The following is a 946,574-nucleotide window of genomic DNA, read 5'->3' on the forward strand; positions in this document are numbered from 1 at the left end:
CTGCCTGAAAGTAAGCCCGTAAAAATGGCAGTGTCTGCATTAAGTAATATAAACCCTTCAAACAACAAACCAACCATATACTATGGGTTCAGGACTAAAAAGATGAAACACGCTGGAAAGAAGTAAAAGGACAAATATAACTCCAGTGTGAGGCTTGGAACGCACCGAGAGAGGCCATTGTAGCACTAGAACGAGGCTTGGAATACACTGTCTTAGGAGATAGTATGAGAACACGAGAACCAATAAAGGCTTCCTCCCCCCACCCCAACTGCAACCCACCAATACCGAAAAATATCTCGTTGCCAGCCTTCAAATGCGGACCAATCTGGCGAGAAACCGGTGCCACTGATAACACTGAGAGGTGGAACTTTCCCTTCTTTCCCCGGCCTCGTCTACTCCTCCTTCAGCCAATCCGCGGAGTCCTCTCGGGTGTTAGGGGAAGGTGGGCGGGGCGGAGTTGGGTTGCTCTGTTTGTCCCGCGCAGCCTGTCGAATCCATTCCTCCCGCTCCCGCGGCCACCTGCCTGCCTCGAGGAAGGTTGGTGGTCAGTTGTTTTGAAACTAGTGCTTTGGGACGGGAGTTAGCTGTGTGGAGGAAAGGCGCTGTTGCTTGAGTGTAATCTGAGCTGCCTCTCGCTCGAAGAGGGAGGTGGGGCTGTTTGTTTGTGTGAGCGTGTATATATATATATATAGTGGAGCTTTCAGCTGCTGGCGAAGACGTTGGGGGGGGGGGGGGATTGCACTCTGCTGTTCCCCTTTTTCCCGCCGCCCGGCAGGGTGGGATGTGACAGGATGTTACCTCGTATCTGCTCAGCTTTGTGCCACTTTTAACTAGCTATCTCCAATGGCTCTGAAATGAATCGTCAGAGAATCTTCTTTTTCTGACCCCCCCCCCCCCCCCAAGGGAGTTATTTTGTGTTAAAGTGTTTCATCTTGGAACCTTGTTCTGTTCGAATCACGTTTCTTTCGCTGGTGCTTTTTTGATCTTCCTAGTTGCTTTAGGTACTAGTCTTAGAATTTTTAAATTATCTGGAGAGATCGGATCTACCCTACCTGTATTGGAACATACAAAACTGAGGCCCGGATTCTCAAAACTTTAACACCGTCGCTAAACTGTTTTCCGCCGGTTTAGCCTGCACGCATTTTAGCGGCGGATTATCAAAACGGATTATCTCTGTCTTTAGCGAGGTTTTTAGCAGTTTCTGAAAATGACATGCAAATTGGCTCTTCAACATTGAAATGAGCCCTCCTGGTGGATTCTTAAAAATTGCCGAGCCATTTTCTAAAAGCAGTGTCGGCTCTTAGCTACAAAAATAATCGACTGGTCCAGGGGTGCCGGTAAAGTGACTGCATTGTTTTAAACCCCAGCATGGCAGTGTCAAGAGACTTCTAAAAAGCCTTGTTGTGATGCAGCGAGAGAGATGCTCATTCTCTCCCCTTTCATCACAAAACCCCCTCCCCAGCAGCGGTGGCGACATCACCCCATCTGCAGCGGGAGAGATGCTGATTCTCTCCTGCCAACCAACAACCTCCCCTGAGGCTGGAGAGGTGCCCAATCTCTTCCACTACAAACAACCCCCCCTGCAGCGGCGATGATCCCCCTCTTGCAGCTGGAGAGATGCCTACTAGAGAATGACACGGTGACAAATTCATCACCGTTCCCATCCCCGCGGATAACCACAGGAAATAATCTCATGTCATTTTCTAGTATCTATTTCAACCCCAATCCTTCTACACCAGCATTCTTCAAAGCAAATCTTGTGGGTCAGTGGTTGTGGCCATTCATACTCTGATTCTTCCCTCTCTCCTTAAAGAATGACATGAAGATGGTTTCCCGCGGTTATCCGCGGGGACGGGAACAGTGATGAATTTTGTCACTGTGTCATTCTCTAATTGCCTACTCTCCCCTGCTGCCATACAACCCCCCCCCACGCTGCCTTCCTTACCTCCATGTAGATGCATGATCTGAGGGACATGGATTCCCTCCACCCAGCTGGTCCGCAGTTTCCAAAATGGGTTTTCCCCTCGCCGGTGCTGCGAATTTAACCAACTATTTTGTTACAAAAATTCATAATTTGAAATTGTCTCTTGTAGGTTCAAGCTTAGATTTACCAATCACTCTAATTCCTTTAGGAAAAGAAAGTTCAGCTGTTGATATGATCTGGAATCATTTTGAAAATCCAGACTGGAACCAATTTCTCTAACTATATTTAAAATATGTAAAATCCAATTGCCTATTGGATAACTGTCCACCGACTATTATGAAATCAGTCCCTATCTCCTTCAAGGCTGAACTCTTTAATTGGGTTTCTTTATGCATGTGTACAGTACTCCTCCCAAATTCACAGGGGATCCATTCCAGGAACACCCATGAATTTCAGAAAACTGCGAATACGGTTTTTCAGCTGATCGAAGGCAGGAGAGGGCAGCTAGGGCACCAGCGGGTGCTTAAATTGTACTTACGAAGCCGGGCACATTTTCCGATTGCCTCTTCCTGGTATTAAAGTCATGGTTACACCAATCAGGAGCTGCTTTGATACGCCAGATAGCGTGTCAAAGCAGCTCCTGATTGGTTTAACCATGACTTTAGTACCAGGAAGAGGCAGTCAGAAAATACCGTGAATTACCGAGTCCACGATTTGCGAATTCACGGGGGTTTACTGTACTGGCATATTTTCGGCGGAACTTAGTCATATCCTTGTGACTCCTGTTATTAAAAATTCTAAAGATTCCGTTTCCTTGACAGCCAACATAACCATTTTTTCTTAAAGTAACGGAAGGACTGGTTAACATCGATCTCATGAAATATTTAGAGAAGTTCAACATCTTACACCAGTGTTCTTCAACCTTTTTACACATGTAGACCGACGGAAATAAAATAATTATTTTGTGGACTGGTATCGGTTCGTGGATCGGCGGTTGAAGAACCCTGGGCTAAGTCGTGGGCCAGACCTCACTCATCTCTGCCCTCACAATAGTACTAATTGTAACACTATTTTTTCCATTGAATTTCATATATACACACAATATAATCTTATTAACAACACATAATGGTTAACCACAAAATAGCACACTGTATGCTTCTCAACATTCATTCCTACCAGAACACAGATAACCACTATGCAAATACGGGATCAAAAACTAAAAGTACTATATATGCAAACAAACCCTAAGATGCAAGACTCTACATGCAGTACAACCCCAGAGAAATAGAAACAAATGCATTTCTTCCTGAACAGTGCAAAATGCAGATAGCAGATGTAAATTCTCAAAATTGACACAATTCAATCACTAAATTAATAAATCTAGGCAAATGGATGTCAGGTCTCAGTTTATAAGGATAACTTTTAAGCTTCTAAATTCAGTTTGACACAAATTTAGGAGGTCAACTTAGAATATGCCTCTCTGTATTATATACACCTACTTTATGCATGTGTGTGCTAGGGAAATTTGTTTTCTCCCTCCCTCCATGCTGTGACATACTTTCTAGCCTGCTCCCACCTGGCCGTTTTATGCCGCCCCCGGTGTTATCTTCGGGCCGGTTACCTCTTCACTGCTGCAGTGCACAAAGCCGTGGACAGTGGCTCGCGCGTTCTGCGCCTCATTTGAAAGCCTTCCTTCTGATGTTGTGACAGAAAGAAGGCTTCTGGTTCAGGTGCAGGATGCCCGTAGGAGTCGCTGCCCGTGGCTTTGTGCACTGCAGCAGTGAAGAAGAGGGAGCCGGCCCGAAGATGGCATTGTTGCGGGCCCGATGCACGTGCTGGCTTTGTGGACCGGAAGGAAATTTCTGCGGACCGGTGGTTGAAGAACACTGTCCTACACAACTCTCAGTCTGGTTTTCATACAAATCATAGTACAGTACCGAAACAATTTTAGCTTCCATGACTGATCATCTTTTCCATTTATTTTCCCTGGGAAAATAGTTGATCATGACATTTTGCTTAGATGCCTTGATTCTATTGGCATTTCTGTACAGGTACTAAATTGGTTCATGAGTTTCTTAAAAAACCGTGCCTACCAGGTTTACAGTGAAGGAACTTTGTTTCAAGCTTGGTGTAATCCCTATGGAGTTCCACAGGGCTCCCCACTCTCCCCTTCACTTTTCAGTGTCTATATGGCATCATTGGGAAATATGTTATCCAATTTAAAATTGAAATCATATATATACGCAGATGACATTACAATTATTATTCCCATAACCTCACTGATTCAAGAGACAGAACAATTCATCTCATCTGCCCTTACTAAGGTAGAACAATATGGCAATTTAAATTAAAACTGAATTTGGATAAAACTAAATTCTTTATGGCAAGTCCTAACAACTAGATCATGAATACCTCTCTGAGATTAAATGGGTCAGACCACCCAATTAATTCTACCATCAAAATCCTAGGTGTCATCTTGGACCAAAGCTTGACTTTTGAAGATCACACTCTCAGGTTAAAAAATATTTTTTCACTTTATGGAAACTTCGTACCATTAAATACTATTTTGATTTCTTCTCTTTTCAACTGCTGGTTCAATCTTTGATCTTAAGTACCGTATTTTTCGCTCCATAAGACGCACCTGACCATAAGACACACCCTAGATTTAGAGGAAAACAAGAAAAAAAACCCATTCTGAACCAAATTCTCCCTGCCAAGCTCTGCACCTAACCCCACACTCCTTGCCAGGCTCTGTACCCTGTCCCCCCTCTTGTGGTCTAGTGGTAGGCTGGGACAGGGCACAGGGCAGTGCCTAGTGGCTGGCAAGCAGGGAGGGACAGGGCACAGGGCAGGCAGGGAAGTCTTTCTGTTTCCTGCTCAGCTTTGGAAAATGCACATCTCTAATATCTTTACATTTTTATTTCTTCTTTTTTTATATTTTTTAAAGCAATTCACCTGTCCAGCACAAGGCCTCTTGCCTCAGCTGTACATTTGTTGTAAATTTAAATTAGTGATTAATTGACTGTAATTCCAGCAGGAGGGCCCCCTTCCCCGGTATCTTTCTGTAGGACCCGCCTCTCCCCCCCGGTACCTTTATGCAATCCTGGAGGTTCAGTGCTGCATTGGCAGCCTCCCCTGCTGGACAGCCGCCCGAGTCCCCATCTGTCGCGGCATTGAGAGGCAGGCGCGAGCATGGTTAGTACTGATCACTGTGACATATCACAAAACCCATTTTACTTCATTCTTGTCACTTTCACACATCACTTTGTTCTTTCTTTCATTTATATAGCGGTTTATCCATGGCCTTTCCATGGCTTACTCATGGCTTATAATCACATAGTCTCTTATATGCATATCCTTCACACACATATGCATATTAGTTTATCAGTCTTCCATCTATTCACATGCACAATCACTGTGCTTCATTTATCAGCAATTTTATGCCACTAGTCACCATTTGTCATCTGTTGCGGCAGTGAGAGGCAGGCACATGCCTGCCTGGTCCTGCACCGCCACCCGAATGTCCAGTGCTGCATCGGAAGGCTTCCCCCATCTGCTGCTGAAGTGAAAGGCAGGTGCGAGCCCCGAGCGCGCCTGCTTGGTCCTGTGCCACCGCCTGAATGTCCAGTGCTGCATCTGTAGGCTCCCCCATCTGCTGTGGAAGTGAAAGGCAAGAGCAAGCCCCGAGCGTGCCTGCCTGGTCCTGCACCGCCACTCGAATGGTGCCGTCAGTTTCTGCGAGTCTCGCCAGAATCAACGGCACCATTCGGGCAGCGTTGCAGGACCAGGCAGGCGCGCTCGGGGCTTGTGCCTGCCTTTCACTTAAGCGGCAGATGGGGAGCCTGCCAATTCAGCACTGGACATTCGGGCGGCGGTGCGGGACCAGGCAGGCACGCTTGGGGCTCGCGCCTGTCTCTCACTGCCACGGCAGATGGGGACTCAGGCCGTCCAGTAGGGGAGCCTGCTGATGCAGCGCTGGACCGCCAGGATTACATAAAAGTACCAGGGAGGGGCGTGCAGTATTCGCTGAATAAGACGCACCCTTATTTCCACCTACTTTTGAGGGGGAAAAAGTGTGTCTTATGGACCGAAAAATAAGGTATCTTAGACTATGGCAATATTATATAAAGTGGTACCTCGGTTTACGAGTGCACCGGTTTGCGAGTGTTTTGCAAGACGAGCAAAACATTCGCAAAATCAGCGCCTCGGAAACCGAGCGTGGCTCGATTTACGAGCGCCCCCACCGCGATCCAGCACCCCCCTGCTGTGACCTGAAATCCCCCAGACCCACCCGAACCCGCTTCTTACTTTCAGCTCAGCCTCGGCACCAGCACTGGCATGTCCTATGTGTTGGTGCCGGTGCCCGAAGATCTCTGAGAATCTCGGCGAGAACGTGAACTCGCAGGCCTTGAGCATGCGCAGATGCTCAAGGCCTAGCAGAGAAGAGGAGGCCAATCTTCGGGCACCGGCACCAACACACAGGACATGCTGGTGCTGGTGCCGAGGCCTAGCTGAAAGTAAGAAACGGGTTCGGGTGGGTCTGGGGGACTTCAGGTCGCGGCGGGGGGGAGTGTGCCGGAACACGGCCGGGGGGGGTGTGCCGGATCGCAGGGGGGGGGCCTTCGGGGGGAGCAATGCCAGTTCTCGGGGGGGGGGGGGAATAGAGCAGCGCCGCTGGCCTCGGGGGGGGGGGGAATGTATCAAAGCAAGTTTCCATTATTTCCTATGGGTAAACTCGCTTTGATATATGAGTATTTTGGTTTACGAGCATGCTTCTGGAACAAATTATGCTCGTAAACCAAGGTACCACTGTACTTGGAATACTTTAAGAAAACAATCAAACGACTGAGAATTGTTCAGAATGCTGCATCTATGGTCTCAAGAAATCGGATCATGTAAATCTGTATTACAAAAAACTACACTGGCTGCCCATGGAAGCAAAGGTTATTTTTAAGTTTGCTTGCCTTTGCTTCAAAACCATAACAGGTTCATCTCCAATCTATCTATCTCATCATTTCAAATTTCCAGGCACAACTTGTACATGTAGTGCCTACTTGTTCGCTTTTCCATCCTTGAAGGGCTATATCTACAAGAGATTTCTCGATAGAGCATTATCATTCCAAGTTTCAAGTTGTATTTTAGTTTCATGAATCACTTATTTAGTTTTACTAAGTGAGATACAACATTAATAAAAATATAAGCATATATTTAGACATACCATTTAAAATTTAAAATAGTGGGCTAGACAAATAGACTTACAGACCAATCAATACACAAGGTAAAAAGGAGCAGAATTACAATTCAGTGCTTTAAAGTACAGAGGAGAACCATATATGGAAAGAACATTAGGAAGGGAAGAGTGAGAACCAAGAAGAAAACTAATATAAAATTTGGGCATAATTTAAAAATTAAAAGCATCTTTAAAAAGAAAACTCTAAGTTACTTTTAAAACGAATCAAATCATTTTCCTCTCTTACATGCTGAGGCAAAGTGTTCCAAAGTTGCGGAGCCATCACTGAAAACATCATGTCGTCGAGTTCCAATAACTTTCAAAGAGGGAACTACTATGAGCTTTTGGTTAGTGGACCAGAGAGAACACGACGTGCTATAAGGGATAAGTAATTTATTAATGAATTGAGGTTCATTAGTGGAAAGGGTTTTAAATACTAAAAGTTAAATTTTAAAAGTAATACGATGGTTAATTGGGAGCCAGTGAGATTTAATCAGAAAAGGTGTTACATGATCATATTTTTTACCTTTATGGATGAGTTTAACAGCAGTATTCTGAATTATCTGAAGACGCTTCTTTTCTTTTTGTGTGATACTTAATAAAGTTATAGTAATCGAGTTTTGCAATAATTAAAGAGTGGATTAATATATTTAGTGATTTTTGCTCCAGAAACTTAGAAATCGAGCGAATCATTCACAACTTATAAAAAGCAGGCAAATGGAATAAACTTTATCTCAAATATACTTTCTTACCAAACTTTTAGGAAGTCAATCAAAACTTATCATTTTGATAAATTCCTCTGAGTCCATTTCTGCCTTGATGTACGTCTAAAATACTTCCAGGAAAAATTTGATTATCTTACCATGCTAATGTAATTTTGGAAGTTTTTTGTAATATCGCTGTCTGTATACAGTCTCTTCCTCTGTAAACTGCTCTGAACTGTTTGTGGTATTGCGGCATATAAAAATAAAGTTATTATTATTATTTCTGGGGAGTTTTTTCCTCCTTTTTTTCTGTGCATGTGCCCATCATTATCACCAGCGATGGGCACATGCAAATTTAGTGAATCTTCGCTGCTGAATGCCATTGGGAACAGTGATGATGGGAAGTGGAAGAATTTTGTTTCCATGTGCATGAAATGAGGCTGTGAGAGTTGGCAGGCTTAGCAATGCTGGGAGGCATGGGGCAATGATGATGTGCCCTTTGACTCTGAGGCAGCATACATCCATATACAGTAGGTCCTTGGCCCTTTAAGCATACGTATACATGCTGTGTTCTTTTCCCCTTGGCTTTATGGATACCACCATGTGTAAATTCTGTCTTCATTATGTTAACTAATAATTAGTTCAGTGTCATCGGCTATTCATAGACTGGTTTCAATGATTATACACCCATACACATATTCCAGTCATAAGAATTTCTTCCTTATATGTTTTATTCAGTATATCCGATCCTCAGAGGGCTACAAAAGCCTATTAGGTATATGTGAAGCTTATCACAATTACCGATCGTCAAAGGATCAACATTAAGTAATTTTTTGTTGTTATTATTTTATATCTTTTTCTTATTATTATGCAGTTAAAGTTAGTCTTGTGAATACTTATCTTGATCAGTACAATAAATAGTTTGGAGCGCCTCTGCCAATACGCACATGTTTCAAATATTTTTCATCAGGGTTGAGGCTTCCCCTTAATCTAAAAAAACGTGAGAATAACACAAAAATGAGCTGTTGTAACGTCTAAGAACAAAATTATCAATTATTAAGCATAAATACTTCTAATATTTAACCAGGGTCTAACTCCCATTTAACTTACTACCGTGCTTTAAAGCTGCTGCTCCTCTCAATGGAATATCATATTAGAATGGCGTCTGTCGTCAGTTCTGGTTTTAAATTCAAACACCACCGGAACTGCTTTCAGAGAGGAAGCGGGAAATTCCCGAAGATCAGACGAGATAGAAGGTTTTTATATATAAAGGTAAATAATAAAAATAATAATAAACGGAATTCTAAAATTACCTTCATATCCCTTTTAAATTACTGTTAAGTTTCTGTTGAATTTCTATTAAATTATGGACATCCAATAGATTTCCTCATTTAAACCATTCGGAACTAGGGTATTCAGGACATAAATCCATTTTTGTTCTTTTACATTCAGAGCTTTTTTATAATCACCACCCTCCTTCCCTATATGTACAGTATCAATAATGCGCCATTTGATGTCTTGCCAGGAGTGATTCATACATTTCCAATGGTTTACTATTGGGGTTGTATCCGTCTCAGTGTTAACTCTGGATTTATGTTCGTTTAGACGTGTTTTGACTGATCTATAAGTTCGGCCCACATATACCTTTGCACAGTGAGGGTGGTGATTATAAAAAAGCTCTGAATGTAAAAGAACAAAAATGGATTTATGTCCTGAATACCCTAGTTCCAAATGGTTTAAATGAGGAAATCGATTGTTGTTATCCAGGGACAGCAGGCAGCTATTCTCACAACCCACTCACCTCCCCTAGTTGGCTTCTCGGCTAGCTATCTGAACTGAGGAGACGCGCCCTATGCTGGGTGGGAAGGCACTCGCGCATGCGCGGTGCGGGCGACTCAAAACTTCGAGTTTCTTCAAGCAAGTCTGCTTGTGAGGCGTCCGCATCTGGGCTCTGTCGATGACATCACCCATATGTGAGAATAGCTGCCTGCTGTCCCTGGACACACCTGTTACGGTAAATAACTGTGCTTTCTGGTCTATAAGTGTGCTTGGCTTTTTGCATCACCAGGACACACTTATAGGACTTCTCCCCAACTCTTCCTCTCCTTTGATTCTAACAAGTTGGGGGCATTTTGTTTCTCAGAAACCGGTTTCTCCCTGTTTGGTTGCCTATATTTTGTTCTGTTTTGCTCAATCTGGTCTGCACCTGGTGAGTCAGGTCACATCCCATAAAGCCTGAGCTAGGGCAGCTTCTGTAGTTTTCCTTAAATTTACTGCTGTTAAGGAATTCTGTACAGCTTGCCCTTGGTCCTCAGGTCACACATTCACCTCTTATTATTGTCTGGAGTTTTTCTCAAGACGGGATGGGCACTTCAGCCAGTTTTTATTATTATTTTGGTGAACTTTCCCACCATCCCATTCTAGTTAGCTTGGAGGTCACCCATGTGTGATAATATGCTGCCTGCTTGTCCTGGGATAAAGCTCAGTAGAGAATGACATGGGGAAAAAAATCTGTCCCATCACTGCCCCGTCCCCGGCCCACTGTTCTCTTCACCGCCCCGTCACCGCCGTTTCCTTTATCGCCCCGTCACCATCACCGCCCCGTCACCGTCCACCACGTGTTCGAAACTCGAAAACAGTGTCTGTCCTCTATAAGCTGCTGCAAGACTGCTGAACTTGCTGCAGAGGAGGAATCCAGCATGAAATACAGATAATGTGTTCAGTAACCCATGGGAATGGATACACTAGTAGATTAAAAAAAAAAGAACCAGCTCCGTGCTGCAAGAGCAGCTCAACTGGACTCCGACCAGAGCAAAAAATGAACCTCCCCCCCCCCGGGAACCGTGGGTAGGCAAGCAGAAGGAAAGTGTAGTGATGCGGCTCACCTTACCTCTTAGAACTAGTTCTAGTGCCGACGAAGTTTCAGCTCCAAGTCCGCAGTGACTCCAGTCCAGGCAGTGACCTGTCCTGCTAGCAGCTCTGAAATGTTCCCAATCGCTACTGCTGCACCACTACAACCCATTAAATGGGGTTTTCAAATCATGTGTGGCAGTAGTGATTGATCCCCTCACTGCTTGAGCAGGAAGAAGTGACCAATCAGGAGCCAGTACATTAAAGGGGGCGGAGTCAATGCGGCAACGGCACAAGTTGGTGATGGAGAGTTGGAGACAGCATGGCTGCCGGAGAAGCTTGAAGATCAGTCACGATAAATCGCGGTCACAAAGAAGGGGGTACGTTTACCTGTGGGGACAAATCTTTTCACCGTTCTTGTGGGCGGTGAAAAGTTTTGTTCCCGTGTCTGCGGCGATTTGGCTATAGAGTCTCCATGGCCCGCGGGCAAACTGCAGCCCACCCGCGAGGATCACTCACCGTGTCCTTCTCTAAAGCTCAGTAAATTACTGTAACAGGTGTTATCCAGGACAGCAGGCAGATATTCTCACAACCCACCCACCTCCCCTGGTTGGCTTCTTAGCTGGCTTATCTTAACTGAGAAGATGCACGCCCTGCATCGGGTGAGCATGTGCGGGGCAGGCTATCACGAACTTTTGAAGTGTCTGTATCAGGACTCCATCGGTGACGTCATCCATGTGTGAGAATATCTGCCTGCTGTCCCTGGATAACTCGACACACACTAGGGATCTAATGCCAATATACATAACATTCTTGTCCAATGTGTCATAATTAGATTGTAAGCTCTTTTGAATAGGGACCGTCTCTTGTGTATTTGATGTATAGCGCTGCATGGGTCTGGTAGCATTATAGAAATAATAGTAGTACTGTAGTAGTAGACTGAAGGTCCATCAAACCCAATATCCTATTTCTAACAGTGGCCAATCCAGATCACAGTTACCTGCCAGAATGCAAAATGAGAAAAACAGATCTTATGGTTCTTATGCCAGTGCTTCTCAAGCCACGTACAAGCAGTGCATTTTTCCAAGCCTATCTTAATAGTTTATGGATTTTTCTTTTAGGAACTTGTCCAAACAATTAAATCAGGTCTTTTTTTTGAGTATTTTGTTCCTTATACTTTCTGCTAGTTTGCCTGGCACTGACATAAGGCTTACTAGTCCTTGGTATCTAATATCATATCCAAACATACTCTTCAATGTCATGTCTGACATAGCATTATTCTTTGATATTTGTGCATTAGGGACAAGGTCAACTTTATCTTTAACAGTCCCAGATTCTACTTGTGTGCTTGCTTCTTCAGACTTTGCTGTTTTAGTTGTCTATAATAATTGCTTGGTAAAATAACCTCAAAATGATTGTATCATGATTTTGTATTTCAGATTTGTCAATATTGCTGTGAATGCTTGCTGTGAAGACACTGCAACTGAACTGCCATAGAACTGCATCAGATTGGAGATTTGTGCACTTTTCACACAAGCCCAGTTGTAATTTAAGAGAAAATTTCACTCACTATATTTCCCAAGATGTCTGAAGCTTTAGGTGCAAAGAAGGTGTCTTTAAGTCAAGGCTTGGAGAAATCTGGTGGCAGAACATTGTTTTACACCAAAAAGAGAGGCTATGATCTTACCCGGAATCCATACCTCAATAAGGTACACTTAAAAAAAATTTTTTTAAGATAATTCCTGCACAAGTCAAAACAGCTATGAGCACACTCTCTAGTGATAATGTTCGTAAGGGTTACTTGTGGAGGTGGAGGTACTGCAGTAGAGGTGTCAGAAGAGAACCTTGTCCGATTTGTATGGGATGTGCTCAGTTGTTTCTCTCATCTTTGTAGTTGAACCCCCCCCCGCCCCCAACTTTTCGTAAAAGTGAAACCACCCATTTGTTAACTGCTTGTTGCAAGGAAGGGAGTTGCAGCACAACTGAAAACTTAAATTTTTTGCAGAGTCACTGCTCAGCAAGCTTCAGCTTGTTCCATCATTTAGCTGCTTGTTTCATATGACTGGGAATTGGGAATTCAATTTTGCATATGTCATCAATGGTTTCCCACATGCAGAGCAGATTCACTTCTACTTCCTTATATTCTAGAAAAGGGTGTTGGTTACAGGACCAGTTCTTAATTAGCTAACTTTCCAAAACATCATTGCTGGGATAAGACAAGAGCAGAAAGGTGTTGACCTAGATCAGTGTTTCTCAACTTGGTCCTGGTGTACCCCCTTGCCAGTCAGGTTTTCAAGATAACCACAATGAACATGCATGAAAGAAATTTGCATATAATGGAGGCAGTGTTTGCAAGTCAAGTTTATGCAAATTCAATGTGGATATCCAGAAACCTGACTGAGTTGAGAAGCATTGACCTAGATAACACAGGGCTAGATTCTTAAAACTTTGCGGTAAAATCTGATGAGCTGCTTTTGCAGCTGTTATTTTCTTCTTAGATCCTTCTTTCCCCTCATCCTTCAAAACAGAATAGTTCCTGTCAATCATACTCTTGACATGATACTTACACCTAACTCCCCTCCTTTCAAATACTCTGATCCTTCAGTTCATCCAGTACCCTGGTCGGACCACTATCTTATATCCTGTAATTTTACATTTCAACAAATCATATCAAATCTATTACCAGCTAATTATAAAACAATTTCATTTAGAGACTTCTCAAAAATTGAATTAACTGATGTTACAACTATTTTTAACGTTATAGCAAACACTTTCACTAGAAATATGAATGGGATGTCACAAAAAGTTAGTGCTGCTATAGTTCCAATAAAGGGAGTTTCAAATAACTGGAGGAAAAAGCCTCAGATTGAAACCCTTCCACCACCACAATGGTGGTCCAAGGTGGTCGGGCGAGCACCTCACTGGCAAAAAACCTCCAGACCAGCTCCCAATAATAGTGAACTTAAAGCAGGACTATGGTGCAAAGATAGAGGATAATTTCCACTTATCACTTGGTTGATCGGTACACCGACGATGGCCAGCGTTTCACATCTCTGCTGCCTCAGGGTGTATAGCAATCCGATCACACTGAAACCAGAATTTAGACAAAACTTCAATTAATAAACTGGAAAAGTTGCACGGCTCCATAAACAACTAAAGAAAAGAAGCCTCAGGGACATACCTTTAAACTGGACGCAAACCGCATCTCAAGATCAAAAGATGGCTACGCCACGACTGTCATGGGATTAATATAGCGCTCCCGGGAGGTTCAATATTATCCCCCCTGCTTTTTAATATATTCCTCTCCCCGCTTTTAAATTTAACTCAGTCTCTAGGTTTTACAGCATTCGCCTATGCTGATGACATCCAACTCATTCATCCACTAGATCCTGAAAATAAAAATGACATTACAACTATTAACAACAAACTTGTAACTATAAAAGACTGGCTCAGCACAAATAAATTGGCTTTAAACCTCAAAAAAACAAAATCAATGCTCTTTTCTTGGAAAAAAGACACAATATTAAACTCCCCAATCTCTATCAATAATTTCGAAATAGAACTGGTTACTACTTTAAAAATTTTAGGCGTAATGATCAATGACAAACTTACCTATCACAACCACATTAGTAATATTGTCAAAGCTTGCTTTTATAAATTACGTTTAATTCGTTCTCTCGCTAAATTCTTACAACCAGAATCCATCAATATTCTAATTCATTCCTTAGTAATATCCAGAATAGACTACTGTAACTCTCTCCTTATCAACATTACCCAAAAAGAAAAAAGAAGGCTGCAATTGATACAAAATACTGCCGTGAAATTGATCCACAACGCTAAAAAATATGATCATGTTATCCCCCTGTTGATAACTTCTCATTGGCTTCCGGTAAGCCATCGCATAACTTTTAAATTACTGCTTTTAGTTTTTAAATCCTTAAGTTTTAATGAACCACAATTTATCAACAGGTGGCTAATTCCCTATAGCACGACACGATCTCTCCGCTCGACCTCTTATAATCTTCTCTCCATTCCCTCATTAAAAGTTATAGGAACCAGATGGCACGACATGTTTTCAGTTATGGCCCCTCATTCATGGAATCTCTTACCTCAATACATCAGGGATTTAAAAGATTTAATTCTATTAAAAAAAACCTAAAATCATTTCTCTTTAAAGATGCTTATGATTCCTAGCACATTACTCTTCGTTTTTTATTTAAGCAGCTAAAATTACCCCCCCTTTTCGTCTTTCCCTTATATGTTTTTCCTTCTCTTCTATCTAAACATTGTAACTTTCTCCCCATTTACCCTCACAATTCTTGTAAGTTTTAACTCAGAACAAAATTATTTTATATGTATGTATTTTGTTTGTTAAGTTTTAGCCCATAACATTAGTTATTTTATATGTCAGCACCAGTGTTCCCTCTAAGCGGGCGGGTGTTGTGAGCAAACTTTTTTCACGGGCGCCAGCAAGTTATGAGCCAAATAAATATGTTGCTTTCTACCACAGAACTTCCTTACGTTTGTATGGAATCTATCCCCTTTCAACTTTAGAGAGTGCCCTCTTGTTCTCCCTGCCTTAGCTACTAAGTCTATTCCCTTCAGTACCTTGAATGTTTCTATCATGTCCCCTCTCAATCTCCTCTGCTCAAGGGAGAAGAGGCCCAGTTTCTCTAATCTTTCGCTGTACGGCAACTCCTCCAGCCCCTTAACCATCTTAGTTGCTCTTCTCTGGATCCTTTCGAGTAGTACCGTGTCCTTCTTAAAGTACCAGTGCTGGACGCAGTACTCCAGGTGAGGGCGTACCATGGCCCGGTACAGCAGCATGATAACCTTCTCTGTCTCTTCAGTCCAGCATCTGCCCCTTCCATTCACTGTCTGTCTTTCCCTGCCATCTCTCCTCCTGCCCCCCCCCCCACCCCCCAATTTGGTCTAGCATCCATCATCTTCCTTCTGTTCCCCTCATGGTCTGGCATCTCTATCCTTCCCTCCCCCCTGTGGTTTTTAGCATATCTCTCTTCTCATTTCCTCCACTCAGATCTGATCATTCTCTGCTCTCTCTTCCCTTTTCTTCTCTGGTCTTCCTTCTCTATTTTCTGCCTCCATCTAAATTAAATTCTTTCATACTATTTAGTCCCGTTTCCCTCTTTTCACTGTGTCTACACACAGATTGTCACCCCTTTCCCTCACCCCTCCATTATCTTACTATTTTCTTCCCCCTTTATTTATCTCCTCCTTCCATCCAGTATGTGTTCTTTCCCCACTTCCATTCAGCATCTGCTCTCCCTTCTCAACTGACATCCATCTGCCTTCTGCTCTCTCTCCCTTCTTCTCACTTCCATCATCTGTCCCCTTCTCTCTCTCTCTCTCATCTCCTCCATTCCATCATCTGCCCCTTCTCTCTCTCTCTCTCTCTCCCCCCCCCCCAACTTCCATCATCTGCCCCCCTTCCCCTCACCTTTGTGGGTCACTTTCTTTCCCCTGAGGGTGGCTCATGTCACAGGGGAAGCTTTGGCCGAGCAGAACCGCTTGATTGACAGTGGAACTTACTTGATTGATGTCGATGCTGGGGCCCGTTGCCGTTTGAAGGAAAAAAAAAAAAGGTGGAAAAAAGGAACCTGTAAAGGCGAGAGGAAGGGAAACCTCCAGGACAGCTGCTTTTTGCCCTCCTTCAGCGGCCCAAGAGTTCAGACCAGCAGCGGCAGCTCTGTATGCTTTTAACTTCGGCACAGAGCTGCCCCTAATCAATAGTTTAGCGCGGTTTCATGAGGCAGCCTCGGGGCCTTTGATAGCCGGCCCGCTTCGATGATGCGATGTGGGCCGGCCTAGCAAAGGCCCCGAGGCTGCCTTATGAAACCGCGCTAAACTATTGATTAGGGGCAGCTCTGTGCCGAAGTTAAAAGCATACACAGCTGCCGCTGCTGGTCTGGAGGTGCGGAGACAAGGCAGGAGGCAAACGCGGTGGAAGGCAGGAGTCCCGGCGAAGGCAGGAGTCCCGGCACAGCGACTGCAACAGGAAGTTGCAAGTCAGCTGACGCCGGCCTTTCGTTGCGGCGGGGACCGAATCCTTCGCGGACCGGCAAGATTTTGTTTGCGGACCGGCGGTTGAAGAACTGTGCTCTACACTGTGTTGTATGCTTTTCCTCCCCGACATATGATAAGCTGGGTCATTTGAAGCATTGTGGCTCTTCATTTTGTGGCTACAATTTGGTTTCGCAGGCCGTGGTATTCAGATCTGATGCAGTTTCAAATGGGCTACTGCCTCAGGTGCATTCAGACCTGCTTTCCCAAGGTCCAATATGTGTGGAGAACCTGGATTACGTTTCTTTTACATCATGGCTATGGGACGTGAAGCATTAGTGCATCCAGGTTACTCAGATGTAGTCCTTGCCACCCTTCTTAAGTCTAAGAAGTCAACCACAGTTTCTGCTTACGCTAAGGCGTGGAGAACCTTATATCATTGATGCATTCAAGAGCGTGTGAAGCCGTTTTCAGCTCTAGTTTCGGTGGCGTTAGCCTTTCTCCAGGTGGGCCTTGCCTAGGACCTCCCCTGTGGCTTAACGTCGGGTCCAGGTTGCCCGGCTCTCTTGTTTTAGTGATGCACCTGGGTAAAAGAAATCTGTGCAGGACTTACACGTTAAATGGTGAGACCTTAGTTAGGACCACGGAAGAACGGGATTTAGGAGTAATCATTAGTGAGGACATGAAAACTGCCAATCAAGTGGAAAAGGCTTCCTCTAAGGCAAGGCAAATGATGGGTTGTATCCGTAGAGGTTTTATCAGCAGGATGCCAGAGGTCATAATGCCACTGTACAGGTCCATGGTGAGACCTCATTTGGAATATTGTGTTCAATTCTGGAGACCACATTACCGGAAAGATGTGCTGAGAATGGAGTCAGTTCAGCGGATGGCCACCAGGATGGTCTCGGGGCTCAAAGATCTTCCGTATGAAGTAAGGCTGAATAAATTGCAGCTGTACTCACTTGAAGAACGAAGAGAGAGAGGGGACATGATCGAGACATTTAAATATATCACGGGTCGTATCGAGGTGGAAGAGGATATCTTCCGTCTTATGGGACCTTCTTCCAACAGAGGGCATCCGCTGAAAATCAGGGGAGGGAAATTTCATGGTGACTCCAGAAAGTATTTCTTCACTGAGAGGGTGGTCGATCATTGGAATGAACTCCCACGGCAGGTGATTGAGGCCAACAGCGTGGCAGATTTCAAAAATAAATGGGATATTCATGTGGGATCTCTAATGAGGTAAGGGCAGGGGGTGGTGAGCAAAATCAAGGAGAAGGGTCACTAGAGTGGGCAGACTTGATGGGCTTTGGCCCTTTTCTGCCGTCATTTTTCTATGTTTCTATGTTTCTAAGACTGTAGACCTATGCTAGCATCCCATCCAGACATTGCCAGATTTCTGAACGGTACTCTCAGCATTAGACCACTGATCAAGCCACCATTCCCTTCGTGGGTTCTTAACGTGGTTCTCGAAGACTTTTCCAAAGCACCATTTGAGCCTCTAGTTAAAGTGTCCCTCTTGGACTTGACGCCTCAGGCGGTGTTCCTGGTTGCAGTGACTTCAGCGCGGCAAGTTTCAGAACTCCAGGCTCTTTCTTGTAGAAAGTCTTTTCTCAGAATTTCAGAGTTTCCTTGAACACCGCTCCATCTTTTCTGCTGAAGGTAGTTTCAGCAATTCATGTAATTCAGGAGGTCCGTTTGTCTGTGTTTACCACTACAGGTTCTAGGTAGTAGGTCCATATTTTGATGAAGCTGGACATAGGAAGAGTGCTTCTTTGTTATCTAGAGGTCACCAACAAGTTTAGAGTCTCTGACCATCTGTTTATGCTAATTCATTCATCCAAGCGTGGCGCGCCTGCTTCCAGGGCCACGATCCCCAGATGGTTCCATCAGGTCATTTTCTCAACCTACATTGTCTGTGGAAAACAGTCCCCAGTTTTCTGTCAAAGCGCATTCAATTAGAAGTATAGCGTCGTCATGGGCCGAGGCTTGGGCAGTCTCCCCAGTGGAGATCTGTAGAGCAGTAGTTTGGCCCACACTATGCACATTTGCCAAGTTTTGCAAGTGGATGTTGTAGTATGTGAGGACTCTGCCTTTGGTTCCTGCATATTGCGAGCCGGCGCAGTCAGCCTACCCTGGATGTCAGGGACTACTTTTCTACATCCCACTTGTCTAAAATGACACACCTATTGCACTGGTAAAAGAGATTATGTCTTTACCTTGATAATATATTTTCGTGTAGATAGGTGTGTCATGCTAGACAAGCGCCCTGTCCTTCCTGCGCCTGCCTACTGTTTCATTCTGTTAATGCTTCTCCAAGTTGCATCTTGGATGCCAATCAGCCCATTGGACCTTGAAGAATTCTGTCTATTATATTTAGCTTCTCCAGAGATATTACCTGCGCTCCTTTGATGCTATTGGCTTTTGCTATTTCATTACATGTTAAAGCAGAACAGTTGTATTGTATTGTTGGGGTGTCCCCTCTTTGTCCTTACTTCACATATCCGATTGGAGCTTTAGCATGCTTGAGTACTAATTGCAAGTGGCAGTAGAGCTCACAGTGACGAACAAGGGACACAGAAAAAATCCAGAGTGGATTTCTTTGCAGATGGCTCGCGGCCATGGGGAGACAACCCGCTTGCCTAGAATGACACACCTATCTACTGGAAAATATATTATCAAAGTAAGGACATCATCTTTTTATTGACTACCTTAATTATTCCAAATACCTATGCAAAGAAATATGACTTAGCTGCTGTTTAAAGGTAGGCATATCAAATATGAATTACACATATTTTAGAAGATACCACTTTCATTTTAATTGATGGATTATCTAGCAAATGAGCACTATCATATCTCAGTTGTTGGCTTGGTTTAACTTGGCAGTACATTCAATAAATAGTAATGTGCTTAAATGTCACTCGTTCGCAAAAAGGTAACAATGTAATTTGGCTAATATAGATGTAAAATGCAGAAATTGTGGAATCTCTGATACCAAGTGGGCTGCTGCATGCTGTACAAACTGTAATAGTCTAATTGGCTGCAGAAGTCCCAAATACATTGAATTGCAGTTATCAAGTTTAGCTAAAAATGGACTTTGCAAAACAGACCTAAAACATGCCTTTTATAGCATAAATTTCAATTTCCTCAACAAAAGCAACCTTAAAAAACCCTTAGTCTTTCACAACTGATCTTATATGGGACTTAAATGAAAGTATGAAATCTAAAATTACCCCAGGCAGTAAACCTATTGTGAAATTTTAATATTCTGCTCACATAATTCAAGAGATGATACTGAAGTTGGAATACAGCCTACAAATGTTCTGTTTTAGCAACACTGAAATTCTATTTTATTATGTATCCAACTAGTAACCTGTACAAACACCTTATGTAATCTATTAATCTATTCATTACCATATCTACAGATGAATCAAATTTCCTTTAAGGAAATTATTGAAAAACATGCTACATTCTAGTCATATTTAGGACAGAGAGGGAGAAACCGGCTATAAAACTTTACTTTGGTAAAAGGTAGGTGAAATTCTGTGGTCAACAATTGCAAGTGTTTCTGGATATAGTCAAACAAACTCAAATAAGGAGATAGCAGTTCCTGCAGCTAAAGCCTCGTGCTTTGGCTATGGGGGCAATTTTCTACCTACAGTTTCCCTGTAAATTCATGGTTTCCTATGGAAAGAATAAATATATATTTGTGAAACCATCCCATTTAGAAATGTTTCTTAAAGATAAACATTTGATAGAAGTTGTGGAGACTAATGTGATGGTTGAAGAAATGGTAGAAAGCAAAAAAATAAAGATTCGTCCCACTCCCAATGCAATAATAAGTAAGAAATTTTTTTTTCCTTTGAATTTGATTTCTTATCCTCCTAAAAGCTGTATCAGCCTTGATATTGTGGACTAGCATATGATTTAAGGACAAGTTTCCTCTTTTTTTTTTAATTTATATTTTCAAATAATTACATACAGAATTGTACAAGGAATACTGAATACATCTTTTTCAATTCATCATAAAACAAATGAATATGAAACAAAAGGAAGAAGAAGAAAATCTCTTAAATATAGTCCACCTGTTGAGGGAGAAAAAAGCTTAATAAACCTCCTTGTGGGAATCAAGGATCAAAAAGCTAAATATATAATAAAAGGAAAATAAGCTCGAACATACATCATTCTTGTCATTTTATGACCACATTATGCAGTTTCAGTTTCAGTCTGGGCCACGGTAGAAAGCCCTTTACCTTCCAGGAAAAAACCCAATTGGGCCGGTTCAAAAAAGATATACTTATTTCCTTGATAGGAAATAAAACACTTACAAGGAAACCTTAACTGAAAACTTGCCCCTAAAGAAACCACTCTTGTACGGTATGTAAGAAATTCTTTCCTGCAAGATTGAGTCCATTTAGATACATCTGGAAATATATTCACCTTTTCACCTAAATAGGAGACCTGTTTCATTTTAAAGTATAATTTCAGTAACATTTCTTTATCTTGTAGAAACACAAGCGTGACTACCAAAGTAGCACGACCTTGCACCTCTATCACAGATGATTCCAATAATGCAGAGTCATCTAACTCAGTCTTTTCCCCTTGAGTATCCTCTGTAATCTTTTTTAAATAATAAATTTTTTGTACAGGGGGTAAGTTAGAGTCTGGAACTTTCAGCACCGTTACCAAAAATTTTTTAAATAGTTCTAAAGGAGAAAAATATTTAGCAATAGGAAAATTTAAAAATCTCAAGTTTAAATTCCTTTGTTGATTTTCCAAATTTTCAATTTTTCTCATTAATAGCATTTTGTCAGATGTTTGTTTAACAAGCATAGTCTTCGTTTTGTTGTTTTCTCCAATTTAGATATTTCTTCCTTCTGAAGTTGAGCAGAGGTCTCCAAATGAGTTATCTTGGCAGATAAATTTAAAGTATTTATAACAAAGTTAGTACATACCGCATGTAGGTTTTCTATCGCGGTCCAAATCAAATCCAAAATCATTGCTGCCGGTTTCACAAGTAGCTTGAGGGGGTAAAGATCAGCCTGTTGGAAAGTGGCTCCTTCTACGCGGGTCAACCCGCGAGTTCCCTCACCCTCACCACCACTCGTTCTCAGTGAGAGAAAATTCCCCACCTGCATCGGCTCCAGAGCTTGAGTCGATGACAACGTGCTGACATCCGGGTTAGCTGGGCGTTCGAAACGCTCCTCACCAATCGGTGAGTCCTCCAGACTCGTCTGTCCCGCCTCAGTATCTCCAGGCATGGGGGGAGTATGTGGTCCAGGCGGGCTCAGCGAAATATCGCTGCCTAGGCTGTACACTTCCCCTTGCACAGCAACAGGAACACCCGCCGAAGTTTGATGGACTGCGAACGCTGTAATCGCAGTCTGCCGCGGCGTTGAGGTTCCCGGAGCCGCTGGAGGATTGCCACTCGGCTTTCCCCGTCTTTTGGGCATTCCGCAGGTACTTAAGAATAATAAGGCAAAAGGATAGAGGAAAAAACTTCCAAAGCGACGGGAGCTCCCTCAACTCGCGTCTTGCTCGAGCGCCATCTTGCTTTTTTTCCCCAAGTTTCCTCTTTTTCTTTTATTTTGATTTCCTGCCTCAATGTATATGTATGTAAATTTGTTATGGTTGTAACAAACGATTAAACAAATAAAAAAAACAAAAACAAAGTACAAATAACTAGAATTAACAGGATGTATGTAAATCTAAGATGCAAATAAGTAGGATTTAGTATGAACATCGTACACAATTCTAGTATTATATGTGTATATACGTAGGATGATTGATTATGGTAAAAATATGTCTGGCATCTCAGAAAACCCTAACTCTGTATTGTAACACCTTTACAGAAACTCATGTAAACCATTACAGAAGCTCATGTAAACCGCTCTGAATTGACTCCCCAGTCATTAGTAGAGGTATAGAAGCTTTCCATAAACAATATTATCCCAGGACAAGCAGGCAGGTATTCTCACTAGTGGGTGATGTCATCCGACAGAGCCCCGACACGGACATCTTGAAAGCATGTCTTGCTTGAAGAAACTTAGAAGTTTCGAGATGCCCGCACCGCGCATGCGCCAGTGCCTTCCCGCCCGATGTACCGGGCGTGTCTCCTCAGTTCTTTTCTTTCCGCGGAGCTGAGAAGTTTGTCTTCATTCTGCGCTGACTGAATTTCAGTTTTTTGCCTTCTTTACCCGCGTTTCTGTTTATTTCTTTGACTTTATTTCAATTTTACTTTATTTTTCTAAAAAAACAAAAAAAACAAAACTTAAAATTATTTCTTCCGGCGGTTCGGCCGGGCCGGCCTCGTGGCTGCGGCCTAGCGGCTTCGACCTTGCAGCGTCGATTTTCCGGCCTATGTCCCCACCAATCACCGGTTTTAAAAAGTGCAGCAAGTGCCAGCGTGCGATTTCGCTGACGGACCCACACCGACGCTGCCTTCAGTGTCTTGGTCCGGAACACGTTCCGAAATCGTGCCGGCCTTGTTCCACGCTCACTGCGCGCTCGTTTAAGCGGCGCTGCTTGCTCTGGGAGTCGATGTTCAAGATGGAGACTGCCAAGGACATCTCTGCTACTGCGGCTGTTGAGGTTTCGCCGGTCCATTCGAAACCTACGTCTGCGACTCCTGCATCGAGCATCGTGAAGCCTGCATCGTTTGTCCCGGCTTCAGCTTCGAGTTCAGCATCGGCACCTGCCTCCGTCTCCTCGGTTCAGGTACCGCCTTCCACTGTCCCTCCCGTGGTCATCAAAGTGCCTAAAGCTAGCAAGCAGAAGCACTTGGCCACGAAGGAACGCGAAGACCATGCAGGAGGACCCCCTTTCGGTGCGGATCCCTCCATATCGGCTTCGCTTCGATCCCTGCTAGAAGCTCAGTTTGTCGAGCTTATGCGCACTATGGGACCCCGGCTTATCGCCAACATTCACGGTGAGATTCCGACCTCGGTTTCAGAGGGCGGTCTGCCCCCTCCCCCTCCTCCTCGTCGTTCGATCTCTCTGCTCGACGAGGGGGATCGGCGGAGGGTGGCGGAATCCTCCAGGAGGGCTTCCCTTCCTGAGATGCCACCTTTGGAGCCCATTACACCTCCACGCCAACAGGGTGCTAGGGCGGCTCCTGATAATCGTAGTCCTGGGCATACTGCATCGCAGGAGGAGTTCTTCCGCACTCCATACCAGACATGGGTGGCGCTGCGTGAATCCGCATCTCTGCCACCTCTGCGATCCACTGCATCGAGCCCTATCCATTCCTTTGAGGCTTCGAAGGATCAATCGATGCATAGAAGATCTCGTTCTCCGTCCCGTCACCGGGAGGGGCATCGATCTCGGCACTCTTCTCGGCACTCCTCCCGTCATTCGGAGGTGTCTCCGCAGAAGAAGATGCAGCGTTTGGGATACTCCTCGTCGGATGTGTCCCAGCCGGAGGGGCCAGAGTATGAGGAACCATCTGCCTCCTATTCTCCTTGCCGATCTCAGCTCTCCATGGACCCTGAGGCTTCCACGTCTTCTAGTCCGTCTCGTCGGCCGGCCTTGGCAGACCAACTGTCTTTCTCATCCTTTCTCCGACAGATGGCGGATGACTTGGATGTGACTTTGGACACTGGGTCCAAATATTCTAAAGAGTATTTGGACACCATGCATTTACCTCACCCTCCGGCGGAGACACTTCGGCTTCCTCTACACAAGCTGCTGGACCAGACTTTCATGCGCTGTTTTGAGACACCGTATTCCTTGCCTGCAGTTCCCAGTAAACTGGATGCTCGATACCGCATCGTTCACCACAAGGGGTTTAAGGGAGCTCAACTTTCTCATCAGTCCCTTCTAGTCGAGTCCTCTCTCAAACGTTCTCATCCCTCCCAAGTCTATGCTTCCGTGCCTCCGGGCAGAGAGGGGAGAACGATGGATAAGTTTGGTAGACGTATCTATCAGAACTCGATGATGGCGACTCGAGTGCTCAACTACAACTTTTTCTTCTCTTCATACTTGGATTTTTTCTTGCCGGTGCTCCGCAAGTTCATTCCTTTCATCGATGCTCAGGCTCGTTTCCAGTTTGAAGAGGTGGTGGCGACCCTGTCCCAATTACGCCTTCAACTGATGCAATCCTCCTATGATGCCTTTGAGCTCTCGGCTCGAGCTGCGGCATGTTCGGTTGCCATGCGTTGCCTGGCGTGGCTTCGAACCATCGATATGGATCCGAACCTCCAAGACAGACTTGCAAATGTACCTTGTGCAGGAGCTGATCTATTTGATGAGTCTATAGAAACTGTTACTAAAAAGCTGTCGGACCATGAAAAGTCTTTTCAGTCTATTCTGCGTCCTAAACCGAAGCCTCAGCAGTCTCGTCCCTCTAGACCGCCTCAAATTTACCAGCGGCGTTATCAACCGAGGCAGACTCCTCCTGCGAGACAGCCTGCAAAGAGACAGCCTCCGCAAAAGACTCAGCAGAAGCCTCAGATGCCGGCTGCACCCAAGGCTACTCAGCCTTTTTGACTCTCTTCCAGGGAGCATAACCAACGTTCTGTCTTCCCCTGTTTTTCCCATAGGGGGTCGTCTCCATCATTTTTGTCATCGATGGGAGTCAATCACCACAGACCTTTGGGTCCTTACCATCGTAAGAGAGGGATACTCTCTTCATTTCCAACGGGTCCCCCCGGACCACCCTCCAAGAGAGTATCCTTCCAACTTAACGCAGACCGCCCTTCTTCTCCAGGAGGCTCAGGCCTTGCTTCGGCTTCGGGCCGTCGAGCCAGTCCCGTTAGATCAGCAGAACCAAGGGTTTTACTCCCGATATTTCCTGGTTCCGAAGAAGACGGGCGATCTGCGACCCATTTTGGACCTTCGAGTCCTCAACAAGTTTTTGGTCAAGGAGCGGTTCCGTATGCTGACCCTTGCCTCTCTCTATCCCCTCCTCGAGCAGAACGATTGGTTGTGCTCTCTGGACCTCAAGGAGGCCTACACTCACATCCCGATTCATCCGGCCTCCCGCAAGTTCCTCAGATTTCGGGTGGGACATCTACATCTGCAATATCGAGTGCTTCCATTTGGCCTTTCCTCTTCGCCCAGAGTCTTCACGAAGTGTCTGGTGGTGGTGGCCGCTGCACTCCGGAACATGGGTCTCCAGGTGTTTCCATACCTCGACGACTGGCTCATCAAGGCCCCGTCGGCCCCAGAGGTCATTTCGGCGACCTTGACTACGATTTGTTTTCTGCAGAACTTGGGCTTCGAGATCAACTTTCCCAAGTCACATCTTCAGCCCACCCAGACTCTCCCCTTCATCGGGGCGGTCCTGGATACCATCCAACTTCGAGCGTTCCTTCCTCCTCAGCGCATGGATGCTCTTCTTCTACTCTGCCAGTCGGTGTCTTCTCGCCCGTCCGTCTCAGCGAGACACATGATGGTCCTCTTGGGTCACATGGCATCCACAGTTCATGTGACGCCTTTTGCCAGACTACATCTCAGAATTCCTCAATGGACCTTGGCATCTCAGTGGACTCAGGTGTCCGACCCATTGTCCCGCCACATTGTAGTCACTCCTGCTCTTCGGCAGTCTCTTCTCTGGTGGATGACCTCTTCGAATCTATCCAGAGGTTTGCTGTTTCAATCTCCTCCCCACCAGAAAGTTCTCACGACCGATTCATCGAACTATGCATGGGGAGCTCATCTGGATGGTCTTCGCACTCAGGGGTTCTGGACCAGTGCGGAACGACTCCATCAAATCAATCTTCTGGAGCTCAGAGCCATCTTCAATGCTCTTCAAGCTTTTCAACATCTGCTTCACGACATGGTGGTCCTAATTCGCACCGACAACCAGGTCGCCATGTATTATGTAAACAAGCAAGGGGGCACGGGCTCGGCCTCCCTCTGCCAGGAAGCTCTTCGAGTCTGGGATTGAGCGGTCCGCCACAACACCTTCCTCAGGGCTGTCTACATTCAGGGGAAGGACAATGTCTTGGCAGACAAATTGAGTCGTCTTCTCCAACCTCACGAATGGACGCTCCATTCCAAACCCCTTCATCGGATATTTGCACAGTGGGGGACGCCTCAGATAGACCTCTTTGCAGCCCCCCACAACTTCAAGCTGCCTCAGTTTTGCTCCAGGATCTACACTCCTCTCCGCCTCGAGGCAGACGCTTTTCTGCTGGGTTGGGGGAATCGTTTCCTATATGCGTTTCCTCCTTTTCCTCTCATTCAGAAGACTCTGGTCAAGTTGAGATCAGACCATGCCACCATGATTCTAATTGCTCCTCGGTGGCCCAGACAACCTTGGTTCTCCCTTCTACTTCAACTCAGCAGCAGGGAGCCCATACTTCTTCCAGTGTTTCCTTCACTACTCACTCAACATCAAGGTTCACTACTTCATCCCAATCTGCAGTCCCTCCACCTGACAGCTTGGTTCCTTTCAACATAACTCCTCACCAGTTTTCTCAAGCAGTGAGGGAGGTCTTGGAGGCTTCTAGGAAGCCTGCTACTCGACAATGCTACTCCCAAAAATGGACTAGATTCTCCTCCTGGTGTATTTCCAATGCCACGGAACCTCAGCGAGCTTCCCTTTCTTCTGTATTGGACTACCTTCTACACCTATCTCAGTCTGGTCTCAAGTCTACCTCCATACGAGTCCACCTGAGTGCTATTGCGGCTTTCCATCAGCCTCTACAGGGGAAACCTTTGTCTGCTCATCCTGTGGTTTCCAGATTTATGAAAGGTCTTTTTCATGTCAACCCTCCTATCAAACCTCCCCCTGTGGTTTGGGATCTTAATGTTGTCCTGTCTCATCTCATGAAGCCTCTGTTTGAACCTCTCGCCAAGGCTCCACTTAAGTATCTCACCTGGAAGGTGGTTTTTCTGGTGGCCCTCACGTCTGCTCGCCGGGTCAGTGAGCTTCAGGCCCTAGTGGCGGATCCACCGTTCACTGTATTCCATCATGACAAGGTGGTTCTTCGTACTCATCCGAAATTCCTGCCTAAAGCGGTCTCTGAATTTCACATCAACCAATCCATCGTGCTTCCAGTGTTCTTTCCAAAGCCTCATTCTCATCCTGGGGAAGCTGCTTTGCACACTCTGGACTGTAAACGTGCTTTAGCTTTCTACTTGGATCGCACAAAGCCTCACAGAACTGCTCCTCAACTTTTCGTCTCCTTTGATCCAAACAAGTTGGGACGACCTGTATCGAAGCGCACCATCTCTAACTGGATGGCGGCTTGTATCTCTTCCTGCTATGCCCAGGCTGGATTATCCCTTCCCTGTAAGGTCACAGCCCATAAGGTCAGAGCAATGGCAGCCTCTGTAGCCTTCCTCAGATCGACACCGATTGAGGAGATTTGTAAGGCTGCCACTTGGTCCTCGGTTCATACATTCACCTCTCATTATTGTCTGGATACTTTCTCCAGACGGGATGGACAGTTTGGCCAAACAGTGTTACAAAATTTGTTCTCTTAAATTGCCAACTCTCCCACCATCCCATTGAGGTTAGCTTGGAGGTCACCCACTAGTGAGAATACCTGCCTGCTTGTCCTGGGATAAAGCAATGTTACTTACCGTAACAGTTGTTATCCAGGGACAGCAGGCAGCTATTCTCACGTCCCACCCACCTCCCCTGGGTTGGCTTCTCAGGCTAGCTACCTGAACTGAGGAGACACGCCCGGTACATCGGGCGGGAAGGCACTGGCGCATGCGCGGTGCGGGTATCTCGAAACTTCTAAGTTTCTTCAAGCAAGACATGCTTTCAAGATGTCCGTGTCGGGGCTCTGTCGGATGACATCACCCACTAGTGAGAATAGCTGCCTGCTGTCCCTGGATAACAACTGTTACGGTAAGTAACATTGCTTTCCAGTGCATCAGTCATTTTGTTTTAAGGATTGATTTGCTCAGTGCATTCTCTTTTGCTACAGTCTACTCGCCAGGAAGTTCATAGGCTTTTCTTGATACGTGGATCTTTTGCAGCTTTTATGCCAGTGTTACCCGAGGAAGGCATTTTACATGTCAAAACCAGGATCCTTGTTGGGACATTGTGATTAAAGACTTCTTTGGCTAGGCATACTCCTCCCCTTGCCTTTCTTTCTGTTGTTCAGAATTTATCTAAGACCACCTTTCCTAATGGTTCCACATGGTGTATAAGAGTATTAAACACTTCCACTTTCCTGCCTTTTTTGTGGCCTTAGTTTTCCTAGTTTTTCCGGGTGCTGATATCACATCCGGTCTAGAAAAGGGGAAAAGGTCACCTAATTGGGGAGGGTCATTTTCCTGTAGGGAATATTTTTGTTTCCTAGTGGCCATTCCAACTATTTGGGCACTTCCAATCTCTCCCTAGAATTATGGGGAGGGTTAGCTTCTCTTTGATCACCACTCTTTATTACCAAACACCTGTTGCCCAGTAACCCTGACCTTTTAGGTTTGTTCAGGTTTTAGATCTCCTTGTATGCAGTAGATATAGACTACTCCACTAAACCTTTCCTTCCTTTCCCCAATTCGAAGATGTTGAGCTAAGGGCCCAGACATCATGGGATAGCCACTCCCAGTATCTAATGTGGCCATTATCTCTTTTCCCTCTACCCATACCTTACTGTGAAATGGGATGGTTTTATATTCTTTCTCTTCTGTGTTTCCTTGTCCCATCCCGGAAAATGAACATTCCATCAGTGGGCATTCCCTCTGAATATGGCCAATCTCTCCACAATGGAAACACTTGACAGGGTCTCGCAGTTCAGTAGGCGTGTGAGGACAAGTTCACTCTTCCCCCTATCTTCCCTTCAGGATTGGCTCTAACCTCTTTTTGAGTTCCAAGGACTTCCCTCTATTTTCCTCAGGACTTTTCTCAAATTCTCGGATCATAGTAGAATGCCATTTGCGTTTTCCCCGGAGTTCCTTGGATTTGTCATATGACCATTCTTTCACCTCTAAGAAATGTTCTGCCAGGTCAGAAGCTTCTTGTACTCTGGACAGGTCATGTCTGCAAACACATATCTTCACGGAAGGGGACAAGATAGTTAGGAACTTCTCCAAGACTATTATATTTACGACCTCTTGTGCAGTTTTTCTCTCAGGCTCTAGTCAGCAGGCAACCCAATCCATTAGCTTCTGGGCTACTGCTCTAGGGCATTCATCCCTTTGCAATTCTTTTGTTTGGAACATTTTCTGATAGCATTCTGCTGGGAGACCCAATCGATCCTGGATCGCCACTTTTACTTGATTGTAGTCTAGGGCTTTGGCCGTATCAAAGAGCCCCTCCTTGCTGTAACTTCTGGTTTTGTGAAACCGGAAGTTACATCAAGGAGGGACTTGTTGGCAGAAGGAAGGCCTCAGAGCAGGCCTCTGAAGATTTTTCAGCGTGGTGGAGGTTTTACCTGAAAAAGCCAGCCAGGTAGAAGAAAAACATTTTATTTTAAATGTTTTAAATGGAATATGGATAATAATTAGCAAAAATATTTTGACAAATAAACATGGAGGATTTTGCAGAATTAGCTAATTTTTTTGTGCAGAATTCTGCCAGGAGTCACCAATGAGAACTGAGTAGATAAGTTATTATGATGAATGGGAGGATGGGAAGGAGATGGGAGGGTGAAACAATTTACTCAATGATGACACGATTTTTGTTTCTCGTATTTTTTTTTTAAACTGCTGTCAATTTGCTTAGTTCCAGTGGTATAGCAAGCGTGAGCAGCGCCTGGGGCAGTGGTGCCCCTCCCCTCTCACCCTCCCCCCCCCCGCCATGCACATGCCCCCTTCCCTTTCCCCATACCTTTTAAACTTCTTTGGCGTGAGCAGTATGGCACAGGTCCTGGAATTGACGTCAGAGAGAGTGCCGATGCTGATGCAGACAGCAACCTTGTGCCAAAAAGATACGGGAGAAGGCAAGGAGAGGAGCAAGGAGCATGGAACGAGTAAGCCTTCGGGCAGAGGGGAGGATGGGTGCCGCTGTGCTCCTAGGAAGACCATGCCTGGGGCGGACCGCTCCTCACCCCACCACTCCCCTGCCACCTCCCCCTTTACTATGCCACTGCTTAGTTCATCAATAAATATTGTTGAAACATAAATTAAAATGTATCATTTTGTTTGCAACATTTATTTTTGTCACAGATTCACAGATCCAGGTTTGTTTGTTTTTTTGCAAGTATACCATTTATGGCACAGTAATCCAAGCATACCTTCCGTGAGGAAGCTGCCAGGAAATGAAGGTCAGGGTCACAAAGTGATTTTATGCTGCTGTCTGCAAGAAGGAAGTTAAGAGTTGAAACATTAGTGTGCTAGGTTACTTAAGGCCATAATAAACCAGTGTGGGAATGTTTCATTTTAATAGGTTGTACTTACTAGATGAAATGAACCTCTCTATATGTCCCAGCTTGTTATAAACAAAGTCCAATACAAAGCTTTCCAACTCATGAAAATATTTTGCATCACTCTTTATACTTTTTAATGACAACCAAACATTGTTACTGACAGGTTTTTATTACCTTAGTTCACTTTTACCTTACTGATTTTACTATGCTGAGATTCAAGCCTTGTAGCAAGATAGAGCCCCCAACTCCTGAGTACCAGAGACTTGCAAAACTTGACAGTTCTTATACCACTAAGAACATAAGAACATAAGCAATTCCTCCGTTGGGTCAGACCTGAGGTCCATCGTGCCCAGCAGTCTGCTCACGCGGCGGCCCAACAGGTCCAGGACCTGTGCAGTAATCCTCTATCTATACTCCTCTATCCCCTTTTCCAGCAGGAAATTGTCAAATCCTTTCTTGAACCCCAGTACTGTACTCTGCCCTATCACGCCCTCTGGAAGCGCATTCCAGGTGTCCACCACACGTTGGGTAAAGAAGAACTTCCTAGCATTTGTTTTGAATCTATTCCCTTTCAACTTTTCCAAATGCCCTCTTGTTCTTTTATTTTTTGAAAGTTTGAAGAATCTGTCCCTCTCTACTCTCTCTATGCCCTTCATGATCTTGTAAGTCTCTATCAATATCCCCTCTAAGTCTCCTCTTCTCCAGGGAAAAGAGTCCCAGTTTTTCAATCTCTCAGCGTATGAAAGATTTTCCATACCTTTTATCAGATGTGTTGTTCTCCTCTGAACCCTCTCGAGTATCGCCATATCCTTCTTAAGGTACGGCAGCCAATATTGGACGAAGTACTCCAGATGCGGATGCACCATTGCCCGATACAATGGCAGGATAACTTCTTTTGTTCTGGTTGTAATACCCTTCTAGATTATGCCTAACATTCTATTTGCCTTCTTAGCGGCCGCTGTGCACTGTGCTGTCGGTTTCATTGTCATGTCCACTATTACCCCCAAACATAAGAATAGCTTTACTGGGTCAGACCAATGGTCCATCAAGCCTAGTAGTCTGTTTTCTCAAGCCAGTATCACGTTGAAGCTCTTAGAAAGGTCAAAGGTTCCATGAAAGAGCTATAGTGAGAAATACAGGAGTAACTTGCTGACATTGTCACTCATTGAGAGAAATAACCCGCATACATGTTAAACATTAACAGACTTTCTTATTGCAATATAGACTAAGATGCTAGCCTCTGCCCCAAGTGATTATAATTTGCTTTTGTCAGCTCTGTTGAGTCACTGTTAGCTTAAGCCAACACTTCTTAGTATTTTTGCTTCAGTCCCAGCTACCTTGCAGAGTCACTGCACAGAATTATAGCACTTGTCATAACAAGTCTTAACTTTTTTTTTTTTATTCAAAATTATACCCACTGGTTTCGTTAAGATGTCCCGAGCTTTGGGAATACAGAAAAAGCCTTCCAATCAGAGCATGGAGAAATCAGGTGGCAAAACCTCTGTTTACACTAAAAAGAAAGGCTACGAAGTCACCCGTGACCCCTACCTAAATAAGGTAAAAAAAAAAATAATAATAATTTTGCAGCTAGTCAGGGTGCCTAGGTGTTCTGTCTCTACTGACAATTGCTGTAGGTGAATTTAGTAGGGATGTCGTATTAGAACAGACATATAACAATGCAATTAGAATTCAGGACATTCTTGTTAGAGATTGGGGAGGATTGTGTTCTACAGTAGTTTTCATGGTTTTATTTCATTGTACAAATAAAAAATCAAAATGAGAGAGTAATAATTGGATATATTTCACAAGACTTCTGCTTGCCACAATGAGGCATATACAGTATTTGTTAACAGCAATGAGAAATGCACTTTTTTTTCCTGCATCCCCACCCTGAATGCTTCTCTTTTCCATCCCCCCACATAATTCTAAGTCTTCTAGTTCTCTGTCCCATCATTACAGCTTTCTTTTTGGCTGTTGGGGCTGGAGATATACACTGCAAAATGAGAGAAATTCTGAGAATAACAGATGAATGACAGGAGTCTGATGGATTTCAATGTATTGGTCTATTTGTCTTTGCTAATTGATTTTATCATTCTTTGTTCAATAATTCACACACACACATATATATATACATATATATATATATTTTGCGTGATGTGATTCACACACATATATATAATAAAATCACATCACGCAATATATATATATATATATATATATAATATATTATATATAATATTATAATATATATAATATATATATATTATAATATTATATATATTTTGCTTGATGTGATTTTATTAGTTTAGTTTATATTATGTTTCATATTATTGTTAATATAGTTTTTATTAGTTTATACTATATGTTTCATATTAGTTTATATTATATGCTTCATATTATTTTTATTATTATTTTTAACTTGTCACGACTCTTGACAAAGGCATAGATGCCGAAACACTGTCAGTGTCGAGTCTTCGAATCCTCGCAGTGCTACTATCAATAAAGTGAACTTTGAACTGCACACCCATGGCTGAATTATTGACATCTCCTCCTCACAACTCTTTTGTTGTGCCTTGATGGTCTTGTCGTTGAGGCCTCCTTTGGCTCCTTCTTAGGAGTCTGATGGAGACATACAGAGAGAAGAAAGAATATGTGAGATTAAAAAATGCACAATAAAGCTAAAAAAATGACCCACTTATATTTATTTATAGTCCCTTATTTGATCTGTATTGCAGTAAATTTTTTTTCTGGATTGTTTCATGTTTTCGCTTCTAGTTCAGAACCCCTGATGTGATTCAGTTTGGCTCTTCTTTGACTCACTGACCAAATTTTGTTGAGTGTTTGCCTCTATTTCAGGACCAGAAGTCAAATTCATGCATTGATTACTAACATCTGGAGCTGGAAGGGCCCTATTACCCATCCCCCCAAACCCCTTCCCACCCTTTTAGTCCCTACCCCTTCACTAAATACTGGATACAAGCTTATTGGAATATATAGGCCACAGCCCTGTTTATTGGAATAAACAACAACAGTAATTAAACAAAACATTATAACATCTGAGCTACTATACAAAAACTGTCTTTATACACTAAATTCCCCAATTCCCCACTATCCTCAGCTAGGGCCTGGAGTGGCATGACCTTCATGCCTATTAACATACCAATCCCTGACGCTTACTCCCCCAGATCTCATGTCCTCTTATGGCTCATTGCCAGATGAGCCCACCCCCAAAACTCTTGGTAGCTCGGGACACCACCACTGCAACATCCCTAAACTCCAGCGCCTACCAAACCACCCACGGAAGGAAGGGAGGGAAAGTTGCCCTCCAGAAATCAGGAACCCCTGATCCCAGAATGTCCCGGCTTATATACCCCCCTCCCCACCCCCTCCCCACCTCCGCTCGAACCTTCCATCCCTTGGCCAATCAGATTCGAGTTCTGACCAGCCAAGGCGGGAAGACAAACCCCCTCCCCTAAACTTTTCCTTCCCTATGTTGCCTACCTAGTCCCAACGGGCGATTAATGGGCCCTCCAGCCCAGTATTAATTTTTGCCCGACGAGACACACTCTTGGGCTTACACTAACATCTGGAGCTGGAAGGGCCCCATCACCTGTCCCCCCTAACCCCCTCCCCACCCTTTTAGGCCGTCCCCTGAACAAAATATTGGACACAAGCTTATTGGAATATATAGGCCGCAGCCCTGTCTATTGGAATAAACAACAACAGTAATTAAACAAAATATAACGTCCGAGCTACCATACAAAACAGTCTTTATACACTAAATTCCCCAATTCCCCACCATCCTCAGCTAGGGCCTGGGGGTGGCATGACCTCCATGCCCCTTGACATGCCATTCCCTGACGATCGCTCCCCCCGAGCTCACATCCACTTACAGCTCATCGCCAGATGAGCCCACCTCCCAAAACGCTTGGTAGCTCGGGACACCGCCACAGCCTGTAAAACCTTCAGGCCCCCCCCAAATCAACAGAGCTGCAACCGGCGAGAATCAGCTGCCACACACCCTTCACAACATTCCGCACAATCATTTAAAAGCAAATCAAGACCTACATCTGAAAGGAGTACTCCATCACGTGCAAAAAGACCCCAGCACGCAGTGTCCACCCACCCTTGGCAAATCTGTAAACCCTCCTGAGCTTCTAATCAAGTCCCTACCTGCCGATTAACCTTGGTCAAATCCCAAGACCAGCGCTTGGACAGTAATCAATGCGGACAAGGGATAATGTCCGACCACATGATCCGGAAACCAAGACATCACCAGGCACAAATCATCCCTAATGGTGTGGATAAGTTGCTTCCAAGATCAAGACTCCACCTCATTGCCCCCCAGATGAAGAATAAGGCCATGAGGGCGCTGCTGCCGCTCCCGTAAAGATCGCAACAGTGGCATGCCCCGCTGGCCCCACCATGACACCTGAATGCCAGATTGTAGCAGGCCAAAATGCAGACCTGTAGGCCGACCCACCGATCTCTCGCATGCCCAGTAGACGAAAGAGTGGCCAATGATCCACATGGCATATGACGGAGGCTCTGCAACTGAAAGAACAGCAGAAAGAGTCAGAGCAGGCGCAATAGACAAACGTAAGAAAAGGAACGCATGCCCAAACGGAGCAACAGGCTCCCACTCAAGTGCCTCCATGTGTCCCTCCTCCCCCCCCCAACCTCCTGCACAGGCCGGGCATCCAAAGTGGCACTCAGGCATCAGGCCAAACGAGAACAGGACTCCACCTGGATATAAGCCCGAAAGGCTCCCGATGTCCACCTGCCCAAATGCTGTAAGCCATGATCCGGCATGCCGGCCAGCCAAGCACTGGTGGCCGCCCCTATCCTAAAGGAATGCGACCCAAATAAGTCTGGATCCTCCCCGCACACACGCAACACCTTCTTTAAAATAGCTATTAATTGATAACCGTGTAAGAGGGGAAGCGTCGTTATGAATCAGCAGAATATCAGTAGCCATGGGTCTGCTGGAGAAATAGTTCCTGAAAGTGGACACTGGGCATGAGATACTACCTGGACAGTGCCCAAACGAAGTGTCTGCCCACGGCCCACCTGATCAGTCTTAGACCGGGCAATCTGCAACAGCAGGGCATCACTGTAAAACTGAATATGCTCCCTCCACAAACCCCCAAGCAGCCTCCCTGTCGATGCCATGACAAGTTCATCCACCCTAAGAGCAGCAAAAAACGCCAACATAAAGGCTGCCTGAAATAAGCAGTGGCGTACCTAGGGTATGTGGCACCCGGGGCCCATCATTTTTTGACACCCCCCCATGTAAAAAAATATTTTTTGTAATGACCATGAAATGGAATAAATGGTCAGAATAGAAACAGGCAGTGAAAATTTTCTTATATTCCAAACATAACATAACATAAATTATGTCTGAATTGTCATGACATCAGAAGTACATATGGAGTAGTTGCAGGTGATGCTTGGGACAGTTCTGATTATGTTAATTCGGTTTTATGTGTTTTTTGAATAAAAGGGTTTTTATTTCTTTTTGAAGGTTTTGTAGTCTGTGGTCGATGTCAATTGGTTGTAGAGTTGGGGGTCGAGTGTTGCAGCTCGAATGGCTAGGAGGTTGTCGAACAGTTTTTTTCTTTTGACGTTTTTGGTTGGAGGGTGTGTGAATGGTGCGTGAGTTCTCCTATGTCTGTTTGAAGTGGATTGAATTATTTAGCTGAAGAAATTAGTTACCCCCCATTCCACACACATTAATTCTCTTCCATTTTTGTTCCCATTATAAAAAACACTGATAAGTTCCCAGAAAAAAAATACATTAAAATAAGAAGTGAAAACAAAGGCCCCTACAGATGAGAACATAACATAAGAATAGCCTAACTGGGTCAGACCAATGGTCCATCATGCCCAGTAGCCCATTCTCATGGTAGCCAATCCAGGACACTAATACCTGGTCAAAACCCAAAGAGTAGCAACACTCCATGCTACCGATCCAGGGCAAGCAGGCACTTCCCCCATGTCTTAATAACAGATTATGGACTTTTCCTCCAGGAATTTGTCCAAATCTTTCTTAAAACCAGCTACACTATCTGCTTTTACCATAACTTCTGGCCACTTCATTTTTAAGTTTAGATCTTTCCTTTCAAACAGAGACCTTGCTAGATGTCAAATACAGCACAAGGTAACTTCACATGGACTTAGCTGTGCAGGAAATGTGAATCTCCTCATACACCCACCATATAGTGCAAAAATGTACAAAGGTCTGTTTTTTTCTTTCGATCACTACATAGCCTAATGCCACACAAGCAGCGCTGTTACAAACATATTCTGTAGGTCAATGCTAAGGATAACAAAGTTTCCTTCCTTGGACCAGAAGGAGATAAACCACTGGAAGAGATCCCAAAACAACACCCAAAGACCCACTCAGTGTGTGAACCAGTTGAGTGGAGTGGACTAACTGGGGGGTGGAAATGGGACCGGAGTTTGCTCAGCAGAATTTCAAAGACAACCTCTTCTTCTCAACACATTGACACGCTGCCATCACCACCACTAGGAACACCTCACTGGGTAGGCCAGCTATGCTATAAACTTTATAAAACACATTATTATATTTTCTTATAAAGCACATATTTTAACTGAACTCTCTGACATCCTCAGTCTTTCCATTCACAAAATTAGAAGGAAGAAAAGTTCCCATTTCCTGCTGTCTCATGTCCCCGGCCTATACAATATTTTTTTTCTGCAGACCCTTCAAAAGTCTGACCAAATCCTCGTTTCACTTGCATTATAAAGTATTGAGGATGCCATCTCTCCCCAATCCCAGGTCCTAAAGTCTAAGACAGTAGCGCAAACTAATGCTGCCAGATTCAGGAAAAAAAATTTTGATTCGGTTCAGCCTATTGAATTGGTTTTTCAATTCGATTTTCCTGCCCAGTTGGGTGATTTTTTTCAAAACTCCTGGTGGGTTTTATAGCTTTTTCACCCCCTTTGGCTTCTCCTAACCACACTGGGGCTGTGGTGTAAATAAAATAAAGAAACAAAAAGGACTTTTCCTCTCTCTGTTAAATCCTAGCTCACGTTTGCAGTCCAACACCAGCTCTGGCAGGATACACATTTCAATCTGACATATTATAATCACAAAATAGAAAATAAAATTAATTTTTCTACCTTTTGTTGTCTGGTTATATTTCAAATGTTGTTGGTCCAAGGCTCTGGTTTTCTTCTGATAACTTGTTTGCCAGGGTCTCCTTCTTTCTGCATGCTAACCATCCATCTGCCAACTCTGTCCTCCCTTTCCATTTCCCTTCCCTTCCCAGGAAGTCTGGTATCTTTCCTTTTTTTCATCTCCCTCCACAGATCCACTTTTTCTTAACTACCCTTTCATCCGGCATCTCTCCTTCCTTCACCACCACCCCAGAGTCCACCATCTCTCCCTTTCTTTTCCTAATTACCCTCCTATCCAGTATCTCTATCCCTCCTCCACACCATCCCTTGTGTCCAATTTCTCTCCCTTTCTGTTCCTTCCCTCCCTAAATCTCATGGTCCATCATCTCTCTCCCTCTCCTCTATTTTCAGACCCATTATTTCTTCCCCCCCAAAGTTTGGCATATGCACGTCTCTTTGAACACCCCCTTCCCTCCGTGTACTTCTAAACCAGGGTCCCCCCCAAAGGCCTGTCCCCCCTTAAAGGCATGCACCCCCCTTGAAGGCCTGTCCCACCCCCTTGTAGGCCTGTCCCTCCCTTGAAGGCCTGTCCCCCCCTTGTAGGCCTGTCCCCCCCCTTGAAGGCCTGCCTGCCTGTCCCCCCCTTGAAGGCCTGCACCCCCTTGAAGGTCTGCACCCCCCGAAGGCCTGCACTCACCCGAAGGCCTGTCCCCCCCTTGAAGGCCTGTCCCACCCCCTTGTAGCTTGTCCCCCCCCTTGTAGGCCTGTCCCACTTTGAAGGCCTGCCTGTCCCCCCCTTGAAGGCCTGCACCCCCTTGAAGGCCTGCACCCCCCCGAAGGCCTGCACCCCCCCGAAGGCCTGCACCACCCCCCCGAAGGCCTGCACCCCCTTGAAGGTCTGCACCCCCCCGGCCTGCACCCCCCCAAAGGCCTGTCCCCCCTTAAAGGTCTGCCTGTCCCCCCTTTAAGGCATGCACCCCCCTTGAAGGCCTGTCCCAACCCCTTGTAGGCCTGTCCCCCCCCTTGAAGGCCTGTCCCCCCCCTTGTAGGCCTGTTCCCCCCTTGAAAGCCTGCCTGCCTGTCCCCCCCTTGAAGGCCTGTCCCCCCCTTGAAGGCCTGCACCCCCTTGAAGGTCTGCACCCCCCCGAAGGCCTGTCCCCCCCTTGAAGGCCTGCACCCCCTTGAAGGTCTGCACCCCCCCGAAGGCCTGCACCCCCCGAAGGCCTGTCCCCCCCTTTGAAGGCCTGCACCCCCTTTAAGGTCTGCACCCCCCGGCCTGCACCCCCCCAAAGGCCTGTCCCCCCCTTGAAGGCCTGTCCCACCCCCTTGTAGGCCTGTCCCCCCCTTGAAGGCCTGCCTGCCTTTCCCCCCCTTGAAGGCCTGTCCCCCCCCTTGAAGGTCTGCACCCCCCCCAAGGCCTATACCCCCCCGAAGGCCTGCACCCCTTGAAGGTCTGCACACCCCTCCGAAGGCCTCTCCCCCCCCCCCTTGAAGGCCTGCCTGTCACCCCCCTCCCCCTTGAAAGCCTGCCTGCCTGCCCGCACGCCCCACCCCGAAGGACCGCTCGCCCCCCTGGCCTCCCCGCACCACCTATGAAGCAGCTGCAGCAGGATCACGACATCAGCGATCCCTGAGCTGCTTGGGCGCTGCTTCCTGTGCCGCGGTCCCGCCCCTCCTCTGATGTCAGAGGAGGGGCGGGACCGCGGCGCAGGAAGCAGCACCCAAGCAGCTCAGGGATCGCTGACGTCGTGATCCTGCTGCGGGCTGCTTCACAGGTGGTGCAGGAAGGTCAGTGGGGCGAGCGGTCCTTCGGGGGTGGGGGGGACTGAACGGCAAGGCCGGGAGCACCCCCTCAGGGCTGGCACCCGGGGCGCATCGCCCCCCCCCCCGCCCTCCCCTTGGTACGCCACTGGAAATAAGTGCTCCTTATAGGCAGAAAAAAAACATTCCAGGCAAGGCGAGGACCAAATGCAGCAAAGCATCATGCGTAATGGGGCGTCGTCCGTCAGGCACCAGAGGCCGCAACCAGCCCACAGCCATCAATGAGCGCCGCACCAAGAAACCCGCTGCTGGATCACCCCAGCCCAATGCTTTGCAGAAAAAAAGAAAACACCACCAAACGACCCGCCAGTGTACGCCGAGAACAGCCTTGAGAGACACAAGCCGCAATGTAGACTGTATGCAACACATTTGGAACAGGCCCCGAACACCACCCCCGAGTCAGCAGAAAAGACTCCACAGCATGAAAACTGGCCAAATAATGAACCCACGTAGACGGCGCCAAAGACCTCCTTAACGTCCAGATGGCACCATAATCAGCTGCCAAAGATGAGTCGGCATCACCACTCTCTCTGCCTGAGTCTCCAATGCCAAACGGCGAAACTGAGAAAAGTGAAAATGAGTCAAAGCATCAGCTATGCTGTTCCGCACCCCAGACACATGTCTCGCTCAGATAGAAACATTAAGGCACAAGCAACGCAGTACGAGCTCACGCAAAAAAGCATTCACTAGAAGGCAGCGCGCAACCTGCTTAACAACCTCCACCACTCCCTGGTTATCGCATCAAAACAAAATGTTACAGTCTCGCAACCGATCAGGCCACAACTCGCACACCACCACTAAGGGGAACAGCTCCAGCAAAGTGATATTCCGGACGACACCTGAGCTCACCCGCTCAGGCGGCCACCGTTCAGTGCACCAAGCGCCTTGGCAATACAAACCGAAACCTATACCCTCCGCAGCATCTGAGTATAATTCAAGATCAAAGTTCAAAACCTCACACCTCTGAATTGGCAACGTGCCATTGAAGGACTGCAGAAAACGCACCCACATCCTCAAATCTGCTCGGATCCCTGCTGTGACCCGCACGAAATGCCGCTTGTGCCGAATGCCCGAAGTAGCATAAGCCAACTGCTGTGAAAAAGTGCGGCTCATCGGCAACACCCAACACGCAAAGTTGAAGGACCCCAACAATGATTGCACCATCCGCAATGTCACCTTCTTGGCCCCCAGAACCAGCTGAATCAGACCCAGCAACTTTTGAACCTTACGGTCCAGCAAATGGGTCACTGTTGCATTAGAATCCAGTTCAATCCCCAAAAAGGTGAACACCACCGTTGGCCCCTCCATCTTGTCCACTGCTAAAGGAATGCTAAAGGAATGCCAAAATCTGCCACCAGCCGGCCAAACTCAGCTAAGAGCCTCTGGCAATCGTCGGAACCTGAGCGACCCATGAATACAAAATCATCTAAATAATGCACAACCGCGGAAAGGCCAGTGTGCTGCTCAGCAACCCAATGCAGAAAAGTGCTAAAGATCTCGAAGTAAGCACAAGAAACCAAACACCCCATGGGAAGACATTTGTTAAAATAATACTGCCCCTCAAAACGAAAACCCAAAAGGAGATAAGAATCTGGATGGACTGGCAATAGATGAAAGGCAGCTTCAATGTCCACCTTGGCCAGGAGTGCTACCGGACCCGCCACAAGAATCAAGCTGAGAGCACTGTCAAAAGAAGCGTAGCAAAAGGAACACAGTTCCGACGGGATGCCGTCATTTACCGAGCGCCCCATGGGTGCCGAGAGATTGTGTATTAAGCAAAATTTACCCGGCTCTCTCTTGGGGATCACAGACAGCAGGAAAAGCAACATGGGGGGAAAAAGGAGGCGTCAGGAATGGGCCAGCAGTGTGACCCAAATCTATTTCCTTCTGCAATTTCGTATGCACAACTCCCCGTAACTGACACACCGAGACAAAATTCCGCACCGATACCTGCCGCAGCTGACCACAAAAAGGAATAACAAAACCTTCCCCAAACCCCAATTGTAAAACCGCGGCGGCCCCAGCATCAGGATAGCGGCTAAGCCAGGGCCTCATGGCCTCCACCCACACAGGAGTGGGCAACTCACTAACTGCCGAACTACTTGCCTGGGGCCAGGGCCCCACCGTCACCCTTCTTAGGACACTTAAGGACGGAGTGTCCCTTTCCAAAAAGGGAACAGGCATGCTTAAATTTACATTTCGGAAAGGGGCAGACCGAGCGATTGAATTTCCAACAGACGTCAGGGTCCTCCCCAGCCAGAGCTCCCCAGGCCCGGGAGAAGCCGCAAGGGCAGCGAAACACCCGCCCCAGAAACACCATTCTGAAGAGCCGAGTCTGGTAAAGAACCTCCCATTTTTGCTGACATGTGCGTCAGCCAAAGATTCACATCCTGAGTACCCCAGGACATGTGATGGGTTTCCTCCATTTTATCACGAAACGCCTCGTCATAATTAAGCCACGCCCAACTGCCAAAATGCTGATAGGCGTCCAAAACTGAGTCCGCGTATGCCATCAAAAGACCGTAATCCTCAACATGTGCTTGGCCCCAAACACGAGCCAACCGCTAAAAGGAACACATTCAGTTGACCACATTCCGCGAGACGACTGGTAGACGCGAGCGCCCCTCCGCCATCCGAGACTTCCTCTTATTCCACTTGCTCATCTGCCCCTCCATCAGTCGAAACAGATCTATACATTCCCATTTCCGAATCTTCCAGCGCAAAGCACTGAACCTTTTCCCACAACTGAGAAAGTGCAGCTAAAGCGGGCGCACCTCTATCTTGACTGCCTGAACCTATGGGGATCCCCTGGCCCTCCCCAGGGCCCGCCGGCGAAACCTGTGTGGAAGAGGAAGAAGAGGAAGATGAAGAATCCAAGGAAGAAGAAGAGCAGGGCAAGGCATGCACCCGGCCTCTACGCTTCTGCTTGGACCCCTTGCCCATCCCCCACACGCGTGCCCCATTATCCAATCCAGCAGCATCCGAAGGTCCTGCCATTCTAGATGTAGATGGGCCAGTGATGCCATGCGCAGCAGCCACCATAGACTTCGGGCTCTCTTCCCCACCAACACTCCAGGCCACCGAAGAGACTGCGTTCACTGGCACTGCATTTGAAGAGGAAGGCACCAGTCCGAAAACACCAACACTGTTGTCCAGCAAAGAAAAAGAAGAAACCGGAGTAGCGACCGGCACAGAACTCATAACAGGCATCAATGGAAACAGTCCAGATTCCCTAGGGCTTGGGCCCGCACATGTGATCCCCGGACTCTACCCCACAGTACCCCCGAAACCCCAGCCAGCTAATGACCCAGAAGCAGAAGGAGGAAAAGGAGAGCACCAAGCAGGTCCCCAACCAGCCATCCAAGGACCAGGAGGCCAAAATGACCAACCACTAGGGGCTCCCCAATAGCATTCAGGCCCTGCACAGCAGTCAGCGCCTGCTGACCCGGGAGACCCTGTAGCCTTCCCTGCGCAGCAAGACTAGAAGCAGGCCCCGCAGCTGAACAACCCTGGGAAAACCCCCCGCTGCCACCCGACACATGAGGACCCACTGCCGAGGTAAGAGGAGGTATTTCCTGCAGCTCCTGCACAGGAGGAGAAGCCTCCGGCTAGACCAAAGGATTTGAGTCCAGCACACTCGCGGTGAACTACCTGGCGATCGGACCTACCCCCGACACCCCACAACAGCCGAACAGGCACCCACCGACCAGTCCCGGCTCCTCCCAGCCACACGGCCACAACCGCCCTGGCGCTCCCAATGCACAACAGAAGCTGCGGCATAGCTAACAGAGCCACTAACATCAAGAGCCGCCACACCCACCTGTTCTGAAATACTGTCTTCAGCGAAGGAATCGCCAGTGTGCAGGGACAGGTCCACAGGATCACCCTCCGACCCGCTGCCATCAATCTCCACACCACCGCTTCCTCCAGCCACCGCCATGCCGCCTCAGACATGTGAAAAGAGAAACCGAAGGGAAAAAAGCCGCCCCAAAGCCGCTCTCCAGGAATCAGGAACCCCTGATCCCGGAATGTCCTAGCTTATATACCCCCCCGCTCGAATCTTCCATTTCTTGACCAATCAGATTCCAGTTCTGACCGGCCAAGGTGGGAAGACAAACCCCCTCCCCTAAACTTTTCCTTCTCTAACCTGCCTACCTAGTCCCAACTGGCAAGTAATGGGCTCTCCAGCCCAATATTTTGCCCGTTGAGAAGCGCTCTCGGGCTTACACTTCTTGCTTTACTATCATGACTACTTATGTGATTTTTCTCTTGTCTTTTTACATTGAACTTCACTGAGCCTATAACAACAAGAATCATGTTTGTGTGAACCCTACTTTGAGGTAATTGCCTAGATTATGCCTGGGATGGTTGAATAAGAGGGGTGTGCACTATTATTTATTAGTTGGAACCAGGGAGGGATTAGAATTTTTCTGGGAGTCCAAACAAGCTCTACAACAGACTTCATGCAGTAGTGGAGACCACTTTTCTTTTGCTGAAACTAGAACCTTTGCTGTCCTTCAGTTGATGAGCTTTAAATATTTCAAAACAACTGACCAACTATATACAATAGCTTTTCTCCTGTCCTCCATTTGTAGACATAACACATAATCTTTATTCTTCTCTTTCCTCAAGCCCACTTATTGTGTAGAGAAGGGCTTGACTTGCACATTTCTTTACAAATGATGCTATATTTCTACAGATGTTATCTGTTATTGAGAGTTCATCAGATGCTATATTTCAACAGATGTTATCTGTTATTAAGAGTTCATCAGTTGGTAACACTTACAGCTTCCTTGGTATCTAGAAGATAATAATAATAATAATAATAATAATAATAACAGCTTATATACCGCAATACCGTGAAGTTCTATGCGGTTTACAAAGATTAAGCAAAGGTACAAATTGATTGACTTTAAGAGGGGAGGAAGAAAGAGGGTTAATAGGACAGGAAATCCATTTTTGAGGAGAGAGTGATCAATAGAACAAGTTAATCGCTATAGAGGGGAGAGAGAAGAGAGGATCAGTTGTCTAGATACTTTAGGAACAGGTGTGTTTTCAGACGTTTCCTAAATTCCTCATAAGTAGTGGGCGAAAGCAATTGTTCTAGGTCTTTACCCCATGATGCTGCTTGGTGCGAGAGAAGATGTTCATGGTGTTTTTTCAGTTTACAACCTCTCACTGTGGGGGGGGAAACGAAGTTGGAATGTGAGCTTCTCTTGTGTCTGTTGGCTGAGAAGACGAAAAGGTCAGCTATATATTTAGGGGCAAGTCCATGTAGTGATTTGAAGCAGAAGCAGGCAAATTTAAACTTTACACGCGCCTCCATTGGCAGCCAATGCAGCTGCCGGTAGTAGGGTGTCACGTGGTCAAACTTCCTCAGCCCAAAGATCAGTTTGACTGCTGTAGTGAAGATTTATCAAATTAGGCACCTAAAATTAAGCACCTAGATTGGTACACCTAGCTGACCTAGCCGCCACTCCAAAATGGTGGGCTTTCCCTTCTTGGTGCATTCTGGGATGCATGGGGAGGGGCCTAAGGTCCTGATTGACAGATGCCTAAGGCCCCTCCCAGGGAAGAGACCGTAGGCATCTGAGCCAATCAGGGTCTTAGGCTCCTTCCTCTGTATCCCAGGATACACAGGGAAGATTCTAAGGCCCTGCCGATCTTCAATTTGGGGGTCTCTCTCCTTTTTTTTTTTAAATTAGTGCGCACTGATTGTAAAGTAAGGCTATAACAGCTCAGACCCTGCCGGAAAAATTTGCCCGCAAATGTGCTATAACGAGGTTAGGGAATCACCTGGCAATGACAGAGAATCACCCGGAGTGCACATTTTACTAACATTTTAATATTAATTACCTCGTTGTACTACTTTGGCATGGCAGAGACAGCTAGGAAGCTCGAAAAAGACCATGGTGTGCCGTTCTGATAATCGGTTGGTAAAATACTGCCCTGCTAAACCGGCTGGAACAGGTTCAGTGACCATGTTAAGGCACATTAAGTTTTGAGAATCATCCCATCAGTTCTTCACTCTGGAATTCATTGCCAGAGAATAAGGTGAAAGCACTTAGCTTAGCAGGGTATGAAAAAAGTTTGGATGGTTTCCTAGAAGAAAAGTCCATAAACTACTATTAAGATGGACTTGGAAAAATCCACTGCTCTTTCCTAGGATAAACAGCATGGACTCTGTTTTATTGTTTGAGATCTTGCCAGGTATTTGTATCCTGAGTTGGCCACTGTTGGAAACAGGATCTTGGGCTTAATATATTTTTGGTCTGTCCCAGTATGGCAACTCCTTTGTTTTTATGTAATTATGCAGCATCTTGAATCAATTGGTGACACATATTAGCTGAAAATTATAAAATGGTCACTATAATATTTGGATAACAAAACACAAAAGCAAAAATTCCACGACTAAAATATCAAATATATAACAAAAGTGGAATAAAAAAGATTAATTTATTAATTTGTCAATTCAATTGTACTGATATTAATGAAAGAAGGCAAACCTCAGACCGTACTGCTATGTCTCATAACAGCCTATGGCTATTTGACAAATGCAATATAATGGTTTCAATCATTGGTCTGCCTCCTTCCTTTTAATATAAATACAATAATTTTTTGAGTGTGACAGTTAGGGCTCCTTTTACAAAGAGGAGGCAGTAGCGGCTAGCGCGTGCTTTTCTGCACGTTAAGGCCCTAATGCACCTTTGTATAAGGAGCCCTTAATGAAATACTGCAAAAAAAAATTTTCAATGATTTTTATAAATTTTATGTAATTTCATAATAGATAGAGTTAACAAATAGTTAATATGATTAATCATATTGACAATCATATTAGCTAGATTAATCATATTAACTATTTGTTAACTCTATCTATTATAAAATTACAGAGAATTTATAAAAAACATTTAATTTTTTATTTTTACTGTATTACATTAACTGTCACTCGCAACAAATTATTGTATTTATATTAAAAGGAAGGAGGTGGACCAATGATTGAAACCATTATATTGCATTTCTCAAATAGCCATAGGCTGTTATGAGACATAGCAGTGCGGTCTGAGGTTTGCCTTTTTTCATTAATTATCAGTACAATTGAATTGATGAATTAATATTTTTTTATTCCACTTTTATTATATACACTACAATATTTGAGACATACTAATTAGTTGGCTAGTTCTTTAGGACCATGTAAAGCTGAAAGTGTAGTTAAGAGAGAAATTTTATATTTCTAATCTTTTAGCCCGTTACATTAACGGGTGCTAGAATAGATATGTAGACTTAGGCATTTCTTTCTTTCTTTTTCTTTCTTTCTTTTTCTTTCTTTCTTTCTGTCTCTCTCCCTGCCCCCTTTCTTTCTTTCTGTCTCTTTCCCTGGCCCCCTGTCTGTCTTTCTTTCTGTCGCTCTCCCCCTGTCTGTCTTTCTTTCTGTCTCTCTCCCTGGCCCCCTGTCTGACTGTCTTCCCCCGGACAGCCACAGCACCCGCCCACCTACCAGTCTCGGGCTCCCAGCCGGGGCTTCTGAGCGCCGTCGCCCCAGCCAGTCGTCGGCCGCCTTGGTCTGGGCCGCTCTGCGGTGCTAGGCGGGCGCAGCCCATCCCGCTGTCACGCCAACCTGCCGCCGAGCTGTCTTTCCTTCTCTGCCGGCGGGGACCGCCGGGGCCTGGGTGCGGCGGAGAAGGGGGGTCTTGCCGAATCCCGGGCCTGCTCTCCTTCCCCTAAGTCCCGGCCCCTCAGTCAGCGCACTCTTGCCGCCACATCCCGACAGATCAGGGATCAGGGAACATGCAGCGAGAGTGCATATGTGCGCGTAGCGTTTTATTATTATAGATATATGTGCTGTGCAGCATATAATGCAGCGATTAAATGATTATGTAGTGTTCAGGAACACTTCTCTTTATAATGTCTGATCTTGACCTATAAAACTCTAACATTGTAGCTGGAATATAGTATACTTGTATATACATAATTATCCAGTAATTGGCCAGTAAAAATAAGGAAGCAAAAAATAAGCAAACATGCTTTGAAGCTTTTTTACAGGAGTTAAAAGGATCCATATAAAATGCTACATGAAGAAGCCAAAAGTAATGGAAGCCACACTTGTATTAGGAGCAATTTGCCAATTAGAGGTAAAACCCTGCATGTTTGTGAAATATTAACTGATTCCATTATTTGCGGTGGGCAGTGACTCACTAACTTCCGCCCCTTGTAAATGTAACCTGTGATTGTCAACTATTCAGAGGCACACGTGTCCTAATCTAGCACTTCTCTTAACTCTCATTTGAGTCCCAGAGACAACTGCAGCTTAAAGTGACCAGCCTAACATTTCACCATAATATATTTCAACGCTGGGCACTTTTTCAGTATACATTTTTATTTGTCCTAAATTACATTTACGATCCTTCCCAAGATGTCTCAAGCTCTCTGGACTCAGAACAAACCTTCCAGAAAATGCAGAGAGAAATCTGACAACAGAACTTCTTTTGCTACCAAAGAGAGTGGCTATAATCTATCCCGAAACCCATACCTCAATAAGGTAAAATTTTAAAATATTTTAAATTATAATCTCTGTTATAGTCAAGACAATTAGGAGCCCAGCTTCTACTGATAAATATTGTGAGGGGCATTTGGCAGGTGGGAAGTTTGAAGCAGGGTTTGAGCAGGCAGACTTTTTCTCTCTGGGGCCTCATTTGTTCTGGGAAGCAGGTGGGTTCTTTGGAGAAAAGAGTGGTAGGGTGTGGTCCATAGAGAAAATAGGAATGGGGTCAGGGATCACAGTTCTTTTCTCTAGGAAATATACTTATCCCCTTCCTCACTGTGGGGGAGGTAAGAGTACTGAGTTGATTTCAGACTCAGGCCAGAAATTGCCCCAAACCCAGCTGGCATTATTATCAACCTGAAGAAGTGGGTTTTCTGCAGTTGCTCCCCAATTATGGAATTCTCTTCCATTAGAAATCAGATAAGAATATTGTTATGTTTTTCAACAGGGTTATTTAAAAAATATGTGATCTTAATAATGTACTTTTGATATTTTAATTTTTTTATTGCTAGTTTTTAAGATTGTGAACCATCCATCTGGAGCTTTTTGGTGATGAAGGTATATAAGAATTATATATTAGTATTAGTATACAGCCCCATAGCCTCTCTCACCTTAATACCCTTAAATCCTGTTCCTACTTCTTAAAGCATTGTTTTTTGACTATTTTCCTCTTTTATTTTGCCTTTGGATTTTTCTTTTAACTTTTTTTTGCCTCTTTTTATTGTTTTCTTTCAGTTTCTTCTACCTTTCTGAGGACAGGAGACTTAGGGCCTCTTCTATCAAACTGCGCTAGCAGTTTTTAGCGCAGAGAGCCGTGCTGAATGGCCTGTGCTGCTCCCGATGCTCATAGGAACTCTATGAGCATTGGGAGTAGTGCGGGCCATTCAGCGCGGCTCACCGCGCTGCAAACTGCTAGCGCAGTTTGACAGAAGAGGCCCTTAGGCTGCAGAGTGATCATTCCTTGTCTCTCCCCCACAATTTCAGTAAGTATCTGCTCTCAGCTAAGTTCAGACATACAGAAAAAAAATCTGCCCCTTATCCCAATATGCAACTAGTTCAGATCTTTGCTTCCAATGCAGACACGTCTCATGTCATGATGCTAGTGTCTCTGCTTTTCTTTTCCTGTCCTCTGCTGCATGGTTCATTGATAGCTGTGTCCCTGTATCCATGGAATGTCATACAGTTCAGCTGATTAGCTAACCATGAAGAGAATAGGTACTGGAAGATTCTCTTCATATAAACTAGGAACTAGATAGGAGACAGTAATGAGGGTGAGAGAAAAAAAGACAGCAACTTACAGGTCTACTACTGATTTGTTAACATAAGGCTGTTTCTTGATCTTTTGTTGGTCATGTTGGCAAAAACCTTGGAGTTGCAACACAGACAGGCTGGCAAGAGTGCAAATTTTAAAAAGATAAGTGGGCCAGATCATAGGCTCCTTGGGTTAGAAATGGCCTTAACTGGACGCCATGTGCCTCCAGAACAGCTGATTGAGGAACTAGCTGCTAGCTACTTTAACATGTAGCTGCTGCAGAACACAGCCATGGGTATGTGGCTATGGGCATGTGCTCAAAGAGGCATGACCAAAGGGGCAACTAATTGAGGACCTACCTGCCAGCTACTTTAACATGTCCCTGCCACAGAACATCTAGAAACAGTTGGAGAGCTCAACTGGCCTTGCAGGCATTTGAAGTGGATGCCCTGTGTCTCCGGAACAGCTGATTGAGGACCTAGCTACTTCAACGCATCCTTGCTGCGATATGTGGCTGTGGGCACATGCTCAGAGGAACATGACTAGAGGAGCAGGTCCCATACCTTTTGGAGCTAGGAGCGTGTTATCTTGCTCCCTCCTTATAGGGAAAATGGAGGCAGGAAGGAGTAAAGTTATAAATCCTACCTCAACAAAAGGGCCTATAGATTTACATCTTCAGTCAGTTATGGCTTTTCATCTAGCAAACTGTAAATACCTCTTCCTTCTTGAAGCTTTGGGGGATAGAATAGAGAATTGTGCAGGGACAGAAATCCTGCCTATCCCCATCCATCCCCACCAGAATCTCCTCCATCCCTGCCTGTCCTCGCAAGGAATTTATTTATTTATGTTTACTATTTATATACCACTTATAACCTAAGTGGTGTACGTTCAGGTACTCAAGCATTTTTCCCTATCTGTCCTGGCAGGCTCACACCATATCTAATGTACCTGGGGCAATGGGGGGATTAAGTGTCTTGCCCAGGGTCACAAGGTGCAGCATGGGATTTGAACTCACAACCTCAGGGTGCTAAGGTTCTAACAACAATGCCACACACTCCCCACACTTTCCTCTGTCCCCGCCCATCCCCCCATAAAAGTTACCTGTCCCCATAAAAAGCAGCAAATTCTTCTGACAGTTTTGATTTTTTTTTTTAGTCTTAGTTTAAACCAACAATAAAATACAATATAAACAAATAACAGTGAACAGAAATAAGAGATGTATACATCACTGGAAAGAATTAGAATAGAGTTCAGACATGGGCAACTCCGGTCCTCGAGGGCCGGAATCCAATCGGGTTTTTAGGATTTCCCTAATGAATATGCATTGAAAGCAGTGCATGCAAAGAGATGTCATGCATATTCATTAGGGAAATCCTGAAAATCTGACTGGATTACGGCTCTTGAGGACCGGAGTTGCCCATGTCTGGAATAGATGTTAGGTCATGTGACTGTAGAGTTGACCATTTCTTGTTAAAAGAAATAAAAGTTGGATTTTGTGGCAATATAAAGTTCACATCTGTAGAGCAAACAAATCTGGGTCTACCATCTGGCAAAAGTAACTTGTGAGAGGTCTTTCCAAGATCCGCAAATGATTTTTAATGCAGCAATGAGTAAAGAATCAAACAATACATCATCAAAATCATTTATATAAAGCAGAATTGAGAGAGGCACTTTTCAGGACAATGGCTGCATAAGAAAAATGTGCCAAAACTGAACTGGAAACCCCAAAACAAACTCGGCAAGTACTTAGTTTTGTACTAAGTACAATTGGTGGCATAACCATGAGAGGGGGCTGGGCTTCCCACTTTGAGCTTAGCCCCCCTTAAAATGAACATCTCCCTTGCTGTAGCTGGTGGTACATTTTATTTTTCCATCATCTTGGTCCCAGTTTCTGCTTTTGTCTATCTTCTACGGTACTAATTCTCTTTCCAGGCCTCGGGAACCCTGGTTCCATCCCCATTGGAGTTCTGTGAGCCTGGGGGGATCCCCTTAGACCTGGGGGGGTTCCCTGTAGGAGTCCTGCTTTCCACAATCCCCGTTCCCCTCCCCCTAAACCTGCTACTGTTTGAGAGCTGGTTAACGCTAGTGCTGCCCGATTCAGGAAAAAAAATTTTGATTCGATTCAGCCTATTGAATTGATTTTTCAATTTGATTCGATTTTCCTGCCCAATTGGGTGTTTTTTTAAAGCATCCTGGTGGGCTTATTTTATAGCCTCTTCACCCCTTTTATAGCCTCTTCACCCCCTTTGCCCTCTCCGAACTACACTGGCGCTGTGGTGTAAACAAAATAAACAAACAAAAAAGACTTTTCCTCTCTCTGTTAAATCCTAACTCACGTTAGCGGTCTAACACCAGCTCTGGCAGGATACACATTTCAAATCTGACATATTGTAATCATAAAACAGAAAATAAAATTAGTTTTTCTACCTTTTGTTGTCTGGTCATTATTCAAATCTTGTTGGTCCCAGGCTCTGGTTGTCTTGAAAACTGAAAACTTGGCTCTTCTCTAACATGTAATTCTATTTTCCCCCTTACTCTTCCATTCTATATATAAGCTCATGTAAACCTTTTCCTTTCTCTTCTTATATTTTAAGTTCTTGTAAACAGTGCCGAGCTCCACTTCCATGCGGTATATAAACTTAAGGTTTATTTTAGTTTAGTTTTCTGATAACTTGCTTACCAGGATCTCCTTTCTTCTTTCTCCGTGCTAACCATCCATCTTCCATCTCTGTCTCCCCTTCCCTCTTCCAGAGGTCTGGCATATTTCCTTTTTTTTTGTCTCCATCCACAGATCCACCTTCTCTCAACTACCCTTTCATCCAGCATCACTCCCTCCTTCCCCACCACCCCAGCGACCACCATCTCTCCCTTTCTGTTCCTTTCATCCCTAAATCCCATTGTCCACCATCTCTCTCCCTCTCCTCTATTTTAGACCCATTATTTCTTCCCTCCAAAGTCCGGCATATGCACGTCTCTTTGTACCCCCCTTCCCTCCCTCCATGTACTTCTATACCAGGGCCCCCTCCCCTGAACGTCTGCACCCCCTGAAGGCCTACACCCCACCCCTGAAGTCCTGCCTGTTCCCCCCTGAAGGTCTACACCCCACCCCTGAAGAACAGCTTGTCCCCCTGAAGGCCTGCCCCCCCCTAGAAGGCATGTACCACCCCCCATGAAGGCCTACACCCCCCCTTAGAAGACCAGCCTGTCCTCCCTGAAGGCCTTCACCCCCCCCCCTGGAAGGCATGTACCACCCTTCCTGAAGGCTTACACCCCACCCCTGAAGGCCTGCATGTCCCCCCTAAATGTCTACACCCCACCCCTGAAGGCCTGCATGTCCCCCCCCCTGAAGGCCTACACCCCACCCCTGAAGACCAGCCTGCACCCCCCTTGGAAGGCTGCACACACCCCCGAAGGCATGTACCACCCCACCCCCGGAAGGCCTGCACCCCAGCTGAAGACCTGCCTGTCCCTTCTGAAGGCCTGTAGTCCCCTTGAAGGATGCACCGCCCCCCGAAGGACTACACCTCCCTCCCCCCAGAAGGCCTGCACCTCCCACAAAGGACTACACCTCCCTCCCCCCAGAAGGCCTGCACCCCCCCACAAAGGACTACACCCCCCCTCCCCCAGAAGGCCTGTACCCCCCCATGAAGGACTACAACCCCCCTCGCCCCGGAAGACCTGCGTGTTTAATTTATCTAAATTCAGCAGCCTGCCCTGCAGAAGATCGCTGGCTCTAGTGATCTTTGTAAGCTGCCATAGGTTGTCCGAATTATCTTCTCTCTGCCGCAGTCCCTCCCCTTCTCTGACATCAGAGAAGGGGCGGGACTGCGGCAGAGAGAAGACAACTCAGACAACCTATGGCAGTTTACAAAGATCGCTAGAGCCAGTGATCTTCTGCAGGGCAGGCTGCTGAATTTCGGTAAATTGCTGCGAGAAGCCGGACACTAGCGGGGAAGCCACTTCCCGACTGACCCTCCCCACTTGCCCTCTAAAGCAGGAGCGGCAGGCCAGCAAGAGGCAGCGCTGCCGTTTCTGCTTTAGGGGGGAGGGTCAGTCAATGAATCTGGAGTTTGATTTTTTGGTGGGGTAAATTGATTCGAATCGATTCACCCGAAGTGAATCGGTGAATCGATTCGAATCATGAATCGGGCAACACTAGTTAACGCCTCTGGTTAGGAGAGCATTGTTGCTTCCCAGGAGATTTCTCCAAGTAGGAGTCCTTCTCTTGGGGTTGTACTCTAAAGATGGATCAGATTTTTCCCTTTAATATTGTGAAACTACCAACTCCAGTCCCTCTTGAACAAATGCTCCCAGTCTTTATTGAAGCAAGATATATCATTAAAATATCTTATGATGGTGACAATTTGTATGGGAAAAATCTTGCAAGAACATTTGAACTGTTTAAGTAATTTTACAGAGGAGACAGTAGTAAAACTTTCAGATCATGATTTTATTTATTCAGTTTTTTATACTGTTCTCCCAGGGGAGCTCAGAATGATTGACATAAATTTATTCAGGTACTCAAGCATTTTTCCTTGTATGTCCTAGTGGGCTCACAGTCTATCTAATACCTGGAGCAACAGGGGGATTAAGTGACTTGCCCAAGGGGTGTGCTTGGGGGCAGACAGCTTTGCTCGGGGGGGGAGACAGTAGGGGGCCATGCAGAGACAGGGAGGAACTGGAGGGGGAGAGGGAAAGGGGGCTACTTTGAGGGGAGGGGTGTGCTGGGGGGCAGACAGCTTTGCTCAGGGGGAAGACAGAAGGGTGCCACGCAGAGACAGTGATGGCACAAAAGAAAAATATAGGCAGGCAGGGGGCCAGAGAGATAGAGACATACAGAAAAAAAGACGGGGCCAGGGAGAGACACAGAGAGAAAGAATGACAGACAGATAGACAGCCAGCGTCCAAGGAGAGATAGACAAAGAAACAAAAAACAGACAGACATCTACTCCAGCACCCATTAATGTAACGGGCTTAAACACTATTTCTAAAATAACAGGGAGCCAATGGAGAGAGAAAAGCAAAGGAGTTGTTACATGGTCGAATTTGCTTTTTCCATAGATCAACATTGCGGCGGTATTCTGAAACAATTGCAGTCTTTGAAGGTAGTTCTTAGTGATGCCAAGATAAATGGCGTTACAATAATCTAACCGGGATAATATAATAATTGGACCAAAACTGAAAAATGATGTTGATGGAAAAGAGATCTGACCTTCCTTAACAGTCGTAAGCTGAAAAAACATTTCCTAACCAGATGTTTACTTCAACCTTTTCAATATGGGTTTCATTCTAATTTTAGTACCGAAACTTTACTGATCTCTCTTCTTTCTAAAATCCAACTACGACTTCAAAATAAATGTTCAATTTTGCTTCAGTTTGATTTGTCTGCAGCCTTTGATGTAGTACATCATGACATTTTGCTCCAATTACTTTCAGATATCGGTCTTAATCAGGTTGTTCTTGTTTGCTTTTCTAAATTTTTATTGTCCCGATCTTATTCAGTTAATATTGATGGTAATATTTCTAATTCCTGGCAACCTCCTTGTGGAGTTCCCCAGGGCTCTCCACTTTCCCCAATTTTGTTCAGTCTTTATATGACAACTTTGAATATTTATAAGCTGTCAGTGTGGGAAACGCATTTTACTTATGCGGATGACATTTTTATACTGATTGAGATTGACCCAAATATTACCAATTTAACTTTTAAAATAAATCATTGTATCTCTAAACTTCAAACTTGGGCTATGTCTGTCCAGATGAAGCTAAATGCAGCTAAAACTAAACTTCTGTGGTTAGGCCCAAAATTGGATCATCTTCTTTCCACTGTACTTCTGGATTCTGGAGCCACCCTACAAAGTTCTCCTCTAAGATTTATTGTTAACCGCGTCGAACTTCCTTTGGTTGAAGACCTAGTATTTAAGGTTAAGTTTTAGTTTAGTTTAGTTTAGTCTAGTCTTAAGGTACCTCCCTCAGTATACAAGATACTGAGAGAGGAGCCTAAGGCCCTGATTGGCTTGACCAATTAGGGATTTAGACTCCTCCCTCAGTATCCTGGATAGAGAGGGAGGTGCCTAAAGCCAGAATAACTCAGATTAGAAAATGACACAGTGGCTGTTACACGCGGCTAGCAGCAGCTAGCTGCGGGTAACCCGCCAAAACGGTGGGGGGGGGGGGTTAAACGCGCTCACTGCAGACACGGGGACAAGGCCATCCACCGCCCTGTGGAGCAGTGAATGGCCTTGTCCCCACAGTTAAGGGAGGGAACGCGCGTGGTCACCAATCGCACGCGGCCTCCTTCCTACCTATTGAAACTATCTCCCTCCCTCCTCCTTACCTTCGCGGCGCATTAGTAAAGTAACTTGATGAAGCCGGCCGAGCGTGCCTGCAGTCGCGCGTGTGTGAGAGGAAGCTTCTTCCGGAGGTTCGAGGGGTGGGCAAGGCATCAGGTGGCAGGAGGGAGTGAGCATTTTTTGGATTCGGGGTGGGGGGAACAGTGGCTCGGGGGTGCCTGGCGCAGGGGGGGGTAATTTTCTCTTGTGCCACATTTGTCATTGTCAGTGATGAGGGACTTTTTTTCTTTTTTTTTGTTTTAATGGCCATTCATGTATTCAATGAGCAGTTCAACACTCTTCAGCTATCTGGTGGACTCAAATATAAACAGAGATCCCCATTTTTGGGCCATTATTTTGGCCCCCAAATCTTTGTTTACATTCGAGTATATACAGTAATTTAAATAAAGCGAAGGCTTCATTACATAAAGTAATGCATCTGGGTTTTTTTTTGTCATTCCAGTGTTGGTGTATGAAACTTGGTGCTAAAATTTAAGACCTACATTTTTCTTTTTGTCAGTGACTGCCAAAAGTGAATTACGATGTAATGAAAAGGTTGTGCTGTATCATACATTCTTGTTAAACTGATGGCGTGTTTTAAATATAATAATGGGTGTTTCGGAAAGTTTTTTAAAAAATGGCTTTGAAAAAGCATTGAAGAGACTTATATACTTTCAACAAAAAATCTGATTCACAATGTATTGCCACGCTACCACTGAATTGATTATGTTGAATTTTTATGTAAAACGTTCATAACATCTCAGCCATAGATTGGATTTAAGTTGAAATAAATTGTAATGTTGAAAGTTTGACTCATTTTTTCATTGTTCCCTCCAATTAATATTTCCTAGAGAATCCTCTAAAAGAAGTTTAGTTCATCAAAGTGATGTTGGACAACAGCTTATCCAGAACCAATACGAAAGTGAAGCATTTCTTAGGTCAGGAAAGGGAACTGGTATCTGAGGGGATAGATGCCTTAGTCCAACAACCTTGGTGTCATCATTGTTTATACATTGAAACATTCTGCTCAGTATGCAGCAGTGGCTTTGAAAGCAAATAAAATGTTAGCAATTATCAGGAAAGGAATGGAAAACAAGGATGAGGATGTTATAATGCCTTTGTGTTGCTCCATGATGTGTCCACATCTCAAATTCTGTGTGGAATTCTGGTTATTGCATCTCAAAAAAATGTAGGGGAATTAGAAAAGGTTTTAAGAAGGGCAACAAAAATGACAAAGGGGATGGGACGACTTCCGAATGAGAAAAGGCTAAAGCAGCTAGGGCTCTTCTGGTTGGAGAAGAGTCAGCTCAGGGGTGATAAATAGAGGTCTGTAAAATACTTAGTGGAGTGGAACGGGTAAACATGAATCTCTTGTTTACTCTTTTCAAAAATACTAGGATGAGGGAGCATGTGATGAAGCTACTAAGTAGTATCTTTGAAACAAACCAGAAAAAAAAATTTTCATTCAATGAACATAAGAACATAAGAAGTGTCATCTCCGGAACAGACCCTAGGTCCATCAAGTCCGGCGATCCGCACACGCGGAGGCCCCGCCAGGTGTACCCTGGCATAGTATTAGTCCCCATATCACTCTAAGCTTCTCTTAAGAGATGCACATCTAGCTTACCCTTACCTGTGTCACCTTAAAACACTCATAAGGAGGTGTACATCCAACTTACCCTTAAACCCTAGAACGGTGGATTCTGCAATTACCTCTTCTGGGAGAGCATTCCAGGTTTTCATCACTCGTTGCATGAAACAGAACTTCCTAATATTTGTCCTGAACCTGTCCCCCCTTAGCTTAAGTCCATGTCCTCTTGTCCTTGTCATATTGGACATTGTAAATAGTTTTTTATTCTGCTCTATTTGGTCGAATCCTTTCAGTATTTTGAAAGTCTCGATCATATCCCCTCGCAGTCTCCTCTTCTCAAGGGAGAACAATCCCAGTCTCTTGAGTCTTTCTTCATATTCCAAGTTCTCCATGTCCTTTATTAGCTTAGTTGCTCGTCTCTGCACCCTCTCGAGTACTTTTAAATCTTTCTTTAGGTATGGAGACCAATGTTGGACGCAGTATTCCAAGTGTGGTCTGACCATCGCTCTATAAAGCGGTAGTATTACTTTCTCCGATCTACTTGTGATTCTCTTTATCATGCCTAGCATTCTATTCTATGTTAAAACTCTGGAATTTATTGTCAGAGAATGTGTGAAAACCGCTTAACAGTGTTTAAAAAAAATTTGAATAATTTCCTAAAAGAAAAGTCCATAAGCCATTATTAAGATGGACTTGGGAAAATCCACTGCTTATTCCTAGGATAAAACCTTGGCAAAATATCAACTGGAGAGTCTTAGATAATTTTCAGTGTATTGTCTCATACAGACCTCAGTGGTGCCATCTGTATGCCACTAAACTTTAAAGATCATACAGAACACCGGCACCCCTAATCGTCATTGGTCTCTTATATATTAATAGTTTTAAATGTTTTTTAAATACTTTAAATAAGTCCATAAATATACTCATCTGATGCAACGCAGGTGGGGGTAAGCACTCCGACGTAGGCTATGTTTCGCCCCGAGGGGCTGTATCAAGGAAATCCCCCTGCAAAATATAATAATGAGTATCACATTAAAATTCGGGTGATAGCTTAAGCGAAAATAGCATAAATATAATCAAAAATACTTTTCTTCCTTTGTAAGTTACCTCAAATCCACCAGCTCATGCTCCCCGCGTTAGAAATTTAAATCAGGAAACATGGCCGCAGCGTTCACACTGTTAAATAACCCTGGTGAGCAGGATTACATGTTATCCTTATCAAGGTTTGCTAGTGGTTTCAGTTTGGCCTTAAAGGCCATTGTATACAGTCCTGAGGCTCCTACTGGCCGGCGACCCCTCTTTCATTGCATATGAAGGCTGGGTCAAATCTGGCAAGGGCCAGTAGAAATGGAAGACCTGGATCACTTCTGACTTACTGTCTGGCCATTAAGTGGAGGCATTTAGAGAAGTGCAGTTTTTCGTCTGTGGTATTCTCTATGTTGCTTTCTCCAGGAAGTCCTCCATGTCCCTGGCTTATGTGAGGGCCTGGAATGTTTTTAAAACTTTGTGCAGTGAGTGGTCACTATCCCCCTGGAGGGCTCAGGTTCCTGATATTTTGGGATGTTTACAGCACAGTCTGGACCAGGGGCTAGCATTAAACTGAGCTATATCATCAGGATGGCATGCTCATTGGTCAGCCAGCAGGCGGATGGATGATCTCTCACAAGCTCCAGGATATCTTTGCTACTTTGCCTCTGTTCTGAATTTCTCAGTCCCATTGAGTTTGGAGTGTTTAGGCTAAGCGATGCCCACTTTAAGGGGGTACACATGGTATTGCCAGGGCTCTCCCCTCCCCTATTCTCCCTCTGTGCCACTGCTCCATTCTCCTTCCTCACAAAAACAGGACATTTTTTAATATCTTTTAAATGCTTGCGGCTTCAGTTTGGAGGGATCGGAATTAGTTCTGAGCCACTGAAAACTGCTTCAGGTCTGTCAGCCCTTTACTGTGGTGAGTACACCTTTAAGTTTCTTTTCCTTTCTATCTTGGCTGAGAGACTAATAAGCGCTGTTCTCATGCTGGGAAGTGAAGAGCAGCAGCAGGGCACAGTTCAGGCTGTCCCTCAGGGTCAGAACCTTCAGATTTGGCATTGATAGTGACAGGGCCATCGGGTTCCCATGCAATCTTGTAGCTTAGTAGCTTAGTTGCCGGCACCTGCGACCATTTTGGAAATCTGAGTTTCAAGCTCCATGGGTGAAAGCTCTCTGTGCTGTTTTCTCAGCCAGATGACAATGTGTGTACAGCTTGCTGTGTCTCTTTCTCCTATAGGTGACATTACTGCTTCTCTGCTGAGATTATTTTTTGCTTCAAGCTTAGCCTTTCTCGGACACTTCAGCTCTTGGGTTCTCAGGGTTTATCTTGGGCATCTTTTCAGGTCCCCCTTCCAAGGAGGTGTCTGGACTCTGTTCTTAAGCCTGAACTTTTCTTACACCTTTTCCAGTGCTTTCTGAAGGGGGCATTCTGTGATTCCTCTTCCTACTTCTGTCAGCTGGCGTTTCTTCATCTAATGATGCTGCCTGACTGTAACTCTGGACCTTTATGATAATAATGAAACCCCCTAAAGAGGGGGAGGGGGTGGTTAATTGAGAAATTGGAGAGAGTGATGCTTTTGGTCACAGTGAGTTTTAAAAGCAATTTTGCTTTCTGTCTGAACAGTGATGGAAAATAAGAACAGTTTCTGAGTGTCATTTCTGCCACTTCAGTAGAATTGTATCAAATTTGAAAATACATCTCTGAGCTAATAATAAAAATAAAAGGCAGCTCACATTGCCTCTTGTAGAGACTCTCCCTTTTATCATTTCTTGGGTGTGACTTCTGAGGTTAGTAGCCCACAAGAGAATTTATGCCACCACCCCCTCCTACATAAAATCTAAGCTTCCCATCTACACCCCCACTCGCTCCCTCCGCTCAAAATCAGAAATACGCCTATGCATTCCCCCTGGAAGGTCCCTCCTCTCAGAAACTGCCCGCAAACGATCCTACAGCCACTTCATCCCACATCTCTGGAATAAACTCCCCCCCCAACTCAGGCAACAGAACTCTTTATTGACATTCCGTAAAATGGTAAAGACCCTCCTCTTCAACTAAAGATCTCCCTCAGTCTACACCCCCCCTTAAACCCCACCTCTCTCTTCTCTCCCCTTTAACTTCTCCTAAATTTCAGTATAGTCCTCTCTTAGTCTGTACTCTGATAAATTGTCTGTACTCTGAAAAATTGTTTGTACCCTGATAAATATTGCACAATTTTGTATGTCCAAGCACCTAAACCTATTGTACATCTTATTTGCCTAATTACTTCTACTGTGTATGTTTACTTGTAGACCGTTCTGAGCTACTGGGAGAACGGGATATAAATCTAAATAAATAAATAAAAAATAAAAATAAAAATAAATAAAAATAAATAGTTACTTGCTTATTTGATGAGCTATATTTGTGAATATATAGGTACATATTACTGGTAATTTGTATGTCATTTCTTATATCAACTGTATGTAGTCTGACTTTTCATAGCATAACATCTCCTATCTTTATATCTGTGTTGCAGATTACCATATAGTGTATACTCAAATATAAACAGATTTTTGGGCCAAAAAAATGGTTCAAAAATGGGGGTCTCAGTTTATATTCTGGTCAGCGTCCACTCACTCGCCCCCCCCCCCCCCTTCCTGGACCTATTGCAGGCCTTCCCCGGGCCTGCCGTAAGTCCTGGTAGTCCAGCAGTGGACTGGGACAGGAGAGATCTCTCCCGCCTCCTGTTCTGGATGACTTTAACATATCCCACCTCCATCCTGCCTCCCAGACTTTTAAAAAACCTACCTATTAAAGCCTGGTAGTCCATCAGTGAACCAGGGCAGAAACAATCTTCCTATACTGCTTGCCCATGCAGATCCACTATCTGAAATGGCTTCTGCGAGTTCTCATGGCAACCATTTGAGACCATGGGAACTCACAGGGATGCTGTGAGAACTCACGGCAGCCATTTCAGATAGCAACTCTGCACGGGGCTGGTTGCAGATCCTGGCAGGGTAGGGAGGGGGCTGGGTACAGAGCCTGGCAGGGCAAAGGAGGTGGACTGGGTGCAGAGCCTAGCAGGGCTGGGCAGGGAGGGAGGGGTACTAGGTGCAGAGCCTGGCAGGGGAGGGAGTGGGGCTGTGTGCACAGCCTGGCAAGTCAGGAAGAGAGGGGAGCCGGGTGCAGAGCCTAGCAGGGCAGGAAGGGAGGGAGGCTGGGTGTAGAACCTGGCAGGGCAGGGGAGGGAGGCAGAAAGGGAAGGGGGCTGGGTACAGAGCCAGGCAGGGCAGGGCACTTTAATATATACCCCCAGTTTGTATTCGAATCAAACCTTTTTTCTTCCTTTTTTGTAGGGGGGGGGAGCCAGCTCTGTGGGTGCAGTGGATGATTTAGCAAATATTGATCAAATGCCTTCACTTTGTCCAAGTATGGATAAATAATGATGGCTTCAACATCCTCAATCATTGTGAGCTGTATTCCCTCAATTTTTGATTTCATGCGCAAATTTTTCACCTCAGCTTGACATGTTCAGCTTAGCCTTTTTTTACAGTAAAGAGAGTCGAGAAAAGTTTTGTGTGTGCAGTTGCTAGGCATCTGCGCTCCCTTTCTGACCCATGTGCATGCGCTCATGCATGGGTTTCAAAACGGGGGTGGCTACTGGGGTCATGGCCCTCACAAAAATTGGCAGTCAGAGGTCAGAAAAGATGGCTTTCCCGCTTTCCCCATCGACCTCCTCCCTGACTGCTCTCATTTTAAATCTTTAAAATCTTCAGGCAGTGGCAACGAGTGAACCTGCTGCCGTTGGCGTGCCCCAGAAGTCTTCATTCTATAGTGTCCAGTTGCAGTACATCTTTAATTTTGCTACAGTATATGATTAATTTGTTTATGGAATCTAAAATACAAATATTTCCTGATTAACTAAGTCAGTACAAAAGAGGCACCAAGAGTTCCTGGCTTTCAAATCCAAGGCTCTGGTATTGGGTATCAGTTTTGTTGCTCATTTTCCTTGTAATTATGTGGTTACATATGAAGGTAAAATATTTCTGGTGTTTGATTCTAAACAATTAGAAGACTTTATTGTGGCAAAATAAGAGTTAAAGGTCTTGGTCTGACTTTGTAGGAATACTGTTACTGTGATGGGTTGGCAAGGAAGATTGTGAATCATGGTAGATGCATATTTTTTCCTTTATACTAAGATTTCTATATATTGGATATTTTTTCCATAATTGCTGGGTGAATAGTTAGATTTACTTTCTAATTGGTACCTATTGAAAGTGTTGTCCTTTATGCTTTGCTTATTTCTGATAGCACTCATTTGAAAAACAGTAAAGTTAAAACATCTACCGTATATCTCTGTAATTCATGGGAAGTTATGGTTAAAATTTTGCATAGTCCTTTTCTACTAATACTATGGTACACTAAAATGGAAGTTGCCCAGATTTACCCCTCCAAACCTTTACAGCCTTTATCTCTGTTATGTATAATCCAACTTTTAGGGGTCCTTTTATCAAGCTGCAGGTAGGGGTTTAACGCGCGTAATACTGCGCATTAAACCGCCTGCTGCGCTAGCCGCTAACACCTGCATTGATCAGGCGTTAGTTTTTTAGCCGGCTGCAGGGGTTAGCGCGTGATGAAATGTCCGACGCGCTAACCCCGCTAGCGAGGCTTGATAAAAGGACCCCTTGGTGCCTTTTCACACAGCGGGCCACATATATGAAGAGGACAGGTAAGAGAGAGACAGAATAGCAGAATCGTTTCCCAGGCAAGGTGGTAGAGGCCACAACAGTAACAGTTCAAGGCAGCAAATGATCTTGTGATACAAGAATGGGAGGGTAAAACTTTAAATTGGTCAGGCTCTGTGTATTGCATAAGGAATGGGCAGACTAAATGCACCTTGTGGTCCTTTTGTCATTTTCTTAGGGCTCCTTTTATTAAGCCGCGCTAGCGGGGTTAACGCGCGTGACTTTTCATCACTTTTCTGCTTAAGAGGAGGCGGTAGCGGCTAACGCGGCCAGCGGTTTAGCGCGCGGTATTACGCACGTTATACCGCTAGTTTGCCTTTGTAAAAGGAGCCCTTAGTTTCCGTGTAATTGAATACAACGTGTAAGTCTTCCTGGCAATATGTACTAGAGCAGATATTATACAAAAGCCAAATGTAACCATGATTGCATTTCCAAAATATACAAATATTTTTATAACAAAGAGTGAATGCCAAAACTGTAACTGCATTAGGATTTTCATGAATCTCTCCGTAAAATCCTGGCAAAGAGTTTTACGTCACAATATACTTAAGCTATCATCCTCTTTGGGCAGGCAGTTAATGACTATGCCTGAACGGGTTTGTTTAATCCAGAAATGGTATTAACAAATAATGAATGCCCTGTCCAGAAGGGATAAAATGTGTTTTTAGAGAACAGAAATATTTCAAGCATCACTAGAATCCACAGAAGGAGAAAGAGTTTATAGTCTCTCATAATCACAGTTAGATATCCTGAGCCACAGTAGCTCCAAGCAGTTGAAGACAATTTTGGAGAGCAACATGCATGGACGAGGCATAGAAATAAGAAAGTGCCATTTATAATCAACTAAAAAAAAAATGCCAGAATATTGCAATAATTATTCCTTAGCAAAAAGCACATGTAGAGGAACATATCATATGATCCACACTTAAAATGTATGTGCATCAGCAGTAGGCCACTTAACAATAATGGAAACATATAACTAGATCAATAGCCAAAGAATTCATTAAGGGTATGTGTAATTGATCTTTGAGGTTTTTCAAGGTGGTATACAGTTTACTTTACAGTCAGTCAACAGCAGTCAATCAGAAACAGAGTATCTGCTTACTCGGAGACCTTATTACACTACAGTAGTGGGTTACAGAATTGCTGCCTGAGATAAATACAACCCCTTGAGTAAAAATCCATTCTCTTTATGAATGACTGATCTTGAGAAATCTCACTGTGAAATAGAAATACAGTTGACTCTGCTGGACAGTCTGCATTTCAATATTTGCTGCCTCCATTCTTTTCTTGGTACAGATGATATCCATGGATAAATTATCTGTAAGAATGAGACAGTTAAGTGACAAAAACATTCCAAGGCAGGAAGAATTTCTTTATTTGCCATCATCTACTATGCTACTAATAAAGATATGCACGGTTCATCCAGTCTGTCAAACATTATCATGTCTGTCCAATCATTATCAATTCATGATTAAACCAGCAGTGAATGTGATATAAAATACTTGATCATTGTCTTTTTTTTTTTTTTTTGCATTTCTGGGACAGACAATGGAAGTCTGCCTGGCATTGTCCTTAGGTTTCAACCACTGGAGTTGCCGTCAAAGCTCACTACAGCCTATCTGAACTAACTTCTCATTTGCGGGACACAAATCACAGGTCTTGGCACAGTCCTCATGTTTCAAATTACTGGAGTTTCCATCAAAGCCCTCTCCTGCCCATCCTAAACCAGATTGCCATATTTGGGACCATACAAGTCTGCCTGTTACCAACATTTGTTCTTCACATCCAGAGTCATAAGAACATAAGAATTGCCGCTGCTGGGCCAGACCAGTTGTCCATCGTGCCCAGCAGTCCGCCCACGCAGCGGCCCCCAGGTCAAAGACCAATGCTCTAACTGAGACCAGCCTTACCTGCATACGTTCCGGTTCAGCAGGAACCTGTCCAACCCTGTCCCGAATCCCTGGAGGGTGTTCTCCCCTACAACAGCCTCCGGAAGAGCGCTCCAGTTCTCCACCACTCCCTGGGTGAAGAAGAACTTCCCTATGTCTGTACGGAATCTATCCCCCTTTAACTTTAGAGAGTGCCTTCTCGCTCTCTCTACCTCGGAGAGGGTGAACAATCTCTCCTCCACTAAGTCCATTCCCTTCATCATCTTGAATGTTTTGATCCTGTCCCCTCTCAGTCTCCTCTCCCCAAGGGAGAAGAGGCCCAGTCTAGTCTCATACTGTACGGCAGCTGCATGTCCTGTTACATACAAGCAAAAAGTGGTTTCAAAAACAAACATACAAATGTGCAGTTTTCCAGAAAGAACACAGATTCACAAAATTAAACAAAGTTTTGATGGCAGTTTTCTTTTTTCAGGTCTGTGAGTAGAGGGAGCTTCCTATCAGAGGCATAGCGAGGGAGGTTAGTGCCCGACGCAGCGGCACCCTGCATTGCTGTGCCATACACCCTCCACTCTTCCCCACCGCCTGAGTGTGCCCACTCTTTCCACCACTTGAGCACCCCTGCCCCCTCTCCCCCACACACATACACACACATCACCATCTAAGTACCACTTGATACATCAAACACACATGCAATCATTTACCATATATACTCGAATATAAACCGGGATTTTGGGGCCCAAAAATGGGGGTCCCGGTTTATATTTGAGTCAACACCCCCTCCCAGAATTTTGCAGGCAGGCTGCCGCTGCTGCAAGGCTCTGCCCCCCTCCCTGTCCTATCCCTGCCGCAGATCGAGTTTCTTCAGCCGCTGAGTGGCACGAGTAGGAACACGATTTGGCGCTGCTGTTCAGCGCTGAGCGGCTTCCTTACTGGCTCCCATGAATTCTCTTGAGAATTCAAGGGAGCCAGTATGTAATCCACTCAGTATGGAAGGAACAGTGCCAAATCGCGCTTCTGCTCGTGCCACTCAGCTGAAGAAACTGGATCTGCACAGCTGGTTAGCAGTGGGGCAGGAGCTCGGAAAGTTTGCTCCTGCCCGCTGTACCTTGTCACAGGGCGAACCCTGTTCCTGGCGAGGAAGCCTTGCCAGAAGAGGTAAATAAGCTTAAAACCTTTGAAAGTATTCCTAAGCTTGCTATGGAGAGTCCCAAAGCAGCCCCTAGGAATACTTAGACGCCAAGCCTTCCAGGAATGAAACCTCCTAAAGCCCTGCCTAAAACGGGAAGATCTGGTTTAGCTTTACCTAAGCCACTTGTGGGGAAACAGATGGAAAGACTACATCTCCCAGCAGCCATTGGGCCAGTGAAAGGAAAGAGCAGGAATTGGCCACACCCAAACAAGCTCAAATTGGTTTAGGCCAGGTGAGAAGTTGTCTGAGGGAAGGCTACCCTAACACACCTGCAGGGAGGACTAATCAACACCCTAAAATGCTAGAAAAAGGTTTAGCTTTCACACAGAGACAGTTCCATACCCAGCAAGCCACAGATTGCAAGCACAGAGAACCAGACAGCAACAGTCCACCTCATGGCAACAAGCCCAGGCAGAGGTTGGTGAGGAAGAGGCTAAGAATAAGTTTGATTCTGGGTTGGTGCAGGATAGTGAAATGGCGGATAATGACATTACCTAGGATATGGAAATAGAATGTTCTGATTGGCCCAGCTCTGAAGGAATGGACATAGGCTGAGAGCCATTGCTAATAAGGGAGCTGGAGAGAAAGCAGAGGCACCGGGAGCGGGAAAATGGCCCGAGACCCAAGGGAAGGTGGCCCAGATAAAGGCAGAGGTGGAGGACAAACACCGGGACCTACAGTGCTTATACGCAAATGCAAGAAGCCTCATGGCTAAGATGGGTGAACTGGAAGTCATGGCCAAGGGGGAGGACCTGGATATAATAGGAATTACAGAAACCTGGTGGACAGAGGAAAATCAATGGGATGTGGCGCTGCCAGGGTACAAGCTCTACAGGAGGGACAGGACCCACAAGAAGGGGGGAGGCATAGCGCTGTATATAAAGGGCTATATCTACTCGATTGGGATCGATACGGCAACAAAGGCAGAGGAGCTAGAATCGCTATGGGTCAAATTGCCGGGAAAGAAGAGTGCAGACATAAAGCTGGGGCTGTATTATCGCCCGCCTGGTGCGTCAGAAACAATAGGACACGACTTGGAAGCAGAACTGAGACAGGAATGCAGGACTGGAAGTGTAACAGCAATGGGGGACTTCAACTACCCGGGGATAGACTGGAGTACGGGACACTCCAACTCCACGAGGGAAGCAGGATTCGTAGAAGCTGTGAGGGACTGCTTCATGGAGCAACTAGTCAAGGAACCGACGCGAGGGGGTGCTACTCTTGACCTCATCCTTAACGGATTAGGGGGGCCTGCAAGAGGGGTAGAAGTGGGAGGAACACTAGGCAACAGTGATCACAACGTGATCAGATTCACATTAGAAAGGGGGTCACCCATAGTGGGGAGGACCGCAACGACTGCGCTCAACTTCAGGAAAGGGAACTATGTTGCTATGAGGAAAATGGTGGGGAGAAAGCTCAGGCTTTAGGATGGAGACTGTAGGGAGCGCCTGGACCCTTCTCAGGGACACACTGCAGGAAGCGCAAAAACTGTACATCCCCAGTTTCAGGAAAGGCCGCAAGAACAAGCGGTCAAAAGACCCGGTTTGGATGACACCTGAAGTAAAGAGGGCAATCAGTGACAAGAAAGTGTCCTTCCGGAAATGGAAGAGGGATCCAACGGAGGAAAATCACCAGGCGCACAGGAAATGCCAAAAGGAATGCCACCGAGAGGTTAGAAAAGCAAAAGGGAAATACGAGGAGGGGCTGGCCAGGGAGGCGAAAAACTTCAAGGCATTCTTCAGTCACGTAAAGGGGAAGCAACCAGTGAGAGAGGAGGTGGGGCCATTGGACGATGGGGATAGGAAGGGAGTGATTAAGGAGGATAAAGAAGTAGCTGAGAGGTTGAACACGTTCTTCTCGTCGGTCTTCACGAGCGAGGACATGTCCAATATACTCAGAGGAGCTCATGAGTGGGGAGCAGGCCAAAAGATTGGGGCATATAGAGGTAAGTCGGGAGGATGTCCTCAAGCAGATTGACAGACTGAAAAGCAGCAAATCACCGGGACCGGACGGGATCCACCCAAGGGTTCTAAAGGAACTAAGTCAGGAAATAGCAGGCGCAATACAGCATGTTTGCAACCTATCCTTGAAAACTGGAGAGGTACCAGAGGACTGGAAACTGGCGAATGTCACACCTATCTTTAAGAAGGGATCGAGAGGTGACCCCGGGAACTACAGGCCGGTGAGCCTGACTTCAGTTATAGGGAAGATGGTGGAAGCAATGATCAAGGACAGCATTTGCGAGCACATCGAGAAAAATGGCCTACTGCGGACAAGCCAGCACGGATTCTGTAAGGGAAGGTCGTGCCTGACAAACCTTCTGTACTTCTTTGAGGGAATAAGCAGTCAGGTGGACAAAGGGGAACCCATAGACATCATTTACCTCGATTTTCAAAAGGCCTTTGACAAGGTGCCACATGAAAGGCTGCTTAGGAAGCTGTGGAATCATGGGGTGGGCGGGGATGTACACAGATGGATCAAGCACTGGCTGTCAGGTAGACTACAGAGGGTCGGAGTAAAGGGCCAATATTCTGACTGGCGGGGAGTCACGAGCGGTGTGCCGTAAGGATCGGTGCTGGGGCTGCTACTCTTCAACATATTTATCAATGACCTGGAAACGGAGGCAAAGTGTGAGGTTATAAAATTTGCAGACGATACCAAACTCTGCGCCAGAGTTAGGACTAGGGAGGAGTGTGAGGAACTGCAAAGGGACCTCGATAAGCTGGAGGACTGGGCAAACAAATGGCAAATGCGCTTTAACGTAGATAAATGCAAGGTCATGCACATAGGGAAAAAGAACCCGTTGTTCGAGTATAAAATGGGGGGGAGATTGCTGGAAGACACCGGACTTGAGAGAGACTTGGGTGTGCTAGTGGATCCATCCATGAAACCATCTGCACAGTGTGCAGCAGCCTCGAAGAAAGCCAACAGGATGCTGGGCATCATCAAGAGGGGCTTATCAAACAGGACGCGGGAAGTCATCATGCCGCTGTATCGAGCGATGGTGCACCCACATCTGGAATACTGCGTTCAATATTGGTCGCCGCACCTCAAGAAGGACATGGCAGTTCTTGAGAGAGTCCAAAGGAGGGCAACGAAACTGGTAAGAGGGCTGGAAAACTGCCCATATGCCGAGAGGCTGGATAAACTGGGGCTCTTCTCTCTGGAAAAGAGGAGGCTCAGGGGGGATATGATAGAGACCTTCAAAATACTTAGGGGCATAGAGAGGGTGGACAGGGACAGGTTCTTCAGACTAAAAGGGACGACAGGTACGAGGGGGCACTCAGAGAAACTGAAGGGAGATAGGTTCAAATCAAATGCAAGGAAGTTTTTCTTCACCCAAAGGGTCATGGACAAATGGAATGCGCTCCCGGAGGAAGTGATCCGGCAGAGTACAGTACAGGGATTGGACAGATTCCTGAGGGAAAAGGGGATCGTGGGGTACTGAGGGAGGTGCTGGGGTGTTGCATAAGTATAGACAGCTCACCAGGTCGTGCAGGTGCAAGGCTGGAGGGTTAGGACATTGATGGGAAGATAGGACTTCGATGAGAAACCTAGGGGGCAAGGGGGCCCCTTCTGGTGATTAAGGCAGGTCATGACTTGTTGGGCCGCCGCAGGGGCGGACTGCTGGGCGGGATGGACCTCTGATCTGACCCGGCAGAGGCACTGCTTATGTTCTTATGTTCTTAAAAGTAAAGTTTGCCCAAGTTTATTGGAAATTTTGTTTTGAAGTTTTGTTTTGATCTTTAAATACAAGCCATAGGCAGCCATTTTGTTGGGATCTGGGGAGGGGATCTTTCCAAGTGGATCCATTGAGGGAAAATTATCTGGAGAGGATCCCACCCTTGGGGCATTAAACCTAACCCCAAGGGAGTTGTGCCTGGCAGAAGGAAAAAAACTTTCATTTTTGTTGAAAAGGCTTTTATGTTTTGGCTTAAACTGCAATTATTTGGTTTGGTTTCTGAATGCTGAGTTTAAGCACAAGGTGATACAAACCTGAGAATTTGTTTGACACTTGTTTATGCTGGTGAAACAATAAACTGCACCCAAAGTTTTGAACTCTTTTATTTTGAGCCTTACCAAGCTACCAAAACAACCTTGCAAACTGCTTGGCCAAGGTTTGTGTGCACTGGGTAGTGCAGTTTGGCCGCGCCAGGTCACAACCTCCACCAGGGATCGGCAGAGGTATGAGGATAGGGCAGACAGGGGGGCAGAGCCTAGGAGGGAAGGGGCAGAGTCTGACAGGGGAAGGAAGGAAGGGGGGGCTGGGTGCAGAGCTTGGCAGGGAGGGGGCTGGGTGCAGAGCCTGACAGGACAGGGCACTTGAATATTAAGCTGCCCAACTTATATTTGAGTCAACCATTTTTCTTCTTTTTTGAGGGGAAAAAGGGGGTCTCAACTTATATTCAGATTGACTTATATTTGAGTATATACGGTAAGTTATATTTGTTATACTATTCATTATTATTAATAAATGATTAAACTGCCCATCCAACAATGTTATTAACTAACAAAATGCTGGGTTCTAAGTTGAGAATTAGCACCGAAGAAAAACTGTGGCATAGTAAATGACAAGATAAACTATATTAGTCTCTATCTGCTATCTGCCCAAAAAGGTGGCCAAAGTTATACTGCCGCTCCATGCAGATTATCCCCCTTGTGCTCTTTTTTTCCTGGTGTCATTTGTTTTACTTTGATTGGAAATACTGTTTAATTTTATTCCATCTTCTTACCATATAGGGATCCTCTATGTTTATCCCATGCCTTTTTTAAATTCCATCACCATTTTGTCCTCACCAACTTCCACAGAACATTCTTTACTTTAGTTTATATTTATACCCCACGTATACATCTAGAGTTCATTGTGGCGTACAATATCATAAACAATCAAAGAAATCGCATACAATATCACCAAAATTCAATTAGCACCCAATAAAAATTTCCTAAATAAAAAGGTTTCTAACATTTTTTTTCTAAAAAAATTCAATTAGCACCCAATAAAAATTTCCTAAATAAAAAGGTTTTTAACAATTTTTTTATAAAAAATTCATTTAGCACCCAATAAGAATTGTTGGGTGGGGGGAAAGGGTTTTAATTTCTACTTTAATGGATTATATGTATAAGAATGTCAAGTGCTGTATATTTTTTTAGTAATGTAATGTTTTAATATTAATCACTTGTTTGTCAGTTTTAAAATGAATAAAGAATTAAAAAAAAAAAGAAAATAGGTTGTGCCTCAACCGGTATCCAATGTTAGTTTCAGCATAAAATCTATAATACATTCAAACTTAAACCCAAAATTAAGCACACAGCAGTATTCTGAGCTGTTTGCAGCTTTCATATAATCTCTCTCTTACAGCCTTCATAGATAACATAACAATAATCAATATAGAACAACCAGATGGAACATTTCAACAGAAAATTTTGATCTTACTCTGTGTAATTTCCATAATACATGGAAACATTTTGAGTTTACTGATTGCACCCTCTCTATAGAAAAGTATTTCCTGATGTTATTTTTCAGTTTCCCTCCTTGGAGTTGTATGGATAATACATTGAAAATTTTAGCCCTGTATACTGTAGCTGCTAAAAATAATAATAATAAAAAATAATAATAATAACAATTTATATACCGCAGTACCGTGAAGTTCTATGTGGTTTACAATGATTAAAGATGTTACAGATTTAGTTGAATAAATAAAGTAAAGACTTGGTGATTAACAGTTCTAGGGATCGTTTGTTGAGGACTAAGATTGCATAGGTTGGTTTCCTAAGAACAGATGTGTTTTTAGGCATTTCCTGAATTCCCTATAAGTAGTAGGCACGAGTAATTGTTCTAGATCTTTACCCCGGTGGAGAAATAAAGTTCGGGTGTGAGCTTCGCCTATGTCTGTTGGTTGTGAAAGAGAAAAGGTTGTTATATATTTAGGGGCTAAGCCATAAAATATCTTGAAGCAAAAATAACCAAACTTGAATTTCACACGTGCCTCCATCGGCAGCCAGTGTAGAAGTCGATAGGAAGGTGTTACGTGGTCAAACTTCTTCAGTCCACAAAGTAGTCTAACCGCTGCATTTTGTACCAGTTGCAATCGTCGCATATTCTTCTGGGGGAGTGCCAAGTAGGCGATGTTACAATAATCGAGTTGACTTAGTATAAAGGATTGTACCAGAATTCAAAATGAGACATCGAAGTAAGCACTGATGGACCGAAGCTTCCAAAGGGTGAGAAAGATTTTTCTAATCAAGGAGTCTACCTGGTAAACAGAGTTATGAATTATTTGAAAAGGAATAGAAAACAAAAATGAGGATATCATGCTTCTGTATAAATAGTCCATGGAGAGACTGCATCATTAGTAGTACCTTGTAATAGTTCTGGTCATCCTGTCTGAAATAGAATATAATGTAACTAGAAAGGGTTCAGAGAAGGGTGATAAAGGTGATGGAACACCTCCTAAGAGATACACTTGCTTTTATCAAACCACGATGGAGATTTTTACCGCGGGCTGAATGAGTTTCAGAACATTTACCTCGCTGGCCTGCAGTAAAATGCTCTACCGCAGTTTGATAAAAGGAACCATAAATAGGTTAATAATAACAGTTTATATACCGCAGGACCGTGAAGTTCTATGCGGTTTACAAGATTAAAAGGTATTACAGATTGAGTGGAATAAACAAAGTTCAGAGTTAGTGAATAACAGTTCTAAAGATCATTTGTTGAAGACTAAGATTGTATAGGTCAGTTACCTAAGTACTTCAGGAACAGATGTGTTTTTAGGCGTTTCCTGAATTCCCTAGAAGTAGGTTTCAAAGAAGGATTGGATAAATTCCTGAAGGATATGGGGATTGAGGGATACAGATAGAGGTAGAGATAGGTTATGAAAGAGTATAGATAGAAGGATAAAGGGAGTTAAAGGGTTTAGACAAGGATCACCTTGCAGGTCATGGACCTGATGGGCTGCCGCGGGAGCTGACTGCTGGGCGAGATGGACCTTTTGGTCTGACCCAGCGGAGGCAACTTCTTATGTTCTTATGTAGGCTTGAACAGTTGTTCCAGATATTTACCTCATAATGCTGCTTGATGTGAGAAAAGATGTTAGGTCTCTTCAGCTTGGAGAGTGTTATCATATCTTCCCTTTCCCTTCTTTCTTCTGAAAAATACACCTTTAGCTTTTACAGTCTTTATAATTTGGGCTGTTCTACCTTGTTCATGTCTTTAAAAATGTGATCTTCCTTATTTTGGCCACATTAAAGAAGGTGCCTCTATGGGGGGGGGGGAATTCATCAAGCAGCATTATGGCTTAACACATGTTTAGCACACTTTAAGGCAGGGGTCCCCAAAGTCCCTCCTTGAGGTGCCGAATCCAGTCAGGTTTTCAGGATTTTCCCAATGAATATGCATGAGATCTATGTGCATGCACTGCTTTCAATGCATATTCATTGGGGAAATCCTGAAAACCTGACTGGATTCGGCTCTCAAGGAGGGACTTTGGGGACCCTTGCTTTAAGGGAATTAGCACACTCTAAATTCTAAGGCCCAGATTCACTAAACTTAACGATCATGTACCTATGGTTTTGCGATCGTTTCAGCCCATTTTATACCCATGGACTTTTAGCATTTAATGCGCACTAATTCTCTTAATGCACCCTAAGCCCTAACACTACTTGATGACATCCGCCCTATATATGCCCATCTAATTTTCTGGATACCACTTATAGATCTTTATATGGAAACTTGTTGTTGTGCAGTATATTTTACAGATATTTGCTGAATAACAGCATTCACATGTGGTTTGAATCATCATGTCCAGCTTGAAATAAGCTTTTACTGAGCCATGTGCAGTCCTGAGAAACCAATACAGAAGCATAATAGTACAGGGAGATCGCCAGAAATCCACACAAACCTTGTGGAAAATATGATTTTGACACTTCAACATAAGCTATTTTTACAGGTCATGAGAAATAGTTTCTGCTCTGTCTTTACATTTAACATTTATATTTCTATAAATGGAACACATCTATTTCAAGCAAAAAAAAAAAAAAATAACAGGCAAGGATTATGGGTACAGAACAGCAGATACACAGAGCTGTAACCAAAGCAGATGATTTTGGTGCTTCCCATTTCTCTGCATTTTCTAGGGCAGTGTTTCTCAACTCGGTTCTGGAGTAATCCCTTGCCAGTCAGGTTTTCAGGATATCCATAATGAAAATGCATGAAAGAACTTAGCATATAATGGAGGCAGTATATGCAAATCAGATTTATGCAAGGGGGTACTCCAGGTCCGAGTTGAGAAACACTGTCTTAGGGTGACTATTACATGTTACTGCAGAATCAGTGTCATGAGATTAACCATTAATGGCCTCTTTAATTGAGCCATGCAACTGATTGACATGTGGCAAATGCTCTGACACCTATTCAAGTCCTATGGGCGTCGAATCATACTGCACTGGCCTTTGAAGTTGGGCTTAGTAAAAGAGGGAGTAAGATAAATACACAACTTCTGATTTTGAATAGGAACATGGAGATAGGAGTCCAGTCCTTGAGGCATACCTAGTCCCATTGGGTTTTCAGGATATCCACAATGAATATTCATGAGCTATATTTTCATGCCATTGAGGCAGTGCATGCAGATCTGTTTTATGCATATTCATTATGGATATCCTGAAAACCTCATGGGACTAGGTAGAGTTTACCTTATGGCTTCAGAAAAAGGACGGATTGAGACATCCAGGTTTTATTTCCATTGCTTTCAATGGAAGTAAAACCCAGATGTCTCAATCTGTCCTACATTTTCTGGAGACATATGGTAACCCTAGGACTAGGTATACACCGAGGACAGGGTTATGAATGTCTGGTTCATATACAGTGGTAGATAACAAATCCAGGTTCACGGTTTCATCTGTACCACCACAGTTGGCTTCATTCTGCCCTTGAGACAGGTAGTTAACTTCTATCTGTTGTCCTTGACAGGCCTCTTTCTTCTTTGGGGCTTATGTGTTTGCATTGCAATTCACTTTCATGCCCAGGCATACCTTCTGTAAATAAGAAAAGGACAGGGGATGGGATTTGATATACTGCCTTTCTATGGTTACAATTAAAGCAGTTTACATATTACATACAAGAACTTATTTTGTACCTGGGTCAATGGAAGGTTAGGTGACTTGCTCAGAATCAAGGAGCTGCAGTGTGATTCAAGCCAATATTCCCTATTTCTCATGGTCACTCTACTAACCATTAGGCTACTTTCACTTCCTTCTGCTTCACAGCCACTTGTCTGGCTTATGGCTTCTTGCCCTTGTAAAGGCACTTAACCCTTTTGACATAGTGGCGGGAATGAAAGCAGTTCACTCAATATCTCTTGCCAATGTTTTGTTCACTATGCTAAATCAAGCACAAGACAAACCTGACACTGGCAGTGTTTTGCCCACTCAAGGGCTGTACCAACAACTGGTGATAAAATTAAACAACTTCTTAGTACACAATAACATAAGAATAGCCATATTAAGTCAGACCAATGGTCCATCTAGTCCAGTATCCTGTCTTTACAGTGGCCAATCCAGGTCATAAGTACCTGGTAAAAACCCAAATAGTAGCAATATTCCATGCTTCCGATCCCAGGGCAAGCAGTGGCTTCCCTCTTTTCTGGCTCAATAGCAGAGTATGGACTTTTCCTCCAGGAACTTGTCCAAATCTTACCATTCTATACCACTCAATTGTGCAGGCTCTGTAGATTCTATGCAGTTCTTGATGTTTTTTTCTGTATGTAATTTTGTCTCTTGAGACTATGGAGCTCATAATAGAAATAGAAATACATCTAAAATCTGGCCTAAATTGGCACTTAGATGATCAATGAGACAAGTCGTCCAAGTGCCAATAATCGAACCGGATTTTAGACGTATCTAAAAATGACTTAGGCCTTTACAGTGCTGCAGTACGCCCAGAGCTAAAAGGGGCATTTTAGGAGGAATGGTGAGAACGGGATTTGAGTGGGACGTGGGACATCCTAGACTTGATCGTATTGCATGTATATCCATAAGTTTTACAACACTGCCTAGACGGAACTTGGACATTGTGACTTAGGCCATCTAAAACCAGGTCTAAGTTACAAGAAGTGACCAGATAACAAATTTTCTTTTTCCGTTCGTTTTCCCGGACAGGCCGCTCGGCTGCAGCCCGAGGGCTTTGATTTTGCGGCGGCTATTTTTCCTTCTATGTCCCGGCCTGCCAGGGGCTTCAAGAGGTGTAGCAAGTGTCAGCGCGCGATCTCTTACAGACCCTCACGGACGCTGCCTCAAGTGCCTTAGGCCGAAACATCATCCTAGGTCATGCCTGCCTTGCCAAACACTTCAGCCTCGTGCTTTCAAGTGTCGTTGCATTTTGGTGGACAAGCTCTTCAAGATGGAGTCTTCTACTGAACCCTCGACTCCAAAGGCGTCTTCGGCCTCGACTCCTACCGAGGCTCCTTCTGTGCCTACTGCTTCTACCTCGAGCCTCATAAGACCTTTGTCGTTTGCAATGGCTCTTGCTTCGACATCATATGCTGTATCTTCCCCTGTTTCTTCAGGTCAGATAGCTCAGCAGTCAGTTCCGCCGGTGGTGATTAAAGTGTCTTAAGACTCTCAGGTTAAAGCACACTCACACTACCTCGAAGGAACCTCTAGCCAAAGCAGGTGGTCTGGTTTCAGACGCAGATCCATCCTTGCCGGCTCCTTTCCAGACCATGTTAGAGAAGCAGTTTATTCAGTTCTTTACTAACATGGGACCCAAACTACTTCCTCTTATCCAGCCTGGGCATTCAGCAGACTCCGAGAGGTCAAGCCGCTTCCTTTGCCCCAGTCTGAACTTACACACTCTTTGCAGGGAGCAGAGTCTCTGCGAGTGTCTGGTCTGGCATCCAAGCACGTAAAGCAAGGAGCAGATTCTTTGCGAGCGCCTCGATGGGAATCATAAGAACATAAGACTAGCCTGCACCGGATCAGACCTGGGGTCCATCCATTCTGGTGATCCGCACATGCGGAGGCTCGGCTAGGCGTACCCTGGCGAATACCTTGATCACTCGTATCCCTCAATGTGTCCTGCAAGAAGATGTGCGTCCAGTTTTTCCTTAAATCCTAGAATGGTAGTTTCCTCCACCACCTCTTCTGGGAGAGAGTTCCAGGCGTTCACCACTCGCTGTGCGAAGCAGAACTTTCTGACATTTGTCCTGGCCGTGTCCCCTCTCAGCTTCAGTCCATGTCCTCTTGTCAGAGTCACACTCTATACAAGGAGCAGTCTTTGGGAGTGCATCGAAGTTCCTCCACCAAGCCTCTGTGGAGTTTCGATCTACAGTCTCTAGTCCTATTCATCCGATAGCATCGGCTGCTCTCGTCTCAGAGGCGAAGTCTCCTCGATCCTCAAGATCTGGTTCCAGACACAGTTCTCATCGACGTTCGAGGCCTTCCTCGAGGCATCATTCCAGGCATAGTTCGTCTTCTCAAGACAGACCATCTTCCTCTAAGCCTCGATCGACTCCAACCTCGACCAGACCACCGACGCCTCGTTCGAGGTCTCCGATGCCGGATCTCGCGGATATTCCGGTTTCGCTTGCCTCGTTCAAGTCACCAGGTTCCTTTAATACTGAAGCTTCATCTTTGACTCATGCTGCCTCGACATCCTCGAGTCCTTCTCGAGGCAAAACATTGGCAGACCAGCTATCTTTCTCGTCTTTCCTTCGTCAGATGGCTGTGGACTTGAATCTTCAATTAGATACTGGCTCAGAATACTCTAAGGAGTATCTAGAAGTCATGCATCTTCCTCAACCTCGGGCAGAGTCTCTTAAGCTTCCACTTCATAAGCTTTTGAATCAGACTTTTGGTCGATGTATGGAGACCCCTTTTTCATACCAGCTGTTCCAGGAAAATTGGACTCTAGGTATAAAACTGCATCGCAAAGGATTTGACAACACTCAGTTATCTCATCAATCCCTCCTTGTTGAGTCCTCCTTAAAGAGGTCTCATCCTTCCAAGGTTTATGCCACCATTCCTCCTGGAAGGGAAGGGAAGACTATGGACAAATTCGGACATCGCATCTATCAAAATGCTATGATATCCTCTAAAGTCTTCAATTATAATTTTCAATTCATCACTTATTTTGAATTTCTGATTTCTTTATGCTGAAGTTCTTGCATTATTTGGATACTCAAATGCACTTTGAATTTCAAGAAATTATTGCTTCTTTGTCTCAACTCTGGTTGCATCTCTTCCAGGCATCTTATGATGCATTCGAGTTGTCTGCTCGAGTAGCTGCTTGCCCTGTGGCTATGCGTCGTCTTGCCTGGCTTCGTACCATCGATATGGATCCTAATCTTCAAGACCGCTTAGCTAACATTTCTTGTGAGGGCAATGACCTCTTTGACTCTATCGAGGCAGCCACCAAGAAATTGTCTGACCATGAGAAATCTTTTGCTTCAATTGTCAGACCTAAGCCAAAGCCAGCTCCTGCCAAGCCTGCACGCCCTGCTCCTATCTACCAACGGCATTATGCTCCAAAGCCGGCTCCGTACACTTGCCCTCCTCTTCAGAAGCAGCAACCTCAGAAGGAGCAAAAATCCCAACCTTCTACTGCACCTAAGGCTTCTCAGCCTTTTTGACTGTTTAAAACAGAGCATGACCTCCACTGTTCTAACTCTGTCTCATTTTTCCCCCTATAGGAGGTCGTCTCCATCATTTTTATGACCGATGGACGTTAATTACTTCTGACCTCTGGGTGCTTACCATCCTCAGAAGGTTACTCTCTTCATTTCACTCAGGTTCCACCAGAGCTTCCTCCAAGAGAGTATCCTTCCAATCCATCCCAGACCACCCTTCTTCTTCAGGAAGCTCAAGCTCTGCGTCGTCTCCATGCCATCGAACCAGTTCCCTTGGAGCAGCGAAACAGGGGTTTTTACTCCCGTTACTTCCTTGGTCTGAAGAAGATGGGCGATCTGCGATCTCAGGGCTCAACAAATTTCTAGTCAAAAAAAGTTTTGAATGTTATCCCTGGCATCCCTTTATCCCCTTCTCGAGCAGAACAACTGGTTATGCTCTCTGGATCTTAAGGAGGCCTACACTCATTCCCATTCATCCGGCCTCCCGTCAGTACCTCAGATTTCAGGTGGGGAATCTGCATTATCAATACAGAGTACTACCATTCGGCCTGGCCTCGTCTCCCAGAGTGTTCACCAAGTGCCTGGTAGTGGTAGCAGCAGCTCTAAGGAATCATGGTCTTCAGGTATTTCCCTATCTCAACGACTGGCTCATCAAGGATTCCACGTCTCAAGGGGTTATTGTAGCGACCCAACAGACTACCTGGTTCCTCCAAAGTTTGGGTTTTGAAATCAATTTTCCCAAAACTCTGTTTCATCCCTCACAGACCCTACAATTCATTGGAGCTATCCTGAACACTGTCCAACTCAGAGCATTCCTTCCACAGCAACGTCTGGAAGCTCTACTTCAACTCTGTCATACAGTGTCTTCCCGATCTTCCATCTCAGCGAGACACATGATGGTACTCCTAGGTCACATGGCCTCCACAGTACACATGACTCCTTTTGCCAGACTTCACCTCAGAATTCCTCCCTGGCATCTCAATGGACGCAGGTTTGCGATCCCCTTTCTTGACACGTCAGTCACTCCTTCTTTGAAGCAGTCTCTCAGTTGGTGGATGCTCTCTTCCAATCTTTCCAGAGGCTTGCTTTTTCAACGCCCCCTCATCAGAAGGTCCTCACGACAGACTCTTCAACCTACGCTTGGGGCACTCATCTCGATGGTCTCCGTACTCAAGGCCTCTGGACCAGTACGGATCGTCAGTGTCGTATCAATCAGTTGGAACTCAGAGCATTCCTCAAAGCTCTCCATGCTTTTCAACATGTACTTCACGACACAGTAGTCCTCGTTCGGACGGACAACCAAGTCGCCATGTTATTATGTCAACAAACAGGGAGGGACAGGGTCTGCCTCCCTTTGTCAAGAAGCTCTGGAGGTTTGGGACTGGGCAATCCGCCATAACACCTTCCTCAAAGCTGTTTACATTCAAGGGGCAAAGAATTGCTTGGCGGACAACTTGAGGAGTTTACTGCAACCTCACGAATGGACTCTCCATTCCTCACCTCTTCATCACATTTTTTCACAGTGGGGAACACCTCAGATAGTCCTCTGTGCAGCTCCCCACAACTACAAACTGCCTCAGTTCTGCTCCAGGATATACTCTCCTCACCGCCTTGAGGCAGATGCTTTTCTTCTGGAATGGACAAATCTTTTCCTCTACGCATTTCCTCCATTCCCTCTCATTCTCAAGACTCTGGTCAAATTGAAGAACGATCATGGCACCATGATTCTAATCGCTCCTCGGTGGCCGAGACAACCCTGGTACTCCCTTCTACTTCAACTCAGCAGCAGGGAGCCATACCTTCTACCAGATTTTCCTTCTCTGCTTACACAGAGTCAAGGATCTCTGCTTCATCCCAACCTGCAGTCTCTACACCTGACAGCTTGGTACCTCTCAACATAACCCCTCTTCAGTTTTTTCAATCTGTAAGAGATGTTTTAGAAGCTTCTAGAAAGCTTACAACTAGACAATACTATCACCAAAAATGGACTAGATTTTCTACATGGTGTTTTTCTCATCATAAGGAGCCTCAGCATTCTTCCTTATCTTCTGTTTTGGACTACCTTTTGCACTTATCCAATTCTGGCCTCAAGTCTACATCTATACGAGTCCATCTCAGTGCAATTGTGGCTTTCCATCAGCCTATTGAAAGGAAACCCCTCTCTGCTCATCTGGTGGTTTCCAGATTCATGAAAGGACTTTTCAATGTCAAACCGCCTCCTGTAGTTTGGGACCTCAATGTTGTTCTTACTCAACTCATGAAGCCTCCATTTGAACCAATTGATAAGGCTCATCTGAAGTATCACTTGGAAAGTGGTGTTTCTCATTGCCCTCACTTCTCTCGAGTCAGTGAGCTGCAAGCTTTAGTTCCTGACCCACCATTCACGGTGTTCCATCATGACAAAGTGGTTCTTCGTACTCATCCGAAATTCCTACCTAAAGTGGTCTCAGAATTTCATCTCAACCAATCCATTGTACTTCCAGTGTTTTTTCCAAAGCCTCATTCTCACCCTGGAGAATCAGCTCTTCATACTCTGGACTGTAAACGTGCTTTGGCATTCTACTTGGAACGCACCAAACCACACAGAACTGCTCCTCAATTTTTTGTTTCCTTCGACCCAAATAAGTTGGGACATCCTATTTCTAAGCATACCATCTCCAATTGGATGGCGGCTTGCATTTCTTTCTGCTATCCCCAGGCTGGATTACCCCTTCACAGAAAAGTCACAGCCCATAAAGTCAGAGCTATGGTAGCTTTCCTCAGATTTACACCTAATGTGGAAATTTGCAAGGCTGCTACATGGTCCTCGGTTCATACCTTCACTTCTCAGTTGGACAGTTTGGCCAAACAGTATTACAAAATTTATTCTTCTAAATTGCCAACACTCCCACCATCCCATTCTGGTTAGATTGGAGGTCACCCATATGTGAGAATACCTGCCTGCTTGTCCTGGGATAAAGCACAGTTACTTACCGTAACAGGTGTTATCCAGGGACAGCAGGCAGCTATTCTCACAACCCACCTACCTCCCCTGGTTGCTATCTGAACTGAGACGCGCCCTGTGCTGGGCGGGAAGGCACTCGCGCATGCACGGTGCGGGCGACTCGAAACTTTGAGTTTCTTCAAGCAAGTCTGCTTGTGAGGCATCCGAGCTCCGTCGATGACATTACCCATATGTGAGAATAGCTGCCTGCTGTCCCTGGATAACACCTGTTACGGTAAGTAACTGTGCTTTTCTTACTCCTTGGGTAAGAAATAGATCTTATTTAAGGAAGGTATTGCTTCCAATGGATTTAGCAAAATATCTTGCAAATAGCGTTTAAATATTTCCTTAGGATTCTTCATTGGTACCACAGGAAAATTTAACAGTCTAAGATTAAGATGTCTCACATAATTTTCCAATGCTTCCACTTTATGTTGCAATACAGTCTGGTCCTTAACAACAGTTTCTTCAAGATTTTTTAACTCAGCCATAGTCCCTTCAAATGTTGTTATATGGCCCTCCTGTTCCACAACACGCAGGTTTTGTGCTAAGGTCAAAGACTTTACTTCTGCTGATAGTGAGGCAATATCTGAAACAGCTAGAGTAACTTTGTGATCCAAATTTAATAGCACTGTCCTCCAGTGTAATCATAGGAGGTTTAGAAATCTTAGGAGCCCCTGTCAAGGACATAGGCATTCCAAGAGAGCCTAATGAAGGCACAATTGTCATACTGGTGGCACCTTAGGGGGCACTGCAGTGTATTTCACATAAAAATCCCCAGGTATATATCTCGCCATAGCCTCCTTATATTGTAAGGTGAGTCCTCAAAAAAAAAAACAAAAAAAAAAAACTCTGGGGGTTGGGGGGGGGGGGGGTCATACTTACATCCGGTCAGTTTGGGCACCTTTTTGGTACTTATTTGTTTTGTTGGTAAGCAGATCTAGCCCCAGATGTCCAAATTGTGCCCTGGACATATTCTTAAATGTTCAATTATGACAGAAATATATCCAATTTATCCAAACGGCACTCAATTTTTATATATAAATATTCTTGTGAGGATCACCAATCAAACTCTCACCAATATATATACCAAGCTCAGTATATATCTCAAACTCCTCACCTCTGATATATAATCCCGAGTTCCTCAGAAGTACCACCCGGGCTCAAAAGTTTTCACTTTCCTAGGTGTTATGTACTGCCTCACTGGAGCTGCTATCAATTTTTACTAACAAACATGGAGGGGCATAATCAAAAAACGTCTAAGTCCCCTTTTGGCCTAAGGCCCAAAACGCTGAAAATAGTAGCAGGGAAAATGTCCATTCTTAAAAACAACGTCCAAAATGAGGTTGTGTTGTTTTTTTTTTTTTTTGAGAATGGCCTAACTCTACATTCAGCAGTTTAACGCTCAGACCACCACTATGTCTAAACTTACAAACACATTATCAATCAAAAAATAGCCTAAGTCCCACTCAAACGCCCAAAACAAGACCTTTTAGGCGAAGGCGGGGCCAGTCCTTAGCCTAAAAGCTGGATTCTGTAACCAGCATCTGTCAAAAATACCGGTTACAGAATCCACCTTCCCCCCCCCAACGATTGTGGCAGGAGAGATGGCTTATCTCCCCTGCCACGACCCACGGAAGGAGAGATGCCCAACCTCTCCTGCTGTGGTTCGTGGCAGTTCAGGGGGAGGGGTGATCGCAGTAGGAGAGATGCCCAATCTCTCCTGCTGCAATCCATCCCCCACCCCTGAACCAATACCGGCAGGAGGGAGCCCAACCCCTCCTGCCGAGGCTTGAGCCCCGTGACTACCCCCACTCCCCTTAAAATACAGGCAGGGAGGGATCCTAGGCCCTCCTGCCCACGGTGACCCCCCCCCCACCTCCCTAAAATACAGGCAGGACGCATCCCAGGACCTCCAGCTCATGACGGATATCCCCCATGACCGCCCCCACCAAATCTCCGATCGGAACCCCTGATCGCCCCCTCACTCCAATCCCCTCCCCCCCTTCACTTACATTAGTTGGACAGACGGATGGGTCCCAAGCCCGTCCGCCCGGCAGGCCCGCCATCCTCTGATATGTCGGTGTAAAGCTTGCTAAGGGATGATAAGGCTTGAAAAAAATCCTTCTGTAGGTGAAACATGGTGGCTCCTATTTCCCTGAAAAGAAGACCATAATTAAAAGCTAAGTACCCTTGAAATATGCTAGAAGGGTTGTTAAATAAAAATTTAAAAGTAAAGTTTGTTAGTAAAAATTGATAGCAGCTCCAGTGAGGAGGCAGTACATAACGCCTAGGGTAGTGAAAACCTTTTGAGCCCAGGTGGTACTTCTGAGGAGCTGGGGATTCTATATTGGTGGTGAGGAGTTTGAGATGTATACTGAGCTTGTTGTAAATCTTGGTAAAGAGAGAGAAATATATCCAAGTCATAAGCCTGCCCTAGTTCCGCTCACACCACGCCTCTAATGTGCCCCCTTAAGATTTAGATGAATTGCATAGAAATCGATCTAGAAAATAAGTTTTGAAAATAGCAAATTGTTTATTGAAAGCTTCTATACTGCTACTAATGTCAATTCAGAGTGGTTTACATTAGCTTCCTCCTTTTTTAATACATGAAATATATCTGGTTTGAGCTTCTAGGATGATATTTTTGAATAATTTCCATGCACGATGAAAATTTTTGAGCTTTGCAGCTGCTCCTCTAAGTTCCTTTTTTTAAATTATTTTCCTCATGCTGTCAGTCTCCTTTTTTAAAAATTATTTATTTGTTTTCTTTTAAAAATTTCTTTACCGTCTGAAACCTAAGCGGTTTACAACGTAAACATACACAGTCATGTAATAACATTTTTCCTACCTAATCCTCCCAACTGTTCTGTTACTAAAATAGCACATAGCTGATAAAACAGATTATCAAAATCCAAAATATTGCTACCTAGTAAACAGCTTTCACAAACATAGGTTTTTAGTTGCTTCCTAATGAACATCTTGTCTTTTACATAGGGCTCCTTTTACAAAGGCGTGCTAGGGCCTTAACGCGCGGAATAGCGCACTCTAAATGCCGCGTGCTGTAGCTGCTACCATGTCCTTTTGAGCAGGCGGTAGATTTTCAGCTAGCACGCACTATAGCGTGCGTTAAACGCTAGCGCACCTTTGTAAAAGGAGCCCATAGTCTCAGATATCCCAGGAAAGCATTCCATTTTAGAGGACCCACCACAGAAATGGCTGGTTTGCATCTTTTTGTGGTGAGTTTCACCAAGCACCTCTATTTATAACCTCATGGCAGATTCTGAATATTCGAGAAGGTATGTATTGTTTCAATGACTGCCTTAAATACCATGGTGTTACCCCATAAATTGCTTGGTGAACAATCATCAAAATTTTATAATCAATTCTATATTGGATCGGTAGCCATTCCATGCTACCCCATTAATTATTCTTGCTGCTTTGTTTTGTACAACCTGAAGTGCTATTGTATCGTATTTCCTAAATTATGTTATGATAACTATTTTCAACAAATAATCTAAACTTTTTTCTAAAAATTAGCATGACCATAAATGGACCTGGTTGTCTCCAGCCTAAATAACAAGTTTCCCACATTCTGTTTCTGATCTCAGGAAGAAGGGGTTACCTTTGAAAGCTAATCATAAACTGCATTGTTAGTCCACAAAAATATATTTTTTTTCTATAATATTTTTTATTTTATTTCTACTTATTACCACATTATGTAGCAATGCATTAGTAAAAAACAGAGTAGGCCACAACACAGCCATGCCTTGAAAGAAAATGGTATTTATGTGTGTATCCATATCCTACAGTTCCTCTAAATATCAGAAATTTAAGAACATAGCTTTGCCATACTGGAACAGATGAAAGGTCCATCAAGCCCAGTATCCTGATTTCAACAGTGGCCAATCAGGTGACAATACCTGGCAAGATCCCAAAAAAGTAAAATAGATTTTATGCTGCTTTTCCTAGAAAGTAGATTTTCATAAGTCTATATTAATAATGGTTTATTGTCTTTTAGGAAATTATCAAAACCTTTTTTAAAACTATGCTAAGTTTGGATAATTTCCAAAAAGCAAAGTCTGTAAGCCATTACCGTATATACTCGAATATAAACCAAGATTTTTGGGCCCAAAAGTGGGGGGGGGGTCTCAGTTTATATTTGAGCCACCACCCGACTGATGACATGGCTGTCCTCCATTCAATTCCCGATGACCACCAGAGCTGTAATATTCATTAGATTGACCCACCCCCCTAGTCTCCCTGCTGAATACATGCCCCGCATGATGAATCCGGAAGCTGCTGTTAGTGCACACAAACACCACCATCGCCACCCTCCTCCATGCATGCCCTACTCCCCCAATATCATGCTTATCATTAGCACTGGAAATCTGCTGCCGCCGTCAATGTTGTATTCTGATCCAACATGCTCATGCTCAAAGGTTGCCAGCTTCTGCCCCCTCCAAGATTCTCAGAGATGCTCAAGGCCCGGTATCGGATCAGAATACAGCATTGACAGTGGCAGCAGGTTTCCAGTACTAATTGTAAGCACGATATTGGGGGAGTAGGGTGTGCATGGAGGAGAGTGGCAGTGGCAGGTATTTGTGTGCACAGAGGATAGCTTTGAGGTTCATCATGGGGGGCATCATCCTATTGAAGCATCAGGGCAGCCGCGTCGGGGGCAATCAGAGTGAAAACTTTGGTTTTGAAAAGTGCCGTGAAGGTGAGGGAAGGGAGGGAGATGGCGTGACAAGGGGAAGAGATTAAGTGGCGCTTCAGGCTTATTGTGTAGAGAAAAGGGGGATGATGACAAATGCTGGATGGAAGTGGGGAGTACAGAGAGAGGGGAGGAGAGAAGAGGGGAGCAGACACTGAATGGAAGTGGAGAGAGGGGAAGCAAATGCTGGAAGGAAGTGGGGGAGCGAGAGAGGGGAGCAGTTGGAAGGAAGTGAGGAGGAGAGAGAGGGGAGCAGTTGGAAGTAGAGAGGAGAGAGAGAGCACATACTGGAGGGGATAAAGATAAAAGGGCACATGTTGGATTGGGGAAGAGGTTAGAGTTAGTTGATTCTCGAAGGGGTGATGGAAAGAGGTTGAAGGGACACGTATCAGTATCATGTACCTTGGTAGTTTTCCTTAGGCATATGTTGTTTAAAGCTGTAAGAAAACCAGACCCTGTTTGTCTTTCCTTCTCTGAAAATAGTACAAGGACATTTATGTTTGAACAGATATGTTCTTAACTTGTTGTGAAGTGAATTCAATTGTTTTTATAAGCCGTATTTGCAAACAGCTTTAGATTAGGGGCTCTGCTGGCCAAGGCTTTTCTGACCTTTTGGACTCCAGTCTTGAGATAGAAAAAATGCTGATGTCTTTAGAGTTCCATGTGACCTGTGTCCATATATGGTTTGTGTTTACGTCTTCACTCAGAGGGTGGTGGATACATGGAACACGCTTCCAGAGGCTGTGGTAGACAGGAACACATTAAATGGTTTCAAAGAAGGTTTGGATAGATTCCTAGAAGAAAAAGGGATTGAAGGGTATAGATAGATATATACCACTGCTCAGGCAATGGGCTTGATGGGCCACCGTGGGAGCGGACCGCTGAGCAGGATGGACCTCTGGTCTGCCTCAGCGGAGGCAACTTCTTATGTTCTTATGCTGACACATGCTGACAACACTGATTCATTTAGAATAATATAAAAGGGATGTAAAGCTCACAATAAAATTGGACATGTTTGAAAGATGATTTCTGGTCTTTAAGATATGTCACCAGGTACCTGACTTCTCAAATGACAGACAGAGAAAATATGGGGCAGGAATTGGGACCTAATCCTTTTCATAGGTGACAAGCTGTAGGTAGACACAATGAAAAGAGGGAAATTGAGGACTGGATAGTAAGAAAGAATTTAATCTAGACAGAGGCAGAAAATAAATTGAGAAGGAAAACCAGAAAGGGGGGGAGAGATGCTAAAAACCACCTGGGGAGGGAGGGAGAGATGGAAGGGAAAGGCAGACAGTTTCTGGAAAAGACATAGAAAGAGATCAGATACCATATGGAAAGGGCAGATAGTGGATGAAAGGAAGAGAATGAGCAGAAAATGAGGAAAGCAGAAACCAGACAACAAAGATAAAAAAAAAATTCTATTTATTTTGCTTTAGTATTGTAGTTGTGTTGATAAACGTTTATAAATATAAAATGGAAATAAGCTGATCCTTTTTTATTGGACTAATTTTAATACATGGAAAGGAACATCAGATCTTGTTGCCTATTCTCTTAATTAAGAACATAAGAGTTGCCATACTGGTACAGACTAAAGATCTATCTAACCCAGTATCCTGTTTCCAGCAGTGGCCAATCCAGGTCGCAGTTATCTGGGATGACAACCCCTCCCCCCCAAATAAAACAGATTTTATGCTGTTTAGCCTAGAAGAGCAGTGGATATCATGTTTTTGTAGACTGGCTCGCCAGGATCACCCAAATTTCTAATCTCGGTTTTTACTCAAGTCATCCTTTTATTTGGGGCAGGGGGGAGTGACCTCAGTTTATGGGCTCTTTTTACTAAGCTGCGATAAGCAGAATTGCCGCGCATGCTAGACGCTAATGCCAGCATTGAGCTGGCATTAGTTCTAGCCGCGTAGCGTGGGTTTAGCGCGCATGGCAATTCTGCGTACGCTAAAAACGCTATTGCAGCTTAGTAAAAGCCCTATATTCAGATCAATTTATATTTGAGTATATACAGTATTAAAAACCATTGTTCAAGTAACACAAGGGTACAATGTTGTTAATAGCATCATAATGGCTCAGGGAAATGTGCCTAAGCAAAATCTCTCCTATATTTCATAGCAGTGATAAAACATAGGCTGGAATCTGGAAGAAAATGAATGAGTTTACTTATAAAAAATTGTCCATGCCAGGGAAAGGAAGGGTGTGTATTTAAAATGCTCAAGCCCAGCCCTAGCTTGCCTTATGCCTTTTATGTGGGTTTTATGTGATGATTTTGAATGCTGTTCTATGTAAAGTAAACATTTAAACATGAAAACTTTAGCAGTACTGTATATGGAAAAAATGATACCTCAGACAGTAATATCTCCTAGTCATAAGGCATGGCAAGATATTTTGCAATACTTTTGCATATTATTTTACTGTTTTATACAAAAGATGATTTCCTGTAATTTACCCAGTTGGCGTTTAACATTTTTAGTTCTATTCAACTTTTATTGTTTTGTTTTTTAACTACTGTAAACCACATAGAACTTTACGGCCTTGCAGTATATAAATTTATTATTATTATTCCAATACATACTGTTTTAACCAACACTTTAGTGTAAGATATCTTACTTTGTGGCTTTTAATGTGTAACGTTTTCTTGAATAATCATAAATTATGTAGAATATGATATTTCTGATAGCAATGTAGTGTCCCTCTTTTATACTTAGCAAATTGGGTTAGGGCTAGTTTTGTAGCTCCTGCTGCTTGAAACAACTCACTCAGCCTTGAGGCCTGTTACAAACAGTTCCTATGCATAATCTGTTTAAGTTTTGCTTTTTAATCTCAGGTTTTTCTGTTAAAGGTTTTGATAGATCCTTAATTTTCTGGAACTCCTTTATTCTCCGATACTGTATTACCTCCCCAATACTGGCTGGGTGGCTCTGGGCCACATTAGTTGAATAATAATAACTTTATTCTTCTATACCACCATAGTCGTGAGACTTCTAGGCAGTTCACACTAAAGAGAGCTGGACAGTCAGCGAATTACAATATGTTGAAGTCCGGGATACAGTATATAGAAACTTACAAAAAGCATATAGAATCTTACAAAAGGTCCGGGATACAGTATATAGAATCTTACAAAGAGCATATAGAGTCTTACAAAAAGGCAGAGAGATACAGCATATAGAATCTTACACAAAAGGCAGTGAAATACAGCAAACAGAATCTTAAAAAGGCAGCAAAATATAATGTTAGACATTTCAGACTTAAAAGCAGGAGTGGACATATGTAGTCTTAGGTGTAGATATTTTTTTTAGGTGATAAGTTTGTTGAATAAGGCGATTTTTATGGCTTTTCTAAAGGCATTATATGTCAGTTTTGCTCCATTTATGTAGCTGTCTAACCAGTGTTGTTGTTTGTTTACTTGGTACTTAAAAGTTCTATCCAGGAAGGTTTTGTATTTGCAGCCGGTAATGCTTGGGTATGCAAATAGGTTGCTGTTTCTGGTTTGTCTCGTAGGGCTGTATAGCATGAAATGAGGTAGCAGGTATGTAGGAGCTAGTCCCCAAACCAGCTTGAAACATGTGCAAGAGAATTTGAAAATTATTCGTGCCTCCATTGGTAGCCAGTGAAGCAGTCTGTAGTAGGGGCTAACATGGTTGCTCTTTTTTAATCCAAATATCAAGCGGACCTCTGTGTTTTGGAAAATCCTAAGTTTCCTTACAGTTTTTTTGGGTATACCCTTATAAACAATATTGCAGTAGTCCAGTGTTGAAAGCACTAGTGATTGCACTAGTAGTCTAAATGATAGAGGGTCGAAATATTTTTTGATGGACCTTAATTTCCAGTGTCAGGAAACATTTTTTTACTACTATGTTCGTGTGTGTCTAGTGTGACTCCCAATATTTTTATTGGTTTAGTAATTGGGTATGCATGATCTTTTATATGTAATGTTGTATTGGTAATTTTGTCTGTTGGGCTTGCAAGGAAGACTTGTTTTTTTCTGTGTTTAGTTTCAGCTTGAAGTTTATTGTCCAGTGTTCTATTTCGGTCATAATATGAGAAATGTATTCTGAGGTCTCGTTCGTTATGCCAGGGTGCCATTGCAAGGTTCCCAATTTCCTACTAGCAAACCTTAATCACATTAGAAACTCACCTTGTCTTCAAAACAAAGCTGTTTTACATCAGGGAAAGAAGCTCCAAGTGCAAAGATTATAATACAAATCATGGAAAACTTGCATTCCCTATAAGGATCTAGATTTTAGGACTGTAATGCCAAGGCCTGGAATGAAAACTTGGATTTTGTTTCCTCCTTAGAGTGATATTCTGGATCTTTTTGAAGAAATTCTCAGGGTGGAATTAGGTTAAGGAAAACTGCATGATTTTCTTTTGGAAAAGTAATGCACAAAAAGTGACAGGCTTATGTGACTACTTTCTTGTAGTGCAATAATCAAAGAAAATATATGTGCATACCTTTTGTTTTCTTTGATTATTTAGGCAAACCCATTGGGTTTACACAATACAGGCTATTTGCTTATTCACTCTTTCATGCCAAATAAAGGGCTTAGGCCATTGTTTACTATAGTGTAGTAAGTTTTTACAGTTAATTTTGGCAGTAACTGCAAACCTTAACTGCTGAGAGAACTACTGTGCAGTTTACAGAAAAAGTTGCTACCACATGTTAAAAGGGCAATCCTGTCATCTCAGCATGCACTTTCATGTACCCTTTGTGCATAAATGTATAGAATGCTAGCACTTATGTAAGTAAGTGTTCCCTTCTGTGTGAAAGAGCCAGTGGGATGCCTCATTGCTATTTTGTAATGTTATGCGTAATTTACATAGCACATAAATAGCACAACATGCAAGGTCTGACTGGTGTAACTGCGATCATCATACGGTTTGGTTCGATATAGCAGCCAAAGTGGAGGGATGGCCACACAACTCTGAATTTCAAATGTACGGTCTTTAGTAGTATGGGAGAGTACCTGAAGAAAGAGTGGATTGGATGAGAAGACATAAGAAAAGTGGAAAAACATTGATCCATGTTGAAAGGTGCAATAAAAAGAGCTACTGACCGTTATATGAAGAAAATAAAAAATAAGAGAGAAAGGAAACCGATATGATGGAAAAAACTAGTGATGGAAAAAATAAAGGCAAAAGAATTAGCGTTTGTGAAATATTAAAAAAAAAACTCTCAAGAGGAGTACAGAAAGGAATATCAGTCAAGAGAGAGATATGTCTGGCAGAAGAACAAATGGCTATAAATATAAAAAAGGGAGAATTTTTTTTTCAGGTACATTAGTGAAAGGAGAATGACAAAAAATGGAATTACGAGACTGAATGAACTATGTGAAGAGTGATGAGGACAAAGCAAATATGCTAAACAAATATTTCTTTTCAGTATTCACAGAAGACAAACATGGAGAAGAACCGCGATTGGTTGGCAAATTTATACCTGAGAATGGAATGGATACCACAGCATTCATGGAAGAAAGTGTTTATGAACAACTTGAAAAACTGAAGGTAGACAAAGCTATGGGACTGGAGGTGATCCATCCCAGGATATTGAGGGAGCTCCGAGAGATTCTGGTGGGTCCTCTTAAAGATTAGTTCAGTAAATGTTTAGAGACGGGAGAGGTTCCATGGGACTGGAGAAGAACAGATGTGGTCCCTCTTAACAAAAGTGGTTGCAGAGATGAAGCGGGAAACTACAGGCCAGTAAGCCACATTTCAGTTATTGGAAAAATAATGGAAACGTTGCTGATGGAAAGGAAATTGAAGTTCTTAGAATCTAATAGATTACAAGATCTGAGGCAGCATGGGTTTATTAAAGGTAAATCATGCCAAACAAATCTGATTGAATTCTCCGACTGGGTGACCAGAGAATTGGATCAAGGATGTGCGCTAGATGTAATTTACTTAGATTTCAGCAAAGCCTTTGACGGTTCCTCATAGGAAGCTCTTAAACAAATTCCTTGGGCTGAAGTTAGGGCCCAAAGTGGTGAACTGGATTAGAAGCTATTTGATGGACAGAGCCAGAGGGTGGTGGTTAATGGAATTTGCTCAGAGGAGGGAAAGGTGCGTAGTGGAGTACCTCAGGGATTGGTGCTGGGACCAATTTTGCTCAATATTTTTGTGAGCGACATTGCTGAAAGGATAAAAGGTAAGGTTAGCCTCTTTGCGGATGATACCAAAATTTGTAACAGAATGGACACCCCGGAGGGAGTGGGAAACATGAAAGAGGAACTGCAAAAGTTAGAAGAATGGTCTAATGTCTGGCAACTAAAATTCAATGTGAAGAAGTGCAGAATGATGCATTTGGTGGGGGGGGGGGGTAGAAATCCGAGGGAACCGTATGTGCTGGGATGGGGGGAGATTAATAACCACGGACGGAGAGAGGGACCTTGGGGTGATTGTTTCCGAGGATCAAAAGGCATCTAAACATTGTAATAAGGTGATGGCTGTAGCCAGAAGGATGCTATGGTGTATAGAAAGTGGAATAACCAGCAGAAGAAGGGAGGTGTTGATGCCCCCTATATAGGGTCATTGGTGAGGCCACACTTGGAGTATTCAGTTTTGGAGGCCATATCTTGTGTGCAGGGATGGAGGTCTGATAAATTCTGTTCCAGGGCGAGGTCCGAACACAGACCAGGTCAGCACACTGATCTGAGGCCTTGTGTTTGGATCTGAGGCCCTGTTTCTCATTCTCTCTCCCTTCCTCCTGCCACGTACATATTCTAAGCAAGGACAAGGTTTGAACCTCGTGACAGAATGCTGAGGCATTCCTCCTCCCTTCTTGTCACATATTAACCTGACACAAGTTTACTCTTATCTTGTTTAAGCATCCCTTATATGGGCAACAATCAGACTTTGCCTACGTGCCAAAGCAGGCCCTGAGTTTAAGGCTAATCAAGAGAGCTTAAGGAACATGCATTATAACCTTTGGACTGTCACATGCTATAGTAAGATTTTAGACATTAGAAGTGTACACATTGAGAATCATTTTATTATAACCATTATATGTATTCAGATGTCACGTGAGATAGTAACTTTGAGAAGCACATGAAATATGTAAACAATGAGTTGCCTTGCTATAATCCTCACTGTAAATGCATGATGAAATTATAACTTTGTAGAGCAGGGGTAGGGAACTCCGGTCCTCGAGAGCAGTATTCCAGTCAAGTTTTCAGGACTTCCCCAATGAATATGCAGGAGATCTATTTGCATGCACTGCTTTCAATGCATATTCATTGGGGAAATCCTGAAAACCCGACTGGAATACAGCTCTCAAGGACCGGAGTTCCCTACCCCTGTTGTAGAGCATTAGCTAAGTAATTAATGAAGCTATGATTCTCAATAAAATGGGGAGAGACCATCCATTTAGGTCACCTCATCCCACTCTGAGCCTTGTGTGTGCAGCATCATTCCTACACTTGTGAAGGATATAAAAAGACTTGAAGCGGTCCAGAGGAAGGCGACAAATGGTAAGGGTTTTGAACCAAAAGAAGTATGGGAAGAGACTGCAAGACCTAAATATGTATTCTTTGGAGGAGAGGAGGGACAGGGGAGATATGATACAGACGTTTAAATACTTGAAAGGTATTAATATAGGACCAAATCTTTTCCAGAGAAGAGTAAATGGTAAAACTAGAGGGCATAATTTGAGGTTGCAGGGAGGAAAATTCAGGAGCAACATTAGGAAATTATTTTTCACAGAGAGGGTGGTAGATGCCTACAATGCCCTCCCGAGGGAAGTGGTGGAGAGGAAAATGAAGCATGTAAATTAAAGAGCTAAGGCTGGTAATGGACAGACTTGCATGGTCTGTATCCTATATGTGGTAATTTGGTGTAGGATGGGCTGGGAAGGGCATCAATGGGAACTCCACTAACTTGGAACACGAGGATGTTATTGGTCAGACTTTATGGTAAGAACATAAGAATAGTCTTACTGGGTCAGACCAATGGTTCATCAAGCCCAGTAGCCTATTCTCACGGTGGCCAATCCAGGTCACTAGTACCTGGCCAAAACCAAGGTGTAGCAATATTCCATGCTACCAATACAGGACAAGCAGTGGCTTCCCCCATGTCTTTCTCAATAACAGACCATGGACTTTTCTACCAGGAACTTGTCCAAACCTTTCTTAAAACCAGCTACGCTATCCACAATTACCACATCCTCTGGCAACATGTTCCAGAGCTTAACTATTCTGAGAGTGAAAAAAAAAATTTCCTCCTATTGGTTTTAAAAGTATTCCCCTGTAACTTCATCGATTATCCCCTAGTCTTTGTAATTTTTGACGTAGTGAAAAATCAATCCACTTGTACCCGTTTTACTCAACTCAGGATTGTAGACTTCAATCATATCTCCCCTGAGCCATCTCTTTTCCAAGCTAAAGAGCCCTAACCGTTTTAGTCTTTCCTCATGCGAGAGGAGTTCCATCTCCTTTACCATCTTGGTCGCTCTTTTTTGTAGATATCCTGCAAACAGGATGGTTGGATAGGCTGGAATGAGCTTGGAAGGCAACTTCAGCATTTGGAACCTAGGACAATACCAGGTGGACTTTACAGTCTATGACCCAGAAATATCAAAGAAGAGACGAGTTAACTTAATCATGTATTTTTAATAGGTATAGCTATTGGGTAGACTGGATAGACCGTTCATGTAGATAGCTGGGTGGCTTGAGGGCGTGAGGATTGCCTGGTCACTTGCTGCCTGGTGCAAAGGTGGCGGACATCATGCGTCACACAGTGATATAGGAAAATGTGGGATGGAGGTTCTAGAAGCCAAATTTAGGCTCTTAGGTAGAAAGCTGAAATCCAGATCCTCCAGGATAGCATTTTCAGAAATGCTCCCAGTTTCACGCATAGGACCCAAAAGACAGGCAGAGCTCCAAAGTCTCAATAAGTAGTTAAGATGATGGTACAGGGATGAGGGATTTAGATTTGTTAGCAACTGGGCAATCTTCTGGGATAGGGGGAGCTTGTTCCGAAAGGATGGACTCCACCTTAACTGGGATGGAACCAGGCTGCTAGCGATAACGTTTAAAAAGGAGATAGAGCAGCTTTTAAACTGAGATGTGGGGGGAAGCTGACAGTTGCCCAGGAGCGGATGGTTTGGTGTGAGATATCCTTGGAGGATACTTTTGAAACAGGATTTTTAGTGAGTCCCATTAGAGAGGTTCCAATAATAGTGAAAAAGCCAGGAGGATTTAAGAGGAAGGCAGATTAAAAGACTCAGATTTTCCCTGTCTTCTCAGCAGCCTATAGTTTCAAGGAAAAACCACAATTTGAAGTGTCTGTACAAATGCTAGAATCCTAAAAAGTAAAATAGGAGAGTTAGAGTATATAGCACTGAATGATGAGGTAGATATAATAGGCGTCTCAGAGACCTGGTGGAAGGAGGATATCAATGGGACACTGTATTTACCTGGGTATAAATTATATCGCAAGGATAGAATAGATCAAATTGGTGGGTGGGTGTGCGCGCGCGCGCTATATGTTAAAGAGGGGAATCCATATGGTTAGAAGGGAAGGAATATAAAGGTAGGGTTATACTACCCTCAGGACAAAATGAGCAGACATATGAAGAAAAGTTTTCAGAGATTAGGAAAGCTGGAGAATTGGGCACAGTATAATAATGGGTGATTTCAATTACTCCAACATTGAATGGTTAAATGTTATAATGGGAAGTGCTAGGGAGGTAAAATTCCTGGATGTCATAAATGACTGCTTCTTGGGGCATCTGGTCCGGGAACCGACAAGAAGGAGAGCTATTATAGATTTGGTCCTTAATGGAGTGTAAGGCATAGTACAGGAGTTAACTGTATTGGGTCCGCTGGGAAACAGTGATCATAACATGATCAAATTTGAGCTGATGCCAGGAGTGACATCGTAAAAGAAATCTATTGTAGAGGCATTTAATTTTCGAAAGGGTGACTATGATAAAATGAGGAAAATGATTAAATAGAAGCTAAAAGGATCAGCTGCAAAGATTAGGACTGTAAACCAGGCATGTATTAACAAAGGTGGAAAAAAGAGGAAACGAGAGCCATCATGGTTAAAAGGTGAAGTGAAAGAGCCATAACAACATCCTTTAAGAATGGAAAAAGAATCTGAATGAAGAAAATAAGAAGAGACACAAGCATTGGAAAGCTAAATGCAAAACATTGATAAAGAAAGCTAAGAAAGACTATGAAGAGAAACTTGCAAAAGAGGCAAAAACTCAACAATTTTTTTTTTTTTGGTACATCAGAAGCAGAAAACCTGTGAAGGAATCCATGGGACTGTTGGATGATCAAGGAGCAAAAGGGGCACTCAGGGAGGATAAGGCCATAACAGAGACGGAATGAATTCTTTGTTTACAACTTTACGGAAGAAGATATAAGAGATCTACCTGAACTGGAAATGGTATACAAGGGTGATGATGCGTAGGAACTAAAAGACATTTCGGTGAATCTAGAAGATGTACTAAGCCAAATCGACAAGTTAAAGTGATAAATTGCCTGGACCAGATGGTATACATCCCAGGGTACTGACCTGCTATTAGTGATCAGTAGCCGGTCGCTAAAATTATCTGTAGTATCTGAAGATTGGAAGGTGGCCAACATTAAGCCAATTTTTTTAAAAGGTTTCCAGGGGAGATTCGGGAAATCATGGTAAGCATGACTTCAGTGCTGGGCAAAATGGCAGAAACAATTAGAAAAAATAAAATTGTGGAACATGAAGGCAAACATGATATGAGACGGAGTTAGCATGGGTTCAGCCAAGGGAGATCTTGCCTCACCAATTTGCTTGACTTCTTTGAAGGCGTGAATAAAGGTGAGCCATTTGATGTAGTGTATCTTTATTTTCAGAAAGCTTTTTTTTCCCCCCCATCTTTATTCATTTTTACATCTTACAATAAGTGTATCAATAAACTGACAATTATACAAAATTTATTTTCAGAAAGCTTTTGATAAAGTTCATCACGAGAGGTTCCTGAGAAAATGAAAGTCATGAGATAGGTGGCAAAGTTCAGTTGTGGATTAGGAATTGGTTATCGGATAGAAAACAGAGGGTAGGGTTAAATGGTCATTTTTCTCAATGAGGAAAGTAAACAGTTGAGAGCTGCAGGGATCTGTACTAGTGCTGCCCGATTCAGGAAACAAAATTTCGATTTGATTCAGCCTATTGAATCGATGATTTGATTTGATTTTCCTGCCCAATTGGGTGGGTTTATTTTAGAGTCTCTTCACCCTCTTTGCCCTCTCCTACCCACACTGGTCCTGTGGTGTAAACAAAGTAAACAAACAAAATACTTTTCCTCTATCTATTAAATCTTAGCTCATGTTTGTGGTCCAACACCAGCTCTGGAAGGATACACATTTCAAATCTGACATATTGTAATCACAAAACAGAAAATAAAATTATTTTTCCTACCTTTTTGTCTGGTCATTTTTCAAATCTTGTTGGTCCCATGTTGGTCTGGTTGTCTTCTGATCAGGCTCTCCTTCTTTCTTCTTTCTCCGTGCTAACCATTCATCTTCTATCTCTGTCCTCCCCTTCTGTTTCCCTTTCCTCCCCCGGAGGTGTGGCATCTTTCCTTTTTTTCATTTCCATCCCCCCGCAGTTGCAACGATGGACCCCACCAGCCACAGATCCACCATCTCTCCTTTTCTCATCTACCCTTTCATCCAGCATCTCTCTTCTGTGTCCCTGTTCCTATGCTCCCTCCATGCCGAGCATCTTATCTCTCCCCATATCCAGCTTCTTCTTTCTCTCTTCCTTACCTCCTGTATCCCCTTCCCAAGATACAGGCTTTCTCCTACTATCGCTCCTGCACCTTGCCCACCTACTTTGGAGCAGTATCTGTCCCTCTTGTACCCTTCCCCTTGTGGTCTTGCATTTCTCTCTCCCTCTCTCCATTAGTCCAGCACTTCTCCTCTGCTTTCCTCCCCCTCTTTTTGGTCTCTCTCTTCCCTTTACTTCACCCCAGGTCTGGCATCTCCCCTCCCCTCTTTTACTCCTTCCTCCTCCTCCCTCTGCACAGGCCTGCCTCCCTGCCCTGAAGGCCTGTTCCCCCCAGGAAGGCACTTTCTATCTTCCTCCCCGCGTGAAGGCCTGCTCCCCCCGCCGTGAAGGCACATTTTCTCCTTCCCCCCCGCCGCGAACGAACGCCTGCTCCCCCCGCAGCCTGCACCTTCTGCGCTCTAACCTCCTTAATGCTAATAGGGCAGCTTGCAGGCTCGCTGGTTTTATAGCAATCCCTGCAGCTGCCCATGGTCTTCAACAGCACGTTCTCTCTGCTGTGATCCTGCCCCTAACGTCAGAGCAGGGGCAGGACGTAGCAGAAAGAACGTGCCACTGAGGACCACGGGTAGCTGCAGGGATCACTATAACACCAGCGAGCCTGCAAGCTGCCCTATTAGCATAAAGGAGGTAAAAGCGGGAAAGCTGGGGGAGGCCTTTCTGACCGACCCTCCCCCCTCAAGCAGGAGCAGCAGAGGATGGCCAGCAAGAGGCAGTGCTGCAGCTCCTGCTTTAGGAAGGCACGGGGAAAGGGTCAGCCATTGAATCGGGAGGCCAATTTATTATTTATTTTTTTTTTATATTGAATCAAATCGATTCACCTGATTTGAATCGGTGAATCGATTCGAATTGTGAATCGGGCAGCACCAGTCTGTACTAGGAACGGTGCTAATTAACTTATTTATAAATGATCTGGAAATTGGAACGATGAGTGAGGTGATTACATTTTATAGAAGACATTAAACTGTTCAAAGTTGTTAAAACGCATGCGGAATGTGAAAAATTGCAGGCAGACCTTAGGAAATTGGAAGACTTGGCGTACAAGTGGCAGATGAAAGTTAATGTAAAGTGATGCACATTGGGAAGAACAACACGAATCATAGTTACCAGATGCTAGGGTCCACCTTGGGGGTTAGCACCCAAGAAAAGTATCTGGGTGTCATTGTAGACAATACGATAAAACCTTCCACCCAATGTGTGGCAGCGGCCAAAAAAGCAAACAAGATGCTAGGAATTATTAAAAAAGGGATAGTTAACAAGACTAAGAATGCTATAATGCCCCTGTATTGCTCCATGTTGCAACCTCATCTGGAGTATTGTTTTCATTTCTGGTCTCCTTATCTCAAGAAAGATATAGCAGCATTAGAAAAGGTTCAAAGAAGAGCGACCAAGATGATAAAGAGGATGGAACTCCTCTCATATGAGGAAAGACTAAAAAGGTTAGGGCTCTTCAGCTTGAAAAAGAGATGGTGAAGGGGAGATATGATTGAAGTCTACAAAATCCTGAGTGGAGTAGAACAGGTACAAGTAGATCGATTTTTCACTCCAAAAATTACAAAGACTAGGAGATACTTGATGAAGTTACAGGGAAATACATTTAAAACCAATAGGATTAAATATTTTTTCACTCAGAGAATAGTTAAACTCTAACGCTAGAGGTTATGGTAAGAGCAGATAGCGTAGCTGGTTTTAAGAATGGTTAGGAAATTTCCTGATGGAAATGTTGCCCTGGATCAGTTGCATGGAATGTTGCTACTCCTTAGGTTTTGGCCAGGTACTAGGGACCTGGATTGGCCACTGTGAGAACGGGCTACTGGGCTTGATGGACCATTGGTCTGCTATTTTTATGTTTTTAATCTGCCGTCATTTACTATGTTACTATAGTACATAATAATAATAAAGTGAGTTGAAATAAGTGCTAAATTTATATTTTGGTATATTGTCATGTTCATTCATACTTTATATTTCATTTTAGAAAATAATTTAGACAAATTGTACATTATGGGCTTATTTTTTTAAAAGATAGATGTTCAAATGATAGGAGAAAGTAGATGTTGCGGATGAGCAGACTGGATTGGCCATTTGACCTTTATCTGCCCTTATGTTTGTTCCAGGGTTCTTCAAAATGTTTCTGCAGTTTCATATTTTCAAGCTCTACCCAAAACATTATTTTCTGATTGAATTAAGAAGTTAGTAGGACATAGGGATAAATGTATCGCAAAACAGGGTAATTATGTGGAAAAGTGATGTAATTTGCTTTTGAGATATTTAATAAATAGTTTTTAAAAAAAATAAAAATGCAGAAACCTTTTTATGATTCCTTATATCTTTCTAAACAGTACATGATAGAAGTTCATGTATATGTTTATTACCACCAAATATAAAATCAGTTATTTCTCTTAGTGATATTCCTCATAGAACTATGATATTTGCATCTGTGTTGAATTAGTGTAAATGATCCAAGTAGTTTTTCCATATTTCAATTATTGTAAAATTAATATGTGGGGTATTTTTTACCTAGGGCATGGCTTTTACATTGGAAGAGAGACTACAGTTGGGCATTCATGGATTATTGCCACCTTGCTTCCTCAGTCAAGATGTTCAGGTTCTAAGAGTCTTGAGAAACTATGAAAGGCAGAAGAATGATCTAGACAGGTAAAATGTCCTCATTCAAAATCAAGATCACTACTATAGGTTTTTTTTTTGCTTGTAGACAAAAATATGTAGGATTAATATTGAAAAGATCTTACATATTCACTGGCAGCTCATAAATGTGTAATTCTGCTAGGCTGGAATGTGGGTGTTAATTCCTAACTATACAGGTTATAGTGATATTCATCCACTATCTGTATAGCTAAGAAGTTTTCCAGACCTGTTAAAGGTGAGTCTATTCTTGCTCCTTTTGCGATATAGTTTATCCTAGGACAAGCAGGCAGCATATTCTCACATATGTAGGTGATGTCATCTACAAAGCCCGGTAAGGACAGTGTTAAAAGTGAATTGTCACTTTAAGTATTAAACGTCATGACTACCTGCACTGCGCGATGTAGGCTCACAGTACCTCAGTTCTTCGTTCTCCATGGAGCGAAGAAGAGTGTTTTCTGGACTTCGTCCGGTTAGCATGCCTTTGACCTGCAATTGTTTCCTTAACTTTAACAATTGAGTTTAATTTTGCCAACGCTATATTTCTATCCATGTTGAAACTGTTGATGGGATGTAAAAAGTGCTTTCGGTGCCAGCGGCCTATTTCCATAACTGACCCATATAGCTAGTGTTTGAAGTGTGTAGGCCCTGAACATTGACTGGACACTTGCCTACGCTGTTCCACCTTACAGAAGCGTTTGTTAGAAACTTGTCTCATTCAACAGGAGAAGCTCAAGGTTCAAGGTTTATTAATATTTGATGTATTGCTGAATCTGTTTACAAAGCGATGTACACAAGTAAAAAAGGGATAAGATTATAAAGATACAAATTAAAAATTCATTAACATCAAATTTATGACAAGACAGACTTGAACTGGGGAGGGAAGAAGGGCAAAGGTTCGATCTGTTATATCGAGAAAAACATATATGGAAAAAACAGAAGGAAACGGGGGTAGATAAAAAATTAAAAATATTTATATTGAGTATTAAAAGCATCTTTAAAAAGGTGCGTTTTTAAGGATTTTTTAAAAGAAAGAAGATCTTTTTCATTTTTAATATGTTGTGGCAGAGAGTTCCACCATTGTGGGCCCATAACAGAAAACATATCTGATCTTCAATTTGGCTGTGGACACCGGGAAATATTCTGAGGCTGCATCGGCATCAGATGAGATTCCAGCATCGGGGAAGCCAGCTAAGAAGCCATCCTTTTCCCAACCAGTGTTGCAAGCCTCTTCAGCATCGAGTCCCTTGATGCAGGCTAAAAAGCAACGCCACCGCTGTCCATCGGAGCTAATACTGCCAAGTCCAGCGATATGGGGGGCCTTCATATGAGTTTTGAGTTTGGGAGAGTTGTTCGGTCTTGATACTATCAGATGACATCACCCACTTGTGCGCTTGATCAATCATGCTGTATGATAAACATACTGTATGTTATAAGTGAGGAGCAATGCTTTCCCTTTTGCTTGCATGGCTGTGAAAACTATCACAAATATACTCTAAATCTGTATTTTAAACCAGAGAAATAACATTTATTACATTCACTTTTGAACCTCTTGAGTAGATTTCCCTAGTTTCATGCACATCTGTGTTTTGATGGTACTGTTACAAAGTTGTGTTCAATTCTCCACAGATATATTCTGTTAATGGGTCTTCAAGATCGAAATGAGAAGCTCTTCTATAAAGTGCTGATGTCTGATATTGAAAGGTTCATGCCCATTGTTTATACTCCCACTGTGGGTTTAGCTTGCCAACAATATGGCCTAGCATTTCGAAGACCAAGGTATGTAAACATACTTCAAATAAAAGTAACAGTAGGTTTTATTTTAAATCTAGACTGCTTTATAAAAAAAAAAAAAAAATAGTTGAATGTACTCCAAACAATGAAAACTGGGAGATATTAAGTTGCATTAACTATGGACTCCTTTATCAAACTGTGGTAGAGCTTTTTACCTTGGGCTGGCGAAGTAAATGCTTCAATGCTGATTCATTTCCTATGAGCATCGGAGCATTTACATCATGGCCCCGTGGTGAAAAGCTCTACTGCGGTTTGATAAAAGCCAGTGTAAAGTTTTAGTCTGCATAGAGCTGTAATTTTATCTCATTGTAAAAATACATTTACCGCAGTAAGAATGGTATAAATTAGATCGCAAGCCAACAGTGCAACACCAAAAGTTTTGGTGTTGCACTGTTGGCTTGCGATCTAATTTACACAGGTTTTTGTTTTATACCATTCTTATTGTGGTTTATCTTAAACCTTATCAACCATGGACCCCTGAAGAAGGTGTGTTCTCCAAAACATTGACCGTGTTGGGTCCCTTGGTTTGTAATAAGATGATATCAGTAACTGCATTAATATTTGGTACAAATAAACATAGCCTGCATCTTGTACATTTTGATCTGCAGTTTTTTCTTTGTGCCCACTGTACTGCAGACTATTTTGGATTTGTTTATTGTGGTCTGCTTTGCCAAAATGCATGATAACTTGGGATTCAGGAAAGTCTGCACACAATGGGTTCCCAAACAGCTTACTAATCTGCAAAAGCAACAGCGTGTGGAGGTTGCGACCCAGTTCCTGAGATGGTATGAAGAAGATCTGAGTTTTCTGAAGAGAACTGTCACTGGTGATGAGACATGGGTGTTCTCTGTGACCCAGAGAGCAAAAGACAAATCATGATGAAATAAAGGTGCTCACCTGGCTTCGGGAGCAGCTGAAAAGCTTCTCTGCAGGAATGCAGAAGTTAGTTGAATGATACAACAAATGCGTCATCTTGCATGGGGATCATGGGGGTTCAATTGCTCACAGCTATTTCTATTAAAGCCATTAAATATATTTTGCTTTTACTTTTTGATTTACACTAATATTTAATAACAAAGTATGATTTATCGTGTCAAATGCCGCAGACATCGAATATCAATAACACCCCTTCCCCTGACCTCCCCGATATCTCCTTGTCGTCTGGATCTCCTGGACATTCCCCCCCTCCCATCCCTCCGCTAGAAATTATTAAAAAAAGGGATGGTTAACAAGACTAAGAATGTTATAATGCTCATGTATTGCTCCATGGTGCGACCTCATCTGGAGTATTGCGTTCAATTCTGGTCTCCTTATTTCAAGAAAGATATAGCGGCGCTAGAAAAGGTTCAAAGAAGAGTGACCAAGATTATAAAGGGGATAGTTCCACGGGATTCCTATCATCCCCATTCCCGTTCCCATGCAGCTCTCTACTCAGAACCAGCTATTTTGGGAGCATTCTGGTGTTTGAGTTGTCATGTGGCTGGTTAATTGCTAATATTCAGCAATCAACTGGCTAGGGTAACTGCATAAATAGGACCACATAAAAGCCAGTCCTATGTTTAAGCAGTGACTCATAGCTGGTTAAGTGCTAAATATCTCACTTAACCAGATGTGTTTAGCTGGTTCCACAAACCTGAAAGTTCAGTGCCAAAGCCCAGTCATGGTCTGGCTTGACTTTACGGGCATAGTACTGGTAGCGGTCAGCAAAATGCTGAGCACTGCTAGCTGAATATCAACCCCCTTGTTACTTGATTGTGTATATTTATTTTGTTATCCACCTAGAATTTAGATAGAGTGGAATATAAATTATGTAAATAAATTAATAAATAAAGGAGAGGGCAAGCTGGAGGTGCAATGAGTGACATTTTGGAGGGGTCAAACCTGAATTGAGAGAGAGCTTGTTAGTAGGGGGTCATTCCTGAGTGACTGAGAAACAAAGCTTTTTTTATTTTGGGAACATTCCAAAGAAAATAATATAATCCATCCTATGTCCTAAGTTCATACCCCTCCCTTCCTTCTTTGTCCAAATGTGCTCCCTCCCTCTCTCTTGTGTCCCAAGTTTGTCCCTTCCTTAGCCCAATGCATGCTCGCTCCCTCCCTCCTTTCTGTGGCCGAACTACTTCATGCCCCCCTCCTGAAAGACTGTACCAGAACCATCCAGGTTGGCTGCCTCCTTCCTGCCTTCCAGCCTCAATTTCTTGCAGGGCCGCAGTTCCTGCACACTGCATATGGCTGACCCGGGAGCCTTCCCTCTGATGTCAGCTCTGACATCAGAGGGAAGGCTTCTGGGTCAGCTGCAGGCAGCGTTCTAGGAGTGCTGCATGCTGCTTTGAAAAGGGATCAAGTGCGGCTGGAGGGCAGGAAAAGGAGGTGTACTATGTAGGTAACTCGGTAACTTCGTGGAACCCCTGTGACCCTGAGGGGGGGGTCCCTGCAGTTTCTCCGCAACCCTGTGGGTAGGGGAACTTGTGGGATCCACGTCCTCCCCGTTTCCAAGCAGCTCCCTAGATCCAATGAGTTTATCTGTCTGGGATCTTCTGGGAGAAGCCTCAGAACACATTCATTACATTAATAAAGGCCATATTTTTTGTCCTGTTTACATAGTAGATGACGGCGGAAAAGACCCGAATGGTCCATCCAGTGTGACCAACCTAATTCAATTAAAAAAAATTTTTTTCTTCTTCTTAGGAATTTCTGGGCAATAATCCAAAGTTCTGCCCAGTACTGTGCTTAGGTTCCAACTACTGAAGTCGCTGTCAAAGTTTACTCTAGCCCATCTACACCTTCCCAGCCATTGAAGCCCTCCCCAGCCAATCCTCAACCAAATGGTCATATATAGATACAGATTGTGCAAGTCTGCCCAATACTGGCCTTAGTTGTTAAATATTTACTATTATTTTTTGATTCTCGATCCTCTGTGTTCATCCCATGCTTTTTTGAACTCTGTCACCGTTTTCCTCTCCACCACCTCTTTCAGGAGCACATTACAGGTATCCACCTCCCTCTCCGTAAAGAAGAATTTCCTTACATTGCTCTTGAGTCTACCACCCCTCAGCCTCAAATTATATCCTCTGGTTTTACCATTCTCCTTTCTCTGGAAAACATTTTGTTCTACATTAATACTTTTCAAATACTTGAACATCTGAATCATATCTCCCCTGTCCCTCCTTTCCTCTAGGGTATACATATTCAGGGCTTCCGGTCTCTTTGGACTGCTTCAAATCTTATGTCCTTTGCCAGATATGGTCTCCAAAACTGAATACAATACTCCAAGTGGGGCTTCACCAATGACCTGCGCAGGGGCATCAACACCTTCTTTCTTCTACTTGTTACGCCTCTCTTTATAAGCCCAGCATCCTTCTGGCAGCAGCCACCATCTTGTCACACTGTTTTTTCACCTTTCGATCTTCAGACACTATCACTCCAAGGTCCCTCTCCCCATCCATGCATATCAGCCTCTTATCTTCCTGCACATACGGTTCCTTCTGATTATTAATCCCCTAGTGCATTACTCTGCGTTTCTTTGCATTGAATTTTAGTTACCAGATATTAGACCATTCCTCTAACTTTTTCATGTTTTCCACTCCCTCCTCGGTGTTTACTCTATTACAAATCTTGGTATCATCCGCAAAAAAGGCAAACCTTTCCTTCTATCTCTTCTGTAATGTCACTCACAAACATATTGAACAGGATCGGCCCCAGCACCGAACCCTGAGAGACTCCATTACTCACCCTTCCTTCCTCTGAGCTACTTCCATTAACCACCACCCTCTGGCGTCTGTCCAGCAACCAGTTTCTAATCCAGTTCACCACTCTGGGTCCTAACTTCAGCCCTTCAAATTTTTCAAGAGCCTCCTATGAGGAACCGTGTCAAAGGCTTTGCTGAAATCTAAGTAAATGACATCTAGCATATGTCCTTGATCCAGTTCTCTGGTCACCCAATAAAAAAATTTAATCAGGTTCTTTTGGCACGATTTACCTTTAGTAAGGCCATGTTGCCTTGGATCCTGTAATCCATTATATTCTAGGAAGTTCACTATCCTTTCTTTCAGCGACACTTCCATTATTTTTCCAACAACTGAGGTGAAGCTTACCGGCCTGTAGTTTCCCGCTTCATCTCTGTGACCACTTTTGTGAATAGGGACCATATCCGCCTTTCTCCAATTCCCAGGAACCACTCCAGTCTCCAGAGATTTGTTCAACAAGTCTTTAATAGGACCCGCCAGGTCCCAGGTCCCATTGCTTTGTCCACCTTCAGTTTTTCAAGTTGTTCATAAACACTTTCCTCTGAACGGTGCAGAATTTACTCCATTTTCTTGTGTAACTTTGCCAATCTTGGTCCTTCTCCAGGATTTTCTTCCGTGAACACAGAACAGAAGTATTTGTTTAGCACATTTGCTTTTTCCTCATCACTCCACATATCGGTTCCCAGCCTGTTTTAGTTTCGCAATTCCATTTTTCATCTTCCTCCTTTCACTAATATATCTTGAAAAAATATTTCTCCCTTTTTTTACATTTTTAGCCATTTGCTTTTCCGCCTGTGCTTTCACCAGACGTATCTCTCTCTTGGCTTCTTTCAGTTTGTTAGTTATTTAATTATACTTTTAGGCTATGGTCTTTGTAGTAGTTTTGCTGTCCAAATTTGACCTTGATGACAAATTTATTAGAAATACAAGTGTTGATATTCAAATGCTGTGGTTTGTGTGTGTGTGGTGTGTGTTTTTTGTTGTTTGTTTTTAAAGCTGGCCACATAGTAGTGGTACAGTACAGTGCACCACCAAACTAGGGTCATTACTGAGATGACCTTTGGCTGCCTTCCCGTTCCTATTCCTCCTTCCCCTTCCCTCTACCTCTTTGTATCTGTTAGCAAAGCAACAATCATACATCTAGGCATATCTGTTCCAGGGAGGGGCTAAACATCAGGAGACCATCTTCGTCTTTCTCCCTCTCCAACCTTGGACCCAGTGTTTGCAGTCTTTTGTTCCCCCCATAGACCCTAAATTTTAACAGTAACACTGTGCAAGAATCCTTAAGCTTAGCCCTTCCCCCCAAAAAACTGTATTTATGCCAAGACAACAGACAATAAAATATGAACTGATCTCATTTTGATTCACAGTCAAGGAACAAATTAGATTTTTGACAGTTTGCCAAACAGTTCTGCAAACCTACACATCCCCAATAAGAGGTTACAGAGTCAAAATGAAGAAAACAAAACAACAAAATATCTAGGGAAAAAGATTTATGTCTGCTGACTTTGTTTCCCCCCCCCCCCCTTTTTAAAAAATTTACTATTGTGTTATATAGTCACCTCCACAGATCCCTGTGGCCAAATCCCTGAATAAGTGGCTCTCCTTGGTATCAGAGCCTTGAATGTAGATGCCCCCACCAAAACCCTGTATCTGTGCTCAATTACTCTAACCAGTGGTCCCCAACCTTGTCCTGGAGGACCACCAGTCATTCGGATTTTCAGGATAGCCCTAATGAATATGCATCTGCTCCATGCATATTCATTAGGATTATCCTGAAAACCTGACTGGCTGGTGGTCCTCCAGGACAGGGTTGGGAACCACTGTTCAAAACACTGGCTGTTTTGTGGAGGTGCTTACAATAGGTCTTAACACTAGGAGTCTTAGGTTTCACTCTTGGATGCAGCTCTGCTGTCCTGAAACTAGCAGGATTTACATGTGCTGAGCATCCCACAACAAGTACTGTATTTCCCTTGCTTGAATCTGCATTGCCTTTACAATCCCTTTTTCTGAAGTCAAAAGCTTGTGCTGCCACTTGCAGCTCACAGTTGCTCCCTCTCAATGGAAATATGGTTGTTGCATGCTCTCTCAAAGCCTTTGGGCTAGATTCACAAAGCAAACCAATCGTGTACCAATCGGTTTGCAACCCCTTAGCGACCATGGCCCGATTCACTTATCTCTCTGCCGACCATCCTCTGATTTGTGCATGCAAATGAGGGGAGGGTCATTCAAAAGTAGGGAAGGCAGTGATTCACAACACAATCAATCCGATCCGACTGGGATGGCCGATCAACTCCAAAATAGAGAGTTGCGCGGGGACAGAAATCCCGCCAGGATCCTCTCTGTCCCCACCCGTCCCCTTAAAAAGCAGCAATTTCTTCTGACAGGATCATCAATTCCACAGCTTCTTTTGTGTTTGCGCTGCTGTTTTCCTTGTGGAATCTCTTTGGTGGAACCCTTTTTTTGTTTTCTGTTCAAGTAATTAACTTATAAACCCTCTCTTTTACTAAGGCTGACGTGTCCATTATATTATATGGACGAACCCTGCTTCCAAAGCCTTCCATCCCTGTGGGAGTCCCGTTGGCCAGAGGGGGGTCCCCGTGGGAGTCCCATAGGTTAGGGGGGATTCCCGCGATCCCCGTTCCCGTGCAGACCTCTACTCCAAAAGCAACTGATGGGGACCAGTCATTCAGTAGTTTCCGACTGCATATCCTGCTCTCTACCCCAACTCAAGCACAAATCTGCTCTCTGCCCCGAAGTCCTGCCGCCCTGCTCCGAATCTCCTGCTCTGTGCCCCGAAGTCCTGCTGCCCTTCCCCTTTTTGCTAATCCATGGTTTTAACCTGCGGGTTTAAAGCGGCTTAAAACCACAGGCTCGCAGGGCTCAAAAACTACTAAAAAAAAAAGTTAAAAAAAAAAAAAAGATTACGGCTTTGATGGGCATACGCAGACCATCTACAGATGGTCTGTGCATGTGTGTGGATCGCACATGTGCGATCCATACAGGCAGATAGGGGCGTTCCTCCGATCACCCCATCTGCATATTTTTTCGTGAGTTTGTCGGACCTGCCCAGGTTGGAGCCCGATTGGGCAGGTTAGTGAATCCGGCCCTTTCTTTCCACATGTTGCTGAGTACCTATAGCTTACTGCCCTTCAGCACTTCAGTGCTGAGACACAAGTAGTTCTGAGCAGGTCTCTGATTTAGCTTTCTAGCTTCTGCAGCTCCCCCACTGGCTAGGTCTCTTTTAGAGCTGCTCCTCTTCAGCTCAGGCTGCACCTCCTCTGTCTGCCTGTCTCATTCTGTGAACTCCACTTCTGAATTTACGCACACACTCATTTCTTCTGTGGGTTCTACTTTTCACTGGGGAGGGGTGAGAGGGCTCTTATCTTTGACACACTGCTTTTCTTCCTTTTTCTCTGATGTTCCTGGCAGAAGAACACTTTTTTGTTTGTGGGGGGCTCACAAGCTCCGCCCCAGGCCCTGCCCCCATAATAGTACTAATTATAATACAATTTTTTCCATTCATTTTTCATATATACTCACAGTATAATCTTATTAACAATATACATAATGGTTAACTACAAAATTAAACTACGCAAAGCACATTGTATGTTTCTCAACATTCATTCTTACCAGAACACCTGGCCTTGGTCACTCACCACAAACTAAAAGTATTAACAAAACCCTAAGATGCAAGACTCTGCATGCAGTACAACCCCCAGAGAAATAGAAACAAATGCATTTCTTCCTGAATAGTGCAAAATATAGACAGCAGATGCAATTTCTCAAAACTGACACAATTCAATCACTAAATTGAAAATAAAATCATTTCCCCTACCTTTGTTACCTGGTGATTTTGGTTTTCAAACCATCTTTCCCAGTTTCAGACTGTACTTCCTTCTGTCTGTGCTCTTAACTATGTATCCAGGGCCACCTTATCCATTTGCTGTTTTTCTCTCCTTTTTGCCATACATCCATCTTTAGCATTAACTTAACATTCTACTTTCTTCTCAAAAATATATTTCCTCTTCTCCCCTACTCCCATCTATCCATAAGAACATTTCTTCTTATCTCTTCCCTGCCGCACCCATTGCTGTGCACCATCTCCTCCCTCTGTCTCCCCTTCCCCTCCATCCCTATGCACTATCTCATCCCTCTCCCATGGTCAGACATCTCTGTGTTCCCTCTTCCCCCCTCATATGGTCTGGCATCTTTCTCCTCTCCTTCCCATAGCCTTGAATCTCTCTCATCTCCTATGATCTGGCATCTCTCTCTCTCCTTCCCTCCCTCTTCCTGAGGTCTAACATCTCTTTCCTCCACTTTCTGCGGTCTGGCATCTATCTCTCCCCTCCTTCCCTTCCATTCTGTGGTCTGGCATCTCTCTCTCTCCTTCCTATTCCAATGGTCTGACATCTCTCCCTTCTTTGGATAATCTCTCCTCCCTCCTCTCCACTACTATCATGTCCAACAATTCTCCTTCTTTCTTCCTTTCTGCATATATATCATCTCTTTTTCCCTCTCATGCCACACACCTATGTCCTACAATTCTCCATTCCTTTTCCCTCCCCCACCGGCAGCATTTCTTTCTCTCCATTCCAATTACTCCACCTGTGCAGCATCTCTTTTCCTCCTTTCTTAACCTCCCCCCAATTCGTGCATTTGTCCTTCCCAACACTCTCTCAGTACATGCAGTATCTGTCTTTCCCAACCCCCTGAGCATCTGTCCTTCCTGCCTTCCCAACTCCCTACCCCAAGCCCCAGCTTGGTGTATAACGTTATTTCCTTCCTTCTCCCCCCTAGCAGGACCCTGCTGCACGACCTCTTTCTTCGGCTTTCAACTCTTCGACTCCTGACTCCCAAACACTCCCATACAAAAATCTTCGGGCAGCATCGATGAAATCATCGTCTTGCCGTCGACATGCCTCGGAAGTCTTCTTTCAGCAGCAGTCCGCCTATGCATAAACATGAAATCACTGCTGAAAGAAGACTTCCAGGGCAGACCAACGGCAAGATATTGGTCTCATTGACACTGTCCAAAGATTTAAAAAATCAAACACTGAGAAGGAGGTAGGTGTGTGGGAGAGTTTGGGAATTGGGAGTCAAGAGTTGAAAATCGAAGAAAGAGGTTGTGCGGCAGAGTCCCGCTAGGGGAGAAGGAAGGAAATACCATATAAACTCAAATATAAGTTGTTCCGAATATGCTGGGACCCCCATTCCCCTCCCCCAAAAGGAGGAAAAATAGTTGACTGGAATATAAGTCGGGTTGCTTAATATTAAAATGCCCTGCCCTGCACCTAGCCCCCTCCCTCCTTTGTCAGGCTCTGCACCCTGCCAGGCTCTGCACCCAGCACCCCTTCCCTGCCAGGCTCTACATCCAGCACCCTTTCCTCCCCCCATCAGGCTGTGTACCCGGCCCCCTTCCCTCCCAACCCCTGTCAGGCTTTTCACCAGGTCCCCTTCCTTCCCTCCCTTCCTGCCCTGTCCTCTTACCTCCTCTGCCGATCCCTAGTGGTCCAGAGGTTCAGCGTGCAGGAGCAAGCTTTCCAAGCTTCTGCCCTGCTGCTAACCCGGTCGGTGGTGGCTGCTGTGGGATCGGGTTTCTTCTGCCGCTGAGCAGCACCGAGCAGGAGCGTGCTTTGGCGCTCTTCTTGACTGGCTCCTGCAAATTGCGAGAAATCATGGGATCCAGTTAAGAAGCCGCTCAGCGTTGAGTAGGAGCACCAAAGAGCTCTCCTGCTTGGTGCTGCTCAGTGGCAGAAGAAACCCGATCCAAGCTGCCACTGGCCAGGTTTGCAGCAGGGCAGGAGCGTGAAAAGCACGCTCCTGCCTGCTGCATCTCTGGACCACCAGGGATCAGCAGAGGAGGTTTGGCAGGGAGCAGAGCCAGTGCCAATTTATGGGGAGGCCATGGCCACTGTGCCCCCCCCTTTCCAATGCCTATGTGGGCATGCACATTTCTGTAGCAGATATAGGGAAGGGGACTTGTATACCACCTCTTTGTGGTTTTGGCATTTCAAAGCTGCCATTCAAAGCCGTGGACACTGGAGGATTAAGTGACTTCAGCACTGGGATTTGATCTCGCAACCTCTGCTGCAATCTACTAGTGAGCCACACCTTTCTGCCTATATATGCAGTGCTCTCTTTCTGCATATCATCCGTTATTCTTTGCCTGTCTGTATATGGCCATTGCTTCCCTTTCTCCTGTTCTTTTCTGACGGGAGTAAAGTGGGAGTGTGATGTTGCTCTCCTGTACCACTTTCTCCTGGACTAGGGGGTTAGCTTTTTCTACTTCCTTTGTAACCTGGTTGTGTCCCGGGTCATAAAGGAAGTAGGAAGTAAAGGCCATTTTCTCTTCTCAGAGGGGAGTAGAGGCTGACTGAATTTTGGTTTCATTTTTGGCACCAAATCCTGGCTCAAAATCCAGATTCGGGTTTTGGCTGAAAATGCCTGTACAAATCCGGCTCAAACTGAAACACACTTCCTTTCCTCCATGATCACACTCTTCTCCTCTCTCCTGTAACCACACTCCACCGTCCTGCTTAACCACCCATAGGCCCTCTCCTAGGATTACCATATGGCTCCAGAAAAAGGAGGACGGATTGAGACATCCGGGTTTTACTTCCATTGAAAGCAATGGAAGTAAGGAGGACTGATTGAGATATTGAAAGCAATGAAAGTAAAACCCAGATGTCTCAATCTGCCCTTTTTTTTTTTTTTAATGGAGCCATATGGTAACCTTACCCTCTCCAGGCCTATCTTAGGAACCCCTGGTGATTTGGGTGCAGAAGTGAACCACACTGTCCTGTGCTGCTGTCTGATGAGGCTACTGTGGAAAGTCTCAGCAGCTATTGTGATGGAGTAGCAGTACGGGGCAGGAACAAGCGGGGTTCATTCCTGCTCCCAAAGAGCCAACTAGATCACCAGAGTAGGACTAGCAATACAAGTATATGCAGTGCCAGATAGTGCGGATGCTTCCTTACTGTTGGGCACTGCATACAACATAGTGCCAGTTTAGTAATGTCTGATCTGTGTGGTAGATGCAGGGCAGTTGCTAGGCACATCTCTTATATTTACTGCAAAGGCTTAGCAGTGATCATGCGCTAGGTTTGCTCCTAATGCACAGTAAGGGCCAAACTTATCACACTTTAATAAAAGCGTCTCTTAAACTCTTCTGTGATAACACTGTGCACACACTATTATTCTGTTAAAATGAAGTTTCCAGACTCATTAATTTATTTAAAAAATTTCTCATTTTACATTATTCCTCAAATTCTATAAAATGTGTTAAATATTGCATGCACTTCTAATTTGGTTTAAAAGGAGTAGTTTGGGACTGGTTTTCAGCATTTCTCAGAGGACATACTTTTAGAGTAGTCACTGAGGGATCAATATCTCAGGATACGTTAGATTGTGGGGTACCACAAGGATCAGCCCTATCGCTAGTTTTGTTTAATATTTTCCTGAGCCCTTTGGCAAGACGAATCCTGGAATTATGGATTAGTACATATATTTATACAGATGACATCCTACTAGTCTATAGACTTATCACCTGCTACGTTAGATCTAGGTCCTCTTTTGGCTAGCTTAAATAGAATAGAAGAATGGTTGAGTGATCATAAATTGGTTTTAAATATGTCTAAGACCATAGCATGTTGTATCTCTGGAGATAAAGCAACACCTCAACTAGATTTTCCATTAAATAATTGCAATATAAGACTAGTAGATAGTTTCAGATATTTGGGGGTTATAATCGATGGTCATTTACATTTTCAGGAACAGGTATCGAGCGTGGTTGCTAAAGGTTTTGAGGCAATGAGACAGCTTAGAACCATTTGAGATTTTTTGGGTGAGAAATCATTGCATACATTAATTCATGCCTTTGTATTGTTAAAGTTAGATTATGGTAATTTAGTATATACAGGCATTGGGTTGAGACAGTTGAAGCGTTTGCAAACAGTGCAGAATACTGCAATTAGGTTACTAGGTCGGGCGTTTATTTATGATCATGTGACACCTTTGTATTATTCCAGTTACAGCCTTCATATCTTTCTAATTTAGTGCTATTCTATGCCCCAAGGCATTTATTATGATCTCTGAATGACAATAGGGTAGTCGTTCCTCATATTTCAAAGGCACATCTTGCATTAACTGTGCATTGTGCATTTTTTTATTTAGTTCCACGGTTATGGAATAATCTGCCCATAGACTTGAGAAAAGAAAAATCGTATATCAATTTTAAAAGACGTTTAAAAGCACATTTTTTCCAATTGGCTTTCTCAACTTAGAACAGAGTTTGGGACTGATCTGTGTTTTATTGTTTTACTATTAGAATTGTTTCTGTTGAGATATTGGCTATGATATCATGAAAAAAACCACAACTTTTTAACTTTTGTTCTTAATCTTTCCTTTTCTATTTTTAATGGAATTCTTTTCTTGATGAATATGAATTGTGTATTGTAAACCGCTTAGATCCTTTTAGGCTGTTATGCGGTATATAAAGTTCTTCATAAACATAATTGAATAACAAGTCAATTAGTTCTGATAATTGGGATCTTGATGAGCAATTATTGGCGCTAATTGGTTTTAATTAAAATTTGTTTTGTGTTAATTTGGATGCGGTATTTGCTCCTAAATTTTACATGCAAGTCAGAAAAGAGGGTGCAGAAATGGGAGAGTCATTGGTGAATGGTGAATTATGGGCATTCAGTAAATGATGTAAATGTTGGCAGAAAATGATCCTCACAGTCTATTCAGTCTGGCCAAGTTGGCCAGAGCCATGCCTGCCACTCTGTGCAGGTCCCAGTCACCCATGTTTCGATGCTGGTTGTGAAGTCATCACCATGCCAACCATATGTGCAACCAAACATGATGGAGATGATGCAAGGTTAAAACTAAGATTTAAGTATTGCAGACAGTATTCAACTTACTAGTCAAGGTGCCTTACCATCCTCCCTAAACTACTTATAGTAAGCAACAATAAAATGATCAATGTTGCCTGTCTTTCACAATTTGCGGGACTCAAACCATGGAAGTCTGTCCACCATCGGCCTCATATTTCCCATGCTGAATTTGGCTAAATGTCTTTCAGTCTCTTGCCATTTGTAGACCACAGATCGTAGAAATCTGTAAAGCAGTGTATCACAACTGTGTGTCATGGCACACTGTGTGCCTCCTGAGATTTCAGGTATGCTGCAATACTGGGGAGGAGGAGAAGCACCGGCTGACTGCCTACAGGACGTGCGTCTCATGGCAATCAGCCGGCACCAGAGCCTCTCCAGCCCTTTTCCCTGCTGGTACCCCCCACTGGCAGTTCAGGGCTCATCTCAAGGGCCTTTGTGCATGCGTGGATGTCGACTTGATGGATCTGCACCTAATTTAAGCGTGAGGATTTATACCATGTTTCAGTTGGTGTAAATGGCTGCGCCTAAAGTTAGGCATAGTGCCCAACACAATGCACTATTCTGTAAACGGTGCCTAACTCTGATTGCTGTTTATAGAATAGTACTAAGCATTAGTATGTGATGATCTAAAGGTGGCCAAACAGGATGAAAAGACGATATCGAAAGCTAGAAGGATGTTAGGGTACATAGGGAGAGGTATGGCCAGTAGGAAAAAGGAGGTATTGTTGCCCCTGTATAAGACTCTGGTGAAGACCTCTTTTAGAATATTTTGTACAATTCTGGAGTTTGCACCTTCAAACATATATAAACAGGATGGAGTCCGTCCATAGGTAGGCTACTAAAATGGTTGGTGGTCTTCATCTTAAGACATATGGGGACAGACTTAAAGAACTCAATATGTATGTTTAAGTACCTATGTGGCATAAATGCGAATGACGCAAATCTCTTTAATTTGAAAGGAATTTTCGGAATGAGAAGGCATAGGATGAAGGTAATAGGCTCAGGAGTAATCTAAGAATATACTGTTTTACAGAAAGAGTGGTAGATGCATGAAATAGCCTCCTAGTAGAAGAGGCAGGGCTGGATTAACGGATAGGCCCAGGAGGCACGTGCCTAGGGCCCGAAATTATGAGGGGGGCCCACTCACCATCACCTTTTCATTTATTTATTTATTTGAAACTGCCATGACAGCAAGATCGGGCCTCCCCCCCTTCCGATGACAGCAAGATCGGGCCCCCCTCCCCCCCGCTGACAGCAAGATTGGGCCTTCCCCCCCTGATGACAGCAAGATCGGGCCCCACCACGGCATCGACAGCAAGATCAGCCACAGCACCTGCAAGCGTTGTTCAGCTCAAAGCTTCCCCTCTGACGCAGCTTCCTGCTTCCGCCTGGGCAGTTCACGTCGGAGGGAAGCTTTGGGCTGAGCACCGCTTGCAGGTGCTGTGGCTGATCTTGTTACCCGCTGACTGTACGAGCGTTCGTCGCTGCGTCTATGGGATGAAAGCGGGAGCCTCCGCAGCAGGTGAGATGCGTGAAGAGGGAGTTCTGGGAGGGGGGTTTGCTGCAGGTGTTGGGCGCAGTGGGGAAGGAGGCAGAGGAGTAGCTGGTGGTGCGAAGGGTGCCACAAATTGTAGCCCCTCCGAGAAGTCTGTAGAGGGGGTGCAGGGCCGGGACAAAGTGGGGAAGAAGGAGCTGGAGAGGAATGCGGGCTGCTGAGGGGGGAGAAGTGGAGGAGCAGAGGTCAGAAACCCTCGGAGGAACAGGAGAAGGTGGTGGTGGGGAGGGTTACAGCCTCCAAAGAATAATGTGAGTAAGTGGTGACCCGCGCAAAGGTGAGGGTAGGGAGGGAGATGGGCCTGGGGTGGAAGCTCAGAGTGGAAGAGAGAGAGAGGAAGGGGCAGTTGGGCAGATGATGGAAGTGGGGAGAACGGAGAGAGAGAAGAGGGCAGATGGATGTCAGTTGAGAGGGGAGATAAGATGCTGAATGGAAGTGGAGAAAGAGAACACATACTAGATGGAAGGAGGGGAGAAAGAAAAAGGCATAGGCTGGATGGGGGGAAGAAGAGAGTTAGTGAGATAGTGGAGGGGTGAAGGAAAAGGGTGGCAATCTGTGAGTAGGCACAGTGAAAAGAGGGAAACTGAGGACTAAATAGTAAAAATTTAATTTAGACAGAAGAAGAAAATGGAGAAGAGAGAGATGCCAGAGCATGGGGGAAAGGGGGAAGGAGACAGAAATATCATATCTGAGTGGAGGAAATGAGAAGAGAGAGGGAAATGGAAGGAGAGATTCCAGACCTTGAGGGTAACAGAGGGAAGAAGATGGATGCCAGATCAAGGGGGCAGGGGGAGGACAGGAGGAGAAATGAAAAGATGGAAGGTGTTTGCAGACAGTTTCTGGAAGGGGCAGACAGTGGATGGAAGGAAGAAAATGATAAAATGAGGAAAGCAGAAACTGGGAGACAAAGGTTGTTAGATGCCATCAATTCATGCTCGAGTCCTAGTCTAATGTTAGATGAATATTGGAGAAGAGCAAAGAACACCAAAACCCCCTATACCTTTGCTTCATCAACTACAGCAAAGCTTTTGATTGTGTGGATTACAATAAACTATGGAGAACTCTAGTGCAAATGGAAATATCCAAACACATAATTCAGCTGATAGAGAGCCTGTATGAAAATGAAGACGACAAAGGTAGAAAAAAAAATTTTGAATTTTGAATTTTTTTGTTATAGGATAAAGTAGTATTGTAGCTATGTTGATAAATGTTTATAAATAGATAATGGAAATACGGTGATCATTTTATTGGACTAATTTTAAGACATTTTTGACTTTTAGAGGCCAAATTCTCCTTCCTCAGGTCAGGACAGGATACTGTAACAGCAGTATACTTTACTGACCTAAGGAAAGAGGGTTTGACCTCTGAAACCTAATTTAAAAATGTATTAGTCCAATAAAATATTTTCCATTTTTGTTAATTTGTAAGTGATTTGAATCTCCTTATTGTCTGCTGATCTTCTTTTGTTCCACGTTAGATTCTTTGGTGGACCACTTGCCTTGTGGTTTTGTTAAAAATTAGCATACATGGAGTGGAACGTACCCAAGGAGTTATAGATTTGGTTGTTTATACATATGGGTTAAAGTTGGATGACAGAGTGAAGCAGTTGAGACGAGTTGCAAACTTGGTTATTAATATAGATATGTTTTGGATAGTATTACTACTGCTTTACAATGCATTTGAAAACTTTTATATATGTATGGAAAGGGTTCAGAGTTAAAATCCTGGGCAAGTAGATGGGAAAGGCAGGAAGGGGGAATTTGTTCAGAGATGTTTGGGGCTTGCATAGAACTAAAACTGTACATTGGCACTAGTATGGTAATCTTTGTTTTGTTTTGAATTTTATAATAAAAGAAAAAAAGAAATACAAGTGGTAATGAAGAAGTAAATAATAAAACAGGTAAATAAATGGGGGCGGGATATGGGCGGGGCAAAGCATGGGGGCCCAGTGTACTTGTGTGCCTAGGGGCCCTCAAAGAATTAATCTTGCCCTGAGAAGAGGTAAGAACATAAGAACATAAGAAGTTGCCTCCGCTGAGGCAGACCCTAGGTCCATCCTGCTCAGCGGTCCGCTCCCGCGGCGGCCCATCAGGCCCATTTCCTGAGCAATGGTCTATACCTATCTATACCCCTCAATCCCTTTTTCTTCTAGGAATCTATCCAAACCTTCTTTGAAACCATTTAATGTTTTCTTGTCTACAACAGCCTCTGGAAGCGCGTTCCACGTATCCACCACCCTCTGAGTGAAAAAGAACTTCCTAGCGTTTGTTCTAAACCTGTCCCCTTTCAATTTCTCCGAGTGCCCCCTTGTACTTGTGGCGCCCCTTAATTTGAAAAATCTGTCCCTGTCTACTTTTTCTATGCCCTTCAGGATCTTGAAGGTTTCTATCATGTCTCCTCTAAGTCTTCGCTTCTCCAGGGAGAAAAGTCCCAACTGCTTCAATCTTTCGGTATATGGAAGTTTTTCCATTCCCTTTATCAGTCTAGTTGCTCTTCTTTGTACTCCCTCAAGTACCGCCATGTCTTTCTTGAGGTACGGCGACCAGTACTGGACGCAGTACTCCAGGTGCGGCCGCACCATTGCACGATATAGCGGCATGATGACTTCTTTCGTCCTGGTTGTAATACCCTTCTTAATGATACCCAACATTCTGTTTGCTTTCCTTGAGGCCGTGGCACATTGTGCTGATGCCTTCAGTGTTTCATCTACCATCACTCCCAGGTCTCTCTCCAGGTTGCTGACCCCTAGTGATGTTCCCCCCATTTTGTATGTGAACATCGGGTTCTTTTTCCCCACGGTAGAGATAAAGTCCGTGTCTGAGCTCAAGAAAGCATGGGACAGGTATGTGGGATCTCTTAGGGAGAGGAGGAGATAAGTGGATGCTGTGGATGGGCAGACTGAATGGGTCATTTGGCCTTTATCTGCCTTAATGTTTCTCTGTTTCTATTTATAGAATTCAATCATATATGACAAGGATTTCTTTAGTTAACAGCAAATCGGGAAATAACACAACAGACTAAATTTGCAAAACACTTCATATAGCTAAGCTGAAAACTTTATTAAATTGAAGTCTGTTAGTCTGAGATCATTTAAAACTGTTTCATGCTGTTCCAAAAAGTTATATTACCTCTGTCATGACCTATTTTAATGGATTTGTGCGTTTGAGTACTTAGGGTTGTGGGAAAACATTGAACTTCTGCTTACTGGAAAATATTTCACATTTTTACTTAGTGCTTAACCAGTATTTAGCAATGTCATAAAAATGTGGTACAAAATTGGTGATGTATTTTTCTTTTAGTTGTAGCAAATTGCATGTATTTTTAATATGGAGATCATATTAATCAGACCATATGAACAACACAGTTGTTATTTGCCACTTTAAACTCCCAGGACTAAACCACAAAGTAGCCCAGGTTGGAGACACTGGAGCCAATATTCAGCCAGTGTCAGGCAGCACTTTGTCTGCTGAAAGTATTAAACCGAGATATTCAATGCCAGGCCTTTTCCGGTGGCTGTCATTGAATAGCCTTTTTTTTTTTTTTTTTGGGGGGGGGGGGGTGCACTAAACTCCTACCTATTAAGCTAACATTTAGTGGCTGACTAGTTAAGATATAGTAGTTAAATATAGGACTGCTATTTAAGCAGCTTGATTTATCCGCTAATCTTATCCAGCCTGGTGCTGAATGTCTATGCCTAACCAGATACATTGTGTGACATAGCCAGTTTTGTGTTAGGCACTAACCGTGAATATTCAACCAATCCGTGAAAGAAATGCACCAGTACTGTATGCTACTCAGCTAGTACCATAGGTACAGCAGGATGTTGAAGCATTGGTAACATCAAGAAGGGGTACACCTCAGAAATGACAGCCTGCATCGATGGCGTCAAGGAAAGGCATGCATCAAGAGATTTGATGAGACATATGTCTCAAGCTACCGATACAGTTTGGGCTACTCAGTCAGGGTCCAATTCACATGGAGAACCCAGATTGCTTTGGTTGTACACCATGGCTATTGAGCATTCAGCCTTAGTATGCAATGGATATTTGGAGGAAATAATTTCTACTCTTCTCTGAACTGTTGTGGGCTATGCTGAGGTCTGGGGAGCTTTTCAACTCTCCAGCATCAAGGGTAATGTGGAGCCCTTCAAGGCTTCAATTCTGGTGATTCTTGCATTTCTCCAGGCCGGACTAGAGAAAGGATGGACAGTGGCATCTGTCAAAATACAGGTGGCAGGCTTCTTGTCCTTCTAAGCTCAAGTGGGAAAAGTCTCACTGACATCTCATCCAGATGTGACTAGATTTGAGGGGGGCGCTCAGATTGCAGCCTCCATTATACCAGCCCTTTCTGACGTGGAATCTTATCATCCTGAAAGGACTTTGTAAGCCCCCGTACAAGCCCCTTCATGAAGTGTCCCGTTTGGATCTCACAGTGAAGACAGTGTTTTTGGTAGCAATAGTTTCAGCAAGAAGGGTTTTGGAATTGAGGCCACTCTCATGCAGAGAACCACACCACAGGATCACAAAGGGAGGAATTGTGCCTTCCTTTCTACCAAACTTTTTTTCAGCATTTCACGTCAACCAAGAGGACCTTCTACCCATCTTTTAGGCTACAGATTCAGCCAAGCAAGATAAGACATTGGACTCGTGGAGATTTTTACTCTCGGAACAGAACAATGATTTTCATCTTTCTGATCATCTTTTTGTTCTAACTAGCCAGTCAAAATGAGGCAGACCAAGGCATCTGTTGCTAGATGGATTCATGTAGCAATTTCACTGATGTACGTTGCCTATGGCAAACAGCTGCCTATATCTCTCAAAGTTCATTTGACTAGAAGTGTGGTGGCTTTCTGGGCAGAGACCAGGGCAGTGCCACATGAAGAGATTCATGGAGCAGCTACTCCTTCATACCTTAACAAGATTCTACAGAGTGGACATAGCAGCTTGGGAGGTTACTGCTTTTGGGTCATCATTTTTGCGGACAGGCTAATCAGTCCCACCTTAGGTGTCTGCCACTGCTTTGATACGTCACCTAGAGTACAGACTCCTATGTCCTTGCTACAGAATGAAAAATTAGGTTCTTGCCTGATAATCTTCTTTCTGTTAAAGGACATAGGAATCTGTTCTTTCTCAAACTTTCAAGTGGAATCTTGAAACACCTTATTCCATTCCTGCTGTACCAGGAAATCTGGAATCTCGTTACAGGATGGTCCACTGCAAGGGCTTCAAGAAATCTTAGTTATCCCATCAGTCCCTTCTTGTGGAGTTTCTCTGAAAATGACCAATCCTGCCAAAGTTTATGCCACTGTTCCTCCTGGAAGAGAGGGCAGGACCATGGACAAGTTTGGTCGATGTTTGTATCAAAATTCTCTTATGGCAACTAAAGTTTTGAATTACAATTTTGTTTTCATTTCTTATTTCATGCATTTGGTTGACACACTACCTGAATTATTCAAATATATTCCTTAACACCATCTTCCAGGGTTTCAGAATGCGTTTACCACTCTGACTCAACTCCACATGCATCTCCTTCAATCTTACTATGATGCATTTGAGCTTTCCTCGAGGTTCACTGCCTTCTCAGTGGCAATGTGCTGGCTTGCCTGGCTCCGTACTGTAGACATGGACCCCAATCTTCAAGATCGTCTGGTCAACATCCCTTGTCAGGGTAATGAATTGTTTGACTCCATCAAGGCAGCTTCTAAACGATTGGCTGAACATGAGAAATAGTTTGCTTCCATCATTAGTCCTAAGCCTTCTACCTCTAAAGGCTTCAGGCCTCTTCCATCTTACCAGAGGCGTTTTCCACAGAGAGCAGCTTCTTATACACAAGTGTCTCCTAAGAAACAACCACAACAACAGCAGCAAAGGCAACAAAAATCTCAGATTCCTGCTGTGCCTAAGGCCTCTCAACCTTTTTGACCATCTAATACAGAGCATAACCTCCATCATTCTGCCTCTGTCCTCTCCCCTTCCCATTGGGGGTCGTCTCCATCATTTTTACCACCGCTGGGAGATGATTACATCAGACCTCTGGGTGCTGTCTATCCTCAAGGAAGGATACTCTCTTTGTTTCCTCCAGATTCCACCAGATCTTCCTCCAAAAGAGTATCCTTCCAATTCATCACATACCACCCTTCTTCTTCAGGAAGCTCAAGCTCTGCTTCATCTCCGTGCCATTGAAGAAGTTCCCTTGGAACAGCAGAGCAAGGGTTTTTACTCCTGTTACTTCCTAGTTCCAAAGAAGACGGGCGATTGCGCCCTATCTTGGATCTCAGAGCACGCAACAAATTTATAGTCAAAGAAAAATTCTGCATGTTGTCTCTGGCATCCTTATATCCCCTTCTAGATCAGAACGATTGATTATGTTCTCTAGATCTCAAAGAGGCATCCAGAAATGAATTTATACTCACATTCTCATTCATCCAGCCTCTCAATAGTTCCTCAGATTTTGGGTGGGAAATTTGCATTTCCAATACAGAGTGCTACGCTTCGGCCTGGTGTCATCTCTAAGAGTCTTTACCAAGTGCCTAGATGTAGTAGCAGAAGCTCTGTGGAACCATGGTCTACAGGTGTTCCCGTACCTGGATGACTGGTTCATCAAAGATTCAAGATCTCAAAGGGTTATAGTAGCGACTATTTGGTTCCTCCAAAGTTTGGGGTTCGAAATCAACTTTCGCAAATCCCAGCTACAGCCCTCTCAAACTCTACAGTTCATCGGAGCTGTCTTGGATACTGTACAACTCAGAGCATTCCTTCCTCAGCAGCATCAGGATGCTCTCATTTACCTTTGTCACAAAGTGTCATCCCTCACTACACTGTCAGTGAGACACATGATGGTTCTCCTAGGTCACATGGCCTCTACAGTTCACGTGACTCCTTTTGCCAGACTTCACCTCAGAATCCCTGAGTTGCCCCTGGCATCTCAGTGGGCTCAGGCGTTCGACCCACTCTCAACACATCAGAGTGACTCCTTCGTTGAAACAGTCTCTCCACTGGTGGATGCTCTCTTCCAATCTCTCCAGAGGTTTACTGTTTCACCCCCCCCTCATCAGAAGGTCCTCATGACAGATTCCTCGACCTACGCTTGGGGGGGCTCATCTCGATGGTCTCCGTACTCAAGGCCATTGGTCCAGAACGGATCATCAGTGTCACATCAATCTGTTGGAACTCAGAGCGATCTTTAATGCTTTCAAAGCTTTTCAGCATCTTCTTCACGATCAAGTAGTCCTCTTTTGGACAGACAACCAAGTCACCATGTACCATGTCAACAAGCAGGGAGGAAAAAGATCTCTCCCTCTTTGCCTGGAAGCTCTGCAGGTTTGAAATTGGGCAATCCTCCTTCACAACACCTTCCTGAAAGCTGTCAACATTCAAGGAGAGAAAAACTGTCTGGCGGACAAATTGAGTCGTCATCTACAACCTCACGAATGGACATTCAATTCCTCGCCTCTTCATCACATTTTTTCTCAGTGGGGAACTCCTCAGATAAATCTCTTTGTGTCTCCCGAAAACAACAAACTGCCTCAGTTATGCTCCAGGATATACTCCCCTCACTGACTGGAGGCAGATTCTTTTCTCCTGGAATGGACAAATCGTTTTCTCTATGTGTTCCCTCCATTCCCTCTCATTTTCAGACACTTGTCAAACTCAAACAGGAACATGCCACAATGATTCTGATAGTTCCTTGGTGGCCCAGGCAACCTTGGTTCTCCCTTCTACTTCAACTCAACAGCAGGGAGCCACTACTTCTACCAGTTTTTCCCTCTCTGCTTACACAGAGTCAGGGGTCTCTACTTCATGCCAACCTGCAGTCTCTACATCTGACAGCTTGGTACCTCTCAACCTAACTGCCACTCTACAGTTTTCTCAATCTATAGAGGACATTTTAGAGGCTTCTAGGAAGCCTGCCACTAGACAATGCTACAATCAAAAATGGATTAGATTTTCTGCTTAGTGCACCATTCATCACAAGGAGCCTCAATCTACCTCCTGGTCTTCAGTTTTGGATTACCTGTTCCATTTGTCTCAATCAGGCCTCAAATCCACATCCATTCGAGTCCATCTCAGTGCAGTTGCTGCTTTTCATCAGCTTATCGAAAGGAAACCCCTTTCTGCTCATCCTGTGGTTTCCAGATTTATGAAAGGTCTTTTCAATGTCAAACCACCTCTCAAACCTCCTCCAGTGGTTTGGGATTTCAGTGTTGTTCTTGCTCAACTGAAGAAGCCTCCTTTCGAACCAATGGCTTCGGCTCATCTTAAATATCTAACTTGTAAAGTATTTTTTCTCATTGCTCTCATGTCTGCTCGCAGGGTCAGTGAGCTACAAGCTTTAGTTGCAGACCCACCTTTCACTGTATTCCATCATGACAAGATGGTCCTCCATACTCATCCTAAATTCTTACCTAAAGTGGTTTCAGAATTTCATCTCAATCAATCCCTTGTACTTCCAGTGTTTTTTCCAAAGCTTCATTCTCATCCTGGAGAAACAACTCTTCATACTCTGGACTGTAAGCGTGCTTTGGCTTTTTACTTGCAAAGAACTAAGCCATACAGATCTGCACCTCAACTTTTTGTCTCCTTCGATCTAAACAAGTTGGGACATCCGATTTCCAAACGCACCATCTCCAACTGGTTAGTTGCTTGCATCTTTCTGCTATGCTCAGGCTGGACTGCATCTTCAGAGTCGAGTCGCAGCTCATAAAGTCAGAGCCATGGCGACATCAGTAGCTGTCCTTAGATCTACTCCTACTGAAGAAATCTGTAAAGCTGCCACTTGGTCCTCGGTTCATACCTTCACCTCTCATTATTGTCTGGATGCTTTTTCTAGACGGGATGGCCATTTTGGCCAGGCAATGTTACAAAATTTATTCTCCTGAATTGCCAACACTCCCACTATCCCATTCTGGTTAACTTGGAGGTCACCCACATGTTGAGAATAGGCTGCCTGCTTGTCCTGGGATAAAGCACAGTTACTTACCGTAATGGGTGATATCCAGGGACAGCAGGTAGCTATTTTCACAACCCACCCATCTCCCCTGGTTGGCTTCTTTTCTAGCCATCTGAACTGAGGAGACGCGCACCCTGCATTGGGCGGGAAGGCACTCGCGCATGGGCGGTGCAGCAGTCTCAAACTTTCTAAAGTTATTCAAGCAAGTCTGCTTGCGAAGCTGTCCGCATCTAGGCTCCGTGGATGATGTCACCCACATGTTGAGAATAGCCTGCTGTCCCTGGATAACACCTGTTACAGTAAATAACTGCTCTTTGGTACATACTGAAGAGGGCACTATACTCCACTGGTGTAAGAGGAGGAGCTGAAACATGTGATTGACATCCTTCTGCATCCGGCTTGCGATCAAAAGTTATTCACCTAGAGCACTGTTCTTCAACCGCCGGTCCGTAGACCGGTGCCGGTCCGCAGAAAATTTCTGCCGGTCTGCACAGGGCCGGCTAGATCAAGTTGGCATTTAAATTTCCTGCCGACTGCGGTTCCTCCCAGCCTCAGGCGATCAAGACAGGCTGCCGACATCGGGGCTTTCCCTCTGTGAGTCTCGCCTGTTAGGAAACAGGAAGTTGAAACAAAATAGGCGGGACTCAGAGAGTGAAGGTCCCGACGTTGGCAGCCTGTCTTGATCGCCGCCCCTGCCGAGTTGCTGAATAGGGCCGCAGGGAAGTTGCAACTGGAACGGAGAGAGCTGCAGATACAGGTGCAGTTGGAGGGAGGGAGATGGTCAGAGTGTGCGAGCAAGATCCTGGGGAGCCTTCACAGTGGCTGTCTCCCCTCCCAACAGCTTTCCTACTTCCCAGGGTAGTGATTTACGGGCAGCTTCCTGCAGGCAAGTACTGAGAGCTTCTGGAAGGGGAGGAAGCCACTGTAGGAGGCTGGGAAGCTGCTGGATAAAGGGAAAGCTGTTACTGGACTTGGAGGGAGTTAGAAGGAGAGATGCTGCTGGGAGGGGAGGAGGGAAATGGATGGGAAGAGAGTTAATGTTGGATAGAGGGAGGAGGGAAGGGAGAAGGAGAGATGCTGCTGGGAGGGGAGGAGGGAAAGGGATGGGAAGAGAGTTAATGTTGGATAGAAGGAGGAGGGAAGGGAGAAGGAAAAAAGGAAGGAGGGAAGGGAGAAGGAAAAAAGGAAGGAAACAGCTGGCAGGGAGATTACAGGAGGGGAAGGGAGTCAGGGTGGAATGGAGAGATCAGATGAGGGAAAAGAGAGAGAGAGGAATGAAAAAGTAGAGAGACATTGATGCTGGAAAGGAGGTCAGCAGAGAAATAAGAGAGGGATAAAGATGCTAGATCTGGTGTAGGAGAGATAAAATGAAGAAGGCATTGAAGCTGGAATGAATGATGTAAAAAGGAGAGAGGAGGCACAGGCTGAATGGATAGGGGAGAGGGGCATAGAAGGAAGTCAGATACATATGGAAGGGGGAAAGGGCAGACATTGGATGGAATGCACAGATACTGGATTGAAAAGACAGGGCAGATGCTGGAAGGAAAAGAGTGAAAAGAAGATGAAAGCAGAAACCAGAGACAACAAAAGGTAGAAAAAAAATTTTATTTCTATTTTGTCATTAGAATATATCAGATTTGAAATATATATCCTGCTAGAGACATAACTGGGGACTGCAGAATTCTGTTAGCATGATATTTATATATAGCATTCTATAATAACTTGGCTTGTTCAGTTTTCTTGATAGTAGAGGGGATATATGTGAACGGGAGGGGAGACAGGGGTTTTGTTGGTTCGTGCTCTGTATATTTGTATTTATAAAATCACAATTGTTCAGAATATTGTTTCTTTTTATACTTTAGTAAAATACGTTCAATATAAAATCATAACTGCGGCTTGTGCAGATGGGATCAGATGGTTTGCGGGGACCGAGCTCGCGGAGATGGGGCGTAAACGGGGTTTTTAAATTTTAGTCCTAGTAGTTTGCCGGTCCACAAAATAATTCTTTTATTTCTGCCGGTCCACGGGTGTAAAAAGGTTGAAAAACACTGACCTAGAGTACAGACTGTCCTTTAACAGAAAGAAGATTATTAGTTTTTATATGTATGTATTACATTACATTACATTACATTACATTAGTGATTTTTATTCCGCTTGTACCTTGCGGTTCAAAGCGGATTACATAAGAAGAGAACTGGACATTTCCAGGAGGGTACATGACATTGGAGAATACAGATTGAGGGTATAGACTTAATAACAGAATGAGGGTAAAGACTTAATTACTTTGGAAGATAAATCAGGTTACATTACATTACATAGATGAAATTCTGAAACCACTTTAGATGAGAATTTAGGATGCTCTGTTTCCATACGTTGGTAGATAGTCTGTTTCGGTAGGAAAATTTAGGTTTCAGGTAGCTTTCGTTGCCTTTCGTTTTTTTTTTTTTTTGTTTTGTTTATTTATTGGTCGATTGAGGGTATGGTGCCAGGGAGTGAGCAGGGCCTGGTCGGAGTAAGTGGGGAGGAGGAGAGGGAGATTAGGTAGATTGTTTATACTTTTTGAACTGCAGTGTTTGATTTCTTGGGGAAGAGGAGAGGGAGATTAGGTAGATTGTATATACTTTTTGAACAGCAGTGTTTTGATTTCTTTACGGAATGCTTTGAGGTCAGATGTTGTGGTTAACAATCTGGTGATGGAGGGTTCGAGTTTTGCTACATGCGTTGCTAGGAGGTTATCATAAAGCTTTTTGCGATGAGTGCCTTTGAGTGGTGGGTATGAGAATGGTGTCAGTGTTCTTCTTGTTCTGGGTGGAAGGTTACGGTTTAGGCGATCGTTTAGATAGGCAGGTGCAGTACCGTTGATTACTTTGAAGAGTAGACAGTATAGTTTGAATTGAATTCTGGCTCGAATCGGTAGCCAATGTGAGTCTAGGTAGGCATTGGTGATATGGTCAAATTTTCCGAGGGAGTAGATTAGTCTGAGAGCTGTGTTCTGAACGGTCTGTAGTTTTTTGATCATGTTTGTGGGGCATGGTAGATATAGGATATTGCAGTAGTCCATAAGACCTAATACCAGGGATTGTACAATGATCCTATAGTGTTCTTTGTCGAAGAATTTCCTTATTTTTCTTAAGTTGCGCATTGTGAAGAATGCTTTTTGGGTAGTTTTGTTGATTTGAGTCTGCATAGTGCAGCATCTGTCTATCAGCACTCCCAGGATTTTGAGTGAGGTCTGGATTGGGTATTTGGTTGCTTTAATTTCTAGGTCTGTTATGGATGGGTTTTTGTCCGTTTCAAGCATTAGGAATTTGGTTTTGTCCGAGTTTAGTTTCAGTTTGTGGTTTGTCATCCATTTTTCTACTTCATCCAGTATTATTTCCAGGTGTCCTGTTGAGGTGTGGTCTTGGGTTACGAAGGGGAGGAGAATAGTTATGTCGTCTGCGTAGCTGAATGATGTTACATTTAGGTTGTCTAAAGTGGTACCGAGGGAGGAGATGAAGAGATTGAATAGAATGGGCGATAGTGGAGACCCCTGCGGTACTCCGCATGGATTTGACCAAGGGTTAGATTTCGTATCGTTTGTCTTAACTCTGTACGTTCTTGTTTTAAGGAATCCTTGGAACCAGTTGTAAACCACCCCTGAGATCCCTATTGCATCAAGTATCTGGAGTAGTATTGTATGTTGTGAACCCCCCGGTGCCGGATTTCCCGGATGTCCACTGACCAGGGTTCAGTAACGACCGACTTAGACGCGTCTTCAAAGGAACTTGAAGATCCTGCTGGTTCTTATCAATATCAAACAACACAAATGTCAGGACCAATAAAAGTTTGCAAAAATATTTGAGTTCAATTTTATTGCCGTGATAGCGAACAGCTATAATGCAGGCTTTGCACTCAAACATAAACAAAAAAAACTGGGCTTACAAAACTTACAGCCCACACCTTTCTTGCAGGTAAGTTCAAAAATGACTATATGGGAGCCTTGCCCTGCTAGTTGCACAGTCCACAAAGGGCAAGCTAAGGCCACCAAAATCATACAGTCTTTATCCTGGTGCCTTACAATAGGTTTTTAAACACAGTTAGCTTGTACTGCCTAGGCCTGGGTTTTAGCCGGCCTTCTCCAACCAACTTAACAAGTAGTTGGTGGGGGAGGGGAGTAGCTGAATCCACTAATTTATAGCTTGCCAAAAACTGGCCCCACAATCCCGCCCTGAGGATCTTGTGTGGATTCTTCCCCACTACCACCCCTTTCTCCCGGGCAGCCACAAAGTCACCTCCAAACAGGGAGAAAAAACAAAAGTCCAAATGTTCAAACAAGAAAAACACTTTCTTCACTGTCCTCAGCAATAAGGCACCCCTGCAGCTGTGAACCTAGCACTGCTCACACTGCCTGCCCTTGCCTCGTGCTTCCAGACAGCTTAAACCAAAAAAAAAACAGATTCAGCAGCCACTAAAACCACAAAGAAATCAAACTTAGCTTTGGTCCATGAAGATTGCTTCTGGTTCCAGGGAAGTATCCATTAGATCTATGGTATCCTGGCTGGCTGGCTGGCTGGTTGGTCTCAGGGACATAGGTAACATCTGCCATCTCAACATCCTGAATCTGAGAGGGTTCAGGAGCCCAGTCCCTTGAGCCTCCTTCCTGGGCTGACCCAGGACAGACTGACTTGTTCCTCCTTAGTTCAGCCTCTAAATTCCTGAGCTGGGCATGCCCTAACCTGAAAGGGGGAGGGACAATCTGCTGCTTCTGCTGGGCTTTCTGATTAGCTCTAATTGGATCCAGCAGTTGTGTCTTAGCTGTGCTGTGTGCCTGCCTCTTAGGCTGTTCTTTCTTTAAAGGCCCCTCATGCTGCATCAGGCTATTCCCACTCTCATCTTCCTCACCCCAGGGTCCTGTCATCTTGTGGTTCAATGGGAACTCAGGTCTTATCTGCTTGTCTGCATTCAGCCTGTCACTCTGGTTAGCCCTTATTAAGGTAAGTTTAGGGTTAGGCGCAGCCTTCCCTAGCACAAGCCGGGCTTCAGGGCTAGGGTTGTGACAATGTATATATGTGTATGAAATGAGCACCTTTGGAAACCTGGGAGCTGCAAGGGAGCCCATGGGAAGCATACCCAAACAAGGTGAACGGGCAAGAGAGGTGGGGGGGGGGGAGGATGAAGACTTATACCACTCAGGCAAGACCCTGAAGGAGATCAATGGCATCAATGTGTGGCCTGCATTGAGGCACTCGATGCTGTAGATGTCTGCGGCGCTTGCTGGGAATCGATACCTCTGAGAAGACCAATCCATTTGGTGGTAAGTGCATTGGCGTAGCGAGGGTGAGAGAAACCCGGGACATTGGTGCCCCTCCCCCACCCTCTTCTCTGTCCCCTCAACCCCATCCACTCCTGCCCTGCCTCTTCCTGCCTTCCCCCATACCTCTTTAATGCTCACACCAGCATCGGCTCTTTCTCTGATGTCACTTCCTAGGCGTGGGTCCAGGAAGTGACGTCAGAGCAAGAGCCGACGTTGGCGCAAGCAGCAAATTGCGGTTGTTGCTTGTGCCTGGAATGTTAAAGAGGTACGTAGGAAGGGAAGGGGCACTTGTGTGGTGGGGGTGGGGGGTGGGGAAGGAGTGGGGTGGGTTAGGCAGAGAGGAGGACGGGTGCCAGCACCCCCACCAAGACAGCACCCAGGGCAGACTGCCCACCTCCTTACTATGCAACTGGTTAAGTGCTCACTGTGATAATTAAAAAAAAAATGGCAAAATGACAACATTAATGCACACCATTAATAAAATAAATTCAAAATCTGAGTAAAAATGACCTAAGGGCATGTTAAGGTGAGTTTTTACTCCAGCTTTATAAAAAGGACCTCTTAAAACATTGTCAAAATAAAATATCCAATATATTGCAAAATATTATATTCTTTTATATTGCAGGGGTCTTTTTATAACAATCCATGATCGAGGCCATATTCCAACCCTGATCAAGTCTTGGCCTGGAAGTGTTGTCAAGGTAAGTTTATCTTATGGTAGTATGGCAACATGCTTTTTCTATTTTGGTTTGATAAGCTAGTTTTTCATAAGGAAATGAAAAGCTTGGGTGTGACTTTGGATTCAATTTTATCCATGGTGGTACATATTAAAAGTGTCTTGTGAGGAGTCTATTTTAGAATGAAAGTTTTTTTTATGTTTGTTATTTGCTGCAGGTTTTGAAAGGTTTGTAATCCTTAATTTTTCCAAAAGAATTATGATAACTCATAGGGTGGCAATTGAGGTCGTGTCCTTTTACAAAGCTGTGGGAAAAAGTGGCCTTATTGCACTTTTACACAGATATTTCTCATATGTTAAGGCCATTTGGCTGATATCCACTTTCCAATAAATACACAACTCCTTAAATGTCTATGGGCTAGATCAGTGTCCCGCAAAATTTTCGGCCGGCAGCACACTAAACCTGGTGTCCTAGCTGGAAGGCACCCGGAAGTGCACGTGACATCATCATGTCGACGTTCGTGCACGTGTGGAAGCCCTTCGGCTGTGACCCGAAAGCTGTCACTTCGGCGAGGGATCCTTGAGAATGGGAGGTGTAGGCACACCAGCGAGGAGGAGAGTCATTGGCGCCGGCTGACTGCCTACAGGATGTGCCTCTCGCTGCAAGAGGCACATCCTATAAGAAGTCAGCGGGCATCTCTCCTCCTTATCAGCGTCTCATCAGGGCACACCTGTAATCTCCTGCGGCACACAGTTTGTGATACATTGGGCTAAATGCACAAAACTCTCTGATTGTGTACCATTGGTCGCTAAACTAGTTTGCCTGGTATAGTGACCAATGGAATTTGCCGACCCTATTCTCAAAATGTCTCATTTCATGGTTTTCTGTGTGGTCTTACATTCTCCGATTCCGGCATTTTTTTCCCTATGGGCACAGATTTTTTTTTTTTTTGTGTAGCACACACTCGATATCTGGCCCATAAAAAAAAGTCAAGCTGCCCCCTGCCCTCCCCCCACCAGATGACACTCCCAAAACCAAAATAGAGGCAGGAGGGATGCCCACTCCCTTCTGCTGCCATGAACCCCTGTTCCCCTCCCTTTCCTGAACTATGGAACAGATTGAAGGGACTGAGAAGACCAATGTGCCTACCTTTTATAGAGATTCAGAAAATTACACCCATATGTATACTTTTCTAGAAAATTTTACTGGTACAAAAAAATTGGAAATGTATACAGATGAGTTCAAAGTGAAAGCATACTTCTGCTTTGATTGATTCAAAGTCTATGGGCAAAAGTATCTGTAAATTTGGTTCCAGTCTGAGCAGTTTGAACATTATCCCAGGACAAGCAGGCAGCATATTCTTGACTGATGGGTGACGGCACCGACGGAGCCCCGGTACGGACAATTTTAGAGTGATTGCACTCTAAGAACTTGGAAAGTTCTAGTAGGCCACACCGCGCACGCGCGAGTGCCTTCCCGCACGACAGAGGCGCGCAGTCCCCAGTTTCTTAGTTTCTGAGGAGCTAAGAAGTCGCTTTTTTCAATGGCTGTTGAAATTTTTTCCTTAACGCCTTCCCGCTCGCGAAACCTTTTTGGAAGTTTTTTCCCTTCTTTCTTTTCTTTATTAAAAAAAAACAAAAAACGAACGTTTACTTTTTATTTTTCTCGTCACTTCGGTTTTGCCCCGGCGGGGCCTTCTGCCACCATCGAGGCCTCGGCCTTCGATTTGGCAGAAGCCGTTTTTACTTTCATTCCCCCCCAGCCAGGGTTCAAGAAGTGCCAGCGGTGTGCACGGCCTATATCCCTCACGGACCCGCACAACTGGTGCTTACAGTGCCTAGGTCCTGAACATCAGGCTTCCACCTGCACCCGCTGTGCCACGTTAAAAAAACGTACCTTAAAAAATCGCCAGATACAACAGCGATTACTTTTCGGTGCCGAAATGTCCGATCCCGCGTCATCGACACCGGCTTCGGCTCCATTGCAGTCGGCACCCAATTCGTCGACACCGCACCGGCGTCGCAACACCCAGGTAAGCCGGCTAAGAAGCCTTCCCCGCTGGAGCGTCCTCCGGTCTCGATTGCAGTGAGCCCAGTCCTGCCGACCGTGAGGCGCCTGCGGAAGCGCTCCGCCCCTATCGAGGTGAGTCCCTCGACCTCGGGCTCCTCATCTTCGGGGCGTCGAGCGGCACCGCAGGTACCACAAAAGAAAAAGGCGGTACCGGTGCCATTTTTGGATGAGCGCATTGCAGCCATCCTACAAGTGCAGCTCAAGGAGCAGTTACAACAACTCCTTCCTGCTCTCTTGGCACCGAACCTTCCGGTCCCGGTCCGGTCTGAGCCACCGGTACCGGCAGTGGAGCAGCCCCTACTGTCAGCATCCACTGTTTCGGTACCAGTTCACTCGGCATCATCTGTATCGATGCCAGTCCTTGCACCGGAGCCGAGAGCCCAGCATCAGTCGGTGCAGACTTCGGCACCGTTGCAGTCGGTAACATCTCCTGGTACCGTATCTATGAGGTCGGGTAAGTCGGCACGCAAATCCCGACACCTAGAACCCTCTACTCTGGAGTCTCGGGACCGCGGCTCCCATATTAGGGACCCTGATCTGTGGGGTGACTCCGAAGAGCCTTTTCTTTCTGAGGGTGAGTGTTCTTCGGATGAGGATGATCCTGCTATTCCTGATCCATCCTCCAAACATGATTCCACATCTTTCACTTCTTTCTTGAAGGACATGTGCGAATCTCTTTCCATTCCTTTGGAGGCTGAGTCTAAAAAATCAAAGGCCTTTCTTGATGCCCTTGACTTTGACCAGCCTCCAAAGGAATTTTTGAAACTCCCTCTTCATGACATCTTGAGGGAAACTTTCTATAAAAACCTAGAGACTCCTTTAACTATTCCAGGAGCTCCCCGCAAATTGGATTCATTATACAAAGTAATCCCTATTCCTGGGTTTGATAAGCCACAGCTTCCCCATGAATCTCTGCTTGTGGAATCTATGCTTAAAAAGTCTGCGGGGACTAGTGTATATACTTCTGTCCCTCCTGGCAGAGAAGGTAAAGCCATGGACAAATTCAGTAAGCGATTATACCAGAATGCTATGCTCGCTAACAGATCTGGTAATTATGCTTTTCATTTTTCTTTTTATCTCAAGCATCTCCTTACCACCATGGCTTCCTTTGAAAAGTACCTTCCTGAGCGGAAACGACAGGCTTTTCACCACTGTTCGTCTTCTCTTTTCCAGCTCCATAAATTTATGGTAAGATCCATTTACGATACCTTCGAACTTACCTCCAGAGCGACGGCCATGTCTGTGGCCATGCGCCGCCTTGCCTGGCTGAGAGTATCCGAGCTTGATGTCAACCATCAAGATCGGTTGGCTAATGCTCCATGCCTGGGGGATGAGCTCTTTGGGGAATCCATGGACTCGACCACCCAGAAGCTCTCTGCCCATGAGACACGCTGGGATACTCTCCTCAAAACAAAAAAGAAGACTCCACCAGCACGGCCTTTCAGACAGCAGTCGGCCTACCAACGCCATTATGTGGCTCGTCCATTGCCATCAGCTCCCCAGCAACCTAGGCGTCAACGTCAACAACAACGACAGACTCCTAGACCACCGCAGCAACAACCTGTGAAGCCGCCTCCACAGCAGAAATCTACGCAGCCCTTTTGACTTAATTCTCCAGGGCATAGGCAGCGTCACCACATCTACCCACCTACCTCAACCTATAGGTGGCCGTCTCACTTTTTTCCTCAGCCGGTGGGAAGTTATCACTTCGGACCAATGGGTCCTCATCATCATTTGCCACGGCTACTCTCTCAACTTTCAGACACTTCCTGCCCTAAGTCTGCCAAGAGAGTCTGCTTTGAACACTCCTCAGTCTTCTCTCCTTCTCCAGGAGGTTCAATCCCTCCTCCTTTTGAACGCCATAGAGGAAGTTCCTCTAGATCAAAAGGGACAGGGATTCTACTCCCGTTACTTTCTAGTCCCCAAAAAAACAGGAGATCTCAGGCCAATTCTAGATCTTCGCGATCTCAACAAATGCTTAGTCAAAGAAAAATTCAAGATGCTTTCTTTAGCCACTCTTTACCTCTTCTCAATCAAAACGACTAGCTATGCTCCCTCGATCTCAAAGAGGCATACACTCACATACCGGTCAATCTGACCTCCAGACAGTACCTCCGTTTCATGATCAATCACTGTCATTACCAATACAAGGTGCTGCCCTTCGGCCTTGCCTCCTCTCCAAGAGTGTTCACCAAATGTCTGATTGTGGTGGCTGCCTTTCTATGCTCTCACCACCTTCAGGTCTTTCCTTACCTGGACGATTGGTTGATAAAGGCCAATTCATCTCAGACAGTACTCCTGGCCACCAACCAGACCATCCTGTTTCTCCAACTTCTGGGGTTCGAGATCAATCTACCCAAATCTCATCTCATCCCCACTCAGAGACTTCAATTCATTGGAGCGGTGCTGGACACAGTCCTCATGAGAGCGTTCCTGCCGTCCAACCGTCTTCACACTCTTCAATCTCTATGTCAGCAGGTACTTCCACAACGTTCCATCTCTGCCAAGCAAATGATGATACTCTTGGGTCACATGGCCTCCACAGTTCATGTCACACCCTTCGCACGTCTTCACCTGCGCACTCCTCAATGGACCCTAGCTACCCAGTGGTCCCAAGCGACGGATCCTTGCTCACGACACATATCTGTGACATCATCTCTTCGTCAGTCTCTACAATGGTGGTTGATATCCTCAAATCTCTCCAGAGGTCTTCTGTTCCATCTACCTCCTCATCAACTGGTCATCACCACCGACGCCTCCCCTTATGCCTGGGGAGCTCATTTGAACGAGTTCCAAACTCAAGGACTTTGGACAGCCTAGGAAATGAAGCATCACATCAATTTCCTGGAACTCAGAGCGATGTTTTATGCCCTCAAGGCCTTCCAACATCTTCTCTTTCCTCAGGTTCTCCTGCTGTGCACAGACAATCAAGTTGCGATGTACTACATCAACAAGCAGGGTGGGACAGGCTCTCGCATCTTGTGCCAGGAAGCCCAGAAGATTTGGGCTTGGGCCACAGATCACCACCTATTCCTGAAAGCTATCTACATTCAGGGAGAACAGAATTCTTTAGCGGACAAGCTCAGCAGAATTCTCCAGCCTCACGAGTGGACACTCGATCATTTAACTCTACAGTCCATCTTCGCTCAGTGGGGCACTCCTCAGATAGACCTCTTTGCAGCTCCTCACAATCATCAGCTGCCCCACTTCTGCTCCAGACTCTACTCTCCTCACCGTCTGGCAGCGGATGCATTTCTCCTCGATTGGTCCAATCTGTTCCTGTACGCTTTCCCTCCTCTGCCTCTCATGTTACGAACCTTGTTCAAGCTCAAGAGGGAGGGAGCCACCATGATTCTGATTGCTCCGAGGTGGCCCAGGCAACATTGGTTCTCCCTTCTACTTCAACTCAGTTCCAGGGAACCTTTTCTTCTTCCACTGTTTCCTTCTCTGCTTACACAGCATCAGGAGACCCTTCTACATCCCAACCTCCCGTCTCTGCACCTGACAGCTTGGTATCTCTCGGGCTGACTTCTCATGATACTCTTTTGTCTCAGCCCGTTCGTTCCATTCTAGATGCCTCCAGGAAACCAGCCACTCTGCAATGTTACCATCAGAAGTGGACACGATTTTCTTCCTGGTGTCTTCTTCATCATCTTGATCCCACTTCCCTGGCAGTGGAGCCATTGTTGGATTATCTGCTTTCTTTGTCTGACTCTGGCCTTAAGTCTACCTCCATCAGAGTCCACCTCAGTGCCATTGCTGCTTTTCATGAGCCGGTTCATGGAAAACTTCTCTCAGCTCATCCCCTGGTGTCCAGGTTCATGCAGGGTCTTTTCAATGTGAAACCACCTCTTAAAGCCCCTCCTGTAATCTGGGATCTCAATGTGGTTCTTTCCGCCTTAATGAAGCCTCCATTTGAACCTTTGGCTACCATTCCTTTCAAGTTTCTCACTTGGAAAGTACTTTTCCTTATTGCTCTTACCTCTGCCAGGAGGGTTAGTGAGCTCCATGCACTAGTTGCAGATCCACCTTTTACGGTCTTTCATCATGACAAGGTGGTTCTGCGTACACATCCAAAGTTTCTCCCTACGGTTGTCTCTGAATTCCATCTCAACCAATCCATTGATCTGCCTGTCTTCTTTCCGAAACCTCACTCTCATTCTGGGGAACAGGCTCTGCATACTTTGGACTGTAAGAGGGCTCTAGCTTACTATCTAGAGCGTATGAAACCCCACAGATCAGCTCCCCAACTCTTTTTGTCCTTTGATCCGAATAAATTGGGACGTCCTGTTTCTAAACGTACGTTGTCTAATTGGCTAGCAGCGTGCATTTCATTCTGTTATGCTCAGATCGGACTGACACTGGAAGGTTCTGTCACGGCCCATAGAGTTCGAGCGATGGCAGCATCTGTAGCTTTCCTCCGTTCCACTCCTATTGAGGAAATCTGCAAGGCTGTTACTTGGTCCTCAGTTTATACTTTTACATCTCATTATTGTCTGGATGCATTCTCCAGACGGGATGGACACTTCGGCCAATCTATTTTGCAAAATTTGTTTTCCTAATGGCCAACCTTCCCTCCATCCCTCTTTTTGATAGCTTGGAGGTCACCCATCAGTCAAGAATATGCTGCCTGCTTGTCCTGGGATAAAGCACAGTTACTTACCGTAACAGGTATTATCCAGGGACAGCAGGCAGATATTCTTGCGTCCCACCCTCCTCCCCGGGTTGGCTTCTTAGCTGGCTTATACTAACTGGGGACCGCGCGCCTCTGTCGGGCGGGAAGGCACTCGCGCGTGCGCGGTGCGGCCTACTAGAATTTTCCAAGTTCTTAGAGTGCAATCACTCTAAAATTGTCCGTACCGGGGCTCCGTCGGTGCCGTCACCCATCAGTCAAGAATATCTGCCTGCTGTCCCTGGATAACACCTGTTACGGTAAGTAACTGTGCTTTTCGCCTGAATAATGACCTAAGGGCTTAGTTATCAATGTAGGCTACTGTTAAGACATGTTATTTTAACCAAAAGAAGGGAGGTCCAACCTTGTCTTTAGTAAAAAAAAACAGCCAGGAACAAACAAACCAAAACTTCAGATATGTACAACGATGTAGGCGAATTTTATTGTGACAAGCAAACTATATATTAAAACCTTTTTACCAAACGGGGGACCCAACGCCGAGAGTTTCTGCAAATAGTAAAAATCGCTGACTCTAGCGATTTTTACTATTTGCAGAGACTCTCGGCGTGACACATCATCTGTTTGGTTTTATATTATCTTTTTCAATATTTGTTGTGACATATGTTTTTTCCTTTATCTACCCCTGATGAAGGTTGTCCCCTGATGAAGGTTGTCTGAAACACGGACCGTGTTGGGTCCCTCGTTTGGTAAAAAGGTTTTAATATATAGTTTGCTTGTCACAATAAAATTCGCCTACATCGTTGTACATATCTGCAGTTTTGGTTTGTTTGTTCAAGACATGTTATTTTACCACTTGCTAATGCTATTGTAGCACAATGAAACCTTGTTACTTATACTGTAACTGGAGTTAACAGTAAAATAACACATCTTAACAGCTGTCCTCTTTAGCCTATTTATATCAATGCTGTCCTTATTGCACTGATAAAAATATTGAACCTGCCTCAGTAGTGACAGTGTGTGTCATGGAATTAATCAGAAGATTGCGTGAGTTAGTCATTATATTTGTTTGGTTCAGTACCATATTGTCACTCACCGAGACTTGAGGATCTGGTACATTTGGTGTGGCTATAGTTTCCGAGGAAGAGGAGGAAGAATGACTCTTCAACTTTGAGATATGCTTCTTGGGCAGCTTGATAACCACTGCTGGTACCTGAAATGAGGAAGGCAGCGAGGTCAGTGTCTCATCAGGAGAAGACTTATCAGTCTTGTAGTAAAATAAACACACATTATACATGGATTTTTATTGGACATCTAGGAAAAGTGGTTGACGATCTTGTGTCAGTCACATTATGGTGCCATATGGTGAACTGTGCCTCTAGGAAAGATAGGCACCAGAAATGTATGCCAGGGTTTTCCAGACCTACATTTCTAGTGCATATCTCTGTCATGAATTGCACCTATGTAGGTGCTTTACGCCATGTCTGGCGTTAGCCATTCCCATAGTCGCATTAAGCACCATGAAGCACCTATGTAGGCACAATTCCAGCCCTATCATTTAGGCACCAGTAGGCGCTTTAACTTTGCTGTTTTAAACGGCGTTTGTCAATTAACTTAGGCGCCAGTAGGGCTCCAACCGGCACCTTAAGTTCTGGCACCGTTTCTAGAATTTCCCCCTTGTCCTTCAATGTAGGTTTTTACAAAGCACTGAAATGATTAAAGATTTTTGAAATTTTACTCAGTTCATTTTCTTTATACTTGAGGGTGAAAAGTATATTAAATTAGCTCAACAAAACAGAGGATATTCTCTATATTGTTTTGTTTATGCTCTAGTTTTCTCCAGAACTTAGTGCAGTATGTAAGACATAGCTATAGAGGTCCCTCCAATCCTTTGATAAATTTTGCTTTGGCTATTATTTAATGTAATATTCATTGTCTCTTAAACCAAAAACATGTTAGTTATATTTAAAGTTGTTTGTTCTCCCAGAAAGGAAGTAATGAAATAATTAGATTTGAGTTAGGAATTTATCTGAAGGGTAACACCAGGGAACATAGTTTTCTTTGTTGTTGCCGTCTCTGGAATGCTATTCATTTTTTGTAATGCTGAATATACAATAGACTGTGGTCATTGTAGGATTTCAGCCCTGGTAACAGTATTTTTCTTTTTTCCCCTGCAAGGCTGTTGTGGTAACGGATGGAGAACGGATACTTGGTCTTGGTGACCTCGGCTGTTATGGAATGGGTATTCCAGTTGGAAAACTGGCACTTTATACAGCATGTGGAGGAGTGAAACCCCAAGAATGCTTACCCATAATACTGGACGTGGGAACTGATAATGAGGTAAATAAGTAGCTTTCTAGTAACCCATGGGCAAAGTAAGCAGTCACATCAACAGTAAATTTATGCTGAACTGTTACTTATAATACACATGTATCAGAGATATCTACTCATCTGCTGCTCAGTGAAAAGTTAGTTTTTAGGGATAAGCATAGAATATTCTAATCTGGTCATGAAGAAATATGCAAAGTTGCAGTTGTTGAATAGACTCAGCACTGCTGAAAGCTGAGAGCTTGTGTTTTTTTACATCCTGCTCTGAGACAGCAGCACAATGAACATGTGTTCAAGGTTCATACAGTTGCACCGTCTCCATATACTTCCTTTTTTGAAGTCTGTGAAGGTCAATGGAATTCGCTCAGAGGAGGGAAAGGTGAGTAATGGAGTCCCTCAGGGATCAGTGCTGGGGCGACATTGCCGAAGGGTTAGCTGGAAAAGTTTGCCTTTTTGCGGCTGATAACCAAGATTTGTAACAGAGTAGACACCGAGGAGTGAGTAGAAAACATGAAAAAGGATCTGCAAAAGTTAGAAGAATGGTCCAATATCTGGCAACTAAAATTCAATGCAAAGAAGTGCAGAGTAATGCATTTGGGGATTAGAAATCAGAAGGAGCCATATGTGCTGGGAGGTGAGAGGCTGATTTGCATGGATGTGGAGAGGGACCTTGGGGTGATAGTGTCTGAAGATCTAAAGGCAAAGAAACAGTGTGACAAGACGTAGCTGTTGCCAGAAAGAGGCTAGGCAACAGTAGTTCAGGTCATTGGTGAGGACCCACTTGGAGTATTGTATTCAACTTTGGAGACCGTATCTGGCAAAGGACATAAGAAGACTTGAAGCAGCCCAGAGGAAGGTGATGAAAATGGTAGGAGGTTTGAGCCAAAAGACGTATGAGGAGAGACCGGAAGCCCTGAATATGTATACCCTAGAGCAGGGGTAGGCAATTCCGGTCCTCGAGAGCCAGAGCCAGGTCAGGTTTTCAGGATATCCACAATTAATATGCATGAGATAAATTTGCATCTCAAGGAGGCAGTGCATGCAAATCCATCTTATACATATTCATTGTGGATATCCTGAAAACCTGACCTGGCTCCGGCTCTCGAGGACCGGAATTGCCTACCCCTGCCCTAGAGGAAATGAGGGACAGGGGTGATATGATTTAATTGTTCAAATACTTGAAAGGTATTAACGCAGAGCAAAATCTTTTCCAGAGAAAAGAAAATGGTAAAACCAGAGGGCATAATTTGAGGTTGAGGGGTGGTAGATTCAAGAGTAATGTTAGGAAATTCTTCTGTATGGAGAGAGTGGTTGATGCGTGGAATACGCTCCTGAGGGAGGTGGTGGAGAGGGAATCGGTGACAGAGTTGAAACAAGCGTGGGATGAACAGAGGATCTTTACTCAGAAAATAATGGGTATATATTAAAGGAAATAAGGCCAGTACTGGGCAGACTTGCACAGTCTATGTCCTATATATGGACATTCAGCTGATGACTGGGATGGTTTAGATGGGCTAGAGTGAGTTTTGACAGAGACTCCAGTAAATAGAACCTAAGCACACTACCGGGCAGAGCTCTGGGTTTCTGTCCCAGAAATATCTAAGAAAAAGGACCATTTAAATTAAATTATTAATTTATACAGTGCGTACAGTCGGGCAGACTTGATGGACCTTTATTTGCTGTCATTTACTATGTTACTAAAGGAAGCCTGGTCAAGCAAAATATAATCCAAATCAGACTGTGTCTTATGGGCTTGGGAGAGATGTTTATAGTCCCGTGGCGTGGGATAACAAAAAACCCATCTAAGTCTGTTTTGGGCCTAGGGTGCTAGTCACCCAAAGTCTGCAATGTCTAAAGTTCATGCTCAAAAAATACGTCCAAAATATTTTTTTTGAGAATCATGTAATTATATGTCCAGCCATTTGATCGTCCAGACCACCAAGTCGTCTATCTTTATACCACATTCTCGTCTAAAAAATCATCCAAGTCCAAAATGCCTAGAACAAGACCTTTTGGACGTGGGAGGGGTCAGCAAAGTGATGAACTGGCCACCCAGACATGGCAGAGTAGTGGGGCACCTTACAGGGCACTGCTGTGAACTTCACAAAAAGGGTGCCACAAACATCTCACCAGAATTCCCATATAAGTCATGGTGAGCCCCCCCTCCAAAAAACACCCCCAAAACCTATTATACCCACATGTCTATCACTCCAATAGCCCTTATGGCTGCAGGTGGCACCTATATGACAGTACAGTAGGGTTTGGGAGGGGGGGTTGGGTGGCCTCACATTTTTCACCATGAATGCAGTGGTTAGAGTGGCTTATGGGCCTGGGTCCTCCTCTCTGCAGTTCACTAGCCCACCCCCCAGACTACTTAAGCCACCTCTGTGCAGCTCTACTAGGCTTTCCTATGTCAGGTGCTGATGTTCTGGAGGCAGTTATGTACTTTTTAATTCCGATTTGTATGGCTAGGGCGAGGTCAGTGATCACTGGGGGAGTGTGTGTGTGTGTGGGGGGGTCTGTACTTTGTCCCTGCAGTGGTTATCTGGTCATTTTGGATAGTTTCTGGGCATTTTGACCTGTTTTTAAATCGCCTAAGTCACAATGTTTAAGTTCAAGTCTAGGTTGGCCTACATCCCACCCACCTCCCGCCCTAACCACTCCTTCAAAAATGCCCCTTTTCACTCTGGACGCACAGCAGCAGTGAAAAAGCCGAAGCTGCTTTTGGATTCGTCTAAAACCTCTTTTGATTATTGGCACTTGGACGACCTGTCTTTTTGATAATCCAAGCGCCGATTTAGGCGGGTTTTAGGCGTATTTTCATTTCGATTATGAGCCCATTAGCCATCACAGAGTACCCGCAAAACTGGAAAAACCTACCTTGGTACCTCTTTATTGAAAACTCCCTGAAGCCCAGCTCCCCCCCCCCCCCCCCCAGGAAGTATACCCAGTAAGTATAGGACAGAAAAACATTGTCATATAGGAAAAATACCACAAGCACCTCGGGAATTCCTTACAGGACATAAAGAAAATACAGTAATACTGAAAAACACCTGACACTTTCATAACCCCCCACCATACCCCCCCTACCTCCTCTACCCATCCTCCCCCCTGTTCACTATACTCCTATCGTTCCCAACACCTCATACATTCTCACCCTCCAACAGCATTCAAACTGAACTATTTGACCAATAGCCAATAAAGAGACAACACTAGTGCGCATAGGTCCTCACACCCCTACTCATCTCATAAGACAGAGGATGCATCTATCATATCGAGGCAATCTTATTATATGATATCCAGGATAACATAAGAGTGCAGATCAAAATTATCATGGAGGTTCTCCTGTTGCAGAGTTCAGAGTGGCTAGGTAACCCTGCGCTGCTTTGATCGACTCATAAGTCACCCATTTGCCAGCATCACAGATTTTTGAAACAGCTGGGTAGAGTAGCATAAATCTGATTTTTCTATCCACCAATGTGGTGCAAATCGGGTGAAATTTCTGTTGATGTTTTTGTAGCGCAGGGGAGAAATCTTGAAATATTTTAATAGGCGACCCCCTTGTACATAAGAGAATCACGCTTTTCCTTGAATCCACAAAAAATTTCTGTTTTATGTATAAAATTGTGAAGCTTGACAATCGCCACTCTTGTGTGGGTGCAATCCTCCTGGCAATGACCTACGCGAAGGGCCCTCTCAACACACAAAGGACCCACTCTGGTAGTGAGTGAGAACTCCTTCTCAAGCCAGGCCTCAAGCAGGGAGGCAGTGTTCAAATTTAAAGTTGCACCGTCGAGAGCGATTTTCTATATCATCAAGATTTTCAGCGTGTTCCTCGAGTTGCTTATGAAGTTGATGAACTTGTGGCAAGGCGGCGTTCTCAGAATCTTCTAGGGCAGACACCCATTTTTCCAATTCATCCATGCAGCTCATTGTCTCCGCCAGCAGTGTCTCTGTGTGATATATCTGTGAAGAGAGATGATGAAATCTGGGGTCCAGCACTGCGGACACCGCCAAGGTAAGTTGGTTGAGCTGTAGTGGAATGAATTGTAGTGGTGAATTGGCGGTGGCATGCGGTGCCATCTTGTTCTCTGCAATATGACCCTTCTCTTTCTCCTTTTTTGAGGATTTTGATGCCATTGCCTCAACTGGCTGCTCCAGATATTTGTCCATAAAGGGGCCAGCCAAGTGACCACAATAAAATTTAGCCGCTCTGAGGGTAATTAATAAAATTATTTAGAGTTGAGGAGTGGGACCCGAGAGCCGAGGTAAAGCCTGTCCTCTAGGTTCAGTGCATCACGTGATTTCTCCTCCTCCCTTTTTATGTGTCCAGGAGCATGCTAAGGCTTGATAGCCTGGAAGGCATATCATACATAGTGTGACTCCATCATTGTCTTTCAGCCAGGTTTCAGTAATCAGGAGTAATAATAATAATAATAACAGTTTATATACCGCAATACCGATAAGTTCTATGCAGTTTACAAAAGATTAGTGGAGTACAAGTTGAGTTGACGTACAAGTTGAGTTAACTTAAGGGATGTGGGAACAATGGGGAGAAAGGGCAAGAATATGTCCCAGTTTTTATTTGTGAGGAGGTCATTTAGTTTGATGTCTTTGTTATTTACTGATCTAGAATCTTAACTAATCTAGATCTTAACTAATAGCATTTTTATTTCATAGTCTATTAGTTTGTTATTCTTCTTTTTCAACTAACTGTAAACTGAGTCGAGCTCCTTAGGGAGATGATCCGGTATATAAATTGAAGATTAGATTAGATTAAATTAGATATCTGCCCTGGCTGATTATGACTGGATGGCAAAACACATGATGGTTGAGATTTTTATAAGTTTAAGGAGGTAAGGTATTTGAGTTAGTGAATTACATTTGTAATTTTGTTGCCTCTAGTCTGTTTAGGTATCTTGAGGAACAGGTGGAGGGTGTTGAAGATGATTGGTGGGATTATATAAGTAATGTGAGCCTTGGTATGGGTGGGATTGATGGGAGGGTGCGAGGACATCTCAAAGGGTCTCCTAGAAATTAGCATATGCTTTGTCCAAGATCATTTCCCAAAAGGAAGGTCTGAGGTATGAGAGTTTTCAAAGTAGGAGTGCAATTGCAGTTAGAAGATTGAAGATGAATGAAGCCAGCTGGGAGTTAGGTTGGTTGGGCGTGAGAGATTTTTTCCTAAAGAAAACCAAAGTTTGATGTCATCATAATATTTAAAAAATAAACACGTATAACCTTATGAATAAGAGGCACTGCCCAAACAGAATTGAGAAACAAACTCTAAATTAGGAGTCAAACTCCCTTAAGCATAGTTCTACTTACAGCAGCCTTAAATGTTCATAGGGTATCAATAAAGACTATATTTGCATATTTTTTCCTTTCTCTAATTTTACAATTGCTCATGACAAAATCATGTAGTTAAGAAAAAGTAAATACTTTGGATAACCGGGAAGAGGGGAGGATATGTTGACTAACCAAAGAGAATAATTAGGACATTACTTCAAAAACAACCAACTCTGGATATATAATTATTGACAGAGGAGGAATAAAAGTGGAGAGAGAATACTATGTGGCCAACTAAATGCTCCTCTAATTACTGCATATTTTAAATTTTGCAGAAAATTAGAAGAGCTACTGTAAAATAGTAGTCATTGTTGGAGTTCAGTGTTATCATTGTATTTACTTTTTTAAGGGATTGACCTCTTTTCTCACAAATGATAGTTAGAAATTATTTCCATAGTTAACATTACTTGTGCATTCCCTTGACCTCATTTATATTGTGTGGATATGCACTTTGACTTAAAGCATGAAAAATGAGTCAGTAAAGAGGCATGTTAATTATAATGTCACAAGAGTCTTTGAAGAGACCCAAGAGCTTTGTGTATCCTTTATTTTACAGAGCTGCAGATGTAGTCCTGGATTGCAAACACTATCTTCATCTCAGAAGAATTACATTAAGCAGTTCATCTCTATAACTAGTGTTTCTCAGAGTTTAGTGCAGAATGGGGAGACAGCTCTTCAAGAAGAAAATACTATAGGGAACTTTCCACCAATATTAAGCAAAATTCTGGGCATTGCTTAAATAACTTTCATTATGAATGTAATCCCTGGTTCAGACACTGTCTAGTATCTACCTATAGAGTGGGTATTGAGGACACAATCACATTTATTGGTTGAGGGACCAAAGCCAGGACTGGAATTTCTCTGGGAGGCTGAATAAATTGTTCAGGCTTTTTATAGTTTGCCACCTTGAGGAAAATGGTGAGGTAGCCATTTTAGTCCACTTTTAAAGGTAATATATAGAAATAGAAACATATATTTGAATTGATAGTTGTTAGTATTTGTTACTAAGTCCGTCTTATCCTTCTTGGATCTAATTTTGAGGACTTGAGCTGAATTTAAGCTAAAAAAATTTTTATTTTATTTTACTTGATTACCATGTATTTTACTTTTGAGTATTATTTTCCTGCTTTTCTTCAACTTTCTGTACAAGTGGATACTTGATTTATAACATGTAAAAATTTGATAAATAAAAAAAAAAAAAATAGAAACATAGAAAATGATGGCAGAAAAGGGCCACGGCCCATCAAGTCTGCCTACTCTAATGACCCACCCTCCTAACTTCTTCCCCTAAGAGATCCCACATGCCTATCCCATTTTTCTTAAAATCTGGCACGCTGCTGGCCTCAATTACCTGCAGTGGAAGTTCATTCCAATGATCAACCACCCTTTCGGTGAAGAAATACTTCCTGATGTCGCCATGAAATTTCCCGCCCCTGATTTTCAGCGGATGCCCTCTTGTGGCCATGGGTCCTTTAAGAAAAAAGATATCATCTTCCATCTCGATACGGCCCGTGATATATTTGAACGTCTCAATCATGTCTCCCCTCTCTCTACGTTCCTCGAGTGAGTATAGCTGCAATTTACTCAGCCTTTCCTCATACGGGAGATCCTTAAGTCCTGAGACCATCCTGGTGGCCATTCGCTGAACTGATTCAGCTCTCAGCACATCTTTTTGGTAATGTGGCCTCCAGAATTGTACACAATATTCCAGATGAGGTCTCACCATGGATCTGTACAACAGCATTATGACTTCGGGCTTCCGGCTGACGAAACTTCTATGGATACAACCCATCATTTGTCTAGCCTTGGATGAAGCTTTCTCCACTTGATTGGCAGTGTTCATGTCTTCACTAATGATCACTCCTAAGTCACATTCTGCTACAGTCCTAGCTAAGGTCTCACCATTTAGGGTGTAAGTTCTGCACGGATTTCTGCTCCACTTTTTGGCATTGAAGCTTAGTTGCCATGTCGAGGACCAATGTTCCAGTAAGAGTAGGTCCCACGTCATACTGTCGGGCAATGTGCTTTTGCTTACTATGTTGCATAGTTTGGCGTCATCGGCGAATAATGTTGTTTTACCTTGAAGCCCCTGAGTCAGTTCTCTAACAAATATGTTAAATAGGATCGGGCCCAAGACCGAGCCCTGCGGCACTCCACTGATCACTTCCGATGTTTCGGAGAGGGTACTGTTAACCACCACCCTCTGAAGTTGACCGCTTAGCCAGTCTTTGACCCATGCAGTTAATGTTTCTCCTAATCCCATCGAACTCATCTTGCTCAATAACCTGTGGTGTGGGACGCTATCAAAAGCTGTACTGAAGCCAAAGTACACGACATCCAGGGACTCTCCCATATCCAGCTTTATCCCAGGACAAGCAGGCAGCATATTCTTGACTGATGGGTGATGGCACCGACGGAGCCCCGGTACGGACAATTTTAGAGTGATTGCACTCTAAGAACTTGGAAAGTTCTAGTAGGCCGTACCGCGCACGCGCGAGTGCCTTCCCGCCCGACGGAAGCGCGCGGTCCCCAAGTTTCTTAGTTTCCGCGGAGCTAAGAAGACGCACTTTTCAACGGCTGTTGAAAAGATTTTTCCTGATCGCCTTCCCGCTCGCGAAATCTTTTTCGGAAATTGTATTTCCTTTTTTTTTTATTATTTTCTTTTTAAAAAAAAAAAGAAGTTTCTTTTTTCTTTTCTTTCGTCGGTTTTGCCCCGGCGGGGCCTGCTGCCACCATCGAGGCCTCGGCCTTCGATTTGGCAGAAGCCGTTTTTACTTTCATGCCCCCCCAGCCAGGGTTTAAGAAGTGCCAGCGGTATGCACAGCTTATTTCTCTCACGGACCCGCACAACTGGTGCTTACAGTGCCTGGGTCCTGAGCATCAGGCTTCCACCTGCACCCGCTGTGCCACATTGAAAAAACGAACATTGAAAAACCGACAAATTCAGCAACGGTTGCTTTTCGGTGCCGATATGTCTGACCCTACTGCATCGACACCGGCATCGGCCCTATCTCAGTCGGCACCCACTTCATCGACACCGCACCGGCGTCGCAACACCCAGGTAAGCCGGCTAAGAAGCCTTCCCCGCTGGAGCGTCCTCCGGTCTCGATAGCAGCGAGCCCAGTCCCGCCGACCACGTGGCGCCCGCGGAAGCGCTCCGCCCCTATTGAGGTGAGTCCCTCGACCTCGGGCTCTTCATCCTCGGGGCGTCGAGCGGCACCGCAGGTACCGCAGAAGAAAAAGGCGGTACCGGTGCCTTCTCTGGACGAGCGCATTGCAGCCGTCCTACAGGTGCAGCTCAAAGAGCAGTTACAACAGCTCCTTCCTGCTCTATTGGCACCGAGCCTTCCAGTCCCGGTCCGGTCTGAGCCACCGGTACCGGCAGTGGAGCAGCCTCTTTTGTCCGTGTCCACTTTGTCGGTACCGGTCCACTCTGCTTCATCGGTCTCCATGCCAGTCCTCGCACCGGAACCGAGAGCTCAACACTAGGCTGTTCAGACTTCGGCACCGATGCAGCCTGTAACGTCTCCCGGTACCGTGTCTATGAGGTCAGGTAAGTCGGCACGCAAATCCCGACACCTGGAACCCTCCACACCGGAGTCTCGAGACCGTAGCTCCCACATTAGGGATCCTGATCTGTGGGGTGACTCCGAAGAGCCTTTTCTTTCTGAGGGTGAGTGTTCATCGGATGAGGATGATCCTGCTGTTCCTCATCCATCCTCCAGACCAGATTCTACATCTTTCACTTCCTTTCTGAAAGACATGTGTGAATCTCTTTCTATTCCTTTGGAGGCTGAGTCTAAAAAATCCAAAGCCTTCCTTGATGCACTGGATTTTGATCAGCCTCCAAAGGAATTTCTTAAATTACCCCTCCATGATATCTTGAGGGAAACCTTTTATAAGAATCTGGAGACTCCTTTGACCATTCCAGGAGCCCCTCGTAAATTAGATTCTTTGTATAAAGTGATACCTATCCCTGGATTTGATAAGCCGCAGCTTCCACATGAATCTCTTCTAGTGGAATCTACGCTTAAAAAGTCTGCCAGAGCTAGTGTATACGCTTCTGTCCCTCCTGGCAGAGAAGGTAAAGCCATGGATAAGTTTGGTAAAAGGTTATACCAAAATGCCATGCTTGCTAACAGATCTGGTAATTATGCTTTCCATTTCTCTTTCTATCTCAAGCATCTTCTTACCACCATGGCTTCCTTTGAAAAGTACCTTCCTGATCGAAAACGGCAGGCTTTTCACCAGTGCTCGTCCTCTCTCTTCCAGCTACGCAAGTTTATGGTTCGATCAATTTATGACACGTTCGAACTTACCACCAGAGCAACGGCCATGGCTCAGAGTGTCGGAGCTTGATGTCAACCATCAAGATCGACTGGCTAATGCTCCATGCCTAGGGGATGAACTCTTTGGTGAATCCATGGACTCTACCACCCAAAAGCTCTCCGCCCATGAGACTCGCTGGGATACTCTTCTAAAAACAAAGAAGAAGACTTCACCTGCCTGGCCTTTTAGACAACAATCGGCCTATCAACGCCGTTATGTGGCTCGCCCTTTGCCATCAGCTCCCCAACAACCTAGGCGTCAACGTCAACAACAACAACAAACCCCTAGGCCACCACAGCAGCAACCTGCGAAGCCACCTCCACAGCAAAAATCTACTCAGCCCTTTTGACTTAGTTCTCCAGGGCATAGCCAGTTTTCTGCCATCTGTCCACCTACCTCAACCTATAGGTGGCCGTCTTCCTTTTTTCCTCAGCCGTTGGGAGATCATCACCTTGGATCAATGGGTCCTCAACATCATCCGCCACGGCTACTCTCTCAACTTTCAGACACTTCCTGCCCAAAGTCTGCCAAGAGAGTCTGCTTTGAACACTCCTCAAACTTCCCTCCTTCAGGAGGTTCAATCCCTCCTCCTTCTGAACGCCATAGAGGAAGTTCCTCTAGATCAAAAGGGGCAGGGATTCTACTCCCGTTATTTTTTGGTTCCCAAAAAGACAGAAGATCTCAGACCCATTCTAGATCTTCGTGATCTCAACAAATGTTTGGTCAAAGAAAAATTCAGAATGCTCTCTTTGGCCACTCTTTATCCTCTTCTCACTCACGGTGACTGGCTATGCTCCCTCGATCTCAAAGAGGCATACACGCACATACCGATCAATCTGGCCTCCAGACAGTACCTCCGCTTCATGATCAATCACTGTCATTACCAATACAAGGTGCTCCCCTTCGGTCTTGCCTCCTCTCCAAGAGTGTTCACCAAATGTCTGATTGTGGTGGCTGCTTTTCTACGCTCTCACCACCTTCAGGTATTTCCTTACCTGTACGACTGGTTAATCAAGGCCAATTCATCTCAGACAGTACTCCTGGCCACCAACCAGACCATTCTGTTTCTGCAGCTTCTGGGGTTCGAGATCAATCTACCCAAATCTCATCTCATCCCCACTCAGAGACTTCAATTCATTGGAGCAGTGTTGGACACAGTTCTCATGAGAGTGTTCCTGCCGTCCAACCGTCTTCAAACTCTTCAATCTGTCAGCAGGTGCTTCCGCAACGCTCCATCTCTGCCAAGCAAATGATGATACTCTTGGGTCACATGGCCTCGACAGTTCATGTCACCCCCTTCGCACGTCTTCACCTGCGCACTCCTCAATGGACCCTAGCTACCCAGTGGTCCCAAGCGACGGATCCTTGCTCACGACACGTATTTGTGACATCATCTCTTTGTCAGTCTCTTCAATGGTGGTTGATATCCTCCAATCTCTCCAGAGGTCTTCTGTTCCATCTACCTCCTCATCAACTGGTCATCACCACCGACGCCTCCCCTTATGTCTGGGGAGCTCATTTGAACGAGTTCCAAAATCAAGGCCTTTGGACAGTCCAGGAACAGAAGCATCATATCAATTTCCTGGAACTCAGAGCGATGTTTTACACCCTCAAGACTTTCCAACATCTTCTCTTTCCTCAAGTTCTCTTGCTGTGCACTGACAATCAAGTTGCGATGTACTACATCGACAAACAGGGTGGGACAGGCTCTCGCCTCTTGTGCCAGGAAGCCCAGAAGATTTGGGCTTGGGCCACGGATCACCAATTATTCCTGAAAGCTATCTACATTCAGGGAGAACAGAATTCCTTGGCGGACAACCTCAGCAGAATTCTCCAACCCCACGAATGGACTCTCGATCCTTTGACTCTCCAGTCCATTTTTGCTCAATGGGGCACTCCTCAGATAGACCTCTTTGCAGCTCCTCACAATCATCAGCTGCCCCACTTCTGCTCCAGACTCTACTCTCCTCACTGTCTGGCAGCGGATGCGTTTCTTCTGGATTGGTCCAATCTGTTCCTGTATACTTTCCCCCCTCTGCCTCTCATGTTACGAACCTTGTTCAAGCTCAAGAGGGAACGAGCCACCATGATTCTCATTGCTCCACGGTGGCCCAGGCAACATTGGTTCTCCCTTCTATTTCAACTCAGCTCCAGGGAACCTATTCTACTTCCTCTGTTTCCATCTCTGCTTACTCAACATCAGCAGACCCTTCTGCATCCCAACCTCCAGTCTCTGCACCTGACAGCTTGGTATCTCTCGGGCTGAATTCAACTAATCATCTTCTGTCTCAGCCCGTTCATTCTATTCTGGATGCTTCCAGGAAACCGGCCACTCTGCAATGTTACCATCAGAAGTGGACACGGTTTTTTTTATTGGTGTCTTCGTCATCATCTTGATCCCACTTCCCTTGCAGTGGAGACCTTGTTAGACTATCTTCTTTCTTTGTCTGACTCTGGTCTCAAGTCTACTTCCGTCAGAGTCCACCTCAGTGCTATTGCTGCTTTTCATGAGCCAGTTCATGGGAAACCTCTCTCAGCTCATCCTTTGGTTTCCAGATTCATGCGGGGTCTTTTTAATGTCAAACCACCTCTTAAGGCTCCTCCTGTAGTCTGGGATCTCAATGTGGTTCTCTCTGCTTTGATGAAGCCTCCGTTCGAACCTTTGACTACAGTTCCTTTCAAGTTCCTCACTTGGAAGGTGCTCTTCCTTATGGCTCTTACCTCTGCCAGGAGGGTCAGTGAACTACAGGCACTAGTTGCGGATCCACCTTTTACTGTCTTTCATCATGATAAGGTGGTTCTGCGTACACATCCAAAGTTTCTCCCTAAGGTTGTCTCTGAATTCCATCTCAACCAATCCATTGTTTTGTCTGTCTTCTTTCCGAAACCTCACTCTCATTCTGGAGAACAGGCTCTCCATACTTTGGACTGTAAGCAGGCTTTAGCTTACTATTTAGACCGTACTAAACCCCACAGATCATCTCCTCAACTATTTTTGTCCTTTGATCCAAATAAATTGGGACGTCCTGTTTCTAAACGTACGCTGTCTAATTGGCTTGCAGCGTGCATCTCATTCTGTTATGTTCAGTCCGGACTGACACTGGAAGGTTCTGTCATGGCCCATAGAGTTAGAGCTATGGCAGCATCTGTAGCTTTCCTCCGTTCCACTCCTATTGAGGAAATCTGCAAGGCTGCTACTTGGTCCTTAGTTCATACTTTTACATCTCATTATTGTCTGGATGCTTTCTCCAGACAGGATGGGCACTTCGGCCAATCTGTTTTGCAACATTTGTTTTCCTAATGGCCAACCTTCCCTCCATCCCTCTTTTTGTTAGCTTGGAGGTCACCCATCAGTCAAGAATATGCTGCCTGCTTGTCCTGGGATAAAGCACAGTTACTTACCGTAACAGGTGTTATCCAGGGACAGCAGGCAGATATTCTTGCGTCCCACCCACCTCCCCGGGTTGGCTTCTTAGCTGGCTTATCTTAACTGGGGACCGCGCACCTCCATCGGGCGGGAAGGCACTCGCGCGTGCGCGGTGCGGCCTACTAGAACTTTCCAAGTTCTTAGAGTGCAATCACTCTAAAATTGTCCGTACCGGGGCTCCGTCGGTGCCGTCACCCATCAGTAAAGAATATCTGCCTGCTGTCCCTGGATAACACCTGTTACGGTAAGTAACTGTGCTTTCTTGTTACCCAGTTGAAGAAGCTGATTAGATTGGATTGGCAGGACCTTCCCTTTGTAAATCCATGTTGATGGCGATCACATAGATTCTCCTCGTTCAGGATCATATCTAATTTATGTTTAATTAGTGTTTTCATAAGTTTACTCACCATTGATGTGAGAATCACCGGTCTGTAATTTGCAGCCTCCGTCCTGCATCCCATTTTGTGGAGTGGAATGATGTTAGCTGTTTTCCAGTCCAATGGGACTCTTCCTGTACTTAGGGAAAGATTGAAGAGCATGGATAACGGTTCCGCCAGGACATCACTCAATTCTCTAAGCACCCTGGGGTGTAGATTGTCTGGTCCCATGGCTTTGTTCACTATGAGTCTTGATAGTTCACAGTAGACGCTGCCGGGTGTAAACTCAAAATTCCGAAACTGGTCTTCCGAGTTTTCCCTTGTCTGCAACTGTGGGCTGGACCCCGGCGCCTCGCAGGTAAAGACGGAGCAGAAGTATTCATTTAGTAGTTCGGCTTTATCGGAATCCGATTCTACATAATTCTCATCTGGTTTCCTAAGGCGTACTATCCCATCTGTGTTTCTTTTTCTGTCACTAATAAACCTGAAGAAGGATTTATCCCCCTTCTTAATGTTCTTTGCTAGATTCTCTTCTATTCGGAGTTTGGCCTATCTGACTGCTGTTTTGACAGCTTTAGACTTGGCCTGATAGTCTTCTTTTGTCTCCCTTTTTCCTGATTGTTTGCCGGCAATAAATGCTTTTTTCTCCTTTCTAACGAGGTCCGAGATCTCCGCAGTTTACCACTGAGGTTTATTGTTTCTCCGCCGTTTACTTACTGTTTTTATATAACGGTTAGTTGCTTCGTGTAGGGTAGATTTCAGAGTTGACCACATAGCCTCTACATTATCGGTTTCAGCTTGTTTTTGCAGTGCCTGATGGACAAAATCTCCCATGCGTTTGAAGTCAATTCTGCGAAAGTTGAGGACCTTTGCTGCTGTGTTTGATCTAGTGAAACCTTTCCTGAGGTTGAACCATACCATGTTGTGGTTGCTGGAGGCCAGCGTATCGCCCACCGAAACCTCTGAGACGCTTTCTCCGTTGGTGAGTACCAGGTCCAGTATCGCCTGATCCCTAGTGGGCTCCAATTCCATTTGTTTGAGTCGTGCTCCCTTTATGGAGGTTAATAGCCTTCTGCTGCGCTGATCGTAGCGGAAAGTGTGTTCCAATCTGCATCAGGCATATTGAAGTCCCCTAACAATACTGTGTCCCCACGCAAAGTGATGTTCTCTGTCTTCGATCAATTCTATATCCTTGTCTTCCTGTTGTCTTGGAGGTCTGTATACTACACCAAGATACAGGCATTTGTCATTTCCCCTGGCCAGGTTTACTCAGAGGGATTCCCCGGTGTACTTGACATCTGTGATTCTGATAACTTTGAAATAAGCAAAACAAAAAAGAAATAATTCAGTTTACTTCAATTTATTTTTTATCCAAACTAGAACCTTTTCTTAATGTCTTTAAGACAGTTCATCATGTAACAGTAGCAAGGTATAATTAACATCTAGCAATGCAAATTGTTAACAGTACCAGACTATATACAATATCTCTCCTTCACTTTTTTCTCCTTGCTTTTGCTACCAAGGTAGCAGAGCTCAACCCAGTTCATACACTTTCTCTCTCTCTCTCTCTCTCTCTAAGAAGATTATCAATGTTGTTATCAAGTAATTATCATTTACAGCAAAGGTTTTCAATCCTCTCTGTTCCTAAGGTCATTGTAACTTTTATTGTTCATTATAACCTGCTTTGAATTGACTACTCAGTAATTTAAGTGGTATGGAAATGCTAATAAAAGATAAAGTCCTCGGGGCACACCTAGCCAGTCAGGGTTTTCAGGATATCCCCATTCGAATGGACAATCAAGCAGCGATATATTACATCAACAAGCAAGGAGGAACGGGCTCTCTCCCTCTTTGTCAAGAAGCTGAACACATTTGAAACTTGGCAACTGCTTGAAACATATTTCTCAAAGCCATATATGTGCAAGGGTCACAAAACACTCTAGCTAACAAACTCAGCAGATTTCTTCAACTGCACTGTGGACTCTCAACTTCAAAGTATTGTGCCACATTTTCTCACTATGGGGAACCCCTCAGATAGTTCTGTTTGCCTCTCCCCACAATCACAAATTGCCTCAATTCTATTCCAGAGAATATTCTCCTCAACATCTGGAAGTAGATACTTTTCTTCAGGATTGGAAGAAAAGTATATGTAAAGAAAAGTATATGTAAAGGAACACGTGTTCCTTTACATATTTCCACCAATCCTTCTCATTCTCAAGACCTTGGTCAGACTTAAGTGAGAATAAGCCACCATGATCCTGATAGCTCTTTGGTGGTCCAGACAACCTTGGTACTTCCTTCTTCTTCTGTTGAGTGCCAGGGATCCATTTCCATTGCAAATCTGCTCTGCTCACTCAGAGTCAAGGGTCTCTTTTTCATCCCATTCTGTAATCACTACACTTCACGGCTTGACTTCAGCAGATCCTAATCTTTCTGATGCAGTGCAAACCATTATAGCTTCTTCCAGAAAACCTTCCCCTCAGCAATGCTATCAACAGAAGTGGACTTGTTTCACTATGTGGTGTACACTCCACCACCAAGATGCTCCATCTTCTTCTCAAGCCTCGGTATTGGATTATCTTCTCTATCTCTCCAATTCTGGTCTAAAAACCACTTCGGTCAGATTTCACCTCAGTGCTATTAGTGCTTTCCACGTTCCTGTCAACAATAGATCTCTGGCCTCTCATCCTCTTGTTTCCAGATTTATGAAGGGACTTTTCAATTCTAAACTTCCATTCAAACTGCCTCCGGGACTGGGGCGGGGATGGGTGGAACTGGGCGGGCCCGGGAGTTGGTCTAAGGGGTCTGGATTTTCTGAACTGAAAATCTGATAACCTAGTTATAGTGAGATGTATACTTGGGACCTTATATATGAAGTTCACTGCAGTGCCCCCTACTGCTCTTCTGGAATGTCTATGTGGCCAGTCTAGTACAAATACTGGCCCCTCCTACATTCCAATGTTCTGTGCATTTTTCATTTGGATATAGTTTCATAGTTTATTTAAATTTTGATTAAACGCTTATCCAAAGGTACAAAGCATTGTACATAGTAATTTAAAATAGCTGGAAGACAAACATTTTAAATAAACAACTAAACAAAGATAATTATAATCTGAAAACATTGGATGTTTGTTTTGGGGTTTGTTTGTTTTTTCAAAAATGGCATGGTTCAAATAGATAGATGTTTTGCAGTTTTGAAAATGGTCTTGTTTGCTAATGGATTTTTCTGTGTGTTTTGCAAAATATCTAAACTTGGATTCAGTCATCATATTGAAAAAGCTCTGCCTAATCCTTCCTCTCCCTTTCCATAGGCCAGGGGTAGGCAATTCTGGTCCTCGAGAGCTGGAGCCAGGTCAGATCTTCAGGATATCCTCAATAAATATGCATGAGATAGATTTGCATCTCAAGGAGGCAGTGCATGCAAATCTATCTCATACATATTTGTTGTGGATATCCTGAAAACCTGACCTGGCTCTGGCTCTCGAGGACCGGAATTGCCTACCCCTGCCATAGGCAGATACAATAGTACCTCAGGAAAAGCTACAGTCTAAAGCAGGGGTGTCAAAGTCCCTCCTCGAGGGCCGCAATCCAGTCAGGTTTTCAGGATTTCCCCAATGAATATGCATGAGATCTATTTTCATGCACTGCTTTCATTGTATGCTAATAGATCTCATGTGTATTCATTGGGGAAATCCTGAAAACCCGACTGGATTGCGGCCCTCGAGGAGGGACTTTGACACCCCTGGTCTAAAGGAAATCTTTCTTCTAACCAAAGGGAAACATAGTATCTCTGATATAACTAGTTGAATTCCCTTCTCCTCATACAACTTAAACTCAGTTTATAAAATAATCTATGTTACCTTTAGAAACAATGGTCACAGTACAAAGTAAAAGATTACAAGCTGAAAAGTACACACATAAGTTGTGACACAATGGCACATTTCCTCTTCTGTTTGCAGACTCAGGCACGTTTGAATGGAGGACGCTGTGATGAAAGACATGGTGAATTACATTCCAGAGTACCAGGATTGGATGGCTCAGTAGGGTTGGGGGTTGGAGTAAAGAGTGGGAATATATGGTGTTTTGTTGTTGTTGCTGTAATACAGTAACACTGGGAGACTTGGTTATAACCACATACTATTCCCATCAAGTTTTGCTCTCTATAGTCTAGAATGGTAACCTGACAACCAACACTTAAGCATGGGTATCTGGGGCCAGCACGGAATGGCAAGCATGGTTCTGGCCACCTTGTTGGTCAGACTGTATGGAACATGTTGGTCTTTATCTGCTGTCATTTATTGTGTTACTGTGTTTGTATTGTGATTAGTGATGTATCAAAACTGCCTAAATATGTTTGAATGGCATGACTATAAATAGTATATATATGTATCTATGTGGATGTCTGGCAAGTGTGTGGGTTACCATGAGGAGATTTGTATGGAATGGAGTGATATGGGATGTTGACTGGGAAGGAATATGCCAACACCTAACTTTATTCGTGTATTTAATGGCACTATCTGTTTAACTAGTGCTCTTAAATACCTGTATGACTGGTGACTCTGCAGGCACTTAAACATTTATCCAGTCACTGCTAATTGAATAAATGACAGCACTGCCTTTACCCCATCCATTTGCCAGCCCCTGATTTACAGATATAATTAGGATATTTGGCAACTTAAATGGCTCAGTTTTATCCATATAATTACAGAAAATCAACCACATCACAAATTTGATTTGCATATTGGGCCATTTTTAGTTATAATATCAATGTATATTTATTTTATTTATTTAAAAAACTTGTATTCCACTTAAAACCTAATAATAATAACTAATACAAATTAGCATAAAAATACTGATGGTTATGAGATGAGGTTGCCACATTGAAAGTTTTTATGGAATAATAATTTCCCATATATATGTAATGATATTCCTCAAAGTGATTATATGTTTATCCCAAACTACAATATAAATGATAATTACATTATGTTAAATTGTAAAGCACCTAGTTAAAGGTTCTGACTTTGCTAGTAGCCTGCTTTCAGATACATACTCTAGACTATAATTTCTTCTGAGGTTCCTGACTGCATCTTACACTTAAGCCCAAACTCCATGTTGGCTCATTGACTTCCCACTAAATATATACTAGGCAACTGCTATTTCAAATTATCCATCATAGAAATTGTATATAATTGGTTTTTTTCAAAGCTGATGCTGCCAGTGAATTCTATTCTTAAAACAAGCAAAATCTTTTATCCCATGACAAACAGGCAGGGTTATTCTCACATATGGGTGACGTCTCCAACGGAGTCCCGGCACGGACATTCAAAAAGTGCAATACACCTTTATAGCCTCGAGCGTGCCTCCAGCGCCCATGTGTTGGCTCCCCATATCTCCCTGCAGCTTGAGAGATCCCCAATCTCAACAGGCTCATGGTAGTGGAAATACCCTTTTCTCAGAGGCATGATTCTGGCAGGTAGGGAGTCCCATATGTGAGAATAACCTTGCCTGCTTGTCCTGGGATAAAGCATACTTTTTTGTAACAGGTGTTATCTGAGGACAGCTTGGCTTCTTAGCTTGTAACTGAACTGGGGATCTCTCAAGCCATGGGGAGATAAGGGGAGCCGATGCATGGATGCTGAAGGCACATATGAGGCTCTCAAAGGTATATTGCACTTTTTTAATGTCTGCACTGGGGCTCTTTCAGAGATGTCACCCTGCTGTCCTAGAATAATACATCTTACAAGAAAGTAACTATGCTTTCTTGGATTTGAGTTATTCTAGCTCATATTTTACCCAATATTCCGCTTCTGTTATTCTCTTAGCACTCGATTTATTCAAATTGCTTTTGGCCTGTGGAGGATGAATATGGGGAACAGAGAGTGGGGAGAAGACGCTGGAAGGGAGGAAGACAGAGATGCCAGACTATGGGGGGAGTGTAGGGAAGAAGATGGGTGCCAGACCAATTGGGGGGGGGGGTGAAGGGAGAGGCACAGTAACAGAGCAAATGGAAGATGCAGAGAGAAGACAGACAGTGGATGGAAGGAATTGAATGAGAAGATGAGGAAAGCAGAAACCAGACAACAAAGGAAGAAAAAAAAATTCTATTTATTTATTTCCTTTTTTTTTTTTTTTTTTTGCTTTTGGATAAAGTAGTATATTAGTTGTGTTGCTAAAAATTTGTAAACAAATCCCTGCCAGCTGAACATCTCTTTCTCTAGTTCAGCAGTCAGAACTTTGATTTATAAGGAACAAATAAGCTAAATATTGCAGTACAGAGTATTGTATGGATGCTGCGGGGATAGTAGTCGCAGGGATGGGGCAGGGACAGTGGTCGTGGGGACGGGGTGGTGACAAGGACGGTGGTCGCAGTGATGGGGACAAATTTTGTTCCCCGTGTCATTCTCTACTCACAACCTCACATATGAAGAATATAGGACATCTCTGTGATGACACAGAAACATCTGGTCGATTTCTTTTTTTGGTAGTTAGACTTCCATTTATAATAGTAACTTAGCTACTAAAATGTCAGTTGTGTCAGGATGGTGGATAATCATTGCACTGACCAAGATGAACCCAAAGCCACATTAATTTAAAATTAAGAGACAGACATTTTATTTTGCAAATGTCACATAGAATACACAGTTTATAATCAAAGGTAATATACACAGATGTAACAGCTGCAAAAGTCTTATTGTAGATTCTGGTTTTCTTTCTCATTTTTTGTAGTGGAAGCAAATGTAGTGAAACAATATTTTCAATATAGAATCCAATGATCTCCAGTGAATGAAACCTAGCTTTGTAATCTGTGAGTTATGTCTTCCCCAAGTCATGGCATACCCTTGCAGGGTATAATGGATATCATTGTTTCCCTTTTACTTTAAATTAGAATGTAAAGTATTTACCCAGTAATTTAAATGTTATATTTCTTTTTTTCATTAGGAACTATTACAAGATCCTTTGTACATTGGACTAAGGCATAAAAGAGTAAGAGGCCAGGCATATGATGACCTTCTTGAAGAATTTATGCAAGCTGTGACTGACAGGTACTTTATCAGACTGCAAGCATGTAAAAACTTCTGTTTGAATAAGGGCACAATCATACTGATGATTTTTTTCAGGATTATCCTTATCCTTTGCAGTGTAAATTGTGTTTGCATTTTTGCTATTTGCATCTTTCCATATTAAACATCATAGAAGCTGAAGTTTATCATTGTACAAACTTTCTTTTTGACCTCTCTGTTTCCTCCTACTCTTAAAACCAATGTTGAGATCAGTTTCCACTAACTTTTTGCCTCAGCTGGCCAGTTATTTTTTTCCTGTTTTTATATCCCAGCCACCACTGTGATAGTCCTTGACCTAGCGCCAGAGTGTGGTTCTCTGAAGAGTCCAGATAACTTGGGACTTTAGGTCTGGTTACAAGATTGTCATTGAAGGCAATGTTACCAAATGGGATATTTTTGTGGTACTCAAGCATTTTCCCCTATTTGTCCTGGTGGGCTTACAATCTATCTAATGTACCTGGGGCAATTGGGGGATTAAGTGACTTGCCCAGGGTCACAAGGAGAAGCATAGGATTTGAACCCACAACCTCAGAGTGCTGAGGCTGTAGGTCTAACCACTGTGCCACACACTCCCCTTTAATTGTTAGCAAGCCAGGCAGTGGAAGGAACTTACAGAGTAACTAGCAGTCACAAACATGTGGAGAAAAAAGCCTCAAACTTAAGTTGCAGCATAAATACAGAAACTTCTAGCTGCCTTCAGTCTTATCACTGGCATAAAAAAGCTCCACAGAGAACTTGCTCCATATCTCAAAAAGGTCCAAATCATTGTCTGTGCAAGGAAAGTTAGAAAAACACTTATCTTTAGCCAGAGAATTAACCACTGTTCATAATCCTCAATTATTCACAAAATCTTCAATTCTTTAAATTTTCAAATAAATACTTGAAAGGTATTAACGTAGAACAGAGAAAGGAAAATAGTAAAACCAGAGGACATAATTTGAGGTTGAGGAGTGGTAGACTCAAGAGCAATATAAGGAAATTCTTCTTTATGGAGAGGGTGGTGGATACCTGGAATGTGCTCCCGGGAGAGGAAAACAGTGACGGAGTTCAAAAAAGCGTGGGATGAACACAGAGGATTTAGAATCAGAAAATAATAGTAAATATTGAAGAACTAAGGCCAGTACTGGGCAGACTTGCATGGTCTGTGTCTGTATATGGCTGTTTGGTGGCAGATGGGCTGGGGAGGGCTTCAATGGCAGGGATGGTGTAGATAGACTGGAGTGAGCTTTGACGGAGACTTCAGTAGTTGGAACCTAAGAACAGTACCGGGCAGAGCTTTGGATTCTTGCCCAGAAATAGCTAAGAAGAAGAAGAAAAAAACTCCAACAAATTTTTAGATTGAATCAGGTTGGGCAGACTAGATAGACCATTCGGGTCTTTATCTGCCGTCATCTACTATGTTACTCCAGTTTTACTACTACAGCAGAAGAATTCATAATCCCAATAAAGATCTTTGTTTCGCCAGATCACATGGCTGTGTCATGGGAAGACTTTTTTTTCTAGGACAAGCAGGCAGCATATTCTCACATGCAGATGATGTCATCCATGAAGCCCAGTACAAACAGTGGAAAAACGTATACAGTTACTTTAAATATTTTGAAGGTCTCGAGACTGCCCGTATCACACATGCGCAGGTGCCTTCTCACCAGACGTTGGCTTGCAAGACCATCAGTTCTCAGTTTTCCATGGAATTAAGAAGCTTTATTCTTTTGGAGTCAGTCCAAAGCACATAAAACTCCAGGGTTTGTTTTTTTTTTTGTGCCTTCCTGTGTTTACTTTATTCAGTGTTTTTCATTAATATTTCATTTCCTTCCCTTTTCAAAAATTTTTTTATTTCTTTTGATTTCATTTTCGGGCCTTCAGCCTTTAACAAGCCTGCTTTCAAGTTGGGAGCATAAAATCATTTTTGGTAACCCATTTACTCGACCTCCCAGGACCATTGAGTTCTTTGATCTTGCATTGGCGATATTTCCCTCCATGTCAAAGCCATCCAGAGGTTTTAAGTGGTGCGCTCGGTGCAACAGGACCATCTCAGTCACTGATCCACATAATTTGTGCCTTCAGTAGCTTGGTCCCGCTTACTGTACACATTCTTGTAAGCACTGCTCTACACTTCAAAAAAGATCACTGAAGGCTAGACAGCTGCAATTTGATAAACTTTTTCCATCAACTTCGGGAGCATCGGCATCAGGAAAATTGACATCGACAACATCAGGGATCCCTTTCTGCATATTCCCTCTGTGATGCTGCATATTGTTCCTTCTTTTCTATACTGTTCCTTCTTTTCTTTCGAAAGTGGTTTCTGCTTTACATGTGAATCAGGAAGTCTGGCTTCCTGCTTTTGCTTCCTCTGGGTTTGAGAGAGCAGGACAGGGTTTTGTAGTCCTTGGACGTGCACAGACTTTTATTGAGGTATCTGGAGGTCACTAACGAGTTTCACCTCTCTGACCACCTGTTTGTTCCAGCAGGTCCTGTCCGCAATGGTAGACTAGCTACTAAGGCTACCTTTTCCAGGTGGATTCACATGGCTATTTCTGCAGTTTACATGGCTGCTGGAAAAAAGCACCCCCTCGGGGTTTGGGCTCATTCAACCAGAGGTATTTCGTTCTCTTGGGCAGAGTCATCAGATGTTTCTTTGGATGAGATTTGCTGGGCCACTACCTGGTCCTCCTTGCATACATTCTCCAACTTTTACAGGATCGATGTGGTGGCCAAGTAGGATGCTGTTTTTTATGCCTCTGTTTTGGCAACAGGCTCATCAGTCCCACCTTGAAATTTCGGGACTGCTCTGTTACATCCCACTGGTCCCGAAATAAATTGAAATTGTACAAGAACAAAAGATTAGGTTCTTACTTTTGCTAATCTTCTTTCTTGTAAATCCACACTTTATTCCAGAAACTCACCCTATACTTGCTGATTCGCCGATTGTCTGCCTTTACAAGTACTGGTAAGCTGGATTTCTGTTTCCTGTCCAGCCTCTATAAAAGTGCCATCAGTTTGGGTTTAGCACTTGGTTTGGTGGGGGTCCAAGCCTCTGATGTTTTGAGCCTTCCTAGTGGGTAGATGGAAATAACCCACTGGTCCTGGAATAAAGTGTGGATTTACAAGAAAGAAGATTAGCGAAGGTAAGAACCTAATCATTCGTTAGAGAGATTTTGATAATAGAAGGGGAAAGATATAGAAGGAGAAAGTTTAGGGTAGTGGCATCGAGAATTTTGAAAGAAAGTAGTTCTAGTTGCTGAGATATGCATTGTGGCTCAATTTTAATTGGAGTGGAGGCATTGTAGAGGACTACAAGTCCTCCGCCTTTTCTATGTTTACGGCAGAACATCTCGAATGAGTATTTCTTGGGGCATGCTTGATGAAGTTATGCATCTTCACCTTCTGACAGCCAGATTTCGGTGAGACAGAGAATATGGAGTTCATGGTGGATGATGAGGTCTTGTATGAGATGAAATTTGTTTTTAATGGAGCAAACATTTAGTAGACCTAAATTTAGTATATTATCAGTTGGGCCTTGCAGATAGCGTTTAGAGAAGAAGGGAGAGAGGGGAACAGATTGAAGGCATCTAGTTCTAAGAATGGAGAAAGATGAAGGCTTATGTGTTGCAGGATGCCTTATGAATGGGATTGGAGATCCCATTGTTGTTGGAGTGGAGGGGGAAGGGGGGAGAGGGAGGGAGGTCAGAAAGAAAAATAGAAAGGGAACAAATAGGAGCATTATATGAAGGAGATTAGTATAATCAGAAAGTGCCTGAAGAAAGCGCATGAAGGATGCACTAAGGAACAAGTAATGCTTCTTAAGCACACTTCTTCAGTGTGCACCGCAAAACCATGAAATTTAAAGGCAGGCTACCGGGATGGGATTCCAGGGGGCGGAGTCGAGAGTGCATCCACTTTCTCCTCCTCTCCTTAAGAGATCCCACATGTTTGTCCTATGCTTTCTTGAATTCTTGGTAGGACAATGTAAATCAAATACAAATCTAGACAGTAAAGGTGTCTGAGACAAAACTTGCAAGCTCTTAGGCATAATCCATGCTAAACTACCTCAATGATCCACTAGTCTGAAGCTATCAGGGCCAAAAGATAGAACTGGCAATTCCTGCTACTCTCCCGCATTTCCAACAGGCGCTGCTTCCCCTTATTTTAGTCCTTATGACTCTTGCTTGGGGATAACAAGACACTGGGATCTCACACCCTTTCAGCCCTATGAAAGGGCTCTCCCTTCTATGATTTGAGGCTACAGGGATAGCTGGGGCTATTTACACTATTGGTACCACTAATCAGTCTTTGGAATGAGATCTGTTCTCTGTAGAGAATGCTGACGTTCAAGGGCAGTCCTCTCTGTGAGCCACTTAAGGTTCTGCTTCTCTGAGGCCCTTCACATGCTTCTTCAAATATTTGAACAGCAGATGACCCAATGGTGAAGCCACAGACACCTAGGAGCAAACCACCACAGATACTACTGCCTGTGAAGAAATGTGGACCACGTCATAGAGAATGTCTGCCAGAAAGACCATACGGAGCCACAGAAGAGCACAAACCACATAACCCCTGCACATGAAAGCCTAAATACCCATTGCGAAAGATGCAAATAATTATTTTACCAGCTGCTCTTCTTTCCAATCATGGGTGTCCTCCAGAGCTGAATCTCCTTCTATTTTGATTGTGGTCTTTTGACACTGTTGTGACCAGGGCATTTATCTTAGGCAGGTATAAGAACCTGTTCAGGTCCTCACAAAGTAAAAAGGTATAGTCTACCTAGCAGCTTGGTATCCCTCAAGGTACCTTTTGGTGACTCCTACTCTACTAAAGCCCTCTGAGATGCAGCCCTATTCAAGGGGGAAGACATTGGTTAGCTGCTAAAGTCTTTCAAGAATGGACTGCCAAATTGCAGCATCTGCCTGGGGTGCCACCAAATTCATAGGGCCGAAGTACTAAGTCATTGAGGTGACTCTCTAGAACAAGCATATTACTGTAAAGTCATCATCGTTTCCTGTGGAGAGATTTTTCCTCACTTAGAGATGTGCTCCTAAAGGAACACTCGGTCATCTTTTTACAACCTCAGATATTCTCCAGGGAGGAGGCATGTAGGCTAAGAGGTCACAGGGCCCTTGCTCTGCTGCCTTAGCCTCTTTACAGTTGGGATCCTTCCGTTTCTGTGAGAAACATTTTGAGCCAGGGACTGCCCCCCACTTCTTATACAGGAAATCTTAATTATCTGTCTGACAAAATTAAATCTTCAACTTTTTTTGCACATTTCTGTAGAAGTTGTATCCACAGGCCATCAGTGTGAGGGTCATCTTCAATGGACTCTCTATCCCACTTAAACTGCTTGCTTCAAAATTTTAGTTTGTAGGATGATGGGGCAGACTCACCATAAACTGCAGTCATGCGTTCATGGATCTTCTTTGGCTTTTTCCTTTCTTTTGTGAGAAATTTTATCACTGAATGGTGCGCCAGATCTAGCAATTTCGTACTTGATTAGCACGGGGATTCTCCTGACAGCATGTCTCTTGAAATGTTAGATCTGCACTGAGCCGTAACTGCATGAGTAACTTTGAGAAATGTCACAATATGCACAGACTTGTTTCAACATGCTTGCTACTTTCTTTCATATTCAAGTAGGTTTCCAAGAATGCTGATGTCATATTAGAAGGTCATGAGGCTCCAATACTGTCAGGGGAACTTGGAGATACTCTGAAATCCAAGTAAAATTTTTTTCATCGTTTGGTGACTGGAGATCCTGAGTCCAAAATGGAGTCAATGCAGTGGAAGCCCAAGTTATCCCCCACTCCAAAAAAGTTCAAGACAGAAAAATCTGTAGATAAAGTCATGGCAACTGTTTAGGGCAGGGATCTCAAAGTCCCTCCTTGAGAGCCGCAATCCAGTCGGATTTTCAGGATTTCCCCAATGAATATGCATTGAAAGCAGTGCATGCACATAGATCTCTTGCATATTCATTGGGGAAATCCTGAAAACCCGACTGGATTGCAGCCCTCAAGGAGGGACTTTGAGACCCCTGATTTAGGGGATGATGAAGGACTTTTGCTTCTGGAGTTCATTCTATACAAGTCCGTCATAACCAGGGAGAGTTATGACAACACAACGATTGCTTTGCGGGAGTCAATCAAGGATAAAAGACGAGGAAAATGTACAACAGGTATGCTCCTTCTTCACGATAATGCACTGGTGCACATGTCATGACAATCACAGGCTGCCATCTGAGAATGTGGGTTTCAGCAACGGAACCATTCACCCTATAGTCTTGGCCTGGCTCCCTCATATTATTTCCTGTTCCAAGTTTTGAAGAAATCTCTTCATGGATAACGGTTTTCAAGTGATGAAGACATCAAGGAAGCTATGATGTCCTGGTTTGAAAGTCAAACAGAAGAATTCTTTTTCAAATGGGTTAAAGTCATTGCAGGAAAAGTGGATGAAATGTATGGAGCTATCAGGGGACACATAAAACAATAATTATTTGAAAACTCTTTTCTTTCCTACAGAGGTAAAAAAATTATTGAACACCCCTCACAATAACCTGTCACACCATATCAGATACAGCCTTCAGCCATTATAGCCTCAGGTCCTCCAAGGGCTCTCTGATGTTGAGGCAACAGCCTCAGGTGAGCAGGCCCCATGCACAGCCTCCATTTTGTAACAATGCCATTCCTCCACTTAGCCCACATTTTGATAGACCTGAGCCAAAATAGCTGCCATAGGGGTTTTGGCTGAATTCAGCTTCAATTTGTGGTCTATCATCCATTTTTCCACTGCTTCTAGTGTTTTTTTCAGTTTTTCTGTTGAAGTGGGATCTGGTGAGTCGAAGGGGAGGAGTATGGTGATGTTATCTGCGTAGCTGAATGATGTTACGTCTAGGTTATCTAGAGTGGTCCCAAGGGAGGATATAAAGAGGTTGAAGAGCATAGGTGACAGTGGTGACCCTTGTGGTACTCCAGACAAGGGGGTCTGATTTAAGATCGTTTGTCTTTACTCTGTATGTTCTTGATTTAAGGAATCCTTGGAACCAATTGTATACCCTGGCTGAGATCCCTATGGCTTCTAGTATCTGTAGTAGTATGGTATGGTCTACCAGGTCAAATGCAGCAGTGAGAACAAGTTGAATTATCAACATCCTTCTGCCTTTGCTGAGGTGCTTTCGGGCTGTGTCTAGTAGAGTTACTAATAGTGTCTCCGTGTTATGGTTGGTTCTGAACCCTGATTGTGTGGGGTGAAGTAGGTTGTGGTCTTCCAGGTAGTTAGTGAGGTATTGGGCAACTAGTCCTATTAGTTTAATGTATATTGGTATTGAAGCAATGGGTCTGTAGATGGCGGGGATATCTATTGGGCCTTTATGATCTTTCACAATTGGGGTGATTATGATCTCTCCTAGGTCCTGTGGGAATTGACCTTCCTGAGCGTGGTTTGTATCCATTGCATGAGGCGAGCTCTAAAGTTGGGGGAGTCCTTTGTTATCAGATATGTGGGACAGTTGTTCAGGTCGCATGATGCTTGGCTGTATTTTTTTGTAAAGTCGGTTCATATCAGGCCAATGTACTGCTGGGAAGTCGGTCCAGGTCCTGTCTGCTGCAATGGCTTCTCCTGTTGCAGGGTTTATTATTATCTCGTTGAGGTGGCTTAGTGTGTTGTTGAAGGTGGTCCTGATTGTAGTGATCTTGTTTTTGAAGTTGTCTGCTAGTTGGGTAGCTGTTGGTGGGTGATTTCCTTGTGAGGCTAGGAATGGTTTGGTATTGGTGAGGTTTTTTTTACTAGTTTGAATAGTTTTTTTGTGTCTTGGGCCTCCAAGCCTATCAGTTTGGAGTAGTAAGCTTTTCGTTTTTCCTTGAGTTTGATCTTGTATTGTTTAATTAGGCTTCTCCATGCTATTTTAGTGTGTTCTTGGTTCTTTTTTTTTTCCAGTTGTCTGCATTGCTTTTGAGTTGGAGAAGTTTGGTGTCGAACCATTTGTCAGACGGTCTGCAGATTCTGTATTTTGATTTTTACTGGTGCTAGCTCATTCAGGATTGTTTCACTTAAGGTACGCCATTGGAATATGAATTCTTTAGGGTCTATGGAATCGATCGCGGGGTCTGCTTTGTCCCAGAATGTGGTGGGTTCGATTTTTTTTTGTCGGGTTTTGAAGGAAGTTTTGTGGGGTTTGTGTTTGTTATTGCATTGAGGAAAAAGTGCTAATCTAGAGTCTTAAACTGATCATTCTTTTACTCAGCTGCAGAACAAACTATATGAAAATAAAGAAATCTGAACTAAAAAAAGATGCAAACAAGAGTTTGAAGATTTATTTTCCCCTCCTTAGGATTGCCATGTAGCAATAGCTGTTGAATAGTTAGAAGACGGTTGGATTTGTTGGATCTGAGGTCTTTTTTCAGCTGAGCTCTGTAACTATGTAGCTATTTCTGTGTGTGGCTTCTACAAGACCTATAGTTAATGCTGTGCTCAGGCCCGTTATTCTTACATCCAAACTCCTTGGATACTGACATGAGCAGCAAGATAGATCATGAGGCTGGAAAGCTGACAGGAGAAATGCTGAAAGGCAAATTTTTAACCTTTCACTCAGTAAATGGAAAACTTGCAGACTTGCTCAGTATGCTTTATTTGTTATGATTAGTCAAATGATGATAAAAATAATAATGTATTCTTCCAATATAGAAACACGCCCAAAGAATAAAGAACTTTCTTGCCCCTTTGCTGAAAGATTACTTTTTAAAATAGATTTTTATACTGTGTTATAGAAATAAAACACCATGGGCATACTTGTTTGGTGATCTGCTTTAACCTTTTGTTAAAACAAGAGATTTTATTGTATTATGGTTTTAAATAAGACCTGAAAAATAAAAATGAAACCCAAATATACCCTTCCTTCTTCATTAGTATCTTTCAACAGTTCTGTGAAAAAGTGTTGTAGGGCTGGTTAAATCTGTCTCTCCAGTGCCATTTAAGAGCTTCTACTAAATGTATAAGCAAGGTGACCATATGTCCCGTTTTGAACGGGACCATCCCGTTTTCAGACCCCCTGTCCCGTTGTCCCCACACACAGTTTCAGGATGCCGAAATGTCCCGTTTTCAGTGACAGCGTCCCGAAGCTGTGCGCGGGGACAATGGGACAGGCGATCGCTTCCTGTCCCTCCCTGCCGCACCAAAAAAAAAGCCTCCCTTGGAAGGTTTTCACAAGGCAGACAAGTTCTTGTTTCATTCGCCGAAATCCTCCAGCAACCGCAACAATGCTCTCGCTGCCTCCCAAAAGACCTTATGTGTCAGACACGCTCCCATTGTCCCCGAAGAGGAGGCTGTCTGCAACTGCTTTCAAACGTAGCAGAAACTACAAATCCTGCAAAGCGGCACCAGAGGGAGGGAGGGCAGAGGGTTGCTAAGCTAAATAAAAAGGTGGAGGAGTGGCGGCGCTTGACACGCAGGACTGAAACAAAAGCTCATGGCTGAGCCCTGCGGGGAGGAGCTCCGCATGCCTTCCCTTCCCCAGCACAGCGCTCAGGAAACCGGGAGGAAAGGGCGAGTGTGTGCAGTGTGACTTTGAAGAACCGTAGAGTGTCCGGTTTTATGATGTAGCAGGCCCAAAATGTGAATAGTGGTAACACTCGGTGAAACAAAGTCCAGACTGAGCTTAACTCTTTTAATCGACATACCACAATCTATTATGGGGGAGGAGGCATGACAGCTCATTAGGTAATCATTTCTAAAAAGATCACTCTCTTAATGATACGATTTAATAATGTCATTGTGTAGAAAAAAAGAATGTATAACAATGAGAAACATTGGAAATCAGAATGATGAAACATATTAATTTGGACACTTGTGCTGAATTCTGAATAGAAACATAGAATATGACAGCAGAAAAGGGCCATTGGCCCTACAAGTCTGCCCACTTTAAGAACCCTCCCCCATAAGCACTTCCTTGAAGTGAACCCACATGCTTATCCCATTGTTTCTTAAAATCGAGCATGTTGCTGGCCTCAATTACCTGAAGTGGAAGATTATTCCAATGATCAACCACCCTTTCGGTGAAGAAATACTTCCTAGTGTCACCATGAAATCTCCCACCCTTGATTTTTAACGGATGCCCTCTTGTTGCCGTAGGTCCTATAAGGAAAAAGATGTCTTCTTCTACCTCAATACGGCCAGTAATATATTTGAACGTCTCTATCGTGTTCTTATGTGTCTCCCCTCTCTCTGCATTCCTCGAGAGAGTATAGCTGCAACTTACCTAGACGTTCTTCATGTGGGAGATCCTTGAGTCCTGAGACCATTCTAGTGGTCATTCGCTGAACCGACTCCATTCTCAGCAAATCCTTTTGATAATGTGGCCTCCAAAACTGAACACAATATTCCTCACCATGGACCTGTACAATGGCATTATAACTTCGGGCTTCCGGCTGACAAAACTTCTACGGATGCAACCCAACATTTGTCTAGCCTTGGATGATGCTTTCTCTACTTGATTGGCAGTCTTCATATCTTCACTGATGATTACTCCTAGGTCTCGTTCTGCAACAGGGTGTAAGTTCTGCGTGGATTTCCCCTACCAAGGTGCATAACCTTACACTTTTTGGCATTAAAACTCAGTTGCCAAGTTGCAGACCATTGTTCTAGTAAGTGTACGTCTTGTGTCATAGTGTCTGGCACAGTGCTTTTGCCCACTATGTTGCACAGTTTAGCGTCATCGGCAAATAATGCAATTTTACCTCGAAGTCCCTGAGACAGGTCCTGTACAAAGATGTTAAATAGGATTGGACCCAAGACTGAACCCTGCGGCACTCCACTGATCACTTCCGATGTTTCGGAGGGAGTACCATTGACCACTACCCTCTGGAGTCTGCCACTGAGCCAGTCTTTAACTCATGCAGTCAATGTTTCTCCTAGTCCCAATGAACTCATCTTGTTCAATAACCAGCGGTGTGGGACACTATCAAAAAGCCTTACTGAAGTCCAAATACACGACATCCAGGGACTCTCCCATATCTAGCTTTTTTGTTACCCAGTCAAAGAAGCTGATTAGATTGGATTGGCAGGACCTTCCCTTTGTAAATCCATGCTGGAGGGGATCCCTCAGCCTCTCATTGCTCAGGATCATTTCTAATTTGTGGTTAATCAATGTTTCCATAAGTTTACACACTATTGATGTGAGACTTACCGGTCTGTAATTTGCAGTCTCCGACTTGCATCCCTTTTTGTGGAGCGGAATGACGTTAACTGTTTTCCAGTCCAATGGGACTCTTCCCGTGCTTAGGGAAAGATTGAAGAGCGCTGCTAACGGCTTCGCCAGGACATCTCTCAATTCCCTAAGCACTCTGGGGTGCAGTTTATCCGGTCCCATGGCTTTGTTCACTTTGAGCTTTGATAGTTCTTGGTAGACGCTGCCGGTGGTAAATTCAAAGTTCAAGAATGGGTCTTTCTGAGCTCTCCCTTGTCTGCAGCTATGGACCGGATCCCAGCGCCTCACAGGTAAAGACTGAGCAGAAGTATTTATTGAGTAGTTTGGCTTTATCTGAGTCCGATTCTACATAGTTACTGTTGGGTTTCCTTAGGCACACTATCCCATTTGTGTTCCTTTTTATGTCACTAACATACCTGAAAAGAATTTTCCCCTTTTTTAATATTCTTAGTTAGATTTTCTTCCATCCAGAGTTTGGCATTTTAACATTTCTGGATTTCACCAGATAGGCTTCTTTAGCTTCCAGTCGTTGTGATTGTTTGTAGGCTACAAATGCTCTCTTCTTCTGTTTTACGAGTTGTCCACACCCAAAACTGGGTTCACAATTTTGGGTGTGGATTTCGGGTCTGTATGTAAACTAATTAGCTAATTAGATGTTAACACTAATTGGCAGTCATTAGCAGGTATGCCAGGATCTGCTCTAGGGAGGCACTGTTCTATAGGGAAAGGGATTGGTACTTGTATACTGGTTTATTTTATTTTTTTGGTAATGTTACAACCACACTGGAAGCAGTTTACATACAGGTACTTCAGGCATTTTCCCTATCTGTCCCAGTGGGTTCACAACCTATCTAATGTACCTGGGGCAGTGGAGGATTGCACAGGATCACAAGGAGCAGCACGGAGTTTGAACCTACAAACTCAGGGTGTTGAGACTGTAGCTCTAGGCCACACTCTCTGGCCCGGAACGTCCTCTCTGACATCAGAATTGACGTCAGGAAGAAGGCTTTTGGGTGGCGATTAGTAGGAGCAGCAGGGAGGTAAGGAGAGAGGCTGACAATCAGCAGCAGCAGCGACGGACCGGGTGTGTGTGTGAAAGGAAGGAAGGAGGGTGGCGTTTTTTTGTGTGGGGCAGGGAGGGAAGGAAGTAGGCAGGCAAGCAGGCTGACTTTGGCGTGGCAGGGAGGGAGGCAGGCAGGCTGGCTTTGGTGGTGGGGGTGGGCAAAGTCTGGAAGGCAGTGAGAGGGACATAGGAAGGAGGCACTGAGGGCACTAAGGACATAGGATGGGACACTAAGGACATAGGAAAGAGACACTGGGGGCACTAAGGACATAGGAAGGAGGCACTGAGGGCACTAAGGACATAGGAAGGAGGCACTGAGGGCACTAAGGACATAGGAAGGGCCACTAAGGACATAGGAAGGAGGCACTGAGGGCACTAACACATAGGAAGGAGGCACTAAGGACTAGGAAGGAGAGAGGGAATAGAAAGGGACAATTGTTGGGCCTGAGTGCAGAAAGAAAGAAATGAAAGAAAGGATACACAGTCAAAAGGAAACACAACCAAATACTCATGAAATCACCAGACAGCAAAGGTAAGAAAAATGATTTTATTTTCAATTTAGTGATCAAAATGCTGTTTTACTAGCTCCAATGGCCTGGCAATATCTCCAGGTTCTAGTGCTCATGGTGACAACGATCAACGTGATGCCATGGGCCAGGGCCCGACTGCGTCCTCTGCAGAAGGCATTGTTGTCCTTCTGGAATCTGCAACAGGACCCGTTATTTGCCACGCAGCTCTGGATGGCGCTGGCATGCAGCAGCATGCAGTGGTAGTTGAATCCCCTGATGCTGTCCAGGGGTCTGTCGTTCTGGTTTACGGACTGGGTGACTCTGTCTACAAACACGAGTCTCTCCAGTTGGGGAGCAGTCTGTATGACTACCCCGGTACAGGACTGTTGGGCATCCTCGGAGCACAACTGGTCGATAAGTCGCCTGGAGCTGAGGGCAATCCATCTATCTCTACTGCATTTCCATGGGTGTCTCCATCAGCGAGCCAATTGGTGGCTTACATCAACCGACAAGGGGAAACGAGGAGCCCCTCACTGATTATGGAGGCACGGTTACTATTTTTCTGGGTTTAAAGGCACCTGGTAGCACTATCCGCGGCTCAAGTGGCAGGAGTAGACAACGTCCAGGCAGACTTTCTCAGTTGACAGACCCTGGATCCCGGGGAGTGGTCTCTCTCCCGGAGAGCGTTCAAGTGCATAATGTGCCGCAATGAACAGGAAGGTCGATCAGTTTTACAGTTGTCGGCGCAAGACCAGCAGCGCAGGCTTGCTCCGCAGTTCTTTTGCGGATGGTTCCTTTTTTTTCTTCCAAAGGTGGTTTCTGTCTTCCATGTGAATTAGGAAGTTTGACTTCCGGTGTTTGTTCCTTCAGATTCCAAGGCCCAGAACCAGGTTCTTCGGTCCCTGGATGTACGCCGGCTTTTGCTGCAGTATTTGGAAGTCACTAATGAGTTTCACCTCTCGGACCATCTGTTTGTCCTCCATGGGCCCAGCCTGTAAGGGCAGGCCTGCCTCTGAGGCTATCATTTCCAGATGGATCTGTGCAGCCATAAGAACATAAGAAGTTGCCTCCGCTGGGTCAGACCAGAGGTCCATCGCGCACAGCAGTCCGCTCCCCCATGACCTGTAAGGTGATCCTTGTCTAAAACCCTTTATTCCCCTTTATGCTTCTATCTATATCCTTTTAGAATCCTATCTCTACCTTTATCTGTATCCCTCAATCCCCATATCCTTCAGGAATGTATCCAATCCTTCTTTAAAACCCCGTAGTGTACTCTATCATATCACAACCTCCGGAAGCGTATTCCAGGTGTCCACCACCCTCTGAGTGAAAAAGAACTTCCTAGCATTGGTTCTAACCTGTCCCCTTTCAATTTCACCAAGTGTCCCCTTGTTCTTGTGGTTCCCAATAGGCTGAAGAATCTGTCCCTCTCTACCTTCTCTATTCCTTTCATGATCTTGAAAGTCTCTATCGTGTCTCCTCTGAGTCTCTGCTTTTCCAGGGAGAAGAGCCCCAGCCTTTCTAACCAGTCTGCGTATGAAAGGTTTTCCATACCTTTTATCATTTTTGTCGCTCTTCTCTGAACCCTCTCAATCGGCATGTCCTGTGTAGTGGCAGGGAAAAAGCCCCCTCCCCTCATGGTGCGGGCTCATTATACCAGAGGGGTGTCCTCTTCCAGGACAGAGTTTTCAGTGGTTTTGCTAGAGGAGATCTGCAGGGCTGCTACATGGTCTTCCTTGTACACCTTTACCAAGTTTTACCGGATGTGGCATCGAAGCAGGATGCCACTTTCAGTGCCTCAGTGTTGGCAGCGAGCTCATCGGTCCCACCTTGATGTTTTTTGGTCCCAGTGGTCCTGGAATAAAGGGGGATTATACAAGAACAAAAGATTAGGTTCTTACCTTTGCTAATCTTCTTTCTTGTAAATCCTCCTTTTATTCTGGGAACTTACCCTTTTTCCGATTCGCTGATCGACTGCCTGACTACTGGTAAGCTGGATTTCAGTCTCAGACCAGCCTTTCTAAGAGTACCATCTGTATTGATGTATCATTATATTAATGGGGTGGGTGTCCCTGGATTAGCACCCTCTTCTGACAATGCAGGCTTTGTCTTCCTATAGTACTATTTTTGTTATTCAGGTTCTAATGTTTCATAACCTGTTTTCATTGTTGCTGTTTTGCATATGTTAATATGAGCAAAATTGATTGATTGTTTGGCAGGGAGTTTCCCATTCCCTTCTCTTGTTTCTTGTTTTCTGTAGTTGTTTCTAGCTGCTTGAAGACTAACCACCTGCTTTCAATCCTTAATCCTACTCCTCTGCCCTCCAACCCAGCCTGCCGAGCCAGGATGCACAATACCCAGTGGTCCCGGAAAAAAAAGAGGATTTACAAGAAAGAAGATTAGACCTAGTTACTAATAACTAGGGTTAATAGTAAAATAGCACATCTTAATAGTAGCCCATGTTAGTAATTATGCCCCTAAGTTTCTTATCTGCAGATATTCATCAGCACTGTATGGATAGTGCTACGGTGAGTGGAGGTGGAATGAACAACTATGTGGACAGCAGCAATATTCAGCCACTATCTATATAGCTGAGTGTTGTAATTTAGGCCTGCAAGAAAGTAGCTCAAAATTAAACCACTTAACTATACACAGAGCAGCAGAATATTATCACTATACCAATATCCAATGGTAATGATCATCTTAATAACATAAGAATAATCTTACTGGATCAGACCAATGGTCCATCTAACCCTGAGTCCCGTCTTCACGGAGGCCAAGCCAAGTTACAAGTACCTGCAAAACCCATATAGTAGTAGCATTCCATGCCACTGATCCAGGGCAAGCAGTGGCTTCTCCCATGTCTGTCTCAACAGCAGTTTATTGACTTTTCCTTCAGGAACTTGTTCATCCTTTGTTTTAAAACAAGCTACATTAAACGCTCTTACTACATCCTCTAGCAACACATTCCAGAGCTTAACTATTTATTCTCTGAGTGAACAAATATTTCCTCCTATTGGTATTACTCTAACTTCATCAAGTGTTCCCAATCCCTAGTTTAATTTTATAAATGTTGCTAAAAATTACACTTGAAAATTTGGGCGTATGCCCAATTTCCACAAGCAATTTAATTGAATAACAAGCACTAATAATTGGATGCTAATTATCAATTATCAGTGCTAATTGACAATTAAAATTTGCATGCACATTTTTAGGCGTTGAATTTCATGCATAAAATATACTTATCAAAAACCAAAACAAAAATGCAGGGAAATGTTCAGGGTGCAGGAATTTATTAAAATGACAAAAATCATCAAAACATATATTACATATTTAAACAAATACATAAGCTACAATAATTGTATGCAAAGAACTGGTCCTAATATTCTTGTGGACCCGACCCGACACAGTCTGTGTTTCAAAGAAACACTTCTTCCTCAGGGGTCTTACGGAGAATGGTGTTGTAAGCAAGAATAAATAAAACAGTACAAATGACATACTAGGCCAAAGTTATATACATTATACTGTGTTTAAATGAAAATGTGCCAGCAATGGTGAGTACAGAAACAGTATTGAAAAGCATTTGAAAGATGCAAACCCAATGTGAATAAAAAAGTGCAGTTTTGTTTTTGTTTTTGCTTTGCATCTTTACTACAGGTTTCGTTGGTTCTTTTTGCTTTGCCTTAAAATATACTTATCCCAGGACAAGCAGGCAGCATATTCTCACATGTGGATGACATCATCCACGGAGCCCTGTATGGACGTTCTAAAAGTGTAGTATTACTTTAACTCTTCAGAAGTGTCAAGATGGCCCTTACCACTCATGCACAAGTTCCACCTTACGTCAGCTCTCGGGACCATCAGTTCTTAGTTTTCGGCGGAGCTGAGAAGTTGTGTCTTGGAGTGTCTCCAAGTGTGCATTTGTTTTTCGCTTTTAATTGCCTTCCTATCATTTTTTTCAGGATGTTTTTTCATCATTTCCTTCACACCAAATCAAGAAAAAACACATCAAAGAGGCCACCAGCTAAGATCTGGTGACCTTCTCCTCAAAACTGCAACTTAATACAAAAATTGATCTTATGGAAATGTTGTGGAGTGACACGGCTTGGTCTGATCACCGCTTATGTAATTTTAAATTAAAGTGGCAAGAAAAATCTAATAAACAGGGCTATAAAAATAACAAACAGATTGACAGGACTAGTACTATTAGCAGAGGCAAGGTAAACCAAATGGAATTCTGGTCACATTACGAATTAAAAGCTAAAGAACAAAAACACTTTGATAAAGGAAATTAAACATACATTGAAGAAATTATTATCAAAACAGAAGAAAAAGAATGAAACCTTCACTCCTATTACTAATACCATGATCATAGTCCACATTTGGGTGAGGTGGAGCCATACCCAGTCAAGGGGAGTTGACTTTAAGAAATCATTCATGGTCATATTATCACATGTCCTTCAAAAATACAGGGTTCTTTTGGTTATTTACATTTAGGCATGAGTGGCAGAAATTACGGAGGGGTCTGGAGCCTTAATGGCAGCCTTTCCTTCCCCCCAAAATTGCAATTGTTCTGGTTCATAAAAGATATATTTGTTCGCCTAATACAACATTTACAAGGAAATCTAAGCTGATAGGTTGCTTCCAAATCCAGAACTAACTGACGAAACGTCTGAAATTTCTTACATCTAGCCTGCACCCATTTTGAAACATCAGGAAAAATAGCAATCTTGTGATCATAAAATTCAACATTTTCAGAAAATTTCTTTTAAATGATTGGAACAATCTCAGTGATCATATTATAGACACTATAGCACCTAAAGAGCATATTCTAAGAAAGATAGACCAGTTAATATCTGGAATGACAAGGAATTAACGGAACTAAAAAGGGTACTATGAAAGATGGAAAAAGTCTGGATTAAATCCGGTAAGGATGAAGACAAGATCAAATGGAGAACAAAAGTTAAAGAATATAAAACTAAGATCACAGAAAAATGAAGTAAATACTACATTCAAACAATTGGTGAAGTAAAAACCAACAGTAAAGATCTGTTCAAACTGGTCAATATTCTGTTTGAAGTTAATTCCAAAAAACGAACAAATATGGAATGCCCCCCAACTGCTGATAAACTGGCAGACTTTTTCAAAAACAAAGTTAGCACACTACGAGCCAATTTTGGGGACTAATGACATGCTGAATTTAACTAGACCAGTAGATGATATTAGAGTAGATATGATCTGGGACCAATTCGCCACGCCTGATTGGAACTTTTATTGCAAACATAAGAACATAAGAAGCGCCATCTCCGGATCAGACCTTCGATCCATCAAGTCCGGCGATCCGCACACGCGGAGGCCCTGCTAGGTATACACCTGGCTTATTTTATAGCCACAATTTCAAAAAAACACCCCTCAACATCCAGAACTACGTCTCAGATTATATGAAAAAAGGAGAAAAAGACCTCAGTGTCTAACAGGGGCTATAAAAAAGCTACCCAAATAGACAAGCCAGTCTCAGACAGAATTTGAAACTGGCAGACACATCCTTGGTCAAAAAAACTCCTTTTTAGACTCAATTAATATTCAGAGTCACACATTACATTTAGTAAATTCTATTTCAATTTTTCAAAAATATTATATAAGTAGTGTCATAAAAGTCACTTATCTGAATAAATAGATGTTTAGACGTAGTCGTGGGGTTAGAAAGCAGGAACAAAAAATGCTCCGTGGGAAGTCAGCTGAAAACTAATTCAAATACAGTGGTGCCTCGCATAACGGACGCCTCGCACAGCGAACGCTGCGCACAACGAACTTTATGTCTTGATCCGTACAACGAACTTCGTTTCACACAACGAAGTCGCCCGAGCTGCATCCTTCCGCGCAGGCACTGCGCTTAACTGCCCTCTCTCCGCCTGGTTCCCTCTTGCCCCCCCCCGACTCCCCGACACGATCGGGGCAAAAAGGAGCCCAAGCCCTCTTGCCCCGCCGATTCCCCAACTCCCCACACAATATCGGGCCAGGAGGGAGCCCAAGTCCTCCTGGCCACGGCGACCCCCTAACCCCACCCTGCACTACATTACGGGCAGGAGGGATCCCAGGCCCTCCTGCCCTCGACGCAAACCCCCCCTCCCCCCAACGACCGCCCCCCCAAGAACCTCCGACCGCCCCCCAGCCGACCCGCGACCCCCCTGGCCGACCCCCACGACACCCCCAACCCCCTTCCCCGTATCTTTCTGTAGTTGACCGGACAGACGGGAGCCAAACCCGCCTGTCCGGCAGGCAGCCAACGACGGAATGAGGCCGGATTGGCCCATCCGTCCCAAAGCTCCGCCTACTGGTGGGGCCTAAGGCGCCTGGGCCAATCAGAATAGGCCCGGGAGCCTTAGGTCCCTCCTGGGGGCGGGGCCTGAGGCACATGGGCCCAACCCGACCATGTGCCTCAGGCCCTGCCCCCAGGAGGGACCTAAGGCTCCCGGGCCTATTCTGATTGGCCCAGGCGCCTTAGGCCCCACCAGTAGGCGGAGCTTTGGGACGGATGGGCCAATCCGGCCTCATTCCGTCGATGGCTGCCTGCCGGACAGGCGGGTTTGGCTCCCGTCTGTCCGGCCAACTACAGAAAGGTACGGGGAAGGGGGTTGGGGGTGTCGTGGGGGTCGGCCAGGGGGGTCGCGGGTCGGCTGGGGGGGCGGTCGGAGGTTCTTGGGGGGGGGCGGTCGTTGGGGGGAGGGGGGGTTTGCGTCGAGGGCAGGAGGGCCTGGGATCCCTCCTGCCCGTAATGTAGTGCAGGGTGGGGTTAGGGGGTCGCCGTGGCCAGGAGGACTTGGGCTCCCTCCTGGCCCGATATTGTCGGGGAGTTGGGGAATCGGCGGGGCAAGAGGGCTTGGGCTCCCTTTTGCCCCGATCGTGTCGGGGAGTCGGGGGGCAAGAGGGCTTGAGCTCCCTCTTGCCCCGATCGTGTCGGGGAGTCGGGGGGGCAAGAGGGCTTGAGCTCCCTCTTGCCCCGATCGTGTCGGGGAGTCGGGGGGGGGCAAGAGGGCTTGAGCTCCCTCTTGCCCCGATCGTGTCGGGGAGTCGGGGGGGCAAGAGGGCTTGAGCTCCCTCTTGCCCCGATCGTGTCGGGGAGTCGGGGGGGCAAGAGGGCTTGAGCTCCCTCTTGCCCCGATCGTGTCGGGGAGTCGGGGGGCAAGAGGGCTTGAGCTCCCTCTTGCCCCGATCGTGTCGGGGGTGCCAGGGACCACACGGAGTCACCCACCGTACCACCCGATTCGGGTAAGCGCAGGTATCGGTGGGTGGCTTATTTGCGGGGGGGTGCCTTATTTTACATTTTTTTCTAAAAAGGGGGGGCTGTCTTATTTGATGGCCCTGCCTTATCATCGGGGAAACACGGTAGAAAACAAAAAAAAATGAACAGTTAAGTCCCAGTTTTTGCCGCTGAGACTCTGCCCTCTCACTGTAAAATTAGACTCTACTTAGTCTGTCTTTAAATTTAAAAAATGTGTGTTGTTTTAAAAAACAATTATGTTTTTAGATGTATCTAAATAAAAATAATAACCAAAAATTTATCTTTTTTTATGTCATCTTAGCATATTTTATGCTACAGAACGAATTATTTTTTTTTACATGTATTGTTATGGGAAAACGCGTTTCACACAACGAACGTTTCACATAACAAACTTGCTCCTGGAACGGATTAAGTTCGTTGTGTGAGGCACCACTGTATCTCCAATGCAACACTTCCATAATCATCCAACAGGGCTCCCTGTTTCGCTGTAATGCTTCGTCAGGGATTTTGCTGTAGAAAAAGAACACATTAAGTCCAAAATATTTTCACAAAACAGTAAAGGAGAAAAAAATTCTACTTCACCCACAGCGTCCATTCACCCACTTCCACTCCTGTCACAAAATGGCCCCTCAGCGTTCTAGGCTAATATGCAAATCCACTCGTCATCACGCACACGTGGTGACATCATCTTAATATCAATTCCACTCTTACAATGGGAGTTCAGTTAGAAAAACCAAAAAGTGCAACAAAATTTTCAAAAACATCAACAAAACCAAGGTTTCCAATCAATAGTGCTATTCAAACCACTCGGAGCACAGGTTTGTAACCAAAAAATCCAGCGCTGCTCTCTTTTAAGTAATAGTTGTTTAAAGTCTCCTCCTCTAGCAGAAGGAAACACACGTTCAAGGACCCAGCACCGTAGATCTTCAAAGGAATGTTTTAATTCTACACAATGTTGTACCATTGGAGCTTCCACCCGTTCCCGCAGCAAACAAGAACGGTGCTCTATAAGGCGTGTTTTTAACAGTCTGGATGTCTGTCCTACATACAATTTCTGGCAAGGACATCTGATGACATATACAATTCCTCTACTATTACAGTCAGTAATATGATGTAAAATGTACTGCTTTTGGTTCACCGGATTCACAAAAGATGAGCATGTCTCCATTATACTGCATACAGAACAATGTCCACATTTGTCATGTATTCCCCCAAATTGCCTCCCCCCACACTCATTCTCTTCTATTGCCACTCTGCTAGTAGGGCAAAGCTCATCTTGAATGCATTTATTACGTGAGAAGGCAAACATCATTGAGCATTCCCGAAAGCAGGAATGTACTGCCAAACAGTTCCAATATTTCTTCAAACTCTGTCCATATGCACTTGCCTGCTGAGAAAAGGGTAACACACACGTAATTCTGGAATCCATTTCCTGAGACTTAGAATATTCCAACAAACGTGATCTAGGATTATATAATGCTCTTGTATATGCATTTTTTACACATTTCTCTGAGTACCCCCTAGCATATAGTTTCTGTTTTAACACAGTTGATTGACGTTTGAATTCGTCCTTAGTAGAACAAATTCTTCGATACCTCAAGAATTGGGAGTGAGGTAAACTTTCCTTTAAATGCTTAGGGTGAGAGCTTGAAAAGTGCAAAAATGTGTTGCGATCAGTGCTTTTACAATAAACAGTTGTAAAAAAATTATTGTCCCTGATCTCTACCAGCACATCTAAGAATGCTATTTGTTTCAAATCAAATGAACAAGTAAATTTAATAGTTTGAGCATAACTGTTCAACTCGTCAACGGCATCCAAAAGCTCATCAGCTGACCCTTCCCACAACATAAAGATGTCGTCAATGTACCGACACCATAATTTGGTATTCAAAAACCAACTAGATGGATAAACATGAATGTTTTCAAAATGAGACATAAATAAATTTGCCAATGAAGGGGCACAAGATGCCCCCATAGCAGTGCCTCCACATTGTTGGTAAAATGTATTCTGAAACACAAAAAAATTTTGTTTCAGAGAAATTGAGAGAAGTTGAATGATAAATGCTGAGGGGACCAAATGTGGGCGTGGACGGGACTCTAAAACCGTATTTAGAATTGTTAGAGCTTCCTCTTGTGGTATATTGGTATACAAAGACTGTACATCCAAAGTTACTAAAATAGTGGAATTGGTAGGATGAAATTGCTGAAGAATGTTCAAAAAGTGAGTAGTATCTTGTATGAATGACTTTGCAGAAGGCACCAGTGGGTTCAAAAACAAGTCCACATATTGATTTACACGTTCCAACAACGACCCTTTAGCAGATACAATAGGCCTACCCGGAGGACATGTCAAATTTTTATGTATCTTTGGGAGGGTATATAGAAAAGGAAGGCGAAAAAATTGTGGTGTTAAAAACACAAACTCATTCTGAGTTAGAAAGCCTAATTGAAACCCCTTCCCAGCCACTTCCAAAATCAGCAATATATTGACGAGATATTTAGACAACTTCAAGATCAGTCGGTGTATAAACCTTTATCAGAGGATCCCTCTAATAATATTAGAGAGCAGATTTTGGAAGTGGCTGGGAAGGGGTTTCAATTAGGCTTTCTAACTCAGAATGAGTTTGTGTTTTTAACACCACAATTTAGAATTTACTAAATGTAATGTGTGACTCTGAATATTAATTGAGTCTAAAAAGGAGTTTTTTTGACCAAGGATGTGTCTGCCAGTTTCAAATTCTGTCTGAGACTGGCTTGTCTATTTGGGTAGCTTTTTTATAGTCCCTGTTAGACACTGAGGTCTTTTTCTCCTTTTTTCATATAATCTGAGACGTAGTTCTGGATGTTGAGGGGTGTTTTTTTGAAATTGTAACTTATTGGACATCCCTTCTTGTGGATTTTGTATTTTGTGTTATTTTATAGCCAACCATATCTTTATATGCCTCTCTCAAGGAGATATGCATCTAGTTTGCTTTTGAAGCCTAGGACTGTCGATTCCGCAATAATCTCCCCTGGGAGAGTATTCCAGATGTCAACCACTCTCTGTGTGAAGCAGAACTTCCTGATATTAGTCCTGAACTTGCCCCCCCTTAGCTTCATTTCATGTCCTCTTGTCCGTGTCAAATTGGACAATGTAAATAGTTTTTTCTGCTCTATTTTGTCGATTCCTTTCAGTATTTTGAAGGTTTCGATCATATCCCCACGCAGTCTCCTTTTCTCAAGGGAAAACAATCCCAGTGTTTTAAGTCGATCCTCATATTCCAGTTTCTCCATACCCTTCACTAGTTTAGTTGCTCGTCTCTGCACCCTCTCCAGCAGTTTTATATCCTTCTTTAAGTAGGGAGACCAATGTTGGACGCAGTATTCCAAGTGGGGTCTGACCATTGCCCTATAAAGCGGCATTATAACTTTCTCTGATCTACTCGAGATTCCTTTCTTTATCATGCCCAACATTCTATTTGCCTTATTTGCCGCTGCCGCGCATTGTGCCGACGGCTTCAGGGTCCTATCTATCAGTACACCCAGATCCCTTTCTTGTTCACTTTTTCCCAGAGTTGCACCTGACATTCTGTACTCGTATTCCTTATTTTTACTGCCTAAATGCATTACCTTGCATTTCTCCACGTTGAACTTCATCTGCCATTTCTCCGCCCATTTTTCTAACCGACACAAATCGCTCTGGAGTTCCTCACTGTCCTCCTGCGATCTGATTGCCCGGCAGAGTTTTGTGTCGTCTGCAAACTTGATGATCTCACTGGATGTTCCGTTTTCCAGGTCATTGATATAAATATTAAAAAGGATCGGCCCAAGTACCGAGCCCTGGGGTACACCACTAGTCACTTTCTCCCAGTCGGAGAACTTCCCATTTATGCCCACTCTCTGCTTCCTGTTTTCCAGCCATTTGCCGAAACTGTTTTCCAAATACACGAAAAAGCACTGTCGATTAGCCAACTGCCCTAGCAACGTACTAAATAATGCATCCTTTTCATTCAGAGCAAACCTTTTCAAATGGGTCATTTTCCAATTGCAAGAAGGTCGATTTGGGCAGGAACAAGGACAAATTATAGTCACATCGATAGCTGTTCCACAATCAGTCAAAAAATCGGGCAACAGCGAGTCGCATGGTCTTGGTGCATATAGCCCTGAGTGGCTTAAGTTCTGCTTTGTATTGGTAAGATTACTAAACATTGTCCTTGCAAACTGGGGGCAGTTCACACTGTTACTTGTAGATTGTGGTCTGAGGAGATACTGGGATACATATCCTGCCATTCTTTTATTCTCCACTGAATAGATGTGCTTAACACCTTTTGGTTTCAGACTAAAAGCGTATGGCTCGGGGCTAGATGCACTAAACATGGTTGCTAAGATCGTGCGAGTCGCTGTTAACTGATTTTTGGGCCAATTGTGGGACAGCAATCAATGTTCCAACATGTTTCCATGCAAATGATTTGCACAGAGGTTTGCCATAATCCCATCCACCAGTCGCTCTGAGAGTGACTTCCACACATGCACAGAGCCAGTTTGGGGAAGTCCCAAAGCAGCCTCCTGCCACCCAGCTGTTGGGGCTTGAATGGGCTTTAGTGCATTTGCTGCAGGAAAATCGCTACCATGGCTTTGTAAAAGGTACCCTTAAGTGTGAAGGTTTACATCAGGGTTCAGCTGGTGTAAATTCATATGCCTAAACATAGGTGTGGATTCTGACGCTAAGCACTGTTCTATAAATGGCGCCTAACTTTGAGGGTTTTTTTTTGTTGTTGTTGATGCAGATTTGTTGGCACCATTTATAGAGTTTTATTTATTTATTTATTTAAAATATTTATAATTCACTTAAAGGCCTAAGCAGCTCACAATAAAACATACATAATAATAAAACAAAATAACTATGGATGATCGAATTCAAATTGAAGCTTAACACAGACAAAACTAAATTTTTCCTGGCAAACCCTAACGACAAAATCAAAGACTCATCGATCTCCTTGAATGGTCAGGTCTTCCCTATTGACCACTCCATAAAAATCCTGGGAGTGACCCTGGACCGCCACCTCACTCTAAATGCTCACACAGATTTATTGGTTAAAAAAATGCTTCTCGTTACTATGGAAACTCAGAACCATCAGAAAATACTTGATGCAGCATCCTTCCGCTTACTGGTTCAATCTTCCATCTTAAGCTTGCTCGATTATTGCAACATCATTTACTTGGGATCCTTCAAAAAAAACATTCTAAGACTCAGATTCATTCAAAATTTGGCAGTTTGACTGATTTTTGGGCTGAAGAAATGGGAACACATAAGCCCCTATTATCAAAATCTCCATTGGCTGCCCCTGGAGGCGCAAATCCTGTTTAAGTCTCTTGTCTGTGTTATAAATCATTATTTGGTCTGGCCACCACTTACCTAGTTTCCCAATTTAATCTGGCAAGTTCTATTAGGCCCACACGACAATAAAGGCCTGCCACTACAAAAGATTCTTGGACAGAACTCTTGCCTTCCAGGCAGACAAATGGAACGATTGGCTCAGTAACGTTATCACGCTCTCCTCATCCTATTTCAATTTTAGAAAATTGGTAAAAACGAGTTTGTTCAATCGATTTGTAAACTAAGAATTTATACAGCTCTGCTAATTCAACCAGTAACCTTAAGAACTATATAGCTTTCCACTTCTTTCATTATGTAAGATTGTATTGATGACTTTAATTTGTGACCTCTTCACAGATTGTCCAGCGCTTCTTGTTGTAAACCACCTCGAACTTCCATGGCTTTGGCAGTATATAAGAATAAAATTATTATTATTATTATAACTATCAAAATAAGTAAAATTTAATAAGAATCATTCTATCCAATTTAATCTTAATCTGTTCTCCAAGGTCTTACACCACCATCACCTGACTGATGAGAAGTTTTAGCATCAACCAAAAACTTGAACTTGTTTTAAGTAATTTCCTAAATAGTAACACATTTTTTGCAGAAATAACTCCAGATATCTCATCCCATAAAATTGGGCCTGCAGCAGAAAAGGCAGATTTTATAGTACTAACATAGGGCAGGATTCACTAAACCTCCAAACCGTGTGCGATCCGATTCCGTTTGCATGCCGACCGACCAATTCAGTAAAGGCCTGCATGCAAATGGGGACGATCTTTAACATGCCTCCCTACCAACGGCCAGAGTGATCCCCATTCAGGCGCACACCCTGACAGTAGTGACAGGAGAAGCATCCTCCTGTCACTGCTGTCAGGGCTCAACCAAGCCCAGATCTCTCTTGCCTGCTCCCAGACTCTCCTCTCTGTCGCCGTTCCCTAGACGTCTCCCTAAGGAAGTCCCTGATTGGTTAAGGTGCCCCGGCCCCTCCAAAGGGAGGAGCATCATCCAATCAGTGCCTTAGGCCCCTCCCCATGAATCAGATGATGCATCGGGGCATGGCCTAAGGCCGCACTCGTCGGCGGAGGAGGCGTGGAGCAAGAGGGACTGAGAACCCCTCCTGCTTCCAAAAATATTAAGGTACGGGGGAGGGGGTGGACCTTGCCCAGTCATCCTGCTGGCCTCGGAGGAGGCCTGGAGCAGGAGGGAATGAGCACCTCTCCTGCTTCCTACGATTTTTAAAGGTGGGGGGAGCGGGTGGGGGGAGCGGGGGGAGCGGGTGGGCCCAGCCCAGTCCATCCCAGCCCAGCCCATCCCATCCCATCCCAGATTGAGCAGCAGGCAAGCAGGGAGGGAGGGAGGTGGGTCTGGCCCAGTGGCATTTAAGATGGCAGATGGGAGTTGACTTTCCTCCTGCCTTGTGTTGGCGGGGCATCAGCGCAGGGGGGGGCATCGGCAGTGTGGGGAGCATTGGCACGGAGGGGGGAGGGGGAAGTTTGAGCCACAATTTTTAAAAAAAATTTTTTACATTTTTTACATAGGCCAGAGAGCCCGTGGTTTTAACCCATGGGTTAAAACCAGGGGCTCGCTGGGCGGGGAAGGGCAGGAGAATGGTGATGCGGCAGGAGAGATTCGGGGAAGATCGAGGCAGAGCAGGGCAGCATTCGGGGTGAGCAGGCAGGAGAGATTGCAGGGCAGAGGGCAGGGCTTCCAGTCAGAAAGATGTTTTTGACTGGTCCCCAGCAGTCGCTTCTTCAGGTGATCGGCCAGCCCATTCGGATCGGAAATTTTGTGTAGTGAATCGGGTCACTGTCCAATTTGCATGCGTTTCACCTCATTTGCAAGCACGGATTCGAAGCGGATCGCAGGAGAGGTAAGTGAATCAGGCCAGATGGAAATTTGATAGTAAAGGGGTCGCAAACCGATCGGTTTGCTTTGTGAATCTGGCCCATACTTTACCTCTTCTCTTTTTCACACGTCTAATAACATACAGTTTTCCGATCTTAATGATCTGTTTGACCTAAACAATGCCAAGCACTTAGTAAAATAAACTGGTAAAGCACCATAAATATCTGGTTGGATTATCTTCAGGATTTTACATTGTACACAAAGAGAAACTGGTAACCAATGGAGTTTCTTCAAAATTGTAGTGATATGTTTAAAACAAAACGAGATTTACCCATCAAAACCTAAGGTGCTGAATTCTGTACAATCTGCAATGCTTTCATACGGACAGTTGGTAGCCCCAAATAAATAGTTACAATAATCAAGCTTTGATAGTACCATCATTTGTAGGACTTGTCTAAAGTCTCATCCAATCAGTACATTCTTCAACTGGGATAACTTTCTCATAGCAAAATACACTATGCTACTCTTGCCACTTGCGATTTTAATGATAATTTCACATCAAGAATAACCTAACACCATGATCTCCTCCTTAACCATAATTAAGTGCTCATTTAAAAGCACTTCGTGGGGCCATAGTTGCTCATATCGATTCCTTACAATCATTATCTCGACGTTCAGCTTAAATCCACTATCATACATCCAGTCATTGATCTTATTCATATAATCATTTAACTCTAGTATCTAGTAGAATTGAGTCCTATTCAGTGCTGCTACTTAGCCATATAGCAGTGATAAATATACATACATTTAAAAAATGCCACAGCTGACATTTTTAAACAGTAAGCTCACCAAGACAGTTGAAAATTGGCCTAGAATTTTTTTCCTCTGAGAAGATGTGTTTATACTGCAGTATTCATAGGTTTCTGAAGAAATTATGAGCTCCTTTTACGAAGATGCGCTAGCGGTTTTAGCGCACGCACCGGATTAGCGTGTGCTAGCCGAAAATTTACCGCCTGCTTAAAAGGAGGCGGTAGCGGCTAGTGCGCCGGGCAATTTAGCACGTGCTATTCCGAGCGTTAAGGCCTTAGCGCACCTTCGTAAAAGGAGCCCTATATCTATCAGCAAGCCTTAAGAAGGAAGAAGTAGTCTGGTCTCGTGTTGCTTAAGACAAAACTAACCTAGAAGAATTCTTGGCTTAAAATACCAAATAATTTCTCTTTATCCAAGCATGATTGTGATCATTAAAAAGAAACAAGACTATATACGAGTACAGAGAAAGTTAAGCTATATTTTGTAACAGAACTAACATATAGCAGGCAAGTAATTAATAATTTACCAGGGAGTTATAGTGCTTCTTTTATTTGGCTTCTGCTGACACCTAGCTGCTGTAGATCCACATACTAATTCTATTAAAATTCTAAAATTTCAGAATATCCAGACCCCAGAGAGGCAACATAAAAAGCACTTTCAATGTATATAAGATTTTAGATGGACATATTTAAATAGGTATTTTTTCCCCTTTCTGCCCCTTCTGTTCTCTCTCCCCTGTGATCAGATCTCTCTTACTCTTCTATCTGTCACTCCCCCCCCCACCAAAGGCCCATCAAGATCTCTCTTACTCTTCTATCTGTCACTCCCCCCCCACCAAAGGCCCATCATTACTCCCCATCTCTTCCTGTTCCCCATGGGTTTATTTTTTTATTTTCTCTCTCTCTCTCTCTCTCTCTCTCTCTCTGCTTCCTAGCATCTTTCCTGCCCTTCATCCCTTCACACATTTGGTCTCTCTGGCTTCTTCCTGGTACTTCAGTGAGAAACTAGCAGTGGTAGCCCTGAAAACTGACTGTCTCTGGCTGGTGGGGTCTTTCCATCTACTGTAGATAAGGGTGTTCAATCAACTTGCTTGCATCATATAACTCCCCCCCCCCCTCCCAAGCTTCCCATTATATAAAGCAGCATCCTTTCTATTTCTGTTTTCAAAGGAAATTAAAAGCTTTTCTGTTAAAAAAAAGTACTTAGTTCAGAAAAATGTTTAAATTATTCTGGTCTAATTTTTTATATTGTCATTTTAATTTTGCTATAATTTCCCAGTTATTTTCTGGTCTCTTTTTGAAACCCACTTTGGACTTTATTAGGATTTTATCAGGATAAAGTAGGCTAGACATGTTCAGATTAGATTAGATTAGATTTGCTCTCATATACTTGTAAATAGGCTCTTATAGAATTACACCATATCATGTTTTTGAATATCTGGGAACACATCGACAACTATGGGCAGCTAAAGTCGAGCCAGCATGGCTTCTGCAAGGGCAGGTCATGCCTCAAGAATTTATTATACTTCTTTGAGGGGGTAACCAGCCAGGTGGATAAAGGGGAATCCATAGATATCATTTACCTTGACTTCCAAAAAGCCTTCGACAAGGTGCCACACAAAAGACTACTAAGGAAGCTATGGAACCATGGGGTGCAAGGGGAGGTCCACCGATGGATCAAAAACTGGCTGGCGGACAGGAAACAGAGGGTTGGAGTAAAGGGACATTACTCAGACTGGCAATGGGGCACGAGCGGAGTTCCACAGGGGTCGATGCTGGGACCACTCCTATTCAATATATTCATTAACGACCTGGAGGCAGGAACAAAATGTGAGATTATTAAATTTGCGGATGACACCAAACTATATCGCAAGGTCAATAACATGGAGGACTGCGAAGATCTCCAAAAAGATCTGACAACACTGGAAAAATGGGCCAAAAAGTGGCAAATGAGTTTCAACATAGGGAAATGCAAGGTCATGCATATAGGGGAAAAAAACCCGATGTTCACTTACAAAATGGGGGGGGGATCAGCGCTAGGGGTGAGCGATCTTGAAAGAGACCTGGGAGTGATGGTAGACACAACATTGAAGGTGTCGGCGCAGTGTGCCACGGCCTCAAGGAAAGCAAACAGAATGTTGGGTGTCATTAAGAAGGGTATCACGACCAGGACAAAGGAAGTCATCCTGCCACTGTATCGTGCTATGGTGCGCCCGCACCTGCAGTACTGTGTTCAGTTCTGGTCGCCGTACCTCAAGAAGGACATGGAGGTACTTGAGAAGGTCCAGAGAAGAGCAACTAAGCTAATAAAGGGCATGGAGGACCTCTTATATACTGACAGACTGAAAAAGCTAGGGCTTTTCTCCCTGGAAAAGCGGAGACTTAGAGGAGACATGATAGAAACCTTCAAGATCATGAAGGGCACAGAAAAAATAGACAGGGACAGATTTTTCAAATTAAGGGGATCATTAAGTACAAGGGGGCACTCAGAAAAATTGAAAGGGGAGAGGTTTAGAACAAACGCCAGGAAGTTCTTTTTCACACAGAGGGTGGTGGATACATGGAACGCGCTACCAGAGGATGTGATAAACAGGAGCACGCTACAGGGGTTCAAAGAAGCTTTGGATAGGTACTTGGAAGACAAAGGGATTGAGGGGTACAGATAAGAGTAGAGGTAGATTATAGGGATGGGATTAGAGGTAAGTTACAAAATTAATCAGGGACCACTGTTCAGGCACTAGGCCTGATGGGCCGCCGCTGGAGCGGACCGCTGAGCAAGATGGACCTCTGGTCTGACTCAGCGGGGGCAACTTCTTATGTTCTTATCTATTTTTATGCACATATACCACACTCAATCAAATTGCTTATAAAATTATCCCCATAATGTGACAAGCTCGGACCAGCGAGGTAAATGCTCCGACGCTCATAGAAATTCTATGAGCGATAGAGTGTTTACTTCGCTGGCCCACAGTAGAAACTTCTACCACAGTTTTGTAAAAGCCAGCGATAATGACTTATTCCAATAACAATTTATTCCAATAATGACTTATTCCAACTTATTACAATAATGACTTATTCCAAAACTGTTCTGGAAACCCCACAGCCAATCACATTTTCAGGATATTTACTGTAAACACGCATGTAATAAATTTGCATGTGCTGCATCTCTACTCTGTGGCCATTTTTCTTATATATACTTATTGTGGATATCTTGAAAACCCAACCCATGGAGTCCTAGGGGCAGATTTGGGAAGCTTGTGAGTCAACATATAAAGTTGAATGTGGAGAGCTGGGACAAACAGCTACATACTCAATTCTATGAGGTCAGTGCTTCAAAAATAATTATTGAAGTGATGATTCAGCATTATGCTATCTGTACACTAGAGACCTACCAAAAGGGAAGATTTTTCCAACTTCCCATCATTATGATTTATATATGTGCATCCCACTGTAAATATTACTTTTACAGAAAGTTATCAGTAAATCCACATTTTCCTAGCCAGAAGACCTCTATGGCTATAAAGTTCTGTCACATTTTTGACAATGGTAAACATTAAAAAAAATTGCTACAGAGCTTGATTTTGCTGGCAACAGTTGTTTCATTATTAATGTTGCTGTTCTGGAGGATAGACTATAATCCCAAGTAAAGTTGCACAGTACAGTATCTTGGAAAAAAAATAAAAAAGATGACTCCTTTTAGGCCCTGATTTAGTAAGCTATATTTTTTCCGACAAACACAGAATGGGAGAAAAGACTTAATGAATCAGGCTTAAAATGATGACTTGGATAAAATATTGTGCAGCACAATTGGAGCAGTGCAGTGTACCATTGCAAAATTCATTCTTTTACTTTTTCTCCAGAGTTTATAAGATCCTGTTTCACACATGAAAATAGTTACTCTGTTCCCTTATGACAACTTTTGGTAAAACCATTCATTTTATAAATTGGATAGGTATATTCTGTCTATCTGTTTATCTTTTCAATGCAATAAGCCATCTGTTAAAATGGTACGCCAAGCTTCAGCACACAATATTCTAACACACACGCTAGAAAATTTGTATCCCCATTAAAGTAAACTAAAGGCATGCAAATTATCACAGTATTATAAAGTATGTGCAGACAAAACCAAACACAGACCACCAAAGTAATCTGTAGCAGTTTGCTGCATCGTGAGTAAAATGTCTGTCACCATGTGAGCAAGAATTAGCTCATGTACTGTCATGAAGAGTTACATTACCAAAAAAAGCCAGCTAGACTCCCTGACCCTGCCCTCTACCGAAACTTGAAAAACTTCAGCATCCCAAACAAGAGGGACTTATTGGCACCAATGTATCATCTCCCACTGTCACAAAAACAAGAAGAGGAGCTTGGCAGTCTCTACCCAGTACTTCCCATCCTTACAGAAACAAAAAAGGGGCTTGTCAGCCCCATTACTGTACTTCCCACTTCATCAAGAACATAACATCTACTACACCAACAAAAAACAAGAGGGGCTTAGTGGGAAAATAAACCATGAAGGCAATGATGTCTCAACATAATCCCCCCCTCCCCTCCCAGATATACTGGAACTCAAGTGACCCAATAAAACACCCATGTCCTTTCTCAATCCTCTTCCCCCCCTGTAAACTGTATCCAACAGCTTCTTCCTCTCCTTCCTTCTTACCACTTCCACTTCTCCTCACTCTTGCCTCTCATTCTGTCACCACATCTCCCTTTTCTTTATTTTATTTCTTTATTTTATTTCTTTATTTCTTATATACCGCTATACCATGAGGTTCAAAGCGGTTTACAATGAAGATACATTAAAATAAATAAAAATGGATTTATCTTGCTGTCCACTTATCTCCTCTCTTCACATTTCACTGCATCGGGGAAAAATAAAGTCCCCAAATGCCTTCAATGTTCTCCGGCTGAACAAAATCTAACAAAAAAATATAAATCTAACAAAATAAACATAAATACAATATCAAGCAGAAATTAAAAGAAATAAAAATAAAGGAAGTAAAATAGAAAGCAGAGTGGGAAGGATAAACCTTCTGGAACTTCAACACAAGCTATCAAGACATGTAATCATCAAGTCAAACACCCCGCAGCCATCGCAGGAGGCAGCTCTAGGCAGAGAACACTAGGCAAGGCCACTGACGAGAGCCCTCAGATTCAATAGAACATAGCAATTATATTCAAAATGCTGCACCACGGTTGCCAGTTACATGGCAGATTGAGGGTTTATTTGAAAATCAGCGATCCCTCTGCCAATAACAACAATCAACATAGCACCAATCTCTCTGACTCTGGACCAATAAGCCCACTGTCGAAGCAGGAAGATCACAAACTCTGCCTCAGCAGGAAGGGCAGGACTCAATGCTGCACTGTCAAACAAAACCACCATCAGCAACAGAAGAGGGGTACCAGCGGGAAGAAGAGCAAACACAGGCGAATATTCCCCACTCACTGCACAGAAGAGCAGCCACAGCATCAGACCACAGAGGAAGAGGATTGTGATCCTCCAAAGTTCATTTTTTTTTCATTTCTGAAAAGCTGTTGAAGTCATACCAGTATTCAACCACAGTGGTCAGTGATTTTATTGTTCTAAACACCAGCCACCACAGTTGAAATTCTGATATTTAGCACCAGTATCTGGATAGTGGGTGGTACTGAATATTTAGATTCAGTAGGACCACCGGCATTATTCAGATAGTAGTAATATAAAGCTCATTATCCAGATAGCTAAATAAATAAAGTTAGGACAGCCATTTTCCTCTCCTAATGTTTATCCAAATAGTTATCCAGGTAGCTGACTAAATACCATCACTACCTGGATAACTCCAGGGACCACACTCACTGGGATCTCCCATCACTAACCTTTTTGGAGATAGTGGGCCTTTTATGCATACCATGGTTCTCTGTGACTTTGTGAATTTTTTAATACTATTAGTTATTGGGTTAATATTCAGCCAGTATGTTAAATCCTGAGTGGCAATGTTGTCCAAAGTAGGAGTCAAATTTTGGAATTCCCTCCCTGGTATCCTGAACACCTGTTCTGACTGCTTACAATTTAGAAAGATGTTGAAGACACAACTGTTTGTGAAGGCTTTTTGTTTAAACTACATGGTAGATTTATTTTAAGAATTCTAAACTGTGGTTATTGCACTTTATTTAATGTGATGGCTAATGTGTAAATTCTTTGAGCTCTCAACATTATTTTTAGGGGATGAGATTGCTATGTAATTGCAATGTAATTTGAATGCATTTTGTAAATGTATTGTGTGTGAATTATTATGAATATTTTTCAATTGTTAACCACATAGTTGGTGGTCTAGAAATATTAGAAATAAATAAATAAAATGTTGACTACTGCCAGCTAAATTAGATATTGATATTCCATGCCAATCTATATCTGCACTGGCATTGAAAATCTGTGCATATCTGTGCATCCACTGGCAATCAGCATTTATCTGGGGCTTGGCCAATATTCAGCCCTACCATTAGGGATCAGTCCTGCCATTATTGAACCTAGAGCCAAATGGGGCAAAAGAAGAAGGGGACTAATAATAGCTTTATTTATATTCCATCATACCTTTCAGTTCAAGACGGGTTTGCAACAAGAGAGAGTGCATGAATGCAGCTAAATTACATTATGAGCATGAAGTAGGAGGAAACAGACAGGTGTGTAACGTCCAGCTATTGTCCTATAGTGAATATTCCTCTCCTGACCAAAATGCTAGAGTCTGTCATATGTACTCAGCTCTCATCTTATTTAGAGAAATTCTCCATTCTTTTACCTTGCCAATATGGCTTCAGACCCAACTTCAGCTCCAAATCCCTATTGGTATCATTCATTTCAAAGGTTCAATAACTACACTCTTGTAATAAGTTTGCTATCCTTTTACAAGTCAATCTATCTGCAGCCTTTGATGTTGTCCACCACGATATTCTAATTTACCAACTTTCTGAGATAGGCATTGATTCCACAGTCTTAGACTGGTTCTCAAAATTCTTACGTTCTCGCTCATACACTGTTAATATGAATGGCACCATGTCTTCTCCTTGGAAGCCGTTATGCGGAGTCCCACAGGGATCACCTCTGTCCCCTATTCTTTTCAACATCTATATGTCTACTTTGAAACTTTTCCAACTATCTCCCTCTGAAACATTATACACATATGCAGATGACATCCTTGTCCTTCTTGAGATAGATTTGAATCTTACCAACCTCGCTGAGAATATAACAGCATGCATAACGAAACTCCAATCCTGGGCCCTCACTGTATAAATGAAGCTGAATGAGTCCAAAACAAAATTACTTTGGCTTGGCCCAAAATTAGATCAGCTAGCCACACTCATTTCATTACCTTCTGGTCCCACACTGCAGATTGAATTCTCAAGCAAAATTTTGGGCATCATTAATGATTCTACACTTTTATTTAATGACCATCTCAACACTCTGGTAAAAAAAATGGTTTTATCCCAGGACAAGCAGGCAGCATATTCTCACATGTGGGTGACGTCATCTACGGAGCCCCAACGCGGACAACTTTTCAAGCAAACTTGATTGAAGTTTCAAGCTTGCTATGCTGCACCACGCATGTGCATGCCTTCTCCCTCCACTAGAGGGCGCATCCCCACCTCGTGGTCCTCAGTTCTGTTTCTTCCGCAGAGCCAGAGTTTTTGCTCCGTGCTTTTTTTGCCTTCTGACACCGCGGCTGGGTTCTTTTTCTCGGTCGCTGTGCTTTTTTTATTGTTTTCATTCGATCGCTTTGTCAAATTCGTAGAAAAAAAAAAGTGTTCGTTCCGGGCTCCGGGGGCTCCCGGTAGCCGCGGCCGCGGGACCTCGTTCGTTCCCGGCCTTCTTTTTGCTCATGTCCCGTCCATTGACGGGCTTTAAAAAGTGCACCCGGTGCGATCGGTTGCTTTCCATCACCGATCCCCACCGGTGGTGCCTTGTCTGCCTGGGTGCGGATCACCCGACGGACTCTTGCACTAGGTGCTCCACTTTTCAGCCTCGAGTGCTCCGCAGCCGGCGCGCCCGCATGGCGGAACTCTTTCTTGTCGATCCCGCGGCGGGGAAGGCCTCGATGTCGGCCCCGGCCTTGACCTCGGCTTCGGCTCCCTCGACCTCGCCGCGGATGTCTTCCTCGTCGAAGCCTGCGTCCTCGACACCGAAGTCGACCCTGGGTAAGTCCCCGCTTCCTTCCTCTACTCCAGGGTCCTCTAAGAAGCTGTCCTCGGGCTCCTCGACAGGGGCGGTGGGTCGTCCTCGGCCCCGCCCCGGACGTCGAAGTTGGGTGCTCCGCGGGAATATTCATTGCCGAGGTCGCCCTCGAGGGAGCACCCGCCGACATCGGACATGCCGTCTATGATGGCGATCCCCGTGCTCCAGGACATGCTCCGAGCGCTTATCTCCTTGGAGCTGTCCTGTGGCCTGGCCCACCTACAGCCGTCCTCGGCCTCCACCGCGGCCTTGACCTCGGCTCCGGCCTCGGCCCCGGTGGTGGTCCCTGCCTCGGCCCCGACCTTAACCTCGGCCTCGACTATGGACCAGCCTGTACGGAGCGTGCGACCTCGTGACAAGGTGCACCGAGTTCGCAGGATTTCATCTTCCGACTCCTCGTCGGGGTCCTCCCGCGGGTCCTCGCCCTCGGGTCGGCCTCGGGCGAAGCGCCGGTCCCGGAAGCCTAAGCGCCCTCATGGGTCGCCTCGGAGGCGCGGTCGCTCCTCGCCGACCCGGGAGGCTGAGACTCTGGGGGTTTCGGAGCTCCGCCTGACTAACCCGAGGCTGTTCCGTTCCCCTGCGGGGAAAGGGTCGAGGGATTCCTCCCTGGGGAGGAGGAGGAAGGCCTCGGTGCCCCGTACCCCGGGGACTTCCCCGAGGGGCTCCTCAGGGCTTCTGAGGTCTCCGACCCCAACGAGGTCCCTCGGTGCGGCTTCCTGGGGATCGGAGATTGGCACGGGTCGTGAGCCCAGATACTCACACGAGGCTTCCCCGTCCTTCTCGGCGACGCGGGCCTCTTGCTCTCCTTCCCCTCCCTCTCGGCCCTCCTCGTTTTCGAGGTTTGTGGTGGATATGGGGAAGGCTTTGGATCTCGACCTGCTGACGGGGTCCCAGTATTCAAAGGAGTTTTTAGAGGAGCAGGATTTGCCCTCCCCTCCGCGGGAGTCTCCACGCCTGCCCTTGAATATGGTCCTTCATCAGACCTTCCTGCGGAATTTGGACTCCCCCTATGCGGTGACGGCTGTCCCCTCAAAGATGGAGTCCAAGTACCGCACGGTCCCCTGTAAGGGGTTCGAGAAGGCTCAGTTGTCCCACCAATCTTTGCTTGTGGAGTCGTCTCTTAAGAAGTCACAGCCTTCTCGGGTGTCGGCGGCGGTTCCGCCCGGGCGTGAGGGTTGTACCCTGGATAAGTTCGGACGCCGCCTCTACCAAAATTCGATGATGGCGAATAGGGTGCTTAACTATGCATTTACATTTACCTCGTACCTTCGCCATCTGGTCAAATCCATGCCCCGTTATCAAGGGGTCATGCCCGACTCTCATAAGGGGGACTTTACCAAGCTCATGGATTCCCTGTCGCAGCTGCGCCTTTTTCTTTTCCATGCCACCTACGACGCCTTTGAATTGACCTCAAGAGTCTTCGCGTTCGCTGTGGCAATGCGCTGCCTGGCGTGGCTGCGCATTGTAGATATGGATCCCAATCTACAGGAGCGTCTGGCAAATTTGCCCTGCATCGGTTCGGAGCTTTTCGATGAGTCCCTGGAGGCGGCGACTAAGCGCCTCTCCGAACATGAACGCTCCTTCGCCTCCCTTGTGCGCCCCAAGGCGCGGGCGCCGGCTCCGAAACCGTATCGTCCTCCACCGCGGTGCTATCCGCAGAAGTCCACGCCGGCTTTCTCCAGACCTCCGCCCAGGAGACCCCCTCAACAGGCGAGAGCTCAACAGCAGAAGCCTCAGGCGCAATTGGCGGCTAAGCCGGTGCCGTCTTTTTGACGCTCTGAGCGGATGGGGGCGGGCCCCCTCCGCACTATCGGCCACCCCACTTCCCATCGGGGGTCGGTTGAGGGCATTCCACCCCGCCTGGTCTCTCATCACCTCTGATGCTTGGGTTCTCAGGGTCATCTCAGAGGGTTACTCCCTCAACTTTAGAGTTCCCGCCGGACAGTCCGCCGGGCGCGTGTCCCTCCAATCGGGCACAACTTCCTCTTCTCCTCTCGGAAGCCAGGGCCTTGTTGGGTCTTCGGGCTGTGGAGCGGGTGCCCCCCGACCAGCGGGGGAAGGGTTTCTACTCCCGTTACTTTTTGGTCCCGAAAAAGACCGGGGACTTGCGTCCCATTCTGGACCTCCGGAGGCTCAACAAGTTCCTTGTCCAGGAGAAGTTCCGTATGCTGTCTCTACCGGTCCTGTACCCGTTACTGGACGAAGGGGACTGGATGTGCTCCCTGGACCTGAAGGAAGCTTATACCCATGTTCTGGTGCATCCCGCCTTCCGCAAGTTTCTACGGTTCCAGGTGGGGGAGTTGCACCTTCAATACCGGGTCCTCCCCTTTGGGTTGGCTTCGTCCCCTTGAGTCTTCACGAAGTGTATGGTAGTTGTCGCGGCGGCCCTGCGTTCCCAGGGCCTGCAGGTCTTTCCCTACCTGGACGATTGGCTAATCAAGGCTTCGTCCAGGGAGGGGGTTATCTTAGCGACCCGATAGACTATCATCTTCCTTCAGCGTCTGGGGTTCGAAGTGAACTTTCCCAAGTCCCAGTTGTATCCTGCTCAATCACTTCAGTTCATCGGGGCCGTGCTGGACACGGTTCACCTCCGTTCGTTCCTCCCGCCTCCGCGGTTGGAGGCTCTTCTTCGCTTCAGTCGCCAGGTGTCCCGGCTGTCCTCGGTCTCGGCGCAGCGCCTGATGATTCTGCTGGGCCACATGGCCTCCACGGTTCATGTCACGCCGTTTGCCCGCTTGCACCTGCGGCTTCCTCAGTGGACGTTGGCCTCACAATGGCGCCAGGTCCAGGACCCGGTCTCCTCCCCTGTGACAGTGACTCCCTCCTTGCGACGCTCGCTCCTTTGGTGGACCAACTCTTCCAATCTTTCCAGGGGTTTGCTCTTTCTCGCCCCTCCACATCGCAAGGTCCTGACCATGGACTGTTCAGAGTACGCTTGGGGGGCTCATCTCGACGGTCTGCAGACTCAGGGCCTGTGGTCGGCGGAGGACTATCTTTGTCACATCAATGTCTTGGAGCTTCGCACCATCTTTCTGGCGGCTCGGACTTTCTGCCACCTGTTGCACGATCAGGTAGTCCTGGTACGGACGGACAATCAGGTGGCAATGTACTATGTGAACAAGCAAGGGGGGACGGGCTCTTGGTCCCTGTGCCGGGAGGCCCTACGCCTTTGGGAGTGGGCGGTCTCTCAGAACATCTTTCTTCGGGCGGTTTACATTCAAGGAGAGCGAAACTGTCTGGCCAACAAACTCAGTCGTCTTCTCCAGCCGCACAAGTGGTCGCTCAACTCCCGAGTCCTGCACGAGGTCTTCGACCGCTGGGGGACTCCTCAGGTGGATCTGTTTGCCTCTCCGGAGACTCACAAACTGCCTCTCTATTGTTCTCGGATGTACTCCCCGGATCGTCTCGAGGCCGATGCCTTTCTTCTCGATTGGGGAGGGAGGTTTCTTTATGCATTTCCTCCTTTCCCTCTGATATTGAGGACGTTGGTGCACCTCAAATCGACCAGAGCCACTATGATTCTCATTGCGCCTCGTTGGCCTCGTCAACACTGGTTCCCTGCTCCTTCAACTCAGTGTCAGGGAGCCTCTGCTTCTGCCTGTTTTTCGCTCTCTGCTGTCTCAGAGTCGGGGTTCGCTGTTGCATCCCAATCTTCAGTCCTTACATCTAACAGCTTGGTTCCTTTCCCCTTGACTTCGGTTCCTGTTTCTCAGTCTGTGAGGGAGGTTTTGGAAGCCTCACGCAAGGTCTCGACTCAGCTTTGCTATTCCCAGAAGTGGATCAGATTTTCATCCTGGTGTTCCTTGAATCATTTGGATCCGAGTACGGTTCCGGTGACTTCGGTCCTGGAATATTTGCTGCATTTATCCAAGTTTGGGCTGAAGACGTCTTCCATTCGGATGCATCTTAGTGCTATTGCTGCTTTCCATCGGCATCTCGAGGGTAGGTCTCTCTCCCTTCATCCTCTGGTTACTCGTTTCATGAGGGGTCTTTTGAATGTTCATCCTCCTCTGAAACCTCCTCCTGTAGTTTGGGATCTTAATGTGGTTTTGACTCAACTGATGAAGCCTCCGTTTGAGCCTATGGACAAATCTCATCTCAAGTTCCTCACATGGAAGGTGATCTTTCTGCTTGCGCTTACGTCTGCTCGACGGATTAGTGAGCTGCAGGCTTTGGTTGCGGACCCACCTTTTACTGTGTTCCATCATGACAAGGTGGTGTTATGCACCCATCCTAAATTTTTGCCTAAGGTTGTGTCTGATTTCCACCTCAATCAGTCCATTGTCCTTCCGGTGTTTTTTCCGAAGCCTCACTCTCATCCTGGTGAGGTGGCGCTTCACACACTTGACTGTAAGAGGGCGTTGGCTTTTTATCTTCAACGCACTAAGTCTCATCGGAGGGTTCCTCAATTGTTTTTGTCCTTTGACCCTAATCGGTTGGGACATCTTGTTTCCAAGCGCACCTTGTCCAATTGGTTGGCTGCTTGTATTTCTTTTTGCTACGCTCAGGCTGGTCTCACGCTCCATGGTCGAGTCACGGGGCATAAGGTCCGGGCTATGGCAGCTTCTGTTGCTTTCCTCCGGTCTACACCGGTTGAGGACATCTGTAAGGCTGCCACTTGGTCTTCGGTTCATACTTTCACCTCCCATTACTGTCTGGATACGTTGTCCAGAAGCGACGGCCGGTTTGGCCAGTCGGTTTTGCGTAACCTGTTTTCCTAAATTGCCATCCTCCCACCTGCCCTTTTTGGTTGGCTTGGAGGTCACCCACACGTGAGAATATGCTGCCTGCTTGTCCTGGGATAAAGCACAGTTACTTACCATAACAGGTGTTATCTAGGGACAGCAGGCAGATATTCTCACAACCCGCCCTCCTCCCCGGGGATGGCTTCTTTGCTGGCTATGGAACTGAGGACCACGAGGTGGGGATGTGCTCTCTAGTGGAGGGAGAAGGCATGCACATGCGTGGTGCAGCATAGCAAGCTTGAAACTTCAATCAAGTTTGCTTGAAAAGCTGTCCGCGTTGGGGCTCCGTAGATGACGTCACCCACATGTGAGAATATCTGCCTGCTGTCCCTGGATAACACCTGTTACGGTAAGTAACTGTGCTTTTTAGTCTCCACATGTTGAGAAAAGTGAGATCCTGCTTCCACCAACAACATTTTGCTGTCCTTGTACAATCAATCATCCTTTCCAGGCTGGACTACTGCAACTCCATCTATCTAAGTCTAACCAAGAAAAGTCTCCAAAGACTTCAGCAGATCCAGAATACTGCAGCTAAGTTGATCTTCGCAAAAAGTAAATTTGATCATGTTTCCCTGCTTCTATCAAAACTTCACTGGCTTCCAGTAATTTCTAGGGTTCACTTTAAGAGTGCCTGCCTAACATTCAAGATCTTGCATGGCATTCTTCCTCCTCTAATTCCACTATCTTCGAATTCTAAGAGTCCTGACATCCAAAAAAAACTATCTTTCCCCATGCTAAAAGGCGTTATCTATGCTGGAAAATTAGGAAAATCTCTTTTCTTCAAAATCACTGAGCTTTGGAATAACCTTCCTGCCCTGCTGCGGAATCTGGGCTCCTTCCAATTATTCCGAAAGCATCCGAAAACTTGGCTATTCTCAAAATGTAATTCTCGCTACCCTCTTTATAATCACTAACTCTTATTATGTTTTTCTTTCCTTATATTAAAATTCCTGTAAACCATGCTGAACGCCATCTCTATGGAGAGGATGCAGTATATAAACTTAAGGTTTAGTTTAGTAGTTATATACAGCAGGAGTATTCCGAAAGATGTAGAGGAAAAACGATTAAGGAAGTTAAACAAATTTGTCAAATAAATGGGTTTTCAGTGATCTTCTGTATGATTGGTATGACAAATGGTTAAGGAGTAAGTCACTTAGAGTATTGTTCCAGATTCCTGCTAGGAAGGAGAATGTCTTGTCAAGGAATCTTGCACTGGCCTACTAAACTAACAGGATCAACTTGAGGGGAAGTCCTGGAACTGGGAAGAGGATCCTGGGACTGGGAGGAGAGTTGGGTTGGGGACAGATGGAGTAGGGCTTGTATTGAGGTTTAACCTCTTTGTGGCAGACAGAAGAATTAAGGTTTTCAGATGGCTGTGTATCTCCTGATAGCTAGTTGATTTTCATTCTGGAATGTTAAGATTATCATCTGACTCCTGCACATACATCAGACAGTATTCCTGCAGAAAGTTCTCTTATGTCCTTGTGCCTTCTTTCTGGTTGACTGGTACAATTTTGTCTGACTAATGGTTCTCTTAGATGTAATATTGCATAGCTATCATCAGTCCTCTCACAGATATTTTTCTTCTGTCTTCTTGTAGTATTCCTGCCATAGCTACAGCAGTTCTTGTTATTCTACCAATTTTTCTCAACATAGGAACTATTGGGTCAATATTTTTTTCAGTGAGATGAGAACAGGATAAAATTCAGGAAACACTTTTCATTCAATCTAATATTATCTTAGGGGTGAGCCTTCTTGAAAACTGAGACATTGGTGAATGGAAGCCATAAACTTTCATTGCAGCTGTGATACTAGGAGAATATCTTCCTTGAGCCTCTAAGAGCTTATTGGCCTGCTCCCATCTGGCATAGCATTGAAGATTCTTAGAATTTGCAATTCTAGGACAGCATTTCCAATTGGTTTAGTAATAGCTCCCACAACCTTTTCCAAAGAGATGGGGCTGGGGGTGAGACATGCATCAGATTGCATTCTTATTTGGACAACTAATGAATTCCCATTATACTACGTGAGCATCTATATTGGAAGAATCTGATTAGCTAACAGCGCAAGTGTCTCAGCTGCTTCATTCTCTTGTTTGGATGGTCAGTCTTGCCAAGAGCACATTGGTTAGAAACATAGAAACATAGAAAAAAGCAGCAGAAAAGGGCTATAGCCCACCAAGTCTGCCCATTCCAAGTATCCCCTCCCCTGAATTTACTCCCTTACAGATCCCACATGAGTATCCCATTTTCTCTTACAATCCGTCACGCTGCTGGCCTTTATGACCTGGAGTGGGAGTCTGTTCCAATGATCCACTACTCTTTCGGTGAAGAAGTACTTCCTGGAGTCGCCATGAAACTTCCCTCCCCTGATTTTCAGCGGCAACATCAACACCAACTCATGGACAGCATGCCTCTGAAGCTGAGGTGTTATGTCTAAATCAGGCTACTTCTGAATTAAGACTGCCCCTTATATATATGGCTAAATACAAGTTCTAGACTCTACAGTAGCAACCTTGACTGTGGTCTTTAGTGTGAAAGCTCACATGAGAACTTGGCAAATTTCTCTTTCTAATGACCATCAACATCCTCACAGAGTGAACAGTGCCTACTTTTGGACATCTTAGGTGACAGCCATTATAAAATGGTGCCTTCAAACTAACAATGTACCACAAGGAATAAGCCAATGTTCACCCAACCGGATGGTGAAGCTTACCCAGTTGGGGAGCCCATTATTGAGATTAAGAATGCAAAGGAATTTGATCTATAACTGAGCCATTTGGGTCTAGCAGTAGGCTGGAGTTCAAAGCAGTTCAGCTAGAACTTCAGTCTCTCTTGCATATAGTCAGTAATTAGGGCTTTCAGATCAAATTTTTTAGAATTAATAATGATTTTGATGGAAGTATTTTGAATAAGTTGTAGGCATCTAATTTCCTTTAGCAACAATCCTTTGTATAGGGAGTTACAATAATCAGTTTTGGCGATTACTAGCGAATGGATTAGGATGTTTAATGAGGAGGGCTCCAAGACACTGGAAAGAGATCTAATCATATGAAGTTTGTGAAAACAGTTTCTAACAACAGCACTAATTTGTTGATGGAAGTTGAGCTTATTGTCAATGATCACCTCTCAAGATCTTTACTGAGGATACCGCAGTGATTGGAGAATTGTCTATACTAATTGTGGCAGACAATTGCAAATCCTTCTTCCATGGGAAGAGTAAGCAATTCATTTTAGATGTGCTTAGGGATAGCATATTTTCGCTAAGCCAGGATTTAATACTAGATAATTTTGAGTTAATACCACTACCCCCTGGAGAACAGCAGGAGGTTGTGGTATAGATGTGCTTTGGGATAGCATATTTTCGCTAAGCCAGGATTTAATACTAGATAATTTTGAGTTAATACCCCTACCCCCTGGAGAACAGCATCTTTCGAAGGTACATTGCCAAGGTATAGAATACCCATGCAGTTTTTTCTTACCAGGTCCTCTATCATCTTGAGAAAATGGGAATTGTCTTCTGAGGCCTTTACTTGAATTTCTAACTTTTGGGGCATTCCTGCTCTAGTCCTCATGATGATGAAGAACAACTCCAAAATATATTGTTTCTGTAGTCATTGGAACATGATGGAATCAGAACATCTAGATGTCTTGCTGAAACCTGGACCTTAGCATAACCTGAGATCTGTTTTTACCAAAGTTGAGCTGATTTCTTCAAATTCAAGTTTTATTAAAATTTGATATAATCGCCTATCCATAAATTTCTAAGCGAAGTACAAGTGTATATAAAATACAAGTTAAACAATATGAGTATATAAAATACAAAATAAGTACATAAAACAAAAATTTTCAATGTGGGAAAACAAACAGGAATATGGAAGGGAAAATGGGAAGAAATAAAAAACATATAAGGTTAAATATAGGTAGGAGTAGGGACAAAAAGGAAAAGTAAAAAGAAAAAATAGTGGAAACAAAAAAATTATTTAAAAGGCTATATTGAATTAAGATGGAAAAGCGTCCTTAAGAAGCTTTTTAGTTTACTCTTAAAATGATTGAGTATTCTTTCTTCTCTTAGATATAGAGGTAAAGCGTTCCACAGCTGAGGTGCAGTGACAGAAAAATTTCTAGACATTTAAAACCAATAATCCTCAAAGAGGGAACAGATAATAGTTTTGTTCCATGGATCTAAGAGCTCGTAAAGGCATAAATGGAATCAGAAGTTTATAGATAAATTCAGGCGCCTTTGAGATAAGAGTTTTGAATGAGAGTAATATTATTTTGTATAAGATCTGATGTGCCACTGGAAGCCAGTGAGCTTTTTCTAAGAGTGGAGTCACATGATCGTATTTATTGGCATCACCAACTCAGTCCAATAGTCATGTTAGTTCCTAATTGGTCAGAAAAAATTACTCGGATATGTGAAAAATCAATAATATAGTGAAACACACTTTCACAAGAGAAAAAAATGAGCAATGTCATATATAAATGTAGGCAGTACTGCTTCAGTTCAAAGGAGTGTATTTCAAAGAAATGAAGGGAAAGCCTCAGACAAATGCCCTTCCACCACCACAATGGTGGATAAAGGTGGTTGGGTGGTAACCTCACTGGCAAAAACCTCCATTGCACTCCCAAATTAGAATAACTATAAGCAGGGCTGTCTATGCATGGTTGATAGAAGAAAAAAGCTTTCAACTTATCTCTGTTGATCGGTACACCGATAGTGGCCAGCGTTTCACTAACTTGCTGCCTCAGGGTATCACAGTCCGATCAAACTAGGGCCAGAAAAGAAAATTACATTAATAAACTGGACTTAAGCATAACTTCAAGAAAATCTTCAGAAGCCACTATGACATACCTTTTATGCTGGACGCTGTAACGTCTCTCCTGATCAAAAAGATGGCTGCACCATGACTGTACTGGATTAAGAACTCCCGGGAGATGACGTCAAACCCCGGAAGTGATTGTGCAGTAAAAATGCTGACTAGGCTACTGACATATAAAAAGAGATCAACATTGCGGTTTGAAAAATGTTAGATTACTATTAAAAAGTGTACTCATAGTAGGAGAGAGCTAAAAAAAGACTGGAGAACAACAAAGAGAAATCCAGTGCAAAGAATGCTCAAAAAGAGTTTCTAAACTTTTTATTTGTTTTTTGTTTTATTATGTTTTTGAAGGTTTTCTCTTAGCTTTTGTATTTTTATCTCATGTTTTTCATATTTTTCATGTAAGTTCCAAAAATAGACTTATTTGAATTCAAGCAAAGAGTAAAAGTTTCTATCGATCTACATAATTCAATCCTGAAAAGAAAAGCAAAAATTACAGAAGAGTCAAAAGAAAACGTTCCATTCCAGTTTTAGATTCAGCCCATTCGGTTCCTCGCTGTTCAATTTGTAAATCCATGCTTGTTCAGCCCGCAGGAGTCGCTGTTGTCGGTCAGTGCAGCTATCATTGATGTGATCGATCACACAACATTGTAAGTCTGTAAATAAGTGATTGTACTCCAAACAATGTGTAACCATGGGGGCTTGAAGTCTGTTGTTCCGAATACAACTTTTGTGCTCAGTAGCCCGTATTCTAAAAGGGCAAATGGTTTGGCCCACGTAGATCTTGGGACATGGGCAAATGAAAACATAGACCACAAAAGTCGAATTACATGAGGTTGTGTGTTTCAGCCTGAAAGTCTGACCTGTGCTCGGATGAACAAAAAAATCCATAAGTTCCCGTGTTATCAAACAAATGGAACATTTACCACATTTAAAGTGGCAAGCGGATTGAGCAATGGTTAAACATGAATCTGTAATGTTGGATGGGCTTAAAAGTTCTTTAAAGTTCTTTTGGCGAGAGTATGCCATCCTTAGGTGGGTGTCACTAAATGTTGGATGCAATTCCATTAGTTCCCAGTGATGTCTTAGGATTCTTGTAATACTGTTAATGTTGGGGGAATATTCTAGTTCGCATGTGACACTCCTTTGAACTGAAGCAGTACTGCCTACATTTATATATGACATTGCTCATCTTTTTTCTCTTGTGAAAATGTGTTTCACTATAGTTCCTAATTGGTCTACAGATCTCATTTTCCTCAACAGAAACTGGACCTTGATTCTTCTGCATGAAACTCTTCATTGTTGACAAGAACTGTTGTTCATGGGAAATCCAGTTCTAAAGAAGTGTTTATTACCTTCTTTCAGGTTAGAAAGTGTTATACTTGCACTACAAATGCCAGATTCTGGATTCTTTCTGTTTTTGGATTTGTCTCAGGGAAATTCAAGAGCTTCCGCTTGTAAAATATTCTTAAAAAATATCTCTTAAAACTTTGAGGTCTGACCTTTTTGAGCACACCTGTCTTTAAATGCAACTAAGAGGTCATACCACCCCTAAATCTTTGACCAACCAGAACAATCTAGAAACCCACCCCAACATATCTAATTAATGTAATTTTTAATGATTATTTGATCATTTTATTGTAAACTGCTTTGGTCTCTTTGTGGACATAAACACCTTAAAAATGTTGAAAATTAGATCAGTTTATTTTCTTTAGTTCTCTTCTTTGTTCAAGTTATAAGCTGTCAGTCAGTCACTGCTCAGCTTTTGGCGCTTCTTTTCCAAAGCAGAGACGCCGACATGCTTTTATGGCTATTTGTAGCATATTACAAAGTACAAGATTGTCCCCCTAGGAAGGCGACGGAGTCACCGAAACTTGGATCCTAGTCGGTACTTTGTATGTTTTATCATTTATTTTAAATGGACTAACCTTGGTAGAAACTGTCAATAAAGCTGTTGTCACTTCAGGTTAGATTTGACATTTCCAGTGCCTTCCAGTGCATGTTAATTTGGCTTTGCTTCGACTCTTGCCACCTTCTTCCCTTTCCCTGCATTCATTTTTCAAAGAGATAACCAAAGTCCCATCCCCACAGAAGGAAAAACCAGGGCTTAATTTGTAGACAGAAAGGAAGTAGAACTGAGGATGGAGCAAGTAAACATACCGTACTTCTATACATATATAACTTCATTTGTGCATAAAAAAAGAAACTGGTATGTATATACATAGTACTTGAAAAATTATATTTAATAAAACAAATGTTTAAACAATATCAATAGTAGAACAAATTGGAAACACTAAACAAAATTTTGGACTTATCAGTGTTTTTTATTCAGCATTTATATATTTCAAGGTTTCAAGGTTTATTAAAAATTTGATTAATAGCCTATCAACATTCTAGGCGGTGTAAAATACAATATAATTTTTAAAAAGGAGGGCATACAAATTTACACTTCCCCCTCCCCATTCACAGTTTCGGCACTCGCAATTTCACATAATCACAATTTTTTGAGGGGGAGAGGGGAAAAAACCCATAATTTTGCCTTCCCCCCCGGCATCCTGGCTTTACCTGGTGGTCTAGCGGGCTTTTGGGGCAGGAGCGAACTTCCTACGCTCCTGCCCTATGTAGATCGCCAATAGGAAATGGCTACTGTAAACTCCCGTCGTAGTCTCAAGAGACTACGGGAACTCACTGCAGTCATTTCCTATTGGCGATCTACACAGGGCAGGAGCATAGGAAGTTTCTCCTGCCCCGAAAGTCTGCTAGACCACCAGGTAAGGCCGGGATGCCGGGGGGGAGGGTGGAAGGGAGGCGGGGGTGGGACAGAGCCGGACCAGAAGATATTCGCGGTTTTTCTTAATTCATGGTCTGGCTCTGTGAATAATGAAGGAGATGTGTAAAATATTTAGCAAATATTAAGACAAAGAGAAAAAACAAACAAACAAACAGGAGAAAGGCCAGGGGGAAGAATTACAATATAATCAGAGAAGAACACAATTATGGGTAATACAAAAGGGAGAGAAAAAGGCAGTTCAGGGCTGCCATTACAGAATCAGAAGAGAAGCTACAAGTCAATGAACAAAAGTGTCTTTATATAAGAAGCTTATCAGAGTTCCTTTAAAGTTATCAATATTTGATTCTTTCCTACGATTGGGGGGTAGAGAGTTCCAAATTAGTGGCGCTATTACAGCAAATAAAGTTGTACGATGCATAAGAAAGGTCTTGAGGGAGGGAACGAAGAGTACATTTTGAGAAGATCTTAAGTTTCTAGAGAGGGTATGCAGAATAAGTAATTTGTCAATGAAGGCTGGCTGTCTAGAATGGAGTGTTTTAAAAGTAAGTAAGGCAATTTTAAAAGTGATGCGATGAGAAATAGGGAGCCAATGAGCATTTTTAAGAAGAGGGGTCACATGATCAAATTTTTTAGAATTAATAATGATTTTGATGGAAGTATTTTGAATAAGTTGTAGGCGTCTAATTTCCTTTAGCAACAATCCTTTGTATAGGGAGTTACAATAATCAGTTTTGGCGATTACTAGCGAATGGATTAGGATGTTTAATGAGGAGGGCTCCAAGACACTGGAAAGAGATCTAATCATACGAAGTTTGTGAAAACAGTTTCCAACAACAGCACTAATTTGTTGATGGAAGTTGAGCTTATTATCAATGATCACCTCCCAAGATCTTTACTGAGGATACCTCAGTGATTGGAGAATTGTCTATACTAATTGTGGCAGACAATTGCAAATCCTTCTTCCATGGGAAGAGTAAGCAATTCATTTTAGATGTGCTTAGGGATAGCATATTTTCGCTAAGCCAGGATTTAATACTAGATAATTTTGAGTTAATACCACTATCCCCTGGACATATCCATCCAGTATTATTATCCCTTAAATGGCAGATTGGTGTATCCCAGGACGTATTGCTTAGGGCTGAACGCTACCATTTTGAAGATAGCAGCGCCAGAGGCAGGAATGAGTAGGCAGTGCTCCTGCCTCTTTTGAGATATGAGTCTGTGGAATCCGGGGCACGGTGGGGGTGCTACTAGACACCAGGGATTTTGTAAAATTGGGGCAGGGTGTATAGCATTGGGGGCAAGTTGAAGGAACAGGGAGTGAAGAGGAGGGCCAACATAGTAACATAGTAACATAGTAGATGACGGCAGATAAAGACCCGAATGGTCCATCCAGTCTGCCCAACCTGATTCAATTTAAATTTTTTTTTTTTTTCTTCTTAGCTATTTCTGGGCAAGAATCCAAAGCTTTACCCGGTACTATGCTTGGGTTCCAACTGCCAAAATCTCTGTTAAGACTTACTCCAGCCCATCTACACCCTCCCCAGCCATTGAAGCCCTCCCCTGCCCATCCTCCACCAAACGGCCATACACAGACACAGACCATGCAAGTCTGCCCAGTAACTGGCCTTAGTTCAATATTTAATATTATTTTCTGATTCTAAATCTTCTGTGTTCATCCCACGCTTCTTTGAACTCAGTCACAGTTTTACTCTCCACCACCTCTCTTGGGAGCGCATTCCAGGCATCCACCACCCTCTCCGTAAAGTAGAATTTCCTAACATTGCCCCTGAATCTACCACCCCTCAACCTCAAATTATGTCCTCTGGTTTTACCATTTTCCTTTCTCAGGAAAAGATTTTGTTCTACGTTAATACCCTTTAAGTATTTGAACGTCTGAATCATATCTCCCCTGTCTCTCCTTTCCGCTAGGGTATACATATTCAGGGCTTCCAGTCTCTCCTCATACGTCTTCTGGCGCAAGCCTCCTATCATTTTCGTCACCCTCCTCTGGACCGCCTCAAGTCTTCTTACGTCTTTCGCCAGATACAGTCTCCAAAACTGAACACAATACTCCAAGTGGGGCCTCACCAATGACCTGTACAGGGGCATCAACACCTTCTTCCTTCTACTGACTACGCCTCTCTTTATACAGCCCAGAATCCTTCTGGCAGCAGCCACTGCCTTGTCACACTGTTTTTTCGCCTTTAGATCTTCGGACACTATCACCCCAAGGTCCCTCTCCCCGTCCGTGCATATCAGCTTCTCTCCTCCCAGCATATACGGTTCCTTCCTATTATTAATCCCCAAATGCATTACTCTGCATTTCTTTGCATTGAATTTTAGTTGCCAGGCATTAGACCATTCCTCTAACTTTTGCAGATCCTTTTTCATATTCTCCACTCCCTCTTCGGTGTCTACTCTGTTACAAATCTTGGTATCATCTGCAAAAAGGCACACTTTTCCTTCTAACCCTTCAGCAATGTCACTTACATACATATTGAACAGGATTGGCCCCAGCTCCGAACCCTGAGGGACTCCACTAGTCACCTTTCCTTCCTTCGAGCGACTTCCATTAACCACCACCCTCTGGCGTCTGTCCGACAGCCAGTTTCTGACCCAGTTCACCACTTTGGGTCCTAACTTCAGCCCTTCAAGTTTGTTCAACAGCCTCCTATGAGGAACTGTATCAAAGGCTTTGCTGAAATCCAAGTAAATTACATCTAGCATATGTCCTCGATCCAGCTCTCTGGTTACCCAATCAAAAAATTCAATCAGGTTCGTTTGGCACGATTTACCTTTTGTAAAGCCATGTTGCCTCGGATCCTGTAACCCATTAGATTCAAGGAAATACACTATCCTTTCTTTCAGCAACACTTCCATTATTTTTCCAACAACTGAAGTGAGGCTCACCGGCCTGTAGTTTCCTGCTTCATCCCTGTGACCACTTTTATGAATAGGGACCACATCCGCTCTCCTCCAATCCCCAGGAATCACTCCCGTCTCCAGAGATTTGTTGAACAAGTCTTTAATAGGACTCGCCAGAACCTCTCTGAGCTCCCTTAGTATCCTGGGATGGATCCCGTCTGGTCCCATCGCTTTGTCCACCTTCAGTTTTTCAAGTTGCTCATAAACACCCTCCTCCGTGAACGGCGCAGAATCTACTCCATTTTCTCGTGTAACTTTGCCAGACAATCTCGGTCCTTCTCCAGGATTTTCTTCTGTGAACACAGAACAGAAGTATTTGTTTAGCACATTTGCTTTCTCCTCATCACTCTCCACATATTTGTTCCCAGCATCTTTTAGCCTAGCAATTCCATTTTTTATCTTCCTCCTTTCACTAATATATCTGAAAACATTTTTATCTCCCTGTTTTACATTTTTAGCCATTTGTTCTTCCGCCTGTGCCTTCGCCAAACGTATCTCTCTCTTGGCTTCTTTCAGTTTCACCCTGTAGTCCTTTCTGCTCTCCTCTTCTTGGGTTTTTTTTATATTTCATGAACGCCAACTCTTTCGCCTTTATTTTCTCAGCCACTAGGTTGGAGAACCATATCGGCTTCCTTTTTCTCTTGTTTTTATTGATTTTCTTCACATAAAGGTCCGTAGCCATTTTTATCGCTCCTTTCAGCTTAGACCACTGTCTTTCCACTTCTCTTATGTCCTCCCATCCTAACAGCTCTTTCTTCAGGTACTTTCCCATTGCATTAAAGTCCGTACGTTTGAAATCTAGGACTTTAAGTATCGTGCGGCCGCTCTCCACTTTAGCCGTTATATCAAACCAAACCGTTTGATGATCGCTACTACCCAGGTGAGCACCCACTCGAACATTAGAGATACTCTCTCCATTTGTGAGGACCAGATACAATATCGCTTTTTCCCTTGTAGGTTCCGTCACCATTTGTCTGAGCAGAGCCTCTTGAAAGGCATCCACAATCTCCCTACTTCTTTCCGATTCCGCAGACGGAACATTCCAGTCCGCATCCGGCAGGTTGAAATCTCCCAACAGCAGAACCTCCTCTTTCCTTCCAAACTTTTGGATATCCACAATCAGATCCTTATCAATTTGCTGCGATTGAGTCGGAGGTCTGTAGACTACACCCACGTAGATAGAAGTTCCATCTTCTCTTTTCAGAGCAATCCATATCGCTTCTTCCTCTCCCCAGGTCCCTTGCATTTCGGTCGCTTGGATATTGATCTTTACATAGAGAGCTACTCCTCCACCTTTATGACCATCTCTGTCCTTCCTAAAAAGATTATATCCCGGTATGTTTGCATCCCATCCATGTGATTCACTGAACCATGTCTCTGTGATAGCAACAATATCTAGATCTGCCTCTAATATCAGGGCTTGCAGATCATGAACTTTGTTGCTTAGACTGCGAGCATTTGTGGTCATCGCTTTCCAGCTATTTTTCAGCGATAATCTCCTTTTTTGTATGGATTTTTGTGTCATTTCACTTTCTGTTGCAATACTAAGAAATGAGTTGCTGATATTGCTTATGTTGCAGCCTTTACTACTATCACATCTTTTCTTTTGCCGGGGGTGGTCTCTATAATTGTCCTTCGTACATACACCACCCCCACTTTCTAGTTTAAATGCCTAGAAAAATATTGTCTAAATTTCTCTGCAAGGTTTCTTTTTCCTGCTGTAGTAATATGTAGCCCATCAGTGCAATATAGCTTCTTGTCCTTCCATGTATTTCCCCATCCTCCTATGTACCTGAAGCCTTCTTGATGACACCAGGCTCTGAGCCATCTATTAAAGTCCTCTGTGTTTTTCACTCTTTGCTCTCCTTTTCCATATGCAGGCAGTATTTCAGAAAAAGCTAAAGTCTTTACAAAAGGTTTCACGCCCTCACCAAGCTCCCGAAAAGCTTTCTGTGCTGTAAGTGTGGAGTTGTTGGCCAGGTCATTTGTTCCCAGATGGATAACAACATCAGTGTTAAAATCCTTAGTTTCTTCCTTAATTATAGTCAGTATTTGCCTGGAACTCCTGGTAGCTGAGGATCCTGGAAGACATTTCACTATTTTGGTCTCCTCGCCCTGTGTTCCAAGGTTAATGCCTCTGATGATGGAATCCCCCAACAGTAATAGTTTTCTGTTTTTGGCTTTTTTATTTGTGCTTAGGGTGCGCTTGTTCTCTTGAGTTACCTTCATTGGTTCCAGTCCCACCTCCCTTCTGTTTTCCTGAGTATCGCAGTGCACTAGTGGAGCGAAGGAATTCTGTAGAGGTAATATTAGTGAAGGTGGATGTTTCTGTGTTACATGTCGCAGTCTTCCTGAGCCTACTGTGACCCATTTATTCCTGGGCTGTTTTATTCTTTGAGGTAGAGGTGGTAAGTTGGTATGATTTTGTGGAGTGATGGAGCTTTAATTGTATTCAATTCCTGTTTAAGTTTGCAGAGCTCCTCCTTAATACTGGCAAGTTGAAGACAAATGGGGCAAGCCTTAAGCCTCCAAATAGTATGTCTTGGAATTAAAGCACCACAGTGATTGCATAGAATAAAGGTCATCTTGATTGGTTGTGAAGTGACTTGATTTGAGTAGTCCTGATTATATGGGTCTCTATATATGAATAGTGGTCCCTGGGGTTGGTGGGACTATAAGTAAGACTACTAGTAAGGCAGAAATATAGGCTCTATACCACCTAAACAAAACTGCAGGTTCTATCAGTGCTACCCTAAAACACAGGATTTATAACAGATTTTCCCTACTTTAGTCACCCTGAGCCACAGGCACCAGAAATATAGGCTCTATACCACCTAAAACACAGTATTTTAAACAAAAATGCAGGAAGAGGAAATAAGATATAACAGAGGAAAGAGAAGGATTTATTTTTTGTGCTTTTTTATATTTTTTTAGTAAGAAACAGGGAGGAGAAGAGAAATTAAGCAGATATAATGCTGAAAACCAATCAAAAGAGCAGAATATGAAATACTGAGTAACTTAGCTTTCAGAAGTTCACAGGGCAGCCTTGTTTCAGCAATGTCAGACTGCCAGAGCCTTTTAAAATTTAGGAAAAAGAAAAAAGTCACTACTTGAAAAATCACTTCATAAAGATGTAATCATGAACCTTTATACATAATCTTGTACAAAGAACTCTGCTCAGAGATATGAAGGCATAGTGTTCCGCCTTACCCACCAATCATTGCAGTGTTCAATACATACAGATTTACTCCAGGTTTAAATACTAGACTGTTGTGTTGCTAGCTGCTAGAGCTATGCTTGATTCTTAATAGCAATAGCAAAAATCAAAGAAGTCATTCACTTATCTTTGAAAAAATAGCTGGTTCCGACGTGCTACGTTTCGAATCTGCGTCAGGGAACCGACACAACATATAAAGTTGGACTGGAGGTACAAACTCTGAAACCAAATATAAACATGCTTAGTAACTATAAAGTGCATATTGTATAACATATATTAAAAACTCACTTCACACAATTAAAAAGCTGTGCATGGTTCTATCTGAATGGGAGTACTCACCACTAAATAAGGTTTATAATTTTCTGAAGATATCAAAAACCCGATTTCTGGCGACTGAACGCCAGGAGAACAATTTAAAGGGCTATTTTCGCGCCAAAAAATAGCATGATGACGTCAGCACGTAAAAATATTACACTGAAGCTGACCCGCTTATTGAAATAGAGCAAAAACAAAATAACAACGCTACCAACAAAAATCTACACTAACTGTCCTGCTCTATTAACAAATTTGAAAAATGAATGAAACAGCAAACCTGAAATGGAAAGGAGTACATATTACAAGAAAGCTTGCCATTCTATTTCGTTGTTCAAACCCCGGGGTGTCAAAGAGCCTAGAGTATATATCCATCTCTGTTCTGAAGAATGTAATCTAGTTCTAAGGTCACCCCCTCTGGGGAGAGTTGGAGCGTCCAGAACGGAGAAACGTATGGAGGAGATAGAATGTTCAGCTTCAATCCAATGATGAGTAAGGAGTGCTTCCATAACTTCCCTGCCTATTCTGCTAATATGTTCTCCTATTCTAACCCGTATGCTCCTCATAGTATGCCCTACATAGAGCAGATGGCATGGGCACTCAATGACATATACTACCCCCTTGGTGTTACAATTGGTCATTTTTAAACATTTTCGGTTCTTCACCCATTCAGAAAAAGTCATATCAGATAGTTTTACACTGTAAGAACAGACAGAACAGGCTGAACATGGGGAATGAAACCCTTTTAAGCTAGTGTTAGGTGCCTCAGAATGGTATTGAGCCTTGGTAAGATACTGTTTAAGGTTCCACCCTCGCGAGTAAGCAAATCTTGGGGGGCTTTGAAAAACATCATGATATTGTAAAATGCTCCAATGTTGATTGATAATGTGTTTGATTTTAAAAGCGTGTTGAGAATAGGGAAGGACACAGACTACATCAGCATCATTATGTTGGTTATTTGGCAATAATAAATCATCCCTATTGGACCAAAGCGCCCTTTTATAAGCTCTTTTAATAACGGATGTTGGATATCCCCTTTCTTTGAATTTGACTTTCATATCTTCAGCTTTCAATATATAGTCACTTTTGGAAGAACAGAGCGAAATAGAATGGCAAGCTTTCTTGTAATATGTACTCCTTTCCATTTCAGTTTTGCAGTTTCATTCATTTTTCAAATTTGTTAATAGAGCAGGACAGTTAGTGTAGTTTTTTGTTGGTAGCGTTGGTATTTTGTTTTTGCTCTATTTCAATAAGTGGGTCAGCTTCAGTGTAATATTTTTACGTGCTGACGTCATCACGCTATTTTTGGCGCGAAAATAGCCCTTTAAATTGTTCTCCTGGCGTTCAGTCGCCAGAAATCGGGTTTTTGATATCTTCAGAAAATTATAAACCTTATTTAGTGGTGAGTACTCCCATTCAGATAGAACCATGCACAGCTTTTTAATTGTGTGAAGTGAGTTTTTAATATATGTTATACAATATGCACTTTATAGTTACTAAGCATGTTTATATTTGGTTTCAGAGTTTGTACCTCCAGTCCAACTTTATATGTTGTGTCGGTTCCCTGACGCAGATTCGAAACGTGGCACGTCGGAACCAGTTATTTTTTCAAAGATAAGTGAATGACTTCTTTGATTTTTGCTATTGCTATTAAGAATCAAGCATAGCTCTAGCAGCTAGCAACACAACAGTCTAGTATTTAAACCTGGAGTAAATCTGTATGTATTGAACACTGCAATGATTGGTGGGTAAGGCGGAACACTATGCCTTCATATCTCTGAGCAGAGTTCTTTGTACAAGATTATGTATAAAGGTTCATGATTACATCTTTATGAAGTGATTTTTCAAGTAGTGACTTTTTTCTTTTTCAAATAGTTTCCTTTAGTCACTCTACTGCATTCATTTAGTGGTTGAGTCTGTTACCCCTTCAGTGTATTTTTTTAAAATTTAGGGGCAATAGTGTCGGGGGGGGGGGGTAGAAGAGAGATAAGGGTTGATGTAGGCCTGCTGTTTTTTTCCCATGTTACTTTTCCTTTCATTGTCTGAACCAATCGCTGCTCAGGCACTGACAAGAAGGTTAATATTTGTCAGAGCTTCAAATTACTGTTTTTAATGCTGCAGTAATTTGTATGCTTATTTCTTATTAGCATAGCTGAGGAATTGTTTTAGTTAAGTGTGCAGCAGAACTGGCCCACTGAGCCTACTCTACTGCTTGTCTTTTTGTTTGGACTCCTGTGTATACTATAGAATAAGTAACCACAAACTAAAAGTAGAGATAGGTAAACAAAAATTAAACTGAATCCCCAAGAAGCCAGACTCTTGTATACAATGCAGTGCCAGCGAAAAAGAAACAATGATGCACATCCTCCTGTAGTGTGTAAACATATAAAGACAGCAGATATAAATTTCCAAAACTAACATTCTGATCACAAAATTAAAAAATTAAGGGCTCCTATTACAAAGCCGTGCTAGCGGTTTAACGTGTGTAATAGCGCGCGCTAAACCGCCAGCCGCACTAGCCTCTTGAGCAGGCGGTAGTTTTTCGGCCAGCGCAGAGGTTAGTGCGTGATGAAAAGTCGTGCATGTTAAATCCGCTAGCACGGCTTGTAAAAGGAGCCCTAAATTAAAAATGGAAAATAAGGTGATACTGTGTAGCATTTTATTGGATATCAGGGAACAGCAAAAATTAACATCTATCTAAGAGCACTGGGAAACAACCATTTTTTCGACCCAGGATCACATCTTTTCATATGCAGATAATATTTTCATTCTCTGTATAGCCAAAGAATCCTTCGATAGCACCCTAAATTACCTGAAAACTACTATCGATGACCTAAGTGCATAAACGATGAGAAACTTCCTCAAACTAAACAAATCTAACACAAAAATATTATGGTTCGGAGATTATAATTCACTACCTAGCACAGAACTAGAACTGTCCACAGGTGAGAGTCTAAAGATAGAAAATTCCTCCAAAGTACTGGGAGTTACACTAGACTTAAACTTAACCTACAATACACATATCACCTCTCTAGTGAAAAAAATTATTCTTTAAAATGAGACAACTGAGACCAGTTTCAGGACAGTAGCACAATCTGTCCTAATACCTTACCTGAACTATTGCAACTCACTATACTGTGGTATTACAGAAAAAAGAGCACAAGAGACTTCAACTACTACAAAACAACGCCACAAGACTAATTCTCAAAAGTAATTGATATGAGAGGGCAAATCCACTATTAGAAAAACTGCATTGGCTACCGATGAGCAAGAAAATCCAGTTCAAGATAGCCTGAATGGTCTACAAAGCGATCTAAGAAGAAAACTCAGAGGGACTAACATCTGATAGAGTCCCACACTCCTTCAATTCATGTGCATCACATTGCTTCAAACTACTCTTCCCATCACCTCAACAAGTACGTTGGAAGAAGATGTTTCAGTCTACCTTTGAATACCTTGACTTCAGGAAGAAACTTAGACATACCTCTTCTCCCTATAGCTACTCTCTTACCTTCCACCCCTTCCTGGGGAAGCCACTGAATGCCCTGAATTAGTGGCATGGAATGCTGCTACTATTTGGGTTTTGACTTGGATTGGCCTCTGTGAAGGCGAGATACTGGGCTAGATGGATCATTGGTCTGACCCAATTAGGCTATTCTTATGTTCCTCCTAACAACCACCTCTCATTCTAACAATGTACAGTTAGCCGGCAGCCATGGGGATTGGTGGATGTTGGCTAACTATAGTTTCTGATTGCTTGAGAGTTATGGTAAAACTGGTTTTGTCTCCCTTCTCACCTCACTCTATCATCCTCCCCCCCTCCACACACACACACACACACACACACACCACACACACACACACAATCTTATAGAGAATAATTCAGAATACAGGGTGGTCCAAAAGTAGGTATACACTGTACAGTATTTTATTTCTTTTTATTTTACAGGCATTGAATAGGTAATCAACTGATATAAAATCTTCACACAAATATTATTCATAACACCTGTAAAATAAAAAGAAATAATGAATAAATATTGAATACCTACTTCTGGCCTACCTTGTATATTCATAACTACCTGTAGTTACATATAAGCAAGGAGGAAAAGCCTCAGGGCACAATCCAGGCCCAACATCCTCACAGATCTATCAGTGTCTCCCCATAGAAGTAAAAACCCCTTCTACTTCATATAAATAGGTAGACCCTTTACTGAACGTTACAAAAATTTTATCCCACTGCAAAAAATCTCTGCCTCCAAGATAGGGTTTTGTCAATATTAGAACAATTTCTCACTCACTTCTCAAATTCAGTTAATTTGTAGTTTTGCTGTTAAACGCTGGTGGTGTTAGCAGAGTTCTGGAAAAAGGTTCCCAAGGGTCTGAGATGCAAAATACAAAAGCGAGTTTGTATTGATATTTTCTGCCTCCTTGAGTGTAAGGCTCACAAGAAGGGCAAAAAGAAGGCTAAGAAGGATGGGATCCTGGGGAAGATCACGCCGGTATCGCAGAATATAGTCAACTGGATGAGGTGTTTTATGCGGCTAGCGAGTGTGTGGGGGATGACACATCCACAGGGCTATGGCTTGCTTTTGGCGTATGTGGATTCTATTTTTGTTGCATATCAGCATTTCGGTGATTGGGCTTGGCTCAACTATGATGAGGCGTTCAGAGACAAAATGGAAGAGAATCATCATATGTGGGCACGCAGGATATCAACTTGTAGCTTACCCATATGGTTTCTAAGGCAGGTGATACCTCATCCAATTGGCTGACTGCGACGGATGTGTGTTGGAAATTTAACAAGTCGGTCTATCCTTTTCCTGGTTGTAAGTTTTGCCATATATGTGCCCAGTGCAGGCAGAATCATTCAGCATTCAAGTGTCTCAAGAAGGGATCGGGGGGTCCCCTCTAGGGCGACAAAGTGAGGGGGTGAGAGGCTGTGCTGCCCACGTTCGTTTGGGTAGAAGCCCTTTGGTTTTGGCTGTGGCGGTATGGAAACATTGAGGCGGCTGTTATGTTGGAGCAGGGTTTTGAGGAGGGTTTTATAATTCTGTTTCAGGGTGAGGTGCATCCTGTCTGGGTACAAAATGTGTCGTCGGTACGACACCTTCAATAGGTGGTCAGGGATAAGCTCAGGGAGGAGATCAGCAAGAGTCGCATTGCGGGTCCTTTAGCTTACCTCCCCCCCCCCTTTCCAGTAATGATGATTTCATCCCTAGCAGTGAAGCCGGGAAGAAGGAGCCAGGAAAGTTTTTGCTAATTCATAACTTATCTCAGCCAGTGGGCAGATCAGTTATTGACAGTATTCTTCGCAATCTCTGCTCGGTCCGCTATGTGTCCTTAGACTTTGACCTTCGGCTCACTCTCAGGGCCGGTCTGGGGGCACTCATGACAAAAGTGGATATAGAGTTGGCTTTTCGTTTGCTGCTGGTTCACCCTTCGTCTTATCATTTATTGTTTTTTCTTTTTGAGGGCTGTTACTACTTCGATCGTTGCTTGCCCATGGGGTGTTCCATTTCTTGTGCGTATTTCAAGGAGCAGGCATGGATGAGTGCAGGGTTTTGAAGTGCACGTTTGAGTGGTTGGTTGTCGAGTTCAGAGTGTCACTGGTTGTGGAGAAGTTTTGAGGGACTGGCAAGCACCCTCACCTTCTTGGGGATTGAACTGGACTCAGTCGCAATGGTGACCAGGCTCCCAGTAGGAAAGGTCCAGCAGCTGTTGGGCCCTATTTTTCAGGTGGTAGGTGCCAAAAAACCAACTCTGACTGAGGGTGATTCAGTATTTATTGGGATCTTGGAATTTCATTTGCCATATCCTCCCAGTGGATCACACTTTCTCCTGATGGCTGGCCGCAGCTACATCCAGAATGAGGGAAAAGAAGCATTTTGTACAGATTACTGCGAGCTTATGGGCAGACTTGCATATTTGAGCCTGTTTCTTGAGTAACTTCATTGGTACACTCCCAACCCAAGTGATGGAAGTGTCCAATGTCGATCTGGAACTGTTCTCGGATGTGGCAGGGGGCACGGGGTTTGGGCTCTTTTGTCAGGGAGAATGGTGCATGGCCCCTTGGCCAGCATCCTGGATTCAATATGGGGTCACTCGGAAATACACGAACATTAGAGCTCAAGAACTGTATTTTTTTTATTTCTAACTCACTATACCTTGACAGTTCAGAGCAGTTTTTTTTTTTTTTTTGGGGGGGGGGAGTTTGTTATGACAATGGAAACCTAACAGGTCATCCATAGGTCCCCCCTAAAGGCAGATGTACACTTCTCCCTCCGTATTCGCTGTGCAAATACAGAAAAACCGTGAATAACTTTTTCATTTGTTATTCGCTGTTTTCTATTACTTTGCTTGAGCTGTTGGTGGTGGTGTGTGAGTTGTGGCTGGATAGGTTGCGAAACAAGAGAATAATTTTTTGGTGTAACAACAAAGGAGTGGTGGAGATTGTGAACAGGCAGGCGGCCCGGTGCTTGCAGGTTAACTCACTGGTCCAGGAGCTGATTTTGCACTGTTTATGACTCAACCTGTTCATTAGACCATGGCATGTTCCAGGTTTGCAGAATAGAGTTGCAGATGCCTTATCTCATTTTTAATTTTCACAGTTTTGTCTTTTGGCACCTGGGAAAGGCTTGTCTTGAAGATGCCGAAGCATTTATGGCACCTGATGGTGACGAGGTCTGGTAGATGTTGAGGTTTCAGTGACTTCACCTACCTGGTCTCACTACTGTGCGGGATTCAGGAGTCTTTCCTCCATCCATAGAGGGAGGGGTTGGTCGTCTGGGGCTGTCTCGGATGTCCTCTTAGCAGAATATGTGTTGGAGTCCAAATGTTTGGGGTACTCCATGGAGACGGTGGCAGGCTGTCTGGCTGGATTTGCTTTTTTCTGCATGGCCCTGGGGTAGGGCTGCCTCCCCCCTTGGATTTTCTGGTTTGCAGGATGCTGGTGGCCATGGGTTGCATTGCTCTGTGTCAGCTGGATTGCCAGCTGCCCATAACACATGAGCTGCTGGTTCGGCTAATTAATATGTTGCCTTCTGTAGTATGGTCCCTTTCAAGGAGTGGCTATTCAAGGCAGCGTTCTTTGTGGCCCTGTGGGTAGGAGAGTATCCATCAGACACACAGGGTTCCCGGGGGCTGCTTCAGCAGCATTCAATTGGAGGAGTGCAGGTTGAGGGTACATGTAGCGCATTAAAAAATGAGCCAGCTGGGTAGGGGGCAATGGGTCATATTGCATCAGGTAGCTGGCAGCATCTTGTGTTCGGTGGCATTAATGCAAGACTATTTGGCGGTCCAGCCATTGGATTGCTCCATCCTTTTGATTCATGCTGATGGTTCCCCTCTCACCTGGTATCAGTTCCTGGTGGTACTGAGGAATGCCCTGCGGTCATGCAGGGAGGAGCCATCCAGCTTTGGTACACACTCCTTCCGCATAAGTGTGGTTACAAGTGTATGCACAGCGGGCTTATTTCAGAGACTAGGGCGCTGGCCTTTGGTGGCGTAAAAGGGCCATATCCGCTTGGGATGAGCAGGATGGTGCGGTCAGTGAGCCGTTGATGGGGGCCTATTCATATTGACAGTCAGTTGGGCAATTGTAACTCAGCAGAAACTTCAGGTTGTCTGGCATTTTGGTGGCCTCATCGATGGCTCATTGATTGTCCAGTGAGGGGTGGCAGGAGTGCTTGGGATCTTCTTTCTGGTGATGGCCTGTCCTTCTTATGTTTGGCATGCATGTTTCTAACTCTGTTTGGTTCTTTGTTACTCCAGACTGAGTGCTTGCTTTGTTTTGCAGATTATGTGCCGAATTCCTGCTCCATGTGGATTGTGGCCACTCATTCGTTCATTGGGCGGGGAAATGAGCGATGTCCTGCCCTGGTAGGCTGCACCTGGTTGTGGAGCGAATGAGCGTTCAAGTCTCCTGGTGGGGGCAGCGGGGCATGCTCTGTCCCCAGCTCCTGCCTTTGATGGCCAGCTTGTGCCAGTGTCACCATCAGCCGTATGTGTTGCCGCTACATGTCGGGGGCAACAATGTCGATTCCTGGACTGGGAAGCAGCTCATTGTCATGGTCAAGGATGATCTTTGGGTTATGTCCTGTTTCCTGGGTACAATGCTGGTATGGTCAGACATCTTACCCCGATCCTGACCAAAGCGACTAGGGTCACGAAAATGGACTAGGGACTAGTTAAGGTGAATCGGCAGGTTGGGAGATGGGTGGATTCCAGGGGGGGGGGGAGGGGCGGTTACAGGTTAGGCATGATTGGGATGGATGTGGCTTGTTTCAAGTTGTTTGCGTGGGACCGGGTGCACTTGTCGGACATGGGTTGGGACTTACTTCTTGATGACTTAACTACATGTTGCGAGTGATATGCAGTTTCCTTGGAACCCAGACACAGCTCTGTTATTGGGGGGGGGGGAGGGCTGTAATTACATTACAGGCTTTTGGCAGTGATCCCAAACTACTGGTTGATGGGCTCATCCGGCGATGAGCGATAGGCTGGCAGGAAGCTCGATAAGCAGCTGTCATTGGATCGGGTGACCCTGGGAAATGAGGCATGGAGGTACATGCCAACCCCCATACCCTAGCTGACAGGGTGGAGGTCAGAGGGCTAGAAGTATTCATGGCACATTTTGTAGCTCGGGAATGATTGGTTACTGTTATTGTTAGCATTTATTTGTGGTTGCTAATAAACAGAGCTGTGGATGTTTACCCAAGGTAGTGTTTGTGTTTGATTATATCCTGTTGATGGAAAGGGGGAATAATGTTCTGAAGGTTGGAGCTGGTGGGAAGGATGGGGGAGGCAAAGGGGCAGGGTAATAGCATTGGAGGGAAGGGGGTAGAGGCCATCCGGACCTTTCCAGATTCCACTGTTATGAAAACATCTTTTAACAAATTTAATACAATTTAATTCTATTCTTTAATTTTTAAGTTTTCTTGGCATACCTGAGGAAAAATTAAACTGCACACTGTATTATACTGCAAAACATCATACTTATGTTAATGGAGTAGAAATATTTATCAGTATATAGCTAGTTGTCAAAGAAATACAGATATGCAGATATGTAAAATGTATAGTTGAAGTTCTGGCCATTTTTGGCAGACCAAACTTTAAGCAGTTTAAAGCAACTTGAATGATTTTAGATCTATCAAATTCAGCTTATCATCATTTTTTTTCATATAGTAACCAGATTTTTCTCCTCTGAGGCATTAGTGAAAGAGTTAGGTAAATAGTATACACTCAAGTAGGAAAGAATGTTTTCTCTCATGAAGGAAAACTTCCTGAACATATTGAACTTTGAGGCACTTGATCATGTCACTGACAGCCTATAACGGGATCTGTTTATATCTTCTCAGTTCTGTCCTTTATATGTTCTTTATATGTCCTTTATATGTTCTGTCCTTTATATTTGAAAGGTGCTTGGAATTTAAAAAATGGCTTTATTTAGTTCAAATCAATAATAAATCAGATCAACTAACAATCTTAAGTAAGGTCAGATTAAAAGAAATATGTAGATATTCAAAACATTAACTATAATCGGGGAATTATATTTCAAAGCAAGGTAGAATGCCACAATTAAAATATGTGCTGGGATTTGAACCTGCAACCTCTGGAAGAAGAGCATAGGGCTTTTACCCATTGACCCACATTCACTTTTTTTCAGTCATGGGGGTTCCTACCATGAGAGCTTAGTGATCCTAGACATGTACAGGTGAAAATACCTGAGAAGATCATAGCTTAGCAGGTCCCTAGGCAGGTCTTCTCAGATGTGAGGAAGAAAGACATCTGTGGAAGCTGCTGTGGCTCAATGGGTAAAAGCCCTGTTCCCATTTTCCAGAGGTCATAGGTTCAAATCCCAGCACATATTTTAATCGTGGCATTCTACCTTGCAGGTGCACCTTGATGATCTCACAATGTGCACTTGTACGCCTCCATTTGCAATAAAGTAGAAGCCGTGCTAAGGTCTGTATCTGTTTTTTTCTGGTTTTAAGCTTTTGCAAATGAAGTTATGTATGCATTCTATATATTTTTTTCATGTTCTTTCTTTGCTTTCAAGAATGAGCTGATTGGAGCACTGTTTAGTCAGAAAAAAAGGGTAGCAAGAAACATAAAGCTGTGTTTTTCATAAGTTCAGCATTGTGCAGCTGCACACTTCCATTTGCAAAGAAGTAGAAGTTATGCTAAGGTCTGTATCTGGGGTTTTTTTTCTCAGTTTTTAAGCTTTTTCAAATGAAGTTCTATATTTTTTCATGTGCTTTCCTTGCTTTCAGTAATGAGCTGATTGGAGTCAGAAAAAAATGGTAGCTTTTTAGCAAGAAACCTAAAGTTGTGGATTTTTTTTTCATATGCTCTGCTTCAGTTAATGGATGTTTTCCTCTAAATAACATTGCTATTTGTCCACAAAAATAGAAGATTTTGCATGCAGTATAACTGTTTTGATGTGCCCTGTTTATGTGGTGCCTTATTAAATGTATTTTGAGCTTAATAAAGCAAAAATAGAAACCCAGAGAGCTATTTAGCAGATTGCATTAAGGATGTCCAAACTGTGCCTAAGTTCCGTCCATAGAACTCAGTATATCTGAAGTATAAACTATGCTCAAAAGTAGACCTTGTTTTCATTTGTCTATAATGTGGGCATGGGATGGACGTCCTAGGTTGCTCAACATTATGCAAATGAATCAAAGGATGCCCATATTGAAGCCTCACCCAGACCATGCCCATTCCACGCCCACGCCTATTCCATTAGGCATAAGTTTTCCCAATGGGCATCCATGAAATTGTGGGCGCACCTACAAATTGATGTCCACATCCTTTGGACGTCCATGTGCCAATTATCGCTTGTTAAGACCCTTAAATGGCTCATTAACCACTTAGTTTGGACGCCTAAGTCCCGCTCAGTGTTAGGCGGGATTTAGGTGCACTTTATAGAATTGGGGCCTTACTGTTATATTACTAGCCTACATTCCTAACTACAGAAAATATATGTATATACATTGATCTGCGTGCAGGCAAAGAACTGTTTACGTAATACCAATTACAAAATCTATTTTTCTCTTCAGTCTGCTACCATGGAGGCATTTTGAGTTCATTGCAATGTCTTTTATATCGTTCTTGAAAAGCACATCAACAAAGGCAGAGTCTGGTTGATTTCCTTCATTCTGTCTGTGATCAACACTGGAAGCAAGTACATTTGAGCTTTGGATCTCAGTGTCATTTCTGCAATCAAGAGTATTCCTAGAGGAAATCACTGTTCCTTTCCCCTTTTTCCCCGGCAATCTCACATCTTCCTCAAGCCTCTCAAGAATTATCCAGGCATTCTTTTTCACTTCTCTCTATGGTCCTTTCCCACCTGTGTGTGAGCAGAAGCATTCTGCAGCCTAGCCCTGCTTACCTTTGTAGGAGGCCAAGAAATAACAGAGCTTGAAATTGGTTTTGCATTGATACCAGTACAGTGGTACCTTGGTTTACGAGCATAGTCCGTTCCAGGAGCATGCTCGTAATCCAAAACGCTCGTTTATCAAAGCAAAGTTCTCCATAGGCCCTAATGCAAACTCAGAAGATTCGTTCCACAACCAAAATTTGCAATGGTGGCCCAGGAGTGAGTACCTGCCTGCGGGTGCTGCAGCGCTTTCAAAGTGGTGGCTTCCTTCCCTCGGGGTCCCCGTGCGGCTGCCCTCCTTCGGCCAATGCCTCTGCTGTCTGTCAGCGCCTCCAGCCGGCCGCCATACTTTGTGATCATGCGCACGACCTCACCTCTCCCCCTCCTAAGTCAGCCATGGTGAGCATGTTGTCGGGACAGCGGCTGACTTAGGAGAGGAGAGGTGAGGTTGTGCGCATGATCGCACAAGATGGTGGCCAGCTTGGATCAGGAGCCGGGAGGCGCTAACAGATGGCAGAGGCTCGGCCGAAGCAGGAGGGCAGCCGCACAGGGACCCCAAGGGAAGGAAGCCACCACTTTGAAAGCGCTGCAGCACCCGCAGGCAGGTACTCATCCCTGGGTCCCCATTGTTGAGTGCTCGTTTATCGGGGCAGTGCTCGGTTTGCAAGACAAAAGTTTGCTGAGTGTTTTGCTTGTCTTGCAAAACACTCGCAAACCGAGTTACTCGTAAACCGAGGTTCCACTGTACTAGTGTTTAAGCCCGTTACATTAATGGGTGCTAGAATAGATGTGTAGACTTTGAGTACAATGGGGCGCTGAGGCCTTTCTTTCTGTCTCCATGGCCCCCTGTCTGTCTTTCTTTCTTTCTGTCTCCATGGCCCCCTGTCTTTCTTTCTTTCTGTTTCTGTGGCCCCCTGTCTTTCTTTCTGTCTCTCTCCATGGCCCCATATGTCTTTCTGTCTCTCCGTGGCCCCCATCTTTCTATCTTTCTCCATGGCCCCCTGCCTGTCTTTCTGTCCTTCCGTGGCCCCCTGCCTGTCTTTCTGTCTCTCTCCATGGCTCCTTGCCTGCCTGTCTTTCTCTGTCCGTGGCCCCCTGCCTGTCTTTCTGTCTCTCTGTGGCCCCCTGCCTGTCTTTCTGTCTCTCTCTGTGGCCCCCTGCCTGTCTTTTTGTCTCTCTCCATGGCCTCCTGCCTGCCTGTCTCTCTCCCTGCCTGTCCATCTGTCTCTCTCCCTGGCCCCCCTATCTGTCTGTCTCTCTCCTTGCTCCTCTAGCCACCGCCGCAGATTTAAGCCATTGTTGCCGACGTTGATATCGTGCACTGAGATGTTTTTATGTTTGGTAAATGCGTGGTGAAGGCGGCCGGGGACCAGAGAGATGTGCTGAGCTAGAGGTGCGGAACGGCTGTGGCTGCTGTGCGGGATAGGTAAGCATAGAGCCAGGCACAGCTCCTCACAGGCCATCTCTGGGGGAGCTGAAGAGGTTTTGCGGGACACCGTAGTCCCAGAGTGGGCCTCAAGATCTTGGGGGGGGGGGAAGGGGAGAGACTGGTGGAAACCGCCCGCCTTATTTTTGTGCTCTCTTTCTCATGCGGGTAAATGAGGGGAAGGACTGAGTGCGAGTTGGGTGGAAGGAGGGAGCTAAAGACAGATTTTTCCGGGTTGTCTGTTCGCTGTGAAAAGGCTTCTAGGATCGGTGAGTTTTGGCTTCCCCAGCGTTTCCCTGCTCAGCAGCGTACTGCACATGTGGAGGCACAAAGCACAGACGCACGGAGTTTGAAGTGCACATGCGCGCTAAGGGATTTATTATAGCAGATGAATCAGAGCTCTTACACTACCCCTCTCTGGCACTGAATCTGGAATGTCACTGCATTCATATTCTTTCAGTAAGCCTATACAACCTGGCTTATGACAGTCACACAGTTCTGAAACTGAAGGCTTGACAATTTCTACTCTGTCAGCAAAAATAGTCTTGGAATGAACATGGTCACAGAAATCATCGACAGTAGGTACCTTACCTCTGTCAGTATTCCTAGGAAATGTCAAATAAAATCCCATCCATGAGAATAGGAACCTTGTTTGCTTCATATCTTAACTGTGTATTTTCTTCTTCAGGGTTAATAAAGGCCTTGGTTAGTGTCTCTAATTTCCTTTCCAAATCATTTTTCATGGGTTTCAGACAGGAATTCAAACTGAGTAAGAACTCTTTCTGCTCTGTCAATTCTTGAATGCTAGTAGTGTTTCTTTACATTGCTTCAAATCACTAAGTTTCTCACTCATAGAGCGTAAAACAGACAAAACAAACCAGCACACTGTTCTCAAACTTCCCTTCTTGCCATTGAGGAATAAGAGTTGTTCATATTTCTTTTCTACATCTCTCAAAGATTCACATCCATCTGTGAATGATTTTATGTAAGAATTCCTACCAAACGGTTCAAAAATATTCTGTTTAACACTCTGTTTTTGGCCTGCAGAATTATTTTCCTGCTTTTGGGATTTACTGCATTTTAATGTGAACCACCACATTGTGCTTTCTACCTCATGTATGTAGTTTCATTTTTTCTATTTGCTATTCTGCAATCCAACAAATCAATACTTTGTAAACACAGCACTAAAAGGTATTAACAGGTCAGATCCTCTCAAAATTAACCAATTTTGATGCCTCCATTCTCCACAAATTATAATGGGATCTGTTTATACCTTCTCAGTGAGTACTTCTATTATTCCTTATGGGGAACGTGGAATTTTGAATTTTAGTGGATTCTGGGATTAGTACTTGGACACAGCCAGAGGAAATCACTAGCAGAAAAAGGGAGTTAATGTCTTTGTATAAGTGATTAGTGAGGCCTCACTTGAAACATTGTGTTCAGTTCTGGAGACCTTATCTTGTTAAGAGCATGAAAAAAACTTGAACAGGTTCTTACCTCAATCTGGGTTCTCTTAGGATACACAGGAGTCCGTACTTGAGCTGTTGATTCCCATTTACCGCAAACTGCAGAAGGTATCACTTTAAGAACTTGAACTCCTCTCCTTCTGCAGAACAGCATCCTCCTCAGTTGGTACCAAAGCAATGAAAACTCCACTGAAACATAAATGGGAAGGAGAGGCACAGGGTACTCCCCCGGCAATAAACATATTCTTCTCTGCTCTGAAATCAGGCAAATCACAACAAATCCGCACAGGGAGGGTAGTATGGACTCCTGTGTATTCCATCAGAACCCTTATTATCAAGGTAAGAACCTAATCTGTTGTTCTGTTGTAGATACACAGGAGTCCATACTACCCTCCCTGTGTGGATTTGTTGTGATTTGCCTGATTTCTGCCTCGGACACTGTGTTTCAGGTACTGGGGGTTTTCCTTTCTGTTTCCTCTTGGGAGGGTCTTGTAGCACCTGCTTGTTACACTTAGCAGATTTTCTCTTAGTTAACTCATGTGTGTATTTATTGTTCACTGTTTCTCTTTTATTGGTTATTGATCATTGTTCTATTTTCTAAGTTTCAGAGCAGAGCAGAATATGTTTATTGCTGAGGGAGTACCCTGTGCCTCTCCTTCTCATTTATGTTTCAGTGGAGTTTCATTGCTTTGGTACTAACTTAATCTGACATACCAAAGCAGTGCCATACATCTGGGGGGGGGGGGAGACTATGCTTCTAGTGGAATGTGCTGCCAGAGAAAAAGGGGGCTGTTTCCAACAGAGAATGTAGGAAGAAGAAATCGCCATGCATTTCCATCTGACAATGGTAGCTTTGGAAACCGGCCTGCCCCATCTCGAGTAACTGGTCTGCACAAAAAGATCATCAAAAAGCCTGGAATCATTAGTCTTCTCCAGGTATATTAAGCAGACTCCTGCGCACAGCAAGCTTACGCAAAAGCAGCTCCTGCCCACATTCCTGAAGCTTCTCCCATTAGGCGACCTTACTGTCCAGAGCCCATTTACACCCTTCACTTGTCAGTGACACAAGCTGCCAGATCTTGAACAAGGAGCAGGTCTTCCTCCTTTGTGCACTCCTGAGGGCGCTGTTCAATTGCCTTCATATTTGGGGTTTCTTTCTTCTGGCTGTCCTAACCCTCCCTACTCTGGATACTTCATCAACATTCATCTCTGTGCTAGGGGGGCACAGGTTATCCCCTCCTCTTTCCTGGTAACCTACCAATTCCCAGGTAAGCACCTTACAGGACACTGCTGTGAACGCCACAAAAAGGGTTCCATATAAACATCTCACCAGAACTCCCACTATATCCACCTGTCTACAACCCCAATAGCCCTTATGGCTGCAGGTGCCACCTATATGGCAGAAGAGTAGGGTTTGGGGGGGCTCACATTTTCCACCATGAATGTAGTGGTTAGAGTGGCTTATGGGCCTGAGTCCTCCTCTCCATGGTTCACTAGCCCCCCTCCCCCCCCCCCCCGGCTACTTAAGATACTTCTGTGCAGCTCTACTAGGCTTTCCTATAGCAGGTGCTGATGTTCTGAAGACAGGTATGTAAATTTTTATTCTGAATTTGTGGGGGTGCAACGGGGTCAGTGAACACAAGGGGAGTGTATGGAGGTCTTTACTTTGTCTCTGCAGTGGTTATCTGGTCTTTTTGGATATTTTTTGGCACTTATACCTGTCTTTATGTTGTCTAACTCACAACATATAACTTTCATCTAGGAAGTCTCGTAAAACATTTGATTATCCATGCAGGATGACAAAGTCTGGGTCGGCACACAGCCCGCCCTAACCACTCAGCCAGAAACACCCCTTTCATCTCTGGCCACACAGCGGGATTCAAATGCCTAAAAAGTTCCTGGATATGTCCAGAAAGTCATTTCGATTATCAGCACTTGGACGACTTATCTTTTAGATCGTCCAAGTACAGACTTGGGCAGGTTTTTAGATGTGTTTAAGTTTTGATTATGAGCCCCTTAGAGTTTATAGCACTGAATGATGAGGTAGATATAATAGGCATCTCAAGAGACCTGGTGGAAGGAGGATAATCAATGGGATACTGTGTTATCTGGGTACAAATTATATCACAAGGATAGAGTAGATCAAACTGGAGGGAGGGGGGGGGTTGCGCTGTATGTTAAAGAGGGAATTGAATCAAACAAAATAAACATTCTGCATGATACAGATAGCGGTGTGGAATCCATATAGATAGAAATCCCATGTATGAAGGGAAGGAATATAAAAGCAGGGTTATACTACCAACCCCCAGGACAGAATAAGCAGACAGATAAAGAAATGTTTTCAGAGATTAGGAAAGCTGGCAAATTGGGCAACAGTATAATAATGAGTGCCTTTAAGGATTTAATGCTGATGCGATAAGAACACCGATGGCTTTAGGAGAACAAGTGGGAGGAGTATTCTATTCCTATATATGTATCACTCTCCCTTCAGAGTTTTCATTTATTTACCTGTTTTATTGCTATAGAGCCATGCATTCTGTGGCAGGCTGCCTTACCACCCTAGAAGTTTGGATTTGGCTCTCAGTTTCTTCTTTCTTACTCTAAAACAAAAAAGAACCTATGGCCACACCACCCAATCACATCTTATCTCGGAAGCTAACTAGGGTCAAGCCTGATTAGTTCTTGGATTGGAGACCACCTGGGAATACCAGGTGCTAGAGGAGAAGACACATTTGAACCATCGCTCAGTGATCACATGCAGTGCAGTGTAGACTGATTCTGGTTCAACTCCCACTTCAGCTCTATTATCGGTTGCAAGTTCCCAACCCACTGAGGAGTTGTTTATCTATTAATGTCAATTTGTTCCTCACTATCCATTCTTCTCTGTGACTCACAGAAATCAATAGAGCTTCCCTCCTGGCTACAGTTGGGAGCATATAAACTCTCCTCCATCTGCAATTCAAAATGGCTTGGTGGTGACTATGCCACTATCTCAGTTCTCTCACACTGTTACCGTCCGCATCCTGCAATATTGCTTTTTGTGGCTCTTGCAACCTCTTCTTCTTCTAGCATATTTTTTCAACAGAACGAGGGAAGTGGAAAGTCACTAGACTGGGTATATGGCCCTCGATGGAGACTGCCCCAGATTTGTTGGTTGGTCTGTGAGCTTTTCAGCGGCCCTTCGTACACATCAAAAGCAAAGTTAACCATTTTAGTTACAACATCAGTAACAGTTCATTTTTAGCACAGACTTACACAACACCTCTTGATATATAATACAATGCAAAAATACCAATTTATATTCTGAGTCATTTCAGTCACTTTATCTTGCATCCACTTTAAAATTCTGACATTTTTTCCTGTCAGATTTGGACAACCGTCAGTTGTAACACCTGCCATGTCCCATTTCAGTCCCAGCTTGTCCAAACATACATTTACCTCCATGAACAAATCACTCTCTATTGTTGTCCCTTTCACTGACCACATTGCTGCCAGCTCCTCTGTAATTCAAAGTCTTTTGTTATCCCACATACAAAGATGAGTAACTGGTCTGTGTCATGGATATCACAGCTTTTGTCCAGAGCCAAGGAGAAAGAGTCAAAATTGTCCGCTTTTGTTTTGCAGCGGAAGCTCCAGATTTCTTGCAATGTTCTCGATTTCTCTCATTGCGGTTCATCTGGAGGGTGGCATATTCTCAAATACTTCTTTTTTCTCAGGACATATTAGTGCCGCAGCATCCATCAAACACTCTTTGATAAACTCCCCATCAGAGAATGGCTTATTGTGTTTTTGCAATCTTGTGGGATATCACAAAGCTGGTCTTGACTGCTCCATTCCTGAATGTGTAAAGCTTGATAAAAACTCCTTGTTTCTTTTGCAGCTCTAACAAAGCTTCAGATGTCAGCACCTGCTCTGCATCAGTCAAGTTCTTATATTTCTCTGCATGTTTAGTCTCGTAATGGCAATTCAAATTGTAATCCTTAAACACATCAATGTGTCTCCACAAATGAAGCACACGGCTTTACCTTTTAGCTTTTGTAAATAAATACTTAAGAAGTCCATATCTTGTTAAAAACTCTATATTCTTTATTAATCTTTTTTACCGTGAGCTGAAATTTGTGAGGCCTGACACCTAACACATCTCTCATAAATGTCTGTTTGCAATACATAATAGTGAAAGTGCATACACACACATACGCATAAATGTACGTAAAATGATTACATATGTAAAAAAAATTAGCAGTCACCATCAAAGTAAAAACAATGCTGTTGTATTGTGTGTATGTAGAATTATTATGTTTGATTTCTAATTTGCCAATGATTTCATGCGGGCTGGTCAGGGACAGCCAAAGGGTTGGATGTGGCCTAGGGGCTGTACAATGCCCAGGTCTGATCTAGGGCTATCCCTTTTCTTTGTTAAACTTTCCCTACACCAGGAGTGTCAAAGTCCCTCCTGGAGGGCCAAAATCCAGTCGGGTTTTCAGGATTTCCACAATGAATATGTATGAGATCTATTTGCATGCATTGCATTGCATTGTATGTTAATAGATCGCATTCATATTCATTGGGGAAATTCTGAAAACCCGACTGGATTGTGGCCCTCGAGGAGGGACTTTGACATCCCTGCCCTACACCATCTTTGCTAAAGCATTCTGTAACATGTGAAATCTTTTCATCAATCTCCTTAGTAATCCAACAAGTAACCCATTACATTAGATAGAAGTTACTAAACCTAGGATCACCTTAATCAAAACATCTCTAATCAAATATGACTTCTAAGTATCTAAAGCACTGTCAAGATTTTAAAAAAACCCCACAAATTAGAAAACTCCAGTCTCAAATCCCAAACCTTCTTTTTGGACAACTACCGGTACCTCTTTCAAAACAAAGGGGATACCAGAACTCTGTGTCTTGAAAATATCCACCTTCATTGAATTAAATGTTTGCACAATCTGCTCAGAGTAGTATGGCATAAGGTTTTCTGTACTGAGCTCAGTGGTATCTTTGTCTGACTGTATTAACTGAGACTATGAGGATTTTAGAAGAGAATCTGGAGATTACCCAAATGTGGATTTTGAATGTATTTATTATCTTTCTTTTTTAATACAACTTGGAACTGATTCACCCAAATTTACTCTCCCATCTGGAAGGTGGATAGAGCCAAAAATCTAAATAGCAACTATTATAAAAGCTGATGTTTGGAAAGTATTCCACAAAGTAAGATAAATATTCATTATGTCCTAAACAATATTTATTGCTTGCTTTCTTTTCTGCCCACTGATATGCCTAGAAAAAGCAATTCAACCCAAAGACTTCACACTTTGTATTTGCCTCTTAGTGCTCTCCTGCTGGAGGCTGATGCAAGTTCAAAGCTGCACCCACATGTCTCACTATTTAATTTGGCCACATTAATGGTACTTTGAAAATGTTTTATCACTATGAAACCTTGTTTCTCCATAGAGTCACAAAACTTACAAATATACATTGAATTATACTGTAGTTCATTTGAGATTGCAATCATAATATATGAATGCAAACTAAAAATAACATTTGCCCACTTGTACCAAGGAATCTGATAGGTTTGGAACAAATGCATTTTATTGTAAATCACAATGAATGAGCTTTTCAAAGCCTGCAGTATATAAGCTTTTAGTTTCCAGTGCAATAGGTGTGTCATTCTAGACAAGCAGGTTATTTCCCCATGGCCATGAGCCATATGCAGAAGGAATCCACTCTGGATTTTTATCTGTCCCTCCTACTTCACTGGGAACTTTACTGCCACCTGCAGTTTTTCACTTCTGCACACAAGCTGGAAGGAGTGTGAGTTCTGTTCTCCCCTTTTCTTCTTTTATTTGGTGGGGGGTTTTTTGTTTTCAGTATTTTACCCTGGTTTTGACAAACCACAACTCCAGCATCAGTCCCTGGTGGTAGAGTCGACTTTGAAAAAAATCTACTCCATCCAGAGTCTATGCCTTAGTGCCACCATGGCACTATAGACAAGTTTGGCCGTTGCTTATACCAAAACTCCATGTTGGCTAACATTCCTAAACTACAATTTCTATATTTCCTGTTATGTCAAGAATCTGGTTAAGGGGCAAGATGGCGACTGAGCAAGAGGTGTGAGTGAGAGCTCCAACTTCTGCGATACAATTTTACTTGTGAACTGTTGCTTCTTATTTTCCTCATGCCTAAAAGAAGAGGGAGACCAAAGAGTAATCTTCCACTCCGTTCTGGTACATCTACACCGCATCAAACTACAATAACATCTTTTGTATTACCTTCAACGGCTTTGGGCATATCCGCGACTGTGCCACAGGGAGGGCACAGCTTGAGGGCAATATTTTGCTTAGCCCGTTGGGACTTGAGCCTCCCCCAGCTCCCAGAAAGGCAGCAGAGGCGTACCTCTGGTTGGAAGACTCTCGTGATCTCACAAGAGGGAAGAGAACGCTCCCAGCAGCAAACCTGGAAGGAGACATGAGCCTGAGTGGCTTCCTATGGTTCGATCTCAAGCCACTTTCTAAGCCCTCGGTGATTACACTAGACTCCCTCAGGGCTGCTATTGAAAACCTCCATATGGTATGTACCAACTTCATTACATTGTCTTTGAATGTCCCAATGAAAATTGCACAACTTGAACAGGGAACTCGGAAGCAAAATGAGAAGATTGGAGAAATTGAGAAAACTACAAATGAAATAAAAACTGTTATTAAACAGCAGATATCAGTACAAAGTACTTGGCCTTGCATACTCTCCCAGAGTATTCACCAAGTGGCAGCAGCACTCTCCCAGAGTATTCACCAAGTGGCAGCAGCACTATGGTCTCAGGGTCTCCAAGTCTTTCCTTATTTGGACAACTGGCTGATCAAAGACCCTACCCCACAAGGGGTGACAGTAGCGACTTGAATAACAATTCTCTTCCTTCAACAGTTGGGTTTCGAAATCAATTTTCCCAAATCCCAACTTCAACCATCGCAAACTCTACAATTCATAGAAGCTCTGCTTGACACCATTTCTGGGCGTCTGGTGCTGGGCGTTTCTACAGCACCAAAGACAAGACAATTTAATTTAGCTTTGCATTTAGACTTATCTGCCATCAATCTCAGCCAGATCAATGATGGTACTCCATGGCCACATGGCTTCCACAGTGCATGACACTCAGTTTGCAAGACTTCATCTCAGGATGCCTCAATGGACTCTTGCATCTCAGTGGTCTCAAGCTCTTGACCTACTCTTTCAACACATTACAATCCTTCCCTTCACTTCGACAGTCACTGCAGTGGTGGTTGAACTCTTCCAATATGTCCAGAGGAATTTTGTTCTATTCCCCTCCTCATCAGAAAGTTCTGAACACGGACTCATCCACTTACGCTTAGGGAGCTAATTTGGATGGTCTTCACACTCAGGGTCACTGGTCTGCCCAGGACCGCCTTTGTCTTATAAATCTGTTGGAACTCAGAGCGATCTACAATGCTCTCAAAGCTTTTCAGCACATTGTGACCAACACCGTCCTTCTCATCCACACAATCAGGTCGCAATGTATTACATAAACAAACAAGGAGGCACGGTTCTCTTCGTCTTTGTCTAGAAGCCCAGAAGATTTGGACCTCAGCCTTTGCTCGCAATGTATTCCTCAAAGCAATATACATTCAAATGGAACAGACAGACTCAGACAGACTCAGCAGATTTCTTCAGCCACACGAGTGGACACTCAACTCTGCAGTTCTGTGTTCTATATTTTCTCAGTGGAGACTCCTCATATAGACTTGTTTGCTTTCACCCCCCAACAGTTTTGCTCCCAGCAGCACTCTCCTCACTGTCTGCAAGCGGATACTTTTCTGTTGGATTGGGCTCACCTGTTTATCTACGCCTTTCCTCCAATCCCTCTCATCCTCAAGACACTTGTCAAGCTCAAGCAGGAATCGGCCACCTTGATTCTCATAGCCCCTCGGTGGCCCTAATTTTCTCTTCTAGTTCAATGCAGTATGAAGGAACCAATACATCTTCAAATTTTCCCATCTCTTCTCACATAGAATCACGGATCTCTTCTGCATCCCAGTCTTCTAGTGTACAACTGACAACTTGGTACCTCTCGGCCTAACATCGGCTGACCTTCATCTTTCTCAGCCTGTCAGACTAATCTTGGAAGCATCCAGAAAAACGTCTATGTAGCAGTGCTATCAGCAAAAATGGACACGGTTTTCTACCTGGTGTGCTCTTCATCATCATGAGCCTAAATCAGGGGTGGGCAACGAGGGCCGCAATCCAGTCGTGTTTTTAGGATTTCCCCAATGAATATGCATGAGATCCCTTTGCATAAATTGGAGGCAGTATATGCAAATAGATCTCATGCATATTCATTGGGGAAATCCTGAAAATCTGACTGGATTACAGCCCTTGTTGCCCACCCCTGACTTAAATCCACCTCTTTATCTTCAGTATTGGGCTATCTTCTTCATTTATCCAATTCAGATCTCAAAACTACTTTGATTAGAGTTCTTCTCAGTGCTTTAAATGCTTTTGATGTTAAACCTCTCACTGCTCATCCTCTTGTGTCCAGATTCATGAAAGGGCTTTTCAATGTCAAGCCACCTCCAGTGATTTGGGATCTTAATGTGGTCCTTGCTGAAATAATGAACCTACCTTTCGAACCAATGTCTATGGCTCATAAAGTACCTTATGTGGAAAGTGTTTTTTCTCATCTCCTTTACTTCAGCTTGACGAGTCAGCTTCAAGCGCTGGTGGCGGATCCCCCTTTCACAGTATTCCACCATGACAAAGTGGTGCTTTGCACCCATCCAAAGTTTCTTCCAAAGGTCATCACAGAATTCCACCTTAATCAATCTATTGTACTTCCAGTATTCTTTCTTCAGCCTCATTCGCACCCTGGGAAAATGGCTCTTCACACTGTGGACTGCAAACGTGCATTGAATTACTATTTGTAGAGAACACAACCGCATAGAACATCTCCTCAACTTTGATCCTAACAGGTTGGGACATCCAGTATCCAAGAAAACGATTTCCACATGATTGGCCTTTTGTATCTCCTTCTGTTATGCTCAGGCTGGTCTACAACTGGAGAGTTGTGTCACAGCCCACAAAGTCAGAGCTATGGCAACTTCAGTTTCTTTCCTTCGCTCAACTCCTATTGATGAAATCTGTAAATTTTGTTGATCTCTTTATAATCACTAATTCTTATTATGTTTTTTTCCTTACTTTAAAGTACATGTAAACTGTGCCGAGCTCTATTTTTATAGAGAGGATGCGGTATATAAGCTTAAGGTTTAGTTTAGTGTACTTCGTCCTCAGTTCATACATTCACATCACACTACTGTCTGGAATTTTATTCCAGATGGGATGGTCACTTTGGCCAAGCAGTATGGCAAAATTTATTTTCCTAATGTCCAACTCTCCCTCCATCCCATCATAGTAAGCTAGGGAGTCCCACATGTGAGAATATGCTGCCTGCTTGTCCTGGGATAAAGCACAGTTACCAGGGACAGCAGGCAGATATTCTCACAACCCACCCACCTCCCCTGGTTGGCTTCTTAGCTTGCTTACCAAACTGAGGAGCTGCCAGCAGCGTCGGGCGGGAAGGCACTCATGCATGCGCCGTGTGGGCAGTTTGCGAACTTTCTCAAGTTTTTAAAGTGGTGATGCACTTTTAAAGCTGTCCATAGCGGGGCTCCGTGGATGACGTCACACACAAGTGAGAATATCTGCCTGCTGTCTCTGGATAACACCAATTCTGGTAAGTAACTGTGCTTTATGAGGAAACTCCAGCAAGTGAAGTTATGCTTTATTGAACATCATTTTGCACTGTAGGTTCCGATGCTAGTGTTATCTCAACTTGATTACTGTAATTCTGTATGTTTGAACTTAGCATCAAAACTGATCAAAAAAAATTGCAGTTGCTCCAGAATACTGCGGTTAAATTAATTTTTGGTCTAAAAATATATGAAAGTGTTGCTTTAGTGATTTCACGTGCCCTTGGGACACACCCTCCACCTTGAGAATGCCTGAAAAAGATCTTACATTACCTACCGTGCCTCTGGAACAAACTGCCTACACACATAAGATCATTAGAATGTCTACTGAACTTCAGGAAGGCAATAAAAACTCACTTCTTCCCCTTAATTTCTGTGAGAATGCACCAATCCAAGTTCCTTGGATCTCTGACAAAGTGCCCCGAACCTCCACTGTCGCAAATCTCAAACGCTGATGTGCTTTGTCCTGTGTCTGACCATGCCATGTTTTGTCATACTGTGTTTTACTTCACTCTGACATACTGTTTGCCATTCTTGTCCTACTACACTATACTATATATGCCATATTTACCATTCTATGTTTGTCATAGTATGTCTGCCATGATAGTTTCTCATGCCATGTTTGCCACATAATGTTTGCCACTCCATGTCTTCCATGCTTGCTTTACCATTTTTGCCAAGTCATGTCATACCATATTAGCCATGCTTTTTAATACTATGTTTACTGTGCTATATTTTACCAAACTATGCTCACCATGCTATGTCTCACCATATCATGTTTTATCATATTATGTTTTTACCATGCCTTGTTAACTGTTTTTGCCATCTCTATCAGACAGTGTTCACCATGCTATCTCTTACAAACTAACCTATTTAACTGATTTGTATCCTAAGACCTCTATGCCCGACTTCTTGTTTCCCAAGATCTCTTAAGCCCATCCCCTATTTCCTGCTCCCCTTCACATATGGCCCCTCTATATTGCACCTGTATCCTGCTTACCTCTATAAATTGTATCTATATTCGCTGACTGTACCCAATCATTGTACCAGTATCCTGCATTTCTAGTTAATTGTATCTGTATTCGCTGTTTGTACCTATATTCGCTGATTGTCCAGCCCTTCTTTGATGTAAACCGCCTCGAACTACTACGGCTTTGGCGGTATATAAGAAATAAAATTATTATTATTATTATTATTATCATACTCTATCAGAGTGTGGTGCATGGGTTAGCACTGTAGCTTTGGTATCCTAAAGTTGTGGGTTCAAACCATGCTGTTCCTTGTGATCCTTGGTGGGTCACCTGATCTCCTATTGCCCCAGGTACATAAGATAGATTGTGAGCCCACAGGGAAAAATGCTTGAGTACCTGAATAAATTCATGTAAACCATTCTGAGCTCCCATGGAAGAATGGTATAGAAAATTATAAACTGAGAGGCAAATTAAATTTAAATGAGCTTGTGTAGTTCATCATATATTACAGACCCTTCAGATAATCTGATTTCGCGTTTTTCTCATTTGTATTCTTTCACCAGATTATGTGGTACTTTATTACTACATTTTCCACAGATTAGAGGAGTATGTTATAAACAACAACTCAACTCCTCTCTTGCATACGCTTCCATTACAATTTGGAATAATCTACCTGTTTTCATTTGGACTGATATCAATCACTTAAGGTTTCGTAAAAATTTGAAAACTTTTTTATATGATTTGTTGCAATATTCATAGTTTGATGATATTTTAATTATTGATTGCTTGTGTATTCTCCCATAGATTTTATGGCTTCTTCGGATGTAAATCACTGTGAATCTTTTTGGTACAATGTGATTAATAAATTGTGAATTAGATTAGATTATTCAAACCAGTGAGCAGATTATCAGTAGAATTAGAATAATCTAAAGCTCCTCAGACAAAAAGCCCCCAGTTCCTTAAACATCATAAGAATATAAGAATAGCCTTACTGGGTCAGACTAATGGTCCATCAAGCCCAGTAACCCGTTCTCACGGTGGCCTACCCAGGTCACTAGTACCTTGACAAAACCGAAAGAGTATCAACATAATAATAGATGTTCATTTACATAAATAAAGAAATATCAAATATAAGGATGATATGGAGCATGTAGTTTCATATAATTTGAACTGTTTTCTCCTTTTAACCTTCAATATATTTGTTCACAGGTATGGAATAAATTGTCTTATTCAGTTTGAAGATTTTGCCAATGCCAATGCATTCCGCCTTCTGAACAAGTATCGGAATAGGTACTGCACATTTAATGATGACATCCAAGGTAATAAAATATGATTGTTTTTATATGTGGGGTTTAAGAAAAACTGCAACTAATGTGGAGGAGCATTTTTGATAGGATATCTAAGTCCAACTTTGGACGTTTCTTGCAAGACATCCAAAGTCATAGGTGGAGAAATGGCCATTTTCAAAACAAACAACACCACAAAGATGTCCAGATATTTTTTTTTTTACATCGCTGTCAGGACATAGAACTTTTAGGAAGTCCAATTTTATTCACCATTTTCAACCACAAAACTGTATAGGTTTAAAACGTCCTAAACCAGATTATTTTGATGTAATGGACTAGCCATATAGACATACCAATAGAGCAGTGTCTTGCAAACTTTGTTGAGCCGTGGCACACTAAACATAGTGGCCACGGCTCGAGGCATCTGTAAGTGCATGGACATCGCCATGATGATGTCACATGCATGTGTGGCGTCATCATGACATCTGGGCATGCGCAAAGGCCCTCCAGATGGGCCCTGAGCCGCCAGTGGCGGTGCCAGCAGGGAAGAGGGCCGGAGAGGAGGAGAGGCACTGGTGCCGGCTGATTGCCTACAGCAGAGTTTCTCAACTACTTCAAGCTAAATACCGCCTAAGTCTAATAAATATCAACTAAGTACCCCAACCATAGACCTCCCCAGCAGAACAATGTGCAAAGCACATTCAGACCCAACACCAGAGCGTGAAATTAGGGGACTCACTTGTAATTAACATCTCAGGTCAACAGTTACCCCAATTGGATGTATTACAAAAGGGCCTGTCGTTTGTTCCCACTACAAGCCTAGACATATTTACCACCTATCAGGGCATAGCAAGACTGGTGAGGAATTTGCAAATCAAGTTATTTTTCTCTTATAACCCCTCAGAATCTGATGGTACCCTTTTTTAGGGCCCCCTCCCATTGGGTGCCCCCTAGTCCTATGGACAGCAACATCAAGATTTTTAGGAATATGGTTTTGAAGTACATCTCAGCGCAGAAGATTACCGTTTTAGTACTTAATCCACAAGCCTGCTCATAGGACCTATAGGGACTCCTGAGGAAGACAATAGTGTCGAAACACGGACCGTGTTGGGTTCATATGTTTCTAGTGGTTCAGGTCCTAGACATTTTTATGTGGATTATTTATTTGTTTGAATAAAGCCTTCATCTTGGACATTGCCTCTTTACAAGTTCTTTGTTTTTGAAGGAGGTGGATCAATTAGCTAAGACGCCCCATGTCCGACTTTTCAATCTCACTCAGGACCAGTCTGTGGCTGAAATCCTTATGGAATAATGCTCAACTTGTATTTAAACCAGCTGATAAGGCGGAGCCATAGTGGTTCAGTCTAGGGAACAATACCACACTCAGGTTTACACTCATATACATAACAGCAATCATTACAAGAAACTTGGGTTACAAGTGAATATTCGGACTGTTGTTCATCTTGCCTTGGAGACTCAGCAGATTACTACTGCTGAGGTTAAATATCATACTCAAACTCCAAGTCATACTCCTAGATTTTACACGGTGTGATCCCTCTAGTCGCCCCATAGTTTCTCTTAGAGGTACTATGTTGGAGCCTCTATCTAAATTTATTGACCATGTTCTCAAACCTGAAGCAATGAAGACACTACTCATTTTTTACGTTTCTTGCAATCTTTACAAATTGATCCGACTGATAGGCTAGTCACCATGGACCTGGGGGCATTGTACAGCAACATTCTCCAATGTGAGGCTTTAGAAATTATAGATGTTACGCTACAGTCAGTGTGTGTGTCTCAAAAACATGGTGTGCCAGTGGGCACAGCCATGACCCCTAGTGTAGCCAATCTTTATGTCACTAATTTTGAAAACAAGTTCCTGTACACTTCTACTTGGATGACCCATGTTCGTGTATGGGTCAGATATATTGATGATGTCTTTATGATATGGAGTGATACGGAGCAATCCTTCTTATGGTTTAAGGATTGGTTCAATTCCCTGGATATACATCTCAAGTTTACTATCTCATTGCCAAACCAATAAATTTTTGAACACAAGGATTACCAAACAAGGAATGAACCTGGAGACTACTGTTTATCGCAAACACACGGACTGAAATAATAATAATAATAATAATTTTATTCTTATATACCGCCATACCCGGAGAGTTCTAGGCGGTTTACATCAGTTACAGTAGTATCTGCGTTGACACGCAGATTTACAAACAGTTTGAACAATTTTAAACAAGTTATCAGCAGTATACAATTTATCAGGTAGAAACAAATGTAAGAGCGGGGTTTACAGCATTTTATCATGTAAAGGATTAGACAAGAGGTTAGACAAGTTCCATGGTCTGGAAAAGGCAATACAAGGCCCTGTCTTAAATATCCCGTGAATGGATAAGATACCCCAGTAATTTTTAAATGATGTTAGCTACAAGGGTGGAACAATCAGAGTAGGTAAGTACACATATATGTTTGTCCAAGGGCTCCCTGGGTCTAGGTTGTAACTACAAACTCAGGTTGGCATATTTAGTTCTATTATATGCCTGTTTTATAGACCAATCAGGGTATCCCCTCTGCTTAAATTGTTGCCACATAGTTTTGGCTTATCTTTTAAATTCTGTTTCAAATGTACAAATTCTCTGAATCCCGACTGATTGGGAGAGCTTGTTTTAGCCTAGCCGGATGATAACTATTAAAATGAAGATAGGCACTTGAAATAGTTTAATTTACCTATGGTAAAAAGAAAGCTCCAGGTCGAAGCTCCAGGTGTTCCCAGATGAAACTGTTCCCTCGCCAGGCCCAATGGATGCCTTTATGGAACGCAGCTGTGCAGCACGGAGTTCAGAGGTTTTCACGGCTGAAGAGCCCATGCGAACTGAGGCGCGAGATCTCTCCTTCGAGGGTGTCACTCTTTCCTCAGAAGAGCACAGTCCCGGAGCAAAGGGGAAGTCTTTTTCAGACACGCCGGCCCAGGAGTCTTTCTTGCTGGTCCCACAAAGCAGGAGGATTGATTCCAGAAGGGGGCAAGAGGAGGAATTATCAACTATCCAGCAGGCGACGAGATTCCAGCAAATTCTAGGAGTTTTATCTACAACTAAAGCGGCTCAGGGCATTGTGGAAGCAGGGAACTTTGGAGCAGAAGCTGCTCCTTTACAGAGACCCAAGGTCTTCACGATGGAATCCATTTGGGAAGCTATTTCAGTTATGCAGACTTCTTTCGGGGATCAAATCCAGCAACTTTCTACAAAATGTACTGCTGCACTCGCAGAAAATTTGGAATTTAAAACTAAGGTAACAAGTTTAGAGTCTAAAACTAGTGACTTTGAGACTAAGATAAAATCTTTGGAAGTACAAGCTCTAACTTGGGCTAAGGACAGTGCTAGTCTGCACTTTAAGCAAGAAATTATGGAAAATTCTATCAGGAGATATAATCTCTGGATTATTAATTTTCCTAAAATACATCCTATACCACCCTTAGCAATGTTGAAAAGATATATGAGCAAAATTCTGAAAGTGCCCGAGACCTTATACCCACCTCTCTCAAAAATATTTTACCTTCCTCAAAATCCGAACCAGCAGAATGTGTCTGCTGATAGTTTGGATCTGCCTAATTTCCTTGAAAGGTCAGACTCTGAGGCCCAGATTTCAGCTACTTTGATTGTACAGTTTGCTATTGACTCTGATAGGGAATGGACGCTTAAGAATTTTTTTAAATACAAGGATGTACCTTTCCTGATGAACACTAAAAGAATGTATCCAGATGTTTCTCGGTTTACCCAGAAGAGAAGGAAACAATTTCTCATTTTGAGGCCCCGGGCAGTTCAGTTGGGGGCAACTTTTGAACTAAGATATCCCCGCAAGTGTGTTTTGGTATACAGGGATGATAGATATGTTTTTTATGAACCGCAACAGTTGTCTAAATTTATTTCAGCCAGAGAGCAATCATTAATTACTACTACTTGAATTTTGCTGTTTCAAGATAGCTCAGGGAATAATTACTCAAGAGCAGTCAGGCCACCATTCTTTGTTTTCTTGCTACTTGATTTCCAAATGTTAATTTCAGTTATTCTTTAGCAACGTCTTCAATATAGAGAACTAACTATACTTTGTATTAAGGATATATCTTCTAAATAATTTGGATTTTTGGATTTCATGTGTGCAGTATTTTTTCCTGTTTGACTTGTAAAGATTGTCAATGATAAAATATACATAAAGAATTTTTTTTAAAAACCCCACGCATTTTACGTGAACAATGACCTCATTAGAACGGGAATGAGGCATCAGCTGTCAGCGGCGCACGTGGAGGATCGTTCAGTCAGGGTAAATATTACTGCTTTTTTGAACATCTCCCCTGCTGTAGCTAGAAGGGATCCCCTAGCCTCACCAACTGACGGCAACCTCCTTCCCTCCAACTTCCCAAGTTCTGCAGCTGCAGCAATATTGCAGAGCTTCTGCCTTCCCTCTTCCCTGCCCCCCTTATCTTGGCTTTCATGCTTGCATGAAAGCAGTGGCAGCTTGAGGATATTGCCATTGGCTGCAAAGCTTGGAGATTTTGGGTTGCTAGACTGAAGGAAGATGTCTTCAGGTGGACTTGGGAATCCCCAAAAGCTCAAGTATTTGTAAATTGCACTCGGGCGGGGAGAAACTTTGGTGCCCATCTATTAATTTTGGGCTCCAGTCCCTCCCCTAAATCAGCTGTATATGACTATGCCACTGAATACAAAAATAATTGTGATGCACATATCCCAAAGCTAACATATTCCAGTTAATAAATTCAAAATAAAACCATTTTTTTCTACCTTGTCTGGATATTTTGTTTTTCCATCATCTTGGTCCCAGTTTCTCTTTCTGCTTTTTCTCTATCTTCAACTAATTCTCTTTCCAGTGTCTGCTGTTCATTTTTTTCTCCTCTCATGTTCCATTTCCTCCTTATGCTTGTCTCCAATGTATTGATTTTTCCCTTTCAGCTTTCTTAACTTTTTCTTTTCATTTTTGCCTCTGTCCACTCAAATCTTGCCTTCTTTCCACTCAAATCTTGCCTTCTTTCTCACCCTTCTTTTTAAATGTTCAGCTACCTCTCAATTCTCCATCTTCTCTCAGTCCCTAGCTCTCCCATTTCCTGCTATCTACTCCCCATTACCACATTTCTACCACTGCTCTCTCACTCATCTCCTCATCCACATGGCTCACCAGTTTCAGAATCCCCCTCCCTCTCTTCACTGGGCAGGCTATAATTCCCTGTCCCTTTCTTTCCATCCCCTTTCTTATCCCAGCTCTCTTCCCTCCTGTCTTCCCAAGGATCCATCTCTCCTCCTATATCCCCATGGTCTAACATTTTGCTCCCTCTTTTCTGTTTTTCTTCTTCCCTCCCCCTCCCCCCTTTGAGGCTGAACAATGAAATGGCCACAGCCCTAAAATTTCTCCCTACCTCCCTTCTATCCCCAGATCCAACTTCTCTCCCTTTCTCTTCCCAACTGCCTCTCGCCCCATTTCTCCCCCTGCCTGCCTCCCTCCCCCAGGTATACCATTTCTCCCTTTCTCTTTCTGGTGTTCCATGCAAAGCCAAAACCATTATCTTTTTACTCTTATAAAAATCCGTCCTTAGTGCTGATGGAGCCCTAATTGTCAAAGCATCTCACATGGAAATTACTTTTCCTACTTTAACTCAGTCAGAAGGATCTTTAAGCCTTGATCGTCTTGGTTAGAATCTAACTCATCCAAAATAGCTGGCTCCTTTGCTGCAGTCGTCTGCGTGTGGCGTCGGCTCCTCATGTATGATTCACAGATGATTCGGAAGCCTTCTCTCTGATGTCGTGATGTCAGAGGGAACACTTCTGACGTGGTCGCGGATTGTGCGAGGGGAGCCGACACTGCCTGCGGATGAATGCAGCAAGGAAGCCAGCTATTTTGGATGAGTTTTAGGGAGACGGCCAGAAAACTACCTGCTGGAGGGAGGCATAGCAGAGAGTGAAGGAGAAGCTGGGCCGCACAAGCTGCATTCTCTAGCAGAGCCGCACTCAAGTGGCTAAAGAGCCGCATTCGGCTCGCCAACCACTTTTCTAGGCAGATAAAAACTCGACTTGCTGAGCATAAGAGCAGATTAAAAACTGCCAGTCTCGGCTCCCATGGTGAGTCACTGCCTGGAGTTTCAGCACACATTTGCTGATTAACGGTGGTTGGTAATTGAACAGATCCCTTCTAATTTTATAGGAGCCAAGGCAGCATGGAGGGAACAATTCTGGGAACAATTGAGGGAACAGTTCTGGATCTTCGAACTTGAGACAGTAAAACCAATAGGACTTAATGACCTGATTGAGTGGAACACCATTATTTGACTTTTGACCCCCCCCCCGCCCCCTATTTTCTTTTTTTCTCGACTTTTAACTGTCAAAAATCACAGATACTAGGGGGGACACTCGAAGTTACAGGGAAATACTTTTAAAACCAATAGGAGGAAATTTTTTTTTAACTCAGAGAATAGTTAAGCTCTGGAAAACATTGCCAGAGGCTGTGGTAAGAGTGGATAGTGTAGCTATTTTTAAGAAAGGTTTGGACAATTTCCTGGAGGAAAAGTTCATAGTCTGTTATTGAGAGACATGGGGGAAAGCTACTACTTGCCCTGGATCGGTAGCATAGAATATTGCTACTCCTTGGGTTTTGGCCAGGTACTAGTGACCTGGATTGGCCACCGTGAGAACGGACTACTGGGCTTGATGGACCATTGGTCTGACCCAGTAAGGCTATTCTTATGTTCTTGGCCTGACGCTAGATGTTGGCCCGTAGATTTTTCTCTTTTACCAGCTGAGTGAATAAGGATTATTTATGAGTCAGCCTTTGTGTCCCTCTTTTTTTCTCTTCAGTTTATTTGACATTATGTTTGGCTTGAGAACTTAAAAGGCGTTTTGTGACCCCCGGCTTCTCCCCCTCTTTTGCCTTGCTGGCCCGCATACACCCAGACTCCACGGCGTTATTGTTTTTCTTGTTTGGTCCCTGATGAAGGGGCTGTTTGCCCTGAAACCCAGCTCAGTTGGACCTTGGTTGGATGCAGGAATCAAATGAGTGGATTATCTAGGAACATTTGAATGCACTTTGGCACTTACAGGCTCCAAGTTCAGCTAAGTACTTGAATTGATTTTTCAAAGTTACCGCTGGTGGGTCTACAGGTTTGGCTCTTGCAGGGTTTTGTATATTATATGGGAGTTACAATTACTGTCACAATTTATTTGGCACAAGTGTTTTTCACTGAATTAATTTATAGCACAAATTGCACACATGGAGCGGCCCATTAAGTGGTGCCAGCTCTGTTGTGTTAAGAGCATTAGAATTGCTCAGTGGGGCAGGTCGTCAGAGCTCACAACCCCACACTGAGGGTGCTCTTTCACTATTTAAATATTTTGATTATTTGCATTATATTCTTTGTGGAATTCCTTTGTGATTGTAAACCCCTAAAGAATACAAGCCCCAAGGCAAGCCCTTCTTTTGGATTGTGACTTTTAAGTACCTTGGTTTTTTTGGGCATAGTTGTTGTTCTTGCAAATGAAGTTGGCAGAGAGTAGCAAAGATTCACTAAATTTGCATGTGCTCATCACTAGTGATAGCGATGGGCACATGCACAGAATAAATGCAAAAAAACCCAAACAACAACAAACCCTCCACCCAAGAGCGAGAGAGATGCATCCGGAAGGGTCCTAAGGCTCTGATTGGCCCAGATGCATAAGGCTCCACCCTTAGGAGGGGCCTTAAACAACTTGGGCCAATCAGAGCCTCAGGCCCCTCCCAGGATGCACCCAGGAGGGGAAAGCCCGCCATTTTGAAGAGGCAGGCCAGCTGGAAATAGGCATCCCTCTGTCCAGCCATCTAAAGTAAGGGGCAGAGGGTGGGGGGTCGTTGGAGGCATGGGGGAGGTGGCGTTGCATGGCAGCAGGAAAGATTAGGCATCTCTCCTGCTGTCAGGGGGAGGGGTTTGCTTGGCAGTGGGAGAGATGGGCATCTCTCCCACTGCAGGGGGGGGAGAGTTGGTTGATGGCGGGAGAGATTGGCCATTTCTCCTGCTGCCGGGGGGAGGTGGGGTGTTGGTGGCAGTGGGATAGATTGGGCATCTCTCCTGCTGCTGGAGGAGTTTTAGTTGGCGACGGGAGAAATTGGACATCTCTCTTGCCGAACTTCAATTTGAATTGTTTTTTAATTTTAATTTGCTTGGGGAGGGGGGTCTGAGCTGTGAAACCTTACTTTCCTGTCAGTGCCTGAGCCAATCAGTGCCTGAGCCAATCAGTGCTCAGGCACTGATCAGAAAGTAAGGCACGACAGCTCAGACCTGTTGGTAAATTTTTGCTTCAAATGTGGCACAACAAGGTTAGAGAATCACTCGGCGATTTTAGAGAATTACTCAGAGTGATCATTTCAATATTAATGACTTTGTTGTACTACATTTGCATGGCAGTATCAGAAACTGTTAGAAAACTCAGAAAATATCTCGGTAAACTGTTTTGATAATCTGCCGCTAAGATACATTTACTCTAAACTAGCTGGAACCGGTTTAGCGAGTCCGTTAAAGGCAGATTTTAATTTTGAGAATCTGCCCCTTGTTCCTCAGTTCATACCTTCACCTCACACTACTGTTTAGAGCAAAACTCCAGAAGAGACAGACGATTTGGGCAAGCAGTTTTGCAAAATTTGTTTTCTTCCTGTGTGCAAATTTTCCCTCCGACCCTTTTGGTTTGCTAGGCTCATATACAGTAAAACCTTGGTTTGCGAGCATAATTCATTCTGAAAACATGCTTGTAATCCAAAACACTCGTAAATCAAAGTGAATTTCCCCATAAGAAATAATGGAAACTCAGACGATTTGTTCCACAACCCAAAAACTTTAATACAAAATACTGTATGTACTCATATTGCATGACCTTGCTTGTTTATCAAGTTAAAATTTAATAAAACTGTTTTGTTTGTCTTGCAAAACACTTGCATACCAAGTTACTTGCAATCCAAGGTTTGACTGTATATTCAATTTTAAACTTCTTCCTGAGTCAAGATCCTGGCAGCTAGGAGTCTCACACATGTGAAAATATTATACTTTGTTGTCCTTGGAGAAAGCAAATATATTTACCTGTAGTAGGTGTTCTCCAAGGACAGCAAGTATATATTCTCACTGCCTGCCCACCTCCCATAGTTGGATTCTTAGCTTTGTTATTGAACTGCAGGTCCTGCATGGACAGTGCCTGTATGGGCAGTTCCTTAAAATTTAAAGTAACAATACACTTGGTAATCTGTACCAGGTTCTGTGGATGATGTCATCCACATGTGAGAATATATACCTGCTGTCCTCGGAGAACACCTGCTACAGGTAAGTATATTTTCTATATTAACTTTTAATTATTTCATGTACTGTAGGAGGAGATTTTTAATTTTCCATTGCTTTATTTTTTATTTTGTGTCTCTGAATTTCACAAGAGTCAGTTATTGAGAAAAAGCAATTAAATAAATAAAAATGATTCTTAGCTCTGCTTTTTATGCTTTAGGAACTGCAGGAGTGGCTGTAGCAGGTCTCCTTGCAGCTCTACGTATCACGAAGACCAAATTGTCAGACCACACTATTCTTTTCCAAGGAGCCGGAGAGGTATCTTTCATTAATTTCTCTTGTTAAACTGCAGAATTTGTTTTTACAAGTTTAAAACAGACAAGTCTGATACTAATGATTTGTCTGGATAATTTCTAGAGTTACCTGGATAAGTATTTTCATTGAAATTTCCCCTTTATATTTGATAAACCTTTCCTGGCCAGTTTGTTGTGGGACAAAATCTATCAGGTAAACCCGGGTGAAATTAGACTCAAACTTGTACAATCCAATTAAAATTATTTGGTTAAGTCAGATTGCAGAAATAACTGGCCTAAAATTGACTAAAGAAGTTATCTTGTTAATTTTAATCAGCAGCCGAACTTTAAAAAATCGATATCCTTGAATTTCAAGGGGTCAATAGTCAGCCAAACAATGCTCAGCATTTTGCTGATCACTGTTGGCGTTATATCTAGAAATTCAATGTTGGGCCATTTCTGAGCCTAGGCATTGTAGTCATTTTCTGTTTCAATATAGTGGAATATACTGTAACGCTTCAACTGTGTTAAAACTTGTACATTTGTTTGTAAATACAAGTGCTTAGGAAGGAGCAGGGCTAAAGGGGGAAGTTATAAAGTGGCAAAAGGTAGGCTTTTACAGTACTTTGATTTACTATGGGAGTCACTAACTTGTGGCTGACTCTAGTGTAAAATTACAGCAGTGCTTGTCAGCCACCTCACAAGCAGCGTTGTTCAATCTTTCCAGGAGAATTGGGCTACTAAGTCACAGTCTGAAGCTGGTCCCAGAGAGCCCTAGCCCAAAGAACAAACTCCTTCATGCAGCTTACCCCCAACTCAAGCCTCCCCTAACAGCACCCTCTTGAAGGTCCCCCCCACTAAAAAAAAATTCATCCCTGTGAATCCTTGGTCCCTAGTGGCCAGGCAAGAGTGATGCTTAGTTGTTCCTGCCTTCACTGGTGCCAGGATTGAAAATGGCACCAGCAGCATAAGTAGTAGTATTGCTGTATTACCACTAAGCATCATGTTTCCATATAAGGCAGAGAGGCCCCATTTAGATCCTGGCACCAGCATGGGTAGGAGTGACTGAGGATTGTTCCTGCTCAAATCACTCAAAAACAGGGATTGTCAAAAGGTATGTCTGGGGAGGAGGGGCTTGGGGTTTCAAAGATTATAAATGGGTTTTTCAATGTGGAGGTAACTTCATGTGGTGGGTCTGAACTTGGTGGTGGTTCTTCAGATTGGGGACATTATGAGGGGCTTGATTTGGGAGTTATTTTACTAGCTATTATACAGCTTGCAGTATGGATCTGGTATTCACCACAAGCTGCTTTATAGTGTTTTCTTAGGTATGAGCAGCTTTATATCTATTTGTATGTTTTGTATCTCATTATTATGTCCCATATATAACCTAAACCAAGGGTGCCTAAAAGGTCAATCGCGATCAACTGGTAGATCGTGAAGGCAACGCGAGTCGATCACATTGCCTTCGCGTTCTACTTGCTTCCCGACTCAGAAGCACCGAGCCAACCAAAGTCCCCCACCCAACGTCAATTCTGACATCGGAGAGGAAGTTCCGCTGCCTAGCTGGCTCGGAACTTCCTCTCCTACTTCAGAAATGACGTCAGGGAGAGGAAATCTGGTCGGCCCGACACTTTTGTGTGGGGAAGCAGGGAGAGTTTGGGGCTGTAGTGGTTTGGAGGCCTGTTCCCCGAAGGCGGTGGCAGTGGCTTGGGAGCAGGCAGGGAGACAGAAAGAAGGGGGAGCAGGGAGACAGACAGAAAGAAGGGAAAAATAAAGAAAGGGGGGACAGGAAGACAGAAAGAAAGGGGGCATGGAGAGAGAAAGACAGAAAGAAAGAGGAGCAGGGAGACAGAAAGAAGGAAAGGGGGACAGGAAAACAAAGAAAGGAGGCATGGAGAGAGAAAGACAGAAAGAAAGAGGGGCAGGGAGAGAGAAAGACAGAAAGAGGGGCAGGGAGACAGAAAGAAAGAAAGACAGAAAGAAAGGGGAAGGGGGCAAGGAGAGAGGAAGAAAAAGTTGGTGGAGGGAATGAGGTCTGGAAGCATACAGCAGGCTAAAAGAAGGGAAGAAATATTGGATGCACAGTCAGAAGAATAAAGTGCAATCAGAGACTCATGAAATCACCAGACAACAAAGGTAGGAAAAATGATTTTATTTTCAATTTAGTGATCAAAATGTGTCCGTTTTGAGAATTTATATCTGCTGTCTATATTTCGCACTATGGCCCCCTTTTATTAAACCACAATAGCGGTTTTTAGCGCAGGAAGCCTATGAGCATCGAGAGCAGTGCAGGGCATTCAGTGCAGCTCCCTGCGCTAAAAAATGCTATCATGGTTTAGTAAAAAGGGAGGGGGTATATTTGCCTATTTTTGTATAGTTGTTCCTGAGGTGACATTGCATAAAGTCATCTGCCTTGACCTCTTTGAAAACCCGCAGAATATAAATGATAATTAACATTTTCTTTGCGTACAGTGTGCTTTGTGTTTTTTAAAATTTTATTGTTGGTAGGTCATTTTGACTTGGTCATTTTAAAAGTAGCTCGCAAGCCCAAAAAGTGTGGGCACCCTGACCTAAACACTTTGTTACTGCATCACAATCTGCATTACTGGGAAAATAATGCAGGTTAGAGCCATAACCATGTTAACTTCCCCCCAACTATACTTTTGTTCATAAATAGGTGAAAGTGCCGCAGTAATAGGCATGAAACATATTACTGAAATGACAGGTTAGTGAGATATGATTGCAATCTAACTCAGCCAAATCAAAGGCTTGGCATAACTCAACAATATGTTTGAATATTATCCCAGTTGAAAGTGAAAATATTAAGAATTTAACTTGAAAAGGGTTATGCTCAGAACCAGTGACATTATTTAAATAACACAATAGCTTAGATAGAGTTCATAAATTGCATTTTTCTAAATCTCCTTTTCTTTTGTTTTAAGGCTGCTCTAGGGATCGCAGACCTCATTCTGTTGGCCATGGAGAACGAAGGTACTCCTGAAAAATTGGCCATTGAAAATATATGGATGGTTGATTCAAAAGGATTAATTGTCCAGGTAATGTAAGACTGACATTATACACTGGAGACTTGAAAACAGAAGTTTAACAGGGCTGAAAATATTTTAGTTGTGTTAAACTGCTCCCTTGAATTTTTAGGGCACTGGTCTTTGACCTGGGAGCCGCTGCGTGAGCAGACTGCTGGGTGCGATGGTCCACTGGTCTGACCCAGCAGCTGCAATTCTTATGTTCTTATGATAAATAGTATTCACTTTCCACAGGAAACTATTGAAGTGATGTAACTGAGTACGGTCATGTAATGTAAGGTCATGCATCTCGGCAGCGGAAATCCATGCAGAACATACTCCTTGAATGGAGAAACGCTAGCTAGAACGTCAGAGGAACGGGACTTGGGGGTAATCATCAGTGCAGACATGAAAGCTGCTAAACAAGTAGAGAAGGCCTCATCTAAGGCAAGGCAAATGATTGGATGTATCAATCGAAGCTTTGTCAGCCGCAAACCTGAAGTCATAATGCCACTCTACAGAACCATGGTGAGACCTCATCTGGAATACTGTGTGCAATTCTGGAGGCCACATTACCGGAAAGACGTGCTTCGAGCTGAATCGGTCCAGCGGATGGCCACCAGGATGGTCGCCGGACTCAAGGGTCTCTCATACGAAGAAAGACTGGGCAAACTGCAGCTCTATACCCTGGAGGAGCGCAGAGAACGGGGCGACATGATTGAGACATTTAAGTACGTCACTGGTCGCGTCGAGATGGAAAACGATATATTCTTTCCCAAGGGACCCTCGGTCACAAGGGGGCACCCCCTCAAACTCAGAGGGGGGAAATTTAGTGGTGACACAAGGAAGTATTTCTTCACGGAAAGGGTGGTAGATCACTGGAACAAACTTCCGGTGCAGGTGATCAAGGCCACCAGCGTGCTTGATTTTAAGAATAAATGGGACATACACGTGGGATCCCTACGAGGGCCAAGTTAAGGAACTGGGTCACTAGCACTCAATGGGGTGGGTCAATAGAGTGGGCAGACTTGATGGGCTGTGGCCCTTTTCTGCCGTCATCTTTCTATGTTTCTACTACTGAATAATGATTTATATTACAAGAAGCAGATTTTGCCATACATGCATTAAAGATTATTATGACATTTGTATAATGTAAAATATTCAGAATCTTTTTTAACTTTTTTATTATTTAGAAAGTTAACAGTCAGTACAAAATAGTTCTACTAAACTAACAACAGTTAACATGTCTTTTAAACATACAGAGAAGGAAGAATTCTTCTGGTTCGTGCCAAACGAACCTGATTGAATTTTTTGATTGGGTGACCAGAGAGCTGGATCGAGGACATATGCTAGATGTAATTTACTTGGATTTCAGCAAAGCCTTTGATACAGTTCCTCATAGGAGGCTGTAGAACAAACTTGAAGGGCTGAAGTTAGGACCCAAAGTGGTGAACTGGGTCAGAAACTGGCTGTCGGAAGTCGCTTGAAGGAAGGAAAGGTGACTAGTGGAGTCCATCAGGGTTCGGTGCTGGGGCCAATCCTGTTCAATGTTTGTGAGTGACATTGCTGAAGGGTTAGAAGGAAAAGTGTGCCTTTTTGCAGATGATACCAAGATTTGTAACAGAGTAGACACCGAAGAGGGAGTGGAAAATATGAAAAAGGATCTGCAAAAGTTAGAGGAATGGTCTAATGCCTGGCAACTAAAATTCAATGCAAAGAAATGCAGAGTAATGCATTTGGGGATTAATAATAGGAAGGAACCGTATATGCTGGGAGGAGAGAAGCTGTTATCCCAGGACAAGCAGGCAGCATATTCTTGACTGATGGGTGACGGCACCGACGGAGCTCTGGTACGGACAATTTTAGAGTGATTGCACTCTAAGAACTTGGAAAGTTCTAGCAGGCCGCACCGCGCATGCGCGAGTGCCTTCCCGCCCGACGGAGGCACGCGGTCCCCAGTTTCTTAGTTTCCGCGGAGCTAAGAAGACGCGTTCTTTTCAACGGCTGAAGAAAAGTTTTTTTGTATCGCCTTCCCGCTCGCGAAAATCCTGTGAGGAAATATTTCCTTTTTCTAATCTTATTTTATTGTTTTAAAAAAAAAAAAATCTCCTTTTTTTTTATTTCGGTTTCGCCCCGGCGGGGCCTGTTGCCACCATCGAGGCCTTGGCCTTCGATTTGGCAGAAGCCGTTTTTACTTTCATGCCCCCCCAGCCAGGGTTTAAGAAGTGCCAGTGGTGTGCACGGCCCATTTCTCTGACCGACCCGCACAACTGGTGCTTACAGTGCCTGGGTCCCGATCATAGGGCTTCCACCTGCACCCGCTGTGCCACATTGAAAAAACGAACTTTGAAAAACCGTCAGATCCAACAACGGTTACTTTTCGGTGCCGATATGTCTGACCCTGCGGCATCGACACCGACATCGGCCCCGTCTCAGTCGGCACCCACCTCTTCGACACCGCGCCGGCGTTGCAACAGTCAGGTAAGCCGGCTAAGAAGCCTTCCCCGCTGGAGCGCCCTCCGGTCTCCATGGCAGCGAGCCCAATCCTGCCGACCACGAGGCGCCCGCGGAAGCGCTCCGCCCCTATTGAGGTGAGTCCCTCGACCTCAGGCTCCTCATCCTCTGGGCGTCGAGCGGCACCGCAGGTACCGCAGAAGAAAAAAGCGGTACCAGTGCCTTCACTGGACGAGCGAATTGCGGCCGTCCTCCAGGTGCAGCTTAAAGAGCAGTTGCAACAGCTCCTTCCTGCTCTATTGGCACCGAACCTTCCAGTCCCGGTCTGAGCCCCCGGTACCAACGGTGGGGCAGACTCTATTGTCCGCTTCCACCCTATTGGTACCGGTTCCGGTTCATTCGGCTTCCTCAGTCTCCATGCCAGTTCTGGCACCGGAGTCGAGAGCGCTGCATCAGGCTGTTCAAACTTCGGCACCAATACAGCCTTTAACTTTTCCTGGTACCGCTTCCTTGAGGTCGGGTAAGTCGGTACGTAAATCCCGGCACCTTGAACCTTCCACACCGGAGTCTCGGGATCGCAGTTCCCAAATTAGGGACCCTGATCTGTGGGGCGACTCCGAAGAGCCTCTTCTCTCTGAGGGTGAGTGTTCATCAGGTGATGAGGATCCTTCTGTTCCAGATCCATCCTCTAAGCCAGATTCTGCCTCTTTCACTTCTTTCTTGAAAGAGATGTGTGAGTCTCTCTCTATTCCCTTGGAGGCCGAGTCCAAGAAGTCCAAAGCGTTCCTTGATGCACTGGACTTTGACCAGCCTCCAAGGGAATTTCTCAAATTACCCCTCCACGATATTTTGAGGGAAACCTTTTATAAAAACCTTGAGACTCCTCTCACCATCCCGGGAGCCCCCCGTAAATTGGACTCCTTATACAAAGTCATCCCCATTCCTGGCTTTGATAAGCCGCAGCTTCCATACGAATCTCTTTTGGTGGAATCTACGCTTAAAAAGTCTGCAGGAGCTAGTGTGTACGCCTCAGTCCCTCCTGGCAGAGAAGGAAAGGCCATGGATAAATTTGGTAAAAGATTATACCAAAATGCTATGTTGGCTAACAGGTCAGGAAATTATGCTTTTCATTTCTCCTTTTACCTAAAGCATCTCATACAGAATCTGGCTTCTTTTGAGAAGTACCTTCCTGATCGTAAGAGATCTGCTTTCCGCCAATGCTCTTCCTCTCTTCTCCAGCTTCATAAGTTCATGGTCCGTTCGATCTATGATACCTTCGAACTTACCTCCAGGGCCACGGCCATGTCTGTTGCAATGCGGCGCCTAGCCTGGCTCAGGGTGTTGGAGCTTGATGTAAATCATCAGGATCGACTGGCTAATGCTCCATGCCTGGGGGATGAACTGTTTGGTGATTCCATGGACTCCACCACCCAGAAATTATCCGCCCATGAGACTCGCTGGGACACTCTTCTGAAAACCAAAAAGAAGCCTTCACCTTCCCGGCCTTTTCGGTAGCAATCGGCCTATCAACGCCGTTATGTGGCTCGCCCTTTACCACCAGCTCCTCAACAGCCTAGGCGTCAGCGCCAGCAACAACGGCAAACCCCTAGGCCACCACAGCAGCAACAGGTGAAACCTCCTCCACAACAGAAGTCTACCCAACCCTTTTGACTTCGTTCTCCAGAGTATAGCCAGTGTTCTACCATCTGCCTCTCTTCCTCAACCCATCGGAGGACGTCTTGCTTTCTTCATCAGCCGTTGGGATATCATCACCTCGGATCAGTGGGTCCTCAACATCATCCGACACGGCTACTCTCTCAACTTTCAGACTCTTCCTGCCCAAAGTCTAACAAAAGAGTCTGCTTTGAACACTCCTCAGTCTTCCCTCCTTCTTCAGGAGGTTCAATCCCTCCTCCTTCTGAACGCAATAGAGGAAGTTCCTCTAGATCAAAAGGGGCAGGGATTCTACTCCCGTTACTTCCTCGTCCCCAAAAAAACAGGGGATCTCAGACCCATTTTAGATCTTCGCGATCTCAACAAATGCTTGGTGAAGGAAAAATTCAGAATGCTTTCTCTAGCCACTCTTTACCCTCTTCTCACTCAAGGCAACTGGCTATGCTCCCTCGATCTCAAAGAGGCATACACCCACATTCCGGTCAATCTGGCCTCCAGACAGTACCTCCGCTTCATGATCAATCACTGTCATTACCAGTACAAGGTGTTACCCTTCGGTCTTGCCTCCTCCCCAAGAGTGTTCACCAAATGTCTGATTGTGGTCGCTGCTTTTCTACGCTCTCACCACCTTCAGGTCTTTCCTTACCTGGACGACTGGTTAATCAAAGCCACTTCCTCTCAGACAGTGCTCCTTGCCACCAACCAGACCATGCTGTTTCTACAACTTCTGGGGTTCGAGATCAATCTACCCAAATCTCATCTCATCCCCACTCAGAGACTTCAATTCATTGGAGCGGTTCTGGACACAGTCCTCATGAGAGCGTTCCTGCCGTCCAACCGTCTTCACACTCTTCAATCTCTATGTCAGCAGGTGCTGCCACAAAGTTCCATCCCTGCCAAGCAAATGATGATACTCTTGGGTCACATGGCCTCGACAGTTCATGTCACACCCTTCACACGTCTTCACCTGCGCACTCCTCAATGGACCCTAGCTACCCAGTGGTCCCAAGCGTCGGATCCTTGCTCACGACACATATTTGTGACATCATCTCTTCGTCAATCTCTACAATGGTGGTTGATATCCTCAAATCTCTCCAGAGATCTGTTCCATCTCCCTCCTCATCAACTAGTCATCACCACCGACGCCTCCCCTTATGCCTGGGGAGCTTATTTGAACGAATTCCAAACTCAAGGCCTTTAGACAGTCCAGGAAAAGAAGCATCACATCAATTTCCTGGAACTCAGAGCAATGTTTTATGCTCTCAAGGCTTTCCAACATCTTCTCTTCCCTCAAGTTATCTTACTGTGCACAGACAATCAAGTTGCAATGTACTACATCAACAAACAGGGTGGGACAGGCTCTCACCTCTTGTGTCAGGAGGCCCAGAAGATTTGGTCTTGGGCGACAGATTACCAATTATTCCTGAAGGCTGTCTACATTCAGGGAGAGCAGAATTCCTTAGCAGACAATCTCAGCAGGATTCTCCAACCTCTTGAGTGGACTCTCGATCCTTTGACTCTCCAGTCCATTTTCGCTCAATGGGGCACTCCTCAAGTAGACCTTTTCGCAACTCCTCACAATCATCAGCTGCCCCTCTTCTGCTCCAGACTCTCCTCTCCTCACCGTCTGGCAGCGGATGCATTTCTTCTGGATTGGTCCAATCTGTTCCTGTATGCTTTTCCTCCTCTTCCTCTCATGTTACGAACCTTGTTCAAGCTCAAGAGAGAACAAGCCACCATGATTCTAATTGCTCCACGGTGGCCCAGGCAACATTGGTTCTCCCTTCTACTTCAACTCAGTTCCAGGGAGCCTGTTCTTCTTCCATTGTTTCCTTCTCTGCTTACACAGCATCAGGAGACCCTTCTGCATCCCAACCTCCAGTCTCTACACCTGACAGCTTGGTATCTCTCGGGCTGACTTCACATGATACTCTTTTGTCTCAGCCCGTTCGTTCTATTCTGGATGTTTCCAGGAAACTGGCCACCCTGCAATGTTACCATCAGAAGTGGACACGGTTTTCTTCTTGGTGTCTTCTTCATCATTATGATCCCACTTCCCTTGCAATGGAGACCTTGTTAGATTATCTTCTTTCTTTGTCTGACGCTGGTCTCAAGTCTACTTCCATCAGAGTCCACCTCAGTGCTATTTCTGCTTTTCATGAGCCAGTTCATGGGAAACTTCTCTCAGCTCATCCTTTGGTTTCTAGATTCATGCGGGGTCTTTTCAATGTGAAACCACCTCTTAAGCCCCCTCCTGTAGTCTGGGATCTCAATGTGGTTCTTTCCGCCTTAATGAAGCCTCCGTTTGAACCTTTGGCTACAGCTCCTTTCAAGTTTCTCACTTGGAAAGTGGTCTTCCTTATTGCCCTCACCTCTGCCAGGAGGGTCAGTGAGTTGCATGCACTAGTTGCTGATACACCTTTTACAGTCTTCCATCATGACAAGGTGGTTCTGCGTACACATCCAAAGTTTCTCCCTAAGGTTGTCTCTGAATTTCATCTCAACCAATCGATTGTTCTACCTGTATTCTTTCCGAAACCTCATTCTCATTCTGGAGAACAGGCTTTACATACTTTGGACTGTAAGCGGGCTTTAGCTTACTATTTGGAGCGTACTAAGCCCCACAGATCAACTCCCCAACTCTTTCTGTCCTTTGATCCGAATAAATTAGGACATCCTGTTTCTAAACGTACGCTGTCCAATTGGCTTGCAGCGTGCATTTCATTCTGTTATGCTCAGTCCGGACTGACACTGGAAGGTTCTGTCACAGCCCATAGAGTTCGAGCTATGGCAGCATCAGTAGCTTTCCTCCGTTCCACTCCTATTGAGGAAATCTGCAAGGCTGCTACTTGGTCCTCAGTTCATACTTTTACATCTCATTATTGTCTGGATGCTTTCTCCAGACAGGATGGACATTTCGGCCAATCTGTTTTACAAAATTTGTTTTCCTAATGGCCAACCTTCCCTCCATCCCTCTTTTTTGTTAGCTTGGAGGTCACCCATCAGTCAAGAATATGCTGCCTGCTTGTCCTGAGATAAAGCACAGTTACTTACCATAACAGGTGTTATCCAGGGACAGCAGGCAGATATTCTTGCGTCCCACCCACCTCCCCGGGTTGGCTTCTTAACTGGCTTATCCTAACTGGGGACCGCGCGCCTCCGTCGGGCGGGAAGGCACTCGCACGTGCGCAGTGCGGCCTGCTAGAACTTTCCAAGTTCTTAGAGTGCAATCACTCTAAAATTGTCCGTACCGGGGCTCCGACGGTGCCGTCGTCCATCAGTCAAGAATATCTGCCTGCTGTCCCTGGATAACACCTGTTACGGTAAGTAACTGTGCTATATGCACGGACGGGGAGAGGGACCTTGGAGTTATAGTGTCCGAAGATCTAAAGGCGAAAAAACAGTGTGACAAGGCAGTGGCTGCTGCCAGAAGGATGCTGGGCTGTATAAAGAGAGGCGTAGTCAGTAGAAGGAAGAAGGTGTTGATGCCCCTGTACAGGTCATTGGTGAGGCCCCACTTGGAGTATTGTGTTCAGTTTTGGAGACCGTATCTGGCGAAAGACGTAAGAAGACTTGAGGCGGTCCAGAGGAGGGCGACGAAAATGATAGGAGGCTTGCGCCAGAAGACATATGAGGAGAGACTGGAAGCCCTGAATATGTATACCCTAGAGGAAAGGAGAGACAGGGGAGATATGATTCAGATGTTCAAATACTTGAAGGGTATTAACGTAGAACAAAATCTTTTCCAGAGAAAGGAAAATGGTAAAACCAGAGGACATAATTTGAGGTTGAGGGGTGGTAGATTCAGGGGCAATGTTAGGAAATTCTACTTTACGGAGAGGGTAGTGGATGCCTGGAATGCGCTCCCGAGAGAGGTGGTGGAGAGTAAAACTGTGACTGAGTTCAAAGAAGCGTGGGATGAACACAGAAGATTTAGAATCAGAAAATAATATTAAAGATTGAATTAGGCCAGTACTGGGCAGACTTGCATGGTCTGTTTCTGTGTATGGCCGTTTGGTGGAGGATGGGCAGGGGAGGGCTTCAATGGCTGGGAGGGTGTAGATGGGCTGGAGTAAGTCTTAACAGAGATTTCGGCAGTTGGAACCCAAGCACAGTACCGGGTAAAGCTTTGGATTCTTGCCCAGAAATAACAAAGAAGAAAAAATTAAAAAAATGTAAATTGAATCAGGTTCGGGTCTTTATCTGCCATCATCTACTATGTATGTTACTATGGATCATACAAGTTTATTAAAATTTGATATATCACCTTAAAACTGTCAAAGCGGTGTACAATACATTTAAAAATATAAAATCAATGACATACCATTGGTACTTTGAGAGGATACATGACAAGTTGAGACAAAAGGAAAGGGGGATAGAACTACATTTATTTATAGGAAAGAAAGAGGAAGGGTAGCACGATAGGTTAGGGGAACTAAGCTCTTCCAATAGGAGATGTTTAGTGGAGAGAGGTCTATAATTCTATGACTAGGTCTATGTACAGTAATGATCATACCTTATAAGTAAACAAATAATAAAGCTAATCATAGAGAACATTCCTCCTACCTTAAGATTCATTTTATATATTTTATTCTGTATATTATCCCCGCTCCTTACAAGGAATCATAAGAACATAAGTATAGCCTTACTGGGTCAGAACAATGGTCCATCTAGCCCAGTATCCCTTATTCACGGAGGCCAATTGAAGTCACAAGCACCTGGCAAAAACCCAAATAATAGCAATATTCAATGTCACCGATCCAAGGCAAGCAGTGGCTTCCCCCATGATTATCTCAACAGCAGATTATGGACTTTTCCTCCAGGAACTTGTCCAAACCTTTTTTAAAATCAGATACATTAACCACTCTTACCACATCCTTTGCAATGTGTTCCAGAGCTTAACTGTTCTCCTGTTGGTTAACTTCATTGAGTGTCCCTTAGTCTTTGTAACTCTTGATGCAGTAAAAAATCAATCCACTTGTACCCGCTCTACTGCACTCAGGATTTTGTAGACTTCAATCATATCTCCCCTCAGCTGTCTCTTTTCCAAGCTGAAGAGCCCTAACCTCTTTAGTCTTTCCTCATACGAGAGGAGTTCCATCCCCTTTACCATCTTGGTTACTTTTCTTTGAACCTTCTCTAGTGCCGCTATATCTTTCTTGAGATAAGGAGACTAGAACTGAATGCAATATTCAAATATTGTTTACCATCCCTTTTCTAATAATTCCTAGCATCTTATTTGCTTTTTTTTGGCTGCTGCCACACATTGGGCAGAAGCTTTCAACGTATTGTCTTGAGCGCTGTCCCCCAAAGAAGACCCTAGCATCCAGTAACTATGATTTGGATTATTCTTCCCAATGTGCATCACTTTGCATTTTTCCACATTAAATCTCATCTGCTCTTTGGACACCCAGTCTTCCAATTTCCTAAGGTCTTCCTGCAGTTTTTTACAGTCCACATGCATTTTAACAGCTTTGTCATCTGTATTTAGTGTCATCTGCAAATGTAATCACCTCACTTATAGTTCCAGTTTCCAGATCATTTATAAATAAATTAAATAGCACCGGTCCCTGTACAGATCCCTGGGGCACACCACTATTTACTCTCCTCCATTGGGAAAAATGACCATTTAAGCCTACACTTTGTTTTTTGCCCACTAACCAATTCTTGATCCACAATTGAACATTGCCTCTTTAATTTTCTCAGAAGCCTCTCATGAGGAACTTTGTCAAGAGCTTTCTGGAAATCTAGGTACACAACATCTACTGGCTCACCTATATCCACATGTTTATTCACACTTTCAAAAGAAGTCAAGCAAATTGGTGAGGCAAGACCTCCCTCGGCTAAACCCATGTTGACTCTGTCTCAGTAAATCATGTTGTCAACATATTCCACAATTTTATTTTTTTTCAATTGTTTCCACTATTTTGCCAGGCACTGAGGTCAGGCTTACCAGTCTATAATTCCACGGGTCTCCCCTGGAGATCAGGAACTATAAACCAGAAGGGGCAGTGCGTTTGATCTTTGGGATAAAAAAATGTGACCATGTAAGTCCTTTTTATCAATGACTTCAAATTGTTGCCATTTGAAGCAAGAACTCTGTTTAAATTTGGTTGCATTTGCTTTAAAGCTCTGTTTGGTTTGATTCCCAATTTAAGTTACATAAGTCGAATAAAAATACTCAAAATAATTGTTTGTTTATGTATCCATCTTTAAAAGCTTGTCATTACAAGAGATTTTTAGACAAGACTTTTGCATTTCAGTTAGAAAAAAATGAATTACATAACATAACATCAAACTTCTTAACCATGAGTTCTACGTGGTTTACAAAAGATTATACACTAAAAACAATTTAAGAATGACAAAAAGAAATTATTTGACCAAGTATTTTGAAAAGAGATAAGTTTTAGTTGAGTTCTGAAATATTTATAAGAGCAAGTTCCAAGCACTAACAATTGAAATTCTCTGTCGTGTGAAGCTACTTGGAATGCTAAAGTATGGTCCAGAAATTTCTTACTTTTACAGCCGGGCAGGTGAATAGGGCATGAGACTTTCTACTATTTTTATATGATGCTAGAGAGAATCTATTAACCATATAAGACAGAGCAGTACCATACATGACCTTATAGCAAAAGCAACCCAGCCTAAACAAAACACAAGCCTCCATTGGCAGCCAATGCAATTCACAATAAAATGGAGTCACATGATCATATTTTTTAAGACCATAGATCATTCTAACCGCTGTATTCTGAATTAGTATGAGTTGAGCCATGTCTTTCTTGTGAATTGTTAAATACACAATATTACAATAATCCAAAAGACTCAATAATAAAGATTGTTCCAGAAGTTTAAAAGCAGAAAACTCAAAAAAAGGTTTAATGGTACGCAGTTTCTATAGTATGTAATAACCCTTACGTACCACAGCATCTATTTGTTTTTTCATAGTCAGATGCTGGTCCAAAATAACTCCCAATATTTTAATTGTTGGTTGAATTGTATTTAAGGTAGACTTTATACTAATCGATGGCTCATGAATAATCTTATGTGGCGATACAACAAAAAACTTTGTCTTATCAGAGTTAAGCTTAAATTTGAAATCCTGCATCCAAGAGTTCATCAAATGCAACACAGACTCAATTTTATGAGATATGAGATAGAGCTGTAGCACAAGGTATGACAGTTGTAATATCATCAGCATAGCTGAACAGTTCTATACCTAGGTTATTCAAACTACAGCCCAAGGAGGAGAGATATACATTAAATAATGTGGGTGAGAGTGGGGAACCCTGGGGCACATCACTCGGATTTTTCCAGTTAAAGGAAAACTGGTGGGGAAGAAGATTAAGAAGAGGATAAACACTGTAAAGACACTAGAGCAAGCTTGGTCTCTTTTTAAGGATATGGTCACCGAGGCACAAAATCTATATATACCACGTATCAACAAGGGATCAAAGAGGAAAAAGAATAAAGAACCGGCGTGGCTCACTGTAGAGGTGAAGGAAGCGATCAGAGACAAGAAAACTTTGTTTAAGGAATGGAAAAGGTCAAAAACAGACGAAAACTGAAACAAGCACAAACAACATCAACGCAGGTGCCATAAGGCGGTAAAAGGGGCCAAAAGAGACTACAAGGAAAAAATATATTAAAGGGAAACGACTCACGAAGGAAGCGGTGGGACCGTTGGATGACCAAGGAACAAAGGGAGCGCTACAGGAGGACAAAGCAATCACAGACAGACAGAACACGTTTTTTTGCATCTTTATTTACCGAAGAAGATATACACAGCATACCGGAACCCATCAGGCTATATGCTGGAAGTGAAAACGGGAAACTGACAGGGTTAACGGTCAGTTTAGAAGAGGTATGCAGGCAGATTGATAGGTTCAAGAGCGATAAATCCTCGGGACCGGATGACATCCATCTGAGGGTCATCAAGGAACTGAAAGGGGCCATAGCTGAATTGCTTCAACTAATAGCCAATCTGTCAATCAAAACAGGAAAGATTCCGGAGGACTGGAAGGTTGCGAATGTTACACCGATCTTCAAAAAAGATTTGAGGGGAGACCCGGGAAACTACAGACCGGTGAGTCTGACCTCGGTACCGGGAAAGATGGTAGAGGTGCTGATAAAGGACGGCATCATTGATCACCTTGACGGAAATGGTCTGATGAGGACCATCCAGCACGGCTTCAGCAAAAGCAGATCTTGTCTGATAAACTTGCTGCACTTCTTCGAGGGAGTGAACAGGCAGATAGACAAGGGCGACTCGGTCGACATTGTATATCTGGATTTTCAGAAGGCGTTCGACAAGGTTCCACATGAACAACTACTTCGGAAAATTGCAAGCCATGAAATCAAGGGTGAAATACTCACGTGGATTAGAAACTGGCTGGAGCATAGGAAACAGAGAGTGGGGGTAAATGGACAATACTCGGACTGGAAGAGCATCACCAGTGGGGTGCCGCAGGGCTCAGTGCTTGGTCCCGTACTCTTCAACATCTTTATAAATGATCTGGACATAGGTACAACGAGCGAGGTGATTAAATTTGCGGATGATACAAAGTTATTCAGAGTAGTGAAGACACAGGGGGACTGCGAAGATCTGCAACGTGACAATCAGGCTCGAGGAATGGGCATCGACATGGCAGATGAGGTTCAACATAGACAAGTGTAAAGTAATGCATGTCGGTAACAAAAATCTCATGCACGAATACAGGATGTCCAGGGCGGTACTTGGAGAGACCTCCCAGGAAAGGGACTTGGGAGTTCTGATCGACAAATGGATGAAGCCATCCATGCAATGTGCGGCGGCGGCGAAAAGGGCGAACAGAATGCTAGGAATGATAAAGAAGGGGATCATGAACAGATCGGAGAAGGTTATCATGCCGCTGTACCAGGCTATGGTGCGCCCTCACCTGGAGTACTGCATCCAGTACTGGTTGCCGTACATGAAAAAGGACATGGTACTACGCAAAAGGGTCCAGAGAAGAGTGACTAAGATGGTTAAGGGATGGAGGAACTGCCGTACAGCGAAAGATTAGAGAAACTAGGCCTCTTCTCCCTCGAACAGAGGAGATTGAGAGGGGACATGATCGAAACATTCAAGGTATTGAAGGGGATAGACTTAGTAGATAAGGACAGGTTGTTCACACTCTCCAAAGTAGGGAGAACGAGAGGGCACTCTCTAAAGTTGGAAGGAGATAAATTCCATACAAACGTAAGGAAGTTCTTCTTCACCCAGAGAGTGGAATGCTCTTCTAGAGTCTGTCATAGGGGAACACACCCTCTAGGGATTCAAGACAAAGTTATATGAGTTCCTGCTGAACAAGGACGTACGCTGATAGGGCTAGTCTTGGTTAGGGCGCTGGTCTTTGACCAAAGGGCCGCCGCGTAAGTGGACTGCTGGGCATGATGGACCACTGGTCTGACCCAGCAGCGGCAATTCTTATGTTCTTATGATTATTAAACTTGACCTGATATTGTCTGAATTCCAAAAACCCTTTAAACCACAGGAGAACATTACCCTGTAGGCCAAAAGCATCCAAACAACCAATAATTTGATATGATCTACCAAATCAAAGGCACTACTTAGGTTGAACTGAAGCACTAGCACACTATTACCCTTGCTCAGGAGGCTATTTAAATGGTCTAATAATGTAGCCAACACTATCTCAGTGCTAAAATAGGTTCTAAAACTTGATTGAGAATCGTGCAGTAGGGAATGTTGCTCCTGGTTAAGTATTCTGATTCCACAAGCACAATCATATTATGGGGCTCATAATAATAAAAAAAATACATCTAAGAAGTGGCCTAAATGGGTACTTGAACGATCAAAAAGCCTGATCGTCCAAGTACTCATAACCAAAGCTGGTTTTAGACGTATCTAAAACCAGCTTAGGCCTTTCCCCTGCCTCTAAACACATAGAGCGAAAAGAGGCGTTTTTAGAGGAGGGGAAAGGGCGGGAGGTGGGCTGACCTACAACTAGGCGTACAGCAGGTATAACCAAACCTTTTGACAGGTTGCCTAGTCGGCACTTATATACGTTTTGACTTAGACCAAGTCAAAACAGGTAGAAGTGCCAAAAAAGGGCCCGCTGAGCTGATGGTGGCTGGCACGATCAGCTCAGCGGCCCGGCAACCTACCCCCTCCCCCCCCCACCGCAACATCGCGACATGAGAAATGGCTCATCTCTCCTGCCACGATGCGATCACCCCTCTACCCGAACTGTTGCAACCCGCAGCAGGAGAGATGCCCAATCTGTCTTGCTGTAGTTTGTGGCAGCTCTGGTAGAGGGGTGATCGCATCGCGGCAGGGGAGATAGCCAATCTCTCCTGCCGCGATAACGATTCCGAAGTGCCGTCAACCACGACACTTTGGATCGTTATCGCAGCAGGAGAGATTGGCTATCTCCCCTGTCGCGATGCAATCACCCCCCCTCGACAAGATCGGGCAGGAGGGAGCCCAAGCCCTCTTGCCCTGGTGAACTGCAACACCCTCCCCCCCCCGACAAGATTGGGCAGGAGGGAGCCCAAGTCCTCCTGCCCCGGTGAGTCGCGCCCCCCCCCGCCAATTACGATCGGGCCAGGAGGGAGCCCAAGCCCTCCTGTCCAGGTGACCCCCCCATCCCCCACCCCCACTAAGATACGGGTAGGAGGGATCCCAGGCCCTCCTGCCCTTGATGCACCCCCTCCCATGATCGCCCCCCTGAACCCCTGATCGGCCCCCCGCTGACCCGTGAGACCCCCTCGCTGACCCCTCGACCACCCAAACCCCCAATCCCCCTCCCCGTCCTTGTACAACAAGTTGTCCGAACGGACGGGTCCCAAGCCCGTCCATTCGGCAGGTCAGCCATCCTTGATTGACCCAGGCGGCTCAAACCCCACCCACAGGTGGGGCCTGAGACACCTGGGCCAACCAGAATTCCAACCACAACCAATCTGGAAGATTTTCCATGAGCTCCAGGAGGATCCAGTATATACCTTGACGCATAATATAGGATTGATGATACCTATAAAAATTTGGAAAATTTACCCCACCCTCCGCAATTGATCTTTGAACTCAATACCCTTTCTCCATTTGACTTAAATTTTGAGATTGAGTTCAATCATTTCATATAAACCATATTTTACTATGTCTAGGACTTCACTCCCTTCATTTGAAGTAATCCATTGTTGTATTGCACTGATACAGCCATGAATAAGTCTGAAAAATTTCTACATGTCTTGTATCATTACGTTATCAGCTCATGTGTGATTACACATGCCTTCCCATTAGACTTAGGGCTCCTTTTACAAAGGTGTGTTAGGGCCTTAACGTGCAGAATAGCGCGTGCTAGCCGCTACCGCCTCCTTTTGAGCAGGCGGTAGTTTTTATAGCGCGCGCTAATCCGGTGTGTGTGCTAAAAATGCTAGTGCACCTTTGTAAAAGAAGCCCTTAGACATATTGCATTCTTAACAAATATTATACAGACATCCTTAGCATCTTTTTAAAGTCATACCATACACCTTTATTTTATATTATTATACTTTGTTCACACACATGTACATTTATGTATGTATGTATGTACACATGCTTGTGCACAATTTTATACATAGTGGTATGTGTTATATGTGGTTTTACATTTCTATATATGTATGTGGATTTACGTAATTTTATAAAGTCTTATTGTTTTTAATAGCATAGGGTGACATAACCAGTTTGATCTCTTCCAGAATCTTCTGGCAGTCCACGGCATGCATAAAATCCTTCTCCAACACCAAAGCTCAAATGAGTCAATCTTCTTTCAATCTTGTTTCCATAGTGTCAAGCTTTAGCATCTGTAATTGACAACTGAGTGCGTGGATAAGTCTGATCTTCATTTGGAGTGTTATTCCTTTCGCCTCTTCTTTTAAATATCTTTTTGGCACCCTTACTAACTCTAGGACGTACAACACCACCTGTACATCGATTTACTCAGTAACTGCTCCTCAGCTATTGAATTTCATGTCAACTCACTTATGAGAAGAATCATCATTAGACCGCTTTTAAATCGAATTTAAAACTTTTCTATTCAAAGACCTATTTGACTTATAAATGTTTTTGCATATGAGATCCTCCTCCCAATGCTGTCAGTGTAGAATTTGGAAGAGAGTCAGGGTCTAGGGAAAAAGAAGGGCCTTGGAATCATTAATGGGAGTAAAACAACCATGCAAGGAGTCGCCACCCAGGAAATGGATCTAGGTGTCATATTTGAGAATACACTGAAACACTCAGCTCAGTGTGCAACAGCAGTTAAGAAAGCAAATAGAATGTTAGGAATTATCAGGAAAGGAATGGAAATCAAAGATGAAAATGTTATAATGCCTTTTTATTGCTCTATGGTATGGCTGTACCTTGAATACTGTGTGCAGTTGTGGTCGCATATCGCAAAATAGATATAGCGGAATTAGAAAAGGTACAGAGAGGGGTGACAAAATGATAAAAGGGATGGGATGACTTCCCTATGAGAAAGGCTAAAGTGACTAGGGTTCTTTAGCTTGGAGAAGAGATGGCCCAGGGAAGATATGATAAAGGTCTATAAATATTGAGTGGAGCGGAAAGAATAGATGTAAATTGCATGTTTATTCTTTCCAAAAATAAGATTAGGGGGCATGCGTTGATTGCCAGAGAATGTGGTGAAAGCAGTTAACTTAGCAGGGTTTAAAAAAGGTTTGGATAATTTCCTAAAACAAAAGTCCATAAGCCATTATTGAGATGGATTGGGGAAATCCACTGTTTATTCCTAGGATAAGCAACATAAAATCTGTTTTACTCCTTGGGATCTTGCCAGGTACTTGTGACCTGAGTTGGCCATTGTTGGAAATAGGATACAGGGCTTGATGAACCTTCGGTCTGTCCCAGTATGGCAACTCTTATATTCTTATTAAGACACTGGGACACTTTTTTCTGTGGGCCGGCGAGGTAAATGCTCCAACGCTCATTTAATTCCTATGAACATTTACCTCGCCAGCCCGCAGTAAAAAGAGATAACCCTGTTTGATAAAAGAGGCCCACAGTCTCAAATATGAAAGTGATGCTATTGGGAAGGACCCAACATAGTCAGTGTTTCAGTAATCTATGCCTTCCTCAGGAATCCTATTTGGTAGCAATTTGGTAGAAATTGACAAAAAATATATGTTAAACATTAAGCAGACCACTGTAGGCCTTCGGAGTGAGCAAAATCAAAAATGGCTCTCCTTATGTGGATTCTTGCCAGGATTGCACAAATTTAGCGCTTTTAGAGTGTCCTTACAACACAAGCCATGTGGTGCAGTTGGGGGGGGGAGACTGCAGCGTCCAATTTAGTTTTTCCCCTGCTGAAGTAGGCAACCAAAATCTGCAATAGAGTAAACACCCAGGATGGTGTGAATAACACGAAGAAAGACCTGGTGAAGCTTGAAGAATGGTCTGAAATTTGGCAGCTAAAATTGAATGCTATGAAATGCAAGGTCATGCATTTGGGCTTCAAAAATCCGAGGGAATGGTACAATTTAGGGGGTGAAGAACTTATGTACACGACAGAAGAGTGGGACTTGGGTGTGATTGCATGTGGTGATCTTAAGGTGGCCAAACAGGTTGAAAAGGTGATGGCAAAAGCTAGAAGGATGCTAGGGAGAGGTATGGCCAGTAGGAAAAAGGTGTTATTGATGCCCCTGTACAATACCCTGGTGAGACTTCATTTAGAATATTGTGTACAATTCTGGAGGCCACACCTTCAAAAAGATATAAAAAGGATGGAGTCGGTCCAGAGGAAGGCTACTAAAATGGTGCGTGGTCTTTGTCATAAGGCATATGGGGGACAGGCTTTTTTGGATGAGTAGTAGTTTGAAGAATGAGTGGCGCTTGTGTGGACGAATGGCAGCCGGTTTTTGGCTGCTGTGATGACGTCGTAACCCGGAAGTGCCACTGGAAGTTGGATCTTGCAGTTCTTTTTAGCACCGGGCACTTCTTGTGCCTGTGTGCACGGAAGAGGAGCGGAGTTTTCCAGCTGATATATTCCCTGAGGAAGCCTTTGAGAGGCGAAACAAGGCACTTGTTGGAGGATTGGGCACGGATTCTGGACTGTACATCTGACTGGTGCCGTGGCGTTTCTACCGACAGTCTGGCCAGACCATGGTCCCAAGCTAAGTAAAACTTTTTTGATTTTGCTTTTCCTGTGCACAGTTGACAAGGATGAAAAACACTACTACTCATTGTGGTATATGCATTTGTATATAGTGATAATGTACTCTCCCTCATATGCCTTCTGTTCATTTGGTGTTTAGATTATTTTCTTGTTATAGAACATTTAAGATAACCGGTTCCAACTTATTTAGCTGAGGTGAAATAAAGATCTCTATTTCTCTGTTTGGAAATATTGAATCTTTTTACTGTTTGTTTGGCTTAAAAATCACTGTAATAGCATTACATAGTTTTGTGCTGCATAGTTTCATTATAGAATTCTATTATGGAAAAATAAATAGAATCAATTGGAAAAAAAAACAGTATTATATTTTGTTAGACTGCAGTGCCATCTGCTGGGATGTATTTAGCCATCTCCTAAAGGATTATTGACATTGGCATGTCTTCATAGAGTGTCTTTCATGAAAAGCTAAGGGAATTTTAGAAGTAAAATATGTGAATTGGAAGCCATCTCAGAACTCTAGAAATTATTGGATTCAAGGCAAAGGAGCAATGCTCTACTGCACTTTGCGTACAGTATTTCTTGCCAACATGTGAAAGCTGAAGAGAGATATTTAAGAAGGGAGGAAAATGCCTTAATCCCTAAAGAAATACATCAGAGTAAGATAAATTTTATGGAGCAAAAAAATTAATGATTGTTATTGATCAAATAGATAGCAGGCTCCTTTCAAATGGACATTTTGAAGTCTTTCCAGCCAATATTCAGACTGCAGGAAGCAAGCGGCTAACTCCCGCAGTTGGCGGTGACTATGGATATTCAGCTCTGGGCCATTTCTGGTGACCAGCTTTGAATATCCAGTTTATTTTTGATTGGCATAAACTTAACCGGTTAAGTTTATAATGACCAAAAAGAGGAATGCTATTTGTGGGTCCTGATTTGATGGTCAGCGCTGAAAATTGCCAGTTATCATGCGATATAACTGATTAACTTTTAGCCACTAACCAGGAATATTCAACAGAGATAACCAGTTATCTCATATTGAATATTCAGATTTAGGGGGGAATTCATCAAGGGGTGCCAACCAATTTAGCACATGCTAATGATTACTGTGCACTAAATGTTAAGACACCCATTATATTCCATTGGGCATCTTAGCGTTTAGCCCGAGTTTTCACCCTCTCCAAGGAAGAGAGAACGAGAGGGCACTCTCTAAAGTTAAAACGTAAGGAAGTTCTTCTTCCCCCTGAGAGTGGTAGAAAACTGGAACGCTCTTCCGGAGGCTGTTATAGGGGAAAACACCCTCCAGAGATTCAAGACGGGGTTGGACGAGTTCCTGCTGAACCAGAACGTAAGCTGGTAAGGCTGTCTGTTAAGGCAATGGTCTTTGACCTGTGGGCTGCCGCATGAGTGGACTGCTGGGCGCGATGGACCACTAGTCTGACCCAGCAGCGGCAATTCTTATGTTCTTATGTAATCATTAGCAAATGCTAAATCAATTAGTGCCCCTTAATGAATCCCCCCCCCATTAGCTGACTAAGCACTATTTAATCAGTCAGCACCGTTTTTGGCCAGTTAAATAGTACTGAATATTGGCTGGTTTATCTTTATTTTAAATTTCCCCAGACGATTTAAAGCAGTTTACAAAACAACAAATTTATAAGAAGAACTCTTAGAAACTTGCGAAGAGAGTGTCCTTACATGGGTTTCCCATGTGCTAAGGCCCTTTTAACCCAGCAAAAAATTAGCCAATTTCCTTTATTTCTATTAATGGCCAAGCACTAATGTTGCCCTTAGCATGTGGCTATTTAAAAAAAATGATCATGCTAGCATTTACTGACATCTACTTTATAGGCGATAAGGGCTTGTTCAGTAATTCTGCATGCAGTACTGTATCTGTACTAACTGATTAGTGCCGAAATGCCTACTCTCTGCCTCCCAGACACATCCCCTCCATACAAAAATGTAAAAAATATTGTTTGCATCATTAGCACATGCCAATTTCAAATTTACCGCAGGATGCCTGAGCATGTTCCATGGTAAACGCACACTAGCACTACGATTTAGTAAAAGGACCCCTATGTTAGTTTAATAAATAGGTATCATTTACAACTTAGAAGTTGACCCTTAGTTTAACACATCCAAGTGGATTAACAAGCAAGTCACTCTTCCTTGCTCCTGAAAATTCACACAAACAAGATAAGCAAAAACTAGAAACCATTTAGAATGGCTCAGATCAATTAAACCCCAACAAAATCACACCCTAACAAAAGACCTTTTTCTTTTTAAATTGTACTCTTAAACTACCTTACTCTCATATTTGCTCAGCTGAAAACAATTAGGGGCTCATAACCAAAAAAAAAAAAAGTTCAAAAAGTGGCCTAAATCGGTACTTGGACAATCAAAAAGACAGATCAAAAGTTGTTAATGGACCCCAAACTAATCTGAATAATTTATTATGACCCAACATATCAGAGTTAATTTTCTCATACTTATAACATAAACATAAATTCGCCCACCAAAAGGAAAAATTAAGGCGAGCCCAACTTTTCCAATTCTGAGTAATCATATGCATGGCAATCCTAGTCATAATGATGAAAAGCCGGCTTTTATATCGGTCCAGTGGGGGTTTAGTATGCAATAATGTTCCACAGATGACTACATCATAGGTCAATGGAATCGATGATTCTAATATGTTATTAATATGTCCCCATATCGATTTTCAAAAATTGAGTATCAAAGGACAATAGAACAACAAATGATCCAGTGTCCCTATTTCAAGCTGACAGTGCCAGCATCTATTAGATTTAGAACTACCTAACTTCTGCAAACGAACTGGGGGTCCAAAACACTCTATGTAACAAATAAAACCGTGTTTGTCTCAGAAATGCTGACGCTGTACATCTCATCCTCCAAGTCCAAATCAGTGGCCATTGAGTAGCAGAAATCTTCTGTTTTATCTCAATGCTCCAAATGTCTTTTAGACTAGTTTTAGGTTTCTTGTTCAAATATTCAGATATTAATTTATACCACTTGACTGCCTGATGCCCTAGCAAATCTGTCTGGAAGCATAGGCCCGGCAAGCTATACTGATTTTTTTTAAATTTCGCCAATTAGGGAACCCCTTCAGAATGGCCTGCTTCAACTGCAACCACTTATATGCATGGGACTTTGTAATACTAAATGATTGTTGTAGTCGTGAAAAATCAAGCATTTTCCCATTTAATAACACATCGTCTAAAGCAGTGTTCTTCAAATGCCGGTCCGCAGAAATTTTTCTGCCAATTTACAGGGCCGGCACGTCCATCGGGCCCAAGACTTCAGCCACCGGTCCATGGTGCGATCAACGCAGCGTTTTCAGACCGGCTCCCTGAGTGCTGCAGTTCCCAAAGCCGTGGGAAAAGGCTCCTATGCGTGGCCTGCGCCTGAACCGGAAGCCTTCTCTTTGACGTCGCAATGTCAGAGGGAAGGCTTTCAGATGAGGCGCGGGATGCTTGCGAGGAGCCTCTGCCCACAACTTTGAGCAATGCAGCACTCGGGGAGCTGGCCCGAAGATGCTGCATTGATCGCACAGTGGACCGGCTCAAAGATAACCCTGGGGGCAAGGCACATGGAGGGAGAGAGGCAACAATGGTAGGGGAAATGTTTTTATGTTTTTTTATTTAGTGATTAATTGGTCTGTTAAGGATTTTATTTAGTGATTGATTTGTCTGTTCAGGAAGAAATGCATTTGTTTCTTTTCCTCTGGGGTTGTACAGCTTGCAGAGTCTTGCATCTTAGGATTTGTTTGTAAATATTAGTACTTTTAGTTTTTGGTCCTGCATTTGTATGGGGTTTTCTGTTTTCTGGTAGGAATGAATGTTAAAAAGCATACAGTGTGCTTTGTGTATTTTAATTTTGTGGTTAACCATTATGTGCTGTTAATACAACTACCTGGTATATTGTGGTATATATGAAAAATGAATGGAAAAAATGGTATTACAATTAGTACTATTATGGGGGCAGGGTCTGGGGCGGAGATTGAGTGGAGATGGGCATGACTTAGCTCCGTGTTCTTCAACTGCCGGTCCATGGACCGGTGCCAGTTCACAAAATAATTTTATTTCCGCTGGTTCATAAGTGTCAAAAGGTTGAAGAACACTGGTCTAAAGTACATATACCTGGCTTTAGCCAATGCTTCCAGAGTATCTTAGACTCGCCAATATAAATCGTGGAATTCAACCACAAGGATTGACACTGTCAAAAATCAAGGTCAACAAGGCAATGGGGCCTGACAACCTACACCCTAGGGTGCTCAAGGAGTTGGGTGATGTCTTGGCGGAACCGCTATCCGCGCTTTTCAATCTCTCCCTTAGTACAGGTAACGTCCTGTTGGACTGGAAGACAGCTAACGTCATTCCACTCCACAAGAAAGGCTCCAGGATGGAGATGGCAAATTACAGACCAGTGAGTCTCACATCAATAGTGAGCAAACTAATGGAAACCCTAATCAAACGCCAATTGGATAGGATCATGGACAAGGAGAATCTACAGGATCCCCGCCAACATGGATTTACTAAGGGGAGATCCTGCCAATCCAACCTGATCAGCTTCTTTGACTGGGTGACGAGGAAGCTGGATGTTGGTGAGTCCCTGGACATCGTCTACCTGGATTTCAGCAAAGCATTTGATAGCGTACCACACCGCAGGTTGCTGAGCAAGATGAGTTCTTTAGGTTTGGGCGACACATTTACCAAATGGGTTGGGAACTGGCTTGGAGGTAGGCTTCAGAGGGTAGTGGTGAATGGCACCCCCTCCGAAATGTCAGAGGTGATAAGTGGAGTGCCACAGGGCTCCGTCCTGGGCCCGATCTTGTTCAACATCAGCATACTGGACTATTGTAATATCACTTACCTGAGCTCCACGAAGAAAACTACCAGAAGACTCAGAATGATCCAAAACACCGCTGTCCGCCTTATATTCGGCTTGAAAATATGGGACCATGTTACCCCTTTCTACCACAAACTTCATTGGCTACCATTGGAATCCAGAGTCCTATTTAAATTCGCCTGTTTTTGCTACAAAACAGTATTCGGCCTAGCCCCAAATTACATCAACCCACACTTCATCCTGAATAACAGAAACAAGAACTCCCGCAGAATCCAGTTATTTGCTTTCCCCTCCTTAAAACTCTGTCACTCCAATAAATTCTTCGACAAAACCCTCGCCTTCCAGGCCACCAAGCTAAACCCATAGATAGCCCAATTAATCCTCGAGGCTCCAACCTACCTCAGCTTTAGAAAACTACTCAAAACACACCTCTTCCAACGCCACGACACTTAATAGCCCCCTCCTCAAAGAATCCCCCCCCCCCCCCCCTTTCATATCGCCCCACCCCCTCCCCCCCGACCCACCTTATCCTACTCCCCAATTTCATCTTCTCTGTTGCCTGCATCCCTGCTCATTTTAACACCTAACTCTATGCAATTCTGTTCAATTATTACTTAACTGCATATAACTATGTTTAATTAATGTGAACCGCATGTAACGATGCATGTAACTATATTTAATTAATGTAAATCTGTTCAACTAATTCTTAACTGCATGTAATCCATATTTAACTAATGTGAACCGCCTAGAACTCACTGGGTATGGCGGTATACAAGAATAAAGTTATTATTATTATTATTATTATTATAAGAGACTTGACAGAAGAGCTCCGAGGTAGAATAACATTATTCGCCGATGATGCCAAACTAAGCAATGTAGTGAGCAAAAGCACAACAGACAAAAATTCAATGGCAGACAATATGATGCATGACCTACTTCTACTGGAGCGCTGGTCTAGGTCCTGGCAACTCAGTTTCAATGCCAAAAAATGCAAAGTCATGCACCTGGGAAGCCGAAATCCATGCAAGATTTACACCCTAAATGGCGAGATCTTGACAAGAACTGAAGCAGAAAGAGATTTAGGGGTGATTGTCAGGGAAGACATGAAGTCTGCAAATCAAGTAGAGCAAGCTTCATCCAAAGCAAGGCAAATCATAGGTTGCATACGCAGGAATTTCGTCAGCCGTAAACCTGAAGTCATTATGCCACTGTATAGATCCATGGTGATACCGCACCTAGAGTACTGTGTGCAATTCTGGAGGCCACATTACCGCAAGGATGTGCTGAGACTGGAATCGGTCCAGAGAATGGCCACCAGGATGGTCTCGGGACTCAAGGAGCTCCCATACGAGGAGCGGTTAGGGAAGTTGCAGCTCTACTCACTCGAGGAACATAGAGAGAGGGGAGATATGATCGAGACATTCAAGTATTTCACGGGCCGCATCGAGGTGGAAGAGGATATCTTCTTTTTCAAGGGTCCCGCGGCAACAAGGGGGCATCAGTGGAAAATCAGGGGCAGGAAATTGCACGGTGACACTAGGAAGTTCTTCTTCACCGAAAGGGTAGTTAATCGCTGGAATAGTCTTCCACTTCAGGTTATTGAGGCCAGCAGCGTGCCAGATTTTAAGGCCAGATGGGACAGACATGTGGGATCTATCCGCAAAGATAAATAGGGAGGGTCATTGGAGTGGGCAGACTTGATGGGCCGTGGCCCTTATCTACCGTCTATTTCTATGTTTCTATGTGGATTGTTGTACTGGTATAGATGTTAAATTGTTTGGAACAACAGTGACCCAAAAGCGTGAATACAAAAATGCAAATACAAACAGCGAATTATAAACAAGAACTGCACCCCAGGAGAAGTCCACAGAAAGATTTGGAGTGGGATTTTAAGATTTTCCATGTAGCCAAAAGAATATTATTGTCCTTATAAATACGGGGTAACTTGATATTCAAAAGGTGGCTCAATTGTAATGGGACATGAGTTGTCTTTCTAAGATCAACCAATCTGGAAAATACTCCAAGACTTCAGGAAGGATCCAGTACATGCCCTGCCGCATAATAAAAGCTTGATGGTATCTATAGAAATTTGGAAAATTTACCCCACCCGCCACAATTGGTTTTTGCAAAGATACTAAAGCTATTCTAGCAGTTTTACCCAGCCAAATAAATTTAGTGAGAATACCATTCAATTTCTTATAAAAGAACCCCTGAAAATAAACTGGCAACATACTCATTTGGTAGCAGACTACAGGCAAAATCATCATCTCCCCCACCAAGAAAGATGTAATGGTTTCAATGCTCACACATTTCTTTGACTTTCAGCAATAAAGGTTTTTCATTTACTGTCATCGTGTATTCCAATGTTTTTTGAATCATGATACCTAAATATTTTATACCCTCTTCCTTCCAAAGGAATGGGAATGGATCAAATAGTCCTTTTGCACAATGCACATTTAATGGAAGAACCTCTGATTTACTCCAATTTATTTTGTACCCAGAAAACTTGCCAAATCTGTCAATCAATTCCAGAGCTATTGTTAATAATTTATCATTTTTCTTTAAAATTCTGCATAGTACCGGAAGACTAGAGGGTGGCCAACGTGACGCCGATTTTTTAAAAAGGTTCCAAAGGTGATCGGGGAAATTATAAACCAGCAAGTCTGATGCCAGTGCCAGGCAAACTGGATTAATGAGAGAAAGTCAACATGAATTTAGTCAAGGGAAATCTTGCCTTACCAATAAGAACATAAGAATTGACATACTGGAACAGACCAAAGATTCATCAAGCCCAGTATCCTGTTTCCAACAGTGGCCAACCTAGGTCCCAAATACCTAGCTAGATCCCAAGTAATAAACAGATTTTATGCTGCTTATCCTAGGAATAAGCAGTGGATTTCCCCAAGCCATCACAATAATGGCCTATTGGCTTCTCTTTTAGGAAATTATTCAAGCCTTTTTTTAAACCCTGCTGGAGCAGTTTCAGTTTGATTTTCTTTCTATTGAAAGGGCAGTTACCACATTTAATAGGTATTTGATAATTTGGGTAATGGAGTACTGATTTGTTGGTTGGATATTTTTACATGGTTTGGATTTCTTTTCAGTTGACCAACAACTGAGAATAGGATTGTAAGGTACAAGGTGATCGTCACCTAGGTTAAGGAGACCTAGTGATACTAGGCACATTAAGTAAAACCACTTCATAGTCTCTATATAGAAATGTTATATATTCGTAGGTAGTAGAGTGGGGAGAGCTTACTGAGTTGGCATTGTTCTGTTAGCTTTAGTTCAGCCATGGTAGTTTCTGATAGACGTTTTGAGGGGAAGAGGGTGGGGGTTAATTCTCAGTTCAAGCTTACCCTCCTTACTCATTTGGACTCAGCATGTGGTCTCCACTATAGTGCCCTTCTGTCCTTCTCGATACTTCTCAGGCCACTCAATAATGGTTCACTAACTAATACATTTTTACAATCATATTGTATATTAGATGAATGTCCTACATATTTGTTAAAAGACATCTCTCTTGCAGGGTTGCATTTTTTGACATTTTTAAAGAGAGCACTTAAAACCAGTAATTACCGAGAATCAGTAGGACATGTAGCTTTACTGAAGGATAATAATTTAAATCAGTCTTTGCCATCTAGCTATAGACCAGGAATCTCAAAGTCCCTCCTTGAGGGCCCCAATCCAGTCGGGTTTTCAGGATTTCCCTAATAAATATGCATTGAAAGCAGTGTATGCACATAGATCTCTAGCATATTCATTGGGGAAATCCTGAAAATCCTGAAAACCCGATTGGATTGCGGCCCTCAAGGAAGGACTTTGAGATCCCTGCTATAGACCTATGGCAAATATTCCAATACTTGATAAATTGTGTGGCACAGTGGTTACAGCTACAGCCTCAGTACCCTGAGGTTGTGGATTCAAATCTTATGCTGTTCCTTGTGACCCTGGGCAAGTCACTTAATCTCCCATTGCCCCAGGTACATTAGATAGAGTGTGACCCCTTCAGGACAGATAAGGAAAAATGCTTGAGTACCTGAATGTAAAATCACTTAGGCTATAAGTGGTATAAAAAAATGCTTTTTCTGCATTCAGATCTATACAAATGACTATTGATTGCAGCCCCAGCATGCCTCTAATCTCATATCACTTTGTACAAATAACTTTTGGCAAACCATTATATATAGTTCAATTCCAGGGATGAACAATGGCCAGGTAGACTTGAAAGAGCCATTGTTCATCCTTGGACTTGAGCTGCAAGAAATGGATCTACTTTTTGGGATCTGCCAACCTGTGTTGGAGAGAGAATTATAATTATAATATATTCCACCACTAACTAAATTTGTCTCAGTGTTGATTAAATATAAGAACAGTAGATAGATCTAGAGATATACATATTTTAAAATTCAAAACTAAAATGCTGGACTCGATGGACCATGGTTTGACTCATCTTATAACTTACACAGTCAAAACTTACCCATTCAAAATTTGGAAGCAAAGTACTTTGAAATTAGCATGGATAAGTTCTGTATATTGATGCAAAGCTTTTTTTTCTGTTTGTCACTGTAAGCATTATGTGAATCAGCAATGTTATACAGAATTAAAATTGTAATACAATTATTTATTTGAATTTAATATGATAAACAACATACTCCTGAAGCATATTGGATAGTAAGAATCAGACAGTATATTTTCTCTTTAGCATCTTTGAATAATATTGCAATATGTAATTCCTGCTTCATTTTAGAGATTACTTTGAGCTACTAATGTACTCCATGCATTTTATTTTGTTTTGTTTTCATAGGGACGGGCTTCTTTAACTCATGAAAAAGAACGTTTTGCACACCAGCATCCTGAAATGAAGAATTTGGAAGATATTGTCCAAGATCTAAAGCCAACTGTACTTATAGGTAACTTTTCTTTTTAATGCTATGTTCTTATCCCTTTTCAAAACCCATATAAAGTAAGAATTCATTTAAAGCATATGGATGATTACCCTAAGTTACATGTGCTATAAGATGGCTTTTGATTGTTGCATTTATTGCCTTATGTGCTATAATTATTAGCAGTGCCTTCCTATTGTCAGATTTGTTTTGAATCCATTCCTACAGCCATATTTACTGTATTAGGACCCACTCTTTGGAACTCATTACTATTGTAATTAAGACTTGAAACATCTCTTAAAAATTTAAATCAATATTAAGCTATTATTTCAAAAAGTCATTTGAAAAATAAGCTTGTTTTCTGAATAATTACAGTGAATGCAAGTAGATTTCTTGAGACAAAATGTAAACTGTTAGGCTATCTCTTTATTTTAGCCTTGTTTTACATTGTAAAGTCTCCTTCCTCTAAAGTTTAATATTGTAAATCACTAAGGGGCTCATAATCGAAACACAAATATGTCTAAAAACCGGCCTAAATCGGCACTTGGATGATCAGTAACACAAGTTGTCCAAGTGCCGATAATCGAATCAGGTTTTAGACGTATTTAAAAATGACCTAGGCCTTCATAGTGCTGCTGAACGACCAGAGCTAAAAGGGACGTTTCAGGAGGAGTCGCAAGGGCGGGACGTGGGCCGTCCTAGACTTAGTCGTACTACATATATAATTGAAAGTTTTACCTAGACAGAACTTGGACGTTGTGACTTAAGCCATCTAAAACCAGGTCTAAGTCCACAGAAAGTATCCAAAGTGATCAGATAACCAATGCAGGGACAAAGTACAGACTCCTATATACTCCCCCAGTGATCACTGACACCCCCTCCCATACACACACACACACACACACACACTGGGAGAAGAGGTCCAGTTTCTCCAATCTCTCACTGTATGGCAACTCCTCCAGCCCCTTAACCATTTTAGTCGCTTTTCTCTGGACCCTTTCAAGTAGTACCGTGTCCTTCTTCATGTACGGCGACCAGTGCTGGACACAGTACTCCAGGGGATGGCGCACCATGACCCGGTACAGCAGCATGATAACCTTCTCTGACCTGTTCGTAATTCCCTTCTTTATCATTCCTAACATTCTGTTCGTCCTTTTTGTCGCCGCAGCACATTGTGCAGACGGCTTCATCAACTTGTCGATCAGAATTCCCAAGTCTCTTTCCTGGGAGGTCTCTCCAAGTACTGCCCCAGACATCCTATATTCGTGCATGAGATTTTTGTTACTGACATGCATCTATAATACCCTTTATATTTGAGTCCTAAACTTTTATTGCCTATTTTTTCAGTCATTATTATTTGATTTCTGTGTAATAATACAACACAAACAATACTGAACAAAGTAACCCTGAATATCACTAAAGAGTAAAGTGTATAACATAAAGTGTTAGTGGCAATACCAGTCCTAAAGAAAACTGAAATCTTTGCAAATAGCGATACCTTTTATTAAACCAACATAAGGGATCAAGACTATGAGATAACATGGAAATTAGGCATTCTAAGGTTTAAACTCACTGAAAGTTGCACATTGCAATAAAAAAATGGATCAGCTATTCTCTGAGGACAAGCAGGACATCGAGTTCTCAAATGGAGCCCTGGTATGGATGCTACCCAGCGACCCTAGTATTCAAGAAGCCTTTGGTAGGCCCGCACTGTGCAAGTGCAAGTACCTTCCTGAGTTATGTGAGACTGCAGTTTCACTGTTTTTATGAGTAGCACAGGAGTTCTTTTATTTTTGGCTCCTTTTCCTTCCCTTTCCATTTTTGTTTTTAGAGGGGGGTTTTGCCCTTTTATTTTCTTCCTACAGCTTGCAGTCATTTGGGACCTGAGCTCTTGTCCGAGATCTTTAAAAAAATTATTTTCCGCTCTTTCCATCACGGAGCTGTTTGATTTTGCTGCAGCTATTTTTTCTGTGATGTCCCAGAGTCTTGCCAGTGGGTTTAAGAAGTACATAAACTGTAAATAGGACTATGTCTGTGACTGACCCACAAGACATGTACCTAAAATGTCTGAGGTGCAACCATGACTTATCTACAGTAACTGTTTTTGTATTGAAATGCAGAAGAGAGCCCAGAAACATAGAGTGACTACATGAAAAACTTTTCACCACACAGAAATCTGATACCTTGGCAGGTGACTAAATGTGCGGCTAGCTCGTTGGGGCAGCCATTTCTTTTTTTGGAGCTTGCCAAGAATTAAAGTTCCGCACAAATGGACGCAGATACCCCGCAGCCCAAGAAACGCAAGGTCAAGTCATCTAAAGGTGACTCTACCCCCTCCCCCCCAATGTCCAAAGGCCTCAGAATTTGTGGAATTCTTTTCAAGATAGTCATGCTTCTCCTGCGCTGTGCCATGGACTTGTCTCTCAGCGGTTTTGACTCTTTAGGCATGTCCTCTTCTCAGTTAGCCACTGTTTCTGAGTTAGCTGACCCTGATTTGGGTGATGCTGATGATCAACTTGCAGACTTCTTGTTTCCTGGGGATGCTCAACTAATGCACCTATGATACCAGTGCACATACCAGTTATGGTGCCATCTGCAGGAACAGCTCTCCATGCTGTTGCAGAAAGAGCTTGCTATGCTGCTACAGTTGCAAACAATGCAAAATCTTGCTCAAACAATTCCAGCCTCAGCTTAGTTCGAGTATTGCCTGGATTCTCAGTTAAGGCATCAATCTCGGAACTTGAAGCCTTAAGCACAGGAACTATGGTCAATATAAATGACCAAAGCACATCATCAGCATCTATAGTCGAGGTAAATGACTCAAAGAAAACAGAAAAGGCGACCAGGTGGTACTCAATATCTTTATTCTATGAAGACTCAACACATACGTGTTTCGGCCTGAAGGCCTGCCTCAGGAGTCTTAATGCTTTGATCAATATGTTGACTGTTCTATCTTATAAAATTATAATGATTGAGTCATTCATCGAACACTAAAAAAATTTGTCCACGATGTGGAGATTAACCCAGGTACTCATGTGTATGGACAACTAAGTAGCCATGTACTATGTGAACAAGCAAGTACAAACGGGATCTCACCTTCTCTGCCAGGAAGTGATACATATCTGGCCTTGGATAATCCCTTGCAACATTTTTCTACAGGTAATTTATCTAGCAGGAAAGCAAAATGTATTGGTAGACAAATTGAGCAGAATCCTTCAGCCTCACGAGTGGACACTCAACTCCAAAGTTCTTCATTAAATCTTTAAGGATTGGGGGATCCCAGACTTCTTTGCTTCTCCCACAAGGTCTTCTGTTACAGACTGTACACCCCCAATCATTTGGAGCCAGATGCTTTTCTGCTCAATTGGCAGAACTAGTTTCTGTATGCATTCCAGTCAATTCCTCTGATCAGGAAGACTCTGCTCAAACTTTGAGAATATCAAACCACCATGATTCTAATATCTCCACGGTGGCCTCGTCAACCTTGGTGCCCTCTCCTTGTATAACTCAGAAAAAGGGAACTCATTACACTGCAGATTTTCCTAACCTTGCAAATGCAGAGTGAGGATTCTCTGCTCCATCCCAATCTACGTTCCTTAGCACTCACTGCGTGGTATCTCTCTCCCAACAATTAGATACTGCAACACTTTTTGCTCCAGTGTCAGCCATTATTGAAGCTTCTAGAAGAACATCCACTCTATGCTGCTACCATTTCAAGTGGGCTTTCTTCACAGTCTAGTGTGATTATCACTTGCTAGATCTGGTCACATGCCCACTATCATTTAGTGCTTGAGTATCTCCAGCACCTTTCCAACTCTGGCCTTAAGACTTGTTTCAATCAAAGTTCACCTCAGTGCTATCACTGCTTTCCATTCAACAATAGACAAAAAAAAAATTATCTTTAATGAAAGGACTTTTTCATACCAAGTCATCTCTCAGACCTCCTCCAATGGCATGGGATCTTAATGTGGTACTTTCTGCTTTGATGAAGCCTCCCTGTGAACCACTCTCAACCTCATCTCTCAACTATCTCACTTGGAAAGTGGTATTCCTCATATCTATCACATCTGCATTCAGAGTCTCAACTTCAAGCGCTAGTGTCAGATCCACCTTTTACAACATTCTACCATGATAGGGTGGTCCTCTGTATTCATCCGAAGTTCCTCCCTAAAGTCATCTTAGAATTTCATCTGAACCAGACTAAAGTTCTACCTATCTTCTTTCCAAGGCCACATTCTCATCCGGGTGAAGCTGCACTCCACACACTGGACTGTAAATGAGCCCTCGCTTATTACTTAGATTGGACTAAGCCTCATAGAACTTCTACTCAGCTCTTCCTATCATTCAATCCAAACAGACTTGGAGCTTCTGACATCAAGAAAACCATGTCAACATGGCTGGCTGACTGTATATCCTTCTGCTATGCTCGGGCTGGGCTGATGCTTCAGGGCCGAGTCACTGTACTGATGACCTCAGTAGCTCACCTATGCTATATTTCCTTTGAAGACATCTGCAAAGCAACCACCTGGTCTCCAAGTCATACCTTCACATCTCACTACTGTTTGGAGAATTATTCCAGAAGAGATAGTCGGTTTGGCCAAACAGTTCTGAGAAATTTATTTTCCATTTAGAGGCCATTGTTTTTTGCCAGGCTCATGTACTGTATATATATGTATATACACATTATTCTCATCCATACTCATGACCCTGACAGCTAGGGAGTCCTTTATGTAAGAATATTCTACTCTGGCTCTACTGAAGGGTAAGGCAATATCTCTTTTTTATGGTATACTAAGAGATCACTTCTTCACTTTTTCATCTCAATCTATGAGCCATTGGGACTCTATTTTGAAAACCACGCTTTCTGAAATAGATTGGGAACTCTTCTGGTCTTCCACAAATCGTCCTCTTTTATCATCCAGAGTTTCGCAATCAATGTACTTTGTTATGTGGAATGCAGTATGGACTCCATATCGTATGTGGAAAGCGAATCTACAACAAGACTCTACCTGTTGGAACTGTCTGAAAGCACCCGGAACTCTCGATCACATGCTTTTCCACTGCAATATGGTTCATTCCTTTTGGCTCCGTATTTGGGATACCATAAAATCTATTACTAAATGTTCAGAAGTGATCTCCATGGACATTATAATTCTTCGTTCTCAACACCCATGTTTTGCACAATCAAACTGCCCGCCCAAACTCATTGACACCATGTTTGTGACAGCTCTAATGCATATTCTGAAAAACTGGAAATCATCCTCATTACTAGATTACACCTTCTGGTGAAACTCTTTAAGTATGTACCACAAATTTGAATCTTATGCATATGAAAAGAGATTGTTTTCTCGATCCTCTACAAACTTGACACGAAACAAATCACCTTGGTCATAACAGCGGAAGCTGGAATGGCCCGCTTTCTTAATGGAAACATCATCCAGCCCTTCAAACCCTTAAACAAATCCCCAAAGAAGACGCGTAAACGTGCGTGGTGAAACCTGGCCGCAGCCCTGTTTATTGTAAATTAACATACTTAAATAACATTTAAATAATATAAATAACAGTACAATCAACTTTTAAATAACCGTTTATCTATTAAAACCTTCACAATGGTATCACCATTGTGACCCAGATCCCGAGCTACTGACACAGATGTAAATGGCCCCCGACCCTGCCATCCAAGCAAGGGTCCGAGGGGTGGCATGTCCCCACATGCCCCATTGTCCAAGGTCATCCGACCAACCAGGCACGGCTCCCAGCCGGCCCACCGCTCATCCCCATGATGAGACCAGCCGCCAGTAGCTCGGGATACCGCATACCAATGCAAACTCACACCCCAGGTACCAACGGGCGGGAGGGCAGGAAAGTTGTCTCGGAGGACCGGAAACCCTTAAGGTCCTCCGAGACCCTCCTTAAATAATCCCTCCACCCCCCGCCCCCCCCCACGGCCGCGACACTGACTTATCAGAGGCCAGTCCCTCGGCGGGACGGCCTCTGCCCGCCCAATTTCCTTTTCTACCTAACCCCCCCCCTTTTCCCGAAACCTGCTCGGCGGACGGCCCCGCGGGCCTTCCAGCTCCGCGTTAGAGCCGTCCGTCGAGACTAGCTCTCGGACTTTTTATAACAGCGGAAGCTGGAATGGCCCGCTTTCTTAATGGAAACATCATCCAGCCCTTCAAACCCTTAAACAAATCCCCAAAGAAGACGCGTAAACGTGCGTGGTGAAACCTGGCCGCAGCCCTGTTTATTGTAAATTAACATACTTAAATAACATTTAAATAATATAAATAACAGTACAATCAACTTTTAAATAACCGTTTATCTATTAAAACCTTCACAATGGTATCACCATTGTGACCCAGATCCCGAGCTACTGACACAGATGTAAATGGCCCCCGACCCTGCCATCCAAGCAAGGGTCCGAGGGGTGGCATGTCCCCACATGCCCCATTGTCCAAGGTCATCCGACCAACCAGGCACGGCTCCCAGCCGGCCCACCGCTCATCCCCATGATGAGACCAGCCGCCAGTAGCTCGGGATACCGCCACAAGCCTGTAACCCGTTACAGGCTCCCCCAATAAACAGAGCTGCAACCAAGAGTCCAACACACGCTCGCAGCAGGTAGCAAAATCGTCAAGTAAGAGGTCCCACCCAATATCCGAAAGATGCACCTGATCCCGGAAAAACAAACCCGAACAACAAACATCAACCCAGGAATGTCTAATCTGAACCCCGCCCCGAGCTTCCACCCACCGACCAATCTGTCTATTCACCTTAATGAGTCCCCGAGTCCATCGTCGAGACACCAACCGCTTCGGCCGCGGAATAATGTCCGACCAGACGAGTCGAGACCCCGGAAACCAACCCTGTATCACCCCCAGATCCCCTATCACCATGTCAATCAAATGTTTCCCACTGAGCGCATCCACATCATTGCCCCCGAGGTGGAAAAGCAATAGATCGGGACGCTGAGCTCGATGCCGCAGATCCTCCATTAGGGGGAGCAGCTGGTGCCAACGCATCCCCCGCTGACCCCACCAGGAGACGTAGACTCCGCGATGATGGAGACCCAAGTGCTGACCACCCGGTCGAATCACCGCACGCTCCCCGGCCCAATGGACAAAGGAGTGTCCAACGATCCAAACTGACAGGACACGACGCGCCGCACCTGAAAAGCAAAACCCAGCAGTCAAGCCAAATTCCCTAGAACTCAAGAGGTTAGTAACAAGAAGCCATGCAGTGCACCCGCCCGCACATCCCCGAACCGCAAACATCTAACCCAGAACTCAACAACCCGCCGAACCACCCTATCCCCGGATCACCCATTAACCCAATCTACTTGACTGCGCATTCCCATGCAGGGCATCTATCGGGCGGATGTAGCCACGATACGCACCTGAAGACCATCTGCCCAGCCTTTGAATGGCACCTTCGGGAACACCTGCCTCGAAAGCACTAGTGGCAGCTCCGATGCGAAAAGAGTGCGTGCCGAAGCGCGCCGGCTCTGCACCGCACCGTCCCAGAGCCCGACGCAAGACAGTCAGGAATTGGTAGCGAGTAAGACGGACACCATCCGCGTGCAGTAACAAGGCCAAGTCAGAGCTAGGTCGAATCGCCATATAGGCTTCCAGCGACTGGACCGGGCATGAAGCACAGCCCACCACTCGGCGCAAGACCAAAGTGCGCCCCCTGCCCAGCTGATCCGACTTAGACCGGGCAATGAACAAGCGCACCGCATCCCCAGACATGCTTACCTGTCTAAACAATAGACCTCGCAAACCCAGGGAGTCTGCCGGGTGGACAAGCAACTCACCCACCCGCAGCGCTCCAAAGAAAGCCAAGGAAAAGGCCACCCTAAACAAACAAGCCTCGAAACTAGAACTTGCAACCACGGGCAATACCGCAATGAGACGCAACAATAAGGCATGTGTGATGGGCAGCCGGGCATCTGGCAGCCGCGGAGCCACTCGATCCCAGGCCGCCAACATCCTGCGAGGCAAAAACCCGGACGTAGGACAGGACCACCCGAAGGCCCTGCAAAAATAAGCAAAGCCTGACAGGTGCCCCGCTGCCGCACTCCGGGAAAAACCCTCCTGTTGAGATCCCGCTAAGAAGTCCGCTAACAAGACCTCAGAGACAGGACCGGGGACCCATCCCCGCGTATGCAGAAATCGACAAACAGTCACAAAACCCCGATTGTATCGAATCCACGTGGCTGGCGCTACCGATCGCTGCAACAAGCTCCAGATTCGTTCACCAACAAGCCCCATAAATGTTCCGGCATCGGCGACCCCTCCTCCTTCGCTGAAGGCGCCAACTGGCGAAACTGCAAAAATTGAAAGCGAGAAAGTGTATCAGCAAGCCTGTTCTGAACACCAGGTACATGTCGAGCCCGGATATACAAATTAAGGCGCAAACAGCGCAAGACCAGCTCCCGCATCACCCTATTCACCTGTAAACATTTTGCAGCCTGCCTATTCACTACCTCAACCACCCCCATGTTGTCACACCAGAAAACCACACGCCGGTTCCGCAACTTCTCTGGCCACAGCTCACACGCGACTAACAAGGGGAAAAGCTCCAAAAGGGTCATGTTACGAGTAAAACCTGCCTTCCGCCAACTCTCCGGCCATGCCGCAGCGCACCAGTGCCCTTGACAGTAGAGTCTGAAGCCTACGCCCCCCGCCGCATCCGATTGCAGCTCCAGATCCACACTGGAGGTATCCGGAAACTGAATGGGAAGCGATCCATTGAACTGAGCTAAGAAGATAGACCACATATGCAGATCTGCCCGAATCCCAGCCGAAATCCGAACAAAGTGTCTACGATTCCGAACACCGGACGTCGCCGCCGCTAAACGACGAGAAAAAGCCCGTCCCATAGGCAGGACCCGACAAGCAAAGTTAAGGGACCCCAACAAAGACTGTACGACTCGCAGAGTAGATTTATGGGTACCCCGCACCATAGAAATCAAGGTTAACAGCTGTCGCACCTTACCTTGTGGTAGCCGGGTCACCATTGCAACCGTATCAATCTCAATCCCTAAAAAGGTGAGACAAGAAGTGGGCCCTTCCGATTTATCAGCCGACAACGGCACTCCAAATTCGGCAGCCATCGCCTCGAAGGTATATTTTAGCAGACCGCAATCACCCGCGCCCGCCCCCCCTACGAACAGAAAATCATCTAGATAATGAACCACCGAGTCTCTGCCTGCACGGCGAACAGTAACCCAATGTAGAAAGGAGCTGAACAACTCAAAAAACGCGCAGGAGATGGAACAGCCCATCGGCAGGCAACGGTCATAATAAAAGGCACCCTCAAACCGAAAGCCCAATAACGGATAAGAGGATGGATGAACCGGTAGCAACCGAAAAGCCGACTCAATGTCCACCTTCGCCAGCAAAGCACCACAACCCGCGATTCTCACCAGACGCAAAGCACTGTCGAAGGATGCGTAGCGAACCGAACAGAGATCACGAGGAATACCGTCATTCACCGAACGACCTACGGGCCTGGACAGGTTATGAATCAGGCGGAATTTCCCAGGTTCCTTCTTAGGAATAATTGCCAGAGGGGACAACACCATCACCTGGAACGGACGATCCAGAAAAGGGCCCGCAACCCGCGCTAGAGCAAGTTCCTCACGCAACTTACGCCGCACCTCCCCCTGCAATATAGAAACCGAAGAAGCATTGGAGGCCTGCACGGAAGACAAGGGGAGGGAACAGGGAATCACAAAACCGTCGCTAAATCCCCCCGCCAACATTGCCGCAGACTTCTTATCCCCATACTGGTCCAACCAAGGTCTCATGGCACCCACCCGGACCGGAGTGGGCAGCCCCTGCACCCCGACCTCACTTGGTTGGAGCAATGGGGGCACCCGCTCCCTTTTTGGGGCACTTGGTAGCCGGGTGACCCTGTCCACACAAGGAGCAGGCATGCCGGAAGCGACAGTCTGTAAAGGAACAGGAGGATTTATTGAACTGCCAGCAGAGGCCCGGCCCCCCACCAGCCCCCGGGCCTCCCGTGGGACGAAAGGAACGACCTCCCCCCGCTACCGGAAACCCCGCCTTACCAGCAACGCTCAGGCCAGACCCCCCAGGTTTTGCCATATGGGTGAGCCATAGATTAATGTCCTGAGTACCCCAAGACATGTGCCTGTTCTCTTCCATCTTGTCACGGAAGGCCTCATCATAATTGAGCCAGGCCCAACCCCCGAATCTCTGATAACCATCTAGAATGGAATCCGCGTAAGCCAACAACAGGCCGTAGTCCTGGGGACGCTCGCGTCCCCAAACACTGGCCAAACGCAGAAACGCCCGCGACCAATTCACTATATTACGGGACACAACACTCCCCTTAGGCTTCCCCCCCTCCTTCTTGCTCTTCTTCTTCCGACCTCGTACACGGCCTTCCAAAAGCCTAAAAACATCAACGCACGAACGCTTCTTAATCTTGCGGCGAAGAGACCGCGGAACCTTCTCCCATAGCTCAGATAGCGCCACCAGAGCCGGGGCCCCCCGATCGGCACCTTCCTGTACTGAGCTCTCACCCATCCCCCGCCGAGGTGAATCTGACGAGGAAGAGGACGTCGAAGAAGAAGAAGATGTTAGAGAAGACGAAGAAGAAGACGACGGAGAATCCTTACCCCGCCGGCCTTTCCTACCTTTCCCCTTACCCTTCTTCCGCCTACCCTTACCAAGCACCCCAGCCGCTAAGGCCATGTTACCCGTGTTCAGGTCCCCAGCCGGTCGTCCTCCGCCACCTGCCGCTCCAGGAGTGGCGCCATCCGCAGCTACCACCATAGCAGGACTCCGATGGGTCGCCCGATCAGGGTCCTCGATTCCGGTCTGCCGTGCAGCATCCAATCCCTCGGTAGGCACTCCAGATGCAGAAGTCCCGGGGACACACTCGCGGTCAGCAGCAGAAGCCTGGGGGAAAAAATCAAGACAGGGGCCAGCAACCTGCACAGCAGAAGAAGAAATTAACCCAGAGGGCCAGACCCCCACCCGCTGATCTCTCAACCCCTCAATCCCTCGGGGGCTACCCCCAACGGGGATGCCCGGGCTCCACGGCGGCGGAGGGACAACCCCATGGTAGGGAGGAGGAACCAGGGCCCAGGGATTAGGACCCCAAGGGGACCCCCAAGCACCTGGCGGCCACGAAGACCACCAGCTCCCCGCGCTTCCAGGCATCCCGTGACCCAATCCCGAGGGAGCGGGCGCCGCTGGGATCTCCGCCGGACCAGCCCCCAGGACTCCAAACCCTTCCGAGGCATGAGCCACGCTGTCCGGACGGCCACACCCCGACCCCTCTCCCACAATCACCACCCCAGCCCGAGCAGTAACAGACCCACCCGGCAATGGGATCCCAGCATCCAGCTCGCTCACAGTCCCAGCCTGAGCTACAGGAACAATGCCTGCCGGCCTATCCCCAGCCTGTGAAGCACCACGGCTCCTCCCCCTTCCTCCCTGCAGTCTTCCACGGCCCCTGCGGGCCGACCCCGCGCTGGCTCTAAAAACCAACGCCTCTCCACCGACCTCCAGCGCTATCGCAGTTCGGGCAGCCGAACGCGAGCGTCTAGGAGGTAAGGGTCTACCCCTTCCCATCGAGGCACTCACCGGGTCCCGCTCCTCCTCGTCGAACGAGTCACCGGCGACCAGGGACAGCTCTGCAGGATCCGCAGCAGCAGAGGTAGGGACACGAGCCATTTTATTTATTTATTTATTTTTATTTTTTATTTTTTTATAAGTTATTTATTCGGCACCCGACTCGCGCCGCCGAACCGCTACCACCACCGCGCACCCAGAGGACCGACACGCGTGGAGGCACAGCCACGTGGTAGGCCCGAGACCCGCGATCACCCCGACCTGGCTCAAAAGTTGTCTCGGAGGACCGGAAACCCTTAAGGTCCTCCGAGACCCTCCTTAAATAATCCCTCCACCCCCCGCCCCCCCCCACGGCCGCGACACTGACTTATCAGAGGCCAGTCCCTCGGCGGGACGGCCTCTGCCCGCCCAATTTCCTTTTCTACCTAACCCCCCCCCTTTTCCCGAAACCTGCTCGGCGGACGGCCCCGCGGGCCTTCCAGCTCCGCGTTAGAGCCGTCCGTCGAGACTAGCTCTCGGACTTTTTATTCTTAGATTTATATGTTCGTTCTGCTCTATAGACACTTCTGCCTCTCTCTCTCTCTCTCTATCTCTCTCTATTTCTCTTTCTCTCTCTCTTCCTTTATCTTTCTCTCTCTTTCTCTTATCCCTCCTGTTTCTCTGTCTTTTTCTATTCCTTTTCTAAGCAGTTCCAGATACTCTGGATCCTTTTCATTAATCTAGTTTTATTCAAACGATTGTAGATACAAACATTTGATACATGATTTTTATTATGATTCTATGTGTTTGAGCTGCTTTCTGTTTATAATTCTTATAATATTCAATAAAATTATTGAACTACAAGAATATGGTGCCTGCTTGTCCTGGGATAAAGAGCAGTTACCTGTAAACGATGTTATCCAGGGACAGCAGGCAGATATTCTTACAACCCTCCCATCTCCCCTAGTTGGCTTCTTAGCTTTTTTACTAAACTGATGGTTCCATGAGCAGCAGGTGGAAAGGCACTTGCACATGCATGGTTCATGTGGACTGTCCATACCAGGCTTAAGAACATAAGAATAGCCTTACTGGATCAGACAAATGGTCCATTGAGCCCAGTAGCCCATTCTCACGGTGGCCAATCCAGGTCACTAGTACCTGGCCAAAACCCAAGGCTTTGTGGACGATGTCACCCATATGTAAGAATATCTGCCTGCTGTCCCTGGATAACTCCTGTTACAGGTTAGTAACTGTGCTATTTGTATATGCAGTCTATATTTGTAAATATCATTGTTTACACATGCAGCTGCTGCAAAAACAAATCCTATAATTTAGAGGCCAGTTCAGTGCCTAAAATATACAGACTCTAAAAGAAGTACAAACATCTTGGTCTAGTACTAACAGCTTGAGCAAATAACAGGCTTTTAAGATGTTTTCTAAATAATTTAAATGACTTGTCTTTCACAGTTGAACTGACAACTTATGCCACAGACAGGGAGCAATGACCAAAAATAAACAGTGCCTCTTCTAATTGCCCTAACAGATAGGGAAATACTTTTAAAACCAATAGGAGGAAATATTTTTTCACTCAGAGAATTGTTAAGCTCTGGAACGCATTGCCAGAGATTGTGGTAAGAGAGGAAAAGTCCATAGTCTGTTATTGAGAAAGACATGGGGGAAGTCACTGCTTGCCCTGGATCGGTAGCATGGAATGTTGCTACTCCTTGGGTTTGGCCAGGTGCTAATGACCTGTATTGGCCACGGTGAGAACGGGCTACTGGGCTTGACCCAGTAAGGCTATTCTTATGTTCAAATAATGTATTGGATAATATACCCTTATTTTATTTATTTAAAAAATGTATTATCTGCCTAAAACCTAGGTGGCTTACAATAAAACAGTCATCCTGCCCTGTAAAGTAGTTGTACGTTTTATAGCTTATCATAACATATTTGCTGTTACATTTCATAATACATTCCTTACAGTACAGATAGGCCATAATGTTAAGAGTCAGAAGGTCAGTAGAATATGATTGACCCTCAAAATAAAAATGTGGTATTCATTTATAAGTTACTGATATTGGTGACTAACCTTGTAAGGTCTGTTATCTTCATAGAAAGAAAGCTCTTACAAGATTTACCTTAAATTGTCTTCAACTTATATTGAAGTAATCTTCAGCTCTGTGAAGTAAACATAACACAGATGTACAAGTCAATAGCTTACCATAGCCTATAGCACTGTTTTTCAGCTCAATCCTTGAGTATTCTGGATAACCACAATGAATATGCATGAGAGAGATTTACATGCATTACCTCCTTGGTAATCTCTCTCATACATATTCATTCTAGATATCTTGAAAACCTGGCAGGATGGATATTTCCTGAGCAGTGGCATACCTAGGGTATGTGACACCCAAGGCCCATCATTTTTGACCCCCTCCCCCATGGCCCATCATTTTTTGACACACATACACCCCCGGCCCATCATTTTTTTGACACACACCCCTGCCCTTGGTATGCCACTGCTATAGTTCAAAAAAAGCTAAGAAGCTGGTAAAAGCGTCCTTTAAGGAACACCCTCCGATCTGGCAAGATATATATACATAGTAACATAGTAGATGACGGCAGATAAAGACCCGAATGGTCCATCCAGTCTGCCCAACCTGATTCAATTTAAATTTTTTTTTTTTTTTTTTTCTTCTTAGTTATTTCTGGGCGAGAATCCAAAGCTTTACCCGGTACTGTGCTTGAGTTCCAACTGCCGAAATCACTGTTAAGACTTACTCCAGCCCATCTACACCCTCCCAGCCATTGAAGCCCTCCCCTGCCCATCCTTCTCCAAACGGCCATACACAGACGCAGACCGTACAAGTCTGCCCAGTAACTGGCCTAGTTCAATCTTTAATATTATTTTCTGATTCTAAATCTTCTGTGTTCATCCCACGCTTCTTTGAACTCAGTCACAGTTTTACTCTCCACCACCTCTCTCGGGAGCGCATTCCAGGCATCCACCACCCTCTCCGTAAAGTAGAATTTCCTAACATTGCCCCTGAATCTACCACCCCTCAACCTCAAATTATGTCCTCTGGTTTTACCATTTTCCTTTCTCTGGAAAAGATTTTGTTCTACGTTAATACCCTTTAAGTATTTGAACGTCTGAATCATATCTCCCCTGTCCCTCCTTTCCTCTAGGGTATACATATTCAGGGCTTCCAGTCTCTCCTCATACGTCTTCTGGCGCAAGCCTCCTATCATTTTCGTCGCCCTCCTCTGGACCGCCTCAAGTCTTCTTACGTCTTTCGCCAGATACGGTCTCCAAAACTGAACACAATACTCCAAGTGGGGCCTCACCAATGACCTGTACAGGGGCATCAACACCTTCTTCCTTCTACTGACTACGCCTCTCTTTATACAGCCCAGAATCCTTCTGACAGCAGCCACTGCCTTGTCACACTGTTTTTTCGCCTTTAGATCTTCGGACACTATCACCCCAAGGTCCCTCTCCCCGTCCGTGCATATCAGCTTCTCTCCTCCCAGCATATACGGTTCCTTCCTATTATTAATCCCCAAATGCATTACTCTGCATTTCTTTGCATTGAATTTTAGTTGCCAGGCATTAGACCATTCCTCTAACTTTTGCAGATCCTTTTTCATATTCTCCACTCCCTCTTCGGTGTCTACTCTGTTACAAATCTTGGTATCATCTGCAAAAAGGCACACTTTTCCTTCTAACCCTTCAGCAATGTCACTTACATACATATTGAACAGGATTGGCCCCAGCACCGAACCCTGATGGACTCCACTAGTCACCTTTTCTTCCTTCGAGCGACTTCCATTAACCACCACCCTTTGGCGTCTGTCCGACAGCCAGTTTCTGACCCAGTTCACCACTTTGGGTCCTAACTTCAGCCCTTCAAGTTTGTTCAACAGCCTCCTATGAGGAACTGTATCAAAGGCTTTGCTGAAATCCAAGGAAATTACATCTAGCATATGTCCTCGATCCAGCTCTCTGGTCACCCAATCAAAAAATTCAATCAGGTTCGTTTGGCACGATTTACCTTTTGTAAAGCCATGTTGCCTCGGATCCTGTAACCCATTAGATTCAAGGAAATACACTATCCTTTCTTTCAGCAACACTTCCATTATTTTTCCAACAACTGAAGTGAGGCTCACCGGCCTGTAGTTTCCTGCTTCATCCCTGTGACCACTTTTATGAATAGGGACCACATCCGCTCTCCTCCAATCCCCAGGAATCACTCCTGTCTCCAGAGATTTGTTGAACAAGTCTTTAATAGGACTCGCCAGAACCTCTCTGAGCTCCCTTAGTATCCTGGGATGGATCCCGTCTGGTCCCATCGCTTTGTCCACCTTCAGTTTTTCAAGTTGCTCATAAACACCCTCCTCCGTGAACGGCGCAGAATCTACTCCATTTTCTCGTGTAACTTTGCCAGACAATCTCGGTCCTTCTCCAGGATTTTCTTCTGTGAACACAGAACAGAAGTATTTGTTTAGCACATTTGCTTTCTCCTCATCACTCTCCACATATTTGTTCCCAGCATCTTTTAGCCTAGCTTACCTAGCCTAGCAAGGTCGACCAATGGCTGAGAACGCTGTCCGTTGGCGTCACGAAAGGAGCGGGATAGAGCCAGATCGGAGGGTGTTCCTTAAAGGATGCTTTCACCGCTCCCACCAGCTTCTTAGTCTTTTTCTTGGCCGCGGGGGTGGATCTGGAAGCCGCGCTGAAGTGCAGGTTCGAGAAGGTACCAGACCCGGCCGGCTGTGCACCCCCTAGGGCGTGCACCCGGGGCGGTCGGCCACTGCCCCGCCCTTGGTATGCCACTGGCCCCGAGGACTAGATTGAGAAGAACTAACCTTTAGTTGTAAATTCACTCATGTCTACTGTACATTAAATGGCTGCATTTTCAATATGTATGTTCCTCTTCTTTTTAGGAGTTGCTGCAATAAGTGGTGCATTTACAGGAAAAATTATCAAAGACATGGCTTCCTTTAATGCACAACCTATCATTTTTGCCTTAAGTAATCCAACCAGTAAAGCAGAGTGTACTGCTGAGCAGTGTTACCGTCTTACAGAGGTAAATTTAGATTCTTGTGGTGTTTTTATATTTTTACTGCATAGTGGCTTAATATTCCTAGTAATACTGTACTAAAATAACCTCTGCACCTGGCTACTACAAAGTAACTGATAGCAAAAAGTAAGATTTCTGGTGTCACCATTAGGGGTGTTCAAGTGGAAAATATGTTTCTAGGAGAGGATAAGTGGTCAGATGAATGGAATGTGAGTAGAGGAGAACTATAGAGGCTGACTGGTGGAACAGACAATGAGAATTAAGACTGAGTGACACAGGAGCATAGCCAGAAGTCCAATTGGGGGGGGGGGGCTCAGGGGTGAATTGGGTGGTAAGAATCGATAGATCTCAAGGTACTAGCAGGGTGAATGGAATTGTAAGAAATACGAAAAAAGAAGGGATACTTAGATAGCAGAGAAGTTTGAAGTCAATCTGAAATGGGAAAGGAAGCCATTATAAATCTACTATAATAAAATGCTAAACACGCATGCGCACTCTTACCTGCGTGATCCCTGATACGTAGGTCCGTGGCCGGCAGGAGTGCACATGCGCGCATACAATAGTCCCTCTCGCAGACCCCAAGGTGATATGCGGTCTTGCCGGTTCCATTCGCCCGGCCGAAGTTTATTTTTAAGTTTAAATGCCGCCGCTGTAGCTCCTCTCATGAGCCGCACCTGCATCGGAGAAGGCTTCCGACGCAGACGGCGATCGTAAGAGAAGCCACCGTGGCACTTTTAAACTTAAAAATAAACTCTGGCAAGGGACTAAGGGAGCCACCAGATCACAGGAAGGGAAGAGAAAGGGGGGGTGCAGCAAGGGTCTAAGAGAGCAGGCCAGACCGCAGAAAGGGAAGGGGGTAGGGGGAAATGCTGCTGCTGATGCACAGGGACGTGGAGGGGGAAGGAAATACCACTGCTGCTGCACAGAGAAGTGGAGGGGGAGGGAAATACTGCTGCTGCTGCACAGGGAAGTATGGTGGGGGGAGGGAAATGCTGCTGCACAGGGAAATGTAGGGAGAGGGAATACTGCTTTAGCTTCTGCACAAGGTAGAGGGAAATTCTGCTGCTGCTGCTCAGAGAAGTGGAGGGGGAGGGAAAACTGCTGCTGCTGTTGCACAGGGAATTGGGGTGGGGGAGGGAAATGCTGCTGCACAGGGAAATGGAGGGGGAGGGAATGCTGCTGCTGCTGCACAGGAAAGTTGGGGGGAGGGAAATGCTGTTGCTGCTGCACAGGGAACTGGGGTGGGGGGAGGAAAATGCTGCTGCACAGGGAAGGGGGAAGGGAAATGCTGCTGATACACAGAGAAGTGGGGTGGGGGAGGGAAATGCTGCACACGGAAATGGAGGGGGGAGTGAAATGCTGCTGCTGCACAGGGAAGTGGGTTGGGGTGAATGCTGCTGCACAGGGAAATGGAGGGGGAGGGAATGTTGCTGTGGCTGCTGCACAGGGAAGCGGGGGAGAGAAATGCTGCTGCTGCATAGGGGGCAGGGAGAGAAACAGATAGAAAGAAAGACAGATAGACAGTGGGAGGAAGACAGAAAGAAAGGAAGAAAGCCACAGGGGCATAGAGAGAGACAGACAGAAAGAAAGGCAGACAGCGGGAGATAGAGAGATAGAAAGAAAGACAGATAGACATATATTCTAGCACCGTTAATGTAACGGGCTAAAAGACTAGTGTAAGAATAATATGGTAACATGGTCAGATCTTTTCAATCCACAGAGAAGCCTAGCTGCTATATTGTGTGTGGTTTGGTGGCATTGAAAAAGGCATCCAGCAATTCCTGCAATCCACATTGCAGTGATCAAGACAGGACACTAGAAGTACCTAAGTGTAGGGAGTTTTTTTTATGTTTTTTTGTGAAACTAAAGCAAGAAATGTAGGTTTTTACCACAGCCAACACTTGTGGTTGAAAAGATAAAGATGAATCTAGAATTATTCCTAAATAATGGAAAGCAGTCACAAGTGAGATGGAAATATTGAAGAAGATCAGTGACGGTGCAGATTAGGTAGAGGACCTGTGATCAAACAAATAACTGTTTTCTAAGATTGTAGTACAAGCCTGTGTTGATAGAACCAAGCAACCAGGGCCGTTAAGTAGGTTTGATGAGGATGTAGGTCAATATGAAGTAGAGGAACAGGATAAATGAGAAGAATATTATCTGTGTAAAAGTAGAAGCTTATACTATAAGATTGAAGAACATCAGCTCAAGAATGTTAAAATCAAAGGCAATAAAACAGAACTTTGTGAAACACCCAACACCAGAGAATAGGTGGATGAAGATTTGCCAGAAAAATTAACTGTAAAAGTAGGTGTATGTAGAAAAGAGATGAACCATTTGATTATGGTATCTAAGAGACCATTGTCAGCCATGCACATCGGAAGAAAGGAATGATCAATGAGACCAAAAACTGCCAAGAGGTCTAATTATACCACAAGTGTAATGTTTCTAAGGTCAAGTGACATGTGGAGTTTACTGAGAAGGGAAGTAATTACAGACTTGGTGCTGTGATGTTGTCTAAAATCCCACTTGGTAGGGGTATAGTGTAAGGGAGCATTCTGTATAGGAAAGTCTGACTTTGGAGAGGAAGCAGAGATTGACTTGGGTCTAAGGATGATTTCTTAAGGATGCACAGTACTATAGCATGTTTCCAAATTGGAGGAACAGAGCCCTGAAGTTGTGTTTAATCAGAAGGAGCATAAGTGATAGAAGGCCACAAGTAGATACAGATAGCTAAGATAGAGTAAGTGGTCTAAAGCAGTGTTCTTCAACCTTTTTACACCTATGGACCGGCGGAAATAAAATAATTATTTCGTGGATCGGCAAACTACTAAGACTGAAATTTTTTTTAAAAACCATCGCCGCCCCGTCCCCACGAGGTCGGTCCCACAAACCATCTGATCCCATCCGCACAAGCCTCAAATAGTTATGATTTTATATTGAACATATTTTATTAAACTATAAAAAGAAACAATATTCTATACAATTGTCTTTTATAAATATAAATAATACAGGGCAAAGATCAACAAAACCCCTGTCTCCCTTCCCCTTCACATATATCCCCTCTACTATCAAGAAAACTGAATAAGCCAAATTATTACAGAATGCTACACAAATATCATGTAACAGAATACCACAGTCACACATGACAGGAATGGTGTTAGGGGAGTGGAACTAGGGCAACTGCCCCCTGGTCAGAGAAAGCCCTAAGCCAGCTGGAAGCTAAAGAAGCACTGCCTGGGCTTTGCACTCCCCAGTTATGTCTAGCAAGATACATATTTCAAATCTGATATATTTGAATCACAAGATAGAAATAAAATTATTTTTTTCTATCTTTTGTCGTCTCTGGTTTCTGCTTTCATTGCCTTTTCACTCTCTTCCATCCAGCGTCTGCCCTAAGAACATAAGAATTGCCACTGCTGGGTCAGACCAGTGGTCCATCATGCCCAGCAGTCCGCTCACGCGGCAGCCCTCTGGTCTAAGATCAGCACCCTAACTGAGACTAGCCCTACCAGCACACATTCTTGTTCAGCAGGAACTTGTCTAACTTTGTCTTGAATCCTTGGAGGGTGTTTTCCCCTATAACAGCCTCTGGAAGAGCGTTCCAGCTTTCTACCACTCTCTGGGTGAAGAAGAACTTTCTTACGTTTGTAAGGAATTGATCCCCTTCCAACTTTAGAGAGTGCCTTCTCGTTCTCCCTACCTTGGAGAGGGTGAACAACCTGTCCTTATCTACTAAGTCTATCCCCTTCAGTACCTTGAATGTTTCGATCATGTCCCCTCTCAATCTCCTCTGTTCGAGGGAGAAGAGGCCTAGTTTCTCTAATCTTTCGCTCTAAGGCAGTTCCTCCAACCCCTTAACCATCTTAGTCACTCTTCTCTGGACCCTTTTGAGTAGTACTGTGTCCTTTTTCATGTACGGCGACCAGTGCTGGACGCAGTACTCCAGGTGAGGGCGCACCATGGCACAAGATATGGAAACAGTGGCATGATAACCTTCTCCGATCTGTTCGTGATTCCATTCTTTATCATTCCTAACATGCCCAGGTCAAAAAATGCTTCTGCACCCTCTGGAAACTTCGCACCATCAAACGCCACTTCGACCACCTCTCCTTCCGTTTACTGGTCCAATCATTAATCTTAAGCATACTGGACTATTGTAATATCATATACCTGGGAGCCTATAAAAACACCATCAAACATTTAAGAATAGTACAAAATGCTGCTGTCCGCCTCATTTTCGGCCTCAAAAAAATATGACCACGTTAGCCCCTACTACACTAAACTTCACTGGCTACTGGTGGAGGCAAGAATCATCTTTAAATTCTCTTGCCTCTGCTTCAAAACATTAGTAGGCTCTTCACCAATTTACCTATCTGAGCACCTTGAAATCGCTGGCCCCTCTCGTACTCGAAATACGTACCTGTTTTCCTTTCCCTCCCTGAAGGGCTGCCTTTACAAAAAATTCCTCGACCGATCCCTAGCTTTCCAAGCAGGCAAATGGAACAAATGCCTCTCTACTCTCATCTCCAATTCCCCCCCTATCAAACATTCAGGAAATTAATCAAAACCTACCTTTTTGACAAATTCCTCTGATCTACCCTCCCTCCTCCTTCGACCTCGACTCACCCCCAGACTCTTTACCTCCGTATGTAACACTGCCATTTGTAACATCGCTACATGTAACTTATAGCGAATGTAACTATTCCGAATATATAACCTAGCTGTAAAAAATAACTTCACCGTAAAGTTAACGTCTTTTTTTTTTTTTTTTTTCCATTATATTTTTATTTTCAAATTTTACAAAAAGTGTACATAATAATAAAATACAGTTGATAAATGCATGGTATCACTTTTATATCTAACACAATGTATGTCTGGATTTGATTTTTGTAAAGTTAACGTCTAAAACGTAAATGTAACATGACCGAAAATGTATAGTCTATTATGTAAATGTAACATTAACAAAATTGTAACATCGCTGTAAATGTACAGTCTCTTCATCTGTTAACCACATAGAACTTCCATGGTAATGCGGTATACAAGAATAAAGTTATTATTATTATTATTATTCTGTTCGCCCTTTTTGCCACTGCCGCACATTGCGTGGACGGCTTCATCTATTTGTCAATCAGAACTCCCAAGTACCGCCCCAGACATCCTGTATTCATGCATGAGATTTTTGTTATCGACATGCATCACTTTACACTTGTCCACGTTGAACCTCATCTGCCATGTTGATGCCCATTCCTCGAGCCTGATTATGTCACATTGCAGATCTTCGCAGTCCCCCTGCGTCTTCACTACTCTGAATAACTTCATATCGTCTGCAAATTTAATCACCTCGCTCGGCGTACCAATGTCCAGATCATTTATAAAGATGTTTGAAGAGCATGGGTCCAAGCACTGAGCCCTGCGGCACCCCACTGGTGACACTCTTCCAGTCTGAGTATTGTCCATTTACCCCCACTTTCTGTTTCCTATGCTCCAGCCAGTTTTTAATCCATGTGAGTATTTCAAGTTTCAAGTTTAAGATTTGTTATCTACACAATATCATATACTTCAATGCGTATAACAATTTTTAAAAACAATAAAAAAAAAAAAAAGCAATGGGGAAGACAAAACAAGACGTTGTAAACAAATTATTTACGTTCTTATACAAACTGGTACAAAAGGCAAGGGGGATGAACTACAATCTTTAAGGAAAGAAAAAGAAACATTTAGGGAAGAACACATATGGTGGGAGCACATAACCAAAATATAAAGTAAAATAAAGAATAATTTGGCGACCTACCCATAAGACTCATAAAAAACTAAGGATTAGTATTTGATAAGTTATACTTTCTATGTTTTGAAAGCATCCTTGTACAGAAAGCTTTTTAAGGAGCGCTTGAATTTTTCTAAAGAAGGTTCATTACGTAAATATAGTGGTAAATTGTTCCAAAGCTGGGGTGCTATGACCGAGAAAATAGTGGATCTCCTGGTCCCTATTATTTTTAGAGAAGGAATAGTTAATAAACGTTGTGTTCACCCTCAATTCCATGGCTTGCAATTTTCCGAAGTAGTCGTTCATGCGGAACCTTATCAAACGCCTTCTGAAAATCCATATATACAATGTTGACCGGGTCGCCCTTGTCTATCTGTCTGTTTACTCCCTCAAAGAAGTGCAACAGGTTCATCAAACACGATCTGCCTTTGCTAAAACCGTGCTGACTGGTCCTCATCAGACCTTGTCCGTCAAGGTGATCAATGATGTGGTCTTTTATCAGAGACTCTACCATCTTTCCTGGTACCGAGGTCAGACTGTAGTTTACTGGATCTCCCCCCGAATCTTTCTTGAAGATTGGCGTAACATTCGCCACCTTCCAGTCTTCCAGAATCTTTCCCGATTTGATCGACAGATTGGCTATTAGTTGAAGCAGTTCAGTTATGGTCTCTTTCAGTTCCTTGATGACCTTCTGATGAATGCCATCCGGTCCCTGGGATTTATCGCTCTTAAGCCTATCAATCTGTCTACACACCTCCTCTAGACTGACCGTCAATCCTGTCAACTTTCCGTCTTCATTTCCAGCATATAGCCTGTACATCTTCGGTAATACAGATGCAAAAAATGTGTTCAGTTTGTCAGCGATTCCTTTGTCCTCCTTTAGCGCTCCCTTTATTCCATGGTTATCCAACGGTCCCACCGCTTCCTTCGCGGGTCGTTTCCCCTTAATATATCGAAAGAACGGCTTGAAGTTCTTCGCCTTCTTGCTTTTTTTTCCTCATAGTCTCTTTTGGCCCCTTTTACCGCCTTATGGCACCTGCGTTGATGTTGTTTGTGCTTGTTCCAGTTTTCATCTGTTTTTGACCTTTTCCATTCCTTAAACAAAGTTTTCTTGTCTCTGATCGCTTCCTTCACCTCTACTGTGAGCCACGCCGGTTCTTTGTTCTTTTTCCTCTTAGATCCCTTGTTGATACGCAGTATATATAGATTTTGCACCTCGGTGACTGTGTCCTTAAAAAGGGACCAAGCTTGCTGTAGCGTTTTTACAGTGCTTATCCTCTTCTTAATCTTCTTCCCTACCATGAGTCTCATCCCTTCGTAATTCCCTTTTCGGAAGTTCAGTGCCGTGGCTGTCATTTTGGACCGATGTTTCTCCTTTACGTTCAGATCGAAGCGGATCATATTGTGATCGCTGTTTCCCAGCATCTCTTCTACTTCTATATCTTGTGCCGGTCCTCGCAGGCCATTTAGGATTAAGTCCAGAATTGCATTTCCTCTAGTATTTTCCTTGACAAGTTGTTCCAGGAATCAATCGCCTACAGCATCCAAGAACTTGGTCTCTCTAATGCAACTGGAGGTGCCTAGGTTCCAATCTATTCCCCGATAATTGAAGTCACCCATGATAACTGTGTTGCCTCCCTTACAGTTGCGTTTAATCTTGTCCGTCATTTCTCTGTCAATTTCTTCAGACTGCCCTGGGGGTCGGTAGTAAATGCCGATCTTCGTTTTCAGGCCATTTGTTCTCAGAATTTTGACCCATAGAGACTAACTTATCCGTCAGTTGTGGCGTGTTTTCTCCAGTAGATTCCACATACACATACCCTCGTAGCGCTTTAAAACAGTGTTTCAATCCGGCACGCTAACGTCCTGCACGCGATTGTCTGCCCGGCATTGTCCACATGTGGTTTAGTCTATGTACCGACACAAAGATAACTTGCATGAAATTGTGCATAGAGTATTATGGCCATAAAGCTTAAAAAAATGGGTGAAGAATAATCCAAAATTAACTGATTTATAGGATTATATATGGGAAAAACTGAAACAATACTATAGAATTTTACAAGTCCAGGAGGTGACGTTGCATATGTCTTTCTTGACTCTTGTTGTACTATGCAAGAACATGTGCTTCAGGTTATTAAGGGAGCCTTTTGTCAATTATGAATCCTAACATAGATAAAACCAATGCTGTCTGAGTCTGATTTTTGAACTGTAGTGCAGAGCCTGGTGATTTCTAAGATAAATTTTTGCAATGCATTGTTAGGTGTTGCTAAATCTAGGGTAGAAGCTTTACAAATACCGTATTTTTCGCTCCATAAGACGCACCTGACCATTAGATGCACCCACCTCTAGAGGAGGAAAAACCAAGAAAAAACATTCTGCAACAAATGGTGTGTGCCCTGTACCCTGTACCCCCTCTGGTGGTCTAGAAGTAGGCCAGGACAGGGTACAGGGCACATCTAGTGGTGGGCACATCTAATAACCGCCACCTTAGAACCATTCAGGCATCAGGCAACGGCTCCCTCAGCTGCCAGATCGGAGCAACTGTCAAACTGGAAATCGGTAGGTGAGCTCAAAAGAAGCAAACACCAAGGAGACTGGAAGTCCCAAATGAAAACAGCAGAGACAGAACAAAAACCCAACAAAAAAGAAATTTAAAAGAAAAATCAACAAAGGCAAAATAAAACAAAAACAAAAGCAGGACAAGGGAGACAGCACAGAAGATGACCTAACTGGCCGTCATCATGTTGGAATATTCATTTCTATCTCTATCTCTACCTCTGTCTTTATATTTTTATCTTTACTTTTCATAAATTGTTTCTTCAGGTACTTTAGTTAGATTGTGAGCCTTTGGGACAGCTAGGGAATTTCCAAGTACCTATCTTATTTATTTTTATTCATTGTATCTTTTAATGCATCATTTTTGTAAACCGCTTAGAAACCTCACGGTTATTAGCGGTATATAAGAATTAAATTAAATTAATAGTAGGCAGCCCCAAGCCAACCTGCCCCCAGCCAGCCAGCTCCAGGCCAACCAGCCAGCCCCAAGCCAGCCAGCCAGCCCCAAACTAGCCAGCCCCAAGCCAGCCAGCCAGCTCCAGGTCAACCAGCCAGCTCCAGGCCAACCAGCCAGCCAGCCCCAAATCATCCAGCCAGCCCCAGGCCAGCTAGCCTGCCCTAAGCCAGCCAGCCAATTCCAAACCAGCCAGCCAGCCCCAAGCCAGCTCCAGGCCAACCAGTCAGCCAGCACCAGGCAAGTCTTCCCCCCATACCTTTTTAAATTCTGCCCAGAAGCTCCAGCCAGCTTCCCTCCCTCCCTGCCTCCGCAGCAGCCTTCGCTCTTCCGGGCTCATCATTTCTTGGCCAGCGGCGAAACAAATCAGCAGCGTGGACGTCAGTAGCAAGCTTTATGCTCTCCCGCTCGGCCCCGTGCTGCTTTCCGAATGGCTGCCATAAGTTCTCGTGAGTCCCATGAGAACCTACGGCAGCCATTCGGAAAGCACCACGGGGCCGAGCGGGAGAGCATAAAGCTTGTTCCTGACTTCTGCACTGCTGATCTATTTCGACGCTGGCTGGGAAATAAGACGAGAGCTCTGGACCATCAGGTAAAAAAGGGGGAATGGCAACGACAGACTGACGGATGGGGGGGAATTTAAAAAAAAAGGTAGTGCGGCGGCAGCGGGCGGGTGGGTTTAGAAAGGTGGTGCGGCGGCGGGGTGGGGGCAGGTTTTACAATGGTAGGGGGGAGGGTAATAAAATTTGTACCTTCGCTTCATAAGACGCACCGAGATTTCCACCCACTTTTGGGTGGAAAAAAAGTGCATCTTATAGAGCAAAAAATATGGTAATTCAAAATATGGCACTGAGATTTGATTACAGCAGTATCGCAGTATGAACAAATCTCTCCTGTGTTAAAACATTGGTTACCAGTATTGCAATGTACTTAATGTAAAATTTTGACTATTATCCACCAAGTGATCTATGGGGAAGCACCATTGGCCCAAAGTTTGAAGAAATATATTACAATCCAAACCTTACAGTCACAGACAGCAATGAGATTATCTATGGAATCAGTAAGTGCTACATGAAAACATGGTCTGAAGCTATTTTTATAGCCTGTCCACAGATATGGAATGCTCTACCAGGTTCTCTGATGCTGTGTAACAATAAGGTGTAATTTAAAAAATTGTTGAAGACATTTATTTGGGAAAGCCTTTTATTAATCTCTTTTAGAGCTTGTAGAGAAATATTTTTTATGTCTGAATTGAGGTTTTTCAGCAGTTAACAGTTTGTGAAGGGTATGATAAGGGGAGAAGAGAGGAGAGGAGAGCAAGGGAGGCAGTACAGGTGAGCAGAGCCATGGGGAAAAGAGAGGAGAGCAGCGAGCCAGGGGCAGGCGAGAGGAAGCTCCACCCACCCCCACCGCGTCAGCAATATCTCAGCCCGGACTCCCCCTTAAAGGAGGGGAGCCACAGCCACGAGTCTCAAAGCTCGATCAGAGCAACAGAGGAGCCGGGGAGAAGATAGGAGAGGAGAAGAGAGCAAGGGAGGCAGTACAGGCAAGCAGAGCCAGGAGAGAAGAGAGGAGAGCAGCGAGCCAGGGGCAAGCGAGAGGAAGCTCCGCCCACTCCCACCGCGTCAGCAACATCTCAGCCCGGACTCCCCTTAAAGGAGGGGAGCCGCGGCCGTGAGTCTCAAAGCTCGATCAGAGCAACAGAGGAGCCGGGGAGAAGAGAGGAGAGCAGCGAGCCAGGGGCAGGCGAGAGGAAGCTCCACCCACCTCCACCGCGTCAGCAACATCTCAGCCCAGACTCCCCCTTAAAGGAGGGTAGCCGCAGCCGCAAGTCTCAAAGCTCGATCAGAGCAACAGAGGAGCCGGGGAGAGGAGAGCAAGGGAGGCAGTACAGGCGAGCAGAGCCAGGGGAGAAGAAAGGAGAGCAGCGAGCCAGGGGCGGGTGAGAGGAAGCTCCACCCACCCCACCGCGCCAGCAACATCTCAGCTCGGACTCCCCCTTAAAAGGGGGGGAGCCAACGGCGCGCAGCCGTTAGGTGCGCGGTGAAGGTGAGTGGCAAAGGCGCTCGCCTTAGCGAGAGCACCTTTGCGAGGGGCCTTGAGAAGGGCCAAGCAAAGACAGCCAAGGACTCCAGAACAACAGAAAACAGGAAGGTAAGGAAGAAGCGGGCACATGCGCAAGGAGAGCACATACACAAAAACACACACAAAAGAGAACACACACAAATACACACACAAGACAGGCAAGGATAAAGAGGCAGCAGGCTCCTGAGACAAGAAAGTGGTAGGCCCAAGAGAGGACAGTACTAACTCGCAAGCAAAAAGCGGCAGACTAAGTAGGCAAGAAAGAGCCAAACACAAGAGAGAGCACACACACGCACGCAAAAGCAAGAGAGGAGAGAGCAACTAGTGGACGAGAGAGAAAGGGAAATGGAAGCAGCAGGAACCCAGAGGAGCTTCCCAATGTACTGCACGGAGTGTCATATGTACGACTACCTCCCCACCGGAAAGGCAGGCGTATGTATGCAGTCGGTGTCAGGAACTGGAAAGCCTGAAGAAGGAAGTCGGTCGACTACAGTGCAGGGTTCAGGAGCTGGAGGGACTCCACATCTCGGAAGACCCGTTCAAGACAACTGAAGACCCCACGAGAGAGAGTCACATCGAGGAGCAAGTAAGGGAGCTCGAGAGATTCATCGAGGAGGCCTACAGGAGGGCGGAAGAACAGGATCATCAGCAGTGCTGGAATGAGGAAGCTATGCACACACGAGATGGAAGACAGGAACCAACTGATGGCAGACAGGAACCAACAGACACCAAGGATGAAGGACCTCATGGAAGAATCGAGCAAGCAGAGGAGGCAAAGACTCACAGGTACCCTGAAGGAAAAATACTGAACCACACCGAGGATACAGACTTGAGACCAGTGAGGAAGCTGAAAAAGGGGAAATCTGCATTCATAGTGGGAGACTCAATCCTGAGAGAAGTGGACAGTCATGTAGCAGGAGGGAGAGAAGACTGGCTAGCGACCTGTCTCCCAGGAGCAAGAACGAAGGACATCGCCGACAGAATCGAGAGGATCCTGGAAGGAGCAGAGATGGAAGAGATGGCAGTAATAATCCATGTTGGAACAAATGATGTCAACAGGAGAAATTACAACAGGACTAGGCTAACAGAACAGTTCAAGATCCTGGGAAGGAAACTGAAGCTGAGGACACAGAAGATAGCATTCTCAGAGATCCTCCCAGTACCGAGGGCAGACGTGAAGAGACAGACTGAACTACAAGCAATAAACGTATGGCTGAGGAGATGGTGCAAAGAAGAGGGATTCCATTTTGTGAGGAACTGGGCAACTTTTTGGGGGAAGAACAAGCTCTTCAGAAGGGACAGACCACACCTGAGCACGGCAGGAACGAGACTGCTAGCGAACAACGTCAAGAGAGGAATAGAGCAGGCTTTAAACTAAGAAGAAGGGGAAAGCCGACAGTTGACCTGACGTCGACGGTTCGGTCGACAGTATTCAAAGAAGATACTGAGTGGGAAAAATGCTGGGAAGGAACAAAAGATAAACAACATAAGTCTACGGAACAAGAGAAACTAGAGAACAAAAAGAAGAGCAAACAGCAAGAGCTAGAAGAACAGGAGAAAATGAGGAAACAGGTTGCGGACAGAAAAGATGCACCAAAGAAAGAGGAAGAAAGGAACAGAAATTGGGGGCTGGCAGCTCATGAGGGGGACAGAAAAAGGAGCAAAACACAAGGAAAAACAGCAGGAAAAGAAAAAAAACAGGACTTAAATTGCCTGTACGCAAATGCGAGGAGCCTAAAAACCAAAATGGGTGAACTAGAAGTCACGGCCAAAAAAGAGGACCTAGACATCATTGGAATCATGGAAACATGGTGGAATGAAGAAAACAAATGGGATGTAGTACTGCCAGGGTATAAACTCTACAGAAGAGATAGGACTCACAAGAAGGGTGGAGGAATAGCACTATATATAAAGGACACCATTCACTCAACCAGAGGATACGGCAACGAAGGCAGAAGGACTGGAATCATTATGGGTTAAACTACCAGGAAGAAATGGATTTGACATAAAATTGGGACTGTACTGTCGTTCACCTGGACAAACAGAAGCAAATGACAAAGAGTTGGAAGCAGAATTGAGGCGAGAATGCAAAAACGGAAACGTGATGGTTATGGGGGACTTTAACTTCCCCGGGATAGACTATTGGAAACTCAAACTGCGCGAGGGAAACAGAATTCCTAGAGGCTGTGAGGGACTGCTTCATGGAACAGCTCATCAAGGAACCAACGAGAGGAAATGCCACTCTCGACCTAATCCTCAGCGGGCTAGGGGGACCTGCAAAGGAAGTGGAAGTAGTAGGACCACTAGGAAACAGCGACCAAAACATGATCCAGTACAAATTAGAAGTAGGAACATCAAAAGGGAAGAGAACCACAGCGACAACGCTCAACTTCAAGAAAGGGATCTATGACGCTATGAGAGCAATGGTGAGGAAGAAACTCAGAAACAGCTCGAGAAAAACAGAGACCGTGGAGAAAGCCTGGTCCCTATTCAAGATCACAGTGCAAGAAGCACAGAATCTGTACATCCCCAGTTTTAGAAAAGGGTGCAAAAACAATCGAACAAAAGACCCGGTATGGGTAACAAATGAAGTGAAGAAGGCGATAGGAGACAAGAAAAAATCATTCCGAAAATGGAAAAACAACCAAACCTGGGAAAACCGGAAGGAAATAAGAAAACAAACAGAATGTCACCGAGTGGTCAGGAGAGCGAAAAGAGAATACGAAGAGAGACTGGCCGAACAAGCAAGAAATTTCAGATCGTTCTTCAGATACGTTAAAGGGAAGCAGCCGGCGAGGGAGGAAGTAGGACCGTTGGATGATGGAGACAGAAAGGGAGTGGTAAAGGAGGAAAAAGAGGTAGCTGATAGGTTAAACAAGTTCTTCTCGTCAGTCTTCACAAACGAGGACACATCCAATGTACCAGAACCTGAAGAGATCTTCAGTGGAGACCAAGAAGAAAAACTGTCGACAATAGAAGTAAGCCAAGAGGATGTCCTCCAACAAATAGATAGACTGAAAAGTGACAAATCACCGGGCCCGGACGGAATCCATCCAAGGATATTAAAAGAACTAAGAAATGAAATAGCAGAAATACTCCAACGAATTTGCAACCTATCCTTAAAAACTGGGGAGATCCCGGAGGACTGGAAAATAGCAAATGTTACACCTATCTTTAAAAAGGGATCGAGAGGTGACCCGGGAAACTACAGGCCGGTAAGCTTGACTTCAGTTCCGGGCAAGATGGTAGAAGCACTGATAAGACAGCATCTGTGAGCACATAGAAAAAAATGGACTAATGAAAGTGAGCCAACATGGCTTCTGCAAAGGAAGATCGTGCCAAACAAACTTACTGCACTTCTTTGAAGGAAAAAAACAGCCAGATGGACAAAGGGGAACCCATAGACATCGTTTATTTCGACTTCCAAAAAGCCTTTGATAAGGTACCCCATGAGCAGCTACTCAGGAAGCTGTGGAATCACGGGGTGGAAGGGGACGTACACAGATGGGTTAAACACTGGTTGGTAGGCAGGAAGCAAAGGGTTGGAGTGAAGGGACACTACTCAGACTGGAGGAGGGTCACGAGCGGTGTTCCGCAGGGGTCGGTACTCGGACCGCTGCTGCTCAATGTATTTATAAATGACCTAGAAACAGGGACAAAGTGTGAAGTTATAAAATTTGCGGATGACACTAAACTCTGTAGCAGGGTTAAAACCGTCGAGGAATGTGAAGACCTTCAAAGGGACCTGAACGAATTGGAGGAGTAGGCGAATAAATGGCAGATGAACTTCAATGTAGAGAAATGCAAGGTCATGCATATAGGGAAAAAAAACCCGATGTTCAACTACAAAATGGGGGGATTAGTACTAGGGGAAAGTAACCTTGAAAAAGACTTGAGTGTGCTGGTCGATACAACAATGAAATCAACGGCACAATGTGCAGCAGCCTCAAAGAAAGCAAACAGAATGTTGGGTATTATTAAGAAGGGTATCACAACCAGAACGAAGAAAGTCATCATGCCGCTGTATCGTGCGATGGTGCGCCCGCATCTGAAGTACTGTGTCCAGTATTGGTCACCGTACCTGAAGAAGGACATGGCGATACTGGAGAGGGTTCAGAAAAGAGCGACAAGAATAATAAAAGGTATGGAAAACCATTCATACGCAGACAGGTTAGAAAGGCTGGGGCTCTTCTCCCTGGAGAAGCGGAGGCTCAGAGGAGACATGATAGAGACATACAAGATCATGAAAGGCATAGAGAAGGTGGAGAGAGACAGATTCTTCAGCCTATTGGGAACCACAAGAACAAGGAGGCACTCGTAGAAATTGAAAGGGGACAGGTTCAGAACCAATGCTAGGAAATTCTTTTTCACTCAGAGGGTGGTGGACACCTGGAATGCGCTTCCGGAGGTTGTGATAGGACAGAGTACATTACGGGGCTTCAAAGAGGGATTGGATAAATTCCTGAAGGATTCGGGGATTGAGGGATACAGATAGGGGTAGGGATAGGACTATGAAAGATTAATAGATAGAAGGAAAAAGAGGAATGAAGGGTTTCAGACAAAGGATCACTTTGCAGGTCATGGACTGCCGCGGGTGCGGGCTGCTGGGCGCGATGGACCTCTGGTCTGACCCAGCGGAGGCAACTTCTTATGTTCTAATGTATCTTGTTATAGAAAGATAAACTACAGTGAACAGTCTGTTTAAATTTGTTTACAAAGTGTGAATTAGGAGCTTATATACTGCCTTTTTGTAGCTACACCACCACATTCAAAGCAGTTTACATATAGGTACTCAAGCATTTTCCTTCTCTGTACTGGTAGGCTCACAATCTATCTAATGTACCTGGGGCAGTGGGGATTAAGTGACTTGCCTAGGGTCACAAGGAGCAGCACGAGATTTGAACCCACAACCTCAGGGGGCTGAGACTGTAGCTGTAACCACTGCACCACACGTGATATATTTGTTTTATCTATAATCTGCTTAGACTTAAGCAGAATAAAAAAACGACATAAGGATGCAGATGTTGAAAATCAGAAAGGAGGTACAGCATTCATATTCTAGGCATACCAAAGGGAGATGAGAGAATTGGAGAGGACTTCATTAAGTACATGATTATAGTGTTTCTGTGTCTGGAGACTTAAACCAAACCACCAGTTATCAAGTAAACATACAGTATCCTGCCAAAGCAGGACCACCACAAAGCCAGTTACATATGTTTATAACAAGATACTGATCTACAGAGAGCTGAACAGAGTTTTGAATGAAGCCAGAAAAAATGATCTACTGATGTATATTCTTGCTATGCTATCTTTCCAGATTACAGTGTCCAAATTTAAGTATTATAAGGAATTTCAATGGATTTAAATAGAAAGCTGAGACCCAACATACATAAGAGGATAAGGGAAAGCAGAGCTCTTTACAGAGCCAAAAGATACTATGATCATGATAATCGCAAGTGAGAATAGAAACTGTTCAGATGAAATTAAATCTGTAGGGGACAACAGCAGGAAATGAGGTGGTAGGATTAAAATTAATGCTTATTGTATTCCACAAAAAGGAAAACGCAACCCCATGTGAGGTCAACAAAACAAAAAACAAGTGGGGAAGGGACTGTACACATCAGCCTCTAGAACAATTGAAGTTTATTAAAAATAATCATCTATTAAAATATAATACATAAATAAATACAAACCTATTATAGAGTCCTTTTTCTATTAGCATTGGACCCAACACTGTCCGTGTTTCGGCTTTCGATGGAAAGCATTCCTCAGGGGTTAACTGGTAATCTCCAAGTTTGTATCTTGAATATGCAGGTGTCAAATGCTACATAAGAATTCATATGCAAGCAGCATTATGAATAAGGAAGGACGGCCCAAAGTTAGAGCTGCTGGTTGAATCGGGGAGGATGAGAGTGCCGGTGGCATCTCAGCTCTCACCAGTCCTTTCCTTTTCGAGTGCGGCATTTCAAAAAGCAGGAAAACAGCGCTGAAAGATTTTCGCAAAAAAAACTCCAGAGCTCACAGAACGCCATTTTAGCTGCTCTGTCTTCTTTTTAAATGTTAGTGCCAGAAGCCTGGTTTCATCCCGGTTAAGGTAGAGTCCATTCTTTCAGAATAAGCTACCTCATTCCTAGAACATTGCCCAGTTTCTAACAAATCTTAATCCCTCATCCCTGCACCATTGCCTCAACCACACATTGAGATTTGGCGCTCTGCCTGCCTCTTGAGTCCTGCCTCTGAAACAGGGAGCATTTCCAAAAATGCTACCCTGGGAGGACCTGGATTTCAGCTTTCTTTCTAAGAGCCTAAATTTGGTTTCCAGAACCTCCAGCCCACATTTTCCTAGATGTCAGTGATACCCACATATACCAAGACAGCAGGCTCTTCCTTGACAGGCAATGCATGAGGTGTGCCACTTTCTCACCAGGCAGGAAAGTGAGGACAAGATTTGGATTTGTTACTAAATAATACAAGCAGGAGAAAATCTTTCAGTATAAACACAGCAAAATAAGTAAATCAGTTTGGAAATGGCATAAAACAACGCATGCTTATTGTTTATTCAGGGGTCACAATGACTTTTCTTTTAGAAAAAAAGCAATATTTATACACATTTCAATTGTCATAATATAAAATATTTTTCTAAAGTTTTGCAGCCTGCTATAATTGTGAACATTTTGAAAATGTGTAAACTGCAGTATTTTAAATATGTTTTGTATACTTCATTTTAGGGACGTGGCATATTTGCAAGTGGAAGCCCCTTTGATCCTGTGACTCTTCCAGATGGACGTATTTTGTATCCTGGCCAGGGTAACAATGCCTATGTGTTTCCTGGAGTTGCTCTTGGTGTTGTGTCATGTAGAATGAAGCACATCAATGATGAAATCTTTCTTTTATCTGCTGAGGTATGATAACCCCTAAAGATATAGTGGAAACATGTCATTATAGAAAATTACAAGGCTTATAATCCATAAAATGAATGAGCACCTAAGTCTAGGCACCTATTTTCAACCAAACTTGAGAAGTTAAATTTTTCAGCTCAAAATTTGCAAATATTTAGGATCCTACTATTCTTTTTCCTAGATTTAGGAATCCTGAGTTAGGTGCCCAATGCTGAAAATAAGTGCTAGCTCATAACCTTTTTCCTACCCTAAATATACCCCCATAACTACTCTTTGTTGAATACCTAAATTTTGAAACTCAGCCCTGGCATGGACTTGACATGGGAAAGAGTGGGGAGAGAGGATAAGATTCTGCACTGTTGGGGGAGGGCCAGGAGAGAGGACAGGGAGATGCTAGGCTACAAATTGGAGGAAGGGGGGGAGAGAGAGGGAAGATGTTAATCTACAATGGTGGAAGAGAGGAAATGCTGGAACTATATGGAAGATGCCTTGGGGGGTTGTCAAGGAGATGAATGAAAGGAGGATGGTGAGTACAGAGGGTAGAAATGTTGTAATGGGAAGTGGTTGACAGAAGAGAATAGGAGACTGAGGAAAGTATGGGCCAGCAGAAAGGAGAAAGCTAGGGATTGAGAGAAGGAGATGGAATGTTGATAGGTACGTGAAAAGTAAGGTGATGGAGAACTGGCTGGTGAGGAAGAGGGTGAAATTTTAGTAAACACGCAGAAAAAAAATTGCATATAATAACCATGAAGAGGGCAGTTCTATAAAGGGGTGCCTAATTGGAGCCTATTCTGAAAAGAAAGAAGACATAACTGGGTATGAACATGTATAAGGCACAAGCACTTGCATTAGCCGTAGAATTAGTATGAATGTGTGGGCCTAGATTACAGAGGTACTCGCGTAACTTATAATATTCTATCATTTACATATGTAAAAGTGTGCATCCTGTCCATATAAATGTATACCTGTAAATTATGCACTATCAAAGTTATGCAAATAGTTATAGAATAGCATGTAGCCAAATTTCTGACATTATATATGTGCGCACATACACATGTATATGCCTTGTAAATATTAACTTTATACTATCAGCTCCACTTGGGTTCATCAACAATTATAGCGTCACCACCAGTCCCAAGTAATAAAAATTACTTTCAAACTTGTTTAAGTGTTCTTATTAATACCAATATTTTTTCTCTCTTTTCAGTAGACCTCAGAAACACAACTTGCCGCTTAAAAGTTTATCATAGCAGTTAGCTTAACATGTTGGCTCCTCACCGGTCCTCTTATATTCTAGATAATAGTATTAGCTTATAAATTTAAAGTGCTATAGTCATTCAAATCCATTCAAAAAACTTTAACTTATCTTTGGTTTTAATGATCAGGGAAACGTGGATCCAGAAAAGAGAGAAATAATATTGGGTATTTATAAGAACACTTAAACAACTTTGAAAGTCATTTTTATTACTTGGGACTGGTGGTGATGCTATAATTGTAAATATTAAAGCCTTATTTATACAATTCCCCCCAAATCCAATTGGGAACAATTTTGCATGGGTGAGTGCACTACAGCTATTCACTTATATGCAGTGGCCGTAATGCAAAAAGGGAGAATCATGACTTCTAAGGCAGGAACTTAGAGGAAAACAGAAAAAAGATAAGAATACTGAAGTGAATTTAAGAGAAAAGATTTAAATATATCAGAAGCTTGAATGCTATAAGAAAGTGAAGAATAGAAGGGGCAAAATATTTTGGTTGGAGTTTGGAAGATAAATATTTGTGTGCTCTCTTTGTAGGTTATAGCTCAGGAAGTTTCTGAAAAACATTTAAATGAAGGCCGTCTCTTTCCACCTTTGAATTCCATTAGAGATGTCTCACTGAAGTTGGCTGTGAAGGTAAGTTATTAAACAGAGTGTGCATTCCATTTCTCTTACTCTCAAGCTTGACCACATAAAATAATTTGTCACATAGTAAGAGTTTTATCATATCTACTAGCTGATCACCCAGCATTGCCTGGATATCCCAAACCCAGATTTCCCAATCTCAGCAGCAAGAATGGCCCTTTCTATGGGGCTGAACTTGGACTTAAACAGCATCGGGAGTGTCTCAGCGAGCCTGAAAACTATGGATTAGACACTTCTCTTTCATATCCTATAGTCAGGATGTCTGTCTCTGAAGCTCTAGATCAGGGGTGCCCACACTTTTTGGGCTTGCGAGCTACTTTTAAAATGACCAAGTCATTAACATAGAAACATAGAAGATGACGGCAGAAAAGGGCTACAGCCCATCAAGTCTGCCCACTCTGCTTGCCCACCCCCTGTCTATGCCCTAATGACCCAATTTCCTTATCTTGACCCTCGTAGGGATCCCACATGGGTATCCCATTTATTCTTAAAGTCTGGCACGCTGTCTGCCTCGATCACCTGCACTGGAAGCTTGTTCCAATGATCAACCACTCTCTCTGTGAAGAAATACTTTCTGGTGTCGCCATGAAATTTTCCGCCCCTGAGTTTGAGCGGGTGCCCTCTTGTGGCCGAGGGTCCCTTGAGAAAGAAAATCTCATCTTCCACTTCGACACGTCCCGTGAGGTACTTAAATGTTTCGATCATGTCTCCCCTCTTCCTACGTTCCTCAAGAGTATAGAGCTGCAATTTGTTCAGTCTCTCTTCGTACGAGAGACCCTTGAGCCCCGAGATCATCCTGGTGGCCGTCCGTTGAACCGATTCAATTCTGTGCACATCTTTACTGTAATGTGGCCTCCAGAATTGCACACAGTACTCCAGATGAGGTCTCACCATGGCCCTGTACAACGGCATTATGACTTCAGGCTTTCGGCTGACGAAACTTCTATTGATACAACCCAATATCTGCCTTGCCTTAGATGAAGCCTTCTCCACTTGATTGGCAGTTTTCATGTCTGCACTGATGATTACTCCTAAATCTCGTTCTGCTGAAGTCCTAGTTAAAGTTTCTCCGTTCAAGAAGTACGTCCTGCATGGATTTCCGCTTCCGAGGTGCATGACCTTACATTTCTTAGCATTGAAGCCTAGCTGCCAGGTTGAGGACCAACTTTCCAATGTAAGAAGGTCCTGCGCCATATAATTCTGTAAACTGCATTCACTTACTATATTACATAGTTTGGCGTCATCGGCAAATAGTGTTATTTTACCTTGAAGCCCTTGAGTCAGATCCCCTATGAATATGTTGAAAAGGAGTGGACCCAGGACCGAGCCCTGCGGCACTCCACTGGTCACCTCCGATGTTTTAGAGAGGGTACCATTAACCACCACCCTCTGAAGTCTGCCACTCAGCCAATCATTGACCCATGCAGTTAGTGTCTCTCCTAACCCCATCGATTCCATCTTGCTTAGCAGCCTGCGGTGTGGGACACTGTCAAAAGCTTTCCTGAAGTCCAGGTACACGACGTCCAAAGACTCTCCCAAGTCCAACTTTCTTGTTACCCAGTCAAAGAAGCTGATGAGATTGGATTGGCAGGACCTACCCTTGGTGAATCCATGCTGACTGGGATCCCGAAGATTCTCTTCATTCAAGATCGTGTCCAATTTGCTTTTAATTAGTGTTTCCATGAGTTTGCACACTATTGATGTGAGACTCACCGGTCTATAATTCGCAGCCTCTGCCCTGCAACCCTTTTTATGCAGAGGAACGACATTAGCTAATTTCCAGTCCAGGGGAACTTTCCCCTTACTTAGGGAGAGATTGAATAACTCAGCCAACGGTTTCGCCAGGACATCGCTCAATTCTCTGAGCATTCTTGGGTGCAAATTGTCTGGTCCCATGGCTTTGTTCACCTTGAGTCTTGCCAGTTCACTGTAAACTTCACCTGGTGTGAACTCAAAATTCTGAAACGGGTCTTCTGTGCTTTGCGTTGCCTTCAACTGGGGACCGTGTCCTGGTGCCTCACAGGTGAAGACTGAGCAGAAGTATTCATTCAGTAGTTCGGCTTTATCGGAATCTGCTTCCACGTAACTTCCGTCCGGTCTTCTAAGGCGTACTATCCCGCCTGTGTTCCTTTTTCTGTCACTAATATACCTGAAGAAGGATTTGTCCCCCTTTTTAATGTTTTTTGCCAGAATTTCTTCACTTGAAGTTTTGCCTCCCTAACTGCCATTTTGACCGCTGTAGACCTGGTCCTATATTCTACTTTTGCCTCTCTTTTCTCCGTGCGCTTGTAGGAGAGAAACGCTTTTTTCTTCTCCTTAATGAGGTGCGAGATCTCCGCGGTGAACCATTGGGGTTTATTGTTTCTTTGTCGTTTATTTACTGATTTTATGAAGTGGCTAGTTGCTTCATGTATGGTTGATTTCAGTGTTAACCACTTAGCTTCTACATCATCGGTCTCCGCTTGGTCCTGCAGCGTCTGATGGACGAAATCTCCCATGCGTGCGAAGTCTGTGCCCCGGAAATTGAGTACCTTTGTTTTCGTGTTTGATCTAGGGAAGCCTTTCCTAAGGTTGAACCATACTATATTGTGGTCGCTGGAGGCTAGCGTATCTCCTACTGAGACCTCTGAAACGCTTTCCCCATGGCCCTGTACAACGGCATTATGACTTCAGGCTTTCGGCTGACGAAACTTCTATTGATACAACCCAATATCTGCCTTGCCTTAGATGAAGCCTTCTCCACTTAATTGGCAGTTTTCATGTCTGCACTGATGATTACTCCTAAATCTCGTTCTGCTGAAGTCCTAGTTAAAGTTTCTCCGTTCAAGAAGTACGTCCTGCATGGATTTCCGCTTCCGAGGTGCATGACCTTACATTTCTTAGCATTGAAGCCTAGCTGCCAGGTTGAGGACCAACTTTCCAATGTAAGTAGGTCCTGCGCCATATAATTCTGTAAACTGCATTCACTTACTATATTACATAGTTTGGCGTCATCGGCGAATAGTGTTATTTTACCTTGAAGCCCTCGAGTCAGATCCCCTATGAATATGTTGAAAAGGAGTGGATCCAGGACCGAGCCCTGCAGCACTCCACTGGTCACCTCCGATGTTTTAGAGAGGGTACCATTAACCACCACCCTCTGAAGTCTGCCACTCAGCCAATCATTGACCCATGCAGTTAAGTGTCTCTCCTAACTCCATCGATTCCATCTTGCTTAGCAGCCTGCGGTGTGGGACACTTTACTGAAGTCCAGGTACATGACGTCCAAAGACTCTCCCAAGTCCAACTTTCTTGTTACCCAGTCAAAGAAGCTGATGAGATTGGATTGGCAGGACCTACCCTTGGTGAATCCATGCTGACTGGGATCCCGAAGATTCCCTTCATTCAAGATCGTGTCCAATTTGCTTTTAATTAGTGTTTCCATGAGTTTGCACACTATTGATGTGAGACTCACCGGTCTATAATTCGCAGCCTCTGCCCTGCAACCCTTTTTATGCAGAGGAACGATATTAGCTAATTTCCAGTCCAGGGGAACTTTCCCCTTACTTAGGGAGAGATTGAATAGCTCAGCCAACGGTTTCGCCAGGACATCGCTCAATTCTCTGAGCACTCTTGGGTGCAAATTGTCTGGTCCTTTCATGAATTCCCCCCATAGCAGAATTAGAAAAGGTGCAAAGCAAAGTGGCCAAGATGATAAAGGAGATAGAACTCCTTTTATATCAGGAAAGTCTATAGAAGTTAGGGCTCTTCAGCTTGGAAAAAAGATGACTGAGGGGAGATATGATTGAAGTCTACAAAATCCTGAGTGGTATAGAACAGGTTCAAGTGAATCAATTTTTCATTCCGTCAAAAATTACAAAGACTATGGAACACTCAATACTTTTAAAAACCAATAGGAAGAGATATTTTTTCACTCAAAGAATAGTTAAGCTCTGGAACTTGTTGCCAGAGGATGTAGTAACAGCAATTAACATAGATGGGTTTAAAAAAGGTTTGGACCAGTTCCTAGAAGAAAAGGCTTACTTTTGCTATTTAGACAGACATGGGGGAAGCCATGGGATTGGTAGCATGGAATGTTGCTAAGGTTTGGTTTTTGCCAGGTAATTGTGACCTGGATTGGCTACTGTGGCAACAGGATACTAAGCTAGATGGACCGTTGGTCTGACACAATATGGCTATTCTTATGTAAGCCAGGAGTGCCTGTTGAGACCGTGGGGATTGAGGGCTATTCCAGGAAGGGAGCAAGGGAGAAGGGGTCTTTTAGTTGTGAGCTGGATGGAGAGGGATCAGAAGGAGCTAGCTCTTATGGCAGGCTGAAGGGAGTTTAGAGGTCTTAAAAAGGGGTTGGAAATTTATGCAGGCCTTGGCTAAATATCAGCCCAGGACTCGCATAAACTATGATGGTCATTCCCACCAAAATTACCCCTTGATATTCAGTGCCGGTGTACAGACATGGTCTGGCACTAAATATCTGGAGCTAATTTCAACCTGCAGCTGTCAGTATTTTAAAAAATGCAGACCGTCATGGGCTGAATATCTACCCCATGCTTTTTTATTTTAACTTTTTTTTTTAAAGATTGATTGATTGATTTTGATTTATATCCCATCCTCCCTGAAAGCTCAGGAAGGGTTACATAAGGACATACATAGTTTCATCAAACAGACAGAGAATCAATCTACAGATGTGAGGAGCTCATCAGCATCCTGGAGGGAGAAAGTGGCTGTAGGAGCGCTTACGTGTTGTTTCCAGTTGGAGGGATCTTCTGGAGGGAATGCTGAGCCGTCTCTCGGTTTCGGAGCAGAAAAAACAGCTAGACACATAGGGGTGCAGTTTGGCAGATATGTAGCTAGATGCCTTGCAGTGGAATGTTTTATGGACCAGTACAAGGCACTTGAAGGCACAGCGCTTGCTGATGGGCAGCCAGTGAGCTGAGCTTAACGCAGGCGAAATGGGGTCAAGGTTGCCGAGGTTCTTTAAAAGGTGGATTGCCACATTTTGTACCCACTGTAGACAATTCAGATCTTTTGTCGTGAAGCCATTAAACAGTGAATTGCAGTAGCTCATATGTGAGAGTACATAGGAGTAGAGAAGCTGAGCGAAGTCCAGTTCAGAGAGGTAAGGTTGGATCTTCCATAGCTGCTGTAGATAATAAAATGACGTGGAGACCACCTGGGACATGTGATTGGAGAGTGATAAGTGGCCATCCAAAATTACACCAAGGCTACAGACTTGGTCCTTCGCATTCAGAGTTGTTGATTCCCAGGACAGTGATGGGTGGGTGCAGTGTGAGTTTTGTTTTGATCCAGAGAAGTTCAGCTTTAGACACACTGGGCTAGATACACTAAGCAAATCGATCGTGTACCGATCGGTTTGCGAGCCCTTTGCAACCCGATTTTCCTCCTGCAGTATTTACTAACCTGTTTTACGATCCGATTCCGATCCGCACATGCAAATGAGGGGAACTGCATGCAAAGTAGGCAGGGACGCGATTCACTAAACAAATTTGCCGATTCGACTATGCTGGCCAATCAACCCAAAAAGCGATTGCTGAGGACCTAATCGCTTAAGCCCTTTCCAACTGCCTTCTGCCGCCCTGCTTTCAGCCCTGTCAGCCCCAATCTCCTGCTTCCCCGATCTGCCTGCCTGCCCCGACTGTAGCTGCCCTGATCACCTGCCTGTCCCGATCTGCCTGCCTGCCCTGACTGTAGCTGCCCTGATCACCTGCCTGTCCCGATCTGTCTGCCTGCCTCAAGCTGCCCTGATCGCCTGCCTGCCCTGACACCCCCACCCTTTCCCGCAGTGTAAGCCCGTAGTTTTAACCCGCAGTCTTTAAGTGGGTAAAAACCACGGGCTTAAAAAAAAGTTTTAAAAAAGTGCTGTGCTAGAGGTCCAGCGCATGCGCAGACCATCTAAAGATGGTCTGCATATGTGCAGGGGTCGCTATAGAGCGATCTGTGCCGGCAGATGGGGGAGTTCCTACGATCGCCTCCATCTGCATGTTGCAGTTTGGTGAATTTGTCGGACCTGCCCGGTTTGGGCCCGATCGGACAGGTTAGTGAATATAACCCATTGAGCTGGAGTTTGTTGTGAGTCATCCAGTTCTTCATATCAGTAAGGCAGTAGGTTGGTAAGTTTGGAGACTCAGTCCCTACCCAGCGGGAGAAGTACCTGAATGTCATCCATGTATGAGTGAATTTTGATTTTGTATTTATTGTCAATGCCAATAAATGACTTGAAGTACAGGTTGAAGGCTCCTTGGGAGACTCCGTATTTTATGGGCTTAAGTTGTGACTTGTCAGAGTCGATGAGCACAGTCTGCATTCTCTGGTGTAGAAAGAAGGAGAAGCCAAAACCAAAAGACCAGTAAACTAAAGAACCAGCAAAAATGGAGTTGATAGACTGGAGAAACAACAGGTTTATTAATAAAATAAAATATGGAAAACAGTAAAACAATAGCACTGTAGTTCTGTCAAATAGTCTGAAGCTGATGCAAGTAATACCACTTTGTCAAGTGCAACAGCAATATTTCAAAAGTCCAATTTCTTTCATAGAGGGATTTTATCCCCGTGTACTAGCCTGAGATTGTCAAGTCTATAGAGTGGATGTCCTAGTTACATATTTCACTTAGATTGCGGATGCCAGTGATGGAGGCTTGTGGGTTGCGTGTTTTCCTTACCGAATGGAGGACTCTGTGAGGGTTAGGCTCGGCTGTGGTTGGAAGGTAGAAAGAGATTAGGTGGTGGTCTGACCACGGGACGGGTGTGATGTTGGGGGCAATACTGTGGGCTCCTTTTACTAAGCTGCGATAGCAGTTTTAACGTACGCGCGCTAGACACTAACATCAGCATTGAGCTGGCATTAGTTCTAGCCGTGTAGCACGGGTTTATCATGCGCGGCAATTCTGCGTGTGCTAAAAACGCTATCGCAGCTTAGTAAAAGGAGCCCTGTGTGTATCTGGAGCTAGATCACTATCAAATGACTGTTTCACCATGGGCTTCACATTAACAGCTTTCTACAGAAGGCTGAGACATGTTATCCGTTTTGGATGCGTTGTGGGAAGACTACACAAATTAATACAGAATGCATTTAAAAACAATAACATTCCCTAGACACAATGGTTCCGATTCCTCATGGGGCAAGCTACCTACCTTTACCCCCCCCTCCTTAGCCCACCTGAATTTGACGGTACTGTGGTACATATAAACTGTTATCTACATCTTATCGTAATTTTTCGTTGTTATTTATTCCAAACAGGTCCTGTCGGACATTACCTACCAAAATGTACATCTTATACTCTTGCTCAGAAAATTGTATTTCTATACTCTTGCTTTCTTAAAGTCTCTGCTCTCTGTATTTCATCTGATTATCTGCATATTATATTTTGCTGAATGTCCAGCTATCTTGATTGTAAACCGCCTAGAAGTCGCAAGATTATGGCGGTATAGAAGAAGTTATTATTATGGACTTTAAATAACAAATTTACAAGACCTTGCAGAGCTTAATTTCAAAGTACATGCTCCAAAAGACAATAAAGCTTCCTTCTTTCAGTTTACTGGACACTCCATGTTAATGCTATCTAATTGACATCCTCTATCAGCTTCTTAACTGCAGCTCTGCTTATTTGTCTTTGTTTATCACAGACCTTTGCCTTTATTAAATCGAATCCAGGGTTCTCAATCCCATCCTCAGGACACACCTAGCCAATCAGGTTTTCAGGATACTTATAATGAATATGCAAGAGAGAGATTTGCATACAAGAAAGGTAATGTATGCAAATATATCTTATGTATATTCATTGTGGATATCCAGAAAAATGACTGTGTAGTTGTGTCCTGAGGACTGGGTTGAGAACCTCCAATCTAATCAGAAGAACATAGCAGTTGCCATACTGGGAGAGACCGATGGTTCATCAAGCCCAGTATCCTGTTTACAACAGTGGCCAACACAGGTCTCAAGTACCTATCAAGATCCCAAAGATTAAAACATTTCCAGCCCACATACAACTCTCTGGCACAATCTTAAACTAATGAAACTGAAGTTACCTCTTTCAATCTGCCTGCCTGTCCTCCCCAACACAGACTACCTTCCTAGATATTTAAAGTACACAGTGAATGCTTTATGACTTCTAATGAGTATCTTTCACAGCATTCACTGTCAACTTTCCAAACAATGACACGTTCTTATTTCCTGAATGCAAAATCTGCAGCATAATTCAAATTTCAGAATTGTAACAACTAAGCCTCATACTCACACCTCTTGTTTCCCTCTTTAAACTATTCAGTAGTTTTGAAACTCTCATCTTCCCATTTCTGCTTTGCCTGTCTTTGTGCAAATAATCTGGGCTTTTCTTCCTTTTACCTGCAAAATGCTAGTTAGTCCCATCCCAGGTACCTCTACCTGTGTTCTGAAATCCTGCTGCTTTCTCAGTTTGTCTCCTAGACTGCCTGTCTCCAACATATGCTAATTTCTTGCCAGTTCAGGACTTAACTCCCAGCATTCCCATAAGCTCACTTTTTTTTCCAGAGCTCTTCTAGTCTCTGGAGCTTGTGCTAATGCCAAACTGCTATACATATCCTTCATATACTATATCCTTCATATACTGTCCAGTATATCACAATTAGTTAAAACCTAAGATCAGAAGCTTCTAGGTACATTCTAGATTCCTGAATTTACCTCTTCAGAAATAGGAAGTTGGACTTGATGGACCATTGGTCTGATACAGCATGATATATCTTTTATTCTTCTGTTTAAGAATTAAGGTTCATGGAAAGACAGCCTTCATTATAGATTATTATAACAAGATATTATTTTCATTTTTAGATTGTGGAGTATGCCTACAAAAATAAAATAGCATCTGTGTATCCTGAGCCTAAGGACAAAGAGGAATTCGTCCGCTCTCAGCTTTACAGCACTGATTATGAATCGTTTTCAGTTGATGCATATGAATGGCCGGAAGAAGCCATGAAAATACAGACTGTTGACTTAAAGTGAAAAATCAGGAGGAAAGTAGTTCCAATGCTTAATGAAGCTGTCTTCATTAATCAACAGAATGTAATGTTTCATAATGCAGGATTCATTTAAAAAGGCATCTTACTGTTTAGAAAATCTGTACCAGTTAATTTAATTAAACTTCTTTATCAATATTTGTTGAAATAAATAGGAAATTCCTCACTTTATTTCTAATACTTAAGTTAAAAAAACGAATTGCAATATCTTTGACATTGTATTTAGATTTTAAATTAAATTGTTCACCTTTTCAAATCAAACTCATAACACAGTATGCAAGAGAGAGATTTGCATACAAATACATTGAAGTACAGTAAGTTTATCTATTTTATAAAGTTGCTCATCATAATTCAATAGGTCTGAATCTTCAAACAAATTATAATGAAAGAGAGGATCTCAAATCACAAAAGCATAAATTGTATTTCACAGTCCATAGCTGTTTGAGTCATTTCTTTAATAATATATTTCAATTCCAGATCAGAATCCTTGTCCAACATCTAACACTTTTGGTCAGAAAATATTCAATAAACTTTCCTCTAGTAATCATCTGAATTGTGAAGCACAATTGCTACCCCTTTATCAGTTGTCAAGATTTTTATTTGCTGAATTTTTCCTAATTTTCAATAGCTAATCTCTCCTGCAAAGTTGTATTAATTCTGTTGTACACAGATTCCTTCTTCTTTTCATATTCTGCTATCTGTCTCAAAGCTAGATCTACCAGGAGGTCCAATTTGACTTCATTATTATCAAAGATTCATTTTGCAAAGTAAGAAAGTATTTGTGAAATTTCTGAATAAACTGAAACATATACACATCTGAAAAGGATCATGACAAGCTTTAGAAATAATCCTAACCCTCAGTTCAATGCCGCTTTAACACTGTTGTAAGTGGTATATAAATTCAATCCAATCCATTTGTGAAGCTCTGCTAGTTGACAACATAACAGATTAAACACTCATATATCTGAGATCTAGGTGATAGACCTCTTTACTCCTGTTCTCTGTACATTTCTCTTCTGCAGTCTCTGGAGAAGTCAAGTGACAAGAACTTGGATATATTATCCTCTTCAGTTATTAATCTGTCATGTTATCTTATGCATTAAGTTAAATTTATTTTTAAATAATTTTTAAAGCTAACATAGGCACTTATGCATTTATAAAACAGATTCTCAGCATTATACGTAACAGCAGATACATTTTGTTTTTTAATTCATATTCTGCATAATTAACTCTGTGGATAACAAAAATCACATATATAATCATGTCACATTCAATATAGCTAAAATCAAACAATCAAACAAAAAACATTCATCTCACAAATATGTAATAGTTTTTTAAAGAAATCTTGTACCCCTCAAAAAAGCTAAAAACATTTCCAAAAATCAATTCTAAAATGATTAAACAAAATAAATGTCTTCAACAATTTTTTGAGTTATATCAATTTAATGTGAACAAATAACTTACCCTCTGCTTTATTTAACACTGCAGCCAAGGCCACAGAACAACCAGTCTGTAAGTTAATGGAACATGAAATTTAAAAATAGCTAAAACTCTTTCCCATAATTTGCAGAGCAAATAACATATATTGAAAAGTCCCCCACCTCCAGACAACAAGACCAACAAACACCCAACCCCCCCTTGACAACTGTACACATTTTATAGGGTGTCCACAGGGCCTGATGAGCCTCATCATCATTGGGAATCCCTAAATATCCTGTTTCAATAGTATCCTTCATAGTACTCCACACCGAACCATCCACTCCTGGGTAACTGTTGGCTTTTCTTCCCATCTCAGTTTAAAAGTTGCTCTATCTTGTTTTTAAACGTTAGCGCCAGCAGTCTGGTTCTATCCCGATTAAGATGGAGTCCATCCTTTCGGAATAGGCTCCCCCTTTCCCAGGTTGCCCAGTTCCTAATAAATCTGAATCCCTCCTCCCTGCACCATCGTCTCAACCATGCATTAAGACTTTGGAGCTCTGCCTGCTCTTGGGTCCTGCGCATGGATCAGGGAGCATTTCTGACAATGCAACCTTCCGCCCAATGTGTGGCAGTGGCCAAAAAAGCAAACAAGGTGCTAAGAATTATTAAAAAGGGATGGTTAACAAGACTAAGAATGTTATAATGCCTCTGTATTGCTCTGTGGTGCGAACTTACCCAGAGTATTGTATTCAATTCTGGTCTCCTTATCTCATAAAAGATATAGCGACACTAGATAAGATTCAAGAGCGACCAGGATGATTAAGAGCATAAGAACATAAGACTTGCCTCTGTCGGGTCAGACCGGAGGTCCATCGTGCCCGGCAGTCCGCTCACGCAGCGGCCCCTCAGGTCCAGGACCTGATAGTGCTCCTACCCTAAAACTCACATATGCTTTTCGCTTTGGTCCTGTAGAGTAACCTTCTATCTATACCCTGCAATCCCCTTCGCTTTCAGGAAGTTATCCAGTCCCTTTTTGAAACCCAGTATTGTACTCCTTTGGAAGCGTGTTCCAGGTGTCCACCACCCTCTGAGTGAAGAAAAACTTCCTTGCATTCGTTTTGAATTTGTCCCCTCTCAGTTTTTCTGAGTGACCTCTTGTTTTTGTTGTCCCCGCTAGTCTGAAGAATCTGTCCCTCTCCACCCTCTCTATGCCTTTCATGATTTTATATGTCTGTATCATGTCTCCTCTCAGTCTCCGCTTTTCCAGGGTAAAGAGCCCCAGTTTGTCCAACCTTTCGGCATATGAAAGGTTCTCCATTCCCTTTATCATCCTAGTTGCTCTCCTCTGGACCCTCTCAAGTATCGCCATGTCTTTCCTAAGGTACGGTGACCAGTATTGGACACAGTATTCCAGATGTGGTCACACCATTGCTCGATACAATGGCAGGATGACCTCCTTCGTTCTGGTAGTGATACCTTTTTTGATAATGCCCGGCATTCGGTTCGCTTTCTTTGAGGCCGCTGCACATTGCGCCGCTGGCTTCATTGTTGTATCCACCAATACCCCCAGGTCTTTTTCTAGGGTGCCTTTCCCCATCTCCCTTCCTCCCATCGTATAGCTGTACATGGGGTTCCCTTTCCCGATGTGCAAGACCTTACATTTCTCCACATTGAAGCTCATCTGCCATCTTTTTGCCCACTCGCACAGTTTGTTCAGGTCGCTCTGCAGTTCTTTGCATTCCTCAACAGTTTTGACCCTGTTGGAGAGTTTTGTATCGTCCGCGAACTTGATAACTTCGCACTTCGTGCCCATTTCCAGATCGTTAATGAATATATTGAACAGCAGTGGTCCCAGCACTGACCCCTGCGGGACACCACTCGTGACCTCTTTCCAGTCAGAGTAGTGTCCTTTTACTACTACCCTCTGCTTCCTATCCGCCAGCCAATTTTGGATCCATCTGTGGACTTCCCCTTCCACCCCGTGGTTCCACAGTTTCTTCAGCAGGCGCTCGTGGGGTACCTTGTCAAAGGCTTTTTGGAAAACCAGATAAACTATGTCAATGGGGTTACCTTGGTCCAAATGTTTGCTTATCCCCTCAAAGAAATGTAGTAGATTCGTTTGGCACGATCGTCCTTCATAGAAACCGTGCTGGCTTGTTCTCATCAGTTTATTTTTTTCTATATGCTCATTGATACCTTCCCTGATCAGTGATTCGACCATCTTCCCCGGAACTGAGGTCAAGCTCACCGGTCTATAGTTCCCCGGGTCGCCTCTCGATCCTTTTTTGAAGATTGGTGTAACATTTGCTATCCTCCAATCTTCCAGGATTATCCCTGTTCTTAAGGATAGGTTGCAAATATGCCCGAGTAACTCCGCTATTTCGTCTCGGAGCTCTTTCAATATTCTCAGGTGGATCCCATCTGGGCCAGGAGATTTGTCAATTTTTAATCTATCTATCTGCCTTAGAACGTCTTCGAGGCTTACCTCCATGCATGATAATATACCCTCCTGATCCCCCTTGAAGATTTTTTCTGGTTCCGGCACGCTGGACGTGTCTTCTTTTGTAAAGACCGACGCGAAGAACTTGTTTAGTCTGTCAGCCACCTCTTTTTCCTCCTTCACCACTCCTTTCTTGTCTCCCTCATCCAGGGGTCCCACCTCCTCCCTCGCTGGCTGTTTCCCTTTTACATATCTGAAAAATGGTTTAAAATTTCTTGCTTCCTTGGCTAGTCTCTCCTCGTATTCTTTCTTGGCTATTCTGACCACTCGGTGACATTCTTTCTGATGCTTCCTATGCTCTTTCCAATTTCCTTCAGTTTTGTCCTTCTTCCACTTCCGAAATGATGTTTTCTTGTCTCCTATCACTATCTTTACTTCATTGTTTATCCATGCTGGGTCTTTAGTCTGATTCTTTTTGCATCCTTTCCTAAATCTGGGTACATATAGGTTTTGCGCCTCGTTTACTGTGTCCTTGAGTAGGGACCAGGCTTTCTCCACAGACAGAGCTATCTTGGAGGAAAGACTAAAAAGGTTCAGCTTGGAAAAGAGATGGCTGAGGGAAGATATAATTGAAGTCTACAAAATCCTGAGTGAAGTAGAACAGGTATAAGCGGATCGATTTTTCACTCCATCAAAATTACAAAGACTAGGGGACACTCCATGAAGTTACAAGGAAATACTTTTATAACCAATAGGAGGAAATATTTTTTCACTCAGAGAATAGTTAAGCTCTGGAACGCGTTGCCACAGGTTATGGTAAGAGCAGTTAGCGTAGCTGGTTTTAAGAAACGTTTGGACAATTTCTTGGAGTAAAAGTCCATAGTCTGTTATTGAGAAAGACATGGGGAAAGCAACTGCTTGCCCTGGATCAGTAGCATGGAATGTTGCTACTCTTTGGGTTTTTGTCAGGTACTAGTGACCTGGATTGGCCACCGTGAGGACGGGCTGCTGGGCTTGATGGACCATTGGTCTGACCCAGTAAGGCTATTCTTATGGAATCTCTTCCGTCCCCACAAGTAATCTCTTCCGTCCCCACCCGTCCCTATAAACTTCAAAAGTAGTTATTTCATTTAATTATGCTACTGAATTAAAGGGTCTGGTAGAGACCCATTTAGAAATAAGCAAAGGCACTTTATTAATTTAGAAATATTAACTAGGAAGAATACATGCTTTGTAAATGGGCCTCAGCCAGAGCCTCTAATGTAAATATAAAATATAAATCCTCCAGATGAGGACCCTCAAGCTATGTAAGTTGAGGACTTCCTCTGAAGATGCTTTGGGGTCCCATTTGCCAAGCTTGGCAGGTAGCAGCAGCATCCCTGAGTCACAGATGCTAGCACCTCAGTGACTCAGGGATGCTGCCAGTGACTGCTATGCTTGGTGGAGGGAAGTTCTGGCCACCTTTGGAGGAGGTCCTCAGCTGGCTTTGCTTGGGGATCCCCACCAATCACAAGGGTCAGCAAGTACTTCAACACTGGAGAAATAAAACCAGAACTGTATTTCCTTTTCTGTTGAACGCAATACAAAGACATCTGCTATACAGGTATACATTTCCCCAAATCTAACATATTTCAATCAATAAATTATGTTTTTTACCTGTGTTGTCTGGAGATATTTTTCTATCAAGTTGGTTCCAATTTCTCTTTTTCCTGCTTTCCTGTCTTCTGCAAATTATTCTTCAAGTGGTTGCTTTCTATTGGTTCCTCCTACCATGGTCCAGCATTTCTCTCTTCCCTCCTTCCCATTGTACAGCATCCTCACTTCCTTCTATCCTGGATCATTCTCCCTCTTTTTCCCCTCCCCATTCCTACACAGCATTTCTTCCTCTCTCCTCCATCCCCCATGTGCAACATGTCTCTCTCTCTCTCACTGTCCTCCATCTCTCATTCCCTCTCTTGCTGCAATGGGAGTGGGGAGAGAGGGATCCAGGGTGCATCTTCCTACCCCCTCTACTGCACATCCAATATTTTCCCTCTCTCATCCCCTGAACCTTGTACATCTTCTTTCACCCCTGTCCACCAGTCCCATGCCCAACATTTATCCTTCTATCATACCTCTCCAGCACGTCACATCTCTCCCTTCATTCCCTCCACCAGCATGTCCAAGATTCCTCCCTCTTGCATCACTTTCAATCTGTCCCACTGTTCCCTCTCTACCACCTTATCCAACATTTCTGACTCTCATCTTTCTCTTCCTCATACCTCACTCCTCTCCCTCCTTATGCCCAATTCTTTCTTCCATTCCCCATTTGCACCATCTCTCCCTCACACACTTATGCCCAACAATTCTCTCTTTATATTCCCTCCCCCACCTCAGCATCTCTTTCCCTCCCTCCCTCATGTCCCAAATTTGTGCACCCTCTCTTCCGTGTCCCAAGTTCATGCCCTCCTATGTCCCAATACGCTCCTTCCCCCTCCCTCCTATGCTCCACATTCATGTTTTCTCTATCTTTCCCTTCCTTGTCCCAACATGTTTGCTCCCTCCCTCTCTTCTGTGGCCCAAGTTCATACCCCTCTGCCGCAGGTGTATACCAGAGGCATCCATGTGGGCTTCTGTCCAGCCACACTTCCTTTTTCACAGGGCCACAGGCAGCTCTGACAGAGGGAAGGCTTCCAGGTCATCTGAAGGCAGAAATCTGGGAGTGCTGCACATGGCTGAGTGGAGGGGCAAGTGCAGCTGGAGGGCAGGAAGTAGGTGCTGCTGATGTAACACAGATGGGAGCCCAAAAAGTTGCCTCCATCCCTGTGGGATCCCCATTGGTTAAGCAGGATTCCCGTCAGCTTTGTTCCCATGCAGCTCTCTACTTTGGGCGAACCTCATGTCCACCAACCACCCAGCTATCTATATGCTTGATGATCAAATCACCAACTATAATAGCTGTCCTAATCCCTGCTGAGGAGACACATCCTCAGTGCAAGAGGATATTGCTCCTCTGGTGGGCAGGTCCTGGCTACAGGATTATTTCCTACTACACCAGGATGATGCTCTTCTTTTAGGAGACATCCCTCTTCCAAGACAGCACAAAGGCTGCCAGACTGGAGGTGGGGCTTCTCTACAACATCCCTGTAGATCTCCTCTATGTACCTCTCTATCTCCCTCGGCTCCTCCAAATCTGCAAGGGAACAGACTTGTTCTTCGAGAGTTAGGAACTCTTTGCAGCAAGCATACATATATAACTTCTCGCCATAATCATACCTGTGACACTAAGTGCAACAGACTGGATAGCATCCCTCTTGCTTCTGGACTACTATCTACATCTTATTTTTGAACTGATTAATTAAACCCTATTAAGGTTCTAGGAATATTAGACTAGTATAGAGAGCCTTAGGATTATATTTTATGCCTTATTTAGTGTTTGATCCTTAGCAAGTAATTAAATGTAATAAGAATATTTAATAAACAGTTCTCCTGTTGTCCTAATTAGAAGAACTGACTCTAAAGACTATTACTAAAGAAATGAGCTAAGAGTAGGCAAGAATGAAGAGTAAGCCAAACTCTGCTATGTCTGCCAGAAAGCAGAAGTTTAAAAACTGTAAAACTATAAAATACTTTTATATATGGAAACAAAGTAAAGTTTACTCTTTTAAGATCTAAACTATATAAAGGAACCTACAATTTAGCTTTTATTCCCCAAATTATCAAAGCTCAGAGCAAAATAATGTACCCAGGGAATTGTCCTCCTCTCTCAGAAAGAAAAAATGTCCTCTTCCCATCTTCTCTCCTCTCAGATACAACAATAAATCATAAACACTAGTTCTTTTTGTTAGATTATGCTCAGGAAAATAAGAAATGAAAGCTGACATGCACCAGAATCAGAGCAAACAGCTTCAGCATAGAAACTATTCCTTGACTTGAAAGGCCATGAAGTTCTTGGAGGCTGAATGTTGGGCCAGCTATTTGGATTATTGGGGGGACCTTGAGATTAAACATGGGAAGGGAAGGACACTGGGTATAAATCAAAGAGAGAATCTTGCTCAGGTACTCAGAGAGCTACAGTACGAGGGAGGAAGATGAGAAAAAGCCATCTTGGAGATGAAGCAAAATTCTACAAGTAGTCAAGTTTTATGGCTGTCAGCTAGGAAATATTCTTGGTAATGTGGCCAGGGATAAGTGCAGACTGCCATCATCTGTTATGTTAAGAATACCACTACTCGCATACTTAGCAAGAGTTTGAGGAAACAGATTGCAAATGTTAATGTTTAGAATGTACCCTACCAAGAAAATCAAAGCAGATACATTATTTTTGTCTGTAATGAGCTCAATGATGTAATCTAATCTACTTATACAACATTCTTTTATGTGGTTTTCTGCAACTAGGAGAGAAACTTTCTTCTTCAGCAATCCACATTTTGATGGTTCGGTAAAGATTTCTCTATAGCCCACAAGCACCGACATAGTTCTTAAAAATTACAGTCTATCAGCCCTCTACAATTTCAAGATAGAATTGCATGTATCGGAAGTGGTTTCTTTAATATGCACATAAAATAAACAACATGTCCCAGCTCTGAAAAAGCATTAATGTTTTCAAAGGAAGGAATTATTGCTTCACTAATATCAAGATAAGTGAGTGTAGTTGATTTTTCACATGAGTATGTGGATTTCCTTTCCCAATGAAATATAAAACTGCCCGAGCATACAGAACATACTGGGAGCGTTGGGAGCGCTGCCAATAAAAATCAGATAAATTGCTTTTCATACAGCAGTATATCTTGCAAAAACATTTTAGTATCAACATGCACATACGAGATTTATTAAAGCCTAGATAGGATTAATGGTTCTAAGAGGTTACCCTGCGTGAAAGAGACGAAACATGTGCTGTTGATCATCCTATAAGTCTCATATAGTACTCAACTGAAAAAATACTTTGTTTGTAGCTTGACCCTATATTGCCCTGATAACCCTGAACTTCAGTAACAAAATAATAACTATCAAAATAGCAGAAGCCATAGTTATTTTTGATTTTGGATTTCATTGCTCACCTTTCGAAACCTACCATGAAGGCAAGTTGTATTTCAGATATAGTACATATTTTCCTTCTCCTGAGGACTTACAATCTGAGAGGCTAATGTACTAAAGTGCACCAAAATATTTTGTGGTTTTAGAAACACAGACTTTTTTTTTTTTTAGCAGGATTCCTATACACATACAAACTTAAGTGCATACGTTTCCTATGGACAGCGTCACAAATATGATAACTACATATGATTTATTTATTTAAGAGCATTTATATTTTACATATTCAAAATTTTATGTAGCTCACAGCAAAACAGGAAACAGCTAATAAGATCACAAAACTAAAACAAAGATAAATGCATAAACTATAAATACAGCAATTAAAACAATGTAGTAACTTTCAAGACTAAGTCCCGAGGGTACAGAAGTCAGAATCTTAGCACAGGGCATACTTACAAATAAAGAAAGGAGTATACAAAAGCCTAGTCAAAAATGTTACTTAGCCTTCTTGAAATATAAATCTATCTATAGCCTAATGGCAACAGAAGTGGATTCCATAAAAGGGGCCCATCAATGGAAAGGGCCTGTACTCAGGTCTCAGTTTAACGGCTGTATATTTTTCCCTTTCTTCTCTCCTATTTTTAAACGGCATTCAAAAGAACATAAGAGTTGCCATACTGGGACAGACTGAAGGTCTATCAAGCCCGATATCCTGTTTCCAACAGTGGCTAACCCAGGTCCCAAGTACCTAGCTAGATTCCAAGTAGTAAAACAGATTTTATGCTGCTTATCCTAGGAATAAGCATAGGCCATGAGATGACTTAGGAAAATCATAAGAACATAAGAATAGCCTTACTGGATCAGCCCAATGGTCCATCTAAGCCCAGTATCTTGTCTTCACAGAGGCCAATCCAAGCCACAAGTACCTAGCAAAAACCTAAATAGAAGCAACATTGCCCTGGATCGGTGGGTGGAGTGCAGTGTCCCACAAACTTTTTTTTCTAGCTCTGGCACACTAAGAAAATACAAAAAGAGAGAATATATATGTATAACAAAATCCTCAGATAATAACTGTCATAACTCAAGAGAATTTCAATGTAAACAAAATAAAATAAATATCACTAAATAAATAATTTAATAAATATATGCTCAGTGATAAAAAACATCAACCACACTAGCTGTTAAGCCTGTTATATCATGGCACACGCCCTCCCTGCCTTCCTAACAAGATGCTAACCCAACCAATATCATCCTAAAAGAATAAAAAATAGAAAATTACTTATTTGGGTTGTTTCTTCAATGTCCTGATTGAAGGGGTAGTGAGCAATTAAAGTACTGTAACAACACGTACCTGCTGGCAGCAGAATCCGTGTGTTGACATTCCCCTGTGCAGCAGCACCCCAGTGACCCACCGCGAGACCTGACATACGTCCAAAGTTTCGCAACCTGCCCTCTGCTGCATCATCAGTGATGCAGTAGAGGGAAGGCCCTGGCAGGGAAGGCAGCAAAGCAGCCCATTTAAGATATTTATATACCACCTATCAAAGATATCTAAGCGGTTTACAATCAGGTATTCAAGCATTTTTCTTATCTGTCCCTGTGGGTTTACAATCTATCTAATGTACCTGGGGCAATGAAGGAATGAGTGACTTGCCCAAAGTGACATACATATGTGATACACTGGGATGAGCCTAAGGCCCTGACTGACTCAGACACCTAAGGCCCCTCCATTTGGGAGCCAGTTAGGATCGGCAGACCTTAAAGGAGGGACCGTGCATCCCTCCTTCTTCCAATGTAAAAAAGTACCCGAGGGGGTTCGGGGAAGCATCCGGTGGCAGGAGGGAGTGGGCATCCCTCCTGCCATTTTGGGTAGGGAGTGAAGGGGGAAGGGAAGTGATGGTTCAGGGGGACCTCCATTGGCAGGAGGGAGTGGGTTTCCCTCCTGCCAATTTTTTTTCACCGGGGGGGGGGGGGGGGAAGGGTGGAATCAGCATGGCAGGAGGAAGTGGGTATTACTCTTTCACGGAGGATGGGGCGGGGTCAGCAGGGCAGGAGGAAGTGTGCATTGGGAAGCCATGTTAGAGCTAGTTTACATGGTATTTGTGTTAATGAGCTTATTTGCATAGTTGGATCGAGGAATGAGCGATCGTGCAGAAAACCAGGTGGTGAGCCGTTTTCTGCATCGGATTGGTAAAGGCGATCATCGCTAAAGCTGTTAAAACATGTCTTGCAACGATCGCTGGCTTTAGAGCATCTGGGCCTATCTTGAACCCTGTAATCTACTGGATTCCAGAAATCCCATTAATTTACACACAACTGAGGTCATGCTAACTCTGTAGTTCCCAGAAGAGGAAGTACATCCACTCATATCTGATGGTCCTAGAGCTCGCCCAACTCTAAAGAAGCACTGAAAGGCTTCCAAAATTTCTATAAATTACATCAAAGTTCATTTAAGAATCCCATATGGTGGGGGGGGGGCGCTGGTGAGCCCGATGAGGTAGGCAGCCGGCGACGCGAGCTCCGACGGACCAGGCTCAAAATCACTCGAAAACGTATCAATACGGCAGATTACTGCAGCGCATTTACTAACTGAGCGGTGGGTAATGGCTTCCAGCAAACCCGGTAAACGCAAGAGCGCCGAACCCTCCTCGCCGGCGAAATCAGACGGGGCTAGGGCAGACGAGTCTGCTACGGCGGCCATTTTGTCCGAACTCCGCGCGATCAAAGACCTTCTAGTTGACACTAAGCAGGATATCAGTGACATGAAAACTGATATCGCTGCATTAAAAGAAGAATTTGCAACAGCGCAGGCATCGGCAGCCCTTTTGGAGAACAGGACCACTGCAGCCGAGTCCTCTATTAAGACTCTACTCAAACAGCAGAACCGCGTGGCTGCACTGGAGCGTGCAATTGAAGATGCTGACAACCGTGCACGAAGGTCCAGTTTTCGTCTTTTGGGTCTCCCGGAGGGACGGGAAGCGTGTGACCTTGTGGAATTTCTGGCGGTTCTCCTCCCTCAAATTTTACAAATGAATGATGATATCAAACTTGACTTTGATTGTGCTTTTAGGCTGCCACAGCCTAATACATTTCACAAGAAATATCCCAGGCCTATTTTAGTCACTCTCCTTCGACATCAGCAGGTTATTAAAATAATGCAACATGCATTCTCCTGTCACTTTTGAAGGGAATAAAATATTATTTGTTCCTGATCTGGCGAAGGAAACAGCGAAGAAGAGGAAATCATTGTTGTCGTATCGGCCCCAATTAAAAGCTATGGGAGCCAAATTTGGCATGCTGTATCCAGCTCGCATGAGGGTCACCTTCAATAACACTACAAAAGATTTCCTTAACCCCGCTGACCTTGCAGACTTTATTGAATCAGTGAAGCCTACCACCATCGATAAAACCTGAATCAGGCAGTAGTATACTATGTTCAATTTATTCTGTATTGTGCTAACGCTGTTAACACCAGTTGTGCCTTTGTGTTGCAGTGCTGCTGTTTATTATTATACTACCTGGTCTGTTGGAGCCCTGCTGTTTAGGGCTTCTCTCTTGTCAGCTTTCTGATCCATGGTGTCGTTTACCTGTTTGTTACAGTTTACTGTGCTATTGCAGAATTTCAAATTTGTTTCTGTGCATTTCAGATTTTTACTTATTATGAAGGGGCTATTTGCTTATATATGGATATACATATATGTACCATTGCTGTGTATTAGCCAAATTGCTAACTCAATGATTCCTGTTTTCACTATTCTTACATGGCATTAACATGTTTTTCTCTTAATGTGAAAGGGTTTCATAATCCAATAAAGAGGGTGAAAATCCTGCGTTACACTGAACAATACAATCCGGATATTGTGTTCTACCAAGAAACTCACCTTACTGCCACTGAAGCTCTTAAGGTTGCTCCCAAATGGGCTCATGTTCCGCTGTTCTCCCCTTCTGTGGGCAGGAAGAATGGAGTTTTAACACTGATTCGCAACCGCCAGGATATCAGCATTATCTCCTCATCTCATGATATGGAAGGTCGTTGGATCAGGGTCCAACTGAAAGTCGGACATAGCTTGATTCAGATTTACAACATATATGCTCCTAATCAAGATTGCCCTTCCTTTTTTGAGACCTTAGCTAATGATATCAGTTCTGTCAGCCACCAGCCACTTATACTGGGTGGAGACTTTAATCTAATTCTGAATCCCGAACTTGATAGAAAATCTAAGACCGCTTATAAGAAGTCCAAGTCTTGGTTCAGTTTACAGGACCTTCTATATAAATTAAAACTTGTGGATCCATGGCGCATGCAACATCCAAGAGCTGAGTCATTTACATTTTTCTCTCCACCTCACACTTCTTATTCGAGGATCGACTTCTTTTTGATAAGTTACTCCTTAGTATGCAAGATGGATACATCTGAAATACAAGCTATTTCTGTTTCAGATCACTCTTCGATTACAATTGCCTTTGTGGATGTAGCTTTGCCGAAAACTTCAGGAGCTTGGAGATTTAATTCATCTTTGTTATTAGATCCTTTATTTAACGAGACCATTAATACTCATATTAAAGACTATTTTACCATCAATAAGATAGAGGAGACTTCATGGCAAATTACATGGGATGCGTTTAAATCTTACATCAGAGGCATTATCATTGCCTATACAGCCAGGAAAAAATCTGAATCCAAAAAGCATCTGAAATTGTTAGAGACTCAGATTGCCGCCTTAGAGTCTGCTCACATTGCTAATCTATCTGACATGAGAATTCAGATTGAATTAAACAAATTAAGATATGATTATAATCTAAAGCTCAGCACTGCTGCAGCTTCAGAGGTTCTTCTTCAAGCATCGCATTACTATGCCACGTCTAATAAGGCTGGGCACCAACTAGCTCAATATCTGAAACTGAAAATGGAACGCACAACTATACCAGCTATCAAATCAGACACTGATAAATTACTCACAAATAATCGAGATATTTGTCATCAATTCCTTTTCTTCTACCAGGATTTATATCGATCAGAAAATCCATCTTCCTCGCTAATAGATGAGTATCTCTCAAAATTGGATGGTCCTAAACTGGATGAAGATGATGACCAAATTCTATCTTCGCCACTTGCACTGGATAATCTCAAGGAAGCATTGAACTCCATGGCTAAACGCAAAGCTCCAAGACCGGATGGCCTCTCAGTAGAATTCTATGTAGCCTTTCAAGAGACTCTACTACCGATGCTTCTTTCCTATTTGAATCATGTCATTATTCAAGGAGAGGCGAGAGGCTCCATCACAGAAGCAGTGATTATTGTTTTACTGAAACCGGATAAGGATCCGTTATTTGTCCAACACTACAGACCTTTGTCACTAATAAATGTCGATGCCAAGATTTATGCGAAAGCTCTGGCTTCTAGACTACAACTTGTGCTACCTAAAGTAATCCATGCGGATCAAAACGGATTTATGAAGGGTCGTCTTGCAAGTGACAACTCTCGACTTTTCTCTCACATCGTATCTCAAGCCTCTACCTCTGCGACTCCGTATGTTGCCATGGCTCTAGACGCGGAGAAGGCTTTTGACCGTGTGGAATGGTCATTCATGTTTAAAGTATTATCGTGGTTTGGCTTTCGAGACACATTCATACGAATGTTGAAGGTGCTGTACTCACATCCAACTACTCGGCTCAGAATCAATGGAGTTTTTTCTGATGCTTTTTCTCCATCGAGAGGTACAAGGCAAGGCTGTCCCTTATCACCTTTACTGTTTAATGTGGCCTTGGAGCCTCTGCTACTTGCTATCAGGGCGAACTCCTCCATCAGCGGATTTCAAATAGAAGATTTAACCTTCAAAATTTCAGCTTACGCTGATGATATTCAACTGTATACACATTTGGACTCCTTACCAGCTGTTCTCCATACGATTGGAGCCTACTCCTCTGTGTCTGGATATAAACTTAACCCGACCAAAACAGAGGTCATGCCGCTCTCTGGAATACCATGTGGTGTTGAAGTACGTGAATTACATCTCAAATTCACACCAAATAAATTGAAATATTTAGGAGTGTACTTTGGACCATCTATTGAGGAAACTCAGGAATATAATATAAATTACATCATAGACATCATAACTAATGTTACCTCTAAATGGTCACCCTTGAAATTATCTTGGTGGGGTCGATTAGATTCTATAAAGATGGTTCTAGCTCCTAAAATCACATATGTTTTGTCTATGATTCCTTTTCTTTTCCCCATTGCAGCCTACAAGAAATTTGAGTCTGCTTTAGTTAAATTTCTTTGGAACAACAAGACTCCTCGCATTGCCTTAAAGAAATTAAAATGCACCAAAGATAATGGAGGGGTCAACTTCCCTAGCCTATATGATTACCACTTAGCTTTTTTGTGCAGACAAGGCTCTCTTTGGCTTAAAGATCCTCATGAAACACATATGCCTGCTTGGTTGAAACTGGAACATGCACTATTCCCTGAGGAACACTTTATGTATGCTCCATTTGCTTCAGTGAAACGTAATTTTCATGACAATGTAATCCTTTCCTCTACTAAAACTGCTCTGTTAGAACTGGATTCTATAGCATCTGTGAAATGGAATGACACCACCAGTGCTCCTTTGTGGCATAATCCTTGCCTGCAAATTCAAGGTCAGTATATGGAGTGGAAATCGTGGAGAAGGAAGGGTGTTTGGTCCATAAAACAACTATTAAAAGATCTTACCTTCTTGAATTTTGACATATTGGCCAGACAATATGAGTTGAATACGTCTCATTATTATCAATGGTTACAGTTGCGCCATTGTATTTCATCTTATCTTAAGAAGAAATCTTTGGATATTGCATTACCGACTTTACTTCAATGGACTGAACTGATCTCTTCCGGTAGAAGTCAGGCCTCAACTTGGTACAAATTACTTCATAAACACAAGTTTCTACCACCTCAGGCTCTGTATGATATCTGGGCCATTGACACATCGGTGCCCAGTGGACGGTACAACTGGGAGGAGATTTGGCTGTCTTCTTTTAAGGCTTTGAAGTCGTCTGCCATATTACATAATGTTCTCTTTTTATACCACCGAGCGTATTGGACTCCATTCAAATTATCTAAAATAGGATCTGAAAATTCAAACAAATGTTGGTCCTGTCTAGATGCTATGGGTACTTTAGATCACATGATTTATTACTGTTCCATGTTGAGACCGTTTTGGTCGGATGTGTGGTGTACCATATGTCAGATATTACCTATATGTGAAGAACTTTCGTTTGCTATTGTTATTTATGGGGCAGGTGCTCTACAGAAGAGAGAACTAGATAAATATGAAACCCGTTTGCTTAAATGTTTATTACTCATTGCATTTAAATCTATTCTGACAAACTGGAAGGACTTCTCGTCTCTCCATCATAACTCTTGGTGGAATACTGTTTGCCTGTTTTCAAAATATGAACTCATTGCTGCTGACAAAAGCAACTCTTCTCGTGCATATAATAATGTGTGGTCTCCTGTTTTGTCTTATTGCAAGTCGAAATAAGTAATCATTTTATTTTGTGTTATTGTTAGAGAGGTTCATTCAGATCCCAGCAAATGTTCTAGATGGCTAAGCTAGCTATAATTGCTATATTACTGATATGTATGCTTCTCAGAGTAATTAGCTTCTAATTAATAATAATAATATTGATTGATTTGCACAGTCCACACTCCATTGTATTTATTTAGTAGCACATCTTGTTATTTATTGTTTATATTTTTGTGTTTTCAAATTTCAATAAAAATGATTGAATTTAAAAAAAAAAAAGAATCCCATATGGTCCCATTGTTATGTCTATTTATAATTTAGTCTTCTGAAAATTGTTCAAGGTCTACCTCATTTTCCTTATCTGTGTCCATTTTCTGCTGCCCTACTCAGAAGCCTACTTCATGGGCCGATGCTCAAAACCTAACGCTGGTGTTAGAGGTGATTAGCTCCGTTGTTAATGTGCGCAGAATGCTCAGAAGGTTGTAGTGCAGGAAATGTGTGCACCAATGATTAGCACAAATTGCATTTAAATGTAGGCAATAGATGTAAATGAGGTCATTTGCCATTTCCTTCCAATGCTCAAAGAAACAGCGCATAAAAAATATCTGCCCTAATGCATACCTGGATACCTACCGCCAGCTCTGATGTCAAATTGAAGGGTTTGAAGAGAGATGTACCAGCTAAGGAGTGGCTGTGTTCCATGTACTGCAGGGCATGGGAGGAAGGTGCGGGAGTTCGAGTTCAGTCTACAATCAGTCCGCCAGGGTGTTAGAACCCCAGAAAGCATTGTCTGCGGGGAAGAGATCCTGCTTGGAGACCGTAATGAGAAGGTGAAACGCAAGCTTGTGGTGGTGGAGGAAAGCCTGGTTCTCCACTCAGGGATCTAGCAAGGGTCCTCGGGGTCTTCGATGCAAGGTTTTTTCTATAAAAGACTTTGTCTTCCTCCCATCACTTGTACCTGTTCTTATTTTACATGCTCTCTTCTTACATTGTAATCCACTACCGTGACTTCTGTAAGCATCCTATGTTTGTGTGGGCTCTTGTGTAATTTGTAAATTGCCTTGAATATTCATAGGCATAGAGCAATCCACAAATCTTAGATAGGATTAAGTTATCGTTAAGACTCTCCTTAGAGCAAAGAAGCCTGCAATGTTTGTGGCTTATGCAAAGACCTGGAAAGCTTTTCAATTATGGTGCGCCAAGGAACAGGTGGAACTTAAGAAAGCCCCAGGTATGTTAGATAAGATTGTGATCCCACCAGGACAGATAGGGACAAATGACTGAGTATCTGAATGTAAACTAGTCTTAAATATTGTGAAATCAGAGATTTATGTTGATTGGAAAAAAGAATGACCCATAATGGCCTACAGAAGTTGGGATACGTAATCAGACATTTGTGATACAGAGAAAACTGAAAATGTTAGGGATCTGGTTGGACAGTACCCTTAGTATGAAGGATCAGATACTTTCTGTAGTAAAATTGGCTTTTCAGTTGCGGTTGCTGAGATTAAAACCGATGATGTCGATATTTGATTTTCACATTGTGGTGCAGGCAGTAGTCATTTCGAAATTAGACTATTGCAATGCCCTATATCTTGGGATTATGACCATACTATGTAAAGCTCTGCAGCAAAATGCTGCTGCATGGTTGATATGTGGTCTGAGAAAATTTGACTATATAACACCATAGTTGAAAAAACTTCATTGGCTGCCTGTACTTATTTTAGTACATTGTACTTATTTTAGTACTTATTTTGTTATATTGTGTTTTCCTTATTTATTCGTTTTAATGCTTGTATTAGTTACTTAGAATTTTATTATGTATGATGTTATTATATTGTATGCTGAGTACCTATTGTATAAACTGCTATGAACTGCTGGTTAGACGGTATATAAAAATAAAAATTATTATTATTATTATAACGCATTATTTTTAAGACAATAGTGATGGTGTTTAAGGTCATTCACCAAGGGATCCCATGTTATTTGTCACAGGTTATGGCACTTTATAGACCACTCAGAGCACTGCGATCTGAGGGGGCAGTACAATTGTCATTGGCAGGCTTCTCAGCAGTGCACTATGAGAGTACTAGATCTTCCGCTATCTCTTTCATGGAAGTAATGCTGTGGAATACGTTGACTGGGTTATGAACATTTCTGTATTGATACGGTGTTGAGTGCCGCAAAATATGGATGATATGAAGGAACTGCTGTTATTGTTTGTATAATATGTACTGTATGTTTCTTATATTTATGATTGTTTTTGGGTTTTATTTGTAAAACCGCCTAGTTATAGATGGTTAAGAAATCTTTAAATAAATAAATAGCTTAGACAATTAATATGCAGTATTATCCCGCCAAAAAAATGGACCATGACCAAAGAGGAGTTCGCTGAAACCCTACTAACAAATTCGTTAACAAGTCCGTACAACCTACTATGTGGGGATATTAACATCCATCTTGAGCTAACCGACCAACCAGAAATTTCGGATTTTTGGTCACTGCTCACCCAACTAGGCAATGACAAACACCCCCCTATCAAAACCCACCAAAGAGGTCATCAGTTAGACCTGGTGACTCTCTCCTCCAAGGAACTAACAAATCCCACTTTTTACTGGAAACAAGGCAACTGGTCAGACTCTCTTTGGTCTGACCACTGTCTGTGTGCCTTCACCATTGGATGCCAACACAATCCCACCAAAAACATTAATACTAGAACTACCAAAACCCTCACCACCAGAGGAAAGATTGACCCAACAGAATTTTGGTCTCGTTTCGAAATTAACTCCACTCCAACCGAAGAAATAGATCAACTTATGGCCGCCTGGACTAAGGAGAGTACTACCATACTAAATGAGATTGCTCCCATTAAAACCCGCAGAATTAGAACCACTAACAAAGAAGGCTGGTTCGATCCAGAACTGCTGCTATTAAAGAAGGATCTAAGAAAAGCAGAAAGACTATGGCAAAAATCTGGAACCCTCGAACATAGATTGACCTGGAGACAAAAACTAAAAAATTACAAAAACCTCACTAATGAAAAAAGAAATAATTTCTACTCCCACAAAAATCGGTAATATCAAAACCAATAGTAGTAACCTCTTCAAACTGGTTAATGACCTATAACACCGAGACACTCACTAATACACATGAAGAATCCACTCTAACCGCCAACACCCTGGCAAACTTCAACTCCAAGATCCAACAACTAAGATCAACACTACCCACTAGGCCCAACCCCCTGGAGTTGTTCCCCATTCTCCCAGACCCGGATATACCGAACCCAGACCCAGACCTAGGAACCAGAACAGACCTAAGCTGGAAACAATTTGCTACAATTGACTGGCAAAACTTTAATACCTACTACGATAAATATTCTCACTCCTTCTGCAAATTGGACACATGCCCACCATACATCATGAAAGCCGCCCCGCTCCACTTCAAAGCAAACATGATGACATGTGTCAATTTCCTTTTATCCACAGGAAACTTCCCTCCTGAGCAAGGTCAGATTATGATCACCCCAATCATAAAAAACACGAAAGAATCACCAAATTCCCCATCTAACTATAGACCGATCGCAAGCATCCCCCTATTTACCAAAATAGCAGAAGGGTTGGTAAAGACGGAACTCGCCGCATACCTAGAAAAATTTAACATTCTATGCGACTATCAATCAGGCTTCCGCGCAGACCATAGCACTGAAACCATCATAGCCTCTCTTCTAGACCACCTCCACTCGCTCTTTAGTCAAGGCTCAAGTGCCTTGATTATACAACTCGACCTGAGCAGTGCTTTCGACCTGGTTGACCACACCATTCTACTAGAATGCCTGGCTCACATTGGCATCTCCAACCAGGTCCTCAATTGGTTCCAGGGATTCCTTAGAAACAGATACTACAAGGTTCTCAAGAGCAACTCCTTCTCATATAGCTGGGACAACACCTGCGGGGTCCCTCAGGGCTCCCCCCTATCACCCACTCTGTTCAATATCTACCTGGCCTCCCTAGGTAACCTCCTACATAACCTCAAGCTCAAATTTTTCATATACACAGATGACATCACAATAACTATCCCACTAACCAATCTCTCACAAGAACTACTTGACTACATTACAAACATTCTCAACCAAATTGAACTCTGGATGCTATCCTTCAGACTGAAACTTAATCCCGACAAATCTAAATTCTTCTTAGCCACCCCCAATGACAAAATCAAGGACACTACTATTCAACTGAAAGGAACAACTTACCATCTCGAACCCACCCTAAAAATTCTGGGAGTCACACTCGACAAAAACTTATCCTTAGAAAACCACACTGACCTCATGGTCAGGAAAAGCTTCTCCGTACTCTGGAAGCTATGCACCATAAAAAAATACTTTGACGACACTTCTTTCCGCCTACTTGTACAATCTTCCATCCTCAGCATTCTTGACTACTGCAACCTCATTTACCTTAACGCCACGAAGAAAACTACCAGGAGACTAAAAATAATCCAAAATACCGCTGTGCGTCTCATCTTCGGCCTAAAGAAATGGGAACACGTCACCCCCCTTTTACCACCAACTTCACTGGCTGCCATTTGAATCTAGAGTTATTTTTAAATTCGCTTGCTTCTGCTACAAATCGGTAAATGGTTCTTCTCCAAGTTACATCAATCCTCATTTTAACCGGTACTACACAAACAAGAAATCCCGTAGAATTCAGCTGTTTGCCTTCCCCTCGCTAAAACTTTGTCACCTCAAAAGATTCCTAGACAAAACCTTTGCCTTCCAAGCAGCCAAGCTGAACTCATAGCTTGCCCAAATGATTCGAGGCCCCCACTTACCTTGGCTTCAGAAAATCACTTAAAAAAACTTACCTTTTTAGTGAACATGACCCCTAAGGAACCCCCAATCTTCAATACTCTTCGCCCCTTGCTCTTACCCTCCTCCACGATAGCTGCTCCTTTCCCGACCCCCCTCAATCTCCCTCCCTCCTCTATCAAGTTCAGTTAAAATTGTCATATAGCTGACAAATTGCTGTAAATCTGCTGTCAACGCGGATCCTAATCTAACTGATGTAAACCGCCTAGAACTCGCTGGGTATGGCGGTATATAAGAATAAAATTATTATTATTATTATTATATAAATAACTAAAATAAATAATTCCCATTAATTCTCATTTATTTACAGGCTTGTCTTGAAAAGGGCCTTGTGGTTTCATCTCTCAAGGTACAAGTAACCATGCTTTTTGGGCCTGGAGAGGCATGCAGATGTCACTCAGTTTATGACCTCTGCTGTGCAGGCCATTCCCATCTTTGGACCTCAATGTGGTTCTGAAGGGACCATCCCAGGCTCCATATGGCCTCTGTCAGATTCATCTCTCTTGGATCTTACGGTTAAGACTGTGTTTTTGGTTGCTATTGTCTCGGCAAGGCAGATCTCAGAGTTACAGACCCTTTCCTGTAGGGAACCCTTCCTCCAGTGTATGGAGTCAGGTGTTTCTCTGCAGATGGTGCCTACCTTCCTTCCAAAGGTAGTTTCTGTCTTCCATATCAGGATGTTTATTTGCTTTTCATCCCATGGGTTCAGCTACTTGGTCTACTTGCCACACTTTTATGAAGTTCTACAGAGTGGATGTAGCGACTTAAGATGCCTCTTTTGGGTCCTCTGGGTCTGCAGGCTTATCTGTCCCTCCCTAGATGTGTAGCATTGCTTTGGTACGTCAGCTAACATACAGAATCCCATATCTTCGCTAAAATACAAAATACAGCCCTAAGACTCATCTACTCATTGAAAAAATATGACATCACAGAAGCATACCAGGACTCTCACTGGCTCCCTATACAGGCAAGAGTACACTTCAAATTCTACTGCCTACTATTCAAAGCCATTAATGGAGAAAGCCCAACCTACTAGAACAATTGACTAACTCAGTACTCCTCATCCAGGCCCAGGAGAACCCACTCACTTTTCATACACCCATCATCCAAAAATGTCAAACGAAAAATACTATGACAATTGCCACCAAAGCAGCTAAACTGGACAAACACATCACCAATCTGTTATCATCGACCACAGACTACAAAACCTTCAAGAAAGATACTAAAACCCTACTCTTCAAAAAATACATAAAACCTATCTAACACGACCAGTTCCTACCTAAACCCCACTTCTAATTACCCAACTAATGCTAAAATGCCTCTATCTACCCATCTCTTACCACCTTAAAATCCCAACAACTCTTTGGTAATTCTTATTACCCAACATTTATCAGCGTAAGATAACAACAACTCTTTGGTAATTCTTATGACATCTCTTATGCTATTCCTGTAAATTTTTATGTAAACATTTTATGTAATCTCTGAAAACTTTTATGTAATCTGCCTTGAACCGCAAGGTATTGGCAGAATAGAAATCACTAATGTAATGTAAAATTAAAGATTAGGTTCTTACCTTGCTAATTTTCTTTCTTTTAGAAGTCATGGGATTCTGTATGGATGGCCCAGCCTGTACGGACTTTGGCTGATGCCTTGGATGTTGACATTGACTGTCTCATGACCTCTTCCTCCTATTTCTAAGATTAAGCAGAGACATTACTACAGAAACATAGAAGTCCTCCTTTGGAGGGTTTTATAGCCCCTACTGGTTGCATTTAGCAGGTTGGTTCCTAGCTATTCATGTGCATAATTGTTGTTCAGTGTTAAATTATTTAATGTTTATTAATCATTGTTCATTTTTCATAAATTACATAGCAGAGCAGAATGTAGTTTATTGCTGGGGAAACTTCCATGCCCCTCTGTCTCTTTTCTTGTTTCAGTGGAGTTCGATTGTTTTGGTACCAACTGAAGAGGGAGATGTTCTCCACTGTAGAAGGGGAGGAGTTCAGAGATTTAAAGCGATACCCTTCTGCAGATTCACTAGTGGGAAGTAACAGCTAATGTATGGAATCTCATGTCTTCTAAAAGAAAGAAGATTAGCAAGGTAAAAACCTAATCTTTCATTATACCCCAGATGCACTGTTAGAAAATCTGTCATTATGGTGGTCTAGTGAAAATCACTCTTTGGATTTTGCTACCCTTTTCAGATTGTTGTGGTGCACCAGCTTCTTTGTTTCCACCAAATCTTGTGCCAGCTTTGCCTTTCTACTATCTGCCAGGTCTGGTACCATTAAATCAGCTGCAAAGTAGGGTGCTCCTTTCTTCTTCATTCCAGCTACCCTGGCTGCTGGCACCACACAGCTGCTAAAAACAGAGAGAATCTGTTTCCTATATTGCACATGACACAGGAAGTATTCATTCTATACTTTCAACTCCTACACAGTGCCAACGACTAGAATGGTTTGAGCAAAGAAAAGAGCTTCCTTCTCTGCAGCAGATTTAGTGGTGCTGGGCAGATTAGACTAGTCTAATGCTGGGAATAGATAAAGGGGACTGGGGGATAACATGGGTGTTAGTGGGAGATGGGAGCAGGGGCTTAGAGATAGGTCTGATACAGAGGATGAGAGGAAGGCATTGGTGATGAGGAGAAAACCGACAGATTGTTGGGGGGAAGAAATATGGGCATATGCAGGGGAAGGTGAAGATGGAGGAGCACAGAGATGGATGCTGGGGTTAAGGTGCAAGAAAGAGGGGAGCACAGGCTATGAAAGTGAAGGAACTATGGGAGAAGAGGTAGGAACAGTGGCTGCTGAGGAAAAGGGGGCTACAAAGAGTGTTTGAGGGACAAATAAAGTTATTATACTGTAGGGGAGAAAAGGTATAAATAGGGGAGGTAAGATGAACAGAACAGAATCTGCTTACTGTCCCCTCTCTGAAAATGATTGGCACAAGGCGGTCAGCCATTTTTTCTGACAGGCCCCCAACTTTGGAACGCCCTACCGGGATACCTACGTAATGAAACAGCATCGGATAGATTCAAAGGCTCCCTAAAAAGCTTTTATATAGTGATGCCTTTGAAATTTAAACTTTGTTGAATATGAGCACTTTTATGCTCATATCATTCTTCAGCCTTAATGATCAAGCCCCTCCTTAGATGCCTTTTTAACTTTTTTTTCTCTCTTCCTCTCCTTTTCTCTTTAACCTGCCCTGTTGTACTGCCCTTATTTGTTCGTTCTTTCTTTACTATAACATTCGTAGTTTTTCCCCTTCTCCTTTTGTATGTTATTTTTATGTTTGTCCAAATTTTGTACACGTATATTACTACTCCCCTGTTTTTATATTTGTAAAACGCTTTGAAATTATGACACAGAGAGGTTATTTTGGTACGTTTCAGAAGATCTGGGGACCATTAGCAGACTTCTGTAATGAATGATATCATTTTCCCATAATAAATTATTGGTTAGGAGGGGAGGTGGGTGGGTTTTATTTTTATTTATCTCATAATATATATTTATTTGTCAATATTTTTATTATAATTGTAATTTGTATTGGGAGGGAAGGGAAGGTTTAAATTTTAGTAACAATTGTTATACATATTATGTAATACATTGTAGCGTGGCCAGCCCTCAAGGCTCGCAGTAACCGGCTCACGCTTCTAATATTCTCCCCAGCGTGCTTCCTCAAGATGTAGGAAGTCTCTGTTGTGCATAAACTTAACCTATGTGTATAAACAGGATGGCCTCACACAGGTAAGTAATGAAACAAAAATCAAATTTATTGTTCAACTGGCAAGTCCAAAAAAATGCATCAAAAGAAAATGTATTCCAAAGGTCTTTGGCAAAATTATGAAGAACAACATAATATGATAGTAACCAGCCTGGTCTGGATATCTGTTCCAAAGTTCTTTATCAATGTCCCAGGTGTAATCAGAGTCTCTTGATAGTCCTTGACTCTCCCAGAGTCTTATTGGAAAATAGGCAAATTATGTATGGTACACTGCACTGTGCAGCGATGCCTCATTAAATGTAGTAACAAAAGATTGGCAGATTTGTCAAAGGGTTCCTTGTTATCAAAGGAAAAGAAACCTGCAAACTATTCACCATGGTACTGTGTAAATCCTGTCTCAAGCTTACAGGATATTCACACCTGGTGGAAAGAACTTGCTGAAGTTTTTCACAGCAGCTCTTGATAAGCAAGAAAAAAAAAAACTTCTCATACCAGCAAAACCCTTGGCTAGCATCAGTGGCGTACCTAGGGGGGGGCGGGGGGGGCGGGCCGCCCCGGGTACCAGCCCTAAGGGGGTGTTCCCGGCCTTGCCGTTCAGTCCCCCGCCACCCCCGAAGGACCGCTCGCCCCCCTGGCCTCCCCGCACCACCTATGAACAGCCGCAGCAGGATCGCGAAGTCAGCGTCAGCATCCCTGCGCTGCTTCCTACGACGCGATCCCGCCCCTCCTCTGACGTCAGAGGAGGGGCGGGACCGTGGCGCAGGAAGCAGCAGGGATCGCTGACGCTGACTTCGCGATCCTGCTGCGGCTGTTCATAGGTGGTGCGGGGAGGCCAGGGGGGCGAGCGGTCCTTCGGGGGTGGCGGGGGACTGAACGGCAAGGCCGGGAACACCCCCTTAGGGCTGGTACCCGACGCTGACTTCGCGATCCTGCTGCGGCTGTTCATAGGTGGTGCGGGGAGGCCAGGGGGGCGAGCGGTCCTTCGGGGTGGGTCGGGGCATCAGGCCTTCAGGGTGGGGCGGGCGGGCAGGCAAGCAGGCTTTCAAGGGGGAGGGGGTGACAGGCAGGCAGGCAGGCCTTCAAGGGGGGACAGGCCTTCGGGGGGGGGGGTGCAGACATTCAAGGGGTGCAGGCCTTCAAGGGGGGCAGGCAGGCCTTCAGGGGGGTGCAGACCTTCGGGGGGGGTGTAGGCCTTTGGGGGGGTGCAGACCTTCAAGGGGGTGCAGGCCTTCAAGGGGGGAAAGGCAGGCAGGCCTTCAAGGGGGGGACAGGCCTACAAGGGGGGGGACAGGCCTACAAGGGGGGGGACAGGCCTACAAGGGGGGGGACAGGCCTTCAAGGGGGGGTGCAGGCCTTCAAGGGGGGGTGCAGGCCTTCAAGGGGGGTGCAGGCCTTCAAGGGGGAGACAGGCCTTCAAGGGGGGGAAAGGCAGGCAGGCAGGCCTTAAAGGGGGGACAGGCCTACAAGGGGGTGGGACAGGCCTTCAAGGGGGGGACAGGCCTTCGGGGGGGGTGCAGACCTTCAAGGGGGGAAAGGCAGGCAGGCCTTCAAGGGGGGGACAGGCCTACAAGGGGGGGGGGACAGGCCTACAAGGGGGGGGACAGGCCTACAAGGGGGGGGACAGGCCTTCAAGGGGGGGTGCAGGCCTTCAAGGGGGGTGCAGGCCTTCAAGGGGGAGACAGGCCTTCAAGGGGGGGAAAGGCAGGCAGGCCTTAAAGGGGGGACAGGCCTACAAGGGGGTGGGACAGGCCTTCAAGGGGGGGACAGGCCTTCGGGGGGGTGCAGACCTTCAAGGGAGGGCAGGCCTTCGGGGGGGGGTGCAGTCCTTCAGGGGTGGGGTTTAGGCCTTCAGAGGGGGACAGACCTTCGGGTGGGAGGTAAAGTCCTTCGGGGGGTGCAGGTCTTCAGGGGTGGGGTGTAGCCCTTCGGAGGGGGGACAGACCTTCGGGGGAGGGGGGTCCTGGTGTAAAAGTACACAGAGGGAGAGAGGGAAGGGGGGTTCAAAGATACATGCATATGCCAGACTTTGGGGGTTAGAAATAATGGGTCTAAAAACAGAGGAGTGGGAGAGAGATGGTGCATAATGGGATTTAGGGAGGGAAGGAACAGAAAGGGAGAGAACTTGGAAACAGGGGATGGTGTGGAGGGGGGATAGAGATACTGGATAGGAGGATAGTTGGGAACAGAAAGGGAGAGATGGTGGATCCTGGGGTGGTGGGGAGTTGAGAAAAGGTGAATCTGTGGATGGAGACAAAAAAAAGGAAAGATGCCAGATCTCCGGGAGAGGGAAGGGAAACGGAAGGGGAGAACAGAGATGGCAGACGGATGGTTAGCACGGAGAAAGGAGACCCTGGCAAGCAAGACAACAAGAGCCTGGGACCAACAAGATTTGAATATTGATCAGAGAACAAAAGGTAGAAAAAATAATTTTATTTTCTGTTTTGTGATTACAATATGTTAGATTTGAAAAGTGTACATGAGACAGCTTGAAATGGGAACTTTTCTATTTTTGTGAATGGCAAGGCTGAGTTCAGTTAAAATATATGCTTTATAAGAAAATATAATAATGTGTTTTATAAAGTTTATAAGCATTGCTGGCATACTCGGTGAGGTGTTCCTAGTGTTGGTGGTGGTGGTAGCATGTCAGTGTGTTGAGAGGAAGAGGTAGTCTGGGAAATTCTGCTGAGCAAACTCTGGGCCCATTTCCACCCCCAGTTAGTCCACTCCACTCAACTGGTTCACACACTGAGTGGGTCTTTGGGTGTTATTTCTGGGTAGTTGTTTTAGAATCTCTTCCAGTGGTTTGTCAGTATCTCCTTCTGGTCCAAGGAAGGAAACTTTGTCAACCTTAGCATTGACCTTCAGAATATGTTTGTAACAGCGCTGCTTGTGTGGCATTAGGCTATGTAGTGATCGAAAGAAAAAAACAGACCTTTGCACATTTTTGCACTATATGGTGGGTGTATGAGGAGATTCATTTCCTGCACAGTTAAGTCCATTTTTTCTACTGAATAATAGTATAGGTACAATGAAAGTAAATAGCAAAAATGTTTGAGTAGATAATTAAGGAAATCTTTTTCATATTGCTTGCTTATGGACTGGGAAAAAAGACTGTTCAAGCAAATGTCTCCAGAACTGCTTTAATGGAAAAATGTGATTTTTTTTTTTTTAAGTACTTTGTGAAATTTATTGTTGTTGTGAAATTTATTGTTATACTTTGTTTAAACTTAAAAAGCGGTGTCATTAACAGTGAATCTAATCGAAAAATCCGATTCAACAGGGTGAATCGGATCGAATGAAATATTTTTCTCTGAATCGGGCAGCACTATTGGCTACCATGAGAATGGGCTACTGGGCATGATGGACCATTGGTGTGACCCAGTTAGGCTATTCTTATGTTATGTTCTCATCTGTAGGGGCCTTTGTTTTCACTTCTTATTTTAATGTATTTTTTTCCTGGGAACTTATCAGTGTTTTTTTATAATGGGAACAAAAATGGAAGAGAATTAATGTGTGTGGAATGGGGGGGGTAACTAATTTCTTCAGCTAAATAATTCAATCCACTTCAAACAGACATAGGAGAACTCACGCACCATTCACACACCCTCCAACCAAAAACGTCAAAAGAAAAAAACTGTTCGACAACCTCCTAGCCATTCGAGCTGCAACACTTGACCCCCAACTCTACAACCTATTGACCTCGACCACAAACTACAAAACCTTAAAAAAAGAAATAAAAACCCTTCTATTAAAAAAAACACATAAAACCAAACTAACATAATCAGAACTGTCCCAAGCATCACCTGCAACTATTCCATATGTACTTCTGATGTCATGACAATTCAGACATAATTTATGTTATGTTATGTTTGGAATAATGGTTACATAAATGAGGTTCAATAAAAGAAAATTTTCTGTGGGAGCATTTGTTGGAACTTCTGTTATCCTGATTTCTTCTATCTGTGGGCTTTCTTTAGCTAACCTACTTATCTGGGGCTTTCCACTTCTGCAGCTGCCCTTTTCACGGTCCACTTTGCGCTTGCACTCTCTGGGGAGGGGGGGTTGGGTCTGGGCTTGGTGGGGTAGGTGTGTCTGGTAGTTTTGTCTGGGTGGTGGCTGGGTGTTTCTTGGGTGCTTGTTGTGCGGATTGGTGTGTCTGGTGAGCGGTCTGGGTGTTGTTGCTTGTGGGGGTTTTTTTCATTATAAAATATGGCTGAGGGTCTAGTCCGGCTTATTATTCTTGTGGGTTCTGGGGTGGGATTTGTTTGCTTGCCCCAAGTTTTGGCCTTTTGTTGTGTATTGCTATGCCTCTCATTGGCAATTTTCTCTTGGGAGAGGCTTGTTCATGCTTGTTGTTGCTGTTACTCTCATTCTGTATTCTTTTTGATAATGTATAAGTTTCTGTACAGACCATGGTTGCTTGTCTGGACCTTTTGCCATTCTCAATAAAAATACTTTGGAAAAAAAAAAAAAGAAAATTTTCACTGCCTGTTTCTATTCTGACCATTTATTCCATTTCATGGTTATTGCAAAAAAAAAAAAAAAAAAAAATTTTACATGAGGGGGGGGGGGGGGGGGTGTCAAAAAATGATGGGCCCCGGGTGCCACATACCCTAGGTACGCCACTGGCTAGCATACATTCCATTAATTAGCAGACTTCAAGAAAATCCTCATGTTCAACAGAAATGGAAACATTCAACAAAACTCAGCACAAAAAAAACCAATTCCAAACTAATTGATTTCCATTTCTTCAAATAGTCCCACCTCTGGTAAAGTGTTACAATCCATAGCTTCACCTTCAGGATTTACCAGGGTTGTATCATCTGATTCTGTGTCCAACATTTCAATGTCCCTTGTCTCAGGGGGACTTGGAGGCTCCTTTCACCTGAGAGCTTCTCCTCTGTCTCCTCTCATCTTGGTCAGCCAGCTCTCTAAATGCTGCCAAGCTGCTGTACCACGCCCAGCCCTACTCCGGGGCTGAACTTCCTTCAGCTGTGGTTGTCTTTTCCCCTGCTTAGCCAGCTTTCCACAAAATGGAGGATTTAAAGGGGCCCTACCAGTTTTCACCAGGCTGTTTTCTGCATTAGGTTTAAACACAGCCTGTGCTTCCTGTTCTTGCCTAACAGGGATAACATGGTTAGCCCGGACTAGTTTCAGGGGGTGTTTTTTTATCATTCTTCTCTGGCACAAGGCCGGCATTGGACTCAGGCTTGTGACAACATACATTTTCAGATATTATTGTACATGAATTTAGAATGATATATTGTATTTACAGTGATACATGAAGGAAAATCAACTGTATATTTTATGAGATCGTATAACTTTCTATGATACATTTGTAGTATGAAAAATGAATAAAAAAATTTAAAATGAAATTATGACTGCGTGTATATCAAATTTTTAATAAAACGAATGGGAATCTGAATAGATAAGAATCTGTTAGATAAGTTTGGAAGTATGTACTGTAATACTTATGTCAATAACCTTATGTCAATTGCTTGCTCTGCTATGTATGTTCTCTTGTAAACCACCAAGAACTTTGGGATTGTGCGGTATATAAGTGTAAAATAAATCAATAAAATAAATACGGGATGGGGAGGAGAAAGGCAGAGATTGATGAGGTCTGGGAGGCAAATCATACAATGAATACAGAGGTTGGAAAGGGGGGCTGAAAAGTGAGTGAAATTCTGGGAATAGAAGGCTGAGGAAGAAATGAGAGAGGGATGGAGAAGGGAGGAAATGGAAAGCTGGTAAGTGGGTGAGAACAAGGATTGTGGGGGGAAGGAATGAAATTTAGTTACAGGTTCATAAAAAGGCAGATGAGCGAAATGGAGATAAAATGAAACAGAAGGATCAGTGTCAAGCCAGGACAATAGAGAAACAAACTGGAAATGAGATAAGAACATACAAATAGCAATACTGGGTCACACCAGTAGTCCATCTAGGCCAGTATCCTGGAAAAGGACATAGAGAAAAGCATAAAAAGAAGTAGTAAAGATAGACCAGGACCAACCCAACTGGAAAAAATAAAATGGTCAGAAAACAAGGACAAAAATGTATTTTTTATATTTAGAGAAAGATAATGTCAGCTTTGAAAATATGCATTTCTTGTATTTTGTTCTATACTGAAGGGGTTTCACTGTTCAGTCTGGTTTCTTTTGTTTTCCATTTCATTTTGTCTACAATGATTTTTGCTACACAATGGATCTCATGGTACTATGTTTTCCTTGTGTAACATTGATGATTCAGTTGATATGTAGGTTCTGTATACGAATCTATAGCAGTCTCTCTTTTCAAGATAGAAAATAGCTCTTCACCCCCTATAATTAATAAAAGACCCATCCCTGGAAGTGTTCTAGAACAGTTGCATATTAACTTTTCATAGGCTGGGTTGGTGTGGTTTGAGTTCCTAACCTGGAGCTGGTATGCTATGGGATCCTTCTGAATGTCTATGGTCATGTCTTACATTGCAGTGTCTGGTAGTGGAGAGAGCTTGTGTTGCTAACACTGCTTTGACACCAGAGTTTGTATGTTATGTTGTAATGTGAAACATTTGACTTCTGCTCTGTACTGCTTGCTGGGAGTGTTTTGTTGGTTAATCTTGGGAAAACCCATATGAATGAATACTTACATACAATTCACTTATCTGAGTACTTGTGCTCCTCACACCAGGCCTTGGAGGGATGTAGCTAGGTCCTGATGGCCACCAGCACCAGAGGACTCAAGCCGAGTAGAATGAACTGGACATTTTTCTTCTGTGTATGGTTTGAGACCTCAAGTAGGCCGTTCAACTTTAGTTTTATGTGTATATAATAAATAAATATATATGGTTTGTGTATTTCATGATTTTGTAATAAGTTTAATTGCTATACTCCTGTCAATTTGCTGCATTTTATCACTCCCATCCACCCAACTCCCTCATTGTAGATTTATTTATTTAAAATATTCATAACCTGCACTATCCCAAAAGTTCTAGGCAGCTTCCATACAATAACATTCATAGGCATAGCAAAATCTTAAAACAGTACAGATAAATTTTTTTTTAAAATTGAGTTATACACCAACTCATACATATTTAATGCATTACAAATGAAAAATGTACTCATTCAAGTAATATTCCCTTCAGCACAATGAAATCTGGAAGTAGCCTTAGGCCTCCCTAGGCCTGCGGTAGGCACCTACAATATAGGCCTGCAAAATACTGGCCTACATTTCAAGTAGATGCAGCCACTGAGCTTATCGCGGCAAAGGATCTCCCTGCCGCAATAAGTTTAGCGGCCACTGTAACCCGACCCCCCCCCCACCACCACCGCGAAGACTATGGGCAGGAGGGATACCCAATCCCTCCTGCCGGAACCCCCCGAACATCGCCGGAATTCTCCCAACTTGTAAAGTCACCCCCTGGACTCCCCCTCCTCTACCCTGCCAAACCCCATCAGCCCACCCCTCCAGAACCCCCCCCCCACCCACCTTATAATGATGGCCAGATAGAGGCATCCTTCCTGCCTCCAGCCGGCTGGCCCGCCTTCACACGAATGGCGGGCCTGCACCTTCCTAGTGCATCTTAGGATGCACCAGGGAGGGGCCTTAGACCCTGATTGGCCCAGGCGCTTAAGGCCCATCCCACAGGATGCACTGCCAGAGGGGCCTAAGATTCCAGTTGGCCCAGGTGCATAAGTCCCCTCCACTGGGAAGGGACAGGCCCACCTTTTGTGCGAAGGTGGGCCAGCCAGCCAGATATGAGGAAGGTTTGGGGGGGGTGCTGGAGTAGGGGGAGTCCGGGGAGGGTCCAGTGGGCGGGGTGTGTGTGTGTGACTTTACAGGGTGGGGGGATGCCGGCGATGTTCAGGGGGGGGGGTTTGGGCAGGAGGGACTGGACATCTCTACTTCTGGCAATGTTCAGGAGAGGTGGGGTGTTCCAGCAAGATGGCCTGGGCATCCCTCCTGCCAGCGATGTTCTGGAGAGGTTGGGGTGGGTTCCAGCAGGAGGGAATGGACATCCCTCCTGCTGGTAGTCTTCGTGGGTAGAGGGGACGGATTTCCGCTAACGGCGCCTGTGACATGACACCGGTTAGAGAATCGGGGTATTAGATGGGTTTAAGTGACTGTCCGTTAGGACAGATGTGATTCTATATAGGACGCCCATGTGCGATTCTCAAAAGCCACTTAGGTGGCTTCTGAGACTGGGCGTCCTATACAGAATCTGGCCTGTAAAGCAGAAACAATTAGTAGGGAAACCAAATTATTACAAACTTTAAATACTAGCAAAAGTATTTTACTCTGTACTTCTCAGTAGAAAGTGCATTTTTGTTTTTATTTCTCCAGTGATGAAGTACTTGCTAAACTTTTTGGGGTTCCCAGTACAATTTTTGTGTACTTATTTTTGTTTCTAATTTGTGACCTGTTGCTCTGTATTTGGTGAGGGTCTGACAGCGTGACATTAATGGCAGGTGGGGAGCTTGGAAGAAAGAGGATAAGGGGGGGGGGCCTCTTTTATTTTCTGCCTCGGGCCCCAGCATGACCAACACTGGACCTGACCCTTGCTGTAGCTGGTGGAGATCCTCAAGTACCATCAGCTGAGGACTTCCCAAAGGTGGCCAGAACTCCCTTCTATCAAGTGTGGCAATCACTGACAGGATGCTTGAGCTACTGAGGTGCCAGCATCTGTGGCTTAGGGACATTGCTGTTGCCTGCCAAACTTGCTAAAAGGGAATTTTGGCCACCTTCGGAGGAAGGCTTTAGCTAATAGAGCTTGAGGATCCTCATCAGCTAGAGTATTTATTATAATTTATATTTATATTAGAAGCTATGGCAGAGACCCATTAACAAAGTATCTATTGTTCCCAATTAATATTTCCAAATTAATAAAGTGTTTTTGATTATTTGTAAATGGGTCTCTACCAGAGCTTCTAATGTACTTCAGTAGCATAATTAAATGAAAGAGCTACTTTTGAGGTTTATGGGGATGGGTGAGGATGGAAGAGATTACTTGCGGGGATGGGTTTGATTTCTGCAGCAGTGCAACTCTAGAACAGAATCCACTGACAGAAGTATAACATAAATTTTATAAATTTTTAGTACTTATATTAAGGGAGAGGAATGTCCAAGAGGGTTAGAAATGGGCTGGAGGTCATAAGAACATAAGAATAGCCTTACTGGGTCAGACCCTTGGTCCATCTAGCCCAATAGTTCGTCCTCACGGTGGCCAATCCAGGTCACTAGTACCTGGCAAAAAACCCAAAGAGTAGCAAAAATATAGTTGCAGTACACTTCTATTCTGAAACATTTAAGAGAAGCTAAAATGCCCAGCAGACTGCAAGCACTGTAATCTCTAAATAAATGTTATATTCAGGCACTGTGCAAGTTGTCCTTAAAACTGATTTCTTTTTAGATCTGTAATTCATCATGTCATTAGGACTTGAACATGCGTCAACAGCACCCAACCAATCTTGAAACTTTGATTAAAGACAACAGTTTTCTAAAGCAAAAAGTAAAAAATATTGCCATAAATAGAAATCTGAGCAGGGTAAACAGAGGCGTCATTACAGTTATATGAAAGTTGTATTGTTATTCTTTATATTTCATTAGCAATTTTAGTAGAATTCCTAGAAAAAGTTCTTTATTGAGCCCTAAAACTGCCCATTCATCCATGGTTTATCTGAAGTGCTGGCTCGATCTTCTGTGTAAAGACTGGCTGCAAATAGGTATTGAAGTTGCTTTCCAAACATTACAAAACCATTTTTGGACCAAAGAACTTTATGGGATGTTGCTAAACCTACACCACTTCATAAACAAATATTTTTGGATTTCTGTGCATGCAGTACGGATGTTTTTCCTTACTTATCCTTCAATGTTAGTTAATACCTGAAAAGAAAGCTTTGATTTTTTTCTCTTAATCCCCTTTGGTTATTCTTAGTGAAGCTAAATTATGGAAATCGCTGTTGATATTTTCAACTTACAAATAAAATCAAGGAATACTGTGATTTGAGGTTTTTCCCTTTTTTTTTTTACTTGGCTGTGGTATTTGTTGCATGTCTTTAAACTTTTTTTTTCCCATAATCCTTTCTTGTACATTACAGTATGGGGCTCATAATAATAATAATTTTAAAAAAAAACGTCCAAAAAGAGGCCTAAATCGGTACTTGGACAATCAAAATGCCAGATCGTCCAAGTACCGATAATCAAAGCTGGCTTAGGCCTTTCCCCTGCCTCTAAACAACTAGAGCAAAAAGAGGCATTTTTAGAAGAGGGGAAAGGGCGGGAGGTGGGCCAACCTAGACTTAGTCATACAGCAAAACCTTTAACAGGTTGCCCAGTCGAAACTTATATGTTTTGACTTAAACCAATTCAAAACAGGTTTAAGTTCTGAAAAGGGGCCGCGATCAGCTCAGGGGCCCTGGCAACCTGCTCACCCCCCACCGTAACGATTGCGGCAGGAGAGATGCCTCATCTCCCTTGCTGCGATAGTGATCCCCGAATTGCCGCAGTTCACGGCACTTTGGGGTGAGGATTGCGGCAGGAAAAATGCCTCATCTCCCCTGCCAATCTCTCCTGCTGCGATCCTACCCCCCCCCCCCGAACTGATACGGGCAGGAGGGAGCCCAACCCCTCCTGCCCTCGACACCCCCCCCACCCCCACTAAGATACGGGCAGGAGGGAGCCAAACCCTCCTGCCCTCGATGCCCCCCCCCCCTAAAATACAGGCAGGAAGGAGACCAACTCCTCCTGCCCACGATGCACCCCTCCCCCACGGCTGCCCCCTTCACCCCGACAGCACAGTTACTTACCATAACAGTTGTTATCCAGGGACAGCAGGCAGATATTCTCACACATGGTAACATCACCGACGGAGCCCCGCAGAGGACAGCCTCGAAAGCAGACTTGCTTGAAGATCTTTGTAAGAGCTTCCGAGTGCTGAATTGCGCATGCGTGAGTGCCTTCCCGCCCGAACTAGGAGGCGCGTCTCCTGTGAGGATCCTCAGTTCAGATACCTAGCTAAGAAGCCAACCAGGGGAGGTGGGCGGGTTGTAAGAATATCTGCCTGCTGTCCCTGGATAACAACTGTTACGGTAAATAACTGTGTTTTATCCCAGTACAAGCAGGCAGCATATTCTCACACATGGGTGACCTCCAAGCTAAGCAAAATGGGATGGAGGGAGAGTTGGCAATTTAAGAAAAAAGATGTTGCAAAACAGATTGGCCAAAATGGCCATCCCTTCTGGAGAAAGTATCCAGATAGTAATGAGAGGTGAATGTATGAACCGAGGACTAAGTGGCAGTCTTGCAGATTTCCTCAATAGGAGTTGATCTGAGGAAAGCTACAGATACCGCCATCGCTCGAACTTTATGGCCCGTGACTCGACCCTGCAGAGGGAGACCAGCCTGAGCATAGCAGAAAGAGATGCAAGTAGCCATCCAGTTGGAGATGGTTCGCTTCAAGATAGGACGTCCCAACTTATTTGGATCAAAAGAGATGAAAAGTTGAGGAGTAGTTCTGTGAGACTGAGTGCATTGTAGGTAGAAAGCCAAGGCACGCTTGCAGTCCAAAGTATGAAGCGCTACTTCTCCAGGGTGAGAATGAGACTTTGGAAAAAATACTGGCAGAACAATAGATTGATTGAGATGAAAGTCTGAAACCACTTTAGGTAAGAATTTCGGATGAGTACGGAGGACCACTTTGTCATGGTGGAAAACTGTGAAAGGTGGATCCACAACCAAAGCTTGCAACTCACTGCCTCTTCAAGCAGACGTGAGGGCAATCAGAAAAACTACTTTCCAAATGAGATACTTGAGATGAGCTGTATCAATTGGTTCAAATGGAGGTTTCATCAGTTGAGCTAAAACAACATTGAGATCCCAGACCACTGGAGGCGGTTTAAGTGGTGGATGAACATTAAAGAGTCATTTGAAGGTTGCAAATCAAGTGGAGAAAGCTACCTCCAAGGCAAGGCAAATGATGGGTTGTATTCGTAGAGGTTTTGTCAGCAGGAGACCTGAAGTTATGATGCCGCTGTACAGGACCATGGTGAGGCCTCACTTGGAGTACTGCGTTCAATTCTGGAGACCTCACTACCGGAAGGATGTTCAGAGAATCGAGTCGGTTCAGCGAATGGCCACAAAGATGGCCTGGGGGCTCAAGGATCTCACGTATGAAGAAAGACTGAATAAACTGAGGCTGTACTCACTTGAGGAACGAAGAGAGAGGGGTGATATGATTGAAACGTTTAAGTACATCACGGGCCGTATCGAGTTGGAAGAAGATATCTTCTACCTCATGGGACCCTCGACCACCAGGGAGCATCCGCTAAAAATCAGGGGAGGGAAGTTCCATAGCGACTCCAGAAAATACTTCTTCACTGAAAGAGTGGTGGATCATTGGAACAAACTCCCACTGCAGGTGATTGAGGCCAACAGCGTGTCGGACTTTAAGAGAAGGTGGGATATTCACAGGGGATTCCTGGGGGAGTGAAATCAGAGGGCGGGTATTTGGAGTGGGCAGACTTGGTGGGCTATAGCCCTTTTCTGCCGTCTTTTTCTATGTTTCTATGTTTCATAAACCGGGAAACCACGGGATGTGCAGAGAGAGGTTTCCCATCAACAGGCTGATGAAAAGCAGCAACTGCACTAAGATGGACTCGGATAGATGTAGACTGAAGTCCAGATTGTGATAAGTGAAGTAAATAGTCCAAAACAGAAGCCACAAATGTAGACATTGGCTCCAGCTGACGTGTGGAACACCAAGCAGAAAATCTAGTCCATTTCTGGCCGTAACACTGTCGAGTGGATGGCTTTCTGGAAGCGACCAAAATATCTTGAACAGACTGATAGAAGTGTGAGGAGTCTGTCATGTAGAAAGGTATCAAGCAGTTAAGTTTAAAGACTGCAGATAGGGATGAAGTAAAGAGCCTTGACTCTGAGTAAGCAGAGAGGGAAAAACTGGCAGAAGTAGAGGCTCCCTGGTGCTGAGTTGAAGTAGAAGGGAGTACCACGGTTGTCTGGGCCACCGAGGAGCTATCAGAATCATGGTGGCATGTGCTGTCTTGAGTGTGACAAGAGTCCTGAGTATCAGCAGGAATGGAGGGAAGGCATAGAGAAACAGACCCGTCCAATCCAGGAGAAAAGCATCTGCCTCTAGACGCTGGGGAGAGTATATTCGAGAGCAAAACTGTTGTTGAGGGGGGACGCAAAAAGGTCTATCTGTGGGGTCCTCCATCGAGCAAACACCCGACGCAGCATGGGGGAATTGAGTGTCCATTCGTGAGGTTGCAGAAGGTGACTCAATTTGTCTGCCAGACAGTTGTGTTGACCTTGAATATAGACAGCTCTGAGAAAGATGTTCTGATGAATTGCCCAATTCCACAGCTTCAGAGCCTCTTGACACAGGGAGTGAAATCCCGTACCTCCCTGTTTGTTGACATAATACATGGCCACCTGGTTGTCTGTCCGGACAAGTACCACATTGTCGCGAAGAAGGTGTTGAAAAGATTTGAGAGCATTGAAAATCGCTCTGAGTTCCAACAGATTGATATGACAAAGACGGTCCACCAAAGTCCACAGACCCTGTGTACGGAGGCCATCTACATGGGCCCCTCATGCGTAGGTTGACGAGTCTGTTGTGAGAATCTTCTAATGAGGGAGAATGTGGAACAGCAAACCTCTGGAAAGATTGGAAGAGAGCATCCACCAGTGGAGAGACCGCTTCAACAAAGGAGTTACTGTAATTTGTTGGGAAGGCGGGTCTGAAGCTTGTTGCCTCTGAGATGCCAGGGTCCACTGAGGAATGCGAAGGTGAAGTCTGGCAAAAGGAGACACATGAACTGTAGAAGCCATGTGGCCGAGCAGAACCATCATTTGTCTTGCAGAAATTGATGGAAGACGAGACACCTGATGATAAAGGCGAATGAGGGTATCTCGACGTGGTGGAGGTAGAAATGCTCTGAGTTGGACAGAGTCCAGGGTGGCCACAATGAACTGGAGAGATTGCGATGGGGTCAACTGAGATTTTGGAAAGTTGATTTCGAACCCCAGACTTTAGAGGAATATAATAGTCTGTTGGGTCGCTGCAATAACCCCTTGAAGAGAGGGGGCTTTGATAAGCCAGTCGTCCAGGTATGGAAAAACTTGAAGACCCTGGGTACAAAGAGCTGCAGCCACCACCACCAGGCATTTCGTAAAGACTCTGGGGGAGGAGGCGAGTCCAAAAGGAAGAACTCTGTATTGGAGATGAAGATTCCCCACCTTGAATCAAAGGAATTTGCGAGAGTCTGGATGAATGGGGATATGAGTGTAAGCCTCTTTGAGATCCAGCGAGCACATCCAATCTCCCTGATCCATCAGGGAGTATAAGGTTGGTAACGAAACTTCTCTTTTACCAGAAATTTGTTGAGGGCTCTGAGGTCCAGAATGGGTCGCAAGTCCCCCGTCTTAATTAGAACCAGAAAGTAATGGGAGTAAAAACCCAGGTTCCGTTGAGACAGAGAAATCTCGACAGCTCGAAGGCGGAGGACAGCCTGAGCTTCCTGAAGAAGAAGAGGAAGTTGCGACGAATTGGAAGGACACTCTCTTGGAGGGCGATCTGGAGGCACCTGAAGCAAGTGAAGAGAATATCCCTCTCGTAGAATGGTGAGAACCCAGAGATCTGAGGTGATCTTTTCCCACTGGCAATAAAAACGGGAAAGACGACCTCCTATGGGCAGAAGAGAATTCTGATGCAGGGAGGTTGGAATGCTCAGACCAGGACCGTCAAAAAGACTGAGCAGGCTTAGTGGCTGCAGGAGTTTGAGCCTTTTGCTGACCCTGTTGTTGCTGAGGATGTCTAGGTGGAGGTCTGGAGAAAGCTGGCATCGTTTTCTGAGGGTAACGACGTGGTGGCTGTTTATATGCCCGAGCAGGAGGAATCTTGGGCTTGGGCCGAATCAGGGAAGCAAAAGAGCGCTCGTGTTCAGAGAGGGGCTTGGTGGCAGCTTCAATGGAATCATCAAAAAGTTCATTCCCCTGACAAGGTAAGTTGACTAAACGATCTTGCAGATTAGGATCCATGACAACAATGCGAAGCCAAACAAGGCAATGCATGGCTACAGCAAAGGCAGAGACTCTGGAAGAAAGTTCAAAAGCATCATATGAGGCCTGTAACATAAAGAGTCTCAATTGAGATAGAGTTTTGAGGATCTGTTTAAACTCTTGAAGATGTGGCTTGGAAAGATCCAGATAAAATAAAGGCAACAATTTCAGAAAATGATTGAAATAGGTTGTAAAAATGTATTAATTATAATTAAGAATTCTGTTAGCCATCATGGAATTCGGGTACAATCTGCAGCCAAATTTATCCATGGTGCGGCCCTCCCTGCCTGGGAGGAAATGCAGCATAATGTTTAGAAGGATGAGTTTTCTTCAAGGAAGATTCCACCACCAAAGACTGATGGGATAATTGAGATTTCTCAAAACCCTTGCAGGGTACAGTGCGGTAGCGAGATTCCAATTTGGAAGGAATGGCTGTAATGGACTAAGGAGTTTCCATATTTCTAATGAAAGTCTGTTTGAGTACTGGAGTCATAGGAAGCCTTAAGGTCTCCTTAGGTGGATGAGACAGCTCCATGTCGGCCAAGTATTCTGAGGTATACTTGGAATCAGAGTGAAGATCCAATTGAAGGGTTTTCCCCATATCGAAGACAAACTTTGCAAAGGAAGTGGACTTTGAGGTCAAGGCATCCTCTGGAGAGGGAGAGCGAGACCGAGGAACCACAGAGTAGGATGGAGAAGCCTCTCTAGAATATTGAGACAAAGGCTCCGAGTCCAAGCGCACAGTGATGGAAGAAGCTGCACTATCTGCATGAGGTGGAGTCAGAGTGTGCCTGTGCTTCAAGCTCCTCGACGGCGAGGTCCTCGGAGTTCGAGGCACAGAATGTGTCGAGGCAGGAGGGGAAGAGTCTAGCAAAGTAGGCCTCGACGGAGGAGTCCTCGATCTGGATAGACTTCGAGGAGAAGTAGTCGAGGCATCTCGAAGCCGAGACCTATGTTTAGATTTAGAGGAAGTCTTGGGATCCATCAAAGTTGAAAGCTTCTGTACCAGAGACGTCTCCTTACGAAGCTTGGAAGCAAGGTGCGAACGCTTTGAGCGATGCTTCGATCGAGGCAGCGGAGACATTGGCGGAGGCTCAGGTGAAGTGTCAGTAGAAGAAAGCCGATGAGGCTTCCGAGACCTGCCTCGAAGTACCTCGACAGGAGGCTCAGACTGCTGCACAGGAAGCAGGGTCGAGGATGGAACAAGTTGAGCCACTATCGAGGAAATTTGAGTAGTCAGTATGGCCTTCAACATGTCCTCGAACATCGGCACCGAGACAAAAGGATCAGATCTTGTAGATGCAGCAGTGCGCTCCAAAGAGGGCAACCTCGAAGATGAGTATTCCCGATGCTTGGAGGCACGCTTAGCTGGAGGTCTCGAGGATTAGGACAAACCCAGAGGTATGGGTTGTGAAGCCTGAGACTCTGGTGGTTCTTAGGGACGGCACCTGAAAGAGAGACAGGAGATTTACCCATGGAAGCCGACTTCGGAGGAGGCACCGACGAGGCCTTCAAGACCGAGGATGTGGAAGTCGAGGCCTTAGAGGGCAAAGAAGCCGGAGTTGAGGTCGAAGTCTTCGATGCCAAGGCTTGCGTCGAAGCCAAAGGCGAGGCTTTCAAACCCGAGGCCGCACCCGAAGCCGAGGCCTTCAAGACCGAGGTCGTCCCCGAAGTCGAGGCCTTCTCGGGCGGTTGTTCCATAGTGCTAAAAAGTTGATAAAATTGGGCACAGCGGCGACGAAAGGCCCAAGGTTGAAGAGTCAAGCAGCGGTGACAATCTTCGGGGCAATGTCTAGGACCCAAACAGACCATACACCGACTATGAGGGTCAGTGATGGAAATTGTCCTGCCGCACTGACAACAACGTTTAAACCCGGTAAGAGGCCGGGACATAGAAAAAATTAAGTCCGTACCAAGCAAGGCGAGCGGTTGGGCCTAGGCCCAAAGCCCGCGGACCGGACGGAAAAAGAAAGAAAAAAGAAAGTCAATTCAATTTATTTTGGGGTTTGTTTTTTTTAAATAGCAAAAAGAAGAAGAAAACGCGAACACAGCGACTAAACCAAAATAAAAAAAGCCGCGGTGAAGATAAGGCATGAAGGCTGCAGAGCTGAGACGAACAGGTCTTCTCGGCTCCGCGGAAAACGATGAACTGAGGATCCTCACAGGAGATGCGACCCCTAGTTTGGGCGGGAAGGCACTCGCACATGCACAATTCAGCACTCGGAAGCTCTTACAAAGATCTTCAAGCAAGTCTGCTTTTGAGGCTGTCCGCTGCGGGGAATAAGCTGCCTGCTGGAATATGTCCGCTGCTGTGTGAGAATATGCTGCCTGCTTGTCCTGGGATAAACCCCCCCTTACTCACAATCAGTTGGCCGGGAGGACAGGTCCCAAGCCTGTCCGCCCCGCCAAATTGTGAGCCTTAGGCCCTGCTTGGGCCTGGCGCCTAAGGCCCCCCCCCACAGGAGGGGCTTTAGGCGCCTGGGCCAAATGGAATAGGCCCAGTTGTCTTAGGCCCCTCCTGTGGGTGGGGCCTTAGGCACATGGGCTGGGTTGGCCCCATGTGCCTAAGGCCCCTGTCCGTATTTTAGGGGGTCTTGGGCAGGAGGGCCTTGGATCTCTCCTGCCCATATTTTAGGGGTGGGGGTTGTCGGCAGGAGGGGTTGGGCTCCCTCCTGTCCGTATCGTTTCTGGGGGGGGGGTCAAGGCAGGAGAGATTGGCTATCTCTCCTGCCGCGATCGATGCGGGGGGGGGGGGGGGGAGGTTGGATTCTGTAACTGGTGTTGTTTTTCACAGACACTGGTTATAGAATCCAGCTTTTAGGCAAAGGACTGGCCTCTCCTTCGCCTAAAAAGTCTTGTTTTGGGCGTTTGGGACTTAGACTTTTTTTTGGTTGGTAATGTGTTTTATGTAGTGGTGGTTTGGCCGTTTAAACTGCTGAACGTAGAGGTAGGCCATTCTCAAAAAAACCTCATCTTGGACGTTTTTTTGAGAATGGACATTTTCACTGCTGCTACTTTCAGCGTTTAGGGCCTTAGGCCAAAAGGAGACTTAAGACTTTTTTTTTTATTATGCCCCTCAACGTATTTTTTACAATATTAGTTTTGTTACTTAGCTGCCTAAATTTTGCCTTCAATGCCAAAAAGTATCTGAAACATATGTTCACATTGATGCTGTTTAAGGTATTCTAAAAACTGTCCCAAATCCATGTGATAATCATTTCTTAGTCCATAATCACCATGTGCTTCAAATATCAACTCTTCAAAAGTGGGAAAGAGGTGCAGCTCCTCCACTTTCCCTTCACTTTCTGTACTTTCTGTGTGCTTGCAAGAAATATGTTTCCAGTTTGGATAGCGGATTTTGTGCCAGAACTCCTCACACTGCTCTTTCATGCCCTCCACACAAATCACACCTGGTTTCCCCGTCAGACAGAACCCAGTCAGATTTAAGCGTTTTGCACACTCTAATATTTTCTTCCTTAGCTCCTGGCGGTATATATGATGGCTGTAAATCCACATTCGATGAAACAAAGTCTGACTTGTAACCTCCTGAGATTTTGGAGTGGATTTGGTTAGCAGTTTGCTCTTCTGTACATAGAAAGTAATGTTGTCCTGTAGCCACTGGATAGCAGTGCTGATGCAGAGCTCACCACAGTTCAAAGAGTGGATGTGTAAAAGGAGATTTTCATTCAGCTGCTTTTGTAACTCCCGATCGAGTGCAGCTGATCTTGCATATAACTGTGGTGTTGCTCCCTGTGGGTAGTCATGAGGCAAAGACACATGTAAGTCTGCTCTTACCTTAAAAAGATAAACAGGAATATGTACAAGTAAGTAAATTATAAAATCTGAAACAAGCATATCAGTGGTCTATTAGTATATTTCATATGACATGTCTGGTATATTTCCAAATACCACGGGGAGTCCTCTTGAACACAGTCATACATCCCTACGGCAAGCTCCATCTCTGGCAGTGTTCAAGGCCCAGTTAAAAGCCCACCTCTTTGAGAGTGCTTTCTACTCCTAACTTCTCTCACCTTGGGTTCTGCATCCCCAACCCTATATGTTGTGTCTGTCTGTCCAAGTTAGATTGTAAGCTCTTCTGAGCATCTATTAAGTGTCATGCTGCATATGCCTATAAAAGTGATACTGGTACTAAAGAAAACCATGTCTTTGCTGCCAATACAGTGGTATGTCGGTTTACGAGTACACCGGTTTGCGAGTGTTTTGCAAGAAGAGCAAAACATTTGCAAAATCGGCGCCCCGGAAACCGAGCGTGCCTCGATTTGCGAGCACGCCCCCCGCAATCCGGCACCCTTCCCCCCCGCAATCTGGCCCCCCCCCCCACTGCGATTCGGCACCTCCCCGCTGCAATCTGAAGTTTCCCAGACCCACCCGAACCCGCTTCTTACTGTTATCTGGGCCTCGGCACCGGCATGTCCTGTGCGTTGGTGCCGGTGCCTGAAGATCGGTCTCCTCTTCTTGCTGGGCCTTGAGCATCTGCGCATGCTCAAGGCCTGCGAGTTCACGTTCTCTCCGAGAATCTCGGAGAGAACGTGAACTCGCAGGCCTAGAGCATGCGCAGATGCTCAAGGCCCAGCAAGAGGCTGATCTTCGGGCACTGGCACCAATGCACACAGGACATGCTGGTGCCAAGGCCCAGATAACAGTACGAAGCGGGTTCGGGTGGGTCTGGGAAACTTCAGATTGTGGCGGAGGGTTGCCGAATCGCGGCGGGGGGGGGGGGGCCTTCGGGGGGAGCAATGTCAGTTCTCGTGGGGGGGGGTAGAGCAGCGCCGCTGGCCTCGGGGGGTGGGAACGTATCAAAGCGAGTTTCCATTATTTCCTATGGGGAAACTCGCTTTGATATACGAGTATTTTGGTTTACGAGCATGCTTCTGGAACGAATTATGCTCGTAAACCAAGGTACCACTGTAATGTGATACACTGGGCTGTGTTTTGCTATGTGATTGTAGCCAAAGATCTTCATTTACTGCAAGCTTTACTAGTAGCAAATATTTGTATCAAAGGAAGAGCTAAATATTTACCTTATCCTCGTCAACTTCAATGGAAACTGAAAATTCAATTTTAGGCGGTACTGTTTCACGTATATTATCCAAGTATTTCTGCACATGCAAAATAGCATTAGCATCTTCAAGGTTGATTTCCCCTTTCCTTGGAAACATTGAAAAGAGCATTTCCATTTCTGAAAGCTGAAGCTCAAGGCATTCTTTAATAGAGGCTGACATGATCTCATAGATGTAGTCTCTGAAAAACTGGAAATAAAGCAGATCAAAACCAGTTTTAGTGGTATTGTCAGACCAAACCTGGCACATTTTCAGACAAAACTGAAAATATCCTTCTGGCTGAAAACTAATATAAAGAACTTGGACAGGAAGATATTTATAAATATCTGACAAGTATGTGCAAGAATTTACAGGAGGCTGAAAATATTTATATTTGTACTGTAATTGTATTTGCTAATTCCTTTGTTCCTTTCACCTAGATGTCCCCTATGCCTGGAATAAATCACCCGAGTTTGTTCACCAAGCCCCTTCCCTTCCCTTGTTTAAAAGCAGACTGAAAACCCACCTTTCTGATATAGCCTTCAATCATTAACCCTACTCCTCTGCCCTCCAACCCAGCCAGCTGATTAACCGTTTCCCTTAACTGTATACATGACATCCTATTTGTCTGTCTGTTTAGATTGTAAACTTTTTTAAGCAGGGACTGTTGTTTTTTTTTTTGTGACTCTGTACAGCACTGCATATGTCTGGTAGCGCTATAGAAATAATTAATAATAGTAATAGTATTGACTTCAGTAAGTTTGTCACTGCTCTGTCTCTCTCCCTGGTGATTATCAGGCTGTTAAATCGCTTAGCACTGTAGTTCCAAAAACATTACCAAAATGAACTTTCAGGCCCAGATTCTCAAAACTTTAATGCCGTCGCTAAATTATATACCAACGGTTTAGCCTGTACGCATTTTAGCAGCTGATTATCAAAATGGATTATCTCTGTCAATAGCGAGCTTTCTAGCAGTCTCCGACAATGACATGCAAATGGGCTCTTCAACATTGAAATGAGCCCTCTGGTGGATTCTTAAAAATGCCAGGCCATTTAATAAAAGAGGCATTGGCTTTTGGCAACAAAAATATGTGACTGGTCCATATTTATGGCCGGTCAGTATCAGAGATTGCTAGAAAGCCTGTGTTGTGATGCAGCGGAAGAGATGCCCATTCTCTCCCGCTGCATCACAACCCCCCCTCCCCTCCCCCTGTGGAAGACATGTCGATTCTCTCACTACAAAGAAACCCATGCTGCCGGTGAACACCCACCCGGAACTGTGGTGACAACTCTACCTGCAGCGGGAGAGATACCGATTCTCTCCTGCTGCGAAGAAACTCATGCTGCCAATGAACACCCCCCTCCCCCAGAACGGGCACCCCCCACCACAGAACACCTCCCCCTTACTTCCAAATAGATGCAGAGGGATGCGGACTCCCTCCTCCCAGCTGGCCTGCGTCTTCAAAAATGGGCTTTCTCTTCCCCGGTGCATCTTGGGATGAACCAGGTATGGGCCCGAGGCTCTGATTGGCCCAAGTTGTTTAAGGCCCCTCCCATTGGCCTTATACAACCTGGGGCAATCAGAGCCTCAGGCCCCTCCCGGATGCACCATGAAGGGGCCTAGGGCTCTGATTGGCCTAGACACCTAATGCCCCTCCTATGGTGCGTCCAGGCCAATCAGAGCCTTAGGCCTCTTCACAGGGCATCTATTTGGGCTAATCCTGACATTAAGTAGGTGAGAGTGGATGATGCAGATTTTAAGATCAGTATGTTTGCAGGTGGCTTTCTATTGTCTTTGACTTCACCAGTGATTACTGTATTTTTCGCTCCATAAGATGCACTTTTTCCCCCCAAAAAAGTGGGTGGAAAAAAGGGTGCGTCTATGGGGCAAATACCCAAATCCCCCCCCACCGTTACCTTATTTAGACCGCCACCCACCCCTCGCCTGCCACCGCCGTTCGCTTGCTGCCGCCAAAGGTAGAGGAAGGGAAAGGCCAGGTGGGTGCAGTGATTGCACGCTGCCAGCCCAAAAGCCCTACCCCCGATGTCAATTCTGACATTGGCGAGAAGGGACCTTTCTTTCCAGTAACAGAACTGACGTCGGGGTAAGTCTTCTGGGTCAGCAGCGTGCAATCGCTGCACCCACCTGGCCCTTCCTAGCAATTACTTCTGTTCTGGTGTCACGCTGCTGAGCCAGAATTCCCCCACCTCCCGCCGCTTCATCAACGTGTCCTCACAGCGGCAGGTAATTAAATACATCGGGCAGGCAGGCTTGAGGGTGGGGTGGAAGAGGACAGAGGCTGGAAAGCAGTGAGGGGAACATTTGAAGGAGGGAGGAAGGGACAATTGTTGGGCCTGAGTTTGAGGGGTGGGGGGGAAGAGGACAAAGGCTAGAAAGCAGTGAGGGGAACCTAGGAGGGAGGGAGGAAGGGACAATTGTTGGGCCTGAGGAAGGAAAGAAAGAAAACACCAGACAATGGGGGTAGGAAGAGTACAAAGGCTGGAAGGCATTGAGGGGGACATAGGAAGGAGGGAGGGAGGAAGGGACAATTGTTGGGCCTGAGGAAGGAAAGAAAGAAAGAAATCACCAGACAATAAAGGTAGGAAAAATGATTTTATTTTCAATTTAGTGATCAAAATGTTTCAGTTTTGAAAATTTATATCTGCTGTCTATATCTTGCACTATATTTGTCTATTTTTCTATAGTTGTTACTGAGGTGACATTGTATATTTTAAAAAGTCATCTTCCTTGACATCTGTGCCCTGTCCCTGCCTGCCCTGTGCCCTGTCCACGCCTACCACTGGACCATCAGAGGGGGACAGGGTGCAGAGCCTGGCAGGGAGAATTTGATTCAGAATGTTTTTTTTCTTGTTTTCCTCCTCTAAATCTAGGGTGCGTCTTATGCAGCGAAAAATACACCTAACTTGATAGCTGAACTAAAGGTCTACTCTCAGGCTTCTGGCTTTGAGGTAAATATGACTAAGATTGAGGTCCTTAACCTTAATAATGATCAGGCCACCTTACAGAGACTTCAATCATCGATTCCCTTTCGATGGGATTTTGATGAATTAAAATATTTAGGCATCTAGTTGTGACCAGATTACAATACTTTATATTAGGCGAACTATTAAACTTTTCTCAGCCAGAAAGGCTGATTTGGAACATTGGAAACACCAAACTCTTAACTTGGTCTGACAGAATCTCAACTATCCAGATGAATGTATTACCTCATTTACTTTATCTGTTTCAGGTATCACCAAAGTATCCGATAGGGCACTTGTGGAGCTTCATGAGAAACTACATAAATTTATTTTATGTGACAGAAAGCCTAGATTCTCAAGTTGCATCTTATTTAGACATAATGATAATGGGGGATTGGGGGGTTCTAAACCTGTGGAACCCTTTGGAACAAGGCAACCCAAGCCAGATAAGCTATTGTTGCAACATCATGATTATAAACTGTGGGTCCAGACTGAATGACAACAAATAGGACCTGGATCCCTTTCATACCTGATCTGGCTTTGCAAGAGACACAGGTGTATTCTAACAGAAATCTCGCCAACAATACTTCATACCTTTCAGATTTGGGATACCATGAGCATTACTGTTGATTTTCAGTTTTCATGCTATACTCCTATTTCTCAAAACCTGGAATCCTTGCCTGGGATGGGTCCTTCCATATACAAGACCTGGGAGGAGAAAGGACTGTCTATTGTTGTTTGATGAGGATACATTGATCCCTTTCTCTACCTTGGCAAAAGAATATAGCCTTGCACCATCCCATTACTATGCTTACTTACAGATTAAGCACTTATTAACTTTGCAATGGTTTAGGCCAGTGTTTTTCAACCTTTTTACACCTATGGACCGGCAGAAATAAAAGAATTATTCTGTGGACCGGCAGTTGAAGAACACGGGGCTAAGTCGTGGGCCAGACCCCCCCATCTCTACCCAATCTCCACCCCAGACCCCGCCCCCATAATAGTACTAATTGCACCTTGCACGTCCCGTACCTCATCTAGAAGCCTTCCCTCTGACACAAGATGCCCGTAGGAGCCACTGCCTGTGGCTTTGTGCACTGAATCAGTTAGGAAGAGGGAGCTGGCTCAAAGATAACACCGCATCGATCGCACTGTGGACCAATGGTTGAAAAACACTGTTTTCGGCCTGATGCACGGCACTGGTCCTGTGGACCGGTGGCTGAAGAACACTGGTTTAAACCACACCTAACAGGACAATACACTTTTTTAGATGTTTGAGAAGATTTTAGAACTACAAAATTTCTTGTGAGCATACTCTATGGATACTTGAAAGACCTCAGAACTTCTGATCTGAAACATAGGCATTCTTGGGAATAAGAACATGGTATAATTTACACTCCGGAGAAATGGGACACTATGGAACAATCTTTGGTAAAAATATCTGTTACCGGCGCCGCTAATCTTAAAGAAAATAACTAACATTCTTTACCAATGGTATTTGACACCAGAACATTTGCATTGCTGGTTTCCCCAGTTGTTGTACCTTTGTGGGTAAAACTGTGGAATGAAGGGTATCATGAGCCAAATTTGATGGACCTGCTTGAATGTCAAAGTCTTCCATCTATTTTCAGATTCAGTAGATTACAGGTTTGACAATTCCTTGGGATCCTGGAATCTACTTGCTAAACAGAGCTATTCCTGGATTGTGTAGAAACCAGACTTTTCTGGTTAGACATTTGCTTAATGCCGCAAAACTTATATTAGCTACAGCTTGGAAGATGCCAGCTGTTCCTGCTTTATCCAGATGGAAAGAGACAGAAGCAGGCTGGAGCAACTCGCGAGGCCTGCCACAAAATGGGGGGGGGGGCCTCATGGGTCAGGGCAGACAGGAGGGAAGCAGAGGTGCCAATAGGAGTAAGAAAGGGGTGGGGCAAGACAAATGGCAGGCAATTTACTAGGACTCTCCTGGTGCAGCAATCTTTTCAGTGGTGCACCGGAAGAGGACACCCGCCCAATGAGCTACATGTCAGCGCACTGTCAGCGTAACCGCTAAGGCAGTAGCTGAGCTTGGTGCAGCGGCAGGATTGGTGACCCGGGAGGGGGCCACAAGATATGCAGAAGGGTTCCATATAGGAGGAAGGGGACTAGGATTTGTGCCATTCTAAAGTGAGAGCTCCTATCTCTCGCTGGCTAATGAGAAACCCCTCTTGGACGGAAGGGCATGCCAAGACATGACCAGTGGTACCCACTCGCTTGAATGGTGTAAGGGGGCAGAAGCAGTCAGCAGGGCCTGACAAGCTTGGATGGCAGCTCAGGCCAAGTGGGAGTAGAGCACGGCTTGAACGGCAGTGCTACTCATATACAGTTCAGTCAGCTACATGATTGGAAATGACTAATGTACATGGCAGCGGCCAGTTTTTTCCACGCTTCATGTGGTAATGTGGCCTCATGGGTCGAGATTAGGACAGCTAATAGCCAGGGTAGAAATTAGTGATAGACAAGTAGTTATTGCTAGTGCTAAGAATAGTTATGCTGATAGAGGAATTAAGCTGTATGCTAGTGATAACTGTACTGCTTATTGTTACGTAACCATGCTGCAGCCTGTTGGGGCTGAAGGGGGGAAGGGACAAGAGCTGGGTGACCTGGCTGAGGCCTCCCCAATTTTGTGCATTAAATATATAAACTGGAAAAACTGACTGCCATCATGTGTAATAATCTTCCTAAATGGAAGAAAATATTTTTTATATTGTAAAACGCTTAGATTTTAATTCTGGTTTTATATTTGCAGTATATCAAATAAATTGAACTTAAAGCTCACTTCATGTAATTTTTGGTTGACTGATTTGTCTTTACCTCCTGACAGTAGAAAGAGGACTTTCTCCCTGGAGTGTTTATTTTTTTGGGGTTGATGTACCAGTGGAAAAATGTATTAAAAATTAGAGTTCCATATGCTATGAGGACTATTTTTTTGCAGCTATTCAATTCAATATGGAATGTGTAGGTTGTCCTCTCTTGGTTTGATCAATAAAAACTCTGTTTAAAATAATAAAAAATCTAGGCTAGATTTTTAACACTTTATTTTTCTATTTCCACACTTTTTTCCTCTTTACCTCTAAATAAGATAATGCAAAAAGCTGCAAAGTAAAACATCATACTACAACTGAAATAAAATAATCAGCAATAAACCAGAAGCAATGTGTTAAAATGAAAGTAAAAAAACAGAAGGGACAAAGATGCTTCCACACTTGAGCTGAGTCAAACAGCAACTTTTTATTCCTAGGGGAACCTGCAAAATCACAGCCATAGGGAGACCCTAAAACAAGAGGCCCCAAACCACCTGTCAAAAGCCACCTCTATGAAAATAATCCATTCTTTACATGATCTAGAGAAGTGGCCTCCTAAGCTCTTTTTTTCCACTGCCATCAGGTGACACATGATATCAGAGGCCACTTTTCTGAACCAGATAAAATAATGCTGGTCTTGCAGGGGTGGGAACAGGTGATTTAGGGGGCCTAACTGTAAAAGGGGTCCCGGGCCTGTAAGTAAGGTACCCAACTTGGGAATCCCATAAGGATTTTTCAACCTGAAAATTGGATGATAAGAAACCTCTTTTCTGTTATCAATTTTTTAACTTCCCATTGACTTCCATTGAAGTCAACGGAACTTAACACTTCATTTTATTGTCAGAGAGAGGGAATGTTTTAATAGTATGAAAAAGTTTTAAAAAAAATATATCTATATATAAAACACTGCTGCGCTCATTTTTAATAACCAGTGCAAAGGAAAACTGAGGGGCTAAACAAACCAATTTCTCATCCTCCTCTCAATCTCTCTAGTCGTTGACACTAGGAGCCAAGGTATGACTAAGGTGACCATATGTCCCGTTTTGAACGGGACAGTCCCTTTTTCACATCCCCTATCCCGTTGTCCCCACTCACAGCTTCAGGACGCCGAAATGTCCTGTTTTCAGAGAGGGCGTCCCGAAGCTGTGAGTGGGGACAACGGGACAGGAGATCGCAGCCTGGATTCGGGCCCCGCTGATCCTCCTATCTCTCCCTCCTGACCCTCCCAGCGAGATGACAACCTCCCTCCAGTAGCATCGGCAGCCGCAGCAAGCTAAACAGGCTGCTTCATGGCTTTCTCCTGCCGGTGAGTCCCTCTGCCACGTTACCGATGACGTCATCAGTGACGCTTCACCGGCAGGAGAAAGCCGCGAAGCAGTCTGTTTAGCTTGCTGCGGCTGCCGATGCTACTGGAGGGAGGTTGTTATCTCGCTGGGAGGGTCAGGAGGGAGAGATAGGAGGGTCAGCGGGGGTTCAGTTGGGAGGGGGGAGAAGCGGTCTGCCTCGGTGCTCCAAGGCCTGGCGCCATTACCTTCTTCGGGCAGCAGCAACCTTTACAATTTGCTGCTGTTGCCAGCTTCAGGCCTTCTTCTCTGCCGGGTCCTGCCTACTTCCTGCTTTCCTGAAAACAGGACCCGACAGAGAGGAAGGCCTGAAGCCGGCAACAGTAGCAAATTGTAAATGCTGCTGCTGCCCGATAAAGTTCAGGACACCAGGCCTTGGGTGACAAGGAGGAAAGGGAGCGAGAATTGGGAAGTGTGTTGAAGGAAGATGAGGGAGGGAATGAAAGGAAATGCCAGGGCTTGGAAGGAGGGAGGGAAAGAAAGGAAATGCCAGGGCTTGGAAGGAAGGAGGAAGGTATGCCAGACCAAGGGAAAAGGAAGGGGGAAAGGAAGGAGGAGATGTCAGAGCATAGAGGGGGAGGGAGAGATGGAAGAAAAGGAAAGGAGAGAGATGCCGGGAATTAGGGAAGGGATGATGCCAGACCGTGGGGTGGGAAGGAAAAAAAGGAGAAGAGAGAGATGTCAGAGCATAGGGGAGGGGGTGGTGACAGAGAGAAAAACAGAGGTGACAGAGCTGAAATCAATCATGTACAAAGGAGAGAAGGGGCACGGGATAGATAGTTTATGAAAGGAGCATAGAAAGAGGGAAGATGCCATATGAAAGAGAGAGAGAGAGAGGGTGGACACTGGATGGAAAGAGCACTGAGGGCAGTGAATGGAAGGGGCTAGATAGAGGGTGAACAGTAGATGGAAGGGGTAGAGAGAGGGAAACAGACACTGAATGGAAGTGTGGGGGAGAGGAAGTACAGCCGCTGAATGGAAGTGTGAGGGACAGAGGGAGCAGACGCTGGAAGGAAGTGGGGAGGAGAAAGAAAAATGGGCACATGCAGGATTGAGGGAAGAGGATAGAGTTAGTTACTGGAAGGGATGAGGGAAAGAGGTGGCAAGCTATAGGTAGATACTGTGAAAGAGGGAAATTGAGGACTGAATATAAAAAAGAATTTAGACAAAGGCAGAAAATAAATTGAGAAGGAAGACCAGGGAAGAACAGGAGGAAGGGAGCGGAGCGAGAGATGCCAGAGCAGGGGGGAAGGAGATGAGACAGATACCAGACCTGGGAGGAGGAAAAGAGGAAGGAGACAGATACTAGATCTGAGGGGAAAAAAGGAGGAGAGAGATATGCTAAAATCTGCTGGGAGGGAAGGAGGGAGGAAGGAAAGAAGGAGAGAAAGAGGCAGAGAAAGGGAGGTGGTTGTAAGCACATTAGAAAGACTACAGAGAAAAAGGCTTGGACAAAAGGGGAAAGACAGGGCGGGACTGAATATTAATAGATGTCCCATTTTGATGAAAAAAAAAAAAATGGTCACATTAGGTATGACCAACATTTTGTTCAACCAGTAACCCACCCTATTCCAATGCCTGGAAGCATCCTGCAGCTTTTACAAAGCTACACTAGCGGTTTTATCGCACCACTGGATTAGCGCGTACTAGCCGGAAAATTAACTGCCTGCTCAAAAGGAGGCGGTAGCGGCTACCGTGTGCAGAAATTTAGCGCATGCTATTCCGCACGTTAAGGCCCTAGTGCAGCTTTGTAAAAAGAGCCCTTAGTAGTGTGTGTCAACCCAGTATGTTTTTTTTTAATTTAAAGGTTAGTGTTTCTATTTTACTTGAATTGTACATCGCTTAGGTATTTAATAAGCGATTTATCAAGCACTAATAAAACTTGGAAACTAGTTCACATTTCTGCGCTAATTACAGTAAGATTAGTCCTTTACTTTCTCTTTGGCACTCTTTTGCTACATTGGGATTAACTGTGGCACACCAACAGCACTCGAAGTAAACTGCTCAGATTTTATGAGTGCCATCATGACAGTTAACAGCAACTACAATCATCATCCTCTGTATACTCAGCTCCTTCCATTGCAATGACTTCGGTGCAGTCATAGACCATCGACCTGTCTTCCAAAACAAGTAGCCTTTCTATTTCAAAAGAGAAAGCACCAGAAGATGCCGAGCCACGCGCATTCGACTGACCTCGCACTCCCTCCCTTCCCAACGGTTTAGGATTTCGCCTGCCCCTCTTCGCTCTAAGCGGTCCGGCGTATCTTTCACTCCCCCCCCTGACCTCGTTTCCAAACTCCCGAGCCTCAAATCCTACCCTAAAAAGATTTTTTTTCCAGCTCGGTCGGCGGCGTCCCGCCCCCCTCTGATGCCAACTTCTTCCGCCCCCGCCGATTCGACTTCCTGTCACTGGCTCTGAGAAAAGATAGCGGCGTCAGAAAGGGGCGGGAACGAATGGCACGCGCGCAGGCGACTCCCTGAGAGACGTTGGCGTAAAGGCGGGGTGTTTCAAGATGAGAGAACTGCTTTGTCGAGGACGGGGGGGTCTTTTGTTTGACAGAGAGAGAGGACGAGATTCTAGACGGGAGCTGGCGCGTGGGGTATTGAGTGTCTTTGGAGACGTTTTTTTTTTAAAGTCAAATCTTTTTATTGAAAAAGTATAAATCAGTACATCAAAATAATAACAAAAGCGAACTACAGTACAGGATGTGATTCATGCATGCGATGCTTCCTGTTTTAGGTGCCAACACTTTCCTTCCAGTTTCCTGATGGCTATATGTAATGTGTTATCTTTAAATATTAAGGGGTTAAATCATCCTATAAAACGAAAACGTACACTTCTGCATTGTAAACATCATTCAGCCCAAATCGTATTTCTGCAAGAAACTAAATTGAATTCAATAGAATCTACTAAATTGAAACGTGACTGGGTCTCTCAGTCTTTGGAGACGTTTGATAGTAATTGAAATCTCTGTGCCGCGGACCCGCCAAAATATCTAAAAGGAGAGCGCCGAAGATTGCGATACGACCTGCCTGGTAAAGAGCATCACGAGCCATCAGGCTCATAATCAAAAACTTGGACGTCCTGTACCGATAAAAACGTATAGGCTGCGAGTTGGACCTAGTTTTAAAAGGGTATAAGTGTTTAAAAGGTACCCAAAGTCACCAGATAACCACTGCAGAGATAAAGTCAAGATTCCCCACTTCTCCAGTGTTCACTGACCCCCCTCACATCCACAAAGATCAGAATACAAACGTACATATCTGTCTCCAGAACATCAGCACCTGGTATAGCAGAGGTGTCCAACCCACGGGCCGCATGCGGCCCAGCAAGGAGTTTCGTGCGGCCCAAGCTTCTCCCTCCCTTCCTTCTATGACTCTCTCCAGTGGGTATTTATTTTTCTGGCCGGCTCCTCGCGAGCGATTCACGGCTGCTTCAAAAGCCTTCTCGCATTCCCTTCCTTCTTTGCCTCCCGGCGAGTGTTTATTTAATGGTCCCTTGCTGCAATTCTCTGCGTGCGGCGTTGGCTCCTCACTTGTGATCTGCGGCTGTGTCAGAAGCGTTCCCTCTGACGTCAAGAGAGAATGCTTTCGAAGCAGCCGTGAATCACGCGTGAGGAGCTGATGCCGCACGCGGAGGATTGCAGCAAGGGAGCCGACCATAAAATAAATACTCGCTGGAGGCAAAGAAGGAAGGGAATGAGAGAAGGCTTTTGAAACAGCTGTGAATCGCTCGCGAGAAGCCAACGCCGCATGCGGAGGATTGCAGCAAGGGAGCCCAATCCTGGACCTGCCAAGACAACCACCAACAAGAAGGTTCTTATGATACCAAGAATGACAACGTGCCAAGAACAAAAATTTTCCACAATCACGGATGGCTCTTTATATTTACCACAAAGGCAAAAAACAAAAACCTGAAACTGCTGCAAACTTAAATAGAAACCAAGCAAATTTGGCTAGTAATATGGGGAGAGGAGGACATCTCTCACCATAAACTCGGGAGAGAAGGAGATGGAAGAAAAATCTTATTGTGACTGTTTCATTCAATATCCACAAATTTCCATATTTGTGGATATTGAATGAAACAGAGTCACAATAAGATTTTATGAGTTTATGGTGAGAGGTGTCCTCCTCTCCCCATATTACTAGCCAAATTTGCTTGGTTTCTTTATATTTATATTAGATTACGAGATATGATGGTTCCCAAAAATACAAAGTACCATGCCTTGCACAATTAACACAACAGAAACAAGAGCTTTTTACAATACTGCTCTGAAGCAAAATCTCAATGCTGATTTATTCCATGATTAAACATGAAGGAGGACCTGCTGTTGTGTAAAATCCACTTCTACAAGTTATGTGGCATTTTTTTTTTAACTTAGGAGGGAGGGGAGCATGAGCCATAGGATGGAAGAATGGAGGGAGTAAGGGAAAGAGATGCTGAGTTGAGGGAGAGAATAGAAAGGGAGAATTGGGTGTCTGTCTAGGGAAAGAGATGGTGCACATGGGGAGATGAAAAAAAGAGGAGAACTGTTGGGCAGAGAGAGGAGGGAGAGAGAGAGGATTATTGGACATGGTGGTGGGAGAGGAGTGAGGTAGAGATGCATGGGCGCAGAGAGAAGGGGGAGAACATACTGGGCCGAGGAAGCTTCCTGGACTTGTATTAAAAGAAGTGCTAGATTGGGCGTGGGGAGAGAGCTTATGGGGCCAGAAACAGAGCACAGAGAGAGATGGTGAGCAATGGTCTGAGAAGTTGGACCTGGGGTGGTGTAGAGGAAGAGGAAAAGAGGTACTTGAAGGGAGAACTGTTGAGAAGAGAAAGGGAGAAATGGTGGACCTGGGGAAGGGAGGCAGGCAGGCAGGGGGAGAGATGGGATGGGGCAGTTGGGAAGAGAGAGAAGTTGGATCTAGGGAGGGAGGGAGAAATGTTAGGCCTGTGGATGGAAGACAGAGGTGCAGCATCTCTTTTTTTCCCTCCATTTCATTGTTCAGCATCAAAGGAGGAGGGAAGAAGAAAAACAGAAAAGAGAGGGAGCAAAATGTTGGATCATGGGGTTAGATGAGCAGAGATGGATCCATGGGAGGGCAGGAGGGAAGAGAGCTGGGATAAGAAGATGCTAGGAGATGGAAAGAAAGGGACAGGGAGTTATAGCCTGACCAGAGGAGAGAGAGAGGGGGATTCTTAAAGTGGTGATCCATGTAGATGAGGTCAAAAGAGAGATGACAAGATGAGTGAGAAAGCAGTGAGTACAGTGGTAGAAATGTAGTAATGGAGAGTAGATAGAAGGGAATAGAAGGCTGTGAAAGGAGTGAGATGGAAAATGGGAGAGCTAGGGACTGAGAGAAGATGGAAAATTGAGAGGTAGCTCAACATTTTAAAAGAAGAAGGGTGAGAAAAAAGGCAAGATTTGAATGGACAGAGGCAAAAAAGAAAAGAAAAAGTTAAGAAAGCTGAAAAGGAAAAATCAATACGTTGGACAGGCATAAGAAGGAAATGGAACGAGAGAAGAGGAGAAAAAAATGGACAGCAGACACTGGAAAGAGAATTAGTTGAAGATAGAGAAAAAGCAGAAAGAGAAACGGACCAAGATGATGGAAAAACAAAACATCCAGACAACAAGGTAGAAAAAATTGTTTTATTTTGAATTTATTAACTGGAATATGTTAGCTTTGGGATATGTGCATCACAATTATTTTTGTATTCAGTGGCATAGTCGTATACAGCTGATTTTGGGGAGGGACTGGAGCCCAAAATTAGTGGATGGGTACCAAAGTTTCTCCCCGCCTGGGTGCAATTTATAAATACTTGAGCTAGTGGGGGATTCCCAAGCCCTGCCACCTGAAGACATCTTCTTCCAGTCTGGCAACTCAAACTCTCCAAGCTTTGCAGCCAATGGCAATATCCTCAAGCTGCCCCTGCTTTCATGCATGCATGAAAGCCAAGGAGGGAGGGAAGGCAGCAGCTCTGCAATATTGCCAGCTGCAGAACTTGGGAAGTTGAAGGGGAGGAGGTGGCCGCCAATTGGTGAGGCTTGGGGATCCCTACTAGCTACAGCAGGAGAGATGTTCATTTTCAGGGAGCCTAAGCTCAAAGTGGGAGGCCAAAAAGCAGTAATATTAAACGATCCTTCACGTGATTAAACGATCCTTCACATGCGCTACTGATAGCTGATTTAGCATCCCCGCTCTGATGAGGCTCACCTCTGAAGAGGCTCACCATAGCTGTAATAGAAGTGAATGGGAGAACCAGGAGCGCGCATCCCTGCTTATCAGAGGGGGGATGCGGAAGCCTGTGGCTGCTCCCACTGTCAACGGTGCAAATGGAGGATCAGTCAGACAGGTTAAGTATTACTGCTTTTTATGAAGGTTTATTATTAAATATGTACATCTTCTATATTAGTGAGTGCAAATTTGGGACCTGCTCAACCTTTTTTTTGCTCATCAGCTAGTGTTAGTGTTTGTGCGGCCCCAGAAATTTTTTTTTTCGTCCAATGCGGCCCAGGGAAGCCAAAAGGTTGGACACTCCTGTGGTATAGGAAAGCCTAGTAGAACTGCACACAGGTGTCTTAAGTAGGCTGGGGGAGTGGGGCGAGTGAACCATAGAGAGAAGTAGCAAGTCCCATAAGCCACTCCAACCACTACATTTATTGGGGAAAATGTTAGCTCCCCCAACCCTACTGTACTGCCACATAGGTGGCACCTGCAGCCATAAGGGCTATTTGGATTGTAGACAGCTGGGTATAGTGGCTCACCATAACTTATAAGGGAGTTCTGGTGAGATGTTTATGTAAAGTTCACAGCAGTGCCCTCTAAGGTGCCCCACTGCTCTGTTGCCATGTCTGGGTGACCAGTCCATTACAGGACTGACCCCTCCCACATCCAAATGGTCTTGTTATGGGCTTTTGGGACTTGAACAAAATTTTGGTGAAAAATGTGGCATAAAGATAGACATCCTGGCGGTTTGGGCATCCTAATGGCCTGAAAATCCAGATAAAGGATTAAAATATATATACAGTCAAACCTTGGTTTGCGAGCATAATTAGTTCCAGAAGCATTCTTGTAATCCAAAGCACTCGTATATCAAAGCGAGTTTCCCCATAGAAAATAATTGAAACTCAGACGATTCGTTCCTCAACCCCAAAACTTTAATACAAAATACTATATGTACTTGTATTGCATGACCGCGCTCATTAAGAATAGTCACTACACTCCCGCAGCGTCAGAGAGAGAAGAACCATCGGCTCAGTTGTGATGATGTGATACGTGTATACTGTATGTACTTGTATTGCAAGATATTGCTTGTATATCATTAAAATTTAATAAAATGTTTTGTTTGTCTTGCAAAACACTTGCAAACCAAGTTACTTGCAATCCAAGGTTTTACTGTATATATTTCTAGATGTATGGGGGCTTGCCTTTCAAAAATAGGCATTTTCTTACTGCTGACTTTGGGCTAGAGAATATTGGTTGTGTTGATAAACATTTATAAATAAAGCCCTGCCAGCTGAAGATCTCTTCCTCTAGTTCGGCAGCCAGAACTTTGATTTATAAAATGACAATTGTACAGAATATTATTTCTTTTTATACTTTAATAAAATAAATTCAATATAAAACTATTTGAGGCTTGTGCGAATGGGATCAGATGGTTTGCGGAGATGGGGACCAAACTTTCAGGGATGGGGACAAATTTTTTGGCCGTGTCATTCTCTACTTTGGACGTCTAGCTCCAAACGTCCAAATCAGACTTAAACGTGTGTTTTGAAAATGCTCCTCTATGTATGCATGAATTGCACATCCATACACTTAACTGCTTTTGAATATGTAAATGCAAGTCTTTTTCTGTGCCCCATAACTTTTTATTTTACTGTTACAGTTTTGGAAAAAGACTTTCATATAAATTTTTCTGTGTGACGCTTGCTCTGCATATGAGAATGGCTAACATTGTGGCCTGGATTCACAAAAAAGTGGCTTTATGTTAGTAGATCATGCCTACTGGTGCCTAAAGTAAGTGACTTAACTGGGTTTAAGTGGTGTGATAATTGGTTGTGCCATTAAAACCCAATTAAACCCTTATTAAATAAAAATAAGCTGTCACTCGATGGCCTCCAGGACCGTCACTTAGGTCCCTGGTACCAGCAGCACATAGGGCTCCTTTTACTAAGGTGCGCTAGCGTTTTTAGCGCACGCACAAAATTACTGTGCGCTACACCGCGTGGTATGCTTCTAGAATAATGCCAGCTCAATGCTGGCGTTAAGGTCTAGCACGCGCGGCAATTTAGTACGCACTATTCTGCGCGTTAAGGCCCTAACGCACCTTAGTAAAAGGAGCCCATAGTGATTTTAACTAAATTTTTCCCATCTTCTGTAATCCCCTTTTATGTTCTAGTAAAACCACATCATACCACATGTTTGTAGATCTTTCTTTCATTCTTTGTATATGTTTTTAATGGTACAGTAGTATCTAAAATCTGATTACTAAAATTATTCCAATCAGTTAAAAAAATTTCATCTGAATTAAACCTGGTTTTTAATTCATAATGTGTCCAAAATTCAACCCGATCAATAATTCCTCTACTAATTATGGTGGTCCTTTTTCCAAGATTTTTCTTAATTCCCGATTTTGCCAACTTTTCCTGCCATCTTATGTTCAAATCACACAAATAGTGGTCTGACCAGATAGAGTCAGTCCATACTAGTGCTGCCCGATTTCCGATTCGAATCGATTCACCGATTCACTTTGGGTGAATCGATTCAAATCGATGTGTATTTAAAAAAATCAGCCTCTCCGATTCGGGACCCAACCCTCCTTCCCGTGCCCAGCTGTCATTGCGATCACGAATCCTGCTGTCGCCGACGACGCCATTCAAAACTTTTTTAAAAAAAATTCTCTCACCGGCTTGTAGATTCCCCTGTCTGGCGATTTTTCAAACCCTTCCAGTAACACTAGCCTGGATTAGCAGCTGCACCGCTCTCTCCTTCCAGTAGCTTTAGTGAGTCAATTCCCTTCTGCAGCCTCAGGGCCTCTGCTAGGTCGTCCTGCCTCAGATGATGCAATTTCCTTCTTCCTCGGAGGCGGGACAGCCTAGCAGAGGCCCTGAGGCTGGAGAAGGGAATTGACTCGCTAAAGCTACGGAAGGAGAGAGGTGCCTTATCCTCCCCGCTCGAAGCTTCACTCGGAGAGTGGAGCAGCGGCAAGCCCTCTTGCCCTGCGGCACCCCCGATGATATCGGGGCAAGAGGGAGCCCAAGCCCTCTTGCCCCGGCGATTGTGCCCCCCCTGCTGACACGCGACACCCGCGGGCACCTGCAGCACCCGCCGAACGACATTGGGGCAAGAGGGAGCCCAAGCCCTCTTGCCCCGCGGCACCCCCGACGATATCGGGGCAAGAGGGAGCCCAAGCCCTCTTGACCCGGTGATCGTGCCTCCCCCGCCGACCCGCAACACCCGCGGACACCCGCAGCACCCCCCAACGACATCAGGGCAAGAGGGAGCCCAAGCCCTCTTGCCCCGCGGCACCCCCGACGATATCGGGGCAAGAGGGAGCCCAAGCCCTCTTGACCCGGTGATCGTGCCTCCCCCGCCGACCCGCAACACCCGCGGACACCCGCAGCACCCCCCAACGACATCAGGGCAAGAGGGAGCCCAAGCCCTCTTGCCCCGCGGCACCCCCGACGATATCGGGGCAAGAGGGAGCCCAAGCCCTCTTGCCCTGCGGCACCCCCGATGATATCGGGGCAAGAGGGAGCCCAAGCCCTCTTGCCCCAGCGATCGTGTCCCCCGCCGATCCGCAACACCCGCGGGCACCCACGGCACCCCCCCGACATCGGGGCAAGAGGGAGCCCAAGCCCTCTTGCCCTGCGGCACCCCCGACGATATCAGGGCAAGAGGGAGCTCAAGCCCTCTTGCCCCGGCGATCGTGCCTCCCCCGCCAACACTTAGCTATCACCCCTGCTGATAGGAGGCGAGGAGAGGAGGGAGTGGTGCTGCTAGACCTGGGAGGTGAGTGGGTAAGGTACTGCTTCTAGTCAGAGGGGAGGGAAAGGGAAGGGAGAGGAGCCCTGCTAGTTTGAGAGGAGAGTTGCTGTTTGTCCTGGGGGTGGAAAGGAGAGGTGCTGCAGCAAGTTGGTGGGGGAAACGTAAGTAGAGAGGCGGGGAGGGGGAGGTACTTTTGGAGCTGAGTGGTGGAGGGAGATGAGAGAGAGAGGTGCTGCTGGATTGGGAACAGAGGAGAGTGCTGCTGGACTTAAAATGGAAGAGGGAAAACTGCAGCAGGACTGATGGGAGAGCAGTGGAGGAGGCGAGGGGAAGGGGGAAAAGCAGTGGAGGAGGAGAGTGAGAGGGGAAGGGGGAAGAGAAATGCTGCTGCTGTGGCACCCAATTGGGGAGAGAGAGGGAAGGAGGGAGAAGGAAGACCAGGAAGGGAGAGGAGAGGAAAGAGAGATGCCAAGACCATGGGAGAGAGGGAAAGGAAAGGCGATACTAGACCATGGAGGGAGAGATGTCAGGGCATGGGGGGGGGGGAAGGAGACAGATGCCAGACCAGGTGAAAGGAATGGAAATGGAAGGGGAGGACACAGATGGAAGATGGATCGTTAGCATGGAAAAAGAAGAAAGAAGCGAGTTATCAAAAGACAACCAGAGCCTGGGACCAACATGATTTGAATAATGACCAGACAGCAAAAGTTAGAAAAAATCATTTTATTTTCTGTTTTGTGATTACAATATGTCAGATTTAAAACGTGTATCCTGCCAGAGCTGGTGTTAGACCGCAAACGTGAGCTAGGATTTAACAGAGAGAGGAAAAGTCTTTTTTGTTTGTTTATTTTGTTTATACCACAGCGCCAGTGTAGGTAGGAGAGGGCAAAGGGGGTGAAGAGGCTATAAAATAAACACCCAATTGGGCAGGAAAATCGAACCCGAATCGAAAAATCAATTCAATAGGCTGAATCAAATTGAAATTTTTTTTCCTGAATCGGGGAGCACTAGTCCATACTGCCTACTGAAAATACATTTTAGGCTTGGCCCTTTCTGTAGAGGAAAAGGTGACTAAGGGCTCCTTTTACGAAGGTGCACTAGCGGTTTTATCGCACGCACCGGATTAGTGCGTGCTATAGCACGCGCTAGCTGAAAATCTACCGCCTGCTCAAAAGCAGGCGGTAGCGGCTAGCGCACGCAGCAATTTAGCATGCGCTATTGCACGCGTTAAGGCCCTAGCACACCTTTGTAAAAGGACCCCTAAATCTAGGTGATGACCTTTTTGGTGAGTTATTTCAGGATTAGGCCTAAAAAACCCCCAAAGAAGTTAAAAATGGAAATAATTCTCTAACGTCTGGATTTTCCTCCTGATCTAATATTAATATCACCAAGTAACAAGCTATAAGAACCACATTGCATTAGATAAGAGGAATTCATAAAAATCCTCTTTCGTAATATGCCATTTTTGGGGGGAGGAATATAAAATAATGTAGCGATTAATGTATTGTCTAGTTGTTTTTGAGACAATCTACAAGTAAGGATTTCACATTCTGGAGTAGATCTTGAATCTCATTTTACAAAATCAAATGAATCTCTTAGGATGATTGCCAGTCCTCCTCTCTTTCCATTTTTAGACAACGGTATAATTTTAAAACCTTGAGGTAAAAACTCATTTATAAATAAATCATTATTGAAATTAACCATGGGCCTGTTTTACAAAGCCACGCTAGCAGCTGCAGCGCGGTAACGGCCCAGTAAGAAATTTTCAATCAATAGAGCAAAGAATTAAATATCAAAAATTGCACTTATCTCTGTAAAAAAAACTGTCCAGCTAACAGGGCCCTTTCACCCTAGCTGGAGTGCTTCATCAGGGAACTCATATAAGTGCAATATTCAGCACGCAATGAATTTCCTTGCTTTTACATCTGTATGGAATTAAAACTGCAGCTTGGCTCTGCAATGGAATGGAATGGATGCTTGACTTCACAGCTCTCTCCCCGCTACTCATTTCTTCCTCCTAACATCATAATTACAACAAATACTCCGTGTAATTTGCCTTACCGGTGTCTTAATAAGACGGGCTGATAGCTAACAGCAAGCAAAATAAAATTGATGTAACCTTTAACTTTGTGAGAGGTGGAAAGAGGCCTAAACTGGATCCTCCAACTCCATTGAAAATGGCGTCTGCTCATGATTGTTTTATAGAATTTTTAAAAACTATTTTGCCTTTACATTTGCTATATTGATTGCACTATTTGTAATACTTGCTTGATAATTCTTTTGTAATCCGCCTTGAACTGCAAGGTAATGGCGGAATAGAAATCCCTAGTGTAATCTAATGTAATAAATGCACTGTATGCCAGATCCTTTACTGCTTCAAGTATCCTAGTAAACGGATTTCTTTGGGAACACATTCTATGCTGTAGCAATATATTTTATTTCTACTGGGAGGTGCAAGATGACATTTTGCAGTCTAGGGCCCTGAAAATTTGTTATTCTCATCAGGAATTTAAAGAGCATAGGGTGCAATTTTGTCTCTGGGTTCCCCAAAGAGCCTTCGAGTTTGAAAACAGGTTGATGCAGCAGTTATATTAAGACCAAAAGCAGAGGGCTTTAGTTTTCCTCTAGGAAAAAGCAGCCATTTTAAAGAGCTAATAGAGTAAAAGGGAAGGAAAGGAGAGGACAGAAAGAAAAATCAAGGATGAATGGGTGGGGGGAAGGGATTGAAAGAAGAGCTCTGTTCAACCCTTCACTAGTATAAGGGGTTCAATCATGATATCAGGTTTTTTAATCACAAATCTACCTAACTTTATCGATTTCCTAAGTTAATATGCTTTAATATTAATTATTTTGGCTTTTGCATTATTTACTTCTGTTCACCTTGAACACTGTTACATTTGTTCTGACAACACAGTTTGTCCAAATGTATGAAAGTTCTCCAAAATGCACTGGAACAGTCATTCAAGGTGGCTACTTAAACTATGCTTCAGTAAACATAACAGTTGATATTTAAAAGCATGTATGTAATCAGATTTGCGTGCTAAACCTTTAAGTGCTTTAAAAAAATTCTGTGTTGCTAATGGCCAGACAACTCAATTTCCAGCCAAAATTCAGAATCCTCTAGGGGATACGGTTGTTCTGCTAGTGGCAGTTTTGAGCTCCATTTGCTAGTGCAGACGAGTCCGGGGGGGGGGGGCATGTTTTTCAGTGGGACGAGCTCCATGAGCTGATTCTTCTGGTCTCCTTTGTGTTACGGTTCAAGGACACCATGTTGGAGTCCCCACGTGTGGTGAACCCCTTGCTTCTGGGGATCCTTTCTGTTTCCTGCTCTTTCCCTATGCTTCACGATGTTCGGGTAATTGTGCTCGCTCAGTGGTAGGTGCCAGAAGCCCCTTTTCGCGTTACGCATTCCATGGCCCACCTATATCCCATCCTTGAGGCGGATCGGGACACTTTGAAGTCACCTGTGGTGGACACGGTGGTCTCTGCTATCTGGAAGCGGTATACTGTGCCTATGGAGGACGGACTTGCTTTGAGGGACCCTAAGGAGCGTAAGTTGGAGTCCCTCCTCCTCCAGCAGAGTTTTGATGTTTCTGCCCTAGCGGTCCAGGCAGTGATGTGTGGTGGGCTGGTTGCTCGGGCTTGTTTTCAGTGGACTGAGCATGTCCTTGACCGTGGGTCTGATAACTGGGACTTCATAGAGCAGGAAGTAGCCAAAATTGAGATGGGTGCTTCTTCTCTCTCAGATGACATGTATGACCTGTTGCGAACTTTAGCCAAGTCTATGGCTTTTGGGGTGGCTGCATGTCTTACCTTGTGGTTTCGGGCATGGTCGACGGATGCAGCTTCCAAGCCTAAAGCTGACAAAATTCCCCTTTGGGGGTCTTTCCTATTAGGAAAGGATTTGGACAAGTTGGTTCAGACTCAAACTATTTCTAAGGTGCTTCGCTTGCCTGAAGACAAAGCTAGACCATTGGCATGGGGTGGCACTGCTCGGGGGTGTGGGCGAGATTTCCGCCCTGGTTGAGAGGCCACTTCCTTTCTGTCCTCTGGATCCTCCCGGGGCCGTTTCTTTCAGTGCATGCAGTCCTTTCGGGGGGCCTGCCAGGGAGCTGGGAATCCCTCCGCCAGTTTCCCCACTGCCCGTCTTGCGCAATGACTCTTTGCCGGCACCCCCTCTGGGTCCGGTGGGCGTCCACCTATGTGAGTTCTATCCAAAGTAGTCAGAGATCATGTCCGATCCATAGGTCATAGAGGTGATTCGGGATAGTTATACTCTGGAGTTTGCCCACTTCTTGCCAGATCTTTTTCTAGCTTCTCCTTTTCAGGTGGCATGGAACAAGCAGGCTTTTCGTCAGACCCTTCAAAGATTGTTAGATCTCAAAACAGTGGTTCCAGTGCTCCCTCAATAGTGTTGCACCAGCAGGTACTTGATTTACTTTGTGGTGCCCAAGACAGAAGGGACCTTTCAGCACATCTTAGATTTGAAAGGGGTCAACAGGACTCTCAGGGTTCCATCTTCTTGTATGGAGACACTGTGGTCTATTATTCTGGCAGTTCAGCCAGGGGAGTATCTGACTTCTCTCGATCTATCGGAGGCCTACTTGCATGTTCCAATCTGGGCCTTCCATCAGCGCTTCCTTTGTGTTGCGATCTTGGGTCGGCACTATCAGTTTTGTGCGCTTCCATTTGGTCTGGTCACGGCCCCAAGGACGTTCACCAAGGTTCTAGTGGTTGTGGCGGTGGCTTTGCACAAGGAGGGCATTCTGGCTTATCCCTGCCTGGATGACTGGTTGATTTGAGCAAAATCATTCCAGGAGAGCACCCGGGTCATGGCTCGGGTCGTGGAGTTCCTGCAGTTGCTGGGGTGGGTGGTCAACCTTTCCAAAAGTCGGTTGGCCCCATCTCAGCGTCTGGAGTAACTTGGGGTTCTATTTGACACCTCCTTGGAGAAGGCCTTCCTCCCAGAGGCCCAGGTAAGCAAATTGCAATCTCACATTTGCCTGCTTATGGCGTCCCGGTGTCCTTGGGCGCAGGATTTCCTCCAAGTCTTGGGGTTGATGGCAGCTTCCCTAGACATGGTAAGGTGGGCTCAGGCCCTCATGCATCCACTTCAGTATGGTATTCTTCAGAGGTGGTTGCCCTAGAGGCACAGTCTGGACTTCCCTGTTCCTCTGTGGGGTTTGGCTCGCTGCAGTCTTCATTGGTGGCTCCAGACCTCCCATCTAGTCCAAGGAGTGAGTCTGGATCAGCTGAACTGGCAGGGATAACGCGATTCTCTCTCTCCCTCCCTCACACCCACCGATCCCCCCAGACCTCCTTCACAGAGAGCTGCAGTCTTCCGAGCCCTACACTCTTCCCCCAACAACCCTGACCCCCCCCAATATCATCTGATGCTCCCAACATTATCAGACATCATCTGATACCCTCCAACATCAACAGACATCACCTAACACTGCCCAACATCATCAGACACCTGCCACCTTAATCGGCAACTCCGACACCCCCCAAGTTCCCTCAACACCCCCGTACCATCCGATATAAAATCGGCAGGAAGAAGCCCAAAAGTTGGGAGATTTAAATTGAATATCTTTATTAAGAATGAAATCCTTCCAAGTTCCAAATCTCTGTTTGAATTCATCCTCTTTTGCTTCTCTCTCAAAGCTGGCAGAATCTAGGACAAAGAAAGGGGGAAAGAATGGTTTAAAATAAGATCAGGTCACATGGCCAAGGGGTACTCTATCGGAAAACAAAATGTGAACAGAAGAACCTGAGGCAGACTTTGAGATTCACAGCTCAGTCTTCTATCTCAGGACTGCACCAAGCAAGATTTGCTCCCTGCATGACACGCCTCTTTAGCACCACAGCCCTGTCCACTGTGCCTTGACCAAGAAGAGGAGACGGTGGATGGGAATAAATTTTGGTATCCCATCTCCCTTGTGCCCTGTGCAGCCTCTCCCTCGGTTCATCCCTGTTATAACCACACTAGATGACATTGCCAAGCTTTCAGTTTACCTTGTCAGTTCCTCTCTAATGTATTTGCTCAAAACAAAAAAGTAAATGTTGAATTAACCTTTACTCATTCTCTGTTTCTAGTGGATAAGGAAACCATATAAAAGTCTCTAGCCACAGTTTCACTACACCTACAATTGATGGTGTTTGCCTGGAAGAATTTTTTTATCCGTTTTGTTTTTCATCACATAACGGAAAAGTGATAACCATGATAGGTATCACCTTGTTGTTGCTTTTTGCAACCCTTCCTGGACACTCTCATGAGCATGGTAAGTCCAACAATCATAACTAGAAAGCTGACCAGTAGATTCTTTTTTGAAATTGTGTGGGTTTGCTGTACACCCCTAGTTTAAGATTAAGTGACTTAAGAAATGAAATGAAAATAATTTGAGATAGTTTGCCACTTTTAAGTCATCAGCCAAATTAGATGATACTTTATCAACCCTTAAAAAGTTATCTGTTTAACAGATTTTTTTTGCAAAGGTTTATATTGTTATTTCGTATTGTGATATTTGGAAATGTTTGTGTGCCATTGTAACATCCTAGAAAATGTCTAGTACAGTATGGGCTCCTTTTACAAAGCCGCGATAGCGGGTTTAACGCGCGTGACTTTTCATCACGCGCTAACCCCTGTGCTGGTCGAAAAACTACCGCCTGCTCAAGAGGAGGCGGTAGCGGCTAGCACGGCCGGCGGTTTAGCGCACATTAAACTGCTAGCGCGGCTTTGTAAAAGGAGCCCTATATCTTTGTAATCTGCATTGAATCTTTTGGTAAATGGCAGAATAGAAATTTTTAGTTTAAATATCAATATCATCTTAGGGTAAGCATTAAGGGCTCCTTTTACTAAGGTGCGCTAGCGTTTTTAGCGCACGCAAAAGATTAGCGCGCGCAAACCATGCACTAAATGAAAAATACTAACTTAAGCTCTATGGAGGCGTTAGCGTTTAGCACGCTTGGCATTGTGGCGCATGCTAAAACCACTAGCGCACCTTAGTAAAAGGAGCCCTAAAAGTTGTAAATATGCTCTAAAAAGTCAGGAACTAGGAAAAAACCCATACACAGCTGTATCTAGAGTACAATCTATTGGAACAGGGTACATCTTTGAATACAGTGCAGTGTATTTGTTTTAAGGCACTAACAGGCTCAATTCCTGAGTATCTTATGGAATCTTTTATCATTACAAACTCTAAACATCCTAGAAAATCTCATTCATTATTTTCATTCCCTTTTGTAAAGGGATATAAATATAAGAAATTTCAGGAACGATTGCTATCTTTTCAGGCAGCCTTATGGACTAGCGATTCAACTTATATATTCTTCCTAAATTCGTATCAACAATTTCAATGTGCCTTAAAAAAGTTATGGGGGTAACAATAAATAAATAAAAAAAAAACGTCTAAAAAGTGTCCTAAATGGCTACTTGGAAGATCAAAAAGCCTGATCGTCCAAGTACCCATAACCAAAGCTGGTTTTTAGACGTATCTAAAACCAACTTAGGCCTTTCCCCTGCCTCTAAACGCACAAAAAGAAAAGAGGTGTGTTTAGAGGAGAGGAAAGGGCGGGCAGTGGGCGGGAGGTGGGCCGACCTATACCTAGGCGTACAACGCCTATAACCAAAACAGTTAAAGGTTGCCTAGTCGGCACTTAGACCTTTTTCACTTAGACGAAATAAAACCAAGTCTAAGTGCCGAAAAAAGGGCCGCAGAGCTGATGGCCGCTGGCGCCATCAGTTCAGCGGCCCGGCAACCTAACCATCGCAGCAGGAGAGATGCCTCATCTCCCCTACCGCGATGCCATCAATCTTCTACCCAAACTTCCGTGACCCGCGGCAGTTCGGGTAGAGGAGTGATGGCATCGCGGTAGGGGAGATGAGGCATCTCTCCTGCCACGATGCATCACTCCCCCCCCCCACACACAACATCGGAGCAAAAGGGAGCTCAAGCCCTCTTGTCCCAGCCAACCGCGGCACCCCTGACACGATTGGGGCAAGAGGGAGCTCATGCCCTCTTGCCCCCCTGACTCCCCGACACGATCGGGGCAAGAGGGAGCCCAAGCCCTCTTGCCCCGCCGACTCCCCAACTCCCCGACAATATCGGGCCAGGAGGGAGCCCAAGCCCTCCTGGCCTTGGTGCCCCCCCCCCGCTAGTTGTTCGGGCCAGGAGGGAGCCCAAACCCTCCTGGCCCAGCCGATCCTGCCCCCCCACCCCCGACAACATCGGGCCAGGAGGGAGCCCATACCTTCCTGACCACGGCGACCCCCTACCCCCACCCCGCACTACATTACGGGCAGGAGGGATCCCAGGCCCTCCTGCCCTCGACGCAAACCCCCCTCCCCCCCAACGACCGCCCCCCCCAAGAACCTCCGACCGCCCCCCCAGCCGACCCGCGACCCCCACTACACCACCACCCCCCTTCCACGTACCTTTGGTTTAGTTGGCCGGACAGATGGGAGCCAAACCCGCCTGTCCGGCAGGCAGCCAACGACGGAATGAGGCCGGATTGGCCCATCCATCCCAAAGCCCCACCTACTGGTAGAGCCTAAGGCGCCTGGGCCAATCAGAATAGGCCCGGCAGCCTTAGGCCCCTCCTGGGGGCGGGGACTGAGGCACATGGGCCCAACCCGACCATGTGCCCAAGGCCCCGTCCCCCAGAGGGGCCTAAGGCTCCCGGGCCTATTCTGATTGGCCCAGGCGCCTTAGGCCCCACCAATAGGCGGGGCTTTGGGAAGGATGGGCCAATCCGGCCTCATTCCGTCGTTGGCTGCCTGCCGGACAGGCGGTTGTCGCTCCCGTCTGTCCGGCCAACTAAACCAAAGGTACGGGGAAGGGGGGTGGGGGTGTCGTGAGGGTTGGCCACGGGGGTCGCGGGTCGGCTGGGGGGGGCGGTCGGAGTTTCTTGGGGGGCGGTCGTTGGGGGGAGGGGGGTTTGCGTCGAGGGCAGGAGGGCCTGGGATCCCTTCTGCCCGTAATGTAGTGTGGGGTGGGGGTAGGGGGTCGCCGTGGTCAGGAGGGTTTGGGCTCCCTCCTGGCCCGATGTTGTCGGGGGGGGCAGGATCGGCTGGGCCAGGAGGGTTTGGGCTCCCTCATGGCCCGAACAACTAGCGGGGGGGGTCGCTATTGTCAGGGAGTTGGGGAGTCGGCGGGGCAAGAGGGCTTGGGCTCCCTCTTGCCCCGATCGTGTCCGGGAGTCGGGGGGGCAAAAGGGCTTGAGCTCCCTCTAGCCCCGATGTTGTCGGGAGGGGGGGGGGCGCGATTTGACATGGCAGGAGGGCTTGGCCACCCTCCTGCCTGGATCATTGGGGGGGGGGGGATTCTGTAACCGGTATTGTTTTTGACAGGCACCGGTTACAGAATCCAGCATTTAGGCAAAGGACTGGCTCCTCCTTCGCCTAAAAGCCCTTCTGTTGGACGTATGTGGCCAAGGCGTGTTTTTGTTTCATTATGGCTAAAAAGTGTAGACGTGCTGTGGGGGTACTTGTAGACGTAGTGGAGATTGGGCGTTTAGGCAGAGGAAAGCCATAATCAAAACATGGACGTTTGTTTTGGTTATGGACACTTTCCCTGCTTCTGGGTTGAATGTTTAGGGACTTAGGCCAAAAGGGGACTTAGACGCTTTTTTTGATTATGCCCCTCCACCTTTTTAGGGAAACTTTCGGAAGATAGATATTGGATGTTCATTTGTATTACTAGTCTTTGTGAACCGCATAGAGCTTAATGGTATTTGCAATATACAAGTGAGTTTTATGTTATGCTATGTTATGTTCTCCCCAGAAATTTTTTCCAGCCGGGTGGCATGAAAAAGTAAACGGGTGGGTTAGGGCGGGATGAGGAAATTTGGTGGTGGGGAAAATTAAATGTGTACTATTTTTATTAGGTAATTATTAATAATTATTTTCCAATGCTCAATATGACTTCCTTTTTTAAGGACACCCAATGAAGTTACATAGAAATACTTTTTAAAACATAGGGGGAAATATTTTTTTACTCAATGAATAGTTAAGTTCTAGAACTGATTGCCAGAGGATGTGGTAACAGCTGTTAATGTTGATGGGTTTAAAAAAGGTTTGGACAAATGCCTGGAGGAGAAATCCATAGTCTGCGATTGAGACAGACATGAGGAAAGCCACTGCTTGTACTGGGATCAGTAGCATGGAATCTTGCTACTATTTGGATTTCTGCCAGGTACTTGTGACCTGGATTGGCCGCTGTGGAAACAGGATTCTGGGCTAGATGGACCATTGATCTGATCTAGTATGGCTTTTCTTATTTTCTTAAGAACATAAGAATTGCCTCTGCTGGGTCAGACCAGTGGTCCATTGTGCCCAGCAGTCCGCTCATGCGGCGGCCCTTAGGTCAAAGATCAGTGCTCTAACTGAGACTAGCCTTACCTGCATACATTCTGGTTCAGCAGGAACTTGTCTAACTTTGTCTTGAATCCCTGGAGGGTGTTTTCCCCTATAACAGCCTCCAGAAGAGCGTTCCAGTTTTCCACCACTCTCTGGGTGAAGAACTTCCTTACGTTTGTACGGAATCTATCCCTTTTAACTTTAGACTAGAGAGTGCCCTCTCGTTCTCTCTACCTTGGAAAGGGTGAACAACCTGTCGTTATCTACTAAGTCTATTCCCTTCATTATCTTGAATGTTTTGATCATGTCCCCTCTCAGTTTCCTCTTTTCAAGGAAGAAGAGGCCCAGTTTCCCTAATCTCTCATTGTACGGCAACTCCTCCAGCCCCTTAACCATTTTAGTCGGTCTTCTCTGGACCCTTTTGAGTAGTACCGTGTCCTTTTTCATGTACGGCGACCAGTGCTGGCTGAGGTAATCTGGGTACGGCTTTATTTTCTGATCCAGTCTCACTTTCTGCATCTTAATGGTTCAAAAATACCTCTTTATAGTGCCCCTCTGCACTGCTCAGCTGTCTGAACAGTTTGGATGTCCGAAAAGTTTGCTTTTGTGTGTTTTTCATGTGGATGTCTTTATATTAGAGAATGGCCAAAAAAGATGTAGTAAGGGCCGAAATGTCTATATAAGTCATTAAAAAAAAAAAAAAAAGTTAGATGTCTTACAGTTTTGAAAATGAACATTTTCTCTACTGGATTTCTGAACATCTTTCTTAAAACGTCCAAACTCAGACTTACACTTCCTGTTGAAAATGCAACTCCATATAACCCAATTGTTATTCCTGAGTAGTAAGTATAATTCCCTGGGGACATTCAGATAGCACTCATATAAGTGCTGTATAACTTTGCAAAATGATAACAAATTTGAAACAATCAAACACGATTTATAAAAAGATTGAAATTATCGAATGTATGTGAAGTGTTACATGAAGTTCTATACTAAAGTAAAAAAGCTAATCAATGGCGAGTGCAGCACATCAGTTTCAACAAGAGTTGATGTAGAATGCAGTGCGAGATTCCTTTTGGTACAATAACCACACGGAAAGCATATTCAGAAGATAAGCTTAGAGTTTAATATACACCTTCAAATTTGTAGTTAGAGGTTACATCAGTAACTATGACTTGTTAATGTTTTTTTACAGCACAGTATGTTGAAAGACATCACAATAGCTTAAAATCAATATTCTTTTATACAGATCAGACCAAATATTAAAGATTTTTTTTCTCTCTGATATACCTTCAACTTAAGACAAGCATAACAATTACTTTTTCTCAAATTTTTCAGTGACTGAGCAATCTGAAGTTTGGAGCACGACAGATCCGAGTTTCACAAAATCAGGTAAATACTTTAATTCTGTCTTGTGATAGAAAAGATGTTGAGACATTTCAGGGTTCTATATTCTTCGAATACATTTTGTATGAGAGACCAGCATCCATAGATCACGTGGAGGGGCATAATCAATCCGGGCCCATTTTGGCATTAGCTGCCTGCCTGGACGGGCGGGTTTGGCACCCGTCCGTCCGGCCAACTTGAAAAAGGTATGGGGAAGGGGGATGGGGTGGGGGGGTCGTGGGGTCGGCCGGCGGGGTTGCAGGTCGGCGGGGGGGGTGATCGGGGGTTCTGGGGGGAGCGGTCGTTGGAGGGAGGGGGATTGCGTCGAGGGCAAGAGGGCCTGGGATCCCTCCTGCCCGTAATGTAGTGGTGGGGTGGTGGGTAGGGGGTCGTCGGGGCCAGGAGGGCTTGGGCTCTCTCCTGGCCCGTTCAATCGGAGGGGGGTCGCCGGGGCCAGGAGGGCTTGGGCTCCCTCCTGGCCAGATCGAGTCGGGGGGGCACGATCGCCGGGGCAAGAGGGCTTGGGCTCCCTATTGCCCTGATATCGGCGGGGAGTCGGCAGGGCAAGAGGGCTTGGGCTCCCTCTTGCCCCGATATCGGCGGGGAGTCGGCAGGGCAAGAGGGCTTGAGCTCCCTCTTGCCCCGATGTTGTCCGGGGGGGAGGGGGGGTTGATGCATCGCGGCAGGAGAGATGCCTCATCTCCCCTACCACGATGCCATCACTCCTCTACCCGAGCTGCCGTGACCCGCGTCAGGAGAGATAGGGCTTGTGGTGGGTAAGTTGCCGGGCCGCTGAACTGATGGCACCAGCGGCCATCAGCTCAGCAGCCACTTTTTCGGCACTTAGACCTGATTTGACTTCGTCTAAGTCAAAAAGGTCTAAATGCCGACTAGGCAACCTGTCAAATGTTTTGGTTATACCTATTGTAAGCGTAGGTGTAGGTCGGCCCACCTCCCGCCCACTGCCCGCCCTTTCCCCTCCTCTAAACACACCTCTTTTCTCTCTGTGCGTTTAGAGGCAGGGGAAAGGCCTAAGTTGGTTTTAGATACGTCTAAAAACCAGCTTTGGTTATGGGTACTTGGACGATCAGGCTTTTTGATCGTCCAAGTAGCCCTTTAGAACACTTTTTAGACTTTTTTTTTTTTTATTGTTACCCCCTTAGGGCCTGTTTTTCAAAGCCGTGCTAGCGGCTGCTGCGCAGTAATGGCCTCAATGCCCATAGAGATTTAAAGGACTTCAGGGCTGTTGCCGTGTGGCAGCTGCTGGCGCGGCTTTGTAAAACAGGTCCTTAAACTCTAGAAAGAAGAAAACAATTTTTATAAAGGTGCTGGATCCTTTGAATAGTGTAGATAAAAGCACCTTGGGATTCATTTTTTAGTGATTTCAGTTATGCAAATCATGTATAGATATACAAGAAAAGAATAACATTGGTGAAACATATCCCTTCTTCTATTAAACTACGCTAGATGTTTGTAGCGCAGAAAGCTGCACTGAATGGCCCGTGTTGCTCCCGACGCTGATAGGAACTCTATGATCACCCGAAATTGGAAGAAATGTGATTGTTTAAATTTTTCGTTCTGGTGGGCAAGTCTTTGCTTTAGTTATAGATTTGAAAGAATAAATGCTGAAAATTTAGGACATGGTAATATATTTAAATTAATATGGGGCCCATTGCCATCTTATGTTACCTCATTGTAATTGTTTGTTGACTGTGAATCAGTTTGTTCTTACTTTGGTACATATCCAGGGCAGGAGGAGAGAGGAATTCTTTATGTCTTAAATTGATTTTTGAATATTTATAATTGGGATGGGTGTGAAGATATCATTATTCAGAATAGATAGGATATTTATGATAATATATGTTTGTGTTATAGGGAATGATAATTGTTTGGGTGGGTGGGGGGGAATGGATGACTATGAACATGAGAAAGATGAATGTGCTTTTATTGTATTACTATGAGGTGCATTGGTTGTATTGCACTCTTGTAGTTTTGAAAATTAATAAAGAATTAAAAAAAAAACCAACACAAAACTGCTAGCGCAGTTTAATGGAAGAGGCCCATATTTTACAAGAAATATTACAAAATGAAATAAACTATTTCTAAAGTCTACTTCAAGGAGAGATTTGCAAGGATAAACTAAAAGTAAATAATTCTTGATAAAAATCCAGTTAGCATCCTAACCATAAACATTGAGATCCATTTCCTTTTTTTATCCCTTCAGATTTTAATTACCCTTTTTTCCATATTTCAAAAGAAATTTCTCCAAATGGAAATGATCAAAAAATATGGATTGTTTACCCTGATGATGCAGGAAAAAAATTGCTCCAATAGCTAAAACCCTGGATTTCAGGGCCCAAAACTTTTTTCCTACATTCCCGAGAGGCTTTCGTTACATCCGGAAAAATTTGAATTGACTGCCCTCAAAAAACAACTTTTTTATGTTTAAAGTAATTCTTTAAAACTAGCAATTTATCTCTCTCTGACAAGAGAGTATCAACAAAGTTGAACGAGTGGAAATTATATCTTGAGTGTCCTCTAAGAAGGCAGTGAGGTCCCCCAGCTGCTAATGCTGGGGCTCCTCTAGTTGACATTGCTAGTGATGATGGCAGGTACATAACCTTCTGAAATACAATTGACTCAGATATTTCCAGTTTTAAAATTTCTCTAAGATATTTTCTAAGCAATATTTCAGCTGAAAGCAAAGGTGGACAAGGGAAATTTTAAAAGTGAAGATTATTAACATGCAAACGATTTTCCAATTGTTCCAATTTATGATGCATAGATCACTTAGAGGTCCTCTTATCAAGCTGCGGTAAAGGTTTAACGCGCGTAATACCGCGTATTAAACCGCCTGTCGCGCTAGCCACTAACACCTGCATGGAGCAGGCGTTAGTTTTTTAGCTGGCCGTGGGGGTTAGCGCGTGATGAAATGTCCGACGCGCTAACCTCGCTAGCACGGCTTGATAAAAGGTTTCCTTAAACTCTTTGGAAAGAAGAAAACAATTGTTATAAAGGTGCTGCATTCTTTGCTTAGTGTAGAGAAAAGCACCTTGGGATTATGTTTGTATCAAATGGGCCTCTCTCTCTCTCTCTCTAGTCTAGCTTTTTAAATTTTGCCTGCATTGCCCTGTTTCATTTATCTCAGATTCTTTTGTAAGCTGTAAGGGTTATAAAATTTGCAGTGCTGCTAATGCTATAAATTAGTAACAAAAGAAAATAATTTTATGATGGTGTATACAGAAGTGCACCGATAAAAATACTGATAGAGCAGAAACAATATCCAGTGCATTTATACACATTTCTTAGGAAACAAGGGTCTGCGCAAATAACTATTATTTTATCTCTGGGTTTGATTTGTGCTCATTACTTGGGTTTGATTTTAGGACACATCTGCTCTTTGTGCTGCCAGGGACCTACCTAGATCCCAAGTAGTAAAAGAGACCCTATGCTGCTTATCCTAGGAATAAGCAGTGAATTCCCCCAAGTCATCTCAATAATGGCTCATGGACTTCTCTTTTAGGAAATTAGCCAAGCCTTTTTTAAACCCCGCTAAGCTAACTGATTTCACCACACTGTGTGCCATGAAGTATTCAATCTGAAATGTAGAATCCTCAGACTCTGATAATTCTGTAGATTGGTCTGAGTCACATCTTTCTTGTTCATTCTGTGAACAGATTTGATGTCTTAACTTTCATTTGTGTTTTGCTATTGGCCTGGATGTTGTAGAATTTTCAATATGTGGCAATCGGACTGATTGACCGATTGCTTGGGAGTAGGTGATTTCTATGTGGAGTTTCCTCAGGACCTTTTCTACTTTCAGGTGTCAGTTTGTACACTGGCAGGTTTGGCAACTGAGTCACTACCATGTAGGGCTCTTTGCAGCAGCAGTTTGATAGCTTGTGCTTGCCTGAGATTGATCAGTACTCTGTCCCCAGCTTGGAGATCTTGGCTTTTGACTCGGACATCATAGCTGAGTTTATGGCCTACATTTTGTTTTGTTTGTCAACTGTCTCCTGAGCTGCTTGATAAGCAGCATTGAGTTGCTGTTTGAGATTCTGGATGTATTTGAGATGGTTACCCAAAGAGTGTCCATTTGGTGTGACTCCAAAGCATTCATCCACAGGTAGTCTAGCTTCTCGGCCACACATAACATAATAAGAGGAAACATAATAAAAGGAATACAGTGGTACCTCAGAATCTGAACGCCCCAGAACTCGAACAACTTGGAATCCAAACTATTTTTTAAATTAAATTTTGCCCCAGAATCCGGCAGGGGCCTGATCTTGCTGTCTATGCCACAGCGCATTGTTCCTACTCAGCCCTCAGGCCATCTATATTAGCCATGTGACCAGCAGAAAATAAAAGGAAGAGGTTTATTTGAAAATGTGAGTTTATGGGACCAAGGAATGGATTAATCCAGTTTCTATTATTTTCAATGGGAAAAATTGTCTTGGAATTCAAATGTTTTGGAAGGGAAGGAAAGGAGGGGGTGCTGGAACCCGGGGCGGTCTGCCCCCCCTTACTACACCACTGGGTATGTGACCTTTTGATGCCACAAACTTTACACATTTCTCTGATAAACCGGCTTTCAAAATCTCTACCTTGGTCAAAGTGGATTCTGTCGGGAAATCCATAGTATACAAAATATTTCTCCCATAACACTTTTGTTCATTGATTTTTAGTAGGGTAGGCTTGGGCATATCAGGTGAAATGATCAGTGATCATCAAAATATTACCAATGTTTCAGCTGTCATTTGTCAGACACAGGAAATCGATGCATCCTAGGTCTAGTGGTCCATTGCTGGTAATGTGCATTAGAGGTACAGCTCAGGTAGGTAATGTCTTTCTCATAATACACTTTCCACATGTCTTAAAACATGGTTCAATGTCAGCAGACAATCTGAGCCAGAAGAACCTGGCCTTAATCAGCTCAGTGATGGCCTGTCTTATCATGTAAACTTCTTAATACAGAACCAAGAAATTTATATGGCAGCACCAACTGTTTTTTAGAGGCAGCCAGTGGCATCTCGGGTGGTTCAATATAACAAATCATCTGACATAACCAGATGGTTTCATTCATGAAGTAGAAGAGGTTCTTCTGGGTGATTTGACATTATAGACTCAATAGGTTTGTGGTATTTCTTTGCTTTCCACACTGACTCTAGACCTGGATCATTTGTCTGGGCCTTCTGCAGGTCAGATTTACTTAAAGAAGGCAAACTATCTTCACTTAGGCTGGTGACATTCGTAAAAGCCACAGGTAGGATGATGGCACACTCTCCCAGTGAGGAAACTGCTTCTCCCTCACTAGTAGACTAGTACAAGGCTCTGACCCCATCTTCTGGTATTGCACCCATGGGTCAGAAGAATGACTTCTGTACATTCTCCATGATAGTGCATCAGCATTAATGTTTACTTTTACAGTTTCAAGTTTATTCAAATTTTATAGACCGCCCAATCTGCGTTCTAGGCAGTAAACATTATGTTAAAAACATATACATCCTTTTAAAATAGTAGTCATAATTCAAAACATTTAAAAACAATACGGGAACAAACAGGAACAAAAGGAAAGAAGGATAGAACTACAATTTGTCAAGTAAAAAAGAGAACATATAGGGAAGGAACAAAAGGAAGGGTATCAAAGTAGATTAAAACTACGTAGCCCTAAAAAGGACATTTAGGTCTCGAAAGCATCAAGATATAGAAATGTTTGTAGTTTTGTTTTAAAATGGTTAAGATTTGATTCTTCCTGTACATGTGCCAGTATTTTAAACTGAAGCTAGTGCAGCAAGCCAGTGACCAGTAGCTTTGAGCTTAGCCATAGTCAGTACATATTGAAGTGGACTGTTGTCAGTGTATACTGTGAATTTGGCACCATATAGATATTTGTGGAATTTGTCTACTACAGCCCACTTCAGTGCCAGGAATTCCAACTGGTGAGCTGGATACTTTTTTTCAGGTTCAGATAATTTTTGGCTGGCAAAGCAACAGGCCTCATACCCTCTGGATGTTCCTGGTACAATACTGTGCCTAACCCTTCTTGGCTAGCATCTGTTTGCAGAATGTAGGGTAGTCGACAGTCAGCAAATCGAACACTAGTTTCCCTTCCACTTTCATGGAGATTACTGGTGTGGGTCCAATCAATTCTTTTCGTATAGTAGAGGCAGAATCTCAGATGGACACTGGTTTGGTATTGGATCTATTTGTATTGTGGGTCCCCAGGCGCTCCTTCACTGGGTCCCTCTGGAGTTTCCCAGAAGCTTGATGGACTTGGTCCCATGTAGGGCTCTAAGTTGCCCTATCTGGCCTGTGGAGTTACTGTTTTGCCATTGGCTTCCTTCTGTATACCTGTAATCAGAAGTAGGCCTAGCCCTTTCCTTACTGTTGTGGTAGTACATATTGGGAGATCTTTGACTCTCCTTGTACTTCTTGTCATTTCCAGAGTTTTCTCTCTGGCTGTTTCTCTCATTTGTGCAATTGCGCCTCCTTCAGGGCTGTAACTTCCTGGCACATCTCAGCCAATAGGGTCTGAAAATGCTTCTCTTGTTCCATAGTCATCACAGTAGCCACTACCTCTCTCTCAACCTTTGGAATAGGCTTAGTACTATCCTGTGTTCTCAAGAAGGCTATTTCTTTTTGCAAATGCCTAATAGACTCTGTTAAGCAAGCCACTTCATTAATCTGAGCAAAAAACAAGGCAGATGGTTCAGGGATTTTCTTTGCTCCTACCAAAGCCAGACTTACTTCCTCCTGCTCCTCTTTCTCTAACCTTTTGGAGCAACTGTAAAAACTAAAAGGATGTTGAAGATGAAGAGTGAGGTAAATTGGAAACAACCACAGCGAAAGGACACCTCACAGGATGGCGAACGCCTTCAATGTCATTCACATCAAAATGTGTGTTGAACTATATAGGCTCTTCTTCACAACCTCCTATTGCTAAATAATGTATTCAGTTCCTGTTGTTTGACTTTCTATGATATTAGGTATGAAAAATAAAAAATAAAAACCATACAACAGTAAGGATTCATTTTCTTTACTTATCCTTTTATTGCAGTGGCTCTAGCTTTCCCTGACGGGACCCGTTTCGCCTGAGAGGGCTTTTTCAAGGGTTCAAGTTGGAGTTCATTTTCAGCATCTGTGTTTTTTTAACATGCAGTGTAGCTCTAGCCCCAAAAAATCACGGGGCAGGATCGCGGCAGAGAGAACGTGCCGCTGAGGACCACGGGCAGCTGCAGGGATCGCTATAACACCACAAGCCTGCAAGCTGCCCTATTATCCTAAAGGATGTAAGGTGCAGGCTTACAGGGAGGAGCGGGCGTTCATTCGTGGCGGAGAAAAAGTGCCTTCGCGGCGGGGAGGAAAAGTGCCTTCGCAGCAGGGGGTTCTTGGCGGCGGGGAGCAGGCCTTCAAGGCAGGGAGGCAGGCCTGTGCAGAGGGAGGAGGAGGAAGAGTTCCTTTGGCATGGGGAGGCAGGCCTGTGCAGAGGGAGGAGGAGGAAGGAGTAAGAGAAGGGAGGGGAGATACCAGACCTGGGGTGAAGTGAAGGGAAGAGAGAGACTAAACCGAAAAAAGGGGGAGGAAAGCAGAGGAGAGGTGCTGGACTAATGGAGAGAGGGAGAGGGAGAGAGAAATGCAAGACCACAAAGGGAAGGGTACAAGAGGGACAGATACTGCTCCAAAGTAGGTGGGCAGGGTGCAGGATGGCAGGAGAGATAGTAGGAGAAAGCCTGTACCTGGGGAAGGGGATACAAGAGGTAAGGAAGAGAGAAAGAAGAAGCTGGATATGGGGAGAGATAAGATGTTGGGCATGGATGGAGCATAGGAACAGGGACACAAAGGGGACAGTACTGGAGAAGAGAATAGGGACATAAAAGAGAGATGCTGGATGAAAGGGTAGATGAGAAAAGGAGAGATGGTGGATCTGTGGATGGTGGGGTCCATCGCTGCAGCTGCGGGGGGAGGGCGGGGTGGAAATGAAAAAAAGGAAAGATGTCAGACCTCCGGGGGAGGAAAGGGAAACAGAAGGGGAGGACAGAGATGGAAGATGGATGGTTAGCATGGAGAAAGAAGAAAGGAGAGCCTGATAAGAAGACAACCAGATCAATATGGGACCAACAAGATTTGAAAAATGACCAGACAACAAAAGGTAGGAAAAATAATTTTATTTTCTGTTTTGTGATTACAATATGTCAGATTTGAAATGTGTATCCTTCCAGAGCTGGTGTTGGACCGCAAATGTGAGCTAGGATTTAATAGAGAGAGGAAAAGTATTTTTTTGTTTGTTTATTTTGTCTATACCACAGGACCAGTGAGGGCAAAGGGGGTGAAGGGGCTAAAAAATAAACCCACCAGGATGTTTGGAAAAAACCACCCAATTGGGCAGAAAAATCGAATCGAATCTAATCGAGAAATAGATTCAATAGGCTGAATTGAATCGAAATTTTTTTTTCCTGAATCGGGCAGCACTAGGAAAGACCTCAAATGTCCCTGTGCCCAAAGCTCATAGCTTAGTTCAAGGGCACCTCAGGGAGCAAAGGTATTATCATGGGTCAGAAAACCCTTCTGTATTTTGATTTTTTTAATGTGCTCTAGTAAAAAAAAAAAAATTTTCAAAAATATATCAAAATTTACTTAGTGCACAAAGGCTCTTTAGCCTGCAAACACAAAATTCAGAGTGTTGCATTAAACAAAACTCCCTAGGGACAATGGGAGACATACAACAACAAATAATGGAATGCAATAGTCCAAATGCACAATGTGAAAACCAGCAGGAAATAAGTAAGTGAAGAAAGGCACTTATCTGTAATCCCAACAGTGGCCAAAACCGTTTTACTTGGCTTCTTCAGGGAATATTAGAATAAAAGTCCATTCACAAAAACATGCTGGAAATTGAAAACCCCATGGCTTCAGTGCAGGGGAAAACTTGTATGTGACGCCAAAGGATTATATTGTCCTGGTTTACTGACAGGTAGAGACAGAAAAACGCTCTCAATCCTGTCTCAATTTGATTTTGTGTTCATTATTGGTTTGGAGGTTGTTTTTTTTTAGCACAATTTGCCTTTATCACATTTTGCTAATTATTGATTTATCATTTTTTTCAGATGTAACAACTGATCCGTGGCATGATTCAGATCCCTTTAATACAGGTAAGTTCTTTAAGTCATGTATGCATATATGTGTGTGTGTGAGCAAAGCTTTACCCTAGCAACTCTTCCTCTATGTGTTTAATGCAGCTTAATAATTGCAACAGCTCTTTTCACGCAGAGCAATAATTCAGTTTGGTACTGTACCTCCTTCTGTCATGACTAGCAGAATGTGGTACCAACAGTTCCTCCTCTCATGCACAGGACATATTTTGGCATTGGATTTTACTACCTGTCCCATTGCATCTTGCTAGGAAGCCTCTTGACTTGCTTTGTCAGTTATTACTGTTCCATAGCCATGGAAACAGGATCAAATTTGGAAATTTCTCAACTTAAAAGGGGCCACTGAAAAGTTCTCAGACCAACCAATAATGTTGGGCAGTCTCCATCAAGGGCTATGCACTTAGTCCAGCGATTTTTCACTTTTTTGTTTTGTAATTTTCCGATGGAATGAAAAAATTGGAAAAATCGCTGGACTAAGTATATAGCCCTCAATGGAGACTTCCCTAACTTTGTTGGTTGGGCTGAGAACTTTTCAATGGCCTCTCATAGTTATTGCTGACTTTTTGTACAATCCTGCTCTATTCCTGGACTAGTGGTTATTTTCCTATGGACACCAGATAGGTTGTAGGAAGCCTCAAACAAACAATGCTTTGAGCCCCTCCGATCTTACCTCAGGATTACCTCCCAGGAATCCAGTTTCTTTCCTACAAGCCAGACTATAGGAACTTGTCTTTTCTGCTCATGTTTATTTTTCTTTAAACTTGGTATTTTTGTTCACAAATTCTGCCCCTGTGCTGCAGAGATTCCCCACAGGGATAGCTCTGGTGCGGGAGATCACAGACTTTACTTAAAGTCTGTTTTCAGGAGGTTGACTGCTTGTCAGTGCACCCTCTGGACAGCCTGCATTTTGGTTCAGGCCTCAGGAAACATTCTATTGGGAGCCTACTCACCCTAGGTTCATCTGCTAGTGGGTCTGAACGCAGGCTGTGTGAATCTATGGAGGTGTTCCCGGGATTGGGGCTGACTGTGTTCCTCCGCCAGGTCGTTTGCACAGTGTATCCAAGGGTGGCTGAGGTCCACGGTCGTTGGTGTCAGGCCGGGGGGGGGGAGGGGGAGGAGGGCAATCAGAAGACCAGCAGTCCAGTTAGCATACTTGTAGAGGCAGAGGATCTCCCTATAAGCTGCTTCAGCTTCCATTGCAGTCGTACACAGCACATGTCACAGTGAGTATGGGGCTGACAGCCTGAATCAGTGATTTGGGGGTATCTCTATAAGTGGGTTTTAAGAGGTTTGGGAGTGTGCCCTAGTCCCCCTCCCTAAAATCTCAAAATTGCTGTGTTTTAGGAGTCCCTGTGTTTTTCCCGGGCTATTTTATTCTAAATATTGAATTTTCCTGATTTGAATTTAAAGTTGTTTTTAGCTTCTACAAGCTTCATTTTTGAAAGATAACCATTCAGGTGAACTCCCCAGGGCTTGATTCTGTGGATTCATGCCCTATTTGTGGTGGATGGCTATCCAGAGAGCGGCCATGTTCCACATGCACTGCGGCATGGGAGGGAGGTGAAATTTCAGCAGCCCAAGTACTCTCAACCTATGAAGGGGGTCCTGCTTCTGATTCTGGCCGGGGAAATTTGAAAATGTCAACCACAGGCCCTTAGGATGGCGCAATTACTGTTCCTGCTAAGCGCAACCTTGATGCTTCGTCCAAAGCACATAAGTCCACCAAGCATACTAAGAAGGGTCCGCAGGAGGTGGCGCCTGCTGCAGATGATGGGTTTTCTCCTGAATTTATTAACATGAGTATCAGGTTTATTTGGCAAAGAAAGTGATGCCAGCCGTCTCTCCACAGGCATCTTTGCCTGCTGGAGGGGATCAGGACCCTCCATCCCAGAACACAAGAATTGTGCCCAGCTCTCCTGTAGTGGCTAAAAGTAGTGCACTGGCAGTTGCCATGGTCGACCAGGATGACCTAACCATGCCCTTACTTACGCAGGCTGGCACTACCTCCATGGGGGATGTTGCTTGGTCATCTTTGCATACTTTCACCAAGTTTTACAGGATCAATGTAGCGACCTGCTTTTCACTCCTCCGTTTTGGCAGCAGCCTCATCAGTCCCACTCTGACTCTACGGGACTGCTCTGTTACGTCCCACTAGTCCAGGAATAGAGCATAGATTTACAAGAAAGATTAGCAAAGGTAAGAACTAAATCTTTCGTTCTTGTACAATCCCAATCTATGCTCTATTCCTGGAACCCGCCCTGTGAGTTGCTGATTCACCAATTATCTGCCTTTACAAATACTGTACTGGTAAGCTAGATTCTGAATTCTTGACCAGCCTTTCTAAGAGTTCCATCCGAATATGTTTAGCACTTTGTCTTAGGGGTCCCTAGTCCCCCTTCCGTCATTGCAGGCTGTTTCTCCTTATAGCACTGTTATTTTTATTGTGCAGGTTCCTAATGTTTTAATGACCTGATTCCATTGTTCATGATTGTTCTGGTTTTATGTTATGAGCAGATTAGAGTTATTGGTCGGGGTATATCCCCATATCCCTCTCTTTTGCCCTTGTCCTCTACAGGTGTTTCTGGCTGTTTTGTCACAAACTAGATTCCTGGGGGGCAGTCCTGAGGTAAGAGGGGAGGGGTTCAAAGCATTGTTTGTTTAAGGCTTCCTACAAGCTGTCTGGCGACCATAGGAAAATAACGCACTAGTCCAGGAATAGAGTGTGGATTTACAAGATAGAAGATTAGCAAAGGTAAGAACTGTTGGTGTCCTGGTGGCCCAATGCTTCCAAGCAGTAAAATAATCCCTGCTTTTAGGAGGACTTATTTTACTGGCTATAGTACATAGTAAATGAACACAGATAAAGATCTGAATAGTCCATCTAGTCTGCCCAATAGTCACACACATTATACTTTCATGATTAAATTGTCTTTTTTCTTTGGTATTTCTGGGATTTAGACCTTAGGAGTTCACCTAATACTATCTTTGTTCCAACTGCTTGAGTTTCCGTCAAAGCTCTCTCTAGCCTATCAAAACAATACAGTGTCTTATATACCACAGTTATCTGCAAGGAATCTATGCAGTTTACAATAAGATTTAGATCAAGTACTTGAAGTTACATTGTTAGAAGGAGAGTTGGTTTTAGAGGAAGGGGTGAAAGATGAGAAAGCAGCTAAGTTGGGAAGGGATATATTTTTAGTTTCTTCTGGAATTTCAGGTAGGTGGTGGGTTGTCGTAGGTGTGTTGGCAGTTTGTTCCAAATAAGAGGTCCTTAGTATTCAAAGGGAGCCTCAATTGTCTTCTTCCATCATACTTAGTGAGGTGATGGGAAGGATAGTTTGTAGTATTGTGATATGCGTGACTTGAAGAAGGAATGTGGGGCTTTGATACCAAAAGTTAGTCCTTCTGAATTTTCTCCATAGATTGCATTTGTGAACCATGCAGGCTAGAATTGGATTCTCTTTTTCATCAGTACCCAGTGTAGTTGTTCTGGTAGTGGACTTGCCCTCTCATATTGACTCTTTTTGAGAATTAATCTTGCAGCCGTGTTTGTAGTAGTTGTAGTCTCTTGCGTTCTTTTTCTATAATGCCACAATATAGCGAGTTGCAATTGTCTAGGTATGATATTAGAACTGATTGTGCTACTGTCCTGGTCCTGGTCTTGGTCTTGGTCATAGAAACATGATGGCAGATTCAGTCTGCCCATCCACAGTAACCATTATCTCTTCCTCTCTCTAAGAGATCCCATGTGCCTATCCCACACTTTCTTGAACTCAGACATAGTCTCTGTCTCCACCACCTTCTCCAGGAGACTGTTCCACACATCTACCACCCTTTCTGAAAAAAAAAGTATTTCCTTAGCCTTACTCCTGAGACTATCACCTCTTAACTTCATCTAATGCCCTCCAAGGACCGGTCCAAGAACTGGTCTTATTGTCCTCAGTTGTCTTATCTTAAAGAAGGATTTTTTCACTAGAGAGGTGATGTGTGTGTTGAAGGTTATGCTCAAGGAGTTTTAGTTTATCTTTAGACTTTCACCTGTGGATAACTCCATTTCTGTGCTAGGTAGCAAGCTATAGTCTCCGAACCATAATATTCTTGTTTTAGGTTTGTTTAGTTTGAGGAAATTTATCATCGTCCATTGATTATTGCATTCTGACTCTGATAGAACAAGCATAACAAACATAATTGGCAAAACATATATAATAACACATATCTATCAGCTATACGTAGTGTGAGACATGGTATTCTAAAAATCCCCCTGTTCTCAGTCTTACCCTCAACACTCTCCCACACATACCATATGTACATTCCCCCACATATCTCCTACCCACATCCCCCCATCTTTCCTACTCCTACGTATGTTGAATAACATACTGTTATAGAATAGATGATGAAACACTTTCCCTCCCCTGCTTGATTTTTTTTTTTAAATTTATTTATTTTTAACAGTTTAACAAGAAAATAAACTTCTTGTACAGAAATGAATAAGATATAAATTTCACTACAGCAGCGATTGAATTATAGAAAGTAAAGTTATTAACTTAATCAATATTTAAAGTCCCATATTTGAGAGATCCAAGATTTAAATGAGTGATTCAACAACCGCTCATCCCCCAACTCTGGAACCAACTCCCCCCTCAAATCAGACTACAAAACTCATTGATGATCTTCCGGAGAGCGGTAAAGACCCTCCTCTTCAACTAAAATTCAACCAGTCTATGCCTCTCCCCCTTAAACCCCCCTCCCCTCTAACCTCTCTTCCCCTTTGAAACTCCTACTTAAATGGCGGTGCAGTCCTGTACTAAATTACTGTATAGTCTTGTCTTGACCAAATGTATTTAATCTACTTTATAGTCTCTGTATTGTCCAAATTTGCTCCATTGTGAATGTTTGCTTGTAGACCGTTCTGAGCTACTGGGAGGACGGGATAGAAATCTAAATAAATAAATAAATAAAAAAATAAAGGAAATAACATCCTATTTGGAAGATAAGCGGCCAACTATTAGTAATTACAGAAAGATTTTCTTATTAGGTTGATATTATTACATTTCCCCCCTCAAGACGTTTCATGGTTAGAAATCCTGACAGCTGGGAGGGTTCAAAGAATATATAATTACAGGACTTATGTTTTACAAGACAGTTACACAGATATCGTAGAAGAAAAGTTGCACCCTTTGCAGTTACTCCTGGCTTTAATAACAGAAATTGTTTTCTTAATTTCTGAGTTTCTTTTGTCACATCCGGAAACACTTGAATTTTTTGACCCAGAAATTCCTTATGTCTATTCTTGAAGAATCATTTTAATATTCAATTTTTATCAGGTAACAATACTACTTTGACCAACAAAGTAGCTGGTCTAACTAATTATTTTAATGATGTATCCAACATAGTTGTTAAGTCCATCTGTTGCTCCTGATCTTGTTGTTGAGGTTGTTGCCCTTCTTGATTTTCCATTGGAAGATAATAGATTTTTGAAAAAAGGGAAAAATTTCTTCTGACACATCAAGTATATCATGAAAATATTTTTTTAACATTTCTTTAGCTGAGATTGAGAAAATTTGGGGAAATTCAAAATTCTAAGATTATTTAATCGACTATTGTTCTCCAAAATTTCCAACTTCTTTCTCAGGTTTGAATTGTCTCTAATCATGGTAGATTGAATCTTATTAACTTCCAGAAGATCATTTTCAATTTTTTCAATTTTGGTATTTATTACAATATTATCTTGCTTCAAAATTTTTATATCCTCTTTTTGTTCCTGGAACTTCTGTTCTAAATCTTTAATTTGAGGTGACAAAGTCTGACCTAGAGTCACTACTAAATCCCATATAGAATCCAGGGTAACATTAGTAGGTTTAGTAATTGTGAGAATACTTGCAAACTTTGATTTCTACCCAGCTGTTCCGGCTCCCTCCTGAGCGTGTTGTTCCTCCTACTCCACCGATGGCTTCCCCGAAGTCAAACTCTCCTCCAGGGCCAAACTCGAGATAGCTTCCCGGGGGAAAGAGTCCACCACTTCAGACAGACTGTCCTCTCGTGGAGAGCTGGCACTCTGCGGTTGTGGAGGCGGGGTCCTAGCGTCTGGGCTCAGAGTGGACTCTAGACCAGGGAGAAACGCGACGGTTTCACTCGCTGCTTGCGGCTCCAGCGGGCGACTCCCAGATGCAAAAGGCTCCTGCTGAAGACGCCTCAAAAAGTCCTCGATTGTTGCCTGAGTCGGAGTCTCCAAGCGCCGCGAGGCTCCAGCAGCGCTTTTCCCTCTCCACTTCGGCATCTCCGCGAAGTTAAGTATACGAAGCACAGTCTTCTGAGAGCATCTCTCTCACTGACTGTTGTCCGCGGCCATCTTGGATCCACTTTCCCCTGCTTGATTTTATGTGTCTCATGTTGAACATAAGAATAGCCTTACTGGGTCAGAGCAATAGTCCATCAAGCCCAGTAGCCCGTTCTCACGGTGGCCAATCCAGGTCACTAGTACCTGGCCAAAACCCAAGGTGTAGCAATATTCCATGCTACCAATACAGGGCAAGCAGTGGCTTCCCCATGTCTTTCTCAATAACATACTATGGACTTTTTCTCCAGGAACTTGTCCAAACCTTTCTTAAAACCAGCTACGCTATCCGCTCTTATCACATCCTTTGGCAACGCATTCCAGAGCTTATCTATTCTCTAAGTGTCCCCTAGTCTTTCTAATTTTTGACGGAGTAAAAAATCGATCCACTTGTACCCGTTCTACTCCACTCAGTATTTTGTATACTTCAATCATATCTCCCCTCAGCTATCTCTTTTCCAAGCAGAAGAGCCCTAACCATTTTAGTCTTTCCTCAAACGAGAGGAATTCCATCTCCTTTACCATCTTGGCCACTCTTCTTTGAACCTTTTCTAGCGCCACTATATCTTTCTTGAGATAAGGCGACTTGCCATTGCCTGCATCTTATTTTCCTATCAAGAGCTTGGAGGTTCTTCCTCACTCAACCAAAACTTTAAAGGTTACTCCTAACTGAAGCCCAATATATATGTATAAATGTCTTTCCTCAGGTCACTTGCTGAGTTAACAGTGGGTTATTTTCTCCTAGGAGTAGAAGCCTGTGGTTCTAATTCATCTTTTCTTCCTCTTCTCCTCCTCATCTCATGCTCTGCTCAAGTCCCCATCCTTTTTGTCATTGTGTCCTACCTCTCTTACTTGTTCATTCGATTCTCACGCACTCTCCCTTTTTCTTTCCTTTAACGTCTCTCAGTATTTCCTCCCATTACTACCTTTCCATCCCCTGGCACTTAAATCCTCCGGTGGGCATTCTATTTCACTGGCAGGATAAAGCTAAGATAATAATAATAATTTATTTTCTTGTATACTGCCCAACCAGTAGTTCTGGGCGGTTCACAACAGGAGAATACTGAGACATTTCAGCACATGGTACAGTTTCATAGAACACACTATCTACGTACAATCAAAAATTGGAGCGCGCACGATATGGCAGCTTAACCGCGGCGCTCCTTGGTCCCAGGCAACAAACTGAATAAAAAGAAACTGTTTATTTAGCTCACCCGACCTGAAAATAATAAAAAACAACGTCGGAGATGGCGGCGATAAGGCAAGGCAAGAATGAAAAACCATGTACATCGGGAGTTTCGGCGAAAAGGTCGAAGGTCACTCCCGTATCGCCGTCGAGTGTACCAATTCCGCTGGAAGCTGAAGATCTTAATGAAAAATCTGACATCATGGCGGAATTATTTAAAATCAAAATAATGTTAACTGATAATGCCAACAAAATATCAGAAGTTAAGGAGGAGCTGATCAACCTAAAACAGGAGATTCAAACTGACAGGCAGAGAATGTCTGTGATGGAGGAAAAAATCTGCCAGTTGGAAACTATCACACAAAAGTATGAAGAAGAAAAGAAAGATGTTACAACTTTAAAAAATCAACTAATTGACATGGAGAACCGAGGAAAAAGAAAGAATATTAGAATCCTTGGCTTAGCTGAAAATATTGAAGGAGAAAACCCTATACAGTTTTTGGAAAATCTTTTGCCTAAACTGCTGCAGCTAAATTCTAAATGGCCGTTGGAGATAGAACGTGCCCACAGAATCCCCACAAGAAAACCAACAAACCAGACAGCTCCTAGACCTCTGATCTTCAAAGTATTAAGATACCAACAAGCATTTGAGATCTTAAAAGTGGCAAAAGCAAATAAAAACCTAAACTATAAAGGATCTAAATTGATTTTCGTTCCTGACTTTGCTAAAGATACTGCAAATATAAGGAAACAATTCCTCACATTCAGACAACAATTAAAAGAAAAGGGCTACATGTATGGTCTATACTATCCGTCTACAATGAGAATTTCTACTGGGAATAAATCTATATATTTTCAAGATCCTGCAAAACTGAAAGAATTTTTGACACAAGAAGAACCAATGTCTACATAATAAAACAGAATAAAGCAAATTTCTATCTAATGAAAATAGATGGAAATAAAGAAGGAAACTAATGTCTACATATAATCAGAATAAAATGAAAGTTTCATCTGAAGATAAAATATAGAAAATACAAGAAAAATAAGAAAAAAGAAGATGCTTAAAAAAAAAAAAAAAAAGGATTACTAACAGAGTAAACTATTTTTAAAACATGGACAATTTTTGATTCAAATTTTATTACAATACATTGAATGTTATGATTTAATTTAATTATTGATTTTATTCCATCCATTTAAAAAACATTTTATAATTTTTGATTCAATTATTATTAATATATTGGATATTATGATAAAATTACACTATAATAGAATTTAATACTATTTATAGAATTATTTCATCTATATTTAATACTGCTAATATTATTAGGAAAAATTTTTTTTTTTTTGAAATTGATTAAATGAGTGGGAAATTATTATAATATAGATATATAATTCCTATACATATTAAGTTACTATAAATGATGATATTTAAAAATGTTTTAAAAGTTATTATTACAATTTGATATATGAAATTAGAGCAATATTTAAAATATATTGAATTTATTCTAGGGATAATATATTACTTATATCTAAGACTTGAAATATTTAATGATTTATCTAATTATAATTTATATGAATTATTGCATATATATTTAATACTGCTTAGATTTGGTTAAATGAGTGGGAAATTATTATAACATATATATTAATTATAGAATCTTTTTGATATAAATAATAATAATAATAATAATAACTTTATTCTAAATATATATTTTATTTAATTACTTATACATATTATGGTACTATAAATGATGATTTTCAAATATATAAAATAATTTACTAAAATATTTACTATTATCCATATAGGAATAGATAAATTAATTTATATATATGAAATTAGAACTATATTTGAGATATATTTAATTTATTGTAGGGGTAATATATTAGTTATGTCTAAGACTTGAAAAAATTAACATAATATAACCAATTATATTTGATATGAATTATTATTATTATATACAAGGGGATTTAATAAAGGTTTAAATGAATAATAAGGTGGGTAAAGAAATATGAAATGTATTGAATTAGAGGTTAATTTTAAAATAATTTATGAATGATTAGTTGCCTGGGGGAAGGGATATAGGTTTTGCATGACCAATGTGTGTTCCAAGTCAAACATTGATAGTGGGAGGGTGGGGAGGGAAAATAGAGGGTGAAAATGGGGATCAATATATATTAATTGTGCTGAGATCTAATCATGTATATTATCATAGAATATTGGTTAAAATTTAATGATAAATAAGATGGATATAAAAATTTATTCTATGAATGTCAATGGTTTAAATCATCCTATTAAGAAGAAGAAAATATTATCGTTCCTTAAAAATCAAAATGCGGATATCTACTTCATTCAAGAGACCCATCTTTCTGAAATTGAATCTAAAAAACTATCTGGGGGTTGGATTTCTAAAAGTTTATTTGCACCGGCTTTAAAGAAAAAAGCTGGAGTGGCTATTCTGATAAACAAAAAATGTAATGCGAATTTCAAATTAATAAATTATGACCCCTTAGGTAGATGGGTGCATGTCAAAATGGATCTGGGAAATACAACCATGGATTTATTCAACTTATATGCTCCTAATACGAATCAAATGGAGTTTTTCAAACAAATTCAACAATTACTTTTACCACTGGCTACATCTAATTTAATAGTAGCAGGGGATTTCAATGCTGTAATGGATCCAATTTTAGATAAAAAACCAAGTAGAATTATGAAATCATTAGGCTTAGATAATTTGATTCAATCTTGTGATTTAGTAGATATATGGCGTATTCTTCATTTTAATGATCAGGAATTTTCTTTTTGTTCTCAGGTCCACAAATCCTTTTCACGAATTGATTATATATTTGTTTCTAATAACCTAGCGCAGCGTGTGTTAAAAGCAGTTATAGATCCTATTATAATTTCGGATCATGCTGGTGTGTGGATTAATCTTCAAAATAATGATATCGAACATTTCAATTCAATTTGGAGATTTAATGATACTTTTTTTAGCAGATTCAAATTTTCTCGAAGAATTTAAATTAAAAATACAAGATTTTTTTCAAATTAATGATACGGATAATATTAATGCTGAGATTTTATGGGACGCTTTTAAAGCAACAATAAGAGGGAATATTATTTCATATTCAGCATATATTAATAAACAACATAAAAAACAGTTTCTTGAATTAGGAAAACAAATTAAGTTATTAGAAAATAAATTAATTGAAAAATGGGAAAATAATACATTACAAGATTTATTAAAAATAAAAATTAAATATAATGAGATTTCTTCTCAATTTGTGAGAAAAGATTTATTTAATAGACAAGTTCAATTTTACGGAAATTCAAATAAAGCTGGAAAATTATTAGCAAATTTTCTTAAAGCAAAAAAAAGAAAGTCCAAGATTATAGCAATTAAAGATATACAAGGTAATACACACACTAACAATAAAGACATTTTAATACAGTTTCTTGATTTTTATAAAGATTTATATTCTTCTGAATCTTATGACAATAAAGAACCAGATGGACTTAATTTTTTAAATTCATTTATTGGACCAAATATTCCAGATCACATAAAAAGAAGTTTAGAAGAACCTATATCTTTAAAAGAAATAGAATCAGCATTGAAGTCTCTTAGAGTTGGATCCGCTCCGGGTGGTGATGGTTATACGGTTGAATTTTATAAATCATTTCAAAACATTATTTTACCATATCTATTAAAATTATATCAGTATCAAATGAATAACGGAAATATATCAGGTACTATGGCTGATTCACTAATTATTGTCTTACCAAAACCAAACAAAGATCCTACCTTGGTTTCAAATTACAGGCCTATTTCCTTATTAAATGTAGATGGTAAATTAATTTCTAAAGTACTAGCAATAAGATTGGCAAAAGCTCTTCCTTTCATTATTGATGTACATCAAACAGGATTCATTGCTAAAAGACATTCATCACACAACACTAGATTAGCATTTCACTCTTTAAATTTAGCAAAAAATATGAATGATCCAGCTTTTATGGTATCTTTAGATGCAGAAAAAGCATTTGATAGAGTAGAATGGAAATTTATGTATCAAGCTCTAGAATGGTTTGGAATAGGTCCCGGTTTTATTAAAATGATACAGACTTTGTATAGCTCTCCTGGTGCAAGATTATATATAAATAACAATTTATCAGATAGATTTAACTTGCAAAGGGGAGTTAGACAGGGATGTCTTTTGTCCCCCTTACTTTTTGATATTGTTTTAGAACCCTTATTAATTGCAATTAATCAAACTAAGGAGATAAGGGGAATCCCATTTTCTAACTGGGAATATAAACTTTCTGCATATGCAGATGATATTTTATTATATTTAAGAGAACCGGAGATTACTATTCCAAGTCTACTTAATCTTCTAGAGGAATTTGGAAAATTTTCTGGATATAAAATTAATTGGAGTAAATCAGAAATTCTTCCTATTAATGTTCATTGTACCAAAGGATTATTTGATTCATATTCATTTATTTGGAAAGAGGAAGGTTTAAAATATTTAGGAATTATGATTAAAAATACAATTGATGATATAGTCAAAGAAAATGAAAAACTTTTATTGAAAAAAATTACAGAAATGTGTGAACAATGGAATCCTTTACATCTTTCATGGTGGGGAAGAGTTCAAACAATTAAAATGATGATATTGCCTGTGGTTTGTTATCAAATGAGTATGATACCAATATTTTTTCAGGGGTCCTTTTATAAAAAATTAAACAATATTATTACAAAATTTGTTTGGTTTGGGAAAAGATCCAGAATAGCTTTAGTATCTTTACAAAGACCAATTGTGGAGGGAGGGGTAAATTTTCCAAATTTTTATAGGTACCATCAAGCCTATATTCTAAGACAGGGTATGTATTGGATCCTCCCAGATCTCATGGAGAATGTACCAGATTGGCTATATTTAGAATGGCGGCTCCTGTTCCCATTACATTTAGATAATTTAATTAGTATAACAATGCCTAGAAGATACAAAGATAATAGAATTTTATTAGACACTTGGAAAACATTAAGATATATAAGTAACCTGTCACCAGATCCAATTTGTAAATCACTAAATCAGTCTATTTGGGTAAACTCCAGGATCAAGATTGGCGGATTTAAGATCGTTTGGAAACAATGGATAAGTGCAGGTATACGAACATTAAATGATGTCATTTCAGAAGGTTCACTGCTTAGTTTTTCACAATTGCAAAATAAATTTGGCTTAAATAAATCACAATATTTTAAATGGATGCAATTGAAGCAGGCCATTCAGGTGGGGTTCCCTGAATGGAAAAATCTTAATACTCAATATAGTCTGCAGATTTTATGTTTCCAGGCGGATTTCTTGGGTCATCAAGCCGCAAAATGGTACAAATTGATATATGGATTTTTAAATAAAAAAAAGAAAACTGGTCTTAGGGATATTTGGAGTATTGAGATTGGACAGACAATTTCTGCATCTCAATGGCCACGATTTTGGTCCTGGAGATTAAGATCTACAAAGTCAGCATCTATGAGTCAAACATGGATGTTTTTATTACATAGAGTGTTATGGACCCCTACGCGCTTGCAAAAGATAGATAATACTAGATCCAATAGATGCTGGCATTGTAAAATAGAAATAGGGACGTTAGATCACTTAATTTTTTTTTGTCCCTGTGTAAATGCATTTTGGAAACTAATTTGGCCCCAAATTAACAAATTACTAGAAAATCATGTAGGACTCTCATATGACACCGTATTATTTGGTACTGCAATGAGAACTCAGAGTCCGATTTCAGTAAATAATAATAAGCTGCTATTAATATTGACAGGAGTCGCCATGCAACAAATCACTCAAAATTGGAAAGATTATACCAAATTAAATTATATGTTCTGGTGGAACTCTGTCTGTCATATTTACAAAATGGAAAAAGTATTAGCAATACAACATGGGAATTTTCATAATTTCAAAAAAATTTGGCAACCATTGACTAATTATTCTAATGATTAGACTTCTTAGCACAATTATAGTACTTATATAGGAATGGGGTGGGATTTGCATAATTATTAGAATCATTATTTGTAAAATGGGGAGGGATTTATAACTTCTGATTATATATAATTTATAATATATACTGTTTATAAATTAAGTTGTATTAATGATAAAAACAATGATATATAGTAATTAATTATATTACTTAAAAATCAATTATTGTAAAAATTGAAAATTTATAAATAAAATTAAAAAAAAAAAAAAATTATATAATAAAAGTAATACAATTGTTAAAAACATTCAAGTACAATATTAAAAAGTTAAAACATACTATGACAATAAGAATAGAAACAAAAGACCTCATTTAAATATATCAAAATTAATATTCTTATTTATCAAATAATTAGATTGAACAATCATCGGACTTAGCCATGAGTTCATCTTCCCAGCTTGATACTCCAAAGTCCTGTCTAAAAAGGTCTTAAAATGACAGGCCTTTGGAGTAGGGAAGATGAACTTTCCAGAATTTCTAGTTCCTTTTGTTTAATAAGAAAGTTTCAGATAGGGGGACAAATATGAGGGAGATAATCCAAAAAGCACCTTATAACAAATGCATCCAAAATTAAAAAGCACTCTGGCCCCCAAAGGCAACCAATGCAACTTGATATAAAAAGGGCTAACATGATCATACTTTTTAAGATTAAAAGTCAGGCGAACTGCAGCATTTTGCACCAACTGAAGTCTTAATATAATCTTTTTAGGTAACCCCAAATAAATTATATTACAGTAGTCTAAAGTTGATAATATAATAGATTGAACCAGTAACCGAAAAGATCCTCCCACACATGGTTTATTAAGTGGCACAGCCCCAGGAGTGTTTGTTATGCATAAGCAGAGTTGCTGCTGTGCCAAGCCATGCTAACAGAGCTTCTCACCAACAACTACTCTCATACCACAGCTTGGCACCCTCAGCTACTGTTCTTAAGAGTTATGGACTCAGTTTTTTAAATGGCACCCCAGTTTGGGTACTGATAAAAATTAGAGCTAAGTGCTACTCCATATATGGTGCTCAGATTTGAGTACAAACAAAAGGTTGACCCTTGATGCTCCACAGAAATAAAAATCCAGCAAAAACCAGCAACACTGTGGAGAAGACGATGTTCAAGACGCAGGCTTTATTATAAATACAATCCAATTGTTGGATTGTATTTTTAATAAAGCCTGCATCTTGAACATCATCTTCTCCACAGTGTTGCTTGTTTTTGTTCAGAATTGAGTGCTATTTATAGAATAGTGTTTCGTGCCAGGATCTGCATCCATTTTTTTTTGGAGGGGGGGAGGGGGGGGCGTAAAATTATGCATAAATTCCAGGACTGCTCCTGATCTGTCCATTCCCCTCCCATAATTGAGCCCCCTTTTGGGGATTTGTGTATAATGTATGCATGGATTCCGGTGCCTAAAAATGTGCATGCAAATTCTAATTAATGTCAATTAGCACTGATGATTATTAGCACCCAATTATCAACATTAATTGATTTGTTTATTGGTTAAATTATGTGTACAAATTGGTGAGCTCCTATCATTCCCCTTCTAATTCCCTGCCTGAGCATCATATATAGATTTACCATTTTGACCTGTGTGTCTGTCATAATTAGACCATAATCTCAATTGGGCAGGAAATCTTGCGTTTTTAATTTACAGTGCCGTGTGAATCTGGTAGCGCTATAGAAATAATATGTTGTTGTTGAATTAAAGCATAAACGTAAATCATAGCACTGTCTTTGGCACAGAAATACCAGAATCTTTAATTATTGATTACATTTTTAGTTTAGTTTTGTTTTTTTTTACAGAAATTGAGCCAACTGATTTTTCACACGAATTAGATTCCATTAATACAGGTAAGTCCTTTCCATCTTATACAGTATGTGTGAGTGAGCAGAGCTTTGCACTAGTGACTCTTTTGTATGTTTAGTGCAGCTTAACACTAGCAATAGCTCTTCTCACACAGATCAGAGATTATTTTAGTATTTAGAGGATACAGTTATTTACTGGTGTACTTATGTGGAAGATTTGAATATGATCAGCGGCTGGGTTTGTTAGATAGATGGTGTACTATTTTGAATTTCTTTGTATGTTGATTGTAAACTGCCTAGATCAGGGGTGCCCACACTTTTTGGGCTTGCGAGCTATTTTTAAAATGATCAAGCCAAAATGATCTACCAATAATGAAACTTAAAAAAAAAACCCCACAAAACACACTGAAAGGCAGAGAAAATATTAATTATTATTCATATTCCGGGGTTTTTTCAAAGAGGTCACGGCAGACGACTCTATGCAATGTCACCTCAGTAACAACCATACAAAAATAGACAAATATACCCCTTCCCTTTTTACTAAACCGCGATAGCAATTTTTAGCACAGGGAGTTGCGCTGAATGCCCCGCGCTGCTCTCAATGCTCATAGGCTCCCTGCGCTAAAAAAAACGCTATTGTGGTTTAGTAAAAGTGAGCCATAGTACAAAATATAGACAGCAGATATAAATTCTCAAAACGGACACATTTTGATCACTAAATTGAAAATAAAATCATTTTTCCTACCTTTGTTGTTTGGTGATTTCATGAGTCTCTGGTTGCACTTTCTTCTTCTGACTGTGCATCCAATCTTTCTTCCCTTCTTTCAGCCTCCTGTATGTTTCTTCTCCTCCAGACCTCATTGTCTCCCCCAACTTTTTGTTTCTGTTTCCTTGCTTCCCTTTCTTTCCGTCTCCCTGTTCCCCCTTCTTTCTGTCTCCCTACCTGCTCCCTTTCTTTCTTTCTCCCTACCCTCCCCCCAGCCACTCTGTTTGCCGCCACCATCGGGGAACAGCCCCCAAGCCACCGCCACCCCAAGCTCTCCCTGCAGAAGCGTTGTGCTGATCAGCATTCCGCTCCCCAACGTCAATTCTGACGTGGTAGAGGAAGTTCTGGGCCAACCAGACACTTCCATCCAGCCTGAGCCCCATCTCTCCTTGATCCAGCATTTCCCTTCTGTGTCTGTCAGAATTACCATTCCACCTATTTTCCAGCATCACCCTTCTTTGTGTCCATTTCACCTATATCCCTAGTTCACCACTTTTTCAGAATCTTCATTTGTCTTTGTCCTTGTCTTCACCCCATGTTCACCATTTGTCCTTTCAATGTCTTTATCTCCCCCCCCCTTTTTCAGCATTACTTCTATGTCTCTATTTCACCTCCTCTTCATGTCCCCTCTGTATCTCTATCCTTATTCAGTAGGTTCTGCTTACCCTTTCTCTTCTTTGTGTCACTATCTCCATTTTCAGCTTTCCGCCCTTTTCTTGTAGCCAGAATTTTTCCACCCTCCCTCCACTCCAGCCCAGCCCGGTATGAAATATTTCCTTTTGTTTCCCTCCCCTCTCTCTTTCTCTTTCTCGTTCTCCTCCCTCACCCACGAGTCCTGCATCTGGCCTTCTCCCTTCCACCTGCATCCAGCCACACACCCTGCCCTGCGGCTCTCTTCAGCAATTCGTCAGCAACGGTGATCAAGACAGGCTGCTGACATCGAGGCCTTCCCTCTGCGAGTCCCGCTTTTGTAGAAAAAGGAAGTTGAAACAAGCGGGACTTGCAGAGGGTAGGCCCCGACGTCAGAAGCTTGCGTCGATCGCTGCTGCTGAGTTGCCGAAGAGAGCCGCGGAGCAGGGGGTGTGGCTGGATGCAAGTAGAAGAGAGAGGGCCAGATAAGAAGGCTGTAGAAGCTCCAGAGCATGACACCGACCCCAGCCAGGATGATTTCTTTTTCAGGCTGCTGCCACTGCCACCCGCCCCCCCCCCCCCCCGAATGACAAAAACAGACTAAACTAGATGCCCGGTGGCGTCTTCTTTGACGTCCGGGAGAGGAAGGCTGATCGGCCGGTAGATCGGGATGGCAACACGAGTCTATCACAGGATGGGCTCCGCGATCGACTCACGTTGCCTTCCCGATCTACTGGTCGATCGCGATCAACGTATTGGGCACCTCTGGCCTAGATTTTTTTTTACATTTTTTAAATAAACAAATAAAATGAATATCAATAATGCAGCTTAGTACTTTGCCTCCTTCTATCATGACTAGCAGAAAGTGGCACCACCAGTTCCAGTGTAACTCTAACGTAACTTCTGGTTGCGTCAGAGGAGAAGCTTCTGCCCACACACGCACACAACTGCACGAACACTCCAGCAGCTTTCAACAAGCTACTCAAATCTTAATACGCGCCGCAAAGTTAAGAGGGAAGGAGATGCACGGACCACGCGAGGGGTGCCGAAGGGCAGTGAGGTGGCAAGAGGGAAGGGTGGATGCTGCGGGGACGGGGATAGGATGGTGAAGAGGATGGTGGTCCGGTGACGGGGACAGATTTTTTCCCCGTATCATTCTCTACTTAGTTCTTCAGTATTTACTATTCAGTTTGATATACACTCGCCCCTCCATATTCACGGATATAGGATTCATGGATTCAGTTATTTATGAACCTCTATCACCTAGCTTCCTTCCTGCCTCCCGGACCTCTTCACAGCTTACCTTTAAAGCCCTGGTGGTCTAGCAGTTCAAGTTTCAAGTTTAATAATAATAGTAATAATTTTATTCTTATATACCGCCATACCCAACGAGTTCTAGGCGGTTTACATCAATTAGGTTAGGATCCGCATTGACATACAGATTTACAACAATATATCAGGTTTAAAACATAATTAGCCGAGTTTGGCAGATGAAGAAGGAGGAGGGTAGAAGAGAGGGGGGAAAGAAGTGATCAAGAAGGAGGAGCTGAGCCGGGCAAAGGTCAGGCGATTACCGGAAGGGGGCGGTTTTTATGGCTTGATATACCACTTGTCATTGCCAAAGCGGTTTACAACATTACATAACTTTAAAAATTTTAAAACAGAATTGTAGACATAAACATAAATACATAGGTAGACAAGTTTATCCCAGGACAAGCAGGCAGCATATTCTCTACATGTGGGTGACGTCATCCATGGAGCCCGGTCATGGACAGCTTTTCAAGCAAACTTGATTGAAGATCTCAAAGTTTGCTAGTGCTGCACCACGCATGCGTGTGCCTTCCTACTCCACTAGAGGGCGCGTCTCCTCCTCGTGCTCTTCAGTTCTTAGTTTTCTGCGGAGCCAGAAAGCCCTGTCTCTCTTCTCTGCGTTTCTAAGTGCCTTTCTTGCACCATGGCTTCTTTATTTTCACTTCGGGAGTCGCTGTGTGGTGTTTTGTAGTTTTTTTTCTCCACTTGTGTAATTTTTTTCTTTTTCGATTTTGGTGAACTGGGGGCTCCCGGTTTGCCTTGGACTCGTGTGGCCATGGCCTTTTTTTTGCCTTATGTCCCGGCCTCTGACTGGGTTTAAGAAGTGCTCGCAGTGCGGTCGGGTAATTTCAATCACTGACCTGCACCACTGGTGTATTTTGTGCCTGGGTGCTAACCATCCTACGGACTCTTGTCCTCGTTGCGCTACCCTTCAGCCTCGGGCTCTTCGGCGACGTCAGGCCAGAATTGTGGAGCTCTTCGCCATGGAGGCTCCTCTCACTTCGGCCCCGGTCTCGGCCTTGACCTCAACCTCGGCCTCGGTCTCAACGTCAGCCTCGAAGACCTCGGTCCCGGGCAAGTCTCCCTCGACTTCCTTCAGGTTCAGTTCAGCTACCGAAGAAGCCTCCCTCGGAGTCTCTGGCCGTCCAGGAGGTGAGTGTAGTCCCGCCGGCCTCGACAAGATCACCGTCTAAGACCTCTAAGCGTGCCTCCACCATAAGGGAATACTCTTCCTCGAGGTCACCCTCGGTGGAGAGCACTGATGCACTTGTATGTCCAAATTTGGTCTTGGTGCCGATGTTCGAGGAAAAGCTGAAGGCGATCATCTCCTCGGAGCTCTCCTCTGATTTGGCTCAGCTTGCCCCGACTTCGACCTCGAACGTTGCGGACCAGCCTGGGTGTCGTCCCGAGGTTTCTCGAGGCAAGGTGCGTCGGTCTCGACGCATGTCCTCGACTGATTCCGCTCCTCTTCCTTCTAGGCATGCTTCTCCCTCTGCCCGGCCTCGATCGAGGCACCGGTCGAGGCATCTCTCTCCCTCGTCCCGGAGACTTGTGAAACAACCCAGGGATTCTTCCCTGAAGCGGGGTAGGTCGCCGGGCCCTCGCACTACAGAGTCGATCAAGCCCTCGGACCTGATTTTGTCCGACCCGAGTCTGGAGAGGTCTCCTGTGCAGTCTCGGGCTCCGTTCCGGGAGGCCCCGGTATCGGGGGTTTCTGCCTCTTTTTCCCGACACTTGTCTTCGTCCCAGGGATCTCCGGGGGCCTCTAAACACAGGCTGTCGTTGACTCCCCCCTGTTCTTTTAGCGGGGCTTCCTCGGCGTCCATACTTATCGACACTGATGTGCCAGCGCAGTACTCACCCTCCTTTTCTGCTGCCTTGCAGTCTTGCAAGGCCTCTCCCCTTGAGGGGCAGTCTGAGAGCAGGCCTTCTTCCTTTACCAGATTTGTGCAGGACATTGGGAAGGCGTTGCATTTGGACCTCCAGTCTGATTCCAGGTATACCAAGGAATATTTGGAGGAGATGGAACTTCCCTATCCTACTAAGGAGTCCTTGCGGCTCCCCTTGAATCCGGTGTTGCAACAGACTTTCTTCCGAAATTTGGAGACTCCTTATGCTATCCCAGCCATTCCATCTAAAATGGAGTCTCGGTACCGGACGGTCCCCTGTAAGGGGTTTGAGAAGGCTCAGCTTTCCCACCAGTCTTTGGTGGTGGAGTCTACCCTCAAGAAGTCTCATTCTTCCAAGGTCTACGCGGCTGTCCCGCCGAGCCGAGAGGGCCGGACTATGGATAAATTTGGCAGGCGCCTGTACCAAAATTTCATGATGGCTAACAGGGTCCTGAATTACAAATTTACTTTCACGTCCTATCTTAAGCAGTGCATTAAGTCTCTGCCGTCTTTCCAGGATAATTTGCCGGTCCATCACCGTACCGATTTTCGCCAGCTTATGGATACTCTTTCGCAGATTCGGCTGTTTATGTTTCAGGCCTCCTATGATGCTTTTGAACTTTCTTCCAGGGTCTCTGCCTTTGGGGTGGCCATGCGTCGCCTGGCGTGGCTCCGCATTGTAGATATGGACCCGAACCTGCAGGACCGGTTGGCGGATCTTCTGTGCTTGGGTAACGAGCTGTTCGATGATTCCATTGAGGCAGCCACCAAACGCCTCTCTGAGCATGAGTGCTCCTTTGCCTCCTTGGTCCGGGCCAAGGCGAAGCCCGCTCCGCCCAAGTCTTATAGGTTGCCTCCCCGGCGCTATCCACAGAAATGGACACCGACGTTTTCTAGACCTCCTCCTCGGCGCCAACAGCAGCAGAGGGCTCCTCCTAAGCCTCAGATCCCTGCAGCGGCTAAGCTAGCGCCGTCCTTTTGACTGTCTCGGCAGGAGGGGGCTGGCTTCCTCTGCCCTCGGCCCTTCTCCTCTTCCTATCGGAGGCCGTCTCTGTGCCTTCTCTCACCGCTGGGCGCTGATCATTGCGGACACTTGGATCCTCTCTGTCATCAGAGAGGGGTATTCCCTGAACTTCCGGACCTTGCCGTCGGACAGGCCCCCAGGAGAGTCTCTTTCCAACAGGGCGCAGCTCTCCCTGCTTCTCCAGGAGGCTCATGCCCTCCTTCGCCTTCGGGCGGTGGAGGAGGACCCCCTTTGTCAGCGGGGCTCAGGGTTTTACTCCTGGTACTTTCTGGTTCCCAAAAAGACCAGGGACCTCCGCCCTATCCTGGATCTCCGGAAGCTGAACAAGTTCCTAGTCAGGGAGAAGTTCCGTATGCTCTCTCTTCCCACTTTGTATCCTTTGATGGACGAGGGGAACTGGTTGTGTTCCTTCGACCTGAAGGAGGCCTACACACATGTTCCGATCCACCCGGCCTCTCGAAGGTTTCTTCATTTTCAGGTGGGAAACCTTCATCTACAATATCGGGTCCTCCCGTTCGGGCTCGCTTTGTCCCCACGGGTCTTCACGAAGTGCTTCGTGGTAGTGGTGGTGGCCTTGCGGTCGCGAGGGCTTCAGGTTTTCCCCTACCTCGACGACTGGCTTATCAAAGCCCCATCGAGGAAGGAGGTTATTTCAGCGACCCGTCAGGCTATTATCTTCCTTCAGCGTCTGGGTTTCGAGGTCAACTTCCCGAAGTCCCAGTTGTGCCCCTCTCAGTCCCTGCAGTTTATCGGGGCTGTGCTGTACAAGGTTCACCTCTGTTCGTTTCTGCCTCAGCCTCGGCAGGCTGCTCTCATTCGGCTGAGTCGGCTGGTCTCCCTGTGGCCTTCGGTCTTGGCCATGCAAATGATGATCCTCTTGGGGCACATGGCCTCCACCGTTCATGTCACACCCTTCTCCAGGCTGCACCTTCGCATTCCTCAGTGGACTCTGGCATCTCAGTGGAGACACGATCGGGATCCCGCTTCTCAGCACATTGCGGTGACTCCCTCCTTGAAACACTCACTCCGTTGGTGGACCAGCTCTTCCAATCTTTCCAGAGGTTTGCTCTTTCTCGTGCCCCCGCCTCAAAAGGTTCTGACAATGGACTCCTCTGCGTAAGCCTGGGGGGCGCACCTCGACAGCCTTCGGACTCAGGGTCTTTGGTCGAGTGCGGACCGTTGCTGCCACATCAATCTTCTGGAGCTCCGGGCCATTTACAATGCCATGGTGGCTTTTCGTCATTTACTTCAGGATCGGGTGGTCCTGGTGCGCACGGACATCAAGGTGGCGATGTATTATGTGAACAAGCAAGGTTCCCTATCTATCTGCAGGGAAGCTCTTCGACTTTGGGAGTGGGCGTTGCGCCACACCATCTTTCTTCGCACAGTTTACTTCCAGGGAGAACAGAACTGCCTGGCGGACAGCCGCACGAATGGTAGCTCCATTCCTCGACTCTGCGTTAGGTGTTTGCTCGATGGGGGACTCCGCAGATAGGTCTGTTCGCCTCGCCCCTCAATCACAAGTTGCCTCGCTTCTGCTCGAGGATGTACTTCCCGGATCGTCTCGAGGCAGATGCTTTCCTTCTGGATTGGACAGGCAGGTTCCTCTATGCGTTCCCTCCCTTTCCTCTGATTCTGAGGACGCTTGTGCACCTCAAGTCTGCACACGCCACCATGATTTTGATAGCTCCTCGGTGGCCTCGGCAGCCGTGGTTCTCCCTTCTCCTCCAACTCAGTGTCAGGGAACCTCTGCTTCTGCCTGTTTTTCCTTCTCTGCTGTCTCAGAGTTGGGGTTTGCTGCTGCATCCCAATCTGCAGTCTCTGCACTTGATGGCTCAGTTCCTTTCCACCTGACTCCCTCCTTTGAGTTTTCTCAGTCGGTGCGGGATGTTCTGGAAGCTTCTTGGAAGGCTTCTACTAGGCAGTGTTATTCCCAGAAGTGGACTTGATTTGCCACGTGGTGTGCTTCGCATCGCGTGGAACCTCTGCCTCCTTGTCCTCGGTTCTGGATTATTTGCTTCATTTGTCTCGGTCTGGCCTCAAGACGACTTCTATTAGAGTCCATCTCAGTGCGATTGCTGCCTTTCATCGGCAGCTTGATGGGAAATCGCTCTCAATCCACCCGCTGGTTTCTCGCTTCATGAGGGGCCTCTTGAATGTCCATCCTCCTCTCAAGCCTCCCCCTGTGGTTTGGGATCTTAATATGGTTCTCACTCAACTGATGAAACCTCCCTTTGAACCCATTGATAAGGCACATCTGAAGTTCCTTACTTGGAAAATGGTGTTCCTGATTGCTTTCACGTCTGCTCGCAGAGTTAGTGAGCTGCAGGCTCTGATTGCGGACCCACCTTTTACTGTCTTTCATCATGACAAGGTGGTCCTGCGTACTCATCCTAAGTTCTTACCTAAGGTGGTTTCGGATTTCCACCTTAATCAGTCTATTGTTCTTCTGGTGTTTTTCCCTAAGCCCCATTCTCATCCTGGAGAGGTGGCGCTTCATACGCTTGACTGTAAGAGGGCGTTGGCTTTTTATCTCCAACAGACCCAGTCTTACTGGAAGGTTTCTCAACTTTTCTTGTCCTTTGATCCTAATCGGTTGGAACATCCTGTTTCCAAGCACACCTTGTAAAACTGGTTGGCTGCTTGTATTTCCTTCTGCTACGCTCAGGCTGGTCTCTCGCTGCATGGTCGGGTCACGGGATATAAAGTCCGAGCGATGGCAGCATCTGTTGCTTTCCTCAGGTCCACGCCTATTGAGGAGATCTGCAAGGCCGCCACTTGTGTTCGGTTCATACCTTCACCTCTCACTACTGTCTGGATGCTTTTTCCAGGCGCGACGGCCAGTTTGGCCAGTCGGTTTTGCGTAATCTGTTCTCCTAAATTGCCAACTCTCCCTCCGTCCCTTTTTGGTTAGTTTGGAGGTCACCCACATGTAGAGAATATGCTGCCTTCTTGTCCTGGGATAAAGCACAGTTACTTACCGTAACAGGTGTTATCAAGGGACAGCAGGCAGATATTCTCGCAACCCTCCCACCTCCCCTGGTTGGCTTCTTTGCTAGCTATCTGAACTGAAGACCATGAGGAGGAGACACGCCCTCTAGTGGAGCAGGAAGGCACACATATGCGTGGTGCAGCACTAGCAAACTTTGAGATCTTCAATGAAAAGCTGTCTGCGACGGGGCTTCCTGGATGACATCACCCACATGTAGAGAATATCTGCCTGCTGTCCCTGGATAACACCTGTTACGGTAAGTAACTGTGCTTTCATGAACAACTACAACACACAGAAGAGGGCAAAGAGAAGGGTTACATTGCTGAAATAAAAAAGAGGTAGGGAAGGGAAAAACAAAAGGGCAAGCTGCAATGTAAAGGATAAGGTCAAGATTTAGGTCTCGTATGCTTGTTTAAAGAGAGAGGTCTTAAGCATTGATTTGTATTTGGAGAGCTTGGATTCATACCAAGGAGCAAATGGAAGTGCATTCCACAACTTTGGGGCTACCAATGTAAATATTATTTTACGAGTGGTATCCAAACGTGAAGGGAGATCTGTATATTTCTGTGGAGAATAAGTTGTTGGTCACCTCACCACCCTAGTTACCCCGTGTGAGTCAATACGGGTAAAAGCATGTATAGTTTCATGCAGTCTGAGTATAGGCATTTCCAGAGGTGTTGGGGTGGAGTTGAGCAGAGATGTGAGGAATGTGTGTACTTTAGGAAATACACATGTTGTTGCACAAAGTTGTATCTGCCTTGAAGCAGTTAAAATTTTATGAGGGCATTTATGCACTACTGGGAATACCTTTGGAAGTCTATTTCACAAAGGCAGATACTGTAGGTACATTTTTGGAAATTTTTACAGATACTGTACTTTGTTATAAAATTACTTCCTGCACTGTGTATAATCATGTTTAGACTTTTAAAAATTCATATTAATAATTTACTTCTAGTTACTGATGGCTCCTAGTTATATATGTGTGATAAAATCTAATAATGCTGACTAGTTAAGATTACAAAGTAGTGGTTAAAACATTAACAATTAGGATAATTTTAGTCTGAGGAACATTGGAAGATTGAGTGCTTTCTAGTAGCTCCAGTCTCCAAGTACTAACCAAGGTGTTCTTACTAACTCTGCCCTGTAGTAACATCCTATTAACTTTTTCCAGCTTCCAATTTGGCCCTTGGACGTTTCACCACTCAGTCCAGCACATTTGATAAATTTGGAGACTCTGGAAATGCTGTTGATGGGCATTCATCCAATGTATACATGGATGGGCATTGCGCCCATACAGACCTGGACATCGAGCCCTGGTGGATGGTGAATCTTAACGCAACCTACAAAGTCTTTTCTGTTTCAGTCACAAATAGAGGTGATTGCTGCCATACGCGAATCAATAGCGCAGAGATAAGGATTGGGAACTCTGAAAAACATGGTGGGACAAAGAACCCAAGGTACCAAACTTTATTGCTATGGATAAACAATTAACTCAGATCTACTTAAACATAAATCAAAACTCAAGGAATTTTGTTCTGGTGAATGGTACCAAACTGGAAACTGAAAGCTTTTTTTTTTAAATTGAATTCCCACATACAAGGGCAGCCCTATAATGAGACCAAATGAGGTGGAGGCCTCAGGCGGCACATTTATGGGGGCGGCATCTAATCTTCTATTTCTGTGTCGCGCATACCTAAGCAGGCTCAAGGTGACTTACAAAGAGAAGTGAGAGGAAGTGGAGAGAGGCAGGGAGAGAAGGGGAGGAGAAATGGGGGGAACATTTGAGCAGGGGAAGATCTGAGATGTTCAAGTGTCAAAGAGGTAGGTTTTCAGTTTTTTTCCGGAATGTGGTGTAGTTGGGTTCTGTTCTGGCCATTTCAGTGAGGTCATTCCAAGTTTTCACTCCCAAGAAGGTAAACATGGAGTGAAAAATTTGCTTGTATTGGAGATTCTTTGTTGAAAGAAGGTTTAGTAGTATCTTGTTAAGGGTTCTGTGGGAGGTAGACCATGCCTTTGAGAAGAGCTGGATAAATGGAGCTGCTGAGTTTCCGTGGATTATTTGGTATATGATGCATGAAGTTTTAAATTTTATTCGTGAAGGGATGGGATGGGTAACCAGTGTAGTTGCTTGATGAAGGCTGATATCGAGTCGTATTTTTTCAGGTTGAGAATTAGTCTTATAGCTGTGTTTTGTATGAGTTGCATTTTATGGATCAGTGCGGCGTTAATTCTCATGTAGGCAGAGTTACAGTAGTCCAGTTGTGGTAGGATCATCGACTGTACAATCAGAGCAAAGTGATGCTGATGAAAGTATAGTCTGATGAGTCTTAGTTGCCTCATGGTAAAGAGGGAATTTTCCGGATATTAGAGATTTGAGCTTCCATGGTTAGTGTGGAATCAAGAATGCAGCCTAGGATTTTGGAAGTTTTATTGATAGTGAGGGTGTGGCCCAATCGGAGAGTGATGCTTGTTGATGCTGTCTAATGGGCTGTGTAGAAGTATAAGATTTTGGTTTTGGTTTTGGTTTGGTTTAGTTTTAGCTTGTTGATTGTTGCCCAATTTTGGATTCTTTCAATATTGATTGAGACTTTGTGGGTGACATCTGATTGGTTGTTGGTTGTGGGGATGAGGAGCAGAATTTCATCTGCATAGGCATCTTGCTACTGGCCAGCCTACCTACTTGTTGTTTCTACTGTATTTCTTCCCCAGTATCTCTCCTTCCATTCCCTCCCCCCAGACCTGCATCTATCTTCTTCCTTCCTCAAACTCTTGCCCCTCCCCCACCCCCGAGACTACCTTTTAATTGTTTCAAAAATTACTGGCGGCAGCATTGATTCACATGTGCTGTTTTTTTGCCACCGGCCCGACATCTTCTCTCTACTGTGGCTGCCCCAGTGGAAATAGTAATTACATCAGAAAAAGCAGGCCACAGTAGAGAGAAGACATTGGGCCAGCAGCAGAAGGGCAGCACATGTGAATCAATGCCACCACCCTGTAAGTTTTGAACCAATTAAAAAGTAGACTCAGAGAGGGAAGGGGGGAGTTTGAGGAAAGAAGGAAATAGATGCTGGTCTGAGGGGAGGAAATGGAAGGTGAGATAGCGGGGAAGGAATGTGGCCCAACCAAAACTGTGGCAATATTGTTTAGGCTGGCAGGGATCCCTAAGCTGAAAAATTCCTTCTCTGGTAGTCCAGAATGATCATATACTCATTGCAGTTGGCAATATTCTCTGTGGGCTATTTTTGCACAGGCTCACCCATCTCCCTCACTTGCTCAGTTTTTGTGCATGTGCAGTAGGAAGGAAGGCTGGTTTGATGGCAGCCCATAAAGAAGCTGCCAACTGCAGTGAGTATGGGAATGTTCTGGGCCACTGGAGCAGACCTCTTCAACTGGTGAGGTTTGGGGATCCCTGACAGCAAAGGTAATTAAATCATAGGCGTTGGAATGGGGGTCACAGAGGCCGGGGCCTCTCCAAAAATTGCCCAGCATTAGGGGAGAGCAAGCAGGGCAGCTGTCCTATCTCCCGCCGTAGCCTGCAAGCGACTTCGCCCATGCTCTGGGGCTCTAACGCTGCACTTGCCGGCTTCCCGACCCTTCTCCAATGAAACCGGAAGTTATGTCATGAGAGGGGGAGGGAGGAGAAGGGAAGCCTGCAAACAGAGTGTTAGAGCCCTGCAGCATGGACAAAGTCGCTTGCTGTCTAGGGCGGCGTCAGCAGGAGATAGGGCAGGGAGGGAGGCATTCAACTCGCTGCTCCTGCTTACTTCAGGCCTTCCTCACTGCCGGGTCCTGCCTTCGCGGAAACAGAAAGTAGGTGCGACTCAGCAGTGAGGAAGGCCTGAAGCAAGCAGGAGCAGCGAGTTATGAATGCTGTGCTGCCAACGGCTGTGTGAGACCGCAGGGGGAGTGGGAATGGTGCTGCAACACCCAATTGGGGAGAGAGAGGGAAAGAGGGATAAGGAAGACCAGGGGGGAGGGGAGAGAAATGCTGCTGTTTGCACCCAATTGGGGAGAGAGAGGGAAAAAGGGAGAAGGAAGAAAAAATGCTGCTTTTGCACCCAATTTGGAAGAGAGAGGGAAAGAGGGAGAAGACCAGGGAAGGGAGAGGAGAGGAACAAGAGATGCCAAGTCCATGGGATTGAAAGGAAAGGAGATACCAGACCATGGAGGGGGAGGGAGGAATGCCAGGGCATGGGGGGGAGTGAAGGAGACAGATGCCAGACCAGGGGAATGGAAGGAAGGAGGGAGGGAGAGAAAGGAAGGAGAGAAGAGAGATACCAGGGCATGGGGGGAGGGAAGGGAAACTAAGGAGACAAATGTCAGCCCAGAGGGAAAGGAAGGAGAGGTAGTGCCAGAGCATGGAGGGAGAGAGAGGAGAGAGATGCCAAAGCATAGGGGAGGGGGTGGAGACAGAAAAATGGAGAAGGGGTGAAGCTGAAATGAATCATGTACAAAGGAGAGAAGGAGCACAGGATATACAGTTTATTAAAGGGACATAGAAAGAGGGAAGATGCCGTATGGAAGAGAGAGAGGGCGGACATTGGATGGAAAGAGGGCGGACAGTGGATGGAAGGGTAGGATGGAAGGGATGGACAGTGGATGGAAGGGTAGAGAGAGGGTGGACAGTAGATGGGGTAGAGAGAGAGAGAGGGCAGAGACGGGTGGAAGGGGCAACGAGAGAGAGCAGATGTTGCATGGAAGGGAGAGAGGACAACTGCTGTATAGAAAGAAGAGTGAAGAGAAGATGATTAAAGCAGAACTGACAAAAGGTAGAAATAATTTTTTTTGTTGCTTTTTGTAGAATCAAGTTGTATTGTAACTGATAAAAATTTATAAATAGGAAATGGAAATAAGGCTATTTTGAGAACTAAATATCTTTCCTCACGTCAGGACAGGATACCATAACAGCAGTATACTGTACTGTCCTGAAGAAAGATTTGGCCTCTGATAGCTAATTGAAAAATGGATTAGTCCAATAAAATGGTATTTTCTTATTTCTCATTATTTGTTTTATTTCTATTTGTTAATTTGTAAAGTGGTGATTGTTATGCATCAGTTTTTTCAAATTTACATCTACTGTCTTCATATTTTCACAGTATTAGGGGACATTTGTCACTGTTTCTGTGGTGTTCCATTGCAGAGTCTTGCATATTAGGATTTCATTTTTATATATTAGTACTTTTAGTTTGTGGTCCCATATTTGCTTAGCGGTTATCTGTGTTCTGGTAGGAATGAATGTTTAGAAGCATACAGTGTGCTTTGTGTAGTTTAATTTTGTGGTTAACCATTATATGTTGTTAATAAGATTATATTGTATGTATATATGAAAAGTGAATAGAAAAAAATTGTATTACAATTAGTACTATTATAGGGGCGGGGTCTGGGGGGGCAAAGATTGGGTGGGTCAGGGGCGGAGCTTTCAGGCCCTCCTCAACTAAAAAGTGTTCCGCTGCCTATGATTAAAACTGAATTTGGGCTTAAGGGAGGGGGGACACAAAAAAGTGTGCACCCCCCCCCCACTTTGGGCTGATGCTTACCCAAATTGCCATGTCTGGCTATGTCCCTGGGTATGAGGGAGTGGAAGGGCAGGAAGGAGAAATGTTGGACTTGTGGGAGGGAGAAACACAAAGAGGGAAGAAATGCTGATTTCAAGGGACAAGGAGGAATGGGAGAATCCATCGGAGGGTTGTCAAGGAGATGAGAGAGGAGGATAGTGAGTATAGAGGGTAGAAATGTGGTAATGGGAAGCAGATAAAAGAGAATAAGAGGATGGGAAATGTGAGAGCTAGGGAATGAGAGAAGTAGATAGAAAGCTGATAAGTAGATAAGTGAAAAGGAATAGAGGAAGAGGGTGAAATTTGAAAAGGCAGAGGCAGAAAAGAAAAATGGAGAAGAGAGTTTTAAGATCGATATGTAGTAAGAGAATATAATAAGACAGAGGAGGAGAAAGGAGGAATAACAAATTGTCAGTGGCTGCTGGAAAAAGAATTAGCAGAAGCTAGGAAAGCAGAGAAAAGAATCTGAGACCAATGTGAGAAAAATAAAATGCTCAGACACACAAAAGGTAGAAAAAAACCCGTCACAGATCGTGGGTCAATCACACTTTGGTGCTGTTTGCTGAATCATTCCTACTGTTAAACAGGTGCCGGTAATGTAGGCCAGGATTTTTAAGGCCTACATTCCTGGCACCTATGTTTGACGAGAATTGCATCTACAGCAGTACCTAAGATCATTTCCATTGTAAACCATACCTACTTTGAACTTAGGCTCCTCTGAAGACATGATTAAGGCGTTCTTTTTTAGACACCCTACTTTTTTTTGTAATGACATTTTAATTAGTTTTAAATGACAGTCAATTACTGTGCTGATTAACACCAATTACAGTTATTAAGTTAGGCGGTGGTAGGACGCCTACCATCGCCTAATTTACGGCACCATTTAGAAAATTTGGGCTAAAGTGCTTACTTTGTTTCAATAATTCTCCCTATCTGGCTGGCTTAATCACTCCCGGTGTTCCATCTTACACTTTTCACTTTGCTCTCACTATTTGACTCTACCCCCTTTGTTGCATCCGGGCTACAGTCCACCAGTCACTCTGCCTTCTTTGCACCAGTCCCTTTCCTTTGGCATTCACTTCCTTCTGACATCCAATCAGCTCCTTCAATCAGTCAAATATCATCATATAACAACAAGCTTTTATTAGTTATGACAGAGGTTGCCATCCAACATATAACCAATAATTGGAAAAATTACAGAAACTTTAGTTAAACATTTTGGTGGAATTCTTTATGCCATATATTTAAAATGGAACGAGCAATAGCAATACAAAGAGGGACATATACTAACTTTATAAAAATATGGGGGCCATTGGCAAAATATTGTGGTGAATAGTCATCAATTTTTCTCTTCTCCTTTTCTTTTTCATTTTTAGCACACTAAGGGGGGGAGGGAGTAGGGAATAATTTTACATAATATGTTATAATATGCTATATAATATGTGTACATTTCTATTGAAAATGTAATGAAGGGTGGGTGGTTGGGGGGGTTATTGCATCACTAGATTTTTATGTGGTAGATATATTAATGTGCTATTGTGGTATACCGTATTTTCTCGCATATAACGCGCGCGCTATATGTGGTTTTTACATACTGCGCATACCCTTGCGCATTATACGCGTGAGTGCGTTGTACAAAATTTTTTTTACATAGTTCCCCCCCAATGTCCGATTCACACCCCCCCCGCAGGACCGCTCGCACCCCCACCCCGAAGGACCGCTTGCACGCACTCCCACCCGCACCCCCAGCCTGAAGGACCGCTCGCACCCCCCAGCCTCCCGACCCCCCCCATCATGTAGAAGCCCCTACCGGTGTCCTGCTGCTTCCTCTTGGCGGTCCCGGCCCTTCTGTGAGCCCTGCGCCTTCCGCTGCTTCTTCCGGCGGTCCCGCCCTTTCTCTGACGTCAAGCCCTCTTGCCCCGCCGACTCCCCGACACGATTGGGGCAAGAGGGAGCCAAGCCCTCTTGCCCCAGCCAACCGCGGCACCCCTGACACGATCGGGGCAAGAGGGAGCTCAAGCCCTCTTGCCCCAGCCAACCGCGGCACCCCCGACACGATCGGGGCAAGAGGGAGCTCAAGCCCTCTTGCCCCCCCGACACGATCGGGGCAAAAGGGAGCCCAAGCCCTCTTGCCCCGCCAACTCCCCAACTCCCCGACAATATCGGGCCAGGAGGGAGCCCAAGTCCTCTTGGCCCTGGCGACCCCCCCCACTAGTTGTTCGGGCCAGGAGGGAGTCCAAACCCTCCTGGCCACGGCGACCCCCTACCCCCACCCCGCACTACATTACGGGCAGGAGGGATCCCAGGCCCTCCTGCCCTCGACGCAAACCCCCCTCCCCCCAATGACCGCCCCCCCAGCCGACCCGCGCCCCCCCTGGCCGACCCCCACGACACCCCCCCCCCCCTTCCCCATACCTTTCTGTAGTTGGCCGGACAGACGGGAGCCAAACCCGCCTGTCCGGCAGGCAGCCAACGACGGAATGAGGCCGGATTAGCCCATCCGTCCCAAAGCTCCGCCTACTGGTGGGGCCTAAGGTGCCTGGGCCAATCAGAATAGGCTTGGGAGCCTTAGGTCCCTCCTGGGGGCGGGGCCTGAGGCACATGGGCCCAACCCGACCATGTGCCCAAGGCCCCGCTCCCAGAGAGACCTAAGGCTCCCGGGCCTATTCTGGTTGGCCCAGGCGCCTTAGCCCCCATCAGTAGGCGGAGCTTTGGGACGGATGGGCCAATCCGGCCTCATTCCGTCGTTGGCTGCCTGCCGGACAGGCGGGTTTGGCTCCCGTCTGTCTGGCCAACTACACAAAGGTACGGGGAAGGGGGGGTGGGGGTGTCGTGGGGGTCAGCCAGGGGGGTCGCGGGTCGGCTGGGGGGGCGGTCGGAGGTTCTTGGAGGGGGGGTCATTTGGGGGAGGGGGGTTTGCGTCGAGGGCAGGAGGGCCTGGGATCCCTCCTGCCCGTAATGTAGTGCGGGGTGGGGGTAGGGGGTCACCGTGGATAGGAGGGTTTGGGCTCCCTCCTGGCCCGAACAACTAGTGGGGGGGGGGTCGCCAGGGCCAGGAGGACTTGGGCTCCCTCCTGGCCCGATATTGTCGGGGAGTTGGGGAGTCGGTGGGGCAAGAGAGCTTGGGCTCCCTTTTGCCCCGATCGTGTCGGGGAGTCGGGGGGGCAAGAGGGCTTGAGCTCCCTCTTGCCCCGATCGTGTCGGGGGTGCCGCGGTTGGCTGGGGCAAGAGGGTTTGAGCTCCCTCTTGCCCCGATCGTGTCGGGGAGTCAGGGAGTCGGCGGGGCAAGAGGGCTTGACGTCAGAGAAAGGGCGGGACCGCCAAGAGGAAGCAGCAGGACACCGGTAGGAGCTTATACATGATGGGGGGGGTCGGGAGGCTGTGGGGGTACGATCGGTCCTTCAGGGTGGGGGTGCGGGTGCATGCGAGCGGTCCTTCGGGGTGGGGGTGCGAGCAGTCCTGCGGGGGGGGGGGGTGAATCGGACGTTGGGGGGGGCATCAGGCTTTCAGGGTGGGGACAGGACTTCAAGGGGGAGAGGAGAGTCGGGGCGGGCGACGGGAGAGTCGGGCAGCATGCGCGGTATACGGGTGTGCGCGGTATACAAAAATTTCTGTACATAAATGTGTGTTTTCCGCGCGCTATACCCGTGTGCGCGTTTTACACGGGTGCACTTTAGCTACGTGAAAATACGGTAATTTGTATAATATATTATATTGTGCATTTGCTGTTCAATTTGAAAACGAATAAAGAATTATTAAAAAAAAACAACAATCAACTCCTTCTTACCCTATCTTTAGTTCTCTCTTAAAAACACACATCTTTTCCCTGGCTGCCCCTGATACCTCCTAATTACTTAACGTGCACGAGTGTTGGTGTCTGCATTAATTCAGGTTTTTTTTTTTCTCTCCTTCTCTTTCTGTCCTATCTATAATTGTATTTCTTTTCCTCCCTGTTATGCTGTACAACATCTTGATTCCTGTCTGAAAAGTGGTATATAAGAATGTCAATATACATAAATGTAAAAGGGAAAATTCTATAAACGGTGTACCGATTGTAGGCAGCGGTAGGCATCCTTCCACTGTCTAACCAGCCAATTGGGACACACGTTTTAAAAAAAGAACACCCCAAGGCAGGCTGCCTACAGTGTAGGCTTTTTCACGAGCACATAGGGCTGCTTAAGCTCGTCCAAGGCTAGGCATGGGCATGGTTTCGCCCGGAAGTTGCCTTAGGTGGCCCTAGGGTCGTGATAGGCCTGAAATGTAATCCAGCAAGATGCTGGTCTACATTTCAGATAGATGCGACTGCTGAGCCGATCGCATGATCTTGCATGATCTTGCCATGATCAATTTAGCTGCTGCAGCAGGGAGCCCGTCCCCCCCTGCAATGTTGACCGGCAGGAGGGAGCCCACTCCCTCCTGCCAGAACCCCCAAAGCCCCCCCACTCCCGAATGTCCACGGCAGGAGGAGAGCCAGATTCCTCCTGCCATCACCACCCCGATACAGCCCCCGTTAGGAGGGATGCTCAATCTCTCCTGCTGCCACCTCCCCCTAAGACATTCCCCGGCAGGAGGGATGCCTACCCCCTCCTGCTGCCACCCCCACTTCCTGCCGGTTATCTTCACAGGGAGGACATGTTCCCTGAATTTGCCGCTAAACTGATCATGGCAGGGAGATTCCCTTGCCTCGATCAGTTCAGCGGCAATGCGATTCTCTAATTGGCGCCTGTGACATGGATGCCAGTTAGGGAATCAGGGTGGTTAGGTGTCTGTCCATCAGGACAGATGCGATTCTATAAAGGACACCCATATGCGATTCTCAAAAGCCGCTTAGGCAGCTGCTAAGACCGAGCGTCCTATACAGAATCCGGCCCAAAATGTTCAGAAAACTTGAGGTATGATTTAGAGAGATCTTTGTCTGTTTGTGAGGAAATTAAGGGAAGGGGATGTAATTTATTTGGTATGGATGAAAATTTCCTTAATTTCAGTAAGTGTTGCTTTTAATAACATTAAAATTAATATATTTATTATTTTTAGAAATATGCAAATATTTGTATGAATGGTTGTGTAGTGTGCTGAAGGGATTATTTTTACGGTTTGTTTTTAAACTGTTTTATCACTAATATCCTAAAAGTTATTTGAGTTGATTGATAAAATGTCATAATATCTAAGGGGTATTTTCTTAATTGAAGTCATATACAGTATAACATTAGAGAAAAGTTGATGAACATAATATGTTTTTGAAGTATGTTATATTACTTATATTTCTCATTTTATGATGGTCTAGTGACTATTTTATTTTAGATAAATTTTTATTTAATTATATTTATATATAATTGTCTTTTAAAATTGGGGTCTGTAGGAATTTCATGTTTTGCCTGGTCTTATATGTGCAGTTCCAAGCTTTCAATGTCGAATTACAGGGTGGGTGGGGGAGGGAGGGGTAGGTTCATATTAATCTATGTTAAAATTATAAGGTGTATCTTATTAATAATTATATTAGGGAGAGTGGTGTTTGGTCATTCAAAATTACATAAATTTATATTTAATATTTGGACTAAATATATTATAACATTTTTAAATAATGGAGGTTAAAGTCTTTTCACTTAATGTCAATGGCCTAAATCACCCAGTGAAAAGAAAAAAAATGTTAGCTTTTCTGAAAAAACAGGCGGATATATATTTTATTCAAGAGACGAATCTTTCAGCTCTTTAGTCTATTAAACTCGAAGGTGGTTGGGTTAAACATTGTTTTTTTGCCCCTGCTGTAGGTAGGAAGGCAGGGGTAGCCATTTTAATTAGTAATAGATGCTTAGCTTCATTTCAAATGAGGGATTCTGACCCTTTAGGAAAGTGGATTAAGGTAGAAATAAGTATGGGAAATAATACTTTGACTTTATTTAATGTCTATGCCCCTAATTCGAACCAAAATGAAATTTTTTAATAATTTACAAAGATTATTACTCCCACTGGCTGCTTCTAATTTAGTAGTAGTTGGAGACTTTAATGCTGTTATGGATCCGTTTATGGATAAAAAGCCAAGCAAAAATATAAAATCACTAGGCTTAGATAATTTGATAAAATCTTGTGACTTAAAAGATATATGGCGAATACTTCATTTTAATGATCAGGAATTTTCCTTTTGCTCGCAAGTTCATAAATCTTTTTCAAGAATTGATTATGGTTTTGTCTCAAATACATTAGTACAACAAGTTTCTCAAGCCTCCATTGATCCAATCATATTGTCAGATCATGGAGGGGTTTGGATAAAATTTGAGTTTGGAGACAAAGATAGTTCCAGGTCATTGTGGAAATTTGATAATACATTGGTTGTGGATTCAGTTTTTCTTGATGATTTGAATTTTAAAATTTCAGAATTTTTTCAAATAAATAATACTGAAGATATTAATACAGAACTCTTATGGGATGCTTTTAAAGCTACTGTGAGAAGATATATCATTTCATATTCTGCTTATAAAAGAAAACAATTGACTAAACAGTTTATTGATTTGGAAAAAGAAATTCAATTGTTGGAGTCTAAATTAATAGTTAATTGGCAGCAAGATATATTGCAGGCTTTGCTAAAGGCAAAAGGTAAATATAATGAAATTTCATCAAAATTGGCAAGAAAGGATTTGTTTACACAACAAACTTTGTATTATGGAAACTATAATAAGGCGGGAAGATTACTTGTTAATTATCTTAAAGAAAAAAAGAGGAAATCAAAAATAATTGCAATAAAAGATGAAAATGGAATTACACAGTCTCAAAATAGGAATATTATAAATCAATTTTTTAAATTTTATAAAGAACATAAGAACATAAGAATTGCCTCCGCCGAGGCAGACCATAGGTCCATCTTGCTCAGCGGTCCGCACCCGCGGCAGCCCATCAGGCCTATTGCCTGAAACAGTGGTCCCTGACTAATTTTATAACTTACCTCTACATCTATTCTTATCTGTACCCTTCTATCCCTTTGTCCTCCAAGTACCTATCCAAAGCTTATTTGAAGCCCTGTAGCGTGCTCCTGCTTACTACATCCTCTGGCAGCATATTCCATGTATCCACCACCCTCTGTGTGAAGAAGAACTTCCTGGCATTTGATCTAAACCTCTCCCCTTTCAATTTCTCTGAGTGCCCCCTTGTACATGTGGTTCCCCTTAATTTGAAAAGTCTGTCCCTGTCTATTTTTTCTATACCCTTCATGATCTTGAAGGTTTCTATCATGTCTCCTCTAAGTCTCCGCTTTTCCAGGGAGAAAAGCCCCAACTTTTTCAGTCTGTCAGTATATGAGAGGTCCTCCATGCCCTTTATTAGTTTAGTTGCTCTTCTCTGGACTTTCTCAAGTACTGCCATGTCCTTTTTGAGGTGCGGCGACCAGTACTGAATACAGTACTCCAGGTGCGGTCGCACCATTGCACGATACAGTGGCAGGATAACTTCCTTCGTCCTGGTCGTGATACCCTTTTTAATGATACCCAACATTTTGTTTGCTTTCCTTGAGGCTGAGGCGCACTGCGCCGACGCCTTTAATGTTGTGTCCACCATCACTCCCAGGTCTCTTTCAAGGTTGCTTACCCCTAGCGGTGAACTCCCCATTTTGTAAGTGAACATCGGGTTCTTTTTCCCTATATGCATGACCTTGCATTTCCCTATGTTGAAGCTCATTTGCCACTTTTCGGCCCATTTTTCCAGTGTTGTCAGATCTTTTTGGAGATCTTCGCAGTCCTCCATGTTATTGACCTTGCTATATAGCTTGGTGTCGTCTGCAAATTTAATAACCTCACATTTTGTTCCTGTCTCCAGGTCGTTAATAAATATATTGAACAGGAGCGGTCCCAGTACCGACCCCTGCGGAACTCCGCTCGTGACCCATTGCCAGTCTGAGTAATGGCCCTTTACTCCAACCCTCTGCTTCCTGTCCGCCAGCCAGTTTTTGATCCATCGGTGGACCTCCCCTTGTATCCCGTGGTTCCATAGCTTCCTTAGCAGTTTTTCGTGTGGCACCTTGTCGAAGGCTTTTTGGAAGTCAAGGTAAATGATGTCTATGGATTCCCCTTTATCCACCTGGCTTGTTACCCCCTCAAAGAAGTATAATAAGTTCGTGAGGCATGACCTGCCCTTGCAGAAGCCATGCTGGCTCGACTTTAGCTGCCCATTCTTTTCGATGTGTTCCCAGATGCTGTCTTTAATCAGCGCTTCCATCATCTTTCCCGGGACCGAGGTCAAGCTCACCGGCCTATAGTTTCCCGGGTCTCCCCTTGAGCCTTTTTTGAAGATGGGCGTGACATTTGCTATTTTCCAGTCCCCCGGAATCTCTCCAGTTTTTAAGGATAGGTTGCATATTTGTCGAAGTGTCTCAGCTATTTCATTTCTTGGTTCCTTGAGTACCCTTGGGTGAAAGCCGTCCGAACCTGGTGATTTGTCGCTCCTTAGCCTGTCTATCTGCCTGAGGACATCCTCCTTGCTCACCTCTAGTTGGTCCAGATTTTCATCCTGCTCTCCTTTTACGATCTCCTTGGGTTCCAGAATGTTGGTTGTGTCCTCCCTCGTGAAAACTGACGTGAAGAACTCATTTAATCTGTCAGCTATCTGTTTCTCCTCTTTTACCACTCCCTTTCTGTCCCCATCATCCAAGAGTCCCACTTCCTCCCTTGCTGGTTGCTTCCCCTTAACGTACCTGAAGAATGATTTGAAGTTTGTTGCTTCCCCCGCGAGTCTCTCTTCATATTCTCTTTTTGCTTTCCTAACCACCCGGTGACACTCCTTTTGGTGTATTTTATGTTCCTTTTGGTTGTCCTCAGTTTTGTCCTTTTTCCATTTTTTGAATGATGCTTTCTTGTCACTTATCGCCTTTGTTACTGCATTTGTTATCCACACTGGATTTTTTGTTCTATTTTTTTGCACCCTTTCCTGAACCTGGGAACGCACAGGTTCTGTGCTTCTTGCACTGTGCTCTTGAGTAGAGTCCAGGCTTTTTCTACGGACTCCATCCTCTTTGGGTTGTTGTTGAGTTTATTTCCCACCATTTTCCTCATGGCATCATAGTTCCCTTTTTTGAAGTTGAGTGCTGTCGCCGTAGTTCTTTTCACCTTTGATGATCCAATTTCTAGCCTGTACTGGATCGTGTTGTGATCGCTGTTTCCTAGTGGGGCTAGTACCGCCACCTCCTTAGCGGGTCCCCCTAGTCCGTTGAGGATTAGGTCAAGAGTGGCATCACCCCGTGTTGGTTCCATGACCAGCTGTTCCATGAAACAGTCCCTCGTAACCTCCAGGAATTCGGTCTCCCTCATGCAGTTTGAGTGTTTGAGTGTTATGTTGCTAGCTACAACGGCTATGCTTAGCTTCTTATGCAAATCTAAAGTTGAAAGGCAAATTACTCAAACTTAGCTTTGAAATGGTAGCAGGTTCCGACGTGCCATGTTTCGGTCCTTCATCAGGGAATCAACAAACAAACACAGTTAAACTGGAGGTGAAAGCTCATTTGATGTAAAATACAGTTAGCTTGTATTGTCCAAGCATGGTTTCTTCTTGAAGTACTGCTACCATTTCAAAGCTAAGTTTGAGTAATTTGCCTTTCAACTTTAGATTTGCATAAGAAGCTAAGCATAGCCGTTGTAGCTAGCAACATAACAATTAAGGAGAATATCTCACACTGGAGTAAAAATTTTTTGAACACTGCAATGATTGGGTGGTGAGGCGGAACACATTGCCTTCATGTCTCTGAGCAGAGTTCTACAAGTTAAGAATTGACACTTGTTGAATTGCTTTTTGAGAATATTATTCATGAATATCTTTCATGTAGTGACTTTTTTGTATATAGATAGCTATTCAACAGGCAAAGGGGATACAGGGTATTCCTTATAAAGAGTGGGAATACAAACTTTCTGCATATGCGGATGATATATTATTGTATTTGAGAAATCCTGGCTTATCCATTCCTTGCCTGCTAGAATTGATAGGAAATTTTGGTAAATTCTCAGGATATAAAATAAATTGGAGCAAATCTGAAATTCTTCCATTAAATATACACTGTACAAAAAGTATGTTTGATACATTCTCGTTCGTATGGAAAAATGATGGTTTAAAATACTTAGGAATCAGGATCAAAAATACGCTAGATGATACAGTTAAAGAGAATGAAAAGCTGCTATTAAAAAGATATCAGAATTATGTGAACAATGGAATCCATTACATTTGTCTTGGTGGGGGAGAGTTCAAACGGTTAAAATGATGATGTGGTATGTTATCAAATGAGTATGATACCAGTATTTTTTCAGGGATCTTTTTATAAAAAGTTAAATTCGTTACTTACTAAATTTGTTTGGCTTGGTAAAACTCCTAGAATTGCTCTAGTATCTTTACAAAACCAATTAAGGAGGGTGGGGTAAATTTCCCAAACTTTTATAGGTACCATCAAGCCTATATTTTACGACAAGATATGTATTGGGTCCTCCCTGAGCTCATTGAATACACACCAGATTGGCTATATCTGGAATGGCGACTTATGTCTCCTTTAAAATGTAAATCTTAAAATGTAAACTCCAGCACTAGTTTAATAAAGTGTATTAGAATGAAGATACTATGTAATACCAGACTCAGCTGCGGGAAATTATCTCGCAGCTTTGCTAAACTTCATTCAACTAAGGTTGAAACTTAATATTCACTGGTCCTCAGCGGGCCACCACACACTCGAAAGCTCTCATTGTGCATGGCTTTACGCTCCCACTCGTCATTGGAGCCAGCACGTATTTTTAATTTGCTTTCAAATAATTAAGTATTAAGTATAAATACAAAAAGTACTTAGCTTTTAGTAAGACGATGTGCAGGGGGGATTTTTTTCTTTACACCGACATGTTTCGCCCGTGTGAATCGATGGGCTTTATCAAGGTTCCCACTCCCTGTGAAATATAAAACCAGAAACCTAAGCTTCCACAATATAACGTGCTTACTAACAACGATAATACAACTAAGCATGATTCAGATAAAACGTTTTCCCGTGTTTCCCCTCTCACCTCTTAATAACATTCAGCCACCATTGCGTCAAAACGAAATGGCAGGCCGACTCAGTATCACGTGTTTTATAGACTCCCGCCCCCGACGTCAACACCCCAACAGAATACGGGACGATGACGTCAGACGCCGGAGTCAGTACCTTTAATTAATAGATCATAACTAGTAACTTTAATATGCTGAATTAGAGGATGAAGCGGGGGGCAAAACCCATGACCAGCAGATCTTATATCAACAAAGCCCACTCCAACTCGTTGTTAAGTCCAGTAGGAACTACAGTGTTTAGTCGGTAAATCCACCGCTGTTCTAGCATGTTAAGTCTCCGCTCCCAATCCCCTTCCTGCTCACTCACATCGATATTATCAATAATTCTCCATTTTAATTGTTGAACCCCATGACCCCTATCTATGCAGTGTTGGACTATGGAGGCTTGAACGGCTGCTGTATTAATCCGTGACTTATGTTCATTAAGGCGGATGCTGATCGCACTCTTAGTATGCCCCACGTACACTAGATCACAGGGGCATACAATTATGTAGACTACCCGAGGGGTCCTACAGTTAGTATTAGCCCTAGCCCTCACCACATACCCCGATTGCGGGTCCATCCATTGGGGGCCCTCCAAGGTCGAGTTGCACCACTAGCATTGCTGGCATTTTTCATGACCCTTGATCATACCTGGGTCAGCTTCTTCCTTGCTCTCCCTACCACAGTCTTTATATCTCCTCTTGCCTTTCCCTCTCTATAGTTTTTTTTCTTTCTTCCCCTCTTCCTTTCCCTTCTCTGCCAAAGAATACATTCAGCTACAAATGTCAGACACAATTAATCAAATTCTAGATGCCCAAGTAACCAAGCATTCAGGATTTTGTCTTTATAATTTTTTATTAAAAACATTTTTGGCTACAAATCGCACTATGTTAGAAAAAGATTGTTGAAAATACTTAATACAGACAACACACACACTCGCATACAAATAGGTACATGCACACAAACAAACATAAGTACACAAATACATACACACACACACAGACAAACCCACAAAACACAGATACCCACACACAGATACAGTTACACATATACACACAAAAGCACACATAAATAAAACCTTAATTAACAGATTAAAGATTAAATACTACACTGAAGTATTTTTGATACAAACTATAGGTGGTATTAATAGTAAAAAAACAAACAAACCATGCATGCACAGTCATAAGGATATGCTTTTACAATAATATAAATTTTAAACACAATAGATAATTATTGTACAACAGATAAAAGTAGGATAAAACAAACGAGAAGTTGGGCAAGAAAATGACAAGCAGAATATGAATTCCATTAATAATTTTTTATTCTACAGATAAATTCAATTTTGTTTTCAATAGATGTGCAGTGATTTCCTCCTTGGAGCTTGGAGAAACACATTCATTTGACTGCAAAGGAATGGTAGGACAATATGTGACAATAACCATCCCTCGACGGGTTCGATATCTTACTTTATGTGAGGTTGAAGTCTTTGGTCTACCAGTATCTTCAGACTATCACAGTATGTACCCAACTGTGTTTCCATTTTCTTTATGCACTGACATTTGTACAATAATTCTTAAAATTCAAAAGATCTCACTGTTCAGCAAGGTACTTAGCCAAATATATGTGCTGACTCTTTAAACTTTCCAGTGTTTAGAAAGCTGCGTTGCAGTAGTCTTAGACAATTTTTGACATAATGGCAACTAGGTTGTGGGAGAGGGGGGAAATTTTTAGAGCTTGTGTTATACACAAAGAAGCTTTTATAATATTATACAACAATATATGCAAAAATGTTGATGCATGAAAAGAGTGTGCCCATTTTTACACCTTGAGTGGGTGGGGGGGGGGGGCAATGTGGTGGTGGTCAATGAAAGTGCTGCTGACTGTTAGGCTACTGGCAAAGGACCTGCTTCACTGGTAAGGTTTGGGGACGCCTGCCAGCTCAGATATTTGGAGGTCTTTCGGGGAGGAGCATGGAAAGCTGGTCAGATAGTCTAGAAACTAAGTTGTACTGCATCTGTCTGTAGTTAGAGGCAAAAGAACATTTATCCCAGGACAAGCAGGCAGCCTATTCTCAACATGTGGGTGACGTCATCCACGGAGCCCGGATGCAGACAGCTTCGCAAGCAGACTTTCTTGTAGAACTTTAGAAAGTTTGCGACTGCCACACCGCGCATGCACGAGTGCCTTCCCGCCCAGTGCAGGGTGAGTGTCTCCTCAGTTCTCAGTTTTCCTCGGAGCCGAGAAGTCCTATTTTGACGCTATGTGCTAGACTCAGTTCTACTTCGTGCCTTCTCTCACCGTGGCTCGTATTTATTTCTTTTCAGGGTCATTGTGTTTTTCTTGTGCGTTTATAATAATAAAAAAACAACATACTTTACTTTTCTTTTGGTCTTGGTGGGGCCTGCCTCGCGGCCTCAGCCAGTGGGCTTCGACCTAACTGCGGTTATTTTTTCGTTTATGTACCGGCCAGTCACAGGCGTCAAGAAGTGTAGCTATTGCCAGCGTGTGATCTCTCTCACTGACCCACATCGGTGGTGTATTCAGTGTTTGGGACCTGACCATCAACCGGAGTTGTGTGCCCATTGCACTATCCTTCAACCTTGTGCCTGCAAACGTCGTCAAGTTCAGGTGGAAAAACTCTTTGGAGGTGTGGATCCACTTGTTCCGGTCTCGACCTCAAATCCGGTCAAGCTGACAGGGGTTCCACCTTCTGCCTCGACCTCGGCTTCCCCTTTAATCAAGCCATCCTCATTCGGCAGGTCCTTGTCCTCAAGTAAATCTGCTAAGTCTTCTCCTGATGAGACGCTTGCCTCGCTGCCTCCCTCAGGTCAAGTACCAGCAGTAATTATCAAGCTACCCAAGAAGCATGACTCCAAGTCGAAGAGTCATTCTTCCTCCTCTTCCTCGGAGACTATAGCCACACCAAATGTACCAGATTCTCAAGTCTCGGTGTCACATTTGGAAGCTATGATCCAGACCATTTTGGATCGTCAGTTTGGTAATATGCTTGCCAAACATACTCCTGCGTCGACTCTGCTTCGTGCAGTCCAGCCTGAGCACTTAGCAGCATCACAAGGAGTTAAGTCCTTGGCTGTGCCTCTAGCTGATCCTCCTCACTCTATACAAGGAGTCAAGTCCTTGGGAGTGCCTTGAGAGGAATCTACACACTCTATTCAAGGAGTCGAGTCTTTGCGATTGTCTCATCTGGAGCATAAGCATGCTACTCAAGGAGCTGAGTCCTTGTCAGTGCCTCGAGATATCTCGACACCAGGTGTTCAATTCCTTTTGGTATCTCAATCTCGATCTCCAGCCTCCAGCCCTCCCTCTCATATAAGGCATCGCCCTTCTCGAGGCATAGGGCAAAGACTCCTCGACTTTCTTCTCAGTGAGACCTGCCTGGTTTGAGGTATAGTTCTCCACATCAGTCGAGGCATTCATCAAGGCATAGATCCTCTTCTCGAGACAAGCCTCATCTCTCCAGGCCTCGAGACTCTTCGAGGCCTCCAACTCCGAAGTCGAGGACAACACCTCCAAATACTGCTGCTTCTTCTCCTGCGAGGGATTCTATTCATTCTCTCAGTGAGTCATCTATACTGGCATATTCAGGCCTCAGGTATCAGTACTCCATAGAAGCTTCACCTTCGTTCTCTGCCTCGAGGTCGACCTTCCTTGGAGCAGATATCTTTTTCTTCTTTCCTACGTCAAATGAGTAAGGAACTCAATATTACTTTGGACTTTGATTCCATATACTCTCAGGAATATTTAGAAGAAATAGGTATGTCTCGTCCTCCTGCGGAGTCTCTCAAATTACCCATTAATAGACTTCTTTCTCAAACCTTCAGGAGAAATCTTGAGATACCTTATTCCATTCTTGCTGTCCCAGGAAAACTGGAGTAGTGTTACAGGATGGTCCACTGCAAGGGTTTCAAGAAATCTTAGTTATCCCATCAGTCCCTTCTTGTGGAATCTTCTCTGAAAAAGACCATTCCTGCCAAAGTTTATGCCACTGTCCCTCCTGAAAGAGAGGGCAGGACCATGGACAAATTTGATCATCATTTGTATCAAAATTCTCTCATGGCAACCAGAGTTTTGAATTACAATTTTGTTTTCATTTCTTATTTCAAGCATTTGGTTGACACACTGCCTGAATATTTCAAATATATTCCCCCACACCGTCTTCCAGGGTTTCAACAGACGATTACCACTCTGACTCAACTCCGCATGCATCTCCTTCAATCTGCCTATGATGCATTTGAGCTTTCCTCGAGGGTCGCTACCTTTTCAGTAGCGATGCGCAGGCTTGCCTGGCTCTGCACTATAGACATGGACCCTAATCTTCAAGATCATCTAGCCAATATTCCTTGTCAAGGCAATGAATTGTTTGATGACTCCATCGAGGCAGCTACTAAATGATTGTCTGAACATGAGAAATCATTTGCTTCCATCACTCATCCTAAGCCTAAGCCTTCTACTTCTAAAGGTTTCAGACCTCTTCCATCTTACCAGAGGCGTTTCCCACAGCAAGCAGCTCCTTATACAAGAGTGCCTCCTCAGAAACAACCACAACAGCAGCAGAAACCTGCTGCACCTAAGGCTTCTCAGCCTTTTTGACCATCTAATACAGAGCATAACCTCCATAGTTCTGCCTCTGTCCTCTCCCTTTCCCATTGGAGATCATCTCCATCATTTTTACCACCGCTGGGAGATGATTACATCAGACCTTTGGGTGCTGTCCATCATCAGGGAAGGATACTCTCTTCATTTCATCCAGGTTCCTCCAGATGTGCCTCCAAAAGAGTATCCTTCCAATCCATCCCAGACCGCTCTTCTTTTCCAGGAAGCTCAAGCTTTGCTTCTTCTCCATGCCATCGAGGAGGTTCCTCTGGAACAGCAGAGCAGGGAGTTTTACTCCCGTTATTTCCTAGTTCCGAAGAAGATGGGTGATCTGCAACCTATTTTGGACCTCAAAGCCCTCAACAAATTTCTTGTCAGAGAAAAATTTTGGATGCTGTCTCTGGCATCTTTATATACCCTTCTAGATCAGAACGATTGGTTATGTTCTCTAAATTTCAAAGAGGCTTACACTCACATTCCCATTCATCCAGCCTCTCGACAATTCCTCAGATATCGAGTGGGGAATCTGCATTTTCAGTACAGAGTGCTACCTTTTGGACTGGCTTCATCTCCAAGAGTGTTCACCAAGTGCCTAGTTGTAGTTCACCCTCTCCAAGATAGAGAGAATGAGAGGGCACTCTCTAAAGTTAAAAGGGGATAGATTCCGTACAAACGTAAGGAAGTTCTTCTTCACACAGAGAGTGGTAGAGAACTGGAATGCTCTTCCGGAGTCTGTTATAAAGGAAAACACCCTCCAGGGATTCAAGACAAGGTTGGACAAGTTCCTGCTGAACCAGAACGAACGCAAGTAGGGTTGGTCTCGGTTAGGGCACTGGTCTATGATCTGGGGGCCGCCACGTAAGTGGACTGTTGGGCGCAGTGGACCACTGGTCTGACCCAGCAGTGGCTATTCTTATATTCTTATGTAGTAGCAGCAGCTCTGCAGAACCATGGGCTCCAGGTGTTCCCGTACCTGGACGACTGGCTCATCAAGGATTCAACATCTCAAGGGGTTATTGTAGTGACCAAGCGGACTACGTGGTTCCTACAAAGCTTGGGGTTTGAAATTGACTTTCCCAAGTCTCAGCTACAGCCCTCTCAGACTTTACAGTTCATCGGAGCTGTTCTGGACACTGTCCAACTCAGAGCATTCCTTCCTCATCAACGTCAGGATGCTCTCATTCATCTCTGCCACAGAGTGTCTTCCTTGACTACAATTTCAGCAAGACACATGACCTCTACAGTTCACGTGACTCCTTTTGCCAGACTTCACCTCAGAATTCCTTAGTGGACCCTGACATCTCAGTGGGTGCTGGCTTGCGACCCACTCTCTCAGCACATCAGACAGTCTCTCCACTGGTGGATGCTCTCTTCCAATCTCTCCAGAGGTTTGCTTTTTCAAACACCCTCTCATCAGAAGGTCCTCACAACAGATTCTTCGACCTACGCTTGGGGAGCTCATCTCGATGGGCTCCGTACTCAAGGCTATTGGTCCAGCATGGATCGTCAGTGTCACATCAATCTGTTGATTTTCAATCCTCTCAAAGCTTTTCAGCATCTTCTTCATGACCAGGTAGTCCTCATTCGGATGTACAACCAAGTCGCATGTACTATGTCAACAAGCAGGGAGGAACAGGATCTCTCCCTCTCTTCCAGGAAGTTCTACAAGTGTGGGATTGGGCAATCCTTCACAACACCTTCCTCAAAGCTGTCTACTTTCAAGGAGAGAAAAACTGTCTGGTGGACAGATTGAGTCATCTTCTACAACCTCACGAATGGATACTCAATTCCTCGCCTCTTCATCACATTTTTTCTCAGTGGGGGACTCCTCAGATCTCTTCACGTCTCCCCACCACAACAAACTGCCTCAGTTCTGCTTCAGGATATACTCTCCTCACCGACTTGAGGCAGATGCTTTTCTGCTGGAATGGACGAATCAGTTTCTCTATGTGTTCCCTCTGTTCCCTCTCATTCTCAAGACACTTGTCAAACTCAAACAGAAACATGCCACTATGATTCTGATAGCTCCTCGGTGGCCCAGGCAACCTTGGTACTCCCTTCTACTTCAACTCAGCAGCAGGAAGCCACTGCTTCTAACAGTTTTTCCCTCTCTGTTTACACAGTCAGGGGTCTCTACTTCATCCCAACCTGCAGTCTCTACACCTGACAGCTTGGTACCTCTCAACTTAACTGCCACTCTACAGTTTTCTCAATTTGTACAGGACATTTTAGAGGCTTCTAGGAAGTCTACCACTAGACAATGCTACAATCAGAAATGGACTAGATTTTCTGCTTGGTGCACCATTCATCACAAGGAGCCTCAATCTACCTCCTTGTCTTCAGTTTTGGATTACCTGTTGCATTTATCTCAGTCAGGCCTCAAATCCACATCCATTCGAGTCCAGATTTACATAAGAACATAAGAAGTGCCATCTCCGGAACAGACCCTAGGTCCATCAAGTCCGGCGATCCGCACACGCGGAGGCCCCGCCAGGTGTACCCTGGCATAGTTTTAGTCCCCATATCACTCTAAGCTTCTCATAAGGAGATGTGCATTTAACTTACCCTTACCTATGTCACCTTAGGTGACGGGTCAAAAGCGCGCGAGGACAAAGGCGCGAGGACAACCGAGCGCGGACAACTGAGTGCAAGCTTTAATCGCGCCGAAGAAAAAGGGTATTTTAAAGGGCTCTGACGGGGGCTGCCTCATGCTACCATGTTGGGGGTTCCAGTATAATGAGAGGGGTTACAACCCCCCAAGCCCCCCACAACGTCAGCGTGATCTCTATTAAGTAAAGTGGTGGGATTCCCCACCAACACCCCCCGTTAGAGCCCTTTAAAATACGGTTTTTCTTCAGCGCGATGAAGTCCTGCGCTTAGTTGTCCGTGCTTGGTTGTCAGCGCACCTCTGTCCTCGCGCGCTTTAGACTATGAATTGTCACCTTATGCCACTCATAAGTAGATGTACATCTAACTTACCCTTAAATCCTAGAACGGTGGATCCCGCAATTACCTCTTCTGGGAGAGCATTCCAGGTGTCCACCACTCGTTGCGTGAAGGACTTTTCAATGTCAAACCACCTCTCAAACTGCCTCCAGTGGTTTGGGATCTCAATGTTGTTCTTGCTCAATTGATGAAGCCTCCTTTTGAACCAATGGATTCGGCTCATCTTAAATATCTCACTTGGGGGCGTGGCTTGGACGCGCATGAGGAAGGTCGGCTAATAAGTGAGCTCCAGAGAAAAGACCTTGAAAGTCCGGAAAAAGTCAAAAAGATTTAAAATTGGATAAAAAAAAAAGTGCTTAGACTAAATAAAGAAGATAAGATAAAAGGATGGCAACAGGAAAACAAAACAAGAATGACTTTGCGATGTCTGGAAGCAGTAAGAGAGCAAAACCGGAACAGGAGTCAGGCTTAAAGATGGCAGATGTAGAAGTAATAAAAGAACTGAAAGAAATAAAAGAAATGTTATCAATTTTAACTAAAAAAGTAACGAATATATCGGAGGAAGTTTCCACATTAAACAAAAAAATGGATCTCCTGGAATTAAAATCTAATAACCTAGAAGAAAGAATGATGATTGTAGAAGAAGAAGCATGCTGCAGTCGAGCAGATAGGAAAAAAATAGATCTACTTACTAAAGAAATTGAAGATTATTCGAACTGAGAAAGAAGAAGTAATGTCCGTTTGATTGGATTACCAGAAGGAGCAGAGAAGGGAAATCCGGTAGCCTTTATTGAAAATCTGCTTCCCAAACTACTTCCGATAAAAACAAACTATCCCATAGAGGTAGAAAGGGCACATAGAGTGCCTATGAAAAAAGGAGAAAATCAACATCTGCCAAGGCCATTTATATTCAAACTATTGCGCCACCAACAGGTCTTAGAAATACTTCAGCTAGCAAAACAAAATAAAGGACTTAAATATCAAGATGTTTACATCCATTTTGTTCCTGACTTCGCTAAAAACACAGCAATAAAAAGAAAAAAGCTGTTGGAATTGAGACCAAAGCTAAGAGAATTGGGAGCAAAATTTGGTTTAATGTATCCTGCAAACATGAAGGTTACCATCGGAAACAAAACTTTAACATTTGATGATGCAGAGAAACTAGAAAGATTTATTCAAACTCAAGAAGTGCCTATGTCATCCTAATTTGATTAATATGTCTTTAAATATATTGATTAGAAATGATGAAAATTGAATTATATTAACATATATTGATTATATAGCATATATTGATTATATAGCAAAAAAAAAAAAAAAAATGAATGATTTTATTTTATTTTATTTTATTTTAAAGGAAAAGATTTCTGTGTTTTAAAATACAACGATTTAGAATGCTTAGATTAGCTTCAAATGTATTCTTTTCTAACGTCTCTCTTACAGTAGAACTAGAATGTAATAAACATTCTAAAATGCAAATGAAATTTATTAAAAGGCTTAAATACAATTTATATAATAGAGAGTTAACAAAATAGATGTTATAATATATGATATGAAAAGAAAGAAAATAGACAGGAAATTGAACGATTTAATATAAAAAATATTTAATTATATTTAAAAGACTATTCTGCAAATTGATTTCTGATAAAATAGAATGATGAAATATGGGGGGAAAAAAAAAAATGAATGAGGGGAGTGGTTCTTCGTGTGGGATTTCTCTCTTCTGGGGGGGGTTGCTGCGGAATTACACACCGCAAATAAGAAAAGGTTTGTTGGATTTGTTTTCCCTCTACTCTCTCTCAAAAGTTTTAAAACTTAAAAACTCAGAATCCCGAAAGTCTGTGCGAAAAGGAAACAGGAAATGGATTTTTTCTACATACACCGGAACATAATATGAACTTACTCCATAAAATACAAGAAGAAAAAGAAGGAAAAGGATATTAGAACTTGAACTACAAGAAAAGGGAAACTTGTAAAGACCTATTTAAACTGTTCTCCTTCAAGGGAAAAAAAGAAGAAAGAAGATAAGGACAGTAAAGAAAAGAAAAGGAAAAAGAGAAGAGAGAGGAAGAGAGATAGACAAAAAGAGAAAAATACACAATAGCTGGTGTGTGGTTTCGTGGTGATCTCTCGTAGGGGGGAGGAATCTTTGCTCGTGGAATCACTTTTCACATAACATTATACTCCCATATTAATAATATCACGATGATAAAGTAAAAGATGAAAAAAAAAAAAAAACAGGGAAAAAAAAAAAAAAAAGGGGGAAACGTTTTAAAGTTTTAGAATATAAGTAAAGATAAACAATATCTGTCTGTGATTTCATTAATGCTTTCAGTTTCTGCCAAAACCAAGCAGCTAATTTTGGTCGCAGATTCAATTGAGGCATAAATCAAAGATCTTTGCTTGGACTCTAACCATCGGCTTGCACTACTGGATGCAAAGAAACACATTAAAAAGGCTGTAAAACCAGAGACAAAGCTGCAAGTAAAGATAAACAATATATATTTATTTGTTTTTACAATAAACAATTTATATTTAACAGGGGAAAAACAAAAAAAAAGAAATATATATATAATAATAAAAAGATATTAAAGATTTAATAATATTGAATATAAAAATTTTGATATATTAAGAAATATATATGAAATTTATTTAGTTAATTCATGATTACTAAAATATATGAATTATTACTTACATTTTAATATAATTTTAATATTCAGATGACTTAAATTGAATATTGAAAGTTTTAAGGTCTTCTTGGAGTGTGTTATTGCTGATCTTGATATGCGTGAGGCCAAGTGTACACAACTTTTGTTAATTGGGGAGGGATGGGAGGGGGATGGGAAAAGGGGAATGGAATTAGATATAAGTAAGGAATTGATAATAAGAAAAGGAATAAATATTAAACATGTGTGGATGTCTGATCTAAACTTTTATTATAGAGTTCTAATTCAAACATTACTTATTAATTTAGATGGCTCTTAAAATTTATTCTCTTAATGTCAATGGTCTTAACCATCCAATCAAAAGAAAGAGAATACTGAATTTTCTTCATAAGCAAAACGCTGACATATATTTCATACAAGAGACCCATCTGACAGGACTTGAATCTAATAAACTAATAGGGGGTTGGGTGTCCAAATGTTTTTTTTGCACCTGCTATTGGTAAAAAAGCGGGAGTAGCTATTCTCATAAATAAGAAATTCATAGCAGATTTCAAATTAATAAAATTTGATCCACTAGGAAGATGGGTACATATTAAAATGAATCTGAGAAATACAACCCTGGATTTATTTAATTTATATGCTCCTAATTCAAATCAAATGGAGTTTTTCAAAAATATTCAACAGATATTACTACCACTGGCTGCTTCTAATTTAATAGTAGCTGGAGATTTCAATGCTGTAATGGATCCTATTTTGGATAAAAAACCAAGTAAAATTATGAAATCATTAGGATTAGACAATTTGATACAATCTTGTGATTTAGTTGATATATGGCGTATCCTTCATTTTAATGATCAGGAATATTCTTTTTGTTCTCAGGTCCATAAATCCTTTTCAAGAATTGATTATATATTTGTTTCTAATAATATTGCACAAAGAGTGATAAAAGCAATTATTGATCCTATAATTATTTCAGATCATGCTGGTGTGTGGGTTGATCTGCAGGATGATATATCAGTTTTTTCTAAACCAATTTGGAGATTTGATAATGCTTTGCTTGCAGACATGAACTTTATAGAAGATATTAAAGTAAAAATGGATGAATTTTTTCAAATTAATAATTCAGACAACATAAATATTGAAATTTTATGGGATGCTTATAAAGCAACAATGAGAGGAAATATTATATCATATTCCGCATATAAGAAAAAACAACTTAAAAAACAATTTATAGAATTGGAGCAAGAAATTAAATTACTAGAACATAAATTAATTATAAAATGGGAACATGATACATTACAGAAATTATTAAAAACAAAAGTTAAATATAATGAGATTTCTTCTCAATTTGTAAGAAAAGATATGTTCTATAGACAAGTACAGTATTATGGAAATTCAAATAAGGCTGGAAGATTGTTAGCAAATTTTATTAAAGCAAAAAAAAGAAAAACTAAAATAATTGCAATTAAAGATAAGCAGGGCAATACACACACCAACATTGAAGAAATTATAAAACAATTTCTTGATTTTTATAAGGATTTATATACTTCTAATACTTATGAAAATAAAGAACAAGATGGTTTAGAGTTTTTAAATTCATTTATTGGACCAAATGTTCCGGATCATATAAAAAGAAGCTTAGAAGAACATATATCTTTAAAAGAAATAGAATCAGCATTGAAGGCTCTTAGAGTTGGATCCGCTCCAGGTGGAGATGGATATACTGTTGAATATTATAAAACATTTCAAAATACTTTATTACCTTATCTATTAAATTTATACCAATATCAAATGAATAATGGAAATATATCAGGAACTATGGCTGATTCTGTTATAATTGTCTTGCCAAAACCAAACAGGGATCCGACATTGATAACAAACTATAGGCCTATATCTTTGATGAATGTAGATGCTAAATTAATTGCTAAAGTGCTAGCTATAAGGCTAGCAAAAGCTCTTCCTTTTATCATTGATGTACATCAAACAGGATTTGTTGCTAAAAGACACTCTTCACATAACACTAGATTAGCATTTCATTCTTTAAATTTAGCAAAAAATTTGAATGATCCAGCTTTTCTAATATCATTAGATGCAGAAAAAGCATTTGATAGAGTAGAATGGAAGTTTATGTATCAAGCTCTAGAATGGTTTGGTGTAGGACCTGGTTTTATTAAAATGATTCAAACATTATATAGCTCCCCTGGAGCAAGATTAAATATAAACAATAACTTATCTGATAAATTTAACTTGCTAAGGGGAGTTAGACAAGGTTGTCCTTTATCTCCCTTACTTTTTGATATCGTTCTGGAACCCTTATTAATTGCAATAAATCAAACTAAGGGAATAAAGGGAATCACATTTTCTAATTGGGAATTTAAATTATCTGCGTATGCAGATGATATTTTATTATATTTAAGAGAACCAGAAGACACCATTCCAGATCTACTTAACTTAATAGAAAAGTTTGGAAAGTTTTCTGGATATAAAATCAATTGGGAAAAATCTGAAGTTCTTCCAATTAATATCCATTGTACCAAAGGATTATTTGATTCATATTCATTTAAATGGAAAGAGGAAGGACTAAAATATTTAGGTATTCTTATAAAAAATACAATTGATGACACAGTAAAAGAGAATGAAAAACTTTTATTAAAGAAAATAACAGAAATGTGCGAGCAATGGAATCCTTTACATCTTTCTTGGTGGGGAAGAGTTCAAACAATTAAAATGATGATTTTACCTGTGGTTTGTTATCAAATGAGTATGATCCCAATATTTTTTCAGGGGTCATTTTATAAAAAGTTAAACAGTATACTAACAAAATTTGTTTGGTTTGGGAAAAGACCCAGAATCGCTTTAGCATCATTACAAAAAACAATTAAGGAGGGAGGGGTAAATTTTCCAAATTTCTATAGGTACCATCAAGCCTATATTTTAAGACAGGGTATGTATTGGATCCTCCCAGATCTCATGGAAAATGTACCTGATTGGTTATATTTAGAATGGCGCCTCATGTTCCCTTTACATCCAGAACATTTCATTAGTATAACAATGCCCAGGAGTTATAAAGATCATAGAATTCTAATAGATACATGGAAAACATTAAGATTTATAAGCAATTTATCAACAAATACATTGGCTAAATCTTTAAATCAATCTATTTGGGTAAACTCCAGGATCAAAATTGGTGGATTTAAAATAGTATGGAAACAATGGATAATAGCAGGTATACGTACTTTAAAAGATGTAATAATAAATGGATCACTGCTTAGTTTTTCACAATTGCAACAAAAATTTGGATTAGAAAAAACACAATATTTTAAATGGATGCAATTGAAGCAGGCTATTCAGGAAGGGTTCCCTGAATGGAAGAATCTTAATAATCAATATAGTTTGCCAATCCTTTGTTTTCAAGCAGATTTTCTAGGACACTAAGCTGCAAAATAGTATAAGATTATATATGAATTTTCAAACAAAAAAAAGAGAACAGGACTTAGGGACATTTGGAGTATTGAGATAGGACAGACAATTTCTGCATCTCAATGGCAAAAATTTTGGTCCTGGAGAATACATACTACAAGGTCAGCATCTATGAGTCAAACATGGATGTTTTTATTACATAGAGTTTTATGGACCCCTACAAGATTACAGAAATTAGATAGTAGTAGATCTAATAGATGCTGGCATTGTAAGATAGAAGTGGGGACATTAGATCATTTATTATTCTTTTGTCCCTGTATTAATTCCTTTTGGAAATTAATTTGGCCCCAAATTAATAAATTATTAGAAAATCATGTTGGACTATCATATGATACAATATTATTTGGAACAACAATGAGAACACAGAGTCCGATATCAGCTAACAATAATAAACTTTTATTAATTCTAACAGGGGTCGCCATTCAGCAAATTACTCAGAATTGGAAAGATTACACTAAATTAAATTACACTTTCTGGTGGAATTCAATTTGTCATATATATAAAATGGAAAAAGTAATGGCATTACAACAAGGTTATATTAAAAAATTTAATAAAATATGGGGACCATTGACAAATTATTCTACTGATCAGATATCATAACACATGTATAGAACATATAGAGGGGGTAGGGAAGGGAAAAATATTGTAATAATAATATGATATAAAATTTTGATAAAGGGTTTCTTTAATTTACAATGTAAGAACATTTATTGATAATTTCAAGTGTTTCTTCATAATTGAATGTAATACATGTATTTCACTTGATGTAAGAATTTAAAAAAGAATAAAAATTATTTACAAAAAAAAAAAAATATCTCACTTGGAAAGTGGTTTTTCTCATTGCTCTCACGTCTGCTCGCAGGGTCAGCGAGCTACAAGCTTTAGTTGCAGACCCATCTTTCACAGTATTCCATCATGACAAGGTGGTCCTCCATACTCATCCTAAATTCTTACCTAAAGTGGTTTCAGAATTTCATCTCAACCAATCCATTGTCCTTCCAGTATTTTTTCCAAAGCCTCATTCTCACCCTGGAGAAACAGCTCTTCATACTCTGGACTGTAAGCGGGCTTTGGCTTTCTATTTGCAAAGCACTCAGCCACATAGATCGGCACCTCAACTTTTTGTCTCCTTTGATCCAAACAAGTTGGGACATCCGATTTCCAAGTGCACCATCTCCACTGGTTAGCTGCTTGCATCTCTTTCTGATATGCTTAGGCTGGACTACATCTTCAGAAACGAGTCACAGTCCACAAGGTCAGAGCCATGGTGGCATCAGAAGTTTTCCTCAGATCTACTCCTATTGATGAAATCTAAAAAGCTGCCACTTGGTCCTCGGTTCATACCTTCACTTTTCTTTATTGTCTGGATGCTTTTTCCAGATGGGACGGCCATTTCAGCCAGGTAGTTTTACAAAATTTATTCTCCTAAGTTGCCAACACTCCCACCATCCCATTCTGGTTAGCTTGGAGGTCACCCAATGTTGAGAATATGCTGCCTACTTATCCTGGGATAAAGCACAGTTACTTACCGTAACAGGTGTTATCCAGGGACAGCAGGTGGCTATTCTCACAACCCACCCACCTCCCCTGGTTGGCTTCTCTGCTAGCTATCTGAACTGAGAAGACGCGCGCCCTGCACTGGGTGGGAAGGCACTTGCGCATTCGCGGTGTGGCAGTTGCAAACTTTCTAAAGTTCTACAAGCAAGTCTGCTTGCGATGCTGTCTGCATCCGGGCTCCGTGGATGACGTCACCCACATGTTGAAAATAGCTGTCTGCTGTCCCTGGATAACACCTGTTATGGTAAGTAACAGTGCTTTCTGTGAATATGAATGGATACATTTCCACTCTGTCCTCACTCCATCCATGTTTCCAGCTGTTTTTGTCTTAAGGATGTAAAGAAGAATGCTCTATACAAGCTCAAGAGCAATTTCATTGGACTTTCCAACATTTTCATGGCCCTTCCAGCATTCTCCGAGGCAACTCCAAGGGCACACCAGTTCACTCAGGGTCCCCACTGCAGTTGCTCAGCACTTTCACCAGCAGCCTACCAGGAGTATTGCAGACCATCAGCAAATTCCTCCCAGCATTCTCTAGGGTGACTTCCAGGGCCACCTGATCCACTCAGGGCTTTTGCTCCAGGTGATGGTGCAGTTTTTTATTTTCCTTTTTCCTATTTCTAATGGTTTTAGTACACTTTCTCCTCTTGATATTGACTTTTCCCAATCTCTTTCCCCATCTCAAACCACTGCATACCTCAAGACCATCTCTTTTGGCTTCTACCATCTTCTCAGCTCTCAAGCTGCTTCCTAGATTCTTCAGAGACTCAGACTCACCAAGAGCTATTTGCATAATTAACACTCCGCTACTTATTACTACCAAAGACAAACTGTCTTTTTGTTATACTGAATAGTGGGAGAACTATAAAATCTTACCACTTTAAACAAGAATGTGCTCTGACTTAGGGCTAGATTCACAAAGCAAACTGATAGTGTGGCTCGATTTACGAGCACCCCCCCCCCGCAATCCGGCACCCCCCACTGCGATCTGGCACCCCCCCTGCCTCGAACCGGCACCCCCCCTGCCACGATCCGACCCCCCGACACGATTGGGCACCCCCCCGCCACGATCCGACCCCCCGACACGATTGGGCACCCCCCGCCACGATCCAACCCCCCCCCGACACAATTGGGCACCCCCCCCCCCCCGCCGCTTCTTAACCTCATCTGGGCACTCTTGAAAATCGGCCTTCTCCTCTGCTGGGCCTTGAGCATCTGAGCATGCTCAAGGCCTGCGAGTTCACGTTCTGATGTCTGGTATAACCACATGGGTTCTTAGTATATCCACTCATCTGGATTTTGCTGCTTTGTTTTTTTTTAAATAGTATTTTTAATAAAGTGATTTTATTTTGAACTGCTATTCTCATCCTGGTAAGTTGTGGCTTTTCCACTATTTTTTGCATTTTTGGTTTGATTTTTGTGGTTCGCCACTTCTTTGCTTTTTTAAGAACATAAGAGTTGCCATACTGGGACAGACTAAAGGTATCATGTACAGTAGTACTAATGCTGTCTCTCAAAGCGATTCAAAATCTTGCTTTCATAGTACTGATTTTTTTTTTTTTGCTGCTTTGCTACGGCTGAATTTTAAATCTTACTCAGATAGTTATATACTAAACTAGTGTTTTAGCCTGTTACATTCGTTACAGTAACGGGTGCTAGAATAGCCCCTCCTATACCCTGTCCCTGACTCTGACCCCACCCATGCCCTGCCTCTATCATGCCCGGACCCTGCCTCCCACTGATCTCAGTCCCACCACCTCACCTTTCACCATTTCCTTTGTACCCTTTTGGCCCTCCTGACAGGATCTTTACTTACAAGAGGCGGCAGCAGCAGTCTTGACGTACCAACTTTTCCTCCCTCAGTGCCCCAAAGCAGCAGTGGTCCTACCATTTCCATCTCTCCCTTTCCCCCTTTCACACCCTCTACCATCTCTCTCTGAGCCTGTTTCATCCCTTTTGCCATCTTTCCCTTTCCTGTCCTCCTCTGTCCTTCCCCAAGACCGTCTCTCTCTCCTGCCCCCTCCACACTCCCTGAAGTCTATCTCTCCCTATCCCCTACTATCTCTCCTGGTCCCCCTAGTAGCCCCTCTGTCCTTCTCATCCACCTATCTCTGTCTCTCTCTCTCCTCACCTCCTGCCTCTGCGGAGCTCTCACAGCTCCTCCTCCAGCCAGGCTTCAGCCATCTTCCGCCGCGGCCTGCAGCCACCGACAGCTCCCGGGGTCACCATGAGGATGGGCTACTGGGCTTGATGGACCATTGGTCTGACCCAGTAAGGCTATTATGTTCTTAATTTGTATTAACGTTAAGTATGTGAATTTTTTATGATTGTGTTTTAGATGTAATCTGCTTAGGTTGGAAGCAGAATAAAACATTTTAAATTAAAAAAACAAAACACAGATAAGATTCTGTGGACATTAGATATCTATCTAGCACATTACAATCTTTTTACAGTAGACTTCTAGCAGAGTTTTTGTAAGAGTACAACATATTGAACTGCTTACCAAGAATCTTCAGAAGGCTTTCTTTATTTAAAAAAAACAAAAAACAAAACATACCCCAATTTTTCATTTGTTGAATGAGGCATTTGAACTGAGGTGTGTATCTTGCCATTTTTAGATATTGTGATTTTCTTGGAACATTGAATCGTTATTCAAAATAAGGATTACTTGCCACTGCTGCTGCTTGGTTTTTTTTTCCTTTTTTCTTTTATTCTAATATTTTAATGGCCCTGCCTACTTTTTAGGCCTCTAAATTTAAGTGCTCAGCGGGAGGAGGGAGCAGTTTTCAGTTAAGGAGATCGGCTCAAAAATCCTTAAGCTCAGAGCCTTAGATCTTCTGATAGTCTTAAAGCCCGTTACATTTGCTCTGTCGGGCAGAGCAAATCAGGGCAGTAGAAGGCCGCGAAGCAGTGTGTTTAGAGTGCTGCGGCCGCTGCTGGAATCAGGACATTTGTCGGGACCGTGGGAAGGGAAGAGGGGCAGCGGCAAGGGACTAAGGGAGCCGGCCAGACCGCGGGAAGGGAGGGTCAGATGGGAGGCTGAACGGGAGTTCGGGTGTGCCGGGCAGGGGGGGCGAAGATGACGCCGATGAAGACGAACTGTCTTACACGGGGGGGGGGGGGGGGGGGGAGGAGAACCCTAAGCGCGCATGCGCTCTCCTGCGGCCACAGACATACGGATCATGGAAGCACGCTGATAAGAGTGCTCATGCGCGGCTAGGGTTTTATTATATAGGATAAATTAATTCATATATATAAAACAATAATATTTTGTCTTCCCCATTTAGATGATACCTATGTTCCAGTTCAATCCCCTGACGGCGAGAATTCTTCTGGTAAGGACTCAGAAGTTAATTCTTTCCTGTTGCTTTTGGCAGAAAAGAGGTGAGGGAGGAAGGCTTCCCCAATTGGTCCACCTTCTTCATTGATAGTACAAGGAAGGGTGGGAGGGCGAATTGTGGGCTCTCTTTTTCTACAAAATGTGGACAGGGGGAGGAGGATGCTACAAATGCTTTCACATTTTATTTTATGTTCTCTTTATTGATTTTTTTTTTGTTATTATATGTGACAACCAACCATTTATTTTAGGTAGAGAAACAGATGGTCATAAGAAGAACACACAAATATTTCTACCCTAAGCTTATAGAAGGGCATAATAAAACGCCTCTCTAAGTCCCCTTTTGGCCTAAGGCCCTGGCGCACAAAATAGGCAGCAGGGAAATGTCCATTCTCAAAAAAAGTCCAAAATGTGTTTTGTTTTGTTTTTGAGAATGGCCTACCTGTATGTTCAGGAGTTTAATCACCCCAACAGCCACTACATCTATCTTTAAGCCCTATTCTCAAAAATAATAAAATCGCCCAAGTCCCAAATGCCCAAAACAAGACCTTTTAGGCGTGGGAGGGACCAATCCTTCACCTAAAAGCATGATTCTCTAACTGCCGTCTGTCATAAGTGCCGGTTAGCGAATTGTGGAACCATTCCCCTCCCCCCCCAAATTATCACAGCAGGAGAGATGCTCAGTCCCTCCTACCCAAAGCTGCCGCGACCCCTCTGAATGTTCCTCAGCAGGAGGGATGCCTAATCTCTCCTGCCGCGATCCCGCTAACCCTCCCGCAATGCTCCCCGGCAGGAGGGATGCCCGATCTGGAACTTATACCTGTTTTGACTTGGTCCAAGTCAAAACGTATAAGTTCCGCCCAGGCAACCTGTCAAACTTTTCGATTATGGCTGCCAGACGACTAAGTTTAGGTCGGCCCACATCCCATCCACGTCCCGCCCTATCCACTCCTCCAAAAACACCCCTTTTCACTCTGGGTGCACAGAGGCAGGGAAAAGGCCTAAGCTGGTTTTAGATATGTCTAAAACCCTGTTCAATTATCGGTACTTGGACAGCCTGTCTTTTTGATCATCCAAGTACCAATTTAGGTGGGTTTTTAGACATATTTATATTTTGATTATGAGCCCCATAGGCTTAGTACTGAGGGTTTGCTTTTAGGTAGCCACTTTATTCGGGTTTGATCCAGTAACCTCTCCCATAGGTAATACTTTTTTATTTTAACAACTGACAGTAGAGGAGGAGAGAGGATACAACTGTTATCATTTCTATAGTGCTACTAAATCAGGGGTGGACAACTTTGGTCCTCGAGGGCTGGAATCCAGTCTGTTTTCAGGATTTCCCCAATGAATATGCATGAGATTCATTTGCATGCACTGCTTTCAATGCATATTCATTGGGGGAAATCCTGAAAACCTGACTGGATTCCGGCCCTCGAGGACTGGAGTTGCCCACCCCTGTATCTATGCAACACTGTCCCCGCTATATGTAGGTAGGGTCATAGATTTGATACCCTGCCTTTCTGTGGATACAGTCAAAGTGGGTTTACATACAGTGAGGGTGCATGGTGCCCGGGGTGGTGGTGTCCCTTCCTCCTTACCACTTTAATTTTCCCAGTGCAAGCAGCATCACGAACTTTCTGCCTGCATTGTCAGTTCTCCCTCTGATGTTGCTTCCTAGGCACGGGACCCAGAAGTGATGTCAGAGAGAGCCCAGGCCCATTCTTTTCAAGTCTCTAAAAAAACATATATATTTTCAAAAATACACTAAAGCGCAATTAGTGCATGAAAACAGGGAAGTTATCACAACTATCTGGAAGACCACAACTTATTCCACCCTACGCAATCTGGCTTCAGAACCAACTTTAGCACAGAGACACTACTTGGCTCCCTTGTTGACACAGCTAGACAACACCTCAGCACAGACAAAAAAATACTGCTCATACAACTGGACCTGACTGCAGCATTTGACCTAGTAGACCATAACATCCTACTGCAAAGTTTGGACACAATAGGTATCACGGATAAGATATACTCATGGTTTGAAGAATTCCTCAAATCCAGAACCTACAGAGTAAAGTCGGACAAAGAAAAATCACAACCTTGGTCCAACCCCTGTGGCGTACCCCAAGGATCCCCACCATGCCATTCTCTCTTCAATCTCCATACTGCCTCCCTCGGCGCCTGCCTGGACAAACTAGACATAACCTCATATAGCTATGCAGATGACATCACCATTCTCATACCTTTCGATCAACCCAAGCACTCAATGACAGACACACTACACCAAACACTAGAAACAGTAGTAACATGGAAGAAAGATCATAAACTGAAGCTGAACCCAGACAAAACAAAATTCATCCTCATCGAAAATAACAAAGTCCCAACCATAACCAATATAGAAATTAACTCAACCAATTACCCCATTCAATCCACCCTAAAACTACTAGGAATGACAATAGATAAATGCTGCACCATGCAACCACAAATCAATAAAACAATACAGAAATCATTCGCAGTTATGAGAAACTTAAGACAAGTTAGAAAATTATTTGATAGAACACAATTCCGGCTCTTAGTACAATCCCTAATCCTAGGCCTTTTAGACTACTGCAACATTCTCTACCTCCCCTGCCCAGCAACAATGATAAAACAACTACAAACAATCTAAAACACAGCACTGAGACTCATCTTTTCATTAAGGAAACATGACCACATCACAGAGGCATACCTCAACTCACACTGGCTCCCAATTCCGGCAAGAATACTATTCAAATTCTACTGTTTACTATTTAAAACCATAAACGTCAACAGCCCAACCTATCTGAACAACTACCTCATCCAAACTACATCAACTAGACATAGGAAAACCCACACTCCATTCATGCACCCCTTAATCAAAGAAATCAAATGGAAAAAACTATATGATGGCCTCCTAGCCACACAAGCAGCAAAACTCAACAACTAAATCTGCAATCTACTAATTATGACCCCAGACTACAAAACATTCAGATAAGAAATAAAGATTCTACTGTTCAAGAAATTCCTGCAAACGACTTAATAATGCTAGCTCCTTCCCACCTCCCAATACCTTCCTGATTCCCCAAAACAACCTCATCTACTCTTTATCTCCTCTAGAAATTACCAGATATCTTCTTCATGTAATTCGCTTTTTGTAATTCTTTTGTAATCCGCCTTGAACCGCAAGGCAATGGCAGAATAGAAATCTCGCAATGTAATATACAGTACTGTAATGTAAAATTATTTAGCATATTTTGCGGTAAGCTTGTTTTTGTGCCCTAACCGTGTGTTATGGGTTTAGCGCACTATAGTAAAAGGGCCCCTTAGGCTGGCTCTTGCAGTGCTTTGATTTGGCAAGGCAACATAGGATACTTGTACTGAAGAATATTAATTCAAATGATTAATTTGCAGTAAACAAGTACTCTGCTTCAGGCTATTTGTTGAAAAGATGTTTTAGAAATTTGTTAAATTTGCTAAGCTAAATTTGCTAAGCTCCATTAGGTGCTATCACGCATCTAATGCAACAAAAATGGAGTACCATGGGATGCGCTACAATGTCACATGGTAATTTTGGAATATATGCACGCTAACCATGCGCTAAATAAATGTTTCTAGTTTTTTGGTGGGGCATGTCAGGGGAAGAGATTGGGCATTGCTACACTAACCAGTTAGTACATCTATATTACCATGCGATAACTGGTTAGCGAATGGATAACACATGAGCCCTTAGTACCTAGATAATAGGTGGCAGTAAGTGCTGTTATGGTAATTTTTTAAAATGGTCACATACTGATGGCAACATTAGCCCATAGCCATTAATGAAATAAATAGAAAAAAAAAATCATTTTTAGAGCTATGGTAAAAATAGCCATAGTGTGCAAGAAAGACCCACATAAGGATGAACTAAGGCCATTTCTTTACCACAGCTTAGTAAAAGGACCTCTTAAGTTGTTAAAAAAATATAAACACAGCTGAACTCGCATGATTAATGAGGAATGTGCTGAAAACTGATTTTGCTGCTCTCTAAGACTGTGTATTTTCTGTTCTATAACACCTTCACAGATGAGCTTGTGACTGAATTGAAAAACATTTTGAAACATTCTAATGCAGGTAAAAATTTATATATTTTCAAGTGTGATGTTCTAGCCAGCTTTGGGCCCCTTTTACAAAGCCGCAGCAGGGATTCTTCCACGGCAAATGCACCCACTTCAGTGCATTTGCCGTGGGGGAATTGCTATTATGGTTTTGTAATAGGAGCCCTTTATTAAATATTGGAATAGTTCATCATGATTTAGAAATGCATTTTCTTCTGTACTGGAACTGGAGAAAAGATACACACAGGGCCTGGTTCTAGAAACGGTGACTAACTGTATCTGTCTTGTAGGCGCTAGTCAGAGGAAATGTCAATCAACTGCTAGGCACCCCTTATAGAATCACACTTAGCAGGCACCTAGGCATGCTTAGGCATCCTTTTGGAAGGCACTGGTAGGCATCGGTACACAGGTAGGCACCGGTAGGTGTCTCGACTTAGGCATCAATAAGTGTCACTCCAAATTCCATGCAGAATTCGTAATTGATTGGGTTTTAAAAAAATTTAAATTAGACTTCAATGGCGTGGTCAATTGCCACACTAATTAAGCCAATTAAACAATTTTGAATTCCACACGGAAGTCAGCTAGGCATCTCCAATCTAGGCATCATTTTTCTAAAGTTATATACAGCAATGTGCTTTATTTTCAGTGTTCAGGTATTCAGCATGCATAAATAGAAAAAGTCTAATCATCTAGTTCACTGTTCTTCAACCGCCGATCCGCGGACCGATGTCGGTCCGCAGGAAATTTCTGCCGGTCCGCACAGGGCCGTCAAGATCGACAAAATATTTTTAGCTGGTCCGCGCTGGGCAAGAGAGATCATGGGGAGCCTCCGACAGTGGCTTTCTCCCCTCTGCAGCTCTCCTTTACTTCCCAGCACAGCAATTCATGAAGAAAGCCTTGGGGCTTTTGCTGAGTCGCGGCTGCCTCTGATGATGCAACTTCCTCTTTCCTCAGAGGCAGCGCTGACCCAACAAAGGATCCGAGGCTGCCTTCCTGAATCGCTGCGCTGGGAAGTAGAAGAGCTGCTGGGATGGGAGAAAGCCACTATTGGAGTCTGGGAAACTACTGGGCAAGGGGAAAAAAAGGGACAGCTGCTACTGGAGAGGGAGAAGGAGAGATGCTGCTGGGAGGGGAGGAGGGAAAGGAATCTGGGAAGCTGCTGGGCAAGGGAAATAAAGGAACAGCTGCTACTGGAGAGGGTGAAGGAGAGATGCTGCTGGGAGGGGAGGAGGGAAAGGAATCTGGGAAGCTGCTGGGCAAGGGAAAAAAAGGGACAGCTGGTACTGGAGAGGGTGAAGGAGAGATACTACTGGGAGGGGAGGAAGGGAAGAGTGTTACTGCTGGACAGGAGGAGGAGGAGGGAAGGGAGAAGGAAAAAAGGAAGGAAACAGCTGGCAGGGATATTAGAGGAGGGGAAGGGGAGAGACAGGCATGAGAAAGTAGAAAAATTGATGATGGGAAGGGGTAAGCAGAGAGGGACAACGATGCTAGATCTGGTGTAGGAGAGATAAAAATGAAGAGAGCAGTGAAGCTGGAATGAATAATGTAAAAAGGAGAGAGGGGGCACATGCAGGATGGCAAGGGGAGAGGGGCATAGAAAGAAGACAGATACCATATGGAAGGGGGAGAGGGAAGACAGTGGATGGAAGGGGCAGATGCTGGATTGAAGAGACAGAGATGGCAGACGCTGGAGGGAAGAGAGTAAAAAGAAGATGAAAGCAGAAACCAGAGATGACAAAAGGTAGAAAAAATAATTTTATTTCTATTTTGTGATTAGAATATATTAGATTTGAAATATATATCCTGTTAGAGCTGGTGTTAGACATAACTGGGGACTAAAAAGCCCAGGTAGTGCTTCTTTAGCTTCCAGCTGGCTTAGGGTGCTCTCTGACCAGGGGGCAGTTGCCCTAGTTGCATTCCCCTAACACTATTCCTGTCATGTGTCACTGCAGTATTCTGTTAGCATGATATTTCTGTGTAGCATTCTGTATTAATTTGGCTTGTTCAGTTTTCTTGATAGTAGAGGGGATATATGTGAAGGGGAGGGGAGATAGGGGTTTTATCCCAGGACAAGCAGGCAGCATATTCTTGACTGATGGGTGACGGCACCGACGGAGCCCCGGTACGGACAATTTTAGAGTGATTGCACTCTAAGAACTTGGAAAGTTCTGGTAGGCCGCACCGCGCACACGCGAGTGCCTTCCCGCCCGACAGAGGCGCGCAGTCCCCAGTTTCTTAGTTTCCGCGGAGCTAAGAAGTCGCGTTTCTTTCAACGGCTGTTGAAAGTTCTTTTTTTCTAGTAAAATCGCCTTCCCGCTCGCGTAAACCCTTTTGGAAATTTTATTTCCGTTCTTTCTTTTCTTTTTTAAAAAAAAAAATTTAATTAATTTTTTTTCTTCAGTTTCGGTTAACCCTGGCGGGGCCTATTGCCATCATCGAGGCCTCGGCCTTCGATTTGGCAGAAGCCGTATTCACTTTCATGCCCCCTCAACCCAGGTTTAAAAAGTGCCAGCGGTGCGCTCGACCAATTTCACTGACAGACCCGCACAACTGGTGTCTGCAGTGTCTTGGTCCTGACCATCGAGCGTCTACCTGCTCCCGCTGTGCGACTTTAAAGAAGAGAACACTTAAAAACCGCCAGATACAGCAGCAGTTATTGTTCGGCACCGAGATGTCTGATTCCGCACCACCGGCACCGACGTCGGCTCCATCTCAGTCGGCACCTACTTCGTCGACACCGCGCGATACCGCGCCGGCGTCGCACCCCGCAGGTAAGCCGGCTAAGAAGCCTTCCCTGTTGGAGCGTCCTCCGGTCTCAGTAGCAGCGAGTCCAATCCTGCCGCCCACGGAAGCGCTCCGCTCCGATTGAGGTGAGCCCCTCGACATCGGGTTCCTCTTCGGAGTGTAGAGCGGCACCCAAGGTACCGCAGAAGAAAAAAGCGGTACCGGTGCCTTCATTGGACGAGCGCATTGCCGCAGTCCTGCAGGTCCAGCTAAAGGAACAACTCCAACAGCTACTCCCTGCTCTTTTGACTCCGAGCCTTCCAGTCCCGGTCCGGTCTGAGCCGCCGGTACCGACGGTGCAGCAGCCCCCCTTATCGGCATCCACTTTGTCGGTACTGGGGCAAATCACTTCTTCGGTATCAATGCCAGTCTTGGCACCGGAACCGAGACAACAGGCTATTCAAACATCGGCACCGGCACAACCTTTAACATCTCCCGGTACCGGTTCACAGAGGTCTGGTAAGTCGACTCATAAGACTCGACACCTAGAACCCTCCACACCGGAGTCACGAGACCGCAGTTTTCAGGTGAGGGACCCTGATCTGTGGGGTGATTCAGAAGAGCCTTTCCTCTCTGAGGGAGAGTGTTCATCAGGGGATGAGGATCCTTCTGGTTTTGATCCATCTTCCAAACCTGATGCAACTTCTTTCACCTCTTTTCTTAAAGAGATGTGTGACTCTTTATCTAGTCCCTTGGAGGCTGAATCCAAAAAATCCAAGGCATTTTTAGATGCTCTTGACTTTGACCAGCCTCCAAGGGAATTTCTCAAGCTGCCTCTCCATGACATTTTACAAAAATCTAGAGACACCCTTGACCATTCCAGGAGCTCCCCGTAAACTGGACTCCTTATATAAGGTTATACCAATTCCAGGCTTTGACAAGCCTCATCTCCCCCATGAGTCTTTATTAGTAGAGTCTACTTTAAAGAAATCCACGGGGGCTAGTGTATATGCTTCTGTCCCTCCTGGCAGGGAAGGTAAGGCCATGGATAAGTTTGGCAAAAGGCTGTATCAAAATGCAATGCTAGCGAACAGGTCAGGAAACTATGCTTTCCATTTTTCCTTTTATCTTAAGCATCTTATTCAAAGTTTGTCATCTTTTGAGAAATTTCTCCCTGACCGTAAGAAATCAGCCTTTCGCCAAACTTCTTCATCGCTCTTGCAACTGCGCAAGTTCATGGTCAGATCAATCTATGACACTTTTGAGCTGACCTCTAGAGCCACGGCTATGTCAGTGGCTATTCGACGACTGGCCTGGCTCAGAGTGTCCGAACTCGATGTCAATCACCAAGATCGACTGGCCAATGCACCTTGCTTAGGGGATGAGCTGTTCGGAGAATCCATGGACTCTACTACTCAGAAACTTTCAGCTCATGAGACTCGATGGGATACTCTCCTTAAGACAAAGAAGAAGACCCCACCTTCTAGGCCTTTTCGTCAACAATCGGCCTACCAACGAAGGTTTGTGGCTCGTCCCTTACCTCAAACACAGCAGCAACCCAGGCGTCAGAGGCAACAACAGAGGCAACCTGCTCGACCTGCCCAGCAGCAACAGCAAGTGAAACCTCCTCCTGCTCAAAAGTCAACTCAGCCCTTTTGACTTGGTTCTCCTGGACATAGCCAATCTTCCTCCTTCTACTCATCTTCCACAGCCTTACACATTTCATAAGCCGTTGGGAAATCATCACCTCAACATCATCCGCCACGGCTACTCTCTCAACTTTCAGACACCTCCTGCCCAAAGTCTGCCAAGAGAGTCTGCTTTCAACATTCCTCGGTCTTCCCTACTTCTTCAAGAGGTTCAATCCCTCCTCCTTCTGAACGCTATAGAGGAAGTTCCTCTAGATCAGTGAGGGCAGGGATTCTACTCCCGTTATTTTCTAGTCCCCAAAAAGATAGGGGATCTAAGACCCATTCTAGATCTTCGCGATCTAAACAAATGCTTGGTCAAAGAGAAATTCAAAATGCTTTCTCTGGCCACTCTTTACCCTCTTCTCAATCAAGGCGACTGGCTATGTTCCCTCGATCTCAAAGAAGCATACACTCATATACCGGTCAATCTGACCTCCAGACAGTACCTACGCTTCATGATCAATCATTGTCATTACCAATACAAGGTGCTGCCCTTCGGTCTTGCCTCCTCTCCAAGAGTGTTCACCAAATGTCTGATTGTGGTGGCTGCCTTTCTACGATCTCACCACCTTCAGGTCTTTCCTTACCTGGACGACTGGTTAATCAAGGCCAATTCATCTCAGACTGTTCTCCTGGCCACCAACCAAACCATCCTGTTTCTTCAACTTCTGGGGTTCGAGATCAATCTACCCAAATCTCATCTCATCCCCACTCAGAGATTTCAATTCATCGGAGCTGTCTTGGACACAGTCCTCATGAGAGCGTTCCTGCCATCCAACCGTCTTCAAACGCTTCAATCTCTGTGTCAGCAGGTGCTTCTACAACTTTCCATCTCTGCCAAGCAAATGATGATACTCTTGGGTCACATGGCCTCCACAGTTCATGTCACACCCTTCGCACATCTTCACCTGCGCACTCCTCAATGGACCCTAGCTACCCAGTGGTCCCAAGCGATGGATCCTTGCTCACGTCACATATCTGTCACATCATCTCTTCGTCAGTCTCTACAATGGTGGTTGATATCCTCAAATCTCTCCAGAGGTCTTCTGTTCCATCTACCTCCTCATCAACTAGTCATCACCACCGACGCCTCCCCTTATGCCTGGGGAGCTCATTTGAACGAGTTCCAAACTCAAGGCCTTTGGACAGCCCAGGAAAAGAAGCATCACATCAATTTCCTGGAACTCAGAGCGATGTTTTATGCCCTCAAGGCCTTCCAACATCTTCTCTTTCCTCAAGTCCTCCTGCTGTGCACAGACAATCAAGTTGTGATGTACTACATCAACAAGCAGGGTGGGACGGGCTCTCGCCTCTTGTGCCAGGAAGCCCAGAAGATCTGGACTTGGACCATAAATCACCATCTATTCCTGAAAGCTATCTACATTCAGGGAGAAAAGAATTCCTTAGCGGACAAGCTCAGCAGAATTCTCCAGCCTCACGAGTGGGCACTCGATCCTTTCACTCTACAGTCCATCTTCGCTCAATGGGGCACTCCTCAGATAGACCTTTTTGCAGCTCCTCACAATCACCAGCTGCCCCTTTTCTGCTCCAGACTCTACTCTCCTCACCGTCTGGCAGCGGATGCATTTCTCCTCGACTGGTCCAATCTGTTCCTGTACGCTTTCCCTCCTCTGCCTCTCATGTTGAGAACCTTGTTCAAGCTCAAGAGGGAACAAGCCACCATGATTCTAATTGCTCCGAGGTGGCCCAGGCAACATTGGTTCTCCCTTCTACTTCAACTCAGTTCCAGGGAACCTTTTCTTCTTCCACTGTTTCCTTCTCTGCTTACACAGCATCAGGAGACCCTTCTACATCCCAACCTCCAGTCTCTGCACCTGACAGCTTGGTATCTCTCGGGCTGACTTCTCATGATACTCTTTTGTCTCAGCCCGTTCGTTTCATTCTAGATGCCTCCAGGAAACCATCAGAAGTGGACAAGATTTTCTTCCTGGTGTCTTCTTCACCATCTTGATCCCACTTCCCTGGCAGTGGAGACATTGTTGGATTATTTGCTTTCTTTGTCTGACTCTGGCCTTAAGTCTTCTTCCATCAGAGTCCATCTCAGTGCCATTGCTGCCTTTCATGAGCTGGTTCATGGAAAACTTCTCTCAGCTCATCCCCTGGTGTCCAGGTTCATGCGGGGTCTTTTCAATGTGAAACCACCTCTTAAAGCCCCTCCTGTTATCTGGGATCTCAATGTGGTTCTTTCCGCCTTAATGAAGCCTCCATTTGAACCTTTGGCTACCACTCCTTTCAAGTTTCTCACTTGGAAGGTACTTTTCCTTATTGCTCTTACCTCTGCCAGGAGGGTCAGTGAGCTCCATGCACTAGTTGTAGATCCACCTTTTACGGTCTTTCATCATGACAAGGTGGTTCTGCGTACACATCCAAAGTTTCTCCCTAAGGTTGTCTCTGAATTCCATCTCAACCAATCCATTGTTCTGCCTGTCTTCTTTCCGAAACCTCACTCTCATTCTGGGGAACAGGCTCTGCATACTTTGGATTGTAAGAGGGCTCTAGCTTACTATCTAGAGCATACGAAACCCCACAGATCAATTCCCCAACTCTTTCTGTCCTTTGATCCGAATAAATTGGGACGTCCTGTTTCTAAACGTACGTTGTCTAATTGGCTGGCAGCGTGCATTTCATTCTGTTATGCTCAGTCCGGACTGACACTGGAAGGTTCTGTCACAGCCCATAGAGTTCGAGCTATGGCAGCATCTGTAGCTTTCCTCCGTTCCACTCCTATTGAGGAAATCTGCAAGGCTGCTACTTGGTCCTCAGTTCATACTTTTACATCTCATTATTGTCTGGATGCTTTCTCCAGACGGGATGGACATTTCGGCCAATCTGTTTTACAAAATTTGTTTTCCTAATGGCCAACCTTCCCTCCATCCCTCTTTTTGTTAGCTTGGAGGTCACCCATCAGTCAAGAATATACTGCCTGCTTGTCCTGGGATAAAGCACAGTTACTTATCGTAACAGGTGTTATCCAGGGACAGCAGGCAGATATTCTTGCGTCCCACCCACCTACCCGGGTTGGCTTCTTAGCTGGCTTATCCTAACTGGGGACCGCGCGCCTCTGTCGGGCGGGAAGGCACTCGCGCGTGCGCGGTGCGGCCTACCAGAACTTTCCAAGTTCTTAGAGTGCAATCACTCTAAAATTGTCCGTACCGGGGCTCCGTCGGTGCCGTCACCCAACAGTCAAGAATATCTGCCTGCTGTCCCTGGATAACACCTGTTACGGTAAGTAATTGTGCTTTGTTGAGCCTTGCTCTGTATTATTTGTATTTATAAAATGACAATTGTACAGAATATTGTTTCTTTTTATACTTTAACTAGTCATTAACGGGTTACATTAACGGGTGCTAGAATATATGTATGTCTGTTTTCTGCCTCTCTCCCTCCCACTGTCTCTCTCTCTCTCCATGGCCCCCTTTCTCTGTCTTTCTGTCCCTCTCCCTGCCCCTGTGTCTTTCCTCCTTTCTTTCTGTCTCCCTCCCTCCTGCTGTCTGTCTGTCATTAATTCCCTGCATTTCCTTGTGCAGCAGCAGCAGGTATTTCCCTTCCCCTCCAGGTCCTTGTACAGCAGTATCAGCATTTTCCCCCACCCCCCTTCCCCCTTCCCTACTCTTACCATGATGTAGCCTGTTCCTTTTGGCCCCTCCCCCTTCCCTCCGGCGGTGTAGCCTGCTCCAAGAGCCCCCCCTTCCCTTATCGTGTTTCCCGCAGACAGGCCCAGCTTCTCCCTGCATGTACCCTTTTTTGTTTCTGTTTCCCTCCCTCGCATGGCTGCCTGCCTTGTTCCATTGAGTGGATCGCAGCTGGAGTCTCTTTCGGCGCTTCCCTGCCTGGCTCGCGGTCTGGCCTGCTCTGGGCGAGTGTCGCAGCGGCTCCTCTCGATCCCCGCCAGCTTTGGAAGCCTTCTCCGACGCTGGTGTGGCTCATGAGAGGAGCTGACACCGCGATCTGGAGAGCAGGGAGTCCAACATGCTCACGCATGCTCGCGCATGCTCACTCCTGTGGCCACGGACCTACATCTCACAGATCAGAGATCACGGAAGCATGCAGTTGAGTGCGCATGCACGGCTAGGGTTTTATTATATAGGATTAAATACATTCAATATAAAATCATGACTGAGGCTTGTACGGATGGGATCAGATGATTTGCGGGGACCGAGCTCACGGAGGTGGGGCGGAAATGGGGTTTTAAAATTTTAGTCCTAGTAGTTTGCCGGTCCACAAAATAATTATTTTATTTCTGCTGAGCCATAGTAGTAAAAAGGTTGAAAAACACTGATCTAGTTAACTTTACTTATTTTCCCTTTGAGTATTCTCACTTTGTTACTCATGACTCAGTAAGCATCAAAAGAGGCCTAGATTTATTTTAAAACATTTATTATCTCCCATCAGAAAAGTTTGGAAACAACTATTCGATCCGATGTGACTCCATGTCTCCCTATTACTGGTAATGGGGACTTTCTCCCTGGTATGGGGCTGGATGCGCATCCTCGATGGTCTGGGAAGAGTCTGTTTTATTTGTATCATGCTCCAAAATGATGGTTCTATTCAGTCCTTTCAGATGCTATGTGACTCTTCTGCCTTTGGAGCTGGAGACTGGTTTCCTTACAGTCAATTGCAACATTACGTACATTCCCTCCCTGGTTCTGCTCTGACAGAGGACATACAGGAGAAATTGTCAGAGGCTCTTTGTTTAACTGCACAGATACCTATCCCTCTGCGTTTTCATCACCGTTTTTTGCAGGAACTGTCTGGAGACTTGGACTATGCCACGTTAGCTGATAAATGGACTCAAGATTTACATTTCCCCGTCTCTGCTGACATGCTTAAGCGAAGTGTTTCCTTGGGGGCGAAATATTTGGTGTCTGTGGCGGAGAAAGAACGGTACTATAAATTTTTGGTTCGGGCATATTTTGCTCCTGTTAGAGCCTTCCACGCCCGCCTTTGCGCTACTGATCAATGTCCCAAGTGTGCAGCACCTAGAGCATCGTTGGGTCATATGTTTTGGCTCTGTCCGGGTATACGGGCTTATTGGACACGTGTATGCATCATACATCTTTCTGGCACTGTACTTGGTTACCCACGGACACCTTTATTTTCACATTAAAACTGTCCTTACACCCGGTTCGTCCGGGTGCTGCAGCGTTTGCCCGGAAAGCTATAGTTATGGGCATCAAGACTATTCTTCAGTGTTGGCTGTCACCCAATACCCCTACGGTGCCTCAATGGAGGACTCAAATGATCCAGCTGGCAGGATATGAACGTCTGTCCATTACAGATATGGATTCTAAATCTGTCTCCTTTTATCTTCGTTGTTGGTTGCCCTTTTGTTCCACTTTGCAACCCTCTGTATATAGTAGACTGATCAACTGACTGTTAGATGTTGGATTGATTGTTTCCATGGGTGAGTGGGTGGTGGGTTGGAGGGGTGTGTGTGTGGGGGGGGGGGGGAAGTTTTCCTGTCAACTGCTTTTTGTTGTACTGTTCTTTACTGTTGTTTGAAATTAATACACAGATTTAAACATAAAACATTTATTATCCTAGGACAAGCAGGCAGCATATTCTCTCACATGGGATGTCATCCACGGAGCCTGGTACGGACAGTGCTAAAATGTACTGAAACATTGAGTGGATTCTTTTGTACCCACTGTCTTACATTGAAGAAATGCTCTCTTAAGCTCAACACCTCCAACAGGAGAAATTTTTTGGAGCGGCCATGGCCTCGGAGGACAAATCGGTGCAGCATCGACATCTCCCTCGATGTCGGACTCAGTTCTTGCATCAGATAAACTTGCTAAGAAGCCATCCTCATTGCAACTGGCATCGCAGGCATCTTCTGCATCGAGTCCCTCGATGCATGCCAAGCATCAACACTACCATCATTCTCCATCAGTGCAGGCTGTCACCTCTGAGGCGTGTCTTGTCATTGAGGTCACCGATGCCTTGACACCGTGCTGCACCAAATGTACCAGCCGTTGAGCAATCAGTACCAGTGCAGTCCTTCCAGGGCCAACTGAAGGAGTTCTTCCATCAGGAGTTAGCTATACTGCTGCAATCGCAGTTGGCAACAGTGCTTGTACCGTCTCCCTCTGTACCAGACCAGTCTGAGCATGGCGCATCGAGGCCCCAAGGTACTGAACCTCACTCTCCTGAGAAATCAACATCTCAAAGAGCAACAAGATTCCATGGTATCGATCTTCACTCTTCTCTGGGTAAATCCACATCTAAGAAAGCATCGAGATTTCATAGTATCAGATCTCATTCTCCTTGATGCAAGTCAAGATCCACACACTCTCGGCATCAAACCTCTTCATCATCTTCATCTGATCGGTACCAACATGTTTGTAGGAGTTCTTCTCGACGTTCTCACCATCATCATACTCCCCAGATTAAGAAGCGCAGATCTCCATCTTATCCTTCATACAGAGAGTCATCTGGAGTTGGGCAAGTGGATTCGGATCTCTTTATTCACCATGACACTGATCTTGAGCCCAAATTATCTGTTCTAGAATCATATGTAATCCCATCAAATCCATCTCCTCCTCCACCCAGGCACAGATCACCTACTGAAGATCTGTCTTTCACAAAATTCATACAATAGATGGGCAAAGCTTTGCCAGTTAAATTGGAATCAGACTCAGACTCTGAGCTGAGAGTGGGGCTTCTTGAAGCATTGGATTTTGAAGACATTCCTAAAGAACTCCTCAAGTTACTACTCCACAGTTTACTCAAGGAGGTTATGTTTAAGAACTGGGAGAGTCCTTTTACTCTTCCCATAGCTCCTAGAAAAATTGACTCCTTATACAGAATTCAGTCATGCCCAGGCTTTGATAAGCTGCAGCTGCAACACCAGTCTTTGCTGGTTGAATCTACTCTTTAAAAGTCTTCAAGCACACAAATGTATGCTAGTGCGACACCAGGCTGGGAAGATCACCTTTTCCAGAATTCTGTGTTAGCTAGCAGAGTGCTCAGCTATAATTTCTTTGTCATTCTATTTCAAACAGCTTGTGAAAAGACTTTCTGATTTTGAGCAATATACTCGTATTCCATCAGATCACCTTCCAGAGTTTCAGGAATCTACTCATAGTCTTCTTCAAACCAGAATGTTCATGGCTAGAATGGCTTTTGATGCATCCAGAGCATCGGCTATGTCTAGCCTGGCTTTGAGTTTCTGATCTTGACATTAACCTTCAAGATCGCCTGGCAAATGTTCCTTGTCTGGGAGAGGAGTTGTTTGGAGATAAAGTTGAAGATGCAACACAAAGGCTTACTTTACATGAGCAGAGCTGGGCTACTTTAGCGGGATCTAAGAAGACTCAACTTTCTAAATCTTCCCAGAAATAATCTTATATGTCTTACATGAGGCACTATCCGGCAACCTTGTCCTCTTCTAAACCTCCACTACAGAAGAGACAAAAGACTCAAAGGCCTGCTCTACAAAAATCAACCCAGTCTTTTTGACATGTTATTAGAGAACATAGTCACAATTCCTCCTACTCAGCCTCCTCCCCAACCTATTGTAGACTGTCTTCTCTTGTACTATTGACATTGGACTCTCATCACAAGGGTCCTAAAAGTAATACAGAAGGGTTACTCTCTATGTTTCAACAACATCCCTCCAAGAGAGTCCTCTTTCACATTTCAACAGATGTTCTTTCTTCTTCAGGAAATCAAAGCTCTATTTCACCTCGATACCACAGAGTTATTCCCCCTTATCCAGAAAAGGCAAGGGTTCTACTCAAGGTATTTCCTAATTTCTAAAGAAGAAGGGAGGTCTTTGTCCTAGTCTCGACTTCCAAACTCTCAACAAATATTTAGTCAAAGAGAAGTTTTGCAAGTTATCTTTGGGTACTCTATACCCACTTCTAGAAAGAAACAAATGGCTGTGCTCTCTAGACCTCAAAGAGGCATACACACACATCCCTATACACCCAGCCCACAGAAAATACCTTCGCTTTTGTGTTGACCATCGTCATTTTCAATACAAAGTACTACCATTCAGCCTAGCTTCCTCTCTAAGAGTGTTCACAAAATGCTGAGTGGTGGTAGCAGCAACCCTTCATACTTATGGTTTCAAGGTGTTTCCCTACCTGGACAATTGATTAATCAAAGCAGCATCACCTCAAGCAGTCCAGTCAGCTACTCAGGTGATCATAACTCTTCTGGAACTTCTCAGATTTGAAGTAAATTATCAAAAGTTTAATCTCCATCCAACTCAAATATTGGAGTTTATAGGAGCCGTACTCAACACCATTCTTCAACTTTGCAATCATATGTCTACTCTTTAGAAAATTTCAGCAAGACAAACAATGTGTCTCCTGGGTCACATGACATCCACAATTCATATAACCCCCTTCGCCCAGCTCAATATCAGACTACCTCAATGGACTCTAGCATCTCAGTGGTCTCAAACCACGGATCCACTATCCCAGTGCATCAGTCTCCTTGTCTCTTCGTCAATCTCTCCACTGATGGTCGCAACCAGAAAATCTATCCAGAGGTTTGCTGTGTCACATCCCTCCATGTCGGCAAGTACTCATGATGGATGCATTCATATATGCATGAGAAGCTGATCCAGAATATTGCGGCTAGGTTGATCTTTGCAAAAGGAAATTTGGCCATGTTTCTCTGTTTTTGCTAAAACTTCATTGGCTCCCAATTATTTCTAGAGTATATTTAAAATGTGCTTGCTTTACATTTAAGATCTTGTATGGTATTTTCCCTTCCTTCCTTCCTCTATTTTGGAATTCTACAAGATCTGAAATTACTAGATCTTGTAAAAAACTTAAATTATCCTTTCCTACACTGAAAGGTGTCATCTATATTGGAAAACTAGGGCAGTCTCTTCTTTTAAAAATTACTGATCTTTGGAATAATTTTCCTGTCCAGTTGCGTGACCTGGGCTATCTTCAATTATTCCATAAACACCTGAAAACTTGGCTTTTTTCAAAAATGTGATCTTCGTTTCTTTCTATATTATCCCTATCCCTATTGTATTTTTTTCCTTAATCTTCTGTAAACTGAGAAGATGCGGTATATAAGCTTAAGATTTAGTTTGGTTTAGTTTAGATGGTCTTGTTTACTCAGGGAGTTTGGTCTACTCAAGAGAGAACACTCCACAACAACCTGTTAGAGCTTTGGGCTATTCACAATGCTCTAAGAACATTTCAGAATTGTCTTGTTAATCAGGTCCTCCTTGTCAGAACAGGCTATCAAGTGGAAATGTACTATATCAACAAAAAAGGGGGAATGGGCTCTCTTCGTCTATGTCAGGAAGCCCTTCATATTTGAAAATGGGCGATTTCTCAAAATATCTTCCTCTAAGGCAGAATATGTGTAAGGAAAGCAGAATGCTCTGGCTGACAGGCTCAGCAGGCTTTTTCAGCCATATGAGTGGACTCTCAATTCCAAGGTCTTGCAACACATCTTCTCAGTTTGGGGGACTCCTCAGATAGACCTGTTTGCGTCTCCCAACAATCACAAGTTACCTCAATTCTGATCCAAACAATCCAGATGGTTTTGATTATCGACACTTGGACATGCTGGCGATTAGGAAGTCCAAATGCTGAGTTAGGATGCTTTTTGGACATTTTATATTTTTTTATTATGGGCTCCAAAGTTACTCAGCACTTTAAATACCAATAATAACATTTTAAACTCAATCCTCTGTTTAATTGGTATCCAGTGCAAATGTTAGTTATTAGCTAATGGCATAGCCAGAAAGATAATTTTGAATGGGCCTGAGCTCAAAGTGGGTGGGCACAATGTTTTCTCTCTGCCTCCCTCCTCCCCCAGTACTTCCCAATTCAAAGTATAAATACTTTAGCTCAGCCATTCCCAACCCAGTCCTCAGGATACATCTAGTCCCATTGGGCTTTCAGGCTATCCACAATAAATATTCATGAGCTAGGATTGCATACAATTGAGGTGGTGCATGTAAATCTGTCTCATAGATATTAATTGTGAATAACCTGAAAACCCATTGGGATTAGGTGTGCCCCAAGGACTGGGTTGTATATGTCTGCTTTAGCTAATAAGATCCCCAAGGTCTGTCAGGTGAAGACTTCCTCCGAAAATGGCCAGAGTTCTCTTTTACCAAGCTTGTCAGACAGCAGAAATGTCCATGAATCACTGATGCCAGCAGCTCATAAATGTCAGTGGCTCAAAGATGCTTGGTAGAAGGGAGTTCTGGAGATTGCATCTTCAAAAAGATCTAAATAGAATGGAGTCGATCCAGAATGCTGCTACAAAATTGGTTAGAGGTCTTTGTCATAAAGTATATAGAGATAGACTTAGAGACCTTCATATGTATACTCTGGAAGAAAGATGGGAGAGAGAGGGAATATGATAGAGACCTTTAAATCTCTCTGGCATTAATGTACAGCATAAGAGGGCATAGGATGAAGTTAAGAGGTGATAGGCTCAGGAGTAATGTAAGGATATACTTTTGTACAGAAAGGATAGTAGATGCTTGGTATAGTTTCCCTGTAGAGATGGTAGAGACAAAAACTGTGTCCAAATTCAAGAAAGTGTGGGGCAGGCATGTGGCATCTTTTAGGGAGAGGAGATTGTAGATGCTGTGGATCGGCAGAATGTATGGGCCATTTGGCTCTTATCTGCCATCATGTTTCTATGTTCCATTCCTTCACTTTTGACATATTGATCTTAACATTTTAGCTCTTTACTCTCGTTTTTTCTTTTTGCCTCTCTGTCTACTCATATTTTACCTTCTTTTGTATTCTTTTCCTTCATTTTACTTATCAGCTGCCTATCAAATTTCCATCTCCTCCCTTCACCAGCTTTCCCATTTGCCATTTCCCCCAGTTTTCCATTCCCTTTCTTTTTTAATATGCAACCACAATACCATATTTCTACCCCTTGTAATCACTATCCTTCTCTCATTCATCCCCCCACTCCCCAGCTTCTCCCAGCATCTTCCTCCCTCTACCCTTCTTGCTCAGCATCTGCTCCTTTTTTTCAATCCTCTCCACCCTTGTAGTCTATCTTTATCCCTTCCACTCCACCCTCAGCATCTTCCCATCCTTTTGTTCTTCTCTCCTGCTCCCTTATCCTGTGACCAGCATTTCTCTCTCTCTCTCACCTCCCTCACACTGTTGAGAATCTCTCTACCCTTCCCCTCTTTCCATTACACCCTGGGTCCAACATCTCCTCCCCCATGCAAGATCTTTCCATCTGTCCTCTCTACTGCCATGTCCAACTTTTCTCCCTTCGTGCAGCATTTTTCACTCCCTCTCACCTCAATGTCCAATTCTCCTTCCCTCTCTCCTCCCATCTCCAACAATTCTCTCTCTTCTCATCCTCCCTCCCATTGTCCAGCCTTTCCCTAGCAACTCCATAGTCTGGATCTTCTCCCCTACCTTAACAAGTGTCTCTTTTCAAAGGGTCACTGGCAGCAACAGCAATTCCTACACCCTTCCTTCATTCTGCCTTGTTCCGCCCAGGTGGAAATAGGAAGTTGCATCGAAGAGGGACAGAATGTAGCAGAAGGAAGGCTTCAGGGTCAGCTGCAGGAAGCATGTAGGAATTGTTGCCGCTGCTGATGACCCTTTGAAGAGAGAAGCTTGTTAAGGGAGTGAGAGAGGGAGATGCAAGACCACAGGAGCCTTCATAGCCAAGCCCAACTTGCTTTTCCCATGCCAGATGTGCACCACTGCTGAGTGGGTCTAATCTCAAAGTGGGTGAGTCCAGGTCCACCTACATTGGCTTCCCATTTTATCCAGAATAAAATTTAAGCTGGTGGTCACGTCTTTTAAAATCTTACACGGCAATGCACCACACTACCTTACCCACTTGGCAATACCATTACAAGGCTCCTCCAAGTAGTTAACTCGAAACCTATTTCAGCTAAAATTCCCAAAGTATAAGAACTTAAAATCCACCAGGCAAATGACCCCATCCATTCAATATCAATTCATTAAACTCTGGAATAATTTCCCACTAGGCCTACATTCATGTCATCACTATCTTAGAATCAGAAAATTACTCAAAACGATTTATACCAGGAAATCGAGACTATTATGGATTGATCGGTCACACCAGAACTTTACCTACTCTACAATTATAACTTTTGAAATATACATTCTATCATTGTAACTCCTAGGTTAACTGTCCTAACCTTTTAAATATTGTAACCCATCCTTGTACTGTAATTCCTAGGTTAATTGTCCTAGCCTCTTAAAATTGTGGAATAGAAGAACCTGTATAACCTAACTTAGCTTACTGTATGATGCCACTCTTGTTTTTCAGCTCCCAATGTGGCAGTTGGAGGTATCTCTTCTCAGTCTAGCACCTATGATGCTAATGGTCATTCTGAGAATGCAGTTGATGACCATACAGCACAATGTTCTCGTACAAAGCAGGAATTTGAACCCTGGTGGACAGTGGATTTGAAATCAGTTTTTAGAGTTTTCTCTGTCGCAGTGACCAGCAGAGGTGACTGTTGTAATGAACAAATCAATGGAACACAAATTCTAATTGGGCACTCTGCAGAAGGCAGGAAAAAAAACCCAAGGTACTAAAATGTTTGCGATGGAGTAATAATGAGAAATTATAGAGTACTAGTCTTTAAGCCCGTTACATTAACAGGTGCTAGAATAGATGTGTGTGTGTGTCGTTCTTTCTTTCTTTCTGTCTCCTTGGCCGCTGTCTGTCTGTCTTTTTTTCTTTGTCTCTCTTTCCTTGGATGCTGTCTGTCTGTCTTTTTTTCTTTGTCTCTCTCTCTTTGGACGCTGTCTGCCTGTCTTTCTTTGTCTCTCTCTCTCCTTGGACGCTGTCTGTCTATTTGTCTCTCTTTCTGTCTGTCTCTCTGGCCCCCCTGTCTGTCTGTCATTCTTTCTGTCTGTGTCTCTCCCTTTCCCTCTCCCCCTGGCCCCCTGTTGTGCCATGCTGCCTGCCTGCTTCGTGGCCCCTTCTGTTCCCCCCCTCCCAGAGCAAAGCACGATTGCTCTCTGGCCCCCAGCACATCCCTCCCCCAAAGCAGCCCCCTTTCCCCCTGTTATGTCATGCCTGCCTGATCCGTGGCCTCCTTCTGTCCCCTCTCTCCCAGAGCAAAGCATGATTGCTGTCTGCTCCCTCAGCACACCCCTTCCCCAAAGCAGCCCCCTTTCCCTCTCGTCCTGGCCCCCTGCCTGCCTGTATTACTCCCAAACCCGGCTTCCTGCTTTCTTCTGGCCCACCGGCACAAACTGCTGCCGCCACTGCTGCTCCTCTTCAAAGCAGCCTGCTGAAGATCGCCAGCTGGCTGTAACGAACCTTGCAGGCTGCTCTCCACCTCTGTAGCATGTTCCCTCTGATGCAATCCCGCCCTTCCTCTGACGTATGGGATTGCATCAGAGGGAACATGCTACCGAGGTGGAGAGCGGCCTGCGAGGTTCGCTACAGCTGGCCGGCGATTCTCAGCAGGCTGCTTTGAAGAAGAGCAGCAGCAGCAAATTTTGGGGCCTTACAGTGAGTGAGGGCGGGAGGGGGGAGTCGCCAGCGTGTTCCCTACCTCCGTGTTCGAAAATGGAATTCGGCATGGAGGGACACATCATGCTGTCAGGAAACATGCCATCCTAAGTGCGCATGCACGCTTAGGGTTTTATTATAGAGGATGAGGAAAAAGTAGTACTGGCTCTGCTGTCTTCCTATGTGGAATCTCAAGGCTGCAACATCAGTTCTAGATACTGTTAGATCTAAAATAAAGCTGCTATCTTGTGGAGGAATGTTAGTGTGTTTATGTTTATTCAAATCTTTATATACCGTCTATACAGCCAAAAAGGATCAAAGCGGTTTACATCATCTTAATCAAATTTGTGAAAAGAATTCCATTAAAAATAGAAAAGTGTAGTAATAGATGTGTAGATTCCTGGGCTTGGAAATTAATTGTTGAATTTATTTATTAGTTTCTAGGCCAGTTCCCCAACATAGTTGGCCAAAGTGATATATTCTATATCTAGTCCTTGCTGCAACTTAGGACCTGGTGTGAGGAATAACGGTGGTCATAGCATGGATGAATTTTAATCACTGGAGTTGAGGATATTAAGGAAAACAACAGCAGTTGCATTTAACTTTAAAATGGTACATCATGCTGATAAAATTAATTTGAAAGAAACTAAAACACATTTTTGAAAGAATTAAGTATGCATGTAGGTAAAGAAACTGTTAAAAAATGCCCTCTTAGAAGTCCAGACCAAGTGTATTTTGTGTCAAGGGCGGACTGACCATTCAGGCAACCAGGCAGTGCCTCAGAGCCTAGAGCAGCTGAGGGCACAGTGCTTCCTTTCCCATGTGTTCTCTCCCTCTCTTCTGCCCATGGGTATGGCACTGATTTTCTTCCCTCTGTTTCTGAACTCACCCCTCCATTTACCTTAAAACCTGCATTTCTGTGAAGAAGTCACTGACAACAGCAATGATCCACTTAAGCTGCCTGCTGCAGAGTCAGGAACCTGTTCTCTGCTGCATCTCACCCATGTGGCAGTAGGAAGGGGGGGGTGCAGGATGCAGCAGACAGCAGAAGATACTGGGCTATAAGGATGGAACAAGGGAGAGGAGATACTGGGTATGGTGGAACCATATGGGAGAGGCCATGAAGGGGTTGTCAAGGTGATGCATGAGAAAAGGATAGCGAGTAAAGAGGGTAGAAATTTGCTATTGGGAAGTAGACGACAGTTCGAATGGAACAGGAGCCTAGGGAAGGGTGGGACCAGAAATGGGAGAGGTATAGGATTGGAGAAGGAGGTGGAAGGTGAAAGTAAAAAGGAGGTGGAAGGTGAAAGTAAAAAGGAGATGGAGAACTAGAAGGTGAGAAAGAGGGTTAGTGGACAGAGAGGCAGAAAAAAAAAAAAAGAGAGGAAAGAGCTAAAAGGGAAAGATCAGTTTGTCAAAGACACGTGTAATGAGGAAATAGACAAGGCAGGAGGAGTAATGACAATGGAATGGGAGCAGAAGGCAAGAAAATAGGAAAGAGAAACTGGGACCAGCATCACAGAAAAATAAAATATCCAGGCAATAAAGAACATAAGAGTTGCCATACTGGGACAGATTGAAGGTCCATCAAACCCAGAATCCTGTTTCCAACAGTGGCCAACCCAGGTCACAAGCACCTGGCAAGATCCCAATAGTAAAACAGATTTTATGCTACTTAACCTTGGAATAAGCACTGGATTTCTTTATGTGCACTTTAATAATGGCTTATGGACTTTTCTTTTAGGAAGTAAGCCAAAACTTTTTTAAAACCTGCTGCGCTAACTGCTTTTACAACATTCTCTGGCATTGAATTCCAGAGATTACACGCTGAGGCCCAGATTCTCGTTGGGACACTGAGGGCTCCTTTTATAGCACGCGCTATAGCACGCTAGCCGTAAAACTACTGCCTGCTCAAGAGGAGGCGGTAGCGGCTAGCGTGTGGGGTATTTTAGCGCACGCTATTCTGAGCGTTAAGGCCCTAACGCACTTTCGTATAAGAAGCCCTGAAAGTTATGTGCCAGTAGGCAGTGGCGTACCTAGCATATGTGGCACCCGGAGCCCATCATTTTTTGGCACCCCCCCATCTGTACGAAAAACATGATTTTTAGTAACAAGCCACATGTCACACAAGTAGTACCTAGGAAAAGGCAGCATCTTACATACTGCAGTGAGCAGTACAACATCAATACACCCATTGTAAAACTAAACAAGCCAGACCAGTACAGATCAATCCTACACTGTCAATCCTAACAGAAAACCATGCTTTCGAACACACAGAACACAGAAAACACCTTCGCCTAGTATGGAATATGTCATCACAAACTAACCCCTCCCCCTTTTACAAAACTGTAGTGTGGATTTTAGCCACGGTGGTAACATCTCTGACGCTCATAGAATTCTGAGCATCAGAGCTGCTACCACCACGGCTGCCGCAAAAAAATGCTCCACAGTTTTGTAAAAGGGGGGATAAAATAGAAATACATAGACAAAGGTTAAATTGAACCAGCAAGAAGCTGGACTCTGCATAAAATGCAACACCACAGAAACAGTGACATATGTCTCCTAAAGCAATAAATAAATAGAAAATTTTTGTTCTACCTTTGTCTTTTCTGGTTTCTGCTTTCCTCATCTTCTTGTTACTGTCTTCCTTCCATCCACTATCTGCCATCTCTTTGCCCCTCCCTATATGGCATCTTCTCTCCTTCTGTGCCCCTTCCAGAAACTGTATGCCTCCCCCTTCCATCTCTCCTCTAGACTCCCCCCCTTTGGTCTGGCATCCATCATCTTCCCTCTGTTCCCTCATGATCTGGCATCTTTCTCCTTTCATCTCTCTTTCCCTCCCCCCTGTGGTTTTTAGCATCTCTCTCTTCTCATTTCCTCCACTCAGATCTGATATCTCTGTCTCCTTCCCCATTCTCTGGCATCTCTCTCTCTTCTCTCTCTTCCCTTTCCTTCTCTGGTCTTCCTTCTTTATTTTCTGCCTCCGTTTAAATTAAATTCTTTCTTACTATACAATCTTCAGTTTCCCTCTTTTCACTATGTCTACCCACAGCATGCCACCCCTTTCCTTCACCCCTCCACTATCTCACTAACTCTATCTTCTTCCCCCATCCAGCATATGTCCTTTTTCTTTATCCTTCCTTCCATCCAGTATGTGTTCTCTTTTTACACTTACATTCAGAATTTGCTCTCACTTCTCCCCACTTCCATCATCTCAAGTTTCAAGTTTATTATAACATTTGATTAATCGCTTATTCCGAATTCTAAGCGATGTACAAAGTGATAAAATTACAAAAAATAGGAAGACAAATATAAAAGAGATATACAATAACTACTAATACATTGTAGTAAATGAAATTACAAACATAAACGACAAGTTTCATAACTACTAATACATAATAATAAATTAAATTACACATACATTAATAAAAACATAGGGAAAACTCGGGATGAAATACAATCTAGTTATAAAAGTAGAACAATTAAGGTTAAAAACAATAGGAAGGGGAATAAAAAACAATCAAAGTAGTTAAAATGGACTAAGAGCCAAAAGCAGTTCAATTAAACATTGAATGCATCTTGAAAAAGAAGACTCTTTAGTTTGCTCTTAAAATTTTCAAGATTCTTTTCATCTCTCAGATGAATTGGAAAAGAATTCCAGGATTGGGGAGCTGTAACAGAAAAAATAGTCTGCCGCCGCGTATTAATAACTTTAAGAGAAGGGATGACCAACAAATTTTGGTCACTTGACCTCAAGAGTCTAGGTGATGTATATGGAATTAAAACCCTATAAATAAAGGCTGGGGTTTTAAATGCCAGAGATTTAAAAGTAAGGAGGCATAGTTTATACATAATGCGGTGAGCAACAGGAAGCCAATGAGCTTTCTCAAGTAGGGGAGTGATGTGATCAAATTTTTTGGCTTTCGTAATGAGTTTGATTGAGGCATTCTGTATGATTTGCAGACGTCTAGTTTCCTTTTGAGACAGTCCTTTGAACAGGGCGTTACAATAGTCAATTTTAGAAATAACTAGAGAGTGAACTTACATCATCTGCCCACTTCTCTCAATCTCTCCATCCACCACAGGCCCATCTTTCTTCCTTCCTCACCTTTCCGATTTTGGCAACAAGACCTGCAATGCCGCCCCCCCCCCCCCCCAGGACAACAGGCCCGGTCCGACAAACCTCCCTGCCTGTGGCCGGCGATGTCTGAACTGCCTTCTTACAGCAGCCGAAGCATTGTAGTTGCATATGACTGCCGTAAAGGTTGTCTCTGATGCAACTTCCGGTTGTGTCAGAGATGACCTTTACGGCAGCCACACGCAGTTTCAACGCTCTAGCTCAGGGATGCCCACACTTTTTGGGCTTGAGAGATACTTTTAAAATGACCAAGTCAAAATGATCTACCAACAATAAAATTTAAAAAAAACACAAAGCACACTGCACGCTGAGAAAATGTTAATTATCATTCCTATTCTGGGGTTTTTTCAAAGAGGTCAAGGCAGATGACTCTATGCACTATCACCTCAGTAACAACCATACAAAAATAGACAAATATACCCCCTCCCTTTTTACTAAACCACAATAGCAGTTTTTAGTGCAAGGAGCTGCGCTGAATGTCCAGCGCTGCTCTGGACACTTTGTGACATTTCCACCCTACGCGACGGTCATGTCAAAGTGAAACCCCAGTCTCAATCCTGTATTAGAGACCAGAGTCTGCCTAAGGACGATCAGGAAGAAGATCCTGAAAACCGTGCTGCCTGTCCTGAGCCTTCTGAGCCGGAGCAATGCCCAGGGTATAAGTTAGCTCCACGACCCAAGAGAAGCCTGAGTCACACTAAGAAGTTAAACCAGGTTCCCAGTAGTATTCTGCCCGGCAACCTGGAGGGGAGCCCAAGAGCACGCAAGCTAGACACACACACACTGAGTGCAGGGCGTGGCCAAAAGCCTCTTAAGCAGCTCTCCAGAGCATTAAGAGAAAAAGCACACCAGGAGCTGGCAGAGAAGGTTCTCCGGGCCAGGCAAAGGCCAGACCCCACTCCAGAACCTATGGAGTGCGAGGATTCCCTGCCTCAAGAGCCAGCCGAGCAGCTGGGTATGGTGGAAAACATGGAACTGGATGAATGGGGCATGCCTGAGACCGATACGGAGGAAGCCATGGATGTAGGCTTGGCAGCTTTCCACTAAGGGTGGCAGGTACGGAGCTGCATAAGAATAATAAGGGAAAAGATTAATGGAAAGCTATTTTTGATTGTTTTGTTGGAGTAAAGACAAGCCCAGAGCAGTGCTGCAGCAGCCTGATTAACTCACTACACTACAGCTGTGCAGAAGCTCAGAGGAACTGGAGAAGGTTTGCTGGCTTGTGAAACAGTTTCCCAATTAAGCCACCTAAGTTCTAAGGACTTACAGAATTGGGGTAGGAACCCCGAAGAACCAAGGGTTGGGTTTCAGAGGGAGCTTATTGAAGCTAGATATTGAAAGGGGATCCAACAATTCTGTGGCCCAGCAGTGGGAAAGACTGTAAGCTAATTAGTGCTGAAAGAACAAGAGCCTGCGGTGAGGCTAGAGTTTTTTTTTTGCTTTGCATGTTTTAAGTTTACTTGATGATAGAACCTGTAAATACCTGGTGAAGAAACCGGATTGTCTTGAATTGAAAGTCCAGGGTGCAAGCGCAATTCTTAAGGACTTCCTATGGGACTAATTTTGATGTGTTTCTTCAGAGACTGTGTTTCCATGCAGGGAGAGCAGTAAAACCGGGACTGTGAATTTACCTGATAGCAGCCCTGCGCTGCTTTCACAGAACTGAGTGTAAGACAAAAGTCTTTTATTTGTGGTTTTTTTTTGAACAGGGAAACTTGGACTTTAATGATTCCTTATCTGTATTTTGAGCTTTCTAATGATTATGTGTTAGGCGATAAAGTAAACCTGACACATTATTTTTGATTCAACTAGGCTCGCTGTGCTTTATTTGAGCGAAGACTAGGATATTGAGGCACCAGTGAGGTCTCCCCCTTTGGGAGCCATGCCAGGGTTGTGCTACCCCCTATCGGCGGTCCTCCTTAATCTTACAGAGGCCCCGGCAGGTGACAACTTATAGGCTCCCTGCGCTAAAAACCGCTATTGCGGTTTAGTAAAAGGGGGCCATAGTGCAAAATATAGACAGCAGATATAAATTCTCAAAACGGATACATTTTGATCATTAAATTGAAAATAAAATCATTTTTCCTACCTTTTTGTCTGGTGATTTCATGAGGCTCTGGTCCTTCTTCTTTCTCCTCCTGGCCCCCCCTCTTTCTTTCTCTCTCCCCCTGGCCCCCCTCTTTATTTCTGCCTTTCTTTCTCTCTCCCCCTGGCCCCCCTCTTTATGTCTGCCTTTCTTTCTCTCTCCCCCGGCCCCCTCTTTCTTTTTCTCTCCCCTGGCCCCCCTCTTTCTTTCTGCCTTTCTTTCTCTCTCCCCCTGGCCCCCCTCTTTATTTCTGCCTTTCTTTCTCTCTCCCCCTGGTCCCCCTCTTTATTTTTGCCTTTCTTTTTCTCTCCCCCTGGCCCCCCTCTTTATTTCTGCCTTTTTTTTTCTCTCCCCCTAGCCCCCACAAAGCCATCGTGCCAATTTCTCCACTTCCACAATTCTTTCCTTACTCTCACCCCCAAGCCAGCAGCCAATTTCTCCCTGTTCCTTCCCCGAGCCAGGCCCGGCGCGTACAAGCGTCGGGCCCACAAAAGTCTTCACTTCCGGGGTCAGTTCTAACGGGGAGGAAGTTGCCGGCCAGCCAGACAGCGATTGGCTGGCTCAGAACTTACCCTCCGACGTTAGAATTGACGCCGGAGGTGAAGTCTTGTGGGCTCTGTGCTATTTCCCCGCCCGCCTCACCTTTTGTCTCCACCTACCACGCAGTTGCCAGCCGGCTGGGTTAAGGAGTGACTCTGCGGGGGAGCCGGTGCCGGGATGCGGTGGTGAGACGGAGCAACAGCAGAATAGGGAGGGTGGCTGGCTGTGCACCCCCTTGGGGCGTGCAACCGGGGCGGACCGCCCCCCCGCACCCTATTGGTATGCCACTGGCAGTAGGTATCCTACCACTGCTTAACTTGTTTTGGTTTTATTTTCTAAATTTTTATTCATTTTCACTTCTTACAAGTATATCAATTAGATCATACAAATCACTTGAAAGTCTAATCAAATAACATCATAAATATATAAATAGAAATCCCTCCCCCTCCCATCCCTTCCATCAATAGTATTAAATTCAATCAATATTACATACATTATAATCAAAAATATTAAAAATACCAATATTATAACTCTATATACCCTCCCCCATTCTAATTATATTCTGTTATGTAAGAAGGTGTCTAATCATTACAATATGTTATCAATGGCCCCCAAATCTTTTTTAAATTATTATAATTCCCCTTTTGTAAAGCAATTATTCTTTCCATTTTATATATATGGCATAGTGAGTTCCACCAAAAGGTGTAATTGAGTCTGGTGTAATCTTTCCAATTTCTAGTAATATGCTGAATGGCAACTTCTGTCATTATTAATAGAAGTTTATTATTATTTGTTGAAATTTGGCTTTTCAATCTCATAGATGTACCAAATAAAATTGTATCATACGATAAGGCTACATGGTTTTCTAATAGAGAATTAATTTGGGACCAAATTGATTTCCAAAAGGCATTGATACAGGGACAGAAAAAATTAAATGATCTAAAGTCCCTGCTTCCAGATTACAGTGCCAACATCTATTATACTTAGAGCTATCTAACTTTTGTAAACGAACTGGGGTTCAAAAAGCTCTATGCAATAAAAAGAACCAAGTTTGTCTCATAGATGCAGACACTGTACATCTCATTCTCCAAGACCATATTCGTGGCCATTGAGATGCAGAAATTTGGTGCTTGATCTCAATGCTCCAAATGTCTCTAAGACCAGTTTTTTGTTTTTTATTCAAAAAGCCATATAACAATTTATACCACTGTGTGGCCTGGTGTCCCAAGAAATCCGCCTGAAAGCAAAGGAATTCCAAACTATACTGGTTATTAAAATCTTTCCATCCAGGGAACCCCTCCTGAATAGCCTGCTTCAGCTGCAACCATTTAAAACTTTGTGATTTATTTAGACCATATTTTTGCTGCAACTGTGAAAAACTAAGCAGTTTACCATTTGAAATAACATCATTCAAAGTTCGTATACCTGCAATAATCCAATGCTTCCAGACGATTTGAAATCCGCCAATTTTAATCTTGGAGTTTAGCCAAATGGATTGATTTAATGATTTAGAAATTGGATTAGGTGATAAATTGCTAACATAACGTAAAGTTTTCCAGGTATCTAACAATATTCTATTTTCTTTATATATTCTAGGCATTTTTATACTAAGAATATGAGAAAGATGCAAAGGAAACATGATTCACCATTCTAAGTACAGCCAATCTGGGATGTTTTCCATGAGCTCTGGGAGGACCCAATACATACCCTGACGTAAAATATAGGCTTGATGTTACCTATAAAAATTTGGAAAATTTACCTCACCCTCCACAATTGACTTTTGTAGAGATGCTAAAGCAATTCTAGGCCTTTTACCCAGCCAAACACAATTTGTAAGAATACCATTTAACTTTTTTGTAAAAGGACCCTTGAAAAAAAACTGGTATCATACTCATTTGATAACAAACCACAGGCAATATCATCATTTTAATAGTTTGGACTCTTCCCCACTAAGAAAGATGTAAAGGATTCCATTGCTCACACATCTCTGTTACTTTTCTTAATAAAAGTTTTTCATTCTCCTTCACTGTATCCTCTACTGTGTTTTTAATATTAATACCTAAGTATTTTAATCCATCTTCTTTCCAAACAAATGAGAATGATTCAAATAATCCTTTGGTACAATGGACATTAAGCGGAAGAACTTAACTCCAATTAATCTTATATCCTGAAAACTTTCCAAATTTCTCTACCAATTCAAGTAAGCATGGAATGGTAGTTTCCGGATCTCTCAAATAAAGCAATATATCATCTGCATAAGCAGAGATTTTATATTCCCAATTCGAATAAGGAATACCCTGTATCCCCTTTGCCTGATGAATGGCTAATAACAAGGGTTCTAAAACAACATCAAAAAGCAAAGGAGACAAAAGACAACCCTGTCTAACCCCCCTTCGCAAGTTAAACCGATCTGATAAATTATTATTAATGTATAATCTTGCACCAGGGGAACTATACAGCATCTGAATAATTTGAATAAATCCAGAACCTATACCAAACCATTCTAATGCTTGATACATAAAGGTCCATTCAACTCTATCAAATGCTTTCTCCGCATCCAAAGAAATAAAAAAGGCCAGATTATTCATGTATTTTGTTAAATTTAGAGAATGAAAAGCCAATCTAGTATTATTAGAAGAATGTCTCTTCGCAACAAATCCTGTTTGGTGCATATCAATAATAAAAGGGAGAGCTTTAGCCAATCTTGAAGCCAATATCTTAGAAAAAAGTTTTCCATCTACATTTATTAACGAGATAGGCTCATTTTAAATGTACCCACCTACCTAAAGGGTCCGAATCAATCATTTAAAAATTGGCTGTACATTTTCTATTAACTAATATAGCAACCTCAGCTTTTTTTTCAATTGCTGGAGCAAAAAAACTTCTACAAACCCAACCCCTTTCCAGTTTCCTAGATTCTAGTATTGACAGGTGTGTTTCTTGAATAAAATATAAATCAGCATTTTGCTTTTTTAGGAAAGCTAACATTTTCTTTTCTTAATCTGGTGATTAAGGCCATTGATGTTTAAAGAAAAGATCTTAATCTCCATCTCCCATATGCATATAAAATTATTCAATTTAAAATAATTAGACACCAATACACATATAATATCCATTGACATATGAAACTGATTTTCTATACCCCATCCTTCCCTATCTTCTTATCCCTGATGTTAAAGAACCCCCCCCCTCATCCCTCCCCTCCCTCCCACAGAAATTGATTGCCTTGGAACACACATAGGATTAGTAATCGCAATACCCTCCCAGGCAACATTTGATCACATTTTCTTCTCACCAAATAAATAAATAACAATATATTTATAATGCATATATGAGACAAGTAATCATTAGAAGTATCCCTAGTATTATTGCAATCTTACCTATTATAAAGAAATCTTCATATAAACTTATTTTAAAGGTTATTTCATTAAAGCAAGATTACCATTTCATATGACATCAATTTAATCCTTCTAATATCCTTTAAATAGAATTTTATTTAATCAACTTTATTATAAATATTCCTCTATCAATATATTACTATTAATTAATTGATATTTTCAAAATTTCATGAATAACCTATAAAGATTATCCATGACCATCCCAAAATGCAGAAATATTAACTCCTTTTCTCTATTTAAGACTTCCACCAACTTAATCAAACATATTAAACTATCTTTTCATTTAATTAAGATATCCATAAACCACCAATTACTTTGTTGAAATTACTATATTCAATTTCATCAAATTTCATCAGCATTTTATATTTATCAATAAAACATAACTGATATAATAAAAATAAACTATACTGGTTGAAAACGAATAAATCAGAACATAAATATCATTTTATTTTGAACCAAACTAGAAATAATAATGAATGTATCTCAATCTTGTATTAATTTACATCCCTTTTTCTTTTCATTCTTCTTTTCTTTTTCAATCTTCTCTTCTTTTCTCACTTTCTTCACTTCTTATCTTCACAAGATGTGATTGCTAAAATTGAGAAAACTCATCTATTCTCAATTCCGTTTAATTATATATGGAACTCTTTTCATTCTTCAAAGTTCCTTTTTTTACTACAAATTGAAATGTCCAAAACCCCAAAAATATTGTAAAGTCAAAGATTTATAATCTAAACCCATTTAAAAAGACATTGGCTCAGTACTTGTCAAGAAATCCTTTAACTTTTGCGGCTCTTCAAATTAAGGGACTTATTTCCACTTGACACCCTCATTCTTGCAGGAAAATACAATCCATACTTGAGACCCTTTTCTTTCAACTGAGGTCTCAGCTGAAGAAATTGCTTTCTTATGTCCGCAGTATGCTTTGCAAAATCTGGCAAGAACAGCAACTTTGAACCTTTATAGTTTAAATTTCTGTCAATTTAAGCCAAATTCAAAATCTCCAAAGCTTGCTGGAATCTTAAGACCTTAAGACCTTAAGGCCTTGGCTTCACTTGGCTAACTGACTGTTTAGATGGAATTCTGTGTGCTCGTTCTATTTCCAGGGGATGTTTTTAATTTAACTGCAGTAATTTGGGCAAAAGGGTTTCTAGGAACTGCACAGCATTTTCCCCTTCCAAATTCTCAGCCAAACCAATAATTTTCACATTCTTCCTTCTTCCACGATTCTCATAATCTTCAAGTTGTTTCTTTAAGTCTTTAATATCCTTACTGTCAGCTTTACACTGAACCGCGCTAATTTCCAACTGCTCCAGTTTGTTCTCCAGTGTCAACATTCTCTGACTGGCAATCTCCATCTGCCTTTTAATAATCACAACTTCCTCTTTAACTTCAGCGATCCCATTCGCATTATCCTGGAGCATTTACTTAATGCTCCTAAATTCAGCCATCATTTCATTTCTATCCAGCACATCAATGGTTTCTTCAGGGAGAGGCACCTTCGACGGTGTGCACAGACCTTGTTTCAGCTGTTTTGCCGATCTTCCTGCTGCGAAGGCAGCATCTATTTTCGCCTGCCGTGTAGTCGCCATACTCACCAAGATTTTCACAGAAATTGTCCGTCGAAAAAAACGCAACGTACTTTTAAAATTCTTAGCGTGTTGCCTGGGTTTGAGGAGCTCCGCGATTACACCGCCATCTTGTGCGCTGCCAAGCCACGCCCCCTGCTTAACTTGTTTTAATTGATGCTAACAATGTGACAATTGACTGTCATTTAAAACCCAATTAAAAAGTGATTTTTTTTAAAAAAAAGGCGCCACTACATAGCCTTCGGTACAGTGCTGGACTTCAGTGGATACTACTAGTAAGCTTATGGCTGACTGCCTTCAGAGGCTTGCTAGGCTTACAAACTGACACCAGTCTCAAAAATAGGATTCCAGTTATTATATCCAATTTCAACAAACTGAGACCAAACACATAAGAACATAAGAATAGCCTTACTGGGTCAGACCAATAGTCCATCAAGTCCAGTAGCCTGTTCTCACGGTAGCCAATCCAGGTCACTGGTACCTGGCCAAAACCTAAGGAGTAGCAATATTCTATGCTACTGATACAGGGCAAGCAGTGGCTTCCCCCATGTCTTTCTCAATAACAGACTATGGACTTTTCCTCCAGGAACTTGTCCAAATCTTTCTTAAAACCAGCTTTGCTAACCGCTCTTACCACATTCTCTGGCAATGCGTTCCAGAGCTTAAATATTCTCTGAGTGAAAAAAAATTTCCTCCTATTGGTTTTAAAAATATTTCCCTGTAACTTCGAGTGTCCCCTAGTCTTTTTGTAATTCTTGACGGAGTGAAAAATCGATCCATTTGTACCCGTTCTACTCCACTCATTGCCCTGATCTTTCCCTGAAAGTAGTGTGCCAGCTGTATTTCATCTGGTTGATGTGAGATCGAGCCTCCTAAAAGATCTTGAAGAGACATTTAAAGGAATTTTTGGATTGACTTATAAGCTTTTTGTAGTATGATTTTTTTTGACCTCAGTGCAGCTAGCTGGTATTGTTTTATTTTCCTCCTCCAGTGGATGAAACGTTTCTGCATTTGGTCTTTCCTCCAGGCCCTTTCTAGTTTCCTTACTTATGGCAGTTCTTATGGCAGTTAGGGTGTGGGTGCGCAGTCGGGCCATAGGAGGTTCAGGGGGGAAGGGGGTTGTCCGTCAGGAGGGATTGGGCACCCTTCTGCCGGTAATTGCGCGGGTGTTGGGGGGGTTGTCTGGCAGGAGGGATTGGGTGCCCTCCTGTCGCAGCAGGCAGGGCAGAATTAAATCTTCAAGGGCCCATAGGCACACAAGTACACTGTGCTCCCGGCCCTGCCCCACCCATGTCCCATCCTGCCCCGCCCCCATTTACCTGTTTTCTTATTTTTTTATGCTTTTTATTAAATGATTATATATATCCCTTTTTTATTGTAATTAATCTACAATGAATCAATAAAAAATAGTTTGTTTCATTCAAAATGAGCAATAATGACTTTCCATGCATGTAAATAGCGGATTTTAGCGCTGGGAGCTGCACTGATTGCCTCGCGCTGCTCCCAAGGCTCATAGGAACTCCTGGCATTAAACTGCTAGCGCAGTTTAGTAAAAGGGTATCATAATGTAGATAAATAATAAATCAATAGGACAAACTACTAATGATTATAATCATAATAAAAAGCAAAATACCAAAGAATTAACAGACTATAGGAGAGGAAAACAAGGAGTATACTGTATGTGAAGATGGAAGCAGAATTAGTGCATAGTGAATGAGTAGACCATGAAGATTGTGAACAATGAGCACCATAAGTGCCATATTGCAGTGTTTTTCAACCACTGTTCCGCGGCACACTAGTGTGCCGCGAGATGTTGCCTGGTGTGCCGTACGGTCAGGGCCGCCATCAGGGCAGTACCACCAGTCTAGGGAGAGGGGCGGTCCGCCCCACGTGGACAGGAGAGAGCTGGACGGGGGACCCGCGGAGTTCAATACATCTCCAGCCGCGAGGCTCGTCTTCTGTTCCTGCCTGCCCTGCAGCTAACATATAGCCGATCGCAAGCGTTCCCCGATGTCAGCGCTGACGTCGGAGGGAGGGCTTAAGCAAAGCCTGCCCTCCGACGTCAGCGCTGACGTCGGAGAATACTTCCGTTCGGCTATTTGTGCGCGGCAGGGCAGGCAGGAAGCAGAAGACAAGCCTTGCGGCTTGAGCTTCGTTTTGCTGAGAAAGTTGCAAAGATGGGCTGGGAGGCAAACACGGAACACAAAAGGGGGGAGGGAGTGCGTTTTGGACACAAGGCATGAACTTGGGAAAGAGATGCTGAGGTGGGGGAGGGAATGGGTTTTTGGACAGAGAAGGCATGGACTTGGGAGAGAGGAAGGGAGGGAAAGAGATGCTGAGGTGGGGGAGGGAATGCGTTTTTGGACACAGAAGGCATGGACTTTGGAGAGAGGAAGGGAGGGAAAGAGATGCTGAGGTGGGGGAGGGAATGAGTGTTTGGACACAGAAGGCATGGACTTTGGAGAGAGGAAGGGAGGGAAAGAGATGCTGAGGTGGGGGAGGGAATGAGTGTTTGGACACAGAAGGCATGGACTTTGGAGAGAGGAAGGGAGGGAAAGAGATGGTTGTGTACACGGGGAATAGAAGAAAGGAGAATTTTTGGTCATAGGGAGGGAGTGAGGTACAGATAGTGGCATACCAGGGTGGGGGGGGCGGTCTGCCCCACCCCAGGTTTACATCCCAAGGGGGTGCACAGCTGGCCACCCTCCAGTGTTGTCCCTAGGCCGGCAAACTGCGGCTCTTTAGCCACTTGAGTGCCACCGCCGCCATCGGGAACAGGCCGGCGCCAAGTTCTCCCTGCTTTTCCCTGTGGGGCCGGCCAACTCTCGCCACTCGCGTCAATTCTGACGTCGGAGAGGACGTTCTGAGCCAGCCAATCGCTGCCTGGCTGGCCTAGAACGTCCTCTCCGACGTTAGAATTGATGACAGGTGGCGAGAGTTGGTCGGCCCTGCAGGGAAGAGAAGCAGGGAGAACTCGGTGCCGGCCTGTTCCCGATGGCGGCAGTGGCAGCCTATTCCCCAGTGGCGGTGGCAGCATTATAAAATACTTTCTTTGTGTTTATTTGATTCCTATATATTTATATATAGTAAATATAGGCACAGTTAAATTTTTTAACTTTTTCTAATTGTGGTGTGCCTCGTGATTTTTTTCATGAAACAAGTGTGCCTTTGCCCAAAAAAGGTTGAAAAACACTGCCATATTGATTAAACTAGTGAGAAAAAGGCAAAAAAAGAATAGCAGAGTACAGAACTTACTGCTGAAAAAATTCTGCAAGCATAGAAGGAGGAAGAAACTAATAAATTATGTCAGTATGTAAAAAGACTAAAACTAAAAAGGGAGATTAAATTAACCAAATTATAACATCAGAGTCCCTTACTTAAATAAAAAATGGTGGTGCTATGGAGCAGTGCAAAATGGAATTGAAACCAAAAAATAACAAAAAAAGGGGGGGAACATAGATAAATGAAAATGCCATATAGATATTGCTTTTAACTGATAAACCATATGAAGAGCCGCTGGTAAAGCCCCAAAAAAGAACAGTAAAAAAACCTGCATACCGTGTTGCACTGAAAGAGCCCTCGGGCAAAAGCTAAAAATAAACACAACTCTACTGAATACAAAGCCGATCGGTTGTAAAGTGAAAATTATAAGACACTCTTTTAAAACAAAATTACAAAAGCCAATTTAAACCGGAGATTTGTGAAAAATGAAACATATTGGGCTCATACCTTTGTTTGAAGAACAGCACCGTTGGGCAGCAATGTAAAATGAAAATGAAATCAGCAGGGAAAAACCCTATGGACTTTTTCCACTTTAGAAGACGAGAGGGGGCTTAATCGAGATCGCGAGTTCAGGTGGGAGCAAGAAGCAAGGGAGGGGGGGGCCCGCTTTGCTGTTAAAAAAAACACCAATAAAACCACCCAAAAACCTGAGTTTGTTTCTTCAGCGTGTCCCCCTGACTATTTCAGGCCCTAGGCACGTGCCTAGTTGGCCTATTGGGTAATCCAGCCCTGGCAGTAGGAGAGATTAGGCATCCTGCTGGGGAAAGTTCGGGGGGATCGTGGCAGAAGAGATTAGGCATCTCGCTTGCCAGTGAAGATTGGGGGGGAGGTCACAGCAGGAGAGACTGAGCATATCTTCTGCTGCGATCGTTGGGGAGGGGGAGCAGTTCAAGGATTCTGGAACCGGCGTTTATGACAAACACCAGTTATAGAATCTTGCTTTTAGGCAAAGGACTGGCCCCTCCTTGGCGATTAAACTGCTAAACATAGAGGTAGGCCATTCTAAAAAAAAATTCATTTTGGATGTTTTTTTAAAAGAATGAACCAACACAAACAAAAAAGGAAACAAAAGACAAAATGAAAATGCCTTTAAACCTCGAAGGTGCTCAGAACCAGTGTATGGTAAGAAAGTAACCAAACCGGGGCAAGAATGGACATTTCCCTGCTGCCTACTTTCTGCGCCTAGGGACTTAGGCCAAAAGGGGACTTAGATGTTTCTTTTGATTATGCCCCTCCACGTGTACAAGATTGTGTAAAGTGTATGCAATCTGTAATCTGTCTAGAACTCCGCTTTACAAGGATTCAGCGACATATAAGACCATATATAACAGTACTGTGCAGTATTATATAACCTGTACACCTTGAGGCTCAAAGAAAATATTTCCATGAATTTTAGATTTAGCTGCCAAACCTCAGAAACATATTTGACTAATTAATATGCCCTTTTGTTCACCCCAGTTGTGCCACTATCACCTCGATGGAGCTTGGGGAGACACTTTCATTTGATTGTGCTGGGATGGAGGGACGATATGTGACTCTTATGATCCCAAACCGAAATGAAACCCTGACAGTATGTGAAGTTCAGGTCTTTGGTTTGTCTGCTGATTTGCCAGGTAAATACTGTAATACCTTATGACATCCAAAGATAGGATAAACAGATTAGTGTCTGATTTCAGCAAATGAATGAAATCTTTTGTTATAACTAGCTTATAAGAAATGCCTTCCCATTCATCTAGTCCAGAACTTCTCAAGCTAGTCCTTGTTAATGAAACAGATTTGCATGCACTGCCTCTGTTCATTGTGGGTATCCTGAAAACCTAACTAGCCGAGTGTGTCCTGAGGATTAGGTTGAAAAGTTCTGATCTAGTCTATTCAAGGTTTTACTGATTTCTTTTTTAGCTTGTCTACAATTTCAACAAAATCATCTCTGAACTAAGTTAAGAAAAATTTTAAGAAAAAGAGAAATACTGCCAGCTATAAAAAGAAAGGGTATAAGTATCAAAATCGTATGTAACAAAGTAACATAGTAGATGATGGCAGATAAAGACCCGAATGGTCCATCCAATCTACCTAACCTTACCCACTCTTTAAATTACTGATTCAATTTAAAAATTTTTGTCATCTTAGCAAGAATCCAAAGCTCTGCCCGGTACTGTGCTTAGGTTCCATCTACTGAAGTCTCTGTCAAAGCTCATCACAGCCATGGAAGCCCTCCCCAGCCCATCCTCAACCAAACGGCCATATACAGACACAGACTGTGCAAGTCTGCCCAGTACTGGCCTTAGTTCTTCAAAATTTACTATTATTTTCTGATTCTAGATCCTCTGTGTTCATCTCATGCTTTTTTGAACTGTCACCATTTTCCTCTCCACCACCTCCCTCGGGAGCACATTCCAGCCATCCACCACCCTCTCTGTAAAGAAGAATTTCCTTATATTGCTCTTGACTTTACCACCCCTCAACCTTAAATTATGTCCTCTGGTTTTACTATTTTCCTTTCTCTGGAAAATATTTTGTTCTACATTAATACCTTTTAAGTGTTTGATCGTCTGAATCGTATCTCCCCTGTCCTCTAGAGTATACATATTTAGGGCTTCCAGTCTCTCCTCATACGTCATTTTCGTTGCCCTCCTATGGACCGCTTTAAGTCTACTTACGTCCTTCTCCAGATAAGGTCTCCAAAACTGAATACAATACTCCAAGTGGGACCTCACCAATGACCTGTACAGGGACATCAACACCTTCTTTCTCCTACTGGTTACGCCTCACTTTATATAGCCCAGCATCCTTCTGGCAACAGCCACTGCTTTGTAACACTGTTTTTTTGTCTTCAGATCTTCGTACACTATCACCCCAAGGTCTCTCTCCCCATCCGTGCATATCAGCCTCTCACCTCCCAGCACATACGGCTCCTTCTGAATATTAATCCCCAAGTGCATTACTCTGCATTTCTTTGCATTGAATTTTAATTGCCGGATATTAGACCATTCCTCTAACTTTTGTAGATCCTTTTTCATGTTTTCCACTCCCTCCTCGGTGTCTACTCTGTTACAAATCTTGGTATCATTCGCAAAAAGGCAAACTTTTCCTACTAACCCTTCAATAATGCCACTCACAAACATATTGAACAGGATTGGCCCCAGCACCGAACCTTGAGGGACTCCACTACACACCTTTCCTTCCTCTGAGCGACTTCCATTAACCACCACTCTCTGGCGTCTGTCTGACAATCAGTTTCTAATCCAGTTCATCACTTTGTGTCCTAACTTCAGCCCATCAAGTTTGTTCAAGAGCCTCCTATGAGGAACCGTGTCAAACGCTTTGCTGAAATCTAAGTAAATGACATCTAGCATATATCCTTGATCCAATTCCCTGGTCACCCCATCAAAAAATAAGGTGTGTGCAAGTGGTATCATTTACCCAAATCTATCCTAGGGGAACCCTAGCCATTCAGGTTTTCAGGCTATCCACAATGAATATTCATGAGATCAATTTGCGTGCAATGCCTTCTTGGATTGCAAATCTATCTCATGCAGATTTATTGTGGATATCCTGAAAACCTGGACTGGCTGAGGCTCCTCCAGGACAGGTTTGGGAATCACTGTCTTACATGTATAAGTAGCAAAATCATGTATGTACATGCCAGTAGCGTAATTTAAACATAAACAACAAAATCACATGTCGCTTGGACTTAAGGGCCAAGATGGCACCCTAGCAGACGTGTGTTAAGCTCTCCAGTTGAACCACAACTTGTGTGCAACCAGGATGTGGGAAAGGAAGGCTAAACTAAAGATTTACCCATGTGCATCCAGTGAACCTTCTAAAATGGTTCAATCAGCTCTGAATTTCAGTATGGCTCAACCATGGATAGGTGAACCAGTAGTTTTGGGCAGCCATAGGAGTACTGCAGAGCTCATCTTGGAAAGAGCATCATTGAATCTCATATTGGACATTGGGCCACCACAACTCAGAAGTGAAGCTGCATGCAGTCAGAGGAACGCCTGATGCTGAATAGCTCTAGTGGAGCATTAACTACAGAGGGGGCCCTAGTTGCAGTTTCTGCCCTGCTTGGAGAGGGGAGAGGGTGATGGTGCACCCACAGCCACTCTTGGGTTTCAGAATCAATCTTCCTCCATAGTACTGTGAAATTTGCTAGAAAAACCAGCAAACTTTGGATACATAGGAAGCTCTCAAGTTACTTGACAACTCTTCAGGTATCTGTTTTATATTTTTAAACTTTTTGTTTCATTTAATTTAAATGGTCCTTTTTCTTAGATATTTCTTGGCTAGAAACCCAGAGCTCTGCCAGGTAGTGTGCTTAGGTTCTGTCTACTGGAGTCTCTGTCAAAGCTCAATTCAGCCCATCTTGACCATCCCAGCCATCGAAAGCCTTCCACAGCCCGTCCTCAACTGATTGTCCATATACTGGCCTTAGTTTCTTCAATGTATACCCATTATTTTTTTATTAGAGATCTTCTGTGTTCATCCCACACTTGTTTGAACTCTGTCACCGTTTTCTTCTCTACCACCTCCCTCGGGAGCGCATTCCATGCATCAACCACCCTCTCCGTAAAGAAGAATTTCCTAACATTACTCTTGAGTCTACCACCCCCTCAACCTCAAATTATGCCCTCTGGTTTTAATTTAATAATTTTAAGTTCAGGCTCTAAAACAAAATGAACTGAAAATTTTTGTTGATCTGATAGAGAGATAAGTAACTGACGTGCAATCACTGAATACTCATTAAGTAAAAGAAATAGAATTGTTATTGAAGATTTGTCCTTTTATCATGATTTTCCAAATACTCCAATCTTAGATTGTTGTTTTTTTAAACTTTCCTAAATGAATTTCACTACTGGACATGATTAAAAAATATTGCCATAAGGTGTTGGGAAGTTTAGAAGAATCTTGCCCTTATCTGTCATTGCTTAGTAGAAATGTCCAATGCTGAGTGTCTCGGGAGATAATTCTAGAAGCTCAATTCAATTGATCTTCATGAGAGATCTTTGAAACTAGTTGTGGGAAGATCCACTTTGTTTGTTACATTTGTTTTGGAACCAAAACAGAATATAGTTTTCAGACTTGACTTTAGACATATTAATGAGCAATTTTTTGGGGTCTTATGTTTGTATATTTCTTGATCTTTCTAGAGTACACGGTTTACGTGAAAGAAGTTTTTGGCTTTGAAGCTGAGGCTCCTGGCTTTAGACAAATTGGCATCGCAAAAGTGGCGCCAACTCTAGGCAGAATGCCTATTTTTGTTTCATGAGACATTTGGGTAAAGACTTGCCCCTCCCCCTTTTACTAAGCTGTGGTAGAGGTTTCTACTGTGGCCCAGAGCGCTAAATGCTCCGACACTGCTCTGACGCTCATAGAATTCCTATGAGTGTCGGAGCATTTAGCACTCCAGGCTGCAGTAGAATCCTCTACCGTGGCTTAGCAAAAGAGGGCCTTGGTTTGTAACTCACTGAGTTGGAATAACATATCTATGAGTTCATTAGAACATTTTGACCCCTTATACAGATATGTTTGATGCCGAAACACAGCCTGTGTAGGGTTCTCCAATAAAGAATTCTGGTTATTCCAATCTTGATGGCCCTTGGTGCTTTTTTCTCTGTTGTCTTTAATACTGTGTGCTTTGATTCTCTCTTCATCGTAGTATTTTATAAAGACACATAGGCACCTTTTGCCTTCTCAGTTCAGGTGACCAGTTATAAAAATCTCCACATATAAGCATTCTTTCCAGACCAATAATCATAATGTTCTTTAGATCTTCAAGGCAGTTTTTTTGCAAGAAAATAACTGCAACTCTTTGTTTTTATTTTCTAGGTCACAGTGTCAGCGAAAATTTTGAACTTCCAAGCATCCCTCATGGAGGTAAAGCATTAGAATCTGAAGCATTCCTGACTAGATTAAGTTCTATTTTTAATGTATTCTTAAAACCAGATATAATATTGCTGTCATTAAAGATGTGATCTGAAAGCCTGAAGCAAATTCCTTTTAACAAGATGTTGGATTGACCATAGGTGACAGCAGCTTAGTAGCTTTATTATTGAAAAAAAAAAAAATCTATTTTGAGCCACACATAATTGAGCAAGCCCTCAATGAATTAGACCCTTTTGGGTACATTCAAGAAAGGATGCCAAACATGTGACTGTTAAGTGCTAATTCTATATTATATTTATTTATTGTTTACTTTATACAAAGCGAAGCACAGATTAACCCACATAATAAACTTCAACATATAAAGCATGTACATTTCTTCCTCCATATTCGCGGGGGTTAGGGGTGGAGTGGACCCGCAAATACGGAAAAACCGCTAGTAACTTTTTCATGTTATTTGCGGTTTTCTATTAAAATACCTCGGGAAAATGATGAAACCGCAAATAACTTCCAACACATCTTCCTTGTGTACACCGGGAAGGAACCTCTGCAGAGCCGGGATCAGACTTCCCCAGCGTCCAGACTTCCCCAATGACCAACTCTGCCGAAAAGTCCAGGGCTCTGGAGTAGGACCAAGCTGCATGCTTGCGTGCCAGTCTCACTCACCCATCCTTTCAGTCGGCAGCGCACGCTCCTAGCTCAAGCTGTGGCTCAGCTCCCTCCGCCCTCTCATTTCTGGCAAACTGAAATGGACAACGAGGCGGCAGCACCGAGCTCCAGGTCCACCGCTCGCACCATGCCTGGCTTTTAGGAGAGCAGCAGCCGCTGCAACGTCCAGCTCTTCCCGTGAGAACCGGGTAAGTGGAAGGCTCCCTGCCCATTCCCTGTCCTTTCCCTTGGGCTCTTTCTCTGCCTCGCACTACCCCTGCACTCATGGATGATGTAATTTGGGGGAGGAGTCAGTGTGAGAAAAATCACGGAGTGCAGAAACCGCGGATATTGGGGGGGGGGGAGAAGTGTAAATAGCAATATTAAACAGTAAAGCACAAAACATAAAAATGTTGTCATATACAGCAAGACCCAAGAACAGGTGCACTGTGCCAATACATCACTGCACATTCAACCATATTTCATTATGCAGAAAAGATGACGCTTTAGCAATTTTTTTGAATTTCGTTAGATCCCCTTGTTGTCGTATATATTGCAGAAACTTGTTTCAAGCCTGAGGACCAACACAGGAAAACACTCCAGCTCTCATCATTTGCAGTCTGATCTCTTTTCTTGAGGGAACAGATAAGCGCCAGTGTCCTGGCAATAGCATGCACAATTGCCATTATAAACAGAGAGTAAGTCAAAATGCGTGTGCCTAACTTTAGGTGTACTTTTCACAAACACCTCAGGATTTTACATCAATTTAAATCTCTTTCTCTCAGGACTTCAGCAGTACCACTCAACTCTTTTCAGCAGTACCTCAACTCTTTTCATAGCTCTAAGACTTATGCACCACTTATGGAGGAGTGTATGGTGCAGTGGTTGGAGCTACAGCCTTAGCACCCTGGGGTTCTGGGTTCAAACCCCCCGCTGCTCCTTGTGACCCTGGGCAACTCACTCAGTCTTCCATAGCCCCAGGTACATTAGATAGATTGTGAGCCCATCGGGACAGATAGGGACAATACTTGGGTACCTGATTGTAAAACTGCTTAGATAACCTTGATAGGTGGTATATAAAAACTTAATAAATTTGAACTTAACTCTTTTGCTGTCCAAATGGCCAGTGGTGTGGGGGGGGTTATGTGTCCAACATGCCACATGTTTCACCATTGGCTTTTTCAAGGACATACCCCTGCAATCATCATACAATAAGAATAAAAGAACATCCATTACCTCAAACTATCAATTTCCACATTTAAATTTACCTTTCCTTGCTGCATTTGTCATTTACTCCAGCTCTTTTCAGATGAAATGGTGCTGGCATTTATTACTTTCATTTTTAAGCTCTCCTCCCATTCAACAAGTATAACCACTAATCACAAACCTTCCAGAATTAGACCAATGATACCCACTCAATCTCCACATTGAGACTGAGGGGTGTCACAATTTTTAATACATCAATCCAGTGTTGTTCTTTGAAATTCAGCAACTTCTCTAGATTACCACCCTCCTACCCTACTATCACAAAATCAATAACTCTCCACCTACTATCTTCCAACCGATGTTGTTTATCTTTCCAATGCTGAGCCAAAGGAGCTTGCATATTTTCTACCGTGATTCTTGATTTATGTGCATTCAGCCACAATTTTATCAGGCGACTGGTACGACCCACAGATACCAAATCACAAGGGCAAAGACTAATATAAATTACATTCGCACTGTTACAATATGTATTCCATCTGCTTTTAATCAATTGTTTTGATTGAGAATCGCACAACTCATTCCTTCTCAGCGTCTGCACACATCACTGACAGTTCCCTCTATTGCCATACTGGGACAGACTGAAGGTCCATCAAGCCCAGTATCCTGTTTCCAACAGTGGCCAACCCAGGTCCCAAGTACCTAGCTAGATCCCAAGTAGTAAAACAGATTTTATGCTGTTTATCCTAGGAATAAGCAGTGGATTTCCCCAAACCATCTCTATAATGGCCTATGAACTTCTCTTTTAGGAAATTATCCAAGCCTTTTTAAAATCCTGTTGTGTGAAGAAATATTTTCTTCGATTTGTTTTAAATCTACTACTTAGTATCTTCATCACATGCCCCCTAGTCCTAGAATTTTTGGAAAGAGTGAACAAGCATTTCACATCTACCTTTTCCACTCCACTCATTATTTTATAGACCTCTATCATATCACCTCCGAGATGTCTCTTCTCCAAGCTGAAGAACCTGCTTTAGCCTTTCCTCCTAGGGAAGACATCCCAAACTGTTTATCATTTTCGTTGCCCTTCTCTGTACCTTTTCTAATTCCACTATATTTTTTTTGAGATACAGCGACCAGAACTGCACCCAGTATTCAAGTTGCGGCCATACCATAGAACAATACAAGGGCAATATAACTTTTCATCTTTGTTTTCCATTCCTTTCCTGATAATTCTTAACATTCTATTTGCTTTCTTAGCCGGTGCTGTACATTGAGCTGAGGGTTTCAACTTATCCTCAGCAATGACACCTAGATCCTTTTCCTGGGCAGTGACTGCTAATATGTAGAACCCAGCATCACGTAGCTATAGTTTGGGTTCCTTTTTCTTACATGTATCACTTTGCACTTGCTCACATTAAATGCCATCTGCCATTTTGATACCCAGTCTTCCTGTCTCACAAGGTCCTCTTGCAATTTTTTTTACAATCCTCTTGTGATTTTTGTGTCATCAGCAAATTTATTTTATTTTTTTTAATCTTTATTCATTTTCAATTCTTCAACAAGTATACAATGTTATAATGAATAATATACAGAATCACTTGTACATCCTAACCAATATTCTTTAAGTATTATAAAAATCCCTCCTCCTCCCATCCCTCCCCACATCAACAAAGAATTTTTTTTTTTACAATCCTCTTGTGATTTTGTGTCATCAGCAAATTTAATTATCTCCCTAGTTATTCCTATCTCTAGATCACTGATAAATATGTTCTTTATCATCCCTCCAGACTGGCACAGAACGGATGGGTTTACACTCCTCTGCCAGCAGGTGGAGACTGACACATTGACTTTTGGCTACAGTACAAATGGGTTGTGCAATCCCATCTACAATCAGTCTGTTCTCAGTCGCCAGCAGGTGGAGTGGTAAGCTTGTGCAGTCTGTGCTGAGGTTTCTTAGGGCCTTTTGGATCTGATTAGTGAATCTTTCTTGTTCCCTTTTGCTGTCTGGATAGAGCTTCGGGGACCCTTTCAGGGGGTGCCACACTCAGAAAGGTTGAGTCCCTCCCTCCCATTTCCCCCATCTCTCCTTCTGTCTTTGCTTTAGAGGAGCCTCAACTGTACGCCTGGCTACCTGTTAGGCACAGACTACAGTTTTGAGAGCCAGTGGAGGTCTGCTCTCTTGATACAGCTGGTTGCTGTGAGAAGAAAAAAATAAATAAATAAATACAACAAAGAGATAACAGGAGCATAAAAAGGATCTGAGGCTGCTGCTTCTCTACACCTGAAATTTCACCTAAAGTCCAGAAAAATACTCTGCTTATTTGGCTGACATTGCTGCCTGGATGTCCTGCCGTCATCTGAAACGAAATATGTCCAAAACTGAGCTGCTCCTCTTTCCTCTCAAACACTCTGCTCCTCCTCCTCCTCCTCCTTCTCCTTTCTCCATCTCAGTAAATAATACTGTCATTGTTCCAGTCTCCTCTGCTCGCAACCTTGGAGTGATCTTCACGCACATCCAACAAGCTGCTATTGCTTCTATCTCTTCAATATCACCGAAATTCGCCCCTTTCTCTCTGAGCACACTACCCAGACCCTTGTCCATGCTCTCCTAACCTAACACTTAGATTACTGCAATCTACTTCTAACTGGTATCCTGCAGTGTCACCTCTTCTCCTTGCAATATTTACAAAACTCTGCTTCATGACTCATCTTCTACCAACCTCGCTACGCTCATGTCACCCCTCTCCTTAAGTCACTTCACTGGCTCCCTATCTGCCATCGCATACAGTTCAAGATCTTATTGCTGACCTATAAGTGTGTTCATTCTGCTTCCCTCTATCGCTCCTTGCTTCTCTCTCCTTATACCCCTCCCAGAGAACTTCGTTCCTCAGATAAGTCACTCTTAGCGTTACCCTTCTCCTCCCTCCACTGCCAATTCCAGACTTTGTTCCTTTCATCTAGCTGCCCCCTATGCCTGGAATAAATTACCTGAGTTTGTCCGTCAAGCCCCTTCCCTAGTTTAAAAGCAGACTGAAAACCAACCTTTTTGATATAGCCTTCAATGCTTAACCCTATTCTTCTGCCCTCCAACCCAGCCTGCTGATTAACTGTTCCCCTTAACTGTATCCATGGCATCCTGTTTGTCTGTCTTGGCTGTTTAGATTGTAAGTTCATTTGAGCAGGGACTGTTTTCTTCTTCTTTGACTCTGTGCAGCGCTGCATGTGTCTGGTAGTGCTAAAGAAATAATTAATAGTAGTAGTATTTGAACCAGCTTGAACTGGGAGACCAATTGGCAGAGTAATCCACTCTTTCACCATGCTCCTCTTTCTCAATAAGGTGCTCCAAACCAGCATATAAATTCTGGAACTTGAAATTCTCTGGCAAAAGTTCAATGGAAATTCTGTAGTTTCAATACTTACAGTATATCATCAGTTTCAGTAAAGGGTCTGTTTTCGGAGAGAGGCTTCAGATTTAGTCTTTTTTTTTTTTTTGTCAGCTCTACACCATCTTGGGGTAAAGTCCTTTATATTATAATAGGGCATCTTTTTTGTGTGGTACTTTGTTATTGCAGATATATTTGACCTTGGAGATGTTGCTGGGACTCTCATCAGTCCCTTCTGGCTTCTCTAGGCAGAGCAATATTGCTTAATTTTTCTCCTTCTGAAGGCAGTGCCAGTGGTCTGGTCCTTCCAGCTTCCTCCATGGATCAGTACACCTGTTAATGTGTTCTGACACTGGTTCCACATGTCTTCTCTTTCTCCTGTGTACTGGCTGGGTTAGCTAGTCGTTACTTCCCCTCACATAAATGATGCAGTGGACAGGGAGCAAGAGACAAAGACAAAACACCTCCCCTTCTGTGTTTTGGCTTCCCTTCAAAGAGGCGACTCCTACCCCTGTCACTCAAGAAAGAAGGGTCATCCCTTTTTCCAGGGCCTCTAGAGATCTCTGCAGTTCTAAGCAGGGCAGAACTTTAGGACATCTACATATGCATACACCCACACAGCCATCTGCATATCTATATTTATATTTCTAACCCTCTACCTTGAAAAACACAATCCGGTTGATATTCAGCTTGTGGCTGTCAGGGTATCTTTTTTTTTTTTTTTTAATGCTGACTGCTGGCAGCCATTTTACACTAGCTGTTGTGATGGGCAGGAGTAGATGGGCATCAAATCCCACTAGATCAGTGGTTTCAAACTCAAACACTTTGTAGGGCCACATTTTGGATTTGTAGGTACTTGGAGGGCCTCAGAAAAAATAGTTAATGTCTTATTAAAGAAATGACAGTTTTGCATGCGGTAAAACTCTTTATAGTTTATAAATCTTTCCTTTTGGCTGTCTTAATAATAATATTGTAATTTATAGCTAAAGAGACATATGATCAAGAAACTGTTTTATTTTACTTTTGTGATTATGATAAACATACTGAGGGTCTCAAAATAGTACCTGGCGGAACGCATGTGCTCCCCGGGCCGCGAGTTTGAGACCACTGCACTAAACCAACAGAGAATTCCTAGAAGGTCAAGGAGGCCTCAGGTAGCCTTCCAATGTGTGTGTCAGTGGCGTAGTAAGGGTGTGTGTGAGGGGGGCAGTCCTTCCCGGGTGCGGTCTTCCTTGGGGTGTGGTCTTCCTCCTCCTCTTCACTCCCCCTTCCCACTCCTCCCCCTGAAGCTTGTGTGCTCTCATCCACGCCCCTTCCCGGTACTTTTTTAACTTTGGCACAAGCAGCGACGAACCATGCTGCCCGTGTCGGCTTCAGTGCTTTTTCTGACATCAGAGAGAGCTCCGAATCTGACATGGGCAGCATGGTTCGTCGCTGCTCATGCCAAAGTTTAAAAAGGTACAGGGAAGGGGCACAGGCGGGTGGGGAAGAGGGCGGGAGGAGGGCGCCACTGCCCCAGGTGCCAGTCACTTTCACTATGCCAATGATGTGTGGATTGGGAGGGAGGGAGGGAGGGAGAATCAAGATCATGGGAGGGGGGAGCAGCAGAACAGCAATGTGCCACAATTTGGAAGTTCAACCAATATCTAGACCAGCACCTGATTATCTTTGTTGGTAAAGGTAGAACAGCCTTTTGCTACAAATCCACTTACCTAACCGGTCAGTGGTCTGAATATGGTCACTAACTGCTTAGGTCCTGGCTCCTCCCAAGGACCACCCCAACACTAACCATACAAAGAAGGGGCGAACTATGGTGACATTCAATGGCACTGTCTGGATAAGTAGCAATTTAACCAGACAGGAGCCTCTTCTGCCTGCTAAAATTGCTTTGAATATTGGGCCTAGTAATACCAAAGGGTCTAATTCCTTTAGCTAGCTGACACGTCATATCCTCTGCCTGTAATACTGAACAATAGGAGAAACAAGGATCCATAGAAAAGGAATAGTAGAAAGATAGATATTTAAAGTAATGCAGAGTTTATATACCGCTAAATTGCCACGCAGGCTTCAAAGTGGTTTACAAACAATTAAATTGAGTTATAATCTAATTAGGTACTTTGAACTTACCTCTCTGTTCCAAATGGGCTCACAATCTAACTATAGTACCTACCAACAAAAAAGATTTACTTATATGACAGATATATAAAAGAAGAAAAATAGAAGAAAATACTTTAGGGAAAACTTCAAAACAATAGTATCAAAGAACCCAAAAAGATTAAAAAAAAAAACAAAACTCCAAAAAACACAAATCATTCACCACACTTAGTCTCAATCAAATCAGCCCTGAAATTTAGCAATCCTGGAAAGTTTCTCCCAAATGTAGAGAGGCGAGCCGTCCTCTCACAAGACAAGAAGGCAATCAGTTTCTCTTCAGCTGCCTCCCGTTCTCTTTGCAATTTGGACAAATTCATCCTGGATGATTGCCTGCTCCTGCTCATGCCGCCTGTAAAGATCAACTTCACTCACTGTACATTTATGGCCAGAGCTGTCTGTGTTAGCTGATGGGCCCGAGGTCCTGCAGTTGGTGGCACAGATTTGCCTGAAGCATTCTGTGATGGTGAAGGCGCGGTAGCAGAAGTAGTTGCACTGCCCTGTTTCCCCACATCACAAGTCCCAGCTCAGTGAAAGAAGGCAGGGCCCGACACCCAAGCATCCACAGACCTGCCAAACAATCAATCAAATAGCCCCAGCCAGTGGAAGGAGAGGAGAGCCGGTTGCAATTAAGGCAGTCAAATGCAAAATCTGAGCCCAAGAGGAGCCTAGAAGAGGAAAGCTTCAGCCTCACCATGACTGCTAGTCAAGGCCGGTTTTAGACATGCTGGAGCCCAGGGCAGAAATTAAGGAGGGGGGCCCCTCTCCCAATTTCCATTCCCACTATTACTACCATATATGTATAAAACAATTTTAAATTACTTCTTCACACAGAACACACAGACTTCACCAAATACAGAGCAATGGATCACAAATTAAAAATAGAAATATGAATACCAAAACTGAACTGGAAACCCCAAAACAAACTGAGCAAGTACTTCATTTTGTACTAACCACAATTGGTGGCATAACCACGAGAGAAGGCTGGGCCTCCCATTTTGAGCTGAGGCCCCTCTCAAAATGAACATCTCCCTTGCTGTAGCTCAGTGGTCTCAAACTCAAACCCTTTGCAGGGCCACATTTTGGATTTGTAGGTACTTGGAGGGCCGCAGAAAAAATAGTTAATGTCTTATTAAAGAAATGACAACTTTGCATGAGGTAAGTACCTACAAATCCAAAATATGGATTATCTGAAATTATCAGAAGCAGTTAAGGAAAGATTTATAAACTATAGTTTATAAATCCTTCCTTAATTGCTTCTGATAATTTCAGTTATACACAGCTGAAAGCAGTGCAACATGCAGAAAGTGAAAAATTATCAAAGTATCAACTGCAAGAGACAAGATTTTGGATCAACTATTTTGAGGCCCTCGGTATTATAAAGAATGATTCTTTATGGGAAACTTGTGCCTTAAGTGTTTGCAACCACCTTCAGCTCTCACCTCCTCCAGCATCGGACACACGCACAAGCTGCACTGCCTCCATTGGTTACCTTAGGTTCTGGAATGTTGCCCACCTCACTGCTGTAACCTCACGCAAGCGCTTTCCTGCGTCTGTATGTGATTCTGAAGTGGAGAGGACAATCGCGTACAGACGCAGGAAAGCACTTGCATGAATTTACAGCAGTGAGGCAGGCAACGTTCCAGAATGCGACCGCCGGACAAGACCACCGGACTTTTAAGGCACAAGTTTTCCAAAAAGAATCATTCTTTATAATACCGAGGGCCTCAAAATAGTACCTGGCGGGCCGCATGCAGCCCCTGGGCCACAGGTTTGAGATCACTGCTGTAGCTGGTGGAAATCCCCAAGGCTCACCAGCTGATGACAGCTCCTCAAGTCCAGAGACCAGAACTTTCCAAATTCTGCAGCTTGCAATAGTATTTCAGAACTGCAGCTGCCTCCCCACCCCCTTAGCTTTCATGCATGCATGAAAACAGTTATTATATTACAAATGCTCTGAGCATCCAAAAATTATTTTGGTTTATTTATCAAAAGAATTTATGAGCCTCAGTTCCACCACTCCATCGCACCAAATAGCTTTCATCGTAGTGAGCTTTATGTGGTTATTTCCTCATTGGCTCTTACTATTTTTTATCTTGTTTTTAAATCTTTTAAAAGTCCATTGTGCTAATTGCTACAGTTCTTTTATCGTTCTCTATAAAGTGCTTAGTGCTTAATCAGTTCATTATTCATCCATTCGTTAATTCTATAAATATATAAATATTTCAAAAACTTACCATATGTAGCTGTTGTTAAAGTTTAATTCATCTATCTTCATTCATTCCTTTCTCGTTTAGTTTGCTCGGTTTGGGAGGGTTGGTCTTTAGACTTGAAATTTTGTTGAGGTGGATCGATTCTGGCGGTTGTGGGAGGACCCTTGAAATAGCAGTAGGCGAATCATGTCAAAGGGTCCAACCCTTCTAAACCGAGCAAACTGTTTGGCTGTGGGGGACTCTTATCTTCGGGGGTAAATAGGGATAGTAAACTGACAGAAAGTGTTGCTTTTTGCATGCTTTTCTTGTCTGTTCTGTGTGTTTTAGGTCTTGTTGGGTACTGGCTGGTTTACTGCTCGGGGGAGGGGGGAGCTCGCCCCCATCCTGATTGGCTGGTATTTTTGTTCCTTCTACTCTTTTCCTAACCTGTGTGTTGGACTGTGTGCAGTATTTGCTCTGTTTTTGGATATTGCTTGGTTGTATTGGATTTGTTTGTCTGTTTGCTTCTTAATAAAAAAAACCAAACCAAAAAAACAAAAACAAGGAAGAACGACAAGAAAAGTCTACCGTATGGTTTCCTCACAATGACTGAAAGATCCCAACAATATCAACCAACCCCCCCCACCACCACCACCACCACTACCATCACCATCCACACAAGCACTCCAGTGTCAAAAGTTCAAAAGAGCAGTACGAGATCTAGGAGACAAACTGTCCCACATGTTTTTGGAATGTGATGCAATCCATCCATTTGGGAATAAAATTTGGATAACTTTCAAAAACATTACTAATTGTACTACTGAAATATCGTTTGATGTTATAATTCTACGATCCTTACATCATTGTTTTGGAAACTGTTCTTGTAATCCGATACTAACTGATAAGTTAATTTCAGTTGATATACAACATGTATTACAGAATCTAGATTAACTTCTGGTGGAACTCAATATGTTTATACAAATGATATGAACAACATGCTACTGAAAAACTATATCCTCTTTCAACCTATACGCAGCATCTTATTTGGTCGCCCATTGACTGCTACTTAAAAGACACTCCTATAATTTTCTAATTGTCCACTGTGTTTAATGATAATAACATTAACCTGATTGATAAGATCTACATTTTCTCTTTGATGCCTTCCTGAAAGTTTCAAATTGAATGTTCATCTTTTTTGTTACTCTTTTGAAATCCAATAAAAAAAATTGAACAAAAAAACCCCAAAAAACAAAACAATAATATCTTAGACTGTTATGATGTCTTACAAAATGTTTCTTTTTTTCTTCAAGCTCCAAATTTGGCTCTCCATGGTCGGACTTCTCAATCCAGTTATTACAGTTACCGTGCACAATCTAGAAAAGCTATTGATGGATCTCTAGCCAGCAACTACCTGAACGGGGACTGCACACATACAATTCAAGAGTTTGAGCCATGGTGGATGGTAGATCTCCAAGCACCAGCAAAAGTATTCTCTGTCGCTGTGACCAATAGAGGTGACTGCTGCAAGGAGCGCATCAATAATGCAGAGATCAGAGTTGGGAACTCCAAAGAAAATGGTGGAAAAACTAATCCCAGGTAGGTGGTGTGTTTCATACTTCACAGTATTACAAGTGTAAATATATAGTTGTTATATTCTGCTAAAGTTCCACATTGATTCTAAGTGGATTACAGCATAAGAAATCCTAGAATTTATGAGAATTGACACTAACAACATTTGAATCAGCTACATTTACTTGATAAACAATTAAGATTTTAAGGCTTTTAAAATATATAATTCTGGATTTCTTTAACTTTTAGAGGCAGATAATTCCATACTTAAATTCACTGATACGAAAAGGATGTTCCCAAATGGGTGAGGAGGAGCTTACCTAAGATGGCGGCTTGAACGCGGCCGCGGAGACGCCATTGGGTACCTGCAATAATTTTCCTTAACAGGTCTTCATGGTCAAAAGAAAATCAAAGATCCGGGTTTTCCCGGACAAATCCGTTGTTACGCCAGGGCTGATGGACACGTTCATGGCGTGAGGAGTCTAAACCCAGCAACCAGGAGGATTCTTGGCAATGAGAGACACGCAGGCTTAAGCGTGTGATCGCTCTCTCCAGGGCGCCACCTTGTCCCCGGAGGAGCTTAGTCCTCCGATTCATCCCAAAGCAACAGGACGCCAGAGGGGGGAGGAACCAGCATGGGATTCTCCTTTCCTGATCCAGCAGAGCGTGGATAATAGCTCTGCATGGAGGGTAGAGGAGGCTGTTTCTACAACGTTGCAGCGTTCGGAGGTTGAGATGTAGCAGGCTACTGGAACTTTTTCCCTGACAGGAAAGAAAGCTGCTGTGGCTACAGGTACATTTTTCTCTACAGAGGGCTTGGGGAGCAGTGTTCTGCTCATGCAAAGGCCGAAGGAGTTCAATATGGAAACACTTTGGGAGGCAATTTCAAATTTGCAACTCACTTTGGGAACCCATCTCCAGCAACTTTCATAACACTATACAGCAATTTTATCTGAAAATTTGGAAATAAAGAATAAAGTGTCATGTCTTGAGAGTAAAGTGGAAGAACATGGCTTCAGAGTAAAAATAGTTGAAACTCAGGCCTTAACTTGGATTAAGGACAGTGGGAATTTTCATTTCCAAGATAGAAATGCTGGAGAATGCCACCTTATGCGGGCTCAAATCTGAAGAAGAGTTGGAGGATTTTAGATCTCGGGGCTTATTATGAAGCAGTGCAACTGAGACAAATATTGGACTGGAGAGGTGACATCTTACATGACAGATATGTAGTCATAGAACAACATCTTTTTTGCCCAAAGTCCCATTACAGTTCTTAGTATGGCCATGAAGAGACATGCGTGCTAATATTATTGAAAATCCATTTACTCTTCGTATCTTGACTCTGGTCGATGATTCAAGAGAAAACTTGATATTGAGAAAAAGCCTTGACTATATCGTTTTGAAAAGTTGGCTTCTATGTGACAGTACATTTAGGTCCCTATTCACCCCTATTAGATTGGAGCTTAGTAACAAGGGAATGGGGATTATGACACTCTCATTCTGATGCATTTTGGACCTGTACTATTCATTTCAAGATATAGCACTAGGAATTACAAATACCACGCTGCCTTGGAATATAAGATCAAAATCAGGATTGGCCAAAACGTTTCCCTCCTAGAACTGGGCAACTTGGCAGATTTGTAACATTCTCCTTTCCCCCTCTCCCCACCCCTCGGTGCATCATTAGACAGAAGGTCACCGCTTAAGCTAGGACTTAATTGTGGCTGCCTCCTGTAAACCTTGGCATGGCAGGGGGCAAGGGGAAGCTCTTGCCTTCATTTTCCAAGGATGTTGGATGTTAATGTAGTTACAAAAACTGCACGCAGTTAATTGTGTTTAGACAAAATATTTACTGAAACAGCATTCTCCAAAGAAATGAGCTTCATATATCTGGCTTCATATATCTGGCTTCGTCCATATCAAACAGTAGCAATATACTAAGGGCTATTTCATCCTTTCCTGCTCACCTATTGTAACCAGACAGACTTCGTGCATGCCCTGGTTCCAGATAGGGTTCCTATTAAGACTCCCAGTAAAACCCGGAAAGGAGTGTCTAAAGGTTGTCCTTGGAGGAATCTGGCTGATCCTCAGCCTGACCACCAGAGGGAGTTGGAATCTCCTGAAAGTTTCCTAGACCAGCAATATTCAGGTCACCAAAGGAGGAGCTCTAGAGCTGCTTTGAGGACTGCTGAATCAGCCAGGTTAGGGTGTGGCCCAAACAGTATAAAACCTGTAGCTCAGTTCAAAGCAGGAAGCAGGTTAGGGAGAAGGTTGGGACCTTTGCTCCCTGCGAGTCTCCTTGGGCCAGGCAGAAGCGAACCAGTCTCACCCATGGAGGTACAAGAAGCTGGAGATATTCTTGAAGAAACCGTGCCTGAGCTGGAACTCCCAATGGAGACTGACCTCTTGGCAGAGGAAATGAGCTTGGCTGAGGAAGCCATGGAAGTTGGTTTGTCCACCAGCTGTACCTGTTAACTGAAAGGAGCAGTGAAGAAACTGTGAGTGCATTTTTTTTCAGCTTTCTGTATTGGAGAGACTGTTTGGAACAAAGCTGAACCTTTAAGGACTTTGTAGTTTTCTTTACTGTTCTGCATTTTGTTTTTTTTTGTTAAGAAGCTGAGGGTGCCTGAACGGAGGGAGAGGTTTGCTATAATCTGGGAGGGAAATTTGAAGCTATTATAAGCTAAAAAAGTAAAGCAAACCTGAGGCACTCTCCTTATCCTGACAGTGCAAGGCTTGGCTGTCAGAGGCTTCTTTTGAAACACTAGCAATAGGGCAGCCAGTGCCTTAAACCCTATTGTGTTCTGCAGTGTTTAGAAGGAACTAAAATACCCAGTGGGGTGAAGAAAAAAAGAAAGTATTTTTTTTTTGTTTTTTTTTATTTATGTTTGGACTGTTCATTACTCTGCTTAGTGAACTTGGACTGAAGATAGCACTTACCTGTTTTGGAGTAGGACTTCTAATAAGCCTGCCCTTATTACGTTGAGGAAAATAAAACCTGAATTTTCTTTTACTGTTCATGCTGAAGAATTGTGGTTTATTTTTGCTTTTGGTTCTTGGTGTCATTCTTTGACTGCAGGGTGACTCCAGTCTGGGTCACACGCAGGTGTTTTTGTGGTGTAATCATTGTATGTGCTGTGGAGTCTTACTCAGGCCCCAGACCCGGTTACACTATGTGTATAGTACATAGCAATTAGAGATTTTGTAGTACATGGAAGTTGGACTGTGTCCCACCCTCTCTTTTACCATCATCTGATTTCCCCTTAACAATAAAATCTTGAACTGAAAATGATAACTGACACACACTGCACTTCATGGAGGAGTCTCATTATATATATTTATTTATTTTACATTTACTATACCACTGCAACCATACAGGACATAACTAAACAGTTTACAGTCTAAAATTTTGGAAAAAAAAGAGGTAAAGAACGCCATCATCAAGGGACAGGAGAGAGATGATTCAGACATTTAATACTTGAAAGGTATTAATGTAGAACAAAATTTTTTCCAGAGAAAGGAAAATGGTAAAACCAGAGGGCATAATTTGAGGCTGAGGGGTGGGAGACTCAAGATCAATGTAAGGAAATTTTTCTTTATGGAGGGAGCGGTTGGTGGATACCTGGAATGTGCTCCCGAGGGAGATGGTGGAGAGGAAAACGGTGATGGAGTTCAAAAAAGCGTGGGATGAACACAGAGGGTCTAGGATCAGAAAATAATAGTAAATATTGAAGAACTAAGGCCAGTACTGGGCAGACTTGCACGGTCTGTGTCTGTATATGGTTGAGATGAGCTGGGGAGGGCTTCAATGGCTGGGAGGGTGTAGATGGGCTGAGTGAGCTTTGACGGAGACTTCAGTAGTTGGAACCTAAGCACAGTACCGGGCAGAGCTTTGGATCCTTGCCCAGAAATAGCTAAGAAGGAGAAAACAAAATTAAATTGAATCAGGTTGGGCAGACTGGATGGACCATTCGGGTCTTTATCTGCCGTCATCTACTGTGTTACTATGTACAGTAGTGTTCAAAAGTCTTGTGTGAATTTTTTGCATTCTTTCAACTTTCTGACCTTTTATTTTAAAATTTTTGGTGACCCAATAGATTTTTCTTTGTACTACATTATAAGAGATGCATTTGGCTATTAGTCTAACTGGTGAAGAGTTTGCCGCCTGGATTTATGCAGTTGCTGGGACCCACATAAAGTGATCAGTCGCATTTCTTCTGGACCCCCTACTACAGTACCAATCCCTCCTCCCCCCAAATACCATTTATAAAAGGCTAATCTCTAGAGTCATAGCTGCCATTTTATAGCTGCATCTGCTAGGAGCAATACCAAAAGGGGTTTCCTTCTGCCCTGGAGACCCATTTATCTACCAAGGAGGTAAAGTTATACCCATGAGGGCCTACTGACACATGGGATGGGGCTTGATATCTTGGTGGGGAGGTTGGAATTGGGGAGGTAGTATCTGGGGGAGGGGCATTTGTAGTAGTAGTAGATTTTTGCAGGGTGGGGTCAGTCATGTGGAGAGGCTCAGGAGGGAGGGGAGCATGGTTTGGGCAGGCTGCACACCACTGACAGTTATTGTGACTGGATTCTTCCTATTTGATTCAATTAGTAGTTTCATCTTTTAAGAAATCATTTTTTAATTGCAGGAATTGTTTAAAGTTAAATTATCCCTCGGTTAAGGGAGTGAAATATTATAAACATTGTGAAATATTATAAACATTGTGGGATGCTTTCAAAGCTACTATGAGAAGGCAAATCATTTAGTATTCGGCACACATTAAGAAACAGCTTAAAATGTTATTTTCTGCGTTGGAACAAAATATTAAGGATTTGGAGTCACAATTGGCCTCGAAATGGCCAACCTACTTTACAACCTACTTTACAGGCCCTCTTAAAAGCTAAATATAAATATGGTGAGATTTCCTCTCAACTGGCTAGGAAAGATTTATTTTCGCAGCAGGCTCTGTATTATAGAAACTCAAATAAAGCGGAAAGATTATTGGCTAATTATATGAAAGCCAAAAAAAGAAAAGTTAAAGATTGCTGCTATAAAAGATGAGAAGGGTGAAACTCATTCTCAAATTGGAAATATTTGAAAACAATTTTTGAAATATTATAAAGCTTTATATTCTGAGCTTTATTCAAATAAAGAACTTGAGGGTTTAGAGTTTTTAAAGCTAATAAAGGGGCCAAAAATCCCCGAGCATATAAAGGGAGGTCTTGAGGCGCCTATATCATTGAAAGAACTTCAGATAGCATTGAAGTCCCTTAGAGTTGTATCCGCTCCAGGTGGTGATGGGTTCACTGTGGAGTTTTACAAATCATTCCAAATTATATTATTACCTCATCTTTTAAATATTTAACTGTTGTTTTACTGAAGCCAAATAAAGATCCCATGTTGGTTTCAAATTACATAGTAGCTTTGAAAGCATCCCACAATGTTTCTAAAGAGGTTTCCTCTGAGGTATTAAGTTGAAAATATTCATTCATTTTTAATTGAAATTCCTCAAGAAAATTTGAATCTCCAAACAGGTCTATTACAATCTTGTTCAGCAAATTTAAATTCAATCCAAACTCCAGCATGATCTGATAAAATAATTGGGTCTATGCTGGTTTTTGTAACCTATTGAATTAATGGATCTGAAATAAAATTGTAATCTATTCTTGAAAAGGATTTATGTACATGGGAGCAAAAAAGAAATTCCCGAGCATTAAAATGAAGAATTTGCCAAATATCTTTCAAACCACAAGACTGTACTAAATTATCTAAACTCATGGATTTTATTACCTGGTTTTTTGCGCAACAATGGGTCCATAACAACATTAAAGTCCCCCAGCTACTTACAAATTAGAAGAAGCCAGTGGAAGAATCAACTGTTGAAGAGTTTTGAAAAATTCAGCCTGATTTGAATTAGGCAAAAAAACAAAAAAGAGGCAATATAACTCACACAGTACTAAGCTGTTGAGTGACAAAAGAGAACATAAACAAACAAAAAGTCACTCCATGTGTATTAATCAGAAAAAAATCTGAAAATGTTCTTTACTGAAAAATCTGAAAATGTTTCTTTATGTATTTATATAACTGTTTTTAGGAACTGTGCTCAGAGACATGAAGGCTATAAAACCGCCTCACCACCCAATCATTGCATAGTTCAATACAGTGTCAGAAGAATGGTATATATCTCTCTAGTTGATTACATAAAACCAAACAGGTTATAGCTTTATCATTTTGAGTATGAAACTCTAAAAAGAATAAAACTTGGCTTTAGAGAATAGCTGGTTCCTTTGACGTGCACGTTTCGATACTGCGTCAGGGAACCGAAAAGCCACTGCTGAACCCTTCCAAAAAAGTGGGCAATGAAGTCTCTAAGACAAACAAAGTTAAAATCCAGCATTACTTTATTTGTACACAATTGTTAAAACCAATACATCTTTACTAACCTAAAGTTACATCCTGACTTCAAAAGGAAAAAAGGAACTCACCATATATTGTTAGAACTCCAGTGCTAACTGCAAAAATTTGTACCTCCTCATTATCCAGCGGCCAAAAAAGTGCCAGTGGACAGGCCTGTTTTAAACCCCAGCTAATTGACGCCCCAAGATGACATCAGCGCAATACAGACTCCTCCCCATTCCAACCAAGCACATACACTAAAACTACTGGTCCCACATAGGACAAAATACTAAAGTTCTCAAACTGCCAGCAGAAAATTAAGCCTGGCAAGTCAAACTTTGGAACATAAAAATTTATTCACCAAATGCAGAATGTTATAACAGAGGGGAGCCTACCATTAAACCTAACCTAAACCCATAACTAAAAGGAAACAAAAATCAGAAAAAATCAAACATCAAAAAAACTACCCTGGAGGGTAGTTTAAAGGAAAGCCCGCCATTCAATGTCACTATTTAACCCATTGGGTGCCAAAGTTCCCAACTTAAAAATCCAGGCTTGTTCTTTGGAGTACAATCTAGCTTCAAGATCACCTCCTCGTGGTAACCTAGGGACTTCCAAGATGGAAAAACGTAGAGCGGACACTGAGTGTTTTTCATCTAGCCAATGTTTGGTAAGAGGGGCCTCTAACACTTCTTTAGTTATTCTGCTAATGTGCTCACCAATTCTGCTGTGAATGTATCTAATCGTATGGCCCACATATAACAGCTGACACGGGCACTGTACCACATATACCACCCCTTTAGTACTGCAATTAGTAGCGGTTAGTTTTTTATAGCTCTTAACCCAATCAGGAACAGTCATATCATCCAAGGTGACACTGTATTGACACATAGTACATGATGTTCATGGTGAATGAAAACCCTGAACTGCACTAGAGGGGCTGATACTAGAGCTATATTGCGCTCTAGTAAGGTATTGCTTTAGATTACGTGAACGTAAATAAGCAAACCTTGGTGAATCCTCAAAAATTGTGTGATATTGTAAGATGTTCCAATGTGATTGAATGATCCGTTTGATCTTAAAGGCATTGTGTGTGTATGGTAAAACACACACTGGGGACACATCTTCAGTTCTATCATAAGAGGTAAACAACACCTCTCTATGTGAATAAAGCACCCTTTTGTATGCCCTCTTAATGGATGAATTAGGGTATCCCCTCTCTTGAAACCGCTCCTTCATTTCTTCAGCTTTCTCAATGAATTGGCTTTTTGAGGAACATAGCCGGCGTAGCCTCAAAAACTGTCCTATAGGGATGTTATCTCTTAAATGCTTCAGGTGATGGCTTTCATACCTCAATAGGTTGTTGCAATTCGTGGATTTTCTGTAAATAGTGGTATTGAACTTGCCATGCCGTAAAGAAATATTAATGTCCAAAAAAGGCAGCGAATGAGGGTCAACTTGAGCTGTAAATTGCAAGTTGGTATCGCCCTGATTTAACCATGTCAAAAAAGAAGAAAACTCTGTTGTAGTTCCCATCCAAACCGCAAAGACATAATCGATGTACCGTTTCCACATCAACAGTTTAGTGAAATAGTCAGAAGGGTAAAGGTATTGTTCTTCAAATGCAGCAACATATAAAAAAGCTACAATGGGGGCCATTTTTGCACCCATTGCCGTGCCCTTAATTTGCAGGAAGTATGATTGATCAAACTGAAAATAATTCTTGTTCAAGGCTATAGAAGCTATATTGACCAAGAATTCAATACGCTTAGAAGACAATCCCTTTTGCTGCAAATGATGCCAGATAATGTTAACAGCCGCTGACTGTGGAATGTTGGTATATAGAGCTGTAATGTCCAAAGTTACTAAAATCGCTTGTTCAGGAATTTCTTGAAAAGTATCCAACATTTTGATCATAGATCCCATATCTGTCACATAGGACTTAATTTGTGGAACAAAGTCCTTCAGTTGCAGATCTAGAAATTCAGACAAAGGTTCCAAAATAGAACCAATGCCAGCAACTATCGGACGACCGGGAGGATCCACCAGTGATTTATGTATTTTTGGCACAAAATAAATGACTGGAGTAACTGGACAAGGACATTTTAGAAACTTGAACTCTCCCTCTGTGATGACTCCCATTTCTAAAGCCTGTAATAAGACGTAATATCCCCTCTCCCAACTCGATAATCGGATTATGATCAATTTGCTGATAATACATAGTGTCAGATAATTGACGCAATGCTTCCCGCTCATAAGCTGCCACATTCATAATCACTATACCCCCCCCCCCCTTTATCCGCAGGGCGGATAACTATACTAGTGTCTGATGCTAAAGAATTCAAGGCTTGTGTTTGATCAGTCGATAAGTTGTTTTTGGCATCTGAATGTTGTGTCTCCAAAATTTGAATGTCACGCTCAACTAGTTTTTCAAATACCTGTATGTGGACATCAACAGTGCCCGGGGGGACCCACATGGAACGGAGTCTCCTAGATGTTATTTTTGATTAGTTTGTCCCTCAGTGTCTGGATCATCACGAGATGCAAAAAAGTGCTTCAAATTTAGTTTGCATATGAATTTAAACAAACTTATACATGTATCTAGAGGGTTATATTTGGTGGTCGGGACAAAGGCTAAGCCCTTGTCCAAAACTTCCAATTCAGTATTGGTTAAAACCTTACTAGATAGGTTGAAGACACTAGAGTGGTGCACTACTGTTTTGGATTTTTGTATCTGGTCGATCTTGGATTGGTGCCTTTCGGATTTACAGGTAAAAAAGGTTTCTTCTGGACTGGGAGAACTGGACCAGTAGCCAAAGTCACACTGCGAGATGGTTGTTGCACATCTTCTTCCGATGTATCACTGGATATCTGGGCATACGTTTGTTTCTTCACAGGTTTACGTCTGGTTTTATCCATCCAACTGTACACGTACCCTCTTTGGTAATCCAGCTCATCTCGTCGCAGTTTCTTAATTTTGGAACCCTTCAATTCAGTTCTGAAATCGTCCAATCTTTTAGTGAGATCCTGCAATTGTGTTTCATATGCATCTACTTGCATTGTGCCTTTGAGGAACTCTTCATACGATTGCAGATCAACTTTATATTGATCTAGTTCCACCTTAGTGGTCTCGATGATTAACAACATCAAATCGTATGAGCACTTATTTAAGATTGCATTCCATTTCTGTAAAAAGGTTCCATTCTCCAGGAACAACCGTGGTTCAGTCCTCATACGCAACCCCCTAGGGATGCGTTTAACCCTGCAATATTCAGCTAGTGTTGCAGCATGTAATTCAGCTCGAATAATCCTTTTATGGGTGGATTCTAGCTGGTCCCAGTCTGAAAACATTGTACCTTGTTCTGAGGAAGAAAACAGATGAAAATATGCTAATAGATCATTTGCTTGTTGTTCACTGTAAGACATAGTGATGTCCCAATTCGTAGAAGCCATGGTTCCCCCTTATCCTTTTTTTTCCTTCCTTTCTCTCTCTTATCTCTTTTCCCTATTCTTTTTCACCCCTTCCTCATTGAATATATAAATTGACAGTACGAACAAAACTGATATTAATTAATTGAAATCTATCAAATTTATATAAGTACAGTACAGGAAACTAAAAATATTAAAATCAGAGAATAATCATAGAAACATAGAAATAGACGGCAGATAAGGGCCCACGGCCCATCTAGTCTGCCCACCTTAATGTTCCTCCCCTACCTTTGTCCTGTGAATAGATCCCATGTGCCGATCCCATTTGGCCTTAAAATCAGGCACGCTGCTGGCCTCAATCACCTGTAGTGGAAGACTATTCCAGCGATCAACCACTCTTTCAGTGAAAAAGAATTTCCTGGTGTCACCTCGTAGTTTCCCGCCCCTGATTTTCAATGGATCTTGTTGTCGTGGGACCCTTGAAAAAGAAGATATCTTCCTCCGCCTCGATGCGGCCCGTAAGATACTTGAACGTCTCGATCATGTCCCCCCTCTCTCTGCACTCCTCGAGCGAGTATAGCTGTAATTTGTCAAGCCGTTTTTCGTATGGTAGATCCTTGAGTCCCGAGACCATCCGGGTGGCCATTCTTTGCACCGACTCCAGTCTCAGCACATCCTTGCGATAATGCGGCCTCCAGAATTGCACACAGTATTCCAGGTGGGGCCTCACCATGGATCTATACAATGGCATAATGACTTCCGCCTTACGACTGACGAAACCCCTTCGTATGCAGCCCATGATTTGTCTTGCCTTGGACGAAGCCTGCTCCACTTGATTGGCAGACTTCATGTCCTCACTGACGATTACCCCCAAGTCTCGTTCTGCTACCGTTTTTGCTAGGATCTCGCCATTAAGGGTATAAGACTTGCATGGATTCTGGCTGCCCAGGTGCATAACTTTGCATTTTTTGGCATTGAAGTTGAGTTGCCATGTCCTAGACCATCGCTCCAGTAGGAGTAGGTCGTGCATCATGTTGTCAGGCACTGAATCTTCGTCTGTTGTGCATTTGCCCACTACATTACTCAGTTTGGCGTCATCTGCGAATAATGTTATTTTACCTCGAAGCCCTTCTGCCAAGTCTCTTATAAAGATGTTGAATAGGATTGGGCCCAAGACTGAGCCCTGTGGTACTCCACTAATCACCTCCGTCATTTCGGAGGGGGTGCCGTTCACCACCACCCTTTGGAGCCTACCTCCAAGCCAGCTCCCAACCCATTTCGTCAATGTGTTACCTAATCCTATAGAACTCATCTTGCTCAGTAACCTGCGGTGTGGTACGCTATCGAATGCTTTGCTAAAGTCCAGGTACACGATGTCCAGGGACTCCCCAATATCCAGCTTCTCCGTTACCCAGTCAAAGAAGCTGATCAGGTTGGATTGGCAGGATCTCCCCTTAGTAAATCCATGTTGTCGGGGATCCCGTAGATTCTCCTCATCCAGGATCTTATCTAATTGGTGTTTGATTAGAGTTTCCATTAGTTTGCTCACTATCGATGTTAGACTCACTGGTCTGTAGTTTGCTGTCTCCATCTTTGAGCCTTTCTTGTGGAGTGGAATGATGTTAGCCGTCCTCCAGTCCAACGGGACGCTGCCTGTACTAAGGGAGAGGTTGAAGAGCGCGGACAGTGGCTCCGCCAAGACATCACTCAGCTCCCTAAGCACCCTGGGGTGCAGGTTGTCCGGCCCCATTGCTTTGTTAACCTTGAGCTATGACAGCTCACCGTAGACACTGCTGGGCGTAAACTCAAAGTTACTAAACGGGTCAACTGAGCCAACCCTTGTCTGTAGCTGAGGGCCGAGCCCTGGCGCTTCTCGGGTGAAGACTGAGCAGAAGTATTCATTTAATAGTTGGGCTTTTTCCGAATCCTTTTCCACATAGTCTCCGTCTGGTTTCCTAAGACGTACAATCCCGCCTGAGTTTTTTCTTCTATCACTGATATACCTGAAGAAGGATTTATCTCCCTTCTGGATGTTCTTTGCTAGAGACTCCTCCATGAGGAATATAGCCTCCCTGACTGCTGTTTTGACGGCTTTTGATTTGGCCAGGTAGTCTGCTCTAGAGTCCTGCTTCCCTGATTGTTTGTAAGAGATGAATGCTTTTTTCTTCTTCTTGATCAGGTCTGAGATCTCCGCAGTAAACCACTGTGGCTTATTGTTCCTTCGCCGTTTACTTACTGATTTTACATAGCGGTTTGTTGCTTCTTGTATGGTTGCTTTCAAAGTCGACCACATGTCTTCCACGTTATCGGTTTCTTCTTGGCTCTTTCTCATTCAGTCAGTTAATCCTCATCCATACTTGCCCCTATCGACCGTACAAGTTACAAGTTTATTAGAATTTGATGGATCGCTTAATCGGTTTGCTAAGCGATGTACAAAATTATTAAAAGAAAAGTGAGAATTACAAAAAGGACAAACCAAATGACAAAATTCTTAGAGACAAGACAAACTTGAGTTGGGAGGAAGGGGAGGAAAAGTTACAATTCTATTTAGAAGAAAAACAAAAAAGGAAAAGAACAAAAGGAAATGGGATAGTTAAAATTTAAAAATATTAAGCAAATCTAAAGTTCAAGCATTATAAGCATCTTTAAAAAGATAAGATTTTAACGATTTTTTAAAGGAGGAGAGGTCTTTTTCATTTTTAATATAATAATAATAATAATAACTTTATTCTTCTATACCGCCATAGTCAGATGACTTCTAGGCGGTTCACATCGAAGAGGACTGGACAATCAGTGAATTACAGAAAGCAAATGGTGAAGGTACAACATAATGTGGTAATGAATTCCACCATTGGGGGCCCATTACAGAGAACATATCGGATCTTCTCGTGCCTACTATTTTCAAAGAGGGTATAGATAAGAGATTTTGGAAGGATGACCTGAGTGGACGTATTGTCTTATGGGGTATTAACATTCTGGCTATGAATTGAGGTTCATTATAGGTTAGGGTTTTAAATATTAGCAACATGAGCTTAAAAAGGATGCGATGATTGATAGGGAGCCAGTGAGAATTGATCAATAATGGCATGACGTGGTCATATTTCTTAGCGTTATATATTAGTTTAATAGCTGTATTTTGGATAAGTTGAAGTCTTCTTTTTACTTTTTGGGAGATGTTAAGTAGTAGTGAGTTGCAGTAATTCATTTTAGCTATAATCAGTGAATGTATCAGAATATTAATCGATTTGGGCTCAAGAAATTTGGCGATTGATCGTATTAAACGCAATTTATAAAAACATATTTTGACTATATTATTGATATGTTCGTGGAACAGTAGTTTATCATCGATTATGACCCCAAGAATTTTTAAGGTGGAAACGGACTCTAGTGAGATGTTATTTAGAACAAATGGGGTCTTCAAGCTTATGTCTTTTTTCCAAGTAAAGATCATGGATTTTATTTTATTTATGTTTAATGCTAATTTGTTTGAGTTAAGCCAGCTTTGTATTGTTTCAAGTTTTTTATTTATAGAGAGAATATCATTATTGTTTCCTGGGTCGAGAGGGTGAATAAGTTGGATATCGTCGGCATAAGAGAAGGAAGTAAAACCAATTGACTGACAGAGACTCAGTAATGGAGAGAGGAAGATGTTGAACAGAAGAGGCGATAGTATAGATCAGTGGTCTCAAACTCGCGGCCACATGCGGCCCCCCCAGGTACTATTTTGAGGCCCTCGGTATGTTTATCGTAATCACAAAAGTAAAATAAAACAATTTCTTGATCATATGTCTCTTTAGCTATAAATGACAATATTATTATTAAGACTTAGCCAAAAGGAAAGATTTATAAACTATAAAGAGTTTTACCTCATGCAAAATTGTTATTTCTTTAATAAGACATTAACTATTTTTTCTGAGGCCCTCCATGTACCTACAAATTCAAAATGTGGCCCTGCAAAGGGTTTGAGTTTGAGACCACTGGTATAGATCCTTGGGGAATCCCAAAAGATGAAGAATAAGGATTGGAGTATTCGTTATTGAACTTAACAAAAGAGTTACGATTGGAAAGATAAGACGTGAACCAATTAAGCATTTGGTCGCTAATTCCTATCGATTCTAGCCGACTAAGAAGTAGATCATGGTCTATTGTATCGAACGCTGCGGATATGTCTAAGGAAAACAGAGCCACAGATTTGTGGTGATCTAAAAAATAATGAATATTAGTTATTAAGCCCATCAGTGAATATTCGGTGTTGTGAAATTTACAAAAACCTGTTTGGTTGGGGTGTAAAGCATTGGTTGTTTCAATAAAGTCAGAAACCTGATTAAATATCAGTTTTTCTGTTAATTTGGCCAAAAAGGGGATATTGGCAATTGGGCGATAGTTTGTAGAGTCATCTATACTAGTTTTGTGGTCTTTGAGTATCGGAGTGATGATGGCGGTTTTCCAAAGGGAAGGGACCGATGTAGTGAGTAAGCTTTTTAGGATGATTGAGTGAATAAAAGGTCCAAAACAATGTAAGAATTTTTTTAGGTAAAGTGGGGGAATAATTTCGGATCTTGAGCTTTTTAAGTTGATTTGTTGAAAGAGAGTTTCAATATCTTTAAGGGAAGGAATTTTGAACTTAGAACATTTGGCAGTTGGAATAAATTCAGTTTGTTGGTTGCTTGTAAAACTACTAACTGAGTTAGAATGAAATGCATTTCGGATGGTTTTGATTTTATGATTGAATGCTTCGGCTATGTCCTGTGCTTTTAAGGTGGATTTTTGAAGTGTATTACTTCCTATATTCTTCAGAGTGATAGATTTTAAAGTGTTATATAGGATAGATGGTTTTTTTGCTTTATAGATTTTGTCTGAGTAATATTTATTTTTGGCCTGGTTTATTTTGGTTTTATAGATAGATGCCTTTTCTCTATACTTTCGAAGATTTATTTGAGATTTAGTATGATGCCATTTTCTTTCTAGAGCGCGAAGCTGTTTTTTTATAAGATGGAGCTCTGCCGTATACCAGGGATTAGCTATTTTACGTGGCGATATAGTTTTTGAGATTATTGGCGCTTTACTGTCTAAAAAAGATTGTAGGGAGGAGTTCCAAGATGATAGTTGATCTTCAATTGAGTTAAATGTAGCAGTTGTAAAGGATGGGTCGAGGAAAGTCAAAATGTCAGTAGTTTCTAGGTTGGAAAAGTCTCGATATGAGATAAGCTTAGTTTCTGATGAAGTTTGATATGTTATTGGTTTAGGGAAACGAAGGTTGAAAGATATGAAGTAATGATTGGACCAAGGCACTGGTGAGACTAGTGGAACAGAGTACACAAAATATTGGGATCTAGTAGAGAAGATCATGTCTAAAGTGTGGTTGGCTAAATGAGTTGGGCCTTCTATAATTGGTAGTAAGTTCAAAGGGTTAAGGATGTTTAGTATATCCAAGGTTATAGAGGTGTTAGAGAGGTCATCAAAATGGATATTGAAGTCCCCTAAGATTAGAGGAAGGGAAGTAGAGGAGCAGAAATCGAATAGTAGATCTTGGAGCAAAGTTAATTTTGTTTTGTCCTACTGGTGGAGGGATGTAGAGTAGTAAAAAATTGAGGTTAATGTTTGAGTTGAGCTTGAGGTGGAGATATTCAACAGGGGCATTTCCAATAGAGTGATCACTGAGATTAATGAGGTTGTTTTGGAATATGACAGCTAGGCCGCCGCCTTTGTGATTATGGCGATAATTCGAGAGATAATCATAGTTAGGAGGACAACAATAGGAAAGATATGCTTCATCGCCTTCAGTAAGCCAAGTTTCAGTGATAAAAAGTATGTGTAATCCCTGATGGAGGATGGCATCTTTTAAAAGGTGATATTTATTTTTGATAGATCTTGCATTGATAAGTCCTAATTTCAAGGATTTATTTTTGAAAGAGATATTTGTGAGATGGGGTGAACCGGTGGATACCGAACTAAGATTGATAGACAGAGGAGAAGTTGGGATTTCTAATAAGCATGAGTGTCGAGGTGTTGTTGTTCTATAATTTGGGGGGTGATGGCCCCAAAAAACTGGGATGTTATTGCTAGTTGTAGGCATAAGGGTGATTTAGGAATCCAATGAGAAAAATATTAAAAAAAGAAGAAGACTAAATGCCAATAGGAACCCAAATATGGGTATTAAGTTGGGGTGAAAGATTAATTTTAACGGCGCCCTCAGCTAGCGCACGAAGGAGCGCGCAAAAGGAGCAGATCCTGCTCCTTTTGCGTACACCGCAGGAAGCCCAAATATGTAGGGCATCAGCTGACCTGGTGGGGGAGGAGTCCGGCACGCCGACGCTTTGCGGCGGCAGAAGAGGAAACAGTAAGCTGGTGGGGGAGGAGTCCGGCACGCCACCGCTTTGCGGCGGCAGAAGAGGAAGCAGTAAGCTATGAAACAAAATTAAATAATAGCAGAGTTAAAAACAAAGATAAAATTCTAAATTCAATTAAAATATGCTTGCAGAGTGCAGTAAGGCAGTGCAGTAGTACCTATTATCCATTCAATTTTCCAACCTTCCAATTACCACTAATAATAATAACAGTTTATATACTGCAGGACCGTGAAGTTCTATGCGGTTTACAATGATTAAAAGGTATTACAGATCGAGTGGAATAAACAAAGTTCAGAGTTAGTGAATAACAGTTCTAAAGATCATTTGTTGAGGACTAAGATTGTATAGGTCAGTTACCTAAGTACTTCAGGAACAGATGTGTTTTTAGGCGTTTCCTGAATTTCCTATAAGTAGTAGGCATGAGCAGTTGTTCCATGTCTTTACCCCATAATTCTGCTTGATGTGAGAAAAGATGTTGGTGATGACTTTTAAATTTACAACCTCTACCACCCATTTCATCCATTCATACTTCCTTAAGCTAATCTCGCTAAATTAATCATTTAACACAGCAAAGTCAGATATAGGGGTAGACATCTGAATATGCAGCTGCAGCAAGTGAATAGCAATGAGTCATCAATATCACCATATTGGTTAAACTCGACCACCAAATGTGTTCTCCAATGGTCCTCCCAGCTCTACTCTATTCATCTTGGCTGCCAAAGGCATTATGTAACAGGCATTATGTAACAAATCTTCCCCTTCCTCATTGTGATATGAGCAGCACCACTGGTCCTGTTGACGCCCCACAGGACTGCACTCTTAACTTAAGAGATATGGCAACAAGGGCTGAAGCCTGAAACACAAGCAATGGCTGATAGCAGATGGATTGAGGTGGTTGTGTGCATATCCAGTGAGGCAGATTATGGCTTTAGGAAGGCTGGGAGCCTAGCAGTCTCTTGATGGCTGCATTGATGTCACCACCGGTGGCTTTCAGGGCCTGCAGGTTGGCCTCCTGGTTGATAAAGCCCATGGCATTCAGCTGCTCCAGCTGATAGAAGCGCACTTCTGGATTCTGCACCTGAGAATCACTATTAGCCAGCATCCGAATTATCTGCTGCATGAGTTGCTGCTGCTGCCCCCTTCTGGCATGGAGGTGGAAGATGATAGACTCTCAGGGTTTGTGCTTCCTCTGGTGGAAGGGGGTGTTCCAGGCAACCCAAATGAACTGAGACTGGGAACCAGCCCTTGCGCCTCTGTTTGCCGCGTCTGAAGTTCCTGCAGGATTTGTATCAGAAGAGCCTCCGGGTTCTGCATTTGCTACAGAAACGCTGGTAGCTGAAGCCATAGCTGCTCCTGGATCTGACTGATCCCAAGAAAGAGAGACTTGTTCCGATCATCTGTGCTAAGTCTGGGTTTTGCCTGTGCAGTGTTCAGAATTCAGCCCTAAAAGAAGGAGAGCCTCAGCATATAGAAAAAACACCACGGAGGTAAAATCTCTATGAGCCAGGAACATCCAAATCCATGAAAATCTCCTGCAGAGGAGAGCAGAACACCAACCGATCCAGCAGCAGCACAAAAACAGTTTGAGGAATAATAATAATAATAATAATAACTTTATTTTTGTATACCGCCATACCCGGAGGAGTTCTAGGCGGTTCACATTGATTAAACAAGGTTACAAGTGGTTTACATCAATTGAGCGGGGTTACAAGCGGTTCAATATCAAATTGATCAAAGTTGCCAGGAGGGGTGAGGGAAGGATGTAGAGGGGGAAGGGGTTGTTTAGATAGAAGGGGCGTTAGGATCCTGGTCTTGGAAGAGGCGGGTTTTGAGTAGTTTTCTAAAGCCGAGGTAGTTGGGGGAAGAGCAGAGGTAAGTGTTATAACCTCTCAGTGTTCCAAGCCTCTTTCTGATAATCAGTCATTCTTTAGTGTTCAGTGTTCTTTAGAGTGCTCAGAGAGTAAAAAGAACTTAATTCAAGTTGCAACTGACTAAGCCATTTAAGACCAAAACAGCAAAAAAACCCAAACAACCCAAAAACCAACTTTATATAAAACAAATATTGCCAACATAAAATAAAAAAAGAAGGAAAATAAGTAATTATTGAAAGTCACATCTCTATTCTTATTCTTAGGACATTCCATCTTCATGTTGACTAATGTATTATTGTAATTTTAATGGATCCTCGTAGTATATTGTTTTGTTGCAGTGAGTGACCTTCATCTTTGCAGGAAAAAATAATCCATACAACGCCTCCATTTGTTTCAGCTTGGGGCAAAGTGCCAAAAATTGTTTTCTTTTGTCAACCGTGGCCTTGGCATAATCAGGAAAAAAAAACCAGTTTAGAATCCTGCCACTTTATACTCTTTTTCTCCTTGGCTACTTTTAAAATTTACATCACTTGTGTGAATCTCAGTAACTTAAAAATTATGGGTCTGGGGCCAGTAGCAGTATTATTTTTCTTGGAAGGGATTCTATGAGCCCTCTCAAATTCTAGAGATGGAGAAAAATTCACAGACAGCACTTAGGGAATAAAGTCCTTCGGGAAACCTACCATATCTTGCCCCTCAATATTTTCAAGAAGTCCCAGAATTCTGATATTATTTCTTCTTTCCCGATTTTCCAAATCTTCCAGTTTTTTTGTTAAGGTAATAATAGATTTATGATCCAACTGAGACTGGACCAGCTGTATCTCACAGGCTGAAATTCGCTGCTCACAACTATCCAATCTGGAATTGGATATTTGTATTTGATGAGTTAAATTTGTCAGCTCTTCCTGCAGTGAGGTTAACTTTAGAGAGTTATCCTGCATTGTCATTTGCACATTTTTCATTCCTTCTACCAGTTGTTCAAGTACTTCCATAGAATCACCTGGTAAAGGCAATTTTGAAGGAGTCAGTGGAGTTGGTTTCAATCTTTTGCTTTTCCCCTGAGAAGCAAATGCAGATTCCAAGCTTTGTTGTTTTCCTGAGGCCATCAGCGATAAAAAAAAAGTCAGTCTAAAGGGAATCAGAGTGTAATAAATATTCAGTTTGTGTGCCCAAGGGAGGAGCTCAGCAGCTACACAGCCATTCCTGTTGCAGCCAAGGTCCGGAATCTCCAATATAGGCTTCTGATGCGCACCTATGAAGATGTCTAGGCACACCTACCAACACCCAAGGCCACAGGAAGTAGCCTTGGGCATCCATAAGCATCTCTATGTGTCTCCTTAGGTGCAAGACTGATGCCTAAAATCCTGGCCCACATTTAAGGCATCTGTTAGAAAAAAAAAAAGACACAATTCACTAAAGGACGCTGATGCGTGATTGATACAATACATGTCTTATATACCACAATTCTCTGCAAAGGATCTTTGGGGTTTACAATAAAATTTAGATCAGGTTTTGGAAGTTACATTATTAGAGTGGGGATGGTTGTTGGGAGGAAGGGTGAAGATAAGAGAGTGTTTATACGGAGAAGACACGTGATCGGTGGCCACTTCTTAGGTGGCCACCAAGATCGTTTCCTTTAGAGAATCAGGCCCATTCTGTCCAGATGAAATAGGGCAAACTGGTAACACTTCTCATTTTCCAGACTGCTGAATATTACCCACCATTGTCACAAAGATAATTACTGCCAGATATTTTCAGCATGGAAAATTTTATCCCGTCTCTAAGAAATATTTTTTTTTAAATACTTCAGTAATACTTTTTCCACAGTTCCAGAAACTAGAGGGAAAAAAATGTTGTGGAATTCTCAAGAAATAAAACTACCTGACCTTGGCAGTGCAGTACACATTCAATATACAAGTTTTAGAAAGAAAAAGGGGAGGAAATAACTCATAAGCATTTGTCCAGAGAAAAAGACCCTAAGGAAAATAGAAGCTCCAAACTTCTGCATTTAGAATTAGAACTACATATATCATCTTGTAAGGGTAAAGACTGAAAAATAAGAAGCTATAATTATAAAGAGATCTCAAGCTAAGAAACTTTTGTTCCATAAGGAAACGCTTTTGGAGAAAAATTATTATCTTTCTTTATATTGAAGACTTGTCTGCCACTCCCTTCTTTTCCAACCATGACAGATGTTCAGTTTTCTTAGAATGGTCTGTTAAATAATGAATTACCATTTTTCCTAGGTGCGGTACAGTTTTTAGAATGGATTATGGCGAAACACTGTCTTTTTACTGCAAGGGGATGCAAGGCCAGTATATAAGCGTGATAATCCCTGAACGGAAAGATTACTTAACGCTGTGTGAAGTACAAGTCTTTGGTCTGCAAGGTAAGTGTGTTGCCATAATTTCAGATATGCATGTATTTTTGTAATATGTACAAGAACTTAATTTGAAGGATAAAGTAAGAAAGGATAGGCTTAACACAAGGCAGCAATTTTTGCATTTTACATTGTTGTGGTTAGCATAGTTAACAAAGTATGATATGGCCCATGAGTCTTCCAATGATGTGGTCACAGGTGGGCCAGAGCTCCCTTTGCTGTGGCTGGTGGGAATCCCTGCCAGCTAAAGTCCCCTTCTTGGTCAAAATTCTTCCAACCTTGGCAGCTGTCAGTCTCTTTGGCCTCTTCACATGTATAAAGGCTGGCAGCGAGAGTGACTCAGAGACACTGCTGTTGGCCACCTAGCTTGGAAAAGTTGTGGCCAGATGGTGGTCTTTATCTGGCAGGACTTTGGGATCCCAAACAGCTCAGAGATTTCTATTTTAAGTTTACACAGAAGGAAAGGGGACAAGGAAGGGGCAGATTGTGGAGGTGTGGCCTAGTAGTTAGAATTGCTACCTCAGCTCCTTCAGGTTGTGAGTTCAATCTTGATTCTATAAAGTCCACGTAAAGTTAGGCACTGATTCTATAAAACTTAAGTGCCTATTATAGAATAAAACTTAGGCAGCAGTCAGCATCCTAACATTTAGGCATTCCCAGTTTATTCCAGGTTTTTCTTTGCCTAAAGTTAGCCACCTAAATCAGAGCCTAATGGCACCTAATTCACAAAGAGGTGCTTAACTCGAAAACATTCCCATGATCCACCCCTACCCTTACCCATTTTTAGTGTAGGCCTTTTGGGATAGGTGCTTGCATTTTATAGAATCAAATTTTGAGAATTAGGCACCTATCTTTCAATGAAAGGCAAGTGTGAGGTGTTCAATGCCAATATCAGCACTGATTAAGCCTATTTATCAATTAACTTAGGTGCTGATATCAAGCACTCCAAAATATAAACAATGTCTCTCAGGTAAAAATATATAACATCTTGCTCAAATATTCCGTGGCTATGCATCGACAAACAGCATAGCCACATAGTTTTTGAGCAAGAGATCATATATTTTTACCTAACATAAGAACATGAGTAATGCCTCCGCTGGGTCAGACCTGAGGTCCATCGTGCCCAACAGTCTGCTCACGCGGCGGCCCAACAGGTTCAGGACCTGTGCAGTAATCTTCTATCTATACCCCTTTATCCCCTTTTCCAGCAGGAAATTATCCAATCCTTTCTTAAACCCCAGTATTGTACTCTGCCCTATTACATCCTCTGGAAGCGCATTCCAGGTGTCCACCACACGTTGGATAAAGAAGAACTTCCTAGCATTTGATTTGAAACTGTCCCCTTTCAACTTTTCCGAATGCCCTCTTGTTCTTTTATTTTTTGAAAGTTTGAAGAATCTGTCCCTCTCTACTCTCTCTATGCCCTTCATGATCTTGTAAGTCTCTATCATATCCCCTCTAAGTCTCCTCTTCTCCAGGGAAAAGAGACCCAGTTTCTCCAATCTCTCAGCGTATGAAAGGTTTTCCATCCCTTTTATCAGACGTGTCGCTCTCCTCTGAACCCTCTCGAGTAGTGCCATATCCTTCTTAAGGTACGACGATCAGTACTGGACGCAGTACTCCAGATGCGGGTGCACCATCGCCCGATACAACGGCAGGATAACTTCTTTATTTCTGGTTGTAATACCCTTCTTGATTATACCTAGCATTTTATTCTCTCTTTTAGCGGCTGCTGCGCACTGTGCCGTCAGCTTCATTGTCATGTCCACCATTACCCCCAAGTCCCTTTCTTGGGTGCTCTCATTCAATAAGATCCCTCCCATCGTGTAGTTGTGCCTCGGATTTCTGCTTCCCACATGTAATACTTTACATTTCTCAACGTTGAACTTCATCTGCTATCTCGTCGCCCATTCCTCTAGTTTGTTCAAGTCCCTTTGCAATTCTTCGCAGTCCTCTTTAGTCCGGGTTCCACTAAATAGTTTGCTGTCGTCTGCAAATTTTATTATCTCACTCTTCGTCCCTGCTTCTAGATCATTTATGAATATATTAAATAGCAGCGGCCCGAGCACCGAGCCCTGCGGAGCATCACTCGTGACCCTCCTCCAGTCCGAGTAGTGGCCCTTTAATCCTACCCTCTGTTTCCTATCCGCCAACCAGTTTCTGAGCCATCTATGTACGTCTCCTTCCACCCCATGGCTCTTCAGCTTCCGGAGTAGACGTTCATGAGGCACCTTATCAAAAGGCTTTTTGGAAATCTAGGTATATGATGTCTATGGGGTCTCCTCTGTCCATCTGTTTGTTAATTCCTTCGAAGAAGTGTAATAAGTTAGTTAGGCATGATCTCCCCTTGCAGAAACCATGTTGGCTGGTTATCAGAAGTTCGTTTCTTTCAAAATGTTCATCGATGTTTTCTTTTATCAGTGCTTCTGCCATTTTCCCCAGAACCGAGGTCAGACTCACTGGTCTGTAGTTTCCCGGGTCACCTCCTGATCTCTTTTTAAAGATGGGCGTAACGTTGGCTATCTTCCAATCCTCCGGGATCACACCTGTTTTCAGGGATAGGTTGCAAATTTGCTGCAGAAGTTCCGCTATCTCCTCCTTTAATTCCTTCAGAACCCTTGGATGGATTCCGTCCGGACCCGGGGATTTGTCAGTTTTTAATTTTTCTATCTGCCTGCGCACATCTTTAAGGCTCACTTCCATGGATGATAATTTTCCTGCTTGATTTCCATTGTAGAATTGTTCAGGTTCCGGTATGTTGGTTGTGTCTTCGTTTGTAAATACAGACGAAAAGAACATGTTAAGTCTTTCCACAACTTCTTTCTCCTCCTTCACCACTCCCTTCCTGTCTCCGTCGTCCAGTGGTCCCACCTCCTCCCTAGCTGGCTGCTTCCCTTTAACATATTTTGTTACATAGCACTGTAAGATGATTGTTTTTGGAGTGTTTGAGCACCATGTATTGGATCATCATCTGTTCCCCTGAGGCAGGCTTTCATTATAAAGCCAAAATACGGATTGTGTTGGGTCTACAAGGGTCTGCAAGATAGATTGGTTGCAATATACTGTCTTTTTGACAACATGATATACTTGGTATTTTAAAAGTTAATTGTTTAAAAGTTAAATAAACTCTATTTTTCTCAGATTGATGTGTATGGTTCCACACAATTTGCACACACAGTTTAATTGAACAAAGAGCCAATTAGTATCTATGGTTGTTAGGACCCAATTATCGGTGCTAATTGGCAATAATTTGAATTTATAGGTGCATTTTTGTAGTCATTATTCTATAAATATTTATGTGTAAATTTGTATGTATGGATCCAAAAAAGGGGCATGACCATGGCAGGGGCATGGGCAGGTGTGTTGGGGTGTATGTTTCGTTATCTGTCCCTAGAGGACTGGAAAGAATCCTGTATCAGAAGACAACCTGGGTCTGACCAGGATCCTCAGCAAGAGACTTAATTTGCATATGAATCAGTGATACAGAAAGTGACTGATTTGAGAAGGAGAAGAAGGACTCTTGGGAAAGAGAAAAGGGGGCGAGCAGTGACTTTTACCCAGTTGACTAAAAGACTGTGGAGAAAAAGGACAAGAGAACTTTTGGAGGGTTGTGTCAGGACTGCACCCTAACCAATTAGGAGGGCGTCCATGAGAACTTGAGGACTGTCTTATCTAGCGAGGAAGAGCTTCTTCTAAAACTCTCGGGCAACCCTTGGGAGGAGGAACATTGGCATAACCATGGCAAAGGGCCTGTGAACTTGACTAAAGTAGTCAGAGCGTGGCCAAGGGTATTCAAACTGAACTAGAGTGGCCAGAGCATGGCCAAAGGTCTATGAACTTGACTAAAGTGGCCAGTGTGTGGCCAAGGGTCTTTGAACTTGACCCAAGTGACCTAGAGGACCTGAGTAAGTGAAAATGGCCGTGATGGATTACAGCGAATCAGGGGTGTTTCTAGAATTTGCATGAAGTGTTACAGAATATGGCGTATCCGTGCCTAATTTAGGCACAAGAATTTACACCAGGTTTCAGTTGAAATAAATCCTCATGCCCAAAATTGGGATAGATATCATTGCTAAACGCTGTTCTGTAAATTATGCCCAACTTTGAGCACCATTGATAGAAGAGCACTTAGCACTTATTTTTTTGTGCTCAAATTTGGGTGTCAAATTTGTAGAATTTAGGTCTTAGTTCATACCTTCCAAGGTAAGTTACTTGTAGATATTATAGGTTTTACATGAAAGCATGTAATTTTTTGACAGTTTAACTGACCCCCCTATTTATAGAGCTGGCTCTTAGTTAACTTACTACAAGAAGTTCTACCTAGAACCAAAGAAGCTTACTTTCCAGGACATAATCCACAGGTATGCATGGATCCAAAACCTTTGTCAGTTTACAGTTTATTTAAAATTTGATAAAAACGCTTAAGAAAATCTTCTAAATTACAATTTAAAGTAAGGGTACCAAAGTTTACAAAAATATACATTGAGAGAGATGACAGGAGCCTATGGGAGACTTTTACAGGTTGTGAGACCTATTTCTGCATTTTGCTGGAGTTGCTGAAGCATGGGCTTGTACCAACTGGTTTCAGTTCAGATGCTGAGATTCTAATGTGTGGCATGTGAGTGTGTAAATTTCTTGCTGTGAAGTTTCTCAAGGACGCCAACCAGTGCTGGAAAGACAATGAGCTATTTGATAGTGCTAAAAGCAAATGCAAGTCAGCAAGACACTCTATCTGGGAACCTAAGAACTGATAAAGTGATGCCAGGCTAATGCACTGATACTGATGTACCCGTGTGAAGAATGGAAACTTCAAGAAGAAGAAAGTTCCAGAAGCTATGCCAGTCCAGGGCCCCCCAGGGAAGAATGGAGGCATGGACTAGGAGAGGGTTAGATAGAGAGTTGGTCTGCTCCAATAGGATGAAACATATTCACAGCCAGGGTAATGATCTAAGACAAAGATACTTTCTGTATAAAACCCCATGCTGTGGCAGAGTTTCTTTAGAGAAGCTGCGCCATACTTACAGAAATATGCTGGCACTGTTTGTATGAGGTTTTTTTTTTCTCTCCATTGTATATGTCCATACTGATTTATTTCTGATTTGACAAATGCTGCTAAAATACTTATTACTAGAATAAAAAGTTATTTGCTTTGGAATATACAATGTAATCTTGTGGGTTTTATTTTTGGTTTTTTTTTTTCCTTCACGACAGATCCCCAGTAAGGTAAAGTAAGCAGCCTTATACTTCAACATTAATTCAAATAAAACTTTCTTTAGATACAGAAGACTTACGTAACATTCAATAGATATCGACTAACTGGTACAAATGGTATGGAGGGTCAGAACTATAATATTATAAAGAAAGTTCACATAAAAGGGGAAACAAGAGGAGGGGGATGAGCCTGGATGAGAGTAAAATTTGAAGAAGGCAGAAAAATATGATGAACAACTTAATGTGTAGATTTCATATACTAAAGGAAAGTAGAATTAGGTTTCAAATGTGTCCTTAAATAGGAAAGTTGTAAGAGACAACTTAAATTTGACTAATATAGATTCCTCTCTAAGATAATTAGGGAGTGTATTCCAAAGCTGGGGTGTGGTGACTGAAAAAAATCTCATTGCACCTTGTACCTATAATTTTTAAAGAAGGAACTGCAAGGAGGTTGAGAGCATTTGCACGTAGTATTCTGGTGGTAGAGTAGGGAATTAATAATCTATCGAGGAAGATAGGGGAGTGATTAAGACGGATTTTATATGAGATTCGATGAGAAATTGGCAACCAATGAGCATTTATTAAAAGGGACGTGACATAGTCATATTTCTTGGAGTTTGTTATAATTTTGATAGCAGAATTTTGTATAAGTTGTAGGCATCTTTATTTGTTTCTGCGTGATGATGCCTTTGAAAAGAGAGTTGCAATAGTCTAACTTAGAAATGCTCCTTCTGGCACACAGACACTAGACAAATAAATTGTTTTTAAAACTATACATATAAATCTAAACATGTAAAACTAGACATGTAAATCTGAATCGTGCACAGTTTATAAGGGGGGGTGTTGAGCCAGAAAAGTCTGCATGTTTTTCACATTTTCCAACGGTGATACACATACTTAATGAAAGATTTGTATGAATGAATGGACAAGCAATTTTGTTCATCTCTGTGGTATTTAAACCCAACTCAAATTTCAAAAACAGAGTTATTTTTTCCAATCATCTTTTTAATTACTTGGACATCTAGTTTTGTAAAATCTTGTTTTGAGCTTGCTTCTTACTAAAATGCTATTCCTACTGGATGTGCTGACAATAGAAAATATATTTTCCATCATCCTTAAACATATTTTACAAAAGGTACAGCCTGACCGGGACACCCCATTTCTACCTAGAAACGCTGTGCAAAATCAGGCTTTAAATGCAGGCGATCAGTATATATTTTTTGAATGTTGGACTCATTGCTGCTTATTTAGTCCTCTTCATTTTTTCTTTTCTTTTAAGAGCCAGGATTTACCCCTAAACCATTTGAAGATTATGAAGACTTAGGTAAGTGCCTGCAGATGATTTGTGAAGATGGGCTTAGCTAGGAGAGAGAAACTCATAACTATTAGCAGATAACTGGAACTTCACGTCCTAAATTTGTGACCAAGTTAAACTCATTTACATGTTTTGCCTCGCATTTTATTAATTATTTGCAAGAATGCTTGGGATTCCAAGAAGGTAACACACTTGGGACCAGCCCTACCAGTAGACGGATTAGGAATTGGCTGCAGAAATTGGGAAGTGGTGATGAGAAGCATCACTCAAATGCTTCTGTTGGAATGGTATTGAATCTAACAGCACAGACTCACACTCAAGCCCTGCCATGTCCTGCCCCCTCTGACAGGAAGTTTGCATCAGAAAGTAGAAGTTCACAGCAACATTTGAGTGTAGACCTGTTCTGAAAGGCGCCACACTGCACTGATTTTACTTTTATATATATTTCTGCCCAGGTAGAGGTAAGCAACAGTGGTAGCAGAAGGCCCAGGAAAGAGAAGAGGAAGGAGATGCTGGAAATGAAGGAGTAAGGAAAAGCAGATGAGATTCCAGATATTAGAGAGATAGAGGAGAGCAAAGAAGCTAGATGTGGCGAGGATAATGGAGAGGAGAGGAGAGGAGATGAGATACTAGATGTAGGGGGAGAGGACTAGAACAGGGCAGATGTTTTGCTGGACATCTTGTGGGTAGGGAGTGAAAAGGAGATGCTGGTCACCTGAGAGGGGTTGGATGGTGGAAGAGAAGGGTGATACTAACCACTTGGGGGTAGGAAGAGAGAGGAATGTTGGGAGGGAAGCAAGGGAGGGAGAAATGTTAGGCTACAGAGGGTGGGACCTTGAGTCACCCCTTATCATTTTAGAAATTGTATTGCTTCCTTCCTTGTATGTATTGGTTGGTTTCTCAATCATTCACTCTATTTGTCAGAATTATTTCCCAAATTTAAGGATGGGGACTGATTCTGGCATTTTATTATGAAAGACCAATGTCCATGGGAAAAATAAAAATTATTAACTTTTAGATAGAAAGGAGAGTGCACTTCCAGGAAAGTATTTTATCTTTAGACAAGCAGACAGCATATTTTCACATGTGGATGACGTTATCCATGGAGCCTAGTAGGGACAGTAAAAAGTGTAGTGTCACTTTAAGCTTTAGAATGCTTTAAGACTGCCAGCACCGTGCATGCGCAAGTGCCTGCTCGCGAGGTCGTCAGTTTTCATTTTCTGTGGAGTAAGAAGTATCTCATTTTTGTTCCTTCGAGTTTGCCTTCCTGTTTCTTTCTTTTTAAGTATTTTCATACTTCTCTTTTGTGTCTTTTCTTTAAAAAGAAAAAAAAACAAAACTTGCATATCCATCTCTTTATTTTTCCCTTTTTACAGGGATATTCAGCATTTCATTCCCTATCCACCTTTAAATTGCTAAATATCTTGCGGGGTTTCCCTGTTTGTCAACAAATCTCTTGAGCAATATGCGTCCTCTTTCTGCCTTTTACTTAAGAACATAAGCAATGCCTCCGCTGGGTCAGACTTGAGGTCCATCGTGCCCAGCAGTCCGCTCACCCGGCGGCCCAACAGGTCCAGGACTGTGCAGTAATCCTCTATCTATACCCTTCTATCCCCTTTTCCAACAGGAAATTATCCAATCCTTTCTTGAACCACAGTACCGTACTCTGTCCTATTACGTCATCTGGAAATGCAATAGGACAGAGTACGGTACTGGGGTTCAAGAAAGGATTAGACAATTTCCTGTTGGAAAAGGGGATAGAGGGGTATAGATAGAGGATTACTGCACAGGTCCTGGACCTGTTGGGCCGCCGCGTGAGCGGACTGCTGGGCACGATGGACCTCAAGTCTGACCCAGCGGAGGCATTGCTTATGTTCTTAAGTAAAAGGCAGAAAGAGGACGCATATTGCTCAAGAGATTTGTTTCAAGGCTAGAGTAAGATGGAGAACAAACTCATATCAAGTTGATTTTGCTACCAGACCTCAAACACCTTGTTAATTTTTTGTGCCCTTTCACTTTCCCAGTCAAAATAACAAGCACAAAAATCAGCCTGTTTTCCAGAGAATTGGTCATTGTGCAAGTATCTAAGGGGGCATAGCCCCTGAAGAAACCCTGAGTGAAACGGTTGGGCAGCTGTTGGGCATAAAGATAAGTGCCTTTCCTTTATTAAATCATAAGTACATTATCATTTTTTGAGCCTGTAAGAATAATCAAATGAATTAATATGTATAGTATATGTGATCATACCAAGACCTATGATGAACACATCACCCCTGTAAGGGCACGAAAAATTAACAAGTAGTGCCCCGGGTGTTGGTAGCAAAATCAACTTGATATGAGTTTGTTCTCCATCTTACTCAAGACATTTTATTGAACAGCTCAGTATTTTTCCTTATTTAGATTTGTTTCAAGGCTTGTCAGATGTACCTTCAAAGAGTTAATTTTTATCAGGAGGTCTGTCTCCCCAGTAAGCTACTATATTGTTCTGATTCTATACTCCATGGTTCCAACTTTCCTTCCTTTTAAATATATTTTTTTTCTTTTTTTATCCTCTAGGGCTATTCTTGTGGAAGGGATCCATGCTTTCTTTTGCTTGCAAAATTCCTTTTTCCTTTTATTTGTGTCTACCCTGAGACACGGCTGCTTTCAACTGCTCCTTTTGGTCTGCTAGTCCTTATCTGTGCATTTGCCAGTAGTCATTTCTTCTTTTCTTGAATTTTTTTGGCGTGCCCCTGCCACTGGGAGGTCATTTATTGTTTTTCAACCTCCATGCATATAGATTTTCTCAGAGTTCTCCCTTTTACCTCTAGTAGAGGATGGTGTTTGTCTGCTTTTTCTCTATGTTCCTTCCCTTACCTCTGCACTCTCATATCAGACATTATGTCTAGTGTTTTGCGAGGTAACGCACGTTTTATGTATCCTTGAAAACCAACTCTCCCTCCATTCCTTTTATTACAGGGAGCCCCACATGTGAGAATATGCTACCTGCTTGCCAAGGATAAAGCAAGGTGTTATCCAGGGACAGCAGACAGATATTCTCACAACCTGCCCACCTCTCCTAGTTGGCTTCTTCACTTGGGCATAGAACTGATGACCTCCCAAGCTAACATTGGGTGGGAAGACATAAGAACATAAGAATGGCCTTACTGGGTCAGACCAATGGTCCATCAAGCCCAGTAGCCCATTCTCATGGTGGCCAATCCAGGTCCTTAGTACCTGCCCAAAACCCAAGAAGTAGCAACATTCCAAGTTACCAATCCAGGGCAAGCAGTGGCTTTCCCAATGTCTTTCTCAATAACAGACTATGGGCTTTTCCTCCAGGAAATTGTCCAAACCTTTCTTAAAACCAGCTACGCTATCCGTTCTTACCACAACCTCTGACAATGTGTTCCAGAGCTTAACTATTCTCTGAGTGAAAAACTATTTCCTCCAATTGATTTTAAAAGTACTTCCCTGTAACTTCATCGAGTGTCCCCTAGTCTTTGTAATTTTTGATGGAGTGAAAAATCGATCCACTTGTACCCGTTCTACTCCACTCAGGATTTTGTAGACTTCAATCATATTTCCCTCAGCCGTCTCTTTTCCAAGCTGAAGAGCCCTAACCTTTTTAGTATTTCCTCATATGAGAGGAGTTCCATCCCCTTTAACATCTTGGTCACTCTTCTTTGAACCTTTTCTAGTGCCACTGTATCTTTCTTGAGATAAGGAGACCAGAATTGAATGCAATACTCTAGGTAAGGTTGCACCATAGAGTGATACAATGGCTCTTGTTAACCATAGCTTTTAAAATAATTCCTAGCATCTTGTTTGCTTTTTTGGCCGCCACTGCACATTGGATAGGTTTCATCATATTGTCTATGTTGACACTCAGATCCTGTTCTTGGGCGCTAACCCCCAAGATGGACCCTAGCATCCAGTAACTGTGATTATCCCAGGACAAGCAGGCAGCATATTCTTGACTGATGGGTGACGGCACCGACGGAGCCCCGGTACGGACAATTATAGAGTGATTGCACTCTAAGAACTTTAGAAAGTTCTAGCTCAGCCGCACCGCGCACGCACGAGTGCCTTCCCGCCCAACAGAGGCGCGCGGTCCCTCAGTTTCTTAGTTTCCGCGGAGCTAAGAAGACGCGTTTTTCAACGGCTGTTGAAACTTTTTTCTCTTTGCCTTCCCGCTCGCGTAAACTTTTGACTATTTATCTTATTTCTTTTCTTTTTCTATTTTGTAAAAAAAAAAAAAAAAAAAAAATCCTTCATTTTTTCTTTAAATTGATCTTTCCCCGGCGGGGCCTTCTGCCACCATCGAAGCCTCGGCCTTCGATTTGGCTGAAGCCGTTTTCCCTTTCATGCCCCCTCAACCGGGTTTTAAAAAGTGCCAGCGGTGTGCTCGGCCTATATCTCTCACGGACCCACACAACTGGTGTTTACAGTGTTTGGGTCCTGAGCATCAGGCCTCTACTTGCACCCGCTGTGCCACTCTAAAAAAACGGACATTAAAAAATCGCCAAATCCAGCAGCGATTACTGTTCGGTGCCGAGATGTCCGACCCCGTTCCATCGACTCCAGCTTCGGCACCGATTCAGTCGGCACCCTCTTCTTCGACGCCGCGTGATTCCGCACCGGCGTCTCACCAGTCAGGTAAGCCGGCTAAGAAGCCTTCCCCGCTGGAGCGTCCTCCGGTCTCGAGTGCAGTGAGTCCAATCCTGCCGACTGTGAGACGCCAGCGGAAGCGCTCCGCCCCTATAGAGGTGAGTCCCTCGACATCGGGCTCCTCATCTCCGGGGCGTCAAGCGGCACCACAGGTACCGCAGAAGAAAAAGGCGGTACCGGTGCCATCCCTTGATGACCGCATCACGGCCATCCTTCAGGTGCAGCTTAGGGACCAATTGAAACAGCTCCTCCCTGCTATCCTGGCTCCGAACCTTCCGGTGCCGGCCCGCACCGAGCTACCGGTACCGATTGTGGAACAGCCTATGTTACCTGCTTCCACTATTTCGGTACCGCTTCAACTAACCTCATCGGTATCGATGCCAGTTCTTGCACCGGAGCCGAGAGCTCACCATCAATCGGTACAGACTTCGGCACCGGTGCGACCGATAACATCTCCTGACTCGATATCGATGAGGTCGGGTAAGTCGGTGCGCAAAACCCGACACTTACAATCATCGACACCTGAGTCTCGGGACCATGCTTCCCATGTCAGGGATCCTGATCTGTGGGGAGACTCAGAGGAACCCTTTCTTTCTGAAGGCGAATGTTCCTCAGAGGAGGAGGATTCGGCTGTCCCTGACCCATCCTCCAAACAGGTCACTTCCTCTTTCTCCTGCTTTTTGAAAGAGATGTGTGACTCCTTGTCCATTCCTTTGGAGGCTGAATCCAAAAAGTCCAAAGCTTTTTTGGATGCCCTTGATTTTGACCAGCCTCCAAAGGAATTTTTGAAACTCCCTCTTCATGACATCTTGAGGGAGACTTTCTATAAGAATTTAGAGACTCCTTTAACTGTTCCAGGGGCCCCACGTAAACTGGATTCTCTATATAAGGTAATTCCCATTCCTGGGTTCGACAAACCTCAACTTCCACACGAATCCTTACTTGTCGAATCCACCCTTAAAAAATCTTCGGGAGCCAGTGTATATGCATCGGTACCTCCTGGCAGAGAGGGTAGAGCCATGGATAAATTTGGTAAGAGGCTCTACCAAAATGCTATGTTAGCAAATAGAGCTAGCAATTATGCTTTTCATTTTTCTTTTTATTTGAAGCATCTCCTTACCACCATGGCTTCCTTCGAAAAGTACCTTCCTTCACGAAAACATCACTCTTTTCATACCTGCTTGTCGTCTCTTTTTCAATTACGTAAGTTCATGGTTAGATCCATATATGACACCTTTGAACTTACATCCAGAGCGACAGCAATGTCGGTGGCTATGCGTCGCCTGGCCTGGCTTCGGGTATCCGAGCTTGATGTTAATCATCAGGATCGGTTAGCCAACGCCCCGTGCCTAGGGGATGAGCTCTTTGGGGAATCCATGGACTCAACCACACAAAAGCTCTCTGCTCATGAGACACGCTGGGATACCCTGCTTAAAAATAAAAAGAAGCCTCCTCCGCCAAAACCATATAGGCAGCAGTCGGCCTATCAACGCCGCTTCACAGCTCGGCCATTACCTACCACTGCTCAGCAACCCAGGCGTCAGAGGCAGCAACAACGTCAGCCTCCCAGACAGCAGCCACAGCAGCAACCTGTGAAACCACCTCCTCAGCAGAAGTCACAGCCCTTTTGACTTCATTCTCCACAGTATAGCCAGTATTCCTATTCCTGCTCTCCTGCCTCAACCTATAGGAGGTCGACTTTCTCTGTTCCTCAGCCGGTGGGAAGTTATCACTTCGGACCAATGGGTCCTCAACATCATCCGCCACGGCTACTCTCTCAACTTTCAGACTCTTCCATCCCAAAACCTGCCAAAAGAGTCTGCTTTGAACAGTCCTCAATCTGCCCTCCTTATTCAAGAAGTTCAATCCCTCCTTCTTCTGAACGCTATAGAAGAAGTTCCTTTAGATCAAAAAGGGCAGGGATTCTACTCCCGTTATTTTCTAGTCCCCAAAAAAACAGGAGATCTCAGACCTATTCTGGATCTCCGCGATCTCAACAAACATCTGGTAAAAGAAAAATTCAAGATGCTTTCTTTAGCCATCCTTTATCCTCTTCTCCATCAAAACGACTGGCTATGCTCCCTCGATCTCAAAGAGGCATACACTCACATACCGATCCATGTAACCTCAAGACAGTATCTCCGTTTCATGATCAATCATTGTCATTACCAATACAAGGTGCTGCCCTTCGGCCTTGCCTCCTCTCCAAGGGTCTTCACCAAGTGTCTCATTGTGGTAGCGGCTTTTCTACGCTCTCACCACCTCCAGGTCTTTCCTTACCTGGACGACTGGTTAATCAAGGCCACATCCGCTCAAGCAGTTCTACTGGCCACCAACCAAACCATCTTGTTTCTACGAATTCTGGGGTTCGAGATCAATCTACCCAAATCTCATCTCATCCCCACTCAGAGACTTCAATTCATTGGAGCGATCCTGGACACACTCCTCATGAGAGCTTTCCTACCATCCAATCGTCTTCAGACCCTTCAGTCTCTATGTCAGCAGGTGCTTTCTCTACCTTCCATCTCAGCCAGGCAAATGATGATACTCTTGGGGCACATGGCATCTACAGTTCATGTCACGCCCCTCGCACGTCTTCACCTGCGCACTCCTCAATGGACCCTTGCTACTCAGTGGTCCCAAGCGACGGATCCTTGCTCACGACACATATCTGTGACATCATCTCTTCGTCAGTCTCTTCAATGGTGGTTGGTATCCTCAAATCTATCCAGAGGTCTTCTGTTCCATCAGCCTCCTCATCAACTAGTCATCACCACCGACGCCTCTCTTTATGCATGGGGAGCTCACTTGAACGAGTTCCAGACTCAAGGTCTTTGGACAGCCCAGGAAAAGAAGCATCAAATCAATTTCCTGGAACTCAGAGCGATGTTTTATGCCCTCAAGGCCTTCCAACATCTTCTCTTTCCTCAGGTCCTTCTGTTGTGCACAGACAATCAGGTTGCGATGTACTACATCAACAAACAGGGTGGGACAGGCTCTCGCCTTTTATGCCAAGAAGCCCAAAAGATCTGGAATTGGGCCATAGATCACCATCTCTTCCTGAAAGCTATCTACATTCAGGGAGCACAGAATTCTTTAGCGGACAAACTCAGCAGAATTCTCCAGCCTCACGAGTGGACACTCGATCCTGTAACTCTGCAGTCTATCTTCACTCAATGGGGCACTCCTCAGATAGACCTCTTTGCAGCTCCTCACAATCATCAGCTGCCCCTATTCTGCTCCAGACTTTACTCTCCTCACCGTCTGGCAGCGGATGCTTTTCTCCTCGACTGGTCGAATCTGTTCCTGTACGCCTTCCCTCCTCTGCCTCTAATGTTGAGAACCTTATTCAAGCTCAAGAGGGAACGAGCCACAATGATTCTGATTGCTCCGAGGTGGCCCAGGCAACATTGGTTCTCCCTTCTACTTCAACTCAGTTCCAGGGAACCTTTTCTTCTTCCTCTGTTTCCTTCTCTGCTTACGCAACAGCAGGAAACCCTTCTACATCCCAACCTCCAGTCTCTGCACCTGACAGCTTGGTATCTCTCGGGCTGACATCTCATGATACTCTTTTATCTCAGCCTGTTCGTTCCATTCTGGATGCCTCCAGGAAACCAACCACTCTGCAATGTTACCATCAGAAGTGGACGAGATTTTCCTCCTGGTGTCTTCTTCATCATCTTGATCCCACTTCCCTGGCAGTGGAGACGTTGTTGGACTATTTGCTCTCTTTGTCTGACTCTGGCCTTAAGTCCTCTTCCATCAGAGTCCACCTCAGTGCCATTGCAGCTTTTCATGAGCCAGTCCATGGAAAACTTCTCTCAGCTCATCCCCTGGTGTCCAGGTTCATGCAAGGGCTTTTCAATGTGAAACCACCTCTTAAAGCCCCTCCTGTTATCTGGGATCTCAATGTGGTTCTTTCTGCCTTAATGAAGCCTCCATTTGAACCTTTGGCTACCTCTCCTTTCAAGTTTCTCACTTGGAAAGTGCTTTTCCTTATTGCTCTCACCTCTGCCAGGAGGGTCAGTGAGCTTCATGCACTGGTCGCAGATCCACCTTTTACGGTTTTTCACCATGACAAGGTGGTTCTGCGTACACATCCAAAGTTTCTCCCTAAGGTTGTCTCTGAATTCCATCTCAACCAATCCATTGTTCTACCTGTTTTCTTTCCAAAACCTCATTCTCATTCTGGAGAACAAGCTTTACATACTTTGGATTGTAAAAGGGCTCTGGCTTACTATCTAGAGCGTACGAAACCCCACAGATCAGTTCCCCAACTTTTTCTGTCCTTTGATCCAAATAAATTGGGACGTCCCGTTTCTAAACGTACGTTGTCTAATTGGCTGGCAGCGTGCATTTCATTCTGTTATGCTCAGACCGGACTGACACTGGAAGGTTCTGTCACGGCCCATAGAGTCAGAGCAATGGCAGCATCTGTAGCTTTCCTCCGTTCCACTCCTATTGAGGAAATCTGCAAGACTGCTACTTGGTCCTCAGTTCACACTTTTACATCTCATTATTGTCTGGATGCTTTCTCCAGACGGGATGGACACTTCGGCCAATCTGTTTTGCAAAATTTGTTTTCCTAATGGCCAACCTTCCCTCCATCCCTCTTTTTGTTAGCTTGGAGGTCACCCATCAGTCAAGAATATGCTGCCTGCTTGTCCTGGGATAAAGCACAGTTACTTACCGTAACGGGTGTTATCCAGGGACAGCAGGCAGATATTCTTGCGTCCCACCCACCTCCCCGGGTTGGCTTCTTAGCTGGCTTATACTAACTGAGGGACCGCGCGCCTCTGTCGGGCGGGAAGGCACTCACGCGTGCGCGGTGCGGCCGAGCTAGAACTTTCTAAAGTTCTTAGAGTGCAATCACTCTATAATTGTCCGTACCGGGGCTCCGTCGGTGCCGTCACCCATCAGTCAAGAATATCTGCCTGCTGTCCCTGGATAACACCCGTTACGGTAAGTAACTGTGCTTTTGGGTTATTCTTCCCAATGTGCAACACTTTGCATTTTCCTACATTAAATTTCATCTGCCACTTGGATGCCCAGTCTTCCAATTTCCTAAGGTCTGCCTGCAATTTTTCACAATCTGCATGCGTTTTGACAATGTTGAACAGTTTAGTGTAATCTGCAAATTTTATCACCTCACTTGTCATTCTAATTTCCAGATCATCTATAATAATAAAATGCTAAGCACGCATGCGCACTCGTGCACTCTTACCCCGTGCTTCCCTGATCCCTGATCTGTCACGCTGTGGCCAGTAGGAGTGCGCATGTGCTCCAGACAAGCCTCCCTGCTCTCCACCTTGCACCGCTGCAGTAACGGCCCCACACTTGCGACTTGGCTTTGTTCTGGAGCCGGCAAATAGGAATAGGAAGAGCTCTCCCCAATCGGAAAAGCTACAGCACAGATCGGGTGCAGCTCTCCCCAGGGAAACCTTTGACTAATTAAAGAGAAACCAGCAAACCCACATGGGAACTTGCTCTCTCACACTTAACATATAGTTACAGAGCTGGGGGGGAGGCGCGAGGCTGCGGCGGCCTTCCTCCCCCGGCTCTCCCATGGTGCGGCTGAGCACTGTCGGCCGCTGATCCCTATCTAATGCTCCCTCTCAGCCGCTCCCGCTGCCAAATAATGCGATGTTCATACCTGGAGGCACGGAGTCATAAGCGAGCATGCGCGTCAGCTAAATTCTCACTCCAATATTTTCAGAGGAGGTAAGGGGTGCTGCTGGACAGGGGAAGAGGTTCTGACGACAGGGGGGGCAGAAAAAAGAAGGGAAGCGTACTGGTGGACAGGGGGAGCAGGGGGGAAGAGGTGCTGATGGACTGGGGGAAGAAAAAGGAAGGGAGGCCTACTGCTGGACAGGGGGAGCAGGAAAGAGGTGCTGCTGGACAGGGGAAGAGATGCTGATGGACAGGGGGGAAAAAAAGGAAGGGAGGCCTACTGCTGGACAGGGGGAGCAGGAAAGAGGTGATGATGGACAGGGGGGAGGTAAAACAAAGGGAGAAGGGCTGCTGCTGAATAAGGGGACCAGTGAAGGGGTGGTGCTGGACACAGGGGAGGTAAAAGGAAGGGGTGGTGGTGGACAGCCAAGGACAAAGAAAGAAGAAAACAGCTAAGGAGAGAGAGAGAAAGAAATAAAGACAGACACACACACACACATATTCTAGCACCCGTTAATGTAGCGGGCTATAAGACTAGTTTATAAATAAGTTAAATAGCACCGGTTGTAGTACAGATCCCTGTGGCACTCCACTGTTTACTCTCCTCCATTGAGTAAAATGACAAGTTAACCCTACCCTCTGTTTTCTAGCCGATAACCAATTCCTAATCCACAACTGAACTTTGCCACCTATCACATGACTCTTTAATTTTCTCAGGAGCCTCTGAAGAGGAACTTTATCTAAAGGTTTCTGAAAATCTAGACACATTACATCAACCAGCTCACCTTTATCCACATGTTTATTCACATCTTCAAGGAGGCCAGCAAATTGATGAGGCAAGATCTCCCTTGGCTGAACCCATGCTGACTCTGTCTCATTAACCCCCTCTTTTACAAAACTGCGATAGCAGTTTCTAGCACGGAGAGCCGCTCTGAATGGCCTATGCTGCTCCCGACACTCATAGGAACTCAATGAGCATTGGGAGTAGCGCTGCTCCCCGCGCTAGAAACTGCTATCGCAGTTTTGTAAAAGGAGGCCTAAATCATGTTTTTTTATGTGTTACACAATTTTTTTTTTTTAATATTTCCACCATTTTGCTCGGCACTAAAGTCAGGCTTACTGATCTGTAATTTCCTGGATCTGCGCAGTGCGAGTAGTCTTAAAGCTTTCTTAAGCTTAAAGTGACATTACACTTTTCACTGTGGATGACGTCACCCACGCGTGAGAATATCTGCCTGCTGTCCCTGGATAACGGTAAGAGGCACACTGTTTTTCTAAAGATCTGTTTAATATTTGTAGTACTGCTTTTTCATAGACTTTGCTTCTGGTTGTAGGGTGCAAAACTAAAGTTGGGCATGGGCCCTTAGGTGATTCCCTGCCTTCTGTACAACCTCTCTTCTCTCCCCCCAATGAACAGCCTTGCACCTTGTATGTGAGACTAGGACCTTTATTTCTACAAAAAAAGGACTGGCTGTATAGAAAGCACTTCTACCTATGCTAGCTCCACTATCAAAATGGCTGCTGTGACCTCAAACAGCAGGCTGGCAAGAATGTCACAGGAATTCATTGCAGCCATTTTAACTGGAGCAACTGAAGATGGCTTCTACCTCTGAAGAGGCCACTAGACCACCAAGGTTTTTTAAGGTAGGCCCAGAGAGGACTTTGGGTGGTGGGAGAGCAGTGACTTTTGTTTGAAGTGGGAGGGTGGAGCAGTGTGTAATCATGCTTTTTGTCCGGTGGGGGGAAGTTTTTTTTATTTCTGCTCAAAATGCACCGGCGATTTTAGCCAAAACTGAAACACAGCTAAATCTGGATTATCCCAGGACAAGCAGGCAGATATTCTTGACTGATGGGTGACGGCACCGATGGAGCCCCGGTACGGACAATTTTAGAGTGATTGCACTCTAAGAACTTGGAAAGTTCTGGCATGCCGCACCGCGCACGCGCGAGTGCCTTCCCGCCCGACAGAGGCGCGCGGTCCCCAGTTTCTTAGTTTCCGCGGAGCTAAGAAGACGCGTTTTTTCAACGGCTGTTGAAAATTTTTTGACTTGCCTTCCCACTCGCGTAAACCTTTTTGGCTTTTTGCCTGTTTCTTTTTTTCTTTAATTTTTGTAAAAAAAAAAAAAACTTTTCTTTTTTTAGTCAAATTTGGTTTTTCCCCTGCGGGGCCTTCTGCCACCATCGAGGCCTCGGCCTTCGATTTGGCTGAAGCCGTTTTTACGTTCATGCCCCCTCAGCCAGGGTTTAAAAAGTGCCAGCGGTGTGCTAGGCCTATATCTCTCACGGACCCACACAACTGGTGCTTACAGTGTTTGGGTCCTGAGCATCAGGCCTCCACCTGCACTCGCTGTGCCACACTTAAAAAACGAACCTTAAAAAATCGCCAAATACAACAGCGATTACTGTTTGGTGCCGAAATGTCCGATCCCGTTCCATCGACTCCGGCTTCGGCACCAGTTCAGTCGGCACCCTCTTCTTCGACGCCGCGCAACACCGCACCGGCGTCCCAGCATTCAGGTAAGCCGGCTAAGAAGCCTTCCCCGCTGGAGCGTCCTCCGGTCTCGAGTGCAGTGAGTCCAATCCTGCCGACTGTGAGGCGCCAGCGGAAGCGCTCCGCCCCTATCGAGGTGAGTCCCTCGACATCGGGCTCCTCATCTCCGGGGCGTCGAGCGGCACCGCAGGTACCGCAGAAGAAAAAGGCGGTACCGGTGCCATCCCTCGATGACCGTATTGCGGCCATTCTCCAGGTGCAGCTCAAGGAGCAATTACAACAGCTCCTTCCAGCTATCCTGGCACCGAACCTTCCGGTGCCGGTCCGCACTGAGCCGGTGCCGATAGTGGAACAACCTGTGCTGTCTATATCCACTCCTTCGGTACCACTTCACTCGACCTCATCGGTATCGATGCCAGTCCTCGCACCGGAGCCGAGAGCTCAACATCAGTCGGTGCAGACTTCGGCACCGGTGCCACCGATTACATCGCCTGGCTCGGTATCGATGAGATCGGGTAAGTCGGTGCGCAAAACCCGACATGTAGAACCATCTACTCCAGAGTCTCGGGACCGTTCTTCCCATGTCAGGGATCCTGACCTGTGGGGAGATTCAGAGGAACCCTTTCTCTCTGAAGGTGAATGTTCCTCAGATGAGGATGATTCTGCTGTACCTGACCCATCCTCTAGGCATGACACTTCATCTTTCTCGAGTTTTTTGAAAGATATGTGTGACTCTTTGTCTATTCCTTTGGAGGCTGAGTCCAAAAAGTCTAAAGCTTTTTTGGATGCCCTTGACTTTGACCAACCTCCAAAGGAATTTTTGAAGCTCCCTCTTCACGACATCTTAAGGGAGACTTTCTACAAGAATTTGAGGACTCCCTTAACGGTTCCAGGGGCCCCACTTAAATTAGACTCTTTATACAAAGTAATTCCCATTCCTGGGTTCGACAAACCTCAACTTCCACACGAATCTTTACTTGTCGAATCCACCCTTAAAAAATCTTCAGGAGCCAGTGTATATGCTTCTGTACCTCCTGGCAGAGAGGGTAAAGCCATGGATAAATTTGGTAAGAGGCTCTACCAAAATGCAATGTTGGCAAATAGAGCTGGTAATTATGCTTTTCATTTTTCTTTCTACCTTAAACATCTCCTTACCACCATGGCTTCATTTGAGAAGTACCTTCCCCAACGGAAACAACAATCCTTTCACCATTGCTTGTCGTCTCTGTTTCAACTGCGTAAGTTCATGGTTAGGTCCATTTACGACACCTTCGAACTTACATCCAGAGCGACAGCAATGTCTGTGGCAATGCGTCGCCTGGCCTGGCTTCGGGTATCTGAACTTGATGTTAATCATCAAGATCGGTTAGCCAACGCCCCGTGCCTAGGGGATGAGCTTTTTGGGGAATCCATGGACTCGACTACTCAAAAGCTCTCGGCTCATGAGACACGCTGGGATACCCTGCTTAAAAATAAGAAAAAGCCTTCCCCAGCAAGGCCTTTTAGACAACAGTCAGCCTATCAACGCTGCTTCAAAGCTCACCCATTGCCAGCAACAGCTCAGCAACCCAGGCGTCAGCGGCAGCAACAACGTCAGCCTCCCAGACAACAGCAGCAACAGCAGCCTGTGAAGCCACCTCCACAGCAGAAGACACAGCCCTTTTGACTTAATTCTCCAAAGTATAGCCAATACTCCTATATCTGCTCTCCTGCCTCAACCTATAGGAGGTCGTCTTTCTCTGTTCCTCAGCCGGTGGGAAGTTATCACTTCGGACCAATGGGTCCTCAACATCATCCGCCACGGCTACTCTCTCAACTTTCAGACTCTTCCGCCCCAAAACCTGCCAAAACAGTCTGCTTTGAACAGTCCTCAATCTGCCCTCCTTATTCAGGAAGTCCAATCCCTCCTCCTTCTGAACGCTATAGAGGAAGTTCCTCTAAATCAAAAGGGGCAGGGATTCTACTCCCGTTATTTTCTAGTACCCAAAAAAACAGGAGATCTCAGACCTATTCTGGATCTTCGCGATCTCAACAAACATCTGGTAAAGGAAAAATTCAAGATGCTTTCCTTAGCCATTCTTTATCCTCTTCTCAATCAAGACGACTGGCTATGCTCCCTCGATCTCAAAGAGGCATACACTCACATACCGATCAATATATCCTCAAGACGGTATCTCCGCTTCATGATCAATCATTGTCATTACCAATACAAGGTGCTGCCCTTCGGTCTTGCTTCCTCTCCAAGGGTGTTCACCAAATGTCTTATTGTGATAGCTGCTTTTCTACGCTCTCACCACCTTCAGGTATTCCCTTACCTGGACGACTGGTTAATCAAGGCCACATCCGCTCAAGCAGTTCTCCTGGCCACCAACCAAACCATCCTGTTTCTACGAATACTGGGATTCGAGATCAATCTACCCAAGTCTCATCTCATCCCCACTCAGAGACTTCAATTCATTGGAGCGATGCTGGACACACTCCTCATGAGAGCATTCCTACCATCCAATCGTCTTCAGACCCTTCAGTCTCTATGTCAGCAGGTGCTTCCACAACATTCCATCTCGGCCAAACAAATGATGATACTCTTGGGTCACATGGCATCCACAGTCCATGTCACACCCCTCGCACGTCTTCACCTGCGCACTCCTCAATGGACCCTTGCTACTCAGTGGTCCCAAGCGACGGATCCTTGCTCACGACACATATCTGTGACATCATCTCTTCGTCAGTCTCTACAATGGTGGTTGGTATCCTCAAATCTATCCAGAGGTCTTCTGTTCCATCAACCTCCTCATCAACTAGTCATCACCACCGACGCCTCTCCTTATGCATGGGGAGCTCATTTGAACGAGTTCCAGACTCAAGGTCTTTGGACAGCCCAGGAAAAGAAGCATCACATCAATTTCCTGGAACTCAGAGCGATGTTTTATGCCCTCAAGCCCTCAAGGCCTTCCAACATCTTCTCTTTCCTCAGGTCCTTCTGCTGTGCACAGACAATCAAGTGGCCATGTACTACATCAACAAACAAGGTGGGACAGGCTCTCGCCTCTTATGCCAGGAAGCCCAGAAGATCTGGACTTGGGCCATAGATCACCATCTCTTCCTGAAAGCTATCTACATTCAGGGAGAACAGAATTCCTTAGCGGACAAGCTCAGCAGAATTCTCCAGCCTCACGAGTGGACACTCGATCCTGTAACTCTACAGTCTATCTTCGCTCAATGGGGCACTCCTCAGATAGACCTCTTTGCAGCTCCTCACAATCACCAGCTGCCCCTATTCTGCTCCAGACTCTACTCTCCTCACCGTCTGGCAGCGGATGCATTTCTCCTCGACTGGTCCAATCTGTTCCTGTACGCTTTCCCTCCTCCGCCTCTCATGTTGAGAACCTTGTTCAAGCTCAAGAGGGAACGAGCCACCATGATTCTGATTGCTCCGAGGTGGCCCAGGCAACATTGGTTCTCCCTTCTACTTCAACTCAGTTCCAGGGAACCTTTTCTTCTTCCTCTGTTTCCTTCTCTGCTTAAACAGCATCAGGAGACCCTTCTACATCCCAACCTCCAGTCTCTGCACCTGACAGCTTGGTATCTCTCGGGCTGACCTCTCATGATACTCTTTTGTCTCAGCCCGTTCGTTCCATTCTAGATGCCTCCAGGAAACCAGCCACTCTGCAATGTTACCATCAGAAGTGGACTCGATTTTCTTCCTGGTGTCTTCTTCATCATCTTGATCCCACTTCCCTGGCAGTGGAGACGTTGTTGGATTATTTGCTTTCTTTGTCTGACTCTGGCCTTAAGTCTTCTTCCATCAGAGTCCACCTCAGTGCCATTGCTGCTTTTCATGAGCCGGTCCATGGAAAACTTCTCTCAGCTCATCCCCTGGTGTCCAGGTTCATGCGGGGTCTTTTCAATGTGAAGCCACCTCTTAAAGCCCCTCCTGTTATCTGGGATCTCAATGTGGTTCTTTCCGCCTTAATGAAGCCTCCATTTGAACCTTTGGCTACCTCTCCTTTCAAGTTTCTCACTTGGAAGGTACTTTTCCTTATTGCTCTTACCTCTGCCAGGAGAGTCAGTGAGCTTCATGCACTGGTTGCAGATCCACCTTTTACGGTCTTTCACCATGACAAGGTGGTTCTGCATACACATCCAAAGTTTCTCCCTAAGGTTGTCTCTGAATTCCATCTCAACCAATCCATTGTTCTGCCTGTTTTCTTTCCAAAACCTCACTCTCATTCTGGGGAACAAGCTCTGCATACTTTGGATTGTAAAAGGGCTCTAGCTTACTATCTAGAGCGTACGAAACCCCACAGATCAGTTCCCCAACTCTTTCTGTCCTTTGATCCGAATAAATTGGGACGTCCTGTTTCTAAACGTACGTTGTCTAATTGGCTGGCAGCGTGCATTTCATTCTGTTATGCTCAGACCGGACTGACACTGGAAGGTTCTGTCACGGCCCATAGAGTCCGAGCAATGGCAGCATCTGTAGCTTTCCTCCGTTCCACTCCTATTGAGGAAATCTGCAAGGCTGCTACTTGGTCCTCAGTTCATACTTTTACATCTCATTATTGTCTGGATGCATTCTCCAGACGGGATGGACACTTCGGCCAATCTGTATTGCAAAATTTGTTTTCCTAATGGCCAACCTTCCCTCCATCCCTCTTTTTGTTAGCTTGAAGGTCACCCATCAGTCAAGAATATGCTGCCTGCTTGTCCTGGGATAAAGCACCGTAACAGGGACAGCAGGCAGATATTCTTGCGTCCCACCCACCTCCCCGGGTTGGCTTCTTAGCTGGCTTATCATAACTGGGGACCGCGCGCCTCTGTCGGGCGGGAAGGCACTCGCGCGTGCGTGGTGCGGCATGCCAGAACTTTCCAAGTTCTTAGAGTGCAATCACTCTAAAATTGTCCGTACCGTCACCCATCAGTCAAGAATATCTGCCTGCTGTCCCTGGATAACACCTGTTACGGTAAGTAACTGTGCTTTTTGGGCCAGTTTTGGCACCAAAACCAAAATTTGGTTTGCCTCTAATATTAATATTTGAGATGGCCATTCTTGATAGAAACTGTTGTGTTCAGAAATTAACTTTTCTGTGGCACAATTAATGTGAGATCTGGGCTTTCTAAGGCATTATGAATAGAGCTGTACTGAATATTCATATTCAAACCAATTTGGCCCTGAATAGTGCCCCATACACATTATTCATATTCAACCGCATAGTGAATATGAATAATATGGAGCTCTACTGTGCACGCTGTCCCTCCTGCCACACCTTGATCTCCGATTTCACATTGCTTCTTTTATTATTTATGTTAAAGTTCAATGCCTATTATTCATATTTGTATTTGGCTAAATAATGGTTTTCATTATTCATATTCACCCAAATAGTAAACTGCGCTATTTGGTACAGCTGTAAAGTCTACTGTCTGTAACTTTCTTCACCCATCTAGGTACCCCCTAATCTTTCCCTTTTGTACTATCACAAGAATGTTTATTTGATTCTTGATTATACTACTGGAATGGTTTGTTTTTGGGTTTTTTTACTATTCACATATGTTTTAATATTGCCTCCGTTTGTTCATTCTGTTCTAACCCGAGGAAAGGAGGGAGGCATTATCCCAAAAGATAGTCAAAAATGTATTATATTAATTCAATAAAAATATATCACCTTATAATTTATTTTGTTTTATTTCTTAACCTTTACTAAACTCCTGACTTCCCTCAAGGTTTTTACTTTGTCTGTTTTACCAAAGGAGAATAATTTAGATTTAAGTGTACCCTACACTGATAACACAAAAGGAGGTTAACCCCCCCTTTTACAAAATCACACAAGAGGCTTTTAGTGCCAGCCAGCATACTGAATGCCTTGCAATGTTCTGAAGCTCATAGGAACTCTATGAGCTTCAGAGCAGCGCACAGCATTCAGTACGCTAGCCGGTGCTAAAAACCTCTTGCATGGTTTTGTAAAAAGGGGGGGTGGGTGGTAATTTAGGCACTGATTTACCAAGTGCATGTTCAGTGAGTAGATAACATGACAGGGTTAAGCCAAGGAAACCTGTCACCAAGAGTGGGATCCCTAGGATAATAGACTTGGGGTGGGTCAGTAGAGTGGGCAGACCTGATGGGCTATGGCCCTTATCTGCCGTCATCTTCTATGTTTCTATGACAGTGTACATGGATTTACCATCCAAAATACTGAAAAATTTCTGAATAAAACTAGCCCTGTCTTTGACTATCAGCATTCATTATTCTCCTTTCTGTAAAGAGAGCAAAAGGAAGTGAACAAATGTATTCAGTACCAAATTAAAACTATATTTTGTCATGTTTCTAGAACCTGTTCCAGAACCTCTCCCTCGAGTTGAAACCCATGAAGTTGAAGGTACATTTTCTCTTATCTCTATCTCTACACTCTTCTGTTTGGGGCAAGGCAGGGCATTGCTGTGAAATCACTTAATTCTGTAAATTTGTGTTGTATAAATTTTTTTTAAAAAGGTATGTTTGGACTGGAGGCTGTTCTTTTTACTATTATTACTTACTGTATTTCTAGAGTACTAATAGGCAAATGCAGAAATGTTCAGATCCTGCTCTATGGAGCTTACAATCTAGTTAAGACACACATAAAGGACAAATAAGATACTTCAGAAAATGTACTTATTACTAGAATTATGCACAAAATGAAATTTATTTCTTTATTTTGTCAACAAGCAGGATTGATCAAACAACTGGGTGATATTATTGCATATCATTATGACAAAACAGTTCTCCCAGACCTCAAAACAAAGTGTAATATTCTGACCAAGCAAAGCCCTTCCCTCACACTGTGGTCTACCCAGTCTTGTTTTTAAAGCTGCACCAAACTAATGTGAAAACAAAGCTCTTCCAATTCTTATAAAGAGGCTTAACCCATAGACATAGCCATGAGGTGGCAAGTGCCTAAGAGTCACCTTCAGAATACTCATAGGGTCCTAAAGTGAAGGTGTCCTGTGTGACCCCTGCATAAGCATAAATATTTCAGGGCTGAAGACTGTGTAATTTATGTGTCCATTTGGAATACGTCAATATCAATCTCCAGTGCAATCTGCTTCATCAGCTCAGAGGCAGCACTGATGCATTCTGACCTCTGTCAATGAAGTCATTTCAACACACTCACATTGTAAATTGTCTGTGATAGATTCAGCACAGGGGCTGTTTTTTATACTGCTAGTGCGGGTACAGCACAGGACTCCCCTGGCTGCTCAGTTCAGCCTCAACCCTCTCGTGTGCTCCAGCCTCTAATACTGTCAACTCCAGTTCTAGTGACAGTAACAGATGAATCATCTTCATCTTCCTTATCTCTTATGAAACAACCTCGTTTGTTCCTGCAAAAGATATTCAACAAAATTTGTTAAGAGACACTACAACGATTCTCCAAAGGTTCAATATCAACAACCCAGTTCAAGGTCATCTTTATCTACTGGTGTAACTCCTGCACAGAGACGCTCTTCTTGGTATCCAATAGTTCCTTTACCTTCTACTTCAGATCCAGAGCCTCAAGGAAGCTGTTCACTATCATGTCCCTCCCCATCTTCTGAATTCTCACAAGGTGCTCTGTGGGACGTTTTGATCTAGAATTCATTCCTCCAGAATCCTTCCTAGAAACAGATGACTACTCTACAGGCGATCTATCTCCTTTTCTAACATGGATTGAGTCTCCGTTCTATGAGCATCTTTGCTCTTGTAGGTTATTTGTTTAGCAATTGTGGAGTGTTTGCCCACTTGTACTGGTGACTTCTTATACTTTTGTCCTGTAGGTCTATAGTTTTGAACCCTGGGGATACGAGGAAATGGAGGAGGAGTTCTGCTAATTGTTTTACTTCCTATTTTGTATTATATTGGTTTTATCTGTTTCTTATATGGATGATTTCAATTATTACAATTGCCCTTATAGTGACTGCATAAATGTAACATCAAGGCATACTAGGGATTTAAAATTATTTGATGAAATCAAGGTCTGCTTTATGGAGCAACTGGTTCAGGAACCGACAAGAAGCACATGATTTGGTAGAGGAGGTAATGGTACTGAGGCCACTTGATAACAGTGCTCATAATGTGATCATATGTGATATAATCTCTGGAGTAAGTCCACACAAGGAAAACAAGGAAGCAAAATCCCAAGGGAACAATATCCCAGAAATGTCAGGATGGAACAGTACATGTCAATTGGGGATTTACTCACAGAATTAAGTTTCAGTAATAAAGAAATTCTTCCAAATATTCTTTATTGGTGTAAATAGACCTGCCGCAGTGTGTGCAAATTTTTTCTCATGTGACAAGTTCTTATTGCTCACACAAAAAATATTTTTAGAACATAAGAATAGCCTTACTGGGTCAGACCATTGGTCCATCAAGCCAAGTAACCCATTCTCACGGTGGCCAATCCAGGTCCCTAGTACCTGGCCAAAACCCAAGAAGTAGCAACATTCCATGCTACCGATCCAGGGCAAGTAGTGGCTTCCCCCATGACTTTCTCAATAACAGACTATGGACTTTTCCTTCAGGAAATTGTCCAAACCTTTCTTAAAACCAGCTACGCTATCCGTCCTTACCACAACCTCTGGCAATGCATTCCAGAGCTTAACTATTCAATGAGTGAAAAAAATTTCCTCCTATTGGTTTTAAAAGTACTTCCCTGTAACTTCAAGTGTTCCCTAGTCTTTGTAATGTTTGACAGCGTGAAAAATCGATCCACTTGAACCCGTTCTACTCCATTGGATGTTATTTCAAATGGTAAACTGCTTGAATTTTCACAGTTACAACATAAATTTGGTCTTAATAAATCACAAAGCTATAGATGGATGCAACTGAAGCAGGCCATTCAGGCAGGGTTCCCTGAATGGAAGATTCTTAATACACAATATAGTTTAGAATTTTTATGCTTTCAGGTGGACTTCTTGGATCACCAAGCCGCACAGTGGTATAAATTGATAAGCGGATTTGTAAATGAAAAACCTAAAAATGGACTTAGGGATATTTGAAGCATTGAGATCAAGCATCAAATTGATGTATCTCAATGGCCACGAATTTGGTCTTGGAGGATGAGATGTACAGTGTCCGCATCTATGAGACAAACTTGGTTCTTTTTATTACATAGAGCTTTTTGGATCCCAGTTAAATTACAGAAATTAGGTAGCTCTAAGTCTAATAGATGCTGGCATTGTAATCTTGAAGCAGAGACGTTAGATCATTTATTATTTTATTGTCCCTGTATCATGATTTTTTGGAAATCGATTTGGTCCCAAATTAATTGTCTATTAGAAAACCACGTAGCATTATCATACGATACGATGTTATTTGGTACATTGAGATCAAAGAGTCAAATATCATCAAACAACAACAAGCTTTTATTGATAATGACAGGAGTCGCCATACAACAGATCACATCTAATTGGAAAAACTGGAACAGACTAAATTATAATTTCTGGTGGAATTCATTATATTAAAAACTGGAACAGACTAAATTATAATTTCTGGTGGAATTCGTTATGTCATATTTATAAAATGGAAAGAATAATAGCCATGCACCGGTGATTTTAGCCAAAACCGAAACACAGCTAAATCTGGATTTTGGGCCAGTTTTGGCACCAAAACCAAAGTTTGGTTTGCCTCTAATATTAATATTTGAGATGGCCATTCTTGATAGAAACTGATGACACAAAGTTATTCAAAGTTGTTAAATTTCAAGTGGATTATGAAAAATTGTAAGAGGACCTTGAGAGACTGGGCATCAAAATGACAGAAGATGTTTAATGTGAGCAAGTGCAAAGTGGGAAAGAGGAATCCAAACTATAGCTATGTGATGCAAGGTTCCACATTAGGAGTCACCACCCAAAAAAAGGAACTAGGTGACATTGCTGATAATACATTAAAATCCTCTGCTCAGTGGGTGACAGCGGATAAGAAAGCAAACAGAATGTTAGGAATTATTAGGAAAGGAATGGAAAACCTTGAATACTGTGTGCAGTTCTGGTCATTGCATCTCTACACCTGAAATTTCACCTAAAGTCCAAGAAAAAGTCTCTACTTGTTGGGTTGACATTGCTGCCTGGATGTCCTGCCATCATCTGAAACTAAATATGTCCAAGGCTGAGCTGCTCCTCTTTCCTCCTAAACCCTCTACTCCTCCTCCTTTCTCCATCTCTGTAAATAATACTGTCATTGTTCCAGTCTCCTCTGCTCACAACTTTGGAGTCATGTTCAATTCTGACCTCTCATTTTCTACGTATATCCAACAAGCTGCTAAGACCTGTCGCTTCTATCTCTTCATTATCACCAAAATTCACCCCTTCCTCTCTGAGCACACTATCCGGACCCTTGTCCAAGCTCTTGTAACCTCACGCTTAGATTAATGCAATCTACTCCTAACTGGTATCCCTCAATGTCACTTCTCCCCCTTACAATCTGTGCAAAACTCTGCTGCATGACTCATCTTCTACCAATCTTGCTACCTCATGTCACCCCTCTCCTTAAGTCACTTCACTGGCTCCCTATCTGCCATCGCATACAGGTCAAGATCTTATTGCTGACCTACAAGTGTGTTCATTCTGCTGCCCCTCAATATCTCTCCTCGCTTCTCTCTCCTTATATACCTCCCAGAGAACTCCGTTCCTCAGATAAGTCACTCTTTTGATCGGGTAGAATGGGCCTTTATGTATCAAGCTATGGAATGGTTTGGTATGGGGTCAGGATTTATACAAATGATTCATACGTTGTATAGCTCTCCTGTTGGTAAATTATATATTGATAATAATTTTTCAGATTCTTTCAAGTTGCAAAGGGGAGTTAGACAAGGTTGTCCCTTATCTCCTTTGTTGTTTGATATAGTACTTGAACCCTTGTTATTAGCTATTCAACAGGTAAAGGAGATACAGGGTATTCCATATTCTGGGAAGGAATATAAGGTATCAGCTTATGCAGATGATATATTGCTTCATTTGAGGAATCCTGAGACAACCATTCCATGCTTGCTTAATTTGATTGAAGAATTTGGAAAAATTTCAGGATATAAAATAAATTGGACTAAATCAGAAGTTCTTCCTTTAAATGTGCATTGTACAAAAGGTTTATTCAATTCTTTTCCTTTTATTTGGAAGGAAGAAGGAATAAAGTATTTAGGAATTTGGATAAAAAATACAATTGAAGAGACAATGAAAATAAATGAAAAGACTTTATTACAAAAAGTAATAGAGTTATGTGAACAATGGAATCCGTTGCATTTGTCTTGGTGGGGAAGAATCCAAACTGTTAAAATGATGATATTGCCTGTTGTTTGTTATCAAATGGGTATGATTCCAGTTTTTTTTAGGGGTCTTTTTATAAAAAGTTGAATAGTATGTTGATTAAGTTTATTTGGCTGGGTAAAAGGGAGAGAATTGCCTTAGTGACCTTACAAAAACCAATTATGGAGATTGGGGTAAATTTTCCAAATTTTTATAGGTACCATCAATCCTATATTATGCGACAGGGTATGTATTGGGTCCTCCCAGAACTCATGGGAAAGCTACAGGATTGGTTATGGTTGGAATGGCAGCTCATGTTTCCCATTAGACTTTGTCATCTTCTCAGTATTAAAATACCTAGAATAAGGAAAAATAATAGAATATTAATGGATACATAGACAACTTTACGATTTATTAATAATTTAACACCTCTTCCAATTCAAAAATCTACTTATCAAAATATATGGCTAAACTCCAGGATCCAAATAGGCGGTTTTAAGATTGTCTGGAAGGATTGGATTAAAGCAGGTATATGAACCTTAAATGATGTGATATCTAATGGTAAACTGCTGGATTTTTCACAGTTGCAACTTAAATTTGGCCTTGATAGAAAACAAAGTTATAAGTGGTTGCAACTGAAGAAGGCTATTCAGGCAGGGTTCCCTGAATGGAAATCTCTTAATAATCAATTAAGTTTAGACTGCCTGGGTCATCAGGCCGCATAAATTATTATCTGGCTATTTAAATAAGAAACCAAAAACTGGAACATAACATAAGAACATAAGAAATGCCTTCACCGGATCAGACCGAGGTCCATCAAGTCCAGCGATCCGCTCACGCGGCGGCCCATTTAGGTTCTTTATTATGAAAACCTGAAATTACCGTATCCCTCAATATGATTTGCAAGAAGGTGTATATTCAACTTGTGCTTGAAATCCCGAAGAGTAGTCTCCGCCACAACATCCTTAGGAAGAGAATTCCAAGCATCCACCACTCGTTGTGAGAAACAAAACTTCCTGGCATTTATCCTGAACCTGCTGCCACCCAGTTTCAGGCTGTGACCTCTTGTCCGTGTCACATCTGAAAATGTTAGTAATGCTGCTTCTTGGTCTATTTTATCAAAACCTTTTAATATTTTAAAAGTCTCTATCAAATCGCCTCTCAGTCTTCTCCTCTCGAGTGTGAACAGTCCCAGTTTCCTGAGGTGTTCTTCGTAGCTCAAATTTTTCATTCCTTTGACTAGTTTCGTGGCTCGCCTTTGCACCTTCTCCAACAGAGTTATGTCCTTCTTGAGGTAAGGAGACCAGTGTTGGACACAGTATTCTAAGTGTGGTCTGACCATTGCTCTATAAAGTGGCATTATGACTTCTTCCGATCTACTCATGATCCTGTTCTTAATCATGCCCAACATCCTGTTTGCTCTCTTTGCCGCCGCCGCACATTGCGCCGATGGCTTCAGGGTTCTGTCAATCAGTACCCCCAAATCCTTTTTTTGTTCGCATTTTGCTAATGTTACCCCAAACATTCTATACTCGTGTTCTTTATTCTTCTTTCCTAGATGCATCACCTTGCATTTATTAATGTTAAAATTCATCTGCCACTTTGTTGCCCATGTTTCCAGCTGTCTCAGATCCTTCTGAAGCTCCTCGCAGTCCCTTTGAGAGCCAACCGCCCGACATAATTTTGTATCATCGGCGAACTTTATTATATTGCATGTTGTTTCCTCCTCCAAGATCGTTTATAAAAATATTGAACAAAATAGGCCCAATAACCGAGCCCTGGGGCACTCCACTAGTCTGGACTTAGAGATATTTGGAGTATTGAGATTAAGCATCAAATTAATGCATCTCAATGGACACGTATTTGGTCTTGGAGGATGAGATGTACAATGTCTGCGTCTATGAGGCAAACATGGTTTTTCCTGTTGCATAGAGCACTCTGGACCCCTGTTCGTTTACAAAAATTGGATTGCTCTAAGTCTAATAGATGTTGGCATTGTCATCTCGAAGCTGGAACTTTAGATCATTTATTGTTTTATTGTCCATTCATTAAGGCTTTTTGGGAGTATATTTGGGATCAAATAAATTGCCTGTTAGAGAATCATATAGCATTGTCATATGACACAATTTTATTTGGCATGTCTATGAGAGCTAAATGTCAAATATCTGCTAATAATAACAAGCTTTTGATGATATTAACAGGAGTTGCCATCCAACAAATAACATATAATTGGAAGGACTGTAGAAGACTGAATTATTGTTTTTGGTGGAATTCAGTTTGTCAAGTGTATAAAATGGAAAGAGCGTTGGCAGTTCAAAAAGATTATTATAATAAATTTAAGGATGTGTGGGGACCATTATTAAATTATAGTAATGAATAAGTTACACTTTTCCCAATTTTAATACACATGTGGATTTGGGGTGGGGGGGTTCTTGGTTTTCCATTAAGAATATATATATGAATGCCATAAGATATTATTTTCAGCTGGTATATATTAGTTATACATGAATTTGGGAGGGGGTGGGGGTTAAATCTTCTTTGTGTATGATATTGAAGATTTTTCAAGTGATGTTGTATTATAATTGTTTGATATTTACTGTACACTTGATGTAAGTTATAAAATGAATAAATAATTTTTTTAAAAAAAGATAAGTCACTCTTAACGTTACCCTTCTCTTGCACTGCCAATTCCAGACTTCGTTCCTTACATCTAGCTGCCCCATGTGCCTGGAATAAATTACCTGAGTTTGTCCGTCAAGCCGCTTTCCTTTCCTTGTTTAAAAGCAGACTGAAAACCCACCTTTCTGATATAGCCTTCAATCCTTAACCCTACTCCTCTGCTCTCCAATCCAGCCAGCTGATTAACTGTTCCCCTTAACTGTATCCATGATATCTTGTTTGTCTGTCTTGCCTGTTTAGATTGTAAGCTCTTTCGAGCAGGGACTGCTTTCTTACTCTTTGTGACTCTGTACAGCGCTGTGTGCGTCTGGTAGCGCTATAGAAATAATTAGTAGTAGTAGTATAGAGAAGAGCATGAAAATGATAAAGGGGATGGGATGACTTTCCTATGAGGAAAGATTAAAGCAACTAGGGCTATCCAGTTTATAGAAGACATGACTGAAGAGTGATATAATAGAGGTCTATAAAATACTGAGTGGAGTGGAATGGAATGGAATGGGTAGACCTGAATCACTTGTTTATTCTTTCCAATAACACTAGGACTAGGGGGCATGCGAAGAAGCTACTAAGTTTATTTAAATCAGACTGGAGAAAATATTTCTTCACTCAACATATAATTAAACTCTGAAATTCGTTGTCAGAGAATGTGGTGAAAACAGTTTGCTTAACAGATTTGGATAATTTCCTAAAAGTCCATAAGCCATTATTAAGATAGAGCTTGGAAAAATCCACTGCTTATTTCTCGAATAAGGGGCATAAAATCTGTTTTTCTTTTTTGGGATCTTGCCAGGGACTTGTGACTTGGATTGGCCCTGGCCTGCCTGCCTCCTCTTCCGGCCCCACTGTTCCACTCCCTGTTTGTTTACCAACTCGGCCCCTATTAGCACCAGTTCTTCTGTGTCGCAATGGAAAAAATCTGTTTGTATATTACTTCTGATAAAATAAAGCCAGTACAGCCCAAGTAGAACTTCAGTGCCACTATCAGTAAGAAAATTTTCAATAAGCTTATTATTGGCAGTCAGCTGGAAATTCTTTATAGGACGCCTGTTTCTGCAGCTGCCTAAGAAACGGATTCAAATCACACACCAGCGTCCTATACAGATGCCCATCCCCGCCTAACTGGCCCGATTCTCTAACTAGCGCCCATGTCACAGGTGCCAGTTAGAGAATCACGCCTGATCCCTTCCCATCAGTTGATCATAGCAAGTGTATCCCCTGCTGCGATCAGATGAGTAGCTGCGGCAGGGAACCCCTGAATGCCCTCTTCCCCCCCATGGGAGTGGCCTTTGGTATCTGGCCAATCGGAGTCTTAGGCTGCTCCCAGTGCATCCCAGAATGCACTGGGAAGGATGCTTAAGACTCCAGTTAGCCAGATACCAAAGGCCCCTCACATAGGAGGGGCATTAGGCACCGGGGCCAATTGGAGCCTTTGGCCCCACCCCAGTACATCCTAGAATGCACCAAGAAGGGGAAGGCCTGTCATTTTGGAAGAGGCGGGCCTCCCGGCAGGAGGGAGTAAGCATCCCTCTTGCCGGCCATTTAAAGGGGGGTCAGGGATGGGGGGTTATCCCAGGACAAGCAGGCAGCATATTCTTGACTGATGGGTGACGGCACCGACGGAGCCCCGGTACGGACAATTTTAGAGTGATTGCACTCTAAGAACTTGGAAAGTTCTGGCATGCCGCACCGCGCACGCGCGAGTGCCTTCCCGCCCGACAGAGGCGCGCGGTCCCCAGTTTCTTAGTTTCCGCAGAGCTAAGAAGACGCGTTTTTTCAACGGCTGTTGAAAATTTTTTTGACTTGCCTTCCCGCTCGCGTAAACCTTTTTGGCTTTTGCCTGTTTCCTTTTTCTTTAATTTTTGTGTAAAAAAAAAAAAAAAAAACAACTTTCTTTTTTTAGTCAATTTGGCTTTTCCCCTGCGGGGCCTTCTGCCACCATCGAGGCCTCGGCCTTCGATTTGGCTGAAGCCGTCTTTACGTTCATGCCCCCTCAGCCAGGGTTTAAAAAGTGCCAGCGGTGTGCTCGGCCTATATCTCTCACGGACCCACACAACTGGTGCTTACAGTGTTTGGGTCCTGAGCATCAGGCCTCCACCTGCACCCGCTGTGCCACACTTAAAAAAAGAACATTAAAAAATCGCCAAATACAGCAGCGATTATTGTTCGGTGCCGAGATGTCCGATCCCGTTCCATCGACTCCGGCTTCGGCACCGATTCAGTCGGCACCCTCTTCTTCGACGCCGCGCAACACCGCAACGGCGTCCCAGCATTCAGGTAAGCCGGCTAAGAAGCCTTCCCCGCTGGAGCGTCCTCCGGTCTCGAGTGCAGTGAGTCCAATCCTGCCGACTGTGAGGCGCCAGCGGAAGCGCTCCGCCCCTATCGAGGTGAGTCCCTCGACATCGGGCTCCTCATCTCCGGGGCGTCGAGCGGCACCGCAGGTACCGCAGAAGAAAAAGGCGGTACCGGTGCCATCCCTCGATGACCGTATTGCGGCCATTCTCCAGGTGCAGCTCAAGGAGCAATTACAACAGCTCCTTCCAGCTATCCTGGCACCGAACCTTCCGGTGCCGGTCCGCACTGAGCCGGTACCGATACTGGAACAGCCTGTGCTGTCGGTATCCACTCCTTCGGTACCGCTTCACTCGACCTCATCGGTATCGATGCCAGTCCTTGCACCGGAGCCGAGAGCTCAACATCAGTCGGTGCAGACTTCGGCACCGGTGCCACCGATTACATCGCCTGGCTCGGTATCGATGAGATCGGGTAAGTCGGTGCGCAAAACCCGACATGTAGAACCATCTACTCCAGAGTCTCGGGACCGATCTTCCCATGTCAGGGATCCTGATCTGTGGGGAGATTCAGAGGAACCCTTTCTTTCTGAAGGAGAATGTTCCTCAGATGAGGAGGATTCAGCTGTAAATGACCCATCCTCTAAACATGACACTTCATCTTTCTCTAGTTTTTTGAAAGATATGTGTAACTCGTTGTCTATTCCTTTGGAGGCTGAGTCCAAAAAGTCTAAAGCTTTTTTGGATGCCCTTGACTTTGACCAACCTCCAAAGGAATTTTTGAAGCTCCCTCTTCATGACATCTTGAGGGAGACTTTCTACAAGAATTTGGAGACTCCCTTAACGGTTCCAGGGGCCCCACGTAAATTGGACTCTTTATACAAAGTAATTCCCATTCCTGGGTTCGACAAACCTCAACTTCCACACGAATCTTTACTTGTCAAATCCACCCTTAAAAAATCTTCAGGAGCCAGTGTATATGCTTCTGTACCTCCTGGCAGAGAGGGTAAAGCCATGGACAAATTTGGTAAGAGGCTCTACCAAAATGCTATGATGGCAAATAGAGCTGGTAATTATGCTTTTCATTTTTCTTTCTACCTTAAACATCTCCTTACCACCATGGCTTCATTTGAGAAGTACCTTCCCCAACGGAAACAACAATCTTTTCACCATTGCTTGTCATCTCTGTTTCAGCTGCGTAAGTTCATGGTTAGGTCCATTTACGACACCTTCGAACTTACATCCAGAGCGACAGCAATGTCTGTGGCAATGCGTCGCCTGGCCTGGCTTCGGGTATCTGAACTTGATGTTAATCATCAAGATCGGTTAGCCAACGCCCCGTGCCTAGGGGATGAGCTTTTTGGGGAATCCATGGACTCGACTACTCAAAAGCTCTCTGCTCATGAGACACGTTGGGATACCCTACTTAAAAATAAGAAAAAGCCTCCCCCAACAAGGCCTTTTAGACAACAGTCAGCCTATCAACGTCGCTTCACAGCTCGCCCATTGCCAGCAACAGCTCAGCAACCCAGGCGTCAGCGGCAGCAACAGCGTCAGCCTCCCAGACAACAGCAGCAACAGCAGCCTGTGAAGCCACCTCCACAGCAGAAGACACAGTCCTTTTGACTTACTTCTCCAAAGTATAGCCAGTACTCCTATATCTGCTTTCCTGCCTCAACCTATAGGAGGTCGTCTTTCTCTGTTCCTCAGCCGGTGGGAAGTTATCACTTCGGACCAATGGGTCCTCAACATCATCCGCCACGGCTACTCTCTCAACTTTCAGACTCTTCCGCCCCAAAACCTGCCAAAAGAGTCTGCTTTGAACAGTCCTCAATCTGCCCTCCTTATTCAGGAAGTCCAATCCCTCCTCCTTCTAAACGCTATAGAAGAAGTTCCTTTAGATCAAAAGGGGCAGGGATTCTACTCCCGTTATTTTCTAGTCCCCAAAAAAACAGGAGATCTCAGACCAATTCTGGATCTTCGCGATCTCAACAATCATCTGGTAAAGGAAAAATTCAAGATGCTTTCCTTAGCCATTCTTTATCCCCTTATCAATCAAGACGACTGGCTATGCTCCCTCGATCTCAAAGAGGCATACACTCACATACCGATCAATATAACCTCCAGACGGTATCTCCGATTCATGATCAATCATTGTCATTACCAATACAAGGTGTTGCCCTTCGGTCTTGCCTCATCTTCAAGGGTGTTCACCAAGTGTCTTATTGTGGTAGCTGCCTTTCTACGCTCTCACCACCTTCAGGTATTTCCTTACCTGGACGACTGGTTAATCAAGGCCACATCCGCTCAAGCAGTTCTCCTGGCCACCAACCAAACCATCCTGTTTCTACGAATACTGGGATTCGAGATCAATCTACCCAAATCTCATCTCATTCGCACTCAGAGACCTCAATTCATTGGAGCGATGCTGGACACACTCCTCATGAGAGCATTCCTACCATCCAATCGTCTTCAGACCCTTCAGTCTCTCTGTCAGCAGGTGCTTCTTCAACATTCCATCTCGGCCAAACAAATGATGATACTCTTGGGTCACATGGCATCCACAGTCCATGTCACACCCCTCGCACGTCTTCACCTGCGCACTCCTCAATGGACCCTTGCTACTCAGTGGTCCCAAGCGACGGATCCTTGCTCACGACACATATCTGTGACATCATCTCTTCGTCAGTCTCTACAATGGTGGTTGGTATCCTCAAATCTATCCAGAGGTCTTCTGTTCCATCAACCTCCTCATCAACTAGTCATCACCACCGACGCCTCTCCTTATGCATGGGGAGCTCATTTGAACGAGTTCCAGACTCAAGGTCTTTGGACAGCCCAGGAAAAGAAGCATCACATCAATTTCCTGGAACTCAGAGCGATGTTTTATGCCCTCAAGGCCTTCCAACATCTTCTCTTTCCTCAGGTCCTTCTGCTGTGCACAGACAATCAAGTGGCCATGTACTACATCAACAAACAAGGTGGGACCGGCTCTCGCCTCTTATGCCAAGAAGCCCAGAAGATCTGGACTTGGGCCATAGATTACCATCTCTTCCTGAAAGCTATCTACATTCAGGGAGAACAGAATTCCTTAGCGGACAAGCTCAGCAGAATTCTCCAACCTCACGAGTGGACACTCGATCCTGTAATTCTACAGTCTATCTTCGCTCAATGGGGCACTCCTCAGATAGACCTCTTTGCAGCTCCTCACAATCACCAGCTGCCCCTATTCTGCTCCAGACTCTACTCTCCTCACCGTCTGGCAGCGGATGCATTTCTCCTCGACTGGTCAAATCTGTTCCTGTACGCTTTCCCTCCTCTGCCTCTCATGTTGAGAACCTTGTTCAAGCTCAAGAGGGAACGAGTCACCATGATTCTGATTGCTCCGAGGTGGCCCAGGCAACATTGGTTCTCCCTTCTACTTCAACTCAGTTCCAGGGAACCTTTTCTTCTTCCTCTGTTTCCTTCTCTGCTTACACAGCATCAGGAGACCCTTCTACATCCCAACCTCCAGTCTCTGCACCTGACAGCTTGGTATCTCTCGGGCTGACCTCTCATGATACTCTTTTGTCTCAGCCTGTTCGTTCCATTATTGATGCCTCCAGGAAACCAGCCACTCTGCAATGTTACCATCAGAAGTGGACTCGATTTTCTTCCTGGTGTCTTCTTCATCATCTTGATCCCACTTCCCTGGCAGTGGAGACGTTGTTGGATTATTTGATTTCTTTGTCTGACTCTGGCCTTAAGTCTTCTTCCATCAGAGTCCACCTCAGTGCCATTGCTGCTTTTCATGAGCCGGTCCATGGAAAACTTCTCTCAGCTCATCCCCTGGTGTCCAGGTTCATGCGGGGTCTTTTCAATGTGAAGCCACCTCTTAAAGCCCCTCCCGTTATCTGGGATCTCAATGTGGTTCTTTCCGCCTTAATGAAGCCTCCATTTGAACCTTTGGCTACCTCTCCTTTCAAGTTTCTCACTTGGAAGGTACTTTTCCTTATTGCTCTTACCTCTGCCAGGAGAGTCAGTGAGCTTCATGCACTGGTTGCAGATCCACCTTTTACGGTCTTTCACCATGACAAGGTGGTTCTGCGTACACATCCAAAGTTTCTCCCTAAGGTTGTCTCTGAATTCCATCTCAACCAATCCATTGTTCTGCCTGTTTTCTTTCCGAAACCGCTTTCTCATTCTGGGGAACAAGCTCTGCATACTTTGGATTGTAAAAGGGCTCTAGCTTACTATCTAGAGCGTACGAAACCCCACAGATCAGTTCCCCAACTCTTTCTGTCCTTTGATCCGAATAAATTGGGACGTCCTGTTTCGAAACATACATTGTCTAATTGGCTGGCAGCGTGCATTTCATTCTGTTATGCTCAGACCGGACTGACACTGGAAGGTTCTGTCACGGCCCATAGAGTCCGAGCAATGGCAGCATCTGTAGCTTTCCTCCGTTCCACTCCTATTGAGGAAATCTGCAAGGCTGCTACTTGGTCCTCAGTTCATACTTTTACATCTCATTATTGTCTGGATTCATTCTCCAGACGGGATGGACACTTCGGCCAGTCTGTTTTGCAAAATTTGTTTTCCTAATGGCCAACCTTCCCTCCATCCCTCTTTTTGTTAGCTTGGAGGTCACCCATCAGTCAAGAATATGCTGCCTGCTTGTCCTGGGATAAAGCACAGTTACTTACCGTAACAGGTGTTATCCAGGGACAGCAGGCAGATATTCTTGCGTCCCACCCACCTCCCCGGGTTGGCTTCTTAGCTGGCTTATCATAACTGGGGACCGCGCGCCTCTGTCGGGCGGGAAGGCACTCGCGCGTGCGCGGTGCGGCATGCCAGAACTTTCCAAGTTCTTAGAGTGCAATCACTCTAAAATTGTCCGTACCGGGGCTCCGTCGGTGCCGTCACCCATCAGTCAAGAATATCTGCCTGCTGTCCCTGGATAACACCTGTTACGGTAAGTAACTGTGCTAAATGTCAGGTGAGTGTCCAGATGTGTTGGGGATTGTTATGGAATGTCGTATGAATGTCGAGGAGTGTTGGGTGAATGTTGGGGAATGTCGGGTGGGTGTAGGGGAATGTCCGGGGTTTGGGGGATCGATAGGGGCAGCAGGAGGGAGTGGGCCAACTGGATGGGGGGTGTCATGAATGTCAAGGTTTGGGAGATCGATGGGGTTGTGGCAGGAGGAAGTGGGCATCCCTCCTGCCAACTGGATCGGGGGTGTCAGGAGTGTCAAGGGTGTGAGGGATCGATGGGGTCGTGGTAGGAGGGTGTGGGCATTCCTCTTGCCATGAACAGTGTGGAGGGGTGTGGAGGCAGCAGCTGGAAGGTGTGGGCATTCCACCTGCCAGCCGACTTCGCCGGGGGTGCAAGTTCCCTGCCACGGCCGCTCAGCTGATCATGGCAGTGAGATTTCTTTGCTGTGGTCAGCATAGTGGCCACGTCTATTTGAAATGTAGACCAGCTTTTTGTTGGCTTACATTTCAGGTGCCTGTCACAGCCCTATGGAGACACTTAGGGCCGCTTAATCTCACCCAAGGCCACTTGCAGGTGAAACCACACCCACATCCAGCCTTGGGCGAGCTTGAACGTCCCTACACATCTCCCTCAACCGTGACAGACACCTATAGTGTAGGTGGCCTGCCTTGCAGTTTGTTTGTTTTTTTTTTAATGTGCGTCCCGATTGGCTGGTTAGACAGCAATGGAATGCCTACCGCCACCTATAGTCGGGATACCGTTTGGCTTTCACAAAGGAAATCACTTGCACAAAGGGAATCTCATAACAAGGACTTTGCTCCAAATCCTGTAGAAATGTAAAAGCAAATACAATGAGATCCTTTCAATGGGCAAGTTGGAGTAGAAATCAACTTTTCTAAAATTTGCCCCTGGATGTTTATATAACAGAGGCATAGCAACAGGGAGAGCTGGCTCTGGGTACCCAAATTTCTGCATCATCAAGCTGGCAGAGATCCCCAAGTCTTGGCAACAGAAGATATTCTCTATCAGCAGCCTGGCAGTCAGCAGCACTTTCCATAGGTTACCTATGTTTGTTTGGAGGGGGGGGCATGACAAGAGCTACCGACTGCTATGGCTGCTGGCGAAAGACAACTTCTGCTGGTAGGGCTTGGGCTCCCCAACAGCTCAGGTACCTGATTGTTGGGTAGGGGTGGGGGGGGACAGAGAGCAGGGCAGAAAGTGAAGGTCACAGTAAAGTTTTGTGCCTCACCTCCCAAATTTGGTCTCAGGATCAGTGGGTAGCAAGGGTAGGAAGTGCCCAGGATAGTGGCCCTCCTGCCCTCTTCTCTGCCCCTTGCTCCCCCTGCCTTCCCTCCCATACCTCTGTAGTTCCTTGCCAGCGCAAGCAGCATCTCCAGAGGGAGAGCCGAGGCCAGTGCAAGCAACAGGTTGGAGATGCTATTCACACCAGCGAAGAAACAAAGAGGTCCGGGGGGCGGAGAGGAGGAGAGATGCCGATGCCCACCACCAAGATGTGCTCAGGGAGGTCCTCTCCCCCCCCTCGCTCCCCGTTACTAAGCCACTGCTGAGGAACCCTCATGACTGACAGACAAACCTTTGAGTATATATGTGCATAAGTTAACCCTTCCCCATCCTGTCTCTGGGAATGCCTCAACTTAGTTTGGGTTATCGTTTATATGCTTGCTTTTTATAAAATATATATGCAAAATGTGCCAGGAAATTTGTGCATTCTAAATGGCAAATATAACTGTGTAGGGGAACTTTTTATGGAATTATTTCCAAAAGGAAAGTATGTGCATACTTTCCCTTTGAAATTTGATGTAATTTATGCAGGTATTCGATGAATAATTAGGTTGCCTGTTATTACCCTCTAAGTGACTTATGTCTTTATTTACCTTTCTTTCCAGATCTTCGTAGGAAGGTCTTCCATTTTCCAGAGGAAACTAATTTCAGTTACGTGCTCCTCTTTCCAAAGAAACCTCTGAGACTTAGAGCATTTACCCTTTGTATGCGATTAGCAACTGACTTACCCAGGAACCGCGAAATCATTTTCTTCTCCCATCGTACACAGTATTTTGATGAACTTACCCTCTGGCAAGAGCTGGATGGGCGCTTTGGCTTTTACCTGAGTGGTGAAGGGTTGCTTTTTGAAGTATCAGATATCGCCTCCTCCCAGACTCACCTTTGCTTATCTTGGCAGTCTAAATCTGGTCTCACAGAACTTTGGATCAACGGTAAAAAAGTATCAAGAAAATTTTATAGAGCAGGGCATGAAATCCAGCCCAATGGTATCACCATGTTGGGGCAAGACCAAGACTCTCTTGGAGGAGATTTTGATGCAAAACAAAGTTTTGTAGGACAAACTACTGACCTTTATATGTGGAATTATGTACTACCATCTTACTTTATCCGTAAAGCTAACAGAGGTTATCGGGTTCCTAGGGGAAATATCTTTGATTGGAGGTCCCTCTCATATGAGCTAAAGGGGAATGTGGTTATACAGCAAAAGAATACTCATACATATGAGTAAGTCTGAAGCTCTCCGTAACATTTTAGCTTCATTATTTTCTATATTTTGCAAACAGGAGAATTAAAATAGAAAAAGATTAAAAGAAACGAATAATTGGGCAGTTCTCGGCAAACTCTGCTTTCAATGCAAACCATGAAAAAGTGTGAAGAATTTTTATGACTTTTAAAGTTAATAAAATAGCACTTAAAATATTTGATTGCATTATGTGTCTTTTTTACCAACAGAATGCACTTTGGGCTAGATTTGCTCACCAATGTCTTAACTTGTGTAACATTTCAATGTACCATTATTACCGTATTTTCACGCAGATAACGCGCACCCGTGTAAAACGCGCACACGGGTATAGCGCGCAGAAACCACAATTTTATGTACAAAAACTTTTGTATACCGCGCTCACGGGTATACCGCGCATGCTGCCCGACTGTCCTTTCGCCCGCCCTGCCCTGCTCCCAGCTCTGTAAGCATGCGCAATGGTCTGAGCATGCTTGCCGCTTAGTTTTCACCAAGGCTGTTTTTCTGGTGGTGTGCTTTTCACCACGTGGCTGTGGTCGGGTTGGGCCCATGTGCCTCAGGCCGCGCCCCCAGGTGGGACCTAAGGCTCCAGGGCCTATTCTGATTGGCCCACGCGCCTTAGGCCCCACCAGTAGGCGGAGCTTTGGGACGGATGGGCCAATCCGGCCTCATTCCGTTGTTGACTGCCTGCCGGACAGGCGGGTTTGGCTCCCGTCTGTCCGGCCAACTACCAAAGGTACGGGGAAGGGGGGTGGGGGTGTCGTGGGGGTCGGCCAGGGGGGTCGCGGGTCGGCTGGGGGGGCGGTCGGAGGTTCTTGGGGGGGGGCGGTCGTTGGAGGGAGGGGGGTTTACGTCGAGGGCAGGAGGGCCTGGGATCCCTCCTGCCCGTAATGTAGTGCGGGGTGGGGGTAGGGGGCCGCCGTGGCCAGGAGGGTTTGGGCTCCCTCCTGGCCCGATATTGTCGGGGAGTTGGGGAGTCGGCCGGGCAAGAGGGCTTGGGCTCCCTCTTGCTCCGATCGTGGATGCGGGTGCGGGTGGGAGCGCGTGCGAGCGGTCGTTCAGGGTGGGGGTGCGGGCGGTCCTGCTGGGGGGGGTGAATCGGGCGTCGGGCGGGGTGGGAACTATGTAAAAAAAAATTTGTATACCGCGCTCACGCGTATAACACGCGAGGGGTATGCGCGGTAGGTAAAAACGCGTATAACGCGCGCGTTATATGCGTGAAAATACGGTAGGTCCCTTTGCACAAAATACTGTGCTTTCAAGTGGCTGCACAGCACAAAGAGTTTACTCCAATCTGCTCTAGCTTCTTTCAGCAAAAGATTTGATTCTCCCTTCTTTATCCTGCCAGACTGAGAATTGTGCAAGGCAAAAAAACACAGGTGTTGCCTATCACACAGATACCCCAAGTCAAGCCTACTTATGCAATTTAAGGAAAGCCCCAAAGGCTTGTACAGACATGGGTCTATAACAACTTTTTAAACTTCTTCAGAGATTCTTCCATATGAATCTCATGGTGGAGCTGATTCCATAATAAGTGTGCCAGCCAAAAAAGGCATCCTTAAGTGTAGACTCCTAGTGAACTAAAGCCAGGGAGGGCTAGGGAGGGCTCCCTAGCTAGAACTTACTGTTTACTTAACCCAAATATGGGAGGTCACGTGATGCCATGAGCGGGTGAGGTTGTGTTCTCTGCCTGCTTCGGGACCCTGCTCTCCTTTACGCATTTTAAGTGCTGGTTTTGAGCCAATTTGCAGCTGCATTTGATTTCTCATACCTGCCTATTGCATGGGCAGATATCTTACGCGTTCTCAGACTCCTGGCCTCATAAAATATGCCCAAAAAAACCCGAGAACGTCCGAAGTCGGGAGACTACAAGATGGCGGATTCGGCCGGTACGGCTGTGTCTCAGTTTACAGGCACGGTGCTAAGTGATTTGAAAGAGGCTGTGGCGCAAGTTTTGGATCCGTAAATGGCCACATTATCGAGCCAGATGCTTCGCTTACAACAACTTTCATCGGGCACGGCCTCATGGATGATGGAATTGGAGCAACGGGTGTCCAATGTGGAGGACGCCACCACTGCACACGATTCGGCGGTGGCTGCGCTTCAGGAGATGTTGCACGCACAAGCTGATAAACTTGATCTCGAAAATCGCTCATGTCGCAACAATCTCCATCTTTTGGGAATCCCTGAAGCGCTGAGGTGCTATGGTTGCCAGAGTTGGAGAGTTGGCTGACCGCTGAATTTCTGATGGCGGTTTCCCTGGGCCCCACGCGCCTGAAACAGGCTCACCGGCTGGAGGCACGGCCAGGTCGAGAGGTGAGGCCTAGAGTGGTAATTGTTAAATTTCTCAATTACCGTCATAAGTGGAGACCTTGCGGCTTTACCGTTCCAAGAAGAACTCACTGAAATTTCACGAGGCTCCAATTCGCTTGACCTAGGATTACTCGGCGGTCCTAACTGAAAAGCGGAAGGCTTTTTATCCCTTGTGTTCTAAATTGGTGGATGTTAAAGCACATTTTATGTTTATCTACCCTCCATTGTTGAAGATCCAAAGAGATAGCGCTTGGAAGTCTTTCACGGTGGCGGAGGAGGCTGCGGAATACATCAATACTTCCTTCTCCGGCGCAGTGAGCCCAACTTAACTTTGCAGGCTAATTACTTTCTTTTGGGTCTGCTAATTTGGCGATACTGCCGCTGACCGTGACCCTTTTGTTGTTGGACTGTGTTGAGGGATGCTAGGGGTTTTGGTTTGGCGGGGAGGGCAGGGCAGGGCCCTGGTGCGTATCTTTACGTGCCCTTTTCATTTCTCTATAGGGAGATGTCAGGTGCATTGTTGGGGGATGTGGGGGAGGGTTTTGGAACAACAGTTGTTGGGGTGGGGGGGGGTTTGTTCAATATGTTATTGATTTTCTGGTACACTTTGTTGATTGCTTGGTTTGCCTGTGTTGCTGGTGTGTGTGTGTGGTGGGCTCCATTCTGGTTTTTTTTTTATTTTCTCAAAGTTTGTTTATGGGTCAAAAAATATGGATTTTTCCCGATGTTACAAAGGTGACTTAAGACCGTAGAAAACTATTCTTAGCAATGCGGAAAAAACAGTAAAAATGGGGGCAAATTTCATATTAAATTACCCCTGTATAAATATACCCCTGTGTAAAATATGCTGGAATTAAATATGTATTTTTCGTACCAGAGCAATTTCAACACTTTTTGGATACAAAAAAAGTAATGAATGTATGAACCATGGCTTTAAAAGAAAATAGGCTGGATTAATTCACGTTAAGCCTTTTCCTATCTTATCTTCTTGTTTCTCATCTAGGTATTATTGAGGTCTAAGAAAGAGTATTGGAATATTGAAATTTTACATGATTTAGTTTTTAATTTTGTATTCAAATGCATGTAATTAATGTTTAAATGTTTTTCTTTGTAAATTCATATATACTGTACATGCTTTGAAGAGTGAATATATTATAACACTTTATGTAATCTTGAAAATGAATAAAGAATACAAAAAAAAAAAAAAAAAAGAAGATTTATTAAGTTCTGATTTAATGTATCAAGTGGATGCTTGTAAAATATAAATTTAAAAAAAAAAAAGAATTGATGTCGGGAAAAGGCCGGTGGGTACGTGCCTGGCCCTTTCCTTCGTTGGGGCACCAGCAGGACTGTAAGTAAATATAGCGGGTGAGCAGATGGATGGGAGGCCTGTGTACCACGCATTTAGAAACCCTGCCTTACGCTGCAGACAAGGGCAAACTACAGCCGCCTCTGACGCCGCAGGCCAGGTTAAAAAGCTAAACGGGCTGGATTTGGCCCGTGGGCCGTAGTTTGCCCATGTCTGCTCTAGAGCTATTCCCTGCTGTAACCATGGGTTACAAAATAAATATGTTATAGTTGACCCAGAGCAGGAGATCTGATAGAGTTTTTTTTATATTTTAAAGTGAAAAGTTTGTTTGTTGTTCAGCAAAAATAATGCTGTGATTGCTTGACTGACTGTAGAAATTCTAGACTGCTGATGTCTGCAACAGGTCTGATGACTTCATGTAGAAGTCAGCAGTGCTAGGGAAGATTCTAAAACTGACAGGGAGAGCAGTTGGGTGGTTATCAGTCTGGAAGACAGGTTGGTCTTGGTTTCCTGAGAATAGAAAAAGAGAAAAAAAGATTTTATACTGAATTTTTGGCTAATGTTAATTAAGTTCAAGTCTGGCCTTTCTTTGTGGCAAGGGTGGTGTTTGGTTATTTCATACAGTGATTTTCTGTCACTTTTGTGTTGAGGTGTAGAGCTCTTGTATTATTGATGAGTTCTGGACATTTATAAAAGCCAGTTGTGAATTGGAGTGAATTCTTTCACTAAAATAATTTGGTTTAGATAACCATTTGATTTATAACTTTGAAATAAGCCTATACATTGTGGGAGGGAAAAAGTTTAGGGAATTTTAATTATCATTTTTTTCTCTGGGTAGCTAGTCAAAAGTAAAGAAACAAATATAATTTTCATGGAGTGATAGGGTTTTGCTTCCTTTGGTTTTTCTTAGTTAGGAAGTAGGTACTCCTTTTATTGAATCTGAATCTCCAGAGAGGAAGAAGAAGCGCTGGTACCCAACGGCTCTGCAGGAAAAAGAACAACTGAACCCTGTGAGAAAAGTTTACATCTGGATCCAGTGAGAAAAAATTATTTCAAAGAACTAAATTCTTTGAGGAATAGTTTATATGGAATCTTATTCTACCGTTATATAGATTTATACATTTTGTTAGATTTGTAAAAATAAATTAACAATAACTTTTAAAACCAGTATTTTTTATTTAGGGTAAATTTTATATTTTATGTTAACTTTTTCCTCTTTTCAGAATAATTCTCATTTTATCTTATAAGGTAACCTGAAGTTAAAAGGTGAAGAGAGTGAGAATTGAAAATCAAAGAGGGAGGGGTTACACTAAACTAAACTAAACTAAACCTTAAGTTTATATATCGCATCATCTCCATGGATGTTGTGGAGCTCGGCACAGTTTACAAGAACTTAAAATATAGGAAGAGAAGGTAAAAAAAGGTTTACATGAACTTATATATAGAAGAGAAGAGTAAGGGGGGATAGAATTACATTTTAGTGAAAAGCCAGGTTTTCAGTTGCTTGCGGAATAATTGGAGGGAGCCCAGGTTCCGCAGCGAGATAGTAAGGTCGTTCCAAAGACCTGTGATTCTGAAGAGAAGGGATTTTCCCAGTTTGCCTGCATAGCGAATACCGTGTAGAGAGGGCAAGGATAATTTATACCTTTGGGCGGGTCTGGTAGAGTCAGGACTCGAGGAGTTATAAGATAGTGGGATTAAGGGAGGAAGGATGCCGTGAATGATCTTAAAAGCCAGGCAGGAGCATTTGAAATGGATTCTGGAAATCACTGGGAGCCAGTGAAGTTTGGCTAGGAGTGGGGAGACATGCGTTTTGCAAAGATCAACTTGGCTGCAGTATTCTGGATTAGCTGGAGTCTTTGAAGACTTTTTTTGATAGGCTTAAGTAGATGACATTGCAGTAGTCTAATTTGGAGAGGATGATGGATTGGACAAGGACGTCAAAATGTTGTTGGCGAAAATAGGATCTTACTTTCCTCAGCATGTGGAGGTTGAAAAAGCATGATTTAGCCAAGGAGTTGAGGTAGTCATTGAGGGAGAGAGAAGAATCGATAATGATGCCAAGGACCTTGCTTGAGAACTCAAGCTGCAGTGCAGTGCCTGAGGGTGTGAAGAGGGTGGGCAGGTGTTCTAATTTTGGGCCGAGCCAGAGTAATTTTGTTTATGATTCATTCAATTTCATCTGTACCGAGAAGGACCAGGAATGGAGTCTCATTATGCATTATGCTGTAATGTTCTCGTAGAGGTTGGTGAGGTTCTGGTCTGTCTCAAGGAAGACAAGGATGTCATCAGCGTATGTGTAGATTATTTCAAAGGGGGATAATTGGAGGAGTTTCAGGGAGGACATATAGATGTTAAAGAGAATAGGGGATAGGGGTGATCCCTGAGGGACACGCAAGATGGTGTCCAAGGAACGGACATGGTGCCATTTGTGTTGACAGTGTAGGAGGGAGTCAAAGAGTTACACTGAAATTACAGAGGGGGAGGGAGACAGGCATCTAGAGCACCTGCAACACCTGAAGGTTTGGGGCATGGCTGTATCTTTTTACACAAGAAAGTAGAGCAGCTTGAGAAGGAGGAGTGGAAGGGAAAGGAGTGCCAGACACTTGAGATACACACAGCGCTCAGGGCTGAAGGTTCTAAATGGACAGGAGAGGTCAGAGGCCATGGAATTGGTAGAAGCTGGTGAGGGACTGCCAGAACTCAAGAGTCAGTGGGACAAGGCCATGGAGACTGCATCATACGAACAGTGGAATCAGCAGAGCAATCAATGGAAGTGTGTTGGAACACTAAGGCAAGTGAGCTTTAATGCCTTATGAAGTTTCTTTTTCTTTTTCACAAGAAGACTAGAAGTCTAAGTCAGGAACAAAGTTACCTTTTTCCCTGCTGCTGGTAATTCCTGCAAGGAGTGTGTTTTGTTTTCATGGTTCTTTTTTTGAATGTGACTTTAAAAGACTGTTTGTTTGTTTTTCTGCTTGCTGTGAGGACCAAAGCAGAAGCTTTCTAATCACCTGTTTGATTGCTCAGCACTGATTAGCCCCCCCCCCCCCTCTCCCCGGAAAGCGAAGTTGTACAGAATAGCACAAGTACTAACAATCCTGAAAGACTGTTTAAAGGGGTTTTTTTCCCTGTGCTTGCTGAGGCACTCATATGTTGTGGAGCATTCTGACACTGTTTGAATCTTGTTTTTGCTTGTTTTTTTTCTTGTTGCACAAACTGCTTTTGTGATAACCAAGTTGGAACATTTGGGGTTTTTTTTGTTTCTCATGAATAAACTTTTTGAAAAGCCTCCGACTGTGCAGTGCTATCTCTCTCTGGTCTCCCAAAAATCCCTGTGTGGCTTGCAGTGGCCTACAGGAGCCAAATTCCTGTCGCAAGTAGCTCAGACCCCCATTGTTCTGAAGATGCCTATGACAACTCATAGGAATCCTATGAGCGCAAGAGCTTTTACTGCCATGGCCTGCAATAAAAACGGCTAAAGTGGCTTCATAAAAGAGGTGTATGTGTGTGTGTGTTATGAAGCTATGTTAAGGTTTTTTATCGCCAGCCATGGCGGTAAAAGCTCCAATACTCATAGAATAAACCTTAACGCAGCTTCATAAAAAGGGGGGGGGGGGGGTATTTGTTAAATTGTAAAGTGATGATTGCTATTTCTCTGGGGGGGGGGGGTTTCTCAAATTTACATCTGCTATCTTTATATTTTGCACAATATTAGGGGACATGCATCACTGTTTCTGTGGTGTTGCATTGTATGCAGAATCCAGCTGCTTGGTGGTTCAGTTTAACTTTTGTCTATGTATTTCTATTTTACACCCCCCCAAACAGACACACACACACTTTTACAAAACCATAGCATGATTTTTAGTGCCAGCCAATCAAATTTAAAGGTGGGGTGCAATTTTTTTAAATTGGGATTTATTAGCTGTCTTTATGAAGAGATTTATCCAAAGTGGTGTACAGCAGATACAGTTTAAGATTTTAAAAAAATTACAGCTAACAGCATAACATTAGTAAACTGACCAAATATAAACATAAAATACAATCAATGAGGTAAATGTGGATATAGTAAAGTGAAACTTAACAATAGGATAACCATGAAACAGTATCAAAAACATACGCATTTAACAGCAGTGCAAAAAATCAAAACACAAATATATGATGTCAGCACAATTCAAATAATAGACAGCATGGAAGAACTTTCAAATAACAGATATAATATGATGTCAGCATAATACCAAAGAAAATGCCCAATAAGCACACATTAGAACACACAACACAAATGTGATGCTAATGCTGCATGCCTAGGTGGGCATCTGAGACAATGGGAGGTGGGAATCGGTTGCCCAAGTTTATGGGGAGTTGTCTATGGCAATGGCAGGAACTGGAAAAAAAAAGGGATAGGACCTGTGCTTTAAACTCTAACCCCCTCCTTTACTAATGTGTAGCATAGATTTTAGTTGCGGCGGTAACAGCTCCGATGCTCATAGAATTCCTATGAATGTTGCAACTGTTACCACCATGGACGGCTTTATAAACGCTAGCACGCTTTTGTAAAAAGGTGGGATAATGGGCTGCATGTCGTTTATAGTGCTAAATTCCTATCTGCCATCGCATACAGTTCAGGATCTTATTGCTGAGCTACAAGTGTGTTCATTCTGCTGCCCCTCAATATCTCTCCTCGCTTCTCTCGCCTTATACACCTCCCAGAGAACTCTGTTCCTCAGATAAGTCACTCTTAACGTTACCCTTCTCCTCCACTGCCAATTCCAGACTTGGTTCCTTTCATCTAGCTGCCCCCTAGGCCTGGAATAAATTACCTGAGTTTGTCTGTCAAGCCCCTTCCCTTGTTTAAAAGTAGACTGAAAACCCACCTTTTTGATATAGCCTTCAATCATTCTGTAATCCTACTCCTCTGCCCTCCAACCCAGCCAACTGTATCCATGACATTCTGTTTGTCTGTCTTGCCTGTTTAGATTGTAAGCTCTTTCGAGCAGGGACTGTTTTCTTACTCTTTGGGACACTTTACAGCACTGCGTGTGTCTGGTAGCACTATAGAAATAATAGTAAATCCGTTAGTATGCCTTATTAAAAAGACCCCTTAATTTGTAGTTATTTAGGAAAACGTTTTACTTCTACACTCCTCAGATAAGTTGGGGGTAGAAATTAAACTTGAAAAAGAACAAGTTCTAAGTGCACAGATAAATCTGAATGTTGTCCAGCTGTAACTCATGTGCTCTGCCTACAGTTTATATACATTTAAAAGACTGTATATGTGAGGCTGAGATCTAACCAAATTAATCTGACCTGTACAACAGCAAGGTTGTGTTTCAGAGTTCTAGTTCCTGAGTGCATATAAAAATATTTTAAAATATTTATTAAATATGCACACCATGAAATATTTGGTTGCAGATCATTATTTTACAATTTTGACTCTTAAAGAAAAATGCTGGTATGTATTCTGAAGTTTCATTATCAGGCATCCACGTCTAATTGCCTATTTGGTCTACATGGATGAACGGGGAAGCGTCATCTCTTTTTTTGCAAAACAATAGAGTCTGAGGAATAGTTTACTAGATAAGAGATAAAAGTCAACAGCCAAAAACAGTTGCAAGAAAATAATTTACTAGTGGTGAGTTGTAATAAATACAATGGAATACAATAGTACAATAGTTAAGATCATTTAAGATTAGTCGAGTGTCCTACTGTGGATTAAGAGCTGGTTAAATGGTGAGTATAGTATTCTCAATGGAGAAAAGTAAATTGTGTGCGTGTGGGAGGGGAAGGGGATTGCTGGATCTGAAATCTAGGGCTCTCTCAAAAATTCCCGTTTGGACCCGGGGGTAACTTGTGGCAATGGCATCTCCAGGCACTGAAACCTGTCCCTGCAGGCCACCGTCAAGAAGCAATTTGAGTGTTGCGGCACAATAAACAGATATGCTTGCTAGAGCACCAAGCAAAAAAGAAAAGGCGTTATTGGACGCAGAGAGAGAGGGGAGGGTGAGACGCAGCTACAGGATCTCCTGCGGCTAGAATCGGGAACGGGAGGCTGCCAAAACGTGCCAGAGCCGTAGCCATTTCCCAATCCTGAGACTCCCGCTAAGTTTCCCATTGATAGTGCCGTGTGGCCTGAGCATGCGCACCAGTCGTGCCCGAAGACCCGGAAGCCACGGTCGCTTTTCCAAGACGCTGACTTTTTGCCGATGCTGCTGCGCATGTGCGGGAGCGTGCACACGTTTCAGGTTTCCTTTCGCCGGTAGGCGCCGGAGCTGAGCGTGGAAGAGCGGAGCGGCGGCTTCTTGACCACGGCTACCAGGTACATAAATGAAGAAATAATAAAAGCTGAAGGGGGGCCGCGGGTTTGGCAAGTGCTGCTTCATTTTCTCGCAAATCTGACAAGTCTTTTTTTTTTCTCTTGCAAGTGAGTGCAGGTGCCGCTCCTGCCTATTAGCATTTTGGAGCAGGGTCCCGATGGCTCCCCCTCCTTGTTGCCCCGTTCCTCCTCAGCACCACTTGTGGCATTTCGTGCTGCTAGCTCTGGTATCCATAGGAAACTGCTCTGAGAACCCCCACAGTATGGAGCAAAGTCTTTGACTGTGCCCAGGGTGAGGTTCATTTCCATTGGGTTTAGCGTCCCCCACCATTTTTGAGAACTTGGCTCCTATGCTGGTATCGATTTATGAATCTAGTTCGTATATTTTCCATTTCTGCAATGCCATAGACCCTATTTGCTGCCTGATTTGTATTTTTGCTTCCTCATTCCTAAGGTTCTTTTGTTTCTCTCTCGTTATACCTGGATCTCTCAAACTTTTTTTTTTTTTGGTTCTGGCACACTAAATAGAACAAATGTTTTTCGTGGCACATTATAATTGAAATTATAAAATTTCAAAACCAACAAAAAATTAAATCTGAGAGTTATTTATTTAAAGTTTTTAAAGCTAAATATGGGTAATTTTAACAATGGTGACACTAAGATAGAATAGAATTGCTAATCAATGCGATGTATGTGTTTGTTTTTGAGTGCAAATTAACTCAAAATACAGCTCGATAATCGACAAGCAAACATACATTTCATCATCTACCATCAGCAATCATTCTCTTTTTTTTCTATTTCTTTCAAAGCTGAAAATTCAAGTTCACAAAGATAAGATCCAAACAGTAACAAAGCCTTGATTGCTTTGTTGCTCAAGTTAGAATAACTACTGCATAAAAATAAAATTACTTGCCATTAGTTCTCAAGGACCAATCATATCAAAGAATGAGGCTTGTCGGGGCTGTTGTGTCCTTACGCTCATAACATTGATAGACTCTTGCGTACATGTCATCTATTCTACTGTATACATATGAAGGGAATTTTTAAAAATAAAGTAAAATTCTGGAATTTCTCATGGCACACCCGGAATCTCTTCGGGGCACACCACTCTGTCGTGGCACACAGTTTGAGAGACACTGCGTTATACAGAAATCATGTTCACTCCCGGTCTCTTCTAGCCTCACGTCATGATTAGAGAATGACACGGTAGAAGTTACCCGCGGGTAACCCATCAAAACAGGGGGGGAGTGCTCACTACGGGCACGGGGACAAGGCCATTCACTGCCCTGTGGAGCGGTGAATGACCTTGTCCCCGCAGTTAAGGGAGGGAAGGCGCGCGGTCCCCTCCCTCCCTACGGCCAAATCTATCTCCCTCCCTCCCTCCCTCCCCCTTATCTTTGTGGCGCTTTAGAAAAGAAACTTACTGAAGCCTGCCTGTGCCTGCAGTTGTGTGCGTGTGGGCGGAAGCTTCTCCTCTGACACAACTTGGTTTTAATTCAGCCTTTCTGTGGTCATGATAGGGCCATCTACTGGCCAACTGATTCCCTATGTACAATCCAACAGTGGTTCCCCTCAGCCCTTCCATTGTTTAACTGACAAGACATTAAGGGCTCCTTTTACAAAGGTGTGTTAGGGCCTTAATGCCAGCATTGAGCTGACGTTAGTTCTAGAAGTGTAGTGCGGGTTAAGCACGTGCTAAAATCCTGTGTGCGCTAAAAATGCTAGCGCACCTTAGTAGAAGGAGCCCTAAGACTCTGCTGAGAAATATCATTACAAAACAAAATATATATTTATGATTTTAAAAAACACTGAAATTCATGTTGGATAATGGGATACGCTGGCGGCTAGGAGAAGTAAATAGAAATGATACAGTAAGATTTCCCCGTCCTGATGAAGTATTTGCGAAACACATCGGCAAGGGGATAAGAACTATACAACTATAAATTACAAACTACACGTCAATAGCTACAAATTAAAGCTAAATCCCGCTTCAGATTCAGTTATGTTGATGGGAAATATATTTATTATGAAATATTTATTTATTTATTGAAATAATTAGAAATTGAATAAGAAGAAATATAAGTTTAAAAAAGAAAATAATAACAATAGTGAAAAACGATAAACTGCCAGGTTGGGAGTAATGAGGATTTCTGCCCCCACAAGTTATAGTACTGAGGTGGATGTCTGAATATCCCTATAACGCCTGAGCATTAAGTATGAACTAGTTTATCTGAAAAACTATCATTCTCATCCTCCGTGGGGAAGTTTGTGTGGGATAATGGGTGTGGCACATGGCAGTGAAAGAGTTAAGAGCAGGATGGTTGGGGAGTGGAGGGACTCTGTAGTGCCCCAAGCATGTACCGTATTTGCCGGCGTATAAGACGACTTTTCAGTACCTTAAAATCCTCCCCAAAGTCGGGGGTCGTCTTATACGCCGGGTACTGTTTACATCACCCGGTGCCGGTCCGCAGAAAATTCCTGCCGGTCCGCACAGGACCGGCGAGATGGACCCGTTAAATTTTCTGCCCCGATGGTGTTTGCAGAAATCTTCTGTTCCTCCCAGCCTCGGGCGATCAAGACAGGCGGTCATTCCCTCTGTGAGTCTCGCCTATGCGGAAACAGGAAGTTGAAACAAAATAGGCGGGACTCAGAGAGGGAAGGTCCCGACGTTTGCAGCCTGTCTTGATCGCTGCCCCTGCTGAGTCGCCGAAGAGGGCCGTGGGGTAAGTGCAGGCAGAGAGAAGATGGTCAGCGTGCGCGGGGAGGTCAGCGTGTCGATTGGGGCCATCAGCAGCGTTTGTGCTGAGTCTGCCCACGTGCAGGATGCGGCGGGTAGGGGCCTCCGACTCATCTTGGGCGGCTGGGCCTGCGGTGCAAAGCTGTTTTTGCCGGCTTGGGGGGGGGGGGTCGCGAATCGGAAGAAGGGGTAGTCTTATACGGCGAGTATATAACAAACTCTATATTTTAACTGTAAAAATTGGGGGGTCGTCTTATACGCCGGCAAATACGGTACTTATTTTGCTAAATAGTTAATCCAGGGCTGGGTTGGGGGAAACAGTTATTTAGTGTAATTATACATGTTTTTGCCTTTGGGGGGGGGGGGGTTGAGTTTTTTTTTTTTTTAACAAAATAATAAAGAGGAGCCCAATGGGTAAATTATGACAGCAGCCTGCCTGCTTTAAGTAGACCTGAAGTCTTTACTATCTCAAGTTCTGCTGTTTCCACGGTTGATTAAGATTAGGAGGATCTATTGTGCTTTATCTATAGTTACATAATGGAAACAAAGAGAACAATGGGAAAAAAAGAATGCACCAATGTTGGTATACCTTTTTTTTTTTTTTTTTTTTGCAGCTATGTGACTTTTCTGTTCTCCAGCACTTTTCCATTGGACTTATGCATAAGTTCATCTCATATATAGCAAAATTTAAATGCTAAGTTCTCTGAAAAAGATTCAATCAGAATGTAGTCTGGCTAGCATAAAGAATCTATTGTACCACTTTGGTATTGAATTAGTGAAAGGCAATATATCAAGTCAATTAATATACTAAGTTATGACCAATGTTTCCTGCATCTTAATGAAATGCACTTTGTTCATATCTGTCTTTTGCAGTACTCGGAGGAACAGTTTCAGAAAAGCTTTAGCTGGGGTTGTCATGGCAAGTCACTGTGGTTCTATTGACATGAATGGAGCTGGCTGCAAGCTGCCATGGTAACCTGAGGCAGAGTCCCCAAAATGTCCAGAAATCTGGGAACAGGGAAATTGCTTTTCAAAGTAGCTGCATTACAGGAGTGGGTTAGCGGAGAGTCCAGCAAAAATAACACAGGTAGTCTCAAAGAAAATTACTGTATATATCAGGGCTGTGGAGTCGGAGGAAATTTCGGGTACCTGGAGTCGGAGTCTAAAGTACAAAAAACTGAGGAGTCGGAGTCGGAACATTTATCTACCGACTCCATTTTTGAACTTGGCATACCAATCACGAGCGATTCTTTCAGCTATAGCACCCACTATATACACAGCACAAATGTTGCGAGCAGCTTCTGCAGCCTTAGAACTTTGATTAAAAGCAAAAAGAAGATGGTGTCGAAAATGCTCATTTCTCTCAACTTGACATTCCATTTTAACGATCTGAAAATTAACCAGTGCTGTGGAGTCGGAGTCGGAGGAAATTTCTGGTACCTGGAGTCGGAGTCGGAGTCTAAAGTACAAAAAACTGAGGAGTCGGAGTCGGAACATTTATCTACCAACTCCACAGCCCTGGTTTATATTCGAATATAAACCAAAATTTTGGGGCCCAAAAATGGAGGTCTCGGTTTATATTTGGGCCAAGGTCCACTTGCCTCCCTCCCGGACTTGTTGCAGGCCCCTGCTGGGCCGCAAGGCTCTGTACCCTGTTCCCCCTCCATGCCCTGTCCATTGTACCTACTTTCTGCTGATATCCTACATGTTGCTGCACCTTCCGTATGACACGCGTACCTGGAATCCCTGGTGGTCCAGAGGTGTAGTGGGCAGGAACGAGCTTTCCACACTCCTGCCTCGCTGCTGCGAGTTCTGGTGGTTCATCTGTACTGAGCAAGAGTGCATTTCCTGCGCTGCTGCTTGGCACTGAGCGGCTTCCTGAATGGCTGCGGCGAATCTCGCGGGGAAGGTGCACTGGGTGCAGATCCTGGCAGGGAAAGACACTTGAATATTAAGCCACCCATCTTATATTCAAGTCAACCATTTTTCCTCTTTTGGCGGGGGGGGGGGGGAGGGGAATGGGGTGAGTGGGGGTTTGACTTATATTCGAATATATACAGTACTTAACATGCAGCCCCTTACCTCCCTCCGGCCAAATCTATCTCCATCCCCCTTACCTTCGCGGCGCTTTAGAAAAGAAACTGATGCCGCCGAAGCTTGCCTGTGCTGCCCTGCAGTCGCGTGTGTGTGGGCGGAAGCTTCTCCCCTGACAATTGTCATTTTATAAACACAAATAAAACACAGCAAGGTTCAACAAAACCCATCTCCCCTCCCTTTCACAAATATCCCCTTCACTATTGTGAAAACTGAACAAACCAAATTACTACAGAATACTACATAGAAAATCAAGCTAACAGAATACTTCAGTCACACATGACAGAAATAGTGTTAGGGGAGAGCAACTAGGGCAACTGCCCCCTGGTCAGAGAGAGAGCCCTAAGCCAGCTGGAAGCTAAAGAAGCACAGCCTGGACTTTGCGGTCCCCAGTTATGTCTAATACCAGCTCTAGCAGGATACATATTTCAAATCTGAAATATTCTAATCACAAAATATAAAATAAATTTATTTTTTTTTATTTTTGTTGTCTGGTAATTTTATTCTGCAAATCACATTGGTCTCAGGCTTTGGTTTTAGGTTCCTTCTGTCTTCATCATGGCATGGCTGGCTCCTGAAGGTAAAATGGGCGCAAGAGGAGCTGGGGAGAAGATGCTGAGTCTGACACGGGTGCAATTTTTTTACCACAGGAGTAAGACTTTTCACCGCTCCCACGGGGCGGTAAAAGGTCTGGTCCCCATTCCCACGGGGCGGAGAAAGGTCTTGTCCCCATTCCTGCGGTAAACCAGCTGCAAATGTCTCCATTCCTGCGGTAAACCAGCTGCAAATGTCTCCATTCCTGCGGATTTACTTCGGTGACCCACAGTTTACCGCGGTAAACGGTCCCCATGTCATTCTCTAGTCTAATCTTCTTACATGGTATATTTTTATTTTTGTATATCTTCTCATTTTGTTTCAGTAAGAATGGATTTTGCTGCAATTGCAAGGCTTTCAACAGAGCACCCAAAGCCTATAGGCCTTGAGCTTCAGTATGGGACTGCAGGGTTTCGGTCAAAGGCTGAACAGTTGGACCACATCATGTATCGTATGGGGTTATTGGCTGTACTAAGGTCCAAACAGACTAAATCCACTATTGGAGTTATGGTTACAGCATCCCATAATCCAGAGGTAGGAATGGCTCTCTCTTTCTAGATCTCTATTCCTTCTACCCCTGCAAAAGTATGCAGGGTCTAAGCACTGGAACAGTGAGGCCTTGTCTGTATGAGTGAGAAGTATTTAACCATAGGATGCATGGAATCCTCTTTGTAGTGGAAGATGCTTGATTTAAAGTTTGAACTATGATCTTTGAACTTACATCGATCGGTGCCTTGAGGAAAAAGTAAGGGCTAGTTAGATTTATGAACATGGCATTATTTAGAATGTGTCTCATTTTATGTAATAGGACCTAGAGAATGACATGGAGGCTATTATCCGCGGTGAGAGGAAAAAAGTGGTTGCCGCAGGTACAGAATCAAGGCCATTCACAGTCCCATGGAGCAGTGAATGGCTTTGTCTCTACAGTTAAATGAGGGAACGCATGCGGTCACTGATTGCGCGGTCCAGCAGCCCCCTCCCTCCTTCCTAATGATCATTACCATCTGGGTATCTCCTTCCCTTCCCCTCACTTTCGTGGCAATTTTTAATTTTCTCTCAACAAGCAGTTGCGTGTGGCTTCCAGAAAGTTCTCCTCTGACGCAACCGGAAACAGGAAGTTATGTCAGAGAACTTTCTGGCAGCTGCATACAACTTTAAGGCTCCGGCAGCTTGTTGAGAGAAAAATAAAAATTGCCAGCGAAGGTAAGGGGAAGGGAGGGAGGGAGATGCTTGGGCCGCGACAAGCGGGAGGGAGGGAGGGGGCTGCTGATGGACCATGCAAAGGGTGCTGAAGGGAAGTGGAGAGAAGAGGTGGGGTGAGAGGAACAGACACTGAAGGGAAATGGGGAGGAGAGAGTGGCGAGATGATGGAAATGGGGAGGAGAGAGTGGGAAGAAGACGGAAATGGGGAGGAGAGAGTGTGGGGAAGTGAGAGAGGGGAAAAGATGCTGAAGGAAAGTGGGTAGGAGAGAGTGGAACAGACACTGAAGAAAACTGGATGGAAGGAGGGGATAAAGAAAAAAAAAAAAGGGGCATATGCTGGATTGGGGAAACAGATACCAGATCTGAGGGGAGGAAAGGAGGAGAGAGATGCTAAAAACCATCTGGGGGAGGGAAGTAAAGATGGAAAGGAAGAAGACATAGATGCCAGACTATGGGAGGAGCAGAGGGAAGAAGATGGGTGCCAGACCAATTGGGGGAGGGATGTGGAGGGCGAGATGGAAGGGAGAGGACCAGTAACAGAGCATATGGAAGAGGCAGAGAGAAGGCAGATAGTAGATGGAAGGAATTGAATGAGTAGAAGATGAGGAAAGCAGAAACCAGACAACAAAGGTAGAAAAATTTTCTATTTTCTTTTTTTTTTTTTTTTTTTTTTGCTTTAGGATAAAGTAGTATATTAGTTGTGTTGATAAACATTTATAAACAAAGCCCTACCAGCTGAAGATTTCATTGTCTAGTTAGACAGCCAGAATTTTGATTTATAAAATGACAATTGTACAGAATATTGTTTCTTTTTGTACTTTAATGAAATAAGTTCAGTATAAAACTATTCGAGGCTTGTGTGGATGGGATCAGATGGTTTGCGGGGACAGGGACTGAGCTTGCGAGGCAGGGCCAGGGACCGAGCTTGCGGGGACGGGACAGGGACTGAGCTCGTGGGGACGGGACAGGGATGGGGACAAATTTTTTCCCCATGTCATTCTCTAGTAGGACCTGCTTAGTAATAAAATGCAGCAAGTTAATAGGATGCTTGCCAAAGATATGATATTCTTTTTGTTTTTGTGTTCAGGAAGATAATGGAGTGAAACTGGTTGATCCTTTGGGTGAGATGCTGGCAGTGGCTTGGGAAGAGTATGCTACATGTCTAGCAAATGCAGAGGAGCAAGATATAACTGCCGTATTGCAAGATATCAGCCAGAAGGAGAGGATAAGTCTAATGCAAGAGGCCTTTGTGGCCATTGGCAGAGACACCAGGTATAGTAGTACAGAATGCTTTCTGTCTTTGGCCTCGGATCTTAATTTACGTGTACAAATGCCAAAAAGGAAAAGGGTTTAAATACAACTAGAAAACAGAACAGAAACATCAAAAACAGAAAAAAAAAATCTATGCTCAAAAAGTAGGCAAGAGTCTTAAATTCAAAACTGGTAGAGAGAAAAAAAGCTGTGTACATATATGGCAGTGTATTGCAAACCATGTGCTGTGACACACTGGCGAGGAGGAGAGTCATCCACGCCAGCTGACTGCCTACAGGATGTGCCTCTCGCTGCAAGAGTCACGTCCTGTAGGCAGTCAGCCAATGTGGATGACTCTCCTGGCCGGCGTCTCTCCTCCTCTCCCGGATCCCTCCACCAAAGCGGGTCGCGGTCAGATGAGCCTCCGCGCACTTCCGGCTGGGGCACTGGATTTAGGGCTCCTTTTACAAAGCCGCGGTAGCGGTTTATCGCGTGTAATAGCGCGCGCTAAACTGCCAGCAGCGCTAGCCGCTACCGCCTCTTCTTGAGCAGGCGGTAGTTTTTTGGGCTAGCGTGGGGGTTAGCGCGTGATAAAAAGTCGCGTGTGATAAAGCCGCTAATGCGGCTTCGTAAAAGGAGCCCTTAGTGTGCCGCAGGCCGGAATGTTTGCAAGACACTGATATATGGGATTAGGACTCAATGGAGCTGATTGCCTTCTTAACCCATACAAATATATAATCTTTGAATATCAAACAAACAAACAAAAAATGCTCAGGCACATCATATCTCAGCAGCTGAGTTCTGGGCATATATCATTAGCAGTGAAAAAGGGCTTTTTCCTTCCATTGTGGAAGACTAGCCTATTGGTTAGTACAGTGGGTTTGATTCCCACTAGAGTGACACGGGGAAAAAATCTGTCCCCATCACTGCACCGTCCCCGGCCCACCATCCTCTGCACCGCCGTTCCCGTCACCCTCACCGCCATCCCTTTCACCGCCCCGTCACCGCCACTGCCATCCCATTCACCGCCCCGTCACCGTCCCCGCTGCATCCATATAAGCCTTAGTACTGTAATATTTAGCTTATTCCTTTCTTATAAATCAAAGTTCCTGCTGCTGAACTAGAGAAAGAGATGTTCAGCTGGCAGGGCTTTGTTTATAAATTTTTATCAACACAACTAATATACTATTTTATCCTAAAGCAAAAAATAAATAAATAAATATACTTTTTTTTTCTACCTTTGTTGTCTGGTTTCTGCTTTCCACATCTTCTCATTCAATTCTTTCCATCCACTGTGTGTCTTCTCTCTGCGTCTTCCATTTGCTGTTACTGTGCCTCTCCCTTCACCCCCTCCCACAATTGGTCTAGCACCCATCTTCTTCCCTCCGCTCCCCCATAGTCTGGCATCTGTCTTCTTCCCTTCCAGCGTCTTCTCCCCACTCTGCCTTCCACATTTCCCTTCAGGGTTTGTTCCTCTCTACCCTCTTTCAATGTCTGTTCTATTCCTTTCCACCACCACCCTTCCCTCCCTCCTTTACCATCTGTTCCTTTCTACCACCCTTCTTTCATATCTTCTATCAGCCCCCCCACCACCACTAGCAGCCCTTTATTACTGTGTTCTGTGTTTTTAGATTTGGGTTTTTGCCATTTCTACTAGCAGACTGTTCCAGGCATCAGTCTTCCGACACTTTTTTCCCTGTAATGTTATGCCATGTCATGACTCCTTTACTGAAGCCCACCAAATATTTTAAAGTTTCCATCACGTCTCTCCATTCCTTCTATTCATCGGCAAGTATATTTTAAGCTTCTAAAGCCTTTTTGTCACTTTCACTCCCTCCTTCCTTGTGTGAGCCGGGAACACGCGCGATCGCGCGGTCCCCGCAGCCCCCCACCCGCCCGCCCACTTGCTCGTTTAACCAGCTTCCTCTCTCCACCTCACCTTAGTTTGCCGGCTTTCTTTTTCGGCGACCCGCACGCTTTCAAAGAGCCGCGCATACGCGGCTGCTCAAAGTTCAGTCTTCTGCTCTGCTGTAACTTCCTGTTTCCGGTTGCGTCAGAGCAGAAGATTGAATACTGAGCAGCAGGCAAACTAAGGTGAGATGGAGAGAGGAAGCTGGTTAAACGATCGATCGGGCAGACGAGTGGGTGGGGGCTGCGGGGACCGCGCGATCCTTGATGCCTCACTGCGGAAACAAGACCATTCACCACTCCACGGGGCGGTGAATTGCCTGGTCCCCGTCCCCGCAGCGACTGCTATTTTTCATTCCCCGTTTTTGGTGGGTTACCCGTGGCTAAACGCGGCTAGCTGCGGGTAACCGCCACCGTGCTATTCTCTAATTCCCACCTAAAATGGATGTGCATAGAAAATGATAGGTCAGAATTGAAGACCACTCCAAGGATGCGAGCAGAGGAGACTGGAACAATGATAGTATTATTTACTGAGATGGAGAAAGGAGGAGGAGAAACAGGGGGTTTAGGAGGAAAGAGGAGCAGCTCGGTCTTGGACATATTTAGTATCAGTTGACGACAGGAAATCCAGGCAGCAATGTCAGCCAAACAAGCAGAGACTTTTTCTTGGACTTTAGGTGAAATTTCAGGGAGCTGGGTTTGATTCCCACTAGAGTTCCTTTTGACCCTGGGCAACTCATTTAACCCTCCATTGCCCCAGGTACAAAATACAGCTTAGATTGTGAGGCCACTAAGGACAGAGAAAGTATCTGCACATAATGTGTACAGTGCTGTGTACAAGTAGCACTTTTTTGTTTTTAAAATTTATCAGCTCAATACGCAGCCAGGCTCAGCCAGAGACTGAACTGACCTTGGATATTCAATACTGGAGGATGCTCAAATCCCACCGTCGAATATCCAGATCTCGGCGGCATCCAGAAGTTAACTGGGCGGGTCCGATGTTCAGACCAGTAGCTGGTTAATTTCACTGCATATACGAGGGTTCTTCAAAATGCCTCCACGCTTCCATATTTTCACGCTCAACCCAAAACAGTCTTCTCTGATGGCATTAAGAAGTTAGTGGGACGCTGTAAAAATTGTATCGCAAAACAGGGTGATGATGCGGAAAAGTGATGAAATTTGCTTTTGAGATATTTAATAAAAAGTGTTAAAAAAAAAAAAAGTGCAGAAATGTTCTGAAGATCCCTCGCTGTTAGGACAGCTTTTTTGCTGTCCTGTCGCTTTGTTCAGTTGCTTAGCTTGGTAGCGGGATGGCCCACCTCACACTGAGGGTTCCCCCTACACATTTAAAAATTGTAATTTAAAAAAATAATTCTTATGGAATTTTTTTAAAAAAATTCTTTTTACACGTAATATTCTACCAAAATCTAAGTCAAATCAAATAACCCCCCTCAACCCAACAATTGTCTTTAAGCATAAGAGACAAGCAAACAGGACACAAACTTGTATCAATCTTGACTGAAACAGCCACTATAGAATGATATGAAACCCTCAGATTCCTGCACTGCTCAATAATGGCATTGAGACAGAAAAACGCAGGGGTACAGTTTTCCTTTCATCGGGTTTTCATATCACTAATTACGTTGCTAACTTTTTTAGAAAAAAAAAAATAACAGAAATGTGTGAGCAATGGAATCCATTACATCTTTCTTGGTGGGGAAGAATTCAAACAATTAAAATGATGGTATTGCCTGTGGTTTGTTATCAAATGAGTATGATACCAATATTTTTTCAGGGGTCATTTTATAAAAAACTTAACAATATTCTTACAAAATTTGTTTGGTTTGGGAAAAGACCAAGAATCGCTTTAGTATCATTACAAAGACCAATTGTGGAAGGGGGGGTAAATTTTCCAAATTTTTATAGGTATCATCAAGCCTATATTTTAAGACAGGGTATGTATTGGATCCTCCCAGATCTCATGGAAAATGTACCAGATTGGCTGTATTTAGAATGGCAGCTCCTGTTCCCTTTATATCCAGAACATCTAATTACCATAACAATGCCTAGGAGATATAAAGATAACAGAATCTTTTTAGATACTTGGAAAACATTGAGATACATAAGTAACCTATCACCAGAACCAATAGCTAAATCTCTAAATCAATCAATATGGGTAAACTCCAGGATCAGAATTGGCGGATTTAAAATCGTCTGGAAACAATGGATAAATGCAGGAATAAGAACATTGAATGATGTCATATCAGAAGGTTCCTTGCTTAGTTTTTCACAATTGCAAAATAAATTTGGACTAAATAAAACACAATATTTTAAATGGATGCAATTGAAGCAAGCCATTCAGGTAGGGTTCCCTGAATGGAAAGATCTTAATACCCAATATAGTTTGCAAGTTTTATGTTTCCAGGCGGATTTCTTGGGACACCAAGCCGCAAAATGGTATAAATTAATATATGGATTTCTAAATAAAAAAAAGAAAACTGGACTTAGGGATATTTGGAGCATTGAGATTGGACAGACAATTTCTGCATCTCAATGGCCAAGATTCTGGTCCTGGAGATTAAGATTAACAAAGTCAGCATCTATGAGTCAAACATGGATATTTTTATTACATAGAGTGTTATGGACCCCGACGCGCTTGCAAAAAATAGATAATACTAGATCTAATAGATGCTGGCATTGTAAAATAGAAGTAGGGACATTAGATCATTTAATTTTTTTTTGTCCTTGCATAAAAGCCTATTGGAATTTAATTTGGCCCCAAATTAACATATTACTAGAAAATCATATTGGTCTCTCATATGATACCATATTATTTGGTACTGCAATGAGAACACAAAGTCCAATATCAGCAAACAATAACAAATTGCTTTTAATATTGACAGGAGTTGCCATGCAGCAAATCACACAAAATTGGAAGGATTATACCAAGCTAAATTATACATTCTGGTGGAACTCGGTGTGTCACATATACAAAATGGAGAAAATATTAGCATTACAACAAGGAAATATAAAAAATTTTAAGAAAATATGGGATCCATTGACAAAATATTCTAAAGATCAGATATCTTAACACATTGATAATAATAATATAGGGTTAGGGAGGGAAATATAGAAATTAATATGAGGAAAAATGAAAAAACAAATAACAGGGGAAAGGGATTCAATATATATGATATGATATTGTACATACAACTATAATTATTATAAACTAAATATTATGCTATTTATTTATTGTAAGAATGAAAATTTTATAAATAAAAATTTAAAAAAAAAAAAACTTTTTTAGATTTCAAGCACCATATTAAATGTGACTTGTGCAAAAGTAAAGAAATAAATAAATGGCAGCACTTAGCGTTATCCAATTGCTGCAAGTGCGGCAAACAAACGCCTGACCCGTGAACACAAAGGCCCGACGGGACCCGTTTCGCCTAATAAGGCTTCTTCGGGGGTCGTAGTGTTCGGGCTGCAAAAGATTAAAACAATTATTAAAATTTACAATCCAATGTTCTAGCTAGCCCAGTCAAATTTTAAAACATTATTATTGGTTTGGTCCTCACTGTGAACAGCTCGATCCGCTGTTAAACAGATAAAAAAAATGGTGCCGGCAAACTACCCGGAACACGCACGCTCTTTAAAGGCAAAAATGAAGACCTCATATGTCACATGACATCAAATTCTACGAGTTTAGAATAATAAGGCTAAAGAATCCCTTTCAAACATATAATATATGTGTTGTTATATTCAAAAGAAAGCATACCAGTCGATGGCATTATTTAGGCCTGATGGTTTCACTGTGTTTAGAAAGAAAATCCATCGGCATTCTTTTTGATGCAATTGTTTTTGACGGTCACCTCCTCTGATGTTAGCTTCTACCTTATCGATGCAAAAGAATTTCAAATCTGTGAACTTGTGATTAAATTGAATGCAATGTTCTACTATAGGAGCTGTTAGTTGTCTTTAAGCATAAGAGACCCAAAAAATATCCCCTCCCTCCCCCCAACTTGGATGTGTATATTCAAAGGGAAAAATTAATATTTATTCTTTACAATATTTTGCTAATGGCTCCCAAACATATATAAATTTCTTAAAATGTGGAATAATTAATAATACAATCATAGTCTGGTGCAGGGAGTGACCTCGGGCAACCCACCTCCCATTTTAAGATATCTTTTAAGTATCATAGGATTGGATATTGGGGTTTACATGTGATTGGACCACCTCTAACCTAGCCAGTTAGGAGATGGTTGGATGGCAAGACTGTTCAGCGGAACTAACCAGTTAAGTTGTTGCTGAATATCCCCAAATAGTCCTAGGCAAGCCAGTTGAATGCCCAGGAGCTTCTCCTAGCTGATTAAATTGCTTTGAATATGTACAGTAGTTACTTGTTTCTTACAGGGGATTATTTTGTTTTGCTTTTTCACAGACCAAGTAGTGAGACGCTTTCTCAGGCTGTCATAGATGGCGTGACTGCTTTTGGAGCCCAATACCACGGTATATGTCCCTTCACAGTTATTCTTTTATGAAGTTCAGGTTCATGCTTGGTGTCATGATATTGTAAATAATGTTTGTGCTTTGCATTTGCCACAATTGCTGGCAGAAACAAAGAAAAATGACACTTTTAAGGGAAAATGTCTTCCTTGGGATTTTCCCTTTGTTTTGAGTACAGGAAGATTTATAAACAGTTGTACAGAATATTGTCCCTTTTTATACTTTAATAGATTTAAATATAAAAATTATACATGTTTGAGGATTATGCAAATGAGGACAGAGTCCTTGGGGACGGGGCAAGGATGGAGACGAAGTCGATGAGACAGGACCCACAGGGACAGAGCCTGTGGGGATGGAGACTTTGTCGCCATGTCATTCTCTACATGCAACTTATTCACTATAAATCCCCTAGAAGGGCCCTTAAAATTTATCTTTTTAATTTTTACCTTAATGATGTGCTGCCAATTTATACAGTAGTTAAGGAAAATTATAGTTTCCTGGGCATGCCCGACTTCTTTGTAATTGTAAACGGCAGAGAACTCATATGGGACTTTGTAGAGTAGAAGTTCTTTTTGCTTTGCATTGCATTGTACTTCTGTGTTAAAAGAAAAAAAGAATGTTCTTATTACCATATTTCCCCATGTATAGGCCACGGCTTATACATGGGTTTTACAATCCCTGGCGGTATAGAAGAATAAAGTTATTATTATTATAAGGGGGCAGCCTATCTAAAGACATCGTAGATAAGCCGCCCCATTGGAAGGTCAGCCGCAGAGTCCCCCGTACCTGCAGCTCCTTCCTGGATGGCTGCCGGCTGCCTCCTGCCTAATCACGGCCAGCGGTGCAGGGCAGGAGCGATCCTGCCAGCATCCAGCCGGCCCTGCACTGCTTCCTCAATGCCTGCGCCAGTTCTTGTGAGCCAGTGGAGGAGAAGGTTAACGTTAAGAGTGACATATCTGAGGAACGGAGTTCTCTGGGAGGTGTATAAGGAGAGAGAAGCGAGGAGAGATATTGAGGGGCAGCAGAAAGAACACACTTGCAGGTCAGGAATAAGATCTTGAACTGTGTGCGATGGCAGATAGGGAGCCAGTGAAGTGACTTGAGGAGAGGGGCGACATGAGCGTAGCGAGGTTGCTAGAACATCACTGTTTTCTTAACTATATAGTAGTCATACTATATGTTCAGTTGTAATGTCGCACTTTATTGCATTGGAGATTATGTTCCCTATACAGGCCTCATTTTGCAAAGTGTCTTCCTCGGGGCAGCCCTTCAATATTCGTATCCTCCCATAGCATGATAATGTTTCTATATTTTATGGTCTTATTATGAATGTGTTTGTTGTTTCCTGCCTCAAAAGTCTGATAGCGTGGGCTAAGAATTTGTAAATAAAGGATGAATAAATGAAAAATGTGCCTTTCATCCAGTCTGTGAAAATTGCCCTTTGCACATGTATACTATAGGTGGGTTCAGTAGATTATCACAAGAAGCCTGTAAAATATATCAGCATTTTATTAGTGACCACACGATGGTGTGCATGTTTGAAAAAAATTAAAACGTGCTATTTCTGAGGAGGGAGTTCTCTGTGAATAACGTTTTTGGGGTATGGTGTTTTGCTTTTTTATTTTTAACATTCTAAGATATTCCACCCTGACTTCATGCACCATTTACCCCCTCTTCTACGAAACTGCATTAGCAGTTTGTAGTGCAGAGAGCCGCGCACTGCTCCCGACGCGCATAGGAATTCTATGAGCGTCGGGAGCAGCGCGGGCCATTCAGCGTGGCTCACTGCGCTAAAAACTGCTATTGCAGTTTTCTTAGAAGAGGGGGTTATTTTGGTATGTGGAATAGACCCCTTTTAAGTCCGAGTAGCCGGGCCCTTGGGCTAAGTTGCAGTATCATGTCTTTTTTAATTTCGCATTTAAAAGATTTTGAACCTTTTTGTTGTTGTTGTTATGCCCTGCTAGATTATGGTCTAGTAACGACACCCCAGTTGCATTATATTGTCTGTTGTCGAAATACGAGAGAGCAGTATGGAACCTCAACCGTGAAAGGGTACTACCAAAAACTCACCAAGGCTTTTGCAGAGCTATGTAAACAGGTAAATCATCTATAGACCCATTAATTTAATCTGGTGAATATTTGAGCTCCCCAAGAACTTGAGCAGTTTCCAAAATGAAATTGAACCTGAAACAGAGAATATAGTTTATTTCATGAAATTAAGGAACTTTAGTAGCAGCGGCCCCTGTTGAGTGAGAGACAGATTTTACTGAATAAAGCTCAGTATGGGGGGTTGGGATTTCTGATTTGATATTAAATGATTAGATTAATAGGACAGAATATATAATATATTACATTACATTACATTACATTAGGGATTTCTATTCCGCCTGTGCCTTACGGTTCTAGGCGGATTACAATAAAGATGATATCTGGACATTTCCAGTAGAATTACATTACAGGAGAAGAGTAGATTACAAGTAACAGTGAAGAGTTACAATACATTCAATATCGCAGCAGATGTAACATAGCCACGGATTACAATAAAGAAAATATTTGGGCGTTTCCAGTAGAATTACATTAATGATATGATATATGTACTACATATGAATTAGTAGGGTTGGGAGGGAGGGTTTAAATATTATGATTTAAGTTAAATTGATAGAGAATCAAGTAATATTGTACAAGTTTAAATTTTATTTTATGATACACTTGTTGTAAGATGTAAAATGAATAAAGAATTTAAAAAAAATAAATAAATAAAGCTCAGTGTGTCTGAGCTCTTAAGATGTGCTAGCAATCACCTACGGGTCATGTACCCTCTACTTGCACAGAACCAGCAGTGAAGCATCCTGTGTTCCAAAATAATTTTTATTTTGAGCAGTTTGGCCTTTATTATAATAATAATTATTTTAAAGAAAGATTTGGCATTGTTGTCAGTTCAGACAGCCCGGTAGGCCTTAGGTACTTTAAATCTCTTCCTTCCTACCCCTCACCCACCCTCTCTAAGGGCTGGATGAGGGCTGAAACTCAACGCAGACAAAACTAAATTCATCCTCGAAAACGACAAAGTCCCAACCATAACCAATATAGAAATTAACACAATCAACTATCCCATTCAAACTACCATAAAACTACTAGGAATGACTATAGACCGATGCTGCACCATGCAACCGCAAATCAATAAAACAATACAGAAATCCTTTGCAGTGATGAGAAACCTAAGACAAGTCAGGAAATTATTTGAAAAAACAATTCAAGCTTATAGTACAATCCCTAATCCTAAATCTGTTAGATTACTGCAACATCCTCTACCTCCCCTGCCCTGCTACAATGACTAAACAACTACAAACCATCCAAAATACAGCTCTGAGACTCATCTACTCATTGAGAAAATACGACCATATTACAGAAGCATACGTCAACTCACATTGGCTACCAATCCAAGAAAGAAGACTATTTAAATTCTACTGTATGTTATTTAAAGCCTTAAACGGAGACAGCCCAACCTACCTGAACAACCGCCTCATCCAAACCACCACAATCAGACATAGAGAAACACACACCCCTCGATCAAAGAAGTAAAATGGAAAAAAAACTATACTACGGCCTCCTGGCCACTCAAGCAGCTAAACTAGATAACCAATTTTATGTGGCTTATGAGACCAAACATTGTTAACCAGAGTTTTTTTTGTCATTGGAACCATTGAAAGATACAACAACAGGACAAGACTTGTTTGACTGTTTTAGAACTACAGTGGTACCTTGGTTTAAGAGCATAATTTGTTCCAGAAGTATGCTCTTAAACCAAAACACTCGTATATCAAAGCAACTTTCCCCATAGAAGATAATGGAAACTTGAACAATTTGTTCCACCAACCCCCCCCCCCCCCCAAGGCTACCGGCGCTGCTCCATCACCCCCTCCCCCCGCTCTAACCGGCATCGCACCCCCTCGAACCGGCATCGCAACCCCCCCCCCGCGAACGCCCCCCCGCAAGAACCGCAAAGCACCCCCATGCTGAAAGCGGCATCCGTCCGCCCTTCCTCCCAAGCACGGTCCTTATCCCTTCTGCTCGTTGTAAGGGTGAATGCAAACTCCCGCCTCTTGCCTGGGCTGGGCTCTTTCTTGTAATGGCCCAGTGTATTTTGGAAAATGGAGCATTGACTAATCTGTAGCTCTGCATGGATCTGAGATATCTTGTTGGTGTATATAAAGATGTCCATCTAATCAGATACAATGGTTCTTGTTCCCATAATAATGTATGCACAATACAAAGCAGCTTAAATTTGTTTCTGAAAGATATTGACAAGCAATGATATTTCACAACCTGGGCGTCACAAAATAATAAACTGTCATGCAATATAAAACAAAATAAAAAAAAAATAACCTAAAACAATTCCTATCTAAGGCTCATGAAGGGAGAGTGTGGCGCAGCCTCAGCAACCTGAGGTTGTGGGTTTAAACCCACACTGCCCCTTGTGATCCTGGGCAAGTCACTTAATCCCCCCATTGCCCCAAATACATTAGATAGATTGTGAGCCCACCAGGACAGATAGGGGAAAATGCTTGAGTACCTGGATAAATTCATGTAAACTGTTCTGAGCTCCCCTGGGATAACAGTATAGAAAATTAAATGAATAAATAGTGTGAAAAGCTTCAGCCTCTGATAACCAGAGCTGGTATTGTGACATCATAATGCCTCCTTCCACCAATGCCAAAGAGCCAGCCTCATCAGTGATGTCACAATGGCTTCATTGTCCTATACTTGGCTCACTTTTATAACATTTTGATTTCTAGAGTGATGCAGTGGTTAACGCTATAGCCTCAGCACCCTTGGGTTGTGGGTTCAAACCCACCCTGCTCCTTGTGATCCTTGGCAAGTCTTTTAATCCCCCCCATTGTCCCAGGTACATTAGGTAGATTATGAGCCCACCAGTACAGACGGGGAAAAATGCTTGAATAAATTTGTGTAAACTGTTCTGAACTCCCTTGGGAGAACGGTATAGAAAATGGAATAAATAAGTTGTACAGTCAAGGCTGATTCCATGGACTCCAATGGCAAGAGCTGGAATTGGTAGGTGCCTATTTCTGTCTTTTTCCTTCCTGATTTTTTCCCCTCTGATATTGTGTCCTTTCCTCTTGTTTCATCCCTATGGTATTGTAGAGGATATGTACAGTTTGTTTTGTAAGTAATCTCCCCTTCCCTCATTTTATTGTATTGTAAACCACTTAGATAAATACAGTGGTGCCTCACACAACGAACTTAATTCGTTCCAGGAGCAAGTTCGTTATGCGAAAAGTTCGTTATGTGAAACGCGTTTTCCCATAACAATACATGTTAAAAAAAATAATTCGTTCTGCAGCATAAAATATGCTAAGATGACATAAAAAAAGATAAATTTGTCAAAATGGTGAAAATGGTGGTCTTGCTGAGGCCAAACTCTTTGACGAGGTCACACTGTTTTACCCCACATTCACTCCTTCTAATTATTTCCCGTTTCATTTCAACAGAAATCACCTTCCTGCTTTTTTTTAGAAGCCATGATCTATAAAAAATATTGAGTTTATCTTAAAAGGGCGACTGCTGTGATACGTGCGTGCGTGATTTAATTCGTAATGAAGAACGATTGCCGCGATACGTGCTTAAGTTAAGCGCAGTGACTAACGACTGCCTGCAGTGCCTGCGCGGAAGGATGCAATACATCGGCAGCGATCGTGGAAGCTCGGGCGACTTCGTTGTGTGAAACGAAGTTCGTTGTATGAATCATGACATGAAGTTCGTTGTGTGCAGTGTTCGCTGTGCGAGGTGTTCTTTATGCGAGGCACCACTGTATATCAAATAAATTTAACTTGAACACATACTCTGGAAATTATCTCCCTAAACTATCTGGCCAAAACTAAGATAGAAGGAAAGAAAACCCTGAAAATCTAGTCCCCATGGATATGAAATAAAGTCCAATAAGTCGGAAAGAATCCACCGAGCCCAACTGAGGCTGTGCACAAGGAAGATCAAAGCCATAAAGTTCTATTATAAAGTCTTTATTGATAAATGTGTGCTAGACCCATACGTATGTCAATAAAGACTTGTGCACAGCCCCGGTTGGGCTTGGTGGATTCTTCCCTACTTTATGGCTAAAATTAACTCATGGAGACATTGCCTCGGAGATTAGATTAGAGAGGATGAGATCGTACTCAACATGTCTTGTTTATGTGTCCGATTCATTACTGTCTTGTTGTGTGCAAAATGAACCCTTTTGGAGGCACTTGCCCCAAGTGTGACTATTGTAAATAGCACATTAGGTTGTTGAGAGCTACCTGTACCCTTTCCGGGCTCTTGTAGGACTAGGCAGTCTTCCCTGTTTGATTTGTTCTGCAGTGATCGCCTGAATCCAGCTGATGGGAAAAAGTTGGTTTCTGAATCCAAGCTTTCTTGAAGCTTCTATATTGAAAAGGAATTGACTGAACGGTAGGCAGTGTCTAAACTAACTTAAAATGCATATCTGTAAATACAGATAATGCTAAATAAATGAAATGTATAAGAAGTAGTACATATAAAACATCTTGTTAATATTATGTGTTTTCCTGTCTCAGTTTTGGCACAAGCAATTCCAAAACGGCTCAAAAAGTGAATTAATATGCACTGTGTGAATTTGTGTCTCCTTTTTCTCAAACATGTCTCAAGGCTTCCAGCTACGGCGATACGCCAAGAGGCGTGAAAGTAGACGGTGCCAATGGTATAGGCGCTCTAAAGCTGAAGGAGATTGAGAACTACCTCCAAAAGGAGTGTCTGATTGAGCTTTTCAATGATGGGACAAAAGGCAAACTCAACTGTGCCTGTGGAGCGGACTTTGTGAAAGTTCAGCAGAAACCTCCCCAGGGTATGCATTGGTGGCCAATATAAGTACTTGCTTATGCACATATATACATGTGCTAGTATTCTATAAAGGCCAATTAGGCACCCTTTCAGCACCTATATATAGATGCCTAGTTAGAGAATCACTCCTGTAGTAGCTGAATATGGCTGGTATGTCTGTGTTTACACATATATGTAAATATACATGGGAAAATCCAATAAATGGTGCCTAAAGTTAGGGACTGGGATGATCCTCGTTAAACTACTGTGTTTCCCTGAAAAAGGCACGAGGTCTTTTTTTCAGGATGTACATGATCATCTCTGCCTTCCTCTCCTTCACCCCAATCCTTCCTCTTTCCTTTCCCCCACATGTGCAACATCTTTCCTCCCATCTCACCCATCCCCTTCTGCCTTCCCTCTGCAGCATCTTTCTATCCCTCCATCCCTACCATCCCTCGTGCATCATAACCCTTTGCCCAGCTTCCGTCCTTCCCTCCCTCCCATCCCTCGTGCAGCAGAACCCTTGAGCAACCGCCACCGCGCAGCCGAACCCCCGCTGACCCTCCATCCTTCCCTCCCAACTGATCCCCACCGACCGCAACCATAAATACCTTCCGGCAGAGGAGTGTCGGGCCAGCAGCACTCGCAGGCACCGTAATAAAAGGACCCCATAGCCAATTATAAAATCTTTGTTATTTTTACCGAGCTCACCTTGTTTTGAGTATCTGCTGCTATGTGTGGTGGTTTGTATTGTTCCCTTTTTTTTGGGGGGGGAGGGAGAATTCCTTCCCCCCAATGTAATCATGGCTTTGGATTATTCTTTTTCAATCTAGGAATGGAAATGAACCCTAACGAGAAGTGCTGTTCTTTTGATGGTGATGCAGACAGAATTGTGTATTATTACATCGATAGTGCTGGTCAATTTCATCTTCTTGATGGTGATAAAATTGCTACTTTGATCAGCACTTTCCTTAAAGAACTTCTAATAAAGGTAGTGAGTAATTTTAAGTTGAAATTTATTTCAGTGTCTTATGTAATATTATGCGTTGGCTTTTCCTTCTGAAGAATTCTGCAGAAAACTAATGGAGCTTCCTTTTAGAACAGGGTCTCTCAAAATGTGTGCTGACACAGATGTATTAAAGACGGCCACTCCTGCAAAGAACATATGAACCCTTCCACCCACTGAGTGGCTTAGTGGAGGGTTTGGAAGGGATACAAGATAGTGCATAACTTGGCAATTGGCAATATGCAAACGTATCTCCCCACAGACATCCCAACTGGGATGTGAGATCATTGAGAGGTCATAACTGATCTTCAGTATGCAAAAGATGTTCTACCAATGATAGGCCTCTCTTTTAGTTTTTAGTTTTTTATGCAGTATTTATCCTAACTTGAGCAACAAAGCAATCAAGGCTTTATTACTGTTTGGATCTTATCTTTGCAAACATGGATTTTTAGCTCTGACAGAAACTAAATTGATACTGTGATATTTGGAATGTCCATGAGGAAAAAGAGTCAGATATCAGCGTGTAACAACAAACTTTTAATGATTTTGCCATCCAACATATTACTAAGAACTGGAAAGATCATAGTAGGCTTAATTTTAAGTTTTGGTGGAATTCAGTATGTCACATATATAGAATGGAAAGAGCAATAGCGGTACAGAATGGAAATTACAAAAATTTTATTAAAATATGGGAGCCATTAACATCTTTCTGTCATGATTAGATGCCATTTTTCTATTAATTATACACCATTTAGTATTGGAAGGGGGGAGGGTTTCAAATATATGATCTTATAATGAATAGAGGGATTTGAGGGAGGGTGGGGTGAGGGTTACATTTCTACTTATAAATTATAATGATAAGATGTTCAAGTGCTCAGACTAATTGTGTTTATTATGAATATTTGTACACTTGATGAAAGTTTTAAAATGAATAAAGAATAAAAAAAAAAAGAAAAGAAAAGAGAACGACTGCAGATGGTGGATGATGAAATGTGTGTTTGCTTGTCGAATACCGAGCCACGTTTTGAGTTAATTTGGACTCAAGCACAAGCATTGCATTGATTAGCAGTTCTGTTCTATCTACTGTAGTTTCACCATTGTTACAATTACCCATACATAGCTTGAACTTTTAAATAAATAACTCTCAAATTTAATTTTTTGTTGGTTTTGTAACTTTATAATTTCAATTATAATGTGCCGCGAAAAACATTTGCTCCACTTAGTGTGCCAGAGCTAAAAAAGTTTGAGAGAGACTGTTCTAGAATATACCTCTTTGCACACCCCCCCCCCCCACACAAGTTCGTTGAAATATAATGTGAAAAATACAGGAATTAACTCGCGTTGAGGCCCTTTTAATGGTATTAGCGCATGCTAAATGCCAGGAAGCCTGTTGTATCTATGGGCTTTTTAGCATTTAGTGCACGCTAATTCTGTCAGTGCACAATAAGCTTTAGCAAAAGGGCCCTTTATTATGGGGAAAAATGTTGCAAAAAAAAAAAAGACTTTCTGTAAATATAACTTTCTAAAGAGTCCTATTTGTAACAAGACTCTTTTAAAGTAATTATCTTTGGTGTTACTACTGCTACACCCACCAAAATCCAGCGACAGTTATATGTGATTGAGAGACAAGGTGCTATCTGTTCAAATAGGATGACTACTCTTTAGAAATATGCAGCTAATGTGGCTTGGTCTGTGGGACAGAAATACCTTAATTTACATCTCAACTTTAGTTAGGTTCCAGTGAGAAGAGATAGTTTCTGAAAGTAATAGCAAGGGTCAGCGGAACAGACTTCTCATCTGATGTATAATATGGTACCTTGGTTTAATCCCTGCCTCACACATTTGCCCCATATTATGCTATTTTTTATAAAAATGGTAGATGTGTGAATTGGCCTCATGGTGGAGACAAACATCAGAATTCAGAAAAACCTGGGATAAGCACAGTGGTGGGCAAGCAGTAATCAGGTTTCATGCTTCTCTGCTTGTGTATGTGTGTTTACTGTGAATTTTTTATATCTTGACACCTTTCAGATTAATATTTTTAATTTTTTCATTTCTGCAAGGTTGGATTAAATTTAAAGATGGCAGTTATACAAACTGCTTATGCAAATGGAAGTTCTACACGATATCTTGAAGAGACCATGAAGGTAATTTAATAACTTTTTTCAGAATTTATCTTTAAATAATTAATATGGGGCTTGATTCATTCACTCTTTTGGAACCCCAGGTGGGAGGATTAGTGAAATTTCAGAGTTTTGCAAAACAGCTGTCGCCATGGCTTGAAAATAAATATTCTGTGCACGTAGGGGTAGAATTCACCACAGACAACTTGGATACTTCATTAAGGCCTCTACAAAACCCCCATTCTTAATTTGCTTGTGGGCTCTCTCAGGCCAAAAGAATTCTCTCTGGAAGAAGCCAGGGCCAGTTTTTGTTGAACTGTGTAAATGATGACTTTACTGTACTGTGCTGTTCTTGTGTGCCCCTCTTCCAAGAATTTCAATTAACACCTTCGTTAACTTATCTTCTTTCCAGCATTAATGGTACACTTAGGGTTCCTTTTACTAAGGTGCGCTAGCGTTTTTAGCGCACGCAGGATATTACCGCGCGCTACACGGCTAGAACTAACTCCAGCTCAATACTGGCGTTAAGGTCTAGAACAGTGGTTCCCAAATGAGAGAGATTTGCATATAATGGAAGTGACAGGTATGCAAATCTCTCTCATGCATATTCATTAGGGATATCTTGAAAACCTGACTGGCTGGGGGTCCCCCAGGACAGGTTTGGGAACCACTGGTCTAGAACGAGCGGCAATTCAGCAAGCGCTATTTCGTGCGTTAAAGCCCTAATGCAGCTTTGTAAAAGGAGCCCTCACACGCAATCATTTAAACATCTATATATATAAAATCGGATGTATGTATGTATGTGCCGCGATCACACAAAAACGGCTTGCCCGATTTGAACGAAACTTGGTTTGCAGATCCCTCACTACCTGGGATGATATGTTCTGGGGGTCTCGCGGCCCAACTGCACACGTGGGCGGAGCTACAAACAGAACTTCAGATTTCACCCATTCAAGTCAATGGGAAAAATATAAAAAGCTGTGGGACCGATTTGAACTAAACTTGGTATGCTGATCCCTCACTACCTGGGGTGCTATGTTCTGGGGGTCTCGCGGCCCTCCTGCACACGTGGGCGGAGCTACCAACAGAAAATCAGATTTCACCCATTCATGTCAATGGAAAAAATGTAAAAAGCTGCCATTCTCACAGTAATTCAAAAACGGCTTGACCGATTTGAACGAAACTTGGTATGCAGATCCCTCACTACCTGGGTTGATATGTTCTGTGGGTCTCGCGGCCCACCTGCACACGTGGGCGGAGCTACAAACAGAAAATCAGATTTCACCCATTCATGTCAATGGAAAAAATGTAAAAAGCTGCCATTCTCACAGTAATTCAAAAACGGCTTGACCGATTTGAACGAAACTTGGTATGCAGATCCCTCACTACCTGGGTTGATATGTTCTGTGGGTCTCGCGGCCCTCCTACACACGTGGGCGGAGCTACAAACAGAAAATCAGATTTCACCCATTCATGTCAATGGAAAAAATGTAAAAAGCTGCCATTCTCACAGTATTTAAAAAACGGCTTGACCGATTTGAATGAAACTTGGTATGCAGATCCCTCACTACCTGGGGTGATATGTTCTGGGGGTCTCGCGGCCCACAACTCTATGTTGCTTGCTCAAGGGTGGGTTCACCCAAGAATTTATATGTTCTTGCTCCAGGAGGTGAAACTAAAAATGTTGTTTATAATCACGTTTTGTGTGTGTTGTATTGTATTCATTTTGTCAAATATTTCACATTATAATTTGAATATTGTACTTTTTATTAAGCTGTAAAAAAATACTTTCATTCACCACTATAAAGTATCTTTATTTGAATCCATTTACAGTGTTATTGCTATAATTAAATACCCGTGCAACGCCGGGGCATCAGCTAGTTACATATACAATTAAGAGAAAACAGCTCAATATCTGCACAACAGTTCAACTTCTTGCTTACTCACAAAAATGCCATTATCTCTTCTTCTCTCTAAGAGATCCCATGCCTTCTTGAATTCAGACACAGTCTCTGTCTCCAACACTTCTTCCAGGAGGCATTTCCACACATCTACCACCCTTTCTGTAAAAAAGTATTTCCTTAGATTACTCCTGAGCCTGTCACCTCTTAACTTCATCCTATGCCCTTCCTTTCAAATGAAACAGACTCGACTCATGCGCATTTATGCCATTTAGATATTTAAAACATCTCTATCATATCTCCCCTCTCCTGCCTTTCCTCTAAAGCAGTGATCTCAAACTCACGGCCCACCAGGTACTATTTTGAGGCCCTCAGTATGTTACCATTGTTCTGGAACATTGCCCGCCTCACTGCTGTAACTTCACGCAAGCGCTTTCCTGCGTCTGTATGCGATTGTGAGGTGGAGTGGAGAGGACAGAAGCTGTAACCTGAGCGACAGCTTTGGTGACATGATGTTTCCCCCAGCCATTCTGTGGTTGCAGGAGTACTTTATACCTGGAAGAAAAAAGAAAGAACAGAAAAATCCTACCAAAGCAATGCCCTGTTCCTGGTTGGCTGAAGAGCCAAAAAAGCTCCGCCTTGGGGTGGGCGAGAGGGAATTAACCTCAAGGATCACCTATGGAGTCAGAGTTCAGTTTTCCAGGCCTTTCTGCCACTTACTACTCTCCAAAGTCTCTAAAAGGGCCTAAACAGATCCAGAGAAACCTTTTAGTCAACAGCTGTCTCCTCAAGCAAAAATATGCTAATTATATATGCAGTTCACAGGTTGCTGTGAAAACGATCTAATGCTGAGCCTCTACCAACCTCTCTCTTAGAACCAAGCTTACTGAGGGTTAGGCACTAGGCCAGCATTCCTCCCCTCAAGGGCCACCTATGGAGTCTGATCTCTAAGAAAATCCTCAGAGTTCAGTCTAGTCTAGCAGTGAGAGTTTGGAGCTTGTACTTTTTAAATCTATACCTAAGTTACGACTAGAATATGTAATAAGAGTTTTTGGAAAATTAGTTTTTGTAGTAGGAAAACTTACATCCTATATAATAAAACGCTAGCCGCGCATGCGCACTCCTGCCTGCGTGTTCCGTGATCCATAGGTCCGTGGCAGGCAGAGCGGATACGCGGTTAGGGCCCACACTCGAGCGCTGTGGCCGACTCAGGATCGTGGGAGGATGCGCCGCACAAAGTGCCACACAGGTACTGGACGGGGAGGGACATACCGCTTCTGCACATACTGGCACAAACCTCCCTCCAGCGTTGGCAGCCGCAGCACGTTAAACAGGCCGCTTCGCGGCTTTCTCCTGCAGTTGAGTCCCTCTGCCGCGTCACTGATGACATCATCAGTGACGCGACAGAGGGACTCAACGGCAGGAGAAAGCTGCGAATCAGCCTGTTTAGCGTGTTGCGGCTGCCAACGCTGGAGGGAGGTTTGTGCTTAAAATCATCTTGCTGGGAGAGTCGCAGAGTCAGCAGGGGTTGGGCTGGTAGGGGAGAGAAGCATCTGCCTCAGGTGCTTCAGGCAGCAGCAGCGTTTACAATTCACTGCTGTTGCCGGCTTCAGGCCTTATTCTCTGGCCGGTCCTGCCTACTTCCTGTTTTCATGAAGACAGGACCGGCCAGAGAGGAAGACCTGAAGCCAGCAACAGCAATGAATTGTGAATGCTGCTGCTGCCCCATGAAGTAGTTTAAGGAGGAAAGGGAGCAGAGGGGGACAGAATGGCTTGGAGGGAAGAAGAGATGGCAGGGCATGGAGGGAAGGAGGAAGATATGCCAGACCAAGGGAAAAGAAAGGAGGAGATGGAGAGAGGCCTTATGGAACAGAGAGAGAGAGGGCGGACACTGGATGGAAAAAGAAGAGAGGGCAGTGAATGGAAGGAGCATGACAGAGGATGAATAGTAGATGGAAGGGGTAGAGAGAGGGAGACAGACACTTAATGGAAGTGTGGAGGACAGGGGGAGCAGACGTTGGAAGGAAGTGGGGAGGAGAAAGAAAAAAGGGCACATGCAGGATTGAGGGAAGAGGATAGAGTTAGAAATAAAGATAGACAGACAGGGGGCCAGGGAAAGACACAGAAAGAATGACAGCGTCCAAGGAGAGAGAGACAAATAAAAACAAAAACAGACAGACAGACAGACATCTACTCTAGCACCCGTTAATGTAATGGGCTAAAACACTAGTTTGTTATAATATTAGAAAAGTATGTATTTCATGCTTATGTCGGACAGTGAAAAGAGAAAACTTAAAGGAAATATCATATAAGGAGAGGGCTAAGTTGCTTCCGGGTACAATGTATGCATTACCAAGCAGCATTATGGGGCAAAGACCTGGAAAAACTAATTATGCATGCAAATAACTATGGTGAATTTAGGAAACACCTAAAAACATACTTGTTCCTGAAGTACCTAGGTAGCTGATCTGCACAATCGCTCCCATCAATCTCTCCCATAACAAATGATCTCTTAAACTGTTAGCCACTAATCTCCACTCAATTTGTAGCAGCTTTCTAATCATTGTAAACCGCATAGAACTTCATAGTACTGCAGTATATAAACTGTTATTATTATTATTTAAATGTAACCACAAAACTATATGCAATTAGGTTGGAACAATTACTATATAAGTTGTTGCCTTGTAATTCGGGTTTGAGGGTGGTGTGTGACATTGCATAAGAGATCAACAGCAAAAAATTAGGAAAACAAACTCTACTTCAAAACAATTTTAGATTTTTCAAAAACCAAAAATCAAATACAAAGAAAAATCTCACTAAATATCATTAAATACAGTAAAAAAAAGTTTTTATTGTGCTCAGTATGACATATATCAGCCAAGGTAGCGTTAGTATGTTAGGACATCATAGCACCAAGTCCCTCCATCCAGCCAAGCTGGGAAAAACCAAATAATATCACATTGCTCAGAAATTAGCAACAAGAAAAATAAGTACTTATCTTAGACAGCTGAAGACGTTAGGTTGAATTTTCTCCTTGGTTAGGTTCAATGAAATGATGTCATGGAAAACCTTGGCTGTGGTCCCCAGGTGAGAAAACCAAAAAGTATATATATCCATAGTGCAAATAAAGTGACCAAACAATGTGTCCAAAACAAAAACAAAAAAAAAGTATTCAAAACATTCCTTCAATCATCAGTAGTCCATGATCTTCATATAACTCCTACTTCCCCAATACGATTTCATGTTTCATGATTGGCTTCTTCAGGAGAAAGAACAAATTTCTTCTCTAGGGAGCCAAACATACTGAAGTCAGTACCAGTAACATACCTAACAAACTAAATCAGAAAATATATCTTAAATAAATAAAAAAAAATTTCTTAAGCAGCAGCTACCGCATGAGAGAGACCAGAGGATCCAATAGCGATTGCTCCCCAACCTACGAGCTGTAACCGATCATGTGATCTTCAGCTAATACAAATTTATATCATCAGAGGAACACACCTCTTAGAAATTACTGAACTGTCCATTCAATTTCCCTTTTAAGACCCCCCGGGGCCACAGTACCCCAAGTAAAAAAATAACTTCTGCTCTTGGTGCATCAAATATTGAGATATATCCCCACCCCATTCAAACTTTTTAAGAACCAAAAACCTAAGATCAGACAGAGCATGCTGTAACTCTTGCCAGTGAGTTACTAGTGGGGCTTTTGTTCTACTGTGACGTAAGCAGCTGAGATGTTCGGCAGACTGAAAACCCACCTTTTTGATATAGCTTTTGATCCTTAACCCTACTCCTCTGCCTTCCAACCCAGCTGTATCCATGACATCCTGTTTGTCTGTCTGTTTAGATTGTAAGCTCTTTCAAGCAGGGACTGTTTTCTTATTCTTTGTGACTCTGTGCCGCGCTGCGTGCATCTGGTAGCATAGTAACATAGTAGATGACGGCAGATAAAGACCCGAATGGTCCATCCAGTCTGCCCAACCTGATTCAATTTAAATTTTTTTTTTTTTTTTTAATTTTTTTTTAAATTTTTTTTTTTTTTCTTCTTAGCTATTTCTGGGCGAGAATCCAAAGCTTTACCCGGTACTATGCTTGGGTTCCAACTGCCGAAATCTCTGTTAAGACTTATTCCAGCCCATCTACACCCTCCCAGCCATTGAAGCCCTCCCCATCCTCCACCAAACGGCCATACAAAGACACAGACCGTGCAAGTCTGCCCAGTAACTGGCCTTAGTTCAATATTTAATATTATTTTCTGATTCTAAATCTTCTGTGTTCATCCCACGCTTCTTTGAACTCAGTCACAGTTTTACTCTCCACCACCTCTCTCGGGAGCGCATTCCAGGCATCCACCACCCTCTCCGTAAAGTAGAATTTCCTAACATTGCCCCTGAATCTACAACCCCTCAACCTCAAATTATGTCCTCTGGTTTTACCATTTTCCTTTCTCTGGAAAAGATTTTGTTCTACATTAATACCCTTTAAGTATTTGAACGTCTGAATCATATCTCCCCTGTCTCTCCTTTCCTCTAGGGTATACATATTCAGGGCTTCCAGTCTCTCCTCATACGTCTTCTGGCGCAAGCCTCCTTTCATTTTCGTCGCCCTCCTCTGGACCGCCTCAAGTCTTCTTACGTCTTTCGCCAGATACGGTCTCCAAAACTGAACACAATACTCCAAGTGGGGCCTCACCAATGACCTGTACAGGGGCATCAACACCTTCTTCCTTCTACTGACTACGCCTCTCTTTATACAGTCCAGAATCCTTCTGGCAGCAGCCACTGCCTTGTCACACTGTTTTTTCGCCTTTAGATCTTCATAGAAACATAGAAACATAGAAATTGACGGCAGAAAAGGGCCATAGCCCATCGAGTCTGCCCATACCAGTGACCCTCTCCCTGATTCTTACTCTCCTAGAGATCCCACATGAATATCCCATTTCCTCTTGAAATCTAACACGCTGCTGGCCTCAATCACCCGCTGAGGCAGCTCGTTCCAATGATCGACCACCCTCTCGGTGAAGAAGTACTTCCTAGCATCACCCTGAAATTTCCCTCCTCTGATTTTCAGCGAATGTCCTCTGGTTACCGAGGGCCCCATAAGACTGAAGATATCATCTTTCACCACTATACGCCCAGTAATATACTTGAAGGTTTCAATCATGTCTCCTCTCTGTCTTCGCTCCTCCAATGAGTACATCCGCAGTTTTTTTAACCTTTCTTCATACGTGAGATCCCTGAGCCCCAAAACCATCCTGGTAGCCATTCGCTGAACCGACTCAATTCTCAACACATCTTTTCGGTAGTGTGGTCTCCAGAATTGAACACAATACTCGAGATGAGGTCTCACCATGGATCTGTACAGTGGCATTATTACTTCAGGTTTTCTGCTGACAAAACCCCTACGGATACAGCCCATCATTTGTCTTGCCTTGGACGAAGCCTTCTCTACTTGATTGGCAGCCTTCATATCGTCGCTAATGATCACTCCTAAATCACGTTCCATCGTGGTCCTGGACAAGGTTTCACCATTTAGTGTGTAAGTTCTGTGTGGATTTTTTTTGCCTAGATGCATTATTTTACATTTTTTAGCATTGAAGCCTAGCTGCCAAGTTGATGACCACTGCTCGAGCTGTCTTAGGTCCTGCGTCATAAAGTCAGGCACACTGCTTTTGCCAACTATGTTGCATAGTTTGGCATCGTCGGCAAACAGTGATACTTTTCCTCTAAGTCCTTGGGTTAAATCTCCTATGAATAAATTAAATAGAATCGGCCCTAAGACGGAGCCCTGAGGTACTCCACTCATCACTGCTGACGTTTTGGAGGGGGTACCGTTTACCATCACCCTTTGAAGCCTACCATCTAGCCAATCCTTTACCCATGTAGTGAATGTATCCCCTAATCCCATTGATTTTAGTTTGTTCAACAGCCTGCGGTGTGGGACGCTATCAAAAGCTTTGCTGAAGTCCAAATATATCACGTCAAGGGACTCACCGGCATCCAGATGTCTGGTCACCCAATCAAAGAAGTCAATCAGATTAGATTGGCAGGACCTTCCCCTGGTAAATCCGTGTTGATGTGGATCACGTAAACTTTCTTCGTCTAGAATTTTGTCAAGTTCCTGTTTGATCAGTGTTTCCATGAGTTTGCACACTATGGATGTAAGACTCACCGGTCTGTAATTTCCTGTCTCTGTTCTGCATCCCTTTTTGTGGAGTGGAATTACGTTAGCTGTTTTCCAGTCTAGGGGTACTTTTCCCGTGCGCATGGAAAGATTGAAGAGTACAGATAGTGGTTCAGCCAGAACTTCACTCAGCTCTCTGAGTACCCTGGGGTGTAGATTGTCTGGCCCCATGGCTTTGTCAACTTTGAGTCTTGAAAGTTCGGACACTATCACCCCAAGGTCCCTCTCCCCATCCGTGCATATCAGCTTCTCTCCTCCCAGCATATACGGTTCCTTCCTATTATTAATCCCCAAATGCATTACTCTGCATTTCTTTGCATTGAATTTTAGTTGCCAGGCATTAGACCATTCCTCTAACTTTTGCAGATCCTTTTTCATATTTTCCACTCCCTCTTCAGTGTCTACTCTGTTACAAATCTTGGTATCATCTGCAAAAAGGCACACTTTTCCTTCTAACCCTTCAGCAATGTCACTTACATACATATTGAACAGGATTGGCCCCAGCACCGAACCCTGAGGGACTCCACTAGTCACCTTTCCTTCCTTCGAGCGACTTCCATTAACCACCACCCTCTGGCGTCTGTCCGACAGCCAGTTTCTGACCCAGTTCACCACTTTGGGTCCTAACTTCAGCCCTTCAAGTTTGTTCAACAGCCTCCTATGAGGAACTGTATCAAAGGCTTTGCTGAAATCCAAGTAAATTACATCTAGCATATGTCCTCGATCCAGCTCTCTGGTCACCCAATCAAAAAATTCAATCAGGTTCGTTTGGCACGATTTACCTTTTGTAAAGCCATGTTGCCTCGGATCCTGTAACCCATTAGATTCAAGGAAATACACTATCCTTTCTTTCAGCAACACTTCCATTATTTTTCCAACAACTGAAATGAGGCTCACCGGCCTGTAGTTTCCTGCTTCATCCCTGTGACCACTTTTATGAATAGGGACCACATCCGCTCTCCTCCAATCCCCAGGAATCACTCCCGTCTCCAGAGATTTGTTGAACAAGTCTTTAATAGGACTCGCCAGGACCTCTCTGAGCTCCCTTAGTATCCTGGGATGGATCCCGTCTGGAATAATTATAGAAATAATTAATAGTAGTAGTATATCGGCACAAGTGGTTCCCAAATTGTTGGTTGGGACTCCAAATGGAGTCACGACCACAAGTCTGCTCCTTTCCCTCTGGACTTCTAGTACTGCACTCTGCATTCATAGTCTCTGCACGCTCCTTTGTGGGCTTCCTGTAAGACTGTAAACCCATGGAGAGCACTGGTGTCTTAAGACTGCATAATGACAGCCATGATCCAGTGCTGACTGTTAACAACTGTTTTCTGCTTTGGAGAATTGGGGAGGAAGAGAATGGAGTGAAGAACTGCTGTTTTGTGTTCTCTTGGGTTTCTGTGACTAGTGTCGGGACTGTTGAGGTTTTCAGGGGCTCGACGCATCTGGGCAGATAGAACCAACGTTTCCGCCATCATGCTTTGACTTTCTTCAGGGTGCGCTGAAATGTCATTTCTACATACCTAGACGCGGCAAGACCTGGAAAACTGCAACAATCGGCTGCTGTTTTCATTATGGGATTATGCAAATGTTTTGATTAAAACGGGGTCATTGGATAAGTATGGAAAGCAGTGCATTAACACAAAGCTTACTTATTGAGTGTTTATGATTCTGTCCATAGGTAAAATATGCAATAACCTAATGTCTGCCTCATTTGTTTGTGATTAACAGTAGCCATTACTTTTCATGATAACTACTGCACACTTTTGTGCCTCAACCCCTTCCGTGTGTGCTGGTTGGATTTAGAGAATGTTAGAAAAAAAACTTGAAATTTTCCAGTAATATCTGGGGGGGGGGGGGGGGCGTTGGGTAGCATTTTTAATGTGGTATATCTATATCTATATATTCATAGTTTTGCTTTTCTCTGTGCTTGTAGGTTCCTGTATATTGTACAAAAACAGGAGTAAAACACCTGCACCACAAGGCCCAGGAGTTTGACATTGGGGTTTATTTTGAGGCCAATGGTCATGGAACGGTAAGTTGTTGTAATTAGAGAATGACATGGGGACAGGGCCTGTGGGGTGGGGACGGCGACAGAGCCTATGGGAATGGGGCCGGGACAAACGTCCCCATATCCTTCTCTAAAAACTTGAGACTAGTATCAGTATGTAAAAACTTGACACATCTTAGACAACTGGCAATTGAATTCAGTGATTAAAAAAAACTGCAGAAACTTCATTTGGATTTCAGTTAACTACTGTTAAATGGCATCATATGTGTCTTGTCTGCCATCTACAACGTCCTTCCATCGTGTGCCCAGCTGCTGAAACATCTTACTGTTACTGCAACAGATTCATCTATTGTTGCTGGCATCAAGGAACATTTCTAACATTTAATAGACACTTCTTTTCTTGTTCATCCACTACACAGTTTAGGTTCTCTTCTACACCCATGTCTGAAAGACAATCCAATTGCCTTCTCAGGTGATGTAAAAACATAGGCAACTGAATATTTGGGAAGGTTGTACTAAAACCAGATCAAAATGGAAGGCTGTATTTGTGATTTATAAACAGTTGGACAGAATATTGTCCCTTTTTATACTTTAAGAAAAAGATATAAATATGAAATCATAAGTGTTCGAGTCTTGGGCAAATGAAGACAGAGTCCACAGGGATGGGGACAGAGCTCGCTGGGATGGGGTTGGAGCTTGCAGGGATGGGGTAGGAATGGGTCAGTGCCTGCGGGGACAGGGACAAACTTTGCCCCTGTGTCATTCTCTAGTTGTAATATTTTTATTTTATTTATATTCTACTTATAATCTAAGTATTTTTCCCCTGTCTGTCCAGGGGGGCTCACACTCTATCTAATGTACCTGGGGCAATGGGGGATGAGGTGACTTGCCTAGGGTCACAAGGAGTGGCATGGGATTTGAACCCACAACCTCAGGGTGCTAAGGATGTAGCTCTGACCACTGCGCCACATTTATTATTGGCTTTAAGATATAGAAGTAAAAATGATCAAGGTGACAATCGGAAAATATTCAACGCTATTAATAGTTGAACTGCATTGGTTTGGAGCCAGATTCTTGGACTCGCTCTCAAGATTTGGAATAGGTTATGAAAGAAGGAAGGGACTGGGTTAGCAGAGGGGAATAACTGTCCTATGAGATTTTCATCCCTTTGGATCAAGGAAATGTCAGGCTCTTCAAAGTCAATGGGTGGGAGTGGTTTAGTGACTTCCTTTAAGAGGGAGTATTAATGTCTTTCCAACAGTTAGAGGAGAAGGAGGGAATTGAAGTCCCATGTTTTCAACTTAGAAATCCAAAAAAGGGTTAGGCAAGAGGTACCAAAGGTCGGAAGACTAAATAGTCTGTGAAAGGGTACCACAAGGGGTGCTTTCCAAAATTTATAGGAGCTTGATGAGTGGAGAGCAAAGTGGATATTTTTGCTGGAGAAGAGTATGGATTGATTGGTTGCCTTCCCCACTGGATGGCCAGCAGAGCAAGGCTGAGTATGGATAGAAGTGTTCAATGGTAATTTCTCTCAGGCAGATGTAGTTTAAATGAATTCATAGGGCATATACTGTATAACACCTTCAGTAATAGCAAAGGGGCATGAGGGAGATGGAGATGGTGGGAATACAGGCAGTGAGGTTTCTTTTTCCACATGTAGTGAGCATGTGAGAAAAATTTGGGATGACTGGGAGATGGTGGCCCAAGCAATATTGAAAATAATGAGAAGAGTCTATCAAAGGAAGCCAGGATTACTTTTGGTATGAGAACTGATGGCCTACGGGACAGGAAGTCTGAATTAGCATTGATAAGGAGGTTCTGTTGCTGGCAACAAAGGTGCCAGTAGCATAAGCATGGAGGGAGGGTGTGGGGGACCAGCTTGGTGGAATGGAGGGGGAAGAAAATTGATGCAATTTGATAAATTGATCATTATATTTAGGAATAGAATGGACAAATCCTGAAGAAGTTTGACACCCCCTACATTGCATTTGTAGAACGGACTGGGCTGGGTTGAATCACAGATCAGAAAATACTCCCAGATGTGACAAAAGTGAAATGAGTGAGGTGGGGAGGGAAGGTGAATATTGTAGGGGTAGATATATAACTGCTTTGTCTTGATCTTAAAATAAGTTTGGGGGTTGCTGTTTGGTTTGGTAGCTGCTAGTATGGATGGGATGGGGTCAGATAAAATTGTCACTGTTATAGTGGTGGTGGGAGTTTGGGAGTTGGGTTGGATTTTGAACTAGGATTGGAGTAGGAGATGAAGGGGTTCATATATGGAGATGTATAGGACCTAAGTCAGAGCTTTCCGATGCTTTTGTGGCTATGACCCTATGATTGCTATCAACTGTGTAAGTCCCACAGAACTGCAGAATAATGATGCACCTATGGAAAGCTCACCTAGCTTGTGACCCCAAATGAAAGTTTTATGACTCCATTTGAGAACTCTGATCTAAGTTTCTGTGGGAACGATAGGGAAACAGAGGAGATAGCTTCCTTGATTTTGAGGTGTTTGTTGATTGTATCCTTCAAGAATGTACATTAGGATTTTTTTTTTATTTGCCTGAAACAAAAATAAAGTTGTAAAATAAAAAAGATTAGGGGTCAGGATTAAGTATGCTTTCTTCCACAGTTTTAAATAATGTGGTAATAAATAGATTAATAAAACTAAATAGTGGAAAGAAAATAAGATGATACCTCCCCAATTTTTAATTTACTGAAACTTTAGAAAAGTATATGAGAAGTATATGTTTGACTAATTATTATGTACTTGTTGATGGATTTGAAAATGAATAAAGAATTTTAAAAAAAAAGAAAGAAAAGGAAAAAAAAAATTCAAAAAGCTGCATCAAAATTATCGGCAAAAGCCAATTTCTGGATTTCTGCCTGAAAAAGGTACATTTTAAAAATTACCTGCAATTTCTACAGTACCTCAGTGCAGGACAATTTTTTATTATCTATATAGTTCTGTTTTCTGTCACATTTTTCTTTCTTCACAGAAAATTGAAATATGTAAACAAAAAGGGCAGTGTTTCAAAATTCTCCGCAGCTTATTTGCTTATTGTTGTCAAGCCTTCGGCTGATTTTTATGATAATGACAGTAGATCTAATAAAGCATTATAGAGTCGGTGAAGGCCTAGTTTAGTGACTAAAACCAAACTAACACTTACATAGGATTGCATAGGCTAGTCCAGCCCTCTGGGTTATTCTTGGACATAGCTGACCAGAGTATTTTAATTTTATAGGTTTTGTTTAGTAAAACTGCAGAGGAGAAGATCAGGCAGTTGGCGAAGGGAGAAGTGGATGCTGAAAAGAAGAAAGCTGCAAAAATGCTGGAGAACACCATTGATCTGATTAATCAGGTAACGGGGATCTCAAATAGGATATTATAGGTCATATATTTGTAGGAAATTCTGTAACAGTTTAAAGCAGGGGTGTCCAACCTTTTGGCTTCCCTGGGCTGCATTGGCCGAAAAAAAATGTTTCTGGGGCTGCAGCAAGACAGAGGAGGGAGCCAGCAAGACGGTAAACACCCGGGGGTAGCAGAGGAAAACACTGCATCACCCTCGACCGGGGCCGCACAAAATACTTCACGGGTTGGACACCCCTGATTTAAAGCCATAGAATGAAGAAACTCTTCACGGGAATTTGGTTTGACAGTGTAACCTATTGGTAGTTGAAAAGTTGTATTCATTAGCGTCCTTCCACACAGGCACAGGTGGATGGGTTTAAGCTCCTCTGCCAGCAGGTGGAGGCTGAGAACACAGTGAATTCTAACAGTCTTCAGTCTCCAGCAGGTAGAGATGATAAGCCTGTGCAGTCTTTTTTGGTGGGGCCTTGGTCAGGGTCTGTTGGAAGGGATAGGCATAAAAACCTCCCTTCAGTTCAAAGTATGACACCTCTTTCAATTGTTTATAGATTAATAGAACACAGAATCATGATCACTTACAAAATTCTTTTACTAACTTTTAAAACTAGACAAAATTGCCAACCCGAATTTATTAATAATCTTCTTATCCCCTATAGTCCTTCTAAGACTCTAAGATCGTCTGCCATTTAAGTGATTATGACATTGTACACCGCCTAGAAGGTTGATTGGGCGGTATATGAAATCTTAAATAAACTTGAAACTTAATAAATGTCAAAATTCAATGGATGTAAAGCTCATAAATTTGTTCAATATACAGGTAAACAAAACTTATTTTCTCAAATATTTCAGTCCAGTCTGGTTCTAATTGTTGGGTCCTCTTACCTTGACGATGGCCAGTGTTTCACTTTTTATAGCTACTTCAGAGCAAACGAGACTGGGATATAGTTGTACTGGCATTGAAATGCTCATACAACCTCTTACCTACAACAGCTATCCTAACCCTTCTTTCCTGGGCAGAAGCCCTTGGAGAGACATCCTTGGTGCGAAAGGATATTTCATCCCCTGGTGGGGAAGTCCTGGCTACAAGATTACTTCCTACTTCACCAGGGTGATGCTGTCTTTTAAGAAACCCTCCTCCAAGGCAGCACAGAGGCTACCAAACTGGAGGTGGGACTTCTCTACAACTTCTCTGTAGGTCTCCTTTATGTACCTCTCTGTCTCCCATGGCTCCTCCTCCAAGTCTGCTACTCTAGCCTCAAGAGATCGGACCCGTTTCCTGAGTGCTAAGAGCTCTTTGAATCGAGTACACACAAATGACCTTTCACCAGCTGGAAATAATCAAACATGTGACACTTAGTGCAAAAGACTGGATAGTCCTCATCTCGATGCTCGACTGTTGCCTGCATCTTATTGGTGATTTCTTCATTAAGTTGCTAAGCGAATAGGAGTATGTACACTAAGGTCCCTTAAGATTGCTAGTTATATGTTGGGCTTTGGTAATATTTCGTTTTTATTATTTTGTAATGTTATTCGTAGATTCACATCTAAGGAACTAGTTGACTGTACGAGTATTTCTAAAAGCTAATTACTCGTGCAGTCAACTAGTTCCTTAGATGTGAATCTACGAATAACATTACAAAATAATAAAAACGAAAGAGAGGCCTTAACTATGTATTAACCCTATTAGCAATATAGATGGAGGGAAGATAATCTATTAAATATATGAAGTACATAAAGTAATCAAAATAATGAAGCTAACATTATTTAAAATGTGAGAGCCATTATAGCCATTAATGTAAAGAAACAAACTCAGACTGTTGTTACAGTTCCAAGAAAAATAATAATAATAATTATTAATAAATCGTAGTCCTAACTGAGTGTTAAAGTATGAAAAGGAACCCCAATCTTTGGAACCTCCTGTCTTGTATGTTGTTATAATCATTTATGTCCACCACCTCCTACCAATTATTTCATTTAATTTTGATTTTAATTAAATTACATCTAAAATATTATTATTAACCCTAATTTTAAATGTTTAAATGATAATAAGTAACTGCATGTGTATTAGAAAACTAAATTATAATTATATTTAAGTTATCAATAGATTTAGTTACATTGGATATCAGTGAATTTAATTACATTGAATGTACAACTTAAGAATAAAGAGTATATAAAGTGCATGTGCATCAAAACTAAATTATTTTTTAAATTAATATTCTAAATGTGTCCCTGTGAATTAATAAGACCAAAAATTCAGTGCCTAAACTGTACATGTGCTTAACCTTTTTTAAAAAAAATTAGTGTAAAAAGATATACAAATAAATTATGTACAAAATCACTAATTTTTGTTAAAAAGGCAACACTTAGCTTGTTTAAAGGTGGAACCTGCCACCATCCACATCGATGTAAAACAAAACTCCCAACGCCTTCAGCTTGTGCGGGCGTTCAAACCAAACGCGGGTCTTCTTTGGGGGAAATATTCAAAACCAACGCTGCCTTACTTCACCAGACCATGCTAACCAAACACAAATCAACAAATTAATATTTGCACTTAAAAAACTTACACCCAAAGTGCTAAACCCCAAATGAACAAAACAAGCCATGAAACCAAAAACGTGAGGACACTAAATTGCACTAAAAGTAAACCAATGAAAATAAAGTTGCATCAATATTATAAATTAAACCAGAAAACCAAAATAACAAGAAAGAAAAGGATAAAGACAATAGGATAAAAAGACCATAAATGGAGCCGTACTTACCAAGAAACAACCCATAAACTTGAGCGACCAAGCGCTAATTTAATCTAAACAAGTAGCATCAATGCAGGAGGATTTAAATGGCAAACACTAAATTAAACAAGAAAATTAAATTAGGGACTGCAAAAACCAGAGAATGAAATAAAACATTTAGAAAAGCTCAAACCCCCATACAAAACTAACCTGGCTCAATGCCCAAAACATTTTCAACAGGAAAAACTTCCATGTATTCTTGGATTATGAGATGCTGGATGTAAAGGGGAATAAGCTATATAGAAGGAGGGAGACTCTGAAGCCTGGATGGAAGAGGGGAGAGATGGGAGGGAGATGAAAGAAGGGAGAAATGAAAGTGGAGAGAGAGGGCTGACTGTTTGGAAGGGGGAAGAGACAGAGGAGAGAGATACTGATGGAAGGGGAGAGAGTGTGGAGACGCTGGATGAAAAGGGGGAGAGGAGGCATACACTGTATAGAAGGGGTAGATGCTGGATGGAAGAGGAGAGAAATGAATAGATATTTGGGGGAGGGAGATAATGGTGGAAGGGGAAAGAAAAGGCAGAAATAGGGAGAGAAAAAAACGGGCAGTTAGTGAAAGGCTGGGAGAGAAAAAAACGGGCAGAGTTAGTGAAAGGCTGGGAGTAAGAGGAAGTAAAATACAGCCAGGGTGAAGGAAAGAGATGTAAAGCTGCTGGTAGACCATAAAAAAGAGGGAACTTGAAGATTAGCGAATAAGAAGGAGTTAAATCTGGACATAGAGGTAGAAAAATAAATTGAAGAATGCCAAAAGGAAAAGGAGGAGAGAAAAATCCTGCAAAGAGACTTAAGATGGAGGAAAGCAGAAACCAGAGAAGTGAATGGCCAGAATATAAAGATAGAAAAAATAATTTTATTTTAAATTCAGGATAATGTAATGGAGATCATTGATGATTGTGCATGCCTCTTTGGAACGTAGACAATTTGGTGATCTTGACACAGGATCTGGCCGTTGTTTTTGTTCAATTTGGGAACTTTTTTGGATGGATCTTACTCCTCATGCACACAGTAGACTCTTGAATAGATAATTTTGTCACTATCTTATTTTACATGCTCTTGATATAATGTTTGTACATGGGATTTGGGGGAAGGGGAGGAGGGGGGATGTCTGGGGGTAGGGATTGTTTTGTGCATATATGTGAGAAAGGTGTTATTACCTTTTGAATATTTTGTTGGCACTTCTTTGAAAATTTTAATAAATATATTTAAACATAAATTCAGGATAACATAGTGTGGTGCCTGTGTTTATAAAGGTTAATAAATAAAAAATAGAAAACAGAATTAAGATGACCTATTTTCTTTGAACATTTTTGACCAACTGTTAGAGACCAAAACCTTCTTTCTCAGGTTAGAACAGCTTATTGCCTTGACCTGGGGAAGGAGGTGTTGGCTTCTGAGAGCTAACTGAAAAGTGTTTTAAGTCCTTTAAATAAAAATAATCATCTTATTTTCCATTTTTTAATTTATATTTGTAATTCTTAATTTGTAATTACAGTGTGTATAATACCATCAGAATAATGTAACGGAAAATTTTTGCTGACATGAACTCGTCCTTGGAGGGAACATGGCTGGTTCACTAGTGATTGTGTAGAAGTGATTTGTAGGTTATCTAAGAAGATTATAAAATATGTAACGTTTGATCATTATATCTCTGAAAGATGACATTTGTATAACTAATTGTGGTTTCCATCATGGACGTATTTCAGGGTTTTTTTTTTTCTCTTTCAATTTATAGACGGTGGGGGATGCTATTTCGGACATGCTGGTCATTGAAGCAATCCTGGCAGTAAAGAGTTTCACCGTGCAGCAGTGGGATACTGTCTACACTGACCTCCCAAACCGACAGCTCAAAGTGAAGGTCAGTCATGTTGCATATATAATACTAGATACTTGTATGATCAGAATCTTTACATCCCGAAAGCTAAACAAAAGAAAACTCACATTCCTGTCCAAATGCTAATGCAAGAAGAATTAAAGAAAGACAGATTAAAAAGGGAAGATGAACTGAATCCAGCCACTAGGGGGAAGATTCGCAAAGCTCCGTGGTAAAAACCAACAGGCCGCTGTTGAAGCCGTTCTTGTAATGATTTTAAAAAGGTAGTCATTCTCCAAAAAGAGGGCTTGCAAATGAGGTTTGTGGAGTGGAGTGTAGGCTCACTAAATTTACTTGAGATGAGTTGCTGGTGGTAGCGATCAGCACATGCACAGAATACACCCGCATATATAAAAAAAAACAAAAAATAAATCGAAGATTGGCAGGAGAAATGCCCACTCTCTCCCACCATGCTCGCACAATCTCCTGACTCTACTACCCCCCCTCCAACCTTCAGCAGGAGAGATGCCCACTCCTGCTGTGCTCGTACAGTCCCCCGACTCTTAACTCCCCACCACCACTACAGCAGGAGAGATGCCCACTCCTTCCTGTCATCTCCCAATTTCCCCCATGACCTCCCTCCTGCCCGCCTCTCCCTCCCTTATTCAGGAAGTCCAGCCAGAGGACGCCTACCCTCCGGCTGGCATGTTCTCCTCTTAGAAAATGGTAGGCATTCCCTTCCTGGCGCATCCTGGGATATACTGGGGAGGGGCCTAAGGCTCTGATTGGCCCAGGTTGCTTAAGGCCCCTTGGGAAGAGCCTTAGGTGTCTGAGCCAATTAGGGCCTTAGGCTTCTCCCTGTACATCAGAGGATGCACCGAGGAGGGGAAGGCCCGCTATTTTGGATTGGCCAGGCTTGGGGCTTGAGGAACCGAGCCTCCCTCCTGTTCTTTTCAGACAAAGGTATGGGGGGGTGAAGGTTCAGAGGAGCATCCGGTGGCAGGAGGGAGTAGGCATCCTTCCTGCTGTTTTCGCTGCTGCAGGTAGGGGGATTTTGTCGGGTAGGAGGGAGTGGGACATCCCTTAGCATGTGTGAGAGTCGCTCTCACAGCGATCAATTGGATAGGAGAGACAGGGATTACGATGAACTTATGTACAAATCATTTGCATGCAAAATTTTTTAGTGCATCAATACCACTTTTAGAATCGAACAAAAATCAGATCGGAGCACACCCATGCGATTTTACCGATCCTGTTTCATGCATCTAGCCTCAGGTATGACTAGAAAAAAAAAATGAAAATGGATTTCAGGTAAACCAATTAAAACAAATCTACCTGTCGCTGCAAAAAAACAAAACAAACTTTATTGTATTTTTAACAGATTGCCTAAGTTGAAATAAGTGGCTATTTTGTGTCTTTATAAAAGTGTCACACAGCCTGCAACAGTCACGGGTAAATACACCCATGTACATTTACACCTGCATGGGAGTTAGTAGGAACTGGCATTTTAAATACGGCTATATTATAAAATACACTTGTACATTGTGATTTCAGTTGCTCTTCACTCAGTCTTCCCTTGACTATTCCTATACTCAGACTCACATAGGGCCTGCCTCCCTGTTTTGTGCTTTCCTGCTATATGGGTTAGCTGGTCATATGTGTGTTAGCTGTTTCTATTTTGCCGCTGTGCTTGCAACCCCAAATGAGGATTTTACAACCCCATTCAGAGTTTTGACCCACAGTCTTGGAACCAGTGTTCCCCAGCTTCTTCAAGTCAAGTACTCTCTAAATAAAAAAATTTCAACTGAGTATCCCCGAACTCCCATCAGTTCTGGCAGATACACATTTCAAAAACTGACACATTCCAATAATGGCAAATAAAATTGTTTTTCTATCTTTGTTATCTGGTCATTTATTTTTTAATCATGGATCCAGTCTCTGGTTTGTGCTTTTCTCTTAACACTCTTGCCAGGGTGTCTTGTCCATTTGACATTTCTTCTCTCTCCATGTCCATCATCCATCTTCCTTTTTTGTGACCCTACCCCCTTTCTGTGTCTCTCCCCCCTAGCCATACCACATTTCCTCTCTGTATATATGTATGTGTGCCTCTTTTTCTCCCCAGCCATGCAGCACCTTCTCTGTGTGTCTCTCCCCCCCCACCCTTGCAGTCCTGCTTCTGTTCTTCACCAACATCCAGAATCGTCCCTCTGTCTCTCTCCCCTTTCCCCTCTCCCACCATTTTCCTGTCTTTCCTCCTGTCGCCAACTATCCAGCTTCACCTCACCATCCTGCATTTTCCTAACTTTTTCTCTTTCATTCTATCTTTCTCTTTTTCCACCTCCCAATCAAATACCACCTTCGCCCATCTTTCCTACTCATTCCTTCAGCGATACTTCCATCCTCACCCACTCATCGCCTTCCTCCCCTCTCTGCTGCCACTTACTCATCAAGAAATAGAGCCTGTGTCTTTCTCTCTCTACTATCCCAACTCCACGCTGCAAGAAAACCAAAATCAGGTATTGGGTCACAGCCTTGTGTGTGCTACTGGTGACTCTTGCCACTCCTTTCCCCTCTAAAACAAGAAGTTACATCATAGGGTGCAGGACTGGCATGAGCCACAGGTGGCGTACAAAAGTCTATAGCCCTGCACCTGGTTTTGGTTTGCATGCAGCCATGGAGTTGGGGAGCAAACGGATAAGCGGCAGGGAGGGGAAAGACACAGTTTCTATTTATTGGTGCCACTGTAAATATGGGAAGGGAGTGGCAGCAAGGAGGGGAAGGCAGCGGTCAGGCACTGACCAGATGCCATTTACTATGTTTTGGGAGCCTTTGTCTTATACCATATCAATTAAGACAGTGTGGTTAGCACAGAAAATCACCCATCTACCTTTGCAATGACACATATATAACAAAAAGAATAGTTGATGCCCATTCAGACACTGAATCCATTGTACCAGAGCAGATAAAGGTGTAAAACAAAGAGCAGATGTGCCTGCTGCATTTTTAAAATGTTTTCCTCTTTGATGAGAACTTTGCAGCATGCCACGACTACAGTTTTAGACCACTCTGATTAAACAAAAAGATACTGTTTCATCAGCTTTGTTTTAACGCCTCTGAAAGTAAAATGCAGCCAGACTTCCAGTTACTGAGATCCTTTTGCTGGCCAGGTTGCAGATCGAAGAGTCATTGACACCACTGATGCAGAAAGATGTGCAGTTACCCCGCCAGGACTGCAGGAGAAAATTGATGAGCTCGTGAAGAAGCACAGTCTGTCGAGAGCATTTGTTCGTCCGTCGGGAACAGAGGATGTAATTCGAGTGTACGCTGAAGCCAACACACAGGTTAGATTTGGAACAATTTGTACCTGAAAACTGATGGGCTGCTCAGAAACTGTGGACCCGCGAGCCCTAGAAAAGCTAAGTGCTAATGAAAGGAGACGATGTGCTTCCGTTACCTGGGAAATGAAGCTATTTATAGTCCTAACTGGTGCCTGAGACTTATGTCCTGAATTTTCTTGGGCTGTGATCGACTAGATCAAATGGCAAAATGTAATGGAGCATTTTAAAAAGACAGGAAAAAAGGGAGCTCGCCTGTCCTTTGTGATGGGATAAGATCTTGTTTGGTATAATTTTGTGTTGTTTTTTAAAAATTGATTTGAATTGGGTTTGTTTTGAATAATCTTGTGTAGATGAGTCTTTCCTGGTTTTTTTTTTTTTTACATGGCATTCTTTTTCAGGCTATGATTTCTATGATGTATACCACTGTCTTCTTGTCCCCCTACTTGGCTCCAAACTGTTAGAATTGTCTCCATTAATGTGCTTGCAAGCCTGTAGCTTAGCGTAGAATGCCGAGATCCAGACTAGAGAATGACACGGTGACAAAATTCATCACCGTTCCCGTCCCCGCGGATAACCACGGGAAACCATCTTCATGTCATTCTTTAAGGAGAGAGGGAAGAATCAGAGTATGAAAGGCCACAACCACTGACCCACAAGCTTTGCTTTGAAGAATGCTGGTGTAGAAGGACTGAGGTTGAAATAGACACTACAGAATGACAGTCTCTGGTATCCAGAGCAGATATTGTGATGTCATAATGCCTCATTCCACCAGTGCCTAAGAGCCAATCACATCAGTGATGTCACAATGGCTTCATTATCCTTGGCTCACATAAGAATCAGAGTATGAATGGCCACTACCACTGACCCGCAAGCTTTGCTTTGAAGAATGCTGGTGTAGAAGGACCGAGGTTGAAATAGACACTAGAAAATGACATGGGATTATTTCCCGCGGTTATCTGCAGGGACGGGAACGGTGATGAATTTTGTCACCGTGTCATTCTCTAATTCCAGACCTGAAAATGGGAGCCTAGAGAAAATTTGGACAGAACCGTATCCGTTAAAGGGCAGTGGATGCGGCATTTGAGCGGCGTGAGCAATTTTGACAATGTCGGTTGTTCTGCCATAATTATCAGAGACTTGTTTACCTGAATAAAGCCTACCTGGTTAGGATAGGTCAAGGAAGGTAGTATTGCAGGGGAGAGAAGAGAAAGGAAGCCGGCACGCACCCTTTAGAGCCCTGGAGCATGAGGCGCAAGACAGGTCAGTGACGGAGGGAAGCTTACAATTTGCTGCTCTTGCTGCCGGGTCCTGCCTACTTTCTGTTTTCGCGAATGCAGGACCCGGCAGCAACATCGCTCCTTAGTTTTATCAAGTGGTGCAGTGAGGGGACATCGGCTGTGGTTACTACAGCCAGCACTTACATCTTATCACCTCATTCTCTTATTATTTATTTCTTCTCCTCATATACAGCATGGTTCTTTATTCTAAGCAGCTCCATCACTAACAGTACTATGGGTGCCTTATGCTACTTTCACTACCACTTGCAGTCAGGTTCGGCATTTTATCATGATTTGGGTTTTTTATTTAGTTTATCATCAGTATTTTCATTTATTTATTAAAGCAGCGTTTTTTGATGTCCGATGTCCCTCCCCCTATCAGTGTGCATACAATCCACTGCCGTCACTTTTTTGGCGCCTCTTTCAACGGATCACTGTCGCGTGTTCAAATTTATTCTGCTTACGAGTTTATCTAATCAGTGCAGAGACCTTTTTGGGTAAGTCCATTTTACTCCCCCTTTTTTATTTTCCCTGAGTGCTGTGGTTTTATTCTTTGGTTTTAATAGAAGCTCATTTGAATAGTAATTTAGATTTTTCCCAGGTTTCACTTTTCATCTCCCCGGTCGGCTTGTCTTTGAGCTACTACCAGCTTATGTTTTCAGCTGTTCATTTCCCATACGTTTACTTTTGACCTGTTTAGGTCTATATAGTCTAGACATACTGTTTGTAACCAGCCGTCGTTTTAATTATGAATATGCCCTATTTTAGTGGGGGTTTTTTTTTAGTTCTTTTAGCATTTTATTTCATTAACTAGTTTTATAGCCCGTTACATTAACGGGTGCTAGAATATATATGTGTGTGTGTGTGTGTGTGGTTTTATTTCTTTTTCTCTCTTTAGCTGGGTGCTAGAATAGATGTGTGTGTCTTTCTTTCTTTCTCTCTCTCCTTGGCCGCTTTCTGTCTCTCTCTTTACTCGGCTGTCCACCATCACCCCTTGCCTGTTCCACCTGTCCAGCAGTAGGCCTTCTCCCTTCCTTTTACCTCCCCCTGTCCAGCAACACTCCTTACCTGCTCCCCAGTCCTTCTTCCCTGCTCCCCCTGTCCAGCAGCACTCCTTACTTTCTCCCCCTGACACTCTTACCTGCTCCCCTTGTCCTTCTTCCCTGCTCTCCCTGTCCAGCAGCAATTATTCCCTGCTCCCCAGTCCCTCTTCCCTGCTCCCCCTGTCCAGCAGCACTTCTTACCTGCTCCTCTGTTCCTCTTCCCTGCTCCCCCTGTCCAGAAGCACTCCTTACTTTCTCCCCCTGACCCTCTTACCTGCTCCCCCTGTCCAGCAGCACTCCTTACTTTCTCCCCCTGTCCTTCTTCCCTGCTCCCCCTGTCCAGCAACAATTCTTCCCTGCTCCCCAGTCCCTCTTCCCTGCTCCCCCTATCCAGCAGCACTTCTTATCTGCTCCCCAGTCCCTCTTCCCTGCTCAGCAGCACTTCTTACCTGCTCCTCTGTTCCTCTTCCCTGCTCCCCCTGTCCAGCAGCACTCCTTACTTTCTCCCCCTGACCCTCTTATCTGCTCCCCCTGTCCAGCATGCAGCTTCTGTTCTTTAAAACAGCCTACCGGCTGTAAGGAACCTCGCAGGCCGCTCTGAGGCACGGTGACTTTTCGTGTGCAGCACTCTCCACACGCTGCTTCGGGGCCGTGTACTGCCCTGATTTACTCTGGCACGTCCCTGATGACATCATCAGAGATGCGGCAGAGCAAATCAGGGCAGTAGAAGGCCCCGAAGCAGTGTGTGGAGAGTGCTGCACAGGCTGCTTGAATCGCTTCCCTTCCCGCCCCTTGAGGTGCGCCGCAGCTCCTCTCGATCCCCGCCAGCGTCGGAAGCCTTCTCCGACGCTGGTGCGGCTCGTGAGAGGAGCCGACAGGAGAGCAGGATGTCCAGCGCTGGGGTCCAGCGTTTCCGCTGTAGAGGCGATCGTTGGCTGGCTGCGGTCCCGCACTTGCGATGCGTGTATGGTGACGTAGTATGCGCGCATGCGCATTAAGCTGGCACAGCGCGACAGAACAGGGATCAGGGAACACGTTTTGCAACTGCGCATGCGCGGGCTACCATTTTATTATTATAGATTCTGAGTTCAGTATTACAATCTGTTGTTCTTGGTTTTTAGTTTACACATTATTTATTCTTTTCTATGACATGTTAAAATCGTAATTTTACTCAAAAGTAGAAATAGATATCCATATTGCTATTCAAGTTTCATCATGGTGCTCTGGTTTTGGCTCCAGTATTTATCGCTTCCGTCCACCAGGTCTGGCTATCCGATATCATCTCATATTTTAAAGACTCACTTGTTATAATTAGCAGTGATCTACATGTCTCTTCATAATGGACATGTTTGATTTACTATGGGTTTGGTCTTTTTTGGTTTCCTTTCTGTAGTCTGCTTTTCATCTTGAGTCTTGAGTTTAGAATTGCATTTTATGACACATTTTTGTGGTTATAATTGTATGACATGTCTAAATCGGTCAAATTATCCATTCTTTTTATTATTTTTTGTCCCTCATACATTGGTGTACCAGGGGCGGGGGACTGCATACCGCCCCGGGTGCCAGCCCTAGGGGGTGCACAGCTGGCTGGATCCAGAACCTTCCGAGCTGCTCTAAATGGCACCTGCACCTCAGCACGACTGCCATACTTATTCCAAAGCAGAGTCGGCAGCCGCACTGAAGTGTAGGAAGGTCCCGCGATGACTGCGTCTGCTGCCTCTGTCTCCGGAAGACGTAAGTGACATTGGAAGGGGTGGACCAGCAGCTGCAGTCATCATGGAACTTTGACACAACTCCCTGTGTCTGCTGGCCCACCCCTCCAATGTCAAACGTCTTCCGGAGGCAGAGGCAACAGACACAGTCATCGTGGGACCTTGCTATTTTGGAGGAAGAGAGGAGCATAGAAGGGTGGTGAAGGGAGAGAAAGGGGGTCAGGGTGGTATGGAAGGGTGGTGGAAGGAGAGAAAGGGGGCAGATGCTGATGGAATTGGTGTGCAGGGAAAGGAGAGATAGACATAAGGGGGAAGGATACTGGATGGAATTGGGTTGGAGGGAAAGAAAGGGGGCAGATGCTCATGGAATTGGTGTGCAGGGAAAGGATAATGGATGTAATTGGGTTGGAAGGAAAGAAAGGGGGCAGATGCTGATGGAAGTGTGAGAGAGGAGAGAGTGAAATGCCAGACCATGAGGGTGTGGGAGAGGGAAGGGAAGAAGATGGATGCCAGACCAATGGGGGTGAAGGGAGAGGCATAATGTTTCTTGAAGGGGAATAGAAGGAGAGAAGATGCCATATAGAAGGGGCAGAGAGAGGGTAGACAGTGGATGAAAGGAATAGAGTGACAAGACTATGAGGAAAGCAGAAACCAGAGAAGACAGGGTAGAAAAAAATGTCTATTTATTTATTTGCTTTAGGGGAGATGCATCGCTGTTTCTGTGGTGTTGCATTGTATGCAGAGTCCAGCTTCTTGGTGGTTCAATTTAACCTTTGTCTACATTTTTCTATTTTATCTCCCCCTTTTACAAAACTGTAGAGTGTTTTTTAGCGCCGACCGTGGTGGTAGCAGTCTGAGCTAAAAACCACACTACAGTTTTGTAAAAGGGGGAGGGGTTAGTTTGTGATTCCATACTAGGCGAAGGTGTTTTCTGTGTTCTGTGTGTTTGAAAGACATGGTTTTCTGTTAGGATTGACTGTGCAGGATTGATCTGTACTAGTCTGGCTTGTTTAGTTTTACAGTGGGTGTATTGATGTTGTACTGCTCACTGCAGTAAGATGCTGCCTTTTCTTAGGAACACTCTTGTGTGACGTGTGGATTGTTACTAAAAATCATGTTTTTCATACAAATAGGGGGGGGGGTCAAAAAATGATGGGCCCCGGGTGTCACATATGCTAGGTACGCCACTGCCTTCATAGTTTATATTTATAGCTAATCCACAAGCCTGCTTTTAGGACCTACAGGGTATGTATGTATCCCTCTGATTCATGACAATTTCACTTCTTTTTATTATACGACTGCCCAGATAAGCATTATTCTTTGACGTGATTGGTCCTTGAAAACTAATGGCGACAGGGTTCTCCCCAGAAATTTTTTCCAGCCATGAAAAACATTTGCTCCGTTCAGTGTGCCGGAGTTAAAAAAGTTTGAGAGACCATTGAAAGAGGGCAAATATCTAATTATTCACTTCTAGAATTGGATACTTCTTAAGTTTAATAAAAATATTTTGGCACAAGTGTCAAACCTTAAAAAAGGAAGTCATATTGAGCATTGAATTAACTAATAAAAATAGTACACATTTAATTTTCCCCACCACCAAATTTCCCCGTCCTGCCCCACTCGGCTACTTTTTCATACCACCCGGCTGGAAAACATTTCTGGGGAGAACACTGAAATGCAAAGTGTGTTCTTGTGCAAAAACACGGTCAAGCTCCGGCTGTGCTTAATTCATATGTTTCTCATAATTCATCAACTGGTCTTCACAGTTCATCATACTATAAAATCCATAAGTGCTACACAAATCAAAGAGCACTTATCTTTCTCCTTGGCCAATCGATATCCTTGCCACAGCCTGATAGCTTAGCACAGTCCGTGATCCAAATGTCCAAAATCCATAAGTTAAAACAATATTGTATTCACTTCTTAAAGCCAGTTCTTTTTTTTTTTTTTTTTTTTTTAATTCTTTATTTATATTTTGAACATATTATCAAGAATAAACTTCTTGTACAGATTATGATTAAGTCAACACAATATAAAAAAACAAAAGAAGTAACATTTATATAACAAAATTACTATTTACTCAATCAAAATTAAAGTCCCAAAATAGAGAAAACTATTTAAAAGAAAAAAAAAGAAAGATTCAAATTACAAATTAGGCGGTCAGATGATAATGGACCAAGAGTAAATTTATGCATTGAGATATTCTTTATCCCCTTCAAGGCGCCTCCTGGAGAGAAATCCTGTCAACTGAGAGGGTTCAAAGAAAATATAATTGCAAGATTTATACTTTACAATGCATTTGCAAGGATATCGTAAAAGAAATGATGCCCCCATTGCAGCGACCCCTGGCTTAAGAAGCAAAAATTCCTTCCTTCGTTTCTGAGATTCCCTTGTCACGTCCGGAAATATTTGAACTTTATATCCAAGAAATTCTTTATGTCTATTCTTAAAATAAAGCTGTAATATCCAATTTTTATCTGGTGATAAAACCACCGTAGCCAATAGGGTAGCTGGAATAGCTACCTCCTTCATTGAAGATTCCAATAATAATGTTATGTCCATTTGTTCACCCTGACCTTGTTGTTCTAGTGGATGTTGTTCTTCCAAATTTTTTGATGTAGGCAAATAATATATTTTAGAAAAAGGAGGAAAAGCATCATTAGGGACATTAAGAACCTCACAAAAGTATCTTAAAGCCAGTTCTTATATCGCTCTCTCTTCTCATTCACATTTGCATGTTATCAATGTAGTCACTGTAATAATTGTGGGTATTTAATTATTTTAGAAATAAATTGTAAGGATTGATGAAATAAAATTTATGAAATTATTAAATCTTTATTCATTTTTAAAACTCACAATAAGTGTAACATAAAATGCAATCATTTTATACTTTAACATCACTTAATATATCATCAAATTCTAACTCACATTAAATATCCCCCCTCCCTTATACCCAACAGTTATTCATAAGCAAAGGAAATCATAACATATTCCCACCCCCCACCCCAACCTGGACGTGTATGAACAAAAGAAAAAAAATTAATATTTATTCTATGCAGTAATTTCAGTCTTTACAGTATCTTGTTAATGGCTCCCAAATAACCTAAATTTTTGTTAAATTTCCCTGCTGCATTGCAATTATCCTTTCCATTTTAAATATATGACACAAAGAGTTCCACCAAAAGCTATAATTCAGCCTATCCCAATTTTTCCAATTATTCTTGAAGCTGGGACATTAAAATTTATGAAATTAAATACATTCTGAATATAGAATTTAATATCTTGTAGCATTTCTTTAACTGCGATCTGTCCATTCAGAGAAAGCACGTTATGCAGTTGTTAAAGCTGAAAGAACAGGCCAAGTCAATTTCAGAGTTTGCAGTATTTAATTCACTGTAATATTCCCTAAACTGCTCCCGAATCTGAGCGGTGCAGGCCAATAAAATGCAATAGCTAACTTGGACTTTATATATGTTTCTATCAATTTGTTGTCTGCAGGCGCAAAGCCAACTTACAGCTTATCTGATTTTTCTCATAAACCTGATGTTTTAGCCTGGCAGAGGTATAGACCACTTTTTCTTTGTAGTAGCTATCCAATTGCAACCGGGCAGCCTGTAGCTGCCAAAAAACCAGATTCAGAGCCTATAAGTTTGTTGTTGCTCTAGTTGCTAATACAAGAACGTATAGTCTTGCGTTAAACTGGTCGTCTGCCGATAATGTTGGGAAGCAGTTTTAAGGAACACCTCCACCCCCAATATACACACACACACACACACCTAGAAACTGTCTTAAGAGCATCCCAAACAATACCTAAGGGTGGTCCAGAGTCCTGGTTATGCTCATGGTAATCCTTCAGCAAAGCTCTAGGAGCTTGAATCACATACCCGACTCCCAACAAAGCATTATTAAGGGACTAGTATCTAATCCTAGGTTCTCCCCCCCAATCGTCCTAGTGTGCTGAGGCTCTAGTTATATTGAGAGTATGGATTTATTTATCATTAAAATTCACATCCACATACTTTTTGCTTCAGTCTATTGTAAGATACTAGCTGAGAACCACAAAATATCTGTAGTGTTGCCAAGAACTCACCATCTTGCTTCACCTGAGGACTTTTCATCCCTTCCCCACTCCATGATCTACAGTTCCCACTGATATAAACGGGACATGCAATCTTCTATAATTTATGCATTTAAAGATGAAAGTGCATAGTGCATCAAAAACCTAAGGCCCATTAAGTGCAGCATTTCTAACAGTGGATTAGTCACAGGGGCGGGCTGACCACATGGGCAACCGGGCAGTGTCCAAGGGCTCAGAGCAGTTCTGGGGGGGTGGGCTTGCAACTTGCTTTCAATTCATCCCTCCCCCTTCCAATATAACTTCCTACTTTGGCAAGGGGTGGGATGCAGCTGAGAACAGGCCACAAGCTCAGCAGCAGGCAGCTGAAAGGAATCACTGCTGCAGCCATTCTGCTAAAGAAACAGGTATTGTATTGGAGGGTGTGTGGCCCAGGAGCCTTATTGCCTTGGGGAGGGAAGATCCCTGTCAGTCATGTGCTACACAATGACTGTGTGGTGAATCAGACGTGATTCCTGACTTCTGTTCCTTAGGCCAGCTGAGGAGGTCATGGCTCAACAGTGATACCTACTGGCTAAATTTTTCATTACATGCTTACCCCATTCTGGAGAGAACCACATTCTCTGACCCTTGGCTGATGATTTGATGATTATCACTATGGTGGTTGGGTTAAGTAGGGGCTGGTATGGAAGTGAAGGTTAAAATGGTGGGAAAGCACTGCTATTAGGTGCTGGTAGCTCCATTTCTTGCATTTGGAATAATGTAGGATTGATCTCAATAGTAAATGGGGTTCCCTTTCAAAAACCTTAATCTAGTGTAGACACCTATTTTATCCATTGTGTCGGTACTCCTTAAACACACAACCTAGTGTTACTGTTGAACGCTGTAACATTTACCGTATCCCATTACCTTGTGTCCAGCCCTTATCTCCTTTAACAAGTTTCATTCTCCATCTAGTATATACTGCTGACTTGAAATTTGACAATATGCCGCTGTTAGTGCTTTTCTGAAGGTCTTGTCTGGCACTGCATTGAATTTCAGAGACATGCTCCATTCAGTATAACTTTTTAACTGCATTTTGTAACTCAGTGCTTATGTTTTTAGACCAGATGGCAAATAGTTGCTGAAATATACTCTTTATTCATGGTGGGAGAGAGCACAGTAATGGATTTATATTTTTGTAATTGACAGGAAAATGCGGATGCCCTTGCACATGAAGTAAGTCTAGCTGTTTTTCATCTAGCTGGTGGAATAGGAGAAGAACCCACACCTTTGTAAAGGAGGAGTATTGCCGCTAAAGGACTTTATTAGCCTAATGATTTATGAATGTATAGTACTAAATTCTGTATGATAAATCGCTTGAAAACTTTTATAAATGCAATGTAAAATTAACTACTGTATTTTATATTGAATGTACTGGAAACTGATCTACTTTTTATATATCCTCATCATCCAAATTGGAGTTAATTAAGTAATCTACTATTGTAGCATTTTGTATTGATCTCAGCCGGTCTGACTGTTGGTCCTTGTCCTTAATTGACTGTTGTGAATCTCTGCTGTATATCTGAGATTGCTTCTTTTGAACGTACGACTAGTAGTACTGGTTCAAATGTAACCCCTCCCTTGCGTAACAGCTCTGATGCTCATATAATTCCTACGAGCATTGGAGCTGTATTTTCTAATCTGATCATAGAAATAAAGAGATAATTAGGACAGCATGATGTACAACAGAATTAATATGGCACAGATTTAAAATCTTTCTAACAAAAGTTAATATGGCTGATAAACTGTTAATAGCAATTGCATTCCCAACTGTTGTAGTGCAGAGAGAAAAAAAAATCTGAAATACAGTAAAATTGTTAAAGAAGGGTTTTGTCTTATTGAACAAAATTTGCCTGAGATCCTTCAGCTCATTGGTGACTGCCTGAAGAAGAAAAGAAAGAGGTTAAACATGAGTCCCATTGAAGAGTCACCATATTTTTTGCTCCATAAGATACATTTTTTCCCACCCAAAAGTGGATGGAAATCTGTGTGTCTTATGGAGCGAAGATACAAATTTTACTCCCCCCCCCCACACCGCCGCCCCTCTCCTTTTAAAACACCCTCCCGCCTGCCACCGCAGTACCTGGTGGTCCAGTGTGTATCCCTCCCTCGCTAGCAGCACACAGGTCAGGAGGGCAGAAGTCAGGAGCAAGCTTTCCGCGCTCCCGCTTGGGCCTGCACCACTATCTGAATGGCTGTCTTCGGTTCTCGCGGGACTCGTGAGAACTGATGGCATCCATTCAGATCCCTCCTGTCCCGGCCTTTCCCTAGACCACCAGAAGGTGGACAGGGTCCAGAGCTTAGCAAGGAGTGTGGGGTTGGGTGCAGAGCTTGGAAGGGAGAATTTGGTTCAGAATGGTTTTTTTCTTGATTTCATTCTCTAAATTTAAGGTGTGTCTTATGGACTGAAAAATACGGTAATTAGAATATTTCTCATCCTAAAGAGTATCTGCTGAAGCCTGATCCATGTTCTGGAACGGGTACTAGTGCTGGGATGTCGAAGAGATACTGCAAAGTAGTGCGGACCTTTCACTTCTTTTCCAGCCGACCTGCAGGCCAGTCCAGAAATAAATCCAGAGGCGGGCAAAAGAAAGCGTGTGTCCCGCATTCATTTTTCTTCAGGACATGCGAGTCCCACTCCTAGTAAAACTGAACTAGACAGCCCTCTGAAGTGCTTTTTAGGAGCATTAGCCACCCGGGATCTGGATGTTGGAGGATATCTGGAATTGGAAGTGTGGTCACAGTGACTGTATCCACAGGAATATCTCTGGGAAGACACCCTACCCCAGTGGTCTCAAACTCGCAGTCCTGGGGCCACAAGCGGCCTACCAGGTACTATTTTGAGGCGCTCGGTATGTTTATCATAATCACAAAAGTAAAATAAAACAGTTTCTTGATCATATGTCTCTTTAGCTATAAATTACAATATTATTATTAAGACTTAGCCAAAAGGAAAGAGTTTTACCTCATGCAAAATTGTCATTTCTATAATAAGACATTAACTATTTTTCTGAGGCTTTCCAAGTACCTACAAATCCAAAATGTGGCCCTGCAAAGGGTTTGAGATCACTGCCCTACACCATCTTGCTTGATTAGCACGAGCCACAAAGGAGGCTGCTGCTGCCTTGAAGCCTGAAGAAGCCACTTAAAAAAAAAATCCACTGTACAATCCTGGGAGTCCTTAAACACTATTCCTTCAACACCAGCGAGGACCGTGTGCTAGGAATCCTGCGCCATGGTAGAATCCACATTAGAGTGCTCAAACCAGTTGAAGCCAGCAGAGAAAGCTTAAAACATAGCTTGAGAGAGCCAGAAAGAGCAGCTGTGGATGGTAGAAAAAAAAGAAGAGATTCTTTTTGCTCTTTCAGAACTCCAGCTTAAATGGGTTGGCAAATCCATATATAAAAGGCCTGCTGATGGAGGAGTCCTTAGCCAAAAACTGAACTCCCAGGGTGACTGTGTGGACTAGCAAGGGTATCAGCTGGATCATAATATCCGCAAGGCCTAACGCAATCAGGCTCTGCCAGAGGCAGTCGAGAGAGCTCCTAAGGAAAACTGACACGCACGCTGGCTGTGTACAGTGAGCTGGGTCTGAAGAATACATTTTCCAGAGGAGCTGAAAATTAGTCTGGTTGAAAAACCACACCATGAGCATTGCAGGGTCCTGCTGAGATATTCACACCGCAGCAAAAGAGGCCCCGAGTCAGAATGCAAGTGTTTGGTGCCAAACTCTAGAATGGCCTCTGGGCAAGATATTTCCCTGAAATCATGAACCCAGGGGGACCTGAAGGAAGCAAAACCCCAAACTCCCTCTCCCAACATGCGGTATACAGTCACAGAGCTGGCACCAATCCAGTGCAATTAAGGTACACATAGTATAAATGACAGCTGATCTGACCAGTTCATCCAATCTACCCATTAGTTATACCTATGTCTCTTCTTTGATATAATGTTCACCTGGTATTGTCCTAAGTTCCAAATGCGGAAGTTGCCATCCAAGCTCTCTCCAGCCTATCCAACCATCCTGTTTGCAGGATATCTACCATAAAGTCTGTTCAGTACCAGCCTCATGTTCCAAGTTAGTGGTGTTCCCATTGATGCCCTCCCCAGTCCAATAATACATGATTTTTTGAATTCCATCACTGTTTTCCTTTCCACCACTTCCCTTGGGAAGGCATTCCAGGCATCTACATTGATGTCTGCTCTCTCACCAATACCTTTCAGTGCTAGGCAGTTTGCAAGAAATTAGCCTGGGCATTTCCAGGAAGATTACAAGGTTGATAGCTATAGTATGCAAAGGGATCTGGGAATGGTCGATACAATTTGGTTAGATCATTTGACAAATGTCTTCAGTTCTTTCCTGAATGTTTTGTAGTTGGGCGTGGTGGTCTATTTTTGCTGCTCTGGTGGCTAGTAGACCATCATATTTTTTTTTTTTGCTTTGCATACCTTTGATTAGGGGGATGGGTAAATCTACCACCCTCTCCATGAAAAAGAATTTCCTAATATTGCTCCTCAGTTTTCCTCCCTGCAAATTCAAATTATGTCCTCTAGTTTTACCATTTTTCTCTTTTCTGGAAAAGATTTGGTTCTATATTAATACCTTTCAAGTATTTAAATGTCTGTATCATATATCCCCTGTGATTTTTAATCAGATCAAAGGATTTTGAGGCAGAAATAAAACTTTGAAAAAAAGATTGTTTAAAATCCAAGATGGCCACTGCCAGCATATTTGCATGAAAAACAGCAAAAATAAAAATAACTATTTGGGCTCTGGGGAGGTGGGGGACATGAACCCTACCTTAGGGAAATATGAAAAATGATGTTTAAAACATTTGATAAGACACTCTTAAAGTTCCCAGTGGAAATATTTTATTTACCACTTATAGCCTAAGTGATGTACATTCAGGTACTCAAGCATTTTACACTATCTAATGTGCCTGGGTAATAGGGGATTAGGTGACTTGTCCAGGGTCATAAGGTGCAGCATGGGATTTGAACCCACAACATCAGGGTGCTGAGGCTATAGCTCTAACCACTGCATTGCCTGTCACCTTTTTCACACAGCAGCTGCATGGAGAAAATAATTTTCTGCCTCAGAATAGCTCCAAATGGACCAACTTGAAAATCTTCAGACTGCCAGTCAGCTAGAAACAGACTGTAACCTCCACCCCCACTAATCCTCACTAGCTATCGGGGGTGGGAAATGAGCCTGCGCCCTGAAACCCGACACATACAGCCTGTGCTTAAACCTGTGACAAGTGAAGCAGCAGTCCAGCTCCGTGGGATTGCATCCTTTCCTGATGGGACCACTGGAAAGGGGTCTCAAGGCACTGAAGCCACTCTCGTGGGCAGAGTGTGGTGCAGCAGTTAAAGCTACAGCCTCACAAATCCACACTGCTGTTTGTGACCCTGGTAAAGTCACTTGATCCCCCCATTGGCCCAGGTACATTAGATAGATTGTAAGCCTACTGGGACAGACAGAGAAAAATGCTTGAGTACCTGAATAAATACATTTTTAAAAAGATGAATTTTAAGCAAAAAAAAAAAAAAAAGGAAGCTGATCAATTCAAAAGACTTCTGCATGGATTCCTTACAGAAATTGAAACTGGATATGGCTCTAGCTCTCAGTCCAACGGGGAGGAGCATGTGCTCAGAAAAGTGTTGGATTTCTGCAATTCCTGGATTGCAGATTGGGAGTGAACACCTAGCGTATGGAATCCAGAAGAGACGTTAACAGAAGTGGGTTTGTGTGAGTAGAGCTACAACAAACTCAGTCACAAAGGTCAAGAAGAATAGCTTTTTTGTTGTATAGCCACAACCCCAATAACATCATAAATTTTGGGAAGGGGTAATTACCAAAGTTGCATCCCATTTTCCAGGGCATCTGCAACCTCAAATATGCATGAGTTAGATTTGCATGTATTACCTCAACTGCATATATGCATGACTGCTCAAAATAAACCACCAGTGGAATTAATGACAGACACTGACATTTAAGAAGGCCCTCTTATTTCCTCTAGACCATCGAGAGCCGTAATCCAGTTGGGTTTTCAGGATTTCCCCAATGAATATGCATGAAATCTATTTGCATGCACTGCTTTCAATGTATATTCATTGGGGAAATCCCAAAAACCCGACTGGATTACGGCTCTCGAGGACCGGAGTTCCCTACCCCTGCTCTAGACTTTGATCTTGATAACTAACTTTTCTGCATGCTGAAAGCAGTGGTGCTATTTTCTTAAATGTTAGTTTTATAATGTGTGTGTTATCAAGCTATTTTATTTAAAACTAAGCGTGTTCCAAGACGCAAAGTTAAAATATAACAAATACATCAAAACATAGCAAAGTGCATATTACTCTTCAATAACATTATTACAACACAGATCAATCTCTCTCACTCTCCCCGAAAAAAAGCTTCTACAAAGAGTGACATTTTTAATAATCTTTGAACATCAATAATCTCAACTCAAAATTTCACTCCTGATATTGAATGGCCATTGCTCTGGTATTTGCATATTTCACTTGCCGAACCCTTTGTACAAATAGAGGCCTTGCCTCCTCCAATCGTAATGCCCAGCGCGGACGATAAACTGTTATAACCTGTGATAAATACCACGGTGGTATCCCTTCATTAATTGCTTGAAACACCAGTACTTAAAAAATGATGGGATCCTTTTACTAAGGCACGCTATGGGCCTTAACATTAAGAGCACGTTAGCACGCCTTAGTAAAAGGAGCTAATATGATGTCTGACAGGAAACCAATGCAATCGTTGTAATAAAAGGGGGGGGGGGGGGGTCACATGTTCAAATTTACTACCTCCACATATTAAACGTGCTGCAATATTCTATATCACTTGCAGTGTTTGACACTTAACTGATACTACTGTAATCCCAAATAAACTGAATTACAATAATCCAGTCTCTGTAGCACCAAATTCTGAACAATTCGAAAATCATAGGTTGGTAGCATTGGCTTCAACCCATTTAACAGCAGCATTTGAAAAAAAAAAAAAAAAGATTTAACAACACTCAGCACTTGTTCATTCATAGATAACATTGAATCTAACCAAACATTCAACATTTTGATTTTCCTCCCAGCTGGAATCTTTATATTATCTACGTGTACATGCATCTTGTGTATATTATTTTGTAAAGTGCCTATATGATTCTATAGATCAGTGTTCTTCAACCACCGGTCCATGGACCAGTGCCGGTCCACAGAAATTTCCTGCCGGTCCACAGTGTTCTTCAACTGCCGGTCCACAGTGCGATCGATGTGGCGTTATCTTCCTAACTGATTCAGTGCACAAAGCTACGGGCAGTGGCTCCCACGGTCATCCTGCGCCTGTACCGGAAGCCTTCTCTCTGACGTTGCAACGTCAGAGGGAAGGCTTCCAGATGAGGCACAGGACGTGCAAGGTGCAATTAGTACTATTATGGGGGTGGGGTCTGGGGTGGAGATTGGGTAGTGATGGGCGGGGTCTGGCCCACGACTTAGCCCAGTGTTCTTCAACCGCCGGTCCACAGACCGATGCCGGTCCACAAAATAATTATTTTATTTCTGCCGGTCCATAGGTGTAAAAAGGTTGAAAAACACTGCTATAGATGGCTTATAAAATTTATTAAATAAATATTCATTCTCTGTGTTCAATTGTATTATTATCATTATTCTATGTGTTCAACTGTATTATTAGCATTTTTTTTTTTGCTCTCTACCTTCCTGAGAAATGCAGAATATGAAGTGGCATAAAGTAAATACACTTCTCCCTCTGTATTCAGTGTGATAGGGAATTAACAGAACCGCAAATACAGAAAAACCAAAAAACAACATTTTCATATGTTATTTGCTGTTTTCTATTAAAAACCATCGTGAATTTGGTGAAACCATGAATAACATGGTGAGAGACCTCAAGGAGAGGCAAAACACGGTGAAGAAAGTGCTAGGAATCAGCGATTTTTCTCTGTAAACGCTTGGAATCAGCGATTTCTCTATGCAAGCTGAAAACCGTGAATAATCAAAACCGTGAATGCTGAAACCACGAATATGGAGGGAGAAGTGTAAATAGTTTGTCATTTGTTTCAAGTGGATTCCAACACACATAACAAATGCAATGGGCAAAGCTTGATTTGAACTACATCTAAATTCTGTTTTCGAAATGCACAGAGGTTACATACTTGGAACAAAATGAAGAAAATGTACAACTTTTATTTTAGAACTTGAATTTTACATTTGTTAAAAGACAAAACAAAACTGTATATATATATTTATATATTAGGGCATCATAATCCTTAGAGTCCAACAATATTTGAACTTGATTCAAGCCACATCCAGAGTGCTCTGATTTTATTTACAAATAAAAATATTTAAATACAGTACAACCAGAACTGTGAATTATGTTTGTTACAATAAAAAGTAAAAAAAAAAAAAAAATCTATACAATTTGTAAATGTTTCATTTCGTTCCATTACACGCAAGCAAAAAAAGTGTCTTCTGCTTTGTTGATCAAGATTTTATTACACCTTCCAGAAAGTCCCTCTCCACCATCTCTTCTATTTTCTGCCGGCTTTTGCTGGAGAAAAGTTTTTGATTTTCTGGTTTGATGTCCTTACTAGGGTAAGAGTTGGGGTAGAGGATGGGGCTCCCTGAGTGTCCAACATTCCTACTAGTCACTTTGCTGTTAAAAACATGACAGAGGACATTGAAGAATGGCAGAAGCTGCTCCATGCTGCGAACCGTGCAAACACTTAAGAGCAAATGTCCTGGCTCCCAGTCTAGCATTCTCCCTGAGCTGTCGTCCTCAGGATTTTTCTGTGAAAAAAAAAGACAGGTGAACTTTTAGCTGCTGTACTTCACCTCACATGATCCCTTTGCATCTGCATTTTACTCTAACTCTGAACTAGTTCAGCATTAAAGGAAGAGTAAAAGACGACACTAAGTTGCAGTGCAGTTCTTTCTTTAACTTGCGAGCCATTTCCTATTCAGGCGTGTAAATGTCCGCTGTGCTATTCCTTAAGTGCACTGGTTTTACCACAGATTTTCTGCTTCAGGAGTAAGACCAGTATAGGAAAAACTGAGTAAGCTGCTGTGCTATGGTGTAATCAATTACACTAGCTGAGATTTTTATTATAGATTTGCAGTCAAACCATGAAACATCTACTAATGCAAATCTTTCCCCAATATGTTAAAGATCTTTCAAGAACGTTTCTCTAGTGGTGTATCATTAGGATCAGAAGTGGCACCCCAAATACATCAAGTATTCATTCAATGTTTCCTTATCGGCTCTTGTACCACAATAATACTTTATAGAATTTTTATAATTTAGTCATTTTACACTTTTTATCTTGTTTAATAATAACTATTTCAGCTTAGAATGAACTTATCTTTTTTTTGCAGTCCTGGTTCTGAACCAACTACCACCAGGAGAAGCAAGCCACCAACGCCGACATGCATGTTTCGTGCATTTCTACTGCTTCAGGGCGTGGCAAAAGATTTAATAGTTAAACAACTTCCTAAACATGGCGGGCATCCACACTGCTGTTTGTTGGAGCAGCGTGGGTGCCCACCATGTTTAGGAAGTTAACTAGTAATCTTTTGCCACATGTCGGCGTTGGTGGTAGTTTGTTCAGAACCAGGACTGCAAAAAAAAGATAAGTTCATTCTAAGCTAAAATAGTTATTATTAAACAAGATAAAAAGTGTAAAATGACTAAATTATAAAAATTCTATAAAATATTATTGTGGTACAAGAGCCAATGAGGAAACATTGAATGAATACTTGATATATTTGGGGTGCCGCTTCTGATGGCTCATGATAGACCACTAGAGAAACGTTCTTGAAAGATCTTTATAACATATTGGGGAAAGATTTGCATTAGTAGATGTTTCTTGGTGCTATAGCATTAAGCAGTTTACTGCATTGGCCCAAGCCTACTTCAGCCTTTCTCCAGCCAGCTGTAATATCTATTTCCTCTCCTGCAGCTCCAGCATGTCTATGCTTAGTAGCTCCCATGGTTTTGTAAGGAATGCACTAGCGGGTGGTCTTTGCAAATCATATGCCACACCAACACAAGTGCTCAATGTGCTATATATGGAGAGAGTAAACGCAGTGGAAGTTGTAAGCGTTTGTGGTCATTATACTTTCTCAATTATGCAAATATAGTAATACTCCAGCTTTAGAGCAATAAACAAACACAGATGTGTTTTGCTCTCTATCAGATGGTGCAGCTTTTCCATGTTTGCTCTCTGTCAACTGAAAACCATTTTAAAAATCTTCACATTTCTCTTTGTAGTTGAAAATATTCAGACAGTTCTACCCCTCTTCCTGATAAATATTTTTCCTTGTTGCCTTCCATAAATACGGTACAGTTGAAAGCAACAGAAAATATACTTTTGGAGCATGAGGCAAGTTTAAGTATTTGATAGGCTGTCCTTTGAGGGGTATCACATAAGGGAAGTTTTACAATATAAAAGGAAGGAAGGAAGGAAAGAAGAAAAGAAAAAAGGGCAGAAGAAAGTCTTTCAATATCTGTGATGACTGAACACGTCAGGCTTTTAGCGGGCCTGACATGTTCAGTCATAATGAAAGGAGAATAAGCCTCACGTCTATATTTTCATTAGTTACCTTCCCCTTTCAAACTGCTAATTTTACATTCAGGGAAGTGTTTCTGTACTATTCTGAAATAAATACAGCAGTTTACTACTTGCAATTAAATAACACAGAAATGATGGCACCAGGTCACAGGACAGTCCAGTGCACTGGGAGTAGAGGGCTTCAACCAGAATACCCATGGGACACTTCTAGGCACAGGATCTTGCCAGATACTTGTGGCCACTTGAAAACGGGATACTGAGCTTCATGGATCTTGGGCCTGTTGCTCCATGGCAGAGGTCTCAAACTTAAACCCTTTGCAGGGCCACATTTTGGATTTGAAGGTACTTGAAGGGCCGCAGAAAAAAATAGTTAATGTCTTATTAAAGAAATGACAATTTTGCATGAGGTAAAACTCTTTATAGTTTATAAATCTTTCCTTTGGGCTAAGTCTTAATGATAATATTGTCATTTATAGCTAAAGAGACATATGATCAAGAAAACTGTTTTATTTTACTTTTGTGATTATGATAAATATACCGAGGGCCTCAAAACAGTACCTAGTGGGCCTCATGTGGCTCCCGGGCCGCGAGTTTGAGACCACTGCTCTATGGCAATACTTATTCAAGGGCCTCTCTACTAGGGTAACCATTTAGCAAAAAAATGGGAGACTACAACTGAAAGGCTCATGTCTTCATCCAATCAAGTACGGTAGGAAATCAAGAAAATACCTTTGCCCTCTTCCGTAGCAGTTTTGCTAGTCGTACCACATAGGGCTTAAATTCCCTTTGATGTGTACCCTGTCTTCGGACTTCCAAGCCTGAATCATCAGAAGCTTCTGGAATAAAGGCCCAGCGATACCTGTCATAAAAGGGGTCTTTAGTACTATTTCCATCCCTTGAAAAGAAGTGCCTGTGAGCTGAATACAGATAGAAGAATTCTCTTTCAGCTGCCCAGGCAAACAAACAACTCAAGCTATCTGATCTCAAATGCAGAATGTAAGACAAACAGATATGGCACTCTGTCAGCCTCTAACTAAGAATCTGGAACAGCATATACAAAACAACTTCCTCTGGGGTGTTCCTCACATTGTCCTATCATAAATAGGAATCACCAGGACTGCTACTGTGGTCGACCTTATTAGGACTACAGTAAAGCCCATGGGGATAGTTTTGTAAACCACGTTTCACACGCAAAGAATGGCTTGCACTCAGAAAAGAGAGCTTATAAAATTGCACATGGTTAAACACAAGTTAAAAGGCGCTACAGCTTCAGCACCCTGAGGTTGTGGGTTCAAATCCCTCGCTGCTCCTTGTGACCCTGGGCAAGTCTCTTAATCCCCCCATTGCTCCAGGTACACTAGAGTTTGAGCCCACTGGGGCAGATAGGGAAATATGATAAAGTACAATCACTTGGGATATACAGGTATATAAATAAAATAACAAAAAGAGTATGCCCACTTCTAGGTGATATGTATGCTGGGGTACCCAAAGGCCAAGTTGAAACTTATGTACGTATTTCATAAATTTATTTACTTGGGACTTGCTAAACTGCCTTTAGCTAACAGTGTAGAACACATGCATTAATTTATACACAGGAGCTGATTCTGAGTGGCTCTGTTATAAAGGCATATAAGTGCCCATGTTGCCTTTATAAAGCTCTCTGGTGAACAAACCAACACAGTTACTTTCTATAATTATCATGCGCCATCATGAGAAAGACAGCATGTCATTTTTCAAACTTCTCTTGATCTCTCATATCATCAGTCCAACTTCACTTTGTATTATAAAAATAAAATCAACTTATCTTAAAACCTGACTGGAAAGATATGGGATGGGGGGTAGGGCTGGGAGAGTGAATGGAATGAGTGATCTTTGGGCTTATGAAAGCATGGAACGGAGAGGCAGGAGACAGTTGAAGGGATGATATGCAATGACTAGGGAAGGAAGTGAAGAATGGATAGGAAGCTGAGTTATCTAGGTTAATGAGAGGGAACTGGATGTGGTGGCTGGAAAGGCTCAGGTGTAATTATGGACGCTCAGGAAATATAAGGTACTAAACCAGAAAATGGCAGATGTGGCAGTGCCATTGGTTGGTTGGATGGAGATGTGCATGGTTAGTCAGAGTTAGGAAGAGAGGCGAAAGAAAGGAATGTATATACAGGGAGTTAGGGGTGGGGGCACTTAAATATCCATATAAAGCAGAAGAGTACCATGGTGGCTGTTGCTTTTTTGCAGGGGGTGTGACTGATGCCATCTAAAATGGAGAAATTAGAGAGGGAAAGTTGTCTTCTCAGTCTTTAACTCAAAAAAAGAGGGCACTGCATAAAAAAGACTGGTTTGTCTGAAATGGGGAATGATTTGGGTGGTGGGTAGGGAGGACAAAATAACTTTTCTTGCTGAATATGTACAGTATGCCCCAAATGGGCCAAAGGACGACTTCTTTTGAAGATGCTTTCAAATTGAGGTTACAGTTAACTATCGCGCTAATTGTGGGTGGGGATATGTCTAGAGGGCACATCTGCTTCCTCGAGCAGTAGCCTCATATCAGAGGACAAGCACTGCGGAAGAGCATGTCCGACGCTGGATGGGTTGATCTGCGTGAGACTACTCTTGTTTTGCCGGGAAGACTCATATTCTAGATTAGATAGGTTTTCGATTTTGATTTGATGTCAGCATCTACGAGGCAAACTTGGTTCTTTTTGATGCATAGTACGTTTTGGACCCCTGTTCGTTTACAAAAATTAGATAGCTCTAAGTCCAATAAATGCTGGCACTGTAATCTGGAACCAGGGACATTAGATCATCTACTTTATTATTGTCCCTTCATCAAGTTATTTTGGAATTCAATCTGGACTCAAGTAAACTCTTTACTGGAAAACCATGTTGCGCTTTCCTATGATACTGTTATATTTGGAATGGCTATGAGGAAGAAGAGTCAAATATCGTCACATAATAAACTTTTATTAGTTATGACAGGGGTTGCCATTCAACATATAACCAATAACTGGAAAAATTACAAGAATCTTAATTATACATTCTGGTGGAATTCGTTATGCCATATTTTTAAGATGGAAAGAGCAATAGCAGTACAAAAAGGGACATATAATAACTTTGCAAAGATATGGGGGCCATTGGAAAAATATTGTGATGAATAGGCATCAATTCTTTTCCTTTTCTTTTCTTTCTTAGTTCTATTTAGCACACTCAAGGGGGAGGGTGGATTTGGGATGTAATTCAATAAGATATATTATAATATGTTGTATAAAACAGTATATTCTATTTTGTTGAGAATGTGATGAAGTGTGGGTGGGTGGCGATCTTACACTATTAGTTTTTATGTGTTAGATATTATAGTGCTATATTGGAAATACTTTATGATATATTTTTGTGCACTTGTTGATTTGATTTAAAAATGAATAAAGATTTATAAAAAAAAAAAAGAAAAATCTAATGAATAGGCTTATGAAGAGGAGAATAAAAGTGTTGGATTTTATTTATGTTTTCATTGCCCTTGAGATTACTTCAACAGATGGCAGAATCAAAACATAATTTTTGTGCATCAAAGTGTGGCATGTCACAGATAAGCTGGAATAAATTTTCAAAAGATGTAAGTACCTGATTTGGGGAGCTGGGTACCAAAATCAATTCCTAAAACAATTAAGGATAAGCAAGCAAATTAAGGGACCCTTTTACTAAAGCTGCATGTTCTGTTTTATACTCATGGGCTAAATGGCACTTAGCACATCCTAAAGTCAGTTAGTGTATGTTAAGCTTTAGTAAAAGAGCCCCTTATGTTCCTAAAATGAGGGAGGCAATAGGATGGTGAAATCTGGTGCTCAAAAATGCAAGGAGTGGAAAAGTCACAAATAACCAGGATGAGAGCAGGAGCCCAAAATAAAATCACTTTATTAAAAATTCTACCTAAAAAATGAAGCAGCAAAATCCAGATGAACCGATGTACAGTAAAACCTTGGTCATGTCAATCCAGAGGAATATTGGTCACAATACGAATTACGAGAGGAAATAGGAGAAGGGGATGATTTTTGGGATCATTGGATGAAAACAAGCACATCCATCTTAGATAAAATCGCTCCTAAATGAAACAGTAAAAACTGCTCAAATAAATATAATAAATGGTTCGACTCCAAACTATTAAAAACGAAACAATTAGTAAGACAACTAGAAAGGATCTGGAAAAAAATGGGAAAAATATCAGACCGAAACAATTGGAGATCCAACAAAAAGCTACAAACAATTTATATTAAAAAAAAAAAACGTAAAGCATTTTATTCATCCAAAATTAGCACATCCAATACCAGCTCGAAAGGAATCAACACAAAAGAATTGTTCAACTTGGATACAAATTTATTTAACACCAAACGCCACACTCAATCCATACATAATATTAAGCTACCTTCAGCAAATGATCTAGCACAGCATTTTGATTCAAAAATTATAAACCTAAGAAACAACTGTTCGACAAACAACATATGTGCACAACAAATAGCCAACATACAAGGAAATGAAATACCAGCGGATATGATTTGGAACTCCTTTCAAGATCTAGAATGGAATAATTACATCAAACTATATAACAAGTACACTAAATCACTGCATTCTGGATCTTGATACTTTCCTGATTCTATATACTGTATTATTCCAGAAATTATACAGTCTCTTAATTTGTAATCCGCTTAGAACCGCAAGGCACAAGCGGAATAGAAATCTGTAATGTAATGTAATGTAATCCCTGTCCCCCTGACATTATGAAAGCAGCCCCATTAGACTTTAAACTAACATTGTGGAATTATCTGACCGATAATTTTAAAAATGGAAAATTCCTAACTAATAACCGTCACATTATAATTACCCCAATTCCAAAAAATTGTAAACAATCCTTAGCATCAGCAACCAACTATAGACCAGTAAAAATCATGGAAGGACTGGTACATACCCAACTGATGAATTACCTTGATCAGTTCTCTCTTTTACACAAAACCCAATCTGGTTTCAGACCTCTGTTTAGCACCGAAACAGTAATTGCGGCGATCTTGGATAACTTACGCTCTTTATTTAGCATGGGCCATAACGTCCTGATCATGCAATTTGACATGAGTTCGGCCTTTGACTTGGTGGATCATGAGAAATTGTTACAATGCTTAGACGCAATTGGCATCAGAGGAGAGGTATTTGACTGGTTCTGAGGTTTCCTTATGTCCCGCACCTATCAAGCTCGTTTCAATTACAACCTCTCTATTACCTGGAGAAACCCATCTGGCATTCCACAGGGGTCACCAATATCCCCACTGCTCTTCAATGTGTACATGTCATCACTAGGCATGCAGCTGGCCCAGTGGGGTATAAAACTATTTAGTTACGCAGACTTTACAATCATTATCCTATTCGTTACTTCTCTCTCTGAAGCTACCCCTACGGCAATTTAGCCCCTAAATATATAACTGACCTCTTCTCCTTCTCAACCATTAGACATAAGAGAAGCGCACATCTGAAGTTCGTCTCCCCACCGGTTAGAGGATGTAAATTTAAAAAACACCATCAACATCTCCTCTCTTATCAAGCAGCATTATGGGTCAAAGACCTGGAAAAACTAATTATGCACGCAAATAACTATGGTGAATTTAGGAAACACCTAAAAACATACCTGTTCCTGAAGTACCTTGGTAGCTGATCTGCACAAACTCTCCCATCACAATCTCCTATCTCAATCTCTCCCATAACAACTGATCTCTTAAACTGTTAGTCGCTAATCTCCAACTATGTAAGTTCCACTCAATTTGTAGCAGCTTTCTAATCATTGTAAACCGCATAGAACTTCACGGTACTGCGGTATATAAACTGTTATTATTGTTATTATTTGTTCCAGAAGCATGCTTGTAATCCAAAGCACTCGTATATCAAAGCAAATTTCCCCATAGGAAATAATGGAAACTCAGACGATTCATTCCACAACTCAAAAACTTTAATACAAAATTCTATACGTACTTGTATTGCAAGACCTCACTCATTTAGAACAGTCACTGCACTCCTGCAGCATCAGTTGTGATGTGTGTATACTGTATATACTTGTATTGCAAGACATTGCTTGTATATCAAGTTACAATTTAATCAAATGTTTTGCTTGTCTTGCAAACCAAGTTACTTGCAATCCAAGGTTTTACTGTACTAAGGACCCAACATTTAACATGCAATGTATTAATACGCACAGTCCACAGAGACTGTTTACTTACATCTGAAACTGAGGCAAATTTTCTGAGGGTAATGCCAAAGCCAAATCCAGAAATTTACAAGCAGACAAGTAAAGATTTAACCATCTCTGGCTGTTGTATGATGTGGAAAAGCCATTGCCTCCTGTGTATGTTGTTTCTAAACCAGCCACAGATGGGCCAGAAGTCCTAAAATGAATAGAGAATAATTAACAGATGTGCTGCTTTATAAAAGCTGGTGCTGGGAAGGTATTAGATAGACATTTCCTTCATATAAAAAAATCACTTTGATAGCTTAATCCTGCCTCTGGTAAATTACATGTACACAACATCCCAGTTTTCTACTTCAAATCTGCATTAAATACAAATAAGAAAGTGTTATTCTGAATCAACCCACTAGATGGTACCCAAGAGCCTAGTGATTTTCTGACAAGGAAAAATCTGCTTCCAAAGAACAGAATTTACCTTGAAATATCTTCATCAGCAGTAAGCTCCTGCTCCATTAGCAAGAACACTTGTACCTGGAGGTTAAAAGTCACATTTAAAATGCTATCTTTTAAACATAAGCAATCAGAACTCAAATCAAAGACAAACAAAAAAGGTAAAGCTGCTTAACTATATAATTGGTTCTCCATAGACAGCAGGGAAATGCAGCCATCAGTATCTGTGACATTCCCTCGGGGGACAGCCGAGCAGACTTTACCGCAGCACAAATTATTTCATTTTAAAATCACTGTCTGTCTTGAGCCGACGACAGCAGGCAGTCTGTCTCACAACTTAGAAAGTATATATTTTTAAAGTGTGGAGGTGGTAGGAGGCAAAATGTGGTTGTAATTTCTTGCTGTTTATGGAGACCCCAGTTGCAAGTAAACAACTCTCTTGTCCTATGATTTATTTAAAAATGTTATAGCCTGCAGTTCTGAGTGGGTTACCCAACAACATTCATAATAACTAATGTCAAACAAATATTCAACATACAATTAAACATACTAAAATGTAGACTTTTTCTTGTATTTACTATATATACAGAAACTTATTTAAAAAAAGAAAACAGGCCTGCCTGCCAAAAAGAAAAAAAATCAATTCATTTATATGCCCTCAAATAACATACCTCCCCCCTTTAGTAACGCATAGCACAGGTTTTAGCGCCGGCAGCAGCGGTAACTGCTCCGACGCTCATAGAATTCCGCTGCCGGTGCTAAAACCCAAGCTATACATTAGTAAAGGAGGGGGTTAGTTTTTATGCGTTTTCTAAATTGTATCACATCTGAAGACTTTCTCTCATAGGACTACTTCTATCTTGGACTTTTTAGATCATTGTCAATCAGTCATTCTCATTTCACCAGACCTATCATCGGCATTTGACACTATAGACCACTCCTTACTTCTGCAAAGACTTCAATCTATAGGAATTAAAGGAATTGCTTTCAAATGGTTTCAATCTTACTTTTCTGATCGCTCATGTTTGATAACTCGATTTCTGCCTCCTACACGCAGGACTTTGGAGTCTCCCAAGACTCAATATTATCACCACTTTTATTCATCCTCTCTCTTGCTCCTCTTCTGACCCTTGCTTAGTCAATAGGATTCACAATATTTGCTTATGCTGATGACATTCAACTCTTACACCCCCCTCCAAACACACAACCGTACAGAGATACAAGAAATCAATCTTAAATTGGACAGACTTAGCCAATGGCTCAATGATAACATTGAAAAGCAAAGGCTCTCCTGTTCCCCCCTCTAAGGAAACAGAAGAACTTGTAGCTCCTATCTGTATACGATCGACCCCCAATTAAATTGGACACAACCCTTAAACTGTTAGGCATAATTCTAGACAATAAACTAGCTTTGGACCATCATATTAGTTCTGTTGTTCAAAAATGTTTCTATAAACTCAAGATGATTCGTTCAATCTCTTTGCTTTTAGAACTTGCATTCCTCAATATTCTGATCCATTCCTTAGTTATCTCTCACTTGGATTATTGCAATTTCCTCTACTCTGGAATTACCGAGAAAGAGATCCTAAGATTCCAAATCTTTTCAAAATATGGCAATAAAACTCATCTACAATGCAAAAATAAAAATTGATGAAAAAAGCTCACTGGCTACCAATTTCCCACCGTATAACGTTTTAAATTCTAGTTCTTACATTTAAAAACAAAATCTGCCCATTCTCCCGCCTTCATTGTGGGATGTAAACTGATCATACCATATTCTACTTCTAGATCACAACACTCCACTAATCAATGCCTCCTAACTGTTCCCTCTCAGCTTGCCATTGTTTACGGTTGTTAGGACTCAGCAGGACTTTGATTTGCAGTATTTTTTTCTTAACCCCCCTCCTTCTGTTCTTTTCCTCTCCCCAGCTTTCCTTTCCATAGATTGTATTTCTCCCCTTCTTCCCTTTTTGTTTCTATTTATATAATATGTTCGCTTGTACTGTTAAATTATTTTTTTGATTTTTTTGTTGTTATATATAGTTTATTGAAAAATTGCAAAAACATACAGAATCATAAACAATGCAAACAACCACCCAAACACTCACAGCCCCCCACCCCACCAAAGGTCATACTGGGATTCTTCAGTACGAGACAAAACAATCCAAGGCAGAACAAAACCCCCCCATCCACAACCCCTCCCACCCCAATCCCCCAACCCAGGTGTGTGCAGAAAACCAATGAGAAACAACCAAGTAGCTGGGTGAGACCACTAGGAGGCCGATGACCATTTCATGTATGGATCCCAAACCTTCAAAAACTGGGAGAGGCGATTATGCATAAGAGCTGTCAATTTAGACATACGAAAAATAAACGCTAATTTTCCCAATAAAGGCTGCTGAGTAGGTGGGTGCACCTGCTTCCACTGTGCAGCCAACAACAGTCTACTACATAAGAACATAAGAACTGCCATCTCCGGATCAGACCTTCGGTCCTTCAAGTCCGGCGATCCGCACACGCGGAGGCCCTGCCAGGTGTACACCTGGAGTAATTTATAGTCCACCATATCCTTATATGCCTCTCTTAAGGAGATATGCATCTAGTTTGCTCTTGAAGCCTAGGACGGTCGATTCCGCAATAATCTCCTCTGGGAGGGCATTCCAGGTGTCAACCACTCTCTGAGTGAAGCAGAACTTCCTGACATTAGTCCTGAACCTGTCCCCCCTTAGCTTCATTACATGTCCTCTAGTCCGTGTCAAATTGGACAATGTAAATAATCTTCTCTGCTCTATTTTGTCGATTCCTTTCAGTATTTTGAAGGTCTCGATCATATCCCCACGCAGTCTCCTGCCAAGGTCTGACAAGAGCGTGGCAACGCCCCATGTGGCATATGCAATAAAGCACTGCCCATAGATTTCCGAACAGGTCTATGAAAAATTTTGGTGAGAATTTCGAACACCATAGTCCAATAGGGGGCCACTTTAGAGCAATCCCACCAAATGTGCAAAAACGTACCTCTTTGCCCACACTGCCGCCAACACAAGTCAGAGGTGTGCGAGTAAATACGGTGCAAGCGAACTGGTGTAAGATATCACTGGTAGAGCATCTTATATCCATTTTCCACCAAAGAGCTAGCAATTGAGGGGCGCAGCAAGCACTGGAAAAGAGTGGCCCGCCATCGAACAGGAAAAGTCCTCCCCAACAAAATCTCCCAAACCTGAATATATTTAATTGGGGGGGCATTTTGGGAAGTAAGTGCCTTATAAAAGCGAGTAACACATCCCCGACCACAACTGCCACTCATGGCCCATTCCAACAAAGTTTTCGGGATCAACAACTTGCCCAGGGCTCTACGTCGAAGAAAGTCGCAGACCTAGTGATAACGAAAGAAATCCAACTCCCCCAATTCGTAGGCCTCCCGTAGATCCGAATAAGGAACAATCTAACCCTCCTCAATAAAATTCCCCAGATCCGCAAGGCCCTGGAGGGCCCAGGTTTTAAATCGCGGATCCAGGCGACCAGGCACAAACCCTTCTGCCACCCTAAGTGGCATAGATAAAAAATAACACCTACCTGGAAGCAATCGAGCCCGAGTACGAGCCCATAAATTAAAGGTAAGGGCGAGAAAAGGATTAGAGCCATGAAGCAAGGCCCTGGTCTCCGGCAAAGACAGCCAAGGAAGCCCAAAATAAAGATCATCATCAATATGCGGGTGTTCGATCTGGACCCAACTTTTAGTGCGAGCTTTACACCAAGTCAGAAATGCCTTCAATTGGGCTGCTACATAATAGCGCTTCAAACAAGGGACACCCATCCCACCATGGTCCCAAAATTGATACAACACACTCCGTTGAACCCTCGGAGGTTTACTTTTCCAAATATACTGAAACAGTTTCCTAGAGACCCTGCGAAAAAAGACATCCGAAAGTGGAATTAGCAAGGCTTGAAAAAGATATAAAAGTTTCGGTAACACCATCATTTTCACACTCTGGATGCGGCCAAACCAAGAAAGTGAAGTGGCCTCCCATCTTTCAAGATCCGCCCACAAAGATTTAAGCAAAGGAGGAAAGTTCAAATCATAGAGAGACTGAGGACTAGAAGGAATATTAATCCCTAGATATTTGATACTTTTAGCCGCCCATTTAAAAGGAAACTGGCGTTTCAACCGATTCCTATCACCAAGAGGCACTGACAGATTAAGAATCTCAGACTTATCCATATTCGCCTTAAAACCAGAAACCTGGCCAAAGAAGTCAAGCTCCTCCACTATCCCCAGGAGAGAACTCACTGGGCGTGTGACAGTAAGCATAATATCATCTGCAAAAAGCAACAACTTAGTAGAGACCGCACCGTGAGTAAAACCCCTTATGTCCTGACGGAGACGAATATGATTGGCGAAAGGCTCCATTGCCAAAGCAAAAAGAAGAAGCGACAAGGCACAGCCCTGTCTAGTCCCTCGCCCCAATTCAAAAGACTCCGTATAGCCACCATTAACCAACAAAGAAGGCAGCGGCTTAGTATATAACAATTGCACCCACGAGAAAAATTGATCCCCTATACCCATAGTTGACAGAGTACTCAATATGTATGGCCAATACACCCTATCGAAGGCCTTCTCTGCATCAATTCCCAACAAAAAGGCTGAAGGGCCACCCTGCTGCGCCGACCAAATTAAGTGCAACAAACGACGAATATTATCAAAAGACTGTCGCTCAGCAATAAATCCAGCTTGGTCATCAAGAACCAGGCGCGGCATATGATGTTGCAACCTGCGAGCTAAGATCTTAGTAAAAAGCTTATAGTCCATGCCCAACAGTGAAATAGGGCTATACGAGCCACAGCTAGCCGGATCCTTACCAGGCTTCAATATTAAAGTTACCCCAGCCAAACGCCACGAGTGCAGCAGCTTACCAGCCTCCCCAAGGCCATTGAACATTGCAGTTAGAGGGCTCACCAAATATGTTTAAACTGCTTATAAAAGTGATTAGAAAACCCATGCAATCCGAGAGCCTTACCATTAGCCAGTCGAGATTGCCCAAAGGGTCTCTTCCTCTGTTATTGGAGCCGAAAGCTCCTCGGCCTCTTCTGCCGTCAAGCTTTGCACTTGGGCCCGCTCTAAATAGTCATCTATAGAACCCTGGGTGGCACAATACTCTGGGGAATACAAAGCCTTATAAAAAGCCAAAAAAAGCCCGCGCAATAGCCTCCAAAGAATGACAAAAAGCACCTCCCCAGAGTGAACCCCAGGAATAAAGTTCCGCAGCTGCTTCTTTTTTAACTTAAAAGCCAACAACCGGCTTGCCCGATTACCATATTCAAAATATTTTTGCTGCAAACACTGCAGCTGGGTAGCAATCTCCTCCAATTGCAACTGTTACAAATCCCGTCTCATCTGTTCCAAGTGAGTCAGCAGCTAGGTACTCCCAGAGGCCTGTTTATGGGCACGCTCCAGAAAAAGAAGCTGTTTCCGCAAAGCTTCCAATTTCTGACCCTTTTCCTTCCTACGAAAAGATCCAATGGAAATAACCTGTCCCCTCATCACCACTTTCAAGGCCTCCCAAAAGGTTATCGAGGAAACCTCCCCAGTCCCATTGAGTCGGATATAATTTTGTAACTCTGTCTCAACTCTAAGCGCTGTGACAGGATCGGTCAACAAATCATCCCAAAAACGGCAATATTTTTGACCAAAGGGAGACGAAGTGGGAGACAAAGTGGGAAGCAAATCAAAGCAGACAGGGGAATGATCTGACCAGACTCGCGGCTCAACCCTTGCTGTCTCTTTATCACTCTAAACTCCCTGCTCAAAGTACCCTCACTTTGAGAAAGAGAATCTCTTCTTCCATCTCGATACGGCCGGTAATATACTTAAATGTCTCGATCATGTCTCCTCTCTCCCTCGAGGAACGTGGGGAGAGAGGAGACATGATCGAGACGTTTAAATATATTACCGGCCGTATCAAGATGGAAGAAGAGATTCTCTTTCTCAAAGGACCCTCAGCCACAAGAGGGCATCCGCTCAAACTCAGAGGTGGGAAATTTCATGGCAATACTAGGAAATATTTCTTCACCGAAAGAGTGGTTGATCCTTGGAACGAGCTCCCGGTGCAGGTGATTGAGGCAAACAGCGTGCAAGAATTTAAGAGCAAATGGGATGCCCATGTGGGATCCCTTAGAGGGTTAAGCCAAGGGAACCTGTCACCGGGAGTGGGATCCCTAGGATAGTAGACTTGGGGGTGGGTCAGTAGAGTGGGCAGACTTGATGGGCTATGGCCCTTATCTGCCGTCATCTTCTATGTTTCTATGTTTCCAATCCCCCCTTTCATTTTCTCCCCCAGACCCCCAGACTATGTCCAAATTCTTCTACAACAAGGCTCACCCCTTACTTGGAACTCTTTGCCCCTTCATATCAGGGAGGAAACAAACCTGGATAAATTTAAGGGGGCATTAAAATGCTTTCTGTTCAAAGATGACTTTGAACACTGATGTTAAGTCCACCTATGGCAGCCATAAAGTTTCCAAGTTTATTTACAGTTTGATATACTGACCATCAAACAAATGTCTAGATAGTTTACAATTGCTAAAGAAACTTCTCCTCCTCCCTTTTGTTCTTCCCTCTCTATACTCCCTTTTCTTTATTCTAATGTAGTTCACAACTCTCCATCTTGTGTATTTGTTTGTCCATCTTTGCCTATGCAATCTGTTCGTCTTTGTATATTCAATGTGTTTTAAAATTAAATTTGTATTCCCCATTTTATAATGTAAATCGCCTAGAATCCTGGATAGGCAAATAATCAAAACTTCAGAGGATTGACCTTGAGTTCTCAACTAGGTAATCCTCCACCCCTTTCCATTTGTCCATTCTGCCAACCTCCCCTCAACCCCAGTCACCTGGGATAGGCAAATGGGATCTCTTAGGAAGAGATAATGGTACTGTGGATGGGTAGACTGGATACGCCATTTGGCCTTTATTTGCCATCATGTTTCTAAAATCACTGTAGAGGAAACTGCACATCTCTCTTCCTCCTCCAAACCCACCACCTGCTCCTCTGATCTGATTCTCACCCACCTACTCGGCGCTATCTCTCCCACTGTCATCCCTCCTATCTGTCTCATCCTCAACATATCACTCTCCACTGCAACTGTTCCTGATGTCTTTAAACATGGCGTAGTTACACCTTTCCTCAAAAAACCCCTCCAACTATCGCCCCATCTCCCTCCTTCCCTTCTTATCCAAGCTACTTGAACATGCTGTTCACTGCTGTTGCTTGGTCTGCCTTTCATCTCAAGCTATTCTTGACCCACTTCAGTTACGCTTTTGCCCACTGCATTCCACAGAAACTACCCTTGCTATAGTCTCTAATGATTTCTTCTTGTCCAGATCTAAAGGCCTCTCCTCTATTCTCATCCTTCCTCGATCTATCTGCTGCTTTTGACACTGTTGATCACAACCTACTCCTTAATATACTGTCCTTACTGGCATTCCAAGGTTCTGTTCGCTCCTGTGTTTTTTCCTCTCTCTCCCATCACATTTTTCAGTGTATACAATGGGGGATCCTCCTCCACTGTTATCCCACTATAAATCAGTGTACCTCAAAGCCTCTCCTATTCTCCATTTATACCCATACTCCTTCGGTGTACTGATCTCCTCCCATGGCTTTCAGTATCACCTCTATGCTGATGATGCCCAGATCTACCTCTCCACTCCAGATATCTCTACAGGAATCCATGACCGAGTGTCAGCCTGTTTGTCTGACATTGCCACCTGGATGTCTCACTGCCATCTAAAACTGAATATGGCTAAGGCTGAGGTCTTTATCTTTCTGCCTAAACTCACCTCCCTCTTTTCCCCATTCTCTATTTTTATGGATAACACTTTCTTCCTCCCTGTCTTGCCAGCTCACAAGCTGAGGATCATCTCAGATTCCTCTCTCTCCTTCTCTGCTCAGATCCAACAAAACACTAAAGCCTGTCGCTCCTTCCTCTATATTACCAAAATCTGACATCTCCTTTCCAATCACACTTCCAAAACCCTTATCACCTCTCTCATAGATTACTACAACTTGCTTCTACAGATCTTCTGCTCAACCATCTCTCTCCCCTTCAATCTGTTCAAAATTTTGCTGCACGACTCATATCCCCTCTCAAGTCACTTCATTGGCTCCCCATCCATTTCCGAGTATAGTTCAAACTCCTCTTACTGACCTACAAGTGCATTCACTCTGCAGCCCCTCAGTATCTCTCATTTCTTAGCTCCCCTATGCTCCACCCCCCCATGAACTCTGTTCATCGGGTACATCCCTCCTATCTGTACCCTTCTCCTCCACTGCCAGCTCCAGACTCTGACCCTTCTATCTTGCTGCGTCATATGCCTGGAACTGACTGCCTGAGGCTCCATCTCTGGCAGTAGCCACAAGTCAAACATAGTCCTGGCTAGATCTTGCGATGCCTAAGGCAGGCTTTATTGCCTAAACACAGATCTGATTTATATTTGAATGTTTTCTGTTATGTTGTATGGATTTGTCTGATCGTATGTTTTGGGGTTTGGTTTTTTTTTTGCTTTTATTATGTATGTTATGATGTTATCCACATAAAATTGTTGGATATGCGGATTATATGTTTTTAATTAAATAAATAAACAAAATAAATGTGTCAAGTCTGGAATCTTTATGTATGCTGAAAACCTTTTCTGTATGTAACTGAATCAGATAATCTGTTTTTGTATTTTATTGGTTTTTGGGTCTTAACAAATACCACCTCTGTAGTTTATTGGAATTTAATTGGTCCTCTCCTACTCCCTTTCCTGAGACTTGCAAAGTATATGGATAGAGTTTATTTTCAAACCAGAATTGTAGAGGTACAGTAATTGGACAATACACTGCTAACAAAATGAATAGATGATACAAATCTAATACACATCACCTAGTAAAATGAGACCACTTGATCTATTAAGAATTAATAGTTGAGGGTTTTCTTGAAGCTCTTCCTGTTGGTCTGGGATTCTGAAGACCAGGGACTCATTCAATATCCAAGCCAATGATGAAAGAGACTTGGAATACATTGAGCATTATTTAGGCTGCTGTTTGATCAGCATCTCTAAGTATCAGATGTACAACATAACCACCAGTTAAAGAATACATTAGTGAAAACAGATCCTCAGCAATAAACACATACCAATTCAGTGATCATGGTTGGCCATAGGGAAGTTAAGTGCTGTGGAGACATTCGTAAGAGCAACACTCGAAAAAACAAGAAGACCTGGGAATGAAGCGTGGGGACCTGGGGCAGACGCAGACTCTCAACCAATCTTTCTGAAACAGAAACAGAGGGGGAGGTCCCCTTCCTTTAGAAATAGAGAATAAAACAGTCTTCATGGGCTTTTTTTCAGAAGGGTTTGCTCTTTCAAGCAATTAGTTTAGGAAGGTAAGAACTGCAGACTTGATTCATGCTTTATACTTCTTCATATTTTGGACTCCTTTCCCTTTATGTTCTTATTTTTGGAATAAAAGTAGAACTAAAATGTGTAACCATTCTGACTATCCAATCTCAACAGCAATTTAATTAAAGTAAATCCATTAACCTTCAATTGACTATTTTCTATTCTAATGCTGGTCTAATTTAGGCTTATGTACCACCTTCTCCCTAAAAGGTGATCCCAAATGGTTTCCATGAAGACACCCATACAGCATAATACAGTTAAAATAATGCATGAAAAATACATTAATACAAAAATAATTTGCATGTACCCCTTAAACCAGTTTCATTAAAATGATTCTTCAGAGAAGTGTTTGAGACTAGCTTCTGAAGCCTGTTCCATGGGCCCTGCAGGGTAGATGCAAACTCATGTAGAAGATATTTAGAAAACGTTAACATGTTTACTTCAGGGCCTATTATATAAAATAAGCCTTAGGATAAAAAGAGATTAGGTTCTTACCTTGATAATATATTTTCCGGTAGATAGAGATTTATTTATTTATTCAATTTTCTATACCATTCTCCCAAGGGAGCTCAGAACGGTTTACATGAATTTATTCAGGTACTCAAGCATTTTTCCCTGTCTGTCCTGGTGGGCTCACAATCTGTCTAATGTACCTGGGTCAATTGGGGGATTAAGTGACTTGCCCAGGGTCACAAGGAGCAGCGTGGGTTTGAACCCACCACCTCAGGATGCTGAGGCTGTAGCTTTAACCACTGCACCACACTCTCCCCCCCTCCATCTGTGCTCGTGAGCATACTGCAGATAATGTCAATCACAGCTTTTCAACCCCTCCTCCTTCTCTGCGCCCCCTTCAGTTTGTACCTTATATACTAAAAGATTTTGGTAGATAATAACAGATTCTATAGACCTCCTACCAAGAGACAAAGCCCTACTAAAAACATGCTCCACACACACACAGTTCCTGGCACACAGGCAAAGGGAGGAAGAGAGGAGTGGGAGGAATTTGCATTGACCATCATAAAATGCAGCTCAGTCTCTGCAAATTCCCCCAGTGCTGTGATCTAAGTTTGAAGTTTATAGTTATTCACATAGATATATTCATTATCTATGCTAATTTTAAGTAATAAACTTTCTTGAAGTTTCCTTATCTCTAAATTCCTTTCCCATGGTATAGAAAAGCTCCTTTTGTTCACTGGAGGCCGAGGAGTATCCTTCATGATGGCGCCAGAAAGGCCATAAAATAGGTCTTGTGTTTCTTATATTGCTAACCAGATGTATACTTTGCTCTTACTTGGGAGACAATAATTGATTTGTGCGTTTCAGGTGGCCAACTTACTGGGTCTGCTCTCTTTTATCGTGTGAAAAAACAGAACAGAGCCTAAATGTAGGAGAACCTTAACGGAAGGTGAAATGGGGCCCCTTGTTAAGTAAGTGTCACAGAACAAAGAATCACAGAGAGAGGTCTTGCAGCACCTCATTGGCTGGATAATGTTGTTTTGTGTAGCTGATGTTTCTTGTGCTAGAATATTGATATAGGAATGCATGTTTCACAGATGCATGTCAGCAACAATGAAAGTGAGCCAACTCTTACCTTAATATTATTAAAATTACATCTCCATACATCTTGTGACCACTATTTCAGGTTCAGAAAACTTTTAAAAGCATTTCTGTACCATGACAGGGAGCCAACCCGGAAGTAAACCGTCTAATGGAATTCCTGGAACATAACGATGAGCCGAAGATGACCTACTTAAACTTGTAACTATGACCTAACTGTATTAATAATGGTACTGATCTACCTGTACTAGCAACTCTAGTAAATGGCCGTGTCAAACTGTCCATTGTAACTTTCTGGGTAACTGACCCAACCTCCTGTAATGTAATTCAACCTTGAACACAATAGGTAAAGGTGGAATAAAAAAATCTGATTAACATAACATCTTTCTTTGGGACATCAAATTGAAAAGTGTCAGTTTTGAGAATTTACATCTGCTGTCTGTATATTACATTATACAGAAGGAAATGTGAGGAGAGCTTTATGCGATTAATTGTGCGATTAAAATTTTTAATCGATGTACAGCCCTAATTTATTTACTCACTCACTTTATTTAGCCCATCCTCCTGACAGCGCCCAGAAAGGAATATATAAATATCCACGAAGGTAGTTCCTCCTCCTACTGGAAGAGTTGTTTCCTTAGCTATGACAATTACTAATATATCTACCTTTAGCGATCTCTGTTTTCCTTTCTCTTCCAGGACTAGAGGGTAAAGCTTATCCATTGCTCTTCCTAAACTGAGGCCTGTTTCTGGAGCATCCCACTCTGCCGAAATGATAGCTTGAACAGAGTGGTGTACTAGGAAGGTTTCTGAAGGCGTATAGATTCCATCCAAAGTGGGATTATTGGTATCCTATAACAATCAAACACAGGATGAAGAGATCTTGATTATCCATGTGGATTGTCTGTGGGGTTGCTGAGATCTTTTTCCTCTCACATATTTACAAGACTGAGTAGGAGATCATTGGTATCCTGCCATTCTTGCACTTTGGATATTTAGTGTCTCCAATGCTCGAATAACCAAATCTTCCAGCTCTTCCTATGGAAGAGACAAAGCACTGTTGGATCATCTCCTTCCCCTACAGGAAGCTCACCCTCTTCTAAGAGGTCTGATATAGCTGAACACCTGCCCAATACACACGTTCTAGAATAAAATTCTGACCTGAAGATCAGGGAGGTGAAGGTGGCCTTCTCTGAGATCCTCCCAGTACCAAGAGCGGATGGAAAGAGACAAGGGGAATTGCAAGTAATCAACGCCTGGATGAGACGATGGTGCGAAGAAGAAGGCTTCGACTTCGTGCGCAACTGGACGGCGTTCTGGGGAAAAAGCAAGTACTACAGAAGGGACGGACTACACCTCAACAAGGAAGGAGCAAGAGTTTTGGCAGGCAACATGAAGAAGGCAATCGAGAAGGCTTTAAACTGAAAGACAGGGGAAAGCCGACAGTCGACCACCGGTCGATGGTACGGATAGCAGGATGCCCCGACGAAGAAGCCAAGGACAACTACACCTACACAAGAGAAGACGACCTCACAGCCAATAAGGGAGAAAAAGCAGGAAGGGACAACTCAGACACAGGAGGGGACGACCACACAGCAAACAAAGGTGATAACACAGGAGCAGTAAAGGATACCGTAATTGAAACTACAGGGAAGGCCAAGAGTAGAAGGTCCAAAAAGGTAACATGAAGGGAACTTAGATGTATGTATACGAATGCTAGAAGTCTGGGTAACAAAATGGGGGAACTAGAGACAATAGCAAGACATGACATATTGGATATCATTGGCATAACAGAAACATGGTGGAATGAAGAAAACAAATGGGACACAGTACTACAGGGATACAAACTGTATAGAAGAGATCGAGTAGGGCAGAAAGGTGGAGGTATTGCTCTATATGTTAAGGAGGGAATAGATTCTGTTGAAATGGTTACAACAGAAATGAAAGAGAAGCTTGAATCACTCTGGATCAAAATTCCTGGTCAATATGGCGCAGATACGAAAATTGGCCTTTACTATCGTCCACCAGGACAGGCGGAGGAAACTGACTCAGAAATGATGGAGGAAATCAAACAAGAATGCAAGACAGGCAATGTAATTATATTGGGAGACTTCAATTTCCCAGGGATAGACTGGAAACTAGCAACCTCCAACTGCGGCAAGGAAGCCAAGTTCCTGGAGGTGCTAGGGGATTGCTTCCTGGAACAAATGGTAAAAGAGCCGACAAGAGGCAACGCCACCTTGGACTTGGTCCTAAATGGCCTCACGGGACCGATAACAGAAGTGGAAGTCATAGTTCCACTGGGAACGAGTGATCACAATGTAATCAACTTTAAACTTGACATCGGGAAAGGGAAACATGCCAAAACCTTAACCACCACCTTGAACTTTAAAAAGGGTAAATACGATAGCATGAGAGCCATGGTAGAAAAACGACTCGAGAAGATGGTGGACAAACTTGAAACGGTTGATCAGGCATGGACCCTACTGAAAAATACTATCACAGAAGCACAAGATCTCTACATTCCGAGGATTTCCAAAGATCGGAGAACAAAGAGCAAAAGAGAACCGGCATGGCTTACCATACAGGTGAAGGAAGCCATAAAAGAAAAGAAGGACTCTTTCAAAAAATGGAAATGCATAAAGACAACCGAAGCCTGGAACAAACATAAAGATGATCAGAAGAAATGTCACAAGGCGGTGAGGGATGCAAAACAGGAATATGAGGAAAAAATAGCCCAGGAGGCCAAAAACTTCAAGCCCTTCTTTAGATACGTGAAAGGGAAAAAACCTGCAAAAGAGGCAGTGGGACCCCTGGACGACCAGGGAAGAAAAGGGTACATCAAGGAAGATAAACAAATCGCAGACAAACTAAATTCCTTCTTTGCGTCCGTCTTTACGAAGGAGGACACCTCAACAATACCTGAAGCGGAGAAAGTGTTTGCAGGAGAAATAGAAGACAGCCTCACCACAGTTGAAGTGGACTTAGACCAGATATACTATCAGATCGACAAACTTAAAAGTGACAAATCCCCTGGACCGGATGGGATTCATCCGAGAGTCTTAAAGGAAATGAAGTTTGAAATCGGAGAGTTATTGCAAAAACTTGCAAACCTGACAATCAGAACTGGACAGATACCGGACGACTGGAGGATAGCGAACGTCACCCCAATTTTCAAAAAAGGATCGAGAGGGGAACCGGGCAACTATAGACCTGTTAGTCTTACGTCTGTCCCTGGCAAGATGGTTGAAGCACTGATCAAGGATAGCATAGTCCGGCACTTGGACGCATACGACTTGATGAAACCCAGTCAACATGGATTCAGGAAAGGGAAATCATGTTTGACTAATTTACTCCAATTTTTCGAGACCGTGAACGAGCAAATTGATAGTGGGAAGCCGGTGGACATAATATACTTGGACTTCCAGAAAGCGTTCGACAAAGTTCCACACGAAAGACTTCTCAGGAAACTACAAATTCATGGCATAGAGGGGGATATACAAAGATGGATAGGCAAATGGCTGGAAAACCGAAAGCAGAGAGTGGGCATAAATGGGAAGTTCTCCGACTGGGAGAAAGTGACTAGTGGTGTACCCCAGGGCTCGGTACTTGGGCCGATCCTTTTTAATATTTATATCAATGACCTGGAGGAAGGAACATCCAGTGAGATCATCAAGTTTGCAGACGATACAAAACTATGCCGGGAAATCAGATCGCAGGAGGATCGAGAGAAACTCCAGAGCGACTTGTGTCGGTTAGAAACATGGGCGGAGAAATGGCAGATGAAGTTCAATGTGGAGAAATGCAAGGTAATGCATTTAGGCAATAAAAATAAGGAATACGAGTATACAATGTCAGGTGCAACTCTGGGGAAGAGTGAACAAGAAAAGGACCTGGGTGTACTGATAGATAGGACCCTGAAGCCGTCGGCACAATGCGCAGCAGCGGCAAAGAAGGCAAATAGAATGTTGGGCATGATAAAGAAAGGAATCTCGAGTAGATCGGAGAAAGTTATAATGCCGCTTTATAGGGCAATGGTCAGACCACACTTGGAATACTGTGTCCAACATTGGTCCCCCTACCTAAAGAAGGATATAAAGCTGCTGGAGAGGGTGCAGAGACGAGCAACAAAACTGGTGAAGGGTATGGAGAAACTGGAATACGAGGACAGACTTATAACACTAGGATTGTTCTCCCTTGAGAAAAGGAGACTGCGTGGGGATATGATCGAGACCTTCAAAATACTGAAAGGAATCGACAAAATAGAGCAGAGAAGATTATTTACATTGTCCAATTTGACACGGACTAGAGGACATGTAATGAAGCTGAGGGGGGACAGGTTCAGGACTAATGTCAGGAAGTTCTGCTTTACTCAGAGAGTGGTTGACACCTGGAATGCTCTCCCAGAGGAGATTATGACAGAATCGACCATCCTAGGCTTCAAGAGCAAACTAGATGCATATCTCCTTAAGAGAGGCATATAAGGATTTGATGGACTATAAATTACGCCAGGTGTACACCTGGCAGGGCCTCCGCGTGTGCGGATCGCCGGACTTGATGGACCGAAGGTCTGATCCGGAGAAGGCAGTTCTTATGTTCTTATGTTCTTATGTTACACCAGACACCAATGATTGAGATTCACAAAATTCATACAAATTCAAACATGCTCTATTTGCTTGAGAGGCCCATTCAGAGGTCTGCTGGAGCTGAGTGGTATCCTGTCCAGCAAAACCAGGCATCTTTTTCAGCAAAAAACTTTATGGAGCAAAATAACCAATTCAGTAGGGGCAGGCCATGAGCATGGCGCCAACTTACCCATATAAGTTATATAGGTTGCACGGCACACTCAAACACACTCAACTCATGCTTGCCATTAACACGGTATTAGTGGTCACATCTAAGTTTCAGCATGCAAAATTGAATACTATTGTATATAGTGGCTAATGGCTTAGAATAAATGCTATGAGTAGCTTTTTGTGACACCTACTTTATGGTGCCAATTTACAGAATTGTCACCTAAATAAAAGCACAATTGGGGGACCAGCTCTACAACTGGGCAGAAAGAACTCTTCAGCAGATCAGTCTGCTTCTGTACAAAATGCCCATCGCCATCTGCTGGAGACAGAGAATACTGGTGAGCTACTGTAGTGTTGCAAAGTGCCTCTTAAAGGGCAGAGGACCCAGCTCATAGGTCACTATCTCCATCTGTTGGTTGGTAGGTATAACCCATGCATTCTGGACTGGTCTAGAATGCATCATCATCATCAGAATTCTGGATGATAAGTAAAAAGACCAGTCTATCTAGTGCTCACATACCACGTTCACATGTGTATCAGTTGTCAATCACATAACGTGACAACCTGCAAAATTTCTGCTTATCTAAACAATCTCTTTTCCTCCATTATGTCTCAAAATTGTGGGTAGAAGAGTACACAAGATGCCCACTTAGCTCTCTCCAGAACCACCTCTTCCATGCCTAAACATAAAGCTCATTCCTTTGGTAGTTCTAATTTATATGACTTATAAACACCAGTTACAGAAGGAACGCATTATTGCTTTCTGATGATAGCAGTGCATGGAGCAAGAGTCAAGCTCACATGACTTCTGTCACTTATTCGCTTGGGGTATCTTTCCAGAGTTTTCTAAGAAAGTTTCTTGGTGGAGGATAGAAGCAGCAGAGCTAGATTCGTTAGAAAATGATCTACTTCCTTTCTGGAATATACAGAAAAGTTTGGCAGAAATTAAAAGGCAGAGTAAAAATTCAGTGTTGTAAATCCTGACAACAGGAGGATTCCACTAAACAGAGTGAATTCACAAACAAAAGAAATAAGAAAAGCAAAACTGGAAAATTCAATTCTTTAGACAAATAAAGCACATCTACAAAAAAGGGATAGAGTACCTGCTTTCAAGGAGTCCTTGCCCCCTGAAGTGTGGAAATTTTAATTCAATTTTCCTGACCTTGTATATCTGGAAGATACTTCTGGTACTGATCAACTTCACTGCTGAAAATGGCAAAAGCTAATCTTCGGAGAAGCATGGCTCGCTGCTCTAGTTCGGCATCCCGATTAGTGAACAGACTCAAAGAACTGCTCTGTGCCACGGCCACTCGGGCTGAAAACAAAGTAGAAATAACAACATAAAAATAGCCTTACTGGGTCAGACCAATGGTCCATCAAGCACAGTAGCCCGTTCTCACGGTGTCCAATTCAGGTCACTAGTACCTGGCCAAAACCCAAGGAGTAGTAATATTCCATGCTACCGATACAGGGCAAGCAGTGGCTTCCCCCATGTCTTTCTCAATAACAGACTATGGACTTTTCCTCCAGGAACTTTCTTAAAACCAGCTACGCTATCTGCTCATCTTTGCAATTTTTCCACCCACTTAATATCATTTGTTCGAATTATCTGAAAACTTAGGTGCCTTTATGTTTCTTTAGGGACCAGTATACACATACACACACATATACATATACTGAAACGTATTTTTCACTCCAAAAGTGGGTGGAAATCTCGGTGCGTCTTTATGAAGCTAAGGTACAAATTTTGTTACCCTCCCCCGTACCATTGTAAAACCCACCCGCCGCCGCATCTCCTTTTTAAACCACCCAGCCGCCCGCTGCCGCCGCACCACCTTTTTTTTTTTTTTAACCCCCCCCCCGGTCCGTCCGTCTGCCCGCCTGCCATCATCGTTGCGCCTGCTGTCACTGTTGCTTCTGTTTTACCTGGTGGTCCAGTGTCCAGCCAGCTCCTCATTTCCCCAGCAGCGAAACAAATTGGCAGCGCGGACATCAGGAGCAAGCTTTACGCTCTCCTGCTCAGCCCCACGCTGCTTTCTGAATGGCTGCCATAAGTTCTTGCGAGTCTCGCGAGAACCTACGGAAGTCATTCAGAAAGCAGCGCGGGGCCGAGCAGGAGAGCGTAAAGCTTGCTCCTGACGGCCACGCTGCCTATTTGTTTCGTCGCTGGCCAGGAAATGAGCCCGGAAGAGTGAAGACTGCCGCGGCAGGTAGGGAGGGAGCGAAGCTGGCTGGAACTTTATGAAAAATGTAAAAAGGTACGGGGGGCTTGCCTGGGGCTGGCTGGTTGGCCTGGAGCTGGCTGGCTAGATGGCCTGGGGCTGGCTGGCTAGCCTGGGGCTGGCTGGCTAGCCTGGAGCTGGTTGGCCTGGAGCTGGCTGGCTGGCTTGGAGCTGGCTGGTTGGCTGGCTTGGGGCTGCATACCGTTAGACGTGCCCACCACAAGATGTGCCCTGTACCCTGTCCCGGCCTACCACTAGACCACCAGAGGAGGGACAGGGTACAGGGCACACCATTTGGTTCAGAATTTTTTTTCTTGGTTTTTCCTCCTCTAGAGGTGGGTATGTCTTATGGTCAGGTGTATCTTATGGAGCGAAAAATACGGTACATACACATGTTTTTCAGACATAAATAAGGCCCTGATACTCACTCATCAAATCTCGGAAAGTGGTTTTGTCATGGGTCATTAGGTGGTCCATAATGGCTCTCCAGCTAAAAATGAAAAGAAAGAAAATGTATAAGAAAAAGAATGTCTGTGCGCTGATAGAGAAGTACAAATTAAAAGAGAGAACTTACTGACTAACACAGGAAGCATCCATCTGGAAGAAAGTGGAATCCATAAACAGATCAAATGCTTCCTTCTTCCATGCTCTCCTTGTATACTGATAGCCACTGAGGCTGCTCAGCAGCTGAACACAGGCTCGGTAGCTGGGGGCATTGTGAGCACTAAGAGAAAAGAGCAAAAGGCTCGTCAATTAAACAACCACACAAGCAATGTACTTTCACCACAAAATAATACAGCAATATAGTAGATGAAAGAACAATCACCCTATCCAGTTTATCTAGTCATTTAATTCATATTATCAAGCACATACACTATCTGTCAGCCTGTCTGGGCCAATCAGGCCTTAGGCTTAGTGGGAATGGGCAGACCCGCTATGCCTAAGACCTGATTGGTCCAGGCTTCTAGAGCCTGGGCCAATCAGGCCTTAAGCTTCGTGGGATGTGCCGGGAAGGGGCGGACCCGCCTCATTTCAACGAGGCGGGCCTGCCGGCTGGACGGGCAAGACCCATCTGGCCAACAATTAAAGGTTAGTTTGGTGGGGGGGAGGTTTGGGGGCTGTTAGCACGGAGGGGATGCGGAGGGGGGGGGCGTTTTCCGGCAGGAGGGATTGGGCACCCTCCTGCCGGTGATCGGTAGTTGGGGGTGGGGGTATCTTCTGGCAGGAGGGGTTGGGCACCCTCTTGCCGGTGATCGGTAATGTCGGGGGGGGGGCATCTTCCGGCAGGAGGGTTTGGGCACCCTCCTGCCGGCAATCGTACAGGCGGCCGTGGCTGCTATACTTACAGCAGCAGAGAGATCCCTTGCCACGATAAGTATAGCGGCCGCGTCTACTTACAATGTAGACCAGCATTTTGCTGGCCTACATTGTAAGCGTCTCTTCCTCTACTAGGGAGACGCGTAGGGCCGCCTAGGTTTGCCTAAGGCCCTTAGGTGAGCTTAGGCGTCTTGCGGGTCTCCGTAGGCTCCCGGAGGCGTCTTCAATATAGGCGGCCTGCATGGGGAGCATTTTTTTTAAAAAACGTGCATCCTGATTGGCTGATTAGACAGCTGCCTAAAATCGGGACGCACTTTGTAGAATCAGGGCCAAAGTGCTGATCGAAGAAACAGTGCTTGTTAATGAATTAAGTATAGGAATTATAAGATTATGTGTGTATATGGAACATTCTAACAAAGAGATGTGATAACATACAAGTTCTGTAATGCTATGGAAGAATTAAGATATAGTGATGGGGTAAGATGAAATAAGGGATAAGATAATTAAAAGCTTATGTTAGTAAATATATGTATGGAATTTGAAGTGAAAGTATTATAGGTGTTGTTTAAGCTGTTTTCCAACAGTCAGTTCTTAACTAAAATTATGTGATCTGTCATGCTATTGTGTTATCTAACATTATTAAATATCAGATGTGATGTAAAAGAAGCTATAAATGTAATAGTCTGGAAGCTCAACCTCGGAGTACAGGAACAGAAGAAATGGGCAACTATATTCCCAGGCACAAACACTGTCTTTTTATTTACCATCTTTGATTAATAAATTGGATACAGAATCATGATATTATGGTCTTTGTGTCCGATTAATTTGTTGCTACATGCTGAGAGTTCTTTTCTTTAGGAGAGGAGGATCACCCTGAAAACTTTCCTCCTGTCCCACTGACCAAGTCATGCAGCTCCTGGTCAGTATGAACATATTTTTGACCCATATGTGCAGTTACAAGATTACCTTCAAAATACAGTAGCAGAGCTTTGGAGATCAATCCACCCTCTTCTTCAGTATAGGTCTGGAAAGTTCATGTGTTTATGACCTCAACATAATAATTGCACTTCAGGTGGAAAAAAAGGAGTCCTGACCTGCAAAGAGTTTTGTATTTTCCGAGCCCACTACACCCACTACAGATCTCTCAACTAAAGAAACCTTAATGATACCTGTGATTGCGTAGATAGGGCACAACGTAGTGCATAATATTCACAAGCAACGGAATAACTCTCTCCTTTTCATCACTGTAAAATACCATATCTAAGAGATGGGCCAGCACCTGTAACAGAGACAAAGAGAAGTCTGATGACACCCAGCCCTTTTATATGTTCATAGTGGAAACTTCTGTTCAAGCATTTAGCAGAGTCTGGCAATGTTATCACAAATGCCATTTCTAATCTACCAGTACTATGAAGTTTACGGCAGCTCACAGAAAGAACAAAACTGGGCATTCTCAGGGATTTATTTATTTTGTTTTCTATCTCATTCTCCCCAAAGAGCTCAGAATGGGTTACAAGTTGACATACAAAATATACAGTTACAGTTGCCATATTTACAGTACAAGTTATTTCGATACAATTTTTATCCTAACATGACATATTCTAGAGATCTAATACCAATATACAAGTTACAGTTTGCTATAGTTACAGTGCAGGTTATTTTCAATACACGTTTTATCCTAACTTGACACATACTAGGGGTCTAATTCCAACAGTTTACAGGTTAATTTTGCCATAGTTACAGTGCAAGATTTATCAATACAAGTATACTGTATATCCTAATGCGACACATACCGAGGATCTGGCACCTATACACATTTCTTTGTAATCCATCGGCCTCAGACAGGGGAGTTAGGTGAACAGGTATGTTTTTATTGCTTTCCTAAATTTGAGGAGACCTTCAAGGCATCTATCTGTAGGGGCAGTTTATTCCAGTGGCTTGGTATGACGTGTGAGTATGAATGTCATTTGGCAGTTTGCAGTTGAAGGGCACGACCAGGGTGCGTTTTGAGGTGTATTTCATCCTGGGAGCAGAAGGAACTGTTTGGCACGTATGGCGGAAGCTTGGTTGTCATGCAGCCTGGCACCATGTCGTGCAAGGATTTGAACACTAGCATCAGGTCTTTGAAGACACAACATTTGGCTACAGGCAGCAAGAGAGCTGACGACAGAATCTGTACGACAGGGTCAAGGGCATGGAGGTTTTTTTAGAAGTTTGATTTCTGTGTTTTGTACATGCTGGAGACATTGCATGTTCTTCGCTATGAGATTCAAACTCGTTTTCAGACCAGGTCACTCTCCACGCTGCTGCTGTGCAGTAATCCTCAGTACTGCAAGCCAACATACATTATGTAGCGAGAGCAACTGCTTTCAGCATCATGGGCAGGGCTTTTATTCAGGGGGGTACTGAATACCAGCACCTTTCCCACTGCTTGCTAAAATTGATTCATGTTCCCCAAATATTAATCAAAGAGTCAAGGTTCTGCAAAACCAATTCTGCCTTTTCACAGATTCTGAGGCTGGTTGCAGTGGGCCTGGCTATTGTTGAGCATCCAATATTATTGTAAAGACAGAATGGCCCAGATTCCTAATTCTGGGCACAACACATATCTGAAGACTTCAGTTTTCTAAAGTGTGGTTTTTTTTTTTGTGGCTGGAGAGCTTCTTTAAAAAGAAACAATGCAAGGTACTGTTCTTGAGATCCTCTTTCCTGAGGGATCATGTCCTTAAAACACCTAACTCATACAGCATTTTTTCCTCAAATCTATAATTGTTTTAGCAGGTGTGGTAACCAAATAGAATATACCATATGGTTTCCTATAGTCAGTGCTACTGCATAGCTTTGCAAACTGGATATGTAAAGCAGCTTAGTGAAAAGAAGCACTTTCTATAAAAAATATTTTTGTCCATTACTGGGCAGACTTTTATGGTTTGTCCCCCCCAATTATTTTAACATAGATCTCAATAACTTGTTCTTCCTGTGCATTGCCTTGAGTGAATTCTTTCAAAAAGGTAGTAAATCTTAATAAATAAATAAATGGGCTGGAGTGGGCTTTGAATGAAATTACAGTAATATGAATTACATTGCATAAATATTCATGAATCGCTAATATGCCCCAATAGGAGTTCAATGTGAATTCCAAATAAAAAGAAAATTGGCCATAACTTCTACAGTTGGTCCTGAAAATGGCAAGAACAGATCAAAATTAAATATATGTATTCATATTATATGCTATGAGTATATCAGAGGGGGAGATGACACCCAGATCCTTTTCTTGGGAGCTAACCCCCAAGATGGTTGTCATTGTGGTGAACTGCTGACTGCACTATTGTATTTGATCATGAAGAAGTTTAACCTGTAAAGCAGGGGTGCCCAAAAGGTCGATCGCGATCGACCAGTAGATCGCAAGGGCAATGCAAGTCGACTGCGGAACCCATCCTGGGCTCCGTGATAACTCACATTGCTTTTGCGTTCTCCCTGCTTCCCCGACGTCGGAAAAGCCAGGCCCACAAGCCTCCCCCCACCGTCAATTCTGACATCAGAGAGGAAGTTCCGGGCTAGCCAATCACTACCTGACTGGCCTAGAACTTCCTCTCTGATGTCAGAATTGATATCGGGGGGAAGGGGGGGAGTGGGGAGGCTTGTGGGCCTGGCACGGGCCTGGCTTTTGCAGCATCGAGGAAGAAGGGAGAAATCGGCGGCTGTGGCTTGGGGGGCAGGGAGAGAGAAAGAAAGACAGGGAGAAAGGGAGAAAGGAAGAAAGGGAAGGGGGACAGGGAGAGAAGAAGAAAAAGTTGGATTCATGGAGGGACAGAGAGATGTTGGTTGGGGAATGGAATGAGATCAGGAAGGAAGGAAAGAAATATTGGATGCACAGTCGGAAGGAAGTGCAACCAGAGACTCATGAAATCACCAGACTACAAAGGTAGGAAAAATGATTTTATTTTCAATTTAGTGTTCAAAATATGTCCGTTTTGAGAATTTATATCTGCTGTCTATATTTTACACCATGGCCTCCTTTTACTAAACTGCAATAGCATTTTTTTAGCGCAGGGAGACTATGAGCATTGGGAGCAGCGCGGGGTATTCAGCGCAGCTCCCTGCGCTAAAAACCGCTATCGCGGTTCAGTAAAAGCGGAGGAAGTATATTTGTCTATTTTTGTATAGTTGTTACTGAGGTGACATTGCATATTTTAAAGCCATCTGCCTTGACCTCTTTGAAAAAACCCCCGAATATAAATGATAATTAACATTTTCTCTGCGTACAGTGTGCTTTGTGTTTTTTAAAATTTTATTGTTGGTAGATCATTTTGTCTTGGCCAAAAAAGTGTGGGTACCCCTGCTGTAAAGAGTGGTGGTGCGGCTCTGGCCACTTTGCTGAGCAGAGTGGATGGACCTTCCTGATCTTTATCTGCCGTCATTTATTGTGTTGCTGTGTTAATAGATGGCTCATTAACAGAAGAACAGCTAAGAAGATGATTTAGTACTACAGTTAGTTTTTAAAATAAATGCATATAAAGGCACAAATCTCTTACCTCAGATAGCAATGTAAGTGCATGGACACTGTAAACAGATGGCATAATGTTTGCTGTTTCCATGGCTGGAGATAACATATCTAAATTTGGGGAAAAAAAGTGATATGAAAAATAAGGACAAATAAAGTTGAGGTACAAAGATCAAGATTTGTGAATTTTTTTGCTTGGTTCTAAAACTTCTTTCCATCTCTCCTTTGGGCTTCCAACCAAATTAGAATTCACCTAATGCATCTTCTGTCTTTCGTTTTCACACTTTTTGGAGTAAAAGGCATACACTTATTATCAAGGCCACAGCGTTGTTCTCCTCAGTACCTTGTCTAGTTCGACTACACATTTTTAGAGGGCAACCATAACTGCACTGTGATAGTTGTGAGCATTTCAGGCCTCTAAACAAAACCTAAGGCAGCTTGAAGATCAAAACAACTTTTTTTTTTTTTTTTTTTTTTCATCTTTATTCCTTTTTATTTCTTTCAACAAGTGTACAATATTATTACAAGTAATTCACATCACTCACTTGACATTCTTAAGCAATATTATTACACATGTTTTAATTCCCTCCACCCACCTCCCATCCCCTCCCCTATCAACAAAATATTTTATCCAAACATATACATATTTAGACTCTCCCTCCCCCCCATTTTTACAAATTATCCCCTAAGGAAAAAGAATAACCCTTAATCATTACAATATTCAATTAATGGCCTCCACACCTCCTTAAACCTTTTAAAATATCCCCTCTGTACGGCAAGAAATCTTTCCATCTTATATAAATGACAAACTGAGTTCCACCAAAAACTACAATTCAATCTAGAACAGTCTTTCCAATTAGTCGTTATTTGTTGAATTCCCACTCCAGTAAGAATCATCAATAATTTGTTGTTTGCTGCAGATATTTGACTTTTGGCCCTCATACACATTCCAAAAATCACTGTGTCGTAGGATAATGCTACATGATTTTCCATCAATATATTAACTTGATCCCATATTGATATCCAAAATGCCTGAATACATGGACAATAAAATAAAAGATGGTCTAAAGTTCCAATTTCAATTTTACAATGCCAGCATCTATTAGACTTAGAGCAATCTAATTTTTGTAATCTAGTAGGGGTCCAGAATGCTCTATGCAACAAAAAGAACCATGTTTGCCTAATAGATGCCGACATCGTACCTTTAATTCTCCAAGACCAAATACGTGGCCATTGAGATGCATTAATTTGATGCTTAATCTCAATGCTCCAAATATCTCTTAATCCATTTTTTGGTTTCTTATTCAAATAATTAGATATCATTTTATACCACTTTGCGGCCTGGTGTCCCAGAAAATCTGCCTGGAAACATAAGAATTCTAAGCTGTAATGATCATTTAAAGATTTCCATTCAGGGAACCCCACCTGAATAGCCTGCTTCAATTGCAACCACTTATAACTTTGTTTTTTATTCAGACCATATTTATGTTGCAATTGTGAAAAATCAAGCAGCTTACCATTATCAATTACTTCCGTTAAGGATCTTATACCTGCTTTAATCCAATCCTTCCAGACAATCTTAAACCCGCCTATTTGTATCTTGGAGTTTACCCAAATAGTCTGCTGTTTCGATTTTAAAATAGAATCACTAGTTAATTTATCTACAAATCTTAATGTTTTCCAAGTATCCATTAATACTCTATTGTCTTTACGTATTCTAGGCACTTTTATACCAAGCAGAAGATCAAGCCTAAGTGGAAAAATAAGTGATCTCTCCACCCTTAACCACTCTGGTAATTGTTCCAAAAGCTCTGGGAGGACCCAATACATACCTTGGCGCATGATATAGGCCTGATGATACCTATAAAAATTGGGAAAATTTACCCCACCCTCCTCAATTGGTCTTTGCAAAGACACTAGAGCCACTCTTGCAATTTTACCCAGCCAAATAAATTTAACCAGAATACTATTTAATTTTTTATAAAAAGACCCCTGAAAAAACACTGGTATCATTCCCAATTGATAGCAAACTACAGGCAAAATCATCATTTTAACAGTTTGAACTCTTCCCCACCATGACAAATGTAAAGGATTCCATTGCTCACATAACTCTGTTACTTTTTGTAATAAAAATTTTTCGTTTATTCTCATTGTCTCTTCAAGTGTTTTATTCAACCAAATACCTAAGTATTTTATACCATCCTCTTTCCAAATAAAAGGGAAAGAATCAAGTATACCTTTTGTACAATGCACATTTAAAGGTAAAATTTCTGATTTATTCCAATTTATTTTGTATCCTGAGAATTTTCCAAATGTATCTATTATCTCCAGTAGACATGGAATTGTTGTTTCCGGATTCCTCAAATGAAGCAATATATCATCTGCATAAGCGGATACTTTATATTCCACTCCAGCACATGGAATACCCTCTATGTCCTTTGCCTGTTGAATAGCTAACAACAAGGGTTCAAGAACTATATCAAAGAGCAAAGGAGATAATGGACAACCCTGTCTAACTCCCCTCTGCAATTTAAAAGCATCTGAAAAATTATTATTTATGTATAAACGAGCAGTTGGGGAGCTATACAGTGCTTGAATCATTTGTATAAATCCGGATCCAATACCAAACCATTCCATAGCTTGATACATGAAATTCCATTCTACACGATCAAAAGCCTTCTCAGCATCTAGTGATACTGAAAAAGCCGGATCATTAATTTGTCTTGTTAAATAATACATCTGAAATGCCAGTCTAGTATTATTTGAAGAGTGTCTTTGAGCAACAAATCCAGTTTGATTTATTCCTATTATATGCGGAAGAGCTTTAGCCAATCTTAATGCTAAAATCTTAGCTAATATTTTACCATCTACATTTATTAAAGATATAGGCCTGTAATTTGACACCAATGTTGGATCTTTATTTGGCTTTGGCAAAACAATAGTTAAAGATTCTGCCATAGTGCCTGATATACAACCTTTATTCAGTTGGTCCTGATATAGTTTTAATAAATATGGTAAAAGGGAAATTTGAAATTCTTTATAAAACTCCACTGTAAATCCATCTCCACCTGGAGCGGTCCCAACTCTAAGGGATTTCAATGCCATTTGTAACTCTTTTAATGATATAGGTTTATCTAAACTTCCTTTTATATGATCAGGAACCTTAGGTCCTTTAACTAAACTCAAAAAATCCAACCCATCTTTCTCTTTATCTAAATAAGACTCAGAAGAATACAGTGACTTATAATATTTTAAAAATTGTTTTAATATATTTCCAATTTGAGAATGAGAATGTCCTAATTCATCCTTAATTATGCTTATTTTCTCCTTTCTTTTCTTTGCTTTTAAATAATTTGCCAATAATCTTCCAGCCTTATTTGCACTACCATAATACATCGTTTGCTGAGCAAAAATATCTTTCCTTACTAATCCAGAGGAAATTTCATTATATTCACATTTTTTTTTTAACAATAATTGAAATGTCTCTTGTTCCCATTTATTAACCAATTTTAATTCCAAATTTTTAATTTCTTTTTCCAAATTTGCAAATTGCTTTCTTATCTGTTTCTTTTTATACGCAGAATATGATATAATTTGTCCTCTCATAGTTGCTTTGAAAGCATCCCATAATATTCCAATCGACATTTCCTCTAGGTCATTAAGTCTGAAATATTCATTCATTTTTATCTGAAATTCAGTGCAAAATTTAGAATCAGCAAGCAAAGTATTATCAAACCTCCATACAGGTTTGGAATTATCTTGATCTAATAAGTTAACTTCTATCCACACACCACCATGATCAGATATTACTATTGGTTCTATGTCAGCTTTTACAACTTGCTGTACAATCTGATCTGAAACAAATATATAATCAATTCTTGAAAACGATTGATGAACATGTGAACAAAATGTAAATTCCCGATCATTAAAATGAAGAATACGCCATATATCTTTCAAATTACATGCTTGTATCAAATTTTCTAATCCCATTGATTTCATAATTCTACTAGGCTTTTTATCCATTATTGGATCTATAACAGCATTGAAATCCCCAGCCACCACTAAATTAGTAGTAGCCAGTGGTAAAACTAATTGTTGTAGAGATTTAAAGAATTCACTTTGATTCGAATTAGGTGCATATATATTTAGTAACGCCATTGTATTACTGCCCATGCTCATGTCAACAAGTACCCACCTTCCTTGAGGATTTGCCTTTACCATATTAAATGTTGCTGAACATTTTTTATTAATCAATATTGCTACTCCTGCCTTCTTTTTTACCGCTGGTGCAAATAAACATTGTTTTATCCACTTATCTGTCAGCTTCATAGACTCTGTTCCAGACAAATGTGTCTCTTGCAAGAAACATATATCTATATTTTGTTGTTTAATATATTCCAATACCTTTTTCCTTTTTATAGGGTGATTAAGGCCATTTACATTCAAAGAAAAAATTTTAAAACCCATTTTACAAATAAAATATAAAATACATATATAATCCACTCAAACATAAAATATAAATTTTTTCTTTTTCCTTAAACCAATATATGAGTCTCCCTCCCTCCCCTCTTTCCCCATCCCCCCTATTCCCATCCCCCACCCCCCCTCCCCTAACACAAATGCAAACTTCGAAACGCACATATTACTGAGCAAAAATAAACTCCCCACAGGCAATAACATACTCATTTTTCTTTCTCTAATCTTTCAAACAACCAACACTAAATTATCCTGCAGTCAATCCATTCTTCAATACCCTAAATACCTATATTTACTATAATTCTTTATTATATACTTCCCCTCTCATTCAAATTTCCAAACATTCTTCCATCCTATACCTCTAATATATTTATAAAAGTATATACCCAATATTTCGGAAACCATTTCTTACAATATATACCCCCCCAAGATTAATATTATTATTTTATTATTTTGTTTTTTTTTTTAACCTAAGTTTCTCACAACTTCAATGGAACATACATCACTCCATCCTATAATATTCATTTTTTTTTTTTTTTTTTAACCTTACATCAAAAGAAGGATCAAACATTTCAACCAAGCAGACCTCATATTTTTTAAAACTCTCATTAATTTTCATTGCATCTTCAATCTATTACAGTCTATTCTCCATTCTGCACAACTGTAACACTTGTACATCTTCATCCTGCTGTTTCAGTCTCTTATTCCATCTTCTTGCAGATTGCTATTTCATCTTTCTCCAATAAAGTATTTTTGCAACATCATCCTTATATCTCAGTCAATTTCAGATGCAAATTGTAAATCTAAATAATGCTCAAGTCATTTCCATCAGTCCATCTTCACATCTTCTTCTCTTTACATCAATAGTCTTTTGTATTTTTCATCTTATTATATTCTAAGTTCCCACATTTCTCCAATGCAGCATTTATGTGTCCTCATATTATCTCAGTCACGCTCAAATGCAAATTATAAATTCACATTAAGAAACCATCCAAATCTTATAATTGTTCCTCATATTTTCTTCACTTCCTATATGCTCCATCCCTCTTCTTACCTTGTCAAAATCTTCTTTTCTTCTTTTCTTATTGTCTCTTTAAAATTTTTCATTTCTTTTCTTTAAATCTTGTTTGAAATGTTGATCCCCCCTTAAACCTAACTGCAACAATTTTCTAGAAAATATTTTCTCCTTTTCTATTTTTTTTCCACTTTTTCCTTCTTTATAAAATATCTTTCAATTTTCACTCAAAAATATAAACCAAAAATAATCTAAGTATATTATTTATTACATTTTCTAAATAATTTCATGAAACCATAGGCAAATTATATTGATCTAGAAATTCCTGTAATTTGCCTGCTTCTTCAAAATTATAAGCTTTATTCTCATAAGTTACCCTCATAATAGCAGGGTATATCAATCCATATCTTGCTCCCATTGCTCTCAGTTTAGGTCTTAAATCCAAAAGCTGTTTTCTTTTGTAGGCTGTAGCTTTTGCAAAGTCAGGTACTATAAAGATCTTAGAATCCTGGCATTTAAGATCCTTGTTTGTTTTAGCCAGCTTTATAATCTCTACCACCTGCTGATGTCTTAGCAGCTTAAAGATTATTGGACGGGGACCCTTCTGACTATTTGATCTTTTCATCGGTATCCGATGTGCTCTTTCTATCTCCAAAGGAAAAGAACTTTTAAATGGCAAGATCTTTGGGATAAAATTAGTCACAAATTGAATAGGATCATTCTGCTCAATCCCCTCAGGTATCCCAATCAGACGCAAATTATTCCTTCTTTCACGATTTGATAAGTCTTCAAAATCCTTTTTCAACGCCTCTATTTCTCTGTGATCTTTTTTACACACCAGCATCTCTGCCTCAGATTTCTCAGCATGCTTTTCTAACTGCTCAATTTTGAAGTCAACTGCCTGCATTCTATTTGTCAGACTCTCTATTTCCTTCTTCACATCTTTTATATTTTTAGCGTTATCACTTACTATTTCTTTAATTTTCTGAAGTTCATTCATCAAATCACTGTTATCAATTTCTTCCTGAGGCAAAGGGACCGCTGTCGGGGATACCGAATCAATTTTTGTTCTTTTTTTACTTCCTGCTCCTGAATTCACCGGATTACTTTTACTAGTTTTACCCGAAGCCATTTCTTACTTCAATTCTCTCTTTTCCTTCACTTTTCTTTAATTTTAACTGCCAAAATCTTAATAAAATTTGCCTGTCACAACAGAGCTAATCCTCTACCCAGCCATCTTCGTGCGCTGCAAAGTTCTAGAATTGATCAAAACAACTTTTTTATTCAGTTTAATTCATGTTTAAGAGGGCATCAATTCCAGGTGGTTACTGGGAAGTGTAGTTTGAATGGAAGATAACGACTTTTGGTGTGCCCTAGGGCTCTTTTGTCAGCATTGTTATTTAATTTGGTTTTCTTTCCTATTGGTATGGCTTTGGTAGGTTTGGGTGTCAGATAGCACCTTTATGTGGATAACATTCATACAGTTTTTTGTTCCTGTTTTAGATTCTATTCAATCATCAATTCAGGTGGTTGATTCTCGTCTTAAAGCTATATGTGTATGGATGACTGCTAATTATTTATCATTGAATTTATCTAAAACTCACATTCTTTCTAATCTAATCTAATCTAAACCTTAAATTTATATACCGCATCAACTCCATGAGTAAGGAGCTCGACACGGTTTACAAGAACTTAAAATAGTAGGTAGAAAAGAAGAAAAAGGATTACATGAACTTATGTGAAGAAGGGGGGAGAAAAAAGACTCGTTTTGAGACTACTGAGTGTCCAAGCTGTTTTTCCTTTGAGGATGTTACTATCCCTGGTTTAGGGGGTGACAAAATATCTAGAGGTGTTACATTTTCTTTTAAACCCCTGATTTGTGCAGGTTTTAGATTTTTGTTTGTTTTAAAGATTGGGTTAGTGTCCTGGTTGGTGTCCTATTTGAAATGGCCTGTATTTGCCAATAGTTTTTGGCTGCTAATGTAGAGTTTGTTAATGTCATGCAGGGATTATTACAATGCTTTGTTGTGTGAATTGAAATCTTCACTGAAAGTCCTTCAAGTTGCACAAAATACTGCTACCTGTAAAATTCCTGGCAGACCTAGGATGGATCATGTTTTTCCTTTGCTTTTGAAATTGCCTGTTGAGTGGCATCTTCAGTTTAAAGTGCTGGTCTTAGAGCTAGTCTAATTACTTCTTTGCATAATTACTGCCCTACTATATCTTTGTGGTCACAGGATAAAGGCCTGCTTGAAGTCCCTGCATTTCACTAAGTCCATTAAAGAAAATTGTGCTTGTATGTTCTCTGTTGCAGGCCCAGCAATGTGGAATGTCCTTGCTTTAGAGTTGAGGCAGATTTTTAGACATCTTAAGGCTTTTATTTATTTATTTAAGCAAGCTTTTAAGTGATGCTTATTTAGTTTGTAAAGTGTTTTGGAGTTTAGTGTTTTATTGCGTTCAAATATTTTTATTAAATTTTACCAATAAAAATACATTTAATCATACACCATATTGTCTGCTCAGTATTGTCGTAATTCAATTTACCTACCCTCTAATCCTTAAAGAAGGTAATTTCATCTATGAAATTAGCTCCTTCAAAACTAGACCTCGTGCTTCTAGCTTGGCTGAAAGTTGCCTCTCTTATCTAGAATTTTACAATTGTTCTCTTCAAATTTATCCTTAGGCTTCCTACCTGAATGGGCAAACAACAACAAATGCTGCCTGAACCCCAGCAAAACAGAGATTCTTTTCGGAAGTATGAATTCTCCCTAAAATCACAGGTCAGGAATATCTGGGTACCGCTACACTCATCACTCACTCACTGATCCCACAAATTCAAACAATCTTTAAAAACTCTATCATCTATTGCAGCTAAGAAATCTCTCTCCATATAGTAAAAAGGCAAGCCTAACCACAGTGGTCCATGCCACAATAACATCACGACTAGACCACTGTAATGCTCTGTATACTGGTCTAACCAAAAAGAGTTTGCATCAGCTGCAACTATTTCAGAAGGCTGTAGCATAACTGAAAGAACGCTGTAAGAGGTGTGACTACATTACACCTTTCCTGCAAAAACTACACTGGCTACCAGTACCGTACAGGGCTAAATTTTAAACTCTTTGTTTGATTTTCAAGATTCTCAGACACAATGGACCACAATATTTAGAGAATAAGCTAAATTTTTACATACCTTTGAGACCTCTGAGGTCCTCTCAAGGAGCATCACTATCTGTACCCTCATGAAAAGAAATTGTACAATGTGATACCTTCCACAGAGGGAAGGCTTCTGGGTCAGTGGACCGCATGCAGGAGCTGTCGATTGTGGCTTTACGAAGACCAACGGACAGCATACAGAAGCCACTGCTCACGGCTTTGCCAACAGAAGTGCGGCTGGGAGGAGGGAGCTGGCCAGAGGAGGTAAACGCGGAAGGCACGAATTTGAGACACGGAACAAAAGGGGATGATGAAGAGTGCATTAGGACATGGAAGGGAGGAAGAGGGTCGCATTGGGACAGGAAGAGAGGAAGAGGGATTGCGTTGGCATAGGAAGGGAGAAGCAGGATTGTATTGGGACACAGAAGGAAGGAAGGGAACATAAACTTTGAACAAAGGATGGAAGGGAGGAAGACAGGAGGGAGGGAGCATGGGACACAGAATGGAGGGAGGGAAGCATGGACATGGGACACAGAATGGAGTGAGGAAGGGGAGCATGAACTTGGGACATAAGATGGAAAAATGGAGGAAGCGAGGGAAAGAGATGCTGAGGTGGGGAGGGAATATAAGTGTCATTTCATAAATAATGTACAGGTTGGCAACTTTGGGGAGTGGATGATGCAATTGCAGTAAACCTTGTTTCACTTTTACTTCAGTGCTTGAAGCAGCAGGACATGTGCTTTGGAGCTCTGTAGTGTACCTAGTGTGGCTGTGACAAGTGTGGGAAAAGGAGGCTGCAGGCGTCTCGGGTACTGTGTCTGTTGACGATCAGAGGTCGTACATTAAGATTGAAACTCTACGTGACAAAAACCCGACAGAAGTCCACAGTGCGTTATGTGAAGTTTGTGGTGAGTTAACAGTGGACCGTAGTACAGTTTCTTGGTGGACAACTCGTTTTTGGAATGGTCATGTGAGCATAGATGATGATGCAAGACCAGGAAGGCCGAAATCAACAACCGATGAACGATGTGTGAAACTCGGGCAAACGCTCTTGAACAAGATCATCGTGCGACATTTCTGCATGATGGGTCCCCCACTTATTGACTGCTGAATAGCAGCAGAGATGCCTGGACAATGCAACCATGCTGAAACAACGATTTGAAGTTGAAGGTCAGGCATTCTTGTATCGCATTGTTGCTATTGATGAAACGTGAGTCAGAGACTTTGAGCCGGAGCTGAAATCACAGTCCAACAAGTGGAGAGCTCCATCTTCCCCACGACCAAAAAAATTTTGATGAGCTCAAAGTCAAACAAATGATGAAGGCATCATCATCACAAAGTTCCATGTGGAAGAAGTGTCACAGCAGTATATTATCGTGATTTCTTTTTTTTTTATACAAAAAAATGCACAGAAAAATGCATATAACCCGACCTCAGTTGCTCTTGGCTGGGCCATTCATTCTTTACGACAACGCTCGCCCACACATAGGGAATGTCCTCATTGAAAAACTATGCGAATACGGCTCCCTACAGTCCAGACATGAGTCCACCAGACTTCGACCTTTTTCCAAAGTTGAAACAACCTATGCGTTTTGCATCTCTGGAAGAGCTTTTTCCGCTGTTACTTGAGCCATTTGGCAAATGAACAAAAACGGTGTCTTGGATAGAATAATGAAGCTGCCTGGACGTTGGGACTCGGTCATTGCAAAGCAGGGAGGCTATATTAAAAGACTGTAAAGAAATACTTGAAAAAAATATAAAACATGTAAATTAAAAAAAAAATAGTGTGCATTATTTATGAAATGATCCTTGTAGAAAGAGAAAATTGGGTGTCTGAGTGAGAGGGAAAGAGAGATGGTGCCCATGGGGAAATGAAGAAAGCAGGTGAATTGTTGGGCATAGGGAGGGGAAAAAGAGATATTGGACATGATGGTGGGAGAGGCATAAATTACAGATGCAAGGGGAAGAGAGAGATGAGAGGGAGAAATGTTGGATGTGGTAGTGGATAGGGAACAGTGGGACTAAACTAAATCTTAAGTTTGTATACCGCATCATCTCCACAGAAGTGGAGCTCGACACGGTTTACAGGAATTAATAAAGAAAGGAACTCCAATGGAAAGAAGAAGGGCTTGGTAAAAAGGAAGGAAAGAGGGGACTTAGTATAGTGGAGAGGGAGGGAGGAGTTACATTTTGGAGAAAAGCCAAGTTTTCAAATGTTTTCGGAAGCGTTGGAGGGAGGTCGAACTCCGAAGAGGGGCAGTAAAGCTGTTCCACAGCTCGGTGATCCTGGAGAGGAGGGATGTTCCAAGTTTTCCTGTATGGGATATGCCTTTTAAAGAGGGGAAGGATAGTTTGAATTTTTGAGTGGATCTGGTGGAGTTAGGATTCGAGGAGAGCCAAGAAAGTGGAAAGAGGGGAGGAAGGATGCCGTGAAGAGACTTGAAGGCTAGACCGACGCATTTGTAGTTAACAAAAATAAGTATAAACCTCCTAGTTTTTCTTTCCATTTAAACTACAGTACTTTATTTTGAGGACTGTTTCTTTAATGTTTAATATTTTTATAGACTGTGTATTGTACAGAATCCGAGTTACATACAAATTCAACTTAAGAACAGTTTAAAAAACGGAAGTTGTTCTTAACCCTGTACTAAGTTCAAAGTTAACTTAAAGAACCATCTGTTACCAAAATAATTTTCTTCCTAGTCTACAAACGCTAGAAGCTGGGGCATGGTAGCAATTGCTAAAGTACTGCTCCACCTCCCCCCCCCCCCTTTTTTCCTGACTTTATTTTTGCCTGTTATTACTGGAGCTCTTTTCTATATTTTCTCAATGATTTTAGTTGTTTTATAAATTGCATTGACTTGGCTGGTCCAAAATTGTGCGATTCATCATGTAATAAACAAACAAACTATAAGATATATCATGCTTATGACACAGTCAAACCAGAAATATAATCATCTGGTACTTTCCACTTGTCAAAACACTGCCCAGCGATCAAGTGCTTCTCTGATAGAAACAAAAACACCAGATTCCACCAATAGGTTTCCATAATAGAAGCTGTTTTCCAATGACTCAAAACTACTTTAATTGCCAAAGTATAAGGAAATTATTCTTTATTGATTTTCTAAACTTCAAAAGTGCAATACACAAATATATATCATATAAGTTAATAAAAGCACATTCAACTTACAAATATGCATAACCAACCATTTTTTCTCCCCCCACCCAATGATTATTCAATAAAACACAGAAACATAGACTATCCCAATAACCTTACCCTATTCAGATTAAAAAATATCCTTCCACCCTCCTCCCACCCCTGGTGGACCTACTCAAAAGTCAAATTAGGACAGAAATAGTCCCCCACCCAATTTCCCGGATGTGTAAAATAAACAAAAACTGACTCATAATCAAAGACCTACTATAGTGAAGTAATATATGATGTCAACGGCTCCCAAACCAGCTTAAATAAATTACTGTGCCCCAAACTATTAGCAATCATTTTTTCATATCTATTGCTGAAGCACAAATTTGCCCACCAGAAATGAAAATTTAGGCGGTCGTAGTTCTTCCAATTTCGGGTTACCATCTGCATGGCTATCCCGGTCATGACAAGAAAAAGATGGCATTTATATCGATCCATAGGGGGTTTAACATGTAATAACTTTCCACATATGACCGCCTCATACATCAGTGGAATTGAAGATTCCAATATGTTGTTAATCTTACCCCAAATTGACCTCCAAAAGTTAAGTATCAAAGGACAATAGAACAGATGATCCAGTGTCCCTCTGTCCAGATGACAATGCCAGCATCTATTAGATTTAGAACTGTCTAACTTGTGTAACCTAACAGGGGTCCAAATTTTGATTTTGAGAGAGAGGGGAAAGATTCTAAAAGTGAAAGATTTCTTGTTATAAGATTGATGTGCAAATGGACCACACTTCCTTCCAATATTGTCATAGCGATAGGCATTTAAAAAATGTATGTAAAAATATCCCATCCTGAAGACAGTGCCAGCATTTGTTATCCTTGGTTGTTGTTTAGATTTTATGCTTTATCATATATGAATCATTGTAATATGTATACCCTAGAGAAAAGGAGAGACAGGGGAGATATGATTCAGACGTTCAAATACTTGAAGGGTATTAACGTAGAACAAAATCTTTTCCAGAGAAAGGAAAATGGTAAAATCAGAGGACATAATTTGAGGTTGAGGGGTGGTAGATTCAGGGGCAATGTTAGGAAATTCTACTTTACGGAGAGGGTAGTGGATGCCTGGAATGCGCTCCCGAGAGAGGTGGTGGAGAGTAAAACTGTGACTGAGTTCAAAGAAGCGTGGGATGAACACAGAAGATTTAGAATCAGAAAATAATATTAAAGATTGAACTAGGCCAGTTACTGGGCAGACTTGTACGGTCTGCGTCTATGTATGGCCGTTTGGTGGAGGATGGGCAGGGGAGGGCTTCAATGGCTGGGAGGGTGTAGATGGGCTGGAGTAAGTCTTAACAGAGATTTTGGCAGTTGGAACCCAAGCACAGCACCGGGTAAAGCTTTGAATTCTTGCCCAGAAATAGCTAAGAAGAAAAATTTTTTTAAAAAATTTAAATTGAATCAGATTGGGCAGACTAGATGGACCATTCGGGTCTTTATCTGCCGTCATCTACTATGTTACTATGTAATACGATTAGATTTTTTTGATAGATGGTATACAAGATTTTTAAATAAATAAAGTTATGCAAAACTCAAAACATAGAGCCTGTCCTACCGTCCAAGCAATGCCAACAGCTGAGCAACAAAACATTCCTCACATGTACCGTATTTTCACGCATATAACGCGCGCGTTATACGCGTTTTTACCTACCGCGCATACCCCTCACGCGTTATATGCGTGAGCGCGGTATACGAAAGTTTTAAAACATAGTTCCCACCCCGCCCGACGCCCGATTCACCCCCCCAGCAGGACCACTCGCACCCCCACCCCGAACGACCACTCGCACGCGCTCCCACCCGCACCCGCATCCACGATCGGAGCAAGAGGGAGCCCAAGCCCTCTTGCCCGGCCGACTCCCCGACGTCCGATACATCCCCCCCCCCGGCAGGACCACTCGCACCCCCACCCCGAACGACCGCTCGCACGTGCTCCCACCCGCACCCGCATCCACGATCGGAGCAAGAGGGAGCCCAAGCCCTCTTGCCCGGCCGACTCCCCGACGTCCGATACATCCCCCCCCCCCCGGCAGGACCACTCGCACCCCCACCCCGAAGGACCGCCGACTTCCCGACAATATCGGGACAGAAGGGAGCCCAAACCCTCCTGGCCACGGCGACCCCCTAACCCCACCCCGCACTACATTACGGGCAGGAGGGATCCCAGGCCCTCCTGCCCTCGACGCAAACCCCCCTCCCCCCCAACGACTGTTCCCCCCAAGACCCTCCGACCGCCCCCCAGCCGACCCGCGATCCCCCTGGCGACCCCCACGACCCCCCCACCCCCCTTCCCCGTACCTTTGGTAGTTGGCCGGACAGACGGGAGCCAAACCCGCCTGTCCGGCAGGCAGCCAACGAAGGAATGAGGCCGGATTGGCCCATCCATCCTAAAGCTCTGCCTACTGGTGGGGCCTAAGGCGCGTGGGCCAATCAGAATAGGCCCTGGAGCCTTAGGTCCCACCTGGGGGCGCGGCCTGAGGCACATGGGCCCAACCCGACCATGTGCCTCAGGCCGCGCCCCCAGGTGGGACCTAAGGCTCCAGGGCCTATTCTGATTGGCCCACGCGCCTTAGGCCCCACCAGTAGGCGGAGCTTTAGGATGGATGGGCCAATCCGGCCTCATTCCTTCGTTGGCTGCCTGCCGGACAGGCGGGTTTGGCTCCCGTCTGTCCGGCCAACTACCAAAGGTACGGGGAAGGGGGGTGGGGGGGTCGTGGGGGTCGCCAGGGGGGTCGCGGGTCGGCTGGGGGGGCGGTCGGAGGTTCTTGGGGGGGGCGGTCGTTGGGGGGGAGGGGGGTTTGCGTCGAGGGCAGGAGGGCCTGGGATCCCTCCTGCCCGTAATGTAGTGCGGGGTGGGGTTAGGGGGTCGCCGTGGCCAGGAGGGTTTGGGCTCCCTTCTGGCCCAACTACCAAAGGTACGGGGAAGGGGGGTGGGGGGGTCGTGGGGGTCGCCAGGGGGGTCGCGGGTCGGCTGGGGGGGCGGTCGGAGGTTCTTGGGGGGGGCGGTCGTTGGGGGGAGGGGGGTTTGCGTCGAGGGCAGGAGGGCCTGGGATCCCTCCTGCCCGTAATGTAGTGCGGGGTGGGGTTAGGGGGTCGCCGTGGCCAGGAGGATTTGGGCTCCCTCCTGGCCCGATATTGTTGGGGAATCGGCGGTCCTTCGGGGGGAGGGATGTATCGGACGTCGGGGGGGGGGCATCAGGCTTTCAGGATGGGGACAGACCTTCAAGGGGGGACAGTGCACGGAAGTCAGGGGGGGTGAACGGAGAGTCGGGACAGTGCACGGAAAGTCAGGGCGGGCGAAAGGAGCGTCGGGCAGCATGCGCGGTATACCCGTGAGCGCGGTATACCAAAGTTTTTGTACATATCATCGTGATTTCTGCGCGCTATACCCGTGTGCGCGTTTTATACGGGTGCGCGTTATTTGCGTGAAAATACGGTAGGTAGTAGAGGCGTACTCTGGAGGACTGTTTTTTCCTATTCTAGGCCTTCCTGACTTTCCCCAACTCTGGGTTTTTATCACATGGGTTACATCCTTCCTGCTGAGTTTCTCAGTACTGGCTCTGGTAAGGAAGCACAGTGGAGAAATGTGTTTAAGGAAAACAGGGGTTCTCTTATATACTCCCTCACATGCACCCAGTACTCAAGCTAAGATTGTAACATAGCTTTATACAGAGGCATTACGGCAGTTACAATTTGGTTTTCAAGCTCCTTGAAAATTAAATCACAAAAAGGGAAGACATCACTGATTTTGCATATTCTTTCTACTCCCAATCCTGTCCTGGAAGCACACTTAACCAGTGTGGTTTTAAGGATATCCATAATGAATATGCATTAGATAGATCTGCATACAACAGATCTTTGGTGTATGTAAATCTTGCATGAATATTCATTGTGGGTATTTTGAAAACAAGGCTGATTAAATCTGCCTCAAGGAGAGAAACGCTGCAGACAGTAGAATTACATGACAAATCATCTTGGCAGTACTATCTCTGGGATAACAAAATGCTTAGCTCAAATATTCCATCCACCAGTGACAAAACTTACAGCCGCTTTAATAATTCACGTGGAGAGCAGTACAACTGATAGAAAGCCTCACAAATTCTGATATCAAATACTATGTTGCATGGCATCTCTATAAATCCATTTTTATGGTATATCTATTAAGAAAGCTATGGTGTGGCATAATCAGTGATAGATGGATTAAAGCACTCTATTTTTTGATGCAGAGTAACCTGATTGAACCAGCATTATTTTTAATTTTGTAACACTGAATTATTGTGTACTAAATTTCATTTTAAATACATGATACAGGTTATGCAAGTTTAAAAAAGCCCAAACTATAAAAAAATTACACATTGCATGTGCCAAATAACAGCACATGTCCTTAACTAATTAACAAATACCCTGAAATTCTTCTTCCTCTGAGTATCTATGATCAGGGATAACTGGAATAGTGCAACAAATAAAGAAACGATAGAAATAGCATCACACTCTCACAGACGGAGATGCTGTCATTTGTATACAACTAAATAATGATTTAACAGTATGCTAGATCGGGGGGTCAAACATGTGGCTCACTGGCCAAATACTGCTCATCAAAAAATGTTTTTTTTTACCTATTTAGCTAGCACACATGATTTTGAAGATCTGGAAATGGGGGAATGGGTCAGAAATGTCAATGAAATTCTGAGACTTTGAAACATATAAACCATGATATAATAGGCAAAAATAATCACATGGCCCACATACATATGGATTTCTGACCATGCGCCCACTGCTATATAACCTTGGATGCCCCATGCATTGAGATGAGGTCAGAAAAGACCAGCCTGCCTATTTAGAACATAAGAAATGCCATACTGGGACAGACCAAAGGTCCACCAAGCCCAGTATCCTGTTTCCAACAGTGGCCAACCCAGAACCCAAGTACCTAGCTAGATCCTAAGTAATAAAACAGATTTTATGCTGCTTATTCTAGGAATAAGCAGTGGATAATCCCAAACCATCTCAATAATGGCCTATGGACTTCGCTTTTAGGAAATTAGCCAAGCCTTTTTTAAACCCCGCTAAGCTAACTGATTTCACCACATTCTCCGGCAATGCATTCCAGAGTTTAATTACATGTTGTGTGAAAAAATATTTTCTCCAATTTGTTTTAAATCTACTACTTAGCAGCTTCATCACATGCCCCCTAGTCCTAGTATTTTTGGAAAGAGTGAACAAGCAATTCAAATCTAGCCTTTCTGCTCCACTCAGTATTATAGACCTTTATCAAATCACCCCTGAGCCGTCTCTTCTCCAAGCCGAAGAGCCCTAGTCGCTTTAGCCTCTCCTCATAGGGAAGTCGTGCCAAACCTTTTATCATTTTCATCGCCCTGCTCGATACCTTTTCTAATTTCGATACAAGGGCATTATAACATTTTCATCTTTGTTTTCCATTCCTTTCCTGATAATTCCTAATATTCTATTTGCTTTGTTAGCTGCTGCCACACATTCAGCAGGGGGGTTTCAACATATCCTCAACAATGACACCTAGATCCTTTTCCTGGGCAGTTATCCTTGCTCATGAGTGCTTGTAAGATTTGTTCTTACCCAGAACAGTGTTTGCCATCTTGAGTAGATGAGCATACAAGATGCCTTCTTGGTTCACACTCAGTACCACTCCATTTCCCATGTCTAAACATAAAGCTTTAAAATAAACTAATACCAATACAGTGGTACCTTGGATTACGAGCATAATCTGTTCCAGGAGCATGCTCGTAATCCAAAATGCTCGTTTATCAAAGCGAGTTTCCCCATAGGAAATAATGGAAACTTGCTTTGATGCGTTCCCCCCCCCCCCGAGAACCGGCATTGCTCCCCTCGAAGGTCCCCCCGTGATCCGGCACCCCCCCCCCGACACGATCCGACCCCCCCCGACACGATTGGGCACCCCCCCGACACGATCCGACATCCCCCCCGACACAATTGGGCACCCCCCCGCCGCTTCTTACCCTCATCTGGGCACTCTTGAAAATCGGCTTCCTCCTCTGCTGGGCCTTGAGCATGCTCAGATACTCAAGGCCCAGCAGAGGAGAAGGCCGATTTTCAAGAGTGCCCAGATGAGGGTAAGAAGCGGCGGTGGGGTGCCCAATTGTGTTGGGGGGGGTCGGATCGTGTCGGGGGGGGGTGCCCAATCGTGTTGGGGGGGTCAGATCGTGGCGGGGGGGTGCCCAATCTTGGCGGGGGGGTGTCGGATCGTGGCGGGGGGGGGGGGTGCAGGATCGCAGGGGGGGTGCCGGATTGCGGGGGGGTGCTCGTAAATCGAGCCATGCTCGGTTTCTGAGGCACCGATTTTGCAAATGTTTTGCTCGTCTTGTAAAACACTCGCAAACTGGTGCACTCGTAAACCAAGGTACCACTGTATTAGAATGGCTGTTGTCTGGTCTGCTAGATTTACAGTTACAGCTATAAGGAGTGTGAAGAGGGGGAGATGTAACCTGCAAGAGAGTAGTAATTCTAACCCTAAATGACTTTAATGGGCTTGGTGAAACACATGGTGAAAGGGAAATGAAAGCAGACAATTGTGTTATGTGACATTCAGAATTTGCTCATACACACTTGCTCTTCTGTTAGGACATCTAAAGCTTGAATTTTACAGGGGTATGTTTTGCTACATTTGGAATTGGCCAGATATAACCCGAGGAACCCAATTTCTCCCTTAGAGACCAGCTAAATTTTAGCCCTGACAAAGAGTGATGTGCTTGGATTACCACCACCGCAGTTTAACTGGGGCATATCAGGTCTACAAAATATAACAAAAGATTAAGGCTAAGATTCACTAAAGATAGCGATTCAATCGCTGTTGGACAATTTTAAAACAGCGATTGATTCACTAAATTTTTTGCATGCAAATCATTTGCATGCAAACTCCCGACTCAATCGCTCAGGTTTGGACAATTTCCTGGAGAAAAAGTCCATAGTCTGTTATTGAGAAAGACATGGGGGAAGCCACTGATTGCCCTGGATTGGTAGCATGGAATATTGCTACTCCTTGGGTTTTGGCCAAGTGATCTGGATTGGCCACCGTGAGAACGGGCTACTGGACTTGATGGACCATTGGCCTGACCCAGTAAGGCTATTCTTATGTTCTTAAATCTTCTGGCTGCCAGTCGGACCAACTCCAACCAAGACCTCAATCCCTGTGGAACCTTAAAATGTGATTTTTTTTTTGAGGGGGGGAGGGGCAGGCACGCAAATACACATACAGGGAGCCCATAGCTTGTGCTCAAGTCTCTGAAAAATTTAGAAGGCGAGCTAGCTCCCAAGGGAATGGATTCTGAGCCTTCAAATGGCACATAGCAGGCTTGCCCTGCAAGCTGCAGTCTAGCTCCACAGAACCTGCATCCTTTCCCAGGCAGAGAACCCCCAAATAAGGGGTCTCAGGGCATTGAAGCCTCAAAAACAAAGCTTACACTTGAAAATAAGAAAAACCAAACAGAGCAGTTCAGAAACACCTCTGCACAATTTGCTTCAAAAGGAAAAACTGTGAGTGACACACTTCTGCAAAGTCAGCTTGCAGTGGGGATTGATAACCTAACTTACGGACTCCTGTGCAGATGTAAAAGAAAACTTTGGTTAAATCTAAAACAGGCATTCAGCACAAGCTTATCTAGACTAACTGCCTGGATAAACTCAATTGAACTTTAGTTACATACAATACAGCCCACTAAGTAGCATTTACATTTCACCTTCAAAGTAATATTTTGAATTAACTATTGCATACTTATAAAAAAACGTGCCAAATACACTAGGAATAGCCAAGTTCACCAGCTCATACTGGACAGCAGATATAAGCCCAGATTCTCTACATGGCTCCGATATTGCAACTGCTTAAAAAGCGGCCACCGATCGCATATTAATCAAGCAACAGCATCGTATAGAGAATCACGCCTCCGGGAAGGAGAGGCACCAGAAATGTAGGCCAGGGTTTTCCAGGCCTACATTTCTGGTGCCTATTTTTTGTTGTGAATCGCGTCTACAAAGGTGCTTCAGGCTGTCTAACACGTCCAGTGTTAGCCACACTCATAGTGGCATTAGGTGGCCTAAAATGCCTCGGGAGGCGCGATTCCAGAGCCAATTTTTAGGCATCTTGAAACTCAATTAGAAATGTCATTTAAATGGCATGGTGTTTTTTTTTTACTGAGCGTGGGTGCATACAGGCACCTAAATAATCGGCACCAATTAGAGAATTTGGGCCTTAGTGTACAACAAACTATGGGGTCCTTTTACAAAGCTATGATAAGCACAAAGGTGCAACAAAAAATGGATTACAGTGGAATGCAATGAGGGTCCCGCAGTAATTTTGGGACGTGCCTGTGCTAAAAAAATAAAGTTTTTTTTTAGTGTGGGGGAAGGAGGGGCGATGATGGTTTGAGGGCAGAGTGTGGGTATGTACTGTGCTGATTGGTTAGCACAGCTACTGTACATTGCCATGTGCTAATTGATTAGAGAATGAGCCCTTAACACCTACATAATGGGTGGTAGTAGGGGTTTAGGTGCTAATGGCAAAATTAGTATGTAGCTTTTAATAAGGAAAATAGAAAAAAAATCGACCATTTAACTCCAGTTGTAAAAATGGCCTTAGTGCATGGGAATGATCTATCTAAGGCTGCACCAAAACCAATGTTTTACCACTTTTGGAATAACGGCCCCTAAATGAGTTAAGTTCATAGTAACATAGTAAATGACAGCAGATAAAGACCTGAATGGTCCATCCAGTCTGCCCATTAGCTGTACCCATTAAAAATGCATTATTTTACAATTAAGTTTTTTACATCAACTTTTTATTGCATTATTGTTATTGATGGATGATTCACAATACTTTTTATATTGTGCTAATGTTTTTTTTCATACATCTCACTACTCTGTTGGTATTAGTGTTAGGTTTTTACCTCTAGTTTTCTTTTATTTTTGTATTTGATGAAAAATTTTTCAATAAAATTTCATGTTAAAAAAAACATGATTAAATTAACTTGTCTCTTCTTTGATATTTCTGGATCATAGACTGTAAAATCCACCTGGCATTGTCCTAGATTCCAAATGCTGAAGTTGCCGTCCAAGCTTACTCCAGCCTATCCAACCATCCTGTTTAAAGTCTGGCCAGCTACAGCCTCGTGTTCCAAATTAGTGGAGCTCCCATTGATGCCCTCCCCAGCCTATCCTACACCAAATCATCACATATGGGACACAGACTTTACAAGTCTGTCCAGTATTGGCCTTAGCTCTTTAATTTACATTCTTTGTTATTATCTATGGGGTAGGCACAGAGGTACTAGTTAGCCAAAAGCTGGAGTGATGTGGATACCTTCAATGTCCGATTCCATATTAGTTCCATCCACCACTATCTTGGGAGAAGGCTTGACTTCAAGATTTCGCCTCAACCATGTTGTCTGTTCCAATGATGAGCCAGCAATGGCTCCAATAGCATCCACTATTTTATGAGTCACATCCTACAGCAGGCAAAAACAAAAGAACAAGTAAAGAAGCTTTAAAATGATTAATTTAAACCAAGATTGGTCATAAGAACATAAACATCAGCACCCTGGGACAGACTGAAGGTTCATTAGGTCCACTGTCCTATTTTTAACAGTGGCCAATTCAGATCCCAAGTACCTGGTAAGATCCCAAAACAATAAATAGATAGATTCCATTCTGCTTGTCCCAGGAATATGCACTGGTTTTCTCCAAATTCACTTATTTATTTTTTATACACTTTTCTTCCAGGAATAATTATAAAAAATAAAATTGTGGAACACGTAGACAAACATGATTTAATGAGACAGAGTCAGCATGGGTTCAGCCAAGGGAGATCTTGCCTCACCAATTTGCTTGACTTCTTTGAAGGTGTGAATAAACATGTGGATAAAGGTGAGCCGGCTCATGTCGTGCATCTAGATTTTCAGAAAGCTTTTGACAAAATTCCTCATGAGAGGCTCCTGAGAAAATTAAAGAGTCATGGGATAGGTGGAAAAGTTCAGTTGTGGATTAAAAGTTGGTTATCGGATAGAAAACAGAGGGTAGGTCATTTTTCTCAATGGAGGACAGTAAACAGTGAAGTGCCACGGGGTCTGTACTGGGATCGGTGCTATTTAAATTATTCATAAATGATCTGGAATTTGGAATGATGAGTGAGGTGATTAAATTTGCAGATGACATTAAACTGCTCAAAGTTGTTAAAACGCACGTGGATTGTGAAAAATTACAGGCAATTGGGAAATTGGAAGACTGGGCATTTGGTAACTAGGAAATTGGGAAGAATTGGAAGACTGGGTGTCCAAGTGGCAGATGAAATTTAATGTGGACAAATGCAAAGTGATGCACATTGGGAAGAATAATCCGAATCACAATTACCAGAAGGTTTACCTTGGGGATTAGCGCCCAGGAAAAGGATCTGGGTGTCATCACAGACAATATGATTAAATCTCCTGCCCAATTTGTGGCGGCGGCCAAAAAAGCAAACAGGATGCTAGGAATTATTAAAAAAGGGATGCCCCTGTATCGCTCCATGGTGCAATCTTACCTGGAGTATTGTGTTCAATTCTGGTTTCCTTATTTCAAGAAAGATACAGCAGCACTAGAAAAGGTTCAAAGAAGAGCGACCAAGATGATAAAGGGGATGGAACTCCTCTCGTATGAGGAAAGACTAAAACGGTTAGGGTTCTTCAGCTTGGAAAAGAGACGGCTGAGGGGAGATATGATTGAAGTCTACAAAATCATGAGTGGAGTAGAATGGGTACAAGTGGATCAATTTTTCACTCTGTCAAAAATGACTAAGACTAGGAGACACTCAAAGTTACGGGGAAATATTTTTAAAACCAATGGAAGGAAATATTTTTTTCACTCAGAGAATAGTTAATCTCTGGAATGTATTGTTAGAGGATAGCATAGCTGGTTTTAAGAAAGGTTTGGACAAGTTCCTGGAGGAAAAGTCCATAATCTGTTATTGATAAAGACATGGGGGAAGCCACTGTTTGCCCTGTTTCGGTAGCATGGAATATTGCTACTCCTTGGGTTTTGGCCAGATATTAGGGACCTGGATTGGCCACCGTGAGAACGAGCTACTGGGCTTGATGGACCATTGGTCTGACCCACTAAGGCTATTTTTATGTTCTTATGTTGTCTAAATCTTTTTTAAACCCTAAGCTAATCATTTTTATCACATTCTTTGGCAACAAATTCCAGAGCTTAATTATATGTTGAATGAAGAAATATTTTCAACAATTTGTTTTAAATGCACTATTTAGCAACTTCACTAAATGCTACTACTATTTCCTTATCACTTATATAGAGCTGAAAAGGCGTACGCAGCGCTGTACATTTTGACTTTTACAGATGGTACCTGCTCGAAAGAGTTTACAATCTAACTTGGACAGACAAACATGACATATAGGGATGCAGAACCCAAGGTGAGAGGAGTTAGGAATCGAAAGCACTCTTGAAGAGGTGGGCTTTTAACTGGCCCCCCTAGCCCTTGTGGAAAGAGTAAAGAAGTGATTTACGTCTACCCATTCCATTCATTTTATAGATCTCTATCTTATCTCTCTCTCAGCTGTCTCTCCTCTAAACTGAAGAACCCTAAACTCTTTAGTCTTGCCTCATAAGGGAGTTACTTCATCTCCATCATTTTGATCACCCTTCTCTGTACCTTTTCTAATTCCTCTATATCTGTTTTGAGATGCAGTGACCAGAATCGTACAACAATATTCTAGGTAGGGTCACACATTGGAGCAATATAGAGGTATTATGATATTCTTTGTTTCATTCTCCATTTATTTACTAATAATTCCTAACATTCTACAGTAAAACCTTGGACTGCAAGTAACTTGGTTTGCAAGAGTTTTCCAAGACAAGCAAAACATTTTATTAAATTTTAACTTGATATACCAGCAAGGTCTTGCACTACAAGTACATACAGTATACACACATCACAACTGAGCCGATGGTTCTTCTCTCTTTGACACTGCAAGAGTGTAGTGGCTGTTCTAAATGAGCGAGTTCTTGCAATACGAATACATACAGTATACACGCGTCACATCATCACAACTGAGCCAATGGTTCTTCTCTCTGACGCTGTGGGAGTGTAGTGAGTGAGGTCTTGCAATACAAGTATGTATAGTATTTTGTATTAAAGTTTTTGGGTTGTGAAACGAATCGTCTGAGTTTCCATTATTTCCTATGGGGAAATTAGCTTTGATATACGAGTGCTTTGGATTACAAACATGTTTCTGGAACAAATTATGCTCGCAAACCAAGGTTTTACTGTATTTGCTTTCTTGGCTGCTGCTCCAGAGTGATAATATCAGGGTAATCAACAGTGATTCTTAGATCCTTTTCTGGGAGGGGACCCCTAATGTGGAATTTTGCAACATGTAGCTATAAGTTTGAGTTGCTCTTCCCTTCATTCATCACTTTGCAATTGCTCACATTAAATTTCATCTGCCACTTGGATGCTCAGTCTCAAGCAAGAGTAACATGAAAAACTTTAATCCAGGTCTATTTCAACACAATGATATTGTACTCCATGAAGATGGGATACTGGGCTAGATGGACCACTGGTCTGACCCAGTAAGGCTATTCTTACGTTCTTATTCTCTAGTGCAGGGGTGCCCAATAGGTCGATCGTGATCGACCGGTAGCTCGCCAAGGCAAAGTGAGTCGATCATCCAGGACTCCCTTTGCCTTGGCGATCTATCGGGCCGATCAATCTTCCTCTCCCCGACGTCAATTCTGCCGTCGGAGAGAAAGTTCAGGCCAGCTCCGACGGCAGAATTAACGTCAGGGAGAGGAAGATTGATCAGCCCAAAGCAGAGAGAGCATGCGGCGGCGGCGGCTTTGGGGCCTGTTATCCATTGGTGGCGTTTGGGTCCTGTTCCCCGATGGCAGCGGCAGTGGCAGTGGCTTGGGAAAGGGCAGGGAGAAAGAAAGAAAGGGGGCAGGCAGGGCGACAGAAGGAAAGAAGAGAAACAGAAAAAAAGAAAGGGGGCATGAAGAGAGAAAGAAAGAAAGGTCAGGGAGAGAAGAAGAAAAAGTTGGGGGAGGGGCTCAAGGAGAACAAGGCCATGGGACCGGACAATTTACACCCAAGAGTGCTTGGAGAATTGAGAGATGTTCTGGCGGAACCGTTGGCCGTACTCTTCAATCTCTCACTAAGCACGGGGAAAGTTCCGTATAAAAAGGGTTGCAAGGCTGAGGCTGCGAACTATAGACCGGTGAGTCTCACTTCAATAGTGTGTAAACTCATGGAAACACTAATTAAGCATAAATTAGATACGGTCTTGAATGAGGGGAATCTCCGGGACCCCAGTCAACATGGATTCACCAAGGGTAGGTCCTGCCAGTCCAATCTTATCAGCTTCTTTGACTGGGTAACAAGAAGGCTGGACTCGGGAGAGTCCTTAGACGTTGTATACCTTGACTTCAGCAAGGTTTTTGACAGTGTCCCACACCGCAGACTGCTGAACAAGATGGAATCAATGGGGTTAGGAGTAACACTAACTGCATGGGTTAAAGATTGGTTAAGTGGCAGACTTCAGAGGGTGATGGTTAACGGCACCCTCTCCAAAACGTCGGAAGTGACCAGCGGAGTGCCGCAGGGCTCAGTCCTGGGTCCACTCCTCTTCAACATATTCATTAGGGATTTGACTCAAGGGCTTCAAGGTAAGGTAACCTTATTCGCTGATGATGCCAAACTATGCAATATCATAAACGGCTACAATCTGCAGAATACTATGGAACAGGACCTCCGTACTTTAGAAAGCTGGTCCTCTGTCTGGCAGCTGGGCTTCAACGCCAAGAAATGTAAGGTCATGATCTCGGAAATGGAAATCCATGCAGAACTTACACCTTGAATGGAGAAACTTTGACCAAGACTACAGCAGAACGAGACCTGGGAGTGATCATCAGTGCAGACATGAAGACTGCTACTCAAGTGGAGAAGGCTTCATCTAAGGCACGGCAGATGATGGGTTGTATCAAGAGAAGTTTCGTCAACAGGAAGCCTGAGGTCATGATGCCATTGTACAGAGCCACGGTGAGACCTCATCTGGAATACTGTGTGCAATTTTGGAGGCCACATTACCGTAAAGATGTGCTCAGAATTGAGTCGGTTCAGCGGATAGCCACCAGGATGGTCTCGGGGCTAAAGGGTCTCTCGTACAAAGAAAGACTGAACAAATTGCAGCTCTATACTCTCGAGGAACGTAGGGAGAGGGGAGACATGATTGAGACATTTAAGTACATCACGGGACGGGTCGAGGTGGAAGATGATACCTTTCTTCTCAAAGGACCCTCGAACACAAGAGGACATCCGCTCAAACTCAGGGGAGGGAAGTTTCGTGGAGACGTCAAGAACTACTTCTTCACGGAACGAGTGATAGAGCATTGGAACAAGCTTCCAGTACAGGTGATCGAGGCCCACAGTATCCCAGACTTCAAGAATAAATGGGATACCTAAGTGGGATCACTGCGAGGGTCATACCAATGAATAGGGTCGCTAGGATATAGACTTAATAGAGCAGGTCAGTAGAGTTAAGGGGGCCAGTAGACTTAAAAGGGGGTCAATGGTATGGGCAGACTTGATGGGCTGTAGCCCTTATCTGCCGTCATCTTTCTATGTTTCTATGTTTCTATGAGGGAATGAGGTGTGGGGGAGAGGAAGCATACAGGCTGAAAGAAAGATTGGATGCACAGTCAGAAGAAGAAAGTGCAACCAGAGACTCATGAAATCACCAGACAAGGTAGGAAAAATGATTTTATTTTAAATTTAGTGGTCAAAATGTGTCTGAATTTATATCTGCTGACTATATTTTACAATATGGTCCCCTTTTACTAAACCGCAATAGTGGTTTTTAGCGCAGGAAGCCTATGAGCGTCAAGAGCAGCGCTGGGCATTCAGCACAGCTCCCTGCGCTAAAAAATGCTATTGTGGTTTAGTAAAAAGGGAGGGGGTGGGTATTTGTCTATTTTTGTATGGTTGTTACTGAGGTGACAGTGCATAGAGTCATCTGCTATGACCTCTTTGAAAAAACCGAGGAATAGGATTGATAATTAACAATTCTATGCGTACAGTGTGCGTTGTGTTTTTTTTAAATTTTATTGTTGGTAGATCATTTTGACTTGGTCATTTTAAAAGTAGCTCGCGAGTCAAAAAGTGTGGGCACCTTGCTCTAGTGTATACTTTGTGTTTCTTCGGTCCGGGAGCTCAGTGTGACAATTCTCTGGCGTGAGAGCGCACTCCACCCCTCCTCCCGATCTGACTACGCTGAGCCAGTTGAAAGGCTCAGCGGCACCCTTTAATTTAATTTACTATTTTTCTTTGGTCCTGCCATTTTCTTCGGTCCGGGAGCTGAGTGAGACAATTCTCTGGCGTGGTAGCGCACTCCGCCCCTCCTCCCGACCTGACTAGTCTGAGCCAATAAAAGGCTCAGTGCTTAACGGCGTGCTGTCTAAGGCGCCTTAGCAAGCACCTTTGCGAAGCAACCAAGAAGCGACCTAAATCCCAACTAAATAAGATCACCCATTCTCTTCAAAATCCTATACTAAGTCACAACCTCCACTTCCAATTAGTATCCCCACAGAACTATCACAAAAACTCCTACCTCTACCCATCCAGATACAACGTAAGAATAACAACCTTATTACCAAGAATCTCGCCTCCTCTAGCACCTTCCCCCAGCAGCCAAAATGAAGCTACCCTCACAAGCCCAGAACACCATACTGATAATTCTCCTTATAACCAGTTGGAAGGCAGTAGCAAACCACATCTTCCCAATACCCCCCACAACTACAAACAAAATCCACCACCCAAACAGGAGGATCTCAATAGACAGAAATTTGACCCAACAATCAAGCATTCAACACCCCATTACTCCAGCATGGGGAAGAAGACCAACACACCCCAAGACCAAACCTCACCCTTACCATAAATCACTTATCTACCAAAAAACAATCCACAACTATCATACAGGAACCCTAGGCCCAAAAACAGAACTCATAAAAAACTGGATAATAAACAAAAACTTGGACTGCCTATTCCTCACAGAAACCTGGCTAACTTCCGACACAGATCCCAGAATAACAGAAGTTTGCCCACAAGGATACAAAATAACAATAGTCTGCAGAGAGAAAAAAAGAGGAGGAGGATTAGCAATTTTAATCAAAGATGCCCTAACCCTAAATCTAATAGAAAAAACATCCACCCCTTACATGGACCTTCTCAGGCACCACATTAAAAAATACACTAAACTGCATGATCTGTTACATAACACCAGGAAACTGGAATACAGCAAGACCTGAATTTGAAGACTTCATTTACTGAAACTCACTAACAGCAACCCACAACCTAATCCTAGGATATCTAAACCTACACCTGGAAGACCAATCATCCAAACAAGTAGATAACTTTCTCTCATTTCTCAATGCCTTATCCTTCCAAATGCTAAATCCACAAACAACTCATGAGAAAGGTCACCAACTGGACATTGCAGCCTTCACGACCCATCAACCTTCTCTAACAGAAATTGATACATCTAATGGAACATGGTCCCGATCTCTCTGGTCAGACCACTACACATACACCTACAACATAAACTGGACCAAAAAACTAAACAAAACCATACAAAAATCCAAAAAAGTTACATACACCTCACGAAAACACATTGAACCCATCAAATTCTGGTCTAAAATAGACGAAACAATGCAAGAAAGCAACCCCAAGGACTTCATTTCACAATGGGACAAATTGAGTACCAACACCCTTGATGAACTAGCCCCATTGCAAACCAAAACTAGAATCAGCAGACGATCAGACCAATGGTTTGACAACAAACTACTAATACTCAAAAGACACCCGAAAACCGCCTGGAAAAAAATTAACAAACAATACAAACTACAATTAAAGGACAAGAGAAAAGCACACTACACCAACCTAATAGGCACAGAAACCCAAGACACCAAAAAACTATTTCAAATACTAAAAGACCTAACTGACACCAAACCTTACCTGACTACTAGCAATACCCCCCCTCAGCCACCCTATTAGCAGAACACTTCCATAACAAAATTAAAAATGCCAGAGCTACCTTCAATGACACCTCTACCCATCTTATAGAATTCACAATACTTCCTACAGAAAAAGACTCAACTGCAGCAGACAGAACATGGTGACACTTCTCCAACATACAATGGCCCAAATTCAACAAACTCTACAAAAAGTACAGCTATGTATCAAGTGATCTCAACCACTGTCCTCCATATCTCTTAAAATCCTCCAGCACAAAATACCAAGCCCTTGTCCTACAATGAGTACAAACCACGCTCACAAATGGCCTCTTCCCAACTGATCTCAGCGAAATCATCATCACCCCGATCCTAAAAGACCCTAAAGGACTATCAGACCAACAATCCAACTACAGACCCATCGCCTATATACTGCTCTTTGACAAAGTAATAGAAGGACTAGTAGCCAAACTCCTCACCAATTATCTTGAAGACCACAACATACTCCACCCTATGCAGTCCGGCTTCAGAACCCACTTCAGCACAGAGACACTACTAGGATCCCTCATGGACACAGCCAGACAACACCTCAGCACAGGAAAAAAAAATGATGCTCATACAACTGGACCTGACCGCTGCATTCGACCTGGTTGACCACAACATCCTAATACAAATTTTGGACACAATAAGTATCACAGATAGAGTGTACTCATGGTTTGAAGTATTCCTAAAATCCAGAACCTACAGAGTAAAATCAGATAAAGAAAAATCAGAACCTTGGTCCAACCCCTGCGGCGTACCCCAAGAATCTCCACTATCCCCTACTCTCTTCAACCTCTACATTGCCTCCCTCAGTGCCCATCTGGACAAACTAGGCCTAACTTCCTACAGCTATGCAGATGACATCACCATTCTCAACCTTTTGATCAACCAAAGCCCTCCATGACAGACACACTACACCGAACACTTGAAACAGTAGCAACTTTGATGAAAGATCACAAACTGAAATCGAACCCAGATAAAACAAAATTCATCCTCCTCGAAAATAACAAAACCCCAACCATAGCCAACTTAGAAATCAACTACCCCGTACAGCCCACCCTAAGGATACTAGGAATAACAATAGACAGATGCTACACCATGCAAACACAAATCAATAAAACAATACAGAAATCATTCGCTGTTATGAGAAACTTAAGACAAGTTTGAAAATTCTTCGAGAAAACACAATTTCAGCTCATAGTACAATCTCTAATACTAGGCCTACTAGACTATTGCAATATCCTCTATCTCCCGTGCCCTTCTACAATAACAAAACAATTACAAACAATTCAAAACACAGCACTAAGACTCATCTACTCTTTGAGGCAACACGATCACATTACAGAGGCATACCTCAACTTACACTGGCTTCCAATCCCAGCAAGAATACTATTCAAATTCTATTGTCTACTATTTAAAACTCTAAATGGAGACGGCCCAAACTACCTGAACAACCGCCTCATCCAAAACACCTCAACCAGGCTCAGGAAAACTCACACCCCATTCACACACCCTCCAATTAAAGAAGTTAAACGGAAAAAACTATATGATGGCCGCCTAGCCACTAAAGCAGCAAAACTAGACAACCAAATCTCAAACCTACTGTTGGCATCCCCAAACTATAAAACATTCAGAAAAAAAATTAATAACATACTTTTCAGGAAATTCCTGAAAAAGACTTAACATCACAGGTTTACTTCTATCATCCCACTGACTTCCTGACCTCCCAGGGCGGCCCGCTCTGCTCCTTATTTTCCCAGAAAAGGACCAGATATCTTTTTATAACCCACCCTCTCAAACTCTTTTGTAATCCGCCTTGAACCACAAGGTAATGGCGGAATAGAAATCCCTAATATAATGTACATGCAGTCAATACTTCCACATATCAACTCTTGGATATCTGATGAAGCATATAGACATTGAGGGCAGGATTCTGTAAATGATGCGTTATTGGCTGCTGCCTACAAAAGCAGCACTGTCTGTAGAATTGTGGCCACATCAAAAGTAGGCACCAGTAATATAGGTCAGGGTTTTGCAGGCCTATGATGATAATTGTGTCTTCAGAGGTGCCTACCAACACCTATGTCCACTTCTAGAGCAAACCATACCTATTTTTGATATAGGCGCTGGTAGGCACCTCTACAGTCAGGACTTGGATGGCATTCTTTGTAAATGCCTGCAGGCTCCTACATTTATTTTTTAAATTACTTTTTAATTAGTTTTAAATGACACAGTCAATTACCACGCCATTTATCACCAGTTAAGTTAGGTGATGGTAGGGCGCTTACCGTCACCTATCTTACATTGTGGTTTTGAGAATCAGGCCCCAAGGGGGTAATTTTTAGAGACAATTCCACATAAAACTGTGTTTTACCCACAGTAATGAGCTAATTTAAGATTGACTACCATTTGCGTGGAGATTCTCTGGGAGGCGAAGTTAGGGAAGGGACTGCAACATCCCACATCATTTTGGATTTCCAAAACTATGTGTACTATTTTAACTGGAAACAAAACCTATGGAAAAGCAGGAGCAATTATCTGCAGGTATTTTTTCTTTAAGCAATTTTCAAAGTGAAAATATATGTGGACTTCGGCTTTTATTTATCAACTTTCATATTATGTATTTTAGATATAGGGTATTAGGACTTACTAAAATTGGAGTGATATATTAATGTGTTGTGTTCAGATTCATGACTTATATATTTAACACAAAAAACTTAACAAAGAAGGACTGGAGTGAATGAAAACTATCACAAATTCAAAGACAACCTCCAGTGATTCTTATACTGAGTACTTTGCCACAATTTCACCTAGCATAACTCAAAAAAAGTAAATGTTAGGGAAGGGAAAGGCTTGAGAAGCCACAGGCGCTGCACTAAGGCTGAGAGAGAGAGCTAGATAGAACTATCGGCTCTCCCTCATGCTTCAATCATCAGCCAAAACCCTTTTCTTTGTTGCAATTGTTTCTTAACAACGGTAATAAATATTATAAACAGTCTCTATAGAAAAAAAATCAAGCTGGACTTAACTTTCAAGGGCTTCGATATTGCCAATTACTTCAGCTGCTTTGGACATGACAGCACAGCTGTGCTGCCGTGAACGCATAGCCTCTGCGATGAATTGCTGACGGTGGCCAACGTTTCACGATACAAAGATCGTTTCTTCAGAGCTCTAGAAAAATAGAATGTAGGTTAAAAATCTTAAAGCATCTCTAAAGACACCAATAGAAGTTCACAGTTGTTAACAATAATACCTGGATTAGCAAGAGAAATGACTGACTCTCTTGCAATCTTGTGGTGAAAAAATAGTACCACAGTGTTGTTTTTAAAGAGAACGGTCCTGAGCCAATCACAAACTTGCCATCACCTGATTGGCTGAGGCCGCCTCTTTATGCAGTAATGATCAAAAAAAGAAACATTGCAATCGCAGAGAACACAATCTAAAAGAAATTTTATGTCCAGCAATTCTACGTGGGACAACTATGGACGAGCAGAATAGAGGTGGCCATAATGCTGGTGGTAGGTGCAAAACATGTGAGAACACTTTGTCCATCACTAAGTTCATTAATCCCGTTAATAACAGAACTTACGCTCTTAGACACAAAACAGATTGTGCAACAGATTTCGTGGTATATTGCTTTATTTGCCCCTGCAGGAAATTATACATAGGACAAACTTCAAGGATGTTTAGATTAAGAGTGAATGAACATCGCTGTGCCTTCGTGAGATGCAAAATGGAGGCACCAAAAGAGGCAGCCTCAGCCAATCAGGTGATGGCAAGTTTGTGATTGGCTCAGGACCGTTCTCTTTAAAAACAATGCTATGGCGCCATTTTTTCACCACAAGATTGCAAGAGAGTCAGTCATTTCTCTTGCTAATCCAGGTATTATTGTTAACAACTGTGAACTTCTATTGGTGTCTTTAGAGATACTTTAAGATTTTTAACCTACATTCTATTTTTCTAGAGCTCTGAAGAAACGATCTTTGTATCGTGAAACGTTGGCCACCGTCAGCAATTCATCGCAGAGGCTATGCGTTCACGGCAGCACAGCTGTGCTGTCATGTCCAAAGCAGCTGAAGTAATTGGCAATATCGAAGCCCTTGAAAGTTAAGTCCAGCTTGATTTTTTTTCTATAGAGACTGTTTATAATATTTATTACCGTTGTTAAGAAACAATTGCAACAAAGAAAAGGGTTTTGGCTGATGATTGAAGCATGAGGGAGAGCCGATAGTTCTATCTAGCTCTCTCTCTCAGCCTTAGTGCAGCGCCTGTGGCTTCTCAAGCCTTTCCCTTCCCTAACATTTACTTTTTTTGAGTTATGCTAGGTGAAATTGTGGCAAAGTACTCAGTATAAGAATCACTGGAGGTTGTCTTTGAATTTGCTATATATTTAACACACATTAGAAGCCCTACAAAAGAGTTAAGTGCTCCCTAAAAGAAATAAAACAAAGGGGCATATTTTGAGTATACAGAGCATTGTGGTTACTTGATTGATACCACTTTTTTGCTCAGAATACACAATGGCATCTCCTAAAAAGATTAAAAACTTAAAAAAAAAAATAAAAGAAATACTGTAGAATTTCAAAAATACACCACCATCCCTACAGTCCATATCTGGAGGAGGCTATACGCAATTAAAGAACAAGGAAAATATAATATAAATATACTTATGCGGTACAGACTTTTGCTTTTAAAACTGATGCAAATTCTGCAACAATGCAGGGAGTGTGAACTACCCGCATGATGACATTATTTATCATGTGAATTTACTGAGAATTATTTCCATTTAAATGCAGAAATTTGAGAAATAAAGGCATCATACATTTTTTGAATTGGATTGCTTTGGTGTTTTGTTTTGTTTTTAATTTCTACTACTACACATATTTCAGAAATACAGTCATCAGTCTCATGTAGTAGCTCCTGGGTATGTTTTGTGGCTGAAGTTTGGAAAAGCTATAGAAATTCTTCAACACCTTGACATAAATTTACATATAATTAACATCAATATGAAAGACTTTTAAAACCAATAAAAAGAAATATTTTTCCACTCAGCTATGGAATGCTTTGCGATAGGATATAATAACAGAGGTTAACATAGATGGATTTAAAAAAGGTTTGGACAGGTTCCTGAAGGAAAGTCCATGGTCTACTATTGGGATGGATATAGGGGAAGTCATTGCTTGCCCTGGATTGGGGTGGCATGGAGTGCTGCTACTATTGGGTTTTGACCATGTATTTGTGACCTGCATTGGCCACTGTGAAGAAGGGTGGGCTAGATGGACCATTGGTCTGACCCAGTAGGACTATTCTTATGTTATTTTACATTATAAAATTACAATTTTCTAACCCTTCTTCTGTATCTGAATCATTTAATTTGGAGACAATTGCCAAATTTGATGCAAAACCTGCAATTATTTTTTTACATAAGGACTTTCACTTTGAAAATTGCCACAGATGCTTTACGTTTGCACCTGCTTTCTCTGAAGGGAGAGTTTTGTTGGAAAATGTAAAAAATGTAAATTTGAAAATGCTATCTACGTGTGTACTTTCCTGCCCTGGCTTAAATATGCCCCTGAAGCCCATCTTAAGTGGGATAAAAACATATGCACTGTGGAGTACTATACCAGTTGTGAATAGAGGGAAGGCAGATTTCAGAGAACTGATTATCAAGGGTTAAATGCTTTTTAACCACATAAATCACTCTAAACATTGTCCTCTGTCTTCTTTTCTGATGGGAGAAAGGGATATCAAGGACCAATTTGGAGGAGGAAGAATTGGATGGCAGGGAAAAAGGAGGGGGGAAAGAATAGAGAATTGGGCAAGGGATACTGCTAGTCAGTCACTATCCCTTATTTCTCCTCAATTCTGTTCTGCTCTTTTTCTACCTTTCTTCTCTCTGTAAGTTGCCTTGAGCCTGCATAGGTATGTGCGACGCACAAGTAGACGATTAGATTAGATATTTGGAGAAGGAAAAAACCCCTTAAGCCAGCTCTCTCCTCTTGCAGTTTAGTGCTAGCTCAAGGAAATGCACTCTAATTCTAGCCCTGCCCCTCCTTGCATCCCACCCCTTTGCTTCTAGTTACTCTTCTCCCCTTCCCAGGTCTCACACAGTCTCCCCTCTGTTCGTTCAGCTTCAATCCTCTCTTGGAATCTCCCACCCCCTCAAACTAGTGCCAATCTCCTCCCTCAACCTTTCCCATACCTCCAATATCATTTCTGAGATTTCTCTTCCTCAGCAGTTCCTTTCGTTAACCTCAGCTCTGTCGATCTACTTTCTATAGTAATATATAGTAGATGATGTCCCGCCCCTTTCCCCTAGTAGATTCTCTCTCTTTCCCCTTCTCCACTAATTGATAACAGGACAGAAGAGGTACTTCAGGCCATACCCTCTTTCTCTGCTGCCCAGGGTCAAAGTATGAAGCATGTAGAACACAGTAAATACTTTTATAGTGTCATGCATATAAATATTGGAAAGAGGATTTCATAAATAGAGGAAAAAAGTATTTTTACTGTGGGTGATTTTCATACCATTAGATAAATATATGCTATCAATCCTCACGCCTGCTAATTCTGGGCTACGTTATTAGCAAAGCAACTGAAAACGCTTTTTCAATGTGTTTTAAAAAACTGTTCAGAAAGCTAAACTTAAGTCATTACCTGAAGATCTCTTTGATCCTTCTTATTCTCCAAATTTGGGTTCTTCAAAATAAATTCATTCAGTACACTAAAAAAAATATCAATCATTATCAAATATGCTAATTCTGCAGCATGTAACAAAGACAGGTAGAGGTTTCTTTTATTTATTTATTTTAAGTTCAAATATTTTTATAGAAATTTTTTTTCATATAAACAATTAGACAATAGAATACATTTTTCAAAATATTTCCACATAACGATTCCCAACATAAGCAAGGGATATATAGAAGCCTAAAATAAAATAAACATTTCCCCCCCACCCTTCCTCCCTCATACAGAGTGTGTAACATCATACTTAAGACATACTCATTCATACACATGCATACTATTCATCCCAAACTCTTCTCTCGTATAACATACTCCAAATTTTCAAACACTTAACATGCCATAAGCAAGGGATACATATACGATTCTCCCCACCACTCCCCTCATAGAGAGAGTATGACATCATATTATTAAGAATAAACATCCTATTCATTTCTGATCTTTTTCCACAAATTCTTTAACAGGTAGCCATATTTTGTCAAATTTAGAATTTTTTTACCTCTTTTTTCCATTACAATGGACATATTTCCCAATGGGGCAGGCAGAATTCCACCAAAACATAAATGATAATGAATACGAGTCCTTCCAAACTCTTAAAATTGATTGAATAGCCACTGCTGTCAAAATAGTTATCAGTTTCCTATATTTTTTCCTTATAGCTAATGAATCATCAAAGATATTAAAAAGAGCCCCAGCATACATATGTTAAAGGAATATTAATAGATATCAGTATTTGAATCAGACTCCAAATCCTCTGCCAAAATACCTGCACTATTGAGCAATGAAAGAGCATATGATCCAAAGTTCCCTTTTCACTTTTACACAATTCTCAGAGTTGATTTTAATAATCTTAACAAGAGTCCAGATTACCCATCTTAACATAAAATAAAGTGATTGCTTCATTGCAGCAGATTGACAGCAGCTGATACGTTCAAGCACCATAAGATCCCATTGTTCATTTGATAAATCTATCTTCAATTCATTGGCCCAAATATCTTTTAATCCATTTGTTCTTCTCTTTTGTTGTTCTTTGTGGACTAGAACTTTGTACCAATTTGACGCTTCATGACTTAAGCCTGCAATTCTTTCACATTGTAATAAAACACTTGATGTAGATGGTTTCAATGAATTTTTGAAAAGGTTAATCGCATGTTGAAGCTGAAGCCACCTAAAACTATGAGTGAATTTAATTGATGACTAGCTCTTAATTCCGCAAAAGATTTGCACTTGCCTGATATCATGACATCTTCCATCTTCCACTGTATATTTATTCAGCTTCATCCATTCTTTCCATAATACGGATTCACCATCAATACGAATCTTTTTGTTACTCCACAATGGACATCAAATAGAGTTTCCATAGGGGACGACCAGTTGTTTAGCCAAATCAACAAGTGCACTTTGCGTGGAACTAATAATTGGATTTAACTTCAATTGCTTAGGTAATTCAATTCCTATTACATCAGTTAAACGAAGTGGGAAAAACAAATCTTGTTCCAAAGAACACCAACTCGTTAAGCTAAACTTTTCAGGTGTTAGCCAATGCATGGCCTGTCTTAGTATAAAAGCCCAATGATACTTATAGAAATGCAGAAAATTCACTCCTCCATAATCTTTAGTTAGCTGCAAGGTCTTGAACGCTATCCTTGGCTGCTTATTGTGCCAGATAAATTTACTGATCTCCTTATCCAATTCTTTATATGGCAAAAAAAAGATTTGAATCATGTTTAAAACAGTACATAATAGTAGGAGATATCGTCATTTTTACAGTTTCCACTCTTCCCCACCAGGAAAGCCATTAATTTTTCTGATTCATTACCATTTAAATGAGTTTCTTGTAAAAATATAATGTCTGCTTTAGTTCTAGCAAGGTATTGTAAAATCTTTTTTCTTTTTATTGGATGATTTAAGTCATTCACATTTAACGGATAACAATTGATATTATCCATCATACTTTCTAAATTTAAGGACCCAAATCTTTAGTCTAACAAAATAAGTGAAGCATATGCCTTCAATTTTTAGTTTCCTCTCCTTACTATATTTTTTATACGCAATATGACCCAAAAGATGGTGTGTTCCTACCTGTATATTGATATACAGAATGAATCTTTTGAACTTTTTTATAATCTTATTTATTTCATCCTTAGCTGAGTTTTTTATTTATTAATTTTTCAAATTTATACACAAGATAACCTCTTGCTACAGAAAATCAGAACATTAATAATAAAAGAACAGATAAATTTTCCCCCAAGCTCAAAGAAAATTTCCAAATATAGACATCAAAAATTCAATTTACCAAAGGCATTTCTTTCAAAATTCAAACATATTTAACTTCCATTATATAATTTACCAAATGGTAAATTCAATAAATTACTTGAGTTGGAAAATTATAATCATCATTTGAAGTTCTTATTTGACCTCAATAAGGTAGATAAACACAAACAATAAAGATAAGGAGCTCTAAATATTAAACATCATTATAAAGAAAAAGGCTTAACATGGGCACAATCTGGCACATTTTCTTTTAATGCAGCCTATGTGATTTTCTTCATGTCCAAGAAGCTACGAAGTTATTCCGGTACAAAGAATGTATATTTAATACCAGTAAATCGAATAATACTATTGCACGGGTAGCTTAGTAAAAACGTGACTCCCATTTTTCTTACTTCTTCCCTCATACTCAAAAAAAAAATTTTTCTCTGTTCTTGAGTTGACTTAGCGACATCCGGGAAAATCCAGATCGAAAAAAGACTCTCATTAAGAAATTTAGGTCTTGCTCAAATACAAATGATATTAGCAAAGTCCCTCTATATTCAATGGCCTCTTGTGAACTCTCCAATATCTCTGTTATATTATTAAAGTGAAACGATTGCGGTTTATCAGCCTGATTACTCTCTGCAGGTAAATCAGGTTTTTTTTATTATTAGGAAGTAAGAAATCCTATTTATCGGTGAAATAGTCTCTGTTGGATATTTCAGATTTTTCCATAAGAAATTTTTTGAACATATTTAGTGGAGTTGAGACAGTAGACTTTGGAAAATTCAAAACTCTTAAGTTTAACCTTCTAATTGTTCAATTTTCTTTTGAAGAAACACCCTTTCTTTAATTAAGGAACCTGAGAGTTTCTGTATAGAGGCAATTTCAACATCAATTTGAGTAAATTTAGCAGTAGTTTCATTCTGTAAATTTTGCACTGAAGTTGTTAACACGTCTATTTTGGCTAATATAGCAGAAGTATCACCTGCAGCCTTTGTAGCGGCCACCTCAAGCTTCTGTAGAACCTGCCAAATGTTTTCCAAGGTGACCTGGGAAACGCAGGTCTCTTCCACCATCTGCACTGGAGACTCGGCACCTGTGAGAACGTGGGACCCCCTCACTTTGTGAAGTTTCAGACTCTTCCGGTTGTTCACGCCTGCTCTTACCACGTCTTCTGATGCCAGATTTGGTGGAAGTCGAGTTGCGGGAGGGGATAATGATGTCTCCAATCCCAAAACATCAGAGGCTCCCTCCGCTGAAATTAACGCTGGGAAACCTCCTCCCTCTAATCCAGCCAGTGAGCTCATGAGAAATCTGTCCAGCGAGGAAGGGTCCGCCTGTAGAAAGCCCTTGCGTTTGGTATGGGGTATTGCAGAACTTAAAAGTCCTGGGTAAAAGTAGTATTGTCCAAAACAATGGCAAGGTAAAGCGGAGCAAATCCGTCTCACTGCTACCACACCGCCACCATTTTGTTTCTCCTCCAGGGCAGAGGTTTCTAATACAAAACCAGAATTACAGAAAGTACTCATTATAACCATGGCTATCTCTCTAGGACTTACCAGTTACTCCTGGATGAGTTCTGTGTATCTGTTCAATGTAGAATTAACCTAGCACAAAAGGTATTGTTTTCTGAGCAGAAATTCTCACTAGTCAGCCCATGTGAGTGTGGCAACATAAAATAGCCAGCTCTGAAAGCCCCTAGGAGGCACATTTGTTGATGCTGTGCTCTTGGTTAGTGAATAGCAGACAGACTGACACAGGGAGGCTGACAGCTGGAAGCATCATGGAGGGTGAGAAAGACTGCGGTGGTGAGGCGAGATGAGCAGAAACTATGGCAGGGAGATGAACTAGGGGCACAAGAGGACAATATGTGTAGGGAGAGGAAGAGTGCATTGGGGGAAGAAAATGTTGAGTGATGAGAGAGAGTGTCGAGGGAGGACACTAGCTAGGAGAAGGGAAGATAGTGTGCATTGTATGGGATGAGATAGAAGACAGGGGGGATGTATGAGTATAGGGAGCGCGTGATCTACTGCTTTATGGTTAAGGCTTCTGATTTTGTAGGAATTTCATTTAACAATCAGTGGAACACAAGAGAAGCTGCTGATATAACAACCACTACTGACACTGCTGTGTTGATGGAAAAAGTTGACACTGCTTGCAGTTCAGAGCTCTGTTTTGGGATCTGTATATTATTAAACTCACTGAAAACCAGAGGCCTTTGTTATAAGCTGTCATTGCTGCATTCCTGTGGAAATTTGCCACTAAAAGCATACATTTTGCCTTTAAATAATCTCTTTTTTTTCTGAAGTCTTCTTTAATTACCAGTCATTGATTATACTTTATTTTAATACAGTATGCAAAATTTAAAAATATCATGCACACAATTTTTTGTATGCACAATACCTCTATAAATAAGAATTTTCTGGCATTCCAACTGCAGCAAAACTCTAGCATATTTTTAGTAAAATACGATAAATATGTATAACTGATGGCTTATGATAAAAGTGAGTACTCTGAACCTGTTAAAAAAATCAATTGTTTTCTGGCCGTGGACATCGCTCTATCAAATGACAGCATTGTTAGCTGCGGTTAGTGCTCCAAGGTTATAAAACTAAAGAAATAGACTGTGAATGTCAGCAACTCAGAACAGTAGGGACTTAGGGAAGGGAAAATGCAGTCATTTAGGTTGTAGGCTTCTATGGAGCACCCACAAGCTTGTTAGAAACTCAAAGTAGCTTTTCAGGAAAGTTAAGTCAGGTGCAGCCAGCTGTAGATATAACTGTGAAGTGATTAGTTCTGTAGAAATGGAACAGCATCCCAAAATAATTGATATGTTACATGATGAAATAAGCAGTCAAAAGTGCACATTGAATAATTCCATAACAAGGCAAAAGACAATTGAAAAAAGAGAGAAAAAGCTAGGTTGGAGATCATGTTATTGGAAAAAGAATTCAGAATTTATCTGAGGTCTGTAGAATTCAATTCACATTCTATACTGCACCACTGGGCTATAAGAGGAGAATGACTGAACATAGATGTGATTAAATTCTGAATTAAAATACCGAATGGCTCACCCAAGTATGATAAACTGTCCTGGTGCTGGAAGATTAAGCTGTATGGAATCTTTCAGGAGGCTAAGCAGGGATGCCCAACTATCTACCAGGTTAGAGACTGGAATCCTGTAAGAAGCCAGCATAAAACATCAATAAATCCCACAAAGAAAGCAGAGTAAAGAATGCATCTACACAACATAAGATACTGAATTGAAAACACAGATTATTAGTCCATTTAGATCAACTGAAAGAAGTATGGGAGAGGAGGGGGGAAGACCATTAACAATGTCCAAAGTTATGCCATGGTCAGACTGATTCATGCTTCATGACTTTGTTGAAAGATATAAGAATTTATTCAAATAAGTTTGCTATGTTAGCTTGCATTTTTTTAGATGGTATTATAGGTTAACAAATGTGATATGACTGGAAGATTAGATTTTTACCTTTGATAATCTTCTTTCTGTTAGTTCCTGTAGGATTCCATACTCTAGGTCAGTGATGGCTAACCTTTTTGAGCCCGAGTGCCCAAACTGCCGCACAAAACCAAAGAATTTCCTCAAAGTGCCAGCACGTCAATTAAACCTTAATAACAAGATTTTAGTATCTAAAAACTCTTTATAAAGTTGCCTGAACTATGTAACATCATTTTTAAAGGTTGGAATCTTTGTATTGTCAGAGAATCAATTTGATTCACAATCCTTTGGTTTTCATTTCAATTTATTGGCAATTTATAATGTTTTAATGATTTCATTCATGGGCCGAATACACACATACTTTTCTCTGTCGCCGCACTCTTTGACCAAAAGATTTGTAAGCCTGCAACCACGTCAAGGTAGACTCTTTCAGCAGCTCCCCTCCCTCCCCCTTACCTTTGTGGCCAAGTCAAAATGATCTACCAACAATAAAATTTTAAAAACACAAAGCACGCTGTACGCAGAGAAAATGTTAATTATCATTTATATTCCGCGGGTTTTCAAAGAGGTCAAGGCAGATGACTTTATGCAATGTCACCTCAGTAACAACTATACAAAAATAGACAAATATTCCCCCTCCCTTTTTACTAAACCTCGATAGTGGTTTTTAGCGCAGGGACCTGCGCTGAATGCCCCACGCTGCTCTTGAAGCTCATGGGCTCCCTGCGCTAAAAAACGCTAATGCGGTTTAGTAAAAGAGGGCCATAGTGCAAAATATAGACAGCATATATAAATTCTCAAAACGGACACATTTTGATCACTAAATTGAAAATAAAATCATTTTCCTACCTTTGGTAATTTCATCAGTCTCTGGTTGCATTTTATTCTTCTGACTGTGCATCCAATATTTCCCTTTTTTCAGCCTCCTGTATGCTTTCTCTCCTCCAGACCTCATTCCCTCCCCAAACTTTTTCTTTGTTTCACCCTGCCCCCTTCTTTCTTTTTCTCTCTCTCCATACCCCTTTCATTCTGTATGTCTGTCTTTCTCTCTCTCTCTCCGTGCCCCATTTTTCTTTGTTTCACCCAGCCCTCTTTCTTTTTTTTTTTTTTTGGCTCCCTGTTCCCCCCTTTCTTTCTTTCTCCTTGCCCTCCCCTATGCCACCACCATTGGGAAAATGCTGCCACCGCCACTGGGGAATAGGCTGCCACTGCCGCTATCGGGAACAGGCCGGCGCCGAGTTCGCCCTGCTTCTCTTCCTCACGGGGCCGACCAACTCTCGCCACTCGACGTCAATTCTAACATCGGAGAGGACGTTCTGGGCCAGCCAGGCAGCGATTGGCTGGCCCAGAACGTCCTCTCCGACATCAGAATTGACGCGGGTGGCGAGAGTTGGTCGGCCCCACAGGGAAAAGCAGGGAGAACTTGGCACCGGCCTGTTCCCAATGGCGGCGGTGGCACTCAAGTGGCTAAAGAGACGCAGTTTGCCAGCCTAGGGAGAACACTGGAGGGTGGCCAGCTGTGCACCCCCTTGGGGCGTAAAACCGGGGCAGACCGCCCCCACCCCCACCTTGGTATGCCACTGTCTGTACCTCACTCCCTCCCTATGACCAAAAATTCTCCTTTCTTCTATTCCCCGTGTACACAACCATCTCTTTCCCTCCCTTCCTCTCTCCTAAGTCCTTGCCTTCTGTGTCCAAAAACACATTCCCTCCCCCACCTCAGCATCTCTTTCCCTCCCTTCCTCTCTCCCAAGTCCATGCCTTCTGTGTCCAAACACACATTCCCTCCCCCACCTCAGCATCTATTTCCCTCCCTTCCTCTCTCCCAAGTCCATGCCTTGTGTCCAAAAACCCATTCCCTCCCCCACCTCAGCATCTCTTTCCCTCCCTTCCTCTCTCCCAAGTTCATGCCTTGTGTCCAAAAACCCATTCCCTCCCCCACCTCAGCATCTATTTCCCTCCCTTCCTCTCTCCCAAGTCCATGCCTTCTGTGTCCAAAAACCCATTCCCTCCCCCACCTCAGCATCTCTTTCCCTCCCTTCCTCTCTCCCAAGTTCATGCTTTCTGTGTCCAAAAACCCATTCCCTCCCCCACCTCAGAATCTCTTTCTTTCCCTCCCTTCCTCTCTCCCAAGTTCATGCCTTCTGTGTCCAAAAACCCATTCCCTCCCCCACTTCAGCATCTCTTTCCCTCCCTTCCTTTCTCCCAAGTTCATGCCTTGTGTCCAAAATGCACTCCCTCCCCCTTTTGTGTTCCCCGTTTGTCTCCCAGCCCATCTTAGCAACTTTCTCAGCAAAATGTAGCTCGAGCCGCGTAGGCTTGTCTTCTATTTCCTGCCTGTCCCGCCGCGCACACATAGCCGATCGGAAATCTTCCCCGACTTCAGCGCTGACGTCGGAGGGCGGGCTTTGCTTAAGCCCTCCCTCCGACGTCAGCGCTGACATCGGGGAAGATTTCCGATCGGCTGTGTGAGCGGCAGGGCAGTCGGAGTAGAAGATGAGCCTCACGGCTCAAGTTATATTTAACCCCGCGGGTCCCCCATCGTCCCCGTTCAGCTCTCTCTCTTGTGCACCCCCTGGTAGTACTGCCCTGATGGCGGCCCTGCGCGTGCCAGCTGCAAGGCCTTCGCGTGCCACAGTTGGCACGCGTGCCATAGGTTCGCCATCGCTGCTCTAGGTGTTCAATCCCTTCCCGCAATCTGGGAGTTGCAGAAATCCAAACACGTCAGATTCAGAATCAGCATAGAACTCTTCTGGGGAAGGCTGTGTCTGTGTCTACCCCGGGTGACTAGATGGATGTCCAGACTCAGAGCATGAGTTTCAAGGTATAGGACCTGACCAGTACATTGGGGGGGGGGGCATCCTCCCCCGATGGGTTGGAGAGGAACCTTGCCTCTTCCAAGGCTGATGTTGATCCCCTTCTAGGTGTTGATGACACGAAGGTAACAGACAGGGCACGGTCTTCCAGGATCACATAGGCTGAAGCCTTAGTCAGCCTTGACACCTTTGGAGCCTCAGGATCGTGTCAGGTCAAGATTCACTCCAGCTCCCCCTGTAGCATGCCCTGGAACTGTTCCTGAGAAGCAGGCATTGGTAAAGTGGCTTGCATTGGTTCAGGGAAAGCTTGTGAAGATACAGGTACCGAATCGGAAGGCTGGTACCAGCGATCAAGAGACTGATGCATCAGTATTGACACCACAGAGGAGGGGGGATATGATCCTCACAGCACCAATGAATCTTAGGTCCGCTGATAATCTGAGGCCCCTGGCAATTTGTTTCAAAGAGAACCAGCGTTGCTGCTTCTTCACTTTTGCTCAATGAACAACATCAAGGTCCCTTGGTGCTGATGAGAATGTTGTTGAATCCAGGTGCATCCTCGGAGAAAAGTCCGATGCTGACTGGCCCAAGACCCTACCGGTGCCTGATACTGAGGTAGGAGGAGACCTCCTCAATGCCGGTGCACCCCAAGAGTCCAATGCAGCTCTTCCAGCCATAGGAACTGAGGCCAATATCTTAGAAGCACCAAAAAAGTCTCTTGTTTTGATTTAATAATGTTATATATCGGCTAATACTGAAAATTTAAAGTGGTTAACAGCTCTAAACAAAATAATACAAAGTTTTCAGTGTAAAAAAAAATTATAAAATTGTTCCCGTCTTTTCCACATTTTTAAACAGAGAACACGATTAAAGGCTTTATGGTCAAGGCCTATGCATACAACAAAAAGAAGTCCAACAGGAAAAAATCCCACAAAAAACATAACAGTTAGAAAAAGTGGGATTGGACCAAGGTCTTTCCTAGTAAGGACGAGTCAAAGGAAATAAATCAACAGCATAAATTTATTGTATGGATGCACAAAGATGTCGACCTGACATGGCATCGTGCTTTGGCGTGTGATAAGCCTGCCATAGGGGTCAGAAACACACATCCAGTGTTATCTGATGATGATCCTGTGCCATGATGGAAACTGCCGGAGTTGGTCCAAGGTCTTCACAGTAGACCACATTAATGTCAGGAATGCACCTCCCTCCAGTGACTCAAAGTGGCTGCGTTCTACCAGTTACCATGACTCCCTCCAGCTTTTCCTCAGCCTAGGCATAACAGATGCCAACTTTGTTGGCCAGTTACAGAGATTACTCTGCTGCATTTAGAGCATCACTTGAATCACTGATTTTTCTGAGACATCAAGAGAAAAATAGCTGATGCAAAACCAAATAGTTCAATTGTGAGAGATGAAATAAAATCTCTTCAATAAAAACAGAAAAATTCCTTACCAATGCCTAAGTGAGCCTCAGGAACTGCTAAAAAGAATGAAGGCAACAAATTTGCCAGAAAAAATAAAAAAAATTAAGGAACATAAGTACAAAGGGCAAGGGAGAAACCCAGTGCTGAGAAACTAACACCCCCAGGCCTAAGATTCAAATCAGGACTGCACAGACTTAAGACCTCTACCATCTGCTGGATACTGAGGACACACCGGCTCTAGAACAACTGCACAGCCCTCTTATAGATTACTTGCAAGTCAGTTGTTCTTAGTCACAATCTGTAGGTAGATGTGCATAACCCATTCATCTGTGCTAGTCTGGAGGAAAGCTATAGAACTTTATTAATTTTTCTTCCATGTCAATTTTGGTGTTTAGATGTGAAAGTAGGTTTAACAAACATCTCTAACCAGTGACCTGGAGAATCTTTGGTGTAGCCCTAAATATCTTGGAGCCCTTGCTTCAGGACAAGGAGGCCTCACATACATTCCCACACAAAAACTCCAAAGCACTATGCTCCACTAACTCCACTCGGAAGTACTCCCCACCTATTTAACCTCCAACCACTCATCCATACCTCTACCTATCAGCTAGCACCCCATGGTGGGTTAAATGGCTGCATAAGGGTAAGAGTAATGCATTTAAGAACATAAGAATAGCCTTACTGGGTCAGACCAATGGTCCATCAAGCCCAGTAGCCCATTCTCACAGTGGCCAAATCCAGGTCACTAGTACCTGGCCAAAACCCAAAGAGTAGCAACATTCCAGGCTACCAATCCAGGGCAAGCAGAGGCTTCCTCATGTCTTTAATAACAGACTATGGACTTTTCCTCCAGAAATTTGTCCAGACCTTTCTTAAAACTAGCTACGCTAGCTACTCTTACAAAAACCTCTGGCAACGCGTTCCAAAGCTTAACTAATCTCTGAATGAAAAAATATTTCCTCTTATTGGTTTTAAAAGTATTTCCCTGCAGTTTCATTGAGTGTCTCCTAGTCTTTGTAATTTTTGATGGAGTGAAAAATCAATCCACTTGTACCTGTTCTACTCCACTCAGGATTCTGTAGACTTCAATCCTATCTCCCCCTCAACTGTCTCTTTTCCAAGCTGTAGAGCCCTAACCTTTTTAGTCTTTCCTCATATGAGGAGTTCCATTCCCTTTATCATCTTGGTCACTCTTCTTTAATATACTGCGTTTCTGCGTTACAAACAAAGCAATTTACATATTATAAAGAAATTCTTTCTCTATCCCTAGTGGGCCCACAATCTAAGTTGTTGTACTTGAGGCAATGAAGAGTTAAGTAACTTGCCTAGGGTCACAAAGAGTTGCAAAGTTGGTGAGAAGATAGGTGGGGACAGAGAGTAGAAAGTAGTTGTGGAAGTTGGGTCCTTAAGTTGGGAATCCCATATCCAGAGATCTCGACGTTGGGAATCTTGGGTCTTTGGTGACTGAATTTAATTGTAACTCTCATACCTGTTCATTAATCATTAAGAACCAGTTCAACTGAAAAGGATTAAAAATATCATTTCTTTCCCATATCTCAGGTATTCTTTGCTACCCATTTTGGCTTACCTTTGAATGTAGGCATAGAAATACTGCAGCATGCAGACTTCCAGTGAAAGATGTTTCTGAAAAACAGACAAAGATTGTTCCACTAGCAATTAAGTCCCCACCTAGGTCTTTCCAGTAATCCAAAATGAGAAAGCAGCATAGTCTTACACATACATAGTTTTACACATAATTAAGAATAAAGCACATTTTAATAATTATGAAAAACCTCTGCCAGCACCTTCCATACTCCTATATGTTGTGACTTGTTAAAAACACTTGCTTTCCAATTGTATTTTCCCTCAACTGGCTTTCATTGGGGAATCAACACATACAATTTCTAATATCTCCCCTAAGCTTTTTCACTCCATCCCTATCATACAGGCATTCTAGGGCTGAGAGAGGAAGACTGTTTCTAAAGTTAGTTTCTAGATCAGAGTTTCACAAACCTGTCCTGTCGGCTCCACATGCAGCTAGGTTTTCAGCATATCCACAAGCAATCACGCGAGATACATCTACATATGGAGAAATTAGTTCTTACCTGCTACTTTCTTTTTCTAGAATTCCCGCTAAAACAGTCCAACTGAGTGGATTGTGCTCCAATGCAAGCAGATATTAAGACAGAGAGAACATTAGAATGTTCCCCAGTGGCGTCACCACATGGTGCAGCTAAGTCACCTGTCAATATTCTAATGTCAAAGCTAGAAATGCTTGAAAAAAATGATCACCACTAATTTAAACCGGAAAAAGAGAAGGAACCTGATAGTCCCCAGATCATAATCTCCAGTAGGACAAGGCACTCCCCTCTGAAGGAACAAAAAACACTGAATAAAATAATAAAATGGAGAAAGCAGTACAAACATACTCCTGCTGGCACGCATGCAAAAGGGAAAAACTGTGGGTAGAGCTAGAGAGCACAGTGAAGTACAGAAGAAGCACAGAGAAAAAAATCCAGAGTGCATTAAAAAAAAATAATTAAATTTATATAACATAACATAAAAATATTAACTTCTAGACCACATAACCTTGCAGATCTATGCGGTTTACAAAAGATTACCGTATTTTCACGCATATAACGCGCGCGCTATATGTGGTTTTTACAAACCGCACATAACCTTGCGCGTTATACACGTGAGCGCGTTGTACAAAATTTTTTTTTACATAGTTCCCCCCCCCCCGACGTCCGATTCACCCCCCCCCCCGCAGGACCGCTCGCACGCACCCCCACCCTGAAGGACCGCTCGCACCCCCACAGCCTCCCGCCCCCCCCATCATGTAGAAGCTCCTACCGGAGTCCTGCTGCTTCCTGTTGGCGGTCCCGGCCCTTCTGTGAGCCCTGCGCTTGCGCTGCTTCTTCCGGCGGTCCCGCCCTTTCTCTGACGTCAAGCCCTCTTGCCCCCCCGACTCCCCGACACGATCGGGGCAAAAGGGAGCCCAAGCCCTCTTGCCCCGCCGACTCCCCAACTCCCCGACAATATCGGGCCAGGAGGGAACCCAAACCCTCCTGGCCCCGGAGACCCCCAACCCCCACCCCGCACTACATTACGGGCAGGAGGGATCCCAGGCCCTCCTGCCCTCGACGCAAACCCCCTTCCCCCCAACGACTGCCCCCCCCCAAGAACCTCCGACCGCCCCCCCAGCCAACCCGCAACCCCCCTGGCCGACCCCCACGACACCCCCACCCCCCTTCCCCGTACTTTTGTGTAGTTGACCGGACAGACGGGAGCCAAACCCGCCTGTCCGGCAGGCAGCCAACGACGGAATGAGGCCGGATTGGCCCATCCGTCCCAAAGCTCCGCCTACTGGTGGGGCCTAAGGCGCCTGGGCCAATCAGAATAGGCCCTGGAGCCTTAGGTCCCTCCTGGGGGCGGGGCCTTGGGCACATGGTCGGCGGGGCAAGAGGGCTTGATGTCAGGAAAAGGGCGGGACCGCCGGAAGCAGCAGCGCAGGCGCAGGGCTCACAGAAGGGCCGGGACCGCCAAGAGGAAGCAACAGGACTCCGGTAGGAGCTTCTACATGATGGGAGGGAGGGGTCGGGAGGCTGTGGGGGTACGAGCGGTCCTTCAGGGTGGGGGTGCGAGTGCGTGTGAGCGGTCCTTCGGGGTGGGGGTGCGGGTGCTTGCGAGTGGTCCTTCGGGGTGGGGGTGCGAGCGGTCCTGCGGGGTGGGGGTGCGAGTGCGTGTGAGCGGTCCTTCGGGGTGGGGGTGCGGGTGCGTGCGAGTGGTCCTTCGGGGTGGGGGTGCGAGCGGTCCTGCTGGGGGGGGGTGAATCGGATGTCGGGGGGGGCATCAGGCTTTCAGGGTGGGGACAGGACTTCAAGGGGGAGAGGAGAGTCGGGGCGGGCGAAAGGAGAGTCGGGGTCTCAAGAGGAGAGTCGTGGCGGGCGAAAGGAGAGTCGGTCGGCGACGGGAGAGTCGGGCAGCATGCGCGGTATACGGGTGTGCGCGGTATATAAAAATTTATTTACATAAATTTTGGTTTCCCGCACGCTCTACCCGTGTGCGCGTTTTACACGGGTGCGCGTTATCTACGTGAAAATACGGTACATCTACTTACAACCGAGCAATCATCATGGAATTTAATTACCCAAAAATCTAGAGAACAAGTACGTTTTCAAACGTTTTCTAAATTCCAGATATGAGAAAGACATAAGAGGTAGTTGTTTAGATTCTTTGTCCCAACTGGCAGCCTGATATGAAAGCATTGTTTGAACTAACAACCCTTCATCAATGGAAAAACAAAAAAAGGGGGTGGGAGCTATCCCTCCCCCCCCCCAACCCTTGACTGATAGGAGTAAACTTTCAAGTTTAAACTTGGATATCTCTTCTGAATGGGAAAGTCCAATTAGTTGAAGATATAGGCTCAGCAGCAATGTGCAAGACAAGTTGATTTAATTTAATTTAAAAATTAGTTTGCTTTTTCTTTTACTCACCGGCCCCGGCAGCCGCACCTGAACTGAGCAGAGGGAAGGAAGTGTGGGAGCGCACTCCGCCCCTTTCCCCCGACGTTCCACCACTGAGCCAGTTAAAAGGCTCAAAACCCAATGGCGCACAGCCATTCGGCGCGCCATCGAAGGCCCACGTCAAAGGCGCCTTAGCGAGCGCCTTTGCGAAACGACCAAGAAGCGACCTTAACCAAATTCAAGTCCTCCTAACCATCCCTCACGAAGACACCATCCAACACCAGCCACCCACAACACCACAAACCAACCTCTCCATCACCGACTAGCAACAAGACAGAAAAGAAAAAGAACATCCTCAACACTTCCATTACCCCCACTACCGCTACCACGATGAAAATGACACCACAAAAATATCAAGCTATCCTACTGATTACCCTACTCCTAACCAACCAGAAGATAACAGCAAACATCTCACCCATACCAACCATATCCATCTCCAAGGGAACCATCCAACCTACCAGACAACTCTCAATAGATAATATCACAAACTATCAGACCCACACCTACCAATCCACCATACATACTACAAGAAGATCGACCAACCCTTGCAAGACCAATACACAACCATGCCTAAGATCACTCATCTATCCCAAAATAACTCGGATCACACAAACAGCCTACATCACTCTCAATTGTGCATATGTGAATATCAGATCCATAGGCCCCAAGACAGAACATCCTAAGCACAGCAACCCTAGATGAACTAGCCCCGGAACAATCCAAAACAAGAATACATAGAAAGTCCGACAAATGGTTTGACAATGAACTACTCAAACTCAAAAGAAAATGCAGACAACTAGAAAGAAAATGGAGAAAAAGTAGCCAAGATTCCACAAAAGCAGAATGGAAAATACTTCACCAAAATTACAAACAAAAGCTGAAAGAAAAAAGAAAGACATACTACACAAAGCAAATAGGAGAAGGATCCCAAGACACAAAAAAGATATTCCAGTTACTAAAAGTACTCACAGACACCTCACCATATCTGACCACCGCATTAGCCACATTCTTCAAAAATAAGATCGCTAACATCAGATCCACGTTCAATGATACACCGACTCACCTAGAAGAAATCTCAACTTCTCCTACAGAAAAAGAATCGATAGCAGCAGACAGAACTTGGTCCCACTTCTCACCTATACAATGGTCAGACTTCAATAAACTATATAACAAATACAGTCATGCAGCCTGCGAACTTAATCACTGCCCACCATAACTTCTGAAAACCTCCAGTACGCTATTTCGCATTCTGCTCCTACAATGGATATAAACCCTACTCACCGACGGCCATTTCCCACAAAACCTCAGCGAAATCATCATAACTCCAATCCTAAAAGACCCCAAGGGAGCAACAGACCAACCATCTAACTATAGACTTATAGCCTCAATCCCACTATATTTTAAACTAATGGAAGGCCTAGTAGCTAAAGCCCTAAACATTTACCTAGATTACTACAACTTACTCCACCCCACGGTATCCGGCTTCAGAACCAACTACAGCACGGAAACCCTACTAGGAACACTCATGGACATAGCGAGACAATACCTCTGCACTGGAAAAAAAAATGATGATCATACAACTAGACCTCTCTGCAGCCTTTGATCTAGTAGACCACGACATCCTCTTGCAAACTCTAGATGCAATAGGAATTACAGGAAAATTTCTAACATGGTTTAAAGGATTCCTACAATCCAGAACTTAGAGTAAAAACAAACAAAGAAAAATCGGATCCTTGGTCCAACCCATGTGGAGTGCCACAAGGATCTCCCCTATCTCCCATACTTTTCAACCTATACATTGCCACCCTAAGCTCCTACCTAGATAAACTAGGCATTACCTCTTACAGTTACGCAGATGATATCACTATACTCATCTCCTTCGACCAACTTGAACCTTCCATGACAGGCACAATACACGGAACACTTGAAACAGTAGCAACATGGATGAAAGAACACAAACTAAAACTTAACCCGGACAAAACAAACTTCATCCTCCCTGAAAACTGCAAATCCCCAACCTTGACAAACATAGAAATTAACTCGATCTCTTACCCCATTCAGCCCACACTAAAACTCCTCAGAGTGCTGATAGACAGAGGTTGTACCATGCAACCACAAATGAACAAAATTATAAAAACATCATTCGCCACTATGAGAAACCTTAGACAAGTCAGAAAATTCTTCGACAGAAAACAATTCCAATTTGTGGTTCAATCCCTAATCCAAGGCCTAATAGATTACTGCAACATTCTATATTTCCCCTGCCCAACAACAAAGATGAAACAACTCCAAACAATACAAAACACAGCCCTAAAACTTATCTACTCATTGAAAAAATACGACCACATCACGGAGGCCTACCATGATTCACACTGGCTCCCAATACAAGCCAGAATACACTTCAAATTCCTTTACCTACTATTCAAAGCTATAAACGGAAACACCCCATTCCACCTCAATCAGACACAGGAGAACTCACACAATATTCGCACACCCGCCAACCAAAAATGTCAAACAAAGAAAAATATATGACAACCTTCTGGCAACCAGAGCAGCAAAACTGGACCGATAACTCACCAATCTTCTGACTTCAACCACAGACTACAAAACTTTCAAAAAAGAAACAAAAACCTTACTCTTCAAAAAACACATAAAACCAATATAACTTTACCAATAAAGTTCCAAACTCCATCGGCATTACCAATCTACTCCTTAGCAAATTAGAAAATGTTCCTATGTAGTAACCTTATGTATTAAGATCAAATCAATTCTTATGTAATCCGCCTTGAACTGCAAGGTAAAGGCGGAATAGAAGTCACTAATGTAATGTAATATAGCCCAGTCTCCTAAGGCCATAGAATCTCAATTTTCTGTAATCCCTCCCCCAATTGTAGTTTCAACCTCTTTGAGGATTCATTTTCTGAAACTAGGGAGATATCTTTGAAAGATATAATGTTAGCCATTAAAACAATGGATAAAACATTGCATGAAAATTTACACAGTTTCAGCAAGTTTACTGAAGGTACTTCAGTTAAACTGGCTGAACAAGATACAAGATTAATGGCTTTGGAAAATTCAATGGGAAAAATGGAAAACCAAATTCAAGTTTGCCAGTCAGTACAGGCTTTGGCCATTAAAGATAACTTAGTAATACATTCTAAGCTGGAAAATATTTCTATATCAGCTAATTTAAGGCTATTGAATTTTCCACAGACACATTTTCTTTCTCCCAGAAAGTGATGGCAAACTGGAATGCTCTTCCGGAGGCTGTTATAGGAGAAAACACCCTCCAGGGATTCAAGATAAAGTTAGACAAGTTCCTGCTGAACGCAGGTAAAGCTAGGCTCGGTTAGGGCACAGGTCTTTAAACCAAGGGCCGCCACATGAGTGGACTGCTAGGCACGATGGACCACTGGTCTGACCCAGCAGCGGTGACTCTTAAATTCTTATATCTAACAGATATCTTGAAAATTAATATGGAAGATAAGGAGATCCTTAATGTGCATTATGTACCTCAGGCAATTAAAGAAACAAGGCAGGAAGGGGACTTAGATGTCTTGAATTCTCCTGATAGTTTGGATCTTACAACTTTTTTGGAAAATATGCAATCAATTATTTCAAAAAGATCCAGTTTATTAGTGACAATGGCATCTATGGATGAAAAGAGGAAACTTATGAAAGCATATTTCCCCAAAAAAGCAATGTTATTTTATGGTCATAGTGTATCGGTTTTCCCAGATATATCAAGACCAACTCAATATCATCATAAAGCCTTCCTCCAGCTAAGATCCAAGGTCTTGGCAGGAGGTGGCACATTCTTCTTGAAATATCCCTGTAAATGTCTGGTCACATGGGAAACCAAATCAAGTGCATTTGGAAGTTTTTCTTAATATTTCAGTTCTAGGGTTCTAGAGAATGACACGGGGACAAATGTGTCCCCAACCCCTCAGGAACTCAATTTCCCCATCCCGTCCCCGTGAGTTTTCTTGCTTTCGCCTTCTCTACCCCATTCCTGCTAGCTCTGCCTTAACTGCACAAGCCTCGAACACTTATGGTTTTAAAGTGTTTGAGGCTTGTGCAGATGAGGACGGAGCTTGCAGGAATGGGGCAGGGACAGGAAAAGAACTGGCGGGGACGGGAAGGGAAAATGAGTTCCCGTGGGGACGGGGAAAAATTTGTCCCCTGTCATTCTCTATAGCACAGGTGTCAAAGTCGGTCCTCGAGGGCCAGAATCCAGTCGGGTTTTCAGGATTTCCCCAATGAATCTGCATGAGATCTATTTGCATGCACTGCTTTCAATGCATATTCATTGGGGAATTCCAGAAAACCCGACTGGATTCTGGCCCTCGAGGACCGACTTTGACACCCCTGCTCTATAGGGTTCAGAGGGTATAAATAAATTTCCTCCTCCCCAAGAAGTGGGCTTGAATTGTGTAATATTTTCTTAAAACTGTATCTTATACCGTTTTGACAAGTTGTTTTATTTTCTGTATTTCTTAATGATTTCTGAATGTTATGTTATATGAAGAAATCTCAATAAAAAAAAACAAAAAAAGCATGAGCGGATTAGAAATTATTCAGGTACTCAAAACATTTTTCCCTAACTGTCCCGGTGGGCTCCCACTCTATCTAATGTACCTGGGGCAATGGGGATTAAGTGACTTGCCCAGGGTGACAAGGAGCAGTGCGGGATTCGTACTCATAACCTCGGGGTGCTGAGGCTGTAGCTCTAACCACTGCACCACACACTCCCACTAATTCTTTCTGCAGATGGCACGTGACCATTGGCATACAACCCATCTGTCTAGAATGCCTCACCTATTGCACTGGAAAGAAATTTAAATGGAAAAAGATTTATGGACTGATGAAGATGTAAGTGCCGATTACTTAGTGGCTAATGTTTAGCCCTACGTGGTACCGCTGAGGTCCGAGAAGACATTATTATTGAACTTCAAGTATATTGAGCTCTTGGGGTTATAGAATACTTGCTTGGTGTTATTAATTTTAATATTAATCATGCTTTATGGAACATGCTTTATGGAAACCTCTCCATCACATACAAACTTCTCTCATTTCAAGCAAATTCACTGAATATACTAAAAGCCCTGTGAAGTTCCAGGACAGGTGTGGGAAGCCCTGCTCGAGATGCTAAAAGAGAGCAGAACTTTCATTTCTCTTTTTCTCCTCCTTCCTGGCCATAAAGAGGTATGGTGGGTTTTGTGGTTTTTTGAAAAACCTAGCGCAAAACAATAATAGAGCTACTATTTTAAATATGTTTATTGACCAAGACAAACAGGAAAACAAACATTCTTAAACAATTACTTTCTTCGACAGATGATTGTTTGACTCGTGCAAACAATTTCCCCCCATCTATCATACACACACTCACAAAAAAACCCTACATATGGAGCACATAACAAACCTTAGGTGTCATAACCCTGAATCACAAATTAAGCAAATAGCTATGAGCACAGATTGTCACGGAGGACCAAAATGGTTCCCAAATACACTGCAATTGCAATCCCTTTGCTGAGGTCATGTCAGAGATGTCTAAACGTTTATACTTTAACTGCTGCATCATCTATGTTTGCCATTGTGATAACAGCTTTAACTATATAAAATAATTTGGAACTGCTAATCAAGTAAATCCAAGAAAGAAACTAGCAAGTCATACCTTGTCTTTGGCTATAGCTGGTGGCTGCTTCAAAACTTCTTTCACTGTCTGTATGACAGTCTCGGTCCTCATCACGCTTATAGAGCGCACTAGCTCCACTAGCAAAAGCTGCTCCTCGCTGGCTGCAGGAATTACCTGAAAATAGGTTTTCATAAGGCATCGGAATATACTGTGATCAGGGTGAACGTCATTGAAGAGATGTTATGAATTTATAAACTGGAATTACTACTTATTTTTTTTTCCCCAATTCTTTATTCATTTTCATATCTCATAACAAGTATACAATAATCATTCAATATTCATACAATTCACTTGTATACTTCATATAATATTAAATCTTATATTATCCCCCTCCCCCCTTCCCTTCCACACATATCAACATTTTATTTGAATCTCACACATTATACCCTCCCAAACCCGTATCATATTATTCTTCTATAAAAAAAAAGTGTCTAATCATTCGAATATTCAATCAATGGCCCCCAAATTTTTTTAAACTTGTTATAATTTCCTTTTTGCATAGCAAGAATTCGTTCCATTTTATAAATATAACATATAGAATTCCACCAAAAAGTATAGTTAAGTCTTGTATAATCTTTCCAATTTCTAGTTATATTCTGAATGGCAACTCCTGTCATAATCATTAGTAATTTATTATTATTTGCTGAAATTTGACTCTTTGCTCTCATCATTGTTCCAAACAAAATTGTATCATATGACATAGCAACTGGATTTTCTAGAAAATAATTAATTTGAGACCAAATTGACTTCCAGAAGGCGTTAATACAAGGACAATAAAAAATTAGATGATCCAAAGTCCCTGCTTCTAGATTACAGTGCCAACATTTATTAGATCTAGAGCTATCAAACTTTTGTAAACGTACTGGGGTCAAAAGAGCTCTATGCAACAAAAAGAACCAAGTCTGTCTCATAGATGCCGACACTGTACATCTAATTCTCCAAGACCAAATTCGTGGCCATTGAGAAGCAGAAATTTGATGCTTAATCTCAATGCTCCAAATGTCTCTGAGACCCATTTTTTGTTTTTTATTTGTAAAACCATATATCAATTTATACCACTTAGCAGCTTGGTGACCCAAGAAATCCGCCTGGAAACATAGGATTTCCAAACTATATTGAGTATCAAGATCTTTCCATTCAGGGAACCCCTCCTGAATAGCCTGCTTCAGCTGCAACCATTTAAAACTTTGTGACTTAGTAAAACCATATTTATGTTGCAGCTGTGAAAAACTAAGCAGCTTACCATTTGAAATAACATCATTTAAAGTTCTTATTCCTGCAATGATCCATTGTTTCCAGAGAATTTTATGACCGCCTATTTTAATCTTGGAGTTTAGCCAAATGGATTGATTTAATGATTTAAAAATTGGAATAGGTGATAATTTAGTAACATATCTCAAAGTCTTCCAAGTATCAATCAAAATTCTATTCCCTTTGTATCTATTAGGCATTGGTATACTCAAAAGATGAACCAAATGTATAGGAAACATGAGTCGCCATTAAAATGAAGAATACGCCATATATCTATTAAATCACAAGATTTTACCAAATTATCTAGCCCTAATGATTTCATAACTCTACTTGGATTTTTATCCATAATTGAATCCATTACAGCATTGAAATCTCCAGCCACCATTAAATTAGAAGCAGCCAGTGGCATTAAAATTTGTAGTAGGTTCTTAAAAAACTCCATCTGATTCGTATTAGGAGCGTAGATGTTAAATAAGTCCAGGGTATTATTTTCCATGCTCATTTCAATATGCACCCACCTTCCTAATGGATCCATTTCTACCATCTTAAAATCAGCTGTACATTTTTTATTAATTAAAATGGCCACTCCAGCCTTTTTCCCATTTGCTGGAGCAAAAAATACTTTTGACATCCATCCCCCTTCCAGCTTTCTAGATTCTATTGTGGACAGATGGGTCTCTTGGATGAAATATGCATCCGCCTGTTGCTTTTTAAGGAAATTTAACATTTTTTTCCTTTTAATTTGGTGATTCAGGCCATTGACATTTAAAGAGTAGAATTTAGTCTCCATCTTTCAACTCAATAAAATTCCAGCATTGACACTCCAGTTTATATAAATGAAATTGATTAGACACCATCCTTCCCATAACATCCATAAAATATAAGAATATGATATAATATCCCCTACTACACAGATATTCTTTCCCTTTACTCTTAAATATCCCCCCTCCCCATATCCCTCCCTTCATTATGGATAAACTTGAACCACGCATAGGATATGCAACCACTTCCACCCCCCAGGCATTTATACATTGTCTCCCACATATAAATGTACTTTTTCCCATCTTATATCTTACTACCATGACATATTTTAAATATTAACATAACCATTTATTTCATTATTTTTCCATACTTTTATATAACCCAATTTCCAAAATGGTCAAATACCACCTTTACCTTTTTATCAATTCTCTTTTAAATCTTTTAAGTTCCCCCATATTCAATATTAATAAATGAACATTTCAAAACTTTACATATTTTATAAATCCTCCTTAAGTTCATCTCATATTCCTCCCTCCTCTCACTTTCACAGCATAATATCTATATTTCTTTTAATTTATTTATGAATATGCTTCTTTAAATATATTTATATTAGAGTTCTAAACCATTTCATTCAATTTCATATTCACTACATACATACATAAAAGAAGAAATGTAACATTTTCATAAATCCTTAGCATTCCATCCATTCTATTCCAGTCTTACTTTTATATTCCACTCCTATTAATATATTTCTGTCTTCTAAACCTTTTCTTCCTTACATAGTCATTGGTTCAGAGTTATTCAGAAAGTCTTTCAACTTCCCTGGATCCTCAAAATATAGTGATTTACTCCCATAGGATATCCTCATTTTTGCAGGGAAATATAAACCGTATTTATATCCTTTCTCTTTAAGCTGTGGTCTTAACTGCAGAAACTGCTGCCTCAATGCTGCTGTATTTTTTGCAAAGTCAGGCAAAAATAATAACTTTGATCCTTTATATGTCAAATTTTTGTCTGCTTTTGCCAACTTCAGCATTTCAAAGGCTTGCTGAAACCTTAACAGTTTAAAGATAAGCGGTCTGGGCTTTGACTGACTTTCTGACCATTGGAACGGAATTCTGTGTGCCCTTTCAATTTCAAGAGGTTGTTTTGAGTTCAGCTGAAAAAGCTTTGGTATTAAAGTCTCCAGAAACTTTATGGGATTATCTCCTTCCAATTTTTCCGCCAGCCCAATTATTTTTATGTTCTTCCGACATCCACGATTCTCATAATTTTCCAGTTGTTGTTGCATCTCTGAAATGATTTTTCTTTCAGATTTAAACTGAACCTCTGTTAGTTCCAACTGTTCCATTTTTTTTTCCAGTGTTGTCACTCTCTGGTTTGCCAATTCCAACTGCTTATTTATGTTGACAACCTCTTCCTTTACTTCCTGTATGTAATCTGTGTTCTTTTGTAGCATCTGCTGTATTTTTTCCAGCGCTGTCATCACTTCTTTTTTATCAATTTCTTCCTCATCCGGGAGTGCAGTCTTTGCCGGCGTCACATGATCATGCTTGACACGCTTAGCAGTGCCCACAAAAGCCGTCTCAAGTTTCGTCTGCCTTGAAGTTGCCATCCTCCGACTTTATAGTAAGTTCTTTTGATACAAGAAACTTTATTTTACAGTAAATTCTTCAGAATTAGTGCCTGGGGGAGCAGAGCAATGTGATCACACCTCCATCTTGTGCGTGTTCCAAGCCACGCCCTGGAATTACTACTTAAAAGTGACAGAGAAATATTGAAATACCAATTCTGAGGGTACAAGTGTAGAGCCCCTAGGGTTCTGTTTTAAATGTACCAAAAGTGACACCAAGAATAAGGGCTGGATGCACTAAAAACAGCTGTTAAGACCATGCGGGTTGCAGTGGGCCATTTTGAGCTGATTTCAAAATGGTGGTCTATGTTCAAACGGCTTCTCATGCAAATGAGTTTTGCAGAGGGTAGCTGTAATCTCATCCAATCGCTAGTTTTGAAAGCAATTCTCACACATGCACAGAGTCAGCAGGGAAAGCCCCAACAAATGAGCAACTGAGAAAGCTCAAAAGCAGCCTTCTATCAGCTGTTAGGGACTTTTTTTACTTTTTCTTTTTTAATGGCACAGATGTTGGTGCATGTGTGATACACACATACAATACCTGTCCCTATTAAAAAAAGTACAGGCTCCCCCCCCCAGACCTCTCACAATTCTGATCCTCCCCCCATCCGGAAGATCACACCTCCTCCCCTCCCATGAGGATCCTTGGCAGGAGGGATGCCCGCTCCCTCCTGCCTCAGCATGGTCTACTGCATCCAAGTTTCCAAATTCATTAAAATCTTACTATACCGCACCACTGGCAATCCTTCTGGGTGGTTTACAATCTAAAATTTAGTAATACAGTCAATAAACAAATCCCAAATAAATCACATATACATGAATCTGAGGTTAAAGGTTGAACTACAATTTTTATAGTAAAAGAGAGGGAAGGTAAGTACAATTTGGTAATCTTGTATTCTACAGCACAGTTCTTCAACTGCCGGTCTGCGGACCGGTGTCGGTCCGCAAAAAAATCTTGCCGGTCCGCAAAGGATTTGGGTCCCCGCCGCAAAGAAAGGTGCCGTCGCTGTGCCTTCGCCAGGACTCCTGCTGTGTATGCTTCCTGCTGTCTCCGCACCTCCAGACCAGCAGCGGCAGCTCTGTGTGCTTTTAACTTTGGCACAGAGCTGCCCCTAATCAATAGTTTAGCGCGGTTTCATGAGGCAGCCTCGGGGCCTTTGCTAGGCCGGCCTGCTTCAATGATGCGATGTGGGCCGGCCTAGCAAAGGCCCCGAGGCTGCCTCATGAAACCGCGCTGAACTACTGATTAGGGGCAGCTCTGTGTCGAAGTTAAAAGCACACAGAGCTGCCACTTGCCTAAAGACTCTTGGGCCGCTGAAGGAGGGCAAAGAGCAGCTGTCCTGGAGGTCTCCCTTTTTTCCACCTTTTTTTTTTTTCTTCAAACGGCAATGGGCCCCAGCATCGACATCAAGTAAGTTGCAAGGAACATTGGAAGCGGTTCTGCTCGGCCAAAGCTTCCCCTCTGACATAAGCCATCCTCAGGGGAAAGAAAGTGACCCGCAAAGGTGAGGGGAAGGAGGGCAGATGATGGAAGTTGGGGGGGGAAAGAGAGAAGGGGCAGATGATGGAATGGAGGAGATGAGAGAGAGAAGGGGACAGATGATGTTAGTTAGAAGAAGGGAGCGAGAGCAGAAGGCAGATGGATGTCAGTTGAGAGGGGAGAGCAGATGCTGAATGGAAGTGGGGAAAGAACACATACTGGATGGAAGAAGGAAATAAATAAAGGGGGAAGAAAATAGAACATCTGGGGAGGATGAACCTGGGAGGGCAATTCCCATTTTAGATGATGCAGCAGCAGCAGCTGGGAGGAAGGTGTCCACGTCCCTCTGGCTCATCTGTTGAGGTAAGGGGGAGGGAGTTGCAGAGACAGGGGTTACTTGAAAGTGGGGGAGAGTGGGCATCTCTCCTGCTGCGGGAGGGGAGAGTGGTTGGTTCGCGTCAGGATGATCGCATCGGGTATTTTAGTGCAGCAGGAGAGAGTGGACATCTCTCCTGCTACGGGGGGAGGTTTGCAGTGGTCACGTCGGGGATTTTAGTGCAGCAGAAGAGAGTTGGCATTTCTCCTGCTGCAGAGGGAGCATTCCAGTCGCACCAATGTAAATATATTTACCATTTCCTCTTTCTAAATTGGATCTACAGTGCCTCTTCCTTGTCCTGCAGATCCTGTAATTGTGTAGCTTTAATATGATCTTTAACATAACACTACTTCACCTCCTTTTCTTCCTACCCTGTCTTTTCTGAACAGATTATAGTCCAGTATAACTACATCCCAATCATGCGCCTCTGTGAACCATATATCTGTGATTGCCACTATATCCAACTCGTCTTCTTCCATCACAGCTTCTAGATCCAGAATCTTGTTTCCCATACTTCAAGCATTAGTATATACTGCTTTCCAGATATTACCCTCTTTTCCCATCCATGTAGCGGTTTTCAGTGATTTATTTACCTTAGGGCTTATACTCACCCTGCGGCTTTGATCACCCTGTCCCATCACTTCTAGTTTAAAGCCCTGTTCAGTAGATTAGCCAGCCTGCCGCTGTAGACAGTTCTTCCCTTCTTTGATAGATGTATATCATCTCATAGGAGGGGTCTTATGTATCTGAGCCAATGAGGGCCTTATGCCCCTCCCAATGCATCCCAGGATGCACTGAAAAGGCCCATCATTTTGCAGAAGTGGGGTCTGCCAGCAGGAGGGAGTGCATTTCCCTCCTGCCAGATTTCAATGATGACAATTCCTAAAAGGTATGGGGTGAGGGGAATTGGGGTGTTCTTGAGCTGGGGAGGTGGGTCTGACCTGACCACCCTAGCCCACCAGGGCTTTCTTTAGAGGACATTGGTGGGGTGGTGGGAGGGTCGGAAGGAGGGGTGATCATGTCGGGGAGGTGTGGTGGGGGGTCTAGACGAACTAAAACATGCTGAGGCAGGAGGGAGTGAGCAAACCTCCTGCCAAGGATTTTCACCAGAGTGGGGGCAATCTTTGGGTGGAAGGGTCAGGAGGTGTGGGGGGTCCGGGTGGCATGACGTGGTGGTGGTGGGGCCATCATCAGGTGGGGGGAGGGGTGGGCAGCATGGTAAAAAGAAAAAAATAGGGCAGACCTGTCGGCAATTTCGGGCCCTTACCAGCCATCGCTAGATGCCTTAGTGATGTACGAGACATCAATAGGAGGGCTTGCTTTAATATTAATGACCTCGTTTAAATACCAAGGTCATCTGCATGGTAGAGTCGTAGAATGAACAAATGCACGGAAAAGCACATGGTGGGTTATTTTGTACATTGGGTCAGCAAATTAGGTCGTTAGACAGTCAGAGAGTTTTGTGCATTCGGCCCTTAGTTTTTACTTTAACCTTGCAGTTTCAAAAAAAGGACGAGGTTTACGCTGCTCATTATTACCATAAGAGGAGGAAATAGATATTGGAGGGAACGTACCAGGGATATAAAATTTTGAACACAATTCAAATTCTTGTCTTTGGATTCTGCCTCCCTGGACACTGAACTGCAAGAGGGGTGAACACAATCTATCATCATGTTACACTACATACCTTTGCCCTAACAGCATTTTTGTTCTGTCGCCTTTCATTCCACACAAAAGCAATAGCAGCCATGAAATGAACACCATGGTTCATTGAGATTGGACCCAACAATTCAAGGATCTGCTGTCTCAAGTTCTGAAAAGAAGAGATAATTTGAAGAAATTAATATAAAGTGTTTTGGTGATGCACTTTTACTTGGCAAATTAATTCATTCAGAAGTGCTATATTAAAACAAATACAAACACCCCCCTCAAATTTCCCCAAAACAGTACATTAAATTAGTAATGTTACATATTCATAATTAATATTGCCACAAGGCAGAAAGCTCTTACTATAGGAAGGGTGAAGACCTGCGAGGACCCTTTTCTTCATACATGACTGTTTTAATAAACTAAATCTTAGATTAAAAAAATGAGGCTCTTCATCTTTTCTTATCATGACAAGAACCATTACTTGGAAGGTTCTTAATAGAGAATGAAACGGGGACAAATTTTTCCCCATCCCCAGAGGAACTCATTTTCCCATCCCAGCAAGTTCTTTTCCCGCCCCTGCCCCATTCCTGCAAGTTCTGTCCTCATCTGCACAAGCCTCAAACACTTTGAAATCATAAGTAGCAACATTCTAGAGCTCAGATTGTGATATCATAATGCCTCATTCCACCAATGCCTAAGCTCCGTCCTCATCTGCACAAGCCTCAAACACTTTGAAATCATAAGTAGCAACATTCTAGAGCTCAGATTGTGATGTCATAATGCCTCATTCCACCAATGCCTAAGCTCCGTCCTCATCTGCACAAGCCTCAAACACTTTGAAATCATAAGTAGCAACATTCTAGAGCTCAGATTGTGATGTCATAATGCCTCATTCCACCAATGCCTAAGCTCCGTCCTCATCTGCACAAGCCTCAAACACTTTAAAATCATAAGTAGCAACATTCTAGAGCTCAGATTGTGATGTCATAACGCCTCATTCCACCAATGCCTAAGCTCCGTCCTCATCTGCACAAGCCTCAAACACTTTAAAATCATAAGAAGCAACATTCTAGAGCTCAGATTGTGATGTCATAATGCCTCATTCCACCAATGCCTAAGCTCCGTCCTCATCTGCACAAGCCTCAAACACTTTAAAATCATAAGTAGCAACATTCTAGAGCTCAGATTGTGATGTCATAATGCCTCATTCCACCAATGCCTAAGCTCCGTCCTCATCTGCACAAGCCTCAAACACTTAAAATCATAAGTTTGAGGCTTGTGTGGTTAAGGCAGAGCTTACAGGAATGGGGCAGGGACAAGAACAGTGACAAAACTTGCGGGGATAGGACGGGGAAAATGAGTTCCTGCGGGGATGGGGAAAAATTTGTTCCCGTATTATTCTCTAGTTCTGAGGCAGTGCCCACTTAGTGGTCAGGGCAGAATGATAAGGGGAAGAGACTAAGAGAGAGGTCTTTTCAAAAATGCCCAAGTGAAAAAAAAAAATGTCTAGTACAAAACATCCCATAAAAAAGTCCATCTTACAGCTTTTATAAACAGGGAATACAATGAGAATTCCTGTTTGAAAATAAATGAAGAGGAGGGTATCCTTGCACCGAAAATGTCCAAAATGAACAGCTATTTTCCAAAATGAAACGTCCAACTTAAAAACAGTGAAAAACAATGGACAAGAATGTCTGCCTGGCAACATTTGTACCAAAAATGGCAGAGACCTCCCTGCAGAGCAAAGGAGCAGCCTAGTGGTTAGTGCAGTAGACTTTCAACAACAGCACCCAGGTACAAATCCCACCTTAAACTCATTTAGAATTGTTTCGTGAGTCCTCCAGGAACTGAAGAAAGCCTACAGTTGATACTACACCACTACAATAATTTTCAGGCCTGTAGTGTGGCAGGGGCACAGCATCCACTGGAAGATTAAGGAGAGGTTATGCCTTAATTCCTCCAGTAGTCTGTTGCTCATTCAGAGCACCTTTTTGTAACTTGGACTCAGAGGTGTAGCAAGGGTAGGAGGTGCTTAGGGCAGAGGCGCCCCCCCACACACACACACACACCACACTTGGGTCCTCCTTTCCCCCTTGTACCTCTTTAAATCTTCGCCAGCATGAGCAGCTTCTCGCACCGGCATTGGCTTTCCCTCCGACGTCACTTCCTGTCTCCAAAACCAGGAAGTTATTTCAGAGGGGGGCACAAGCAGCAGCTCATGCTGGTGAAGATTTAGAGGTTCAGGGGTAAGAGAGGGCGCGAGCATGGTGTGTGTGTGTGTGTGTGGGGGGGGGTGCGTATAGGTGCCAGCACCCCCACCTAGATGATGCCCAGGGCAGTCTGCCCCCCCTTTTACTATACCACTGTTTGGACTTGTTCTGAATGCTGTGCTGCCGAGGGTGGGGAGGGGAGAGAAGGAGGGAGAAGGAAGACCAGGGAAGGGAGGTGGATCCAGAAAGAAGTCCTTGTGTTGTGTATGTGATATGGGAAGACTGAGTTCTGCATGAGGCACTGAGCTGACCCTGGAAGGAGCCAATGGAATTACTGAGTGTCCTGGATGGATTAGGAAAGAGAGGCAGGGAGCTACTGAGAGGAATGAAAGAAAATGTGAAAGGGCTGCTGCAGGCTGAAGAAAAGAGCTGGCAACTGCAAGAATTTTACATGAGAAGCAGAGCTACTTGGGCGAGAGGGCACTCATATAAGCACCATAAGCAGAAGACAGCAGAACAGCACCAGAAGTCTGTGTATGTGTCTGAAGGATGAGAGTGCATTTGTGTGTATGTCTGAAGAGCAGAATGCATGAGTACATTTGAAGAGCAAAAGAGTGCATGTACATATTATGTAAGAATAACCATACTGGATCAGACCTGCCAAAAATTAGTAGCACATTCCAATTGTATTTCCCTTATTTGTGCCTTTTTCTTCATTTATTGTAGTTCCATCCTTATTCCTTATGTGGCAGGTTAGTCCGTGGCTGTTCTTGTCTATATAATATATGTTTTACTATATTCCTGATTTTATTATGTATACCACTTAGAAATTATTATAAGCGATAGTATCCAATTTTAAATAAACCGATGCCAGGGCAAGCAATTTCAATAGCAGACTATGAATTTTTCCTCCAGGAACTTATCCAAACCCTTTTTTTTAAACCCATTTACGTTAACTGCTGTTACCACATCCTCTGGCAACATGTTTCAGAGCTTAACTATTCCCTGAGTTAAAAAATATTTTCTCCTATTGGTTTTAAAATTATTCCCTGTAATATCATTGAGTGTCCCCTAGTCTTTCTAATGTTTGTTTGTTTTTTTCTGGTGGGGACAATGTTATAAATAGATTTTCCTTTTAAAAATCTAAAGTGGAGAGGAGGGTACTCTTCAGCCTGGGGAACTGACCGAGCTATTTTCGTTTGGAATTTGCCCCCTAATACTGCTTCCACTCTGTCTAGATTCTTTTGGTTCATAGTCTGTCGCGTGCGAGACACCAGCTCGCTGACAATCCAGGGCTGACAATTTGGCGCAAGAAAGTGCGCCGCGGAAAAACTTAATTTTAAAGAGCTCGGAAGCGGGGTGTGAGTGGAGAACCCCCCCATACACACTTTACTGTATAGTGTTCGTGCTGCTGTTGGGGGGGTAATTGGGAGGTTGGAACCCTGCATTACAGAGAAAACGGAACTTTATACGATTTTTGCACCCCCACCCCAACAGCAGCGCAAACACGATGCAGTAAAGTGGGGGAGGGGGTTCCCCACTCACAGACCCCCGTCGGAGCTCTTTAAAACCAAGTTTTCCCGTGGCGCACTTCTTTCTTGCGCCGAATTGTCAGTACTGGCTTGTCAGCACGCTGGTGTCTTGCGCGTGATTATCCCGTCACCATTCTGTCAGAGGCCCCAGCTAAATATTTTCTTTTGCTTCTATAATTTGTGAAGCCTTTTTGACATTTAAAACTTCCTAAATTTATACCTCAGACATATCCCCTTTAAACCCCCCCCCCCAGTTTGGGACAGTTCATCCTCGACATCTGTGGTTTACAGTACTCCAAAAGGTAAAAGTGACTTGCCCAGCATCCCTAGTTCTCAGTCCACTGCTTTAACCATAAGCTAAGTCTACATAAGAACATAAGAAATGCCTCCGCTGGGTCAGACCTGAGGTCCATCATGTCCAGCAGTCCGCTCACGCGGCGGCCCAACAGGTCCAGTACCTGTGCAGTAATCCTCTATCTATACCCCTCTATCCCCTTTTCCAGCAGGAAATTGTCCAATCCTTTCTTAAACCCCAGTACCGTACTCTGCCCTATAACGTCCTCTGGAAGCGCATTCCAGGTGTCCACCACACGTTGGGTAAAGAAGAACTTCCTAGCATTCGTTTTGAATCTGCCCCCTTTCAACTTTTCCAAATGCCCTCTTGTTTTTTTATTTTCTGAAAGTTTGAAGAATCTGTCCCTCTCGACTCTCTCTATGCCCTTCATGATCTTGTAAGTCTCTATCATATCCCCTCTAAGTCTAGCTGGACAACACTGTTTAAACTATAACTGCACTTCTGTAACACCAACTTCAACTTGTCAGCCAGGTAAATATGTTTGTCCAAACAAGATTTAACTGTGGTGGTGGTTGGAGTCGAGGGTAGAATACTCAAATCTCAGAGTTTGTAAGTTGGACAAATCTTTTGAATATTGAACCTGTAGCAGATTAAAGCAAAAGCAAAAAAAAAAAAAGATCATCCAGTCTGGCAGTTACTACTATCCACAAAGCTAAGGCTTTATCTTAGTTGTAGACATAAAGCACAATTTCCTTTGCCAAGCCAGCTTTCATCATCATCTTCCATTTAATGCCATGCTCCTAACAGATAGGCATTTAAGATCCTATTTTTAATCTCTTTGACAAGATCCTGCAATAATTCAAACTAGAGAATGACAAGGTGACAAAATTCGTCACCGCTCCCGTCCCCGCGGATAACCGCGGGAAACCATTGTTATGTCATTCTTTAAGGAGAGAGGGAAGAATCGGAGTATGAATGGCCACAACCACTGACCCTCAAGCTTTGCGTTGAAGAATGCTGGTGTAGAAGGACTGAGGTTGAAATAGACACTAGAAAACGACATGGGATTATTTCCCGTGGTTATCCGCGGGGACGGGAACGGTGGTGAATTTTGTCACCATGTCATTCTCTAATCCAAACCACCACCAGTGTGGCACAGTGGTTAAAGCTACACCTCAGCACCCTGAGGTTGTGGGTTCAAACCCATAGTGCTCTCTGTGACCCTGGGCAAGTCACTTAATCTTTTGCTGCCCCAGGCACATTAGATAGATTGTGAGCCCACCAGGACATAGAGGGAAAATGCTCAACGTACCTGTCTGTAAACTGCTTTGAGTGTGGTTATATAACTACAAAAAGGCGGTATACAAGTCCCAATCCTTTAAATACCTGGCCTCCCAGGTCATGGCTCTCAGATTTAGTAGATCAGGCTTACAGAGAGAAACAAATTAATGTATCTGACCCTGTGATAGTCCTCATCCAAGTTACACAGAATTTTTGATGCTCTGACCTTTGTTGATCCTAGGTTGACAGTGGTAACAGATGCTGCAGCTACTGTTTTCTCTGAAGAATCAGCCTGATACAAAACACTCCATAGGAGAGTTACGGAAGACATGATCATATGAAGGATCGATAGGATTCCACTACGAGCTTCAACCAAGTGCTTCTGGTCCACATTAACCAACAACTAATAGGAAAAAAAAAATACCCCAGCATCAAGCAATTTTATACATCACATATGCAGACAAAGCACTTATGCCCATTACAGGGTCTAGAGGTGACAGCAGCATCCCTTCCCAGCTCATGTTCATTTCCCTTTCTTTATAAAGATTGAGAAAACCTTATTGGCATGACAATTTCACATGTGGCCAAAATAATTCATTAAGGGGATTTGCTTTGCTTAATCTTTGTAAACCGCATAGAACTTCACGGTATTGCGGTATATAAGCTGTTATTATTATTATTATTTATCTGTTGCAGCTAACAAATGCGATTGGTGTTAGCATACACTAGGGGAGGGGGAGTTATCAATGTGTGCTACCACTAATGTGTTATTTTTTTACTCTAATTATTAACTAGGACTCATGATATAAAATGGGACCTGTGCTAAAATAACATATCATAACAGTAGCCCACATCGAGAAATTCCCTCTAAACATTTGTAAATTACCCCTTAAGAGAGTAATTTTATAAAACATTTCCAGCATGCCTAGCTCATGTGGTACGGAGACACTTGGATTTACCTATTAAATTTCCTTTGCTCGAGTCCTATTCAGTAGTGCTGCCTGATTCACGATTCGAATTGATTCAATTAAAAAAAAAAAATAGGCCTCCCGATTCAATAGCCGACCCTTCCCCGTGCCTTCCTAAAGCAGGAGCTGCAGCGCTGCCTCTTGCTGGCCATCCGCTGCTGCTCCTGCTTGAGGGGGGAGGGTCGGTCAGAAAGGCCTCCCCCAGCTTGCCCACTCTTGCCTCCCTGCTCTTACCTCTTTAGGCTAATAGGGCAGCTTGCAGACTCGCTGGTGTTATAGCGATCCCTGCAGCTGCCCTTGGTCCGCAGCGGCACATTCTTTCTGCCGCGATCCTGCCCCTGCTCTGACGTCAGGGGCAGGATCGCGGCAGAGAGAACGTGCCGTTGAGGACCAAGGGCAGCTGCAGGGATCGCTATAACACAGGGCGGAGCGTTATAGTGGGAGGGCATCATCTTTGCTGGGCCCGAGCCCTGGAAAGCTACCCCCGGAGGCAGGTTCAGGCCTGGAGGATGAGCTGCTCATCTCCCAGTACCACCAACTCTCTGGCTGGGAGCTGGAGGCCGCAGGAGCTGGCACTGGAGAGCACCATGGACATGCAGGTGAAGGGCGGGAGCTCCTCCGGGAACCCACCGCCGCCACGGACCGAGGAGGAAGAGCTGCAGCGCAGGCGGGGAGCAGTCAGCCCCCGAAGATCTGCTGAGACTGCAGAGAGTCACCACCAGTCAGTACTGGGCTCTATAGCCGTGCCGCTGCCTTATTACGGGAGCCTGGGCCTTAGGATGGGGTTAACTAGCTACCTTGGGCCTTATAGGTGCGTTATTGCCTTACTGTCTCCACAGTCTCCTAGAAGAGGTGGTGGACAGAGACTGTCTGAATTCAAAAGGGCCTGGGATAAGCACGTGGGATCTCTCGAAGAGAGAAAGAGATAATGGTTACTGCGGATGGGCAGACTGGATGGGCCATTTGGCCATTATCTGCTATCATGTTTCTATGTTTCTAAGACTTCTGAAGAAATTTTAAAAAAGTTATGGGATAGGAGGTAATGTTCTATTATGGATTAAGATCTGTTTAAAAGATACGTAGCAAACAGAGAGTAGGGTTAAATAGTCAGTTAGGGCGCTGGTCTTTGACCGGAGGGCTGCTGCATGAGCAGACTGCTGGGCATGATGGACCATTGGTCTGACCCAGCAGAGGCAATTCTTATCTTATCTTACCAGCGAGCCTGCAGACTGCCCTATTAGCGTTAAGGAGGTAAGGACGGGGAAGGTGCAAGCTGCGGGGGAGCATGTGTTCGTTCGCAGCGGGTGGAGGGGGGGGTGAGCAGGCCTTCACAGCAGGAGCAGGCCTTTGCGGCGGGAGGAGGAGAAAATGTGCCTTTACAGAAGGGGGGAATAAGCATCCTGGAGGGAGCAGGCCTTCGTGGGGGGAACAGGTCTTCATGGTGGGGAGCAGGCCTTCAGGGCAGGGAGGCAGGCCTGTGCAGAGGGAGGAGGAGGAAGGAGTAAGAGAGGGGAGGGGAGATGCCAGACCTGGGTTGAAGTGAAGGGAAGAGAGAGACCAAACCAAAAAGAGGGGGAGGAAAGCAGAGGAGAGGTGCTGGACTAATGGGGAGAGAGAAATGCAAGACCACAAGGGGAAGGGTACAAGAGGGACAGATACTGCTTCAAAGTAGGTGGGCAGGGTGCAGGATGGCAGAAGCGATAGTAGGAGAAAGCCTGTACCTGGGAAGGGGATACAAGAGGTAAGGAAGAGAGAAAGAAGCTGGATGTGGGGAGAGATAAAATGCTGGGCATGGAGGGAGCATAGGAACGGGGACAGTACAGGAGAGGAGAATAGGGACAGGGACACAGAAGAGAGATGCTGGATGAAAGGGTAGTTGAGAAAAGGAGAGATGGTAGTTCTGTGGATGGTGGGGGTCCATCGCTGCAACTGCGGGGGGGATGGAAATGAAAAAAAGGAAAGATGCCGGACTTCTGGGGGAGGAAAGGGAAACATAAGGGGAGGACAGAGATGAAGATGGATGGTTAGCATGGAGAAAGAAGAAAGAAGGAGAGCCTGATCAGAAGACAACCATTTGAAAAATGACCAAGACAACAAAAGGTAGGAAAAATAATTTTATTTTCTGTTTTGTGATTACAATACGTCAGATTTGAAATGTGTATCCTTCCAGAGCTGGTAATGGACCGCAAACGTGAGCTAGGATTTAATAGAGAGAGGAAAAGTATTTTTTGTTTATTTTGTTTACACCACAGGACCAATGTGGGTAGGAGAGGGCAAAGGGGGTGAAGAGGCTATAAAATAAAACCACCAGGATGTTAAAAAAAAAAACAATACCCAATTGGACAGGAAAATCGAATCGAATCTAACAAATCGATTCAATAGGCTGAATCGAATCAAAATTTTTTTTCCTGAATCAGGCAGCACTACTATTCAGATCAGTCCAGAGGAGTGGGCTATGTTCCTCTGCCTGTAGATGGAGCCAGAGACAAATAAAAGTTCAGAGGTGACTCCAATCCCATTATAGTGGGCTGGAGTTGCCTTCAGTTCCTCAGTTTTCTAAGCTAAGGCAACCAAAGGTGATTGTTATGTTTTTGGTTTACAATTCACCAACAAAGCCAGCCTAATTTCTCTGTCTGCCAAATTGGTACAGAAATGCTGACCAGGTCTTAATTGATGTAAACTGCAGGAACCACAGCTCAATCTGGGAAACATTGAACCCATCCACCCAGCACCTGCTTGTTCCCAAACCAAACCAAGTGCACTGGGTACAAAACCTGTAGTCCAGTTATCAAAGCCAACCACAAAATACTTTTTTAAAATATGCGGTAAATATAAAAGGAACCCTCAGACATAACATTCACTGACACATAACTCCCCACTGGGATGTATATGGGCTTTAAGGGTGACTACTAATTTTATCTTTCATCAGGTCATTTTTGTGTTAACAAAACACTAGTGTACCATAAACCCTTGTTAGTGCTCAACGAGTGACCAACTGAAGGTCCAACTAATTATATATAAGAAAATATAAAACCAGATCATTTGTCTGTGTGAAATGCTCCAGTGTCCACAAAATCAAGTAGATCATTGTCTCAAATCCCTGCCTCCTCCTAGAATAGTACTTTATTAAAAATGTGTGTGTGTTGGGGGGGGACTTCTTATTTGGCTGAAGCAATTTGAGACAACAGCCTATTTATCTAATCCAATCTAATCTTCCATTTATGAGTCACACAAACCTATACCAGCTCAAGGCGACAGATCAAAGAGGCAGTGGGAAAGTAGTAGGGGATGGGGGCATGGAGAAGCAAGAGGAGGGACCTAGAAGTAGGGGGTGCTATACAGAAGCTGAAACAGTTAATTGTCAAAGAGGTGGGTTTTCAGGTTTTTTCTGAATGTGGTGTAGTTTGTCTCTTTCTTGATTGCTTCTGATAGGTCATTCCAGGTTTTTACACCCAGATAAGTTAGCATAGAGTAGAAAATTTGCTTGTAGTGGAGGTATTTTGTGGATGGCAGGTTTAGTTGGATTCTGTTAAGGATTCTTTTTGATGTCGACCAAACAGTAGAGAATAATTGGATGAGAGGGGCTGCTGAGTTTCTGTATAGAATCTGGTGTAGGATACATGACGTTTTGAAAATTATTCGGGATAATATTGGGAGCCAGTGTAGTTGCCTGATGAAGGTTGTGATTGAGTCATATTTCTTTAATTTGTAGATTAGTCTAATGGCTGTGTTCTGGATGAGCTGGAGTTTGTGGATAAGAGCGGTGTTGATGCCAAGGTAGGCGGAATTGCAATAGTCTAGTTGAGGTAAGACCATCATCTGAATGATCAGAGCAAAATGATGTGGGTGGAAGTATGGTCTTGTGAGTCGCAGTTGACGCATAGTGTAGATGGTCTTTTTCCAAAGGTTAGAGATTTGAGGTTCCATTGTGAGTGTCATCTAAGATGCAGTCTAATACCTTGGTGGATTCTTCCATTGTGAGAGTGATGCCTGATGAAAGAGTAAGATTAGATATGACATTCTGTTGTGCGGTGCAGAAACCAATGGCTTTGGTCTTGGTGGTGTTCAGTTTCAACTTGTTCGTTGCCCAGGTTTGGATTTTATCTATATTATTTGAGTTTTTTTGGGCAATATTAGGATGGTTATTGGTTATGGGGATGAGGAGGAGGATGTCATCGGCATAAGATAGTACAGTTTTGTCTTCCATTTAGATGTGTCCCAGCGAGCTCATGAATAAATTGAATAGGATTGGGGATAATGGAAAGCCTTGTGGGACACCACAGAATGCCTTCCAAGAGTTGGAGTATACTTCTTGCTTTTTGACCATGTATTCTCGATTTTGTAGGAAGTCGGTGAACCATTTCAGTACAGTCCCTGTCATTTCGATTTCCGAGAGTTTGGTTAGGAGTAGTTGGTGGTCCACTGAGTTGAAGGCTACAGAGAGATATCAAATTGGAGTAATATTGCCTGATGACCTGTTTGATTTTAGTGATTTTAGTGATGATGAGGAGCTCCGTGCTGTGCTTATTTCGGAAGCCGTATTGGGACGTATGAAGGCAGGAGTGTTGCTCTATGTATGAGGCTAGCTGCTTGCTGACATGGGACTCAAGGATTTTAGTGAGGATCGGAATGCCAGCAATCAGTCTGTAGTGGCTGTTTTTTTTTTTAATTTATTTAGCTTTTTCAAATGAAATCACAAGTATCCACCTGTTACAGTAATACAGAGTATACAGTGAAAGAAAAGTTCCCAAAGTTTATAAAGAATTCAAGCCTAATCACTATTTAGGAATCCTTGAGAATTATATATATCAGTTAATCATAATCTTAATCTCTTAATTAGCCCTCAAAAAGATTGGAGAAGCAATTTAAGAAAAGGCAAGGAGGTCTTAAGAAAAAAAAATCATCGTTATCAAAAGAAATGGCTTAAAGTGCTTTTCACGGCCCTAATTTTCTGCAACCCTACAGTATTTTCTTAATATCCAAGAAGATTCGGAGGTGCTCGGGAAGGAAAGAGACATATTTAATTCCAGTGTATCTTACTAAACATTTACAAGGATAACTTAGTACAAAAGTAGCTCTCAGGGCTTTAACTTCTTCTCTCATAAGTAAGAACAATTTCCTCCGATCTGGAGTAGATTTTGTAATGTCAGGGAATATCCAAATTCTCTGACCCAGGAATAAGCTCTGAACATGTCGGAAGAATATTTTCAATATAGCATTAAGGTCTTGTTCAAAAACAAAGTATATTATCAAAGTAGCCCGATATTCTATTTCTTCCTGGGAGTTTTCCAAAATATCAGTTAAGTTATTTAAATCGAGAGGTTATGATCTGGCAGCCTGTGTGTCTTGTAATGAAGAATCAACTTTCTTAGGAAGATAGTATATCCTATTTATAGGTGGAATTGAGTCCAGAGGAAACTTTAAATTTTCAATAAGGTATTTTTTGAACATATCTAATGGAGAGGTAACTGAATATTTAAGAAAATTCAAAATTCTAAGATTAAGTCTTCGATTATGATTTTCAAGTTGCTCAATTTTCCTTTGGAGGAAAAGTCTTTCTTTAGTAAATGTTGCTGTAAGATTTTGAAGTAAAGCAATTTCTTTATTGACTTGGTCAAACTTTGTGTTAGTTTCAAATTGGATATTACACACAGAAACTGTAAGATCATCCAATTTATTCACAATTGTTGAGATCTCACCGGCAGATTTGGTAATGTCTACTTCTATCCATTCTAGCCATCCAATGTCACCTTTGAGGAGTGGCTATCTTCTGCTCCTGCCGCTGTTAATTCTCTGGCGCTCAAGCCAGCGTGAGGCCCTCCTCTGCGTGAAGCCGTCAGACTCGTCAGGTCCTCAGAGCTCACGCTCTCAACATCACTGACGCCGGGATAGGTGGCAGTCGGATTGCCGGAGGGGAGAGCAAGATCTCAAGTCCCACAGCTCTGGTGGCTCCTTCCATCGGAGCTATCACTGGTTTCCTGCCCCCTTCGATATTGGCCGGACTGCTTGTAAAGAAGCATTCCATCGACATCTGTCCCAGTGGGGGGGGGGGGATCCACCCGGATAAAGCCCTTACGTTTGGTATGAGGCATCTTCGACAGATTCCAAATCTGAGGTAATAAGGTGGTAATTGTAAGGAACAACTGAGCCCAACTTAAAAGCTGTTACCATGTCGCCGCCATCTTGATTCTCCCCAATCTGCTTGGGCTGTTTTTGGTATAGGGGTTAAGGCTATTTTACCCATTTCTTTGGGTAGGTGCTGCTTCGTAAGGCTAGCTTTGATATTAGTTTATTGGTATCAGGGATGGAAAGGTTAGTGAATGTCCAGATTTGGTCTGCTTTTATGGGTTCAGTGTATTTCGAAGAGTTGTGTTGGGAAGTGTTTGTTGTGGCTGTCTCTGCAACTTCCGATTGGACCAATTTGACTTTGTTGAGGAAGAAATCTGCTAGTTCTTGGGCTGAGATTTTATTAGAGTAGGTTGGTTTAGGGGGTATGTCAGTTGTCATACCAGGCAAAACAGTTTTTTTGCTGTCAGTTGTGTTGTTTCCTAGTTTACTGACATAGTAGTTTTTAGATATATTGTCTTTATATTTATTTATGGATGCTCTCCATTGTGTTCTGGTGTCTTGTTTTTCCTCCATTTCCTCTCTAGACATCTGCATAGTTGTTTGTCTAGTCTTAAGGACTCCGTAAACCAGGGTGAAGTTCAGTTTGATTTTATTATGCGCGAGTGGAGGGGAGTTACGGTATCTAGGGTTTTGGCTATGATTTTGTTCCAGTTGGTTATCATTGAGGCAATGTTATTCATGGGGGGAGGGAGAGATTTTGAGACCATGTTCCAGAAGAAATCAGGTCTTGTTTTCTTGTGGACTAGTCTTTTGGCTTTGGAGTTTAGGTCTATGTCAGTTTGGTTTAAGCAGAATTCTAGGAGAAAGTGATCTGTCCATGGGACAGGGGACCATTTGGCCCTATTGACTAGATTTGGGGGAGAGGATGCAAACAGGTATAGGGTATGGCCTTTTTCATGGATGAGGCCTGAGGGTATGATTGTGATTTGGCAGTCCTCAAGTAGAGTCTTGAGTTTAGTGACTTCTTTATTTTCTGCAGATTCAAGGGGTAGGTTGATTTCACCGAGTATGATTAGTTTGTCATGTTGACAAGTGAGGTTTGTTATTATTTCCATCATTTTTGTGATGGATTCTGAATTAGTGCTAGGGGGTCTGTAGAGTAGAATTCCGATGACGTTCTTGTGTGCAGGTGATTTATTCTAGGTCAGGTTGAAAGCTTCAGTCTGCCTCAGTGACGGTATATGAGTTTTTGTGGATTATTACCAGGCCACCTCCATGTTTGAGCTTTCTGGGAAGATGAAGAATGTTGTGACCCTGTGGGTAGAGGTGTAGGAGTTCAGGGTTTTTGAGATCTTTCGGCCATTTTTCTGTGATGAGCGTCAGAGCAATGTCCTTGGATGTGATTAGATCATTTAGGATGAAAAGCTTGTTTACCACTGATCAAGCGTTAACATACATGTAGGCGACGGTGTTTTGTTTTGTTTAGCATTTTGTAGGTAGTGGGTTGTTGAGGGGTTTAGGATTTGTTTGTTTTCGGTGTCTGTGGTGGTTGTGTTTCTTCCAAGAGTATAGGGAGAATGTAATCCGTCGGTTGTTTTTGAGTTGTTTTGAGTTCCGTCGGTTGTTTAAGTTATATAAAGCTGTGAGGGTGGAGAAGCATAGCAGAGGAAGTATAGGAATAAGAGGGGGTTTCATCATAAGGGTAGGAGTGAGTGTTGCTGACTGGGTGAGAATTAAGGCGTTGTGTGTCTCTTATCTTGTGAGATTTGATACCCTATAGGTGTGGGTTTGGTTAATGAATATAGTTGTGGAGCCGGTGGTTTGTAAGGTGAGCATGTGGCTGTGTTTGTATGGTGTGCGTGTGACTGTGGGGCTGTTTGGCTTCCTTTGGTTTTGTACTTCTGTATTCAGTATTCTCAGCGGTTGTCGTTGTCTGTTTGTTGTCTTTGTCTGTATCTGTTGTGTTTGTTTTGTCTGTTTTTGTTGTCTTGACTGTGTTTTTGTCTGTTTGTAGTTTTGTCTGTATTGCTGCCTGTATTCCTGACTGAGCGCTTTTTGGTTTTGTTCATCGCAATGGGCGTCAGAAGGCAGAGCTCGTCTCCCACACTCTTCCCTTTTGCCTCCCCTGCAGCCTCTGGTCTGTGCTGGGCTGAGGCAGCTCCCGGCAACAACGAAGCTACCCTGAAGAACGAAGAAAATTCAAAATCGGCGCTGCAAGGGGCGTCGGGAGGCCTGTGGGTCATGATTTTATGCATGCTATATATATCTTTACTTGGATAGGTTTTGTAGCTTTTTGCTTGTCTAATAGTTGGATTTTTGTTTGGACTGGTATTTACTGCAAATATGTTGGGTGACATGCTTAACTACCATGACTTACCCTACAGTGCATCACCTTCCTTACCCCCCCCCCCCACACACACACACCCTCCTAGACATAATGAAAGCAAGAGGGAGAATGAGTTGCACTTGCCTATCTTTTGCCCAGTTGCATGCCTGCTCCAAAGCCAGGCAAATTGCACTACCTGACATGCTGAACTGCTATATGTCACCCCTTCTTTCTTCCAGAATACTAAAGGCAATCTGGGGGAGAAGGGGGAGGGAAGAGTCTTACCATATTAGATCCCTGGACTGAGTCTGAATGCCACACTAAAGAAGAGTGGGAAGCAGCCTGAAAAGAGGCTGTGTTGTCAGTAGTTCCTGCTGTTGGATCCAAATCGGGTGAAAAGTCACCACACACTACCTTGTACAGGACCCACTTGTGTAGGAACTCAGACCTCCTACTGAGTACTGTGAAGGAGGGAGGAAAATCAGCCACAAAGCACTGTAGTCCACAGCATCCCCAGGACTCGATCTATGCTCTACTGGGAATCTCAACTAACAGCATTCCTAGAAGTGGCAGGTTGGGACAGGGTCTTATAGAGTGAAAACCCCATAGGCAGTGTAGGCGTCCCCATAGGTAGCAGAGGCAGACACACCCACCCACCCATAAGCAGCACAGGCACACACCCCCGTACCTTTTTTTGAAGTCCATTGGGAAATAAGTTATTCTGAGGGCATCTTATCACCTACTCTGTTGTCCACCTAAAGGAGACCACTAGGGTGTATATTTTTAACTTTCATAGGGTACCTCTAGTGATTGAACCCACACAATGCAATGAATAAACTGTGAATTAATCTATTTACTGGGATTTACTGCATTTTTCACTCTACAAGACGTACTTTTTCCACCTCCAAAAAGGGTACCCCCCCCCCCCCCCGGTACCTTTTTTTTAAGTTCGTTGAAGCTTTCCCTGCTCATATTTGTCTCCCTCACCAGATGGCTCTTCTTCTGTTCAGGCAGAGCAGCGAAGGAGGCAGGCGCGTGCTGTTCGCGTTCCTGCCTGGTCTGGCACCGATGACTGTAGCCAATCAGGGAGTGGCGCCGGCCCAGGCAGGAACGCGAACAGCATGTGCCTGCCTTCTGCGCCGCTCTGCCCAAACTGATGAAGAGCTGTCTGGAGAGGGAGACAGACAGCAGCAGGGAAAGTTCCAAAGGACTTCAAAAAAAGGTACCGGGGGGGGGGCTGCCTACAGGGGGGGTATTCACTCCATAAGACACATCCTTATTTCCACTCCCTTTTTGGGGGTGGAAAATGGGCATCTTATAGAGCGAAAAATCCCAATAAATGAATAGATTTGCAGTATACAAACTTAAGGTTTAGTTTAGTTTAGATTAATTCACAGTTTATTCATTGCACTGTGTGGGTTCAATCACTAGAAGTACCCTATGAAAGTTAAAAATATACACCCAGGTGGTCTCCTTTTAGGTGGACAATAGAGTAGGTGATAAGATGCCCTCAGAATAACTTATTTCCAAAATATTTTTATAACACAATATATTTACAACTCAAGGTGCTCTAGTATTAATGCTGTTGACTAATACACTGGTCTCTTTATGTTTTAAAAAATGCATGCATAAGTGCCAGTCTTGCCCTCATTCCACACTACTCTCCAATCCGGAATGCCTAGATATATAATTGCACAAAAGTAGGTGTCATGTTCTCTAAATACCTACTTTTAAGTGCATAACCCTAAGGAATTTTATAAGCCCCTACTAGCACAAAGAAAATACTGTTCTATATGCTCACAATTACCACCTAAATGAGTAACACATTTATACAATAATAAAATGAAATTAAAGAGGACAAAATGGACAACAAAGAAAATTCCTTTTCAAAAAGTCCTTGGCTTCTAGCATCTATTATCTTTGGTAGATGTAGCTTGTGCTGTTCATTATGATAGCATAAAATATCATTATGGCATTGAAATAATTATCATCTAGCCCAGTTCTTGGAGACCACCAGTCAGTGTGACTTTCAGAATATCCACGATTATGCATGATATATATTTGCATGCAATAGAGATGTCAAGTGCAGAATTGCAAAGTGGGAGGTAATAATGTCTAGCAATACACAAGAACCTGGCAAGGAGATGTTCATTTAAAATCTTATTTTTTTAGCGCCTTTATAGGGGATTTTTCTACTACTAGCCATAGAGAGGCATTTTTGATAGGAAATCTAAGTCCAAGATTGGATGGTTTGGGAAACACATGCAAAAAAATCCTGTAGAGAAAATGACCATTTTTGAAACAGCAAAACGTCTTATCTTTTATTTTAGAAAATGACCATTTCTAGTTCTGTTCGCCTTAGTGTGTCTTATCATTTTTGAAGAAAAAAAATCCAAAAGAGAACTGCACACAAACAAGCCATTGGGACATATAAGCAGCCAGCATTGTTAGCAAGCACACTGGTCACACAGACTAGAAAATGATACAGGGACAATGTTTGTCCCCATCAGATCAATGAGGAGGGGCTCCAGACTTATTAGCTACAGGTTCTACATTGTTTGTTATTGATAAGGACTCTGACTATGAAGAAGGAAGACTAAAAGGGGGCAGTAATTTTTTAACCTAAGAGTTCACCTAAGTTTATGTTGAAACTGGGTCAATGTTCACCTACATTACAAGAAGGAGTGCAGTAAATGCTGGAAAAAGAGCAGAACTAGAAGGCCTACAGAACACTTGTCAAGAGGAATGTTTATTTTTAACTGTGGGTAAATTTTATTTCTTAGGCTGGGCTACAATAGGAAGATCAGCCCACAAGAAGCACTGACCACCTTCCTTAAAAAACACTGCAAACGTCAGAAAAGCTCAGATCCTAATAGACAGCAGCCTGAGAGATTCCAACAGGAGAGTCTGTAACAAAGAAGGAGCCTGAAAAATTTTAACAGGAAATTGAGGAGCTCCAGATCTCAGCCTTCAAAAGAACCAAGTATGAGTGAGAAGAATTAAGCCTTGCCACATTGCTGTGATAGCTAGACATTTAGGTATGAGATCTCCATTGTATTTTGGAGGTCAGGGTCACGACTATGGCATCACAGTAGCTGGTACCCAGAACTATAGCCATATACTCTACCAGAAACTGTATGCATTGCATGAATTCTAATTATTCATTAAAATATATGTTATCCCAGGGAAAGCAGGACCACACAGGAAAGAACTTGAAAAGTAAAGAGGGGGCTTTCTCTTTATAGAGAAAGCACAGGCAAATATATATCATGTGCATTCAATGTGGATATCCCGAAAACTTGACAACGAATAGGTTAAAAACCAAAGAATCTAGCCAAAGATCTTTTGTAACAACATCACTCCTAAGTTACACTGCTATTTTAAGTACAAATTCCTTCAGAAAATTTGCAGGCTAGCTGTGCTAATCTCATAATACACAAGATTACCTCAACTGGCTTGAAAGTTTTTAAAATGCCCTCAAAGCCAGCATTCATGAGTTACAGGGCACAGAGCAAAGGAACATCAAGAAGACTGAATTCTGAACAGACTGCAGAACTGGCCCCCCTCCCTACAAGAGGCAGCTGCATTTTAGCCTTCCCCACCCATTAATCAATAAGGTTTGCTGACCGATGGTATAATATTAGCTCTACCTGATGATACTGCGCTGATGGATCCAGCAGACAGTAGTGAATGATTGCCGTGATGCCTTCCAGGAGAGTAAGTATCATATCTGGTGGAATGATCGATGCCATCCAGAGAGGCCTAAAAACACAACATTGAGTTTGTTTTGAGGCACTTAGCAAAATACATAAAGTAAACGGATGGCTACAATTTTAGAGTAAAGCAAACAAAAATCACCTGCCTGCTATCTGATAGTCCCATTTCATATTTGTAATGTTGAATCAAATTGTCCAAATTCCTGCACAGCTGCAGTGTAACAGAAACCACCACTTTCTGGAGGACTTTACCCATGTACGGCAGTGTAGAGGTGATGAGACTAATCCACTGGGGATGCATTTTACAGGCATAGTGCTGGTGCAAGGCCCTGATCACAGCACACAGAAACATGCCCTGTGATGTTATTGGTTGGGAATGTAAGTACTGGAGGGATGTCATTGGTTGTTGTGGATTGATGTGTTCTACATCTGCAATGACAAAATCAAAAGCTGCTTCACTATCCTCGGGCATGGTCATGACACAGTGCTCCAAGACAATTAGTCTCTGCAAAACTTTCAGAAGTTGTGACTGAAGTGTTCTACCACCATCAGACTCATCTTCTGAGAAATTGATGAGGCTATCTTCCGAGAAACCTTCCTCAACAGAAACTGTGTTCTTGCCAGCCAGTTTTTCACTGTGCCATTTCTGGGCACTGAAGATGGAGGATAATAAACAATGGAGGATCACTTTCTGGACTTTACACTTTGATAACATATCTGAAATGAAGCTAGCAAAGCCCTTGGCAGAGCTCTCAATAACTTTTGCCAGTTCAGTAAACAGCAGTGTTAGAATTTCAATACTCAAGATTTGCATATTGCGGTTTCCTGTGAGATCCTGCTGTGTTGCCTTTACATGTGTCGGGTAGTGGCTTCGCATATAATATAGGGAAAGAGAAATAAGAATTTCTATGTACATTGAACTACGAAAATTATGATTTGAGTCCATTGGAATATGGCTGTAGAAGTCTTTGCCCATAACTGAGATTCGATGTCTGGCTAAAAGATTCTGAAGCAAAGACAACTGTGGAGTGTAGGCATTATTCACACTTGTAGTAGATATGGCATTTACAAAAGCAGTTGGGCTTGTTTTCAGAATTGCTTTGATGGCAGACAATGAATACAATGTCCTTGAGGAATCATACAACTGGAGATATAAGAGAACATGCTGATATAGAGGATGAATGTTAAAATGGGGAGATTTTCGCATTCCTGGAGATCCAACATCACTCTCAATTTCTGAAATCTCTCCCTCCCCACAGCTGTACCAGTTTTCCAAATCTAAGCCATCACTAAAGAAAACATTTGTCTGTTTTATTTTTTCAGTATGAGTTTTCTTCTTCTCATCATCTTTTTTTCTAGCAATTTTCACTTTGGGTTTTGCTCCTGGTTGCTTACTAGTTTCTTTAACAATGGTCTCTTTTTCAGAAAACTTCTCTGCTGATTGCCCTTTGAAACCAAACTGAATACTGCTGTGGCTTCTTTTTCTTGGCCGCCCTTCTATTGAGCTTAGACTACTCTCCCCCAGACTTTGTTGGCTTAGTGCTATAGAAGGGCAAGAGATGTTCCGGGATATTGCTCCTGCTAGGCTTTCAATTCCAGTCTCAGTTGAAATAGCCAAAAATGGAGACCCATTGTTAGGAAGCAGAGGGTTCTGGGAACACTGAATGCTTTTATCCTCATCACAGACCATAGTTTCAGATGGTTCAGAAATACTGAATTTGGATGATGCACCTTCATGGTGGAGCTGTTCCTCAGTAGACTCTGTATCCTCTCCAAGGTCACTTACAACTTTGTTTATCAAGTCAGTAATAACCTCCTGCACAATGTCATCAGTGGAATCTTCTTTCAGGATATGAGAGTGATCTTGAGCATTCATGCTTTCAGTCTCCACTTCAAAACTTAAACTGTCTCCTGCTGAAGATTGAGAACATCCAGAATCAGAGCTCTGAAGAATTTCAATTTGCTGGTCAGGCAGATCAAAGTCAGACACAACCATTGGAATAGTCTCACTGCTAGTACTCAGGAGAGAAAGCCTGTCACTTAGTGGGTTGACTGTTAGGCTGAAGTTCTCCATTTCATCCACACCAACTGGTTTTTCACCTTCTTTTGCTGTGTTATGTTGTCTATGGCCAATTGGTACTTGAGTAAAGGCTTAAGAAAAAAGAAAAAAAAAGTAAAAAGGCAGTTAGAATACTTCAGTACTATGCTTTAGTTCAGACTGAAAAAGAATCTGAGATTAGATTTAAAAACAAAATATTTGGGGCTTTATTCCAAAAAGGACTCTTCTCTATTTTGTGCCTGTGGAAAATATTTTTTATTTATATAGCCTTGTATGTCAAAATGGTAACCAAAGGAATATAGATGGAAACAAATAAGGATCATACATCTGAAATGTCCAGTATCAGCAGTAACAGCATTAGAGTGCTGTTTATTATTGATACCATAGTATAGACATATGAGTTTATATTATAGTATAGAGGTTTATTATTGTTATGATAGTATAAACATACGAGTCCACTACAGAGGGAAGAGATTGGAAGATTAGGTTCTTGCTTCGATAATCTTTCCAGTAGAAAAGCATATGAATCTTGAAACTGTGGGTAGTGCCTCTTCACCAATGAGAGATGTAGAAAGTATCATCTTTCATTTCCATTCCTTGCATCACTGGGCATGCCCTCTCCTCAGTTTGTACCGAAGCAGAGATAACCAATGAAAGAAGAAAAAAAACAAGGAGGGACATAGGGAAATTCCCCGATCGCATACTTTTGATCAGCTCTGCAAGAAAATACAACTCATTAACAAATGCAACATAGAATCAACAAGGCAGAACGAAAACAACCACCTACCTGAGTGCAACCAGAACTAATACTTGTTTGGCTCTGACTCTGTCAAAAGCAAACCTGTAAAGACACTCCTGTCTCTCTGAAGCCATAGCTTCATCATGCTTAAATGCCATTAGAGAAGCCTCTGCAGAAACATACCTGTCTGAGGCTAAAAGCAGGCTACACTGAAAACTTGATAGGGCAGGGCTTCAGAACTCATGTTCTTTTCTACTGGAAAGAAGATCACTGTAGTAAAAACCTAACCTTCCATTCCAGTGCAATAAATGTGTGTAGCAAGGACCACATACCTCCTTCATGAAGAAGCTACACCTCTGGTGGACTTTTACCATATCCTATGAAAGTAGAGGAAATAACTGCCAGTATCCATCTGGCAATCGAGGCCTTTGAGACTGGCTTTCCTCTGCATTCAGAGCCCATAGCCCTTTAGGACAAAGAGATGATCTGACATCCTAAAATAATTGGTCACCTTCAGGTAATGAAGGAGAACCCTTCTGACATCAAGCTGTGGTAGTATTTTGTCCTGCTTCCTTATGCCTTTGGCTTAGAATGCCAGTAGTCGGACTTCCTGATTCACATGAACACCAATACCACCTTCAGCAAAAAAGAGAACCATATATAGAGACACTCCCACCTCCATAATTCATAAGAAACATAAGAACAGCCTTACTGGGTCAGACCAATGGTCTATCAAGCCCAGTAGCCTGTTCTCATGATGGCCAATCCAGGTCATCAGTAACTGGCAAAATCCCAAATAGTAGCAGCATTCCATGCTACTGATCCAGGGCATGCAGTGGCTACCCCATATCTCAATAACAGACTATGGACTTTTCCTCCAAGAAATTGTCCAAACCTTTCTTAAAACCAGATACGCTATCCACTGACCTGTTCTCACGGTGGCCAATTCAGGTCATCAGTAACTGGCAAAAACCCAAATAGTAGCAACATTCCATGCTACTGATCAAGGGCAAGCAGTGGCTTTCCTCATGTCTCAATAACAGACTATGGACTTTTCCTCCAAGAAATTGTCCAAACCTTTCTTAAAACCAGGTATGCTATCCTTTGGCAATGCGTTCCAGAGCTTACCGTATATATGCAAATATAAACAGGGATTTTGGGGCCCAAAAATGGGGGTCCCGATTTATATTCGAGCCAATACACCCCCTTCCAAAATTATTGCAGGCCGCCGCCAAATTTTGCACCCTGCCCCCCTCCCTATCCTAGCCTCATACCTCTACTGCCATCCCCCGTGGAAGTGCAGCGGGCAAAAACAAACTTTCCAAGTAACTACTCTGCTGCTAACTGGCTGCTGCGAGTGTCTTCGGCCGCTGAGAAGCACGAGCAGACACGCAATTTGGCGCTGCTGCTCGGTGCTGAGTAGCTTCCTTACTGGTGCTGAATGGCTTCCTTACTGGCTCCCACGAATTCTTCAAATGACTCAGCCTATCATTTGCCAAGGTGGGAAGATATACAAGAGATCCCTGGTAGGCCCAGGTTGTACTAGGTCGTCCACACTGGTGTTTCCCTGCTCGCACCTTCGACCGAAATATTACATAGTCTTGTGTTTGCAGGCTGACGCCATTATGTTGAACGCCAGATATCCCCAGCGCTGAACAATCCTGTCAAACGCTATTTAGGACAGGGACTACTCTCCCAGGTCCAGCATCTGTAAATTGAGAAACTTGGCTTGAACATTGTTCACTCCCACTACATGCACTTCTGAAATAGCTAGGAGATGATTCTCTGCCCAGTGAAATAACAGCTGGGCCTCCAGTTTTAACAGTGCACCTTGGTTCCTTCTTGTCTGTTGATGTAAGCCACTGCTGTAGCATTGTCTGAGAAGACTCTGACCAATTTCCCTTCCAGGGTCTCTTGAAAGGCCTGTAACGCCATTCAAATGGCTCTCAGCTCCAATCTGTTAATGGATCATGCTATCTGAGAAGGCTCCCAAAGGCCTTGGACCAGAATACCCTCGCAATGAAATCCCCAGCTGTAAAGGATGGCATCTGTAGTCAGGATCACCCATGTTACTATGCATATAGGCAATCCTTTGGGCAGCGTCTCCAATCTTAGTCTCCATTGCAAACTTTGACAGGCTTCCACTGTCCGCTTCAAAAACAACTGAAGGGTGTCCATCTGCAACAATCAGTGGGACTATAGTGAGTTTTGGAGAGGTCAGAGATGAGCTTTTGCCTACGGTACCACCTCTATTGTCGCCACCATAGATCCCAATAACTGTAGATAATGCTATGCCGTTAGGGCTGGCATTGCTAAAATCTCTAAAATCTGACACCTCAGCTTTTGTTTCTGAGCCTCCAGAAGAAAGACACAGCTGTCTGCTGTACTGAATGCAGTCCCCAAATATTCCAGGGATTGCGAGGGATCTAGATGACTCTTTCAAAAACTGATGATCCAGCCAAGTTCCTACAAGAGGGGGACTATTTGCGTCACTGCCCTGTGGTCTTCTGCCTAGGATGGAGCCCTGATGAGCCAGTCATCCAGGTACAGTGTGAAACTGAATCCTGGATCTGCGTAAATGTAACATAATAGTAGTGGCAGCAGCACAAGTCCAAATGGGAGTGCTGAGAACTGAAAATGTTTCTCCTGAACATGGTATCTGAGAAACTTTCTGTGAGCCAGAAAAATGGGACTATGAAAGTAAGCCTCTTTCAGATCCAGACAGACTAGATATTCCCCCAGAGCAACCGAGGCAATAACTGTTCTTACTGTCTACCTACGGAACTTGAGCACTTTTAAGGCTGCACTGACAAACTTGAGATCCAGAACTGACCTCCAGTCATCCGAATCTATGTTTCTAAGACTACACCCTCCTCACTAGGGAGGGAAATCCGCTTGATAAACTGAGCTACTAGTGCATCCACCTTAGACCAGACAAATAACTGCTGAAATTCAAGAGCCATGGAATACAGCCTTGTCATTGTCTTAGCTCCCCTTAAGGAACCCTCCGGGACCTCCCAATGCTCCATAATTAGGGCAGTAAGATCTAGATACAACAGAAAAAAATGAAGTCTGCACCTGGGAAGCATTCGTAATTGAGCATGTGCTGCCGCAGTCTGCTGAGATTCCAAGTTTAACTTCCGCAACAACTCTGGGATAAGCTCCAGCAACACCATAACTTTAAATAGGAGGCATACTGTCGGTTTTCCTCTTTTTCACTCAGAGAATAGTTAAGATCTGGAATACGTTGGCAGAGGTAGTGTTGCTACTCTTTGGGTTTTGGCCAGGTACTAAGGACCTGGATTAGCCATCATGAGAACTGGCTACTGGGCTTGATAGACCATTGGTCTGATCCAGTAAGGCTATTCTTATGACCACTTGGCAGAGAATGACCCAGTACTCAATGTCTGTCTATGCTGCTACAGCTGCCACAAAAGCTGGAAACCAGTCCATATGCTGGGATCTTCGGGCTGCCAGTCAGCCTGCAATCAAGCACCTAATAAATTCAGATGCGAGCTAGCCACAAGTTCCAATGCAGGCCAGCTGAACAGAAACCCCACAGTCTGCATCTTCTCTCAGGAAAAGCTGCCTGGAGGCACCAAAAAGCCTCGAACTCAGATTAAAAAACCAACAAGAATAAAAGAATATCAGAACAGATCAGAATCACACCTTCTCAACTCAAACGCAGAAGGGAAAAACTGAAGGGAGCTCTACAGCACTAGAGAAGGAGGTGGAGATAAAGAATGTAAACTTCATCCTTCTGTAATCAACTTGCAAGTATGGGAATATCACCTACTGTCAGGACTCGTATACCAGAAACTTAAATACGGAAGACAATTGCAAAGCGAGTAACCTTTTCAAAACAGTTCAAAAACATTCTAAAAAACTTGAGGTTACTTAGCATATCTAAAAAGTCCATTGCTCCTTCTACACTGCTACATGGCTAAACTCCTATTTGATTCCCATGTAGCAGTAGAAGGATTCAGATTAACATTCTTTTAGTAGTATACTACCGTATTTTCACGCATATAACGCGCGCGTTATACGCGTTTTTACCTACCGCGCATACCCCTCGCGCGTTATATGCGTGAGCGCGGTATACGAAAGTTTTAAAACATAGTTCCCACCCCGCCCGACGCCCGATTCACCCCCCCAGCAGGACCACTCGCACCCCCACCCCGAACGACCACTCGCACGCGCTCCCACCCGCACCCGCATCCACGATCGGAGCAAGAGGGAGCCCAAGCCCTCTTGCCCGGCCGACTCCCCGACGTCCGATACATCCCCCCCCCCCCCGGCAGGACCACTCGCACCCCCACCCCGAAGGACCGCCGACTTCCCAACAATATCGGGCCAGAAGGGAGCCCAAACCCTCCTGGCCACGGCGACCCCCTAACCCCACCCCGCACTACATTACGGGCAGGAGGGATCCCAGGCCCTCCTGCCCTCGACGCAAACCCCCTCCCTCCAACGACCGCCCCCCCCAAGAACCTCCGACCACCCCCCCAGCCGACCCGCGACCCCCCTGGCGACCCCCACGACCCCCCCACCCCCCTTCCCCGTACCTTTGGTAGTTGGGCCAGAAGGGAGCCCAAACCCTCCTGGCCACGGCGACCCCCTAACCCCACCCCGCACTACATTACGGGCAGGAGGGATCCCAGGCCCTCCTGCCCTCGACGCAAACCCCCCTCCCCCCCAACGACCGTCCTCCCCAAGAACCTCCGACCGCCCCCCAGCCGACCCGCGATCCCCCTGGCGACCCCCACGACCCCCCCACCCCCCTTCCCCGTACCTTTGGTAGTTGGCCGGACAGACGGGAGCCAAACCCGCCTGTCCGGCAGGCAGCCAACGAAGGAATGAGGCCGGATTGGCCCATCCATCCTAAAGCTCCGCCTACTGGTGGGGCCTAAGGCGCGTGGGCCAATCAGAATAGGCCCTGGAGCCTTAGGTCCCACCTGGGGGCGCGGCCTGAGGCACATGGGCCCAACCCGACCATGTGCCTCAGGCCGCGCCCCCAGGTGGGACCTAAGGCTCCAGGGCCTATTCTGATTGGCCCACGCGCCTTAGGCCCCACCAGTAGGCGGAGCTTTAGGATGGATGGGCCAATCCGGCCTCATTCCTTCGTTGGCTGCCTGCCGGACAGGCGGGTTTGGATCCCGTCTGTCCGGCCAACTACCAAAGGTACGGGGAAGGGGGGTGGGGGGGTCGTGGGGGGCGCCAGGGGGGGCGCGGGTCGGCTGGGGGGGCGGTCGGAGGGTGTTGGGGGGGGCGGTCGTTGGGGGGGAGGGGGGTTTGCGTCGAGGGCAGGAGGGCCTGGGATCCCTCCTGCCCGTAATGTAGTGCGGGGTGGGGTTAGGGGGTCGCCGTGGCCAGGAGGGTTTGGGCTCCCTTCTGGCCCAACTACCAAAGGTACGGGGAAGGGGGGTGGGGGGGTCGTGGGGGTCGCCAGGGGGGTCGCGGGTCGGCTGGGGGGGCGGTCGGAGGTTCTTGGGGGGGGCGGTCGTTGGGGGGAGGGGGGTTTGCGTCGAGGGCAGGAGGGCCTGGGATCCCTCCTGCCCGTAATGTAGTGCGGGGTGGGGTTAGGGGGTCGCCGTGGCCAGGAGGATTTGGGCTCCCTCCTGGCCCGATATTGTTGGGGAATCGGCGGTCCTTCGGGGGGAGGGATGTATCGGACGTCGGGGGGGGGGGCATCAGGCTTTCAGGATGGGGACAGACCTTCAAGGGGGGACAGTGCACGGAAGTCAGGGGGGGTGAACGGAGAGTCGGGACAGCGCACGGAAAGTCAGGGCGGGCGAAAGGAGCGTCGGGCAGCATGCGCGGTATACCCGTGAGCGCGGTATACCAAAGTTTTTGTACATATCATCGTGATTTCTGCGTGCTATACCCGTGTGCGCGTTTTATACGGGTGCGCGTTATTTGCGTGAAAATACGGTACTTAGTTTTATGATATTTAGGGTTAGATTTGCTAAAAGCAAACCACGGTGTTAATGTGCATTATAAGTAAACAAGTCTGATTGTATAAACAGGAGCTGTGATAAACAAAAGGCAGTTGTGCACCTTATACTCCTAGTGGCATTCTGCGAGACTGCCCAATGCAGAATTTCCACAGAATTGCAGTCATGCAGAATTTTCCTTGGCAATGGTGTCAGCTTCATCGGATCACAGTACCAGCAGCAATTCCCACAAGCTGGATGGAGCTAACTTGGAAGCCTCTCCACGGCAGAGGAGAGGCTTCTGGGTTAGTGGCAGACAGCATGTACGAATTGCTGCCAAAGCCGTGACCCGCTGAAGCAAGCTTTACAAGGGAATAGAGTACAAGAGAGGGGAAGAAAGATGCTGGCAGAGTTCGGGGAGGGGTGTCAGGAAGGAGAGATACTGGCACAGGGGGCGGGGAGGGAAACTTGAATGGTGAGGGGAGAGGATGAAATGTTGCACATGACAATGGAGGGGAGGTAGGGAAAGATGGTGCATGAAGAAGGAAAGAGAAGTTTAACCCAGGGCACAAGGCAGGGGGAGAGAGAGAGTTGTCAGGGGAGAGAAGCAAAAATGTTGGATATGGCAGTGGAAAGATGGGAGAAAATGCTGCATGTTTTACTGCTGAGGACTGGATAGGGGGAGGGGGGTTGTTTATATTTTACTAATTTTACTTTTGGTTGTACATCTCTGTGCATTCTTGAGAAAACGTGCAATAAATAAATCTAAATAAAATCACTTATCAATGCATCCAGTTACTACCACATACCATCATTACAGCTGAATCTTTGGGTATGGTTCTTTCCAATTTCTTCTTCTGGATGATGAGGAGATTTACTCCAGTACCGCTCAGCCTGCACACGCTGCACAGAGACCCGCTGTGTCTTGGGATGGAGAAGCAGCAGAAGTAAAGGTTCTAGGACTCTTGCAATGTCATGTCTCTGCAGCACCTGGTTTAACCAGGCTTGCCCCACAGAGGAGGTTGAACCTTCCAAGCTGTGAAGGCTGTCTAGCATGATAAATAAAGATCTGCAAGGAAAACGACACTAAATTACCCAGCATATGACATGTCCTGAGCAATAATATCTGATATATGTAATATATCTCGACCATAAGGAACAAACAATTTTTTAAAAGAGAGGAACTATCTCTTGCTTTATTTATTCAAGATTCTCACTTTTTTTTGGTAGCTTTGGTTACATTTTTTGCATTGGTTTTAATATTCCTTTTAAAAATTTGAACTCACAGCAGCCAGTCCGCCAGCGGCCTCAAACATAACAGGAAGATCGCGCCTGCTCCGTGCACCAGATGGCTACCAGGGACCTGAAAGGTACTTGGGGGAGGTGGGAGGGAGGTGGTGTTATCAATTTCGGCAGGCACAAGAGGCAGAAGGGATTTGTCATGTCCCACCCACCATGAGAAGGGTGGGGGAAAGGGATTACGAGGGGTTTTTTTTGATTCGGCAGGGACGGGAGACTAGGGATCCCTCATATCCCAGCCCACCGCTGGCCCCACCAATCCCATGGCAGGTCCAGTGGAGGGCCTGCATGGCATCGGGAGGAAGATGGTACAGGGTAGTGAGGGAGGACAGGGAGGACAGGGTGCAGAGCCTGGCAGGGAGTGAGGGGGGCTGGGTACAGAACTTGGCAGGGCATGAGTGGGGCTGGGTGCAGAGCCTGGCAAAGAGTGAGTGGGGCTGGGTGCAGAGCTTGGCAGGGTGGGAAGGGAAGGGGCTGGGTGCAGAGCCTGGCAGGGGAGAAATTAAGGGAGGGGTGCTGGGTGCAGATCCTGGCAGAGCACTTGAATATTAAGCCCCCGTCTTATATTCGAGTCAATCATTTTTTTAATTCCTCCTTTTTTGGGGGGGGGATGGGGGTCTTGACATATTCAGATCGACTTATATTTGAGTATATATGGTATATACAATAGTACGCCTTCTTAGAATTACTTATGGCTGCCTTATATTCCTTTCCAGATAGTCTCTATGTAGCTTAGTTTATTACATTCAGAATTGTTTTTGTATCATTTCTGTAGTATTTCCTGCATTTTTGTTTCAACAATAATAAATTGATATTATACCATTTATTCTATTGCCAGTGCATTTTCAGCTGGAACCAAGACTATGCTGCAAGCACCCACTCCCTCCCTCCTTCCTGGCCAAAAAGAAACCAGAGGATACCCTATTGTTGATGTCAAGGGAAGGAGCGATCCCAACTTGCTACTGCCTGTGCTACTGGAAGTCCCAAAGTCATTTTGACACAGTGGCAAGTGGGGATCTCTCCTGCCCCAACTAGTTATCAATGACATGGTAGACCCAGGAGGTGACTGCTGCAGGGAGAGGGCTTCTGCAGCAAGTGGATTTAGGAGGGGAGCTCCTTTGGTCAGGTGGAAAGGGGGAGTGAGATGGGGCAAGGGAGTGAAGGCTGTTTGGGGGTGAGACCAGTTTTGGTTTCAGTGGAAACTTGAGTAGTCAATTTCAGTTGCAGATTTGGTTTGGGCAAAAACTGAAGATCCTGGTTTCAGTTGGGCTCTAGCTAGGGTAGGGCAAAAATCTATAGTGTTTTCACAAGGAAAATACATTTCTAAGGTAAAAAAATCTGTCTGTTTTTTTTTTTTTTTTTTTAAATAATATCTTTATTAGAGCAAACAGTATAGCCAAAGCGCAACAAACACATGCTCTCTGAAGAAAAAGACAAGTCAGGTTTTACTTCAGCTTAAAGTCACAATTAGATGTTTTTAAAAAGTGCTGATTTCAGCCAGGCCTTTACATCAGGGATTAAGGGAGTCATTTTCCTTAGTCTGCTGCAGTTTTATTTCTGCCTCCAAAATGAAACCAAACCAAAATTGTGCCGTTCATTTTATCCATATTTCAAAAATGGTTGCTCCCTTTGTACATACCACTAAACAAATATGGGACAAGATAGGAAGTAAAAAATGGAAACATGTTTTGACATGATCTGGAATAGATTTTTCATAAACAGAAGATGATTTCAAAAAAGTAAGAGATGCATTTTATAAAAGAAAAAAAAGTTGCTTCTGAATTATAATACACTGTAGACCCTATATATTGCAGACACTGAGATCTAAGAGATTTGACTGTGATATAAATAAATCTACATTATAAATAAATCTACATTATATGGGGTCTATAGTATAAAATCTAATAACAACAAAGACAGAGAGTCTCATTCTAGATCAGTTGTCTCAAACTCAAACCCTTTGCAGGGCCACATTTTGGATTTATAGGCACTTGGAGGGCCTCAGAAAAAAATAGTTAATGTCTTATTAAAGAAATGACAATTTTGCATGAGGTAAAACTCTTTATAGTTTATAAATCTTTCCTTTTGGCGGTACAAAATGGAAATTATAAAAATTTTATTAAAATATGGGAGCCATTAACATTGTTTTGTAATGAATAAACGCCATTTTTTTCTTTTGAAAATAAATCATTTAAGGAGGGATGGGGGAGGGATTCTACATTTGAAGAGAGAGTAAAAATGAATTAAGAAAAATAGTGTTGGGAGGGAGGGTGGGTTATGGGTTTATATATATATACCATTGTTATTATCTTGATGGATTTATCAAGTGTTTTTTTTTGTTGGTTTTTTTTGAGCAAATGTATGATTTTTATTTTACACTTGTTGAATGATTAAAAAGGAATAAAGAATTTTTTTTTTTTAAAAAGTGTCATTTATAGCTAAAGAGACATATGATCAAGAAACTTTTATTTCACTTTTGTGATTATGATAAACATACCAAGGGCCTCAAAATAGTACCTGGTGGGCCACATGTGGCCCCCAGGCTGCGAATTTGAGACCACTGCCCTAGATCATTTATAAGCATTTCCACGGTGTATCATTTGCTGTAGCAGTTGAGTTGTAACTCTGATGGACCGTACATCTTTTTCAACCTGAGACATAGCATCTCTTACAACTTTGTGATACAGATAAGTAGAATAACAGCTAAAATGTGCTTCACAGAAGTTAACATAGGAATAAAACTAAACCAACAACAAACCCATAATCACCAACCTGTCAAATGTACGTCCGAAGGATGGAGACTTATTAATATGAAGGTCCCTGGTGAGGTGCCAGAGCACTGCAAATTTTGAATGTGCTTCCATCCTTATTTTCTAGAAATTATATAGTGTATTTGTTAGCTATAACAATAAATTTTATTGAGAACAGAAAAAAAAAAAACCCCACCTCCAACAGATTTAAGTAGACATTTCCAATTCAGTTCACTTATAGACTGGGATGCTCTAAACCAGTGTTTCTCAACTTCTTCAAGCTAAGTACCCCCTAAGCCTAACAAATACCAACCGAGTACCCTGCCCAAGCTCCGCCTGCTGGTCATAATGAGCTATTACCTGTCAGTGAAGCTATACCGGTCTAGAGAGCTTGTCAAAGAACGATTTCTTATAATCTCTGCTCTAAATTGTAGGTCTTGCAATGAACATAAGAACATAAGCATTGACATACTGGAATAGACCAAAGGTCCATTAGGCCTATTTTCAACAGTGGCCAATCCAGGTCATAAGTACTTGGCAAGAAAAGTATCACAATCATCATAAAAACACTTAAGCAGTGTGCCATAGTGGTTAGAGCTAGCCTCAGCACCCTGAGGTTGTGGGTTCAAACCCCATGCTGCTCCTTATGACCCTGGGCAAGTCACTTAATCCTCCACTGCCCCAGGTACATTAGACAGATTGTGAGCCCACCAGGACAGATAAGGAAAAATGCTTGAAGTACCCATATGTAAACCGCTTTGAGTGTGGATGTAAAACTACAAAGAGGCAGTATACAAGTCCCAATCCCTTTCCCTTTAAGTAAATGGCTTAAGCTGTGATGGAGGTTGTTTACCTTGTCTCTGTGTGTCAGCTGTTGGCTTATAACATCTTCACAGATGCTGGAAGATGGAACTAGATTGTGTAGCTGATAGAAGAGCTCCACGCACTTCTGATGGTGCTGAGGAGTTAAGTCACTTAATTGGTCCCACAAGGTTAAAGCTACACACTTCAGAAAAAGAAAAAAAAAAAAAAGTAAAAGTTTAGAGGTATTTTCTTGTACCTGTTTGGAGAATTGCTAGCACAAGAATAGAAAGAAAGCATATCACTGGTCAGTATTAGTCTAACAGTTTTCTCAATTGTACTTAGCCAAATATGGGTCTATTACAGATACTGCTGCCCAATTCGTCGTTGATGCCACGTGTTTGTTATATGTAATTTGATTTGATATGTAAGTAGGTAATTTGTTACAGTGTGTCCTTGAAGTGTTTTATATGACAAATGTAAATGTTTTATTTTGTATGTTAATATGTAACTCGCCCTGGATAAGGGCGGGAGAGAACTAAACAAACAAACAAACATAGTAACATAGTAGATGACGGCAGATAAAGACCCGAATGGTCATTCCAGTCTGCCCAACCTGATTCAATTTAAATTTTTTCTTCTTAGCTATTTCTGGGCAAGAATCCAAAGCTCTACCCGGTACTGTGCTTGGGTTCCAACTGCTGAAATCTCCATTAAAACCTACTCCATCCCATCTACACCCTCCCAGCCACTGAAGCCCTCTCCAGCCCATCCTCCACCAAACAGCCATACACAGACACAAACTGTGCAAGTCTGCCCAGTACTGGCCTTAGTTCAATATTTAATCTTATTTTCTGATTCTAGATCCTTTGTGTTCATCCCACACTTCTTTGAACTCAGTCACAGTTTTACTCTCCACCACCTCTCTCAGGAGTGCATTGCAGGCATCCACCACCCTCTCCGTAAAGTAGAATTTCCTAACATTGCTCTTGAATCTACCACCCCTCAACCTCAAATTATGTCCTCTGGTTTTACCATTTTCCTTTCTCTGGAAAAGATTTTGTTCTACCCTTCAAGTATTTGAATGTCTGAATCATATCTCCCCTGTCCCTCCTTTCCTCTAGGGTATACATATTCAGGGCTTCCAGTCTCTCCTCAAACGTCTTTTGGCGCAAGCCTCCTATCATTTTTGTCGCCCTCCTCTGGACTGCTTCAAGTCTTCTTACGTCCTTCGCCAGATATGGTCTCCAAAACTGAACACAATACTCCAAGTGGGGCCTTACCAATGACCTGTACAGGGGCATCAACACCTTCTTCCTTCTATTGGCTACGCCTCTCTTTAAACAATTGGCCTATTGATCACAGGGAAACATGTAACAGCTGTAACCAATGCAAGAATCCTTGTAGCATAGCCAATATCTAATCTAATCTAATCTAAACCTTAAGTTTATATACCGCATCATCTCCATGAGAATGGAGCTCGACACGGTTTACAAGAACTTAAAATAGTGGGTAGAGAAGAAGAAAAAGGATTACATGAACTTATGTGTAGAAGGGGGGAGAGAAAGGGGGGAAGGATAGAGCTACAATTTGCTGAAAAGCCAGGTTTTCAGTTGTTTGCGGAATAACTGAAGGGAGCTCAGGTTCCGCAGCGGGATGGTGAGGTCGTTCCAAAGACCTGTGATTTTGAAGAGAAGGGATTTTCCCAGTTTGCCTGAATAGTGGATGCCGCGTGGAGAGGGGAAGGCTAGTTTAAGCCTTTGGGCAGTTCTGGAGGAGTCGGGACTGGAGGAGTTGAAAGACAGTGGGATAAGAGGAGGCAGGATTCCGTGAATGATCTTGAAAGCAAGGCAGGAACATTTGAAATGGATTCTGGAGATTATTGGGAGCCAATGAAGTTTGGCAAGGAGTGGGGAGGCATGGTCAGACTTGCGTTTTGAGAAGATCAGTTTGGCTGCAGTATTCTGGATTAGCTGGAGTCTTAGAATACTTTTTTTTGATAGATTTAAGTAGATGGCGTTGCAGTAATCTAGTTTGGAGAGGTTGATGGATTGGACAAGGATGGCAAAGTGTTGTTGGCTGAAGTAGGATCTAGCTTTCCTCAGCATGTGAAGGCTGAAAAAGCATGATTTTGCCAAGGAGTTGAGGTGGTCATTGAGGGAGAGAGAGGAATCGATAGTGATACCAAGGACCTTGCATGAGAACTCGAGCTGTAGTGTATCGCCTGTGGGTAGTGTGAAAAGTGTGGGCAGGTGTTCGAATTTTGGGCCGAGCCAGAGTAGTTTTGTTTTAGATTCGTTTAGTTTCATCTGTACCGAGAGGGACCAGGCACGGAGTCTCATTATGCAAGCTGTAATATGGGAATAAAAATGAACTTTAACATGTAGATATTCAAAACTTTAGGAGTTAGTCAACTAGACCTGAGTTTTTAAAAATGTATTCCTAATGAGTGTTTAAAGATAGCTTTCTATCTTCACTAGACAGCTAAATTTGCCATGTGGACATTCCAAAAGATGTACTTGATTGGACTAGTGCAAAATCTTCAGTGCAGATAGCTGAACTTGCTAGGTTATAACCAGCAAGATTTAGGTAAACTTTTAGCTGCAACCAAGTTGGTTATCTTGTTGAATGTCTTAGCAAAACTTTATCCTTAATCCAAAAAAAATTCTGAAATGGAAGGCATAATTAGGACTGAAGCAAAGAAATTACAATTGGAAAAACATCCGTGTCATTTTACAAGGGGTCTGAGACAATGGAAAAGAAGAAAAATTTATTTCAGCAGCAAGAACGTCACTGGCTAGAACTGTGCTCTTCACTGCCAAGGGCTAGTGGCAGCCCCCATGCTTCTGATTCTCAATATGCACACTCTTTCGCCATCCTTTTTTTCAATTCTTACTGCTGGCACTGCCTTCAGAACACTGGAGCAGCCATCTTTGTGCATGGAGACACGTTTGTGGAGTCCCATTCTAAAAGGTATGCTTTTTAATCATTGATACATTTTTGGGGAGAACATTTTGAGAGGCTTGAGTTTATATAAACTTATTGAGAGTTTTTTCCTCCAGTTGTCGATCGGAGCCGTTACACCCTGAGCCGTTCACCCTGCCGGTGAAGCATCACTAATGACGTCATCAGTGACGCAACAGAGGGAGGAGAAAGCCGTGAAGCAGCCGACGCTACTGGAGGGAGGTTTGCTGCTCTCGCTGGAAGGGTGGGAGTGAGATAGGGACCAGGCCGGTTGTTCACCCCTCCTAAGGCTGCACCCGGGGCATGTGAAACGCTGGCCATCGTTGGTGTACCGGTCGTCTTTATGAGAAGTTGGATTTTCTCATCTATCTTTAATGTTTCAACTTTATTTTGCACCACACAGAGCCAGTTTTCAAATTCCAGGGGTGGGTTTTTTTTTAATGCCAATGAGGTTTAGCCTAAACACCTCAATCCCATCTGTGGATGGTGGGACGGTTTGTTGTCTGAGGCTTTTTTCCTCCCCTGGTATTATAGCTCTGGCCTGTGTGTAAGCACTGTCTTTCTACCTTGCACTGTCCTTGTGAAAGAGTGATTGATTGCTAGTAGTGGATTTGTTATTTTGACTGCCTTCAGAACAACCCTTCTGTTTCGCTAATGAGACTATGCTCAGACTCATCCGGAGCCACATGAAGCTGAAAGCAAACAGAGCGGCTCTCCCAAGAAAAGGCAAACGCAGCAAGACTCGGTAGAAGGTGAGGGAATATTAATCAAATGAGTACAGATCTAGTTTGGAGAGAAAGAGGACAAGATAATGGGAGCTGAGATTGGCAGAGGGTTGGAGAAAAGCTTTGGGGAAGCGTGTGTATTAGGGGGAGAATTTGTGAGGAGGGAAGAATGTGTTGGGGAAACCAAGATGAGTTCAGTGGGAGAATCACTCTGGGGAATGGGACTTCATTTTAGCTGCCCATGTTTACTGGCGTGAGCTTAAGAACCAGAGCAAATGCATTATTGCAGGAAGACCTTCCTATGGGATCCTTTTACTAAGGTGCGCTAGCGTTTTTAGCGCACGCTCAGGATTAGCACGCGCAAACCCCGCACTAAACAAAAAATACTAACGCAAGCTCTATGGAGGCGTTAGCGTCTAGTGTGTGCGGCATTGTAGCGCACCTTAGTAAAAGGAGCCCTATGTTTCATTGCCTGGTAACTGTACCGGTGCCCTCTTATGACATTATCCAGTAAATGTCAGGGGAAGGTGAAGCAACTATCATATGGGCAATGAAAATTATAAAAGCAAATCATAGTTATCATACTTTGACGCTGAAAAAGAAAGTTTAAGAAAAGCTGAAAGAAGTTAAGCAAAAATGTGTCCTCCTCAAGGTCACACGATAAGCAGTTGGGTTTTGCATTCAGAGCTTTTCCCATATCGAAACATGATCAAGCCCAGTATATAAACTACAGCCAACTGCTAGAACTGAAATTTCTCTCCACATTCAATTTAAGATTCTGATTTTAACTTTTAAATCAATTCATTGCAATAGTCCAGCATACCTTTCTTCTCTTATTAGTTCCTAGAGTCCGCCAAGACTTTTGCATTCTTTGAATGATCATCGTTTTCAAATTCCTTCAGTTCATTATGAACTAACTAGATCAAGAGCTTTTTTTTGTATTTCCCCATCTCTTTGGAATTTTCTTCCAAATATAGTGCGTTTTGAACCCATCTATTTGAAATTCAGAACTCTCTTGAAAACATTCCTTTTTGAGAAAGCTTTTTCCATTAAGTTAGATGATTCTGGCATCATGAAGGTTTATTAGTGAGACTGTCTGCAAAATTATTTTAAAACTATTTAAATTATTTTGAAATTTTAAATACAGTGGTACCTCGGAATCCGAAGGCCCCAGAACTCGAACTTGGAATCCAAACTTTTTAAAAATTAAATTTTGCCCCAGAATCTGAACGCTGCTTTGGAATCCAAATGTACGAGACACAGCGCTGCGTACACCTTTCAGTGCTATAGAAATAATAAATAGTAGTAGTGACTGCAAGCGTTCCTCAACGCAAAGCGTTCCCTCTAATGCAGCTTCCTGTTTCCGCCTGGGAGGGAAGCTTTGGGCTGAGCATCACTTGCAGTTCCCGTTGCAGATCTTGCTGCCTATGCTGGTGGGGGGCCCGATCTTACTGTCTCTGCCGGTGGGAGGCCCGACCTTGCTGCCTCAGTTAAATTTATTGGAAAATCTGAGTTTGTGGGACCAAGGAACGGATTAATCAAATTTCTATTATTTTTAATGGGAAAAATTGTCTTGGAACTCGACCATTTTGGAACTCAAACGGGGTTCTGGAATGGATTAAGTTCAGATTCCAAGGTACCACTGTATATGTACATGTATACATATATGTGCATATGTACAGTATATTCTTTCTTTTCTCTCCTTTTTTTTTCAGTCTGTGCTATCCTTTGTCTTTTTAAGAATATGGAGTTCCTTTCTATTTTAATTGCAACTTTGTAAACTGCTCTGCTATTGCCCAAGGAAGGGCAGTATATTAAATAAAATTAAACCATAAACAGAGAGAATCAAACAGTAAAAAGCAGCAAATGAAAGAACGTGGCACCAACCTTGAAAAAATCTGTCTTTTCAGCCATGTATTTCAGGTTGCCTTCAGCCAGAGGGGGTCTGATAACTACAGCCACACGTCCCTGGTTCAGATTTAAGGGTTGCATGGCCTCCAGTGGGCTGCTCGGGTTTTCCCCAGTGACAACAGCAACTGACTGTGTCAAACCAACCAAGTCCATCACCAGCGAAATGGCCACACTCTGGACACTGAAATCACTGGCCAAACTGCATGCATTCATGAGGGTCTGGAGCCACAAAGGTGGCTGCACCTCCTCGCAATCTGACAAAAGAAACAAAAAGAACATCACCTAGAATGTTACACTTGTTGCTCTCCAGCAAGGAAATGAAGCAGCCAAACTTCCATGAAAACAGCACTGGTTTGGCCCCATGGAAACTTCATAGTAACATAGTAGATGACGGCAGATAAAGACCCGAATGGTCCATCCAGCCTGCCCAACCTGATTCAATTTAAAAAATTTTTTTAATTTTTTTCTTCTTAGCTATTTCTGGGCAAGAATCCAAAGATCTACCCGGTACTGTGCTTGGGTTCCCACTGCCAAAATCTCTGTCAAAACCTACTCCAGCCCATCTACACCCTCCCAGCCATTGAAGTTCTCCCCAGCCCATCCTCCCCCAAACGGCCATATACAGACACAGATCGTGAAAGTCTGCCCAGTACTTAAGATTAAGAACGCTGTAACTCGTATTGACTAATAATTATTATGTATGTTACCTCGTAACTCGTTCTGATCTCTCTGGGGAGGATTGGATATAAAACAAATAAATACGTAAAGGGATTGGACAATTTTCTGAAAGAAAAGGGGATAGAAGGGTATAGATAGAGGGCTAGTATACAGGTTCTGGACCTGATGGGCTGCCGCGTGAGCGTACTGCTGGGCTTGATGGACCTCAGATCTGACCCAGCAGAGGCACGGCTTACGTTCTTAAAAGGATAGCCTTACTGGGTCAGATCAATGTATTGAATGTTTAGCTTACTGTCTGCCATATTAACGAACCTTTGATGATGGTTCTGACTCTTGGAATTATGCAATTCTGCTTTGGAACAGCTGTAAATTTATGCAAGAGAATGTGTGTGCTGTGTAGAAAGTTATGTAGAAGCCAATTTTTATTACGGCAGATAGATGTAAGAATATTTAAAAGTGTTCCGTTATTAAATTGCAAATGTTTCTAGCCATTTAGAGGGAAATTCTGTAATGGCCACCTAAAGTTAGGCACCGGTGGATGCTACATTGCGCCTGACGGTATCTAAATTAATTGTTTTAATCGGCCTTAAGAGACTATAACAACACTGGCCAACACTCATTTTTGTGCCTCAAATGTTAGGCCCGTTTCTGGGTATATTTGACCTGCTGATTCCAAAAATGTCAGCAATTTTCTCCTATCAGCTCTAGATTTTGAGATACAGAACATGTGCCATATACCTCTTTTCACTCAGGATATATTTTTTTTTTTTTAATTTATTTGCACTTTTCAGAAATATACAACATATCAGAGGTATATCAAACAGAAATCCAAAAATTACACACAAAACAAACCCTCTCACCCCCCAAAAGCTCAAAAATACAAACTGTTGTACTGTATCTCTTCAGTACAATGCATCAGAATACAACCAAAAGAACCAAACTCCCCTCCCCTTTCCCACCCCAGGGTCAAGTTATACAAAGAAAAAACACGAGAAGATGATTGCAATGAAGAAAAAGAAAACTAAACAAGAATCATATTATAGAGTCACACCAGCGAATATATGGATCCCACACCTTTAAAAAGGGAGTAAGTCGATTATGCAGCAAAGCAGTCAGTTTAGACATACAATAAATAAAAGTCACTTTACGCAATAGAAACATTCGACCCGGGGGATAAGCCTGTTTCCAATTTGCAGCCAATAAAAGTCGAGCAGCCGTAAATATAAAACATGCATGTTTATGTGCTTTAGCAGGTAACATAGCTAATGGAAGATGTAAAAGAGCACTACCCATGTTACGATAAAGAATGGTATGGAAATTCACTCAGGATATTTTAATGTAGTGTTTAAATTATTATCTTTTAAGCATGAAGGAAACATATTAAAATGAAATGAAAAGTGTTTCAACATGAAAATCTACTTATTTCACACCAAAAGCACAAGTTTACGATACAAACTTGCCAGTCATTGGACACACAAGAAGCTCTTTTTGTAAGACTTCTGGGATCTGCCAGGATATTCCTGCGTAAGATTCCAACAACAGTCTGCCAACATGTGTGCATCCCATCTTCCTTGGTATCTGGCTTCCATTGTTTTTATGTCTTGGTGAAATCTTTCACCTTGCTCTTTGCTTAAGTCACCAAGGTTCTCTGGAAAGCGATCTAAGTGACTGTGCAGATAATGGACTTTAACACTCATGTTAAAGCCATGCAGCTGCAAGTTAAGTTTGCTAAGTCTTTCTTAAAGCTTGTTTTGACGTATGCCCAGTAAACAATTTGTTCAACTCCAGTGGTTTTTCACAACATAAAAATGTGTATGAGATGATATAACGTTTTGTTTACTCTCCATGCGATGATTGGAGGAGTGTGTGGCATATTTTCTTTATTACAACATATGCACTTTATCACTCTTGTCATATTGGCTTCAACTCGTCCCCTCTTTATATTTGTGCTGAAATGAAAGAGCATATCCTCTACTAATTGTGTGTAGTTGTCTGCCTTCTTATTGCCAATAAAGTTTTCACAACAAGAACAATGAAGACCAGGCACATGATTCCATTTCATTCATTAGACATGTGGGTCATTTATAAATTGTCTGATCTGTGGACCATCAAAAATTCCTGCCTTCAGTTTTTCCATGGTAAGTCAAGGTAACATATGTTCTATGTATTTAATGCACGAACCATCTTTATTCAAAGCCTTTAAAAATGGTCTCAACAGTGGTGGCAGTATGATTCTCTCTCGTGCTACCAAAGGTTCATTGATTATATTTTGTCCTCCAACAACCATATATCCCTCGGAGGCCAATCTTTCTGTCTCCCAATGTTCAAGTTTGGTTCTACTATCCCAAAGGCATAAAAAGCAAGAATACTTGTGTAGCCACCATATCTAAGAAACTAGAGCTCATGTGGTCTATCCAATGCAATTTTCAAAGACCAGTGCCCTAACTGAGACCAGCCCTACCTGTGTACGTTCTGGTTCAACAGGAACTTGTCTAACTTTGTCTTGAATCCCTGGAGGGTGTTTTCCCCTATAACAGCCTCCGGAAGAGCGTTCCAATTTTCTACCACTCTCTGGGTGAAGAAGAACTTCCTTATGTTTGTACGGAATCTATCCCCTTTTAACATTAGAGAGTGCCCTCTCGTTCTCTCTACCTTGGAGAGGGTGAACAACCTGTCTTTATCTACTAAGTCCATTCCCTTCATTATCCTGAATGTTTCGATTATGTCCCCTCTCAGTCTCCTCTGTTTGAGGGAGAAGAGGCCCAGTTTCTCTAATCTCTCGCTGTATGGCAACTCCTTCAGCCCCTTAACCATTTTAGTCACTCTTCTCTGGACCCTTTCGAGTAGTATTGTGTCTTTCTTCATGTACGGCAAACATTTTGCCTTATGGCTGTGTCAGGGAAAAGGGGAAGCAGAGCTTTTTAATTTAGCACAAACGTGCTCACTGTAGTCCATGCAGAGAAAGCTGTCTGGTATCCAACGCTGTTAAATGACCCACCTCTTGCTGACATCATTTAACAATGTTGGATACCAGACAGCTTTCTCTGCATGGACTACAGTGAGCACGTTTGAAAGCATTGGATGAGAAACGCTACCTGTTTTTCCTCTTTATCAGTTACATAGTTACAGACAGCTAGACCTGTCATTTTTTTTGGATCGCTAAAACCCTTGCTTTTTTTTTTTTTTTTGTCCATAGCCAAGTTAGTGCATCAATCGCTTGGTTAGTTTGCATGGCCGGATCGGAAAATGGGCGATGAGGGGAAAAACACACGGTGAGCCCTTTTGTACACTGGGACGGCAAATGTGATCATCGCTAAAGCTATCAAAACAGATTTAGGGGCAATCGCTGGCTTTCGTGCATCTGGGCCAGCCTAAATGAGGTCTTACCAGAGTCTTATACAGGGGCATCAACACCTCTTTTTTTTACTGGCCATACCTCTCCCTATGCACCAAGCATTCTTCTAGCTTTCGCTATTGCCTCTTCAACCTGTTTAGGTGACAGACCACTCTTATGTCTCCAAAGTGACTTAAGATATCCCATGAAAAAATTAAGAAGACAGCACAAGAATATATTTTCTTTATTGCTTAGCATCTCTAAAATGCAAGCATACTTACTATTTGTTTTTCTAATGAAATACAGAAAATGTCAATCTGTCCCCCCCCCCAACAAAAAACAAAAAAAAGAGAGAAAACAGGAAAGCGGTATATACTTACCAGCAGACTCTGACTTTTCTATCTGCAGTTCAGACGTGTGGCTCCCCTCTGCAATATATACTGGAAAACTTGAGCACTCAAGGAATAGCTGACACGCAGCAATAAAAGCAGGAAGGTATTCTTTTACAGCTGGCTTGCTGGCTTTCTTTTCTTTCGTTTCTGCTTGTGCATCTTCATCCCATCTTGGAGTCTCTCCCTGGCCTTTAGCAAGGTCCACCCTAAGCTCAGACAAGGAATCGCACGGAATGATGTACAGAGTAATAAGTCTAGTCAGAAACTGTTGGAAATACTCCAAGCAGCATTGCATTGCAGTTTTCTGAGCTGTTTTCCCGCTCCTGGGTGCAGTCCCCTGTGGAGTCGTGGAAGGGGGATGTACCACAGTCTCCTCAGATCCCACAGTGGATGCTGTCTCAGTCTCTGAGGAAGTGCTGCCAAGAGGCAGGCTGGCTGCTCCCTGTCCTTCGATCAATACCCTATCAATGTCATCTACCCCCTCCGCCTGGTATTGTACAAACTCAGTAAAGCCACTCTCTGAAGAGCGACTGCTTGGGGGGTTCTCACTATCTTCAAATACATCTGCAGGGCTTTCAAGCATAACAGATGACACCTGGACAAAGCAAGAAAGAGCAGAACATGAGAAAAAGCTCATTTACAATAACTCTTGCAGATAATGCACTGCCTGCTGGAGAAAATTGTGGCATCGTTCAATGTATCACACCCTTTATTTCTATTTCAACTTACCAGAAATCAGTAAAACTGCAACTATGCTATGCTACAGTACCTATAGCCCAGGGATCTCAAAGTCGCTCCTCGAGGGCCGCAATCCAGTCAGGTTTTCAGGATTTCCCCAATATGCATGAGATCTATTTGCATGCACTGCTTTCATTGAATGCTAATAGATCTCATGCAAATTCATTGGGGAAATCCTGAAAACCCGACTGGATTGCAGCCCTCAAGGAGGGACTTGAGACCCCTGCTATATATAGCCCAACCAATCCCTGAAACAGCAGTGTCAAGGCAGATGTTAACTAATATAAAACAAAACAAATATTACATAAAAATCTAATATAATAAAATGGTAAGCCGCGCATGCGCACTTCCTAAGCGTGCGTCCGTTTTCTGTGAGCTGCAGCTAGGAAGTGCGCATGCGCGGCTCACCCCCTGCCCTCTCTGTCGCCTCCCGCCTCCAGCAGCGTGACAGTTTTCAAAGAGGCGAGGGATTCTTTCAACGCGGAACCACCAGCCGTTAAAGCTCCTGGCGCTGACTCCCAACGGTGGAGGAGAGGCAAGGTAGAAGAAGATTTCCGCTGCCCAGCACCCAAGTCCTTTGCCGCCCCCCCTTCCCTTACCGCGGCCCCGACTGGCGATTTCAGCAGCGTGTCCAGCAGTCTTCACACGCTGCTTCGGGCCCTTCTACTGCCCTGATTTGCTCCGGACGTGCCAGAGTAAATCAGGCCAGTAGAAGGACCCGAAGCAGCGTGTGAAGACTGCTGGACACGCTGCTTGAATCGCCATGTGTAGTCGGGCCCGCGGGAAGGGAAGGGGAGGGCCGCCAAAGGACTCGGGCCCGCGTTTGTAGTCGCTACTGTGGGAAGGGAAATGGGGTAGAGGAAACAATAATGCTGCTGCACAGGGAACTGGTGTGGGGGGAGGGAAATGGAAGGGGGAGGGAATGTTGCTTTGGACAGACAGACAGAGGGAGGAAGGGAGACAGAAAGACACAGGGGCAGGTGCACAGGGAACTGGTGTGGGGGGAAGGAAATGGAGGGGGAGGGAATGCTGCTTTGGATACACAGACAGAGGGAGGAAGGGAGACAGAAAGACAAGAAGAAAGACACAGGGGCAGGTGCACAGGGAACTGGTGTGGGGGGAGGGAATGCTGCTTTGGACACACAGACAGAGGGAGGAAGGGAGACAGAAAGACAAGAAGAAAGACATTGGGGCAGGTGCACAGGGAACTGGTGTGGGGGGGAGGGAAATGGAGGGGAAGGGAATGCTGCTTTGGACACACAGACAGAGGGAGGAAGGGAGACAGAAAGACAAGAAGAAAGACACAGGGGCAGGTGCACAGGGAACTGGTGTGGGGGGAGGGAATGCTGCTTTGGACACACAGACAGAGGGAGGAAGGGAGACAGAAAGACAAGAAGAAAGACATTGGGGCAGGTGCACAGGGAACTGGTGTGGGGGGAGGGAAATGGAGGGGAAGGGAATGCTGCTTTGGACACACAGACAGAGGGAGGAAGGGAGACAGAAAGACAAGAAGAAAGACATTGGGGCAGGTGCACAGGGAACTGGTGTGGGGGGAGGGAAATGGAGGGGAAGGGAATGCTGCTTTGGACACACAGACAGAGGGAGGAAGGGAGACAGAAAGACAAGAAGAAAGACACAGGGGCAGGTGCACAGGGAACTGGTATGGGGGGAGGGAAAGGTGCTGCTGGACAGGGGGGAGGTAAAAAAAAGGGAGAAGGGCTGCTGCTGCATAAGGAGAGCTGTGAAGGGGTGGTGGTGGACAAGGGGAGGTAAAAGGAAGGGAGAATGGACAGGGGGAGCAGGCAAGGGGTGATGGACAGCCAAGGAAAAAGAAAGAAAGAAAGCGGCTAAGGAGAGAGAGAGAGAGAAAAAGAAATAAAGAGAGACACACACACATATATTCTAGCACCCGTTAATGTAAAGGGCTATAAGACTAGTTACACCATATTTCAGTAGTCTTAAAGGGAGATATTCTATAAATGGCATGAAAACTTGGGTGCCAGTAGGTACCCTACCAGCACCTAAGTTAATTGAGAAACGCTATTTAAAATGGGGAAAAAAACAGTAAAAATAAAGCACCTACTGGTGCCTATATAAAGGTTGAAATACAAAACAAAAAGTGGAATGAGACTAAAATTGAATTTATCAATTCAATTGCACTGATAGATCGTTTATGGAAGAAGGCAAAACCTTAGACCGTATTGATACGTCTCATAACAGCCAATGGCCATTTGACAAATGCAATGTTGTGGTTTCAATCATTGATCCGCCTCCATACCTTTGATACAAATGCAATAATTAATATAAATAAATTTTTATAAACAATGAATTTTATGATTTTATAATAAATAAAGTTGATATGGTTGTCAAAAGTTCATGATAAAGTTGTATAAGGTCATATAAAAATTCTGTGCAAAATAGTAATTTTCAGAATTCATATGGTCACTGAAATTGACACTTTTTATGGGACTCATAAAAACTCATAGAAAAAAACATTAATCTAGGACGGTGAATGAAATGAATGCTATCGCAAAATTTTATAAGAATTGTCAAAAATTCATACAAATTCATAGAAAAAACACTAGAGAATGACACAGTGACAAAATTCATCACCGTTCCCATCCCCACGGAAAACCGCAGGAAACCATCTTCATGTCATTCTTTAAGGAGAGAGGGAAGAATCAGAGTATGAATGGCCACAACCACTGACTCACAAGCTTTGCTTTGAAGAATGCTGGTGTAGAAGGACTGAGGTTGAAACAGACACTACAGAATAACAGTCTCTGGTATCCAGAGCAGATATTGTGATGTCATAATGCCTCATTCCACCAGTGCCTAAGAGCCAATCACATCAGTGATGTCACAATGGCTTCATTATCCTTGGCTCACATAAGCACAGCCACTGACCTACAAGCTTTGCTTTGAAGAATGCTGGTGTAGAAGGACCAAGGTTGAAATAGACACTAGAAAATGACATGGGATTATTTCCCGCGGTTATCCGCGAAGACAGGAACGGTGATGAATTTTGTCACCGTGTCATTATCTAGCACTTATCTTAGTGGCCACGGTAATTAACTGACGGATCTGTTTCGTTAGTACTTCTTCAGAGAATCCGTTGGAAAAGTCATAATGCTGACCGACTGAGCCATGAATGTGGCTTTCCAAAGAGCATAAATGATCTGTGTCAAGTCTGACACAGATCATTTACGCTGGAGAGGAGAAGTGCTTGATTTAATTTTCAGTGGGAGATGTCCCTGAGTTTGCCCCTAAAGAAGGAAACAAAACGGGGCTCTGTAGGGCGATCAGTTGGAACTCCCGGACAACAGACCCTCTTACTAGATGGATGTTGGTAGCTTCTCAGCTAAGTCCTTGTAGATGGCAGTTTAAATTTATTGGACAAATGTGATTTTTTTGCTTTCTCAAGGCTCATCAATTAGTGATTTTGCACTTTGTGTGCTTTTTGAAATTCAGGAACGATGTGACTTTGCACTTGACACTTTGGGCACTTTATTATTATCTTCAATCTTTGCACATCTGAATTTATATTCATTAGAATTTTTAACACATTAATTGGGTTTTTTAAGCTGGAGGATGGTTTTAAATGATGTTTATGGATAACCTTGCATGCACTCTAGGATGCTTTATGCCTGATATGCCTTGGTGAACTTTTGACTTTCTGCCAATAAGTTCCCATGAACTGATAACTATCCCCAGCTATTTATTAAATCTTTAGAGATTCTTGGTGTATCTAACCAATATTAATTAAGTAGTGCAAATTTTGAAAGGCTGCAGGTTCAAGATAGTTCCCAGATTTGAGAGTAGGTCTTTTCCTTCTAGCTTCCATCATCTCTAAAATTTGCTCCTTTTTCTTGGAGCACACTAGCTGAACCCTTGTCCACACCCTTGTAACCTCAGGCTTAGATTACTGCAATTTACTTCTAACAGGTCTCCCGCTGAACTGACTCTCCCCCCTGCAATCGGTGCAAAATTCTGCTGTATGACTTATCTTCTACCAACCTCGCAACACTCACGTTACCTCTCCTTAAATCATTTCACTGGTTACCTATCTGCCTTTGCATACAGTTCAAACTCCTACTACTAACCTACAGATGTGCTCATTCTGCAGCTCTCCTCTCTTGTCTCTCCTTACACACCTCCCAAAGAACTCTGTTCCTTAGATAAGCTGCTTTTATCTGTACCCTTCTCCTCCACGGTCAATTCCAGACTTCTCGCTGCCCTGTATGCCATGAACAAACTACTTGAGTATGTGCATCACAACCTTTCCCTTGTTCAAAAGTAGGCTGAAAACCCACCTTTTTGAGATAGCCTTCAACTCTTAACCCTACTCCCCTCTGTTCTCTGCTCACCACCCTAGCCAGTAATTTAACCATCCCTGCTAACTATAACTCCTGTTTTGGTTTTCTGTCCTGATTGATTAGATTGTGAGTTCATTCAAGCAGGGACTGTCTCCTTTGTGACTTCTGTACATCGCTACACACATCTGGTAGTGCTCTAGAAATTAGTAATAGTAGTAGTAGTAATAACAACAAAGACGCACTCAGAAATAAATACCCTACCTTTTTGTCCTCCCATTCTTTCAAGAAGCAGTTTTGTCCATTTGGAAGCAGCAGCCCAGAATCTGTGCCCGCAGACAAGAGTGGAGGCTGAACCTTGCTGAGAATCTTGGAGCAGAGGCGCAGGGAGTCAGTGAGTTCTGTCAAGTGCAGGGCCTGAAGGTGACTAGTGAGTGCAGAAATCATTCGGAGCAGCAGCTGCGGCAGATGCTCCGTCTGGATCTCAATATACGTTTCCTGAGGGAGAAATGACAATATCAGGCAACGTATTTCTTCATCCCCAGAAAGGCAAAATATCAAATCTTAAGCATACATAACATTCTCTATACTAACCCATTTCTTATTCTGTACTGTTTCAATAGAAAAGCTTGCTAACAATACTTTACATACAGAATAAATGTAGTTCTTGTAAAGTAAACATGGCATTGATGGTAAATAGTATTGACAGATATAATTAAAATTAGACGCAGTCTCTCATTATTTCAATATCTACTTTTTACCCCACCACCCATATCCACACGCAGTTAAAACATTTTCCACCATCATATGCCAAAGCTGATTACCTCTCTTTTGTATTAGAGTCTGCAAAACATGGTACATAAATCCCCAACTAGCCCATTAGCAAGAAAAAACAAATTAACAGAGGCTGCAAGCCGTACCTGGCAAATTACTCTCATACTTCTAGTAGGCTTGAAAAGAAGAAAGCAAAGAAGTAAGCAGAGAAGATACACAGCAGATCCCGCTCTGGCAACTGTCACTCAAGCACAAGAGTTATACAAGACCATGTTATTAGTGAGAGGATTAACATTTTAATTTGACAATTTCAAATGGTGTTGGCAAGCAAACACCTGATTAACTGAATCAAAGCTCTAGGCCAGTGGTCTCCAACGCATTGTCTCCAAAGTCCTCCATTGCAGACCTCAAAAGGTTCGCTGAAATGCTCTTCAAATCCTGTAAATGTGTTCATTTCAGTCTTTCCTACTTAATATAGTAACTGCAAACAATCTCAGGTGTCTCATTTATGGAATGTTCTATTGTTGACAAAATAAAGTGAGTTTTTAAACCATTTCCTTGACAAGTTGTAGAATCCATATTAGTATTAATTTTTAATGTTTAGTACACATCTGAACAAGAAGATCAAGACAGTTTACAAAATTAGTTATGTATAAGTTTGAAATGTTTTGGGGAACCTCAGAGCTTTATCGCATTCACACTTTAGTCCTTTATGTGAAAAGGGTTGGAGACCACTACTCTAGGCTGCCCTAATTAGCTAAGACAGCAATTTTTAAAACTAGAATCGAGTGATTCAACTGCAAGACTGGCAAGAGAAGAGGATAAAGGGAGAAAGGCTGAAAACCACATGGCAACCCCCTCCCCCCAATTACAAACCAATATTGTACATAAGAATGTTCTCACTTATCTTGTGGTTAACTAGTAAATATTGGTTGATTTACACACTATTACATTTGTAATCACTAACCCCAAGAGGACGAGGGATAAAGGGAGCTCTTACCAAAGACACAATATCCAACAAAAAATCCACTAATAGGCAGAAATTGGTCAAGGACAGTTCAGGTGGCTCTCTGTCTGCTCCAGATGGAAGATGAAGTCTTGCGTGCAGTGTCTGCCTATGGAGTTAAATAATAAAAAGGTTGCTTCCTGTTCAAACCAAGAGTTTATTTTCACATATGCATTTATTTTCAGTACTATTAATATATTAGAAATACAAATAGAAACAACAAAATTAGAACAAACAGCATTCCATAATATGTCTTCATCTATTAGTTATGAGGAGGGGGGGGGGGAATGATTGTTTTATGTATTAATGGTGTATTTAAAGTGCCTTCTTTGTGGTGTTTATGTTAAATTAATTGTATTGCACTGCCAAAGTTGAAAATTAATAAAGATTAAAAAAAAAAAAGAACAAACAGCACTGCAGTACCTCAAGTTACATTCTTAGTGATCATAGTATACGTGAATCCTTTTCCTCCTTTTCAGCTCCACATTAGCCAATTCACAATGGATTACTAAGATGAAGAAAACCTGGCACATAAATTGCTCTTGATCCTCATTGCTAGACTCAAGTGGAAGAGGGTTCGCATGAGGTTTACAGTGCTCCTAATATCTTCAAACTAACTGTGACTCAAAGGAAGAGATACATTACAGGCCACTACATCTCCATTTTATGGTCAAACTTCAACATCAGAGTTCACGAAAGCATCTATTTTCAAATCTCATTGTTTCATTTATTGAAATTTGTCCATTTCATTCATTGAAATATATTGACCAGACCCACCCTCCTCTCTCTCTCAAGCTCTTCAATGGATTCCATTGTCTCTTTTTCCATTCAATTCAAAATTTTCTTTTTCTTTCAAGGATTTGCATTACTTTGTCCATTCATGTATCTTTTCCCGCTGATCTCATCACACTCCTCAGAGTACAGGTCCCGTTTTCTCCTCCATTCCTAACACCTAACTTTATGTCTTTTCCATTTCTGTTCTCTGTATTTGTAACTCCTACCCCCTTGCAGTAAATCAGAATTGCTTTCATTACACTTAATTCCTCCTAAAGACATGTTTGCGGAGTTGCAATTCATTGGTTTTCAAGAAAATCAACAAGTCCATAGTCTTGTTATTGAAACAGACAAGGGGGAAGCCACTGCTTGTCCGGAATCGGTAGCATGGAATGTTGCTCTTTGGGTTTTTGTCAGGTACTAGTGACCTGGATTGGCCAGCATAAGGACAGGCTACTGGGCTAAATGGACCATTGGTCTGACCCAGTAAGGTTATTCTTATGTTCATATGCCAGGGGTGCCCAACACGTCGATCGCGATCGACCGGTTGCTCGGGAAGGCAATGCGAGTCGATCACGGAACCCATCCCGGGTTCCGTGATAGACTCATGTTGCCGTCCCGATCGACCAGCCGATCAGCCTTCCTCTCCCTGTGGTTCCCCACCGGTCATCACTTCATGCACACCCATTCTCGCTGCGTCCTTCCTTGCCCGACTGCCAGAACCCGTCTTCCTCGCGCGCCTTTGTCCCGGCGCGCTTTTGACCTGATGCCCTTGCTTTGTCCCGTAGAAAATCTTTGATAGACTGGGGGATGATGTCACTTCCTTCGGGAGAAAGCGGGAGGGAGGTCTAGGGAAGTCACGTCACTGGAGAGCTGAGCGCCGGCTGCCCCTGGCGGAATCAAGCCGCCAGACTGGAGAAAGGCGGTTCAGGAGCAGGAGGTGCTCTGCCCAAAAATGCAAGAACTGCTGCTGCTCTGGCATATTGAGCCTGAAAATGGGAAGTTGAGGAGGGGGGGGCTACGCATTTTTGTAAGTGCCGTGCTGAAAGGAGACTGGAACAGCTCTCATGGAAGGATTTATAGACTGGCTTTTTCTTTTCCTCGGCCCTGGGCATCCGGAGATTTGGGCCTACAGAAGCCTCGCGCTGACCAGCATTCCTCTCCCCGACGTCAATTCTGACATCGGAGAGGAATTTCTGGGCCAGCCAATCGCTGCCTGGCTGGCCCGGAACTTCCTCTCCCACATCAGAATTGAAGGGGAGCGGAACCCTGGTCAGTGCAAGGCTTCTGCAAAGAAAGCTTGGGGCGGTGGTGGCTTGGAGGCCTGTTTCCCGGTAGCGGTGGAAAACCTAGTGGCTTGGGGGAGGGCAGAGAGAAAGAAACAAAGGGGGCAGGCAGGGAGACAGAAAAAAGGGGAGACAGGGAGACAAAGAAAGAAGGGAAACAGAAAGAAAGAGGGAACAGGGTGACAGAAAGAAAGTGGGCATGGAGAGAAAGAGAAAGAAAGAACAGGAGGCAGGGAGAAAGAAAGAGAAAGTTGGGGGGAGAATGAGGTCTGGAGGAGAGAAAGCATATAGGAGGCTGAAAGAAGGGAAGAAATATTGGATGCAGGAGTGGGCTGAAGTCAGAAGATGTCAGAAGAAGAAGTGCAGCCAGAGTGAAGTGAGAAGAAGTCAGAAGAAGAAAGTGCAACCAGAGACTCATGAAATCACCAGACAACAAAAGTAGGAAAAATGATTTTATTTTCAATTTAGTGATCAAAATATGTCCATTTTGAGAATTTATATCTGCTGTTTATATTTTGCACTATGGCTCCCTTTTACTAAACCTCAATAGCGGTTTTTAGCGCAGGGAGCCTATGAGCGTCGAGAGCAACGTGGGGCATTCAGCGCAGCTCCCTGCACTAAAAACTGCTATTTGGTTCAGTAAAAAGGGAGGGGGTATATTTGTCTATTTTTGTATGGCTGTTATTGAGGCGACATTGCATAGTCATTTGCCTTGACCTCTTTAAAAAAAAAACCCGAAATATGAATTATAATTAACATTTTCTCTGCCTTTCAGTGTGCTTTGTGGGGGTTTTTTAAAAATTATTTTATTGTTGGTAGATCATTTTGACTTGGTCATTTTAAAAGTAGCTCGCAAGCCCAAAAAGTGTGGGCACCCCTGTCATATGCTATACCCTTTACCCTTCATTACACCTCCTTTTAAGCAGGCACATCAAGCACCTATTGCAAATGAACGATTGTGTAGATCTTTCATCATGACATATTTACCATGTATAACTCCAGGTCCAATTTTAGAGCTATATATAAAATCACTACCTTGTAGGAGGAAACCTATATCTGGCAACCTTTTACTAATAAGGAATTGGAAGATTAATTAGAATATTTTTCAATTTTTGAACTATATTATGCTTTATTTGACTTTATATACCGCCTCTTCTTTGTAAGTAACAAAGCAGTTTATATAACAAAATTAAAATTCAGAGATGAATGCCATTTTAGACAAAAGAAAAAAGAGAGGAAAAAAAAAAGGCCTATATAAGAGGAAAACCTATTCTGAAATAACATGACTAGGGCAACTGAATGATATTAGTTAAGTAACCTGGACCACGATAGGAAAAAGCTCTAACATTAATTCATGAGATTAATTAATGTTTAACCCAATTACTGGTTTATACAAATAATACTTTCAGATATAATACTTTCAGATTGATCAGTGCTGGGTATTCCTGAAAGAGCCTTGCTGCATGGCTCCCTGCCCATCTAGAGGTAGTTGTGAATGAAGGCTCAAGGTACCACGAACCATGCCTAATTAAGTTGGAAGAATAAAGGAGTAATATTAATTTAAGTTCAAATTAAGAGGCTCAAACCACAGTTTTGGAAAATGCACCTCGAATTATGGAGGAGGGAATCCATCTCAGAAGATCTAGAAGTGGCTGCAAATGGGCGCCTTTCTGTCTTGGGAACCAAATGTTCTGCAGAGATTGCTCAAATATAATTTAGGTCACTGAGCAGAAGGGGATTACAAAGTCAAAAACCACTTAAAAAGGGGAAAGGAATGAAGGTGATGCATAAAACCTTTCAATGTGACTACTGATGCAGTAAGAGCCACTAAATGCAGCAGCAAAAAGAAAAAAGATGCATTCTACAAGGAAAGGAAAACAAAAGTTGGCAGCAGAACTGAGAAATGGAGCAGTAGCACAGACGTGAGAGATATCAACAGAAGGGAACTGCAATAGTCTAAGACCGAAAGCATCACCTTTCAGTAGACCAGGCATGTCCAACAGGTAGATCATGGAAGGGTCAGAGGTAGATTGCCAGCCCCACTTGGCTCCATCTTTCCAGCAGCTCGCCCCGTCGCTAGGAGAGAGCTTGTGCAGGCAGGTCATCTGCTGAGGGCTTGCCGCTGATTCTTTGCCTGTCTTTTTTCCCTGCCTGCGGGAATCTTGCCTGCGGGTGTATTGGGGGTGCTTGTTGTTTTTGTGCCAGTTTATGGGTACCTCAGGGGCTTGCCGCCCATGCCACGTGATGATACGCCATAGGTCCGGCGTTATACCTGGTCTCCTGCCTCTCAGAATCACCCATTCCTGCCCCCGCTCTAACACTCCTTAGAAGTGTGTTATATACTGGGTAAAATCCATTCGCCTGGGCTTTACCTGAATACACTTATCGTATTGGTTGTGTCGTGTGCTGGTCGTTGGTTGCTTTATAGTTGACTTTCATTAAACATTTTCAGGCAGACAAGAATTTGGTGATTTTGGCGGGCTTTCCTAATTTTGTTCTAACTTGCCTATACTTTGCTTTCAAATTGGTTCAAACCACTGTGACTTTTGTTTGCCTCTGCAATTTTATTTTGCCTAGCCTTTGCGTTGATTCTACACTGAAATTTTATTTCACCTTGCCTTTGCATTGATTCTACACTGTGTGCAGAATTTATTAAATTGTGTGTGGTGGTATTTGAACTTGTTTGGCGGTATTTGATTTTATCTGGTTTGCTGGACAGGTGTTTGAGTTTTTTGGATGATTGTTTGGTGGTATTTGATTATTGGTGCCAGTATGATGAATTCTTATTTTTACTTTTAGAACTGCATGTGTAGTTTTGGCATCTCCAGTCCTTGTATTGCACATTATCCAGAGGTCTTCAGTTCCTGTTGATCTTTAATACTTTGGGACAGTGACAGTTTTGGACCAGATTCAGCCAGAGTTTATACTAACAGCAGATTTGGCCTTCTTACATCCAGCCACCCCAGTATAACGAAGATGAGTGTTCCAAAGAAGAGCAAAATCTACCACTTTCATGATGAATAGGAAATGGACTACTTCATATTCATGAAAGACAAGTGTTGTCTAATTTGTAACGCCCCAGTATCCTTGCCCATAAAGGGTAATCTGGACCGTCATTATAAGACTCTGCATAGCAATAAGTTTGATGCTGATTTTCCACCCTAAAGTGAAATTCGTAAACTGAAGTTCAAAGAACTTAAATCGAAATTGGCTACACAGCAACAGTTGATGGTGAAGCAAAGGTCACATTCGGTCAATGCAACCGTATCATCCTTCAAGGTCAGCAACCTGATCGCAAAGAAATGAGAGTACCCAAGAGAGGGACTTGGGGGGTAATAGTGGACACGTCAATGAAGCCAATGGCACAGTGCGCAGCGGCCGCTAAGAGAGCGAATAGAATGCTAGGTATAATCAAGAAGGGTATTACAACCAGGACGAAAGAAGTTATCCTGACGCTGTATCGGGTGATGGTGCGCCCACACCTGGAATACTGCATCCAGTTTTGGTCGCCGTACCTTAAGAAGGATATGGCGTTACTCGAGAGGGTTCAGAGAAGAGCGACACGTCTGATAAAAGGGATAGAAAACCTTTCATACGCTGAGAGATTGGAGAAACTGGGTCTCTTTTCCCTGGAGAAGAGTAGACTTAGAGGGGATATGATAAAGACTTATAAGATCATGAGGGGCATAGAGAGAGTAGAGAGGGACAGATTCTTCAAACTTTCAAAAAAATAAAAGAACAAGAGGGCATTCAGAAAAGTTGAAAGGGGACAGATTCAAAATGAATGCCAGGCAGTTCTTCTTTACCTAACGTGTGGTGAACACCTGGAATGCGCTTCCAGAGGACGTTATAAGGCAGAGTACGATACTGGGATTTAAAAAAGGATTGGACAATTTCCTGCTGGAAAAGGGAATACAAGGATATAAAGAGAGGATTACTGCTCAGGTCCTGGACCTGTTGGGCCACCGCGTGAGCGGACTGCTGGGCAAGATGGACCTCAGGCCTGACCCAGCAGAGGCATTGCTTATGTTCTTATGTTTAAATGCAAACCTTTCACTGAAGGGGAATTTGTAAAAGATTGTTTTCTTGAAGCAGCTGACAATCTTTTTAAGGATTTAAAAATAGAGATCATAGCTACTATTCAAGATGTACAATTATCAAGAAACACCGTCGTACAGCGAATAGAAAAGATGCGTGGAGACACAACTGAACAGTTGTTGGGAGGATGTTTCAAATTGTGTTGCTTTCTCACTCCAACTGGATGAATCTAGACATAAGAGAAAGCCCAGTTACTAGTCTTTATCCGGATGGTTTTTGAAGACTTCAGTGTTAAAGAAGAACTACTTAGAATGATTTCTTTAAAAGGGAGAACTACCAGTCAGGAAATATTCAGTTCTTTCCATTCTTTTGTAACAAAGTGTAATCTTCCATTGCATAGACTTGTTTCCTTCACTACTGATGGAGCAAGAGCAATGACAGGTAAGGTTAAGGGTTTCATAGCTCTCTGTAGACAGCATGATGACTTCTCAGATTTCCTTTCTTACTGCATCATTCACAAGCACGTTTTGGCAAGCAAGAGACTCAATACAAAGACTGTCATGGGCATCGCTTTCAAAATTGTAAATTCAGTTAGTGGAAGATCACTTAAAAGACGGCTTTTCAATCTTACTCTTGATGAAGGGGCAGCAGAAATCATTTTGAACACAGATGTAAGGTGGCTAAGTAGGCACAAATTTCTTCAAAGATTTCATGATTTGCTGAATGAAATAAGAAGTTTTATTGAAGGAGAAAGGAGATGACCAAGCAGAGTTGGAAGATTATGTGGTTATGTGATCTGCCATTTCTCGCTGACTACAGGCGAACTAAGTGATATGAACCTTGAACTACAAGGTAAAAACAAATGCATTGGCGAGATGATGAGTACAGTTTCATCCAACAAGAGCAAATTTGACCTAATGATGACTGGCCTTGCAAACAACACTTTTGATCATTTTCATAATATGCAGGACCATCTGGGACAATATCCAAATTTTGTTTTAACCCTAAAAAAATGACATTTTTCTCAAGACCTGTGCTGAGCAAGAATAGTTTTGTAAGCTAGTGCCTAGAGACAAATTTCCTAACTTGAGAAGATGCAGTGAAGCTGTACACTCCTGTTTCGGTTCAGCTTATTTATGTGAATCTGTGTTTTCCCATCTGAAAATGACAAAGAGTACACAATGTTCCAACATGACAGATGAACATCTCCAGGATTCCCTGAGACTGGCCCTCACGCAATATTCATCCAACTTCAAAAAGCTGGTGGATGAAATGCAGGCTCAGATGTCTCACTAATGAACAAGAGTGAAATATTCAGCTGGGGTAGCGGCGAGAGGAAGCTCCGCCCACCCACCCCCGCGTCAGAGGCAGAGTCAGCGCCCGGGCTCCCCCTTAAAGGAGTCGAACCGAGCGCGACCTGCACTCTGACCGCGTGCTGCAGGAGAGGCTCAGCGGACCAGAGGGGAGGTAGGAGAAGCCGCCGAAGGAGTCGGGCAGAGGCAGGCAGTCAGGAATTCAGCTGGGGTAGCGGCGAGAGGAAGCTCCGCCCACCCCCCCATGTCAGAGGCAGAGTCAGCGCCCGGGCTCCCCCTTAAAAGGGGGCGAGCCAACAGCGCGCAGCCGTTCGGCGAGCGGCAAAGGCGCTCGCCTTAGCGAGAGCGCCTTTGCGAAGAGCCTTAAGAAGAGCCAAACAAAACACCGTAGGGCATATCCTTCATTCTAAACACCCTATTGCTCAGATCTCTCTAACACCTAACTCCGAACTCTCTAACACCTAACTCTTCAACTTTACTCCTCAGAGGCCCTAACCTCACATACTCTCATACTATCTCTCATACTATCTCTTATACTCTCACATTTACTCTCTCCCTTTTTGTTGTTATGGCAGGGCGGACAAGGAGTGTGAAACCTACAAGCAAGGTCGGCATCCCCTGCACTGAGGTGATCCGGGAGATGACCTCAACCTACGTACAGACGGAGGAGAACACAGCACCAGGAAAGGACGTCTCCGTGCAGACCGAGACCATCCCACAGCAGTACATTACGGCCTCCACACAGACAGAGGAGGTCAGCCAGCAGGATGACGACATCATGCAGGAACTCAGGAGCCTCAGGGAGGAGGTGAAACGTCTGAGAGGCATTAGAGAGGATGAGGCCTATATCGATGGGATAGTGCAGGAACTGTCCCAAATCACAGAACGGGCCCGTGACGGATCTCCCATGGTGACGCCAGGGCCGTCACCACAGAAACCAACTGTTGGAGTTCAGGAGATGGATGGAGACACTGACTCCTGGCAGTTGGTGACCTCATCCACAGGTAAATGTAGGAGACCCCGCCCCCCATTTACAAACTCTTCACCTTCTTACTCTTTCTCTCACCAGGACAGCTCCACATCGACTCCACATCTGAACCTGAAGAACAGATTCCAGGTCTTGCAGGAGGAGACTACCGACGTGGAGCAAGACCAGGATCAACACATATCTCCTTCTCCGGGGACAATGGTTCGACACACCCAAAAGAAGCGTAGAGTCATAGCCATTGGGGACTCCATGTTGAGGGGCACCGAGGGACCAATATGCAGACCAGATATGCAGTCGAGGGAAGTCTGCTGTCTTCCTGGAGCCAGAATACGAGATGTGACCACCTGTCTTGATAGATTTCTCAAGCTCCAGGACCACTTCCCCATGCTGCTCATCCACGTCGGAACGAATGACACTGCCAAGAACACCCTGGAGGACATAGCCAGAGACTTCGGAGCTCTGGGAAAGAGGCTGAAGCAGACAGGAGCACAGGTAGTATTCTCTTCAATTCTTCCTGTTAGGGGCAGAGGAAGGGACAGGAACGAACGTATCCTGAAGACGAATGAGTGGCTACAACGATGGTGCCGGGAGATGAACTTCGGATTCCTGAATCACAGAGAGACTACAGGGACCCTACAGGGACACTACAGGGACTACAGGGACCAGACGGACTCCACTTGACCAACAGAGGTAAGAACGTCTTCGGACACCGACTAGCCCACCTACTTCGAAAGGCTTTAAACTAGGTAAGTCGGGGGTGGGTACCCACTTTTACACCAGAGCAGTAAGTAACAATCCTGATGTGGCAAATCAAAACTCCGCTTCTAAGTCTAAGGTAAGTACCCTTACTGCAAAAGAATTGCTAGGAGACACTTTAACTCAAATGGGTGGCTCTCTGCATGAGCTTAGTAAACAAAAAGAGTGGAGAGCTATGTATGTTAACGCACACAGCCTAGGGAATAAATTTCTAGAACTGGAAACAGAAATAGTTAATGCAGACCTAGACGTAGTAGCAATTTCAGAAACATGGTTCACAGACTCTCATGGGTGGGATATAACTATACCAGGATACAACCTGCTTCGCCAAGACAGAGAGGGTAAGTTAGGAGGAGGGGTAGCACTTTACATCAAAGAAAACATCAAGACAACCAGAATCACGGATATCAAGTATACTGGGGAATCCATCTGGGTAAACCTGGCCAGAGGCGGAGAAAAATGCCTCTATCTTGGTGTGGTGTACAGACCTCCAAGACAATCGGAGCACAAGGACATTGAATTAATTGAAGACATTGAGAATATCACCTTACGGGGAGACGTTGTTCTGTTGGGAGACTTTAACATGCCTGATGTAGATTGGAACACACTCTCAGCGACTACTTATGATAGCAGGAGGATATTAACGTCCATGAAGGGAGTACGGCTCAAACAATTGGTATTAGAGCCCACTAGGTCCCAGGCCATCCTGGACCTGGTACTTACGAACGGGGAAAGCGTCTCAGAGATCTCGGTGGGAGAACCGCTAGCCACCAGTGACCATAACATGGTATGGTTCAACCTTAGGAAAGGCTTCCCTAGATCACAAACAAAAACAAGGGTACTCAATTTCCGGGGCACTGACTTCACAAGCATGGGAGACTTCGTCCATCAGACGCTTCAGGTTCAAGAAGTAACGGATAATGTGGAGGTTATGTGGTCAACCTTGAAATCGACCCTTCATGAGGCAACTATCCACTACATAAAATCAGTAACTAAACAACAAAGAAAAAAGAAACCCCAATGGTTCACTGATGAGGTCTCGTACCTCGTCAAGAATAAGAAAAGAGCGTTTCTCTTGTACAAACGCACGGGGGAAAAAGAAGCAAATATTGAATACAGGACAAAGTCTGCAGCGGTCAAAACAGCAGTCAGGGAGGCCAAACTTCGAATGGAAGAAACTCTAGCGAAGAACATTAAAAAAGGGGACAAATCCTTCTTCAGGTACATTAGCGACAGGAAAAAGAACGCAGACGGGATAGTACGCCTTAGAACGCCAGACGGGAATTATGTGGAAACAGATTCTGAAAAAGCCAAACTACTGAACGATTACTTCTGTTCAGTCTTTACCTGCGAGGTGCCAGGGCACGGGCCACGGCTGGAAGCAAAGGAAAGCAAGGAAGACCCATTTCTGAATTTTGAGTTCACACCAGCTGATGTTTACAGAGAACTTTCAAAACTCAAGGTGAACAAAGCCATGGGACCGGACAATTTGCACCCAAGAGTGCTCAGAGAGCTGTGCGATGTTCTGGCGGAACCGTTAGCCATGCTCTTCAATCTCTCCCTAAGTACGGGGAGAGTCCCCCTGGACTGGAAAACAGCTAACGTCGTTCCTCTGCACAAAAAGGGTTGCAGAGCAGAGGCTGCGAATTACAGACCAGTGAGTCTCACATCAATAGTGTGTAAACTCATGGAAACTCTACTTAAAGGTAAATTAGACACGATAATGGATGAAGGGAATCTAAGGGATCCCTGTCAACATGGATTCACCAGAGGCAGGTCATGCCAATCCAATCTTATAAGCTTCTTCGATTGGGTGACAGGAAAGCTAGACTTGGGAGAGTCTCTGGACATAGTGTACTTGGATTTCAGTAAAGCTTTCGACAGTGTCCCACACCGTAGACTATTAAACAAGATGAAATCGATGGGTTTGGGTGAGAAACTAACTGCATGGGTCAGTGATTGGCTGAGTGGAAGACTTCAGAGGGTGGTGGTCAACGGCACCCTCTCTGAGACATCGGAGGTGACTAGTGGAGTGCCGCAGGGCTCAGTCCTGGGACCATCCCTTTTCAACATATTCATAGGGGACTTGACCCGGGGGCTTCAGGGTAAAGTAGCACTGTTCACCGACGATGCCAAACTGTGTAACATAGTAAGTGAAAGCAACCTCCAGGATAGTATGACACAAGATCTGATCACGTTAGAAAACTGGTCCTCGACATGGCAGCTAGGCTTCAACGCTAAAAAATGTAAGGTCATGCATCTCGGCAGAGGAAATCCATGCAAAACATACTCCTTGAATGGAGAAACGCTAGCTAGGACTTCAGAGGAACGGGACTTGGGGGTAATCATCAGTGCAGACATGAAGGCTGCCAAACAAGTAGAGAAGGCCTCATCAAAGGAAGGCAAATGATGGGATGTATCAATAGAAGTTTCGTCAGCCGTAAACCTGAAGTCATAATGCCACTCTACAGAACCATGGTGAGACCCCATCTGGAATACTGTGTGCAATTCTGGAGGCCACATTACCGGAATGATGTGCTTCGAGCAGAGTCGGTCCAGAGGATGGCCACTAGGATGGTATCGGGGCTCAAGGGTCTCTCATACGAAGAAAGACTGGGCAAACTGCAGCTCTATACCCTAGAGGAGCGCAGGGAAAGGGGTGACATGATTGAGACATTTAAGTATGTCACGAGTCGTGTCGAGGTGGAAAATGATATATTCTTTCCCAAGGGACCCTCGGTCACAAGGGGGCACCCGCTCAAACTCAGAGGAGGGAAATTTAATGGTGACACCAGGAAGTATTTCTTCACAGAAAGGGTAGTAGATCACTGGAACAAACTTCCGGTGCACGTGATCAAGGCCACCAGTGTGCTCGACTTTAAAAATAAATGGGACATCCACGTGGGATCCCTACGGGGGTCGAGCTAAGGAACTGGGTCATTAGCACTCAGACTTGATGGGGTGGGTCAGAGGAGTGGGCAGACTTGATGGGCTGTGGCCCTTTTCTGCCATCATCTTTCTATTTTTCTATGTTTCTATTAAAGATTGTGCAAGATCAACCTGGATCAATACTCGACCTAAATTTAAAACAAATTACTCAATAAAAGTTAAAGAAAGTTATTAAGACAAAGTTATTACTCAATAAAACTTTAAAGAAAAAATGTGCTTTCCATTTCCCCTCGCAGTTCTTACTGGATCTTTGTCTCTCTGTTTTGCTTTTGCTTAACAGCTGATCACATCCAAGTAAATGACAAGAAGGCTCATTAAATATAGGGGAGGGGGGAAATCCTCCAACTTTATTAGGTTAAAATTAAATTTGAAACTTAATTTTCATGGTGGTAGATCACTGGCACTTTTGGCCGGAAAAAGTAGATCACAACCTGTTCGAAGTTGGACATGCCTGCAGTAGACACAAGGCCATATGTACCTGAAGCATGCTAATACCTTATGAAGCACAGCTTGGCTTACCTGCAGCATTCTTCAAACCAGCGGGCAGTGTAATCCCACATGTAGTAAGGCTCAAAGGAATTAAACAGAAGATTGGCAGTTTTAATTAGCTCTGCTGTTTTCTTATTCTCCCTCAATTTGCTAAAAATGAAAAAGTATAATATTAAACAACTACATTTTGTCATTTAATTGGTTAATACCGCAGGCTCTGAATCCCTCTGCGCTTCTCTGCTTCCTGGTGCCTAAGTACATTACTTTTGCAACCTAAACAAGCCAGAGAAGTGACCTGAACTAGAATCTCCTGTGCCACAGGACTGACACCTTCAGGAGCAATTACTTTAAGCCTTTGACCTTAAGTCCTAGTCCTAAAGGACAACAGGTCAGCTTTTCCACATACCCCCTAACGAATATACATGAGATACATCTCCATACAATGTAGGTAGTAGGCATGCAAATCTTTTTCATGCATATTCACCTGACCCACCTGTGGCCCTCAAAACAGAGCAAAGTTATCAAGGGAATACACTCTCTCTTTATGCCAAATATTGTATGTATGTATGTTACCAAGGGACTCATTTCTGTAAGAGTTAATTTAGCTCAGAAAAACGAGGAGAAAGTTCTCCACAATCCAAACAAGACAAAACAAACCACCGTGGAGATATGCAGTTGGTGTGCAATTTATTTACCGGTAATAGTCATAAAAACTCTGTGCTTCACTGTATAAATATTCAGTATCCACATTCTTTTAAAAAAATGACTAAATTTATAAAAATTAGTTTGTTTCTGTACAAGATTTCTGTAACTAGATATCCATCTCCTCTTATTTTGTTTGTGAAAGCTGATTTCTCTAGTCATCAGATGGCTTGCAGATGTTAGTATCAGACTGCCTCCAGGACTTCAACACATCACCATAATTTTCTAAAGTATCAAGGCAATGCTTTCTTGCTTCCCATGTTGCAATTAACCTTAAGTTGTTCATCTTTAATCATAATGTCTCTTCTGCTCTTCATTCTACATTAGCATGCAGTGTGCAGAACCTCTGAGGAGGATCAGCACAGCAGAACTACAATGTATTATGCAATTTATTATGGCTGTGATCAAAATGTTCTTGATAAGAGGAAATCAAAATCAAAACCATACAGAGAATATCAATGATTTTTTATTAATACCAACTACAAACTGAATTATCTGAAACCCACTGCAAGCCCTCAGTATGAATGAGGATCCCAATTCAGATCTTTTTGGAGTAAGTTTTAAATTCTATCATCTGGTAAACTGGCCCAGCCTTTTGTTGCGACTACGTACAAACAGCAGGATAACATGCCCATGAGCCTTAATCTCTGTATGGTGACCTTTTCCCAAATACTAGCATCATTTGAGAGTAGCAGAGCTGCTAACTAGTACACTTCTCCCTCCGTATTCGCTATGATAGAGGATTAACAGAACCGCAAATACAGAAAAACCGCAAAAAACTTTTTCATATGTTATTCGCTGTTTTCTATTAAAAACCATCATGAATGTGGTGAAACTGCAAATAACATGGTGGGAGACCTGGCCTGTTCCTCAAGGAGAGGCAAAACACGGTGAAGAAAGTGCTAGGAATCAGCGATTTTTCTCTGTAAACGCTTGGAATCAGCGATTTCTCTATGCAAGCTGATCCAGCAAGCTCAAAACCGTGAATAATCAAAACCGCGAATGCTGAAACCGTGAATACGGAGGAAGAAGTGTAACAGTTGAAACGGAAGCTGCTGCTGTATGCAGAATACAGGAAGAAATAGAGTTGATTTGAAAATTAGCAGCTAAATGTTTTGTACATTATGACAAGTAAGCTTTTTAACCTGAACTCCCAATCACCACCTCCACAGCACAGAATAAATGTTTCCGTTTACAGAAAAAAAATGTCTTACCCGATTTATTTCCTTTAGTCCTAACAGATCAGTCCTGAACTTGTAGGTTATGTCTGTCGACCAGAAGATGAAGACAGAGAAAGTACCATATCTTCACGCATTTAATACATGCATTATACCTATTTTTACAAATCCATGTAACCCCTTAAACACTATCCCCCTCTTTTACTAAGGTGCGCTAGCCGATTTAGCGCACGTTAGACTCTAACGCGTACATAGAATATAATGGATGCGTTAGCGTTTAGCGCACGCTAAATCAGCTGGTGTGCCTTAATAAAAGGACGCTTATATGCATGAGCATGCGATGCCAGTATATTTCTACTAAAACACCACAATTGCAAAATTAACGCACTTGTTAAGGCCTTTTTTTCCAGTTTTGTTGAAGGTTTTGTGCAGTAATAAATGTGTGTGCAAAAACCTTTTTAAAAGCCCGTAAAAACAGGCGTGTTAATTTGGCAATTAGGGTTCCTTTTATGAAGTTGCGTTAGCGCACGCACCTTTTTAGCTTGTGCTAACCCCTGCGCTAGCCGAAAAACTACCACCTGCTCAAGAGGAGGCGGTAGCGGTATTGAGGCCGGCAAATTAGCACACGCTATTACGCACATTAAACCGCTAACGCGGCTTCATAAAAGGAGCCCTTAATCTTAGAAAACTAAGATAACTGGCATGCTATACCAGTTTATTTATTTATTATTTTTTTTTACAGACTCACAATTTGTGCACATTATAGGGGAAATTCTATATATGGTGCAAAAAAATCATCATGGAGAAAAAAAATCTGCTTAACACTATTCTATAAACTGTGCCTAAAGTTAGGGGCAGTTTATAGAATAGTGTTTAGCACTAGGACTTATGACTAAATTTAGACGTGACCATTTACACCAGGGGTGTCCAACCTCCGGCCCTGTGAAGTATTTTGTGCGGCCCCGGTCGATGCAGTGTTTTCCTCTGCTGCCCCAGGGTGTTTACTGTCCTGCTGGCTCCCTCCTCCGTCTTTCTGCAGCGTATGCGTGGCTCCAGAAAATTTTTTTTCGGCCAATGCGGCCAAGGGAAGCCAAAAGGTTGGACACCCCTGATTTACACCAACTAAAACCAGGAGTAAATCCCTATGCCTAACTTAAGTAGATTGGGAATATTTTATAACACTGCATGTAAATTTTCAGATCAGCCACAACCCACCCATACCCCTCCTATGGCCACATCCTTTTATTGGTTCCACACATTAGAATTTATACGCATCTCTCTCTTAGAATATGCCTAAAAAGATGTGTGCATAAATTCTAATTAGTCTCAATTAGTGTTAATTGTTTGCTAGTGGCCAATTATCAGAACTGATTGGCTCGTTAATCAACTGAATTGTGCTTACAACTCAAAGTGACATATATATATATATATATACGGTATATAAAATCTGGGGGTACATGTGTAAATATACAATAGTTCTTTGTGATTGACCCCCTCAAGGGCACCATGCATCCATAGAAAAAGTAGAAGTGATTCTGCATGTTAAGTCTATAAGACTGTACAAGGCTAAGCAAGACTGACTGTGTTGGGTTAAGCATAAGGAATTGTGCAAGATTAAGACAAAAAAAAAAAATTACCAAATTGTTCCACAGAGAAAATGCAAAACCAAACAAAACTGTGGAAACCATGGTCTTGATGTAAAAGTTTTTAATAAATAACCTTCACAAGTAAAAGTGATGCAGGCAAATTGAATAAATCCATATAGCACACAGTAAAGGATTGTGGTGTGGACCAGACACAGTCCGTGTTTCAGCTATGAATAACCTTTTTCCGGGGTCCAATAAAGATATGTTAATGTATGTGTACAAATGAAATAATGAGGAAAAATGAATGTAATTTAGTGATGTTTATTTAACATGCAATATGAGTAATGAAGAATATAATGGAATGAGAATAATTATACAGTTTGAGAACAGATGATATAACCGTGAAAATTGTAGTTGAAATACAAGGTTGATATATGGAAAACAGAACTAATCTGTGAGGAGGAGATAGTACATAAGAACATAAGCAGTGCCTCCGCCGGGTCAGACCATTAGGTCCATCCTGCCCAGCAGTCCGCTCCCGCGGCGGCCCAAACAGGTCACGACCTGTCTAAATCACCAGAAGGGACCCCCTTGCCACATTGGTTTCCTATTTAGTCCTATCTTCCCATCGAAGTCCTAACCCTCCGGTCTTGCACATGCACGACCTGGTTGGGTTTCTATACTTATTTTCTGGTTAGTTTTCTCAGTATCCCACGATCCCTTTATCCCTCAGGAATCCGTCCAGTCCCTGTTTGAATCCTTGTACCGTACTCTGCCTGATCACTTCCTCCGGTAGCGCATTCCACATGTCCACGACCCTTTGGGTGAAAAAAAACTTCCTTGCATTTGTTTTGAACCTATCTCCCTTCAGTTTCTCCGAATGCCCCCTCGTACCTGGACGACATTAAAACACATTGAAAATAAAAAGGTCAAAAGGGCTGTGTCTAGATAAACAAGACAACATGTAAGTGGATACATATTAATACCATAAATGAAGCGTGAAATCTCTCTGCCACATATTTCCTTTTGATCGTATTTTTTGCTCCATAAGACACACCTGACCATAAGTCGCACCCACCTCTAGAGGAGGAAAAACCAAGAAAAAAAATTCTGAACCAAATGGTGTGTCCTGTCCCCTGTCCCCCCTCTGATGTTCTAGTGGTAGGCCAGGACAGGGTACAGGGCACATCTAGTGGTGGGCACATCTAATGGTAGACAGCCCCAAGCCAATCTGCCCCCAGCCAGCCTACCAGCCCCAAACCAGCCAGCCAGCCAGCCAGCCCCCATACCTTTTCAAATTCTGCCCAGCAGCTCCAGCTAGCTTCCCTCTCTCCCTGCCTGCCGTGGTAGCCTTCGCTCTGCCGGGCTCCTCCTTATTTCCCGGTCAGCGGCGAAACAAATTAGCACTGCGGACATCAGGAGTAAGCTTTACGCTCTCCCACTCGCTGCTTTCCGAATGGCTGCCATAAGTTCTTGTGAGTCCCACGAGAACCTACGGCAGCCATTCAGAAAGCAACGCGGGGCTGAGTGGGAGAGTGTAAAGCTTGCTCCTGACGTCCGCGCTGCTGATCTGTTTTGCCGGTGGCCAGGAAATAAGACGAGGGCGTTGGACAAATGGGGGGACAGCGACGATGGATGGGGGGTTGAAAAAAGGTGGTGCTGCGGCAGCGGATGGGTGGGTTTAAAAAGGTGGTATGGTGGCGGGGGCAGGTTTTACAATGGTACGGGGAGAGGATAACAAAATTTGTACCTTCATTTCATAAGACGCACCAAGATTTCCACCCACTCCCTGCTGCTCCTTGCCCTATTGTATTTTTTAGTTGAAAGACGCAGCGGTGGCTCCTCTCATGATCCCCGCCTGCGTCGGACTTCCGACGCAGGTGGGGATCATGAGAGGAGTCACCACCGCGTCTTTCAACAACAAAAAAAAAATACGGCAAGGCGAGCAGGAAGGAGGCCAGGCCAGACCGAAGCTCAAATTGAACTGCCAGTTGGCCGGCTCCCTTGTCAGAGTTATTTTTTCTGTTTAAAGGTGCCACCGCAGCTCCTGTCACCAGCCACACCTGGCTAAACACTAACACGCCGCGACTCACCCCCCTCCCCTGCCGACCCTACCCGGCACAACTGAAACCCCCGTTGACCCTCCCACCGCTACAGGGCTGACAAACCCGGCAGGAGCAGCAGCGTCCCAGGCACACTAAACGCTGCTTCGGGTCTTCTAATGGCCTAATTTCCTCTGCCACGTCCCTGAAGATGCCTGGGAGCAGGCTAGACCATGGGAAGGGAAGGGAAGGGAAAGGAGCCGAACGGAGCAGCCAGATCGCAGCAGGACACAACGCGGGGGAGGGGCCGAACGGAGCAGGCCAGATCGCGGTAAGAGAAGAGAAGGGGTGGGGGAAATGCTGCAATTGCTGCACAGGGACCTGGAGGGGGAAGGCAAATACCGCTGCTGCTGCTGCACAGGGAAGTCGGGGGGGGGGGGGGAGGGAAATGCTGTTGCTGCTCCACAGGGAAGTGGGGTGGAAATGCTGCTGCACAGGGAAATGGAGGCAAAAAATGACAGACAGAAAAAGGGAGCCGAGAGAGAGACAGAAAGAAAGAAAGACAGACAGACATATATTCTAGCACCCGTTAATGTAACGGGCTTAAAGACTAGTAAAGATATAAAATGGACTGTAAATATGCTTCTGGCAGAAAGAAAATATAAGTAAATTGTGCCACTGTTGGTGCCCCATTGTGAGGGGAGTACCTCAAAAACTACAGATTTTTAAGCTCAAGAATGAGAGCATCAAAAGGTGAAAGGAGAGGCTAAATTTCTCCATAGTACAGAGGGGAAGGGAGAGCACACAAAATCACACCAGTCTGTTGCCAGATAATGAACATAGTACTTGAGCACACCATATACAGTGCACTCAATTCTACCACTGTGATAGACTGTAATTCAGTCTATCACAGTGGTAGTAAAACAAATTTAATACAATTACAGATGCTACTAAATAATATTTAATAAAAATAAATTTGAACATGTTACTCCACTGATGAAAACTTTACATTGGTTATCAGAGGAATCAAGAGTGAAGTTTGAATGTGTATGCCTAGTTTATAACATAATGTATGGTCAGTTAAGTAATCAAATCGTTCCTTTGGCATTGTATGCATCAAGACAAAGAAGCTGAAGATCCGTTTCTTTATATTCATGAGTCTTTCCATCAGGTTCAGGTATTCAATCAAAGGGTTTTGTTTCTCATTCTATCCCATTTTTCTTTTCTACTCTGTGGAACGGTGTACCGCTATACTTAAGAAAATGTAATTCTTATCTAGCGTTTTGAAAGCAGTTAAAGACCTTTCGGTTCAATGAATAAACAGATTAGTTCTAAATAGCTAATTTAAACCTTACTGTAAATCGCATTAAGCTCCATGGTTAATGGGGATGATGCAATATATAAAAGGAAAGATTAGATTAGATTAGTATTAGAGAATGACATGGGGTATGTGTATGTGTTTTGTCACATTCTTATGTGCGTTTTGATGTTATCCACATAGAATTGTTGGATAGGCGGGTTATAAATTTTTAACTAAATAAGATGTGGGAACAACACTTTACTACACTGCAGGAATGATAAAAAGTCTTGTTCCCGCAGTAAAAATAAAAAAATGAAATTACTGCTCCCGTGGGTGCAGTATCTCTGTGTCTTCCTCTCCCCTCCCCCAACACACTACAGTAACTCTACCTTCTTTGAAACATAGAAAAATGAGGGCAGATATATGGTCTATCTAGTCTGCCTAACCATGCCTTCTACTAACCCCTCCTCTCCCTTAGATATCCAATGCACTTGTCCCAAGCTTTCTTGAATTCAGATACACTTTTTGTCTTAACACCTCCACTGTGAGGACATTCCAGTCATTCACTACCCTTTTTATGAAAAAGGGTAAAGCTGTATCAGAAGGGAAACTAGCAGAGGGGAGGCCTGGAGCAGGCCTGTGGGGATCATTGTCAGAGGCCAGGGTGGGACTCAGAGCTGAAGTGAAGGATGAGAGCTGGTAGACTCTTGGGTGGGGGTGCTGCTGGAGGGAAGGCAAAGAAGTGCTGGACCCAGGGGGGGCTGTTAAAGGGAAGGCAAATATGTAATGGACCTGCAGGAGGAAGACTGGAGGGAAGGGAGGGAGATGACGAACCAAAGGAATGAAGGAAGAGGGAGTGAAATACTAAATACACAATGGAGGAAGGGAGGGGAACAAAGAGGAAGAGACAAATTGGTGGGGGGCAGGAAGATAGAGAAGCTGGACAAAGGGAGGTATACAGAAACATGGAGAACATAGGGAAGATGCTACACATGAAGAATAAAACTACAGATAGAAGATGCTGAATTTGGGGGGAATAGGAACACTGAGGAGTGATGTTGGATACATGGAGAGGAGATAATGAATGTGGGGAGATGGACACAGAGGAGATGGTGAACATGAGGAAAGATAAGGACACAGAGATAGAAGAAATGTCAAATGGGCAGAAGACCCTGAAGGGCAACTTAAGAGAGGGGAAAACAGAAACCAGATCCTGGGACCAACTTGATTTCAAAAATAAAATGACCAGAAAACATAAGATATTTTGTGATTAGAATATATCAGATTTGAAATGTGTTTGTGTATCTTGCCAGAGCTGCTGTTAGACATGGCTGGGACCCAGGGAAGAAATTTGTGAGAGGACTCTCACAAAGCCCACTACCAGGACATGCCTTCTTCAGCTTTCAGAAAGCTTAGGGTGCTCTCTGGCTAGGGGCAGTTGCCCTAGTTGCACTCCCCTAACACCAACCCTCAGCATGTGTGATCTTTATATTTTGAACCATATAGGAGGAAATGCATCCCTATTTCATTGGAGTTGTACTACACGATGCAAGGTGTGGCTTTTTGGATTTTGGTTTAATTTATAGTTACAGTCAAACCTCGGTTTGCGAGTAACGCGGTTTGCGAGTGTTTTGCAAGATGAGCAAAACATTCCGGCAAATCGTGCTTCGCAAACCAAGCGTTGACTATTTGCGAGCCCCTCCTCCCCCCGGCGATCCGGCATTCCCCCCTCTCGCTGCGATCCAGCATCCCCCACTCACCCAAATACAATCTCTTACCCTGATCTGGCACCAGCACCAATGCACAGGACATGTCGTTGCCAGTGCCCGAAGATCCTCCCTCTTGCTTGTGCTGGGCCTTGAGAATCTGCACATGCTCAAGGCCTTTTAGTTCTCACTCTCTCCGAGATCTCCAAGAATCTCGGAGACAGCGAGAACTAGAAGGCCTTGAGCATGCGCAGATTCTCAAGGCCCAGCACAAGCAAGAGGGAGGATCTTCGGGCACCGGCATATCCTGTGTGTTGGTGCCAGATAGGGGTAAGAGATTGTGGGTGGGTGGGTGAGTGAGTGGGGGATGCTGGATCGCAGTGGGGTGTGGAGCAGCGCCGGTGGCCTCGGGGGTGGTGGGTAAGGTGGAGCAGCACTGGTGGCCTCGGGAGGGAGGGGGGGGGGAAACGAATCAAGAGAGTTTCCTTTACTTCCTATGGGAAAACTTGCTTTTAATTATGCTCGTAAACCAAGGTTCCACTGTATTTTGATTAGCTATTATGCATTTAGCTGTGTATGACCAAGCTATTTTGTTAAAATGAATTTTCTATGTAGCATTCTATAGTAATTTGGCTTTTCAGTTTTTCAAATAGTGGAAGAGATGCTTGTGAGGGGGAGGGGAGATGGGGGTTTTGTTGACCCTTGTTCTGTATTATTTGTGATTTATAAAATGACTTGGACTTGAGAAAATCCACTGGTTATTTCTAGGATAAGCAGCATAAAATCTGTTTTACTCTGTTGAGATCTTCCCAGGTACTTGTGACCTGGATTGGCCACTGCTGGTAACTCTGTTAGACAGTGGGACAGATTATTATTTCTTTATATACTTTAATAACATGATTAAACATAAAATTATAACTGTTCGAAGCTTGTAGAGATAGGATAAAATTGAGCTGACGGGGACAACTTTGTCCCTGTGTTATTCTCTGAGTACCTCTAGTGGCAGTGGGGGAGGACGGAAGGGGCTTGGCAGCACAGAGCATTACCCTCTAGCTCCAGTACTCATCTGGCTTCCCAACCCAAAGACTGTACCAAGAGTATCATATATACTCAAAGATAAACTGAGGTTACCTTTTTTTCCCCTCCAAGAAGGTGGAAGAAAGGTTGACCATGAACCAAGATTAGAAATTTGGATGATCCTGGTGAGAAAGTCTACAAAAACTAGACATCCTTGCCTTATGTTTTAACACAATATTTTAACTTTAAATTTATTAACGCAAAACCACAAAACACTTACAGCAGTAGTTTAAACAATCCCTCCCACTATAATCCCCCTGTTCCCTACCCCCTATCCCAAGTTTTAACACATTTTAAACTTCATAAGGTAGCTTAGCCATGGAGATAGAGCGTGCTTAATGGTTGGTGCTCCTGAAAGCTGCTGCCGAAACACTAAATAAAGCTGTTACTGTAGATAGAAACATTCTCGGAGGGGGTGGGAGTCAGCAGGTCTTGAGCATGCACACATGCTCAAGGCCCTGCACCAGATCAGCATACACTGTTGGCAAGCATAGCGCTTTATTCAGCGTTATGGCAGCAGCTTTTTTGAGAACCAACTGGTAAGCTGCCAACTTGGGGGGGAGCATGTATGCAGGATAATGGGTGCTGGTTTTCATCAGGGGAGGGACCAGGTATGAAAGTTGGGTCATTGGGATCTGAGTGCAGGAGAACAGAGCTTTCTGTGGAACACCAACCAATAAGCTTGGGGGGGGGGTATGCTGGATAGCGGGCACCAGTGTTCATCAGGGTGGGGGAGTCAGGTTGAGTGAAGGATGAAGAGGATGACATCTGCGCTGTTAGTCAGGTGGTAGCTTGAATATAAACCAAGGTCCTAATTTTTGGACCATTTTTGGCCCCAAAATCTCACTTTATGAGAGGGTGCTGAAAAGTTTTCAGCCCAACCAACTTCCTAAATTCTGAGCATTTTGCCAATGTAGCCAATGTGTTCTTTTATTTTGCAAAGTGCCAATGTTTTTACATTGTTCAGATCATCGACTGAACCATGTCAACGAAAAGTGTGGAATTTTCAAGTGTGGAATTCTGAACCATCATGAAGTTCCTGGTCCTGCAGAAGAAAACTCCAAAGAAAATCCATGAATGAAGAAGTGAAGAAGTGGTGTGCAAACTTTCAGCAAGGAGATTTCGAGACTGAAGATGTAACAAGGTCTGGGAGGTCTCAAACGGTGTCAACTCCTGAAATTGTTGACCATGTCCAAGACCTAATTTTGGCAGATCGGCAAATATCAGAAAAAACAATTGCTGAGACACTACAGATATCCAGGAAACGTGTTGGGTGTATAATCCACGAGCAGCTGGGTATGCAGAAGAAGTCAGCCAAGTGGGTGCTCAAATGTTTGAATGCTGACGAGAAACAACGTCAAGTAGACACTTCCAAGTTTATTTTGCAACATTTTCAGCAAGTTGGTGCCAACATTTTGGAATGACTAGTTACTAATGATGAAACATGATTAACCACTATGATCCTGAGACAAAACAACAGTCCTTGCAATGGCAGCACTCAGGTTCTCCAAGCCAAAGAAAGGTCATAGCCACAATGTTTTGGGATCAGGAAGGAGTTGTAATGACTATCTTCCAAGGGGCCAAATAGTTAATGCAGAATACTACCATAACTTGCTGTGCTGATTAAAGGAGGCATTGAAAGAAAAAAAAGAGAGAGAAACTGCAGAAAGGAGTTCTCTTTTTACAAGACAATGCATCTGTTTACAAGGCTAGCAAAACAATGGATCTCTGGATAGTTTTGGTTTCAGTGCATAGACCATCCACCCTACTCACTAGATCTTGTTCCATCTGACTATTTTCTGTTTCCAAACCTTAAAAAGAGTTTGAAAGGGCGAAAAGTTTCAAGTGATTTGGAGGTGGTTGCAGCAGCGGAGCAGTACTTCAGTGACCAGATATCAGAGTATTTTTTGGAAGGGTTAGAAAAACTTCAGATATGTTGAACTTAGGGGTGAATATGTTGAATAACTTGAAAGTTTCACGGCTCCACGTCATTTCCTTCTTGGCTGGGCTGAGAACTTTTCAGTAACCCCTCATATATTCGAGTATACTGTATACGGTAATCCCCAGACTAGCTGACCTGAGACACTTCAGCCCCAAGAACCCATTCCTGAGCATGGGGAGGAAGGGAAAGAGAGTTGGAAATCTCAAAGTTTTTCTCCTAGAAAGCTCATTTGATTCTTTATTTTCCTTCATGATGAGAAGATATTTTAGCTGAGCAAAACTACAATATACTAGTTTAGGAACTGACAGGGCTATGTAGCTAAGAAGCTGCATAGTATACCATCATCAACTGCTGGAGACAGAGAAATACTGAGGTTCTATGGATGCACAGTGCTCTTGTGAGACAGATCACACAAAGTACTTTCTTTCTCTGTCTCTATCTGCTGCTCAATGTACATACAGTCTGTTCTCATTATTCATGGTAATATGGTTTGTGAAAATGTTTGTGAACTGCAAAATTGTGAATGACGACATGCTGAATCTAAGTGAAAACAGAGGTTAGGTTCCAGCAGTACACCTTCTACCTCAAAATTGCAGAAAGTGAACAGTGGGTCCTTTTGGGAGAATAGGGTTATATTTCTGCTTGGGAAAGCACTTGAAGTACCATTCTCCGCTGCTGCCACTGCCATCAACTCCCCCTCCCCAAACCAAGAGACCTCTCCAGCTGTCAGTAGATTCCCCCTCCCCCCATCTAACAAGAAAAGGTAGCATTCATTCTCCCTCTCTGAACAGACTACCAATCCCTCTCCCTGACGCAGAGGAAGGACTCCAAGGCTTACCTTGTTTCCCTGGTGGGCTAGCAGTGCGTAGGGGCAAAAACGATTCCCACTCCTGCTCTTTCAGCAACAAAAATTGCTGCCACTCGCAGACTGCTGATGGAAGTCTCAGAAGCCATTTTCATTGCTGATAAAGCATGGGCAGGAATGAGTGGAAATCATTCCTGCCCCAACATACTGCTAGCCCACCAGGGAAACAAGGTAGGCTTGGGGGTCCTTCCTCTGGGTCAGGGAGGGGAATTGATTGTGTCTGTTCAAGAAAGGGGGGGGTAGAGGGAATGTTGCCTTTTCTTGCCATGGGTGTGATGACAATGGGGAGTGCCAATCTACGAATACAGCTGTCTGACTAGGGAATATTGGTTGCAATACATGCAACCACAGATATGCAAATTTGCACATCGCAAAAGTGCTTATAGTGAGAATGGACTGCAATTCACAAGTTCTGGACTGATCTATGGGATGCTAAGGAATCTTTACATTTGTTGAGAGAAATGGAGGTTTTCAGACCCAGAAGACTGTATCAGCCACTGGCTTTCCTGCTATCACACCTGCTCAGCTGTGCATGGTCCTTGCTGAAGGGAGCTTGCACCTGGAGATGCAACTCTGCTTCACACTGGGTATACAAGGTCCGGAAAACCTCAATCAATATGTCTTCCAAAATCACAGGCCCTAAAAGGCAAAAAGAACATTAGAACTATGCTGCTTGTAACTGAAATGGTCCAATTAAGTAACTATTTATTACCTATAGCTAGTTTCTTGACCATTATTACTCCAATTAGAGGCCAAAATACAGGTTTAGGTTCAGGCATTTTCAACTGAAACAAAAAGTGTGGCCCTGCTCCTACAGCAAGACCACCTCCCTGAGCCAGCAGTCTCCTACCCCTCATAAGAAAACACATCTCCCTTCCAACCCCGGGTCACTCACCAGCTCCTCTTGTCCTCTCCTTCCCTGGGCCTACCTTCTAAAGCCCTGGTGGTCTAGTAGTGGCCTCTTCAAGGCAGGAAGATCCCATGTTCCTCCTGCCCTCAATGGTTCCATATTCAAAATGGCAACCACACTTGCTGTGGGAGGTCATGGCTGTAAGCTTGGAATTGGAAATAGCATAAGCAGGAACAAGTCTTCTGCTCATGCCATTCCCAATTGCAAAATAGTGGCTGCAACCTCCTATGGCAGTCTCGTGAAGTCACAGCTGCTATTCTTAACAAAGCCACTGGGGACAGGAGCAATTCAGGATGCTCCTGCCCAAAAGAAGTCACTAAAACAACAAGGTCTTTTGAAAGTAGACCTGGGAAGTATGGGTGTAGCTGGTGGGCAGGCTGGTGGGAGGGGGAAAGATAGGTTTTCTCTCAAAGGGGTAAGATGGCTCAGGTGATCTGGTCTTGGGATGGCAGCAGGCTGCATTTTCAATTTCATTACTGGCTGAAATCGAGGTGCAGATTTCGACCATGGATTCGGTTTCGCTCAGCCTCTAACTTAGACGCACTTCCAGAAATGAATATTCATGAGTTAGATGTGCAGCATGCAAATATGACTCATGAATATTCATTGGGGATATCCTGAAAACCTGACTGGTTTTGGAATCACTGCTATAAGCACTTGAACGTATAGATGGCAAATATTCTAGTGTACAACCAAGAAATACAGGTGCATTGTGCAAGAAAAGAAGGGGGAGGAGTGACTGAGGTACCATCATGGAAGAGCTCTGCTGCAGTACTAGGCTCCAAAGAGACTATCAATAGCTTACAGCTGTCTTGGTGAATAATGTAATGCATGCTGGCACTCTGGCAAACTAAGCTTTCTACCCATAAGCAAACAGACTGTTATAAAGTTCTCAAGAAAATCTATTTACAGAAATACAGAAAGCATAAAGGTGAGTGTCCTATCAACTGGTCAAAGTATGATGTATTAACAGAAAACCAGCAACGCCAGGATACGATGGTACATTTTCTATGCTAATGAAACGCTAGAGGAAGAGACACTATCAATTCCAAAAACTTCCATCCTTAAACCTTTGTACCATCTTTTTCTTTGCAACATTTCTTTTAATACTCTTTAAAACTTTTTTTTTTTTTTTTTAATTGTAGAATAAAGACTCACAAAGAGATCAAGGTAAAAAGCAGCTCTATGCTAGCTAACATAGCAAAGGTTCACACATTTTTGAAGATAAGTGTCCCTTGTTCAATTTCTGGCTCAGCAGCTCTCACCCGTGGAACTGGTCCCTTTAACCAGTTTGTTTCTTTATGGTTATGAAAAACAAAAACTACACATACGATAAAAATCTATCACTAAAAACAAAACGATAAAAATCTATCACTAAAAACAAAACAAAAAACTGAATTGACATCAACTGCTTGTGTGACCAATGTTTAATATTGAAATTCCAAAATTAAACCCTTTGGCAGAGAAATGAGCAGTGGAGAAGGGAAATGTTATAGTAATAAGTTGGGTGAAAGCTCAAGCCAAAATAAACTCCTGATATTTCTAATATGGCAATGAATGTAGCGGGACAGGCTCGAATATAGGCTTCTCACTCTACCAAAATAGCTTCCATAGAAGAGAGCCTACATAAACTTTAGATGATAACATCCTAATAATCAACAAAGGAAGAATAATCTTAGATTCTTAAATTTCCCCAAGCCACCATTATTATAAGCTATTGAAGCTCCTTACCTTCTGGTTCTTTGAAAGCTTCCTGCCAGGAGATGCTGTCTATGGCCTTTACCACTAGTTCCCAGCTTCCAGTTCCCCTTAAATTTCATCATCGCCATTTGAAAGATGAGTCCCCTTGTTTGATTATGTTAAATTACGAGATTCTTGGGCTCAGGACCTAGCTGTTGAGTTACCTGAGGAGGTGCTTTTGCAGGCTATCTGTAGATTGCCTGCCTTTCACAGATACACCACCTTTTTGGAGCAACATTATAAGTTGGTCTTCCGTTTGTATATTTCTCTCAAGAGGGCTTATCTTTCTGGGTTTAGTGAGTCAGCTGCTTGCACTAAATGCCGGGCTCCTGAAGCGGGCTTGGGACATATGTTCTAGACTTGCCCCAATATTCGATCCTTTTGGAATGCTATTTTTCTTTTTGTTGAGCGCATTTGGACCATTACAATTCAACGCTCTCCATTGTTTTTGTTTGTAACTGTTCCCCATTACTACCCTCATCAAAGGGGGGCTGCTTCTTTCCTTAAGTGGACTGTCCTTATTGAACTTAAATGCATCCTGCTGAACTGGCTTGAGAATGAAGAACCGGATTACTCTCTTTGGCGATGCCGGATGATTACCCTTCTGATGTGGGAACGGAGAGACGTGACGGACTTTACCTCTCTCCCAGGGCGCGTCTTTCAATGTACCTGGGAACCCTTTTGGACTATCATGATTTCCTTGGCTCGCAGCCGATTGCTTAACTGTTGATTCCATGATTATCTGTATTGTTCTGTTTTTGTTGGAATGCCTGTATTATTTTATATTTTTTCCTTGTCTATGTTGGTGTTGTACTTGGACGGAGGACGCCCCCCCTCCAAGAGGGGGGAGGTATGGGGAAAAGGGGGGGGGAAGTTGTGTGGGGTTTTATATACCGAAAACTTTTGAGCTTGTTTGCGTTTCATCTTCTGTAGTTTGATTTTCTTGTTGAGCTCAATAAAATACATTTGAACATAAGCTATTGAAACAGTGTATAAATACTTGAGGGAAGTGCTAGGCTTCAGCTCAGATAATCTGCCTCCCATTGTACATGCTCAATATATTACTGGGATTAAGACCAAAGTAGAAACATTTTCCAGTTTAGAACATCAAGAGATAGCTGGATTTTCTAACCTAACTGAATTTCTGGAAAGTTCTTTAGATGTGGTGACTGAGAGAACAATATTGATAATGGTTTTTCTCTTCGGAAACAGCTTGAGTTTTTTTTGCTCAAAGCTGTTTTGCTTACCATTTGTAGTACCGCAATCCATCATCTAGTCAGTATTGCTCTTTTGACAAGATGGCAGCGGCGTTTTTTTCACAGTATTTTATTACAACTCTCCAATGATGTTCAGAATGTTCATTCTATCTGATTGAATCTTAAAATTTTTCACAGATCCTACTTCATTTATTAGTATTCCTCATTTTCTATGGGTCTGATCTACAATTAACTCACATTGCATTACGTTGTTTATAATAAAATTGACCATTCAACTTTTTTTTGCAGGGGGATTTTTATTGGGGAATTGCAGTAATAACACTCCGTCCTTGCATAAGATGTAAAGTTAAGTTAAGTTACCTCTACCTACCATGCCCAAATAACATGATAAAACAACTACAGACCGTTCAGAACACAGCCATCAGACTCATCTACTGTCTCTGCAAATTTGACCACATCACCCCCGCCTATGTAGACTCTCACTGGCTTCCTATAAAAGCAAGAACTCAATTCAAGTTCTATTGTCTACTATTTAAAGTAATCCATGGTACTGCCCCCTGTTACCTAAACAACCGCCTATACCGCTACCACTCACCCAGATCAAGGAGAACTCAAAACCTATTCACCTTCCCCCTCACAATGGCACCCGACGTAATAAACTATACGACAGCCTTCTAGCGACACAGGCAGCGAAAATTGACCCCACCATCACCAAACTGATGATCAAAACAACAGACATCAAAGTGTTTCGAAAAGAAATCAAAACATTTCTATTTAAAAAACACGTCCCCACTAACTAATCTCCTCCCCCCTCGCACAAGCTCACCCTCTAACACATTAGTCAACTCCTAGAACCTTACCTTCCAAAAATATTCTGATTCCTAAATAAGCATCTACCTTCAGTATCCAACAAACTTCCTCCCTCATTGTTAGGTAATTTTTCTTCTGTAACCAGTATATACTGATATTCTCCACTGTACCCTGTTATTACTTGATTTTCTACTACGAAATTCTTTCGAAAAAAATCCAGATATCTTATAATTTATAATCCTCTACCACATCATGTAAAGTTCATGAATCAATGTTATGTAATTCTCTCGGTAATGTCCAGATCTCTTCTAACTTGTAATCCGCCTAGAACCGCAAGGCACAGGCGGAATAGAAATCACTAATGTAATGTAATGTAATGTAAGTTAAGCCAACAGAGTTCCAGTTAATAAAGATAAGTGCTTTAAAAGAAAAATAGTTTTTAATAACTAACTAAACCTCTCCTTTACTAATGCATAGCACAGGTTTTAGCACCAGGGGAATAGTTAAATAATTTAAGTAAATAATAAAGTAAGAAAACAAAGGATCGATGACGATTTCAGCAGTTCTTCTGTAAAAAAAACTATGAAGGATTATTGTGTTACTTCTGATGATCCAAGGGAATAACATAAAAATGTCAAGTGTTTAAAACGATCACATATACTGAAGCTTAATTCAAGTCTGAATTATAATTATATATATTTGTAATCGCTAATTCCTGTTACCTGAGGCATATAGTACAGAATATTGGGCATTATCAAAAAAGGTATCACTACCAGAACCAAGGAAGTTATCCTCCCGCTGTACAGGGCAATGGTGCGACCGCATCTGGAGTACTGCGTCCAGTACTGGTCGCCGTACCTAAAGAATGATATGGCGATACTCGAGAGGGTCCAGAGAAGAGCAACAAAAATGATAAAGGGCATGGAAAACCTCTCGTATGCTGAGAGGCTGGAGAAGCTGGGGCTCTTTTCCCTGGAAAAGCGGAGACTTAGAGGGGATATGATAGAAACATATAAGATCATGAAGGGTATAGTGAAGGTAGAGAGAGAGAGATTCTTCAGACTGGCGGGGGCAACAAAAACTAGAAGACACTCAAAAAAATTGAAGGGAGATAGGTTCAGAACAAATGCTAGGAAGTTCTTCTTCACCCAGAGGGTGGTGGACACCTGGAATGCGCTTCCAGAGGGGGTAGTTGAGAAGAGTACGGTTTTGGGTTTCAAAAAGGGATTGGACGAGTTCCTAAAGGGTAAGGGAATCCATGGGTACAATTAGAGGGTTACTATACAAGACAAATGCTCTTGAGTAATAGATCACTACAGGTCATTGACCTGGGGGGCCGCCGCGGGAGCGGACTGCTGGGCATGATGGACCTATGGTCTGACTCGGCAGAGGCAATGCTTATGTGCTTAAGTATGTGCTAAGTTTAATTAAAATTGAATACATTTTTTTTTTTAAAATACTGAAGCAGTCATTTTAGATACCAATGTGAACCGCATTGAACCGCATTAGCCATAACAAGTGCTTCGACAGAATAAAATATGGCAGAAAATGCTAATAAATATTTTATTATATGTGCATACTTATGGCACTCAAGCATGAACGAAGGGTATCTTTTAACAAGACTTGTGCTCCGTTTCTGGCTTGGTAGGAGAAGCTGGACCTTAAGTTATTTTTACTGACTTTTCTGGCCTCCAGGTTCTGATAACTATTTTGGATGTTCAACTGTTGAATTGCATTTTACCCTCTCTCAGTGGTGAGCTTAGAGAGCAGTTGGGGGTTTATGTCAATAATCTTTTCTATGTCATTGTTTGCTGTTTTTCTTTTTTTTTTTCTTTTTCCATATTATTTTTTATTTTCAAATTTTACATAAAGTGTACAAAATATTAAAATACAATTGATAAATACACAATATCACTTTTATATCTAATACATTATATTCTAAATGTATTTTATCCCCCCTCCCTCCCCCCACCCTTCTATTACTTTTCAATCATATATTACATATTGTATATCATATTATAGTCTGTTATGTAAAATTATTTTTACTACCCTCCCTCTATGTGTGTCACAAAAAAGATATTTAAAAGAAGAAAAGAAGAAGAAAAATTCTACTATTTATTCATTGCAATATTTTGTCAATGGCCCCCATATTTTTATGAATTTAGTATATGTCCCTCTTTGTGTTGCTATTGTTCTTTCCATTTTAAATATATGACATATTGTATTCCACCAAAATGTATAATTTTGGTTATTATAATTCTTCCAATTATTGGTTATGTGCTGAATGGCAACCCCTGTCATAATTAATAAAAGCTTGTTATTTTCTGGTGAAATTTGATTTTTTTTCCTCATCAACATTCCAAATAATACTGTATCATATGATATTGCTATATGATTTTCCATCAATTTATTAATTTGTGGCCAAATTGAATTCCAAAAACTTTTAATGTAGGGACAATGATATAGTAAGTGATCTAATGTCCCTGGTTCCAGATTACAGTGCCAGCATTTATTGGACTTAGAACTATCTAATTTTTGCAAACGTGTAGGGGTCCAAAAAGCTCTATGTAATAAAAAGAACCAAGTTTGTCTCATAGATGCTGACACTGTACATCTCATTCTCCAAGACCAAATTTGTGGCCATTGAGATGCATTAATTTGATGCTTAATCTCAATGCTCCAAATATCTCTTAGACCATTTTTTGGTTTTTTATTCAAATATCCAGATATTAATTTATACCACAATGCGGCTTGATGTCCTAGGAAGTCTGCTTGAAAACATAAGAACTTTAAACTATATTGATTATTCAATGTTTTCCATTCAGGGAACCCAACCTGAATAGCCTGCTTCAATTGCAACCATTTAAAACTTTGTGTATTCTTAAGACCAAATCTATGTTGCAATTGTGAAAAATCCAGCAGTTTACCTTCTGAAATAACGTCATCTAAAGATCTAATGCCTGCAATAATCCAGTTCTTCCAAAGGATTTGAGCTCCGCCAATTTTGATCTTGGAGTTTATCCATAAAGATTGATTAGTTGATTTGTTTATTGGGATAGGTGTTAGTTTACTTATAAATCTCAACGTTTTCCAAGTATCCATTAAAATTTTATTTTCTCTGTATCTTCTAGGCATGTTAATACTTGGAAGGTGAACTAAATTTAGGGGAAACATAAGGCGCCATTCCAAATATAACCAATCTGGTGCATTATCTATAAGTTCTGGGAGGATCCAATACATACCCTGACGTAGAATATAGGCTTGATGGTACCTATAAAAATTTGGAAAATTTACCCCTCCCTCCTTAATTGATTTTTGCAAAGTTACTAAAGCTATTCTAGGTGTTCTACCAAGCCAAAGAAATTTCGTTAAAATGCTATTAAGCTTTTTATAAAAGGACCCCTGAAAATAAATAGGTATCATACTCATTTGGTAACAAACTACAGGCAAGATCATCATTTTAATAGTTTGAACTCTCCCCCACCAAGAAATATGTAAGGGGTTCCATTGCTCACACAACTCCGTAACTTTTTTTAATACAAATTTTTCATTTTCTTTTACTGTATCTTCAATTGTATTTTTAACTTGAATGCCAAGATATTTAAATCCTTCTTCCTTCCATATGAACGGAAAATTTTTAAATAGTCCTTTTGCACAATGAACATTTAAGGGTATAATTTCAGATTTATTCCAATTAATTTTATAACCTGAAAATTTACCAAACTTATCAATTAATTCTAATAAGGAAGATAAGGTAGATTCTGGATTTTTCAAATAAAGCAAAATATCATCAGCATAAGCCGAAATTTTATATTCCATATCTGAATATGGAATACCCTGTATCTCCCCCGTTTGCTGTATTGCTAACAATAAGGGTTCTAATATAACATCAAATAACAAAGGAGATAAAGGACAACCCTGTCTAACTCCCCTCCGCAATTGAAATCCATCAGATATCTTATTATTAATATTTAATCTTGCAATCGGGAAGCTATACAAAGTTTTTACCATTTGTATAAATCCAGAACCTATACCAAACCATTCTAAAGCTTGATACATAAAATTCCATTCTACCCTATCAAACGCTTTTTCTGCATCCAAGGAAACTGTAAAAGTTGGTTCATCTATTTTTTTTGATAAATTTAACATATGAAACAATAATCTAGAGTTATTAGAGGAGTGTCTTTTAGCAACGAAACCCGTCTGATGCATATCTATAATATGTGGGAGAGCTTTGGCTAATCTCAAAGCCAAAATTTTCGCCAAAATTTTATTATCCACATTTATTAATGATATAGGCCTGTAGTTCGAAACCAAAGTAGGATCTTTATTTGGCTTAGGCAGAACTATTATTATTGATTCAGCCATAGTACCTTTAATATCACCTTTTATGAGTTGTGTTTGATATAAATTTAGTAAATGTGGGGAAAGGATATTTTGAAATGTTTTATAAAATTCTACTGTATAACCATCACCACCTGGAGCGGATCCAACTCTAAGAGATCTCAATGCTGTTTCTAATTCTTTTAATGATATAGGTTCATCTAAACTTCGTTTTATATGATCAGGAACCTTAGGTCCATTAATTAAATCTAAAAAATTTTTACCATCTTTTTGTTTCTCCAAATAAGGCTCGGAAGAATACAGATCTTTATAAAATTTTAGAAATTGTTTTAAAATTATATCTGTTTGATTTGTTATTGTACCATTATCATCTTTTATCCCATTAACATTAGTTTTCCTTTTTTTTGCTTTAAGATAATTTGCCAATAATCTCCCCGCCTTATTAGAATTTCCATAATACACTGCTTGTTTGGAAAACAAATCTCTTCTTATCATTTTTGAAGATAATTCATTATATTTACCTTTTGCTTTCAAAAGAGCTTGCAATATCTCATTTTCCCATTTGTTTATCAATTTAGCTTCTAATATTTTGATTTCTTTTTCTAATTCTATATATTGAATTTTGTTCTGTTTCCTAATAAAAGCTGAATATGATATAATATTTCCCCTCATGGTTGCTTTAAATGCATCCCATACATTCTCAATAGATGTATCCTCCACTAAGTTCATTTGAAAGAAATCGTTAATTTGTGTTTTAAAATTTTCCAAAAATTTATCATCCACAAGCAGTGCATTATCAAATCTCCAAAGAGGTCTACCCTTTTCTAATTTATCCAGTTGTAATTCTATCCATATTCCCGCATGATCCGAAATAATAATAGGATCTATGGAAGCTTTAATCACCTGTTGCACTTCATTTGTTGAAACAAAAATATAATCTATTCTTGAAAATGATTTATGAACCTGTGAACAAAATGAAAACTCCTGATCATTAAAATGAAGAATACGCCATATATCCTTTAAATCACATGATTGAGCCAGATTATCTAATCCTAATGATTTTATACTTTTACTTGGTTTTTTATCCAATAATGGATTCATTACAGCATTAAAATCTCCAGCCACCACTAAATTAGAAGCAGCCAGTGGTAATATCATATTCTGTAATTTTTTAAAAAATTCTGATTGATTCGAATTAGGGGCATATATATTAAACAACGTCAGGGCATTATTTCCCATACCTATATCAACATGTATCCATCTTCCATGTGGGTCTGAATTTATTACCTTAATATTGGCCATACATTTTTTATTTATAAGAATTGCTACCCCTGCTTTTTTACCCTCTGCTGGAGCAAAAAAACATTCTTTTACCCACCCACCCGTTAGTTTCTGTGATTCTTTTGTGTTAAGATGGGTCTCCTGCAGACAGTAAATATCCGCATTTTGCTTTTTTAAAAATGTTAATATCTTTTTTCTTTTAATTACATGATTCAGGCCATTGACATTAATAGAATATATCTTAAAAGACATTATATATTTTAAAACTTATCAGTATAATCTTTCTCCCTTCTTCTTTTATATTTAAAATCCAAAAATTATTTTTTATGACACACATATTTACCCTTTAAGTATCCAATCCCTTATTTACTTTCTCTTTAATCTTTCTAATAAATACCATCTTTTTCCCTCCCTTTCCCACCCAATATAATGACTGCTTAAGAACACACATTGGAACTGTAACCCGAACATTCCCCTCCCCTCTAGGCAACCAATATTCAATCAGTATCCCCTTCAAACTATCTATATTAACCTTTAATATTTTTAGTATTTTTTTTTTTTACTTCTAACATTTCATTAACGAATCTTTATCCATTCATCAATTTTTAATTTATATTTCCATAGTATTGTAGTTTAACATCATAAAATTTTATCTTAAACATGTATTTAATATGGTATTATTATTTTTCTTATCCTATATCTTATACTTTCTTTCTTTATATTTTAATTGTCTTTTCTTTAGTTCATGTTTTTCTTTCTTCGGTATTTCAATATCTCATATTTTTATAGTTTTTCACAATATCATCAAAACCAATCTTGATATTTAATTTTAAAATGACATAGGTTCTGATTTTGAAAGAAAGGCTTTAAGTTTTTCTGGATCTTCAAAATACAAAGATTTATCTCCAGATGATACTCTCATTTTTGCCGGATAATATAATCCGTATTTAAAACCTTTTTCTTTTAGTTGAGGTCTCATGTCTAATAGTCTCTTTCTTTTATTTGCTGTGTTTTTAGCAAAGTCCGGCAAAAACCATATTCTGGATCCTTTGTAATTTAGATTTTTGTCTTTCTTGGCAGCATTTAATATTTCTAATGCTTGTTGGTACCTAAGCATTTTGAATATTATTGGTCTTGGCCTGCCTTGATTTTCTACGTTTTTTGCTGGGATCCTATGAGCCCTTTCTATTTCCAGTGGTTGTTTTAAATCCAGTTGTAATATTTTTGGAATTAAGTTTTCTAGAAAATGTATAGCATTTTTTCCTTCTAAATTTTCTTGTATTCCAAAAAGTTTAATATTTTTCCTTCTTCATCGATTCTCATAGTCTTCCAGTTGATCTTTCAATTTATTCAATTCCAGACTGTCATTTTTGCATCTGTTTGCTTCACCTTCTATGACCTCCATTTTAGATTCTAATACAGTTGTTCTTTTATTATTAACTTCCATTTGTCTGTGGATGTTCAATATTTCTTCCTTCATTTCAGACATATTGGTTACAGTTTCCTTAAGCATTTGTTTAATTTGTCTTAGTTCTTCCATAACTTCTGCTTTACTCAATATGTCAGGTTCTTCAGCAGGAAGTGGGATCTTGCTTGGTGTAATTTGATCCTGCTTTTGTCTTTTTGCTGACATACCAGCCTCATTTTTATTTTGTCTGGTACTTGCCATATTTCTGAATCTATTTTTATATTTTTACAGATTTTATCTTCTCCACAATCTTTATGCTCAGTAATTTTTCTGTCCACCACAATATACAATAGCCCGCCTTCAATGCTATACTGTTGAGGGAATAGCAAACTTTTTCCCTTCCTTCAGGGTTCTGTCTAATTTCGTTGGAGGGTATTTTCAATTAGCACAATTTTCACCAGTTTTTCTCTTCCGATGTCACACAGTATAAAATCGGCTCTTTACCCTCAGGGTTTCTCTTCAAAACCGTCAGGGGAGGGCTACTTCAATCTGCCTCAACTTCAGACTGACAGGCACCAGCCCTTCACTAAATTTAATTTAAATTGAGGAAGCCTTTATCTTTTCTTTTCTGTTGTTGGTTAGTTCAATGTCAGTTCACCGTGATTTTCAAGCCTCTTTTTGATTTTTGTTCATTCAGCTCGTCAGGAATCTTGTTTTTGTCTTTTAAAAATATTTGTTGAAAGTGCATGTCAATAGGGTTTTTGAAGGGGTAAAAGGCCAGTGGGTAAGGTTTTTCTTGCAGGACCCCAGCTATGTCTAATGCTTGCTTTGGAAGATATACGTTTCAAAAATAAGAATCCCCTTTTCTGTCTTCATCACCTGGTCATTTCATTTTTTTCATCCTTGAGTCCCCAGGATGGTCTCGGGACTCAAGGAGCTCCCATACGAGGAGCAGTTAGGGAAGTTGCAGCTCTACTCACTCGAGGAACGTAGAGAGAGGGGAGATATGATCGAGACATTCAAGTACCTCACAGGTCGCATCGAGGTGGAAGAGGATATCTTCTTTTTCAAGGGTCCCGCAGCAACAAGGGGGCATCAGTGGAAAATCAGGGGCGGTAAACTGCACGGTGACACTAGGAAGTTCTTCTTCACCGAAAGGGTGGTTGATCGCTGGAATAGTCTTCCACTTCAGGTTATTGAGGCCAGCAGCGTGCCAGATTTTAAGGCCAAATGGGACAGACATGTGGGATCTATCCGCAAAGATAGATAGGGAGGGACATTGGAGTGGGCAGACTTGATGGGCCGTGGCCCTTATCTGCCGTCTATTTCTATGATCCTAGTCTCTGTTTTTGTTTTACTTTTCCCTGTCTTCTTTTAGCTCTCTGGCCAGGGTATATTTGGCATTTCTTCTTTCTCCATGGCTGCCATTTATCTTGCTTCTGCATTGCAATCACTCTAGCATTGTCCCTTGGCAATGGCGCCCTCTTCTCTCCCAACCCACACCACATGTGCACTTTCCTCCCCCTTCCCTCCCATACCTCTCTGGCTATTTGCTGACACAAGCTGCATCTCCAACCTGTTGCCTGAATTGGTCTCGGCTCTTTCTCTGATGTCGCTTGCTGACCCTGCGACCAGTGTTGCCAGTTTGGTGGTTTTCCCTCCCAATTTGGCTACTTGTTAAAGCCCTGCAATAAACATGCTGCCTGGAAGCTTTCCCTTTGCTACTGTCCCCATTTAGGAACGAAGCAATAGCAGAAGGAAAAATTCCAGGCCGTCAAAGATAGTGTGCTTACTTTATTCTGACGGTGGCCTGAAAAATGCAAGTACATAAAAACATAATTGCCATACTGGGATAGATCAAAGGTCCATCAAGCTCAGTATCCTGTTTCCAAAGGTGGCCAACACCTAGCTAGATTGAGAGTAACAAAACAGATTCTATGCTGCTTATCCTAGGAATAAGCAGTGGATTTCACCAAGTCATCTCAATAATACATAGAAACATAGAAACATAGAAAAAGCGGCAGAAAAGGGCTACAGCCCACCAAGTCACAGCACGGAAGATGACATCTCTCGCAGGGTGCGGGAAGCAGCAGAGGTAAGGCCCTGCCTGTCGCAAGGTCCCTGACAGGATGGGGATTGCCATAGAGACGCTTTAAAAGGACCTTGAGGAGGGGTGGGAAGTTTCAAGTTTCATTTAAAATTTGATAAATCGTTAATCAAACTTCTAAGTGATGAACATAAATAAAAATTCAAAGGGTATAATATATCAGACAACAGTGTTCTCCCTAGGGCCTTTCAGCTGGGCGGTCCGCCCGGGTAATTTAGATGACCGACCAGCTAAATTCTGCTGCCTCCGCTGCTGCTCAACATTAAAAAAAAAAAAAGCTGGCTTGATGAATTCATCTTAGCCTGTAGCGAACTTATGCTCCGGGGCTTTAATGTGTGTGTGCCGACTTCCCTTCTCTTTCCTCTGAAACAGGAAGTTATGTCCGGGGGGGGAGAGGGAAGAGAAGGGAAGCCGGCACGCACATGTTAGATCCCCGAAGCATAAATTCACTACGGGCTAAGGCGGGAGACAGGTCAGTGAGGCTTTTTTTCCCTTCCTTCAGGGTTCCTGTCTAATTTCGTTGGAGGGTAGTTTCAATTAGCACAATTTTCACCAGTTTTTCTCTTCCGATGTCACACAGTATAAAATCGGCTCTTTACCCTGTTTGCTGTTTTTCTGCCTGTTCTTTGCAACTTAAACTGCAAATAAAAAGAAAATTAAAAAAGAAAAATGGATAACGAAAAAGGAGACCCTTTGGGCGATTTCGACCTTGGCTAATGGTAAAGCTCCCGGATTGGATGGGTTTTCTAATCGCTTTTATAAGCGGTTTAAACATCTTTTGGTGGACCCTCTTACTGCTATGTTAAATGGCCTTGGGGTGGCTGGCGAGTTGCCACATTCGTGCCACAACTCTTATATTAAAGCCTGGTAAGGATCCAGCTAGTTGTGGCTCGTATAGGCCTATCTCGCTGTTGGGCACGGACTATAAAGCTCTTTACTAAGATTTTAGCTCGCCGGTTGCAACATCATATGCCGCGCTTCGTTCGTGATGACCAAGCTGGATTTATAGCAGGGAGACAGTCTTTTGATAATATCCGTCGCTTGTTGCATTTAATTTGGTCGGCACAGCAGGTAGGCCCCCCAGCTTTGTTACTGGGGATTGATGCTGAGAAGGCCTTCGATAGGGTGTATTGGCCATACTTGCTGAGCACTCTGTCAACTATGGGCATAGGAGGGCAATTTTTTTTGTGGGTGCAATTGTTGTATACTATGCCGCTGACTGCTTTGTTGATCAATGGTGGATATATGGAGTCTTTTGAACTGGGACAGGGGACTAGACAGGGATGTGCCCTGTCACCCCTTCTTTTCGTCTTGGCGATGGAGCCTTTTGGCAACCATATCCGTCTCCTTCAGGACATCAGGGGGTTTACCCATGGCGAGGTCTCTACTAAGTTGCTGCTTTTTGCAGTTGCTTACTATCACGCGCCCGGTGAGCTCTCTCCTGGGGATAGTGGAGGAACTTGAACGGTTTGGCCAGGTATCTGATTTTAAGACAAATATGGATAAGTCCGAGATTCTTAATTTGATAGTGACTCCGGGTGATCGGGTTTAGTTACAACGCCAGTTCCCTTTTAAATGGGCGGTCAAATGTATCAAATATCTAGGGATTAATATTACTTCTAGTCCTCAGTCTCTCTATGATTTTAATTTCCCTCCTTTGCTCAAATCCCTGTGGGCGGATCTTGATAAATGGGAGGCCTCTTCTCTTTCTTGGTTTGGACGCATCCAGAGTGTGAAGATGATGGTATTACCGAAACTTTTATATCTTTTTCAAGCCTTGCCAATTCCACGCTCGGATGTCTTTTTCTGCAGGCTCTCTAGGAAACTGTTTCAGTATATTTGGAAAAGTAAGCCTCCGCAGGTTCAAAGGAGTGTGTTATATCAATTCCGGGACCATGGTGGGATGGGTGTTCCTTGTTTGAAGCGCTATTATGTAGCAGCCCAATTGAAGGCATTTTTGACTTGGTGTAAAGCTCACTCTAAAAGTTGGGTCAAGATTGAACACTCTCATATTGCTGATGACCTTTGTGTTGGGCTTCCCTGGATGTCATTACCGGAGGCCCGGGCTTTTATGAGAGGCTCTAACCCTTTGCTTTCTCTTATCTTTACCATCTGGGCCCTACTCGGGCTCGTTTGCTTCCTGGTAGGTGCTATTTTTTTATCTACACCGCTTTGGGTGGCTGAAGGGTTTACACCTGGTCGACTGGACCCACGATTTAAAACTTGGGCACTTAAGGGTCTTGCGGATTTGGGGGATTTTCTCGAGGAGGGTCAGATTGTGTCTTACTCGGAATTGCAGGAGACCTATGACCTGAGGGCCATGGATTTCTTTTGCTATCACCAGGTCTGCGACTTTCTTCGGCGTAGGGCCCTGGGCGAGTTGTTGATCCTGGAAAGTTTGTTGGAATGGGCCATGTGTGGTAGTTGTGGTCAGGGATGTGTTACTCGCTTTTATAAGGCCCTAACTTCCCTAAATGCCCCACCTATTAAATATATCCAAGTTTGGGAGACTTTGTTGGGGCGGACCTTTGCTTCTCAATGGTGGGCCACTTTTCTTTACCCAACATTTGGTGGACACCTGGAATGCACTTCCAGAGGGCGTAATAGGGCAGAGTATAGTACTGGGGTTCAAGAAAGGACTGGACAATTTCCTGCTGGAAAAAGGGATACAGGGGTATAGATAGAGGATTACTGCACAGGTCCTGGACCTGTTGGGCCGCCGCGTGAGCGGATTGCTGGGTACGATGGACCTCAGGTCTGACCCAGTGGAGGCATTGCTTATGTTCTTATGTTAACGCTTGCTGCACCCCTCAATTGCTAGCTCTTTGATGGAAAATGGATACAAGATGCTCTACCAGTGGTACCTTATACCAGTTCGCTTGCACTGTATTTACTCGCACACCTCTGACTTATGTTGGTGGCAGTATGGGCAAAGAGGTACGTTTTTGCATATTTGGTGGGACTGTCCTAAAGTGGTCCCTTATTGGTCTATGGTGTTTGATATTCTTACTGAAATTTTTCATAGACCTATTCGTAAATCTTTGGGCAGTGCTTTATTGCATATGCCGCATGGGGCGTTACCGCGTTCCTGTCAGACCTTGGCTTTTCATGTGTTTACAGCTAGCAGATTTTGTTGGCTGCACAGTGGAAGCAGGTTCACCCACCTCCTCGCCTGCATTTATTGGGGAAATTAGCGTTTATTTTTCATATGTCTAAATTGACAGCTCTCATTCATAATCGCCTTTCTCAGTTTTTGAAGGTTTGGGATCCTTATATTAAGTGGTCAGCGGTCTCCTAGTGGTATCACCCAGCTACTTTGGTGGTTTCTAGTTGGTTCTTTACACACACCTGGGGGGGTTGGGGGGAGGGGATGTGGAAATGGGGTTTTACTTTGCTCGTACTGAAGAATCCAGTATGAATTTTGGCAGGGGGGGAGGGGAGGTACTTGTATGGGATGTTGTTTATCTTGCTGATGGTTCTGTATTTTTTTCTGCATTTTCTCAATAAACTTTTTGAAAAAAAAAAGAAAGAAAAATGAAGACAGATAAAGGCCATATGGTCTAAGTATCCATTCTGCACATCCATGCCGTCTACCATCCTTCCTCTCTTTTGAAGATCCTAAGTACTTGTCCCAAGCTTTCTTGAATTCAGATGTTTTCATACCCACTGCCTCCACTGGGAGGCCCTTCCATAAGTTCATCACTCTTTCCGTGAAATATTTCCTCAGGTTTTTTTCTGAGTCTCTTCCCTTTCAATTTCATCCTTCTGCCTTCAAACATAATAGGATCAAACTACTCTTCAAAAACAAAAAGGTCATTAGGTCATTCTGCCCTGCTATCATCCACTTCTCTCCAGCCATTTACCTTCAAACTATTTCAAGATCTATGCTACCTCTTGCCTGAGAGGGCTAACAGGACAGCTGCCCTGGGCTCCACAGCTCCAGGGGACCCCATGGTCCAGGCATCTCTTCCCCTTGTCATGTCATCCCCCTCCCTTCTCCTCACCTTCATGGTGCTTTTCAAAATCAAAGTTCTCTCTCTCAGAGGGGCCATGACACGGCAGCCATTCTCACAAGTTGCACTTGGCTGCCCCAAAGCTTATACTCTGACGCAACTTCCTGTTTCCACCTGGGGAGATTGCTGATTCCTGATTCCATCAGAGGAGAAACTTCGGGGCAGTCACGTGTAACTTATGAGAACAGGTGCCGCGTCATGGCCCTCTGAGAAAGAGAACTTTGATTTTGAAAAGCACCCACTAAGGTGAGGGGAAGATGGACGTGGGGAGGAGAGAGAGGGGAGCAGACGCTGGATGGAACTGGAACTATAGAAACATTTGTTAGGAAAATCATGAGTAGTTATGAAGGAAGGCTCATGGTGACCTAGCCCAGTAAAAGTGGGTGGAAATAAGAGTGCGTCTTATGAAACTAATATACCATCACACCCCACACCCCGGTGGTACCTTTTAAATTTTGAAGGTCGGTGGACAGCTGCCTGCTGCTTGTCGGGGCCCGCAGCGCACAAGCGTGCTAATGCCTGGGCCCGCAATACTGCCTAATTGTGCCAGTTGCTAGTGCTTCACTGGACAGCTGCCTGCTGTTTACTCACATGTTGGAGCCAGCAACACACAAGCGCCCTGTTGCGTGGGCGTGCGCCACGTCTGACTGGCTGCCTCAGTTCTCACTAGCTCCTCACGAGAACTGAAGCAGCCATTCAGAAGTGGCGTGCACCCACACAGCAGCACGCTTGTGCGCCGCTATCCCCGACATGCCCGTAAACAGCAGGCAGCCATCCTGCAAAGCACCAGCGACCGGCACAATTAGGAAGTGTCACGGGCCCAGGCATTAGTGTGCTGCAGGCCCCGACAAGCAGCAGGTAGCCGTCTGACTTCTACAATTTAAAGGTACTGCTGGGGGGCTGGGACAGAATTTAAAGGTGCTGAGGGTATGTAAAAGTGATGACTGATTGATTGGGGGGGCTGGGACAGAATTTAAAGGTGCTGGGGGGTATGTAAAAGTGATAATTGATAGATGGGGGAGCTGGGACAGAATTTAAAGGTGCTGGGGTATGTAAAAGTGATAATTGATAGATGGGGGAGCTGGGACAGAATTTAAAGGTGCTGGGGTATGTAAAAGTGGTGATTGCTGGGGGGGGGCTGGGTCGGAATTTAAAGGTGCTGGGGGGCTGGGATGGAATTTAAAGATGCTTGGGGTATGTAAAAGTGATGACTGATTGTGGGGGGGGGGGGGCTGAGATGGAATTTAAAGGTGCCAGGGGGCTGGGATGGAATTTAAAGGTGTCGGGTATATATTAGTATACAATTTGGTTCAGAATAGGTTTTTTCTTGTTTTCCTTCTCTAAATCTGGGGTGCGTCTTATGGAGCGAAAAATACAGTATTTCAATTGTACCCTTCACTCACCATTTTTGGAATTTTGTTCTATCTTTACTATTTTATTAACTGTTTTCTCAGGTACTTTAACTAGATTGTGAGCCTTCGGGACAGATAGGGAAGTTCTAAGTACCTAATTTTATTTTATTGTAACCCGTTCTGGGCTCCTGGGGAGGATGGGCTATAAAAATGAATAAATAAATAATGCTGGTTTATCACCAGAAAGATCCATCCTAGCTTACAATGAAAATTTCAACAGGCCCATCATTATTAAATTGGAAATTAAAAACATGAAGTTCATAGTGCAATTGTGGGTTTGGAATGAACCAAGTCAAATCTCCTTTTACAAAGTACAATTAAAGCGCAGATCCTGTCCAATTTGTCACAGCAAGGTGCCATCCTGAAACAGGTATTCCCAGAGCATTATACTGCACACCAACTAGCTGAACCCAAATTATGAAGGCGCCACCCTCCCTCCTCACAAGGCAAAGGATACAAGACTGCACATTCATACCAAGTTCAGGTTTGTCCAGCAAACTGATAAGAATTCTAAAAGGTTTGAGGTCCTGCATCAAAGTGCTCTCTTCTTCTGGCTCTTTACTTTGTAAGATTCCCACCATGGCCTGTTAAAGGACAGAAAGAAAAGGAAGGTTAAGTTTTACTAGGGTTTTCTATGTAACTAAAAAAAAAAACCAAAAAAAAAAACCATTTAAATGTGACTCCTGCAGATCCTGTACAAAAAAAACCCATAGATAGAAGGAAGGAAATAATTTTTAAAATTCTGGCAGCTACAAATGCATTTTATTATTATTGCAAACTTCTGGTATTTGTTGATGAATGGAATATCAAATAAATATAATATTTGATATCTTTTTATGGTTAAGGCCTGATGCCATTACTCAAGCTTTATACTCAATATGGTAGCTACAAAAAAGAATTCATAATGAGGTTTTGTCATTTTATTATGATACAAGTACTGTTTTTACAGAATTGGTATAAAACATAAAAAAAGGAAAATTGTTTCTACTCTTGATGCAAATTTCTCACCGGGCTATTGCACTGTATTCTACTCTACAGGAGAATGTACTAGTTTTCCTGTCAGTATAGCCTTCCATATATGATGTAACTTGTACTAGATAACCCTGTGAAAAATACATAAGGATGGCAGCAAAATCAAAAGGTAGCTCTGAATACCATATAAGAACATAAGAAGTGCCATCTCCGGATCAGACCTACGGTCCATCAAGTCCGGGGATCCGCACATGCAGAAGCCCTCCCAGGTGTACACCTGGCATAATTTGTAGTCGCCCATATCCTTCTATGCCCCTCATAAGGAGATGTGCATCTAGTTTGCTTTTAAATCCTAGGATGGTCGATTCCGCAATAACCTCATCGGGGAGAGCATTCCAGGTGTCCACCACTCTCTGCGTGAAGCAGAACTTCCTGATATTCGTCCTGAACTTGTCTCCCCTCAGCTTCATCCCGTGTCCTCTTGTCCATGTCAAATCGGACAATATAAATAGTTTTTTCTGCTCTATATAAGAACATAAGAACATAAGCAATGCCTTCACTGGGTCAGACCTGAGGTCCATCGTGCCCAGCAGTCCGCTCACGCGGCGGCCCAACAGGTCCAGGACCTGCGCAGTAATCCTCTATCTATACCCCTCTATCTCCTTTTCCCTCAGTATCCCACGATCCCTTTATCCCTCAGGAATCCATCCAATCCCTGTTTGAATCCTTGTACCGTACTCTGCCTGATCACTTCCTCCGGTAGCGCATTCCAAGTGTCCACGACCCTTTGGGTGAAAAAAAACTTCCTTGCATTTGTTTTGAACCTGTCTCCCTTCAGTTTCTCAGAATGCCCCCTCGTATTTGCTGTCCCCTTTAGTCTGAAGAATCTGTCCCTATCCACCCTCTCTATGCCCCTCATGATCTTGAAGGTCTCTATCATATCTCCCCTGAGCCTCCTTTTCTCCAGAGAGAAGAGCCCCAGCCTATCCAGCCTCTCAGCGTATGAGCAGTGTTCCAGCCCTCTTACCATTTTCGTTGCTCTCCTTTGGACTCTCTCAAGTACCGCCATGTCCTTCTTGAGGTGCGGCGACCAATACTGAACGCAGTATTCCAGATGTGGACGCACCATCGCTCGATACAATGGCATGATGACTTCCCGCGTCCTGGTTGTTATGCCCCTCTTTATGATGCCCAGCATCCTGTTGGCTTTTTTCGAGGCTGTGCGCACTGTGCAGATGGCTTCAGTGATGCATCCACCAGCACACCCAAGTCTCTCTCGAGTCTGCTGTCTCCCAACAATACCCCCCCTAATTTGTAACTGAACAACGGGTTCTTTTTCCCTATATGCATGACCTTGCATTTGTCCACGTTAAAGCGCATTTGCCATTTGTTTGCCCAGTCTTCCAGCTTGTCTAGGTCCCTTTGTAGGTCCTCACACTCCTCCCTGGTCCTAACTCTGCCGCACAGTTTGGTATCGTCTGCGAATTTTATAACCTCACACTTTGCCTCCTTTTCCAGGTCATTGATGAATATGTTAAAGAGTAAAGGCCCCAGCACCGATCCCTGTGGCACACCGCTCGTGACTCCCCGCCAGTCAGAATACTGACCCTTTACTCCAACCCTCTGCTGTCTACCCGACAGCCAGTGCTTGATCCATCTGTGCACATCCCCTCCCACCCCGTGGTTCCACAGCTTCTTAAGTAGCCTTTTATGTGGCACCTTGTCAAAAGCCTTTTGAAAGTCGAGGTAAATGATGTCTATGGGCTCCCCATTGTCCACCCGACTGCTTATCCCCTCAATGGGAGAAGTAGCCTAATAGATAGAGAAGTAGGTGGAGAACCAGGGAAGTCAGAGTCCAAATCCAACCAATGCTTCTTGTGTCCTGAGCAAACCCCTTAACCCTCTACTGCCTAAGGTACAAACTTAAGGAGTCTTTTACTTAAATTTAGCAAGCGCTAGAAGGTAGTAAAAGGAGACAATCGCCTCTGAAAGGAGAACAAGTCCAGAAGAAAAGAGCAGAGTGCGCCTGGTCATCAATCCCACTTTATTGGTAATCAATTATAAAAGTTCAATGGGCACAGATGGACATGAAGCATATAATAAACACAATGTAGAACAGACTCGACATGGCCGTGTTTCGGCTAGTACACTTGCGTCAGGAGTCCTGAAATATACAAAGCGTAAGTGCTCTCTAGCTGACCAAGAAGACGCTGCAGCACCGCCAACATAGGCTAGCTAAAGCAAGTTCACAAAGTCATAAAGGGAATAGAAGACCGAGAACACCCTTCAAGAGGAGGGTTAAGAATGCTTTCTTTTTGCTTTTGCCATCAGAACTTTTATTAGGCACTAGCGCCACATCACGGGACCCCAAGAGGATAAAATTGTCCCCTATTCATCCCAACAGTCATTTGGCAGCATTAATAAGTTGGTCAGAGGCTGAACCAGAGGTTTCCATCTCCCCAGTCTGTAAGGCAAAACACCCAGCGCAAGGGCGCTCTTCAGGTGTCCAACCGGCACAAACTTCACATTGGAGCATGAGGACTCCATCCCTGGTGGTTAAAATAAAAAAACAAGGCTTTTTGAAGACGTCTGAGAACTTAGAATTCAAACTAGAAAAATCTAAGATGGCTACCACCAGAATTTTCAACTGAAAAAAAATGGCTGTAACTCTACCAGGCCACCTCAAAAACCAGCAATTTTAGGATTTCTGGGGTGGGGGGACAAGGCTATAAAAAAATATAACCTAAAAAAAAAAACCAACAATTTCAGACCACCCCCCTCCAAAAAAAAAAAAAAATTGCTCTGTGGGCTGTGACAGCCCTATTCACAGACCAGACGCTAGCTTGCCACAGCTCTTCTGAGGTTAGTTGGAATTAAGAGAGGACCTCTGCCACCCGGAAAGCTGCCTCTTCTGATTCTTCAGCTGCCAGTTGAGCCACAGCCACAGCCACAGCTAAGCCTCAACCCCAGGGACCAGAATCCAAACGCTCCAAAGAAAAGTAATTGGTGCACATACAGCTTGCGTTAGCATTCATGATCAAATCAAGGAGCGAGCAAACAGCGGGGGTAACCCCTGAGTTACACAGTTCAAGCAGGCTGGCTGAGCCGGTTCCTACAGGATCCACCTATCAGCTGTTCTTCTCATGCAGGCTAGGTAGTCACTGGAACTGAAAAGGAACACAAAATACCCCGAAAAACCACAAAAAATACATAAAAAAAAGAAGACCAAGCAGCTCAAAGTTGTTCATGCAGGCTTGCTTGTGGAAGAAATAACCGACTGGGGGCAGCAGAGAGCAGGAAGAAGGAGGAGGTACTGAAAACAGTGAGCAGTATCTCTTGCAACAGACTCACAGGAGCGGATGCAAGACCTTGAACCATACCATCCAAATTTTCAAACCAGAAAAATGTCCTGTTTTGAAAATGGCCATTTGTTCTACACTTCTGAGCTCAGTGCATATTTCTTTTAGAACCATTTTTGGAAAAAAAAAAAAAGTGCTTGAAGTTCACTCACATGTCTAGATGTGAATTGAACACACTAAGATGAACTCTGAGTTGGTTTTTAGACCAGCAATGGAGAGATATAGAAGGTAGTCTAGTATCAATGGAAGAGGACATGCAATGGGTTCCAGAGAATGCAATGCACACCAGGAAGAAAACCATGCCACTTAAAGCAGTAACCAGCGCTGAGTGGAAGGCTTTCTTGACACTTCTAAGAGAAATGAAAATATCTTTTCCAGAGAAAGGAAAATATCTTTTCCAGAGAAAGGAAAATGGTAAAACCAGGACATAATTTGAGGTTGAGGGGTGGTAGATTCAGGTGCAATGTTAGGAAATTCTACTTTACGGAGAGGGTAGTGGATGCCTGGAATGCACTCCCGAGAGAGGTGGTGGAGAGTAAAACTGTGACTGAGTTCAAAGAAGCGTGGGATGAACACAGAGGATTTAGAATCAGAAAATAACATTAAATATTAAACTAAGGCCAGTACTGGGCAGACTTGCACAGTCTGTGTCTGTATATGGCCATTTGGTGGAGGATGGGCTGGGGAGGGCTTCAATGGCTGGGAGGGTGTAGATGGGCTGGAGTAAGTCTTAACAGAGATTTCGGCAGATGGAACCCAAGCACAGTATAGGGTTAAGCTTTGGATTCTTGCCCAGAAATAGCTAAGGAGAAAAAAATTGAAGGGTTTAGGTTGAATCAGGTTGGGCAGACTGGATGGACCATTCGGGATCTTTATCTGCCATCATTTACTATGTTACTATAGCAGATACTGCAGTTGAAATAAATTTATCTGTTCAGAGAAAGAACCTATATTGTTAGTGCTAACAAGCAGGGGATGGGATAAAGGAGGAACCCTGCGTTCTAAGTGAGTAATGTTGGAAACTCTTGCAATTTCCACAGCTTCTTGGATGACAGCTCTAGGAAAAGTGGAAACCAGACCTGCCCAGAAAGGTGCTATTAGGTTCATGGTGCCCCAATCCTAGTGAAGTCTGAGTAGAGTTTTCTCTATGAGAGGGATCAGAGGAAAAAGCATAGACAAACTTGTTCTCCCAATGAAGTAGAAAAGTGTCCAACACAATGCAATTGGAGGGTAAAGAATCTGCAACAGAACTGTGGAAGTTTGTTATTCTGAGGGGAAGCAAAGAGATCTAAGTCCAGTGTTACCCATTGAGAAAAAATTAAATACAAGACCATCATGCTGAGAGAGACCATTCGTGAATCTGCTAACACCAAAACATTTAGTACACTGGATCTGTCTGGCTTTCAGTGACCTCTTTTGCATATGCAATCAGAGTTCACAATGAATGTCCTTATAGTCAGGACCTAGACATTGAACACACCGGTTGTGAGAGTCAGAGCCTGAAATGGTCCGATTACATAGAGTACATTTCTTGAAGCTGAGTGTACCCCCTTTGACATGGAGGGAAAAACAGCTTGCATGAAAAGTATACCAAAAACTGTAGCAGTGCTAATTTTTTGTTTAAATTGCCCCTTCCTCGGTTATTATCTAAGGAAAGGGAGGAATTGGAAAAGAATATTACAATTGAAGAAGTTTTATTTAATATATCTACTCTTCAAAGAGGTAAACACCTGATATGGATGGGTCTTACTCTGGAATTTTACACTGCATTTAAAGATTTACTTGTGCCTCTGTTGCTTAAATTTTTATATCCTCTGAATATGTATCAGGAAAAACTGCAGAGCATGATACCACTGATGTTGCAAACTATAGACTACCATCATTGATTAATACTGATGGTAAGATCTTTGCTAAATTAATAGCTAATCATTCATCAAAATATATTAGTAAATTAGTTAATCAAGATCAAACTGGTTTCACTGCTAGAAGACACTAAGCTAATAATGTTATGTTATGTCTACAGATGAAGCAAAATGCTAAAAAAAAAAAAAAAAAAAAAAAAAAATCATAGATCCTGTGCTTGCAATTTCATTAAATGCTGAAATACCATTCGATAGGGTCGAATGGGATTATATGTTTAAGTTCTAGATCTTTTTAGTTTTGGTAATAAATTTTGTAGTTTGATAAAAGCCATATATACTGTATTTTTCACTCCATAAGATGCATTTTTCCGCCCCCAAAAAGGTGGAAAAGGAGGTGCATCTTATGGAGGAAATACACCTCTACCCCCACCCAGCATTCTGCTGCTGCTCATGGCCCCCCCCCCCGACATTCTACTGCTGTTTGTCAAGCCCCCTCCCCTGCTGGTGCTGCTCGTCATTCTCTTACCACTCACTGCCACAGGAAAGGAACAGAAGGGCCGGTGGCATGCAATTGGGCCCACAAGCCTTCCCCCGATTGCACGCCGCCGGCCCTTCCCTTCATGGAGTTGCAGCAGCAGTGGATGAGCAGCGGACCAAGGAGGAGTCGGCGTGGCAGGGAAGAAGGCAGGCAGACTTTGGTGCGTCAGGGAGGGAGGGAGGAAGGACAAAAGCTGGAAGGTAGTGATGGAGCAAGAACTCGGAATACAGGATGGCTGGAGGGAGGGAATAGAAAGAGACAATTGTTGGACCTGAGGAAATAAGAAAGAAAGAAAGAACTGTCTATTACAACCAGAAATCACCAGACAACAAAGGTAGGATTTCAATTTAGTGATCAAAATCTGTCTGCTGCAGTATATTTGTCTATTTTTCTAGGGGGCTGGGTTCAGAGGCACAATTTGGTTCAGAATATTTTTTTCTTGATTTTTCCTCCTCTAAATCTAGGGTGCGTCTTATGGAGCGTGAAGAAGCCTGAGCTGGCGCATACTACGCAGAAGCGTTAGCAGGGCGTGACAGAGACCTTCCTAGTCCTGATCTGAGGGTCATATACATGCAAACACATTTAAAACTTTGAAAAAGTCAGGATGATAAACAAAAGACCAGGAAATCGATATAAAGCATAGGAAAAGGGGAATTCACTATTTGTGTAAGGTGTTAGGTGGGCAGGAATCATAGAGGAAATCAGGTAATGGGTAACATACTTCTAGAGGGATTAAGAACTCTATCTTGTATTAAGAACTCCATTTTGGGTTCTGTCTTTCTGTCTTCTTTGTTCTCTCTGCTTTTCTTTGTTCAGGTTTCCCGCTTCTAGCATCGTGGTTCTAATTGATACCAGATGTGCCTTAGGCTGGTTAAGAAGAGCATATTAGATTACGTATCCCAAACTGAGATATAACATGTATTAAATATGAATGACATATAATGTGTGGAGCTATGAATGTTTGGGGCCCCTGAATGAGTGATTGTGTGTATGGATGTGTATTGAACAAAATAATTGGTTTTGAAAAAACATATTATATATATTTGCGACCTAAAGAAATTTAAAGGCAGCCTGAACACAACATCTGGAAATAATTAGAGTCAGAGACCTATATAGTCTCTAGCATAGGAAGGCTTCTGAATCTGTCTGCCAGTGTAATTTGAAGCTGTCAGCTTAGGGAGAGGGGGAAGCAGCCCCTCCTTCTCCTTTTTCTCTAAGGCTGAGAATATTTCAGCACCCTTTTAACAAATGCAGATTCTCTTAATATACATTTTGTGAAAAAAGATAAAAGGAATATTGGATATGTTATAAAATGTTAATGTTTATTCAGAAATAAATGTAAATAAACAAATATGATTTCTGAAACTTTTAAACATGTAGAGGAATTTTCATTGTCTAACTTTCAAGACCACCTGTTTTTGATTGGCTGACAAGCCAATGATGTCAAACTGAACTGAAGGTATATATTGGGGAGCTTCGAAGTATCGAGTTGAGCATTTTGGCAACTATAACGACCTCTCGCTAACGCAACTAGCCTTTTGATGTCCATGATAGAAAAAATAAAAATAATAAAATTAAATATTTTGGTGAATCTTGCGTTATGCGTCATTTCCATGTTTTTGTTATTTTTCACACCTTGAGTGAAAGCTAGCAGCTTAATTGGCAGCTGCAGCTTTATGAGTGCGCTGGTGTCTCATGGTCCATGCTCAAGCGAAAAATACGGTAAATGTCCTTTGGTTAGATTATATGTCAATAATATGCGTGACAATTTTTCCATATCCTGGAACTAGGCAAGGCTGCCCATTATCTCCTATGATATTCGACCTTGCATTGGAATCTTTATTGATAGCCATAAAACAATCTAATGATATTCATGGAATGTGTGAATAGAATTTATAAATTCTCAGCATATGCTGGCGATATCTTATTGCACCTAACTAAAACTGACATCACCTGCCTAATCTTCTTAATCTTATAGATCAATTCAGTTCATTTTCAGTCAAAATATGAGGTGTTACCTTTTAATAAATATACCACAAGGGGTATTTATACAAATTATTCTTTTAAATGGCAACATCTGGGAAGAAAATATCTTGGATTGCAAACTGCATCCTCTTTTCAAAAAACATGTACAAAGAATCAACAACATATTTTAGAGAAAGTCAAAGAATTTTATTAGAAATGGAAACCTATATGGTTGTCATGGTGGGGTAGGCTTGAAACTATTAAAGTGTCTATAATCCCTGTTATATTGTATATGTTGAGTATGTAATCTTGTCCGTTTCAAGCTTCCTTTTATAAAAAGATACATAAATTACTTTTTAATTTTCTCTGGAATGGTAAATCACATAGAATTGCTCATACTAAACTTTTTCAAACAATAGAATTGGATGGAAAGAGTTTCTGAAGTTAAAGGTTAGAGTTTTGGCTCTAGAGGCATCTTTCTACCTGAAATTTCCTTGTAAATGTTTGGTAAAGCTGCAGGATATTGAGTATGTTTTTTGGGACCCCATTCAATTACAACAATTTTTAGTTATGAGAGAACAAAAATGATTTGTTTCATTAGTTGAGAAAATAGAGGAGAAAAAAACAAAAACTAGTATCCCAATTAAGTAAGGAATGGTTCAAGGTTCGTTGAGATGAACTGAGAACTATTGTCCTTTATCTTTTCTTGAAAATTTGTTTTGTTTAGAAATTGTAACAAGTTTCCCCATAATGTGGGCTTGAAAAGGAATTAAGTATGTATGAATGATTATGTATTGTTTGAGAGATTTCCTTTTTTTTCCTTTTGAATTATTGGATATTGTAAGTATTCAACATTATAATTAAAAAAAAAGAAAAAAAAAAAGAATTGGGTGGTTAATTTTCCTAATATGTTTTACCATCACTGCTCTTATACACTTAGACAAGGTATATACCGGCTGTTAGATAAACCTGCTGCTGATGCTCCCTCATGGCTTCTTTTGGAACATGATATGGTATATCTTACTTAACTTAAGTACATGATTACCATGTACTTTCCTAAACCAATTAAACAAAATCTTATTAGATCTACACAAAAAGTATTTAATATGGTGAATGATTCTATAAGATACAACATATTGGTCTTAATGGTATAATTCAAATGTTAAAATTGAAAGTAAACCTGTTTTATGGTCTCAATGGGAGTCATCTGTATCAATTATCGTTTCAATGATTTAAATGGTACAATTAAGACACTCTTTAAAGGCTCACTATGGTGATATTGATTTCTACAGGCAACATAAATTTCTAACAAAGATTGAGCTAAATGTGCAAGCAGTTTTGGATGAAATTCTACATACAACACTATGAATGGCTATAAAGAATATGAACTTTTAACAGAATGAACTATTTTTGACTCGTATGAACTATATTTGTTTATCGATTTACTGAATCTAGAATTTTCTATTTCACTATTCATCAATTTTGTTATGAACCGTTTTCTATTTTTATGAAATACATGGAAGTAGGTTATAGTTTACGGTACTGTTTCAATATGGAATTTTTTCCAGTGTTTGCACTCGCACTTTAAACTTTAGGCTTTTAAAAGGTTTTTTTTAAGATGCATTTTCAGCACTTTAAGGACTTCTAGACCTTTAATCTTATCATGTTTGGGGAGATAATTCATTTTTGTTTCAGTATTTTTTCTAGTATAATTTTTTTCAGTTTTATTATCTCCTGGAGTAAATGCTTGCAGGTGATTTAAAGTACACATTTTTTTATTATACACAAAATAGGACAACATGATTTATGAGGCAGTTCTTATTTAGACTTAGATCTGGTGTTGGTCACCAATGAGTTACTGCCTGAGCCAGTAATTCCTCGTGTACAATCTGAAGGGCTCATACAGATGTCCATTATTTAAAGTCTTTTTATTTCAAACATTTCCCCCAGGAGAACAAGAGCATTAGCCAATTCTCATTTGGATTATAGTTTGGACACTATTGGCAACAAGGTCCGAAGAGTTCTATTATTTGAGCTGTTTTTGGACTAAAATATTATGCCATCTATTTTCACTTATTGTTCCCAAATCTCTTCAACTGGGCATGAGGTGTCTAACTGGTACAAAGTATTAAAATCTATTTTTTTGCATCAACAATACAGAAAGTGCATGGTTCTTGGGATTTGTAATTTGGACTAACAACATCTGCTAGTGATGGAAACACTTTTGGAATAAAAGAATCTGTATACTGAGATCTGCTTTGGCCAAACAATCCTTGTACTTTATTGCTCATCGTGCTCTATGGACATCTGTCAAAACACATTTAATTTCTCCTTCTGCTTCAAAGTTGTGCTGATCTTGTAAAAGTGCAGAAAGAATGCTTTATCATATGCTGCTCTGCTGTCCAAAGGTACATGATTTTTGGGGAAATATTTGGCAAAAGATTCAACATATACTGAATACGGAATCCCCTCTGATCTTCCATGGAGTTTTACTGAATAAGCTTGAAAGTTGTTATTCATTTTCTGATGCTGAACTCACTCTACAATCTATTCTTACATTAAAGGAAATTACACACTCGTGGAAAAACTTTCAATTATTGAATTTTCAGTTCTGGTGGTGTTTAACTTATAGGTATGAGGCTAATATACATCAGAATTTACCTTTTCTCAACCGTTTTGTACGTATTTGGGAGCCTACAGAAGCATAAGTAATGGTCATAATGAACATATAGGTTTTGCTTTTGTGCTGTGAGAAGGGTGGGATAGGGTTGGGGTTTTCTGTTTGGGTTTTTTTTACATGTCTCCTCTATTGATGAATTATTTTATTACTGATATATTCAGAAAATGTTATTGTGTAATTAAAATTTCAGTAAAATGTTGAACTTGAAAAATATACTGAAAACCGTTGAAAAAGAGATTAGAAGAGGCACAAAGGCACCCCCCCAAAAAGTTGACCAAATTCAATGAAACTTAAGGGGAATGCTAAAAAATGAGAAAGGTGAAGAATTACGAAGAAAATAGTAAAAAAAAAAAATATTTATTCCATTTTTTAGCCCATCCTCCCAAAGTAACTCAGAATTTAAGGGATTTGGACTTTTATACTGCTTTTTTGTAGTTATACAACTACACTCAAAGCAGTTTACAGACAGGTACTTTAAGCATTTTCCTTAGCTGTCCCAGTGGGCTCACAATCTATCTAATGTACCTGGGGCAGTGGAGGTTTAAGTGATTTGCCCAGGGTCACAAGGAGCAATGTAGGGTTTGAACCCACCACCTCAGGGTGCTGAGGCTGTAGCTTTAACCACTGCACCACACTCTCCTCCTGAACAGGATTAAATGACTTGCCCAGGACCACAAGGAGTAGGGCAGGGTTTGAATTCATAACCTTAGGGTGCTGAGGCTATAGCTCTAACCAATATGTCACACTCTCCTTTGAGAAGGCACAAAAAAAATTCTACGTTTGACACGCTGAGGAGATACTGAAGACACTGCTTCTCGGCTCCATGGAAAACTAAGAACCGATAGTCCGGAGAGCCGACATAGGGTAGTGGTATGGGCACTTCCTAAAGATTTAAAATGAGTGCACTTGGCAGTGTTTGTACTGTTGCTTGCTTGTCCTCAGAGAATGTTTCTTTCACTTTTTTTTTTGGGGGGGGGAGGAAGGGATCAAGAATAAGGGGGGGTTCATATCTTAATCCCTCCAGTGGTCATCCGGTCAATTTGGGCATCTTTTTGGTCTTATTCTTACTGAAACAGGTCTAGTCTCAAATGTTTTCAGCGATGTTCCATTATTGCATAAGCCCACCCTAGTCCCACCCAAAATACACTCCCAACATGCCCCTTGAGATTCAGGCCCGCTGCATATGATCTGTAAATAAACCCAACTAAAAAACGGGTTTCAAAATAGTGATCTGGACGGTTTGCCAACAAAAACATCCATCTGCTGCTTTGTGCCACTTTTTGAACATTTTTCTCTTTCAAAAATAAGCTCCTTGATTTTCTAATTCTAACAAACTATACATCACCTTCAGTGAGTTTCTCTCTGAAAGGCAGGTAACAAATTGTTGTGATTTACCACGATTACATGTACCTGGACTAACATTTCCTTGGAGAAGGTATTAAAATAGTAAGTGGCATGCTCCTCCGGATTACTGTGCCTCGTGCTCCTGGGTCCTATTAGAACACCATTGTTATCAAAACCTTCAGGGAACCAGAAGAGAAAGAAAATTATTTCTCAGCATGGTCATTTATTCCTTATTAAACATTCATAAACAAAAAGTCAAGGCAAACCGATAACTTACCAAAATAGCCCCATAGTCCATGCAATGTCAGCAAGAAAGAGATGATTCAGTAGTTTAATAAGAGGCTAATTCTAGTAAGACTCGTCATGTAAGGTGCAATTCTACTTTATGGAAAGTTGCTGACTCTCATTCAGGACATGCTCTCAAAAAAGTATTATTTCATCTGTTCTCAATAGACAGCTTAGCAGCAGGTCAATTTACAATCTTGGAACTAGCCAAAGCAACCAAAAATAAATAAAGAAATAAAAATGCTGTGAAGACAGTATTCACAACCTCCTTGCAGTAGTATTGTGCAATAGCACCATCTGATTGCTAGACTCAAGATTTATTTTATTTATTGGGATTTATTAGCCATCTTTTTCATGAAGAGATTCATCCAAAGTGGTATACTATATACTGAATAATAATCAGATACACTTAGTGCTAGGTGCTAGAACTACAGGTCTGTGGCCTATGGCTGAACTGAAGGGTTAAGGATTAGAAGTAAGGAGAACAAGACAAAAAAAACCAACCCCACACCCACACAAGCTAGAAAGTTCCACAAATAAAGGCTGATGGCAGCCCCAACATAAATTCTGAGAAGAAACTTCTTCTTAGCAATATAGAAGGACCATGTAAATATAGACTATTTACATGGTCGAGTCACATTATTATGACCACCGCCTACCTCTGACTTCAAAGACACACAGCCAATGAGCATGCACATGTCACACGCAGACTTCATGGATATATCTGCAAGTTGCCAATATAGCAACCGTGGCTGTTAATGGGGGGAAAAGCACTATCAGACATTGCAAAAGGCCAAGGATGTCAGCATTTTGGAAAGAGTGGAGTTTCTGAACTGTTCACAGGCTGTTGAGGTTAAAGTGTATTGTGAGTGGACGAATGGAACCTTTCTGACGACCTGACGTGGTAATTGTGGGGCAGCACAAGCCATCGATGCAAGTGGTGAATGTCGGCTGCACAGGTTGAACAGGCCAATCAACATGCTACCATGGAGCAACTCACCATCCAGAGGGCTTCCACATGTGTGTCCAAAATGACTGTGCGGTAAACCCTGTTGTGACTGAGGCTCCGAAGCAGACGGCTGGTGGCTGCACCTATGCTCATGAGGGTTCAATACATAAAACGAAACACTGCAATTTGCACAAAAGTATCGATATTGAACTGGCAGAGGGTTGCCTTTCCAATAAGTCACCTTTTGAGCTCCATCGAATGGATGGACATTGGCATGTCAGGCGTGAAACCACTGAGAACAAACACCCAGCAACCACTGTTGGATGTACACAAGCTGTTGGTGGCAGCATTATGGTCTGGGGAATGTTTTCTTGGTATGGTCTGGGTCCCTTGATATCTCTGAAAGGCACTCTCAACTGCTAAATCCTTGTCAATCAAGTACACCCATACATGTTGACTGTCTTCCCTAAGGCCGAAGAGATTTTTTAACAGGTCAATGCGACAAGTCATACCACCAGAATTGTTCACGAGTGGTTCGCAGAGCATGACCAAGACTTTCAGCTATTTCCCTGGCCTCCAAATTCCCCAGACCTTAATCCAATTGAGTACATTTGTGACCACCTTCAATGACATGTTCGACGACTGGACCCACCACCATGCACCCATCAGCAACTGTCGGACGGGTGCAGTCTGCATGGCTCAGATATCTCTAGAAACTATCCAGCATCTTATTGAATCACTCCTATGGCATCTGGTGCTATCTGTGCTGCCAGAGGCAGTTATTCTGGATATTAGCAGGTGGTCATAATAATGTGACTTGACCATGTATCTTATATAGGGCATTTTCCAAAGATGTTCTCAAGTGGGGGAAGGTACCAGAAGGTCCAAGCCACTAAATATACCATTTTATGATATCTTATTTGCATTTATTAAGAACACTTCAACAATAATTTTAAAAAAGTGTAATGCAGTGGGAAATGCTATGAGAATTGTTTTGCCTTTAATGTTATATGATAAAGAACAGTCTATCAAATAAACTAAATTGAAACCTCCTCCTTTCATACCGTGAGTGATATGGAGAAATGATAACCTCCATATGCAGTTTAAAGGTCCCACAGGATGGGAATGATGTAACCACCGGATGTCAATTTGGCTTTAAACATTTAGGATCTCCTTTTATCAAGCTGTGTTATGATTTTTTTTATCATCGTCGGCCACTGTGGTAAAAGCTCCAATGCTCATATGAACATCAAAGCTTTAACTGCAGTGGCCTGCAATAAAAAACCCTAATGCGGCTTGATAAAAGGGGGCCTTAATTTCTCATCTTTTCAAATACGAGTTCAAAGTGAATTATAATCATAAGAACATAAGAATAGCCTTACTGGTTCAGACCAATGGCCCATCAAGCCTGTTCTCACGGTGGCCAATCTAGGTCACTAGTACCTGGCCAAAACCCAAGGTGTAGCAATATTCCATGCTACCAATACAGCGCAAGCAGTGGCTTCCTCCATGTCTTTCTCAATAACAGACTATGGACTTTTCCTCCAGGAACTTGTCCAAACCCTTCTTAAAACCAGCTACGCTATCCGCTCTTACCACATTCTCTGGGAAAGCGTTCCAAAGCTTAATTATTCTCTGAGTGAAAAAAAAGTTCCTCCTATTGGTTTTAAGAGTATTTCCTTGTAACTTCATCGAGTGTCCCCCTAGTCTTTGTAATTTTTGATGGAGTGAAAGTTAGTAGTTAGTTAAAGTTAGTAGTATTCTATTTTTCAGGGCTTACAGTCTAAGAGGCCTATTTATTAAATTGTGATAAGAGGTTATCATTAACATGTGCTCTTGGCAAAAAATTTCCACAGTAATTTGTTGATTAAAGAGACCTGATTGACAAATGAAAAGCAGCAGCAGCTGTGATGCTAACTACAGACTACCTTGCTGTTTACATATAGAAAAATAGAAACATAGAAAGATGACGGCAGATAAGGGCTATAGCCCATCAAGTCTGCCCACACTATTTACCCACCCTCTTAAGTCTTCTGACCCCCTAAAGTATAATTGTAATTATACTGTCACTCTACTGACCCGCTCATTCAAGTCCTAGTGACCCTATCCCTTGGCATGACCTCGTAGGGATCCCACATAGGTATCCCATTTGTTCTTGAAGTCTGGGATGCTGCGTGCCTCGACCACCTGCACTTGAAGCTTGTTCCAATGCTCGATCACTCTCTCCGTGAAGAAGTACTTCCTGGCGTCTCCACGAAACTTCCCTCCCCTGAGTTTGAGCGGATGTCCTCTTGTGGTCGAGGGTCCCCTGAGAAGAAAGATATCATCTTCCACCTCGACCCGTCCCGTGATGTACTTAAATGTCTCAATCATGTCTCCCCTCTCCCTACGCTCTTCGAGAGTGTAGAGCTGCAAATTGCTCAGTCTTTCTTCGTACGGGAGACCCTTTAGCCCCGAGACCATCCTGGTGGCCATCCGCTGAACCGATTCAATTCTGAGCACATCCTTACGGTAATGTGGCCTCCAGAATTGCACACAGTATTCCAGATGAGGTCTCACCATGGCTCTGTAGAATGGCATCATGACTTCAGGTTTCCTGTTGACGAAGCGTCTCTTGATACAACCTATCATCTGCCGTGCTTTAGATGAAGCCTTCTCCACTTGAGTGGCTGCTTTCATGTCAGCACTGATGATTACTCCTAAGTATCGTTCTGCCGTAGTCCTGGTTAAAGTTTCTCCATTCAGGGTGTAAGTTCTGCAAGGATTTCTGTTACCAAGATGCATGACCTTACATTTCTTGGCGTTGAAGCCCAGCTGCCATATCAAGGACCAACTTTCTAAAGTATGCAGGTCTTGCTCCATAGCATCCTGTAGATTATAGCCGTTTACTATATTGCATAGTTTGGCGTCATCAGCGAATAAGGTTACCTTGCCTTGAAGCCCTTGAGTCAGATCCCCAATGAATATGTTGAAGAGGAGTGGGCCCAGGACTGAACCCTGTGGCACTCCGCTAGTCACCTCCGACATTTTAGAGAGGGTACCGTTAACCACCACCCTCTGAAGTCTGCCACTAAGCCAATCTTTAACCCATGCAGTTAGAGTCTCTCCTAATCCCATCGATTTCATCTTGTTCAGCAGCCTGCGGTGTGGGACGCTGTCAAACGCTTTGCTGAAGTCCAGGTACACGACGTCCAAGGACTCTCCTGAGTCCAGTCTTCTTGTTACCCAGTCAAAGAAGCTGATTAGATTTGACTGGCATGACCTACCCTTGGTGAATCCATGGTCTGTGCCCTGCTCTCCAATTCTTTGCTATCTCCTTCCTGCTATTAACAAACTCCATATTGGGTGTTTAATATGGGATTTAACATATATTAATATTATTTACTATGTATGTACAGTTTTTAATGCATGTTAACGCCTGCATCAAATACCTAATATATTTTACTAAATAGGCCCCTATGTTTGCATCTGCAGCAATGAAAGATTAAGTTCTTACCATTGCTAATCTTTTTTCTTATAAAGACACACACACTTTATTCTGGGACCAGTGGGTTATTTCTGTCCATCCACCTGAACTTTGTAGGAAGCCTCAAATTTCAGAGACTTAGACCTAGATTTACTAACCTCACGGATCTGTTCGGTGAGCGATCCAATCCGATTCGATTCGATCCGTGGCCAGGCACTCGATTCACAACACGTGTTCATGCAAATTATGCCGATTGGAGGCACGCCCTAAACCGGCCACACGGATCGCTACAGAGCGATCCAGACGCATGTGCAGACCATCTTATTTGCGTGTAGATGGTCTGCACATGCGCTCCACACAAGCGAGGAAGGAAGGAAGGGAAGGGGGGGGCTTTAATCAGAAAAAAAAAAGCATGGGAATATTGGAGAATGACAAACATGAAAACACTTGTCTCTGAAAATAATATTGCTGCTTTCTTCAGAACAGAACATGCTGTAGTGCAGCTCTGCTTTTAACCGGAAGTACACCATGATCCTCAGTGCCTGGAGGTATTGCTATACCGTCGGGACCGGAGTGGCCAGATGGTCCCTGACAAGCTGTCGAAGCTTCTCCTGATGGGACACAGGCAGGAACACTTTGTTCTGTCCTGTATGAAATCGAACTCCCAAGTGTTCCAAATCCTGCATCTGCTTGAGGTAACTCTTCCTGAAGTTGATCACCCAGACCAAGTACTGCAGCAACAATACTACCTGACACCTCATGGTCAATGAGATAACTCTGATGAACCAGGACACCCAGTGTGCGAAGATGGACCGCCACTGCCACAATCACTTTGGTGAGGGTCCCAGGAGCCATTGCCAATCCAAAGGGCATCGCTGCAAACTGGAAATGTTACCACTAGACATGGAGCCACAGATACTTCTGGTGGTCCAGGAAAATGGGAATGTGGAGATACACCTCCGTCAAATCCAGGGAGGCTAGAAACACCCCTGGCGTCACCAATGATATCACTAAGTGCACCATCTCCATGCGGAAGCGAGGCACTTTCAGTGACGCATTGACCGCCTCGAGGTCCAGAATCAGTCTCCAATCGTCATTTGGAACAATGAAGTATATTGAGTATCTCCCAGAGCCCAAGTCTCACTCTGGTACAGGTTCTATGGCTGCAATATCCAGAAGTTTGTGGCCTGTACTCAGAACCACCTTCTAAGGGCGGCCTACAAATGAATGCAGAAAACATTTGGTCAGAGGACAGAGAAACTCCAGTTTGTAGCCATCCCTGAGAACCTCCAGGACCCAGCGGTCAGAGATAATGGCCTGTCATGCCGCCCAAAAAGCCAATAACCGTCCCCCGATGTGCAGGGGAGGAGACACTGACCTGGTGTCAGAACTGTTTCTTTTCCAGAAACCTCCAGACGACTCCCCATGGACAACTGACATCGAGACCCACTGAAGCGCAGTCTAGCAGATGAAGAAGACCGTTATCCCATGGAAAAGCCTGAGTACGGACAAAAACCCTTGAAGAAACAAAAATTAGGACGACTCGAACCCCTGGAAGGGCGGGATCTATTCACAGGCATCGACTTGGGCCTGCAATCCTGCACGCTAGCCATAAGATCATCCAGACCCTGGCCGAACAGCAGCTGTCCTGTAAAGAAGAAAAATCACCAGACCACTGCCAGATCCAGAGCATCCTGCGAGCTGAAACAGAATAGGTGGAAAGCTTAGCAAAGACTTTCAAAATGTCATTCAAGGCATCAGCCATATAAGCCACTCCCAAGATTATAAAATCCAAGTTATGAAGCACCAGTTTGTCAGGATCATGGTGTAGCATGGAATGACATGCCTGAGCCATGAAGAAGATGCCACCACCGCCTGAACACCAGCAGCCACCAAATCAAACAGAAGCTTAAGGACAATATCCACACTGCGGAAAAAAGTGCGCTTGGTGACTTGCGCCATCAAGGAATCCACCTTCAGGGAAGCAAAACGTTTATTAAAAGAATAAAGCCGCCAGGGAATAAAGCCGCTCCACGGCATGAGCACAGCGCAAGGGACCCTCAGGAGTCTCTTCAATGTCTATATGAATCCAAATGAGGTCAGGATGATGAGGAAAAGAGGTGGATTGTTGCCTCCGGTCACTCAAGAGGGAACATTTTGCAGTTACAGGCAGCTCAGACTGCAGCTTTAATGCCTGTAGAGATTTAGAGATCAAATCCACAATAAGCGCATGCTTGAAAACTCTGTGCACAATGGGATCCTCCCCCAAATCAGAGGTACCACAGTGATCCGGATCCTGGAGAACTGCCAGATCTGCCGCCACATCCTCTTGTGAAAGAAGAGGTATGGAAAGCTAATCTGGCGCAACTGCGAGCACTATCTGCATACCTGCCAGCACCCCCTAGGGGAGGCAAGGGGTCCCTATGCCCAGCACGGAGACCGGCAGAAGGGATATAGGCAGAGACTGTTTTGTTTCTAACACCCCTCTTCCCCCCAATTATGTCTGACAAAGCATAATTAATAAAATCCAGGGAAAACACATCCTCCATGGTGGGAGCCAACACCTGTGCTCCAGTTGGGGACTGTTTGGAACATTTATCAGGTTTAACCCCCAAGACTTGCTTGCATTTCACCGTAGCATCACCTGTGCAATCCCCAGTGCCCCGACGCCAATTTCACGGGAGTTGGGACAGAAGACACTAGAAAGACCATCCATGGAGGTTGAAGGTACCAAATCTGGGCAAGTCTCTCACTCCTCGCTGGCTGCAGTACACGTGGAATACAGCTGCACATCAGACAGCCATCCACCACAAATGAGGCATGAAGCCATGACATCCTTCCCTGCGGAGGTCACCTATCTGGTTTTCTTTCAAAAATGAAGGTGGCAAGTATAAAAAATAACTTTAAAATCAAATCTGGAAAAATCCAAGATGGCCACTGAAGGCCTATTTTGACTAAAAATAGCCAGGAGAAACCACAGAGAACCCTCAAAAACAGAGATTTTAGGAGAGAGGTAAGGCATGCAGGGAGACCACCTAAAAACCCCTTTTAACCCCCCTCAAAAAAAAAAACAAAAAAAAACAACCCCTCCGATTCAAGCTGTTAGCTTGTACTCACAGAGACATGTGCTGACAGGGAAAAACACTGCAGACAGAACTGAACAACTCGGAAGGAGATCTTCTGCCTTAACTTGCTGGAAAGCTGAACTTTGAATCTTCTGACTACCACACCAGCCTGATTTCCATGGCTGGTCACCTCTGCCATCCTCAGACAAACTGCGCAGCATGCCTGGCGGAGGAACGCAGTCTGGCTCTGATCCCGGGTGCATCTCCATAGAACCATGCAGCCTGTGCTCAACCCACTAGCGGACGAACCTGGAGTGAACCAGCTCCCAAGGGAGCCCCAATCTAATGTGCAGGCTGTCCAAGAGGGCTTACCAACAAGTAGGGAATCCTCCAGACATAGACTTTTCCCAAAGTCTACAATCTCTCACAGTCGGAGTTGTCCCCACAGGGAACCTCCACAGCACGAGGGTGAAAACCTCAAACACAAAGACTGAAATGACACAAAATAAAACACAATTAGAAAAGACAAATTCCTACAGCCTAGCTTGTAGGAAGACTGATGTTTATAGAACCAGTGATAGTGATGAAGTATGAGGGGGAGCGGTTTAAGTCTCTGAAATTTGAGGCTTCTTACAAAGTCCTGGCGGGTGGACAGAAATAACCCACTGGTCCCAGAATAAAGTGAGATTGAATAAGAATAGAAAGTTAAGTGACTTGCCCCACATCATGACATCAATGGAATGGTGTAACAACTAGGCTATTCTATACACAATAATATGTATTTTCAATACTGTACAATTATTATTTGATGCTCACAAATAGAGAAATTAAATTTTACCATGACTACCACACAACACAGGGGTGCCCAAAAGGTCTATCGCAATCAATCAGTAGATCGCAATGGCAATGCAAATCGATTGTGGAGCCCATCCCAGGCTCCATGGTAGACTCGCATTGCTTTCATGCTCTCCCTGCTTCCCGACGCCGTAAGGACAACAGAAGCACTGGGGCCCACCAGCCTTCCCCCACCAAAGTTCTGGGCCAGCCAATCGCTGCCCGGATGGCCCGGAACATCCTCTCTGATTTCAGAATTGACGCCAGGGGGAAGGTCTGGTGGGCCCGGGTGTTTACGGTGTTGGGAATCAGGGAGCTCAGAACTCAGCAGCAGTGGCTTGGGGGGGGCAGGGAGAAAGAAAGAGAGATGGGAGGAGGCAGGGAGAAAGAAAGAAAGAAAGGGGGGCAGGGAGACAGAAAGAAGGGGGGCAGGAAGAAAGAAAGAAAGGGGACGGGGTAGGGAGAGAGGAAGAAAACGTTGGGGGAGGGAATGAGGTCTGGAGGAGAGGAAGCATTTAGTAGGCTGAAAGAAGGGAAGAAATATTGGATGCACAGTCAGAAGAAGAAAGTGCATCCAGAGACTCTTGAAATCACCAGACAACAAAGGTAGGAAAAATGATTTTATTTTCAATTTAGTGATCAAAATATGTCCGTTTTGAGAATTTATATCTGCTGTCTATATTTTGCACTATGGCCCCCTTTTACTAAACCACAATAGCGGGTTTTAGCGCAGAAAGCCTATAAGCGTCGAGAGCAGTGCGGGGCATTCAGCGCAGCTCCCTGCGCTAAAAAACGCTATCGTGGTTTAGTATAAAGGAAGGGGGTATATTTGTCTGTTTTTGTTTATTTGTTACTGAGCTAACATTGCATAAAGTCATCTGCATTGATCTCTGAAAAAACCCCGGAATATAAATGATAATTAATATTTTCTTTGCGTACAGTGCTATGTTTTTTAAAAATTTTATTGTTGGTAGATCATTTTAAAAGTAGCTCGCAAGCCCAAAAAGTGTGGGCACCCCTGACACAACACATCTTAGATGCTTGGCAAAATGTCACAAATTATGGGATTCCATGGTGACAGTTAAAACATGCAAATAACATATTTTCATACATTAATTTATTTTCTAACTTTTCTCCCTTATCATACACTGCATAAACACAGAAAATGATGGCAGATAAAACAATATTGCCCATTCAACTAGTATGCTCTACAATTCTGTCCTCTCCCTCAGAGATTCTCTGTGCTTGTCATATGCCTTCTTAAATACAGATACAGTGTGACTCCATCACTTCCACTGGAAGGCCATTTCATGCACCCACTGCCCTTCCAATGGATGTGTGGAACAGCCTCCCAGTAGATTAGTGGCAATGAATTCAAGATAGCACATGACATGCTCAGAAGATCTACGGAGAAGAATGGATAGTAACACTTAGCAACTGGTATGGATGGACAGACTGGACAGTCTCTATCTGCTGTCATTTTCTATGATTTTATTTAAATATTGAACTAAGGCCAGTACTGGGCAGACTTGCATGGACCGTGTCTGTATATGGCCGTTTGGGGGAGGATGGGCTGGGGAGAGCTTCAATGGCTGGGAGGGTGTAGATGGGCTGGAGTAGGTTTTGACGGAGATTTTGGCAGTTGGAATCCAAGCACAGTATCGGGTAGAGCTTTGGATTCTTGCCCAGAAATAGCTAAGAAGAAAAAATTAAAAAAATTTAAATTGAATCAGGGTTGGGCAGACTGGATGGACCATTTGGGTCTTTGTCTGCCATCATCTACTATGTTATTTATTTCTTGAGGAGACACTAACATTCAAATTTTCAAAAACAACAACAAAAAATACCCTCCTTTCTTATAGCCACATGATTAATTAAAATAAATTGGGACACTTTGCAGTGCTGATCCCTGACAAGATACCTTTGCAGTATGCTGACTGAATTGTTTCATGTGCCACAGACTGCTGAGGTCTCTTCCTCCTTTACAGCTGAAGTGGAGCCTTCTGCATAGTTTTTGTTATACACACAGTTTTTGTTGTTTTTATAGCAGAAAGCAACACTCCTGTTTGATGACTGAGTACTGCAACCAAATTTATCTGCTTCTCTACCAATCACAAAATTGAGGCTTATGAAATGGTTTGCAAACTTACCTAACAGCCATGCATAAAGTCTCCGGTTCAGTGACATATCCCTACGCAATACCACATGCAATGCTGCAGACAAAATTCTAATCATATCAGGACGTGTGGCCTGAGGAAAGGAAACAGATTTCAGAATATTCCAGACGCATGTTACTTTACTCAAAAAAACTAGGCATTTGCATGATAGTCTCATGTTACTAAAATTACTCTAAATGAAAAACAAAAAAGACAATCCAACACAGTCTGCAGTGAAACAAAAGCAGCACAAACCAAAACAAAAAGAAACTGCAGATGAGCGTACAAGATGCAGGCTATGTTCATTACAACAGTTATTTATTGCAGTTAATGTCACCACCTTTTTACAAACCAGGGGATCCGACACGGTCTGTGTTTCGGTTAACACACCTTCATCAGGAGTCCCTAATTTGTAAGGTATCAAATTAAACCGCAAAAAGAAATAAACATAAGCCTGTATAGTTCAAAAATAATCGCTGACCAAAGGTCTCTCTGTGTGAACTTGCTGGGAATCCCTGCATTATAAAATGAAACATTCCAAATTTAATTTTCCAACAATGTTGCCTGATGTTAGCACCCACCAAAAAACAAAAACATAATACCAGCCTAGAGGTTTGTTTGGGGGGAGGGAGGGTAGTTGTTGTTAAGCAAGTTCCAAGATGGCTGCATAAGTCTGGAGTTCTGTCTTCCTAGGTGACAATTTGATCCTCCAGCATCAAATTCAGGGGAACTTTCTTAAATTATTTTTTCACATTTATAACCTGCCTACAACTATGTGGTGTACAATATGAACAAACACAGTAAAGAAAAAAAAAAAAAAAAAAACCCCAACCAAAAACCCAAGAGCAGCACAAATTCATTTTACAGCTTAACATATATTTTGCAAAGATTGTTTCAGTTTTGGGATGCTTAATCTTAAGATGGCTCTTATGTACAAATGAAAGATCTTCATTCTGTAAATCCACAAAGGAGTCTGTATAGTAGGTGGTCAATCTGCACCTGAGAACTGGGTCTTGCAGAAAGCCACACATTGTTTTCTGCTCCTCCTACTTAGCAGAAGAACACAGAACCCCCTACAGTTGAGTTCAAAAGAAAACAAATAATTCTGGAAAAAAGCACATATAGAAGGGGGCATGGGGAACTTCCTCGCAAACATATCATCATTCTGTTCTACTCTGCAATATGTAAGAAAACATTAATAAACAGGAAACATGAGAAAAACAGGCATGAACATGGCAGCAATATGAATCAACATAGTATCATAGTAAATGACGGCAGATAAAGACCCGAATAGTCCATCCAGTCTGCCCAACCCTACATGCTCCATAAAAATCAGTCATTTAATTAAAATTGTCCTTTTTCTTAGATATTTCTGGGCCAGAGACCCAGAGCCCTGCTCGGTAGTGTGCTTAGGTTCTATCTACTCGAGTTTCCATCAAAGCTCACTCCAGCCCATCTTAACCATTTCAGCCATCAAAGCCCTCCCCAGCCCGTCCTCAACTGAATGTCCACATATGGGACACATACCATAGTAGACTGCCCAGTGCCAACCCTAGTTCCTTCAATATATACCCATTATTTTCTGATTAGAGATCCTCTGTGTTCATACCACACTCGTTTGAACTCCATCACCATTTTTTTCTCCACCACCTCCCTTGGGAGCGCATTCCACAGATCAACCACCCTCTCCGTAAAGAAGAATTTCCTAACATTACTCTTGAATCTACAAATCTTGAATCTACAAATCTACAAAGGGCAAATTATGCCCTTTCTCCAGAATAGATTTTGTTCTACATTGATACCTTTCAAGTATTTGAACATCTGAATCATATCTCCCCTATCCCTCCTTTCTTCTAGGGTATACATATTCAGGGCTTCCAGTCCTCCTCATAAGTTTTCTGGCGCAAACCTCCTACCATTTTCATCACCTTCCTCTGGACCACTTCAAGTCTTTATGTCCTTCGCCAGATACAGTCTCCAAAATTGAACACAATACTCCAAAAACAAGTACTCACTAATGCAGGGCCTTTCTGCTGGTTGGAAGAAACTTCAGCCTGAAATAAGAAACAATTGAGGCAGAAAATGCAGGAGATATAGAAAAAAATCAGAATAGACAGAGAGGGCAGGCTGTATAGACTCCTCCATGGATTTACCGAATGAAGTTTATCAAAAGTAAGAACCTAATCTTTCATTCTGTTACATCCACTCTGGAGTCTATACAGTAGGTGATGTAACCAAGCTGAGGAGTCCATCCTTGATGATTTTTTGCAAAATCGAGTCAGAAAAAAGAAGTTGAAAACAAGATTGATTAAAATCCAAGATAGCCACCACCAGTAAATTTACACCAAAAAAGGCCCTTTAAAGAAAAATTAAAAATCCTGAAATAGGGGTTTTGGAGGTGGGAGACCTGAACCCTACCCCCAGAAACTGCTAAAAACAATGTTTTTAGACCCTCCCTACAATTTTGCTTGCCTGTCAGCTCTGTCTCTGCAGCTGAAGTGAAAGGAAAGGAATTTCTGCCTCAGTTTTTCTCCAAACAGTCCAATCTTTGGGATCTTCAGGTTGCCAGTCGGAAGGACCCCAACCAAAACCTCCACCTCTCAGAACCTCAATACTTGACTGGGGGCTCTTACTCAGGGAGAATATAGACTGCTCTTAGACCTCTGACAATGTCAGAAGGCAAGCTTGCTTCCAGAGGGATGGATCTTGAGTAGGCTGGCTCCACAGGTCCACCTGAAGCTTGCCCTGTGAAGCTGCTACATTTCCCAGGCAGAGAAACGCTGAATAAAGGGTCTCAAGGCACTGAAGCCACTGGAAAGAGTGATTTTACAATGAAAAAAAAAAGACTAAAATAAGCAGAGCAGATCAGAAACTCTTCTGCACAGTTTGCTTGCAGAAAGAGAAAAAACTGTAGGGGCTCTGTTCCTCTGCTAAGTAGGAGGAGCAGAAAAGAAATGTGTGGCTTTTTTCAAGACCCGATTCACAGGTACAGATTGAACACCTACTGTACAGACTCTGGAGTGGATGTTTTTACTTTTGGTGCTATATTTGTTGGACTTGATGGAGAGTATGAAACTGAAAAGGCTGGACTATGCAGTGGACTCACAGCAGGGAACAAAGTGTTCCAAACATGAGCAGCCATCCTCTCAGAAACAAGGAACCAACAAAGAGTTGGATAATACTTTGCAGACTCTGATAGTAGAACTGCTTCAAATCAAGGAGATCTTATCTCTCTATAGAACTTATCTTCTGCTATTTTGTTTGTAATGTACCAATTTGTATAACCATAATTTCAAATTGTAAGTCACCTCTTTCTTCTTTCCTTTTTTATTTTGAATTGAGTTCTTTTCAAAATTGTTTTGAATTATATACTGTAAACCACTTGGATCCTTTTTTGGTTATATACGCGGTATATAAAGTTTTTAACAAACATAAACATAGTGCAACTCAGAAATCCCAAATTAGATTAGACTAGACTAGACATGGACTAATTTCTATTCTTCTTCACTTGGTTAATCTTAGCCTTACATCAGGCTTAGTTCCCTTAATTTGGAAGATAGCAAAGCTCACCCTATATTTTAAAGAACACTGCTGTCTGAGAATTATCGGCCAATTTCTAATCAATGTATTCTGTCTAAGATTACCAAACATGTGGTATTCCAACAAACTTCCGATTTCATTGATAAATTGTTAAAATTACACCCACATCAAACTGGCTTCTGTACATATCACAGTAGGGAGACCACTGTAAAAGCATTGAATAGTGAATTACATTTTTCTCCAGATGCAGGTAATATTGTTCTTTTGGTGTCACTTGATCTTTCGGATGCATTTGATCTTATTGATCATATTTTACTTCTTTCTTGATTGAAGTCAATAGGTATTTCTTCCATTGGTTTTCTTTCTTTCTATGCAATTTGTTGTTCTACTTAAATGCGGTGTCCCTCAAGATTTCGTATTATCTTTTCTTCTGTTCAATATCTTTCTCAGGCCTTTAGCAACTCTGATCCAAGATCACAATATTAAATCATTTATGCTGATATTTTGTTAATCTTCCCTCTTCCACCTCAACCAAGAAAATTAGACTTAGCACCCATGGAGGCTTGTTTAAATGCTGTTGCCAGTTGGTTGTCATCTTATGGATTCGTTATAAATCCTTTAAAACCCATTGCTTGTTGGATAACTGTATGCTTCCTACTCCATCTATACAGCTTGATCTTCTAGAAATTAAAACCAGTAATTCGTTTTGTTATCCTTTGAAAGCCAAATTTCTCAAGGTCTGAAGAAAGGCTTTGTCGCATTCATTCAATCAGCTCCATTCTTCATTTTTCAGCAATTCATACTCTTCTACAGGCTTGGTTCTTCTATCTCCAAAAACTGCAAAGTATGATTCTACTCAGTTGGTTGCCTACTTCTTTGTGGCCCCTTCCCTCTGGAATAACCTCCATCCACATTTACATGCAGGTTTGTCATTTTTGAAATTTAAATCACTTCTGAAGGCTTATTTTTTTCAATTAGCTTTTTTTTTTTTTTTTAACATCTTTATTCATTTTCAGTTCAAACAACAAGTATGCATTATTATAAAATATAATATACAGAATCACTTGTACAATCTTATCCATAAATCTTAAAAGTTGTGAAATTTCCCCCCCATCCCTATATCAACCAAAATTTTCACATTTTATGTATTATACCCCTTCTTATGATACAATTTTAAACATATAAAGGTGTCTAATCATTTGAATATTCAACTTTTCAATTAGCTTTTAATATTTCAGTGTCTTAAATTTTGGTGGTGCTCAGTGTGGGCATGGGCAGTGGAGGCTCAGCAAACTTTGATTCAGTGTTTTTTAATTTTTGTGTTAGACTGATTTCCTTTGTTATGTATTGTCGTCTTTCCTTTTATTTAATAGCTTTCCTTTCTGTTTTAATGTGATTTATAAGCCGCTTTGACCTTTAGCTATAGAAAGATATCAAATAAACATAAGATCAATTGGACATCTAAAAAGTTTTATAGTTTACATCTTCAAAGGACAATAGATGCTGACACTGTCAGGAATATTGGTACTTTGGCACATATGCTAGTTCAGTGTCCATCACGTCAGGGATGCTGGAGGGGAGTTTGGATTATTTGTACAGATACCTTGAATTTAACTGAGCCTCTAATGTACAAGATTTTGATTTGCAAGCCATGTGGCTTGATTACCCATCTCCCACAAAGCAAGCCAAATTATTTGATTTTCTTATTATCTTGGTGGTTAAATTTGTTTTGAACTCCTGGAAAAGTACTCGAGCTATTACTACTGGTGGAAATTTGTTTGCTTATTGCCAGAGGTACAAGGGGCAGTGGAGAAAAAACCTGGGGTTGTAGGGCAGTGGTACAATAAGTAGAGATTATTGGATAAATACATAGCAAGATAGATTGTGCTGTAATCTTAATATTCGTATTTGACCATTATTGTGTTGATTGGTTGTTTTGTTTGTTTGTTATTTGTTGAAACTTAATAAAAAGTATTGGAACTCAGCCTAGAAAGTGTGTTAGCCATGTTTGTTTGCAAACATACAGTACAGCAGAGAAGCACTCCTTGACTTTCAAAACTTGTTTCTGGCAGCCAGAGCAACATCAATGTTTAGCTCTGTAGGAATAGCACAAACTAGAATAAATTAAAGGTGTAAATAAAGTCATGTTCTATATAAAATGTACTTCAGTAGAAAGCAATAAAAAGAAAGACCCTGAAGAAATGTCATGTGTCTGCTCAGAGAGACCGCATGCATTTAAGAGGAACATCCGACCTGGCTCATGTGGAATGGAAAACAGAAGAGTATAAGGTCCAATGTGCTCCGCTGCACCAACACACTAGAATCTTGTACCGACATGCTGACTGCTTCTACCTGAAATAAAGCATATATTCCAAGTCACCATATGCCATACTTCTTCAGGATATCAACTATAAGGAAAGTATATCCATATCTATGCACCCACACTATATATAAATGTGTATCAAATTGCCACTTGTTGGTTTCCAAGAGATCATGAATAGATGTGGGCTGAACCTGGATTGAGATGCATCCATTTTAAAATTAAGGATGATGAATTGAGCAAATCATTGTAGGAAAATACTTAACTGAAAGAAAGTGAAAGAGAAACAAAGCAGCCTGAAGAAACATTAATTTCACAGAGCTTTTGGGTCTTAAACAGCAGAAAACAGTAAACACAGAATTTATTTGCTGTTAAGAGAGTGAAGCTGGTCTGCTGCTTTCCAGTGATGCTGGGGGAGGAGGGACAGAACTCAGCACCACTGAGTACTGCCATCTAAGCTCGAGTAATTCCCCATACTCAACTGGTGTTCAAACAAAACTAGGAGCAAGCCTCATATTAGCAGGCTAGAGACTCCTCAACCCAAAGAACCCTTCCTGGGGCAGAGAGGGAAAGTGAAAGAGAGCTTAGACTTCCAAGCATGCCCTATAAAGCTCCTTTCAAATTCCCTACTTTTATTCAACAGGAAGAGAAATGAATTCAACAAAACTAGAGAAAAACTATTTTAAGCTTAGGAGCTGTATGGTTTACAGCAGTGGTCTCAAACTCAAACCCTTTGCAGGGCCACATTTTGGATTTGTAGGTACTTGGAGGGCCTCAGAAAAAATAGTTGTCTTATTAAAGAAACGACAATTTTGCATGAGGTAAAACTCTTTATAGTTTATAAATCTTTCCTTTTGGTTAAGTCTTAATAATAATATTGTCATTTATAGCTAAAGAGACATATGATCAAGAAACTGTTTTATTTTACTTTTGTGATTATGATAAACATACGGAGGGCCTCAAAATAGTACCTGGAGGGCCGCATGTGGTCACCCCGGGCCGCAAGTTTGAGACCACTGGTTTACAGTCACCATTCACAGGAGACAGAAAAATATTGAGTGTTCTGTGGTTGAATGATACCCCTTAGGGAGCAAATTTCAAAGAACTACTATCTTTTTCTGTCTCCATTCGCTGGTCGATTGATATAATCCACAAGTTCTGGACTGATCTGTGAAATGCTAACGAAGGTTGCAATAGAACGTAATAGAACACAGATAGGGCAGAATCACTGGGACCAGAGTAAAAATTTGTGAGTTGTGGAGGAGAAAAATTGTCAGTTTCTGCTTCTGTGATTCCAAAATAGGAAGAAAGGGTGGTGGAAGGTTGATGGAGAACACACAAAAGCTGAATTTTGTGCTTATGAACCTAGTTACAGAAGAAATCAGACATTGGCCAGAGACAATAAGGAAGGGATGGGGTAACCTGAGACGAAGGCAAGTCTGGTGAAGAAAGGTGTCTGTCAATGGATACAGTATGGTTGTTCAGCAAGTTAAAAAGCAGACAGAGAAGGTAAACATGAATTTAAAATATATGAAGTATACATGAGAGTAAGATCTTCACTTGAAATACTGCGCAGAACATGCAGAAAAATGTAAAAAATGAACCTTAGAGATGTGTTGGCTTTAAGGATGAAAAAAAAAATGAAATGAGGAAAAGCAACAAAGAGCAGCTGGAAGAAAGAACTACTAGATCAAGAAAGCACCATGCTGAAGTGGTGGTGATAATAATTCTGAGGCAAGAGAATTAGAAAGACATTAATAGGGAAGTTAAAGACCACAAGCAAAAAGAAAGAAAGAAAGATGGGTCATGGAGGGGAAAAAAAGGTAGAAGTCAAAGCTGGTGAGGAAGAAGGAGAAAAACTTATCAAGGAGTTAATAGATGACAGTTACCCAGAGAGACAGAGGATGAAGTGGTGGATGGATGGATCTCAAACAAAGAAAATGAGTGGAGCTGAGAAAGGGGTTAAAAGCTTCAGGAAAGGAAAAGCAGAAACCCACCACGATGGCCTACCGAGTCAGGCGTGTAAAAAAAATACTCCAAGACAGACAGCAACAACTGAAGCAGAGTGGGCAAGCAAAAACCATACCTCGGTCTACTGAGGGACATCCACAGAGAGCAATGATCCTTAAAACCTTGCTTTTCTGTAATGGCTTTAGAGTCCGACACCATCACTAACGTATCTAAAATGATACAGCTATAAGAAAGTTTCAGAATAACAGCTTGAGAATATTACCATCAATTCGATGTCACTGCCAATGATATAGAGCTGATCTTCCATGGACAGTTTTCTGTTCAGATGGGACAGCACATACGTGATTCCAGGCAAGCGAACAGCGGGACTGGTCAGGAGACTACCCCAGAGGGCACTGTAGAAGGCAGACTGCTCTACTGCTGCAGCCACCTTCTCCAACAACGTGTTTGTTCTGAAGCAAAAATACAACAGCAAGGTGACAGAGTCTCTTCAGAAATCATCTGTAAACTGGAAGGTGCAGTTATTTCCCATCTTAAAAGTCATTGAGAACAGTACCCAACAATTCCCTTTTGGGGAAAAAAGTATCAAATGCTTATAATGCCTGCCTGTTTTCTCAGTTTCTCAGGTGAGGATTGGCCTAGTGGTAGAGCTGCTGTCTCTGCACCCACAAGTTGTGGAATCGAATCCCAGCACTGCTCTTTGTGACCCTGAGCCAGTCACTTAATCCTCCATTGCCCCAGGTACAAAGTAAGTACCTGTGTATATATATAAACCGCTCTGAGTATGGTTGCGTAACCACAAAAAGGCGGTAAACAAGTCCCAATCCTTTTCCCTGATTTAAGGGAACTCAACTGAACTGTGCTGAAACTCACAGGCCCAGAAAGCCTGCTATCAGCTTATAGCTGCAGGTCCTGATTTCTGAGGTCTATGTACTAAGAGTGTGCTAATAATGTATGTTACATTATCAAAAGCACATTAATCCCCAAATTCTATAAAAGGCGCTAAAAAATGTGTGTGTAAATTTGCTTGTGCAATTTGATTTAATGAGCCAATTAGCATCAGATTGGATATTAGTGAATAATTGATGCTAATTAGCTTTAATTAATGGTGGGAGACTTGACTCTTGGCCCGGGTGGCAAATTTTGTCAGGTGTGGGAGCACTTCTGGCAGGACCTCGCACCGCGTGCTCGCAGTAGACTTTTGAATCTTTAAGATTTTATTCCCACTCTCAGCTGTTGGACTGGCCATGGATTCTTGGGGAGGGGAGGGGGGGGATCGGAGGGGAACTGATTATATTGTTGAAAATGTTAATTCCTGACTGGTACTACGGTTTGTATTTGCTTCTTACTGCTGGAATAATAAAAATCATTTAAACATAAAATATACATACATAAATTTAGGCACAGGATTCACACTTAAATTTTATGCACAAGTCAGAAAGGGGGCAAGGAAATGGAAGGATCACAAGAGTTCTTTCAATTTACAAACATTGTTAGAGAATAAGGGGAATCTGTGCCTAATTTATACATAAGGATTTACACTGCATTTCAGTTGGTACAAATGACCATGCCTAAAGTTATGCTTGGGTCCTGGGCATAAACCACTATTCTAACTTTGGGTCCCTTTTACAAAGCTGTGGTAGTGATTTTCCAGTGGTAAATGCACCGAAGTCCACAGGAATGGAATGGGCTTTAATGCATTTACCATTGGGGAATTAATTAGTTCCATGCTTTATAAAAGGGACCCTTGAAGTGCCAATTACAGAATAGCACTGAGCGGATTTTTTTTCACTGCCAATTTTTTAGACATCATATATAGAATTTAGCTTTAAGCGAATATGTGCAAAAATATGAAAGAGGCACTAAATACAGTATGATAGATATAACACTAATATTAGTATATAGGCCCCTCTCCAACCCCTACCCCCCAAAAAAGGATAAAAGTATTGTATTTTTCGTTCTATAAGACGCGCCCATTCCTAAGACACCCCCCCCCCTGTAGAGGAGGAAAAACCAAGGAAAAAACTTCCTCCTCTACAGGGGAGGTGCATCTGGTGCTGGGAAGCCCGAAGCAGCCCACAGTCACCCACAGCCGAAGGAGCCTGTCCACAGCCCGAAGCCGCCCGCAGCCCACAGCCATCCGCAGCTGAAGGAGCCCGCCTGCAGCCTCCCCAGTACCTTTTTAAAGTTGCGGTGGTCCAGTGCGCTGTCCTATGGATGGCTGGCTTTGGTAGCAGAGCAGTGCGATGCAGGAGTGTGATCTTTTTGCTTCTTGCCTGGTCCCACGCCGCTCAGTGATTGGCTGAGGTCAGTTCTCGATGAGAGCACGCTGGACCATTGCAACTTTAAAAAGGTACCGGGGGGAGGTGTATTCACTCCATAAGATGCATCCACTTTTCCACCCCCTTTTTGGGGGTGGAAAAAGTACATCTTATGGAGCAAAAATTACGGTAGATAAAAAATAAAGCACTCAAGTTAGGAAAAGTCATCCACCAAAGAAATGACTAGAATCTGTCAGATTTGGCAAAGGTAGAAACAGAAACATAGACACTGACGGCAGAAAAGGGCCACGGCCCACCCAGTCTGCCCACAAGCACTAAACTAGCACACTACATAAGTAATGAGCTTAAAATATTAGGTATCATTCTTGGATAACATACTTGTATGAGATATTTCTAAAGCAGTCATGGAACTTTGGGCTAGATGCATTAATCTAATCTAATCTAATCCTTAGGTTTGGTTTGTATACCGCATTAAAGTCAGCGATCGTCGCTAAACCTGTTTTCACAGCTTTAGCAACGATCGCTTTTACCAACCCGATTCATAAAACAGCCCACCGCGTGGTTTCCCCTCGACTGCCCATATTCTGATCTGGCCTTGCAAATTAGCTAAAACCCCATGCAAAGTGGTCAAGTCAATTGGCCAATCAGGGCTTTAGGCTCCTCCCTCAGTATCCTGGATACAGAGGGAAATGTCTAAGGCCTGACTGACTCAGACGCCCAAGGCCCCTCCCCATGCATCACATGATACACCGGGGAGGGGAAGGCCCATCATTCTTGTGGGTGTGAAGCAGAACTCCAGCAAACAACCTTCTTTCCAGTAATACATAATTTTCTTACCTATCATAGTACTCGGATCCTTCCTCTAAGCCAGGAAGAATTCCTGTCAGCAATCCTTGCAGACCCGGCTTTAAAGTTTTGCCCAGTGGCAGATAATATGTCTCATACAAGCTAAGTAATGCTGGCTTCACAGACATAGCAGCATTGGTAAGCAGGGGGAAAAGGCCAGAACTAAAAGAAAAAGGAGAGGTTTTGAAATGGTAACCCCTAGAAACAACTTGTGGACAGATGTAGAAATTTGTTATTTATTTATACAGTTTGTAACTTGCATTCTAGGTAGGCAACAATTAAAACATTCACAATAAAATTACAGTAATAAATATAAATCACAGCACAACTTATATCATTGGTACATCTCTAACTAGGTTCATGCCCAATATATTAGTCCTTTGATAGTTACATTGCAATTATTTCTCCAAATTAAAGGCTTTCTGATACAGAAAAGCTTTTAAAAGTATTTGAAACTGGAGATAATTTTCAGCGTGTCACAACTTTTCAGGAAGTCTATTCCATAAATGAGCTCCCACTACATAAAACATCCTAGACCTGTTGTCTTCCAATTGAATATGCTTAAAAGAGGGAACATCCTGTAAAAAACACTCCTTAGATCTTAAGGGACATTGAGGACAATAAATTCTGAGAACAGAGAACAATGTCTATTGTTTAATGCCTTATAAATAAAGGTCAAAATCTTAAACTGGATCCTCCATTGGACAGGCAATCAATGTAGTCTCATGAGGAGCAGTGTTATATGATCTAACCTTATTGCATTACTAATCATTCTAGCCACAGCATTTTGTGCTAGTCTGTTCTCATTCATGTGTTCTCAATACATGATTTTGCATATCTCTGGTTGCATTAATTGCTATTAATACTCCCCATTTGCGCCACTGTGTTCACATATGCGCAGACTGGCTCTTAAAAAACAGCTCTCTTTGCTTTTACTTTCACCTCAAAGTCAGGCATTTGCTTCATGATATGGCCCCTAAGTTTCCCATTCAGGAACTTAACCTTATTTTCCCAATAAGCAGGATCCATTGTTCACTTTCCACAGTTTTGAGGCACAATGTGTACTTGTGGAACCTAACCTCTGTTTTCCCATAGACTCGGCATTTTGTTGTTTGCAAACATTTTCGGGAACCATACTACTGCGAGTAATGAGAACAGATTGTATTTGTAACAGCTGCAACATGTAATTTGGTAAACCCAACAAATTTGAGTTACAGTAATCAAAAAAAGGTGAAAATAATGCAAAAATTGTTATAAAATATTTCTCTGAAAGAAGTCCCTTCAACCTTCTTAATAACCTTAATTTTAAAAAAATATATTTTTTTCATCAATGACTTTACATGGGCTTTAAAAGACAATGAGTCTATTATAATTCATAATACTCAAGTCCCTGACTAATAAATATCCTAATTTCTCCCATTACAAATTCCATGTTCAACTTAAGCCTATTCGCAACCATCCAACTATTTATAGATGATAAGCATATTTTTATTTTTTATTTCATTTTTAATAATCTACAAAATGCAATCAAAACATAAGTTGGATGATATCCAGAACTAAATATACTTAAACACACAGACCCCCCCTCCCCTTTTATCAAGTTGTGTTAGGTTTTATTATTGCGGGCCACTGTGGTAAAAGCTCTGATGCTCATAGGATTTCTATGAACATCGGAGGTTTTTTCACAGCGCCTGCGATTAAAAAAAAACCTAACACAGCTTGATAAAAGGGGGCCATGGATAAGAAATTACTTCCTTCCAAATCTGTAGCAATAAGGAAAAAGGAAAGAAGAGAGTAGCTTCCAACACTCTATCGATAACCCTGGCCAACACTCATTTTGGTGCCTCAAATGTTAGACCTGTTTCTGGGTATATTTGACCTATGATTCCAAAAATGGCACCAGTTTTCTCCTATCAGCTCTAGTTTTTGAGATACAGAACATGTACCATATACCACTCTTCACTCTGCCCGCACATTAAAAAATCAGGATATTTTAATGTAGTGTTTAAATTAATATCTTTTAAGCATGAAGGAAACATATTAAAAATTAAAAGAAAGGCATACAACATGAAAATCTACTTATTTCATACTAAAAGCACAAGTTTATCATACAAACTTGCCTTATTTAACACACAAGAAGCTCCTTTTGTAAGACTTCCGAGAATGGGATCTGCAATAGTCTGCCATCATGTGTGCATCCCATCTTCCTTGGTATCTGGTTTCCATTGTTTAAATGTCTTGGTGAAATCTTTCATCTTCACTTAAGTCACCAAGGTTCTCTGGAAAACAATCTAAGTAACTGTGCAGATAATGGACTTTAACACTCATGCTACAGGTAAGCCTGTTGACATGAAAGAGCATATCCTCTACTAATTGTGTGTAGTCTTCCAAGAGTGTTTTTCACAAGAACAAATGAAGATCAGATACATGATTCGATTTCATTCATTGATGCTATGAAATGTGGGTCATTTATAAGTTGTCTGATCTATGGACCATCGAAAATTTCTGCCTTCCGTTTTTCCATGGTAAGTCCAGGTAACATATGTGCTATGTATTCAATGCATGAACCATCTTTATTCAAAGACTTTACAAACTGTTTCTTCAGGCCTAGCTTTATATGTAGAGGTGGCAGTATCTCGTGCTACCAAAGGTTCATTGATTACATTTTGTCCTTCAATCACCATATATTCCCTTGGTGGCCAATCTTTTTTTGCCCAATATTCATGTTTGGCTCTACTATCCCAAAGGCATATCTACCATCCCATAACCATATCTAAGAAACTAGAGATGATGCGGTCTATCCAATGCAATTTTCTGAATCAGTGCCCCAAATAACCCCAGGAACAGGTCAAAAACCTAAGGCACTAAGAATTTTTTTGTTGTTGACCTGTGTAATAAAACAAAAGAAATCCAGAACAAATATCCAACATTAATCCTGTCCCCAAAGGATATTGCCTCTCTTCCAACCAATTCAATTCCAAGGTGATAATAAATTAACCCCCTTGGCTTCTTGATAAAGTATTAGCTTCTCTAGTAATAAAGGATCAAGAAAAGTATAATCCTTCCCCTGAAAACTTACCTGACAGTCTAGGAAACTTCAAGGTGGTAATGCCTAGGGACAAAGAGGCCTTAGTTTAAGAAAATCCCAATAGATCATCTGGGTCCTACAGGCTACATCAGGAAAAACATTAAATTGGTGAACCATGAAAATGGGCTGACCTCTTCCTGAAGAAATTTATTAATACCTTATTTCTATCCTCACCTCTTCCAAAAGTAACCATTAAAGGTTGCTCTCAGAGTAGTTTCTTGAATAGATATTTCCAACATTGTGGTCAGATCTACCTCCAGAGCCTCTTCAATCCATCCTCCAGAAATATTTTTAACAGAAAGAATATAAAAATCTTTAGCTATAATCAGGAGGGATGAGGCATCAAGAGATAGAATCTCGACCATACTGTTTTAACATCTAGCATGAAGAAAACATATCATAAGGAAAATTCAGAAAGCATAATCAGCCCTCATCTAGTTTTCCATTTTCTCTAATTTAACTTCCAGTAAATTGTTACCTTTCACTAGTGAAGCATTTACTTCCTCTAATGATCTTATTTTCTCGGAATGCTCATTCATAAGAATAGACTTACTTGGTCTATCTTATGATAGACAATGGTCCATCTAGCCTAGCAGCCCATCCTCATGGTAGCCAATCCAGGTCACTAGTACCTGGCAAAAGCTCAAGCAAAATTCCTTGCTACCGATCCAGGGTAAGCAGTGGCTTCCCCCATGTCTGTTCTCATCTCATAGTAACATAGCAAATGACGGCAGATAAAAGACCTGAACAGTCCATCCAGTCTGCCTACTAGTTAGATCCATCAAAAATTAATGATTAAATTGTCTCTCGTTTGTTACGCCTGGAAAAGAGACTGCAAAGTCCACCTGGCATTGTCCTAAGCTCCAAATGCAGAAGTTGCCGTCCAAGCTCTCTCCAGCCTCTGCAACCATCTCGCCCGCAGGCTATCTTCCACAAGACTGGCCAGCAACATCTCCATGTTCCAAGTTAGTGGAATTCCTATTGATGCTCTTCTCAGCCCATCCCACACCAAATCACCACACATGGGACACAGACCGTGTAAGTCTGTCCAGTACCGGCCTTTAGTTCTTTAATTTACATCATTTGTTTTATAAGTAGAGAAATTGTCCAAACCTTTCTTAAAACCAGCTATGCTATCCACTCTTACCACAACCTCTGGCAATGCATTCCAGAGCTTAACTATTCTTTGAGTGAAAAAATATTTCCTCCTATTGGTTTTAAAAGTATTTCCCTGTAACTTCATTGAGTGTCCGGTCTTTGTAATTTTTGACAGAATGAACCCACTTGAACCCGTTCTATTCCACTCAAGATTTTGTAGACTTCAGTCATGTCTCCCCCTCAGCTGTCTCTTTTCCACACTGAAGAGCCCTAACCTCCCATACGAGAGGAGTTCCATCCCCTTTATCATCTTGGTCGCTCTTCTTTGAACCTTTTCTAGTACTGCTATATCTTTCCTGAGATAAGGAGACCAGAATTGAATGCAATACTCCAGGTGAGGTCACACCAAGGAGCGATAGAGGCATTATAACATTCTAAGTCTTGTTAACCATCCCTTTTTAAAAAATAATTCCTAGCATCTTTTTTCTTTTTTGACTGCCACCACCACGCATTGTGCAGGTTTCATCGTATTAGCTACAATGACACCAGATCTTTTTCTTGGGTGCTAACCCTCAAGGTGGACCCTAGCATCTAGTAACTGTGATTTGGGTTATTCTTCCCAATGTGCATCACTTTGTATTTGTCCATATTAAATTTCATCTGCCACTTGGACACCCAGTCTTCCAATTTCCTAAGATCTTCCTGCAGTTTTTAACAATCCACATGAGTTTTAACAACTTTGAACAGTTTAGTGCCATCTGTAAATTTAATCACCTCACTCGCCGTTCCAATTTCTAGATCATTTATAAATAAGTTAAACAGCAGCTGTCCCAGTACAGACCCCTGCGGCACACCACTATTTACTCTCCTCCATTGAGAAAAATGACTATTTAACTCTACGCTCTGTTTTCTGTCCAATAATCAATTCTTAATCCACAACTGAACTTTGCCACCTAACCCATGACTCTAATTTTTTTCCTCTCTTGAAGAACTTTGTCTAAAGCTTTCTAAAAATCTAAATACACTACATCAACTGGCTCACCTTCATCCACTTGTTTATTCACACTTTTAAAGTCAAGCAAATTGGCTGCACCCATGCTGTCCCATTAAAATTACAGAACACGTAGACAAACACGGGTTTATTTTTTATAATAGTTTCCACTATTTTGCCTGGCACTGAAGCCAGGCTTACTGGTCTGTAATTTCCTATATCACCACTTGAACTCTTTTTAAAAATCAGCATATTAGCTACCATCCAATTTTCAGTTACTATTGATGTTTTTAGTGACAGATCATGACAAGGTTAACTTTCTGTAGCTCACAAATCATCATTGGAAATTTACCTCAATTAAACTATAAATTAGATTTTACACTTTGAAAAAATAAAAAAGTGTCATACCTGTACAAAAAAAGATCTTTTGCTAAGCGCTTGGGTCCAATAATCTTGAAGATGATTTCGTATGTTTCTAGTGCTTTCCGGTGTACTCCTCCAGGTAATGCTGGATGAAGGCATTGCGCTAGTCTTTTGCCAATGGTCAGCTTTTTAGGAACTACTTGATATTTTGCATTGTTTTGTAAAACCTACATAATAATTTAAAGAAAAATCAAACACTTAAAAAGAAATTCAACAATTTTTCAACACAGATGCAGGGTATGGCAAAAAAAAACAACAAAAAAAAACTAAAGCCATTGTCAGCTTTAATATATTCTCTTAGCTTTCCTCAAATAAATAAATATTCAAAGAGTAAATAAAAGAAATTGAAAAGTACACATGTATTTTGTAGCACAATGGCTCATTTCTCTTTCCTGGGCATGCAAAGCTGATCCGGAAACAAAAAGTAGCATATAGGGGATGGGTGGTCCACAAAACATTTGTGGCTGTGTAGTGAGCAAGGGTGTGCAAAATGTTGATGCCTGGGTTTGTGTGTGGGAGGCATCAATTGCTTTGGAAGTGGGGTACAGGGTAGGCAAGGCAGTTGTCGCCACTGCACCCAGGGAAGAAGGGTGTAAGCGTTCCATGTCATATTATTCTACAGTCTTCATGCAACTTCAACACCAGGTGGTTTCCCATTTCTTGCAGCTGGCCCCACACCTGGAACTACCCAAATGCCAGCTGATCTGGCAACAAATCTGGCAAGGTGGGGTAGGGCTGAATGCCAAGAGGATGTGTGTGGATGCATTCTCAGGGCGAGAGTTTGTGCATTGCAGCTTCAGTGTCTCTTCAATTTAGGTAAAAGGGTAAGATGCAGGTTAGTTAAGAGCTGTGGATTTGTTAAATGGCTGTTAGAAACTCTGGGAAGTTGCTGTTTTCCAGGTTTCAGATCAGTGGTAGTGAAATCTTTCTTCGTCCTGCCTTCTTTACCCTGCATGTGCTGCTGGTGCATTCATACAGAAAAAGAAAGGAGATGGCTTGTTGCTGGCTACCCACATATCACCGTTATCTGCAGAGCTCTCTCCCAGACAATATCTGTACGACTGCACTGAGTCTTTCCAATATCCAAGGCAGTGACATGTCTAGTTACATTTCTTAGACAATCTGATAAGCTGAATGTACCTAAAGTCTATTTTCACAGGAAGGAATTGCCTATTTGTGGTCAGAACAATTATTTCCAGATGTAATCAGATACTTGGGTATGATGGAAGGCTTTCTTGCCTCTGGGAAGTGATAAAACTAAAAAGACATGAATTGAGGTTGCAGCTTGGTAGACTTATAAGCAACATAAGGAAATACTTTTTTCATAGATATAAGTAGTGGATGCCTGACCCTCCCTCCCAGCAGAGGCAGTGGTGGCGACTAAAATGGTGAGAATTAAAAAATATGTAGAATAAACCCAGGGGATCCATAAATACAAGGAAGATGGAATCAAAACATTATTGTTTATTTTTTTAAAAAAATTATAGACAGCCTATCACAATTCTAGATGGTTAACATATATAAAACAAAGTCATATAATACATAAAATAAATATATGAATTGAAATGTATTTATAACCTGTCTTTATCCAAGGGGGGAATGTACATAATTAAAACATCAGACATCACAATCTAGCAACAGCAATCATATCAATATTACCATAATATAATTTTTTACTAACTGCAACTGTAATTACAACAAGTGAAGCAAATATAATTGCAGTAGACAAAACAAAATAGCAGTACATTAATATAAAAAAATCAAATAATTTGCAATTAATACAGTAGCTATACATTTGTAAGTTCTAAAACATGCTGACCATCGTCTGTGGCATGAAGTCTTCGCAGGTAAGTTATGTTTCTGTTTCTAATGATTTTTACCGCCTTGAGTGAATCTCTTCATAAAGGTGGTTAATAAATCCCAATAAATACATTTTCACTGTAATTTTCTACACTGCACAGAGCTGAGTGTGAATTATTCACAGGATTTTTTATGTCTATGAAGTATGTGTATGAAATAATTGTCCATAAAGCCTTGCTAAAATTTACTGCTGGAGTTAAGTTTGAGGCTTTTTCCTCTGTTTAATTTTCACTTGAGCTCTGTCTCTGCACTGTAATATTGAGAATGATGACTACTGTATGGATGGTTCATAGACAACGGTGCGAAAGACAAAAGCACGCGCCGACAATTGAGCGCAGCGCGAGCCGCCCTAAATTAGTTTTTAGGGGCTCCGACGGGGGGTTTTGTTGGGGAACCACCCCAGTTTCCTTAATAGACATCACGCCGGCGTTATGAGGGGTTTGGGGGGTTGTAACCCTCCACATTTTACTGTAAACTGAACTTTTTCCCTAAAAACAGGGAAAAAGTGAAGTTTTCAGTAAAATGTGGGGGGTTACAACCCCCCACAACGCGGCGCGAGGGTTATGAGGGGTTTGGGGGGTTGTAACCCTCCACATTTTACTGTAAACTGAACTTTTTCCCTAAAAACAGGGAAAAAGTAAAGTTTTCAGTAAAATGTGGGGGGTTACAACCCCCCACAACGCGGCGCGATGTCTATTAAGTAAAGTGGGAGGGTTCCCCCCCACGCCCACCCGTCGTTGCACTAAAAACAGTAATTTAGAGCGGCGAGGCGGCGCGCGCTGCGCTCAATTGTCTGGGCGCGCCTTTGTCCCGGCGCACTTTTGACCTGACACCGTATGGATAAATCAATATGCCTTATCTAGGTTGCTTTTTAATGATGGGAGAGTTTTGTTGGTAGATATTTCATTTATTCTTTCCCCTCTTCTTTAGTTATTATATCAGAAAAAGAAAAGCAGAGCATTGTGGAGAACACACTATAATTCTCCTACCATCTTGAACCTTCTTCTAGTCAAGGGAGTGTTTAATGCAATACTGATATTGAAAATTTTACCTCAAAAGTAGGCATCTTTCCAAAACACGACAGTACCTATTCTCTCTCTCTATACCTCATCCCTCAGTACCCTGATTTCCTCCCATGGTTTCCAGTATCATCTATATGCTGATAATTCCCAGATCTACCTCTCTACAACTAAGATTCATCAAAAATTCAAGAAAAGTTTTTCTGCTGTTTGTGTAACATTGCTGCCTAGATGTACTACTGCTATCTAAAATTAAACATGTCCAAGACAGAGCCGCTCCTCTTTCCTCCCAAATCCTTCGCTCTGTTCTCTCCATTTCTGTAAATAATACTGTTGTTGTTCCCATAAACTTCATAAACTTGGAGCAGTCCTTGACCCCGACCTTTCATATTCTAAGCACATCCAACAAATAGTGAAAGCCTGTTGCTTCTATCTCCATAACATCTCCAAAATTCACCTCTTCTTTATACAGACACTTGTCCACACCTTTGTAAACCTCATAGAAACATGTGGGCAGATAAAGACCAAGTGGCCCATCTAGTCTGCCCAACCGCAGTAACCATTATCTCTTTCTCTCTCTGAGAGATCCCATGTGCCTATCCCAGGCCCTCTTGAATTCAGACACAGTCTCTGTCTCCACCACCTCTTCTGGGAGACTAACACCCTTTCTGTAAAATTGTATTTCCTTAGATTACTCCGGAGCCTATCACCTCTTAACTTCATCCTATGCCCTCTCACTCTGCAGTTTCCATTCAGTTGATAGAAACTCATCTCATGGACATTTACATTACATAGGTATTTATGGTTATTATCATTTGTTATACTGCATCACCTCAGCGGTTTACATTCTAAATTAAATAATGAGAACTTTGTACAAATAAAGAGAAAAAAAAAGCAGATAATCTTGAGTTCAAATTGAAAGAAAGGAAGGAAAATAAGAGCAAAAAGAGAATCAGAGCGTAGGGAAAAATAAATAAATAAAATATTAAGATTTTTTCATAAACTGGACAGATCAATCGATCAATAAATAACAAAACAAGTATAATAAAAAGAAAGAAATATAACAGGGAGTAATTTAAAATCTGTCATTAAGGCAGCTTGGTCTCCACAGCAGCACAACTTCTGCAATCAGGAAGGCAAGGGAAGGCATCACTGCCCAGGTCCAGGAGCACCCGAAGGAAGGATAAACGTCTGAATCATACCTCCCCTCTCCCACCTTTCCTCCAAAGTATACAGATTGAGATCTTTAAGTCTGTCCCCATATGCCTTATGATGGAGACCACATACTTTAGAAGCCTTGCTCTGGACCGACTTCATTACCCAAAAATTACCGCCCCATCGCTAATCTGCCTACGATCTCTAAATTAACAGAAAAAAATCATTCATTCCCAACTCTCTGAATTTATCGAAAAAACCCATGCTCTACATCCTTGTCAAACAGGATTCCGCTCATCCCATTCTACAGAACTATCGCTATTAGGCCTTATCTCTACCATTCAATACTATCACGACCATCAAAAATCTGTGGTTCTTATTTCCCTAGATTTAGCAGCTGCCTTTGACACCATCGATCACTCTCTTCTGATCAATAGACTTAAAGACTGCGGTATTTCAGGTTCAGCTCTCTTATGGTTTACATCCTTCTTTAATGAACGTTACAATATAGTACATATAAACAATACTTCCTCTGCAGCCACAACTCACTCCTATGGTGTCCCTCAAGGTTCTATCCTATCCCCACTACTATTTAATATTTTCTTATCTCCTCTCCTTACATTAGCTCAATCCATCGGATTTACTATTTTTGCATACGCCGATGACATACAACTCCTCCACCCAATTAATACTTTAAACATTTCAGACATCAAAGACATTAATAACAAACTAAACACCATATATGATTGGTTGTACACAAACAAGCTTTCCCTCAATCTAGACAAATCCCGAAGTTTGTTACTCCCTATCAAATCCACAGAATTTTTATTGGACAATATCTCTATTAAATCTACACCAATCCAAATGGACACTAAGATAAAACTTTTAGGTGTAATCATTGACAGGGATCTTACCTTTCATGATCACATAAGTTCAGTGGTTAAAACTTGTTTCTATAAATTACGCATCATCCGATCTCTAACTTCTATCCTTGAAACTAACTCAATCACTATCCTGATACATTCATTAGTAATTTCTCATCTCGATTACTGTAACTCTCTTCTAAATGGCCTCCCTCAAAAAGAAATTCGTCATTTACAACTAATACAAAATACTGCAATAAAACTTATCCATAAAGTAGGCAGATACGACCATATCACCCCTCTTTTAAAAGAAGCACACTGGCTCCCTATTACTCACCGCATCACCTTTAAAATTATCTTACTATCCTTTAAAATAAAACTTTCTCATCTGCCCTCATTCCTTGATAAACTTCTCATTCCCTACTGTTCCTCACGCACTCTGAGATCAACTGATCAAAAACTTCTTTTTATCCCCTCTATCAAAGACTTCTACAATACACGTAAAGTAAATTTCGCAGTAACTGCCCCTACCCTCTGGAATTCCCTGCCACAGCTACTCCGCGACGAATCACGACTCGACAAATTCAAGACAGATTTAAAAACTTTTTTATTTCGTGATGCTTTCGCTAACACTTAGAGCCATCATTCCTTTTTTTTTTCTTCTTTTTTTAAAATTTTTTTTTTTATTCTATTTATCAATAATAACCGCTTTCTTTAAAGTGTCCCTCTCCATTATGTTTTATCCTAACCCTACTATCTCCATTTTTCTTCTCAAATATGTAACTTCACCCTCCCTTCCCTTCTATCCTCACTGTCTAGTTCGTCTGGTAATGTTATTTGTATATACACAATACCTTTTTTTTTAGTTTCTTTTAGCTTCTCTTTCTTTTAAATATATTGTTAACCGGCCAGATATTAACTTGATGGTTGGTATATCAAAATTAATAAAACTTGAAACATTCTTTTTATATCTTTTTGAAGGTGCGGCCTTCAGAAATGTACACAATATTCTAAATGAGGTTTCACCAGAGTCTTATACAGAGGGATCAATACCTCCTTTTTCCTACTAGCTATACTTCTCCCTATGCAACCTAGCATCCTTCTAGCTTTTGCCGTCACCTTTTCCATCTGTTTGGCCACCTTAAGATCATCACATACAATAACACCCAAGTCTCGCTCTTCTGTCATACACATAAGTTCTTCACCCCCTAAATTGTACTGTTCCCTCTGGTTTCTGCAGTCCAAATATATGACCTTGCATTTCTTAACATTAAATTTTAGCTGCCAAATTTCAGACCATTCTTTAAGCTTCGCCAGATCTTTCTTCATATTATTCACACCATCCAGTTTGTCTAATCTATTGCAGATTTTAGTATCATCAACAAAGAGGTAAATCTTACGCGACAACCCTTCTGCAATATCGTTTATGTTAAAAAGAACAGGCTCAAGAACAGAACCTTGAGGCACACCACTAGTAACATCCCTTTCCTCAGAGTGATCTCCATTGATCACTACCCTCTCTCACCTTCCACTCAACCAGTTCTTGACCCAGCCTGTCACTTTGGGACCCATCCCGAGGGCACTCAGTTTATTTATTAGACATCTGGGTGGAAGTCAAAGGCTTTGCTAAAATCTAAATACACAACATCTAGCGCATATCCTCTATCCAATTCTCTGGTCACCCAGTCAAAGAAACTGATCAGATTTGTCTGACAAGACCTACCTCTAGTGAATCCATGTTGCCTCCAGTCCTGTAATCCATAGGATTCTAGAAACTTCATCATTCTCTGTTTTAAAAGCGTTTCCATTAATTTGCTCACTACAGAAGTCAGACTTACCGAATCCCCTACTTCTTCCTTACTTCCACTTTTGTGAAGAGAGACCACATCTGCCTTTCTCCAGAGACTTGTTGAAAAGGTTAGTTATAAAAACATAAGAATTGCCGCTGCTGGGTCAGACCAGTGGTCCATCGTACCCAGCAATCCGCTCCCGCAGCGGCCCCCTAGGTCAAAGACCAGCGCCCTAACCGAGACTAGCCCTACCTGCGTACGTTCCATTTCTGCAGGAACTTATCTAACTTTGTCTTGAATCCCTGGAGGGTGTTTTCCCCTATGTCAGTGGAGCTACCAGAACTTCCCTTCAGCTCCCTCCGATGTACACCATCCGGCCCCATCACTTTGTCTACCTTTATTTTAGCTAGCTCTTCACGAACACAACAATCTGAAAATTGATCAGCCTTCTTTTCCTCTTATTTTTACTTACTTGCCTCACAAAAAGGTTTGTCGCCCTTACAATTGCTCCTTTCAGTTTTGCCCACTGCATTTCCACTCCTTCCAGACATTTCCATCCAGACAATAATTCTTTGATGTAAACCCTCATCCTAACAAAGTTAGTTTTTTAAAAGTCTAGAACCCTTGCTTTTGAATGAGACCTCTTTATACACCATTCAGAATTTTGTAAACTTCAATCAAATCTCCCCTCAGGCGTCTCTTTTCCATAAGAATATAAGAATTGCCACTGCTGGGTCAGACCGATGGTCCATCATGCCCAGCAGTCCGCTCACGCGGCGGCCCTCTGGTCAAAGACCAGCGCCCTGAGACTAGCCCTATCTATGTACGTTCTGATTCAGCATGAACTTCTCTAACTTTGTCTTGAATCCCTGGAGGGTGTTCTCCCCTATGACAGACTCCAGAAGAGCGTTCCAATTTTCTACCACTCTCTGGGTGAAAAAGAACTTCCTTATGTTCGTACTGTGACAAACCCAGCACCAGCACTAGTTCAGTCCCTAATAGGATCGGGTGCAGAAGAGCTGATCAGATTGATTCTGGCGCTCAACTTGAGGCTGACCTCCCTTGCCCCTATGATCAAAGCGGTAGTGATCTGGAGCAGAGGCAGGCAGACTGTCAACAGCAGCCTCCGGGCTTTAGGGCAGCTAGAGAAGCCACAAGGAATATAGCTGCATTAGATAAACCCAGGCAGAGAAAAGCTGCTTTAGAGCTAAAGCCCATCCCCCGCTACAGGCTGAAGGGGATTGGCTCTGAGCTGTTTAAAAGCAGGCTGAGACAAGCAGCAGGAGGAGGAGCGAGTGACCAGGGCGAGTCACTCCCACAGCCCAAGGCAGGTGAGAAGCTGTGGAGCCGAACAGCAGAGACAACCGTGCCAGATTGGCCCATGCAGGATTTGGAAGAAATCCTCCCCACTTCAAACTTCCAGATTGTATGGAAAGCATGGAGGTACAAGTAGCTGGCCCTATGTTTGAGAGCCAGACAGAATGTATGGACACTGAATGAAGGAAGTGAGTAACTGGGAAACAATTAGTGGTTTGTGTTTTTTTTCCCCTTTTTCCTTCTGTGCAAACCAAGCCTGGAGAATGTGATAAATGTTTGGGCTTTATGAGTATTTTTGAGTTTAAGAATAATACTTACCTGAATCCTAAACTATTGGATTGGTTTAGAGTCAAGTTTGAGAACAAGGAACTAAAGATAGAACATTTAAGTTTGTGTTTTGAACTTTGGAATTCCTGCCGTGGCTCCCGTTCCTGAGAAGCTAATTAGCTTATCTCTTTCAGCTGGTTTGTTTTGCCTTCATGAGGGAGCTGAGGAAAAGCTGAACTATTTGCAAGACTGTGCTGTGGCTATACTGTCTAAGGAGGTATTTCAATATGATTTATGGCAAGGGTTTATTCCAAACTTTATTTGGCTGCTGAAATCTGCTGTTGCAGGTCTCTAATATTAGTGCTGAGAGAAAGTTTGAATTATGTGTGAACACCAGTGTAAGGCAAGCCTGAGTCAGAGCACATGATCTCAGGAATAACCAACTACAGGAGATTGCTGTTTTGTTAAAGCTTTATTTTTACAATTGACTTTATTTTTGAATGAAATGCAAAAGTGATTTTTGTTTTATGTTGCATCTTTTTGACCACTGGGTCAGAATAAACATCATATTCTTTCTTAAGAACTTGGTTTGGCTGGTGATATTTTGAAACCCTTTGCTTGCCTTGTCTCTCCCAAGCCTAGGCGGTCGCCTAGAGCCACCTGAAAAGTCCTGAAGGTACCCCTGGTTAGAGGGGACACGCCAGAATCCTTGTGTTTGTCACACGACAGCCCGGCGCTGCGGAAGGTTTGTGACAGTACGGAATCTATCCCCTTTCAATTTTAGAGAGTGCCCTCTCGTTCTCTCTACCTTGGAGAGGGTGAACAATCTGTCCTTATCTACCAAGTCTATTCCCTTCAGTACCTTGAATGTTTTGATCATGTCCCCTCTCAATCTCCTCTGTTTGAGGTAGAAGAGGCAGGTATAGAAAATTACAGGACGTTTTATTTCAAATCCTTTGAGAATTTTCTAAAAACTATTCTTCTAAAGTGATGCTGAAGTATGAAAGTTATTTATAACTGTACGGAGTTTTTTTAAAAACCCGTGATGAGGTGGTGAGCTTAGGTACTTGTGTAGTCCTGGCGACCCACAATTGAGGTTTATTTTTCTCCGTTTATTTATGATTTTGTCAACTGTCCTGTCCTTGTGATGTTTTGAGTGAATGAACCCCTGCTTTAACTATCTACAACGTATATTGAGTTGAGATTGTTCTTTACAGAATACGATTGTACCTTTATTATATGAGGTAGAAGAGGCCCAGTTTCTCTAATCTTTCGCTGTATGCAACTCCTCCAGTTCCTTAACCATCTTGGTCGCTCTTCTCTGGACACTTTCAAGTAGTACCATGTCCTTCTTCATGTATGGCGATGCAGTACTCCAGGTAAGGGTGCACCATAGCCCAGTACAACAGCATGATAACCTTCTCCGATCTGTTCATGATCCCCTTCATTATCATTCCTAGCATTCTGTTTGCCCTTTTCACCGCCGATGGCTTCATCAACTTGTCGATCAGAACTTCCAAGTCTCGTTCCTGGAAGGTCTCTCCAAGTACCACCCCGGAAATCCTGTATTCGTGCATGAGATTTTTTTTACCTACATGCATCACTTTATACTTATCCACGTTGAACCTCATCTGCCATGTCGATAACCATTTTTTGAGTCTAATTGTCACGTTGCAGATCTTCGCAATCCCCCTGCGTCTTCACTACTCTGAATAACTTCATATCGCCTGCAAATTTAATCACCTCACTCTTCGTACCAATGTTTAGATCGTTTATAAAGATGTTGAAGAGCACGGGTCAAGCACCGAGCCCTGTGGCACCCTACAGGTGACGCTCCTCCAGTCCGAGTATTGTCCATTTACTCCCACTCTCTGTTTCCTATGATCCAGCCAGTTTTTAATCCACGTGAGTATTTCACCCTCGATTCCATGGCTCAAAATTTACAAAGTAGTCGTTTCTTGTGGAACCTTGTCAAACGCCTTCTGAAAATCCAGATATACAATGTCGACCAAGCTGAAGAGCCCTAACCTCTTTAGTTTTCCTCACAGGAGAGGAGTTCTATTCCCTTTATCACCTTGGTTGCTCTTCTTTGAAACTTTTCTAGTTCCGCTATATCTTTTTTTTGAGATAAGGCGACCAGAACTGAATGCAATACTCAAGATGAGGTCCCACCATAAGCAATACAAAGGCATTATAACATTCTTAGTCTTCTTAACCATTCCTTTTTTTAATAATTCCTAGCATTTTCTTTGCTTTCTAGGCTGCTGCCGCACATTAGGCAGAAGGTTTCAGCGTATTGTCTACAATAACACCCAGATCTTGGGCACTAACTCCCAAGGTGAACCCCTGCATCTGGTAACTATGATTTGAGTTTACTTCACAATGTGTATCACTTTACATTTGTCCACTTTAAATTTCATCTGCCATTTGGATGCCTAGACTTCCAATTTCCTAAGGTTTGCTTGCAATTTTTCCACAATTCGCATGTGTTTTAACAACATTGAAGTTTAATGCAATCTTCAAATTTAATCACTTCACTCATCATTCCAGTTTCCAGATCAGAGGCTGGAATTTACTTCTAACAGGTCTCCTGCTTAACCTCCTCACCCCAAGCAATCTGTGCAAAACTTTGCTGCATGACTTAATCTTCTGCCAGCCTCACTACCCCTCTCCTCAAATCACTTCACTGGTTCCTATCCACCTTCACATACAATTCAAACTCCTATTGCTAACCTACAAATGAGTTCATTCTGTAGCCACTCAGTATCTCTCCTCTCTTGTCTTTCCTTACACGCCTCCCCAAGAACTCAGTTCTTTATAAAAGTTATTTTTATCTGTACCCCTCCTCCACTGCCAATTTCAGATTTCGCTCTACTGATCTTGCTGCCCCATATAAAAACATAAGAATAGCCCTACTGGGTCAGATCAATGGTCCATCTAGCCCAGTAGCCCATCTTCATGGTGGCCAATCCAGGTCACAAATACCTAGCAAAAACCCAAATAGTAGCAACATTCCATGCTACCGATCCAGGGAAACAGTGGTTTCCCCCATGTCTGTCTTAAAACCAGCTACATTAACCGCTCTTACCAAATCCTCTGGAAAAGTGTTCCAGAGCTTAACTATTCTCTCAGTGAAAAAGTTTTCCTCCTATTGGTTTTAAAAGTATCTCCTTGTAACTTCACAGAGTATCCCTCTAGTCTTTGTAATTTCTGAGGGAGTAAAAATTCAATCCACTTGTACTCATTCAATCATATCTCCCCTCAGTCATCTCTATTGCTATCTGAAGAGCCCTAACCTCTTTAGTTTTTCTTCATATGAGAGGAGTTCCATCTCCTTTATCATCTTGGTCGCTCTTCTTTAAATCTTTTCTAGTTCCATTATATCTTTTTTGAGATAAGGCAACCATACAGAGGCATTATAACATTCTTAGTCTTGTTTCTTTGGCTTCCGCTGCACATTGGGCAGAAGGTTTAACCGTATTGTCTACAATGACACCCAGATCTTTTTCTTGGGTGCTGACAACCAAGTTGGACCCTAGCTAGTTGGACCTGATAACTATGATTTGGGTTATTCTTCCCAAAGAATATCAATTTGCATTTGCCACTCCCCCTCACATGGGACAATCTGCAGACGGCCATCCATTGCAAATTTGGCATAAATTCAAAGTATCCTGGTCTGAGGAGTCCATCACATCTGCTTTTAAGCAAAATTGAGGTGGTTTTGAGGCAGATAGAGGCTTTTATTTTCAAATCAGGAAATCCAAGATGGCCACCATGGAAGCGATTTTAGTTCCAAAAACGGCCCAAAGGGAACTACACTGGGCTCCAAAAACTAGGGATTTTAGAGGTGGGGGGAACCTGACCCTAAACTCAGAACCCAAATAAAATCAAATTTTAAGAACCCCTCCCTTGATTTTGTTTTTCAGGCTGTCAGCCTGTTACTCACTGTGCAATGCTGTGTGCTAGGAGCTGCAAGAGCTGAAGCTGCAACCAGCTTACAGGAAGAACTTCTACCACAACAAGCCTAGAATCTGGACTTCTTGTGTCTTCGGACTGCCTCTCAGGATCAATGAACTGGCCAGAGACCTCAATCCCCACCAGACCTTGCACAAGCACATAGGCGAGGAAGCAGTCAGCCCTGCTCCTGGAAAAACCACTATGAAGCCACTCAGTCTGTGCTCAAGCTCACTGTGGATGAACTCGGGGTGAGCACTGCTTCCAAGGGAATGGTCCCTGAACTCCCAAACTGTCTAAATGGGTGCACTGCAAAGCAGCCTGCCCCTTGGAAGAAGACCCTCAACCTCAGAGTCTGTGCTCTCCTGCAGCCAAAGATGTCTTGAGATTGGGATCCTCTGCAGCACCAAAAAGTCTGAAAAATGGTCCATAAAATGAATATAATTGAAAAATACACATGAGCAGAAAAGATCAGCTCTATCATTTTGCTTGTAGAGAGACAACTGAGGAACTGGAGGACAGCCCAGAGGGATGGGAGCCAGAGCAAAAGAATGCTAATGAGGCTCTCTACAAGAATTCTCTCAAGAAAGGATTGACTGCCCACAGGTTCAGGAACAGAGTGTCTGTTGCACTAGAACTTAAATTTAATATGAGCCGAGATGGTGAGTCAGTGCTCAAGCTGAAGCCATTTAATCACATCATTCTCTTCCTCCAAGTTGTGTAGAAGGCATACAGCAATAGATTGGCAGAGCTAGATGCATTTCATGGAATGGATAGGGATACCAGCATAAAGAGAGATTGAAAGGCTGAAAAAGCAATGTTACTTACCGTAACAGTTGTTATCCAGGGACAGCAGGCAGCTATTCTCACTAGTGGGTGATGTCATCCGACAGAGCCCCGATACGGACATCTTGAAAGCATGTCTTGCTTGAAGAAACTTAGAAGTTTCGAGATGCCCGCACCGCGCATGCGCCAGTGCCTTCCCGCCCGATGTACCGGGCGTGTCTCCTCAGTTCAGGTAGCTAGCCTGAGAAGCCAACCCAGGGGAGGTGGGTGGGACGTGAGAATAGCTGCCTGCTGTCCCTGGATAACAACTGTTACGGTAAGTAACATTGCTTTATCCCAGGACAAGCAGGCAGGTATTCTCACTAGTGGGTGACCTCCAAGCTAACCCCAATGGGATGGTGGGAGAGTTGGCAACTTAAGAGAACAAATTTTGTAATACAGTTTGGCCAAACTGTCCATCCCGTCTGGAGAAAGTATCCAGACAATAATGAGAGGTGAATGTATGAACCGAGGACCAAGTGGCAGCCTTACAAATCTCCTCAATCGGTGTCGATCTGAGGAAGGCTACAGAGGCTGCCATTGCTCTGACCTTGTGGGCTGTGACCTTACAGGGAAGGGATAATCCAGCCTGGGCATAGCAGGAAGAGATACAAGCCGCCATCCAGTTAGAGATGGTGCGCTTCGATACAGGTCGTCCCAACTTGTTTGGATCAAAGGAGACGAAAAGTTGAGGTGCAGTTCTGTGTGGCTTTGTGCGATCCAAGTAGAAAGCCAGAGCACGTTTACAGTCCAGAGTGTGCAAAGCAGATTCCCCAGGATGAGAATGAGGCTTTGGAAAAAACACTGGAAGCACGATGGATTGATTGATGTGAAATTCAGAGACCACTTTAGGTAAGAATTTTGGATGAGTACGGAGAACCACCTTGTCATGATGGAATACAGTGAAGGGTGGATCTGCCACTAGGGCCTGAAGCTCACTGACTCGGCGAGCTGACGTGAGGGCCACCAGGAAAACCACCTTCCAGGTGAGATACTTAAGAGGAGCCGTTTTGAGAGGTTCAAACGGAGGCTTCATAAGATAAGACAGGACAACATTGAGATCCCAAACCACAGGAGGGGGTTTGATAGGAGGATTGACATGAAAAAGTCCTTTCATAAATTTGGAAACCACAGGATGAGCAGACAAAGGTTTCCCCTGTAGGGGCTGATGGAAAGCCGCAATAGCACTCAGGTGGACTCGTATAGAGGTAGACTTGAGACCAGACTGGGACAGGTGTAGAAGATAGTCCAATACAGACGATAGAGAAGCTTTCTGAGGTTCTGTAGCATTGGAAATACACCAGGTCGAGAATCTCGTCCATTTTTGGGAATAGCATTGTCGAGTAGCAGGCTTCCTGGAAGCCTCCAAGACCTCCCTCACAGCATGAGAGAACTGGTGAGGGGTTATGTTGAAAGGAACCAAGCTGTCAGGTGGAGAGACTGCAGGTTGGGATGAAGTAGTGAACCTTGATGTTGAGTAAGCAGTGAAGGAAACACTGGAAGAAGTATTGGCTCCCTGCTGCTGAGTTGAAGTAGAAGGGAGAACCAAGGTTGTCTGGGCCACCGAGGAGCAATCAGGATCATGGTGGCATGGTCTGATCTTAACTTGACCAGAGTCTTTTGAATGAGAGGAAAGGGAGGAAACGCATAAAGGAAGCGATTCCCCCACTCCAGTAGAAAGGCGTCTGCCTCGAGGCGGAGAGGAGTGTAGATCCTGGAGCAAAACTGAGGCAGCTTGAAGTTGTGGGGCGCTGCAAAGAGGTCTATCTGAGGCGTTCCCCACTGAGCGAAGATCTGATGAAGGGGTTTGGAATGGAGCGTCCATTCGTGAGGTTGGAGAAGACGACTCAATTTGTCTGCCAAGACGTTGTCCTTCCCCTGAATGTAGACAGCTCTGAGGAAGGTGTTGTGGCGAATCGCCCAATCCCAGACTCGAAGAGCTTCCTGACAAAGAGGGGCCGAGCCCGTGCCCCCTTGTTTGTTGACATAATACATGGCGACCTGATTGTCTGTGCGAATAAGGACCACCATGTCGTGAAGCAGATGCTGAAAGGCTTGGAGAGCATTGAAGATGGCTCTGAGCTCCAGAAGATTGATTTGATGGAGTCGTTCCGCACTGGTCCAAAACCCCTGAGTGCGAAGACCATCCAGATGAGCTCCCCATGCATAGTTCGAGGAATCGGTCGTGAGAACCTTCTGGTGGGGAGGAGAGTGAAACAGCAAACCTCTGGATAGATTCGAAGAGGTCATCCACCAAAGAAGAGACTGCCGTAGAGCAGGAGTGACTACAATGTGTCGGGACAATGGGTCGGAGACCTGAGTCCACTGAGATGCCAAGGTCCATTGAGGAATTCTGAGATGTAGTCTGGCAAAAGGCGTCACATGAACTGTGGATGCCATGTGACCCAAGAGGACCATCATGTGTCTCGCTGAGATGGACGGGCGAGAAGACACCGACTGGCAGAGTAGAAGAAGAGCATCCATGCGCTGAGGAGGGAGGAACGCTCGAAGTTGGATGGTATCCAGGACCGCTCCGATGAAGGAGAGAGTCTGGGTGGGCTGAAGATGTGACTTGGGAAAGTTGATCTCGAAGCCCAAGCTCTGCAGAAAACAAATCGTGGTCAAGGTCGCCGAAATGACCTCTGGGGCCGACGGGGCCTTGATGAGCCAGTCGTCGAGGTATGGAAACACCTGAAGACCCATGTTCCGGAGTGCAGCGGTCACCACCACCAGACACTTCGTGAAGACTCTGGGCGAAGAGGAAAGGCCAAATGGAAGCACTCGATACTGCAGATGTAGATGTCCCACCCGAAATCTGAGGAACTTGCGGGAGGCCGGATGAATCGGGATGTGAGTGTAGGCCTCCTTGAGGTCCAGAGAGCATAACCAATCGTTCTGCTCGAGTAGGGGGTAGAGAGAGGCAAGGGTCAGCATGCGGAACCGCTCCTTGACCAAAAACTTGTTGAGGACTCGAAGGTCCAAAATGGGACGCAGATCGCCCGTCTTCTTCGGAACCAAGAAATACCGGGAGTAGAACCCCCGGTTTTGCTGATCTACCGGCACCGGCTCGACTGCTCGAAGCCGAAGCAGAGCCTGCGCCTCCTGTAGAAGAAGAGCGGTTTGCATCGAGTTGGAAGGATACTCTCTTGGAGGGTGGTCCGGGGGGACCCGTTGGAAATGAAGAGAGTATCCCTCTCTTACGATGGTAAGGACCCAAAGGTCCGAGGTGATCGACTCCCATCGATGATAAAAATGGTGGAGTCAACCCCCGATGGGAAAAACAAGGGGAGACAGAACGTCGGTTATGCTCCCTGGGAGAGAGTCAAAAAGGCTGAGTGGCCTTGGGTGCAGCCGGCATCTGAGGCTTCTGCTGAGACTTCTGTGGAGGCTGCCTCTTCGCAGGCTGTCTCGCTAGGGGAGCCTGTCTTGGTTGATAACGCCTCTGGTAGATTTGAGGCGGTCTAGAGGGACGAGACTGTTGAGGCTTAGGCTTAGGACGCAGAATGGATTGAAAAGACTTCTCGTGGTCCGAAAGCTTTTTAGTGACAGTCTCGATAGACTCATCGAATAGATCCGCTCCCGCACAAGGCACATTAGCCAATCTGTCTTGGAGGTTCGGATCCATATCAATAGTGCGAAGCCAGGCCAGGCGACGCATGGCGACTGAGCAGGCTGCCGCACGTGCCGAGAGCTCGAAGGCATCGTAAGAGGATTGCATCAGCTGCAGCCGCAACTGGGACAGGGTTGCCACCACCTCCTCAAACTGGAAACGAGCTTCAGCATCGATGAAAGGGACAAACTTGCGGAGGACCGGCAAGAAGAAATCCAAATAAGAAGAGAAGAAGAAATTGTAATTGAGCACTCGAGTCGCCATCATCGAATTTTGGTAAACTCGTCTACCAAACTTGTCCATCGTTCTCCCCTCCCTGCCCGGAGGCACAGAAGCGTAGACCTGGGAGGGGTGAGAACGCTTGAGAGAAGACTCGACCAGCAGAGACTGATGAGAAAGTTGAGCTCCCTCAAATCCCTTGTGGTGAACGATGCGGTATCGAGCATCGAGCTTGCTGGGAACCGCAGGGATAGAATACGGTGTCTCAAAACAGCGCATGAAAGTCTGGTCCAGCAATTTATGCAAAGGAAGCCGGAGAGTCTCCGCCGGAGGGTGAGGCAAATGCATCGTGTCCAAATACTCTTTAGAGTATTTAGATCCAGTATCCAAAGTCACATCTAAGTCATCCGCCATCTGTCGGAGAAAAGATGAGAAAGACAATTGGTCCGCCAAGGCCGGCCGCCGAGACGGACTAGACGAAGTGGAAGCCTCCGGGTCTAGGGAGAGCTGAGACCGGCATGGAGAATAAGAGGTAGCTGGTTCCTCATACTCTGGTCCCTCCGGTTGGGAAACATCGGACGATGAGTATCCCAAACGTTGCATCTTTTTCTGCGGGGACACCTCCGAATGACGTGAGGAGTGTCGAGATGAATGACGAGAACGATGCCCCTCCCGGTGGCGGGATGGGGAGCGAGAACTTCTGTGCATCGCACGATCCCCCGAAGCCTCTAAGGAATGGATGGGGCTCGAAGCGGTGGATCGCAGAGGTGGCAAGGACGCGGACTCACGCAGCGCCACCCAAGTCTGGTATGGAGTGCGGAAGAACTCTTCCTGCGATGCAGTATGCCCAGGACTCCGAATATCAGGGACCGTCCCAGCGCCCTGTTGCCTTGGAGGAGTAATGGGCTCTAAAGGTGGCATATCAGGAAGGGAAGCCCTTCTGGAGGCATCCGCCGCCCTCCGCCAATCCCCCTCGTCGAGCAGCGAGATCGAACGGCGAGGGGGAGGAGGAGGGGGCGGACCGCCCTCAGGGACCGGTGCTCGGACTTCACCCTGAATGTTGGCGATAAGCCGGGGTCCCATAGTTTGCATAAGCTCGACAAACTGAGCTTCCAGCAGGGATCGAAGCGAAGCCGATATGGAGGGATCCGCACCGAAAGGGGGTCCTCCTGCACGGTCTTCGCGCTCCTTCGTGGCCAAGTGCTTCTGCTTAGTAGCTTTGGGCACCTTGATGACCACGGGAGGGACAGTGGAAGGCGGTACCTGAACCGAAGAGACAGAGGCAGGCGCCGCAGCGGAACTGGAAGCCGCAGCCGGTGTAAACGATGCTGGCTTCACGATGCCGGATGCGGAAGTCGTCGATGCAGGTTTCGAGCGAATCGGTGAAACCTCAGCAGATGTAGAAGCAGACAGATCCTTGGCAGTCTCCATCTTGAACATCGACTCCCAAAGTAAGCAACGTCGCTTAAACGAGCGCGCAGTGAGCGTGGAACAAGGCCTGCACGATTTCGGAACGTGGTCCGGACCAAGACACTGAAGGCAGCGTCGATGCGGGTCCGTCAACGAAATCGCACGCTGGCACTTGCTGCACTTTTTAAAACCGGTGATTGGCCGTGACATAGGCCGGAAAATCGACGCTGCAATGTCGAAAGAGGTAGGCCGCAGCCACGAGGCCGGGCCGGCCGAACCGCCGGAAGAAATAATTTTGAACTTTTTTTTTTTTTTTTTAAATAAAGTAAAGTAAAGTGAATTGAAAGAAATAAACCAAAACGCGGGTTAAAGAAGGCAAAGAAAAACTGAAATTCAGTCAGCGCAGATTGAAGAGAACTTCTCAGCTCCGCGGAAAGAAAAGAACTGAGGAGACACGCCCGGTACATCGGGCGGGAAGGCACTGGCGCATGCGCGGTGCGGGCATCTCGAAACTTCTAAGTTTCTTCAAGCAAGACATGCTTTCAAGATGTCCGTATCGGGGCTCTGTCGGATGACATCACCCACTAGTGAGAATACCTGCCTGCTTGTCCTGGGATAATGAATGGATAGCAAATAGAGGGAGGATGGATCTGACAGCACAAACATGGTTAAGGGCAAAGAAGGTGCGAAAAACGGAACCAATTTGATGTTGGCAAGTCAGGCAAAAATCAAAGATGATACCAAAGATTTTGATCAAGTCCCTGAAAGAATGGGGATAGTCCTCAATAAGGGGTGGGGGGATGGGGCAACAACGTATGGATTGAGAAAGTGGATTGCTTCACATTTAGCAATTAAGGAAGAGAAAGTGATCTTTTAACAACTTGGATACATTGTTAAGGCAATGGCTGAGTTTTGAGAAGTTTGATGGGTCAGATGTGAGATGGTAAAATATCTGATGTTCATAAGCATTACAGATCTTTATTGCAAGACCTGAGATGGGTCATGTTTCAGCATATGCACCTGCGTCAGGGGTCATTCAATGTAATCCTTGAAAGCTGAATGTTATCCAGCAATTGTGATACAAATAATCACTGTGAAAATTGTACCACCAAATCAATATTTAAGCGCGTAGCTGCAGTAACTTGCTGCCAAACCACATCAAAATTTTGGGAAAAGGCAGTTTGAAAAGAATAATTCCCTAACTGCCATGTTTCATTGTATGTAAGTTTCTATGCAGCAGAACCTGGAAGTACTTCTATAGAAAAGCACTGGGCTATTTATAGGGGGTAGAGGGGCGTGGGGGAAATTTCTCTGAAAACCCCAGTCTGATCTGGTCTATTTCAGAAATGACTGCATCTTTACACTTATTTTCTACCATACCAAGTTGTGTTTAATTTTCAGAAAGATGACAGCCATTTCACAACCACTTTCATATAATTCTTTCCAACTCCTAATGGGTTAGACAGAATAAATCCAAGACTCTTCAAGAGAGTACAAAGAGGTCAGTTCTATGTAACATAACTTTTCATTTGTTCTTAATAGAGTAGATGCTAGAATGTCTTTTCTACCTTTAAATAACAAGTGCCTGCAGACATGTAGGTCAAACTAAGCTAGTTTACTTTTTATTTTTAGATGTATTATAGGTATCAGTTAGTTAGCGCCATTTGCAAGCTATTCTGGTTTGTATCCGCAGTAACATGTGCTTTTCCTATGTAGAATGCATTAGTAAAGAACTTAGGGCATGTTAACTATTAACAATCTGGCATCACCTATCTGTTTGTAATACAAAATGAAAAGCACAGTAAAACAGCTCACAGTAAAACCTACAAAGTTAAGTAGCAGAATTAGTAAGCACAAAACCATAAGGCTAGATAGAACATTAATTCTTGACACTGTAATTATAAAAACTAGTGAAATTGGCTTTGCAGAGATACAACAGAGCAGCTACTAAATACTATGGGCCATGTTGGAAAAAAGGCTTTTTGTTCATCCTGTGTTTCTCCATTGTTCAAAAGGACTTTACTCTAAGTGCAATGCAATTTATGCTCTTATCTATTGCAATGATAATTTTATCTCTGTAAGACCTAATCCCATCATTTCCTTCTGCTCTTCTAACTATTCACTTCGGGCACTAAACCTGAATATGTGCAACCAGACCACTTTCAGAGGATGGTTCTACCTACCCAGATGCGGCGAGACCAGAAAACTGCAACAAACAGAGGATGGCACTGTTCTTTTCCTAGCTCATGGAATAGTGTTGAAACGTCTCTCACTTTAGTTTTAGTTCCACTACCTTCCCTCTTGTAAGAATAGGAAAATGTAGAGCAGTGAATAGTATTCTCTCTACCTTAAGTTGCTTGTACCTTATTTAGCTTTCCAAGTGCTGATATCAAGTCTGCCCATTCACTGGAGTACTCAAAGTTCTTCAAGGCTTTGTCAACAGCCGCGGCATAGTTCCGGTACTTAGAGTCACTCAGCAGTTCCAACTCCTCTGCATTCATTCTCTCGGTGCTACTAGAGACTAGTTACTAGGTCATACAGGACCACTACCTGAAAGAGTGAAGGCAAATTGAATCAATGGAGAAGTGCATCAGAATATTTCCAAGACACATTTCCCACATATACATAAAATGATTATTCAGTCAAGTCAGTCCGCTAATTATGCTTCATAACATTAATCCCAGATATTAACAAAACAGGAAGAGTCAAATCCATAAGTTATTATTTAGGTACATTAGATAGATTACGAGCCCACCGGGATAGATAGGGGAAAAATGCTTGAGTACCTGATTGTAAACCGCTTAGGTAACTTTGATAGGTGGCATATAAATGCCTAAAATAAATAGTGTACAAAAACTCATCAGAAAATCAAAGTCAACTGACCTAGTGGCTCAAATGGGAAAGCGTACAGCCAGATGTAAGGTCCCTGAATCAACCCCTGAATTGCATTCTCCATGTTGGCTGGCGCCAATCTGGAGCCTTCAAGGGTGAGCATGTCATGGTCATTAAGGGTGACACTTGGTGGTTGCATTCCAGATTCATGACTGCAGGGTTCCAGAAAACAGCCTGGAACATGGACCCTGGCTGAGGACTCCCAATGCAATAACCAGATGTGTGTTGAGGGAAGGGGCTAGGAAATAAGACAGGAGAAAAAAAAATATCCCCAGGTAGTTAAGACTGAATCTAGGTTCATGGCACCAGACTCCATCCCTGGTCCCAAATAAGATGGAAGTAAAAAGGAGCAGAAGTAAACTGCTGGGGTAAAAAAAAAGGAAAAATGCATTTTAAAAATTCTTTTCTCCCTATCCCACTTAAATCTCTATCAACAATCTGAAATTTGCTATTGTAATCTGAAAGTCTATGAAAGCTTTCAACTAACTATACTTACCCAAGAATCCCATTTTCCAGGTCCAGTAAGCTGAAGTTCCAACACATTATCTGTTGGGATAAAAGTATTTTTGTTATTGAGAGAGTTTTTGTATTTTCATTTTTTTAGTTTAGCTTAATGATATTATGATTAAAGGAGGTATTTAAAGTCAAAGTGATTTACAATAAAGAACAGATAACAATACTGCTTTCATGTTAGATCCTATAAAACCAGACATTTTCTAATGCACAGCATGACTCCAAAGTGGTGGGTCAGTAAAGTAGTCCAGTAGGCCTTCAAGTGGTCTAGTTTTCAGGGTATGTACAAGAACTAATTATGAGATGTATTTGGAAGTCCATAGGTTAAGAAATGGGTTTCTTTTCATATTCTGGGTGTTGGTTACTCTGAAAACCTGACCTGACTGGAGCTTTAAACACATTGACTTTGGAAACCACTGCTAAAAAAGAGTGTTAGATGCTGCTCTAGAAAATACATTAATTTTAGAGATCCCAGGGAAACAGGAATCAAATTACCCAAACCAAAGGAATCAATGAAAAGGTCTGATGTAGTTAAATAATTAATTGTGCTATGAAATAAGATAGATTTTAGTTCAATGCTAATACTTAAAACATGTATCCACCTCCCATCCAAATAGGGCCAAGAAACTGAATCCATACAATATAGCCTGGTTGTAAACTCTTAACTTGAATGAATAAAAATGTCATAACCTACAAAGGTTCTATCTGGATTTTTTCAAGGATCAATGTGGGTGTTAAGGAGAAATTAAGTTTTACCAGATAATTTTCTTTTCTTTAGTCAACACTGTTTTGCACAAATGGGCATTATCTCTTCCTACCAGCAGGTGGAGATAGATATCACTGCTTTTATTCAGTATAAGCTAAACAATTCAGTATGCATTTGCCCAAGCAGAAGGTCCCTTTTTGTAATAAACCCATGCCCCATCAACCGCTGCAGCTGCAATAATAGTCAAGCAAGCAAAACATCACAGTGACACTCACTACCCTGCATATACCAGGATATAGCCGTATCACAGGAATCTCATATGGTTGCCAATCAACGGGAATTTTTTTAAAGAACTGAACAGAGAGGACAGCGCACACCCTGAACCCCGGGCCGAGGACTTCCAAGGGCAAGATTTCAGAATGGTGTCACTGATTAAATAAATGAAAATTATTCAGTTAAAACATAATTTCTCCTTTCTTAATGTCAACTCCATCATTCTGCACAAACAGGATGTAACAAAGCAATCTATTTGATGGAGGAAGACAAGGACTCTAAATGACAGCTCTGCCAAAGTCTGAGTAGATCCTCAGGAGAACACATCCAATCTGTAGTTCTTAGCAAAGGAATGGAGTGATGAGATCTAGTCCCAGCCCTACAAATCTCCTCAGGGGAAACCGCCTGGGCCTTCACCCGGGAAGTGGCCCAAATCCAAGTAGAATAGGCAGGAGCTCCTGAGGCACCAGATGACTCTTGAAAATGTAGGTGGATTCAATAGCTACAAAAAACTCAGATATAGTGAAAATCCAAAATCAATTAAACAACACATTCACTAGGATATTGCAGTAAGGATAGTGTATTTCAAACAAAGCAGGAGCAAAGAACCCTTTCAGGAGAAAAAGCCTCAGACAAGGGCCCTCCCACCGCCACGTTGGCTTAAGGTGTTCAAGCAGGAAACCTCATAGGCAAAAAAAAAATCTCCTGTGGGCATCAAAAACTCTCTGCAATGTAGTGCACATAAATAGAATAAACTCAAACTTATTTTAAAAGCTTGATTGGAACACCAACGGTGGCCAGCATTTCACATATAGCTGCCTCAGGGTGCAACCAATCCAAGCATGAGCTTTAAAGTTAGGACTCGAAAAACATGTCCGTTCTCACGGTGGCCAATCCAGGTTTAGAGTGAGGAGTTAATGTGACTTTAAGCGTTTGTATAGGTTGTTTTTTGCCTTTGAAGGTTTCCTGCCTGAACACCTTAAGCCACATAAGTGGCAGTGGGAGGGCCCTTCTCTGAGGCTTTTCCTCTTGAAAGGGTTGTCTTTGCTCTTGCTTTATTTGATATACACTATCCTTACTGCAATATCCTAGTGAATGTGTTATTTTGATTGGTGGATTCAATAGCTGCCATGATCTACCTTGCAATGAAGGTCTTAGAGGCCACCTGGCCCTACCTAGAGTCATTAAACAGCACACAGAGGTGATCCGAAAGACAAAACTTATTCATCTCCTGAAGATACCAGAACAATGTCTTCTGGACATCCTCCTTGTGGAGCTTCTGATCCTCAGAAGTAGAACCTTCTGTCCCAAAGGAGAGCAGGCAAACTTTCTGATTCACATGGAATAGAGACACCATTTTCATCAAAAAGAAAGGAACTGTACAAAAGGATACCAAATCCTAAGAAAAGATAGGGTTGAGCACAAGAGAACCTAGAATTCAGACACCCTCTGAGTAGAGGTGATAGCCACCAGAAACACCATCCTGAAAGTAACAACCTTAACGGAAGCCAATTGTAGGGGCTCAAATAGGAACCTAGACAGCACCTGGAGCACCACATTGCCCAGCTTGTTGGAGCAGTGGCTGGTAAAGGAATTTTTTTTTCAAAGTGGTGCAGGATCTCTTTGCTGTAGCCAAACAGATAAAAGGTGCACATAGTCCACTTACAGTGGTGATGGAAGTGCATAATTATACATCCATAAAGTGTACTCATTCATATCGTTAAGACTACTCTACAGCACCTTTGGAGCATTCCAGAGACTTTACATCTATCTGCATTACTTTGTGCATAAGATTAGGTTCAAGCTTCTATATTCTGCACTATTTAATATTCACTCAGATGGACAAAGGAACATATTTGATTCAGCTACCATAGCTCAAGGTTAACAGATTTCCTGCTATATCTGGACCTACTACTGAAGAACATAACAACATACAAATTGCCACTACTGGGTCAGACCAATGGTCCATTGTGCCCAGCATTCTGCTCATGTGGCGGCCCTTAGGTCAAAGACCAGTGCCCTAACTGAGATGAGCCTTATCTGCATACGTTCTGGTTCAGCAGGAACTTGTCTAACTTTGTCTTGAATCCCTGGAGGGTGTTTTCCCCTATAACAGCCTCCGGAAGAGCGTTCCAGTTTTCTACCACTCTCTGGGTGAAGAATAACTTCTTTACGTTTGTACGGAATCTATCCCCTTTTAACTTTAGAGAGTGCCCTCTTGTTTTCTTTACCTTGGAGAGGGTGAACAACCTGTCTTTATCTACTAAGTCTATTCCCTTCATTAAATTGAATGTTTCGATCATGTCCCCTCTCAGTCTCCTCTTTTCAAGGGAGAAGAGGCCCAGTTTCTCCAATCTCTCACTGTACGGCAACTCCTCCAGCCCCTTAACCATTTTAGTCGCTCTTCTCTGGACCCTTTCGAGTAGTACTGTGTCCTTCTTCATGTACGGCGACCAGTGCTGGACTTAGTATTTCAGGTGAGGGCGTACCATTGCCCGGTACAGCGACATGATAACCTTCTCCAATCTGTTCGTGATCCCCTTCTTAATCATTCTGTTCACTCTTTTCACCGACACTGCACACTGCGAGGACGGCTTCATTGATTTGTCAACCAGTACTCCCAAGTCTCTTTCCTGGGGGGTCTCTCCAAGTACTGCACCGGACATCCTATATTCGTGTATATGATTTTTGTTACCAACATGCATCACCTTACACTTATCCACGTTAAATCTCATTTGCCATGTCACAACCCATTTCTCGAGCGTGTTTATGTCACGTTGCAGATCTTCGCAATCCTCCTGCATCTTCACTACTCTGAATAACTTCATATCATCTGGAAATTTAATCACCTCACTCGTCGTACCAATTTCACTCATGACGCTTTACAAGTCCAAGTATTGTCCATTTACCCCCACTCTGTTTCCTATCCGCCAGCCAGTTTTTAATCCACATGAGTTATTTCACCCTCGATTCTATGGCTCACAATTTTTCGAAGTAGTCATTCATGCGGAACCTTGTCGAACGCCTTCTGAAAATCTAGATATACAATGTCGATCGGGTCACCCTTGTCTCTGCCTGTTTACTCCCTTGATTAAGTGCAGCAAGTTCGTCAAGCAAGATCTTCCTTTGCTGAAGCTGTGCTGGCTGGTCCTCATCAGATTGTGTCTGTCAAGGTGATCAATGATGCAGTTCTTTATCAGCACCTCTACCATCTTTCCCGGTACTGAGGTCAGACTTACCGGTCTGTAGTTTCCCGGATCTCCCCTCGAACCTTTTTTGAAGATCGGCGAAACGTTGGCCACTTTCCAGTTTTCTGGAATCTTTCCTGATTTGATCGACAGATTGGCTATTAGTTGGAGCATTTCAGCTATAACCCCTTTCAGTTCCTTCATTACCCTTGGATGGATGCCATCCGGTCCCGGGGATTTATCATTTTTAAGTCTATCAATCTGCCTGCATACCTCTTCTAGACTGACCGTCAGCCCTGTCAGTTTCCCATCTTCGTTTCCTACGTATAGCCTGTCGGCTTCTGATATGTTGTATATATCCTCCACTGCCCCAGGTACAGTACACTGGGATAGACAGGGAAAATGCTTGAAGTACCTGTATGTAAAACCACTTCGAGTGTGGTTGTAAATACTATAAAAAGGCCTGTCCCCCTCCCCCCTTTTTAAAATGGCCACAGGTCCAGATGTCTCAGTAAATGGGAGAAGCCCAGATGCCTCAGTAGATGCCACAGCTCCAGATGCCTCAGTAGAGGAGAAGTAAAGTCAGACCTGCTAGTCCCCCCAGCCATTTCTGAAAATGGAAACTGCCCATTGCACTAAGGACAGACAGATACTCAGCTGCTGGCTCTTACAAGACCTACAGCACTCGCCAACTGAAATGCCCAATCTCAGGGCAGGCTTGTCTTACTGTCTGGGCCTACCTCAGTCAGGGGTCCTGGCTCTCTAGGGGGTGCAATTATATTTATTTATTTATTCAATTTTCTATACCATTCTCCCAAGGGAGCTCAGAACGGTTTACATGAATTTATTCATGTACTTAAGTATTCTTCCCTGTCTAACCCAGTGGGCTCACAATCTATATAATATACTTGGGGCAATGGGGGGATTAAGTGACTTGCCCAGGGTCACAAGGAGCAACGTGGGTTTGAATCCAGAAACCCAGGGTGCTGAGGCTGTAGCTTTAACTGAGCCACCCGTTGTATACTAGAAGAAGGGAGTTCTCCAACTGTGACTCCCCTACCCCCCCCAAATTCTTAAAGCTGTAGTAGAAGCTTAAATAGACATTCCCTTAAACAGGGAATAAAACTAGCTAGGCAATTTTTTTCAAAATATTTTTGAACCTGAGGTCTTCAGGAGAGCACAGGAGAGTTACACCCAAAAGAGTGTATAGGCAAAAGGGGCAGGGGGATAGGGACCTTCACCCTTCAAGCAAGGTCCCGTAGAACTGAGCTAAAGCCTCACCCAGTGGCACCAACAAGTGCAACTGGGGGATGCGGATCTAAACTCCAACCTCAACTCCATGACACGGGAGCAGCCATTAGGCTCAAACACGCTATGCAGCCACGACCAGCAGAGCAGGGAACTAGGCTAGGGACAGATGTACCTTACAGCATGTACTACCTGGTAAAGCTAGAGAAAAATATTGGTTTGCTCCAGGGAGCACCACAGTTTATTCCAGTGATGTCACTGGCAGAATTCAGTCTTTATTTCTATCTGCTAGTAGAAAGGGATAACACTAATTTGTGCAGAACGGTGAAGCTGATGCTAAGAAATCAGCAATTTGTACATTCTAAAAAGTAATATATTTGGGAAACATCTTTAGGGCCCTTTTTACAAAGCTGCAGTAAAGATTCCCCCGGGACAAATGCACCGAAGCCTATTCAGTTCCTATGGCTTTGGTTCATTTGCTATGGGAGCTGTGGCTTTGTAATGACTTACCAAAATATACAGTTACTACACAGAGCATTAAAGACTGACTGCAAAAGAACATGTCCTCAGTCCACTGCAAATTGTTTTGTTGTTCTACCAGAATCGGCTTGGTGTTTATATGATATAGAATGAGAGTGATGTTAGCACACTAAATCTATAACGTTTTGAAGATTTAGGTAGAATAGATTAGATACTTATAGCAGATCAAAGCTGTTTTATTTTTCTAGTTAATCTAATTCTTCTGAAAAGTATCAGACAGCACCAGAAACCACAAGGGGAAGAACAGGATAAGGGAACACAGCAACTAGGAAGAGGAGGTGCAAGATGGAAACAGAATACTAAGTGTATATCCCAAACAAACATCCTCTGTCTTTATCACTCCATGCACCACTGCCTGCTCCTCTACCACTACTGCATAAAGTTTATAGTTATAGTTTATTACTTATATTCCGCCTGTACCTAAGGCAGAGTACAAAGAAGCATGTATGATCATAAACATACAATACTTAAGCAAAACAAACAAAATAATCAGAGATAAAATAATCGCAGATCATCTCTTTAAATATTGGACTACTTCCAACTTTCACATCAGTCCCCATGTCATTGCATAGACTAGCAGATAAATAAGTTTTTTTAAGCAGTGCCTTGTTGCTGTTTGATCACCAAAAGGTGACCGATTCCATTCTTTTGGCCCAGCTACAGAGAAAGCATTATTGGTGTCGTCAAGTCTTGGCCGATCTTGTTCCTGATTTGCAAGAGCATTTATTTAAAACATTTTAAATGCGCCTTTATCCAAGGCGGCTTACAAGTTTCCATGCATAATAAAATTGCAAAATTTAAAAAAAAATAAAAAAAAGTTTCCATACAGAATAAAATCATGAAAGACATACATTAAGTAGAGGCAAGTACAGCGTTACTCTCCAATTATAATGGTCGTGCCCTTCAACTGAAAACCGCCAAAAGATGTTCCTACTTCCACTTCATACCAAGCCACTGGAATCAACTGCCACCACAGATTAGATCCCTTGAAGGACTCCTGAACTTTGGACAGCAATAAAAGTATACCTCTTCACCTAATTCCCCTGCCCATGACCAATGGATTACAAAAGAAATGTACAGTAAAACCTTGGTTTGCGAGCATAATTCGTTCTAGAAGCCTGCTTGTAATCCATTCCAAAGCACTTGCATATCAAAGCGAATTTCTCCATAGGAAATAATAGAAACTTAAGACGATTCGTTCCACAACCCAAAAACTTTAATACAAAATACTATACGTACTTGTATTACAAGACATTGCTCATTTAGAACACTCCCGCAGCGTCAGAGAGAGAAGAACCATCGGCTCAGTTGTGATGTGTGCATACTGTATGTACTTGTATTGCAAGACATTGCTTGTATATCAAGTTAAAATTTAATCAAATGTTTTGCTTGTCTTGCAAACCAAGTGACTTGCAAAGGTTTTACTGTATATTGATACCAGATCTTCGATATTTGTCGAGTTAGGATAAAACTTGTATTGAAAAACTTGTACTGTACCTATGGCAAATTGTAATCCATTAACTGTATATTATGTATGTTAACCTGTAACCCGTTCTGAGCTCGTTCAGGAGAATGGGATAGAAAACAAAATAAATATACAGCTGCAAGATGCTATGCAGGTAAAACGAGGAAACATAATACAATCCTAAACTGACCAACAGCAACAACTTAAACCTAATGCAAAAAGCAACAGGAAGCCAGTGCAACTTAATGAAATGTGGTGATATACTCATATGTTCTAATTTTTAAAGTCCTAACAGAAGACGTGCAGCTGAATTTTGCACAACCTATAAAGAACAAACGCAGGAAGCTGGAGGAGCGCAGAGAGAGGGGGTGACATGATCGAGACATTCAAGTATCTCACGGGCCGCATCGAGATGGAAGAAGATATCTTCTTCTTCAAGGGTCCAGCTGCAACAAGGGCATCCGTGGAAAATTAGGGGTGGACAACTGCATGGGGACACCAGGAAATTCTTTTTCACTGAAAGGGTGGTTGATCGCTGGAATAGTCTTCCACTTCAGGTTATTGAGGCCAGCAGCGTGCCTGATTTTAAGGCCAAATGGGACAGACACGTAGGATCTATTCACAAAGAAAGGTAGGGGAGGGTCTTTGGGGTGGGCAGACTAGATGGGCCGTGGCCCTTATCTGCCGTCTATTTCTATGTGTCTATCCTAAATAAAAGGTATTACAAGAATTGATCTCCTCTCCTGCTACACTTTTGTTGATGGTAGCTCTTTTACCGGATTAAGAATGGATTTTAAGGATGTTTTTTCAGAACAGATCCAAGGAGTTTTTAGGACATAAAATCCAAATGTTTCCTGATGTCTCAAGGGAGACACAAAAGAGACGACAGTTTTTGATTTTAAGACCAGCAGTAACTGAGATAGGAAGTGTTTTCCACTTAAGATTTCCTTGCATGTGTGTGATTAAATATCAGTCTTTAAAGTATGTTTTCCTGGAACCATCACAATTATCCAGTTTTTTATCTCTTAAACGCCTTGGGAGAGAAGAGAAATAACATCATATCTGAATGAGTAAGAATCCCATTCAACAGTAGACTGTAGATTTCTTGATAGGTTTATCAGTTTTTGTTTTTTCACTCTGAATTCATCTTGGATCTCTAAATGGAGGACTTGAGATAGATTAAGCCATTTTCTTTTTCCTGTTAAATCATTGTTTGATTTCATTCAAGTATACTGTCTCAATCTACCTTTCTGTACAAGTGTTTAATACTTAGGGCTCCTTTTACAAAGCCGCACACACCGGATTAGCACGCGCTAGCCGGAAATCTACCACCTGCTCAAAAGGAGGTGGTGGCGGCTAGCGCGTGCGGCAATCTAACGCGTGCTATTCCGCACCTTAAGGCCCTAGCGCGGCTATGTAAAAGGAGCCCTTGGTATATATTTGAGAAAATTATAACTAAATAAATAAAGTAATTGATCTCTCTCAAAAATATAGATTACAAAACTATCCTGAAGTCTGATACAGAGAGAAATAGTTTCAATTTACTTAATTATTTAGCTATTTTAATGTCTATTCTTTATAGTAAAGAGAGGGAGTATAGCTTTTTACAGAAAGAGTGGTGGCAACAGCAGCTGTGCTGCACGAACTCAATGTGGAAATGCAATATGAATATGTCTCTCGGCGTAATCCAGAATATGACTATGTATACCCTGGAGATATGATACAGGCATTTAAATATTTAAAGGATATTAATCTACAAACAAATCTCTACAAGAGAGAGAAACAGTAACACTAGAGGACATGAAATGAAATTGCGGGGTGGCAGACTCGGGAGAAACGTCAGGAAACACTTTTTCATGGAAAAGGTGGCGGATGCCTTTCATGCTCTCCCTGGAGAGGTGGTAGAGGCAAAATCAGTGCCGGTGTTCAAAAATGCATGGAATAGAATAAAAATAGTAACACAAAACTCTACAGGACTAGAGCTATAATTTCATTATGATGAGTATGCAGAAGTGGTGCTTAAATGGCAGCCCCAGTAGTGAAGCCGATGCCAGAGGGACTTCTAATAATAATAATAACTTTATTCTTTTATACCGCCATAACCAAAAGTTCTAGGTGGGTCCAATATGTGGCAAGACAGCTCAGGATAGGCTTGAGTTAGCTTGGATGGTGACTCCAGAAGTGGGGCACTGTGGCCAACGCCGGGCAGACTTCTAAGGCCTGTGTCCTGGGTACAGCAATATGGATCAGGAATAATAAAGCACTTTCTTTTTTTCCATATTCATATAGTCTTAGTACAGGTCTTGCCTATCTCAGGGGAGAGGGGAAAAACATCTTATAGTGGAACTTAGCAAGTAAAATGAATAATTATTGGATTGTTGCTTTAACATTGCCTCAAAAATGAATGCGACTCTTGGGCAGACTGGATGAACCACACAGATCTTTATCTGCCATCATCCACTATCCTATATAATAAAACGCTAGCCGCGCATGCGCACTCAGACCTGCATGATCTGTAATCCCTGATCTGTGATCCGTATGTCCGTGGTCACAGTGAGTATGCGGCGGCCAGATCGGGAAAGCACAGCACAGCCGGCGACTCCCCCCTCCCGCCCTCACTCACAGCCAAAACAACCACCTCCTCCTTCTCGCCGGATCACCCGCCTTTAAATGGAGAGAAAAGCGCTGCACCGCGCTAACGCTGGCTTTGCTGTCTTCTGTCCACTGCGGCCCGCCCTCTTTGACTACTTCCTGTTTCCGCTAGGGTTGGCCGCAGTGGATAGAAGATGCCGAAGCCAGCGGCTGTAACCGCCGATATCCGTTCCTCCAGCGGGGGGGGGGGAGGGTCTGGGAGGAGAGGGATCGCGGCCGCTCAGCGCCCCCACCGAGGAGCCCAGCAACTTTCCAGTGCCCGGGACCCAAGTCATTTGCCACCCCCCCTTCCCTTCCCGCGGGCCCGACTGGCGATTTAAGCAGCGTGTACAGCAGTCTTCACACGTTGCTTCGGGCCCTTCTACTGCCCTGATTTCCTCTGCCGCGTCTCTGATGATGTCATCAGGGACGTGCCAGAGGAAATCAGGGCAGTAGAAGGACCCAATGCAGCGTGTGAAGACTGCTGCACACGCTGCTTGAATCGCCATGTGTAGTCGGGCCTGCAGGAAGGGAAGGGAAGGGTGGGGGGCGGCAAAGGACTCGGGACCGCGGGAAGGGAAAGGGGGGGTAGAGGAAACGCTAATGCTGCTGCACAGGGAATTGGTGTTGGGGGAGGGAAATGGAAGGGGGAGGGAATGCTGCTTTGGACAAACAGAGGGAGGAAGGGAGACAGAAAGAAAAGAAGAAAGACACAGGGGCAGGTGCACAGGGAACTGGTGTGGGGGGAGGGAAATGGAGGGGGAGGGAATGCTGCTTCGGACAGACAGACAGAGGGAGGAAGGGAGACAGAAAGAAAAGAAGAAAGACACAGGGGTAGGGAGATACACAGAAAGACAGACAGACAAAGGGGGCCAGGGACAGACAGAAAGAAAGACAGTGGGAGTCGCGTCAGGAGGGGTGTGGGATGCGGCAGAGGGAACTTTTCCAATGGGTGCAACTGGGCGGCTGTCGGGAACCTCTGATCAGGGGCAGAGCAAGGTAAGTGTATCATAGGGATAAGAAGGAGGAGGGGGGAGAAAAAGGAAGGGACGCCTACTGCTGGATAGGGGGAGAAGGAAAGAGGTGCTGATGGACAGGGTGTGTGTGAATAAAAAGGAACGGAGGCCTAATGTTGGACAGGGGGAGAAGGAAAGAGGGGCTGCTGGACAGGGGGGAGGTAAAACAAAGGGAGAAGGGCTGCTGCTGCAAGGAGAGCAGTGAAGGGGTGGTGGTGGACACAGTGGAGGTAAAAGGAAGGGAGAATGGACAGGGGGAGCAGGCAAGGGGTGGTGATGGACAGCCAAGGAAAAAGAAAGAAAGAAAGCAGCTAAGGAGAGAGAGAGAAAGAAATAAAGAGAGACACACACACATATATTCTAGAACCCGTTAATGTAACAGGCTATAAGACTAGTGTTACTATATTTTATATAGATATGTTACTAAATTTTATGTAGAGAAGTAAGATTTTACAACTTTATTGAGGACTTAGCAACTCTTCCAATACTCTAACAGCTGATAGAAATATCTACAAAGAGATTATGGAATAAAGTCCCATGTGAAGAGATAAGTTTTTGCAGCTTTCCTGACACTCGGTATCCCTTCTGATGATCTAGCAGATGATGGGACTCGATTTCAGTCTAGGTATGAAATGCGAATAAACATGCTTGCGCGCCTTTTCTAAATAGAGGGATCATCCTGGGGGTATGGATAATTGTCTCTCTCCTTGTAACCATAGAAACTGACAATTTCTCTAACATATAACCTGGAACCATGTTATGAAAGATTTTAAAGGCCAAAACCAGTCAAAGATATGTTTTCTAATAGACAACCAATGAACAGAGGCACTGGAGAGACATGATTGTTTATTGTTTATTTAGTTTTTGATTAAACGCTTTCTCGGTTCTACAAAGCGTTGTACAAAGTATAAAATAACATTTCAACAAACAATGTAACAGTTAAAACATACTTTCTATGAACTACAAGGCTAACAACGATACTTACTAGCAGTGTTCCCTCTAAGCGGGCGGGTGTTGTGAGCAAACTTTTTTCACTGTGAGCTAAAAATATCGGGCGCCAGCAAGTTATGAGCCAAATAAATATGTTGCTTTCTACCACAGAACTTCCTTACGTTTGTATGGAATCTATCCCCTTTCAACTTTAGAGAGTGCCCTCTCGTTCTCCCTGCCTTAGCTACTAAGTCTATTCCCTTCAGTACCTTGAATGTTTCTATCATGTCCCCTCTCAATCTCCTCTGCTCAAGGGAGAAGAGGCCCAGTTTCTCTAATCTTTCGCTGTACGGCAACTCCTCCAGCCCCTTAACCATTTTAGTTGCTCTTCTCTGGATCCTTTCGAGTAGTACCGTGTCCTTCTTAAAGTACCAGTGCTGGACGCAGTACTCCAGGTGAGGGCGTACCATGGCCCGGTACAGCAGCATGATAACCTTCTCTGTCTCTTCAGTCCAGCATCTGCCCCTTCCATTCACTGTCTGTCTTTCCCTGCCATCTCTCCTCCTGCCCCCCCCACCCCCCAATTTGGTCTAGCATCCATCATCTTCCTTCTGTTCCCCTCATGGTCTGGCATCTCTATCCTTCCCTCCCCCCTGTGGTTTTTAGCATATCTCTCTTCTCATTTCCTCCACTCAGATCTGATCATTCTCTGCTCTCTCTTCCCTTTTCTTCTCTGGTCTTCCTTCTCTATTTTCTGCCTCCATCTAAATTAAATTCTTTCTTACTATTTAGTCCCGTTTCCCTCTTTTCACTGTGTCTACACACAGCTTGTCACCCCTTTCCCTCACCCCTCCATTATCTTACTATTTTCTTCCCCCTTTATTTATCTCCTCCTTCCATCCAGTATGTGTTCTTTCCCCACTTCCATTCAGCATCTGCTCTCCCTTCTCAACTGACATCCATCTGCCTTCTGCTCTCTCTCCCTTCTTCTCACTTCCATCATCTGTCCCCTTCTCTCTCTCTCTCATCTCCTCCATTCCATCATCTGCCCCTTCTCTCTCTCTCTCCCCCCCCCCCAACTTCCATCATCTGCCCCCCTTCCCCTCACCTTTGTGGGTCACTTTCTTTCCCCTGAGGGTGGCTCATGTCACAGGGGAAGCTTTGGCCGAGCAGAACCGCTTGATTGACAGTGGAACTTACTTGATTGATGTCGATGCTGGGGCCCGTTGCCGTTTGAAGGAAAAAAAAAAGGTGGAAAAAAGGAACCTGTAAAGGCGAGAGGAAGGGAAACCTCCAGGACAGCTGCTTTTTGCCCTCCTTCAGCGGCCCAAGAGTTCAGACCAGCAGCGGCAGCTCTGTATGCTTTTAACTTCGGCACAGAGCTGCCCCTAATCAATAGTTTAGCGCGGTTTCATGAGGCAGCCTCGGGGCCTTTGATAGCCGGCCCGCTTCGATGATGCGATGTGGGCCGGCCTAGCAAAGGCCCCGAGGCTGCCTTATGAAACCGCGCTAAACTATTGATTAGGGGCAGCTCTGTGCCGAAGTTAAAAGCATACACAGCTGCCGCTGCTGGTCTGGAGGTGCGGAGACAAGGCAGGAGGCAAACGCGGTGGAAGGCAGGAGTCCCGGCGAAGGCAGGAGTCCCGGCACAGCGACTGCAACAGGAAGTTGCAAGTCAGCTGACGCCGGCCTTTCGTTGCGGCGGGGACCGAATCCTTCGTGGACCGGCAAGATTTTGTTTGCGGACCGGCGGTTGAAGAACTGTGCTCTACACTGTGTGCGCTGCGACGAGAAACTTGTGCGCTGCGAGGTAATATTTTGTGCGCGTGCGCACGTCAACGCAGCTTAGCGGGAACACTGCTTACTAGATTATTATCGATAAACGAACAATGGACAGTTACATTGGACAGAAATTGGGAAGGGGAAGAAATACAATTGATATAGTAAATGAGAGAAACGTTTAAGGTAAACACAAAAGGATTAGGAATAATTAGAAAAAAAAAAGAGCAGATTTAAATTAAACTCTAAAATACAGTACTTTAGTTAAAAGCATCTTTAAAAAGAAAGCATTTTAAGTTGCTTTTAAAATTTTTAAAGTTTTTTTCCATTTTTAAATAAAGCGGAAGGGCATTCCAGATCGTAGGGGCTGTCACGGAAAAAATTGAGGTGCGGCATGTGCCAATAATTTTTAAAGAAGGAATATTAAGATTGAATTGGGATAAAGATCTTAAAGATCTCGGGGGATCGTATGGGATCAGAACTCTGTCAATGAAAGCTGGGGAATTAGTCTGCATAGTTTTGAATGTCAGAAGGGCGATTTTGTACGTTACCCTATGTGAAATAGGCAACCAGTGGGCATTTTTAAGCAAAGGGGTAACGTGATCATATTTTGAGGCTCCCGAGATTATCTTAATAGCCGTGTTTTGAATGAGCTGCAAGCGTTTTAAGTCCTTGTGATAAATTCCTTTTAACAGCGAATTACAATAATCTATTTTTGATATTACGAGCGAGTGGATCAGAACGTTGAGGGAACTAATATCGAGAAGAGGGGCCAATGATCGAATCATTCTTAATTTATAAAAGCAGTTTTTAACCAATGCGCTTATTTGTGGACGAAATGTTAGCTTACTATCAATAAGGACCCCTAAAATTTTTGTAGTTGTAATTGGTGAAAGTGAGATATTGTCGATGATGACTGGAGAAATTAGTTGTGCTCCTTCTTTTCCGGGGAATAAGAGAATATTAGTTTTTTAAATACTTAATGAAAGCTTATTGCTGTTTAACCAATCATGAACTTTACTTAGTTTATGATTGATTGCCTGGATCTCGTATTGGTTAGTTGGTTCAATAGGGTGCATGATCTTGAATATCCAAGTTTTTCAACAGATGAACTGCTGTACACTTCTCCCTTCGAATCCATGGTTTCAGTATCTGTGGATTCGGTTATTTGCGATTTTTTTTAGAAACAATTTCCTTTTTTTGGGCTATTTTTTTTAGCCGTCTGAGCCTCCCCGGAACCTTACCTGGTGGTCTAGCGGTGAAGCGGGGCAGCAATCTTCCTATGCTCCTACCCTGTGCAGAGCCGTCACCAAAATGGCTGCCATGAGTTCCCGTTGTAGTCTTGAGACTACAATGGCCACTCACGGCAGTCATTTTGGTGACGGCTCTGCATGGGGCAGGAGCATGGTAAAATTAGGTTCTTACCTGATAATTTTCTTTCCTTTAGAAGCAGCAGATGAATCCAGAGACTAGTGGGTATAGCTCACATCGACCAGCAGGTGGAGATAGAGACACTGATTAACAGTTGGCCTTAAAGCCTGGTGTTCTTCCTGTTGATTCAGTTATGCACCTTGCCCAAGCATCCCGAGACAGGAGAATGAGCACCTTCAAAACTTCATTCCAGTAATACATGTGTAATTCAGAAATGCAAAAATACAATTACCAACAATACCCCAACTGAAATATGCGAACGAACACCCCGACAGAACGGCCACTGGGGTGGGGCTCTGGATTCATCTGCTGCTTCTAAAGGAAAGAAAATTATCAGGTAAGAACCTAATTTTACCTTCCTTAGCAAAGCAGCATATGAATCCAGAGACTAGTGGGATGTAGCAAAGCCAATTCAAACTGGGTGGGAAGCCAATGCTGCCTCCGCAATCACCGAAGCACCAAAACTAGCCTCCGCACGGGCAGCCACATCCAAACGGTAATGTTTCGAAAAGGTATTTCCAGACGACCAAGTAGCCGCCCGGCAAATTTCCTCCAAAGCCAGACCACCGGACTCCGCCCAAGACGTGGCCAGGGCTCTAGTTGAATGAGCCCGAAGTCGCTCCGGTACTTGTTTCCCTGACAACAAATAAGCCGACGCAATAGTTTCTTTGACCCAACGAGCAATGGAAGCTTTGGACGCAGCCATTCCCTTATTTTTTCCCGCGAATAACACAAACAGGTGATCCGAGCGACGAAAGTCGTTAGTCACCCCCAAATAATGTAAAACTATTCGGCGAACATCCAGTAAACGCAAAGACAAGAATCGTTTTCCCCAATCCTCCTTCCGAAAGGACGGAAGGAATAAACTCTGGTTTAAATGGAACGAAGAAATCACCTTAGGAAGGAAGGACGGCACTGTCCGCACCGACACTCCCGCATCCGAAATACGCAAAAAAGGCTCCCTGCAAGAAAGCGCCTGCAGTTCTGACACCCGTCTTGCCGAAGCCAAAGCTACCAAAAACACTGTTTTCAACGTGACATCTTTCAAAGTCGCCGCAGCCAGCGGTTCAAAAGGAGCCGCCTGCAATCTCCCAAGGACAAGTTTAAGATTCCATGCCGGACATGTACGCTTCAACGGCGGTCGGATATGCTGAACCCCCTTGAGGAATCGAACCACGTCAGGCTGCGATGCGAGCTTCGAGCGAGACACCCGGCCCCTGTAACAGGCAATGGCCGCCACCTGAACCTTCAGAGAGTTATAGGCTAACCCTTTAGATACGCCCTCCTGTAGAAATGACAGAATAGCCGATAGAGATGCCCGAAAGGGCGCAATTCCCTGCCTTCCGCACCATGACTCAAAAACTTTCCAGACTCTAGCATAGGAGGCAGAAGTAGAAAGCTTCTTAGCTTGAAGCAGAGTGGAAATAACCTGTTCCGAATAGCCCCGCTTTCTCAGCCGCGACCGTTCAATAGCCAGGCCGTAAGACCAAATTGGGCCGGATTTTCTATAGAGATTGGACCCTGCGTCAGTAAGTCCAGAGTCACCCGGAACGTTAACCGCTCGCCTGCTGAGAGTTGAATTAGATCCGCGTACCATGGCCGACGCGGCCAATCCGGAGCCACCAGGATCACTCTGCCCTGAAAGAGCGAGATGCGATGCAACAAGGTTCAAGGTTTCAAGGTTTATTAAATATTTGATAAATCGCTATATCTTTATACAAAGCGATGTACATTAAAATACAATTAATTAAGATAAAAACATACAATAAATATATAAACATTAGATATTAGACAAGACCAACAACAATTGGGAGGAAAGGGAGGTTAAAGTTACATATCTTATAATAAGAAACACATTTAAGGGTAAAACCCAACCTATCATCGGCCAGGGAGGAAATACATACAGAAAAGAATTCGGAGGCCACGGGAGAGCTAATGCGTCCACCCCCTCCGAGCCCCTCTCCTTGCGTCTGCTGAAGAACCGAGGTAGCTTTGCATTGCGGGGCGAGGCCATGAGATCTATCGCTGGAAGCCCCCACCGAAGGACCAGCAGATCGAACGCCCGAGGAGACAGCTCCCATTCGCCTGGATCGAGCAGATTTCTGCTGAGGAAGTCTGCTTGAACATTTTCGTGACCCGCAATGTGAGCCGCTGACAGAAGAGGAACATGCACTTCCGCCCACCGAAACAGCAGCATTGCTTCTTCGGCTAACCGAGGACTCCGGGTCCCCCCCCTGACGATTTATATATGCCACCGCCGTGACATTGTCCGAAAAGACCCTGGTCGGACGGTCCTGAATGAGGGACTGAAACGCCCGAAGCGCCCGCCTGATAGCTCTCAGCTCTAGTAAATTGATTGAACATTGGGCCTCCTCCAAGGACCACACCCCCTGTACTGAAGCTTGCAGGCACTGAGCCCCCCAGCCTAGAAGACTGGCATCCGTCGTGATCACGACCAGTGTTCCCTCTAAGCGGGCGGGTGTTGTGAGCAAACTTTTTTCACTGTGAGCTAAAAATATCGGGCGCCAGCAAGTTATGAGCCAAATAAATATGTTGCTTTCTACCACAGAACTTCCTTACGTTTGTATGGAATCTATCCCCTTTCAACTTTAGAGAGTGCCCTCTCGTTCTCCCTGCCTTAGCTACTAAGTCTATTCCCTTCAGTACCTTGAATGTTTCTATCATGTCCCCTCTCAATCTCCTCTGCTCAAGGGAGAAGAGGCCCAGTTTCTCTAATCTTTCGCTGTACGGCAACTCCTCCAGCCCCTTAACCATTTTAGTTGCTCTTCTCTGGATCCTTTCGAGTAGTACCGTGTCCTTCTTAAAGTACCAGTGCTGGACGCAGTACTCCAGGTGAGGGCGTACCATGGCCCGGTACAGCAGCATGATAACCTTCTCTGTCTCTTCAGTCCAGCATCTGCCCCTTCCATTCACTGTCTGTCTTTCCCTGCCATCTCTCCTCCTGCCCCCCCCCCACCCCCCAATTTGGTCTAGCATCCATCATCTTCCTTCTGTTCCCCTCATGGTCTGGCATCTCTATCCTTCCCTCCCCCCTGTGGTTTTTAGCATATCTCTCTTCTCATTTCCTCCACTCAGATCTGATCATTCTCTGCTCTCTCTTCCCTTTTCTTCTCTGGTCTTCCTTCTCTATTTTCTGCCTCCATCTAAATTAAATTCTTTCTTACTATTTAGTCCCGTTTCCCTCTTTTCACTGTGTCTACACACAGCTTGTCACCCCTTTCCCTCACCCCTCCATTATCTTACTATTTTCTTCCCCCTTTATTTATCTCCTCCTTCCATCCAGTATGTGTTCTTTCCCCACTTCCATTCAGCATCTGCTCTCCCTTCTCAACTGACATCCATCTGCCTTCTGCTCTCTCTCCCTTCTTCTCACTTCCATCATCTGTCCCCTTCTCTCTCTCTCTCATCTCCTCCATTCCATCATCTGCCCCTTCTCTCTCTCTCTCCCCCCCCCACCTTCCATCATCTGCCCCCCTTCCCCTCACCTTTGTGGGTCACTTTCTTTCCCCTGAGGGTGGCTCATGTCACAGGGGAAGCTTTGGCCGAGCAGAACCGCTTGATTGACAGTGGAACTTACTTGATTGATGTCGATGCTGGGGCCCGTTGCCGTTTGAAGGAAAAAAAAAAGGTGGAAAAAAGGAACCTGTAAAGGCGAGAGGAAGGGAAACCTCCAGGACAGCTGCTTTTTGCCCTCCTTCAGCGGCCCAAGAGTTCAGACCAGCAGCGGCAGCTCTGTATGCTTTTAACTTCGGCACAGAGCTGCCCCTAATCAATAGTTTAGCGCGGTTTCATGAGGCAGCCTCGGGGCCTTTGATAGCCGGCCCGCTTCGATGATGCGATGTGGGCCGGCCTAGCAAAGGCCCCGAGGCTGCCTTATGAAACCGCGCTAAACTATTGATTAGGGGCAGCTCTGTGCCGAAGTTAAAAGCATACACAGCTGCCGCTGCTGGTCTGGAGGTGCGGAGACAAGGCAGGAGGCAAACGCGGTGGAAGGCAGGAGTCCCGGCGAAGGCAGGAGTCCCGGCACAGCGACTGCAACAGGAAGTTGCAAGTCAGCTGACGCCGGCCTTTCGTTGCGGCGGGGACCGAATCCTTCGTGGACCGGCAAGATTTTGTTTGCGGACCGGCGGTTGAAGAACTGTGCTCTACACTGTGTGCGCTGCGACGAGAAACTTGTGCGCTGCGAGGTAATATTTTGTGCGCGTGCGCACGTCAACGCAGCTTAGCGGGAACACTGATCACGACCCATTCCGGCGTCGCTAGCGGCATTCCCCGGAAAAGATGAAACTCGCGTAGCCACCAGGGCATGCTGCGAGCCGCCTGAGGACTCCACTGGAGATGCCGATTGTAGTCCAGAGACACCGGGGACCATCGAGAAAGAAGCGACTTCTGTAAAGGCCTCATGTGGAACCGAGCCCAGGGAACCACCTCTAGAGTCGCCACCATCGAGCCCAGAACCTGTACATAATCCCAAATTCGAGGTCTGGGTGACCCGAGAAGACCCCGAATCTGAGACTGCAATTTCTCTCCCCGATCTCGTGGTAGAAATACCTTCCCCAGACAAGTGTCGAACCTGACCCCCAGATGCACCAAAGACTGGGACGGGGACAGGGAACTCTTGGGAAAGTTTACGATCCACCCCAACGACTGAAGGAGAGAGATTACTCTTTGAGTCACCGACAAACTTTCCTGTATGGAAGAAGCACGGATCAACCAGTCGTCTAAGTAAGGGTGTACTCGAATTCCTTCCTTGCGCAGAAAAGCTGCCACCACCACCATTACTTTTGAAAAGGTACGAGGAGCCGTCGCCAGGCCAAAGGGCATTGCCCGAAATTGAAAATGCTGGCCGAGGATCGCAAACCGCAGAAACCGTTGATGCGGAGGCCAGATCGGAATATGGAGGTACGCCTCCTTGAGATTGAGGGACGTGAGAAACTCTCCTGGCCTTACTGCCGCAATAACAGAGCGAACCGTCTCCATGCGGAAATGACGAACACTGAGAAACTTGTTGACCCCTTTGAGATCCAGCACCGGCCTGAACGACCCCCCCTTTTTGGGCACAATGAAGTAAAGGGAATAAATACCGAGGCCCACCTCTTCCGGTGGCACCGGCACCACTGCCCCCAGATCCAGGAGCACCTGAAGAGTTAAGCGGACCGCGTCTCCCTTGGCCGCCCCATAGCACGGGGACACCAAGAAAGAATCGGCGACGGGAGAGGCGAACTCTAACTTGTAGCCGTCTTGAATAATCCCCAACACCCATTGATCTGACGTAATCTTGGCCCACTCCGCCAAAAAGGCCGAAAGCCGACCTCCTAAGGGAAAGGCGGAGGGGGCCAAGACCCCGTCATTGGGGAGTGCGACTCGCTGGGGCACGGGCAGGTTGAGCTGAAGGAGGCTTCGTCGTACGAAAGGAACTCTTCTGCTGAAACCTCGGTCTCGAAGAAGAGAAAGAACCCGAAGTGGATCTGAAGAAAGGTTTACCAGATCTGTATCTCCTAACATCCCTGAAACGCGGCCTGGACGCCGAGGATTTCAAAGGGGGCCTAGGCCTATCTTCCGGTAACCGCTGAGTTTTGGTATCACCAAAATCCTTCACTAATCTATCTAAATCCTCTCCAAACAAAAAACCCCCTTTAAAAGGGAGTTTCACCAGCCGCAGCTTAGACGCCGCATCAGCTGCCCAATGACGGAGCCATAAAGACCTACGAGAAACCACCGAAAGCGACATCTGCTTTGCAGAAGCGCGAATAATATCATATAAGGAATCTGCCAAATAAGCCAAACCTGACTCCAAATCAGCCAGTTCCGAAGGGACAGAACCCCCGGCCTCTACCAAATTATCCGTCATCACTTGAGACCACTGGAGACACGCTCGTGCTGCGTAAGAGCTACAAATCGCTGCCTGTAAGGTAATCGCAGCCACTTCAAAAGACATTTTCAGAGAAGATTCAATCTTCCTATCCTGGGCATCCTTCAGCGTAACACCCCCATCTACCGGCAAAGTAGTCCTTTTGGTCACTGCCGCTACCAAAGCATCAACCCTGGGCAATGTAAACCTTTCCAGTTTGGTCGGGTCAACAGGATACAAGAGCCGCATGGCTTTTGCCACTCTCAAACTGGCGTCCGGCGTATCCCACTGCGCCGAAATAAGCTCCTGCATGGCCTCATGCACCGGAAAGGACTTAGTCGGCCTACGAGTACCCGCCATCAGGGGATTTCCCGACGCCTTAGCGTCTTCCTGTGAGATGTTTAAACTCTGCAAAGCTTTGGAAATTAAGGACGAGAGCTCTTCTCTATGAAAAAGGCGGAGAGCGGAAGGATCATCCACTTCCCTACCTGGGGGATCCTCCGCTTCCCAATCCAAAACTTCTCCTTCCTCTAAAGACTCAGGAAGAGAAGAAGGGGGAACTATACTAGGATCTCCCTCATCCGCTGACGCTAGCCTGCGCTTCTTCATTACTGGTGATCTAACTGGAGAAAAAATTTCACCCCCGGTCGCACCAGCCATCCTCTGAAAACCCGAGGTGGAAGGTACCAGAAGGACCGGCAAATTCACCGGAACCGGCTGAGCCGGCTGACCACTCTGTAACATGAAGGCCTTGTGCATGAGCATAATGAACTCCGGAGTGAACGAGCCCAGTCCACATGCCATGGAACCAACATGGTCAGTGCCTGAGAGCGGAGCCGCTGGTGCTACTGCTATCGCATCCGAGTCCCCGATCGCTGCCGAACTTCCCTCAGCCGCGGGAAAGCCCTGCAGCCCGACCGAGTCGACCTCAAGGGCAGGGGACAATGCGCGCTCCTCCCGGACCCGGGAAATGGCGACGTTACCCGCCTGTAAAAAAGAATCCTCAGCCGGTGCATCTAAACATCCGCCTGAGCACAAACCCGACGGTGTTGTGCGCTTCCCACAGCGCGAACACCGCTGACTAGCCACCGCCATCCCCCGTTCCGGCAAAAAAAACTTTTTTTTTTTTTTTTTTTTCAATGCACACGGAGAAGCCGCCGCCCTCAACAAACCGGCATTCGCGCACTAACCCGCATAAACAAAATGAAGCAGAAAGCAAAAAACAACTCACCACTACACACGCCGACCTCTCCACATGCAGCAAGGATAAAGCTGGTAAGTGTACTGCACGCCGACTCAAACGGCACAGCCCAGCAAAAGCAGGAAGTAAAGAAGTGGGTTTTTTTTGTTGTTTTTTTTGTAAACTGGAATGAAGAAACCACCACCAGAGAGCTCACTGAAACCCCTCAATCCATCGGAGGGGAGGGTGGAGAAGGGACCTGGGAGGGCCCAGGTATAACTCCCAAAGCCGGCACCACGTAGCCAGGCACCCCTATCCTGCTGAAGAGAGCTAGTCTCAACAGAGGAGTATACACGAACACCAATCAAGTTTATCAAGTTTCAAGTTTATTAAATTGTTTGATTAAACGCTTTTCCAATTTCAAAGCGTTTTACATAAAATAAAACAGAATTTAAAATACACTCACTTATACATGACATTCTACTAAACGAACAGGGGATACATCTTTGGACAAGAAAAAAAAAACTGGAAACAACAGGAAAGCGGGGAAGAAATACAATATTTGTTAAAAGAGTACATAAAAGGGAGACAAATTAGGGAAATAAGGGGAAAAATTGAGAGATCAAAAAAAAGGTCATAAGAATGAGTAATAATAGTCTATATTTAAGGGAAAAGAAATTAACTGATATTATTATAAAAGTGAACTGTCAGTTAAAGGCTTCTTTAAAAAGAAGACACTTTAAGTTCTTTTTAAATATTTGCAAATCTTGTTCTAATCTTAAGTACAAAGGGAGAGAGTTCCATAACAATGGTGCAGTAACAGAGAAAATTGAAGCACGGCGGGTTCCGATAATTTTTAAAGAGGGAACATTTAAAGTAGATTGTGAAGCTGATCTGAGAACTCTGGAGGAACTATATGGAATCAGGAGCCTATCTATGAAAGCAGGAGTATTGGTTTTTAATGTCTTAAAGACAAGGAGAGCTATTTTGTAAGTAATCCTGTAAGATATAGGCAGCCAGTGAGCATTTTGTAATAGGGGTGTGACATGATCAAACTTTTTTGAACCTGAAATAATCTTTATTGCAATATTTTGAATGAGTTGAAGACGTCTTATATCCTTTTGGTAAGCCCCTTTTAATAAGGAGTTACAGTAATCTAACTTTGAGATAACTAAAGAATGAATTAATGTATTAAGAGAAAATGAATCGAGAAGGGGAGCAAGCGAACGGATCATTCTTAACCTGTAGAAACAGTTTTTAACCATTGCACTAATATGTGCTCGGAAAGTGAGGTTGTTGTCTATTAAGACTCCCAAAATTTTTGTATTGGTAGTTTGATTGAGGGGTTTATTGTCAATTATAATTGGACTAATAAGTTGAACTCCTTCTTTCCCTGAGAAAAGCACAGTTGTGGTTTTATTGATACTTAAGGAGAGTTGATTGTTATTTAACCACTCATGAATTTTGGCTAATGCACCCGATAATCCAGGAGCTAGAGAGATAGCTCCACCCCTGCTGGGAGATAGAGCAAAACTGAATCAACAGGAAGAACACCAGGCTTTAAGGCCAACTGTTAATCAGTGTCTCTATCTCCACCTGCTGGTCGATGTGAGCTATACCCACTAGTCTCTGGATTCATATGCTGCTTTGCTAAGGAAAGGAAGATTGCTGCCCCGCTTCACTGCTAGACCACCGGGTAAGGTTCCGGGGTTGTAGGAGGGAGGCGGAGGTGGGTCAGAACTGGCTGAAAAGTTATTCGTGGTTTTTCACACTTCGCGATTCGGCTCTGCACCTAACCCCCGCTCGCTGTAATCATAGTAGATTCTTTGAAGACAGACCTACAAATAATGCATTGCAGTAGTCCTTATGAGATAAGACAAAAGCATAAAGTAGTTGTGCAAAATCTGATTCAGAGAAATACATTTGAATTTTTTGTAGTTGGTGTAAATAGTAAAATGAAGCTGATATAAATCATATTTCTCAAGTTGTAAGTGACAAGCAGCACTCCTAGACTGCGTACTTGATCTTTAGCTATTAAGGTGACATCAACTCAAGAGAAGGAAGGACGAGAGTAAACACAATAGTTAGGAATTGGCTTTGATGGCAACCCCAGCAGTGGGAACCTAAAGACAGGACCGGGGGGACTTCTATGGTCTATTGCCCAGAAATATTAAAGAAAAGACAATTTAAACATTAATGTATAATGAGTGTGACTGTTTGGCAAACTGGATGGATCATTCAAGTCTTTTATCAGTAATCATCTACTATGGGGGTGCCCAATACGTCGATCACGATCGACCGATAGATCGGGAAGGCAACACGAGTCAATCGCAGAGCCCATCCCAAGCTCCGTGATAGACTCGTGTTGCCGTCCCGATCTACCGGGTCGATCAGCCTACTTCTCCCCGACGTACCAAGCTCTCCCTAAAGAAGCATCAGACCGACCAGTATTCCGCTCCCCAATGTCAATTCTGACATCGGAGAGGATGTTCTGGGCCAGCCAATCGCTGCCTGGCTGGCCCGGAACGTCCTCTCCGACGGCAGATTTGACGTCAGGGAGCAGAATGCTGGTCAGCACGATGCTTCTGCTGGGGCAGCGGTGGCTTGGGGGCCTGTTCCCCGATGGCAGCAGCGACGGTAAACCTAGTGGCTTGGGAGAGGACAGGGAGAAAGAAAGAAAGGGGGCAGGGAGACAAAGAAAGAAGGGAAAAAGAAAGAAAGGGGGGAAAGGGAGACAGAAAGAAAGGGGGCATCTAGAGAGAGAGAAAGAAAGGAAGGCAGAAAGATAGAAGGGGCAGGGAGAAAAAGAAAAAGTCGGGGGAATGAGGTCTGGAGGAGAGGAAGCTACAGGAGGCTGAAAGAAGGGAAGAAATATTGGATGCACAGTCAGAAGAAGAAAGTGCAACCAGAGACTAATTAAATTACCAGCCAACAAAGGTAGGAAAAATGATTTTATTTCAATTTAGTGATCAAAATGGGTCCGTTTTGAGAATTTATATCTGCTGTCTATATTTTGCACTATGGCTCCCTTTTACTAAACCGCAATAGCGGTTTTTAGCGCAGGGAGCCTATGAGCGTTGAGAGCAGTGTGGGGCATTCAGCGCAGCTCTCTGCGCTAAAAACTGCTATCGCGGTTTAGTAAAAAGGGAGGGGGTATATTTGTCTATTTTTGTATGGTTGTTACTGAGGTGACATTGCATAGAGTCATCTGCCTTGACCTTTGAAAAAAAACCCGGAATAGGAATGATAATTAACATTTTCTCTGCCTTTCAGTGTGCTTTGTGCTTTTTAAAAAATGTTATTGTTGGTAGATTTTGACTTGGTCATTTTAAAAGTAGCTCGCATGCCCAAAAAGTGTGGGCACCCCTGATCTACTATGTTACCATGTTACTATGTACCCAGAGAAGTTCAATTTTGGATGCATTCAACTGCAGCTGATTTATGGTCATCCAGTCTTTAATTTCTGATAAGCAGCATTGCAGTTTTTTTTAATTTGCCTGTCATGATCCAAACCCAGCAGAAGGTATAACTGAATATCATCAGCAAAAGAATGAGAAGCGGATTCTTTAAAGTTACCCTATATGTAGTTAATGCTCATACTAGTTCCAGAAGAATCCTAGCTTAAAACTAGAGATACACTAATAAGGTAAAATTATGTCTTTACCTGATAATTTTCTTTCCTTTAGTCACAGCAGATGAATTCAGAGACTAGTGGGATTACTTCCACCAACCAGCAGGGGGAGATAGAGAGCACTGAATTGACCTCGGGTATATCTTGGATGCACATCTTCCTTGCCAATCAGTATAGGTCTTCTCAAAGCAGTTGAAATAAATCATATAAAAGTAAATCACATAAATCTCATCAACCGCATTAAACATACGAGAACATAGGACATAGAACTTCTTCCGTCACATGCGCTACCTGAATCATTGATACATCAAAATCAAGACTGCAACTTCATTCTAAAGGCAAGCCCAAACTGCTCCTGAGAGCGACAAACCCCGCACCAGGATGGGGCTCTGGATTCATCTGCTGTGACTAAAGGAAAGAAAATTATCAGGTAAGGACATAATTTTACCTTCCTTGTCATCAACAACAGATGAATCCAGAGACTAGTGGGATGTACAAAAGCAGTCCAAACGTAGGTAAGGAAATAAAGTGAACTGAAAAACCTACCCTTCAGCACATGTCTAAGGAGATACGACACTGACTGCTCACTTCTGAAACCTGCAGAATGGGCTTTACCAGCCACCAAGGAATACCATCATATGGTAAGAGCAGGCAACCTTAAACTTTTTTTTAAAAAGTGCATCTTTTGTTAGAATGTTATAAACATTATTTTTTGTCTTGAGATACTATGGTTTGGTCAATGTTTAAATTACTCTCGTTTTTAAGTTACGGTGTGCTTTTGGTGCATTTTATTAGGGGAAGGTGTGGCTCACTGGTAGGGCTAATGCCTCTGCACCCAGAGGTTGTGAGATCAAATCTCAGTGCTGCTCCTTGTGACCCTGCACAAGTCACTTAATCCTCCAGTACCCACTGCTTTGAAATGCCAAAGCGACAAAAAGGCAGTATACAAGTCCCTATTCCCTTTCCCTTTTATTCGTGGTCTGCTAAATATGCTATTTGTTTGATTATAAAGCAGATATACCAAACAGAATCCCTATAAGAGAACTAACCATGGTTTAACTTGAAACCATCATATTTTATTTAACTGTTTGCTCCTCACACAGCGACACCAATATGTTTTACCTGCTAATCCAGAATCTGCCAGCAACGTTACCAAGGGAAGTCTGATAGTACACTTTTAGTATTTTCCAAAGGAAAGCGCAATCTCATGATTCTGAAAATAAAAAAATGTACCGTAATAGTTTCCCCAAATAAAAGAGGAGGCCTTCAGGACAGCACACATTTCCCTCTCTTCTTCTAGGGGAGAAAACAAACTCAAAATTGTAGATAATGGAAGAGCTCTGAAATCAAATGAACTGTGCTACTCTTGCTTATATGGATACATCTTTGTTGATTGCATACCTAATTAAACTGTGAGATAATTAGGAACAGCAGTAGTTCTAGCTTTTAGAAACCTGCCAGAATACAGGCTGAAATGAGAAAAGATTAAATTATTAATACCTGTTAATTTTCTCTCCGTCAGTCCCACTAGACCACTTCAGACCAAAGAGTTGAATCCCACTATACAAAATGGAGGTAGAGATGCTAAACTATTCCAGCGACGTCATTTGTAGAAGGGTTGGTGCAGCCTTGAATTCTCCAGTATGCCAATACTAAAGCAGAATTAGGTCATTTGATGACCCATCAATTTACTGCATACCAAGCCAAAGGGAGACATACACCTAAGTCAACCTTTTGTTTCCTGGAATATTGGTATGTCTCCCTTTGGCTTGGTATATAGATTAGTTTACCTTGGGATAAAGTAAAATAGTGCTATTGCATAATTCCATCAATTTACTGCAACATCTCTTTATCTAAATTCTCTTAGTACCCAGATTATTCTATGTGCAAATTTTGAACAAAATCTGAAACATAATGGTGGGGATCATTAGACCACTTGGCATGGAATGACCCAATAGTCTGGAAAACAAGGGAAAAGAGATCACTCAAATGGAAGAGCAAGTAACTAATCTGAAGTTTTTGCTTAATAACTTAAAGGAGGCAAAAGAACAATCGAGTATGGAAGGGAGGTTCCAGAATGAGCTGGATGCTAACATCAACCTCTCAAACTTATACAAGAGTGCAGGTGAAAACTCTGAAGCTAAGAGCAGAGTTGACTAGGGCTGTTGAAGAACTGCTTAAACTTCAGGAAGAGGCTGAAGAAACCAACGAAGCAGTTCAGACTCAGCTGACTGAGATGGAAGTGTAAGTATAAAATAGGGAAGGAACCGAACAAGGAAATTCTCCAACCTCTGAGAAAGAAATGAGATATTATCCCAGAAGTTGGGGGAGACCCAGGCTCAGCTTGCTACCAAGACTGCTACAAGGCAGGAGTGCCAGAAGCAAGTGGAAAAGATAAATGTGGAGCTATAAGCCATTCAGGAGCAGCTAAGAAAGAGATGGAAGATGAATCAGCTCAAGGTTCAGGGAAGTGGCTTCACGACGCCCTGGTGGGGCTAAAGGAGGCAAACCAGGATGACCCACAAAAAAGGAGCCTGGTGACATCTCCAGGATTTTGGAAGGCGCTACTGCAGACATGCATGCCTGGCAGTGAGAAGAGGGTGAAGCTCACTACAGTGGATATCCTCTGGGGTTTATGGTCCAATTCTACCCTACACCTAAGCACTCAAGTGCTGGCACATTGACCACAAACAGGAAAGAGTCCCAGTCTGTAGGACCAGCCCAGGCTCCCTGGATGAAGGGAAGTTCAATTTCCCCCCCAAAGAATAAATACCTGGGGAGAAGGTGGAGTGAGTCCTCCAAGGAGGGGACTGGAACCCAAGTGAAAAAGGCAGGGAGAGATGCTTACCAACCACCAAACTATTATTAGAACGATGACCTTTTGGGGAATGTAACTGAAGTCCAAAATCTGGTAATTGAAGGAAACAATATATCTTGAAACTACAGATCAGGCAACTTCAGAAAATAAGATTCATTCTGGAGTCATCTATGCAGCCGTAGCAGAAACTGAGCAAATACATGCATAGATTGAAGACTCCTGTGTCTTAGGTGTAGTCTGTCACAGTGATATTGCTCCTATGGATTTTTTACCAGATAAAGTACAGCTTGATCGTACTAAGTGGCTGCCACCGGAAGAAACTATCTTTGGAGCTAAAACGGACTTAGCAACTACTAAACCAAATGTAATACTTACTGTAGCCTCAAAGACCAAAAAGCTAAGAGGGGCAAGATACCCAAATCTGAGGAAACAATAAAATATGATAGACTTGTTCTGAGGAAAGCAAAACCTTCAACTTCTGAAAAAAAAAAAAAAGAATCAAGAGAAGACTAAAACTAGTTCAGACAACCATAGTCTTAAACTAAAACCCAAGTCTACAGATACAAGTGGTAAAGTGTCAAAAGGTCAAGTGTATTGAAGCCGAAAAAAAGGAGAGGGAAGCTGCAGAAAGGTGTCCTCTTTTTGCAAGACAATGCACCTGCTCACAATGCTGGCAAAATGATGGATGTTTTGACGCAGTTGGGGTTTCAATGCATAGCTCACCAGATCTTACTCCATTAGACTATTTTTTTTCCAAACATTAAAAAGAGTTTGAAAGGGTGACAATTTTTGAGTGATTCAGAGGTGATTAATGTCAGGTCACTGAAATACTGCTCTGCTGCTGCAGAGTATTTTTTGGAAGGCTTACTGAAACTTCAGACATGATGTGCTAAGTATGTTAAACTTAGGTGTGAATATGTGGAATAAATGTTGGAAGGGGACAGATTCAAAACGAATGCTAGGAAGTTTTTCTTTACCCAGCGTGTGGTGGACACCTGGAATGCGCTTCCAGAGGGCGTAATAGGACAGAGTACGGTACTGGGGTTCAAGAAAGAATTGGATAATTTCCTGCTTGAAAAAGGGATAGAGGGCTATAGATAGAGGATTACTTCATAGGTCCTGGACCTGTTGGGCCGCCGCGTGAGCAGACTGCTGGGCACGATGGACCTCAGGTCTGACCCAGTGGAGGCATTGCTTATGTTCTTAATTTCTAAGTTTCATGGCTCCATGTCATTCCCTTCTCAGTTGAGTGAACTTTTCAGCATCCCCTCAAATCCAGAAAAATCATCACTTTGATTTCACTACCCATCATCATCTAATCCAATGGTCTCAAACTCAAACCCTTTGCAGGGCCACATTTTGGATTTGTAGGTACTTGGAGGGCCTCAGAAAAAATAGTTAATGTCTTATTAACAGAAATGACAATTTTGCATAAGGTAAAACTCTTTATAGTTTATAAATCTTTCCTTTTGGCTAAGTCTTAATAATAATATTGTAATTTATAGCTAAAGAGACATATGATCAAGAAACTGTTTTATTTTACTTACCGAGGGCCTCAAAATAGTACCTGGCGGGCTGCATGTGGCCCCTGGGCCATGAGTTTGAGACCACTGATCTAATCTAATAGGACAGTTACAACAATTTTGTAAAGTCCTAAAAACTTTATTATTTATACAATATCTGAACAGTATACCTAAAATTCAACGAACTAATAGCTCTACAATACTTATGCCCTTTGTTCTAATTTCTCTAGTCTTTAATTACTTGTAAACCGAGTCAAGCTCCGTTGGGAGATGACCCGGTATATAAATCGAAGACTACATTAGGTTAGATTTGCCCAGGGTCACAAGGAGCAGCGTGGGTTTAAACCCACAACCTCAGGGTACTGAGGCTGTAGCTTTAACCACTGCGCCACACTCTCAAAAACAATAGATACTATACAATTTTTAAGATTTAGAAACCTCTTGAAACTAATCTTTTATGGATTTAATATACTCTCTCATGAATGGGTATAATTTTTTTTCTGTTAATTATAAAAATGATCATGACTTATTATTTCCTCCCTTTTGACAATGATTTTTATATAGTTCTTCTCAGTTGTATTTTGTTGGTTATAAAAACTAAATAAAATATTATAGTTTATTTTTTTACATTCAATGTTCTATCATTATGCTTTCCATGTTGCCTAGTAGGATGCTGGGGCCAATCCTTTGCCGTTTAATTATGTGTGTTTCTCATACTATATCATGTTATTTCTATTTCTAGGATTCAGTCTGCCATCTCTAAGTTTATCTCGTTGATTGTATGTGTTTATTAGTAAACTGTACTTACGCTTATATTTGATCATTCCACTACAATTAACAAAATTGATACGTTATGCTAAACTGTACCTTCATTGACACACAGTTAAAAAAAATCCCAACATACAAACACTGAATCAGAAAAACACCTGGATCATGATACCAATACTTCTATTGCCATTGTCATTCTTGTCGTTTTCTCCTCCATCAGTGTTCTATTATCTTATGTTCAGCATTTTCAGTTGGAGTGGGAATGTACCAGGTGAGCACAGTTTTGGTTTTTTTTTAACTTCATTTTAATGAATATCAAAGCTTGCAGTACGAACGTGATCTTTGTTACAAGAAGGGTATGTAGGTTTCTAAAACTTTTTAGTGTGGGTCAGTCATAGTTGCATATGAACTAGCTTCAGAAAGAAACTATATAAGAACATGAGAATAACCATATTGGAGCAGACTGATTGTCAGTCTATATATAGTGTTCTCCCTAGAGCCTTTCAGCCGGGCGGTCCGCCCGGCTAATTTAGATGACCGCCCGGCTGCCATCCATAACAAATCCTGCAGCTGCCGCCACTGCTCAACATTTTTTTTTAAAAACTCCACCTCTCATCGGCTGGAGTTTTGGCGCCTTAGCCCATAGCGAACTCATGCTTTGGGGCTTTAAGGTGTGCGTGCTGGCTTCCCCTCTCTTCCCTCTAAAACCAGAAGTTACATTCTGGGGGGGTGGGGGGAAGAGAAGGGAAGCCGGCACGCACACCTTAGAGCCCCGAAGCATGAGTTCGCTATGGGCTAAGGCAGGAGACAGGCAGGAGACTAGTCAACGACGAATGGAAGCTTACAACTTGCTTCGGGCCTTCCTCGCTGCCGGGTCCTGCCTACTTTCTGTTTCCGCGCAGGCAGGACCTAGCAACGAGAAAGGCCCGAAGCAAGGAAAGAGCAGCAAGTTGTAAGCTTCCCTCTGTCGCTGACCTATGGAAGTTAGGTCAACGATGGAGGGAAGCTTGCGACTCTGCCGATTCAAAGATGACATGAACTTCATTCAGGAGGGCAATAATAGCTGCTTGTCATGGATGTGGAGCATGAGTTCAATCTGCAAACTATGATAATTGTTTAAAAAAATGCTCTTTCAGTCAACTTGGAAACAGAGCACAAATTGGAGATAGATCTATAGTTATTAGGGTCAGAATGATTTCCAGAGTTGGATTTGAAGATTGGATGGACAAAATCTTTTCCTGAGAAAGGAAAATGGTAAAAACAGAGGGCATAATCTGAGGTTGAGGGATGGTAGACTCAAGAGTAATGGTTGATGCCTAGAATGCGTTCCCGAGGCAGGTGGAGGAGTTCATAAAAGCATAGGATAAACACAGAGGATCTCTAATCAGAAAATAATGGTATATATTGAAGAACTAAGGCCAGTACTAGGCAGACTTGCACGGTCTGTATCTGTATATGGCTATTCAGTTGAGGTTGGGATGGAACCTATGTATCGTACTGGGCAGAGCTTTGGGTTTCTGGCCCAGAAATATCTAAGAAAAAGAAAAACTTAAATTAAATCATTAAATTATAGAGAGTGTATGTTAGGACAGACTGGATGGACCATTTGGGTATTTATCTGCCATCATTTACTATGTTACTATATATAAGTATTGGCCTTCCCCAGATCTACCTTAGCAACAAGTTTATGGGCATTTCTGCCAGAAATTCATCTAAACCTCTTTTTAAACACAGCTACACTAACTGTTTTTACCATATGCACCAGCAATCAGTTCTAGAGCTTACCTATATAGCGAATTATTTCTCCTATTTGTTTTAAGTGTGTTACTATGTCATTTCATGGAGTGTCCCCTAAACTTTGTATTTTTTGAAATAGTAAAAATTCCATTCCGGTCAGGATTTTGTAGGCCTCAATCATATTTCCCCACAGCTGTCTTCTCCTAGTTGAAGAGCCCTAATCTATAGTCTGTTCTCATACAAGAGCCCCTTAATCATTTTGATCAACCCTCTCTGTATCTTTTCCGCTTTCCACTTTATCATTTTTTACATGTGGTGACCAGAATTGCACACAAGGTGTGGTCTCATCATGGAGCAATACAGAGACATTATATTTTTGATTTAACTGGATACTGGATGTTTTCTAGCTGAAATACATGGAACATATTAAGGATAAAGGAAACAGAACACGCATTTCATGCATTCTCTGATCTTTTCCTAATAATTCATCATGTTCTGCTTGGGTTTTTTTTTATATGTTTTCAAAAACATGCACTGTAGATCAAAGTTCCTGGTATTTTATAATTCCTCTGCAATCATTATCAATATTCACAAGTAATCATTAACAAAGAAAACACCAAACTGAAATTCATTAACCAGCATTACAATAAAGCTATATACATTTGTGAAATAAGAAGTTATTGCCATCATACCTCCTCCAGCACCCAGTTAAACATACATATCTTCATCTAACTTTTTTTTTTGTAAACAAATTTCAAATAATAAAAAGAAAATAAACTCAAGCGAATTTTTAAAAAGAAGAAAGGGGGGAGGGGAATCAGGCTTATTCCTAAGATTTATTCCTCCCCTCCCCCTCCTAACAACTTATTTCGCCAATTCCAGCAAATATGTCAAGGGACGACGCAGAACTCCTACGGCACCCGCATCTCTCACACACCGAGCATTCCTCTGCAGACCCTCCCGTGCAGCCTGACATCTCTCTCCCGTCCAATATGTCTTCTCCTCTCCGTCCGAAGTCTGGCCATTTCTCCCTCCACTTCCCCTTCCCTTCCCACGCTCCGGCACCTCTCTGGCAGCCTCAGACCCTCTCTTCCCACATCCTACCTTCCAAGCTTGTCGTCGAGGTCGTCAGACGCTGCAACACCGATTCATACAGGTTTCCTTCACACCGACCCCCCACCCCTCCCCTCTCTGACGCAACTTCCTTCCCTCGGCCTCCTTCTGTCCGCTCCGATTTGACTTCCTGTTTCCGGCAAGGGGAGGGGTTGCCTGAATGTAACTCGGGAGACTTGTTGTTGGAATATGGACGACTTCGAGGGTAGGACGCAAGAGGGAGTTACTGCTGCTAATTTCTATAGCGCTACTAGATAATACGCAGCGCTGTACATCAAAAACAGAGGAGCGTGTGGCTCGTCTTGGGTTTGGGAGACACCAGGTGGGAGTGGGCATGTTGGTTGCTGAGTGACCATCTGGTCTCTTGTGGCATTTAGAGACATTGATACATCAATGGAGAACTTGGAATACGAGGAACGACTTAAGAGACTGGGATTCTTCTCCCTTGAGAAAAGGAGACTGCGAGGGGATATGATCGAGACTTTCAAAATACTGAAAGGAATCGACAAAATAAGAGCAGGAAAAAAAATTATTTACAATGTCCAATGTAACACGGACAAGAGGACATGGACTGAAGCTGAGAGGGGACAAGTCCAGGACAAATATCAGGAAGTTCTGCTTCACGCAACGAGTGGTGGACAGCTGGAATGCTCTCCCAGAGGAGGTTATTGCGGAATCCACCGTTCTAGGATTCAAAAGCAAACTAGATGCAATTCTTACGAGAGGCATAGAGGGATATGGGTGACTAAAATTACGCCAGGTGTACACCTGGCTGGGCCTCCACATGTGCAGATCGCCAGACTTGATGGATCGTAGGTCTGATCCGGATATGGCAGTTCTTATGTTCTTATGGTCAACAATCAGTCATTCCCTTCCTCGTCCCTGCCATTCTCTACAATGACGACCTCGCATGTGAACTGGGAGAGGCACAGCAGAGAGGACAAAGGTTTGAAGGAAGAGAAAGATGCTCTGCAAAAACAGTTGGGAAAAATATCAAAATCAAAACCCAAGTCCCTATACCCTTAAGGAGAACAAAAGCATACAGAAGTCCAGAACTGAGATCCTGCAGAGACAGAGTCACAGTTGAAAGTAGAGCAAGTGATAGAGGAGTTGAACCA

At 43.2% G+C, this 946,574-nt stretch overlaps 5 protein-coding genes across 13 annotated transcripts; 3 read left to right on the forward strand and 2 right to left on the reverse strand.

Moving 5' to 3' along the window:
• Window positions 1-341: 341 nt before the first annotated feature.
• Window positions 342-329,252, forward strand: ME1 (malic enzyme 1). 4 transcript variants are annotated; one of them, XM_033939569.1, is made up of 16 exons: window positions 342-361; window positions 12,148-12,417; window positions 32,431-32,556; window positions 101,129-101,262; window positions 102,880-103,029; window positions 132,116-132,191; window positions 141,046-141,207; window positions 161,617-161,720; window positions 243,037-243,146; window positions 252,638-252,735; window positions 255,656-255,769; window positions 283,679-283,784; window positions 300,293-300,435; window positions 318,020-318,193; window positions 319,987-320,085; window positions 328,916-329,252. In XM_033939569.1, exons 2-16 carry the CDS (start codon window positions 12,292-12,294, stop codon window positions 329,084-329,086), a joined length of 1,893 nt encoding a protein of 630 aa, XP_033795460.1. In that variant the 5' UTR covers window positions 342-361; window positions 12,148-12,291; the 3' UTR covers window positions 329,087-329,252. The 4 variants fall into 4 exon arrangements, with proteins under 4 accessions (XP_033795460.1, XP_033795459.1, XP_033795461.1 ...); XM_033939568.1 differs by lacking the exon at window positions 342-361 and adding an exon at window positions 415-537; XM_033939570.1 differs by lacking the exons at window positions 342-361; window positions 32,431-32,556 and adding an exon at window positions 415-537.
• Window positions 329,253-371,935: 42,683 nt separating this feature from the next.
• Window positions 371,936-383,766, reverse strand: RWDD2A (RWD domain containing 2A). 3 transcript variants are annotated; one of them, XM_033939676.1, is made up of 4 exons: window positions 383,679-383,735; window positions 377,770-377,883; window positions 374,176-374,403; window positions 371,936-372,928 (listed from the first exon to the last, which is right to left on the reverse strand). In XM_033939676.1, exons 3-4 carry the CDS (start codon window positions 374,374-374,376, stop codon window positions 372,251-372,253), a joined length of 879 nt encoding a protein of 292 aa, XP_033795567.1. In that variant the 5' UTR covers window positions 374,377-374,403; window positions 377,770-377,883; window positions 383,679-383,735; the 3' UTR covers window positions 371,936-372,250. The 3 variants fall into 3 exon arrangements, with proteins under 3 accessions (XP_033795567.1, XP_033795568.1, XP_033795566.1); XM_033939677.1 differs by lacking the exon at window positions 377,770-377,883 and having other exon boundaries at window positions 371,936-372,883; window positions 383,679-383,766; XM_033939675.1 differs by lacking the exon at window positions 377,770-377,883 and having other exon boundaries at window positions 383,679-383,766.
• Window positions 383,767-397,556: 13,790 nt separating this feature from the next.
• LOC117357167 (pentraxin fusion protein-like) lies at window positions 397,557-589,145 on the forward strand. Its single transcript, XM_033937539.1, has 16 exons — window positions 397,557-397,617; window positions 403,032-403,085; window positions 412,184-412,228; window positions 427,587-427,634; window positions 437,373-437,658; window positions 454,149-454,309; window positions 471,341-471,388; window positions 475,471-475,518; window positions 492,206-492,470; window positions 509,897-510,051; window positions 514,268-514,315; window positions 525,212-525,497; window positions 545,764-545,906; window positions 552,388-552,432; window positions 571,561-571,608; window positions 588,334-589,145. Exons 1-16 carry the CDS (start codon window positions 397,557-397,559, stop codon window positions 588,954-588,956), a joined length of 2,364 nt encoding a protein of 787 aa, XP_033793430.1. The 3' UTR covers window positions 588,957-589,145.
• A 9,417-nt stretch (window positions 589,146-598,562) lies between these two features.
• PGM3 (phosphoglucomutase 3) lies at window positions 598,563-655,625 on the forward strand. Its single transcript, XM_033939427.1, has 13 exons — window positions 598,563-598,903; window positions 604,651-604,859; window positions 606,616-606,800; window positions 613,132-613,199; window positions 615,161-615,294; window positions 619,878-620,073; window positions 620,882-621,039; window positions 623,118-623,201; window positions 633,198-633,296; window positions 636,518-636,634; window positions 641,164-641,286; window positions 644,409-644,582; window positions 653,878-655,625. The coding sequence occupies exons 2-13, from the start codon at window positions 604,656-604,658 to the stop codon at window positions 653,962-653,964; spliced, it is 1,629 nt and encodes a 542-aa protein (XP_033795318.1). The 5' UTR covers window positions 598,563-598,903; window positions 604,651-604,655; the 3' UTR covers window positions 653,965-655,625.
• Window positions 655,626-660,919: 5,294 nt separating this feature from the next.
• On the reverse strand, window positions 660,920-945,561 carry DOP1A (DOP1 leucine zipper like protein A). Of its 4 annotated transcripts, XM_033937928.1 has the most exons (40): window positions 945,448-945,526; window positions 938,620-938,710; window positions 911,591-911,640; window positions 910,566-910,752; window positions 889,899-890,080; window positions 884,305-884,475; window positions 881,448-881,637; window positions 879,148-879,246; window positions 873,349-873,448; window positions 862,666-862,775; window positions 850,355-850,463; window positions 831,156-831,276; window positions 818,270-818,389; window positions 805,641-805,755; window positions 804,787-804,816; window positions 804,131-804,364; window positions 798,804-799,410; window positions 794,388-794,665; window positions 788,864-789,016; window positions 788,033-788,133; window positions 784,771-785,030; window positions 775,377-777,381; window positions 775,165-775,276; window positions 762,378-762,554; window positions 756,871-756,996; window positions 749,661-749,795; window positions 741,049-741,104; window positions 734,827-734,931; window positions 729,413-729,479; window positions 715,023-715,167; window positions 693,851-693,930; window positions 690,485-690,594; window positions 688,573-688,722; window positions 688,427-688,488; window positions 686,939-687,091; window positions 679,159-679,295; window positions 670,013-670,068; window positions 669,572-669,736; window positions 664,053-664,182; window positions 661,237-661,542 (listed from the first exon to the last, which is right to left on the reverse strand). In XM_033937928.1, the coding sequence occupies exons 4-40, from the start codon at window positions 910,701-910,703 to the stop codon at window positions 661,237-661,239; spliced, it is 7,395 nt and encodes a 2,464-aa protein (XP_033793819.1). In that variant the 5' UTR covers window positions 910,704-910,752; window positions 911,591-911,640; window positions 938,620-938,710; window positions 945,448-945,526. The 4 variants fall into 4 exon arrangements, with proteins under 4 accessions (XP_033793820.1, XP_033793819.1, XP_033793821.1 ...); XM_033937929.1 differs by lacking the exon at window positions 938,620-938,710 and having other exon boundaries at window positions 660,920-661,542; window positions 945,448-945,555; XM_033937930.1 differs by lacking the exons at window positions 804,787-804,816; window positions 938,620-938,710 and having other exon boundaries at window positions 945,448-945,556.
• Window positions 945,562-946,574: the final 1,013 nt, after the last annotated feature.

This window comes from Geotrypetes seraphini, chromosome 3 (genome assembly GCF_902459505.1).
Source record: "Geotrypetes seraphini chromosome 3, aGeoSer1.1, whole genome shotgun sequence".
Classification (NCBI taxonomy): Eukaryota; Metazoa; Chordata; class Amphibia; order Gymnophiona; family Dermophiidae; genus Geotrypetes; species Geotrypetes seraphini.

What these genes read in the sequence shown, in the direction of transcription:
- ME1 (XM_033939569.1), top strand. Translation starts at nt 12,292, where the DNA reads ATGTCTGAAGCTTTAGGTGCAAAGAAGGTGTCTTTAAGTCAAGGCTTG. An exon ending in GGCCTGGAAGTGTTGTCAAG is followed by an intron (nt 132,192 to 141,045) that starts GTAAGTTTATCT and finishes TTCCCCTGCAAG; the next exon opens with GCTGTTGTGGTAACGGATGG. An exon ending in CACTGAAGTTGGCTGTGAAG is followed by an intron (nt 320,086 to 328,915) that starts GTAAGTTATTAA and finishes TTTCATTTTTAG; the next exon opens with ATTGTGGAGTATGCCTACAA.
- RWDD2A (XM_033939675.1), bottom strand. Translation starts at nt 374,376, where the DNA reads ATGTCAGCCTCTATTAAAGAATGCCTTGAGCTTCAGCTTTCAGAAATG. An exon ending in TTGAAGTTGACGAGGATAAG is followed by an intron (nt 372,929 to 374,175) that starts GTAAATATTTAG and finishes TATCTTTTTAAG; the next exon opens with GTAAGAGCAGACTTACATGT.
- LOC117357167 (XM_033937539.1), top strand. Translation starts at nt 397,557, where the DNA reads ATGATAGGTATCACCTTGTTGTTGCTTTTTGCAACCCTTCCTGGACAC. An exon ending in TGACGGCGAGAATTCTTCTG is followed by an intron (nt 471,389 to 475,470) that starts GTAAGGACTCAG and finishes ACACCTTCACAG; the next exon opens with ATGAGCTTGTGACTGAATTG. An exon ending in TTTGTCTGCTGATTTGCCAG is followed by an intron (nt 510,052 to 514,267) that starts GTAAATACTGTA and finishes TTTATTTTCTAG; the next exon opens with GTCACAGTGTCAGCGAAAAT.
- PGM3 (XM_033939427.1), top strand. Translation starts at nt 604,656, where the DNA reads ATGGATTTTGCTGCAATTGCAAGGCTTTCAACAGAGCACCCAAAGCCT. An exon ending in TTGCAGAGCTATGTAAACAG is followed by an intron (nt 615,295 to 619,877) that starts GTAAATCATCTA and finishes ACATGTCTCAAG; the next exon opens with GCTTCCAGCTACGGCGATAC. An exon ending in TTAAAGAACTTCTAATAAAG is followed by an intron (nt 621,040 to 623,117) that starts GTAGTGAGTAAT and finishes CATTTCTGCAAG; the next exon opens with GTTGGATTAAATTTAAAGAT.
- DOP1A (XM_033937929.1), bottom strand. Translation starts at nt 910,703, where the DNA reads ATGAATGCAGAGGAGTTGGAACTGCTGAGTGACTCTAAGTACCGGAAC. An exon ending in ATGGGACTATCAGATAGCAG is followed by an intron (nt 775,277 to 775,376) that starts GCAGGTGATTTT and finishes TTGTGTTTTTAG; the next exon opens with GCCTCTCTGGATGGCATCGA. An exon ending in CCCTATCTACGCAATCACAG is followed by an intron (nt 688,723 to 690,484) that starts GTATCATTAAGG and finishes CTTTTCTCTTAG; the next exon opens with TGCTCACAATGCCCCCAGCT.